At 46.7% G+C, this 839,805-nt stretch overlaps 55 protein-coding genes, 7 long non-coding RNA genes and 1 pseudogene across 191 annotated transcripts; 31 read left to right on the forward strand and 32 right to left on the reverse strand.

Annotated features, from left to right (window-relative positions):
* Nucleotides 1-12,054: 12,054 nt before the first annotated feature.
* LOC121592626 (cuticle protein 10.6-like) lies at nt 12,055-13,270 on the forward strand. 2 transcript variants are annotated; one of them, XM_041914257.1, is made up of 4 exons: nt 12,055-12,171; nt 12,305-12,547; nt 12,693-12,704; nt 12,744-13,270. In XM_041914257.1, the coding sequence occupies exons 1-4, from the start codon at nt 12,160-12,162 to the stop codon at nt 12,852-12,854; spliced, it is 378 nt and encodes a 125-aa protein (XP_041770191.1). In that variant the 5' UTR covers nt 12,055-12,159; the 3' UTR covers nt 12,855-13,270. The 2 variants fall into 2 exon arrangements, with proteins under 2 accessions (XP_041770191.1, XP_041770190.1); XM_041914256.1 differs by having other exon boundaries at nt 12,693-13,270.
* Nucleotides 13,271-27,640: 14,370 nt separating this feature from the next.
* Nucleotides 27,641-28,491, forward strand: LOC121592941 (cuticle protein-like). The gene is made up of 2 exons (XM_041914881.1): nt 27,641-27,752; nt 27,830-28,491. The coding sequence occupies exons 1-2, from the start codon at nt 27,741-27,743 to the stop codon at nt 28,202-28,204; spliced, it is 387 nt and encodes a 128-aa protein (XP_041770815.1). The 5' UTR covers nt 27,641-27,740; the 3' UTR covers nt 28,205-28,491.
* Nucleotides 28,492-29,433: 942 nt separating this feature from the next.
* LOC121592814 (flocculation protein FLO11-like) lies at nt 29,434-31,695 on the forward strand. Of its 2 annotated transcripts, XM_041914622.1 has the most exons (4): nt 29,434-29,514; nt 29,630-29,810; nt 30,160-30,398; nt 30,501-31,695. In XM_041914622.1, the coding sequence occupies exons 3-4, from the start codon at nt 30,378-30,380 to the stop codon at nt 31,551-31,553; spliced, it is 1,074 nt and encodes a 357-aa protein (XP_041770556.1). In that variant the 5' UTR covers nt 29,434-29,514; nt 29,630-29,810; nt 30,160-30,377; the 3' UTR covers nt 31,554-31,695. The 2 variants fall into 2 exon arrangements, with proteins under 2 accessions (XP_041770556.1, XP_041770555.1); XM_041914621.1 differs by having other exon boundaries at nt 29,489-29,810.
* A 419-nt stretch (nt 31,696-32,114) lies between these two features.
* On the reverse strand, nt 32,115-33,162 carry LOC121592439 (cuticle protein-like). The gene is made up of 2 exons (XM_041913867.1): nt 33,045-33,162; nt 32,115-32,887 (listed from the first exon to the last, which is right to left on the reverse strand). The coding sequence occupies exons 1-2, from the start codon at nt 33,054-33,056 to the stop codon at nt 32,282-32,284; spliced, it is 618 nt and encodes a 205-aa protein (XP_041769801.1). The 5' UTR covers nt 33,057-33,162; the 3' UTR covers nt 32,115-32,281.
* A 2,297-nt stretch (nt 33,163-35,459) lies between these two features.
* On the forward strand, nt 35,460-36,322 carry LOC121592460 (cuticle protein-like). Its single transcript, XM_041913909.1, has one exon. The coding sequence runs from the start codon at nt 35,591-35,593 to the stop codon at nt 36,182-36,184; it is 594 nt and encodes a 197-aa protein (XP_041769843.1). The 5' UTR covers nt 35,460-35,590; the 3' UTR covers nt 36,185-36,322.
* Nucleotides 36,323-38,528: 2,206 nt separating this feature from the next.
* LOC121592146 (zinc metalloproteinase nas-13-like) lies at nt 38,529-43,064 on the reverse strand. Its single transcript, XM_041913508.1, has 3 exons — nt 39,551-43,064; nt 38,972-39,408; nt 38,529-38,819 (listed from the first exon to the last, which is right to left on the reverse strand). The coding sequence occupies exons 1-3, from the start codon at nt 39,882-39,884 to the stop codon at nt 38,733-38,735; spliced, it is 858 nt and encodes a 285-aa protein (XP_041769442.1). The 5' UTR covers nt 39,885-43,064; the 3' UTR covers nt 38,529-38,732.
* A 6,332-nt stretch (nt 43,065-49,396) lies between these two features.
* LOC121592145 (lactosylceramide 1,3-N-acetyl-beta-D-glucosaminyltransferase A) lies at nt 49,397-81,897 on the reverse strand. 8 transcript variants are annotated; one of them, XM_041913502.1, is made up of 5 exons: nt 81,698-81,897; nt 81,609-81,629; nt 78,599-79,471; nt 78,262-78,405; nt 49,397-53,355 (listed from the first exon to the last, which is right to left on the reverse strand). In XM_041913502.1, the coding sequence occupies exons 4-5, from the start codon at nt 78,370-78,372 to the stop codon at nt 51,901-51,903; spliced, it is 1,566 nt and encodes a 521-aa protein (XP_041769436.1). In that variant the 5' UTR covers nt 78,373-78,405; nt 78,599-79,471; nt 81,609-81,629; nt 81,698-81,897; the 3' UTR covers nt 49,397-51,900. The 8 variants fall into 8 exon arrangements, with proteins under 8 accessions (XP_041769436.1, XP_041769435.1, XP_041769437.1 ...); XM_041913501.1 differs by having other exon boundaries at nt 80,980-81,629; XM_041913503.1 differs by lacking the exon at nt 81,609-81,629 and having other exon boundaries at nt 81,747-81,897.
* A 995-nt stretch (nt 81,898-82,892) lies between these two features.
* Nucleotides 82,893-92,555, forward strand: LOC121591567 (F-actin-capping protein subunit alpha). 3 transcript variants are annotated; one of them, XM_041912225.1, is made up of 3 exons: nt 82,893-83,185; nt 83,810-84,187; nt 89,497-92,555. In XM_041912225.1, exons 2-3 carry the CDS (start codon nt 83,941-83,943, stop codon nt 90,117-90,119), a joined length of 870 nt encoding a protein of 289 aa, XP_041768159.1. In that variant the 5' UTR covers nt 82,893-83,185; nt 83,810-83,940; the 3' UTR covers nt 90,120-92,555. The 3 variants fall into 3 exon arrangements, with proteins under 3 accessions (XP_041768159.1, XP_041768158.1, XP_041768161.1); XM_041912224.1 differs by having other exon boundaries at nt 82,893-83,061; XM_041912227.1 differs by lacking the exon at nt 82,893-83,185 and adding an exon at nt 83,339-83,658.
* Nucleotides 92,556-92,843: 288 nt separating this feature from the next.
* On the reverse strand, nt 92,844-93,422 carry LOC121591568. Its single transcript, XM_041912228.1, has 2 exons — nt 93,263-93,422; nt 92,844-93,183 (listed from the first exon to the last, which is right to left on the reverse strand). The coding sequence occupies exons 1-2, from the start codon at nt 93,411-93,413 to the stop codon at nt 92,930-92,932; spliced, it is 405 nt and encodes a 134-aa protein (XP_041768162.1). The 5' UTR covers nt 93,414-93,422; the 3' UTR covers nt 92,844-92,929.
* Nucleotides 93,423-93,660: 238 nt separating this feature from the next.
* On the reverse strand, nt 93,661-99,480 carry LOC121591566 (vacuolar protein sorting-associated protein 26B). Of its 7 annotated transcripts, none has more exons than XM_041912219.1 (8): nt 99,347-99,480; nt 98,324-98,627; nt 98,021-98,231; nt 97,167-97,332; nt 96,916-97,080; nt 96,728-96,834; nt 96,046-96,606; nt 93,661-95,960 (listed from the first exon to the last, which is right to left on the reverse strand). In XM_041912219.1, the coding sequence occupies exons 2-8, from the start codon at nt 98,324-98,326 to the stop codon at nt 95,290-95,292; spliced, it is 1,884 nt and encodes a 627-aa protein (XP_041768153.1). In that variant the 5' UTR covers nt 98,327-98,627; nt 99,347-99,480; the 3' UTR covers nt 93,661-95,289. The 7 variants fall into 7 exon arrangements, with proteins under 7 accessions (XP_041768153.1, XP_041768157.1, XP_041768155.1 ...); XM_041912223.1 differs by having other exon boundaries at nt 98,324-98,648; XM_041912221.1 differs by having other exon boundaries at nt 98,324-98,651.
* Nucleotides 99,481-99,653: 173 nt separating this feature from the next.
* Nucleotides 99,654-102,437, reverse strand: LOC121593867 (ATP-dependent RNA helicase DHX33). The gene is made up of 3 exons (XM_041916615.1): nt 101,919-102,437; nt 101,162-101,849; nt 99,654-101,090 (listed from the first exon to the last, which is right to left on the reverse strand). The coding sequence occupies exons 1-3, from the start codon at nt 102,038-102,040 to the stop codon at nt 99,879-99,881; spliced, it is 2,022 nt and encodes a 673-aa protein (XP_041772549.1). The 5' UTR covers nt 102,041-102,437; the 3' UTR covers nt 99,654-99,878.
* A 1,389-nt stretch (nt 102,438-103,826) lies between these two features.
* On the forward strand, nt 103,827-110,506 carry LOC121593190 (monocyte to macrophage differentiation factor). 2 transcript variants are annotated; one of them, XM_041915357.1, is made up of 4 exons: nt 103,827-103,930; nt 107,306-107,839; nt 108,164-108,523; nt 108,597-110,506. In XM_041915357.1, the coding sequence occupies exons 2-4, from the start codon at nt 107,390-107,392 to the stop codon at nt 108,903-108,905; spliced, it is 1,119 nt and encodes a 372-aa protein (XP_041771291.1). In that variant the 5' UTR covers nt 103,827-103,930; nt 107,306-107,389; the 3' UTR covers nt 108,906-110,506. The 2 variants fall into 2 exon arrangements, with proteins under 2 accessions (XP_041771291.1, XP_041771289.1); XM_041915355.1 differs by having other exon boundaries at nt 103,870-103,946.
* On the reverse strand, nt 103,832-105,817 carry LOC121593193. Its single transcript, XR_006004743.1, has 3 exons — nt 104,922-105,817; nt 104,034-104,835; nt 103,832-103,921 (listed from the first exon to the last, which is right to left on the reverse strand). It is a non-coding gene; the product is annotated as an uncharacterized LOC121593193 (long non-coding RNA).
* A 437-nt stretch (nt 110,507-110,943) lies between the features above and the next one.
* Nucleotides 110,944-111,855, reverse strand: LOC121593192. Its single transcript, XM_041915359.1, has 3 exons — nt 111,482-111,855; nt 111,265-111,387; nt 110,944-111,184 (listed from the first exon to the last, which is right to left on the reverse strand). The coding sequence occupies exons 1-3, from the start codon at nt 111,613-111,615 to the stop codon at nt 111,049-111,051; spliced, it is 393 nt and encodes a 130-aa protein (XP_041771293.1). The 5' UTR covers nt 111,616-111,855; the 3' UTR covers nt 110,944-111,048.
* A 147-nt stretch (nt 111,856-112,002) lies between these two features.
* On the forward strand, nt 112,003-113,233 carry LOC121593191 (cilia- and flagella-associated protein 20-like). Its single transcript, XM_041915358.1, has 2 exons — nt 112,003-112,573; nt 112,646-113,233. Exons 1-2 carry the CDS (start codon nt 112,088-112,090, stop codon nt 113,096-113,098), a joined length of 939 nt encoding a protein of 312 aa, XP_041771292.1. The 5' UTR covers nt 112,003-112,087; the 3' UTR covers nt 113,099-113,233.
* An 844-nt stretch (nt 113,234-114,077) lies between these two features.
* LOC121593023 (nucleosome-remodeling factor subunit NURF301) lies at nt 114,078-135,785 on the forward strand. 10 transcript variants are annotated; one of them, XM_041915039.1, is made up of 16 exons: nt 114,078-114,166; nt 115,805-116,416; nt 117,096-121,652; nt 121,740-122,126; nt 122,208-122,483; nt 122,562-122,803; nt 122,904-124,434; nt 124,546-124,724; nt 131,128-131,578; nt 131,670-132,289; nt 132,772-133,175; nt 133,253-133,465; nt 133,545-133,712; nt 133,797-133,992; nt 134,082-134,166; nt 134,237-135,785. In XM_041915039.1, exons 2-16 carry the CDS (start codon nt 116,083-116,085, stop codon nt 134,536-134,538), a joined length of 9,945 nt encoding a protein of 3,314 aa, XP_041770973.1. In that variant the 5' UTR covers nt 114,078-114,166; nt 115,805-116,082; the 3' UTR covers nt 134,539-135,785. The 10 variants fall into 10 exon arrangements, with proteins under 10 accessions (XP_041770973.1, XP_041770976.1, XP_041770978.1 ...); XM_041915042.1 differs by having other exon boundaries at nt 114,164-114,252; XM_041915044.1 differs by lacking the exon at nt 114,078-114,166 and adding an exon at nt 114,191-114,256.
* Nucleotides 135,786-136,006: 221 nt separating this feature from the next.
* Nucleotides 136,007-142,495, reverse strand: LOC121593026 (acyl-coenzyme A diphosphatase FITM2). Of its 6 annotated transcripts, none has more exons than XM_041915053.1 (3): nt 142,145-142,395; nt 140,472-141,764; nt 136,007-136,263 (listed from the first exon to the last, which is right to left on the reverse strand). In XM_041915053.1, exons 2-3 carry the CDS (start codon nt 141,714-141,716, stop codon nt 136,204-136,206), a joined length of 1,305 nt encoding a protein of 434 aa, XP_041770987.1. In that variant the 5' UTR covers nt 141,717-141,764; nt 142,145-142,395; the 3' UTR covers nt 136,007-136,203. The 6 variants fall into 6 exon arrangements, with proteins under 6 accessions (XP_041770987.1, XP_041770988.1, XP_041770989.1 ...); XM_041915054.1 differs by lacking the exon at nt 136,007-136,263 and adding an exon at nt 138,693-138,827 and having other exon boundaries at nt 142,145-142,394; XM_041915055.1 differs by lacking the exon at nt 136,007-136,263 and adding an exon at nt 139,079-139,956 and having other exon boundaries at nt 142,145-142,393.
* Nucleotides 136,774-138,889, forward strand: LOC121593027 (ganglioside-induced differentiation-associated protein 1). Its single transcript, XM_041915056.1, has 3 exons — nt 136,774-137,247; nt 137,924-138,116; nt 138,178-138,889. Exons 1-3 carry the CDS (start codon nt 137,158-137,160, stop codon nt 138,840-138,842), a joined length of 948 nt encoding a protein of 315 aa, XP_041770990.1. The 5' UTR covers nt 136,774-137,157; the 3' UTR covers nt 138,843-138,889.
* Nucleotides 142,496-142,566: 71 nt separating the features above from the next.
* LOC121593025 (eukaryotic translation initiation factor 3 subunit L) lies at nt 142,567-144,745 on the forward strand. Its single transcript, XM_041915048.1, has 2 exons — nt 142,567-142,722; nt 142,851-144,745. Exons 1-2 carry the CDS (start codon nt 142,693-142,695, stop codon nt 144,438-144,440), a joined length of 1,620 nt encoding a protein of 539 aa, XP_041770982.1. The 5' UTR covers nt 142,567-142,692; the 3' UTR covers nt 144,441-144,745.
* Nucleotides 144,746-144,908: 163 nt separating this feature from the next.
* LOC121592745 (zinc finger protein 383-like) lies at nt 144,909-147,124 on the forward strand. The gene is made up of 6 exons (XM_041914497.1): nt 144,909-145,130; nt 145,189-145,799; nt 145,863-146,370; nt 146,438-146,607; nt 146,666-146,807; nt 146,877-147,124. The coding sequence occupies exons 1-6, from the start codon at nt 144,978-144,980 to the stop codon at nt 147,027-147,029; spliced, it is 1,737 nt and encodes a 578-aa protein (XP_041770431.1). The 5' UTR covers nt 144,909-144,977; the 3' UTR covers nt 147,030-147,124.
* A 1,541-nt stretch (nt 147,125-148,665) lies between these two features.
* On the reverse strand, nt 148,666-154,950 carry LOC121592741. Its single transcript, XM_041914492.1, has 5 exons — nt 154,796-154,950; nt 151,994-154,709; nt 151,706-151,902; nt 151,498-151,635; nt 148,666-151,169 (listed from the first exon to the last, which is right to left on the reverse strand). Exons 1-5 carry the CDS (start codon nt 154,796-154,798, stop codon nt 148,761-148,763), a joined length of 5,463 nt encoding a protein of 1,820 aa, XP_041770426.1. The 5' UTR covers nt 154,799-154,950; the 3' UTR covers nt 148,666-148,760.
* A 562-nt stretch (nt 154,951-155,512) lies between these two features.
* LOC121592747 (opsin, ultraviolet-sensitive-like) lies at nt 155,513-160,907 on the reverse strand. The gene is made up of 6 exons (XM_041914504.1): nt 160,796-160,907; nt 160,323-160,652; nt 160,078-160,244; nt 159,961-160,003; nt 159,749-159,885; nt 155,513-156,283 (listed from the first exon to the last, which is right to left on the reverse strand). The coding sequence occupies exons 2-6, from the start codon at nt 160,565-160,567 to the stop codon at nt 155,736-155,738; spliced, it is 1,140 nt and encodes a 379-aa protein (XP_041770438.1). The 5' UTR covers nt 160,568-160,652; nt 160,796-160,907; the 3' UTR covers nt 155,513-155,735.
* Nucleotides 156,484-158,213, forward strand: LOC121592748 (E3 ubiquitin-protein ligase sina). The gene has a single exon (XM_041914505.1). It carries the CDS (start codon nt 156,794-156,796, stop codon nt 157,754-157,756), a length of 963 nt encoding a protein of 320 aa, XP_041770439.1. The 5' UTR covers nt 156,484-156,793; the 3' UTR covers nt 157,757-158,213.
* A 1,140-nt stretch (nt 160,908-162,047) lies between the features above and the next one.
* On the reverse strand, nt 162,048-163,113 carry LOC121592749 (density-regulated protein homolog). The gene is made up of 2 exons (XM_041914506.1): nt 163,017-163,113; nt 162,048-162,949 (listed from the first exon to the last, which is right to left on the reverse strand). The coding sequence occupies exon 2, from the start codon at nt 162,915-162,917 to the stop codon at nt 162,300-162,302; it is 618 nt and encodes a 205-aa protein (XP_041770440.1). The 5' UTR covers nt 162,918-162,949; nt 163,017-163,113; the 3' UTR covers nt 162,048-162,299.
* An 87-nt stretch (nt 163,114-163,200) lies between these two features.
* LOC121592751 (tRNA (guanine(37)-N1)-methyltransferase) lies at nt 163,201-165,171 on the reverse strand. Its single transcript, XM_041914507.1, has 3 exons — nt 163,731-165,171; nt 163,461-163,582; nt 163,201-163,397 (listed from the first exon to the last, which is right to left on the reverse strand). The coding sequence occupies exons 1-3, from the start codon at nt 165,106-165,108 to the stop codon at nt 163,227-163,229; spliced, it is 1,671 nt and encodes a 556-aa protein (XP_041770441.1). The 5' UTR covers nt 165,109-165,171; the 3' UTR covers nt 163,201-163,226.
* LOC121592744 (protocadherin-like wing polarity protein stan) lies at nt 163,499-168,273 on the reverse strand. The gene is made up of 5 exons (XM_041914495.1): nt 168,101-168,273; nt 166,130-168,041; nt 165,738-166,048; nt 165,178-165,655; nt 163,499-163,622 (listed from the first exon to the last, which is right to left on the reverse strand). The coding sequence occupies exons 1-4, from the start codon at nt 168,159-168,161 to the stop codon at nt 165,480-165,482; spliced, it is 2,460 nt and encodes an 819-aa protein (XP_041770429.1). The 5' UTR covers nt 168,162-168,273; the 3' UTR covers nt 163,499-163,622; nt 165,178-165,479.
* A 1,011-nt stretch (nt 168,274-169,284) lies between these two features.
* On the forward strand, nt 169,285-178,472 carry LOC121592746. 5 transcript variants are annotated; one of them, XM_041914499.1, is made up of 5 exons: nt 169,285-169,387; nt 174,342-174,681; nt 175,302-175,428; nt 175,505-175,837; nt 177,582-178,471. In XM_041914499.1, the coding sequence occupies exons 2-5, from the start codon at nt 174,383-174,385 to the stop codon at nt 178,290-178,292; spliced, it is 1,470 nt and encodes a 489-aa protein (XP_041770433.1). In that variant the 5' UTR covers nt 169,285-169,387; nt 174,342-174,382; the 3' UTR covers nt 178,293-178,471. The 5 variants fall into 5 exon arrangements, with proteins under 5 accessions (XP_041770433.1, XP_041770434.1, XP_041770432.1 ...); XM_041914500.1 differs by lacking the exon at nt 169,285-169,387 and adding an exon at nt 171,429-171,728 and having other exon boundaries at nt 177,582-178,472; XM_041914498.1 differs by lacking the exon at nt 169,285-169,387 and adding an exon at nt 171,429-171,712 and having other exon boundaries at nt 177,582-178,472.
* A 607-nt stretch (nt 178,473-179,079) lies between these two features.
* LOC121592743 lies at nt 179,080-216,121 on the forward strand. 2 transcript variants are annotated; one of them, XM_041914493.1, is made up of 6 exons: nt 179,080-179,792; nt 191,816-192,217; nt 213,019-213,506; nt 213,583-214,572; nt 214,650-215,124; nt 215,211-216,121. In XM_041914493.1, the coding sequence occupies exons 2-6, from the start codon at nt 192,137-192,139 to the stop codon at nt 215,865-215,867; spliced, it is 2,691 nt and encodes an 896-aa protein (XP_041770427.1). In that variant the 5' UTR covers nt 179,080-179,792; nt 191,816-192,136; the 3' UTR covers nt 215,868-216,121. The 2 variants fall into 2 exon arrangements, with proteins under 2 accessions (XP_041770427.1, XP_041770428.1); XM_041914494.1 differs by having other exon boundaries at nt 191,821-192,217.
* Nucleotides 216,122-216,314: 193 nt separating this feature from the next.
* LOC121593796 (protein odr-4 homolog) lies at nt 216,315-218,118 on the forward strand. 2 transcript variants are annotated; one of them, XM_041916487.1, is made up of 3 exons: nt 216,315-216,366; nt 216,447-217,454; nt 217,522-218,118. In XM_041916487.1, the coding sequence occupies exons 2-3, from the start codon at nt 216,705-216,707 to the stop codon at nt 218,089-218,091; spliced, it is 1,320 nt and encodes a 439-aa protein (XP_041772421.1). In that variant the 5' UTR covers nt 216,315-216,366; nt 216,447-216,704; the 3' UTR covers nt 218,092-218,118. The 2 variants fall into 2 exon arrangements, with proteins under 2 accessions (XP_041772421.1, XP_041772422.1); XM_041916488.1 differs by having other exon boundaries at nt 216,322-216,362.
* Nucleotides 218,119-218,189: 71 nt separating this feature from the next.
* Nucleotides 218,190-219,768, forward strand: LOC121593797. The gene is made up of 2 exons (XM_041916489.1): nt 218,190-219,163; nt 219,225-219,768. The coding sequence occupies exons 1-2, from the start codon at nt 218,455-218,457 to the stop codon at nt 219,581-219,583; spliced, it is 1,068 nt and encodes a 355-aa protein (XP_041772423.1). The 5' UTR covers nt 218,190-218,454; the 3' UTR covers nt 219,584-219,768.
* Nucleotides 219,769-230,312: 10,544 nt separating this feature from the next.
* Nucleotides 230,313-265,374, forward strand: LOC121592623. 5 transcript variants are annotated; one of them, XM_041914250.1, is made up of 4 exons: nt 230,313-230,831; nt 262,854-263,702; nt 263,782-264,424; nt 264,495-265,374. In XM_041914250.1, exons 1-4 carry the CDS (start codon nt 230,742-230,744, stop codon nt 264,518-264,520), a joined length of 1,608 nt encoding a protein of 535 aa, XP_041770184.1. In that variant the 5' UTR covers nt 230,313-230,741; the 3' UTR covers nt 264,521-265,374. The 5 variants fall into 5 exon arrangements, with proteins under 5 accessions (XP_041770184.1, XP_041770185.1, XP_041770188.1 ...); XM_041914251.1 differs by lacking the exon at nt 230,313-230,831 and adding an exon at nt 241,438-242,867; XM_041914254.1 differs by lacking the exon at nt 230,313-230,831 and adding an exon at nt 241,460-241,507.
* Nucleotides 265,375-265,468: 94 nt separating this feature from the next.
* LOC121592624 (nuclear migration protein nudC) lies at nt 265,469-267,320 on the reverse strand. Its single transcript, XM_041914255.1, has 5 exons — nt 267,096-267,320; nt 266,729-267,012; nt 266,437-266,617; nt 265,949-266,343; nt 265,469-265,855 (listed from the first exon to the last, which is right to left on the reverse strand). Exons 1-5 carry the CDS (start codon nt 267,168-267,170, stop codon nt 265,804-265,806), a joined length of 987 nt encoding a protein of 328 aa, XP_041770189.1. The 5' UTR covers nt 267,171-267,320; the 3' UTR covers nt 265,469-265,803.
* Nucleotides 267,321-271,431: 4,111 nt separating this feature from the next.
* Nucleotides 271,432-272,785, reverse strand: LOC121592625 (annotated as a pseudogene).
* Nucleotides 272,786-274,237: 1,452 nt separating this feature from the next.
* LOC121593371 (polycomb group protein Pc) lies at nt 274,238-279,816 on the forward strand. The gene is made up of 2 exons (XM_041915654.1): nt 274,238-274,534; nt 276,212-279,816. Exons 1-2 carry the CDS (start codon nt 274,469-274,471, stop codon nt 277,691-277,693), a joined length of 1,548 nt encoding a protein of 515 aa, XP_041771588.1. The 5' UTR covers nt 274,238-274,468; the 3' UTR covers nt 277,694-279,816.
* A 492-nt stretch (nt 279,817-280,308) lies between these two features.
* On the reverse strand, nt 280,309-286,142 carry LOC121593370 (TBC1 domain family member 9). The gene is made up of 12 exons (XM_041915652.1): nt 285,927-286,142; nt 285,447-285,622; nt 284,362-285,191; nt 284,145-284,293; nt 283,968-284,073; nt 283,228-283,896; nt 282,996-283,151; nt 282,746-282,909; nt 282,405-282,669; nt 281,588-282,338; nt 281,405-281,502; nt 280,309-281,328 (listed from the first exon to the last, which is right to left on the reverse strand). Exons 1-12 carry the CDS (start codon nt 285,968-285,970, stop codon nt 281,110-281,112), a joined length of 3,627 nt encoding a protein of 1,208 aa, XP_041771586.1. The 5' UTR covers nt 285,971-286,142; the 3' UTR covers nt 280,309-281,109.
* On the forward strand, nt 286,140-288,096 carry LOC121593374. Its single transcript, XR_006004770.1, has 2 exons — nt 286,140-286,206; nt 286,285-288,096. It is a non-coding gene; the product is annotated as an uncharacterized LOC121593374 (long non-coding RNA).
* A 362-nt stretch (nt 288,097-288,458) lies between these two features.
* On the reverse strand, nt 288,459-325,892 carry LOC121593368 (anion exchange protein 2-like). 13 transcript variants are annotated; one of them, XM_041915643.1, is made up of 12 exons: nt 325,798-325,892; nt 310,927-311,148; nt 299,275-299,745; nt 299,086-299,192; nt 297,240-297,275; nt 296,082-296,643; nt 295,853-295,999; nt 292,859-293,248; nt 289,944-291,880; nt 289,683-289,877; nt 289,373-289,601; nt 288,459-289,303 (listed from the first exon to the last, which is right to left on the reverse strand). In XM_041915643.1, exons 2-12 carry the CDS (start codon nt 310,984-310,986, stop codon nt 289,229-289,231), a joined length of 4,209 nt encoding a protein of 1,402 aa, XP_041771577.1. In that variant the 5' UTR covers nt 310,987-311,148; nt 325,798-325,892; the 3' UTR covers nt 288,459-289,228. The 13 variants fall into 13 exon arrangements, with proteins under 13 accessions (XP_041771577.1, XP_041771578.1, XP_041771580.1 ...); XM_041915644.1 differs by lacking the exon at nt 325,798-325,892 and adding an exon at nt 311,351-311,465; XM_041915646.1 differs by lacking the exon at nt 325,798-325,892 and adding an exon at nt 311,298-311,443.
* LOC121593373 lies at nt 300,209-301,313 on the forward strand. The gene is made up of 2 exons (XR_006004769.1): nt 300,209-300,379; nt 300,850-301,313. It is a non-coding gene; the product is annotated as an uncharacterized LOC121593373 (long non-coding RNA).
* On the forward strand, nt 323,146-324,788 carry LOC121593372. The gene is made up of 2 exons (XR_006004768.1): nt 323,146-324,061; nt 324,208-324,788. It is a non-coding gene; the product is annotated as an uncharacterized LOC121593372 (long non-coding RNA).
* Nucleotides 325,893-328,626: 2,734 nt separating the features above from the next.
* On the reverse strand, nt 328,627-395,168 carry LOC121594688 (WD repeat-containing protein 47). Of its 15 annotated transcripts, none has more exons than XM_041918271.1 (12): nt 393,535-393,634; nt 391,148-391,535; nt 375,922-376,801; nt 375,409-375,684; nt 375,111-375,283; nt 372,645-373,045; nt 372,267-372,570; nt 334,191-334,351; nt 333,289-333,309; nt 332,195-332,591; nt 331,879-332,102; nt 328,627-331,422 (listed from the first exon to the last, which is right to left on the reverse strand). In XM_041918271.1, the coding sequence occupies exons 3-12, from the start codon at nt 376,643-376,645 to the stop codon at nt 331,197-331,199; spliced, it is 2,907 nt and encodes a 968-aa protein (XP_041774205.1). In that variant the 5' UTR covers nt 376,646-376,801; nt 391,148-391,535; nt 393,535-393,634; the 3' UTR covers nt 328,627-331,196. The 15 variants fall into 15 exon arrangements, with proteins under 15 accessions (XP_041774205.1, XP_041774202.1, XP_041774213.1 ...); XM_041918268.1 differs by lacking the exon at nt 393,535-393,634 and adding an exon at nt 393,360-393,514; XM_041918279.1 differs by lacking the exon at nt 393,535-393,634 and adding an exon at nt 393,338-393,514 and having other exon boundaries at nt 372,645-373,042.
* LOC121594690 (TM2 domain-containing protein almondex) lies at nt 394,021-396,011 on the forward strand. The gene is made up of 4 exons (XM_041918284.1): nt 394,021-394,199; nt 394,287-394,315; nt 394,379-394,441; nt 394,509-396,011. The coding sequence occupies exons 1-4, from the start codon at nt 394,094-394,096 to the stop codon at nt 395,073-395,075; spliced, it is 765 nt and encodes a 254-aa protein (XP_041774218.1). The 5' UTR covers nt 394,021-394,093; the 3' UTR covers nt 395,076-396,011.
* Nucleotides 395,178-402,652, reverse strand: LOC121594689 (Y-box-binding protein 1). Its single transcript, XM_041918283.1, has one exon. It carries the CDS (start codon nt 402,152-402,154, stop codon nt 400,943-400,945), a length of 1,212 nt encoding a protein of 403 aa, XP_041774217.1. The 5' UTR covers nt 402,155-402,652; the 3' UTR covers nt 395,178-400,942.
* A 3,030-nt stretch (nt 402,653-405,682) lies between these two features.
* On the reverse strand, nt 405,683-475,759 carry LOC121594687 (triple functional domain protein). Of its 5 annotated transcripts, none has more exons than XM_041918261.1 (15): nt 475,644-475,759; nt 469,881-471,672; nt 459,445-460,057; nt 453,174-453,836; nt 449,775-453,102; nt 449,368-449,696; nt 431,062-431,320; nt 425,463-425,538; nt 409,506-409,617; nt 408,819-409,429; nt 408,631-408,747; nt 408,347-408,536; nt 408,085-408,279; nt 407,553-407,762; nt 405,683-407,449 (listed from the first exon to the last, which is right to left on the reverse strand). In XM_041918261.1, exons 2-15 carry the CDS (start codon nt 470,057-470,059, stop codon nt 407,216-407,218), a joined length of 7,116 nt encoding a protein of 2,371 aa, XP_041774195.1. In that variant the 5' UTR covers nt 470,060-471,672; nt 475,644-475,759; the 3' UTR covers nt 405,683-407,215. The 5 variants fall into 5 exon arrangements, with proteins under 5 accessions (XP_041774195.1, XP_041774198.1, XP_041774197.1 ...); XM_041918264.1 differs by having other exon boundaries at nt 475,599-475,759; XM_041918263.1 differs by lacking the exon at nt 475,644-475,759 and adding an exon at nt 474,386-474,442.
* A 497-nt stretch (nt 475,760-476,256) lies between these two features.
* LOC121594568 lies at nt 476,257-477,126 on the forward strand. Its single transcript, XM_041917980.1, has 2 exons — nt 476,257-476,498; nt 476,584-477,126. Exons 1-2 carry the CDS (start codon nt 476,423-476,425, stop codon nt 477,105-477,107), a joined length of 600 nt encoding a protein of 199 aa, XP_041773914.1. The 5' UTR covers nt 476,257-476,422; the 3' UTR covers nt 477,108-477,126.
* A 115-nt stretch (nt 477,127-477,241) lies between these two features.
* Nucleotides 477,242-478,846, reverse strand: LOC121594566 (congested-like trachea protein). Its single transcript, XM_041917973.1, has one exon. The coding sequence runs from the start codon at nt 478,425-478,427 to the stop codon at nt 477,522-477,524; it is 906 nt and encodes a 301-aa protein (XP_041773907.1). The 5' UTR covers nt 478,428-478,846; the 3' UTR covers nt 477,242-477,521.
* A 530-nt stretch (nt 478,847-479,376) lies between these two features.
* On the reverse strand, nt 479,377-479,923 carry LOC121594570. The gene is made up of 3 exons (XR_006004995.1): nt 479,833-479,923; nt 479,545-479,725; nt 479,377-479,468 (listed from the first exon to the last, which is right to left on the reverse strand). It is a non-coding gene; the product is annotated as an uncharacterized LOC121594570 (long non-coding RNA).
* Nucleotides 479,924-481,045: 1,122 nt separating this feature from the next.
* On the reverse strand, nt 481,046-483,108 carry LOC121594567 (natterin-4-like). 4 transcript variants are annotated; one of them, XM_041917977.1, is made up of 3 exons: nt 482,924-483,108; nt 481,893-482,111; nt 481,046-481,569 (listed from the first exon to the last, which is right to left on the reverse strand). In XM_041917977.1, exons 1-3 carry the CDS (start codon nt 482,931-482,933, stop codon nt 481,139-481,141), a joined length of 660 nt encoding a protein of 219 aa, XP_041773911.1. In that variant the 5' UTR covers nt 482,934-483,108; the 3' UTR covers nt 481,046-481,138. The 4 variants fall into 4 exon arrangements, with proteins under 4 accessions (XP_041773911.1, XP_041773909.1, XP_041773910.1 ...); XM_041917975.1 differs by lacking the exon at nt 482,924-483,108 and adding an exon at nt 482,495-482,849; XM_041917976.1 differs by lacking the exon at nt 482,924-483,108 and adding an exon at nt 482,495-482,847 and having other exon boundaries at nt 481,932-482,111.
* A 794-nt stretch (nt 483,109-483,902) lies between these two features.
* Nucleotides 483,903-484,653, reverse strand: LOC121594569. The gene is made up of 2 exons (XM_041917981.1): nt 484,531-484,653; nt 483,903-484,457 (listed from the first exon to the last, which is right to left on the reverse strand). The coding sequence occupies exons 1-2, from the start codon at nt 484,532-484,534 to the stop codon at nt 484,027-484,029; spliced, it is 435 nt and encodes a 144-aa protein (XP_041773915.1). The 5' UTR covers nt 484,535-484,653; the 3' UTR covers nt 483,903-484,026.
* LOC121594565 (transmembrane protein 184B) lies at nt 484,543-517,950 on the reverse strand. 11 transcript variants are annotated; one of them, XM_041917966.1, is made up of 11 exons: nt 516,877-517,046; nt 516,431-516,805; nt 513,747-513,868; nt 512,046-512,789; nt 493,157-493,322; nt 492,806-493,064; nt 491,711-491,880; nt 491,386-491,552; nt 491,219-491,293; nt 491,046-491,130; nt 484,543-487,759 (listed from the first exon to the last, which is right to left on the reverse strand). In XM_041917966.1, exons 4-11 carry the CDS (start codon nt 512,292-512,294, stop codon nt 487,452-487,454), a joined length of 1,479 nt encoding a protein of 492 aa, XP_041773900.1. In that variant the 5' UTR covers nt 512,295-512,789; nt 513,747-513,868; nt 516,431-516,805; nt 516,877-517,046; the 3' UTR covers nt 484,543-487,451. The 11 variants fall into 11 exon arrangements, with proteins under 11 accessions (XP_041773900.1, XP_041773899.1, XP_041773896.1 ...); XM_041917965.1 differs by having other exon boundaries at nt 516,423-516,805; XM_041917962.1 differs by lacking the exons at nt 516,431-516,805; nt 516,877-517,046 and adding an exon at nt 517,813-517,950.
* A 297-nt stretch (nt 517,951-518,247) lies between these two features.
* Nucleotides 518,248-519,535, forward strand: LOC121591532 (syntaxin-8). The gene is made up of 3 exons (XM_041912146.1): nt 518,248-518,441; nt 518,512-519,050; nt 519,122-519,535. The coding sequence occupies exons 1-3, from the start codon at nt 518,410-518,412 to the stop codon at nt 519,280-519,282; spliced, it is 732 nt and encodes a 243-aa protein (XP_041768080.1). The 5' UTR covers nt 518,248-518,409; the 3' UTR covers nt 519,283-519,535.
* A 39-nt stretch (nt 519,536-519,574) lies between these two features.
* Nucleotides 519,575-521,902, reverse strand: LOC121591534 (cytochrome b-c1 complex subunit 2, mitochondrial). The gene is made up of 4 exons (XM_041912156.1): nt 521,734-521,902; nt 521,362-521,504; nt 520,225-521,269; nt 519,575-520,134 (listed from the first exon to the last, which is right to left on the reverse strand). The coding sequence occupies exons 1-4, from the start codon at nt 521,776-521,778 to the stop codon at nt 520,048-520,050; spliced, it is 1,320 nt and encodes a 439-aa protein (XP_041768090.1). The 5' UTR covers nt 521,779-521,902; the 3' UTR covers nt 519,575-520,047.
* Nucleotides 521,903-522,979: 1,077 nt separating this feature from the next.
* LOC121591535 (protein nanos) lies at nt 522,980-524,672 on the reverse strand. Of its 3 annotated transcripts, XM_041912161.1 has the most exons (4): nt 524,266-524,670; nt 523,702-524,171; nt 523,216-523,507; nt 522,980-523,139 (listed from the first exon to the last, which is right to left on the reverse strand). In XM_041912161.1, exons 2-4 carry the CDS (start codon nt 524,161-524,163, stop codon nt 523,132-523,134), a joined length of 762 nt encoding a protein of 253 aa, XP_041768095.1. In that variant the 5' UTR covers nt 524,164-524,171; nt 524,266-524,670; the 3' UTR covers nt 522,980-523,131. The 3 variants fall into 3 exon arrangements, with proteins under 3 accessions (XP_041768095.1, XP_041768094.1, XP_041768093.1); XM_041912160.1 differs by having other exon boundaries at nt 522,980-523,507; nt 523,702-524,167; nt 524,266-524,672; XM_041912159.1 differs by having other exon boundaries at nt 522,980-523,507.
* A 128-nt stretch (nt 524,673-524,800) lies between these two features.
* LOC121591533 (TOM1-like protein 2) lies at nt 524,801-540,562 on the forward strand. 8 transcript variants are annotated; one of them, XM_041912154.1, is made up of 9 exons: nt 524,801-524,899; nt 529,768-530,244; nt 535,958-536,409; nt 536,482-536,577; nt 536,667-536,836; nt 536,900-537,394; nt 537,470-537,536; nt 539,090-539,140; nt 539,472-540,562. In XM_041912154.1, exons 2-9 carry the CDS (start codon nt 530,175-530,177, stop codon nt 539,727-539,729), a joined length of 1,659 nt encoding a protein of 552 aa, XP_041768088.1. In that variant the 5' UTR covers nt 524,801-524,899; nt 529,768-530,174; the 3' UTR covers nt 539,730-540,562. The 8 variants fall into 8 exon arrangements, with proteins under 8 accessions (XP_041768088.1, XP_041768085.1, XP_041768082.1 ...); XM_041912151.1 differs by lacking the exon at nt 524,801-524,899 and adding an exon at nt 526,946-527,021; XM_041912148.1 differs by lacking the exon at nt 524,801-524,899 and adding an exon at nt 526,957-527,177.
* Nucleotides 532,642-534,217, reverse strand: LOC121591536. Its single transcript, XR_006004546.1, has 2 exons — nt 533,459-534,217; nt 532,642-533,316 (listed from the first exon to the last, which is right to left on the reverse strand). It is a non-coding gene; the product is annotated as an uncharacterized LOC121591536 (long non-coding RNA).
* A 1,678-nt stretch (nt 540,563-542,240) lies between the features above and the next one.
* On the forward strand, nt 542,241-547,396 carry LOC121592960 (succinyl-CoA:3-ketoacid-coenzyme A transferase, mitochondrial). Its single transcript, XM_041914928.1, has 4 exons — nt 542,241-542,515; nt 543,012-543,207; nt 545,599-546,581; nt 546,663-547,396. Exons 1-4 carry the CDS (start codon nt 542,432-542,434, stop codon nt 546,978-546,980), a joined length of 1,581 nt encoding a protein of 526 aa, XP_041770862.1. The 5' UTR covers nt 542,241-542,431; the 3' UTR covers nt 546,981-547,396.
* A 3,204-nt stretch (nt 547,397-550,600) lies between these two features.
* On the forward strand, nt 550,601-551,548 carry LOC121592961 (endocuticle structural glycoprotein SgAbd-4-like). Its single transcript, XM_041914929.1, has 2 exons — nt 550,601-550,708; nt 550,809-551,548. Exons 1-2 carry the CDS (start codon nt 550,601-550,603, stop codon nt 551,244-551,246), a joined length of 546 nt encoding a protein of 181 aa, XP_041770863.1. The 3' UTR covers nt 551,247-551,548.
* A 4,115-nt stretch (nt 551,549-555,663) lies between these two features.
* Nucleotides 555,664-576,610, reverse strand: LOC121591817. 7 transcript variants are annotated; one of them, XM_041912821.1, is made up of 8 exons: nt 576,520-576,610; nt 571,717-573,700; nt 560,997-561,065; nt 560,780-560,913; nt 560,505-560,705; nt 559,845-560,436; nt 559,644-559,759; nt 555,664-559,551 (listed from the first exon to the last, which is right to left on the reverse strand). In XM_041912821.1, the coding sequence occupies exons 2-8, from the start codon at nt 572,987-572,989 to the stop codon at nt 556,660-556,662; spliced, it is 5,277 nt and encodes a 1,758-aa protein (XP_041768755.1). In that variant the 5' UTR covers nt 572,990-573,700; nt 576,520-576,610; the 3' UTR covers nt 555,664-556,659. The 7 variants fall into 7 exon arrangements, with proteins under 7 accessions (XP_041768755.1, XP_041768748.1, XP_041768750.1 ...); XM_041912814.1 differs by having other exon boundaries at nt 576,377-576,598; XM_041912816.1 differs by lacking the exon at nt 576,520-576,610 and adding an exon at nt 574,551-575,053.
* A 507-nt stretch (nt 576,611-577,117) lies between these two features.
* On the forward strand, nt 577,118-580,660 carry LOC121591622 (U3 small nucleolar RNA-associated protein 4 homolog). The gene is made up of 4 exons (XM_041912346.1): nt 577,118-577,621; nt 577,705-577,808; nt 577,882-578,549; nt 578,643-580,660. Exons 3-4 carry the CDS (start codon nt 578,428-578,430, stop codon nt 580,594-580,596), a joined length of 2,076 nt encoding a protein of 691 aa, XP_041768280.1. The 5' UTR covers nt 577,118-577,621; nt 577,705-577,808; nt 577,882-578,427; the 3' UTR covers nt 580,597-580,660.
* A 54-nt stretch (nt 580,661-580,714) lies between these two features.
* Nucleotides 580,715-615,107, reverse strand: LOC121591624 (CYFIP-related Rac1 interactor B). 3 transcript variants are annotated; one of them, XM_041912350.1, is made up of 6 exons: nt 614,959-615,107; nt 613,338-613,360; nt 612,606-613,037; nt 586,222-586,485; nt 585,877-586,139; nt 580,715-584,536 (listed from the first exon to the last, which is right to left on the reverse strand). In XM_041912350.1, the coding sequence occupies exons 3-6, from the start codon at nt 612,786-612,788 to the stop codon at nt 584,272-584,274; spliced, it is 975 nt and encodes a 324-aa protein (XP_041768284.1). In that variant the 5' UTR covers nt 612,789-613,037; nt 613,338-613,360; nt 614,959-615,107; the 3' UTR covers nt 580,715-584,271. The 3 variants fall into 3 exon arrangements, with proteins under 3 accessions (XP_041768284.1, XP_041768283.1, XP_041768285.1); XM_041912349.1 differs by lacking the exon at nt 613,338-613,360; XM_041912351.1 differs by lacking the exons at nt 613,338-613,360; nt 614,959-615,107 and adding an exon at nt 613,101-613,159.
* Nucleotides 613,356-616,798, forward strand: LOC121591625. The gene is made up of 4 exons (XR_006004551.1): nt 613,356-613,524; nt 613,619-613,861; nt 614,182-614,700; nt 616,740-616,798. It is a non-coding gene; the product is annotated as an uncharacterized LOC121591625 (long non-coding RNA).
* Nucleotides 616,799-616,958: 160 nt separating this feature from the next.
* Nucleotides 616,959-618,669, forward strand: LOC121591623 (MKI67 FHA domain-interacting nucleolar phosphoprotein). Its single transcript, XM_041912347.1, has 2 exons — nt 616,959-617,276; nt 617,342-618,669. The coding sequence occupies exons 1-2, from the start codon at nt 617,094-617,096 to the stop codon at nt 618,437-618,439; spliced, it is 1,281 nt and encodes a 426-aa protein (XP_041768281.1). The 5' UTR covers nt 616,959-617,093; the 3' UTR covers nt 618,440-618,669.
* A 3,789-nt stretch (nt 618,670-622,458) lies between these two features.
* On the reverse strand, nt 622,459-826,179 carry LOC121593792 (homeotic protein female sterile). 28 transcript variants are annotated; one of them, XM_041916457.1, is made up of 17 exons: nt 825,993-826,179; nt 823,257-823,797; nt 787,522-789,041; nt 680,518-680,874; nt 680,079-680,411; nt 667,929-668,561; nt 667,774-667,827; nt 664,048-664,140; nt 654,827-654,881; nt 653,170-653,211; nt 649,845-649,871; nt 646,036-646,513; nt 636,196-636,253; nt 630,183-630,230; nt 627,152-627,309; nt 626,996-627,062; nt 622,459-625,460 (listed from the first exon to the last, which is right to left on the reverse strand). In XM_041916457.1, the coding sequence occupies exons 3-17, from the start codon at nt 788,149-788,151 to the stop codon at nt 625,416-625,418; spliced, it is 3,078 nt and encodes a 1,025-aa protein (XP_041772391.1). In that variant the 5' UTR covers nt 788,152-789,041; nt 823,257-823,797; nt 825,993-826,179; the 3' UTR covers nt 622,459-625,415. The 28 variants fall into 28 exon arrangements, with proteins under 28 accessions (XP_041772391.1, XP_041772394.1, XP_041772392.1 ...); XM_041916460.1 differs by having other exon boundaries at nt 646,036-646,510; nt 649,845-649,868; nt 825,988-826,179; XM_041916458.1 differs by having other exon boundaries at nt 649,845-649,868; nt 825,988-826,179.
* Nucleotides 806,730-811,760, forward strand: LOC121593794. Its single transcript, XM_041916486.1, has 4 exons — nt 806,730-807,314; nt 807,481-807,924; nt 810,670-811,420; nt 811,489-811,760. Exons 1-4 carry the CDS (start codon nt 807,221-807,223, stop codon nt 811,748-811,750), a joined length of 1,551 nt encoding a protein of 516 aa, XP_041772420.1. The 5' UTR covers nt 806,730-807,220; the 3' UTR covers nt 811,751-811,760.
* Nucleotides 826,180-839,805: the final 13,626 nt, after the last annotated feature.

The following is an 839,805-nucleotide window of genomic DNA, read 5'->3' on the forward strand; positions in this document are numbered from 1 at the left end:
CTAGCCATTGATCGATAAGGGCTCAAGCCCCCGAAACCGGCCCAACAGTCACGCTAGGGCAAGGGGTTTTTCTACTCGAGCATTGGCCAATGCTGGCTGACGGTCTGGTGACCTTGTGATGGATCGAAAAACTAATTCCAGCTTCAATCTCAAAAGCACTGCTCGAAGGTCTGCACCGATAGTGTCAACTCATCGTGTAACAATTATAAACAAGATGCCAAAGATTACGTGACCGAACTCATGCATGTCTTGTACAAACGGGGGTTTATAAACTTAAAGGGCTCTACTATACCTTCATGCCCATGGTTGGCAAGCAATGGTGTGATTTTATACCACAAAGATGTCCAATCAGACTGGCGATGAATAACAGAGCACCGGTGATGGACGAAGATCGTGATTGCAGATCATGTTCTGATGCTCGATCGCGTTCACAGCTTAAAGGTTTAGCTTGGGATAAATCAATCCTACGCCACACCACAGCACCAAGCCCCCCGACATACCGCAACAGCTGTTGGCGGCGGGTCAAGCCCTTTCGAGCTGACCGTGAGTTATGCTGAAGAGCAATTGAGCGAGCGCTTGCCAAGCAGCTGCGCTCTGTAAGATGTTCGAATTTTTGCTACACATTTCAGGTCCCGTTCGAACTTTGCCGCCTTTCTGCCCTGCAGGAGCAGACGGAGCATGCCCTTTCAAAAAAAAAAAGCACACAATGTAGCACACACTCCGAGTGATATGTGTGGACGGGCGAAAAGCCGTACCAAAAGACCCTATTTGTAGGTCACCGAAATGCACCGCCGTTTGTGTTGTGCAACCCGTGTCAATCGATAAAATTGAGTTTATTTTCAATTTTCTCCGACAGTTAGCGGCCCTTTTAGGCCGGCAAATGAACGATTATGGGTCGCCCAGCACTCCTGCGACCACCAGGCAACGCGTAACGAGCTCCAGTGGCGGAGACCACGCGAATGACCTTCCGATTAAGAAGTTTAATTTCCTCCCCGTGCTGACTGTCGCCCGTCGATGGAGCGGTGGAAAAAAATGGAAAAGGCATTAATGTAACAGAACGTGATCGTGCGTGATGACGATCGATGATGGAGGGAGAGAGAGAGAGACTAATTATCGATAATTTGTTGAATGTTCTTAGTCCGGAGACACACACTACCGGACTTGACTACTTGGGACCTGCCTGTTCGTGATTCACACGGAACAATATCCTACTTGAGTCATGGCCGTTGAACTATTTTTAGCGCTCGAGTGCAGTTTTCACACGAACTTTTATGATCGATCACGGCGCAGCTTGAAGGAAGGCTGTAGCTAAAGGCTCTTGAGCTTAAGGAAGTAATCAACGTCTCGCCCAACAATGCCATACACGTATAAAATTGTGTCCTTTACGTTTTGTTTTCATTATTAAAAGTCTTGTCCGATCTTATTAGGAATTACTTTGCTTTTTCCCATGTTTGAGAAGGATCTGTTGATGAAATTGTTCTGTTCTATGGACAGACCTTTTAGATGTGTAAAGGGAGAAGTTACGAGGAGTCATACGAGAGGAGTTGTTTTTACTTTAGTGTTCTAATAGTTTCTAGGTACCAGTGGTTATCTTTAAGTAATGTTCGGAGGCTCTCTAAATAGAGTTATATGATGATGAAACAGTGACACAGTGAGCCTGAAATCTTTTATAAAAACGAAGATCATCCTGAAATATTTTGATCCATTCAAGACCTCGAATTTATACCAACTTTACCGTCGATCATCATCCTGGTGTACTTGAATTGTCCTTCATCTGTGTAATATCTCGTGTAAATGAAGCAAAGGATTAATACACCCAACAATCTCCATTCTCACTTCAGCCAATCAGTCCACTTACTGTTAATCCAACGTTGAGACCATTTAGTAGCCACTACGGATAATCGCACATATCCATTCATGGTCCAAGACAGTAACTTGTTCCTACACAACCATAAATTAATTCTTTCCACACGTGATTCAGTTCAATTCTTAAGCGCTGTCCTTCATCCAGGTAACAAGATACTTAGCTGCGAGTGGCTTACGGCAAACTGAGCAATAATCTCCCAGAACATGAGTCGGCAGCGTAAAGCCGGCACTGCACTGTCGGCTGCAAGCCAATCAATAAATTTGCTCGCCAAAATGACGCTTGTGCTGCCCGCGAGCAGTTCATAGGTCGCACCGGCCAACCGCAAACTCGCCCAAGTGCACCGATCGCAACGCAACGACCCTTCGAAGGACCGGCCAAGAACTGTCAATAACCTGCGAGGGTTCTATTGCTCCGCTCGTCGTGTACACCGGCACCGGGAAAAGTGATCGCGATCGCATACGCGTTTAACTCGCCCGATGATAATGCAAATTCGCGGTGCGCCACGCGCTAGAAATTCCCTGCAAAAACTTCACCCAAAGAGTGTCTGCTGCTGCTGCTGCTGCAGCCGCTGCTGTGGGACGAATCGCCCCAGGGACTATTAATCAATTTTATAGCATTCTCATAAATGTTATGAAATGCGTCGCGGCAAGCGGCGTCGTGGCGGCTGGCCGATTGTGATCTCCCCTCAGACCGAGGCGAGACCGGTGGACCAGTTTCTGCTGAGAATATTGTAACGCTACGAGTATATTCACTACATGTTTGAGGTGGGTACCCGGACGAACGCTGGTATGTTTGCAGAAAACACACCACCGCACACTTTGAGCTTCGTTAGCTGATTGGAGCACCCTAGCAGTAAAACACTTCACAGTCAAAGAACCGCTGAGAGCTGAGAATATGATTTATCGACTTTACGTCCCACTGCCAGAATCATTCCCCTGCCTCAGCGGGCTTTTTTCCACCGCCATCAAAGCTTGCGTAATTGAACTGGACCGGAGCGATTGCACGTTCTTTGTTTCAATTCGACCCATTCCATCTGTCATGCTGCCACGTGACACGCTCCAAGTGCTCGGCAACGACCTCAAAGGGTGTAGAACACAAACAGCCGTGATAAGCATCGTGGGGTGAGCGATATCGAGTGCCGTTGTGTTTTTTCTTCTTCTGTTGGGCATTCCACACCGTGCAATTATTGAGCGTCGCAAAGAATTAGGAACAATTTATCATCCCTTTAAAGGTAAATCCTTAACCAGCATGGTGGTGCGGCCACTCACAAGCCATTGTCACCTCCGAATCGGAGTCGGGTGATCGGGGCGGTCCGTCCGATCGCCATATACGCGTGCGTCTATTTGTGGCAATCTTAGATGTGATTTAATTGATCGCGACCCAGTCGAACGATTGCTCGGTGGCTTTGGTTGCTTGTTTGTAGGAAGTGGGCTTGCTTGGTAGAATGATTCAGCAACAAAGGCTGTAAAGACTTTCTTTCGTGTTCTATTCGAAAATTCTTGCTCCAATAGCCCCCTCCACAACGGCAAACATTCCAGACCCAATTAGATCCCTTTCAGCACAACATCATTTCAATCAAACCAGACGTAAAAGCAAGCTCTGCCTGTGTGTCGACGGTGTTGCGTTTGTGCGAAGCAAGCGATAATGTCACCCCGCTAACAACACCGGGCAGGTCGCTTTATCGTTGACATGACAGTACTCCGCTCGGATCGCAAGAGCACTCCACCAAAGTCCCTTTCGTTTGCGTTCGGCATAACAAGCACAACCAGGGAGGCTCGTTTGGCAGGCGAAAAGGGAAGCTCAACCGTTGCCGTCCACCACGGTTACGCTCGAGCGCCCGGTTTCGGCCCTAAGATGTAAAAGTTGAGCCTGGACGGTGTACAACTCGAGCGGCTTACGCACAGCAGCGCGCTGCCGATCACCCGATCCGGCCAATTGAATGCAATGTTGCAATTTACAGTGATTAAATTTATAATAAAGTCTTGGAACGCTCCAGCGTCCACCGTTGGTCGTTGGACAACCGCAAACAAAACGTTACCATTAGGATTTAATTTTGTCAACCCAATCGGACCCGTTGATCGTGTGTGTGTGTGTGTGTGGGTGTATGTGTGTGCATGTGCGGTTGTGGTACAAATCTGTGCACGTACATGATTGGTGGGCGATCGGTAAAAAGGTGACACTTTGCCGTATTTGCATTTGCCCCAGTCCGTTTCGCTTGCATGGTCAATCTGCACAAATTTAACCTTCGCTGTAATAAGTTTGTATCGATCGTGACACGCTCTGAAGGTTTCGGGACTATGGAGGATTAAGGATATTTTGCCAAAATGCCTTATAAACTTTTAGTTGTCAACTAAAATAGAACACCGTTTAAGCGACAAAGGTTAAGGACTTTGCACTCAGATAAAGCTACTAGCAACTACTCCCATCTTAAAAAAAGGGAAAAACAATCGTGCTGACAAGATTAAACAAACCATTCGACACCGTTCAAACACAACCTGTTCTTTATGCACACACACACACTGCGCATACAATCGCCTACCGGGCGCGCTTAACGATTTGCGCGTACGCTCGAGTTGCGCGAGTGAACGCAAGCTTTCACGAATTTATTAGGTGCGTAAGCGCGTCAAGCGCAACACAAAAAAAAACGCACACGAACAGATTTATTGGCTGCAGGAAGGGTTGACCGCGTTCACTAACGCACTCACAGGAAGTGGATATAATTTCACATGCTTACGCATGTTGCTTGTTAAGTTTTTTTTTTCTAACTGTGTGATCCACTCTCCTTTCCAATACTTTGTAACGACGCTGTGTGTGTGTGTGTATGTGCAGCTTTTTTGAATGATAAATATGCTTCTGATAAGATTCAAACTGGTTGCTCTCGTGGTTAGTTGTGGCAACACCCACCTTTTATGCACCAGTTGACTTCTGCGCAAGATCGATCGCGGTGTCAGCGGGTCGAGCAGCGGGCACGAGCTGCAATTAACCGGCCAGCAGCCGCGTCCCATGCACGAATCGACAGCGTGGCGAAGATCGATCGGTCACGCGAAACCGTTCTCCCGCCTTGTCGCGGTGCCCTTTTGCGCCAGAAGCCGCCCGCCGTGTGCCAGGTGACAAGGCGTAAAGACGCTGTAAAGCCGGCTGGAAACATGAGACAACCTCCTCCGGTCGTGGTGGTCTCTCCATTTCGGTTCCTTCACATTCAAATTCGAACATCCTGGGAGAGCCTGCAACACACATAAAATCGCCGCCTCGATGAACGTCTAATTATTTAATCAGCATCAAAATAGGAAAATTGTCGATAATTGCTAGTGTGCGGGCAAACGCTCCCGGCAAAACGATGGCCATGATGATGGTGAAGGTGTGCTTGTGCTTCTAAGTCAGCTTGTGGCCGGCATCTTCTTACACCCGAAAAAGCAACACGAAACACGAGCAAAGAACACGGTAGGAAGTGATGGAATTTTGTGCACACAAAAAAAACAACTCTTTTTCCACACGCTTTGGTCTTCATAACAACCCTCTGCTGTAGCTAAAAAAAAAATAAATACACGGGCGTGTGTGTCTCTTTGCGCACAATTCAGCGCCATTACACTCCTTCTGCCGAAACGGTATGAAAATAAAACTGTCTCAAGGCCGTCGTGCAGCAGTAACAGTGCGATGATTACTGAGGCGCGACCACGTTCACCACAAGGCGTTCCGGGGGCCGTTTTATTATAGCTGAAGACGCACACACATATCGACTATCCTATTCCTATTCTTTCCTTCCACTCTTCGTACAAAAGTAGCCCTGGTTCCGGTCGTGATTTTCGAGCTGAATAGTTATTTTTAAACCTTTAGGGAATTTCCATTTTCCACAAACACAAACCATTGGTACTGCCTGTGATGCACTTTTTCGTAACTCACTCCGACTGTCTCATTGTCGCCTACGGACAATTGGCCGTGCTTGTACCACACGTTGTGCTCGGCTTCGGCTTGTCGGAGGCTTTGCATTTGGAAACTCCGTTACATATCCTCGCCAGCCAGTTATTCATAAAACCGTGCGCTACGACGGCGCGCAGCCGCCGACAGTGTTGTGCGGCGTGAAAACAGCGTTTGACTCAAACGGGGACCATCCGTTGCATCAGGTCACGATTGTTTTCTGTCTGTCGGGCTCGTGCCGCAGTGCTGCTTAGGCAAATGGGCCCTCACAATGTGTCATTATTTTAAGTGAACTTATAGACGTGTTTATTACGTGCAAAGTGCGGGGTCGTTCGGCGCTAGCAGCAGTCTGATCTGGCCGTACTACTAGCTGGTGGACTTGGCTCATTGTCAAAATATTGTGTGCGCAAGATGTAAAGCATAATGTTGACATTACCACGAAGAGTCGGGTTCTCTCTCTTTCTCTCTCTCTAAACGAAGGACACTGAATGCTCCTCCTCCATCACCGATTACATTGTGAATTGTGCAATCGACGCTTATTGCGTCCCCAGTGAAAAGGACCATTGCTTGACATTTGATTATGGCCATTTTTCATTTCTCTTTCATGACCATCAATTACCTGGCTTCTCCAGTGCATCTCGCTAATAAAAGACACTCATTATGAATTACACCACATTACACCTACATTTTATCAGATTAACATTTGCTGACGACTGCCGCTTCGGCAAGGTTACCAGAAAGGCGATCATTTCACCAGTTCAGAAAACACACGCTAGCACCATGTTCCTGCTGACATTTCATTTCAGCAGCAAAGTACAAGGCTTTCCGTTCGGCCATAATCCTGAATCCCGAATTCGTTCTATGCGGTGCTCCGCCGGCTAAAACCCCTTTTCCGTTTTGTTTTTACCATTTACCATAAAACCCCTTTACTTCACATCGTTTTACCATTCTCTAGACAAAAGCAGAATAAAGTTCAGTATACTATTACCCTTGTTCTTCCCTCCCCCCTTATCTACCGCTTCCATTTGTGTGCTGATTTATTGGTGTCGAAATGCTCCAGTTTCGACTGCTTTGACATTTTACGTACGCTCGCCTGCAATGAAGGCGGTTCGTCGCTTTATCGCGCGTTGAAGTCTTTCGCTGCATTGCGGGCTAAGCGCAGCTAGGCGACGATGCGGCCGCTTCAGGTAGCCAGCGTATCGACAACCTGAGGCGGCGTAAATCAACTTGACCCATATTCTCCCGCGATCCCTCGTGCATATGTATATGAGCCTTGCTTTTTTTTACCTTGCACGGCCACTTCTCATCTGTATCAATTAAAGCCGACTTATTTATCGCATTGTCACCGGCCCAACATTGTCCCTGTGTAATTGCTTCCAGCCTACCACGTCTAATGTCCATTGCTGCCCAGTTCCATTACGTAACGGGGTGTCTCCATTCCCTTCGTCTCCATCCTTTGAAGTCAGTTCTATCGTGCATGACCGGCTCGAGAAGGGTTGGGCGTGTTGGATACCCAACGGTGTCTATCCGTCCAGCGTCGGCTGCTCCACATTGCGATTCTGCGTGAGAGTTCGTGAGAGTGCCAGCCGGAGTGCAACTGCCAAGGCGTCTCCGATAACACATCATGTTCGTACACGCATAACAGCTCGAATGCGATAAACAAGTCAGGCAAAGCGTTGAAGAAAAGTGTGAAACACCTCCGACCTACGAAACCTATGTGCTCTGACGACATCAGCACTGCTGCTGCTGCTGCTGCTAGTGGGCTGATTCATCTGGGCAGGTGTTCGAGCAGTTCGGAGCACACTGCTCGAAATGTGTGTGAGTCAACTTTCCTTGCAGCCCCACAAGGGACGGGGTGTGGAACGGGTCGACCGTTCCACTGACCGACCTACCTAACCTAACCAATCGCACACACACTCGCAACCTGTCGCCTGGCGAATCGATTGGCGTGAGCCCTTTTGCTTTCATTGCACGACCCGTTTGCAACCCGGTTTCAAGTTGCATTACAATCCGGTGGCCCGAGCCGACCTGAGCAGAGGGCTACTGCAATCGCAGACTCGTGGCGTAGCTCCCTATCCCATGCGCTCACAAAAGACGTTTGCCCCCGTTTTGCCCGCGCGGTTTAAATTGTGGCATGACAACGAATTGATTAGTGAGTCCTCTCTCTCTCTCTCTTTCTCTCTCTGTCCTTCTGGCTGTGTATCTTACGAGTCCCTTCAGCAATGAAACTGTTTTCACTTTATCACATTAATTATCCTTCATTTCGTTCGGGGTGTTTTAGCAGTCAGCATGAAACTCCCATGAAGTGGTTGCCCTTTTTTGGGGAGAGGACGGCAAACAAAACCACCCGCGAGGAGAGTGTGCCGGCACCTTACTCGACAACCCTTCATTATCCAATCACAGCAGCCGTTTGATCGTGATTACCTGCATGAGTTATTTCGATAATGCAACGCGAGTCTTAATGATCGTGCCCGTCGGTGTTGGGAAGCGGCCCGTGCGATCACTTAATCCAGCCAAGGGAAGACATTTCAAAAACCTCGGTTGGGAATGCAAGATATAGAATTTCATCGCTCGTGTGATCTCAGATGATCTTGAGGTTTCCATCTTTTAGAAAATCGGCCGATCGAAACCCTCCAACCAGTGGCCATGTAATCGCCCAAGCAATTATCAAACCCCGTGTCGTTATTTGCTTTTTTTTCAAGCCACGTGTCGACTCCACTCCAATTGATCTAATATCGACAAGTTAGCTGATCGCGGTCCGCCCTAGCAATCATAATCACCTCCAAAGTGGTCTGACTTTGATTCGTCACTTTGTCATTCGATCGGACAGATCGAGCAGCACGGCTGGTGAATGGAGAGTGCAATTAATGCATTCGCGTAAATGGTCCAGTTTGCTCACTCACTGTGCTGAAAGCTCACACGAGGTGACGCGCGAGAAACAATACGTTCTACGTTGTGTAATGCATGGTTCGCACGCAGCTGCTGCCATGCCGGTCGTTGCAGTATAAGGTCGAAGGTTCTAGCTCGAGGGAGGACAAGCTCTCTCAAGTAAACCTAATGGCCTTTAACGCCCCTAAACCTAAGGCCACAAGGTTTTGTTGGTGGTTTTAGAATCCGCCAAGAATTAGCTGGATGACTTCTGTAGCAAACTAAAAACATTGTACCTTTTTTTCCTCTTGTTCTTGCTGTGTGATGTGGTAATAAAACTCCCAACTTCAGACACAACTACCTGACAGGATTATTGCACTACACCTAAGCTTTCCGCGCTCCAACTACAAGCTTTTACGACCCAATAACAAGCACCCGACGTGGAGCCGCCACGAAGCAATCAGGAACTAACATCTTACTCCGACCAGAACCAGCCTGCCATCCGGGTCTTGCTCCCGGACTTGTGCTGCAGCACGGGCACAGCCGCGGGCCTTCTATTGCCTCCACAAGAACGAACGAACAAACAGTAAGCATTAAGATTTTCCCTGACCTCCGCACCAGTTTCGTACCATTCCAATCGGACGACCTTAGCTGACATTGAAATCATAAATCAGAGCGCACACCGAATGGCGAGGCTGCGCTTTATGGGCACCGTTGTCGCACAAAATACCCCCCACGGGACGCAAAGGCCACCCGATCTGATTCCATTTTCACGTCCAATCTGGATGATCTGGCCTGCTAGCTGTTGCACACCTGGCGATAGCGGCTGGTGGTGGTGGTGCATAATTGTCGATGCAAATTGCCTGCCTGCGCTGTCTATCGGACAAAACCGAGATCCCTTCCGAGCCAGCGGTGTACAGCGAGACGTACTTCGAGGTTGCTAGTTAGCCCCGCTCGCGGGAAGAGTATGAGTAAGCGGCCTGGCTGACTGTGTTGCTTCCCTTCGCGTCGAAATCAATTCACCCGACACACACCGCGGGTAGACCGCGGGGAGGACACTTTCGGTTTCGATGGGGAATTAATTACAGCTGCAACAATCAACTGCCACCCCCCTTTCCCTGCGTGCCCGAGCCCGACCGATCGGATCGGCTCAATCGTGCCCGATCTTCGTGTGAAAAATGCACTATTGACACACACTGCGAAAAGGCACCCGGCGGCACCCGATCGAGTGTGCGCGGCCACCGCAAAGCGTGGTGGTACACACTGCATTGCTGCTGCCGCTACCATTTGCTGCTGCTGCAGGACGACAGCAAAATTACACAACCCCACAAGGGCCCCCCCGTCAGAGCGCGCCAATCGAACCGAAAGAATCATTCCACGAATTTTCTGACAACCTTTTAGCCGTACCTAAGGGCAGGCGGACTAGCCTCCGCCGGTTCGATCTGGCGTGGTTCACACATGCATCAGATGACGCTGTAAGCCAGTTTTTCTTCCAATCCCTTCATTGCAGAAAGCTGCTGCAAAAAAGCTAACCCGAATCCGGCCCCAGGTGGACAGTTTTTTTTTTAGAGGAATGTTTCTCTTCTCAGGGTGAGCGAAGCATCCGTTTAAAGACATCCGTTACTGGTCTGTGGACTGATGCGTGATGTCGCAACAGATAACCGTTTAGCACTGGCGCCTCTGGTCGATTGCACACGCACTCGCACACGTCCGTCGGCATTCTTCGGATGCATCTCGTGGCGATCAATCAGCGCGCGTTTGGGCTGCAAGCGTCCAAGAGAGTGTCTCATGTGCTCAAGTGTTATGGATTTATTTTAAACGGTTTCTAGCTAAGAATTCCTAGCGCTCCTTTCCGTTGCACAAGATTATGGCTCGTAAGGCTAACTAAAGAGGGAGTATGATTCAAATATCAAGCTTTTTATTCATCAATTCTGTCAATAATGAAATATATTAACAAATGTTACCCAATGATTACTCTCCAGCTACAAATTATTCGTTTCCCTTCAATGAAATGTATCTAATACGTCCACTAGCCCCTATTCAATCCCGTTCTCTCCTTTACTCCAATCAAATAATCGCAATCAAGCGCAATTCCTCCATCATGCACCTGCTCATGCATCGTGCATCGTGTGCAAGTGATATAATAAGAGCAATGTGGAAGACTTTATTGCAATCTAATGGTAGCGCTAATGTCCCGCGGAAGCCTAACAGCCAGCACCATCGACACCACCGCTCGAGTGAGTCATTTGCCCTGCCCAGCCTTGAGTGCACCCGCCCGATTCGTCGTATTACCGTGGGAATCGGCTGAGAAAAATGTCAACTTCATCACGACTTCCTCAAAGCCATTACGAGCTCAAGCTATGAGGTAAAGATTCGTGTACGGACCTCAAGCAGCAGGTCCTGTTGCACTTTTTTCAACCGTTTCTGCGATGTCTCCGTGCTGATCACTGAAAGTGCTTCCTTTTATGCACGTTTTATTAATCAATTACTAGTAACGCTTACAAATGTTCTTTTTATGACACATTTTTCCTAAATAAAAAGACACCTTAAAACACATGATGACGATTGCAAGTGATCCGTCGCACGCGTGAATCGACTCGACGGTCGAGAACAGGACGAGCCCAGACGACTCGATCGATCGATCTGCAAACTCCCAAAGCCCAAACCCATTCCATGCCACTAGCCGTGCGACACTGAGAGGTTAAATCAATGGCAATCTGCAGCGTGCCGGTCGGTGTGATCGTGTGAGCACTCCACAGTCGGCAGGAGGAGGGGATCGCTCACAGTCGACCGGCGCGCTACCTTTACGGTCGGCTTTTTGCATCGTGCCCCGGCGTACACCACCCCGATGATATCGTTAGCTTCTCGCGAAGAAGGAGTAACCGCTTTTTTTTTGTTGCTTCGCTTTCCTCTTCGACTCGGTCTAGGCAGCAGAAGCTGAGGCTTCGGGTCGGGTCACTATCAAAATACCCCCTCCGCCACTGTGTCGCAGACATGCCCATGCCACAGCTCCATCTAAGAGACAATCCCTTCAAGCCACGCGACTCGAGGATCGGCTGCAATTGGCGGGGAGGGAGAGTCGGCTGGAAGAGGTACCCGTGTGTAAACACAACAATCGAAAAGCAACTGTAACCATACGTGTGTGTGTGTGTGTGTGTATTTGTTGGCACACGCGATCGCTTGTGGCGTTGTGGTGTACTAATGCACTTACTACCCGCGCGTGCGTAAACAGATCGGCAATAGGCGGATCGATGAGAACCAGTGCGCACGAGCGGGACACGACGACGACGATGCGAGATATCAATTCTTGAGCGACTCGAGCGGCTAACAAGACTGTGGTGCCTTCGGATTCTGTAGCCCGAAAGGCTGTACAGGCCCGAGCGGCACTATAAATAGTCAGACCGGCCAGCCAGAAAAGCATTCCAGTTCCAGCACCTCAAAGTGTAACAAAGCTTCTTAGCCTTCTTCGAACCTTTTCGTTCACAAAACCAACCCAACCCAAACTCAAAATGTTCAAGCTCGTAAGTGTCCTTCGTTCACCCACCCACCCACCAAAAGTGTCCTTTTCCTCAGCGGTCTCCTGCCCAAAGTGACTCCAGTGTGTGCATCCTCGTGCTAATCGTTTGGTGATTTTTCCGATTCCGAATCCATTAGGTGGTTCTGCCCCTGTTCTTCGCCGCCGTCTCCGCCGGATACCTCGGATCGCCGCTGGCCTACTCTGCCCCGGCTTACGCCCACGCTCCGCTGGCCGCCGCCTACCACGCCCCGTACGCTTATGGTGCCCCGGTCGTCAAGACTGTCGCTGCCCCGGTTGCCTACGCCGCCCCGGCCTACCATGCTGCCCCGATCGTTAAGGCTGTTGCCCCGGTTGCCACCAGCTACGCCAACACCTACAAGGTAAGGATCGTTCCCGCAAAAACAGGATGAATACACATCCATCGGGTTCGTCGCTTGCTGCGGATTCGGTTTGAGTCTTTCGTTTTAAAATCGGTTCTAATCGCATCCTTTTTGCACCGTTCCACACACACACACACACACACAGGTCTCCGTGAAGGCCCCGGTTGCCTACGCCGCCCCGGCCGTCGTGTCGCACGCCCCGGTTGCCTACGCCGCCCCGGCCTACGCCGCCCACGCCTACGCCGCCCCGGCCTACGCCGCCCATGCCTACGCCGCCCCGGCCTACGCTCACGGATACTACCACTAAAACGGGACGGGCAGTGTGTGACTCCGGGAACGGATGAGATGGAGTCCCACCATTTAGCGCACCAACCATCCTGATGGTCCCGTTCCAGCAGCGATTGAGGATAGAGCCGGGTGGTCGGTGTTGCCCGATCGGTGCTGTGCCTTCTCTCCTCTTGCCATTAGGGTTTAATGCATAATCCATTCCGTTCCGGCGAAAGACGACGCAAGCAAAACACCTATCAATAGCTGGAAAAATTTGAGCACACTATGTTGCCACATTTCATCCTCATCTCCCGGCAATGTACAAGCAAACAAAAACACACCAGAACTCCCCACCCCATCAAACCAGAAACAAACTGAGTCGAACCACTGTGTACATACGATGTAAATTCACTGTATTTATTACGGAATAAAACTCTACCTATAAAAAAATACAAACAAACACTTGTTGATGTTTCTTTGCAACAGCTCCTTTTTGCTCTCCAATCAACAATCCCACAGCAAATCAAAGAGCACCTTTTGTGCTAAACACCCCCATTGCGCCACATTGCGCACCAATTCTCACCCCGCCACGAGTTCTGCTCGTGTTCTCGTAACCTTTTTGGCGGGCGGCAACCCGCAAATGTCATCCTGCCTGCAAACTGCCAAGCTGCAAATCTAAACCGCCCTTTTCCGGCACGAGCACGGATCGGTGGGAGGAGGTCTACCAAGCAAAAGGCAGGCAACACATTTTAAGAACACAACACATTATGCAATCGACAGCGGCGACAGCGTGACACTGGTGCACCACAAGCTAGCGGGGGTGAGCTTGCGTGGGGGAGAGTGCTATGACCGATCTCTTTTCCCACCATCGTCATGACAAGAGAGGCAAAAAAAATTATACCGTTCTAAGAACTAGCATTGAAACCCCTTCGAAAGGCGTTGGAGGCCGATGGGCTTTGCCTTCTTCGAAACCGGACCCAGCCCTTTTACGTTTGCAATCACGGGTGGCACACAGCTCTTTAATTATCGTGGGGGGGGGCGGCAAGGGCGAGGGTCCTATACATGTGGTGCATCGGACGGATCTCCTCGAGGCAGTTGCGAACCTCTGTTTGTGTGCTACCTGTGGCACTAATTTAATTGATCCTCCTGTCCACCAGCCCCGCCGGCTGTTCGATCGGTTGGTTGGACAATATTTCCTAATCCATCCATCGCACCGCACACGATTGACAACTTCTTCGGATTCTGCCCAGTGGGTCACAGCGCACCATTTGTGGGGTTACACGGTAGCACGGTTTTGATGCGAGGGAGAGGCCAAGGAAAGCGGTGCAGTTAGGTGCTCAACTTATGGTATTGGTACTCGATCGATCTGACATGCGATACCCTGATCGACCGATCATCATTTACTCCCCCGGCGCTCCGCGCTTGATGGAGTGATTATGTGCCAAACGCACTGCGAGTGATTCACCGTATTTTGCACCGTCATGCAGCGCTGGAATGCAAGCATACTGCGGGGGTTTTGTGCGTGTGTGGGTTCAGTAAAACCGAAGCAAACTGAAGCCAAAGATGTGCGTCGAAGAATGTTGCGATCTTTTAAGCAATGCAGTAGCAAATGGGATTATGGTTAGTATAACACAAATTAGATTGTGGAAACAGAGCCATGTAACTGATTATTATTATTATTTTTTTTTTGTTAGTATTAAATTGTTCGATCCTATTCAAATCTAATGCGAAATCCATCTACCAATAAGATTACCGGAAATTACATTGAATGGGTAATATTTAAATAAGAATAATGAACACAAGGATTACTCTTGAACCAGGGTACGAAGAAATCTACGCAACAAAACAGAGGAAAGGTTAAAATTGAACAAGTGAGAAACTGAATTGAAATTGCTGATTACTCTTCATTCTGCCCATAACAAGGACGGTGAATTGGAACATACAAGGAAGAGCAGACAAAACGGATCGTCATATTTTACAGAATATTAGCAATGAACTTTGTCTTCGCCAGAATAGAGCGCAAATCCAGCTTCTCCAATTACAACAGCTGACAACGTGTATTACTATCTGGAACTGGTGTATTTAATGACCTGCCTTGCCTCTAGATGCCTTGTAAATGCCTTGTTGAGTGCATTACGAGGGAATCGTTTTGCACTTTCTAAATTCTCTCCATGTCTGTGCTACCAGCAGGAACCCATATGCAAGTGTGCTCTAAAATCGGTCTAGCCCAGCAGCAGTACTGAGCCCTCAAACACCCCGGATCATCAAAATCACTGGATAAACAGGACACTGTACCGATAGTTTGCCCAGTCTTTCTCATGTTCTGTAACGAATAATCCATCCATACGCCAAGATCTTTCACTAGACGCACTCGCTGAACAGGACAGGTCACTGAGTGTGTAGACGGTTGCAATTCTGTTACAAAGGTGACTAAAAGTGATAACGCTGCATTTATCAATACAGAGCTCTAGCCCGTCCAACGAATACCAAGATGAAAACTTATTTAGATGATCTTGAACAGTGGTAGCATCATTAAGAGTGAAGATAGGCAAGAATTTTTTTTATATCGTCTGCGTAGAGACCGCGGCGATTATTGGAGACAGACTTTCAACATTCCAACTAATAAGACACATCTACATGCTTACACAATAATATACAACACGACTATTAAAAGAGCTTCCTGGTGTGACCAAATTGCTCATCTCAATCCAACACGCCAATAATGAACAAACCGTTTATTGGATGAACCACCACTCAACACCATTTTTAGATACCAATTTTAGGTCTAGGTTGGTATGCTCCCAACAGAAACTTGTTCTCCCGTCGTTTTCTGCGCTTACAAAACGCTCGTTCATTGACATCATTTTTCGCTTCATTGAATTGAATCTAATAAATGACCAGCTCGCCTATGAAGCTCACTATCTTTGATTCGCTCATTAGTTGAATCGCCTACCGCCTGATCCAGTCCCGTTTACTCAAAAAGGTAGCCCTTTTTTCAATTCCGTCAACAAGGGGAGCACATTTGGGACCTACGCTCCGGTGCAACATTGTACAGGGCCATTAATTTGAGCAAATCACTTCGATTCAATCGCAAAAAACCATTTCGTGCGACTGCTCACGTGTTGATTCAATTTTCATAAACCACCCAGCCATGGCCGGGCATGACCATAAATGTATCACTACCTCCCCTTTTTTTCGACCCGTTATCGAGCTGAGTGTGTGGAATTGATCGGGTTTTATACGTTTTCCTGCATCTGAGAATGGTTTTCTTTTGCTGTGCTCAGTAGTCGCCACGCTTGAGATCTAATTTTGATTCGTATAAATCCACGTGCAGGTATGGCAAGATTTATGCGTGAGAAAGAACAGCCCCGGCAACTGGAATCCGTTTCGTTTTCATTGAATAAGTAACCGTTCAATGCTCCATTTCGAGCAAAAATGCGGCCCATCGAAGCACGCTGATTTGAATCTCAATACGCAATCACCTTACGCATTACGCGTCCCACATTCAAGTGCGCAAGTGTCACGCTGGCTGCAGCCGTACGGTCGGAAATGCACTTCTCCCGCTCTCCGCCAAAAGAAAGAAAAAAACCGGGAGAAGAAACGAAAAATCGAACTCGTAACTTTTCCGAAGTGTTTCGCAAACAAAAAAGTGACATAAATAAACCTGCCCCTATCATCGTTCTCCTTTGCAGGGGCGTCTCCGTCTCGGAAGGAATCACGATCACGATCCCCCCGGCAAATCGTTACGCGACAAACGAAAACGAAAGTTTGCTGCAAGCTTTATTCGTTTTCCTTCGACCGATTCGATTGATTCATCGTGCCAAATCCATGGTGCAGCTTGGCCTCGTGCCATGCGAGGAGGATCCTCGGTGCAAACTAATTCGCCCGCGTCGTGTCGATTAAAAATGCACTACTTGTCGACGTGCCGCGAATAGTGGCACGCGGCAGCTTGCGCCACCCGTTGCCTGTCTCGCGTCTTTGCTTCGGGACAAAGTGCCAGAGACCGATACGAGACGAGGTATATAAATATTCAGCCAATATACCATTCAAAGACACACAAACAGAATCAATGCAGAGTATTCCGTACCGTTGTTCCCTTTCCCGATCGACCAGCTCGAAACAGATGCAGGAAAGCGTGGCGCTTGCATCCACTATGCACCGATTGTAGAGCATATGTGTGCCACTGGAATGACTCTATCAACAGTGGCAACTTCATAACGGCCTTCCCTTCCTCTTTCTCTCTCTACCGCCCTCCCGCTCTAGCAACTAAACACAACAAAAAACCCTTTCCAGCAAAAACAATGTCTTACAGCGAGCGACGTGACGCTGCGGCCTTGAAAAGGTGTCCGATTTTGAAGGTGGGAGACTTTGGGAGACTTCAGCCGCGGCTGACATTGTGTTGTGCTTGTACGAAAACCAATAAAAGAAACGCCACACAACCGCACGGCAAAGGGCCGGCTATGCACTTATGCTACCGCATTGCGAAAGGTGATCATAAGCGATCAGTATCACCCGCGGCACGGCTTGTTTGTTAGGCGTGTGAAAGTCTTCGCATGAGAGCGAAGCCCCATGCTGTCCAACAACAATACCACACCGCAACGCGAAGAAGGAAGAGGTGGTACAAAAACCCCCAAAACTATTTGTTGATTAATCGCTTCTTAACACAGTCATTTGCATTGCTTAAGACGGGAATGCGCCCTTGCTATCAGCACCTATCTACAGCTGCCTCTTTGCTGCCGGTGTTGATTAAGAAGGAGTGTGTGCTTTGGTACATTAATAATGAGCCAGCGATAGCCTTAATGACAGCTTCGGCTACATCTATTGTGCGTGAATTGTTGGCTCTGCTGCAGTCTTGTGCTGCAGTACAATGTGTGGTGTGCTAAACTGATTGTGTGGGGTGCTAATTTTTCAATCACAGTTTAAATGATTCAATTTACAATTATTCTATCTACAGGTGTACCTAATTCGTCTATTATACAAGCAATTATGAAATCAATCCCTACGGGTCGGTCCATAATTATTCCCCTCGCCACCTAGAACGCCCCCATCCATTCGGTAACCGGACATCAGCACCAACAACATTGCAATGTGCTGATTTTGTTGTCCTTCGCTTCAACGGAATGCAATCAAACTGCTCGGCTGAATGAGCGAATGACGTTGCAAAAAAAGCGTTATAATAAAATAACATAATCAACCTCTGGACCTGTAGCAGTTGGTACCGTCACCACGATCTAACGGCGTTACGGCGGGAAAACATCATCGGCAACCGGTGGGCTAATGGATTTCCGTTGCGACTTTCCGGTAGCAGCACTGAGCGTCGTTTCCCATTGGTTCGCAATTTAAATATCACAGCTCGAGAACACTCGGCGTTTGAATGGATGTATTTTAATGGCCTCTATTCAACGCCTACAAATGACACTGAAAGAGCCAATGCTATCATTGCCATCGTTTGTTGAACTGCAGCTCCAACACACATAAATTTTGATTCGACTCGTTTTAGCCCCAATTGCTTACGCTGCTCGTCATGATGTGGGAATGATAAAGTGGTTTCACAAGCCGTCGGAAAATGGAACGAGTTACTGTTTCGCTTACTCCATCCAGTGTTCCATTTTCCCAGCTCGATCTAAATTCAACTGTCATAAGCTTAACTCGCTTGTCCACCCTTTAACTGATTACCACGTGGACGATGGACACGTGGTTACATTGGTTGTAGGAATGGCCAAACAAAGCTATCTGTCAAGCTATTGTGCAGTGATTGAACCCTTTTCAAATCTCCTGTTCAACATAAAAACATAAAGGTGTGAGGTTGTAAGCGGTGGCCCAAAAAACGAAAACTGGTCGCTGTAAAGGCGCCCCAGGTGATGACAAATAAGCACGTGTTTGAATAAATTAGTAATAACCGACATGAACCAATTTATTGCTCCCCTCTGCTGTTGTGGGTTTAGTTGTACATATGTAGTCAAATAAAAAATAAACAAAAAAACTTTTCAGCTTGCCTTAAGGAAAACACAATTTATTTATGAATTTATTATATTTCTCCAAATTTCTTTTCAATTCTCGAAACCATTAAAACTACCAGCAGAGTTTTCCCTAAGGTTTGCTGATCCCTTGCACTGCCTACCACAAAGTAGCCGCTTCAGTACAACTAGTGTAAAATCACAAATGCTTTCCTCATTGCATACATTCAGGCGTTTTTCAAAGTAAGGGAAAGCGGGGCAAAATGGTTAGGCGGAGTGAAATGGTAGCATGCATTATTGGCATATTAAGACGTTTATAAACGTTTATAAGACGTTTAAAATATTATAAACATAAAAATATTTAAAACATCAAAATATTGTGTTAGATGCACATCATGATCATTTAATTGCGTAAGATTTATAAATAAATAAGTTAATAAATGAAGTAATCGGTCAAAACGATGTTATTTTTACCGTCTCGAAAATAAGCTTTCGTAAGAATTTAGCTAATAACTAGATAAATAAAAGATAAATTTCCAGCCACATGTACATCATGTTTGATTTACGTAAAAAAGTTGTCAGTTTAATTTAATATTAAAATTTTAAATTTCAAGTTTGTCAAATGTTTCGCTTGGAGCAAAATGGTCATGCCGACTATAACATTTTGACAGGAGTAACATGATGAGGCTATGGTGTAAGCATAGATCGCTACAATATATCTGTTTTACATAAATTATACAACAAAATCTTCACAACTTTTGTTGTTTAATTTTCATTTAATACATTTACATTCGTTGTTAATATGTCTGCTCCTATTTTTGTCTCTTGAATAGGACGTTGAAGCATCGATTGCCGTCAAAATATCAGAGTAAATTGATCTACCCAATGAGATACAAAGCCAAATACTTAACAGTACCATTTTGCTCCGCTTTGCCCTAACTGCTCTTTAGTGCGTTTTCCGTTGCAATACCACTTAAATCGCATTCCACACCAGATGGAGCTGCATCGCCGCGGTGCATTACACTCGCATTACACGATGGAAGGGAGCGATGCCATATGAAAAACTGGTTCACTGGTTGGCTAGCTCTGTGTGTGATACAATCCGGTCCGACACACGTGCATAATTCAATCAGCGCAGATCGCTTCCCCTTTCAGTCAACGACAACAAAGCCCTTGTGCGCTCGCTTGCGTACACACACACACAAGCACGCAGCGACAGTATTGAACTTGACCCTGGTGTACGAACTGTCGTCCAGTGCACCGCCCCTCTTGCGCTCTTGCTTGTGGTCTGCCCTGCCCGCCAGTTCGTTGCTTCGCAGCAGCGGGTTTGCTTTCGATCGCGCGTCCACTTCTCGTGACTTTCCGTTTCGTTGAGGCGTATTTTATGAGCTCCACTGTGGTGATGACGTTCGGAGTGAGCGAGTATATGGCGTGTGCGCCATGACGTTAATTGCCCCCTGTGCCCAACCCCGCACGCCGTTCAATAGGCGTCCGTTTGGGGGGCGTAAGATTTTCCGTTTTTACCTAATGGCGATGATTAGTGCGTTGATTTCCACCACCAAACCCAAATCGTCTGGTGGGTAGGTCTTAAGGAAACAAACAAGAAAGCACAGCGAGAGGACACGGTCTGACATTGTAGGATAAGAAAAATAGATCACCCCTTCTCCTCGCTTCAATGTGACCATGATAGGGCGGTTTCTCTACCTGCGAGCGGACCACTGATTGCTGGCGAAGTTTGTAGTCTTGGGCTTCGGGTCTCGGTTGGCTGGTTCGTTGGCGTCGTTCTAGAGGGCGACGCCGTCTAGATGAAAATGACATGTTACGATAAGGAAATCGACGCACTGGAACCAGGCGTCTGTGGTTGCAATTTAATCCCACCCTTTTGATTGAGTATAAACATCTTAATTTTATGATCCATTTATACGTTGCGGTAGTAACTAAGTATGGGTATGTACAGGCGTGTGATTAATAGGAGGAAAGGAATGTTACGATTCAATATAAAGAGTTAGTACATGTAATGTGGCGGTCCTGTGGTACAGTCGTCAACTCACAAAACTAAACAACATGTTCATGTCTAGAATGGATCGTTCCCCCGTAGCAAGGATTGATTATGTGGCTTCGTGATACTCTTGACGAAAGTCTCCAAGTCTGTATAGGCTGTACAGCGCCATGTCCAAGTAGAAGAAGGTTAGTAACCTTTGCATTAAAAAAATGACTTTTTCGGCTGGCTGTTGAAAAACAAACTAAGCGAGGTGATTTCTTTCCATGAACATCCTTTGGAAGGGAATTATTTAGCTTACTTGCAAAAATAAATCTACGACCTTGCGAGCCGTCGTCTGTTAACCGGAATGTTCGCCATGGCGGATGAAACATGCGTGCAGGCTTGTTTTAAGATCTACCTTCTCCTCAGTTTTTGCAACAAAATTGTTGGAGTAAAGCTTTTGGATCAAGTTAGTCCATTCAAAATTGCTGGGACACAGCTGGAGAACGTAGGACCGAAATTCGCCAGAAATTATCACTTAAATGTGTATCGTCATTGGGTACTTAAATGTGTATCGGGGGCGGTACCGTGGTACAGTCGTCAACTTGAACGACTCAATAACATGCCCGTCATGGGTTCAAGCCCAGAATGGACCGCCCCCCCGTAGCAAGGATTGACTATCCGGCTACGTGGTAATGAATTAAGTCTCGAAAGCCTGTATAGGCCGGCATGTCCGCGTAGGACGTTACGCCAAATAGAAGAAGAAGTGTATCGTCATTGCTTGTCGCTGTGAAGCCAGTGGACGCGATTCATGCTTCCTGATATGTTGGTTCATGTTTTTCGAGGTACTATTTCACTGTTTGACCAGTTGCATCGACCTCCCGGTCAAGCGAACGTAGCTTTGTAGTGACTTTTCCCACGGTCTTCATCTTCAGGTTCCTTTGGCAGTCTGAAGTCGCTCAGGTTCCTCGGCCATTTGGAACTGGGCTTTCTTTCGATGCTCTGATCATTGTCTAGTAGTGCCAAGATGTTGTAGATGCCAGAACAGGCTTATATGACGTTTGCAAAATGCCGCACGGAGTTCATTTTAAAGGGTACCAGATGCACCGTTCTTTGATCGCGCACGCGTGTTAACGAAGTTGCTTCACTTGTTTGGCCATTAAGCTTAGAGTTCGACTGATAGAGGTTTCAAATTTTGTTCACTGTCTCATAGGATGCTATTACTGAAAGCTAATTAACCTTTGAATCGTATGGGTAAAGATAAACCCATAAAAATCGATATTTTTGTTCATTTTTTAATGCAAACAATACATGAACTTTTCATTGAAATTCATGAATTTAAACATTATGTATTTGTTTAAGAATTTTATATCAAACTGTTAAAAACCCTTGATCCCTGATCATACCATTCACAACAGACATTCCATCAAATTGATGGTGTAATACGATCGATCGTACTCGCGCGACCATTGCGTCTTGAAAATTAAAACACACCGTCGTGTAATTGAACCAACATTCGAAAGGATAGCTCACATGGCAGCATAATACGACGCTTGGCGTGACATATTTCATGCCCGCCCGTATGATACCGGCGCCAACAAAAGACACCGATTCTTAAAGACCACACTTGTACTTACAATTCTACGATCACTATTCGCCCTAGCCGTGTCATGTGTTGGCGATTTATACCCTTCATCGGTGACTCTCTCTCTCTCTCTCTCTCTCTCTCTCTCTCTCTCTCTCTCTCTTTCTCCCTCTGGTTACTAAACCCAAATCTTCAACTTGTACACGATACATGGGTGCACGCTTGATTGCACTGGCTAGTGTATTTTGATAATTGACCATTACATCACACACTCCTCCCCCGCAGAGGGGGAACACTATTAATTGGAAAAACATTACACCAAACAGATGAAAAGTAAGCAATAAAACACTGAACCCCACTCGCCTCACAGTAAGACCTCGTGAAGCCCTCGAGGGCGCACAGATGAAAAGTAAATATTTTTCCATTTATCTCATAATCGAGCGCTTTCTACAGCGCAAGGGCTTACCGAAACCCACCCCAAAAGGTGTAGGTGTAAACAATAAAACTGATCCTTTCTAAAACAGTTGCCTAATTCGAACGATTGGCGCGATCAGAACGAGGCTTGGCCCCTGGCACAGCCCGCTTCTCGGTCATGTATGCGGGTCCAGCAAACGGGGTCCACGTTATGCAACACGGATCTTGCATCTGGTGGAGCCTTCTGCATGTTTTAGCGCGACCTTACTACATGCATCCACGGGCATGTACCAGTTGGTGGGTGGATTCGCTTTGTTTATGGTGCGAAAATGGTGCTCGCAAAACCTCCGGCTACCACGCTCGCATACCATTTGGTTTCTGCACACGCTGCGGCATTAAATCCAAGAAGAAACATTAACTCCGGAAAGTGCCAATAGGTCAGGCTAACCGCGCACCATATCTGAGATGTACACACGAAGGACGAACGGAGGGAAGTGGGTTCGGAGCTCATAATAATAACACTTTGAAGCCCTGCACAGGGTCCGAAATTGATTATGATTTATACGCGACGATGGCCGGTGCCAGTGCCAGTGGAACGTAATTTCGCTGTCATCCAACGAGGACGTCTTTGACGACGTGCTCGGCCTCGGCGCAAAACACCGGCCGTGGTTTTTCATTTTAAAGCCGAGTGAAACCGTTTATTTTCGCTCCTGCAGCTACAGTGGCAGTTGCGAACCGGTGCCAGCGTATGACTTCATAATCCGTATCGCATCCTGCCCACCGTGCAGGCCGGCGGGTGGTGATCTTGTAATTGCTCTGGTAATGCTAAATCTCTTGTAACTGCCGCCTCAAGTGGGTTCTCAGTCAAAGTGAACCAGCCAGGGCAATGAAGACAAAAAAAAACCACCCCTATCCGACCGATGGATCACACAAAAGCGGACACATACCTTACACCGTGTGTGCGATTCTTTTGCAATCCTTCCGCGAGAAGCAAATAATGCAAAAAAGCACACACCAGGTACCAGTTTTGCTGCCGGTCGCTGCCATAATGAGTGCGGTGCTGCGCACGTAGGAAGCGACAGGCCGGCAAACAGCAGCCACGCTTCGGTGCGTGAGGTATCGAGGTCCGTAGTCCGATCTAGTCCGATCTAGTGGGGCCTCCCGATCGGGCAATATAAATTAACTCTTAATCGTTCAAACCCTCTTTCAAGTCGCGCGATCGATGGACACATTAATTATGGCCGTCGTCAAATGGCAATTCTAACTCGCAACTCTATGCAGTTGAACGACTGCAAATACGGTACCCCGAGATTGAGGTGTTTATAGTTACTGCTTCAAACTTTACCCCTTCGCACTACTTCTTTTGCCTGGTTTCGAACCGCTTGCAAATGCTTCCAACAGCCGGGTTTTGCCGCTCCAGTAGATCCGCTCTTTCGGTTCATTCGGTTGTCCGTTTCGTTCCGCCGGTCCGCAACGTCTAAAAGCAACGGTTTCTGTTGTAGCGATTTCGAAAATGTCAACCGGAAGTCCCCCCGGACGATCGGATCGGGGGTTGTCGATCGTTATATTTTGCTGCGTACGGTTTGAAGGCTTTGATGTGCTAAACAAAAAGAAGACAACAACTTAGACTTTGATTTTTTTGTGTGTGTAGATTTAAAATTCTAAGCGATCATGGCGGTAGATCGAACAATTTCACATCCGGGTAGGTTTGGTCGGTTCGATGATCGCAGCACAAAACAAAGGTACCCAAGGAAGTTTAACGCATGATTTGTCCCCAAGAATAGGTTTGCTTTGTGTTTTTGAAGGCTTTTTAGAAATTTCTCGCTACTTCGAAATAAATAATGTATTTACTGCAATAAGCAGTCAGGAATTCAATTTGAAATGCGAGCTCCCCAGAAGGACTGCTTTCATAAACGCTAACAGAAATAAATCACCCATGAAAGCTTAAACCTCCGCCGAACATAGCACAGTGCATATCACATATATAGCACACCGCCGGCATTAATTGATGGTCCGCAAATGTTTCCGCACCTTGTCACCTGTCCTGTACCCGGTGTCCCCAGCATCACATCCCTTCGTGAAACTTGAAAGGCGTCCTACCACGAAACAAGTGCAAAATTATTAAGTGCATCGCTCTACCCCCCCTTTTGGTATCACTTGTGCACCGAAAACTGGCATCATCCAGCAGCCTTTTGTCACACATAACGCCCGCTCACCCAAGACGCAAGTGCAGACCGCTGCAGTCTTTGCGCAGAACAAACGGGGTGATCCGGCGAGGGTGATTTAGGAGTACCTCCTCCTCCACCATCGATCATGATCATCTATCTTCACCCGGTTGGGCAATGCAAGCCAGCTTCACTTGGCAAGTTGTCGCAAGTGCTCCTTGCATTAGGTAATGTTGGATTCTCTCTGTCGCTTGCGATGAAATGGGGCCCGAACGTGACATCTGTCACGGTGCCGTTACGCCGCAACGCTGGCCGTGTCTGACTGTCTGGCCAAATGGATAATGGACACCATATCGGACACCATGTTGCTTGTAGGAGTGTGGTTTCTTTCTTATTGTGTGACCCTTTCAGACAGAGAAAATGGCCTGTAAATCAGTGACACCGGCGCGTCACGTCAACGGGCTGCCCTTCTGCTCAGGGGCACACTCAGAGTACCTTAGCTCCGGCCCTAAATCGAGATGCAGTAGCGTGACTAATGTGTTTACACACCCCCCCCCCCCTCCCACAACAAGTGTCCAAAATCGCTCGTAACAAAAAGCTCAAAATCAAATTCGAAACACTAACACCACACACCCCGATCGAGTGACCTTCAGCGGGCCGGCGCTCGTTCTGTTTCATTCATTTGTGCAATCGCGTGTGCCACCGCGGATTTAATCCGCTTCATTCACAACTTCATTCTTTGGGCTGGTTTGGGTAGGCGTTAGGAAGTGTGTTAGAGAGCGTAGTGTAAGATAAAAAAAAATGAACGGAAGGTGTAGTTTAATGTTGTTTGTTGTGGCTTGCGCCCGGCCCGAGAGTGAAGGCTGCAACATTTCATGGAGATAAGATAGGTGCAAGCACGCGACGAATACATTTAGCAGCTTTACCGTCAGCTTTATCCTGTGCCGGATGCTGCGAGTTCCTGAGCATCCGGGGGGGCTGAATGGTTGTGTGAGGTGACGATTTGATCTAGCGTTAATGTGATTTCCTGGTAGGAACGAATGCAGCACGCAAAGATCAAGTTCATAATGATCGTTTGATGGCACACGGTGGTATTTTCATTGGTATATCAATACGATTATGTAAATTGACCTTTCTGTACAACTTCATTATCATCCCACAGTAAGCAAGCATTCTGGAAAGGTTTTTAAATTGAAAGACACTCCAAAGAAAATGATACATTTTCTACTCAACTCAGAGTGAGGCATCCAAGAGCATCCAAAGCTATTTCTTTGTTCTTTGTTCTGGGCGACAGGTTTGGCCAGTGCGAGCCTCCGGCAGGATCCGGTTAAACTGGATTTATGTTCTGGAACATGAGAATCATTATAGTTCGTTTTTTACCACATACCACAATATAAAAAAAGGAAGCAATCGACTCCAGAACAAGAGCATAGCAACATCAACTCTAGTTGATTGTCTGATCAACCGCAAACTTCACTTTTTATCGCAAACTTATGTACAGTGGCTTCCGCGGGCAGAGCAAAACGAAAGCAAAAGGATCTTGCTGTGCTTGTTGGTCTTCTTCCTTGTTCGCTCTCTCTCTCACACACACAAAGCCTCACCAGTCGAGCGGCACGGTTTAAACGAATCGAGCATACAAAAGGCTCCCTTCTCGAACTCCCCAACGATACCACAACTCCTTGTTGCAATGCGAGCGAAACCGGGCGCATTGTGAAACTAGATAAACATATGCAATGCTATTCTTGCAAACTTTAGACCACCGAAACCTGCGCATTGCAGCTGTGCATGTGCAATTCGCAACTGGCCAAGCTTTACCACCCGGTAGCATAATTATAAAAAGGAAAAATTGACACTAAAAATAAAAAGCCTTCCCCGTCTGCTCTGCGCTGTGCTTGCCCGATTGTCGGGATTGTCGTGACCGACCGGTTCAAAACGACCCCGGGTGACGAAAGCCGCCAGCCCACCTCGGGCGCATTGTGCGCGAGCGTGATGTGAGGGAGGGAGAGCTTTGAGAGCTTTATTTGCAATATGCTTCACCATACCGATGGAGAGTGGGTGTTTGGCGCTATGACTGTATTGAGGGGGGGGGTTTTTACAGTGTTTTTCAGCTCAGTGCCTCCAAAATCTCGATCCCCAACTGTTTGACGCTTCCTGGCCTGAGCCTGACAAGCGAGAACGGCCAACGGTGGTGACCGAATACGACGCGCGTCTACTGCCGTGGCGCGAGCTGTCTCGATGTAAATGAGTTCTATGTATCGTTAACGTACCGACCGTTAACGTATAATGTGCACGATTGTGGATAATGTACGCGCCAGCATGTAGATCGGTTCGAGATTGGCAAGCCTTCCCGCTGCAGCCTACGCCCGCCTGCTGCTGGAGCGACTAATACGCCACCGGGGGAGAGTTTGCTCGCTTGCTTCCCACCACGAAAGATGGTCATCGGATCGAGCTGGACGGTGGTATACAATGAAAAAAGTAACAAACACACACATATGTGTCGGCTTGCCAATTGCATCCTACCGGGAAACTTGTCCACGGTGACTAACCGGTAAGCCGGTTCTCTACCGAGGGCTCGTCACTTGTTGTCGTATAGAAGTTATGCGCTATTTTCCCTCCATATCTCTCGCTGGTGGTGGTGGTGGTGGTGGTGATGGTGTTCATGCTTTTCCTGGTCCACAGTCTCAGAATGCTGGGCCGGTCGGGCGTGCTATAAAAGCTACCACTCGCCACCAGGAAAAGCATAGTCAGAATCTAGCCAACCAACAGCGCAGACCTTCTTCTCATTTTTAAAACCCACAACAATCTACTTAACTCCACATACAAAATGCTGAAGTTGGTAAGTTGGCAAAGCAACGTTTAGTCAAGCTCAAAATTTATTAACCGTTTTTCCTCTCTCTTTCTCTCTCCTCTAAGGTGGTGCTGTCCGCTGTCCTGGCCGTCGTTGCCGCCCGTCCCGGTGCCCTCACGTACTCGGCCCCGCTGGCGTACGCACCGGCCACCCTCATTGCCAAGCCGGAGATTTACTACCAGAAGAGCATCATCGAGGAACCGACCGTGGCGCACGTCGGCAGCCTGGTCAAGACGATCCCGACGGCCGTGTCGCACCAGAGCTCGACCGTCGTGCACAACTCGGCCAAGATCACCGAGCCGATCTATGCGCCGGCCGTGAAGCAGACGCTGGTGTCGACGCCGATCGCCAAGACGACCTACTTTGCTGCCCCGGCGGCTTACGCCTATGCTGCCCCCGCGTTGGCCTATCACGATGCGTACGCGTACCATCATCTGTAAGGCTCACGGAACCTGACGGAACTGAGAGTCACGAGAGGGATTTTGCTAAATCATTTCGAGCAAGGCTAAGGAGAGGGTAGCAAGTGTGCATACCAGTGAAATTCGAAGAATCGAAAAGGGGCCATATAGGAGAGGAAGCGGCAAAGGACATTTCTTACAGTGTTTCACGGCAAGGAAGGGTACGTTTTCCATTGTTCATTGTGATTGTTGGTGAAAGATTGGAAAACGGCCAACTATTCCCACCGGATGCCTGCAGTGAAATAAAACAAATGTCCTACAAAATGTAATCTTTACTGTGTGCCTGTTATTTAGAGACGAGGAGTAAAGGAAAGAAATTACAGAAACATAATGCTATTTCTAATGAAGAAGTGTTTTGAATCTATGCTCCTAAAAGTATGCAATTTTCACATCTCAATTATTTACTCAGAGTACTTGTCCTTATAAAACCTGATTGTTTCGATGCTTAAGGTCGTAACGCTCCTAAAAGTATGCAACCAGCACATCAAAACTGTGTAATGAAAGCGTTTGACGTCATAAAACCTGTTGGTCTTGTTGGAAACGGTTGTTCAATTGATGTTGAGTTAAGTTTGGCATACGTCGTTTCTGAGGATTTCAAATAATAAATTCACCAAAATCAATCTTTACTCCCTCTCTATCACGGCTTCTATCTTAATCGAACAGATTGTAGCCTTTTAAAGACCAAAATGCCCAGCTGTTTAAGCCTAAAATAATAGCAGGTGTTTCCAGCAGGAAAGCACTCTCTAATGCTCAATAGTGTACGATCAATTTGCATGTTTCTTTGTTTCCTCATTCCAGCTAGAACTGCTTCATACATTTCTACCACTTGCTGCAGCTACTGGGTAGTAGCTACACCCTCGTTTGACAGAACTGGAGCAAGAACTGGTGCAGTAGAGCTAGCATTCTACACACTCCATCAGAAGCAGGTTTTTTCATTCAAAAACTTGCAACCGCACCGTACCTATTTATCGCTTTTTCCCGTCCTAAGAACGCGCGCCCCCGGGCCTTACGCATCTAATCAATATTATAATTTTAGCTCATTCTTCATCCACTGATCGTAGCACCTCCGTTGCAGCGACCATTTTTTTTCTACAACACTTCAACAAAATGTCAACCAGCTGCGGCCATCAAAACCAGATTTATGTCCAGCTCCACTGGTTGTGCTCTGTTAATCCTCCACTGGTTCCCGGTTTCCAGTTTGCCCCGTTTGCACAGCTATTGCAGGATGCTTTTGGAACGAATTGGGTCTCACTTCTGCGACAGCTGCCCTGCCGGACGGACTAGCTAGCTTTGTGAGTGTAGCCTTTGGATTGTTTTGAAGTGATCTTCCCAGAATTACCCACCAAATCTGAAGGCTGTGTAACGGTGCATCGAAGTTATAGCGTTTTGGCACTCATTCCCTTTCAGTTCGCTAATTAGTTTTGGTACTGTGTCCAGCCCCGTGACCTCTCACTCCCCCTCCCCCAAACGAAGGGTAGGGAATCCCAGGTTCCAGTTGACAAGGGTACGCGCGAAATGTCGTTCTGCGATACCGCGCCATAAAACCATGAACTTTAAGCGGTACAACTATTCGTAGCAAAGCAAACCGGTAAGTAACCCCTCCGCTAAAAGCAGGGTAATGTAGGTCGGGTTTGCTCTTGTTCCTTAAACTGTAGCGTTGCTGTCAAAAAAATAAAGGTAGCAAACTGCATGAGAGGAAACGATGCCAACAGAGCGCTTCCTCGGCGTAAATGCCATCCTCCGCGGGGCAGAACTACTTTCACGCGCCCCGGGTGATGCCTGGAGATGCCCGTGCCAAGGACAACGGAAACCGTCCCCCTTGCACACGAATGAGGAAGATCACGCGTATGGCGGCCACTTTCAGGCTCCGGGGCCGGTAGACCATGAGCACTGTTCGAGTCAGTGAACCAATTTTTGTTCTTTTCTTCCTACCACAGAATCTGCGGATCCTCTCGGCTGACAGGAGCGGAATCGACTCCAGTTGCAACACAGCATCTCATCAGTGAAGATCGACCGCCGGAACGGGCAAGACCTGTTGCTTTATTTCGGAAACGCTATAAAACACTCGCGATCGCAGGGAACGCGCTGCAGTTCTACAGGGAATAGCCACTGTGTCGTGTAATCGGAACATCAGCTTCAGCCTGTTTTGGGTGTAATGGCGCGATTCGTGCAAGTGGTATGTTTCTGGTTTCACCAAGAACACCAAGAACAGGTTTCAAGGCTTGTTCTAGTTTGCTAAGTGGTTGATTCGTTCTATTCTTTCCTGTCCACGTTCTAGCTTGCCCTGGTGGCCTTCGGCCTGGCGAGCGCTTTGGGACAGGACGCGTCCAGCGAAGCCAGCACCGTGTCTCCCCAAGCTATCTTCGATCTCTCGGAGGATGACTTCAAACTTTGGATCTCCGGACGACAACCAAAGGCCTGGGAAGGAGAAGCTTCTTCAAGCGGCACTACAACAACCCCAGCAAGCACTCCGAGAACGACAACGCCCGCATCCGTTTTCCGAACGACATCCACCTCGACGACACCTGCTCCATCAAGCATCCTGACCACTACGACCTCCACCACCACCACCAGCCCCTTCGATAGTTTCCCTCCGTCCGATGGAAAGTCCTGGTTTGAGGAGGAGGAAGGCGACACGGCGACACCCCGCCCGGACGTGCTCGGCGAACAGTTCAAACCGGCCGGCGAAGACTTTGCCCAGTGGCTCGAGCGTCAGATGAACCGTGTGCAGCAGGTGACGTTCGTTCCGCAGACGACCTTGACGGGGGATCAGCTGCCGGGAGCAGGGCTCGTCACCCGTTTGACAACCAACCGAAACCGGATTCCCGCTACCACCTTCCAGCCGGTGACGGATTACGTCCCAGTAACCACAACACCACCACCACCACCACCATCTCCATCTTCACATCAGACCTCAGCTCCCGCCTATCTTCCGGTAGAGCAAGTGACCCATGCTCCTGCAGCCACGATCCCTGCCCCACTCGACCTGCACCAGTGGCTTCGCGATCAGCTGCAAACTTCTCAGCGGCTGACGAATAATCTGCTTGCTCAGTGGACACCCGGTGGTGCGATCGTTAGGTCAGATGGTCATCACTACACGCCGAACGCTGTATCCTACCAATCTTCGGCCCTCATTCACGGACTTCAGGGTGTGTCTCACAGTGGGCATGTGCGTCATGAGCCTGTGGTGGCTGTTCACACAACCGCCACACCGATCCGTCGTGTGTTCTATCCCGCGGGAAGCTTCATCTATTCCCAGGCGGCTCCAGTGCCTCAGTATGGTTCGTTCGTGGGCCACTACAAGACGCCACTGGTCATCAAATACCAGTGAAAAGGGTCAATGCAGCACTGGAGGCTTCTGAACAATGCTCAACAATATGACTAAAAAGCTTACTAATGTAATGGTTGTTGGTGTTCTGTTTTACACGTTTTTTAACATAAATTGATCTAATGTTACTCTGGTTTTAAATAGATCTAACGAAATTAAACAATAATACTTATTTCTGTGTTTTCTTCTCAGACGTTTGCTCATAACTAATGAAAGAATTATAACTCAAATTGAGCGTGTGATGTCAAGCAGAGCATAAAAGATGAATATTTGTTTCCAAAACGCTTGGTAAATGAGTAGCCAAGTGGAACGAAGTTTAACACAATGTGTTATTTATATGACAGGAAACTCTCAAAGACAAGTCTCACGCTACATAAATCTTTCAGACTTTTTTGAGGAATTTTAATGACTCTAAAGCAATGCTACCGATGCTTCAACAAAGGCTAATTTTTAGCAAGAACCATTCGCATACTTCCTCCTTTCAATTCTTCTCCGCAAGTCATCCTTCCCCATTGGTGAATCGCCCAGCAACAAAGAGAAAGATCACTCAAACATACGCAAAGATTTAAAACATTCGAATCTCAATCGTTTATTCTTCTCACTCGTGGCCACTTCTCTCATCTTTCACCGTAACAATCAAAGGCGAACAAAAGAGAAGCAACCCGTCACCGCAACGGCTCCGGGGTTCCGGGAAAAAGGTATGGACAGTCAGGCGGGGTGGGAGGAACCATTTAGTGCCACTGGTTAGCATAGACGGCCGGGGCGGCGTACACCGACGGGTAGCTGCTGACGTAGGCCGTCTTCAGGGGAGCGGCGTACGCAACGGGAGCAGCCTCGTACGAAATGGCAGCCGGGGCAGCAGCATACGTGTAGGTCTTGGCAACTGGAGCAGCATAAGCGTAGGTCTTCTCCACCGGAGCAGCATAAGCGTAGGTCTTGGCAACTGGGGCAGCAGCGTAGACGGTCTGGACCGGGGCAGCATACACAGCCGGAGCGGCGTGGACAACCGGGGCGGCAGCCTGGACGTAGGTCGTCTTCTCGACCGGCGTCGACACGACGGTCTTCTTCACGGCCGGGGCGTACACATCCTCGCGCACCTTGGTGTCGTGCACGACGGCAGAGCTAGTGTGCGTCACTCCGGTCGGGACGGTCTTGACCACGGTGCCAACGTGCGCCACGGCCGGCTCCTCCACGATGCTCTTCTGGTACGAGATCTCCTTCTGGGCGACGAGGGCGGGCGCAGCAGCAACCACGGTCGAGTAGGCGAGCGGAGCCGAGTGCACCAGGTGGGCACCGGGAGCGGCAGCGGCAACGGCAAGAAGAGCGGACAACACCACCTTAACCAGGGAAAACAAAGCAAAACCAAACAATTACACACCATATTTCACACCTCACAAATTGGGTGGCGTAATGCGCTCTAGAACCCCTGGTTGAGAGCAAAGCACATCCATCCCCACCAAGATCACCCCACACACACACGAGATCGATATTTACCAATCGGAACATTTTGATTGATTGTTTTTAAAAATGGATTGTTTTTGCAAAAAGGGTGAGAGGTCTGTGTTGATCACTGGAATGAGCTTCGCGGTTGACTGTACCGTTCCCAACCGCCGGCAACGGCTTTTATAAGACGCGATCGACAATTACGACGCGAATCGGCGCCCCGCTCGGATTCGGATCTCGCGCTTCGGCAGGCGGCGCTCTTGTTTCGGTTTCGATTTGCCGCTTTTTTTTTTCGTTACTCCGAGGATCTCCTTCGGTGGACCGTGGGGCATTGCCATTCCGTTGCTACCTTGTATGCTGGTTCTATCCACCCTACGAAACGCTACGCACACACAATCACCTTCGCCAGAGCTTTTCGACTGCCGACTCGTTTCCGTATCAAGCGGGGTGTTTATTACTCTACCGGACTCCACCTTTCGGGTTGGTGGACGACAAAAAAAAACACGATTCAGAGTAAAGTAATCGTCATTAAAGATTGCGTTTGTTTCGTTTGCGTGTAGTAGGCAGAAACAACGCCAAGATCGGTTCTTTCGGGCTTTAGAAAAGGAGGAGAGGAGGCTTCAAATGATCAAACGCACAGAACGCACACGCCCAAGAAGGACATGCGCGTACATTATATCTGCCGCAGAGCCGAGAGTCGATCGCCAATGCCCTGGAGGGAATCCGTGGCGAAACACAACTCCCTCACCGTTACTCCCGGATGCTGGCGGATGCTGCTTTGTAAATGTATTCTCCTGTGTGTGTGTGTGTCGGTTCCGCCCGTCAGCAAGCTTCCTTTTCCAGGGGCTCGACACGATAAGCGTGTAAGTAGTGTGTTCCGAGCGCACACACGCACACACACACACACCCGAAAGGCCAAGAATACGTACAACCTGGGCCGTGGGCCGGCATCGTTCCCGAAACCCATAAGAATACACAAACAACAAATGTCAACGTCTTCTGGTGTCCAGGCGTTTGGTGCCTGCCTGCCCGGGGAATTATCTCGTCGTAAATGTCACTCGTCTGTTGCCCCGTAGGAATATGGCGGGCACGGCACAAAATTTGTACCAGCGGTTGCCTGTTCCCTGCTGTACGGATTATCTGCTGTCCCGTTTGGGGCGGGTTGGGAACTCCAATCGTTTTATCCATCGTAGAACAACAACTACACCCCCTGTGCTTAATTGATGGTTTGGACGTGTATGGTTATAAATTAATTTTAAAACCCCTCGCCATGTGTTGTAGCCTGTAAACATCTGGAGCTGAAAACATGCTGTAAATTCTGTTCTAGGGTCAGTGTTGTAATAAATAAAGTTTGATTTTTTGACATTTCCTGCACAAACGCCGGCGATCGGTTGGTTGAAGATCGCGTATGATGAAGATGTCTACTAAATCAATTTGTTGAAACCTTGAAGAAACCCTTCGAGAAAACAAAATAAACTTTGTAAGAATGAAAAAATGAAGTTCTCAATTGTAGGGAATTACAAAATGCCGAATGGTACACCAATGAGAAAAGGGACATTCCAGCAATTTTGCTACAAACTCATGACATTTTAAGCACGAAACGTCCCTCAACCTGCACCCAAAGCTGGACAGTTACGAGTGATTTGTTGTACCCAGTTATGACCAGTTTGAGCTATTATTCTAGATGAAGTCTGAGCTCCAATTCCAGCATTATTACCCTTGTCCCTTTGCAGGCTAATGGAAATATGAATAAAGGTGCGGGAATGCTATTATAAGATTCAAAAAGTTAATCACCCTCTCTCCACTCTGGCAATAAGCAAATAAGCACAAAACCACGAAACCCAATCATTCGGGAACGGGGAATAGTACACCCACCCTTGCCCACCCAAACGCAAGCCCTTTGCCGCAGCCAGACAGGTTCGCTCCCTGATGCCCCGACAAACAAAGAGATTTCAATTTCCTGCATCTCGCGCTGCGGTGACTGCCTTCACGAAAATCAAGGACATCCCATGCCGGGTTTACCATTTTTCCTCCATGACTTGTCCCTCGAAACCAAACTGCACCAAACCCAAAAAATGCAGTGCCCAACTCGTGTATATTGAACTCCCAGTGCTTTAAGGACGCCAAAAAGGAAGGTCGCAGCACTCTGTGGAGGACCGGCACGTAGATAGTCGCGCGAGTGCGAAAGGAAAATAAAAAGAGTGTGTGAAACCGTAGCAAACATCTCGCCGATACCGCAAAACCCCTTCGTGCCACACCATGTGCCGCAGTATGTGGAGCGAGCTGGGGGTGGAGCAAGATGGCAAGATCCGCGAGTGGCAATGCGCCGAAGAGAGGGGCAGAAAGTGAGCGGTGCCGGTGCGATCTTGAGCCTCCTGGGACGGTGACGACGAGTGAGTGTGTGCTCGCGCGCACGCCCGAACCGGATGGTGTCGTATTTTTCGTGGTCAACTATATAAGATTGGACCCGGCAGTCCGAAAAGCACAGTCAGCGTTCAATCGTTCAAGCAACCTCAGCTCGGCAAACAACACAGACCTTTCGTGTGTCCCATCTCGTTGTGACAGAACAGAAAAACAGTCCCACAATTCTATTCAAAATGTTCCGATTGGTGGTGTTGTCCGTTGTTCTCGCCGTTGCCGCTGCCGCTCCCGGTGCCCACCTGGTGCAGTCGGCCCCGCTCGCCTACTCGACCGTGGTAGCTGCCGCGCCCGCCCTCGTCGCCCAGAAGGAGATCTCGTACCAGAAGAGCATCGTGGAGGAGCCGACCGTGGCGCACGTTGGCACGATCGAGAAGTCCGTCCCGACTGGCTACTCGCACCAGAGCTTCACCCAGTACCACAACAAGCAGGTCGCTGAGCCCGTGTTCGCCCCGGCCGTGAAGAAGACCGTCGTGTCGACGCCGGTCGAGAAGACGACCTACGTCCAGGCTGCCCCGGCTGTGTACGCTGCCCCGGTCCAGACCGTCTACGCTGCTGCCCCAGTTGCCAAGACCTACGCTTATGCTGCTCCGGTGGAGAAGACCTACGCTTATGCTGCTCCAGTTGCCAAGACCTACACGTATGCTGCTGCCCCAGCTGCCATCTCGTACGAGGCTGCTCCCGTCGCCTACGCCGCTCCCCTGAAGACGTCCTACGTCAGCAGCTACCCGTCGGTGTACGCCGCCCCGGCCGTCTATGCTCACGATTACTAAGCAACACTGACTGTGTATTCTAACCGATCCCTTCCCCATGCGTGCGTTCGTGCAAGCGAGAACTTTATTTTTCTCTTGTTCAAACGTTTTTTCGGACTGTTTTTTTAATTGAAAGATGAGGAAAATAAATTAAACCTTTAAAAAACTTAACGTTTTTACGGCTTCATCGATGGGTTGTAAGAATATATCACCTTTTGCTTGAGCATCGCGCATCATTTTACCGACCTTGAAATATCGACATTCACACCCGTGAAGCGTAAATTAAATTAAACCAAAAACTAACCTCCATCTTACAAGACCACTTCCGGGCAGCGAAAAGAAATAAAAAAGGCGATCGAAGCACGCCCCATCTTAATGCGAATCAATGGCGTCGCTTTCGCCCTCACAAACCCCCGAAGCCCTGCGGCGAACGACACAAACGACAGCAACGGCCAAAAAAGCAACGAACCCACGGCACGCTCACCGCTCACAATGTAACAAGAGCTGTAGCAATTAATTCCTATGTTAACATTATACACCCCATTTTGAACTACTTCCTCATTCCCTTTGTGGGCCCGATCGTACGAACCGCGGTCACACAAAACACCACTAATGTGCCGTTTTTTTTTCATGCCATCGCTCTGCCTTGTGATCTTTACGATCTTAGACAACGCAACGCACCAACCAAAGCGGGATATAAGAAGACAAACAAACTTTTGGGCAGTGTCCCACGGCCGAAGCATATGGGGCGAGACGACTTCCTAGCTCAGTAGTCGATCGCTTCAAGGCATGGCTCGCGCGCTACCTGCATCCGACGTGGATCGATCGACTCATTCGGCACCCGGAGCAGTCCAAAAGCAGCGTGCTGTAGTGGTGTTTACGCTGCGGAGGTGTTCTACACCCGCCCCTCCCGGGTTCGTTGCAAGCAATAATAACAAATGGCATCGATCAGTTGTCCAATTGAAATTTGACGGCTAAATAGCTTGAGCTAAACCCCGGAGGAGTGCTTTTTTAGCACCGCAATCGATTAGCTTGATCGAACGATAGGCACCTCTGCGGGGGCTTGTCAGCGATCGATCAGTTTACCGAAGAGGAAGTGATGAAAAGGGTCCTCTATTGGGGAGGGGCGGTAAAACTCTATCCCTACACTACCGCGTAAGTGGTTAGGAATAGATTAGATAAAACTTCTTGCCCGTCCTAAACACGGTCGTCTAACGATCGCTCATTAAAGGTAGAGCCGCTTACGACACTTTGCGTAACTTTGTGGTCAACCCGCATTCGCACAAAAACAAATTGATGGCAGAAATCGCAGATCACTGCGAAAACACACCTCTCGTCATTTACCAGCGCAAACCCCGTGAGCCGGTATTCCTCCTTTGCCTCGTACGCTCTGGTACACGGTGTTGGTCGTGGTACAAAACAATTAACAAAACGCAATCGACTCAATAACAACACGGCCCAACACCCCGATCACATATAAGTCAATGCTGCTGCAGATGCAGATCAAACGTCAGCGATCGGAACGACGCGTACCGTAAAAGGGAGCCTCGATGCAGCAACCGGTACGCTGAGCCGCTGGACAGCTGGCGGAAACCTTGCAGAAAACCTACATTGGCCGTGTCTTGCGCTAAAGTTCAAGCGCAAGTTTACGCCTGTCCCAAAAGTAAAAGTGAATCGAGTGCTGCCCGGCTTTGGTTTTTTTTTTTTTTTTGGTGTGTGGCTGGAGTTGCTAATAACGATTTGGTTACGCCGAAAATATCAGAACACCGAGCTAGAAGGAAGTGGCTGCAACCAGGATGTAACGAAGAACCCATTAGTTGAACCAGGTAATGTACAGGCGCATGTCTTAACGATTAGATTTTGATTGACATATTTAAACCATGACGACACCCTGAAGCAGCCCGAGCCGGCAATGGCAACGAGCATGGGCTTACAATAAAATCCACCTTTATGGACGAAAATTAACCGCCATTACGTCCGAATACACATGAACGCCATTTCATCATCGTCACTCAAAACGAGCTGGCGAAATAAACCAACAACTGCGCGGTAGCTCTTGTTGTGTTAATGTCTATGCTCATGCACATACTTACGGTTGCGACATACATAGTCCCTCAATTTCGTGTTCTTTTTCCTTTCCTTTCCTATTTAATTTCATCTCTGCTCATGCACGAAAGATCGTTCTTTTTCTACAACCAGTAACCCTGCACCATCTTACCGGCACCAGCTCACAGCTCACAAAACGCCTAAAAGTATGCAACAACCGTAGCATCACAGCGCCCCTAAAACGTGCTGTTCGTCTTTCGGCAACCGTCGCTTTCTTTCCGTTACACTTCACACATTAGTGCTATGCTCCAGTTTTCCGATTTTCAGATCATTTGTTTCGTTTTCGTTTCGCTCGTTAACCTATTACTACCAGCTAACATTAATGTATACACTCACACACACACCTGCGTCTTCTTGACCGTATCTCAGAAGACACGTCTCGTTTTTGGTTCATTCATTCTTAGGTAAGAGCTCGGGCCCCGGCTTGCAGCCGCTACTGTTGTGCAACTGGCCCCGCGCTGCCTTACCGATGACAGTAGAGCTTATTGATTTTCTGTACATCCTTCGCCGAAAAGCCGACGCGCTGGCCCAGCTGCCCACTGTACTTGATCTGCGGCGGAGAGAAGGAAAAGCGCGTTAGCGACCATTACGCAACAAGCAACCCGAGAGACGCTCAGCAGCGCCACGGTGAAGGGAAAACAAAATGTGTAAATCAATCAGCGGAGCTGACAGGGGGGCTCGCCCCCCCGCCAATTTGCCTACCTTCGGCTCGACCGTCGGTTTGCCGTTTTTGCTGAACGCCGTTCTGGAGTAGTGCATAACGCTGCCATAATCGTACGGCATGCCGAGCGTCGTCGTTTGGGACTCACTTTCGCGCCCAAAGTTGCTGACCAGGTTCGGGCGCACGTTGCGGAAGAAGATGTTCACGTACCGGTCCCGGTCGTAGCGCGTGTGCTCGTGCAGAAACCCAAGCGCATGCATCAGCTCGTGCACGATGGTGCCCTCCATCTGGAGGCAGCCGTTGCGCTGCAGATTCAGCACCTGCCGGCCACCCATCCGCCCGACCGCCGACCAGCATCCCGAGCTGCGGCCCTCGATCACCACGTAGTCCCGCTCCTTCGTGTGCGGCACAAAGCGGATGCACGTTTTCTGGTGGAACTGCTCGAACGCCGAAAACAGCTTGGTAAGGTCACCGATCGCTGAAAAACACACACACACACACGAACAGCCACAAACCACACACACACACACAAGCACAGTAGGAAAAAGAGCACAATATCAGCAAACATATTCCCTGGGAGGCTCCACTGGACCATTCTTTCCCCCGGGGCTACTACTCACAAAACTCCTCACTAAACTCGTACGGCACTATGCCCTTCTTCCACTTGCTGCTGGTGAACTTGAGCGCATTGCGCTCGATCAGCGGCTGATGGATGTCACCCTCGGCGTACGTGCCGAGCTCTTCCGGGTTGACGCTGCTGCCGTTGTGCGATCGGGACCATGCACGCACCAGCTCGCCGATCGCCGCCTTATCGTGATTGCCGTACAGCGCTTCGCCGAGATGCGAAAAATCAAAATCGTAGTCCCGAATCCGCCGACTGCTGGCGAGAACACGCGCCTGCCCAGCCGCTGCACCGGCCAGCACCAGCAGCGCCACCTGCCAACCCATGATCATGCTTCGGAATCGTCTGCTGAAGCGTAGGGGCACAGTCTCTACCCACCCGGCCGGACCGATCGCGACTGAACCGTGCCGTTACGAAAACGCCGGCTTTTAAGTATTGGCCTTAGCCGTCTACGCCAAAGTCCTCCTCCTACCTCGCTACGAAGCTACAGGCAGTAGGCCAACAGACGCCCTCATACCTGCCACCTCCCCCTTTTCGTACGCATGTTTTCCGAGGTAAGATACGACGATAATGGGGATTGATAGCATCAGGCGAGATAATCAATCCGTTCGCACCGCAACAAAAAAAAAACCCTCCCAACTCTAACACGGGCTCTTTTTGGTTGTTGTCTATGTGAGGTTTGGAAATCCTCGCATGCAGTTAGTCAAACACCCCTCCCTTTGCGGGACAGGAGGGGAAAGTACACTGCGGCGAAAGGTATTTTTGATTACCGTAACATCTTCGTCGTCCTCTTCTTGGCGGGAGAAAAGTAATAGAAGCACTCATATGCCCGAACACAAAGCGCTCGAATCGAAATGCGTTTGCCTGCCAGCCTACCAGGGTGTGTGTGTGTGTGTGTGCATCTCATCCAACCCAAACGGAATGGGTGGGAATACCGAGCCGACCCTCTGCGGCCAGCTGCCCAAACATGGACCGTACCAGTGCAGCTCGTGGCCCGCTCTCGCGCATGCCGATGTAATAAGCCGCAGCAGCAGCAGCAGCAGCAGCATGCTCGGCGTGGAGCATGCCAAACTGGATGCTCTTTCGCTCCCGTTTGAAGGCGGCTTTTTGGCAAACGTTGGCTCACTCCCCCCCCTTTGGCTCACCAAGATCATGTAACCGGTGGGTCATTATTTTGGAGCACTTCGACCCTCTCGGACGGCGAAGGGCTTTCTTCACATTAGCGCACTTGGCGGCGTGTTGTGCCCCCTTCGCTATCAAACCTTTTACAAATCTGTTACCGATCCCCCTACCCACCTGGGAGGCCAGTATTCCCGTTTTGGGGTAGGCACGCTCCACACCACCCATTAAACAATCACATCAAAACACTCATTAGCCCGATATTGTAGGACCCCCGGCACTTAGCACACCAGCGCCCCCAAACGACGCTCCCATTAGCGCCGCGTTGTGCGCGTTTGGGATAGGTTTCTTGCTCATTGGCTGCCTTGTAGTGTGCTAGTAGGCCGTGCTGCAACAGGTAACGCGGCATATTCGTCTCAGTTGTGCTGGTGGCTTTACCCTCAAGCGCTGCAAAAAAAGAAAACTGGAGCACATCTCCGTCCAAGACACACACACACACACACACACTGCCGAACGATTACGTGAGGGTCGCCCGTTTGTTGGAGGTTTAGGGGAGGCCCACCCGTTCATAATTAATTTGGTAATTGATTAAAGTGCTCGCTTATCAACGTCGCAAACGCGTAGCCTCATCGCATTGCAAGGTTGCGTGTTGGCCCGATGCGTTTAGTTACACCCATCTTCCATCCGCGTGTGTGCGTGCGTGTGTGTGTGGAAAGCAATGCTAAAAGTGTTGAACATTTTTCACACCCTGCTCATCTGCAATGTGCGTACGGTACGACCCACGAAAGGCCACCAGCCAGCGGTTGGCTACAAAATATCCCGAGCACGTGTGCAGTTGCTACTGCCGCTGGTCGTGATTTTCGTGCTGGCGTTCCTTAACCCCTGGACAACGCACCGAAGAAAGGACCAGCACACCATCAACCTTAACCTCTTCACCATCTATGCCCGGCTGCTGGTAACGGTGCTCATTGTGGTGCTGCTGATTTGCGACAACTTTCGGCAACGGTTTCACCTACTCTCGCTACTTCACACCCTACCGGGCAGTGCCTTCACTGGGCGGAAGGGCAGCCAATTTTCCGTTAAAAAACTACAGCTAGTGATACTACTAATCTGCAATGTTCTCTCAATATCCGAAGCGCTGTACAAAATCTACCAAAGTCGTCAGTATTCGTACTCCCTGGGAGTCGTTAGCGGCGTCCTGGTCGAGCATTACATCCTGCTGAACCTGTTGCTCTGTCAGCTGCTTGCGGAAACGCTTTCCAATGCGTACGCGACTCTGCAGCACAGTCTGGGTGTGCATCCATTTCACGCCATTATCCGTGAGCTGACGGTGCTGGACGGCTGCAAGAACCATCTCTCCGAGGTGATTGGCCTTAAGCTAATCCTTGTGATACTGCATCTCATGTTCAACGTATCGTTCTGCACGTACGATATACTGGAGCATGTGCTAAGCGAAAAACATCTCCGAGACATCACACGGCTGTCGATCATTGCGGTACAGGAAACGGTAATGCTGTTTGGGCTGTGCTTCCAGTTCACCATGCTGGATCGAAAGGTAGGCTACACGGCGCTACATTATCCCACCAAATGGATTTAATTACTCATACGTTGTTGTTGCTTGATTTAATATTTAACGTCCCTGGCTCAATTATTCAACGTACTGTTTCCTTCCATCCCGCGTCGAGCCATGTCGTTGGAGTGATCCATTAGCGCCAGAGCTGCGCCAGTTGCCATCTAGTCGCGCCTACCCGTGCCCGCAGCATGGAGGAGCTGAAGATCCTAAACTTGTTCAATCACTTTCTCGTGTCGCCGGTTCAGCTTCACCGCACCGAGCAGCAGAAATCCAACAGTTACATCTTTCGCAACAGAAACCTCCTCTGGAATACGGCCATCCTGTCGTCTTTAACGCTAGTCAGCGCCACTTCTGCGCTACTGCTTCTGTTACATGACTTTACTGAACTGCTAACCACCGTGATGGGTGTCATTACGATGATTCTGTACGGCATACGGCTGGTAGTGGTAGTTCCCCTTATATGTTGGACACTGCTAAACGGCCGCACACTGGTAGACATTTCCAACCGTGCGCTAGCCATCGAACGACAGTTCGGTTCTGATCGGGTCGTACTCATCAACGTGTGGCTCCTCACGCAAACGCAAATCTGTATCGCTCTGGTGATGCTGCTCTTCAACATTGTCGTGCAGTTGTACTACATACTGTCGTTCGATCTTTATCAAAAAGGTGTTAATATCGTTGTTGTGTTTGTATTTTTCGTGCTCGAAGCGTTCATCTCCCTCCACCGGGGCTATGTGCAGTTTTGGCCTGCATTCTTAAGCCACCGGTACGCGAAACTAATCAGTCGCGCTGCCTACAAGCACAACCATTCGCTCCAAACCGTCATGGCTCTCGGGAGTGATCTGGAAAGCTTTAAGCGCAAGTGTAGCTCCATCTTTGGGCTAATGCAGCTGCTACACTTGCTGAACATTTTTGTAACGTGCTCCGTTGAGGCGTACATTGTTTTACACGTCATCGATATTGGTCTGGGGGTACACTACGTTGCTATGAATCTCGTCTCCGCGCTTACGTACGGTGTGTCGTTTTTAATTTACACGTACTCTCACAACCTCGTCAACGTAAAGGTAAGTCAACGGTTGGGTGAAGAGTCAACCACTCCACTCCTCAAATGCTGCTCAATTATTCAGATCTCATTAACTATCCAGCAGTAAGAGTGCTGGATCGTTTCACGCATTTCGCACTACACCAACGCTCTCTTTTTAGTAACGACCCTGCTCGGCAAGCAGAATGGATGAGCTACAGTTTCTGAACGTTTTCAATTACTGTTTCGTTTCGCCCACCTACCTGTCGTTCGATATCGAGAACAATCGTTACGATTTCCGCCTCAGAAATGTCTGCTGGAACGTAACGCTGTTGATCGTGCTCGTCGCGGTTAATTGCATTGGTGCCACTGTGATGGTGTTAGAATTTATGCACGACACGCTCGACAGTGTGATGGGAGCATGCAACATTATTATCTGCATTATGCGGCTATCAGTTGTAATACCACTGACACTGTGGATGTGGCTGTACAGGCATAAACTATTGGAAGACTGTACGATTGCTTTGAATCTTTTACAAGACAAGTCTAAGCAGCAATTCCAAAATCCAACCAAGCGAAATAGTAGATGCCTTCTTTATTGGATACAGGTCGGCACGATCGTCATCCTACTGATTGCTGCCGTGGTCGGTGATGTCTACATATGGTGGAAATTTATAGCAAAACAAAAGCTCTACTACATCCTCAACTTAAGTGCATACATTATCCTGGATTTTGTATCGCTAATGCATCTTATGTACACGCAATGCTTAGCCTTAGTGATCGCCGATCATTTCAATGAGTTAGCGTGCCGCGTTAAACACGAACCAGACGAACCCGATATGCTTCAAACGGTGAACACCATCTGGGACGATTTGGAACACTACAAGCAACGTACCATAGCCACGTTCGGCGTCATGAATGTTCTTCATGCGCTGGATGCGCTGGTAAAGTGTGCCGTTGAAACGTACGTCATATTCAGTACCTGGGAAATGGGCTTCGGTTTACTGGGAGCATTTCTCGACATAATTACCCTAACCATGTACGCGGCCACCTTTTTCATATTCGCGTTCGCGCACGATCGCGTTGAAGTGAAGGTAAGTCCATCAAACTGTTGTTTCAAACATCCTTCGAGAACGTGCTAGGATAGCCGGAGGTTGTTTGTACCATAAATGCCGTCAATCATGTAGTATTAAGAGAACATTAATAATTAACCCGTCATCGTCTGCTCCAACTTAATCCTTTTCATGAGTTTAGGGGCATTGTATTGGAATATTCCAGCGCATCCTGTTCAGTCACGATCAGTTAGCTCCAACAAGCACAATGCATGAGCTGCAGTTCCTTAACATCTTCAACTACTGCTTTGTTTCACCCACTTATCTTCACTTCGATAGCCTGACCAATCGTTACGAATTCCAGTGCAGAAATGTGTACTGGATGGTAACGCTGTTAGCCGTGCTCGTTACGTGTAGTTTCAGTTGTGCCACTTTTCTCATGTTGGAAGTTTTGCGAAACAATCTAGCAAGTGTAATGACAACTACCACCATCCTGCTCTACATGATGCGGTTTCTAGTGTTGGTGCCACACATACTGTGGTTATTGCTGTACAGGGGTAGGTTGAAGCATGATTGCGCTTTTGCGTTGAGCATTGTTCAGGAAAAGGATAAACGACTGTTTCAAATGCCGAAACTCGCCGATCAAAGGCGAAAGCGAAAGACATTGCAACTATACTGGGTTCAGATCGGCTGCATTGTCGTCATACTGTTGGTTGGTTCGGTTGTTCAATCTTACACCTTGTGGAGTATCGTATCGCCTAGCAAAGGACACTTATTCGGTTACTACTTGTTCAACTTATTAGCGCTTGTGGTAATGATCTTTCTCTCTCTAATGCATCTCATGTATGCTCAATGCTGGACCTTACTCATCAGCCTTTACCTAGAGGAGTTGGTGTGGATTACTAAAAGCGAGCAGTTACAGTTAGGATCACTTCGAACAGTGATCGCACTCTGGGACGACTTGACATACTTCAAACAACGAGTCGCATCTACGTTCGGGTTGATGAATGTACTTCATCTGTTAGATATTTTGATAACGTGTGCCACCGAAAGCTACGCTATAATCTATTTTTATGAATTTGGATTTAACCTGCTGGGTGCCCTGTTGAGTATAGTCATACTTGTCCTGTATACTGGTGCCTGTTTCTTGTTCGCATACGCGCACGATCTCGTTGAGGTAAAGGTAAGTGATGGCAATTGTTTACTTAATTACTAAACGATTGCTTTTTTGATTCAATCTTCTATGATGGCATGTTGACACATCGATTTCTGTTAATTTACTAATTATTGATTAGTACATTATAGTAAATTGCGTTGTGCTTAGTGATATTTCACAAGCAATTAGTACTGATCTAGCATGCATAAGTTCATTAATTCGATCAACAAATAGTCATCCTTTCACGAAACCAAATGATGGCATCCCTTTCGTTTTGGTCGGTGTCAACGGAATGAGTTTATGTTCCTTGTTTGAGTGATTAAACAACGCCCTCTTCCGTTGGCGCACTAGTAGCACCCGCAGCACACACGATGCACGAGCTGCAGTTTCTTAACATCTTCAACTACTGTTTCGTGTCGCCCACTTATCTTCACTTCGACAGCCTGTGCAATCGTTACGAATTCCAGCACAAAAATGTCTTCCGTAATGTAACGCTACTAATCGTGTTGGCGACGTGTAGTGTCGTTAGTGCCGTTGCGGTTATCGTGGAATTTATGCAAACCTCACTGTTAAGTGTCATCGGAGCAAGCTCTATTATTCTCTATATTACGAGGTTTTTAGTGATGATACCCCTAACACTGTGGGTATGGTTGAGCAGGCATAAACTTATAAACGATAACAACATTGCATTGAACATTCTCCAGCACAAACACGCCAAGTTCCATCCAATGACAGCCAGGCGAAAAACGTTGCAAATATATTGGATTCAAGTGGGCAGCATCATCATCTTACTTACTGCTGCTTTAATGGGACATTGTATCACCTGGTGGGAAATTGTAGCAACACAAAAGGAATACTTCTTTCTCAACGTATGTGCACTGGTTGCACTAGAAATCCTTACCCTTATGCATCGCATGTACATTCAATGTTGGGCCCTGGTTATCGCCCATCATTTAGATGAGTTGGTGGGGTTTGTAAAAAACAAGCGTGTAGAATTTCATCTGCTTCGAGCGGCGATCGTTTTCTGGGACGAGTTGGAATACTTCAAGCAGCGTGCTACATCCACATTTCGGGTGATGAATGTTCTTCATGTGTTAGATATTTTGATTACATGTGTCGTTGAAACGTACACTATATTCTATGTTTATGAAATGGGGCTCAGCTTGGTGGATGCACTACTGAACGTAGCTACCCTTACTGTGTACGCTGCCACCTTTTTCATGTTCACATACGCGCACGATCTCGTGAAGGTGAAGGTAAGTACACACCCACAAGCACACACAATTGTCCACTAAATCAATTTATATTCGTTGATGTAATACTTCAGGATTGCCAGTTTATCTATCGATGAATATTGCTGATTTAGAGAAGAAAATGAAGAATCATTTCACTACCATTAACAATTCAAACACACTAAACAATCATCAATTTCTGTTTCTGCCAGAGGCTTAGTGATAATTAGTGATATTTTGGCTGCAAATCATGAGATTCGCCTTTCGATTCGACGCAGAAATGTGTATCCGTGTATCTCGGGGACCGCCTGTAGTTCACCTTTAGTAACAGTATAACATACATCAGTTAACGTTCTTAAACTGGTTCAATCATTTGCTAATTTGCTAAAGCTTCCTATCTTCCACAACAGAAATCTCCTTCTCAACACTTCCGTACTAACAACATTGCTTGTAGTTTGTTTTGTTTTATCATCTCATAATACTATAGCGAGATTTTCGATGCAATGTTTCAAACGGTACCCTTCACCCGTTTCGTTGCGTGACCAATTGAGCTGCAGTGCTGAACGGCGATACGGTCTATTGGTGTTAAAAGTGCAGATCTATCTTAACGTCGTTGTGCTTGCAGTTATTCTCTGCTTTCACATTCATACAGTCTTTGTAAGAGGCTACATGTACGGCTCTGACAGTACATGGCAGGCAAATGTCGTAGCTGTTGCATGTCGATCAAGCCACCTATGCCATCAAGGCATACATGAGTTACTATCTAATACACGCTGGGTATAGTTATAAGGATAGTTTCATGAACTGGTTCACCCTTATCATAAACGGAGGATCATTTTTATCCTTTAAATTCAACTATTATGCTGCCGAAGCGAAGTCAAGCTAATGCTTAAGAACACCTGCACGTTAACGTCGGTTTGGGTAGCGTGTGAGTATACGCCACAAAGTATGCATACCGCATCACAAAATATTCATTCGATAGCTAAAAGCTATGTAAGATCAACATTGTTAAATATGCATTGACAGCACGTTGATAGTACTCGCACAACAGCAACGTGATTGCTTTTCCCCGCAGTAGCAAGCAGAACCTTGTACCGCGCAAAACGTTGTCCGACCATTCCCATGAATCACTTAAAAATACTCAACCTATTCAACCACCTCTTCATTTCCCTTGTTTACGTAGACCAAACGCCCAAAGGGCCGACCGTACGGCGCAAAAATGCGCTAAGAAACATCATTGTTCTGCTTGCCACGGTTTCGATTGTTTCCTTCATTGGCTTGAAGCGCACATTGACCGACTTTCGCCAAATGATTAGCTCGGTGACAGAAATCGTCCATCTGTTGAAGTATTTCATCAACGCTGACATTATGTACACGATCCTGAGTGGGATGTATCAGCACAGCTTGAAGGTGATCGTGATCGTCAAAGAAGCGATCACAATCGACCACACGATGCAACGGGTTTGCACATTGATGAGGAATCGTTTTGCGGTACGACACACGCTGCTGAAAATGCTCACCGGTGTCATTATTCTCTTGCGAGGATCTTTTTTCCTGATGTACTTGTATCTGCAGTTCCGGTACAATCTTTCCTACGAGCTTTACCTAGTGCTGCACGCTAACCTGCTGGTCGAGCTGTCCATGGACCTGCAGAAGCTGTTTCTACTCTATTTCGCACTGTACATGATACAGCGTTATCGAATTTTAGCAAACTTACTTGACCGTAGCGATCCAACTACGGTGGCTGTTGTGTTTCAAGCTTTCGAAGATCTTACAACCTTTAAAAAGCATCTATCGAAAACGTTTGGTCTGCATCTGCTCGCTCTCATACTGCAGACGTTCGTGGCGTGCTCGATTCATGCGTATCTCATCGTCGTAGAGCAGAGACACATTTTCCAACTAATAGCGAATGTTGCTCAGCTCGTGATAAACCTTACCTTGTTCTTCATTTTAACCTATTACTATGATTACGTTGAGATCAAGGTGGGTGTTGCAGGTCGGGAAACAGATGAAGATTTGCTGTAACGAAAGATGAAAATTAGTTGATTGAATTTAAAACATTTGAGTTGCTGAGAGATTTGTTTCATTGTATCTCATTGCAGGAAGCAGAGCTTAAGGATGCACTGAAATCGATGCAATACACAAATCTTAAACGACAATCTCGAGATCAGAAGGTAAATCGTTGTGTGAAATGGCCAGTACATACCTGTTTCAAGCTTTTTTCTGTTTTACACAGGACTTCTATGACCTCGTCAATCTGAAGCTGATGATGGAATCCCCGAAGATAACCGCTTGTGGGCTTTTTGAAATAAATTTGCAGATATTCTATAACGTATGGCCGCCACAGTGCGAAAAAAACAACCGCCCTTGCACTTTTGATTAGCAGACGCTCTTATCTCTTTACAGGTATTTGCCGCCATCATAACGTACATCGTAATATTGTTCCAGTTTCGAGGGTTTGAAAAATCACCATAAAGAGAAAGGGCGTCCGGTCCCCTTCAGAGTGCACATTTGTTCATTTCGAGTACTGTTTACTATACTTCGTCTGCTGAATCACGTCAGCAATTAGGCATTGCGCTGTGTGAAGCATGATAAGAAATAAAGAGACTTTTTTGTGATACATCACCCACTTCTATCGTACAACTGCAAACACAAACAGGAAAAATAAAATACAAACATGAACCAACAGCATTACCTTTGCTCGCATTTACTTTTCTTCAGATTTGCTCTTTACTCTGCAACCACTCGTCGTTACACATTGCAAAAAAAGGAGATTACAGTTCCGGGGGTGATCTTCTTTTGTCTGCTGCTGCTCAGTCCCTGTTCAATATTCTATAGATCCGTCAGCCATTTATTTTGCCCACCTATTTGCGCGATAAACACTTTAAAATATATCAACATCTTCACAGTTGTTGCCCACCGGGGCCAAAAAATGTTTTCCACTCAATTTAAATATCGTTTTCGTTTTACTACACTCTTTCCGCTTCTCTTCGACCGCGCTCCTCTTTTTGCTACACTAACAAGAAATAGAGGATTTTGTCTAGCTACGTTAACGATTAGTTAATTTCTTATTTTGTTTTAGATAAATTTGCTCTTGTTTTGTTTGTTTAGAATGACAACATATTCCCTTGCTTCCGACTCTCTCTCTCTCTCTCTGTCTATCTCTCTTTTAGTTCGCATTTCGAAAACGAATAATATTGCAACACGAATTAGGGGAACAGGATCGCTAAGATTTTTTCTACAAGACTGCTAGAAACGGTACACAGGGGCTCGCCCCATATAAACCTTCTGATTAGTTTTAATGGAAAAACGTACAGAATAAAGATTTCTCATCACCGTTCCTGACCTCCACTCCTTACAGACTCCCTACGTCACTGCTATGTCCAGTGTCCGGATAGTGCGTACGGCGATACGTTTACTTTAGCGCTAGAGAATCGAAATGCTACGAAACAACGTTTGGAAGATTTTTACTTCGTCCTACTTCGTGCGCTGCAAAACGCTCGGTCTAGAGCAGTTACTCTTTTCAGAAAGGGCGAGTAAACGCGCATGGTTTTTATTTTATTTTGTAGAATTTAGATTGTACTCAGTTCTCGCTGGAAAGAAGGAAATGGAATAGAAAAACTGCCGGAAACCTATCCTGCTTATCTACATATATAAGTTTTTTGTCGTGTTTTAGCGCAATCGCACCTTTCCAGGCGCCTATTAACATTAAGCTACGGAAACGGTGAGCTTGGAGCCTAGCATGAGTTGTATTACTTGAGAAGAAAACTGGAACAGGAGAATCAGATTGAATTATGTGTTTGATTTTCATTTCTGCTACCCGTGTAGTGCATCCTAATAATCGGTCGTGCTTCCTGCTCTACACTTAGTCGTTTACTCCTTCAAGTTCTTAGGTTTTGAAACAAAAAACACTTCAAAAGCTTACACCAAAAGATTACTTAAACATAAAACATCCATTTTCATTTAAATTGACATTCTGCTCCTCGTACCAAAAAAAACTAAGCAAATAGTGGAATAGTTAGGCCAATACAGTAGGCTCCCGAAACGCTACGACATTCTCAATTCCGTTTGCAGGTAAGTGCGCTTTTAAAATAATACAGCCTTGCACAATAAAACCTAATCCTGCCACTTATCACAAAAATCACAAAACAACAACAACAGAACGAAGCTCTCGGATTGACTTTGTTTATGTACAACACAGGACGCTTGCTTCTTGAAAATAGTTTTCCATAATTTGGTTCCACTGTTATGCTAGTGAGCTGATGGTCGTGTTTCATGTTAACGTTGTTTTCCCTAGCAATGCATTGTGCTACTAAGAACCTTCCAACGGACGATTGTTCGCAGAGTGAGCATAATCAATTCGCATCGAACACCGTACAGCATTAAGGGTTTCATGCTACAGGCCTAGCTTTTCTAAACAGTCGACACTCTTTGTTGCTAAGTAGTAATTGTTCCTATTTGTTTTTTGTGCACACCGTTTCTGCTTATAGTTAATCACACAGTCTGTCTTGCGTCCGGAACGCGCACGTATCCTTTCCCTAGCTATAGCTGTGCGAGTCTTACGGTTTACAAATATATATATATATATATATATATATATGGCTTTCAATTATTCTCTAAATATTATACATACATAGTGAGTTTTAACTATCTCTCCTATTAAGATCTTTGAGCGTTCGGTTGCGTTAACTAATTCAAAGAAGTATCTCTATGCGGGGGTTTATCTTCGATCTGCTGCCCACACTATCCATTACTGGTTTTGGTTTAGATGCTGTCACTACACGGCCTAGCATGCACAACATGGTTGCGGTTCTTTCGTGTACTTTCATCTCGTCTTGAATGCGTACATGAGCAAATGTATGTTTTACGACAGTGAAAGAAGGGCCGATAGTTGAGGATCGCTTTAAAAAAGAGAAAATAATTCACTAAGAAAGACTCGAGATAGCCACAAAAAACTTTACAGCTTATAAGAAAATCATGTACAACAAAATTGCGACAGTAAAAAGGAAAACGATAACTCACTACATAAAAAAGTAAATAACGAAGTAAAACAAAGATTCAAAGAAAAGGCGACTAACACATGGAGACGACTAAGAGGCAGAAGTAACATCCATTTGCTCATGACGCAACCCTCGTGGGTCTTATCACAAGCAGTACGCGGGATTGTTGTCTCTTCCCCGTCAACCCTGTGCTTGCTATCGCCGAGGACGAACCGCTTCCCACAGCCTATCGATCTCATCCAGCGACAGGTTCGGGTTGGTAAAGAAGAACACCGCCCGGCCTGCGTCCACCCGGTGACCGAGCAGATCGCTCTTGGCCTCACTGTCCAGATACAGCCCATCCATCGGCGTGATGGTGACGTTCACCTGCTGTGCCACCGTGCCGGTAATGTGCACATCGTCGATCCAGAAGAATGGCTGCCGCTGCGCCTCCCGGTACAGCTGCCACGCCACATCGGGCGAGTAGAGGATCGAGTACCCGGGACAATGCGGCGGATAGTACCGGTTCGGGTACTCGCGCCAGCTGACGAACCACTTCGACCGGTGCGTCCGCTTGACGCTCAGCTTCGTCACCAGCTGGCAGAGCAGCAGGTTGCGCTGCGGCACCACCCGCTGCAGCGCATTGTACAGGATCGGCGTGTTGATGAACACATCGTCGTCCGTCTTGAGCACGTACTGTGCGCCCGGGCAGTGATACGCGAACCACTTCAGCGCCATCACGTGCTTGTACGTCATGTTGCGGTACGCATCGACGAAGTTGCCCTGCACAATGTCATCGTGCAGGCGGGACTCCCGCTCGATAGCGCGCTGTGCGGCGGCACTGCCCACTGCGCCCATAAGAAAGATCAGACGAGCCCGCGCCTCCGGCTGGCCCCACGTCGCCCGGATCGTGTTGCGCTTGGCCAGATTGTCCGGGGCCGAGTGGATCAGCACCAGCACTAGCGGTGCCGACGCACCGCCGCTCCCCGGCGAACGCGTACCCCATAAGGCATCGGCACGCTTAAGGCTACGTCTTCTCCTGCTGCCCGCCGTCCCCGTCCCGCAGTAATCGTGGTTGATGGTGAACTTAAAGTTCTTCAGATCGATCAGACTAGTGTAGTCATCATTTGGCAACGTGTCTCCTCCCCACGAACTAGCTAATGTTAACGATGCTGTTGACTGTGTACTACTGCTGCTACTACTGCTGCTGCTGCTGCTACCGCTGCTGCCAACCGTTGGTGCTTCCAGCGATACTAGCTCCGTCTCCTCCTCTCGGCCACGCACCCTGCCCCGGCCGCTCCATCGCACTCTGCTCGGTGTGACGGTGTCGCGCGTACCGACCGGAGACTCAGCAACGGCGGCAACGGCAGCCGCCACCAGCCAGCCGGGCGATGTTTGATTGGTCAGATATGTGCCACTGGTGCCACCATGGCTGTTGAGCTCTCTGCCTGCGTAACCGACGACGCCTGGTGGCAGTGCATCGATGGCGTTGTAGCTGCTCTCGTCATCGCTATCGTACGGGAGCTTTTGCTCGAGCTCGCGCGGTGAGATCTGCCATATCGTCAGCATGAGCATCAGACAAGCCAGCGCGCCAAGCACTGGTCCTGGCCGGCGCTCCAACATGATCGTATTATCAGCGACGCCTTGCGGGTGGACGCATTTTTTGATTTCCTAAAAAAAGGAGAGAATACGAAAGGATTTAGAAACTTATCGAGGTGCAAGTGAGCGATATATACTTGAATTACTATCATTTTTGAACCAGCATGGCGTTATTTCTAATTAACGTTAGAATAGTTCTACTCTTTTGTGAAGAGATTGCCCTATAAATTCATCGCACCATTGTATAAGGCTATACAGCACAGAGAACCCTACCCTAGGGCTCATCAAGTACCAATTAGTGTTTACTTTTTAATGAGAAGTCCTACAAAAATAGAACTCATCGACGCTTGTGTGGCAAGCAAACCATCTTCCTGGGGCTGCACCGTCATCATCTGCATCATCGCCCGTCCCTCCCGCGTGTCGCGTTGGTGACACAGTTTGAAGAAAAATCAATCATATGCAGCACTATCGATTGCCCTGAAATGGATCAAGTGTCTCGCTCGTTTCCTCGGCAAGGGAAACACCACATCCCCAGGCTCCCGAGTGCTGTGTCCCTGCCCTGCCCGGGAGTGTAAAACAAAGGCAAAACTTTCAGCCCTCGTGGGCAGGCACGTCGAGACGACTACACTGCCACTGACAGGACAAGGATTTTCCTGCAGCTCTGTGCGTGTGTGTATGTGCTACCCTCTCGTAACCGTGCCGTGCTGCAGCTCTATTCAAACACACCGAGGGGCGACGGAAACAATAGCGCACCAAACCCGTGGTGGTGCAAGATACGACTGCCATTTACTTGGTTGCGCGAGCGTCAGTTCTTCCCCCAAACCGTTCCCGTTTTTTTTTCTTCTTCTGGAACTCGTCCCTTCTTGCATGTTGTCCTACTCCCCCGGTAGAATAATGTTCCAATATTCACTTTCAAACAGGCACTTTCATCAAGGGGGCACGCTAAAGCAAGGCGTGTGTGTGACGAGGGAAGGAGTATCCAGGCCACAGAACGAGCCCCTCCGCAATTACTTAATTGAACCCGCAGCAATTATGCTCTGTGGATAAGAGAGAGAGACCGAGAGAAAGAGTCGCAGCCGAGGGGTTTTGCTTGAAAAGGAGTGCCTGCGCAGGATACACCAGTCCCGGATGCATGCGGCTCTGCCCGTGAACCCATTGAGACAAGCGCGCGTATATGGTAATGAACGGCCCAGCAGCGCGGGCGAAGTTTTTTGAAATCCGGGAAGTATTCCGAGTGCGCGGCATTCGACTCCTTCACCACCACGCAGAAGAAAAGTGCACTACAGTGCACTACAGAGCTTACGACACACACACACAAAGGAACAGTGTGGTGCTCCCTTTGCACAATGCAGCATGAGTTTCCCTTTACAGCATAGCCAACCATCTATCAAAAGGGAGTTTTGTTCTATTTAGCGCTGACATTAAACTGAACAGCGAAAAGAGGGTGCAAGAGCGGGGGCAATTATTGTGTTTTAATAGAGAATAATTACTTCTACCTAACTAACCGAACCAAAACATGGCATGCAATTTTCCACCTCCAAGCACTGTGTTTAGTGTTTAATAACATCCAAACTCCCCGCCCTGAGCCGTAACTCAATTGTAAGCGCACCTATAATTTAACCTTTAACCGTTCCTTGTGGCGCCCTCTGTAGGGATAGCGTCTTAAAAACGGCGTATCCGATTTTTGCTTGCGACAGACAGATTGCCCTCGCGCACTAAAGTTGCGTGCATACGTGCCCCAAAGAACGTTCAACGCACACACACACACACACACACACACATAATGCACCGATGCATAAAGGATTTCCCCCTCGCTTTTTCCCGTCCAGACAGTCGCACACCAACACAAACCGGTCAATTATGAGCCCACAATTATAGGGCTTTCGTATTTTTGCAAAGGACTAAGCAGTCGGTTTTTGTTTGCGGTAAGTTTGCGTCCCTCTCTCTCTCTCTCTCTCGACTGCCATGTACCTTTCCTACCCCCTCCTCCTCGTCCCCCAAGGACAGTATAGGGAACTCCCATACGACGACCACAAGGATGGGATGGGGGGATTTTCACTCGACATGTCTCGCCGCCGTCTGCAATGGCCATGATGGTGATGATGTCGCAACGACGCGAATGACGATGACGGTGGTGTACATACTGAGGGGGTTTCCGGCGCCAAAGCCCGTCCCATTCAATTGATTCTTCTTCGGGCGGGGAGGCGGCAGGTTCTTTTTTTATCGCTCGGCACGGTACGGATACACCGCACGATAGCTATAATTTGTGGACCCGGGGCTGTTCGTTAGCTCTTAGCCGGGAGCGAGGGGTCCGCGCAAGGACGATAGCGCCAAGGGGCCTGGACAACGGAGCAGAAGACAATAACAATACGGTGGCAGTAAGTGACCTGTCTTAGGGGAGGGAAATATGATGCCACTGTCATATGAAGCGATAGAGCATAAGGAGAAAGGCACTATACACACACACACACAGACAAAAAAGCCTCCTCCCCGAAAAGGTCATACAGTAGCGCGCCAGCGCAAGTAATGTTGGCGACTCTCTCCATTGCCTCCAGTTGCCATTATTTCTCCATACGTTAAGGCATTGAGATGCTTCAACCAGCACTTGGCAAGTGATAAGCCTTTTGGTTCAAGAATCAATTAAAGCGTAGAGTACAGGCAGGCGATAACAACACGCGAACAGGAAGTTCATTCAAACAATATAAGTATATTGCTTGTGTGCAGTTGGCAAGCAGTCCCAGTTGCGTCCCGGTCGGTCTAATCACCAACGCTGGTCGTCTCTCGCAAACGATGGCGGTGGCACTTCCGGTGCTGTTTCTTGTTCTTTCGCCGACAATATCGCCTTTGGTTTGGTCTGTTTGTGAAAGCAGAAATGTAGGAAACAACAAAGAAAGAGTTGCTCACGAAACGTCCCGACCCTCGCACAGTGCCCGAATTGAGAGCGGGAGGCCACAGGAAACTGGAGGAGGAGGAGGAGAAAAAAGGCTACCAAGGCTAACGGCTAGCAAAGAAAAACAAGAAAAACACACACACACAGTCCGATACAAAGCAATGTGGGAAAAGGGTTAGAATAGTCACAACATTTTCTCCGCACGCCAAACGCACGGACGGAGGAGCATTTTACCCTCCTGCTCCCAAACAAAGTGAAACTGGGGGGGGGGGGGGGGGGGTTGGCAAGGATGCATTTTTCATGCTCAACATGAATACATATGTATATGCACCAACGTTTACTAGGGAACGTTATTAAATTAGTTCATATCGTCATATTGAAGGAGCATTTTTTTCTTGAATTCAATGTCTGCAGTCTTGCGTAAAAAAATCAAACGTTCAAACCCATTAACCCATCGTTTAATGCTGCCTTACATTTGCGCTTACCACCCACCGAGTGGCACCATTGACTCATCATTTTTCAACTCCGTCCGTTTTCCGCCCTTCGCGATCCTTTTTTGCGAACGCTGATGGAAACAAACCCCCCCTGCAACGACCAACGACGGTTACCTATTTCCTGCAGTCAAGCGCCTGTGTGCAATATTGAAAAACAGGGGGAAAAACTGTGTTTGTAATTTCTTTAACGTACAGTCCCTTCGTACGCACGCGGTACGATGGAACCAGTATGTGGCCCCACCCATTTCTCTCATTTGCATCCAATCCCCCCCCCGGTGCGGGTGGCTTCCTGTGGGGCGTCCACAACGTTACGTCCTTCGCCACGAGCAGCACGAGAGAATGCACGCTAATGGACCGCAAACAATGTGCCGAAGCACAGAAAAGAATGCAACAACCTTGTCCCTTTCGCTTCAGGCACGAAAAGGGGGCAGTCTTGAGCGTCGTCGTCGTCCCTTTTTTGCCCTCCTGCTGTGAGGGTCTTTGAAATAGAATGCAAAAGAAAAAAAAAACCTCACTGTAATGACACATTTTGCAGAAGCAGAAGGATGCATGTACGTTGAAAATAGCAAAGCACATGTTTTACTCCTTTAAAAAAAAATGGTTTGTCTGTAGTATATACTGAGGCAAGATGGCGCAAGACACAAACAAAGCACGGTAAGCGCTCGGGTGCTCCTGGGGCATAGGAAGGTAATTGTGGTCGTAACCTCTAAAGTGTCCCGTTTGCCGTAGCGGAGAGAGTAGCGTATTAAAACGGAGCCCGAAGAAAGTACAGCTTACAATGTACGCGGCGCACTGATTGCAAAGGGTAACAATATCATCGTCTGATTAGCCTCTCGTAGGCAAAGCACGTGGTGGATCTCTCTCTGTATAGCACAGCACGTGTTGAGCGAGAGCATTGGTGAATCTAGTAGGCGCAAAGATCCTACGCAACCGTATTGAACTTCGCCAGATCTATTTTCAAACCAAACCCAAACCGGATGGGAATCGAACCACGCCCGTGCTTTACAACAAAAAAAGAAACAAAACAAAAAAACAAAAGCCACTGCGCCGCCAAATGGCACGTAAAATTGCATTTCCTTTCGCAGCAGCAAATAACAAAAGCTTTTCGCCCTTTCAAATGGACGGCGGGTTTTACTGCAGTCAATTAGAGTGGCAATCGATTACTTTCAAGCTGTTTTTATCGTTTGTGTGGCTAGTGATTTTTTTTTTTTTACTTTTTTGTGCTCGTCCTGCTCTGCTCTACCAATTCCATTAACTCGCGCAAAGTGCTCTTCCGGGGGTGCTTGGGCTTGGATGTGATTTCGATAATTGGATTGCAATTACGGTTATCGGCCGGGCAGGCACACTGTGTCACTGTGTGTGGATGAAGCGTTGAAATATGCAAAACAGGAAAACAAAAACAATACAACGGGCAATAAATAATGTGTGCCGTATTAAATTGAAATGAAGCAGTAATAAAAGCGGAAATAATAGAACTGCGCTTGAAAGCAATACAACGACACCCCCTCGCAGTGCTGCGGAGTTCTAGTAGAATAAATAAAGCAAAACAAACTGCACTCGAACGGAAAGCTTAAGCCGATGGATAAGCCACATTCATGCGCAATGATTCGTAGAAGCGTGTGTTAAAGGCGTTCGTTTTTATACATTTATTAGTTGTGCATAAAATGCGCAGAAATAGACCATTTTTTTTGCTCCTCACGCGTGGGAACCGCGATGCTGATGCCCCCCCCCCCCCCTCTCCACAATCACTGCACCTCACGCTAATGCAGTTTTACCGGAAAACCGCGTACACACAAACACACTGCACTAATGCATTAATTGCCGACACATTGGCCCCCACGTCGCCGCTCGCTCGGAAATGTTGCACTTGGCAGAACAGGCAGCAAACCCGTGAAGCTACTCTTCCGAGAGTAAAAGTATGCAAATGCAATGGAAAAGACAAACACACACACACACACACACACACACACACACACACACACACACACACACACACACACACACTCACAGCACACAACCGCCAATCTCCTTGAGGTTTTCCAACCGCTCGCACGCAACGATGATGGATGGGATTGGGATGGAAAACAAACAAACTCACTTTACATAGGAAGCGAGACAGGAAAAACCTTTGCTGCGATGATCGTGATCTTCGGGTGGCATAAAATTTGCATTGATTAGTGTGTGCGGAGTGGTGCGCAAACACCGAGAGTTAGGTGCAACATTGTTGGTCCCGCAGCAACTCATCGATAGGGGGGATTGGTAGTTCTGCGGATTGAGGTAGAGTTTCCCCTAATGCAAAAAAAATGAACGCGAATAGCTAAAACAAAGAACAGCTGCAGCTGCTGCATCAAACTGCAACACTAATCCACACATACACACATGTTCCTACTGTCCGGGACGGACTCCCACATGGGACCTCCGCCAGAGTGTGTAATTCAAATGTAAGTCCACACGGCTTGGGAGAGTTCTTTGTCTTCGTGGGTTTAGTGGGAACACAGCAAAACCGCACCACATGTGTCGTGGCAATTAGGGTGTCTTGGGTAGTGATGTGCTCACTGGAGCGCACCCACGATTCCGATCCGATTCCACCTATTCGGACTCAGGCTAAATGGGATCTATTAGATTCGGCCGGAGTCGGATTCTTCCGGAATCGTAGTTGCTCGGAGACGTCCGGAGTCACCTGGAGTCGTCCGTAGTCCGGTGCAATCTTGTAAACAGGCATTACATTTCGTTGTGTTTTTTGTCCTTTGCTTTACACTTCGTATACAGGCCTTTGACTCCGGCGGACTTCGGACGACTTCGAAAGACTCCCGACGACTCCAGACGGCTTTGGACGACTTCAGACGACTCTGGACGACTCCAACTCCGGACGACTCGGGACGACTCTGGACGACTCTGGCGGACTCCAAACGATTCCAGACAACTGAGGACGACTCCGGACGATTCCAGACGACTCCAGACGACTCTGGGTGACTTCGGAAGACTCCCGACGACTTCATAACCGAGCGACTCCGACAGACTCCAAACAACTTCAGACGGCTTTGGACGACTCCAAATGACTCTGAACGACTTCAGAAGTCTCCAAATAACTCTAAACGACTCCACACGACTCCGACTCCGAACAAATCCGTACGACTTCGGGCGACTCCAGAAGGTTTGGAACGACTCCAGATAATACTGTGCGAATCTACCTTTCGTCTCCGATTTTTTGCCAACAGTACCCATCACTAGTCTTGGCAGTTGGGAGGGGACCGGTTTAGAACTTGCAGACAAGCTGCTGCACTCACCCTATCCACCGTGTGTATAATTAAACTGCAGTTCTTAGAATCAAATAGAACCGCCCAATGACAGGGAGAGGTGTTCTCCATCTCTATCCAAGTGGTACAACAAATACACACATTTCAAGCAACGGGTATGAACAGTTGCTCAAGTGAAACACTTTGTCATTTATTTACGCCTTTTTTTTTTGTTGACGTGTAAAGGTAAAACAACTTGCCAGCTGGCATATTTAATTTTTAAAACCCTTGTTCAACCAATCAGAAGTCATCTCGTGGTATTGAACTGTATATTTCCCTTTTATATTTAATAACTTAAATAAATGCTTTTGCCTTTCAATTATAAAATTCTATTTTATACAAAAATACAACAGAAAAAACGATTCTCTATATCAACGGTCGCTGCAATTGATTTGTAGTTCCTCATGTTTATCTACATTACGTACCCAATCGAGCACCTTGCGCCAACCTTCTCTACCTTCGTCTGCAGCGTACTTTTACGACGCCAAACGATGAACTTTCCACCTTCCGGTTGAATTATGAAGCATGCCACGCCGCGGAAAAACTTTGCAACCGTATCGCCATCACATGTGTGCCCCCCACCCGGTACACGGCACTACTGGCACTACTGCAAACAAGCCGCCTCCTACGATCGACACATACGCGCGTCTTCGTTATCATTTACTCCTCCCAGCTCCCCCCCCCCCCCCCACATGCGATGTAAAATATGCGCTGTCCTATTGAACTTCGTGGCACAGAGGAGGAGTTTGGCATTTCTATTACCATGGTTTGCTGTTCGGGAGGGCTTTTTTATGATTGTGGCAATTGTGGCCGTTGTTGTGGATGAGTATTTTACCCCATCCCATGTTTACCACGTGGTCATTAGAGCTGCTGTCAGGCACCGGGAGGAGTTTGCCAATCGATAGCACACTCGCGGTAGCGCAAAAATATACAGCCCACGTGCGCAACATATGCCAACCACCGACACACACACACGCACACGCGCACGTATGTGGAGAGAGTACGATAAAGCAAAAAAAATTAATACGCAAAAACGTGGCTGCCGCGCAAGAAATTTCCATTTATCAATCGTTAAATCTAGCGCTCTCCCCATCGACCTTCGAACCATTTTTGACCCAAAGAGGGGGCTAAGAGTATATTTTAACGATTTTTCGTCCTGCCACCACTTGCTAGTTGCACAGGTGGAAATTTGTTTGGAGAAGCAACGGGTGCTATGGCACACACACACAAAAAAAAGGTTGAAGGTTCGCCTGAGGAAGGTCAATCGAACACGCCTAATCGCGCACCACCACTAAAACCACCTTCTTCTTTTTTTGGTTGGGATGGATATGGAGCGCCACCAAAGAGAGGAAGTGCGAGAGGTCAAACCTTATGCTAAGGTCAAAGAGCAAAGAGGGGAAAAGAAATTTTTCCCTTTAACGTTCGTGTGTGTGTGTGTGTGGTTTATTGCGCTGATTTACCGAGAAAGCGACGGAAAGCAGCGCAACGTTGGTGTTGTTGGCTTCGATGGAGCCTTCTCTCCGCCGTAAGGGCTGCCAGAATGGGCGATATTTTGGCAAACGTTTCGCCAGTCCCAGACATTCTGTCCCCGAAACCGAACCGGTGGAAGGTTGTTTTTTTTTTTGGGTTTCTTTCTTGTCCGCCTGTGCCTGGGGAGCCCAGCAGTTAACCCGCGGCACAACACAGCACCCAATGCATTGGGTGGCGCGCGTTTTGCCCGCCAAAAAACGGCAAGTAAAAACGGTTGTGTGCTTCGAGCACGAGAGCGATAAAATAAATCGCCACTGCCAATCGTGTTTAATGCCAGAGATTTGGTGTCCAGTGAGGCAATCTTGGCCTAAAAAAAGGGAAAGAAAATAGAACTACTAGAAGAACGCATTGAAGTTTCATTGCTGGTGAGAACGTGTGTACTTGACAGGCACAAATTAATTGCGAAATTTCTTGCCCACAATGATGAATTAAATTCAAAATATGCAATTTAAGCTGCCCACCGCAATCATCGCCGCATCCATATTGAGAGAGAGAGAGAGAGAGAGAGAGAGAGAGAGAGAGAGAGAGAGAGAGAGAGAGAGTGATTTAATTGCTTCCGTCAGTTCCCCCAAAATTATGCAAATTCTCCCCAACTCTCGCAGGCCAAATCTAATGGACAGGAGACTTCATTTAAATCAATCGGTAAACATAGGAAGGAGTAGTGAGGGTTTTTTTGCTTTTTGTTCATCCGTGATAATCAAAACCGTGTGTGTGTGAGTGTGTGCTTGCGGAAAATTGGAACACACTCGTACACTACCATCCATCTCCACAAACGCCAAACAAACACACGCAACGCAACACAGAACCCCATCATCAGCTGCCTGCTGCTGCTGCTGCTCCAGAGCATCCAGAGCATTTGGTGACATTTTCCAATTAAATTCCAACATGCTGCTGCTGCTGTCCCTCCTCCTCCCCCCCCCCCCCCCCCCCCCCGACTGCTCGTGAGTGATTTTAATTTATGCAAAACCAATCTGCCCCTTGTCCCCCGACACTCCCGACACCCAAAAACAATCCATCCGGTGCCGGCAGGAAATTATATGTGCAGAATTTATCAACAACAACTCCCGTTTCGGCTTCCGCAAGCGCTAACACCACCAACATTATCCGCAACAACACAACAGGTTACCGGTTTAGGTTAAGGGGTTAAATAGCTGACAGGCCGGAGAGTGCCTTTACGCTTAGCCGAGATTATAATTCACCCCGCGCCCCCATAAAATGCGTCCATCATCGGGACCCACCCTGTATATGTGCAGAGATCCTCTTCAATACGATGATACAGGAAAGTTCAAAACCTCCCCAAAACGCAGGCAGGTTCAAATTTTATGCTAATTTTATGCGCCCAGCGGCAAAGATATGCCGAATGAGTCTTTACTCGTGTCTATAAATATACGCGGTTCGTTGGGCTGTGTGTGACCTCCCGAAACAAACCTTCCATCCATAATGGTATATGGCATATGGCAGCAGAAGCAACAACAAATCAGAACGTTCCCACCGTGACCGTGTCCTTAACCGAAAGCAAAACAAGAAAAGAACTGTAGTCGGATGTCGGGCTGGACTCATGACCGGAAGCGTCAGTCACCGGCTCCTTATGCCAGCCGGATCATCAGTATGCCGGTCACCAAACAATCACCCATTACCGAAATCAGACACCTTCCGTTTGGTGTTCCGCCTGTCCCACTCTCCTCCATTCAATGGCCCGAACGGCTCACTCTGCCTCACTAACTAATCAGAGGATTACACCACCAAACAGACACCACCAAACAGACCAAACGGTCCTGCTGTCTGCTCTAGGCCTCACATGGACTGCACCGCCGTTGTCGCATAACCGCTTAGCTTGGTGTGGGGGGGGGGAATTCCGATTCTCGCCATGCCGTAGTACGCGGGGCCCGGGCCCATGAGGGAAATGTTTAAACATATTTTTATGGCTTATTAGCATTGTACACTGTCGGACGAGGGGCAACAGCACCCGCAAGGCGTTGGATTATGGGCAGCATTACCAAAACGACACAGCGCGAGTGTGCGGCGACCCTAGGGCTGAGGTGAATGCTGATAAGCAATAAAGAGAAATTGCATTCCATCGGACAAACAGGCAAAGTAGTGCGTGGTACACGGTGGGTTTTGCTTTATGCTGCACGCACTTTGCCTGCTTTTTTCAACATCGGACGTGACACTGGTACTTTGTAGGAACAAAATTGTCTGAGCTTGGCTTGAAATTTGTAAACATCATTATTAAAGAAACGGCTCACCTACACCAACGTATTGCAACGTTTACATATAAAGAAATGGACAAAAATCGTGGATTTTTCGTGCATTTATCTTGACCCACTATAAGCTGAGACAGCAGCCAAACAGTGAAGCAACTTCGTTCAGAAGCGTGCACTATCAACGAACGACACAGCGTAACGTCTAAAACGAACACCGTGCGCCAGTTTGTGAACGTCTTATAAGCCTGTTTCGGCATCTACAACATCTTCGCACTATCAGACAACAATCAAACCATCAAAAGTAAGCTTGGTTTCGAATGGCCAACGTCCCTGAGCGACTTGAGACTGCCAAAGGAAACTGAAGATGAAGACCGTGGGAAAAGTCGCTACAAAGGTACGTTCGCTTGACCGGGAGGAGGTCGATGCAACTGGTCAAACAGTGAACAAGTACCTCGAAAAACATGAATAAAAGATATCAAGAAGTAGAAGTCGAGTCCACTGGTTTCACAGCAGCATTGCTTGCCGCTCAATGACGATCATTTTAGGCTAATTTCGGCGGAATCTCCATATGACACCCCTATCCTGCGAACGCCAATCCTATATCCCCCAGCTGCGTCCCATTTTTATGAATTTTTATGGACCCACAAGATGCAAAAGCGCTCACTCCAACAATTTTATTGCAAAAACTGAGGTGTTTTTGATAAAACATAAACTTTAAACAAGCCTACACGCATGTCTTCGTCCGCTATTTACAAGAAAGCTGAAATATTAACCCTTTAAAGGATGTTTATGGAAATAAATTCTACAGCCAGCCACCATTTTTTAAAGCAAACGTTATTTAAATTGATAAAAAAGAGAAAGACAGAACAAGATAAACTATCCTAGGAGCAAGCGTATGAAACGAAACCGAAGAGCGTAATAATGCATGCAATTTGCATAGTTTCAGGCGTATTTTTTACTCTTAGCAATTTGCTGCTTGCAATCTTAACTACAAGCGTTCGCGTTTGTTGCATTTTTAAAAGGCATAATTAAAAAAACCTTTTTATCTACTTGCTATCTAAAACGGCAGTCCATATTTCCTGCCAACGACAGTTATTATCATTCTCGTACAGAATGCAACGATAACAGCAAGGTAATTATTTCAATTGTTTGCGGTAATGTACAGCATGATCCACAAACCACCTTCTAAATTAGTCACGGTCCATCCGCCCGTCCATTGTCCATCACGACAGCCCAAATCGCGCCACCCAGCTGCTACCCGCCATTAACCTGACCCCTCACTCCATCATGCAATCATTGGGAGAGCCACCGTCCCAATACATTATGGATGGGGCCGGAAATTAGAACCGAATGCAGCCGGACACGGCCGACGGCGACGGCGTCTATTACGCGCCAGGACGAAACAATTATGCACAACGCGCACGGTAGGGGTATTGATGTATGCCTGCCAGGTCTGTCTCCGAATCGAATTCGCCATTAATCAGTCAGAACGAGAGGGTGTTCCCCCTGCCGGTGGCCCTATGTTTACAGAGTGCCATTTCATCATCATCACCATCATCATCAGCGCCGGACCGGGGAATTGGGGACAGAGTACATTTCGCGCTTCATCAACGCCGACGTGGGCATTAAAAACCCCAAGGACGCATGCTAATGAAATTGGATGCAATTTCCATTCAGCAATTGGAATTGCAGCACCCTTTTTTTTCTTTCCTGGCTGCTGTTGTTGTGACACCGAGTTGAACCCGTTGTCGAAGAGATGATGAGCGTGTCTTTCCACAGTCGCATTGGAATGCTGTTTGTCCTGCCAAGCTGCAAAACAGCACAAGCGTGTACGTCGGCTTTGTTTCAAACTATTTCTAAGTTTCTGCGATTGAATACTGCTCCATGTTCAACCTAGCCCGGATTTTGCCGATATGAAACGTCAGCCAGCACATCCTACTCTTTGCTGCTCCATCACAGAGAACACACTTAGTTTGAGGCGTGCTAAAATCATACCCACCTCCCAAACGACAATCCGATTATCCTCGACGACGACGACGACAACGACAACAAGTGTTGTATTGTGTGTGGTGTGGGCAGTGAACATGAATCAAACGTACCAAACGATGCCCGGGCACTCATCTCGTGTCGGTGATAAAATGCATCCCGCCACAAAATCTGCTCCAATTATGGGCAAGCGGCCCCAAAAGCTGGAGAGAGCAGCAGCGTAGGCATTATGTTGCCAAATTTAGCTGCTTTCGTATGGTCGGGTCGTGTGTGTGTGTTGTCAAACCATTCGGCAAGATGTACAGAGGGGAATCGGATGGACGGGAACAGAACTACCTCCTAAATTTTAGAAAATGACGTAAGTGAAGCACCACCCAGTTGGCAGCCAAGAGTGTTGCGTTCTATTTGGAAGGATATGATTTGTGAGCTATGCATGCTAGTGGTAGATAGAAACGATGGAATCCTCTCCTGTCCTCATTTTGAAAGAAGGAAAATGTTCTCACAGCACGGCCATTCTAGCATGCCCCAGCTTAAATGCTACAGCAGCTCATCAAAATCTAATATCACAACAGCGACGATAAAAAGCATCCCATAATCGGGTAAAGCATCGCCACATTCGTTACGTTTGATTTCGGTTTCGTGCGATACAATTTAATTACACGCTCTCTCTCTACAGCTTGTTGCTATGTTTGGCACTTAGCTGGATGGAACGCGATGCGTGAGTGTGTATCGAAAGCGTTCGTACTAGTGATGTGCTCTGTGGAGCGCACACATGATTTCGATCCGACTCCGACTAGTGTTAGTCCGATTCCGACAAAATAAGAACCACTAGTTCCACCCAGATACGGAGTCGTCCGGAGCCGTCCGGAGTCGCAGTAGTCTAGGTCGGAGTCGTCCGAAGTTGTTCCGGAGTCAGCGTCGTCCGGAGTTCGGAGTCCGGACCAGAGGCGAAGTCATCCAGAGTCGTCCAGAGGCGATCGTAGTTGGTCGGAGTCAACTGGAGCCGTCCGTTGCAATGTGCTTGTGAACAGGCATTTCATTTCGTTGTGCTTTTTGTCTTTCACTTTACACTTCTTTGTATGAAGTTGTTTTGATGACCTTTGTTTTGATGGCCGACTGAGGACGACTCAGACTCCGGGCGATTTCCGACATCTCCGAACGACTCCGGACGACTCCGAACAACTTTGGAGGAGTCCGGAGAACTCCAGATGACTTGAATGACTCCAGACAACTTCGGACGGCTCTGGACGACTCTGGACGACTCCAAACAACTCCGGAAGATTCCAGACGACTCCGGACGACTTTGAATGACTCCAGACGACTTCGGACGACTTCGGACGACTCCGAACGACTCCAGAGGATTCCAGAGGACTCCGGATGACTTTGAATGACTCCAGACAACTTCGGACGACTCCAGACGACTCGGGATGACTGCGGACCACTCTGGACGACCCCAACTCCGAACGACTCCAGGCGACCCCGGGCTTCTCCGGACGACTCCAACTCCGGGCGACACCGGGCGATTCCAGACGACTCCGGACGACTCTGAACAACTCCGGATCGGAGTCGAATACGGATTTTCGCCAACTTTACCCATCACTAGTTCATACGTTCGTGTATCGCTTTTATACGATCAATCAATCGTCTGGTGCTGCTGCTGCTGATGATGCTGATGCTACTCGAGAACGCAGCATGTCAGTTCAATTCACACCTCGAACGTCCAATGCGTCACAAAGTTGCTGTTCTGTCGACATCCACTCCGGGTCTGCAACTGACTCCCCTTCTCCCTGAGCGATTATAATTGTTGAGCATAGAATCAAATGTAAGGGGGCTATTGAAACCGAGAGAATCGACGAGGTTGGGTGGTATGGTGGGTTTATAAAACAGGGTACAAAGTTGCAGTCACGAATCGTACCAAAAAATTGAGCTCGATTGTACGTCAAGTGGTCAGCATAAAACGAAAACAAACACAATCAAATACAATGTTATGTTTCGATTTAAAAAGAGGTAAAATCTCAACCAAACTCTCTTTAAATGTTTTAAGCTATCCTTCCCAAACTTCATCAACTTCAAGATTGTTTACATCGGCTCCCCTCGCCCAATATGCAGCTCCAACAAGTGCTCTCGGCACGGTACGGTACACAGGCGTTGGAAATTGAATCCTCCCAGCTGCTTATGCTTACAACAACCCCCTCCCTTCGATTGGCCACACTGTTGACTGTTTAGCAGCTCCACGACGCCCGGGTAATTAACGGTTCGCAAGGCAACCCGAACTAACAAACAGACGCCGGTTTTTTCTCTCTCTCTCTCTCTCTCTCTCTCTGCTCCACGTTATCGGAAAAGCGTGTCAAACGAAGCTGTGGATGTGAGGATCGCTCAAAGCAAAACTAACAACCAAGAAGCAGCTACGTACGGTTGCTGGTGGCCGGCGATGGAATGGTTTACTTTCACCACACAACAATGCTGTGTTTGATTATGTTGGCACAGACTAGCCAAAAACCGCCATCAAAACACACACACACGTACCGCAGATCTTCCTCAACGGTGGGAAAATTGTTTGGTTTTTCTCCTCTCTCTCTTTTTTTCGCTCAATTCGCGAAGTAATTTCTTCGTTCCACCAAAACAGCAATCGGGTGGAGAAATTCGGCTACAAATAACAGCTCCAAGGCACAAGGGGCTGGTGGTTCCAATCGTCGCTGTTGTTGACCATTATCGATACACGATAGAGGATAGCTACACATTCCCTTGCTTTCATCCCACCTTTCCTCTCGCAGATTTTCCAATTGTGGAGATTTTTCTTTTTGCGCCACCCGCAAAACAACGCCCGCCGGCAGGAGCTTCCCGAAATGATGATGATGATGATGTTCCGGGAAAATCTCAAAATAGTTTACCGTCGTTTCCAGCTTGGACCGGCGTTGCGGGAGAAAGATACGTTTAGTGCGGTGGATGGTGGAATGAAGCGCAAGCCGAAATAATGAGAGTGCGCCAAACGCACAATATCATTCCGCTGATCTGAAGAGAGGGGGGGGAGGGAGAGGGCAGTAAGGCAAAGGTGTAACAAAAAAAGGAAGAGAAACAAAGCACCGCCCTGCTTACGGCTACCCTCATCCGTTTGGTTTGTGTGAGTGCAAAAGTGTTTAAAAATAAGCTACTGCTGCATTGGTTGGGGGGGCGATTTTTCCTGCTCCAACCAGTGTTGAGGGGTAAAAAATTAGTTATATTTTGTACAACTTTACCCGAAATTATCGCTCCTTTTGCTCGGTCAAACAATTAGCTGAATCAGTACGCACGCATCACCGGCGAGATGCTACCGAACGATCATTAATTAGCGTCGGCATCCAAAACCCAGCTCGCCGCTAAGGGATGGATGTTTTAACGCAGTTTTCCACACGAGCGCATCAGAGCATGTGCGATCAATATGCTGCTCGTTACCGTTCCTGCGGCTGGTGTTGCTTTTTATCTTTTTTTTTTTTTTTTGCTCACTCTCACACCCCATGGAGCGATCGCCTCTGCCCTAACACGATCGTTTCCGCCTGCTGCTGCTGCTCGGCCCCCCCGGTGGTGATCGTGAATTTTATCGTACCACTTCTTCTCGCCGAACCCAACGAAGGGACTACTGGGTGAAGGATTAGTGCACCCAATAGTAAGAGAGAGAGAGAGAGAGAGAGAGAGAGAGAGAGAGAGAGAGAGAGAGGGAGAGACTGAGATCATGGAGGCCAAAAAGCAGCGCAGGGAGGGGAAAATGTTTTATTTTTAACCTTGAATTCAAATCGAACCATCCGACCGCGAAAAGCTAGACACAGGCGGTAAAAACACACAAACACACTGGTTAGCGTGATTGCGCGGCCAAAGTAGGTGCCAAAACGGTACATTGCACCGTCCTCCCAGGGGGGGGGGGGGGGGGGCGGTGCTCCCCGGGCCACGCATTGGCCAAGGTTCTTTTTCTCCATTCCCATCACACCGCACCACACACCACAACACTCCGTTTTCTAGGGCATACAGCACACACAGAGGAGTGGTTTTTTTTTTATTAAATTTCCCTCCACAACTTTCCCAATGACACACAGGGACAGGGTGGCGTGCAGTGGCTTTTTATTGTGCGCCGGGGGAGGGCGAGAGGAGGAGAAGATTTATGATTTTTATACCAGAATTTATTGCAATCACGCAATCACAACGTACGGGGGGGAAGAAGAACACAGAACAAATATCGCACTTCATTTGGGTTTGTTAGGGCGCACACACACACACACACATACAACGCCCAAAAAAAGAACAGACGCTCGGATCAGTTCAAGGATTCGTCGCACAAACAAAGGGCTGCACCGTGATGCACCAGCGTCAATTGCATTCGATTGGTGGTTGCTGTGGCTGCGCTGTGCTATGCAGCAAAGGGTAAATCGAATTACAAAACAACACAAAAAAACCCGCCCTACTCACTGCTAGACAGATAACAGCGGCAACAACAACATCAAAACGGATGATGTACAGACAAAGGGAGGCAAAGGTGCACATGCGACAAAATCTATAATTAGTGTGGGCTGGGGCATGCAGCAGGCATCGCCACCAAACGGCTGTCGAGTTGATATTGTGCCCCGACAACACACCAACAAACGGCGCTAAAAAAAAAAAAGAAGAATCCTCAACATGCAATTGTGCCGGCAATATGCACCAGAGACCGTTAAGCCGCTGCACCATTCTGGATCCTGCGATGGGAGGGAGCGGTAACTGCAGGCTGCAGTTTTGTGGAGAAAAAGTGTCAAACAAAACGACCCGCGGAGTGTACGTACCCGGTGCATTTTGCACTTCATTAGGCGATGATTAGGGTGGTTAGTGGAACGATTCGTATCAGAACTGCTGGTCGGGGTCTGGTGGATGGTTGGAGCAGAGAAGCCTATTTGAAAATGAACATACACAGTGGCATTTCGTAGCATTTGTTCACTGCATTTTAGGCTAAATATTTTAGCCGCGTATGAAGTAGAGAAGCCATTATTTCATCCTTAACTTCCAATTACTCTCGCTCTCTTTCTAAAGCTAGCTGTATATCTCGACTAATACACAAACAATAAAGTTTACCATGCTTTGTTTGTGTCTTCTAACACTATTCTTCGAGGTGCTTAAAGTGGTAACGCTTACAATAAAATCATGCCAACCCAATTAGCACAAGCTAACTCCTTCAGTGAGTACATGACGTCAGCCACAGCTTTGATAATGGCAAGATAATCCCTACAAAGAGGACCAGAAATACCTCATCATCACATGAATAAACGTGGCGTGAGCTTAGTGAGTAACGTAAACCCTTCAACCGTACATACTTCATGATTCACAGCCTTTATTTGTGCATCTTCTTTATCTTCCATGTCAATTCGTTCTGCTTAATTTCTGCGTTTCAATCCGTGCCTAGATTTCCTCCTACAAGATGAAGTAGATAGGGATGGACGTTGTGCAAGCAAAAGTTGTATAGTATTCAATTTAGTCGTTGAAATCAACAAAAAGCTTGTTTAAATATTTAGTTCAAATACTAGTTCTGACTAAGCAAAAAGGTTGACTCAATATGCTAACAACCACCAAAATATCTATACCAAATAAATCAATCTTAAATAAATAAAATTGCTTCTACAATTGTCTAAGTAAGGTTCTAATCTTATTGAAATTCAAACAAAATTCGGCATTACTTCGTAAAGAGCAACAAACATTCATCACATTGATTGCAGAGTCATTTAGACTAGTTTATCAGTCCCTAATCTATACTCAAAAGAAGGGTTAGGGTTCAACCAAATAAGTAAGTAAATAAATTACTTTACTTCCCAAATAGCTACAGCACATAACGTAAATCAACATTATTTGCTAATAAAGACTTATCAACATTCACTATTTTGATTAGCAATTAATTTGATGCATCGTTAGTCGGTCTAAATTCGTTTCCAAGAAGACCTCCCAAGATAACCTTGGGTATGAAGTCTTCGCGACGAAGCGTCCATGGAACCCGCAAATAAGCTTATGTAAAAATAGTCACCGTGAATGTTCTGTTTTTAGCAAGAACCACATTTTAGCCGCCAAACGTAGTGCTGCTGCCATGTTTGCTGTACTTGACGTGCGGCGCGCTTGCGACATTTTGGATTTGCTTCAATTCGCCTCAGTTGAACGGTGCCAAATTGTGTTATAGTTAGGTTACTAGGTTTTGTTTTCTTCTCCAGAGCTACTGGAGCAACAACAGCCAACAAACAAAACAAACTACTTCCAGCACATTCCTTTTAATTGCTCGCTATTGATAGTACGCCGAGGCTTTATTGTTAATGCGACTGGTGCGTGTGCAGCGGTATGGTTTTGAGAGCGACGCAACACAAGTGGTCGCCCCTCGATAACAATCTGATTAAGTGAAACTGGTATGCATAAATGAAAAAAAAACTGGATTAAGGCCCCCATCACAGCTCGCCACGGCCCGCACCACACACATCTGGCGGGCTGTTGTATAGCCGATAAAGGCTTTGCAGAAATGAAAAATTGGCACCGAATGCTGACTGCAAAAACAAATGAGTCGTAGCATAGTTTTCTTTAATGATCACTGTTCTAGGAAGCACTCAAAATGAAATATGTTCCAATGAGCCCATCCGACGATGTATCTTCTTCAGCTTTGCAGCACGTTTAATTTAGGTCGCTCAATTAATAGCGACACTTGAAGTGGCAAAATGATATTGCTTTTCATAACATGTCCCTCCCGCCACGTTATCACCAGACGATCGTGTTTGCAAATATCGAAGTGATTCGCAATCTCACCAACACCAGATGTACCAGAACTTGTGTGGACGCAAGCAATTGACACTCCCATGGCTGAGGGGTCGGTCTTTGCGATTAACACATCGCCAGCCATCAGGGGAATACAATCTAAACCCAAACCAAGCTATATTTGTCCCATCATCGTGTCCGTGTGTGTACTACACTTGAAAGCACTCTCCCGTCCATGTCCACCACGGCACACGGAACACGGGAACAATATTTCATTCACGGTCAAAAGCATCTCAAGATGGTCGGAGCTCAATGTAAAAAGGGGATCTTCAGAAGATATTTCGCGAGATTCTCCAAACCCCGCCGGGCCACTTGGGAGCGAGCAACAACACAGTTTTGACTCCGGCACCACCGGACATTAACCCAATCGCACACTTCCGCACAAGAAGGGGCTGTGAGGGGTGGAAGGCGGGCGGGCTCAAACAGGGAACCCACACGGTAAGGAACTCGCGAGCTACACCACCGACGCTAATCAAGACAGCCAAAAAGAACCAACCGAAGACGCATTGGAATGCGAAACATTAAACGAGAAGACGACCACAGCAACGATGACGGCCGTTGAGAGCGTCCCGAAATTCGCGCTGCCACTGAGAAAGCGCACTCACACACAGACACACACTCACGGCCAAGATGTTCGCCCCGAACATGTGGAAGTCATCCGTGCGGGGTTGGACGACGGGTTGCTTTTAAGTCCGAGTCTTTTTATATCCATAAAATCCACGAATTGTGGTCCAACGGAAAGTTGTTCCAGCACCGAACAGGAACAAGTTTGCTGGTAGGAGAGCTTACCTGTTCCAACGCCACGCCAATCTGCTGCTGTAGGATTTGTTCTTTGTTTTTTTTTTTTGGCTGTGGCTGTGCTGTGTGGCTGAGAAACATTGACACACTCAGCCAAGGTAAGAGACGGTGCTTTTTGCTTCGTGTTCGTCACATTATCGGACACGGGATTGGAGATGTGTTATGGCGGCGGTGCCGAAGGCGCTCCGTGCCATGGAGGTGGTGTGCAGTTGACGGAATAAATTATAACGTCACCGAAAGCGATGCCTATCGTCACGCTTTGTGCCATCCGCGGTCAACAGCGACAACAGCAATGGCACGAACACCAACAAAACCGGCAGGGCAGTACCTGCCGCCTACTGATTGCTCAATGTGTTCAGACAACTGTGACCACAGCGCGAAGGCAACCACCCCGCCGCAAAGCGCAAAAGTCACATACAGCGTGCGTGAACCATGCAGCCGCGGCGTATTAAAACGCGCACCAGGTTAATAGGCTGCTGGTAATGCACCAAACACACCAGGTTCTATTGGCACCAGGACATCGGTATGCCTTCGAGCGGACATATTATGGTTCAGAACTATCGCGTCGATGTTAAGAGCTTATCATGTTGTTGTGTGCTTATGATACTACCTCAACCTGTCAGAACAGTGCGCCGCGCTGTGGTGGCTCGATGGCTTGTGCTTCAGATGCGGCCCTTATCGTAACGAGTTGCCTACACCCAATTCCCCCCAATGGCACTCGATAGCTGACGTACAGCGACAGCTGAGAAACTTGAGTGTATCCCCGAGGCGCGTCCATCCATCAGCTGCACAACCCAAGTGACGTACAATATTGATTCCACACTCTCCACTTGCAATGGCAAAACAATGTGCTCCAACGAACTGCGCCTAGTCACACCCGTACATCACACCCCATCGGTCACTATCGTTTGGCGATTGATAACGTCACGGGACTATAAGGGACGACCGACGACTTCGTCCTCCAGCCGGATGCCATTCCCGAGTGTGATAGGTTTTCCAATGTATCCACAGCTAGCGCCAGCGTATCCCAAACATGCAATGTAGTCATTACAGTGGATGGTGTTTATGCTCGTCCAGCATATCCCTCCACTGGGCACACACAGACACACGCGAAAAAGGAAGGATACTATCAATATACATCACCCACAAGTGGCAGAACAGAACCCAATCAAAGGAGTACCACCCGGATGACGCTGTGTGGCGAACGGGTCAGAACGAATCGGAGAAGAAAAGTAAAAAAAACAACAGCAAACCACGGAAGTGGCAACCCTGAGTGTGTCCAGGCGAAAGGCCAGGCTATAAATATACACAAGCTACCCGTTGTTACACTGCCAGATGCGCTCGATGATGCACACGGGCACTCGCCAATCACTGGAGGAGGGAAATCCAATGCTCGTCCGGCACGCATCCGCACTGGCTTGTGGATGTCGATTCAAACGTTGTTATGCAGCAGCACCACCACAACACACCAGTCACCGATAGGGAGCAATACAACAAGAGAATAAAAAGACCTCACCACGACACCATGCCACGGCGCACAGCACAACGTTTGAATGTTGCCGGATTGCAAAGGTCGATAGTGAAAAGGTCAATTCCGGGTAACGCGACCAGGTGAACGAGATTGTTAGTGTGGTTGTTTTTTTTTCTTCTTTTTGCTGTCCCAAACTCCCACAATTGCATCCACAGTACGACCTGGCCCAGGTGCATAGTACGACACCACAGGCGGACCGGACGCGAAATTCTAACGATTCCAAACCACGGGCGCCAGCAAGCAATGGATGTGCTTTTATAGGAGGAGGATTGGATTTATGGATGAATCCTTGCCAATGGATGGTGCCAAACGAGCATATTCGCCAGTGTGGCAAACGTAACGATTGTTGGGAATTTGCGGCGAAAACACGGGCTAGCCATTCCAGCCAGAATTCCTGAGGGAACGTGGTGACGCATCATCCGGGAACCGGTGGGATGATTTCAAAATTTTGGACAGCTGTAACCCCACAAAAAGTAAGATGGTTAGCCTGTTTGGAATGATGAATCGCTCAAAAAGCCGTATAAAAAGAGCACAGGATGTGGAAGTTAACATGGTTTGCGATAATTAAATTATGGTTATCAGCAGTAACGACCTTTTTTGGTAAGACCGCAACATTATGATTTCATATTGGGTAAGCTAGAAATGCTTTCTCGTAGCACATAGACGATCTTTGGTCGCTTCGTTATCATCTCCGCTGACAGAAAAAAAGGAAATTCCCAGATAATTCAAGTCCCTCAGCTCCCTGTAATCTTGAACAAGATGTCTGAACATTACTCCCAACACTCATTTCACGCTTCCAGGGCCCTGCTCAAGCGGCATTTAATTGAGAGAGGATCATCGGGAACCGTATCTCCCCTGATTAGTCTATCAAAGCTTATCAGGAATCGAACCCAAAAGCTATCCCCATGAAACCATTGCAAGCTTCCGTCCACAATCGTGATAAGCAACCCCCTCCAAGCCTGGAACCATTTGGTCAATACCCAATACGAATGATTTAACAATCACAGCGAGTCTCGCGGTGTATGTGTGTAAGTTTCGTTTGATGCCACCGGGAGGTTCGCCGCTTGATAGATAATCAATCATTCTTCTTTGTTTTTTTTTCCCTCCCTAACGATACACGCTGCCTTATCGTTTGATCTTCGTTGTTCGCGTGCTGTCCAAACCATTGATAAGTCAAAATGACACCATTATCGAGCAGCCGGACAGTTTCGATTGTACAGCTGTAAACGCGTTTGGTTGATAACATCCGGATCCGGATACGAAGAAAGCAAGCGAATAAAAACGCATCCGTAGACGCGCTCGGTCTGTACTTACGAGCACACACAGCAGCAGCAGCACCATCCATCCCATGTGCCACATGGGACGGGTGTGATAACGGATGCGATTACGGATGTGCGGATTTTCCTCCCACAAACGCGGGCGGGCGGGTGTATTTGCACAGCACCTCCCATCCCATCTAGCTGACTGTTGTCTTAGCGCGTCTGCCGACGTGCCGACAGTCAGCAAGTAGGAAATTGTATTTAAATAACTTTTTATTCCTTTACACACACCTCCGGGCACCATTCAGCTCTATCTCTAGCTAATGATGTCGCCCATGACGGGACCACAGTACAGGGAAGAACGAAACGAAAGAGTGGGAAACATAGTGGGAGACATTGCGCAAACAAGGGCGTACTGTGCACGTTTCCGTCCGACAATAAACTGCTTTTTAATCATCAACGTCTCTAATTAGCACTACAGGGCAGTCGGCGTATGCAGTACGCAGTGTGTGTGTGTGTGCTGTTAGTTTGTTTAAATTGCAAAGGCTTCTAACTAATCAGACTTGGTACGCATGGGGACAATGTTTCAAAAATGCCCAAGAACACTAAGAAACCAACATCATCCCTTATCTCAGTGTAAAGTGAACATACCATTCGAACAATGCGCTGAACTCATTATCCGAACAATTCATACCATTGATAAACTATATCCCTGACCGGGGGGACATTCCAGGCGCGCACAAAGTTCAAATCGGAGGCCACATAATTCCTTTCAACCATAGCCCGATTACTCATCGTGATACTATTAACAAAATCGTTGTTGGCCCCGGCCCTTTCCCGTGCTGTCTTAATAAACTATCGATCGGAAAATGGGTCCATTGGCTAACAATTCTGGAGACATTACCTCTCAGCGCGCGGCCCCGTTATGGTCCAGAGTCGAATTGCTCTTTGCTTTCTGTATACGACAACGCTGGAGATGGGGACCAGCAACTTTGTTGGTTGGAAGCACAAATGCCTGAAGGCGGGCTGTGAGTGAAAGGCTTCGATGGGTCGGTCAGACAGAGAGTGGTATAAAAATAGCTAAAATGTGTAGGTCCAATTTAAGCGCCTCGCATGCGTCATCACATTTTAATAGCACCTGTGATGCAGTTCTTACATTTCCCGGTCAGGCTTACAACTACACGGTTGTAAATGTTTACACCAGTTTGCCAAAGGCTATGGTGAGTGCTGAGGATGAAAATAAACCTCATAGCAGGCCCTTAATTATGTATAGGACAGTTTATTTTTATACCATTGCAACGAGAAATTGCCTAATTGCTGATATAAATCGACATCGGTCAATAGGTTATTTTAGGTTATCACTCTATTTAGCCTTTCAATTATGTTGCCTTGAGAATCGAGACGCATTCATTCCCAACGTTCAATGACCCAACGTGTCCCAACTGCCGCTAGTAGTGCTTGGCAGACCCTCATATTACGCTTTCGGTTCGGTTCGGTTTTCACTTTCACCCGCAGCCGTGGCAGCGGATGGGCAGAAGCGAAAGTTAAGGTGATCGCCCATTCACTGGCTGTGAAATAAAACCACGAGAAACGGTGACAGAAGAAGATCACCAATACATCATCATCCGCCCGAGTGGCGGGAGAGCTGCTTAAGCCTTCCACCCGACTGGGGAGGTTGCGACAAGTGCGAAGACCTTCCCTTTACGGTTGATTGAACAACTGCCGATTGAACCTTCAACAAGGGTAGGTAACGTGTATGGCCGTTGATTCGAGCGGCACACACACACACGCCTTCTGTTGGTTGTAACGGAATGGAGACATTTTTTGCTCTCCTTTTTCCTCTCTCTAATCGACACGTGGAACGGTGTAACCGGTTACTGCTGGTGCTGCGTGTTGGGAGCAGCGGGAACGATTTGCTAACACAAACAAAACCCCCAACCCGCGCCACAGCTCTTTGCCACCGGAGCTGCTTTCTTTGCCACTCGGAGACGAACGGTAGCGTAAAGAACGAAACCCTCCCCCCGGGTAGCGCAAGCAGCGAAAAGGAAAGAGAGAAGAGCAAAGTAGAAACAAAACCATCACACCCGACCCGACACAAGGGGCGCGCAGTGGACCTTCCCCCGCGGGTGACCATAAAAGGGGAAAACTAACTTTTCCAACTGCAGCACGGTAACCTGTTGCATCGGGTTTGCGCTGTTACATCGTACCGGTGACAGATGACACCAACGAGCCCTGTCTGGGAATTTCTTCCAGCACAGGATGCACCGCTTAGCATACGGTTCTTCTGGCCAATGTGTTCTAGAGCGTATCCATTTCATACGACCGAGAGCGTTTTTTTCTTTATTGCTCCCCTAAAAATAAAAAGAAACGTTTTTGTGGATATTTGAGCATCAAGAGTTTTGTTTTTCATCTGAGTGTTGCATTTCTGAGTGGATGGGACCTTTCAAACCTCAACGCTAACATGCGTCAATCATTTCTGTTTGAAAAAAACCCCTCCAAAACTATCAAAGCTTCCCCTTTCCCTCGTTTAACCTTAAAACTTACCTAACACGTGAGCAAAAGCACCGTTTGCTCGTCCATTCGCTCGTTCAACTCACTCTGGGCAGTAGCGGTGGTGTTGGTGGTGGTGGAGGTGATGCGTGTGATGCTTTTACCCTTCCCTTCAATGGGCCTGTTTTCCACCGCCGTAATTGCCCCAAGCCACTATCGTGTGGTGATGGTGATGATGATGACGACGCCGGGCGATGATGATTACGGTGCCAATAGAGCAGCACACCGCGCAATAGAAAACTGGCCCCCTGCTGCTGTCGATTTTTGGATTTGATTTTCACGGCGGTTTGTGCGGCCTCTCCTCTTCGCCGCTCCGTTTATCGGTCACTCGGTCAGCAGTCGGCGAGAAACGAAAGGCAAATATTCTGTGGCGCTATGATGATGATGACGGTGATGAGATGATTATGGTGAACGTGGTTTTTGTGCCGCCCGGAGGCTTTACCGTAATGGCGAATGACGTCTGGGTGGGTGAGATTAGCTGAAAGAACTGCGCCGAAGGGGAGGGCAAATTGCGACAGGATTCTGAGCGTATTTTCCACTCACTTTCCGTAAATTCACACAGTAAACACACGAGTCGAGGAACACGGAACACGGAAAGGGCGACACTATGTTATACTAGCCAGTGATGGCCACCGAAAGGTTGTTTGGCGTGGTTTCTTATTTGCACAAACAAAACAGAAAAAAACAACAAATACACTTATATAAAACAAATTGCTAAAAACTAAACACACTTCTTTTTCTTTTTGTAGAGCGCGCCCAAGAGAACGAAGCGTAGCAATTATTGTGCGGAGAGACACTGTAGAGACACACTGCATTAAGAATTCAACACTTTCACTTTAACTCTTCCGCAACCATGGACGGCGAAACCTGTGGAAGATAGAAAAGGGGAAGATGGATGTGATGATGTTTCCGCCGGAATGGAAGCCATTAGACGCGAGAGAGTTGCAAACGGGGGCCACCAACAGCTGTGCCAACATTGCCAGGTTTTCCATTTAGCATCCCTTCGAAAGGGGAGAAATGGAACGGAGGAGGGAGGAGATTATGCTGATGTTTCCTCCTTAAGGACCTGTCCTGTTGTTAGATAATCTCTTCGCATAACTTTTGGTCCCTCTCTCTTTCTCTCTCTCCTTCTCGTTCGCTCCCTCTCGGTAGCCTATTACAACCGGGGAGCAAATTCTAAGCACGTCCAGGAAAAAGGGAGTCGTCCTCTTCTTAGGGTGACCGTGTGTTTGTGTGTCCCCTTGACCCGTTTTCGGTTTGCCTCATAAAATGCTTTCAGTGCTCCGGTGCTGCTCCCGCCCGGTTTTTATGCTAATTGCTACACCTCACTACGCATCGCATCAATACCCTCGGTGCCTGAAACGCCAAAAAGGATATTTCTTAAGTATCACTTTCACCCAGGGAAAGGGGGCAGGCCGTGCGCAGGGAATCGAGGGAACATCATCAACGTTGATTGATGAGCCCTAAAAGCATTTGCTAGATTGGACACAATGGACAATTAGCCTATTGAAAACGAAACAGCGAGCGGTGGATGGGCGCTAGTATTAGCCCTAAAGAGTGTCTAATACCTTCAGCCACCTGTCGTCTAATTGCCATGCGTTGCCGGGAAATGAGGACTAAATAGAGAGAGAGAGAGAGGGAGAGAAAGAGCGAGAAAAAAGTGGTCCTGCACCGGATGCGGATGGATACGACCGGGGCAGACATATTGGTCAAGGTCTCCAGCGACATCAATTTCGCAACTTCACGCAGCGCGCCGGAAGATCGAAGAGTCTAATCGATTTTTCCTCGCGTTCCCTAGGGAACGACGGGCCACTCCTCATTACTAGGATCTGTGGTAACTGGATTCCTGCGAAGCTGAAATGCTTCTCGAAAAAGATGGAATGTCACCGGTGGACCGCACAGCATCCACCCAAAGCCGGCGACTGATAAAATTTATCACATTCCGCAGCAAGATCGGTCGGCTTTGCTTCGTCGTAGCAGCAGCAGCAGCAGCAGCCCGGGCGGCTGTCGGGTGGCGTCTCTTTCGCGCAAGGAAAAATCAACCCCCTTTCCCGCCCGTTCGTGGAAGGGTGCGAAAGTCATCATCAGCGTGGTCGAATTCGGGGTTTGACTCTCTCCTTCTCTCTCTCCTTCTCTCTCTCTCCTTCTCTCTCTCTCCTTCTCTCTCTCTTTGCTGCAGCTTTCTTCCAGCAGCATCATCGCCGCTTCACGGTTGCGTTGCTCGGTCGGTGGCTCACGGCTCTAGCGCGACGTGTCTGTTGGGTTTTGGGTTTTGGGCACTTTTTTGCTGTACTCTATTGCTTCTGTTAATAGACACATCATGGCTACACTTGAACATCTTGGGCAGGATAGAGCACGCATACACACGCACAGACCTTGCAGGAAAAACTACACACTTCAAAACACTGGTTCGGGCTCATTCCAGCGTGAAAGCCGCTCCGCACCTCGTACTTTCTCCAGGTCCGAAACTGATTTCTCGTGCTTCTCCTTCTCTTTCTCTCTGACACACTTGCCGTACCATCAATGCCCAGGCTGCGCGGGTTGTTAGAGCGAGGCAGCACAAGTAGCAAGCCTCGCTAAAGGATCGAAGCAGGCTCCAGGGAGGCTGCAGTCTCGTTCTCGAGGAAGCCTTCACTATTGCCATCGAATTAACCCCACATTCGTCAACCTCACCACAAAGGATGGCCCTTGAGCGTGATGGCAAGGCTGCAGGGGCAGTGTGTGCATGCATGTGTGTGTGTGTGTGTGCGTTCCCCTATTTCTTTGCAGCCGGTGTCGTCCGGAGGCTGCTGCTGCCCGGAGCCCGGGATCAACGTCTTGCTTTGCATTCATCTGTCAAAAAGATACTGCTGCTCCGGGACGCGGCTTTCGGTGCCTGGACTTGCTTGGCCAAGAGCGTCCTTTTTGTTGTTCGTAAAAACGTTTTTCTCAGCTTTTTTTACACACACGCCCGAATTTTGTTCAATTTAATTTCACTTGCAATTATGTTTCACCGCGATATTACTCTAAAAGCACACAGCACGCACTACGGAAGAACGGATGGTGAGTATTTATTTAACACAATTTCAGAATTTGGAGAGAAAAAACACACACTTGCACAAAAACGCCTCATATAAACCGTTGCCAGTAGGTTGCGCTTTACTTTTAAAGTTATTGCTCCCGTTGGCTGCCACAGCGAACCGCACGCATCCTCAAGCTTCTCGAGAGACTGACGCCGCATTTGAACGCTACAAGCTCTCGGGGTGCACTGCACAGTGGTTATGCAAACGGCACATCGTGTCCATAATTGCATATTAGCCACTTCTTTGCTTTTGCAAGATCCAGATGATACCTAGCCAAGATGTTGCTAGAACAGCTGCTATAGTAACTTTCTTTCAATACCTTTAAATCCCGATAATCAGCTATTAATATAACGTTGCATCATAAGCAATACGGCAAAGCCGTACCTCCTGAATAAAAAAAATAATAACGTTGCATCTTTTTTTTCCGGAACATTGTAGACATTTATCTTATTTTGACCATTTCTCCCCAATACGCGCCCACTGCTCTCCAAACCGTTGCTGCGTTGCGAGAGAGCAGGAATGAAAATGAGAAATTTTTGAATTTCCAAAGAGAGCTCCAAACGTCAAACTGTACCGCTGTAAACATTTCGCGAACCAATGCTTGCCATTTCTTTCATCCCTTTGCAGCAAAATATCTTGCCATCTCTTATCTTCACATTACTGAAACGAGCATCTATGTGTCTTTATCCCTTTCTTTTTTTTTGCACGATATACGAGATTGACAGATAGGAGCGGCACGTCCAAAGAAAACAGTTAAAAATGCAGGGTTACATATTTTCCTGGTTTGTTGGTTATTTTTGGTATCAGCTGCCATGATACTGATTTGAATATTGCATAAAAAATACAGCACAATCCATTGAGCTACGGGGAAAAAATAGGCAGACCCATCAAGCGAACTAAACAGTCCTAAATCAACATCAAGCAAAAAAGTAGAAATATAATTTATTGCTTCTTTTATGTGAGAAATTTTAACGATATGTAAACTTTGGCGTAAACTTTTGAAGGGAAGTTTACAATCTACCATACAAATCGTAAACTTTTGTGTGACGTCCGTATAATATATAAGCATCTTTTTTATAAGAATATAAAATAACAAGACGAATTCCATTTTAAAACAATTATTGAAAAAAATGTGTCGGCAAAGTCGACCTTCATGTCAAGCCTACAAAGCTTAACTGTCCTACCCCTTGTCCATTTTTGACAGCTCATTTCATCTCGTCGTCATCGCTCGCAGCAGTAATAAAAACTAGAAGAAAGCGAACTGGAGTCAAAAGCGCTGCAGGAAAAATTACACGCAGGAGAAGAAGGAATTCGGGCACGGAAAAATCCGACGTAGGCAGTGAAAACCTCGACGAGCAACTGGTCTCGCTGTGTCTGCCCGCAACAGATCAATAGGTGTGTAAAGCGAAAAACGTGGTCGAAATAGTGCCTAAAATTCGCTTTTGCCCGCTTGCTGCTGCTGCTGCTTCCTTTCGGTCGAAAGTGGTGCATTCGTCGCATCGCGGCTCCGCCACTATAGGTGTGTTTCATACGTTCCTTGTGTTCTTCCTCTGCGCGTGCTGTTGCTTGGTGGGCACAGAGAGTTTTGCTTCCAACAGTGAACCAGCTTGTGCAATTTTGGTTCAATTTCATTGACGGTGTGTAGAAGCTAGCCAGATAAGCTCCGAAGCGAAAAGAGGCGAGCTCTGGGTGTGAAAAGTTTATAGAAGAAATTACTCATCGCTCCCACCACTACCACCACCAGCGCTATCTGTGTCTCTCTCCCTGTCTCTTTCTCTCTCTTTCGTCAACGCCACCGCTGCCGCCGCGCCCTACCAATCGAAGAGCAGGAGTACTAGATCGGGCCCGTGACAGTTGTGTGTTGCAGACAGTGAACAAGTGTCAAACCCCCGGGGTCGTGTCCCAGTCGTCGCTTTTTACACATCGCGCAGAATTGAGGAACTCGTTTAGTTTTGTCTTTCGATTATTTGGTGGTGAATAGATTCATTAGCCGTTCGTATTCTGCAGTGCGATAGTACAATTTGTACAATTTGACAATTTGTTGAAATAAGCATCATCAGGCATCCGTTTCGTCCGTGCGCCTTTACAACGCACCTACCGAATTATATCTGACCCATTCTTCCGTCTTCTGCATCATCTGCAGCACACAAAAAAACAACGGTGGGTTTTCCGGTGAAACAAATCAGCTAAAGCGGACCCTCCCGAGACGGCCAAAAACCTCTTCCACCCTCCGGATCTACCAACATCACTAGCACCCAACAGGCTACAGAAACAATGGCGGATGTTGACGATGTGATAAGCGACCAGGACAAGATCCGAATCGCGTCCGACTTCCTGATGCACGCACCGCCCGGCGAGTTTAACGAAGTCTTCAACGATGTGCGCGAGCTGCTGAACGACGATCGGCTGCTGAAGGAGGGCGCGAGTGCCGCCTGCGCCCAGTACAACAAGGACCAGCTCACTCCAGTGATCCTCGAAAACTCCGAGCTGGCCGTGCTCATCACAGAGTTTAACGATCTCGGTAAGTGGGTTTTTTACGGGGGCTTTCGATTCACGCGGCGGACACAAACCCATTGGCACGTTGCAGTATCCCAGAATCTGCCAGTCAGGGGCGCCATTAATAGTTTTTGAATGAAAATGCGATTCACAACACATCCTCTACTACCGTACCGTAGAGTAGGCTGTATATTTTTAGAAATCTTTGTCTCTCTCGCTGCCGGTCCGCCGCGCAGCGCTCTATCAAACCGTGTACAGCACTGTCCTTTTCCCCGTCCCGATAGCAAAGGGGGAAAAACGAAATCAATCTCGAAATTGGGATCAACAGTTCGCCGGCCCCGCTCGTTCGTGTCCTGCACAATGTAGAAGTGGATGCATTTTTTCAAACGTTTAAGGGGAAGAGAAGAATAAAAGGCACCAAAGTCAATGCTAGCCGAAGGGTGGTGGTGGTGCAATACATTGCAGCAGATAGCAAACCTCGCCGCCCTTTTAAAATAATAGCTCCTGTGTTTGTCGGTTCCATTCAACATAGATTCCAATGTTAAAATTCAGCGCCCGTGTTTGTTATCACAGAGCATATTATCAGACCGGCACAACCCCGCCCGCGTCACATTTGCTTTGCAAATCAAACACTCCGATAAGGATTGTGGAAGCCAAGGGAAGGAAGCTTTTCCGATTAGATAATGCCAAAATAAACGCACTCTCCGGCGTACAGATTTATTTCCTATCAATGGCAATTTTATGGACAACCACACCACCACACAGACTGACTCAAAACACTAAAATTGCGCTTTTATTCTCCTAAATAATAGAAGCAGAAGATACAAAATGGTTGCTTGCTTTTGTGTGCTAAACGTCATTCAACGATCGCAAAAGGGAAGAGGACCGACCGTGGGTCGATGTGTGATTATCACTTCTGCCTCGAAACCTTCATTAATATTAAATCTGTCAGGAAAACGAAACAAAAAGCGGAGACATTTCAACGATAGCAATCGAAACGTGTTTGCAAAGGCGTAAAAATTGAGTTTGGTAACGGTTGGCTGGCGATGCTACCCTCCTCCAGGGTTTAGAGAAACCCATGCTATTCCCGTGCATTGGATTTGGTGGTAAATCCGCCAGCGAAATGCGATACGCGATGCGTTAAACAACGTACAAGCTTATCAATTTTGTTTTAAACTATTTCTCAGAGCAAAAGCATTGCAATGTAAACAAATATCCACACAAACACACACACACGCACACACCGCGGTTGATCGATCGGATCGATCGTACGATGACTACATTCTTCACTGTGTGGCCGCTAGTGCTGGTGTGGCCATGCATCGAGCATGATTCATATGTGCGCTACATCTCCCCCACCGCCACCGGTATAATCCACCCAAGTATGGATTGTGGATTGCAATGAGCTCATGCTGCTGCTGTTGCTGCTGCGGCTGCTTTGTCTACGCTGCTGCCTTCCCTTTTGGCATTTTGTACTCCGGTGGCCTACACACTCTTCCCCAAAGCAACGCCGCTCATCTTCAATTATTAAAGCGTGTCCGGATGTTGTGGGGAAGTGTAAAGAAGTTGGTTCAAATTCCCTTATCCGGTAGTTGGCAAGGTGTGGAGATGAAAAGGAGGTTTTACGGATTACAGGGGTTTGCAGGAGTTCTCATAGTTGTGGGACACTTTATTGGCTCTTTCTTAAGGGAAAAGAACTGTATGCCATACGAATTGGACTCTATAGCACCGTTGTTGGACAAATCTAATAGGAATTTCCAAGGAACCTGTCAAATTAGGATGCCATACAGTCCAAATCCCACCATATGAAGTTCACTTCCAATAAGATAGCGCAAAATCGGTACGCAAAACACACGCTGCTCTCATTCTTCAATTGTTTCCCTGCATAGCTGGCACGAAACAGTAAAGTGCTCGATATTTGTTTCTCTTTTCACATTATCAGCCTTTTCGAAGCTTTTTCCTCCATTTGCTTTTCCGGTGTTTGTGTGTGTGTGTGTGTCCTGTTTGATAACGCACCGTGTAGTACACCAGCAAACTGAAGCAGAAAAGAACTTGTGAAACGTGCTTGCATTGGAGTCGTCGTCACTATCAGAGGTGGTCGTTGGATGTCTCTGCAGCCGCTGGAGCAAGTGTGTGAGATAAGCAGAAGAAGTGAGACACCACGGAGAGTGCGTGTCTGCATTCCTTTCGAACAATAAATGCAACGACCGGGAGCGATAGTGTGTGGCAGTTGACGAAGTAGCTGCTTTCCTCTGCATTCAATGGGCGGTGGTGTGGCCAGCCACGGGCCGAACTTATCTACGGTTTATTTGGCGTATTGCCACGGATGTTCACCTTCTACACCGAGAGTCATCCTCTAACCGTGCGGCGTCGATGACGTGGAGGGAGGAAGTACGCTTTCACTTTCCTCCACAAATCATAGCGAGGGTGTGGTGTAACATAATAGACAACACCCAGGGGGGTGGGCGTTTGTGTGCATCTCGTGGTGTAGCAAATGCACCACATCCCTCCTCGCTTTGTTTTGAACTGGCAAGTGACGAGAGACGGAGGAAAGATATGAAAATATGTGCACAGCTGGACGAGAAGGAGGAAGTCCAATCGGGCTATCATGTGCAAAAATTAACTTTAAAAGCATCGCTTTGGGGGGCGTTCAACCGTTTCGTCGCTTATCTAGCAATGAACGGGGCGGGTAGCAATGGTAAAACATATTCAATTCGATTCATATCTCAACGGTGTCCGTCGCTGGAAAATGAATTCACACAAGTGTCGGTGTAGCATAAAAGTGGACATTGGCAATGGAAGTTGATGTTTTAGCCACTTTAGCAGCGAAAGGCTCACTAAAACAAAAACACGTCTCTCTGTGCCTGCTGTGTGCAGTCGCATCAATCTCAACACCAAAAAAGGCAATGTGAAGACGGATTTGTCTCTACGCAGAGTCGGTGAGGCTGCGTACGATGAGACGCCGTACCACGCAAGGCCACCACGGAATCACTCACCCAAGACACGGAGGGGGGGGGGGTTTGTTTGGTAATGATTGTGCGGTTGGGCGACGGTAACGTGTCGTGTGATATATTTGGAAATGAGTATAGCTTGAGGAGGATCTCTCTCTTAATTGGTACACATAAACAACAACAACAACAACAACAAACACCGCTTTTGATGATCAAGCACGATCGTGTATTGCAGCTTAAAACGTGATCTACTTCAGAAAATTGTTTTATTTCATCTTATCCAACCTCCGCGGATGATCGGTTTTTTAGTTGGTGCTGATCGGAAGAAGTTGGGTGAAGGAGGTAGAGGAATCTAGTATCCAGTATCAATCACCATGACGCGCCGAATGATGTGTAAAAAGATCCGCGGGCATCTCAGCAAGCGCGTTTCAATTTCCGCACTACGTTTGAGCCTCCTCTCCCTCTATGGTGTGGTGGTGGTTACGCAACGGAACCGCGCAACGGATTATTGTTTGTGGTGCGTAAGGAACACACGAACGTGCGTGATTTTTCTACCAATTAAAACACCACAAACACGCTGGGAGGGAACGGGACGGGCAGAAGAGTGGAAGAATGAGTATGTGGAAGAAGAGCTTTTGAAGCCTTAGCCGGCCGTAGCGTAACCCTTAAGCGGATGGAAAATGTAGCAGATAATTCAATCTAACGAAGAAACTGTGGGCCCGCGGGCTCGTTGGTTGGCTGCCCATCTGAGGGCGGAGGGAGGGAAAACTCACTTTTATTGAACGTTTGTTATGTGGCGGTGGCGGTGGTTTGTGGGTAAAATTTGATGTGTTGAGTACGTCCGGCAGCTGGCAGTTTGTAGTGGCGATGGTAGAGTTAGTTCGGTGTTCTCGCTTTTATTTGTGCCGACGATCGAAAGTATATCGAATTACCTTCCCCACCTTTGAATAGGATTGGTGGATATGATGCGGTGGAGAGAAAAAAAAACGGGAAACTAAACAAGTACCCTTCGCATGGTCTTTATCTGAAGCGTTTGGTGAAGCGTTTTATTTGATTATTCCATTCCGATCAATAATGCACGCAGAACACAGAACGATGAAAATAGGATGCAAATTGGGAAAGAATCGTTCAACACAAACTGCAAACGAAATGCTATGAATTCTTAATCTTTTTAGATCGGCAAAAGTGTTGTTTAATGACACATGTGGTGACAATTTACTATTAAATTATTATTGTATATCTTTATGACCGGTTTGAAATGCTTATGTTCTGTTCTTTCCATTGGCCTCAGCTCCTTACTGATCAGCTTGTGTCTTTAGCTCCAACACTCATCAAAACACCCTAGTACTGTGTCTCATTTAGTATGTCCAGTGTGCGTCGATGTTAGCGTGCCCGCTGACATTCCATGACATCAGGGCAGGTCACAATGACGACCCCAACCCCTAATACCGCAGCTCAGCAGTGGACGGGCTCTTAATGATGGTCGCCACGAATTGTGTCCCATTAACGCCACATGCTCTTTGACACCTTTTTTATGATGGTAATTGTAGTTTTGTCTGGTGTCAGTGCCATCGGGCTTATCCATCACCCAACACCGGATTATCTTATGGCTGTGTTGGGCCGAGAAAATTGCAACTACTTACAGCCTATTACAGTGGCTGGACTGCTGGATACGCTGGAACTAGTTCACGCTATGCTTTGTTTTCTATGTACTGCTCTGTCTGCGTATTACTGAAGGCCATTGCACTGTTACCACAATTGTATAATTGGTTTATTGTAGCTCTGCTATGGAGTAGACATGTAAACAACACTCTTCTTCTTCCTTCAATTACAGTGGACTGTTGAGTAGTGATGGGAAAAATGAAGATTTCGTCGGAATCGATTTCGACATGCTTCGAAGTCCAGAATCGATTTCGGAATTGCGTCCAAAATCAAAATTGGCTTCGAAACTGATTCAGTTTCGGCATCTCCTGCTGCTAAGTATTGATAGCCGCATTGATAGAAATGAAAATTTATTTGTAAACGATCCATCCAAGAACTAATTCTCATTCCGGAGCTAATTCCATTTCTGGAATCAATCCTGTTTCCGTTACCGGAGCAAATTGCAATTCCCAGCTCAATTCCGATTCTGACTCCAGAGCCGATTCCGATCTCGGAACAGATTCCAGAGCCGACTTCGGAATCTGCTCCGGAGTCGACTCCGGATACGGCTCTGAAATCAGTTCGAACATTGGAATCGGCTCCGGAATTGATTCCAAACACGGAATCGGAATCGGGAAGCTCCGAATCCGAGCTCCCACCACTACTATTGACCATACACTAGACCTACTAAATCTATTCTTCTTTTCTTTCCCCTCTCCCCTCTCCTTTTCCTTGATGGCAGGTGGTGGCCGTTTCTTCGATCCGCGCACCAAGCAAAGCTTCAAGTTCGACCACCTGCGCAAGGAAGCGTCCGATCTGCAGAACCACGACGGCGACCACACGTCCGAGCAGTGGCGCGCGATGCTGGACATCGAGACGCTCACATACTCCGCCAACCACTACCGCAACGGGTCCTGCTCGGTGTTCGGCCGAACGGTGAACGGGCAGATCACGCTCAACGTCTGCATCGAGGACCACCAGTTTCAGCCGAAAAACTTCTGGAACGGCCGGTGGCGCTCCGTGTGGGCGATCACGTTCCCCGCGACCGGGGGCGGCACGGCCGAGCTGAAGGGTTCGCTCAAGCTGCAGGTGCACTACTACGAGGACGGCAACGTGCAGCTGGTGTCGGCGAAGGACTGCCGCGAGACGGTGCCGATCACGAACGAGGCCAACACGGCGAAGGAAATCATACGACTGATCGAGGAGAGCGAGCACGACTACCAGACGGCAATATCGGAAAACTATCAGACGATGTCCGATACGACGTTCAAGGCGCTCCGGCGGCAGCTGCCCGTAACGCGAACGAAAATCGACTGGAGCAAGATCGTATCGTACAGTATCGGTAAGGAGCTGAAGACGCAATAAAAAGCGCAAAAGCGGGCGCGCTGCCTTCCCCTCCTTTCCCGGACATACACACACGCTGCAGACGGCGGGGGCAGTCTGGCGAGGTCGGTCGGATACGGCAGAACACGCGACATATAAATAAGGAACTAAGGCGTATGCGCCTGTTAAAGGGCAAGGGCGCGCGAAACACGAGGAAAGTTAAAAAGGGAATGCGAACTAGAAAAATGAGGCGACAAGGTGAAGCTTTTTTTCTTCTTCTTTTTGTTTGTTAATTTCGTACGTACAAGATGATAGCAAGATCCCCTCCCCGTGCGCAATGCTAATGGAGTATCAGCAATGGAAGGTTCCGCAGCGAGAGAGAAAGAGAGATCCGCAAACACGCACGAAGGACCAGAGTTCTTTCAAAAACTAGTATTCAAAAGCGCCGTTTGAAATATGATAAGGGGAAGTAGTGGAGCGATAGTAGCCCCCATACACGATGCGTAACCCATCGTCCACGATCGCCTCTCGTGGTGGTGTTGGTTAATGATATAGGGAACCTGTCCATTCACAGACGATACCGATCTCTGTTCGCTGTCTGTTTGCTGCTTTAGATTCGCGTTTAATTCCCTTTTCCTAGAGCCTGCTTTTTTGCGATCGATCGAACATCTTGAGACGTTCGTTTTCTATCCTTTTTTTACCTTTTGATTTTATGAACTACTGTGTAAGTAACATTTGTGAATCCATGAGAAGTAGTAGAACTGTTTAGTGAACAAAAAGGGGCCGTTGAGCGGGGGAGAGAAATTAAAACGATACATTACACAATCACGTGCGCACGATACAACACCCGCTGGTAGGCAATTTACTAAGAACGAAAGCACACAAACCGACAGACAGACACACATACATTGTAGCGTTACTACAGGAAAAGCGAGTTGGTTAAACGCAACGGCAAAGCTAAACCGACGCATGGGAAATAAATATCTAAAACGGAAAAAAATAAAAAAAAGACCCACATTAAAACATTAATTACTAATGTCCTTTGGTCCTTTTTCCCATCTTCTTTTATGCAAAGAAAGCACAGCTGTTGGGAGGGGTGGAAGGAAATGGTCCTTCCGATAATAGTGGACACGATCGTTGATTACTTTTTGTACGCAGTTTTGCCATTATATTGTACACCTACCCACCACCGCCAATGTTCGGTGGCCATTTGTTAATGGTTAGTTAATGGGGGGGAGGTACGATCGAGCGCTTCGAATAGAGAGGACAGTGTTAGCACCCGAGCTATGATTTAATAAGCGATTTAATAGAGAAAATAAACGTTGTGGAATGTAGGGCACGACGGATCGATCTGTTCAATCCGTTCAATTTGCAAAAAAAAACCCCGTTGAATGTGGTCAATAGTTTATTTGAAAAAAAAAACAAAACAAAACAAAGTGCATTACAATGAAGTGCTCTGACAAAGATGTGTGCACCGCTTTCCCTGTTAAACAGGGATTTTCTTGGGTTCTTATAGTTGTGGGACACTTTCTTGACTATTTCTAACTGGAATTTAACGCTAACGAAGGGAATCCTATTAGAAATAGGAGAAAGTTGCTACAGAGTTCAATTCCTCTTCACATGTAGTTCATTTCCTTTTAGAAACATTCAAGAAAGTGTCCCACCACAATGAGTACTTCTGAAAAATCCTGTAAAGTATATAAGCACGGACGCCACAGAGAAAAAAAACACGCACATTTCCCTTGCAATTTTGACTAAGCTAATAAAAAAAAAACATACACCTTGCTTATAATTTAATCTCGAGTGTTACAATAAAAATACATGCTTTCGTGAGTGAGTTTTGTTTTCGATGCAAAACAAATAGTGCCACACAGACTAGCATCATTTCAACCTGGTGGTACATCTAAGCAAGAGGAGAGGTGTGCTTTGGGGTTGTTTTTTTTTTTACTAAATGCATTTAAAAGTAAGACGGAAGAATACATACATGTAAATGAGCTAAAGATACCACCGTTTAGAGTGTTTTTGATTTGATTTGCCATTTTCGTTGGCGCTGCTATCATTTGCCCGCATAGCACGCGGTAGTGATGGTGGAAAAGGTGGCCAAAAAATGAGGAAAATTCTGAAAACTACTGGAAATGTGTGTTTGTGTATGAATTTGTCATGTTTTACTAGAGAAAGGAGAGTGAACGTGAACGAACGCGGTTAACAATGAGAGTATGATCAACGGCAGCAATTATGTGTTAGATATACTAAAAAAAATCAAATGAAAGTAGAAGAGCAGAAAACAAAAGAGAAAACAGTTTCATCGAATCGAAAAATGCTAGAGGAAGTAATGCAGTAGAAAAGTAGGTGCAATTATAGAGGTGATTCAGAATCAAAGGAGAGTAGAAGAAGAGGAGGGGTAAATACTACTAAAAGCCAATAAAAACGAATGCAAAAAGCACTATAATAACGCTGCCGCACTAACACTCACAGTTACAACAAAAAACAATGGTCAACAGGACATGGAAAGGACAGCCTCTCCCCGGGATAGTGTGGTAGAGGAAAAGCGGACGCCGTACGTATGTGGATTGTTGCAATGGATAAGGGGAGCGGGGGAAAAGTAATAAAAATAATTGTATATTACTATTACAAAAATATTATATAAATTAAATAAAATTCATACAAAACCACATACAACACAACCACAACATTCTCCACACACCCACACACACAAATCCACGTCCACTTCATACGATGTTGCTCGTTATGGTTCGTTATTTTGTGGTATCGGTTTCTACTATTTATTAACTCTACTAAAAACAACGATTGAATGCTTTCTCTACTTACGAAACTACCTTAACGAACGAACCCTACTCTTTGGCTTGACTCTCTTCCGCCCTTATCAACAACCGCCGGTCCGGTTCGTTTTTCAGCTCCAGCTCTGCCCGCCTTATCACCCACCGTTCGTCCTGCATTTCCGCCCAGAAGTAGTACTTGCCGCGGGTTTTTGGTCCCCTCACCGGTACAGCAAAGCTATCGATTCTGCCGCCGCCGAACTTTCTGCTTTCCTCTCCGTAATCGAAGCTTAGATCCTTTATCGGCTCACCGAGCAGTTGTATCGCACCTACGGAATGGGGAAGGGAGGCATTTGAATGATAAACCACAAACCACCCGGGAACCGTTCCCAACCACTGCCATCATACCCGGATGAGATCGGAGCAGTTTGAGCGATTCTTTGTAGTACGGCTGGCTGCGTATTTTGTCCTCCAGCTTCACCTTCATTATCATCGCACAAGTAATCCCACCGATCGCTATGTACGTAGCGGTTTTGGTGAGCGTTTTTAAGGATACCATGTTGTCGGCGGCTACCCACAATTCACTCGTTTTTCTTCCTTACATGCAGCAAAGCAGCAAAACCCGGCAACGGAGTGCAATGTTGTTGTTTACATCAGATCACGTCATTTTTACGGCTTTTCAGGCTGCGTTTAGCATACCGGGTGCAGTACTTCAAACTAGCTTCTGCAGGGTTCGCTTCATCGTGTGTTCTAAAATTGCATAAACGGTAAAATTGAAAGGAAAATAGCACTCAAAATTACTTTGCTTTCTGATTTCATATACTTAGCATGTTTATTTTCAATATATATATATATACTTCTTATAGTTTTTGTTGTTGCTGTTTGTTATCACTCCCTCCTCTTTCTAGGTTTGCCTAAATTGTTGTTAAACCAGTTTCAGTTGTGTTCATAATACGGCATACATAACCACGTGTGCAAGTGCTTACATTATCCCGCTTGTTAATTTTTAATCGATTTTCTCCATTCCGCCTTTGCAGCAGAAGACCTGTGTGGTGTATCTACCGCTGTCTCATTCATCTACGTGTTAGGAGCATGTGTTATTTTTTGCATGTGCTTTTTGCCATCCCGCACATGAGCACACACGATCTGTTTTCCAATCAATCATCCTCACATCTAGCTTAAATGTAGTAACAACGTTTTTGTTTTGTTTTTTTTTTTCAACAGTCCGTTACAGGAGCTACGGAGCCAGCGTGCGCAACGACCCGTTCGCCCCCGTTCCTTCTTAGAGTAGTGTTAGGCAAAAAAGGGAAAGAAGAAAACAGTGTCGAAAATACAACAGGAATAATTTGCCACTATGTAAATATACCTTACTAAATCAAAAGGGGCCTGGGGCAAATTTGGATATAATAACCTGCCAGACAAAAGGGATAGGTTGGGGGATGGGTGATACCTTACAACCTAGTTTAGCAAAGCTTACAAAGTAATTATTAACGTTCCGTTTCCACCGCACGCAACTGATATAACACTGCGCACGGCTACTAGAGCTCTTTACACCTACATTTCGCGACGTTTTTTTTCACAAATTCGATTTCGTGCCCGTGTACAGCCAAAAATTGACTAAATAAAAAGCAGCAACCCCTGTCCAGCTGACCTGCAATGTTTTCAAAACCGTAAACCATTGATAAATTTGATAGAGTTGTGTGTGTTGTGTGTGAACTGTGAGTGAACCGAACCGAGTGGGCATCGATCATTTCGCACTGAAGTGTCTTTCCCAGCCTGCTGCTGCTTGCCTCATCGAAATTGTCGATGAAATTCCGCTCAAACCACCTCGGACGGGTGGATTTTGTCATACAGCAACGCCAAAAGTGTATGCTCATGCATCCCAGCCAGCCATGCGATTTGCGCTACCTACCGTTCCCTACATCGTTTTTTTCTGTTGCCCGTTTCCATTTTCAAGCCGGAGTTGCAACGATTTTAGTAACGATCGTGTGCCATTGATTTTAAAATCCTTCTTTCCTGTTTCCTATCGAACCGCTCAGTATGCAACTGAATTGCTGCACCTTTCTTTTTCACCCAAAGGTGCGTGCTTTCAACTTGCCCAGCTCTTAGTAAGGGATAATTCGTTTCCTATATAACAGAAAATAAGAAACATTTCGTAATATATATATGCTACCGCACGCTCGCTTTACGTCCGATTCATCACTTTTATCCTGCACACCTCCACAAACGCTCCCGTGTGCTCCTGGTGCCTGCAATTGGTGCTCGTGTGTAGTATCAGCTAGCTTTCGCTCTCCTTTTTCCTTTAACATCTAACTCCATTGCTTCTTACTTTTGCCTCGTAACCACCAAAACGGCGCGCAACATGGACGTATGGACCAGCGCAGCGGAGGCTTCAAGAGCAAATTGGCGTATTATAAATGGCGCATTGCCGCCGCTTATTCGAGCACTGGCTTTCGAGGTTTGGCCGGTTTCGCCGCCAATGGGGGCGGTGATGAAGCAGAGCTCGACACTGCCGTGGCTGCTGTCGCCGTAGGCGGCACCGGGCTTGTCGTAGTGGTGGTGCTGCTGCTGCTTGCATTGACCTCCGTACTCGTCACTTCCGGCATGGGCGCAGTCTCTTCGTCCTGCTGCTGCTGCTGCTCGATGTCCCTGCTGCTTGCCGAGACTCCGGTTTCATCGTCGGCCGCTTCCTCGCCCGCCATTGGTTTCGTTATCGAGCTGCTCACCGTCGGCGAGGAGGTCGGATCAGCAGCCACGATCGTCGCTGGGGCGGCGGCTACGTTCGCCGACGGGTTGCTGCTGCTGGCCGCATTGAAACTCAAATCGTTCGCATCGAACAGGGAGGACGTTTCCTCGTCCGTCGTTTGCGATATCGAGGCGGCACCATCGCCGGCCTCCCGGTGCAGATGCTGCTGCGCCGACTGGGGCTGCTGGGCCGGCTGGGTCTGTTGCTGCTGCGGCTGCTGCTGCTCAGGCAGCGAATCTTCATCCGGTTCGACGTGTAGGGGCATTTCACCCGGCTTCAAGTTGCTGTTTACCGAGCGAGAGCTGTTGTCTTGCTGCGCATCGTCGCTACGCTGTCGCACCGCCGGTTTAGGTCGTAAATCTACCAACAAAAAAAAAAGAACACAAGCCAAAATAAGCAATCACACCCTCATACAAGCAATCAACATCGCCAGAACCGTACATACCCGCCTGCGAATTGTCCTCCGTAAACAGTCCCATAATTGGATTGGAATCGTCCGAACGCTTCAGCCCGCCGACACTGTCCTCATCGGCACTACCGTCCCCGAGCAGTCCGCCAGCACCGGCCGCAGCGCCCCCCAAGCCGGACGGCAGCTCCTTCGAGGCGAGCGAGCTCATCGTGCCCTGCCCGACGAGATGGTGAGGTATGTGCGGGTTATTGCTCGAGCCCGTCGCTGCCACCAGCTGGCCCGGCATCAGCCCGGCCGCACCGCCCTGGGCCGCGGCAATGGCGGCCGCCTGCGACGGCGTGAGCGATTTGCGCGTCTTTTCCGCCTTGCGCCAGAGCGTGATTTCCTGCTGTTTGAAGTACCGCCGGTCTTCGGTGTCAATTAGCACCAGATTGAGGAAGTAGCGGACCGAGAACTTCTTGTTAATCTCGCGCATCGTCACGGTGAGGTCGTACCCGGCGAGAAACACCCGGATCGGTATGCTTTCACCCTTCACCGGCGACCCGTCCATGATTTCGTACTTGGCGATAATTTCGTTCTCCGTGTACATGTTAGGTCCTGCATGAGGGGGGAGAAGGGATGTTGGGCGGAATGAAAAACGTGTCTCGTGTATTAGCAAAACAGCGGAATGTGGAATGTGTGTAAAGCGTGGAAAAACAAAAACCAAAACGTAACTCACCCGAACCAGTCTGTTCCCGCTTGATGATGGCTATTTCCATGTGTTTAATCTTAATGCGCACCAGCAGAAAATAGATTTTGCCCACAATCACATCCTTTAAGTGGTACCTGTAGCAAAGGGACAGAAAGAGACAGGCGTTAAAAAGAAGCATTCTCGTATGAATTCCCTTTTCCTCCCTCGGGACTCACTTGCTCTTGTTGTACTCGAACTCGATGTGCAAACAGTCCTCGATGCCCACCTCCATCTTGATTGGACTGTTCGTGTCCGGATAGCTCGACAGCGTATGCACCGCAATGTCCACCTCCCGCACGATATCACTCAGCCGGCGCACAATCGTCACCCGCAGGAAGTATCTGGCAGTAGGTAGTAGTAACAGTAAAATATCGCATAAATCGTACAGCAAACAACAGTGGCAAGCTCAATGCACTGCAAATCCTACCGTAATCGAACGTTCGAGCCGACGTACACCTCGTACGGTTTCTCCACGTTCGCAAACTCGAACGGATATGACGTGTTCTGGATGAGGTCGCCCGGCCGGGCCAGCTCGCGCACCAGGCTCAGAAAGTCGTGATGATTGCCCCTATCGTAATACAATTCAATTTGACCTGTAACGAACGGGCACAGCACCGTAACGAAACGATTTAGCCGGGAGAAGAAGAAGACGCTTGTTGTTGCTGCGCGCTGCTGTGTTCGCAAACACACACACACACAACGCAGATTCATTTATCGAATGGCGCAAACCCTTGCGTCGCCCGCGGAGGACTGGTTTAATTTATGTGTATTAATATCTTGGTGGTGGGCTGAAAAGTCAACAAATTGATAAAACTGCCTGCCACTAGCTGTTACAGAGGGAGCGATGATGATGACGTCCGCCGTTTGGCCTAGCTGCTCTGATAAGAATGCTCCGGCCGTGAGCTTCCCGCCCAATAAGCATATCGTTTTTTATATCCGAATTCCAACAATGTCCGTGGGCGAAGAAATGCACCGACAGAAACCAATTGGCCGGAATTGATATGTAGGTCTAATTCGACTTTAAAAAAAAAAAGGTATCGAAACCAACAAAATCAAGTCAAATCTGTTTTGCTCTTTACGCGAAATTGGCACAAACCAGCGTTTGGCGCAAACACATACACACGCTAGCCTCGAAACCCTCCCTCCTCGGTGCAGTGATATGACCAGCGACGGGGTTGGCACACACACACACACACAGCGATTGGTGGTGGATCGTTGCGCATCCATACAAATAACGCACAGCAGCAGCGGCGGCGGCGGCGGCGGCGGCAGCATACTCACCGATAAGCTCGATTTTGATACCCTGGTGTTCCAGCTTGCTGCCCGGTTTTTTGAGCGTAATGTTCACCTTTCCGCCCACCGTTTCGCCGTCGTAGTACAGCAGGTACTTGTCCTTCTTGCCGTCCTCTGTTTTGATTTCCGCCTGCTGCCGGTTTTCGGCCCCATCGAACACGACGTCGATGTCGGCCGACTGGCCAAACCGGAGGAAATTCTAGAAGGCGGAGGAAAAGACCCGGAAAACCATTTAGCATCATTGTTGATCCAGCAGGAGCGCTTCGAGCAGTTTGCTAGTGCAAGGATTACCATGATGATTCGGTTCGGTTCGGTTTGGTTTGGGATGGATTTCCCTTTTTGTGCACCACTCACAGTAGGGGGACGACCGTTGTTCGGAGTTTCGGGATCAATTCAGCCAGCGCAGTCTATCCGCCCTAATCACCAATTGACTCTGTGCGGTGCTTTTGTTCTCCCTATCTCTCTTTCACACACACTCTCCCTCTCTCTCTCTCGCTTCTTCACTCTCTTTCACTTCCGCTTCTTATCACCAGGGGCTCACGGATATGGGCAGTGTAAGCGCAAGTTAGTTAACAGCCGGAACCGCACGGTCGCACTGCAATCGATTAAGATTTGGCTGCTGGTTGGTGGTGGGGGCAGAGTGTAAGCACAACAAACATACGGGCCAAATCTAGCACCCCCTACACACACACACACACACACGCACACGCACACAGGCGCGCACTCAATGCATACACACACAAACACACACGGAGGCCTCTGTGAAAGCTGTTCGTGCGGAACACACACGGCGGAACACGGAGGGCTTTACACACTTTTCGCCTCAATTAACGCGGTACGTGACGTGTGTATGTGTATGTGTGTATGTATGTGACAGTCTGGGCCTAAAACCAGAACACCACTTCCGGACCCCACCTCTACTGCTGGGGGGGGAGAATGATTTGATGCGGCTTCCGTTCCCTCCTCTGCTGGGGCAAGAGTGAGTCTGCGGTTTTTGGTCCTTCTCTTTCTCTCGTCTGCACTTTTACACCGCGTGAGATGCGTTTTGTTGCCACTGTTCGTGGTGAAGAACACTTTTGCAGACGGAAAAGGGTGGTGAGTGGAAAAATTTCGGTGGAATGCACCACCGCCTCGCCCCACACCAAGAACAGGCTGTGCAACTCTGTTGAGACAACGACGGCAACGACAACGACGACAACGACGAGGACGACGACTGGACTTGCCCGAGAGGGTTCGCTAGAGCCGATTGTATTATATAAGAACGCACCGCACACAGCACGCACAATGCACTCAATCCTCGATTTCCTTTCGTACCGTCGGGGAAAGCACTTTTCCCGTGCCCTGGCGAGTGAGAATATTCCCTTTTTTCGTCACTTTTCCGCGCCGCTAGGTCGTCGTTCGTGGTGTCTTTCTTCGTTTCCTTCGTGAATCAGTTTTTTTTTGTCCAATTAGCACAAATTGACGACTGCTGTCAGTTTCTGCTTTGATGGCTGCTGTCAAAATCCCAAATGTGAGGGGTAGGACAGTTTACCTACGTTTCGAATGATCCATTTTCGGAAGTTTTTTAAAAAATCGCTAGCAAAATAAAAAGAAAAAATCAATTGCTCTGAAAATGTTGGTAAATAGTTCATGAAGAATGTATTTTACAAATGAGAAATGCCACGTGATGATTGTTTTTTTTTCTCCAAATTTTACACTTAGTTCAACTAAGCAACGGACGTTTAAAAAACATTCGTTGAAAGATTGCGCGCGTGCGATCATGGGGCACACGCACAACTCGCCGCTTCCCCACTTAATCGCTAGGAAAATTAGTTAGCTAACGCAACGGAATACTTGCAGAAAGTATTCATTTGTGCGATTGGAACGCCCGGAAGTGGTTCTCCTTGAAGCCCTTCGTCTGGTACTGGCTCACGTTCGGCACCACCTCATCGATCCACGCCGGATCGATTTCGGTCACGTTGCGCAGATAGTTCAGTCGCGTCGCCACCAGCTCGGTGTAGACGACGACCGGGGGCCGGAATTTCCCGCACACCGCGCTGGACGGATGTATGCGGGCCTTCAGTGCGCTGGTCGAGGTGAGGTACAGGTGGTCCGGCTGCTTCGTGGCAATGTTCGCAAACAGCCCGGTCAGCAAACACTTGGCGACCGGGGTCGTATCCTTCCCGCACGTGCTGCTCGGCAGATCGAGCGCTTTGCAAATTTCACTCAGCTGCTCCCGGATCGAGGCCACGTGCGTTAGGTTGCGCTCGTTGAGGAAGTTGTCGAAGCACCAGACCTTCGGTTTGGCCCGCGTCTTAAACTCGTTGAACACGTTCAGCAGCGTGATGTGGTCGCCCGAGCGGTCGAAAAACTTGGAGTGTGCGATCAGCATCTGTTCGCGCTTGTGCACACTGTTGGTGAACACGTTCTCGCCCGACAGCATCGCGATGATGGTGAGCATCTCCTCCAGGCAGCCGAACTTGGGCGCGGAAAGCAGCATCTTGGAGTACTTGGGATCGAGCGGGAAGCGTGCCATCTTGGTGCCGAGCGCGGTCAGGATGGGATTCTCCACCGAGGAGATCGCATTCAGCGCCTTCAGCTCGAGCAGCCCGCCCACGATCGCCTCCTCCGGCGGTTTGTCGATAAAGTCAAAGTCTTTGTAGTTGACGCCCATCACGAGCAGGTTGAGGATGGTGGCGGCCATGTTGCAGCGCAGAATCTCCGGCGTCGTCATCTTTTCCAAATGCCCGTACACTTCCTTGGAGTACGTGCGGTAGCAAACGCCATCGCTCAAACGCCCCGCACGGCCAGTCCGCTGGTGGGCTTGCGCCTGCGATATCCAGGATACCTTCAGCATGTCCATCCCCGTGATGGGATCGTACGAGCGTACCTTCGCGCGGCCACAATCCACCACATACCGGATGCCGTTGATCGTAATGGACGTTTCGGCAATGTTGGTCGCAAATATAACCTTCCGCACGTTACCCGGCGCAGGGTTGAACACGTCCAACTGTTGGTTCTGTGGCAGCGCAGCGTACATTGGATGAACGGCAAGCTTTGGAAGGTCCGGCGAGAAGCTCTAAAAGTGCGGAAAACATCATTAGCGAGAATGTACGAGTGCATGCACGCGCTCACTGGTGCGTCCTATACCTTTGCCAAGCGTCGCATCTTGCCAACGGTTGCTTCTATTTCTTCCTGACCGGTTAGGAACACCAGCACATCGCCGGCCGGTTGCGTTTGGTGGATCTCTACCACCGTCTTCAGACACGCCTCGATGTAGTGCATTTTCTCCACCATCTGGTACACCTTCACCTGGTACGTGCGGCCTTGCAGGTACACGATCGGACAGTCGGAAAAGTAGCTCGCAAAATGGTCACAGTCCATCGTGGCCGACATGATGATGACCTTCAGCGGCGTCATGCGCTTGAGGGCTCGTATCTGTTGCGCTTTCTTCACCACTCCCAGCAGCACATCCGTCACGATGGTCCGTTCGTGCACCTCGTCCAGTATGATCACGTTGTAGTTGCGCAGCTGCCGATCGGACAGCGCCTCCCGGCACAGAATACCATCGGTCATGTACTTAACCTGCGTGTTTTCCGACGTCATGTCCTCGAAGCGCACCGTGTACCCGACCAAATCGCCCAGATTGGTTCCCATCTCCTGCGCGACCCATTTCGCTACGGTAATAGCGGCCACTCGGCGCGGTTGCGTGATGGCAATCATTTTGTCCCCGTTCAGTCCCGCCTCGTAGATAAACTGTGGCATCTGGGTGGTTTTTCCGCTGCCCGTCTCGCCCAGCACGATGATCGTGGACGACTTTCGCACCATTTCCATCAGCCTGCGGATGGGAAGATGGGGTAGCATGAAGCAACAAAACCGCGTGGGAGTGTGGTGTTGGTAAACTTACGATTTGCGCACCGAGTAGATGGGCAACGACAGGCGTTGCTGTTTCGCCTGCTCCTGCTTCATATAGGAGCGTGAGTATTGATTGCCCAGACTGCTGTTGCGACTCGAAAGTCCGGAATCCATCGTTTCGGCCGGGCTTTTCCAATTACTTTTTCTGTTCGGAATTCGGCACGCCGGAAAATAAACAACCTGCACCGATTCCAAAACACGCCGCCGCACAATTGACAGCGCTCGGGGCCCGTACAACCTGCCGAGGGGTTTTGATGTTCGAATATCGCTGCATCTCGCTTATTTTCTCTACCCTTCCTTTACTTGCCTACAGTGCTCTTTTCACAGAGTCTCCCATTTCTCCAAGAACGCTTCGCCCATTTTTGTTCATATGCCGAGTTGTGTATGTTCTCGCTCGTTGTGTCATGCCATCTCTTGCGCGTATGGACGTATGGAAAATGTAAACAAACTCAGTGGGTGATGTGAATGTGGATTGAACAATTTTGTCTTACTTTTTACCATTTTCCATGTCTTTTTTACATTGACATACAGGGTTTTCCGATAGAGCTCAAGACCGCGGGATACTTTGATGAATCGGTGAGAGTCAATCGCAAGACTGCGGAAGGATACATGGAAACGTTAACGATACCGGGATCTGCTGATTTGTATCGCAAGACTGCGGCACACTTTATCGGGCACATTATCGCCTCGCAGGGACATATGTGTCTGACAGCAGCGATCGTCACCGCGCAGCCACATGACGTCAAATATACAGCGAAATGAATTATTTGACAGGTGAAATATCTGACAGCTGCTGCTAAAGGGTTGGGGGCGATACAACATCCGCTTTCGAAATTAACTTTAAAAGGATATCTTCTTAAGCATAACATTCCCAAAATGAAAGAAATGATGAATTGTTGAATGAAAATTAACGAAATATTGAACATTGAAGTTCTTTAATGGAATTAGTTACGATTTTGTGCACGTTATTTGTCAACATTGCACATCACCTGGTTGCTGTGATGCGTTATCTGACAGATATTTCGCCTGTCAAATAGGTAATTTCGCTGTATATTTCACCTCATGTGGCCGCGCGGTCAGAACCGACTTTGAAATAAATACTTCAAAGATCAATACCGACTTTCCTCAATTTCCTCAGCGCATCAAGGCCACAATCGAATGAAGACATTTCATAAAAAGCCACCACCGAAAGCGATGAGATCAGCTGATGCGAAAGCGGAACATGTACGAGAAAGTGACCCGGCGCTCTAGCACCAATCGAACACGACATCGAACATGAAAAATGTATGGGATTTGACATGTTTGTCTTGTTTGTTTGTTTGTGTCTGACAGTGCACCTCCATATGATTATATGGGCTTGTTCGAGTCGGATGTCGTGTTCGATTGGTGCCAGAGCGCAGCCTGAGACGGTGGAGCGCAGATGCTTATATGGCACACATGAAATGGAGGAGCCCGTGGGGTCAATGAGGGAAGGGGGAGGTGTAGGAGTGGTGGAGTGTATTTATTTTTTTTACTTTTTGTCGACCATCTTGAACCCTCCCAACAACTTACAAAAACAATTGCCAGCGAGGAAAAATCGCACCGATTTGGAGCGTTGGCGAGTTCACGAAAACCGGTCTTTGACAGGCGTGACGAGAGTTTATGCGTTTGCGTTGAAATGTTGGTTTTAAAATTACCGTTGATATGTGATGATTTTTGACGATTAATTGCAATCAGTTTAGTTTGCTGCCAGCAAAAACAAATGTTAAATAATTTCAATAGCCTTATCACCTCGTACAATTACAATTTCTCAATTCCAATAACCAAAGAACCAAACCGCTAGTTCCCAAAGTGTCAAATAGTTTTTTTTTCCATTTTTTTCCTCATCAGCCAGCTGTCATTCACGGATGGAGGGCAGGTAGCGTACACACATACACACATCTGCATGTTCCATTCATTCGCTCGTTGGTTGTTGACTTCTTCTCGTGGCGCACGCTTCGCTCCTGTTCTGTGTTTCTGCAAGCAGTACGTGTTTCAAGAAGTATTAAACGAAATGTTCAATTAAAAGCTTTTAGTTTATGTGCAATTGTAGATAGATTTAGTGTCTGATAGGAAAACGCATGTGTACCTTACATTGGTGATTTCCATATCGCTGGAAAAACCAATGGAAACGAAGCACTTCCTTTCGCTGCGTGTGGTGTGGTGTCTTGTGTGAATTTCTTTGCAAAAAAAAACCCATCTGTTAGTGCCCTACTTTCCTCAACGCCGAGCATAATTATTCTCCCATTCACGAAAGTGGCCATGAGCTTGCTTAAAAAGTGTGCATGTGCAGGGCCAATGCAGCGTGTGTGAACCTGTTCTTCTGCACGTTTTGGCCAAACTGGTGCTGCTGCTACAAAGTGTTGTTTAGAGCGGATTTCGTAAAAGCAACTGAGCTTGCTTTATGCGCCGTGCCATGTGTTGGTTTTTTGTTGTTGTTCTTGTATCGCGTGTGCCGTAAGTGCAAGTGGATAATGTTGCAAGCCATGGCCAGGCGCCCGAGGCGAAGTTGCATTAGGCAGCAGATAATTATCTCCTCCTCGGCGGTACTCGTGTACCTACCCACCAAAATGCCTTATCCATTCGAAATGTTAAACCCCAGACAGTTGCGGTTTCGTGTTTCTCGTCGCACCGGGATGGAAAGAGCATGTGGATGGAAGCCGCCCTGAACCAATGAATTGAATCCACACACAATCACGGGAACGGTTCTCCCAATCATGTGGCCAAGGGGAATTGAATAATCGACTCAAGATGGCAAATTACCACACATTGTAGGGAGGGCAGGCGCAGCGGCAGGCTTCTTCTCCAGCCTTTAACGAGTTTAACTGATTCACAAAGGAAAAACGAAACACGACATTCTGCAGCTGCAACCCGGCAACATGCGCATCGTGCTGGAAAAAAGGAAATGCATACAGAAATAGAGAAAGAGAGAGAGGGAGATAAGCAGCATTGCTAACCCCTTGCATAAATAACTCACTGACAGGACGAAGGATCGATAAAACCATTCAGCTATCTACGCCCCTGAAGGTCTAATTAGGAGCACAAATGCTTCCTGCGGCACCTAATTCCGTAGCTGTTATCCTTATCTGCAACCCAATAGTTCTACACGATTTCGAAACATTCTATTTAATGAGGCCAGCGACTTGATCGCCTGCTTATCTTTTGGAAGCGACTGCAGGAACAGCACGGTATAACCTGTTACCACCACCTGTTAGCAGTCGCTGTGCAGGAGGACCGGCGACAAACGGTTCTTGTTACGAGCGACGCGCGTGTTCGCGCTGTAATCCAATTCCGACCCCGACTCGCCGTTAGGTTATTTTTATCGGCAAACGTGCGACACAAACACAGACGGGTCGGTTCCATGCCAAATGTGTTTCTTTCCATGCTGGCAACGCTAAGGACACAAATCCATTTATGCGCTGTATGCGGGGTTTGTCCTCCTTGTCCGTCTCGCGGGGGCCGATGTGAAGTTGATTGATTAGATTTCTTCACACGATGGTAGCAGCCGAGCTTTTCAGCACACCGTTTTCAAGCAGAGAGTGTCGAAAAGCACACCCAACAAATGCTGTGGTTGTTCAATTAAATGATTGTAAAATGATTACCATGGCTACGAGTGCCATTGAACTCTGTGATTGATGGCTCGCGGATGGGATAATCGTTCGAGTTGGATGTTCTAATGTTGCCTGGCAACAATTAAATTCTTCACCCCAATCGCTTTTCCCCCTTTAATCGTGAAGGAATTTAACCCGAGCGACGATGGTGTGCGGCCAGCTGATGGCCGTGATTTCAGCACCACACACTAACTGTACTGCCGTAGTGGAATGGTTCATTGAAAAGTGAAACGCGACTACATAGGTGCATGCGCTTAACTATGTGAGATTTATTTAACTTGCCTAAAAATAAACACCACCATGTGGCCAAGCGTGCCGTTACATTGTGCAGGAAAACACAGTACAGGTTCCTACTGCAACCGATGGTCGATGGCGCAAAGACGCAGCTTACAAGAACAGGTGTGTGCTGTTGGCGTGTAGCGCCAAGCATGGCTGAGATTTCGCAACACATACCGGGGCACCAGCCAGCACAGCACTCGCTTTAGTACACCGGTAATTGGCCTAATTGAATTTGAATGTCAAGGTACGGGCTGGGTGGGTGCGAGAGATATACCTGTTTTCCGCGAAAATAGATGTCCTTTCAATTGTATGCCATCGAAATAGAGAAATATTTGAAAAGGTGAATGTTTTCACAAAAAGCACAATTTTAATGCAATATCTGGGAGTAAAGAAATATTACTTCCGACCACGTACCTGTTCATACTCATTATTATCTCCTTCGTTTCCCGATGTTTTTTTTCCGTTCACCGTTTCTGTGTAAACCATCAAGCAGGAAGGCTCTCCTCTCTCTCTGCGGGGCAAAAACACGTATTTAATTACCTTAAACAGTCGCGGCGGCATCGCTTTAGGATTTTCCGTGCGTCATATGGCGAGCAGCTAATCAGTGGGCGCCCGCAAAAAAAGCACCTCTTGTGCGGGTTCAACACGGGTCACTGAAGAGGAACTGTTTTTTTTTTTGCATCGTTCTCACATTTCACAGCCTGCCTCGGTAAACGAAACTCTCGCTGTGGATGATTTATGATCTCAGCTGCCTTTTTTTTTCTTTCTTCAATGGATTAATGTCTGCAAAATATCTTCCGTTACAAGTGTTTGGGCAAAGCGAAGAGCCAGACCGGATTACATACACGCCATAGGCTGGTATTATTGAATCCGTTCGTAGTGGCGGCGTACGTCCCGACACTCATTTTCCTAACGTACTAGATCGTTGCTACAGTTATTCACCGCGGCGTTGAAGAACCGGGCGCAAGAAATGTGTTGCCATCCCTAGAATTTCATGTGAGCACCGTACGTTCCCGCTACGAACGGATTCAATAATACCAGCCATAGTGTGGTGGATAGGAGTGAAAGATAACGCGCTGAAAATGCATTCGAAATGTAGCTCGAAACTCAACCGGCAACCAAGTAACAGTGTTGTTGATTGAAAGCGTGCATTTTTATTTGTAAACAAAGCATGATTGTTTATCGCCGACCGGTCTGATACGGTCGGGTCAGCATCATGCTGCGGCTAGTCCTCAGGCACGCCATGTGCGTTTGGCGGACACGCGGTGTGAGAGGCTATTATCGCGTGTGTGTGTGTCGTGGTGTTGTGTGTCGCTTATCTCGCCCATCCCGAATCGGACGAATACGGTCAAAAAGCGTACGAACGAAGGGCATCGCGTATAAAACACCACATCGAATATTGTTTATTTATGCTGCTCGTGTATATGTATAGCTAGCTATATTTGAATAACTTTTTTCTATTTATGTTCAGCTCGCCACTCTGTGCGAACCCTGTGGAACCGGACCTAACTGCCGCGGTAAGCAGAACAAGCGCGCGCCACGCATAACATCAAAGATGCAGGATGGTCTCATTTCCCGCGCCGGGGCAGCTATCTGTAACGACACCTATCCTGCCAAGGGGTCAGCCAACTACAACGTTCCACCAGTGGACGGAGGAGCGGGTCAATACTCTCCCTCGAAAGCATGTGCCCATCATCATCATCACCCTGCCCGGCAGCAGCAGCAGCAGCCGCCCTCCCCGCAGCACACGCCGAGTGGAGACTTTAAGCTCTGCGGGTACGACGGTACTACGATGAGCTGTGGTCCGCTGGGTGATGAGTGTTTACCAAGCAGCACCGGTGGAAGTCCACTGACCGGCCGCACCGGAAAGGCGGACCTGTTTGGTGTGCTGGAGTTTTGGCTACAGATACGCTATGACCTATCGACGCTACCGTGGGAACAATTGCAAACGATCCAGCTAAAGAACCCCCGTGCCGCACCGGGCTGTGCGTACATTCCGACAAAGGTATATGTCTGTTTGTTTGTTTGTTTGATAAGCACGAAGCATCGTTATCGCAAAAGCATGAAGATCGAGATGGTAGATAACAGTTTACGACCGAGATTACGATGAAGGAATCGCGGCAAGATAGGACGGTTTTTATGACTTTTTGATAAACGCCATCAAGAAAGCGCAAGTGATTGATCAATGCTACTGCTAAGGAATGCGTTGTGAATCATTTTGTTTGCATGGAACGACCTTTACACCCCTGCCACAACATCACGTAGCGATTCTTCAGCTCTTTGTTTGAAACAGCAACTAACAGCTCCGTTTATCTGCCCCGTTCTGTAGGTGGAACACATTGCCAACATAGTCACGCACGGTACCTGGGTACTGCCATCGATGTATGCCGCCCTCTACCTTTACGGGCGCAGCCACACGCCAGCCCAAACGCTTGCGGCCATCATCTATGGGGCGGCCCTTTCGATGCTGTTCTTTGTCTCGACCTGCTTCCACTGCGTCTGCTACTGTAACCACAATCGGCCGCTGAAGGATGCGCTGCATCGATGTGATCGTGCGATGATCTACATCTTCATCGCCGGCTCGTACTATCCGTGGCTCAGCCTGGGACATACGACTCATCCGCAGATAGTGTCCGTGGTAAAGTGGAGCGTCTGGGTGATGGCCGTGCTGGGCATTGTTTATCAACAGGTAAATTCCCATTTGTTTAACATGTTTTTTATTAATTTTCTGTTAAATAATTACCGCCTTTTCTCTTGTACAGATGTACCACGAACGGTACAAGTGCTTGGAGACGTTCTTCTACGTGGTGATCGGACTCGGCCCATCGGTCGTGATTGTGCTGTGGGGCCACGAGTTTACCGGTATGGCCGAGCTAAAGTTTGGCGGTGTGCTGTACATTATCGGTATCGTGTTCTTTAAGTCGGATGGGCTTTTCCCTTTCGCGCACGCGATCTGGCATCTGTTTGTGGTGTTTGCCGCATCCGTGCATTACTTTGCCATCATGACCTACCTGTTTCCGGACACGAGCACCATCGTTTCATCCGCGGTGGAAGGTGCTGCGGCCGGTTAAACTGGCAAAAGGCGATGTGGGTGGCTGGCTTTATTCTTGTTCCCTTTTTCTCGCTTATCTCACACTGTTTGTGTTCAAAGCCTTTCGATTAGTTAGATTTTATTAAGTTTTGTACAGCGTAATTGTAAGTAGACTTTTTTTTGTGGGAGTGCGCTGGTGCGATCCGCTACAGCTAAAAGAAGGTTAAACAGAGTGTATACCAAGGCAAAGGAAGAGGACACACGTTTCCTAGAAACGAAATGATATATTTTTAACACAACAGTTTGGTACCCAGTGTAGCCTGGGATCGTGTGGCTAGCGTGTGTAATAGGGAAAGGAGTTTTGGAGGTGTACAAGAGTGTGCAAGCTACTGGGTGTAGCTGTTGGAACCATTTCCTCCCCACCTTTATGGGTAAAAATCAAACCTGCTCAATTTACTTTTTCTATCCTTACAATTCATATTGTATAAGCATTTATGTTTTTTTCTTTCGCTTATGTTGTACGCCTTTTTGGCAGGCGATACCCATGGAGAGGGTTTTGTTTTCGCTTATACAATCCTTAAAGTGCAACAAATGGTCGAAAAAGGCATCTTAAAATGATAGAATCGGTGACGGAGGTCATTTCATTGTAGACATATTTGTGGTTTCTGTTTTTTGTCTTCTTGTTCTGTCTTATTGTGATACTTAGCATGACTAAGAAAAGTTTATAATATTTAATTAGTTAACATTTTCTTAATCCCTGTCCCACTTCCCGGACCCTCCCCGGTTGAGGAATTGAACATAGAAAATTAATTATTACGTTATTAGTGGTACAAAACAGTTGTCTCAGTTGTGGCGACCCCTCCCCACAATGTAAGCAAGCAAGCAAGTAAGCAGCAAGTGCAACTCAAACCACCTAAAAATTAAATGTCGAACAGAAAGAGCAGAATGATGCTCTTTGTATAAGGTGCAATGTTGTACCACAACATCGACGGGTAGATTTGATATTAACGTTGAGAGCGGCTGGACGAATGGTTGGTGGCGAGCATTGCCGCGTTAGAGTAAGCACACCCATAGATGGTGAAGTGTATCACAACCAGTGGAAAAGATAGAAGTCTGAATTATCGTTAGGCAAAAGGCTATATGGATACATTAACATATACCAAACAAAAAAAAAACAACTCGAAGCCAAAACACAGTACCATTTCGTAGTGGTTAGCTTCATCAATGACTTCTTCATCCATCTAACGATAAATCCAACAAATGTCTCTCTTGAATGCTACACAAAAAATACTCGATAACAGTATCATTAAACCCACCTTGGTGTAGAGTAGAATGGAATAGAAAAAGGTTTTGCCGCGCTGAATGCTGGAACAAATTAAACAAACGATCCCCCATATTTGCTCAGCTTAGAAAACAGAGAAAAACAAACACCCGTACTAGGCACTAGTGGCATATCGGGTAAACCTTACAGACAAAACACTTGGATAAAATTAAAAATAATAAGCAGGGAATTGGGAAATAACTAAATCATTAGTAAAACAAGTAGATACAAAAATATCAAAATGAAAAATTCCACCCCAATACCAATCTAGCCCATCGATAATTAAATTAGGAGAAAAAAAACAAACAAACAATTAAATAGAAAATAGGGAACACAAAGTTCCAAAAAGAGCCAAATAATTCTCGAATTAAAATAGTTTCTCGATTGTGCATATTTCTTCCAGTCCAGTTGACACCATAAACTCACTTTACAGGGTTTTCCAGGGATTCTCATAGTTGTGGGACACTTCCATTACTCTTTCTTGTTGGAAATGATGTTTAGATATTGGAAATTGGACTCTATGGCACGCTTTTCGGACAGGCTCCTTGGAAATTCCTATTAGATTTGTCCAAAAAGGTTGCTATACAGTCCAATTCCCGTTGCATTAACTTTATTTTTCTTAAGAAAAACTTAATAAAGTGTCCCACAGCTATGAGAACTCGTGGAAACTCCTGTAAATTAAATTGATTATAAACTGATAATAAATGTTGAAACAAATAGTTTCGAATGATAGTAGCAACACAAAAAGCTAGTTTTCTTTTAGCATTTAGCGGATTATGGTTTACTCATGAAAGCTAAAAATTGAACGCTCTCTATTACACTGTCCTAACAACAACGTGGCTAACAACGGCTCTTGCAGCCTTTAGTGGACAGGACCTTTCATAATTTCCTGCAGACGGCGTGTCTGTCGCTCCGGATGGCGGAAAAATTTATCCAACACAAACTCAATCTCCTTGCGCGTGTGCAACGGTGGCCAGAGCGTCGTGATGGCAAAATGGCTGGAAAGAAACGATAGAAAAGCGGGCGATGTCAATGATAGCTTCTCCCTTTTTTGGTCCCCCATTGCGGGGCTGCATACCGATGGAACCGCATCGAATCGTAGGCCGAATTTTGCATCAGCTCCAGCATTTTCAGCTCGTAGTTGAACTGTTGCTCATACAGCACATTGTTTGCGTGATACCGTTGGCGACAAATGGCCGAGCTGAAAGCGAAACGGGTTTGTTCAATCTTTCGATTCACACTACCCACAACAAACCTTCATTTTTGAGGTACGCTTAGGGTACGACAATGCTTACTATGGAGGCTGCAGATTAGTGTAGCTGGGATGTAAACTTTCCTCCGAACGGTTCGGTTTGGGTTTCTTTTTATCGCCCGACTTGCGCTTCGATTCACGGCGCTTTTTGCGCTGCTGGGAGCTGCTCCGATCCATTCGGTACGATGAATTTGAATGTTTTGCAGTGTGAAAACAAATGGTTCTCTAGTTCCACACTACCATCATCGGTACGAAAGAATGCTGCCAGCGCGCTGTGCATATTTTACGCCCTGTGCGTTACCCTTGGCGACGGATATGAGGTGAAGAAACAAAATCGATTTATTTAGTTAATGTAGGTCAGCGAACAGGAAGAAACTGAACAACGTGTGATGATGGTAGTGAGGGAGTCGGTTTGGGGTTCAAACTGTTTCTGATTGACGTGGGCAATTGCTTTCGTTTTCGCAGGGCTGCATTAGTTCTGCCATACCGACAGGATCAAGTTGCAGCATACAATGCTTTCGATTTTAATTGCTGATCGATTTTATACACCAACAACAGATTGTGGGCAGCGTACCGAGGAGATGGCGGCTACAAGGCGAAATTCAAACAAATATTTAACAGTTGTATTGTAATATTTTTTCACAAAAATATGGGATTGGAATTGGATTTGATTCTTTCATGCTTGGAGCGTACGTATGCTGCTTCTATTGATGGTCGATACTGGTTGATTATTTTTGGACCAATGGATCACAGCAAACACTGCCCAAGACACACGACGGACTGGTTGTCGACAACGTTATGTAGAGAGCGGTGTGGTAGTTTGTTGTGGGCAGTATTTCCTGTGCAACTCATCCTGACGATGTTCCGCAACGCTTTTCAGCATAGATTCGTGACAGTTTTCTCGAGCGCCGGAAGCAAACCATTGGCCATCTGGGATGTGCACACGAAAAACGGCCACTCGCGGCGGGTAACCGATGAAGATATCCGCTCCCTGGCCTTCGAACTGATCGGGGTGAATGTTGCGACCACGTACATGGTAGCACCGTGCGCACCATGTCCCTCGCTTTCGATTAAGCTCCCATTTCTGGTGATGTTGGTTAAAAATATGAAAAAGTTCTTTTGCTTCGAGGTTCAGGTGAGCTGGTGGCATTGTTTTTTTTTCTAATGTTTTCAGACAAAACATGATCATTGTCCCTCTTTTGTCTAGATCCTGGATGACAGACAATCGCTACGTCGGCTACGCTTTTCCAACTATCAGAGTGGAACGCGCGTGGATAATTTCAGCTCCTGCATGCCCTTATCGTTGACCTGCAATTGGAACCATGTGCAGTTGAATTTGGCCGAGTTTATCAGGCGTGCGTACGGTACCAATTACGTCGAAACGGTTCGGCTGCAGATACATGCAAATGTGCGCATTAAGCGTATCTATTTCTGCGATCAGCTGTACACGAACGATGAAACACCGACTGAGCTGCGACTTTTTCCACCGGTGCGTCCCAACCGGATGGTGCAGCTGAAGGCACAGCAGAAGCCGGCCGCAATCCCTCACGAACCGATCGAAACGGTACGGCCTCCGACCCCGGTGAATGCGGCGGACATTTCGAACATGTTGGAAAACGAACTGGCCCCTGCCCAGTGCGCTGTTGGAACGGACGGTTAAATTTGGTCGTTGATTGGTGGATGGAAGAAGTTTTTTTTTACGATAGAATTATACAGTTTTGTACATGATGGTTATCGCGTTAAAATTGTTCGTATAACGATTGCAGAAGGAGATACAGAGATGGCGAAAATGTAATCATTCATTTGATTTAAAATTCTTCAAAAATTGTAGAGTGTTACATCGATAAGGTAGGGAATAATTTCAAGGGAATTTCATTTATCTGAACTGTCTATCTTCATACATTTAATTATCGGCTCTTTTCAAACAAACACGTGGTTTTGTAACCATGTCAGCCTTTGCCGCTATCACGTTGCTCGGAATGTTGGTTTCATTGCCCATGCAGCAAAAGTTCCTAACTATCTTCAACAATTGCATGTTGAAGAATCTGCAAAGAGATTAACTGCGTTGTTTTTGTCATCTTTTGAGCTATTAATTTCAGAAAGTGTAAAATTTACTCTTGCCAGAAGTAGAACCGAATTAATTTCGACTAATTTTCTCAGTCATTGAAAAGCGTTCCCCGAACACGGCAATGATGGAAGATAGGCAAAAGGAGCTTGGTTGTTTTTAATATATTTTTCTTTCCCTGATTATATGGCAGCTCTAAAGTGGAATCCTTTGCGCATCACGCGCTATAAAACCGTCCCTAAAAGCTCCTGAGGAAAAATAAATTTGAAAATTCGCACATTTTCCATGGCGTTGCTTCCCGATGCAAAACATTCGTTGCCAGAATTTAGCCGCTTTGAACCGCGGCTGGACGATTGCCGCTTTTCTCAAACGTCAAAATCGAGCCAAGACTGTCAGTTGGGATTGCAAATAATCGGCGGCCTGCAGAATTTCCGAACAGCATTTTTGTGCTATAGTACAAAATCAACAGCATATTATAAAACAGCCTTTATCAGGCTATCTGATTAAGTTGTAAGCTATCTGATTACAACATTGCACAAAATTTTACAAAAACTGCCATCAGCATTCATCTTGCGCGAAGCAAAAATTACGCGCCCATCAAACTGATGACAGCTGCTGTCAAACCCCATACACAGCCAAACTTTCAGCAAAATGTACAAGCAGGTATGGTAAAATGGTTCACAGTTTTGTGTTTTCTGCGTTTAGTTTAAGACCGTGCACGTAAATTATGGAAAATAGAGAACTATAAAGTACGTAAGTAACAGTGCGACAATCGTGTTGGTTGCTCGGACGCGAATAAAGAGTGAATATTAGCGCGTTGACGATAGGAGTTGTGTTGTGCTGTCTGGAAGCAAGCGGAGAAAAGTTTTCTGATCTACGCCGGATTCCACTGATGGAGTTATTTTTTGCACAAAAATAGTAAACATGCAATTGCCCCTGTGAGGGGCAGAACGCAATCGCAACAAACATTAAAATCGTTCGAATTGAAAGGGAAAAAGACGCATCTTTATTATTGTGTGACGCTAGCGGAAAAGGGAAGGCAGCAGGTCGAGATGCAGACAGAAACATTGGATGCGTTGTGTGCGCGTTACCTAAAGATGGCGCTAGTGTGGCGACATCGAAATAGAAGCTGCGCTGTGATTGGCCGACTGGCAGGCTGGAGTGAAAATTGGTGAAAATGTGAAATTTCGTGAACAATTGTGCAGTTTGGAGTGAGCAGAGACCAAGAAAAATCACGCACGAGCCATTTACAATCGTTTGTGGCAGGTAAAATGCGGTGAGGATCGTTTGCGAGTAAAAATTGACCCACGGCTTCGGCGCTCGATGGTTGTCAAAATGGCGACCGAGCGCAGCGACCAATCAGCGTCGAGCTTCTATCGGTGCCGTACACGTTCGGAATTTTCCCTTAGAATCGGGGCCTTCGCGTCATGCTCTGCAGAAGTGCGTCTTCTGTGAGCAAAGTCGGATCGAAAAGCTAGCGTTTTAGCGGAGGGAGCCAGCAGCAAATCGAGCCTCCGTTTGGCTGGGAAAAAGGAAGAAAATTACCACTATTTTGACATGTGTCAGGATGGGAATAAAGTGCAATAATAAGGTGACAACAATTTAGTGGCTTGGAAGGCAAATTAGCGTACCGCGTAGCCGGGGAAGATTAGTTATCGCGCGGGGAAGGTAGGTTTTTTCGCTCGCCATAGTTAATAATGCCCGTGTGGCAGAAAAGAGTGCGCTGTGTGTGCTTGCTGCTGGTTGCCCTGGCAGTGTTGGACTACTAGTGAGAGAGCGAAAAGTGAAGCGCTGCTGCTGGTCGTTTGGAAAATTCGATGTGTCTCCCAGGTGTGTTGTGCCTTTGCAAACTGCAGTTTGCACTAGGATGGTTTAGTGAAAATGCATTTACGATACGGCAACGGAAGTGGTGAGGAGCATGGGGCGGAAATAACCCTCCTACCCGCTGCATGTCACAGCAATGTTGCAGTGAGGGGAGGACGCTTGGGCAAGTTTCGATGGGCCGCGAATGAGATTAGCGAAGAAGCAAACACGCAGAGTAGTTCCGTTCGGAGTGAGAAAGGATTCGGTTATTTTGAAAGGTTTCAAATTTTGTACTATAAAAAGCACATGTTGTCGCTAGGTAATAGAATAGGCTAGATAATTGGTAGCAGCGCGCGTCACAGAGCAAAATCTCTACCAAATAGCATTATCTTTATGTTCGACTTTTGTGCTACTTGCAGCTATGCTGCATTCATTCCCTGCCTGCGGACATCAATGTTTATGTCTTATTTGTTATGCTTTGTTTTTTCTTTCTTGCAGACATTCGATGCGAGTGGTGTAAAACGAGAATAGAACCTAAAATCGATGTGCTTTGCGCTAAAATCGTTTTCTAATCGAGAAACACACGCTTCGTTCCGGAGACGACAGGAGGAAATAATCGAAGCATATAATCGCTCGGCGTCAGCTATAGCCCGGCTATGAACACTTTACCGATGCAAAGTTAAGGGAAAAAGAAACCAAGAGAACAGCAGCAAGTTCGCCCGCGACATTTTGCATCGAAAAACACGCACGAGAACACCGATACACACACACTCACAATGACGGGACGTCAGTCCAATGGGCCGGGCGGCAGCGCGTCCGTCGGCAAGCGGAGAGGCCGGCCCCCAAAGACGGCCACCATGGAGCGGCCCAAGAAGTTCCAGTACCATCTAATGAAGAAGCCGAAATATTTGTGCAAGGACGGGCAGGATGGCAGCAGCAGCACACCGTCGGCGTCCCGGGCCTCCTCGCCGCACGGAAGCGAAGAGAGCCGCCCCTCGACCTCCCGGAGAACGCCGGCCGCGAAGGGTACGAGGGGCCGAAAATCGGCGCCGCGCGGCCGCCCGAGCGGTCGGGGGCGCGGTGGACATAACAATTCGTCGGCAAGAAAAGGTAAGTGCGAGTGAAATGGTCCTGGTTAGTTTTTTTTTTTTGTTGCGTATGCCCAAAAACACACGCAGAATATGCTTCCTTTTCTTGCATCATCATAATCGTTCCAAAACACAACAGCAGCGTACGCGAAACGGGTTTCCTTCTGTTTGTGCGCGGCGCGACGCCGTTGCGGCTGTGTGCGTGCGTGTGTTCGTTTTCCCTCCATTTTTTCGCTCCCACGGCTGAACCTTCTTTTTGACAGTTGTTGGTTGTGTGGTTGTAGAGGGACGCATAAGCGCAGAAAGAGAGGGGAAGAGAGAATGTAAGGGAAGGACGCGCAGTCCACCGTCTTGGATGGATGAGAATGGATGGCGGGGAAACTTTGTTTTGATGAAATTCCCTTTTAAGTTACTTTTCTTTCTGGACGCCACTTGTCATCTTTTGTCTTTTTGTTGTTGTTGTTTTTGTAGTGATATTGTTTTTGAAAAAAATAAGAAGAATGGAAAGAAAAAAAACATGTAATGTGGAGTTTGTCTAAAAGTAAACATTTTTGATGGTCGTTTTGCTGTTTTACCACCCAAAATATTGGATTGCCAAAACGGTCTTTAGCCGAATTGCGTAATGCAAGAGAGAGTAAAAAAGCAAGAGAAACAAGAAGAAGCAGAAAACTGATGCAATTTATTAAACTCTTTTGCTGCAGCTTACTCGTACCATGATTCGGAATATCATTACGGTTCCGACTTTGGCGACGACAGCGACAAGAGCGACCTCGACGATGACTATCTGCGCTCGCCGAGCGACTCGGACGACAGCCTCGGGCACGAGTCGGATAGCGATTTCTCGATGATCAGCTCGACCGGTGGGGCCGGCATTAATGGGGCGCTCTATCTGAAGGATCCGAGCCCCGACCCGGTCTGGCTGCAGGAGCGCGAAGTGCCCCCGCTCGAGCTGCCGGAATCGTCACAGGATCTGCTAGTGCCTACGGACATCGTGCTCAAGTGCACGTCCATCTACGAAATCATCCGACGCTTCCGGCACCAGGTCCGGCTGTCGCCGTTCCGCTTCGAGGACTTTTGTGCGGCGATCTGGAGCGAGGAGCAGAGCAGCCTGCTGACTGAGTTGCACATCATGCTGCTGAAGGGCATACTGCGCGAGGAGGACTCGCAGCAGACCCACTTCGGGCCGCTCGATCAGAAGGACAGCGTGAACATTGCGCTGTACCTGATCGACTTCATCACGTGGCCGGAGGTGCTGCGAAGCTACATCGAGAGCGACCCGAGCCTGGACCAGGCAGTGCTGCGGATTCTCTCCACCACCGAGTATCCGTACGTGCCGGCCGAGGATCGGCTGTACGTGCTGCAGTTTCTGACGGACCAGTTCCTGATAACGACCCAGGTGCGGGACGACGTGATGCAGGAGGCCATCCGGTACGACGACCACTGTCGCGTCTGCCATCGGGTGGGGGAGCTGCTGTGCTGTGAAACTTGTCCAGCCGTGTTCCATCTGGAGTGCGTGGAGCCGCCGCTTGTGGACGTGCCGAAAGGGGACTGGCAGTGCAATCTGTGCAAATCGCACAAAGTGTCCGGCGTCATTGACTGCATCTCGATGCAGGAAAAGCAGGGCCTTCTGTCGCGGCAGGAAATGCTCGGCTTCGATCGGCACGGGCGAAAGTATTGGTTTGTGGTGCGCCGCATCTTCGTGGAGAACGAAGACTCGTCCCAGGTGTGGTACTACAGCACGGTGAAGCAGTATGAGCTGCTGCTGTCGAAGCTGGATCCGGACGAGCTCGAGGCGGAGCTGTACCAGGAGCTGGATCAAAAGTATCGCGACGATATCGTGCGCCAGATGACGCTCACCGAAACGTTGACCAGCCAGCACAAGGGATCGAAGAAGTCGTACTTCGAGGTTGACAATCAGCGCGTCAGCAAGTTGCTGGACCACCAGCAGGACAGCAACAGGGAAGGCGCCAATGCGGCGGACACGGAGGAAGGGTCGGAAAACAAAGAGGCTGAGGAGGGTACGGGCGAGAAGAGCGCGACCGAAGAGAACGGTGCCGAACCGGGCAAAGAGCCGGCGGCGTCGGATGAAGCCACGGCAGCTGCGAAGGAAGAGGATGGCACGCAGCAGCTGAACGGCGGCGGAGGCAGCAAACATGTGACGCGCTCGAAGACGGGATCGCTAACACCACGAACGTTCAATTTGGATGAATTGAAAAAGAAAAATCCAAAGGATGAAGCTGCTGGTGGTGGTGGTACTGCCGGCAGCGTTTCCTCCACCACGACGGCACAGGATGGAATTGACCGTTTGACGAGGCAGAAGGTAACGCAGCTGTCCAACGGTACGCTCTACTTCAAGCTCGGCATGGAGAATGGGCACAAAAACTACGTCAACCAGTACGCCGTCCATCCGATCGCGCTGAACAAGCCGCAGCGCAACGAGGAGCGGGACAAGAAGCGACACCTTTCGCACAAATTCTCCCTCACGCCGGTGTCGGAGTTTAAATGGCTTGGCGGTGGACTGTACGCCACCCAGCAGCAAATCATCACGACTATCCGGCAGACGCTGCTCGCGCTGGAGCAGGCGGTCGCCACACCATTCATGCATCACAACTGGAACCGGCTGCGGAAGGTGTGGATCAATGCGATCGGCGTGTGCACCCGGCCGAACGAGTTTGCCCGGGCGATGTGTATGATCCAGGCGTGCCTGCGCGGGGTGGTGTTCGCTAGCGTCTGGCACGAGCAGCTGGGCCACACGAAGATGTATCGCATCACGCTGGCGGAGCGGGAGGAAAAGAAGAAGCTGGAAAAGCGTGAAAAGCGCGAACGCGACGACGAGGAGGAGCGCAACCGGACGGCGATTAATTTCGTAAAATACTCGCTCGGGCTGAAGCACCAGGTGTGGAAGCAGAAGGGCGAAGAGTATCGCATCCACGGGCAGTGGGACTGGATTTGGATGGGAAACGGGCGTCGAAAGAAGACCGTTCCCGGGCGAACGACGAACGAGGCGGCCCACGTGGTGCTGCCAGTGCTGCATCCGGAAACGCAGCAGCGAAAGGTGCAAAAGCTGGACTGGCGATCCTACGAAGCGCTGCAGAAGTGTCGCGCGGTAAAGACGGAGCATGAGCACCAGCCAGCGCTTGCCGCGGTTGATTATCTGACCGACATTGACTCGCTGAACGAAAAGTTGCTGCAAAAGCTGCATCAAATTGAAACGTTCACTGTGCCGCAGCAGTACAGCACCGAGATTGATGTGTCGCGCGCACTGTCCACGCCCCAGGGACGCATCCTGTATCCCAAGGTGGGGCGCAAATGTCCCCTGCTGGAGGGACTGCTGCAGCGGCGCATGAACCTGCGTGACGCGGAAGAGCAGCGCATCAAGCTGGCGAAGGAGCGGCAGGACGAAGGGCTAGGCGATGAGCCGGCTGTCGTGTCGAAGGACGCACCGTCCGTCGGCAACACGACAGTCATAACGGTGCGTGTGCTACCGCCCAGTGAGTGCATCGAAAAGCAGCTGCAGCGTATCATCAGCAGTCGGGGTGGACAGGTGGCCGGCGCTAACCTTAAGCCGCACGTGACCGCATATCAGCAGCATCTCCGCAATCGACAGTACCGAGAGAAGCTGCAATCGTTGGTCAACCAGACGCAGGAGCTGCGCGTGCAGTACCACTACGCCAATCGGAAGACGGCCCAGAACCGCTGCTACTCGATTGGATGCAGCATGGCAAACAGTTCCCCAACCATGGCTTGCTATTCGTCACTGTGTCGGCAGAAAGCAGCACTAAAGGCAAAGCTGTTTGCGCTGCTGAAGCAGATGCAGCTGTTGGAAATTCAGCACAACAGCACAGTACAGTCGGCAACCACTGCTGGCGGGGCGGCCGCAGCAGCAGCAGCGGCAGCGGCTCCATCGAAATCCATCCTCGAGCAGAAACTGACGGAAGCGAAGAAGGAAAGCTTTGAAAATTTGCTTACCAACTTTTCGGTCAATCTGTTCAAATCGCTGAACGACGATTTGGAGCGATCGAAGCGCACGCTGGTGGAGTACGACGCCGAGCTGCTGGACAAACTGACCGCCGAAGTTGCACCAAAGCTAGAAGCTTCCGCTGAGGAAGGTGTCACGGTAAAGGAAGAGCCTGACATGCTGGCGAACGCCTCCTCCTCAGCCGCCATGCTGGATTGTGCCGATGTGGTAAAGGAGGAGGTCGTGTGCAGCACCGAGGACAATGCGATGGATAGTACGGCCGCGATGCTGGACGTAACTACAACACCGACCGTTGAGGACGCGAAACCGATGGACGTGGACGAGGGTGACATTTCGGCCAGTGGCATAGCGCTGAACGAGAACTCAAACTCGAACTCACTGGCGTCGGACGTATCGAACGGCGACGGCAGTCGCGTTACACGGGGCCGGGGACGCTCGTCGCGGTTAGCGATGAAGGCCAGCGAAGAGGCGGCCATGGCAGCGGCAACGAGCGCGTCGAAAGACACGGGCTGCGCCACCGTTTCGCCAGTGAAGCCAAAGGAAGAGGACCTGCTGCCGGAGAAGAAGCTTGCGGTGCTGATTCCGGTCAGACCGAACCGTCGATTTGCGCTGCCTTCGCGAAGCGTGAAAAAGGAAGAAGCGGAAGAGAAGGAAGAAGCACCGGACGGAAGCGTGCGCGTGTACTCCGTGAGCAGCACGAAGGGTCGGATTTATCTGAAGAAATCTCTTCCACCGGCGGTGAAACCGGCGACCGGTTCGGGCGCTGCCGGCGACGGTGGTGGCAAACCGAAAGCGGACACACGCATTCCCGTCCTGGGTAACGGTAAGCCACGGTACCCGGTGGTCAATTACTTCCGCACCAAGAAGGCAGGCGTATCGTCGATAATGGTGTTGCCGCGCGGTGAGCTTTTCAAGCTGGCCAAACACGGCGGCCGTCTACCGGTGTCCGGTTTTCATCATCTGGCGAAAACGAACACCTCCGTCTGGCCCTACCCGTGCTCCCGGCCACTGTTTAAAACGTGCTGGCTGTACCGCAGTGTCAACCTTACGTCGCTGTCCGCGGTAGGCTTGCAGTTGCGCATCCTTTGGACCTGCCTGCGGTGGGACGATATGGCCATGAAGCCGCTGACGGCGGATGGCAAGCATCAGGTGACTACGGAATCGGAAATCATGTCGCTGGAGCTGCTTCGCCACCGGCATGTGGGAATGTTCAACGAGCGATTGCAGTATCTGCGCCGGAAGGTCGTCATTCCGCTGGAGTTGCCCAAAACGGTGCGAGGTAAGTTTATTGCGGTTGTAGTTCTTTTCTGTTCAAACTGACCGTTCACTAATCATGCGTTAATGTGTATTGTGCGTACCAAATTAGCGGAGGTACAGTCGATCCGTTCGGGGCTGCGTAAGCGTAAGCGTGCCGAATCGCCACAGCAAACCGAACCGCAGGTGTCGGAAGAATGGATCGACGAAGACAAGCTGGAGCTGTGGGAGATAAAGCTGTACGGCGAAAAGCAGGAGAAGCTTGCTGCCGCCTCCGCACAGCCGGTGACGCGGAACAGTACCGGCAAGCTGCCAGTGAACAACCGAATGGCGGCGGATTCCTCCTCCAGCGCGTCTCCTGGCGGTGCGCAGTCGAACAAATCGTCCGCCTCCGGCGGCAACAAAGCATCGCGCGATGAAATTAACGAAAAGATGGAACAACAGTTGCGGCTTCAGCGGGCAGCGCATAATCAAAAGCGAGCGATGGAATTGAAGCAAGGTTTGTTTGGCCTTTTTTTTTTGGCGTTTGATTGCATAAAGCCACTTTATCAACGAGATTTTGCTGTTTTGTTCTTTACAGAAGGTAGCACCACTCCCAAACCGGCCGGAGTTATTCAACGCAAGATTTTGGTAAAGAATGCGGACGGTACGACAAAGATCATTCAGCAGAATGTGGCGGCTCCGTCCTCTAGTGGTCAGCAGCAAACTGCTGCGACACCGAAACCGGATGGTCCACAGAAGGTTCAAATCATTCGTGGCCCTGATGGTAAGGTAAGCGTCCGTGGGCTGAATCCGGGCCAACAGCTGATACAAACTCCGGACGGCAAGCTGCACGTGCTAAGCAGCAATCCAAATTGTGAGTATATTGTATTTTTACTGGCAGTTGTGGGAGAAAATGATGTTAATTTACTTCTCGGTGTTTCCCTTTGCGCAGCACCCAAGCAAATGATAACCAAGATAGCACAGAAGATCGTAAAGGTTGGCCCAACAGGGACGCCCAGCACCTCGGCGGCCACATCAACTGTTACCAGCGGGGACGCCAGCAATCCTTCGACGCCGACGCAACACATACTGAACAAGGGAGTGCTGGTGCGTAATGCTACATCGACTCCCACGGCCGCTGCAACGCCACAGCAGCCAGTCAAACAGGTGGTCCAACGTCAGCTTTTGCAAAAGGTATGTATTAAACGTAATCAGTACGATTTCGTGAAGAACACTCGCAATATTTGAAAGTACGAGTATTTCTTTAATTTTCTTACCGTTCTGTAACTTCAAGGTACAAACATCAAACGCGACAACAACCGTGCAGAACGTACAGCAGATCGTATCGCCGGCAACGCAGAAAATAGTGATCAATAACCAGAGCACACTGCAGAAGGTTATTACCAGCAGTGGCCATCAGCAGCTGCTGGCCACCTCTACACCGGTACAAAAAGTGGTAACATCGAACTTGCAGCAACTACTACAGGGTACGCAGCATCAGGGCGGCCAGAAGGTGATCGTTGAACCGACGGCAGCAGCAGCGGCTGCAGCTGCAGCCGCAGCCACCACGAGTACGGCGCAGCCAACGCTACAAACCCAAAAGGTGCTGCTTGCAACAACGCCCGGCCAGCCGACGGTCACCAAACAGATACTGATACAGAACGCGGGCAGCGCTGGTGGAACGCCTCAACAGATCATCATCAACCATGGCGGCCAGAAGATGGTGCAGCAAATAGTGGCATCGCCTGGGCAGCAGATCATGATCGGCGGGCAGCGAATCATCCTGAACAGTGGGCAGAAAATCGTGAGTAACACCCCATTACAGATCCAAACACAGCCGGCCGTTGTGTCGATGGCCGGTGGAGGCCAGCTGACGACAACAGGAACGGTGCAACAGATTCAAAAGGTGCAGCAAATCGTGACCGCTGCGCAGCCGACTATTGCTACAGCAACGATACAGCAGCAGCAACTACAGCAACAGCAACAACAGCAGCAGCAACAGCAGCAACAGCAGCAACAGCAGCAACAACAGCAGCAACAGCAGCAGCAACAGCAGCAGCAACAGCAGCAGCAACAGCAGCAGCAGCAGCAGCAGCAGCAAATACAAATTCAGATCCAGCAACCTGCCAGTATGCAAATGATTGCCGCGGCGCCTCAGCAACCGCAGCAGACAGTGGTTATCAACCAGGCGCAAAGCCTTGCCCAGCAGCTTTCTAGTGGTAAACTACAGCTAGCTACTGTGGGCGGGCAGCAGGTATTGTTGCGGCCGATTAGCAATAATCAAGCACAGGTAGTTGCACATCTGAAGACACTTCCGAATGGTACTGCACAAATTATTCCCGTTGGTAATCTAACCGATCCTGCCCAGGCCCAGCAGCAGCAGTTGCAGCAGCAATTACAGCAGCAGCAGCAGCAGCAACAGCAGCAGCAGCAACAGCAACAGCAGCAACAGCAACAACAGCAGCAACAGCAACAACAATTGATTCAGCAACATCAAATTCTTCAGCCTGCTGTACAACAAGTAATGCAAACAACTTCGGACATTAATAACGTCGTTCTTCAGCAACAACAGCAGCAGCAACAACAGCAGCAGCAGCAGCAACAGCAGCAGCAACAACAACAGCAACAACAGCAAATTAGCAACTCTGTAGAACAATCGCTATTGCAAGGACAGCCGCCGGGAACAGTCATCAAATGTGTTACGGCACAGGTTGTGCATACTGGCCAAGGGCCGCGGATTGTCCTGCAGGGACTGCAAGGCAGTGATTTTACGCCCCAGCAAACGGCACTGGTTCAACAGCAGGTCAAGCAGCAGCTGCTTCGAGGTAAGTGTGTGGTGTGCTGAAGCATATGGAAAGCATATTAATGTTAAAATTGATGTATTACTTTTTTTCTTTTTTCTCTCTCTCGCTATTTCTCCCACCTCCGCTCATCAGTTCAAGAATCAAACGGTCGTCAAGGTGGTATGATTGGTCCAACGAAAATCTATCTCGCTATCCAGCCAGCACAGAACACGATGGGGACGGCCGGTACAGTTACCAGCCAGCCTCCGCCACTGACGCCCGTGCAGATAAAGCATGACGGAACGGGGACGCCGATACAGATACACCATCAAGTAAGTCGCTTTTAGGCTTCAAAAGCCCCACTTCCCTCCCATTTCATGCTCTCTCGCCCGCCCTACCCTTTACGTCACACTGAATTGTTCTTACCTAATATTCGGGGCTAACATTTGCTAAACCAAAAAAAAAAGAAGAAGAGACCGGCGGCGCGGTACACACAATGAGTTCAATCACACGGACATCATCAAGATACTGCTGCTCGGCTGGAGAAGCAAGTATGTGTGGTGTTTGCAGATGTCATCTTAATGGGCGCCAATCATGCCTAGATAGGCTAGAGGTTTTCCATGTGTATTTGTTAGTTCTACGTTATACTATTTTGACAAACCTTATTGGTATTAATAACTGTTCCCCTGCCTGCCAACCCATGATGAACTCCCTTTTTGCTCTGATTAAGTAATGAGACGATAGGATGAGAGCCGCGCGGCATTAAATCAGAGGGGGCGTGTGTTTGTTTTCTATGATTTGTTTGTGCAAGTTAACATTATTAGCAGAACGTCCAATGGTGACATGCGTGCAGCAAGTGCTAGGGTATTTTTTATGATTGTGAACTACTGTTTTTAGATCGGTTTTAGTTTGTATAAATAAAATAGGACCTTTGACACGACGACCGGACGACGTTTTTAGGCTTGGCGAATTAAATTATTGATCTGGAAATGGGCATTATTGTGTTTCTTCGATGCTAGGAAACATTCATTCCACGACCGTGGTGTTGCAATATAATATCAATGAGCTCTTCGCCCTTCTTCATTTCCACTAACAAGCTCGGGTGGTCCTTTTGTTGTGGCGTTTTCGTAACAATCGAGCGAGCCACGATAACATTTCCAGTGAAGATATTGGCTTTAATGCATGCTTACATGGTGGTTGATGATGATGTGCATTGATTGATGTACCAGTAGTCTCGACAAAGACGACCAGTGCGGTTAGGTAATGTAGGCAAGGAATTTGTGTATTTTAATGGACAAAAAAAAAAGCTAGACTCGTGAAATAAGAACAACCAGACGACTACAACTCGTACCCTCGTAAGTAGGTTTTTTTCTCATAGAAAAACTAACTAACTATTTTAGCACATTGTCAAACGATAATACTGTCACTGCGGCTTTGCGAGATTTTTCAAGCAGTTTTTGGACATCACAATCAGGCAGAAAACAGAACGATAACCATACAGGAACTTAGGTTTATTCTGGAACGTTATTGCACGGAACGTTTCCATGTTCTGTGTGTGGCTATAAGCATATTAGCATAGCACGATAAGAGATCGAACCTACTTTTGGACTATAGTAAACCTTGCCTTTCTATTATGGGCTGGCTTTCCGTGACTTTTTAGTAGTACTTGTTTTAGATTTAGTCTATGCGACTGTTATGAACGTCGAAGGGGGAGGTACAAGCCTTCCACGCTTCTAATTTTTATTGTTAGTTTGATTGTGTATCGGCACAATTTCGGTTGTTGCAATGACTATTTTATTTGCAAGACATTATTTCCGAACAAATTCCAGAATGTTTGCGTGGTTAGTAGTACTGGTACCCCATACACACATAAATACTTCACCCTGTGTGGAAGAAACATGTAAACATGACAACACCCATTTGTGTTGTGGTATATAGATACCTAAAACACTCAATTTCCTAATTACATAATGCTTAGAGTATTAGACAGAGAGCAAATAACGCGCGAGACAGTGTTGCGATAATAAGCAGGAATTAAATTCGACGTATGGGGACGGCCGAGACAACGTCGAGCGGACTTCGATTCCCATTCGCAATACATCCCGCAAGAGTTTCCAGTTCCAAGTGGTAATCAATTAAATTAACCCACTGCTCTTCACTGGATTGAACAGCTAAGCATTGCATAGTTTCTTGTCGGTTGGTAATGCACTTATCGGTTGTATTGTTGTTACGATCATTTGCACAATTCTTTAATTATAACACTGTGCATTCCTCACTGTATGTTCTATTTCATCTGTAATGCATTATGTTGTGGCTTCGAACTGAAGATGCAACGGGGGGTGGTTCCAGTGCAGTGGCTTTTCTGTGATGCATTATTGCAACGACCAAAGCAATGCTCTGTTTTAGTTTCCTCCCTATAGAAACGTATAAGCACCGCATCGAACCAAGAGAACAATTTATGAGATTAAAGCGTTGTATGTACAAGATAGATATATACCTTTTCCAACCATGAAGCACATCAACGAAGAGAAATTAAAAGTATTTAACAACCTTCAGTTTAAACACATTCCTTCAAATAGAAGTCTTTGGTATTTTGCAACTGTATTCCTTACCAAGATATAACGTGTTTTTTTGTTCTGTTTTGCAAAATATTATCACTTCAGAGCCAGAAGTAGTATATATCGGAATTTCTATACCGTCAACATTATAAAGATACTAACACAGAACACAACTACCATCATAAGGAATGTCTTGCCTTTGTTTTAACGTTATACTAATTACGTGTCGGGCTTCGAGACCTATTATAATCAGTTTTGAATGGGTTATACTTTAGTTGTACGTACCGATTCGGTATTATCTTGCAAACGTCTCTCAGTGTTAATGGCAAATGCAACTGTATTTTGCTTGCCCCTCGTGCTCTGCTCTCTTTCTCTCTCTCACACACTCTCTTCAGTTATATATGAATATGTATTAACCTATGTAACCCCGAAGCTCAACATAGTTTGTTGAAATTGTTCTGAAACAGAACCAGAACCTCCTAAAGATATGCGCCCATTTAACATAACACAATTAAAACACACAAGTTGTACATTGAGTCAAAGATAAACAAAGTAAGCTTAATCAATTTAAGCACACTGTACTGTAAATACTTCCGTAACAATAATAGTAAAGCGGGCGCTAATGGGTTTCTTTACGACATTTCTCATACTACATAACCGGAGCGCGCGTTTTGTAATTAATGAGCAAGAATGATGAGAGAGGAATTATTTGTAAGTTATCTGTAATACACAAAATACGCTCAGTAGCAGTGTGTGGTAGTGAAACGCGCGCGAATCCATTATAGAAGAACGGCCAGTTGACTTCTCGGCGCAAGGTGGTAATGAAGGGCGAATGTAGAATTTTTACACACGTGTGTTTTGAAAATCCGTGTCGTGTAAAAAACTAGTAAGACATAAACAAAACAAAAAGAACAACATCAACAAAACCCGGTACAGTTTAACAAAACATAAATGATTTATGATTTTGCCTATTGTAAGAAGAAAAAAAAGCAGTCGAGAGAAAACATAATTAAACCGAATTGATTACATATACGAATTCTAGAGGAGAACTAATCAATTGTCGAGAAAATACAAAAACAAACAAACAATGGTAATCAATAAAGAACAAAGAACGCTAATAAAAGTATATCTGATGAGCAAGATTAATAGAAAACAAACAAAAAACTCGAAATCCTCTACTCTCAACTATGTTCCCGGTGTGTGCGTGTGTGTGTGTGCGCGCGTATGTGTGGGTGTGTCGTTAATGATCCTACATGATGAATTTAGTATATTTGTTTCTATTGTTTATTCCTCTTCCTATTTCTATGTTGCACCAATTTTATCTATTGCTAAATTAGTTTGTGCTTCGTAGTAGAACCTTGGCAACATCTAAATCTTATATGTATTTTTACTTTAGTTGTACCAATCTTTTTAAAACCATGTTATCACGCCGCACACCGGTCTCCGAGCCAATACTAATAAAAAACCCACTACCCCAGCGATTTTGTTGGTTGTACAATCGTAAAAGAACATAAGGTAGCTAACAAGAACAACATGTTTTACCAAGAGAACTACACCTACCTTTAATCTCTCTACCATTACCATTAAGCGGAATAGAGGGTAGTCGCGAAGTATGCGAAGAAAGGAAGCCACAAGCTGCAACCGAAGCAGGAATAATGTACGCAATTCTCCTTTATCCTTGTCTTTAGTGCGTTGGTTAGAATCGGTTATAAGAATATTATGCATACGTTAGGGCGACGGGATGTGTGAGGTGCATTGTGTGTGTGTGTGGGTATGTATGTGTGTGCGTTGTGTCACGAAAGAGGAGTAGTCGCGTTAGGTGTCTTAATTGATAGAAGTCATGGCGGCAGCAGAGTCAAAGCGCCGGCTGGTACACGTGTTGACCAAAGACCAAAACCAGGGAAAACGAATGAATGAATAACAGCGGGTGAAATAGAGATAAACACAATGGCAATAGACAATGTTGTTGGCGGGCAGGGTTTTTCTTATTCTCTCTCGTCTCTCAGATCTTTCTACTACTGGCACACCGTTCCTGATTGTATCTTATTTTTCCACCATCCCCCTTTTTCTCTACGCAATGCCATTAAAGGCCCGCAGTGTGTAATGCTTAAAGTAAAATGCAGCTAAAGTTATTATTCACTTCATATGATACCTTAAAAAAGCAGAAAAGCGAAGAAATAAGATCGAATTTGAACAAAAATTAAGTGGCCATAATATACACCTATCCACACCACAATTTACAACTAACTTAAACCACATTTCCTACGATTTTTATTGCAGTGTGTGTGTTTTTTATTTATTTCCTTTCTTCTAAACCCCATGGTGTTTTACATTTTGTTTTTATGTTGGTGGCATTTGATATGGCTAATATTTTAATATTGCTTTTGTTTGTTTTGTTGTTACTTTCTGGTTTTATTATTATTTGGTTTTTCTCTGTTTTAAGATTTTTGTTGTTTTTTTTTTATTTAACATCTCACAAAAGAGTTTAAACATTATTATCAAAGCATTAAATTTCTAATTATAGATTCATTTCTTTTGTAATATCTTTCGCCTCTCCCAGCCCAATTCTTCCCACCGCTACTCCCTCTCCCCTTATCGCTCCTTCTTCTTCTTCCTATGTGTGCGTGTCCGTGTGCTCGCTTTTTGATCGCAAATGAGAATCAGTACAAAGACCGGCAATAATAATAATAATAATAATATCAATAATCATAATGGCAACAGAAAGCGAATCTTAACGATCCGAGGAAGAACAACCTCTGCATTCCATCGATCTCCGACCCACCCCCCCCACCCACCCTCTCAATTGCTATCAGTTTAATTTGTCACGCGAAATCAAAATATTCAAAAAGGATAAAGGAATTTTTCGAGATTACAAACTGCTGCTCTGTTGTAGGTTTAGAATTCACCCACTATTGTTATAGAGAACGGCAACCGCAAATAATATAGGGCATTCTCGCTTCGAACAAACATTGAACGGATCTCTAAATGATCAGGATCAAGCACATATTATTCATAGGGACAGTAGTAGGTGTGTTGAAAGAAGGGGTTGTATGTCGATGTGATGTGGTGTACTCATCATCGACTCTGGAAGGTTCAATGGTTTTCCTTTTCCAAAACGTTCCATTTTTGTATGTTTTAGTAGAGACCTTTTTAGTTCTTTTCATTTGTACCACTGATGTTGAATTTGGTTTTTTGTTTCTCTAATGCATAAATTTGTAGCTCTGCGCACCTAATTTATTTTCATTTTCCGTCCAATGGCATTTCTACGCACCTTTCTAGCCAAAAAGCGGGTGTTAAAATGGGAGAAGCTAAGAGGCGTTATATCAATCACGATGCATAATAGTGGAATGAAGTTAAAGAATTAGCTTGAAACTCACGTGTAGCGTCGTAGATTTGTGAAGTGTATGTGATACTACATTTAGGATCATTCAGGGGATAGAAAAAGAAGCAGCTAGCAGGCAAGAATCGCCAGAAGCAATGCGTTTTAGTAAGGAAGGAAGGACTTAACTAATCATTTCCAATTGGCAAAGCTGTGGCTACCTTTCCATATTTTGTACACCTTTCAATTTCCGCACTTTGTCCTTTTAGCTGGATGCATATCTTCACCATAAGCAATTCCCTCTTGTGCAACCACTGCGCAAACTGAGCATGAGAATAACGTGAAGTATCATTACAGCAAAATGCACCAACTCTATCTTCCTATTGCTCTGTCTGGTTCATTCACGTAAATTGATCATTATTGCTGCATTTGGCATTTTGCTGTTGTTCCCCCCCTCCCCTCTTCAATAGTAAATATCCTTCAACAAAGTTTTGGTCGGAGATCGGTGGAGTGTGCTGTGGTGGTGGTGGTGGTGTTGACGACACCGGGGTGGGATGATTGTGTGTGTGAACAAATGAAAGAAAAAGGTGTCTTCCTCGTTATCAAAAGTATCGCTCTGTTGGATGCTGCTGCTGGCTGATGCCGCCGCCGTTGAAAGAATTTGGTTTGTAGATGATTCGATCATTTGCGATGAAATAAGCGAAATCATGGGTGGTTCAACCTTGCCGAGCAGAGGAACGGTGTTACTAATGCGGTCACAATTCGTCACCATCACCGTGTGTGTGTTTGCCCGACACCCGCGTGTGGTCGTACGATTGCGTTTTGTTTTGTTTCTTTCTGTCTATCCTTTTCCAATAGGATAATGCGACGGAGGAAGGTGCTGAACTGGGCATGCAAGAAGCTGGCACTCCCCCCAATACTACAACGATACCTGCTGCTGCCGCTGTTCCGATGATTCTAGGAACAAACAACCCTAGCTCGGCCATCGATGACGGAAAGCCCCGTATCCTGTCGAACATCATCATCAATGGGGCCAACAATGCATCCGTGATAAACCCGCTGGTGAAGAAAGAGCTGATCCAAAAGGTCAGCAATAATCTGAACAAGCAGCAGCAGCAGCAACAGCAAAAGATGCAGCAACAGAATGTGGTACCGCCGGCAGAACCGGAAGCAACCGTTGTGGCAACATCGGTTGATGTTCCGCCGCAACAGGACGCAGCGGACGCCGCAAAGGAAAAGGAAGGCGACCTAGAGGAGAGCAACGAGGGAAAGGAATCGTTCGTAGTGACGTCGGATTACATTCAGCAGTGTAAGTTGTTCTTGTGTCCTTCCTACAGTGCCATCTATCGATATGCAGGATAATGAGTCGAAACTTGTGTGTTGTTGTCCACCTTTTGTAGTGATCAATAATGCCCGCAAGCAGGGCAATAATCCGCCGGAGATCGAGGAAAAGCTGCTGAACCTGCAGCGCTACCACGAGAAGAACACCAAGACGGAAGATCGGTCCGATCGTACTATTGCGCTGCAGCACAACTACAGCAACATGACCGGTAATCGGAGCGAATCGCACAGCAACAGCAGCCGCACGCGCAAACGTCCGACGCCGCGGGCCGAGGACGATGATGACGAATGGCAGCTGGATACGCCGAAGCGTTCCCGTCCCTCAAAGAGCACCTCGTCCGCTGCAGGCGGTGGTGTCAGTACGCACCTAAGCCCGGGAGGCAGCAGCCGGGAGAGAAAGCTATCCAACAACGAGACTCACGGCGGCGCCGCCAGTTCGCCGAACAAACGGCGAACAGGAGCTTCAAGCCATCAAACGCAGCACCAGTCACCAACGGCAACGATGATCGTGACATCTTCTGCTGAAGGTAAATCGGACTCTCCCTCAGCCGGACGCAATAGAAATGCGGAAAAGCGGAAGCAGCAGTCGTCTGCTGGCGCAAATTGTGATTCTTCGGGCACGGCTAATTCGCCCCAGCAGCACCAACAGAGCCCTCACCAGCGGCAGAGCAAACTACAGGTATGTTGTTCTCGTTTTAGCGCGTCTGGTTTGATGATGCAAACGAGTGTCTTCTTCCAAGCAAGGAAGAGGACTTGCCACGTTTTGCATCGTGTGAACATTCTTCCCACATAGAAGCTATTTTTGCTCCCACGTTCTTCCCCTGTTTGTCGCCGTTGTCCTGTTGTTGTTTTTTTCTTTCTCCCTAGCCTTGTTTCTAGCTATTATTTACTCTGTAAGTTGCTGCGCTGCACTTTGCCGAAGAGCAGCGGTGTGTTGCAGCAAATGTTCATTTCTTTCCTCATTTCTGACTCCACGCCATTTTCCCATAAACCGTGGAACCAGTTGCAGTTTGTCTTTTAAGCTTTATATCTTTATTTCATTATTTATTTATTATTATTACGATTACTAATTTGCCTGTGTCCCAGTCTTAGCATACGCAACACAAAAAAATACCGAAAATAAAATCCTTATTTCTGTGTGTGATTGTTCTTTTGCGCTAGGCACAATTGAATCGTCACAAGGAACAGTTAAAGAAAGATATTCTCAAGAAACGATCTCATCTCGAAAAGGAATTGCAGGTACAGATACAAAAGGAACTCTCCGTCGAGCTGCAGTCGGCTTCCGGCACCACGAACATCCGGGCGGCATCAGCAGCAACCGGTGGTGGTGGTGGTGGTGGTAGGGTGATGGTGACCACAGCAGGCACTACTGCGGCAGCTTCCCTCCAGCAGCAGGAGCAGCAGCATCAACAGCTTCAGTCGCCCTTAATGGCCGAGTCGAGCCTGACCAATGCGGACGAACACGAGGAGAGCGAAAAGCTGGTGCCGCCCGGTCGTGGAAGCTCGAAGCAAACGACGGATAAGAGTTCCTCCACAGCGTCTGCAACCACCACATCCAGAAGAAGGTAAGTGTATCTGCTGCTTGTGAAAGCTTTTGCCGCGAACAAATGTGTGCTTAATCGTTTCCTTCCAATTTGCACAGAACAATCGTTGGTGGTGCTAATGCCGCAACGAAAGAACCGACCGGAACGGCGGCCTCCGCTAAACGGGGCCAGAAACATGCTACCCCCGCGGCAAAGTCCGGAAACGCTCGATCGTCGGGTGGCCGTGGTGCGGGACAGTCAAAGAGGGGTGCGAAAAAGAATAACAAAGCCCAAACGCATTGCATCTGCCAGACGCCGTACGATGATTCGAAGTAAGTTGGGAAGCTTCAAGGGGAATGTGAGATTTGTTGTACTAACATGTTTTGCAATTCTTTCGATACGGTTTGTCAGGTTCTACGTTGGGTGCGATCTGTGCAACAACTGGTTCCACGGCGACTGTGTCGGCATTAGCGAGGCAGAGTCGAAGAAGATCACTGAATACATCTGCAGTGAGTGTAAGCATGCCCGGGAAACGCAGGAACTGTACTGTCTCTGCCGTCAGCCTTACGACGAATCTCAGTAAGTAGTACCCTCTCCTCCTACCCGTCAGGAGAAGCATGTGATCGTTTTTGTTAATCTCCGCCGTTTGATCTTTTTTTTAAGGTTTTATATCTGCTGTGATAAGTGCCAGGATTGGTTCCACGGACGTTGCGTCGGTATTCTCCAGTGCGAGGCGAACAATATCGATGAGTACAGCTGCCCGAACTGCCACATGAACAATGCGATCAATTTCGCCAACATGAAGACGCTCAGTGCAAAGGAGTTTGAAAATCTGAAGAAGCTTATCAAACAGATACAGGTAAGACAATTTTTCCCGTTGGTTTCACGCCGTTTTTGAAGGGTTTTGATGTGTTAATCCTTGTGTTTGCTTTGTTCCTTTTTTTGCAGCAACACAAAAGCGCCTGGCCATTTATGGAACCGGTCGATCCGAACGAGGCACCGGATTACTATCGTGTGATAAAGGAACCTATGGGTAAGTTGTGTTTTACGTGATGTTGAAGCATTTTTTTTAAATTCTATTAAAACAACGTTTTCCCCCACAGACCTGCAAAAGATTGAAGGGAAAATCGACAGCAAAGTGTATCAAACGCTGTCCGAGTTTATCGGCGACATGACGAAGATATTCGACAACTGCCGGTACTACAACCCGAAGGAGTCGCCGTTCTTCCGGTGCGCGGAAAGTCTGGAATCGTTCTTCGTGCAGAAGATCAAACACTTCCGCGAGCATCTCATCGATCGAAACGATGATGCGGCGGACGCAGTGGCGGCTGCGGTGGCCGGCAGTAGTTCACTTTCACCCGTTGCCAGCCCACCGGATGCATCTGCCGTGACCGCGATTGCGTAGTCTAGCAGCATCTCCATTCTGTACAACTATCTACAGAATGGTTAGCTTTTTCATGCGGCGTGAGAGAGGTTGCCAATTTTAACAGGTAGATTTTAGGTACTTTTTACCTTTTAACCCCGGAATATTGTTGTGCTACACAGCGGTGTAGTGCACACGCGGGCTTTTTTTTTTTGGGGTAACACACAAATCCCGGACCAACGGGAAGCAGAGAGAGAGAGAGAGAGAAAGTCAGCTTTTTTGCACCTAAATTTGTGCAATCTAATTACGGTAGCGCGTGGCTTGGCAAACGGTGTAGTAGTAGTGTATTTATTTGCAAATGTTAGGCGCAAAAGTATGCGGTACGGAGGGCATGGGCCGGTCCCATACTGTATTAGAGTAGTAGGCCGTGCGCCTCGAGTAGATTCGGCGTGTGATCTCTGACTGGACCGTGCCGCCCCGTCCCATGCGCATGTACAACACTGTGAGTTTGATCGTGGATCGATTGGAGAAGTAACTTTGCTTTGATTGACGCCACAGTAGGCGAAGAAGATACGTAAAGAATGTGACACACACACACACATTCGCTCTTGCAATAGTCAGTGAAAGAGAAGCTATCGTTTAGTTTTCAGATATTCATTAGTGTTTTTCCACCGAATATAACTACATGAGAGGCAAATTTGTGCCAAGCGCATTGTAAATAGAGTGTGCAACATCAACGAAGAGATGCTAATTAGAAAAAGAGCAGATATATATAGAGTTTGTATGATAGGAACAGGAGTTTTATGAAGAGAGTATATTTTAATGTTTTTTTTTACTCTAGCTTTTGAACTCTTACAGCACAATGGTAGCAATAACACGATTGTTCTATTTGAAATAGATGATTTAACTATTTAGTCATATACACACACAAACACACACACAATCACAGGTAGTAGCCACTTAGCTATATTTACATTATTATTACTATTACTACTACTGCTCACCTAATTAGAAATATGTTACAACGAGCGAGAATATTCCAGCACAGGGAAAACGGTTAGTTTACGGTGCGAAACCCTTTTTTCCGTGGTAGGATAGAGGATGATGAAGTAGCAGCGCCATTTTTTAAAATCCCGAATGCAGAATTTGCCGAGCCCAAAACCAACAACCAACGCGCACAAAACATGCAAAACGCGTTTTCTCGGTAGAGTTGCGGTAGCAAGGCATATGTGTACATACATGTGTATAGTATTACATCTTACTAAATAAATCAGATTAATATGCGATAATGTAATGATTTTATTGCTTTAGAAAGGATAAATATATATATTACAGCTAAGATTTACAAATTGCGCTATACTCCGTCGGTTTTTTGCGTACAGCGGGTAGAAGGTATTTCCCTTCCACCGCTGTATTGAAAATTCAATAAAAGTCCAAATCGGGACATCGGTTTACAAAACACAAAGTAAAGGAGAGGTTTAGGCCATGAAATCTATATCCTACAACTGGACCTGGAAAGAAAGTGGCATCTTTTTCGGATCTTTAAATCATTCTCTTAAGCCGTTTTCTATATATTTGTGCTCTGTAGTGTAGTTTATTTAAATAGGTATTCACAGTGAATCTCAAAAATATAGCCTATCTCTCTTACTGTACCCCCTCCCACTCCGTCGTAGCCCATCCAAAGTGAATATACGGACCGACTTCTTATCAGCCAGAGGGATGAAACCGGTTGTCCAGCATTTTTCGACGCTTCGAAGTGGCCGTACCCTGTGGAAAAGCGTGATATGAATGGCACGAAAATGGGGGGCAGATATGTGGCATGCTTGGGAGAGGGGTATGCGGCGGAACAGTCCGGTAGTGTTACATCCTGTAAGTGTATCTCGATCGCCGGCCACAGATTTGAATACTGCTGGTGGACACATTTATCACTGATTTCATTTCTTTCGCATTGCTGTCTACGAACACACGGTTAATCTCGTGTGATATGCTTTGGAAAAAAACAACACGATTAGCGGTGTGTGGCAATGATCGTACGCAAGCAACCATGGAGTGTGTGTGTGTGTGCGTAGTGTACCGATAAATATTAAGCAAGTGAGATCATACAGCATGAAAATACTAACACAATAACAAAACAATTCTTCAAACAATCCGTCCCGTAACGCATATTCTAACGGTGTTAAGTGTAGACAGCACAAAAAAATGAGTAACCATACACGTACACGGGATCGCACGCCGATGGATAGGTAGGTGTGCGGGTGGTATCCATGCCCACCCCTCCACACACCACATCAGCTGGTCAGTAGGTGGTAAAAGCGCACGGTAATCAGATGGTAGTTAGCGCAGAGAGACTGTACTGTACTGACACACACGCGCCGGGGGTCGTTGGTTACTTATCGCAGTCTAAGCGAACGCTTGCGGGGTGTATCACAACCGTCGTCAGCCGATCCAGGAAAGCGCGCGATCATCGGTTTTGTTCGACGCAACGACGAGATGCAAAAGCATGTGATGTAAAGCCGGCGGGCGGGACCACAGTGATCAAGAGGAACATTGTTTGTGCGAAAAGTTTGTTAAGTGACATTGGCGGTGTTCGAGGCGCGCTGTTAGAAACCAAAGAGAAGCGAATATTTAAACAAAAAACTGTCACCGTGGAGAGGCAGAGAAATGTCCGAAAAACGATTCAAACGTCCGAGCGTTGCGAATGGGGATGGATTGCTACTGTACTGCAATCAGTATAGCTACTACTGCCACAAGGTAAGCAGCTTTTAGCGATCTATTGAAGGTAGCACAATGAAGGCACCCCGCCACCATCACACATGATGTGATTATTTATCTTTCAATTTATCACCACCAAATGCTAAACGTGTGCCGCTTCTCTTATCCATTACGCAACGAACGTGGAGCGAAATGGAACGATATGCTCTTTTTGAGACGATCGCAGCATTTAAAATCTTTGCTGCAGTAGCATAATAATGCAATTAACTAAATAATCATTAAGAGATAATCAAAAGATCATCGCGGCATTTAACTCAACCAATAATAATAAGAAACGGCGGCTAGAGCTTGTGACTAGAGATCCGCGACGATGATAGTTAAAGGGTCATGTGCTCCATATGATGCGTGTACCGTACCATCAAGGGGTGGTAGTAGCGTACACAGTGGGAGGGGGTGGAAAGTTACGCCGGTCACGCTTCACCGGAAGACAATGCGCGAAACACAGGTGTGGAGGAATTTATCTGGTTCTTTACTCGCTTTTCCATCCCACTGGCCGATCATTTCCTGTTGCCTGTTATCTGAGCTAAACGCAAGCATGATAAGGTAGTTTGAATCATCATCACCGTGTTTGCTTGAGCTGGCACTTAATTCACGCGCAAAAACAGATCGCGTAATCAAGAGTGCATGTCGTAATAACCGTTTCCTACTCCCGCAGGTTCTACAGGCACTGCACGAGAAAGGGATTCGGTTCACCAAGTATGAGATCGACGTCACGAACGATGAACATTTCTCCGAATGGTTTCTGGAGCTGAATCCGCGTGCCGAGCTGCCGGTGCTGCAAAATGGTTTGCTCATCGTACCCGGCTCGAACCGCATACTGGACTATCTGGAGGAAAACTACCCCAAAAGTAAGGCATTCGGCTACGGAACGTACACATGCGTCTTTTTAAAACCGTCTCATTGTTTTAGACAAATCGCTACGCATGCCCATCGACACGGATAAGCTGGTCGTTGGCTTTCGGCAAACGATCGAACGCCTGCCGATCGGGGTGATTACGATCGGATCCTTCCTGCATTCGCAGCACACGAGCAGTCCAAGGTTCCCGTTCGTGCTGCCCGTGCGCCAAACGATCCTAGCCCGGGACGAAACGCTTGCCCACCGGTTACGAGCGTACGCGACGGCATATCCTGCGTTTGCGGAGGTTTTGCTAAAGAAGGCAGACTTTCACGATCGCAAGCGCGGCATCATCGCTAGTGAGGAGTACTTTTGCAAGCTGCTAACGGCACTGGACGAATTTCTGAGCAGCGTCGAGCAGTATCTCGCCACGATCGACGTCGACCGCTGCTGGCTGGCAGGGACGGAGGACACGTTCACGATGGTGGATATCAGTCTCGGGACGCTGCTGCATCGTCTTTACGTGCTCGGGCTGGAGGATCGTTTCTGGGGCGAGGGCAAGCGGCCCCAAGTGGCACGGTACTTTGCGAAGAGTTGCCAACGCGAATCGTTCCAGTGTGTGCTACCGTCGAAGGTGTCGATCCTGCGCACGGTGTGGATCAATACGCCGCCCGTGTACAAGGCTGGGCTGGCGGCTGTCTCATCCGTTTTAATTAGTTCTACTCTTTTGAAACGATAACGGATGGAGAGTGTTTACAAAAAAAAAAATAATTACCAAGCCGGATTGAAACACATGGAACTACAATAAATGATTATTAGGAGTGAAAGCTATGAAACGATCAACTGATAAGAGATAACCAAACAGCATAAAAGCGTACAAGCGCATGCATGGTCAAACACAAACACAAATGGTTACGCGCGCGACGTGGTGCAACACAACGAATAATAAATAATAAAAACGTTCAACACAGCTGATTAAGTTTCCTACTTGTATTTGGTCGATCAAAGATTTACAAAACAGAATAGAACGGATATAGTAATACCAACAATAACAACAAAAAAGAAACATAATATTAACATACAGCTAAGAAATTGCATAAAGGGGGGAGGATGAACATAAATATTAACGTAAGTCTTGCCTCATAATAAGTAAGAGTATGAATGTATCAAACTAAACAAATCACCAAAGACACGTTCAATGAAAGAACACAATTAACCTATACTGGGGTTTTCCAGGAGTTCTCATAGCTGTGGGACGCTTTATTGACTCTTTCGTAAGTGAAATGAACTTAATGTAATGGGAATTGGGCTCTATAGCAAACTTGTTTTACCAATCTTACCAATAGGATTTTCAAGGAGCCTGTGCAAAATAGAGTCCAATTTCCAACGTATGAAGTTCACTTCCAATAGGAAAGAGTCAAGAAAGTGTCCCAAAACAATGAGAACCCCTGGAAACTAATCCTCCCCGTCGCAGCTTTCTTCGCGGTAGGAGTCGTTTAATTCATCCCCCCGCCTACCGGGGGAGGATTACACGTTATGGTCAGCTTTATAAGAAAAGAAAATTTTAGTTCAAGACCGTGCTGTTAGACAATTGCCAAAAGTAATAAATCATTGCAGCTCTGCTACACATAAACGCCACCCCCATTGCCTCAGAGACACGTGTCAATTCTTCCCCGTCACCGATGTTTGGTGTAGTGGCAAGAAGTGGTGGTTTGTGTGGAAAACGCTTTCAATCTCTCCATCAACACGTTCCGGGTCGTGTTTGTTCGCATCGTGCGGTAAATAATATAACGATTTAATTGCACCGTATTGTCAACACATAGAGCCGTCGGTGGATCTCCATCAAATTAGATCTGCAAAAAATCGGAAAAAGTGTGGTGCATTGGTAGAAAAAGTTGTAGTTTTGTTCATGCGACTTAATGCTATTCCACACAGCAGCGTGCGTGTCTGTACAGCCTTGGACAACTTCCAACAGGAAACGTTACCATCACCACGCCTAAGAAGGGGTTAAGAAGAGCCGAATTGCCTTTAACCAGCAAAGCACTAATGAACACACCTGCCAAATGTACAGAACTACCCCCGTTTTTCCGACGCTATACAACCAATGTTATGCACACGAACCACATTCAACACAGAAATTAATAAGGATGCGTTGTTGCACGCATGCACGCACGTAATCACATACGCAAAACAGAGAAGACAACTACGATTCAAATCGCTCAAAGCGACTACGATAGCGAGCGTACGAAGGATGATTAAAGTCGGAGTTGCTATAGTAACTACCACTACTACCGCCACCAGCACCACCACTACTGCTGTTGCCAATGCCACCGCTACCAATGCGTGAACCGTACAGATGGCTACTTACGAATGCGGCCTGCTGTCCGCTGGCCGAACCACCTTCCAGCGGCGATGCACCTGCACCAACGCTCCCGCCAGACATTTGCTGCCGTGCGGCGTACAGTGGCATGCCCATGAACTTGGGTATTTCTTTGGCACTACCGGCGCTGCCGCCCGCATTGGCTCCGGCCGCTGCAGAGGAACCGGGCTGCAGTAAGCTGGCCCTTCGGCGCAGCCCAATTTCCGGCTTGCTGATCGACTGGTAGTTGAACAGCCCCTTGCCAACCGGATCGGGCAGCACGGTCGGTAGCGGGTACCAGGCCCGGTACGTCACGAACCACGTCACGACGGCAATGATGCCGCTCAGCACCTTCTCCACCATCCGATGATGGTACAGCATCGTGCCGACCAGCATTAGGTCCCACAGCAGCTGCAGCATCGTCATGCCGATGAAGAACAGCCGAATCGTGGGGGTGAAGCGATTGTAGAAGTACTTGAGCGCCTTCAGATCCTCGTCCTTTAGGTTCTTGAGCGGATTGGACGTCTGGGAGTTGTCGTTGTTGCTCCGGTTGTGCTCCTCGTTGCGCAGCAAATCTTTAATGCTTTCCCACCCGATGATGGGGCGCGCTTCCTCCATCAGCACCAGGCTGGAGTAGATCAGTATGAAGGCATGGCCGGAAATGTCAAACCCATTCCACAGGTGGCCCGCCTTCAGGCAGGGCGTTTTGGCATCGAACCCGCGCACACTGCACCGACCGTAGCTCGATTCGATCACGTTGAACAGCTTCGTCCACACGAACCAAAACACGGTCGCTATGCCGAGCCGGGGCAGATGGTTCCGGATCAGCCGCTGATTGTCGCCGCAGCAGATCGTGATCGAGGTCATGGCCAGGTAGGGGAAGGCAAACAGCAGCGTCCAGGCCCAGCCCAGCTTGACGAAGTACACGTTGAACAGATTGTCCGTGCGGGCGAGGTATGTCTTGGGGTAGGGCAGAAAGTCCCCGATCAGGGACACGATGAACAAGGAGCCAAGGTACAGCGGCACCTTCAGGCTGGTGTCGAAGAAGATGATCTTTTTGCACACGTGCAGCACCATCATCGTGAGCACTTCCCGGATGGAGGTCGGTGTGGCGGTGGGTCTCGTGCCCTTTGCTTCCGCTCGTGCGGTCGTATCGTTTAACCCCTGGCGGAAGTTCATCTGTGGACGGGCCGCGTTGCCGCCCGCTGCTCCGGCGGCAGATGGCGTGTGGATTGGTTTTCGTTTGCTTGCCATCGGTGTTGCGTACTGTTGTGCTGGCGGCTGCTGTTTGTTGGTATCGCTCTAAAACAAGGGGAAATAGGACGTTAACAGAATAAAGCCCTTTGTTGATCGGTTGCTTGACCGATGCGGGGAATATTGATGACGAACAGAAAATGGAAAATGAAAAGGCAAACATCTCTCGATCGTAGTAAGCGGTGTGCGAAGCGAAAGGCGAGAAAGATGGTCCGAAATTAAAAATAAACACCAGCCACTTCACACGCACACGCGCAGGCATCGCAGTTGAGGGAGAGATTGAAACACGAGGAGTTCAAAGGCTCGCCCGTCCAGAGTTTTCACGTATCACAGACCCCTTCTCGCATTCCAAAAATAAAAAAGCCCACCCGATCAAAAAGGTGGCCCCAGAGGAGCGACCGCCGGATCGGAGCGCACAGGACACTTACATCACTGTTCTACAGCACGGCATTAACAGCGTTCGCACGGGGAGATGGTGAAACAAATTCGCCAGCAGATAGTGCCGCGGTTATGCTCTGGCACGCACTTTTACGACACCTCACGCAGAAACACGGCCGATCGGTGTGGGTAATTAACAACATCTGAATTTCATATGACATTTGCACCCGCGGCCGAATGCTTCAAACGTGGATGCAAAGCGGGATGACGCGGGAGTCAAAGTCCAGGCGTGTGATTTTGCGAAGCGAAGGAATGATACGTACCGGTTGGAATATTTTTTCTCTTTATTTTCAGCTATTTTCTGTGCAATCGCATTTCCTGTGTTGTTATTTGTTGATTTTTTTTTTATTTGCCATATCTTTCCTCTACGTACCTTGTGCGATTGGCATGACAGCAGCTTTGACAGCTGCCAGCGTATTGGCGTTTTCTGCTTTTTCCTCTTGCTACGAAGCAATCGGAATCGTTCGGTGTGTGAGCTGGTGTTTTGTGAAGAAAATCGTGAATTTCTCCCCGAAAGCGACCGCTACCAGCATCCAAGATGTACTCGAACGAAGAACCATGGGAGGGTGTAAGTAAATCGTCACGAGTGACACGCTAAAATCTGCGCCCTGTTCCACCATCTGCCGAGCAGATCGTGGAAGAGAAATGCACCCCCCTTAAAACATAACCTAACTTTCCTGGAACCCCCGTTTGTAGGGCTACGATGAGTACGGCTATGAGATGGGCATGCCGGAGGATGGCATGTACGATCGGGGCTACTTCCCGATGCACGAGGACGTGAAGAAGTTCCTGATGTACTTCTGCACCGTCATCAAGGATGGGGTGGTGTACGAGATCCAGAATCTGTACGAAAACACCTTCCCGAAGCTGAGCGAGCAGCACTTCGAGAAGAAGGCCTGGCCGAGCGAGGAGGAGGTGGCGCACCTGGTCGACAACGACAACCTGTTCCTGATCCTGTACAAGGAGCTGTACTACCGCCATCTGCACGCCCGCATCCAGGGCGGGCCGTCTCTCGAGCAGCGGCTGAACTCGTTCTACAACTACTGCAACTTCTTCAACTACATCCTGCCGTCGAAGGAGCCGGTGCAGCTGGAGCTGCCCGACATCTGGCTGTGGGAGCTGATCGACGAGTTCGTGTACCAGTTCCAGAACTTTGCGCAGTACCGCGCCCGGCTGACGGACAAGACGGACGAGGAGATGGACATGCTGCTGAACAACAACAGCAAGGTGTGGAACATCCTCTGCATCCTGAACGTGCTGCACTCGCTCGTGTCGATGTCGAAGATCAAGGACCAGCTGGAGGCGGCCGCGGCCGGCAAGGACCCGGAGGCGGTGGCGGGCGAGTTCGGGCGCCACTCGTTCTACAAGATGCTGGGCTACTTCAGCCTGGTCGGGCTGCTGCGCGTCCACTCGCTGCTCGGGGACTACCACCAGGCCATCAAGGTGCTGGAGCCGATCGAGATCCACAAGAAGAGCCAGTACTCGCACATTCCGTCGTGCCAGATCAGCACGTCGTACTATGTCGGGTTTGCGTACATGATGATGCGCCGCTACTCGGACGCGATCCGCACGTTCTCGTCGATCCTGCTGTACATCCAGCGCACCAAGCAGCTGTACAGCGCCCGCTCGTACCAGAACGACCAGATCAACAAGCAGACGGACCAGATGTACCATCTGCTCGCCATCTGTCTGGTGCTGCACCCGCAGTGCATCGACGAGTCGATCCAGCAGGTGCTGCGCGAGAAGAACTACCACGACAACATGTACAAGATGCAGTGCGGCGATCTGGACGTGTTCCGCAACTTTTTCGTGTTCGCCTGTCCGAAGTTCGTGTCGCCGGTTCCGCCGCCGCCGGACGCACCGATCGAGGACTACGTGAAGGATGCGCTCGAGCATCAGATCAACGTGTTCATGGACGAGGTGAAGCAGCAGCAGGAGCTGCCGACCATCCGGTCGTACCTGAAGCTGTACACCACGCTGCCGATCATGAAGCTGGCCTCGTTCATGGACCGCAAGCCGCAGGACGAGGTGGACGAGCAGAAGCTCGAGAACCTGCTGACCCGGCTGCTGTGCTTCAAGCACAAGATGAAGAACGTCGTGTGGACGAAGGGTTCGAGCGGACTGGAGGGCAAGTTCCAGTCCGGTTCGGAGCTGGACTTTTACATCGACAAGGACATGATCCACATCGCCGACACGAAGGTGTCGCACCGCTACGGTGACTTTTTCATTCGTAAGGTCATGAAGTTTGAAGACCTGAACCGCCGTCTGCACGCCATCAAGGGTTAAGTGACGGGGTGGAAAGGATAAGCAGTAGCAGCAGCAGCAGCAGCAGCACGATTTTCATTTCTATACAATATCTAGCAGCATACCCAGATACACATTGCAAACAATTCAATATCTACGTTTAGTCGGTTTTTTGAGCGCCGCAGGAGAGAAGTGACGAGGAGGACGGACTGCAGCAAACTTATTCGTACGCGAACAAGAGAGCAGGAAATCGTATTATAATTTTTAGAAATAGGGAGTCATCGGAGTGCACATTCGCAGTGCAGCAATAAATAATGTATTGCCATTGTGGAAGGCTCCCGGCCAAAGCGTTTACTGTGTGCGTGTTTCATTGATTTGAGAAATGTCAGAAAGCGAATAGGAATTGAATTTGAAATTCCAACACGATTGTTGAACGTCGACATTGAATGACGTTTTCCCGCCTGTCATGCTGCTTTGTTTATGTTTATGTCGACATAAGGGTCGCTTCCTTCGCCTCCAGTTGTTTGGAAGCCGCCGTGTTCACCTGATCTTCCTGCGCGGCGTACGGAATCATCCGGGATGGCTCCATTCCGGCTGGAACACTTTCCAAATGTGTGTCGCATATGCTTGCAACACCAGCCGGATAATGTACTTACTTCAGTGGAATCGTTGCATTACAACCATGTGAAAATGATCGATGTGATAGACGAGCTGATGGGTCCCGTTTTACCGGTGAGTAATGGAAAGATAATCTCCATCCGAAAATTGTTTAATAATCTTCATTTTACAGGAGCTTCATCACCATACTCCATCCGGTATTTGTGAATCATGCTATACAGAACTGATCGCTTTCCTAAACTACCGAACTCGGCTAAAACTCGTTGGGAAGTTTATACATGCCCTGGTTCATTTGAGAAACGATCACACAGTACCGCTGGAAAATCTCTATCGAGATCATCAGACGGAATTGTTATGTGTATTGCACGAGCTAAACATTACCGATACACTTGAGCTAGTCGTTCAAGATTTGATAGATGCATTCAAGGTAGCGCAGGACTCAATGCATGATGCTGAACGAACTGAACAGAGCACGACATTACCCGAAATCCAGCAAACAACGAGCGACGATGTGAATGCAAGTTCAACGCCCGAAGAGTTTGAAATGTTTGAGTTGGATGAAGAAATGCTCCCCGCAGAAACGAACGATCGCAATGAAGATGATATTGCTGAAGACTCTGTCGACGTGTTGGAGGCAATAAGCGTTGCAAAATCGGCTGAAAGTAGGTCTACCAGAACCTTACGAAGTAGGCGACAGAAAGGAGAAATGCATCACTGTCAACATTGTCCATTTACAACACATCTGCTGAAAGCGTTTAAGCTGCACACGAAGCAGCATGAAAGGTAATAGTAATGTGAAACCGTTTGCAATCGTTCGCTTCTAATGACTTTTTAACATTCTTTCAGCAAAGAACCCACCCAACACACCTGCAAGCGTTGCAACGAAACGTTCACCACAAAGCGCGACTTGCTGCAGCACAAACGGTCCACCCATCGGGATCACATGTGCGATACGTGCGGGTTAGCGTTCGACACCAAGTTTGCGCTGGAAACGCACCGCAAACGGCACGAACCGGTACGCCCGTACAAGTGCGAATACTGCCCGCTGGAGTACTACACCAAGGCCGAACAGCTGCTGCACGTTCGCCGGCTGCATCTGAAAGCGTTCGAGGTAAGCTGCACCGAATGTGCGCTAACGTTCCGCACGAAGCAAATGCTTGCGCAGCATATGAAAACGCACACGAACCAACGGACGCACACGTGCACTGTTTGTGGGTTTAGCTTTAAATCACACACGCACCTGAACCGGCACACGAAGGAACTGCACCGGGGGGTGGTGTATGAGTGTGAGCATTGCAGTGCGTCGTACCGGCGCAAGGATAAGCTCCGAATGCACGTGGAAAAGATGCATAATGTGAGTGTGTGACGACCCCCTCATATTTCGGGATACACATTGTTAAAAGGGGACTTTATCTTTCCAGATTCAAACGTACTTTGTCTGTGATATTTGTCTCCAATCGTACGATACGGATGAAAAGCTGCAAGAGCACAAAGCGCACCATCAAAATCCGAAAGATTTACAGTGTGGAGTGTGTCTGGGGGCGTACAAGACGAGGGAGGAATTCGACCACCATTTATGTATCACGTATCGGTAAGAAGGACGTAAATCCATCGTGAATTCGCCATAAGCATCCTTCTCTTCATTACAGTGAAAACTACGTATGCTGCGAGCGCGATTTTAGGTATCACTTTTTCTACAACAAACACATGTTCCTGACGCACGGACAGCAGACGAACGTGCGCGTCAAACCCGCGGATGGTATGCTGCTGGGACAGTATCGTGCAAAGCGGGTAAGGTTCGAGGCGGAATATGAAGGGCAGCTTCATGGGCAATTTATTGTTTTCATTGGCCATTTTCAGAAACAAGCAGAACGATGTCCAAAATGTGAGCAAGAATTCCCAACCCGACAGCAGAAGAAAAAACACATGCAAAGCTGTGGCGCGCTGGAGTACGAGGTCGTTGAAGTTTTTGCGCCCGAGGACAATGGGAGTGTTACCATGGGTGGGGAATAGAATGATGAAATCGACCGTGATTATCATACTTCACAGAAAGACATGAAGTTTGGTGTTTTTTTCAGTTATGCGCTTATATTCTACTTATATTTATAGTTATGAGCACTAATCACTAATCACATGTTGCCTGCATCATCAGAATAGTCGCCCTTTCCTTTACGACCCTTTCTCCGGCGCTCCTTCTTCTTGCCTTTGGTAGAATTTGGATCAACGTTGTTCAACTTTTTGTTTTTCTTCTTTTGCTTCCCATTCTTGCCCGGCTTCGGTTTGAAGATCATGCGTGGTATGCCCAGATCGTAGTAGGTTAGCCGTTGCAGCTCATTCGCTCTACACCGTTGCTCATATTCCTTCCAAAGCGTCGGATAGTCGCCGTGGTCGTACGCGGTAAACAGGTACCGTATCGCTTCGTCGATCTTGTTCCGCCGTTCGGGTGGCAATTCCTGCTTCCAGGGATCGGCGTTCATGCACAGGTCCATCTCATGGCGCAGATAGTTCAGGTGCGCACGGCCCTCGCGCAACCCGTACACGCCGAGCAGCAGCGTGTTGAGCTGGCGGCGTAAAGCTTCCCGCGCCTTGCGCTGACTGCTGTCGGTCGTCTGATATTCGGCCAGCACACAGCGGATGCTCTTCTTTTCCCCTACCAGACCGCGCAGAAATTTGGCCATGTACAGCACCATTCGGTTGGAAAAGCGGGGCCCGGTTATGCTGTAGTATTTCTCATTTGCAGCATCATCCGCTGGAGGAGGGCGACGCGATGTTTGGGGCTGCTGCTGTCGTTGGGCTGGTACGAGGTCCTGTGATGTTTGGGGCTGCTGCTGTCGTTGGGGCTGATGTTCTTGATGGAATGGTATGAAATCCGGCGAACAGTGGGACTGATGTTGCTTCGGTCGTTGTAATGGTTCGATGTTCTGCGATGAATGAGGCTGCTGTTCTGGCTGGAATGGTATGAAATCCGGCGACGAATGGGACTGTTGTCGTCGTTCAAAAGGTATGAAATCCTCCGATGCATTAGAGTCATACACCTGCCGTGCTGAACTCATCGCTTATGTTTCTTCTATCATCAAGCACTAGTACCGGTTTAGGCTCTTTCGGTTCCTATTCTGTCGATATCTATTAACCAAGCGTTCCAACAGCTTCTCGGCCTCTGTTACCTACGAATCTACGGGTGAAGTTATACACCTTCCAAAGCTGTAGCTTTTGGATATGATTAATAATATGATCTTTCCCGTGTTGGATATTCCGTACTTGCGGTACTTGCGAACTGAATGCGAATGCAAGAAAATTTGTGGAATGGTGCCCCGGTCTCGACCGTTTATGTGATATGCTTGATTTCTTGCTCATCGTTCCCGCTGTCCTGTCATTCAAATTGACCGTTATAACGTCCGTAAAAAAGTTGCCTTCCCAATTTCTATTAAATCACACACATTTTGCAGTATTCTAGAAAAATATACATTGCACGAGGGAAATAAGTTGTTTGCCCATCAACGAGGCGTTACGAGGCGAACAACATGCACAAGAGTGAAATCAACAACATGCTAAACCGTAACTCTTCCGACTAAATCGTGAACGCATCTTAAGCGGTGTCATCAGTTGCAATCGAAAAACCAAAAAATCAAAAACAAAAAAAACTGTTGCGTATTTATCGTACACTTTCATGAGCGCCTGTATTTCTGCTACCAACTCTCATGAACGGTGACAGGGTTTCTTTCGCGAAAGCCACCACCTCTCTCATCACCGCAACATGTTCTGCAGTCGTTCCAGCTGGCTCAACTCCTGCTCGCGCAGTGTGTTGTCCCATTCGGTCAGACGTGCTACATTAGCGGGAAAAGCACCCGACGGACCGCTAGGGCCCACGTCGTTCGACTGTCCGAACCATTGGAAACGGTGTTCCGTCTGTGGTGGCGTGCTATCAAACACTGTCCACCGGTTTTGATCGCGATCATCGTACCACTCGTTGCTATGTTGCGGAAAGTCCTGCTGCTGCAGCTGCTGCTGTTGCTGGTAGTTGGATCCGTTTGCCATCCAATCCGATTCCTGCACGTGGCGCGTTGAGCTGTCCAGCTGGTCGAGACGATCCGAATCAATCTGCTGATCGGCGTACGTGTTCATAATGAAATCATCGGCATAGCTCCTATCGCCCTCATCATGATGATGCATCGTCGTATCGGTATCAATGTACTCGTTGGCTTGGTGTTCTTCTTGATTGAAACGTTGCTCCTCGTGCTGCTCCTGGTGGTGATTCCAGTCTAGTTGGGCCCGTTTCTCTGCTATGCTGTTAGACCTGGTGCGAGGTTTTTTCGCGTCTTTTTTCACGATTGGCGACTTATTTTGCTTTTTCTGTGGTTGTTTTTTCAGAGTTTCAATAAATTTTAGGTAATGGTAATCGGCTGCATGTTGCGTAGGGCGTTTACAGCAGGTTTTATTTTTATTTACGGCGTCAGCCTTTAGTGGTCTTTGTTGAACTTCCAAATCAAAGAATGTTATCCTTCTCAACTTGTTTGAATGCTCCAGTTCCTCAAACTCTTCGGCCAATGTTAAATAATCTTTATGATCGTACCCCGTAAATATGTACCGAATCGCTTCATTTACGGTGTCACGCTGAGCTTGAGAGACCTCACTGTCCCGTGGCTTCGTTTGCAAACATAATGCCAGTTGGGTTCGCAGTACATTGAGGTACTTTCGTCCTTCCCGCATTCCATACACACCGAACAGCAGAATGTTCAATTTGCGGCGATGCCTCGCAATGGTTGCCTGGGTTGCATTGGACCAATTCTCCAATAGTTTACTCATTGGCAAATGTTGTGAAGATACCAGCTGCTTTAAATGGCCTCTGATGTATTTCGCCAATTTGTTTGAAAGCTTAGGACAGTTATTATATTCGATGTTGTTGTCGTCTGCAATTACCGGTTGCTGCGTACCGTCCGAGAGGTAGCGCACCAACTCCTCATGAAACCGGTCCTGCGCCTCGGTTGTGCCGTGAATTTGCAACATATTGCCGACCGATTCGAACGTTATGCTTAATCGCACGTTGTACCTTTGGCCGGCCTCGTTAAGAAACTCGCTACCCTTCAGCGACAGCAGCACCTTGGCATGGTCTTTGCTGAGCACCACTTTGGCATCCGTTTCGACCGGTTCGCCCGCCTTTGGCATTATTGAACGATCCGGTTCAGCAGCTCTCACAATGGCATTTGCTGGCGGTTCCGGCGTCGGTTGCGGCGAAGATAGTGAAGCCTGTTCGGCAGTGGGTAGTATTGGCAGCGGCGGTCGCTGTGGTCGCGGCGGTCTGGGTGGCAGTGGTGGTAGTGTAAATAGATCTGGCACTTCAGGCTCAGTAGAAAGTGGAATAAAATCAAGAGAGAGCGCTGCTTGTTGACCTTGACTGCTGTTAATATTAGCCGACGTTCGATCCTCCGATGGGCGAGATGTGATGCCACCGCCGCTGGTTTCGCAAGCCACTTCGGGCTGCTTTTCTTCTTCGGTATGAAACTCTGAAAAACTGTAGTTGGAATTTTCTTCCACTATCGTTAGGGCAGCTCGTTGGCTGTCAGTTTGGTTGCATGGCGCTGGTGTGACCTGCGGGGACATCTCTTCCTCCTTAGGTTGTTCTATTTCGTTCTGATCCTGCTGCGAAACAACCGGCTCCGCTGGTGGAGAAGATTCTATCAATAGTACCTCATCATTTTCCTGCTTCACTTCTGGTGGCGCTTCTTCCTGCTGCTGCTGCTGCTGCTGCTGTTCGACAACTTCCACAACATCATCCACACTCGGCCGCTTTTCGTACTTTTCCAGCAGGCCAGTAGTTCGCAGAAAGTTGTAGTAGAACCCGTTCTCGTTCTGCGTCATCTCGGACAAATTTAGCTCGCACTCGTTGGCGTCGCTGCTGAGCAGATTGTACCGAGCGGTCGGATCGAGCGCCAGTCGCCGCTGCTGTTCCTCCGTCTGACGCTTACTGGAGCGATTGTACTCGCCACGGTAGGCTGGCAGGTAGGAGCTCACGCTTGTATTTGGTATCGGGTGGCCGAAGATCCGACGCGCATCGTTGCACTTGTGGGCCTGGTGGCCGTGCCGGCAACAGACGCAGCACCACCGTGCTTTCGGATTTTTCACGAAATCCTCCTTCAACGGTACATTATCCTCAATCTGGCATACATGAAATACACACACGCACACGCCATCCGGTGCAGAAAACAAATTTCTTAGTGAAACATTATCTTCAATTTCTCCCCCAAATTGTACCAGTGATCCCGGATTGTCTTCCGATCACACGTCGCTATTGTCAAGCAATAGAGGGTGAGTATTGGTGAAGCAACTCGTTTGGCATGCCAAACATGGTTTTGCTATCTTTTCTCTCGATCTCTCTTTCTCTTTGATCGATCTACCAGAGCTTCATATTGCACACAACGACACCGTGTGTCACACGGTTGTTACTGTGCAATGCTCTTCATACCTAAAAAACAAAAATACTTACCGTACTGTGATATCGCCGCCAGAGATCCGGACAGCTACGCTGAGTATGACCACGCACCCCACAGGAGAAGCAGATAGTGTCAGCATCCCGTGCGCACGTTTTGCAACCACGGACAAAGTTGCGCGTCTTGGCGCCACACTAAAAGCAGAAGAAAATTGTTACGTACACACTAAGTCAAGCGTTTGATCGTTGAAACGTGAATGCTTACGTTCAGGCAGATCGTTTTCGGACAGCGTGGTTCCCTGTGTCCTTGCTCGCCGCACATGTAGCAGGTGACCAGTTTCGGCGCGTTTCGACACTTGAATCTCACGTGTCCCCGCTCACCGCAGTTGCTGCAAATGATTTCCTTCCTGGGAGGGTCCGGGTAACGATCCTTGAGCAGTAAGTACCAATGTCTGCTATCGCCTAAAAAACAAAAAAAAATAAAAACATATAGAGCAGTTAGCAACATAACTGTCTGGCCATAAATGTTCTCATACACAGCGTCGTTACTTACGGGGCATCTGTCTCAGAATTGATTTCAAATTGAGGTCCTCATCCGCCCACGATGTGTTATAGAACTGCTTCATTTCGTCGTTCCACGCACAGTCGGGACCGACCGGTGGTGCTTTGCTAGAACACGAGCCGCCAGAAGCAACCGAAGATCGACCGTTGAAGCTATTATCGATTATCCGCAGATCATCATCATCATCGTCTCCATCGACGTCGGAATCGGCAATGATTTGAATTTGGTCCGGCTCTGAAGTCGCGCTGTTCACTGCTCTCGAATCTTCTTCCATCAAATCCTTTGACCGTTGTGCGGGCGTGTTTGTGCTGCTCTGCTCCAAACAAACGGCCTGAACCTCGGGAGTGCTACAACCACTGCCAGCGAGCCGCTTCTTAGCACTGGCTTTCGGTTCCTTCTGTTTCTTCTTCTTCTTAACAACAACAACTTCTGGCTGTTCCTGATCGGCAGGAAGCTCCTCACTGGTAGCTGCCGGTGGTTGCTCATTAAGCTTTTTCTTTTTCTTCGGATTGCGAGCGGCTTTCGAGGGCGTTTGCTGTTCAGTGAGGCTATTTTGTTTTCGCTTCTTGCTGGTAGCAACCGTATCTGCCGCTTTGGTGCCTGTTTTACCTTCATTCGCCAGCAAAGCGGCCACATCACCGTCAGCGTCATCATCATTGTCATCCTCGTCCTCCTCATCCTCGGTGTCCGAAACCGCCCGCACAATGTCGGTCAGCAGACAGGCAAAGTCTTCGTCGGAGTACGTTTCCGAGTTGTACTGCTTTCGCTTGCGGCCGAGCCGCTTCTTCGATTCCTTCGCCTGTTTGTGCTTCTCGTTGCCCTTCTCCTCCTGCAGGAAGCTCTCGTCGTAATCACTTTCGGACGATACATCGCCCATCTGCTCGAAGAAATTGGACGCCGAGCGGCGTGATTTCTTCCCCGGTGGTCCCTTAGGGGTGCTGGCTTTGCTGACCGGCCGAGCAATGTCGTAATCGCTTTCAGACGACACGACATCGTCGACGGGCGCGATGGTGGTGAGGTTCTTTTTCTTCTTCCCTTTCGGGCCGGCGGTGCTTTTGCTTGGTACGGGTTCATTTACAGCACATTCGCTTGCTACCTCCTCTGTAGCGGTGCCCGCGGTTGCTGCTGGTTCCTTTTGCACTGAACTATCTTTTTTGGATTTCGTTTTCTTGGTCGAACCATCACGCGGCTGCTTCGGTTCCATCTCGAAATGTTTCCTAGCAGCCTCCAGCACTAATGTGAGGGGAGATTTGCTTCTTGCTTTGGTCTTTCCCTGAGGTTTAGCGATGCTGGTAGTGTCGTTGGACCCAGTAGCCACTGCTTTGTTGCTGTTTGTATTGTTCTTAGCAACGCTTGGAGAAACCGCTGCTGCTACGATATTGGGAGATGCCGGAACCGCTTTTGATGCTTTCACCTTCGATGGAGTCTTTTTAGTGTTCGTCGCGCTATCCTTTTTACCTTTCGTAGAGGATTCATTGCACTGCTGAGATTGTGTTTTGGATGCGCTTCCTTTTTCCGTTTCCTGGGGCCGCTTTTCCTGATCGGTCGTCTCGCTGCTCGTGCATACCGTGTCTTCCGACGAGATCGACGGGACCCTCTCCTGCCGCGCCTCGGGTGCGCTCTTCTTCCCCTTGCCGGAGGCACCGGGCCGGGGAGCACCTTCGACCGAGCATTCCAGCTCATCGTCGTTCGGTATGCTTTCGGTGAAGCTGTCGTTCAAACGGGACCGATCGTGCTGGCCAATGAAATCGTCCGACATGATCGAGCTGTTCGAGGGGCTAAGGCAACGCGGCGAAAACGAGGTAGGCTTTTTCTTCTTCTTCTTTTGAGACTTGGGCAACGCAAACTGGACGCTGGGCGGGGGCCGTTCCTCCTCCTCGTCGCTGCAATCGATACAGATTTGCGGTGGCGGTGGTGTTGGTATGATTATGACCTCATCCGTCTCATCGTCGGACAATGGCACAGGAGCGGAGGAACGTTCCTTTCTCGCTGGCCGTGGCTTGGACACCTCGTCGTCGGATGAGTTCAGTATGATTTCAGCCACAATTTGTTGCTGCTGCTTGCGGTGTCTCATTTTCTTTGCCTTTGCCTTCTTCACTTCCATCGTTTGTGCGGCCTCCTGTTTCCTGTCTTTGTTGATGAGCTTCGTTAGGTTGGCCAGTTTCTTTTCTACCGCCAGCAGCGGCTGTTTGGTTTGCTTCTTCTTCTTCAGCTGCAGTCCTGGATCTTTCTGTGGGATGTGCTTAGCCGCGGGGGCTACTATGGCAGGTGTGCTTTGATGGGCAGATTCAACCGGCACTGATGGACTCTCCACAGGCGGTGGATCGCCCATATTGCCCAGCAACGACTGATACGGCGTGATGAACATCTTAGTAACCTCTGTGCTTCCTCCTTCGCTGACGTTTCCTGGGGCAGTCGCTGCGGGTGAGGATGGTTTCGGGGCGACGCCCGTTTGCGGTTTGTTCCCGGGATACGGGGCGCCACGATCGCCGTAACTGGGAACGGCAGAGCCGGCCCAATACCGCTTCATATTGGCGGGCAGCGTACCGGATCCATTGTTAATTACCGCGTTTCTCGACACCACGCGTGCAGTAGTGGAAGGAGTGACCGATGCTGGATCGAACACGCTTTGCGGATTCTCATAAGCATGATGGATGGAGGAATATAGCCGTTCTTCTAGCGCGGCCAGATCTCGCTCCTCCAAATCCTGTGTTGATGCAACAGTATGAAGTGGGTCATAAGTCGAAGCATTTACGACAGCGCTGCAGCGTGCTGGCGCGCGTGTTTACTTACCATTTTATAGCAGAACAGTGCGCACGATGATTTTAGTTGAAAGTGTAGAAAAAATTGTGAAAGTAACAGCTAATATTAACCTAAACTGTCGTGAAACTTCGTGTTCACCACATTTTGTGTTTTCCTACTGCACGCGGAGAATGAAAGAACGAGGAGTTGTCAGCATGACAGCAACGATAAATATGACCAAGGTTCATATAGAGCAAGCTGCCCGTCAATTGTGAAGCTACACATACACGGCAACAATGTTCGTGGCTCAAAATAGGGAAGAAACGATTTTTTTTCCTGTTTACATTTTATACTTAAATTTATTTTAAAGTGAAATGCCGTTTATCCGGGCTCATCGGGCCTCGACAGCACCTTGATACTCGAATAATCTGTGTTATGTTGTGGTAAAACCTGTCAGTTTTTATGAATTTCATTTTTGTTCAAAAGAAATATTTGAAATTCTACATAGATTTTAGTGTTTTTGGTTATGACACTGTGCTGTGATAACGTTTTTATTCTTCAAATATCTTCCTGGGCACGTAATGTCCCTTTTGTATTGAACTGTCATTTTTCAACAGCACGGATATACGAACAGCCGGATAAAAGGTACCCGTATAAACGTTACGTTCTATAAACGTATATTTTATAGAATATCTGAATCCATAGAAAACGGTCAGGACGCTGAAGCCAATCACCAAATATAGTTTGCAAGAAAACAGAAAACCAAGATTGCAGTTAAGTTTCTTTATTGAATGTTTTTTTTGGTATGATTTCGACAAATAATGATTTGAAAACAATTAGAAATTCACACTTCAAACAGAAGTTTCCGTGCTCGGGTCCATTAGACGTGGCTTATTGTTAGTATCGTATGTATCATTTGAAAGTGCCTGCTAGTGTATCTATCCCGAGCTATATGCGCGTATTGCCTGTCTGCCTGCCTGTAGCGCCTGTCTTAAGATTGCGTAGTAGCGTTGCCGTCCTGCTGCTCCGTGCAGGTCGAGGCGTTCTCGGCCGGTAGCGTTTCCGTAATCGCCAACCAGGGCAGACGCTTCTGCAGCTCGATACGGTATCTCGGGTGGCTGATGGCGTACACGTACGGGTCTAGGCAGGCGACAAACTTGCAGGCACAGGCGGGGAACATGGTGACGCCCGGCGTTAGCAGGCTCTTGTCACCGAACGCTCCGATCAGCGCCAGCACGGCGTACGGTGTCCACGAGGCAACGAACAGGAAGCAAACGGTGATGGCGGCCTTCGCAATTCGGATCTCGACCGAGGCGTCCTTCTGGTTTTGGTTCGACCGCAGTGACTCCACGTTCATCTTCTTGGCCTGTTCGCGGAGCGACTTTTCATGGTTGACGACATGGCTCACAATCTGGCTGTAGTAGTAAATGATCAGACTCATCGGTAGTACGTAGCTGAAGGTAAAGATCGAGGCCACGAACAGGCGGGTATCGAACGTGCCAGACAGATAGTCGAAGGTGCAGGAGGTAAGGAAGCCCTCTGAAATGAAAGCGAAAGAAAAGAACGATGATAAGTTGATGCAAATGTATTGAAAAGATAGCAATGAGTGTCGTTGTAGATAATTTTTGTTGCCTTTCCCTTTCGACGTATTCATACGCTGGCTGTAGCAACCTTGGGCGGTGTCATACGTCGTGCGTGTAGAAACGCTGGGCAACAGCAAACGATAATCGATTGACAATTTGTGCACAAATCTTTGTGCCTCTGGAAGAGTGTTGTTTATAATTACGTGGTAGGTAAATAAGAGTGCCCACCGATTGCGAGGTGTTCCGCTTGGTTTCCGTGTGGCAAACGGTACGGAGAAAACGCATCCATCAAAAGCTCGACCAACCGACCAACCAACCAGCCGCGTGGGGGGGCTGGGCGCAACGGGAAGCAGCATAGATTGTGCACCCAATACACCACCACACCATCATCGCACTGCCCGTGACGGAGGGGGTGCTTTGCTCAGGTTCCGTAAGCATTGGCAACACACACATTGACCCACAGTGCATGCTGACGGTGACGGCTGGTACGGCTACACATCCGTCCCACACGGAAACAGCGGAGCAAACGGCAGAGACCACCGCCGCCACCACCACCACCACAACCACCACCACCATGTCGAACAAGCTGAACAACCCGAAGCGCCGCGAGGTGACAGGCTCGTCGTCATCGAACTCCTCCATCTCGTCGGTCGGTGCCGGGGACAGTGGCATCTCGGCCGACCTGGCCTCACTGTTCGAGTGTCCGGTGTGCTTCGACTATGTGCTGCCCCCGATACTGCAGTGCCAGAGCGGCCATCTCGTCTGCACCAGCTGCCGCTCGAAGCTGACCTGCTGCCCGACCTGTCGCGGCTCGCTCGGCAACATCCGCAACCTGGCGATGGAGAAGGTGGCCTCGAACGTGAAGTTCCCCTGCAAACACTCCAACCACGGCTGCACCGTGTCGCTCGTCTACACGGAAAAGGCGGAGCACGAGGAGGCGTGCGAGTTCCGGCCGTACCTGTGCCCGTGCCCGGGCGCGTCCTGCAAGTGGCAGGGTTCGCTCGACTACGTGATGCCCCACCTGATGATGTCGCACAAGAGCATCACCACGCTGCAGGGCGAGGACATCGTGTTTCTGGCCACCGACATCAACCTGCCCGGTGCGGTCGACTGGGTGATGATGCAGTCCTGCTTCGGGCACCATTTCATGCTGGTGCTGGAGAAGCAGGAAAAGTACGACGGACATCAGCAGTTCTACGCGATCGTGCAGCTGATCGGATCCCGCAAGGAGGCAGAAAACTTTGCCTACCGATTAGAGCTGAACGGCAACAGACGTCGGCTCACGTGGGAAGCGATGCCGCGCTCGATCCACGAAGGCGTGGCGAGCGCGATCCTTAACTCCGACTGTTTGGTGTTCGACACGTCGATCGCGCAGCTCTTTGCCGACAATGGTAATCTCGGCATCAATGTTACTATTTCCGTCGTTTAAACGCACACAAACACACACACCCACACTCACGCGTACTCATCTAGCCGAATCGACTGAGGGAAGGGGACCACCATCAGACTTCGATAGACAGCCCCCAAGTCTAGACAATTCTTACCTAAGGTTACGTTAGCATGTATATTTTTCTTTGTAACTTCTACTTTTCAATTCCTCTTTCTCGCTGTGCAAGCGCACTTTGCTGCCGTTTGCATTGAGGTGTGTGTAAGTTTATAACTGAGTTTATAACTGTCATTTAATAGAGGGAGCGTTTGCTTTGCTAATGTGATGCGGGAGGCAACAGTGTTTGATCCCGTGCCAGCGAAGAGAGAGAAGGAGAGCGCGTTTTAAAACCACACAAAATGCAAACTGCAAAAAGGGGAAAGGATTATTTTACCTCCAGTTCAGTAGTACACACTAAACGAGGAGAGCAAGAGTTGGGAATAAAGCCTTGTAGCTTGTATTGCTGCTTTTAACATGAATGCAACCTCCTGTAGTTATATAATTTAAGCGCGGTGCGATCCAAAGCCGAGAGCGCCGCAGTACATGCTAGTGTAGCGCAGTGCGCATCAAAACGATCGATTCGTGCGATACTCCGCGATATTAGGGCGATAAACGTAATACGTATGTATGTTAGTAAGGTGATAGATAAGAGCAAAAACACTGTGTGTGTGTGTGTGTAAGGGAAGGATGAGCGAACGAGCAAAGTAATGATTTGTATGGTGTAATCAATGTTACGCCGCTTGCATCATGACCAAAGGAGCGTTTGGTGTCCCGTGTGCAAGCGTTTCGTGAACGCGTGATAGAGTTAGTGGTGTGGTTGCGTGCGTGATTGCGTGATTTGTGAGTGAGTCGTTAAGGGAATTAGGAAGAATATTAGCGTGGCGCGAAATCGATCGAGACACAATTCTGTAAATTAAACATTTAATCGTAGTAACACATATAACACACCATAAGAGAGAATGCCGTGGAAGAAGGGCGGACCATCCTTTTCAGGGGTAGGATCGCATCATCGCTACTACTTCACACTCCTTTACCATTTAAAGTATGTTAAACACGTTTCTACACCTAATGAATTAATAGCGAAATAGCGAGAGAGAGAGAGAGAGAGAGAGAGAGAGAGAGAGAGAGAGAGAGAGAGAGAGAGAGAGAGAGAGAGAGAGAGAGAGAAGAACTTGTTGTGCGGAACTGAGACAGCGCACACAACCATTAAGGTCCTTTAAGGTGGGCTTAGAGATAGATGGTACGAAAACAAAGAAAGAACAAGAAGACATAAAAAGTGGGCGAAGATCAGGTCACCGGAAATGAAAATCGCTTTCGTACAACTCCCGTTCACGCGCGCGCAGGTTAAAATTCCGTTTCGTATATCAATTTGCTCTGTAGCACGTTTGCTGTACATTTAAAAAACCGCCCGTCTGCAACTCTAACCCTAACCGGTCACAGCGAGGAGAGAAAACGAGATACATTTTAAAGCAAGAAAAAAGCGCGATTGCTCAGCGCCGAGCAGAAAGAATGAAATGAAACTACAAACTGCCAGAACAGCAACCACGTGGTGTGCGCAAAACCACCTCGTTCGATCATCGAATATTATGATCGCGTAGCATGTGCGTGCGCGCCCGCGCGCGCGTGTGTGAAGAAAGTTTGAGGGAACTTGTATAGGCGAGCAGATCATTTTCAACTGAAATATTGTGTGTTTGTGTGATTGAGGGTTTTTTTTTTGGTTAAATTTTTCGAGTGGCGAGGAACTAATTCGTGTTATTATTATTATTACGCCCGTTTGTTTCATAGGAAGAAGGGGGAGAAATACTACGTTGAAGTGGCCGCGTGTACGCGCAGGGAAGATGGATTTAATTATACTCAAAACTCTAAAAACCAGTTCGACATGAAACACACGTGTGCTGCAAATAAAATATACTTTGATTTCTAATTAATCAAAACAGGGCGTGGTCGGGAAGATGTTCGAAAGAATCTAACCAAGCATGGCAGCGTAGCACTTACCGGGTACGTAGCGTCCCCAGATTTCCAGCAGCGGCAGGACTCCCCACGGAATGGTGTACGCCCAGATGAGGCAGATGAAGATGATGGCCTTCGTCTGTGTAAGCCTTCCCTCGAACGGGCGGGTGATGGTGTTGTAGCTGTAAAATAGCGTTTAGAATATTGCTTGCTTGCTTATTAGATGATCTCAAACAGAAACCCCCGTTAAGACATACCGATCGTAAGCGATGAGCGCGTTAGTGGCACCTGCTCCAATTCCTGGAAATGAGATCGAAAAGCACGTTGCATTCAAAATGTCGCATAAAGCGAGAACCGGCCACCGTTGGGCTTACCGGTAAGAGATCCGACGAAGCCAAAAATCTGGCAACCCAGGTTCCCTAGCGTGAAGCCTTTCGTGAATGAGTTGTAGATGAAGATCGGCGTCTTGGCCATCATGAAGAAATCACAGATGGCAAGATTAATCACAAACACATTCGAGGGTGTCCGTAAGGATTTCGCACTACAAACAATCCAAGAGAGGGAGAGAGATAGTACATTGAGGACATTGGTCTACTGGGTACATAGAAGACACGCTTACGCGATGAAAATCCAAATGACGAGCCCATTGCCGACGAGTGAGAAGATGGTAAAGGCGATGTACAGCAGCCCGAGCAGGTAGTGCAGGGAAGCTTCCGGCTCGGGAAACTGCAGCCAGTGCTCGGGGATGTGCACCAGCTCTTCTGGTGGCACGTTCCAGCCGAGATATCGCAGGCCCGATTGGTCCGCGCCAATCAGTGCTTCCGGTCGGTAGGCGGTTTGGTTGTCAAGCTGGACAAGACCCATGACGGTGGTGGTGGAATTGCTTGGCGATGGTGGTACCGGTGTGCTTGGGTGTAGATTTTCAAATTCACCGGTACTGGTTATTCACCTTTTGTGGACGAAGGAAGGGCACTTGAGATTAGTCTGTCTGTTGGACGATCGGGTTCACAGTCACTGTGGTCACTATTTAAATTAAAACCAAACACATGCGCACACACACACACAAACCAATCCACTGTAATCGTACGTTACCTTCCTGTTTTTTCGCAATCGGTGGAACCGTATTGACCGATTTTCGGAACCCAAAATCTGGCACACCGCCCTAGACACGCTCGCTGTGCCTACTGACGAGGTGGACGATCGTGGTCAAAGATTTTATAGCCCATCAAGCGGGGGACCAGGCACAAGGACGAATCTGGTGGTATATTTGTGAATTGTGACCTGCCTGCAACTTTGCTACCCTTCCCCCACACGTGCCCACCCTGGTGCACGGTGCTGGCAAATCCTGTCCCGGGGAAAAAGGTAGCAAATAATTTAATCAACGATGGATCAAACCCTGCCCTGCATAACCGGCCAGTTCTCGGGCGGGGTTCCCGGTGCCGGCTGGCAGTTAGGGCTTCGAAAATACACACACACACATGCTCTGTTTGTCCCCCCCCGGGAGGATTACCGACCGGATTCTAGGGGGCCAATAGACCGATTGGGGGCCGATTAAATCGAAGGGAAGTAAGTATTTGATTAAGTGGCGTACAGGTTGCCAAAGAATCACATGCGTTCGCGTGTTGGTTTAATTTAATTACCGGGCCCCCAAAAAATAAGAGCGTCCTACTTTTGTGGGAACAAGGGAAGGGGGATTGAGTCCTTTTTATTGATAAAATACTTTGATTCGAGCATTCGATACGGTCAATGCAGTCTGCGTTGGGTGGCTTATTTTTAAACGCGCTCCATACAGTCCGGGACGGGAGGCATTGCCGGTTCCGTTACAACCTAGTTACAAGGTGTTGCAGTTAAATGGGCGGCGGGACAAATGGGGATTGGTTTTTGGTTCTCTTTTAGTTCTCAATTTGTTCGCAAAGCCGAAGCACACCGTTCCCGCAGCCATAGAAGTGAAATTTGCGTGATTTTATATCCGATAGTGTTGCAATTGTAGTCCCAATTAAATGGCAAGTATCGGATTTCGGATCTAACGATAGACGGTGGGCTGACGGAGGGGATGGTATGGTTGTAAGGGATTACTACTAAAATAGTGCCCGTGGTGTTTTGAAGCCGACACGGCCACTTCTATTTAACTGCTAGTAAGAAGAGCACGTGGCACGTGGTCGTTACTGTTCGAAAGCCTTCATGAACGTTGTACCTGGATAGGAAGGGCAGTTCTTTTCTTCCAAACCTTAGACAATTTGTCGCGTGTAGCGCACGTAACGTATTTCAATTCCCTTCGGAGTGTCGCTCGTTTTACATCGGTCCATCGTCATTTCGGAAACGTGTTTCCTAATTTAAAAATCTATTTCCATTGTAAAAGCGCATGGCTCTGTGTTTATTTTACATGTAAATGACTTTACGCGCCGTTCCGTTCCTTTCCGTTACTACGCAGCAAATTACAGTAGCAATTTGCCCTCAGTACAGTAAGCTTCCTGCGTGAAAGATTCGAACCACAGTATCACCATCTGCAACAGCCAAGTAGTGTTTGTTGTTGTTGTTGTTGCGGCGAGTTGTTGCCTGAAAGCCTTGCCGCTCTCCCCGGGAGCACAGCATCGCCCTAGCGCTTCTGATCGCCCAGATCGTCGATGAAATCCTCATCAATTTCGGGCCACTTTTCCGGGATGATGTCAAACAGCTCGTCCTTAACGTCGCCCTGAATCACTATTTCGTCGTCCCCGGTGACGGACGAGCCGCACGCAAACTTGGTGCCGAAAAACTTGGCCGCCAGCTTGAGATCGATATCGAACGTCGCCAGACCGGTCACCACCGTGACGGACTTCCGCTTGCCCCGTGCCGACCGGGACAGCGTTATCTTCTTCGGGACGTCGTCCTTCGCCTTTTTCGTTTTCATCATGCCCTTGCCGCCGCGCTTCTGGGGTTTCTTCGCGTCGTCCGCGCCATCCCCGGCCGGCTCACCGGCAGCGTTCGAGGTGGCACCTGCGCCGGTGCCACCCTTATCGCCACCACCGCCGCCGCCACCCGTCGCACCCATCTTCATGCGCTCGAACTCATCCGGCAGATGCTTTTCCAGCCACTGTTTGCATTTTTCGTAGTCCGGGTAGTACTCGCAGTACTCGAGCGGCATGGAGCAGTTGCCACAGTACGCTACCGTTAACGGATAGGTTACACCTTCCTTCGGTCCGATGATTAGCCGTTCGGGAATTTCGGACGCCATGGCTGTGCTAGAGTTGCGCGTGTGAAAGGAACCTGGAAACGATGGTTCGGGGGACAATTTTCGTAAGAAACGGACGGGAAATTGGGCTGCGTGTCTTACCTTTTGCTTTGCTGCAAGCGCGTACTCGCCGAACGAGGTGGAATATATTTATTGTTTACGTTGAACTGTCACTGCTCTGTCAGTCTGTCGTTTCAATTACAGTAGAGTCTCCGCTGCCCAATCAGAAACGTTCAAATTCATATTGGATTTTTCTTTCCGATTCATTAGCACATGGCAATCGGGGTTTCGCTTTCTATAACTGATTTATTTCTACATCTGCATTTCGTTCAGATCGGCTTCGATCTTTTTTGTATCCGGTTTGCTTTTGTTCTTTGCCGGAAGAGGTTTCGGTGCGGGTTTAGCAGCCTTCTTCGACACGATTTGAGCGTGCAGATCCTCAAATTTTTTATCCACCTTTTCGCGCTTGTCGTTGACCTGGATCTGAAAGTTAAATGAAGCCGTGATAAGTTTTCCATTTATTCACGTTCAGGATGCCTACATTACCTTTTTAAGGTTGCTCGAAACTTCCTTCGTTTTTTTCAGGTTGCCCTTTTTGGCCTGTGATACCGAGAACACAGTTTTCGCTTTCTTCGCCAACTGCTTTCGCTGGTCCTTCATCTTGTTCGCTTTCTTGGCCATACTGTCCCGGATTGTTCTAGCGGTTGCCTTCGGATGTGGGTGATGTGAAACGAAAAAAGAAAAAAATAAATCAGATTCAAACGTTCTAGGGAACTTACATTCACTCGGTCGGTTTATTATTGTCGTTTGAATTACATGGTCGCTTGGCCTCTTCCGATTGCGGCGAGTCCTCCTCTTCATGCTGTCGTTTTTTAACCGCAGTGCGACCTAACAGTAAATCTTCCGTAAGGTAAAAACTAACACGCATCATGTCCTTGTTAGGGGCCACATTGCGCACGAAGGCAATTTCTTTTAGCTTATCCGCCACATCCGTCCCAAGCCAATGTTCTACGAGCTCGCGTGCGATCTGCTTCTTATCTTCGATCCCTTTCGCAAAGCAGTACACATGCACGAGCGGTTGTTTGCGTAGGACAACATCCTCGCCTTTTAGCAACCCTGGAAAGTGTACCAAATGCTCCACCGCCATCGCCGGTAGGTTCATGGTAATGTGAATGTCTCCTTCCATACCCTCATCTGTACACTTTTCCAGCAGAGCTTGTTTGACCTCGTGCTTAATAAAATCGACCGCATCTTTGTTGTGGCACGTCACGTGTTTGGACACTTTGTTCAATGCACAATTGTTCACCAACGCTTGGTACGAGTCGGGGTTGAGATCGTTTGCCAGCACCTTACATCCTCGGCGTGCTGCCGGCACGGTGAACGGGCCAACGCCGGCGTAAAGATCGAACAGAGTGTCGGTTTTGGCGAGCATCTTCACTATCTTCTCGTGCTCGGTAGAAAGTCGAGGGTTCCAGTACACTTTGGAAAAGTCAAACTCAAACAGACATCCATTCTCCTTCACCGATACGCGATAGTCGGGCTCTCCGCAGAGCAGTTCCATCTGGAAGTTCCGGTAGGTGTTATCGATCGAGAGCGATTTGTTCACCACCGTCCGACAGTCCGCTATTTTGTCACAAATCACCTGCCCAATCAATTCCTTGTACGGCAGCAGGTGATCCTTCAGGTTCAGATGAATAATGTGGCCAATTTTGCTAAACGATGAAAGTGCTTCCTTGTCGGCCGGCAGAACGGCTTTGAAAATTTCATCATACTTCCAATTCTCATACTTCAGTTGAATTTCCTCCCAAACCAGCGCCTCGCTGCCGATGTCTAACTTTTCCAGGTTCAGTTCAGCTAAATCTTCCCACTTCTGTACGGCCAGCGGGTGGAGGGTGATTTTGTACTCTTCCGTTATTACCGGCTTGTAGCGTTCCATTTTCAGCAGGTACTTCTTGATAGCCCGACAGATATCGTTCAGATTTTTGTCCTTAGGCACAAGCAGATGAGGCACTTTGATGGTTTTGGAGAAAGCTGAACGGTCCAGTTGCTTCATTCCCCGCACAGTTGCCGGAGGATGCAGATCCGGACAGAGCATGTTCTTGAAGTAATGCCTGAGACGTGCAAGCAAAGAGCGATGCGTCGTTTGGAGCCCGGAGTGCGGAAAGAACGTGAGCGCCTTCGTTGTAATAATCATTCGCACTCAACAGCACGGAGTCGAAATCACTTTAAGCTAATTAAATTGCAACAAACGCGAAATAGTTACCTTTTTTTTGGGTTCGATTGGAGCGGAAAACAAACCACGCTGTCTGTTGTTTACCTTTTCGACTGTTTGACGTTTGACATTGGACGTGCCTCTTAGGTAGTTAGATAACCCACCGCTAGATGGCACTGCGAGCATTAATTCGTTTTATTTAAAACTACCGTTTTTAGTCTGGGGGCCCATGAGAGCGGCAAATCAAAGATGTTTTACATTTAAATGTACATGGTAATACCAATGTTTTGTACTACACAAGCTTATCTGATAACAGTGCAATCAGTCATGATCTACCAAATCAAGATTAATCCCTAGCTTGTGGGGTATTTGTCGAACACTTCAATTCGTTCCACATGATCGCTAAACTTGATGCTCTTCTTACGATCCTGCTGAGTGGGTGGCTTAGGTTCCGTCTTTTCATTCTCCTGCTCGGTATCTTCCACAATAGCCAACAGATCACTGAGTGAGCGTGCATTGGTTATAGGGTCTGCGAAAGAAAGGTTAAAGCAAACACAAGCAAAGAATGTAAATACCAAACTAAACTAAAGGATCATTCCATCTGCTCTTACGTGTACCACCATTTTCCACCGGTGGTGTGCTTGACGGTGCTTTATGATCATGCTGCACTATTATTGAATCGGAAATGTTCGACGATCGTGAAAGCGAGGATGTCGAAGAATTGTTCGCTCGTCGTATTTTGTTTCGATAGTAGAGTGCTGCCGCTCCCATGGCAACCACTAGTGTGCCAAAAAATGCAGCAACTATAATGTAAGGATAGATCGCAGTTGTATCGGATTCGACGATCTTCGGTTGTGCAGCGTATAAGTCATTTAACTTTGTGAAAGTCATAGTTAAATTGGCGTCCATGGACTTGAAAGCTCTGTGAAATAGGAGTGAAATAGAAAAAAATCATTTAACTATACTTTGAATTCTTTGCTCATAATTGGCCCGCATTTCATACCCTATAAGATCTTCATAGGGCAGCAGTCGATCCTTTTTAAAAGCATACACGATCGCTGTTGTGCTGTATTGTTCGTTTGTCGAGCGTCGCTTTACTTTCAACTCCTCTCCATCAACCGAGAACACATTTCGAACCGTTTCCATTTGAATGCCCTCCTTAAGGCTGATCTCATTCAACAAGCTTTCAAATGTTTTTGGATCAATATTCTTCACTGTCAGCACCACCAACTGTTCATCGGTAGCTTTACGAACGCGAATTTTCACTTTTGATACATTTCCATCCTCAGCTCCGTCACGATCAGTCGCGATTATTTCCAGCGAGACACTTTCTTCGCTGCCAAGCGCTGATTTTAGTGGGAAAATCACACCAGTTCGTGGATCGATATCGAAGTAATCGTTTGCTGCCAGCGAGTACCGAATAACAGCGTTGAGTCCTTCGTCCAGATCACTCGCCTCGACTTGAAGCAATCGGTCGGGAAGCATTTTCCGTGCAAGGTAAACTGTTGGAAACGCAAACTGCGCATCGTTGGGCGGGAAGCTAAACACAGGGCTGTTGTCATTTACATCATCCACGATGATATTGAGGTGCGTTAGATCAGTCGAAAACTCAATATCTCTCATCGGTCCTGAACGGTTCCAGTTGGTATGCGATTCTAGTTCCGTTTTAGTCGTCGATGGGACTGGACAAGCTAGTTTAAGCACAATCCAAAATTGAGGAAAATCCAAACCACTAAACAGATCTTTATCTTCTCGATCGAATGCTTTCGAGGATAGCGAAGGTATGGTTGCGTCTTGTATGAAGAAATAATCACCAGGCGTTTGAGATTGTATGCTGTAGGTGCAACTCTCTATCGCGAGAGGAAATATGTCCCGATGTTCGGACATCTCGTTCAAATGCAACACACTCAACACTTTGTCTACCGTTGTGGTGGGCACTTCCGGAAGGCTTTCCGGTGGAATATGGACTAATACCACACAGGAAGTCGCTTGTAACTGACTACGTTTAGCAACGGCGACAACATTGAGTATTGGTTTCGCTTTTGGAATGTCCCCTAGATCGATCACTTTCAAATCCATCCCAGTATTATTCTCCCACACCGTTTGAGTGAAGTATTGAGCATCCGTACCTTGCAAGCTGTACTGTACATCGTGCGTTTCGGTGCCGGGAATTAACTCCACCCGAAGAAGTAGATCCTTTGCGATGGTGGTGTTAATGAACGTTTCCTTAAACACGGGAGGATCATCGTACACGATGGAAAGATCCGGATCGATAACAACACTAACTTGGGTCGATTTTTGAGGCACTCCAGCATCAGTGGCCGTGACGGTAAGTTCCAGCCTGTTGGGCATCTTTAACACCTGCTCCTTCAGCCGCAAGATTGCTTTGAACTGTTTCGGATCATTCGGCACGGTGTGACTCTCTACAAGCATGTAATCGTTCTCAGTCACACTGAACGTAACAGCATTGTTTATCAAATCAATGTCCCGCGCCATTATTCCTGCTCCGTTCGCAATGAACGGCGTAACGTCAAAGTGTTTTGGTAGTGGCAGCGGAACTACGGCTTCGTACGCATCCTGCAGAAACCTCGGCGCATGATTGTTGGCCAGCTTTAGATTGTGTCGATAGAGTCCATTCTTTGTGACGGTGGTGCACTGATAGGAAACTTGAAGTATTATCACTGTTTGTATCTCGCGCTCTTCGTACTGTGCGAAGGCCGCCGTAGTGAGAAATTGCAGGTCCGTTCCGACGATGCGTGCTTCGAGGTAGCTGGGTTGTTGCACTACGGTGGCCGATCGTACGTTCTCTACGGGGAAGCTTGCAATCACGCTACCCGGTGGAGTTGTGAGATCTAACAGCTCGGGATGGGTGTAACTCGCAAAGTTGAACGATGGGGAGTAGCATTCTGCGGACACTGGGAAAGAAGATATTGGTATTATTGATCATGATTCTTCCACCTGCACTTGCTCTTACCTTGCGTTGCGTAGAGATGCAACCAAACGGTTATCACAGACAAGAAGAGTAACATCTTCATCTCGTGTGCTCTTTGCGTAAAATATATTAAAAACCAAACCAGTACCTTACTACATTGGAATCAAACTGGGGCTAACCCCCTGGTGTCGAACTAAACAACCCGTCAGCTCTGAATGCTGTGATCGAAGAACAAAAGCATCTACTATTCGTAGGGCGTTCGAGTGGCACTATCTTATCGTGATTTATCAAGTGGTTGAGGTGGTTGTTGTTTTTTTCTAATAAGGTGAAAGTATTACTCCTCCTAGAAGACTCATCATTTGCTTGACCGGGGCTAGAAACCTGGTGCCTTTTTTGTGCTATTTGCTAATTGAGTTATCTTGTCGAAGGTATGTTTTGATAAAAGAATGCCTAATACTCGGGGAAGTTTGCACTTTGAAATCTTTGATTACAACTGCAATAAAGCTGCAAATGACGCGATACATTCTTAACTATACATTGTAGCTGTGCAATAATAAAATGATCCATGAATAGTACCACTTTTCATTCATAAGAAAAAATCTATAAGATTTGTATAAAAAAGTGGCAAAAATTGTTTAAAATAAATGAATAAATTATAAAATTGTGAAACATAGTGCACAATACCGGGCTAGAAGATTGATTTATTAGTGTTGATGATGTGCAATCAAAACTTCTGACTCAAAGATTCTGACTTGTTCGACATAGATCATACCAACTTTTTCAAAAACAAAACAAATACAGAAAAGATAAGATAACAAAAAGCAGTAACCCTGTATCATTCATAAACACAACCATACAGTACAACAAACATACAAGCGAAATAGTACAGTGGAGTGTGTGATAATTATTATCGTTCACACTAGCAAACAGTGCACAATGGGAGAAAAGATGAGTTTTTGTATGTAATTACTATTAAAAAAAAGTGAAATAAATGATACTTGCGAATTAAAAGGATTCTATTATTTACTATTAACACACGGAATTAAATGTATTAAGTGATTTTAAATAATATTTTACTGTGTCTAAATAGTTCAGAAATTAAAATGATAAAACACAATGTATAATAGAGTTAAATTTTTTGTACTCTGAAATTTAATTATTTTTTTTTGCCACCATCTAAAGCTCGTTGTCATGGCACACTGTTTTCCATCGTGAAGCCGGTTACAGCATGTTTGAGTGCTTCGTGTTTTGTCGTGTGCCGGCTAGCGACGCGAGCGGAACCGTTTTGTTTTGAAAGTGTGAAAAGTGTATTGTTATCGTGTGCAGAAGGTAAATCTGGCAGATTGTTTAAGTGTCTCTAAAGTTAGTTGGTTGGTTTCACTCAAAGTGTTAATGTGTAGAACGAAGAGTGTCATTTGTGGCTGGCAGAAGTGCACTAAAGATCATGAAATCTTGCCAATACCGTTCCCCGTTATCGCAAGATCGATAAACCGATGAGTAAACATCCACCACACGGGGCACCATTTCATCATCAGCTCATTTCAGTGACCACCGCCCCAAAGGTGTGTGTGTCTGTTGGTCCATTGGGGAGTGTTTTTTTTTGGTGTGTTATCAGCCGCAAAACCCACAAACCGCTGATGCGCCTGGGGTGTGTTGCTTGAGCAGTGATAAAAAAGCCTCAGACCAACGGTTGCTTCGGTGAGCATGGGAGGTAAACCAACATACCCACCACCCTGGGCTGGATGTGTTACGTGCATCATCATCCTGCGGGATGTACGGGAAAAATGTGCAACGAACACATCATCAGCAACAGCGCACAGCTCGGTGTGGCTCCTGCGAAAGGTTGAGGTTTTAAAAATAGCCAGTCCGTTGGCTCCAGTGGGGTCGGATCCACGGCTGACGTCGACCGAACATCATGTGGCTTGTCGTGTGCTCTGTAAACACACGAAACTCCTCCTCCCCGCTCACCCATTCTCCTCCACAAACACGCGGAACTAGCATCGAAAATGGCGTGAGAACTGAAATGGAGGCGCATATGGAGAGCATTTATATTTCATCAACAACCGGCGGCGACGCCAGCATGCTGCATGCGCTTGAGGGGAGGAGTATTTTAGAGGCTGTTACTACTGTTGGGCCAAAGGCAGAATTTGAAAGTGATGACAGAAACATTACATCGTTACAGTTTGTTTGTGCGTCAGACGAGTGTGACAGATTAAAATTTCAGTACTTTGTGTTTACTGTGGCTCCAGGTGACGTTTGCATAATGATAAGGATCCAGCCAGGTACTTAAGTGGTGTGACTCAATAGAGGAAGGCCCTTTGAAGAGCGAACCAAGCCAGTCTGTCATGTCGAAAGCATGAACTCGACCAGTGCGTCATTGTGGTTTGGCTTTGTTGTGCATTAGCAGTGGAAGGAGAAGAGTCTTTTGCCTGTGATGACCTTAACCGGCCAGCTAAATGGGTGCTTTCAGGATCGGTTAGGATTTAATCATGGAAACAAAGCCCGTCAATCCCTCACAGACACAGGATTGACACTGGTCAGCAAGCCACACTGTACGTCATAACGGTCGTATCGGGCCTGCATCTGCTGCCTTTGGACGGTGATGGGTTTATTTTTAGCATCCCCATTTGCTCTCTTTCTCTCTCGTGCAGAATGGACGAATGGACAGGATGGACAGGATAACGAAAAAAGGGGAGAAACAGAAAAAGCGTATTTGCCGATGTTTTACGGCCGATTCCTTTCGATTACTTGGCTATAAATACAAAACCGTCTTTCGTCTCCATACTCTGTGATGATGGTGCTTTTGCGAAGGGGGGATTGGTGGGACTTTTTTCCCTCAGACTTCTTCTCCCTGCTCCCACAAAGCAAACACATTAGACAATCACTGTGGGCAATCGCTGGGCAGCAGATGATAAGAAGCGATAAAGAGCGTTTCTTGGGATGTATTAGCAACGCCCATCGATATCGGAACGGAACAAGATTGACGATAAGTGAAGAGAGCGAAATAAACGATTCCACCTCATGACATCATCGTTCACAGCAATGGAAAAGCTTTTGGAAAAGGTGTGATGTTTCTAATGTTTGATCGTGGGGATTCAAAGTTGGAGATAATCGAACCTAAAAGCTATTGCAAAAGCTGTACATTTTGAAAACATAAAAAATAACACAATGTTATAACGATAGTCCCCTATGCTTCTTCAAATCTTCCAACAGTTCGTAAGCATCCCTTACACAGAATCAAAGCTCTCTCTCGCAACAATCTCTCTAGACCGGCGGTTGATTGCTTCTCTCGTGGGTCTGCCTCTCTCTCTCTCAAACACACACACAGTGCAAACATTTCCGCGGCAAACGTGACGGCCGGTTCCACTAAACGCCTCTCAGTGTCAGTCGGTCGTTTAGTACGCACGTAAACACTGACGGCGCACCGTCACGGTTCACGCAACTCCGGTATCACCTTTGCGCGAACGAACAAACGCACGCACGTTGTGTGTGTGTGTGTGAGTGTGAGTGTTTTGCCCTTGCACGGGGCAGTGGCTTTGGATGAGCGAATTGTTGTTATAATCCTGCGTCTGCCACCGTGCTTCAATTGGATAATCGTTCCAATTCCTTGCCCGCCGGCTGGATGCCATCTTTATGCGAACAGTGATACGCTTAGTACGTTGCTTTCTTGGTTGGTATTTCCTACTGTAACGTGCAGGCAGTGAACAAAGATAAGCGCCAATTGGAAGCTCAGGGTTTGATGTGTGTCTGTGTCTGTGTGTGCGAAAATCAGCTGTCGACGTTACTGCAAATGGAATGCAAATTTCAATATTAAATTCATCGCACCTCGGCCCTGGGTGTGTGTGTCATATGCAAGGTGTAGATGGAGTAACGTGAATGAGCACTTACTGTACTGTGCAGTGATAAGAGAGCAAAAAACCACACGCTCGTCGCGTCGAGTACTGCAAGCAAACGAATGGCCAAGGACGACCGTCACTGTAGCACCGTGATATAATAGAAAAGTGTACTAAACACCAATAAACGGCAATTGAAGTGGCCAAGAAGTGTGGAGTGTCAAAATCGGCGCTGACCTCTTTAGTCGCATGCAAAAAAAGAAAAGAGCGGCACCCAACCCATTCGGTCGGTGTCTGATGCATTTGCGTCTCGAGCCAGCCAAGAGACACGGGAACAATATATATCGACGTCGAGTGTGTTTGTGTCTGTGTGTATGGGTGTATGTTCCGACTCATTGGTGTGCCGATTGGTGGAGGAAGGTTGTTTTGCGTTCTTAAATGGAGTCAATTAATTATTCATATACAGGCACGGGGTGGAGGTTCAAAAAAATGGATGAACTCATCTTGGGACGGTGACTGACTGCTGGACAACTGAGTAGAACGGGGAAGCGCCAAACGTGTTTGTGCTGTTGAAGCGCTGTAAGACTGCGTCATCTAAGCGTTAGAAGAATGGTATGCCTTCAATGGGAAAGCCTTCCGCAAGATAGAGACGGTATGACGGTAGTTTCCGCAAGATAGAGACGGTATGACAACCATTCTAATACCCTGACGATCGGTTCAAGTGAAACGTGATCACTTTGCATCGTGACTAGTGGCTAGATGCATTTCCAGATATCGACCAGCTTAGTGCTAGACAATGTGTAGATACATCCAAGCATCTAACGCTCGACAAGGCTCTCCAGCTGGCTGACGAATCGTACGATCATTCTCACACGATACACGAGGATCGGCAGACAAAAAAAAACAAGAAGCTGCGCTCCATTGCAAACACACAAATGTGGCGAGAGACAGAGAGAGTGTGAGAGACGTACTGGCAAAAAACGCATCCACACGACTTCCGTGCCGTGATGTTCAATTGTTTTGTGTGTTCGCTGAGTGCACTCGGCTCAATTAAACCGCGTCTTGACGCTCTGCTTTACCCGCTCGAGTTCTCGATGCTCTCTATCTCTGGGTTCGATCCTTTACAGAGCTTTGATGCGCAGGGTTGTCAGAGTGAGTTCAGAGGAGCAAAACGTTTAAGAAAAACGTTTATTTATTGAATTTTATCTCTATCCGACAATCAGTCACACTAACGATTGCTAGATTACAAGGATCTAATTTTTGAAAAAAAAAAAATCATTTTGTTGAACGACACGATCATTTGGACAACCCTGGCTGCGAAGCCACATTGACCCAGCAACTCAAAAACTCTCTTTGCGAAATTCGATCCAATTTAGCTCAAGTACATTTAGAGAAGCTGATCGTCGTAGTACCGAGTGTTCAAAAGACGTACGTAGCGTAGTGATTAGAAGCTGACAGTTGCAAAAATTAGCACCGTGCGACTATTTTCCATTCTTTGATCGTTGCGCGCGCATGCTTCAGATCGCATCAAGAGCAAATATATCCAGACCAATCAGCCAGGGTGAGAGATTTGCAATGCCGTGTTACCCCACCAGATACGAGGTAAACAAGAGCGAAAATACGAGCTAAACAAGAGCGGCATTCGTGCGCCGTGCAATTGTGTAACCTTGCGGAGAAACGTGCCTTCAGGTGATACCCCGGTTGGTGATCGTGTAGTGTCGCGGTGCGAATTAGAAACTAAACCGTGACGTGCGGCTGACGATGGAGCCACAGCTTGTCGACGTTTATTAGCGCGTTGTTTGTTTTACCTGTGCTGGTGGCTTGGTGGTGGTGGTACTTCTGGAACAGCGCTAGGTGTGAGGAAGGTTGAAGAAACTTTGTTCGGTCAAGATTTGATAGTGCTGATAGTGGTGCTGCTGATCGATGGTGTTGAATGCTGCTGAACTGACGGTGCCGTCGTACGTTACTGCCGGGTGGGCTGGTGAAAGTAATAGGACAGCATGCTAAAAAGTAATTTTGGCATTCGCGCCAAATGTGACACGAACGATTGTGGAATGCTTTGTTTTGACGAAAGTGCTTAGCTAATAGGTTTAGCCAGTATGCACTGCAATGATCTCACTCGTCCAGTGACACATCTTCGAGGATCATTATTTGAATTTATAATCATTGTTCGAACCTCCACCCGACTACCTGTTTGAGTTCAAGGTGTTAAATCAATCTCCATTAATATGACTCATCGTTAACGTACATTCCCCGTCGTAACAGTGGCGCTTGTTGTCCCCGTGCTGGGCATGGTTGATCGTGGAGACAGGGCATATGAGCTCATAAGGTCTCAGTTAACCTCTCGGCAGCTTGTAAATGACATTCGCACGTGCACGTTGATGTTAATCCCCTAGTACGATCGAGCTCGGTACAAATGTTAATACCTACAATGTTCTGTATCTTTCCAGAGCACATACACCGCGCATCGTAGTTAAATGAGTGGTAAAAAATGAGCCGGCTTAACAATAATGGGCCGGTGGAGCCGGTGGTGGGATTTAGGCTTGCGCTCCATCCAAACTGTTCAAACGGTAACGACACGAACGAGACCGGCTCGTCCGCGCCCGAGCTACATGTGCATCTGATCGGCGCCCGCCACTTGCCGACCAGTTTCGGGCTGAAAAGTGTGGAAGGTTTCATGGTGAAGGTGAAGCTGTTCCCGGGCGCGATCAAGTTCGACTCCACCATCCAGAGCAATTCGTGGCCCGAGTTCAATGAAACGTTTCGATTTCCGCTAGTCACGACGCACAAGTAAGTGGCATTGTGTTTGAAGAAGTATCTGTATGGTTTCTTTTGCCTAGAAAGCTCAATAGATAGGATTTAAGACATTCAAAAATAATGATAATTCGCTTATAAACGGAAAATAATTAAAAAATAATAGTAATCACTTAGAATATTTCCTCAGAGTTCGTAGATTTGCTCTGTAAGAAACTTTGCTCTTACAGCGGTTTTTTTGTACAGCGGTACGAACACTGTCTTGTGCCAGGGGTGAGCAATCGATGGAAGCTTCCGTTGAAAAGAAACTTACGAAAGCTTCGCGCACGAGCTTTTCAGGGGTGAACAAATACAATTTTAATTATTTGATCATTCAATCAGAAGGTTTTGATAGCAAGTTGACAAGGAACGTTCGATTCAACAGTAACATAACAGATCTTAAAATGAGATTGAGGATCAATATTTAAAAAAGAAAGTTTTGCGCAATATACGTAAGAAAAGGTTATTAGTTTAAGATTTTTTGTATGATTAAAGGTAGTATCAGCGTGCCTCTTAAAATGCCTCTTAAAAGCGGCACTTAATATGATATTATTAAAATGTGAAACAGCACAATTTACCCATTAACTCCTTCTCTTTTTGTCACCCAAACCCGGCAGGTCTTCGTTTCGCGTGAAAAAGAACGATAAACAGAAGGACAACGCAACGCAATCGCTTCCGGAGAAGATTTTCAACGGGAACTTTGTCGTCTTTACCGTGTTCGCCCTGCTGGAGCTTCCACCGGGGGTAAGGCGTCAGCCGGCAGCATGTAATAATTAACTAATTTGCTAATAATACACCTTTCTCCTCCCTTCCGCTACAGTACACGTCGTCGCTCAAAAGCAAAACGATGACCTTCATCCGGCAGGGCAGCCAGCGGTTGAAGGATAAGCCGGTGATCGGGAAGCTGGTCAAGGATATCGAGCCGGCCACGGAGAGGAACGCTAACTTTGACCAGAAGCAAAACCTGAAGCGGCTTACCACGAGCGAAAGCCAGCGCAACATCGGCTCGGTAACGTACTTTCTCGATCCGAAGTGTTTCGTCGGCGGTGAAAAAACGGGCAACCGGAAGCATCCGCTCGACTTCGCCACCGAGGAGCTGTGGCTGCCGATCAAAGACATCACCGTCACACCGTCGGCAGAATCGCGTATCACCGTAAGTAAGCGTGGAATACTTTGCTGTTGTGTTACAGCGTGGTGCTCGATTACACGATTTTGCTTCAAGCCCGAGCAACAACTCTCGCTCTCTTTGCGCGGAAACAGTACAATGCATGCGTTAGGCATGCATTTATGGCCGGGCGGCGATCGGTGCTCCTTCACTATTTTGCTCCGAGCGCAAAATGGAAAGTGTGTCCAAAGCGATGGTTCTGCACGAAGTCGTTGAGCTTGAGCAGTGCAAATCACGATCAAATCATGATCGCCAGGTGCTCAAACGCCCGCGAGCTTCATCTGGTTAATTCGATTCGATTGGCAAACGATCGGAGGAGGCGCCTCGGGATCGATAACATAATCGGTACCGTTTTTTGCAGCCCCGAAGGAAGAGTAACGATTACTTCACACAGCTGTATCTTGACTTGGTGTGGTGGCGTTTGTGCGAAGTACACACCTTAACACATGTTATTTTTTTGACATTAAAAATGTGAATTCAAACAGGCTCGTTTCAAAGATACTGCAGGCGTACAAAAAATTGATATCTAGCAAACGGACCAGTCTAATTTGATGGTACGCGCGCGCGCCATAATTAGGTGTAAAGAAAGTTGCATAAGCAAGGATCACAATTACCGCGTGAGTTCCGTGCACAATTGGGGTGTGAGAGTGTTTCCCGTTTTGGCGGGTAAAATTGAAGCCTGGGAAAATGGCCCCAAATGGCGCCAACGCGTTTGAGGTTCGATAATGAGCAGGAGCGATCGACAGCTGAAATTGATCTGTCGCTTACGGGGGTGGGGTAACGATTTTTTCTAGTGTTTTTAGAGCGTGTGTGGGAACGTTGTGATTTAACAGCTTGAATGTGTCGTAAAAAAGCTTTCGGCGATGCAAATTAGTTTCGATTCTTTTAAAGGATTAATTTAATTGAAGCAGTCACGCTCCACGTAATTTGCACTCAAACAACAAACCTGTCGAAGACACTCGCGTCTATGCTTCCGCGCAATCGCTTCGAAAAGCGCATTTCTAAGCACAACCGTACTGCAAATTTGAAATTAAGTTACACACCCGCTCCAACCACTAGGTTCAATCTTTGAGTTAATATCTTCCATCTTCACTCATTGTGTATTGTTCAAATCCGATTAAACGTGAAGAAAAACGTGCCTCGTTTGCTCGGTATGCAAGAGCTTCCGCAAACGACTTTGCACGTGGTAGCGCTTGGTAGTCAAAAGGGGGGGGAGGAAACAACCCAATAGAAAGTACAAGCAGGCTAAATAGTCCGACTCCACCGAAGAGAGTTTTTATTCAAAAACTTAAAAAAAGGTTAGCAACGAAGCGCCGGTCGAAACTGATCGTAATTAAATCTTAAAATGGCGCACTTTCAAATCGGTCGGTGGCAAGCGCTGACTCACATGGGTGCAGATTGCCGAAGCTGATTAATTAAATTAAAAACAAAAAAGTGTAAAATATAATGAATCTCAACCTGTAACGTTTTCAAACCGTGTGCAGAGTTAATGATAAGCAAAAACCGAAAGCCCCATTCAGACGATAATTAAACCGTGCATGGTGGCTTAACCTTAATGCTATGCCGGTACACACCGGCAAAGGAGAAAACTATTTAAATATATTTAAAAACAATGCAAAATCATGCCCTATTTAACGAACGAAACCACAACGCTCGGAGCCAGCGTATCAGCGGTACACATTAAAGCCCTCTCGTTTTTGTCTACCCTCTTTCTCTGCTTCCACTCCTGCAGGTTCAAAGCAGCCCCCGGGGCCAGGTGGAGGTGACGCTGCAGCTGTGCGATTACACCGAGGTGCACATCGACGCAAAGAGTTCGTCCCGGGAGGACTGCAGCTTCAACATCGACGGACCGTACTCGTCCCCACCGACCTCGCCGCTGTCCTGCTCGTCCGGCAGCCCGGCCCCGTTCGAGATGCGGCGCGGCTACTCCAACGGGTCGCCCGTGCCCGTCTCGAACGCGCACAAGAATCGCTTCAGCTTTGACGTGCGCAAGATCGTGCGGAGCGTCAAGAACAAGGACAAAAACCACAAGGGCCTGTGCCTGAAGATCTCGGTCGCGAAGATGCGCTGCGGCATCAAGGTGAAGGAGGAGTTTGAGTCGGTCGCGGAAAAGGTCTACCTGAAGACGACCGTGCTGGAGCATCAGATACTGGCGGCGAGCTGGAAGTCGGACCCGTTCCGGCCGGCCCTGTCGAGCCGCTGGAACGTGGACGACTGTACGGTGGTGGTGCCGCTCTGCGGCGAGGCGGGGTTGGACAATCTTTCGATTAAAGTGGCGCTGGCGGCGAAGAGCAAGGTGGGCAAAAAGACGCGCCTGGGGACGGTGTTTTTGGGCCCGAAGGCGCGCCAATCCAACCCGGCCATGGAGGACCAGTGGCGCAAGATGATCATGTACAAGGGATCGCCGATATCGGTTTGGCACAGCTTCGAGCAGGACGGTTGAACGGGGGAATGTGGGGGGGGGGGGGTGAGATGGGAATTGCGGCCATGTGTTGTAAATATATAGCACGGGATGATGATACTTTTATCTGTACGAATTATGAATTTGGAATAAATATTTATTGCGTGTCTTTTAGAAGAGAAAATGTTAAGCCTTCTCAGCTTTGATTTATTTTCCAAAATTTGGGTTAAATAAAAATAAAATAAAATAAAAATAATAATTTGATAATGTAAGCAGATTGAAGTAAAATAAAAGATACATTTAACCCTTAAAGCCTAGTTTGGGTAGCAATCTCTGAAGATCGAATCCGATGGGATCAGCTACATCTCATTCTCATTTTACAACAACTCTCAATTTTCTCTCTCGTGTGCCTCTTTCCTGTGTTACCGGTTTAGTAGCTAAGAGAGTAAAAAACTCCACGAGTTAACCCTTGTGTCTCCGTACCACGTGGTAAGCATAACACAGTATTTACAAAATAGTATGTTTAAACATAAAATACAACTAATAAAATGATCCTGAGCTTTTTCTTTGGGCTAATTGTTCTTCAAAGTCGTCTGCAAATAGTTAACAACAGTTCCAAGTTTCCAAAAAGAGGAACAATTTCCAATTCAAAAACGACTACCATCGCCGATCTCTCCCCCTCACACAAGGGTTGTAAACAGAGATCGTGCTCACGATCTCGGTGCTCACCTAACATCATCCCTTCCCCATTTATGCTCGCTCGGTGCTTGCGCGAGGGAACGCGTATCTCACCCCCGAGTTTGTTTTTCGAGTTCATCTCATTCCGCCGCTATCAACAGCACGAGCAGCACGAGGGTCGCCGTTCGTTCGAGTTCACGCTGAGGTGCGTAGTCCGTGCCAGTGTTACAAGCGCTCTGGTTCCCGGTAGCGACGGACGTACGTGAACGATTCGAGCGAAAAAAGAACAACTCATCTGTAATAGTGCCCTTTTCATCGTAGTACACATTGAGTTGGGGTGCAGTTTCGGGCCTCGGTCCGTGTTGCGAAACACGTCCTAACGAACCCCATTCCGTCAGAAGGAAAACGGTTCTAGTGAAAAGTGCTCCAGTATTACCTGGCCAACGCGATTGGCAGTAGATTTGATAACGAATTGACGAAAAAGGCGTCCGTGTTTGTGTGTGGTTTTGTGTGTATGAGTGAATGCTTAAGTTTTGTGGAATTTGTTTGTGCATTAGGTAATGTCCACGGGTAACTAATTGGTAGTCGCGCTTGCAATCGGGAAAGAAATTGGGGTGCAGCGTCACGAGTGTGACAATTTTGTAGAATTGTGTTTTATTGCATACCGGTGGTGTGCCGGTGGCCTACTGATAGAGCGCATACGTGAGGCTCTATCTCCCGATAAGTGTGTACCTGCATGCGGTTGGATAATCTCAGCACCGAAGGTGGCCAAGGTGTGCAAACAGTAGTGTAGCGCCTATCACCACACATCTTCTGGGTCATCGTGGCCTCATTGCAGCATTCTCCCAGGAAAACCATTTGATTGTAAGTATTGGCAAGAACTCGGCCGGGAAGCTGAACATACACACAGACATACTATTGATTTAGCTAAGTTGCCAGTGCTCGTCTCGTGAGTTGTACAAAGTGCAAAATTCCTCGCCCACAGCATACTGAGTAGTGGAGAACTACGGCCGTGTGTGACAAATTGTGTCCGCATGACGAACTCCCGCGTGTGCTCCTCGGGCCTCTGACAGCAATTTCTCAAGCCCAGTAATGAACAGCCAGCCCTCGGGCTAGTTCGTACCCTTTCGGGAAAAGACGACGGTGTCTCCCTGGTTACCCGCGGGCAGGAGGAGTCAGCACTGCACTGCTGACAGCGAAAATTGGCACCGCCAATTAGATGGCCAAATTAATTTCGGTCAACTGTCGTACAGCGTGTCGTAGTGCGTCCGTCATGTCTGTCTGTCGGTCGGTGCGGGAGAAAAACGTAGCCAGTTTTATGGCTGCTCGTAGCCGACGGTGCATAGGGGTGTGCAAACCGGGAGTTTAGCAGATTGCACAGTGTTTCACCGTTTCAGTCGATTTATGTTGTTGCTTTTGCTTCCTGATTCCTGCGCAGTTTTGTGACAGAGGAGGCTGGTAGCTGTAGAGTGGCAGCAATAATTAGAGTTGCGTAGCGAGTGGTTCGGTGCTGGTCTTTGGAAGCGTCTTCTGGGATTTTGCTGGAGAAGATCGTGTTTTGTGAATCATGTTAGCAGCTTCCAGCAATCTTTTGGAGTGAAGATGTAGTACACTGTTTTGCATTTTTTTTTTCATGCGCACTCATTAGGATACACTTGTGAACACTGGTACTTGTAGTAAAAGAAACATATTCACCAGCCTATTGCTAATTTTCCGAGAACTAATTGAGAGTTTTGCCTTTGCCATAAAAAAGAACCCTCCATTAACAACATTTTATTGGTGAAACTGCGCATACGCTTGAGCCGGGGGGAAGCTTTCGCGAGTGTTACGCAGACGATGCGCACCAGCCCATCGATTCCCCGTATCGCACCGGTTTATGCAACCGAATGGCATCCCGGTGGCATTCATTGAAGCGTGCCGGAGCTATTTATTCTCGGAGCATTCGCGCCCAGAAACCGGCCAACATACTGGAAACACATGTACCTATATTCTATGGGCCTGTCGGGAGAGCACGGAAGGAAGTAGATCTTCTTGGAGTGCTTTTCGATGGTTTTCTACTTGATGCGCGCGCTACTACCATGTGATCGGCGGTTCGCACACGCCCCGGGGATCGCGTCCGCGAGTGGCGTGTGCGTGTGTGTGCCGGAGCGCGCCCTGCGTAGCCTATTTATTGGGCAAACAAATCAAGCACATGCTAACCAGTATGCTAAACGTTGATTCGATAGGCCGGCATTCGCAAAATAGCACAACAAACAAGGAATCACAACAGAGAGAGAGAGAAAAAAAGAGAATCTGTTTAACAAATTTGTCTTCTGTGACACAGTCCAACGGTGGGGAAAGATTTAAAAAGAAAATCGCATCGTCGAACCGTGGCATGTGTCTGGCATGTGATGATGTGTTTAAAAAAAGAAGGTCCCTCATCTTCATTTTGGACAGCGTAACAAACTCATCCACCCTGGCAAGGGGAAAAAAAGCAACTTTACCGCGAGCAAAACCGCGTACGATCATTGAACCGCGATCAAATTCTATGGAACCGTCAGCGCTCGTCTAGCGGTGTGTGTCATTGGGCGTTTGTGCATGTGTTGTTGTTGTTGTTGTTGTTGTTGTTGCTTCAGCTCAGCCATTGTGGAGCGCAATCAGAATTAGACCCTGACGGCTAGACGATAAATATTTTCGGCCCGTTTCGCTCGCTGCATGTACCCCGCCTAAGGCCCCGTAGGACCCCGAAGCATTTGTTGCTGTCATCGGATGCGAGCCATAAAGATTGCCATTCCGGGGTTTTGGTGCAGTAAATTATGTTGTTAGGTGCGGACCCGGGAGCGTCGGAGGCGCAAGTCGCGTATGACATGCCGTGCAGCTATGGAGGTCAATGTCTAAAGTTTCAAACAAACTAACCGCACAGATACACGGACGCACACACAGAGGAATAAAAGAATGAACTGTTACGTCGAACAGCGGAGGTTCGTTGCCTAACGCACAAGTAGAACCTTTTTTGATAGGGGAATAGCCGCGGACGCTGAACCAATCTGAGATCATAATCTACTTGAGGCTTCTTAAAGTGTGTTTGTATAGGGATTTCCCTATCATCTTGAAACGAAATGTTGTTGTGAATATATATCAATACAAACAGTGTCCTCCAGTGAAACTGTGCAGGCAGCCACACTATACACCACATTTGCTTGCATTGCTCGATCGTACCCGCTCTCATCCACGTAGCAGCAACAACAAAAAACAAGGGGGGAAATGCATTGGAAAGTGCACGTAAAACCTTTTAACCATCGCTCAGCTCCACTCTAGAGGGCTTCGGTTTTCGATTGCTCAGCCTCTTAACGGACACAAACGAGCACGATGATGGTACGTCGGGTGTAAATCCATCTTAGCACAACCGTTCCCGTGCGGCCGATAATCGACCGGCACCGGCAAGGGTTCTTCCTGAAAGGTAAAGCAATGCTTAAAGTGCATCGGCTGCCCGTTTGCCGAATGGGTCTTCCCTGATCGGACGGGCAAACAAGTTGTTTCTTGGGATGCGATAAGTCGCCGAGCGGGAAGCGGGAATCGGTCCAGCAAAGGGAGAACGACACGTTTAACGAAAATACCAATCAAGGGGAAGGCACACACACGCAAGATGATGGAAAATATTGAAGGAAATACATCATGCGCACGGGCACGAAAAAGCAAAGACCAACAACTGTGCTCCAGAGCTCTCGACGGACGAGCAGCGCAAAAAAAGGAACGTCTAGGTGCATTCTGTGAATGGGGAGCTGAATCGTTGATGAATGAATGAATCAACCTCCGCCAGTCTCTTTGGATTGAGGTTTCCCGATGATCTTCGGGGGAAGAAAGGGCTGTGCTGAAAGGGAGAAAAAGTGGCAAAACCGGAAAAGTGACACCTTCGTATGCGTTACGAGGTTGCGTTTGCTTTTTATGGTCAATGCGCAGACAACGCCGACAAGACGACGACGGTGACACGACGATGAGCATCGATTGTATGTGTAGTACATTGATGCTTTCCTGTCAAAGAGTTATTGTAGTTTAAGACAGCGTAGATCGGTCCATTTCTCCATTGTGGTTTATTTTAAAGATGGAGTGCACAAACATTAAACTAAGTTGACTTAGAGCACAGTAGCTTAGTCCACATTAGCATTATTGTACATCGCCTACTACCTAGATCGATCGTTAACTTCCTCCTCCAATAGCTGATGGTGACCAGATGGCCTAATTTAATCCACAAACAAAACCGCACGAAGTTGGTAGTGCTTATTGAAGAACACTACTTGCAACTTCCTTTACTTGACCTCTTTCTACCTCCAAGCGGATTAGTAATTAAGAACGGCACCGCTGCTAGCTGCAACTACACTGAAGCATCTCTTCCAATTTGTTTCCATATTCCATTTACATCTGTTTGATCAGTCAATTAGGAAGCATCTTGTAACGCAATGCAATGTTGCAATAGTTGTGCCTGTCCATACTGGAACCGTGGACTGTCAAGCAAGGGACGACATCCGTTGCGAGGAAGTACTCAAGCGTAAGACCCAACGGGTAAGATACTTTTAGTGAAGGAGCAGAGTGGTTCGAGTGTTTCGGGGCGTGCAAAATCGTGGTACATCGTGGTCTTCATCGACTGGGGACGTTTCGATCGTAAATTTGTTTTGTCGTAGCGAACGAAAGTGATCGTTCGACTGCTGGTTTCGGTAGAAGGTGCAACCTGCGCGTTAGCCTTACCATACAACGGTCCTGCGAGGCTGCCATTGCAATTATTCCACTGTGTTCCACACGAGTCGGGCACGCCGTGGTGGGTGTCGAAGTCTGCGGAATGGACTTCGTGGTAGGCTTATTAAACTTTGACAGATCACTTGTTTGACGGGGGCCCGTTTGACAGGTCGTGCAAAACGGTGCACAATTGCATAAATTAGCCGCGGCGTAGCGTCGCAGTATGGACTGGGCCCCTTTTGCTGCGCCCGACGCGTTTGTTGCCGTTGTTGTTGCGCACAAATGAATGGCATTCGACGGGCAAGACAGGGAGAAACAAATATCCTAATCCCCCAAACACGGATGGTGACGAAGATAGGATCGCGCTGTACTGTTGGATAGATTTCATCACACGCAGTTGCATAATGGGTTTGCAATGCAACTCCGGACAACACTGGGCGGCTGTGTGTGAATTAAAATCAACTTAATTACGACGCAAATGACCCACTGCTGGGCCGGCAATGGGTTGCGTTAGTTCTAAAAATACTAGAACATCTTGGACAGCTAGTTCAAGAGCGCACAAAAAGTGACCGCAGTCGTCGGTGATAACCCTTGGCTTTTGGTTGAGAAGAGGACGGCCTGTTTTTGCATTGAAACGATGATAATCAAACTCAAATATTTGTGCAGTTTGCTGCAACTACTGTGTGGTTGTTACAAACACGATCGTTACACTCGTTGATGTTGACATGCATTACAGGAAAACAATACCAACGTTGGAGCATTGTATATAGAATGGAAACATGATTCAGTATGAAATTTCCTTTATAGTCTTAGTACAATGTAAATCATTGGGATGCTATGTCAAATGTTGGCGCCTAGAGCGTGCTCTGAGTAATTTTGATAACGAGCGGGTGAATTGATTTTGCGTTTTGAGATCATGACATTGGTGATAAGGTTTTGCAGAACGTTGTTAGTAGCTTTAAAATGGTTTGTTTTTTTGGAGTGTGCCCACTGTCTCGAAACCGTTTCAGACGGACTCTGTTTTGACATGAATCATTCAAACGCCGCTCATGGGGTGATGATTTATTCCATCCTTCATGGGGTGCCGCTACAGCAGCAGCAGCAGAAGCAGTAACAACACAAGAAAGGCAATTCGTTCATGAACAAATTGAAAATCAATCGCACGCTTGTCACATTTGGTATGTTGTCCGTCGTAGAAGGCGAGGTAGTTCGTTTAACAGCGTGTTTTTCTCACGCTTTTTTCGACCGGAGCCAGCTCGTGCTGGCATCCAGCTACAAGGCTGGGCAGCAGTAGAAGGAAACCTACGGAAGTGCGCATAGTGCAAGATGTTCCGTAAATCCTTTACAGTTCAGAGACTCCTATCTCGTGTTGGAACATTTATTGGAATCAGATAACACGCTAGACGAAGAGGTGATTGGAAAATTAATTAGAAACCTAGCCGCAAACTGATCGATAAGATGATAGATTTCTTAGATCAGTTATCAGAAATTCCATCGCTTACCTGATCGAAATCGAAAACGAGCAATAATTTATGACGTAAAAGCGCAACCCCGTTCGTGTCGTGCACTTTGAGCAACTGCCCTGGCCACGGCAAGTTTCAGCCTCTGCGAGCAAATAAATCAATAAATTGAAACTGAAAGGCAGGTTAGTAAAGGGGCAGAGCAACGCATGCACACGCCTATGCCACGTCTATGGCGGGGTGCGTCTATCAGAGGCTTCGATAAACGAGGCGGGAAGATTTATTGATTTTGCCTTCCGGTTTGCGGCAAGAAATGCATCCCTAAGGCCACGTGCACCGACACATTCGATCGTCGAAACGTCGATCAACGTTGTGATCGTGATCGGGCCCGACACATAGACAATGTATCGGCGGTGTCTCCCCGCGTCTTCTATCGGGTGGGGCAGTGATATAAAACAGAATCACTTATCGATTGCAGTCGATGCACATTTACATCGATGGATGGGATGGCGATGGTTGAGCTAATGCACATTCCAGCTCATTCCAGCTTTCCACCAAGCCTAGACCGATTAGCTCTCTCGGGCACAATCGATAGGATCATAAGTTTGAAACGATAAAAAGTAGATTGAAAAAAAGCCCTCGATTGCTGGGTCGAGATCGGAGATCGAGGGCAGTAAATTAATCGCTCTAATGATTTAATGGCCCACCCCGCGTGAACGGGATCTTTTATAGATTTTGGCCCCGAAGCCCCCGTATCGAGAAATCACTTACCAGCACCCGTCCGAGGGTCACAAATCCTGCCCGGCACGCGCCTTAGGGAGTGGAACCGACCTGAGTTTGTTGGCGCTATATCGTTGCAAAAAAGGCCAATTGGTACCTACCAAAAATGGAACACATAATTGATTTTAGCCCGGCTTGTGCAAAAACGAACTCCACGCTTGCGTCGTCGTTGTCGTCGTCGTCACAAGAGCCGATAAGTAATACCAGCGAGAAGGGAGTTTCTTGCTTGCAGGGATCAGTACATTTTATAAAGATCAAATTCCTAGGCGGTGTGTCTGTGTGTGGTTTTACTTTTGCGTTCTATACAACCTCATTCCTCTCCAGTTTTGCCGCAAGAGGTTGAACCGACCGCTTGTCCTTCCTTTGCGCAGCATGGACCGTATGCGATGACAGTATTGCGCCGCATGGCAGTTTTTTTTTCTCTTCATCTTGCGATCGCCTTTATGTCGTTGCGTCGTTGCGTCATTAGCGTTTCTTTGGCGTAATTATATGAATTATTAATATTATCGATCACGGTGGGGACGGAAACAGGGACAGGGAAGGTGCGGGAACTGAGCGCGCCCTGCGGATGGTGTAACGTCGTCGTGGACGGAAAAGAATTCCAATCAGAAGTTCGGAGAGGAAAATTGATTGCTTTCGGAATGTCCGCTGACGTTTCTTTGTGTCCTGTTTGGTGTGTGTTTCTACAGGAAGGGCCGAGAATACCGAGCCAAGGCAGCATATTTGCAGCGAACACTTTGCTTTACTTATTTCATATATATATATAAACCGACGGACCATCATGTCTAATCGGCAACCTTATAATTAAATTAAGGAGCATATAAATAAACATCTAGTTATAAGCAAACATTACATGTGACGTAGACGCAATTTCTCCTTGAACGTGGAAGTAGACATACTAAAATCGAACAAATCTAACACTTCATTGAACTCGAGGGACATACGTATAATAGGGTGTCCCTGGCTATGGTTGTTGCGGGTACGCGGAACACGGAGATGGAAATTGGATCTAAGAATCCGACAGGGAGCGAACAAATTGATGCTGGCTAGTAATGCCGGGGAATCGATCTCTCCGTTAAGGAGCCTGCATATGAAAAGGCATTGGGCGTTTTTACGACGAGAGCAGAGTGGTTCAAGTCCGAGAAGCAGACACCGCTGATGGTAGGTGGGCCGAGCGTGGTGGGATTGCCATGGAAGGAGTCGAACCGCGTACCTGGTGAGTCTCCGTTGAATGGCTTCGAGGCGATTGATGTCACCAACGCCAAGCGGGCACCAGATCGGACAGCAGTACTCCAGGCACGACCTTACGATGGCACAGAAGATCGACTTGACGCACATGGGATCGGTAAACTCGCTACAGGTCCGCGTAATTAAACCAAGTAGCTGATTTCCCTTCGCAACAACGCTATCGATGTGAGGGCGAAATGACATCTTCTGATCGAGTAGCACCCCCAGATCACGGATACATGTCGTGCGAGCCAAAGCCGTGTTGAGCATAGTGTATGTAAACGTGATGGGGTGACGGGCTCTGCTGAATGATATACACTGGCATTTATCAGCACACACTTGGAGAGCGTTTCTGCTGCACCAGCTATCCAGATTCTCAAGGATCGTTTGAAGGCGTACACAGTCACTGTCGTTTCTAACTGGAGCGAATATTTTTACATCGTCGGCGTACATTAGGTGTTGGCCTGGCGGTAAAACGAAAGATAGATCATTAATATAGATGAGGAAGAGTAGCGGTCCCAAATTACTCCCTTGAGGCACACCGGAGGAGCTGGTGAAAGAGTGAGAACGATGAGATCCTATACTTATGTAGTACGAACGACCAGTTAAATATGAACGCAGCCAGGTGATGTGCCAGTCGAGGAAACCGAGTTTTTTTAGCTTCGAAAGTAGAATATCATGAGAAATACTATCGAACGCAGCCCTGAAGTCGATATATACTGCATCAACTTGAGTACCACGATCCATGTTGTCGAAGCTTATGCGCGTGCGGTTAGTGTGGCTTTGAACTAATGCGTGCGATGCTAGCAATTAGGCACTGCCATGATCATGACGTGCTATAAACACATACCGACGGTGTCATGTTGCTTTGATTAGTACAAAAACTATGCCCGGCGATTGATCAATCACCAGACACGAATTGGTGACATAAACAAGATCGGAAATCCGTTCCACCTAACACTTTTTCTCGACACTCTTTATGACATCATTTCATGCTCTTCAGCAGGCTGGTGAATGTGAAAACAATATTCGGCACCTTGGCAGACAGCCATCGACGTTCACGCTTTCTCTCGCTGGCATTTCGCATAATTAACCAGCGGCACAGGTTAAATGAGAAACGATCGTTCTTGTTGTACCATTTTTTGGGTTTTTTTTTATACGGCCGTTGGGTTGGTTAATTGAACTACTGCATTCCTACTGCTTACCTGTCCGTTTAATAAGCTCCAACACTTATGCCAGGAGGGTGATATCGTATCAATGTAAATCGTAATCGATGCACCGTTTACAGGCTTGGGCGATGCAGGCGGGCGAGGCTTGTAATATGATCGTTTGACAGGTTTGCTCCTGATTAAACTCCAAACCTGTCAAACTACACTGTCATCATCACTGCCCCGGGCCAATGCTCACTTGCGGCATGCGTGCGGTGCCACCGTGCGGCAAAAAAAAAAAAAAGATTAAAGGTTCGTATTCCGCCGTACAGCCGTCTCATTACAGCCAGCATTTTGTTGCAACTGCTTGCAGCTGCGGTGGGAATGGTGTTTGCCAGAGAAATCCATGCCTCCATCCATGGCTGCAGTTTATGCGCTGGTATGTAATTTCACTTTATCGCGCTTTATTTGTCATTTCAATTAATCGCACGCTTGATTCGCGCCCGCCGAATGTGCCCGCATGGGTAGTATAAAGCAAAAGGAAAGGAACACGTTTGTACCGTCTTAACGTCACTCGTAAACGTAAGCAAAAATGTGTCGCGCTCCTCCTGGATCGGGACTCCCGGGCGAAGTGAAGTGAAGAAGATTTGCTTATTAATTTAAATGATCATTCGGCATGGCTGAGGCAGTGGCAGTGAAATATGAGCCAGCTCTCCCACCGCCCGGCGGGCATGTTTGGCGAGAAGATTGAATCTTTTTGCAGCAACCCGTGCTGCAGCAGGGTGAAAGGGAGCGTGCTCGCCCCTGGGGGTCCGTTTGAAGTCCAACGGATGGCGGAACTCGAGAAGCACACACGATCATTACCAATGAGCATTACATTGAAGGGGAGTTCGGGTGTTGGTAGCATAAGTGATCGCCCGACAGTGGGGTGGTCTTCTTGCGAATGACGAGTGCGTACTGGTGTGCGTGTGTGTAGTTGGACGGGTTGAAGACGTTGGACACTATCAGCCACGGTTCATCTACCCTACTGTTCACCCTTGCTACCTACACGCGCCGAGCAAACGATCCGCGCGTGTTTCGACTACTATTGGGCGAGTCTCCCGCCCCAAAAAAGCACACACACACAGAAGGGTTACTGATTGAGATGCTTCGATAGCAACGGTGAAGGCTAGGCTTTTGCTGTGGTGGGTGGTATACCGTTGCCGAATTTTACCTTCAGCGCGCCTTGTTAGGGCATATCTCATATTTTCGATCAGTGGAACGAGGAAATATGAAATTGTTAAAACAAATAAAACGTTGAATGATTGTCACATCGAGTACATAAATTTGCTACCCTTGCGACGACCTACCTACTACCCACTGGCCTTAGCCCAAAGCAGCCTGGCTGCACGGTGGCATTAATTAATTTCCAATACGCCTACAAATTAGTATTCTTCCGAAGCACACCGAACAAATTTTCCCCTGCAAACCGATCGCCGACCTAATGTGTGTTATGACGTGATCTCTGTCCAGCTACACTAAACCGCGCGAGCGAAGAGCACGGGCCGATGTGGTGCAGATTAAGATATAACGGTCAGCTAGAGCCAAGCTAGAGAGTGCATTAAAAGGGGAGCAGCGCATCTGTCAGCTGTGCTGGCACTGGCAAAGATGCATAATTTAGCAATTTGCTTCCACACACTCCAACACACGGGGGTGCACTTTACCTCGCCAGCGTCACAATGAGTGCGTCATTGGAGTGTGTAGATTGTCAGACACACATATAGCCGCCGTCTGGCATGGCCCATACCCAAGCCAACACACGGGACCCGGGCAGGGGAGACAGAGAGAGAGAGAGAGAGAGAGAGAGAGAGAGAGAGAGAGAGAGAGAGAGAGAGAGAGAGAGAGAGAGAGAGAGTAAAATAAATACAATTTATTGTAATGATCGGCCCTTACGGGAGAAGATGGGGAGCAAAAGTATCGCATTAAAATGAATTAGTAAAGCCGGTGGCTGCTGGAAGTGGAACGATAATTAGTGGAAGCGGTCAGATCATTTCGATAGCGTATCGAAACTACCGTTAGAGGATGGTGGGACCCACTGGTTTAATGGAAGCCGCGTGTCTTGTGTGGGCCTTGTGGTTCTTGCATTTGGGCATTCTGGAGCATTGGATGAAAATAAAATAACTTAAAATGTTGCCATAGTGTAACTAATGTGAATTGCATCTTAGTTGGTTCGGTACATTCCTTCTGACACATTATAAAACGGAAATGGTTTAAATAAATAAAAAGAACTCATCGAAAGCAAGCCGCGAGACGATGAGAATTGCGTCGAACGATCTTTATGAAGGGCATAACCATGCATTAAGCTGCACACAGTGACAACGAATTCGGGGCGCCATCTGGACAGAAGACGCGCCTTCGCACCCAGTCAGGCCGCGAACAAAGCGTGAGATCCATTCACATAATGTGCCAAATACAGTTTAGGGCGGTAGTTTTGTGTCGTCTTTCGTTTCACTTAACGATTTATCATTTTAATTTCATTTACCCTCCGCCGGAAGGTTCTTCCAGTGACAAAGGATTTATAATTGGTGCAAAGCGTGCGTGTGAGTGTGATCGGGTGCTTGGTGTCGCGGTTTTTTCCCTACGACCGCAAGAGTCGTTTGGCTAAAAATAACACCCCTGCAGGCGAAACTCAATGAAACTCCAGCCGCTTTCTTTGTGCGGGTGGGTTCTCTCGATGCGATTTCCGCACCACTTTCGTACCACATCTCATTCATGCGCGCTCGCGAATGAGCCACGATCTTCAAAGTACGTGATCGTGTTCGCATATTTTTAGGTGCCGCGGAAAATAGCACTAACCAACGGGTAACGGGTGTAAATAAATAAAGTGAAAAGTCGGCGCAATGTTCTGCGGGTGCAAACATAAAAAAGAATCATTTTGCTCAGCATGTCGCACAGCGGGCGGTTAATTATGTTGCATCATGTACGTTTAGAGGCTCTTTATATCTGAGCCACTCGCACTGCTTCCTTTCCTGGTGGTTAGTGCTGGTGAAATGGACGCGAACGGTGCCTTGACCTTCGGGCTGTCCATTTCCATTCTAGCTTACCCTGGCTCCGTATAAGGAGAGTGAGAAATTAACAACAAGGTCCATGTTGAGCAAGCACAGTACATTACCTATACGCATTTGCAATGCGGATATCGCTACAGATATGCTCCGAGAGCCAGCGTAAAATGTTACATTTCCGCATGCTTTGATATGCTATCTGGCATGCTTAACATTATCGAGCTTATCGGGAAGAGTAACTGTACACACATATGTCCATAACAAGATGCACTAAGCATGCGTAATTCATACCCGGTAGCGATTTACAGTTTAAAGGTTTGCTTGCATTACAATGTATCGACTAAACAGCACGCGACTGATAAGAATAACTGGCGCCCCTGGATTAAAAGGGGATTGCATTCATCGAATTAACTTACCTGTTGTTTTGGGATTTCTGATTCTGACTGTTTTATCATTTCTCGCTTCCCAAATGGACAGTATCGATTAATGAAATTATCTTCACTCTCTTACTCCTTCCACAGAGCAGACGGGAACATCGTCCTTGGCCCACGTGTGTACGTTCCATTTTCACTCCGTGTCCACTGGCCGTTCCGTGTAGATGCCTACCAGTTTGGATCATAGTTGACCCAGTTGACAGGCGTGTCTCCAATGTGTAACTGCGCCCGGCAGTTGTGTGGTGTCCTGCCCGTCAACAGCGCGCCACAGTGAGGAACGGCGAGAGCGGTGTTGGTGGTGAAGATTTATGCAACCGTAACATCGGAAGCTGTCCCGATTGAAGGTGTGTGTGTGTGTGCGCGAGTACACGTGTGTTTGGTACGCAAGAAGAAGCAGCTGGCGGTAAGATGAGTTATGTGCGCCACACCACCGTAGCTGCCGTCTGTCTGCCAGTTCTTGTGATCATCCTATGGGTTCCAGCATTAGAGGTAAGTTGTTGTGTACACATGTTTTCGGGGGTTGTTGTTGTTACTTTGCTGTGTACTCATTTCGATCGCTTGTTTACACTGCTGGAGTGCTGGTGCCGCGCTGGTGAGGAAATGCAACCGAGGTGCCAAGATAAGAACGCCCATCACGCAATTGTACCCCGGTGGTGGAGTTTACGATTGCGCTCGGTCTGTGGGCTTTCAACACCACGGGAGCTATGGCTAAGAGATAGATGTACTTTAATCCTTTCTCCACCCAATCTTTTCCACTCTGTACGGCCGAGTGCATACATCTTTAGCGTACGCAAATGTTATTCTAATGCAAATACGTAGTAGGCTGCGTTTACTCCGGTGTTAAGCTCGAATCTGCCTGGTGCTGTGATCTTTAAACACACATTTTACATTAATAGTGCCCCCCCTCCCGGTTGCAATGAATGAAAGAAGCCTTTGAATACTGTGGTGCACACCAGCAGAGTACCACTTTTACGCTTGAGAGCGTGAGCGCACTCATCAGCAATATGGCATCAAATGAGTCGATTAATTTATGCACCCCTAATCATGTCCATTTGTGCCCACGAGCTCGCGAGGCAGCATCCAACCCCGAATGCAACACCACCACCATCCTCTCTGTGTCTGCACATTCTCACGCTTCAACGAGCGCAGCGGCCGTCGTCCGCAACTTCCCATTCCGGGATCGTTTTCGTGTTGAACACGATTGTTTTCGCAAGATTATCTTGCACTCGTTGGCGTTTCATTTCTTTTTAAACGTTTCGTGACAAGAAGAAATTAATTGTCACACGTTCGCTTTTCCCCCGTCCACTGTCCTGCCCCGGCTGAGACAGGCCGGGAACTGATTTGCACAGTTCGTGATGCAGTTGCAATTGCGAATTCTTGCACTGCAGCTGTGGGTCATCGGGAACGGAGACCAGGCACGAGAAATGCGAGCAGATGCTTCCCAGATGAACCTTTTAATTACACTTTGCTGGTGTGGTGCTGTGGATAGGAAGGTTCTTTTCGCAGCATTACTGAAGCATAGCGGACCTCCGATGAATGCAGATGGGTAGTATGGCCTGGCAGCCGATCGTAATGAATCGTTTGATTTGAATAAAGTCATCCATTGAACGGGGAGTGGGAAAGCTGCATTTCGTTCGATACGCCAGTGCTCGATAGATCGCGAGGGTGAAAGTTCATTGAACTTGAATGCAATTCTGACGATCGCAATACTGCTTTGTGTAAAGGTTATGAGAACTGCGCTCGGTATCTCACATTCATGGATAACAAACCTTCCGCGATGAGTCATTAAAGGGCGAACGTTGCTGGATGAGGATGATCATTTCCACACACAAAAAAAAAAACACCGAAATCAACCACACATTATTCAACCAAACTTTCGCTCGAGCGCCTTAATTACCGTTTTCAACAAGAGGGAAATGTAATGAACCTTGCACACGCCCCGGCAGGAGGAAGTGCGGCCATAAGTCACGCTTCCGGGCGTGGAAGGAAGCGGCAGTAAAGCTTCCTAGCCCGAACTGCGTGTCTGCTTCTCACCGGGAAAACATGATACGCCACATTTAACCTGTCCCATCATCAGAGGCCACATTGGCAACCGACGATTTCCAAAAGTGTCCCCAACTCTCCACGAATGTTGGCCACATGCGATTGTTACGTCGTGTGTAAAGCGAACATTTTCACCTCCGTGACGGCGGGACTGGACTGGCGAGACAGTGTGTCACTGTTTTTGGTTTCCCACTCCCCACGAACCATTCGCCATTTGTTTACGGAGTGTCTAGTGTTGTGTCTTCCGGTTGGTTTTCTTTTTTTGTTGTTATTCTTGCCCAATTTCCCACACACTGCACTACATACACACATATGCAACCGGTGGCGTTTGGTGTACGTCATTCGTCTTCAGATGGGAGGCAAATGTGTCCATCTGTCAGCCAGCCGTCACAACAAGATCCAGCTGGAATTTGTGTGAGGTTATGCATGTTCTACGCGGCGGTGCGTTAAACATTCGTGTTAAGCGGTGCGTGTGTGTGTGTTTTTGAAAAACCCCTCGAACTAATCCCCCATGTAAGCCTGTTGTGGTCTGGTGATAATCTACCGCTTTACAAGATTGGTAATAAACGGGAGTAGAGATTGGAGATCATTTGGAGTTTGGGAATTGGAGACACGTGGTAATTCAACATAGGTTCTGAGGCAAGGTAGTTTGTGACTGTTTCATCAGTTTTTAAGAATAATTCATCGGTTGTCACTCGAGAAGCATTTGTTAACCTGCGAACTCTCGGAGATCTCTGCGAAGAAGAGATACTTGATATTTTCATACTTTATGGCAAATGATTGACCTTAACCGGAACGTGTCTACCTCTACCCCGGCGGGTCATCCCTCGAGGTTTTGCTTTTACGATCCAATCCGATTATCATCGTCTTATGGCACGACGATGATCACGTTGTTCACTGGCTGGTTTGCTTACAGTGAGGTGCAGCTGGGGGTTCTTTTTTATGAAGATGTTGCAACAGCACGAACAATCAACTGCTGCTCCACACACTCTCTTGCGGGTGGTGTGCTTGATGTTGGTGGCTAAAATCCTGCGCTTACATTGGGCGCAGATAAAGTGTCTGAACGTCCATGAACGGATATGACGGATTGATGGGCTGTGGGGCTTTACTGCCATGTTTGGCGAAACAATCCGCCGGCTATCCATCGGCAAAAGGGAATGGTTGGAAAGAGTGACCCCACCCGGGGGACAAAAATGATTGAGTTCGTCTACTGAGGCTGAGCCATTGTGGGTGAGAGGACCAATTTGGTGTGAACATATTTTTCACTCACCTTCCACAAGACGATCTGCAATGCGGAAAAAGTAACCTTTTCTTCGTGGTAGTAATTTTATACGATCTTTGCATAAGTTCCAATTACATTTAAGGACAGACAATAAGACTTTGAAACCTGTTCCATACAGCAATGTTCGATGGTGGATGGGGTTCTTTCGAAATCGTTAGTGGTTGGTTTGCGAATCGTCTCAGTTCCGGTACATTAATAAAGAACAGAAGATTGTTGGGAACGTTTATTCTTCTCACGGAGCAAAATCGTTGCCATTTTCATTAGACCAAAAGTGTTGTGGTTGTAGAAAATTCATATTCAACACAATTTTCCCACTCTGGAAGGAGTCACCAACAGAATGATAATTCAACAAATTGTACACTAGATGAAGAATTCTGCAGATTATCGCATCTAAAAGCCTCACGGTGACTGTGAGGATCTCGCGGGAAATAGAGGAGCGCCTCTGCGCAATCTAAATTGAGCGTGATTAACGCCGCGTTAACCGCGGACGGAAATAATTGTGGCTAGACGAAACACGTCAAAACAATTTTAGCCAATCATCATAAATAAAAGCCACACAAAACAGGACAGGACGGAAGATGAATTCCGCATGCTGCTAGTCACTGCGCCTACAAGTTGCGTATTCCAGTGATCAATTAGAGGAGAGAGAGAGACAAGCAGAAACTTTTTTGTACTATTGCTGCGCTTAAAATGCGCTTTCCTTTATTATACCCCCACAGAAGGCTAAGCTAATGAGGGAAATGGTTAGCGTTTTCTGAAGCATTTTCGTACGAAGCGTACGCGGTGGTAACGATCGTTTAAATTAATGTTCGATTTAACATACCAAATTACCAATCCGCATACGAATACGAGGTACAGGTGTTTTCCATCACTCCAGTCTTTTACCTTACCGTCATTACCAATCCCGAGGCTGGAGCGGGGAAGGCCGCCCCAAAACGTCGAGTGAAATTCGACACATCGTGGGACACCAATTAGAGGGACGTGTTTTTCTTTCCAGCACAGGCTTCCCCCTTGTGGCGTGATTTATCTGCCACCTCACCAGCGCCAAGTCTGCACACGACACGTACCCGTGGTGAATTATGGAACCAGAAAATCAGACACCAATCAGAACGATTCCGTTACTAGAAGCAGAGAGGTTAGAACGAAGTGTGTCCAACGCCACACACAGGAGCACCAACAGCAACGGGGGGTTTATTTTAAAGCCCCACAAAGTTGCCCTCGATGGCGGAGATCGCTCGAGGAGATTTATTTAGTTGCGCCAACAAATACGGCACTGCATAATGAAGTTTATTCGGGTGCTTAACCAACAACAACAACAACAGCGGTGTGATGCATTTCGGATGTTTATCAGACTTGTAGGAGGAAAACCCCCGTGAAGGAAGGCCCCTGATTGACAGAAGACTTCAGTTCGGTCGGTACTGGTTTTGGGGCCCGTCCCAGATGACTGTTTACAGTCTCTTTTTTTTACGATGGATGGCGGGGATGGCCTTCCGTAAACTATCTTTAATTATTTTCTTACCACGACACGACGAGGCACGTGCTGCTGCTGCTGCTGCTGCTGGTGTACTACTACTGCCGGTGTGCCTGCAACAGAGTGTTTTGTGTGATAAACAAAGCAACAATGTATTTTAATTACTCTGACGCTCTATGCGATTGTGTTGGGAAAGCAAGGGGAACAAGTAATTATACAAAAAAAAAAACGGTAATACCTACATTATGTAATGTATTCGTTTAAAGTGATTTATTTCCCCATTTGGGCGGTACTTAACCTTTTGCGTAGATTGTTTATTTAACGATTTCTTAACCCATTCCGGCCCCATGGATTTGGGCAAAAAAAGAGGGAAGAAAACGTTTATGCATTTTTAAAACGAATGCTCAACGAATAAATTTGTCCAGAGATTGAAATGGCCGCATGGTATGTGTGCTGCATTTAATTATACGATCGTGCGAATTATTGACACAAACCCCCTTATTTACCGCGTGGAATATTAAAACGAAAGCCCCCGCTTTAAAACCACCCGCGGATGGGAAACTGTCCTCGCATTCACCGACCGTCAGGTTTATCAATAAATCTTAACGGACCCGCAAATCGAAGGTCCATAAAATCCATCGCTTCTCTCGTGGCAGTGTTGCGGTAGGTTCGGTAGATATGCTCGTGCGGAGAAGCATAACCATTTGCTTCGTTCCGTTCTTTACCAAGGCCTGTTGCCCGTTGAGTGGTTTGTCTCGTTTCAATCGCTTTATCTGTATCGGGCGGGATGTTTTTCTTTTTCTTCTCTGAACGATGGTAAATACTTGCTGACATATCGGTTTTGCGATAGGTGGTTCTTTCCACTTTTCTCGGATTCCGAAAACTCGGAAGGAATGCTTGAAAATGATTTATCGTAATGTTGGTCCATTTTGTCCCCCCCCCATTTGTATTCCCGTTTGCCCCATTCACCAAACGCACCGGGAATTGCCGGCGAGAGATGATAAACCCTAATTTATCGTCAATGAATTTCCAGCCTGGTGGTGTTCCCCTGCTCTGCAGGTCGGCAACAAGTCGGGTAATGATATGGGATAATAAATAAAAATAAATACACCTCGCCAAAGTGGAAACTGTTATTTTATGACGTTTTCATTCCGAATTCGTTCCACCACCACCAACATGCCCCCTCCTTTTTGCTGCGCCAGTGTGGTACTGCTGCCAATTTGTCTTTCCATTGTGCCTTTTTTTTTTGTTCCTCCTGCGGGAAAAATATCAATCCACTGGGCGCACTGGGCAGAATACTTTTACAGCACGTACAAAAATACAGGGCACAAAAAATGACCAATTGCACGTTAAATTATGGCTTAAAGAGGTGAACAAACAACACTTTGGTTGCGTTGCGCTGTGCGCTCCGATTGCTTTTGCGCGATCGATTCGCGACCGTTTGTGAACTACTACCCCCTGCCGGAGGGGGATCGTAAAAAAAGATGGACGAAACCCGTTTCGTAACCTACTTCCTATGCGCATTCACGAAATAGGATGATATTGTTTTGGGCCGGAAATAACGGCAAGGAAATTAAATTAAATGCTGTTCTTTCGTTACGCTCGCTGCCACACAAGCGGGCAGGAGGCGCTGAAGTGTTCTTTTTATTACCGTTTAAGCGATGAAAGGTGTGCAATGTTATGCGTCAAAGCACGCCAATGGCCCAAAGAGCCATCACATAAACACGGCGCAGCAATAGTAAAAGATCGCGATCATGTCATCTAGATTGACGTGAGAAGCCCTCCCTTCAAGACACCGCCTGCCGCCTGTAGGGAGAGATACCGTGTTGGGAACGATTTTCAGGTCGATTTGATTAACAAACCATCCACAAGTCACAACACACGTTGTTCCCCCGTCCAACCCTATAGCTTGACGCGCATAACGCGAGATGGCGCATCTAGTCCGGGCGCTTGTCTAGCAGCTATGCAAGCTCCAACTTTTGCATTCGCACACTTCTTCCTACCCTTAAACGAGAGTGATTTGAATTTTGCGAGACGTGCGTCACATCATGTTCCTTCTCCCCCCCTTCCCTACTCCACTCTCTCTCTCTCTCTCTCTTCCTCTCTCCTGCCTGTCAGTCACAATAACAATAAGCCCTTGTTTCTTCCCTGCCCCAAGTCCCCAAGCGGAAAACATGCGCGAGAGAAACACACGCGCACACCAGCGCTACACCCTAAAAAAAAGTGCAATATATTAGCAGCGGTTACAGGTATTGCACACCCATGGGGACACCCCCTTCGCACCCAAACCCTATCGGAACACACTGGCAACCCTTCCCTCCATTGCTGTGCGATCGGTTTCTACGTACAATAATCGCAAATCGGTGGGATCCGCACGAACGTCGCTCCGGTTGGCAAACGCCTCTATTCCGGAAAGTTCATTATAGTCTACCACTATCTGCTACCCCCCCGAGCACTAATGCAAAAGTCTGGCACATCGTGCAGTACGGAGGCGAAAAACCCACATTCCAGCCGATCGGTCGGTTGGTTGGTCGGTTTGGCTTGTTGCGCGGTGTCTGCTGCCAGTCACGATCAGCTCAGAGCCGGGGGTTGGCGGCTGTGTGGATCAGATTTTGACTCTCCCGCAGCACTGCCGCTGTCGGGTTCACATTCCTCACGTAGTTTTGCATACTGCTCGTTGTGCTCGTTGGCGATGGGGGCGATTTTTCACGTGACGGTGTAGGTCTCCCGCGCGAGGAAAAGTGGTCGCATACTAATTCGATTTTCACGCGCTCGCGCACACAGTGGGTCCGACGACGTGTCGGAATTTTTTGTGTGTGATCCAACGCAATCGATAAGGAAAAAGGGTATAAACGCTTCTGAGACGGTGAGCAATGCGAAGAATGCGTAAACAGTGAGGGACGATTGAAGTTACCCGATAATGCACCATTGGACCACCCATTGGATGATTACGCAGTAAAAAAAGTCTGAAGAAATATACTAAAGTACTCCTGGGGACATGTAAATTCAATTTATAAAACCACCAACATTCTCATTAAGTTTGCAGACGCCAATAACCTCAAGCTCGTACTTGTAAGCGACATTTCACATTTTAATGGCCGGAAGCGCATGGTCCGCGAATGTCGTTTAATGAATGCGGATTATCTCCATTCTTGTCCAGTATCCGCTGGAAAGACACAATTTATGGTTTGCTTTCTGCTCTGCGGCGTATGTTTTACGCATTAAGGCTCGGCTCGGCGGCATCGTGTCATCGGTTTAGCAAACAGCGAGCGGCTCAAATTCGCCGCCAGCCGAGAAACATTGTTCGCTCCGATCGGTCTGACGATCACTTCCTGGGACTGGGCCCATGGGGAAGGAAATGCTACGTGCGTAACGAAAGCCTACCACGCATGATTGATCTCTATTGGGGCGAGCGTTGAGTTGGCAAAAAAGGCAACAAAAAAAGAAAAAGCATTTGCAACGGTGGCTGCACTTTCGATCCACTCCACTTTGCTGCACAATGCCCCGCGTGCGCCTGGAACCGAGCGCAGCTAATGCGGTTTGTCTTTGACACTTTCTGCGACACGCTTGTTGAATTGCTTACGAACCTTGGCGCCCTCTGGCCAGGCGTTGGGCAAAACAAGTGAAGGAAAACCTGCGGTGGCGGCGGCGGCGGCGGCGTGCGGAACTTTCGAAGAAAGTGGCTGTGAAATCGATTACGGACCACCCCCGAACCATCAGATTGTCGCTGCTGATGGATTCCGTACTCTTCCAGCACGAGCACGCGATCTTGATCGTGGTGCTAGGGGGAATGGTTTACATTTCCCTGGCCCTAAACACACACACACACGCGCGAACGCTGGCCTTGATAGACGGTGGTGTTCGGACTACAATGCTTGTCTATAAATATCACCTCAATGTACTGGTTGGGACTGGCCCTTCGCTTCACGAAAGCGCGGTGAGGCCAGCCGCTGACGTTGGAGAATATCTTGAAGTAGTCCCTGGAAGAAGGCGTACTCTTGGACCACACAGCGAGCGGCTGACAGAGTGAACACGGGCATAAAACGGGCGTACGGTATCGATCGATCAAATACGAGCTGAGCTCGAGTTCTTCAAAACACGATCATATATCATATTTGCTAGCAGAGAGAGTGACGAGGTCGCTGGTGGAAGTTCTCCACACGCGTGCGGCAGCATTAAACGCAGAAGACGCACAGTTGTTGATAGCAAGACGATGCTACTAAAACGTAAGAACGTGAGCCGATGGGTTCTTGTCGCTGAATGGGTTTGTCTTTTCCATTGGTGTCCATTTCCATTGCGTTCGTACAGAACCATCCACCGTCTGTCGATCGTCAACACATGATCGTGGCAAGATCTTGTCTGGCAGACATGTGCATCCGCAGCGAAGCGGGATTAACTCTCTTCCATGTCCTCTGCTCAAGTCGCTTGGCTTTCGTTTGAGTACCGATCGTCCGTCGGATAAACATTCTATCATCATCGATGACCTCTAAATCATAGGCATAGAATGCGGTGTGGATTCCTGTCCCTACATCTCCTACAAGGGCATCCCCCGAACGAAAAGTTGTCGATAGGAACGAATAAAAACCTATTAGAGTATCATTTGATTTCAGTTTTCAGGTTTTCTGCCTCGAAGCAAAGGGGGCTCATCCACTGTTTTCTACCCGGCCGCCCTTTCGTACGCATCGAACGCATCAATTAATGTACCCCCCGAAGGCGAGGGGGCGGCCTGTTACGACTCTGCCCTCCTATGAATTATGCTGTCAGTGGGAGGAGAACGTGGATACACGACGTTGGGTTGGGAATTGTTTGGACCGGCAGCATTAAGATATCAATAAATCTGTTCCCTTCGCTAGGGCAGAATCCCGTTTTGCCGTACACCCAGGGGGGGGGGGAGAGGTAGAAAATTCTTGGAGTCCTTCCCCTCGCGGACAGATGGTGGATAATGGGTTCGGGTGGCTTGCGTCGCTGCAGTTTGGTAGCAGTTTGGAGGGGCTGGATACCAATTATTTATTCTATTCTGGTAAGGTTGTTCGGGTCCGATTAGTGGCGGTGAAGTGGCATAAGAAGTTGTTAGATTTGTTGGATTATCGTTACAAAACGTTTGAGGGTAAACATGTGGCAAACATTTCCACACATTGAAGCCAAACGGTTTTGGGTTTGAGATTGAACTTTTTCTGATGCGAAGTGGATACAGATGTAATTACGGGATGGGTTCTTCGATGTTTCAATAGTAGGGATAGACGTTGCGGGTCTCTGGAGTGCTTAAACTTCCTCTCTAGAACTGTAGTTCGCCCGCTGATGAAACAATAAACTACTCACCGATAACTTTGTCTGACACATTGACCAATAGGATCGAAAATTAGGTTCCGAAAAATTATCATTTGATTGCGGCCATAAGCATAAATTTGCTATAAAAACTCGCATGCTAATCGGGTGCTGCTCTCGATCGTCGGGACGTTGCACAAATTGGATCCCGGTACGGGGTACCATAAAACTCTCACCGTCCCCGAGCCACAGACGTTGGCCACAGCAGCACCAAAACCCGTTCGCTTAATATGCACTAACATTTTGCTGTGCTTCAGGCGCGGTCAGTCACGACGCTGTCCGGGCTATAACCGGAAATGTTGTCTTGGCTCTTCTTGTGTTTTTTGTTGTTGTTGTGTATGCTTCCTTGCACTCCAATCTCTAACCCCCAGAGCAACAAAAAACAGTCAACACAACCAGCGGGAAGGTATCAAATTTCTTTCCAATGCAAAACAAATTTCGATATTCTACGCGGAACATTTGCACTCCGTCTGCGAGATCTTGCCCCGGCGATAGGCGATCAAATATTAGAGTTCACGCACAGATGTGTCTGTGGCTGCGGACGGAGGGGGGCTTGTGTTGAAACATCCACACCGGGTGATATCTTCGATGTATAGATATCTTGTGCGAGAGCTGCATGATCTTGATCTCGGACAGCAGATCTGGATCAGGCCCGTTTGTGCAAACGTGAAATGGTAAACTTCAACACACGCGGGATGAAGCCAACGAGGACGACGACGATGGCGACGATCGAGCTGAGCAAACAAACTAATGGCAGCGCACAGCCTCTCGAAAGGTCCGCGCTTTAAGATGATCATCGATTTTGTGTTTGTGTGTAGAGATAAAAAGTGCGATCAAGAAGCAGCTAAGCAGAAGATCAACAAGCGCACGAGGGGGAGCAGGAAATGTTGCAAAACTAATACATTCTACGGGCCGAAAACGGATGGCAAGATGGGCGATGAAGAAGCTGCAATGTGCGCAAGTGACAAGTGAACAGAGAATGGTGAAAAGCGCAGAGGGAGGAGGGTAGTTTAAATATTTGAGTTCATAAATTTATGTAACACCTACACGTGCGGCTCGCTCGTTCCCGGTGTTCCGTGCGTTCACATCCGTTCAACCGTCCGTTGCGTGGACGTGTAACGAGCGGTGCTGCTGCAGAGGAAGAGCGCGTAAGATACGCGGCGTTTTGTTTGAAATAAATGCAGCTGTCAAATTAATTTATCAGTGACAACATAAATTCGCGTGTCGCTTTCAAAATTTGCCAACAATGAGGCGCAGTTGTGTTGGAAGCGCGATCGTGGTACCAGTGTGGCGCCAAAGTATTCGCAACGGGGCAGTTAGATTAAGCAAACCTTGCCACGGTCGTACCGGGTAAGGTCAGCTGATGCAATCTAGAGGCACATCCCGGCAGCCTGTCAGCACCCGGAGACAATCAATACATGCACACACACACGGACACACATGCGCGCGCAGACAATTTACATAAATCATTCGGCTTTCCCGGTCGATGAGCTCGCGATGAGGATTGATTGAATTCCATGTCTCATTTTTGTTACTGTTTGGTTTGGTTCGTCGCGCGGCACTGATTGGATTCGTGCTGATTTATGTTCTATGCGGTAAGCATACACAACACGCACACACACACACGCTGGACACATGGAGCACGTGATCGAACACGAGGAATGGTGCTACGCGGAAGGCAAGTGTAATCTAGCAGCGAGGCATGATCGATGGATCGATGGACCGTTGACGATCGTGAGAGCGCAAGACTGGGAAAAAGACCAAAGAGCAAATGCATAAATGTTTCCCAAAAAACTAGTGCCCTTGCGTGAAGAATGGTAGACGACACGCTGCGCATTGATTAGATTGGCGATGATTCGATGTTCCGAAGTTCGAGGCCCGAACAGGTGTGCATGTATTGCCGTTAGCAAGTAATTGATCGTTGTGGTTGATAAGAATGTTGGACGAGCAGTTGCAGCTGAGGAGCTGCTTATTATTAACCCAAAGCTGTCTATAAAATCAGTACTTCAAATCTCTGTATAATAATCAACAGTTAATGTTGGCATAGGCTTTAGGCGTTTAGACTTTAGCTATTAACAATGCAATATTTGAAACCTAAAGGCGAACGAAAGCCCCCATTGTTAGAGGGGAAGGGACAATTTATCTCGCATTTTATGGAGTGACTTCTGGAGCGTGCAGAATTTATTCCCCCTTGAAGCTCGTGTGCGGCCCAGTAAGGCGGATCATAAAGTGGCCCCGGCGTCTAACTGTGTGTTTAGCTGGCTGAAACAAATAGACACACACACACGCACAAAAAAATAGCACACTCAGCCGCCAGTGGCACCAGGATCGTAAAACCGGAGCACATCAAAATTAACACCATTTTCCCATTAAAACTGATGTGTCTAGTGTGCGCGCGCGCACGGACCTGGCAGGCAAAAACTGTCTTTAGATGGGCCCAATATCCGCTATTTGCGGCTTTGATCTAAACGCGACTCTAATGTGGTCTGACGGCTTGGGGTGGATTTCACGGGGCCCCCTCTTCGAGTGCTAGAGCAAGGGAACGTCTAGCGTCCTGTCGTTGTGATTTTCTGTCATATTTTTGCCAATGGCTTTAACGTTAACTTTGCCTACGAACGCGAGACTGGATGTTCAGCAAGTTTGGGTACACGGTAGGCGCCGTTCAACGGCGAAAGGAAGGGATCGGACAAAGATGAGGTGAGAAGCATTTGAACAAAAAAGACGCGGGTTCGGGTTATAAAGATAACGCGCTATGTTTTAGCACATAATTTAACGGGTTTTTAGAATGCGCCCGACGCGCTGGTGCGGATTAGCGCGCATTATGAAGTTGTCTGCGTTTGAATTCTCATGCCGTGAAGCATAAATTTACATACATTACAAGCAATTTGTTTGCAGCCTGTTTACTCCGGACTACAAGCGTCCCGAGAGAACCGTGTATTTATAGCTTTTCGCTACTTGAGTGTCATCCCATATAGTATACGCTAAAAACGTTTACTTATGGATTGATTAATTGACTATCACACTCTCATACTTTGTGTATGAATATGGGGTGGACAAAAGAATTACAATACTTTTCTGTTTCTCCTTTCACTCCTCCCCCCTCCTCTGTCCTCTTTTCCGAAACGTGACAGCAACAACATTGCAAGCGTTCAAAATGTAAATTCCACCCGCGCCCCCCACCCCGGTGGAAGAATTTGGCCCCGGTCCGGCTAATGAATCTCCCGCCGGCTTTCTTATCGCCGCCCCTGTCATGTTGCAGTCATGTTCAAGGCTAATTATAAGCGTGCACACGACCAGCGTCTAGAGATGGTGTGCACCTTCCTGCCGGCGCGGCGACGATTTTAACCAACGTCCGAGCAGATTGGGACGAAAACACCAATCTTAGCGTTGAGTGTGTCCCAACCGATTTCCACCGTTCTCCCTTTCTCTCTAATAATTCAGCTTGTTTGGACCGGTTAGAAAATTGGTTCCCCTTCACCACACACACACACTCACACGCACTGGCGCCGCAGGTTTTCATTCTAAAAGAACACATAAATTTTATTCTCCTCATCCCTTTTTCTCCCGCCACACACGTCTTTCATCGAAAGCGTTTTTCACTTTCACGACAAGGGGGTCCAATTTTGCACCTTACTTTTGTGGACCGGCTGCGTGGTCCGTGACCTAGGGTTTTGCGTGATCGTTCAAGCCGTTTGTAGCGCGCCTCCCTAATGCGCGCTAATTCGTGATCTTGATCCACTACACACTTAGCGCAGGGCGATAGGACGCAAAAGGGCGCACACGCGTTGTTTATTTGTCGGCGTGAACTGACCTTCGGTGGCATTTCGAAGCGTGTCATAACAAATTTGCTGCCCTTTAACGTATCATCGATTGTGTTTGCGTTTTTTGGGAATTATTAGGACCAACTGGACCGAGCGCTCTGGCGCGAGTTTGAGTTTGAAAAATGTCCTCCACTCACTTTCAGGCGGGAGTTATGCGCGATCTCTAACAACTTTTAATATCGTTTTGTAACCCAGGGAGTGTTTCTCTTTTCGCTTCCTCCCCGAAAAAAAAACACAAGCCATTTTTCATCCCGTGTAGCACCGTTTGTGTGTGTGTGTGTTAATGGTGACACGGTAACGAAATGGAAAGTAATGATCCTCCTCTTGCCCTTTGCCAGGGCCGTCCGAATGGCGGTCGAACGAAGCCAACGAGTTGTCGCTTTTGTTTGAGAAATTCAGTAAGTGATCGCGAATCGCGAAACGGGGACAATGCAAACTCCCCTCAGGGAGGGGAAGGCAGACAGACGTCTGTGAGACATTGGTTGGTAATAGACAAAAATGAACTGACCGGGAGAAAGTGGTAGAAGATGGCAAAAACAAAACACAAAACTCCAATACCGGACCAGAAAACATGTAGCTACCTGTACGGATTGGTGTAGCGATGAAAGTGATAGAGCAACGGGAGCAACTTCAAACTGGATGATGATGTTAATAGAACAATACTTTCCAAAAGACGGCGTTCAATCGGACCTCCCTTTTCATGTTCAAATTAATCCCTTTATCTTATAAATTGGAAGAGCAATTCATTTTCCCCTTTTTGTGCATACAGCCACACAACACACTCAGCCATTAAGCACTGTCTTAGACAAAGCGGCGCTTCCGAAGGGCGCAACTCCACCGGCAGTAGCTCTTGCGCACCTCGATGAATGAACGTAAAGAAACCTGCTTTTCCAGCGACTACACTGGAAGGGCCACCAACTACTGATGACTCCCGCTTGTGTCGGTGGAACAGAGGAGTTGGGTTGCATCCAGCTCTCCCAGGCGCAAATCTCACTGTGTCACTGTAATACACGACCGAACTGGTATACCGGCGCACAAATCCGGTTGCTGGTTGTTCCAACGATTGTGCACTATGCACCCCAAACCCCCGGAGACCAGCTGGAGCCCCTGATTTATTCGTGCGGGTCGTATAAATCATTCACGGCGCTGTCACGCTCACGTTCCCGTTCGGGTATGGAAGTCTCGCGCAAAAGGGCACCGTGATGTCTCGTGCGCTCTTTGTACACTATTGGTGCATTATAAGAAGGCTTTTTACAAGCAATAGTTGCTTGAGACACGGACCACAATTTGCAACAGTTTGATGCGATGTTGGTGTGGTTTTGAGTATCTGTTTTTGTAATTTCTTGAGGATGTACTTTGACACGTCAACCGTCCAAGTGAGTGCAAAATGAACACTTCGGGCTTCATGTTGACGGCGTGTTTCCAAGCAACTTGTTTCCCCCCATGCTGGTGATGAATAATGCGTACACGACCCTCCCTTTCTACCGCCCATTCCATTTCGGAAGTGCTCGGGCAAATGCCTTCTATCCTCCAACGCCCGAGCTGGCTAGGCTTTGCGGAGAGCACACTCTACTGGAGAGCTTGCGGCACCCAAGCCCGCACCCTATGTAGATCGCGTCACATCAAGCATTTGTTCAACAATACGTGTACGACCGGTTAAACTATTCCGCCAACAGGCGTAATGGATTCACGCGTCAACATTCGCCCCCGGATCGAACCGATCCTTGGAGCGAACGCGTTTCGGGGGAACTCCAACACCGCCAGCACCTCGTACAAATTCCCAATGGTGCTCGGGCCATATGGCTTGCGAGATCATGCGCGTTGGCTTGCACATGGGAGAGGATCGCCCTGAACACACACTCACACTCACGTCTAGCGCCAAATCGCGTTCGGAAACGTAAACAGTCTAATGATTGTCAAACGAAGATTTATAATCACCGCTCTAGTAGGGGAGGGCGGTCATGTTGACGAAGTTCCCGACACTCCCGCCAGCCCGACTGTGGGCGAACAGTGTCTCTTTCTGTGTCACATGCGTAACCGTATGGTTTTGTGGTTTTATTTTTTTTCACCTTCACGAAACTCACCCCAAGCAAACATACGCACACCCCCAAAAAATCGCCTTCCACCTCCCCCCTCCTCACAAAAAAAACAAACACAAACTGCGCGCTCATCGGAACGACAGAGATGAATAAATAAAGCCACACTACATCTGAAAGGATTGGCAAACCCCCTATGGCTGCAAGGGCGGAAGGGCATCCCAAGTTGGGCCGAGAGAGGGTGGGAAGTTTTTATGAATGAATTGTGCTTCTTCGAGAGATCGTGTCTTCTTCCTGCTCTTTTTCTCTGTCTATCTCTCGCTCTCTCTCAGTCGAAGATGAAGATCGAGTGTCAATGTGTTTGTTAAGTTGTCAGCTGCGATATCTGAGTGGGTTTTGGCTGTGTTGGGCAGCCGTCGCATTCCGTTTACGCAGCAGCATCCCGAGCATACACAAACACAAAGTGCGCACGCCGCGGGATAGGTATAATTTACGGTGTTAATTTCGGCACATTTTACAAACTGCCGCTGCATTATTATTTGTACTGCAGCGGTGATCGCAAATGGGACATGATCACGGTGGTGGCGGTGGTTGCGCTTGCCACTGGCAGGGAAATAATTTGCATTGGCCGAGTGCAGAAGCTTGGAGTTAATTGAATACCGGTTGGCCACACACACACACACACACACACACGCGCACCAGCGTGTAGACTCCGGTTTCCGGTGGAAAAATGTTTACTATACCTCCGCTGGATACGAAGAAATTGGAACCGTCGAAATTAATCAAACAGCACCGCGGGGAGTCCACCCTGGGGAGAGGTTTGCCAATCCAACCGCCCTGGACTGGGGTACAATGGGTGATGTAAACCGATGGATGTCCAGGTCGATGCTTACCTAAAAGGCTGCCATCCCTCCCAGTGCTGATGGGGCCTTGCGTGGGATGCTCCGCGTTCGTCGCTTGCCGGTCGAGATCTGATGAATTCGTTTCGAGAAGTAGTTGTTACCTTTTGGTCTGATTTCTTTGCACAAGAAGCCACTCCGAAACGTTTCAACGATCTTGAATCATCAAACACACGCACGCACACAAACGTACACTCAGAATTGGCCATTAATGGAAGGGTGTGAAATCCGAAACCCGGGTGAACCGCACGAATTAGCCCGCCCGGTCGGTAGTGTGGCTGGAAGCCGTACTAATTTATGGAGTGTGCGAAAATGGTCGGTGAGTTTGATACAGCGAGATGACTAGTTTTCTTATCAGCTAATACCGGGCCCCAGACATGGGTCATAAATTTGAAAGGGGAGGTTTCAGCTTAAAGTGGACTAATGTTGTGAATGTGTTCCTTTTTTTTGGTGAAGAAGATTGGTACGATATTTATATTGCCGCGTTGTTCTTCGTGGAGGAAGGCTTAACGCAGAATCGCAGAAATTAATCTTCAGAACAGACTTCAGAGTTTAAGATATGGATTCATTTACATAAACGGAGATCAGACACGGGGCTTTGGTATGTTGCGGTGTAGAGATCGTGCTTAATCTTTAAATGTGGATGATAACACAACCATTTCGTTACCTCTTTACCTATGGTCGTAACAATTATCGGCACTTTAGTTTAGCAAAGCCGGAATGGAAGACTACAAAAATGACTTCTTCAGAAGTCTCGATATGTCAGCCGACAAACAAGCACTTATTTACATTCAAATTGCTTATAATAGTATCGCTTGGCACAACTAGCAGGAATCTAGGTGCAAATCGGCGACTTCCAAGTCGCCGTTATGCATAACTCGCTGGGCCTTAATCAGGATGACATTTCAATAGTTACTGTGTAAGATAAATGATTCCGTGTCGCACACTACACAACACATCCGATAATGATAGTGGGAAATGACACAAAATGACATAGTTCACGCCACAGTGTTCCTGCTTCCCCACCTGCTGGGCAAAAGCGAAAGATCACGCCGCGTTGGAATTCGCGGAATCATTTATTGTGATAATTATGATAATTATCGCCTGGCAATGACATTACCGGGCCACCGAGTCATAACAAGCTCGGGCAAATCGTTACTTCTCGAGAAAGATCACCTCCCTAGCCCAATCGTGACAGCCGGCTAGCGGATGACCTTTGGGGCGTAGAACAGTTGCATTTGGTTACATTTTAATTGGAAAAAATATGATCCTTCACGTGTGTAACACACCCCCGCCGTACACTCGCAACGATTGTAAATGAGTGCTGCCGATGCAATGTTGTGAGTAGTTTTTATTTGCAACAAACTGCAACGAAAAGCGATCGCGACCTCGCGAAGCTTGTGACACCTGCTGAGAGCTGCCGCACCATTACGCTCGTTTAAACGCAATCGCTGGAACTGGTCGGACCGGGTAACGATGAAAAGGACTAATTTACGATCTAATACCTGTGGTCCAATGCGCGAGCTTTACGCATCGTACGTTAGCGGAGTGCTTCGCCGGATAAGCGGGTCGATCGATGGGTGAGAGGCTCGGGCCGAGACTGTGCCGATGGTTTAGGCTTTGGTGGGTTGGTGATTTATTTTGGATGACTCGCCTAACTAATGTCTTATCGCAAGCGAAACGATTCAACAACAAGGGAATGGCTTGTGAGAGAGCTTCATTAACGTTTCCACTCAGGAAGGTTGCTGGTAATTTATAGATACTTAGAGGATTAAATTTATTGTGCAGAGATGATAGGGACACTTATTGGATAGTATCCATTGGTGAACGACTACTACAAGATAGATGCAAGTACCACTAGGAGTATAAATGATGAGAACTAGATGCGTTCATTTTCAGGTCTGATCTTCTCTGATGCTCCTGATCTCCGGGTCTCCCTCCAAAACTGCTTCCTTCTGCATCTGACAGCAAGTTTCTCTTCGATGCGGGCACGATAGCATGCAGCACACGAAATGCAAAACCCCGTATAACGTAACCTAGAAATTGAGCCGCTCATAAATTATAGTTCCGTTCCCTATTTTGGCACGTTTGGCGTCCTGACGGTTCGACGAGTCCGGTCGCGTTGGCACACAACGCCAGGGCGTTTATGCAAATCCTGCAACCCACTTGCGCTGGGTTCAGAGCGTTGTTGGAACAGTGTTCTCCTTTTTTCCCCCCTTGCACAGTATCGCGTCATTTTGGGGTCGATTCTCCACTATCAATGAAGTTCTTCTACACTACGAGTGTGGGTTTTTAAGGTTTTTGAATGGAGCAGATGATGAATGGATGATTGTTTTCCGATGGACAGCTGTATTTGAGGAGCATAAATTGTCTTACTCGCTGTATGGAGATGGAGAGGGGTTGCTAACGTGTCGATTTATCATGTTTAGAAATATAGCACGTGATCTGCTTGCTTGTGAAATTGGTGGCTTATGGCACATGATTCAATTGATCCACGATTAAGCCATTAACTGTCCACCGTAATAAGCATCAGTTAACAAACCTCTAATCCTAGAAGCTTATTGCGTTTTAACGATCGCGTAATTCCACCCGGAAAGTAAATCAATTGCCGTGCTTTACGTACCAAAGCTAAGACGACTTTATGGACCAGAGCCCCATGTGTTTGCTGTCGATGACGTACGGTGGTTTGGTCGGTGTGTTGTTTGCGTTACTTTCCATCTTTTCCGTAGTCCAAATAGAAGGACCACACCCACCCACGAACCCAGACGCTCTGCAGCTTCCCAAACACACCTGCTTATATACGATATATGCATACACACACGCACACACACACCTGCACATACCGCAACCATTACTACAATCGCCACAACGATCGACCCACACTCTGTCCGCCAACGTGGACTTCGTGGACGCTTAGCCGCGGTGTGGTGACTTCAACTCCGCGCAAGCAACTCTTGGAACTCGGAATACCGATGATCGCGGGTATTGAGCAATTTGATCGTATTGAGCCGGTGTCTCCGACTCTTATCGTTGCTTCGAATGCGACTTAATTGTAGTTTTATAGGTACGGGAACTGTCTTCATCACCTCGTTTACACCGCCGTTTAATGTGAGGCTGGCAGCTGGAACTGGAAGTAGACCAGATTGCTTCGGCGATTCTTGAACTTAATCCTAATGAGTGTCTTCCCGCTTAAGAGAGGTTTTCATGTTTGTAGTGTCTTGAGAGAGTGAGTTTTTTTCCTCTATTCTGGGACTACGGTAGCATGTAAATATACACACACACGCAGGCACACACTCTGCGGGGTGAGATAAGCCACCTTTTGCTGCCCCAGGTACAACCAGGTATCAGAGGTGCAGCTTTAAAGGAACACGTTTTTATGCAAGATGACACTCACCTGAGGCACCAACCAGCAACGAACGATGCCGTGGTGAAACGATGCACCCACGAGCAGTTAAAAACGGTGTGCAGTAAAATGGACGGCATGATAAAGCAGCCGCAACCCTGGCGAATGCCGCGAACGAAACGTTTAATGTTCGATAAACATTGAAAATTTATGCTTCCCCTGCACGGGTGCCGGTGGGTTCTCTTTCGGTGGAGCTGGCGGTGGGGAACGATTTTGCAGACCCACCAGATTACAGTACGATTTTGTAACACCGGCAAACGGAACGCACAGTTCGTGTCTCTGTTCGTTTGTTTCCTTTTTGCTTGCGACCGAATACGCCGGCATGCCGGCACCCATTCAAACCTGGGTTGGATGATGTTCGGTAATGAGGGCCCTGCAGCTCTCGGGGGAGGGAAGAAGCAGGCGTGTGTGCAGGGTACTATCTCCATTCATGAATCTTACTTAGGCTCGTGCTTTGGCTTATTGAATGGGAATGGGAAGAAGACGAAAGGACCGAAAGCCTCCACCCATTCACAGAAGAAGTGGACGGTAAAAGACGGACAAACGATTGCATTTGCGGTGCGACAAGTTGAAGGTGTGTAGTAGTAAGGTGGACTCTTCTGATCACGCGCGTGCGCGCTGCTGCTGCTCTGGACCTGGAGTTTTGTCAACGACGACGACGACGGCTACGGAGGACGTGACGCAGTGAATATAATCCGTGAGTCTGTTTGAGGGTCGACTATCTCCGACCGCCGATCGTCGTTGGAAATCGGGTGGGATTTTTTGGGGTGAGGAGAGGGTTGTTTTGGGGGAAACATTTCTTGGAAATTACGGCACAGAAAAAAGGGTCGAGTGGTCGGTAATTGTCGTTTTGTTGGAAGGATTTCCTACACAATCAACAAAGAGTTTCGGGGCTTCTTTCTTGTTCCTTGCTTTTGCACTGCAGCACTTCAATCAACCTTTACATTGTTAAAGCCGGATAAAAATTACTCTAACAAATCTCCATTCCCCTTTCTGCTTCGCCCTCACAGTCTTACAGTATTCCTCAGCAACAGACTACGCCGGTGTTCGGTAGCGGCAGCTTGCTGATACGACCCCTAGCCACGCCGTCCGATCGTGGTACGATCGATGGCAAACATTTCACACCCCGGAAGCTGCAATCGCAACCACGCTCGCAACTGTTTATCCCCGAACAGTCGGCCGTACCGGCGACCGGCGAGACCGGATTTGGAGCGGCCGGAACGTCGATCGAGCTGGACGGAATCGATCGCAGCTACCGGAAGGTGAAGAAGATCGTTAAACACCGCCGGTACCCGTCGTCGGCGCCGCGACGAATCAAGCCCGGATCGGCCGGCTGGCCGCACCGGAAGCGTCGGCTGAATCCGCACCTCTTCACGCCGTTCACGAAATGGGGACCGTGCGACTACTACTGCCACCAGAAGCGGGAGCGGTACTGCATCGCCAAGCGCAAGTGTGGCAATCACATCCAGACGGAGGAACGGATATGTCCCAAGAACATGTAAGCAGTGTGGCCCTTGTTTCCAGATACACGTTCCTTATGCTCATGTTTGTTTATTTGTTTGTTTGCTCATCAGTTGCGTCCCGCTGCACATTCCACCGATTCCGACCGTCCACATCGAGGACACCAAAGAGGAGCATCATTCGGCTCTGCCGCTGAACCAGTTTACGATCGTCAACTTCGACGGGCACGTGCAGAAGCAGCTTCAGCAGCATGGTAATAAGAAGAAGAAGAAGAAGATCATCATCCAGGAGGACGACGAGCTGGATGATTCCGACAGCGATACCGACTACGTCATACTGAAAAGTCCGTCCAAGTATCCGTCGTTTCACCGCAAGGAGGAGCTACTGTCGCAGATGATCAAGGGCAAACCGTTGCTGATCAATCTGGACGATTTCGATGATAAGCGCATTCTATCGCCGAGCCTGGCACTGGCCCCACACTACGACAATGGGTACGAGACGGCTTCCCACAAGTTTGTGAAATATCCTCGCCACCGTCAGCAGCAGCAGTTTCATCTGCCGCGAAGGCAACCGTCCAAGTTGAGCGATTACTTTGAGGATTACTACGACCATCTATATCGGGATGGAACGGGATTCTCGAACCGCAAAGGGGAGGAGTACCCCGAAACGGACGACCAGGAAGATTGGCGTCCGATTGTCCCACTGTCGAACAGCAGCAAACACGCTGGATTGCAGCCGGAGATGATGCACAGGCACGAAGGAGATGCCTTTCCACACACGACGGAGAAGCTGGCGAACGATTCCAACAGTACGCAGCGCTATCAACAACAGCTGCTGGAGTCCTTCTCCACCGCGACCACGGGCGAGGAGGAGGCTCGAACGGCTAAGCGTGAAGTGGACGACGATTCAACCGATACGAGCAGTTCGTCCAGTGAGCAGGATGAGGAGCAGACCGGGAGGATGCTAAAGTCCGGCCCTGCATTGACACAGCGGCGAGCACGCGAGAAAGCCGTCTTCGAGATGCCGCGGAAGGTGGAGAACCCCTACACAAAGTGGAGCAAGTGGACCAAGTGTACGGCCAAGTGTACAACGCGAAGATTAAAGTAAGTCCGAGCGACTATTGATGATGCTGGTGGTGACAGAGATATGAATGCAATCTTTCTCCTCTTGTTTTTTGCAGACGCTGCCGCATCCCGTCCTTCTGTGGGAACGATGTCATACGAGAGATTGCCTACTGCTACACCGAGGGCAGCTTCTGCGAGGAGTGGATCGGCAATCAGCTGTACCAGAACAGCCGCAACATCATTCTGCCACCACCGCCGGCACCACCTTCGACCACGACCACCACCACCACAACGACGACCACAACCACGACGACAACGCCTCGGCCCAGCCGACCGCGAAGGCCACATCCGAATGGGTTGAGTCGAAGCGATACGGTCTCGGTGCCATCCACCCTGTCGGCACAGATATTCTCCAACCGGCGGGGTCTGCTGCAGCCGGAGTACCTGCCCCAGCCGCTGACCTGCGGTTTGCCGATGGTGCGTGACAAGCCAAAGAAGAACTATCTCTACAACATGCTGCGTATAATCGGTGGAAAAACGAGCCGCCGGGGACAGTGGCCCTGGCAGGTGGCCATACTTAATCGGTTTAAGGTAGGGAAGGAGGGGAGGGAGCACAGGTGACTGGTATCCTTTTCACTGATGGATCTCTTCTTTCTGACTCTTTCCTCGCTTTTCAGGAGGCTTTTTGCGGCGGAACGTTGGTCTCTTCGCGCTGGATTCTAACGGCTGCGCATTGCGTGCGCAAGCGCCTGTTCGTGCGGCTCGGTGAGCACAATCTGCAGCAATCGGACGGCACGGAGATTGAGTTCCGCGTCGAGCTGAGCATTAAGCATCCACGGTACGATAAGAAAACGGTCGACAACGATGTGGCACTGCTGAAGCTGCCGCGGGAAGTGGAACGGTCGAACTTTATCGGGTACTCCTGTCTGCCGGAGCGATATCAGGCGCTGCCGACCGGGCACACCTGCACCATCATTGGGTGGGGCAAGAAGCGCCATAACGATGACGCCGGTACGGACATACTGCACGAGGCGGAGGTACCGATCGTACCGAACGAACGGTGCCGGGCGGTGTATCACGACTATACGATCACGAAGAATATGTTCTGCGCCGGGCACAAGCGGGGCCGGATCGATACGTGCGCGGGCGATTCCGGAGGGCCGTTGCTGTGCCGCGATGCGACCAAGCTGAACAGCCCCTGGACGATCTATGGTATTACGAGCTTTGGGGATGGGTGTGGGAAGCAGAACAAGTTCGGTATCTACACCAAGGTGCCGAACTACGTCGATTGGATCTGGTCCGTAATTAACTGCGATGGCAACTGTCGAACGTGAGATCTGTGGCCCGGAATGCGAAACGAATGAAAATCGAAGCAAAATGATTCTCTGACGAATTAATTTATTAGCACCGAGGTGGCATCAAAAGAAGCAGGAAGGGACGACGGCATCGGATTGTCGAATGACCGCATACACACGACGAACAATGATCTTTGATAATTATTTATTTGCGAATAAGCCAGATTACTGTGTATAGTTTATTTACTGTTTAAATGGAAAAAAAGAAATAAAGTGATAATTACAGGTTTACAACGTGATTGGTGTTTTGTCTTCTTGCCATCTTGTGCGCGGGAAATGAAAAAAAAATGAGCTTTTGAACTGAAATAACGGCATTTCATTGCAAATTTGAATCGCGCGATTGAAAAATCTCTCCACCTCGCTTCCGATGCTAGCGCCACACGGCATTGCAGTGGCCAAACTGGGAACTGCACATAATCGTTGTCAGAGAAATGTCAAATTGTTCGCAGAAGTTTGTTTACAAATGAAGCGAAAGTGGGTAAGAATTTTGCAAAATCTTTATGCAAAGAGTGCCAGCTTTTAGCGTTGTTCTTAAAATACATTTCACTTTCTTTAAAGGTTTCCTAAGATCGAAGCATACACATAAACATGCCAACGTGAACATTGCACACATTTATGCAGTAGAAAGTCGCCAACCCGACACGTCATCGAAACACGACACGTCATTTGCCGGGGAAAACAATCTGCATCTCGTGAAAAAGAGCAAAACTTGCAGCAGATGTTAGGTTTAAAACAGTTTTCGAAACTTCTATAGATCATCGCATCTTGCTCGTTTGGACAAAATTTCGGTGCGCAAAGCGGTGTCCAGGCTCCAGCATGGGTCGTTCGGTGTTGTGCGAATCGTTCGTGGAGGATTATCTGCGCCAGCTCAGCCGTAAGGCCGGAGTCTGCATGGGACTGCTGATCGGGCAACCGTCGGCCGGCGGAAAGGATTACATTGTCCACGCGAGCCGCATCACGGACGAAGAAACAGCGGACGATTCACAAAAGCTAAACGCAACGGTGGCTGCGCAGCACGCTTTAGATGCAACCCGAATGCTGCCGGGCGGCATGTACGTGATGGGCATCTTTGTGATCCACCCGAAGAATGTGTTCCAAGAGCCGACCCTTCTATCCTCGATCAAGTTCATCTTGATGAGCATGAAGGCAACGTTCGATGCGAACCCGCTGCTGATGGGCACGTGCGAGGAGCTAGAAAAGGGTGAGAAGCTGGTACTGCACTATTCGTCCGGCAGCAAAGCGCACGTTTGCAAAACCGTTTCGCTGGCGGCGGAAAGTCCGACCGTCCTGCCGTGCGACTGGAAGTTTGTCGAGCGCCTAACGACCTGGCACAAGCTGAACGTGTACTTCGAGACGGACGAGGTGTACCCGTTGAAGCAACAGGCAGGCCAGGAACAGTACGACACGGAGGCAAACTTGACGGAATGTGCCAAAAAGCTGAAAGGGCAGCTGATGGATGCGAAAATTCTGTTCGATGGAGCGCCGAAGCTGGGCGCCGACACCGTCGAGGGTGTGCTGACGATGAAAAATCAAGATAAATTCCTGGCAAACGTCTATCTGCCGACGGTAGGTTGTGGCGCGTGGTACAGCAATCGTTCAGGTAGAATAATATGTTTCCTCTTTTTCATTGCAGTCTGCGGAACTCTCCGCGAGCGAGGCAAAAATAGAGCAGTTCGAGGGTACGCTGAAATTCGACGGCATCGTCAGCTCACAGATTTACATCCACTCGCGATGCACGTTCGCCGAAGCGGAACGCTTCATCGTCACCGACATCGTACGGTCGCTGATGTCGCGCATTCAAATCCACTGTGATTCGCTGGTGCAGACGGAGGACACGCCGCAGGACAAGATTACGCTGAACGAGCTGCCCCGCCGCGTGTACTTTCCGGTGCGCCAGGGCCCGGGCGGTTTTCCGGTAGAGTTCAGCGACTATCTGTTCCCGGAGGAAAGCGTCGAAACGCCGCTGGTGCGGATAAAGGAAATTCTGGATGTAGGTGTTACCGCGAGGGATCTCAAGTGTAATGTCGAGCTAGTGCCTGCCGTGAAAGAGGACGAACAACGCCCGGCCGGGGAGGAGGAGGTGTGGCGTAAAACCAGCACGGAAGATGATTTTGAAGGTAAGCTTAATCTGCCGGTCGTCGGAGGGCTGGTCACGGTTATCGTTTTGCTGATCGCTTTGCTGGTGTACTATTTTATGAAGTAAAATTAAAGCATTTATCTTTTTCATTGAGCTACCGCGTTTCCAAATTGTTCAATGAAAGAAGAAATCCACGGGATTAAAAATGAGATAAAATTACATGTGTAAATGACATCTCAATGGAGGATGTCAAATAGTGCGATTTTATCGGTGGGGGAGGGGGAAATAAGAACCTTCTCGGAGAAACGTCATCGCAGCATCCCGCGACGGACACTAAAATTGGCGGCCTTTACTTTGCGTTACCATGGCAACGAAGGGGAAAAGGCCAAATTTGTCAAATCATGCCATGTATCGGGTTAGTGAGTTTTTCATCCTCAGCGGCACCTCCTCGAATCGTAATTTGGCGTGCGAAAAGTATCAAAAACGCAAATGGAATACATCACAATTGATAACGATTCCATCCCGGAATCGGATTTACTGAAGCTCCACTTCGTGCTAAAGCTCTGGATCGCGGTAAACACCGAGCTGGTGGATTATCTGTGCTGGAATCAAGATCAAACCCGGCTCATCGTCAACGTGCCGGCAATGGTGGAACAATGGCGGACGGGCGATACCACCATTTTCCTGCTCAATCGTGTTGAGGACTTTTTGCTGATGTTGAAAATTAATGGCTTCCAGCAGTGCGCAGACGAGTCGCTGGAAGAGACGGAACGGGCCAAACTAGGGACAGGCTGCCGGGTCTTTTGCCATCATCAGTTCCTGGGCAGCAATTGTGACTTCTTCAACCAGTGGCTTTGCTGGCACGAGGAGCGCGAGAATGATTTTGAGCTGAAGGTTTGCTGCACGCTGCCGAAAGATTTTGAGTGGCCAGTGGGCGAGGAACTGGAAGAGTTCCACAACAACTGGCTGGAAATCATATTCGAGAAGATGAAGATCGAGTTGCACCTGCGCAATAGCATTTGCCAGCAGGAAAATGTGACCGTCGATATACCGCCAGAGTATGTGGACCAGGTAACGATGCCGGCACCGAACTACGGTGACGATATTGCTGGTAACTATGGGCCGGTGGCTAGGGAAGAGTTGCAGAAGTTCTTTGGCAACAGGCTGCCTATCTATTTCGATCCCACCACGAAACAAGGTAAGTGATTTGTTGCTTTTAAATGAGTTGCATAAATTTAATTCTTTGGTTTTGTTAAAAGAAAATGAATCGGTTATAGAGAAAGAAGAAAATGAACCAATGTCGGAGGATAGCAAATGTTACGTGATAGCAGATGCTGAGTGCCAGCAGCACGCCGACCAATTTGCCGATATGCGGGAGCTGTACGAGAGCATCGATTTCTGGAAGGATAATGAAGGCACGGTGATCGAGTACCATGAGATACAGGACATTCCCGACGTTTCCGAAACACTGGGGTTGGAAATTAAGCATGAGGAGGAAGCTGATAAAGATCTAGCCACTCTTTCTACGGGTGAAGAAACGATGCAAATGTCGCACAATATGTCCCAGTATCTTACGGACAGCATGAAGTGTCTGCTTCCGCCGATAGATAGCGATTGAGCAATTAGTTTTAATTGAAACGTCAGTTGGACGAATCCTTAGTTCGATTATTTAAATTTGTTTCTAGAATACTAAATATTTCTGTAAATGTAAATTTATTAACTGCCTACAGGTCACTGCACCTCCAACTGCTTGTGATCGCATTTCAACTTATAAATAGAATCAATTCATTGAACTTGACCTTAGATGCATATCTGATTAGTAACCATAACGACGTCGCATAGTAGCTCCACGCGCTCCCCACGCTCGTGCAGTATCATATGTCGTTCCCCCTGGTGTGTGCCCTTGTGTGCCCCCCGCAATGGTCACGCTAACAAGGCTGATTATGATGAACGCGGAAAACCTCCACACATCAGGGTGCAATTTTTGTGTTTCGCAAATGGCGAAGGAAATCGTTAGAGAAGACATTGCCTAGATTGCCGGCGAAGAAGTTCAATTGGATTTAGATTACAGTGTGCGGGCGCGCGCGCGCGCGCGTATTCGAACGATCGAGACGCATTGAGCGAGGTCTTCTAGCGCCCGGCATATCAGCACCGGTACGCTATATCGGTACGCTAATATGCGATGTGATTCAAGCCACGTAGCGCCAAGGAAGCGCAGACGGCAATGTTCGGCCAACATTTGTTTACATTTTCCCTTCCCGCGATACCACACGGTCCGCGCGACAGAGGGGACATTAACCGGGAGGGCGCATTAGACGCAACGTGCCGCAACGTGGTCAATGTCAGCAGTACTCCCCTCCAAGAAGAAGAAGCGACCTTCAGCAGGTTGTGCGAAAAACTTTCGAATATGTGTCGTCAGACAGCTCCGAGGAAGACGACGATCGAGTGAAGCGCTTTCCCGGTACAAGCGTTTTGTTTACCATGCGAAACATGCGAAGATAGCGCACTTTCGGACCATCCGCGCAATCGCATCTCCCATGACGGAGAGAAGTGATCAGCATAGTAGCGCAAAATTTCAAGGTTGCTGAGGAGAAGGCACGTTACATAAAATTAAGCGACACAGCACACAACTAACATGTATCCCAATGGTATGGTGCAAGCTGTGTCGCGTAATGTTGCTTGCCGATTGCACCATTTGTTGGACCTGCAAGCACCAAGCAACGATCAGCTGGAGTAAAAATGTTGGCCCTATTCTTAACCAGATCAACATCTCACCCAAAACGCAGCTAAACGAAATTGCGTTTCACACTCAGGCGTGAATTTGTTTGGCTTGATAGCTTAATTAGCCGCTTTGTCGAGGCTTCACAGCTTCACAGTGGAGTTAATCACTGCACTTGGGGCAAAAAATGGGAGTAGACACAGAGAGACGGCTTGCATTAAGCATGCAAAAACCGTGTTATTTTCCGGTCTTTTTCCATCAGTTGATGAGTTAATTAGTGACCAACAAAAACTGAACTCTGCTGCGGGCTCAGCCGGCGAACTGGGAAACGGAAATCCGCTTGCGTTACCACCTGACAAAGCTGCCACCTCCAAACTCATACGAGAACCTTAAAGTGATTTCAACAAAGTGAAAATTGTAGCTGCGAATAATTTAACTTTTGCATCGTTATTTACCGCGAAAAAACAAACAACAATGCACATTTGCTCGTGGAGGGGTTCCTCGCTTGACGCCAAGCACTGCGGAAGGTTTGCATTGTTCTTCACCTGTTGCATCCTTCCATGCAAATTGGACTGAGACCAACTGACGGCTTGACTGTAGCTGGTGATTCCGGTGCGTTTATTAATTACTACCCTTTGCTACCCTTCAACTTGGGCCAAACCATCGTCTTTGAAGAGGAAGTACACAGAGGCACAGAGGCGAGTGTGTTCTATTGGCCAGTTGTTAATTGAAATCACGGCACTTAATCGCGCCGGTCCGATGCAAATGAGCCACCCCCCTTCTCCTCCCCCTTCTCCCTCTACCCCTGTCCACAATGTGCGATCACTAAATGGCTCCCCTCGTCCCGCACGTCACTCCACGTCGGCCAGTCGTCTTGTGGGTGGACAACGGTTGGGTGTTTTGGCGGCCCCCGTGTGTCGTGTGGATAAAATCTACGAGCTCTCCTCAGTACACCCCTCACTGGGTCAGTGGGTAATAGTGGCCAGATCAACGGTGTTGTGCCTTTTGGATGGCATTGGATTAGTAGACGCTTGCGGCGGGAGGAGGGAAGCGTAACGTTTTAATATTCTTTCTGATGGGGGCTAGTTTATTAACCGATCTCTACGTGCTTCTTCCGCTGGACATCGCCGGTTATTAAAAGCGGCCACAATAATTATACAAAAAAGCACGGAGGGTTTTGCTTGAGCAGAAGACGAACGATGGAACGGAGATGATTGGATTATATGGCACACGGTGGTGCGTTGGGGCTACCTTTTTTTGTGGCTCTAATTTTCCACACTTTTCGCCAATTCTGGGGTTGCCGTTTTGCTTTGGGGGTGGCTTTGGGGGGGGGGGGATGATGGGAGGGCAGCATTGTTGTTTTGTGTCTTCATTTCCGGTCCGGTTCGCATTTCTTCTCGTTAGCGCGGATGGCACACTGACGAGATGACCCTGCCGCGCGAAGGTTGAGGTTGTGGGAAATATGTAATCAAATTTATCTTTTCTTCTCAATTCCGCATATTTGCATCGTTGTGTTTGCGCGTGTTCGAAGGCTTTAAATGACGTTTTCGCAACAGACGTAACACATCATTACAGGCACACACACACACGTTTTTGGTTTAACAAAGCGGTGTGTAATATATGCGTGGCAATCCTTTCCCAAGGGACAAGCAATACAAGGTTCAGGTTGAATAATCGTGGCATTTTTTCTGGTTCAGGCCTCCCACTCTCATTCAGTACCCCATTAAATTGAACTCCAGTTTTTGATGTAAAGGGAAACCTCTAGGCTCGGATCTTGGACCTTCATTTGTCAAACGTCGGGTGAAATTTGCACTCCTGATCCTTTGATTATAGTTTCGTGTTGGTCTCGGCTCAGCTCTTGGGTCCCGCTTGGTGGAATGTTCTGCAGCTCCAGTGGGAGGCACAATGATTAACGAACCTGTGTACACACTGCTGAACGGGGCCTTATGAAATGTGGTTTGGCCAACCATGGTGAAAGGTTTTTCGCGATCGTGACCGGAAGATAGGCAAAATATAAAAAAAAAACGGTGCCAAAGACGCCCGAAACGCCCCATTAAGTGCAAAAAAGTAAGACTGAAACTCCCCCTTTTCTGTGTCTTTTCTTGGTGATTGTTTCCTATTAAATTCGGGATACAGTCACGTGGGTTGACTAACCCCCCCCATGATTCTAGCGGCAAGCGTCAAGCAACAAACCCATAAAACGGAAGGAGAATGCTCTTAGTATGCTCTCAAAAAAAGGGGCAACGGCTGACGATAAGCGAATCGAGCAGGAACGTACCTGTAACGTGTTTGTTTTACGATCCCCCCCTACACGGAGGAGAGCCTACACATTATGACACCTTCGAAACAATGACCTCACGACGACCACGTGTGCTTGCTTGCTTGGGAGGGATGGAGTTTATGGCTTCGTAGGGCAACAGAGCCAACGATCCAATCGTCATCATGGCGGTAAAGTCGTCATATTTCAAAGGCGATCATAAATCGCACCATCACACTGCAGGCACGATCTACGCTCAAAGGCAGGTCGCAAAGAATCGTAAATCCCTCCCCCCCCCCGTGTCATTAGCCCATTAAAATCCAATCGTTGAGCGAACCAGAAAAAAACGAAGCATATTAAAAGAATCTCATCAAGAATTAGGATCTCTTCTGGGTCGAGAATGGCAGCCCCGGGTTCTTCACAAAAGAACGAGGACAAGGATAATTAATCGATCGCCTGCTGTCAGAAACTGTCTCCAAGAGTAATGGATCGCGCTTTGATCGCGGATTGAGGGCAAGCTGTCAGTCTGGTTGTTGCAAAAATGCATGATTGGAGGTATATTAGGTACCTGGAGTTGACCAAAGACTAAATTCACATGCAACAGCGCTCACAGTGCATGATTAACGGTCTGTCATTTCGCCTCCCGTGGATATCGGAATGGGACGGAAATGCAGCAACGTAACGCGAAATGCAAAGAAACTATTTCAATTAATCGAATCCAATTGCCTGGAGGAGGGGAAATTAATCCCATTCCCTGAGCTAGTTTTTCCCACAACCGACACAAATCATAATTCTTCTTCTAATGACACTGCTGCTGCTGCTGGTGATGGTGGTGGTAGTAAGCAAACATTGAAGTAGCTTTTGCTAAATAAATTCTTCCCCAACATTCCTGATACACTTCTTGAAGACATGAAGAATCACGGAGGTTTCGTTCCGCCATTCGAGACAGTCAAACAGCGCGCATTTCGGTCTTTATGTTGTGCTGCATCTAATCGCTTGACAAACGAACCCAATAACAATCGCGCTTTACGAGCATTCGTCGCCAGCGATCTGTTGTCGGCAGCCTTCACACGCCCAACAACAACCCCCGCTGGCGCACGATAAAGTAACGATTATCGCGCGGTACAACTCGGGACTCATAATCGCTTCTTGCTGCAGAGCACGCGGCCATAAACATGTGCCTTTGTGTGTGTGTGTGTGTGTGTGTCGTGAAGGTGACAAAATTCCAGCAAACAAAGACCCACTCTACACAGCAAGCCATTGAACTGGATGAAGGCAGACAGGCAGGCAGGCAGGCCGACAGGTAACTGTGGCTAATAGAAATAGAACGATTATTCCACGACTAATCCGCTACCGAACAAGTGCGGTACCGCGGGCAATGGGAATGCCCGCCAGAACACAGCGACGATCCAAGAACGATCGCTGCAGCGACTGCAGCGATCTTAGCCTTCGGAAGGTGTACGACGGGAGGTTGTTGGCTCCCGCGTTCCACCAAACGGGGTCCCGCTTGATGTGTGCCCCGTAGGCTAATAAATTGAAGAAAAAAAAAATAAGAAGAAGAGGAATTAAATTGCATCCAATCTTTGCTATGAGGTGGGAAAACGGTGGGTAGCGATTATGATTAATGTGCGTTATTTTGCATTTGCGCAATTTGGATCCGATCGGACCGTTTTGCTTCTTCTCTCTTTCTCTCTCTCTCTCTTGCTTAGTTCAATGAGCAATCGGATAATGATGATGATCGTCGGTAGATCGTCGATCTTTTGCTATTGGTACGCTTCATTTGCTGCATGAATCATCTGCTCAACACGGCATGGATCAAGTTCGCTTATTAGCAGCAATGGGGACGCGGGTGAGCGATTTTATTACAATGAAAAAGTGTCACAATTGGGGCAACGAGTAGAATTTATAACATCTAAGTCATATTTGTGTACAAGAGAATGATACAATCTAACTTTTAAGACAAGAAATTAACCTCTAAAAGTATTTAGAATAACTGAGATGTACAAACAGAAGGACCTAACGCAACGAAACAATGCAATCATGATGCCAACTCTGCAATTATCGTGACAATTTTGACATCACACCTCGATTACACGGTTCGTTCGATGAGGATGATTCACGATCATCTTCGATTCCATAATTCTACCCTATATTAGCGGGTTTTTTTTATCCTCGCTGGATTGTGGGTGTGAGACACATCTGACGCACACACACACACGCTTTGAAGATCACGAAAAGCGATTCCCTTCGGTGACGTTTGCCCTTGAAATTGGATCCAGTTTTCCAGTGCCACGGTGAGCGACTCCTCTGCTGCCTACTCGTCCGTAACATCTCCACCGTGCTCGTGCACTCGCGGACAGGTGTCCTTAAGCTCGCGATTAGGTATCGCGTGACCTAGAACTTCACCGTGCAAAATTGTGATTGCCCATCCACGTCAACCGGCCAGCCCGGTGACACAACACAAGTGGTGAAACACAACAATGAGACGTCGAGAGAGAGAGAGAGAGAAAGAGAGCTTGAGCGAGCGACCCAAACCGAAGCCCTCGACCGATGATCGTCTGATGGTGGTGGTGTGTATGTTTTCCGGTTCCAACTGGCTTCCGAACCTGGTGCCATCACCTCATCAACGCGGCATCCCGCGGCTCGAGGGCGCTAATTAAGTCATTTCAGCAAACGCTAGGCGCTAGGCAGCAAGCGGCATCTTCTATGTTCGCTGCTGCTGCTGCTGAATGATCCAAAGCCTCGCACCGGGGAGAGTTCGATACGATGTCCCGGGCTGAAGGTGAAATGTGTACACAAAGTGTCTATTTTTCCTTCGCGCGAAGATGATTTATGTGTGGATTGGTTTGCTTTTTATCTCTTGTCTCTGTCCACTGTCCTGTCGCTGGATGTGGAGGAGCGCCAACGCCGTTGGTTGGTAACACCGATTTAGCAACTGATGCTTTGCAAGACATTTTAATACATTTCATTACATAAAACGCAACTAATCGAGAGCGCTTTAGAGATTCATATTTGTAGATTTTGACCATTGATGGAGATAGAAATCAACTGTGCGCAGTGAACGATCAACAATCCTAATCAAGATACCTACTGTGACCTCGATTAAAATCCCCTTTACTGCTTCCAAGCGTTTACAATAAAAGTTTCGCAATAAAATCGAAATGAATTTGCTAAATAGCGATCATCTTTCTAAAATTATTCTTGACCCCTCCGCATATAAAGAGACACAGAGAGGCGGGAATGTAACTACCAAAGAACGCCGTTTTGGCTCAACCATCCCGGCGAGCTGATTGAAATCGCAAAAATTGCAGCCAATCTTGCAAGCCGTTAATAGCTAATTAATAGTAGGATGCAATCGCGTTGATCGCGCTTCGATTACGACCCGATCAGTGGCCCCATTACGGTCCAAGCGGGTCCCCCTTGTGGAGATGATGATCGAGATGATGATCGATTTAAACCGTGTCCATAAATCACCACCACCCATCGATCGATCAGGCACAGAGAGATCGGATCGATTCCTGGGTGCGAACTTGCTCTACCTGGGGTGTAAAGTACTCTCGCTTTACCGCCACACAATGGCCGGCAAATCGGGCAGTAAAATGGTGCTCTTGTTTGGTGCTCGCGTAATGCGCTTTTTCGTGTGTTGCGAGGGATCCGCTCAAGCGGATGCAAGCAATTGGAAATCGGAATCGGGTTGTGCGGAGCTGTGAGGAGAGGCAGTGGCTCTTTAGGGGGTACAATTTTCACATGGTCAACTTGAAATGGGGTCAAACTGATTTCCGTCCTCATTGGAGTTGGAGGATGCTACAACGATCAGCTTACATGTGAAGATCATTTACACTAACCCTTCACAATCGACTCCAACGCACGAGGAATGTAATTGTTTGGGATATAAATTCAAGCACGCACCAGGTAATTGCATGCTCCACAGGAAATAAAGATATACATTTTACAGTTCCCGAACGCTGAACGCGAATGCCTGCACAATCCTATCCGACCATCGGTGGACATAAATCTGCTGCAAAACTGCCGCTTCAAGAACTGGGATGACATTTCCCGCGTCCAAGATTCTAGCACCGCGCGCAGGTTCTTCTGAACCGCTGCACGTGATGACATACTTGATTTCATTGGCAGATTGTACACTGCCGATACTGCCTGCCTGTCTGCCGCCGGGGGGACTTGACCTTTTTCCGGAGCTCCGGTTCAGCAGCTTGCACACGCCAGAGCATAAATAATCTCGACCATACTGTGCCCCGTTTGGCAGCCGTTCTAAAAACCTTTCAGAACAAAACCGAGAACAAGCCGCATGGGTTTTGGGCGTTCCATCACCGGAAGCAGTTGTTTGCGGACCGGTGTTTTTCCTGTACCGATCACATACGCTGACCTTAAGAAATGTCAAAGGTACGGCACACCTTGATCGGGCTGTTTTCTGGCGAGCGCTTTTCAATTAATGGTTTGTAATTGCTCGCTTCCTGCTGATCGAAAGCTCGTTGCCTTTTGGCAATTCTAGCAACTTATCGTTTCACTCGGCGTACACCCGCACTCGAATTGTAAAGCTGCCACCGACACCGACACCGACACACTCCAAACGAAGATGTCATAAATCATTGGTGCAGTCGCTCATACGGGGTAGCCCTTTAATTCGTGGTGCGGGCAAGCAAAACCCACCTTTGCTGCTCGGGACTTTGCTGGAGGATCGCGCTCTTGATCGAGTGCAGGCAGGCCGGCCGAAAGCGGCAATTAGCATTGTCCTTTCAATTAAAATTCCACCCTTTTCCGCCAGGGACCGCCACCCCGGGGCCATTGGTGGCCCTCTGCTCCGGTACGCACCATCAAGCAGGAAGCTCCTCGGCACCGGCGACGCAAGACGAAGAAGACGCGCAAATATCGGTGACCGTGGCACACACACACACACACGGTCACGGTATCGATGGACGGTGTGGGGTGGGGTGGTGGAGGCAACACCGGAAAAGACCGTTGCGGCGGATGTTTGGAATCTCGGACGGCACAACCACAGCCGTCCGTCGTGCAGTGGCGTTGACATTGAACTCCACCGCGATCCGTTTGCGCCGTGTGCGCGATCGCGGTAATTATGCATGCTCGTAGCGTGTATATTAGGTACCCTTACGCCTCCACTCCCTTTCCCTTTCCCTTGTGGTTGTGTGCACGCGTCCGATTAGCGCAATTCCGATTGTGCGAACTCTAGTGTGTGTTTGCGAGAAGCGCAACGGCGAGTCGGTCACTCAGCCCGCATTGGCCGAGTGGAGGTGCCGGTGACGTGATTAGACACAGATTAGGATTAGCACAAACAGTCACATAAGCACACATGCATGTAACGAGAATCTTGTCGTTTATTTTTTTTTTTTTGCAATCACAAGCCACCGAGCTGTTGTGGGTGATTAAAACTTAATTTCAGCTCCTTTCTCGCTTCAACGGTGGCTCGTGTTTCTCGCTCGCTCCCTTGTTTTGTGCCAGCGTAAACAGGGCCAGCAATCAAAGGCAACAAAAGCGACACACGACGACAGTTAGACACACGGTGGTCAAAGTTTATTAAAGTGGGTGCAAATCCATCCACACGCTCACCCCCCTTCGACATGAGTAAAGATCGCAGGCGTTAGAGAATTATTGAAGTTACCAATGGGGCATTAGTGGGAAGGTTTATTATGATTGAAAAAAAGGGGGCACAATATGTAACGTGTCAGCATATTTACATCGATCAATCATCATTCCGGCAGCACACTGGAGGGCTTGCAGTAGGGCTTTACTGTTGTATGGGGGGGTGTTTTTGTAGGGCAAAAGAGGGTGTCCTCTTCGTGTCGTGCTGCCGTTGCCGCTGTCTGCCTGCCGGCGCCGATATATCAAGGTCAGCGTGGATCGATCGCCATAGAATGGATGGGACTCACATGCAGTGAGGCAATCGTTGTAAATACGGAGCATACACGACGTGCTGTATGTGGAGAACTTTACAGAACATTAGTTGTTGGGTTGGGGCGCTAGAGTTTTGGAACTGTAATATCCATTGTGGGTAGATGTAATTAACATTTTTGGTTCGGGTGATTTATTGGCAAGTAGCTTAAGCAAAGGAAGGCCCAAAAAAAAAACTCATTCCCCAAACGATGCATTCTGCATTCTTATACAAAATGTAAGGGTCACTCCGCTTGAGCCTCCGTTTAACGATGTATCTCTCTCTCTCCTTCTCTCTCTCTCGTTCTGATTCATAAAATGGGCATAGGGTAGGGATCAAAGTCAGAAGAACCACCCCCGATTGTGGTACCAGCGACAACGCCGACGACATAACAATGCAAACAAGCGCCTCCACACACACACACACACACGCGTAGACACGCACGTAAAGCGCATCAAATGAAAGAAAAGGACGGCAGGAAAAAGCGATCGAAATCGGCGACCACCGTCCAACAGTGTTCGTGGACTCGGCAGCGGCGCCCCTTTTAGTGTTATGGACGGATGACTTCGATGCTCGGTCGCAATGGCGACGAACCTTGTGTGTTGGTGTTCGCGCGCGTTCGCGCTAAAAAAAATCGTGGTGGTGGGAAAAATACAAAAAAAAAAGGATGAACGAAATTTTCACAAGGAGTGAACAAGAAAACTTCTTCACCCACCGCGCTCTGCACACCCGATCACACGGCGGTTGGGTGGGTTGGTGGCCCGTCGAGCGAATGCGTCGCCCAGTCACTCGATCGTACGCTAGCCGGCAGGTGGCCGCTTGGTGTCTTCCACCGATCGAGCACGAAAGTTGTTGAGTTGTTGCTTTTTTAGATCACTTTCCTTCAGAGTTCAATTGATTTGGTGAATATTTTGTTGTGCTTTTTTTGTGTGTGCAATTTTTGGTTAGTTTTTGTAATTGACGATCGTCTGTTTTTTTTTGGTTCGATTTGGTTACCTTTTTTAATTGTACCGTTTCCTTCCTCTTCCTGTACTTGCGCTCGATACACAGCGCGTCGATCGATTTCAAATAATAAGCGCGTCAAACGGTTTTGTGCGTCAAACCAGCTGGTGTTTCAATGATATGGCCTGTGAGTGATGTTCGCGTTTCGTGAGTCGTGAACGGCGGCCCCCCGGGGTAGAGTGTAGTGTATTCGCCCAAACGAACGGGCAGAACGGTGGAATGATGTGCTCACGTCAATCAGCGTCGAGCGTCTTAGCGATCGTGCTTTCTATGCCCTACACTCGATAGAACGAGAGAGAGCCAGCGACGGCAGCGACGGCATGCGGTGATACCACTACACTTGGGAGATAGTTAATTAATTGAAATGACTTAACCCGATCACGGAGTGATATCCTTCCTTTCCTGGGTCGATGTGCTGCCCGCCCGCATTGTGACGTAGGTTTTTGTGGCGGGTGAAGTGAATAAGAGCAGAGGATACGCTTTTTGAACGCCCACCAAGTGTTGATAAGTGTTTTTGAAAGTGGCAAACCGATCGGCAAAGGATTAAACCGACCCTTTTTGTTAGTGCGCCCGTAAAGTGTGATGATCGCCGCACGCACACACACATACAATTACTGAAAGATTTGCGTAAATTGAACGATCGGTTGGTGGATCGGGTGTGAAGTAGTGCGATCCTTTGTTCGGTTTCCCTTTTTTGTGCTTATCTGTTTTTTAATTCTTGGGTGTTACAATAAACACCTCCTCCCTGGATTTTGTAACGTTCAATCTAGTGATTACCATCATCGTTGACCATCGGAAGCGTGTATTGCAAGCAGTTACGAAATAGTAACAAAAAAAGGATTTCACAAAAAGAAACACACACACACACACACACATATACCGAGTCGTGCAAAATGTCGAACAACGTCAGCAACGAAACCATTCCGGAAGAGCCCACCACACCAGAGCCGGAGCCGCCAGTCGATGAGAATGCGGAAGAAAAGGTACGTGAAGGATGTTACTCAGGCATGGACAATAAATACACCGACCGGCTGTCCGACTCGACCCACCCGACCGAGCCTTATAGTGGTAGATTGTTTTCGACTTTCGGTAAAGGATTTTGTGGAGCATGTGTCAAGGAAAATCGGCACAACAATCAGCCCCCCTTGGGGTGCAATTATCAGCCGCTCGGACGTTGGACTGATGTAATTGATGAGTTTTGGTTATGTTTGTAGTAACAAGCTGTGTGAAATTTTGTAGCTTTTTTATAGAATAACACTTGACACATAGGAAGGTTCGTCGCTTTTTTGGCATTGATGTCTTTCGAGGCGTTATCTATTGCTGCATTAACGCATAACGAGCTGCTGTGCCGTTCTGGAAGCTCTTTTAAATAAGCTTATCTCTCATGTGTTAGAGCTCACTGAACTCGATTAGGAGAATGGAAAGGTCACACACGATATTCATAATATTGATTGTTATGAGCAGTTTTAGTTTCGAAGATTAGACTTCAAAACTTTTCAACAAGAGCTCCAGTATACTGAAGATATGAACAGGTTTTAGTTTATGATCATCTCTCACCTTACACTTTCTTAGCTTCTTAGGCTGAAGATTATCCCCATTAAGCGTTAATTTATAGCGCGTAAAACGCCAAACGCTGCTCAATCGGCATTGATATTCCACCCAGTCTGTACCTACCAACACCAACCTCCGTGCTGCAAAGTCCGCTTGAATCCTGCCCGCTTATTTGATTTGGTTTCTAGTCTGCACAAACCATTAAACAATAAATCACCATGCGCATAGGATGTGTCGCATAGATTAAAAAAGTGTCGCTGTTATACCGCATCAGTGTGTGTCCTTCGCGGGGTGAAGGACTGCCGCTTTGGCAAGTTGGGTCAAGTTTACCGCGCGTTAGTACTGTCGCGCGCGCGCGCGGTTCTTCTTTATGGCATAAAATGCAATTATTTTGCAAACCCCCCCATCATTCCAATGTGGCACCAAATGGTGAACAAATGGACGGACTGATGCAGCCGTACCTTACGTACTGAGATTAGCATATTTCAATCCGCGTATCGTTGACACGATACTGGCTCGCTTGGAAGAAGATCTGCGCAGCATGATGATCAAGCGATCGCGGATTTACACGATAATTGAATTAGTTTGGGTTCGATAAGCGCAAATGCGAAGGTATTAACGATAAGTTTGAACATCCATCCATTCGCATAAAATTGGTTGACGATAAATAGCGATGGCGGGTAAGTGTCGTTTCCATTCGACTAAAATAGAAAGATTTAACTAATGCACACACACAGAGAGCCCGTTTAACGGTCTATTTTGTGTCTATTTGCTCACCATTGCAGCCATTTTCCCGCAACAAAGAGCGCCCGTTAACACTTTTGTAATGGATCATTTAAAAGAGGGGAGCAAAAAGCGCTCTAAACAAAGTGGAGAAAGAAGCGAAAGCACAACAGGAGAACAGAACAAAAGCGTAACGAATTGCCCATTATATAATCACCACGTTGGTGCGTGCGTGTGTGTGTGTGTGCATGAGCGTAATCAGTGTCATGAAAAGCATTTATACGCAATCATTAGCAGCGCTTTGGACGTTTGAGAAATTTCAACGATTCTAGCAAGTGCCGCACGCCGCACCATTTGCTCGCCGCCGTGCTAAATGGCTTAGAACAGGTGAGCGAGAAAAGTAGAAATAAAGACGTAAGACGGTGTTAGCTACTGCTGCCGCTCATTAGGAGCACTTAGTGCAATTGAGTGAGTGTAAAATGAAACGTAAGAAGAATTTAAACGGCAGGTGTGTGCTGGTAGTGCTAATATTAAGCAGAGAGACCTGGCGAACAAGAACAGACTCCACCCAAGCTCAATTATGAGCTGAATATAGCGTGTGCCACGCGTAATCGATTGTGTTTGAAAGGAGCCTAAAGGCATTATTACAAGCAAAAACAAAAAACTGGGAGAGCCTCGGTCAAACGGTTCCAGCTGATCTGGTCCGGGGCACGTGTCCCTTCACCGCGAACGTACGGGGAGATCGTGCATTCTTAGCATTCTGGAAAGCTTCCCGGACACAAATAACAGAGCACGTGTAGCTAGCACCCACTGACCTGCTCGGTGCAGGTGTTGGACACCCCATCGGTGGACACCCATTCGTTCCCAGTCTATTTCTGCCGTGTGACAGATAGATTCAATCAGACGTGCTACGGTACAAACTAGATCGTGATCGAGCACCAGCAATCAACCATATCCGTCGAATTCTGGTGGCGTATGGGCAAATGCTGCATAGTCATGAGCGAATGATCGGTTTATAATCGTTTCGTGCGAGCCTTTGCTGTGGTGAGTTTGGTGAGCTAGCCAACGTAAACGCACGCAATCGGCGGATGATGTTCATTCATCATCAGGACACAAGCAGGTGTTGTGTGCGACCAACCGACCGACCGATCGCGAATGGCGACCAACGGGCTGCGGTGACCGTCTGTTAATACTTCTCGCTGCCTTTGCAATGGCGTAAAATATGCAGCGGGATTCTTGGGCCTTGTGAGAAACCGGGCACAATTAGTGACACATCATGTGTGTCTAATAGCACAGCAGCAAATGTCGATCAGGAAGACCGTTCAATTTTGTGTCACAAACTATTCACCGATTCATTCGCTTCAAAAGATAACCTCCTGCGGAACCTTTCCTGCAATGGCCTTGGAAAGGCTTGGGAAGGCAAAGAATCAAATTTAGAAGGTCGAACCATGAATGTTTTAAGCAAAAACAGAGGGGGCAATTCCAGATACGAAACTCAAATTAGATAAAAAAATGGGAATCAAGTTTTACTGCCCTCGCAAGAACCACAGTTTTGCTCGTCTAATACACACAATCTTTGTTTTAATGTGCCAAGCATGTTAAGTGCCTGCTGCGTGCTGAGCCGCACGATGGACGCGATGTCTCATTACAGGGCGTTAGAACGCGTTAGAAGCTTTTTGGGCGTACGAAGTTCGAAGTCCGCAAAACGTCAAGAATGCGGCCGTTTAATGGTTAGCGTTGTCAGCCTTCTTCTTCACCATCATCAGGCCATCCTTCATTTATTTCTTCTCGTGTGTGTATTTAAACGCGAATGTGAACGCTCCAATTTCGAAGCTGCTTCGGTTGAAGAAAAAAAAAAGACCTGAAACACCATTCCAAGAACATGTTGCTTGCCACAAGCTCACTCTTGTTCTAGCGTTAGTCCAACCGGCACAAAGTAATCAACAGTAAAACGGTGGGTTTACGTGGTTAAGAACAAATTAAAGAGAGAACCAAAAAAGTTCTACCAAACCAAAGCTTCCTTTCACTTTTAACCAGGCCTTTGGACGAGTTGCTGTAAGTCGGGGCAGTTAGCAACAGTCGCCCTTAGAACACAGAAAGCGCCCCAACACGTCCCACACACTGGTCCTCTGTTCGCAGGTTCTAATTATGCTGGCTGGGATTTAAAACAAAAAAGCAACGCGTGTTGAGATATCAACTGATCATCACGGTGTAATAGACAATGTTGGAAGATTGATGAACCCGCGTGTACGTCCAAGCGACTGACCTTGAATATTCTCCAAAAGACTAGATTTGTTTTTAGTCCAAATGGTAATGGGTTTTGAAGTGGTAAAAACAAAACCAATATTTTAGAAGGGGCACAACTCACACTCTGACCCAGCGGGTAAATGCATTCCCAACGTTTGGCGTCCACCAATGCTGCAGACTGCAAAATTCAACACCTAGATGTTAATAAATGAAAGAAGAAGTTTTTGGTGATGCATTTTTGAAGTTTTGGCATGAACGAGGTGTGATAGTGTTATGAATAAATGTTTGTTTTTTGACAGCGAAATGATCGCAACTTAATAACGTTATGAGCGTTAAGCACTGTTAGGATCAACTAAATCAGCACACGTGTTAAAAGCTCGCTGCTAAAAGCTTCAATTATGCTTTCTTGCTGCTGTGTCTTCATAGCTCCATTATCACATTGCCCAACACAATAATGCACTTGCTATCAAAGGCGACTGCTCTGCGAAAAGTTCTGACGTCAGTGTGCGGCAGAATGCCGTTTAGGACCTTCATGCCTTTAGTCTCGCTGTGTACCAATCCAAGACACTACGACACGGCAAAATCAAAAGCTAAACACTCTCTTGATCAGGGCGGTTAACCGCTTTCGACAACCCGGTACACAGTCTATCAAACGTTACAACAAAGCCTCAATGCCCTCGTACAAGAGTGTTAGCCAAAAAGTGTGGGTTTCTATACAAAAAAAAAAAGCGCGGCTTGACGTCACGCACCAAACTTTCTCAGCATTCAGTACTGAGTCCCAAAACTCGGCTCAACATTTTGACCACGAAGGGCGTGGAGAATGTTTGAAGTTCATCAATTATGTTACTCCAGCGGGTGGAGAGAGGGTGGATTGTACTGCCGGGGGGAGCTGTCAGTCAGAGCCCACAGCCAACGCTTACAACGGCGGGAAGTGATTGTGCCGACAAGCCAGAAATCAATTAACCCATGTTCTCCCCGTGTCCCAGTCCATCCGGGTGTCCTGGGTCGCCGCAGGTTTAAGTACCTTTTGGAATCGATCCAAGATACCGGGAGTCTACGGACAAACTGACCACCATCGGCGAGTTGTAAAGAGAGTACTGAGAAACTGAACCAGTGGGTGGGGAAAGATCAGGTTCCGGAGTGATGGCGATATAACGACACTGCTCTCGATCGTCCGATAATCCCTCAAAAAACCAGTAACAGCAGAAATTTAGCAGAAACAAGCCGAGGGGCCTACTGAGATGATCGTTCTGGATTAGAGGATATTTTCACCCCGCGAAAGCGTATGGATTGTATCCTTAGTAACCGGGGCGGTTTTTATGGCGATCCTTAACGAAACGGCATGACACGGTACTTTGGATTATGTTTCCGTTCTTGTCATTTCGGGTGTGTGTGTGTCATGCCAAATTTGGAACCGAGCTTATCTTCGATCAATACCAATTCCGAGCCAAGCCGAGCCACGCTGCGTGAACACATTAACGTTGTGGATTGCGTCTAATGATCTACGCGCTCCTGCACGCTTCTCATCGATTGTTTCGATCAGTTCTCGTGCGTGAAATCGAGCGGGTAAATTGATTGGTCGCGCATACTTTACCCACGTGCGGTATGTATGTGCACGTGGAGAGGGGAGCGCCAACACAGAACGCGGTCGCGTTTCGCGCGATGGCATGTAAAAAAACACCATCCGATCATCTTTATTTGATTTTCAGAACAACAGACGCATAGGGCTGCTTGGTTAATACATCATTAAAGCCAGCTTCACACTTCACGTCTTCAAAATCATCACATCACGTCTGGCAGACAGGCAGATTGCCCTCGAAGGACATATCGTGGCTTTTGTTCCTCACGGTGACAGAAATTGGCTGCGTTGTAAGAGATGAGTCGATAGCATTAACAACCCACTCCCCAAAAAGAAGACTCGCATCGACCGGCTTACAGATGGAGCAGCAGCGTTATGTAAATAACCCATCAACGCTGTAGCGTCCACAGCAACGGGCACCCATAGGGCTACGCGCACAAATTAAACACTAACCTAGCGTAAAATTAAACAGCAGAAGATGCCGGTTTCTCGCAGTTCCGGCACACAATTCCGCAACACAATCGAGAACGGTACACTCAACACCTCAACCATAGATCGTATACCGCTCGTTTACCGACCTGAGTAGAGCGGTAGCGCGGTCAAACAATGCACCATCATCAACACCATCATCACAATTCGATCGAACCTACCTACTACTACTACTGTGCTGTGCGGAACTGCTGTGGGAGCCCGGGGAGGCTACGGCTTTAATGGCTTCATATTCCTATTATGTGTACGATTGAACGGAAGCAAATTAGGTGCCACATGCCATATCTGGGGAGGGGGTGATAAAAGGCTCAGATCCAAATAAATCATTAATTTGTGATGAGCTATAAGCTGCTTTGTATACTGGTTTGGGAGGGGTAGTTTGTTTATGAATCCGTGAGAAATATCCCTTCCTGCGGCGCTGGCCGAGATGGCCTTTCTAAGGGAGAGATAAAATACTTGAATCATTTAAAATACAACCATTATTTATCAAGATCTTGAAGTTAAAACCGATTAAAAGTACCAAGCAGAGAACTATTTCCTAGTCGATGCAAATAACCCTACATAGACCAGTCCGAAACCGTCAGAGCTCGAGCTGTGATCGTTCCGTGATCATTGCTTGCCATCCATTCTGTCATCAAAAGAACAACTGCAAATTAAGCATTTAAGCTGCGAGGAAGTGTACGCTTAGAAATTAAAGCGATTTTGAAGTTACAATCGACATCCAACCCTCCCCAAACTCGCACCACCCATCATCCAATACGATCCAAGCTGAAGTGTTTGCTCTAAAGCATTACATTCAAATATCACTTTGAGGCTTACCCAAAACAGCTGTTTCTTTTGACGGAAGCGATACGGGGGAAGCGAAAAAAACGCACAAGCCCCTTCGTAATCCTCAAGTGTCAAGCATGATCTAGCGATTCTACCGTTTTGTTTGCTGGCTGGCTCAGTGACCTTCGCATTCCCGTGCAGAAAGCGGTACATTTTGTCGTAAAAAACACTACCAACCACATCGCTCGGCTCGGTTGTACAAAATGCTGTGTACAATCGTACGCAAAATGTCAATATTTGGCTGAATTGGCGGTTCATTGTGCTGCCATTTAGACTACCGATTTGCTGCCGGTAAATATCAATTAAACGTCCAACGGTATTGAGCTTAGCCTTATTTGCGCACGCACGTTTGTTACGAGGATGCACACCGTTAATTTCATAATTTTTAGCAATATTCAAAAAAGTTGCTAAAAATACAGCTACAAGCCCGCACGATTTATGTGACACATTTCCATGTCCGTTTTACCGGCCGGTTCAACACACACAACCATCGACTCACGAAGTGGGCATAATATTTCCATTATCTTTTGCGCACCGCATCATCCCATCCAACCTTCCGAATGTCGTCTTTAACCGTGTTGTGACATTCGCACAGCTACAACAGCGAAAACGAGCCTTCTTCCCGCGCCCAAACACGCATAAGCAGTTCAGGCTACTTGGGCTGTTGCATAAAACCTTCCCCTAGCCATTGCAGAGCCCCATTTGCACACTTAACGACCGGGAGAACCGAGGGACCCGAGTAGTGGAAGCCACACACAGCGAGAGGAGAAGAGGTCACCCATGTTACGTCATGGGACGTCTCGTATATTCGTGGAGTGGAAATCCACAGATGGTTGCTTCAGCGGTTGTGATAATGCTCCCGGTGCTAATGTAGATCGAACAAATATGGAGGGCTGGCTCTCTCTCGCTCTCTCTGGACCCACTTTTGCATGCTCCAGTTACAACCAAGGGGGGGTGGTGTTATAAACACACATTGGTGAGCGTAGCATCACAAAACCACCCTTGAACTTGACACGGTAGCAGGCGAATGTGGAAATTAAATTACCGTGCGCTGGTCGTGCCCGGTTGTCGTTGCCTCGATCGCAGTTAAATGCTGCGTCGTGTTTTTCCATGCCTTCTTCTCATTTCGCCTTCCCAATTTCCCATTCATCAGCGCGTTTAGATAACTGAATATTTATTTTAGTGTTTGCTTTTGGAGGAAACCCCACGACACGAAGATCGAAAAGCGTTTCAGGACTGGTTATAAGTACCCTCGACTGGATGATCATTTGCTTGATCGTGCGATCGCACATTACATTCTCGACGCTGTTTTATTGATGTTTTACTGCACACCAACCCCGGAAGTGGCATGCGGGCGAACCATCTTAATCAATATCGCCTGCCACGTGGAGTGGCACATCATCGGCGCGAATGGCTTTTCAATTAAAATGCACTCCTTCGCCTACACTCATGTGCAGGAGATGCAGCGGCATATGCTCGATGGGGCACGTGTTTTTAATCGTTCTGATGCGACGAATAAAGCGCTTTAGCGAATGGAGTTTAATTTCGGTGTGTGTGGAGGAGGCTGGTTCACAGTTCGATCACACAGACAGGCAGGCATGTAGGCAGGCAGGTAGGCAAGTAATTAGAGCCGGAGACAACCCGTTGCCCCTTGCGTCGACGTTAGTTCGCATGCCTCAATCATGGTGGCGAATTAAAGATGATTAATTTATGGTACCTTCATGGCATTCGGCGAAACACTGAAAGGCGCTGAGGCGAACGAGGCGGATGGCTATAACTTCATGAGGAGAATGGCCACTTCAAGTGTTACAGTTAGCTTGGGTTGAGAACGCGTTTTAAAGATAACGTGCGCTTTAACGGGGTGGTACGTACGCGTCGCATAATTTTGCATAATAAAGCACCAACGTCAGGAAGATCTCATGCTAGGAAGTGCTTCTCAATTGTGATCGATCCACTCGTAATACAGCTAAATCTGCGCTCAAAAGTCTATAGGCTGCTGTACTCACTCTACCTTAAAATTGCTGAATTAGGCATTTTGTTGAACCCGCAGCAGAAGGATCCGTTATCTGGCATCAACACCTCATCCGCGGACGGCGGCCTGCTAATGATGCTTGAGGCAGCCTGGCAGATCAATGTTCCTGCCGGTGCTTAACACAACATCTCCACAAGCGCGCTACCTGACATGGATTCAATACAATACAAAGATCTTCCACCTCGCCAAGGGGGGGTGCGCATCTTCAAGGTTACAATGTTGAGAAGCGAAGAGGTAACAAAAAAATGAACTCTCTGCGATGCTTGATACCGACTCGACGATGTCAGTGTCAATCAAACGGGGAGGAATCTCGGTTGCTGTTAAGTGATGAAGGAAAGGGGAGGATGTTCAACGACGCTAAAACTGACGCTGACTTCTCGCGTGAGCTGACCAGGTGGAATAACCGGAACAAACAAACGGTCAAACAAAGAGACGATCAGCCTCAATAGCCTCAGGGCGTCAGTCTGAGCCCTTACAGATCTTTCAAGCAAGATCAAACTTGACTCACGATCTGTTCTTTCGGCACAAAAAGCTTCCCTTTTAGACATGGAAATTATCTCCATCTGCTTCCCTTAGGGTGGGCTAATTTTCTTTCAATATTTGAACACAATAAAATATAGCATTTATTTGTACAAAGAAAAAAAAATGGGAGAGCGGACAAAGACACCGATTAGAAGCGGGCGCAATTAAAAGTATGATCTCATTCTTCACCCTCGGGGGGATGTATCTGATCAGCCTGCCGTGTGCTCTGCATAGAGGATTGCTGCCCCTCAACATCATACATGCACATACGATAACGAGCACTCCACACCCGGATACGAAACGACCTCGCCAAAGGTTCAACGAAACCGTGAAGTCTCGTGCTGAAGCGCGAATGATGAACCGAGGTGATGATGCTACAAAATGTCTAATCCGCCACCATCCGGGCGTCGGAGCAAATGTGCATTCTTTGCCGCGAAGACCTTTTTTCCTGGGCCAGTATTATCTGTTCTTATACAGAAAAAGGCGGGCTTTTTCAGTATAAGTGCGCGAACAGGATCCAATATATCATCGGTTTTGCTACGCTGAAGAAGTCTCAATTCTGATTGTTTTGCTAACAACTCTCGCGTGATGTGTAATTTGTGTGTCGTGGCTATTTTTTTGTATCATCCGTTCCGTCTTCCAGCTCGTTAAACGCTGTTTTTTTTTTTGCTGTAACAGCACTTCAGGTCATTTTTCTCCACCCATTGGAGGCATCGTCCTCGCGCAGGAACCATTTATAGTGATTACATAATTTGAAAAAAGGCGCGTACCAGCCCCCTTTTTGAGAATTGGACATCCATTAGCTTTGGCTTGGTTGGGTAGAATTGGAAAGAATTTGGAAACATTTTTTGCTTATCTATTTGAACCAATTTGATCGAACCTGTCGAATGCCTGAATGGTGCTGGGAAATGATAATTGTACAGGCGTGTGTCCCTATTTTTAGCACCGAATTGTCCATCGATGGTCGGTGAACTTTTTCCACTTCGACGGCGTACTACCAAGGTTTCCGATTAGGCATTGCTGTGCTGTACAGCTTGAAAGGAAATTTGCTTCGTCACGTGCCACAGCGGGTAGGTCCGGGATGCGTGCGATGAGCGTGGTTGGATTAATGTTGCTTCGCGACGGCACGCACGTTCTGTGTCGAACACGTAGTTCCGGTTACATAATGAAAGGAATTAAAATTACCAAACGAAGGGATTTAATGAATTTTGGATTAATTTGTTACTTTAAATTCAACTACAAAAATGATCGTTAAGGACATAGTGAGAAGAACTTGCAAGAATTCATTGCTAGTGAGAAGCTCTGTGAGCGATGCTTGCTCAGCTGCTCACTATAGGCAAGCAACAGCTGATCAGATGCGGGCTTAGCATTGCAAGAGAGTTTCATCTCATTTTGAGAGCAATCGCCGCTCACTGAGTGCGGTTGAGGTTCGCTCTCGCAGCATCCGCACTAGGTCACGCAGAGAGCTGATCTCTTCGCACGACTCACTCTCACACGGCTGTGCCGTGCCTCCGTGAGATCAAAGGCACCACCACAGAGAACGAGAGCGAGAGAGAGAGTGTGGTTTGCAAATTTTATGTAATTCCCATATAACTCTACCGCCAGCAGCGGGCGGACTGTCAGTTTATGCACAGCCTTTGCGGAGTGTGCCGACACACCAGGCAGCCAGCAGTAGTAGAGAGAGTACAGTGAGTACGCGCGGAGTGTGATTAACGTTGTGGTGGGATCCGCTAGCCATCCAAAAAAAGAGGTGGGACAACCGATTGATCGTGTTTGCGTGCCCCGCACCACCAGAGCTTCCCGGGAGGGACAACCCAACACAAACACTCCAGCATCCATATCCCAAACGCCCCTTAGGCCGGTTGGGGTTTGTTGCGCAAGATCTAGCCCGGGCTTTTGCCCGCACTCCCCGGCACGCCACCGGCTCGTTAACGCTCCGTGCCTGCTCCGCCAGCTTGGAAACTGCATCCAAAAGTGGTGGTTGCGTTGTGTGCAGTTTTTGAAGTTCAGTTTTATCACACACCGAGGTGTACCGGCAGAAGTAAGACCCCGTGCCACGAGAGACTCACACAGTGTGCAGTGTGTGCTCCCCAAATCGTTTGTTGGCGTGCTTTGCGTGTGCAGGTCCTTGCAGAATAGCGCGACGGCAGGAAGTGCGCGGTTCGTTGCGCAATCCCGACGCGACACAGACACTTTCAAGGACCCCGCATCGGGTGTGTGATGTAATAGCCTGCCCAGCCAAGAACTCACCGACTTTCTTTAACCTTCCTTTCGCGGTTGGCCGTTTTATCCCTCACTCATACCCTCCTTTCACACACGCATGATTCATTGGCCCGACCGCAGCACGAGACGAGTCGTGCGGTTTTCGGTGAAGCTGAACTGACTGGGTAAATGTCAATCAATTCCGCATGTGTGTGTGTAACCCATTTCCCGCATCGCAAAGTATTGGCAGCGTGCTTGCAGTTAAATAACCTCGTGCGCTTGCGTACGTTTTGAGTGAGCTGGGAAGAAATTTAAACTTAAACTCACGGGCTGCGCAAAACCATACGCGCGTGCAGCAGTGCCAACGGTTGGCAAATGCGGTGCGGTGCCGCGGTATTGCAAGCAACGTTCGTGTTGGTGAAAAATGCATAAAAACACACAGTGACATCGAATCGAGAGAGAGAGATAGAGAGAGAGAATATGCCAAAGTGTGTGAAAGTGTGTATTGCACAGTAGGCAGAGGGGAAAAGAAGTGCAAAACCCAAGCAAACATTGCAGCCTGTCATAAGTCGAAATAATCGAGTGTGCATTGAAAAGGCTGCCAGAAGGCTCCAACTGAAGTGATCCAAAACAAACGATCAAGGAAGAAGCTTCTTCTGCTGCTGCTGCTGGTGATAAACTTTATGCTTTGCGTGATTTCGACGGAAGATAGATAACACACAAAGAAAGTTACAACGCGGTGTATACTAGTGTTTTTGTGTGTGCGTGCGTGTCTGAAAAAAGGTTCAATTTAGACGAACAGCAACCACCCATCAACACACGATGAGCTTTAACACCTTCATGCAGGTAAATATCCCGTTGTGACCGTTGTGCGAGCCGGTGTCTCGGTGTGATGTAAGACGTGCAGGGCGCACCACAAAATTAAGATATTAGCAGCCAGAGTAATGGGGTGGTCGGCCTACAGTTATGATTTAAAGTTGACGCCAGTTTTCTCTCCAGCAGCGGCCCTGTGGGGCGCGCATGAGCGTGACCTTTTTGGCTGCGGCGTTGGTCTTAAGCGCACTAAACAATGGATATTATTATCGTTGGAAATGATCGTGGCGAATCTACACTAACTGCACAGGACGAATGATGCGTGGCTAATCGGTAAAAATCGTTCGCCGTCTTACCGCGTCCCTTCAATTTCACGTGAGCAAGTCTCTCTCTCTCTCCCTCTAGTGCGCCTATTACCGGTTGCGTTAGATAATCAAAATTAAATTCAAATATTTTGCTTTTTGCATCCACAATGGGGCGCAAAGAGTAAACATGGAAACACACATCCAAGCCCGGTGGGACAATGGATGGAGAACATGGAAACTGGCACACTGCAACTCGCGTGCCCCACCCGATATATCGACAGACGACGCATCTGTGATCAGTCCGAGGTGGCCTTTCTTACTCATCTATGATCGCATGATGTTCACCACAATTTGGTTCTTCTTTTTCACACTTACAATGGCCTGCCCCCAGCTGCTGCTGCTTACTATCTAGTGTTTTTGCACACTTAACACCGGCCAATCTTGCGCGGCTTCATCACGGCCCGCAGCAGCCGAGAATGGGTGGATTTTTCTTCACCATGCATATGCGCAAACGATTTGCATACGCGCTCTTGCGCGCATAGGCAGCATCCATCACGTATCGCTCTTGAGGAGGTTTGTCTTATCGGCCCGCGAGAAAGAAAGACCTCGAAATGGTACTCCAAAGTGGGATTTTGCAACAACAGCCACCACCACACTGGACACTGCCAAAAGGCTGAATACATTTTATTTAGTAATGTATAGGCTGATGGTTGTTGAAAATTTTTGTGCATTTTTTTTCACATGGCTCGAGTTGCTTGGCGAAAAGTATAAAGTGCGAAATTGTTCGCATCGAATCAATAAAAAAAAACCCCATTAAAGTATCGAGAATAAACACAGTAGCGCAAAAGAGAAACAAAAAGCCGCAATCATCAAGCTAAGAGGATTATCGAGCCTTAATTTCAGTTCCCAAATAGACTACAGGTTACATAATTGACCTTTTAAAAAGAGGAGACGCGTCTTAATACTTCCCTCTCCACAAATGATCAGCTTCAAAATTGAGGTAATTGAATGGTGTCAAAGTCTTTGCACTCTGGTGGTGTCTTTTTTTTCAATCCGGAAGTATGCCAGTATCGCCACCGAAAGCAAATAGCAATCCACAACATGCGCACGGATCGTTCGACTTGTGAGAAGCGATCGATGTCTTACACACCACGTACAAATGGTCCGCACTATATTCATTCCCGCACGTCCGTGCGTGGCAATGAAAATATTTAAATATACAGTGCCCAGCCAACTGCCAGAAAGGGGGAGAGCCAGAAGTAGGGTAAAAATAGGCGACCTTTTTACCGCCCCCTTCCCGCTTGTTGCACTACCAAGGTCGACCGTTTTTCCAGTAAACGCTCCAATTTTGCTCGTCACCGAGTCCGAGGGCCCAAGCTGGCTTCAAAACATGCAGATCAGCTGTTCAAACGATGATCGCACAGGAAAGGAGATCGCCCCAGCCAACGTGGCCACGAACACGTACCTAGCAGACGATCGCTGGCGCACGATGATGGTGTAGCATGGCGATGGTATGGTTTCGCTCCGCTGCCCTGCTTCTCGCGTGGAGTGTGCGGCGATGATCGATCATTACCGCGCCACCACTGCAGTCGGTCGCAATTTGCATCTTCCGCCGATGAACGAGCGCGGATCCGACGGTTCAATGGTGATCGTACCGCCGCTTCGTATCGGCAGCAAACTTCCCTTTCCTCCTGCGGGGCCTCCCGCTTCCCCATAGGGTCCATTTGCCCGGCTTCCTCGCAGCTTGCAAAGAACAAACCGATCTCAACCGACATCTAGAACTCATCTTGGGCACTGTTATGCAAAAACAAAAAAAAACATCTCTTCTTTTGCACATTCATTAGGTGTCGTGTAAAAAAGCGAAGGTACAGGTATCGTTCTAGAACGGATGATGCTTCTTGTTCTTCTCGCACAGTGACATAGATTCAAAACTACAGAGAGAAGAGGAAAAAAACGACAAACACAGCCGCTGTGTTGTGTGTTGTTGGAATCATTTAAAAAGGAGTGTTGGTATCTCTGTTTTATATTTATTAGAAACAGCATGAAACGGCATCGCTCGTCACGCAAACCACTGAAGGAATTCTAGATTGCTATCAATAAATTAAAAACAAGATGCGTTGTGCGATTCGATAGATAAACTGAAATCTAATTATAAGCGTATTTAATTAAATGTCAGACGCGAACGATCGGAGCATTATATTAGCAATAAGAAATGACAGTCAACGCGTCAATTGAGTTGGCGTGATTAAAATTAAATTTATATGATGACGAAGAGAAAAATACGATGCCTGTAGCATCATACGAATCAAAAGACTTCAAGCGACGAACCCTTACTTCCAATCGAAAGACTTTAAGCGACGAACCTTTGCTTTCAGTGGAAAGACTTCAAGCGACGAAACTTTGCTTCCAGTCGAAAGACTTCAAGCGACGAACCCGTCCATTTCCGAACTAAGCTACATTTGTCAACTCCACTAATCGGTATCATGGAGAGCGCGTGCGTATGTGTGTGTGTGTGTGCCAACAGTGTTGCAGAAATATTTTACGCCGTCCCATTCCAACCGATGGGTGGTTCTCGGTTGCCCTTAAAACGTTTTAATTAACCCTGCAACGGGGAGTAGCACTCCATCGCAGCACCAGCAGCACCAGCAGCACCCTGACCATTAGAGACACGTTGCAAAACTATCCCGCCTTGTATCTTTCTTCATGCGGCCACAGGTTGCAGCACGCGATAACGATCACCGCACCACCACTACCACCACCACCAGCCACAGCAGGTGTGTGAGTTTTCATGCCTTTCTTTCGCGGCAAACGATGATGGGACACGCGCGATATCACGTCAAACATTGCACTGCCCTTTGGAGTCGTGCCTACCACTGTCCACAGTATGATCGCGGGCGCGCTTGTGTGTGTGTGTGTTGGTCAACCTGCAAAAGCTTAAGGTGCCGCCGAAGTTGCATGCACTTGCGCACTTGGAGGTATTGCGCGCGCCGGCGTGCGCTCGATTTTGCGAGGATCGATGGCGTGCTTATCGGATGCCGATCGTCCATTTGCTGCACCCATCTCCACGCCGGGGTGCGTGAGAAGACCCGATTTGCTAGCGTGCCCGAGAACTGCCCTAAAATGTTGCGGTGCAACATCGGTTTTTTGTAGGTCAGTTGACAGCGGGTGTTGGGCGAACGGACGAACGTGCCTACGGCGCAATCACGGGTGATCCTCGCACCGACGCACCGAATAGCCATATTTTGATTCATTTTTAATCTCCTCTTGACGAGCGAGTGTGATTATGTTTCGACTTACACCCTTAGGCACACCTTTAGGAGGAAAAAGAGAGAGTTCATTGCACTGTACAGCTCATTTCCTAGGTTCGAACGCACGCAACACGGTCGCGTATGATCGTGATCTGGATCTTAGTAGCCCCGTTCGAGCGCTCGGTTCGCGCTTTAGCGCTCGCTCTGGTAGATTAAATGATTGATAGAAAATGAATGACAATTCATTCCGCCTCCTTTTTCGCTAATACTTGCCCATGCTTACAGCAAACTCGTGTTTGCTCTCCCAGGGCTTTCGCTGCTTTGATCCTTTCGGTGCCCTTACGCAACGGCCCGACTTTCTCGTCCTCTCTCTCTCTTTCTCTCTCTATGGAGGGACAATTTAATTTTCTCGGTACATTATGCTGTTACACACAGCGATACTTTCCCCCACAATATCGATCGAAAAGGCTAACGATATGGTTCAGGATTAATCATGTGCCTTGCGGCGGCTGCTTTCGGTACGTAATACGTTGCGATCGGTTCAAAAATAGGTCACTGTTAACGATCGAACGGTGCGCAAATCCACCAACAAAACGCAACTAAACGTTCGTTGCCCTTTTTGGGGTGACTGTTTTTGTTTGCTCAGTTTCTTACGTAGAATATTAAACATCACGAATAGCGTTACCCCAGGAGGGGAATCACCCTTTACTTTGTCAGTAGCTTTGTCATCTACTCGCACAAAAACGTGCCCCATCTTCTCATCAGGGCATTAGGCGAATAGAAAACAAAAACTAAAACTAAAATAAACCACAACCAGATCCGGTACCCTTTTGCCAAGCGAATGCTTCCGTGCGAAACGTAACGGTTCGCGACACGTTCTTGGTGTAAAAATAGGCAAAGCGTCAGCAAGCTTTAACAGCGCACCCGTACGGAGCCACCATTCGTCACACACCGCATTGGAGCATTAATCTTGTACATAGAAAAGGCAAAAAGAAAAAAAAACGAAGAAACGAATCGTAAAATCCGCCTCGTCTAAAAATAAAACGCACGAGGCGCCTGAGAATGAGTAAGAACGGTTAAGCGTTACCCACACTGCCCCAACACGCCCGCCGTCTGCACTCTTAGCTCGGTTCTACTGTATCCGGATTTTGTTGTTTTGTTTTGGGCAAAGGATTGTAAAATCACGTGACGACAATCAGGCCAGAACAACAGATCTCGTGCACACAAAACAGACGGAAAAGGATCTAAATCTAAAGTAAAGTAACGGTGTGTGCTGCCGTACAAAAGCCGGATCACACACGCCTACGGTGCCCTACGGGGTTTGGTTTTGAATGTGACGCACTGTTGCAGCAACATCGAGCGGCACCAGCGAAAACAAACAGCCGAGCGGCCGTCCAGCCGTCTTGATCCGGGTTGCGGGTAGAGTGCAGTTCGATCTTATCTTCACTGTCGCCGATGCTGTCTGCTAATGCAACCTTTTTTCTTGTGACAAATTGCAAGCAGCAAGCATGATGATGATGTTGGCAAACAAGCATTAATTACTATTGCCAAACTATTGCCGCTGGTGTGGTGTGTTGCGTTTCGGAAAGCTTACAATAGAAATGGGAAAGATAAACTTATCGGCTCCGATCAATCTTTGGCGGTGTACCGTGACGGCGGTGAGAAAATGTCATATGACAAATGGGGGAGTAGCTCCACTGCTGCGACCTAGGGAGGCGAATAAAAAACCCTTAATTTTGAGCAATTCGAAAAAGGCCAATACACCTGCCTCTATCTCTGTTTGCTTCAATCAAGTGTGACACAAATAGAAAGCATTTTCTTCCACTGTGTTTTAGCTCATAGATCCCAACCCTGCTTGGAGTTTGCCAGCGTTACGGCTCCCATTGCAAAACCCATTCCACCAATAGGCTTACAAAATGGGTTTGCTTTCGGCTGTGTTAAGGGTGCACTAACACTGTACCACCACCAGCTCACCATTTGTTTAATGTGCGCTGTTATACTGTTGGCTGTGAAACTGTTTGGTGCTCGCGCATTGTTGGCAACCGCAACAAGAAACTGGGCTCGTCACTGGTAGAAGCAACAGCACAGTGGTTTGTTTGGTGCATTGTACGTCTCTGCTACTCTTCTTCATCGTGTTGCTTATCCCACCCGCTTGTGTTGCGCAAAATGTTCTAATGAGCTGCATCTCGAGGTTGGAAGCATTATCAGAGGCCCCCTTTGCAATGTTGATTGGATGCACCTGAATGCTACTGGAGACGGTTTATAGTTCACTAGGCCTTTGCGTGTGCGTATGTGTGTGTGTGTGTGTGTGTTTTTGTGCAAACAAATAGGCACACATTGTTGATGCTTCAAGCAACTGTAAAATTCATAAATCAAACACAGCCGGATCTTGAGGCCCGGAGCTGCTAGGAACAACACACTGCGTAAACGCATCTGTTTGGGGTACACCTTCGCCGGCAAACATTCTGCTACATAGTATATCCCCGCTGCATAATGACCGTAATAAATACTACCTTCTAATGTGCACACCATTCTTTCCCCTTCTCCGGCTTCGAACAGGGGTACTAAATAAAACATGACCACATGGTACTAGCTCCGGTTTGCTCCCCGGACACGATCGTTGTCTTGTACACGCTGACACACGCGCAGCACACAACATTCGCTAAATTTGTGCTCACGATCTGCGGCAGGATACTGACAAGGAAGGGACTCACGTGTGCGTTACAAATCAACCATTCTATCGCTTACCCTACCGGGAGGTACGGGGGATGGTTGAAAGTTGTAGCAAAACTTCCTTAAAAAGGCTTCCAACCACGGCACTAGTGTTGGGAAAAATGGTTTTTTTTTTGGTCGGAATCGATTCCGACTAGCTCCTAATTTTTGTGGAATCGATTACCGTATTAGTTCCGGAAACGGCTCGGGAATCGGAATCGGCTCCAGAATCGGAACAGGCTCCGCAATCAGAATCGTCTCCGAAATCCAATTCGTTTTCGGTAACTCCATTCCCATTGAGATCCATTCCCATTGAGATTCAGGGACTGATTGCGATTTCTGGCCAATTCCGGAATCGGAGTCAGCTACGGAATCTACTCTGGTATCACATCTGGATTCGGATTCGATTCCAGAATCGAAGTCGGCTCGGGAATCGGAATCGGTTCTGGAATTGATTCCGATGGATCTAATTCCGAGCTCCCACCACTACAACGGCACACATCATGCGTCACCACTCGGCCGGCCAGTGATCGTGCCGGATACAGCCGGATTGCCTGCGGGAACATAAATCAGACCGTAGAATAAGGTCAGCTGCTGCATGAAGCAGAAGGCAAAAAAAAAGTATGATCCTAAGAATGTCACACTGAATGATATTTAAGCTCAATCTTTCGATATTAACTCTAAAAACACAGCACAGCATCGATTCACATTCCAACACTACCACTACTCTTTTCGTTTCGGTGCCATTCCCCAACACCACAATGAAACATTTATCACGCGAGAGGAGATTTATCGTGGCCAAAGGGAAACGCGAACCGCAAATCGTAAATTAATTTTTCAAAACATCTCCCACCGCAAAAGGGACGGCCCGGGGGGTGGGGGGGACCGGAGAGCAAAGGGCCGTGTGCGCTAGACAAAAGAATCGACAGCGTTGAAGTCGCGGCGTCTACGCTACTGCTCAAAAACCCAAACAAACCGAAGCGCACGTTTCCCGCCGATGCTAGCGGTGAAGTCTTTCGTGTCGCGTTTTCTGTGTCAGTGGGTGAATGAAGCGCAGCATTTATATTTCCTTCTTTGGGGCGTGCTGGTTTGAATTTTTGGTTTTAGAGAGAGAGAGAGAGAGAGAGAGAGAGAGAGAGAGAGAGAGAAGGAGGAGGAGGGGGAGGGCGGTTTCTTGCACGGTGACGATGAACTACGGCCGCATTGTATGCTTATTGTATGCTAAAGAGACGCACTTTTTTTCGGGTGGACGTGTGGAAGCGCCAGCGCCCGTAAGCCAGCACCACGACCACCATTGGAGTATGATATGGCCCGCCTTCAGAAGTGGCCTTCGAGGGTGAACTGAAGTGAGATAAAAAGTGAAAAATGCTAATCGATGCAATTGAAAGCAGCTATACATACTTTTATCACTTTTTTCCTTTACTGGAGGAGGTTGAAAAGATTGAAAAGATGAGCGTTCAAACACGGATGACTCTGTGCAATGTAGCAGGACTTAATTTTATTAGGCAAAGCAAATGCCTTTTTAACCATTCTTGCACAGCCTGCCATTGGTACAATCCTCACTCCAACCCATGTAGTAACATTTCCCATCACGATCTAACTCACTTCGGCGACGAGCCGCTTTTATAATTGCCCCTCAACGCTGCCTAGTTAGATAGAAGCGTCAGGATTTGCGTGTCACAACCACTGTGACACCGCCGTTGACCTCTTGCTGAATAGCGTTTGCCAAAAGAATTCCCGCACGCCACAGTGGTGCGGTTTTGGAGCGTCACACTTTGCTACCGAAAGGTTCAAGCCGGCGTTGCGACACACCGGCAGCGACACACTCCATAGTGACCTAATTCCTCCTGTGCGCAGCATCCTGAACCGTCAGGCCCCATTGTCTGTCAGTCATGCGAGTGCGCTGCGAACCGCTGCGATCCCTGCTCGACGGTGGTCGGCATTTGTCAAGCGGTGTTTGGCTTGCACGTTGAAGATGTCACCACACTTTCGGGATGGCTAGAGAGTACGCCGAGTACACGCGCCGAGTGTAATAAAGTGATCCCTGCGCATACGATCACTGCAAGCCCGCAATACCGAAAACGGCACCAGAATGATAATCGTAAAACAGAACGACTTTAAGCTGTGATGTAATAGCTGCGGCGATGTCGTACGGGCTAAAGTACGTGCGAGTATTGCCACAAGCCACAGGCTGTTGTAATCTTGGTTTGTGGATAAGGTGTAGGGATAGGATCTGCCGAATCGAATGACTCGGTGTGGTTAAAATGTGTAAAAGAGTTTAATTAATTATTTTAAGCACATTCCAGGCGTTTGCGCAACAGTGTTGTGCTATTCCTTAAACAACAAAACGCGCTACAAAACCGATATAGATCGCTAAGATCTTCGTGCTTTGATCGTGCTTAGAACGCAATGAACCTTTGCTGCTCCTGCTGCTGCTGCTGTTGCTTGAACTTTCTAAAAGCAACTCCCAACCTTCAAATTCATACTTGCCGGTACAAGAACGAAAATTAATAGAACCTTACATGCGGGCGCTCACAAAGAATTCCCGATGCTCAGAGCAACGATCGAACGATCGAATCGCAGTCTCGCTAGTCTCAGGGAGCTCGGAGCTACCGATCAGGCCCGGGAAGGTCGGGGTCGCACTGCAATCGGCTGAGATTGATCGGTGAGATTAGCCCGGCTGCCACAACACTGACAGCCGACACTGTGCTCCCGTCGTATCTCGACGGTGTGGTTTCGAAGGCAGAATAGTTAATCACATCACGGACGCGCGGCGGTGTGTATCTACTGCCAGACAGTTTTCGTTTCTTACTTGTAGAAGAGGAATTTCCGTAAGCTCTCTTTGAAGCAAAAATGTTTTTAAAAGATTCGTCATCTTATCGTTCACATGTCCCAGTGACCTACTGGGTAAAAGCAAACTAAATGGTGAGGGAATGTCAGTCGGTTGCAATTTGACACTACACCAGCTTTTAAAGTGCCCTTCGTTCCCGGTGCCCGACCGGATGATGCCGTATTATGTTACGCACCAGCACACCAAAATCTCCAACCAGCATGTTTTCTCATGCCTCTTTAATAAAAAACGACCGTGCGAGAAGCTGTGTGCTCTCTCCCTGTGCCTGCACCGCGTTGCTTCTAATTACCATCGCAACGATAACTGGCCACCACTACCGACACCCCACCCGCCGACCCAGCAGAATAACATCTCAAAAAGGGAGGGCTCTTTTTGCTGACCTTGGCATAATTATGCAATCAGCTGTGCTGTTGTTGTTGTTGTTGTTGAGAGAGACGAAATGGCCCGGCGCCATCCACACCTTGCACATCTCTGCATCGTCACTACACACAGCATCATGGTGGGAGGAGGAGGATGAGGAGAAGGAGGTTACAAAGACCCCATCATCATCACACAAGGTAGCTGCTGCTACCGGTGCGAAAGATTATCGTCACAGCTTTAACACCGCTGCCCTGACCACCGCCGAGATCACCTTTTTGTGGGCCCTCGCCCAAGTGTGCCACTTGTCTCCTCCACTACGGAGGGAGGGCGATCTCCTCCACTACGCGATCTTCACTTGACGGAACAAATTATCATGTTTTCTTTATGATCTTTTTGCACTTGGTGCACGTGTGGCGACGCGGACCCACGGCGTACAATGACACTGAGCGGTGGTGAGTGCATTAGACACAGCGTTTTGTGACAAACAAAACGAGAAAGAAGCGTTATTTTCTTTGCCTATGCCTGGCACAAACGGGATGCTTTTATCCGGGCACAAGGGGATGAATTGCTAATAGAGATGCTTTTTTTCTCTTAGCGAGTATTAGTGCCAAAAGCAGTACAAATTATCACGGAATAATAAACAGCGTGAGGAGACCCACATGGAGAGCGAGAAAAACACGCTCCTTTAGGACTTTGTTTAGTGCTTTAAACAAATAATTATGTACAATCATTGTGATTACACTCCCAACACATTCGTTCTCAGCTATCTAATAGTCACGTTCACATAGCGAGTTCCATTCAATTAACCTTTCGTCGTCTACCCTCTTTTCCTTCTCTCTTCCAGGTTAGTACCGGCGATCCGTGGTGGCGTTCATAATCGGTTTGAGTCGGATTTTCCACCTCCAACACTCCAACCCCAGTTGCTTCGTTTCGTCCAATGTCCGAGCGGCACAACCCTGAAATATCTTGCCATCCATGCCACTGGCCGGAAAGAGAGACACAAATCAATTTCGATTTCGCCTGGGTTTGGGCCAGCAACAGATCGTTCTTAAACCTCGCTTTAATTCAATTACCTTCGGCCGCGATCGGCACGCCGGTCGCCAGTGAAAACGCCACCATCATTGCCACCTGTGAATGCTCCTTTATGCAGCAGCCCCACGACAATGTGATGGATTGTCCCCGGGCCGGCATAAGATCCGGAGGAAATAACGATTTGTAACGATCACGTCCATTTGCGAGCGGGTGCCGGGGGGGATTCGATCGGCCGAGCTAGCCACCGCACAACATTGAATAATTATTACTATTATTAGTGTGTCGAAGGTTAGTGAGCCGGCAAGCCCCGGGATCTAGCCAGTTCCAGGGCCTGGTTCGGGTTGCGAAGGGCCTGCTCGTTGTCCAATTGGAATCGAACTGGTGTGTGGTATGCGATACATTCGATCGGTAAGCCCCGGTGTTGTTGTCTGCGGGTGTTGTGGCTAGTAGCAAGTGAATCCGGCGAAGATGTCCTTCGGGCAGGCACTACCATACCGACGTCGCTACGCTACCGATCAACTTGCGCGGAGATGCCATAATTCAGTAGGTTAGTGATTATCACGAGCGGCACGAGCAGCGGCAGTCCGGACGACACATAAATCGTGCCACACAGCCGCCTAGCCACGCGGTGGAATTCTTAATCCGCGCGCCCGCGTCAAAAAGTCGTCGTCCAGAAGTACGGGGCGCTGTCGGTGGCTGTTGTCGTCAGGCATTTTCGCGGTCACGGTCCATTTTGGCCCGCTCCAGCCGCTCCGGTCGAGCGCAGTCGAGCGAGCAAACGAGCTGTACGCGTCATTGACTCTCACCTTCGAAAGCACACGACCGATGCAACGGCACACACGGTGGACAAGGGTAGAAAGGGACAAGATGCGACCATGCACGCGTGTGCATGATGGATGCAGCTGCATTAGCATACTTGGACCGAACCCGGCCGAGGCGCGCAGGAAGGAAGTTGGGGGGCTCATGGGAGGCATCTGCCTTTGCGCAGTGTCACTCACACACGCCCACCTGGGCTCGGAGGCCATCGGGTTTTCCGCTTGGCCTCACTACTCACTGCGACACATTGCGTTTTGTACACCAATTTGTACCAGTGGGCCGTGTCAAGTGGACGACAAGCGACGGAAAGGCGCTACACATTGTCCACTACCAAAGGTTGTGGCGTTGACTTTAACATTTTCCCAAGCCGCATGGGGCCACCCCAAAAATACACAACAGATTGCTCAACAATCCCGTAGATCTCCCATGCAAAAGGTGACACCGCTACATCCTTCTCCCTGCGCTGGCGGCCTATAAAACTGCGCAAAGATTGAGGTTATCATCGTCACAAGTACACAAGTACACGCGAGTGACCTTCTGACATGAAAATGACGACAGTTTTGCGCTAGAAGAAGTCGTTCGCACCGCAGTCGACATGCCGCTGAGGGCTGAGGGAAATGGATCACCCCAAAAGCGAAATACTAAAATCGCACCACCCGCTGGGTTAGGTGATCGCGGGACCGAAGAGATCGCTTGTGTTTTTTGCTTGCGCTTAGAGAATGCTGGGAAAACGAGCGCACACCGCTGTGCTAGCAATCGGTGTAGGAGGCTATTGGGGGAGGTTCCAAGGTTCAAATAAATTGGCAAACCTTCGCCCCCATCCTCCTCCATCGGAGGCTCACGATATCAAACCGATCAACAACCCAGAGAGCACATCGGTGTGCAGCAATTGAGAGGAATGAAGAATTTGTGCTGATCAACACTTAAGTGAGTCGCAGTGGTGAGTCACAAGGTTTTCTCGCGATGACTAGGCCTCTAGTGTAGAGCTCTTTAGAGGAGCGGGTAGTAAGCAGGAATTCTGAGAAATTCTTAACGACACCGAGCACCACTCTCGACCCGATCATGAGTGTCGCTTGGCTACTGCTACGGGCTGGACCTGCGGGAAAGATAAACATTACACACACACACACACACACACACACACACACACACACACACGATGATGCTGTGTTATCGATGCGAGCGTGTTAATGACCCATGGCAGGGTAAATCCCCGCTGGGCGCTGTCCAGCATCAATGCCGGAAGACGACAACTTCGGTTCAGCTCAGAACTCTATTCTGAAAGCAAACAGTTGGAAGAAATCTGGGTACATCAAGACGGAAAAATGTCCCACAGAACGTACACAAACACCTATTACAAGCCCCAGCAGTGTACTTGGAACTACTCTCTTGGGGAATTACTCTTGGCATTGACACGGCGCAAACAAACACACCGAAAACAGGGCGCGCGCGCGTAGAGCCGTTTTACGAAAATTGTTCTTGCCTTGCGGGTTTGCTTGCTGGCATTTTGCAAACAAACCAACACACACACACAAAAACAGGGACTTGGAAGTGGTAGCGAAGCAAAGCAACAGACTTTTATTTGCTCTGTTCAGTAAATGTGGTTCGCCAGGTACCGCTGCTGCTTGTGCTCTTGGCGGTAGCATTTGAAAGGGATTTTTGAAGCACTACTCCGTTATCGTTCAGGTTTTGTGCTGTATTTGAGCTGTGTTGGAGTGGATATACCATTTTGTAAATGAGTATAAATACTGAGCTTACTTCTAATTTCCAACAAGAAAGGTTTGCTCCCTTCCCTTCACTATGCGCTAGCTAGCTAAGCCGCTTGGGCAATAAATCTTCTCCTCTAATGTTTGTGCAAATGGCGTGCTGTTTTTACTGTAACGCATCTCACACGGAGTGTCTCCCATTTACCCGGATGCATCAGCATCGGCAGCTTCTATCGGGATTCGGGATCAAGAATGAAGGCGCGACGTAGCGTTGTTCGGGCGCCAATCTTAAGCCACAACGCGGACGCAGCACTTAACCTTCACATTCGTACGACCGGCGCTTCCACTACCGCTTTGAAAGTGTTGCCACCGGTCGAAGTCTATTCGAATATAGGCGCAGCGAGTTGGAGCAGCAAGAAGCGTATCAATCCTACTGCCTCGGTGGATGCGCTTGAACAAACATCGGCCACTGTCTCTCGCTTGATCTTCTGTCGATTATCTCTTCTCTGTGAAGTAATTGATAATTCGCCTAAGAAAGATTTGTAACGCACCGAATCGTAACTGGAGAAAAACCAGAGGAAACAAAATGTAATCGGAGAGGTTTTCGTTAAACTTGAATAGTCATCTACTGGCAAACGTTACATAAATACACTAATTAAATGTATTATTTCATCGTGCACACACAGCCGAAACGAATGTGTGTCCTTCCAGGTGATTGTGTGTCTTTCGCTTCCTTAACCCGCAATACGAAAGCAGGACACGCGAGACACGGACGACGACGCCACACTATCTGAGGGGTTCGTTGTCTGGTGACACAATAACACCAAATTCACACAAGGCATACCTTTTTCGTTCGTCACGCAGATTCCGATCGAACGAAGCTGCTTGCATAACGCTTCACCATACACCGTCCACCTTCCCCTTTTGCTATCTGGGTCTGTACCCGAAAACAAATCTGCAAAACTGCCGCTCCCGCCCGGTCCGAGTTCGTTGTGTTCATTTTAACGCGCAAGAAACACAACCTGCTCCCTTTGCTACTACTACACCCTGTCCCGCGAAACCACCGAACCCCCAAACACATGTTGTTGTTGTTCCGATTCTTCTTTTTAACGATCGTACGCCGATGGCGTCCAAAAGAAATGACATTGAAAGTGTTGAACCAACCAACGAGCGTCACTTTTACTTTCGGCGTGTGAATGCTTTCGTCGTTCGAGGCGAGGTTGCGATTTTTAGTTGATTTGCTGTTGCTCTCCCTTGCGATAGAGCAGCTCGACGAGGAAAGGAGGGAAGGAAAGGTGAAGCTAGCTGGCCGGGAAAGGTTTAAATTTAATTTGCTTTTTCCGTTACGCAACCGTCATCGCCACAGCCAACGCCACGGGTAGAGGAGACCACACGCTGCACTCTGATCGCGCATCTTGCATCGATCATCAAAGCGCGATCGATCGTTTTGATTGAGCGGTGTCCGAAGGGTGTGTGTGTGTGAAGACCTGGCTGCTTGTCTATGCTGTTTTGAAGGTTTTGTAGTTTGGGGTGGTGTTTGACCGGCGGAGGGACGAGTTCATCGACCATTTGGACGGCATTTCGCCATCGCCAGCGCGTTTGAGCGATAGCCTCGCGAGTAGGTCTCGAGGGCCACGATCAAGTCGGTAGCGATCAAGGTTAGCGATCAAGAAACCCGCCCCGACCAGGCAAAGACGCATCGCGCGTGCGCATACACACACACACACACATACCAATTTGATAGGCGAAGTTGCATCAGCCAAGGAAATCCGCCCCGAAGATGATCGATATTTAATGGGAAGGTGATGGTGATGGTGATGCATAGGCCGTTTATTTATGGTGCGTTCGTTCGTTCGGGCAAGTTCGAACATTCCTATGCTAATCGGCCAATATGTATGTTTTCATGTGTTGTAAGGCATTCATTCAGGCATTGTTCAGAATGAAGTGTCAACTAACGGTAATCAATATTCAATTAACACCCACGTAACCTAGCCCTAGCTTTGGTTGCTGACTAAGCTTTCGTCGATTCAGTTGGGCAAACGAATCGTTCAAGGATTCCTCCGAATCGATTGATTGGAATTCAGCAAAACATCCTGCAGCAACCGCATACATTCCAACGCCACCACAAGCATTGGTAGCGTTTGTTGAACTCTCTCTCTCGGTTCTTGCTGCCTCATATGACTCATTTGTTTGTCTTACAACACCCGGCATTGAGTGTGCATCCAGCGGAGGAAAATCCACCAGGCCTCGTGGTCGCGAGGATTCATGATTCATCCGGCAGAATGCACAAAACTAGTCCACCGGTACTCCCGCACGGTCAGTCGTTGCCCGTTAGTTCAGTGACCAAGGTGCCAGCCGCAGCCGCGCGTCCAAAATCGCGGTGGCGAAAGATTTAGGCCAGCCGCCAGAACGAACGCGTTGGTGGATATTTTGTCGTCTCAATCTCGACACACCACACCCAAGAAAGGTAAAAGTTTGAAGTCCGAAATTAATACAACGCACTGGTTTTCGTCGGGGATTAGCAAACAGGAGGAAGAACGCGAGAATTCGACAACACTCGCCTCGTCGAAGGATGTGCGGTGGAGTCATCATCACTCTCTGGAGGAGTTGTTGTTGTTCACCCCAACTATGTTGTTTGTTTCTCGTCTCAGCAGGCCGGGGGAGGTTTTGGGTTTAAAAATAACACACACCCAAAGTCGAAGTCACGTAGCGCCAAGGCAATTTAAAGAAGATCCAAGTATTCCTGGGCCACAGCAGCAACAGGTTTTCTCTCTGCCAATGGAACGCATTTACATGTGATTAGGTGCAAAAAAATACATTTCTACACACACGGGGCTTCTTGCTCTTCGGCCGGCGTAGACTTGTCCGGAATTCTTGATGGCCATAAACAAAAAAAAACCATCTGCCGACGATTCCTGGTCGGACAATGCCATCAGCCTCGAAGCATATGAAAATGCTAATCGAATAACCCTCCAGGTTTTTACGGCTTTCCTCTTACGGTACACAGCACAATGCCAGCACACCAGCAGGGCCCAACGTTTGAGAGAAACTACCTTCTCGGCTCGGTGACGTCGAAAAAAAAACAGCCAACCAGCATTGATTGTGGGACCCCGGGAGAACCACAACCTGTTTCCGGGTGTCGTTATGTGTCTTTTCTTTAAAGCTGCGCTTTACGCTCATTCTCTTATCATATTCTTCTTCTTTTTAAAGTGACGTGATTTACTATCAACCATACCAACTCTACGTTGCTGAGGGGGAATCCTTTTTTGCGACGACATCTTCGCCCGGGGGATGCCGTTTTTTTTTTGTTTGGTTCGGTCACTACGTTTTGGGAGGAATGTTCGCGATCGTGTGTTCGCGCTCTTTTCATGATTTTACTACTCGCGCGGATCCGCAAACAATAATAGGATCCGTTCGATGATGTCTTCGGGGGCTCCCTCTTCTTCTGTCTCTCTCTCTCGAGATTCTGCCAAAGGGGCAAGGTCGTACAGCCCGTGGGGCGCTTTGTTGTTTGGCGCGATGACGGAAACCACCGGTCTGAAGATGGTCAACAGTTGCGTGCAAAAAAAGGGAGGGGTGATTATGATACGCATCCGTGATGCTTAATATTGTTTTATCACAACGCACAATAAAATAAATGGACACATGAAAGGTGGCCACTAACACAAGGAAGCGAAATGAAAGGATCGTCGGGCCGCCACTTTTTTTTCAGGATGCGTATCGAGCCCGTTCGATAAAGTGCGGTTCGTGCCGCTTATTCTCCAATCAAGCGAGAATTGACGCCTGCGGCTCTGTATGGAGCTTAGTAATTAAACAGAATTAAGGCTTCATTTTTATGGCATCATTATTAATCGATTGAAGGGAAGCTTCGCTGCACACCGGGTGGTAGAGAGCATTGGCACAGGAAGAATATTCTGTAACAAAAAAAAAAGTATTACCATTATTAATATGTTCCTGTTGCGTTTGACCAGTATATGAGGGTTTTTTAAACGTTGAATTTAAATGTACCACAAAAAAAACCCTACCCTTAACCGTTTATCACACTTTCGATTATCTCTGTTTATGGGCACTGGCTTCAAGAACGCTGTGCGGCATGAAAGCAACAGCATTAACAGCAACTTCCAAATGCTGTTAATAAGCGAAGTGTATCAATCAACAAACAGCCCAACCGCAAAATTAAATGCTCATCTTTAATGCATCAACCACACATAACACCACACTGATTCTATGGCGCGGAGAACACGGGCGGACAATAAAGAGCGCGCTGTCGCCAAACCGTGACACTCTTGAGGCCGTGCTCGAGGTCATTCGATAGCACCGAGGCGCCGCGCAGACAGCGAACCCCCGAGGCCGGGCCGAGAAGTGTGCAATGCAAACCAGACAAGCGACTGACAGAGTATCGCTTGACAGTGGTGGTAGAAGCCTAGCAACGAAAAAAAAACCCGGCCTACTATGTTAACACAACACACGGAAGCGGGATTCATCGAGCGTAACCATATCGCCGTGCTTCTTTTATCGCATTTTCTGCCCAAAAAGAAAAACTCACTGAAAACCGATTCGATCAGCTGTCCTGTCCCAGCGGTGAGGTGAGTTGCCCCCCTGAAAAAGCAGGATGGAATGGAGCAAATATTTAAAACTTATGTTAAAGAACACATGGCACGAGATAATGGACAATGAAGCAACAAAACAACAAAAAAAGGTAGGACGCACTCATCCGGCTCCAAAGGCTTTTAGAGTGGAGTGTTTAAAAAGGAAGGCGACTTTATTGGTGGAACCATTGAGTAAGGATTTAATCATCTAGCGAACAGTTCTGCGGACAGGAATGACAGCGGCGTCCTAAGTGAAGAGTATTGACCCGGTCAGTAACGCTCAGTGCAAGCGCCCACATGTAGCCCGCGTACATACCCCCTTGAATAAATGATCCAATAAATCAGACAAAGCGTAAAGAAAGGAACATCTCGAGAAGCAGAGAGACACAGAGAGCAAACTGAAAAGGGAGATATTCTGCGATCAGACCGCACCCAACAACTAATTACAACGCTCAGGCAATGAACCCGGATTCTGGAGCAGGACCGCCGGGGCATCCGGGTCGAGCTAACCGGATCGAATGCGGCAGCCCAGTTTCCTTTTGGTCAGTTCATCATCATCATCCACCCCTTCTAGAACACGACCCGGTGGTAGAAAAAGTACCACCGAGCACACACTCTTGGTAACTGGTGTCATTCGAGCCGGAGGGGAGATCAAGATACCACCGACTGAACAGAAACTGAAGAAAAGCGCAGCTGGTGGTGGGCGATTCTGCTCTTTATCTGCTGCTGCTGCTGCTGCTGCTGCGTGTCTGTGTGTTTCAGGTTCTCGCGTTTGCTGTGCCGAGGGATGTAGCGATCACACGAACGGTAACAGAAGCAATACAAAACGGATCCACTTTGGACGCACAGCGAAATCTTCCATCCGGAACTCAGCGCTCGGCGAAGAAAAACAGTCCACATCGGCGCGTCCAATGAATCCAATCCATCAAGGTCGTTCATTAGCCACCCGTCTCCGAGCCTCTTCGATGGCAACATAGCTTCCAAAAATAAACTCCAGTAGCAGTAAAGCATTTAACAAGACCGAAAACAGTACCAAAGCGCAATGCCGAAGAATCAATAAGCCACCATTACCATTACCGCACCGACTGGGTGCGGAAGGGCAGCGGAAACGCGGATGGACACCGTTGCTATGACGTCTGTGTCAAGTGCCCCCTCTTCCCATGCTTCCGAACGCGTTCATGGTGTGCTATGATCACCCCGCCATTAACCATGATCGGAAGTGACTTTCTTAGCGCCGTGCAACCAGCAACGTGCTGCTGCAGCGGAAGTACACAATGTACGATGAACACACCACGAACTGAACTGACTTTTGGTCGGTAAATAGTGGGTGAACTAAGACACACACACACACACCCTTACACTTTTCCAGGGGCGCTCCATTCTCTTTAGACGAGTGCCACCCGTTCACTTCTTGTGCGTTCACACACAGCAGCAGGAACACGACGCGGTACGCCGAACGCGGAAGGGGACACACATCAAAGTGTGCGCGCTGTGGCGCAGGAGTGTCAAGTAGAGCAAGATTTCGCTCAAAAGGAAGGAAAACCACCGATCGCAGCGTTCGCGTAGCATTGCGCAATACTCCGCGTGGCTCCCTTGGCGTACGCTGGACAGCAGTATGCGGGATGGGCGAGAAGTTATTACTATGATTGCCACCGATATTGAAAACTGGACAGGAGTGATCTTTCCCAGCAATAGATACCTTGTTTGCCCCCCCCCCCCCAAAACGACCTCAGTTTAAAGCTATTAATTGTTTAATTTATCTTTGACCACGTCGGCGCGAAGAACAAGTGGCGTGATGGCGCATAAGTTACGGCAAAAAACCGCCGAGCCCAAACCGTACCGTAAACATGTCGTCTTTGTGTGGTCGTCCAGCGGGTCATGTCGCAGGCAAGGTGTGTCCGGCCTCCGAAGTGACGATGTTACGCGAGATACAAATGTCTCTTTTTTTTTTGGTTAAGCCGGTTTACCGGACATTTGACTCGATGGGATTTGGCGCGCAGATTGCATGTACCCAGCCCGAGGAAAAGATACACACAGTGTTGCCAGGTAGCGGTGAGTCATGCACAAGCCACCAAACAAATTTCCAATCGGGCGACACGAGTCGTGGTTCAAATGGGCAAGCCCGGGCAAACGGCTACGTGCCGATGTAAGCGTTCGCGGGAGCATTCGTTGGGCTTAGCGCAATAATAATGCCACAGCAGCAGCACGAGACTGTTGGTAAACAGGCAGGGGAAGGTTGTTTGCTTCCGATTGTTGACCATCGCCATCGTGCTGTGCTGTAAATATAGGGATTAGTTATTTTTATTAGCAAAATTCAATTACCACCGTGCTTTAGTATACTCACTCTTTTAAAATTAGCAATTAACAACTCCCTTTTTTCTACTCCACACACACATACAGATGACCAACAGTTGGGAGGCTGCTCGGGCTTCACTAGGCTCCCTCTCTGGTAGCAGTAGTTCGGGCAATTCCAACATTACGCTGCGGCACGAGCCGCATCACCACACGAAACAGAACCAATCGACGATGGCCAAGTACAATGCACCCTCGGGGCCCGTATCGCTCTCCGCCTTGATAGAGGCAGCCGCTCCACCACCACCGACATCGGTACCGCTAGAAGTGGCCAACAACGAGCCGTACGATTACTTCGACACCACCGTCAATGCCAATGCCATCGCGGAACGGACCAACAGCTTGCGGCGGTTGCGAAGGGCCGGCTATGCTAATCGTAGCTTCATGTACCACGGGGAATATCCCCCGATCGCCGGAATGGTAGACGACGGATACGATGACGATACGGGTGGTGGTGGTGGCGGTGGACGTCTTCCATACTACGTTGAGCCGACGTACCGTTCGCTCGAGTACGATCGCCGGCAGCGGCGCCGGCACAGCGTGCATCAGCTGGCCAACTTTAACCCTTCGTCGAAGCTGGACGATCTGAGGCAGCGGTTCGACGAGTACAGCTCATCGGCCGCGGTGCCGAGGGGAGCGTACTACGGCTACTACACGCTCGATCGCCACAAGAGCCGACAGCCTCGACCAATGGGACCGGTAAATCCACCACCGCCACTGGCACCGGCCATCGCGTACGGGAAGGCGTTCTCCTTTGGGCAGAGCGCGGCCCGGTACAGCGGGAGCCGATCGCTCGACCGCGTGCTGGTCGAGGAGGAACGGGCGGACAAGCGCAAGGGACCGAAGCGCGGTTCCCGCTCGTCGCAGGGTTCCACCGATAGTAATAATAGTACACATGTAAGTAATGCTTTGCTTTTAGCTCGTTGCACTCACGCAGTCCGTCTAATGATTGTGCTTTCTCGTTCCCCCTTCCCAGAGTGCATCATCCGGGTCGCTACTGCTGACGGTAGCAAACCTTGAGAACTTTGCCAAAATACATCGTAAAACAACTGCCGGCGGTGGCGGCGGCTCCAAGCTGGACGGTGCCGGCAGCAGCCGAACACTCGAACGATACCTCTCCTCGACGCTCGATCTGGTACCGCACCCGCATCCCGGGACGCTTGGGCGGCGATCGCGCTACAACAGCAACATCCTGCTGCACCATCAAGAGGACGACGACGTTGACGTTCATCATCATCCGGCCGACCATGCGGCGATCGACTATCGCAAGGATGGGCATGCGATCGTACCGATCGATGAGATTTCCATCGACGAGGGCGAAACAGGTGGTGGAAGCGAACGGCAGCTACAGCTTGCCACTGTCGGGGGAGCGGGCGGTGGCGGCGGTGGGCCCAGTCTCGTGTCGCCGTTCCGTTCGCTGAAGGGCGGCAAGGTGGACCCGGACTCGGTGTCCGTTGCCAGCTCGACGCACTTCACGATGGTGAACGGGATCGGTGGACCGCAGCGCGTGATCAAGACCGGGATCTGCTCGAGCGGGGGCCACCAGATCACGGTACTGATCATCACGATGAGCATCATCTTCATGATCGGTATCTGTTCGGCTGTTTTCCTGCTCGAAAGTATGTGTCAGCTTCAAACATTCAAATCATCCATGCTAATTCCTGTTTTTTTCCTCTGCAATATTTACAGTGCGTGCCAGGGAAATGCCAAAATAACGACTTTCGTTTCATCATCATCATTCGTTCGCACCACCAGAAGATACGAGAGAGAGTGAGAGAGAACCGCAGGAAGGAGTTTACGATTTACATTCGAAGTAGATTTAGCAATCAAAAACTGATAGATTAAGCGCTATCGCCCTGCAACAACGCGTTGCCATATGGAGTTAATAAGAGTTATAGTTATAGCGTATACACATAGGAAGAGACTTTTAGCTACTTTTTGCTATCCCCAAGCCCTACTTTTAGACCGATCTATGTGTGACTTACACAGTCATGTTAGCAAGCGACGGACTACTTCCCGATAGAAGCATACTTTTCACACAACTGTTATGCGTAGAGAACGACTTTTTTCACACTTTTCCTACTGCTAGGTCGATAAGAGACATAACAATGTAGCGTTTTTTTATATATCGTGCATGATTTCATGGTGAGGAACGGTATTAAATCACAATCAACTAGAGATCGGCGAACGTCCACGAGAATTGTTGCGATACTCTAGCGTTGTGTTAGACTCGCTTAGGGCATAGTAATTGTAACGATAAAAATGAGTTAGCATGCGCTCTACAACATGCCAAAATGCCAAAAGCCTCTCAAGCAGCAGAACATGTTTTTCCTCTCTACAAGCACTACGATCAACTTTTACCATTTTTAAAGCGTCCTCCTCCAACGTATCTGCCTAAAACTATCCAGTTTCGTGTTTCACTGATTCAGTTCTGTGATATTTATTAAATTATTTAACTTATGTTGAGAGGATAAAGAAATGATTAAGGAAAAAAACATGAAGTTCGCAGTGTTTTGACGTCGCTGGCCCGTACCAGTTGAAATATAAAGAAAGATTGAATATATAAAATTGAAGTAAAATGTGATCTTCACCAATGTGATACAGGATTTCTTTCGATTTTCATTCCACATACACACTCCAGTACAGTTCGGTTAGCAATTGAATTGAACGCTTAAACGATAATGCTCTATTCTCTACGTCAAATGGTGTGTATGCGTGTAAAGTACAATACAGTACAGTGGAAAGCGAACGTAGCCTACAGGAGCTGCGACGCTATCTATCATCACAACAACGCACAAACAGACACGACCGACGCGTCGTAGTGTGGTGGTGAATGGCGATGGCTTATGTAGAGTAAATACAATCGAAGGAAAAACCTCATGCCCGCGCGCCACACGTTGTCATGCACAACCCGATCGATCGTCCGACCCGTTCGGCGCCCTCAATCGGTGGAAAGTGGAAAGCATGAGGAAAGGCAGTACAGAGGACAGCCGCCTACTTAGGTAAATTTACACTTCGAAAAGTCCATCTCGGGATGCTGCTCCATGAACCTGTGCGGACGGAAAGACGGAGGGAAGGAGTTAGCAATCGCTTGCGGACGAAGCGCGGCACTAGCAGCGGTGGAGGAAAAAAAGACAAATTACTTTTTCAGCATGTCCTGCTTCTTCTGCTCGTCACTCGTCGGCAGACCCATCTCCTTTTGCCGCTGGTCGTACATCATCTTCTCGACCATGCTGCGCGTGGAACCGTCCAGATCGGACAGCTTGGACGATTCCGGGTTGATTTTGCGCGTATTGATCGGCGGGTCGGTCGTCACCAGCCGGTCCCACCAGTTCATCTGGTTGATCTTTTCCACCGTCACCACGACCGCGTTCTTCTCAAGATGCCACAGCGAGTCCTCGATTTTGATCTCGCTGCACAGCTCCCCATCAATGATGGCCGGGTGGCCCTTCAGGCCTACCTTCAGGTGCTTGCGCTGGATATTCACAACGACATCTTTCGCCTTGAGCGTAAACTTTACATCGAACGGTACGCGCAACTATTTGCATCGGGAAAAGGGACCGGACATTATGTACAAGTTTTCACGGTGTCTCACATACATTAATTAAGAAATACACTCTCTTTTACATACCTCGAGTTCCTGCAGCGTCTGTGTCCAGCTGTATTTGTCCAGATCGCACCCATTGCCACGGTTTGGTTTTAGCTTACCTTCATCACCCGGCTCTACATCCTCCGTATCACTTCCGGCCTTGTTTTCTTTGCTCTCCTCGGCTGGCACAACCTTTTCTACCACCGGTTCAGCTTCCTTTTGTCTGTGACAAAGCAGACAGAGAAAAGCTTGTGCTTAGCATTCCTTTCATTATGCCCCATCGTCACCATAGCAACCCCCGTTTTTTTCCAACCAACACACGGAGATAACCTACTTTTTAGCATCCAGCTCCTTCTGCAGCTGTTCCGCTTCCTCCTCGGTCAGCTCGGTGATGGTGGCCGATTTGCTTTGTTCCTCCTCCTCCCGCTTCTTGCGCAGCACCTCCTGCCTTCGTCGCTCTTCGGCCTCGCGCTGCTCGCGCTTTTTCCTCGCCACCTCCTGCGCTTTGGCCGCCTCCTGGCGGAAAATCTGCAGCACCAGCTTCTCCCACTCACCCTCCTCTCCGCCCACGAAAAAGTCAGTCTTTCTGTTGAGGAACCCGGCGAATGTGGCCAACATCTGTGCGCCCGAGTGAGCAAGGAAATATTTGTTAGGTTAGGTTCGTTGAGCGGAGGACGTGCATGATTTTGCTTCTACTTTACCTCCGGAACACCGCCGGAATGTTGTTCGGCCATCGCAAACAATACAGAGTCGAATTTTCCTTCCGCTTCCGCCATTGTGGGTGGCTACTTTGTTGTGCAAACTGTGGTGTCACACCAGTGGAAATCGGTTGCAATATGTACAATCTCACGCTCACGGCACTTCGGCTAACAGCGGCAGCGCTGAAACGTAAATAAATAAGTTTTCTTGTTTGGGCCGTTGCCGCCGCACTTCTTGACAGCGCTAGAATATTCGAGAAAATGTGGCCAATTTTGACCGCAGTGTCATCATCCCAGTGTGCAAGTTCAAATTGGAGTAGTCGCGTGGATGACGGCACATGATCGAGGGAAAGATTTGCTTTCATGAGTTAGTTTTTTGTGCTTGAAGAAATATATTGTTGCAAATATGAAATTAAAAGAGACAACAATACCGAAAAAAGCGCATAATACAGGGTTTACCAAGTCACTTTGCGATGTGAGCTGCACAATTCATCCTACTTGAAACGTATTTCTATTCTGATCTGCTACTTCATTTCGCCCGGAATAATTTTCTATTCCGACGCATTCTTTTTCATCACCTTATATGCAGTTTTTTCACAGGGGATATTAGCCGAAACCGTCCGCGATGTGTATATTTTTTTTCTACATTTAATTTAAGCGTTTTTAAATGCTCTTTGTGTGAACAATCATATTGTTTTACAAAGAATAATAGTTTATCTTTGTTCTGTTGCATCATTCGAGCCGAAACATGGATTATTCATTAAGTTATTAGAAATTAAACCTGAAAAGCTTTGATGAAACATGTGGGCGCTAGGTTTTAAAAATCCCGTAACGCTATATAGTTCAATAAAATGATGTGATGGTGGATGGAAAATGTTGAGCCAGTATTATATTAGTGTTTGCAGTGTGGATGATCGGCTATTTTAAAACTAAATTAAATATATTATTTATTGAAAGTGAAATATCTCTGGCAATTTTGTTATGTTTTCATTTTTTCGGATGGGATCTGGCCGTCTGATTGGTTTATACTGCCACATTGGCGATCTTCGTACAACATTTTGTATGAAATATGCTCTGTTAGATACTCGATCCTTAATCATAAACGGACCACATGACAGGAACCAGCGCGAGGAAGAGTTACAGGGTTTCTAGAGTTATTTTTTATTATTTTTTTTTTTTTTAGATTCGTTCCTTGAATTGTTGATAATTTCCCTCAGGTTTTTGTTTCGTTTTCGCTATTAACCGGTTTAATCCTAGACAAATAAACATAAATAATTTAAAGAATTGGAAGAAACGATCAATCAATTATATGAGGCATGCAGAATAATTTAGAAAGCATGAAATAACTCATCTGAAATAATTTAAAAAAAAAATAAAAGAGCCCTGCAATAGAAAAGCGAAGCGGCAAACTATTGAAAGAACATTTCAAAGAAAACACGTTGGTTTCGAAGCTTCGCAACAAGGAACGCTGTGAGATTGATAATAATTATCCATTTTAGAGGGTTTTGTATTAAAGTTTGCTGTGTAAAATCGCTTAAAAGGTATGTAAGTGATATGCTTTAATAATAGAATATGAATCGATATGAACTTTTCCATTAAAATGTGATTTTGATACATTTCAGTATAGATATGGCAGATTCCAATGTTCCGGGAGTAGATGTCCCGAATGAGACTAATAGCCGAGACAATTCTACAGATGGCAACAATCCTGATGAAGTGAATGTTCCTGGCACTTCTCGACTCAATCGCAAACATAAAACTACCAGCAATGAGGATCGTGAGCGCATCATTGCTGCAAACGAGAATGGTTATTCCACAACTTTGATAGCAGAGATGTTATCTATAAATAGATCAACCGTCTACAGTATTTTAAAAAAATACTGGAAAACAGGTGAAATTGAAGCCCAAAGACGAGGTGGTGTCAAACAGAAAAAACTTACAAATGCTGCCGTAATCCACATACAGTCCTGGATTGACGAAGATTGCTCGATCTCGCTTAAAAAGCTGAAGAGTAAAGTGTTAGAACGCCATGGCATTGAAGTAAGCACATCAACGATCGCACGTGCGATCAAAGGATTTAATTACTCTTTTAAAAGAGTAAAGCTTCTTCCCGCACGGCGTAATAATAGCAATACCGTTGCAGAACGGAAAGAGTACGCTTTATCGTATAATCGATGTACCCAGCGCCTTCCACAAGCCTCAATAATTTTTATTGACGAAGTTGGATTTAATGTTAGTATGAGAACGATGATGGGCAGATCGGAGGTTGGAACAGCAGCAACCAAAGTTGTTCCTCAACTACGATCAAGGAACATTTCGATTGTATGTGCGATGAATCGCACTGGAATCTTACACTACATTAGTCGGAACAGAGCGATAAATCAGGAAGTGTTTGTCGATTTCATAAGACAATTAAAAGAAAACCTTAACGGGGATAACATCGGACATCCTCCCTTACTGATCATGGACAACGTGGCATTTCATAAATGCACTGCTGTTCGAGAAGCAATTATCGAGGAAGGGTGCGAAGTCAAATATCTTCCTCCCTACTCACCCTTCCTCAATCCCATTGAAAACCTTTTTAGCAAGTGGAAGACCATCGTTAAGAGAGCGAACCCACAAAACGAAGGTGAACTGATGACTGCGATACAACAAGGTGCATCGTTAATCACGTCACAAGATTGTGACGGCTACTTCTGTAATATGTACCGTTACATAGAGAAGTGCGTTTTAGGCGAAGAAATCACCGATTGAGATTTATTTAAGGTTTATTTGAACTCTTTGTTATAGTTTAGAATTTAAGATAGAGGTTTTTTTTTTGTCAAAAAAGAGCTTGGCTCTTTTCATTTCTGTTTTATATTTGTAATCATGAATTAATTTAAAAATATTTACATTTAAGTTGAACTTTTACCTTTATTACAACGTGCAGTGCATTCTAGAAGTTTAACTTTTTAATATTCTATTAGCTTTCACACAGAACCTTACATTAGTTAAAGACTATGTTCCTTTTTGAAGTGTGATTTGAATTACGGTAACGAATCGTGAAAAACCCCGAAGATTAATATTACTTTAACTGCAGTGATTGAATTATTGTGATCGATTGTGATCGAACCAGCAATTTAAAGTGAGAATAAACATAATTTTTGAAATTTAGTTTTTGTATGTTTGTTTTCTTTGATATTTTTAAACTATGAAGAGATCGAAAAATAATAAATAGATAAGGTATTATGAACCTATTTACGAGGAATGCAACCACTCTGTGCGTGTTCGAGCGATACCTTCTCTGATCAAACTTTTCGGTGTGTTCAAGCATGGACTGAGGTGGCTAGCAGGATACGATGTCTGGGGTATATTATGAGTACCGGACTCATGCCCCACCAAGGTGTTCGACAGCGATCGCCAGTTCGGCACTAGTGATGGGTAAATTCAACAAAAATCCGGAATCGCTTCCGAATGACTCCGCCAAAATTGGAAGCGGTTCCGGAAGGTAGGTGAAAAACTCCGACCTCGGAGCCGTCCGGAGCCGTCGGAGCCGTCGGAGCCGTTGGAGCCGTCGGAGCCGTTGGAGCCGTTGGAGCCGTCGGAGCCGTCGGAGCCGTCGGAGCCGTCCGGAGCCGTTAGTCGGCAGCTGGAGCCAGTTGGAGCCGTCGTAGCAGTTGGAGCCGACGGAGCCGGTTGGAGCCGTTGGGGCCGTCGAAACCAACGGAGCCAGTTGGAGCCAGTTGGAGCCAGTTGGAGCCGTCGGAGTAGTTGTGATAGTCGGAAGCATTCTGAAGCGCATTAATTTCCCGATATTAGTGATGATTTATTTAAAAAACAGCTTACGAGTAAAAAAGAGTCTTCTTCATTTATTGATATGAAGTTTTTTTTGTGTGTTTTTTTGTTTCAAAAATAAAGCCAAAAATAATTGTTCGCTCCGTATATATATAGGAAAAAAAATGAATCAAATTAGGAGGTTAAGGAGCAATAGAACTATGACGGGAGGTGGGTTTGATAAAATACGAGACAACGAGGCAGACGAGTGTAATTATGGCAGTTTTGCACGGTTGTTTACTTCGACTAACGTGTATGGTTTAGGCCGCACTTGTTTTTTACCGAATAACATGATGGCACATGGACAGGACAAAGAATATAACTATCAATCATCTGTCCATCTTTTATGAAAATAAAGATCAATAATAGTTTGATTCATAGTTTTTCCCTATATATATATACGGAGCAAACAATTGTTTTTGACTTTATTGTTTAAAAAAATACAAAAAAACATCAGAGCAATAAATGAAGAAGACTCTTTTTTTACGCGTAAGCTGTTTTTTACAATGAAATCATCGCTGATATCGGGAAATTAAATCGCTTCAGAAGACTTCCGACTATTACAACGACTCCTACGGCTCGAACTGGCTCCGTTGGCTCCGACGGCTCCGGACGGCTCCAACGGCCTCAACGATTCCGGACAGCTCCAACGGCTCCAACGGCTTCAACGGCTCCGACGGCTCCGGACGGCTCCGGGCGGAATCGACGGTTTGAATTTTTCGAAATCGGAGCCGGAGTAGCAATGCTCGGAAGCGATTCCGAGCCGTGGGTGCGATTCCGGTTACCCATCACTATTCGGCACGAGGAGCAGGAGAGCACAGCAAGCTCGATGACTGGATCAGGCGAAGCAAGACCTGTCTAAGATCTTTGATTAATATTGATTAGACCGAGGATCGTATGTGCTAGAACAACATTCACTGTCGGGCGCACCTAGAGGATTAATTAGTAATATACGTTTTAATTTCGACATATTTATCATATGCATGACAATTTAGTATAGCACTTCATTTCTTAATACTTACATTATGCATTTGTCCCATTGACCAGCAAACCTTGTTAAATCAAGCTAAAACCATCACTTTCTTTATTTTATTTAGGAGGAACGGTCCGAAAAGGGCGTATTGCTTAATTTTTCTTAATTTTTTAAAATTATTTTTCCCCCTTTACAACACCCATTTATTTTTACAGCTCTTCCAGCACCTTCTTGTAGACGGTTCCTGCTCGTCCACCTCTACCAAGCTGAGCTGTGTGACACGAAGCTGTCCTGGCAAGCGGCACGCAACGAATCCCAAATTGAGTACGGTTCCACCTCGAGTGCGTTCATGCGACGCTTGTGCACTTTCGTGCGGAAATGAGCCTGCAGTTCATGATCGTTGATGTAGTAGGCAGCACAGTGGATGCAGTAAAACTGTCCGAAACTCGGCTTGTCGAGATCGACCTCCTTTCAGCAGCTTTTCCGGGTCGTTCTTCGATTTTGTTCAAATCCTTGCGCCGATTCCATAGCCGCCACCGACGGCGCAGATGTGTGTCTCCACTGTTAATTTTTTTCCTTGTGTACGGCATTTTGATGGGTAAATGGTACCAGCAAACTTTACTTTTATTTGTCGGATTTTGTTTTCCTCCGAGCTGGACTGAAAAGGAAAACGATCTGAACCATCACTTTCTTGATGATACAGCAAAATAAACCGTTGATGATAGACTAAATGATTATGCATAGCCATTCGCTGAATGTTACTTCAGTTTAGGAAGTTGTTCCCAGCGTCCTTTCATCATTTTGTTACCTTTATAAAACGTGTAATATTACTGCAGATAGCTAATTTGTATGAAACTGTTTTCAACACCGATGTTATGTTGTTTGTTTTGGAATTTCCCGCTGGTTCCTGTCATGTGGTCCGTTTATGATTAAGGATCGAGTATCTAACAGAGCATATTTCATACAAAATGTTGTACGAAGATCGCCAATGTGGCAGTATAAACCAATCAGACGGCCAGATCCCATCCGAAAAAATGAAAACATAACAAAATTGCCAGAGATATTTCACTTTCAATAAATAATATATTTAATTTAGTTTTAAAATAGCCGATCATCCACACTGCAAACACTAATATAATACTGGCTCAACATTTTCCATCCACCATCACATCATTTTATTGAACTATATAGCGTTACGGGATTTTTAAAACCTAGCGCCCACATGTTTCATCAAAGCTTTTCAGGTTTAATTTCTAATAACTTAATGAATAATCCATGTTTCGGCTCGAATGATGCAACAGAACAAAGATAAACTATTATTCTTTGTAAAACAATATGATTGTTCACACAAAGAGCATTTAAAAACGCTTAAATTAAATGTAGAAAAAAATATACACATCGCGGACGGTTTCGGCTAATATCCCCTGTGAAAAAACTGCATATAAGGTGATGAAAAAGAATGCGTCGGAATAGAAAATTATTCCGGGCGAAATGAAGTAGCAGATCAGAATAGAAATACGTTTCAAGTAGGATGAATTGTGCAGCTCACATCGCAAAGTGACTTGGTAAACCCTGTATCTCAAATAAATAATTAATTCGACAACGAATGATTGGCATTTCCCCGATGCTGCACTATGGGATGGTCAAATAAGGTACTTGACGTCAAATAGGGCAAACATTTGCCCACTGGGACCTGGGTCGCCACTGTCACAGTGTGCAAATGTCACCCTGCTGCTTCAAAATATATTTTCTCCCCCTACGAAAAAGACGCAAATTCGGACGCCTCGCCGCGGAATAGTTTTTGTTGCTGGAGATTTTCCATCCCCCAAACTCAAACGGCATTTCCCGCAATCGGGCACGGACGAAGAAAAACGCTACCCCTTCGAAAATGTAAACGAATCGTACCGCGGCATCGTACGCTTTTTGTTTTACGGATTATTAGTTTGTTTTGGTTTTGCGTGGAACGCAAACGCTGGAGCAGCAGCAGCAGCAAGCGCCAGAGAGCAGCGTACGTTTGTGTTGCGTACGTGAGGCGGAGTACAGCGAAGCAGGCTGTATCAAGCTACGAAAAAAAAATCGACTTCCCGTCGCAGCATCGGTTTGTGGCCGATCAGTGTGATGCAATAATCGGTTCGTTTGGCAATTTAGTGCATTTTATCAGTGAACATTGGGAGTGCTTTTGGTGCGTAGTGCAAAAAACGAAGGCGAATTTATTTTGCGCTGTTGTGCGCACGGGAAGCACCAACTCCCTCTCCCTGTACCATCTTCTTTGTGCATCTTTGTATGCGTGCGTGCGTGTGTGTATGCGGTGGGTTTAAGCTGTTTGCGAAATTAGATGTGTGTGTGTGTGTGCGAATAGTATTGTAAAATTTTCCCGCTGCGAGGAGAAGAAACCAAGAAAATCAGTGTGAAGAGAATAATAATCACCGTACGGAAGAAACAGGAGAAACTCCAGGAACAGCGAAAGGCCCGAAGATCCCTTCTTTGGGTGCGGATTAGAGACGGCAAAGAAGGCGAAGAACTGTACTGCCCGGGAAGAAGTAGCAGCAAGGGAACGGAAAAAGGATTAAACCTCTACAAAAGCCATAAAATGGAGAACGGATCCGACGATCGGGTGTATGCGGCGGAGAAAATCATGAAAAAACGCATCCGGGCGGTAAGTGTTCGATTTGATGTGCGCTCGTGTGACTGTGTGTGTGTGTGTGTAGCGCATCAGTTGCATATTGGTTTCCCACCTCCCCCCTCCGCCCACTCCAAACCAAAAACAACATTTCCCTTTCCCATTCCGAGAACCCGTAAACCGTGTTTACAATCGCGTCCCTATTACGTCATCAGCGTGGCGTATACCCGCACATGTGCCAGTCTCTGTGTATGGGTGTGAGAAAGACAGAAATGCACAAAAAAGGTGCAAAATAAAATGCAACTGAAGGCGGCAAATGGGAAACGAATTTTCGGTGTTCCCCTGTTGCCAGCTTTCCTGTGTTCTGTTCTGCTAACGTAACGACGCCAACTAGATGTGTGTGTGCGCAAGGTGCATCGGTTAAATTAAAAAAAGGTCCCCCCCTCCCGTTTTCACCAATAAATGCCCTCCAGCATGACCCCACGCGATGCCATGGAAAGGCAGGCCGGCAGGCAGGTGGTATCCTTCTGCTTCCTTCCTGGTTATTATACGCTTTTTGCGGACACTTTTCGGCGAAAGTGTGCAAAATCAACCCCACAAAACGCACACACACACACCACCATCCCGCAAATTCGACGCGATGATGATCACAAACGCGTTGTAGCATAAATTGCATGCGGCGACCACAGCACACCAGCGGTTGCTATGATGGTGTGTTTGTAGCGCGTTTGTTGTTGTTGGTTGGCCTGCCGGAGAAGGATGCGAGAAAAAAAGAGAACGAGAGAGAGAGAGTGAGAGAGTGAGAGCAGGACACACGGCGCTGTGTGAGCCGCTTTTCTGCGAATGCAGCTGACCTTGACTAGGCTTGCCTTACCCCCCACCCCAGGGGTACACTGGGTGTGTGTAGTTGTAAGCCCGTTTCGACGAATTCCACGTTTTTGCGACTTTACTTTATGCTTGGCATGATGCACACCGAAGCCGGTACGCCGGATGCGCGGCGTCGTTACATACAATTTCACACACATTTAAAGGCCCCCGGTCCCTCGCCACATGCCTCTTTTCTCCTGCCCTCTTGACCGCCTGCTGTTGCATTTGTAGCACTCACACACACATACACACACGCATAAAGGCAAGTAAATTTTGGGAAAAAGCCAAAAACCCTACGACACGGCGGGCCCCTACAGTTTTTGGCTGTGCCGGTTTGTTTTGTTTGTGGGGTCCTTGGACGTCATGTTCGTATTCCGTTTTCTTCACTCCTCTCCCCACTGACACACACGTGTGTGTGTGTGTGTGTGTGGTTCCAGCCTATTGCGTAGTTAGTTTTTCACCATCAACCGGACGCCCCACATGCAAGCATGGCCTACCTTTTTCCACACCTGCATGTGTGCGGTAAAGTTGAATTTTATGATGGTGCACTTTCTTGTCCTTCCTTTTTTTTTGGTTCGTTTTATGGCCACAGGCGAAGGCAGTGGGCAATATTCATCATTTTAAATAGCTTTTGCGCTCATTAGTTCAATTTTTGGGTATGAAAATGGTAAAATTATTTGTTATGGTTTATTACAGCAATTCAATCGTTTTGTTACAGTGTGGTTTTGCTCCCACGCAGCTGCATGAAGAGTCGTTGACTCATTTAGCTTTATACAATATAGTACCAATAATTGTTTAGAATAATTAATTTAATAATTTATTTCCTTGCACTCATTTCCTCCCCAGGGCAAGGCGGAGTATCACGTGAAATGGAAGGGCTGGAGCCAGCGCCACAACACCTGGGAGCCGGAGGAGAACATCCTCGACCAGCGGTTGATCGAGATATTCGAAAAGTCGGTCCGCGGCTCATCCACCCCGAAGCGCAAGAAGAAGGCAATCATCGAAGATTCGGACGACGACGAGCTGCCGTCCAGCACGATGTCGCCCACCCCCGAACCGGAGCTGCCGAAAAAGGAGGAGCGCAAGGAGGCAAAGAAGGACCGTGAAGATAAGCATCAGCTGCAGCAGCAGCAGCAGCATCATCACCATCACCATCATCATCACCACCATCACCAGGGCGGTACAAAGAAGGAGAAGGACGTGGCCAACATTTCGAACAGCAGCTTAAACAGTGGCGCCGAAAGCTCAAAGCGAAACAGCAGCAGCATCAGCCCGAGCCACCATCATGGTGGCAGCTCGTCGACAAAGATTGAAAAATCGTCCCCACACTTGGCGTCGGGTACGGCGGACTCGTCACTAGTCGCTGGTGGAGCCGGCGGCGTCACCGGAACGGTCGGTATGCAGCCGCTGCCCAGCCTGAAGATCTCCATTTCCGCCGATCGGTCCGCCGAGCTGGTGGGCAACGATCACGACACCAACTCGAACTCGAGCGACGATCAACCGCTCAGCCACAAGGACGTGATCGGCACGAAGCGGAAGGCCGAGGTCCTGTCGAAGGGGGGCAAGGTGGGTGTGACGATCAAAACGTCCTCGCCCGGTGACGAATCGCCCAGCAGCAGCACGCTGCTGAAGGCGCAGCGGCTCGAGGTGAGCCCGCTGTCCGGGGTCGGCGGTCCGGCCGTCGCCGGCGGCTCGACCGTCGCCCCGATCAGTACCACCTTCGGCAAGCTGGACATGAAGGCGGCCGCTCCACTGTCGCCCGACACGCCCGCCTCCCGGCCCGAATCGAACATTCCGCCGCCGGCCGAACCGAACGCACAGCTGCCGGGCGGGGCGGCGGCGGTGGTGGTCGCAGCCGGTGGACTGCCCGCCGGCCGAGAGGAGGGAAACCCGCTGGAGGGGCAGGTTGCTGGCCAGCAGGCCCAGCAGCACCAGCAGCAACCGGGCGCCGCGGCGAACGGTGGGGACGCATTTCCGCTGAGCAACGGTAACGGTCCGAACAACATCAACAACAACAACAACAACCTTAACAACAACAATAACAATAACAGTATCAACAAACATGTCAGCACGCTAACGCTGTCGCCGCGAGCCGCCCCACCCCGCCTCTGGCTGCCGAAGGCACAAACGACCAACCAGGTGTTTATCACGGATGTGACGGTCAACCTGGAGACGGTCACGATTCGGGAGTGCAAGACGGAGGCAGGCTTCTTCAAGACGCGGGACATGCAGCAGCAGCAGCAGCAGCAGCAAGAGCAGCAGCAACAACTTCAGCAAGAGCAACACCAACAACAGCAGCCCCGGGTCGGTGATCTGCTAAGCAATTAAAAGAGCAGGATGGCGTGCTTTTCTACCCTACGATCCGGGCAGATCGTAGCAGTAACGTGTTTTCCTTGTACCTGTGTAACTGAGCAGTGCATTTGCGGAGGGATTTTTGTGCATTATACATACACAAACAAACACACAGCACACGTTAACATTACTAAAGAAACGGGAAAAGAACGCAAAAGCGAATGTGGCCAAAATCCTTGCACCTTGCGGGAAAAGGATATCAAATGAACGGAAAATTTACACCCAAAAACCGGGTGGGGAAATGGGAAGAAAATTGTAAATACTACAACACTGTAATGATTGTGTGTGTGTGTGTCTAGAAGAGTGAAGAGAGGAGGAGATATTCTTTGTGAAAGCTTTTTGAAGAGAAAGTCAGAAACGATCGAAAGAGGAAGAGGACAATGCTCCTGTTCTTGTTTTGGGTGAAGAATCACAAGGTGCGTGTGGAACATTTTTTGTATGTGTATGTATATAGACATTTTGGAGAGGACTTTTTTCAAGCAGTAAAAGGGTTAGAGGCTTAAGAGCTGGAAGGAAGGGGGGGAACGCTCATTGTGTAGAGCATTGTGAGCGAATTTTATTTATATTATATTCCACCAAATTATTTCCAATTTTTAAAGCGCTTCTGGAACGCATTCAACTATCGCCACGTGCGCGTTTTAATATTCAAATGGGATATCTTCTTCCGCATGGGCGTACACACACACTCACACTCCTCACTGCTGACAAAGTTAGCGTTTAAAAGGCGTTTGCGTAGGCAGATGCAGATAAATATTATTTTAAGCTTTAGTCACTTACTCAGACGTTTGCGCGTAGGTCGATGCATTGTTTTGAATGCACTTTGTTCTATTTCCGCAAATTTCACACCATCTCACACACGCGCGCACTGCAGGCGTGTTTAAGTTTAGGTTCGTTTTAAATGACGTTTCGTTTTCACTCCCATTCCCTCTATATTATTTTATATATTTTACCCATTTATCGGTATTTGAAGAAAGTATTCTCACAGTTGAAAGCATTTGGTTTTATGTTTTATCGGTAATCGTGGGGAGATAGTAGTATAGCGTAAACGTGTGGAACACGATGGCGGCGCGCTCGCCCATTTGCACGCTCTCATGCAGTAGGAAAAGCAACTTTCCAACACAACATAAAATGCTAGCTTTGTCTAAGTATATTGTAGAGTTAGTGGTAAAGGATTTAATTTAAAAGCAGCAAAGTAAGTTCAAAAAACATACCGCTTTGCATAAGCGTTTATCGAGCTTTTTGTTCTCTACCGTGTTTATTTAGAATTTATCTTTTACGCATCGTAAGTTGATCAAATCTCATGAATCGTTTCTTTTCTTTATTGTCAGTCGGCTATTTCTATACTAGATGCAGTAAGTTTTTAGTTTTTTTTTCGTTGATATACCTTACCGTGTACAATGGGTTTTTGGCATATAAGGCACAACAGTACCAGTCGTATTTATTGGCTATGGACAGGCGTGATCAGGCGTGGCCTCCAATCGAGAAGAGCAATTTTGCACTAGAGGCTTCACATTTTAAAACTTTCCATTCCCGCATGAGGAATAGAGTGAGCGAGCAAGAAAATGTTCCAATGTATCGTAATCGTCAAACGAAATAGCGCCCCCATTGTATGTGTTAGTGAAGAAACTTTCGGTGTCGTTTAGAGATTAGTTGTGCGTGCATTAGGGAGGGGAAAATTGATGGAGAAAATTGTGAAATTAATCAACAACTTATGTTTTAAATTATTCCTTAATGCTCACAAGGCAAGGCTCGCGATGGCGTATAAAACACACAAAATCGAAAAAGAAAGCATGATCAGCAGAGACACACACACAAATGATCTTTTAATTTATTTGACATGATCTTTTTCACACCCAGTTGGTAGGGGGGGAACCCATATATATATTTATCTCCGCTGTAATGTTTGATTAGAGCCAAAAGGCCTTTTAGAGGATAGACAACTTCTCCTTAGCCCTACTAAAATGGGTATTTCATGTGCTTGGATGGGTTTTTGAGGGAGAGTGAGGGAGCCTGGAAGGACCACAAAAGAGCAATACTATTTCTATCTGTTGTTGTCTTATTTCTTTGCCAAAAAAAAAAAAAAAACATCGGTTAAGCAAGAAAAAACAAACAAAACAACCAACACTTACAATAACAACTAAGCAAAGCAGCATATTCGAGCTATTTATAGAATAGTGCATTAATATCTTTCGTAGTAGTTGATAGTGACATAAAAAAACCCACAACACACAACAACATTGTACTGTTATCATAGTTTAAGAAAGTCATTAAACCACAGGCGCGTATGGAAAATCAAACCAAAACCGTTGGAGTGTGTCCGTTTGTTGAAGAAATATCACAAACTCATAAGACGCAATTGCTTCTCGCATTCGGATGCAGTAAAGTAAGAAGAGACGACGCGCTTGTTTGGCATATAATTGCTGGATTTTTACTCTTGTAAAATAGCTTCCTATAGAATGTGTATATATATAATATTCGCATCTAAGCGGAACCGATTGCCGCAAACAAAGAAAAAAAAAGGAAACAAAACCCACACACCTCTCCTCTACGATGTTGCTCGACCCCTTGCAAAGCTCGGTTACGTTCGGTGCTTTCTTCCTTTATTTCGCAAACACTAACTAAACTCCCATCGGTATGTGGGTTCACCGCCTGCTGCAACGTACGATCGTTTGCCCTGCGTTTTTGCTATGCAAATCGAGTGCACTTTTGCAGAGTACAGCGTTTCCCAGGGGTTCCCATAGTTCCTTGCACTTCTTTGGCTCTTTCTTATAAGAAAGGAACATAATAGCACAAATCCCTGGATAGACACATCCAATTGGATTTTCCAAGGAGCCTGTCTAAAAAGGGTGCCATAGAGTCCAATTTCCATCAAATGGAGTTCACTTCCTATAGGAAAGAGACAATAAAGTGTCTCACAACCCTATGAGAACCCCTGGAAAACCCTGTAAAAAGAAAAGGCGCGCTGCGGTAACAGGCAACAGGCAACAGAAGAACAAAAAAAGAGTGAGTAATAATTTACAATACGCTTCCAAGAAATTAAAGGCTACGGGGGGGCGCAATTTTATAAATTTATCGTACCGAAATACATCACGATCACTTTCAAAAACCGATTGGCAAACGGGGGGTTCACTGTATAACAACTTATAGCCACAATTAGCAACAATTAGCACCCTCTGCAGCAGCAGATTGAAGGGATGGGACGTCCGACAATCGTCGTTGATTGCCGGAGAAGCACTTTTTTTAACACGCACAGAAAAAGCGTTTGACTTTTGTGATTTGTTTAGCTAGGAAGATAGAGAGGGAATGGGCGAGAGAGAGAGGCAGAGAGAGACAGGTCGTGAAACGGGAAGATGGGAAATGTACGGACAAGAAGGAGCCTTTTATCGAGGCATCTAGCTTTTGCACTTTCGTCGATTTTTCTGCAACTTTTCGACGCGCGAATTGATCGAGAAGGGCCGCGAAAACTGTTCCTCTATAATGCCGACGGACATGGCGGTGGCCACGAACTGGTTGAGCGAAATCTCCCAGACCGCTTCCGGCGGTGCGTTGGCGGAACTGTGCCTGGGCGTACGTTCCGAGCTGGAGGAGGAAGGATTGCCGTTCGGGTCAAACTGAAACGCAACAAACAAACGATGAAAAAAAGTTAACGTGTCGTTGGAGAGTTGGTTTGAGGCTGAAGTTACGCACTACTTCTCCGCCTTCCATCGCTAGCTGGGTGAAGCTGTCGTTGCTATCGTCCCGCCGGCTGAGAATCGCATCCTCCCCGAGCGATATCAGTGTTTTATCTAAAACAGGTGAAAAAGGCAAAATGAGATAAGCTTTGGGGAGTTTACTATGGCAGGACCGGACATAGAAGCTAGAAGGCCTTACAGGACGTTTGAACCTCCTGGTCGGTTACTTTGCGCTCCTTGTTCAGTATCTCCAGCAGCGTCGTCCACAGCGAGATAAAGTTCTTCTGCGTCATGTTGGGAATGGTTTTGTACGTAAAGTTCGAGTCGGGCTCGTCCAGGAAGATGCGCAGCCCGCTGATGCTGCGCGCCTCGTTCCGACGGCTCGCCCCACCCTCATCCAGGCTGCTGCCGTACCGCTGGAAGCCAAGATCGCTAATGTCCGACCGCGAGCCGAACGATTCCGCCTCCCCGAGGTTCGTACCGGAGGCGTTGCTAGTGCTGGGACCGGCACCACCACCACCACTACCAGCAGCGCTCATACTCGCTACCGGCAGTTCCACGTAAAAGATGGACGAGGTTTCCGCGTTGTGCGAGTGCGAATCGTCCATCGAAAGGTTCGGTGTGGTCGCGTTAAACTGCGACAGCGACAGATTCTCCACGTCCGACGACGCCTCGAGACTGATGTCGATTGGCGACGGTAGCGATTTGAGCGTTTCGAGCGGATTGTCGCTAAAGAAGCTTTCTGCCTCGGTCGCCACCTCCGTGTCGGAGTCGCGCGAACCACCGCCACCACCACCGCTCGATTCCAGCTCCTGCGCAGTAAGCAGCGGCGGCAGGTGCAGGATGTAGAGGAGCTTCAGCTTTTCCGTTGCCCGCTTCGAGCAGATGATGCCGATCGCAAAGATGAGCTGCTTGAATTCGAGATATCCGCACGATTGTTTGTCCATCAGCTGGAAAGTGCACCAAAGCAGGGCGTTAAATACTTTGCTAAAACCCCAAAAGCTGCTGCAACCTACCCGGAACAGTTTCTCGGGCAGGTCAATGTTTTGACAGTGGCCCCACGGTGTCAGATCGACAAAGAGCTTGCGAAACGTTTCGTAATCCACCCGGAAGCAGTCGTACCGATTGTCGCGGCACCGTTTCTTCGCATCGTTCAGCACCGTTACGTCGTACACGGGCTCGCCGCCATTCACCGACGTTGGACGGGATCGGGCCGTTAAGCTGTTCTTCTCATCCTTCGTGTAGCAGAGCAGCATGCGCAGCTCTTCGCTGTCGAAATACCTGCAAACACAGGATGGAAGCAATTGTTAATTGCGCCACCACAAAAACGGGAACGGAATCTTTGGAATACCCATACCCATTGTCTTTGAAGTTTTTTATCACACTATTTTCCAGATCTTTCTCCAGCTGATGTACGGTCAGCCGGCGGTGCTTGTTGCGCAGTTCTTCAATCTTTTGTGATGTTATTGCCTTACCAAACTTAAGATATGCTTCGTAGATGAGCGTCTGTACCGATTGGCTCTGGAAAGCGCAAGCACAGCGCGGCGGTGGCCAAAGGTTAAATGAATGTGATCTTGCCAATCAACTCTTCTTTGCGATTAAATTACCTTGATTTGCTGCTTCTCCTTGTCCTCGATAATGATTCGCTGCACTTCATCGTTGAAGATGCCCATCAGAAAGGTGGTCAGCAGCTGCATTGCTTCCCCATCGTCGCTACAGTTCAGGAGCTTTTCCTGGTTCCATTCGAGAATTTTTAAAGCTATCTGTACGGGGAAAAAGAACCCAAAGCAAGCGATGAAATGGAATGCAATCGAAGCAGATGCTTTGAGACACACTTACAATAAAGATCACTTTTGCGCCGTCACACAGAAAGCAGTCGATAATGTGCAGCGCACTTTCGTATGGCATCACGCTGAGAAAGATGGTGAGAAACCAGGAGAGCGAAATCATCCGTATCACGCCCAGCTCGGTCAGCTTCACGTGCAGGTTGGGCAGATGACTAGCGATCAGCTCGTCCAGCAGGCCCTGATCGATCTGCGCCCCGACGACGCGATCGTTGTAGTAGTCGGGCAGCAGCGACTCGCACAGGCAGCACAGTATCCAGAACGCATCCTCCTCGTCGCAGTAGATGAGAAACACGGACGAAACGATGTTCATCGCCTGGCAGTAGCCTATCTCGGGGTTGCGCAGCGCGTACGCCTGCAGCACCCGGCGCAGGGCCGTAATGCCGATGCTCGTCTGAAATGCGGGATGCTCCGGCAGCGAGCGGTGCAGATCGCGCTCGATCTCTTCGAACGAAACGGGGCTCTGGTCCTTCGCCTTCGTCACCAGCTGCTGGTACAGGTTCGGTTGCATCATCTTCATGTGTATGGCGCCGGAAAAGATGAGCCACACTTCGCGCCGCAGCTGGTCCGGTATGCCCTCGATCACGAGGTTGATCGTGTCGGTGGTGCGGAACATTGAGATGCCCCGTCCGTACAGGGAAAAGTGTTCCTCCCAGCGTTTCATCTGTGGTGAGAGAGAGAGAGAGGAAACATTATCAGCAACCAACAAAGATTTAAAATTCGCATTTATCGTACCTTTTCCGCCTGCAAATCATCGAACGCTCGGTTGTTTGTATCTTTGTACAGATGCATCAACGGTTCCTGCTTAATCCAATCCAGATCGTCAGGTACACGGGTCGGTCTAGTAAAAGGGGGCGAAATAGAGCTCTATAACATGTTTGGCTAAAACACTTCGAGCAGTGCCACACTTACAGGACGGTTTTCGAGAGTAGTTCTGAGATTTTCGTTATCAAAAACTCTCGATCCAAGATGTGTTGCAGCACAAAGATGTTCCCATCCGAGGTGGTGATGATGATTCGATTGCTAAACCGGTTGTGTGGGTCATCGTTCTTTTCCACGCTCTGGAAGAAACGAATGTTAGATTGATCAACGATTTGTTTTTTTAAACGGAAGATTCTCAGCCACTTACAACAATCTTGCTTAACGGTATGACCAACGACACCATGCTGGACACATCGCTCTTAAAGCACAGATAGTTCTGCGACAGATAGAGCACCCCGTTGATGTGCTTCTTCGTGTACGGTGCCCACAGCGACGCCTTGATCATGCCGTCCAGTATCTCCGCCTTGGGCACGCGGAAGTGTATCCGGTACTCGTCCGACTGCTGGCGCGCGGTCAGATCGCGCAACAGCAGCGTCTTCTGGGCGACGTTCTTTTCCATCTTTTTCAGTATGACCGGATCGTGGTCGACGATCGGCCGGTCCGGATCCTGGATCATCTTCTGCATCGTCAGCTTGCTCAGCTGCTCAATCAGCTGGTACGCTTCGCCGGGCGAGTAGAGAAACACGAACGTGTACTCCTTGCTGCCCTGCTGCCCCGCCCGGACCGTGATCGTGTTGCCGGACTTTTTGATATCGGTCAGCTCGTTGTACCGGAAGCACAGCTTGCTCTCCGAGCCGAGTATGTACGAGTAGAAGCAGATGTGGTTGAGCGACAGGTACAGCTGGCCCTGGCGCGGTATCTTGCGAAAGTAGCTACAGTAGTAGTAGTTGACCAGCTTCTCGTCCTCCGGCATGCGGAACTTTTCGCGGAACTTGCACACCGCCACCTGGAAGCTGGTGGGATCGTTCTGCTCCTCGGCCGGCCGGGAGCTGTGGGCGAGCAGGGACTGGATTTTGCAGATGGTAAAGTTGGTAATCTCTTCCTCCGTTTCCATCTCGTTGATCACGCGAAACAGGTTCTTCGCCAGCCAGTCCCAGTCGAGCATAATCGCTTCCAGCGTGATGTCGGCGGCAATTTCTGTGCGAAAGCGGAAAGGGGGAAATAAATTAACAAAAAAAAAAAGGTATGACGTCGTGCTGTCCCTGTTTTTGATGCATGTCATCCGAATGAATGATGCCTTCCTCGAAGGCACATCCATTCGGTAGGGTGCTTATCGCTTAGCTCTGGCGGGCAGAGAGGTCTGGTACGCTGGGCCGTTTTTGATAAGCTCAGCGCGCACCAAACACGAGCGTCCACAGGCCGCACACAGTGCTGGGGAGGAGTTCAACTTACCAAAGCATAATCCCGTCGACGGCTGGCAATGCAAAATTCTGTACGGGGACGGTTTCGTGTCGAGTACGTTGTCCAGCGTTCCCACCAACATCGAGGAAAAGCCCCGCAGACTTCCATGCCCTTTGCGGTGTTGCAGCAGGAAGTAGCGCGATGTTACCTTCGTTGTTTCGTTCACCCTGTTCCGACAAACGACAAAGAGAGAGAGACAAAAAACAAGAAATGTACAAAATTAAAACGTGACCGATGTTACAAGCAAAAGAAAGTAGTTTTGCGTCCATTGTATTGTTATTAGTCACACAGCATGTGGCGATAATCTATCTGAATCATCCACCCCTCCGCGCGCGAACGCTGGACCCTTGCTTGCAGGGAACGTGCTGATGCTGGGCAATATGCAACTGCGCCACAGATAGAAGACGGACAGGTCCCCCCCATACACACGGCCCTCCGCGACAACGACAAACCACCAAACATGATACGTACCACAGCGCGTACGGCATCGAACATTCTCTCGGGGGGATCCACATTTTCGGGCGTTCACTTTCCGGGCGAAGGAGGCCCTGTGTTGCCGTGCAGCGGTAGACGGGAAAGGCGAATTTGCACGTACACTCGCGCGAAGTTACATCAATTACATGAGCAAAGCAGTTAGTAAACAGTGAAGCGATTGGACATTTTTGTTGTTCTTCTCGTGTGTGTGGGAAAACGACGACTGTCAAGCCGCGGAGTGTGTGCGGTGCGCTTGTGTGTGTGTGCGTGTGTGGGGGTAATGTTGTGACATTTGGCTACGGAGCGCGCGTGCAGCCCGTCGAGCGGCGGTTATAAACGGAGGTTTGTTTTGCAGTTTGCCGGTTTGGTGGAATTCCGTTGCGGTTTTTGAAATTTGGTAATCAGCTGATTGGTGCGATGGGCGTGATTGTGATGGTGGTGTATTAATTGCCACGCATGGGGGAATTTGTACTGCCAGCAGGTAGTGGTGTGATGTCCTCGAATAGTCCAGTGTGTAATCGAAATAGAAGCTAATAAGAATCGTGTTGAAAACGTTACCTGGCCCATATGATATAACGAAGGAACGACGCATATGTACTTGCAGCTACGATTACTATGTCCTTTACGACGCGATGGAAAAACTTCCTAGCATTGCTACTCCGGATACGATTCCAGCTAAATCAAACCGTTAATTCCGCCTGGAGGGGTCCTCGGTCCTAGCCTTTCGAAGCTCTCCGAAGCCGCCCAGAGCCGACGGAGCTGCTTCTGGCTTTGCCCGAGTCATTCGTAAAGGATACGGGATTTTGGAATGAATGGGAATAAGCATTCTGTATGCATATTTCACCCTTTTCCGTATCAAGAAACGATAAAAAAAAGGATACGATCCATCGCTTGATAATCCAACACAGCGTTTGTTGACAGCTTTTGCTAGCCTCAGGTAGATGGCGCTAGCCCAATACTAAATTACGCTATCGAAAACGTCCTGCATACCCACGATTACAGGAATATATAAATAGATCATTTATGCACTGAAAGAGGAGCGATTGTAGTCAGTAGGTTACATGCATACAATAACAAAATGACTTGGTGAAGTCGCGTAATGCTTTATGGAACATTCAAACATTTAAAAGTCTGTAAATGGTATTCGTAGTACGAAGTATCCCGAAATCTTTCTCTCTTTCGAAACCTCCAGTCAACGAGATCGCTAAAAGCAATGATGCGGACTGGGAAGATGATAAGGCAGTCCAGCACAGGTTATGTCTTTCATCCCCTACGATCATTCAGCCCAAGAGGCAGGCTGAAAATAACATGTGGCCGAAGGACTACTGAAGGACGTTGAAGAATCGTACCTCAAGCTATTCCTAAGTATATACACATAAAACTATTCGAAGAAATCAACTCAACTGCGAACTAGTTTTGGATGTAACATGTAGCACAATACAGGAAGAAATGCAACACCCTGTGTCGGTTTAGTTCATTTATTGTTTGTACCGGCTGGTTCGGTTGCACTAACACGCTATCAGAAAGGCTAATAATGTCCTCAGGATGATGCGGAAAAATTGAAGAATAAATGTTTCAATTCATACCGTCTATGCACTAATCTAGTGTAAGTGTAATGCCAAGAGCCTCAGCGCCCTAACCAGGCAGCTGCACGCACCGTCATCCCTCCTCGCCCTCTCGCCCAAAACGGACAGGCAGGCTTATGCTCTTTCTCGCTCTCTCTCTCTCTCTCTAGTTACGTTAGGCTATCTAAAAAATATTGAAGTAAGATAAAATTCTCCTTCCATAAACGCACCCTCCTTGCATGTGGAAAGGAATTTCTCACACACACGCGCAATCATCCTGTGCCGCCGATCCATCCGCTGGTCCAGTGTTGCTTAGTGGCGTTTCTTAAGTAACCCTCCTTGAGGCGGTCCAGATTTGGCCGTTCTAACTGTCTTTCGAGCGAAGCAAATAATGTGAATAGCTTTATATGTATATATATACTCTCTCTCTCTCTCTTTCTCTCTTTCCAAGCTTTGTGGAAAAATAAAATATCTGTTATACAACAAGAAACATAAACAAGAAACAAATCCTCCTTCCTCCTAGCTCGATCGCATCTCTCTCTCTCTCTCTCTCTCTCTCTCTCTCTCTCTCTCTCTCTCTTGCGCACACTCACATATACACATCAAACGATCCAATACTTTTGCTTGGCTTGGCCAGCAACACTACACAACACTACACAACAACAATCTCCTCCAACCATCCCTCTCTCTCTCTCTCTCATACACACACACACAGTTAGCAAAACATTGGGGCTTTAAATAGGTCACAAAAATACACCATTTTGATATTTATCTCGTTTGAGCTGTAATAATGAAACAATTCGATTCCTCCGATGCCACTACACCATGGGGAGTCATGAGCTCGTTCGTTCCATTGCAGGTGATGTGAAGGTACAACATAATGGGGGGACCAATAAGGGATCGGTTACCGATCAGATCAATTCGGTTCAAACTGTTTTTGATTGGATTTTGTAATTCGATTACATTTTGCTGTGCGCCTGTTTTCTTTGTTTATTTTTTTTTGCTTCATCTCTTTATTGCCCCCATCGCGCGGTTGTGTTCCGATGCATTCCTGTAAGTAATACTGATCACAGACTGTTGTAGACACGCACACCTAAACATACATTCAAACACACACACACTCAATTTCCACGTGTGAGATGTGGTTTTTCGATCGCGTTTGTTGTCCTTCGCGTTTCTCTCTTTCTTTCTCTTTCTCTTTCTCTCTCTTTCTCTCTCATATTTCCCTTTCTGTCTTTCTCTCCCTCTTACTCGCTCTCTCCTTCCCTCTAAAGAAGAGAAGAATTATGGAGAATAGATTGTTGCTTTTGATTTATGCTACGGTTTTTTGTTTTTAATAGAATTGCCTACTCCTACGCCTAATAATTTCGTTACGTAAAAGGAGACGTCTTTTCACTATATATGTGGTGTGTGTGTTTTTTTACGCGAAAATTGTTGTTTTTTTTACTTCGGTGTTGTTCCGCTTCTTCTCCTCCGTTGTTGCTCCGCTAGTTAACATGTGTTTGCAATAAATATATATTTAGGGTTGGTTTTGTTGCCTTTAGGTGTTGCTTGGTTGCTGTGTTTTAGTTTTTAACGTGATCGCTTTGCATTTGATCATGCAGATCGTCCTCGACAGATGATCGGCTGAAGAACGGTAGACAAAATTCATGAAAAATTCAAGCCGTTTGTGTTTGAGCCAACAGCTCAAAAGTAGGCTCAGTGCGGCGTAGATTGCGCAGTATCCCCCGGTCCTTAAGCAGGGATGGGAGCCTGCTCGTAGAAATCGGGCTCATCCTCTGCGCCTTCGTTCGGTTGGCTTCCATCGAGCTAAAAGTTAAGATACAAAAGCGTTATTTTAGTGATCTCTGGACCCTGGGGAAGAGATATAAAACTTACAGCACGCAACTCCAGGGGCGAAAAGATGCTCTCCAGCTGCTTCCGGATCGGTACCATCATGATCAGGAAGAAGGGAAAGGCGAGCGAGAACGGGGACGACTTGACCGCCCACAGCATGGCCAGCGCCAGTATCTGCACGAAGGTAAACAGGTGCATCTTCCAGGTCGGGACGCGTCGCACGAATGGCACTTGTGGATGGTGCTTCACCGGCATCAGGTACAGCCGCAATCTGTGTGGTTGGAATTTCCAAGAAGTTGCAGTGAAGACATGATCCTGCCTAGAGTTCCACGATCATCGATGGGATACTTACCGCTCGAAGAACTGCACACCGCTCATGGAAGCAATGCCCATGTACAGGAACACACCGAACAGTACGGACATCGGGATGAGGCGCAAGATTGGAGCCATCGTTACGGACAACCCGACCATAAGCGACACGAAGAAGCCCGATATTCTTTGCTCCTTCACGTCCGTAATGTGCGGCGCATCTCCGGGGGCGTGCGTTCTGTGGAGAGGATTTGATTTTGGAGTTAGATTTCTACTGGTACGACCACTGGTTCCAACTACCTACCTCGACATGATGGTGACGGCTGACACGTGCGTCACCGACCGTACGGTGGCGGCACAGTGCCACGGCATACCGAAGAACCCGCAGACGGTGTTCAGGAAGCACAGCAGCACAATGTCCATGTGCAGGCCCGAGCCCTTCTTCAACCCCCGCTCGGGCTTGTCCACGATCAGCTCGGAGATGTGCGTCTCCATGAAGATCAGGATGTACACCAGCAGGGCGGGAATGCCGGCAACAAACGGCATCCAGCCGGGAACGCCACCGAGCGGAATGATCCATCCGCGGCGCGTTTCATCGCTCGGCGACAGGCCTTCCGGTACGCTGAGCTTCTCCGTGTACACCTGCGGGATCATGTAGTCGACCAGCACGAACAGCGCGATCGAGATCGGCACACCGAAGTCACCGAGGGCACGGCGGGCGTTACGCCCCAGGAAGTGGGAGTTGCGGAACAGCTTCAGATAGTAGGCCAGCGAGAACGTGCCGAGCGTGAGGATGGTGCAGAAGAGGGCCGTGTTGGGTCGGTTCAGTGGCCCGGTGCCGTCTTCCGGGATGAGCAGATTGGCCGCGTCCTGTGCCATTGCGATCGTACCGTTCACGGCCGTTGTTAGACTCTCGGCCAGCAGCTCGGAGGTGGGTGTCGTTCCATTGCGCTCCTCCTCCAGGTAGGGCATCGGGAGCGGCTGTGGCTCGGTGACGTTCTTGTACAGGTACTCCGCCAACAGCGGATGGCGCTTGTACACGGACAGCAGCTTCATCACCGTCTCGACGATGTAGATCAGCGTGATGAGCGCGGAGAAGATTTCCTGCGTAAAGCGCGTGAAAAGCCGCACGTACACGCTGCCCTCGAACGCGGACACTACCAGCGCAATCACCGCCAGCCAGCACCCCACGTACACCCGCACCGTGAGAAAGCTGAAGTCGTTCGAGATGCAAAACTGGTTCAGCGCTTCGTCGAACAGTAGCAGCGGCCCAGTCGTCCCGATAATGACCAACGGCTGTCCCGCGAGCAGATGAAACACCAGCCCCACCATCGAGGCCGACACGAGCGTTTCCGAGATGCCAATCAGGTTGTGCGTCTTGTCCGAGGACAGCCCCCCGAACGTGATGGCCGTCGACAAGGCGGCAAAGTACATGAAGATGGTCGCCGCCAGCGTTTCCGTGTTCAGCCCGTCCATGATGTCGCTCTTGTACATCGGGTAGCGCCGCTTGATGTCGTTGATCAGGCCGCCCCACAGGCGGTTCGTCTTTTCCAGCGGGTTTTTGGGTGGCTTCTTCCCATCGCCGCCACCACCATCGCCCGCACCGCCAGCTGCCGCCAGCAGCTTCTTTTCCTCCTCGCTCGTCAGCAGCTGCGACTGCTTGCTCTTGATCTTCTCGTCCAGCGCTTTCTTCTTGCGCAGCCGAATCATGTCGCTCTTCGCCTTGAGCTCCTCGAACGGCAACAGTGCCTGCCGTTCCCATTTGCCCGGCGGCAGCACGATCGAGTCGTCCAGGAACTCGTTGATCGCGGACAGCAGCTCGCGCCGATCGTCCGCCTTGTAGGCGATGTCGTGGAAGTGCTCGTTCGACATGAGCGTGGCGATCGACCGGCCGACCTCGTGGTAGTCCAGCTCCGTCTTCTGCGGCCCGAGCAGAATGAACAGGAAACGCACCGGGATCGGAACCTCCGTGATGCTGGGCATCGGGATACCTTCCGCCAGGCGGACGAACGCGATCGTGGGCTGCTCGAGAAAGTCGACCGCACCGACGAGGACGGTCGTCGCTTCCGCCCCCTCGGGGATGCGCTTCAGGATGGATTCCTTCTGCGTGCGCATCTTGATGTCCTCCTGCGAGGAGGTGTACGTTTCCTCGCTGATGTTGATGCGCGTCTCACCGTGGCCACCGCCGTGCCCATTGATCTCGGTCGCCGGTACGATGCGTGGCTTCTTGTCATCCACACTCTGGGTGCGTTTTCGGGAGGGGGAATCGGTGGTGAGATTGAATAGGAGGAAAGATTGAATTAGTTGGTGGAAATGGTAGCGTTTCGTTAACGGGAGGGATAGACTATCGGAACGATATAAAAGTTCGTAACAGGGGTAAAGCATTGCCAGGAGGAGATTAACTATTTAACTAAGATAATTACACCTTAACCCTATAACACCATGCTTCCAAAAAGGCAAGCTAAATCGATCATACTGTACATGCAAGCAATACCCAACAAACACAAAATATAAAATAAGCGTGCAAGGTTAGAGCATTATAGAGGCTAAAATGATGCAAATGTTTGTAATATTTACAATTCTCCACTTATTAATTTGTACATTTTTTATGAACAAGAAAATATGATCCTAAAATATAAAATTAAAAAACCTGTAAAACTATGAAAGCTAAATAATTCTAGAATGTTATTTAAAAACGATGAAAAACGATAAAAAATAATATAATGTAATACTAAGAACATTTTTAATAATTCTATAAAACATCTAAGGAACTGATCTATAAACTATAACTAAATAAAAAAACTAAAGATTAATAAATAATCTAACAACTTAAAACGTAAAACCTAAACAGCAACATTAACCAACAAGAAAGAAACAGGAGCAGTTAATCTCGCCTATTAAACAAAAGAACAAACAGAGCAATGACAGGAGTAAAGAGTGACAGGCTCAAAACACGCAAGCCACATCCGTTTAAATCACTTCTCCTCGCCAACTACGATCAAACTCGGTGCAAATCAGGAGTGTGTGTGTGTTTTTCTGTGTTCGTGTGCGGAAGAAGGAAAAGCGAAAACAGAGAGCAAAACTTGTGTTGGCCACTAATGTGTGCCGTGTTTGAAGGAAAACACATGATATAAAAAAACACTGCCTGTGTGTGTGTGTGTGTTGAAAGAGGGGGAGAGAAGGGCTGGTTGGTTTCGATATTTATATTAATTGATTTACAACTGTCAGCGATAAAGGTGAGTTATTTCGTCGCATACCAACGGCACTGGTGACCGTGGTTAGGGTCACCGGTGCTGCCGCGGCTGTCGCCGTGCTGCTGCTGTCCTGGCTGCCGGACCGCCGGCACCGGTGCGGACCGGATGCGTGCCGCTGGTGGCGCTGCTGATCCTTGGCCGGCTGATGCGCCGGCTGTTGCTGATGGTGGGTGTGGTGGTGGTGGTGGTGGTGGTTCCGGGAGGAAAGGTTCGGGCTCTGGCCGTACACCGAGTTCGGGTGCAGCGAGGGCGGACTGAGCGTGTAGCTTTGGGTGGGGCTTACGAACGAGTTGAGGCGCCGGACGCCCACGATCACCTCCCCGTGGCCACCGTCCTCGGCCCGCATCGACAGGGACTGATGGAGGCGGTGGAGAGTAAAGGAGTGGTTTGGGGAAGAAACAAAATCGAAAGAAAGAAAAGAAAAAAAACACATTCGATTGAAAGCACCCAATGCGAGCCTGTTGCTCCCTGTGTCTGTTTGTTCCTTCTCCTGTCTCTCTTTGCTTCTCTCTCTCTCTCTGTCTCGCTCTCAGTGGATCAAAGCTCCACTGGACCATGTGGAACACTCCCGAATATTTAAAACGATTCTGCTCCACTGCCAAAACTCAGGGTCAGGATGGACGGATGTGAGCTGATTATGAATAACATTCCATCTATGTGTATTGCCATGAATGTGAGTGTGTGTGTGTGTGTCTGATACGAGATAATGGTACAGATGGTACAATACTACACGGCTAGATGGAGCGAACGGTGGTTGGTGGAAAATGATATCATGTTCACCGAAATTTCCGCCTTTTTCCCCCCGATTTCCGGAGGGAAAGGAGTAACGAAAACAAAATAATAATCAATAACACATCCATACACAGGTATCTGTGTGCCAGAGTGAATAGCTTTCTGGGGGTACGGGTCCAATATGATGAGCCCAAAGCCAAGCACACGACACTAAACGACCATTCACAAGCGTCATACATAGTCATCGCTAACCCTTGAATGCGTCATGCAAGAACTTGTAGTTTTATTAGTAATTCATCACTAAATACGACCACTATTAGGACACTATCCTTTTTGATTTCGCCTGCTTGAGGTGCAAATGATTCCATTCCAGTTTTGGGCACTGCTCCAGTTATAATCGATAACTGCGCTGTATTTTTTTTTTTATCTTTCTTCATATTTGTAAGGAAAAATAGCTTTAGCAGCAGGTCCTAAACCATAGAGGTTAGCAGTAAATTGCAACCACGGAGTTGTGGAGCAAGCTGGACTCACCACAACTAAATCCTCAAAACGATTCAAACTTTTTCATCCAACTGTCAAAACTTTCCCACAGGTTTTGATCAAATGAATGACTCGACCTCTGTAATAGGTAGACTTTACATCCAAATTTCGAGGCGTACGCAAGGCGGTCTAGATAGACTGCAGGTGGGTTCTTGCCTCTGATTTTGGTAGCAATGATGGATGGAGATTTCTACGGAGATTAGCAGCAAGAGAGTTATGGTTGTTAAGAACTTTGTTTGAGTTGCTAAGGAACTCTTGACTCCCAAGCTGTCAAATGAAGTTTTGCCAAAGTACAGTGTTCGGACCGACCTGTAGTAATTGATGGACCTTGGGCGTACGAGAGTTGAAGAGTTTCATTGGGAGACTGTTCAGCTGTCACAGTAGGCATATTGTCTCTTTGTAAATCCTTAATAAGAACATGAGCTATAACGATTAAAGAGAGTCCACACAAATGTATCAATAACTGCTTCTTCTTCTTCTTCTTCTTCTTAGTTGGCAGAACAACCTTAGTCGGTCGTGATCTGCCTACAGCCTACCCTACAGCGCTTGGCTATCTGTGTCTATGTTGTGTACTCATAGTAGGATAATCAGGCTTGAACCATGTTGTTCTGTCGTGCAAGTTGCCATCTGTAGCACGTGGACGTGATCAATAACATCTACAGAAAATTTACATTTAAATCTTAATTCTACCGTCCGAAATATAAAATATGATCAAAATAGGGGATGTGATAAGGAGATAACCAATGATTTTGCTTGAACCAGTCCAAACCTATTCCACAACCCAATTACCCATTGAAGCTCCAATTTTTTAAAACCATCTGAAAGCAATTTTCACTCGCACGAGCACTTCAAGGGTTAGCAACGTTGCCACCGGCACCAACATCCCTGTTTTCCCCCCCCCCCCCCCCCACATTACAGTTACAGCCACTATCAATGAGCGATGGTGTGACCCTTTCCCAGAGCGGTTAATGGTTAATGCAGCTTTTGCGTTAGTATGTGAGTGTGTTTGCGTGTGTTTGTATTTACGAGAAATATTTACAGCACTATAGGAAGAGTGAGAGCTCTATTGATTACCGATTGGTTAGTGTTTGTGTTAGTAGTGTCAGTAGTAGTGTTGCTGATAAACACCAAATGTTCCATGCTACGATCATACATACGAAATGCTAGGTTCTAAAAGTAGAAATAAAAAAAAACGGGGAAAATGGTGGGAAACACAAGATCGAGTAACGAAAGATAATCAGCGTGTGTGAGATGAGCGAGTGGCCGAACAAGAAATGGGGAAGGAAAGAGCGAATGCGCGTACAACGAATCAATTAATTTAATCGGCAAAAGGCTACGCCACCATGGCGTAAGTGTTTGTGGGCTGAAGGGGACCTTCGTCCGTCAATCAAGCTGCGATGCTGCTAGTGAATAAATAATTGTCTCTTCCACGTTTCTTCCTTTCCCATTTCTGTTCCCGGCAAAACGGAACCCTCCATCGATCCACTTGAGGTTGGGCGAGGTTGTATGACGCTACCGAAGTTAATTAGTGATGAGAGGGTGATGCGTAAAATGCGACAGTACTAACACACTACGGATGGGTGTTGTAAAATGGCGGAAGTGTCCAAAATGGGCAACAGTGTGTTGGTGTTGTGGTCCGTGTGGTGTCTGTGAGACTGTTCATTCACACCGGACCCGGACGACTCACCTGCAGGCTCGTGTAGCTGCTGTACTTCCGCTTCGGCCCGAAGGAAAATCCGCCGTGCGAGCTTTCGTTGACGTGGCGATGGCGCAGCAGCAGCGCTCGCATGATGACCGCCTTATCATCCTCGTGGATCAGCTCATCAACGACCATCTAAAAAAAATGGGATTGGGAGAAAGAGACGGTTCTATTTTTGAGACCGAAAAAGGGGACCACCTCGCGCGCCCATCCTTACCTGCTCCACCACGCGGTACGCCACCGAGGGCAGATCCTTCTCCTCCAGGTCCATCAGCACGACGCCCGTCTCGAGGCAGCGGCGCAGATTGAGCAGCGAGTGGAACGACAGGGAGGCGACGTGCGGCCGGCCCCACCGGTCCGCGCCCTCCTCCACGTCCTCCTCGTACTTGATCCAGCGGGCCGTCTCCTTCCACTCCCGGTCCTCCCCGCTGCCCGTCAGCTCGTCCAGCTGCACGAACACCTCGTGCGGGCTGTGGTCGTACATCTTCTTGTACTTGCTCGAGGGCAGCAGGTGCTGGAGCGGCGACGCCGCCTCCTTCCGGTTGATGTTCACCAGCGACGTGCCCGACTGGGCACTGACCTTGTGGCGGCGCAGGGCCCGCGGATCGTCCGACCGGTGCGACGTCAGCTCGTCGATGTCGGCCTCCTGCAGCGTCGCATCCTCCGGCTGGACCGAGATGCGGCGCCCGGTCGGGCCACCCTCGGTACCGCTCTGCCGTCGCCATTCGGGGTGATACTCTTGCAGCGAAAACTTCCGCGATTTGTGCGGATGATGCCGTCTATGAGCAGAGAAATAGTGTTAATGTCTTGCTTGTTCGATCGCTTTTCGCACCATCAACGCCTCAAACAAAGACAAATTGCTGCTCCGAAAGAGCCGGGGCCCATTTCCGGGACACGGATATTGAACGACAACAATGGCAAACGGAAAAGAGAAGACGGTTTATCATCATGCCAGACTGCCCGCGGGTACAGCAATGGGACGAAGTGAACAGGGTTTTGCTGCATTCTTTCTAATGCAATCTGGCATGAAATACAGTGCGTAACGCAACTATGCAACCAAATGCAGTTTTCGGGTAAAATAAACAAAAAGGTTGTGTTACGCACTGTATTAGGGTTTCTTACTTGAACAGAGACTATTGGCATACTTAATTCGGACGTGCCAGCTCTGTACAATAGAGTGAGAAACCCTGTAAAAAAGCGCTATAAAAATGTAAAAGAATTAGCATTTGATCAGCAACTCAGTATAACATTACAAGTTTAAATAAAAACATTAAAGCCATGCATTTTGCACAAGTAGAGAAAGAAATGAACAAAAAAACATATGCGCCCACTTCTCAGACCTGGGACGCCAGACCACCCCATCATACCCACTAACCTTTTGCTTCGGACGGGTTTGCTTTGCAGCAGTTTCCTTAAACGATTAAACGCAACGCGAAACGGGAGGAAAGGACAAAACTTGAACGTGAGCGTGACAACTTTGTGGTTGACATGTTATTGTTTTGTTTTTTTTTTTAATGTTTCTTCGATTAAGTTTACGTCCCTTGTTTATCCGTTCGGATTAAGGGGTGAAAAGTTTTAAGTGCATTGTGTGTTGGATTTCAATGGGAAATTTCACCCGAACAAGAAAACACTAGAACAATGCAAGGGTTAGAGGGGGGGAGGGGGGGCGAGGGCGGAGCCGACCACTCAAGAATACTTTGAGTTGAGTTGAGTACCGCACGCCCTATTATGCCACACCCGCATCATTGGCACACTTGAGCCCGATCGCACAGTGGAAGTAGGTTTTTTGCGCCCCTGGAAGTTATGCTACACCGCACCCGCAAAAGCCGGCCTACTGACTAGTGTTGGGTAAATATCTGATTCAGATTCATGATTTTGAATGAATCTTTGAAACGATTCAATTAATTTTAATCCAGGATGGAAAGATTCAATTAATGAATCTCTAAAGATTCGGGATGCATGAAAGATTCACGAATTTCTCGATATTCCTAAATCTCCAAAGATTCATAGAGCTTGAGCTTCTAATTATTAATCAGTACTGCAAAATGTCACTGTCATTGTCATAAAAAAATCTTACTGAAACAAAATCAATATCAACGTCACGTACTCTATTGTGATAATCATAGGTGATACTCAAAGCGGTTGGTGTGACGAATACATGATTAATGACCTTTTTGCGACTATCGCTTGGTCAGTCCTTTTGCCATGACTTTTTTTTTAACTGTTCTGCAAAATGTCACTGACATAGTCATGACAAATTCCAGCTGACACAAAATCATGTCAGCGTCACGTTCTCTACTGTGATGATCAGAGGTGAGCCTCAAACAGTTGGGGCGACCATCACATTGTGTGCAACCAACTCTTGGTCAGTCACTTGGTCGGGACATTTTCAGTCGGTGATCATCATGATAGTCATGGGTGAGATGCGGTGCCTACTAGTGGTTCCTGATGACAGAACAAAATGCGCATGGATTTTCGCTCTGTTTCACCCGACAGAGCATCAAACCAGACAGAGCGAGAAAGAATACCCATTTTGTTGCTTAGAACCAGACGCCAAGTATATTCCACTAATGTCGTGATTATCGCCGACAAAAATCTCATGACCAACTGAGTGACCAAGAGTTGAGTGCTAATCAAAATGTCACCAAGCATGTGATTGATCCTCCAACTGAGTCTCGGCACGGATCATCTCAATTGTGTACGTGAGCTGATTTGAGCTTCATTTCAGTCATGAGTGTTGGTGGCTGAAACAGTGACATTTGGCAGCTTGTCATTCAGAGTATCACGTTGGACTTAAGAATTCGCTTGTCGCGTTCGGCATGTCATGACGCACTTTTACTAAGTATCAGCAATGAGCATCAAGCTGCCACGGGGATATGTGAATTGTTTTCGTTGGTGAAAATCTCGTGAAGCTCATGACATTTTGCAGCACTGTTATTACAGGGTTTCCCACGATTTATTAATCAGTTCCCATAATTTTTTGGTGCGTTTTCACGATTTTTTGGTCGTATCCAATAGATTTTTGGTTCGTTCCCTTAATTTATTGGTATTTTCCGATGGGATACCAATACAATTGGACCAAAAAATTCTGGGAAACGACCAAGAAGATTGAAGATTGTGCTTTTATCAATATTTAGAGATTTTTGAATCTTTGGAACTTCGATTCGAGATTCGAATCACTCAACGAAAGATTCACGCAACCCAACGCTTCTACTACTTACTCGGTACGCCGCCGGCGCTCCTCGTTAGTGTCCTCTAGCGGCAAACCCTCGATCGGCGCTCCCTTGTTGTCTTTGTCAAAGTGCACATTCCTTCTGGCGCTTGTGTCCTGGAGGGGAGAAAGCAAATGCTCGTATTGATCACCAATCGTCCCCACAAAGCGCTACACCCCCCCCCCTCCCACTACTTACCCACTGTTCGCCCTGCACCGTGCCCTGATCGACCACTGGCTCGTCGTGCACGGTTTCGCTGAAATCGTTCGACGTGTTGTCCGCTAGCGTGGTGTTGTTCGCGGTGGACGAGAGTTTCGTGTCGGTCGGCTCGCTCTTGGACGAGAACGAGATCGGGCTGGTCGGGGTGGTGGTCGGCGGTGACGCCGCAACCGGCTTGCTGCGGCCCGGCTGCTCATTGCTGCTGGCGGAGGGCTTGTTGTTGCTGGTGGTGCTGCTGCTGTTGTTGTTGTTGTTGTTGTTGCTCGCACTGGACGTGGCGTCCGCGCTGTCCGGGACGCGGTGCGCTTCGTCGTACTTGAGCGGCGAGTTGTCCAGGATGACTTCGTCCTGCAGCCGGTTCAGTTCGAAACGTTCCTTCTCGGCGGTCGTACCGAACACGCGCTCGATTTCGTCGTCCAGGTGGACCTCGTTCGGGTCATCGTTGCTTGTCTGTGCGGGAGAATGGCAGTTGGGAATGTTAGTTAGTTCTGTCAATTTGACTGTCGCTTATCTCGTAGCGGATTGTTCAAGAAAATTCCTTTTGCATATTTAATCCTAAAATCACAACTTGTTGCACCGGCTTTTATCACCGCTTTCATCGCAGAGAAAATGAAATGTAGAGAGAATGGAGTAGGAAAGGAAGAATCTAAATTAATTTATCGAAACGGTTTAGGTAACACACACACACAACAAGCAGACCCGCAGCAATCAACACGACCGTGTACCGTGCTAAGCACCGTAGTTGCCGCCAGTCACGCGATCTCAGCTTTATCGAACGTCATCGGTCAGTGATTATTTGGAACATTTCGAGGAACGATGGTGGCACGAGAACAACCCCTCGCTCCAGGGTTCGGTCACACTGCTCGGTACATTATTTCCTTTCGTGACAAAAGCGGCCCGGTACAGAGCGTTTCGGTAGTCGAGTTGAAGCGACGAAGGGACTATAAATAAACCGAATCACAACGGCCGAAAAATCGCTGCCAAAATGTCGACCGAGACCGTGACAGTGACATTCAACCGTTTATAAGTTGAAGGTGCGTTACCAAGCAACTGCCTCCTCCCCGAATATAAGGGGGTGTTCTAGGTAGGTAGGTTTGTTGAAAGGAAATCGATTGGTAGGAATTTTTGCTAAGGCTAAGAGGGTTTTCCCCCTTTTGCGTTGTGTGGCAAACATTTTTATTAATTTTGAAAATTGCTCAATTGCTACAACGGTCAAGGGCACACAGTAACTCACAGTAGCAATTGCTCTTACAAGTTGGCACCAATTCATGGGCAGCACTGAACCGAGAAACAGGTGCCTGCTTTGATCGCTACGCCGTTAATGAACCGTTGAGCCGCCCACAACCCTTCTTCTCTCGATTTCGATGTTCGAGAAACAGTCTAACTGCTCCCAGCTAATAGTGCAGATCGGGGTAGGAATCAGTTTCGTATCGTTTAGCACACAGCTGAGCGCTACCAAATAACGCACGTCATCATCCCATCGCCACAGCTCCCGAGCTGGAAGTGGAAATTCCGTTTTAAGTGGTTTCATCGCCGGTGCGCTCTCATTCCCAGGAACGCTATTTCCGATTAATCCGGCCGTATTTCCTCGTACCGGTAGTGAAATAAAATATGTTACACCCAGCAACTAGCTCAATGGATTCGCTTTGCCGCTGGTGGCTCAAGCGTGGTACAGTACGGACGGTACTAGCCTGCCTCAGGCGATGCTACGAACGGCACAACACTGTCCAGCGTGAGTTCATCGCTGTACCGGTGCTCCGGTGAAGCCAGCTGTAAAATGTAACCAGCAACAGAAATAAACCCCGAAAACAAAACTAACGGTGCGTTTAGAGGAGGAAAAGCGAAGCTTCTTTCGAGGAAGAAGGCCATGGAGACGCCCAGTAGTTTGTGAAGTGATGGGAAGGATTGATTCCAATTGGATTTAGAAGTAAGGCTCAGTAATGCGGGGAGGAGTGTTAGTTTCGACGGAAATAGTTTTCTTCAATAAAGAGCCCGTATTGTGGAGCGAAAACTGAAAACCATGTTTCCATTACTCACCACAACGATTCACCCAAAGTCTCTCTCGCTTGATGAGTGTGTTCGTGCAATACGCGCAGCTCAAATGTGTGGTGTTTTGGTGGCTTTTTGCTACTGTTTAACTGTTAACACACACTCTCACCAGGGCGACACCTGCGCACACACAGAGGTACACTCTTCTTCTCGAAATTATCAATACCGTACGCACTTCTAGAGGCCAACTACTCTATCAGCAGGTCCCAAATCAAACAGTCCCAATCGATTGATATTGTGACGGGAAGTGAAGTACGAGACTTAAACTGCCAACTGATTATTAGTTTGCTAATTGTCGGTGCTTCGCGAGGCCGTTCGCTGAAGTGTACCGTCGGCAAATCACTGCAATCGCAAAAGGGCCACTTAAACCCGGGGGCCGGATTTAGTCAAACAATTATCACTGCTCACTGCCGCTGCCACGGTGCATTGATTTTTTTCCTGCGACGCATTTTTCCTTTTTCTTATCGCCCGGCGCGCACTTTGCACAAGCATCCAAGAAGGCTAGTGGGTTGTCTGGGTGGAAATTGAAAACAGCACAACAATTACACAGCACACTCCAACGGTTACTTATCGCCGGGGCGCGGAAAGCGCGTTGCTGCGTGTCGGTGGATTGGCGCGCATCGCTTGACAACACGCGCCCGCGCTCTACCTATTAGCATATTTATTTTATTATAATACGGCCCCTGTGTCCTCTTATGCTGTTGTCGTTTCGTGCGCGCTTGCCGAACCATTTAACCTTCCATTGGCGCGCGGCGGCTGATGCAATAAGCAATGACGGCGAGCATGGTTTGCTACTATGTTTGCCGTTTGAACAACGGTTCGAGACACCCAGAGACAAACGATGTCAACAAGATAAAGTGCTTGCGTGTTAGGGTTGAGGGGAAGAAAGACAGTGGGAGGGAGAAACACGCCAAACGTTTTGCAACGAAGACAATAAATGATATCTCGACACAATGGCGCAACACTGACAGAGAGAGAGAGAGAGAGAGAGAGAGAGAGAGAGAGAGAGAGAGAGAGAGAGAGAGAGAGAGAGAGAGAGAGAGAGAGAGATAGAAAGCAATGGAAAAATCGACCAACCCTGTTCAAAGGTGCATCGGGTCTGATGGGGTTTGTGTGACTAAAGGGATAGTTTTTCTTTTGCAAGAGTAACTTTAATCTTACACCCAACCAATGCAAATGTAATTTCAACTTTTCAAACTTTAAAACAAATCCAATTCGCCCACACAACAAAAGGTAAAGTCCGTTGCAGGGTAAAAGCAAAATCTCACGACCCCCGATGCCCTCCAAAACACGCAAGACAGGCAAGGCAGAGGCAGTCTGGCAAGTTTGAGCGAGTTCGTGCTCGGGGTCAACATAACATCATTTGCATAAACACGCGCATAAATTTGCCAGTTTTATTAATCCCTCGCGTGGCCTTTGCCAAACGCCGCTTTCTCCTTATCGTTGCCGGGCTGTGACCCTTTGTGCGGTGACCTCCCTGCCTGCGAGAAGTTTTTGAGCTGCTTTTAAAATCGAATTTGCACGATCCGGTGGGTCGGAAGAATGGGCCAATTCATTGGCCAACGCATGAGCTAATACTAATAATTTTGCAAGAGAGAAAGACGCCGATCATTCCTTGCGTTCAAATGCAATTGTTAACCGTTGCGGGATTTTGGCCCTTTTTCTGAGCTACGCTCGAATAAAATAAAACGCTACAGCACTGGCCTTAGCCAGGCCTGCACGCCTGCTTATACCCAATCGAAAATAGAACTGTTTGCGAATATTTTGTTTATTACGAATCACGCTCCATTTTCCATCCTTCCTTTCGCTCACGGACACATTGCAGTGTTTGGATTCATTTTGTTTGGTGCAATATAGTTTGCCCCTTCCAGTGCAAAAGAAAGCAAAAAGAAAAGCTGGGGATGTGCAAAGACACACACATACACACATCAACGTCACGCCGTGCACGTATACCGGGCGGATGGGCAAAAAATAGATACTGAGAAGCGAGTTGGCATTTTGAATTTAAAGCTCTCCGTTGGGGAAGGTGAATGAGGTGAGCGGAATTGATTTTTGTGCTGTGAGTGTGGTCAGGTTCAGGAGCACACTGGTCACTTTTAAGCTAGAACAAGAAGGGTTTTGGGGTGTTGTGTTGATGCAGTTTTCCCCCAATGATCCTGATAGAGGAGTGCAACTTCACAAAATCACAAGCAATTTGGGATGGTTTCCATGCCCTTTAAACGTACACACACATTCACACACACGCGCACACTATATCTCCCGGGGATCACCTGGTAATCACAATCACACAGCGCCGAACCGTTTTCACTGCCGCTGGGACAGCCCAGAAGCTAGCTGGGAACGGTAAGAAGCAGGTGTAGGCCCCACCCCGCACTGGGTTGGCGCAACGAATGCCCGATGCTTTCCCGTCAAGGTTCCAGCCACATCTGAGCTAGCGCGGTCACGGCGGCGCTCGACCCACATCTTGCTTTGCGAGGTTGCTTTTTTTTTCTCTACGGGAGGAAAATCGTGCCAAGGGATGAGGAAAAACTCTCCAGCCTTGCTCGAGTGCTGCTGCTGCTATCTCACCACTCTCTTGCGAGTTTTTGGCTGGGCGCGGGGAGAGAGTGGGCGCTACTGTTTTGTCAACTTAACCCCCGCCATCGCCGTCATCGCCGGTGGAACGGTATGGCGTTGGATGCGCAAAGGAGACGAGGGTGGGATGGGCTGGGAAATGGAACAGCGTGATGGACCACGAGGATATTCCTCCTCTATGATGGAGAGTAAAAACGATGAGCAGGAGAGCGAGTGGCACGAGAACAAGGGTTCGTTTCAAGAGGTTGTTTTTTCCTGTTTCGATAATTAACAGTGAGTGATAAAGGTTTAGGTGTAAATTATATTATTTATATTTTAATGGACTTTTCAATTCAAAGCACTGTAAGAGTATCAGAGAAAATACTGTTTGTTAAAACCACTTTATTAAAATAATTAAACTAAACATTTGCACACAGCTGTACTTCAAATGCCCTCTGTAGATGAATCTCATCACCTGAAGGGCTCGTCCTCGTAACGCCCCTGTAACGGTGAGTAAGAGATATTAAGCAAGCGATGAGTGAAGCATTGTGAGAACCTCATCACACGTGCCTGAGAGAGAGAAACTAAACAGTAGAGAGAGAGAGAGAGAGAGAGAGAGAGAGAGAGAGAGAGAGAGAGAGCAAAAAAAGGAGCAGCAAAAAGGGAAAACGCTTACTCTCGCTTACCGACTGGCGCGCTGCCCATTCCCGCGCTCCAGTGCTCGTGCTCCCGTCGGCAGTTAATTTTTCACGGGCACTCGCACACCCATCGTCCCCTTCTCGGGACTAGCAAAACGCTCTCTAACTGGGGCAATAGTGCGGCCCGTACCGCTGGTCAGGGAAATCCCACCGCGTGGAAAAGGGAAAGTGAGTCAGAGAGAGAGAGAGAGAGTAAGAGCGAGAGAGCGTGCTCACTGTGACTGTGGAGAGAAATGAGCCACGATGACGATGGCGGGAGGTTTCCCACGCTCGGTGCGCTCAAGAAAGGGAAGGAAAAGCTCCACCATCGCCATCCGGCACGCGGGCGCACAGCTGATACGGGAGGACTGGACCTTTTTGTTTTTATTTGCACGGAAATGGAAAAGTACGCGGGGTTTGGCTGCAGGTTCATACATGCTGGTTGCATCCTTCATTCATTCTCCCCCCCTTTCCCTCCCTTTCCGTGATAACATGTGGGTCCCGCTCTCCCGCTATGGCACACTGTGAAGTGTGCGCTTTTTATTGACTGTTTGCTGATTTCATTATCACTTTTGTTGTGCTCCAGTTGCTGGACGGTGTGTGTGTGTGACACACAGTTTTTTCAACTAAAAATAACGCAATGAATAATGAGATTGTCTATTTACACGACACATCAAACTGAAGCTAAACCTTACTCCTTTTCAAATTTGCACGCTTTCTTAATAAAAATGAAAAAAAAACGACGATGGCAATAGACCGTTGAAGTGTTGAAAATCATACTTAATAAATATTACAAATATTACGATGGGAATGATACATCAGAGAGGTGTGCATTAGCATCTTGCATTCGGTGAATAACAACTTGTACATTGGAAAATGGCTTGAAACCCCCTTGTAATACGTTTAATAACAAAAATGAAATTCAATATCTTAAGTCACACAAAATACTGAAAATAAAAGCCAATACAAATACGCTCAACCTATAAGCTTTCGTGCCAATCTTAGATAGAAGATCTTTAATATTCGCCACTCGTTCACCTCATTGTCTCGGGCTGTGTTTGACCAGGCTTGTTCCATTACCGTCCACAAAGGCAGCATTACATAGACAACGCAGCGCACACTTTGGGGTCTTGCTGAGTGAAGCTCCATCCATCCATCAATCATAGCCGCCCAGTGACACTCTAGAATAGTGCCCCCGGCCCCCCACCCAAACCCAAGGGGCGCGCGGACAAACAAGGGCTTTGTTGTGTGCACTTAGCCCGTTCTCGAAGAGGATGGGATGGGATAGATTTCATTACAGCACGGCACGACACGACAGAAGAGGAGTAGTCCATAAAAAGGCCCCATCGTTCGCCACTGTGTCACCGTCATTCGGCACTCCGTTTGCTCCATTTTCGCAGCATCTACTGCAGAGGTCTAGGTCAATGTTTGCCACAACAATAGCCACTGAACTGGTGATGAAAAGGAGGACACACATACGGACACAATAAAGCCACGGTTGTTAACGACAACAGGCACAGGAAAGCACCGAAGCACACACATCAATCCCGACCGTCCGTTCAACGGTGACATAAATTAGTTACACGATAGGACAAATGATGTATATGGCGTCAAAACCAACCACAAGCCACTCGGTAGGGCTGCCGAACGGTGTCGGCGAACTGTCGGCGGCAGCAATCGCTAGCAAATGGTTCATCCTTCACTCACACTCCAGCTCGCACATTCACTTTTAAAGATCAGCAACAATTTTCGATCACTCGCGCTTTTCACAGGGACAGGTCCTGCCTCAACCGGCGACGAAACCGAAATGAATGATCAAACTGCCCCAACCGGTAAAGCCTTATTCCTCTTAGGTAGGTGATCGAGCGACGATCGGTGTTGTGCCCAGATACACACGTGACCAGCCGTTTATCACGAAATGTTAATGTCGCTAATTGAGCACCGTTTTCGTCGCCTGCTTCGACGCGCCGGCCATCCGGGATGGGGGTATGCTCAACAAAACACAGAACAGCCCATTTGTTACGTTTAGCGGGCGTGTGACGTAGCATTTGTCACCGCTGGCTGCGATGAAAGCGATTCAGCTCGATAAGAACGGCACACAACGGGCGAGACTCTATTTTCGGGCTGGGAGTTTCCTGTGAAAAAGTGGCGTTTCTATTTTAAGCCTTCGCAGCCTATTGGAAAGGCAAATATTGGAAGTTTTTTAAACTCGAAGTTCCGTCATTGGTGGAAAAATTGTGTGCTGTGTAAATTGTGCGTTGGCGGGAGCTATCTCGATCGTGAATTGATAGGGTAAACCACATGAAAGGGTAAACACAGAGCCGCGTTGTGCTGCGGGGTGATGTTCTTTCTATTACAATTGTGCGCTTTCTATTACTGTGTGTCGTTTGCTGAAGCACACCCCAGTTAAATACACAGACAGACACAGCAGAGGAGAACTTTTGTGTGGTTCTTGCTACACGCTGTTTGACTTTTTAACGTAACTTAAACTCAATAGTCAGCACGGGGGGAATGCATTTTTGATGCACCGTAACGACTTGTGAGTATACACATTCACACGTCGAGCGGGTCATTTGTCTGTCGACCGGATGATTCGAAGGGTGTGTGGGTGTGTGGCACGATGGATCGATAGCGTTATGGTCTAGGTCAAGAGCACTAATCTCTTCTTACGTAGCTTTCGTTCATGGAAAATACCAAAAATCTTGTACTTTTACGATATTGTTTTTTAAACTGAAGTAAGCAGGAACGTTTTCGCTTTATAATGAACCTTTAAGGGGTGTTAAATGGGAACATTAAACAGCCACTTTTAGTAACTGCCACGTGACCTAATGGAGACGCCTAATGTTTTATATACTTATTACATTTTTTTTTTAATATTCCCCAACAAAATGTGTACATCTGAATTGCTCCCAAAAGCTACAAAAACTACCACTGACAACGTTACCTACCAAAAATCCTTTGGCTTTGAATTTTAAAATCGGAATTATTTTGCTCATTTTAAAGCTGCCGGTGACCGGTTTCAAGCTTTCCACAACCAGCACACTGCTCTTTACCGGCTGGCGGGACACTGTACACTCGTCACTCGCCCCGTTGCATGTTTCCCCAGTGGAAAGGGAACTGGCACGGCACGAACCAAACGGGGACAGCACGCGTATCCAATTACACTTATCGGGCTCGGACACACACGGACGTCGCGTTACCGTTCGGAGCCGCACAAAACACTGACTGGGCTGGGAGACCACGGCAAGAAGCCCACTGGCCCGACCCAACGAGCCTCCCAAACCGGGGCGACGACAGCGACAGCACGTGGGAGCGTCCGTTGTCTTGTTGTTTCGTGTGCGTGTGTGTGTGTGTGTGTGGTGTATAACGCAACAAACTTTAAGGAATATTCCTGTACCTTCATGCTGTAACTGGTTGACTCACTTGGAAGTACAGTACAGAACTGCGACACACCCGTTGGGGGTGCCTACACTATGGTTTATAATAATTGAACCTGTATTGAAATACACATTTCGAAAGTGTACATTCTATGCAAAACCCATAAAATGGTTCCGTATTTTTGCTGCTTATCTACCAACGCGAACGAACCACCCTGTACATTCTGCTAGAATAAAGCATATACTCCATTGCACCGGTACACACGCCGCGTGAGTCATGGAAGGTGAACTTCCTCCCTTTAAAAACGGAGGCTATCGGTGTGCATCGGGTTTCCGCGTCGCGACACCCGATGCGTGTACGTGAAGCGCAAAAGTAGAGCGCAAAGGTAAAAATCAATCAATATAATGTGCATTCCGATGCGACGTGGCTCGAACGCAACAACCGCCGACCGGCTAAAAGGGGCGGGCATACGTACGTAGCGCCAGGGATGGTGTGAAATACCAGTTTTTCACTACCAACAAGCACCTGACCTGGCTGATGATCTCGTGCACCTTGTCTGCGTATGGGAAGGTGTGAGCTGGTTTGACCATATTCAATTGATGCTGATAACGTTATGATGCTTGTTGGCAGGTTTGATCAAAGTGTATTTAGCAGCGACGGGATGCATTGCTTCCTTAAACAAGCTCTCAATGGGTTGATTGTTGGGTGCAACACAAAATGGAAATAAATTAATGTAGTCAGAACGGAACTTGCTCTTCATTCGAGCGTTGAACTTGGGCGACAATACTGAAATGGTTTTATCCAACGTTTGCATTAAAAAAATGGACAAACATTGTCGATTTAATGGGTTTATCTTCACCCGCACTATCAAAACGTAATAGGCACTTTCAATACCAGTATCTTCTGAGCCTGTAGACAAAATTCGACACCTATATCAGTCGAGCTCTAACCGTGATCGCCAAAACAGTGAAGCAACTATGTTTAGAAGCGTGCACGATCAAAGAACAGCACCTCGTAGCGTCTAAAACGGACTCCGTGCGGCTGTTCTGGTATTTACAACATGTTAGCACTATTAGACAACAATTAGAGCATCGACAGAAATCCCAGTTCCGAATGGCCAACGTCTCTGAGCGCAACATGTTAGCACTATTAGACAACAATTAGAGCATCGAAAGAAATCCCAGTTCCGAATGGTCCACGTTCCTGAGCGACTTGAGCTTCCAAAGGAAGCAGAAAATGAAGACTGAGGGACAAGGGGCCACATCGCTGCGTTAGCTTGACATCGGGAGGTCGATGCAACCGGCCAAACAGTGAAATAGTGCTTGGAAAACATGAACTTACACGTCTGGAAGCAGAAATCGCAGAACCACTGGCTTCGCAGCGGCAAACAATGGCGCCAAAACTTAATGGAATCATTTTAGGTGAATTTTCGATATGACGGAATTTAGATGTCCCACCCTAAAGAGACACCCTAGTCCTAATCCTTGTCTTAGGAACTGGTCCAACACCCTCCAGTTGTGCCCCATCGAATTTTTCTGGACAAACATGATCCAAAAGCTCTACTTCAACAATTTCTTCTAGATCTAAAGATATGCTTACAAGCATGTTTTCGTCCGCCATGGTTAAAATTCTGGATAATTGACAAAAGATGGTCGCAAGGTCGTAGATTTATTTTTGAAATTTAGATTCAATCATTACCTTTCAAAGGATGTTCATGCAACGAAGATGTTTCATTTAGTTTTTTTGTACAGCCAGTTAGAAAAAGGTCATTTTTTTAATGGGTTCATTCAATAAATCCTTATTACAAGCCAATTTAAGTCACAATTTCAGCTTGCTTTATACCTGCCACGGAGCTCACCGTTTAGGAGCATCTTTGTGTGCACCGGTGTGTGCAGAAACTATGGGAATAAATAAAAATGAAATTGAGGAGTCTTGCAGCCAATCAGGCGAAAACTTTGATGAACGTAACTGAACTATGACTCCTCTGACACGTGTGGCAATCAACCAAGAGCAATAAACTTTGTCAAAAATGCGTTAATTGTACCTCGGGAATCACCCTGCAAGCGCAACCATTATATTAACGTTTGCTCCGTCTCGTATACTTTCTGTCTGGAGTTAATGTTAGAACAGGCTACTAAATCTTCCTCCAGAGTTTAAAAAAATACAACCAAAACAAAAGATAAAGACTTGCATAAATTAAGCATGATGCTTCCTCCCTGACAGACGGTGGCAGTGCTTGCCAGTGTTCACCCTACAATCGGACGCCGGGGCCCATCAAAGCGCCGCAACTCAATCAAGCAGGCTAAAACTGGCTGCTCTATCAGTATCTAGATGCGTGGTTGTGGGTTTTATTGCGCACACGCCCATAAAGCAGCATGACAGTTGCAATATAGCAGAGCAGTGGGCAGATAAACCGAACGTGAACCAAATTAAGAAGATGAAAGATAACGCACAATGTGATACGGGCGGGCCTCTGGACGCACGCTTTTCGGTGGAATTCAGTGGAGGTTAAGTAGCGCTGTAGACACTTGGTCTAAACGTCTCCAGTAGAAACAAAGCTTTGAGGTTTATTAAAGTCCTAAAGATAACCTTTTTTTTATAACCCTCCTTCAATGGGGTGCAATTTTCGTGTTGTAAATCTTCCGATTTGTCGATAGAATCCAATTATTTTCTGCAAGACAGTATAATGCCGCTTATCGAGCGTAGCTCCCGTTTATGTGGGAAAGGCATTCCGCAAATCCTTTTATCACCACGGCTGACACGATAAGAGTGCAGTGCTTCATTTTTTTTTTTGGGGCAACTCTTTCCCCCAGGTCAGCTGAGCCTTTCCTATCGAACAGTACAGAGAGCAAAAGTCCAGAATGGCTAAGGGTCCGCGTGGGATAGTTACATCAGCACATAGCAACCAACCTTGGTGTGGTTGTTATAAAAATTGATAAATTTAATACTAATTTGGACAGGTGACACCACTTACCTCCTTGGTGTGGAAGCCCAGGAAGGACAATTTCCTCACATTATTGTCCCGGCGGCTCATCGTGTTGCTCTCGCGCAGCTACACTAGGGACACTACACTGCACGTGCTCTAGAACCACAGCTGGAAGAAGAGGCTTTACCGTTTACTTCACTGCACTGTGTCACCCAAAGTCTCTGTCGTTTGGTTTCACTACGCCTTATTAAACACTTTTTCGGCTGAATGCTGTTAAAGAACGAGTTGTTCAACAAAATTATTAATAATATAAACCACAATCGCAGGAACACACTTTGAATCGACTCGTAAAAGGCACACACGACACACACACACACACACACACACACTGGAAAGAGGCACTCGCGCGTGCGGCATACACCAACAAGAAAGCAGTACGATCGCGAGCCAGCACGTCCCAGCTGCTACTGACCGCACGCTCCGTTCGAAGGGCACTCTTTTGCACAACCGGCAACAACTCTCCACACACACACACTGTGTTCTCGTGTCGCGCGTCTTGCCGAAACTGATCTTCGCCTGCTGATATGGGCCATGGGCCACACGCTTCTTACGCGTTACGCAAAAGATACCGCACGATCACCACCACCACCCTTGTTGTAATCAATTTTGTATGGCAACAAAAAACAGCAGCTCCAAAAACAAGCACCAGCAGGTTCGATTATCTTCCCAAAACAAGCGGACAGGGGGAGAGAGATAGAGAGGGGAGTAGTATCTTTATTTCTGAGCTGATAATGTACAACTTCTGGGACCCGAAACCCCCTTTTCGGAATAGATTGTGACGTAACTTAGAGGGATCTTGTTTTATGACACCATAATTGAAGGCACTCTTATAGCACTGTGTGTGTGTTTGTGTGGGTATTTACAGAAGCTGATTCAAATTAAAAATACTTCATTTTGCTTTACTAATCATCATCGTTGTGCCTAATTGCACAATCAACCCGGAAAAGGGATCGACCTCCCTTCCGCGGGTTGGCTTACACCGTGTCACTATGTAGTGGAGGATTACGCTGAGTTAAGATAAGGCCTCCACAAATCACCTTTCAAACGCTCAGCAACACCTCGTCACTATCACACTATCGCTCACTCCATACATCAACTCTTTAGAGGGCTCGATGGGACGTGGAAGTAACAGGCTCTACCCCATCTAATCCTACGTAAGGATTAAAAGGATTTCTGAGTGATTTATTTTCTGTCGCAAAAAAGCGCCTCTCAGCGTGTCCTTGAGTGACACATCTTGCCATGCTTGTTTGCGCTTGCCAGCGTCTACCAAAAGCTGAGGCGCAGAGTCCCGAGATCGAATCTTTCCTTCGCGCTGTGTGCAACAATCATCGTATCAAACCAATTGGAAAACGGCCATCGGTAGAGCTGCTCCCCGTTCCCGGAGAGACGGGGTATGATTGATTTCATTTATCGTCACTGTCATTGCCTGCGCCCATTCTTTGCAACCCGCTGTTTGTGTGGTTGTGTTGTCAAACCGAGCATTCATTGTTGTGGCGTGTTGTCTGTGGTGCCCTGTTTTTTCCCCCGAAAAACGGAACAATTGAAAGCATGATTATGCTTCCAAGGGCCCGTTCCTCTCCACCGTGTAATCGTGCGGCCTGAAAACGTGCTGCCAGAGTATTTACCCCTATGTCGGCGGCAGTGTGCAGTGTGTTTAAAGTGTGTCCTGTGGGGCGGGGCGGAGGCCGCGAGTTGTTTGTCGAGTACGGAAGCTTTACTTGCTTTACTAGGTGGAATGTTGTTTACCGCACAATTTCGCCGCAACGAACAAATCAAGTGCGGCGGGGCCCCGGTGGGAGCGTAATCAATTTGTTTGATATTTACCTACACCTTCAACCGTTGGGGTGGAGTATAAGTTTGGGCAGAGTATTACGAAATGAAATTCAATTAACGGTTCTCTTTGGTGCGGGAAATGGCATTCCTTCCCGCTACCAAACTAATCCGCCTTTAATCTAACGGGTGTGCATTTTATCGCACTTTAATCAGGGTGGAAAAAAGATTTGCAAGGTTTTCGAAGCTTGATATCTCGCTTTTGAGGAAGAAAGTATGTGGGAAAATCTAATTGGAACCACATTGGATACGGCAGACAGTGTGGATAGAATTATGTTCAACAAGAAGCACAACCTACGCCCAACGACGTCTACAATCTTGGATGGCACGTGACTCGCATATCGAACCACTAAAATCTACGAGCACAATGCCCTTTTTGCAGCACCTCCCCCCCCCCCACCACCTTCAAGACATCGGAAGGCACCGAGCGATAAAGGCGCACGGTGGACCGGTGGACGTTCTCCGCTACTGTTCGAACCGGTTATCGGTCGATATCGGTATCAATTCCAAATGACAGTGCTGACAGTTAAGCAGTAGCAGCAGCAGCAGCAAGGGAGGGTGGACGAGCAAAGCAAGGTTTGCTAACCGATAAGGCAGTCTGAGGGCGGGTAGGGGGAGGAAGTGATTGATCGATTCTAGATCTTGAAGATACTAGCTGTACGCCTCGTGGGGTGTAGTGCTACCTGTTGCCCCTGTATGTGTGGCGCAGGTAACAGTGGGGCTGCTGCTGGTTATTTGGAGTTTGCGAGATTTATTTCGTATACTGCACACAACTTCAACTTGTTTACGAACTTGTTGGTCATCCCGGAAGAGTGTCATAAAAACAACAAGCGCCCGCAAAAAAAAAAAACAATGGATCAAACGGAATGATAGTGGTCACCATAAACTGATATCAAGATAGTAGGAAGCATAGTTTTAAGGAATCCAAAAGCTAAAGGTTCGTCTTGGAAGCGGCTACTAGGGACGTTTACGATTTCAAAAACAGGAAGTCTCCGAAGTACGCGGTTTTCTAGATATGACAGTACAGTAGGTGACCGCTAACTGGATGTGTTTTACTGGAGTTTTTTTTTTTAACTGGAAGTTCGCTAACTGGAGTGATTCTCAGTTAAAAACACACACTCATCTCTCTGTCTTGTTGGCCTGCTCACGATAGGGCACGTCGATGTGACATGGCCCGGTCAACAATCATTCTCTAGGATGCTCGGTCCCTGGCTGCAGCCTCTCATCCATGCAGAAACCCAATCTCCGTCAGGTCCTGCTTTACCTGGTCCAGCCATCGAGTTCGTTGTGCTCCCCTGCGCCTTATGCCGAACTGGGGCTCGCTGTCGAACATCTTCTTGGTGGGGCATGAGTCCGGCATCCTCATGACATGCCCCAGCCATCGTATCCTGCCAGTGTATTCGCCACCGTCAAGGACTCGTGTCCGTAGTCTCCGAAACCTTACGAAGAGAAATTCATAGCAAATGTGCATTTTTCTCACAAATTTAACCTCTCAGTTAGCAGTCAACAGCTGTACTTGCAGCATATTGTACTGACCTGACATATGTCAAATGTCAAAGGCAAAATACATTCCTTTCTGATCGAGATTTAAAAAACATTCAAAAATGTTCAAAATTGTATTATTTAGTCACAACCGTATCAAATAATTAATTAAGTGGTTAAAACTACCCCTTACATGAATAATGAAATGAAAATTAGCTATTTTATAGCAGAAACCAACGAGATTCGAGTTACGCGGAAATTCGAGCTACGCAGTTTCTTCACGGTCCGCATTAGTAGCGTATCTCGGGGACAACCTGTACTATTGCTACATGGAATTTGACATTTGGAAGGTAACTAATATTTTATCATACCAAAACAGATGCCAACCTAGGGTTTCTCAGCTTCCAACGTATTTGCTAAAGTCCAGTCCTCAACTCTTACGACTTAAAAACATGACTATTATGGATTCAAGTCTCAGATCCTCCCATTGCAAGAATGGGGGAAAACCCCCCAAAGAAGAGTCAATTCCTGGAATGCTTACTATCTTGGGATTCTTTTTTGTAGTGTTGTCTTGAAGCCCCCTAGTTCCATTACGAAATTCCGCTTCGCAAAATGCACTGCTTCGTTATACAAAAACAACTTTTCCAAATATTTAAACAGCAATCGGCAAACGGGGATAATGAAATCTCGTAATTAAGAAAACAACCCCCTCATCCCCCGCCCGTTCTATCCAACCCAATCGACAGAACAAACACAGCGCACACCGGGTGCACCGGGTCCTCCCTTTCAAACAGGCACACCGCACTAATTTGCTCAATGACCCTTAACCGATCGGCGTCGTCACCCAATCTCGCTTATGTCAACAGCAGCGGCAGTAGCAAAAAAGAAAAAGCTCCAACTCCAGCTCAGACATTAATTGAGGCAAATTAATGCATTACGTCATCCGGGGAAGGGGAGGGTGGAAAGGAATTTTGCAGGCGCTAGTCGCCAGCGATCGGACCACTTCTTTCGGCGCTGGCGATAGTGATCGCCGCTGCTGCTGCTGCTGCTGCTGCTGCTAATTCCAGGGAGCTCAAACAGGTTGGAGCCGGTTTTGGACAGACTGTGAGGTGAGGTACTCCTTTGATTGGAAGATCGTTCGCTATTACTATTTGTTCTGGGCGGGCCTTTTAGTCGGGCAGGGAAAATTGCGTCTCACAGCACACCATATCCTTGGGTGGGTTGGCCAGTACCTTGAACTACAAACCGCTCGCTGGTGGTTTGTTTGCTTATTTTTTAAGCCCATCAGCACGGTGGCCCCACGATCAAGCAGCATAATAAATTATAAATTGCCACCCTGTTTTTTGCGTGTTTTTTTTTTGCTTCACTCGCGTGAACGAGTCACTCGTTTCACATGATGATCGTGATGATCGTAGTGTTTTATTACTCACTTAAGGAGGGAACCGCAATAAGTCATCGTTTTGTAGTGTAGGGAGGGTGTGATCGAGACTGTGTGGGAGAGGACTGTGAAGTAAATTGATTGATAGAACTTTGCGGCTTATCGCGTGTCGCAGTCTACTCTAATGACTGAAGATGGCCTTTTCAGAATCGGCACAAATAAACGAATAAGGAGGAAGGTTAGATGGCGTATCTTACCTTCTATTTAACGTGTTTTTATTTGTGTCTTATTATTTGAGCTATTCAACATAAAACTATGTCGACACTTTTGCTCCCCAATGATGACTTCTATTTAAAGCACATTTACTACGCCTCACAGTTACAAGTTCATCATAAAACGATTAGCAACCGACTGCCGAAAACTTCACGCCGTGTCACCGCAAATTACAGGGAGAAACTTCCACCGCAAATGAAGCGTGTAATCAAATTCATGACCCCGCCGGCGTGCGGCCACCGAGACGGTAACGAACGTGCTGACGCACCATGCCACAGCCTCCCGTGCTAAACCACTTTGCGTTCCCCCGCCAGCAGGCAATGCGCACTAAGTGGAAATGTCACATACCGCATAAATTAAGCATCAAAAACAACGGGCGCCATCCTCCCACCGTCCAAGCTGTGGAGAACGTGAAAAGGGTGGACGGGTGGAAAACGGTACCATTCCAGCCACCTTTGGCTATTCGGACGGCCCCTCGAAACGATACGATACGGTTGTGCAAGTGCAGTTTATCGGTTGCAAGCCCATCAATGCCACTGTGCACTGCCATACAGTGGGCACAGTTGATAAGAGGACGGTTCGAATGGCGATGGGGGGAAGCAGGCAAAGGGATAGGGTTTAGGAGAGCTGGCGTTGGCTGGAATTTGGCTGACGGGCGGACGAGCACACAACAGTAGTAACGCACGCGTGATAACTCATAATGGGCGATACAGGCATGATTGGTCACAACGTCGTTGGACGTTGCAGTAATCATCAGAGTGGATGGACTGAAAAGTGTGTTGATTCGTCCCATGATTCAATAAGCCAGACAAACGATTCAAAAATTAACTAAAAACTGCTAAAAAATACTCAAGAAACCCTGTAAGGTGACCAGAATTAGGTGACGTTTTGGGACATGCTGTCAGAAATCAAACTTTAGCGCCATCTTTGGTGAAATGGTAAAAGCATTCCTGCATGTTTAGTATATAATGAAGTGATATTTATAAACTAAAGCTGCATTTTAAGTTCAATGAAGTACGTTTTAAGTACATTTTAAGTTTAACTTGCACAACCGTATAGTATATCGTCATTTCCGGTTCTAGCGCTGCTAGTTACATACATTCTGTCACTTATCAATTCTCGCCCACTGCTCGCTTTGCTCAACATCACCCGACAGTTTTGAACCGTCATACCGTAACCCGTACCCGGTTTAGTGGTTGAATGACAGCGTATTATCGTCCATCGGCCACCAAAACTGTCGTCCCTGACCGTCAAATCATGTACGGTACACGGGGCGAGGTCTCGGCCGTATCCATCGTCAACCGATTCGATGCGCTCTTACCACGCTTACCGTACTGTAAGCGAGGGGCGCGTGTAGAGATCGCTGTATGTTTGTGAGATAATGGGCATTTTTATCACAATCTTTTTTTTTTTTTTATTTCGATAACACTACCTCCCCAACAACCAAAAACAGACATGGAACTTCTAAAGCACTGCCGATGACGAAGCCCCACCGGGTGGCCACGCGGAAGTAAACATTGGACCGCTCCCTGCTTCAACTTCAACCCGCGGGGGAAGGAGCGGGGAAGGCTTTGAATGGTTTTTAACGATCGGTGCCTGTGTTTGTTTTGTTAGTGAATTTGAACGTGAAATCATCAACATTACAAAGCATGATATAGCGAGAGGGAGAGAGAGGGAGAGACGGCACAGTGCGAAGTGGGAGAGAAGATACCGCGCGGAACCAAAAGCAAACACGTGTACCGATGAGTGAATATTTTAACCTGGTGAGTGATTGCAGATGTCAAAACATTGGCATTGTGTCCCCCGGAGGCCCGCATTAAGATGAATTTCAACTGATTTCAGCAGCAGCAGCAGCGGGCTTGTGCGAACAATATGGCACAGACAGATTTGAAGCACCCCCTGGCACGTGTGCTGCATTGCATTGGTTGGACACACAATTGAGAGTTGATTTTGGGCTTGTGGCATAAGCGGAGTTTCCGGTGCGTCGTCTCAATGATAGGAGTTAATGCTGGGTTTATTGTTAATTGAAACTGAATTTGAAGCAAATCTATCGTTGCATTGCTGTTTAACATTTGCAAGATCCTTAGGTGTCTCCATGACCGTCACGAGTCATAATGAATGACAAAGTCTTACAAAGATGTTGGGCTTCATCAATAATTGAGTACAAAAGTACTTACTTAAGAATCACCCACAAGTACCATGACCATCACGATGATCACCGACTGAAAATGTCGCGATCAAGTGACTGACTAAGAGTTGGTTGCACACAATGTCACCAAGCATGTGCTGGTCGCACCAACTGTTTGAGACTCACCTCTGATCATCACAGTAGAGCTCGTGACGCTGACATGATTTTGTGTCAGCCAGAATTTGTCATGACTATGTCAGTGACATTTTGCAAAATTGATAACAGTAAAAAAAAGTCATGACATGACCAAGCGATAGTCGCAAAAATGTATTGGTCACACCAACCGCTTTGAGAATCACCTCTGATTATCACAATTGAGTACGTGACGCTGATATGGATTTTGTTTCAGTAAGATTTTTTTTTATGACAATGACAGTGACATTTTGCAGCACTGCTTCTCAGCTGTTAAGAGTAGTTCATATGATCCAAACATGAGTACATAGATGATCATAACATTTCTATCAATTTCTATAAGTCCTCAGATGCCCTAAACAATAACTTCATGCTTCATAGACATCCCCATCCAATGCACTCCAATAGTTCCCCAAGGTTCTCATCATCAGTGCCATCATTGTTATTGCCTATTTTATGTTGTTTATCACATAAATCGAAGTGAATTTTTTGGTAAGGTCAGTTTTTTTTATTGACAACAAACGACAACAAACCCGTCCCTGGGTAACATTATTGCGCAAGGTCGCCAGAGCGTTCCGTTACGCGAAAGATCACACATTCTTGCTGGACGAAGACGACGACGCCATTGCCGCCGCCACCGACGTTGCCACCATCGGCCATTGGTGTTGTGTTGTGATCGCTTCGCCACGTTTCCAATAACGGAACAAATTGTCTAATCGGCACGTTAGTGGCACGTCTTGAAGCAACGCGTCAACAGCTCCCTCTCCCCACTACCTCCCCATTCCATCCCTTTTGCGCGCGCCAATTGGTCACGCGCGCGATCGTCGATCAATTGATCTGTTAGTGACGACCAATTGACCGTAGATTCTGCATTTAACACAGCAAGCGCGGAAAGGGAGTCAGTGCGATGTCTAGTCGGGCCGCTTTGCTTCCATGATGCGCCACCAGGCTGCCCCGACGGACAAAACGGAAGAAATGAGTCGGTGCGCCCTCGCGGCATTGCGCGGCATCGATTAAAATCAATGAAACAGCAATAAAGCTCAATCTATCCCCATCACGTTGCTTGTTGGGCCCGCAGGGGTGGAAAATGTTAAACCATGATGCCCAAGGGAGGAAGGGGATGCCAACTTCTCCAAATAGTACTGTTGCGCTCTAAATTGTTGCTTGACGCGGTGTCGGGTGCGATCGATACGCCCGGGGGGGACGGCGCACGGTCACGTGAGCGAATTGCGACCAATCACAAATTGACTCATCAATTTGTGCGCATACATCAGTTACTCACACACACACACACACACACACACAGAAAGTGGGGATCGATGGCACGATGGCAATTAAGCGTTCAGGCCACGTGGCACGCAGAGCTATTTTTCCTACACTTAAACAGAAATCAATTCAAAGAAACGTTAAACGGTCGTACTTGATCGTACGTGATTGGTTTGGACTGTCATCGCGCCAAAACTGATGCAGCACCGTACGACCAAGAGTATCTCACCTTCGATTGGTTCGCTACAGTTAGAACGGACGCCTCCATACGCATGCTGCTGAGCGCAGAGAATAATTCATTCGAAAATGCCGCAACTTAATGCCGTCCCGCGATTGCGTCAACTTGCGCACCATCGCAGCAAGGCAGCTAAAGCAAATCACGTGTTTGGCCAACATTCGGGCGGAGCGCCTTCACACTGTTCTTGGTATTGGTTGTGCACAGCCTACTGCAAAATGAAACCTTTTTTTGTCGGTTGGTTGGTTTACAGTTCGTCCAAGTTTGGTAAGTGATCGCTGCGTGGTGTTTGGTACACTGTCGTGTAGGCCCGCGCAAACCAATTTTGCTCCAATTTGTCGTCGTGTTGGCATATAACTGTCTTCAATGTTTAAAAATGCATTTTAAAGAAGCTTACACTGGGATTATATATATCCCTCAATTTCTTCCTTTTAGTCTAGTTCGCGGGAGGGGAATTACACACAAATCCTTAACGTGCAGGGATCCAAAATACAGCACTGGTACATACGCCAAGGTACCAAACTTGAACCAGTGCCAAACCACAGCCAATGCGCACTGGAAACACATGCTACCATCAATTAAATCAGCTGCCATACGGGCGTGCGTCATACTCCGGGTGGTTCTCCGGGCGGTTGTGCCTGAGTGTGTCGGTATCTTTGCATTTCCTGGATCAAAAAAACCAACCCACCATGTTAGCGAAATTATTGCAGATATCCGGCTTAACCGCTTTGGACAGCAGTTTGTGAGTGTGTGTGTTTATTCTTTTTTTTTTCTTGCGCAGATTAGGCATATATTTCACGATCGAATGCAAATTTTGGCTCCGGTTTGCGTTGCTGTGCAGTGGGTTTTTTTTTGTTTTGTTTTGTAAAATCGACGCAATAAATTCTACGAATCTCGTCTTGCCGCTATCGTCAATATATTTTAAACAATTCCACTTTAAACACCACACAAACAAGCGGCAAAAGAACACAAACACTGCTATTTTGCATTCCTGTTCGTTTCGCGTGCAAATGCGAGACAAACCTCACCCCCCCCCCCCCCCCACCACCAAAAAAGACATCCCTCATGTGCGCAAGATAACCTTGTTACGCAAGTTTCATGCTTGATGCGCATCTTTTTTTTTTAGCTCGCGCGTTCCGGTTCACTAAAACACCTCAATAACAAATAATGCTGCCCAGTTCTGATTGTGGATTTGTGGCCGGTGACCGGTGCGGTGCTGAGGCCGGTCCAGTAAGTAACGTGTACCGCCACCTTGCACCTTTTCCCCCACCGAGGTGCCGATTTTGGGGTCAGGCGGTGATTTAATTTATGGCCACCACGAAAACCAAACAACCAGGACGGCGACAACAGCGACCCGCGAAGTGCTGTGCTTTGCCTCCAGCCTGCACGAGGGTGAATATTAGATTCTGAAACTGAGCCATGTATGTGTGGCTGTGTGACTGTGTGGTATTAGGCGGTACGATCGCGCACTGGATCGCGCAAGGTATGGAGAACGCGCCAAATGCAGCCAACCTTTCCGGCACTGCGCAGCACGTGATCGTGATAAGAAAGTGCGATTGCGAGAGCTTGTGAATGTGGAAAGTAATAAGAAAAGGAAAAGAGTGCTGTTGGCATTGAATTTGTGCATATAAAACACGGTCGATATAAAATGAAATTATACAACATTGCGCAAGGGAGACAGTATGAAAGGAGGCGAACGAATAGCGGATGTTTAACGTGAACTGCCATCTAGTCAACATTGGCAAACCAAAAGCCACGTGTCAAAGTCTATATCAAAGTCTATATAATACAAAGGTCGAGTCATCCCGAACATTTGATCAAAAAGCGTGGGAAAGTTTTGACAGTTAGATGAAACAGCTTCAGTAGTTTCATCGCAGCACGCATTGAAGATTTAGCTGCTGTGCATGAGGTGTATCCAGATGCATTTCGGTCATTTTTATAACGTTTTTGCCTTCATTTTACTTTAAAAAGTTTACGAATATCCAAGGTGCCTAGATAGAATACAGGCGGGTCCTTAGAACTGATTTTGGTAGCTATGATGGATCGAGATTTATATAGAGATTGGCAGATAGGGAGGTAGAGTTGCTAAGGAATTTGTATGAGTTTGCTAAGTAACTTTGGACTTCCTAGCTGTCAAATGAAAAATTTTCAAAGTCAAAGTGAGTTGATATATCAAGTGGGCTTATTCAGTGCAATTTGACGTCTAAAAACGAAAAAAGGTAGAATCCCCGGTTTGACAGTTAGATCGATAACAATTTCCAATTGTTTCACTATTTTCTGCAGTTTTTGAGAATAATTCGTGATAAGATGAACGGAACTTGATAATGTGTAAACTGGAACTGTGATCAGCTATTGGTTAGAACTCTCCATAAGCGTTCATTCAAAAATCCGAAGTGAGTGTATATATCAGGTGGGCTTATGGTGTTCTAGCACCGACAAACCGACGTGACACTGGCGTTACAAAAGTGTCCCACACGAAAGTACTGTCATTTACCAGTGAGGCGAACACTTCTGTCAAAGTAAGCTCTGTTCACTGCTGCTTCGATGTAAACAATTTTTCTAAATACAAATTACGAAGGAAGTGTGAGGCAAGATTTTGTAAGAATTATTGGAAAAAACACCCAGGAAAATCATTTTATAAGTTTCCAAATCAATGCAAAAGATGTGAGAAGTACATAAAACAATACGCAATGGAATTTGCAAAGAAAAACAAAAAGGGGATTTAGCAGTTTCTTCTCTGTGTCAGTGTAGTAAGCGAATCATTATAGAGATGGCGCTAGTGTTTAACGTATTTTCATTTGAAATAAGGAGACAACTTTTGAAGCTCATTTTGTTCGAAGTGTCACGTCGGTTTGTCGGTGCTTGACGTCTAAAAACGAAAAGAGGAAGAATCCCCGGTTTAACAGTTAGATCCATAACAATTTCCAATTGTTTCACTGTGTTCTGCAGTTTTTGAGAATAATTCCTGATAAGATGAACGGGACTTGATAATGTGTAAACTGGAACTCTGATCAGCTATTGGTTAGAACTCTCCATTAGCGTTCTACCGTTTTTTTGTTCGATTGGTACACTATTCCTTGCTTCCTGGTTAAAAGCATTCAAAAATCCGAAGTGAGTTATACATTGAATACATAATACACTAATACATTGAAACACGATTTGACAATTCGTTCCATAACAAAATCTAGCATGCCTTGAAGATGATACGGTATCTCACAGAAATGATAGATGGTGTTACTCTGGAGTAGTTAAAAGAAAGAAACCAAAAACCAACGTGACGGTCAGTTTTTGGATTGATATCAAGATATGAAGCTCACCTGATCCTAACAAAATCGTTGCTTCGCAATATATGACACACAGGAAGTGATTTTGGAATGCTTTTAACCAGGAAGCAAGGAATATTGTTCCCACCTGATATATCAACTCACTTTGCTAAGAGCTTTGTACGAGTTGCTAAGCAACTTTGGACTCCCTAGCTGTCAAATGAAGATTTGTCAAAGTACACTGGACGGACCGTCCTGTAGTAATTGATGGACCTTGTGAATATCAAGAAAAATAGAATTATAAATGCACTTATCGATTATAACAAGACCAGTGCCCAAAATTAAGAGGAAATCTTGTGCAGCTCAAAAAACTACATTACATCACGTTCGTGAGAAGGAAATGTATAGTTACGCTAGGTTTTGTGCAGAAAATGCACAATTGGCCCTAACAAGTGTTTGGTTGTGTGGAAACGTTTGTCAACACTTTTTCATATAATTGTCAAAAACAAGGTTTGAAAATGGTTGACCAAAATCGAGTCAGCCATCGACCTCTGCATTACATAGACTTTGGTCGCCACTGCGGCGCTGTCAGTCCCAATGCAGGCTCTCTTGCTGAGTCTGTAGCAGGCCCTGAAACGTTTCACAGGCCAAAATCACACAAACGAGCAGAAATCACGCGATTACTCAACAGCAACACAAAACAAAGAAATTCGAAAAACTTCAAACTTGCGGAAACGAATAAAACACAGAATCGTTTTGCATTGGTGCAGAAAAAAACGACCCGACACATCAGGGAAGTGTGTATATCCTATGCAAAAGCCGCGGCTCTATCATCCCTCTCCCGCAGCCCAACACGTGACGATGCAAAACCGGATTAACCGGCGTTGCAAAGACACACACACACACACACACCTGAAGAAGCTTGCCGCGAAGAAGAAAAAGGGGTGAAAATGAAACCAGAACACCCAGAACAGCCAGTCGGTGGAAGGTTTGAGCGGCGGTGTGTTGTTCGGCGTTAGCCGGTTTACTTGGCGGTGCCGGTGGCCGAGAAGCCGGCACAAAGAAAACGTGCCCGGGTAGGCGAGGTGTTGGGTCGGACTTACTGCGGCCGTTACTTATCCGTTTGTTTACATCCAAAACGCCCGGCCTGGACCGTGCTGTGGCGTCGCTAGCTTTCGGTTAGCTAATCTTGTTCTTTGATTTGTTTTTTTTTTTTCATTAGCCAGTCCGAACATGGAGTACACACACACAGAGACATTTTTGAAGTGCAAGTGTGCAACAACCGACAGGCAAAGAAGAAGTTGTAGGCAAGCTGGAAGCGTTTGAAGATAGTTTGCAGTGCGAGAAAGAGAGAAAAAGACACAAGCAAAAGGGATGAAACGCGTAGCGAAGCACAAGCAAAGGCAGCACACCTGATGGCAAACGGTCGCTCGAAGAGGTCAATGAAAGGTAGCGTTGTGAAGCACGTGGAGCGAACAAATCCCTAACAGCAAAAAAACCCAGTACCGAATGTCCGAAAAACGGCAGAAAGTGGGCGAAAGTTTTCACAGTGCAATCTCGCTTGCTGGAGAAATGTCTAAAAAGAGAGAGAGGGAGTTGGTGGTGGTGGTGGTGGTGGTGGTGGTGGTGGTGGTGGTAAACAAAACACTTCAATTTAAACTTCACCAAGTGGTGGAAGGACGGCCGAGGGGGAGGCCAAAATAGAAAACATGTTTATGCGCACGTTGTTTTCACTTGCCCGAACGGCTTAACACGCCTCGCGCGCGCCCGTTGGTATGGGTGTGTTGGCTGCTGCACGCAAAACTCCTCTATCGACTTGTCTATCAGTGTAAAGTGAGGATTTTAGTGTGTGTTGCCATTGCCATTTGGGGCTATTTTAACGCCCACCGGATGCTCCCGAAATGGGTGGGGGGAATTTGGCGAAAGGGCGACGAAAAGCCCCAGCGCTATCGAACGATAAAATGTCACGAACAAGCGAGCTGAGGAAGCACCTAACTACGCGCTCTGGGCACACACTCGGATTTGCCCTTCGATTGCCGTTCGATGTCCTCCCGCGCGCACACCACCGCCTGCTTCGATTGTCAACGCCACTCATGTGTTGCCACTACGCACACGCAACTCACACACTGCGCGTCACGGCGCAGCGGATTTTGCTTTGCGTTGTGAGTTTATTTTCGATGCGTTCATCTCGCGCGTACGCTCACGCGGTGGGTGTGTGTGCGCACGTGCACCGGATCCGATTTCGGTGTCAAATTGCACTGCACTCGCGCTGGGTTGTACGGAACGGCACACAAAGGTGTCACACACGCGCGCGCGGGTTTGGCAGAATCGATCAGGCACCTGCGGCTCGTGATTTGCGATATTTTTTTTGAAATACCAATCGCTTGGCATTTTGTCTCTTCCATTCTCCGGTGTGCACATACACACACCTACACGCGCGATCGCATTATTGAGCTGCACTGTGCACACCGGAAAAAAACAAAAAAAAACAAAATCGGCTGTCCAAGAGGGAGTCACATTACACAGACACACAAACACGGTAGTGCGATCATGTCGCACCCAGCTGGTGGAACCGCGAAAAACTCGGGGAAATCCGTCACCCTATTGGCGGGGGTTGGCGCGACCGTTAGCAGAGAGGCCAGAAGTGTGACCAGAAGTGTGGCATCAAAAAACATGACTTCTTTTTTTGTTTTGCGCAAACTCGTTCTCAATCACACGCACCGCACTTTTTTTTCTGGATCCGTCACACGTTGCGGATTTAAATTGCTTCTTTTTATGTTGTTTTTGGAACGAACTGGAAAAATGTGCTTACGCGGTGTGTGTGTGTGTGTGCTACGGCTTGTTACGGCGAATGGGGTAGAACTCGGAACCAGCGAAACTCGAACCAGCACCGAACCGAGAACCGCAACATACGTACGCGCGCGCGGCCAGCTAGCTTGGTACTTAAGCTCACGCGACTTACACCGCAGGCTCAATGCACTGCCGCAATCATGGCAGCATGGTATGCGGTTGGGTGCAACCGAAAGTGTCGGCAGTCTTTTCGTGTGAGGCTAGTTACTTTTATTTAGTTATTTGCATTATTTTATGGTTTTCACTTTATTCGTGTGTGATTAGAGGGAACGTTATAATTTACTTTATTTAAGCATTTTTGGTATTTAATTTTTATTTAATTTTTTTAAACCAATAAGAGCTATATAACTAATATAAGAGCTGCCAGGTGCAATTCATCTAAACAGGAGCAATCTGTTTCTTAATTTAGCTTTAATGTTTATAAATTCTAATTGAATGTTTAACATTTTCTGAGTCTTTTTGTGAAACCCTTTTTATTATAATTAACTAAATATTCAATCTCAGCTCAAAACACATACAGTTTAAAGTATAAAAGTCGTAAAAATCATTTTTTACTGTATAATTATCTCATACGCGATCATTCGCTACAATTTGCATAATTCTAGGCGCATAGTTCTTTAGAGCTTAACTTTTGTAACATATTTTTTCACTGCCAATACTTTTGGACCAACCCTTGCAGCATCATTTCTTTGAACGCTGTTTGATTTGTATTTACTAACACGCTTACACACGTGTACACACACATCCAAACGCCACGGTGCTGCTGCTGCTGCTGATGATGATGATGATGATGATGATGCCTCCAGAAGAAGATGTTCTTTGCTTTCTTTTCCATTCTTTTGCTCTCTCTTTCCACCCCGTTCTATGCCCGCGGTGTTTACATCTCTCTCCCTTTAAAACCCTCCTTTTCTTTTTGCTTTCTTCTTTGTGAAGCTTTTCTTCCGCGCCAGTACTTTTCCTATGCTCTCTCTCTCCACGATGCGTGCACGCGCGCGGCCCTATGCTTGCCATCCATCTTTCGTTATTGCTGTTTTGACTTCTTTTTTGCTTTGCAAAGTTGCTTCTTTTTTTCGCTTTGTCTTTGTTGTTGTTGTTTTTTTTCTTCTCTGTGCGTCTACCACTTTTTTGCTACGCTAGAAAGAGAGCCACCATTTAAGCCGGCCACCGCTTTGCGATGACGATACGATGATTTATGACGTTTTCTCATCTTCATTCAGTGCCTGCTCGAGCCTGCTTAGCTGGGGCAGAGGCGTTTGGTGTGCTTCTAGTATAGACGGGTTTTTTTTTCCTGTATTTATTGTGTGCCGTCGTTTATGTTTTACGAGCTTTGTCTCGGGTTTTTTGTGGACCGGTTCCGGCACGGTTCGGAAAGCCTTAAAAGCCTGTGTTTGTGTGGACAATTTAGGAAATGTTAAGTGTTTTTTGTACATTTTTTTATTCTGTGCATTGATGCTTTTATTTACAACCTGTTTGGAGGAGGCTACATTTAGGCGAATGTGAGCTCGACCGTTGCCATGGCAACAGCGTGTGCGCACGAGCACGTGGTTCGGCTCGATGCACGTCACCTGAAGCGATACAGCGATTGAATTGTTTAATTTTTTTGTACGTATAGCGCGCGATCGCGTTATCTAAATTGTTGATTGAATCTTTCTGCTTCTTTTTCTTTCTTCTTCGAGAAAACGTGACAGTTTGTCGATCTTCATGTTGTTTAGGTGATTGATGGGAGACTACAGATTGCCGAACAATCGCTCCTGATCACCGTAACTTGCTTACCTGACCTTGAAGCTATCATCATCATCTGCTCGTCTTTTTTATCTTTTCTCTAGCCTTATTTTGTGTGATGCAAATATACCTGCAACGGCCCCGGCTCCTGTACGAAGCTGTGTGTTCTATTTTGTGCGAAACGTGCTCAGACACAACTAATTTTTTAAAGTGCCTTGGTGTATGCAAGAGCCCTACGCGCAGGCTGTAGCGAATTTTAGTTTCGAATCTCAGTCACACTCATTCTGTACACCATTCTGCATTCATTAAATATACTACCAGCAGCACGTATGTGTGTGTGTGTAGTGGTTAGAACCGACGTGATGCAGATCGCAAAATTATCATACAATGGAGTCCGAAAAAAGCATAAATTAGGAAGACCAAAAATCAATCAATCAATACGCTAATTGTGACGTAAGCTCCCAAATCCTCAACAACGTGTTAATTCGTGACGTAGCGTCACTAAAAAGCAATTCACCACGAAATGCAACAAATTATCACATTTTTTTTGTCAATTTGTCGCCTTCCTTCGTGCACGCGTCGAAGCGTGCCTGTTTGATGTTCCGTGTTGGGCAGATTGCAGCCATTCGGGCGTAAAAATTACATCCCCAACGTTCCGTTCTGGGTGATGGATCGTGTTTATTCAATTGGAGTTAGACGAAAATACAAAAATGAGGAAAAACCACCAATGGAGTACAAGCACGATACAACCAGCTAACGGTTTATGCTAGACAAGCCCTGAATTGAATGTTTAATTAGCACTTTGGGAGCGAATTTGCTTTTCTTATTTGAAATCGCTGTTTCGTCCTACTATTCGAATTCGATTGCTTGGTTAGCAGCACGTTGCTCACCGGATTCGACCGGTTTGAGGAGGTTTGTGGTGTAAATTGAGACTGCGTGTGACCAACGAACGAAATCCCAGATCACCCGCCAAAGAGAGTTTGCTAAAACACCATTGCTAATGGGAAATCGGTCGCCATTGCTACTTTCTTTCCTGGAGAAGATAAAAAATGTAGCACACCAAACGCACTTTATAGATGAAATTTTAGTTGTATTTATTTTTCTGTTTTGCCCTCCTCAATATTACATTTGCCATATCAGAGTTGTTGTTTTCTTTTTTTTCCTTTGCTTTCTCCACCGTTTGCCAATGCTCAGTTTCATACATCCTTTTCCGCATCTAAATTAATCTCATATCAGAATATCCGCAACGAATCAACGCACGCGCGCGTGTGTGTGTGGCAGGGTGGATAAGAAGAAGTTAATTCGTTAGTGTCGTTACATGCAGTAGCGTTTTGATTTAATGTGTGTATGTGTGTGCTTTTCTTTACACTTTCAATAATCATAATAATAATACCGTTTTAAAGCCAAAAATACACATTTTGATTCTTGCCGCTTCCCGCTTCTGTTCCGTTTTTCACTGGCCCTTCTTTTGTGAGGCGCAACACATACAAGCGTACTCTGGGGTGGTTACTGTACTGTCGTGTACTGTGTACTCATTCAATCTCAAGCGTCTTCTTCTCTCTATTCCTTCTCCACTCTCGCGGCTCGCAGATACATCACTTTCGATTTCGGTCCGGTCGCGGCTCTCCCTAGAGGCTAATGATTAGTACAAGTTGTTCTCACGTTGTTTAGCAAACGAACGCTAACTGCTCTGCATGAATGTTTACCGCAAACAACACGCGCACGCACTCCCAATTTTCTGACCCTCTATTCTTCCCTCTTCTTTCGGGAAGAGTACGAAGGAAGCGAACACAAGGCCACACATCGTCAGACGAGTTAGTAGCACGCGTGCTTCCATTGCTTCCGCTCCAACCAGTATATCGCTCCACTTCTTGCAGTTGTGAAAACCGTTATGTGATGATTTTGATTAATGTTTGACTCCATGGACAATATCTCTTACAGCGTACGATGATAATGTGTTGTGCTCCCCTTCGCATGATGATTGTGGTGTTAGGTGTTTGTGTTAGAGCGTTCGCGTAACGAAGTAATATAATATCTAATAACGCATTGGAATATCATTCGTGTGTGTGTGTGTGTGTGTGTGTGTGTGTGTGTGTGTGTGTGTGTGTGTGTGTGTGTTTAAATTCAGCCTTTGAGATTAATAACGCACAGGGGTGTTTCTGTTTTTGCATTCGCTTTTGCTCTATAACGTAGGTACTACTTTGGGTGTTGAAATGAGACAAAAGGAAAGTGCTTAGTTAAAAATATTTTTTTTTGAAAAGGATGAAAAAGATATGAACAACCGATTGTGTATGATTGATGATGGTGGTGCTAATACTTCTTCAGAACAATACTCTTATTTTCTCGATGATGTTTACTAGCAAAAATACTTCAGTACAATCAGTACAGTGACTACACACCACACAGTGTTTGTGTAGCTGTAGAAAAGTAGAGACATATTTAACATATAAAAATACGAACCAATTAAGTAAATAGAAATATAAATAAAAGAAAAGAAAGAAGTAAGTTCACCATAAAACCACCCAAAGCAGCAATCTTGCCAAACAACAAATGATACATCCTGATTGTGATGCTACGATGAAGCTTGGAGAGTAATATCACCGGGAAAAAAGCGCGTTCGAATACGCAAGGAAACCTATTTTTTAAACGAACCGGGCAAGAAGCAAAACTATTCATCCTTCTTCCTCGTTATTTTCACCTTCCCTCTGCATCCTTCCTCTTGAAGAGCTCTACTTCTGCCATTTCATCCGCTGCGGAGTTCGTGTCTTTTGGTTGTCCCTACAAAATTGCCCTACAATAACGTTAGATTCTTGCCATTTTTGTTTGTTCACTTATAGCTTATACATAAATACAATACCAGCAAGCTGTACTTTCAGCTTTTCCCTCCACTCTGTTTCTGGGGATGGGGAAGAGGGGGGGGGGGGGGATCGTAAATTTAACACACAACTTGGTGCGGTATGGTGTGCACTGAGACAAATAAGGGCAAAATGGAGAAAGGAGTTTAAGGGCGATAGGGCGGGTGTCCTACAGGGGAGGTGGGGGGGAGGAAGGTTTGGGCTATTAAATTAGTATTGGTTGTCACTTGGCTGCCTTGTCTTTTGCTTTTACTTGCACGGTACACTACCACATGCAGCAAATGGGGTTTGTTTTGTTTTGCTTTGCAGCACAGTTCCACCTAACTAGTTACTAATATAATACACAAAAAAAACAATAAACGTACACTGGTGACTTTGCCGCGTGGGTTAAGCGATCCCCAATCCAACGAGCGAATAACAAATAAATGAAAAATAGAATAAGAAGGAAAACAGAAAACGTTGCACTGATTCGCGTGCAAGTTCGCAGGGGTGTAAGAGGGGTTGTATGTAGCTGTGCAGTGTACCGCACGAGAGCGTGCACGCCAAGCACGAAATAGAAGTAAAGGTAGCAGTTGCGCAAACCAAAAACAAACACGTTAAGCGTTAAACAAAACAAATTCTCTCTCTACAGATAACATTATAACAATCGGGGTGTCTGGGTGTGTGTGTGTGTGTCCGTGACGGCAACACACCTCCACGATCACGGGGGTCCGAGGGCTTGGGAGGGCTCTGCGCGCTCACCCCCACACCCGTCCCATTTCGTCGGTCACGGTTCATCGGCGATCTAGATCGGTGGCAGCGCCCACAGTGTGGCCGTCTTGTCCGCCGAGGTGGAGAGAAACGAGAAATCGACCGGATGCCAGCGGCCCGATATCACCTTGTCCGTGTGCTGGGCGACGACCACCGACGGTAATGGCATCGTCAGATCACCTTGCAGATCGGTCAGCACGAGCTTGTTGTCGTAACCGGCGGTCAGCAGGTAGTACGCGGAGGGTGAAAATCGGATTGATCTAAAAAAAAGAAGGAGAAGAAAAAGAAGAATGATCAGAGTTGTTGCTTTTTTATATATCAATGGGTTGATTGAAGGTCTGCGATCGCAGAAGGTCATGGAGAAGTGTACAAATGTAACGCTTTCGTAACGCTTCAGTAACGCGCGAGTGAAACGAAACCGCCCCAGGGTGCCATAAACTTCTTTTCGACACAATTATTTACTCAATTCAATGAAACAGATAGCTTATAGACTTGGTATGTATAATTTTTTGATAAATTAGTGAAATATTGCAATCAAGACACGTTCATTGTGAGCTAATTCGTTTCGTGAGCTTTAAACGCCTAAATGTATGCACTATAAGCGCGCAGTAAAGCTTGATACTCGCACAGCCAGCGCTACGAAACTGTCTGTAATTCGACCGGTTTGATGCTTTATAGTTAAATTTGCACGTTTGCCGCGCTCTTCCACCACCTACCTAACGTCTGAGGAATGCGGTTTGAAGCACTGGATCGGCCGGTTGCCCCGTATGTCGTACAGTACGCAGGAGCTATCCTCGTGCCCCGACACCAGCAGCCGCCCGGACGGGTCAACGCAAACCGCCGCCACCGGCGACCCTTGCCGGGAGCCCGGTGACGTGGCGGGGGTAACCATGTTGACGCAGCCGCGCGTACGCAAATCCCAAAATCGTACGGTTTTATCCTAAAATAAGAAAAAAAAAACAAAATAAAGTAAATAATCACTAATAATAATTGCTTTTCTCTTGGGTTCCTTTTCACCCATTCCTCACTCACCTGCGAACCGGACACAAACATAACACCGCCCCAGTTGTAAAGCGATAGCACATGCCCGCCATGTCCGCTGAGCGCCTGGAACGGGGTGGACGTTTCGCAGTCCGTCACGTAGATCTTGCAGTCGCCCGCACCGCCACTGATCAGCAGGCTGGACTTGTTCGAGCTGTCCTCGAGGAAGCACAGGTCGCGCACCGTACCGTCGTGCATGGTCAGCTCCATCTCCTGGCCCTCGAGCTGCTTCTGGGACTCGTTGAAGCGCATCAGCTTGACCGTTTTGTCGTTCGAGCCGGTCGCAATGAGATCGCCGGCCGGCGACCACGCCATACAGTAGATCGAACCTTTGTGGTGCTTCGTGCGCTTGAACAGCACCGTCGGCTGGTACGTGCTGTGGTCTTCCCTGAGGTGGAGACGAGATGCAAACCGGTGTTTGTATTAGGTCAATGTTTCAGTAAAAGTGTAAAAGCGTTTATCTCGATCGCTTAGGAAAGCTGGGGGAAAAGTAAAAGCTGTATGTATCTACTTTGTATCTTACAAACCGAAGCCTATCGTTAAAACATTGAAACATTAACCATCCTTCAAGCATGCAATTTGAATGTCTACATTGTCCACCCATTAGCGGAGGCAATAAATGAGCAAACTCAATCATTCGAACGCAATCGATAAACGTCTAAATAATAACAAATCACTACAACCATTATCTCGATCGATCGAACACGATCGTCCCGTCCCGATCGGTTTGATACATTGTTGCTCCTCACCAGAAGTTATTCAAAAACCAGCTTTCAATGCGAAGAGGGGGAGGAGTGTTTATTCCTCGTTTTTAATACCAAAGCAGCGCAGAAAAAAAACTTGCCACCTGTCTCTAGACCTGGACACCAAATCCACCTATTTAGCCACACCATCATCTATTCCATGCAACTAAACATAAAAAATCCATATTTTGTTTCACTGCAGCAAAAAAAAAAGCTCGCTCAACATTAAGAAAGCCACCTGTACGTCTGTATTTCAGTGTGTGTGTGTGTAGAGAAAGAAACTAAACGAACGAAAAAAAAAAATACTAGGAAAAAAGGGAAAACTCATCCATTTCCGCTCACCAGCTAGTTTCACATCTTTTGCTGCGTGTGCACAGGGGAAAAAACAGGCGAAAGAGAAGAGTATGGAGGGCGGCCGCACGAAAACGGAGGAGGGGAAAATATCTTGTTGATTATTGTTTCCATACGAATGTGAAGAGAGCGAGAGAGAGCGAAAAGGTGGTTGGATGGGAGTGAAAAAACTGGTGCAAAAATGGAAGATGGAACCAGAATAGTACCGTGTCTACGTGAAAAGCGACGACGACGACGACGACCACGACGATATCACACACGCGCAGTAGTCGCAGCGTTTTCCCTGCCCCTCATGCGCAATGGAATTTGTGCAATTGGGAGCTTTGAGTGAGTGGGGTTCAGGGGGGGGGGATGCTGTTGTTGCCGTTTTGGATGCGGTGCGTGCGTGCGTGCGTGCTCGCGGTCTGCCAAAAGATGCCAAATTCACATGCACATAAGGAGGATGAGGTACACGCACACCACCACCACTGTCTTCGTGTGAGAAGATCATGTTCACTCTACACTCTTCAGTGGGGGCAGGCAGTATCATGCATTAATGGAGTTTGATAACGCTTTTCTTCCACCGAAACGCGTACGTGGAGTGGAGCAATGATGCAATGTGCGCAGCGCACGGACGGACGCACGTGACTGAAGGTACATTAACATGCCGACATTTTGAGGGGAGAAAGAAAACAACGGAAATGAAGATGGATTGATGGAAGTGCACAGTTTCGGGACAAGTGTGTGTGTTGGATGTGATGTGCGTGAATACGACCTTTCGATACACAATAGTTCCTACCGGTGCCCTAATGTCTCTAACATGGGTATGGGAGTGTTTAAGATGCTACAAAACAACAACATACGCACAAAAATAGGATTGAAATGACAATGGGGCCATGAGCAAATTCTTTTACCTAATCTCCGACAGGGACGGGTATTCGCAGATCCGGAACGTCTTCGAGTTGGAGCCGACCGCGTAGATGCGCCCGTTCGGATGGAACTCCGCACACCGTACCGCCTGTACATCTTCCAGCGTCGTCACCGCGACAAAGCGGGGTCGATTTTGGTCCGATTGCTGGAAAGGAAAAGAAAGAAAATGAGGAAAGGTTAACCAAAACGTGTGACGCAACAAAGTGGTGCTGCGGAGTCCGGTTCGATCAGGATAAGGTTTTGATGCATTTCACTGTAAGCAAGCATGCATACACACGGTAATCGATAAATGGTACATATGCAATGTATTGATGTTGACGGCTTCGAGATCATACGGAGGTGGAACGAGTCTGGGAAAAGCTTGATATTTAACTCACTCGCCAGTGGTGATAGCACCCCCCCCGGAGAGCGCGGCTGGTGAAAACGGACGACGTCTTAATGTTATCAGCGTGTAGACATGGATTTAACGATCCTGTGTGCAATTTACTGACCATAACAACCCGCACGTCCACCTCTTACGTCCAGCTTTTCTGCGACCATTACTGCTGCTGCAGCTTTCACGATGCGTGGTAAATGAGAGAGGATAAAAAAAAACCGGGCAATAATTACCCACCAATAGGGGGGCAATGTTTTGCATCCGTGAGAAGGTCAAGCTACTGCCGGAACTCCGGGGCTGGACACGGGCCTGTGAGCGTGAGATGTGCCGAAACAACATAATTTTTGAACCGACACTTTGTCATCTCTCTGTGTGAGAGTCTCGTAAAACTCATAAAACCCCAAGAGCAGAGGGGAAAGATTTAAAGTACTTTCTTTTCAGAGGGAAGCAAAACTCGCCCAATTGCACCGGGTTGGTTTGCTTTGGTTTTTGACGATGTGTCCCACCATCACACCATCATCTCAAGAGAAAGTATTGTCACCAAGGTGACAGCACAGGTTCAGGGGATTGCACCCACACCCTGAATGCGCGAAATCTTCGGTTAGGTGCCTTACTACTCTCCGGAGCTCAAATCCGGTATTGTGGCAGGTGACACAACCTGGAGGACGGGGTTGTTGGGGTGCAAAAGAGTTTCACTTTAAATTGATTATTATTTAATGGTTTTGCGACGAAGGTGACCATACCCCGTGCCGTAACGTTGTGCTGACCGGTGGTCAGGTTCGCGGGAGCGTTCTTCCCTTGCAAGGAAAATCCACTTTCCCTTTGGAGCATCATTTCAGCCGCCTCTCGGGGAGAAAGACACACACACACACTTGCCTCAGGGATCGATTTGGTCAATTTAGTTCCTAACGAAGTGTCAAAATCCCTGAAGAAAAGTATTAAATAGTGAAGGAAAGCTTTGAACGATCGTAAAAGCGACGAACCCAAAGAGGTTGAGTCATCTGTCGGAGGTCATTGAGTTCCGCTCCGGACACTCGCGCTCCTCAGACATCACACGCTGATGGTCATCGACATCGTTTTTATCGGTGAAACCGCAACACCAGCTGGCGTGCGGTCAATTGATAATGAAGGAAAGAAAACTGTGCCCGCATTTTCATTGCCAAAAACCACACACACATATACAGTAATACAATTGTGTCTGTCCAGTAATGATCGTAATTTGCCCGCAAAAATACGCTGGAGAAAGCTTGCTCCCGCTCCCCTTGAGGAGAGACCGTCTTTTAACACGTTTCTGCTACTGCCACGGCTTTCTTCCGCACGGGCAAACGGGTGGAAAAACCACCCGCCACAAAATGAAAACCACCTCCACCAATGATTGGCAACCAATTCCGCGTCGACAGCCGTCTGTGTGTCGTCTGTCAAACTTGGGTAGTGCCCGGGAGGGCTTGCACCACGCTTCCAAGATGTGTGGTTTTCTTTCTACGCCATCTTTGCAGTTTTGCAATTAAAAGAGATAACTCGAGCAACCCACCCGTCCGCTGCGCCGGGAGCGGTGGCAATTTTGCAAAGAAAGTGAAATGATTACAGAGCCGCACAACACCACCACCACCAGTGCGACGAACTGATTCGCAAAGGGAAGCAGTGTAGCAAACAAGGCACACACACCGTCCGCCCATTGAAGTTTAAAAGCTGAGCGCTTATTGAGTAATAAAAGTGCATTGGCGCGTCATTGGACTGCGCATGTGGTCAAACGATTTGTAAAAGGCTATGTTAGGTGTGTGTGTGTGTGTTTGCTGTTTGCTGTGTTGGAAAGTGTGATCAACTTGATCCGGGAGACCAGATCCCTCGTCTCGGGACATTTAATGTGCCGAGAGTTTGCGAGCGCGCACACCTCCACTGGGCCGGTTTCGAATCGGATCCGTGCTGGTCATTTACGTGTTCAACACGTTCAATTATCGTATTTTGCGGCGAAGTTTAATCAATCGTAGCGTACAAAAAGCTTAACAGAGCACCGTGATCGTGATGGCGGGCGATTGTACCCATCATTATTTCACAATTCGCAGTTAAAGTTACAATTGAGTCCTCAGAAATGGAGGTTTTGGCTTCAGTTTTGCACTTGCGCCCTGCCCCGCTCGTTATAACATAACGATAATCGGTGCAATTGGAAGCTGTAATCTACAAGCGATACTAGTGATTAGTGGCAATAAAGGCGGCAAAAGTAACTGCCACATTACATGAGCGGGATAAGATTTCGCAGAAGAAGAGGACTTGTGGCAAAATTTCATTGCAAACTTTCTACTGGAGGTTGTTTGGGGAGGTTTGATGCCTTCGTTCGTTTTATTCTTCAGAAGAGAAGTTTAAACTTCTTAGGTTCACGTACTTTGAGCCACCTGGTTAGGACTATACCATGAAGTAATTCCTTTACTTCAAATATATAGAATACACCTTGGAAAGCCTGGACATGAAACAGAGTGATGTACTAAAGTTCTGAATATGTTGATACCATTTATGATCTTAGTTTTACAAGAAATCAGTCTAACTCAAAAATATATTTAGTTATTAGATTGATACTGAAAGACCTTTTAACACTTTGACTGCCGGCCTGACGTCACAGTTTTTGAGTGAGCACGTAGCGCATGGCAAGAGAGCGATGAGAGCGACAGTTTCTCGTGCCATTGTTCTCACTCTTTTGTTTCATGGCGATAAGCGGCGTAGCACATGTCGTTCTCGTTCTCTCTTTCCTACCTCATTCGTTCTCAAGAGAATCACTGAGCGTCAGATGCAAAGCTGAACGGTGAGCAAAACCGTCATACGAATTTATATGACACGGCGCTTAAAGTGTTAAATAATTGAGGAATTTAAGCGGATCTAAACAAATACACTCAAAGAATAGTTGAGCCAATATAGCATCCCTTCTACAAAATTCGAAACCTCCAACTCTCCCAAGAGTTCTGAATGATCCTCAAATTTGTCCTATAAACCGGTTGACGACTGGAAATTCCAGATTTTCCAAAATTCTGTAAACTCTTCATCCACACTGGCGGCACATTTCTTATCCGTAACCAGCAGCTTCATCGAGCGAAACGCCAATTAACGTCCAATTTGCACTCCCTAATTTCCTTTAACCTTTTACACCCTAACATCTTTAGCCCATCACGCTCGCACTCTATTCCGCACGAGCACCTGGCATCAACAACCCCCGCACGAAAATCGCACCTAATTTTCGACACCTTCTGCCGTATAATCATTGCGCGCCATTAAACGGCACGATCCGTCCGATCGTAGAAGCTGCCAAATTCCAACCAAGAACCTCACTTCCGGGGTTCATCAATGTTGCAGAAAATGTCTAACAACACTTCCCCCCGGTGTGCAAATGCTAAATGGTTGAATGTTTAATGTCCGTATGCCGAGGAGGCACCACCTTCAGGTGAATGTTGCATAATTTATCATGCTGTGTGGGCGCCACGATAAAGACTTTTAAGCCACGATGGTTATGATAAGACGAGGCGCCTCCGGAGACCATCCAATTGTGCTTCTATCATTCTTTTGGAGCTCCGGTCCATGCGGAGCAGTGGTGTTCGCAAATGAGGTGGAGAGTGGAGGTGGAACGATAATTGCGCCAAATCGTGAACCCGCACTGTGCGCGGGTGGAACTGATTCCGTTGCAATTGAAACGTTTCGTAACCATTTCACCCGTACCACGCTGGGAGTTTATCGTTCGAATGGGCCAATTTGGTTGCTGTTGTTGTTGTTGTGCGTTGGTTGGATTTCTATCCGGAAGTCCGGAAGTCTTACACAGTTTTGGTTTTGTTTTCTACTTTGGCAGTAGCTTTTGATTGCAATAAAGAGCGCACACGCACCCATGGACAATTAAAAGTGAGCAAATTTTTGCGTTACTCCACAACTGAACTCCGTTTCACAAATTCCGTTCGCCATCGTTTGCACTCGATCGTGGATAGGCACCGTTGGTTGTGGCACTGATCATCGATTACATTTTGCCCAAACGCACCATTTTGCTTTGTAGCAATGAAATGAGGGTGTAGTGGAAGCGTCTGATTGCTTTCAAACTGATCTCCGTGATACGTGAAGGATGATTCGATTGCACGGACAGAGTATGTGTAAAGCAACGTCCTCCCCTTTGGACACATATTACCGCGAGATCGACAACAGCATCGCCCATTGCATAATTATCCTTAAACACAAACAAACTCCCCACAAACAAGCTCACAGTTTGATGTTCGCCATTGACTGTTTTTTTTTCTCCATTTCATTTCATACTAAACGATACAAACGAGAGAAGTCAAAAAACAGGTGTGAAAATGGACGCCTTTTTCCAGACCCATTTCCAAGGTAACTTCCACGAGGAAAGAGGCCCCCCCCAGGTGGTGGTAGTAGTAAATCAAATTGTTCCAGCGCTTGAAGGCGCTGTGTGAATCGAAATTGAATACCATTAGGCAGCAAAACCTAAATGGCTCACACAGAAGTGGGTCACCGACCAACCGGGTCATGTCTCGGCGCTCCCCTTGCGCAATGCGGGAAACCTAAACGCACCATCCGTTGGGCAACACACGGCCCGGAGGGAGATGTACTGGGCATTCCGGAGAATACCAATAAGAGAGGAGAGCTTGAGGTCCGGGTTGTTATTATGATCCGTAACCACCGGTTACCGCTTCACCCTCGATCGATGGTCTTCGCCATTATGCTTTGTCTCCCCTTCCTCTTGGCCGGGGCTGCAAGGGCCTTGTGCAGGGTGAAAAATACAGCGCGGCCGTGCTACTGCTGATCACGTACGGGACTGGATACACAGTTACGTTGCAGCAGACAGCAATTTCGTTGCAGCAAAGCGCAGAGTGCAAGGGTCAGTGGATCAATGGTAGAACGCGCGCGCGCTGCTTCGTAATGATGCTGATGCGGTTAAGATCAACGTTTTGCTTCCCATTCCCGATTAGAAGGCGCGCGAAACGGAAAACCGGGACAAGCCGCCATGTGTTTGAGCTGTTGCTAATCAACCCGTTGTTGATGATGATGATGCAACCTAGTTCGATTCTACCGTAGCTGGCTGGACCGCCTGGAGCGTTTGGTGAGAGTAATTCTGACCCTTCCACAATCAGGCACACACCACGGAAGATGCCCTCGCGGATTGGAACGTTGCAAATGATAAAAATAAAATTAAAAAACACATTAATCACTTCTCTCTCTCACACTCAGCCGGTGGGATTTCAGGTGAGGCACTATCATTAACGCAAACTGTACGTTTGGCGCGGAGTAGTTAAAGGGAGTGAGATGTGTTCGCGGCACGGTGAGAAAGATAAGCAAGAAAGATCCCCACCATGCGTAGCGATTGTGGCCGTGTGATTGTGCAGTGCCCTGTGCAGTGGGGTGATGGCAACACGCATTGCTGTAGCAGAAGATTGAAAACAAGAGGAGCCAATCCGTCGCGCACGGTTTAAAACCAGCGAACCAGGAGCGTGTTGCTTAGTGGCCGGTGGCCGGTCGGTGAGAAAAGCAGGTCACAGGTACACGACACGCGTACACTGCAAGGGGAAAAGTTGGTCATATTTGGTTGAATTGATCAAATTAAGTTTAAGGTTGTTAAAAACAAAGAGGTAGAAAGATAGAGAAAGAGAGGGAAACGGGGAAAACACAATAGTTTTGTGTTTATTTAACCTTTCCCGAAACAGTTGATGCAAAGGGAGGAGGAGAAACGAGCTCTAATTGAAAGGAAAATAAGGGAAACGAGTAGGGCGATTTAACTCGCTTAGCAAAACAGATAGTTAAAGCCTCTCAAGACTATCTTTTTTTTAAAATACAAACATAAGTTCATCCAATATTGCACAAAAAATAAAATAATTTGTATTTTTTAGTTTTTTCTTTAAAAAATCCTTAATCAATGTTATCTTTCACTATTTCCAACATTAAAGATCAATGTCCTCAGCAATGCAAATAACATTGTTGCCAAAGAGGATCTTCTGTTATCGCTTTAGTACGCTTGTTTGACTGTCACACTGAGAGCTGCTCGCTAGCCTGCTGTGTCAAGCAATGGGATCTTATACAAAGCAAGTTGTTAGTTCAAATCTAGCTTGATTACGCATTTTCGATATCTTTCACCACACACAAGCTCTCTACGACTGTTTGCTGTACCAGCTCCTCTTTGCACCAAATAATTGAATTTAATTTACGGTTCGGTTCGTCGCGCCACTTCTACACAACAACTCTGCCTTAGCTGTGTGTGTGCTTGAAACTCCAAAATGCTAATTTTTCATATTTAACGGCCAATAGAGCGCCTCTCCCACTCTCTCCCTCCTTCGCTGCAGCAAATCAACACGCTTCATTAATAATGAATCACATTGAAAGGGGGGAAAAAGGCGCTAATGTTCAGCAGCAGCAGCAGCAGCTTGGTGTGTAAATGATGTTTGCTCATAACTTCATTAGCGCCCGATTAAGACTGTATCGATCACAAACGCCACCGATCGATGACTTTTTGTGTAAGGGCCACCATCTTCTGCCTACCCTTGAACTGGGCACACCATCAATTGCTGCAACATTCTCTTGCTTTGAACGTGAAAAAGTGAAACTTCACACCCTTTATTCGCCCTTCTATGAGCTCCACTGCCCGGCATGCACCAATTCGCCCCCACTGCGCGTGAGTGACCGAAAATTACCATACGATCTAGGCGCGAAGAAGGAGCGACAAAGCACCCACCCAAGCCTCATATGCTTTGAACCTTCTCCTGCACGCTACATTAAATTGCAAACCGATGTAAACCCTCCGATAATGGCACCGCAAGCCACACACACACAGAAGAGAGTGGAAAACCCTCATCCTCATCATAAAGACATTTCCATAATTCTAATGGCCGAGGGGCTGAGAGGTGAGGGTTAATTTAACTGACCGGATGTTGTTTAACTGGCCGCCAGCGCACCACCACCACCATGTGCCACATTTGAATGTGCTGCCAGCGGCGTACAACGGCTCTCCCCTGTTCGTGTTTGGATGAATTTGCAACTTGCAGCAACTTACATGTAAAGCGAAAGCAGTAGCAACCAAACGGTTCGGGTTACGATCAAATTTTATGTGTGGTGAGTTTCACTTTTTTATTTCACTACATTTACCCCCCTTAGGGGGGGATGGATGGCCGAGCTAATGAGTATCTCCGGAAGAGGTCCGGAAGGTCTAGATCGGATTAGGATGTGGAGGATTTTGTTTTTTTTTTCTCTTCTCCACATTCGCTTTAAATTAATCACATACACATGCAGCACATGAGGCGGGTGAACGGGAAACAGTGACCCGATGCGTAAACCTTTTTCACACATTGATGAGGTGGTAATATACCGTCGTCTTGACCTCGTTGAACCTTTCTTCGGTGTTCGGTGTATCTGGTCGATGGTACCTTCTGCTGTGCAAAAATGATGGAAAGCTGCATTTTTAACCTCAATTTGATCTCGATTCGATTTTTACCTTACTCCCCCTTGGTAATAAATGCCATTAATTCGACCTCTCCCCTTTTACGAGAAGATAGGATGATGAAGGAGTGAAATTGTACTACCCTTTAAACGCTTGCAAAAAGCATCAAGTGCGTTATCAAGTGCAAAACATTAATTAGTGGTACAATTCCCTCTAATAAAGGACTTTACAAAAAGGTTTCTTTTGCTACCATATGTACCACCTAAGAGCAATGTACCAGGAAGAGCAATATGGCTACCATTGCTAAAACATATTGCTCTTCCTTTTGGGCTACAATAATCAATCTTTATGGCACTAATTTTCCAAAAAACGATTAGCGTGATTACTTCCCTATCAAGCTAACCTAAAAGGACTTTTCCAATTTTCATCCGGTTTTCCGAAACACATCTCCCCGCCTGTCGCACGATAAAAACGAACGAACATTTTCAGTGGAAACGATTTGCAATTTGTCAAATTAATCTAACGGACAGATAAATTATCTCCCGACGCATCGTAAACACAAACAGCCCGACACATCAAATCCAACCGTCGGTCTGCCATAAAGTCTGCCATCATTTCCCAACTGGTCACATGGTCTTCTCCATGAAGAAAATTCATCAGAGCTCACGAGCTTTAAAAACCGTGCCCTGTTTCCTGATATTTATTTGCTTTTGATGCCAACTTGGGCATGGGCAGAGGAGCAGAGAAGAAAAGCAGAAGATCTTTTGACGGTTTTTTTTTGTGTGTGTGGGAATAATGTGGGAATGCGTGCGTCCACAAGGGTAACGATCAAATTGGTACAAAAGCGATAAAACTATAAACCCTATCTGTAACGAAAACAAAATAAACCGGAAAGATCCAGCTACAATCCAAGTGGTGCTAGTGGAACCACTTTTTAGGGGCTTACAAGTGGCGTTCCTAATACCAGACGGAGTGGGATGACCACAGTTCCTAGAGGGGTTGGCACTTAACTGTGACGCGCGCGGAATCACCGAGCGGGATTTTCTAGCCACGCTCAAATTAAATGGATTTTATAACCGAAATTAAATAGAATTTTCTACTCCAACACCTGTGTGTACACGTGTGAGTGTGTGTATGTGTGTGTCGGTATGTAGGTAGAAACGGGAACACCTTTGCCTCGTTCCTGTTCCACCGTCCAATAAAGTCCACTAATGAATTTCTAGCTTTTTTTACGGGACATTTTGTGTGTTGTAGGACGATCGGAACAGAACGGGCAGCGCCATTTTCATCCCACCCATCTCACCACATAGGAATGTCTTCGGTCCTGGCTGTTCCATCCAGCTCGCAACCTCACCACACAAAAACAACACCATGCGGTAATTCGAATTTCTTCCGGTTCTATTTTCCACCGGGCAAGCAACACCACCGACGAACGCGAACAGCAGCAGCAGGAGAGCAAAGTGTAGGAAAAATTAGTTCCCCGGTATGTTCCCTGCTCACACCCGCTCCTCCATCATCCCGTGGTTGGAACGGAAATTGGGCCTAAAGAACCCGCGCAAAAGACGCACTTTTTTTTGGAGTGAACGGTGTTTTGTTACAAACCAAAAAAAAAAAAAAGGGCAAAAATTCCTTAACGCCACGTGAAGGTGGTGTGGTGTGGAAATGGAAAAATGGCAGCAGTTCTTCAGTGTGCAGGGATGACGACGGGCAAAGACCGTTGACGTTATTGGGAAGGAGAGATTTTACCGGTTTGTGGTGTACTGTCTGTGTGTGTGTGTGTTAGAAACCAATCGAATCAATCAAACTGCTCCTCCCTCGAAGCGATTTTAATTAACTTAGCGGATTGTGTGTGTGTTTGCTTCTTCTTCACCACCATCGCGAATTATGTCTGTGGTTCCAATTTCCAAGAAGACTAATAAATCACACAGACACACACGTGCATTCCGTTTCTCATTTTCCCTCACACCCACCCTGCCCCCCATGGCAATAATACATAGCTACGAGACAGTTTGTGCACCGAGCCGGAAAGACGGCGTGGCGCATCGACACTATTTCGTCGTTCCGTTACCTTCCGTTAAAAAATCAAAAAACACAACAAAAAGGAATTTGTCACACGTGGTAAGCAGCAGAAGAGGTTTGAGTTTCTGCGGCAGTAGGCTACCTGGTAGTACTGGCTGTAGTTGATGTCGACGTTGTCGAGCAGATTGTCCACCGAGCGGTGGTTCTTCAGCGAGAGCAGCTTCTTCCCGTGCGTTAGATGCTGGTGATGCTGGTGCTGGTTGCTGTTGTCATAGCTATGGCCACCGTTGAGATTGTTGCCGAAGTTGTTGTGATGGCGCAGGGTACGCTTGCCGCCACCGCCACCATTCGCATGCGGTGCGGAGGAGGTTGATTGGTTAGGGCTGACAACGCGACTTCCACCGCCACCGCTGCCGCCACCACCACCGCCGCCCCCGCCGGCCAGCGAAAGGTTGTTACTATTTACACTGCTGTTGTTAAGCTGCTGGTGCTGCTGCGAGGACTTTAGATGGCCGTGCGGCGAGCCGGCTGTTGTGGTGGTGGTGGTGGTGGAGGCAGTCAGCACGTTCTTCGTGCGATACTTGTAGCTGTTCTCGATGATGAACCCGCTCGAGCCGAAATCTTCCATCGACTTCGAGCGGGATCGGGTCGAGGCGCTTACGTTGAAAAACTGCTGCTGCTGCTGTGGTTGGTGTTGATGCGGATGGTGATGCTGCTGCTGCTGCTGGTGATGATGCTGCTGATGATGATGCTGCTGGTAGAGTTGCTGCTGCTGCTGCTGCTGTTGCTTCTGCAACCGCTGCTGCAGATAATTGTTCTGTTGCGTGGTCGAATGCCGCCTGGAGACAACGCGACATAAAGAAAAATGCGAAGAAAAGACAACGACGTCGTGTTTTTTTAAGTGGATTGAGCAACCCAAACCGTTAGCCGATCACGCAATGCTATTGGTAAGGTAGCAGCAAATTCGCGAGCCATTATGTATGGAGAGTGGAAGAACGGAAAATTGGCCCTGGGGAACACATACACAGACACACACATCAAAGCCCAAGCGTGAAGGGAAACCCAATTTCAGCACGCAACCATTTAAATAATTACAATTTACCACAGTGGCTTATTTCAAACACCAGTGACACCTAACACTGCGCTCACCGCCAGCTTAAGATTGGGAAAGTGTCTGCCTGCTGTGGCTTCAAATTTCTAGCACAAATTACAAGACGACACCCTCTCTCGAGAAGACGCTACGTCTCTCAACTGTTCGTCGGACCTGGCAATGGGACAATTCCACCGTAAGCAAGCCACACTCGGCACAAACCTGTGAGACAATACAAGGGAAAAGAAAAGTGTTTCGCTGCAGATTTTCCCACAGCCGAAACGCACACAGCACTAATTAATCAATCGCTTCGCCAAGTCCAAGAGCGACATTTCTTCATAACAGCCAAGTGTGCGGTGATGGCAGCAGCCAGCAACACGCTTTAGATCCGCTAATGAATTATTAAATATTTCCTATCAACAGATTCACTTCCACGTTGCCTAACGACAACGGCTCTAATTGACATTTTAATTGGACTAAATCTTGCACATCTTGAAGCCTTTTCCTCGTTTTCCCTTTTCTGGAGCAGAGCTGGGTTTCTGGAAGCTTCTGCTTTGGGACTTACAACAGGACAGCACAATTCCTGCCCGCTCCATAACGGCTCTGGAGGACCGGTGGCAGTGGTCTTGGGGTACACGCACACGCTACTTTCCTTTTGCCCTACCCTAGTTATACTTGTAGCGGCTGGTTTTCCGCCCAATCCCCAGCTTGTGTGGTGCATTAGAGATTGGCATTCTACGGCCGAGCTAAGCGTACTTACACCCGAACCGGTTTTCACCATTCGCTTTTCAAACCTCGGAACCTTCGCCTAGGCACGTTTTGAAGGTTTTTTTTAAGAGCAAAAGCGAGCCCAGCACTCGAGGGATAAACTTAACCTTGATGCACGGTGGGCGAGCGTGTTTCGTTTGCATGCAACAGTTGCAACAAAAACCCGTTCACTGTTGACAGTAGGTGGTAAAGTGTGCCAAAAACGGAACGAAACTAAACCAAACTGCCGCCCAGATGCTGCACCGGGCGGCATTTACTAAACGTAACTAACTCGGACTCTACTGACACACATATCTCGAGGTAGTACCCGAATTGCTAACGGAATACGACCATTACTGCAACAGACACACGAGCACAAAAAAAACAACACAGCAGCAGAATAATCACCAAGTCTGACCTGCATTCCGGTGACTAAACGGATTTCGTACCGGTTCGGAATGTGTTTAATTGCCATTGCAAAGACATCGATGACGACACGCCACCGGGAAGGTAGCAGAGCACTGCTCCTCCGAAGATAAATGAATTAAGTTGTCCTTCCTGCCCGGGGCCACTCTGGGTGTCTTGGTCTGTTTTGCATGACCGTACGATCATCGGCCGCTAACCGGTCATTAGACCGATGGAGGTAGTTAATTCGTTCCTAATGGCATCTGCTTTGATGGAACACTCCCCACCCGATCCCGTTGTGTTTGCTTGAGGATAAGAAGCATGCAAAAACCGGGCTCTTTGCAATGATTGTAATTATTTGCACCATTTGCACATGATCATGAGCTCAACAGCATGGCACGATCGCTTGCTGTCTTCGTAGTCAGAGCTGTTTTCTATTTGTTTTTTTTTTGCCTAGCTCTGCTGCTGTTAGTGCAAGCCTATCATCGCCGCAACCACAACCGATCACCCTAAAACCACCTGTCACACCTTTCATAAATCAATACTAAACCCGTGCTCTCCGGTCTACGATCCACATACTTTTTGACGATGCGGAACGGGGTGAAAGTAAGGTAAATTTTTGAGCTCGGTGCAACAAATTTAAAATCAACGACGGGGACGGGTTTTTATATATTGAAGAGCGCGCACAGTAACCCTGCGTCCGGGAGTCGATGTTTCATGCATGTTTGGAAAAGCAGAGCACTAATCGCCACGTATGGGTGGACGTCAAAATTCGTGTGCCCGGAATTTTGGTAGAGTTTTTTTTTTCTTTCATTTCATTTTGAATTTCGCTAAATAAGCGATTAAAATAATCGCACCATTCGTGATCGTGATCGTGAAAGTGATTTCATTGCTGCACCAATCGGCCCTTGTCAGTCGCCTGTCAAGCTTGGTACATCAACAAGAATGGTTTTCGGCCGTGATGGATTGCTTCACGCTCGATGAAAACGTACTGCGAAGAGTACCACCAGGGCAGCATATTTTAAATAGTTTATGCTTTTTTTCCAAGGGTTGAAATTTGATATTTTTCAACATACTTTTTGTTACAAAAAGGAAGCTCTGAAGTGCATGAATCGCATCAGTTATCTACACTTTCTTTGATTTCAAACGTTTCGTATTGATTTGAATCGATATGTTTCATCTTTTTCTCCTAAAATATACATGTTTAGGCAGTTGCAAGCTATATTGATACCGAAAGTGCGGAATATATACCTATTTTAACATCCCACCCAAAGCACACTCTCGTGGCGAAGTTGTCAACGTGCAGTTCATTGTACCACCCTCGTCGTAAGTTCAAAACTGGATGAGGAAGATGTCGATAAACATATGATACTACACAGGCACTTTTTGATTATCCAAATACTATGAGTAATGAGTAATGAGAATCGTGAAGTCTTGGAAACCTAGGAGATCCAAAACCACACCAACAAACCAAAAGCAACATAAAATAAGTAAGAAGAAGAATGTCGTTTTGATTGAAGCGCCCGATTCGATTTGTGGTTGACATACCAAGCCCAAGCCAAGTGTGTCTGGTTAATAGAGAGCAAAAAAACAATACTTTCTTGTACTACTTTATGTTGTACATGCTCTCTACAACATTCTCCTCCCTAGCTGCTGAATCGCATAGAATTGCCAGCAAAGACACGCCAACAAACAAAACGATCAAAGAAAGCAAAATAAAAAAAAGATCATTACCAATGTGTTCGACACTAATCGTTCAATCGAAACAACAACGAACCGCACAATCAGTCTTGTATCTGGTTCGCCGCCCTTTCCTCCTTCCTTGCCTTTCCCAAGCGGAAACGAAAAATGGCTGCGCTAAAAAGCGAACTAAATAACAAAAAAACAAGGGGTAAAAAATGGTTTCCGTTGTGATTAAGCCGTGTATTGATCACTCCCGCGGGCAGTATTTCCCGTTTCTACTATCCCAGAGGACATTTTCCCCCTTCTAAAACACTTCCTTCCTTCCTGTTCTTCCTTCCATACATAATGGGCTTTCGATTCGCGACGATTTCTGCACACCACATTTCCTCTGCCAGCCCCCTCTGTCTGTACCTCATCCGTCGTACAACTTCCATGTTGCTATCACTGTCGACAATCGCCGTCATGCCGGCGATGTTTTTCACCTTCCGCGCGGCTATATTGTTCACCACGTAGTTGCCAGTGCTGCCGTTGTTGTGGTTGTTGCTGCTGGCGTTGTTGTTGTAGTCGTAGACCGACCCGGCCAGCGATGCGGCCGACTTGACGTTCAGAAAGAAGTCACTGTTCTGGCGCTTGAGGGCACCGCCGGGAGGTGCGTACAGGTAGCGGGGCTGCGGTACGCCACCCCCCACACTGCCCCCGTAGATGCTGCCGGCGGAACTGCCCCGCAGCCCGCCCAGGCTCGCACCAATGTCGGACAGCCCGGCGGACATCCAGCGCGACTTTCCGCCACCGCCACCACCGCCCGTTGTCATGGCCAGCATGGCAGATCCGCTGGCACTACCGGCACTGCCACCACCTGGGCCTCCACCACCTCCGCCCGGTATGCCGTAGTTGTAAGTCGGTGGCCAGGGCCGCAGACGCCGGTCGGAGTACCGCTTCTCGGTCATCGAGTTCACCGGAAGGGCCCGATCGTACCGCGTCATCGGGGCGGGCACGATCGCAGACGCCGACGATGTGGTGGTGGCCGCCGTCAGCACCATTGTCAGCACCGGGGCAGGAAATCACGGGTCAACGTTCACGTTCTTCTCTCTCTTTCTTTTTATCTCCAACCGTACAAGCGAAAGATGGTTTCCCTTTCGCCCGGTGAGCAGTAGTAACACAGGCTGAGTAGATTTAAACTTTGCAAATACTATTCTCCAATTTTGAACCAAAAAAAAAAGACACACACACACACGCACACGAAACCGTAGACACTTTTGCTCAAAATATCACCGAAAGCTGTGCTGCCATTGCTTGCTGTGCGCGCCGCAATTGATGTTCACTTAATTTTGCTCCAATTTTATAATCACACTTTCAAGACAATCAATCACTGTGCAAGCGGAGGATGGACAGAGTAAAAAAAAAATAAACTAAATTAAATCATCACACTCAGAAACTCGCGCACACACAAGGACCCACTATTCCCACGGCGCACGAAGAGTGATTTCACTCGCCGGTCTGTACGCATACCGATGCTCCAGTTTAGTTTTACCGTGGTGTTGTAAAAAGCTTCTTGTCGCCGTTTTCGAACAGACTTTATGCCAACAAAAATTGAACGATCATAAAATTCCACACACAGACACACACACACACCAATACTGACCTACTAACTAACGGAGAAAAGGGGTGTTTTTTCGCAACAAGCACACTGTACACTGGCGCCACACAAAGAGATCCGCTGGGCATAAACAGTAACATTACCATCGATTTCTTTGCCCAACCTTCACACATCGCTCGGCGATCGACGGGGGTCGCTTCTTATCGCTTGCAACGTCCACGATTTTCCCAACCTAAGCACGCATTTTCCAACCCCTCGCCCGGGTCTCTATTCGGGTGACTTGTTCGAACACTCGTGTCCGCGCTTTCGAGCGTGATTTACGATGACGCGCGCCCGCCGCTTGTAGTTGAATTGAATAGGAAAGATCAGGGTATAGTAACATCCCAACAAGCAGGCACACCTCACGATTAAGAAAAAAACGAGGCCGCCACTTAACACACACACACACTCGCGCGCGATGTTGTAACGAATGCAGGAATTTCGAATTTCCTTCCCAAAAAAACAACACACCTCACACCTCAATGCGCAAAGCACGGAGGGCGTATAAAAATATATTAATAAAACGCACACTCCCAGGCAAGTCCTCCAAAAATCAAGGCGACCCATCAGGGGGTGAGCGTTCGTGGCTTGACACAACATTGTGGTGCTGTGCTTTGTGGGCTTCACTCTCCTTTCTTTCGCTGCGTGCCACAATGTGTGTTAGTGTGTGCACTTGTTAGACAAGAAGAAACCCCGGACCGGGAAGAAGGCTCTCTTCAAACGGGTGGAGGAGAGCGGTTGATTTTTCCTTCCTGTTTTTCCTCTCACTAGGTTGGTTGGTATGTGGGCAAAGCAGCAGCAACAGCCACCAGCCCAACCGGAACCTGGGAAGTGTTGCGAGATCAAGAAAGCTCGTGATCTTTTTGATCCCCTCTGCGCGTCCGAGGGCAAGTGGCGGGGTGCGGGAATTCAACCCCCGGGTGGGTTGCCCGCGGAAAGCAGAACGAGCAGGAAAGGTAAAGACAACACACAGGCACAAACACACACACACAGACTCGAGAAGAAAGAAGGGAGCGAGAGAAAAAAAACGGTGAAAAAACGGAACGGAGCCCGATGTAACTGTAACGTCACGGGCATGGCTCTGGTGTGCTACTTCTGCCTGTGCAGCTTGTTTGCCTTGGCGGAATGAGCTGACGGGACCACCTCATTCTTGCCTCATTTTCAGCTTACCTCCACAATGCACGATCGAGGAGAAAGGAGAAAAATGGGAAGCGTTGAAGAATTAATCCAAACAAATCTTCTGGTGCGCTCTTGTGTTGATGCGATCAAAAGATCCAGCCTGAAGGTGGATGAAGATGTTTCGATAGCCTTTTTTTTTGGAGAGACACCATCCTCCCAGCTTTATGACCATATCGCCCGTCCTATAAGATAATCAATAGGGAGGGGAAAGAGAGTTTGTTGGGAACAGTTAGGCGGGAACGTCACGCGCCTTCGCCATCCGGCGCGTGGTACAACACCTCAACGACTTTGGAAATGACTTTGGAGTTCCCGTTGGAGAGAAGCACCACCGAAGATTGGCACAGATTTAATGGTGTGCTGTGTGTGCTGTGTGCAAGTTTGAGAGGTGTTGAAGAACACGCTCCTACGCGATCATATACTGCTCGTTATGATCTGATACACAAAATCGTACATCCGTTTGCGCCTGTGTGTTGCATGTTCTACTCGGATCTGATCGCGGAAACAGTTCAGGAAGTTCTTCGTTACTTCTTGTTGCTGGTGCTGCTAATGAAGTAGCGTGCTTCCTACACAGTTTTTTTGTTGTTGTTACTTCTTCTGAGCATTCTACTATGTGCTGTCTGTTCTTATGTTATTTCTACCACCTTTCACCGCATTTTCTCCACCCCGTTTTGTAGTGCGCGGAAGGGTAGAGAGGGAAGACGGCTTTTTGCTTCCCCGCTTCACACACTGGAACACTGGAAACTGTATCGGATATCGAATTCTAGATCAACCTGTTGCGCTTGATCGTTTTCCTTTCTTTTTTTTTATGATACACTTTAAGCCGCACTTAGCCTACAAGAGAGATCATTGCATGAAGATTACAACACAAGCATTCACACTGTTGGAGTTGATACAGATCACACGACTGAAACGCTCCCAAGCAACACATTGGAATATGGTTTTTAAGGAGCATCGGTAGAACAGTACACCATCAAAAAATACAAAATCACCAAAAAAAAACACTTAAATACACACAAATGTTAGGCAAGACAGCGATATCCTGCCAGCCAAGTGCACAACTACCAAAAGGAAAACTCGAACGCAACTCCAGTGCGCAACTCGACTCGCGTACGGCAACGCTTCACAAGCGCGCGCGCCAACCCCACGAAAAGCCGTCCGGTACGCGTGAGAGCTAGCTGGAAACTGAGCAACAGAGGCCCACAGGGTCTGGCTACGAACGCGAACCACTCTTCTCCGCGCGCCGTTTGAGAGCTGGTTGAGATTGGACTTGACTTTTCCACGACGTACATCCCTCTCTCTCACTTGTTCGGTTCAAAAACGAAATCAAACAAACCACCAACAGTAGTGGTAGACTGCTGGAAGCGCGAGGCCACCGCGCGGCAAGAGCGAGTTTTTCTATTTTTTTACCTAACGCCATACACAAGGATGGCATAGCAGATAGTGAGACACCACAATTATGGTATCATCATCACCTGGGACCAGAACAGGTTGCTGCTGGCACAAACTGGATCTCTTTCTCTGGCAATGGCTCCAACTCTCACAACACAAGCACAGAGGAAAAGCGGAAATGCTTCTCTGAGTTCTGTTCTCGATCGGGCACTCTACTTTGACGATCGTGATCTATGTAGATCAGCCAAGCGCTTGGCGGGTTTTAGAACTCGTTTCCCAGTTTTTTTTTTGCCTCCGGTTAATGCGTACCAAACGAGAGAGCATGGGCCCATCATGACCAGCGTTTAGCTTTTATTCCAATCAATTAAGCTGCGATTTTACTTTTCATTCTACTTTCACGAGGGATGCATTTTCCGGTCGGTCGGTAGAAAGGGGAAAAATAGAAAGTTCGTTATTTAATGCGCTGCAAGTAGCGTAGCTCTTATTGGATGTTTTAACTACCACTTCAAAAGATGATCTAATAGAGGAACAGGTAAAGGCTCAGCTATAACTTACAGGTAATGAGATCGAACCTAAACTGGACCTCCTAAACTATACAATTACTCGCAACATTTGCTAATGATTATTAGAATAACATTTCTCAGATTTCTCGCTTTTATCCGGACAGGAACCTCTTGGAAAGCACACAAATATCTCTACAACTTTGAGCGTTATTCGAGTAATTTGTTTAAATCTAAAGCAGAACTACAAACAAGACAAGTTTCCTCGCGCTACATTCTCTTCTCCCAGTTAAAGAAACGATTCTTGCCCGTGTAAAAGAGGCTTTTCAAGTTCCCTCCAGCCATCTGGCTAACCACTTTACGCACACGAGAAACCGCGTAATCCAATCTACCTCTTCCCCCCAATCTTCTTACTTTAGCGAAAGTACTTGAGGCTCGCAATCTGATTACGGCTGCCTTTAAAATCTGTATCACTTTCTAAAAAGTATCGTGTATTGTGTGCTCACAACGCTGCAGAAACGAAATCAACATAATGCTCCGAATTTTCCTCAATGAGCGAACAACACTTGCTGCCCAAATCACGCATAATTACTTATACACCCCCGACAAACGCACCTTCACGCACACCCACACACACACACAATCAAAGTAGAGATTCTACGTGTAGTGATGCTTTTGTGGGCGAAATTTGCTTCCAAAAATTAAAAGATACGGAGCAAAGATTGAGCGAAAGAGAGGACAACACACGCACACACATTATGATGAGGGATATGAGAGGCACTGAACACAATAGATTAGAGAGATGTGTGTGTGTGTGTGCAATGTTCAAAACTAATTAATTAGTTTCAAACAATACTACGGGCGTACAGGCACCAGCACCAAAAAAAAGGCCTCACTAGGGAAACGGTCAAATCGAACAGCAAAAGTATTTAAAAATCCACCGGTGAAATTAGGCGATTCGTGGGGAAAGAAATTTGTTGTCCTGCTTGACTGAGCCTCGGGGGCCGGGGACACAAAAGCGCATGGCGTACCGCCTCCCCTTCCTTGCTTTTCTCGTCAACCGACTCTCTGTTGCTCGTAAAGCGATCGCGCTACAAACCGATAAAATATGCAAATTATGTTTCCCGCGATACTGCTGGGAAGCTGTATCACCTCTCTTTCTCTCCCTAACACACACTACCACGTCGACGTCATTACCGGAAGAAACCGTTACACCGGCACACACACCGGTTGAATCATCAGCCATTACACCTGTTTTTTTTGCTCCCTTGCCTTCATTTGCCTTCACAAATTGTCGATGTAATACTCAAAAATTTCGGTTTCGTTCACTTTCGAACCCAACAAGCAACAACAACAGAAAAAAAACTGCAAATCGAAACCGAACCACTTTGTTCGGTGCGCACACTTGATCGGCAGCCCACCCTTCACAGGTTTGCGCAGGCACATAAGTCCCCTTTTTTTGCTGCTTTCGGATGCTTGTTTCCTTGTCTCTGAGTGCGCTGCAGTAGCCGCATACTGATGCGTTTTGAGCTCATCCAACAAAACAGCACACAAACACAACAAGCGCGGTTCGGCTTTCTTGTGCCGCCAGGCAGCTTACACAAGGGGGAGATGCTTCGCTTCTGGGGAGCAAAGAAAAAGCACCACTCTTGGTTGCAGTTTGTTTCCCTTTTGGTTTGAAGTGTGCAGGTGATCGTTATAAGAAGCGGGGTGGTTACTTTTTAAAAGCATGAAAAACAATCGCTCAAAAACCGGCATCTATGGGATGGGATCGGGTTGAAGGAAAAATGGAAAATACTAATAATAAAATCACACTCTCATCGATGGGCAAAGGAAGGCTCCGATCGATTGATGGAATGGGAGATGCGCATTATGCAATCAATATATGCTGCACCGTGTTGTGCTGCTGTGTGCTTTGAAGGTAAAGCCCATCCACTATCGGCCGGCAGTGAAATTCAATCATTTAATCAAGAGCCACACAACATACCCAGCCCATTTGCTGGTAAACGGGCGGTTGGAAAACTGTACGTGAGCGATGCGTTTTGCGCACCAAACGGTAGTTTTGGTCGATCGGAGATCGGAGATAACGATCGAACGATTGTGTGATTAAGCGCTGCACAGAAATAAGCAAGCTAAGATGTTCTAAGCGTTCGGTCTAAGGGCGCTTACCATCTTCGATTAGCTTGAATAAATTCTTCCCATGCGGGATTGAGGTCAGCAAAATGGTTATAGACAAACAGAAACAAAACAAAACACTGGAAAGATAATTCTTTAACAAAGACTCTCACACACACACATTAAAAAAATAGCTACCCTTTACGCTTGAAGGGATAATTTGTGTTCGCCTGTGGCTTTTCAAGGTATATTATGGATTCGATCTACAAATTCCCGCTTGATTTTGCTCTCAAGCTCTTAAAGACTTAAAGGCTACACATTTCCGCCACTGCTGCAGCATGCGGCAAGGAATGTTCACTGTAAAGCAAACATGTATTTTTTCACTTCATTTTGAATCGATTGCAACCAGTGAAGCAAGAAGATTTACCAAATAAAAACCTCCCTGTTACCCCGCTCAAATGAAGGTGAAGCGATGAAGGCAACAAGTACAAAAATACTCTGCCACTGAACACACCCACACCATCATCATCTCTGCCGCCCGCCCAGCGCACAATTTTTCACGTCATTTTCCGAAGGAAAAGTCAATTAAAAAGATGAATAATCTCTTCCCTTTCGAAATTCGAGAGACAATGCCACTTCCCTCACCTCCCCTGCTAGAGCCACACTCGCAGGGAGGTGGGATGCGGGGAAAACAGCTTAGCCGAGAGGGGTTAAAGAGACAACAAAACACTCTTCCTCTGTGAGGGCTGTGTGGGTGGAATGAAGTGAAGCTGAAAAAACTATACCACAACAACAGCAACGCCACCAAATTAGATCGGTTTAGGTCGTGTCAAGTGTGGGAGGAAAAAGAGAGAGAGAAAGAGAGAAAAGCTATTTTCCTCCCATTACACCACCCCGAGACGCGTTTGGAAAATTTTCGCTTTCACTTCGGGAAACGCATTGGGAAGGGGAATGTTGTTCCCCAACAAGCCACCCCCCGGCTGGCAAACGTGACAACAAACACGCCAAAACAAAAGACTTGCGTGCCAAAGGGGCAAAGCGACGAACCCGCCACTTGCCCGGGGTGAAATTATGAAGCTTGTAAGGTCATTTATTCCGCGCGGGATTATCTTCGCACGTCGCGACATCGGTCTGTAGGTTGTTCCGATACCGGCCAGGCCTTACTGTATTACTCGTGCGGATGATATCTTGCCGCGGCTGGTCAACTAACTGTACCGGGAGCGATGGAGGAGAAGGGGTTAAAGCGAGAAGAGTTTATTAAAATTCTGAATCTGACGCGTTTTCCCACCCGTGAATTTGCGATTCGCTTCAGTTTGGAAGCACAACAGACACTTTCTCTCTACTAAACGATGGTGTGTTGGTAGTGGAGCGTGGAGGTGTGTCACAGCTGACACAATGATCACGAGAGCACGATCTTTTGACAGGGGAAGTTTGGGAGGGTTTAAAAACAGGGGTGGAAGGTTATGGACCGCTAATGTGTTTAACCCCCTCGGGCAGCAGCAAAACACCACACTGCTATAATATAGTAGCAATCGGTCGGACACACGCATTTTGCAAACCAAACGTTTTCACACTCTCTTTTTTCGTACCCCCGAGCACTTTGGTGCATTTCACTACAGCGGTGCCTCTGGGGACCGACCCAACGACAAAATAGATCATCCTACAAAAACAAGAAAAACGACCCGGTGCTGCATCATGTTTTGATCATGCGCATAAAACTCCGGCTCCAGCGTCTCCGTTCGGTTGGAGCGATTAGGGCGGGTAAAGTGATTAAGATATTTCCCTCCCAACCACCACCGGGGTGCGGGATTCGCTTGATCGGCTTCATTTCCGTACGCACACAGGTTTGCTCGTGGCGGGACCCATGATTGATTGATCTATCCGACCAGTTGTGTTGCTGTTGTTACCCCTTTTTGTTATATATCGCTCAATCTATGCGTGAAAGTTTGCAACTAGCGCTACACGATCAAACACACAGACCGACACACACACACACAAGCGGCATAATGACATTTTCCGCGAAACGATCGAGCAGTCAATCGAGCCGAAAGCTTGAAGGCTAAATTAACATTCAAATTGAAGGTTAATTGAAGCCGCTGCTGGTGCTGGCACTAATCGTGAAATCGTTCGTTCTTTTCCGTTTTTCTCAATACAATGTACTCTATTATAAAGCTATAATATAGGTTTCAAAATGTGGCAAATAATACGCTGCTGCTCAATTGCCCATTACGATTACGGCTTAGTTTCTTTGACCATTATCCTGTCAACAGTTTGTTACCATTTTGTTTGACAACAAAATTGGTCGAGCAAGAGTCCTTGCTCCGCTGAACTGGTTTGTTTTTCAATGTTTTAAACACATCTTTCCTTATAGAACCAAACGGAAACATTTTCTAAACCAACTGCCCTGGCCTCAATGTCACAGACACACACATACAAACACACGTGTCAAGATGGTGGGCGCTGAGTGCAATTTGTGTAATTGCTTCTCGGTGGCACGAGGTACAGTAAAACATTCTCACCCTCAGCGCGAAACAATTGGGCAGGTTCGTCGTCTGCCTCGCTAACAAGTCTTCGCTCGATTTTGGAGCCATAGCTGAGTTTTTTTTCCTTTTCCCTTCCAACAACCAACCCATTATTGGCTTAAATGGGTGAAAGAGGAAAATTCGCACACCATTCCCTACTCCCAAACCTCCCCCCTCTCTCGTCGTCGCTACAAAACCCGATTGCCATAAATCATTTTTCCCGCGACGGGTGACATCGTGCCATTGATTGCATCATCATCACGCGATCGGGAGTATTTTCTTCGACGATAGAGAAAGAGAGAGAAAGAGAGAAAGAGTAAGGTTTTTCCAACCGAAAGCAAAATTGACAACCCTCGATAGTGGAGCTGATGGTGGGAATCTGGGAAGCAGAAAAACAATTGCCATTTCCCTCCCAACAGACACAGACGGACACATTTTTCCCATAGTAAAAACCCAAACCCGTGCAAAAGATAAAGCGTTTGGAAGAGTTTGGCAGATTAGTTACTGCCGTCGACCTGCACCTGCGCTTGCCTTCGGTACTAGCTATCCGTTACCGACAAACCGTTCAAGGTTGTTAGAGAGTGAAGTTTGGAGTGTTGATAAAAATTTGCCACAATTATCTCGTTTCACTTTCGCTTCTTTTTTTTTTTGGTTTTGTTGTAACATTTCTGTTGTCCTCCTCCCGTGTGACTCTGTGTGCTTGGGCAATAGTCATCACCACGCTTTGGAGAAGAGTTCACTTTGCACTGCTTTGCTCGTTAGGTTTCATTCGAGCCCGAGTTTTTTATTACCCATAAATCACATTCACACATTGAGCGAGCCTTTAATAATGGCAGCAGAAGAATCCTGCCTTTGATAAGTTCGGCTTTTTTGGTTGCAAAACAGCTGCAGCGGTAAAATAACCACAACGTTGGAATTATCGATATCGACCGGGGCGCTTATGTCATCCCGTCCTTCGCGGCGTCTTTGCGAGGTTTTTTTTTTGGGGCGGATGTTAAGCAAAGCTCGCTCGTCCGCAAACAACGTTGCCGCAAACGCGCGCTTGATTGATGCAGTTTAATGTCACTACCTAGCCTTCACCTTCTCCGCCCCTCCACTTACACTTGGGTTGATTTGACAATTTTTCACTTTCCCAAAAATGTTGCGACCACCGCACTATGCAGCAGCCAGTGGGGAGACTCCATAAAAATAATTCCCACTCACCTCTGCCGCGTGAGAACAGACGACCTCGGCAAGGAAGGGGAGGCAAATTCCGGCCCAGAAAAAAGCAACCGATTTTGTCATCTTCGGTTTTGGTTGTGTTTATTCACATTTAATTTAGTGTGAGACACATTAGATATGGATCGGATCAGCTGCTTATCGAGCGCTTCATCATGCCCTGTCATAAAATCGTCATAAAATTGCGGCAAGTAATTAGTGGGTTTGAGGTATAGGTGGCTAAATTTTACTTCTTACCCACTGTTGTGCTTTTCCTGACAGCGACTGATCAAAGACGAAGATGTGGCGGAGATGAGGTGGAAGAGATTCCGCTCTGTCATTATGTTTTGGCGCGAGCAAGCGCACAAAGGAAAACAGGCAACGCCGGCATATCGGCAAAGCAAATCCGAAACAACCCGCCGCACGCCAGCCTGGATGGAAAGTAAGAGCCAAGAGCTTTCACCCCACACACCGGAGGGGTTCTTTTCTCACCCGGTAGTAGGATCTCATCAGCCCGACCCGGTTACCCCCAAGCGAGGGGAAGGAAAAAGCTATGGCGCCCCCAAAATTATTAAATTTAAATTAGATTACACCAGGCGATCGGTTCGTTCGCTTGGTGCCGGACGCCAGCCAGCTCACCATCAACCATACAGAGTTGAGGTGCAACAAAGTCAATTCAAAATGCTCGCGCGAACAAATAGAAACCACACCGGCCACACTAGCGAAGGTTTTCTTTATCATGGCTCCGGACGCCACATTAAAGTCTCACAAAAAAGACCGCCGACTGCTGTACACCACATGGCCACCCCGTTCTCTCGGTACGCACAATTCTTCTCCCGTCTGCTGCTGCTCCTCCCCGCCGCACACCAGTGATACAAATATGATTACCGATTTAGTTTCTCCGTTTCACTCCTTTACCTCGGCCTCATAATCTCACGTGGAGTAATGATGCAATTATTCTGATCTCCCTAGCAACAACAACAACCACCAACAGATAAAAGGAAGAAAACCCTCCAACACGTTGGGTAATTTTACAACTTTGGTAGGTTGTTGTTTGGTGGTTGGGTGGTGGAGGGCAGTAATACCAATAAGTACACTAACTAAGTAGCTTCTGCCATAACCTTTTTGCTACCCTTTTCTACTCCCTCCGTTTGATCCAACACATCCACCGCCGGCGAGAACAGACGGTTAAAGCGTAGCATTCTTGTACACGAGGCGAAGGGGGAGGCCACCGATTACCGTTAAAAGAATTCACCCAAGCAGGCGAGGGTGTCTGTTGTGTATAATAATGATCACTTTTGGATTGCACGTGTTTCACCCTTTTTTTTGCGAGCGCGCGCGAGAAGGATAAACCGCACGAGCCATAGTTGAATTCTTTTTCGGGGTTGGGTTTTTGCTTTGTTTTTTTTTTGCCTCAAGCTCAAATTCAGCTAGCCAGCTGCTGTTGTAGGTGTTATGCATCATACCTTTTCCTGTACCAATCGCTCGACCTTCCATGAACCTTAGGCAACTATAGGTATATGCACACTAAATCAGCGTGGACGGGTTCGTCGTCTACTCTTTGCTTACCTGCAAATAAAAATAAAGAGAAGAAAAAAACAATGTTAATCGAGACTTGCCTCTTTAAGGGTAACGAAACCGAAATTAATGCATTAAGTAGTAGATCACACACACTCACACCCGCACGCCCACAAATTAACTGGGCCGAATGCGACGACCACAAACATACATTGGGTAATAAAAAGGCCGCGGTTGGCACACTTCTTCACCTTTACCTTATGCGCATTCGATAAACACAACGTGGCTACACAATTCCCCCAAAAAAACAAAAACCAAAAACAAAATAAAGCCAGTAACTCGCCTCCCAAATGAACGAACGCATCACGCTCGCTTGGATAACTAGGTGTCAAAAAGTGTGATTGTCAAATTATTTGCCAACCCTCCAGGCCTTCAATCGTACCGGCGGTGCCCTGCCCCCGACTGTTGTTGAGTGAACGAAATCGCCATCGATCGTTAACGCTAACGCCCGCTCGCTCAACGAACAAAAAAAAACTGCTGCCTCATTCCATGATGATGGACAACGCGCGATGGATGCGATGATGATGATCCGAGCAATTGAGGGACGACACGTGTGAAGGTGTGATGAACGGTCGCGGCACTCGGCGGCCGCCGAGACTTTTCCATCTGTTTCTGTCTTTTTTTTTTGCCATTTAAACGCTACCTAACCACAGCAAAACGCCCTCCTTTCTTTTTCCTTCTTGTTATGTCACCTTCTTTTGATGGAAAGGGATTTGTTGTTGTTTTTCACCAATCTTCTATTTTTCCTCTCGCGATGTAAGGCTTTTCGGTAAGGGTTTTGGGGGCAATTGTTATGAAACCACCCAACAAATGTGGGGAGGCGGAGGGGGCGGATCCCTACTTGTAACATACGTGGGCAAGCTTTATTAGCTCAACGTCGTGCCCATCGAGGGTTTATTACGTCCGGTGTCAATGGTTGACTGTTTCCTGTTAAACTGCCGTGACAACCACTGTTTCTATCCACTGTTGCAGCAGCGGCAGCAAGCAAATTCAGCCAAATTGCCCTTCCCTTTGGGGGGGGGGGGGGGGGGGGGGGGTGCACAGTGGAGACTCCAAACTCTTCGGTAGGCAAATTAGAGGTTCGCCGTCTCGGGCGGGCGAAGTTAAAACAATCAGCCCTCCCGAAAATGGGTACCCTGAGCGAGCGAACCGTACTCTAGGCGGTGCATTCGTTTAGGAGAAATTTAGCGAGCCATTGCTAATTAGCTCTCGTTAACGTATTATCTGTTCCGGTTCGGTAGGGCTGGGGATGAGATGGATGATGGGCACACACACACACGCACACCCCCAGTACCATGGACGGATCGGATTAAATCACACCGAAATAATACACAAGCAGCTAGTTAGCGGCCATGGTGAAACATGTGTTAGATAAATGCTTAAAAACCCAATGGCTCGAAAGTGGAGCAGATACATAATTTTGCTGCTGTTGATCTACTGTTGGCGATGGGTTTTGGATGAAATCATTTTCCTTTTGAAACCATTCACTCACCGACAAGAGCAGCTTTTTATCAGCCTGGTATCAAAATTAAAAGGACAGGCCCTCATTCCGCCCCCAAAAATGTGAGGTAAATAATGACGCAAGTGATGGAAATGGATCTGCCCGCGAGAGACTTCAAAACTTGAAAACACCAACCAAAAGCTACAACCCTGTGTGAAAATGAACGATTGCATGCAGCTTGCGTGCCTCGCAGCTTCAATATCTTGCATGCAAACAGCTTGCACAGCTGTACGTTGCATGAAATAACGCAAAATGCTCTCGTGAGATCCTCTAGCACGCAGTCACTCACAACAAGCAGCACTCACGTAGAGTCAAAATGTAATTGTGGCACTTCAAATTGTAATATTTCTGCAAAATAAGTTTAGCACAAAGATTATTCTTATAAAATGTAGTAAATAAAAAGGCGTCTCAAATAACGAGTTTCAAAAGATTAATTTACAATTTCCAACGCAAACACTCCGTCCCAAGCACATGATCTCCTCCCTCTACCAGACCAACCTCTGGATTGAAACATGAGCTTCGCTTGTTAACGCAAAGATCCAAAGCGCAACAGCGCTCGTCGTCGTATTGCGTTTCGAATTGCCATTTATTTTCACACTAATTAATTTTACATGAGTTCTACAAAGCTGCAGGGGCGTTGTCAACCCGCAACAGTAATGGCACCCTTCCATATGTAACCAAACAAGCGAACCGCTCTCCCCTTTTAAAACTACCCCACCGCAAGCATGGGGGATGGATTCAATCTTCTGCAGTGTGCAGCGTCAGCAGCAGCACCAGCAGTAGTGGGTTATGATCGTGGGAGGACGATTATTCAAAAACAACAACAAAAATCAACCTTTTACATTCAAACACCCTTACACGATGGCCCCTCCCGTACACATCGCATCGCTTGTCCGAGGTAGGATGATGGGAGCGCAGCCTATTAGAGCTTTTTGTTTTGCCCTCTTGCCCTTCTCCCCTGCGTTCGGTCACCCTCCCTTGTAAAGGCGACAACAAAGCAAGTAACATTCCGGGCACGATCACCCCCAACCCGGTACCCAACTGATTTTTTAATGAATTCCACCACCATGAGACGGGAATAAGAGAAAGAGTGCGCTGGCGCGCTTGTTCTTTTAGGGGGGGGGGAGCGGTTGACACAAAGATGATGATCCAGTGGTGATCCTAACCAACAGATATGGAGCCGCGCGATGAGCGTAAAAAGATTGATGGCGAATTGATGTCACAGCGAGACGGGCGGCGGCACCCTGGACACGATGTACGTCAATCGGTGTCACCTTTTGGGGCGCGGTGTGACGACGTTGTTCCTGTGCTCGGGGTCGGACATCAAGTCGATGACATGTATATCCCTCCAGCTGGTGTGTCCGCGAGCACGTATATGGAGAGGGTTGAGCAATAGGGCAATACATTGTTGCCAGAGAATGAACGTTAACCAATTTATCAACCAACATCCGGACATCGGTTTTATCTCTAACGGCTGTTAACAAGATGCCGAAAAAAACGGATTTGATTAAGTCGATAGAGGAACATCCCATCCATCGTGATCGTCCGACTAGAGACACCAATCCAATGGTTGATTTACATAGTATAGTCAGATAACTTGTCTCTTTTTATTGCCATCTTGGAAATGATCCTAAATCGCTGACACCCATCGCCATTGATCACCATCGAAGCCGATCTTGCATCAAAACAGGCAGCAGAGAATAAGCTTTCACAAATAATTGAACCATTAAACAACAAACAGAATAACGTCACCCAAGCCATATGCAACCATCATGAGCAGTAAAATCGTAAGGAGCGGTTCCCAAAACAGGCGTCATATGTTAAATTTCGCACCTGCGACTGTGAAGCTCTCGTCCCTCTACCATCTTCTTCTCGCAATGTAAATATTGATCCACCATTGCCCCACAAACTACTGATTGCCACCGAGAAGAAGCGTTATTTTTTTTTTACTGGCACAACCTCCCAACGTCATAAAAAGAACCCAGAAGGTATTTAAGATCTAACGAGACTGGTTTTTGCTCTCCTCTCTGTTTGCTATTGAGTGTCTAAACTATTGAAACTCTGATTTTAATAGAGCTGGCACCCCGTGTGGAGCCAGGCCGCGATAAAACACTTCTCAGCTGTACGACAATTCGGTCGTGAATTGTTTTACGACAAGACGCCACCGAAAATCACACACATGACGCTTACGGGGAGCTTGGTTCTTGTCTTGGGTTGTCTATCTCTTTCTACCGGTTATTTCTAATGAGCGGCAAGGTTGTCCAGCAGCGTGTCCACCACAACATCCGCGTGAAACCATTTACCATACAAGGTAGCAGAACTAGAATACACATTCTGGGATTAACGGCGACCAGCACCGACCAATGCCCGAGTAGCTGGTTTCGGCTTATTATGAACCAGTTCCTTCCAAAAAAAACTTTACAGCATTTTACAGCTTGGGACAGACGGAGAGAAGGCACAACAGCAGCAGCAGCAACGTCACGCACACATAAAATCACAATATTTTGCCACACCATTTTCGGCGCGAACGACCGAAAAAGCGTCTTACTCTCCTTTCTAAGCACTCTAGCACAGTTGCCGCCGTCGACAGCAGACCGGGAGGTGTTTGTGGTGGCTGGTGGCATTTATAGGTCAACAAAGAATGGGGATCTTCTCATACAACAACAACAACGAGAGCGAAAAAGAAATCCGTCCCAGACATATCACACACGTTGGCAGGACCAACCAGGTACGGGATCGAACCGCGACAAGATTTAGCTTTTACCTCTTCCTTCAAAAGAGACGTCCACCAGACCTCAACTCCCGACGCAGGCGACACTTTCCGATCCGTCATCATCGGGCGTGTGTTTGTTCCCGCTCGAGAGCTGAACTCTCCAATATGAAGCCCGCTGCCCGTGTAAGGGAACGACAATGACGAGCAGTCGAACCTCTGGACGCTTGGGCACCGACAGTCGTCAAAAAGAGCTGTCCAGTTTGGCGCGTGTGGGTGACTTGAAGCGATACCTTCTGTGCGAGAAGCAGGCAGAAGGAGTGCCTTGGGTAAATAAATTTCAAAACAAACGCATGTTCAATGAACTCGCGCACCGCAACGAAGGTTTGCCAAAAACAGGCATGTTTCATAACGCCGCGCATGCCTGGGGGGCAAGCCAGCTGGATGATTCATGCAGCAAATAGCGGGAGAGGGGAGAGGTTTAAATACTTAGAAATAGTAACTCCAGACTTGTGGAAAACAACTATATCCAAGATTACAGAGGGGAGCACGAGTAAAGTGATGCCCAACGACAACAACGTGAACATGAGATGTTTAGTTAGAGCATCACTAAATACAATGATCAGAGGAACCCGACGACGACGACGACGACGACTGGTAAGATGAGATATCTTCCCTATATTCCCTATAGGGCACATGACACACCGGCTCCCGTTTGCAATCGCATATTCTCCCTCCAAGGGTGCACCATAAACAATTATCGCAGGAAGTGTTACATTACACAAGCTGCTCCGCTGGTAACAGTTCAAGTATCGAGTGTTGAGGTTGTGTGGTGTTTGCGGAGGACGAGCTACACAACACAGGACCGGTACACACAGAAGCAATTTGCATTCTTATCTTCGTTCGTCATCGTGGTTCATCCAAACACAGACAACAAGCGAACCATCGTTTCAACCAAGCCAAACTCGCTTTGTCGGGTGTCCCGCTTTAATCATAGTGCTTTTGTAAACGACATTTACCCGCGTTCACAACCAGCAATCAACAGCGGGGTCTTGCACGGATCCGTCGTGTATCGGAAATCAGCTAAAACGATCGCGTACACCACCTACTCCTACTACTACTACTACTGCTCAACCAGATTTTGATTGCTGCTCAGATTTCTGTGTCCATGGAGCGCAATTTGTGTAGCTCTCGTGGGGTCGTGGGATTTTGCAGTTCCAAGCGGTAGCGTGTTGGAGTGACAAGCTGTTGTAGTGTTCGATCTGTTGCTGCTGTACAAGTAGGTAACCAAGCTCTAGCAGCAACACATCTTGTTGAACAAACTGCATGACTCGACGTAAATTGTCTACTACGAGGTTCTTACCTTCTCAGAACCTACTCCGAACTATCTTCTGTCCCGACTAAGACGTCTCGTATTATAAGCACTGTTTACCAAAACAATTTACATACACACAGAGACACCTCCCCCCAAAAAGCAAGGCAAACAGGAACACCGAAACGCTAAAATTGCACGATCTTGCGCGTCCTTCCGCCGCTTGCTTCTTCTCAGCAGCAATAATAAAAACCCATAAAATTATCCCACGCATCTTGGCGCCACACCACATCATCATCTCACGCCACACACCAGCGGAACCAATCAATCTGCTGCACCGAAAACCCTTCCCCGCAGCTCTCTGGTGATCTACGCCAAATCGGCGGACGAATGACCCCCAGGCGAGCGTTACGTACGAAAGAGCTCTCACTCGGCTCGGCTCAAGGAGCATTACCATTTCTATCGACTCTGCACTAACCTTCCGCAGTGTACTGTACACACATTGCGCGATGCGTTCATGCGTTCAACGCGAGTCTCAACCGTAATAAACGATCAGACATTGAAGCTGTACGTACGTACGCACGCAGCAGCAGCGGAACTCGGAAACGCCAATGTCCCCCAAGCCATTTTGTCACTGATTTTGCCTCTCGTTGAGGAGGTTAATTACGCCGAGGCTTTCACCGGTTCATTACCGGATCGTAAGATCTTGTGCGCGGCCTTCACGGTCGGGAAGGACGGTTCCGCCGTCGCGCCACACAATGGGCCTCTTCTTCTCCAAGCCGTACCGCACCAAGCCTGGCACAGATATCGATCATGGCGCACACAGCTCATCATGGCGAGATCAAACTGGCGCCATCTCCAAACCTGATCCATCTCTTTTCTATTCTCTTCACTCCTACTGTGGGCTTAAATTATGCGAACCAAGTAATAAATCATACTGAAAGACACTACTGGATGAAGATCAGCGCCTGGTGAAAGGAACGCTTTATGATTCTGTTGCACGCTTCTCCTCCTGCAGGAATCATGTTGGAGAGTCACTCCCAGCATGAGTTCCCATCTTTGGAGTTGGCACCAGGAACTGGGAAAACCTCTAATCTCGATACACAAAGCTGACTAAGGGGCCTTACTGTACAGCACCGTGCAAAAATGGTCATTTACTCAGCCCCACCCCTTCGCAATTCGTGATCACACATTGACAGTTCGTCGTCTCTTTGTGCTTTGCGGCACAAAAGTTTCCGTGGGATCCTTCATCTCAATTGCATTATTTTAATAGTAATTGCAAGGCAGATCGCATGCGGCCGCGTCCACCTGGGCAGCCCACTTATGGCATTATTCTAATGAATTACCTCATGGTTGCCACCAATCGAGGCATCGTCGAAGCTGTTCGCGAAGCTGCTGTTCAGCACCTTGATGCGATCGATATCGTTCGTGCCGCCCCCGCTGCCACTGCTCGCGTCCTCGTCGCCCCCGAACAGGGACGATGCGTCCGACAGGCGCCGCGAGTAGCGCCGGCTCGCGTCCAGCGAGTCGATCGAGATGCGGCGCGAATACGAACTGTAGCTGGAATCGTTTGAGTTGCGCCGATTGTGCTGCGCCCCATTGTGGGCCATCAGTCCGGCCAGTCCCGGTGGCTTCGCGATGCCCGAATCGAACGACAGGCGTTTGGTCATGTCGCACAGCTCGTGCTCGCCGCTGTCCTCGCTGTCCTTCGATGGGGACGATGCCTTCTTCAGGATCGAGTGGAGCTTCATCGTCGACAGGCCGTCGTCCAGATGGAGACTGCTGCGCTTGCTGTTTATACTGGAGCGTCGGGTAACTCCAACACCTCCACCACCGATCGAGGGCTTGCGGCGAAGGTCCACCGTCGATACGGAGGTGGCGCGCAGCATGGACGGGAAATCGGCCGGATGTTCCAGCGGTCTGTTCGACAGGGGTTTTATCGTGTTCAGCACAGGCATACTGTCACGACGCCGCGGATCTGCAAACCCGGACAAACTCTTGCGCCCGGTCGGGCTCGGTGCGATCACATAGTGGGACTGCAGATCGCTAATGTTGGCGATCGAGTTACGATTGCCCAGTCGGCTGCGTCGCCGTGCGGCCATTTCCGCCTCCCGGCCGACGTTGTAGATGGAACCGTAGGAGGGTCGCTGCTGCGGAAGCTGCTTGCCCGCCGCGCCAACCGTCGACAGATCGCCGACCGAGCTGGCGATCGAGTCACGGCGCCGCACCGAGCACACCGAACCACGCCGATGGGTGCCGTGCACGCTGCATTTGCGGCTGGTGTGCGATTCAATGATTTTCACTTCATTTTCCTTCTGGTTCTGGTTGAATATTTCCTCAATTTTCTTCAGCTGCCGATCGACACCGCAGAACGGACGGTGCCGATGGTTCGCATGCTGGTGATGGTGATGATGCACGTTCGCCATCGTCGACGGAAAAAGATGGTCACCGGACACTTTTGGGAAAGCTTTTAACACCGTGCAGCTTTATGCAAAAACACACGCACACACCGGACAAAATAAAATGAATAAATCCTCCTGATCGGTCAATCGACAACTCAACTTCACTTCAACGACAAATCGTGACTCACACACTACACGCGCCTGGCTGGCACCAGCACGTTTACCAAATAAAGCGCCCCGTGGATGCAAACGGAACACATCGGGACACTACCCAGGTGGCCGAATATACACAAAAACAAAGTTCCAATAAAGATTCTACTAAAATTTGTGCTCCCAACTAACATTCACTTAAAGCCAACCACTTGAGCACTTCAATCACTTCGCTCTTGACTGCTGTAAAGCCCCACCGAGCATGCTCGTGTACGCAACAAACCACGGAACGCGTCAAGCTTCTCGACGATGAACTCGATCGAACGTCTCAAACAGAACTGATCCGCGGCTCAAACGTTCTGTGTCGCGACGGTGACGATGCCGACGACAAACGACGACCGCCGGTCTCGCGTGAGTCTCGTTATTATTACTGGCCTCTCAAGCTCGCGCTGCTCCAAGACGAAACGACACTCCAGCACGGCACTGAATACGCCTCGTCGTACCAGGGCACAACACTCAGGCAAAATAGAGATACAGAGAGAGAGAGAAGTAGCGCTCAGCAACTTCATACAAAAAAATGATAAATAAATCCCATCATTCCAGAGCAGCGATTCGCTTCCGCCTCACCGACGGGAGAGAATCATTTATATGGCAAAAAGGGCGACACGGACGAACCACCGCGATGGCAATTTATGCGAAACATCTTCTCGAACCACGTGATTGCAATCCACATCGGGCGTGCGTTGGGAAGAAGCACATTTAAATTAATCACAAATTGCATTCCACCAGCGGGCGGATTTGCGTGCGCAGCGCGCAACTTTACATCGTAAATTGATAGCCATCGACGACGAGAAAGTCCTTTTTTGGTGCTCGATTCCCTGCATTCCTCCCGGTTCGATGGTTGGCACAGCTTATCATGTCCTTCTTCGCCCTCCCCATGCAACGTGTTTCAAGGCAAAAAAAAGCTCGCTGCTCTTTCCCACGCGCTAGCACACCTTCCAGTTGTTGCCGCACGCCACCGTGCTTAGATGTTTTCAATAGTTCACTTGCAATGTGCGCGCATCGCGTGCACATGCAGCTGATCTGATAGGTTGACGGTAGATGCTGCCCTTAGCCTGACGCTGGCTAGCCCACATAAGGCAAGCCAGAGCGTGCAAATTCAGAGCGCGGTGGGCGACATTCAAGGTTCGTGCAACGTGTTCTCCACGCCGTGCCACACTTTTGCAGTGGGCACTCTCGACCTCATCTTACGGTCATAGCGCTCCCGGGAGCATGCGGCTTGGTGAAAGGGTATTGTACACCGAAGTGCATCTTCTTCGGCCCGAGTATCGAAACAAACGGAAGTAAGCTGTGCACATTCTTTGACGAGAAAGAACGCGATGATGAACGTTCACGCAGCGTTCATTGCTGCGTGATTTCTCTTTTCATCTTCACATACCACTCGAGAACTCTTGCCTCGTACTCTCGGCACTGCTGGCAATTGAAACTTCTGTCCGCGATCGACCCCATTAATCATGATTAATGTAACGAGGCCAAACCGTACAGCTGAGATGCATGCGAAAGTGTCGAGTGGATACATTGGCGGCGATTGCGCGAAGAATGGTTTTCATCCTACCATCGTAAGGCGATTTAAACCTCCACCATCTTTAATGGCCAAATCAAACTGTGAGTTTCTTGCAAGAATTACCCCCAATAAATTGCTCTATTACGAGTAATGCTTTCCATTGCCCCATCATTACACACATGTGTTCCGCAAATAGAAACAAACGACGCGTTATGGTTCCCGCTTTCCTGCTGAATTGTGCGCGCACGGTTAACGACGTCGTTGTGTCGTCGCCGTCACTTGCGTCACATACGCAAGCAAAGTCGGTCGATAGTTTAAAAATGACAACTGACTAATATGTCCCTTCATGTCACCCCCGCAACCATAGATGACACCAGAGTTGAGCAAATATTGGCCAATGCTTCAAACTCCAATTGACGGTACGGCACGACGCCAAGAGTTATTGCTCACACTCACACACACGGTAAGCAACGGAATGCAATGCGCACTTCCTTCACTTCCGTCACAGTGAGGTTGGTTGAGTGAGAGGAGTATTTGTGTACGCCAAAAAAAAAAATGTCTCAACTAATGGTGCTCACAACGAGTACAGCCAGCACATGCCACGGCTCATCAATAATCAATTGCTCTCCAACGATTTCGACACCGAGAGGTTCGCACCGTCGATAAGTGTGTCACTTTAATGGGTTCCGTTTTATCTTAACGCCATCGACCAATTATTGTGAAGTCAACCAACCAACCACCCACCAGTGGATCGGATTGTTTTCTGTTTTATGTTCTAACCCACAGCAAGTGGAAACGATCAATCGGTGCAGTATGGGAAGCTGTCGATGGATTTCGTAAGCCGCAGAAAACAGTTTCGGCCCCCTCACTCATTCAAATTAACCACAACGGCGCCAGCCCTCGAGGGCTCTCCATGGGTGAGCTATTTCCAAATACACTGTCGTCAGCTCGTAAAACGAATTCCCCTAACGAACGGCCGTAAAACTGGGGGAGACTGGTGAACGATCGCATCAATCTCGTCGACGACAAGGCGATCGGGCGCGCGCGCCATCAAACGTCCAAACAGTCAGCGGGATGCCTAACCGGAAGCATACTGAACCGAATGATATTCATCTCGTTGACACTAACAGCGGCTTATGCCACACACACACACACACACACACACACACTCACACGTGTCCCCATCGATACGATGGTGCCATTGACGAACGATCGGAGTTGATCATGAACTTGCCGTAAAAGGGATGCATCGGCATAGCTCCACCGGATGATGGCATTGTAAAGGTATCGTCATTGTAAAGACCTTCACCAGCGCTCATGAATTCCACCGTGTGACGTCGTTCCTGGCCCTTTAGGCGGCGGCGAAGGAGGAGCACCAAAGCTGCCAGCTTCGGCTAGAGTCTGAACGTGCGCGCGCGGGTGTAAGATGCCGAGAACTCGCGCCCCAACTCGCGTCAAGATGTGCTGCTAGAGCCCGTGACCTACAAAACCCAACGGCTTGAACCGTTGTGTACAAGTCCCACAACATTGCACGCAACTTTGTATGCAAACGCTCTTGTGATCAGTCGACAAAAAAATGCCAGTATGCCAGCAAATGTGGCCAACGGCAGGGTTTGCGCGGTTTGTGCTAACGTGTCATTGAATTAACACCACTGCACTCTAATCCGGCTCCACCTCCGATAGCGTGCCAAGACCGACGACAGCGTGTAGCCGTAACAGCAGCCCGAGAGAAGATAGTGGAAAATGGTAAAAACGGGTAGTGGGACATCCCACGCGCGCGATCGACACAATCCGGGCCCGGGGCGAGCAAGGTGAGACACAATTAGAAACAAATCAAACAAATATCGAACGCGCGAACCAGTTTGTCAGTGTCCACCCTTGTCGCACCGAGGTGGGATATATTTTGTAGTGCTCTACTTTATCAGCAAAACACGCCAACAGTCCCCCGAGCGGCCGAGCAGCTTTACAGTTATATTACTTCCGTGCTCGGGGATTGGGCACTTGCGCGGTGGTGCCTGCCTGATGATATTCAAATCGAATCGGATGCGTTAATTTGTCTCAACAAATACGCAAACTTAAGTGGGCTGCGGTTGTGATGATGGCGAGCTAGATTTTTTTAAAGTTGTTTGAGAACAACCGCTTTTTGTCGTAAGGAAAACTATCCAGCCATCAACCACTGTCAAAACGGCATCGCTCTTAACGATCGTATGTGTTCATTTGGAGCAGTTTTTTTGTCTGACCCATTTGACTTTGGCCACTCATAACTGTGCAGACGGCCTACGTACCGCCCCGTTTCGATCGGTTGTGATGCAGCAAGACTGGCCGATTTGTATTAAGCTGTAATCCCCCTTCTTTTAGGATGCATTCGAGCACCAACAATCAAGCTCGCTTAATTTAGGCCGTAAACTTATCCCCCCTTCTAACAGCAAGAAGGTATTGCTGGTGGTGTTGCTGGTGAGCCACAGCACAAATTTTATCACTTGCAAGCACATTTAATTGGACAGTGCGGAACCGTTCTCAGCCTAAAATGGTCTCCTCGATGTGGTCGTCCAAAATCCGTTCCAAAGCTCCCAAGCTTACCTCATAATCCTTGCTCCCGCCTATCACGTCTTCCGAGGGATGGGCACCCATCACGGCCGGTGCCCCGTTGCCATTGGTTTGGCCGGCCGACGGTGGAGGTGGCACCGGAGAAGTGCCCGCTTGGTTCATGTGCGCCGGTGGCACAATCGTCGGATTGCCGTTCATGATGTAATCGCTCTCTTTGTTCTGCTTCTGCTGCTTGAACTTTTCGTACAGCTCGCCACCACCACTGTTGCCGTTGCCGTTGATTGTACCGTAGCCGTTGTTGCCGTTGGCCGCGGGAAGATTGTGAACAGGTTTCAGCCTAAAAAACACAGAGGTAAAAGCTTAATTAAGAACGGGACTGTAGGGAGGACACGCCATGCTACGGTCACTTACGTTGGCTTGGGCTGATCGTATATGACCCCCGCCACGTTGGGTGGGGGCGGCTGCGGAACACCTGCCGGCAGCAGTGGCACCGGACTGTTGGCACTGTGGGGACCGCCGGCCGTACTGCCCGGCGTTGAGATCGCTGACGACGGTGGTACCGACGACGAGTGCGGCGGCTGACTGTGGTGCGGTAGCCCGGTCGGTATCGGTTGCTGCTGCGCCGTCGGTATCTTCTCGGACAGTGAGTCCCGCCGGGAGCTCTTGGCAGTCGAGTTGGTCGTGTTGGGACTGTCCCGCTCGGCACTGTGCTGATGAATGTCGCACGCTTTGACGACCGCGCCGGCCACTGCCTGCAGGTCGGGCGATTTCGACTGCGCGGAACCGATCTCGTCAATCGAGGGGAGTCCCTGCTGGACGGACAGAAAGCACACACAAAGGGGTAAGTATTGAGGGAGAGTTGGTTGGCGTGGCCCAACAACAGGTAGGGTGTAGAGGCGGAAATCGATAACGCGGGGGTTGGGACAAAATAGGGACCGCGATTGGGTATTTGCATTTGCAACCCGGGAGACCTTGAATGCAGCGTTGATGCAGTGCCTACGTCAATCGTATGTGGAGCTCCCACGTGGAGGACAAAAAAGTAGATGTTACCAACCGCGGGCCACGGTGGGATGCTAGTAGCAGCGGACAAAGAGGTAATTACGATAGATTTGTATAATAAAGATTATTCAGTGCGTTTTAAAAAAAATCGGTAATCGTCCTATCGTCTTAAACGCATTTCAATAATGTATCTAAGCAAATAAATCCAAGAAATACGTTGAATTTTGAGTAGCCAAAAGAGAACTATGTAAATGACATATTTGATTTGATAATTAATCGACACAATTAATTTCGATGCATTTTATAGCATGGCCTAGTGTGTTTCAGTTATTTACTGAAAACGTCTTATTAGCTACAAACCTTCACAAAAATTCTGTAAGCTACTTTTCTCAAATCGCCCACTTTTAACTTTAAAAAATGATATATTACAGTCCTGAATTGTGAAGCTAAGCACTCTTGAGTGCCTAATGCCATGAAACCAACCTGATTCTAATAAAATTGAGAACTCCTATCACCAAAAACGAAGTAGAACGTTACGCTTTACCTACTGCCCTACTTATTCTTATTAGAAATAAGCTCCCAAATCAGCTCCCACAAATGTCGCACCATAAAACACGCACGGTAATCCTAAAGATATGACTAAAACGTGATCCTTACTCAACAGTGCCGCTTTCGGTTCGTGCCGAGGAATCGCGATAACTGCACCCGCTGTCCCCTTTTTTTCCCGTCCCCTGCTCTGTGCTCTGTGTTTCGATCGTTTGCCCAAGCTGTGCTGCCGCTCTGTGGGGTCATTCCCGTTGGTTCTACTATTCATGAAATGGGAATCAATTCGGGAAAGCAAATATTGACGCTCCATACAAAGTATCTAGGCCCCCGTCCACAGCGGTACATCGGGTCAAAGAAAACTCAGCAAAGTCATTTGGACTATGTGTGTGTGTCGCTTGTGCCCAGTGTAAACATTACAGGTTTTACAGCGATGTGCCGTTCTGATGCACCGGCTGTTCCACGTACCGCAACCAGCGGGCGATGTCATTCATCATAGGAAAGGAGAGCGATAAATATTTCTTTTTCTTTTGGTTTGTTTACACACTTTCTAACAAATGATGCACCTCCCCGTTTCATTTTTTTCGCTCTCCTTTTCCCGTAGTTACTGCGTTCTCTACGACACGTGACACACTCACATACCGTGGTAGTGACATGCGGTGGCGAGATAAGTGGTGATACTCCTCTGTTAGGACAGCATTCCTTTTCATTCGTCGGCAAGAATTAGCCGGCTACCACACGCACACGGGCGCATAGTTAACATACCACATTTGCTGGTGCGCGGTCGGCACAACGCAAGTCCAGTGACCCGCAGCAGTGGGTCTCGATATGCCCCATGACAGGTCCACTCCACAAGTAGCCGTTGCCTATCCTGACGTCTCTATCCCAGGTCCCTTTGATTATCGATTTACCCTACATTTCGCCCGAAGGGGCGTTCCCTATCGTTCATCGCAGCTACAACTACAGGTTCCGAGAATCCCTGTGCCAACACTTTCCTATTACGCGATTCAATCTTGCCCAACTAGAGCAACTCTGTTCCTGCTGATTATCCGTTCTGTAATCTATCACCTACTTTTTTGTTTCTTTCTTTCCCTCTTTAGTAACGACGCTAAAGGCAAACCGGTCCCTTAGAGCAACGTCAAACAAGGCGTGCTGGTGCTGCTGCAATAGGTACTTCAAGCGGTTGCATAATTAGAACGTAACAAACGACGATGCTGCCGGGTTTAAGGAAAAGGCACCCTGTAACGCGACAACCCCCCAACACGTTAACGACGCACGGCTCCCTCCTGCATTCCTCGCCCCTTTTGGACATCCAGACCTGCTCTGCAAACGAACCTGATACTCCGCAAAGTTACTGCTGCGGTACGTTTCGCCCCCGTCGCCGTTCTCGAATAACCGGTCCACGCTGGAGGTCATCAGTTTGCCGCTGCTCGGCTTAATGCCTGTCAGATGAAAGCTGGCGAAGCTGGAACGGGACATCGGAAACGATTCGTTCGGCGCTTTCGGATCTGAAAAACAAAAACGGTATCGAAAAAAAAAACGTAACACACGTTGCTTATCATGTTTGGATGATTGAGGGAAGGTGGGGGCACACTGGCCTGCTTCTCGCATTCATCGCAAAACGGCAACTTACTCAAGCAGCTCGACACTGCGTCCAGCGAAGGCAACAGCGAGCGGGTCATGATGTCGGCGGCACTTCGCGGCCGGGTAAATGGCATCACAGAGTGGGGGAACGTTTTCGGCTTGATCGGCGTGATGAGCATGTGCTCGGTCCAGGAGGTTTCGAGCGACGGCTTCTCGAGCCGCTCCACGTCCACGTTCAGCGTTTTCTGCTCGAACGGCACCGAGAACGTGTCGGCCGGTATGCTCTGCAGCCAGCTCAGCAGCGAAAGGTCCGAATCCGTAAATCCTGTGTGGAAGAAACGATTGCTTTAGTCCGATGATTTGCATGGCAAACGACCACTTTGAGACTTCCTGCTCCAAAAAAAAACAAAGGAGTTTTGCTCCCAGAAAGAACGTTCAGCATTTTCCAAAAACTCATCGCTAATGCTTTCCGGTAATTTACTGGGAAATATTCAGGAAGTTCCCGCGCTCATAAATTCTTGCCCGAAAGTAGCACAACCGCCCCGCACCCAACCCAACTCACCTATCGAACCGTCCAGTACGCGCGAGAAATTAATCTTCTGACTCGCCGAATCGGCCGCACCGGTCGCCTTCACCTGACAGTAGTTCACGCACGACTCGTACAGCACACCCTTGATCAGCAGCTGCACCAGCCGATCGTTCTTCGCGCTCAGCATACCCCCCGCTGACCCGAGCTTCTTATCCCCGGGCAGAAACTTCTCCACCAGGGGGAAAATTTCCCGAAAGCACTGTACGCGCGCCTTGCTCGGATTCCAATCCCTGTACTGCATGTGATCGCCCAGCTTCGGCAGCGTCAGCAGCAGGCACAGCCCCGAGTACTCCTCCTTCGACGGGCAGAGCTTCTCCAGCTCGCCCAACACCTGCACCACCTCCTCCACCGCACCCTCCACATTGTTGATGAGCGGTGGGCCGGCGGCAAGCCCGCCCGCCTCCGACTTGATGCACAGCAGCTCAATGTATTTGTGGCGCAGGATGCTGTACTTGAACTGCTTCATGTCGAAGTTTTGCAGCGCCTCGAGCGGCTGGATGAACTCCACCACATCGTCCCACTGGCCGTCCAGGATGAGCTGCCGGAGGAAGAGCACATCGTCCGAGTACTGGCCGTTGATGACGCCCGTTTCCCGCTCGAGCGACAGCTGGGAGATGTGCAGCTCGCGATTGTTCAGAAACTCCAGCGCCAACCGCACGATGTCCTCCTCGCGGAGTGATAGTCTCGCCGGCGACATGATGGCTGCACTCACATTAATAACGGGGAGTGTGTTGGGTTTTGTTCGGTCAGTTGTTCCGGGGCGATGAAGCTTTTGCTGGATGGACGTTCCTCCGTCCCTTTGCGAAAGGGTCGTCCTGCGTTCCTAGTTCCAACTCAAACTCGGTGTGGAATTCTGTGGAAAAAAGCGGAGGAATAGATTAAAATTCAAAATTAATATCAAATTCCAGTCGGTGCAAAGGTTAGAACCTAAAAGGGAATCCACAAATCTACATAAAATCAAGTGACAACCCCACCACAGACATCTCACCAAAGATGAAATTCCTTCCCAGCTACAAACTACCCATTTCTTGACGGGGGTGAGTTTTTGGTGTCTTCGATGGATTAAAGGACATAAACCCCTAGAAACCCTCCACAAAGAAAGAACTTCAACTTGCAAGCAAATACCACTCCCCATTCGAGAACGACCATTCCAAGCAGGATAAAGCTAAGGGAGGTATTTGGAATTCCCCTTTCCGCCTCCCCGAAGATAGCATCACTCCCCGGGTCGTTCATCTCTGTCGGGTTTCGTTCGATTTCAACTGTCGCATTAAGGGTGCAAATTGAAAATGACTTGTAACTGATGTCCCCTTGCACGTGTGTTCTGGCCGTAAGCCACTTCTTCGGAAGCGATTACGTGTGTAATAGTATCCAATGGCAAGGGAACGAACAGCATGCATAAAACATTACACCTTAAGTGATATTGGATTGATAACGGAAAAAAACAAAGTTATGGAGACGAACCCTTTCCTTTCACAGGGTTGCTCTAGCCACTTCAACACCTTTTTTTTCTATTTCCCTAAGCTGTTAATTTTGTTTTACTCCCTCAATTAAAGACGGCACAGTTTCCAAACCAGCGTGGTAGAGCAATGCTTTAATCCGTAGCCGGAAGCCGAAACATTAAATTGACAACCAATAAAACAAAACTAGAGCACTGCCCATTGACCCTCCGTGCTCAGTGCTGCAGGTGCTGCACAGGTCAATTCAGGGCACCGGGACAAGTACGGCCAATGCACCCACGAGAACACAAACCAACCTCTACACCACCTGCAGCAGCAGCAGCAGCAGCATGGAAAGCAAATCAAGGGTGTAGGTTGTACTTCAAAAACAACACATAAAAACGCCCCACTCCCCACTCTGTCCAATCAATGGGGCGGGTGGAATGGGGAATAACTTTCGCTTCAAAGTGGATGAACGCATGTGTCCGTGTGTGTGTGTGTTTGTGGCCTGATCAAGCGATTTGTATCCTCCCTTTCCATCAAGCGCCGTAACATTAATGCTTCATCATTTACGATACGGAGTGAAAAGCGGTCCCCCGTCTATCATCGAATCATCCAGTGGTTGATGGGTCGGGGAGATTGCCCGGGATCTCCGATCTCCGTTTACCATATCCCCGCACACAGCCGGTTGCTAATTTATGCTTTATGAGGGTCAATAAATCTGCAAACACATGCCCGTCGTCCTTCTCTCCCGCTTCGCACAAACCACTGCTTCATGAGGTTCGGAAAAATCCAGATCACACATGTTACTACTACTACACTTCCCTCCCTCTTGTTTCACATTTACGTCCTTCCCCATGTCGTCTATTCTTAATGGTATTCTAGTAAGAAGGGATAACAGGGGAAAGAACTTCATTTTTAATGCATGAACTTCGGTGCGCCGGGGGGCGATGCTTTTCACGTTCTTACGAAAAATTGGGTAATTATTTTATCATTTCCTCAGTAGAGCAAACTTTTGCTGTAATTTATTATCTCTTCTTGCACAGGTGCGCAAAGGCAGACACCACAGTACACAAGAGCCTCCGAAGTACTTTCTTTGCGTACGAACTGACCCATTAATTGATTAATCGCGAACACCACATCTAGATCGCATGTTCGCATGGAACGATTAAACCTTATAACCTTTAGTCTTAAGCACTTCTGGAAGCAACAAGGAAAGCAAATTGAAATCAACCACCAGCTGATGGAACACTTAACTCGACAAGAACTCGTTCGGAATGTATAAAATCCAATCATCGACGAGAAACGCGCCAACCGGGGGAAAGCCAAGAAGCTCCACTTGTGGCCAAATTCGGCAGGGAAGTACACTCTTCCGGCGACGTACCCCAGAACTGATTTCAATTGCAAGAGACGAGTAAAATCACCCAGAAAAGGGCGGACGTTGATCGTGAAGAATTCGATTCAAACCGTCGGAGGCTAGAGCGTCGCTTTTAACGAACCGTGAAATTAAAGTTGATCGCTTCTGCTCCCGCGTGGTTACTACCCCAGGGTCTTGTGATTTTGATTTTTTTTTTTTTTTGGAGCGCATAAACGGCCCCAAAATCATCGTGCCGTATCGGATTCCCCCTCTCTCTCTCTCTGCGAGACGGCGGATTTTGATCAACCGAATAATTCGATTAGCATAAGATCAATCCGCGAGCAGGCGGGATACATCAGAGGCACTTTTCAACACTACCCTTGGGAGCGCAATCGATTTCCGCTGCCAGCTTTGAATGTGATGGACTGGTTGAGCTGCTCATCAAACAGTGATTGATTTATCAGGATTATAAACAAAATAATGTACCCCAATCGCAGCCCTCACAACAAAATGCCATTCAGCAAACAATCTTAATCACATTTTTATCGCCCTAATCGTGCTAATTATTCATAGCACAATACCGTGGACCCGCCCATCATTTTTAGATTAATAATGCTGCTTATCTAATCGGATCTTTTTTCTTTTTTTTTTATTGTTTACGTCGGGTTAAAGAGGTATAGCAAAATTGTAAGAGTTACACCTCGCTGCGGTGGGGGTTTAAATTCACAACATTACACAGCTTTAATCTCAACAGGAAGCACTGCTGACCGGCTACTGCTACTCTTCATACGCTCGCCTAGACACTGCTTTGCAGGTTGTCCACCGTTGGGTGCGAGACAAAAAAAAAACAAACACTCTAATTTATCTGCTGTTTTAAAATGCATGAGCAAAGCGCAGAAAAGGGGATAGTATAAATGCTGAATAAACTTAAAGCACGAATAAAGGTGGACGAGATTGACAGCAGCAGCCGAACAAAGAGAATGCTTTGCAGTGTTAAATAAAGACTGAATAATGCTTACTTTTAGCAAGAAAAACTGACCCAAAAATGCCATTATTTTCCCTCTATTATTACATCATCAACAAGGAAAATTGTCTCCAAAATTCCATTCCAGACCGCACCTTGGATCATAAAGTGCACATTACGTGGGGGGCTGGATTTTTTTTCAATTATCACTGCACTGTCATCGCAATTACTATCATCGACCCATTCGCACACGTTCACACGTTCTTATCTGTCGTCCCAACAGGCAGCATCATTTCCTGTCTCGAAAACGACACGGCCACGTTGAAGAGGACCTGCTCTCATCCATCCTTTCCTCCCCCCCAGTACGCTGTACCGTACGGAATAAAAAGAAGAAAACCCTTTTAAAGTGCATTTCCCCAGACAGTACCAGACGGGAATATCGATTCGTGACGACGGCCGCCCTGCCCTCCAACAGAGCTCGACGGGCACGATATGGTGTGTGTGTGTGTGTAGCAGAGCAGCCGAACTGGGTGTGGAAAAACGCAACCACCCACAGCCACATTCGTTGGAGACGGGAAAAGAAAAGCGCAAAATAAAAAAGAAAACCAAACTCCCCCCCAAACGGATGACCAAAATGTTGCAGATGAGTGGCCGTAGTTGTTTTTTCCAGCCCCAAAAAAGGCTTTAACTGGTTCACTTCCGCGTTTCCGGTTCCTTTTTGGTCCGAGGGTTCGTTGTCCAATGGCGTGTGTCTTTGCCGAGTGTGCGCGTGTGTGTGTGTGTGTGTGTGTTTCTTGCTACGACTTTTCTTCATTTCCATTTTGAGTGCTACCAAGTGGCGATGTGAATGCTGCCACCCTTAAAGTGTGCTCAAGTACTGCCACCTTCACTCTTCCCCTTTCATATATGCCTTTACAGTAACACGCTCATTTGTTGTGTTTCTTCTCTCTCTTTCTGTATTGTGCACCATATATAGAGAGAGAGGGAGAGAGAGCGTGATCGAGTTATGCTGTCAACGCGTTTGTTTCGTTTCATTACTACAGGTACGTCTCGTTGTCGTCGCCCAATCAACAATCAGCGAGCACAGTGGTTCAACTTGACGATTTTGTTTACACGGCAAGCAATTTGGTTTGTTGTGTTGTTTTTTTTTTGCAACGAGGAAAAACGCTTTTCCATGGCACCAACAGTCGCATCTAGTTACGTGCCCCGTTTTCGTCACGTTCGATTGACTACTTCCCTTCCCAGAGTATACTTGTGCAGTCGCAATCGTTCATTCACGCCAAACTGTCCATCGAATCGAATCGAGTCTATCTCCTTCCCGCCCTTCTCTCACTCCATTTAATCGGCCCCGATCGATCAGCACGTTATTTGTTCCACCGACCAGTGGTGATGGAAAATCCGGCACACGGCAGTTCGTGATGTTCGTGGCGTTCGAAAAGAAAAAAAAACTAAAACAAAAGCCACACTCCACAGACACAAAGACACACCGACCCGGCAAGAGGAGGTTTTGCTTGGAATGACTGCCACAAGCGGGAACCCCAGGAGCGACTCTCTTGACTTCTAGAACTCGCATTCTTCTACTTTTGAGACAGCCGGCAAACTGAAATCTAACCCCAATCGACGGTGGCGGAAGATTGGTCCACCCCGCCGGGCGACGGGGCCACATTATTGTATCATGTTTCATTCGATTTTTGCCCATAGCGGTATGTGTGTGTGTGTGTGTGCTGTTGTTGTTTTGTACTAGCGGTTCCTTCTCCCCACCACATCACATCTAAATCACAGCGAGGAAACGAAACGATTAATATAAAAAGCGATACCGAACACACTCGTCGTTACAAGTTTATTGCCATGTTCTATGAGTGTTTTTGTTTTCCTTCGATCGGAGCGTGCATTCAAGGTGAAAAACTATCTTTTCCCGCTGGAGGTCCTACCGCGCGACCATCATCGCCCGCCCGGTTGGTGGTAGAGCTTTTAATGGTTTTCCTTACCGTACAAACTGTGTTAAATAATACATTAATGTCGTGGTGTGTGCCGTGTTTACGGTAGTTTGAAATTAAATGGAGAAATTGTTTTTCGTTTTTTTTTTTCTTCGTTTGGCTACGTTTAGCATAAATAACGCCGATTAAAGTTTTATGTAGATCATTTGTACGATCATTTGGAGGATGTTGGTAGTGCAGCATTAATAGGAATAATGTTAGCATAATCTTTCCTATTAACAGTAACAAAGATAGGAAAGTGTAAAACCAAGAAATCAGCCTCAAATGAATGCCATACGATAAAGGTTAAATTTAACGAGCATAACTATCATAACCAAACACACAAAACAACCACTTCCACGAGTAATATGGTACAGCCGCACAGTATGCAAAGCTAAACAATACATAATTATGCAGCATTAAATTGTATCTTCGGCCTATGATTTCTTACCGAATGAGCAAAAACCGCACTCACCCGCTCCGGCCAGTTCCAATTCGCAGACAGTTTATACTATTTAAAACACACACTCACACACACGCACGACGTAGCCCAGTTTCGCTTTGGTGATTTACTTCGTTACGTTGAACTTGAATGTCTAGGTCTGGGGCATTGGCTGAGCAAGAGAAATGATCATACCCTGTGCTAACCGCTGTGCTGTGCCCCCAGCTGCTACACACTAATGGGCACCTTCGCGACCAATCGCGAAAACAATCCACCGTTCGATCAGCCCGAGCGGTCGAAGAAACGGTCAATTACACGCTTTTGCAGCGCTTCTCTTTTTCTCTCCAGGTCTCTCTATCTCTCTCTCTCTTTCCATCTCTATGTATTGGCCGCTCCAAAGCGTTATTAATTATGCGTTAGTAAACAGTGAACTTCTCCCCCCCATTAAAAGAGTGCGTGTAACGGAAGCAAAACAAAAGCTCACTTTACCGCATTTGCCTACAACTCTGCCAGCAATTTGAGTGGGTACAAAAACGAAACCCTTTCTCTTTGACTTTTGATTTTTTCTTTTCGATTCGGTTGGAATTTTGCATACGCCACCACCACCACACCACCCAGCTGGGCACACCATTGTTCCGATCGTTCCGTATCGATCATGGTCCGATGGGATCCAACTTTCCTTCGATTGGATACGAACTGTTTGCATACTATTATTATTATTATTATTATTATTATTATTATTATTATTATTATTATTATTATTATTAAGGGGTTTCTACTGCCTAGGTGGAAGAGAAGAGAAGAGAGAGGATGAACTAGTTCCCAACCTGATTTGTAACGCATGTTCGCTTCGGTTATTATTGTTTTCACTTTAAAGCTTCTCAGCTTCTGCACTGTTTTGTTGGTGCTCTTTTTGACAATCCCAAGTTCAGGAGTCTTCCACAAGCTTCGTTCTTTTTTGAAGATCTTGAGTGTGATCTGTTCTGTAAGAACTCAACGAGTTCTCAATCAGATATCTATGAGCAGTTCGCGATCACCTTTTATTGCAGTTCTACATTCATTCATTATCTCCAAAATGTCCTCCAAAGAGCATGTCTTCTTGATTGATTCTTGTAAGATACTCAAGAACTCATGATCTCCAAAATGTCCTTCCTAAACAGTTAATAAAAAGTCTGATTTACCGCTGCCCACCTACATCTCATCTCATTAAACATACAAACGGAGAACAATACAAATAAATTCCTCCATTCAAAGGTGACTCTCGAGAGTCACCTTCATTTGAACCCCTGCTCCATAAAAATAGATCAGACAACGGCAGATTGTGTGCCAAATTCTGGTACCTGGCTAACCATTAACCCAACAATCCACCCACCACACCAAAAAGCCACCTTCAATCGATCGTACATTCGGGCCATGCTTACGAAAGGGTGTTTCCTACTCCTCCAGCAAGTCGAACGTTTCCTCCACCTTAGCATAAAACCCGATTGCGACGCACCGAACGAACCAAACCCATCCAGCGCCTCCATCTATGGTGCGACAATCTGGGGGCCCCGGGTACACTGGGTCGTCCAAAGCCCACGCACCCTCACAGACACCCCAGATGCTGCGCGGACAGCGCAACAGAGTTGACGCAAGCTGGAATCTGACGAGTAAGTTTCCTAAGAAACTCAAAGACCCGAAGTAGAGATGCCGATTCTGCAAAAGTGCCGTAAGGATGGACGTGGTCATTTGAAGACAAGAGCCCAAGAATGTACTCTTACCCATACTACTCTTCGTTTGCCCTCCCCACTTGCACACCAGACATTGTAGTTAACGTTTCAAACTTTCTGTCAATTTTGCTAGCTCCGACAGCAAATCGATCATTAGGGGAAGAGAAACACAGCAGTACGGTATTGCACACAATCCGATTTTTGCCGATCTTCCACATCTTTACCCACCCCGCTGTTTGGTCGTCTCACCTCGCTAGAGATGGTAATTAAGCCCACAGACCTCACCGCAACCAACCACTTGTGGGACGAACAGACCGGGGAAGAAAACAACATGTAAAGTAATTAACTTAGAACCACAACACACGCTACCTCTTCTTGGTCCGCTTTGCTTGCGGCGCCCGTGCAAATATGTATCAACGCTCTTTAGGCGGTGCCGTACTGGAATCTAGTTCTTCTTGTTGTTTCGCCCTCTTCTCCCAACGTGATCATCATCAAACGAAATCACTTAAAATGCAGAAAAGGGGCCGCGCGCGCCCGCGTGTGCAAAGGCCGCCAACAGACAGCCGGTTAGAGAGGCGGTGGCAGATTGCATGTGTAAAATCACCTAACTTTGAAACGTTAATGAATGAATAAATCCAAGAATGAGTAAAGCGTGAAGCGTGGCTTGCGCAAAAAAAAACCCGAAAAGAAGCTGCCCACTCAAACAGGAACGCAAAAGAAGAAGGAGGAAGTATAGTGAGCAACACACACACACAAAGCGATCGTTCAACGATCGCCAGTAATAATCTCAGGTTGTTTTCTTATGATGCCTCCCCCGTCTACCCATCTCTATTGCATATGGCTCGCCCTCTGGTTGCATTCTGCTGCTCATAGTTTCAGCTCCATTGGCCCACGGAATGGAACAAAACTCCAGCGGCAACGAGTAGTGCATCCCCCATTCGCGGTGCGGTGGGTTATTGTTTTACTGCATGCAATCATTGGTTGGAGATGCAGTTCTTCGCCATGCAATCGTCTGTGGCCAACGACCAGCACCATTTGCTGCTGCTGCTGCTGCTGCACTGCCAATTATCGGACATCGGTTCACTGGACGGACGCAATCATCAAGCAGCGTGTCGAGAGATCAGGAACTTGGGAGGGCAGATAAGTAAGTTTACCGGCCGGCCGAGTACGGCTGAGTAACGGAGGTAGACTGAGTGGTTTTTTGGTATGTGGCGTATTGCAAATGATAATTTCATCGGAAGCATTATACATTTCTTTGCTTATATTAGCTTGTAATGCTTCTTACAGTTTCAAATCTGAGTATCGTCCACCAAATGGCAACTGAGATACTAAGATGTTGCTAGATACTAAGATCTTGTGAAATCCCCAAAAAGCTAGAAGATCCTGGTGAAATTACATACTTACACACTTTATCATCATTCTATGCATGTTGAACATATCTCTCTTGTTGAAAGATCATAGGAACAAGATCCTATATGTGATAGAATTGAGTTTAAATAACGAGGAATGGAAGAATTCTAGCCAAGGTAATCCAATTCCTGATATAAGCATATAGATCTTTTAGTTTAATTCCAGAGAAGTAGTAGTATAAGAGGAGCATCTTGATGACACAACACTTAGTGCTGATAGTTGTTGAGCCAAAATCTGAACTAATCCTATCTAACCCAAACCAAATACTGATAAAATAACAAAGAATCTTTGAGTATGAGTCCCTATTAAGAAGATCGACAAACAAGATGTCCAGAAAGATATCTCCAAAAAAGAAGGAAGTTGTGTCTCATAACTAAAATGCTTTAAGCCACATGCCTGTAGCCACATTGGAACCAACAACAAAAGCTCTGTTTCTAGCATTTTTTTTTTTATGAAATCTCCCTGAAGAATAGCCGACATCTAGAGGGAATTCACGATGTTTTTCACCCAATCAACAGAAAAGACATAAAAATTAGGTTTAATTAGGAATTGTACCAGATACACAGTCCAGTGTCTCACAGATATCTTATAGCATTTGTAATTATAATCAAACCAATATATCGGTCACCTTATTAAATGTCTTACATCTAGCCTACAAATGGTTATTTCATCCACGAATGACAACCCAAAGACCCACTATTTAAGCTTAACATTTGAAATTCCGATACGTCTGATAAATAATTCGATAAACCTCTGAAACATCTTTGCACCTTCCCTTACAGATATATCCATGTTATCTCCCCCAAACACTGTTGGAAACAGCTCAGCAACAAACCCCTTGCAGATGATAGCCCAAAATTCACACTCGACAGATTCGCGTCCCCAACCATCTTCACCGAGGGGGACGGACAAGGCAAAAAAGCGCAGCTCAGCGATCAATTTTGCACGGCCCGTACACCCACCGGCCCCAATCGCAAATTGCATCCCATTTCACGTCACTTTGCTGGTTAAGCGCATCCGGTGGAAAACTATCTCCAGTGCTCGATTTTTTCCTTCTCCCGATCGTTCGAACGTAACATACGTACGTAGGAATTGCGATATGACAACAACCAAAACAGCAAGACGAGCCAAATATATTATCTTTCTTTCTCTCTCTCTCTATTACATTGTCTTAGGGAGGTTTAGGGAGGAAAAAGCATCTAACATGACGCTGGGTGGTTTGCTGCACGGTAGCAATTCCAGTGCGCAAACCCACACACACTCTGTGGACAATCGCATCAGGACGAATATCTAATCGTCGTCACCCAGCGGGCGACACCGATGTGTGCGCAACTGTAAAATAAGCGACTTACCCACTAATGTGGCTAGACGAGCCTATTAAAGGCACTTTTGGCGTGGCACACAACACAGAAAACGGCGAATAAAAAAACCCTCCCGACTAAGCGGTATCAGTGTTTCTATAAAGTCTGAGCCGCTCATCCGCCGAGTGAAATTGCACCAATTTGCCAATTTCTTTATGGCGGGCTGGTTCCGGCATCGTTCCGCACTCGCGTACTTCACACACTTTTTTTTTGTTCGCTCTCCCATTGCGCTATACGATTCCACCTAACAACCTTTCGCTAATACTTGTGAGCGGCCCGCGGAGCGCACTGTAATCAAACACATTCGCGGTGATTGATGTTTGAAAGGAGTAGCGGCGTGGTTTTCGCAATGAAATAACGTTTGAGAGTAAGAGGACAACAAAATCAAACGTTCAACCTTATGGGCACATCTTAAATTAGCCATGGGTAATAAAACAATTGGCGGGAAACAACATTCCCGGTAGACTGTTTTAAAACAACGGACAAATGATCCACGCCTCTTCACGTTTGCCACTTTTCACACCACACACAGGTCGGTGAAAGATATATTGCAATGACTGAATTCATTCCTAGACTAGCTGATGAAGCATAAACATATTCAGCATCAAAATGTCTGCGAAGCATTGCTTTTAAGCTTTTAAACAAATACTTTTGTGTCAAAACAAACACCAGAGATCGTCTTTTCACGCACCTGTCCCGGGGTAAAGGTAAATCCAACCGGCCGGCGAATGACGAGGCAAATACTCCCCGATCAATCTGGCCTTCTTGCCTCCTTTCGAAGCGATCAATCCACCGCTTCACACAACTCAACCTTCCCCGGACGATGATCATACCACCACCATCAGCTAATTTCCTTTGACCCGCTTTCTTCGATAAGCGATCCCTCCTGTCCATCGTGCTGCTGCTCATCAACTCCGACTAATGAGCAATGAGTGGAAGTGTAGCTCAGCTCTGTTGCTTCTACTGTTCCTACGAGTGTTGCTGTAATCATTCCCATTAGCTGGGAGCCAGTTTTCACCCGCTGATGATGCATGAAATTGACATGCGGGGAAACGCCCGAAGGAGCGTACAAACACACCACACACTCAAGGACTCCTAATTCCAAAGGACCCCAGTAGTGTTGTGCGTACATTCGCCGAGTTCCCCATTATGGGTGAGATTTATGCAGACATTCCATGGGGTGGGACACGTGCTTGCCGGTGGAAAGTGCACCGGTTTTACATCGGTTAAGAAAGGGGAAAGAGAGTCGCTTTTTATTGCCCTCAACGAGAGGGAGCGCTGGGAAGACTGAGACCCTTACAATACAATGTCCGGGTGCAGGTGTTGGACGCTATTGTAGTTGCACGCGTCCAGTGAAGCGTTAATGGCCGTTCTCTCGAAATGGACAGTCTGATTAGGTTGTTTTCCTATTTTGGGAAACACAACTCGTCGAAGGAGAAGGAGAAGGTGGTTCTGGCGTTAAATACCTTCCTAACTGTAACTGTACTGCGTACAGAGATGCATTACGCAGCAAAGAAAGGAATGTGTTGCTTGGCGATTGTGACGATACAATAGATCAAGACAATTAATAACACGGTACATAGATATGGAAGGCTTGGGAGATACTAGACAGTTCTCTATAAGGAGTTGAAGAATCATCAGGCACTCATCAATATTAGACATGAATTACATTCATGAGAGTGACTGGACTGGACATACAAAATCTACAATATCTTCTTAGCTTAACTCTCGTTCAAGTTAAACCAACTCCAAATTAGTGCCAAAGTCACACTCGATAACTTCAACAAAATACACTTCAACGTGTGATTTACGGCCAGATCGAGAAGATGGATAAAGTCAGTGGAGCTTTATAACTCTTCTCCGTCGATCTTTAGCGCTCTCGTCTGATTCTTAAACGTTGCCTTTTAAAATGCACCATTATACCAACTTCCTGTACCTCTTCTCCTCCGGTGCTACCTTCCTTATCATCCCTGTGCAATCTAGCGTTGAAGTTTAGAAGAAATATTACTGCAAAATAGACTCCACACCGTCCAGCCCGTACCCGTTCCATTTACTTCCCGCGCGTGTTATTTTGCCTTCTTCGTGCACCAAACACATTACGCGATAGGGTGCACCAGAAACCAACAAAAACAACACCTTCACACACACACACACACTCGCCACTAAAAGCAATAGCTGTAACAGAGGCATGAAAATTCATTCGTTCTTACAGGCCCGTATTGCAACCATAGCCATATTGCTGCATAAACAATGTCGTTTCGTTTCTCACCTCCTAATCCCGGAGCGTCTCCGGTTCCTCCGGCAAGGGAAGCCGAGCACACAATAGCGGTAAATGCATAATTTGTCCATCATTTATGAAATCATCTCGCTCTCGCACGGCAAACCCTTCCCCTCTCTTAAAACCCAGGTCTGCGTCTGCGTTACATCGCTGCAGCTGTGGAAAGAATCAAAACTCAGCATCTTTCCCTGGTGCCGGCATTAAAGTGGCATTTCATGGTACCGAGCGGGTCCCCATTCCAGACCTGTCACCATTCCTCATCTTCTCTGCAAACACACGCACATACACACGCGCGCAACCACACGCTCCCACCGTTGGCCTTGAGATGCAGTGGGCCCAAAGCGGGAAGTGTGTTTTGCTGGTGTGTCGCGTGTCGGCCAACCCTCCAAACATCGGAACGGCTATGGCCATCCGCGGCACCAGAACTGGGACACGACTCGTTCGTAAAGAACCAGTTCAGTAAAGTGCTCACCAAACAGTGCCAAACATATGTGCGCAACATACACACACACACACAGGCGGCATAAATGTGCATCGGGAATTAAATGCACTCAATCAACGTTCCGGTTGGGCTCAAAGAAATTGTGTAGCAACGTCTTTTATGTGGAACCTCTGTGAGGTTCAACTGGTTTTTCTTTTAGACTTCTTCAATTTCTAATGCGTCCTCCCAGTTCGTGTAAGACCGTATTCGAAGCCGCTTCGTTTCGAGCGATTTTTTAACGTGCGCGCGTGATCTTCACTCTGCCGACATTTCCCAGATCGGCTTTCACGGTTATGGATTATTACTGCCATATCGTTACGAAAAGGGGTAAACGGCTAAACGAGACGAGGCTTTTGGAATCGTGTTTCCATCATTGAGAGCTGCACAATAAAGATCGTTTGTAATAATGATGATGGTGATGATGCTGGTTCACGAACCAATCACATCAATTGGAATAGCCGTTTTAAGAACATTCGAATGGCCATGATTACAAGCTGCGGATTATGTATCCTTTTCTTTTGGGACGGAATGTAAATGCGTTGCTCCTAAGTGGAGTTCCATTCCCATGCCGGAGGATGTGAATCAGCTTCGACATAAATAATTTCCAATCAACAGAAGCCCACTTCTTCTAGAGCTTCTTCACCAAGTTTTTTGAACCAAATTGAATAACATCTCAATCTTGGCATGGATTATTACTGCATCACAATCATGCTCTAATTGGTTTCTCGGCTGTGCTGTCGAATAAAGTCACACCCAAAAACCTTATCCATGATGTTAATCTAGAAGAATTGTGATGCAATACGCCCTCTCCTTCCCATTCCGATTCCGATCCAGACAAGCGTTCTGTTTGTCTGGATTGTGTCTTAGCCCTCCGGCCTTAAGTATGCCATCGCGTCATTGCCAGAATGTTGGTGTGCTGACCTAAAAATACAAACGTACACAAATCCATTAATTCCCGCGTGGATTCCTGCTTCACTCCTGGCGTATACGCAACAGCAGCTTACGCCATGCTGCTGTCATTTACGCTTATTACAAGTATTACCGGCTGCGAGCGCAGACACACACACACACTCGTAAGTAGAAACACCTCGAAGGTCAAGGCAAATTTTTGCACAAAAAGATAAAATCGCTTGGAGTTCCTTCCTATTTCCCTGCCTCTGTGCGAGTTCCAACTGCGAGAAAGAACGGCATTTCGGCACGTGGAATGGAAATGGGCGCAAAAAAAAGCATCAGCGCGTCCGCGTGAGGGTAACTCCCGCTGGAAGCCAGTCCCGGGCGATGTAAAACTGGTTCCGGACCAAGCCGGAGCCGGTTTTTTTGGTTCGGCTTTTTTGAGGTTAAGGCTCCCGGCCGCTTTGGTTGGCGTTTCGATTGACTGCGTTTTGCTGCGGACATCAAAATTGATAGAGGCGGACACCACCACCAGGCCCCAAACCTGAATAAACATCACAGACACATGTCGGTTGGTTTGGCGAAAAAGAGAAAGGCCTCCGGGCGACCCGCAATCGGAGTCTGACTCAACCGTTTTTTTTGTTTCACTTTGAAAATAGTTCTTGATCGATTGCGCTAAAACGATTTAACGGAGAGAGAGAGAGAGATTAAACACAACACACACAGCACAGTTACAAAACGGTCGAGTCGTTGTTGCTTCTCTTTATGTGGGCGAAGGGGCGATCGTAACGAGTAAAACGGTGCAACGTGCCAAAAGTCATTTCCTTCTTTTCCCTTTTCCTTTTTCGGTGCAAAAGAAAATTGATCATTGATCACCAACCCTTGTGTACTTACACACACACACACGCTCTTCTCCCAACTTCGATGGGATTGTTTGTGGCGACCACGTTCCGTCGAGCGGAACGATTGTTTCCTTCAATTTCGGTTTGACTGTAGATCAGCGGCGGCTGTTAGAGAGATGTTGGGATGTTTTGCGATCGATCAAATCTTTTCACTAAACTGCTTCCAGGCGCACACACACACTCTCTCGCGGGTATGAACAGAAAACACTCAATACACGGTTAAAATCTGCAGGCCCATTTTTCGAAATGGACGCGGACAAGCTCAGCCGGCCTACTCTTCAAAATTGCATTTCGTTTTTTTTTCGATGAACAACACACACACTCACTCACACACACACAAGTGCACCAAATTCACTTTTCAGCCTGTTGCTTAGTAGGCCCTGGGACAGCGAGTAAAAAAGGAAATTGGGAATTAAAGGGAGGAAAAAACGGGAGCAACAAGCAATGCAAAAAGGGAAACAGGGGGTGGGGTAATGAATTTCTCAATGGTTGGGGCGGTGGGTGGAAAGCTTCACCGAATCTGTTTTCCAATTGATTATTTTTGCAACCGCCCCCCACCCCTCCCCCCGCCGGGTAAAAGTGGGAGAAACTTGGTGCGATTTTGTTGCACGCTACCACCGTTTAGTGAAAGGGAGCAGCAACCGGAAGAAAAGTTGGAAAAAGGGAAAAAAGAAAAATGTCTTGAAAACTCCCCCTTTGGGCTGGGGGCTTACTTTGAGCGGCTCTGTTCCGTCCCAGCGATCGAAATATGCAACCAATTTGCATACGATTTATGAAATTGGTCTTTCAAAAGATTGGCGGGAAGGTGGAAGGAGTGATGTTTGCAAGACTTTTCCTTTTTTTTCTTCTTCTTCTTTTCTGTGTGGGCATCTTCGTCTTAAAACGATTGTTTCATTCACTGCTCGATTGCAAATGACCTGCTCGGTGTGTGCGTGTGAGTGTACGCGCTTCAAACGCCGCCGCGCAATACAATCGTCGTCGCCTGTGCTTGCGTAAAGCGCGTGTGTCTTGACACTGGCGCTTTTTCACCACCCCCACCCCCCACCCACAACACCCATGACCCTGAGAACGCATCGCCGAATGAATTTTCCCGAACCGCACCACCGTGTCGGAAAATGACATCACTCCGCTGTGTGCCGCTGAAATCTTGCTTCTCGCTTGCGCTATGGCAACGGGTGGTGCGCACTACCACCACCTCTCAATCACGTTGATCCACTGCTCGATTGCAACAGCTGCAATCGGGCAGCAGAGGCCTGTCCGGTCAAGGAGAGTCGGAAGAAGCCGGTGGTCTTATCGAATATCTATGAATCATCAAATAGGGCTGAAGAAGGAACTTTCTTGCAAGAGGGTGGCCATTTTTCCAGGAGGATTTTTCCCCCTTTTACCGACGCAAACTCGTGTGCGTCATATCGGGAGCAGCATTCTTGCTTTTATTTGTACCCTTTCTCTCTCTATCTTTGGGTTTTCTTTTCACTTTAGTCACAACAAAGGGTGATTGGAAATATTTCATTGCACCAAACGCAGGGACAGGACACACACACACACGCGCACAGGGCTTTTCGTTTTCCACACTCCAAACACCAACCAAACACACAAACTGGGGGAGGTTCGTTCCTACGCATTTTCATTCTATTCCACTCTCACTCTGTTCCTCCTGCCGAGGGTGACGCACATACACACACACACATAGCCTACTACTTGTGCATTGAGGAAAACTGTGCCCACATACGACGACGACGACGACGCTCGCACACACAATCACAATCAGTCCGTTGGCAAAGGGTGTCGCCTCCCCTGCCGAGCCAGCCCGAGATGTGACAATCAAAGCCGGTTGTGTTCCCCGTTTTGCTGCAATAAAAGGACCTGGCTGCTTTGTATCGAACGTACATTCCTGCACCGACGTCATCCACGAAGAAGAGATTCTTTTCACCTTCAACACATGTGGTTTTTTTTATCTACTGTTTCTGCCCTTTCTTCGCAAGCAAGTTCTATTGCGTGTCTGCCGGGAGTTGCCGTCTGGGAGTACAGGGCAAACCCATTTGTCTCCACAAACACTTTTTCCTCTTCCTCAACACCAGCGCACTTTTCTTGCCACACCTGTCCACCCCGCCGCCTCGCACCAGCTCGCTCTACACCGGACGCATTAATTATCAAACCAAAATAAACGCGAAAAACGGCTTACATTCACCAAAACAACAAGATACCAGCACAAACAGTTGCTTCGGACTCTTTTCGGAGAGTTTTTTTCAGCTACAATACACGCACAGACACACACACATACACACAGAGACAGCCCAGACGATGGTCGGGCGCACGTCCACCCTCGATGCGTGCTGGAACAATAATAGAGAGAGAAAAAAGCATACACAAGCGCCGTACCTAGCTGACAGCTTCCACTTGACAGCTCCGATCCCGTCGCTTCCCTTCTTTTCCAAAGTTTTTCTCGGCCGCCCTTCACGCCCTTTCACGCAACAACACATCCAAACCCCAAAACAACTTGTAACGCACCCGCAGCGGGAAAGAGATGACTTCGGATAGATAACGCCTTCTTTGTTTCTTTCCCCTCTATTGGTTTTTCCTATGTAGCATTTTCTTATTCGAATTCCCAATCACTGGAAATGTTGGACGAAAGTACGAAAAGAATTATGATAATAATAAGTAAAATAAACATATTTAAAATAAATCATTCTGGAATCATCATATTTTGTATAAATTTCACTGCATACACACATTTCTTGTAGCATTTCGTAGCGTTACCAACCCTGAATCACCCGTTACGCACCTACTCAACCATCCAGCACTGTCCGTCAGCCCAGCTGTCAACGGCCCCCCGTTCCCGAAGTAAACAAACCCGCTGTCAAACGAAAAGCCAGAAAGCTCGCAGCGCGCTGCTAAATTGCACCCAAAACGTAAACAGAGAAATTTCTTGCCCGGGAAAATGTTTCCCACCCTGCTGTATGGCCGCTGTGTGCGCTTGAATTGGAAATCGGTTGTGTTTTTAATGATGTCGCTAATCCTTTCACACATTCGCATCACCCAGTCGTGTGAGTAGTATTGCCCAGTGAACCATTTGCAGCTCAGCCGCTGAACTGTCGTTCTCATTTCTCGTTTCATTTTACCCCACAAAGCAGCCGTTAATTCCAACAATCCTGAGGTTACTGTAAGTATAAAATATTCCTTTTAACTAAACACCCCCAAATAATGCTTATTTTTGCCCTTTTAGCCCACCAAGCTCGAAAAAATCAGCTCCGACACGGACCGATCGGCTGTAACCATCAACTCGAGTGTATGTACATGCAACAAAATCTCTGCTTATTCACTCTGTTCAACAACAAACGCATCCCCTTTTGCAGTCGAAATCATCCTCCGACACTAGCCACTGCCCGAACGATACGCTCTGCACCGATCTGCCCAACTCCTGCCTGCAGTGCACGTACAACCCGCAGTGTGTGTACGGGGCGGAGATTAACGTGACCTGCGTGCCGAAAACGAACGTGCTGTGTCACGCGGACAAGCTGAAGACGGCGGCCCAGAACGAGATCAGGCGCACGATGGTGTGCCGGTACTGCTACCAGACGGAGCGCTGGGAGCACGGCTGCGAGCAGAAGGGTGGCTGCAACTCGATCGACTCGCAGTACAAAACCAACTGCACCGTGCACCCGGAGCTGCTGTGCATGGGCCATCGCACCTTCATGAAGAAGATCCCGTGCAACTGGACGCAGGGCTACCGGTGGTCGACCACACTCATCCTGAGCATCACGATCGGCGGGTTCGGGGCGGACCGGTTCTTCCTCGGCCACTGGCAGGAGGGCATCGGGAAGCTGTTCAGCTTCGGCGGGTTGGGCGTGTGGACGCTGATCGATGTGCTGCTCATCTCGCTGCACTACCTCGGCCCGGCCGATGGTTCACTGTACATCTGAGAGAATAGTAGCAGCAGCAGCGGATGCAACCAGTAGAAGCAATAATTGTGATACATCAGTGGTGTTAGTATTAAACACACACACACACACGCTAAGGAAGGATTAAAATTTTACGATTTTTTTATTGATTTTTTCTGGGTTTTACAAGTTTCGACATTGTTTCCGTGTCTTCTGCTCCAAAACACGCTGCTCTCTTCGCTTCTTCGCAGCTTTACACGTTCCAGACCGAGTGAGTGTCGCGGCCGCGGCTTCGAACAACCCGCACAGAGGCGCGCGCGTGTGGTACACACGGTGGCATCACTTCCCGCCAAGGAAACCAGTTGTTCCCAGTGGGGGGACTAGAGGATACACACCAGCCAGTACACACAAACACCACCTTGCACACGGTCTGCTCCAGGCCGCGGCACGCACGCACGCACGCACGTGGTCCAATGAAACGTAATCGTCATCTTGCGCGATGTTTTATGCATTTTAGAAGATGTTGTTAAATGACGTTCAAAAGAAAATGTTGATGTGTTGTTTAAACACAATCGCCTCTCGGGTTCTTTTCTGTTGTTCCTTTCTCTCTCCTAGCTAGCTTTCGGGGTCTCATTTGATGTTCAATTTGTCTCTCTCTCTCTGTCTCTCTCTCTCTCTACTGAATCTTAGTTCCTCCATGGGTTGTGTTCCTCCACTACCGCGTGCCGTATATGTGTATGCTGTGTCGCTGTTGTTCTCTTTAGAGTTATGTTGTATCAATCGTTCACACTACTGTTTTCATTGCTTAAACATTAATAATAATGCGCTTCTTGCGTTTCATTTCATATTTTAAGAGGATGCGTTGATCCTTATAGCTTGTATGTGTAATTGTTGTTTTGCTTCATCGATTTGGTAGCGCTCGTAATTGTTTCTTTGCATACCGATTTTTTTTAACTCCACCACCTGCGCGTCTCGTTCTAAAAAAAAACAACGAGGTGGATTTTGTTAGCTGTGTTCTTCTACAGTCGCGTTCAACATACTACATTGCATATTGTTTTATATGTTTTACATGCTGTTTTTTTATGAATATTCCATAGTACTTTGCTGTTCTCATGTTATCATTAAATGTCGCCGTTCTTCACTAGATCTTTCTCTTCTTATCTTTCTTGTTGTTGCGGGTACTTGTCGCACACAGGCAAACTGGCCCCTTTTGCCTTCCTTCCTTTGCTTGGCATATTAAAGTCCAATCCTTGTCCATTACTACCTTGTTTCATTTTCCTTCTTGCTTACTTCTTTCTTTTTCTCTCGCTCCTTTTATTACACCTCTAGTACAGGTATTGTTCTTCTATGTATGTGTGTTTTTTTGCTTGGGTTTTCCTTATTTAAGGTTGGATTTTGCTTTCTTATTTATTTCTTCATTATTTTTTGAAATATAGTAGAGTTGTTTTGTTTTGCATTTTGTTGTATGCAGTTTTTCTTGCTTTCCTTGTTCTCTCTCCGTGTTGCTTCGTTTCTTATTTGCTTATGTTGTTTAACTCTTGTTATCGGTTGACTAAATATATGTGTATGTTTTTTCTTAGTTTCATTTCTGTTTCAAATTGATAGTTTAATATAAAGAAGAGGGGGAAAATGCACACACACACACACACTCGCACACTTTCTGATGACAAACCGATGTTTTGTGTTTAACGCTACATACAGAATGCTGCGCGCTGTGTGCCTGCTGTGTGAGAATCTATTGTAATGCAATCGTTTAAATGTGTGTTGCTGATTTTTTTTCCTGTTATTTCAAATTCAAATAATACCACGCTTCTTTTTCGGCTTTTCACACTCGTTTTGCTTTCTAAGAGTGGCAGCAGCTCAAGCAGTGGGTTTTTTCTTCTTTTTAATAGGGTTGCTATACACTGCTTTCAATTTCACTCCTCTTTTCCTCTAATACCAGCACACGCTTACAGACAATAAGATGTGTATTTTGGCTGTATGAATAACTTGCAATCCTTGTTACTTGTGTGTTTTTTCTTACTAAATTTCTTATGTATGCCCATATTCCTCGGTCTTGAACTTTCACACATGCACATAATTCATCAAAATCGAGGAAATAGTATGGTAAAACAGGAAAAACACAAACCTTATCTAGTTTCTAATAAAATTTGCCTCACGCGCTTGGGTTCCCAGTGTACCTGAGGAGAACGAAGAACAGGGCTCCCCTATTTGTTGGTCGTACTGTCCTGCCCTCCCCCGACTGTTCGACTGGCTGTTCCATGCGCCAACGGAACTACTCACGTGTATGCGGGCGCTCGGTTTGTGGCTCGGTTGAATTTGGACCTTAAAAATCCCCGAAACCAGGAGCGCACAGGTACCGCCACCACACAACACGCGATACGATCGAAAGACCCCGCCGCAGCCACGTATGCTGCTGTGTTTAATGCTAAAAATATCCTCTCGCCGTTCCACGACGCACGGGCACACACGCAAGATATGGGGGGGGGGGGGGGGGGGGGTTCGAGCAATGGCTGTCTATTTTCGAACCGAGAACGAGCGCGCGCGCGCGCTCTCATGCTCACGCCGCCTACTGTTCCTTCGTATAGAAATGCCTGATTAGCCACGTTTGTTCGGAGTCTCAATACCAGCCGGGAGACAGTAGCAGCATCAGCAGCTCTATCATCATCATCATCATCTTCCCTCTCGATACACCGTCGAATATGATAGCTGCGTGTGAGACAGCATACAGAGGGGCTATGTGGTATGTAGTGCGCTATTATAATAAAACAAACACTACAAACTGATTTTAAAAGCAATAGAATCCAATTAAACACCTTTTTCTTTGTACGATCTTAAGCTTAAGGTAAGGATGTAGCGCTATCTAAAAATGGTTTCAAAGCCGGGCCCGGATTGCTGGGGGGAAAAGGCAAAGGGGAAATGATTAAAAAAAAGCCGGTCACAACACAATCGGGAGGAAAATCAAAACATCGCACAAACTGGGTGTTGTGGGTTGAGCGGAAGGCAAGACAAGAGGCAAAATGGACAAAATGCAAATCAGCAACCGTTAATGAAAACAATTCCCGGCGCGCTTATCACGCACTGCTCCGGAAGAGAAAATGGCGACAGCCACAACACAACACGTGATCGCACGTGCGTGTGCGCGCGCGCCGCTTGCTTGGATCTTCTTTTTTTTCATCGCCTTCTTGTCCATTCACCACCGATGCGCTTCCGGCTACTCTCCCACAGCCTACTAACTGTCCATTTGCGGATTTTTACCATCTCTGAGGTTCTCGAGTGGTAACGTTCTCTTCCCCTCAGCCCCAGTTTCAGTTACTTCTGTTCTGTGTTGTTTTCCTTACTTCAACTAACGCAATTTCTACACAACCAAAGCCAAACAGCCTCAAACCGAGTGAGTGGTGCAAATGTTTCCAGCACAACTTCTAAGTTTTCTCATTTCATCATTTAGTGCTAATGGTAGTGTGTAATAATTGCTAACCTAACCTTCACACGCCGCACGCACGAGGCTGAAACGATGGTTGGCTGTACACCTAGAATGGGGTTTCTTCTTGCGCCAAGCGGCTCGTTTTTGGTTCCCTTCTCGAGCACATTTTTAGTTGCAATTTTCCATTCCAACCTCGTCACGCTTGATGGGGTGTGCGTGTGTGGTGGTTGGTTGCTGCTAGTTGCCACTCGGCTTTGCTGCTCGCCTCTACCTTTTCCACGTGCACACACTTTTCCTTGCACATACTAGAGAGGGTGTTATGTTATTTTAACTTCAAACCAAACCAACTAACAATATAAAATGGATCAATTGTTATTTGCAACACTCAAACGCACTCGCATCTTTTTTTCTGGTTAATATAGCTCTCTTTTTGCGATTTTACGTTATTACTTGACGGACGCGCACAACACGGACACACACACGTGGTGATGGTAAGTGCATTCCATGCGTACTAGATTATAATTCATGCTTAAATCGTGTTCATGTATGTTCCTGCAATCCCGTCTTGCTGCTCTTCGCAATTGTAGAGCCTTCCTCTTTACCGGCCGTTCAAAATTCCAGGAAGGAACGTATTTCCACATGGGTTAAAAACATTGTATTCCTAAAAAAGCAATCCTAAATTTGTTTAAAAACTCATTTTCAAGCGGCTGAACCAACTGAACCGATTTATGTATGGTTATATGTGTGGTTTTTTTTTAGTATCGAAACAGTTCCCAGTTGCAAGCCGTTGCCATGTGTGCATAATGCAAAATGCAAGCGATATTTACCGTGTTGGTAATATTAAGGAAATAACAACACAAGATTGTTCTCCTTCCACAGTCACACATCACAACAACACCTGAACCGAGTTCCATTTTCTGCACTGGTTTTACGCTGCTTCTAACCCTAACACTGCCATTTTTAACCCGGCATTACTCTTAAGCCTTGATTTTAATCTTCAACTTCTTTTAATATGCCGCATATCGAACGATCGATCATTCCTCGTACGAAGCCGCTGTCTTGATCGGATGGCTTGATATCTTCGTACACAGGGCTCCATCGGTACACACCTGTGCGCTACCACTTTTTGCTTTGCTGGGGAAGGAGATGCTGTTTGCTTACAGGCAGTGTGTTCCGCCATCAGCCAAACACCTACAAACACACACACACGCGCAACGGGTCATGTATCGATCGTCCTCCATCTAGCAAGGATCTTTCGCTATGGAAGGAGACGACGCACGTGTGTGCCCCCTTAAAAAAACACGTGGCGATATTCTTATTGGATTTTAAGCAGGCAGCGGATGATGATGGTCATTTCCTTGACGGGTGGCTTTGCATCCCAGGGATCTTACGAAAGGGTCATTGTTGTACAAAGGAATAGTGAAGATAGACTCTGGGCCCCGAGAAAGAGGTGCTCAAACGAGGGCATTTTTAGTTAAATCTTACTATCCCTGCTCCTAACTCTGTACCTCCGTGCGATGTTTTTAAACCAATTAAACTCTATTTATTACTCATATGTGTTCCGTACTTCCAATTTGGGTCATGGGCTCCCCCGGCGGGTGTGAAAGCCCCCTTCCCATAGTTTAGCCTGTTTACGTTTGGTTGTTTGTAAACGATTATGTGCAATGGTGTCTGTATGGGTGTGTTTGTATGGTTAAAATTATTAAATCTTCTTTTTTTTATTATTTTATATCTCCTTTCGTCTGGTTTTCATCCATTTCTCCGCGTCTTTTGTTTCCTTACTCTTCTGTTTCTGCTTCTGCTTCTACTGTGTCCTACCATGTAGTCCTATCGAACATTCTATTATTCATCATGCACCGAGAGAGCGGGACCACCGAAGGGAGTGGGCGCGCGATTAGATAGTGATGGTCGCTCGCGCACACGCACGCAGTGTCTTAGCTAGCTTGCGCGATGATCGAATCGGAGGAGGCGGCGATTGTGCGGCGGTCGGTCGTATCTTCGAGACCGCCTGCTTCTGTTCTGCTTGCTTCTTTGCTTAACATATTTATGCTCGCTTTGCTCTAACGATGTTCGCTAGTATGCTTCTTCTTCATATGCCTACTAACATACACACACACACACAATACAATAGGCGCGGTAGTGGAACAAGTTCTCAGTTGGAACGCACGGGTTGTTGGTTCTTATGCTGGAGGGGGTGGTGTACTTACGCAATTCTTTTCCATGCTGGGGTGTCGGTGCTGTTTCCTTCAACACCCAAAATTCCTTCCCGTTGACGGGGGATGATTCACGGAGACGGAGAGAGATAGATGTTCCTCGGTGCATGTTGGTTGGCCCGCCCGCACGATGTTTGCGCCGGAATGGTGTACGCGGTGTGCGCGGTGCCTCCGCCCGAGAGCGGCTCTACGCATACAGGATGCGCGCAGGTCTTGGTGATGATTAAGTGATGGGGGGGGTGGAGGAGGTGGGGGGTAAGATGGCCGCCACCTTACGCCGAGCTCTCGGTGGTCGTGTTCTGCACGGCACTGTTGTTGCCACCGGCATCGTTGCGCGGGCGCTGCGGGTTGCGGCCACGGCGCGGGAACCGTCCGCGTCCACCGGAGCCGCGGCCCTGCATGCCACCGCCCCGGCGCGGTGCCATCTGCTCCTGGCCGCCGCCGTTCTGCTGGTAGTCGGCCTGGTAGTCCGGCCGGTAGCCACCGCGGCGCGGTCCGGGCGGGCCGCCCATGCCGCCGCCGCGTCCACCGCTGCGATAGTTGCGGCGGAAGAAGCGACGCGGGCCGCCACCGCCGCGACCACCCTGACCGCGCATGCCCCCATTGTCGTCCATCATGTTCTGGTCCATCTGGCCGTTGTCGCCCATCACCATGTCGCGGCGTGGACCGCGCGGTGCCGGGCGGGAGTAGTACGACTGGGCGTACCCGCCACGTCCACGGGGACGGTAGCGGCGCGGTTGCTGCTGCTGCTGTTGCTGCTGCTTCACGGACTGCTGCTGCTGCTGCTGGGGCTGATGCTGCTGCTGTTGCTGCTGGTGTTGCTGCTGCTGCGGCTGCTGCTGCATCTGGCCGTCACCGTTCTGCTGCTGCCCGTCGCCCTGACCGCCCTCGAGCTGACCGTCCTTGCTGCGGGTTTGGCCCGGCCGGCGCTGGCCCCGCTTCTGCCACCAGTGGCGGAAGCCGCGCCGCTTCTCCGCCGCGTACTGGCTGCCCTTCACCGGCTCGCCCTGCGGCCCGGTCACGTTGGCCGCCTCGTTGCCCTTCTCGCCGATCACCACGTCGAACTCGACCTGCTCGCCGTCGCCGACCGACCGGACCGCCTTCTTTGGGTTGTTGCGCGCGATCGCCGACTGGTGCACGAACACGTCCTCCTGCGTGTCGCCCCGGTTGATGAAACCGTAGCCGCTCTTCACGTTGAACCATTTCACCACGCCGGTCACCTTCGTCGCAATCACCTCCTTCTGGGTCTGGGCGGGTGCGGCGGCGGCAGCGGTAGGGGAGCCTGCAGCGGCGCCCGGCTTCTGACCGGCATCCTGTTCCGGCGGGGAGGCGGGCTGTGACTGTGCCGGCTGGTCACCGGCAACCGTTTGTTGCGGCTGTTGCTGCTGTGCGGCCGGTTGCTGCTGCTGAGGTGCTGGCGCTTGCTGCTGCTGCTGCTGCGGCTGCTGCTGCTCAACGCTGGTCTGCTGCTGCTGGTCAGCCATGTTGCAAAGGAAACGTTCTAGAGCTTACCCCCTTTGCTGCACTGCTGCGTTAATGGCGGCGCGACAATCGACACGAGGGCGACGGATCGGATGGAAAGATGGCCACGCGGAAACTGCGAACCAAAACTTTTCCTGCGAGCTGCCGCAAGGGTGTTACACGCGATGATGGCGGAGATGAAGGTGGAGGTGGTGGTGGTGGTGGTGATGTTCTATAACCTGCACGCACACCGCTGCTCGGGGAAGAATTTTCGCTGGAGACACGGTAATGCTCGGATCTTATGAGCGCGATTCCACTGGGCCTGTGATTTTAACCTGCTGCTGCTGCTGCTGCTGCTACGATGTAGAGTTGAACGCGGTAGTCATACTACGTGGGAGCGAGCGTTTTTTTTTTGGATGGTGAAAATTCCAACGTTTTTCAGTTCGCCATCAAGAAGAGAAGCACATCACATTTCTTTTTTCGGCTGAAACAAGGTTGCTAGATCACGGGATGCGCCCGGCCGTCGGGGGAAAATGCAGCCAAACGTCAGTGCGGCGCATCTGACAGCTGGACAGTGGGACAGTGCCGCAACCGGCAACCACGTGTTTTTATTTGCTTGGGAAAACATTCCAATTGTGTTTCTTTTTCGACCGCTGTCTACATTGTACATGTACTGTTTCTTGTGAAAATACCTAATTACACGCAAATAATAGACATTCTGTTAAATCAGAAGAGATGCTAACTGCATGAGGAATTACCAAAATGAACGAAATCTTCTCGAATGATCTGGCTGAGTCAGGAAACTCGATTGTTTCTACAAGCATCGAAACTAAATTCACAAAAATTACAAACAACACATTTTGCTCATGATAATGGAAAGCCAATCTGCAGTTCGAGAAAAAAAAGTTCAGAAGAATTCATTACATGATATTATGCCGGAATTCGTAACGAGACCATCACCTCTGCACTCCTGTCAACTTGGTGTCTATACATCTTGAAGTTTCTCAGGAAAAGATATCACAATTCTGTGAAGTCGGCTTTCAAAAGTCCCGGTTTCCGTTTAATCTCCTTCGTCGGTTTTTGCTTTCTCCCTTTTTAGTCGGTCAGAGCTATCTACAACGGTAGCACAATGGCATGGACTAGATGAACTCATGTTCCAGATAGAAATCGATCCACATCCGGTCGTGAGAGCCCAATTTTAAACACAACGACGAAATTCAACCAATATTTTCGGACGCATTAAATCCACTTTCCGCTCGGCAGTTCCTTTCATTTCTGGAATCAGTTTTTGTATGATTTTATTTATCTCTCTGTTCTGATCGGTTGCGTATAGTATTAGCGCATGTTTCTTATTCATTTTCCTTTCTCTTTTCTCCGCCGTTCTGTTTATCCGTATTATCTCTGCATTGCTCGCGGAGCGAATTAAGCTATCCCAATGTTTATTCTAATTCCGGCGATCGGTGCAGAGTTTTCGCACTTCCGCCTCACTCGTACTCGTTCTCTCGTGACACCGGGTGAGGGGGTGGTACGTACTACACTTTTCTGTTTTGATTTCAACGCAATGTACAACACACCTTACATGTACAGTAATGCTTCTTCTCTCACTTTTGATCAGCTTTATGCTTCCAGTTACTGCTGCTTGATTTTGTGTATATTTTCCTTTTTATTTTTATTACTCTCTTTCTCTCTTGCATTTCATCCTTCTTAAGGGGGTTCGCTCGTTTTTTTTCTGTACTATTTTACATAGATGCGTTTTGTTCGCGCAGCTCGTTTGCCCTTTCCCTTACATACGCAACACCGCACACGGAGCGGTCCTGGGGCGTTGCATACTTTGATTAGTAGTCAACAGAGAACCCAGGGAAAGTAGGTAGAGAGAGAGAGATAGTACATGCTACGTAGGTTTAGGTAGGTAGGTAAGAGGCTTTCTCGACCTCACGCGGGCGCCCGCATTTTGTTTTCGCCACTAAAGGGATAGAGGGATTATTGTTATAAATTAAACATTACAACATATTACTATTATATATTATCACACAAATGTTTTTCTTCTTCTTCTTCTTCTTCTTCCTCCTTTTGTCCAGTAACCGATTTGCTCTGATCTCGCCGCTAATATGTTTTGTTTTGTGCGGCACACGGTCGCTTCTCTCTGCTTTTGCCCTCGGGCGGCGGCTGTTTCGATTACTTTACTTATTATAATCTTCTGCACACTTCTGCAAGCACTTTCAATCAGAGTGCTGTGTGTGTGTGTATTAGAGCTGCACTTTAGCTGCAATTGTTTGTGGGAAACGCTCACACATTAGACACTTTTTTTCTCATTATGTTGAGGGTGGGTGGTGGTGGTACCTTGCCAAGGTATGTAAAACTAACCGAAATGAATAACAGTTTCCATGTTGTTAATTTTCTTCATCACAGGGGTCTCTCATCCAACTAAATCATAATGCAATAAAATTTTGAAATGGCTCGTTTTTGTTCATTTCTGTTTGCTCTAAATGTACGACTGAAAACGAAGCAGTACAAATGCTGCGCAAAACAATTTGGGGGAAACAATTATAGTACGTTATAACGTTTTAGTACCTAAAAATAGACCCTTTTTGATACCTGTTCATGTTTAGTACAAATAAAAACAACAGCTCATTAAAAAGGAGACGCAAAAATGAAAGCTTAAATAAAGTATACACCTCTCTACTGAGACGCGTTCAAAACTGTTACATATTGATAAAAGCATTTGAAGTAATAAAGCTTGTAATACAATTGTACGATGTTTTCGTTTTTTTTTTACATAAATTACATATTTAAAACCCCCAAAAGGGATTGTAGGCGTTTTTTCCATTCCTCTCTTTCCTTTCCTGCCTGTTGAAACAAAACAAGGAAACATGTTAATAGAAACACAAATCGAATCGAATAGTGGCGCACTTAGCTACCCCTTTTCAGCAGAATTATTCTCAGTCTGTTTCGCCTCGTAACTCGATCAGTTTTGTTCGACGAGCGCATGGGGCTGCCCCCCTGTATGTAAGAAAATCTCCAAACAGAAAACGTACAAAGAGAGGGAAAATGGAAATCGTACAGAGTTGCTTATTCACCATGCCAGAGAAACAATGGCCCCCACAAATGGCCAATGGGCTGAAGGATAATATCAAAATCCAAAGTTTCCCTCTACTTTCTTGCCGGTTTTTCCGTGCGTGGGGAAACGTTACCCGTGTGAACCCCCCTTTTTTTAGCCATCTCTACAATGTGCGCATCAAAAAATCGCCTTGCGAAACCTGTGAGGTGTTTGCCGTTTTTTGCCTTTCTTGGGCTGTAATGGCAAACGTTTACCACTATCGATTGTTTTTTCTTTTCCATTTGCCCTTACACAATCTCTTCTTCCTAGACATTTCTTCTACCAACACTATCTTGTGATGTGGGGGTGACCTTTTTTATCTTCGTCAAATTACTAAAGGGGAGCACAAAAAACGACAAAATATCAAAAATATGTTTTGCTGAGCTGCAAAATCTGGTTTTGTTTTTCTTCTTCTCATTCTTCTGGATTCTTCCCTCTCTTTCATTTGTTTTCATTCTTTTTATCTATGTTTTTCCTTCTTCTTTGTTTTTCTTCGCCGTCTTTTTCGGTGATGTTCAATTGCTTTCCCCCTCCCACTTCTGTTGCTCGGGGGAATTTCTATTCATATGTTTCCCAGAGTCTGTTTGCGTCTGGATTTGCAACCTTGTGGGTACATTGCTTGCTGCCTATCCCTAATGTAGGATATTCCTTTAATAATCATATTCATAAAATATATACTTTGCTTTGTTTGCTTTGTTTGTTTTTGTATCTTTTCTTGTGTTTGTGTGTATGTAATCGATATTCTTCTATTCTAATATTACTGTTGTTACTTTTTTTTCTCCCTTCATACTGCTGCTGTTGCAATTGCTCTCGTGTCGATTTGCTTTTGCGAGTTCTTTTCCCTCTATTTTCCTTTATCGCTTCGATGCTCTCTCTCTCTCTCTCTCTCTCTCTCTCTCTCTCTCTCTCTCTTTCTCTCTCTCTCTTTCTCTCTCTCTCTCTCTCTCGCTTGGAGCATTTCCCATTGTGTAACCATTTTGCGACTAAGATATATTAAGCCATTGGTTTTGCGGTTATCGCCTCCGCGCGAATCTCTATCATTAATCGCATCATTTGCTGATTTTAGCGAGTAAAGTTTGGTATTGTATTATTTTATCTGCTTTTGTATTTTTAAAACGGATGTAGCGCCCTTTTGTTACCGTTCTTCCTTTGTTCCAGTTTTGTTCGTATGTGAGCTTTCGGGCTTACTGAGTGTGTGTGTATGTGGGTGTGTTTCGGGGAATGGTGGCAAGCGCGAAAGATGAACGTGCACACGTGATTTTTCAGGGTAATTTGCTTTAATTTTTTTATTTGCTGCCTTCGCACACTGTTTGTTCACTTCTTGATACCTTGTTCTGCCATAGTTCCGTAGCTGCTGTAGTATGCTATTAACCGTAATAGTTCTGATTGGTTTCCTTTTCTGCTTATTGCATATATCTTAATTTGTGCGATGATGCACATTTTGCTCATTTTTATGCAAATTCAATTTGCTGCATGCAATTAGCTGTTACCGTTGCCGATGTGTGTGTGTGATGTTAGACTTTGTCCATATAAATAAATGAATTGAAAACATTCTTGTTCGGGGGAAAAATAGACAGACCACACTACAAAAATGTTCATACAAAATAAATAATACTCGTAATGATCCCAAATGGGGGGGTTTTCGGGTGCTCACTACTTGCTAGTTCGTGGCTGAATAAAACAGAAAACCGTTGTACCTGGTACAACGCGTACCGTACCGTACCAGAAATGGGGGAAATCCGCAGAACCAACGCTAACAGGCCTATCATATTGCACAACGGTCAAACACACAGGTGCAAAGAACAAAAATGACGACGAAACCTTCATCGACTCGAATGGCGAAAACGATACCAAATTTTCTCCCGCTCGAGTGCTTCCGACGGAATCGATCGAATGTCATGCGAGCAAAATAATAGGCCTGTAAAACACACCCACCGGTCACACCGGCAGAAGATGGAATTGAAAGCGGAAGAGCGGTCCCGACCGCTTAGGAATCCTTCGTCAGCTCCTTTTGGTAAGCGATCGGGCTGACGAGCGCTTTGAGGAAATCGTTCTGCGTTTTCAGTATCTCGTGTATTGTGTTGAGCCACTCGCTGTGCAGCTCCGGTGTCGGTGCCGTGCAGATATAGCTAAGACTGGAACGTTGCGGGTCGATTGAGCAAAGCGAGAACCGATTGCCATTCGTCTGGTCGGAAAGATCCTGTAGCGTCATTTTGTTCACCTGTGGAGAGGGGGGAAGGCGCGCAGGGAGAGACGAAGGTTAATGAGTTGCGTAAAGGAACTGCGTTTAAAGGCGCAGTTTTTAAACCCCCATATAGCCTTACCTGAATATGCGCCTTGTAGATGTAGTTTGGACTGGTGAACTGCGTTTTCTTTCCAACGATCTCGGCAAAGATGATGTTCTGCTCGAACAGAAACACGTGCAGCTCCTTCGGTTTCTGGGAGTTGTACGAATTCTTATCACTACTCGAGGCACCCTCGACACAGTACAGCGGGCCGTGCAGCAGCAGTTTGCCCTGTGTCGTTATTTTACCCTGCAAAAAAACAACCCGCGGAAAGAAAATGGTACAATTCGGTTGCTTACAGGGTTTTCCAGGGGTTCTCAAAGGGTTGTGGGACACTTCCTTGACTCTTTCTAATGAGAAGTGAACTTCATATAACGTAAACTGGACTCTATGGCACCCTTTTTGGACAGGCTCGTTGGAAATTCCTGTTGGATTTGTCCTACAAGGACCCAATTCCCATTACATTAAGTTAATTTCATGTAAGAAAGAGTCAATAAATTGTCCCTCAGCTATGAGAACTGCTGGCAAACCGTTTATATAAAAATAGCGAAAGAGTGTATTGAATACATACCTCAAACTTTTGTAACCGACCAACGTCCATCATATCGTTGGCAGCCTTAGGAACTACTTGCATTATATGCATCGCTTCCTTCAATCCTGGTACTTCCTCGGTGAGACCGGCCCGCAGAGTATGCTTCAGGATATCTTTCAACAGTAACTCGTACTTCATTATTCTTTGGACTGGTTTGATGAGCATATCTCCTAACTGGAAAGCAGGCAAAGGTCAAGGTCAGCCATCTTGAAGCACCATATCGCATAAGCCATATACTTACACATAGTTTATACTTTAATTTTAAGCGTAATTCATCGAAGTAACTCATATGCTCCTGCACGATGTGCTCCGAGACCGGTTTGTTCTGACAGTAGACGACGTACATGTGCAGCTTCCGTTCGCTCCGCTTGATCAGCGGCCCAAGCTCGTACGGGTTCTGTAGACACTTTTGCAACGCTTTGAGAAAATGACTGCAAAAAAGTGAGACAAATGGGAAATGGAGCGTGAGCGACCGGTACGTGTGTGTGTGTGCTAACCGCGAAAATTTCACCCTTGCCAACTTACTCTCTGTGCCACTCGTATATTGCTTCAATGTTGCCAAATACCATCCGCTCTTTGCCACCCTTCAGATCGTCCGGGATCAGTACCGTGCTGGCCGGGTTACGTATCTCCGCTATGTATCTGTGTAAGAGAAACAAATGGAATTATAAAACCTCAAAACCACACCTCACCACACACACACACCCACATACCCATTCACGATCTGCGACAGATCATTCACGTACGCTTCCTCGGTGGTGAGCAGCTCGCGCAGCGCATAGTTTCGCTTCCGCAGTATGTCCTCGATGCCCTGCTCCTCGGTCAGCGTATCGTCGGCCGCCTCGTTCTCCGAGAACTGGGGCGAGATGGCCGGTTTGGCGATCGTGTGCCCACCGTTCAGTGCCATCGTGCCAGAGCTACCGCTCCCATCACCGACCATCAGGCCCATCGCGAGCGCGGCTGCTGCACTGCTGGTGCTGCCGCCGCCGCCACCGTCATTGTCGAGATACTTTAAGCTTTCCACCTTCGCCTTCACGAACTGCTCGATCTCGGCCAGATCGGCGGGCGGCTGCGCACCGACCGGCTCTTCCAGCGACTTGAGCGACATGGCCTTGGTGATTTTGTTCGTCGAGCCGGCGGCAGCATCCTCGGCGGAGGACGGCACCACGGAGGCGCCGCTCAGGGCGGATGCCGTGTCCTGTATCGGTTTCATCGGCGGCGGCAGCTCGATCGCTGTCGCTTCCTCATCCTCCGGCTCTAGCTGGGCGGTGGAGGCGGCCGCCGACGATTCCTGCTCTTCCGGCGGTTTTTCCTGCTGGTTGGGCTGCAAGGAGGGGAGGGAATAAGAGTTAATTACAGAAGATCCTTCTTTGGGCGAGTTGAAACTCGAATAAACTTACCTTAACCTTCTTATCGGAGCCCTTCTTGCTGATGAGCGTCTTCTCCACCGGTGGTAGCTTATCCGATTTGCCGTGCGACAGCTTCCGGAACTGCGTCGGAAGCCATTTTTTCCTGGAAACATTAAAGAAAAAACAAACAAACAATCACTATCAATTCGATGCGTCACCGACCGTTCGAAAGTCATCGAAGCAAGTTTCACAACGTTTCATCCAATTTACAATAGCGGATCGGTTATTTGCAGCAATGATAACAACACAGTCCCCCCCTAGCCGAAGGGGCGATGATAACATGGAAGTATTGAGAGCGTATTTTGTTTGCCTTATCCCTCCCACCCCCCCCCCTTTCCTCTCCTCTCCAATATCAACCTGATCAAGAGACTATGCAGCGTTGTCCAGCTGAGGAACGACGAGCTGAGGCGCGATACAGTGCCGCTGCCAAGCTGGTGTTGCTGCTGCTGTACCGTCGAGCGTTTCTTTTTGTTTCTACCCATCGAAAATGGCTCGGAACTCGATCCTAAACCACACCACCGTTCACCTTGGAGGGTTACCTTATACTGGTTTTTGCTGTTGGTTCCGGTCAAGATTTGACCAAAAAAAAGGAGACCTTATCGAGACCTTTTGACGAATATATGTTGCCGAACCCGTTTGCAATCGCTTATCAGGGCAAGGTTTATCCGTCGTGTGCACTGCTACACACGCTAGCACTGAAGGGGAATAGAGGGGTAGAGAGTATCTCTAGAAACACACCTCGCCGAAAAGACTTTATTTACTTTAAACGCATCGGCTCTCTCTCTCCAAAAAACGCCCTAAGAAAGGGAACGCTTGTGAATGAAAAAATGCGGGTTTTTTCGGCCAAATCAAACAAACACACACCGTCACACTGCACCTCCTTCTTCTCCGCCATTCCTCTTGTACCTGGTCATCCCCGTCGACGGTGGATGTAGCACCAGCGCACCGTTCTCGTTCTCCTGGTACCGGTCTTCCTCGTTTGCACCGTCGTACCCAACGGTCTGGTGGTGCTGCCGTCGCCACTGACCGCCACCGGTGCTATCAGGCGTACAGCAATCGGGCTGCTGGCAGCACGCAAGCTGGAACCAACTTTGCAAGCACAGTGCACACGACATGGCGAACAGGGTGGAGGCGCTGGTTGGCGGATATTAACCCTCCCCAGCCACCCAAACTCGATCTTCGCGCGTTCGGCAATGGGCTCTCGGGCTGGATTAATCCCTGATTACTCATTCAAAGGTCACCACTGCCACCACACCACACACACCACTCCACAAAGATCGGGAACCTTCCAATCCTACCCAAAAAAAAAAGTGGCCCCCAACGTGCGGTTTCTTCTATTTTCTTTTTCTTTTTTTAATGTCGCACCGTCTCGCGCGCTTTCGTCCACCTTCGGGGAAGGAACTTTAATTACTGGGAGGTAACATATAACAACAACAAAATAGAACAACAACAAAAAACCCACCAAACTGTCACCGATTCACACCAGACTGATAAAAAAAAGAACCGAGATCTCTACATAGAGCTAGGAGGCAGTTGGTGTGCGTGCACGTTCGCATCCATCATCATCGCCATCATTGCCGGCTTAACCCCTCTAGGGCAGGCCGTCTCTCTTTTCCCCGTTCAACCAGCGGGAAGCAGTCATCGATAGTGTGGCGTGTTAGGCTTCTAACACACGCTCTCTCAAACATACACACACGCCCAAAGTGGGGTGGCGCGACCACGAAACAAATGGGACAGTGGGGCAAAAAAGGGGTAAAATACATAACCACCCCCTTCAGACCTTAGCACACCGAAACACACACACACACACAGACAGGGTTGCTGAAGAGGCCAAGGGGATGTTATCAGTGAGCATTCCCCACACCCCTTTCCCTATATGGTCGTTGTAGGCTACACCGCGCCCAACCCAGTTCCTGCCGGTGCTTTATCTGTTGCACGATTCGTCACACACCTGTCACCCGCATACCCCACAGGGTGTCTCTATGTGTGTGTGTCACGACAAATGTGTCGCATTTTTGGCGTGTTTCCGCGCGAACCCGTTTCAGTGCCCCAGTTGTACCATTTTTTGGAGGGCAGAGTTTGGCGGCGAATTGAACTGCAGCTTACAGTTTGCCGAATGAAATCACAAGCCTTTTGCTATCAAGAGCCATCTCTCTTTGTCATACCCTCTGTCTCTCTCTCTCTGTGGACACATGAAACACACGCTTCATTGATTTGGCCAATGTTTTACCCGAGTGTGTGTGTGCGCGCTAGACCAAAAACACTTCACACCTATTTGCACACTTCCCGCTCCTTCAGTGTCTTACACGAACTGTGTTCAAATGTTCTTTTCCCACACCCCGTTTTGCTCAGTCCTTCCGCCTTTCCCCCCTGGCCCCATGGGTACGGGGAGTTGTGTAAATATTTACAAAATCAAAATATTTACCACCCACACGCACACGGGACGCTCCTCTTCCGCCTATTGCTCCACCATGACCATTAGAGTACATCCTTCCAAGTTCCAAGCAACCAGAGCCAGAGTGTGCTGAACCGCAAAGGCCAGCCGACCACCCGCCACTTTTATGCAAGAGAGCCCTGGCCAACGCACAAACACACACACACACACGCGCTTGGGAGTGCAACCGTGGTTGGCCGGTGGTTTGCCGTAGGGCACGGTCGGATCGCGTCGGGTTTGATTTCGATTTGATGTTGAGGCGGGCGCGCGCGCTCTCACTTCAAACCGGTACACAACACTTTATCGGTTCCGGCGCCGCAACGGGGTAGGTGGTTCTGTGTTTACCACAAGGCACTTTATCACAAAGTGTTGACATGTGTGTGTCGGTGCCGGTGTCTGTGTACGTCGAACTACTCGTCTGTCTGGCGGGTTTTGATGGAGCAGCGTGCGCGCGCTTCGCATCCTCTTTGGCGGTACTGCTTTCCTTTCGAAATGGGCGACGAAAAAAGGGAATGGGGATTCTACCTTCTACCACCCCCCTTAATCACACACACACGCGAGTAGTGATGGTTTGAGTGCAGCTGGAAGAACAAGCGCCGGGGTGATGTCTCCACGATAAGAGTGACCCCAACTTCCTTCGCACACACGTTTGTTGATTTTCTTCGCCAGTGTGCGCTGCGTGTGTGTTTTCGCTTAAGCAATTGAAAGTTCAATTTATTGCCGCCTTGCAGGGAGGTTGAAGCCAGTTTTTCGCGGTCCAGAAAGTGCAGCAATCAAACGACTTCTTTGCACGTGTTTGGAGAAATACAAAGAGAGAGAGCGTGCGAATGTGTATACAATTGCTCCCGCTGTCAACTTTAAGTGATGGCTTTATTAACTGTCAAAAATACTTCGCCGCTTACATGTGTGCAAGTAGTGCAATAAATCTCGTGCAAAGGGGAAAATGAACCGAAATGGGTTAAGCAGACCCCTCTCCATCCTTGAATCATTTCAATCTCCAACCCTCGCCCCACAAGGGTAAACACTAAACGCTTTTCCGCACCGCCAATTAAGAAGCATAGCCCGTCCACAACCCCACAATTGAAGGGAGAGGGAAGAGTGCATATGAATGAACCGCGCGTTTTTCCCCCAATACTAAAACACGACCCACGGCGGTGCTATAGCAACCGGGATCAACGCTCGGTTTAAAACGGCAATTCATTAATCTCATACACACACGCGCGGAGGGAAAACTCACTTATAAACGCGCTGTAAAGCAAACTAATATTCTAAAACCGTGCTGCGTTCTTCATTGCTGCTGGTTGTGCAATATGCGAACGTCTGTGTTGGGCTCTCTCTCTCTCTATCTGCTTACTACACAATATGCCATCGTCTACCGAGATATCGAGGCCAAGGATCACCTCCTTACACGGGGAAGAGAGAGAGATCAGCGTCTTTTGCTGACGGTCATGCTTGGAAACTATTTCTAAATTATGATATATTTTGCTCCACTCACCGCCCAAAGCACCCCTGGGGAGTCAACCCCCAACTTATGTTAAATGGTTTTTTTTTTCGAGGGGAGGGGGTGGGGGGTGTAAGCCAATATTACGATGACATTTTTCAACCAAACACCCAACACGGTCGATTGCAACTGTACAGACACCCTCCTCCGTTCCAACCGTTCCCATCTGTTTGCCCTTCCAACCCCATACGGTGAGATCTTCTGGTCTTCTTCTCTCAACACCCCACCGATGGCAGGCGAGCTGTCAAGACAAAGATTGACATTTCAGCACTCTTTTGCATGAAAAATCACTCAACAAGTGTAATCAACTCGACACTCGGCATTAGTTTCTAATTGGGTCGGCATTCCAAAATGCTCTTCGGGGGGGAGCAAATATGTTCAATTATGTCGCCCCAAAATTTGGCTCCAAATCCCGGAAAGCCACACACGTGGCTCCTTGCCCCGCGCCCACAACCACGCTCCTTGGAAGGAAGTGGCCATTAACTGAAACACGTTTGGAAAGGGGCCAGAAAAGTCGTTGAAAATGGACAAAAAGCAACCTCCACGACTGGGAGCAGTGTAATAAAAAAAAAGAAGCTGATGGCCATTGGCACGATCAGTCGACCATTTTGCTCTCGCCAAAGCCAGAGACATCCATCTCTTAATTAACTCACAATGCGCCGCAACACAACAAGGCTGTCGATTGTCGGACAACCGATTCGAACGTTGTTAAGGATGTTGATGAAAAGGTGTACTAGAGATACAATAATTGGGGGAAAAAACTTAATTACTTTCATATAAATCACTCACCAGCAATCAATAAGTTACGAATTAGAGGAAGTACTTATTTTGGCATTTAATGTTGCCCTTTTATTCTTTAGCTAATGCTTCTCAGTTACTATCAATTGACTTTTAATCTGTTACACGTAACATTCACTAGTTATTAGTTACTATTCCTAGTATGCTAGTTAGTTACTCGTATTCTTGTTACAATCACCTTTTTGTTTAACTCCAATGTGTATAGCGGAACTTGGGGCAAGTGTGCCACCTTAAACATTTCAAGTTATAACTCACTAAAACGTGTTTTTCAAAAGCCGATTTAAATCTCATAACCATTTTACATCTATTTCCTCACTTATAAATGAGTTTCGCTTGAAAAAAATGCAAACAAAACAGTTTTTGAAGCGTTTTAAAAAGGGTCCAAAAAGACGTTATTTTTTGGGCTATGGGGCAAGAGTGCCACACGTATGGGGCAAGACGGCCACCTGGTTAAAATAACCGTGTTTCTTAGATAATTGGAAATTATTACGTTTGTACCACTAGTGTATGTATTCCTACATGTATTTAGTCCTCAATGAACCCTTTTTGACCACAAACTGTACCACAATATGGTTCGTTACTGTTCTGTTTTTCCGGGGTGGAATCCGCTCACAATAGCGCACCATTCCGCAGCACGCTACAACAATGTTTACATTTTTGACAGCTCGCACCTATGAAAGATGGTGGCACACTTGCCCCAAACAGAGATGGCACACTTGCCCCAAAAGTTGTAACTTTTTTGAAATTGAATTTTTCAGTGACAAAAAGAAAGTTTTTTTCAACTAAACCCACAAAAAAATTCACGTTTTCTCAGCTATACGGTGGTGTAAATATTTTCTCGGTTGATTGTTCGCATGATTTTTGAGAGCTTATTTGGTTGGATTAAAAAATTATAATATTCTGCTCAATTTTGAAACTCAATATAAATCAGTTTAAAACAATGGGAAATATTGATTGGTCTATATGAAATTAGGCTCAGAATACCTAGTCATTGGAAATCAACCAACTGTATACACAATTGATCATTAAACTAAAGTTTTTAAGGAAAAATGCTTGGTGGCACTCTTGCCCCGTATGGCACACTTGCCCCAAATTCCGCTACCAGTTACTTGTAGCAGGTTGTTACTAGAAACTTATTACTTCCAATAATCATCCCATACCACGGGGCGGTTCCGTGGTACAGTCGTCAACTCGAACGACTCAATAACTAGCCCCGTCATGGGTTCAAGCCCAGAATTCAAGGAGTAACTTATCCGGCTGCGTAGTAATGAATTGAGTCTCGGCCCGCATTTCCGCGTAGGACGTTACGCCAAAAAGAGAACTAGCATCCTCGCTTTAGCTTTTCATTTCAATTCCTTCGGATAGCTCTGAAACTAGTTGCTTGAAACTAATTACTAGGTAATAACAAATGTGTAAGCCAGAGATCTAAAAGCAAGCAATCAAGCTTAAGATTTACCAAACGGTTGCATTGGCACAACAAGTTTCGTCTGGAAATACTAAAAATACTAATCCAAAATGCCCAGAACGTATTTGTGTTCACTCTACACAGCATTTGACCAGTGGAAAGTAGTAGTTTGCCGAGACTCCATTCCTTCAACTTTTCACCATTCCATCTTAATCCAAATCCATTCCAGTTACTGGTTATTGTTTATTCATAGAAAAGTAACTGTAGTTTCCTTTCAATACATTATAATTCTACAAATTCCCATCTATATTCTGTACTTGAAGTACACAGCGGCATGATGCCAGAACACCCCCGTGACCGCTAAATAGATATCTCTGCTCCGAATAATTAGTACCAGCAGCCGGTACTTTTCGTTACATAAGTGTGACGCTCTCTGTGATGGCGTTGTTGTGTGCTGCCGTGGGCAGTGCAAAAATCACACTACAATGTCAATTATTTATACACCGAACCATCAGTGTAGCTTGCTGTAACCTGTACGAGGATGATGCTGCATGTGCATAACGAACTTGTTTATCTTGAACAGTACTACCCAAGAACTCACTAAACAGCTTCCAAATTCAAATCAACTCAATTGGTTAAGTCTGTGTGTTTTCCCCCGATCACTGGGGGTTGCCGTAGTGCCGTCCCGAAGGCTATAATCTAGCGAAACTAGGGGGAATTTCAATTATCACACGACAGGCCTGTTTTATATACTCTCCCGCCGATGGGAAGTACCCACACTACCAGGCAGTGGCAGTAACTATCCTACATCGAGAATCCCTTTTATTCCCACCGCACGATAATGTGCCACCAACGTGTTTATGCCAATGTATCGTACCTTCGGAAGGCAAAAAACCACCGTCACAAAACTGCAAAACTGAAAATGCAACACCCCTCTGGCCGCTTACCTGAAGCACACATTCCCTCCACCGGCACATATTTTATCTTTGTACTGATAAAGCAGCGTCATTTTCACTGCTGCACCACCCCACATGATGAGGGAGAGGGGCCGTCGTTTTGTGTATCGATATCACTACGTCACCAGCAGCAGCAGCAGCCGCAGCCACAAACAAGCAAAAACGAATAAACTAGATACACTCTAACCACAACGCAATTCTGGCTAGACACAATTCCGGTTAGAAAACGCAATCACTGAGTTAGTTTATTTCTTGTTGGTCTCTAGTGGTCACTGGACAGGAATGTGTTGCGACGATCTGTCGTCTGTTCGGTAGGGTATATACGACGGACAACTCCCCCAGCTCCAGATTTCACAATATTCGGCGTAGTTTTTCCAAGGACATCATCACAAAAAGTAAACACCGTTCGCCCTCTCCGTCACATTCACTGCGTGTGTGTCACCTTTTTTGGTCAACTTTGAGCTGCTGTTAGTGACGATCGAGAAAGGTGGAAGAAAGATGCTTCTTTGCCCGCCCTTCGAGGCAGACACAATCACAAATCTGTGTTGCCGGGTGTGATGGTGATGATAACCCTCCACTCGTTATCGCTCGCTTTGTGCACTCTGCCGAGAAGGGTTTTAGTTTATTTACCGGTGAAAACACACACTGGCCACTACTAATTAGTTGTACACACAATGGCAACTATAGGACATTCGCAGGCTTTAAAAGATCCTTTTAAAAACTCTGATGAAATTCCTGAAGAACTATTAGGACGCAATCCACCCTCTAAATCCACTTCCACTCGCTAACTCGCTTGTTCTAGCTGCCTCTAGAGACTACCGCACACAACAACCCGTGCATCTGTTCGCATCCATTGCCAAACCGTGACTGTGCCAGCCAGCAGCCGGCCAGTCCAGAGACAGTCAAACACCCCCTCGAGACAATCTTCAAACACGATCGGTTCACACGATCGCCACTCTAACATACGGCGGCGGGGGACGGTGTAGAACATCCACACTCATTCCCGCTCGGTGTCTTGTTTCCTAAGTGCAACAACGGAGAGAGCCGAAGCGCCGTGTGGGTGATCGTGTGTGTGCGGCGAGATCGCATTAACAGCGCGCAACTAAAAAAAAAAAAATAGTCCCAGCGAGGGGGCAGAGTGCTTCCTTGAACATGAATCTGAATGCCAGCAGACGGTGGGAAGAGGGAAAAACGTTCTCTCTTTTTTTCGTTGTTGCCGCTGAATATTCGCTACAGAAATAAGCAATCTACTACAGATCCTGTTTGTTCTGGTGCACTCGCACTGGTGTGCGTCATTGGGCCGAGACACAAGGTGGTAAAAGGGGGGGCAGGGCAAAGCTGTCTTTATAATAATTTGCTATGCATTTTAAACCAAAGCTGGCCCTTATTATTCAGTTCTTGATACGATCAATTAGTCTCTGGTGTGAAAAGGAAAAGCAAAAAAACGCCTAAAATAAAAACGTTGAATATTAACTTCTAATAACATCCTCCTCTTTCTCTCATCTGGCGTCATTACCATCATCATTGAACGCAGTTAATCTCAGTATGTCACACCGCGCACCACTGTTTGCACGGTACATTTACAATGCAAATTAGAGCAGCGCGCTGCTCGGTAAATATCGCTAGCGCCAAAGAGCCGATGAGGAAAGAGCCTTCTCTATCTCTCTCTCCTCCTCTCTGCCTTTTTATAGAAATATCACCGCCGAGCAAAGTAAAATGAGAGGAAAATTAATGTGCGATTTTTCACACCGTACACCTTTCCCTTTCCCGCCCTGCAAACGAAACCCTTGTCACTCGTAGGTGTTTTTTTTACTGCCTCTTGTTGTTCGATTAGCATTTCCTTATCCGGTTCGGTACCCGGGGGTCGATCGGAAACATTGGCCGGGCGGGCACAAATCACACCAAGGGGACCGGGTAATTACCCACGAGTCGGTGACGTCTTTGCTGGCTTGGTGGTGGATTCGTCCCTTCTTCAAGGTGGTTTTGACAAATGGAGGCGCCCAGTCCAAGGATCGAGACGGATAACAACCAACCATTGTACAGGGTGTTGTTTGCTAGGGCCACAGCAACAAAGCAGCTAATCGGGAAGCGGATATAAACAACGGAGGAGAAACTTGGTAGAAGATAATTTTGTCCGGAACAAGCGATGGTCGGTTCGTTTTCTCCGAAGCTTCGATTTCGCATCGAACTCCCAACCTGAGGGATGGGCGGGTGGCGTGTTTTGACAAATGGTTCTCAAGAAACACTATCTTTCGTTCGCCAATCGAACGATAGCATCGCAGCAGGGTTCGGAAATGACTTTTGCACGCTTCTTGCCAGTGGGAAAACGTGGCACCACCGAGGATGCCTCCGGAAAACCCGGAAAAATGAACGGTAATAATTAGTTGGCAGGGAAAATAGCCCGGTCCATTGTGCTAAATTTATAAGGCCTGCAGCAAGATAATTGTACCGGAATTTGTATGAAAACAAAATACAGTGCGTATCATAACTTTATGATCGAGTTTTTTTGTAATTAACTTAAAATGATTAAAATGCAAATTTCTTTGTAATTTAATTCTACTTACTAAAGCGAAATATGAAATGTACAGGAGTTCCGGGTCAATTTCCAATGACAACAACATTTTTCATTGCTTGCGAGATGTTTCTAAATCAACTGTCAAATGTAGCATAACAAAATATAGTTATTCCACATGATTTTCAACTCTCAAGTTCGATTAAGTTTGACAGTTCTTGTTGATGTGTTGAAAATCATATATAAAAACTGAAGTTTTATCGTGCTGCCAATACAATATGTGACAGTTGTAGGAAAGCATCTTGCAGGCGATGAAAATCAATGCGTACATTCGAAAGTAACCAGGAAAACCCCGTATTTTCAACAACTAGTTTTTGATACAGGGTTCCCCACGATTTATTGGTTGGTTCCCATCAATTTTTGGTGAGTTCCCATATTTTTTTGGTGCGTTCTTACAATTTTTTATCCGTTTCCCACAATTGTTTGGTTCAAATGTATTGATATCCAATCGGAAAATACCAATAAATTATGGGAACGAACCAAAAATCTATGGGATACGGTCAAAAAATCGTGGGAACACACCAAACAATCATGGGAACTGACCAATAAATCGTGGCAAACCCTGTAATCCAAATGCTCTGTCGAATCGAACATTTTTTGCCCATTTCCAGAGTTTTACAAGTCATTTTCGAATGTGAACAGCATTATTCGCCGCCTTCAATATGTTTTTCAACATTTGTCGAAAACTTAAACGTTTGCATCATAATAAATTTTCAATTCTTACACGTAATTTTTAACACATCACAAAACACTGTTAAACTCCACCAAGCTTGAGACGTGTTGAAAATCATGCGGAAGAACGAAAACTTAACTGTGATGCAAATACAACATTTGACAGCTGTTGAAAATCATTTCGCATGCAATGAAACATGTTGTTGTCATTGGCACTTGACTCGGAAAACCCTGTATTTCAGCTTCAGTTTCTTCGTTTGCTAACCCCTATCCCGTACACGATGAGCACATCCTGCGCCCTCTTTTCGCTTCTCAGACTCTCACATGTCCCCGTTCCCTTGTTGTGCTCGTGTACCATCTTCATTGTTGGCGTGCATCATCACACATGCACAGCCTGAGGGCGTGCGTCACCACTTGTGTGCGTTCTAGCGGCAATGACGAAGAAAAGTATTACAACCTCATCCCCCAGCTTATTTGCATCTTTGAAGCGATTGTTCGTGTATGTACACGCGGGAAAAACAAGACCGATTTGGTGCATCGATCCTCCCACTCCCGTTGGTTGGTTAACCCCTTTCTCACCCTGCCGCGAACGTGCACGAGTTGAATGAAGCTATAATTAGGTGTACCCTTTATACGTGAAGGCGTGGATACAAGATGAGATGGAGCAATGATACCAACAACCCACAACGATTTCACGTGAATTTCGTCTACGAGCGTGGCGCTTCGCCGCTAGAATAATATTACTCACAACGATGCCTCGCCGCACGCATACGGTTCATCCTCTTGCGGGGTCGGCTTTTCCAGGTAACCTATACCATTAGTTTAGGTACCAAGAAAGAAGAGATGGCGGAGAGAAAGCAAGCAAAGGAAAGTATCATCACAGCGAACCGTGTTGCCGAGATACACCATACTGCAGCAACATACTGCACTCTTGCAAAACGATGTGAGTTGTGTCTTCGCAAGCAAATGCTGCGTACACATTACACACCGTCGTATGACTGGCGGCAATGGAAAAATGGCATTACTCATGTGGCACGGCAACCCTCCGCCATTGCACTATAAAGAGCAGAGTGCACACCTAGAAACGTAAACAAAAAAGATTACTCGTGAATTCCTGGCCCATGTCCGACAAGAGAGAAAAAGTCCAACCCTTGTGTGACAGAGAGCAGGGTAATCGGACCGGGCCAGGGCCAAAACCCACCCAAAGGGATGGATGATGAAGTGGAAAATTGCTGATTTATTACACACCACTACACCACCCACTGGTGATGGTGATGGTGATGATGGTGGTGGTGGGCAGGTTGTCCCCAAAAGGACCGGGGATTAACACGTCGGTCCCACGGCGATGGAGTTCTTAGTTATTTTTACCTATCCTACCATCTTGTTTTGGGGTATGTTTTTTTTCTGTTCTCCGTGATGTCTTCCCACTGATGCGCACTGTCCAAGAGCTTATCTTATGAATTTTGCAAACCCAAAGGTGGGTGGGAAGAAGCGAGGGCCCACTCATTCACCCACTCCCCGGCTAAGGATATTGCAACCGTATTTTGCAAAGTATGGCTTCATTCAACAGCACAACACAAAACTACCAGCAATCACAGCAACTTTACACAGGCAAAAGGTCACGGGTTATACATACAGACACACACGTACGTTCTGCACAAAAAAAAGGTACACAAGGCCCGACCACTCGTAATGAATGAAAAACACCGAGAGCAAATGAGAATCGCATTTGGGGTTTGTTTAGATTTAGAACAGCCTACGGGCCTGGGGAACTCTCTGCTTGTGCACAAAACTTACCCTCTGCTCGTGCTCTTAACTTTCACCTTTTAGCTTTTAGGAGTGAAGAAGAAAGAAGAGAATTGGAGTACGCGTGGGCCGGTCGTCAATGGCATTTATAAATTTTAATTATCATTCTGCCGTTGGAACGCTCCGTCCCACTGGGCTGCTATACCCAAACAGGCACACAAAACAAAAATGGGAAGTGTGCTTTGAGGGGGGGATGAATAAAACATAACCGAGAGAAGAGAGCAAATTATAACCTTCAGTGTTGTAATACGGTCAAGCGCAGGTTCTACAAAAAAAGGGATCTTTCATTCCAAAACCATACACTGCAGGCCGGTGGAGCTGTAGTAGTAGTAGTAGTAGTAGTTCCATCCAAACTCCCCAACGAAAGGTTAACCATTTCTACTTAACCGAATGACTGAGAGTGTGTACGCCCCGAAAGTTTCTGGTCGTCGTCCTGTCCGCACTGGTTTGGGATTTGGGCGGAGGTGCAGATGGTTTTATTAAATTTTAACCTAACCCGAATGCTCCCCCATGCATTCTTCATCTCTTTGTAGCATTTCAAAGTAACCATTTCGGTTTTATTTCTACTGCAAACAACCACACACACAAAAAACGGTCTTCAATCTGCGCAACACTTTGTTGTACGAACTCTTTCGAGGATAATCTTCCTCCATCAGCATTGCCATCATCATCATCATCATCACCATCAACAGAAATATCTGCATCACACCAAACCTGCTTGCGTTGAATCACAACCGAAAGCGCCTAAATGTTTCCCGTGTGCCTTCTTCTTTCGAACAAAGTGATCATTGCTCATTTGTGCACTTAACCGGTGGTGCTCGAGCAATATAAACCGAGACTCAAGCACACAACAGCAGCAGCAATAAGCCTGATTTCCTTGGAGTAACAGTAACAGCAACAACAAACACACACACACCAGAGCATCGGTATGATTTCCAATTGGTGTATCCGGATGCTTTGGAGCCGGAGCAATTGTTGGGTTTTTTCACTTCTCCTCCCCTAGGGGCAATAGCTAACAGCGCTGCACGAGCACGGCTTCTCCGAGAACAAGCAAGTGGCAAGTTAATCAGGCTCAGATTTGCCTCAAACTGTGCTGTTGGTGGGTGGGTGGTGATTTACAAAGCAAAGGCCCCCGCCAAAGCCTACGGGATGATCCACATACGCTGGCCAGTAAAGCTGGATCGCTTTAAGGACACGCCACTGTAATCCCACCGGACCAGTGCCGGGAATGTAGGTACGTCGCGCCTGCCAGACAACGTGTGTGAGAAGGTGGCGTCACTCTTTTTTCATCCTTTTCGACTTTCGTCACATTTTTATGACACTCTTAACGTTTAGCTCGAATCAACAGTCCTTTGGCACGGGGAATTATGTGACTTGCCCTCCCCCACGGTTTATGATGTGAAGACGGCGCAATATGGTAGCTGTTTACACACATACGCACACTTTCACGCCATCGTTACAACGAAACACTTCCCTTTCGTTTACGTTCCAGCACCTGCTTATGGTGTGATGTATGTGACCAACACTACCAGAACAGATGCCCGCTGTCTTTGCCACTGCTCTGTGTTTGTTCGTAAGGATATAAAACACCCCATCCACCAGGCAAAACCTTCACCTCCCTTCATTAAGCATTGGACCGACACACACACACACACTCGGTCATGGTCGGTGCTGGCAAACACGCGCGGAGCACCCACCGGTAGAATGACGACGTTCTTGACCGTTTGTCATAAATAAGGACCATCGCAATGGTACTCCAGCCGCCTGTCTATGTGTCCGAGCGACCACCGAGCGATGCTCATTCATTTCCGAAAAGGACACTCTAGAGCCTCCTACTATTCCGATCGTGTGTTTGTGTGTGTGTGTGTGTATGTGTGGGAACACACCGCACTGGTGCATCAATATTCTGGCAGCGTTTTATCGACCCGTTTCTCTTCGTTTGGCGCACCACACCTTCACGGCTGTGCGTGAAGCGGTTGAAGTATACATAAGACATTCCGGGACACCCCGAGTGCAGGCGCGAGCCATTCCGTCGGCAACCATTAATTTTCATCACGCACCAACAGGCCTCCCGGAACGGGGTGGGGAGAGAAAGGGCAGCATTTACGGTGAGACATCTCACACGGCTTTATTGTCACGCGTTTTAGGCTTGATTTTTACTCGGGAAGCACACAAAGAAATAAACGAAACGGATTGGGCGGGGGCGATATGAATTTGTGCAGGATTACTGAACGCAAACAAATGCCATTTGTCCTGGCGACTCCTGATCCTGGAGAGAGCAGCCATTTATCACCGATGGGGGGGAGGGGGGTCGAAGAGTTTGACACATTGGAGGGCTTTTGCATTGAAGCGTGATGGAAATAAATCCTTCAACTAAAAATGCTTCGATGACCTGCTGATTTGGGTTTTTTGTCGAGGTGGTGTCTTACCAGTAGTCAAAAGATGTTTATATTAGGGTATGCTCTTAGCTCTTCTGTGGTCTTGGTGGCAAATTGTGATTCTGTTTTGACCACTGAAGGAACGCAGTAGTACCCGGAACCTAATCTTTGAGATTTTTTGGTAGTATGAGACAGTCCAGATCCTATTTCAGGGTTTTACATTCATCAGCTCACTCTGTGCCGAAAAGGATGCTTCTTCTTGGTCGGAATGCTCGATGGATGCTTTTATCAGGAAGCTCTTGTATAATGCTCAGACACATACGTTTACAGCGCACCCCTTTCACAGTCCACAGACATCATATTCAATATATGTTTGTACCACTTGACAAGATGCATCAGCCTCCCAGTTCACGGCCAAGGTATGGACTGTACATCATACTCTTGTAAGTATTCTTCATCATTTCCACACCGGACTTTGGACTGGCCAAGAGTGGTAGGGTCTGGGGTCTTTTCCAGACAAGCATACTCTAAAAGTACCAGACATTACTACCAGATTAAACCATGAAATTCTTTACAATTTCGCTTTCTGAAATGACCAAACCAAAGTAAGGGACATTATGTTCCCTTCCCGAAAACGTGTACTCCAATCTAACGCTCCTTACCTTTCCAAACGGTTGCTTTTCAGCATTCCAATTCCACTACCATCTGTAGTGTGTTTGTGTGCAAAACCAACGCAAACAATCAATGAAGTCTTATGGTGGCTTCGTCGTCCACTGCAAACCATAGCATAGCATGTTTAAAAAGGAGGTAAAAAGAACCTGCCTAGAAGCGATTGCGAGACGCATTTCGCAAAGGCTCGAGCACCAACACGGAAGGGGCGCTTCGTACGGCACCATGCCCCCAAAACATCTAACTTCCTTCAAACGTGGCGCGCGTGTTGTGTGACATCCGGTGTGTGGTGTGTACGCGAATCGCGCTTTGTGGCCAAAAGCTGATAACGGATGCAAAGTAAACACGTACACACACACACACACGCAGTTCGGAGAGTCCGGTCGTCAAACACAACGTGTCCGCGCAGCCATCATCCTCAAGCTCGTGTAAACATCGCCATGTGTGACCAAAGGGAAGGAAGGTTCGAACCATCAGAAGAGGACAATCGATTCAATTTTACTCCTCCCTACGAAACAGCACGCGCACGTCTGTGTCTATGAACCGCGAGCTCCCAGGGTAGACGCCGGATACAGTCACGCTTATGGGAAAGTAGTAAGTTTAGCCTCTCCTCCACACGACCTCAGAGTGGATGCGGAGTTGGAACACAAAAAAAACAGGGACGACTCCATCCCCAACACAAAGAAGACTTTGATGAAAAGCAAACTAATACACACACACACACATAGAAGGGGTGGTGGTGCATGTTTTCACTTACCCGCTGAAGCCTTTCCGTTTGTTGACGGGCGACGTATGCTGGTTCGGTAGTATGCAATCACTTTCCTGTGGGACTTCTGGAATGAGAAGAAATCGACAAAAAAAAACAACGTAAGCGATAGTGAGAGATCGGAAACGGTCCTCTGTCAGCTTCAGCTTATGTGAGTATGTGAGATGTGAGTAGCGAGGGAAAAAGGGACCGAAGGGAAAGGATAAATCGCTTCACAAAACTTATATAGTGGCAAAGTTTTCCAATCGTAATGCGTATGGGGATTTTTTGAAAATGCTTTCGAGTGTTTGCGATTTGAATGTGAGTCGGATTGCCGATATGAAAGCTACTAAATAACTGGGTCAATGAGCAACAGGGTGGTTGTTGTAGCCATGCACCACCAGCGCCATCAACAGGCACCAGCATCATCACTAGAGAGCAAGTAGTTTCAAATATGCAATGAAATGGCAGTTATTCTTCACTTGCAGACGCTTGCCAAAAGCACGCCACCAAACATAATAAAACTACATCAATTTTCTTCTTATTTAGTTTCTTCCCATTTTCCACCGCCTTTTGCTGATTCATTTAGAAGCCCGTTACCAATGAAGCCATTAGTAGCGTTTCCCTTGCGAGAGAAAACAGCACCAGCAGCACCGACGAGCAGAAATGCATAAGCGCGCCGCTGCTGTCGGCCTTACGCCAATCCGATATTGTCCCGATTTGATGACGGCTCTATTTTTAAAAAAGTCATTAAAAATTATTGCCTTTCGCAATACAGCCAAGAACCCAGCCTGGATTCATCTCTTCTCCCTTGTCCGCCTGCTAAACGATGCGAGAGAGAGAGAGAGACAGGCAAGAAGCCTTGATGGTCATCTGCCAATATAAACTCACGACTGATGCTGTGCTGTGCTTGTGCAGTTGCATTTTGCATCACAGTTTCGCAGGGATGCCCTCAATTGACACTCCCGCTCCACCACTCCTTTCCACCATTCGAAATTATTACAGAACGAGGAGGGAGAACAGGGTGACTACTACCAACCCCATCGGTCTCTCCGGTCGGTGTCGGTCTCGTTTGAAATCAAATGCAATTTATCATTTCCCATTTCCAGCGAAGAGGAAACGACCGCGAACCTACCTCCCCACCCATTTTCTGTCCACTTCCATTGGCCTTCTCATTGGAAAGCGCATATGTTCCCTCCAGTCTCCCTCCAGGCCCCAATTCTCCAGAGCTTCTTCTGCTGGCAGAGTGACAAAGCAGTCGCGCGACAAACGACTACGACCCTTCTATCCGCTCGTAAACTAAAGAGGAGTGGAGTTGGTGCCTCCAGCTGGGATGGACGTACGAGAGAGGTGGAGAGGTTTGGGTTACACATCGGTGCATCATTTGCGTACTTCCAACAGATGCTGCGTTGTCCAGCGGGGATTAATGCTTCCACAGACCGACCAGATTGAAGCTCCTCGGCCCATGGTGACCTTGCTGTGATCAATTGCTGTGTATAATAGCTACTGACACCTATTCTAGTGGGAGAGACAAACTAGAAAGAGTGTGTATAGACATGCACCACACCACACTCCCACGAATGCGCCATATGGGTAATGCTGGCGAAGGAGGATGCTGCTCGGCACGAAGAAATATATGCGGCGGTCAGTTCCATTTATGGAGCAGATTTAATTTAGAATGACTATTTTAGGATCTAAATATGCTCGGCTCGTGTACAATGGAACGAATGTGCCAGGCAGCAATGGCAAGGCATTGAGGCACCTTGAGCCGGGGGTGGGCACACGCTTATGTATGCAGATACGCACACGTAACAAGTGCCGCACAAAATATAATTAAATTAAATGCATTCCAACAGACTGAAAGGATAATATTAGCAAGAAAAGATATCTGCAGTAGAACAACTATGACATTGAAATATCGTTATAACAACGAGGTCCTCCGTTGTGCCGTCGTCCGTAATGCTATCACTAACCAATTTGCCGCTCTACCAAACAGAGAAACGTTTGAAGATTTACAACCCAAAACGGAAAAGCCATGAAAGTCATGGATAGACGAAAAAAAAACGTAACTCTCTGTTTCGTTTAAACAGTACGACCTCAAGGGCAGACACCGAGTGGTTGTTGGGATAGGCACAGCAGGGTTGTGCTGAGGATCTATTCGACCGAAATAATTAGCATTAGCACAACTGACCTAGTTAACACGGCGGAGGGCAGAAAGATGCGCGCGCGCGCTTGCTCGCTCGTGTGCTTGAGTTTTAGAAAGAACCAAAGGAAGCGAAGAGATGCTATCCCTGGCAGAGATATCGATATCGTACATCCCTCCTCCTCCCCGTGTCCAGCTACTTCTACACACACACACACACACACACACACACACACACACACACACACACACACACACACACACACACACACACACACACACACACACACACAAATACACACACTGATGGCTCCATGCTTCGTACATGCAGGATCAGTCAATTGTGGGCCCGATTCTCAAACCCGATTAGGATCAGGTGCCTTGTCACAGGATCGACTCAGATAAAGATGAGTGAGTTTGTGAAAAAGCCGGGCACATCAAAGGGAACCGACCGGCGACCATATACAAACGCCCTACAAAGGCTCCCAGGGCTCCTCCTGGTTGTTATCCGTGTGTCCTTCATTGGAGGGCGATGTTGTTTCTTTTTTGTCTTTTTGCACGCTACAAATGACGCCACAGCGGCACACGTCCCCCCCCCCTGTCGTTGTTCTATAAATGACGCATCATAATGCGAGCATAGAGCATACACACATATACGCACGGACGCACGCAAAAATGGACAACTTATTTTTGGAGCACACTCTGCGAGGTCTTGGACCGGCGGAGAGTTGAACGTAGTTTTGCACGCGACCCACCCAATTTGCTGTTTTTATTTAACCCCTTCCCACCTTGGCCAATCTTCTCTGGTGCGGGTGTTGAGTAGAACGCGGGACGATGCCAAATCTCTGTGCTACATGGGGTCCCAGTTCCGTCCCGGTTGGGTTGAATGTTTGTGTACGGTATTAGTTGATGACCGTGTCTTGGGACACGCATTGAAAAATAACTCCGTGCACAGAAGTCAAACTTTCGATGAGTTATTCCACATTTTTGTTGGATCGGAGGTGTTGAGGCATCAAGGGAGAAACGGAATTCTTGACGTAGATACGAGTCTATGTTAACAAACCGCACAAACTTGAATTATATTAGCTCAACCTTGGTAGGAATCAACCTATTTTAGCGAAGAGTTCTAAATCATTTCATCTTCTTTATCTATATCTCCAGATTGATGAAGTCATTCTCGCTGTCACATAATAAAATTACAGGCTCATTACAGACGCTCCCCACTTAGATTAGATCTGAACCTAAGACAACCTAGGCTATAATAAGGCCGCGTATTCTTAGCACCTATAAGGTCTCGCATAATAATAGACGCTCGTTGATGAATTACCCACCACACGACGTGTCTCACCGCACATTTCCGTATGAATGCGATGCATTGTAGCGTTGAGGCATCTCCCATCTAATCGAAATTACACCAACGGTCCCTCACATCGTTTTATCCCTCCATTTACGCGACCGCTTTGAAGCACCGGCCGAGTTCAAGGGTGTGCGACACGATTCATTGCTAGAAGAGCATGGCGCCAAACGACGCAAAGTAATGGGGCGGCTTTCATAAAACCAACAAACCCCAATTAGAAGTGTTTCTGCGCATTTCCTCGCTCGAATAGCGCGATATATCGTGTGCAATCGTTTGCAGTCTCTCTAACATCTTAAACATTTCAATCTATAAGACAAAAAAAAAACTCCCCGCCAGCTTACACCAACAACAACCTTTAGTTCAGATTGATCGTCTACTGTTCGGCCGAATACGGCATACGTAACCTCCGAGCAATTAAGCACCGGCCGGTGGGGCCCGCAGGCGCATTGCCATTCCTGGTGACGTTTTCTGTGCAAAGTGCGGGGAGTTCCTTTGCTTTGGTGCGTCGGTGTGTAGCGGCAGACAAAACGGACGCGAATGGTTGTACGCTGCTGCAGCAGCGCTCCAAAAGAAGCTCGCGCCACCCCGAGGGCAATTGCAAATTGGCATGTAATCTCGTTAAATGACTCGCAACACAGTGCCGTGGCGCGGACGCGGCCTGATTGTCACTGGGTGAGGCGCCGTTCCAAATGCTCCTTCACTTCCGAGGACAAATCTAAAACGTTTGCAGCTGGGAAGAAGCAATCTATCAATGTTCGCTCCCCGGGGGAGGTCGCTAAGGGCACACATTGCTGGTTGCATTTGAAGATGAATGCCAGGGGAAGGGATTGACCTTTGCTTTTGCAGTCAATTTAATTAATAAAACAACGACAACATTCAATCAAAGCAAGACTCAATAAAATAATTGCTCCAAAGACAGATCGGTTCGCGACATTCCCCACGTGACGTCAGTATTCCATAAATACACACGCAAAAGATGGGGGAAAAACATTGAAAAGCATTCTAAGCGCACCAAAGGGACAAAAAAATAACCACACCCCGAATGCTGAGCGTCATTTGTTTCCATTCCCCGGCGGTTGCGGAAAATGGTTTATTTTGATAGCGCTTTATTGCCTCCAAAAAAAAAAAAAGAGCTTTCCTCCAAACCGACGCTCTCCCCTACAACATTTCGGGAGAGATACGTGTGCTAATTCAATTAACGGGCCAAAGCGTCCGTTCGAACGATCCCCGGTAGCTAACCTTTAACCCCGGAACGATTCACACACGCCAATTGGTCGTTCGGCGCTCAGGCATCGTTAAATAAACACGCTCATAGCCCCACCACGTTGGTATATTTATGGACTACTGTGCGAAAAAAAAGTGAAAATTGTGGCTGAAGATCCAGCAAAAGCAGTGTGAAAAGTGAAACCACCACCATCATCATCGGCAGCAAAAGCGTCGGTCGGCGTCGTGGTCATCAATCTTAACGTGGGGTCTGTGGTGCAAGATGTTGATTCAACCGCAAGCGTCATTCATTGCACAGCAGTAGACCACCACAGCAGCTCCCACACACACACAAACACCCGAGCTGTCCAGGAGCTGTATAAAAGGAGTCAATTTCCGGTCCATGTGGCGCTTCATCTCACGCACTATTGCTGCTGCTGCCGTGTGTGTTTGTCCTCCCGCGGGATAACACCGGTGGGCGGCAGGAAAAAAGGACACCGAAGAACACCAACACACCCACAGTGTGCCTTGTGGCGACGAAACGACGAACGATAGGAGGAGAAGGAGAAGGATTCGATTGCACCGGAATCGACCGTAATGAAATTGTGTGCGTGAGAGCGGTAAACGTAGCCGCAAAACCATTAAGCCATTACCGGCCAACCCCGTTCGGGTATCGTGACCAATTAATCGAAAGCTTCACTTCCGGAACCAGGCCCACCCCCCGATGCTCATTCACACGATGGGCGGGAAAATGAGTACCGAGAGCGACCACAAAACGTGACCCGGAGAGAACGCAGAAGTCACACGCTTGTACGGGATGCTCCATCGTCAGGATCGGGAACTTCTCCGGTGCTAGTGAGCACGCGGTGTGTGTGTGTATGTCTGTGTGGAAATGATACCAAACTTACCTCCCAGGGTGTCCGTGTCGCGCTGTTTATTGTTCAATTTGCTGTGGGAGGAGGGCAGCGGCTTCAGGACGGTCACCGGCACCAGCCCTTCCTGGCTGTCGGACGCGTTGATCGACAGACGCACCAGGCAGTAGTCGGGCGCGCCCGAACAGTTCATGTCGACGATTTCGACCTGCTGACCTTTGCTGACGCTCAGCTCGGACGTGCCCGGGGCTGCCGTATGGTCCGCTATGACCCATGTCATCTCCGCTAATCCGCCCTGGAGAAAGAAAAAAGAGGAAAAGAAATTGTGTTAGCAGTTATCCGAACATGGGTTGCTGGAAAAGTGAGCTTGTGCTTGGGATAGAGAATGTAATGACGATAAGAGTAGTGTGTACCAGCACTCGGCTGGTCGGTACTACGATGGTTTCCCCTCTACTGCTGTGCAGGAGGAGACATTACAACGAAATAATCGATTGCCTTTGTTTGACCATTGCTATCGATTGTCGGGCTAGCGAGAAGGCGCGCGCGTGTAAATTATGCGAGCATTGCCTTGGCCGGATATAGCGTTCAGGTACTGGTCGACAAATGGGACAGGCAAATGGGGACAGTGATTTTGAAATCTAGAACACAGAAATCGTCTGAAGCTATAGTTTTCATGGGAAAACTAAACTGGATCAATTGTATTGAAGGATTTTGGACAAGTGAGTCAGAAATTATTGACGATTTGGAGGATCCAATAAATGATGTTTAGTTACCATTTAGAAGAGACAATCGATAGTTCTAGCCATAAACGTCTAGAATTTTTATAGAAGCTTTAATCTAAAGATAACCCAAGATCTGATTGATGTGGAAGTTGTATATGCTAAAGTTGTTTAGCCATGTCGATAGATGATGCTAAGAAGTTAAGGTAGGTATACTACCAGCAGTTCCTACAACCAGACCAGAACTACATTCAGGTAATCTACCTAACTTTATGTGCTGTTTGGGATGGAATATGTATGGAATAGCGCACAACCACATCACATAAACTGTTTTGAGTCATAAATCCTGTTCATCTTGAACGCATGGGTTATTATTATCCACTCCACACATGGGTTTATTTGCTGATTGATAGGTCAAGTGCTATATACGTACAAGTTCTAACATAAAATCTCTTACATACGGATATTCTAAGCTTCTCCAATGCCCTCCCAATGGTGTCCTACGAACGAATAGCACTGTTCCACAAGGTTAACAGAATATCGGTCGATTAAAATAGCACCATTTTGCTCACTCCACACAGCGGAAGTACGCCAGGTAGGCACAACAACCTGATCCACATCCATAGTTATAATTGCTAGGAAACCCTCGAAACTCGCCTCCACTTAATTGTGCGCTAGTAGTAGCAGTAGTAATAGTAGTTCCCTCCTTCCATGGAAAGCCTCCGGAAATAAATGTGATACCGCGGCTCGTGCGACGGACGGTTGCTCCGGTCGCGACGTACGCCTAAAGTAATTTATCATATTCATAGCTTTGTCAACATGGGAGCACAAGACGCGCAGAGCGTACAGATGGTGTCCTATACCCGCCCGCAAGCTGTCAAAATTCAAGACTGTCAAGATATTGGGAGTGGATAATAATCTATTGACATAGGTCATAGGCCAAGCGGCACAGGCAAAGGGGCACAGTACCAGTATGCGAGGCAGAGAGCAACATTAAGCTAGGTCCAAACGAATAACGCTATTAATGGTTGCCCTTTTAAAACACACACACACACACAAACAGACAAAAACATCCTTTGGTGCGTAGGATGGCCACCATTCCCGCAACTCCGGAGCTGTCGATCGTTACAGTTGGTCGTAAAACAGCGTAAATGATTCGCTTTCGAGCTTGATCGATAAAAAAAGCGAGTGCTATTCACGTTTATCAATGAAATGATCCTTATTCAGGGAATCACACACAGCACACACACAAACGTGGTAAAAATGAATATTTATTTTAGGCTTCTCGTCTAATGCGATTAAACATCGATTGCCATTGCCGTTTGACGCAATTATTACTTCTCCTTATTATGGCCGTCGCCAGGATACCGGGCACCCTCCCCTCGAACAAACAGTGTGGGAGAGCAAAGCTCATGTTTCCAGTAGTGTATTACTGCCAGTAGATCCTGGAACCATTAGCAAACAACTGTATTTTGCGGAAGGGTGGGGGACGTGAGGGTCAACCGAACTGACGAACAAATAAACGAGAACCCATCACCATACGGTAGAACTACCACCAATCAACAAAAGGCTGCTGATGTATGGTAAATAATGACAGCGTGGGCGATGTCATTCCTGCGCAAATAAACACACATGGGAGAAGGAGTGGATACTTGCCCCCATTTAATTTCTTTAAAAGCGGTTTAATTCCACTTTTTTTTGTTCTTTTCACAGTAAACATTTACATTGGTACAACAGCGAACCCGGTTTGCATTGCCAATTCCCACAAATAGTGGAGTTCGCTGATATGCATTTCCAGTAGGACCAGCAATCATTCATTCATGATGTTCCACGTCCTATGTACGCGATTTTTACGGCATCGATTGACGACAACTCAGTGCTGTTGCGGCATCGTTACCGACTTCCCAAGCATTCGCAAAGAGCCGCACAAACGATTTTGCTCCTAATCCAATCAAAATATTGCACAATGCAGAAGCAAATCGTCCATGAATTTCCAGTGCAATGAAGCGAAAATATTTAGCTTTATTAATTAAGCCACCACGGTGAGGCCACTGGTACAACAGCAAACGTGTGGGTACGTGTAAATGTAATCCTATTAGCTGGATGTAATTCCAGCATTAAACCATAATCGGCACTAAGTAGGACTAAAACCAGCGTTTGGAACGTTGCTAAATACGTAGCAAGCACTGTCAACGGACACAACACAGTTGTGCGAGCGGTACCTGAAGCGATTGCCAACAGTACAACGGCGTACACTTAGCACTGTGTTCCCGTCCTTGCTTCCAACCAAACCATTTGTGCGTTCTTTCCGCCAGTTTCTAACGTTTTGCGAGAAAGAAAAAAGATGCATACACACACACACACACACACACACACAGACATAAAATCCTATGCCTGCAGGTCCTAAACGTAAGCAATGTGTGTACGGCAGATATGTGGAATGTTCTCCGCACAGCTTAGTCGAGAAGAATGTTGTTGCTTCTTATCCCATAAGCACGAGAAAAGTTGGCCAAGTAGATGATGGCGCACACATGGGAGCGAGACAAGAGACGGCAATGCACAATAATATCGCACACATCATCCACACACACATGTTTTGCACATACGACCGCCCCTCCCCCACGTTGAGAGCGACCCCATTAGAACTCAACCCATCCTCGGGGAATACACATACACCTGTGCTTTTTCTTCTCCATCTCCAAACCGACAGGGAAGCTGAAGCGCACCAAATTGAAGCATAAGGCGATACACCCTGCCCCACACGCACATCTGGCTGCATCCTCAAGGTAAGTGGCACACATGTATGCATAACGGCGGCGAAGCTCGTTTGATCAACTAACCAATCTCTTCGTCCTCGTGGCTGGAGGGCAACAACGACAACAACAAAAATGGATGGAAAGTATTACACAGCCGCATCGTCGCAACGGCATGCCCCACCACCGTTAAGATGGAAGAATCTGCGCGATTCTGTGGCAAAATGTGGCAAATCATGTACGTGAGCGGGTCAGGCAGCAACATTTGAAGCAGATTAGTGAGGACCTTTGGAGATTGTATCCTGGTTTATACACACACGCACACACACACTAAAGAAATTGTACACAAACAGCCAAAGGACATTGTAAGATCCGTGTATCGTAATAGCTACACAGTAAAGTTCTTCCTCTCCAGGACATTTGCAACTCAATCACGCTTTTTGACAGATGTCACCGTGTGTGTATGTTGGACGCATTTCCTTTACATACGAGAGGTTGTGTTGTGCCTGTCAAGACGACCAAAAGTTGGCCAAAGTACGGAAGGTAAGGGCAAATGGGTAGAGTTTGCAATCTTTCCTCAATTACCGATTCGATTCTTCAAAAGTTACCCAATATGCTTCTCACGAAGGCGACGTCAAACTTTTTCTGCAAAACGACTGCGAGAGAGTGAAACGAATTTCTTCATCGAGTTCCTTCCTTACCCTCTACACTCACCCCTGAGATGTCTGGGTATTTGATTACTTTGCATATGGAAGGAAAGTTTGGCTTTTGGCAAACGAAAAAAGTGCATCTTCTCTGCATTTATCGATTGAAAAACAAAAAAACTAGGCCAACACACACCCAATAAACAATCCCATTGCAATTCTGTTGCTCAACAACGCTCAACATCTTAACAACAACTAGCAGCAGCAGCAGCGCCACGATGCGATAAACAATAAAGAATAATAAATCCCCATTTGCCGCGGCGTTATCGAGTTCCACCCGCCGGGGAGGTTGCTTTTGCAAAAGAAAGCCCCGAACAAATTGTGTTGTGTAACTATCCTCCTCCTCATCACTGTTCCCCTCTTTCCCATGCGCCGGTACTAATCCTCACTATAATTGATAACGCTCTTCCGTAATCCCCCGGGCGGTGCCGGATCGGTCGGTCGAAATCGTACCAGCGCCTTCCGTTCTAGTGTAGTGTATTGTTTTGTTCTTTTTTTATTTATACATGTTCGGCAGCCCTGAGCCAGGGCTGAGAGCATAATGCGCGAAATGCCGCGCACTTGGCTTGGATTTATATTTGCGCACTTCCCGTTCAGACGACGACACAACACACACAGCCTATCCTCCCTCCCAATAATTCGCGCTTCGTTAGGGCATTGTGGTAGTACCGCCGCCCTCTACCAAATGGGATTCAATTTGCATATGCACTGTACTGTATGAATGTGTACATGTGTGTGTGTGTCAGTGTGTTTTGCAAGCGAGTGCAAAGTTTAATCAATTGTCAACACGTTTTGCTCACGCCAAGGGTTTACCCCCCGCCAGCCGGATGGTGGTATGATATGGTGCTTTTCCCACCTTTTGCCTCCACAACCCCTTACCACACACACACACCCCTCAACAGCATAATGCAATTATTAGATGCATGTTACACGCGAGGGCAAATGCACACGGATTGGGACTCAGCCGGGAGAAGCTATATGGTGTAGAAAATATAAGAGCGATACGCCAACCGGAAGGTTATAATTTGATTGTAATAATTATCAACCACATAATAGGCGTGACCGGCGGCCCACATGAGGTGGTGGGTTGAGTACCGCCCTCTGGTGATTATGGGGGCGCAGTGACAAAATGCTTAGAAGTTAAAGAGCAAACAGACACACACACGTCACCGCCACTTAATCAGGTATGATTTGTTGGTTTGGGAAAGTACTGGATAGCGTATCCCACTCATGGTTGGTATTCCCCGTGTTTGTATGTTGTATCCAGAACCATAAACGGTGGTACTTAAAACACGATCAACGTGTGAAACTGCGCTAAACGAGCTAAACAAAATTGTTTATTAAGCAACAAACAGACTGCACCTTCGTGACGACAAAACAACAAACAGCAACGGCCGCGAATCATCATCTGACATGTCAGTATGTCAAATAATGAGTGTCAACAATGAGTTGCGTTACGTTCGTTAAAATTGGTTCTTCCCATGGGAGATATCTTGGCCGGAAGAGTTGGTTCGCAACATTCGCAAACATCATTGTCACTCAGATACAGCGATTTGTTGCATTCATTAGTGCTGATCGGTATCCAGCTTCGGTTGTATAATAAAAGCAAGAAATAAACGCAGCCTGAGGGGCGTGAGCTCGTGGTGCAGGTAACAGTGCGCGAGCCTGCTAAACAATATGTTGGAAGTTCAAATCTATCATCGGGACTCTAGCAAGAGACGAAAAGCAAACAAAAAAGTAAGACATTTTTGGCTATGTTAGAAAATGGGTGGTATTTCATGCCACAAGTCGTGTAAATTGACTGACCTGACCTGACCGATCGATAATCCATTACCCCGAAAATTAATTTGTCCACCTTTTACTGGTTCGCGTTTCTTGTCAAAACTACTGTGCATGACAGTATGGCATTTCTGTGCAAACGAGAAAGCTTCATTTCTCTGAGATCGAATTTTAACTGACCATTCGCACGCAGAACCATTCTGCTTGGAAACACACCATTCAGAAGTAATAGTATACAGTAGTGGTAACGTACTACAAACCCTCCCCCCCTCCCCCCATCGCTTTCTTACTTTTCGAAAGAATTGAAACGATCCGGGCGAATCGATCGTATGCTGCCGGGCGAGGGCGGCGTGCGACGGGACGCTGCTCTGCCGGAACCAGGGTAGCGAAATTTTTCGCCCACTTTTCTTCGTCGACCCGGTCGACGACAGTCCACCGCCGCCGCCCTTGGCACTGCTGCGGTCAGCCCCATCAATGTCGCCACCTCCGCCGCCCTTGTCCACATTGTTGGATGCTTTCGACATGCTGTAAATGCTTGCTGCTGCTGCTGCTGCAGTTCACCACCAACACCGCACACTAAACACTGGCTGGGACTGTCACACGACACACCACAACAACACGCCACTATTCTTGTTCTATCTGCTGCTGCACCGCGATGCTGCTGCTGCTGCTACTAGTGATGGTGGTGGCTGGGCTGGTAGCTGTACTATCGCTGAGCAAGATGATGTTGACGATAGCTTCTGCCCAACGGTACACACCGAGCGCATTATAGGTGGTGCTGAGCTGCGTTTTATACTTCACAACATTGCCGTGTGGCGTTTTCGTGTTTGGCGAGATGAAGAGAAGATGATAGACTGGCCCCACACTTGCGAATGCAATTCTGCCGGATTTACAACCAACCACTCTCGTCGGACGCTTTTTTTCTCTCTTTTCTTTACAAAACAACAAGCTCGTACACGGGAGCTGACAAACGTAACACGACGGTATAGTAGTAATAACATTCATTCATTGCTAGCTAAATTTTCGCTGTTTCGCAGCATAGAAAAAATACGAAATATATCTTCTTCCTTTCCTTTTTTTGCCGATGTTGCTCTGCTGCTGTAATGCTTTTAGCTGATTGGACGTTTGGTTCAGAACCACTTTCATCAAATCACAAACACACACACACGAAAGTGTAGATATACATATATGCTCATTTGTAGTGAACTTTAACACTTATCACATAAATCAACAAATACTACGGTCGGAGCGCGCGCGTACGGGCATCCCGGCAAGGTTATTAAAAGTGTAACTAATCCTTTTATCTCGCTTCTGGGCTACATCCTTCACACTGCTGATAGACGCACAGAGACACATGGCAAAAACACACACACACCATGAAGTTTAATTAATTACTCTTAAAAGGAATGGGAGAGCGGAGCGCTTGCGACACCTAATGTAGTTTTGCAATGCTTTTCCACTCCATTTTCCCAGCCCAAACACCCAATACTTTAATTAATGATGACCTTGAAGAGTGCTATCACACTCGTAGACACTTTTGGTGGTAAAAAAGGTAAGAATAAAAACACCAAAATGAGCAACCAAAATCCAAATGATTCCTTTGAGGTTTTTAAAAACAGTTTTCACCCCCTTTGGTCAGTAATAAGTTCAACGCTTACGATTTCTCCCATCCTTTTCCCGTCGATTACTGTTTTTATTAATAATGTAAAGGAAAAAAAAAAGAAAAAAAAGCAGCAAAAGGTAAGTACCGAAAGCTTCCAAAGACCAAGCGGCACAGCTTGGCATCTCTGTCGCCGATTTATTGTGGCGGATGGATATTTCTTTGGGACCAAAAATAAACCCGATAAATGCTCACGGTTGGCTGACGACTGTGCGTAAAAAGCCGGAATGTGAAGAGCAAGGGCGCGAGTGAAAGAGAGTGTGAGCAGGCAGTCAGTGAAGGGTTCTCCGGGTTGGACATGGAGTCCGTTGATGGAGTCTCGGCATTCCGACGCCACCGTACGGTTCTCGGCTGTTGCTGCTGCTGCTGCTGTTTGGATCAGCTCCGGAACCATTTTAAATAAAGAAGCAAAGGACACACAGCCACGCACGCACGTGCGTAGAGGCATATTTTTCGTCCCCTAGAATGTTTGTCTTCATTTGTGAGATAGGAAGGACTAAAGGTTGGTGGAAGAATTTCGGTGGCTGATTGAGAGAAAATTCCATTCCGCTCGTCCCCGCTTCGATTGGCTACCTTCCAATGTGTGACAACATTATCATACAAGCTTTTACATGTGTTTTTCTCAGCTTGTTAACATTTTGCTAATCATCCAAAAGAAAAGTACGACACATTTTAGTATGACATACAACATGAGTTTTCGTGTAACCCCCCTGCTGAGAATTATTATCTCAAGAATGCTCACTCACATTTAACAGGTGTCGTTTCTAGTTTCTTCACTAATGCTGACACTGTTTTATCTTCAGTTGTAGCCCACTTGCCCACATTTTAATGTGGGAAGGGGGGAATGGAAAGGTGTGACATGGTTAGACAACAAAGCAAAAAGAAGAAAAACGCCAACTCTCTCACGGACAAACTGCCAAACGAAAGGCGGACCAGAAGAGTGGCCTCGCCATCATCCGACAGTTATGTAACCCGGCTGCTAAAGAAAGAGTCAACCAAACGTTTGAGCATAACCAAGGGACAGCAGCATCCTACATACATCAACACGAAACAATCGCACACACAGGGAGAGAGACACGTACACACGTAAACCTGGGACAGGCACGCAACAGTCAAGTGCCAATCATGGAACGAAGGGGTAGGGATAGGAAGGCGAGACGAGAAATGCTCAGTGCTCGCAGTGGTGACGGATCACTTACAATCCTTCCTCAACTGGCTTCCACTTGTGCTACACACCACAGCACGCTCCCCCTCTCATTTTACCACCGTGGGAGATTTTATTCGACAGCTCCCTGTCAACGACATTCACGTGCCATGGATGGTTGACAAGTATTCTTCTAAATCCTCCCTACATTGTCCGTTTCCTCCCTTAGTCACCACCATCGCCAGAACCAAGAAACCAGATGTGGGTCGACCATATTGGTTTACTGACCTACACACTTCGCGTTTCCCCTCACATTCCCCAAGGCATTTCTTCCTTCACCGGCAACGGTTTCTAAACACCCCATTTCCCGGAGGATGTACTGGGGGACACTACATCACACCTCATGCTTCCATCCCTCAAACCGGTAGGTAATAAAATTTGAAACCATTTTAAAATCAACAATAAGTAACAATTGCAACCGGCACACGGGCACATTGGTTTTTCTCCACGCCGCGGGACATTTCCCGAGCTTCCTTGCTTCCCTGTTCGCTTCCTCCTCCATTTTTCGTTATTTATTCGTGGTTTTATTCCTTCCTGAATAGAAAAAACCTAAAATATGCCCAAATTTTCCACCCAATCCCCCTTCAGTCATTAACACTGGGGGGTTGTGTTTCAGGGGAAGGCGTCAGCATCTTGCACGTTTCTCTCCATACGTATGTATCGCTGCTCACTCTCTCTCTCTCTATGTCTCTTTATCGCTCATTGCCTCCCTCTCTTTCTTGCTCTTATTTTCCTCCCACCGTGGTAGTCCGTTATAATCACAACAATCTAATTTATGACCAACTCAACTCAAGGGTAATGATTTCACTTTCCATCGGGGTCCCGCCGCCGGCCGCTGTGCAGGGCGGGGAATATATGTGCGAATTTTATTTCTTTTTTCTTCCCTTTGGCTTCTTCACAGTGTTTTGTGTACCAACACAGAACCCGGAGATCAGCTTTTATGAGATTTTTAATTTTTATCTACCACCACAGCATCGCGGTCGGGATGGACGTTCGGGTCTTTTTTTTCTTCTTCTTGGAAACCGTGCACCACAACCACAGCATCTTTTTTGCTTTTGCACAGTTTTCGCACATAAACAAGTAGCTGGGAGATTTTCGTTTTGTGAGCTGCCTTTTTGGATCATCGTGAAAAACGATTAAATTCGCTGCATGTGTGAAACATGTTGGATAACGGTAACGGTGGTGTTGTAAAAGAACGGTTCTGGCAGTTTGAACTAAAGCACCTTTTAACTTCATATATCGAGTGCAACCTGACGGTCTAATGATAAGACGCAGCGTGTTCCGTTGTGAACTTATCGTCGGTGCGGTATCAAACCCCATATGGATCAGTGCCCCCTGCAATCGTATCTCACCTTATTATCAATGACTGATAACATTCAAAATGAACATTAATAAGGCAAACTTATGTGTATATGAGGTTGGCGCGCAAGTCCCAAGGACGAAAAGGTCCTTTTACAAGGAAAAAAAATCAATCAAATAAATCAACATTCTATGAATGTGTATATGGAGCCCAAAACCCCACAACATTACCATATCATATGGTATTGGGGGACCGGAAAAAATCATTCATAATTCATTCGACACGCAATGTTGTGCTCTTTTCAATTACAGTAACCGCACACACACATTCGAACACAACAAAATGAACACACTTTCTATCGATCCTCGAATGCTGTTTGCCATTCATTAAAATGACATCCAGTCCTTTTTGGCCTGCTCTTCCGCTCTTCCTCTCTGCCTTCCTCAAGCTTACCCCTTTAATAACATTGCCCGCATGTAGGATGTAGGCTACATCCACAGGCAGACATAAATTGTGCGACCGGCTAGCTCTCCACTGTGCTCTAACGCAGTCAGTGGGCGATAACTTACGGTTGGGGAGGACAAATAATAAACCTACAATGTTCGGTCAAAACTTTTCAATCAACAGCAAAAAGAGCCTCACCAGCAGGAAGAAGAGGAAAAAAAACCCCTTAAACAAGGTGTACATATGTGTGTCTGGGGGTGTTTCTTGGGAAAGGTAGAAGGCAAATGGCAATCTTGTTGCGTGACAGCGTTTGGCACACATTAGCGCAAAAAGGCGACTTGTTGACACTGTGCAACCTTCGGGTCAACGTGTAGCCCACCAGTTGACTCATTTTGATGGATCATAATTATTTCTCACCATGGCACCAGGATCAATGGCTAACAAACGCAAGCAGCAGTGGTTGTGGTTGCATGTTTTTGTGTGTTTTTAGCTTCATTTTAATCCACGTTTTGTCGCACGTCCCGATTTGGGCGTCTACTGATGTTTTAGAAGGGATTAGACATGCACACACACACACAGTGTACTTGGGGACACACTTTACAAGCCTTCTAAATATGGCCGCGACACTGGAAGTTGGCTAGCGATACCTCCATTTAAACCTATCTTTTTCTTCTGCGCCGTATTTGGCGCTTGAAATTCGAACCTTTTTTGGGGTTCGCTCTCTCACTGTCCCCGTCGAGAGGGCCGCCGTTTGTCGGTATCAAACGGGACACCTATCTGACAACAAGTTGCCTCCGGTTGTACCACCACCACACGATGGACCTTCCACAGTATCTCTTGCGTACCATCTGTGCAAACAAACAAGAAACTCCACTTGACGGTATGCTTCAAAGAGAGAGAAAGAGAGAGAGAGAAAGAGAAGGAGAAGGAGAGAAAATGCAGCAAAAGACACAAACATATTCAGGGCAAAGGCAAAGGAGGAAACGGTAACATTTGGTCGTCTGAACCACACACATCGGGACATATTCGGGCGAACTCAACTCACCGGGGGAGTGGTTTGGGTAGGTAGTGTGTGCGCTTGTTGCTGGTTGCGCTGTCAAAATTTTCGCGTAGGAGTGTGTGTCGAGTATTTCGCAGATATTTTTCCACAAAGTCTTCTACACGTGAGCCCCGACATACGAAGTTTGTGTGTGAAATGTGAATGTGAACGAGAGTGAATGTGTGACCTTTTCTGGTCACCCCAACCAAGAGGGGGAACACACACCACACTGCTTACTGCTGGAGCCGAGACTGGGGTTTTGCTTTACATGTGAATTCTATCACCCTTCAAGCATCGCCCCCCTTTGGTCACACTCTGTGCACAAAAACGCATGTTTTGCCACCTTGGAGTTGATTAATTTTGAAAAGAAAAAAAGCCCTGACTTGTCAAACAGGCGGAGCAGTAAGATGGATCAAGACAGATTACGGATAAAAGGCTAAAAAAAGAGAGAAAACAAGACACACACGCAAATACTAAATTAACCCCTACAGGAAGCAAAAAGCAAAAAAAAAAATGCGGTGGTGATAAGAAATATTAAAAAAAAAGTACAAAATTATAAGAAAAAGAGAGAGTGTGTGTGTGTGCGAGAAAGAGCGTACACACGGGAAAACAGCCCACGAGCGAGCAAAAAGCGAGGAGAACGATGGCTCTCGCGGTGAGCAAGCGATCAACCGGGGACAAACGCGGCGAACGATGCGAACTCGCGCGCACGTGAAAATGAGAGTTAAATTACACCCTACGTATGTGTGTGCGTGTGTGTGGGGGGGGGAGTCGGTGGTGATGGTGAAAAGCCGGGAAAATCCTGGCTCGATGGGTTGGGACCCAGAGCATTCAACGCTCAACGTGCACACACACTCAAGTAAATGAAAATCTCGGATCTAAGTGGCAGGAACAGGCATAACACTGCAGCTTCCACCGTGTTCGCGGTGCCGTATGTTACACACCCGGCCCGAGGAAAGCAAATTGGGTAGCCATGGGTACGCGCACCTATCACATGCCACTTGCTCTGAACAGCAAAAAAAAAGCATCACATAATCACCCTGTCGCCCCCACTATGACACCCTTCCCTTTACACGTCCTGTGTTGTGCGGCGCGCGGTTGTTCGCGGTTTGCGATAAAGTGAAATTAAATGGACACAAATATTTGCTTGCTAAAGCGAGAGAGAGGGAGAGAGATAGAGAGTGTGTGATAGAGAGAACGAGAGAGCGAAAGGGCAACCCCATTTCACTTGGCTAGCAGAGTTTGGTGCGCTTCTAGCAGTAGATACACACATTTATCTTATTTCAAACGTCTCATCGCCCCACCAACACAGTCTCACTCAAACACACGACGATCTACACTGCCGTGGGTTCATTTTCACAGCACCGAGCACCGTATCAAAGCAAAAACCCGCCTTACACAACCTACACACACAGACACACAGTTCGGGCTGTGGTTGTGTTTTTCTTTGCTTGTGTAATTTTCTCACCGCACACGGCACCACACCGGGAAGGACACCCGGGTAACGCGTCTTGCAAAACTTGAAACCGAATTCTGCCCAAAAAGCAGCACAAGATTTGAGGCTCGGCCTAAGAATTGTATCACCACACGTTTGCTCTTTTCCTTTGAGGGTTCTCTCCTTCAACGCGAATGCGTCTCAAAGCACAGCCGACCACATACGGTTGCTTTCTGGGGGGTGATGGCGTGTCCGGCCGTGTCCTGTCCAGTGAAACCCATCTGCTGTGTGGTGCGCTCCAATAATGTAAAATTTACATTGTCCACATTTTTGTTCTCGCTCTCACTCACTCTCGCTCTTTGCCGTTATGTCTTCAAGCGTCAAACAACACGACCGTGTGCCGCTGCTAGAGCCATGACCTCCGAGAAAGACAAATTAACGGGAGAGCAGCAGCAGGCACAGCCTGCTTCTGAGCAACACCAACGCTAGTAGTAGGCTAGAGCTCCAAATGCAGGATTGGTAAGCAGCCGTCACACACACGCACACGAGGGCGTCACAGCATCCGCGCCTAAATCCTACACACTGGGACGAAGCGAAAATCTGCTCAACACCTCACCACTCCCTGTGCTGGCGGCCCAAAATTTACACCAAACGGAACCCCCCCTCCCCCCGGGTCCAGGTCGGAGCACTGCAGACAGAGCGCTGAGATTTATGTCCCCCCGCCTTACACATCACGACCTGCATCCCAATTGCGAAGACACTGCGACACGGCGGTGTCACGGAGCGCGTGTCACACTCACAGATTGGTGGTGTGTGTTGGTGTGTCTGTTCGAGCAACACACGACGGGCACGACATTCACCGATGGCAGGTCGCGCGCAAACTGTACGAGCAGCGAAACCCTCGAGACCCTAAAACTACGCACGCGGTTCGTGTGGCGCTCTCGCGCAGTACTCTCATCGTGGTCGTGGACGGCGTAACGGGTACGGGAACTCTCCGAGAGCTGAATCATCTCGTGCAGCTGGAGGAAATGTTGGGTGGGCGATTTTTACTATCAAGTGGCCGCGAGTGTGTTACAAAGAGATGATCCTTTTTTTGTGTGCGTTATGATATGCTCCAGCAGGATAACGCTGCTCCAACGCGTGGGAGCTTCATGTGGGCTTCATAGAGAGTTGTCGTAACAGAGAGAAACATTGCAAAAGAGATAGAGAGAGAGAGAGCTTGTCGGATGATCGCAGGATCTGCAGCATGGGCGTTATGGGGTGGTGACCCGCTTGTCGGAATGCTCAACCAAATCCCCTTCTTCCCCAGCCAGTGCGTCGTTTGGTGCGGCGTGTTCACTGGCGTTAAATGACAAGCGGTTGCTGCGTTACTGTTGCCCGTTCCCCTCTCTTCTCTAGCCAAATGCTAACTTTAACTCTCTTGCTCGATGGTTTTGTCGTGGATGAATGAGATAAAATTTTGGTATTGATAAATGAGAGCGAGAGTGAGAGAAAGAGCTGAGAGTATTCGGCGTGGGGAAGAAATCGCGACCGAAAGAGAGATTCGGTCGTGTCTCCGAGGTTCATTCTTCGCAAGAGTTCATCGCACAGCTAAATCCGTAGGGGAATAGCAGTTGAGATGAACACGTTATGCTACTTGTTTTAAGCATTAAAAGAAAGGTTCATTTTACTGTGAGGCGATAGTAGTAGCATACACTACAATCAGTGACTACACCAGTAATGGGTAAATTCAACAAACATCCCGAATCGCTTCCGAATGACTCCGTCAAAATTGAAAACGGTTCCGTAAGGTAGATGCAAAACTCCAAACTCGGAACCGTCCGGAGCCGTCCAGAGCCGCTAGTTGGAGCCGTAGAAGTCGTCTGGAGTGGTCTGGAGTCGTCTGGAGCCGTCCGGAGCCGTCAGGAGCCATCCGAAGCCGTCGGTTTGATATAGCCGGAATTGGAATCGTAGTAGCAATGTTCAGAAGCAGTTCGGAGCCCGAGACTACACTCAGACAGGCATGTACTAACATGTCATGAATGCTTATTAGATGCTCTAACATCCAACATTTCTTACAAAATTTTACATTCAACCTCTAATTTCTGGCTTCTTTGTCTAAGGAGCTAAGTTCAAAATACCAACAAAGGATAGCTGTAAAGCTTATCATTGTGCTCGAACCGCTCTGCTCCAAAAGTACGCACTTTTCATTCATATGCTTTACCACCACAAAAAAAGAAGCATTAAAGATTATTTTTATCTATGCTCAAGCCTTTCATTCCAAGGAACAGTACACTCGAGTACCTTAGCCTGCTCCGGTATGACGCCCAGCACAGAGATTAGTTTGCTGTTCGCATCATGCTCCAACCCCGATCATCATGGACAGCAGCGAGCACACAATGGTGGATCGGATGCTAAGAACCTAACCTAATCCGCAGTACCGCCGCCTCTTCTTGAAAAAACTGATTTTGTTGAAAGATATCGTGAATTCCACACCATACCGTGGCGCTGCTACAGAGAATATGGGCTACCTCGGAAAGGCAAACAAACCTGCTGACAATGCGAGTACTACACCGCTCCTTTTGTCCTGGCTTTGTGTGAATATGAACGGTTTCTTCTACTAGCCAAGCAGTAGAACCCCACACCTCCACACTCTTCAATGGCTTCGTGGGCTCAAGTGCGCAGCACATTAAAAACTTTAACCACAATCGCCAGCCCATTTGCCCATCCGATATGCGCCCCCGAGGGGGGGGGGGAGATGACGATGATGATGATGCAGATAACAATACTAATACGGAAAGGTTGTTTGACGTGCTAGCTAATCTTATGTATCCGGCAAGCTGTTTGCTTCGTTGCTTGCTCTTTCTAATACGGTTACATCTTGGGAAATGGAGATCTTATCAAATTTAAGCAAATATCGTCGGCGTAAAAGAAGGTGAAACTTCATTCAGATAAGCAATAGGAAGCAAAATTTAAAAACAGGTATAATCCACCACCAGAAAGCCATCGTGAAACGGCAAACATGGTAGTAATCTTCAAACAATTCATCTGACCACAGGCGCGCTCAGGCGATTGCATGCGTGAGAGGTCCAGGAAGTAGTGCGGCATTTGGACTTCCCGAAAAAGCAAACACAGCATCCTTTTCCCACACACAAATACAAATACCGTGTCTGTGTGAGACTCTTCTCCCGAGCGATAGAGAGAGAGAGAGAGAGAGAGAGAGAGAGAGGAGAGAGAGAGAGAGAGAGAGAGAGAGCAAAGCTAAACTTACGTTCGTATCACCACCACAATCCGCGGCACGCTAGTGGTTCTGGTTTAGTGGAGCTAAAGGTGGGCGCATCACCACTGGAAACCCAAACAAACAAAGAGCGTAAGCGCGCGCGCGAGAGAGAGAGAGTGTGTGTGTGTGGATCGGCGAAAGAGAAAGTAAGTGAAAGCACGAAGCCGGCAGCCTCGGAACAGACGAAACAGAGAGAGAGAAAAAGGATTGTTGTGTGAGGCGCGCGATAGCGCGAATGCGTGACACAACAAGCAGCATACGGAACAACACACACAGCACACTATGTCTCACGGGAAACAGAGAGACGGATGCAACCGTGTCGGGAACGTAACTGCCTCTCCAGAGCAAAACAACGAAGAAAAAAAAAGAGTGTCCTTGGATCCAATCTGAGATGATAAAATTATTATGTAATCGGTAGCGAAGAGAGCAAAGGCGGCGGTGTACACACCGATGCTAGCGAGATACCTCCCACAGGTCGGCACGATTTGTTGCTTCAGATTAGAGGCCAACAAGAAGGAAGAAACGGCTCACGGGAGTTAAGCTCTGTTAAGCGATCGCATTTTTCCAATGGAGACGCCTGGTGATTTGTACATTCTTATTTTGTTTTATTGTTATACCAGCTACTTTTGCGTGTGTAACCAATTCCAACGGTCACGTTTCACGGTCAATACAAAAAAAAACGCTAAAACGAATCCAGTGTTGCGTTGCTTCACAGGCCCACCACACCGGCAGCATTAATTCCCAACACGCATCTCTCATCACGCGGAGCAATTAAGTAAAAATCACAAATCCGCCAAACAAAAACCGTGGGACGGGGGAATGCCGCTAAACTCATCCAGCATCACTCTACAGAAACCCCCCCCCCCCCTTCCACGTACGGCATTCGTCCGTGTCTTAACATTGGACTTTTACTTTCGACGCATGCTCATCAAAACGGGCCACTGTGGCGGATGCTGTGCTGTATTGCATATGCTTTTGCTCGCGGTTTGGGGGAGGGGTCCCCCTCTTCCAGCATCCTTTTTCCATATGCTCTCGGCTCTTTTTTCATCACACTGGCCCTCCACACACCATATCCCGGGGGGAGATAGCGAGGAGGAGGAACACGGGACGTTTTGTTTTCCCAACTCATCAACGCAGCAACAAGAGCATAGCACCGTCTCTTTTGGGGTTGTTTTATCCCCTTCCCGGTTACAGATGGAGCGATTTCTGTGCTATCCCCTTTTGTGTACGCTTTTTTAAATCGGTTGCAGTTGTATTTGACAAGGGTGGTTGGCTGCACAGTCCGCTTTTTGTAAAAGGCGGATGGATGATGCCCAAGCAAAACACTTGACTGAGTGTGCAGGATTCATTATAACACCCTTGAAACTCATTACGGAATCCGTGCCGTCGACAGTTGTGTATCACGCTTTGCGCTGCGCTCGAGAGAAGAAGATGTGGCTTTTTTCTCGTGTCTTTCAAAGCACACTTTGGTTGTTTCTCTGTTTCTTTTGCCTTTCGTCTGGTTTGCTACATTTCGGTACATTGATGCCGTATTTATTGTACCGCAGTGTTTGCACATCGGTGTCACCATTTGTGCTGCATCCCGCTGGCCAGACGGAAATGCAGGGATGCAAATTTTAACAACGGAGCAATGGAAACATTTTTGCCCTTCCAACCAGCTCGGAAGTCAGCTTAGCCATCAAACATGGCAGCATCTGTTTAACAATGTAAAGCGCGCTACGGTAAACTAATGAGCTTGACGGAATAAATCATGCCGGGGGGCATTTGGCACTCGCTGTTACTGTCACATTTGCGCAAGACATTTCCTTCGCTGATGGAAACTATTTATAGCAGCAGTATCAAAACGATGAAGAAAGGAGGAAACAACTTCTATAAACCGATACTTATTTCGTGGTGCTTTCCGGACAGCGAGTTTGGGGAAAAAGTTTGCAATTAAGCCACCATCATCATGCTTCTGTGCAAGAGCAGTAACTGGGGCATCCAAACTGCCACAACAATGCACACTAAGTATGCAGCACCGCTGATTTGAGGACGCTCTTCACTTACCTTCTCACTGTCGGTCGTGTTGCCGGACCCGAAGCTTGCCAGCGAGCTGCCGTCCTGATCGTTGTCGTTCAGCGTATCGTCGATGTCCTTCGAGAGCCGCTGGCCCAAGTTCTTGCCGCTGACCTTGGCCGGCGATTTGAGCAGCGAGAACGAAGTGCCGGAGAAGTACGTCTCCTGCATGACCTCGCGCATACGCTTCACCCACAGCTGCTTCGTCTCGAGGCTGTTCGCCTTGAGCACGATGCGATAGTCGGACAGGATCGGGGCCCGTCCGGTCCAGATGGCAAACTTGCACTCGTCCCCTTCGATGTGTTCCGTTACGCCAAAGTCTAAAACGGGGAAACCAAACAAAAAGGAAGACAAGTAAGTAAAGCATCCAATCAATTCCTTTCTATCCGTCGACCTACCGGATGTGAGCAGCTTGTTCTTGTAGATGTACTTCACGGTACCGTTGGTGTCCTTCACCTCCTTCGAGAACAGTATGTACAGCTCGAACAGGAAGACGTGCCGCTCGCGGCCCTTCTTGATCAGTATCTGCTTGGTGTCCCACACGAGGAACGAGTCCTGCAGCACCACGTCGCCGAGGTTGTCGATCGGCATGTCGCACTGCTCCAGCAGCGACAGGTGCATCACGTCGTTCGCCTTCTTCGGCACGTTCAGCATCACCTCCAGCCCGTCCTTGATCTCGCCCCGGCCCTCGTCGCAGCACGACTGCAGATCCTTCAGCAGCAGCTGGTACTTGGTGATGCGCTGCACCGGCTTGATCAGGTACGCCGGCAGCGAATGCTCCAGCTTGTGCTTGCGCTGCACCTCGTCGAAGTAGGTGCCGCCGTGCTGCACCATGTAGTCCATCGACTGCGGCTTGTTCTGGCAGTAGTGCACGTACATGTCGAACTTGGTCGCCCACGTCACGAAGCAGTGGCCGACGTCCTCCGGCATCGTTTCGTACTTTTCCAGCTCGCGCAGAAAGATCTTCTCGTGGAACTGGTAGATGTCCTCGATGTTCGCGAACAGGATGTGCTCGCGGCCGACCAGGTTCGGCGGCACCTGCTGGCCGCTCTTGAGCTCGCGCAGAAACACGCTGATGCACGTCTCCAGATCCTTCACGTACGTGCGCTCGGTCTGCAGCAGCTCCGCCATGATGAACTCCTTCTTGCGCGCCGATTTGCGCTTCTCCTCGTTGATTTCCTTCTGCACGGCGCCGACCGCGCCCGCCCCCGCAGCCGCCGCGTTCAGCTTCGTCTCGAGCGATGGGTCGGAATGGCGATACTCGAGCACGGAGCCGCCCGCGGACCCTGCGGACGTGCCGGTCGAGCTGGTCGAGCAGGGACCGCTGCTGCTGCTGCTGCCATCCCCATTGCTGCCACCGGGCACACCGCCCGCCGGTACGGGCGATGCGCCGCCCACCGCAATCACGCTCGCGTACGATCCCGAGCCCGACGAGATGCCCGAGCTGGAGTTGGCCGAGGAAAGGGAGCGGCCCGCGTTAAGACTACTGTTACTACTATTGTTACTGCTATTGCTACTGCTAAGGTTATTGTCATCCTGTTGCTGTATGATACCAGGTAGGCCTAGAGATTTCTCCAGATTCGAGCGGTAGATCTCCATCCGCTGGCTGAAGTCCTTGTAGCGGTAGTCGACCGTCGCGACCCACTGCTTGATCGAGCTGGCGTGCGCATGGCCCTTCTCCACCAGCGTGTCCGCCAGCTGTATCAGCAGCTTCACCCGCTCGCGCGTCTCCTTCGCCGTGCTCTTGAACTCGTTGTGCTCGCGCAGCAGCAGCTCCGACTCCTCCCGGCTCGAGCACAGCTTGTTCTTGCGCGAGGACAGGTACGCCTCGCCCGTGTCGTGTATCCACTCGATCGCCTGCTTGGCCGACCGCTCGAACAGCACAAACTGCTGGCACTGGTCCAGCCGCTTCTTGCGCTGCGTCCAGTACTCGAGCACCTGCGTTTCCTGCGCGAGCAGCTTCTCGAGGATCGATTTCACCCGCGACTCGCTGTTCACCGTCGTCGGCTTGACGTGATAGAACTGCAGCGAACGGTTCGCGTACTTCAGGAACGTTTCCGCCGTGCGGCGCGCCAACGTGCACGCCTTCAGGAACGCTTCCTTCTGCTCCTGGTGCTTCGAGATCAGCTGCACTATCTGCTGGCCCTTGTCGGTGGAGCCGCCGCCACCGCACCAGTCCTCCTCCCGCCGGTACTCCTTCTCCAGGCTGTCGAGCACGCTGCACACCTGTTCGGCCGTCTTGAAAAAGTTCTGCGACGCCGTCACTAGCTTGTGGCGCTCCTCCGCGCACGTCACCAGCTTCTGCCACTTCTTCGTCACGTCCTCCGCAATGTCCTTGATGCTTTGCGGATCGTAGTGGTTCGCGTTCATCAGCGCATCGGCCCGGTACTTCACCTGCACCGCGGACGTGTGCGTGCGCTCGATCGCCACCTGGAACTGCTCGTGCTCCTTGCGCAGCTGCTCCGCCTCCTGGAAGTTGTTCGGGATGGAAAAGTTGGCCATCAGCATCGCCTCCCCGTTCCGGATCCACGAGATCACTTGGTTCGCGTCGTTCTGGAAGTGGCATAGCTGCATCGACTGCTCGAGCTTGATGCGCTTCGCCTCCGCCATATCTTCCAGGTCGAGCTCGCGATCGTGCAGAAACTCTAGCAAGCATTGGACCCGCGTCTGGGCGGTGTGGTTCGCGTCCGCCATGATCAGCAGCCCGGACGACTCGAACAGCTGCATCAGCTCGTGCCCCTGGTTCATCACCTGGTACGTCGTCGTCTGCATCTGGTTGACCGACTCGTTGTGCAGGCGCAGGAACTGCTCCGTCTTCTGGAAGTCGCGCGACACCTCCGTGTGCTGCAGCTCCTCCGACCACATCTCCAGCTGGGACGACACCTCGAGCGCATCCCGCTCGAAGATGCGCAGCCGCAGGTACAGATCGATTTTCATGCGGCGCGTCTGCCACAGCCCCTCCAGGTCGAGCCGGTTCTTCTGGATGCGATCGAGCGCGTTCTGCACCGCCGTCAGCGACCCGGAGCTGTCCTCCTCCTCGATCGCGCGCAGCTCCTGCAGCAGCGCTTCGCCCTGCGCGATCGCCTGCATGCACGTTTTGAGCGTGTTCTCCTCCTGCTCCTTGCACTGCTCCAGCATACGCTCCGTGCCCTCGAGATGCTCGTTCGCCAGCTCGAGCGACTCCTCGTTCGTCACCTCCGCGTGCAGCTGCTCCTGCCAGGCCGAGATTTCCTTCTCGTTCGAGTAGAACACCACGGCGAGATCGAGCCGCCGGCGCCGCTTCTCGACCCGCTCCGCAAACGACGCCACGTTCGTTTCCAGCTCCTGCGCGACGGAGAAAATCTCCTGCGGCGACACCTCGCCCGACCGGGCCAGCTCTTCCGCCGCCGCCAGCAGCTTCTCCGCGTTGCGGTAGGTGTTTTGTGCGACATTTTCGAAGTGCTCGTGGCTCGTCTGATAGATGCGGGCCTTTTGCAGGCTTTTGCCGATGCCCCTGTTCTTTCGCAGAAACACGTCGCCATGGTTCTGCAGCCAGTCCAGCACCTGCTTCACGTCCTCCTGGAAGAGGCGGAGCGCGAGCTTCTGGTGTAGCCGCAGCTTGCCCGCATGCCACTTGCTCTCCAGCGCCCGGTGGTGGCCGAGTATTTGATGTATCACTGCCAGCACGTGCGAGGCACCCTCGCTGTAGTCGGCCGCCGGATTGCCACCATTGAAATGCGAGTTGTCCTAAAATAAAATAAAAATAGCATCATCGAAGAGCTCCTGAGGCGTGCCTAACCAAACCGAGGTAGACTTACATTTTTCCTAGTGTTCACAATCGGTGGCTGATTGCAAACCTGCACCAGATGGTCGAGCTGGTAGAGCAGCTTTTTGCTGGTCGAGTGCACCTCCGTGTACGCCTGGCACATCGCCTCGTACAGCGACTGGTGCGTCCCGATGGCCGTCTCCAGGCTTTCCACATTCGTCGGCGTCGGTATGGTGGCCTCGCAGGCCGCCGCCCAGCTACTGACGCTCTCCGTGTACTGCTCCGCCTTGTGGTGGAACACGACCGACAGCGTCAGCACGGCCGTCCGCTCGTCCAGCGTGGTGACGAAGTCTTTCCACGTTTTGTCCAACCGGGCCGCCAGTGTGCGGATGTGGGCCGCCGCGTAGTGGTTGCCCTCGTACAGCCGGGCCGCCACGGCCAGTATTCGGTTGATGTTGACGCACACGTTGCGTGACGTTATGGCAAAGCGCTGGTGCTCCTCCTGCAGGTTCTTCGCGATCGCGTAGTTGTGCCCGATCTCGACGTACGTCTCCTGAAACACGTCCCGGTTGTGCAGGATCCAGTCGAACATCTTCTCGCAGTCCTGCTCGAACAGGCGCAGCTGGAAGCACTGGTCGAGCTTCGTTTTGCGGTGCTGCCACAGATTGAGCAGCTGCTGCTGGGCGTTGCGCGTCGTTTCGAGCTGCTGCAGGACCTGTTGGGAATGCCAAAGAGAGAGAGGGAGAAGCACAGTGTAATTAGAAAATATGTACATTAAGGAGAGTGTAATGCGCGTTTGCGACAAATTGGATAGCATTAGGCGGATGGCGAGATGTTGCACTTGTCGCTTTGACCCATATACAACGCCAATTTAAATACAATTAACCCACAGACAGCGAACCCGACCCCGGTTGTGGCGCAGTAGCAGGTAACTTCTACCTGAGTGCTACGCCGGAAGGGAATGGGTAAACAATCCCCTACACAACAGAGACGGAAATAATAGTTTTATGATCGTCTATAAATAGCTCTCGAGGGAAAAGAAGCAACCCGAAACCTGGAGTAAAAGTCTGAAAGACGACGGCACGACAACAAACTTTGTCGCAATTCGATTGACCCAATCCAGGAACGCCGTGCCCCCAATGGTCGCTGTCGCTGTCGTCGTCTTCGTTGATGAGATTAGGAAGACAGGGAGAAGGTTAGCATTCTTCGTTGAAACTCAACCCATTCGCTGTTACACTACGCTCCAAGCAGCAGTGTGATTGCTTTTGCTGCCGTAGCGTTTTGGGCGGCAGGGTTAGGCAACCTTACCAGTTTTAGCAAATTGGATTACACACGCAATAGTGGTTGTGTCGTCGGACCTTGATGCGAGCCTTTTATTGTTGAACCCTCTGGGTATATATAAATAAACCAGAGCAACCTCGTCGCTGCCACTGGAAGCGATTTAACGATGTTTGGTATCAAAAAAAGGGCAAAAAGAAAATAGCATAATGCTGACCTTCTTTATGTAGACAAAAAACGTACGACTAAGTGCAAAACAATATCATTCATTCGCCTTGTTTTGCTGCTTTTTTGCATTCCGTTCCGCAAAATGGACATAACCCAAGAAAAGCCCGATTTGTCTTCCAACGTACCATCAAAACACGAATTTCTCTGTTGTAATGTGATTGCAAAAACAAGCTCACTGCAAAAATCTAGAACATCTCTCCAACCACACACACACACCAAGATCTGCTCGCCGCCTATCGCCTAAGGGGGAGAGAACAGATATGCGAATTTCAAAACAATGCCTCTTCCCATTCTGAAAGCAAAACACACTTTCCGTTCAACGTTTGTGTTATTGAAAAATAACGCTCCCTGAACCTGAACAAGCGCCTCCCAACCTGTCCACAACAAGCACTGTGATAGATATAAAAAAAGAAAAGAAAACACCCTCAGCATCATACCCATCCATTAACTCCCGCTCTCTGTCTCTCCCATCCATCTCGGATGTATTTCTTTGGATTGCTATCATCGGCACAATACTATTTAGCCCGTACGGGATCGTGTTTCGTGAGCCGTCTACCCCCCCGTTTTCGTCCGCTTACTCCGCCCTGTGCCATTCTTCGCTTGATGATGATGATAGAATTTCAGATAAACATCGCGCTCGTACATGAGAAGAAACACAACGGGTGCGAGATAAAAATTAAGCGACGATTAAGAGGCCTTCACACATTCCCGGTGGTCCTAGCACACTTCGCCCTTCCTAACATTTTCCTGCTAACAGGAGATCGTCAGTAGGTTCGTCCGAGCAAACGATGGATTCCGATGGACGGAAGTAGTGGTGAGAGCTCGGAATCGGGCCTAGCCGATTCCGATTCCGTGTTCGGAATCAATTCCGGAGCCGATTCCGGAGTTGACTCCGAGGCCAATTCTGGAGTTGACTCCGGAACCGATTCCGGAGTCGGAAGCAGAGTCGATCTCGGAACCGATTCCAGAGTCAGCTCCGGAGTCGGCCTTAGAATCTATTTCGGGATCGGAATCGGCTCCAGAATCAGAAATGGCTCCATAATCAGAATTGGCTCCAGATTCAGAATTGGCTCCGGAATCTGAATTGGCTCTGAAATCGAAATCGGCCTGGCAATCACAATTTGCCCCGGTAACGGAATCAGGATTGACTCTAGAAATGGAATTAGCTCCCGAAGAAGAATAAGTTTTTTATTAAAATAAGATGTTTCAGAAGCGAAATCAGTCTGGAATCCTCCATCAGAATGGATCGTTTACAAGTAAATTTTGATTCTTTGCGGCTATCAATACGTAACAATATTGTACCCAAACGCCTTTTCTTATGAAGATGCCGAAATGGACTCCATTTCGAAGCCGATTCTGATTTCGGATCCAAATCCGATTCCGGAGCCGATTTCGATTCCGTAACCGATTCCGGAGGCAATTCCGAGTCCGAAGCCAATTCCGAATCCGAAGCCGATTTCGATTCCGGAACCGGTTCGAGTACTAATTCCGGTGCCGATTCCGGGTCCGATTCCGTAATCGATTTCAGAAACTGATTCCGGACCTACTATCCGGATTCCGATTTCATTTTCCCATCACTAGACGGAAGCAACTAAAAGGATGCAAAGGTACACGGAACCACCACCGGCAAGTCCAAAAGACCCTTTTAATTGCAGTGCCAGCAAATTTTTAGCAGGCTAGCAAATACACCTTTCGGCACGTGATGGTGGTGGCCCCGGGAGCACGCGCGTAACAGTTTCTTTTCTTCGATTCGCGCGTCCGCGGAAAGGAAAAGGGTGGAAATGCTCGTGAAAGCACCGTTCCCCACAGTCCACGGAATTGATTAGATAATTTCCACTATTTCTGTGTGTCTGTGTGTGAGAGAGTTTTCTTCACCCCCTTCACTATCCCATTCGGCTCCCCCCGCGAGCAGCATGGTTTGGTGGTTTGTGTTTTGTGCGTTCTTTTCTCTCTCTTTTCGGTGCCAAGCACTAAACGCCAACGCCTTACGCGTATTTCGTAAGTGCAAAGTGTGCGCACATAACAACACGCGTTACTGTCTCTGTTAACTTCGGTGACTGTTGAAGGTGCGGTGAGAGATGTCGATATGGTTGAGAGCCTGCGCTGCCAACACGCTGACTCTGGCTGAATGGCTGTGATTAAATCGGTGAATTAATTGCCATCATTTTTGATGAATAAACAAACGGAAAAAGTGAAACTCTCTCTTTCGCAGCAGCGAACCGAGCTCCCTAATCGGTTGGGGCGCGGATGAAACAAGCGCGCACAGCAGCAGCAGCAGCAGCATCAGGCTTAGCGCAAAACTTTGATTCTTTCGCCCTACGCGGATGGGCAACAGGGCCAACAAACGAGTGCCACCGCTTGCGGGGGCCTAAATCGATCGGACGCCTTCTATCCCCAATTGGGTTGATGACTAGCTTTTCCAACAACCATTTAGCGCCGACGAAGGCTGTCGAGCGGCCGGCAGAATAATTGCAGCGCGCTTCATCTTAATTGCAAAACACGGCGAAACAGCAGAGCCAGATGAGGAAAATCACAACCTTGGCAAGAGGAAAAGGTTGTTTCTTTTTTTTTAATAAAGGGAAAATGACTTTTACTTTCATTCAACAATCACCGAGTGATGGTCAGCGAGTGATTGAGGAAAAGCATGTAACACAAAACTGACAACAAACTGACGGATTTATGCGTACCGAAAGTGAGATTGCCGGAACGGGGGGCATTCAATCGTGCTTGTTTGAAACAGACTTGTTTTCCTAACAATGGTGGCAGCATTTGGGTTTCATTTCTCAATCTGCAACAAACCGGTGTTTGTTCTTCTCAAAGTAACAACCCCATCAGCTCATAACGCAACGATTATTGTTCTCTAATTCACGAAATGAAATGATTTAGCACCGCCTTTGCTTGGATAAATGCCGTCATAGTCCCTCCCTAGCTCAACCACAATCGGTTTAAATTCCCCTCCCAGCGCAACGACCGCGCACAAATACACCGGATATTGCATATCATTGCACCGTGCGTCCGCCACCATCACTCTCCACAATAACTGCATGATGCCGATCGAACTATTGGGAGGATCTTCGATTTCACCGCTGGTTTAACTGCTTCTGTTTAACGTTTACATCGCAGCTACCGATCGCAAACACCCCAACCCCGGGCGCAGCAAGACACGCGCGGCGGCAGATCATCATGCGGCGAATTAGTACTACCCAAACGCATCGGCGGCAACGGACAGAAAATAGAAACATTACACACCAACCACACCACTCGGTCTCGGTCTTCGGCGTGACGGGAGGGAGCTTCCGACGAAACGAGTATTAAACAAAGAGTGAAATAAACGCCACAATACACGCCGAGCAAACGCGATGTTTATGATGGTACAACAGATTTTGGGTGCCTCATTGTTTACACTTTGGTTTTCGGCGAGCGAAACCCCCTTCGGGGCAGTCGACCTCCCCGGTTGTAGCGAACTGCGAAACGCCACCGGTTTTCTCACCCGTGTATCTACGCGCTCGAGAAACCATATGGAAAATGGACACAATGGCACACCGCTGAACCGAACGCACCTCATCAATAGACGTCGGCGCAATAGGAAAGATTGAGCAAAACAACAATAACAACAGAAAAAACGCTCAGACCGGATGGTAATAACGTTTTATGACCGCAACGAACGGCCAGCACTGTGTTAAGAAGCTTCCACAACAAGAGGCGGCTCAAGACTCTTCAAGAGAGAACAAAAGAAGAAATGCAGCAGACCCGCAGGCCGCACGTCTGGGCATTCTTGAAATCTAAATGAACCATCGTCATCATCATCGTTCCCCTCGCGCCAAGCTAATTCCGGCCAGCTAACGTAACGCGGCCAACCGCTATTGCCACAGCCAGCCAGGGCACGGCTGGCCGGGAGCAGAACTTCATTACGCAAATTCGACGCGCTTTGTTGAGCAATTCGACCGAACCGAACGCGTGTCGGCGGCGGCACCGTCGTCCATGGGGCAATGTCGATGGGCGAGGGCATACCGTGAACCAACAAAGTGCCTCCAAACCACCGCTGAGTGAAAGTGAAATTATTACGTACAACTGTTTGGTTACAGACGACCCAAAGGGGTCGATCGCATTCACACCTATCCCTATGACTTTGCGCGGCCGCTTTTCCCGGCGTGGCGTTAACCCGGCGCGTACCCTTCCAAGCAGAACGCTTATGCGTTTGGGGGTGCCAGAAGAGAGTTTGTGAATGAAAACACACACACAAACGCGCGCGCGTGAAATGTAATCCGCTCATGTAGAGCATCATTACTTAGGCCGTGTCTCGGCGCCCTCCACTCCACACCCCGTCCCAGATGGAACGCGCACAGCGCAAAGGCAATAAAATAATTCACCCATAAATGTCTACCAAACCCCCCATTCGGGAGGGAACGATGGATGGATGGATGTGGCGTTGGCAGAGATTAGCTTTTCCTTGTTTTTTGCGCTTATTTTCGGATCGATACCACAACACAGCAAGATCCGATATACGTCCGTGTGCCACTGCCTAGTCTCAGCTCAACACAATTGTTGCTCGTGGTGCCGTGTAACCTCACACGACCCAATTATAGCTACCCTACCGCCACACCACAGAGAGCTTACGATTTTGTGGCCCACTCCCGTAATCTGTTTGGTTTGCTCCTTCCGAAAGCAAAATCGGTACTAATTGGAGCGATAAATGAGTTTCAATCTCAACTAGATTTTCCCCAGGGATACTCCCTCTTTTCGAAGACGAAGACGCAACTAATCTGAACCACCCGATCCCCCCTATATCCCCCCAGTCCCTACGACTCTTCTCGCACCTGATTCATTGCCGACGTGACGTCCGGATTGATGCAGTTGGTGGGCAGCGGGGCCGAATGGCACCCGTCATCGTTCCGGTTCGAGTAGGTGGTCAGCTTGCCGAGCAGCTTCTGCCCCTGCAGGTCCAGGTCCTCGATCGGCAGCTTCAGTATCTTGCGCTTCATCTCGTTGTGCGCATCGATGCTGTGCTTCGCCCCGTTCACGTCCTCCGGGCACTCCGAGTGCGTCAGGTCCTCCTGCAGATCGTCGATCCGGTCGAGGATGTCGCTCGCCTGCCACAGGAAGTCCTCGAACGCGACGCGCAGATCGATCCACACCGCGTGGTCGTAGTGCAGGAAGCCCTCGAAGTCGGACGTCAGCTGGGACGGCTCGACCAGCTTGCCGAGCGACTGGATCGATATCGTCGTCGTCTCGAACTTGTACTTGTTGCTGGCAATCGATGAGCGCTGCTTGTGCCAGAAGTTGTCCGGCTTGATGATGACCGCCTGGTGGATGACGTCCGTGCCGAAGTTCTCCTGCAGCACCTTCAGTATCATCTTGGCGCTTGCCGCCGTATTGCCGTTGCCCCGCATGTCCACGATGATGGTGAAGCCGTGGCTTTTGCTTTCATCGCTGCAGGCCGTGCAGGTGGAAGGCGAAAAAGAGGGGGGGGAGAAGAAAAGAGAAGAATTGTTTAAATAAGGAGATTTGCTAATTAGTATGCGCAAGAAGGCATCGCCTCTCGCGCGTGTGTGTGTGTATGTGTGTGTGGGTAACAGTGTTGCCATTTTTGCACGCGCTCCATCCATCCACCGTTCGCTTAGTGGCCGCCAAATCGTAGCAAAACCGTTTGGAATCGAAGCAAACCACCGGCAAAAGGGTGCGAAAAGGAAATCAATTTTATATCGTTACCGCTCGCAGGCAACGAACGCAAGAACAGGCACAGCCAAAGAAACGGAGGCGATTTAAATACGCACGCAAATATCCGTCCGCGGGGGAAGTGTTAAATTCAATCTGACGTTTCGTTCACTTTTTTAGTGTTCTTCTTTTCCACCAAGATTGTGGTTGTCGGTAAAGTAGTACACAGCACACACACACAGCGGCACAACGGTGTGCCTGTCGAAAAGTGGTGCGAACGGTCTTCTTTCTTGTGCGTTGGTGGGACTGCTTTGACGTGACGGGGACGACTAATTTACAAGTCCGGTCCAGTAGTCGTCGTCGTCGACCGAACGGAAAACGGAAGATTGGCAGCCCAAATTAAAAAAAACAGTAACGAAACAAAACAAGAAGCCGGCACACTAAGGGCAGCACACACACACTCTGAAAGATTATTGGCCGGGTATGAGGAACGGGGAGAACTAGACCGGGTGCTGCTGACGAGATTGTGGTGCTGAAAGTCAAGACAGCAAGCAATGTGTACTGCGATGCACGTTGGTTCAATATTGAATTTCTGCCTTCCGCACCCCTTCAAGAGGGATTCAGAATGCTCTCTCTTGCTCTTTCTTTCTTTAATTTAATCCCAAAACGACGGCAAACCTTCTTTTTGCGCGGAACGCAACGGTGTTGTTGGGAAATATTTTGCAGTGTTTTTCTGCTTCGTTTCAATACACACAGGCCATGCGGCGGAGAAAAGTTGGAAAAGAAAAATTACCTTTCCGCACGCATTCATCCTGCTGTGGGGGGAGGGGTTGGAAAGTGCTGTGTGCTGCTACGTGTAATTGAACGATTTATATTATTTGTACCGACTGTGTTGTTAGAAAATCAAAAATGAACAAATGAAATCAGGAATCGAATTTGAAATGATTTCAGTTACAGAGAAATCTGTATGCGAGAGGGAGAGGGATATAGACCTTCAAGTGATGAAACTTGTTAGATTATCAAAGTAATCATTGATCGTCGGTCTCATTGTACAGTCGTTAACTCGTACGACTTAACAACATGGCCGTCATGGGTTCATGCCCCAACTAGACCGTGCCGCCATACGTGGGACTCTGACTATCCTGCTATGGGGGGGGGGGTAATCAAGGTACTAAAAGCCAACCCCACAAGTGGTACAGGAAGGCCTTGACCGACAATGGTTGTTGAGCCAAAAGAAGAAGAAGAATCATTGATCGGAAGTAATCCATGATTTGAAATTGTTTCTTTAAGATGAACATTTTGACGGTCCCGACATATTCCATGCATTTTGTGTATCTTCAAGAGGAATGTCTCCCTAAGGCAAATGTTCTTCACAAAAATATTGACCAAAGGATGTCATGTGTTTCCCGTGGTTTCTGGGATACTACATAACAACACCTTAATTAGTTTTCCCTTGCTCACCTAAGCTCACGGTCCCTTGAAGATTCATCTCAGAGAGATTTCACAGTAGTCTATAATAAAAATTATTCCTTTCCCATCGTTCAACAAGAGTAATTGCATTTCCCTAAACTCCTTTTAAACTGGATGCAATAGTAATACAGTCGACTCTCTCTTATTTGAGAGGCGATGGGACTGTCGAATAAAAGGGGTTTTCAAATTACAGAATGAAAGGTCCATACAAACTAGAAAGAAACATAGCATTTAGTATGCAGCCTTAACTGTTGTTATAGGAAACTGCGAACAGAATCGCCAATTAGAGCATACATCTTTCAATAACCATGGCAACACCATACATACATAAAAGGGATACAGATTTCAGAGGTTTTCCAAATTAGAGGGACAAAAATGTACTGGAAATGAAGGGACTGTGGAAAATGTTCAAATAAGAGAGGTTTCTCAAATTGGAGAGGTGTCAAATAAAAGAGGGTTCACTGTATCTCAATCTCAATATCTCAATAACATGCCCGTCATTGGTTTAATCACCGACTAACCGACGTGACACTTCGAACAAAATAAGCTTCAAAAGTTGTCTCCTTATTTCAAATTAAAATACGTTAAACACTAGCGCCATCTCTATAATGATTCGCTTACTACACTGACACAGAGAAGAAACTGCTAAACACCCTTTTTTGTTTTTCTTCGCAAATTCCAATGCGTATTGTTTTATGTACTTCTCACATCTTTTGTATTGATTGAGAAACTTATAAAATGATTTTCCTGGGTGTTTTGTCCAATAATTCTCACAAAATCTTGCCTCACACTTCCTTCGCCATTTGTATTTAGAAAAGTTGTTTGCATCGAAGCAGCAGTGAACAGAGCTTACTTTGACAGAAGTGTTCGCCTCACTGGTAAATGACAGTAGCGGAACTTGGGGCAAGTGTGCCACCTTAAGCATTTCAAGTCATAACTAACTAAAACGTGTTTTTCAAAAGCCGATTTAAATCTCATAACCATTTTACATCTATTTCCTCACTTATAAATGAGTTTCGCTTGAAAAAAGTGCAAACAAAACAGTTTTTGAAGCGTTTTAAAAAGGGTCCAAAAAGACGTTGTTTTTTGGGCTATGGGGCAAGAGTGCCACTCGTATGGGGCAAGACGGCCACCTGGTTAAAATAACCGTGTTTCTTAGATAATTGGAAATTATTATGTTTATACCACTAGTATATGTATTCCCACATGTATTTAGTCCTCAATGAACCCTTTTTGACCACCAACTGTACCACAATATGGTTTGTTACTGTTCTGTTTTTCTGGCGTGGAATCCGCTCACAATAGCGCACCATTCCGCAGCACGCTACAACAATGTTTACATTTTTGACAGCTCGTGCCTATGAAAGATAGTGGCACACTTGCCCCAAATAGAGATGGCTCTTTTACCCCAAAAGTTGTAACTTTTTTGAAATGGAATTTTTCAGTGACAAAAAGAAAGTTTTTTTCAACTAACCCCACAAAAATTTCACGTTTTCTCAGCTATACGGTGGTGTAAATATTTTCTCAGTTGATTGTTCGCATGATTTTTGAGAGCTTATTTGGTTGGATTAAAAAATTATAATATTCTGCTCAATTTTGAAACTCAATATAAATCAGTTTAAAACAATGGGAAATATCGATTGGTCTATATGAAATTAGGCTCAGAATACCAAGTCATTGGAAAGCAACCAACTGTATACACAATTGATCATTAAACTAAAGTTTTTAAGGAAAAATGCTTGGTGGCACTCTTGCCCCGTATGGCACACTTGCCCCAAATTCCGCTACTTTCGTGTGGGACACTTTTGTAACACCAGTGTCACGTCGGTTTGTCGGTGGTTTAATTCCAAACATTACTGTTAGCCTGTTCTGGTTTAGAGAGAATGTTAAACCTGCTCAAAATAAGATCTATTTCGGCCATTTTGGGCGAAAATTTTATCTGATTTAGTTTAGATGAACCGAATATGTGACCATGTCTTGTGTTTTTCTTAAATTGGCATATGATCAATCAAAAAACACACATCAAAACCTCGAACAGAATTGCTTGAAAGCTCGAATAAACTTCGATTATACCAGTGAAAGTCCCTTTCAATTGAAAGAAAAATTAATGAAACTACACTTGCAACTTCCTACCATCCAGATGGTAACACATCCGAGACACACGTGTGATCTTCCTGGTATAAGCGCACCAGTAGTACACGTGCCAACCAAGCGATAAATGACCCTACCGTCCCTCATCAGCCGTTGGGGTTCGGGCGGGCGCTCTCGATCTCGAAAATATTTAAAGTGGATCCCGATCATTAGAGAGTAACCCCAATCGATCCCGCCGGCACGGGAAGCAGCAACGCAATAAATGATCTTTCCGTCCAACAAACCATCATGACCGGTGAAGTGAAAGCCCCACCACCTTTCTCACTCCTCTTGTACCAGGAATGTCTTAGAATGATTGAAATCACCCCCTTCAAAGGGGAGTCGTCGTTTGCATACACACGTCCTCTTCCTCTAGGTTCGAGAAAACACACAAAAACCCAAAACAGCCGAGACGACGACCACGTTGCTGCCCGCTGCTGCTGCTGCTGCTGATGATGATGATGATGGGGACGACCCTCGGCTTTTGTTTTGCGTTATTTTTGGACGCGTTTGCGTTCATGTCAAGGCGTACTGGTCGAATTGCCCCCATCGTATTCGGGAAGCGAAAACTCTCACGGATTATTAGGCGACTCTAGGGTCTCGCCATAAAGCGCCTAACCCACTAAAACCAAACCCAGAACCAAACAAACCAAATGGTGCCCTCCGACCGCGGTGATCTCAGAATTGTTGAAAATGTCTCAATTCGACCGGACATCATCAAGAGCTCGGGTAGAAGAAAAAAAGGTTGCTAATGCCCCACATCTCAATGCCTACTACTTGATTGTTGATGTGTCTTTGAGGCAGTAAGTAGCGTTGGAATTTTGGTGCGCCTTCCGAAGCCTTCTCTCTCTCTCTCCCTCACTGGTCTGATGTATCGTTTGCATGGTACAATAAATAATTCAAATTCGTTCAACTTCACCCACGAGGGGAAGGCTACGTGCGGATTGTACGGCCCAGTGCCAAGAATGCTAAAAGGCGAAGTTAAGCATTTGTGGGGCTATGTGTCTCTATATACCGGAGCCGAAAAGTTTTTGAAGCCGGAAAAATGTAGAATCGTTACCGGAGTTCCTCGCAACCCCTTCCCCGAACAAGATACTACAAGTTGCTACTACATCAGCCAATCGAGAATGGAATGGGGGCTTGGTCGATGGCGAGTGCCCCCTTCGACCCGAAAATAGATGACTCAATAAAGTGGAGACTCAATGTCAGACGCGTGGTTCTGGACAGTTGCAGGGAGCTAACAATCAATGGAATGGAATTCCCCGGCCCGCCATTGGGATGTTTTGGGTCATGTGAACTTCCTCACTTTCCAGAAATAGAGGCACAGGAATGTAATTTCGACTGACCGTGTACGGAAGAGCGGATAAATATCCGAAGTAAATAAAAGACTTCAGAAGCATGCCAATAATGTGATGTGAAGAAGTTGCAAAAAAAGCCTAAAAATGTCTATTTAAAATGTTAACAAAGACTCCAATTTTTTTGCAATTACTCCAATTATCGCAAATGCAACAGAAAAATCGCATTCAAAGAGGGTAATGCACAACACTTTTATCGAACAAATTAATCTTCTACTGCTACCGCCAATAATGCATTAGCGAGAGCGGTAAATTAATGAGAACGCGCACCAGCTGCCATAAATAATTCATCATACAATTTGTAAAATCGCCTCCCGCCCTCTCCCTTCTTCGTGTCCCATGTCCAGCCCAACAGGCCATCGATTTTCGAATCGACAGTTTAAATTCTATACCCACACTGCCGCTGACACATAATGTGTGTTACACCGATTGGGAGCTAACTAGCTAACAAATGCGTGGTTGCGGCCACTGCCAACGGGTCAGTAAGCTGTAGCACCAAGGTTGGCAACACATGGAAGTGGGTGGGGTGACTGGGTGTGTGGACTAACTGCATAATTTACCACACACTTTATTGCACACTATCGATCGTTGGGTAGGAGGGAGCAGAGACGGTTGGAATAGGACAGTGCTGTGTGTTTGGTGAAAGAGATTTGCTCGGTGCATAAAGTATTTAAAAGCCCCCCCCCCCCCCCCCCCCCCACACTCAACCGCATCATTTCACCCGATTGGTGGGGCGTTGAGGTGGCGTATGATAATTAGAAGTAATCCACTCCACGCTACGCCATTACGCATTCGCATTTGGTTTAGTAAGTGCATATAATCTGCTTTTGTTTTGAAAGTCACGCCGCCGTGGTGGTGGTGGTGATAGAGTGCTAACAACAGTACGGCGGGCCTTTGTTGGGAAGCAGGATGAATTTAAGCGTACGGTATTGGAGATGCGTCCCATAGTGTGGTTGGTAGGGGCGAAAGATTCACAACGAAGAAGTACTCAGTTCGAATCCAAACTCTGTGGTAGGTGTGTAGGTTTTTCACGGTGTTGATCCAGCGCAATTTTTGACATCGTGGTAGGCCTTGTTGTTGGTTAACAATTCGTTTATAATTGTGGTGTATTTCTTCACCTAAGAGGGATTTACTACATAACACTGGGTGAGAGAAGTGTATGGTACTATAATTAGCCTAGCCCCTTTAAAGAGACTAAAGACTGATTTTAAAGAGAACTTCATACGAGACAAAGCCTCTAAATTAGCCGCAGATATAGTAAAGACTCATACAAATGGCGTTGTTGAGCACAAAGAGACGAAAAAAAAAACAAGTTTCAGTTGATGTTTTTTCAAAATATCTCTACTAAAAAGCTTTCACTCTTCTAGCTTTTTCGCAGCCCTATCATAATCATAAGCGGAAAGTTTTACAGCACCACTTCGCCCAAGTAGGATTATGATGTGATGCCTTTTAGATACGTGAAAATGCATCCAAGCTCTTGGCTGTGCAGCTTCAACTTCCCTAATGAACGATTTATACTGTCTTTATTGTGTTCAGTTTTCCATCAAAACATCACACCGACACACCACGAGAGCTATGCCATCATCATTATGCCATCTCCCCTCGCTCACCAGCCAGAAATATGGTCGTAATTGTCGCGAAAAACCTCATCGTTAGATTTTCTCCTTCCAACAAAGAATAGGCCCCTCCAGAGTGCAAAAGAGCTCCGGGATGCACATTCCCTTCCGTATCCCTGCACCCCCCCCCCCCCCCCCCCACACACACACACACTTCGGACCACCGCTTCCTGGTAAGCTCCCTCGTGGTGTTGCGGTATGCAATGATGATGATTCCGCCTTACTGCATCATTTCCCTCCCCATTTCACCTTTTTTTCCGAAACTGTCGCCCGCAGGTGCAATAAGTACCCTTTTTCCCACTTCAATCCAATTAGATGGCATAGGAGAGAAGAGAAAAAAAAGTACCCCGAAACCTAACGACCGCCTAAAGCCGCGGGTGGGAGTGTTTGTCGTGGAGCGAAATACAAAAGCAACACGAGCGAGCGAGGGTGGTGGTGTTGTTTTGGTTTTTGCGTTGCCAATGTGTTTGTTCGCGGAAAACTCATCCATCCACAGCCATCTATTGTCAAACGAAAGGCGCCCAGGGGGGGGGGGAGACGTTCCAGTGCGCCACCACAGCGGCGGATGGAAAAGGATTTATGCGTACACAGTCGCGCGCACACGTCGAGTGTGCATAACGGAAGTGCACTAGAAAAAGGCAACGAACTATGCCGCGCGTTTGTGTGTGTGTGTGTAAGTGCGGAGAGGGGAGTTCAGGGTTGGGGCGAAGGGGTCACTGCCGGTACCGGGTAAGGTGGTATTCATCATTATTGACGTGAGGCGCCACACCGGTTGCTGGTATCTTCAGTTAGGGGAGGGGTACGTCGTTACCCAACTAACTGCAACTCCGAGTTTACAACATTTTAAAGCTCATTATTTGCACGGCTTATAATTATTATTTGCACAAGCCGGTCTCGTAGTACAGTCGTCAACTCGTACGACTTAACAACATGCCCGTCATGGGTTCAAGCCCCAAATGGACCGTGCCGCCATACGTAGGACTGACTATCCTGCTATGGGGGGAAATCAATAAGTCACTGAAAGCCAACCCCACAATTGGGTTGGCAGGCCTTGACCGGCATCGGTTGTTGAGCCAAAGAAGAAGAAGAAGATTTGCACGGCTTTAGTGGCATGCACTACACCAAACACCACTGCTTGATTTCCATTCACGAACCCTCCTTCTAAACACAATAATGGTTTGGCTTTTGTTATCAATACTCCAATAACGTTAGGGCATCTTAATCAATCTCCCATTCACTAGCTCTTATCATTTGGAAGATTTATTACTCAAGAAATCGTTGGTGGCTGCCACGTCCAATGAAAGTAATGCTGATAATGGAGCCACTGCTTTACAATTAATACATTTGCATACGGGAAACATAGGAGGCATTTTTGATTAGCATTTTTTGGAGCATCCAGCAAGTCATAATTTGAAGTTACACCACAAGAAGGACACATAAGGGCCAATTCTCTGACTAAACCCTTCAACAAAATGTGTCGAAAATGTAAATGTTATGCTGTAAGTATGCGTGTTAGAGCGACTCAATTTGTCGCTCGTTTCGATCAACTCTATTAGAATATGCCAGCATTATTTCGAGTCCTACCAATATTAGAGGCATTACTCGACTTGAAAGAGTACAGACACTCTTCATTAGATTCGCTATTCGGCGCATAGTGGCCCTTTCTCCTTTGCCCCCATGTGCAATTCAACTTTTGGGAATGGATTCTTTAGAAAGGCGACGGCATATTGCTCAGTCTTGCTTCACCGCTGGTTTGATCCTTAACACTATTGATGTTCCTGATTTCCTCTCTACCATTCATTTCTACATTCCTTCTAGATCCCTCCGTTCTTGTACTCGTTCTCCCCACTCGTCGAAGCTTGTACTGTCATAATAAGCCCTTGGTAAACTGCCTCAGACAGTTTCATACTGATTCCGACCATTTTGACTTTACCTCGAAGCCTCCCCTTCTTCCACTTTACCCACTTCCTAGATAGCGCAATTTTTGTTAGGAATTACACTTCACTAATTAGCGGTAAGCAGCATTAAGCCCGTTCATAACGTTCAAATTAATTGAATAAATAATGGCCAACATTAAAAAGATCAGTTGTGTCTTTATGTTGTGTCAATATGTGTAACTCGTCATTGCTTAAAGAACATCTAAAGTCCAATTTCAATCCATTTATTGTTTAGGATTATATTGAAAAAATGTCTAAACTAAAGAATATTCATTTTAACAAGAAGAAAAATAACAAAAAAACAGCAATTTCAAGAAGTTGAGATAATTTCAACGACAAGGAACAGAAGATGTCCCATCTTGAATTAATAATTAAATCCTCATAAAAAAAATGCAACCCTTTTATAATGTGAATTGCACTTCCAAAGGGAAATAGAGTTCACCACCTATTTTACTCGTTCATCATACACCGTTCCAGCACCAAACTCCCGTGGTGATAATAAAAGTTCCTTAGCCCACCGGTGCCGTTGCAACGCGTGCCGTGTCTGGGCGGATCTTTATGAACCTGCAGCACACGTTGCGCCTTTTCTGCTGCAGCAAAAAGCCACACCCCAAGGTAGAGGAAGTCTTCGTAGACGTAGACGGGGGAAAATTATTGTATTGACGGTTCTCGGGCCACACCGCAGCACCGCGTACATGGGAGAATAACGACACCGACGACCACGAGCTTCCCATGCCCACAGTACTATCGCTCCCGTTGTTCAAGTAACTCAGGGTCAGTTGCTTGTACACAACGGACACAACCTCCGCCGGTCAGTCCGTCACCACCAAAAATAACAAACATTTAAATTAATGCAAACGGTGAAACAGTGCTAACGGTGTTCCAAGCGAGTTGCCCCAAAATGTGGGGCTTTAAATGGACCTCACCAAAATATTTTGGTTCCTTTCCCTACTCTGTGCTCCAAACCGGGTCCTCCTTCCAAATGTGTGGCCTAAAATTGCAACCGAAGTAAAACCGTCTCTATCGCAAAAGTTTATAAATACAGACACACACATAAGGGTGGGGGATGTGGTCCATCTGTTCGCCTTACCTAGGTATGTTGATGAAGTAGCTGACGACCCGCTTGATGTCTTCCGGCTTGATCCGCTCGCGCTTGGTCGTGGCCGGGAAGCAGATGATCGGACCGCCGCGATTGTCCCGCCCGCCGGACAGCAGGGCGAACCGTTCGTTCAGCAGCGGCAATATGTCCAGCGCCCTTACCCCATCCATGGCTGCTCAATTGTGGTGTTTGTTGCGCTCTGACCTGGCCTTATCTCTTCCAGAGGCTTTTAATTAATGAGCTCCTTGATCCTCTGTTGCTCCGTCTCCCGGTCCCTCGATGAGTCACCTCGGTCGCGGAAAAATGCAAATAAATGTGTATAGAACGGGGTGTTTATCTGTTGGTGTTTTTCGTTGATCGCTGCTTGTGTTATCACTTTGTGGCGGGGTTTTTGGTCGTGTGTCGTGTGCTACGACAGATTCAATACGAGGTGCCCGGCCCTCGGTATGATTTAACTTCACTGTACACAATATTTATTTACGTTCACTGTACACACACACACTCACTCACATACACACTAACTTCTAATAAGAGTAACTTCTTCCGGTACTCAATAATAATGCTCTCGCGGCACGTGTTTTCACTAATGCGGTTCTATCTGCTCCACTGAACCTTTTGCTTATTTTTGTTTTATTTATTTTTCTTCTTTTTTCGTTCGAAAGATTAGACCCCACAAGACCACTAGATGCACAACGATTCACTATCACTTTCCCGGTCTGCCCGGTCCGCAACGCAGATGATAACGATGGGCACAAGCGTAGCTGCGCACGCCGATGGCGTACGATCGTTTTCTCTGCTGTTTAGACGCGTTTTGATTACCGTGTCGATCGGATTCTGCCGCTGGGATGCACCACCCCTTGCCTTGTCGGTCCGGTGCGCTAGCGACCGGTGAAGCAAAGGAACGGAGGCTGGCGGGTGGTACGATCCATACCATCCTCGTCACCGCGGCCACCAACGATCGATGACGGCCGGGCGGCGGAGGCGGCGGCGGCGACGTCCTCGTCACAGGTGTCAACCACCATCCGCGGCGTCGGTCGACTCGCGCCAAACCACAGACGGCACGCCAATGACGTTGATGCGGCGACGGCGGCGGCTACGGGAACGATGATCTTGCTGCTGTTGCTGCTACGATCGGACGCGCGGGACGATCGCTGCATCTCTCGTATTTGACGCGACGCTCGATCGGTTTCCGGTTACTCCGGGTAGCGGGAGATGAAGCGCGCGCGCACACACACGGGATATCAACGCAGGGTTGCGCAACGGCCTCCTCCTACCGCTCGAACTGTTGTGGAGGAAGTGTGTGTTGCACAGCGGGTTCTTCCTGTGCTGGCCCTTTTTCAAACGTACGATTGCGCTTGCTTATTTCTATATTTGAACCACCCTTTGCTTTTTCACACGATCGCGCACTAGCAGAATACTGGCTTCATTGGCGCGGCACAGACACCACACCTGGCGTGCGTGGGGAGGACTTGCCACCCATTTTTTTTTTGCTTTTTTACTGCCCACTTTTATGTACAAACGGACCACATACACGTTTAACAGACACACGCACACACACACACAAATGCTAAGGTATTCGAAACGATGTTAGGCGCGTGTTGCGTGCACCAAAAAACGGGATTCTAAGAAGCGAAGAAACACACACACACACAATGGTATTCACAATGGCGCAAGGGTCTGTCTCTCTTTCTATACACTGTTACTAGTTATGAGTTTCGTGTTTAATAGAGGGGGTTATTAACACGCCGTAGGAATGGATAAAATAGTGATTGGGACGATTTTCCTAAAATCGATAAGAAAAAAGAGAATTGAAATTAATTTATAAAACAAAACCCGTAATATCAAAGGGGTTTATTTTAAATTACACAACCCATTTTGCTTCTCTCCTTACGCCGGCAGCTTATTTATGGAGCATAATAAGCTGTTCCGCCACTACTTCACTGGCAGCTAATCCCGGGCGTAATCTCGCGCAAATGGATTGATAATCCGCAATGCAATTTGCACTTAAAACATACTCCCCCACCCCCCCACACACACCCAAAACGCCACATTACGTGCGATTGTATTTCCCCCGGTATGTTATCTCCGTGGCAGGGTGATACTGCCAACAACAACAGTGAACACTGATAAATTGAAAATCATAAATCCAAAAGCACAGCATACGCGTGCTTTATCTCGCTTTTCCACCGGCATTTTCATGCACAGTTTATGGTGCGGGCCGGGCTGTTGCGCCCACAACAAAGAAGCATCGTTTGGGGATGGGGTGGGGGGGGGGTGGGATGTGTTAAATCGATGATAATTTTTCGAAATCTTTCACACCCGGCCATATTTGCACGATCTATTTTCCGCTGCCGCACGCAGACAACGAGAGATCTCATCTCGAACAAATCGAAATGTCAAAACCAAAGTAACCGTTGGCAGGACACTCCGGGACAGCTCCTCCTCCTCACCAGATGAACCGCTCTAAAATGAGGGAAAACAAATTATTCGACAGTGGACGGCCGGAAGAAATGAAAGGAAAAAAATCCAATTAGAAAGAACCTTCAAATGTCAACTCTACCGTTGGCCTTCAGGTTCAAATGCTCCGTGAAGAGTGTGTGTGTTGGTGAGCACACCACCTTTGAAGCTTTTACCACATCACACAGCTGTTCTAAGCGTCGATACACTTCCCAGCCTGCACAGACTGCTGACTTCATGAACCGTGGAAAAAAAGGGGAAACGGTGCGCAGCATTTTCCTCGGGAAATTCGGGGGGAGCGTTTCGCAACACCGTCCTCCAAACACCGAACGTGCTCGCTCGCATGAATTTAGTGCAGCTGATGATGAGGTAGCAACCAACATAACTCGCAGCAGACGCACGCTTCGCTGATTAGCGACCACCAGCGAGTCGGGACGGAGGAAAACGGACGGACGGTGCATTACTATTGCTGCTGGCCTGGAGAACAACACTCAGCCAGCTCATCATATCCCAGCAAGCAGCAAGTAGGCTGTAACGTCCTCCTCTCCCCCGGTGCTCATTACTTCATAAAAGCGGCTGCAAGCGGAAATTGTGCATGGGAAGCCCCTCGTTGCTACGTTCTTTAGCCTCTCTTTTTGCAAAATGTTGTGTTCTTCGTTCTTCGTCGTCGCTCTCTTCGTAGCAAGGGGGCAGCAGAGGCAAGCCCACCGCACTACACACACCCGCCGTTTGTTATGCTTTCTTTCCGTTCTTCCGCACAGAGACACACAGGCACACAGGCACATCGGCACCTTTCGCGGTGTGCAATTTCGTGCACATTTTCACCTGCAACGGGGAGCACTTTTCTCTTCAATTCCAATTCCACAATATCAAGGCAGCGAATTTCGATTCTACCTGTCATCGGACGCACACACTGTCACTGTCCGGTTTTCGTTCACCCGGCTGCGGTCCGTTGTCTGCGGTACGCGACGTTCGTCTGTGTGGTTGTTGCTTGGAGAGCCAACCAAAACAAAGCCATCGTCGTGCGGCGCTAGGGCTAGGGCGGCTAGCTGCACACACGCACACACCGGCACACACCGCCGCCGTATTGTGCGCTCTCGTCGGCTGTGTGCGTGTTGCTTGCAGTGTGAGTCTGTGTGTTGTGTTTGCTACCATAAATGTGACAGTACGCGTACCCAACGCAGGAGAAGATGAATAAAGAGAGCTGTCATCTTGTCGATTTCATTTTTCCTACCGTGCGCGCTCTCTCTCTCTCACTCACTCACTCTCTCATACACATGCGTTCACTCTCTTTCGTTCAATCGCCCTCTTCTTCTCTCTTCGTTCCTCACTGCCTACTGGCTTCTGGTGCAGCAGTTTGTTTCCCTTTTTTTGCTTCCTGTTGCCGCCGGGTGGATGCCAATTTCCGGAATGACGGCTACAACACCCCCCCCCCTCTCAGCTCTCCAGTCCCTCCCGATGCAACGAGGCGTGCACTTGCAGCGGCGGGGAGATTGAAGCACGACGATTCACACAGCCTCACACAGCCTTCTTTCTATCGCTCTCTCTCTTCTGCACACTGAACCCTCCCTATCCACCCACCTACCAACCACCACCATTCCTAATCTTGAGCGAAGTTAGTGAAGCGAAAAACACAAGACGAAGGATTCTTCTCCGGCACGAGCTGCTTTGCAACGCCTTTTTTGTGGCCACCGCAACACGGCCAACCCGCCGACGGGTGCCCAGTGGCCGACCACAACACTGCAGAAAGATGTTACTGCTCCATATTGCCCTTGCGGGCCAGCATCCACCACCTTTCTTATACACACATGCGCACACACACACACACAGGTCACGGCATCCATCAACACACTCAACACAGCGAAGCCGCTAAGCGAATGGGAAACACACTGAAAAAACAATTACTCTTCTCGGTTCATTTTCCCGTCACTTGTGTGTGTGAGAGAGTTGTGTCCAACAAAAAAAAAAAAAAAAAAAAAAAACAAATGTATTTTGGCCAATTTCTATTGCTATTTGGCTTCCTACACGTTCTCGGTCACCTCCGTTCGATGGCTGATGTTGCTTGCAACTACCAACACACAACACACAGCGACGACGTTTTCCGTCAAAATAATCGACCGAGAAATCGAACTCTACCCATCTCTTTCTCTCACTCTCTCAGCGACACACAAGCACGCAACACACACACATGCACACGCGAAGTTGCGCTTCCTTTGCAGAACGCGCATATCTTTATGCTCTCGCTCTCTCTCTCTCTCTCTATCTTTCTTCCGCATTTTCTTCTTCGCAGACACAGTCGCGCTCTCTTTCTTTCGCTTCTTCTCGTGCCTTTTCTGCCTTTCTTTCTCTATCGCTGGTACGCATGTGTGTGTCAGTGTGTGCGTTTAATGTCGAAACATTATGCTCGAACAAACAGCACTTCCGACGATGATGGCGAAAATTCGGCCTGATCTGAAGAATGTGGGGCAGAAACTGGAGGAAAAATGGATCTTTACACTCAACAACATGGATTTTTGCTATTTTGATGATTTAAAAAATACCTAAATTCGTTTTTTTGTCGGTGAAAGATCTTTTTTTGGTCCGCAACACAATTATCCTTCCACGCCCCGTCTTCCTTTGCTCATCTACACCCCCACCATACCCCCTGCAAAAAAAACGATTTCTGTGACTTTTGCTGCACATTAAAACACTCTCACAATTTGCAACATACACACACACACACACCACTTCCGATTCGCCATGCTGCGGATACGTTTTGCAGGAAGAGTACATTTGCACCGAAATCGCTGCGAAAGGATAGGAAGCAATCCCTTCCCCCACTCTCCTTTATTCACACGGGAAGGTTCTGTGTAACACACGCGCCTACTGCAACCCTTTCCGCCGTGTCTCCTCTGTTGTTGATGTCAAACGGGACGAAGGACGGAAGGTGGGTTGGAACCCCCCACAAAGGCTGGACATCACCATCGATTACCCCACCCCCGCGCCCAAGCAAACGGTAGCCAACTTTACGCTTTCACCCTTTGTGGCCCAGGGCAAGGAGGCAGACGGCAAACTAAAACGGAGAAGAGAGCACACACACACAACACACGCACGCGGGTTCTGCGGTAGTTGATTTTGGGATGCAATTTTAACGCGACCCGCCAGCCAGTATGCGCGCCCGCCGCCCGACAATGCACGCGGAAACACGCGTATACGCAGGCCACTACAAGCCACGCACGGGACGCGGATGGTTCTTTCTAAAAAAAAACAAACCCGCTTGTAAAAGTGTGTTTGGAAGGGTGGAAAAAAATACACTACACTGCACTTGGGTCGCTGCTGCTGTCGCAGGAGAAAATTTCCGCTTTTCCGCGGAAAAGTTGTTGGACTGACTGACTGACTGACTGCACGGCGAGATGCGCGAGAGCGTGCGAGCGAGTGAGTGAGTGAGAGCCGTTTTCTCCTTGTTGTAGCTGATGGTGGGAGCTTTGTCGGTCATGGCATGTGACGTTGGAGATTGTTTTATACTTTTTTTGCATGAAGTGAAGCCCACTGTGCTTAGGCTGTGACTTTGAACGCGGTTCTACCGGTTCGAATTTTAATTGTTTGGTGGTTGATTGTTGACACTAAAAGTGTAATTGCAGCTGAAAGTAAAATTTTGTGATTTTGGTCGATTTAGAGTTTAATAAATCAAAAAGATTACTCAACAAACATTTTAAGGTTATTTCTTGTTATATTATTTTGATGATTTTGGAGTTTATTTCTAAAACCAACTCGTTAAGAACTCAGAAAAAATACAGAATATAATAACAACTTAAATGTGTGCTTCTCTGTTCATTTTTATCTTCAAATATTGGAACAATTTAGTAACGGATTTACTGGTTCGTTTAGATCGCTTTAAACGGCACACCTTAGCTTGTACACCTTGGTCGAACGCACTGTCAAACACGGTTGTAAATACAAACACCAACTGACCACAAAGGAACGCATAAAAAAATACGTTGTACGCGTCCGAAAGCACCAGTTCTGCTATTCCGTAAATGTTGTTCTATTGCTCATCTCATCAATTACCAAGCTAAATCACAATCCTTGCACACAAAATGGCAAAAGCCCCGGCGAAAGAAGAGTACGAGCTGCAGCACTATAACTTCTCTTTGGAGGAATTAGTGGCTCAAAGTAAACACACCGATCCGTCCTACGGGTCCTACGTCCAAAAGGGTCTCAACCACATTCATCCAATTTTTTCACCTTTCCAACACAGATGCCGAAATGGTACAATCCTTGCAGAGCAAACTGCTGTCCCGCTTTACCGAAAAGCTGATCGAGAAGCGACAGATCCCGCCGGAACCGGCAGAACGATTGCGGGCCAGCTGCAACAAAACGGCGCTCGCCATGTACAGCGACTGCCAGCCCGCGCTGGAGCGATTGAACGCCCTGTTCCGCCAAACCTTCACCATCCCGGACAACGTGCTGCTGCCGACGGATGTGCTGCAGTCGCGCGGCTACACGGAGGAGCTGGTCGGTTCGCTCGAGCAGGAGGTACGGTCGGCCAAGGATGCCGTAATGCAGGGGGCGGTGTTTATCGCCTCGCTCGACGCGGAAATGGAGCTGCATCGGGCGCTGGAACCATGCTACCAGGCGGAGGAGGACGTGGTCGAGCTGCTGAAGGAGCTGCAGGAGGAAGAGATCGACCCGCAGGATGTGTTCGATATGGTGAAACGGATGGAAATAGCCGGCATCGTGGATGGTGCTGACAGCCAAGTGGATAGTTTGGAGTTTCAATAGATTTACACAGTGAGAAAGAGCGCAGTTTAGTGTCAACTTGTTTTTTTTATTACAAAAATAACAGAAACGGATGCTGCTTTGTGATTGTGAATGGCGTTCCCTTAGCAACCCTGCCCAGCAAGTGCATGTTTTTGTGTGAGTCTTTTCCATATGATTTCGTCCACTGCTCTGTATGTAAAGCTTCGAGAGACAGAGAGACAGAGACTGAGGTCACAATGTACGGTTTTCAAAACGAAGAAAAAAAAAGGAGCGTGATAATACAAACTCGGTAACAAAAAGGGGTACGAAAACGTGTTAACAATCCAAAAACCACTCTAGGAGGCAGTGTAAAACCCTATCCCTTTCCCCCGTTCACCCCCCTCCACCCTGCACGGATGATTGCACTTTTGAGACCCTTCCGTCCCCCATTCTGTTTTACAGCCCTGGTGCAACGACGTTCAGGAACTTCATGAACACTTCCACCCCGATGAAGCAGGCCGCATTGGCCGGGAACGCACGCAACATCACCGGCGTCACGCCCTTGTACAGCGCGAGCGGTCCCTCCCGGCGCATCAGCTCCCGGAACACGTCCCGGATGCCGTTCGGGTACGAGCCCTCCGGGGCCGTCTGCAGCCGCGACTTCAGCACGTCGGCCGGCATGCCGATCGCCCAGTTCGCGATGCCCGCCATCCCGCCGGCAAAGATCGTGCCGAGCAGCCCGATCGATGCGTCCTTCTGTTCGCCCGCCTTCGGTGCCAGCGCCCGCTGGATGTACTCGTACGTGAGGAAGTACATGCCCGAGGCGGGCACATCGCGCAGCAGCGTCGCGAACGCGCCCTTGTAGATGCTGCGCATCCCGCCCTCGGCGTACAGCTGCTTCGCGCAGTCCACCATGCCGCTGTACTTCTGCGGCGAATTGCCGCCCTGCTGGATCTGCAGCAGACACTTGATCCGCTCGCCCGGCGCCATCACGGTCGTGGTGAAGATGCCCGAAAACGCACCCGCCGCAAAGAGCTGCGTGTAGTTGAGTTCCTCGTCGGGCGTTTTCTGCTGCAGCCGCTTGCCCAGCCCGAAGCCGAAGAAGCTAACGGCGAAGATCGGCGCCACGCCCGTGATCGGGGCCGACATGCCCTTGTACAGCCCCCGGAAGCCTTCGCGGGCGATCGTCTTCTTGGCGCAGTCGAGCGTGCCCGCGTACAGCGGGGCCTGGCCGGCGGCGGGCAGGGGCATCGTCTGCAGCCGCACCTTGATCGTGTCGAGCGGGTGGCCCGCCAGCACGGTACAGATGCCACCGAACCCGCCGGACAGGAAATACTTGATTGGGCTCTTGTTTTCCGACATTGCGTGGCACTAACACACACTCACACTGCTGTCCTTTCACCTTTCTCGGGTGTGATGTAAACGAACGAACGAACGAACGAACGGGAGGGAAGGCAGGGGGTAAACACAATGAACGGTATTGTGAGGTGGACGGGTTGTAAAGGCCTCGGGAACGAAGGGAAACTGTAACTTAAAAATTGAACGGAAACTAAAAGCACCGGGCACGATTAGAAGCGCGTCGATGATATCGTACTGGCTCGGCGAAAATATCAACCGTGATATCGCGACGACCGACGGATTAATGCGAGTCTCTTCCTATTCGTCCCGGAGTTCAAAGTACGCCAAGATAACCAAAATATTATGACATTTCACTGTGTGGACGTCACACGCGGCCCGCACAGTAGGCGCTGGTGCAGAAAGCCATTGACCAAAACATTTAAATTACGTTTTCCGAGAACGTTAACGGAGGAGCGGGATTTTTTTCGTAAATGTGTTCAGGTTTCGTGGTCTGAGCATGCAGTGGCGGATTAAGGGTGTCGGGGGCCCTAGGCGGTAAGACGAGTTGAGTTCCCCTGTAAATGGTAAGTGGTGTTCGGGGCGGGGGGTGGGGTGGGGTGTAAACTGGCTGTTGGGAGATTGAACGTCGTCGGGGGGCCCTACGATCATCAGTCACAGACTCTGACACAGAGGTTTGCTGGGGGGGGGGGGGGGGGGGTGCAATTGATTCGCCAGCATCCACCCGTCCATCCTTCCGGGGGCCCTTGGCGCTAGTACTCTGTCCATACAGCATACTATAGAATGGTGGCCTACGGGGCCCCTTAATCGGCGGGGCCCCAGGCGACCGCCTAGTCCGCCTACCGTTAGATCCGCCACTGTGAGCATGGCCAACAGCTTGAGACAACTGCAGACAGTGAGCGTGATGCTTTGAACAAATTTTCAAAGATGTTTTAAATCTTCAAGATATCGCGTTTTTGATGAAAAGAGAGTGACAATCTTCTAGATCATCCCGTTTATGGTTCGTTTCATTCGAAGGATCCAATTTAAAGTTACTAAAAATGAACCCTATAATAATACACACTTTTAGTCGCTTTGGTATGTTCAGGTTGCTCATCTTCCAGGAAGCTTGATGTACACTTACCCCGAATTTGCATTTCCAGTTAGAATACTGATGGATCTGTTAAAGATGTTCCATTAGTTTCCTCTATAATTCGCTTCCAACGATCTGCTGATAGACATCTTCTTGATCGGACATGGATCCGGCAGCTTCGAAACGCAAACAGACAACACAATTCTTCTCAACTTCGTTACAGGTGGAATGTCTAGAAGTGAACAGTGAACAGATGCGTGTTAGGGTGCTATTAAACCAGCAAAGGGAGATATTCAATTTCTGCTCATAACATACCCAGAATACTGTTCGGTAACTTACCCTCATTAGGAGCAATCTTATAGAATACCCGATCTCCGACAGATCTCGCTTAACCTGATCCAGCCATCGAGTTCGCTGTGCTCCCCTGCACCTCATGCCGAATTGGGATCTTCTTGGTGAGGCATGAGTCCGGCATCCTCATAACATCCTCCAGTCATCGTATCCTGCCAGAGTATTCGCCACCGTCAAGATGCTCAGTTCGCCGCTCAGCTCAGCAAGCTCGTGGTTCATCCTTCTCCTCCACGCTTCATGCTCGAACACACCGCCAAAGATGGTCTGGAGGAAGCGTCGCTCAAACACGCCCAGAGCGTTTGCATGCTTCTCTCGAATGATACAAGATTCGTGCGGGCTCGAAGTCTTCTGGATCTCAGCAGTCGGTGAAGCCCATAGTAAGCACGATTCCTCTGGACAATGCATTTCCGAATTTCGCTGCTGATGTCGATGTCCGAAGTAACGACCGTCCTGAGATAGCAGAACTCCTTTACTACCTAGAGATTGACACCGTCAACTTGTACACTGTTTCCCAAATGGTCTGAGTCTCCGGCAAGCAGGTACTTCGTCTTCGTCGCATTGATTCTCAATCCAATTCTTGCAGCTTCGCGTTTGAGTCGGGTGAGAGGCGTACTCACACCTTCGCTGTTGTCCTGCCCATGGTGTCGATGTCATCCGCAAAGCCAAGAAATTGGAGAGACCGGCAGAGAATCGCTCCGGGTTTCGAATGACACCTTCAAGGGCGATGTGGAGAGTACGTCACCTTGCCTCATACCCATGTGAAATTTTAACGATTCCGCAGATTAATATCCGTAAAAGATCCATCACAATTTGCGTTGTTATTTCCAATTGCATATGTTCTCAAAAGCATCTGGATGTGAAGAGCCCACTACAGACGCTGATGTTACGACTGTCTACTGTTATCATCTTGAAAATTCCTTTTTGTTTCGGTCCCATTGATTATCAATCCTTCTATCGGCATCGAGCCCGTTATTGAATTTCCTCATGATTTTAGGGACGAAACATTGTATTCAGGATGCTGTTCAAGTTCGTCCAAAGTCTTCACATTGCTTATCTTGAGGTCATCATCGCAAGCAAATTAAACCATCCAGTACACTCCTCTAGATGACGCACTTACTCCTGGATGCAATCTATATTCTTCACTCTTTCCGTAGCTGTGAATTCGGATGCCAAAAGGTGAACTACGAGCCCGCATGAACAATTACAGTCAACAGCTTGCTACTCCTACCATTTATTACCCGAAAATCACACCTTCCATATCAAACAAGCCTACCGACTGCCGCCAGTAGTGCCTTTATCGAATGCACAGCACCTCGTAATCGGTGACGCTTACCTCAGCCCCATCGAACGGCAGGTAGCAGCAACCGTGCGACGGATGCACCTTGCCGGGCGTTTGCGACCCACTGTAGATGGCGCGCCCCATGTACAGCGGCTCCCCGTCCATCGTCTGGCCAATCTTCATGGCCGTTTCCGGCACGGAACCGTTCGAGGAGTACTCCCACACGAACGCACCGTAGCGCAGCACTTCGAAGTCTTCCTTCAGCACCTCCTCGCCGCCGTGGCACACGAACGCCATGTTCTTGGTGGGGATCACCTTGGCCGGCACCATGTCGCCCTCGTGAAAGGCACGCCCCACGTAGATCACCTCACCGTCGCAATCTACGCCGGCGCGGACCATGTTCGGCGGGAACGGTCCATTGACGTTGCAGTGTTGCCAGCAGCCAGCTAAAGAGGGATGATAAAGATAGTGTTTAGACACGGCCATGATAGCGTTACACACGGTTGAATGATAAACGTTAGTTGGTGGGAAGTGATAAAGTAGAGAGGTTAGGATTAAACAAATAATTACATTCAATCGAGCTAAGATCCATGACGCAACAACAGTGTGATTTGTATTAAAAACGAGTAAGGGAGAGAGAGAGACACCCCGATCCAAAGTTAGTGTACCAGAAAGCCCACACCACACGAGTAACTGAGCAACGGTGTAAAGCGGAATGCAATTTATTAACAGGCGCAACTTATCATTTTATCCGCCGATCACCCCGTACCAAAGTCGCTCGATATTAGCCCATAACCCGGTGGCTTACACTCGCTACCTCCCGATAAAGCGGAGCAAGAAGCCCGTGAAGAATTGGAGGACGATGAGCTGGATTTTCGTTGACCATCGAATGCGGACGGCGGTGGTGGTGCCGTCGGTTCGGTTGGGTCATACGATAAGCCTGCCGGATTAGACAAGTAATCGGGATGGAAGCCGTAATGAGGATAACCTGAAGAGTAAAACCGAAAGAGCCGTGTGTCAGCGTGGTACCGCCAAAGGGGGCGAAAACACAGAGGGAAGCCAGGCGCTGCTTTAACATCAATGCAGGGGGGTATATGAGTATGTGCGGGATGTGTTGCACGTACGTTGCACCGACGCATCATCTATATTTATAGCTTTATCTACGAGCCGACTAAGACTGATAACGGATAACGATACGGAAGGGGAAGCACGGATTATCAAACTGAACGTCTGTGGAAAGCTATGTTGAAATGAACCGTTTATCTGTAATCGCTACCACAACGAATGACGGGTAGTTTAATAATTAAAATTGTTTTAGATTCAACAGAAAGATTGAAATATAAATGAAAAAAAAAACACAGAAAGTCTCACTTGAAACTAGAAATGCACTAAAAACCAAAAACCAACTCCTATTGAATTCCAATAGCATCACATCAGAGATTTTGCATTTCCACGTTCTATTTCACGCGTTTACAACACATTGCGCCTCAAGATTGGCCACTTGCGTACGTGATTGCGTATCACCTTTCAAAACCACCGCACAGCGCTAGCGCACATTTTCTACACCAACTTTGTCTACTCGAGCCAACACAAATTTGCCCCTGGAGAAGCACAATCATCTTCACTGTCATACAAGGTAGAAGAAGGTGGTATATGTTGGTGATGTGTTTCTGTTGGCTCAGCTGTCTCCGCTTTCTTACCACCGGGAGAGGAGGCTTTGAGGCAGGAATGGACTCTCACTAGAAGAACCGGCGTAAAGCTGCATTTGCTAAACAAAACCACTCGGATGATATCACTTACCTCCGCTCATGATGATGACGATGATGCGTCGTACGATGGAAAATGAAGCTCCTAAAGACCGCTTGCTTGCTATCTGGATCAACGCCGCCTAGATCGGTTGATGGGCAAATGCACTGTAAAGTGGGGCCCGCTCATTCGACTTCCATTTATTAGCAAGCCTAAAACTGCCTAAGAAGCACTAACCTTGTTGGTGGTAGTGGTGCTGCTACTTGTTGGATGGGTTGGTCATATCATATTTGAGATAAGTTTATCAGCTTTAATTTCTATGTGTTTCTTGTTCCTAGAATCGATGGCACCAACACTCTAGCCAACGGGGTAGTTTTTTTGTTTGTTTGTGTGTATTCTGCATGTCGTATGCACTTTCCGGTTGAAATACAAATTCTGAAACAATGCTGGGTTTTTTTCTGCATATTTTTGAGCCACACATGACACACATGGTGACTCATGTTTGTTCTTCAGCTCCATGTTTGTTTTTGTTCCGTTACAGAAAACAAAAATTCGAGCGCCCTCCCCTCTAATGGAATACAAACAGGTTCTTTCAATACAATCCGCAGAAACAATTTGAACAAACGGAAGACGATATTCCGTACCATCTAGAACAATCGAGCCGAACCTCGTCTATCTATTCGTACCATCTGTTTGCGTGGCCTTTCTACACACACACACGAGTGATAACGAAAGGTAAGGTGATACTACTTCACATCGCTGATAACAACACACCTTTGCACAAAGAAGCCGTTAGAGAATAACGATAAAGGGAAGCGGTGCGACGCTCGACACCTGAAGCCTAGCCTAGCCCCTTCATTTAGCCAACAATCAATGCGCGAAAATAAGCAAATCCGATAACCGATCAATCACGGTGCCTCGGAGGGTAAGATCTATAAGCCCGGGAAAATCTTATCTACTGCTCACAATCTCGCGCCCAACGCCTACTGATTCGGATGTAGAAATTGCAATGAAACTGTTACACAAGCGCGGCTTCATTTGTACCACCACCCCTGTGGCCTTCAGTCAGTCCGTGGTGTAGCTTATTAACTGCCGTGTTAAAAATTAGATTCCAAAATGTGCTGTCCCAGCGTTACCCATTACCTTCCACTTGCGTTTTATCGCTCGCACAGCACTTCATACGTAGGGACGGAAACTTCCGCACCCCCGTACGGGATGTAGATGCAGTTGTGCGAGCAATGCACCTTGCCGATCGTTTGCGATCCCTCGTGGTAGGCGCGGCCAACGTACAGCATCTCCCCATCGGATGTGTGGCCACCGACGACGGCACCGAGCGGTACCTGGCCGGACGAAGCCGTATCCCAGATCAGCTGCTTGTGGACCAGCACCTCCACGTGCTCGACCAGCGTCTCCTGGCCACCGTACGCAACGTACGCGGCGGTCTTGTCCGGAATCACTTTCGCGGGCAGCAGATCCCCGCCATGGTGTGCCCGGCCGACGAAGATCTGCGCACCGTCACTGTCCACACCGCCCGGCACCATGTGGGGTGGGTACGGTCCATGCACGCTGGTCGGGATCCATGTGGTTGCTGAAAGAGAGAAAAGGAGTTAGAGCTTGCGTTTACTAAGAGGCACTAAGAGGTAAAGGGGTTTAATTCTTACCCATTTTTTTTCTGGATTGTTTCGGCCCTGGAGAAGCACTTCGTATGAACAGCGGACGGGCAAGAGCACACAGAGCACAGACACTCACTCAGGGCAGTATCGGTCGATAACGATCGTTAGTCGAAGTGAGAATGATGGAAACATGTTTATATACGGGTGTTTTTATCTCCCAACGGGGGTTGTGCAAACCAATACACACACGTGCCTGACTTCGATGTAAGTGTAGAACAATGTCGTTAAACAAACCTTACCTCTATCGGCTCTGTTGATTGAGTCCTACAGCCTCGAAAGGTGTGCGTGTGTTCCTTACCCACCCTTCGGTAGGTTATCGCCCAAGGAAGCCTACGGTGGAATTGCTTCAGGTGCTGTGTTACCCGGTGTTTGTGTATGTTTTAGTAACATTTCCACCTGATTTTCTGATTCATTAGACTGGTCTCTCTTTTAAGAGCAAGGAAGCTAGGTTATCACCGTATGATCAAGTACACGCAACCAACTAACCAGTTAAGTCCACTTCCTCCGATAACGGTATGTGTGTGTGTGGTTTCGGACGTTTCGGATAGGATCGCAGTGGAATGCAAGTTTCGTCACCGGGTTTCACTTTCAATAAATGTTCATCTTCAGTTTGTTTGTTTTATTACTCTTTGTTTTTATATCTGACCTAGCCAAAGCCTTGGGTCGTGCTGCCGTGTGTGCTTGTGGCCACCACCTGTGACATCTCAGGCCGTTTTATTTTAAATCGGGAGCGTACTGCAGCTTGTCCCTCACCACCAGCACTGATTTATAAATGCGCGTGTGTGTATGAGTGTCTTTTTGTAATGCATTTTCCAGTTTCCCCATCATCTCCCATGCCCCTGGTATATGGATATAGCTTTGTTTTGCTTTGTTTGCTTTTTCTCTTTTGTTTGTGTTTAATGAAGAATACATGTATATATAGAGTGTGAATCGCTTTCCATACGATCCATACGTACCTACACACACACACACGCACACAGGTTCGTTCCTTACGGGCCCGGTTGGTACCCACTTCACCACTCCCCGCGTTCCCGTTACATACGTTTTGCTCCCCATTACAACTGTCCCACCACTTCCTATGTTATCATCACGGTGTGCTACACACTGCTTACATGCACAGAATTAAATGCTTTTTAACTTTTCTTCTTTGCCTTGCATCACCGATTGGGAAGTTGAACTAGAATTTTTGAACGAATCCAATTTTTGAACGGATCGAATAGTTCAAGCCCATCTAACCACTTCTAACTATCGCTCCTTATCTTTGCTGTTCTATGTTTAACCGTTTGCAGATTTTGCATATTGACGGCGAAACAGCTTGTGTGTTTTGTGTATTTTTTTATCATCTCTTTTGTTCTACTTTTCATAACTCCCTTCTTCCATTATTTCCTTCTTGTTTTGGCATACTATACATAATGTATATATTATAAAGCACACTAACTAGACCACCCCGCTTTTTTCTCTACACCAGTACTTTTTTCCCCATTCAGTTAGTTTTTGTTTTATGGTTGTTGTGGTTCTTTTAAAAGTATTTATCCGCTCCTTTCCGTTGCATTTAATTCTCTTTTGCTTATTCGCTCATGAACTCGAAAAGCATCCTGCTTTTTTTTCTATTTTCCACTACACTGTCCATATTTCCTTTGTATATGTTAACAACAATTTTGCCCATGCTGCTGTAGCAGTTGCGAGCGAGGATATTCTTAAGAGGCAAGTGCCGACAGCTAGCACGCACCCTGCGCCTCGCTGCTGCCTGCGCCAGAGGGCCAGAGGGAGTTACAACCACATAAACATCGATTAGATCGCAAAGTTTTGGCCTGATTAGCATGCTGCAAGTTGCACGATACACGGATGGGTCGTGATGGTGATGGATGGGCTGATGAATGAATGGTTTCCTTCACTTAAAGCTTTGCGGATCATTCCCTCCATCGTTGCCACGCGCATTTGCCTACTATTCTTTCTCTATCTCTCTCGCTCTATCGTTGAGAACCATTAATTCCGTATGATTTGTTTAAATGAAAAACACACACTTAAAGAATTATTGACATTTACGCTACGAATTTGGCTTTACCTCTCCGCTATAGTATAGAACAGTAGATTTCAGTATTGATGCCACTTTGACGGAATCGTTTAGAGAACCAGGGGGGAGAATAGCACTCCCTTTACACGTCACTCTTCCCTTTACTGGATAAAGTACAGGTTGTGTGTCAGTAGTGTGTTCTGTAGTGTCACAAAAATGGCAGGATTATTGTACTGTATTTCGGTTTCCTTTCAACTGTTCCACTTCTGTGCTGTACTGTTTTACCCATTATCTTGCCATTTCCTCTGCTTAAGAGATTGTTTTTTTTTTTTGGTTTTACTGTTCCCACTACTACAATTGCTGCCTGCGTTTTGTTCAGTACTGGTTGTGATGGAGCAGTTATGTATGGTGTGTGCTAGGTACGCAGATTAGGTCTATGCTTATTGAATTTTGATTTGAATGCACACGCAGTGGGGTGTTTGCTAAGCGTGAAGTGATTTGCTCAGTTTTTACCTCCAAACCCGGTACCGTTTTTTTTTTCTTGCTCATCTCATTTACAGAGGTGAAGGAAAAATGCCATTACATTTAAAATTAAAACCGATACATGTGCCATTTAGAGCTGCAGACATTAACGAATACAGGTGTATGTTACACTAACGATAATGTTACAAAAAAGAACATGCGCTCGCTCTCTATGTTGGCGTGCACACACACACACACGTACGGCGGCAAACGACACTACCAAGAGGCGCGCACCGAACACCGAAACGAGCTCCTGTGCTCCTCACCCTGGAAGGAGGAGGGAAATTAATCGAACAAGAGCACTACAATGGTGGTTTGCCACCATGAAACACCCTCATATCCCTGCTCAGCATTGGTGCTAGTATGGTCAGGCTTACTGATACTCGTCATCGCTGGACAGTAGCATCGTTTTCTCATTGTAATTCTGACTGATGGTTGACACCTTCTGGGGCACGACACTCGCGCCGGGCATAAACTTCCGCTGGCTGCCAAGCGTCGGTGGGGCAATGTAGCTTCCACCGTGTCCACCGCTACCGTTGCCGCTGGCACCATTGCCATTGTACGAGCCGGTCGTTGCACCGCTACCGACACCGTGTCCCTGCTGACCGTGTCCCGTCAGCTGATGGCTCGGATCGTCCGGATCGTACGAGGACACACGAATACCGCGCGGGTTTTTACCGCCTGCAGGGACAGAGAAGAAGAAAAACAGCACGTTGGATTAGTATTTTACATCACAAGAATGGTTGCAAAAACGAAGCATGTTGTTTTGGATATTATAGAGACAAACATAGCGCATTGAAATAGAGAGAGAGAGAGAGAAAAACATTGCAACATATTGCTGAGAACAGTAAGAAGAAGATATTTTAATTTAACAAACACCCACAAACAAAAGAACAAACTAACCATACTTACCCCGTGGGATCATTTACAATTTCAGGCACAAACTCATGCATATTGTCGCTGGCTCTTCGATCTACTTAGTAGGAAGTCCTATCCTTAATCACTGTCAGAGTTATGTGTAAATTTTCTTTCTTTATGGTCCTCTAAATTTTCGTTCCAATAAACTGATTCGTAATAGTATAACTACATGAAAAAATACGATTTATTATGTAGTTTTGTTGTTGTTATCATGTACGTTCCTTGCTTTTCTCCTATTTCCTATTTCCTTCCGCAATCCAGTACTAAACACTACTTCGCTTCCCTATTCCGCTTCGTGGCAGGCCGTTATTATGTATCCCTAATCCGTCGTCCGTAGTCTTGAGCGATCTCTAATACAGTCACAAGGAAAAATTTAATTTCCAATAAGAAAAAAAAAGTCAAATCGCTATCTGGTTGTTTCGCTGTCACAAGCCATTAAAATAGACTGCTGCCTCCTGCCTGTCTGATTGGGAAATCACATTCGGCTTTTGTTGTTCTGCTTGTTCTACTTCCGGATGATCCCACACGAAGAAGGAACATTCACTTTTTCACAGCATAAAATCTCTATTTCTCTCTGCATTCGAAACAAGTACACAGCATAGTCTAAAAAAAACCGCACAAACGCAACACACACACGCACACAACAACCACAAGGCACCGCGCTACTAAGTTGCTGCTCTATCGCAAAAATAAAGAAAGTGTGATAAACGCTTCTTCTACAGCACAAGCCAACGATACATGCAGGTACTCTCATGGGGCGAGCAGGAGTGGGATGCACAGATTAATAAACATTCAGCAACATTCACACAAGCAGTGTGTCTGTGTGTCCTGTGGGGTATATGCTTTTGTTGTTGTTTGTATTTTATACATTTACTATTTACAGTCATTGAGCAGCAGCGGGAACGAATAAAATATAATACTTTTTTTCTATTTTAGTTGCTGATCAACAACAACCGATTTGCAAATCAAAAGCCGAAATAACGAAGGCACTTGGAAGCTGCATGCAGAGCGTACAAAGCGACGCGTGCATTGCAACACGGGCGGGCGAATGGTTATGTGTATTGCATCCTGCTGCTGTTGTTGTTTGCTGCTGTTGGTGGCACGTATCGTCGGATGTCTGCCGCTGATCGGCTGCTGCTGTAGCCATGAGAGCGCGATCATTGTGGCGTAAAGGTGTAGCGCTTATCCTCTATATTACCCCCATCGATGTTTCTCTGTTTAAGTACTGTCTGTCTACGCTACATGTTGGGCGAATTATCTTTGCTTGTCGCCTTCTTGTCTTGAGCCAAATAGTAGTTAAAAATGAACCGTTATCTGTGTACCATTTTTGGTAAAATATTCAAACTCGATTAAAAATATCATTTTTCGTTATTTAAAAAAACGTACATTCACAAAAAAAGAAGAAGGAACCGTAATAAATGGTGTCTGAAATTTGTGTTCCGCTTAAAGTCACTCGTCAAAGGTACTGGTGTATTGATTTCGTTTTCATCTTCTTCTACGCTTTCCTTTTGTGTGTTTTGTTGTGTTTCCTTTCAGTTTGCTTTTTTTTTGTTTGTAAATAAAAATAATGCTTCTCTTCTCAAGTACAATACAGTAAGTGTGGGATACTTCAAGCAATCCTATCCGTTCACCGATCGTGTGCATAATTTCGTCTCGGAAAAATGTCCGCTTCCGGTTGTCCTTTGTAATTGTATGTACTGTTGCTTACTCTCGCTTTCCCACCGCACTCCCTTTTCTGGCTCGTGTATCACGTATTACTAGATTACTTTAATGTCTAAAGATAAAAAAAGAGTGGATTACGCTTTCCATCATCGACCCTCCTCCCCTCTCTCTGTTGGGAACAAACGATCTAGAGTCTCTCGTAAGGCATCTGCGAAACAACTTCTGAAAAGTGGAAAAAGGGGGGGAAATTTAACAAATTTGCACAACACCATTGTTGCAACATCGATAAGGAGCTCCTTGTCAATAGTGAAATGGTTGATATTCACACGTGTTATTCTCGCTGTTGGGAAAATCCCATCAAAATCGTGTATTGGCGGTGAATTTCATTAGCACACACACACACACTCACACACCAGAAGCAGCGGCGTGCGCACGGCTGAACGTTCGAAATGTTAGTCAGTGCATCGCGATTGCGTGAGCAAAGGGCGAAAGAAAAATAACAGGTGCCACCACTGTGCCAGGACGGACCGTGCACCAAGGAAGGAAGAAACTGTTGGCCACACTCATTGATCATTGCTATGCTAAGATAGTAACACTGTAACACAACATTTAGCCAGTTAAAAGGGATTGCCCGTGTATGGTAGACCGTGCAGGTGATGGTGCTGCTGCTGCTGCTGGCCATTCGGTAGGACGTGCAGTTCTTCCTCGCGCAGCTGGTAATAGTTTTTCAGGTACTGCGGTGCCTGAAATTGCTTCGTATCGCTGCGCTTCCGGTCGATCGGAGATGGGCAGTCTGCAAGTGATTTATTGGAATTATAATTTCCAAACCGTTTTTCGTTTATCTTCACTCTCAGTTTTAACGATATATTCGTGACCGGGCGTGTATTTATAGCGATTTGATTGTACCAGTGCCTAAATGTATCACCAAGCGACTTTGAGGATCTAATACATTCTGTTTTTTATGTGTGTGTTTGTATGGCACCTTAGAAATGTGTGTTGGTATGTGTTTTCTATCGAGCTTTTCAAAAACATCAATTAGCTATTACAGTTTAAAAAACCAAATTCGTATCAAATCAAAGTTGTGGTACGAAATGAGATTGTCATGCATCTGTTTTACATCACATCAACAACAAAGAAAGAACTAGCCATCCATAAAAAAAGCCACATAACAACAATAAAAAAAGCACTAGCAAAAAAGATAAGATGACATGTTGAAAGAGAAATAAAATATAGCAAAAATAATAAAAATAATAAAACAACAGCGATACAACATTCGTGCATTCACAATCAGCGAGCATATAACATGTAACGACAATATATTTTGAACATCGATTGAGCAACTGTAATAAACACAGGCAGCGATTAATGTGCGAAACGCACGCCATACCTGAGCTGTACTGAGTGTACTGTTGATACTGCGGGTGGAAGTTGTGTATCGCGTCGGTCATAATATCTTTCGGGTTCATAGTTTCCTGTGGAGCAAAACAAACCAGTAAGGTGAGTTTGTGAGCTGGGAAAAGTTTCTTTCACAAGCACTGCAACACTCTCAGCACCACATACCTTTAAACTGCTTGAAATTGATTGCATCGTGACGGATCGACCGTGCGCATCGGTCATGCAGCTTTGGGCGTACACCTGCAAAAAGACGGAAACAATACATGAGCATGTGTCGAGCGCGCGCGACGAGTGTGGACTCAAGACTCCTTTTCCTTTCCCGATGCACCTACCTGGTACGGGAAAGCGTACCGCAGCGCGATGGCCGCGAACAGCATTTCGATGCAGATGAAAAAGTTCTGATAGCCGGCGGACACCGTACCGGCGGACGTGGTCGAACCACCCGCATCGACGATCGGCGAAATGACCTCCGCCTTTTCCAGAATGGCCAGTCCCACGCCTAAAATGGATGGAGAAGGAGGAGATTAGTCCTTCTGTCGGTACAGTATACAAAGCCTTTACATCATCCCACATCCCCCCAGCCCTCTTTCGAGAGCCTCTCGGAGGCTCGTGTGCTTTCCCTCCGGGGGCGCGTTCGAGTGTACCGCCACCACTTACCTTGCCAGAAGGACAGGAAGATAACGGATTTGACGGTGCAGAACTTCAGCACGGGATCGAAGGGCGTCAGCAGGTCGCGGGTGGCGAAGTAGAACAGATACAGCCCGTACAGTGCCAGCGAGACCGAGATGTTGTAGATGACGGTGATGTAAATGTAGCCTCCATCAGCACTGCGTTATGAATTGTGTGTGTGTGTGTGGTGGTCGTGGTTTGGGGCAAAACGGGAAAGAGAAAGAAGAAAGAAACCATGAAAATTCAGCCACACTCCATGGGGTGCTCAACGGCGGTGGCAACGCACACAGGATTGCGTTCTCGTTGTTATTTATAGCAAAAAGGAAACCAACTAACTTTCCTTTTGCGCTAGGAAGACTTAATCTAATGTTGAAGCATCGAAAAAAAAAATGGTAGGTAAAGCTCTAATGCGATGCATGTCAATCATACACATTTGTTCGTTATTGATTTACAGGTTTTTCCAGGGGTTCTCATAGTTGTGAGACACTTCCTTGACACTTTCTTATGGGAAATGAACTTCATATGATGGAAAATGGACTCTACGGCACCCTGTTTCACCAGCTCCATTCCTATTGGATTTGTGCAACAAGGGTGCTATAGAGTCCAATTCCCATTACATGAGGTTCATTTACCATAAAGAAAGAATCAATAAAGTGTCCCACAGCTAATGAGAACTCCTGGAAAACCCTGCAAGTACACATTACATAGACGCTACCACCGATTTTAATACCACACATTTTGCACAATATGTAGTAACGGTTACACCTTAAGTATTATTATGAAAATAGCTCAATACCCTTACGTTGCTTCTCGTGCACAGTACATTACATGAGTTCTACGCTGTGTTTACCTAACAAAAGCACGGGACTCAATATGCAAACGCTCAACGTGAGACCTGTGTGCAGTGACCTACTCTTCGCCCGTAAAACTGCACCACCAGTGGTGACCATGAAAGTGTTCTAATCGATAACATTTCTCCATTTGCAGCTCGCTCCTGGCACTTTCCTCTCCCCAAAAAGGTTTACTACACGACCTTCGCCAGTCCTGTGTGGACCAACAACAACCACAACAACAACAACGTACCTCCAATCGCCATCGTGGTAGTGGTTGAACGCCTGCAGGAAGATGATGATGAACGCCATCAGTGGCTTGACCAGGCAGAACTGCAGCGTCGCCTGCTTGCAGAAGCGCAGGAATCCGATCGTGTAGGTTTTGCCCGCCAGGCAGCACGTACCGTACAGGCAGGACGATTTGATCGGCTTGCCGCGGATCTCCGACATAATGTTGCCCTCGCCGCCCAGGTACTCGTAACACAGCGAAAGGAAGTTGTAGATTACGAACGCTGCAAAGAGAATGTGGTAAGTGTGTGTGTATGTGTTGTGGTTTGAAGCAAGGGTTTGGGCACTTTAAATGGAGATGGTGGTACCACCTTACCTTCGTAGCAATCGCGCACGGTGAAGAAGTATACGTAAACGCTTTCCGAGTTGAAGAACAGTAAGCTGACCCAGGAGTACGTGGCATAGATCGGCACGATGAACAGTATTCGGACGATCCATCGCTGTTCCTGTGGGTTCGTGTACCATCGCAGGTGCTGATAGATCTGGGCGGGGGATAGGAATAGATGATTCGTTATTGCTTGATACATATAACACATTATAAAAAAAACACATTTAGTATTATTTTTCAACTATTTAACAATCTACAGTCACCATCGTCTCACCGTTAGCCGAACTTACTTCTGCAGGGGAAAACAACACTAATTTTATTATTGCTTTCCGTGACCACACCTCCCTAAATCCTTATTCCCAACGGTGGCTGCCGCACCCCGAAAAAAGAAACACAACCGATTGGCGCAAACTGACCATCGGGGGGTGACACTTGTTTTGCTGGTGTGCGTTGACCTGCAGTCAAACTTTGCCAAACCAACAGGCGCAAACTCTTCCCTCACTACTAGCGCTTGATTAAACATTCATCACACTGCAAGTGAAACATGCGACCACTAGATGGAAACCGAGCGGAAGCCTGCCGCTTTCTGCGTCAAGAAAAACAAATATTTGTCCACAGTAGGCTGAGATGGTTGCCAGTTGCCGACCGTGCCTAAGATAGGTAGAATGTTGATGCCGCTGCGTGTGTATAAAAATGGACGACACGAAGGAAAATGACATGATTTTCGGTGCGCCACCGTATGCTTCTGTATGCGGGGGGAAAATTCAAGCCCACCTCTCCATTAACGAAACCGGTTGCGGTTCGGGGTTCCCTCTTTGATCCTCAAAGTGTGTCTTGCAAGACACAAATAGCAACACGGGAGAGCGGGCGCTAATCGAGGTGGGATAATGTAATAATATTTTTTGTTACATCCGAATTTTCCACCGTGCTTTTCAGAGGAGTAGCGCGCTTTAAAATAGCGCATTTAGGGTTTTTTTTTTCTTTTCGGAATACAATCTTCCCACTGGCCCCGCGTATGGCTGATGAAAAGCTACCCCTCTCGTTACGGGGGCATTTTATGTGGGAAGAAGCAACGCAACCTTCGGCTCGGCTCTTTGTTGAAGGCTCTTTGTTGATAATACCGGGACGACGACATCGGCATTCTGCGAAGGCAAAAATCGCATCAACCGACCATCATCAGTCTAAAGGGCACACGGTGTTATCCAATGGGCATCTTCTCTCTTTGTCATTTGATGTTTAGTCTTCATTGCAGAGCGCAGAGCGGATGGATTATGGAAGGATGAATGGAAGATGGAGCCGTTATTTGAGGCCTGACCCGCCCTCCTCCCGTTTACTTAATATCCTTAGCGCGTTTGGACGCACAAATTCAAAGGAGGTGACATCCCATCACGGGGGCAGATTTGGATCAAAATATGGTGTTTCACCTTCTGTTTTCACAGTGACCGCGCGAGACACACAACGTATTCTTGTCTTCGTTATCGCATCGTTTTGACGGGAAAGCGTAGACGCAAACCAGACGATGGGGGCTATTACGATAAGAGAGTTTTGGAAACGATTTATCGTTTGGTAACGTTCGTACAAAACATAGTTAGATTTTGCGTTTGAATGCCATTTTGACTGTAGAAATGAGACCCTTCAAAAGGCTCCACCGTGCAGACGACTTCAAAACCGCTCCGGTCAACAAAGCAGAGAAAGCAAATAAATATTGAACTGCAAACACAAACACACACACACAACATTCGTCGTACAGAATCGGAGGCAAGCGAAATGTGTTTACATTGGTAAAAATAGCAGCAAAACACGGTGGCAAACACCCACAGAAAAAAATCGATCAACCGGAAACGCCGCAACGGATGATGAAATGTTCCAGAGCAAAGGGGAAGCAAAGAGGAGCAGTCCTCGAATAGGTTAAGCAAGGAAGCAACAGCAGCCAAGTCAATGGTTGGAAAATGCACTTTTCTGGCCGACAAATGTGGCCGTTTGGAAGAAACCAGCGCTCACAATCTGCATCAACACCAGCTTCTTGCTCGCCGCTTGCGAAAGATGAAAGATTCCGATTAAGTAATCCCGATACATCACCGACACCGTACACACTAGGTGGGGTTTTTCTATATTTTTAGCATCTCCGGAGCGAGTTCTGGATGGAGTTTCAAAAAGATTCACCAACTCCACTCACCTAAAAACACAGTGAGTTGTGAATAGAGGAAGTGAAAAATGTTAATGAATATTTTATCGCTGAATAAATTGCTGCAATACACAAACAAACACACACACACACACACACCACATATTTTGATAATAGCAGCATTTATCAGTCGAGCTTGTGTATAGTTTTTTTTCCATTTTTTCTCTCTATTACATGCAATCTCTCCTCATGGAAATGTGGAAAAATATCCATTTATTTTCCCGCTGCATGTGTGTGGTGGTGCCGATGTGTATAAAGGCAAAGGTGCACGCGATCATCACAAAACACTCTCCTCCCCTTCTTTTCTCCACCGCCACACCAAAACCCCATTGCTCCTAGCGCACTACGTGGTGTCCGCTTCTAAAGGGGAGGTTGTTTGGAAAGTTCAGGCGTTTTTCACTTCCCGAAAATGGAAAACACACACACACTGTGTGTTGTGTAGAACCGTATTAACGGTCACGTACGGTGCTTAATCCTGGAACGATGGACTAAACAAGGGCTACGAAAGAAAGAAAAAAACAGGGAAACAATTTACAACCCGACTGTTGGGAACGTTGGGGCTGCATTGCATGTACTTTCTTTAACCACCGTTTATTGGTAAACGGACGAACCTCCAAGGGTTTGTTTTGCTCTCCCAAATCGACAGGCTTTTTATTTAATATTTAAGGTTTTCTATTAAGGACAACTTTGTTTGTTTTTTTTTGGCTGTTGTCCAACACATAGAAAATGTGTCGTTTTTTTATAGAGTCACACGCTTATCCTTCACTTAATTTGTTCCCTCAAAGGTGTGTCCAAAGGGTTGTCGAATAAAAAAGACACTTTTCCTTTCGCCGGGTAAAACCCCACCAACCAACACCAAACCGAATTTACTCTCTCCCCACTGGGGGGCCAAAGCCAAAGGATAAACATCAATTTCGAACCCTTTCCAAATGCCACACGTGCAAATGCGTTCCCAAAGCGTTCGATATTTGCACGGCAACTTAAATAAATTTACAGGTTTCCATCACGCGCCTTCGAGAAACCTTTCGGGCCTTGAAACCCCAAAAGAAGAAAATGTGGCGTAAAATATTGTACGCTTTCGGTGGAAACCATTTCAAACACGGCTACGGGGTCTTATTTTCCCTGCCCCGATCCCTTTTAACGTCTTTATGCGTGGGTCGTTAGAGCGAATTCATATTTATGTCGCCATAAATCTGACATTCAAATGCATCTTCCTTTTTTTGTTCCTCCCCTTTAAACGAAAAACAGGTTCTTTAAGATACTTTTTAATAAAGAGATATCTTTGCTGGGCTGATTAGCATATCTTTTTGAATAGAAGTTGCAAAAAACTATGTACAATCTTGCCGAAAAAGGACATAGGAGTGGAGCAAAGTGCTTTATGCTTTCCCTGAAAAGGACCACTTGAAATGTTAATGGTAGTAACATGGAAGGAGAGAGCAACAAAAAAGACACAAAACGAAAGTACAATCTACAGTAGAACACAAGAGTGTACAATCGTTCAGAAACACAAATACATGTGTTCATCTCTAAGCTGAATAAAACAACACAACAGTCGGAATATGTGTACTACTGTGTACTAAAAAAAGGGTCCTTGAAGGACACAAAATCGAGCGAAAAAGAAAACTACTACTACTCTCCCGGAAAACATTATGTAAGGGAAAAGGTTGATAGTACAGGGTCCTACTAAAATAGTGTGACCTGAATACGCCACTCTGCACGCGAAGTAATCAGCAGCACGTAATTAGAGGTGAGGGAAATTGCCCACAGCAAACAGCAACGGGGCAATCAAAGTTGGGAGCAATTTTATGTGTTTTAAAGTCGCTTTCATCATGCAGGTTTGTGATTTATAGGTCCAGTAAGAAAAAGTACCATCAAACGATGTGTAATTTCTAGGCCCTCGCCTCATTTTGACAGTCGAAGTTGCGTTTGTGAAGGGTTTCTTTACATTACAGGTCGTATCTAAAGAATTCAATACCCTGAAACGATCCTCGCAGTTACTGATAACGATACATGGATGATGTTATCATTAGTACCCTTATCAAAAGAAAATTTCTTTCTTTACGTTTCAGAGCTGCTAGACCATCCAGTGTGTGGTGAAATGGAATCGAAATTTTCGGTTTTCTAATTATACGAATTTGATCGGAATCATCGCGATGTGTCGTAACACACCATCCTAATAATCACCGACAATTTAAAAGCGTTTACAAAATAGAACGCAATTATATTTAAAAACCAACCCACAATCTCACCCGAATTATAACCGTTTGATGTATTTCGGGCAATAAAAACGATGGAGACCCACTAACTGGGACACTAACCGAAGCATGAAAGTTGGACCCGTTGGCGTCGCACACAAACTGCATGCGACACAACCAACCACTCTCCTCCAAAAAAACACCTCATTGACAGTCATCGATTTGTATACCAGCATTTGACACCACAGAGAGATCCCGTCGAACAATCGTGCGGTGTCACCGCAATAGCACCCACCTACACATGTCAAACTATTTTCCGAACCAGTTATGACTTGGTGGCTAATGAAGCCGTAGAGTACCGATGAATAGAGCCACGGGTGCGCGCGTGTGAACTGCCTCTGACGTGCGGGCTGGAGCCGCGATGGATTCAAGGACGGTAAAACAAATGACGACTTTTCACCTTTATTTAGCGGGACGCTTTAAGGCGAGGAAGCAAACGGTCTCCGAGCGAACTCAAATCGTTCTGGGACTGGGTGTTTGCATGTAAAGTGCCTTGTATGTCGACTATATCAGATATTTGGGTTCTTTTCTCCTCTCTAATCAAAAGATATCAATGCGACTTTCCAACCAGCACTTAAAAACGTGTCAGATTGCACAACATCACAGGTCCCCAGCAGCAGCAGCTCATGACTTTGCTAAATTCGCCAAATCGCAGCAAGCGAAAGTTGCATACGCAAGATAAGCCTCTTTCCGTCCGTCCGAAAGCAATGGGCGTGAAAATGAAAGATGACCAGCAATGATGAGCAACACAGCCATTCATCGAGCGGGGGAAAATACACGCACCTTTTCACACCGTGGGGGGCTGCTCTCTGTCGCCAATTTGACATAACCTACCCAACCCCAAACGGGGCGCAAACACACATCTTGCGCTCATAAAGTGAAAGGACTAGCAGCAGCAGCAGCATTCGATTACTTCATGCAGGGGTGTGGTGACGACGAGAGATTACGTACACCCTGAAAACACACACACACTCGCCGCTCAGTACAACATTGGAAAAGCACTAAAACACAAGGACCCTTTCCAGGGGGAGCCACCGTGCACTGCAAGTGGAAGAGAAATAGCGATTAAGCAATAACCGCAAAATGCAAAACAGTGCTTTCCAACTGTGTCTATGGGTTTGTGTGTTCGTTTTTTTAGGTTATTTCAAACGATACGGTGATATTTTTCATGATTTCCACACACTCACACAACGATGCCTGCCTGGTGTACTACACCTCTTATACATTGTACACTGTTGTACGCAACTGTAACGCTTCGATTCAATTGGCCTCTCTTTAATTGATGGTTTCAAGTCGACCGTACGCCAAGTAGGAAACGAAATGGGCCAAGAATCCTACACCCGGGGTAAGTGAAACCTTCCACAGTAATGTGGGGCTTTAAGCTCGCCGTAAGGCCCTCCAAACACAACCACCTAAAGCAGCGATCGATTTATCGCGTGCTGCCACCGGCCCAGATATATGTACTGTTGTTTTCCTCACCAAAGACAACACACCAGCAGACGGAACACAGAGAGACCGGGGTTTGACATGGCGCACAAAAAAAACATGGGAGTGAGTGTATTCCACGTGCTTCCGTAACTAACTATATCGCGCATTAATGACGCGTAGCCCGCATCTCACCACAACAGGCCGGTGGATGGTGGTAAGCCATAATTCATTCATAATTCAATACTGCTCAAGGGACTGACAGGGAGTCAAACTCTCCCGCAAGGAAGTTGCTCGGTGTCTAATTACCGGCATGAGACTGGTCGTTGCTGCTGCTGCCTTGATTACTGTGGCTCGAGCTGTGGAGGAGCTTTACTACTCGAAAGTTCTTTTGCATCTAGTGATTAGAGATGTGATACTCTTGACGTCGCACCAACTAATTAGTGTTCTTCTAAGCTCCTGGTCGAGAGCTGTCCGCGCGAAATGCTTTTGGAGTTCATTTTGTAGGGTGGGTGTGTTTGATAAACGAGTTATTTTTTTGTTAATGGCGTTTAAATTTCACTTTCATTAGTCATACGATTGACATCGAACCGATGAAAGAGGTAAACGCCAAACCTCCAAATCGATATTATCGATTGCGAAGCGCCACTTCTCTGCTGTACTGCCGTTAAGCGCAGCATATGGCATAGGGTGTAAGTGACGCGGTATATCACACCTCAACACACACACCTCGATGTGACGTGATAGTAGATGATTCACGCACGTGTAAAGGCTTTTCACAGGGAGGCAATTTTGTGGTTAAGCACACAGACACATGTGAGAATCAAAAGGTAAACTTTCCTTCAATTCTGTTCTGATACGGAGCATGAACCCGTCACGGGCATTTTGTTAGGTTTAGAGCTGCAAATAACTTTGGAGCAATATATTACACTATATTCATAGGTTTTAAGAGCCAGTAAGATTTCATTATCTCGATAATATATCCCTATCTTGGTTCAGAAATTCTTATTGGAGTTGAGAGTTCCAGAAGCAAAGATTTTTGAGGATCTGAGACCTTAGGGATATGATATTAGATATCGAACAGTCTTTTATTGAATGTCAGAAGTAACTATCCACTTGAGAACTGGGATCTACAAGTTTGGCAGACATCTAGATATAGGCCTGTGGAGTGATTCAGTTCTCCAGATAACAAGATGTAGGGCCTCACAAGGATTTACAACCCTGATAGACACATTGGATAGTCTGTAAGGTCCACTCACTCAAGCAACAAACTTTGAGAACCATTTGAAGACAAACTATCACACAAACAGTCAACAAGAAGAAAGGATAACTTCGTCGAAATTATCATTTAGCAATGCTATTAAAATAAAAGACGCAGATATTATTCTCCGTACCGTGTTTGTTGCTCATCCTTCTTGCTAAATGTCTCTGCACTATGTCAAACATTGCACTAACGTCTCCAGTGCGTGCCATCTATCATAGACCACAGGACACATAGTCAGTGTTTCATGTAACCAACAAAAAAAAACGTCATCATAGACAAAAAAAACATACCCATCGTCACACAAACAGCCCAAACCAGCTAAAACGACATCAAAAAACGCAATGTGAATTAATCTCCATCTGCATGGGTACAAAACGACAGCCCCTACCTACGTTTCGCCCCTAACTAGCGAAACTAGAACGTCGAAGTGGAAAGTTTTTAGAGGAAAGAATTGTTGTCATTTGACTTTGGCGTTAGCACAACATCACAGGTCCCCAGCAGCAGCAGCTCATGACTTTGCCAAATTCGCCAAATCGCAGCAAGCGAAAGTTGCATACCAAAAACGGTGCGCAAGATAAGCCTCTTTCCGTCCGTCCGAAAGCAATGGGCGTGAAAATGAAAGATGACCAGCAATGATGAGCAACACAGCCATTCATCGAGCGGGGGAAAATACACGCACCTTTTCACACCGTGGGGGGCTGCTCTCTGTCGCCAATTTGACATAACCTACCCAACCCCAAACGGGGCGCAAACACACATCTTGCGCTCATAAAGTGAAAGGACTAGCAGCAGCAGCAGCATTCGATTACTTCATGCAGGGGTGTGGTGACGACGAGAGATTACGTACACCCTGAAAACACACACACCCGCCGCTCAGTACAACATTGGAAAAGCACTAAAACACAAGGACCCTTTCCAGGGGGAGCCACCGTGCACTGCAAGTGGAAGAGAAATAGCGATAACAAAATGTAGGGCCTCACAAGGATTTACAACCCTGATAGACACATTGGATAGTCTGTAAGGTCCACTCACTCAAGCAACAAACTTTGAGAACCATTTGAAGACAAACTATCACACAAACAGTCAACAAGAAGAAAGGATAACTTCGTCGAAATTATCATTTAGCAATGCTATTAAAATAACAGGCGCAGATATTATTCTCCGTACCGTGTTTGTTGCTCATCCTTCTTGCTAAATGTCTCTGCACTATGTCAAACATTGCTCTAATGTCTCCAGTGCGTGGCAACTATCATAGACCACAGGACACATGGTCAGTGTTTCATGTCAACAACAAAAAAAAACGTCATCATAGACAAAAAAAAACATACCCATCGTCACACAAACAGCCCAAACCAGCTAAAACGACATCAAAAAACGTAATGTGAATTAATCTCCATCTGCATGGTTACAAAACGACAGCCCCTACCTACGCTTCGCCCCTAACTAGCGAAACTAGAACGTCGAAGTGGAAAGTTTTTAGAGGAAAGAATTGTTGTCATTTGACTTTGGCGTTAGGTCACCCGAACGAACCTGCAGCACAAAACAAACCGCACGTCCTCTTCACACAACCTCTTCTCTCGTGCTCTCCAAGCCAGCGGCGTATTGTGCCCAGAGTTGTGCTGACAGCGCCAATGAAACGCAACGAATATTCTCCGCAGCCATATAAAAGCACCACACACAAACACGCAGGGGCACGGTGGCGGAGTGCGGTATTTTTGCGGGCCCAAATTCAACCCCCAGAACAGTACCGACCCGCGACTCCCGTCCACACAAAACCGCACCACAAAACCGTTAGCAGCTAGCAACCTTTGTGAGTGGTGAAGCGTGAACAAATTGATTGTTTCTTGATTCAAATTATATCGCAATTTATCGCCGCGCTAGTTAGGAAATGCTGAAAGCCGCAGCTCGGGGGAAGCCTCCGCACACATGCGTGAATAATTATGTTTCGGGTAAGTATGCTTTGGGTGAAGGTGGTGTAGTTTATTCGGTGGTTGTTGGTGAGCACCGAGTTACATCGAGCAAACCGACGAAACAAGTGTTGGTAGGATTGAAAAGTAAGTGCGCGCTGCGTAGCACACCAAAACGGCGAGTTTAGTTCATTTAGATATTGCCAAATTGTTCATTACTATTTCTGCAGGGAAAGCGAACAATTACATTTCCCCCATTCTCCGCCCTTTCCCGGTCGTTAAATCGATGAACCACTGCGGGCAGCGAAATCCAAAACGCAGAGCAGATTGTACATATTCCGGAGCATCGCAAAAGCCTCTCTGCCTAGTAGTCTGTGATCGTTGTGCCCACCAAAGCGTGTAATGATGAACATAATTATGTTCAGCCTTTCGCCTACACGTGCGAACTCACTAAGAAAAATACGGGCGCGAAGGGAAGCCGCTTTTCCCTGTAACAATGAGGCACAAAACAACAGGAGTGGAAAAATGACTGGCAGAAAAATAACCGGCAATGTAATCATTAGATCAAATCACACATTCGCTTCTGATACACTTGTTACACATCCGGCCCCCTCCTTAGGGGGACACACACCGGCTTTTGCAGGTAGCATGGTAGCACGTAGAACACACCTATACACACCTACACATTTACAGCTAAACACAATCGCTTCTACCACTTTTAATGATCGAGCAGTGTGCCGTTGAGCTGTGCGGGGGGGGGGGTTCCAAAGCGCGCGCTGACAAGCGTAACTCGTGGTGCGTGTATGATGAATCATTGTTTTTTTTTTTGCTGTACGGATTTGTCACGCGCCTTACTGAGCTGGAAGTGACGAGGTGTACTGCTGATTAGGAATGCTTTTGTTTACTACCATTTTTAATACACTGGTACACTTCCTTCCTGCTGATTAAGGGGTAAAGCGTCACAGAGAAAATGTTAAGAAATGGACGTTAAATCAAGTGGCCCAATTTCTGTGCTTCAAACATTTTCCCCTTTTTAGTTTTTAAGAGTGGGTTGACTTTTTTGTAGTCTAATTTCTGGGTTAACGTTTTCCAATATAGTGCAATTCATAAATGTAGCATCTGCAACACATAGGCGCTCGGATCTAACATTCATTTCAAACATATGTTTCAAACATTTCGCGACTCCTCTAAGTCGGCCAGGCCATGACCCTGATTGGAACGTCATTTCTATTTCGTCGCTGCGACCTATGTGGTCACGTGCACCAGCGACGACACACATGCTCACTTCTCTGCTGTTGGTGGTGATGGTGTTAGTGAAATGGTGCGAAATGTATGTTGCTCGCGATCGTCGTGGTAAGCGCGATCGTGTCTCCAGTATCAAGACACACGGTGAAGACGGCCAAACAGCACACGCATCTCACGATCGAAACGAACAGCCTACTAGTAGCCAGCTGCTGATATCTGGAAGTTTAGGGTATATGTCACGCACAGAAAAAAACGTATTTTTAGCTTACGCAAACACATACGCGTGTGATGGATGCGCTAAACGGCACGTGCATCGCTGCAGCGATTGAAACTTGGCAAGATTGTTGAACAAGCAACTCAAGATGGAAAGAAAGAGAACGATTGCTTTAAGGACGATGAAGCTATTGGGTGGGGTAAAAGTGGAGCAACGCAACAGACGACATTTATATGGATTCAGAAAGGTCGAACCGTTGGCTGACCTAGCAGCGCAGACGTCAACGCGGTGACACTAACGACATCACGCAACTCCAATACATGGGTTCAATTCTCGAATGAACTGAGTTTTTTTTCTACAGATCAAACATATCAGCTAAAATCACCCTTTCTGCAGAATCAACAGGTGTGTTATTATGCCCCTCGTATGCTTTATGTTTTAAGTGAACCATGTAGCTCAGTATTTACTTCGTCGTAAAAACAAAATAGCTCTCCCAAGCGCATTGCGCTACACCCTCTTCCGGGGGAGAGATTTTTTTTTGCATTGATGCTGTAATCGTTCCTCCGCCCTCCCAGAGATCCCACTGGAAGAACCAACCCATCAGTTAGGCTTGATTGGTTTCTCTCTTTCGTACGGCGCGCCAGTGATGCGTAATAACAGCATTTACATTTCGTGCACTCTCCACCACCTAAAGGTATTGAACCTAACAACAACAACAGCAAAAAAAAGAAGCACAAAGCCGCCTTTTCTTTACGGTCGATCAGGTGGTTGCAGGCCCCTTTCCTTCTTTCATTCCCCAATCGTGAGTCGATATTGGCTCAACTTGCCTTCTCCCTTCCAACTTTTCCACGCGCCCGTGAGGTGCTTGTCCTCACTGAAGTTGCGCCCACAAGAAAAGGGCACCATATTAACTCTGCACAAGCTGTTTACCAAGCATTCTGCTACAACGAAAGCGTTGTTTAAGATGATATTTTGAGCAAAAACCAAAAAAAAACAATACACACACACCATCTTTTTAGCCACGAAGTTAAAAGGGGAGCAAAAATGTAAAGCAAAAGCAATATGCACGAACTTCAGCTTGAAGGTGGCTCCGGCGGCCACAGGAAACGTTCCTTCTTTCTTCGTGTAGTTTCCTTCTCGGTGGTTCATAATCGAAACCGGTTCATAAACACGACCTGCTCTCTCTCTCTCTCTGCTGGAGGACCTGCTTCATTCTCGATAAGTAAAACTCCGAGCGGTGTGGTTCGTCTCCGTACGATCGACTTTAGTTCGCAAGATACAGACGGTGGAGGGTTCGGCTAAAGTTCAAATAGCCTCAGGTCGCGAAATCGTGGGTATCATTCTGTGTGCTCATCTTTTCAGTTTGCGTTCACTTCATAATTGTGCATACTTGCTTGCAGAAAGAATATTATAAGGATTAAGAAGCAATCATGCAAATGATTTAGTGAATATTTTCATCCGCCGCTAAAGTTAATCAGAATTACTTTCGCCCTCGAAACATAAACATATCCAGAAGCTTAGTTTAATGTGCGATACACGTTAAGCGTTGGTTGTGAATAGAATCGAAAAAGGGAGAAATATAACGATTCTCAACGCAGCATTCTGTTCCCACGCCCTCGAACAACAGCCCAAGGAGAATGTCTCGGTTTCAGGGTTAATGTTCCATAAGCTGATGCGGTAAATGCGTTCCAGTGCCCAAGACTGTGTGCATGATGGGATATGATCGGTACGAGGTTATTGCACATTAAAATCAGAACGATTTTAGACAAAAAGGTACATTCAGTTTTAAGTTTAAAGTCGAAGTTCTTCTTGGATTCTCTCCTAATTTATAATTCTAGAGATGTCTAAATCCCCGTCTAAAAGAACCCAGATTGATATGGATGTTATGCACTTTTATCATCTTGAAATTTAAGCGCTTGCATAAAGTACATTCATCTCCAAGACGTTTGTGTCCCTTCTTTTACCCTCTTCAACTATCATGTCGTGTCGTGTGGTATGGACCAGCTCTATTCCAACGCTAATACGATAACCACGAACAATACTGGTTGGTTTGTGTGCAAAGAAAGAAAAGCAGCCAGAAAGAAGCCAAACAGTGTCGCTTAATCACCGCTTATTCAGATGATTTATGAGTGCAAAACGATGCACTTCTATTCACTGCTTGATGTTTCTGGGCAGCTCCTAGGCATCGTCGTCTGGTCGTGACACGAAAGACTGATCGTCGACCATTTTTACGTGCAGCCAGGACAGCACAGCCGATCTCCGGGGGCTAGACAGAGGGGATGGTGGTATGAAGCGAAAGCGTATGTTAACAAGCGCCCATGGATGTCGCCCCTTCTGGGAGATGGTTCAATATGCGCACTGGGAGGAATGGCACAAAAACACAGGCAACAACATGGTTGCTTGGTGCATTATGTTCTTAGTACTTTAATAGAATAGGTTTTTGAGGTTTATCAAATATACCAGTTTGATATGGCAAAATATAGCAAAATTCTTAATTCAAAATATAAATCGTTCTCCTCTTTTCTCAGGCAATTCTCAACAAATAAACCCAACTTGCAGATAATAAATTGGAAAAGACAGATTTAAAGCAATATTTCTTGCGTCATTTGTATGCATTTTGCTCTGCAGATCTTGCTTGCAATACCCCAAACACACCAATGCACCGCAGTGTGTCCCATTGCCAGCAGAGCGGAAGTTGTTATGTGTGAATGCGGAAAATCGGAGAAATAACGTCCCCATCCGAACTACTCTGCCGGCGACAACAGCATATCAGCAGCGAATTTACATATTGGCAAACATAAAGCGCATCTCTGCGGAGAAAAAAAAAGCATGCCCGATTGTACCCCCTTCTGTTTGTATCACGACCATCTTGTTGAATAGCAGACGTTGCAAAACGTAGAGGAAAAACCCGTGTGTGATTTTATTCTTTTTCTCTTCCCTCCGAACAAAATAATACCCTTCTTCTTCTCGGTGGCTTAATAATTGGTGTTGGTGTGCACGAGGATACTTGAATTTTATTGATACTTTTAGAGATTGAATTTTATGTTTTCTGACAAACTTAACTTTATGTAACAAGGTGTGAAAGGTGATTGAAGAAATACGGTCACTCAATCAGCAAAGTGACAAATAAAATTATAATAAAAACTCCCTCTATCTCGCTTTTTCAACTCCAAACGCAATTCAGGCGGTTTCTGTTCATGTGTAGCCAATTATAATTGCATAGAAACCCTTTTCACGCCTTTGTGAGTTTGGCTTTGGCGTTGGCAATCACTGCAGCTGCCAGCAATTCAGCGCAAGACAAACACTCACAAAAAACACAACCAGACACTCACGGACACTTTCCGTCATGATTGATTTGGTTCATTCATTTATTTTGCAAGAGACCTTGACATTTTTCATCATTAAAGCCGTCATTTCTCTCCCTCTCTCACTTCTGTTTGGCTTGAAATTGCCATCCGAAAAACGCTCTCAGCAAAAACAAACAGCAATTGGATTACAAACTCATCGAAAAGCGCTCATTCGTAGCACTATTATTGCCTTTTTGGCGAGATCATATCGATGATTTGTTGATACGAAATAAAACAAAAACTAAATAAGCATCGAAACCAGCTACCGACTCTTATCAACGTCCACCAGCGGGTTACACCACATAACGTTTCGGTCTCGGTAAACAAAACATTAACACATACCACACGGCTTTTTATTGATCCCTTCACTTGATGCCAATAAAAAACCGATACTACCCATCATCCACTAATGGGAAGGGGGTTCAATTAGCAGCTTCGGCTTATTAACCATCTCCTTGAGGGGTGAGGAGCAAGCCCCCGACCTACCCCTTTCAGAGGTGGGTGGATGGGTATTTAGAAAAACTGTTCCACAACCAGATGAAAATTCACTTGCCAATTATCCTCTACCCACACGTGCACACCCGCCGCCTCTGCATTCGAAAGCTTGAAAGAAACCATTTAAATAAATTTCCTCTCTTACGTGAGCATCAGCAGCATCAACAGCAGGTGTAGATAAATCAATGGCCAGGACGACATAACCCTCCTTTGCATCATGGTCGATTTTCTTTTCCGGCAGCGCTTAGTAGCTCGTGCGTTAATTGCTTCTTTTTGAAAAGGACGTTGAATTATTCATTACCCTTTGCCAATGCGTCCGACACTCAGTGTGAGCTTAGTGGCATTGGGGGGGGGGGGGGGAGATAGGTTTGGATTGTACATTAATTTGGCTGAAGATCGAATAATGATGTTTCCACAACATGTTTAGCAGTATACATGGAACATAATCATCAACCTCTACCTAAAAATGAGTTTAAGCGAAACATGAATTTGTAAATGAATAAGCAGTGTGAATATATTCGTCTGCACGTTCTGCGTCTGCGAGCCATTAAAGGATATTTTAAGACTTTGAGCTTAGTTGAGCTTAAAAAGGGCATCATGAATACCTCGCAATTTAGTTATACGGTTTACATTCCAATCCCAATATAAAGTATAATTCAAATTTTCACTCCCTTGTATTTATTAGCCTACACGCAATTACACACAGCTTAGATACAACCATCGCATCTCAGCTCTACTCGTAACGGCACCCGTTTCAACAGACACTAGAGCACGCGATTTTCTCTTACTAAATCAACTGAGCCAGCGATCGTCCTGATTGATTGATCAAATGGGACACAACAACGGCGGAAGATGCTGGCTCTCTCGCCGTTTGCAAACGAGCAACGTCTCAACAGAGTATCGCCGTTTATCGCAACAGTGCAATTGTACTCTTTTTAGCTTAGCTGTACCCGGAGGTGGGCGACGATTAGCGAAAGTGAGGAGCAGATGAGAATGCAACCGGGAAAGTGAGGAGAAGATGCAACTGTTTATTCACAGGGCACAGCAAAGAGAGAGAGAGCACCAGCAGCGGCCCAATTATGCACACCTCGTTAGGGACGCGAGCGAACGCAAAAGACTGGCGGTGGAAGACTTTATCGTACAAATGAGCATTTAATTCCAGATCATGGCAAGATCCACAAACGAAAGCGTCGGTTTGGCAGGGGAAAGAAGGCAACCAAGTCTCCATCACCAATCATCAACTCAAATGAAAAACAAAGGCAAAACGAAGGCACAGCGGTGCGGGAAAAGAAATCATAATCAGTGGGCATCGGGGATGAAGCGAACATGGATATAGAGTGTGTAGTGTCCGCCCATTACCCCATCTTGTAGACGTTTCATCGTCCACCAGCGGACACACATACTCGGTTTGTTGAGCATCGCGACCAAATGGCAGCTTCCAGACAATTGGGCCATCGATTCGAGAAGGAAAAGCGGCGGCAGCCACGGCTTCAAGGTTACGTCTTGCCAATCGGAACACGATCAACCGTGTGTATCGAGAGCGTCGTCGAGAGGACAGTGTTGTTTCGAGGTGACTTTGGGCGCTGCCGCCTGCTATAGCTTTTATGAATGGCCCAATAAACGGTTCGATCATTTGCTGAAAGTGAAAATCTCGTTCCAGTTGAGCTAGATTCGAACTGTTGTCACAGTGCTGCTGGTTAGAGGTGGAAGCTCGGAATCGTAAGTACCGTTTTCGGAATCAATTCCAGAGCCGATTTCGATTCTAGAATATATTCCAATTCCAGAGGCGATTCTAGACTAGATTCCCTGAGCTAACTCCGATTCCGGAATTGGCTCCGGAGTCAGTATTGACCCGTAAATCACAATCAGTTCCAGAATCTGAATCAGTAAATTAACTCCGAAATCAGACTCAGTCCTAGAATAGAAATCAAAAGTTTTAGAAACGAATCAATACCAGTATCTCCGTGACATTGGCTTACAAGTAAATTTGGGGGCCGGTTATCGATACAATCGTAGCTGCATAGGACCTAAACGCTTATTCTCATGTAGATACCGAAATCTAGTTTGATTCCAGAGCCGATTCTGATTGCGGAGCCGACTCCGATTTCAATTCCCAAGCCAAATCTGATTCCGGAGTCAATTCCTAATCCGGAGCGGATTCCGGAAACAGATTCCATAACCATAATTTCATTTTCCCCATCACTAATGCTGAAGTGTTTAAACTTGTGTTTAAATGCATATACTGTACATTTTTCTTATACACTATTCCTTGATTGACGTAAATGTTCATGCATTCATGGGCTAAAATTCATTAAAAAACGTGAAAAAAAATATAATTTTGAATGATTTTGCAAAACAAAAATGTCCCAATGTACGTCATACCATCGATTTCCACTCCCAGGTCGGTTTCTGGTTTGACAGCTGTGGTGGTTTAATCTAATTAGCCCGATAGTCACACTTCCCTTTCCGTGCAAAGCAGCGCATTCGCACGAAAGAGAATCTAACCCACACCATCGTCGGCTTATCGACTCAACGTGTGCATCAAAGGACATCATTCCCCTTTCGCCTCCACTCCTCCACGAACACACACACGCACACAACCCCGTACACATTTTCCTTATCTCCAATAACCCTCCCGCTCAATGGCACGGAGCAGAAAATAAATTAAAACTTTTCCTATTTCCGGAAGCTGACATAGTAAAATAGCCGATCAATTCATGCGGCCTCTAGTCCGCAAAACAGTGGTCTCAAAAATTGATGTCCTTCCCAAACGCTACACGCAGAGGAGACACAAAAGTTTTCGCTTGCGTCTATGAAATCGTACTCTGCCGCAACCGGGGCAAAAGAGATAACAGCACACGCTTGACGGACAGAGTGGCACTACAAGTGGTGGTGCCGTTAAAGCCAAAGTTCCTTCTGCAGCTAATATACTCACAGACACACATACTGCTATGGTAAACGGAACCACAGTCCAGTTTTTTTTTACTTTGTGGGCTGTCTCTTGCCACTTTTCAGTCACGTGTCGGTCATATCTGCCCTTCGTGTGGGGTGGCTAATTTATTAGCTCTTGGAAGTATTGATCAGTGTTTAATTTAAATTTCTCGTTTTATTACTTTGCAAGGCATGGCTCATTTTGCTTTTGCAATTAATAACTTTGTGCTATGAAACACATTCAGTAAATTTCAATCTTCATTAAAATGGCTATATTCATAAAACCAAGAGGTATGTTATAGTGTGCCACAACACAACACAACATCTCAACGATGAATATAAAGATACATTTTGCTCACATTGTGCCCCCATTCATCGCTCCACATACGCTGGGCAGAAATCTTATCGTTGCACCAACAGCATAAAGTGTCGTACAGGTGAACAACTACTCAACGTACCGCGCGAAATAGACAGGATTGTAGGTTGTCACCGCATTAAAGAGGGCACGTGAAAGCAAGGGGGGGGGAAGGAACTGGGATACAATTAGCGGCAAACCTGTCCCAGACATGTCTCGCCCAGCAGTCAAGGACCTGAAAAGAGTCACCAGCAGACTAGGACCAGTCTGAATTGCAAGTGCTACGCGTATATTCGAGGTTATTGTACGAAACTACACAACATACTCCATGCACTCAGCATACATTCAGCATACAGTGAAACGCATAGATGTACAATAGGGACACAAACCCACTTTTTAGGATTTTGACATTATAATGACAACAGACATGGGAGAAGAATACAAAAGAGTCACTGTGCTCTTCCACATTCTTCGTACTGTAAAATTTACATTAAAATTTTACAAAAATATTTCCATTTACATGGATGTAATTTACAGCACAAGCAGAAGCACACACGACGATATAGCAATAAATCGATCGCAATGTTTGCATCGGAATCTGCATGCGGCATATGCGTTCAGTTCGGGCGCATGTTTGAGCTCAGTAGGTATGCTATGCTACCACCACCACCACCAACACACACGCGGGCCATGCTAATGCTACAATAATAGCATCCGAAAACAATGCGGCACACACAGCACACGCCGACACGCACGACCAGGTGCCCGCCGGTCCATGACCGAGCGACCAAAACCGAGGACAACGGCAACGGCAGTGAGGACAAAAAACGGATGAATTTTCGCCATTTCCGCATGTCACGCACGGTGGCTTACGGGTTCGGTCCCGTAGCGGTTCTGTACATGCAGTGCTGTGCTTGACTTTTGCTGGTTGTTGTTTGAGGCATTTGATGCTTGACATAAAACAGTAGAAGCAAGAACGACAACAAAACAAAACAGAAAACAAAACATACAAACAATACAAACACAGTTTTTCGCCTCCGTTTACGGCTTTGTGGGTTCATTGCGGTGCTGCAATTCATTTGAGAAGTTTATTGGCACCACGGCTCAGTAACGGAGAGAAAAAAGATTCTAATGTCAATGGGGAAATATTCATGAGCTGAGATTAGTTTGGCAATTAAAGTTCTTTAAGAACAAAATGACAAAAAGAGACAACTAAATAGAAGATTTAGAACCGAAGAGCAAACGCAAGCTCACCTGCTGGCAAGTGATGAACAGTGCCATCCAGACGCAAATCCCTGCAAAGATCTGGGCCGTCTTGGCCTGCAGGAAGATGCCGTCCCCGACGTGGTTGATGATCGGATCGATCGCCAGCGCCGCCGCCGGGGCTGCCTCCGTGACGCGCACGGCAATGTTCGCCTTGGCCGTGCTGCCGCTGACGGCGGCGACCGTGGCAGCGGTAGCATTGGCCAGCAGCTCACTCGCTGCCGGATGTTCCGTACTCATCGTGGCGCTGGTGCTGCTACTGCTGCTGCGTGCACACGCAAACCCACCGTCGACTGAGATGTGTGTGCTTGTACGCCTGTTGTTCGTTCTTATGTGTGGCACCAATCACGACCGAATCTCTCCACGATGATGTGCTCTGTGCTTCACGGTTCGTTGACGTTGCGCTGGCGGGTGAAGCTGTGCCGGCGCCTCCCAGCCCTATATCCAGCCACTCTCGCCAACTGTACTGTAGTGCAACAATGATCTCTCTCTCCGGTAGCCAATTTTTGCTCGTTCAACTACCCGCGTGCGTACCACCAGCGCAAGTGCGTGGGGAGGTAGTTTTCACAATTTCACGTACAGTTTTCACTGCCACACACACCGCCACTTTCGTCACTATTGATCTCACACCTAGCACCAATTAACATTTACTCATACACTGCTGCACTCACACGAACACTTTTTCTGGTTCATTCGAAAAACGCATATGCACCACTACTTGTGCGAACACTTCCACTAAAAAACAAAACAAAACATTACCAAATTAAAGCACGAGAAAGAGAGGGGGGGGGGGAAGCACACACACGTAGGGGGATTAGAAATCGAAATGAAACAAGCCGAAAAATGGAAATTGTTCAATCTCAACACTTTTTAAAATGCGCCCGCCACACTGGTGGATGATCAATTTCACTTTCTAACGCGCCGAAGATGATTTGCCGCCCCAATTGTAATGGCTTGTAACGTTCAATAAACATAAACCAATGGAGTAAGAAATTATTGCCTGAAGGTTGCTCGTAGCAGCTCGTTTGGGGTGATCGCAATGAATTGAATGAAAGCAATAATAATAACGATCATTTAAATGAATGAAGCTTTGATGAATAAATCTATGCTTTTTAAAAATTTAAGTACTTATGTAAAAAACAATTGATGAAAACGAGTCAAAAGTGCAATGAGCCCTTGCAATACTTAAAAGACAAAAAAGAATCATAAAGCACGCTACTCCATGCTTCCGTTGTCCCCCTACATTACAACGCATTCAATCTCCATCAGTCTGGCTATCCAACCCAACTGGAGGTGTAGTAAGTTGAGTGAAAAATTCAATTTTTCCACCACGCTGCACGACCATCATAAACATTGTAGGATTTGAACAAAAAAAAAAACGTGACGGAGAAGCGCACAAAATGCTGCTGGTGCTGCAGCCGTTAAAATGGAACCGTGATTCCAACATTAAATCCTACGTTCCACCAGTTCCTAGTCGTTGGCATTTAAACTTCAGGCTGCGCCGTTACCAACGGAGGAGTAGTTTGGCTTCTTCTTTTTTCACCACACAACGGCATGCTGGAAATGCCAACACCAAACCTGCAACCTGTTTCTGTTACAGATCGGCAGTAGTAGTAGTAATAGTAGGAGTAGTAGTGCAGCACGTGAAAAGGGCAATCACAGGAGATTTTATTATTTATACGTCAAAACAACCATCACTAGGCAGACGGACGGTTGCCGATTGTCCTGATTCCTTTCGTTTGATTATGGGTTTCTGCAGTTGGGTGATGTTTGTGTTCTTTTGTGAGTGCGTTGTCCCGTCAATTTGTTCAAATCTAAAAAGAAAAAGGAGAGGAATAAAAACATAAATCAGTAAAAATGCAGTACACCATTATTTTAAAGCTGTTTTGTAGGGCATGAATTAACCGAAAACACCGAAAACTGTCTGTCCCTTTTAACGACTGAATCGAATTGTAAATTAACCATTGCCAGAGCATTCGATCATATCGGATCAGTTTCACTTGGCAGCGATCATTTCCACAAGTTAAACTTCATTTTTCAAACCGCTCCACTCTGTATGATATTCTCCTCCAATTCGTTCTCCCTTCATTATTACATCCTACGATAGTGAGTGGGCACATAACAACCAACCTCCTCCCACTTGCCCCCAAAAAAAAAAACCCATCCAACTCTGACGGTCAACATTTTGTAACGGTTAATGTTTTCATCGTGCCCTGTCGTAAGGCCGGATTGTTTGAAATCGAAATGGGCACTCCACCAACCCAGTCAACCGAACTAAACGATCTTGATTAGACACACACACACAAACTAAACGCGTGCTCCAAAAATTTCGCTCCCTTCACTCCGGAATGGTTCGCATACAAGCGCGCACACACCGGAAGATGATGTACCTCGAGAAAAAAAAGAAAAAAACTCCATCATTATCAATGAGGCAAGCTGTCGGAAGCTGTATGCAATGTATTCGGCTTAGAACACGCCGGATAATGATGCCTTAGATCATTATAAAGCCTTGCCAAGTCGCTGCACAGTTTGCGTAATGTTATTTTATGCACTAATTTCTTAGAATTTCGTCCCTTTATTATCAACCATCTTCATAATGTGCTTTACAGCGAGAAAAACCATCCTAAGCACTCCGTTGGCAACGGAGTTTGTACCTCATAGTTCTAAATGTGCTAAAAGCGAAAAGGGGCAAACACACACACACGAGACTAAGGAATAAACGGCATTGGCCCGCTCTTATGGGTCCACAGCCCTTGCTGCTCGTGGCCCGTGGCCTTCAAGGTAAATTACTAAAGTCCGGTTGCTGTGTGCGTACACGGTGGTGTGCCCCCTTTGCACAACATTTATAATCTGCTCCGTTCGTGTCTCGTGGCGCAAGACACGTTTGTTCCATAGCGCAAACAAAACAACACAAAAAGAACGGCCCAAACAACGGCCTGCCACAGCCACGCGGGAACAACGGTGGTGTTTGGGGGGTGGCTCCGTTGGCTGACAACAATTATGGTTGATTGTTATTTTCCGCTGGTTCGCTCTATACGCCCGTGGTACGCGCAGACAGCGCAGGGTCAGCTCTGCACTATTTTTGCCATCTTTCAAGCTCATCTTATGCTTGGGGACGCTTTGCAAAAAAAACAGGGGGAAACATAAATGGCCACCAAAGGATCGACTGTTTTTTTGTTGCCTTTATGATGATGGTAATGCGCAATTTTCCTTCTACCGTGTGGACAGGTTACTCTGCTGTAAAACGGATTGTAAGGGTGTACCACCATGTTATCTGGCCCTCGAGGGACCTGTTCAAACTGGTGTAATTGGTGAACAACTATCTCACGCCATCAATATCGATCGATTCGATGTTGTAATATACGAGCGCACCGTCTTTACAACTTACAAACTAAACCCTTTTTAATGTTATTTGTGCTTGGTTGATAATGAGCCGTTGGAGCAACAGTTGCTTCCCCCCAAAAACCATTCCATCAAATGGGCAATATTTGAACGGTTCGAACACTACACATCCTTCCAAGCAGATACCTGACGAGCACTTTACAGCTATTTTTGCTGATAAGATAACGAAGCAACCAACACCTACTACAGTCACCTTTCTAGGGGATGGTAACGCTTATCAGCATCGAAAGTACACTAAAACACCAACGACCAATACCCGTTGGGAACCTCATTCATGCTGAGCTGGCTCTGAAAAACGCCATCTTTTTTTCTTACAAACCGAGCATAAACACGGACACTAAAACTTTCCATATGCCACGCGTTGTGTTTATTCCGCATTTCGTGAGGTCATCCTCCATTCTGTCGTCAGTGGTCGTCGCATGAACTTTTGCTCAAATTTTCGAAGCACACCCCCAACCCCCCTCTCCCAGTAGGGGATGAGATCTTTCGGCGGAGTCGTTATTTCGTTTGACGATTGGCCTACATCAACGCCAGCAAGAGCAAAAGCGTCTGCGGGAAGGTCGTAACGGAAAAGTGGGATGAATGGTGGCGGTGAGGTAATGTGAGAGACAAGACCGCACACCGTTACATCTTTCCCGACCGAGCAAAGTAGGCCGGTGACGGTCACATACTTTTCTCACACACTTTCCTAAACGAGACGAGCCTTCTCTCGAGCTTCATTTCCAATGGCAGGCAAATGTGGAAATGGTTTTTTTTTTGCGAAGGGAAAACTCGGGCACAGTTTCGTTTTTGCTTCCCCAAAATAGGGGAAAACGGGATGAGCTTATGTGACGTGCGAGTTTGTTTTTTTTTTAACGAAAAGGATTGCTCACAAACGTAGAAGGACTGCCAGCAGGTGTGTGAAAGGAGTGTAGGCTCAAAAAATGCAAAACTCTATACAAAACACACAATCACAACAGTACGCACAATCTGACCTCGAGTGGAATGCTAACATATGGTCGCACGTGCCAAGCTCGCTGCCGTATGTTGCCGTTGTGGGAGGAGCACTATGGTTTCCCGGGCCTTTCTTGTCACACATTCAACTCAATCGTCCTGTCCGGTTGCAGAACGCGATACACGCTAGAGCTAGTTTTGCCACTCTATTCGGGGGTGCTTGTAAGCTCAAAAATTTCACCGTCACCAACACAGGATGACGTAAGTGCGGGCCCCCGCCGCACAGGGTAGAAAGTTTCGCATCCTTTTCTTCTCCTTCTTCTTTGCGATTCTGTAGCAGTTTGTACTTCTCAAACACTCATACACACTTATTTCTTGTGCAGCAGGAGCTTGATTCTACTACGTTCATCCAACTGCTGTAAAGTACATTAAATCGTACACCCTTGTTAAATGCAGTGTCGTGGTAAAGCGTTAGCGCGGTACTTACATGCTTTTAACAATGCGCAACAAAAGTCCTTGCCCCGCGGTCGATCGAAACGCTTTTAATGTAAGCTGCCTCGGGGGTGCATCAGCGCTTGTGACGGAATTTCCTTTGTATATACGGGCAATGGCGACACAGCATCTCCCCACGCTTTTGCCAGCCTGCTGTGATGTTGTGTATGTTATTTTTTCTTTTCTCCTAAACCTTTATCTTCCAGGGTCGACGAAAAGAAGTGTGGCTGTGTTGTTGTTGCCAATTTCCCGTCGCGCACACAAACACACAAACCGCTCCTCTCCGTCACCTTTGATGCTGTTTGCTTACAATCTCTTCCCTTTGCACAAGTTTTTCACTTCCGTATGGTGCCCCTAAACCATGGGGGGGAGTGCTTTTGTTGTTTGAACTTTAGCAACAACCCTCCACTACTACACACACAACGACATAGAAGAACCACACGCACACTCCTGTGTACTGTCAACGCAGCAGCCCATTCGAAATGGTTTCACGGGAACTTTTGTTAGAAGTGGTGGGGATGGTTTGGAGGGGGGGAGGGGGGATGGGAATCCCATCGCTACGTTGGATTACCACCACCTTTCGAAAGCTTATCCGAGCAGAAGAAAATAGCTTTTCCAGCAACCTTCGCAATCATGCAGACACACACGCACAAACATGCAAAAGCATCTTTTTTCAAATGCGAAACATTTTGCACTGGCAAACGACGCAAGAGCGAAGAAAAAAAAACACACACTCAACAAACGCACACACAGTCACAACAGAACACATTCACTTCAGCGCACCACACACAACCTTCAGCAGAATTGGTTCTGCTTTTCGCTGCTGCCAGTGCCTACGCACTTGGGGGATAACACAATGCACAATGTTTTCAGGACCTTTACACCCACACACCCACTCACACAGTAGTTCTAATGGCGCTTACAAACTAACCTTTTGGCTGCGGAAGCGCACGGAGCAGCGTTCAATATTGTGCAAACTTTGCGACACACTCACATAAAATGGAAACACGAATTGGAGCCTGCCACAGCAAACCACCTTCGACGTTCGCTCGGAGAAAATGTTGTGGGGGGTGAACGCGATACCTGTCAAAGCGTGCTCAAGGTGTGTTTCCACTTCACACAAGTGCAGCTGTCAGTGGTGGAATTTCCGTTTAAAAGCTGGCGGAACGGTGGTTTTGGTGCATATTTTTTGTTAATTTACGAAATCTATAATTAATTATTGAATAGGGAAGGTATTTTCACAGGAAATAATAGGTAATTCCATATGAATTTTCCACAATAAAGTATTTTTGTACGTTTTCTTCTCATCATTTCAAACGCGCTCTTTGGGCAGAGTCGAGCAGCACACAGCTGACATTCGAGCAGAGCTGCTCGATCGCTTTGTTGTTGTGTGTTTTCTTCCATCGCGAAGACGATCGCCCTTATCAAAATAATTAAATTACTCATCATTTTCTGGCTGTGCGTAGTGCACTACACTTCCCTCCACCCATCGAAAGCGTGACGTTGTCCTTCCGCAAACCACTCCAAAATGGCTCTAATCAACATCGACGGTGATCCCTGGTATGGAAGAACAAACAAAGGTATACTTGTCGGGTTTCCTTATCGCCTTTCTTTCTTGCCCTGCCAAAAGGCTCACCGAACTGGATGCATGCGAAAATCTGAGCAACGATATACAATCCCAGCTAGCGGCGCGCAATCGTGAAAATCAGCTCTCCCGCCAGTACAGCATCATTTCCGGCACGGTGCGCGTCCGGTTGAAGCAGCTCGGCAGCGAGCTGGACCAGCTGACCCGCAAGCTGGGCCTCATCTCCGGCACGCTCACGGCGGGCGAGGCCGAACGAAGGCAGCGCCGCATAGAGGCGCTACAGTCGAAGCTGATCCAGTTGCAGCGCCAGTTCCAGTACGTTGAGCCGGCGGCCGCCCGGTCCGCGCTGTTCGAAACGAACGGCAGTGGTCGCGGGCGAGGTGTAGTGGCGTTTGCCGACGATGACGATGATGACGATCCGGCACTGATACCGACGAACAGCAACTATAGCGTGGCCGATTTGCGCAACCAGCAGACGCGCATTCTGGAGGATCAAAATGAAGGCCTGGAAGCGCTGTCGCAGGTGATCGCACGGCAAAAGGAGCTGGCGACGAGGATCGGTGGCGAGGTGGATCGTCACAATGGTGAGTGTGTGTGTGTGTTGGGGCGTGTTTAGTTTAAAAAAAGGCAAATAATCCTTTCCTTCCTTCGACAGACATACTGGACGATCTGGCTCAAACGATGGAAACGACCGACGGGCGGATAAATCGAGAAACGCGCCAAATCGGAGCGATCACCACGCAGGACTCAACCTGGGGCTACTGGATCGTGATAGGGTTGCTTTTCGTTGCCATCGTTTTGGTGGGCATTTTCTGAAATTAAGGCAGGCTTGAGGCACAAGCTTGTTGTGTACACATTTATATAACCCTACTTGCAGTTGCGCCGTACCCTTATCTGCGATTTATCTCCGCCTGAGCATCATCACCAAAGTGTAACTCCCAATAACGGTGCGGAGAAATAACGAGCGGGCGTACCGGCAACTGATTACACTCCATATCGCTATGTATTTAAAGCCTAAAAAACTACTATGTATACTACCTTAATAAAGCAAAACTTATTTACAATTTTACGTAAAATCGATTGTGAAATGAAGCAACAGAGAGGGAGATTGGCTTTTATCCTATTTATTGAATAACTTGCTTGCACCATGAGTGGGTAGTACATTAGCCTTTCCCTTTCACAAGGGGGGTAGGCGCGATCGGCAGCGTAAAACACACTCTATTCATGGTTGATGCCACACTAGCCAATTGACCCGCGAGGGGCCACACAGTACAAATACGGTATTTAATTTCGTTCCGACGAAGCGCTTGTTCTGGTTTTTTGGGGATTGGTTTTGTTTTTGTGTCGTCCGATTTGTGAAGTTTTGAATTATACTACAGCTTCTGCTATGCATGTTGCCCGGGGAAGCGGCGTTGGATGGTGTTCGCGGCGAGCAACGGTAAAAGACGACTCCGGAAGGGAATACCGCACAGACGGAAGAAACAAAAAATAGTAACAATTGTCCCCTCCGGGCAGGTGCGGTGGTGTTTAAAGGGATGTGCAGTCGTCGTCTGTTCTTATTTTCCCAGGGATGTGAAGGGTTTAGTGCAGTTCGCAAAGGTGCGGCACGTGGCTCAGATTGCCGACGGCACCGATGGCCAGTTTGCTGGAGGCAACCTTCCTGGCGGCCTAAATATAAAGAAAGAAAGTAAGTGTCATTCGTTCGTGTTTGGGAAACGTTTTGCCCCTCCCGTGTCCCGTGTAAAGCACAGCACTTACAGCTTGAACGTCACCAGTGGTGACGGCATTGACGGCAGCAAGCAGGTCACTCTTCTTGTACACCTGTCCGAGCAGGGCCGACTCCTCGCCCAGCTGATGGAGCAGCGTGCTCTGGTTCTCGGTGTACTCGGCCGCGGCAGCCAGGGCCGACGCCTTACCGCGGGCCACATCCGCGTCGCTCACCGACAGCGACTTTAGTGCCTTCACGCCAGCCTCGACCGCCTTGCCCGCGTCCTTCGCATCGCCCGACAGCACGAACCCGAACATACCGTTGTCCGAGTAGCCGTTGTACAGCGAGCTGCTGTTGACGCCCGCGAGTGCCTTCGTGAGGACACCATTGTTCGTACCGCGCTTGGTAGCGGCACCGACACCGGCAGCGTGCTGCAGCACCCAGAAAGCCATCGCTTCCTTCATCGAGTTCCAGCCGACGGCCTGGGCACCGACGGCGACGGCAGCACGCGAACCGGCTCCCTCACGGCGCACCTCGCCAGTGTTGAAGGCGGACTTGCTCTCACCTCCCGCGCCCGACTCGAGCGCCAGGCTCTGGGCGAACCCGACCAGCATCTGGTGGTCAACGCCGACACCGGCAACGGCCGCCCGGTTGGTGGTGCAGTTGGCCGCAAAGTAGTGCTGCATCGTTTCCGACGAGTGCTTGCCGACCAGATAGTCCGGGCAGAAGACGGAGTTGCCCAGCCCGTCGCGGAAGGCGGCCTTGTGCAGCAGCTCCACCGCCTGCACCTCCACCGGCAGACGGGCCAGCTCGTTGCGGATGATTGGCGTCAGCTCGGCCAGCTCCCAGGGCTTGAACACCTGGCCGGTGGCGGTCGCCTCCAGGTACTTCAAGCCCACCTCCAGCTGATCCTTCGTCACGGCGACGCTGTACGTTACCAGCTCACGGTCGGCCGCGGTCGTTAGGCTACCGCCCGCCTGCTGAATATTGCGCGTAATACCGAAGGCGGTGGCCGTCTTGGTGGAGAGCCCTCCGGCCGCACGCAGGACGTGGGCCGCACCGAGGCAATCGGCAGTTTCGTTGCGCGATCCGGCACTAACAAGGATGAACAACTATCATTAGCCGGAAAGTCTGGAGGACCTCCCTCCCCCCCTCTCCCCTCCCCCGCCATGACACTGGACACTCACCGGAAAACGATGGAAATCCGCGACACGGCAGCGTTCGGGTCGGCCGATGCCACAACCAGCTTGTTGGGCAGGGTGGTCGTCTGCACTTCGGCCGAGCCACGGCTGGCAGCGGCAGCCTGTGCATGGGCGGCAAAGCCACGGGCCTGGAACAAAACGAAACAATCACATCATCACCACCAGAGAGCAATCGACATCGACGACCAAGCAGTCTATGCTTTCGGGACGGAAAACCCCTCCGTATCCGTGGATTATTTCATCACGGCGAACAATTTACGTAACGAGATTTGACACTTCGTCCCTCGCAGGGCGAAGGAAAACGCACGAGAACGTGCAGAAAATTTGCCACCGAGCCACCAGCGTGAGGGTTCTTACCGCTGCCGCACGAAGCATTGGCGTTTTCGACGTAACGGATGCCATTCTGCTGAACCCCGGCTTAGCTTTTCCTCGGCTGGAAGTTAGTTCGGTTGGACTGCTGCTGAACTGCGCGGCCACAGAAAATCCGGATCTTTGTTGGTGCTCTCGTTCGGTCGCCTTTGATTTTTTTCTGCTCTTCTTTGCGGTGGAGAAAAATCAGCGAAACGTCAGAAACGTCACGGCGATTGACGGCGAATGCCAAGGTGTATGGAAATGCCACAGTACATTTATACATTTGAATCAAATCAAGATTCATGGAATCGGTTAGAATGAAGAATTATTTTTGCAGGATTGCATTTTGTTGTGGACATTTTGTAGAAATATAAACGAACAAGCACAGGGCACAGAATAATGTTAATTCTTAAACCCTTTCCACTAAGGCTATCTGGTACATCTTGACTCGCATGTTTCTAACGATTAGGAAATCATCTCCAGCGGCTTAAGCTAAGATTACTGCATGCATGTATGACTGCATCTTCATCCAAGGATATTAGGAGACAGTTCAGAACAAAGGAAAAATTCTACACCCGCATTTAATGCAATCAATTCGTGTTCATCAAAGAAAGGTAATGAGAAAAAAATCTAATTGTAGATACAAATAAATACTTGCATATAAAAACTCAACGAGGACGGTCACGTCAGTATGTTGTTCTGTCGAGTGTCGTACCAAATATCCTATGCCTACCAAACAGCAGATTTTGCCTCAGCAGAGCTTTGCTTCCTGGACATAGTAGGCTATGCCTTCTGACATTATAAAAAGTTCCTAGTTTACCACCAAACGAGCAAGTTGGCTTTTATTTGCTCTCCGTTTGAACTGTAATTAGTGTCCATTTTAGCCGTTGCGAGAAGCTATACAATATCTTTGAACATTCACTAGAAGATTTAAAGGTTTTTTTTTGCTTGGTTGTACCTTCTAACAACACATTTAGAATCGACTGTTGTTAAATATTTCTTCGCAATTTATTTAATTAAGGTATTAAATGATTGATTCATAGTTAATGATTCGGTGTGTAAAAAATCGAAAAATGTTGCTAATGAAAGAAGTTTAGACATAAAGATGCAGAGGAGGAAATGATACGAACATCTGCTTCAAAGTAAATATTGAATTTAAACCACATTCGTACGTATGGATACCATCCTTAAGTGTAATGTTCGAACGTGGAAAACATCCTTTTAAGACCGATTTTTCACTCTACCTACTTACGCTATTTGATTCGATGGCAAAATTATTCATCCTGCATAAAGTTCCACTTTTCCAAAATAAATATATCTTCAAGGTAGCAGCCAGAAACGTATTTACTGCAAGCCATTGTTGTCCACCAGAGCTGATGTCAGCTACTACCCGTTGCTTGAAGCTCACAGAGCTTTGGATATTTTGTAAAGTAATAAAATGAAATGAACGAACGACTCTGTCCTACAAACGGACTAGCCGCTTCTTACTATGAACTATGGCACTGCTTGAACCAGCCGAGACATTGATCTCGCTCGCAGTACATACACCCTTACGGTGTATCTTATGCCGCCGTAGCTCCATTGCCAGACAATCCTCCGGCGTGATAACCGGCTTGAACGGACAATATTTGGCGGTGTGTGCTTTCGTACCGGTGGCTTTGCAGCGCATACATACGAATGTTTGCAACACCGGACAGGTTACGTTGCCGGCCTCATCCTTGCATCGATGGCTCTCGTATACCTCCCGGTCCGCCTTATTGTTGAAACAGAACACACAGTGCTAGTATATCGGGAGGGGGAAAAGGGGGATACAGATCGTTCGCGTATTAGTTTAGGTGCGTTATCATTTAAACAAAGGAATTTCAACTCTACTCAGCATCTGGTCTACAGTGCAATTCTATTAACTACGAGACAGATGAAACAGAGACACACATGGTACACATAGACAGACTGCTATACGAAGGGTTGGCTTACATCCAGCTCGCAGGTACTTTTGTTTCTGCATTTTCGTAGTGGACGGGTTGTTGATTGTTGTTTCGGTTGGTTAGAGATGTCCTGCAGCACCATATTCTTCAGCTCCGTTGCAACATCCACAGCTTCCATTAGTTCGCTTCCGTCCATTTCCGGCGCGTGCTTTGCCTGCAGGTCAGCTTCCTCCTCCAGCTCGCAGGTAGTCCCGTTCGCTTCAAAATCTTCACGAATTTCATCTAACGTCGTATTGCGCCACTTGTTCGCGCTGGCTTCCATGATAAGCGATCTCAGATCAATTTTGTAATGCGATTGACCGATTAACATCGGAATGAAATCGGGATAATTTTTTAAAAATTCTTTTGCAGCCTCATTCATTGGCTCGTCCCAACCGTATGGAGCGAGTATTAGTTTCCACAAATCTTCCGCGGTCTTGTTGTTGGAAGCGTTCTGTTTCGTTACCTCCATCTTGCTTTCTAGAACAAAAGGATCATTTTAAAGGTTAGCGTACTAGCGCATATACACACGCCTCGTAAGACGATATCCGAGCGTTCTAATGCGCGTTCTTACCGGGAATTAGCAATGTTTTACACTAGTAACGCAGGATTGTACTTTTCATTTGTAACGACGCATAAAAATTATAACGACAAAACATCACACAAACAAAATCGATTAAGCGAAAACACATTAAAAAGCTGTCCAAACGCTGCGGATCACCATCAAAAACCCTTTGCTGCACGACCTGCAAACATGTGCGAACTGTTTGTGCGCGAACGGTTTTTTGCACAAAACACGATTGTGTGCGGCTTTTCAAATGACAGATGCGTGCATATGTGTGCGTGAGATGAGCGATGACCACAAGTCGCAGTAGCCGGCGGGACCACCAACCACACACTCTCTGTAAAGTGGTTTTGGTTTTGGGTAAAATTATCATTCCAAGAAGTAGCTTTAAATTGGAGCATTTAAAAAAAATAAAACCAAGAAATTATTTAGAAATATTTTAGATAGCGCAATTCAGCAAACTGTTTAAGTTCAGCTTCAACGACGCTCAAGTGCAGTATCTAGTAAAATTTGGTGATGTTTCAAAACATCAGATGCAGCCAGTGTGGCCAGATTATTTTGGCGGTTTTCGGTAGGCGCATCAAAATATTATCGGTAGTTTTCGGTAGGTTTAGAAGTGATGAAATAATCTTCCCAACGAAAGGTCAGTAGCACGAAAAAATACATCCTTTACCTATTTCAAAGAAATAGTTTAGATTTGGTTCATAGCAGCCACATGAGGCCTTTCTGAGGTTACCCAAGTGCCACAAATCCACTAAACGACCACTAAACGGCTTCTAAACGCCTCAAATTCTCTACCTAAACGGAATATAGAAAGACTTCGTTTAGCAGACGGCAAACGACTCATGCATTCTAAAAATAGCAAAAAAGCTGGTGGCGCCATCTGTTTGTGGGATACCCAACCTGTGGAGCTTCCTCGCTTGGAGGAGAGCTTTCTCATTTCCTCTGTACTGTTGTATGGTTTCGCATTGAAGTTATGCATCGCTAGAACTAGAACGGCGATACGATTGTTTAAATACTAAACTCCAACGGAAACCACCAGTACTGAAGCAAGTGAGATTTGAGTAATGGTCGTTGGTGTTGATACCCACGTATCTGACCTCACGACCATTCATATAGATTTTTGCTCAGAAAGTTAGAAGGCTATATTGGTAATTATAAGATGAAACTTGTCGAAACACATTGCAAGAAAAGGATAGCAATATAATGATGAGTTGTAATACGCCATCTATTGATCAAACCAATGAAGCTGTGAAGCTTTCATTTTTTTCCTATGGATATTCAATTTTCCAGTCGTTTAAGCTTAATCTGTGGCGCTTGGGTATTGCCTGACAGCTATGTTGATTATTCGGATGAATTGGTAACTGTAACGATAACAAAACATAAATTAGATATTGTTTCTAAAAATAGTGCATAATTGACTCTTGAATTGATTCCAACGTATTAAAAAATCGCACGTCTTACATTATCCGTCAAATCCCATATCAAATTCTACCAGCGTGTCCAATATCATCGCATCTCATGAAGTACAGACACGGGCATTGGTCTCTGTTGAACTTCTGATTCTGGTTGCTAGTGATTTCCATATGGAGTTTAATACATTAAGTGATTCGGGAAATGGTTATATGACTTTTTGGTCAGCATTACGAAAAAATCTGTGATTTTCGGTAGGATAAATGAAAAAATCGGTAGTTTTAGGGGGCTCATCTGTGAGCCGTTATGCATATCAAAAATCGATAGGAATACACAAGATCTATTAAGGAGAACAGGTTGATGCAAAGCCCGTTGCTAGGTTGCCATTTTCAGCTCGCTTTTGACAGTTTCATGAAAAAGTGTTTACAAACAAACGGCTAATAGTTAACGCGCAAAAGTGGACGAATTTACTATTAGGAAGGTTATATTGGTTAAATTTCTTGCGGTCAATCACTTCTGGACAATAAAGGAGAAGTAATTGCAGCCTACTCTGTATTCAGAAACATTGATAACCTTTTTCATTGTTTGCCATTCCGTGACCACAAACCACTACCGTTTGCAACGGTCTTGCTGGAAAAACGAAAAGTTTAACATGTTCCAACTGGGTAAAAGAAGTCCTATTTACCTCCAATTAAACACTGAGAGTAAAATGAAACATCCAATCGACATACACTGGTACAATATGCATACCGTCCTTTACTTATAACCCGGCGACGAATGTTAAATGAGATCCTTGGATTGTATCAGACATGTAATATTCTAATTGGATTCTAATTATTCAAAGATTCTAAGAGGAATTGAATGTAAAATGCTGAACAAAACTCTCATTCACTCCATAGCAACGTCCATCGCTAAACATAAACAATGTTCACTTTAACTGTCAAAATTTTCCCATGGCTTTCTGTCAATTTACTCTAAGCGCTTCGACCTGTTCTCTTTCAAGGACCTTGGGAATACAGTAGAACGTCGATTATCCGGGCAGCTCGGGATCGGACCGTTGCCGGTTAATCGATTTGCAGGGATTTCGACCATTATCCCTGCAAATCGATGTCGAACAGAACAGCTGTCAAATTTATGCGCACGGTTAAGCCTCCCGCCGGTTAATTCGCCCCCGGATAATCGACGTTCTACTGTAAATCGGTATTTCTGGTCACTCTGCTCGCGCAGTTGACGTTTTTGTCAAATGATGATGATGTTTTCTAAATTTGCTGCAGAAAGGAGAAAAAAACACACACCAGTAGGGACGGAGAGTTCGGTCGTGCGAGGTTTGCTACAGTTTTCATCGTGCAAAGGTGACGCCAGGAACGGCCCCAGCGCGTGTGTGTGCTTGTGTGAAGAGATTACAGTTGAAGCAGTCCATTAAACGTTTGTTTGTTTTTCGTTTTACACCCTATGATAGTTCCTACGATTCTTTACAGTCTCTGAATCCAGAATCCAACTCGGTAAAGGTGAAGAAAGTTTTAGGATATCAATCTATTGCGAAGTTAGTGCGTGATGAATGGGTGAATATTTAGTCTCTGTCTCTAACCCGAAATGCCGGGGTAAAAGTGCGGTGCTGATAAGTGTTTTTCACCAGCCCAAATCCATTCCGAAAAAGCACGTAATTCCATGGAAGTTCACCCGAACGATGCAAAGAAATAGTTCTTCTGGGTAAAAAGTAAACCCCGTTTTTTCCCGGAACGTGACGACGCCGTTGCATATGTGCAGACAGCTCCCTACTTTCTTTGCCGTGCCTCTGTCTCCCTCTCTCCCTCTCTCTCTCTCTCTCTCTCTCACTGTGTGGGAGGATGGCTGTGTGTGGTTGCATGTTTACTTACGCTCATCTGTGTGTGTTTGTGTGTGTCCCTTCGTATGGATGATAATTGTGCATAGTTGAGTGGGTTTGTTGTGGCTCCAGTTTTGCACCAGATGCACCAGAGTCGCTGTGCGCAGTTTTGTTCAGCTAGCCATAGGCGTGATTCATCATAACATCATCGGGCATCAGCTCGCGCATTCTACACAACCATCACCATTCACCATCATCAACGTCACCATACCGCGCTCGTTTCTGTGTGCGTGCGCGCTCTCTGTCAAATTTGTACGCATTCAATTGACAGTTGTGTTGTTTTTGTGGGACAAAATTAGAAGAACTGGTTGGATTTTGGTTGTTCCTTTTGCCGAGCGGTGCAACGTTGTGAAGAAGCGCTCTGCATTCGGTAACGCAGTGGATTTGAAAAATCATTGCCAGCATTAACCCTTCGCTGTGTTTCTGAAAAAAAGAAACACCCACACGTAGACCCTTTTTTTTTAATCTGCGCAGCCCGCATCTACACAGGAAAATGTGTGCACCATAGGGTGGCAAGCGAGTGTGTGGTGCATTGAATGTGTGTCTGTGTGTGTGTGTTGTGTGGAAAATTGTTCAAAATTAGAGTGCCCGATTGGTCCGGCAACATCCCCTTCCGTTCGTCCAGCAAAAGCAATCCAAGTGAACCATAAATCACTCCGCATAAAACAATTGCCAGCGCTCTAAACACACTGTAGTGACCAAGATCTATTAAGGAGAACAGGTCGATGCAAAGCCCGTTGCTAGGTTGCCATTTTCAGCTCGCTTTTGACAGTTTCATGAAAAAGTGTTTACAAACAAACGGCTAATAGTTAACGCGCAAAAGTGGACGAATTTACTATTAGGAAGGTTATATTGGTTAAATTTCTTGCGGTCAATCACTTCTGGACAATAAAGGAGAAGTAATTGCAGCCTACTCTGTATTCAGAAACATTGATAACCTTTTTCATTGTTTGCCATTCCGTGACCACAAACCACTACCGTTTGCAACGGTCCTGCTGGAAAAACGAAATGTTTAACATGTTCAACTGTGTTAAAGAAGTCCTTTTTACTTTCAATTGAACACTGAGAGTAAAATGAAACATCCAATCGACACATGCTGGTACAATATGCATACCGTCATTTCCCAAGTGCCACAAATCCACTAAACGACCACTAAACGGCTTCTAAACGACTCAAGTTCTCTACCTAAACGGAATATAGAAAGACTTCGTTTAGCAGACGCCAAACGACTCATGCATTCTAAAAATAGCAAAAAAGCTGGTGGCGCTATCTGTTGGTGGGATACCCCAACCAGTTGAGCTTCATCGCTTGGAGGAGAGCTTTCTCATTTCCTCTGTACTGTTGTATGGTTTCGCATTGAAGTTATGCATCGCTAGAACTAGAACGGCGATACGATTGTTTAAATACTAAACTCCAATGGAAACCACCAGTACTGAAGCAAGTGAGATTTGAGTGATGGTCGTTGGTGTTGATACCCATGTATCTGACCACACGACCATTCATATAGATTTTTGCTCGGAAAGTTAGAAGGCTATATAGGTCATAATAAAATGCAACTTGTCGAAATACATTGCAAGAAAAGGATAGCAATATAATGATGAGTTGTAATACGCCATCTATTGATCAAACCAATGAAGCTGTGGAGCTTTCATTTTTTTTCTATGGATATTCAATTTTCCAGTCGTTTAAGCTTAATCTGTGGCGCTTGGGTTACTTATAACCCGGCTACGAATGATAAATGAGATCCTTGGATTGTATCAGTCATGTAATATTCTAATTCTAATTTTAATTCTTCAAATATTCTAACAGGAATTGAATGTAAAATGCTGGACAAAACTCTCATTCACTCCATAGCAACGTCCATCGCTAAACATAAACAATGTTCACTTTAACTGTCAAAATTTTCCCATGGCTTTCTGTCAATTTACTCTAAGCGCTTCGACCTGTTCTCTTTCAAGGACCTTGGTAGTGACAATGGGCTACACACACAAACACACACGCGTTCCCTCACACCAGTGAAAAATGGACCATTGCCGGCCTACTATGATCTCGAACCACTGTCGAATGCACTTTAGCTAATGCGGAGATTGTTCCCTTTTTTGTGTGTTTTCCCTTCGTATGTGCTTGTGCCTGTTTTGTCCATGTGGGTGTGAATGCTGAATGCATCATATTGATCGCTTTTTTTCACCCTCACTCTTTTGGTGCCGTTGCAGGTGACCGGAACCGTGTCCGAGCCCGGGAGCGCTTACCCCGAAGAACGTGTGTGTTCGCATTTATCGATTTGTGTTCCGGGGGTGAAAACCGGAAGAAAACTACCGGTGCACACAAGTGTAAAGGAAGAAGAAGAAGAAAAATAGCAGTAATCCCTTGTGTCTTTGAGTGCGTGTGCGTGTGTGTGTGTATGTGTGCTTGTGGCAGTACAATTGTGTGAGCTGTTTTCCCCCCTTTGGTGCAAAGGGCGAGAGGACGTGGGAGGACCCACCTGGACACTGGACACAACACACACCCACACCTGGTGGAAATTAATTCCCTTTTCTGTGTGACGCTGTGAGCCGTACGTTGTGTGCTTGAATAGTGCGACCACTTTTCCAGCGGGGTCACAGGGACGTCGGCATCGAAAATGACATCATTCTTCAACGTTGGGGCCCTCGGGGGCAACCCGTTCTCGACGCCCGTTGGACAGAAAGTTGGTGAGTAATTTTAGTTTTGTTTTTTTGGGGTGTTTGTGATTAAGCTTAATGGTTTACAATTTTAGGATTTTTTTGTTTAAGAGTATATGAAACACACAGAAACCTATCACTTAATGTGTGACAAAAATGAAGAAAATATGACTAGAATCCCTTCGGTGCGGCATTAATGGCATCGTCATGCTTGAAAAGCCCTAAGATTAAGCGCGCGCGTCCGCAGACGCAATCCGGCCTTGGAGGTGAAAGTCCAACCGGCCCCGTGTGCCGATGGACACTTTCCCCCTCTTCCCAGTACGAAAAGTCGTTACGAAAGCTAATGGGAATGGAAATCTTTGAGCCGGTCCATCTGTTTGACCGGTGCAATGATGAGATTCATGTGAGTTTTTCACCGCTGACGGTTACGGTTTCGTTTCCATTGCACATAAAAAATACGGCCAAGGTGGATAAGTGGCGCTATCACGCTAATATCGCTGGAACAGTAAAACAGATAAGCTGCACGGTGACGCGTGTGTGTGTGAGTACGTCCACTGGACAAGATAATGATAAGAAGCAGACACAAAGAACCGCGCGCGTACCACGGCGATACCTTTTTAAAGTAAACACAGCAAAACGAAGAAACTGTGCGGGAAAAAAACAACTCAAGTAAAAGAAGGCAAATGCAATGTAACAACATGCTCCATTCTCACCTTTCTTTGTCGCGTTGGAGCTTCCATCGGGGAGCTTTTATTCCATCCTTCAAGCAGGTCTTTCTGCGGTTTGAGGGAATACTTTCTGTTGCCACAACACGCGAAGCCTTGCAAGTGAGTTTCTTTTGCTGGATGCGGAATCGGCAACACAAGCTGCAAACGTTGCGCCCTGTTTAGTATCCAGCAAAGAGGAACAGAAAAATAAAAACTGAACCTTTATGACGTGTGTTTGCAGTTTTAAATTGTTGCCAACGGAACATTGCTTGCATCAATCACTAGAACGGCCCATTTATGAAGCGAAGGGTTTCGCCGAACGGATTTTTCATTTTGATCTTAAAATCCCCCCGAACGGCGTCTTTTTTTTCAAATTTTTAACCGCAACGGGCTTTTGATCGGTTACTGATGTTTGATAAGTGAGCTTGATTGCATTCTAGCTGAGTTTCAGCAGCTCAAGGTTCCGGTACGTTCGCTGCTCACTGAGGGGCGTTAGCGATCGTTAGGCAAGATAAAGCCAAAATGAAGTAATAGCAACAAAAAAGTTAGACGCAATTATTGGCATGCATACGGCATGGGTGTTGGGGCCAAAGCACACCCGTTACAGTCAAGCGTGCCCTACGACGCACACTCCCTTACATAAATCTCTGTTGCGCAATTACGCTTAAGCGTGAAGAGATGATTTACAATTTTCCACTGATTTGATGCGATGCTTTAATGCCCTTTTGGGAGGACGGGACGGGAGGGCGATGTTGTTACGCTACTGAATGCTGCACACTGTGAATGCAACATTATTGGCATTATTTTAAGCAATTTAAAATAACTTTAAACCCGTGTAGTATTATGTGTTGTTACATACTGATGCTGGTACAAGCGCGCTCCGGATGTGTCGAATCCGCGGTGACTCACAGACGAAACGATTGAGAGCTACAAATTGGAAGCATCAAGCCGGGGGCGTGGGCGGATAGGAACGTGCGGTCTCCCAGGTGGAATCTAAAGTGCGCAACAATACATTTAAAAAAGATGAAACACCACCACTAACAACCGCTCGGAGAGACTCCAGACCGCGTTGGCGGTGATTGTAACGTGCATCCACCAGTGTACCAAACAGTTGCCGTTGTTGTACGCGCACCAACCAACACGCGCACGAGCGAGCGGAAAACAGCTCGAGGTGCATTCGCCCTTCACGGCCGGAAACCCATCCCACCTAAAACAGACCAACACCGCCGAGGAGAAGTTTTAGTTCCACGAATTAACGCACAGGAGACGACGCGTCAGCCCTTTGCCGGTTCGGCCTGTTGGTTTGGGAGAGTGGGGGGACTGTACGCGCGTGTAAATGTTATTCACCGCATCGAAGGAAGAAGCCATACCGAAATGAAACCTACCACTGCTCGACGCACCTCCTTGCCATCCGAAACCGTGGCTGGATATTGGTTCGTTCGGATCGGTTCGGTTAGGATATATACAGCGGTTAAAGGTTTTCCTAACCCAATTTGGAGGTGGGGGCAGATGACCCCATGGACGTGTGGGGGCTTGTTTCCCGTGCGCGGGAATACAATGCAATGATGCGTGAAACGCATTATGGTTCGTGTAGTGTAGCTATGCGCATAAATGTGAAGCTAAAAGGTCATCGAAACAGAGAAATGGCATGATTAATTTTTACATTAAAATAAATTAAATTAATTGTCATGTTTCGTAATTTTAAATCCTAACAAAATAAGACATTACAAAGACATATGTATTTAATGTTATTACAAAAAGGAAACATTATTATCATACTTAAACCATAAACCTACCGCCAACACTGTACTGGAAAAGGGAGTTCCCCAATCCTCCGTCAGTGGCCACCATCAACAGTTGTGTGCTGCCTTGTCGTACCATTTCCATCGGTCGTTACCGATTTCCTCCGCCACACAACGGTGCGTTATGCGAGTTTGGTCACCAAACGCCCCCTACTCCACCTGCTGACGCCCCACTGTACCATAGAGAAGCAAAGGAAATGATTTACATAATAATTATTCACCAGGCGACAACCGACCGCGACCGCCTCAATTATTACGTTCCCCGTTCCGTTCCGTTCCGTTCCCTGCTTCCGTCAAGACGTGGCAAGAAGACGTTGCGCGCCGTGCGTGTCATTGTGGGCTCATTTGAATTTGATGTTATTGTTGTTATTATTGTTGCTGTTTGCATTTCCTCGTCGCTGGTTCTACAGACAAACAACGCACAATTACCGCAGGAGGAGCGAGGGCTTGCATGCTTGTCCTGTAAAGCGAAGGACATCAAGGGCATAGCAATGTTGGTACTAATGCTTTATAATTGGGCCATTGTGCTTGACTGGAGCCTGCCAGTTTCATCCAGCGGGAAGGTGGTAGGATCGAACATAAAACAAATCACGCTGGAAAAAAGATTCGAATGGGAATTGGCGTGAAAATTAAGTGACAACAACAAAAAACGTAGAAACTCCCGATTACATCGATTACACGTTCTTTCAGCTTTGTTTTTGGTAGACAGCGAGGAATTGGAATGTTCTTCATTACCTGCATGAAAATGAAGCTGGGGTTTCCCCTGTTAATAACGGCTTTTCTTTAACGCGCTAAATCATCATTCTTAAGCGTGGAATCCGTACGGAACAACACAATAATATTGTTGTAGATGCACTGAAACGATGCGATGATGATGGGCTTACCACCTGCACACGCCATTTCATGCTTCAATGCCTACTGGGACTGGGGGTCTACTGGATTGAATCGTAGCTAATGTTTTACCAGCAAAGTAGGTGAAAAGCGCTGTGAGGTTGTGTCCGATGGTTGATGGATCTACCATGCGCGACGACTCGGGATTGTTGTACGCACGTCGGTTAATAAGAGCATAGGAGCTTCTCGCACTGTTTTTATAGCGATAGTATACCCAATATCTTCTAGACTTGTTGATTCATATGGCTATTATGAGATACAACATTCCTCACTTCTTCTTTCCAGAATACGAAATATGGTTCGTATCTGAAAAGCATTCTGATTTGTCTTCTTGGCCGTTCGAAAGAATGCTGATGTATCGGTTTTCTGGTGTATTGGTTCTTCTGAACCATGTTCCACTTCATTCTCGATGTTTCCAGAAATATCAGGAACTGCAGCTTGTTCAATAGCTTCCTGAGGTAATGTAGAATCCGTAACTGGCACATCTGGTTCCTCTACTTTCATTCAACCTAGTCTGAAGGGTACCTTCTTACTTACTTATCCGGCGCTACAACCGCTTTGTAGTCTTGGCCTGCCTCAGAAGTGTCCGAAACCGCTCACGGTCTCGCGCCTTCGTCTGCCAGTTCATTATCCCGGCCTCAATTTGGGCCTATCACGCTTGGCCTATCTTTACGGGCTGGGTCCTCTGAAGGGTAGGGAAGTCCAAATTCCACGATGTTGGTCTCGATTTCACGAATCAACTAACGTCTTCAGTGACATACTTCCAGAAGAATATAAGACGTTACCTTCCGGGCTACTTCAATAATTAGTCTTCTGCATGGAATTTTTGCCGTGTCGCCACCATGTTTCCGATGAAATTGTTCATTCTATACAATTTCAATTGATCGAATTACTGGTTTACTCGGTCCCAGCAATCTTCTTAACGTTGTACGTATGTTTCTCCGCATCAATAGCTGAATTGGAGTGAATCTGTAAACTTGGAGAAAAGTTTGAAAAGAATCATAGATTTTCGCTTCCTCTTGACTGTTGTATAGGACAACAAATGTTCATTGTTCTTATGTAAAACACTTGATACACTTGAATCAGCTCCAGTTTAACCCAGTGTCTACTATGATTGTGTTACATGCTAGCATCCATTCATATGGCTACTATGATATACAACATCAGTGCTAGCAGTGCTTTTAAGCAAGAAATTGTCACTGTTTTTTCATACTGTTTCTGTCTGAACTCATCACACGGATGTGTTGAACGTGCATGCGCTCAGATTCGCGTTGGAAAACGTTCAATTAGCGAAAGAAAATAACGGCGATAGCAACGTTTGTTTGGTAAACATCATTCTTCAACGTTCGAGCACCGGCCGGTACCTTATCCCGGTCCCGCGCTGATAGTGATGAGCGTTTTTGCTCGTTAAAGGATTAAATAATTGAATGTTTGGAAATGGGACTATCTGGCAAGGAAGGGCAGCCCCTCAGCAGAAAGGTCGTGTTTACTTTCTTCCATTTAATCAGAGCCTACTGCTGCCATTTGTAAACAATGATGAATCACAATAACATTACAGTGATACCACGAACAGTGCCGAAGAAAGTGTCCAATTGTCTGTGGTTCATCGGGAGGGATTTGGTTTTTCTGTGTAACTTTTCTACGGTTCCTCTCACTACGTCACAGCCCTCAGAGTATCAGGTCAGGCCACAATCATCGAACCAAGAACCCAAAATGCTGACAAGCAACTAGCACAGCGACCAAGAGCACACAGTGACGATAAGCTCTCCCACCCGGTTCGTGGGGTTTCGTTCGCGGGCGGCGGGGAACTAACTTTAATGGATTGCTGCTTATCAGTTACGTTAGTCAGGTCGAACTACCTTCGAGCATGACATTTAGTCGTCGGAGAAGGGCACACAACAAACACACACAAATACTAAGTGCGATGGAGTTGATGTGGTTCGTTAGCAAGCTCCCCGTATGTGACTCACTGCGAAGGCCTCTAATGACCACACGAAATGTTGTTATGATTGCAAATAGGCAACATGTTGTTTACTGCGAAATTGGCAGCTGTTCTTGTGTGAGTGTGTTTATACGACCGAAATGGACGGGGCGTTTAATGGTCCTTTAGCTATGAGGTGATAATTTGGTTAGTAAGACGTTAACACGGCATAAAGCTCAAGGAAGTGGGAAAGTCTTCGGTTGCCGATGATGTTGTATGATTATTGTTTATGATTATAATCATTGCAGAATGATTATTGTTTATGATTCATAAGAAAATCATAAATTATTGCACTAGATGACAATGAATCTGATCGATCTTCTTGCTCCTCTCCTCTCGCTCTCTCTCTCTCTTCCCCACAGAGCAAGCGACAGATGCTAGTCTCGCCTCGGAAAACTGGGCACTCAACATGGAAATCTGTGATATGATCAACGAATCGTCGGACGGTGCCCGGGACGCGATGAAGGCGATAAGGAAGCGACTGGCGCAAAATGCGGGCAAAAACTACACCGTCATCATGTACACGCTGACCGTGCTGGAAACGTGCGTGAAGAACTGTGGCAAAGCGTTCCACGTGCTGGTCGCGAACAAAGAGTTCATCCAGGAGCTGGTGAAACTGATCGGCCCGAAGAATGATCCACCCCCGATCGTGCAGGAAAAGGTGCTCAGTCTGATACAGATCTGGGCCGATGCGTTCCGCTCCCAGCCCGACCTGAACGGGGTGGTGCAGGTGTACCAGGAGCTGAAGAACAAGGGCATCGAGTTCCCGGCCACGGATCTGGACGCGATCGCACCGATTTACACGCCGCAAAGGGTAAGCAATTGAATGGTGTGTGTGAGAGAAGTGATTGAAGACTCTCATTTCCTTCTTCTCACTATCTTGCAGAGCGTCCCCGACGGTGCTCCAGCGACGGAAAGTGCAAACACTCTGCCGGTTTCACCACATCACCACCATGCTTCACAAACGCCAGGATCGCCAGCAGTAAGTGGGATGCGAAGTCGTCGACCATTCCCGTTTTCACTTTACATTAAAACATCCATTTTCGGTGTGTGTGTTTCCTGCCTACACAGATGCCTCCACCGTCATCGATGTCGCAGGATCAGATCGCCAAGCTGCAGTCGGAGCTGGACATCGTGGCAATGAACATGTCCATCCTGGGCGAGATGCTAACCGAGCTGAAACCGGGCCAGGAAGATGCGGCCGACTACAAGCTGCTGACCGATCTAACTTCTACTTGCCGGTACGGTGTCCCAGACACATACACAACTTCATCCGCTTCGTAATAATCCACTCTCAATTGCAGGGAAATGCAAAACCGAATCGTCGATCTGATCGGCAAGGTGCAGCACGACGAGCTGACCGCCGAGCTGCTCCGGCTGAACGACGAGCTGAACAATCTGTTCCTGCGGCACGCCCGGTACGAGAAGAACCGCGACCCGAAGAATGCCTCCAGCGCGACACCGTCCGCCATTCTTGGGGCGGCGCTCGGTGCCGTTGAAATGCGCGACCCGTCGCTGATCGATCTGAGCGAAGAGCCGGGCGCTACCGGTGGTGCGGCCGGACACAACGTGTCCACCCAGCTGGCAGGGCTTAGCCTGGCGGCGGCCGGTTCGACAGCGACCGCCTCGTCACAGCTTGCCCAGCTCACGAGCGTAACGGCCCAGTCCGGTTCGTCGATTGGCGGGGCCAAGTCACCGAACAGAGCGACCACTGCCGGGGCACCGGCCGGCAGCAACATTCCACCGGACGTCGTATCGGACGAGTTCGATATGTTCGCCCAATCACGAAACACTACCGGGTAATGATCAATATAGTGGTGCAGACCACCACTGAATGATGCTAATGTGCCCGTTTAACGCTTCCATTCTTGCAGCGACAAAGAACCTTCACACCGATTAGATGCTTTGGGTGCGCCGGCAGGCGCCAACACGGCAGCGCTGGTAAGCATCTAAAAACCGCACACTCACCCACACTACTGCCCCTTACATGCACTTCCCTTTCTCCCGAAATGGTGACTTGTTTGATGTCATCAAGTTTTGTTTGTAGTCGTTTTTTTACGATCCTCTGGCTCTCTTAGCTCCATTTTCTTGTGATAAGTTTTCCTTTTCTTTGCAAGGTTTTCCAAGTTACTTTCAAAATAAATATTGTTATTCAGCGCGTACAAGATGTTACAGGATTTTCCAGATCACTTTGGAATGTGCACATCATTATTCACTGCCAGCAAGATGTTTTTCAACAGCTGTCAAATGGTGTATTTGCGTCATAATAAAATTTCAGTTCTTACACATGATTTTCAACGCACAGTAAAGAACTGTCAAACTCAATACAGCTTGAGACGTGTTGAAAATCAAGTGGAAGAACTGAAACATTATTTTGATGAAAATACAACATTATTGACAGCTGTTGAATAACATCTCACAATCAATGAAAAATGTTGTAGGCATTGGAAAATGGCTCGGAAAACCCTGCAATCGACATAGATCTGCCATTTCATTTCCATCTAAATTATTTGTAGTTTCATCAGCATGATTTTCACTTCAACACTTCAACGGTCCTTTTGCTGTCGATTTTTCACCGGAGCTTGAAGCCACATCTCATCAAGAATTGTACAATATTTTCAAAATTAATATGACATGTATTTTGAAGCGAAATAGACCCATGAAATGTTGAAAATCATGCTGAAGAAATTGGAAAAAAACACTATGAAAAATTGAAGTATCCGAGTCATGTCGAATAACTTCTTGCACATAGTGAAAACAAATGTTAACATTCGAAAGTGACCTTTGGAAACCCTGTATCCTTTCCATTGCGTCTGTAAACGTATGTTTTGTTTGCAACAAACTTTAGTTCTGTACAATACTTTCCTTTCCAACTATTGCCCGGGTTTGTTGCTTGTCGGAGTGTTTAGAACGGTTTAGTTGAGTTTTCTTTCCAATTACAATTTCCAATTTGAAAAAGTAGTCCAATTCGGAAAAAAAATTCTTCCAATTCTTCTCAAAGTACTATCGAACGATGATTCAAAACCAATACTTCCGAATCATCAACCACTATTCACATCATTCCCCCCCCCCCTTTTTTTCTCTGCTTCTTATCGTGTGTATGTCGTTCTTTCTTTTTCTTTTCTTTCATTTTGATTTATATTGCCCGTATTGTATGTATTATTCTTCATCCTTTCATTTCCCTACGTACTCTGTAATGTTTGTTGACTCCCCACAATCGAAATGTAAAACAAAACCCAAACTGCTGCCAAAATTATGCGATCATCGGCCCTTCTACTGAAACTGGTTTACCACGCTGATCGACTGTGGTGGTGTACCGTGCGTGTTGTTTGTTTGTACTTTCATCACAAATTGGAAAAACGATCCTGGTTCCGGTGATTCCTACTACACACACACACTACTCGAAACAAAAACACAACAAAAACGCAAAAAACGATACACCACATCATCATCTTATCAACCCCGTCCAATACACCCCGGCAACATCGCAACAGGGTACGAGGGAATCGGAATTTGACGAGATCGAACAGTGGCTAGGAAATCCGGTGAGTAGTACTCTTGCCATGTGGCGGAAGCTCCGTTTGCTAGGCTAGAGCACCTTTTGTCTTGCACGTGCGTGGGGAGCAGTAGCAGTAGTCGTCGTTGTTGCGTTACCATGGTGTAGCAGAAGCCATGCATGCCATACATTGCCAAGTAGCCTTAGATTTCCAACACTTTCCATTCCCAGCAAGTTTGTTTGTTTTGTGTTTTTATTTAATGTTGTGTTGTTTTTTTTTTTGCAATTAACAGTTTGTTCTTTAATTAATTAAACTCCATCAATTTCATGATCTCTCTCTATCGTTCTCGCTCACTCTCTCTCCATTCCCCCGGGAACAGGACGACATTGACAACCTCGAGGCGCAAATGGCGGCTGCCGGAGCGATGGGCGGCGGTGACGGAGGCGCTGGCCACGGTGCCGGCACGGAGGAAAGCCTAACGAGCAAGGAGTTCGAAAAGTTCCTCGCCGAACGGGCGGCCGTAGCCGAAACGTTACCGACGATCAGCAGCAGCAGTACCACCAGCAGCAGCCCGGCAACCACGGCCAAAGATCGCAAGAAAAAGTCCGACGAAACGGACGGTCTGCTAGCGCTGTGAAGCAGCTGCGCGGGGTGATCCCGATCGTGATCGGGGATATGGGACACTGTTTGTTTGCAGGGGAGGCCGGGGGATGGGGGAAGGCCCCGGCAAGTTGTTTCGTTTGATGGTTTTATTTTGTAATTATTGTTTAATATAGTTTCTGCTCCAGTCGCGCGCGCGTTCCTTTGGAGGTATTAGTGTTTGTTTTTTTTTTCACATTTAGGGGTTTCCCATAGGGCAATAGAAATGCAGACAGAGAGCTAGATAGAGAGAGAGAGCGCAGAATGTAAGAGGTGGATCGGGATGGAAAGTTTTGGTGAAAATATTTAGTAAAAAGAAAAGCCAAAAAACCCAAAATTTAAAAAAGGGGAAAGATAAAGTACCATCGTCTCTGTTCTTGTTTTTATATTTGCACCTTTTTTTTATAATTTTATCGCCGTCACGGCACAGCGAATGTGAGCCATATTATACATATATAAAAGCAAAAGTGCTGCTGCTAGCTACCACGTACGGAACTGGGAGGGACGCGGAATCATTATGGGACGAAAAAGAAAAAAAAATACACACAGACAAACAAGCAAAGACGCGAGCATCGTACTAGAAGGAGAAAATATATTTAATTGTGACCCTAGTTGTGTATTGCATTAAGGTATACCAACCAACCTTACGTTCGGAACGGGGAAAGAAACGTTGTGAAAGGGTTCTTGAAATTTGAAAAAGGATAATTTGTAAATCGGTTAGGGAATGAGAAATGAAGCTGGTTTCGGTGTGTGTCATCATCGATCGAATCGATAAGTTACATAAAATGTTTGATTTCCTTTTAATCGTTGTGTGCAAAACAAACAAACAAACAAAAAAACGATTCGATGTTGTGATTGTTAGCTTTTTTATGTGCTGTGTTGTTTGTTTGAAGAAAAAAAAAGTACGCGTGTTGATGCTTCTGAACGTAAAATACCAACGCTCATCGAACTATGATGAAAGCAGAGCAGTATGTAAAGGGTCACCATTAAAATTACCCACCAATAGGGCTTAACAAAAAACTGAAGAAGAAGCGAATTAATTGTTAATATGGATGGAGTGCGAAAGTTGCGAAAGGAAAAGTTATTTCAAAATCACCTCGGGTCGGGGCTTTCGAAACGAGCTAAACCAGCAGCTTTCAGTTTCTGTGCGTGCAAAGAAAAGTTGTGAATGGCCGTTTATAATTTATCTTTTCCCTTCAAATCTAAAAAGAAAGACAAACCAACAGGATAAAAAAACACATAATATTGTCCAATAAAGCATGCAAACAAACTCAAAGTTGCAGTCATTTGCGTAACCGTTGCGTCCTAAATTCAAATCTCACTCGCTCTCTCTCGCGTACGCGGGCGCGCCATCTGGTGAGCATTCTGGATCCCTCAACCACACTCATCTTCAACGGAACGTGGCTTTCGTGAGCAGTGTGGCCAGATTAGTTTGGCCGATTTCGGTAGGAACACCAAAATGATATCGGTAGTTTTTGATTGGAGTATCAGATTTTTTCGGTTGAAAATTTGAACTCAGTTGAAATGAAGTGTTGACCGAGAGAAGGAGGAAGGGGGAGTGCTAATCTGCAAAACGAAAATTTCATATCACGAGAAAATACATCCTTCGTGTGTTCAACAATCCGAACATGTCAAATAACATACATTTTTCATGTTCGATTTCGTGTTCGATTGGTACCAGAGCGCCGGGCAAGTTTAATGATCCCAAGTGCCACAAATTTACTAAACGACCACTAAACGGTTTCTAAACGACTTAGGGCGGTGGCAACGCTCATCGAATGCGATTTTATTGGACGTGATTTATATGGGATTTGACAGATAACGTCGGACGTGCGATTTCGTCGTCCGACTTTATCTGTCAAATCCCATATAAATCACGTCCGATAAAATCGCATCCGATAAGCGTTGCCACCGCCCTTAAGCTCTCAACCTAAACGGAATATATAAAGACTTCGTTTGGCAGACGGAAAACGACTCATGCATTCTAAAAATAGCAAAAAGCTGATGGCGCCATCTGTTTCTAGGATACCCAATGAAATGAATAAAATAAAACAAAAATGGGAAACAACAAATGATTTTTTCGGATAAGGCCAAGAAAATCAATCAATTAAATAATAAATGTGAAAAAACAGAAACAGAACAATTCTCTTGCCTTATTACATGTACGAGAGGAGTTTTTGTGCCAAAGTCTAAGTTTGACAGATCCTCCGTCTAATAAAGCCTTAAGGGCCGTGGCAACGCTTTTTCGCTGATCGGATGCGATTTTATCGGACGAAATTTATATGGGATTTGACAGATAACGTCGGACATGCGATTTCGTCGTTCGACGTTATCTGTCAAATTATATAGACCAATTTGATAGCCCGTCCAATAAAATCGCATGCGAAAAAGCGTTGCCACGGCCCTAAGCATATCAGAAAATCGGTAGGAATACAGATAAACCGGTATTTCTGGTCACACTGTTCGTGAGTTGGAGGGGGATGTTTGTGACAGCTGGCCGCAGTAAAAACCAAAACAAATGCATATTCTGTTCTCCCCTTTCTGGCGGTGCTGCTAACGGAGGCCAGATAGATCTGTTTCTAATCGCGTCCCGAGCCGTGCGCTAGTCCTTTACACACCGTACCACCTGGTGTCGCGCGTCATACGCTCCGGTAAATTGTTTCTAGTGTAAAACACAACAAAAAAAAAAAAAACAACACGATGGCACTGTCGCTATGCAGAAAGCAAGTGCTCGGTGCGACCTGCCGGCTAAACAGCAGAATATTGCAGTTCGAAATTTCAAAGGTAAGCAGTGGGACGTGGCAAAACTGTCCGCCTTCCACCAGAAATTAATTCGACCTTGAGCTTGAATCAAGCAGGGCGAGCAAAACACGCATCTGCGGAAGAGCAGTAGGCAGCCGTTCCGTAGTACGCAATAAAGCGATCTGTTGGAACGGCTCCGCCGTAGATTAGTTAACTCGCGCAAGCACCTTGTTACGTCATTGTGGAATAAATAGAACGTTGCCTCCTGTACAACTGTAAACGTTTGCTACAAAGTAGCAAAACGATCGGCAAAACGCAAATGACGTTGCAGGGTTTCATATAGATGCCGGGAATAATGTGACGCCAAAGCAAGGGGTAACATCCCGATCAGATCGACCCGGTCGTGAACCGGTTAGCGTGAACCCCCACCACCACCACCACCACCATTTACCGTCGGTCGGGGTGGCTTAATTTGCATACGGTATCGTTCGTTTTGCTACATTCGTTTTGTGTGTTTGTTTTCTTCTCCCCCCCTCAGGTACTGGCCTGCCGGTATTCGACGCAAAAGAAGCGCTCCAAAATCTACGCCAGCGCGGACGAAGCGATCGCAGACATTCCCGACGGTGCGAAACTGCTGGTCGGCGGGTTCGGGCTGTGCGGTATCCCGGAGAACCTGATTGCGGCACTGGTAGCGCAGCGCAAAAAAGATCTCACCGTCGTGTCCAACAATGCCGGTAAGATTGTTTTCTCATTTTCGTTTTGCGTTAGAAAGCTGATCGACAAGAATCGGTTAAGATGGGAGCGTTTCCCCCCCTTTTTTTTTTAAATCACACACACACACACACACACACACACACACACACACACACACACACACACACACACACACACACACACACACACACACAAAGTGCCTTTCGGTTTCACTTCCAAGGTTATCGGAATCGTACAAGACGTTTCGCGCGTGTTTGCGTGTGAGCGCATGTGGCGCGATTAGAAAACACACCTCCCGCATGGTGGGTGCGCGCACACGTCCACAGCAAAGGGCCACACTATTGGTGTATTGGTGTACAATTGGGTGTGTTCGGCACTGATCCGTGCGGGGGATTGGCCAGTTGGGACCGCCCCACGTTGCCCACAGCCATACCACCGCGCGGTGCCGGCGGTTGTTGCTAATTCTGGATCGAGCGTTGATGCCGTGTTTTGACGGCATCGCATCAGCATTGTTGCCTGGCAACATCACACACATGCTGCTGCACGGTATGCCGCCGCTCGACACTGTCGCGGCACTGTATTGGAACCAAAAATAGAAACCCATATGGATGTGTTCGTACGGTTTCACTCAAATGCGCAAAGCAAGTGGTATGATTAAGCATGTTCAAGCGAAACTGCTCTTAAAATGTTTTGTTTCGCAGACAAAATCACGGCAGTGGGCCGAGGATATACACTCCTTCCCTATGTTATCTGTGGCAGATACACGTTATCGCGCATTATGACTATTTATTCACGTTAAAACTATTGCGCTACTACGTGGGCAACGTAGCAGGAATGAAGTGTTTTGTTTCCCTTTGGAGATAAGTAACTAGTGATGCATTTATCGTGGCAAAGATGAGTCCAAAGAATCACGCGAGCAACGGTCCCTTTTGTTTTGCGAATCACACACCATACACGCAACATTCAATCGCGTAATCAGTAATCGAATAATCGGCGGCATTTAACCTATTTGTGTATGGGATACATTTTTACACAACCTCGCAATGGTGGTGCGGTGCGTTTATAATCTTCACATCTCTCTTTCTCCACGATATTAATATTTATACATCGCGCAAAAGATGCATCAAATTTCGGGCGCAAAGCACAAACCCGCCAACGACCCGTGTGTGTCCCGAGGGGTTAAGGAAGCGCGCTGCCTGCCATCCTCGTTTGGGTCACCCCATCATCGTGCCCCACCGGCGAGATAGGGGATCCTGATCAATGATCGTTTTTTTGTTTGTTGCCTGCCTAATTTTTCCACTCCCCCATCGGGATTGAGTTTAAATTGTAGCGTTGACCTTAACGCCACACGCGAAAGTGTTTTTTCGCGAAAGTGTCACCCGCCGGGTGGGTGATGTGGTCCGGGAAGCATTGACCACTATGACTTCTCCAAAATTGGTAAAACACCAAAATGTCAAACGCCCTGTTTTGTTAGAGAGGCGAGTCCGGGGACGGTTCAGTATCGCCGTCGTCGTTGTCGTTGTCCTGTCGGTTGAGAAGGAATTCGTGACGTAATGGAACAAGGCGCGTTGTGAAACACAAGCGGGAATTTATGCCTGTGTTGGCATGGAAAAGGCTAGGAGGCCATTTTTTCCCTTCTTCTAATTTTAGCAAATCTCTCGTAAGTCGATGCTCAATGCTGGAAAGTACAAGCAGAGGAAGGCAAAAACGTTACACCAAACACAGCAGCATAGCGTGATGTCACGGCTGCAGGTCAGGTCTAGGGGTGTGTTACGCCGAGATAAGTGATACCAAATTCCGGGAAAAACTGGTTCATCGTGCCTCCCGTTCGAATTCGTCTGCTTTGCGAAACAGTGGCGCACGCTTATCTCCGACTCCGGCGGGTGTAGCAGCTTTGTTTTGAGCGCAATGGGTCTCGACGGCCCCAAAAATCAGGTGATTTTGGACGAGCGGGGGGTGGCTTGACTAATTGATAACGCCATTTCAACGTACAGCCGCCACCCAAATCAGCGTGTTGAATCAACAACGAAACAAATTGTGACGACTGACGAGTGAATTTCCTTCGCAGAAAGAATGTGTGAATAAATTAACATACTTAATTAGTTTACCTACAGGGTTTTCCAGGAGTTCTCATCGCAGTAGGACACTTTATTGACTCCTTCTTACGTGAAATGAACTTAATGGAATGGGAATTGGAATCCCTACCCTTATTGGACAAATGCAATAGCAATTTCCAACGAGTCTGTTCAATAAGCGTTCAATTTCCAACATACGAAGTTCACTTCCAATAGGAAAAAGTCAAGGAAGTGTCACACAACTATTAGAAAAACCCTGTAAAACCCTGCAATGCTACAAATCGCTCTTCTAACACTGTCTCCCTCTCTCTCTGTTCCTTCCATGGTATGTGGCAGGTGTGGACACATTCGGGCTCGGGCTGCTGCTGAAGGAGAAGCTGATCAAGCGCATGATCGCATCGTACGTCGGCGAGAATGCCGAATTCGAGCGGCAGTATCTGTCGGGCGAGCTGGAGCTCGAGCTGACGCCGCAGGGCACGCTGGCCGAGCGTATCCGGGCCGGGGGTGCGGGCGTTCCCGCCTTCTTCACACCGACCGCCTACGGTACGCTCGTGCACGAGGGCGGCTCGCCGATCAAGTACGGCCCGGGCGGGACGATCGAGATCGCGAGCGAACCGCGCCCGATGCAGCTGTTCAACGGCAAGCCGTACATCATGGAGGAAGCGATCACGGGCGACTTTGCGCTGGTAAAGGCGCACGTGGCCGACGAAGCCGGCAACCTGATCTTCAACAAGTCGGCGCGCAACTTCAACCCGCCCATGTGCAAGGCGGCCAAGGTGACGATCGTGGAGGTGGAGGAGATCGTGCCGGTCGGTTCGCTCGACCCGGACCAGGTGCACATGCCGAGCGTGTTTGTGCATCGCATCATCAAGGGCCCGTCGTACGAGAAGCGCATCGAGCGGTTGCGGGTGCGGGACGCGAAAAAGGCGGGCGCATCGTCGTCGGTGGTGTCGTCCACGCCGGCCGCCAAGATGCGCGAGCGCATCGTGAAGCGGGTGGCGATGGAGTACCGGGATGGTATGCACATCAACCTGGGCATCGGCATACCGGTGCTGTCGTCCAACTACATTCCGGCCGGTATGAATGTGCTGCTGCAGTCGGAGAACGGCATCCTGGGGTTGGGTCCGTTCCCCGAGAAGGACCGCGTCGATCCGGATCTGATCAATGCGGGCAAGGAAACGGTGACGGTACTGCCGGGTGCGTCCTACTTCTCGTCCGACGACAGCTTTGCGATGATTCGCGGCGGCCACATCGACATTACGGTGCTCGGTGCGATGGAGGTGTCGCAGTACGGTGATCTGGCCAACTGGATGATTCCCGTGCGTACTTTGAAGCCTAAGATGTACTTAGAAACGACAGTAATGGTAGTATTTTTTGCTTCTTTTTTTCTTCTCTTTCAGGGTAAGCTGGTGAAGGGTATGGGAGGCGCGATGGATCTTGTGGCAGCCCCCGGCACCAAGGTGATCGTGACGATGGAACACAACGCCAAGGACGGTTCGCACAAGATTCTGTCCAACTGCAACCTGCCCGTGACGGGCCGGAACTGCGTCGACATGATCATCACCGAGAAGGCCGTGTTCAACGTGGACAAGGAGCGGGGCCTGACGTTGATGGAGCTGGCGGAAGACTGCACCGTGGAGGAGGTCATTACCAGCACCGGTTGCGAGTTTTCCGTTTCACCCGACCTGAAGAAGATGGCCCAGGTGGACAGCGCGTGATAACACACACACACACACGGCCACAATGCGAACAGAAAGCGACGTTCAAATACAATGTAAAAAGCAAAAGTTACAACAACAGAAAAATCCCCATTCAAGGCGCGCTCGTGGGGTAGTAGATGTGTAAGAACAAGCAGAACACTGAAGTGAAATCATTTTCGCATGATTTTTGCTCAGGTGGCAAACGCATTTAACGCAACGCAACTAACGTACGATGGCAAAAAGTGTCAGTACACATGGTGACACACGATGAACTGGCAAATTCAACTAAACATATATATATACATAAGAACAGTTTGGAAAGCTCTTGCGTGAGGATAAAGTCGTATATAGAAATCTAATTTCCCAACTCACTCACAAAACAAAACCTGTAAGAAGTGGCATTGAAATAATAATAATAAAAAAACTGAAATATACATCAACCTGTTTCTTTTGTATTATCCCGCTCGTGTGATGATAGGTTTATGAATATTATAATTTTGCATAAATCCTTTCTTGATGTTTTCCCCCTCCCCCCATTTGACTCGCCAGTTATTTTCTGTCTCTCTTTTGTAATCCCTTTCTAGTGCTTTCGCAAAATGTGTGAATGATTTTTACCGCCGTTTAATGCATATTAAGATTGCAATAATCCAACGACCGGTTTTTTTTTTAACTCAACTCAGTGTGCAATCAGTTGCTTTGCACCGCCAAAAAGGGGGGGAAGGTTCAATCTGGTTCGTCACTTTAACCACCGTTGAAGTTCTTTGTGGCTTTTTCGTCATCGAAACAACCTTTCTTTTGCACGTCTATTGCATCTATTTCCTCGAAAATCTCAGTGTCCCTGGCGCATCCTCATCACAGGCATAATTTACTGCCATTTCTCGCACTTTTGACTGCCACTGCAAAGATCAAGGGCACCACTACTACAAGGGAGTGTTAAAATTATGGCTCGCTCTCAATCAACACCTCTTTCGCAGCTTCGAAGCGGTACATTACACAAACCCCCCCCGGCCCCTAACGAGGTAGTAGTCTCGTAGGTAGTAAAGACAAACGAGCCGTATTGTTGTAACACGCACACACACACACGATCACTTCCTTTTGCCTTGCTTGTGCCCCTCACAGGGAGCCCGCACGGGGACACGACGATCGACCGATTATTACCACGAACCCATCGTCTATCGAGAGTGTTGCACGAAACGATCCACGAATCACGAGCTCAGATGATCATCAAATATGTGATGTTTTTTTCTTCTTCTTCATCATCTATCTCCTCCTTTCGTTCCTTTTGTTCGGCTTGTTAGGGTTTATCAATCGCTTAGCCTTGCCAAGGCTAAAGAGCTGCTTGATGCGTTCGCACGTCCGACGGAGGGTGTAAGGCTTCCTATATTAAGACAGACAAAAAACGGGTTTTTCTTCTTCTTTTACGGGATTAGGCCATTTGGGTGGCGTGGCCAGGAATAAGCATAATAATCACGACCTTAACACACACGCACACGCAACACGCCTAATAATATACTGGTCAGGTTGGCTGCAGTAGGTCAACCTACTGATACGACCGATTAGGAAGCCGTAACACACACCTGAACCCTTTTCGGGCCTACAGTTCAGCTACAGGCAGGATCAGGTTAGGGTCACAAAAAGCTATAGCATCATTGCAATGTTGTCCCGTGTGTTCTGAGAGATGGCACAGCATGATGGGAATAGTTAGACATTGTTGCGTGGAGATAATTCTAATAGAAATCGAGAGACTTCAGACCTTTAGGAGAGCTGGCCGTATTACCCGAGCGTTACATAAAATGTACTGATGGTAATATAGAGCAAATTAGTTAATTTGATCCAATTACACAGCGGGGCAACTTAATTTCAAAGATATCCTTTACTCTGAAGAGTATCCCAAAATGAATGACCTAGAAAATCCGATTAAAGTGAGGTATTTCTGACGACCCCTTAAAAGACCTAAAACAAAAATCAAACCCATATAGGTCCTGACACCAATACATTACTTAATCTGGTTCAAGAACTGCACATGACCTAATACCGGTCCAGGAACCAATACTGATCATACCGGTCCATGAACTGATCATCCACTCATACCTGCTCTAGAACAGATCATGAACCCATACTGGTCCTAGAACTAATCATGAACCCATACTGGTTCTGGAACCTATTAAGAACCCATACCAGTCGTGGAACCGATCATGAACCCATACTAGTCTAGGAACCTAGCAAGAACCCATACCGATCCAGAAATATATTACGGTTTTACCGATATTAGTACCTGCAACTCTTCGGGCTTTGGAACGATACTTGGTCCAGATCGGGAACCGAAACAGTTCCAGTTCTAGTGAACAAACCATTAGGAAATAGCGTATGAATTGTATTAATAGAATTTGTATAGTAATAAGTAAAGATCAATTGAATGTAGAGCAAATAAAGATCAATTGAAATAAGAAAAAAAAATCTAATACGAATCCTACTATTAACGGCGAAAACGATTTCCAATCAAACGACATATCGGCGGCAACTAAGAATATTATGTCTATCCTTCCCAATTTAAAAACATCACTTGAACCTTCCCACCTTGCCAATTAAATCATCACCAATTTGAGCCGGCGCAGCAGTCCTTCTTTACCTTTACCACCTAAGCTTATCACCCCCCCATGGCTTACCTCTATGTGTCACCTTTGACCGAAAAAGCGATGCAACCTTCCACGGCCTGTTGCATAGCAACAAGAGCGCCAAATCCACCTGTGTCCGGGCACGCGTTGTACGAAATTAAAATGACTTTCGATTATTTCTGGCTGATTGAAAATTGCACACTACCCTCTCCCCCCCACTGCCATATTGGAAATATCAACCGGTTGAACTCTCTTTCTGTCCGGCTGTCTGTCAGGGGTCACACACACACACACATCACCATGCGTCAAATGAGCGTCCGAGGCACCTTTCTTCTGCTGCACCACATGGCTTCAATCTAACACCGAACCAAGGTGTCTTAGCAATTATTCCTAGACCAAACAGGCGAAAAAAACTAGCGTGCGAGAGAGAGAGAGAGAGAGAGAGAGAGAGAGAGATGGGTAAAAGGTTGTGGGCATACCTGTGCTGAATCTTCTTCGCTTTGCTTCATAAATCACGCGCGCGGGAGATGTGAGCCCGAAAACGCAGCAGCCAAAAAATGCAACCGCCAACCAGCAACGAGCGGCGGCGACCGGTGCGTTGTTGTCCACTTGACAACAACCACACACACACACACACACACACGGAGCTGAACAGCAAACACGAGCGCCGTCGGTGCGTCTGAAACGATCGTGTAGGAAAATGTTAACGACTTTTAAGTATATGCACACACAGAGAAACGACCGGGCACGGCCACACACACCGGGCGACCGAAGAAGACTTACCCAATACGTGCGCCTCCTGCTCTTCGGGCGGGCGCGTGCGAAGGAAGATGCGCTTGCTTCGATTTAGCTGCTGCATACGAAACGCTGTCACACACACGGCTCGTCTTCTTTCTGTCTCGCGCGTCTCATCGTTTGCATCGGGGGAGGTGAAATGTCGTGCGCGGGTCGGAGACACACACATTGTGGGCTTTTCGTGATTTTCGGACGGCCTAGTATAAAAGCTCGGGCCGGGCATCCGGAATGATAACAGTAACCGTTTGCAGCAGCAGCAACCAACAGGTAGTCCAACCAACCCAACCATCCCGCAAGGAGCCAACGCGACAAGCCTTGAAGATGTACAAACAATCGGTAAGGTGGTCTGGCCCGGCCAACGTTCTGCCTGGTCCGGTCCGGCTTCTATCTCGCCACGGTCACGGTGAATAACTTTCCTTGGTTTTCCCCATTCCAGCTCATCCTGCTCTCCTGTGCCCTGGCACTGACGCTGGCCGCACCGCCCGCACCGCTCACCAAACGCTCGCCGCAGGGTGGCCCGGACGCGGAAGCGACCGTCGTGGCGCAGGACCAGATCATCAACGAGGGCGGCTCGTACGCGTACAACTACGAGACGAGCAACGGCATCAAGGCGCGCCAGACGAGCGACAACGGCGTGTCGGCGAACGGCGAGTACTCGTTCCTCGCCCCCGACGGTACCTCCTACTCGGTCGTGTACGTCGCGGACGAGAACGGATTCCAGCCGCAGGGCGCCCACCTGCCGACCGAGCCGCCAGCGCCCGAGCACGTGATCAAGCTACTGGAGGATCTGCGCGCCAACCCGCCGTCCGATCCGGAGTTCGATCTGGCCTCGCTCGATGCCACCCTTGCCCGGCTTCGCGCCACCCAGGGCTAGAAGAACCGAGTGAACCGAGAGAACAGATGATGATGATGATGCAGCAAGCAGTTTGTACATAGCTTCAACCGACCGCGTTGGACTCGCCTCACCTAATTCCCCGTCTCCCACCACAACACACCTCTCCTCGCCCCCATTGCCTCACCTTGTGCAGGACACGCAGCCGTACTACGATGCGTCCTTGCGGGGCTGCTCCTCCATCGTCCGAGGCACCTTCCCGGTCGATTAGTTAGTTTCAATTTAGTTTCAATTGTCCCTAGCACCGAATAATAAAAAAAAGAATGAATTGCAATTACCAATGTCACGCACTTGAACACTTCTTGGCCTACTACTTCAAGTTACACAGTTTCCCACGCGCTGTGTGCCGCGCTCTTCTGGTAAAGCGTTCAGCTCGCCTGCTGTGATGTAACGGCTGCGGTAACGCATTTATTCAAATGCGTGTCCTCGAACGAAGAGTCCAGGTCGCCCCCATCCGGTTTCGGGAAGAGTTACAACTCCGCCGAGATGGCGTGTGACCTCTGCCGTGTGTGATAATGATGATGGTGATGATGTTGCGAAAGAAAATTTATTCATCCAAAGCCCGTCGCTGAAGTCACGCACTCCCCAAGAGGCGGACGACCCGATTGATCGGTTCGATTTGATTGGACAGCGGCGGGCAGGTTGAATATTAATTGGGATTTATTTTGAGAAATATTTGGAAATCCTTAAATTGGATTTGGGCAATACGTGGGAGAGAACGTAATCGACAGACGAATTGGGTTCATCGATAACTGCTTATTGCGGAATATCAAACGGTTTGCGTGGATGATCTTCAGGTGCTGAAGTCATCATGCGGATTAGACTTGAGAAAAGTTACTAAAAGCTGGCCTACGGGTTCATTTTTTCGTTCTAAATAGAGTGTTTGCGTTTTGGATACTTAAGGATCACAAATGGTCGATCATGCGAAGATCCTACCTAGTGATGTGCTCTCTGGAGCGCACCCACGACTCCGATCCGACTCCGACTATTGGTAGTCCGATTCCGACACCGGCAAAATGGGAACCACTAGTTCTGCCCGGAGTCGTCCGGAGCAGCCCCGAATCGTCCGGAGTTGTCCAGAGTCGACCGGAGTCGACCGGAGTCGGGGTCATTTAGAGTATTGACGGGTAAAGTTGGCAAAAAAAAACCGGAGTCATCTCGGACCCGACTACGAAAATGTTGTAACCAACTTCGGAAGGTAGGGCCGCGATGCATTATCCCGAATCGTTTGGAATCGTCTGGAGTCATCCGGAGTCGCCCGTAGTCGTTCGGACGGTTGCTTTGAGTTGGCCTTCGAAGCAAAGGCCTGTATACGAAATGCAAACGCAAACGACGGCGTCACCCGGACCCGGACTCCGACGGACTCTGGACGACTCCTGTAGACTCCGGACGACTCCAGACAATTCCAAACGACTCCGGATAACTAGAGCCTACCATTTAGTACACATCACTAGATCCTAACATCCAAAGATAGACTGTTGGATCTATTGGTTTGCCCGTATATGGCACATCCAATGTTTATGACATCCTTCTCTTGTCTGCTGAAAGGACAGGAAATTTGACTCTTAATTTTCATATACTGAAGAAGCTGGGCACCGATCGTACGCACGGTTTCAGCAGGAGTATATTGTAGGAGGACGATAAATTGAAAGATTTTGGGAATTGTTGGATAATTTGATGAATGGAATTCAGTTTGATGTAGGAATACTAAAGAGTATCTAAAGAGTAGAGAGTTAACATTAGATCCTCTTGGTAAACGAACGACCGAACCGACGAATCATATGTGATATTGATCTTCAACGAACAAAGAAAGTGTTTTTAATCAGTTAATCAAACAACGTATTTAAATTATCAAAGTATTATTCATTCATTTTGTCTGTGTTTTTTTCTTTTCTCTATAATGTGAGGTTTGTCAAAACTATTCCTTAACCTGGGCTCTGGGTTGCTTTTGTATGCTTCTGCACATCTCCCTGTGTTTCTATGTGTGTGTGTGTGTGTCTGTGATCTGCTCTAAATTGGTCTGTGAATCTGTTGCGCTAGTAATGAGCAAAACGCTCACCACCCCTTTTGCGCTGCTGTGTAAATTGATCAACTTTGCTTTGTTTTATTCTGTGGCGATGTTGAAATGTTGTCGTACAGGCATAATACAAAACTTCTAATACACACGGCACGCAAACAACACACACTAAGGATGATGGTGTATTGCATAATTTTTTTATGTTTCGCTATGTCTCTCTCTCTCTCTCTCTATAAACCTAACAAGGAAAACAATCGATGCTGCACATTCGCAGTGTTCGTGTGTGTTTTTGTGTGTGATTTTTTGTTTAAATCTGACCACCATAAAGTTAAACCCACTTGAAAATTACCTATCACTAAACATTCTAGCATTGCTACAACAAAACAAAAAAAAAAAGAAAAAAACAAACAAAAAATAAGGAAAACCAGCAATTAACACACTTAAAAACACCCACGTGATTAGAGTGTGGTGCTACAGTGTGTGTGTGTGTATAGGAAAAAGGGTAGCTGGGAGGGAGGGGAAAGGTAAAGAGAAGCAAACATTATTTAGCTAAAACACGTTTCCTCTTCTCTCGTTCTCTCTCTCTCTCTCTCTCTCTCTTTCTCTCGTATTATTGTTACTGTTATTATTATACTATCTGTCTGTTTCGTCCATTCGTCCTCTTTTGCACCGTGCCTGACTACTTAACGAACTAAGTGTTTTTGTATGCATACCTACATATGTATATTTGTATATATTAATGGTTTCTTTTCATCCTTTTGTAATCGTTCTTTAATTCCTCTCATTTCCGTTGCCACTGTTTGCCGGTGCCGCCGAACTGTGTGTTTAGCTTTCATTCATCTTTATGCACCGTAGGCGGGAAGCGGCGCCACGGACCGACCATACATATAAAAAACAAAACCATAAGCGTGTGCTAATGCTGCACTGCTGCGCTTAACACACTTTAACGCTACACTATAATATACTTGTGTGTTTGCAATATCTTGCAGTATCTTGTAGATAGCAGTAATTTTTAGGTATAAATTATAAAACTTTTCTTCTTGTTTCGTTTTGTTTTGTTTTTTTTTTTTACAGCTATGCATCTTTACACGATCATTACACCTTTGCTTCCTTTTTTTTCATTTCACTTATTTGATATGAAAGATCACCGAACCTGGTCTGTATGGATGTGTGTGTTTGTGTGTGAGTGTTGATTTTCATATTGCTACACGCTACTAATAATGTAGGCTTATTTTTACAAGAAAAGAATTTACAATTTCATTATTTCCTAAACGCACTTGTGCCTTTTGTTTTAATAATTAACTTACAATATTGTTAATTGTCCTGTCTAACGCACTGCTAAAAATGTATCCATAATTAGCGACCTCCCTCCTCCTGCCCTCCTCAGAGAGAGAGAGACAGAGGTCCACATTTTATGTATTGTATATGCATTGTTTGTGTCTTTATATCTAGGCGTTGATAAAACTCCAAACACATCGTGATGTTTCTGTGTTAGCGATGAAACAGTACATGCAATACTCCTGACACACTAAACTGATGACAGATCGGTGTGTGATCTTTGCACAATTATTATTACACTTCTTCTGCTTATCACATACCTCAACACACACACACATACACTCAATACACACATACACAGTTGTTTTTAATATGAACCAAAAGTGGGCTCTATCCCCTTATGGATCACTCTTTAAGGCTCGTTCGCTGCTACGACTTTGGTCTGCTTTTCGCTCCATGCTACCTTTCTCACTCTCACACACACATGCACTATTCGGTCAAAATGTACACTTGTTGTAGATAAAACTATTTGATACGTGTACGTGTGTTAATTGAATTACTTAATAAAAACAATTTACATGTTTACTATTCCTTCCTGTATAAAAACAAACCGATTTTCTATCTTTTCTTTTCTGTTGGCTTCCGTTGGAAACTGAACACACCAGAAGATGATCAGGGACAGAAAAGGGATGCTGCGCTGTACAATGCGTTTTGGTTGGCATTCACCGAATAAAAGAGTAGTTAACGCGGCCTACGCTGATGCAAGGTTGATTGAAACCTCACCCAAGAGCTGCACCGCCGCCACTGATCCTTCATCCGTGTCGTTATGGCCTGTCGCTTGTCCTATTTTCTATTTTACACTTCTCGCATGTGTGTGTGTGTGTGTGTGTGTGTGTGTGTGTGTGTGTGTGTGTGTGTGTGTGTGTGTGTGTGTGTGTGTGTGTGTGACTTCTCGCATGTGTGTGTGTGTTTGCATTGAGAACCATTGATTCTACTACACTCCATTGTTCTAAACGTGCACCTCCTTCGGTGTGAGGAAGCTGCCGAATCGAATGCATCGCTCTATAAACCAAGGGCAAAAGATTGAGATTCATATATTGCTGCGTTCCATATATTCCTCATTATTAACCCTGCACGAACAGTCAAAGCCTACTCCACGCGCGTTTCCTCTGCCATGTAAGTGCACTTTTCCTTGTTATTTACAAGTATTAAAAAAAACGATTCCTTTTTTTACCGGAAAGCGTCTTCCTTCCTCTACTTTCACATCTTTCTCTTCTATAGCTACCATTTCTCCCGTTACCAGACATATATGTGGTAAACAAAAAAAAAAAACAAACAAACAATTATTTTAAATCTAAATGATCGGATTTAAACAAAAATCATTCGTGACATACATTTTGAAATAGCAGAAGAGGGTGAAAAAAAAAACTACAAAAGAGCTAAAGTTATAAGTAATGCAAACTAAACGAACGTATGTATATATGTACAAAATGATTCCACAAAGCGCGCAACGCAAAACAGTGAAGAAAAGATTCGACAAAAACCATAACAGCTTTTAGAGCAAAGGAGGCGGCAGGTCAGTACCAGTAAAAAACGTCAACCCTTTTCGTCCGTACCCGCGTGGTCAGGCTGATATTTCAAAAATAAAAACGCTCCCCCTCGCTGCACTGACTACTGTTTATAGGGCGGTAATTTAAAATCATTCTCATGCTGAGTGTACGATAGAGCTAAAGGCCATGCACATGTAGAATAAAATAAGAAACGATTCCTTGCTCATGCCTCTCATTTACCTAAAACGAAGTGTGCACTAAAAAACCACATTTTAACCAGTAGCGCAGCACAACTGTACAGTGTGTGGATGTGTGTGTTTGTGTGTGCAAAATTAAACCGTGATAAAGAGCGACCGTAACACAACGATAGGCTCATCCAGAAGTTTGCCCATCCATCCATTCATCCATCCCCCTTCCCGCACATCCCTTTGCGCACAATATTTTGGTAAAAAAGGTAATAAATAAATATCAATCACTGTAATCCCTTCACACACACGCAATCGCCTCACTAAATCCGGAGGGGCTCCACCGGGTATCATCCGCTCGTATATTATAACACCGGACCACTGTCGCCCGACCCGTACAGTATATGGTCAAAGCCTAACGTTGGCCGTCGCCGTTGCGAAAGCGAGTAGTCTTTCCGTTCCAGCTGCCGCAAGCGCTTCGGGCGCGGCTCGTCGACGCAAAGCTCGGGCCGGCGTTTGCGTATCTGGCCGTAGAGCTGCCGCTCCTGCCTGGTCACGAACGGTTTGCCATCGCTTGCCGTGAATTGGGACCGCACGCCGCAATCGCTCTCGCTGAAACCGATAAACTGGACGCACTCCTCGTGCTCGAACCCGACGAAAACGTCCGACGGGCCGGTGCCAAGGAACAGCACGTCATCGTCGTCCGACGCGACCGAAAGCGAGCGCATGCCCGCCGTCAGCAATTGGTGGCTGCTAGCGAGATGCAGGTTGGCAAATATATCTTGCTTCACCAGCACCGGCGTGATCAGGTCGCTGAAGCACCACGGTTCTTTGGGTACATTGTGCCAGCTGGGAGGCGTCGATGTAGTGGTGGGTTTCGGCAGTTCCTGGTTGAATTCTTTCTCCTTTTTCACCCTCACTCCCGCCGGCGTTCGGTTTGGCGTGCGGGCGTTGACATTGCTAGCGTTGCTATTGTTATTACTACTACCACCACCACCACCACCATTACTATTTTTATCACTTTTCGCACTAGCAACAGGCAGGAGAGCGGACGGTGACGGTTCTGCTGTTGGCCGTTCGTTTTCTTTGCTCTTGTTGTTACGAACTGTACTGCTTCTGCTTCGGCTTTTCTCACCTGCTTGCCTACTACTACCTCTGCTGCTACTACTACCACTACTGCTATCCAGGGGTGGTACTACGTTCAGCGAATCGCCCAGTATCGCTTTGGTCGTATCGGAGAAATCTTCGCCGCCCATAATGTCCTCTTCCGGCCTGAAGGCGGTAATAAGCTGTGCCTCTTGCTTAACGATCACTTCGCTACCAGCTTGGGCGGACTTTTCCACCGTCGCCAGTGCTGCCAGGCCGTTCTCCTCCACCACCAATTCGTTATTGTTCTTTTCCGCTTCCGGCGGCTTACTGCTGCATATTGTCTGTTCCGGCACCGTTGCTTCCACTTCCGGCACCTTGTTAGCAACGTCGTAGCTCACCATTTCGGCGTCCTCCTGATCCACTTCCTCCTCCTCCTCCACCTCCTCCACGTCGGCAACTATTTCGTCCGCCGGTTTTTCCTCCTCTAAATCCTTCCCACTTTCCTTCGCTTCACTATCCTTATCACTTTCATCCTCCTGTAGCGTCACGCGTTCCACCGCCGGCGCAATGCTTTCCGCTTCAGCGGGCGATGGTTCCGTCGGCTCAGTCGACGGCACGCTTGTCTCCGGCATCGCTGCACTACTGTGATGCTGCTCCTCCTCCTGCTGCTGCTGCTGTCGTACGTTCGTTACTTCGTCCTCGTCGTCGTCGAGCACGATCACTACGGAACCGTTCGACAAGTGGCGCGCATCGCGCATCGGGCTGCCCGAGTGCGACAGGCTGCTCTTGCTGCTCTTGCTGCGCCCGATGCCGCTCGAGGTGCTTTCCTCCAGCGAGCTGCTGTACTGCGACTCGACCGATTTCGTCGTCGATACGGACAGGTCGGCCGCCACTTCCTCCTTCTGCTGCTGGTGGTGTGCAGTGGTTCGTTTACTGGCTTTACTGCTCGGCGAAGCGTTACGGTGGTCAGGCACTGCGGTTGTTTTGGAGTTCGATTTTACCACCTGCCCACTGCTACTACTACTACTCTCCGCGCGATTGTTGGACCGGTGGTGGTGGTGCTGGGATGAGGAAACCGTCGCCGTTTGCGCTACTAGCGCAGCCGCACTCCTTTGCCGCCGTGCGCTTCCCTCGTTCTGCAACCGGAAGCCGCCCTGCTCCGCCAGCTTAAATGCGTCGTACGTGTTGCGCACGTTCGTCTGCAGCTGCTCGTACGGTAGCCGGGCCTGGCTCGGCAGGCCCCGGTTGTACGGTGCGAGCGAATGCTGCTGCCCTCGCCTTCCACCGCCGGACGATTCGCACAGCAGCCACTCGTGGCCGAGCAGCTCCTGCATGGTGATGCGCTGGTCCGGATTGACCGTCAGTAGCGAGCGTACCAAACTTTTCGCCCCTTCGCTCACACCCATCCAGATGCTCGAGCTGAGATCGAACGAACCGCGCCGTATCTTGTCGGTGATGATTTCCATCTGCTTCGACGTCGAGGCGAGGTTGTCGTGGCCGAAGAACTGGCGCGGCGTGAACGGTGCCTGCCCGCACAGCATCGTGTAGAGGATGACGCCGAGCGACCAGAGGTCGGTCGTTTCGAGCGAGTACGAGCTGTTGCTGGCCGTGCTCTTCTGTCCCGTGCTGCCGACGAGCACTTCGGGCGCCGCGTATCCGAGCGTACCGGCGGGCTGCGGTGCGTCGGTGCTGTCCAGCCGCTGGGCAAAGCCGAAATCGATCAGCCGCAGCTGGTCGGAGGACGACCGCTCGAGCATCACATTCTCCGGCTTCAGATCGCGATGGGCGTACCCTTGCCGGTGGATGTAGGCGACCGCATCGACCAGCTGAGAAAAGTAGCCCCGGACTCGCCCCTCGGTCAGCTGGTGCTGCTGCCGGTTGAGGTGCTGCAGCAGCTCGCCACCCTCGAGCAGCTCCAGCACGAGATAGATGTAGTTAGCGTCCTCCAGCAGCTCGACGAACCGCACCACGTGCGGGTGGCCCTGGCACTGGCGCAGCGCGTCCGCCTCGTGCCGCGCGAACGCGGCCGTGTGCGGATGGTTGAAGAGCACCTTGACGGCGAAGACACTGTTGCTGCGCAACCGCTGGCACTTGAGGCAGGTCGAGTAGGCGCCGGACCCGATGGACGGCGTGCTGGTCAGTTCGTACTTTCTGAAGAAGGGCGATTGCTGGAAGGGAATGCAAACGGTAGGCCGATTTTGAAACGGAATTATTATTTTTTTTTTTTGATAAAGAAGCGACGAACAACCCTCCCTCTTACCTTGGACGCACTTCTCCTAATGTAACTCTCCAGCGGGCGCTTGTTGTGGATCGGGATGAACTTGTTCCGATCGGTGACGTTTTTGGTAAGGAGCTTCGGTGATACGTAGGAATAACCTGAGCGAAAACATTTCACAAAAAGAGAAGCACGTTAATTTCCGCTTGGGCTTGGGGGGAACCGGCAGCGCCCTACAACACCCACCTCTAAACAAACGATCTGCATTCTTTGGCGGTTCGCACGGCTTTTCCGTCACTTCCTGCTTGGTGAACTCCGAGCTGAAGTTGCGCGTGTCGCGATCGTTCTCCGCCAGCGGCGGGTACGGCGCCTCGATCTGCTTCCGCACCAGCCGGGACCAGTTGATCGACCGCAGGAACGGGTGCGACTTCAGCTCGGACGCATCGCCCTTGCCGCTGCCGAGCCGGCGCTTCGGATCCTTCACCAGCAGCCGGCGGATGAAATCGGTCGCCTCGGGCGACAGGTTCTCCGGGATGATCGCTTCCGTTTCCGTGATGCGTCGGGCGATCTCGTTCTGATCCGCGGTGAACGGGGACGCACCGGTGAGCAGCTCGAACGTTAGCACACCGACCGACCACCAGTCGACGGCAGAGTCGTGACCCTGCTGCGTCGGCTTCAGTATCTCGGGCGCCATATACTCGACCGTGCCGCAGAAGCTGTGCGCTCGCTCGTTCTCGTACACGAGCTCGCGCGAAAGCCCGAAATCGGTCAGCACGATGTGCCCGTCCACGTCGACCAGAATGTTTTCCAGCTTAATATCACGATACACAATGCCCAGCTGTGACAGAGGGAACGCAATTTTCGATTAGTATAAACAATCTTCCCGATCGCAACGGCAGGATTTACCTTATGCAGATGCTCGATGGCGACTATTATCTCGGCGATGTAGATCTGCACGGCCGGTTCGTCGAAATGCATTCGATTGCACAGCAACGTAAACAGCTCGCCCCCGATCACGTAGTCCAAGATCAGGTACAGCTTGGAGTCGGTCTGGAAGGCGTAATGCATTGTCACCAGAAACGGAGCTTCCTGTATTGCTTCCAGCACCTGAGAAACGGAAAAAACGTAGCACATTAGTATCTTGAAGTGGATGTGGTGGATTTAACGCGGTTAACGCCTACCTGTCGCTCCGTTCGCGTGTGTTCTGCTGTCTTTTTCTTCAAGCTTACGATGCCCTTCTTCAGCACTTTCATGGCGTAGATTTTGTCCTTATCTACGCCAGTTAGTTTTTGCACCAAGTACACCGTGCCGTAAGCTGCATAGAAGATATAGGGGAGCGGATTACTATGTAGTATAACGTCGGTGTGATATTGTTTGCCAGGGCGCGGCCTAACTTACCGCCAGTTCCAAGGACTTTTAGCAGCTCGAAATCCTCCAAACTGACTTTGTCTCTGTCGTTTAGTTGCACTGCAATCAGAATAGGAAAAAAACACGTATTTTGTTAGTGATGGATAAAATTGGCAAACAATCTTAGAGGACAGGGGCCCGAGATTCCGAAAATTTGGCAACCGACTCCGGAAGGTAGGTCCGCACAGCATTATACGAAGATGTTTAGAATCGTCCGGAGTTGTCCAGAGTTGTTCGGAGTCGTCCAGAATCGTCCAGAATTGTCCGAAGCCAGAGTCTTCCGGAGTCGTTCAGAGTAGTTCCAAGTCGTCCGGAATCGCCAGGAGTCTTTCGAATTCGGAGTCGTCTGGAGTCGTCTGGAGTCGTCTGGAGTCGTCCAGAATTGCCCAGAGTCGTCCAGAGTCGTCCAGAGTCGTCCAGAGTCGTCCAGAGTGGTCCAGAGTCGTCCAGAGTCGTCCAGAGTCGTCCAGAGTCGTCCAGAGTCGTCCAGAGTCGTCCAGAGTCGTCCAGAGTCGTCCAGAGTCGTCCAGAGTCGTCTATAGTCGTCCAGAGTCGTCCAGAGTCGTCCAGAGTCGTCCAGAGTCGTCCAGAGTCGTCCAGAGTGGTCCAGAGTCGTCCAGAGTCGTCCAGAGTGCTCCAGAGTCGTCCAGAGTGGTCCAGAGTCGTCTAGAATCGTCCGGAGTTGTCCGAAGTCAGAGTCTTCCGGAGTTGCCCAGATTATTTCGGAGTTGTCCAGAATCGCCAGGAGTCTATCGAATTCGGAGTCGTCTGAAGTCGTCTGGGGTAGTCCGGAGTCGTTCGGAGTCGTCTGGAGTTGTTTGGAGTCCGCTTGGACTTGGATGGTTCCGGTTGACTCTAAAAGACTCCGATTCCGGTCGACTCTTAACCACTCGGAGTCATGGGTACGCTCCAGAGAGCACATCACTAGTATGTTTATTAGGTTATTGATTAGAAAACATCAATTTCATAGAATAAAGTTGATATTTTCAAAAAAAAAATTAGACCAATAGGAGCTGTTTCAGATTCATGAATCAAGGATGAGCTTTTGAAACGAACATTAATGAGATTTTTGCATCATCAAGTACGATTAATCTAAGAATAACAATTCTGCTAGAATCGGAGATGAATATTGGATTGATCATTAGGTTTTTTCAATACTACTTGGATGATTCTAAATCTTTTTTGATAACTGGTAATCGCTTATATCCATCATATCGTGTTTGTGTCTACTTGGTAATCCCGCCTAATACAGACATACTAAAAACCATTAGTACCACGTCACCAGATGTTCACCAGTCAAATGTATTCAAAAAGTTCATCAAATAAAGCCTCAAATAAGGTCCAAGTTCCGATAAAATCTACGACTTATTACACTCGTCAACCTGACGCGATAAACAATAGGAGGACCCGCTGTAACAGGAACTGGCGCAGCATTCCACAAGCTTATGGTGCCCAAATGCACACGGTAACTCTTCCAGCATACCCACCAGGCGCTTTTTTATGTTGTTACCCTCGAGAATGGTGTCACGACACAGATCGATCCCACCACACCAGCAAAAGCACATTCCATCGGATGGATCCATCCAAAAAACGGTGATACAGCGGAGAGGTTGGGTCCCAACACCACCGTGTTCTGCTGAAATCTCTCTTGTAGTACCCATCCGGTTGGCCATTTTTTTGTGTGTGTGAAAAAGCGGGCTTGTGCCTCACAATCCACCCCCTCCCCCGTTCCAACATATCTCGACCAAAAGGAAAACCCCAACCCTGCAGGATGGGAGAACGACGTGAGATTCTTCATGTAGTTTTTACTACTCCCCTCCACTTGCCGCTTGTGCTTTTTGTGGGTGTGAGTAAAGGTGGAAGATGTTGATGATGATGTTGATGATGATGGTGGGTGACAGTACGCGAGACGAGCGCGGTATGATTTGATGACCTACTTCTTGCGTTTGCGTACGTTTGATGCCGCTAAAAGTGGTGTGCGTCTGTGTGTGTGTGTCCGTGTTTGCATTAGTAGTGAGCGGCAATGTAATTGTAATAGTAGGCAATGCTGTTGCGCTACCACCTCCGCCGTGGCCATCTGTGAGCGAACACACAACACGGTAGGCCGCCGTACGCCGTGTACAAAACATTGAGTGCTCTCTCTCTCTCTAACTCTCTTAGCGCTGGTAGAAACCGGCGGAACAAGCAACTTAGCTAGGATTTAAATCCAGCAAAACGGGAAAGATGCTTCAATTACTGTTTGGTCGATTAATGGACGAGATGGAGAAAATGAATATATATTCCCTTCCCTATCTCATAGCATAATTGAAATGTTTTGCCCAAAACTCTGCGTGCCAGAAGAGAGAGAAAGAGAAGAAAAAGAAAATCTCCGTTAGGCCAGTGAGTTACACTTCCGTTAGTCGGGAGTATGTTGGGGGAGGTGGTATTTCCGAAGGCCGCGCGGTAAGCATGAAATAACGGAACCGCACCATCACTAGCGCGCGCTCACGGTTTTCTGTTATGTTGCCACCTTCCCCATCGAAGCATCCCCCCAGTACTGTTGGGAGGGTTGGAGAGTTGTACTACGCTGGCTGCTGGCATGCGCTCAAAGACAGTGAGAGAGAGAGCGCGCGAGAGTGGGAATGTGTAAGTGTGTATTTGTGCCCGTGTGCAATAGTGTTGGAGAGCGGTGAAATCTATCTTTACATAACTGCATCTCTCTTTTCGTACAAACACACACAGATGCACGCCACCGGTTTGCCCTTCTCCACATACACACACACAGTAGGCCGGAATGTAGGGCCTACTACCATCCCGGCTCCCCGTGAGGCCGTAGTGAGAGTGACGAAGCGCCGGCACATTTCACTGGCCTTCTTGTTTCTCTTTCGCCGCGTAACGCTATGGCTAAAGGGAATGAGTGAGTGCAAACTTCCACTAAGAAAAAAAGAAAGAAAGAGAGAGAGAAAAAGCAGGAGAGAGAGTGAGCTGCAGCAGCAGCATGTTTGCGTTTATGTTGGTTGCAAACAAACAAAATATAACACCTGTAGCATTCGCGTACAAAGCACGAATGTACGTACACTATTTAGGAGCTACTATTTTCATGTGTTAGTGTGTGTGTGTGTTATTAGGGAAATTTCCATCCAGTGCTGTGGGACGCACAAAATTTCCATTACACATCTTCAGTGCTCTCAGTGCAAATCTTCAACGTCGTCTCGAAGAAATACAAACATGTTTGTCCTCACCAATGACGTATGTTTGTCATTAAACGAAGCGTTGCTGCGTAACGCAAACACGTTACATCGCTTCATCGAAAGCGTTAGCACAAGCTTAGTACCCTACCACTAATCCACTTAAGTTGAAGCAGAATACAAAAGATGACCTTTTTTGGTTTAATTTGCACACCTCGATGCGCGATTTGAGTCGGAAAAATGGCGCAGTAACATACGACGACGACCCTCCTCCTCTCATTGTGTTTTACCCATTACTATTATTTTGTGTGTGTGTCGATTTTCATTCGTCCCCCCTGCGGTTTGCTGCTGTGCGATGTTGTTTACCATTTTGCTTTGCCCATGCTTCAAGGTTTGTTTTGATGTTTTTTTTTTTTTTGGTGTGGGCTTTCGGTCTCATTCACTCGCTCTCTTTCTCGCTCTCTAGCTCTTTTTTTTACCACAACAATGCATGCTGGTAAAGCTTTGAAATGAACAGAAAACAAAAACAAAACAAAAAAAAGCTCAAAAATGTGTGCGATAAGCATAAGCTACATGTGCGGCTACGTGCATTGGATTAAGTTTGCTGTCTGCGTTTTTATACTTTAACAAACATACCTTCAAGGGCATAGAAAGGGGTTACCATGTATAAATTATTTGTTATTTATTCTTTTTTTTTTTAATACAAGAAACATAAACAAAAATGTTTGTACTGTAAATGTCATTTCACATTTCTGCCTTAAATAAGGCACGGTGTGCATCTGGTGGAGAGAAAATGTACTTTCATTTTCATACACAAACACAAAACGCTGCAAAAAAAAAACCGGGAAGTGAAAGTAGCAGGGAAGTAAACGAAGAATATCGTTACCAAATGCAGCTCTCGCTGTGATGTGGAGTGAACACTATTGTGTAGCATGATAAATTTAGCTCATTTATGATCCAATTCAAATCACCGAAAACGTCTGGGGAACGTTCACTTCACTCACAGTCGCCATTTTCTCACCAAAAATTTTCCACCAAAACATTTTGGTTGATGTTGACGAAAGCGTCAGCCTTGTACAGCCATGTATTGTTCTCCTGCATCTTCTCTCCCTGTTTGATTTATTGCAATATTGCGCAAATATTATCCCATTGCAGATGATTCCAAACCCGGCGTCGTGTAGCCAACACGCACACACACATGCACACCAGAGAGAGAGAGAGAGAGAGAGAGAGAGAGAGATAGAGAGAGAGAGAGAGAGAGAGAGAGAGAGAGAGAGAGAGAGAGAGAGATGCACCAACAACATATCAATGTGGAATCATTTTTGTGCGCAATACTTCTTTCATTCGATAAAAACTCATCTTGACCTGCACAAAACAAGTCGCGCACACACATAGATAAGAATTGTGTCTATAAAAGTCTTACTTATCCAATAAAATGTATGACAAATAAAATAAAATAGTCACTTTTAACATGATTTACCATAATTTGCTATACTTCTAATGCAGTGTAGCATTATAAAATCCCCAAAAAACAACTTAAATCATATTCACCCATAAACTTCGACTCCGAGTGCTGCGCATCCCCATTCATCATCACCACACACACACTCAGTACTACAAAATCGCCACCATGACGGTCTTACAATGTAGCACACTACCCACCCACCCTGTGTCTACTACTTGCAAACTCAGCTACAGCTACCAACCAACACACATAGGCGGAACCCTTCTGCGCAAAACCCGCTTTACTCGTGCGCGCCGCCGCCCGTTTGATGTACGCAGCATTGTGCGCACGAGCATCCGCGATTCACAACGGGTGCAATAATACAGTATACGCAGCAGCAGGCAAACAGTGCAGTGAGTAGCACATACACACACATAGACAAAAGCGGGCACAGACACTCGTGTAAAGGCATTTTTTTTCACGCAAACACACCACAATTGCAAAATAAATGCACAACACACACGCAGTTGTGCAGTGCAGTGCAGCCAGTAGGTAAGGAAAAACGGAACCAACACATTGGCGCAACGTCAGAGAGGCAAAGGCAAAGACCATTTAGACGCGGAACAGAAATGGCTGGATTTTGAGTTGTTAGACGAAGAGTATTCTTCAAATTGTCGGGAATACAAGAAGTTGTTTCTAAAAATAGAGCAAAATGTTAGGAACGATTCATTTAACATCACTTAACGCTAAAATACATGCTCGGGAGACTTTGCGGTTTCCTTATCATCGGTCATATCAGTTTACATTGCGCTGTGATGCGGTTTGATGTGTCTCAATCACGCTCAGTATTTACACTACACAGTAGCGACCACCATCATTGTGTGATATGATAGGAACAACTTTATAATATCCATCTATAACATAGGAAGTTTGTTCCAGCAGAAGGGCCTGCAAAGTTGATGTTTCAACATTCAATATTTTCATTCAATTTTAACAATTATTTAGACGTTTGATAGCTAAAAGAAAAGTCGTTCGTATCAGCAACTATCTCCCAAATTGTGATCCCCTTTTACTCCGGCTGCTTCTTATCATCAGATATGCCACATAGCACCCCGATTGCGAATCACAAACAAAATACCAAATGTTCTCCCCGCGCCAAACGTCTGAGTAAGCTAGCTTTCTTTGTTGTCTGTGCGCTTTTCTTCTGAACGAATGATTGCAGACAACAACCCCACCCCAAGGACGGCAGACAGTTTAATCTCGTCCCCAAAAGTCGAGACACGGGGAGTCCCAACAGCCACTACTAACACAACCTGCTCTATGATGCTGATGGTCATGGTTTTTCCAGCAACAAAAACTGCACCTCCTCCTTCTTCCAGTGCACAGTGGGCAACGGCCATACAAACGCCGGGATGAAAATCAATTCCTCGTGCTATTGCAGTTTTTCGTCATTCTATACAATTGCTATTACTATACAGGGCAGTCGTATACTAAAATCGTCAAGACAGCGAATAAGAATAATAATTATCGCTCACAACATTGTACTAATGCGTAGTAGTCAACAGCATTAACAACAATTGTTAGGAATTCAAACGAAGGCGGAATAAGTTTCTTACTGAAAATGAATTTTTAAAGTATTAGGTACTAGAAAAGTTGTGTTTTTCATGGTTGGGTTTGAAAAAAAAACTAATTCCTATCTTGCGACCTATTTTGAACTGTTTTTCCTCTCTTCAGCTTTGTTTTTTGCCTGTTTGTTTCAAATACCCGTTTATGACAGGTAGTTGGATACTGGTGGTGTATGGCTCATACAACAACACGTCAAAATCGCTCGCGCTATTTTCAAGATAAAGTTTAATAATTTTCGGGTACGCAGATGGTCGCAGCTAGTATTAACGACAAAACGTAGGAAAAATGTTGATCTTTCTTATGTCGAATCATCACAAAAATGTCGAATCATAAAAAAATCACTCTCCAAAATAAAAATATCCAAAAATTCAGCAAAGATGTTTGGTTTTCAATCATTTATGAACTTCAAAAACAAGTTTTTGCCAAATATTCATACATAACATCAAAGTATGACAAAAAACCTTTCCAACAACATATTAATTATCAAAATCTAACAATCATGTACTAAAATATTATGGTTTTTGTTCAATCGAAAAATAGCTCAAATTTGGGACAAAAAAACACAAAGTTTGTGGTTTGATGGCCTATAACTCAGTAAGTTTAAGATAAAAACGTAAAAAAATTTGGTTTCAACCAAGTTTAAGTATCTATTTTAAGAAAATGTTTATGGTGTTAACCTGCGACAAAGTTGGTTTTTCGATTTTTATACAGGCGTTTGCCCAATGTGCAGTGTAATGCATTTTTACAGACCAACTGATGTTTGGGGGCGGAGAAGCGGCAGCAACCACGTCGCCAATCAATAGTGCCACACACCACACCACCACTAGCGGTATCCCCCCCCCCCCCGTTCTTTGAAATTCCTGACCTGGGGGACGACAGAAACTGGGAAACTTTATGTGTGTGTGTGTCTTCAACCCTTCCCGGGCCTCAAGAATCCCAACCACCGCCGACAAGACGAGTTTTCACTTGCACGTACGTATGTACAAGTCGCAAAAAGAAAAGAGGACCTTCACGAAGGTCGTCTGAAAAATGGTTAGCGCCAGAGAGAAAGTTTTTGTCATGGGACGTGGGGAAAAAGAAATGCTACCACAAGAAGTATGCGGTGTGGTGGAGAAGTATGATGACAGTGGTGCCGTGTGTCCTTCCGAAACCGTTGAAGGTTTGCGTTTTTCTTTATGAAATTGGGGACATTTATTTATGCTTGCTAGGGCAAAACCCTAAACTTCGTTGGTATTTATGGTGGTAGCTCTCAAAGAGAAGGAGAGAAGGGTAGCTCTCAAACCGTGTTGAAAATGAAGTTTGACACGCAAAGAGACAATACTTCTTAATTAGGCCAGGCATATGCGCGTATCATGTTTGTGTCACTGTTTCCCCTCAGTCTCGTCTCAATTATAAGGCATTTTGTTGGCTTTTTTTTTAGAAAATATTTATAATTTGATCGAAATCAAATCTCAAAGCTGTTTTTCTATTATTCCATGTTTATACTGACAGTTAACAAGAATAAGAATTACAGAATTAAAATGTATGGATATGCAAGATAAAGAACTCTAAAGAAAAAGTTTACCACATACACCACAAATAAGGAAGCGTGTTATGATAAAAAGTAGGAGATTGTGGTTTTTCACCCACCACTTAATGCTTCCCCACCACATCCTCGAAAGCAATATGAAACAGTGTGTAAGTAAATAAAATCAATTCAATGAAAAAACTTTTTTTTTTCTTGTAATTCCAAACTTGAAGCTTCATTTTTTTAGTTGTAATTCTGGCACATCGATTGTACAATCACCCATAACCCATGACACACACACACACACATAAACTGTTCTGGAATGGCGCAGCTTGTTACGGTCACTGACCGACCGGCCATCGGTTTGACCAAACTATGTTTGGTTTTGCTCAGGGTCAAGGTACAGCGCGAAGCACGGTCGCTGCGCTTCCGTTTGCCATTGATTGGGAATAGGTTAAACATACTAATAACGTACGACACATTGGTAGACGGTAGACATGCCAGGGGGGGGGGGGGGGGGGGGCAAACTACAACTAAATATATGCGTCGTCCAGACTTCATTGACTGGAGAGTACAAGATGTCATGCCCACAAACGCACGAAAGTGTAGCCTAATGTGCCAAGAATTAAGGCTCCAAAAATTGAGGAATAGTTCTCGATTGTTGACCGGATCTGTGCTTACTCAAAGGAATAATAAGAATTTTGAGAAATTATTCATTTCACAAGAAAATTAGAAGGAAAACGTTCATATAACAGTTAATTATAAACCACAAAAAAACTGTTTCTCTTCGACCATGTAATCACATAAGCTCATTCTTGCACGTTGCATACGTTGCAATAGTTAAACATTAACAACTTTGAAGCGAAAATTTAGCGACCAATGCAACTCGGGCTTCTGCTAGCAACACAGAAGCAAGAGAACAGTTGCCGGCACGTTTGCCCATACATTGCCCACTGCTCACCATGCCATCAAAACAAATGTACGTTCCGGGGAAGTCGTGTTGACCTTTGGCCGACAAGCCGCCGGGGAGGGGTTGACAAAAATAACCTTACGACGAGAGTGGACGCCACGTGTGGGTCTTGCTAAGCGCTCAAATACTGGAACATAACCGGCAGGGGAAAAAACAACCTTGTGTAGAAGGGCTACACCTTTCCGTGCACAAACAAAACTGCAAAAAGTGAAAAACAACAGTCAAAATAACAAACGACCAAAGGAAAGCAGCCTACAGGCAATGGGACGAAGAAATGCAGCAGGCATGCAGCTCCATAGACGGAGAAAGAGAGAGAGGGAGAGCGCGCAAGTGTAGCAAACTGTATCCCATCATCATTACTCTATTCCTAAAAGATCATCAACCAACAAGCTACCAAGTTGAAGAACCCATCATAGTAAGTCATGGGAAACCCCGCAAACAAACTCAGTCAAAGTGCGACCCGGAAATCGTAGATGGATTGTAACGGGGGGGGGGGGGCATCATGTCACAGTGAACATAACTGTTTTACTTTTCTTCTAAGCACAGCCTGCTACTGCTGCTGCGGTTGTCCACTTTCATTCTCAGAGGAGGGATCAGATTGATGTTTCTTCTTTTACACACTCTCTCTCTCTCTTTCATACACGCTCTCTTACAGCTGAGGGATTGGGGAAGAAAAATAAAAACAAAACAAGCACAGTCATTTGCTGACAGATGTATGTGTATGTTGTGGGTATGTCTCTAGGCCCAGCACACAGTTGCAATGGAGAAAAGCAAACGTTTGTGTCCACCACCCCACCAGAAGATCGGAAGATTATGGGTAACATTCCCCCGATAGATGATGGTTGTTGTTTGTTTGTCTTATTCTCCCCCATATTTCTGTCCCCCACCACGATAGTGAATGCGGTTTTTTTGTTTTGTTTTCATTAGTGGTAGATGCTGAGAGTGATGATGAGTTACCGCACCAAACCAAATGGGGCGCAAACGACACATCATTCCACACTCATTTTGTCCCGTTTTTTTGCTATTTCCTACATTATTATCGTACCGGGGCATCAGGGTGCCCCCATCGGAATTTAATAATCAGTTTTATTCTTTACTATTTTTGTAAGCTTAATCTAAAAAAAAGCATCTTCAAAAGATTATAATCCATGAGTCTAAGTTCGATGCACACTGTTCCATCCGATTGAGACTCTTTGAACAGATTGAAATTAAACTTCACCAGTCAGGATCGTTTCCATGGTGCAGTTGGCATGCGTGTGTAGCTTAAGAACATGCGCAGCCCTCGTCCTAGTTTCAAATCTCGCATGAACTCAAAAGGAAGTATCGGGATTTAACAATTATTTCTACAATACTAGTTATTTAATATAGCATGTCAGCAAAGTTTACGAGGAGAATTTTGCTTATTGTAAATATCGTTTGTAAAATTTGCTACATTCAGTTTTTCATGTACAGCTTTGTATTTTTGTGATGTCCCTAACGAAATCATACAGTTCCCCAACATACACACACACACACAACAAACAAGCACATAGTCCCTCTCAACACGTGCAAAAAAGGTGGTATGGTTTCATTTCGGTTCTGCGTTCCGAGCGCGCACTCTATTCGCGAAAGGAAAACGAGGTCAAAGTCAGTTTTTAATGCGCCAAGCCAAGGTAAACCTTAACGGGTCCAACGTGTGTGTGTTTGTGTGTGTATGTACGTGGCCAAGGGGGTAGAACAGCGAACAAGGCGGTCGTTTCATCAGCATACACCTCCTCTCAACACACACAATGCTGACAAGTTGGATTTTTGAATGTTTCACCCCACCGTTTCACTATTTTCACCCATTGGATCCGACGCAAGATCCATTGAGCCGACGTAACGTCTAGAAAGTGCTCCAATTGCAATGAAATACATCTTTTGAAATGAAGAATGTTCGTTTAAAAAAAAATACAAAGATCGGGAAAGTGTGCATGCCCAGGGGTACACAATTGATTCTAGCTGCTAATCAGGCTTACCTTTCGTGTTGATGGCCGATATTTTGATCATCTCCAGCTCGTCAATGTCGGCCTGCGTCTGCGTCACCGGGCTGTCCTGTCGCTTGGACGCATCGGTACCGTTCTGTTGCTGCTGCTGCTGCTGCTCCTTATGTCTCGCGTGCTGAAGTTGCCGTTTCTCATCATGCTCGTCCACATCGATCACCTCGTCCTGGATGATAACGTCATCATCATCGTCCTCCTCCTCCTCCTCCTCATCCTCCTCCGTCGCCTGATGCTGACCATCCTCCAATTCCTCCTCCTCATCCTCCACGTCTTCTGCCTCCTCATCGTACTCCTGATCCTGCTCCTCGTACTCCTGATCCTGCTCCTCGTCCACCTCTTCCTGCTCCTCGTCCTCCAGATACTGCTGCCGTTCGTGTTCGTCACCATCGGCCGCCTCCTCGTACTCCTCCTCCTCATCGCCCTGCATGCCACCCTCGAGCTCCTCCTGCCCCTCGTATTCGTTGTCTTCCTCCTGCCCTTCCAGGGCTTGCCGGCCACCATCCTCCTCTTCCTCCTCTTCCTCGTCATCCTCTTCTCCGTGCACCGAGGCCGAGGTAGTATCGCACGCGCCAGTCACCGCTCGGCCGCCCTTCCTCTGGCGCCGTGACCAGCGCACCGAGGATGAATTGACCACCGTCTGCACCTCCTCTTCATCATCCCCTTCCTCCTCTTCCTCCTCCTCGTCCAACCGTATACCGTCGAGGGCTTCCAGGTAGCGATCCTCCTCGTCCTGCTGTTCATCAACGCGCTGCTGCTGCTGCTGGTCGTCATCGTCCTCGCCGCTCGTACCGTCCGAGTCGATGATCATGTGCGCTTCGCGGGCCTGCCGGTAGCCGGCGAGCTGCCGCTGCTGTCGCTGCCGCTTGCCCTGCTGCTGCATCCCGATGGTGGCGTCCGCCACCACATGCTCGATCAGCGTTGCGGGCGGGATCGATTCGGACAGCCCCTTGCGCATGCCGTACCCGGACAGCAGCGAGGACATGGTGCTTTCGGTCGCCCGCTGGTACAGCTCTTCGATGCGGCGCGATGCTGCCATCCTGCCACCACCGCCAGTCGCTGTCTGGGCTGCCTTCCGGCGGGAACCACCCGCTCCACTGCTGCTCGGTTCCTCCGCGTACAGACGGTTCTCGTGGGCGCGTGTTGCCGCTACCCGGCCACGGCTGATGCTGATGCCAGGATTGATCGCGGCCACACCTCCTCCTCCACCGCCTACCCCTGCTCCGGCACGGGTACGATTGTTACGTCGCATAGCTGTTGTTGCTGCTGCTGTTGTTGTTGAATGTTGTTCAGAGAGGGTTTTGCACCTCTATCAACACCAGTGCTGACTCGATTGTTCAAACTTCAAACACACACACACACACTTTTTGTTCCGTTTGGGGGCTCTCTTCGCTCACTCAACACATACACAAATACAGACGCACTCGAGGCGCGTTTCGAATTATCCTCACAATGAAAACAACGGAAGGGAGAACAGCCACCCGCGCGCGCGCCCCGGCACCGTAACAAAGCGAAACAAACGAAGAAAAATAAATTCCCTCCCGGAGGGGGGGTGGCGCCTCGCACGATACCGCACCACGGGTTTGTCACGGGTGGTGAATTGTTTTCGTTTCTCTTATCACACCAGCCCACTGTGCGCACGGTGCAGGCATTTTATTTTCTTTCCCACCAAAATAAAAAAGGGCCAAAGGGGCTCCGTGAGGCTTCCTCCTGCTAGCAGAACAGAATCTCGGAGCTTGAAACCGTCGAAACGACACAACCACTTCTTCACACACAGCACACTTTTTTGTTGTCGTTGTTTCGTTGCTGCTTCTTGTTCTTCGCACACACGCACGCTTCTAAGCAAGGATGCTGCCGAAAGTGAAGTGCGGTGAATAAAAACATACACTTTTGCTTTGCTCTTCTTCCTCTTTTTGTACGGGGATGCGCTTGTTGTGTTGCAGCACTACTTCACTTTACTGAACTGTGTGGGAAAATGAGAAACGATGGAAGAAAGAAAATGAAAAACCTGAAAAAGATGAACACTTCCGTCCGCCGCACTAGCAAACACACACGCACACAAACCGGATGCAAATCAATAACGCAATCGATTAGATACACACAGCAGCGACACATACACTCAGCGCGGAACCAACGCCAACAACGGCAAGCCCTAGCCGCACATCCTCGCACACTGTGTGTCTCAGCTGTTTGTCACACTCGCGCAACACTGTTGGCATCCTTGTTTCGATGCGCTGTTGACGGGTGGAAAAATACGAATGGCTGTGTGCTGCTCACTAGCGACACCACACAAGTCACACAACGGTATACACTCACACACACGCACGCAGCGTGCAGTCGGACTCGACTGTAAACGCAGTGGAGAAGAGCGCATATACATGCACACCAGCGTGTTACTTTACTGTCAACTGTCGACTCACACACATGCACACTTGCAGACACGCTCTCCGCCCGTACACACAACTCGCAACTTCTTCGAGATGCTATGTGTGCGTGTGTGTGTGTCTGTTCGAATCGTAATGCGAGAAACGCATACACACACACACACACCCTTTACAAGATGCACCACACCAGCGAGAGGTTAAGAATGCAATTATGAAGAACAAATCTGTTTCCACTGAAAATCACACCACGTAGACGGCCATCCATTTTCATCTGTCTCCGTTTCTTTACACACACACACACACACACACACACACACACACACACACACACAACACACACACACACACACCCCTTCCGATTTGATAGCGCGCTTGAAGTGTTTTGCGGTGTGTTTATAGTAGTTTTTTTCCCAATCAACACAAACTTACTCTCTCTCCCCCCCGTGTGTACGCTTCGAAGGTGCGCGCAACTACACACACCGCCAGTGGCCGCCAACATTCGCGACAACTGCACAACTCTCGCCACAGGGCAAACACATTCACGGGGACACACCACACGGCAAGCGAGAAGCTAGCGAGACGGCCAAATAACGAAAAGGGCACAACACAGCACTCCGTGTAAAAACCGAACAGTCGATCTCTCGCGCGCGCCTCAGCTTACTATGGTGCGAGTGTGTGTGCGTTGCCTGTGGCGCCGCTAATCAAAACCTTCCTTCTCTGCTATGGTATGGGTAAGCGAAAGCGTGTGCGCGTTCCATCTCTTTCTAGCACGCTCTCTCTCTTTCTCGCGCGCGCACTTCATCTCTCTCCGGTTTGCTCCCATTTCGGGTGCGATTTTGAAGCGATTATTGGTCGCACTTGATTTCAACACCCAGCTGAATAAAATTACTAAAAAAAACGAACGGAGACGAAATGTGACATCCGTTCGGTGTAAACTCTGTGCTGTTTCCAAATTCTTTTTTAACATTAAAAAGCAACCATCTTACAATGGTGGGGGGAGACTACACGTTCTCCCCGTGACACGTACGTATATTTATTGTACGCGGCGCAGCGGACACACACACACACACGCGTGCCCGAGCGCGAACGAGAGATGGAAAACAGTATAGCCAACCGAAAGGGAGAAAATCCTCCCTTTTTGGGGTGATGTGCGGTGATCTCTTGCGGGGTTTTGCTGCTCGCGAGGCGACGTTTCTACTGTGTGTGTGTGTGTGTCCGTCCGTCCCCCTTTTCACTGCGGCCCGATGCACCGATTTCGATATCCAAGGGAAGTAAAGAAATTGTGCGCGCGTGTGTGTGTATGTGTGTGAGAGAAGAGATATCTTTCTTATGCTACCACACAAATGATCACCGAGGGAAATGCAGATCACTTTTTTGGGGTGTTCTGTCATGCAAACGAAAATGAAGTAAAAAATTAATATCTCTTCAATACAACAATACTGGAATATTCTTGTACCTTGATAAGCTATGCTGTACTATTGTAAATTGCAGTTCTGTTTTTTTCGTTCTATCAAGACAAGCCAATGAAAGGAGTACAATAAAATAATGTAAAAGTATAAAAATAGCCCCTCACTGTGTGTGTGTGTCTGTATGTATTGCAAACCTCGCTTGTGACAGGTTTCCTTTTTGTTGTTTTGTGACAATGTGGAAATTGGCCGCACTTAAAACACACACAGACTGCTACTGTTCTCCTTCACACCTTCACTGCCATTGCAGGGAATAGAAAATTCAACGCACGACAATCCAAGAAAGCAAAGAAGTTTTGACAGTTTTTGCTGTAATGGAAGTTTCCTTTCGACGGGAGCTAAGCATTACTTTCCGCAGCAGCAACACGGCCCCACGGTGTGTCCTTAGCGCTCCAAATACACAACAGCGCCTCACAGCACACGCACAAGAAAAGCCCAATTCTCGCAGATAAATTCTTACGCACCACCATTGGGCGGCACACACGTACACACACACACACACACACACACATGTACACACGGTACAATTTCCTGCATACATAAACAAACACAGAAAGTCACACAACAGAACGGGGCAGCAGCAAATCCAAAACCCGGGGGGGAAGAAAAAGAAAGTTCGCACTTCTTTTCTGCGGTTGCTAGGTCGATGAAGGATTTTCAATCATGGCGTAGAGCGTGAGTGAGTGTGTGTGTGCTGCTGCTTTACCTGCCCTCAGAAAACACAACACACAGCAACACAGCAGAAAACAACACACAAGGCGGGTGGGGGCTCTCAACACAACTCTTTACCTCTCTCGCACTGTGTCGCACACTGCAAGTGACTTTTTTCTTTTCTTTTCTTGCACGATTTACGCTGATGGCGTGTACAGAAATCCGATTTGCGATTAGCTTCTTGAAATATGTTGAATACGCTAGCGCTTCTATATATGCACCGTCCGATTTTCACGCTTCCACACACGTCCGTTCGCGCTCACGCACTTACGTACACAAGCGCACACGCGAAACAGTTCTGCCAAAGAAAATCGGCTGCCCGTTCGCCGCTGACTGTTCGCGACCGCACAGTGGTCGGTCGCGGTCGAAATCTGCCGACGGGAAGTAAAATTTGGAATGAAATTTTTTTTAGTTTATGTTTTATGTTAATATTCAGGATTGAAATGCTGTATTTATGCAAAATTTCAATATTAAATTTGGCACAGAAATGACATGGAATTTGAGGGCGCTGCACAAACTCTCGTTAACATGCTACGGAGAAGAGTTCAGGTGGTAGTCTACTAGGCGGACTATTGAGATGTTCAAATTTATTCCATTTAAAATGGAACATCTTTGTTTATTTTTTGATTTTACAATGTTTTCCATACATTACATAAAGGCAGGCTTCAGTTCATCTTCCAAGTGATTTTATTCGACCTCGCACGAACCATTTCGTTTGTCATACAGGTGCCAGAATTTCATATAGTTTATAGAACTTTCACACATTTTAGCTCTTGGTTGGCTCTTCACGTGAAACTTTACGATCATTTTTGTAGAATATCGCCCTTTCGGTTGCAAAGTTTGCCGACCGCTACCTTATGCCAAACAGAGAGAACAACACATCAACAAATGTCCCCTGGGTCAAAGTGCTAGAACGCTGCTTGTTTGTCATTGTTTGGTTGATTTCGTTGAAATTTTGCCGGAAGAATTTGTTTCCTGTCTGGCGTCTAGACGAGTATAGTTCAGAGCATTGATGAGAGCAGGTTTTAAGTTTGTCGTAGCACAGTTACAAAGAGCTTGGGGACATTCCTAGTAACGATCTAGGCATTAGAAATCAGACCGTATCCAGGCTAACAGATCAAAGCAATCGTTTGGCATGGAAAATAGAAGCGTAGAATGAAAAGGATTCGAAATGTTGCAAAAGCTACTTCGCCGTATATTTTGTCCCTGTTCGCGAAAGCCATCAGAGGAAAGTGAAGAGCACGAGACACCGGAAAAGGCGACCGTTCAAGAGCTGGTTGTAGGAACGCCCACGGTTGATGGAAAGAAACGACCAGTTTCAAGGTATGCTGACTGGAATTAGCAATACTGTTTTGCCGTTTCTCACCATACAAGTGATTTGCACCCTGTTTCATAAAACTTTCCAGAAATATCGACATACCGGCACCGCGCTGGAGCATTGTTGGGTCTCACACTGAGCGGGAAATGAAGATGCTTACTTCCAGAACATTGCATGAAATAGAAACCAAAGGTATCTTTCTTGCGAGTAATGGGATGCTTTCGATTCACAACACTTATCATCCTTCTATCGGGTATGATTGCAGCTGTTACGAGGAAGAACAAATCTCGCCGACGTGCATACGAACCGGGCGATGTAGGAGGAATGCGAATGGTACAAATGCAGCTATCCCAATCAAACAAGAACGCTACCAATAACGCGCCTACTACCATCACCCCGAAGGATGACCATCACACGTGGGACGATCACAGCGCCAACGATAATGTGGGGCACGGCGATCTGGAGGGCATCCTATAAGCTGCACTGTTTTTACCTTAGCCATTTTCTATCTTATCAGTTCCTTTGCATTTAAAAACTTCAACTTAACACACCAAGAGCGTTTTTAAATCGTTTGTAAATCGACATACGAAAGCAGGTTTCCAAAATAAGGCTTCGCTTGAACGACAATTTTGAATTTCCACCTCCGAAGCTGTCAGCGGGTAGCTGTCAAAACACAATCAACCCGAACTGTCACCGTACGAGGCGCGCTGTCACAACAAACCCTCCGAATAATAAACAACAAAACACGTGCGCGTGGTGTGTGGTTTCCTCCCTAGCCGCATGTAGGAATTTGCACTAAAACACGTAAAAAATGGTCACAGATAAAGCGGACGGGGCGTGCCAGCTGCACGATGTGAGGTTTTACAACTTACTGCCCCGTGCCATCGTTTGCTCATCGTTCGGACAGTCGTCGCGGAAGCTAGCACTGGCCAGGTAAGCACCGCATGGTAACCACCGCCCTCCCCCGTCCAAAGCGGCCTAAACTTATCGAAACACGGGTGCATTTGTGCACTTTCTCTCGAACAGGGACGATGGCACGATCGAGGTGTGGAACATGGCGTACGCGCCCTTTCTTGAGAAAACGATTCCCGGCGGCGAGGGTGTCTCGATCGAGGGGCTGGCCTGGGCCGGCCAGCGTCTGTTCAGCGTCAGTCTCGCCGGCACGCTGATCGAGTGGGACCTGAGCAAGATACCGTGCGTGAAGCAGTCGATCCTGGTGACGGGCAATGCGGCCTGGTGCGTCGACGTCAGCAAGGACGAGCGGCTGCTGGCGGTCGGCACCGAGGGCGGCTACATCAACGTGTACCGGCTGGACAACGAGGAGCTGGCGTACGAGCGCATCCTGGACAAGCAGGAGGGCCGCATCGTGTGCTGCAACTTTGACTGGACGGGTAACTTCCTCGTGACCGGCTCAACCGATGCTGTGCGCGTGTGGGACGTGCGCAATGGTCACGCGGTGCACAAGATGACGACCGGACGCGCACACAACAAGCAGGAAACGACGGTATGGGCGGTGCTGGTGCTGAAGGACTTCACCATCCTGTCGGCCGATTCGCGCGGCAAGCTGGTCGTGTACGACGGGCAGATGGGCACGGTGCTGGAGCAGCACCTGGTCTCGACCGCCGATCTGCTCTGCCTGGCGCTGAACGAGGAGAAGAACATCGTGTTCGTGGGCGGCGTGGAACCGATCATACGCGTGTTCGACCGGGCGGACGGTGGCAGCATGCGGACGGATAAGCTGTTCGTCCGGTCGCACAACCGGCGCGGCCACACGCACGACATCAAAACGTTGGCCACCTACGGGCGGTACCTGTTCTCCGGCGGTATCGATGGCTCGCTGCTCGTAACGTCCTCGCCACCGTTCGCGCTCGATACGCACTTTCCGCTGCTGCCGGGGCCGGCCTCCATGGTGGCGGCCGACAGCCGGCTGGTGCTGCTGAAGTACGTCAACTATCTGGAGGTGTGGACGCTCGGGCCGGCCTACGCACCGGCGCCGGCCCCCGGCGGCAACAAGGTGCTGCAGATACGCAGCAAAAACGACGGCCATATACTGGCCGCCGCCATCGCACCCAACGGTCGCTGGATCGTGTACTCGACCGAGCACATTGTCCGGTTGCTGCGGTACGACTACAACCGCAAGGAACCGGTCAATTCGCGCCTGGTGCGGGTGCGCAACACGCCCGAACATTTCGCCGTCTGCTATCGGGCGCAGTTTACGGCCGACTCCAAGGGCCTGTTCCTGTACGACCGTACCGGTGGCGGTACGATCAACTTCTTCAGCTGTGCCGCCGCCGACGACAGCGAAGAGTGGGACCATAAGCAATCGATCGATGCCGGCCGGTGGCTGTCCGAGATGGTCACCCTGTCGGCCGTGTCCCAGTGCAGCCGGTACCTGGTGTGTGCCGATCTGGCCAGCTCGATCGTTGTGTTCGAGCGGACGGCGGCCAAGTGGAAGCGTTCGATTTCGCTGCCCCGCTACAAGCTACCACCGACGGCCCTTGCCCTCCAGCCGGGCAGGACGCGGGTGGCGGTGGCCTTCTCCGACCACAAGCTGTTCGTGTACGATTTCGACCAGTTTACGTTCGTGTTTTCGACGTACCTGCGGCTGCCGGCCGGCACAGACCCGAACCATCCGATCAGTGGGATTGCGTTCGATCCACGCCACGAATCGGCCATGGTGCTGCAGAACGGATCGAAGATAGTGACACTTCGCTTCGGGCCGGACATTGAGGAGGAGGTGCTGCAGCAGGAGGAAAACAGTCGGGCCAAGAAATGGCGCCCGGTCGCGAACGGCAGCGAGCAGCAGGACGGCGAGGGTAGTCTAACGAAGTGCAAGCTGCGCATGGTACGCGACGCACCGCGGCTGGTATCGATCGAGTGGCTGGGCGAGAGCGAGCTGGTAGCGGTCCAGGCCAATGCGCTTTCGATGGTCGAACATTTGCCGGCTGCGTTCCGCATCAAGCGGTACGGCAAGACGTAAATCTGACTGCGTTTATGGAATGGGGGGGAAACAAGCATTACAATAAAACCTCTTCTACATTAAATCGATCGCTTTTTTTTCTCGGATTTCGTGACAACAAGCTCGGGCTGTGTAGGGATAGATTGTTTGGAATTTTTGGTTTTATTTTCTTCTCCTCGTCCGGGGGTCACAGTTCCTGCACACGCTCACACAAACACACACGCATACACGCTCTCGCTCAACATACACATTTTCACTCATCCATCTCTCTCTATAGTGGTAAGCTTCCCCGTGATCCTCATCACCAAAAGGTCCTTCTGCACGTTCTGTGCTGTGTATGCCGGGGGAGGGGTTAGTTATTGTTCATTTCTCTCTTATCCTATTGTGTATAGTGGGGGGGCTTTTTTGCTTAGATGATTTGTGTTTGCCTTCGTGTGTCTTCTTTTCTGTGTATTTAGTAACTATTTCGATGCACAGTTGTGTGGTTGGGTTATGCTGCGCTGATGCAATTTGCGCATTAGCTGAATAAGCTTCCGTCTTCGTGTCTTTGTTTTACTGGTTACACGGACTTTTCCTTTCCAAGCCCTCCTCCATTTTCGATTACAATAGCATTGTTTGAATTACATTCTGTTCCTGCCTCTCTTCTCAATCGTTTATCTACGCTTCTTTCATACTAAATGTGGAAAGATGTGTTGCTTACATCGTGCTCGGGCCCTCAAGTCAAGTTTTGCACTTATTTCCCTCCCTCATACACTGTGCTACACACCACCACTGTGAGACAGTGCCTGTCTGGGTGGCGTACAGTAGTTCTTTGCGATGCAGTAGTAACGATAACAATAGAGAAAACGCATCAAACCATTTTCCTTTAATTGGGTTAGCCAGTAACGAGGATTTTACTGTCGAATAACTAACACAATGCTTATCGACGGAGGGGGGGATGATAAATGCGCGCGCATGACAGCAGTAATCGTGTTGATTGTTTAAACCGTGTTAGTACTCGAGAATTTGCTAAACGTGTTTGTCGTACAGGAAAAATTTTCTCTACAAAAAGGCAATTTTTGATAGCCCGGGGGGAGAAGAAGGTTCTTCTCTCGCTGCTCCGTTACCCCCTTAACAAATTACACAATCATCCGAATAGTCTTTTTTGTTGTCTATAATTCGCAATAGTTTACCAATCTGAACTAAACTAACGTTAACGCACGAGTTAATCTCTCTTAGGGATTAGTGATAATACAATTTTGTGATCGAATCTGCTACCGGTCGATTCGAATATTTTTCTTTTCTTTGCTAAATTACTCGTACTCTGGTTTCGTTCTCGCTGATCAATTGCCACCCGTGGTGAGCGACTGTGTTTCGTCGTTAAAACGTGTACAAACGGAAAAATAAGACAATATTAGCTATTAAATGAAATCGATCCTTAAAAAAGAAGGAAACACATTCAACGTGCGCGTGGCGTTTGCTGTAATTTACGGATTTCACTTTGTCTAGAGAGACTTTGCGTGTTTATGTTTATAATATGCGCCTCATTTTGTGCTTCTTTTCGAATGTTTTTTGTTACTTTTTTTTTGCTTTAAATAATGTTCGCTGTTACACTATATTCCGATGATACATTTGGTGATGTTTTATGATCACTATTACAATTGTCAAAGTATTTAATGTGTTTTGTTGTTGTTGTGTGTGTGTGTGTTTGTGTTATGTTCTATAGATTCTCAAAAGACTTACGCGATAACAACAAGTTTTCTTCACTTTCCATTGTTTTGTTCGTCTGCTTGGATATTTCCCCATTTGCTTGTTTGTTCTGTTTGCTTGATTCAATTGCCACACGGGGCAGCTGTATGCTGCTGTTCTCGCTTTGTAAAATAGTATAGAACACATCTGAATTCGTGGTAGCAGCAGTGTATTGGTAAGGTGTACATTTTTGTTTTCGATATATTGTGATTTCGTTCATTGCGTTTGTTCGTTCGTTCGTTTCTGCTGTGAATGATAATGATGAAACAAACAAACCCGACATTTAGTTTCTTTTTTCCAGCTATACGACAAACGATACTAATGATAGAGTTAAAACATGAACTAATGTTTAACCACAACCGGTGTTTCGTGCGCGCTCGATGCGCCTGCCAGATTTGGGCTGTACCGTTGGTGCATCCGCCACTGCACGCATGATAAGGTTTTGTGCTCTCTAACAACTTTTGCGTTCGAATGTGTTTTAACGGCGGTGGTCGTGTGTGTATATGTCTTGTGTACGTAGTGGTTTTCAATGGAAAAAAAACTGAAACAATCTCTTCTCTATCCTTGGGCTCTACTATCCTTAACTAAACAATGTTCTAGCATCCTACTATCCTTTTCTTTCTCTCTCTTTTCAACTGCTTGTCGCTCGTCTTCCTTCGTCCTCGTTTGAAGTAGCTAATGTCCCGGTAGAAGAACTGTGCCTTGCCTACTAAAGTTTGATGTGAGCGCTTTTCCGCCCGAAACTAGCCGTTTTCTCACTTCCGGTTTTTGTTTTTGTTTTCTTATCACACGTTACATGCTTATTTACTTCATTTGTTTGCTATCATCAACTGTCACTGTTTGCCTTGCACCGCCCGTTTCAAACACTACCATTCTTCCCGCCTCCCACAAGCCCTCCCAATTCTTCATACATATACAATTTATAAAGGGTGTGCGCGGTAGTAAATGGGAGGTGTGCTACCCCCCACCACCTTCGCACACTTTCGTTTTAATTATAATTTTATCAAGATACACTTAAATGCCTAGGATAGATAGTTTCATACGGTTTTGTTCGATTTAAATTAAACTAAAAAAAAAAACACTCATAATCTTTGTTTCTCTCATTTTGCGCGCTCGCTTCTTCTCCCTCCTTGCCCTGCCCCTACAGAACACACACGCACGCACCGAGAACCCCCCCGCAATGCGTGCGCGTGGAATTAGCCTAGAACACTAATAACGTATAGAAAAGTAAGCATTCGCGCGTCATCTTATACTTCGTAGTGTGATGCAGTGGTGCTAAACAAAAAACAAACAAAACTTACACGATATCTAACAAAACAGCGCCAGCAGCAGTAAAAAGCGTAAGATTCGCTTCTAACACACTCTAAAACACAAAACAAATTCATGAGTAGAAGGGGTGCAAAAAGTAGGATTTCGGTTTCATAATTAAAATTTCACTAGTTTTAGAATGAGTTTGGAAAGGACAAACAGAAAGAGAGACAAATAAACCTCAAAATAATCTTAAAAAAAGAAAGTAGTTTGTTCTAGGCTAATATGCTGTTGTCTGTGTGTTTTTTGTGTGCAGAAAAAAGTATGCTGTATAAGTAGAAGCGGATACCGTCTCCTTCCCATAACACTGGAAGTGGCCGAAAAGGAATATGCTTCCTCACTACCCCACTTGGAAAGCACTTGCGACTACACACGCGTGTTTTTTCCTGTTTTCACGAGCCTGCCTTTCATTACGGTTCTCCGTTGAATCGTTTGAAGTGCCAAACAAAGATCCGTACAGTTATGATAATAGTAGTAGTAGTAGTAGTAGTAGTAGTAGCTTTAGCGATAGTATTAGTAACAGGGGGAGGAGGAATCGTGCAATCGGCCAACCGCACGCCTTTCTCCCTCCTCTCCTTCTTTGCGCTTTTGGTATCACTGATGCAGTCTCGGGTGCGTTTGATGCGCGGGGCGCGTGCTTCTTTTTTCTTCTTTCCTTATTTAGGCTGCGAGCAGGTTTCGAATGTTTTTCGGCGTGTTGTCCTCGTTCAGGTGTTTCGTGGTGTAGCGGAGCGCGTTCAGCAGCGGTTCCGCCTTGACGGCCGGCTGTGCCTGCAGCAACCGGACGCAGCCCTTCACGTCGACGTGGGCGCCCCGCGCGAACGCACCGACCGGGTGGACGTGATCGTACAGTATCACCAGACCGACCATTACTCGCAGCAGCAGCAGGTGCGTTTCTTCCCGCTCGATCTGTGCCAACAATTTGCTGCAAGGAACCAGACAAGAAGGAGATTAATTGTAAGCTCGATTGAAGATGGCAACTACCCAATTGACATTTTCGAGCACGAATAATCGGGAATTCGAGCAAACTCCCTTAAACTGGAGCTTTAAACTTCCCTTAAACTGCACCAGTTTAAGGGAATTTAGAAAAAGGCCTTTAAAATCAACTGTGATGCAGCTTTTTCGTTGTTTTGTTCTAAATTCGCTCGGAAATGATGTTTCCTATCGTTAGAGTTGGTCATGTAGCCATTTTATACTTAAATAATATCGATTTTTTATAAAATAATGTCACACAAAATTTGCCTTTGTTTTTCATAAAAAATCAAAGCTACGAATGTAAAATTAGCTCGACGGCATCGTGCATCAATAGAAGAAAGTCTAATTTACGAACTCACCAAATCTTAGCGCTTTCAACACACTTGATCACACACAAATTTACAATTTCAGGCGTATCGAGTACTAATCGAGCAGATATGGAAAAACAATTTCGAGCAAATGTCACTTGGGTAGTTATATGAAAAATGAAGTTTTGGTCGTAATCGATTCCCACTAGTTCCGATTTTTTGTGGAATCAATTCCGAATAGTAGGTGCGGAGTCACTTTCCGAAATCTTTTTCGTAACTCAGAATAGGCTCAGGAACCGGTCCCGGAACAATTCCGAAATTGGCTCCGGAATCGGAGTTGGCTCCAGAGTAAGAATCGGCTCCGGAGTCGGAATCGGCTCCGGAATCGTTTACGAAAACAGATGTTTTGGTCGGAATCGATTCCGACTAGTTCCGATTTTTTGTGGAACCAATTCCGGATAGTAGGTCCGGAGTCAGTTTCAGCAATCGGCTCTTGAATCGGCTCCGGAATCGGTTTCGGATTCGGAATCGATTCAAGAATCGAATCTGGATTCAAAATCGAATCTGGATTCGGAATCAACTCCGGAATCGAAATCGGCTCCATAATCGACTACGGAATCGGAGTCGGTTCCACAATCAGAATCGCCTTCGGAATCAAGTTCGCTTTCGGTATCTCCATGAGAATAGGCTTTTGGGTCCTATGCAGCTACAATTGCATCGATAGCCGCCAAGAACCCAAATTTACCCGTAAACGATCCATTCTCAGTAGATTTCGAAGCCAACTCCGATTCCACAATCGGCTCCAGAGTAAGAATCAACTCCGGAATCGTTTCCGGAATCGGAATTGGAGTCAGCTCCGGAATCGAAATCGGTTCCGGAATTGATTCCAAAAACGAAATCGGAACCGGGTAGTTACAATTCCGAGATCCCACCACTAATAGGAACCAAAGAAAAAAAAAAGGGAACGCTGTTCTGTGCTTACGGATTCTCGAGCATCCGGAGGCAAACTTTCGCCATCGTGCCGAGCGTTTCGGTCGTGTTGTCGACGTTGTCGGAATTGTCCTGCACGAACTTGGACGTCGCTTCGCTCAGCACCTTCAGCATTGGGGTCGCGTGCGCATAGAACAGCGACATCCGGTTCGCCAGCTCGGTACTGATGATCATCTCGTTCGTCTGGTCGAGCCGCTGCCGGCTGGCGATGCGTCTGTAGTAGCTGAAATCGTTCTGTATCGCAGGCGTTTTCATCTAGCAAACGGAGAATGGGAGAAGCGTTAGCATTCCAGTACGTACTTCTGCTGTACTTTCCAGCAGCAGCATTCATCATTACCTTGTATTCGTCAAATTTGAGCACAAACTCCAGTATCTCGGCCAGCTGCTTCACCAGTGCCTGCTGCGTTTCCAGGTGCTGCGTTGGGTTGAGCCGGCCGCCCACCAGCTGTCCCAGCAGCTTCGGCACGATCCGTTCCAGCTCGAGGGAGTGTTCGTAGCAGCGCTTCAGCTTTTCCACCAGCGGTATCACAATGTTCCACGCTTTCTCCTGGCATTCGGGCGAGGGGTCCGCAATCGCTTCCCGAATTTCCTTACCGGCGCCCTTTAAATAAAGAAAACGAAAAAATAAAATCGGAAATAAATAGCCAATTCTAAAGACTTTTAAACACGATTCAGAACACTCGAAATCACGCCAAAGAACACAAGAAGCGTTTCGTGTGTGTGTGATTTCTAGCAAATCGCGTGCGCGAGAATTGAGAACAACTTTCCCTAGAAGGATTGGCGCCACCGCAAAGAATGGCATGATAATACGAATGGGTTGAACGAAATCAAAACGTCAGTGACGGCCCACTTGCTTCGAGGTTTTTGTTTTTTGGAACATAATTACTATCCGTGGCTTTCCGCCCGACCAGTGACAAACGATCGCGTGTAGCCTTAGGGAGAAACGTTTGTCCGTTTAAAAGCGTTGGAAAAATTGGAATTAAATCCACAAAAAAACCCTTGGCTGAAGATCGGCTCCAAAAACCGCAAACTGCCCACTCGCTTGTGGTTTAATGTATCTTTTTCTCCCACCTACTCACTACAGTGTCCATCATATCGACAACAAACGAACCTGACACTAGGGGGGCATATCATCCGTTCCGTACCGATCACTTTTGCCAAAAAAGGTAATGCTGTCGCGTTAGCCGAGCAATGATGATGCAAAGCGCCATCGATCGATCGCCCTCAGTGTGTGGCGCTGCGTCTTCGCAAAGTATGCTATGCTGTGAAGCTCTCAGTCTCATTTACATGCACAACAAAATCCGAAAAAGTAACGTCCATCCCGCCCTCATTTATTTTCGTATTTGGATTTCGAAGACATGACGATGTGTGGGATTTGTGTGGGATTTGTCTAAGCGCGGCTTATGAAACGATGTTCGAAAAGCATTCTTCTCGTCAATTCAGTACAAAAAAACCTCCTTGGAGGCGGCGCCATAAGACTCCAACCAGTCCACTAACCTTGACTTTAATCGCTTACAATGCGCGCGCTCTACCATACGCCTTTCGAGCCGTTTGTGTCTCTTATCATTACACCTCCTCATCCTCCTACTCCTTCCACGTTCGAGTTGATTCTGTTTACACCAAAAAGCCCTAGAAATATAGTTCGCGGTCGGGCCCTGGAGAGTTGCGAACTTGGATCAACACCATATCACCCTTGTCATGTCCATCAACCTCCCCATTTCCTCCCCATCCCATCCGACAGGGCGGCAGCCAATTCGACGGTAGTGAGAAAAGATGACGCGTGCGGACGTCTCGCGGACGTTTCCTATTTCCCTTCACACACACACACACACATCCGGTGGTGCGCCCCGGGAGGTTCATGGGTTGATGATGGGCGAGATGGGGAGGAGATTGGCAAGCCAATGCCTTTTTCGGGGACAGATAACACATGGAGCGGTGGGGTTTGTAGAAGTGCGCTTTGTTGCGCGCACAGCACGCAAATGTGTCTGCTGGGGGTGTCTTATCTCGTGCGTTTATTATTCGTTTGAGCCCCTCGAAAGGGGCTGTACTCCGTTGGTTTGGTAAGTATAAGCAGGCGTTTGGTCACAATCAACAAATGGGATTAGATCTCATTTTAGTCATTCTAAGATAGCCGTGTCACCGAAGGGTTAATACACAAATCAAACTACTCGTACAGCAATGGGGTAAATGGGCAGTAAGCTTCTGCGCTACTGGTACTGCTGTGCAGGCCGCCACACCACTTCATTCACGATGGTTTGTTTTCCGCTGCCGTCATAATGTTGGCGCATAAATTATCGCGCACACCAGGCCCTGTCCGCAGCCCGCCACCATCATCCGCGGGGGGAATCATTCGCCGTGTCTAAACAACATGATTTTGGATGTTACGCGGCAAAAGGGAAGAGGTGGATGTCGGATGAATCATCATTGGTGTTTGTCTTCAACTTCTCTCATTTATTGGCGAATGTATACGCAAAACCAAACAGCCGACCGTATTACACGCCGGCGCACGCGGATGGCGATCATCAGAATGTTTGCTCAATCGATTCGTTCATACAAGTAGAAGGTAAACACACGCTCGGGATCGTAAAGTCGATCGGCTTTGGTTTGCTTTTTGTGCTCCATTTTAGAGGTATTCTTACGATAAAAAGGCTAAATATTATTGAGACTTATCCCATACATAGGATTTAATTGTTCAGCTACTTTCTTCCTTTTTGATTGCTACTTTAGTGCGATCGAGCTTTTAAAACATCGACACTCCATCGGCACTCCATCCAAAACGGAAAAAGGGGCAAGAGTTCTTCCCACTTAACCCCCACGGTACGTCAGAAAATGCTCAAAATGCTTTCGCTCGAGGCTAAACCCATTTACAGACGACGGGTTCGTTTTTTTTCCTACCTTCGCGTGACGTGACCGGGAAAGAAATGCTTCGACGTGCAAACCGCAAGAGAAGAGGTGCTGTTATCCTTACAACGAAGGGGGCCAAACAGCAGATAAGTCCAACGTTTCATTCGCACCTTTGCACAAGCCAGAGAACGGCCTCCCGCCGCCCCCATCCGTTTGTTAAAGTTGTTTGACATCTTGAAGCCTTTTTTATACTTCGTTTCCCCTTCTTCGTGCCACCAAACCCAGATGAGATGCAATCAAGCAGTTAATAGGCAACACAACTCTGCCCAGCTCACCTGCTCCATGATGATGATGATTATGATGGGCGGCTGTTTTCTTCTTCATTCTATTTACAACCACCGGGGAACATAACTCCAAACCGTCGGGGAGCACTCCAAGTGTCGTCGCTACCGGGTTTTCTTTTCCCCAGGCGCTAATGGCAATTTCACATTAATTCACGCCAAATTAATGAAATAATGATCGTGCCCTCATACACACACTCTCTCTCTCACTTCATGGTGTGTGGTTGGAAGTGAGTGTGAAATGAAGGTTTAAAGTATCGTTTCGTTTGCTTCAGAACTGGGGCTAGCTCACAACGGCAACTTCTCTTCAAAAGAACGAACGGCCTCCTGCTTGCCAACGGTTCAAAGGGCCTTTATGTAAGCTGGACAATGCACGCGCACTGCAATACTGCGCGACAGTGACAGTCCAAAGTAGCACCCGCATTGGTTGTAATTGTGCAACAACCTTTACACACAAAAAAAAAAAAAACTGCACCCAGATCCTGTGCACGTGTACACGTTCACGAGCTCATTTACTACGAATTTCTGCCTGCGTTTCTGTTGTACCAGCCAGCGGGCCCAGGGAACGGTGGTGTGGAATGCATTCTCGAGAGGTTATTGCACTTTATTACGCCCGGTGTCTCGCGAAGCAGAACAATAAAGGACGAGAGAATATTCGTATCCTTTTAATCGTCTTTCGAGTGTAAGGTGTGAAAAACGCACCAGTTTCAGCTGCACTGGTAGTGTGTGTGAATGTAACCGAGAGAAAACATGGGCCCTCTTCACAAACCAAGCTTACACATCATTCCACGTTTTCCAGGTGATAAAGCGTCCGCTCTAGTGATGTGCTCTCTAGAGCGTACCCATGATTCCGATCCAACTCTGACTATTGTTAGTCTGATCCGATTCCGACGAAATGGGAACCACCAGTTCCGCCCGGAGTCGTAGTCGTATGCGTCTTTTGGAGTCTTTTAGAGTCTTATGAAGTCATCCAGAGTTGTTAGAAGTCGCCCGGAGTCAACCGGAATTGGAGTCGGTTGAAGTTAACTGAAGCCGTCTGGTGCAATCAGAGCCGTCTGGTAATCAGGTATTTATTTCGTTGTGTTTTTTTATCATTTAACTTGCGCCTCCTCTTCGTATATCGTTGGTGTATCGACTTCGGACGACTCTGGACGACTTCGGACAATTCCGGACGACTCTGGACGACTTCGGACAATTCCGGACGACTTCGGACAATTCCGAACGACTCCGGATGACTACGACAGCGAACGACTCCGGATAATGCAGTGCGGTCCTACCTTCCAGATTTGGTTCCGAAATAGTCAGAGTCGGATCGGAGTCGACTCCGGATGTTTGCCAAACTTTACCCATCACTAGTCAGAACTCCTAACTTCTCTCAGGAGATGGGACGCATCCGGTTTGAAGTACACCACACTCGCGCACGTTTTTTTTTCGGGACGTTTAAAATAGGGCACGAGACGATAGCGCGCTCAGGATTCTGCGTCCCGCATACAACACGCTAACGTTGTCATCTCTGAACTTATCTCTTGGACAAGGGGAGGGGCTTTTTTTTTAAACAGATATAAATGATGCCAAAAGGTGATGTCTAGTAAATGAATCCTCGGGCAGCTGTTAACACAACATGCTCTCGTTCCACCGTCAAGTCGACTTGAAATTGAATAAAGCTGTAGTGCCTCAAGCGATGTTTTGCAGTTCGCCGTCCCTTGCTAAGTATGGAAGGTTGGGTTGTGGAAGCTTTAAACCCACTCTTTATCGCTTCGTCTGTTCTGCAACGGTAAGCTGTGTTTAGTTTTCTGCACTATATCATTCTGCTCTTTTTTTTGGCGTGAGCAAGATAAGAATAACAGAAGCAATTGCACCGGAAAAAGCCTCATTCTGCCCATCACTTTTCATTCTGCTTGGGTTTTTCTGCATTTCACTATCGGGAGTGTTCTCTATCTGATTATGGCCATTGAAGGAACGCTTGTTGGGTGGGTCAGTGATATGGAGAGTCCCGTACAATCGCACATGTACATGGATGGCTGCCTATTTGCTAGCATTCCTAAACTTCCTCCCGTGCGGTTGCGTGCTTCGGGGAAATTGAGCACCAAGAATTGAGTAGGTCTTCTAGCCACGATTTCGACACACACAATGCCCATACAATCACGTGTCACGGAACGATTCGATAGTGATAGATTCTACTATCCTCCTGCCCCCTTAATAGTACCGGCACATACAACCCTCTGCGCGTAGGAACATTCCCTTAAAGGCAGCAAAAGTGCTTACTTCTAACTTCCAACGGAACGGCGGAACAGGAAACGATCGGAGTCCAACCGAACGGAACACGCGCCGCCTTGTGTGTGTGTGCGCGGTGAAATGTTGCCACTTTTTTGTTCTTCTCCATCCACCCCGCATCGTACACCGTGTGTTTACGCTTCACGTACTTCCTTCTTCTCCAGGCCACGTCTAGCCGGAGCGAGAAAGAGAGAGAAAGCGTCTCGGCCGTACGTAATCGGATTAGGTAAATTGTTTATGCGATACCGTTCGATGATTGAATGCCCCAACCCCGGCTTGGCTTGGCTGCGGCTGCTAATTACCTTAGCGAAACGAATTGTCCATGCAAAACGGCATCCGGGGTAACGACTTGGCGGATGGATACGGGGATGGAGAGCTTTCCTTTAACGTTCTTCGAGGGGTAGTTGTTAGGCAGTATAGCATAGCAAATTATGTACAATCTAAACTTCTCCATTACTTTCGTGATTTGTAGTTCAATCTTTTGTCTGCCTGTGCTTTAGTACTGCCTCATGCATATCTAAACTAAGCATTAATTTGTTTTTTTTTGTAGCTTTACATCAAGTCATTATAACGCTAGCAATCGTTCCTTTTTTCCGTCTCGAATATTTATCACCCAATATTTTACTTATGTAGCACGAAAAAAGCAGGAAAAAGTCGAGCGTTTAATAATTATGTCCGACCGTATGCCCCTTGTCACCGTGCCAAACTCGTCATCACCATCAGCACGTTCACATCACTGTCACATCTTCACATTCACCTTCAAAAAACCGGTCCCAACTGTTTTCCACTTTTTTCCCTTTTCCTAGCTCTGATTTATAATCACTCATCAACCCTCGATCGAAAACGGTTCGCCGGGGGAAAACGGCATGTGTATTAATAAATCATGTCGCGACTTCCAATACCATCCGAAACGCAAAACCAGCTAGACCGCAACATGGTCCCACCAGAGCTTTGCGAGAGATTGTTAGGTAAAACCCCAACCCCGTAACAGAATAGCGCGTTCGGAGGGCTTAAGTGTGTTGTCGGCTCTGGGTCGAAATGCATTCACGTTGCAGCCAGGCTTTTTCTGCTGCTGCACTGCGGCCGCCGGTGGTTGTACTTTATGCATGCTCGAGTTATTCTCTCAGATTTTGAGCTGTTTTTCTTTTCGCATTAGTTACGATCTGCTGATGATACGCACTAATGGGGAAGACACAACAGCCCAATGGCAGAAAGGTGCTGCAATAAGAATCTCCCGGTGGAGCATTGGGTTGGGTTGCTGCATTAAATGCCCCAGTGGGGAGGCTCGATCAGATTCCCTCGTCGAAAGAAGACAGCACACAGCGCAACCAACCGACCGACCGAGAGGCAAGATACATAATTAATTATTTAATCAACATGCATGTGGCCAGCGAGGGGGGGGGGGCTACTCCGTGGAATTGCATTTTCAAGCGGGGAAGATCAGCGGCATTTCTAGCAGTGCTGATGAGTATGCAGCCGAGCATGAAAATAAATCAGCAGCAGCCCTACGCGCATGAAGGGGTGCGTTTGCACTTCAAAGTGAGCAAAAACACACACACATACACACACTTCGTTCACTTAGAACGTCTTGGCCACAAATGGATTCGTGTTGGATGGTGTTTTTGCCCAGGTTAACGACATACCAACGAAACGACGGGAGTGTCGGGATTCCTTTCCCCGCGAGCCAGATGAATAACCGTTTTACCAAACCGTGCTCAATCCAGCGTTCCCCTTCTCGTCGTCAGCGAGCCGTGTTGATTGATTGATTGGTCAGGAAATCAATTGAACGGTTGACCGAGATTTGTGAGTGTGTGTGTGTGTTTTATACCATCACCACCCCGCACCCCCGTTTGCAACTGATTTGTGTTACTTGGCTTCTGATCTTGCAGCGCGCGCGTTGTGTTGCAGATAAATTAATGTTCAAACGATAAGCTAGCGCCCGATCACAAATCGAGCCGATCATTAAACAGCACACGGAAATAGACACATAATGGCACTAGTTGTTAGAAGTAAGGTGTTGATGATGAAATGTTGCACCTTTTTGCACCCGGATTTAACACTGAGAGCTTTCGGGATTAGAGTGGAAAGAAAGAAATAGACAGTAAAAAATGCTCCTATGCATTGTTATATTTACCGATAAAGTTACAGTAATGCAACAACTATGTCAACTTCGTCTCATGATGCCACAAACTCCATCAATAAGCTGATTTTTGACAATAAACACATGACTGAAAGGGTAAAACGGCATCCAGTTACCGTCTCAACGCGAGAGAGTGACACAATAAAAGCCGTCTACTACTAATGTGCTCAATCTACTGTTCTAATATTACACTCTTTCCATCCAAAATGATGTTTCGCACCTGACGGCACAGAAAAGTCATCGACATTAGGATGGGGGGCCCGGGATGCAATGGGATCATCCGATATAGTTGGGTTCTTGGTTCTCTCCACCAACTACCTACACACACACACAGAGACGACCTAAAACCAACACGTAATCGTTGGCACGGAGGGAAAGAGCGTACACCATACCACATCATGACACACGACACCCGGTCGCAATTTGACGCGGGCACACATTACACCTCTCTCCATGCAGCTATGCATTGCTGCCTGCACATGATGTCAGTCCATCGACACTGTTTCTAGCCGCGGGTTTTACACCCACACACCACACTCCGGCTATTGTGCAGCAAATTGGTGCTGGGCGGGCTGGGGGGAGATTTGTTGCAGATTGCATTATCGTACAGCAGAGAGAAGCAAGAGCGTGCTCCCGTGTGTCATGCTTACTAACACTCCGAGCCCTACCAGTTGCCAGGGGGGAGGGCGGACGCGCGAAGAAGGCGCGAAGATTAGCACAGGATTTTATGAATATGACCTTGTGTTGGACGGTTTGGCCGGACGCACACAACGGCGCAACACGGTGCGCGCGCGACAAAACGGTGATGATGAGGACAACAATTTGGTCTATTTTCTTGACGGCGACGACAATGATGCACCCACCACCCGTCAACTGCACAATCAAGGCAGTGGCGAGCATATGATTTGCTGATGGGGATGATACCGAGCACCGACGCCCTCGCCCATTGTCGGTTTTAGCACATCTGTGTTCGCGGTGTCGTTTTTCGCGGTTCCCTTTCCATCGGCCGCACCAGAATTGAGGTTATTATGCTGCTTGCTTACCTAAAACGAGACAGAGAAAAGCAAACGGCGATGATTAGAGGAGATCCATTTGCCAGTATCTAGGTCAGAACAGTGTCAGTGTGTGTGTGCTAGGGGGAGAGCCAAGCATCGGAACATGCTCGGTGGTCGGTGCAAAGTTTAAAAGTGAACTGTTTACATTATAGATAACTGGTGGCTTCCGTGTTCTGTCCTTTGCAACTCTATTGTATCTTGACGATGTGCCAAGAATTAGCGAGAAAACCGTCGCGTCTACTGCAGACACGATGTATGTATGTTGCCGTTAACTTTCGTTTTCCTTCCTCAGGATCAACCGCTCGACGTTATTCAGACGAGTGCATGACGTCAAACACAGGATTCCGCCCGTTAGGAGTGTTTATTTTAGCCCGGCAGAACCCCCTGCAGCTCTAAACACACACAACGCTTGGTTGCATCGGTAGTGCAGCACGTGTTGGCAATTCCATGGACAGCGAGAAATTCGCCCACAGCATCATCATGCGAGAAACGATCGAGAAACGAGATGTTGGTCGCTTATCACCCCCCACCCCATCGGTTGCACCGTAGCCAACAGGACTCGTTATCTCGTGGAAGTTGTTTCGTGCAAGCGTCTCCAGAGAACCATCCCTCTTTTCCTTCGGCTGGATAGTTAGGGCTTTTCCAGTGCAAACCAACAGCAGCTGCAGTCGGGCGGCGAACCAACTCAATTTTTCATACAAATCTTCACAGCCGATCTCTTTTGCCCCATGCAACGGTTCCACATCTGAACAGCTCTTTTGATAAGGATAAGGCGACAAACACTCCCACCAACACTAGATGGGAGGCTCTGGGGATTTTCTTCTCTGACCCCATTTCGAATTTGCTGTAAAATTGCAAAAGAAAAGTGTAATGATGGAGGAAAATAATCGCAACCCATTTGTGCTACATAGTGTGGGGGCGCATACGATTGTCATCGCCTTACACCACATAAAGGACGGACGATGTCTTTTAACGAGAGAAAAAAAACAGGGAGCTGAGGCAAATTGTGTGAGCAGATGCGAAATTGGATCCCATTTCCCTGCTACAGGTGCTCACAGAACTGCCTCACCGAACGAACACGTTAAATCCTCGGGGGAAATTCACACTAAAGGTAGGGCAGAGTCTATGCAGCCGCGGCTGAGGCAGATGAAGATGTGCTTTCAATTCATTAAGAATTCAGCAACTTTCAAATCTTGTGCTCTTGTGGCACACTCTTTTCGGGTTGAAGAAAGCAAAACAGCGAGAAAAGGATGATGGTCTTTTCGTTTCACTTTAAAGGTAAAGACGTTTTGCGTTGCTTTTGGAGTGCAAAGAACGGAAGGATAGTTATTTCAAATCCCTCGCAGGACACGAAATTCCACCTTCCAAACACAGGCCCCAGCACAGTTTTCAATGGCGCTTTTTCACCACCATTCGGGTTAGTGCTTTATTGGGAGGAGAGAGAAAAAGGGCGAGACGAATTTAAATATACTTGTTTATGTGCACATTGCACACGTTTTGAAATGTGGTCGGAGAAATCAAAATGATGAAAATGTTGTCGTTTTTTTGTTTTACTAGGGTAGTGGTTGCAGATAAGAGCCCGTGTCTTGGCGCGTTTCTGCAGCGACCTCGACCTAGAGAGCAAAGATATTATTTTATTTGCAAGCACGTAAACAGTGTGCACACTACTGGGGGACGCATTCGTTGGTGAAGTTCAAGCGAGAGGAGAACGTGTCTAGAATGTGTGTTGCTGATTTAATTCTTGTCTTCAGAGTGTGCATGAAACATTAACGTAGAGCAACAAAGTATTAAGAGTTTTCCAAACACAAAAGCTGGATAATAGTTCCAGTGGAGTCCAAAAGACAAACGCAAAGACAAGAATATCCCGCCATCATCCCTCACAGGTGTAGTGTTCTATCATCTTTGAAGTGTTACTGTACAGCATACATCCATCCAGCAAATACACCGTACCCGTGTGGTGGGTGAGTTGAGCGTGTGTTTGCTTACCAAGCCATGCAAAACTGACGACTGACCTAAATGCAGAGCACGCTCTACCCCAACCTAGAACGGACTTTGCGAGGGTGTTTCGGTTGAGCAAATTCCACCAGCAAGAATGAAACTAACACACAGTTCACGAATTCTTCGCGAATGTGCATTCGCGCATAGACGCCTAGGCGATTGTATTAGAAGAAGCGAGTATAAAAACGCCTGTGGCACAAATGGTACACAACGACGACCACGATCGGATCGATGTAATTGCGCTAGGCGGCGGCGGCGGCGGCAACATAATCGAATGGCCACCCACTGCTGACTGGAGTAAATGATGGCGCAATCCGTGCTCCAATTTTTGTAATCTATTCCCACCAGTAGAGCGTTTAAATAAAGCGTTAAATTGTACTATAATATACGCTTGTTTTCAGCGGTTTACTGCAACGCCCTTCCCGCATCATCCCCCATCATCTTTCAACTTCCGGAATGAAAGTGTTTCCTCCTTGTTCTTGTTCTTTGGTGCAAAGAATTTTACAACACAACTGCACCTTTCTGAAAACATAATTTTCCACTCCAACAAGGCAACATACAAAAACAAAAGGAGCGCACAGGAGGTGAAATTTTTATGGTACCCCAGCACGAAGGTTTTACTGCTTTTTTACCTTTTTATTTTTGTTTTAATAAGAAAAGGGTTACACTCGTCATGCACGCGATCAGCATAAATTTCTTCGCAAAACTGGTCCTTCTACCCCGATTTGTGTTGCAGGACGAAAGGACGCAACTTTCTTCCCAATCACCCCCCCCCCCCCCCCGTTCCGGCCAGGGTGTAATATGTCCGGAACAGAGTCGTACGAAAAAGCAATGCCGGAACGCTATGCTCTCGCCGTGTACGGGACGTGGAATGTCAACTGTATATAATTTTACATTTTAGAACTGTACCGGAATGTGTGTCAAAGTGGTATGGTGCAGTTGCTTTTTAATCTTTTTCGTTTTTCAAAAGCAATGAATGATGCCATTCATAAAACATCAAGCACAACAGAACGATAAATTCGCAACCTGCAAAGCACTGTTTTCCAGGTCATTGATTAAAGTTGACCTTCAAAATGTAAGGAAATGCGGGGCGAGGTAAAGAAAGAGCGAGTGAAGGAGCTAGGGCCCCGTCATCTTTCACCTTTAAATCGTTTGAAGCGCGGTAGAGAAAGCAAGAGAATCGGAGTTGCTATTTCTGGGCAGCCCCGTTCAAAACCAAGCAAGCAAGATGTCAAGCAAAGGTCAAATAGATATGAAGCGATGACATGTCCGGCACATAATCGGCGGCTGAGGGTTGGTAGGAGGTGGTAGTGGGTTGAGAGGGGGTCATCTTTCCAGAAGAAAGTGGGTTTTTTTTATTGATGCATCAAGCTAATCAGAACAACAGTCCATCTTAACGGCAGCCAGTGGCACACGCGTGTGGTGTGATTCATTTTTGGGGCGTAAGGGTTTATTATCTCCAAATTATAGGGCACAGGGTTATGTATGTATGTACTAGAAACGTTCAATTTTACACAAACTTTTGGGAATATTTTCTAAAGCCTTCACTGTGCAATAACCCACCAGTTCCGAGGGACAGATTTATTCGTGGCGGCGTTAGAATCAATTGACTCAATCTCGTTCCACTCACCGCTCGCGAGCTCTTCCACCTATTGAGGAGCATATATTGTGTTAGCCAAACTTCAATTAAGAACCTAGGCAATCAGATGCTTCGGCCCCTCTTGTATTGTCGCACGGGTTTAAAATCCCCGCTTTAAATTAACTTTGTACCCCGCCCGGGTCAAAAGGCCACGTGACGTCGTCCCTATGGTGTATTGGTGTGGCTAGGGCTCCACCTTCGCTGTTCCCCCTAATTGTGTTGTTTCATGCAATCGTTTCACTGCAGTTGATGTCCGTTACAGCTGGTGCGCCCTTTGTTTTTTTGTTGGGTCTGCTTCAGTAATGGTAGCACCAACCCACCCCCACCCAAACCCAACGCGGCCGGTGGTGTCCGATTTCTCCCATGGAATGTTGTGGTGCATTGTAAAGCGACCACCATCGTCGTCGTTTGTCAACCACGCGACTTCAAGCAGAATTAGAGATACCAATATACCAGAATGCAAACTACTGCGCGTGATGGAAAAGCAGAAGAGGGAAAAAGAGCGGTGGGTTGAAACAGCTGTATTTTGCAACAAAACCACTGCAAACACACCTTCCGTGTGTATGTTGCGTGTGGAAAGGGCAGAAGGTGGAAGACACTGACGAGTGAGTGAATCTGAAGGCGTTTCACTGTTTGGTGTAGTAGCCTTGGCTTACAAACCGTGCTCGTGGCGTGGTGATGGTGTTGCGGGTGCACATGGAAGCAGCCTATGCACTTTCAGCCCCGTCGGAAGCAGTGTGTTGCAGCGAAAGACGAAACCCCTCCCCAAATGTTAACCTCTGACACATACCAACCCCGTCCGGAAGGGTAGTAGTAGCTGCATTTCGAATTCTTGGCATTTTTGTGCCGCAGTTCCGATTACATAATACTCGCAAGGGGGTTCTGTGTTCTGTGGTTGCTGCCTGCAAGCAAAGACGGGGGGTTGTATGCGCTCTAGATAAAGAGAGGGGTTCTTTAACACTGCCTAGTACACTCGATACCAGTTTGTAAGAAGGTTTTAAATGTCTGACAAGGGATAAGAGTAAAAACCAATTAACTTGTGTGTTGTGTTTTTGTTTGCCCTCAAAAAAAGCAAATCGTTTTTTACCTTAAAGACATGACCATATTTTTTACTGGCATTTACAAACCTTGGTTTTACATCTTATTTTTGTAATTTATACAATACCTGTCTTGATATATGAATATTTGATGTATTAGATTCGCTAAATAACCAACCAGATATAAATAACTTTTAATATGAGGATTCGCTCAGGATTAGATTCGAACAAACGACCTGCGGTGTGTGAAACGGATCCTTTGACACGGCACCATACGCTCGTCTCGCATAGCATAACGCAGAGCGTCTATATAAGCTGCCTATTATCTTAGTAAAACAAGAGATTCAATGACACAAATCAAACAATCAGCTCATATCATTCTTATCAATCGCCTTACCGTTTGTTTTATCGATACTTTTTGCAACATGAATTCTCCTTCCTAAATCCGAGCACGCATCTTCATTTTGTGGGATTATTTTCGCGCTTATCCAAAACGCAATACTCCCCCTCCCCCTCCTTTCTTATGCTCTACTACATGAGTGAAAGGAATTCCGGTGTTTCAGTGCGTCTGGCGAGTGAGTCACAATGGTCCGCTCAGCAGCTAACTACACTTCCTCTTTCCACCTCCTGGATATCTTCGCTTTATTTATTTTAACACCATGAACATCGAGGAAAAGGCCCTGTGTACGATCGTGAGAGCAAAATGCGTCGTCATCTTCTTCTCGCGGGGTGGAGCGTTATTTTAAGATGTAACCCTGTTTTTCCACTGCCCAAAAACATCCGGAAAGGGATACGAGAATGTGTTTTTTCTCTGCCTTTTCAGACTTTCTAGGGAAATAAATATGCACAAATTTATTACACCAAATAACACTTCCCGCCATCCGAAGCGAGGCGAAACAAAATCCGGGAAAGGGGTTTCTTTGAAAGAACGCGTCATTGACACTTGCGTTTGGCGATAATACAGAAGAGCACACACACACACACTCACCATGAGTAAGCATTAATTAGATAGAAACTTCTTGGTGATCTTCAGAAATGACGTAGTAAAGCAAAAATAAACCCCTTAATTAACATTATGATTAGAACAGCCAGCTTTTGCGCACAATGATACTGCCTAATAAGCAAGCAAGTATTAATGAATGCATAACGAAATGTTGCACTGGCAAAAAGTTAACAGTTTTCTGCTATTTTTACTTGCAAAGAAAGAAACACACAGCAAAATGACCCATCTTCCTTCACCGCCTGATTGAAATGGCGCAAAATCGATATTTATACGTACTGCAACAGTAACTCTGTGCAAACTTCACCAACCAAAAGCGAACAAACGTGTTAGTCACGTACTGTGAAGGGAAGGAGAGCGCGCACGGCGCTTAATTTGCTACAGAGCCACAAATGCCTAACCTTTCCCGAGCAGACTTATCCGTTTTAATCTTACAAACTGTCTCTCTCTCTCTATCTTTGCAAAAGATTTCGGTAAATGTAACCACCACCTTTTGTGCGACCAGTCAGTACTTAAATGGATCACCGTAAGGTAAAAGTTACAACAACAAAAAGGAGTGAAAATTACTTTTTCCACCACAATATGCCGCTCCGTCCCATCCCGGGATTACACTTTCGCAAGGAAAATCCTTTTCACTGTACAGGATATTAAAACAAAGCAAATGCTTTGTTTTCGCCCGTTCGCCAGCGGGTAAAGGACCAACGAAACGCAAAAACTTCAGACTCTCATAGAAAATTGGCCACCCGTGTAGCGCTTGTATTTTTGGCAGGGTAGTAGTAGTCACGCGGGAAGAGCCCGGAGTGCAACAAAGTTGAATGTTACCGATCGATTTTAAGTAGGTCAGTTACCCACCACCGTCCAAGTTGTCCAGGACCAACCTAACTCGGTGGCGAGTTGTGTTTCCCCCCACACCTAGGAGCAGGCAATTGATGGAGCACAGCATCTGGCGCTTGTACGCCGCGCACTGTTGTTGTGTGCTGTGTGCTGCATCATGGGCTACTTCGATGCAGTGGTTTGGACTTTGTTGCATCGTCTTTGGAGCTATGCGTACCGTAGCGAGCTGTTTCGGAGCGAAAACTTGTTGCAACAATTGGAAAAGACGCACTAGACTAGCACGCTTACGAGTTTGAAATGCATTTCTCTCTTTCCCCCGGAAATGTGTGGTGTTTGAATTTTATTCCATCTCGTTTGCGTGACATCTGCAAAGGGCTCCTCCCCCCCCCCCCTAGACGGAACCGACGACACACGGACAACGTGTTGCAAACGTAATCCGGAAGTGCGATGGCCGCACACAATGGCGTCACAATAATAGCAATCATAAACCGGAAGAGCGTTTGTGGCCAGTTGCAGCAGCTCGGGTCCCCTCCCTAGGACAGACAAAAGCGAGTTGAGGGCTATCCAGTTACTGTGTTTAGGGCGGTGAAGTGTATGTGTATGCACATTTTTATGCATTTGCACGGTCTGGGGAAAGACACAATTGCGGGGAAGAAACATTCAGTCGATCATGACACAAAAGAATACTGTAGAAACCTTGTAAATGGGGAAAAAGTGGCTTAATTTACAAAAAGCTTGATATGGAATACTACAAAACAGTTTGCACATAGGGATATTACTCTCTCTCTCTCTCTTTCTCTTTCGGCACAGCATTGTTGAAGGACATTGGCAAATTAAGTTCCGGTCCGTACTTGTTCCATGATAATGTGGGCATACAATTTCACCGAAATACGCTGACAGTAGGGGATCATCATCGCAATACACACACAGTGCAAAAAAGGGCGACAGTAAAATCATTGCCCGAACGTGATTCCACGTGCCCCACTACTGGCCAGAGGGGAACGGTGGTGTACAACCATGTGCAAGATAAATAACTTTCGAGTGGTCGACCTGGTGGTGGTGAAGAGCGTTAGCACGTGCGTAGGTTACAAAAGAACCAGAACGACCAGCCGACCCCAGACGAGGAGAAAGCATAATCATTTTGCATACCGTGAGCATCATACAGGGTGTGGAGGACCTTTCTCTTCTTGTACCGTATTTCGCCTTGCGCCATGCACGGAGTTTTGTTCTTTGTGTCCTTGTCCTTTGTTTCTTGGCGCTGCTCACTGCGCTGTCTGGCGAGGGGGATTGAGAATTCGGAAGAGGGGACACAATACAAAACAGTTCGCACAGTTTGCAAGAGAAAAAGGGAAATGCTGGTTCTTGGTTCCAAGCCAGTGTCAGGGAAGAAAGTTAGCCGCAGACAAAGCCGCAACTGACCAGAAAACACATGACCAGACGGTATATCCCTGTTGTTTCTGTTGTTTCATTTTCAACAAACGCACACCAAGACACAATGAATGAGCGTGATGGTGTATTTGTGGAGCTGAAATGTACGTTCCTCATTTGGGCAAAAGGGTGCTACTAATGTGTAGCAACATCATCTTGCGGGGGGGCACATGGGGCACACCAGGGGATACTAGAACGGAACCAGTGAACTCATTTCGCATGCAATTCGTGGATGGAACCGGTGGAGAAACAACTGGATGATGTGGTGGTATGCGTGTGTCCCGTGATGTCAATTAAATTCACTCCACGTGCGTTCTCTGGAGCAACCATTTGGAAGGGAACGTGAAAGAACTTTCGTTTGTAAGAGGCAAGTAGCAATAAAACAAGGGTTTGTCATTTGAAAAGGTAACGGTTTTATGTTTGTAAGAGAAGCTAATTAGATGAAATCATTAAAACAGGAGCTACTTTAACGTTATTCGAAACCTTGGAACGATCTTTTGTGCCAAAATGGGCGATTCAATTCGTTAATTTGCGTGAAAAGATGCAAAGTATGTTGCAACATTCATATTAAAAGTACCTTTTTGCGTCATCAATGAAACAGATGCGAAAAATAAGCTTTTCTGTCTCAAAAACATGCTAAATATCCTTGGTTTTTGATCATCTATCGTTGTGATAATGATGTTGACGGATATTAAATAGGGGAACGAGGGGCAAAATTGTCACCTGTATTATTGGCAAATTAACACGTTTGTAATGAATTCTAACTAGTGATGGGAGCTTCGGATTGGATTCGTGAATTTACTCCCACTCCGACGTTTTTAATCCGGATCCGACTCTGAAATAAATATATTGCTCCTAGCTAACAAAGACACACATGTAAGTAAAAATTCGATCGTCTATGTGTCTACCGACAAAAAATCGTATACTGGGTTTTCCATGATTTTCTGATTGTTTTCAGATTTTTGTTTTGATAAATCTCCTGATGTATAGTTTGCTTCGCTAACACGTTTGGAATCTTTCAACAATTTACTCACAGTTTCCTGCATATGATTTACGCAAAGTTCACAGAAAACTTATAGCTTGTAGCTACGTGGATATATAGATTATTGTGGCACTGTACAGATAAAGGAATGTAAATTAGGAAGTGTAGTTATGAGTTTATTGTTTTGAATAATTGGCAACAGATGGTGAAATTTACCCAACAACTTAAAAAAACGGCTTAACATTATTCCATCCTGAACAGCCCTCCCTTCCACTAACTCCGGAGTTGATCCGAATTCGAATCCGAATCAATTTTTCCCTCCACTACTTCTAATGATTGGAAAACATAAAAAACAATGGTTGATGCTCACCACGAATATTTCGTAACCTAAGATTTATAAATAAATTCATAAATTAGGAAACGAATTCATAATCATTGCTGAAAACGATGATAATTTGGTCATTAGTAAGATTTGAGCAAATAATTTGAGAACAAAAACGATGTGAATCTACATGACAGCAAATTACTTAACAGTGTGCCATTTTGCCCCGCCTTCCCCTCAACAACAACTCAATCAACAGACATTCTCAGCGTCATGTTCACCTACGGAGCCCACCAAACAAGCGCACATCGGAAGGGATGAGTCATCCGAATGGGGATGGCACGACGGATACTTTCTGTCTCTCTCTCTCACACATACTCACTATCGCTCCCTCTGTTGATAATTTTGGCGCCCGCGACGACTTCAGTTCACAGAAGCGTTGTCAGTTAATAATTTTGTCTTCAATTCAATTTAACACAACGCAACGCTCCCGCGTCTCTCCTCAGACATCTTCTCTTCGATAGCTTTAAATTGTTGGACGGACCATCGTCGTCGTGTTTCCGTCCTGTAGCGTCGTGCGGAGTCATCGTGGTGTTGCGGATAGGAAACACAAACACACGAGACATGCCAGCGGATGTATCACCCCTCCCTGAGGTAGGAGGAGCAGTTCGATGATCTGTCTGTCGTGGAAGTGTAATGGAGTGAATGCCCTTGCCTGGCCTAAATTTTGCATACCTCCAGTGACCATCACCACCACGGCACCTCACATACGATGCGCGCATAAGGAAATGTGGTGCGTCGCTGCCAGTGTGAGCGGAAGTGGGGCCCGCGGTTGGATTCGGAACTGCCCTTCCATTCATTTGCCGATTTGATTGTTCCCATTTTATTGTGTGCACCACACCCTGCTCTTCTGCTCTTCCTATAAAGGATGTGCGTGCATCTGTTTCATTGCCGCGTTTCCTATGCTATTCTCTTCCTTTCGCTTGAAGTGCGCAAATAAGGTTTAGAGAGTGAAGTGTTAAGCGCCGCAGCGCGTCTGGGGAGCAAGCAAGGGGGCAGGAGGTGTTCGTGTAAAATGAAACTAAATTGTTACTGTTGCAACGACCTGTGCGCGGGGAGGGACACACACAATCGGAGACAACACGATGACGCACCATTGGAGTGATGCGAATACAAACGACGCCAATAGCATGATGACGCGTTCTAGAGGAGACAAGAGCTGCGTTTGGAGTGAAACCTCATCAGCTGATAGTTTTGGAGTTGGGAGTTGAAATTTCCCTCTTCATACAGGTTGACACATATGGATGTAATGCTCACCCAACATTAGTGTAGCAGGATAAGGGAGAAGAAAGTGTTCCTTATCGTTGAACACTTTCTCTACAACTACGATTTTGGTGCCAATTTCATCACTAAATCTACCTACGTATACGTTTCATTTCCCAATAATTTCGAAAAAAATGCGAAAAAAAACTCTTCTATGTTTGGGTGTGGGCTGTTGTTATACTTCCCCTTATGACCCCTTATCATCCCTTCGAGCCGTGCTATCAGCTAGAAAAGCGCGTTTATTTAACCGTCGATGACGAAATCGAACACGCGCTGTGACATCGCGCCGCTTCTCTCCATATCTAGGCCCGTAATCTTCCCTCTGGGAAGGCACGCAAGGCCTACGCGGCCAAAAGCTGCCAACACTTTCCTCCACGCGCTTCGTTAGGAGCCGTAGGTTCAGCTTGATATGCTGCCGAGGAAAACGCGTTGCGTTGCGTTTGCTATTTCCACCATTGCGACAGCACTAATGCGTATCTCGGTGCCATTATTGGGACAACGATTCCTTTTTTGGGGATGCGGGATCCGTGCCGTTTACATACAGAATGAACGAATTCGAATGAATTTAGCATATTAGGGGGGTGCTTCGAACATGAAAAGACTTCAAATAGTTTGTTATTTTGAACGTAGAAGATTGTACCAGAAATTGTTTAAAATGACAGTTTTTTAAGACTTATTTTAGTAACAATGCGTAGGAGAGTGTTAGAAAAGATAGAAAGAATGATGTCATGTTCGTATGACTTACTAAATATAATTAGCGATTGAAATTCATTCAAAAAAACAATCTTATGATAATGTAAAAAAGAGAGCGGACTCAATTTAACGATGGAATTAATTGTACGAGACCACACACACTGTTGTCTGATCTATCTGCTAAGCAATTATCAACATTGCTCTCACAACGTGCCGCACACGTTTAGCACATTTAATCACGAAAAACTCACGTTGACGACGACGACTACCGCAATAGCGTTTGCTGTGTGTGACTTATCTTATCTTTGCGCTATTCTAGAGTGTCCTAGAGTGGAGTGTGTTCGTTCAAAGAGCGGCCAAGAGAAAGATTGGTTTTGCTTTGCGTTTAGGCTTGCGTATCACGATTAAATAAATTTGTCACAAACACGCACGCACACACACACTGCAAAGGTATTTTATTTTCGTGCAGCATGCAGGAAAACTGTAATTAGCACAGCGGGATAACGTTAACAAGATGAGGCACAATAATAGCTTTAAAGTAATATGCTTTCGAAATTATCTTCAAACTATCTAAACCTTACCAACCATCTCTTTTCATTTTCCCTCATCATTCAACAAGCTTTTATCAATAAAGAAAACTCATCTTCTTCAAATCAGTTACAGCCTAATAATCGATCAGCACCAACACCAAAAGAGAAGATCATTTCGCTGCTACTTCCTGCTACTACAACTGCTACTACCGGCATTCGTTTGAAAATAGAACCCATTTAATTTCATTTCCCGTTTCCGAGATTCACCCGAGAAGGAAATGGGGTCAAATTTAATGACACCCATACTTTGGCAGCGGGAAGATGAGAGTGAGGGAAACAAATCAACTTTTCGGAAGAACATAACAAAAAACGACCGGTGTGGATACGCAATGCCATACCAGTGGGTGTGGATGGATGAAAGACGTCGATCGATGTGCACTAAACCGCGTTCGAATGAAGAAATTCGATTCCACAATGAAAGAGGAGGGTTAAACAGTGTTTTGTTCGCCTGTAAAAAGCCGTCTTTAAAATTTACAAAACTACCAGAGGGCCCAGCCGAGGAGGTGTATGGTTACAAGCGTTTAAAGCTTCCTTCACCATACCTTTCTGGTGAATGTGTGCATGGAAGAAGGAAAAAAAACTTGTGAAATAACAAAATCCACCGCTTGATGAGTTTGTTGAAAATGATGATTTCCATGACCAACATATACACCACACAGCAGCGGCAGCACATACTGGAAAAGGAAAGTGGCAAATTACCAACCAGCTCGTAATTTTAAAGGCCCAAGTGGGTGGTTGTGTATGGGTGGAGGATTTTTTATAGGCAAACAGTGCTTTAAAAGAAATCATTATTGAATTGAAAGAAAAAACTTACTATAAAGCAATTAAAATAGGTTCAATCTGGTTGTGTAACTACCAAAACTTCGGGGTAAATATCTAATTTATAATAAAAAATATATATTGAAACACCCATTCTAAGATGACACTATATCAACCAAATTCATAACTACAAGGAAGTGTGCCTTTAGGAACAAAAAAAGTTCAGACCACAAATAAACAAACCGACTCGACCACCATGCCTGTCTACACGCATCGTGGTAAAGATGCATCTTTCCCTCCCCAAAAAAAAGCAAGACACTGTTTTGACGGAACAAATAATCACACTCGAGAGCAAATTTCCGTCTCACCGTCTGGCAGAGAGTGATGAGATGTCTCAACAACAGCTCAGATTGTCTAGAAAAATTAGTGATGGGCTTAGTTGGCAAAAATCCGGAGTCGACTCTGATCCGACTCCGACAATTTTGGAATCGACCCCGGAAGGTAGGTCCGCCCGGTATTATCCGGAGTTGTTCGGAGTCGCCCGGAATCGCGTAGAGTCGGAGTCGTCTGAAGTTGTCCGGAGTCGTCTGGAGTTGTCCGGAGTCGTCTGGAGTTGTCCGGAGTCGTCTGGAGTTGTCCGGAGTCGTCTGGAGTTGTCCGGAGTCGTCCGTAATGGCCTGGAGTCGGAATCGTCTGGAATCGTCTAGAATCATCTAGAATCGTCCAGAATCGTCCTGAGTCGTCCGGGGTCGTCCACCTCAAACTTTCAACTACGGTAAAATCAATACCACTAGTACCGCCTAGAATCAGAGTCTTCCGGAGTCGTTCTAAGTCAGTGTCGTCTGGAGTCGGCTTGAGTTGGGCAGACTAGTCCAAAGCCGGGGTCGTCTGCAATTATCAATTTGAGTTGGACGACTCCGGATGATGAGTCCAGATGACTCCGGATGTCTCCGGATGACACTGGATGACTCCTGATGACTCCGGATGACTCCGGACAACTACGGATGACTCCAGACAACTCCGGATGACTCCGGAAGACTGCGGACAACTCCAGACGACTCCGGACAACTCTGGACGACTCCAGACGATTCCGGATAACTCGCGACGACTCCGGACGGCTCTGGCCGACTCCAGACGGCTCCGATTGACTCCGGACAACTCCGGACAGCTCCGGACGACTCATACTCCGAACCACTACGTCTCCGGAAGACTCCGACTCCGGGCGGAACTAGTGGTTTCCATTTTGCCGACCTCGGAATCGGACAAACAATAGTCGGAGTCGTGGATGCGCTCCTGAGAGCACATCACTAGTCAAAATAGAAGGAAAAAATGCCAAAACAAAACAAAAGCGGCCCAAGATTTGCTACATTAGCTCATGGCTTGCTTTGGGTGTGTTGTTGGCTCGGTTCGGCTTGTTTGTTACACGACTTTTATTATTCTATTTCGGCGTTCACTTGCACAGTGCGGCGTTGTTGTGTCTATGTAATTCAATTCTCTTTCCTTTTCCGTCTTGGTTTCGTTGGATGGATGGATGGATGGATGGAAAATGTTTCAGTTTTGTTTTTTTTTTGTCGGTACACGCGCACCTACTCTATTTTTCGTTTTTATTTTTGGGGAGAGAAAGTGAAACCGCCTTTTCCCTTTTTTTTCTTTTTTGCGCAAGCAAGCCCCATTGTTTGGTTAATGCTTAGTTAATTACAGCACCAAGCGCGGGGTCCACTGCACGGCGCGGCATAAGAGCATAATATACGCCAGAGCAGCTCTTCTGGCATGACGCAATGCAATACTACTGGTTTGTAGTCGGGGTGGAAACTCGCTCTCCCTCGGAACCACCGGAATTGGCACTGTGGCGAATTAACGCACACCCTCCAAACGATGGATGCGTTTAATTATTTTCATAGTGTTGCTAATTATTTTGTGCGCTGGTCTGCGTAAGCCGATTTTAGCAAAAACGAGCTAAGAAGAAGGGAGTAAAACATTTATTATTCAATTTGTAATCTTGTTTTGTGGAAACGTTTCGTGGAAACTCGAGTGAGTGGAGCATTTTAATGCAGAAAAAAAGAAAGAAATTCGCCCCGTTCTAATAATGAGTCACTTATGGTATGCACTGCCATCGCGATATCATGTTTCGCAATAATCAATTTCACGTTTCTTATTTCAGGCCCGCGGGGAAAATTAAAAAAAAAAAACACTCAACCATTAGTTGCGCGTGGGTTTGATTCGCATAAAGTAACGGGGCCGGCAGCAAACAACAACAAAAAAGCAGCAAGCTCAAATGCATCATGCATCATCATAAAAGCCGCTTCCCCAACATCAAAACTCCGACCGACATCGAACACCAAACCAACTCCATCAACTCATCCGGTGCTCTCCTCGCCGCCCCGGTCGAAGCAAACCAGCCTGGAGAAGCCAGCCAGAGTGGATCAATAAATAATCGCCCTCCCCCCTTCCCAAAAAAAAGGAACACGTGCACGGCTAATTCCGCGATTGATTGAGCGAAAAGTGTCTGAAGAATGATAAATATGGCTTGGCCTTCTCTTACTTTCTTCACACGCCGGGCCTTGCCGGGGTGAAGGCAGATGTGGAACGAAGTACGATTGATAATCGCCTCAAAGTGGATCGACGCGGGAAGGTGTACAAGATAAGAGGTTCATCATTTCCCCTCGCTGCCTTTTTGCCCACCCCATAATGCCTCTCCAACTGGCGCATCTAGTTAACCCACAATCCCAAATTTCCTCTCATCCGTGTACGTATCTCAGCCGCACAGTGGTTGGGGATCCTCATTCCGTTACCCTTGAAAAAGCGCTGCGCTGGGACCTGTTTTCTGCCGTCAATTAATTCATCCCGAAAGTAATGAATGCAGAGGAAGCAAATGGACAAACACACACTCACACACATACACGTTGTTTTTGCTTGATGTTAGATAACGGTACGCAAGCGACGCAAGAGCCGCGCAGGTTCTTGGGTCTATAACGGTTGATTATTGGCGTATTGATAGTAGAATTTAAATACTCGTTTCTGCGAATCGCTCCAAATGACGTAGTTGAAATCGTATAAACAAATGTGAACTTTTGATGCTGGTCCATTTTGTCTGGAAGCGATCTTAGCGTCAAGATAGTGCCGTTCGATAGGTTCCGCTTCTAAGAGCTCCACACGCGAGAGGTGGTATCCAATTATTTGGCTAATGTTAATGAGGGCTAACACACACCCAACCGGTTTCCGATGTTCTCTGCTGCAAACATAGCAGCAGCAGCAGCAGCAGCAGTAACCCGTTGGCAGAACGCATTAATTTGTGTATTTCCGCTACCAATAGCACATAAAATAACAGTTAAAATTCGACCCATTTTATCAACACATTAGAACGGATTCCTGATTCAAGCCCATTTGCGATATCCGCTGGCAGAAGAAGGGGAAGAATCTACGGAATCTAGAATTATCAGTCAATCAAATTTGGCAAAAATTGGATAGAATCACGCTAGAAATAGGTTGTTTATTTTTATATATTTTTTCGATTCCTGCTGTCAGATCTTGGAAACAGTTTCTTGCTCATCAGACAGTGAAGAATCATGACTCTACAGTCCAGTAGGATGGAACACAGGATTTGCTTAACTTTGGTTCCCAACTATGTGGAGAGTTTAACTCGAGGTTTGGATGAGTTCTTCCTTAACTAAATCCTATCAGTTTCTAGTTTATTGCAAAGATAACGCAAATTCCATGTCACATTAAGAAAAACTGATTCAGAACCCATGCCGATCCTAGGATTGATCCTGCGACTCATTTCGGTCCTGAAATATTACAGAATTCATGCTGGTGCTGGAACTAAATTCAATCCCAGACAGGTGTTAGAATTATTCATCAACATATACTGGCCCGGTAGCGAATTCTTACACCAGAATTGATCCAGATTCCATATCGGGCCTGGAATTGATCCGGTCCTGGAGCTGCTCCCAAAGCCGTATCGGCTGATATAGAAACCATATCGGTCCTGGGACAGATCCTTACCCCATTCTTGGCCCTGATACTACTCTCCATCCAGAGTCCAGTGGTGTACCTATTAGCTTTTTTGTTGCATCGGGGAGTCCCAAGGTACTATCGTCAATTCGGACGAATTAACAACATGCCCGTCGTGGGTTCCAGCCTGGTATGGACCGTCGCCCTAAGCAAGGACTACTATTCAGCTGCGTGGTACTCGGTAAGTCTCGAAAGCCTGTATGGGCCGGAAGGACCCGTTACCCCCAAAAGATTATTTGTGGCAGTTACATTGTTATAGAAATGCTGCCACGACATTTTCATACATCTGGACCTACAGTGGTGGTCAACTAAAGTAGGAAACTTTTGACTTTTGATCTCTGGTGATTTGACTTCTCAAACCACCTTAAACGAGGTCGTAGATGCGTTGTCCAAACTAAACAAAAAGCATCCAAGCAACCGCTGGAACGTAACGCTGATCTGTCTTTAGTAGAATTGTATTACAGAGAAGAAGAGATTTTTTATGTTTGAACGCTTCTAGACTCCAGGTCCTGTGGCTGTGATTCGTCTAATAAATTCAATTTAAGGTTCTCGTCTTCAAAATGGCACAATCGAGCTCAAAACAACAGTGCAAGAAGCAGCACGCCCTTATCCTCTATGCAGTAGAGAGTGTCAATTCCAATGCACCAGCTTTCATCCCAAGCAAGCTTTGTGCAGATTGAAGGTTATAGGGACAGAGACACGCATACAGCTATACGAGCAATCACGAAAGCTATCACGACGATGTGCAGTTACCAAGGGTCGTGCCAGGGTAAACCACGTAGTGTAAAGAAACTGGTACAAGTTCAGAGCTCAGCCCAACACATACCACCAGCAAGCGCAAGATAAACAGCAGAAAGGGTAAAAGCCCTTTCGGGAGGGGGGTGGGTTTGATATGTATTTGTTGCCTGCTTGCTACTGCTCGTGCCAGTTGTTGTGTGCCACTGTCAGCGAGTTTTATCATTATCAGCGTAAACGTGCGTGATAAGGAAGGGAAACAATCAACAAATGGCGGGTTTCCAATGAGCAGCAGCATACCACCACCCGTTTTGGGGTCGAACATATACCAAGTGGAGCACACACACTTTGGGGTAGGTTTGAACGTTTTCTCCCTTTTTATCCGTTTTTTTTTCATTCTCTCTCTCTCTATTGCTCGCTCCGGAGAGCTTATAGTTGTCTCCCGCGAGCGTCTGCCGCACCAGCTGCCTTGCACAACGGGACGCTTCTTGTGCAGGATCCAGACAAAAGAGGCAGAAAAGAAATGCCACCATCTTTCGCACGCAATATCCTCCCGTGAACGACCGGAACGATAAACATAAACCGTTTCCCGCACTCCCTCGGAGGAGAGCTTTTTTTTCATTCCAGCCGGGCTGGGAAATGCTTTTCTTTGTGTACGTTGCTGTGTACAGTGCCTTTGCTTCTTCTCCACCTCATCATCACCAAACGTAACCTACCTTGTAACACTGAATCTCGTCCAGCACGATCTCGGACTGGCGCAGGACATGGTCGACCTCCTCGTACACCTCCCGCTCCAGGTCGGTCGGGGCCGCATTTTCAAAGTCGAGAAACACGTCGTACGTTTTCGGCGTGCAGCAGGTTGATTCATCCCGTGCCAGCAGGCTCAGTAACTTCCCCATGACTCACTGTTTCTGTGTGTGTTTGTGTGTGTGCTTTTTCTCTTCTGTTTTCGATGCGACGATCGGAGCAATTACTTCACACCTGACGCTGTTTTTTTCTTTTCTTGCTCTCCAACAGCAGAAACTAATCACAATCGAGCACAAACACACACACACACACACTAATGCCGTTTAGTTTTATTCACTTTCGTACGAATTCTCACCCTCACTGTTGGGTTTCTCTTTATGATTCACTGCACTTTTTTGTAACTATTTTTAAGATAAAAAGGCAAAATACATATTAATTACATTAATCACTTCTTACACACTCACAGCGTGGTCTTGTCCTAGCACGAAAATGACATTTGAACGTTGCCCCCTCACACAAGTCAGTGGCTACTCGGATGGAACGAGCGGCTTTCGGGGGCCCCATCGTATCATTGCACCCGCAAACACCTTCACAGAAAGCTCTCCCACGATGGGTGGCAAACTTATTTATACAAAGAACGAAATCTCCAAAAATAATTCCACCAGGCAAAGATACAGACACGCCACGGTAAAAATACTCACACTCCTTTTTTTCTCCTGACCTCCTGCCGAGGGGTAGTTGGGATGAGTACCGCGTGTGCAAGTAGCATTTAGCAGAGCATAGCAAGCCAAGCCAAAAGTATGTTTCACGCGAAAAAGGAGAAAAAAGTGATGTTTGAAATGAGAAGTTTTTTTATGAAAAAGAAAAGCACGATGGAATTTAGAAAATGTACAAGATTTCGCTTCTTAAGTGGAAACATTTGTTCTTCTCTCATTCTCTCTCTCTCGTTCTCTCTTTCGGCATGCTGCTTCTGAAACAACAGCTGGGACGCACTGTGTGATTTGGCAAACTTTTTCATCTGCCAGAATCCTTCCCAGAAGCGGTGAAGCTACATCCTTTGTCCTTGCACACAAACGTTAGGCATACCTGTGTCTGTGTATTCGCTTATGACCACCTTGGGACCCTTACCCATACATGCACACACAAACATGCGAAGTGCTTGCCCTACGGACACAGGAGGGTTCATAAAACAAACGCGTGTACCCTTTGGGAGGCATCAGTGTTGGTATGTTTTTGTTTGGCTTGTGTGCTTTTTGCGCTACTCCATCGCTCTGTGTGTGTGTGTGTGTGCAATTTTTGGCTTTTTTTTGTAGTACCATTGCTGGGAGGGTAAAGCAATTTGCCATAATTTCCCAAAAATTAGTTTAGTAGCCCATCACTCGCTCTCTTTCTCTATTACTCTCTGCACAAAATATCATAATTTTCACACAACTTTACAAGGACACGCACACACATACACACGCGCGCATAGATCGGTGTATCCAAAATGCACAATTATCCGTTCTTTGCACATACATTCACACTCCCTTTCTCGCTCTATTGTAGTGAGCGCGAGATGAAAACTCGAGATAGAGAGAGAAAGAGAGAATCTTTCCAGCAGCGCCTACCACACACAGCCCAGCATCACCGTAAAAGGAAGGCTGCCCTTATCAACACACCACTTCCTTGCTGATCCGCCATGTATGCGTGCCTGCCAGCGTCTGCGTGCGTGTCTGTGTGTGTTTGTGTGCATATGCGTCGCGTTGTAAACTGGTGCGTTTTGCTTCAACTGTATTTAACCCAGTGAAGTGGGGGCGCGCGCAAACAGAGCGGCACACACCACGGCGGAATATGGAATTGGATACCGTTGCTAACTATTTTTTTTATCACCACACTATCACACATCGAGCGCAGCACAAACAACACCAACAACAACACACACCACAGCGCGGGGGATGAATAGTGGAAAAAAGAATCTTTGTGACAGGCGGCGGGTGCGCTTCCCTCCCAAACACAACAGCAGTAGTAGTAGGCATTGGATAGCACTGTTCGATTAAACTAATTTATTCTCCTCAACTAAAGCGGGTAAGGTTTGTGTGTTGTTTTCCGTTCGCACACAAACAGCCCCCCCCACTGTTGTGTGTTTGCTCATTCACTGTAGTTTCATTCCATTCCAATTGCTCTTGATAGAGTTGCTGGATTGGGGTTGGTGGTGTGTGTCACGGGTGGTGTTGTGCTTGGCTTTGGGATGAACAAACTTTGCGGTACCAAATTTCTTTGGCATTTCAATAGCACTCTGGAATCACGCCGCGCAACTGGGTGGAATTATCTTTCCAAGGCTACCTTTATCGAATTAATCACTGGTTGCAGGGACCGAGCTCTTTCAGCTTTCGCGTGTATGCACGGACACACAACGAGCGACGGCGGTTCGAACTAGACTTGTCTTTAGTCCGCGAACAAGTACGCACAGCAGCAGCAGCCCACCACCACCACACTGAAATGCAGCGAACGCCAGGTAAAGTCATGACCGATGTGCTCACGATCACATGCAAAGGGAGCTGACAGTTGTCCCCGCGTGCGACCTTATGGACTGTTTACACGTGACGGCATGACGGGAGAAAAGTAAACTGACAGCATTTGCTTGGAATAATTGTTTTTATTTTCTTCACAATTTAAAGTCTACCATGTCCAGCATGACAACGGCAGAACAATTGCTGTTTCCGATTGTTATATGCTTCTAATATCGGATATACAGTCAGAATTAAATAGTTCAACGCTTTTTAGTTGGCATGCTTTTAAGTTGAACGTTCGATAGTTGGCTGACAGTTCAATAAAAAAGCATGCGTTTGTATGGAAAACCGGTTTTTGAAAAATTCACAAAAATCTCATGGCCTGCCGAGAAAAATTTCACATTTTTTTTTGTACCCAAGCGCCACAGATTAAGCTTAAACGACTGGAAAATTGAATATCCATAGAAAAAAAATGAAAGCTCCACAGCTTCATTGGTTTGATCAATAGATGGCGTATTACAACTCATCATTATATTGCTATCCTTTTCTTGCAATGTGTTTCGACAAGTTGCATTTTATTATGAGCTATATAGCCTTCTAACTTACTGAGCAAAAATCTATATAAATGGTCGTGTGGTTAGATACGTGGGTATCAACACCAATGACCATTGCTCAAATCTCACTTGCTTCAGTGCTGGTGGTTTCCGTTGGAGTTTAGTATTTAAACAATCGTATCGCCGTTCTAGTTCTAGCGATGCATAACTTCAATGCGAAACCATACAACAGTACAGAGGAAATGAGAAAGCTCTCCTCCAAGCGATGAAGCTCAACTGGTTGGGGTATCCCACCAACAGATAGCGCCACCAGCTTTTTTGCTATTTTTAGAATGCATGAGTCGTTTGGCGTCTGCTAAACGAAGTCTTTCTATATTCCGTTTAGGTAGAGAACTTGAGTCGTTTAGAAGCCGTTTAGTGGTCGTTTAGTGGATTTGTGGCACTTGGGTATGGAAAAACATGCCAACTAAAAAGCACATATTCAATAGTTGGCAGCGAAGCGAAGTTCATCCAGTGAGTTCGGACTGTATTTGATTCGCTAAAAAATAATTGTGAGTAACAGCACCGCCAAACCGACGTGACACTTGCGTTACAGAACTGTTCCACACGAAAGTACTTTCATTTGCAATGAAGGCGATCGCTTTTGTCAAAATGAGCTCTGTTCGCGGCTGCCTTGATGGAAACAACTTTTACAAATACAAATGGCGTAGGAAGTGTTAGGCAAGATTTTATGAAAATAATTGGACAAAATACCCAGAAAAATCATTTGATGGGTTTCAAAATCAATACAAATGATGTGAGAAGAGGAGAAAATATTCTTCGATGGAAGTTGGGGAGAAAAACAAAAAGAGGTTTTAGCAGTTTAGCTCTGTGGCAGTGTAGTACGCAAATCATTTTAAAGATGGCGCTAGTGTTTAACGTATTTTCATTTGAAGTAAGGAGACAACTTTAGAAGCTCATTTTGTTCAAAGTGTCACGTCCGTTTTGTCGGTGCTTTTATGGCCAAACTCCCAATAACTTTGTCTGTTTTTCATCTCCTATTTCAACAAATAATGAACAGCAATCTGCATTTGAAACAGTGTCTATAATATTTTCGGAAGTTGTATTGAATTGTTTTTACAAGGAAGTTGTATTAATTGGAAGATCGTTCATGCAAAGTGAAAATGCTGTGAGTTTGTGTTTAAAATTTGGAATCAATCCAACCGTACACAGTAGCATGCCGGTTCAATGGCGGACGCATTAGTGAGGCATTAGCTGTCAAACTGTTCACAGTGATCTAACCTCGCCGTCCGAGACTCTTCTGTCAACAATCAATGTGAAACACGCGCTTTTGGGAAAACAACGTTGTCGGTTCGTGGTGCGTAGCTTTTTTTTTTAAAAGGTGGCAATTTTTGTTAAGAAATAATAAGGCAAAATGACCGTAATGGAAACCGAAACCACCGCCAAGCCGGTGGTGGCCGACAGAAAAGCATCGGCAGTGGGAAAGGAAAAGAAGAAACACAGACGACTACGAAAACGGCAACGTGATGCTAGGAAGCGAAACGCCGGCAACCTACAGCCAAAGGAGCAGAAAAAAGAACCGAAAAAGGAGAAAAAGGTACATTATCTAAGTTACTAACAGCTGGCAAACGATGTCCTACTCATACCTCTTTCCGCTTTTAGGCCAAACAACCAGCAAAGATAAGCAGCAAAAAAGGATCCGGCATTGTGTTCATCAAGCATCTTCCGAAAGGCTTCTACGAGGATGAGCTGCGACAGTTCTTCGAGCAGTTTGGCGAAGTGATGCGGGTGGCCGTCGCCCGGTCACGCAAAACGCAACGCTCGAAGGGCTACGGGTACGTGCAGTTCCGGTTCTACGAGGTGGCGGACATTGCGGCGAGCGCCGTGAACAACTACATGATGTTCAACAGCGTGCTGAAGACGAGCCTGCTGCCCAAGCGAATGTTTAACATACCGAAAAACTTTGGCAAAGCGTACGACTCCAAGGGCGAAAAGACGGAAGCGTACCAGCGGTGGCTGAAGGCGCAGGTGAAGCGTGCCAACGGGTACGTGGGCAGTCTGCAGAGCAGCGTGCGCTGTAGGAAACAGATCAGCCGACTGATGCGAGCCGAGAAGGAGCTGACCGAGGCGGGAATCGAGGTGGCCGAGGTGGCGAGCTGTCTGTCCAAGCTGAAGCAAACGGCCACGGATCTGCAACAGCGGCACGCGATCGAGCTGGCTAGAATGCCGAAACCGCAACCTAAGGAGAAGCCACAGAAGGCGAAGGAGGAAACGGAGGCAGCAGCCGACACGAACGGAAAGGCAAGTGACGATGAGGAGGATGAGGCGTTCACGCTACTGAAACCATCGGACTGGCAGGAGGTGGAACCGGTCGGGAAGGATGAGCCCGCCAAGGAGAGTAAGGCAAGTGCGGTGAAGAAAGCGCAGGAAAAGTTAAAAGAATTAGAGCAGGAAAAGAAGGGAGCCAACAAACCGGGCACAACGGCGGCTAAAGGCAAGGAAAACAAGAAAGCTGATACGCCGGACAAAAAGCTACGCAAGCGAGAGAAGCTTCCCCTGTCGAAGGCGAAGAAGCCGCTGGTGGCAGGAGGTGGCGTGTCCGCAAAGCAGGCGGCGAAGAAGGAAAAGCTTTCTCTGGTGAAGAAGAACAAAGTTGAAAAGGTGAGCGTGGAAAGTGCGGCGCCGGTTGGTAAGAAAGCCAAGCGGGTCGATGCTGTTAAGGAAGTGAAGCCGGCTAAGGTAGGGAAAAAGGTTAAGTAGGACCGTTTGCGAAAACGAAGCGGTTTTCGTTCAGGCGCACTCTTTAATGAAGAATAAATGAGTACATAGCAGTAAGTCGTTGCTAAGGGCATGAAGATGAGGGTATGCTAGAATTCGTTGCTAGCCATGGCAAAAGTAAACCAACCCATGTAGTGTAACGTCGTCACAGCAGAGAAAGGTGTTTATTCAATATTAATAAATCGCTTTCGGGCGGCAAATGGCTAAACATATGATTTAGTCCTTATCAAATTCTAGCTATGAAGTTAAATGGAAGGAGATTTGAAAGAACAAAAAACAGAGGACCAAAGTGAAATCAAATCAGAATCTAACTGAACTCGATGTTGACTGGACTGATGGTATAGAAGATCCTATCAGTGGCCACTAATCAACGTAGGCTGCGGACGACCGAACAGTCGATGCTGGGCAGTACTATAGAGCAATCTCCCCGTTGGGGATGGTCACTTAAGTCTTTGTAGGAAGTAGCTACTGGAAAAGTAGGCTCTGGCGGTGTCTCACAGTCACAGTAATGTCATCGAACGACCTAGAACAGCTTTTGCAGCCATCTCCTAACGGAAATTGAAGTAAGTAACAATAAGTTCGGATACTTTTTTCAAACTTTACACAAAAGCAATGATGGTACAGGGTAAGAAATTTACACAAGCGGCATTGGCATTTTATGAAAATTTTATTACAAAAAAAAGAAGAATATGATGTTGGTGAAATGTTGTGTGTATGTGTGTATCGTATGTTCCTGTTGTATGTGTGTATGTGTGTATCGTATGTTCCTGTTGTATGTGTGTATGTGTGTATTTGTGTTTACAGAACAAACTGGTTGTTTTTCTTTTCTTTTTTGTTGTATCTCATCCCTACTGTTGTGTTTTAGCATTTTCATTTTTGGTTTTAAAGTTTCTAGTTGCAAGTATTTTACCGCCTTACCTTCTATCTTGCATGCTTCTTCTACCGCCTCTTTCCCTTGCACTATGCTTGTTTATGCTTTTTCTATTGAACATTATCTTGGTTTTGTTGCGTACCTTTTTTTTCATTTGTTTGGATTTCTTCTATTTGTTTGGACTTTCTTTTCAAGGATTTCTTTTTGTCTTAGCTTCACTTACTTACACTATTACTGCATTTACTGCTCTTTGCTACCTTTGCTTTTTTGTTGTTGTTTATGAAGTAGTGGGTGAAGTGGTAGTGGGGGTGCATATTTTCATCGTTTTTTTTGCTTCATTTTTTTCTTCTTCTAAAACTGTGGGTTTGTATGTGTGTGTGTGTGTGTCTTTAAGGGGCAAATTTTAAACAAACACTCTTTCTTCACCCTCCATAGAGTAGGGAAGATGGCAGCTATTTGTAACTCTACATTGACCGGGTGGCTCTCTACAGTGTGCTTACTTTCTTGTTTGTTGTGGTTTTGCAGTTGGTTCTATTTCTCTTTACGAGTTCATTCATCTGTTTAATGTAGTTTCTATTAACTTTGCTTTTGTTGTTGTTGGTTTTCTATTCTTTTCTGCTCTATTTTTGTTTTATCTTTTCTCCTTGTTTTGTTCACAATTTCATTTAGCATTAATTTCTGTTGCTTTTTGTTATTCTTGTTGTGACAGTTTAAACCAAAACTGAAAGCCCACATTCAACTACACACCCACACCCTTTCTTCTTGTGTTGTTGTTTTCTCATTTCTCCTTGATCAACTGCATTTTCACAGTTTTTTGTTGTTGTCAGATTTGCAACCAACTTTTTCCTCGTGTTTGTTTTTCTTCTGTTCCTGTTTGCCTTGTCTACTTTTACCAGAAATGCCCTATTTTTCACCATTTAAACACTATTGAGTAAGAATAAATTTATATACCTTTTTTTTCGTTTTATGCTCATTTGCTGTTTTGTGTATTTGCGTGTTGTTTATCATTGTGTGTGTGTGTGTGTGTGTGTGTGTGTGTAGGTGTGTAGTGTAGTGTTGTTTTCTCTTCTTTTCTTTTCTTCTCTTTTCCATTAATAATAATAATTTGGCGAAAACGAGAGTGAATGATGCATGTTTGCCCCATCTCGCTCTCGTGTGGTTGTGTATGTTTTAATCTTCTTAAAATTTATCGTTTCTTCTCTGTCCCTCCTTTCCATTGTGTGTGTGTTGTGTTGTGTGGCATCTGATAGAAGAACAGAGCAGAGAGCGATCTTCTTTACTTTTGTTCTTTCACGTTTTATGTTGTTGTTTCAGTGTTCTATCACCTTCCTTTTCTTTCGCTTCTCTTCCTTCCAATCCTACTCCTCCTTCTCCTCCTTTGTTCCAAAATGGTGTGCTGCTTCTAAGATTTGCCTTATCTTTTCTTGGTTTTGGGTTCTTTTTTCTTTTTGTTATTTATGTCTTGTGTGTGTTTGTGTGCATTCTTTCTGAGATAATCTTCATTATATTTCAATATATCGATTCTTTTTTTTTGTTGTTGTTTCTTTTGTGTTTTCTTCACTCTCTCCTCTTCCCTTGCACGCAAGCAAAGACTATGCATTACTATTATAATTATCATTATTATTATTATTTTTATTATTATTAATATTATTATTACTATTACACAGAACCAGGGGGAGAAGTGAATGAATAGGGAAGGAAGTTATTATTAGGTGGATGCGGCGGTGGCAATCAATTTGTATGATTTTTTGTTTTGTTTTCTCCTCTTCTTCTACTCTTCTTTTGTCCCTTTGCTTTCTTTTATTTCTTTTTCTTTTGTTGTAGTTGCATAAGTCTTTATAATTTTTCATCCCTACAGCCTAGTAGATGAGTAGCAGCGCGTAGATGTACTACTACTTCTACTACTACTACTACTACTACTGCTTCTACTACTACTAATCGGTAATAATGTTTTTACTTTGTTTTTGAGCCATTTCATTTTCCCCCGGTAAAACGGGAGTGTAGTGGGAAGTGAAAACGATGCCTTTTCACACCTTGGGCTGCGCCTAAAACTTGGTAGGTGTACTGTTAAAGCTACTTTCACAAACACACCATCGAGATGTGATGGCTTTGTAAGGGATGCGGCGGAGGGGCGGAAAGGTTTAGCGCAATAGTTAGAAGCCGTTTGGTGGCTACTGCTACTGCTAGTAGTAATTATTGGGTTTTCTTTTTTGTTTTGTTACGAAAGCAGTACACAAATCAAAACCAATTTTAAAAGTGCCCTCGAAAATACATTAAGCTCGTTCCAACTAATTACACTGTTAGCGATGGATGTGAGAAAAAAAAAACAAGTTTATTTTAGTGGCGAAATTCATTGTTTTTGTTAAACAGCTCGATATGAGAAGCTCGTTTGAAATATAGCAAAAAAAAAGAAAAAGAGGAGAGAGAAAGTGAGATTGAGAGAAGATAAGAAGGGAAGGGTAGTTTGAAACGCTGACTAAAAAAAGCGATCAATTCTCGTGAATACGCTTCATATACGCTCTAAAAGAAAAGAGAAATGTGACTTACAAATCTACTACACACTTGTGTTTTCTGTATCTTAAAATTACGATAAAATAGTAAAGTTAAAAAAAAGAGAATAAAAACAAAATATGATAATTGCGGGCACAAACAGCAAACCACAACACCGAACGATCCCAGCCCCCGAGCGAAGGAGATAGAGAATGAGGGTAGAGGGAGCCGCTGAGATGCATGATGTGCTGTTTGGTCGCCTGCCGACTAATGATTAATATGGCCTGCGTTCACCTTTAAGAGACGCTGTTTGACGATATTTGTTTCAGTGTGCTTTGTTTTGTTTTGTTTTGTTTGCTCTCGAACCATCTCGTTTTTCTTCTTCTCGTTTCGGGGTTTTGTTTTGCTTCCTTTTTTTTCTTTACTTCTTATTTCCTCCTTTTGTTGTGTGTTTTGTTTACTTTGTGCTTTAATTTTCTTGCATGTTTTTTCTTCCCTTTTTTCGTTTCGTCCCATTCTCTTGCACAAAAAAAAGAGACTTTACTATCATATACGGTATCGCTCCTTTCTGTCTCTCTAATACACTAAAAGGGCGCGTTGAATGGCTTTGGATTCTCTACTCTTTCTATGTGCACGCGCGTGTGTGTTTTGAATTATACTGCGACTGCCGCCTTCACTGCTTGGTAGTGAAGTTTCACAAACGAAACACAAAAAACCACACCACACATACATACATTGACATTTTTGGCTCCCTGCAAAACAGTCACAAGAAAATGAGAGCATAAAAAGGGAAATTTTGGGCCTGGGGGTTTCTTTTACATATACAGCTTCGTATGTATATTCTATGCTCTCTATACTCCTTTGCGTGTTATACATTGAATTGGCGCGGTTTGGGGTTTCTTAGAAACGACAGATTTCTGTCAAAATTACACCATTTCTACCTTTCCTTTTCTTCACTTTCGCCCTCCTACACCATCTCCCCATTATATCCTTTACATTCGCTTGCTTTCTCCTGCTTGAGTTAATGAGCCTTTGCTTTTCTACAACTTTGGGATTCACGCCTTCGCTTACAGCGCTGTAAACGGGTACGGGGGTGAGGCAACACCAAAGTATCTCTAAATCGTGTTGTTCCTGCTTTCCTTCTGCCATTCACATATATCTATATACGCGCGTGTGTGTTTTGTGTAGTTAAAGGAGCATCTGCATCACATCTTTGCACAAAAGGTTTGACTAAACGGTTCACTTGAGCGCTTGATTCGTGGATTCGTGATCATTCGTCGTGGGGCGGACGACAATTTGAGTTGTTGTTTTTATGTTTTTGGTAAAGGACCTATGGCTACACTAGTTCTGGAGGACTCGTTTCATTACTCTTACACGCGCATTGTCCACAAATGCGCAGGAGTTGCACATTTTTGGAAGCCAACCGAGAGCTACTAAACTTAGCGTTTTTGGGTGCGCAAAAAACGAGGTGATTTGTTTTGAGGGGTTGGGGAAAACACAATCAAAACTTCAAGTCACATTTATAACATTACTAAAGCCAAACAACAAAGTTCTACGTATACTGGTGCGTGATGATATCATTTTGTTCTATTGTGCGCGTTTTTGCTTGTTTGTTTTGTTTTGTTTTTCGTTCATTGGAAGAATAAATACGGAAGATGTGTTGATGTTGGTAAGGGGGGGGGGGGGGGGGGGGGAAGCGGGAGGTGTACTCATTATCACATGTTTCCTTTTGTAATTGCTAGCACACAATAATAACTATCGGAAACTGAAGAGGAAAGGAACCGACGAGAACTAGCTGTGCGTGAGGATGTGTATTCCGTAATTATCGTTCGAGGCGAGTATGACTCGATTGAGAAGTTTGTTTTTTTGTTTTTTTCTTTTAGAAATTGAGCTTCTTTTGTTTTCACAGCTAAATTTTATCTTTGTGTATGTGTGTGCATAAATTGAGGAAACTCACGAACTACCTTTCCGGCGCCGAACAGAGTATTACTAGAAGCGTTTTTATTCGCGTTACTCCAAAGTTACAAGCGAAACTTGTAAACTAACGAGAGTTTAGAGAGAGAGAGAGAGAAAAAAAAGAAGCAAAAAAAGAAGCACACTCATACAGAAAAAGCACATACACACACATAGCTACTTAATTAAAGTAAGGGAAAACCTTGCCGGCTATACAAAGCTAATATAATATAAACCATCGTTAGAACAAGAACAGAAAGAGATATCAAAGGAGATTCTTGGTTTTGTTAATATTTGTGTGGGCTAAGCTAAGCCACACTTTGCCGACTAATGTTTGTGCGTGTGTGTGTGTGTGTGTGTGTGTGTGTGTGTGTGTGCGCATTTGTTGCCACGTTTCTTTGGTGTTTCAAAATATCAGCAAAAAGAAAGCGTTCTGTGAGATTATTCGAACCTTTTTTTTCGTTTTTGCAATGGCGATTGAGGGGTTTTTTTAGCCATTTTGTTGCACACTTTTTAGAGAGCTGCCTTTGCACGAGAGTGCATATAACTCCAGCGACAAAAAAAAGAAAGAAAGGATAGAAATAGAAGCTCGATATTTCAAAGAAAAAGAAAAACGAAACGAAATATAGTATCTGTATATACCCACATGGGAGAGGGGTAAACTAATCCTACTGCTTTCAAAGAGGACACGCACGCACGCACGACGACGAAAAAAAAAGCGTAAACAAAACAACAATACCGAATATTACTACTAAACTAACTGCTTACAAAATACACACATTATAGACGAAAAAAAAAAAAAACACACTGTAATCACTAATCGCATAGTTTTGAGTCACACATTCCTCCTCCTTCACACCTCACTCTTGCTGAACGCCCGCACTGATGCCCGCGCGCATACCTTTTTCAAGGGCTTGCGGTTTGCGCAAATGGGGAAGACGCGGTTTTTTGTTCTTTTCGTGTGATGTTCTTGACGATACACCTTGCTCGCTTAAGCTTATGTGTTTTTGTTTCTGTGTGCATTATTTTCTCCCTGAAACGGAGAAGGAAAGCGCGGCACGGGGCCACTTACACAAACCTTCCCATTGTTGTGCTTTGGTTTCGATGTTACTTTTTGTTTGTCGCTTTTGCGCTCCGCTAGCTGCATTTAGGGGTTTTGTTGTGCGTTTGTTTTGCCTTCTCTCGCTCTCTCCGTGCTACGTTCCAAAAGGATTCCAGTGGCGGGGGGCAAAATCAATGAAACTTGTAGTTTAAACACGTCGTCGTTCGGTCTGATTGTGCAGATGGAGCTACTCCAACGAAATCATCAAACTCAAAGTGGATGAGAGAGCGACTTCCAATTTTGTCCTTTTGTACATCAACCCGAGAAAATAAAGGGAAGTGTTGTTGAGGGAGGGGCTGCTATCCTCGGTGTCCTTTCCAACTAACGTTCGTGTACAGGGGGGGAAGCGTGTGGGGGGATTGAAGCGCACGTTACAAGCATACGAAGCACGCACGCCTTTTGCTTTGGCTCTTATGTTGGTTGGGGGCTTTTTTGTTGTTGTTTTCTCCGTTTAACTGCTGCATACATGGAGCCAGTAAGGAAGCTGTGTGTGTGTGTGTGTGTGTGTGTGTATGTGTGCGTAAGTGGTGCCAGCGGGCACCTTAGTATGGCGCAAAACGGTTGTATCCTCCTCGGTACATTGTTGCCTAAAAGAAACGATAGTCGTAATTAGTGATGGTGATACATTGAGGTTTGCTTGCTTTGCTAGTGAGTGTATCAATAAGTTCGTGTGCAGATTGCTACAGAAGATACTGGAGATGATGAAAATGTAACTGGTTGATCTGAGAAACGATCAGTGTAACCTATTGCAAGTAGTGATGATCGTAGTCATCAGAAAACGATTCGGAGTGCTCCAATTATACTGGTTTTAGATAGTTCAGGCCTAAGATTCATAAGATTAGAATTAATTTACAGGTGTTGAATAGGTCAAAACGAGTCCAGTAGGTTCAGGAAGGATCATTAATGTATAGACGAATCTCAACCGTAGATCCAGTGTGTACATACGACTCCAACTCCGGTGTTCGGTTTAATGTAGTAAATATTTTATCGCACTTCACGTTTGCATTGGAAAAAATGCCTCTTTTTCGACTGGCTTTCCAGGAAGATCCTTTAAAAGGTAATTACTCAAGCTTTCTTGCAAAATTAATCTACGACTTTGCGAGCTGCCTTTTCCAGCAGTTATCCAGAATTTTCGCCTTGGTGGACGAAGACACGCGTGTAGGCATATTTTATGCTCTACCTTTGATTTTCTTCCATTCCTTTAGCTCAGTTTTAGCGACAAAATTGTTGAAATAGAGCTTGTAAATCATGTTAGTCTAGAAAATTGCGATCAGATGCAGCAGGGGGGAATTTGTTCATGTTTCCCAGGTACTATGATTGCACTGTATGGCCGCGGTTGCATCGACCTTCCGAAGGCAGCGAACGCAGAAATGTATTGATTTAACCCTTGGTATTCATTTTCAGCATCATTTGGAGCTTCTTGTCACCTAGGGTCGTAGGCCATTCAGAACTGGGCTTCCTTTCGATGCTCTGATTGTTGTCTAATAGTTGCCAAGATGTTGTAGATGCCGGAATAGGCTTATAGGTCAGGCTTTTAAGCGAATATGGTTCACTTTTTTGGCCGCCAACAGTTAGATTTCGACTGATAGAGTACAAATAGATCTATTTAAGTAACGATTTGGTGTGGAATAAGGTGGATTATCACATCTTATGACTACCGAACCTAGTGTAACATCTAGTAAGAAGTAATTGAAGCAGTAACTGCCCGTAAGGGAGGAATTTTGCGGATTATTTAGAGCAGCAAACAAGTTACTAGATAATAGGTCAGGATAGGTATTGGTCCAGAACCTGTATGTGTTATTGGCAAAACATTTAAAGAGTTTCCAGAGCTGATTCAAAAATAATTTGTAAACCGCTTGTTCAAAAAACATGTGCACTAGTGATGTACTCTCTGGAGCGCACCCACGACTCCGATCCGACTCCGACTATTGTTAGTCCGATTCCGACTCCGGCAATATGGGAACCACTAGTTCCGCCCGAAGTCGGTGTCGTCCGAAGTCGTTAGGAGTCGTCCGGAGTTGTCGACAGACATCTCCAAAAAGCACTTCCACAAAAACTGGAGTATGAAAACTACAGCGAACTTATTGATACACCTTACAGTAATGATTGCACCAACGCTTACCGCATAGCCAGGAACGGGTCCGATACCGTGTCCCAGGTATGGATCGGGATACTCCGCACGTCCGTAACTGTTGAAAAAAAAAAGAGTCAGTAAAACAGTACCGGAATTAATAAGCCATCCTCTGTCGGAAAGCTTCCAGTTGCAAACGATACTCACCCAGCGACGGTGGTGTAGCCGGCCACGGTGGGTTGCGCTGCAGCAGCGGCCGCCCCGTAGGCGGCCCGTGCCGCTGCAGCTGTATAGCTGGCCGCGGAGTAAGCCTGCGCCTGGGCCTGCGCTTGCGACAGTGGCGTTTTCAGTAGCGGCGCAGCAGCCTAGGTTAAGAAAGACGGGAGGAATAGGAGAATTAAAATAGAAGCGCATGAAATTAAACACCACTTAAACCGGGAGTTAAAATACGGGAGGCAAAAGGTTTCGAAGGTTTTTGTGCAAAACTCCGACACAACGAGTGAGAATCAATCGTTCCGGTACGCCATCACTTGCCCTGCTGCTTCGCCGTCTCCTCAGCGCTCAGTAATCAAAGTATTTCATCAAAAATTCAAAACCCAATTCACTCAACCTTTTCACCTCGTTTCCCCACTCGCACTCGTTTCCATTGAATGAAATCGCAACGCTCGTTCGCTTGCGCGCCAAAGTTAGTCATCGATTATCATGCTCGAGAGGCGCGGTTGCTGCTGGAAGGCGGTGGAAGAAAGGACGGGACGATGAAACCCCAACCCCCCGGAAGCATTGGGATAAAATGTGCAAATTAAATTACTTCATCCGGGGTTGGATTCTTACAGCTGGTTAGGCAGGCCCGGCTCTAGTCGCCTAGGGAGCTTCGCTTCGCGCTTGTGGAAAGGAAAGTAGCAGACGTACCGCTTCTTCATTCACCGCTCGATTCGCTTCGTTGTAGAGCCCTGTTTTACACGATTAGGGAGAGACTGATTTGGGACACGAGCAGGAGCAGGAAGCATATGTGCGCTCATGTGTGCGCTGGCAAGACGAAGAGCTCGCTGATCCAGTTTCGTAAGACGAGAGAGAGAAAGCAGGGTTTTTAGGGGTAGAACATTTGACACAATCATCACAAGAAGTTACCCCGCTTTGCACCTATTTGGTTCGGAATGCAAAGACCGTGTGTGGCACACATAGAGAGAGAGAGAGAGGGGGAGATGAAAGGTGAAGCTATATCTAATTTTCTCTCCATCATCTTTTTATGGTAAAATTATCCGCGGTTACGATAATATATTGAAATAAAATATGTTAATCTTTACCGATGCCGTGTGTGCCGGAAAACGGACTGATGAAAGCTTTGATATGATTAGGGCACGCTGTGGGTCTTGATTATGGGGTATATCGCGGGGGGGTTTTCCCTTGCCAATCTGTCCTGTGTGGCCATGATAAGAGAGATGATGTGCGTGTTTTTTTGTGTAATTTTTCCACATCTTCTTGCTATCTGCACATCCCGAGCTGGCAGAGGGTATAATTCTGACACGTCATCTTTGCATTTCTTTCCTTCTTCAAGGGATTAACACAACGGAACAGACGTCAGGAAAGTGTCGTGAGTCACGCGTACGTGTCATGCATAAAACACGCACTTCCCTGGCCACGAATGATGTCTCCTGCGTAGGTTTAATGTATGCTGTTATTAGCTAGCAAATGGCTGACAGGATTTTCTTTTCCGCTTCTCGAACAAACCGGAGAAGTATGGCAATGGGAATATTTCTCCATTTTGTGCGTATGATAAAGGTTTCATTTTTTCTTTTACCCAATTGCGGCCAAAACAATCTAAAAAATGATTATTTATTTTCGGGCTTCAAACAAACAAAATTCTTTCTCTTCCTCCCCCGTAAGGCGCTCGTGCGTTTGGAGTAGAGCGGATGACGACGAATTATTGCTTCCTTCGGTTTCGCTTAATTAGAACGCTCCCTTCATCCCTCGCTCGTGCCCTTGGGAAAGGCGGGGCTTGTGAATTGAACGGCAATAAATAATGCTAATTTATTAATTCATTAAAAGCCGTACCATTTCTCCGTTCAGCTAAAAAAAGCCCCCGTTCCGACAGACCCGCTTCCGCAGTAAAAGGGTGGAACTGTTGTTTGGCAAATGAAATACATTTCCTGCGCGGAATTTCATTTTTTTTCTTCCTCTCTCTCTTTTTTTTGGTTGGAATTGGAATGTACAAATGTACAAACACACAGAAAAAGAGACAGAGAGCGAGAGTGGTTGAATGGTTTCGGTTCGTTGGCGGATTCTCGTCCCGTTGAAAGCCCCTGCCGATACGCTTTCCTGCAGTAGTGGTGTAAGAGTGTTTTGCACCAGCCAAAAGCATCTCGAGTACAGCCGCGATTGAGTGCTGTGGTGGGCTGGGCCACTCCTCTCACGAACCGATCTAGGATCGATTGATAAAGTTTTCGCTGAGCTTTGCAAGTTGGCGAGCGATTCCCCGACCGTGCAAACCGGCATCAATCGAGGAGCTACCAGGATTAGGAGCGGAGGAGCGCGATTAGATGTTTCTCAATCGTGTAATTGGCCTCGGCAGCGCTTGACTTAATGGGCGGCAGGTTTTTAGGGGGATAACATTGACGGGGATGGGGAAGCCACTAGAGTGAAGTAGTAGCAGCAGCTGTGGGCTGGGGGAAGCAAAATACAACCCCGGCAATTAGGAAATTGATATAGAAAGGTCGCTGCTTTCCCGTTCTCGTGGAGAAACGAGGGTTGGAAGAATTAATGTATTTTTTTGCAATCTTGTGGTATGTGACCAGTAAATTGATGCTGTCCTAGGTTCGATGGTCCGGGACAGTAGGATGGAGAAAAATGGATCAAATCCAACAAAACTTTAACAGGAAAACACGATTATCAAAGCTTAAATAACAACCGATTCGAGTACTTTTCGAGCAGTTGCGAAAAATTGAGCTATTTTAATAATTTTCGACAGCTGGATGGAAAAAATGCGCAAAATCCAACAAAACTTTAACAGAAAAAACGGGATTATCAAAGCTCAAATAACAGCCCGTTCGAGTACTTTCGAGCAGTTGCGAAAAATTGAGCTATTTTTAGCTATTTTCTTTCCCCGTCCCTGTAACATGTTTACCATCGTATTATTTGCTACAAAAACCAGATAAAGCAAATATAATAATATCGCATCACTGGCAGGAATCATATATTTTCAACAAATTGTTTGGAAATAAATGAATTGTTTAATACTTACGTTCAAAATGGTAGGTTGTGCTTGAACCTCCGTCACCGGTTTAGCAGCCTGTGTTTAGCGTGCGTGCGTTTAGTGTGTGTGTGTGGGTGCACGTGTTTTGCAAAACAAAACAAACAAAAGTACAGCAGAAAAACGTAAGAAATAAAACCAAAAACAAAACAAAAACAAAACAAAAAAATCCAGCAAAACAAACACGCCGATGAGAGGAAGAGAGAGAGGGAGAGAGAAAAGAGAGAAGAAAATAACGTTAAGTGGTTTTGTTATCACAATTTTTCTGTTTACGGGTTTTTTTTTCCTGGTAGGGTTCGATTAATTGATACAATTATTATTTAAATTGATTTAAATGAGTTTACTTTCCTGAACCTGAAAAAAAAAAAATCCCACCCTAGAGAATGCCATGTAATAAAAACATTCTTTCTCTCTCTATACATAAATACTGCTCGATTTTAACCTTTAATTAATTACCCCTTTTCCCGTTAATTCGACAGCCATCAACCCGGGAGCTTTTTTATGAAGCATTTATTCGCATATGCTGCACCGCGGCTGGTCGTTGTGGTGGTTTATAATTCATGAGCCGTGAACTTTGCGAGCCCGTTTTATTTTTTTTTGCGATGAAAAAAAAAACGCCCACTTTTTGGCCTTTTAAATCGGACATTAACGGGGTACGAAAATTGAATGACAAAAATGTGACATTTAGCTTCAATATTCCGCAGCTGGTGCACGCGTCTCGGTGAAGAAAGTGATGCCAATAAAAGGCCTTAGAGCAAACGCATACAACAAGGGGTGGAGAAAGGTTTGGTTTGGGCTTTTTGGGTCTTAAAATTTGCTCAAAATTGCTCAACCGTTCACAAACCGTTTTGCCCAAGATCAATATAGCACTGTGAGCAAACTTTGCACAAATTGATTACCCAAACACACACACACACACACACACACACACACACACACACACACACACACACACACACACACACACACACACACACACACACACACACACACACACACACACACACACACACACACATTAAACGCTGATTGATTCGATCCGGTACAGGTATTGACATTTTCAATTATTCCCCCTTTTAATACCCGTCGTGCCATTAATTTGCTCGCCATCCAGGGGGCGCAACGTACTCCAAAGCATCGTTCCGGCGTTAATAAACGAGAACATAGACACGCACACACAAACACACACACACACACACACACACACACACACACACACACACACACACACACACACACACACACGCCCATAGCATCCATGGTTAATTGTGTTCTCCTGTTTCGGTTGGCACTGGAGCGTGAAACCTCATCTAGTATGCTTCGACAACCTAAAGAAGCGAGAACCCGCCAACATTCTGTCATGTTACCTCCAACGAAGGGCTGTTCTCGCAGAAGATTGACACACATTCGGGGTGGTGCTTTGCACGCCCTTTAGAGGGAGCGTGGGGGAGAAAGCGACAGCCGCGAATCACCATATTTCGATCGTTATCCCAGGGATGGGTAAAATTGCTTCTAATCGACGGTAAAACGATGTCCGTGATTTTAGGGCCCCAATTTCAGGCGCACCCGTTCGAATCGTGAAACGGTGTACAGCAAGCACCTTTGACAGACAGCTTTGCCATGGTGGATGTTCCATACCTTTGTCGCAGATTTAACGGCACCAAAATGTGTGTGTCTGCTTGCGTTCTAAAATCTCATTAAACCGGTCCGGGGATGGAGAAGAGGCGGTTTCGCGCCCTACCACGATGAATATTTGCGCGAGAAGGCTACTTTCGCAGCGCAAACCAACCACAAGCATCGCCACCAACCATGGCAAGCGCGCCAGGCTTTTCAAGAACACGGTGAAGTGGATGAATTTGTTTTCATTGTACTACTACTTTCGGGGAAAAGCCGGGGCGAAAACTAGCTTGGATCACCTCGGGCTCAGCGCGGTTTTTGGTCGGCAAAGCGGCTACACCACACCAGACACAGACGGACAGGCGCGCCCGTCCCATCTATCGTTTGGTGGGATCGTTTTCAAACGCTTTCAGTCCACACACCGGGCAGATAAAACCAGCATCCTCCTGTTGCATGTTTTGCTCGGGACACACACTGCACACACTATCGCGTGCGACGAACACTGTGCAACGCGTCGTGTGCCTGCCTGCTTTGATTGTGTATCCGGTTGGGTAGGTCTTGAGCGTTTCACATATGGCGTGTAGTTGTGTGTGGAGACAAAAGCGCGCACACCCGAAACAATCGCTGGCCTACTACTCTACTGGGCCGAGCACTAGCCCGGAATGAGGACATGATTGTGCACACACACACACACACACAGATTCAAACATATAGAGGGAACGCTTAGTCCGAGTACAGGTTACGGTGTGGTTTTGGAATTGAAATTGATTCCAAATTTGATTGCAATTTCCTCTCCCTGCCCTGGGTGGGTTGCACCTGGCCGTGCGGCCTCAATTGTCTCAGGTACGGGTACAGCCGAACACATTGTCCCCGATCCGGGTGCAGGTGTGTCGGGCTGGTAGAACATTCCTGGCGACATTGCGTCCAGGCTGACATATAGATAGACATAAATTCACCCTAAAACCTCTCCCTCCCCCCAGAACATGAGCCAGACGGATGGACTGTTGGATTGTGGAGCAGGGCAGTGATTGTGTGTATGTGTGTGTGTGTGTGTGTTTTCAAGAGTGCGAATGTTCACCCGAAGGTTTTTGTGCGGCCCTGCAGCAGCGGCAGCAGCACCATACGCAACGATGCGTTATCAGTCGCAATGTGATCGAATTGCGTTTTCCTGCTTAATACCCTCCTCCACGCCTGGATGGGATAGCGGGTGCAGGTTTGAAATGGAATGGAATTGGAATCCCGAATCGAATTACGGTTTTGTGGAAGCTAATGGAAGATGAAATGGATTTTCCCCTCTCGACAGCCAATGTCCGGGAAGCACGACAACACATTTTCCCCGGGTAAGCTTTTCGGCTTCATTTTGTGGGTGGTTTTGGTTGTTGTTGTGCATGTGTGTGTGTGTGTGTGTGTGTGTGTGTGTGTGAGCGGATGTATTCGGTGCCACACACAATAAGGCTAGTTTTGAAGCTTTTGATAAGCAGCTCCGTGATGAGGTTGGAAAAGAATTTCCACCAAGACAACTCGCAACTCATTTCGAAGGCGAAGGCCCGGCGTCACAAATTATTAACATCGGAAGGTACATTTATTTTCCATCCTCCCTATTATGGGCTGGTAATGAGAAAACTCGCGCCTTGAGCAATTTATAAACCGGCCGACTCGAGCTGCGAAATCCAGTTTTCCATCAACGGCGTGCGGGCTCCGGCTGCGCATTCACTCATTGATTGATGAATAATTTCACCGACAGCGACACTGGGCGAGGTGTTTTTCTTTCAAAAAGCAAAGAAACAAAAGACAAAAAAAATCTCAAAAAGGAAATCGATCAATCATAAAGCAAACATAGATGTGTATAGAATCTTATTTCGCTGTGTTTTTGCCCATCGCTCGCAGTAATACATTTATCAGGCCGGCGTTTGAGTGCGCGCGTGCGACGGAAATCGATTCATCAACCGAGCGAATTTTATTAGCCCATTAGACCGAGGGAAAGGAAATTTATTTTTTAACTACATTGCATCTATTAGGCCCTCGCCTTATTTATTCGTTTTTGTTTTGTCCGTTGCTTTAATGCGATTTGCAAAAAAATATAAATATACCAAAAGCCGCTAAGCGTGCATTCGGCGAATCCACAACAAAACGGTGCAAACCTTTGCTCTATCATCTAATTGCTTCGGCGAACGGTTATCACCAACACCACCGACCACGGTGGTGATGGGAGGATTTCAACTCACTTGGAAACAAAAAAAAAAGACTCGATTTGCAAAAAATTCGCTTGAATCAACCACCGTTGACAGGGGATATTTATATTTTCCGCACCGTCATCTGGATGAAGGTATAAAACGATGTTAAAAATCACGCAAAAGTGTATGGCGTGTGTGGTGGTGTAGCAGCATCGTATTGTTTTTATATAATCCTCAGCAAAATGTACAACAAAAAAACCCACAAATTTAAGGTTTAAAAACCAGTTTCATAATAGTTTTGGTACATTTTTTGAGCTCCTAAAAACAAAATTGAAGTCACAATATTACCTCAATTTTACGCGCCACCATGCGCCTCCATCGATTAATTTTCCTTTATTTTTCTCCACCTCCAGCAACCCACGTAAAATCGGTCGGGTGTGTATAAAAAAAAGTAATAAAATTGCTCCAATCTAAAACCACCCAATAAAACCCCAGTCCATGTCGCCGTGTCAAATAATGCGATGATCGAGTGCCGATGGATGCGCCTGGTGGTTTTTGAATGAGCGCACAGAAGAAGCAAAAACAAAAAACGATGGAGAACAAAGCACCATATATCACCATATATCAGAGTAAAAAGGCAACACACACACACACACACACACATACCTACACATATTTACACGGTTCACATTTTTAAACCAAGCGGTGTGTGGAAGCACCCCCGTGCGGGAAGCATTTCGATTGGGATTGATTGCGTTAAGGTGTACCGGTGGTTGCGACCGAAACGGCGAAACGGGATGCTGATGAGTAGCACAGCAACAAATCAAATCTTCCCGGGGCGTACAAACAAGTGTGCAAGCAAAAAAACAAAAACAAAAAAACAAAAAAATTGCTGAAAGATCAACTCATCCTGTATGCAGTAAAAACGTCAGGTGAAAAATTGGATCCACCCGCACGTCAGCAAAAGCTCCCTCAAAAGGGGTAGCAAAATGGAGCAAGGAACGATCAAAGTGCGGGGTGTTGGTTGTGTGAGCGTGTGTGTGTTTCTGCGTATCCACATGACAAAAAGTATCAAATAAATAACCCTTCGCACTGCAATCGGGACAAGTGGTTCCGATGGCTTTGTCCGGGACTGGAGTTTTTTGCGGCTGCATCCAGCGCCATGACATACATACATTTTGCCAGGAAAGGATGATACAGAAAAATCATACTCGAAAACGTGACGAGCAACCTGTCTGACTGCACCCATGCCGTCACCCAAATCCATGAGAGAGAGAAGGGGGAAAAAGTGGCTTCCCCCAAATGATGGTAGTTTTCCATCGCAATTTTTCACTCGACATGACTACTACTACCCGCCCTGGAGGAGGAGGCGTAGGAGGAGTTAAAGGAGCACGCGAACATCATAACTCCTCCATGTGGCGGAATATTTCACCATTTTTTGTTGTTGTGCAGCTGAAGTGCAGCTTTTCGGTGCTTTGCGTGGCGGACAAATCGAAAATTGATTGATGTTACTGTCTCTCTCTCGTCTGCCTGCGCCACTTGGCGGTGGTGCATTTTTTGGGATGGGAAAAGTCTGTCCCAGTTGCCACCGACGGGTGAAAAACGTGTGTGTGTGTTTGAGTGCACAAATAACATTGCACAACGTAGTAGCAAGCGCTGCACAACGATGATGGATTTAAACGTGATTTAAAAAAAAAAAAACGTTGAAACATTGAGAAAAGTGGATGATGGCAAGAAGCGGGAGCACCCGTTGATTCGATTTATGTCCCCCCCCCCCTCGACCCTCCCCAAAATCAAATAACACGTTCACCCATCAATATTGGAGCATAACTAAATAACGATCAACCTACTGAGGAGGGTTTGAAATCACTGACACCTGTTATCCCGCTCTTATCGTATGTAGTTGTCAACCCCGGCTCAACCACACTCCCCCACATTTAACTCGATAGCCGTTGTAATTTAATAGCCAGCTGGCACGCGAAACACAATAATCGCCATTTTTTTATCCATGCAAGAACGCTAGAAAGGTGCACATTCGTTTCGTTTCCTATCAAGATTAGCTAATATGCAGGGGCCGTCATCTGGGAGCCCGTGGAAAGGGACTAACCGATCGGCAACCATCGGGTCGCTGGCCATCAATTAGGCACACGGCGGTTAAGCCGTATTAGCCGACTGGAAAGCTCTTATCCGTCCACGCTTTTATCGACACTTACCTGCAGGCGATAGTTGGGATCCGCTGTTGCTGCCGCCAGATACGGGTCGAAGTACACACTGTAGTAGCCGACGTTCGATTGGGTCAGGTGGGTGAGCGATGTATTTCCCATTTATTACACGCCCCGGCAGGAACACAGAGAGAGAGAGAGAGAGAGGGAGAGAAAGAGGTTTTCCGATTAGTTGAGGTTGATTGATTATTTAGAGAGCTAACACACAGGATGCCTGTATGTACGTGTGCTGCCCTGCTGCTTCCATCGATTTCATCACCATCTCGCGTCCCGATGATCGCTAGAGCTGCAATCGATCAACACCGTTTTCCATTAGTAAAGCGCTTGGACAGTAGGAAGGGGGTGGTTGTTTCAAACTACTTTTACCGGGGTTGGAATCGCCAGAAACAACCCCCTCCGTCCACACTGCCCAACGGGATGAAGAGAACGGTGATGAAATCGTGCAAGAATATTTGATTTGCGCACTGTGACCACTCGAGAGCTGCTTGGAGTGTGTGCCCGTTTTTTGCTAACACAGCGCGGTTAGTCGTCCCGGTTTCATCCCGAATCCCGAATCCCGGAATGTCGTTTCTATAGCAACGCGTGCACACACAGTGGAATTTGAACCGGTAGTATAAACGTAGCCACAACTGTGTTTGAGGATTTGTTTTTGGAATTCATCGTTTTCCCCCTGCAAACAGCCAGTGAGCAAGAAGCAAGACACGAACCCGATGAGGCAGAGAGAGAGAGAGAGAGAGAGAGAGAGAGAGAGGCGGAAAAATTGCGGAGCTGTGTGAAAATGATTTATTGATCGTTTGTTGTTTGAAGGATTTTCCTGCGGAAAGACATCAACCATTCATGGCAACATGGCTTCGGGGTTGGTGTGTGTGTGTTCCGGAATGTGTCGAACGGTGTGTGTTGGAAAGGTGGAGCTGCTGTGTGTGTGTGTGTGTATTTTCACTCACTGACCAACGCAGCGGAGGAAGAGCCGAGCATTATTTAGTACCAACAGGCGCACCAAGCAGGCCAATGCAGTAAGACCTCTCGGTACGTATGGAATGTACGGTTCACACACTCGGAGTTTTGTTTATTTGGTTTGTTTGTGTTTTTTCCCACCCAACCAATCTCTCGCTTCGGGCGAGGTTTTGCGCTTCTCCTACCTATATTTACTGGTGTGTCTTTGGAGCGACGGGGAAGGAATGCAATTTTTCACCACCTACCAATTTCTACTACTTCCTCGGTGGTTGAGGTTGTTTGCAGGGGGGGGGGGGGGAGGAGGCGCGTACACACCACAATTGGTGAAAATTTAATTGAATTTATGATTACCCTTCCTTCCAGCAACCTGTTCTGCTTTCGGTGCTGCGTGGGCAAGTGTGGACGTGGTATTTACGTACTACATACACATACACATTCGCGCACCCACATTCCTGTTGGATAATTTTGGAAGTTTTAATTTGTCCAATTGAGTGAGGCTCGGTGTACTTCGAATAAGTTAATTAAAGTAGAAATGGTTTACCGAAAACATGTTTTTTCATTTTTTTTCTTCATTTTTTAAAGGTAACTATTGAGTTGAAAAAGGTTTTCAAGGATAATATAAACAACTGTCAGAATATTGTCCACTTTTTTTTCTCCAAAATATTGAAGATTAAAGTAATTAATCCAGAAATTATAAAGTAATTTCGATATTTGTCTAATTAATTGTCTATATATATAATTAATTAAAGCCTTCATTTTTAACACGACAACAACTTTGTTAAACAAGTTTGATGTAAAAAAATACTCAAAAATCGCTCGAAATTTAATAAAATCGAACTGGAAATTTGACAATACCTCGACGGTAAACGTATTTTCCATAAAATCTCGGTATCACGTGACCCATAATTAACATTCGCATTGATTTTCATCCCATTGATAAACCTCGGGCAAACTTCTTTGACCGCTCAAGTTGTCGTTGTTTCGTCGGAAAAAAAAAACAAAACAAAAAAAGGACGAGAAAGTTCAGTACCGTCCCTCGTTATCTCATTGCTAATCGAAATCACCCATCCTGGCAGCTAAAATTGGATGGTTTGTAGGAAGAAAAGAAAAAAACAAACCCAAGTGTAGTGTAGTACCCGTAGGTTTACCGATAAAAAAGGTACGCAACATTTACCATATTTCACTGTTACTTCAACCGGTAAGAGAAAGAGGACGGCACAGAAAAAAACCCATCAGTATCCCATTTTAAATGATGCTCTCGGTGTTTGGGGAAAACTCTATCCATTTTCCTTGCCAGCATTTTCTACGGCTGCAATCACCGTTATCGATATTACCCATACCCAATTGTCGGTGGTGTTGGGGCCGCCGCCGTCGGGTCGGGTGTGGATGGATGGATTGATTGGATGAAAACCAACCTGCCGGCACACACCGTGTGTTTGTGTGTGTGTATGTATTGTGGCTTTTACGCAACGGGAAATGTGAAGAATTCAGTCTACGGGGGGTTTTTCCACTGTTCGCTTACCACAAGCGCACAAGGGAGAGAGAGAGAGAGAGAGAGTGGTGTACATTTCAATTGCAAGATGTATATCTCGTACCTCGCACATTGGTGCAGGAAAGCGGGCACATTTTCCCTCGTGAGAGTACGGGGTGGTTTGCGCGTGTTGCGGGGGGCCCGAACGATTCTCCGAATGGATGGAATCAATTTTTACGAGATCATATTTCCGTTTCCGCTTTACTTGCTGTGCTGTGCTGTGTTGGGATGCTGTCGAAGGTGGCCGAACAGCCAACACACACACACACAGCCGGGAAGATTTCTTCGCGAGCTGACTCTGATTCTCTCTCTCTCTCCTTCTGTGTGGCAAAACTTTTGCTCCCCGGTCCCATTCGCGTAAAATATTGACAATCTTTTCCATTCTTCCAATTGCCAATCAGTGCACGATAATAAACCCGATAATGATCTGCTTAGATCCATTATTTGTCTCGGTGCTCGTGCGGCAGGTGGGTTAGCCGTCAAGGCTAGGCAGCAAGACAGCAAGCACGAGCTCAAAACAGCCACTCCGGAGGTAAAGCTCTTGGAAAGGAAAACAATTTATGGTAAAAGTTACCATCGTTCCTATCGAAACACTCACCCAGGGAAGTCGAGCGGGGTCAGTGTCAGTGAATGGTCGCGGGGGATGACTCACATGAAGGAAAGGAAAGGAAATACCGGTTGTATAATCACCGCCGATGATGGTGACGCTCAATGGAGTGGGAGATGAGCCACGTCAGCTTATTTAAATCTCTTTCCCAACTCCCGGGCCAAGCGGACCAGAGCGCACCGAACCACAACCGAAAGCTAATGATCGTTATCGCGCGTCTAATGTATTTTTATGACTCTTGAAAAATGATGTCGATACATTCCGACCGATGTGTGCGTGTGTTTGTGTGGTGTGGGGTGGGAAACGGGGCGCAAAACCCGCAACCGGGAAAATGTGCACGGGACGGAAGCAAGTTAATGCGATCCGCCGACCGGATGAAGCTCATCTCATTTCACTTAGCGCTGTGCAGCGCTGAATTGGAAAGTGAAGAAGCAAAACAGATACACACACACACACAGACAGAAAAAAAAAAACGCTCGTAGGGATAGAGTTTATGCTGGCTGTTGTTGGTGAGCGATTTTTCTTTTTCGCCCTTTTATGTGCGGGCTAGCAGAAAATGCTCTTTGCGCGGAACGAAATTCTAAGAGACCGCTTCCTCCATGGTTCCTTCCTTCTCCATGGTTTGATAATGGGTAATAGACGTTGGTCAATGGTGATCCATTACGGGCCGCTTCGTTATTAGTGCGATTTTAAGCACTGCGGGGCAGCAAAGTGAGATCTTTCATTAGTCATTTTTTACGGTCGAGCGAAAGTAGCTGCCGAATTGCTGCTTCTTTACATGCTTTTCCAATACGGTCGTGTGGTATTTTTGCAAGCTATTTCACGAAAGAAATAAAAAAAGGGCTGTAGGACGCTTTCTATGAACGAAAAATTGCCTAAAAGTATGCCACTTACATGACAAAGCGCCTAAATGTAGGCACTATTTTCCACAAATTTACTGTAGTAAGCCAAATGTGCTTTTTTACGATTCTAATGATACTGTTTGTTTAGAATTATTACAGTTTATCCATTTAGATACAAAGCTACAGCATATTACTACAAATCTTCACTTATATTACCTCTCAACCCAAAAAAAAACTATTATTTCAAAGTAGAAACAATCGTTTGTCCAGCATGTGACCAATGGCATCCTATAAGGCCATGCACGCAGACGCTGCCCGCAAATGGGAAGCATTCCTCTTTTGAGACAGTTTAAAATTAGCATAGAATTTGCCAAACGTCCAAAAACTCCACCCGGAAGTGGAATGAACTGACCCAAGAATGAACTGGTAATGTGACTCTTGTTCCTCCGGCCAGCACTGGTAAGCACACAAAAAAGCAAATGTTTGGAACGACCAAAGGAAGAGATAAAGAGAGAGAGAGAGAGGTATCGAAATGCCAACGCGATGCAATTTCGGAAGAAAGTAGTTCCAAAGAATGCAGAATGCATACAGAGGGAGGGAGCACTGTGAGTTTCTTACTCAGTAGCATAAAGAAGCAGTTAAAATGTAAAATGTGCACATTTATAAGCTTGGTAGTAAAAACTATTCCCCCATTGTTGGTTTTTCCTGTTGTTTGTTCGATATCTTTGGAATGGCAATTTTGTGTACAGTGGGGAATGCGGGCCATTTCCGGACGTTCATGAGAATGTTTTTACAATTTTTAAAAGGCGAATGCACATTCCATGGAACTCCAACACGCACACACACACTCTTATTTATGATGTTCTGGAGCCGTTTAAAGGCCTGCTGTAACATTTGCTAGCATCATGCTTTCGTTTTGAAGCCGTGTTGGAAGTCTCAAGCAGAGATTGACTTTGAGAAGAGCAGCTGCAGCTGCAAGTGCAACCACGGCTACAGAATATGCTATCGGATGTGTGCTAGAAAAGCTTCGAATCGAGCCAACGCTTCCTGTGCTTTCTTGCACCGGCCGTCTCCGGATGCGCTCGGTTCCCCCCGGTGGGTGAAAAATGGAGTAATCGCCAGACCAAGCCCACCGGAACCGGTCTGCTCCGAGTACCGGTGAGGAATGGGGAGGAGGTGAGCACAGAAATGCGTCCCAAACGAAGTTTGTTCTGCCCAAAAACTCTGTCACTTTTCCACAACCTCCTGCTGGGCGCTTGTGCGCGCAACGGGACCACCACTAGACCATTTTCTCTCCACATCGTCCACATTCACAACCGCAACGTAGAAGAGCTTTATCGTTGTTCTTTAAAGGGGGGGGGGGGGGGGTGGTCTCGCACAATTATTTCGATACGATGCGTCTCGCTCTCTCACTCTCTATTTCACAGTCGAAAAAGTACCTTGCCTTGAGAAGTACAATCCTTTTGGGGGGAGGTCACCAGTGTGCGTTGTGTGTGTGTGTTGCGGTGTTTGTGGAAAATAAAGAAACTTTCCCCCCTCCCACAACTCTTCTACCGTTGTTCGGTCCATTTCTCGGTCGGTGTGCCCCTTTCTATTCGTTTGAGGAGTGTGTACAGTTTTAAAACTCGCCACAGTTGCGACGGCCCCGGGTGGGGGGAGTTCTGTGCCAGAGTTTTTGGGCAGACACAGTTTTGCGGGCACAACTAGCCAGCCAAGTGGACGCCACTGTACGCTTGCACTGCCATTATACCGGCCAATTTCGATCTGCTGTTGCTGGCAGTGGTCAAACAGTGGAACCACTGCAACGTTTGTGTGCAACCAAATCAAACCCCGAACCTTGCCCGTCATATTCGTTGATATGGCCCCGCTACCACTGCGGTTTGTTAGGTTGTTCCGTTTTTTGACTGATCTTGTGGTTTTGCATTTTAAATGCGCTGTTTAGTGAATTTTCAACGCTTGGAAAGGAGGGGCGTCAATCAGCAGTTACATCACTTGCTGAAGTGGCACAGCTGCGGAATGGTTTGATACGAAATACGAAAAACAGATGTTTGTACTAGTGGTGGGAGCTCCGTGTTCGGAATCAATTCCGGAGTCGATTCCGGAGTCGATTCCGAAGCCGATACCGGAGTTGGTTTCGGAGCCAATTCCGGAGTTGAATCCGGAGCTAATGCCGAAGTTGAATCCGGTGCCGATTCTGGAGTTGGTTCCCGAGCCGGTCCTGGAGTTGAATCCGAAGTCGATTCTGGAGTAGGCTCCGGAATTGAATCCAGGATCGGAATCGGCTCCGGAATCAGAATCGGCCTGGGAATCACAATTAGCTCCGGTAACGGAATCAGGCTGGACTCCAGAAATGGAGTTAGGTCCGGAAAGAGAATTAGTTTTTGAATTGCAATAAGAAGTGTGGGAAGTGCATTGAGTCCGGGAATCTCTTCTTTCTTTTCTTTTCTGATCTTTTCTGATTCCTTGCCGCTATCAACACGTAGCATCATTGTAGCAATACCCAAACGCCTATTCCTATGGAGAAGCCGAAACCGACTCCGTTTCGAAGCCAATTCTGATTTCGGAGTCAATTCCGATGTCGGAGCCGATATTGATTTTGAAGCCAATTCCGGAACCGATTCCAATACCGGAGCTGTTTCTGATTCCGGAGCCAAATCCGATTCCGGAACCGATACCGTTTCCGGAGCCGATTCCGATTCCGGAGCCAATTCCGATTCCGGAGCTGATTCTGATTCCGAAGCCGATTCCGGAGCTGATTCCGATTCCAGAGCTGATTCTGATTCCGGAGCCGATTCCTGAACCAATTCCGGAACCGAATCCGGAGTCGATTCCGGTACCAATTTCGGTACCAATTCCTGAAGCAATTCTGGAAACTGATTCCGGACCTACTATCCGGAATCGATTCCAGAAAACGTCGGAGCTAGTCGGAGTCGATTCCGACGAAATCTTCATTTTTCCCATCACTAGTTTGTACACATGAAAGCAGTTGCGGACTGTGTAAAATAAAACGCTTCTAGCAGCAAACAGGCAACAAACAAGCAAACAGGCAACAAAAAAGCATTGTACATTTTTTCCAGCAGCTTCCGGCAGGACCAGAACAGGAACAAATCGTGCTCTGCACAAAGGCAAAGTTGTTCTTCGCGCCGCGTTGTTCTGCTGCACACAGATTTGCTCTGCTATACTGTTATTTTTCTTTGATATCGAAGCCCTGTAAACATAAAAGCGCACGGTTCGTTGAGTTTCATAATCTTCCGCTCTCCTTCTCCAGCTGTCCCTTCCTCTATTACACCGCCACCATTAAAAGGGTGACAAGGTGGGCAAAACATTGCTTGTAACTAACGACCTACCAAGGTGGTTTGCGGTGATTATCCGATTCCAATTTTCGAGGATCTTCGGGACAGATAGCCCCGAACGAAAACACACACCAAAAAAGGGAAACCCAAAATTAATTGCTACACAGAATAAAAAGCCACGGGGAAGGGGACAAGAGTCGACATGGGGAAACACGATCATTTCCGGCACGCTCGGGTGAGTTGTGAATATTACACCGTAAAGCATTGGCGGTGGAGACGACACGAAAGAAAATGGGCAAATATGACTGTGACAACCGGGTTGGGCGGCGGCGGGCCAAACACATTCCAATGCGTCATCTGAGGTCGATTTGTTTGCGATTATCGTTTCGTTAGGTGGAGGGGGTTTTTTTGCCCCTCCCCATCAAAGACAACAACAAGCAATTTGTGCTTTTATTTTCTTGCTTTTGGTTCCTATTTTCACTCGCTTTTCCAGCGCTTCCTATTTATTTAAGGGAAGGAAAAAACGATCCCCATTCCAGTGCGAGCGGAACATTTGCAGTTGTTTTTACACCTCCCCGCAAAACACAGTACATATGTACGTACTTACCCCACCAGTTCTGTTGGTTTAGTACCTACAACCGACTTTTGTGAAGAGGGTGAGACAGCAACAAAATCACAAAAAAAAGAAGTAAACCATTCCAAGCGGAACTGAAAATTAAACATTTAGCATTGCAACACGTATATAAATATTAATTTGATCGTGCTGACTCGTGGTTCCGTTGCGTTTGCGTTGTTTCTGCGCTCTTTTTTCGTCTGTGTGTGTGTGTGTGTGTGTGTGAAAACATTACTAAAAAGCAACACACACAGAGCAGGGAGCTCAGCTTTTTGTGCCATTTTTGTTGTCGCTTTCTATTTTTTTTGTTGCTGAAAGTACTAATTTTTCCGGCAACGGATAGCGAGTGCACCGGAGTGGAAAACGAGTGAGTTAGATTAATTTTGCAGCTTTTGCAGTTTAATATTTTGTTGTGCCCGTTTACCGCTTGTACCGTTGATAGGTGTGGGAAGGACCACGTTAAGCTTTTACGGGAAGAAGTAGTAGTAGTAGTAGTAGTAGTTGTGTTTAATTTTTTGGCACCGAACGATTGTAAATTCATTTTTACACACAGTTAGCGGTCATCTCCACAGTCAGCATCGTGGTGCGCGTGCAGATAACCGTACACCGGGGGCATGAGCTTGTGTACCCACCGAAGCCCTCCCAATATGCCCCAAAAACAAATGTAATTAAGCATTGGCGAAAGGAGAGTAAAATTAAACAATAAAACATACCAGCGAGTGCAGCAGCTCGCTTTGGTCGACCCGACTTTTACCGCGAGATGAGACACCCAACACTGTGTGTGTGTGTGTGTGTGTGGTTAGTGTTGGGTACCACAGGCCGGGCTGCGGCACAGTGGAAGAAGTTTGTGTTTTTAATTTCCTCCCTCACTTCTCTCGTTCGGCTCGCTGTTGTGCCATTCATTGGGCATGAGCGTTTTTAAAAGTGGAGTGTTTTGGTTTTTTACTTCGCTCGTTGCTGTTCTCATTCATTCCCCGATCCGATCCCGGCATGTTTATCGAGTTTCATTCGAGCTAACGATCCGGCATAAACTCCTGGCCGCCCGAGCTCTTGGACCCGCGCTCCGCTTATTTAAGCGTAGCAAAACGGGGGAAGGTTTTGCAAATTGCTACACCTAAAAAATACTCAGTCGTGCTTGTACACCACTGTTGTCACGTTGACTTTATCGCTGCAAAGTGCAAAGTTTTGTGTGCAAGCGAGCAGATTAAACTGGGTAACCGAGCTACAAATCGGAGAGAAAAAAAAAAACATTTTAACTCGTTCGGTACGTTTTGTTTTTTGTTTTTTTTTTTTTTTTTTTTGTAATCATTATGTTAAATGAGATTTTTCTATCCTGCTCTCCACCATTTTCCGAAATAATAATCGGAAAAGTTTCCCTCTCCCGATCACCTTAAATGAGCGGAAAATGACCCGTAAAGGCAAAAGTTTTGACCACAGAAAGCAGCTTCGCCTTCGTTAAAATCCCCTTTTTTCACACCTTTTGAAAAACGGGACCTTTTGAATTGTGTATTGGGGTTTCGCAGAAAAAATGGTAAAATAATATGCTACCAGCATTCGCTCCCGCGGTGGCTGGGGAGAGGTGCATAGGGTTTCGCTAATTTTCCACCATACAAGAAAGGTGAACCATTTTAAGCTTAACCTTTCCCCCCCCCCAAGGTAACAACATTCATGGGGTGTAATATTTTGCTTTAAATTATAATGCCCATTGTGTTGTGTTTACTTCTGGGAAAGGAGGAAAAATGAAGATAATCATGACACGACGGTTAAAACCCAACCCCGGGCAAAGGTAAAGTCATCCAGTGGACCAACAAAAGGATCCTTCCTCCCTGCTGCAAACCTTTTCCGGGTGCAAATAATCCGATAATATCGCTACGCTACATTTCCGCCCCAGTATCATTGCCGAATTGTTTTTTTTTTCTTTCTTCCGGTCACTCGGTACTTGCTCTGGCCGGGTTGATAAGGATGCTATTAACGCGTACGGCGCTACTTACGACTGGTAGGCGGCGGCAGCGGCACCATTCAGCTGGGCGTACGTTGCTGCTGCTGCTGCTGCTGCTGCTCCTGCTGCCGGGTGGCTGGAAAGCAATCCGGCCGGAGCCGCACTACCACCAGCACCAGCACCAGCAGCGCTGGGGTTTCCGGTTGCGCTCGCGGCTCCCCCACTACCTGTAGAGCCGGGTGCGCTTGTACCGTTCGCCAGCCCGGGCAGGTTGGCGAGCGATGGATGTCTCGCCGGGGTTGCCGCGTTTCTGGCCAGCCCGGCGATCACCGATGCCATCGGGTGGGGCGTCAGCTGTGGCGCTCCTTGGTGAGGTAGATGAAGGGCTAGTGCCGGATGTCGCTGCTGCTGCTGCTGCTGCTGCTGTTGCTGCTGGTGGTGGAGATGGTGCGGCAGGGACAGTGTGTGATGCGAAAGATGCTGCGCGAGTGCCTGATGATGGAGCAGTGCGGGATGGGCCGGTATGCCTGCTGTTGGATGGGGCGGTGTGTGTGCGTGTGTGAAGGTGTGTTCCCCAACAAAAGCCACCATAACGATCGAATGTGTGGTCGAATGGTGTACAAGTTGAGCCACGATAAGGCGTTTTCGGTGTAGGCCGGCCATTACAAAGCATGCAAAGTGTAAAGCAGGAGCAGGAGAAAAGGTCGTTGGCGATTGTAGATCAGGATGATGATGACGATGAAGATGATGTTCGTTTGATGTTCATGTTGGCGTGTGAGTGTGTGGGATTGTAGTTGTAGTTGTTGTCGGGTTGGAATGGTGCGTGTTGGTTAGGACAAATATGAAACGAAAAGAAGAAAAAAGAGTAAAAGAACATAAGAAGCGTGTTAATGAAGATAGGTGAGGCATGGTTCAGAAGGTTGAAAATAGTGAATCAAAGATGTTATTTAATGTGAATTTTTGAAGCAAAATAGGGCTTTACAGTTGATGTGTATGATGTTCCTATTCTGTGGCCTCCTGTTGGTTTATTTCAATGGGAATCATTAACAATAAGGTGTAGTTAGGGGTATCTGTAAGCATGCGTTAGTGTTTCGAGCCTGTAAAAAGGGCAATTAAGGATGGTGTGGTACAAATAGTTGTTGGTGTGTAGAACTTCAAACAGTATTCAAAAGTAAACTATTCTGACCAAGTTTGAGTTAAGATGTTTTGAGTGTAACAAATTGATGTGTAACATTGGAAAATCCCTGCTGAACAGCAAATAAATTGCACCGAAACGCCCAGAAGAAACCGCGCCAAAAGCGAACGATGTAATAATGTGCAACCAGTGAATGCGAAAATTGAATAACTTTTACTGCAGTGCGATAATTCGGCTGATGAAGGTTTCAACGTTTGCTTTACCGGCGGCTTACTCGCACTCGTTTTGTGGGGCAGGAGCGAGCGCGTGCGTTGTACGCACCAATGCGCAGCATTGCCGAATGATTTGCTGCCTCAGGTGGAAGCTTCCCCACTTGCGAAGAGTAACGATTTTCAGGCGGCAAAGAGCGAGCGATGCAAGTAGGCGTGGAAAACATAAACAGCCTTAAAACCCCCGGTTGCCCCGGTTCATTCTTTCCCCCGGTAAGCTTTCCCCCTCCGCGGACGCCCAGATTTGCCAGGAAGATTGGCATTATCAAAGCTCTTCGGCACGCTCGCCCGTGGCCCCCTTGTAATAAGAACTTTCCTTGCCTCTCCAACAAAGCACAGCAGAAAATGGAAAGCGATGGAAAGTACCGGCCGCGGGAAGAGGATTTACTTTTCCTTGTCCGAAAAGTTATGGCTAATCTTTTTAAGCGTTTGTTTACGGCGTGGATTTCCCCGGTGACTTGCCGCCCAAGTCAACCATCGGCGCGTTTTCGGATGTTCTACCGATTCGGGGTCTGCGTTTGCACATTGCTTTCCTGTACCGCGGTCGTCGGGATGACGCAAACGAACCAAAGCAAAAAGCGAAACCCGGCGAAGCGTGAGTAATTTAAAGATTTTGCGCGACTTATTAGAAATGTTATTAAAAATTCAGGACGCACGGAGGTGGGGAAGACAACTTCGACAAGCACACGCGTAAAGCCGCCTGCTCATCGGCGAGAATCTGTTTTAATGAAATTGGACAAAGTAATTTAAATTTGTCCGCTGGCGGAAGCGGCGAACTCGCCATTCCGAGCGAGCCCCCGCCGCTCCCAATTAATGTAGGCGATGGTTTATGATTGTTTGATGTTGCCGATCGGGAAGAAATAATTAGAACGAGCGGCTGGAGTGGTCCACTCTTACGGTTGTGACCGGATTAAGGGACCTAATTTAGAACGGGGGGGAGGCCCTTTTTCGGTCGATGGAGACGCCTGGTGCTCCATTAAAAAGCAAATAATTACCACACGAGACGACGACGGGCCGTATGGCCGTAGATGTATGGTAATGTTGGGGCATCTTAATTATTTTTTTTTTGCTATCGCCAAGCATTGAGTGTTTCCCGTCCGCAGAAAGGAAGTGCAAATTGAGTTATTTATGGCCGGCGTGGAGAGGTAGCGCGAAGCGACGTTTACAATTAAAACTTCCCCAAACAATAAAGGCAGCTGGGCGAATGTGTTCACAGCTTGTTTAACACACGCACACATTCACATTCTTTTGTTCCCAGTGGTTCGAAAGACGCTTGAGCTAAAGCGCAAAGGCGAGTAAACGGCTTACAAAGCGTCTTTGCGTGCTTGGCAGAAGGAGTACAAACAACAATAGGACACACAACGCGTCTCGGCTCTTTGTGGCCGTCGCGAGTAAAAGCGAGCTTATAAAGCACTTGCCCATAGAAGTAGCGCAATTCTTGCGCGAACGCTACTAAAAACCTTTTTAAAGAAAAGACTGTTGCCCACTCATCCTTTCTTGGGTGCGTAAAGGGTACAAAGCTGGTCAAAGCGGTTTGCGGTTTTGACATTGGCGGGTGGCTGCTGCTGCTGGTCGGGCTTTGTACAGTGAATTCCACGAACGAATAAATCCCCTTTCGAGTAGAAACGTTTCCCATCCCTTCTAGTACAATGCACCCACAGTGCGCAACAATTGAGCGCTCCCGCGTTCGACACATTAGGAAAATTGAATGACAAAGAAAAATGTGCTCCAGCAAATACGCTACATAGGGGTCGGTTCGCAACAGGGGAGGCAGAAGGGGGGGGAGGGAGGGGAAGAGGATCTCGGTACTTTTCCAAAGGCAGCATATTTGCGCTCGAGTGGTCGATGGGCGAGGGCAGCACTTGTAACATACACGACGACTGGCGACCGACGACGAACACAAAGCATACCGACCTTCTTCTCTGGGCCGCCGCGGCACGCTGTGCGGCCGCAATCAGTATCGGGGACGTGGCGGTGGGCAGCTGGTTGGCGGCGGCGGCGGCTGCCGCCGCACCGGCCGGGTTCGCGGACGCAGCTGCGGCTGCGGCGGCTGCGGCGGCGGCTGCTGCCGTGGGCGTTGCGGCAGCCAGTGCTGCTGTGGGCGTTGCACCGACGGTGGTGGCGGCGGTGGCCGCCCCTAACCATGGCCACGTTGCCAGTGGCAGCCGGTATCCTGTTTATTTTTCCGTAAAAGGCAGCCAGGTGGTTTAAAATGAGGAGAGAGTATGTATATAGGGGAAATGGAAAATGGGGTTTTCTGCTAATTGTACGGTGATAACACGCGTGTGATTGGATGTATCTTCATCGCGATACGTGGCACGGTGCGTGTAGTTGTAGGTGAAATTATGCTTTAAGTGCTTATTAGTAAACCTAGCTAGGGGTAAAATGGTCTAAAACTAATGAATGATCAAAGATGAAATCAAAAAGCCATCAACAAAACACACAATCGAGCCTTACCTTCGGGCCACGGGACGCACACGGCTGCTGCGGGGTGATAGTTTCCCATGAATCAAGCATCAGTCCAAGACGGTTGAGGGTAATTGGATTTGCAGCGCGTTGTGATCCGTTACATTGTGTCCCACGGTTGATGCCACATTTGTTGTTTGTTGCACATTGTGCACGTGACACAATAAAAAGGTGAGGGAAGAAAAAGAGATGGAGAGAGAAACAGAGAGAGAGAGGTGAAAAACGCGTACACGGTATCGTACGTTAGTTTCGCAATTTATCATTAATGGTATTATTATCATTACACAGCTAAGCGATATGGATCGCAAATTACAGCAAAGGAGAAAGTGACATCATATACACAGAGACAAATTAAGGGCGTGAAGGGCCGGAGGTGACAAAGGGAGGAGGCAGCAGGGTGGAGGGAGTTGGGTGGTTGATGAATGTGTTTGTTGTTTCGAGCGAAGAAAGCCCCCGGCGGTGGAGGCTTAGGAGGGATTGGTGCGTAAGATGGTCGGAATTTGATTGATGAAAAGGATTACCACTTTTAATGGATGGAATACTTTCAACAAACAGCTAGGGCGAGATGCTGTGAAGCGATGAGGAGGGAGGTAAGATATTCTCTTCCGGTGGTAAGGATTTAGATTGTCAGTTTACAGGTAACGGGTAGGATAACAGGCAATCCGGAATGCGAATCAGCGGTTGAATCGCTTCGAAATGGACGATCAAAACACAAGAAGGCGCGCGTGAGAACATGCTGCAGCAGTGAAGCGTTAGTGAATGTTGGAGAGAACGTATTTAAAGCACAGGTTAGCATGTGTAATAGCAACATTACTTTGTTAACTACACTGCTTTCTATGATGTTTGCTATATTTGCTCAATTTGTTATTTTAAAAAAAGATACAGTTTGAAGAGACAACAATTTAGTTCTTCCTACGACATCAAGGCTGGTTTGAAAAATGAAACAAATTGCACTACTCTACTTCTAAATTGAAAGAAACATTTAAAATCAAGGACTTTTTTTTAACTGAAAGTGTGTCATAACCAGAATGTACAGGGTTTTTCAGGAGTTCTCTTAGCTGTAGGACATTTTATTGACTCTTTCTGACGTGAAATGAACTTAATGTAATGGGAATTGGACTCTACAGCACCCTTGTTGGACAAATCTAATAGGATTTTCCATAGAGCCTGTCCAAAAAGGGTACCATAAGTCCAATTTCCAACATTATAAGTTTTCCAATAAGAAAGAGTCATGGAAGTGTCCCACAACTATGAGAACCCCTGGAAATCCCTATAAGCTTTTTCTCAACCCTGAATTGCAGCCTTTAAAGGCCGGAGGACATTGTGGGTACTCGCTAGTGTAATTTTTATTTTCACTAGCGCATCTGGCGGCGGCTGGTGGAAGCTTGTTTTCGTCATCGAGGGATTGGACGTGCGGGATCTCAAAATAATGTACTATTTTCGATGCAAAAATGGCTGAAATATTTGCACTACATATTTATCTTTCAATTACAAAGCTTTTCCAGTCCATTTTAAGTAAGAAACATGGTAAAATAACATGTTTTCTGAAGCGGCTCGAAATTGTTTTCCAAATCGCTTCGGTCAGCCGCCGCCAGATGCGCTAGTGAAAATCAGATGCGCTAGTGAAAATTACAGTACTGACTACGGACAATGTACCACGGCCTTAACAGCTTGATTTAAATCGAAAAGAATCAACGTTTCAACTCTCCCAAACTAAGCGAAAGCAATGCAAAGGCACACCAAGCAAGCAGTGTTGTTAATTGAATCAATCAAAGCACGTGAACTCCACCGAAAGGACAATCTGTTTTCCCCTTTCCACCAGGCCAAGCACGTTAGCACACGTCGACAGCGCTAAACTTTAAAGCACGCTTTTCGTGCCGAAAATCGCTCCACCGTTGTAACAAAAAAAAAAAAAAAACATCTCAGCACTATTCTCTACTAGGAAAACCCGGTACGGATCGAGCAAAAAGCATACCGGTTCGGCTGAAAAAGACAAACACAAACACACACAGGCACACCCATTCAAAAAAAGCACCATGAATTGGGAGTGAAAGAGGCGTTAGGGATTGGGTAAGGGCCAAAAATGGAGATAGATGTCGTCCGCGTGTTTAGCATTATAGTAAACGATGATCGTTTCTGTCGCGTGTCAACCGCCATAAAATTGCCATCACTTTCACGACACACAAAAAAGAAACAAACGAACGATGCTTTGCTTTCGTAACTTAGCCAATGAAAAAGCGTTGAAAAGCAATCCAGCTGCAACGCGTGCTGTTCCTTGAAGCAAGCAGCAGCAGCCTTTGATAATCACGTGAATGGGTGCTGAATGGGCCATCCGGCCGGATGGCTCCTTCTGTGTGCCCCGTACCGAGCGGTCGTGAAGTCGACAAAGCGTCGGTTGATTGATAGCGATCAATTGATTAAAGCCAACCGGTGTGTGTGTGTGTGTGTGTGTGTGTGTGTGTGTGTTTGAGTGAGTGAGTGTGTGTGTGTCAGCTATTTTAGCTTGGTTTGGTGGAATTCATGACGGAGCGCACTGTGCAGAGACATCGTAAGCACACTGCTGCTGCTGCTGCTGCCTATATCCATTATACAGCAGAAGGAAACGACTATCGACAGCAGCTGTGACTTGCAGCGACATCTAAGCGCTAACGGTGGCAAAGGAAAAATAAGCCTCTTCACTATCCTTAGCGAGCGAACAGTGCACGCGAAAGGAAAGCCGTGTGCTAGAGCTGAAACGTGCCCCATTGAAGGAATATTGCTCCACGAGTTTCGTTCCGCAAGAGCTGTGTTCAAGGCAAAAAAAACTCTATCTACAAATTTGCATGCAAAAGTGAAAGCAAGGGAATGTGAAAGAACATTTTTACAAGCACACACCACACCCAGGCTAATAATTTGAACCCAAGTGTTCTTAATACTGTGCAATGGCCATCTCCAAAACGGTGCAAAACATTCACAATGCTCTCCTTTTAAATCTAAATGTGTGCATAAGACGCTAACACATTGAGATAACGCAGATAAATCGTTTGATGCCGTCTACTGGCACAGCTTCTCTTAGCTGGTGAGTGGATAAACAAGAGCTACTACAAACTGCATGCAAAGAGCGTACAATACAAAGCGTTTTGGATGACGTTTATGGGAAATTAGGGAAATTTTACAACTCCAGGGTAACTGCGAGCGATAGGTGTATTATTGCATACATTCCGGGCACTGACTAAATATGGCTAAAAAGAGAGAGAGAGAGAGAGAGAGAGAGCGAGCGAGAGAGGGACAAAGGGTATGGAGGAGGTAGTAGTATTTAATGGAAGGTTTTGCTCACCCAGTGACGGGGCCGAGACGGCGCCTTGTTTCGTCAGAAACACTGTACACACACACACACACACACACGCATCATATCAATATGAAAACATAAACACACACACGCACATATACGTACATGTGCGCGGTTTTGTGCGTGTGTTGCGCCGTGAGTAGGTTGAGTAAGTTGCACATGTATGGAGGATTGGGTTGTTGTTGTTGCAGTTGTAGTTGTTGAGTTGTAAGTGATTTTTTTTTATTTTGGTTTTTGATTTTCGATTTTCGTATCGTTTCACAAGTGTCCCATTTGCAAAAAAAAAAACACGCAATTAGGGGTGGGTGGTGTAGGGTTATTATTTTTAATTTTACCAATATAACAAAATGATACCAACAACCAGAGCAGGTATCACATTTCAAAGAGAAATATCGTCCGAAATGCAACACGATAAACCACCGCCCCCCCCCCCCCACCCATTTGCATGTAAAGTGTGCGGGTAGGTAATTGATACAACATTTTACCATGAAATTGATATTTATTGAACGGGGACCGCATATTGTTTTTAATTGCATTTTTTGTGTTGCGTTATTATGCCCACACGGGGACAACAGCATCAAATGCCAATCGCATTCGGAAGGCACAGTTGGGAAACGATTCAAAACAGGTTTGGAGGTTTCGAAAAGGTACACCATTTAAAACAATTCGTGTGAAAAAGAGAAGAAGAAAAAGGAGAGAAAAAAAAGAGAAAAAAAACGTGAAGTGAGTAAATGCGTTTCATTTAAACCTTTCGATTGAAATACGGTAACGTTCGGGGGGAATACTGGTGGAATACAGGTACAGAGATGATGAAGGTAGTTTAATGAGATAAGGTAGCTGTAGTAGAATGGATAACACCACACTTTGGTGTGCAGTAATTAGCAGCTGTCGGGTGAAATTTTTTAACACAGTTACACAATATGTGAATGAATAAGTGGAAACCAAAAAAAACCCTTAGAAGGCACAAAATGAACAAAAAGGGGAAAAAATGAAAGAGGATGTCAATTAGACATTTTATTTTTTTTTGGCGAATTTTGACAGAAACTAACAAAACTGGTCCAAGAAACAGTCTTAGTTTATAATTTCTTTAAACAAATCTTTATAACAATCGGAAACATTATTTTGTCCACTACTTTACCCAAAAAAACAGCTCACAGGAAATACAAATAATATTAAAAGGACAATATACTTAGAATTAAAGTTGGTGCCTAATTGCTTCAATAAACATGTTTATCAAACTAACAAAACCGACAAGAGTTAGCTAGAAGACCAAAGACAAAGCACTAAACAGGCATGCACACGAGTGTTAGGGAGAAAAACAGGGGAGAAAAAATAGAGCAGAAAGACAAGATCGATGCACTTGCTTGTGCCTCTATGTATGGGAATGAATAGAGAGTGAAAAAAACAAATTTGGAAAACATAAATGCACAAAGAAAACACACTAGAACAGTGAAACCCAAAAACGAACTCTAAAAGGCGGTGCGTGATGGTTCAAACCACGCTTAGATGCTATAAATAATTCCGAATTCAATACGAGGATATGAATACAGAGTGAGTAAGAGAGCGAGAGAGAGAGAGAGAGAAAGAAGGCGAAAGTAGAAAGTGGGGCAAGGATAGGAAGGAAAGTAATGGTTAAACAACTTACCGCTTGATACAGCAGGAGCTTTTTTACTTTGAACTCGTGCGGTTGCATTATTGACCTACAGTTTTAACAGCATTACACACACGGGCGGGCGGGCGGGCGGGCGCGCGCGCAAGGGGGATGCACATTTGTTGTTGTTGTTGTTTGTTGTGGGTGTTGGCGTGTATTTGTGTATGTGTGTGAGTGTGTGGTTTTTTCAGTATATTTGTTCACGGTTTGTTGGAATTTATTTCGCGGTATTGTATTTGTGGTTGTTGTTGGTTTAGAATTTGGGCAAATTCCGGAGAGGAAAAAAGAAAAAAATATATAACAATTAAATGCATTCAAGTGGATTTTAATGTGTGTGTGTGTATGTGTGTGTGTGTGATAGAGAACAGAAGATGAAGAGTGAAAATAATAAAGGAAAATGAAAAAAAAAAACATATTTTTACAATGATACTTGCTAACATACACACGCGCGTAATGAAACACTGTAACTCTCGATTCGACGACCGGGCGGACCTGGCGCACTTTGTACATCTAAATTTCAAACCGTCGAGCAGCAGCGACGAGCCATGCGCTCGAGTACGTTCAGAATTAAAAACAAAAAAACACATTACGGAAGCTGTTATACCGGTCAATAATTCGAGTTGGGCTCGACTTTTGCGGCGATTGTTGAGCGATAAAGCATTATCGAAAAGGTACCACACAATTGCAATTATTCACGCATAAGATCACTTATACGCACATTGGAGGAGGGGTTGGTCGTCCGTTAAAGCCTGTCCAGCATAATTTATGCGTTATGGTGCGAGCCGAAGCCCTACTGCTGGATCCGTTTATTGCACTTTAAATGGCTTTGCCAGCGAACGAAGCACATTACGGGAATGTGTCTCCGCCGTGTGGTCTGAATTATGGACCCATTATTCGCCCAAGTTGGGGAGTTAATTGTGGGGCGGTGGTGGACAACAAAAAGCATAAAAAAGGACGTGTAATTGCTATAGTAGCCAGCGACAGGGAACAATAATTATAAAGTGAACGTAAATGGCGGCGCACGGCAATCGGAATGCTCCGAAAATCAAGGCCCCTGGTGGTGGTGGTGGTGGTGATTTCTGTGGTTTTGATTGTAATTGGGTGCCATTTTCATTGTGCAGCTTGGCGCAGCACAAAAGCAGGTAAAAATGGATAAAAATTAATTAAGATATTTATAGCTCCGCTCGAACGGATGGATGGTACAGTTGGTAACAATTAGTTTTATTAACTTGCGTTGCTCTGTGTACTGCGCTAACGGGAGCATGCGATCGAGCGAACGATAATGGTAACCACACCACGGGCAGTAGTGGAAAGTTATATTTTCAGCTATATAGTACAATGTTCTGGGTTCGGGTTGTGAACAGTTTGTGCAAGCGGTTCAAGCTACAAAAAAAAAAAAGCGAAGGGGAAAAACTTTGGCTCTCTATTAGCATATTAAATTGAAAATTATAACTTCATCCCCGTCATCACTCGTGATGTCACACGGGGGCAGGGGTTATGGTCGCTGTTTTTTTCTCCCCCCAACATCCTGTTGCAAAACTCTAAACTCTCTGCTGCTATAAAGGAAGCTCGAACAAAAACGTGGCGTTGACACGATGCTTGATTTCGTCTCCCATTGTGTCCCCAATTCAAAACATACGCTCGCTACAAAAGGACAGTTTGGTGCAATTCGGGGCGCAAAAGCGGGGGATGAAAAAGACATTAAACAATATAATCATTTTCTCCACGACAAAAAAAAACTCTGCACCCACCAAGGCAGGCGCAGGCAGGCCACAAACGAACAAGAGTGTGTCACATTTCTGAGGTTTGGTGCTTGCATTGAAATTACCATTTTTTTCACTCGTTCGTTCCGTCGTCATAGTTTCCTGGGGATTTTTTGTTTTGGTTTCCACTTCATTGGGACACCGACACCGTGTGCGAATGTGAAGTTGGGTCCATCCGCGTCCTACCCGTCCCGGATCGAACTGGAACAGTCCCTTCCCTGCTGCCATGTGCTTTCCTGCCAAAGGCATCATTTCTGAAGTTAGCATCATTTTTTAATTAAATGTCACTCGTTCATTTTTCCATTTGCGGTCGGGTTCGGTGGGTTATCTTCCTCTTGTGTTCTCTGATACGGTTTTGTTTTACCCTCTTCGTTTGATTTTTATGTCCCCCTGTTTTTTGCACGCTGCACGACGGCTGGCTAGTCTTTATATTATCTTTCCACGTCACGTTTTTAATTATTCCCGTGAGCTGAGCTCTAAATGGTTTTTCCTTCTGTGTTGCTTCCCGTGTTTTGCAAGGGAGAGAGCAGGTTGGTGTACACACACACACACACACACTCACACAGCATCGATTACCTCTTCATCATATCGTAACGGAGAAGGGTGTATGGGGTTTGTTTGGTGACTCGCTTGCTTTTAAAGCGACATTTTTATAATTGGCTTCCAATAGTAGTTGTGTTACAACAAGAAAGGTGGAGAGAAAACCTTAACCGGCGGGAGATTGCGATCGGTTTGCAATTATGAATAAAATCAAAACATTTACCAGGAAGTGAACAAGTTTCGATGTTATTTTTTAGTAGCATTAGAAAAATAAACTTTCGTTGAATTTTTATAAAATAATATTATTCGAATATTTATGACTAATAAGTAATAAAATCATTCAAATATTTATGATGCCGTACAAACACTCTTATTTTTCTGAGCTACAAAACAAGACCGTAGAATATAAAAAAATGATTTTCCTATTTAATGCTGAGCGTTTGGCATAATTAAGCAACGGAATCTAACGCTCCGGACGGTAGCGGTGTACAAATTCAAATTGGAAATCTATTGAACCCTGGTCGAACATACGCTATTTGATTTTTCCCAGCTGCATGTTCCGCTATACCAATCCTTATTTTAATATGAAAAAAAAAAAATCAAATCTACCACAAATAAAAAAGTAATATGCAAAACGTATCTAAAACGAACGAAAACCCCTCTCAGAAAATCACAGGAAAAACCAGTCGGCGAAAACTCAATTTTTCCACCGCTGCTCCCGTGCCGCTCTTCACGCCAAGCGGCTCGCGAGAAGCGCTGGGGGCACACCATGTGTACCAGCAGAGTACAAATTTGCATTTTACGCTGTGTTTAAAAATCACCATGCACCACCATGATTGGTTGCGCAAAATTGCACCGATTTTCCGGCACAGTTGCTTCCGAACGAAGTTGGCAGGTGGAGCGCGCGCGCCGCGCACAGTGCAATTGCATAAAATATGCAACAATTGGATCAGAATCGGAGGGATGATATGAAGGAGAAGAGAAGGGAAGGGAGGAAAAGAAGAAAAAAATCGAATCACCACGTTGTCACGCTGCACCCCAAAATGGGAGGAGGGGGCTTTACTTCCCGTTTGTTTGAATTTTTATCGACGATGGATTTGTGTCCACGATTGGGAATCGATTTCACCGTCGAGGGAAGAGAACAATAGGTAAAAGGTTCAATCGTTCCGTTTGTGCGACGGATGTGCGACCGTTTCTAGTAAGTGAAGTTAGTTCCCTGAAATGGAGAAAAAGCTCCCAAACATGTTTGGAAGGTTCTTAAAGGGCTTCCTGGAAAGTGAATGAGATTGAACTGCGAGGCCTTGCGCATCCACTGTATCCCAATCGATAAACATCGGTTCGGAAATACACACCCACCACCGTACACACGCTTGAATATGTTGCCCAGGAAGCTCATGTTGCTGATTTGCATCCGCACGACTGTCCAGTAGCGCCGGCGAACCGTATTGTAGGGGATGAACAGAACGCAAAAAAAAGGAGAAAAAAGCGTTACAATCGCTGCACAGCAGAACTACCTTTGCAGATGAACGGTAGGATTAGGCACGGTTTGCAGCAAATATACAACACTGTACCAGTTGGCAGCACTGCACAGCAGGAAGAGATAGCAAAAACTGTGTGCAAGTAGGTTTGCTTTTTTTTTGGTTTCCGTTCCCATCCTTTTTGTCGCTGCATTTCGAGCACAAATGGGAAAAAAGGGGGGAAAAAATTGCAACAAAAATCGAACTCAGCAGCTCGCTTGCAGCGAATGAAGCGCGGATAAAAGATGGTCCTTTCTTTGACGGGGTGATTTGTAACCTTCCTCTTTTGCTGGAAGCTGGCAGCCTTTTGTACCGTAGCAACGTGCGCTCACGATACCCACTGCTCCCCGCTGGTTGGAGGTTGAGTGTTCTAGTTTTCACTTTTTATGTGCGTCTATTCTTTTATTTCTGTGCTCTGGAACAAAAAAAAAAAAGGAGGATGTATATCGCGTCTCGGTAGACTTAACTGAGCCACGTGTAAGGGAGAACTGGAACTGGAGCTTTCAAAGTGCCACTCCTGGTAAAAGGACACCGGCAGGCACTGTGTGTCCTGGTTGGACCCATTGTACTGTATTGTTGCGCGCTGCACGCGGCCAATGTGGAGAGCCCGCATGTTATTTAGTATTGTTGCAGCCAGCGGGTCTTTATAGAGCTGTGTTTTTTTAGAGTGTACGTCCACTGAATTTTTTCTCCAGCCTCTTTGCACTGTATCGAGTGCTGCTGCTGCTGCTGCATGGTGCAATTGGTGCTAGCAAACCACGTAAAGACAGAGAGAAGGCATTTTTCTTTGCAACGAGGGTTAAAACCAAATCACACACTCCAACGAGCCGCGAAAAGAATGCTTATTAGCACAATCCGCACAACCAGGGAACGAAACAGTGAAGCGAAGAAGAATAAAAAAGGTAAAGGGTAAAAGGCACTAAGCGACGAACCCCCTCTCTTTCGTTTGCTGTTGCACTTTCATCGGGAACGAGGCAAAAACGGGCTCTATCGGACGTGTATACACAGTGCACACTGCTGCCAGATTTATTGGATAGCGATAAATCTTGGGTTGATGCTTTTTTCCCTTTTTTCTGGGTTTTGTGTTCCACTAAACACAGTGATGTTGGATATGTAAGGGATACAATTCAAGCACCTTGCATCTCCACGGTGACCGTTCGTCCGTTGCATTGACGCTTCAAACGAAACACACCACTGCAAGGGTACAAGATCACGAAGGAATCTTTTTTGGTTGGTATTTTCATTTCAAGATTTGGACAATGGAGAAGACGAAGTCTAAAAAACGACGAATTCCTGCCATTTTGGGCAATGCAATGGTGTTGTTGCACTGGCAAGAATTTATTTTAGTGGCGTAGAGGGAAAATTTAAGCTGATGTATTGATGGCCATTGTTGGCAAGTGTATGCAACCGATACGTCGGAAAGGTACACCGGTATCGTTCTACTTAATGTCAAGCTCAAATACAGTGCATAGTGATTGTGTATTTGCTGGTTGAAGATATCCCAAAATTTAATTATCTAAAACAGCATTAGCTTTAGTAAGGGCTGGATATCACTAATCAGCACAATTCATGAACCATAACTCTGCGGAGTCTATCAGAGTTTCATTGAAAAAAAAACCCTTTCAAAACAATATTTCATTGCCCGGTGCCTTGTGCCATAAATCAAAAGAATACACAAGCTGACATGGATAGGAAAGCTCACAACTAGCACCGAAGCGTGACCAGAATCTATTCGTTTCCTACCCGAGCACCAGCATCACCGTGCTAGGATAAAGCGCAACCTCTACCGCTGCCAACTTCGAGATGAAATGCCAGAAATTAATTTTCTCTGAATAGTAACGTCTTTCTTCGCAAAACCCACTCGCTTTTTGCCGTTCGTTCCACTGGAGAGCCGCGCGCACGGTAGTGGGCCGGCCACCAATCGAGATGGGAAGTCTGCCTCTGGGAAAACTTAATTTCTCACCACCATCAATGGGGTTTCTTGAGCTAAAGCTAAAACACCAACCACCACCACCACCACCGTCGTTCGCTTCCTTTTTTACCAATCCCACCCACAGACTGGCCAAGATCCGGAAGACAACGCATCCTGATTGGGCTTCGATTGAAAATTGTATCCCGAATGAAGTGAAACAATCTCTGTTTGCTTGCTGGTGCTCTCCCTGGGCAATTCTTCGCCGCCGCTCGTCAGAGGAATTCCGTAGTTGTGTAACTTAATTGAAGCATCGTGCCGTGAGGGTGTGCCGATCGATGTGTAATTGAAAATTTCTTGTTCAGGGTGGTGGCAGGGGCGCGTACAACCCTTTCGATGGATTGTTTTAAATTGCACAGGACAGGTTTCGCAGGAAGCGGATAAACGTACCGATTTGAATTGGAGTGTAATTTACGTTTCCAGCTGGTAGTGCTAACAATACAATTCCAATGAAATTAGAAAAGATTCTGGATCACTTGTTTGCCGGTTAAACGTTGCAGCTTCCCAGCAATTATTAAACTGAAGTTGTATTCGTACTGTGCGTGCATGGCTCGTGCTGCATATGATTTAAATAACGGACGGGTTTGTTTGGATATTACAAAAAAAAAAGAACGAAAAGGTAATGCCTATAAAAAAATTGATTGTGTAAGCTTATTTTTAGAATGTTTGGCTTTACAGTGGGTGGATTTGTACTTCTGGAATGGTATACAAAAATGCTGATTGCTAGGGGACTGGTAGAAATAGCATGGTAGGGTTTTCGATTGTTCTGAGTAGGTGAGTGTTGCATGAATGTGTGAACAACGTACCGTTTTTTTTTCAAAGAATTACGCATCGCAAGAAGAGTCGGTGGTCAACAACGAATGAACACTAAAATTCTGCAGCAGAGAACGAAACAAAACGAATCAGAGGTGGGTTCAATTATCAATACCAGCGCTTGGGCGGCGATTTTACGGGGCGGTTCTGGTATCTGTTTTGTAAAACCAATTAATACAAAAAAAAGGCTAGGAAAGGGAAAATGAGCAACCGATTGCTTGAAAAAAAAAAGTGTTTAGTGAGCACAAATTGATACCTTCATTAATTCTAAAACTTTCAAACAAAGGTGTGCTGTCGCATAACTGTGTTTGTTTAGCATACACCACATCAACCTGAACTAGAAGACCAGTTTGAATGCAAACAAAAAGCACACAATGAGCAAAACCAAAACTATTTAATGGCGCTACCGCTTGTTAGGAGAAATGGTCATTCTCTAAGGAACAAAAACAACGAGCATTCGATGCACTAGCTAACCAGATGAACCGGTTGTCAATAGACCACGAGCGTAAATTTTGGCCACCAACACCGACACGTCCCGGAGGAAGAAGTATTGCTTTTTTGTTGTTGTCAGAAAGCCACCAAAACCCCCAAACAAAAACACCATATGCTGTACGTTACACTAGATGGGACCAAAATTGAAAATGGTTAGAAACTGTTGGGCACTAAGGAATGGTATGTGGTGATGTGGTTGGGAACGAGGAAGCGCAGCAATACTAACACCATGGCAAAAACAAACTAGCATTCTTGTAAGGAGCAATATAGTGTCGCAGACACGCAGTCGAAAAATAACTACCAACGGTCTTTTGTGTTTTTGTTTTGTTTTGTTTGTTTGTTGCTTTCTGTTTTCAGTTTTGCATTTTTTATGTTGTGCGTGTGCGTGTTTTACTTTGTGGTGCATTTACTTGCGAGCTTTTGCGTGTTTTGTTTGTAAGTAAGTGTGTGTGAGTGTGTCGGAGTGAGTTTAAGGGTGAATCAAAACTAACGACGAATGGGGATGTTTTTTTTCCATCAACCGCATCTTGGATGCAAAATTCTAGGCACTTAACAGAGACAAATACCATTATAGAATATTAAGGAAAGGGGTCTAAAAGGGATGGAAGGATAGGGGGAAAAAGGGGATGATAATGGCAAAGGAGGTATAATAAGAAGGAGCATAATAAACTTGCGAGCAAGAGAGTGAGAGTATATATGTATAATATATATATATATAAGTATGGTACGAGAGGCACATTTAATGGCAATCACAAAAGTAAAAAAGATAACAAAAAAACATAACACGTTCCATATTTTTGTTTACCATTCCAGAAGTACTTCCACAACCACCAAGTGTCAAACAAGCCGCATACATACAAAGGGTAATAATAGTAATTAGTGCTATCGAGCGAACCTTTCTCCTTCCGCTTTTCTTCGCTAGCTTTGCAATTTCTTGCACTATAAACTTAACGCCAAAAAAAAAAAACAATGCAACAATGGAAACTGGATGTAAACACAACTGACTTCATCCACCGTTCTTGTACGGGATAGGGGAGCACATACTAGGTACAAAAATAACGGCATTAAAACAAAAAAGCTTACATTATCCACGACAATAGAAAGAGCGAGATAGACAGACAGAGAAAGAGAGAGAGAGAGAGAGAGAGAGAGAGCGAGAAAGAGAGCTGGGGATGGGAGTTTATTTCATTACAAAAGTAAATTAAAAAAAAAAGATGCTAGTACTCTTGCATTAAATGCACGCACGCAGCCGACTAAAACAGTAACGAAACTGATAAATTGGTCTGGGTGGGGCCATTTAGTGTTAAACCCCATACGCCTAAAGGTAGACAAGAAAACTAGTACAATCCAAAACTCATTCGCAAATAGCAATAAAACCAAAACCGAACTAACCAAAACTGGAACCCAATCGCGGTGAGGTTGGCAATACACGGATGCTCCAAGAAGAACACAATGCGGCTAAAAAACGAACGACTACAAATTAGCAAACGACGCAAATTAGTTCCGATTAATGCTTGTGCATTTGGCAAGTGCACACATTACTGGGCTGCACTTTAACGTGGCGTTGGGTTTGGTTTATTTGTTTTTTTTTGTGTTTGTGTGAATTGAACGCTCTTCTATTGTTTTGTTTTGTAGGCATTCGTACCATTAGAAGAGCTGAGGAAAACATCGAGTGGTTACAGTGTTTCATATATACGTAACGTCTTTTCTTTTCTAAAAAGAATATGTATATAGTAAGTATCATTGATGCTTTGGAGAAAGAAGTAACGTAAAGGGAAAATAAAACAAAAGAAACTCAAAATGCATAGCAGAATAACACAAATGAAAGTAATACAAGAGTAGAAACAAAAACAAAAAAAAAAAAGATAAAATGAACCGTGAAAAAAGAAGCAAAACAAAGTAAAGTATAATGTTTGGTAAAATGATAAAGTATGAAAGAAAAAAAAACAAAACCAAAGCAAAGAAATAATAAAGATAAAGGAAACTAATGACAGATAGGGGCGGGAAATATATAATAAAATAGATATAATAGAGAGGAAAAAGGTACAATAGTATATGTATATGTATATTTATATATATTTATATAAAGAAAAATGAAAAAACTTTGTTTTTCATGCACACCTCAATCTTGCGTCCCTCAACCACAGTGCCGTGAAGACGTTCGCGTGCTCGCTCCGCATCGCTACTATTAGCGAATGTTACAAAACCGAATCCCTACATGCAAGGACAGAACAAGAAACATGCATTAAAACAGCGTCCGCTCAAAAACAACGTGCAACAAAAAATTGTATTATATTTATATATATTAACTGTATATATATAATGGGGGGGTATCATTTATAGTATTGTTGTTTTTATTCTAATTTCTTTTTGGTTTGATTTGTTTGGTTGGTTTTTGTTTTGTTTCGGTCAGTTTCGTGGGCCGTCCTGTATGATTTATGAGTGTAATATAGACTATTTAGGAAATATATAACCCTAGTAATCTAGTTTATGTAAGGGAGGAAGGGGGGGGGAAGGAGCAGGAAATAGGAAGAACAGGGAACGATACATTTAACTAGCTAGTGTACTACTGTCGGATATGTCGGTAGTGGATGGAGGATTAGGGAGAAAAAATACAAGATTGACACAATTTAGCTATCAACATCAAGGTAATGTAGTGATTTACTTGATGAAATTAGGCACAAACGAAGCAGATGGGAACTGGGGACTGTATGTGAAAAATATAACAAGGCTAATCTCATACTTGTATGTTTCGAGAATATGATCACCTCCATAAGACCAACATAGTTATCGATTCTAGATGCATACAATCAACAGAAACTTCTCGATAAATATACGATAGGAGGAAAATATACGAAAATAATTTAATGAGGATCGATAATGTTATAAATACAGAATCAAAAACTATCTAGAAATATAACAAAAAGTAAACAGCATTATCTAACCATTTGAACTAATTTTGTAGAACATCAATCTACCGTTTGGAAGATAAAACTGCGATATCTATAGAATGAAATATGTATTTATTTTTAACAGCGTTGGTGGAAAGTGTGATCGAATGTAAATTATTCGAAGGGCAATAAATCGATACCGATATATTCAATCCAATTGTAGTTCAATGCTCTTTGGAAACTTATGATTCGAATATTTATATTAGGCAAACAAAATAACAGTAGTATGCATACAACACATTGAAAGCTTTCAAGACACGTAAGTTTGTTAATGAATCGTTACAAAATCCTGCGCGTGACAGTGACAGTGGCTGTCACAGAAAAGCTACGTTAGGGATGGCGCTACCGTAGACAATGTGTTACCGTCTTGGTGTATAAATTAATGTTATACTATTATATAATGGTGTATTATATAATGTTATTCCAATTCCATCACATCAAGGTATCGCATTCACGGAAAGCAATCATGACACGCTAACGACGCAATAGCAAATTACATCCGCTTCGTATTGGAATACATCGCGGGCATCGTCCTATAGCTGACAGCAAGAATTAGATGCGTTACTGCAAGGAATATGCGCCTGAGATGCTTTACATTTGCTACACGAGTGTCAGATGAAGGATCATCTGATATTGCTGTTATTTGTATTTTCTATCCAAACGTACAAATCTCATCCTAGGAGGATGTACGCTTGTACGCTTTACTTATTGTAACATTTAGCTTGAAGTTCGAAAGCAAAATTACAAAAAAAAGAATACACATAGAATCAACATCTGCAACAATTTCAAATAATATAATTTTATATTCCGCTTGACAGCATTCCATTTTTAATTGCCAACATTCATATCATTCCATCGTAAAGTAAGTTAGAGCTAGTGAAATGATTCGTTTGAAGCCGCAGGATCAGCCAAACATGCAAAACAAAAACAGAACGGGAAACGTCACTAAACAGCAATCTGGCAGAGAACATCCAACGTGGAGCGATTCAGTATAACAAAAACAAATCGAAATAAAACACACTCATCACACTTTCCAACCACAACATTTGGTTTGCTTTAGTTTAACATTTGAAACAAGAGTGGAAATGTGTATGTTAATGGACTAGAACAAAATCCCTATTCATGGAAGTCAAACATAAACATCATGTAACGTTAAAACAAAACGACGAATAGACTAGATTCAATATCAAACAGATGCAAAAGAACAGTATGGAGGACGGTAAGTTGTTCAAAGTGAAAACAGCCAAAGCGTAAGACGAATCTTAAATAAGAAAAATCTTACCAAGACAATTAAAGACAAAAAAAAAAGAAATGCAATAAAAGAGAGACAAACTGAAAGCTACAATATATCAACGAATTCACAAATAAGAAAGAACAAAATCGATCCAAAACCAACCAAAGGCAAGATGCAGTTTGGGCAATAAAAACATATATTTTAAAAAGTCCGTAAAAAAACGAGACATATTGCAACATGAGCAACAACAACATCAAACAGGCTGTGTGTTTGATTGGAAAACATATGATTGGGAATAAAATTTCCTAAGCCGTACACAAAAAACACTAAAGTAACTAATAATGGTAACAAAACAAATCAAGAATTACATGTGTAAATAGACCCACACTAGGATAGAAACACACTAGACAAACAATCGCTTTACTATGAATGAAGGATAAGATGAAAAATAGAAAGGAAGAGAAAAAAGATAGACAGATAACTCGTTTGGTACTGTGTGAAGGATTATAGTGATTGGTAGTGGTCGATACAATGATAATTAAATGAGGTGGTTCAAACCCGGGTACGTGAAATCAGCTCGGAATGAACTTACATAAAATAATAAAAGAGAAAACAGAACTAGAAAAAAAACAACAAGTTAGAAGAAACAATCAAAAGCATGAGGTAAAACTAAACAAAACAACTATAACAGATTTAAAGGAACAATTTGCTTACATAAGAGGGAGATAGAGAGAGAGAAAATATATATTACACTTGCCTAGAACTTATCTATATCCACGTAAAAATGTGTAAACTCTAAGCCACGGCGACGAAAAGATGAAACAAAAACTGTAGTATCACGTGAAAAAAGAAAAGCTCGGGATAATGGGATAAGAACACGTAATTTGGCTACCATTTTGTGAATACAACAGAAACATTAGTACAATGTATCAACGTGTGAATCTAAACAGGAGCAAAAGGATTGAGGGAGTCATGTCAAGGTAATAGTATCTTGCGGTATGTGTTGGGTTTGTGTATTGGGCAGTAAGTGTGCAGAAGAGCACATGTGAACAGGTACCAAAAAGGATAGGGGAAGCTTGGGATTGATTTCTTAAACAAGGATGGACGAAAAGGTAGACAGTTTTGGTTGCAGTAACCAACATAAAGATACTTGTGAAATGTTTCAAAAGCTTCGGTGACTGCTTGACTGATGAATATCTGTTCTATGAGTTTAACTTATTGTTTGCGTACTAGGTTCTGTTGCACATTAGCACATGTGTGCAGGAGAGTAGGAGGATTCAACGGAGTCATGTCGTTTGTGTCGTGAATTTGTTTGAAAATAAGGGTAATTTAAGTACATTTCATTTGCCAACCAGTTGTCATATATTTTACGATACATTATCTATTGCAAATGGTGTTCCAAGCTTTGTTTGTAATGTCTCTAAGATAAGTCCAACGTGTGGCTTTGGTGGAAGGAAAACAAAACAGCGTTCTCTAAGGACTAGCATTTTGTTTTCCTTCCAAATCAAAGGCACATCATTTCTGTAGTCCAGGATCCTAGCAGTGAACAGTGGAGGGTGGTAGGGGCAAAACTATCGCTATTATTATCGTTCTTTCTGCGTTCGACTAGCGCGAACGATCGTGTACGGGAGCTAGTTAAGTATCGGAACATCAAATACATACCTTGCTGCCACGTTCATTAAAGATAATCTCTACGTCTAGTATGGAGCCGAATTGCTGCGGAGCGCAAGGGAGAAAGTAAGCGAGGAAAAAAGAGGGTTAAAAGCACTCCGGCGCAACACTTTTAACAAGCGTCAAAGGAACGTGATGAAACTTACGCCGAACATTGTTCGAAGGTCCGGATCGCGGAAGCGAAAGGGTATGTTGGACACGTGTAGTCGCTTTGGTTGAGATTTCGAGTCGGTCAGTGCGGCGACGGCCGCCGCCACGCTCTGTGACTGCTGCTGACTGCTGACAACCACCTGCTGCTGCTGCTGCTGGTTCGTTTGTTGGCCATTGAGTTGCTGCTGCTGCTGCTGCTGCTGTTGCAGTTGAGCTTGGAGCGTCTGCTGGTGAAGCTGCTGCTGGGCGAGCGCTACCGCAGACGCGGAAGAGGTCATGGTGGGTGGGATGGCCGACACGACGGTCGTGGTGCCGGCGCCGATCGGTCCGGCAGCGGTCACGACCATACTGCTCCCGATGCTGCCGCCGCTACTGCTGCCGTTCACCGTGCTGCCGTTGTTGCCGCTATTGCTCGTGTTGATCGCACTGTTCGGGCTGGCGTTGCTGCTTATCGAATTGACTGCGGCGGCGGCGGCGGCGGCGATGGCGATGGCGGCATTCGTTTGGTTGGTGACACCGCTGCTGTTGTTGCTGCTGACGCTGCTCAGTACCGAGGAGGCGGCGTCCACAGTGTTGGCACTTGATACGTTGTTGGATGTTTCCTGCTCCGATTGCTGCATCAGCTCGGACTGTGCGGGTGAGATGGGGGAAGTAAACAAGAAAGAATTAGAGCCGTGTACAGTGATGGATTGCATGTTTGATGTTTTTTTCAGCGTCTTATCAGAATCAATCAGTAATCAGCAAAAAGCCTTATTAGAAAATAGCTTGATATAGTATAATAAGAATTAGGTACATACATCGGGCCTCTATCGTTCTAGAAAGCCAAAATTCAAACAATTCAAAACAACTAAACCAGACAAAAAAAGTGCCACAGCTTTAATGGTACACGGCAAAATTAAATTAGAATAGTTTCACCCTCAAAAGCTAATCCCCTTCATCAAGAAATACGACCACGCACACAAAGAAGGCACACAATTGTGTAAGTTTTGTGCGACAAACAGACAAAAACATGCTATTGAAAAGTGTCATATTCTTTGCAATCCACTTTTCATCGTCCTTTTGCGATCGGATAAAAGATACGAAGGATAAAAAAGGAGCAAAAAAAAAAAACCTTTGCAGTGCCATCATACCTGATGGGAAACGCAATTTTTACACACCTACACCGTTTCAATTCAATGGTAGAAATTTCGGGCAAATCCGACCCCGTCTACGCTGGTTAGTTGCGAAATTCGATACTGATTGAATTATTTCTGCAGAAGTAGTGAAGGATATAAAACGGTTCCACTGATTGGCAGATAAGGTTTGATGGTACGAAAGGTGAGCTGCACAGAAAAGGATGAGCTTTTGAAAAACAGTTCCATTGTACTAGTTACTTGCTGCTTTTTCATGCTAGATTGTTAGAATATTTTTGAACACTAAGGAAAAAAACTGCTGCCATTTTCAACAAAGCTCTCACCCATTGCACAAAGGCGACAAACCGAGTGCAGTGGTGCGGCGACAGTCACTGCTTCCTTTCTGTCCGCGTTTTGCATTTCCGGGAATTTGCACTTTGCCTACGGCAGCTAAAAACTTTTACAAATCCCGTAACAAATTGCGATTTGCACCATTCCCCGGGTGTGTCCCCGGGTGCGAGCAGGTGCTTAGCGTAAAAAGATAGCCAGTAAAGTTTATCCCTGAAGGTAGTGTAAGGAAAATGTGGCACCACCTGGTGGCACACCATTTCGACCTAACGCGCGCGCATTAAAGCATTAGGAGCAAAAGCTTTTCCCTTTATCTTCGCTCTTTCTTGACCGAAGAATAAGTGTTTCAAGATCATACGTTTCGGTTAAGCGTTATGAATTTGAAAACTTTCCACGGTTTGAATAATAATAGAGGGGAATAAATTTTAAATTAGCATCCGAGAAGATGAAATAAACCTTTGCTTGTAAACTATCGCTACCAGCGGTAGGCGAGCAACTGAATTCGTAACAAACTGCAGCGGAGCTACGTTTCAACATGGATTAGAGAGCACTTTTTTGTTGTTAGGCTTCAGCTCCAATACATGCCAGTTGGTCGGGAAAGGTTAAGTGCAACAAACACGATGCAACCGTTGCCGGAATAAACAACGAGCCGAGCCGGTTTGCATTCAGCACGATCAGTAATGCTTGCTCCGTGTTGCATCGTACATACACACCCGGAGGAAAAGGCACACAGAGAAGCCCCAGCATGCATGCACGAAGGAAAAGTAGAAAAGTGTAATCTTTTGCATGGGTAGCGATTTGCCAAAGACAGGGGAATTGAAAAAAAAAGTAAAACTACGACGATGGAATAGAAGGTGGCAAGACGTTACCTCACGATGGCACGCTGGAAAAGCTTAGGGAAATATAAATGCAACTTTATACTTTACACTGAATAACTGGACCATGCTTTTATCTTGCCAGGAGTCGTATTTTTTTCCACGACCCTCTCCTTACTATGAAAAGAAAGAAATGGTTTAAAAGCGGGTGGAGATAGAAATAAAATAAAACTTTTCCATCCACGAACTAGCACAAATGGAAGCACGCTGTCTCTTTCGCATGCGGGACGACGGGGAGTTTGCAATTCACGGCTCTTCTGACTGGGTGGTACGTGGAATCGACAGTCTAAACTCGCTGTTACGATGAGTTATGGCTTAAGTTTTCGTTTGCACCTTTCCCAGACCGACAGCCGCTGCTATCGATGCTGTTGCATTTTTCATACCCGTGCACAGTGCAGAGCTGAGGAGATGCATCCGTCTTTTTTCCTTCGACTCCAAGGCGCCATTAGAAATTGGGATTGGGAGGAATGGAAATGGTAAGGGGGAAAAAATCGTGATATTTTAGACGATTGAACAGCAGCACCAAATGGCTTCAGCTTTGGCACACACACACATGTATTCATACACCGTACGCATACCTTCTCTCTTTCCGGCAATACGAGTTGAGACATTTCCAATCTAAAGGTAGTTATTATTCTCCCCTGTTCCCAGTGTAAGCTCTTGCCAATTGGGGCTTCAAGGGGAAGGTGTACAATAAAAAGACCATGGAGCTACATGAAGAGAATGACGGAGGTAACCGTAGACGGAGGAGAATGAACTACACATAGGTACGGATTTTGAAAACACACCGGAAAGGGGAAAGCGGATATCTGCATTCGTACCGGTTGGTCATTGTGAGTGGATAAAAATATGATAAATGCGCTTACCAGCTCAATGGAAAGACCTCTTTCAATATTGTGGAAGTTTTGAGCCACGATAAAAGAAATTTAGAATAAGAAAATAACGACCTGATGGTGAAGTTTTGATGATGAAAAGCATATGAAATGGAAAAGGAACTTTTCACTGCGTTTTCCAATAGCTTTGATGATTTTCTTGTAAAGAATCGGATTCGAATGGGTTCGAATGGGATTTTAATCGATCTTTTCAGCAGTCAAACATTTATGTGATGGGTTTACTCTGTACGTCATTCACTGAACTGTTTATTGGCTATATTCTGTCCAAACAACGACAACAGCCGCTGAACAAACATCGTACAAAGTAGTGTGCTGGGGTATCATTCCCTTAAACTAACCATCTAAATTACTAGCTCGCAATCGGTCCTTCCGCTTCGAGCGCATCAAATCGGCAGCAGCACACTGATGTGAAGCACGAGACTATTGCTAACGCAACATTGCCCGAAGCGCACTCTCCGTCTCTCTCCATACTGCCAGAAACATATTGTTTCCCCTTTCACTGAATTCATTTGCCATTTGCCGCTTGTAATAGGATTAATTTGAGATTGCAATCCATTTCATTTTCTCGCCAAATAGACCAGACCATACATGCGCAGACACACATTGTATCTTTGCATAGACATTAACACGCAGCCACACACACATAAACGCATCGCAAAGTGTAGTTAAGCAATTGGTCGGATGATTGCTGCCATTTCAGCCCGCCAGAACGCTCTTTAGGATAATGAAACCGCCTAGTAGTCTGAGCAAACGTTCCACCGAAACACAGGCAGGACGCATGGGCAAGGCGAGGGGGGCATGGCAAAGATGCTTTCCGCTTCATAATTAATCAATCAGCCAAGGGAGCCACCATAATCAAATTTATGTAATGTTTATTTAGGATCCCTTTAAGCATCTCACTTTGCGCGCTCTCTCTCTCTCTTTCTCTCTATGCTTTCTCTCCTGTCTCGTCCTGTCTCACCACTCCACAATGGGTGGTGCAAACAGTGCCGTATTTATTATTACCCGTCTTCCTTAAGTGTGCGCTCGTGCTGTTGGAGATGTTTTAAGATGTGACTTCCTCTGACCCCAAACTCTGGGAAGATGGCTCCGTGTGTGTCTGCACACAATTATTGCGTGGTGGTGTGAACGGGCAAATGGCACGGAACGCCATTTTCGGTGTTGGCTTTCCACCGGCAAACACTAACTTCCGCCAGAAGTCATAACAATTTCCATTCCCGAGCACTCCGCGTCCTCATCGTGGTGGGGAGGGGGCGAGGAGTAGAGAGAAGCCACTTATGCCCGAATATGCGAGCTGATACAAGATATTCCACTTTCGGCTCCGACAGCCGGGAGAAGAAATTTACGCGGAAATTTACGACGAGCAGTGGTGCATGGGAGACGCTGACTGTGCGCTGCTGAACAACAACGAGTGCGGACAATATTTTTTTCTCTACAAACTTTCTGCCAGAAGAAGTATGCTCCGAAGTGATGGCAATTGGGGAAGTAATTGAGAGGATCCAAACGATGTGCTAAAATATCACTGAAAGTGATATTTTTACTCCTAGTAGTTTTTATTGCACAGCTTTTCCTGCTGTAGGGAAGTGGTGTTAACTGTAGTGAAAACATATGAGCCAATCTTACAGTTAACTTCCTTCCTTCCTTTAGAAAGTGTCCAAGTCTGTATTTTAGATACAGTTCCAAATGTTTCAAGGTACTTTTCCACGAAACTTGTAAACGGTCATTCAAACGCAAAGAATACCAATGATAGCACAACATTTTCATTCAACGAAAGGCGATTTTGTATTCGCGTTGGCGCAGACCACACGCACACACTGCACACAGTACAATGTATCCATCATTGTGCACGGCAACGCGAGCGGCAGTTGGAGGGAAATTGCTGAAGAAAGCAAGCTGAACCTCACTTTACATCCATCGCACTCTAAAAAGCCCACCGACCAACCGGCACGGGGAGCTCATTATTTCGAGAGGGCGCCATCCCGTCCCGGGCCATCTCGTTTGGGAAGAACGCTGCTGTGCGCGCTATCTGTGCGCAACAAAAGTAACAAAAGCCAAACCTCGGCAAATGTGAAGCACCGGAAGCAGGTTCCCAGGATGACACAAAAAAAAGCAAACGCACACAGCGAACCACCGTACCCAACACGCTAAATGATGCCCAACAGTGTGAGGGACCACTGGGTGAATAAATGAAGGACAGCCTCAATACACACACACACACACACACACACACACACACACACACACACACACACACACACACACACACACACACACACACACACACACACACACACACACACACACACACACACACACACACACACACACACACAAAGATTCACCGTGGAAAGCGGAGATGGTGGCCGGAAGTGAACATTAAATTGCTTTCTCAACCACTAATGCGTGCATAACGGTTCCCGGTAGGTGAGGTAAGGAAAGACTATTAGCATCACACAATCGAAACCAAGTTCCGGGGTGACGGTGGTTTTTTCTTCTTCTACTTTTTGGTGTTTTTTCGCAGCAATTGAGTGCAAATACAGCTTAACGGAAGAGAGCTCAAATGGGGACGTATATATAATGCGAGGAGAATAAGGTAAAGCGTAAACACCTATACAAATTGCATGAAAAATAACATTAAATGTTGTTATGAGAAATAGAATCTACCAAAAAAACACAATAACTGTTAATAGTACTTCAATGTTTGCAGGAGGTTTGACCGGACGACCTACGCTTCTTCCCGCTCATGTGTTTGATTTCTCGTTAGCAATCCTTTTCTGTATCACATTCCAGCAAGCGTGATGTACACTTTATTAGGTTTTTAGAAATCAGTTTAGAGGAATGACACAATTCGACCTTTCCAATACGTATCCTAAATCGAATCCCAAGTAATGCGCTGTAGGATACATCTACCTCGGAATGCGATATCCCAAAGCTCATTCTCCAACCACCGGATCGATCGCTGCTAGCAAACGGACATCCAACCGGTCAGCAAATTTTGTCCGGAGGGCATTATTGTCTGCGGACACCAGTGTCGAGGACGTGGCCGTCCCACCAGGCATCGACGGCAATTGATGGCGATAATCCCAATAAACTGCGCTCAAGCAAGGCACGAAAAACGACTGCACAGCATCAATAAAAAGCGTGTATGTGTGAAACCGAGTAGCATCAGTATGACGTGCTGTGTCGAGCTTGCTTCTCCAAAACATTGCCAAGACCCAGATGTAGCCATGGGTGTCCTCTCTTCTGAGGTTGAACGAAAATGATGACATCGGTAAAAGAAATCCGCATCGTAAGGAACGGTGATGCAGTAGGATTTACACAAACACTGTGATGGGGCAGCTGAGCTGAAGGTAAGGTACTTTATCTAATGATGTAGTTTTATGTATCTTAAAGTTAGCAAATTCAATTGCTTTCCAGCTTATGTATGTACGTTTCATATGAAGGAAGGCACTGTATTAGCGATGGGTAAAGTTAGAAAAAAATCGGTGTCGAGTTTGATCCGACTCCGATAATTTCGGAACTGACTCCCCAGCATTATCCAGAGTCGTTGGGAGTCGTCTGGAATTGTCGGGAGTCGTCCGGAGTCGTCCAGAGTCTTCTGAAGTCGTCCAGAGTCATCTGAAGTCTTCCAGGTCTTCCAGATTCGTCCAGAGTCGCCAAGAACCGTCCGGAGTCGTTCGGAGTCGTCCAGAGTTGTCCAGAGTCATCCAGAATCGTTCAGAGTCGTCTGGAGTCGTCTGGAGTTGGTTCCGAAATTATTGGAGTTGGATGGGAGTCGACTCCGGACGACTCCAGACGACTTCAGACGACTCCGGATGACTTCGAACGACTCCTACCAAGGCGAATTCCGGCGGAACTGGCGGTTCCCATTTTTTCGTAGTCGGAATCAGACTAACAATAGTCGTAGCCGGATCAGAGTCATTTGTACGCTCCAGTGAGCACATCACTACACTGTATCACTACTTTTCCTCCACAGAGCAAAATTTATGGTACCACATGCCTTCGCGATTTTCTCCAGGAAACAGCCTAGCAAACCCGTGCTCATTAAAAATGACCTCGTCAGCAAAGTATATCCTCTTACTGCAACATCTTGCACAGTTATGAAATGGTTGGCAATCTTGTGACCCATTCCGGCGCAACCCCAGAGCATGACAATCGTCACAAAACATAGACACACACACACACACACACACACACACACACACACACACACACACACACACACACACACAGACACACACAGCACGTTTGCGGGAAGGCAAAAAAAAGGTTCAACCCATTCAAGCGCCTGTCCTCTTTGTCATTTTTCACTGAAAGGGCCTTTAGTGGTGCGGCCAGGGCAGCACATTCTTATCCCTTTGCACTATTGTGTGTTCCAGTTTGCAACACTGCTTCAAAATGCCTTTTTCCTTCTAACCTATTTTCAATTGAGCGGTCTTTATTTGTGGGCTGTACCCTTTTTTTGCTCGAACACACAGGTGGTGTATGGAGCGAGAAGAATCCTTCCCCTCGGGTGCTATTAAATTAAAATTAGACACAATAGTATCCTAGCTGGCAGTGGAAGGATTGCTCACTGCACAGCACCGACTGTATCCAGTAAAGGTGAGGCGCATGCTTATTGTTCGTGATAATTATGTTGAGTTTGGTAGGGTTTAAAATCATGCATCACTAATGAGTTTGCTGGCGCGGCTCTATGTGTAATAGCCGCTTCGCACACATCTTCATCGTACCGTCGTATGGTTCGGCAACTTCAAGTAATGAAACACAATTTGCAAAACTGCATACGATTCTTCGCTTTGTTTTGAAATGGAAACAATGCAGCAGGAAAAACCCGGGAAAAGCGCAGTACTTTACGCGCCGCAACTGCTGAGTCGCTGTTGGCACCCGCTTTACAGCTTTGTCATCATTAAACTGTATCCAGAGGGAAGAACAACAGAGCGCCCTGGCGGAGGGGAAAGGCGCACTAATGGTACACCACCTCCCGTTTCTTGTTTGCCACAGAGCGCCCATTCATCTGGGCAACGGGACACACTGGCACAAACCGATCACGTTTCTTGCGCTTCCGATAAATGCCGGGTTTCATGTGCCCGAACAACAGACAGGCAGACGTGTTTGTTGTTGCTGAACCGAAGGGCATTGCTCACAATACAGAGACGGCTGGTCATTAATAATTGTGCTGTTATTGTATGCTGTTACATCGAGTCCTTTTCAGCCCGCTCTCTCTCTCTCTCTCTGTTTGTGTGGGCCTGTTGTATCGAGTATCGATGCCTTTAGACTGCGCGGCCGCCCGACCGACATGCGGCTCCGTTCGGTTCTCGTTAATAGCATTGTTGCTGTGTTGTGTGCCTTCGAATGAGAGCGGCTCGCCGACCACTCGCTTTTGTTCACACACGGGTAGGTTATTAGAGATGAAAAACGATCATCAGCCCGTACACCGCTACTTCCGGAGCACAAAGCGGGATAGCGCTCGGAATGGGATGTGGTTAACCCACAGCAAACTACTCCTGGCCACTGTAAGGTGTGGTGAGGGGCAGTTTTGCTTTGCTGGATGCTTCTAATTGGAAAGCGGAAGCGCTACTTTCAATCATGCTCGGGTCATTTTTTGTTCCTTCGTACTGCTGCGGATTGTGTTTTTTTTCTTTCTAAAATCCAGATCGACAGCTTCATTGCCATAAGTAACGAACCGTATCCGTTCAACGTTGGTTAACCGACATAGGAAACTGCCATACAAAAAAAAAAACAAAAACAAAAAACAGCACCACAACGAATCTTCCCTAACCTATATTTTCTCCATTAAAAAGCCACAGGAGCAGCGCTCTAACTGGTCACACATTAAGGTGACATCTAGTCGTTACGATGGCGCAAACTCTGCCAATCACCAGCACCGGAAGAACATGACAAAATCATTCACCATAATTACCAGTGACAAGGCGCCTCCATGAGCACCACTCGACATGGTCCCCTCGTTTCGATGGCAGGTTTCCCTCTACGAAAGGCTGTCCCACGATACTCTATTGGATGATGAGAACTCTGTTTGCCTGTTTTCCACGAACGGTCGAAAATCAATCGGCAAGAAGCAGACAGCGCACGCATCCAGCGTCCAGTGCTCGTTATGCCGGCATGGGAACATGTACAAGCGCTTGGCTAATTGGCCAAGTGATAGGTTTTCACACAGGAATGCGCTCGGCAACGGAAAGCCATTTCAATCAGTCCACCTCCACCTTTACCAGCGGCGGCCTGCTTGAGTGGAGTAAGGGGAGAACTTTTGGCTTAATAAATTCCCCATGCCGGGGTCGGGACCGGGTGAATAAATTAGCGAAATGTAAAAAGGTATCATCTTGGGAGCAGCGCACGTCTCCAGGGTGTGCGCGTGTGTGTGTGTGTGGAATCACAGCGCTGGTGTGCAATGAGGGAGAAACAGACACACTAGCCGCCATTCCTGTGGACCTAAAAATATTTCCCTAAATTGGCTCACTGCCAGATCAAAGATGCGAGATGCGCCTGCTGCCCGTTTTCTCCCGACTTTTTTTTTTGTTGGTAAGCGCATTCCAACTCTAAGAGTCTCCGGCGTTTTTTTTCCGGCGCCAGCAATGATTACTTTCGCGGGAGGGTTGGACACGGGTATGGAAATTTGGCAGGCGCACACTTTTGAACGGGCGAGACAGTTTCCCCTACTGCCGCCGTAAAGGGCAATGATGTCATCGCCATCGGGCACGGGAAGATGAGGCAGAGCGGAGCAGGAATGCATCCACTTTTCGTGATGGAAATATGTTTTCGATTGGTCAACAAAAAAACACGCGTTACCAAATCATTATTCAAGTGAGAAATGATTTAAGTACAACAGTGTTTGTGTAATCTTTGTAGCGAAAACGAAAGAAACAGATTTCGTTTTGTTAACAAATCCAAAGCATCGACATTCTACTCCGACGCAAAAAAAAAAAACCCAAACCTGACATGGGTTTGGCAGGTCCGGGAGCGAGCGAAAGAAAACCCCCTCCGAAATTCCCATTCGACAGCCGGTAAAGAGATGTATATATTCCCTCGTGTGGATGAACCAATTTCATCCATCCTTGAATAGTGCTCACTCCACCCACAAATCTCGTGATTGAGTTCTTTCCTTCATTGAAGGAAATGGACGAAGGTTTGCGCTTACAAGAAAACCGTCCCCGAGGGAGGAGAACAGAGCACAGGGCGTGTTGGAGTTGGAGGAGAAAAAGGATGTTTAATTTTCCGGTAGGTGAAAGTCCATAAAGAGCTCCTTCCAGCTGAGCTCTCATCCAGCTCGTGCCTTAAGAGATCCTGGTCCTGCTCCTGCTTTTCCATCCAGCCTGCCACACGCCGTCGTGCACGGTGAACCGTGCTGTTAATGCTGTGTGACTATTGATTATCCTCTTTAGTCGAAGAAGCATCTCAAAGGGAGCATCGTCGCGGAGGGGCCAGAGAGACAGAACCCTACCGAGTGGACAGCGATTTCGAGCAGATTTTGTTTCCCATCAAACGCTGTGGGCCTACGTACGTTTTCGTATGGACAAAGGAGATGCAGCTGTGGACAGTGAGAGCGTCCCGTTGTTAGTCGGGCAAGTCGGAGGGGTGGCGTTGTTAATGGTGGATCATTACGTTTGAGTGGTAGAGGACAGATTTGCACCATCTGTGGCAGGTCTGTGTGGGCGGTTTGTACCGTATTTTTTTTATTGGGAGCATAGTTTGCAACCTACCTTCCCAGAATAGGTACAGGATTACAGGATAAATGCTAACTATAAAATGACAGCTTTATCGAATGCAACGACTCAGACTCAGCGCAGAAAGAAAGCTTTACATTACGTAAAGCAAATGAGTTGTCGAGCCTTAACAGTACCAGATAAGCATTCAAAAAGAATGCCTACACCTTTCCATTTTCTCAAATTGTACGTCACACAAGGAGACTAGATTTTTGTTGTTGATTTGCTCATTTTGCCTATCTGATGACGCTTGTACGCTTCAGAATAGTACCGGAGCACAGTGACCTCGTTTGGACCAGCCACTATTTATTCTGCTTGATGCATGTTCGTTCATTAGCAGAACACACCGAGACACCAAGGCGTTCCACCCGCTATCATCACCATCATATAGGTAAAAAGTTCCATCTTTTGTGAACAAGATTTTTACCCCTTTCTCGCCTTGCTGGTGTGTTGGTGTGTCGTTTGTTCCACCTCAAAACAATACATTAGCTTCAGCTCTTTGCTCATATATCTGCCATTCGCGTCGGCTGACGGAAATGGTGGCGGGACGATTTTGTAGCATACAGAAAAAAAACTCACATATACACATGCAGGCACTGTTTGTTCTTTTGTTTGCTTTTGTTAGCAAGATGTGAGAAAAATGTTGCCGATTGCCATTCCATCCGATGGGACACTGTTGAGAGCATGTCGTATACACGGACGGACTATGCCATTTTTTTGGTGGTATTTGTTATTTGTTCGTCTGTGCTTGTTTTTTTTTTATTTTTCCTTTTTTCCCTCCCGCTCAGAAAGTTCCATTGTTAAGTGAAGTGGGAAAACGAGACAAGAAAATGCAAAAAGAAAAAAAAATGCACAGCAAACAAGACATGTGGGAATTTGTGTTTTTTTGTTTGTAAAGTTCTAAACAAATGAGACTGTCACATTGAAAGATGGCGAGTCCTTCCATCATTATAATGGATGCAAACCCCATTCAATTGATAGACCACTCAACAAGATGGCTTTATTTGTTGGCCGATTTTTAATACGGTGTAATGCATACACTTCTCTTTGGCTGGTGGATGTCGTCTGCAAACAATATAAAATCCCTCCGTGGCGAAAAATGCCGTTTAAAAACATTTGCCACAATTCCCGCTCTAGAAGGACACAAAGAAATAGATTGCAATGTTCCCCAAAGCATCTCGCCAACAACCGTGCACTTACCATGTTGACAGTCTGTTGATCAATCCCGTTCGAAAGCGCCACGGTACCGTTGGGACCACTGCCTGCCGGGTTCCCGTTGACACCAGCGCCGGTTCCACCCGGCACTGCGGCGCCGCCCCCGTTGCTGCTGGCGTTGACGTTGGTGGGGACGCCCGGTGATCCACCGTTTGCGTTCATGACGGCGGCCATACCGGCGGCCCCAGCTCCGACACCATTGCCCGCCGAGCCGGCCCCACTCACCATAGTGGAGGGCAGCGATAGGGGCAGCGAAACCGCTATCGAGGTGGCTGGCGGGGCGCCCAATACTGACGAGGGGCTGAATTGACTGACGGACTGTTTTGCAAAGGGGGACAACACAAAAAGAAAAACAGGAGAGTTACAATCAAACAACCGACAGTGTGCAATGGAAAGCAATTCCACGCCATTTTTCGCTACCTACATTTCGCAACGTTTGCGTCGTGGCGGCTGCATTCATCTGGGCGGCGGCGGCGGCTGCTGCGGCGGCGGCCGCGGCCACCGCTGCGTGCTGCTGATGCTGCTGCTGCTGTTGCTGCTGCTGCGTAAGATGGTCCTGCTGCTGCTTGAGCGTGCTGAGCGAGTGTTGATCTAACGCGCCGGCTCCACCTCCTCCGCCGCCACCGCCACCACCACCACCACCTCCGGCACTACCAGCACCGCCGGCTCCGGTGGCACCCTTGACGACCTGCACGGACAGACTGTCGGTGCTGACGGTTTGTGCGGCGCCCGGTGGAAACCCGGGCGTGCCCGGAAACGGTCCCATCCCCTGGACCATCTGCTGTTGGTTGTGGGAAGCAAGAGGAGAGGAAAGAGAAGAAAAAAGAGAGAAATAGAGAGAAAAAATAGATTAAAAGTGTGCTATAAACAGAAGGGCCAACCTCACACTGTTCACCGCAGGGAGCGCTTTAACATTAAAATCCAGCCACCGGCAGGAATCTCATTAGTCTTTCGATGGTGGTGAAAATTCGCCAAGGGCTATAGAGTATAGCAGGTAGTAGAGTAGTAGTAGCGTGAATTTGCATACCCATTTTCATAGTAATTTCTCCCCACGCTAGGGTGTCCACTTTCCGCCCAAGGACACAGCATCACTAAAACGCATGTAGAGGACATGGTGCCGGAAAAGATCTTTGAAGACCGGTTTGAAGGAAATGTTGACCTGTTCGGGTGTGTTCACTGAATCGTGCGCCGGGAGGGCAGTGAGAAAACAAAACCAATGAACGGTTCTTTCCCTCCCTTCCTCCCCCCATTATGCCGGAGGAATAATATTAGTGTGAGGTAAACAGTGCCTGTGCAGTTCCAGGTTTTCGGCAGAACGCTTTGATGATAGCATAAATGAGGTCCGAACAGGACCTTTAGTGTTTCCAGATTCTGGAGTTCCTGGGAACACAAGAATATCTCATGCCACCGACGAGTGGTCCACAACTTCTGAGAGAGAGAGAGAGAGAGAGAGAGAGATCGGACGACGTAAAAAGTGGTTATTTGTTTGGTTTCCATTTAACGTACGTCCTACCCGTATAGAGTTCGGCTCCCAACCGACTCGCTCATAAAATACGCATGAGCTTGGGAAGCGCACCCGGGATGGGATGGACTCCTCCACAGCAAATGTCACTCCGGTTTCGGTACAGTTTCGAGAACTGTAGGTTGTGCTTCGCAGCAGCACAGATTGCATTTGCAGCTAAATGCAAAGAACAGTTGACCAACCGGTTGGTGTAGGTTGTTTATTTTTTATTCTCCTCCTAGAAAGTTTCAACCTCGGTAACAAACACACACCGCACACACCTACACTGGACCGAAGCGATGAGCTTCCGCCATGACCGTGGCGCATCCGGGCCTCGGCAAAGGTTGAGAAGGAAGAGGAGATCACTGATAAAAAGATAAATCTATCCCTCCCTTTGGTTGGTGTGCGGCGGTTGAAAAGGACATTCTAACGGAGTGGAGTGAAATAATAGTCGAATTGTGGTAAGGTTCATTGCTGGTCAGGCGGAACAACTATGTTGCATACGAGACCACAATTGCTTTGCTGTACTGCCCCCGACCGGCGGGCGTAACCACTGGAGAGAGAGAGAGAGAGAGAGAGAGAGGCAGCACACGGGTCTTCTGTGCACGGTGCAACACATTTTCCGGAAGTTTACGGCAGCCATTGTACGTGGGAATGTTATGGAACAGTGGGCACCGAGCACCGGGTCACAACATCACTGTGTGTTTGTGTGTGTGAGTGGCAGGATAAACTTTTCACTCGTGTTATTTTACGCTATCGCAGCGTTCGGGCCCCGGGAAGAGGCTCGCTCGTGAATGGAATGAGAAATGAAGTTCAAACAATGTTGGTCACAAAGGGGAGGGGGGAGGAAGTTGTTATATTTTGCCCAAAACAGTGGCAAGGAACACGAATCGGTTTTTGGTGGGATGACTTTTTAAGGATAATATTGAATCAAACGTGGAAAATGAGGCACATGAAAATACGTTCCGAAATTTGAAAATTATCTCCAAACAGGTAGAAAGGAACGTCACCAACGACGGAACTCAGAGTAGGAGTTAGTGCGATTCTAGTGATCGATGTACGTGATAAATGCTCTCCTTTAACGGGAAAACTGGCCACAGAAAACTATTTAAGCGACTGCAAGAGCGAAACTGTTTGTTCCCCGTCTGGTGTGCAAGAACTGCTTAAACTCAACCGTAATCCTCTCAGAGGGCGTAAAATCCCCGATCAAAGAGTAAACCATGCGGAATATTGCCCACCAACTAAGCGCTGCGACCTAAGCTACTCTCACTGCCATCCTTTTCCACCATTGTGCAAGCACCGTCATCACACACATACACACGCCTGCTAACCTTTTGTGCCTCCAGCGTGCTCCCAGAGAACGGAGCCATGCTACTTCGGAACGGATAGATAGAAATCCTGTTCAACTAAAAACAAATCCTGTCACTCTACTACCTCCCTTTAGGGTAAGCCACCGAAGACAGTTTTAATCTCTTTCGCAAGCTTTGTCGTTCAACATCAACCCCCACCTCGCCCGACCGTTTAGTCATCTTCTTCGGTTTTGTTTGCACCAGCGACCAATCGGTTAAAGCGACCGTCTGGTAACTGCCTTTAATACGCCCCGCAAAAATTACTTTTACCCCTTTCCTACCACCAGGGAGTCATTTATTTCTTCATTTCAGGTACGCGAGAGGGTTAGTTGTGATGCTGAAAGAATGGGGCGAAACCGGAGGACAACAAAAACATGGTGGGTTCGCTCTTGGAGGGGCAGCATTTCGTTTGGGATTACGCTCAAGATGCCAGTAGAATTGGTGATTACGAAAAATAGGAAATTAGTTCATTAGTGGGAAAACGTTCGGCAAGCGCTTGCTCTCTGCGTGCAGGAAAAGTTATGACCGGCGGCAAGGGTTGAAAGGTTAAGGTAAAATGGACCCACTAACCAGAACCGGCAGGCGGCGAAATTAGAGAACCGTTCAATGGGAAGCGAATCGAAACGGATTTAATTCGATCATTATTGGTGAAGGTAATTGGATCGCTTCATTGTGCATTTCACAATCCGGTAGGAAGGACCAGAATTTGTTCTACGGGTTTTTTTTTTAATGTCACTACGAATTTCGTTCACGTCCTTAGCAACGAAAGTAGAGAAATTCAATATCAAAATTGATCTTAAAGTCAATCGAGAGAGAGAGAGAGAGAGAATATTCATTCGAAACCACCGTACGTGACCGTTGATCGCATAAATCCTTCCGCAGGAAAACAGGAAACCGTGCGCAACAAATCGAAAGTAATTAATCGTGTAACCGGGGTGTTGTCTACAGTTGTAACTACACCGCTCGCATCACTGTTGCTGGCAGATTACAACGAGCTGCTGCTGCTGCTGCTGCTGCTGGGGTGTTGTGTTCTCCGGTTAAGCTTCCGATTGGCATTTGCACCCGCCGTTGCTCCGATTACTGCCACCGATGGACGCACCGATGGAAGATGTAGTTGAGCAGAAACATCAACCCGTAATCCGTTTCGTAGCTCGGGTGCCGGTCCCGGAAACAGGATCACACACACACACACACACTTTCAACACACTGAAACACAGCGGATATTCACAATCCATGTGTGCGCGTGCATTAGGACGTTGTTGCGAATGATCGTGTACGAAATGAGTAGAAATTATTGCTCCCGGTGATGGGCGAACTCGAAACATTAAACCTCTTTCCGCCTTTGACCGAACATAAGTAACCGTACACGCCGGAAATGCATCGAATGGTACGGAGAGGGCCGTATTTACTGAACCCTTATTTGTCTATTAGTGCCATTCTCACACACATAGGAGGCGAAGCCAGTATTGAATCGTACTTTCCCGAACGGCCCTAGTTATCTGGCGACGGCGATTCGTGTTGTACAATTGCTCTGTAAAGGCGAGAGCGTCCAGCTGCATCGAGTTAGATGAGCGAGTGAGAGAAAGGCCGCGAGAGGTTGTGTGCGTTTGATAAACAACTTTGAAATGAGATCCAGGCATAAATAATGCATTCCCGCATAATTCACCGGTACCATGCATTAGATTCACCGCTTTGCAGCCGTGGCCAGACGTGCCAGCCAGACTGACGGCCACAGGCGAAGCATCATGCTGGGTTCACACAGGTGCAAGTGGTGTGGCAGAAGGATAAAAAAGCGCCACCTCCGGTCACGTTCATGCCACTCTCGTGGCAAAGCATTCGACAGAGCACCCGGGGCTGTGGGACCGAGCAGTGGGAGTGGAGATTACACAAAGCACTCAGCGTCCCGCCGATGCACTTATGCTGATGATCGAAATGTTCCAGTCCGCACGAGCTGTGTTGCGGGCGATGGAAAATGTGTGTGCACAGGCTCCTAAATTTGGCGAAATTTCGGTTCGGAATACCTGCCGTATAGGTACCAGGAAAATAAAACAACACGGTCGTACACTACTTTGAATGTTTTCCTACGCATAGGGTAGGAACGCAAAAAAACAACAACCTTTTCGAAGTATTGATTGCTACAGGGCTACACCGGACGGACATAGCAGCGGCACTGTTTTCAGATTCTGACAAAAAACCCACCAATACGCGCATGCTTTGCCCCCCTTTAAACCCTGATGAATGACACAACAGGACGGTTTTCTTTGCACAGCGCACCCACAGCCGACTATCGATGTGTGTTCGATGGGAAGCAGCTGTATTTAGGTGATATGTTGACACGGACCGCTTGTTGGCGATGATCGAAAATATCTCTAGGGTACGCGCGTTTGTGTTGTACGCGAAACGCGCTGAACATTGAGGGCATCGTTCCCTTCAAAATTCATTCTCACACAGTGCAAGAGACTGGGGAGCAAGATCACATGATGACATCGAAGATCAGTTTTCCGAAACAAGCAGAAGCGACACATCTAGAAGAGGGTGGGCGTGTGACGCTGGTCTCAAAATGTGTGACTGTTTGCAGGAAAACTTTCATCATCGTGTTCCCAACATTTTGACGCGAAAAATGTGTCCCTTCTTTTCTCCTTCCTTCTCCACAGTCTTTTAGCCTGGGGAAACACTATTCGATGTACAACCAGGATGGGAATGACCAGGCCAGAAGGACAGACACCAACGGTGTCCCCGAAAACGCTGGGCGCTGGTGTTTGATTAATTGATGTTTTGCTCAAGTTTCGGTTACATTTTCTCATCGTACCCGACCCGACCCCCGATGGCGGCTGGAGCGACGGAAAACATAACGCCCAATTTCGCCTAATAACGAAGCAACAAGGCGACATCATTTACGAAAGCGTCAACAGGGGCGGCTCTAAATGGGAAAACACTCTTCATCCCAGCGAAACGGATGATTAGCGACAGCATCCATTAGATGGAAAAACGGGGAACACACCAAGCAGTACAACGGGGGTATAGAGATGGGAACGTTATCATACTTTGGTTTACGAAAAGGAAAGCCCCTGAGGGAGCCGGCAAACTAAAGGAAACGGGTCGTTTAGTAGTTTCTTCCCGAATAGCTGTTTCGAGCGCCTCGATTCCGATCCTTGTTCCAGCAAGAACATGATGAGAAATGACATATTCTACCGCTTCCCAGGAGTTCCAAACATTCAAAACAGAGTAACAAAACCGGCATGTTTCTTTCGTAAGTAAGCTCAAAACAACAACTCGCCCCCGCAAAGGGCTTTGCAATTTCCCCCAAACGAATGGGGCGCGCACGGAAAACAGTTCCCGAACAAGGAAACGAGCACAATAAATTAGCAGGCAAAAGTTTAACCCGACCAGAGGCAACGAAGTTTCCCGCGTAAAGTTCCCCCGTGTGCACGGAGTTTTGGCCGGAGACAAGTCAACATAAAATTTCTAAACAGAAACTTTGACTGGCAAACGTGGCGAAAAGATTGATCGTTTGCAAAACCCGGTGCGGTCGGAAATTCCCCCCCCCCCCCCCGAAAAACGAAAGCCCATCGCACCCCGCACCGGATGGGAAAGTTTGTGCGCGAGCGAAGTTGACGGCGCGGAGCTGAAGTTTGCCGAATTTTGTGCATTTTTCGGTGGGCGGGTTTTTCGACGCTATTGGATGAGGTTTTACTTTTTCTCTCCTTCTTCTGCAAGGCCACTGATGATGAGCGTATGTATTTTTAATCGCGAGTGTTGTGTTATTAGCGCGCGTGTTTTTGATTCCGTGATGCGTTCGCCTGCGGGAGGACGAGAGCCTGGAAATGAACGCAGCAAATCAAAATGGAAGCGCATTGCGTTCTCAGAGCGAGCACTATTAATCAAGCGGGTGGGTACTGCTGCCGGTGTGCTTCTGTTGGGATGGATTAGGAAAAGCTGGAAAGTTTTCACAGCGCCTGCTATTGATGTACCCGGGCCCCGTGATTAATTAAGCACGAGCGGAATGTACTAATCGAGTTTTGGTTCGAAGTGTTAAGAGAGCACGATACTAGTTTGGTGGAAAACATGGAAAATTTTGCTTAAGCACAGTGCAGAAGAATTTGATGTTTCGTTTTTCCAGGGAATTGAAATGAGTTTTGAGAAGTTTAATCCTCGCTGGAATTGGGTTTTGCTGTGTAACATCCAGTGTTTTGTGGTTTTCCTCCCAATCAACACCTCATGTGAATGATCGATAGTGTATGACGTGCGAAGCATAACATAAATTCGCTTAGGAATACCATCTAGAAGAGATTCTGTCTTTTAAAACTTCCATTGGGATTACATGGGATTACGGTTTTTCGAGCTGGAGCAAAAACTGAGGTGTTTTGAATGGCTTGTGGAAGACATTATTCAATTAAATCCAAAAACCTTTTTACCACTTCAAAGCGCAAGGTGTTGTTATGCTCGATCTGAAGCTGAATGGAGTCGATTTACAACCAATGGCAATGGAGTTGCGCTCATTTCGCCCTCGAATTTTAACCCTCAAGCGAAATCGTTTGAAGCTATTGCGCTTGATTAAAATGGCAATCCTTGTGGCAATGCACTTTCATCTGCACTATAGTTGTGTTGGGCTGCTCTCTCAAGCTCTTTGTCGAGTTTTAACACGATATGATGATTGCATTGCTGCTATTGGTCTTTGCTTGCACTCTACAGCACTCTATTCCCTGATGCACAGTTCCAGCAGATTACAAAACATTGCCACAAACAGACCACACAAAGATCGTGCACAATCGAGAACATTTTTCCCCTCATGGGGTGGTGGTTGCACTCGCCGGATGAGTACATCGAAATGTTTTGCAGCTCATCTCAATGCTTGGATTACGTGTTTCAAGGCAACGAGAGTATGGTTTACAATGCTCCAGCAAGGGGTGCCTGCTGGTTAGAACAATCTTTCAGCAGGTTCATCCTGTCATTGGGTCCATCCCCCACTGGTGTACATCCATCGTGAACATGAGATGTATGGAATGAACTGTGGTTTTGTTGGATGGACAAGATGTGTCGGTAAGTGTGTTGTGGTTTCTCGGATGAGCAAGTTGCTCGCTTATAATTGATGGGTTCTCGTTGATAACTGATTTCTGATCATTAGATGATTGCTGAACTTAGTTTGATTTGCCTATTATTGGACTCGGGTATCGGATATTTTATTCCGTTTGTTAAGTTATGGCAAATCCTGAAAAAAAAATCAGAAACTGCCCTCTAGTCGATGTACAGCGTCAGACGAATTACGTCCCATTGAGTCTAATTGAACTGTGGTTTTATCTTTTGCAAATCCAATTTGTACTTCTTCATACTGGGAAGAAAAATAAATTTACATGTCGGCACACCATGTTTGTAGAACCATCGGCACAGCCCGAGCATACACAGCATTAATTTTTCTCAGAATGCACAACAAACTTTGTTTGAAGATCGGTTGTTGGCTGCTCTGTTTTGCCTCTCTGTACAATCCTCTGCCCGCACGCTTAAGGATTAAGGCCTCATCATTTCTGGGGATTTATGTTTTACGTCCCGATCGTGCAAAACACAATGCAAACGGGGGGTGTGTACATGTTCAGGGCTGAGCGAAATAAAACATTACCCTTTGCTTTCGAAATGATGAGTGATTTATGGTTGGTGCTGGTGCTTGGCTACATACAGAAACGGGACACACAAATACACACTGCTGTCGGACGGTGGGTACTGTACGTAAAGCCAACGGTCTCATGCGCACACGAGTGCCGATAGAAAACAATGCCAGTCGCATACCGCAAAACGAATTTATTTGATTCTATCAAGCATCTCTCATCGGTTGGAGGGATTTTTTGCTGCCGTTGCTGTTGCTGTTGGTTGTATTTGCAGCGATGATTTATTGCCTTGGCAACGGACGGGCAGGAATTGTAGGTGCACAGGATTAGTTGCAGATCATCTGCACACAACCATAGCATGTGTGCGATGGTTTTGAGCCACTAGCAAACGGGAAAAAGATATTCTAACGATGGTTGTGAGTGCTTCCAACTTTATCGTTAGTGAAAGTATGATCTATAGATAAAGGAAACTTAACTAAAATATATGTAGAAGACGTATCGCTTTCGAAAAATCACTTTCTGCTTGAGCGCTTTAAAATTAAAACGATAACGAAGGCGCACACAAACTACACGCTCTTCCCCGAGCGACATCTGCTGCTTCAATTAATCTTAATTACAGATCCTATTTCAACGGCTGCATTTCCCTGCTGTAGTGTATGTGCTGCCTCGCAGTGTGTGACATTTAAGCTTGCCCATCCTTTGTTCAGTACGCTTCCTCTCTCTCTTCCTTCCCGATGGATGGGCTTTAGCTTTCCACTTTTTTTTTGCTGACGCAAACCATCATTTGCACAACACTAACGAACGAAGATAAATCGAGGGAAGCAATCTTTAACGAGACGCTTTGCATGATGACGACGTCGCCGTCGCCCCGAAGAACAAATGTGCGTCGTGATTTCTCACTGCATAGATAGGACCGGGCGCAGATGAAAAGCAAACATGTACCAAAGGCTTGGGTGGGGAGAGTAGGATCTCATCATCTGGGCCGGCATGGGTATTATAACTCATCATCGGTTTAAGGAGCTGTAGTGTCACGCGGCATGGGAAGCTGCAAGCTGTACAACAACCTTTCACCAGTACCCACTCACAAACAGAAGGGCGTGTTTCAAAATGGTTGGAAAACATCGATCGTCCTGGGTTTTTTTTTCTACGAGCTGCATGGTGGCAGAGCAGGGCGAAGGCAGAACAGGGGAAGTGTGAACATTCAACACTATTGAAGATTTTTACGTTCAACACAGCGATGAGCGTTTTAAATGAGCCGACACTAGTTTGCCTTTTGCTCGGTGTTGTTTGGCAGCACGGGAAGGAAAGGCACCACGGGACAGGGGAACAACGGACAACCTCCCACGGATGACGTAGGAAAATTCGTAATGCAACGCGACAGCTAACGATCCGTTTGAATGGTAGGAAATTTGGCACCGAACGTGCAGGGAAGGACACGATTAAAGATGAGGGCCATCGGACCATAATGCTTCCTGTTTGTCGTCTGACAGCGATTTGTTTTAATTAGAAGAAGTTTAAAAGAAATAATCATTAAAATTATCACACTTATAACACACACGATGCATGTCACGGTTAAAATATTGACCCATTTCATTGACTAATGACAAAAGATTACTTTAATGAATGCTCTCATGATGCTGCATTCGGAATTGCCATCAAAGGCAAGAGAAATTATGGATTTCAGTTTACATTTCACTCGCCTCCCCCACCACTGATTGATACGGCGGTGCACAAGCAATCAATCGTTTTTGTACGACGGTGTGATGGATGTGTGTCATGATGTGGTTTAACACCTTGCCAACGCAACCAGTGCTACGGTGAGCGAGTGTACGAGTCCGTTCATCAAACATAAATAGCGCGTAAATCAGTCCGGCCTAGAAGCGGGGTGCTTGGTGGACGGGGCGCGAGAAGCATACCCCAAAACGAAGCATACTATTCACGTCTAAATCCCCCTCTCTCGCTCTTTGTTTTGCCAAGATGCTGCTACAGCGTCATTAGGGCAGCACTGCCATTGGAGGCAGTTGAACCGGCAGTTGAAGGGTACGAACTCGAGCGACATACATAATAGAGAACAACGACCGTAACGCCACGTGAAGGCAAACCAATGTGTCGCAGGAAGGTAAGGGTAGGCACACACCGTTTGCCAAAAAAAAAAAAAAAACAAACGGCCAGGTAAATAGAGGGCATTGATACGAATGCTGAAGCATAAATTCACCCGCAAAGGAAAAGAACAACGGCAAAACACCGCACGCCCCGTAAAGGTAGAAGAGAGCGGTTTAGGCCAGGGCACGGTTGGTGTTACAGTGAAATATTTAATAGAGTTAAAAATATACACAAACAGCTAGGCGAAGCTGTTTGCGATCGGAATCGGACCCCTTTCTCCTCACAAGTTGGGTAAACCTTTTTTTATAAGCTACGTCCGTGTGCGTGTGTGTGGCTGTGTTAGTTTGCCTGAGGTTTTTAAACAGATGAATATTTAGCATTCAAATTTGTGCTCTCTCCCCCCCCCCCCATTGCTAATCGCATTCGGAAAACATAAATAATCAGCAGCTGCTGCTGCCATGGGGCGGCGTTGTGCCGACCGAAATCCGAAATGCCACGTCAGTAAAGAACGATGGGCACGTGTTGCAAATAATTAACATTTCTTTATGGTTCCGCATCATTTCGGCAAGGTGGTGATCACCGGGTGCGTGTTGCGGTGGAGGTACAGAGTGAAAGGAGCATCTTAGATTTCTCGTCAGTGTAATGAGAAGGAAAATTGCAATTGGAAGCCGTGAGCAATGACAGTGTGAAGCTTATGATAATGCAATTGGAAGAAGTGAGCAATGACACTGTGAAGCTTATGATAAACAGCTTAAAATCAGTGGTTTATAATTTGGCCTATTTTTTTTTGGTGTCAATACCAAAATCAATAAAGAAAAAGGCGTAAAATCAATTCGTTGCAGCAATGGCGAGCTATTAACGCATTGATTATTTTCCCAAAAGCAAGTCACCCGTGAATGGTCTTTTGCCGGCTTCCTCTTTGCAAGGCCCGGGCAAAAGGTTTTTGATTATTGATGAAAAATTCGATGTATGCACACGTTAATAAATAACACCCCACTGTGTGCATTAATGTATGAATGCAGCTCATTTGCATTCGACAACATCGGCCGTGCAAGTGGGGGGTTTTGTACATTATTTATCGCGCATGAAGGTATCGCAATTACCGTGTTTGCTTTGCCGGCTCATGGATGTGCCGTCTCGATGAAATATACTTATATGAATGGTGCAAAAAATAAATACAATCAAATGAATGATATTTCAAATAAATTAATATTTATAAGGTTTCTTCATTGAGGAATGTTATGCTTTGGTTTTATTTATTTTTTTGTTATCATTTCGACCCATGCGGACACGGCGTTAATAAGGGTCAGACAGCTTGAAAGGCATATTTTTGCTACAGAATCAGTCAATTCACAGTACCAGACGACGAGCACGTGTGTTAAGCTTGTCGTCATCCATCCTTAGGTCATTCCGATGTTAACTTACAACTAATCTTATTTCATCATACATTGCACTCTTTCGTTTATCTCTATCATTTCAGTTTCGAAAGCTCTAGCCAAATTTATGAGCGGAATTTCAACAATGCCCGTGTTTGCATTTTTGTTAAACACCGAACCTTAAGATATTTTGCACGCTGCCACACCCCAGCGTACACGATTACAAGCAAAACTGTCTCCCGTGATGCGTACACTGTACACTGCCCGGTAGGTGTTAAAAGGTGATGGTGGTCCGAGCCCTTTTGTCTTTACACGCCCGGACCCGGACAGAAACGGAAGACACATTCTTTGCACCATTGCCGAATGCCGCATCGCTCTGGGTCACTCTCTCGGTGCTCCCCCATTTCGGGGGAATTTCGAAGACAAGAGCACAACATTTTGGGGCGCATGCTGGGCCGTCTAGGGGGGGGGGGGGGGGTTGTTTTGCTGTGCTCGTTACACTTGCTGCAAATGCTTCAAATTCCTGCCATTGCTGCTATCAGCCCAGAAATCGGGCACAGTTTTAGTGTTCCGCAGGCGCAGCGTTCCGTTTTGCAAGATTAAAGATGAAACGGTTTATAAAGCGAGCGTCATACTTAATGGTGGCTTTAAATTAGCAAGCGTTTGGGAAGAAGATTGATTCATTAGATTTCACCGACATCAATCATTTTACTGCAAAATATTCTCACTGGTTGGCACAGGCGTGAGGGAAGGTAAATGAGAGCATTGCTGTCGGCACATCTTCAAAGAGGCACTGGTTTAAGGTGTATATCTGCAGCAGAAGAATGTTGAGCACAATTCATCTTCTCATACAACACACTGCTGAAATTGCATTTTGCGCTTCCCTAACAACAGCACTTGCAGAATAAAGATCGAGTTTTAGCAGCATCCGGTTTAAACACGGAATGAAAGAAGTCTACCAAAAAGGGGATTGCATGTTTGAGCCCGCAAAGAAAAACAGGTTTACCAAAAACAGCAACCGACATCCACTTGGATAAATAGGTTCATCCAAACTGCAGTTCATAATTATCATTAAGCACCAGCACAGGTTAGCTTGCGGAACAGGATTAGGGGCCCGCAGCTACTGCTGGAAGATTGTGCAAAACAAAAACCGCAAAAAAAAAGTAGTTGCGTGATGGAATGGATGATCTCTGAAAGCATAACCCATTCACACGGGCAGATAATCATTCACAGAGAGGATGAGAAAATAAGGCACAAATATTCGACAAAAGCATTATTGCAAACTCGTTTTGACGAGAAGTCGTTAAAAACAAGAGTAAAACTCAAAAGGTTAAATGTGGGGTTTGGCAGACGTGCTTCTTTTCTTGCTCTTTTCCAAACGGTTTGAGCACGAGCATCATTTCAGTTAATGACACAAATTAACTTTATTTGGCTACATCTATTATAAACAAACGCCCATCCATCCAAGGTAACCTAGCACAATCTCGACGAATATGATAGCAGCCATAAATTGGGCGAACAAGAAAGTCATCAATTAACAAACAGGTTCAATAATTAAAATGCTGGATTCCTTCTCTTCCTTCGGATGAAACCAAGCGCTTTGTAAGGCATGAATGAACGTTCATGAAAAGGTAGCCGCCTACACCGTGTTCTGGGAAGGATTCAGTTAGTATTTTACAGCACAACCAACCGCTCATTGTTGACGGCGCAGCAGTTATGCTGTAGGGGTATTGCTGGGTTTTGCCAACTAATATCAACAAGCTGGAGGCTGGATGAGGTTAAATTTTCCTAGAATACACAATCAATTTCTATGAAGTCAACACAGAAACTCTTGCTGCTGTGCTGGACGCTTCTGTCCATTCGGAGGACGAATAAAAAGGATCCTAAAATTAAACCAGCCTGCCTTCGGGGAGGGGTTTACTAACAGGAGCTTTACCCAAAAAAAAAAGAAAAAAGGCAACATAGGTTGTGCAGCTATGGATGCTAGTGCGTGTGGTTGGACGTGATAAAGTTCATGTTCAAAAAGCCATGTATACACAGGCTGTAAATTTACTCGGCGCTGGATGAAACGGCTTGTTGTATTGAAGAACACGGAGTTGAAAGTACAAAAAAGGGAAAAGAGTTGTGCATTTTGGTTTAAAGAGAGAAAAAGGACCCAACCTCATCTCATTTAGAATCATATTTATGGAGAAAAACAAACCACACAAAGTCTAAAAAACATCCATTTCCAATTAATGGAGGCAATGATTTCAGGGTTCTATCTAAATAAAACAGTCCTTACTTTTGTAGAGGCCAATCATTATTTATTGCGTAACAAACATCGGGTCCTGCAAAACATTGGAATGAAAATGTTAACAAGACCACAATCAACGCGGACAAAATTTCGCATCGTATGTAACCGAAATCCCATGAAAAATGTGCGTTTCGTGCGCGTTTGGATCATTTGTCAAAGAATGTAAGCTTAAAATACAGACATAAAGGCATTACTCGATACAGCTTACTCATCGCTTTTGGTTTGAATTATGGTCGTCCGCAATTGACTAACAGGGGTAGAAATAAAAAAGGGAAGCATTTTAAGCTTATCTGCCCAAATTTGAGCATTACGATGTGAAGCGGCCATATCTTTCGATGTGAGGCATAATAAAATAAATTACGGAGAGTATACCAGTTGATAGAGAACCTTTCCGACCGGTGATGGGTCCATGGCGCTTAGAAAAGTAGGTTTTCTTTGGCTAGAGTTGAACTGGAACTTACCTAAAATGAAATAAGAACAAAAATTCATTAGAGAATTGGAATTGGAATAATATTCGCGACAACGAATCATATAAGGTCATGGGTTTAGCAGACCTTAGAACTAAAATGCCTGCCAAATTTATAGAATCATCTTTTGAAGTCACCCAGCAGTTTATAGTTTTCGTTTGTAGCCTCCCAGATTAAACATCAGATTCGTGCACCAGAACACTTTATCCGGTAATACGCGTGCGCTTGAAAGTACACGCAAAACCGAAAACACTCGCCAGTTGCTATGTGTTGCCGGTGGTTTTCGCGTCGGTGAAACCCTTCAAACCGGGCAAAATCCGACTGGAAAATATCAGGTCTCACCAGAATTTCATCCTGATTTATCACCACTTACTTGTCCTTGCAGAAAGTTGGCCCACGCTCGCAGCTAGAGCTTTCGCCCCAGCATCATCAAACGAGATGAACACCATGGATCGCTGTGCTGCGTTGTACAAGAGAACACACGCTCGGTTTCTACGGTAGGGGGGAGGTTCGTGTTAAAGCTGGTTTAGGAAACAAAATTTTAACAATGTTACGCGATATGCTCGTAACGTTTCATTGCCACCAAAAAGCTTCCCGTTTCCTCCGTTGGCACACCACTACTCAATTTGTGGCAGTTTGTTTTTAGCAAAGCGAGACAACTTTCTTGCTTCGATAAATCCGGTGAGCGTTTCCCAGGGATCCCAGAGAAACTCGATAGTGTGATGCAGTATTTTATCACCCAAAGCAGGCGGAAGAAGCTAGTGTCTTTTGGGATGGTCTGGTAGGAAACACTAGCGGCAAACCGTTTACCATTCATCATTTTCTTTCATCTCCGGTGTGCGGTTGACTGGTCGACATGGCCACCATCGGTTGGAGAGTTTAAAGCGTACCAATCCCAAGTTCTCGCGGGAATAGGTAATATTTAATTTGTTTTTAAACGTTGCACAGAATACGCTTCTGACAGCTTCTCCAGTGGGGTTAGGGGGACATTTTCAATCTACCACCTCAATGGTAAATGAACGGCTTCACTTTTGATTTTAGTATTCATGGGGCTCCCGTTTCAAAACAGAAACAGTTCCCGGATAAAAGAGGGGAAATAGAAAAGCATCAATCAACAATGAACATAAATGAGCTAGAAACAATCACTCTTTTCTTTACGCAGTATCGCGCTAATTTATTCACAGTTTGATTGCTTGAAATAGGCACAAGGAAATTACTTTTGTAGGCATCCGTGAAGGAGTTGATGGTGTACGGATAACTTCATGCATATTAAGTAATGCTATAGGCTTGATAGCACAATCTTTAATTTTGATAAATTGTTGCTTTATAAAAACATGTAAATATTAGTCAGAGTTCCTAATCCTAATAGACTTTACATTAACGTTTAACACGAGATGTCAATTTGCTTCATACCATACGACAATGAATGACGGATTGTGTCAGATTCTTTGATTGAAGTGTCTTCGATGACGCTTCGCAATCCCACCAACGCGATTAACGTTAAGAATAGCAGGCTTCCAGCAGTTCCTGCAGTTTTTCACGTGCAATTGCAATTTAGCGAGAATAGCAAACAGGTTTTTGGAAACGCGGGAACAACCCCATTTACATAATTCACCGTTGTCTACGAAAACACGTGTAGCGCAGGTATGAAAAGGAATCCTGTAAGCGTGCCGACACGACAATGAGAGCCCGGGACTCGACCCGTATCTCAACAGAATCGTGAAATTACGGTCGCTGCTCACATGTCGTTATAAAATCTTGGAAAAGGACCACGTACGCACACGGTGGGGCGGGAACGCGTTAAGGGTTTTCATCCGATTGAAATCCACATGCATCCCACAAACATACACACACACACATGCGTCTAAAGTGTGTCCCTGAATTTGCCTTTAAAAAAGAATTCATCAAAAGCTTGGCGACGGCAACAGCTGGAGGGTAAGTATCTCCTTCCGAAAAAAGGGCTTCACGGTGCGTGTAGAATTCAATTTACGTTCTTTATTCCACCGAAACCGTTGGGTCGATCACACGAAAGAGAAAGTTCAACGGAAAGGGATGATCCTTCGCACTCATCAAAGCGCCGGTGGCGCTGGTTTCTACCCATCGAACTGGTTGGCCCAGGGCGCTCTGGGGTTTAGTGCTCAGGGTGGCTGGTGGCAGAATTAATTCTACCGTACCTTAACATGGCCTTGGATCCGAAAGCTTCTCGAGTTAAATTGTCGCGTTTGATGGATTTGTTGCGAGCGGCGTGTTGGAGTGTAATGTAGATGTAAATCCGGGTCGCGTACTGGTACTTGATTACGGCGAAAAGGTTAGTTCAGCGCACCAGGTAAAATGTATTTACCATGACCCGTCCTTCCTAACAAATTGGAGGTTTGCAAAAAGGGTTTGAATTTCGAGAACCCCAGTGAGGCTCGTTTTGGGAAGGGACAGAAAGAATTTAAAGTTGGGTAATCATAATAATATGAATATGTAATGTTAAAAGAATAGACAAAATATGGGATATTTCTAGCTACAATTTTAACATTGTATCAATTATCTTAAAATTTTAGTACATCTCTGTCAAACATAAGAATTCCTGGAAATGCACAAGCCTAGGAAGAAGACGAATTGTCTGGCCCTTCCAATAATCACGCGACATGTCATCATGATTCGTGCTCAAAAATCATGCAATGCCTCGTTGGGATTTCACAACACACCGACGCACACCGATCCCTTTTTTGATAGAAACTTTCATTCAGCAAATACATGAATACGTCAACGCACAGACGCACGTTGAACACGGGATTCGTGGTCAGGTTGGAATTGGAAGCAACAAAAAAAAAAGGAAAGATAACATAAAGGATGCAGAGATGGCTCAATCTCCCATCCCCGTACAGGTGTTTCATCAAAAAGGGATTTTAGCGCTTTGCCGAGACATATATCAAACCAAACGGACGACGAGCAAGAATGATGAAACGCATGTACGCAGCACGGCCGGGCAAGATGAGAATTAGCAACCGTGTTGGGGCGTGTGACGTTAGTAAACATATATATTAGCAGGTAGCAGCAGATCGGCAAAAAGGTATGCCCAGTTAACGCCGAGTGCGATACACAGGGGGGGGGGGGGGGGGGGGTGGTGCTTTTCGGAGACGACTGTTTCCGAGTTTCCATGTTTTCTCCGTGTGGGGTTTCTAGTAGGGTGAGGTTAGTTACAAATGGTAGCAAATCGATAAAAGGTATCCCAGCAGCAACGTCGCAAACGCACACAGCTACAACGCAGGATAAATGGTAAGCCGAACGGTTGTATTTTTGGTTCTTGTTTTCTAAAGTTTTTTTTTTACCCCATTTTGCAACAGGAATGGGGACTGACACATTTACGACTGGATGAACATAAACACCAGTCAAATCAAGTAATCAGTAGCTAAAGGTAAGGGCTCACTTTATGGCGAGGCGCTGTAGAGCAGGCTACGTTCGCGTAACGTCAAGGATGTTTTGTAACGCCAGCCACACATTGTACGAGCCAGCGCACGGATAAAAGGATACTCCGGGGGCCGGAAAGACTGACGGGCGATTTGATTTACGACAACAAACAAGACCCCGAACTCGTCTAAGGCTCGAGTCGTGGGCTGTGTGATGGTCGCGGTGCTCGGCTCGTTTCCAGAGGGAACGGATAAACCCGGACCTGGTGAATTTACATAATGAAGCAATCACAATTATGGTCTAGATAGTCCATTTCCGGTAACGTGTGGGATAGAATGGCTTTTCAATCGATGCCATGCAACTGTGTATTTTAAGCGGGAAGCGAAGAAGTGGTTTAAACTGCCTTTCTGACACTCCCGAGCTCTAAAAATAGATACTCGGAAAGTTTAAAATAATAAAATGCATTTGGCCGGAAAATGTAAGCGAATTCCTACTAAAACGAGGCACCAGTGGATGGATACATTGGTGCTTAAATCCTTCCATTCACATTCGGGCTGAAAAGAGCGCTCCTTCTTGACCTTTTGTATCATACGCTCCATAAATTAACGAACTAATTACAATTAGCCCCAACCCTTCCCCGCTCAAACGCTTTTGAGTACGGTTGAAAATTCTTGCCATTCCTTCGGCAGTAATTAGATATCGTAGCGATGCTTAAGGATGTTAATTTTTAGCTTATACGGAATGGAAAAGATTCCACCCGGCAAAGAAGTTCAAGCTTTTGGCTGGGATCATTTCTGCAATCCCTTTTCGCCGGAACAAGGGCAAGAAAAATCACACCAACAAAAAAAATTGCACTTCAAGAAGCTGGGGAACACAGCGGTGGAATGTGTCTTGAAGAAATTCCGAGCAATTGGATGCAGCCGACACGGGCGTAGCAAGTGGAAACAGATTTCTGCCATTTATGGGAACGCCATTGCCGGTTCGAAACGTTGCTTCCAGACGGAGGAGCAAAGAAAGAAAATCAATCCCACCACATTTTACCTCCTCTTTCAAAGCTCTCCCAATGCACCGGGTTCCTTGTGTGTGTGTGTGTGTGTGTGTGTGTGTGTGTGTGTGTGTGTGTGTGAGTGTGTGTATAGTTGTGAGCTGAAACCGGGTGCTGGAAATATCCAATTAAGTATTATAACCCCGAAGAGTAATTAAAACTAAAAGTATCGATTGTCTGAATAATGAAGCGGATGAAAATTTTCTTCCGCTTCTGTCTGCTCACACCGAAGCCTGTGTGTGTTGTCTGGGCAATGGCACAAGAATCCTCGTGGCCCGACATCAGCTTGGCAGTTTCCGTGGCGAATTTAGCAAAACAAAATGCTGGCCGCCTTATTATCAGATACAGAAGACGCAAGCCAAAGATCGAACTAGCCCTTCAGAAACACACAGCCCCTGTCAATGTCCGGAGAAAGACAGAGAAAGTGAGAAAAGGAGCGAGAGAGAGAGAGAGAGAGAGAGAGAGAGAGAGAGAGAGAGAGAGAGAAAGATGGATCGTTGGCAAACAAACCGTTGAAGCAGCAAAATCGATTTCCTGCCATGGAGTGGTTCTGCCACTTTGCCCGAGCTGTTGTGAAGCGCACTCGCCGTTTAACCAGGCCCGAGACTAGTAAGAGGAAAAATAGTCATTTTCCTTCTCCTCACACGTTTGGTCGTGACTTTAGCGACCATCTCATTTAATGGCGCACAATAAATAAACAAAACCGGGCTCGACAAAAGCTTGGTTGGGCGGAAACTCGTGGCTGCAACAAGCGTTACTCGATCTCGGCGGTGGAACTCTTCCAGGAAGACATGAGATTACTACTGCAAACTAACACTTGACCAGGCGTTAGTATAGCCTAGACATTCATCTACATGCTGAAGCATGGGTGACCGAACAGCCCTTAGGCATACCTCGAAATGTAGATGCTTCTGAGGAGGATTGAGAAAGTATCAAAAGTTCGAGACCTACCCAGCTCATACAGAACATACTGCAACAACTTGATTTCATAAAAAATGCACATCAAAACGGCTCATACCCAGGGCGGAAGTGATACATTTTTCACTTAACGCAATTTTGCGCTTCTCAAAACCATTTCGAGCCCCGAGACTCGTGGGCTGAGAATTGCTGCGCAGTCGCTGACCTCTTGACAGCGCGGCACCGCCGAACGTTAGAAATGCTCGCTGGTAGAAATATTATACACAGTAGCGAAACTGCAACTGCCTCTCGCTTTCACTCTCGAACGACTATTTCGTTTGCGACGGCCCAGTGTCTCGCTCCATCGCTGGAGCCGCGCCGCTTCGCTTTGACTGACCTCGGCGACCGCATTAGCAAGGGAAATCAGTCTTAATATGGGGTAATTTCATTACTTTCCTACTATTTTCTGCTGAAAGTTTTCACTGTTCAAGAGCGGACGACAGCAGCTGCCGGGAGCACCAGCAGCAGCAAACCAATTACCCTTGACATCTTCCATCCAGGACACGGCGTAGATCGCGCATTTATCTCTCTCTCTCTCTCTCTCTTGCTCTTAGCCAATGGCTTTTTTTGTTGGCTATGCTTTTCTTTCGCAAATTAAGTTGAAGTTCCATTTTTACGCAACCTCGCAAAGTCAACACACGCGTACGCCACTTTCGGGTGGGGCGTGGAGAGCAACCGCCGACGGGGCAGCCCTTTTATGCAGCAAGGGTTAAAGATTTAATTAAAAACTATGTTTTGCTGGTTGAAGTACGTTTGCCAGCAATCAACGGTGGTAAGTGAGATAAAACTGTGACGCGTTAAATGATGAGTGTTGGCAGGGGGTTCAAGTGTGCCCCGTCCTTGGGGTTGAGGACTTGGAATGGTGAGAGATGAACGAATGGAGTTTCCCTCGCTCGGTTTTATTTTAGTAGAATTATTCGAATGGAAAATTGGGTAGTGAGAGTCCATCCGGCCAACAGGGTTGCAATCGTGATTGCCACCAATTAGGCGAGCAGGGAGTGGAGAACATGTAGATTTAAATGTTTCTGATTACAGAGCATGATTGTAGCCATTTTAGGGAGCAGTTGAGTTTTAATTTGGCTGCGTGAGCGGTGATAATTTATTTTCTTATTGAATCAATAATAATGAATCACAATTTAGAGGATGTTCCATAAGTTAAATAATTAAAAATTCATATTAAACCCTTTTTTATTCAAGCTCTTTTAGCACGACATATTCGTGAGTCAATTTCGAATTGAGATTCTAATAAACACAAGACAGTTTTTTAAACATTTTCTTTCTAGTCTAGACATGCTGTTCGCTGCGACAAGCAATACATCACACTAATTTATTTCCCTTGCAACATTCTAATAGTAATGGTTGCAAGTACTTTGCTCAATCCATAAAAGCAAACCTCAAACGTCAGTTTTAAACACGTCAAGTACGGCACCATTACGCTTAAAGCGTTCTGAAGCGTATGGCTTAGCCGTACTAGTAGCAAACCGGGCGACCCAAACAGACCCCAAAGTGCTGCAAATGAAACAATGTGGTTCCCGAATAATGACAGGGCGATTATAAAAGCGCAAGATTTACGAGCCCATGCCCGAGTTTTGATAACGAGAGACGGACAAAAGCCACTCATTATGCACGTATTTCCGCGGAGCGTACTTTGGCACTGTAGGAAGCAGCGCACACACAAAAAAATTACCAAATATTTAGCCGCGGTGTGTGGCCACTGAAGAATCTCGGTTAACACACCCAGAGCGGAAGGAAGCGGGGGAGAGAAGGGTGTGGTGAGACTCATAAAAACGTATGAAAAGCGTACATCCGCCGCTCGGAGTGACAGATTGATTACTAGGTCGTAAAAAAAAAAGTTGAGCCATCTGATCATCGCAGCCAAGGCACAAGGCAGCACTGTTGTGATGTCCTTTGCGTGCGCTCTGGACACTTGAGCATCGGCCGATCGTTAGCGCACGGTTGAAGTGGAGTTTTTGAAACAGTTCCTGTGGGAAAAATAGTAACACGGAAGAAGGAAGGAGAAAAACAAAAACAACCATCATCATCCAACAGGACGCCAACAAAAAAAAAAAAAAACAAGATGCCGTTTGGGGTTTACAATTCTTTACGAGCATATTTGGTTCGGCAGGCAAGGATTCGCCATCGGAGCTTGTGCGCGCTGCCCGGGCGCCTCCATTATGGTGAACAATAAATTCTCCTTCTACCCATTCTTATTCCCATTTTTCACAATCAAAACAAAAAACCCCGAGACGAACCATCACGCCGAACGGGTCCACGGGTGTTCCTTCGTCCCCTCAACGCGACACACACACACAAAAGAAAAACAATGGTCGTAAAAAATAAAATTGTAAGAAAAAATATTCAACGTCATGTCTGATTTACGACTGTCACCTTCCATTTTGTTGTTGTTGTTGTTTCTATACTGGTTTCGTTCGTTGGCAGCTGCCATCGCTGCGAGCGGGCCGGGTGCATGTTTTTCCACCCTCTCAAATGTGCCACTCGTTTGCCAGAGAGTGTTGCCCCATTAACACCCGACACAGTGCCCCCCCCCCCTCCCCCCAATCCCTTCATTCCTGCTAACTACTCCCCAAAAAGCACAGGTGGCGTGGTGTGAGTTGGTGGGAAAAATGTCATCACTAGAGCGAGAGTGCGAAAGCGAGCAAAAAAAAAAAAAACAACTCTTCCAACGCGCGCACCATTATCATCAATTTCGAAGCAGTGAGCCGGCTGTGGCGGTGGGAAAGTGCGGGTGCGTGTGCTGCAGCGGAGTTAACAACGGTTTCAACTTCAACGAGGTCCCTTAGGTGCTGGTCTCGCACAGCGACCAACCATCACGGGATACGGGGTTACTGTTTGTGCACTTCCGGGTTTGCGTTGGGGCGATAAAAGCATAAAGCGGGAAGCATTGGGAAAAAGCTGATGCTGCAATATAGTTGCGAGAAAAACACAAAACATCGCTGATAATTGATTATGAAACAAAAGGGGTTTTTGTTACAAATGATTATGGGTGGACAAAATAATTTGACCTCAGCCCATCACAAATCAACCAACACAAAAGGAAACACAACTGGTCGATAATCGCATAATTTTTACAACATTCTGCGAGAAAAGTGAGTTAAAGTTCTATTTTGACTCTGAAAAATACTTCTTGGCGAAATAATTACTCTCTCGCGCACGAACGTTACAAGTATGCATACATTTAGGCGCTTACATTGAATCCGGTTCGAAGGACCAACACTTTAAGCGATCTAATGCATACCCAAGCATGAATAAAGAATGTGTTTGAATATCCAGACTTTGATATCACTTCCAAGGTACATCGAAACACACATTCAAACGGCAGACATGCACGATTTATCATTAAATATAAATCGCACCAGAGCACATTACACGGATACGATTAACATATTTTATCTTTATAGAGCCGTAACGTAACGATCGATAGCAAGCCCGCTTACGACGGTATACTATCATAATCCATCCTCTCCAGCCGGCGAGTGTTCCAGGTTTCTTTATGCCAACAAACGCAACCTCCAACGACATTGTTTTTCTCGTGCAACCGCAGGAGGAATAAGAACGCACCCGATTTGCACGAGTTTAGCTGCGTCGTAAATCCCAACCCCTCGTGTGATAAAACCGTGCCAGCAAATATCAGCTTTCAGGCGCCCGCTTCGGTAAACATACAGCAAACGTTGCTAATGCTGCTGCAAACAGTGCATGCAGGCGAACGCATCGGCAAAAACACACTGGAAAGCGCACAACCGGGCATGGAAATGTAGGTTGCTGTTCAATTAAAACATTTACACGTATCAGAGCAGAGGCAGTCGAGTTTAAGAGCAAAACAGACCACTGGAAGAGGGGTTTGTGTGTGTGTGTGTGCGAGCGTTGCGTGCTAGTTACACTTACCACTTCAGCTACACCCGTGAGCGACCCGATTCTATCCACTTTCCCACTCGCAAGGACGATTTATTTGCGCACAGAAAGTTTTGCTTCTTGAGGGAGGCTGTACATGCAACCCATTTCCATTGTACCGGAAGATGTTGCAAACCATGGATTGTATGCTTTGGCGGGCGTAGAGACATAATGAAACCTTCAGGTTCTTCTCATGATGGCCCATCTTGATGGCGATTTAAGTGCCAGAAAGGATATGGAAATCGAAACCGAAAAAGGAAAAACCACGTAGTTTGGTTGCTGGTAGGCATGTTATCCTCTCGTGTGATGTTTTCTAATAAACAGCCCTGCAAGAAGGAGATCTGTTTTCTGGTGGACGAATTAAGTGAGCGTTCAGAACAACAAACCCACAAGCTGGACGGTGTGCATTAGCAAAGACGTTAGCATGAACTCACAGCGTACAAATGCAGACGAAACGGTTATTGCTTCGGCGATTAGAAGACCATACTTGCCCGGATGCTGCTGTTTCGCTCTGAAATAATTCTACCCCTGGTAAAGCAGGAGCTCCAGCAGAGAAGTTGTTGTTTGTAAAGGGCACACCATTATCTGATGAGTACGGCAAAGTACGGCAAACCGAGTTTGTAGTTAGTGGCACACGTTCTTCCACCCGGTCCAATCAGGAGCAGAATGCCACCAGAACGGTAAACATTGCTAACGATTTAATCTTGCGCTTACACACCCCTGCTGCTAAATGGTTGGGAAATTACAAACGCCCACCGACGGTTTTTGGCATGGATTTACGCCTTCGTTAGTTCGGGTGGCACCTTTTAGGGCAACCAATCCCTCTCTCCACTCGTTGGTAAATCTATTTCTTGGGACCGAAGAGGATGACTACTTACACCACTTGCGAAAAGGGGTAAACTGGCAAGTTTACTTAGGATCGAGCTGTATCAGTAAATCATTCAATCATGAAACGCCCTCACGTAATATAAACTTATTGACATATAATGTAGCACCAGGAAGCAAAACTTCCTTGGCGCTTCCAACAACCGAAAAACTCAAAAAAGAAACGTTGTTTCCCCTGTAAATGAATTTGCAGCACTCTTTACCTCCCCTGCGGTGTGCTTCATCAGTTTGTGAAAGCGCGCGAATTGGCATGTTTTGCTGACGACGCAAACATGCCCTAAATGGACGTGTTAGTTTCACAGTAAAAGGAGCAAAAAGCAGATGAAAAAACGGAGTTCAAAATTTCTGACACCTCAGGGCGCGCGTCTGATCGTCGGTGTGCCGTCAGTGGGACTCACAACTACTTCGTTGTGCACAAAAAATGAAAACGCGCTATGCGCTTTTTAGTGGTCCACCAGGACTAACCAGACGACGTACGGAAAGTGCCGAAAACAAAAGCCGCGTAAACTGAGGGAAGGAACAAAAAACAATATCCCTGCGAGATAGCGAGAATGGAGCGCATTTTCTGGTTCGGGCGGTGAAAATGTTGCTTGTTAAGCCAATAAGAGGATCCTGTCGTCGGGTTGCCGTTACGGCAGATAGCATAACATCGGGCGCAAATGCACAGTCGCTTGCGGGACAGTTGCCTGCTCTGCCGAACCAAGCACAGAGAAACAAATACACACATACCGAGGGACACTCACGAGAGCACACGAGTGGGTCGGGAAAAATGGTGAGGACATGATAAAAGTCTTGCGCCGAAAACTATACCCCAGTGAATAAAGTAGTCTGAAACATTGATTACTAAGCCGTAAACACATTAAATACTTAGCAGCGAGCGGGAAAATTTCACAAATTTATGGCTAAGTGTGTGTGTGTGTGTGTGTGTGTGTGTGTGTGTGTGTGTGTGTGTGTGTGTGTGTGTGTGTGTGTGTGTGTGTGTGTGTGTGTGTGTGTGTGTGTGTGTGTGTGTGTGTGTGTGTGTGTGTGTTTGTGTTTGTGCTAATGAAAACAAAATACCTGAAAAGAGTGACATCATGTCAGGGATGAGTGAGTTTAATTAAAAGTGAAAACTTTTGTTGGCGCTGAAACATAACCGAGTGGAAGATGAACTGAGTGAACAAAAATTAAACACTGAAAAGCTTTTACATTTTCGCGCAAGAGCTTCAAATGAGCAAAGTCACTTGGAATGTAAAAATGTATTTCATTCCACAGAACGGTCAATATTGATACAATTACTTACTCCAAAAACATTCCAAATTGCAAGAAGTTGTTGTCCGCTTGCTAAGCCCGAGCGTACTCGGAAAGCAATCAACACTAATGCTATCGTGATTGAAACAAATTTGTTTTTAAGAAGCTTTGCAGCATAACCGGCTCGAAACTGTAAGCTTCCATTGCTCATTTATGGCAAAAAACACACACACACACTCAGTCAAACAATGAACAATATGTGCTGCTGTTGCTGCTGCTGCTGCTGTAAGTGAATGAACCCGAGGACGGACAAAATGGAGAAACTTTCTCTAGCGATCTCTAGCCTCAATCAACCACAATCCGATGTGGTGGTCGCAAAAACGCCCCACCGCCCCACCTTCTGCCTGCCAGGCCCAGTAGCCCAGCGTCGCTTTTGTCCCGCTTATCGGACAACAATAGCCAGCCAATAGTGTATCGCCCGGCAAAGCACACAGTGGAGCACTCTAGCAGGGTGGAGGATAAAATTCACTGAAAATCAACTTTTCATCGCAAACATCATCAAAATGCAACCCCAGCATCGTAGGGGCTTGGTTGCGGGATGTGAAAAGTTGCACGAGCAAGTTTAGCGCAGTTCGGGACAGTTGCAGAAACGGCAGAACAACAGCGCATGTAAAGGTTTAGGAAAAGTAGTTTAGCAAAGAGTAACAAAAAAAAATGCGAGCTTTATTGGGGACAACGAGCAGCACTAGGAGCGTTGGTTTTTATTGCAGTTAAATGTTGTTTTATGATGTGCTGCAGTCCCACAGCAACACAGTGGCGTTTTGTGGCAGAGTTTTTAGCGGTACTTTATGATATTGCATTTTGTTTTTAAAACTTTGGACCACGTTTTCTGACTCCAATCTAGTGATTCAATTACAATCAGTCCAAATGGTAAGAGATAAAGCAGCACAGGTGCAGTGGTGTGCAAAATCAATTTCGTTAGGAAAACAATGGCAAGGTTCGTCGCCTAACAAACATCTTTTCACTCGATATGAAGCAATACGTTTCCTTGATTGATAAGAAGATTTTATCGAATAAAAATCAGCCCCGGTGTGAACTCGTTACGTTGCACAAACTTTCTCAGCTCAGGGAGTAGTGGTGGAGAGCAAAAAACAAAAAAAAAGGCTGTGCGGACAATCACTTCCACACACGTGATCCATGTACACAAACCCCCCCACCACCACAAGAAACGACAACGCACTAAACAAAGCGATTTTTTTGCCATTCCATCAACTCCTTGTGCTCTGTTTGAGCTTTGTTGTCTATGTGTGTGTGTTTTAGTTTTTAAGCTTACGGTTTCAAGCTCTCTCGCCGTCCCTAAACGACGAACCCTCTATCTTGCGCTCCGACCACATCCATGAATCGTTCCTTCCCACCTTCCCGCCTCTCTTCAATCCCGAAAACTATTGTCAATAAATGCGGACACTGGTATGAATAATTCATTGCCGATTTGTTCGGCCCCGTTAGCTGGCGAGCTGGCTGATGTGTCCGTTCGGAAACGGCACTGCCGGAACAAGGGAACGCGACACGCGGCATGAAACAGAGAAGCGGGAAGCTTGTTCCTAGCACTGGTTTTCCTAATATTGAAAAAGAACGCAAGGAAAATGTGGAGAACAAAAAAAAAAACAGGCACAGTGGCCTGACGTGACAGTGTGACGTGGCGCCGGAAGCATCACATTTGTTGGGGCAAATTCAAATCCGGAAGGCAGTGGCAACCGAGCCTTGGGGCAGCCCGTTGTGTTTGTTGGTGTTCGTGCGATGGAAGCGTGGACTAAAAAATTCCAAAAATCTGTTCGTGAGTGAAGGTTTTTTTTTTCATTTTCATTTTTCCGCTGGCCACACGCCAAACTGCACGAAGGCGTTTCCGAACGCTTGAAGGTGACAAACTTTTCTGCTAAACAGACACATGAACACCACAGGATAAGCTATGGGAGACTGTGTGTGTGTGTGTGAGAGAGAGAGAGACACAGAGAGAGAGAGAGAGAGAGAGAGAGAGAGACCAAAAGGGAGCCTAAAAAAAGCTTCGGAAATCAAATAATTCGACTAACCGCAAACCGAAGGATGAGTAGAATGCGAAGGAAAAAAACGGATCAAACATGGCCCTTGAGATGATGGACCCACGTTGGAGCCAGAAGGGGAAAAAGGGATGGCGTCCGCAAAAGATTGGACTCACAATTTTCCAGCACATTAAAAGTCGAATTGCTGAAGCAGTTCGATTTGTCTTTCCACTTTTCAATAAGGCCCGGGTTTTTTCTCATGGGAAGAAAATTGGTTCACAAAAACGGGAGGAAATTTTTGTTCATTTCCTTTTACAAACTTTCGCTCGTTTGAATGGTGCAAATTTATTCGAGCTTTTTTTACAATTAAATTGCCGTCCACAAACACCACTAGGAGTTGCATCACATTAGCAGGGAATTGATTTCCAATTCCCTTCAAAAACGGTTCAGTTTTTCACCTCTCGAGCATAATTTTTCAAAACTAGTTTTTACTCGCCCTCAAGAGTCTGGGTGGAGCAGCAAAAGCTGCTGTGTGAGCGGCAAACCAGAGCAAAAAACACAGCAAGATATTAAGGTGATGAATTGCTTCTGTCGAGAAAGCAGGAAAAGAAACACGGGAGGAAAGCTTACTCGACACTTTCCACCGGCAGTGGCTATTTTTCATCGTATTTATGTTTAAGTTACCCCATAGCCGGCCGAGCCGAGCAGTTGCTCGCCCTTTGTTTGTGGTCAATGCTACATCCAATCCGTACAAGAAGCTTGAGGTGAAATAAGAGCCCGTCGAAGTGTGAGTTTCCTTCTTAAGAAGCTCGGAGGGTATCGTTTCTCTTTTTCCCCGGCGTCAGGAAGTCTCAACCATCCTAGCAACCATACTCCTCTCCAGTTGCTTTAATGGTTCGCGTTTTAGTTGCCCATCGGTTCCCCCTTTTGCTGATAAAGGCTGAAGCTTTTATCCAGCAGGGCTCTAAGGAACAGGATCCTGCTACACTGCTACTGGACGAGCGAAAATACTGGGCAAGAAAAATCACAGTAACAGAACACCACAAATGAAGCTTTTTCTTCTTTTTTTTTGTTGCGCCACAGCTAACCCTTTCCGTAAACGAGACGCACGGACGGACGGCGTCGAGCCCAGTCAGTGCAAGAGGACATAAATCTTAGTTCGCTTGCGACTATCTTTCTCAAGCGAAAAATGAGAGACAAAAAAGAAGCAAGCAAAAAAAAAAATCTTCTCGAATGAAACGGACAAAAAGCTGACTGAACCACCCATCAGAACTCACGCCCGACGAGCAAAACCTTCGTTTCACATTCTACGAGGACGCGAAATGCTAGGTTTTTACCAGACAAACCAGCGAGTGGGGGATGTAGCTGTAGAGAAATCTTCGGGACCGGAAGGCGCCATTTGAAAGGCAAGAAATTAAAACGAACGTTTGGAGCTTTTTTCCCCCCTGTGTGTGTGAGTGTCCTTCAGGGAAGCGATGTCCGGAGATTTGTCGGGAGCGTAGAGTTTAGCATTTTGACTGCCGAATGCGAGCGATTTCGGGTGAATTTTCTTTCCCCAAAGCTGCTGCTGTGTGTGTGTGTTGAATAGTGTTTACTGGGCGTGTGTTGGAACGATTGCCGAGGTCAGCCAAAATTCACGTAAAAAAGAGGTTAACATTCTTTTTTTTTGGTTAGAGAAAGGGCATCAACATCGCAAAAAACACCAACACAAACACACAGTAGATAGTAAAAACGAGGTTGGAGCTGCAACTGATTTAGAGAGAAAGGCACACAACTCGCCACGCATGCACAAAACGGAAGGGATCTAAGTGCTGTGTTTGCCTTCGGGCAAGCCACCTCAATTAAGATGACGGAATGGTTCGTCCCTCCTCCTTTCCCAGCTCGAACTAACCCTCTAACCCGTTGCGCAGGTATGAATGCTCGTATCTTTTACCTCCCTATTTCCCAGCAGACCTTTAAAGGAGCGGGGGTTCAGCGGAAGCGTTCTCATGATTTCACGTGGCACGGCCAGCGCAGGAGTCAAACGAACATCCGGTTGGGTTCATCGAGCTTGGAAACAGGGACTGCCTTTTTTTTGCTTGTCGCTATTCTGCTACTGCGTGTGTGTGTTTGTGCCAATTTGCGCTACACGACGACCAAAAACGAGACGTAATTTGATTCGGGACCAAACCCGTGTCTCCAACCGGACCTGCTCTACACCGTTTTCTTCCTATTGGCATCCCCAAGAGCTAGCAGCGCTTTGTTGCTGGCTCATCATTTCCACTTTTTAAATTTAAAATGGAGCTTCGGTACAAGCGCACTCACACATGGCGAACCGTTTCAGCATCATTGCCAGCAATCATCACCACTCCGGGCCTCAAGAAAATCGAATAAATATCTGGGCTGACGGCTGTTCCCACCAAGCACTATGCGTGATTGTGTGTGTTTGTGTGCGAGCGAGACTATGAAGGTGTACAGGAAGGACATCGGAAGCAGGCGACACGATTGGGGGAGGGGTTTTTGCATTTAGAATACGAAATTGTATTTTTGCTATCTATTAATTCATTTGCAAATTAGATTCCAACCGGCCGGACGGAACTTCGTCGTTCGTCGGGCGAGCGATTGGGCGCGAGCAGGGTTGTGCTCGGGCGAATATTTTTGCTCCGAACCGACGGTCAGCCATACCATTTACCTCGCTTTCCATTTAAATGTCTCTGGAGCGCAGCATTCTTCAGAGTGTTTGGCTATTTTTGTTGTTGTTGTATCTCCTTCTCTACCGTTAAATTCCACAGCAGCAAACTGTTCGCTCGCTCCTTTCCTTTGGGAGTTATTCTACGTCATCTCTTAAAAGAGGGGAAAAGTTTTAAGTCAGCGCAATGTGCTACGATGGCATGCTTGAATTAATTGAATTTGCGTATAATTTTCACTAACTCGCTTGATCGGATCGGGCTGCTGGTTGTGCTTTAATTCGAATGTGATTAACAATGCTGTGTAAAAGGGCAGGAATAGGCCCGGACGACAATTTAAAATTAACAAATGAGAAAAAAAAGGATGACAGTGTTGGTTTGAATGATAGCAAAAACGGAATAATTAGATTGACATTAATTGCACAATGAATGGCAATTGTCCGTTGTTCGAATTCATTTGTTGAAGTTATTTGTTTAAGGCTTGTTTTTGGGTATGATTACTTAGGGCTTGAAACAACAGGCTACAAGCTTATGAATTGCTTCAAAAACACAGAGAAAAACAAAGCACAGCTTCATCAAGGAATGCCTAATACATGTTTAAACTGTGTGTAACAAGCGACAACAAAACAAAAGGGAGAAACAATGCCTTTCAGGTGCTGAACAAAATCCCTTATGAACAAATATTGAACAAGGGAGTTTCTTCAAGTTTTCCATCGCTTCTTTTTGTCATTGCATTATGGCTGTTATATATAACATCCTGGCAACACAATTCTTTACATAGTGTGTATGTGTAAATTGTTTTCTTTTGCATATGCTATAGTAAGTACCGAAAGTACAATCTCTTATCTCTGCTGAAATCTACTACCATGGGAAGGATATCTACAACACACACACTTCCCGAATGCGGGAGCCAAAAATTGGAAAGCCAAAGTACCAAAGTTTAACATGATGTGTTGAATACAGAATGAAATTATCCCAAAAAAGAGTAACATGCGAACAAGGAAAGGCTTTGGGAAGGCCCACGGTTTCTCGCACACGCTTACATCCCGAGTTACGTGCTCGATTTAGGGAAAAATTACGTAAATCCTGTACTCCATTACGCGAAATCCTTCCCAAGGGACTTCGGGCTTCGGGTCAATAGAAAATTATTAAGATTCGCAACATCAGCGAAGATGATGCTAGGCTAGAAACGATGATGTCGGCGACAACCGAAGACACTCGCGACGCCCAAGAGCGGTGGAACTTCCCGCGGGAAGCTGTAACTTGATTGGATCGTTTACCAATACACTTGGGAATAAATATATAAAAAAAAACATAACACCGCGCTACCGTTTCGTTCTACTCGAACGAAGAGCAAAAATCGAACACAAAAAAAGGAAAAAATAAACCACACCTCAAACTTCGCTAAGGTGACAGCGCACTCGTGCAAAAGTTAAAATGGCAAGGATTTGTTCCAAAGCACGAAACAGCCACGAACAGCCAATCTAGCTAGGATAAAAATAGGAGGACGATGGAGGGGCGTGTTTGTTCTTTTTCAAGGTATTCTGCACCCCGGTCTGTTCCCGCTTGCCCCACTCTCACAGCGTGGATGGTGTTGGTGGTAGAGATCAAAAAGTTTTGCCCAAACACACACCGTTTGATCCTTGCGCAAAGTCTTTGGGAAAGGAGCGGAGCGCTGGTTTGAGAAGCTTGCTCGGTAGAGCAAATGAGGAAACACTCGATTGTTTTGCGGCGTCACGTCATCGCAAACATCGTGTGTTCGTCGTCGAAGCTATGGCATGACACTTGGCACCGACCTGCATGCTATCTAAGCACACCAGGTGCACCGGGGTGCTATATAGCGGAGGTCAGGATTTGTGGTTAAGCACGCGAAACACTCACAGTTCACCTGGATGAACGACACAGCTTAGTGAGCAGCTTAGGGACAGAGAGAGAGAGAGAGAGAGAGGCAGGAAGAAAATGTATAGAAAAAAAAACTGGAAACCCATCTGCAGTCGAACGTGGTACAGCCAACTGTGCGGGCAACACAATCGTTATGTAATTTGGTTGTTTAAATTCGAAACAGGTTTGGGGGAGTTTTGCACAAATTGTCATGGTTTAAAAATACCACACAAATCCATAGAAAGGGGTTTGCTTTTGTCGCTAACAAGCATAATTTTCCCCGAAGAAAGCCACAACCATAATGCAATGTTTCGTCCACCCGACCGTTTCGCAAAGCCAATCGAGTGGAGAGTTTGCACTGGAGTGAAATAAATGTCCACCAAAAGGATCGTGACCTGAGCGAGATCGCGCGTCCGCTGTTCGCGTAATCGTTCTGCCACCAAACCGAAAGCCACCCGATTCCGATTCGATATCAATCGAGCCAATCCATTTACTGTGCAAATATTGCTCCCGCTTGGGCCAGAACCAGAGCTCTCGTTGTTTTCAGCGGGGCGACGACAGCGAACGCGCTGCTGAGGTGTTTGTGTATTCGCGCTACATCTTTTCCGAGAAAGCACAAATAAGCGTTAGCGCAAAGTTAGATCCTTGTTTGTTGTGCGGAGTTAAAGGGAACAAAAAGGTGCCACTGAATGGAAAAGAAAGCACACACACACAACAGCAAAACACATCCACCATAATCGTCTGACTCTTTCTCTCTCTCTCTCTCTCTCTCTCCGTGGGTGGCTAGACAGGCTGGCTGGAAGATCAAGATATAAGAGTGAACGCTGCACAAAGCAGCTAACGCCAAGAAAAGATGTACATTTTTCACGTCTTTCTTTTGGTGCCCCCAAAGCTATTTGAGCGAGAAATCGTGTGCGGGAAAATTGGTAGCGGTCGTGTCGAACGAAAGTAAACGAGTAAACGTCATTTGAGTTTCCATTTCGGTGAAAATCCGACGACCTTCATCGATGGGATTGAATCTTGCTAAAGAACGCTTGTTTGTTGCTACATTAATGTGTTCTTGAGACGTCTGGAGATTTTGAGTATGTTATTAAAGTCTATGTACCTTCAATATTTAAACCAAATTTGTCTTGGAATTGTGAGATTTAGTAACAGTACTACAGACAAACCATCAATTTAACCGTTGAAACGTTGACACTAACAAAATGGGAAATACATCTGTCCGTCGCAAATACGTTTTGTTGCTCAGCGCGGAATTTGTTGTTCTCCACCCTGTCTGCAAGCAATTGAAGTCAATGTTATTACAGTTGAAACAATATTTTCATACCGCTTCAAACGCCCCCAACAACCCCGACATCATCCCTGGCTCGTTTGGGCGCCCTTGTTTTGGTTTGTTTTAGCAATTTCTTCAATGAAAAACTATCACTTCCACTGGGCGACCGAATCGTTCGAATGGGCCAGAGAGCGTGAAGCCACCGGTCTCAACTTGAGTGGAGTGCTTCTGAAGTGCGTCTGTTGTAAGGGCATCGATTGTAGGTGACAGGCAACAACATGCTTACTGAGGTGAGCACAAAAGTGTTGTTTTTCGTGGCCCAACTTTCGTCGAAAAGGTGGCATCGTGTCTTGGTGGCGTTTACTGTTGAACCCCGTAGCTGCGTCAAAAGGGCAAGTTTGTGTGACGAGTGAAATCGAAAGTTCTATTCGAGCATCGTTGTCAATGAAAGCAAAGTTTCTGGACGCTTCAATAAGCCAGAGTAGAATACTGAGGCACTACTTGCGTTTTGTTTGGTTGGCACAAAGTTGAAGGAGACGTTGACGAAACTTACCTGTAAATAAATAAGTGAGAAGGGCAACTTTAGTAAATAGTACGTGGAAGAACAATATGAGAAAATATGAAAATAAAAAAAAACAGCAAGAATAACAACGAAGCACATATGTGATTAATGAAATAGTAGAAAAGGAAAACACAAGTTGAACGCGAAAAGACAAAACAAAAGACATCAAACGCAATTCAAACGTAACTAAAGGAAACATGTAGAAGATCATTAATGTGATTGCTTGACAAAGATCAGCAACTTCAAACGAGTCTCATTACAACAGTGGCGCACGGATCCAGTTGATTTGAGAAGTCGGTCATGGAGGAAGTAGAATTAAAAAGCTATTAAAAAGTTTGGTTTCCATTGCACCGTGATGCAGTGGCGGATTTAGGGTATCGGGGGCCCTAAGCGGTAAAAGAAGTTGAGGCCCCCTGTTGGTGTCGAGCGAGGGTGAGGGAGGGTATTACACTTGGTTTTGTTTTAAACTCAGCGTGATGGTTTGCTGGGGGGGGGGGGGGGGGGGGGGGTTGTTCCCTGAACTACTCGGATAGGTTATTAATTTATTTATTAATCAATAATTTAATTTATTAATTTATTATTACTAATTATTTAACACCTAATCCCTGACTTATTCCCCTAACATCTGCCTTAATCTGGTGTCGCCAAAATTGCAAATTAGTAAAATATTCTCTTTAAATGTTGGTCTTTGAATTAAATCAAAGTGATAGGACCGTGTATTGAATTGCCTTGACATAGCTAGTAACGGCTCATTGTATCCATATAAGGTATGTCTGCTCTCACCAACAAGCAAGTTATGAGAGCGAAGAGGTCTCGATGGCACGTAGATGTTGCTATTCTAGAATAAAAAAAGGTCTAATTCGTTTTTAGACGAATACTTTAGCAACAAATACACACTGTTTTACCTTAAAACGGTGTTTGAGCTTCTATAGGCCAAGCAGAAGGCAACGTGAGCGATAATTTGGTATGGTTCTAAGTCCTCCGAATTGGTCACCTTTTAAGGCAAGTCTTGTAAACTTCCGTTTTATTGCCTCTATTGTGTTAATCATCGTAGTAAAATTCGGAAACCAAAGAATTGAGCAATATTCCATGCACGAGCACACCAGTAAACAACGACTTAAGACATAAGACATCATTACATTCACGGAATTGTCTAGCATCTTGTATGCCTTGTTAACAGTGTTGTCAACGTGTAAATGGAAATTTAAACTAGAGTACAGTGTAAACTAGATCACAAACTTTTTGATGACGATCTAACACACTGCCTAACAACGAATAATTATACTTGATGTCTTTTTCAAGTCTAGGAAACGATATAATAATAACGTCTAGGAAACGATATAAAAAATATCAAGCGATAGCTCTAGATCATTTTTAAACACCAAGTATGAGTCTCTTCGTCCATGAGGCCCCTATTGGGCACAGAAGTTTTCGATGAGGCTACTGTACACATTTTTGCATATGCTGGAATTACCATTCACGGGGCCCCTAAATTGACGGGGCCCCCCGCGGCCGCTCAGTCCGCGTACCGTTAAATCCGCCACTGCCGTGATGGAATGCTCGCGCAAGATACGGAAATAAAAAGTAAGTATCAAACATCAAAAGCACGTGCGTTGAGTTTACACGCTATACTGGAGGTGCTGGTACAAATCAAACACGCGCAAACACGCAAACCGTACCCACGAATCTTATAATATTTAACGTGCTCACGGCACAAAAGTATCACATCACCTCGGCTGGAATATATTCATTTGAACTCCTCCCTCCTCTTTCACCCCAGTGGGTCCAATCGATCTCTTCCGAAACATTTCGTACGAAAAAGAAATATTATTAAGTAAAGTTTTGCTAACTGCTCCCTTTCCCAGAGTCGGCAGCTGTTTCCCTCGGGAGTTTATAGTATTTACCGAACACACTGCTACCATCACCACCACGATCATCATCTTCATCAACAGGGGACAGTGAATTATTTTCACTACCCACTGCCGGGTGGATGTTGTGGTGCAGATCCGTAGGCTGAGCGGCATGGGGTGAAACTTTTCCCTCTCGCAGAACACCATTGCGCATCTTACAAAACCCCACTCAGCACTCGTCTTTTACTCTACTTACTGGAGGTAACTTTTTCACAAACAGCAACCGAAAAAGGTCAATCTAGGGCTGCTCTAGGGCGAGCGGTTACAGATTCGTAGCGCTGCTGTCAAACACGGCACACCAATCGAGAATGGAGCAAAATCTTGGCACAAAAGTTGCAACCAACAAGCGCAAAAAGTTCTGCTTCCCCGTGTTTCGGAAACACATTCCCCGATCGATAAAGATACATCTTCCGAGACGTCAGCGGACGGCTGAGAGTTTTGATTGCTGAACTTGCTGCAGCAAATGGGAAGCAGAGCACAACTTTGATGTCCTTTTCTTCACAGTTGCTTTGTTTTCACCAAATCGGTAACGCTCGAAGCACGGGCGCCATCAATTTTCGGGCTGGGAGACGTGGATGTCTCGGTTTGGAAGCGTTTGTACTAATTGTAAATTTTGGAAAAGTTTCACGACTTCCTGTCGTCGGCATCGGAAAGTTGCGCACGACGGTAACGATACAGTTTACGATACTGTAATGCAGCAAGAAAGATGAAACAGCAGCACTGGAGAAAAGTTACAAGCTACATGTTCTTTTTTTTTTTGTTGAAGCTCGATTTTTGTTAATCGCTTGAGTAAACTCCAATACTCCCATACTTTGCAGCATGTGACTTTCCCAATGAATATGCTGCACAACAGTTACAGCAAATTGGAAACAAGATGAACTATTGCCGCGCTTAATGCGCCACTCGGAATCAGTGTGTATGAAATTCTCTGCCCCCTCCCCGCTATCAATCCATTTTCCAGGTCAATGGGCAAGCCGAGGAATGAGTTACGAGCTGCGTTAAAATAAATTATGTTAACTAAATGTGAAACCACACACAGGGCACAAGACAAATGGTGCTGTGGCCTGAAACTGTATAAACAGTGTCCATTAATGGGGACGACACAGTATCACAGTAATTAAGCCTGATGCGTTTCGTGCGGACGAAGGCCCACCAAACGGCATAATACGCAAAACATAGAAACGCAGACTCCGAAATGGTCAACAGTTTTGTATTCTAATTTTTCAAACCGCAAAGGAAGGATGCGATAAAAAGTGTCCTAATCCTTGCGCTTAGGGTGTATCATCCGTCATGGTCGGGCGCATGAGAGCAAAAAAGAGGAAAAAAGGATAAAACAAACAAGGTTTGCAAATGAAACACAGCGCGCAGCAGAGCAAGAGGAGGCATTATTTGGCATTCTCGTCAACATCGTGAAATGACGGATTAGCATCAAGGATGCGGGGGTAAGATGGGTACACCGCCTGGACGTTGGCCTGAAGACTGATGAATTTTGGTTGGCACTAAACCTAGATTAGTCGGAACGCGATGCGCAGCAAGAAGTGCGAACGGGAAACAAGTATTAGCAAGGAAATTGAATTTTTCATCCACCGAACGAACAATTTGTCACGGCGATCGGGAAGTTTTAGCTGATAGGATTTTGGGAGAGAAAATCGAATCTATGGAAACGTTGAGTTGCAGGAAGAAGAGTTGAGGAGCTAAAGGGATCAACAACAAAATATTGATACATTTGAAGCTGCTCCAATTAATTAACAAAAGTAGTTTGTGAAATATTGTTGAATATCATGAAATTGATGACGTTTTTTTTCCACATACTACTCTACAACTACACACTCGAACCATGCTGTCATCGTGCCAATTAAATACAATTTTCAACGAAAACGAGTTAACTCCAGCGGAGCGGAAATTCTGCCACCGCATCGGCACCGTGTGTACAATTTAACCATACAAATCAACAGGATGCAATATTTCTAGCGTCAGGAAAATTTCAGTCCCACCGCTCGGGGTCGTCGTATATTTGCGCACGAAACTATCTCCGGGCGACCACCGGCGAAGATTACATACAGCACACATGCAGGTATATACACAAAACAACCCGAGCGAAAGCAAGCAGCCAGTGTACAGAGGTGAGCACAAGAGAGAAAGAAAGAGAGAGAGAGAGAGAGAGAGAGAGAGAGTGAGAGAGTCACACTCGGAGGAAAACTCCCAAAGCGAAGGTATGCGCAGCGTAGTGTGATGTGTTGCGAATTTTCCAAAAAGCGACCTCCACCGTATGTTTGGCGTTCGCCATTTTTCGGCAAGAAAAAGCGCGAGCGGGAAGAAGATTTTCATCGTTATTTATGATCGTAATAATTTCTTCCCACCCACACCTCCACCCTACATGTGTGCTTTTACTTGCCTGCCTTCCTTTTCACCTCGGTGTGTGAATGGAACGGCAAGCAAATGTTACACGGAAACACGCACCGCTGCAGGTATTTTGTGTGTCCCGTTTTGCGCATTCTTGTGCTTGGCTTGGCTTGATCTTTCCCGCGCTCACGCTGTTCAGTTATTTTGGCTTAATAGAAATGTAGAATGTCGGAATGCATCTCACACCAGCGGTGGATGTTTGGTGCTACTGTGTGGTGGTATCTGTGCGTTAGAAGTAAAGGGAATTCATCGACATCATATTGTGCCAAGGATGGAACATACTGTGTATTTTTGCACACATTCGGTAGACTTTCACCTTCCAGCATGCGGACGAAGAATGTAGTACGCTGTACTGTGTAGTCAAGACATACTTGTTGGACGGTTGTAAGTGAAAACGAAACGTGAGTTGTGTGCTCTGTTGGTGCATAATTATATTCACCACGAACGTTGGAAAAGCCTCCGGGAATACAGGCTTCTTCAGTGCGTTCCAATTCTGCCCTATCTATGCCTTCTGTACAGTGTTCGCCCTCACCTGTAGAGCGGGCCCGATGCCGTGCCCCTAAATTACACCAAATGATCGCACGCAACCCACTGCAACCCACTGCTATGATAATTTCGCCCTCTGACTATGTGCTCACTGCTTCCCTTTTGCTGAACGGAACCGTAGCGTACCGGTGCTGGCCGATGAATCACGACCATCGGCAAGCGCCGGCAACTACGCCGCCGCACATTATTACAGCGATTGGAAATCTGTTGGACCAGCAGAGCACTACTAGGCAAAACCCGATTCACAGCCAAGACCATATCGCAGGAAGCAATAGACACTACCGACCGCTCTGCAAATGGGTAAGGTGGCAGCACACGCCAAAGGTGGAATTAGCTTTGACCTCGCGCCCTGTTGATAATAATGGGAGAAAAGAGTTCCACAGGTGACGAGAAATGTGTGTTGTGAAGAGCTAGAACCAAGTTCTCCATTGCGCAGTGCTGCTGCTTCTGGACAACTGCTGCAAATAGGTCAGATGCAACAGGGAATGCAACAGGAAGGAGCAGCAATCAGTGTGCTGTGTTGTAAGAAAATGTTGCATTATTTATGGCTTCATTTAACGAAAAACGCCAAGCGAAAGATAGCGTCGCCCTGCGTGGGTCGGCATTGCTGTATAATGGAACGACCGAATGAGGGTGGAAGAATTCTTTCATTCATACTGCCTGGGAATGAGCGTGTGTAGAATCTTTCGGAGAAAGTAATGCTGCTACATGAAGGTCTTTGCTAAAAAAGGGTGCAATTAACATTGGTTGTCAATGTCGTGCGGTTTATAAAAGCTGATGGAAGCATTCAAAAACGATAAAGTAAGTACATGTGCATGTCAGTACTAGTGATAGAGCATCTAGCAATCGTGATGCAACGGTTGTGGCCTTGGACAGACTGTACCGTTCCATTGCCTAGGCACGGTGCAATAATTCCAGTGGACTCTATATTAAACCTATCCATTTACCAGACAGCTTTACGCCACTATCCACGAACGAGACGAGCACTAAAGCACTGTGTACCTTCCACTCTTGGAGGTACTTCAATCCGTAACGCAATCCTGAAAGGCTACCATCCCACCGTATGTCCTTTGCCGGTGTAGAACAACGGGCATAGAAATTGGATCTATAATAACCGACGCAGCTGTCCACACAAAGCACGTTCCAGAGAAACGGAGACACAGTTTCCTGACAGCCAGTGTGCGATGTGCGTCCGTGTTTTAATGCATCTCTCTCACGCGAACATTTTATTGCATCTCTCTCTTTCTCTCTCACAAGAAGCGAACATATCTTTCCGCTGGCGGGTGTACTCTATATCCTGAAGTGAAGTAGGAGTATGATTTTATACTCATCCACGCACACACCTTCCTACAAGCGCTGGCTGGCGGTGCCACACTAATCGTAGTCGACCTGTTATCGGGTGAAGCCACTTGAATGCAACACCAAGCGATTTGCGCCAACGCGATAGCGGGAATAACGCATAAATATTGGTACAAAATGAAAAAAAAACCGAATAGGAAACAGACGCCATTGCCAAGCTACGCGATCATTTCCAATCGCGGGATAATGCAATGCATTTTGTGATTGATTGCTTATCAAGCTGGCGCGCACTGAAATTGCTCCAAATAATAGCTGCCATTTTGAGTTTCGTTTGATGTTTGATGGGAGGCTGTGGTGGGATTGATATCGCACCGGCAAAGAGCTAATTTCAAATCTGCAATTCCGAATCGTTAATAAGAAACATTAATTATTTTGCGACCCAGAATCGATTGCAGCCCGACACTAGACCGTGCCGTGACGGTTTGCTGATATACAAACTATCCAAACTATTTCTGTAAATAGAGTGAGCCGAGCGCAAGAAAGCGTACTATGCGCCTTCAAACGGTTCAGAGCAATCAGCAAACCGATCTGATCGGGTCAGCTCGATAAAGCGCGCGGCTCGCACACAGCTCGCTTGTCGCAGTTGGCAATGCGACAAACCGTGCAGCTCCGCTCGTCACCATAAAAGTTGCTGCAGGTTGTGGGCCATCGCAATTAGCGATGGGCTGACGAGCGCGAGCGACGAGCGTCTAAATTATCTTCCCCGAGCAGCCGTTAGCGATCTGCCGGTGGCCGATAAGAAAATGGTTCATGCAGCCTGGTCTTCTTGCTCATCGCGGCTTAATTGCTTTAGCAAAAGTGGAAACCTGGCAGTGCCTGCAAATGTTCTTAAGCAATTTACCTCTCGATCTATCGGCCAGATGAAATTCTGCACCAAACGCATGCGCTTCTAAGACTTGGATGGTTTTCCATCCAGATACGATCGGATGGTTGGAAATTAAGAAAACATCCGTCCAACGCCAGCGGAGAGACTAGCGACAAAAGATTGCGGGTCTTTTGTTGTCGTCTGCCGGGTCGTTGTGCGATGGTTGATGACATTACCAGATGGAAGATGGACGCCATTGCTGCGATGCTGATGAGAGAGCGAGCAGCCTAATATTGATTTGATTCACAAATTCTACCAGATAGCGTGATGTAAAGAATGGCCTCCCGTTCTCGGCCTGCCCTCATCTTCGCTTCAATGATGTACGCAAACGGTGAAGGATTACGGTTCGCTTAACGGTGGAAGACGTATGGCAGTTTGCCTCACAGCTCATCCCGTCGGCCACATCCTCTCTCCCTGACACGCCAAATTCAGCGTAAAGCTGCTGGCGGTTTTAAATGTCAGCCCCTAAAATGCACTATTTGGCTGTTGTGGTGGATCTGTCTGGCAAATGGTCCATACTCCTGACTTCGTCTACTTTCGAATGCATCCTCCCCTTCTTTCGGTCCAATCGCACGCGAACTCTGTCGCGTAAATCCCTTGGAAATGCGGAACGAAACGGGGCCTGGCCGCGGTCTGTCTTTGACGTTGGTGGCCTCGTTGTTGGCTCTCTGCACCAGACGCAACAAAACGAACGTCATCAAAAAACAAGCTACACTGCTGTGCAGTGTTGTGCGCAATGGGTATGTGTGTGTGTGTGTTGTGCGATGGGGGAAAGGTGACAGTGACAGAGAAGAAATGTTTGCACGACAGCTGCACTTTTCACGAACAGACATTCGGGTTGTTTTTCTGTTTGTAGATTTGCTTGTTTTTTTCGAACACATCTGACTGTCGCAGAGAAAAGGGCAAGTGACACTCGCCCCACTGTAAATCGTACACCTGACGTCAAATTGAAATTCCACAAAATACGTTGTTCTATTTCCCTTATTGTGCTTGTTGTTACGCCCAACAGCATGCAAAATCTTGCATTATGGATTGCAGCAATACAAATACAATTCGTTTTCGTTAATGAAATGCAATATTTGATAACACATAGAAAAGAAAAAACAAACATCAAGCAACTAGCGTAACCAGATTGGCTTTGTGTCGTCGCTTTTGGCGGCTTATGTTTTACCGACAAGCTTGACTGCAGACAGCTGCCACTGCTGCTGTTCGTACACAAAGTCACTCCCCGTCAGGCGGGGCTGGAATTGAATTTGTTTAATATATTTGACCTCGAGTTCAATTGAGTGTTGTGAGCGTGCACGGGCCAGACATGGGCTACGGTCGTATCTGATGCGTCCATACAGTCGTACAAAACAAGCGTGGAGGGAGCAACCGAATCGTCTTTCCGCATGTGTTGGAAGGCTTGTTAGTAACAGTTCGTTGACATGCGATGCAAGCCTATTGCTTGCTCCGAAAAAAACATGACCAATATGTCGCTCAACTCAATAGTAGATGTAGTTGTTGATGTAGATATTTACGAAAAAGCGTTATTCCTGCAACGAAAAGCATATTTTGGAGAACAGTAATCAAAGAGCTAATTCATTCAATAATGTCCAGCTTCAAATAGTACCAGCACCTATCGGGATCAAACAACACCCCCATATGCGGCCGGCAAAAACACCTTGTGGTGCAAGTTTGTGACAGCCGAGTGCAAATGACAAGCTTATTAGAGGTGACATATAACCCCGGGAACGCATGCACAGTGCTGCTGGGACGGAAAGCCCATTTAAACCAACGAGCCAACCAGCCAACCTACTGGTTTCTACGTGAAGGCTAATTAAATGAGACATCTGTCGGATCAAATTTATCGATCGGCAACGGAGCCGCCGGCCCTCTGTTGTGGTAAATTGTATGCAAAAAGTCATTCCAAAAAGTCAAGCACATTTTGCGTTATGGAATGGTTTGACGCCACAACTGATTTAGTGTGTGCGAATGACGTTAATGGCACTGAACCATTTGGGGCTACGTTTATTCTTGCTAGAATCAAGTAATTATAAAGGTTGATCTACATTTCAGATCTTTGTTCTCGTAAACAAATTATGAGAAATTTACGGTACAAAACCGACCTTCAATGGCATCCAGGAACTCTACGATTCTCTAGCACGAGCTATGGAACATAGTTGATTAATCAAATTTCTCAAATCAAATGTCAGACGCCCAACCGGACACCGTTCGCTGGAACCCAATTCATGGGACTTTGCATCATCGGTAATGCAAGCAACATCTGCTGGGTTAGTGACGAAACCTCCCAGCAGTTGTAAGCATTTGACCGGATGTTCTGCTCATGGTTTTTGTCACTCTTCCCGGGGTACTCTAGGATATTCGATCGATGTAGCTCCAACCAAAAAACCCGAACCTTCCCACTCAGATATCCAGTAGTTTAGCAATCGGGGTTGTGCATGCGGCGTCGAGCCAACAACCCGTATCGACGTGTCGACCGCCAGAGCTCACACACGCTTGCAACGATCCAAAGCACCGAACACCGGAGACAGCAATTCTCGGTTCCACACTGTTTCCACCAATTGCGCTCCATTACTCACTTAACGCTCGGGACTCGGGAACCGGACGGCAGCAATCATTCAATTTGCCTTTATGGGGATGTGTCCCGTTCGGTACCGTGATGCGGTATGGTGATGGCCTCATGTTAGTCTCCCCACTGTCCAACACCGAGCGGACGCGCGTAGTTCGTTTCAATTTGGTACCGTATTTGAAGAGGAAGATAATGATAACAGTGGGAAGTAGCCTACGCCCAAACGGATAGCTGCCGAGATGGGTTGAAGAACTTCACGTAAATCATGCTGTGGGAGTGTTTGTTGCTACTACTACTGCTATTTACAGCAAACCACTCGACCGCGATGGGCTAACAACGGTGGGCAACACCATCTTCAGGTTGACGGTGTCGAGCAATTAATATGTAGCATTCTGTATTCTGACAACATTAGCGATATAAATATTTAAATAAAGTACCGAACGAACCGGGAAACTACTGCATCGGCCTCCAGTGACTAGCGCAAAGCACAGCAGAGCATACTAGAGAAGGTGGAAGAACACTGATGAATAAACACAGAAGCCGTTTTCGCAGAAGTGATAAAATCTAATGAGCTCTTGTGAGAACTAATGTTTCTAATTTCCATTCGTCACGCGGCTAACGAGAATTGAGTGTGCAGAGCCGTTGTGATGTATTGCCCCCGCAAGGGCTCAGCTCATACTCTGTTCGTGACGTTGCTTGGTTCGGTTGATTATTAATCGTTTCTTTTACGACATGGTCGTCTTCGAGCTATTTTCACACGACTTATCACACGGTATAGTGGGACAGGTCTAGGTTGCTACGCTGGCTTAACAACAGCGTAGAAAGGAAGGAAAGAAATAATAAGGAAATTCAATGTGAAGAACGGAATGTAAACAATGTACTCGTTATTGGCCGAGAAGATGGCTAATGGAAAAGAGGGAAAGTAACTTTTTTACACTCTGGACAGCAATGGTAAGGGTTGTTGATGATCATACGTACATAGAGGGACAACAACGCAGGCATGCAATTCTGCAAATGAAGTACATTAGCTTGAAAATATCTTGTACCTTAAAGTTGAAGATGCCTTAGAAGACGATACCTCAACATTCAGATTGATCAACACCGTGTATGATCCATATGTCTTACACCGCTGCTCCAAACCCATTATACATTACATCTTCATTTCCCTTGCGAATTGTTTTACATCATTCCATGATAATGCCTATCATTACCTTGTGCCGAAGTAGGCTATAAATAATTGATAATAATTGATTGTAAATTATTCAGTGCGCGAACATGACATCCTCGCGAGCGCTACCGACGGTACCACTCCCCCGAGAGTTTCCAACTAGCGGGTGCATCTGTATGCATTTACCATGTCGCTCCCTCTGCCTCAAACCGGTGCTCTTGCCGGTAGTGGTAAAATGGTGGAAGAAGAACACACCGTTGCCATCCACTGATGGAACGTAAATTTTTGACTCCCTCCCGTTCTATGACCTGCCCCGTCCCTGGAGGAAACGGTGCAGCAAAGCCGAGAGCGAACGCATTTTGCTACTACACGAAACAAATCACGTAGAATGGTGGTCATTTCTTTCACTTGGGATGCCGCACCAACCATTCCTAGCACCCCAGCCCAAGTCACGTTCTTGTTGTAGTTCCTCTCAAAAGCTCGCGTTCTTTAGCAATTGCATTAAATCCGGTAAGATTGTATGGCTGTGTGAGTGTGTGTTTTGGTGTACTTCATGGTTGTACGGACGATTCAATCCGAAATCTATTAAATCCGAGTACTTCACTTAGCACGGTCCGCTACAACAACACACCGATACAGCAAGAGAGAGAGAGAGAGAGAGAGACCATGGAGCAGCGTCGCCGTCTAATCACTGACGCAAACCACCATAAAGTTCACGCGTTTCAGCAGCAATGAAACGATGCAGCAGCAAGCGCTTCAACCGTAGTTTAACAAAACGCTCTGCTGTACACACTCTGCTACATTGTTCTCCGGGGTTCGCGATTGGTGAGGCACGTCTAATTAATTTAGTTTGAATGGAATTCTGACCACGTGCGGGATTGATAATAAAATGCACCAGCAATGCTGCATACCAATGCGCTGCTGCTTTCCGGTTCTGTACGTATTTGGCGTTCGGTTTTCGGTTTGGCGTAGAACGAGCTTTAAGCGTTCTTGTGCCATTGAACCCAACCGAATGGTGCACTTGTTTGGTTTGATTTAACAACATACCATCCAGGATATTTAAGACGCTTTAAGGTGCCCACCAGTGTCAGTAAAAAAAGGCATCTAAGTAAGTCATTCGTACAGCAATGTTTTATGTGCTCCTACAGCACACCTCAGTCTTATCAGAGCAACGTGGGTGGGAAGAAGGATTGGCGCTCCACGGCATAAACTAACACCAAAGTCGACAAGAAGTAAATCATACCACAAACACACAGCAGGGATTATGAATCACGTACCTGCTGCTCCTGCTGGTTGGCAGTATTTTTGAGTGCAGCTACGAGGCAATAACTAAATCATACGTTCAAATGCAGTAGGACAGCACGAGCATAATAAAGCATAACCTGGACAGTTTTGGCTTACGGGCAGATTACGTGATGAGTTGCATATTACGTGAGTGCCCAACCCGTTTTAAAGAGAAACAACTTCTAGCTGTGCTATTAACGGGTATATTTCCATGTACAATCAATGTAAAATAATAGATTAATCATTTTTATTACTAAATGGTTCTCCTAATAAGCTCATTAAACTGGCAGTTCTTTTAAACGACACAACCGTTCCTCATTGAAATTCTACCAACCATCCCATATCCATCCATTGGACAGGAAGCACTCGCACGGAAGTGACAAAGACGCAACACAACAATAAAGAGATTGATTAAATTCGAAAGTCATCGCTTCCCCATCAAGCGACCTAAAGGCGCCCGAAAGGAAGGATGGGACGTGACAGACACTTCCCTCGTCCCCAACCCAAAAGGCACTGGACTGCTAAACTTTGTATAGTGACAATTTGACCCGATCAATAGCGGCCGTGGGATGAAGTCACTGCCGACACCGATTGGCCATCCTTAAACGGAGGAATGCGTCCCTTCCCTTGCTTCCGAGCACTTATGAATTCATGCCGGTGTATTTGCATTAGGATTTGGCAAACCAGGCGGCGACGACGGCGGCTGTTGTTGTGTGCATCGGCTGTCCACACCATTTCCGGCCATCTTACCGTGCTCCGTCTGTCACACCCTGTATGCGTCCCAAGCTTAATGACAATCATCACATTTAATCGCGTCCAGCAATAGTATATTCTAAGCCTAAGCTCAGCCGGTGAGAATATTTACCAACACATCGGGTGCCAGCATCATTTCCATCAGCAAACACAATTGCTGCCACGCGGCATATGCTCCGGCATGGCCGTCCCCCAAACCCAACAGCACCAGGCGGACACGGAGAGACGGTGATAATAATAATGTTTTCGCCCTCCCCCAAACGTGCGATGGGATTTCAATGACGAGCTTTGCTTACCGATAGAAACGCTTTGTAAGCCTCTGCGCCTTTCACGCTGCCACCCACTGCCTGGCAATGCATTGCACCTGGTGTGGTGGGAGGTATTGGATGGAATAGGATATGCTCATTAATGGGGCCTACAGAACCGCAGTGACCCAAAACCTCGTTGTTTTTCACTCGCCGTTTGTGTGTGCCCACTGCATTAGGTGTAATTAGATTTTCGCTCATGGCGTGAAAATTTATCATTTTCAAAACATATATTTTTGTGTCCATGGATGTGTGTGTTTTGCATTGGAAAATAGTTCACTCCCAGTGTGTGTGTGTGTCTCTGTGAGTTCGGTGCGCGCAAAACAGCAGCTCGAACACTCTCGAACCGCATCAACCATAATGTGCATCGCGTGGCTATTAATTTGACGAGCTAAAATAGAGCGAAAGCATTTTATGAACTCCCACCCTGCGTATTGCCAGCGTAATTTCTCTCTGCAAGTACTCTTGCTAATACAACATATACAGAAACATACACACACCCATATTGTTTCACAGTTCTAGCAGTACTTAGTAGCAGACCAGAGCGAGCAAAATCCAATAGAAACAACGTACCGTACCGAGTTGCAGCGTTGGTGTTGGAGCGAACCATCCCGCAAACGACCAGTCTCGTTTCGTTAGAGGTGAAAAATGTAAACGATTTCGAATGCTGGTCGTTAAATATTAGTTCACTGCTTCCGTAACACCCCCAAAACCTGGACAGCAGCAGTCTACCGCCACCCCCCAGGCAGACTAAGCAAATCTTACAGCTCTCGCCAGGCTCGCCATGTTTATTTTAGCGTTTATTGATCTCGCTCATTCACGTGTTATGGCTTCAGCAGAACAAACTGGGAAGCAGAGCAGCCGTGCAAAACCGAGGATGAAATTTAGCATGGGAACACCACCACCCCAGTTAACGCTGCCAATTTGCACCGCTCGCAATGGACGCGAACGGGGGAAAGGGAGGCTTAGAAGATACATAATTTACAATTCGCTTGAATCGCGCAATGAAATTTTCCTTTCGATTAGCATTCGAACGCTGTAGCCGTGTTGCCAAACACACATCCGACACAGAAATTATCTTTTCCATGCAATCGTTGGACCAACAAGTTCGGACGCGTTTGTACAGCTTGAACCGCGTTGGAAACGTGGATATTAGCGCTGGGGTGAAATTGTTGTCCTGGCGGATGGTTCTGCTGTGCTCGATTTATTAGAGTAATTCAACCCCGATGACGAATAACAACCATTTCACGTAGCTACTGAACTGTAACTGAAAGACAGATTCATCGCTCGGTTGCAGGTTCTTTGTTGTTCGAGGAAATGAATGAACGGTTCTGCATGGATGGTTTCATAAATATTGGACCAATCAATTGGTTAAATAAGAAAGCTCTTTGTTCTGTTCAATATAAATATTACCACTACACTGTTGAGAAGCTTCGTTGGATATCATTGGTGGTGTAAAGTGTCACAACTTACCTAAAATGAGAAAGAGAGAGCGAAAAGGTTAAATTTTCGTTGTTTTTTTTTGTAGGAAGAAGAAAGAATTTACATTTAAATTTATAGTACAATAAGGAAATAAAACTCGCCCCCCCCTCAAAACCGGGTAGAGCGAAACCTTCGTTGAACCACAACGGGTTACCGCAAATGCAAATCAGCAATGCAGAAAATTATGATTCCTGTGGTGTGTACGGTATTCGATCAATTCATAAATATTCACAGCAAGACAGTGAGGAAAAATGCAGCGACAGAGACCTGGTGCCTTCTACCGTGCACTACACACCACTGCCGCTACCATGCTTTTATCTCGTAAACCACCTTTTCCAAGTGTGCAGAATGTTGTACCAAAGGAACTATTTTCATCGGCCTGGCAGTGCTCGATGAAAGTCGACAGAAAGAGGGGGGGAAACCAGCTATCCCAGCTTAAGTAAAGATATCTTCTTATACCGAACACTGGCAATGCTGAAGTTTTCCATCATCATTTCCACGGAAAGGATGGAGCCTCTCCTTTCGGGTGAGCTAGTGGAGCGGCAGGTAAATAACTTTTTCCCCGTGACCCATCATAAATAAATGGGTATCCGCGTGCAAATCCCCCCCCCCCCCCCCCCAGCCCAATAGCGACGACAAAAGGCGACACTGTGAAGTGTGAAGGATTGTGCTGAAGGTAGTTTTGTTGCGGTATCCAATTTTTATGAGCCTTACAAAGGAGCGAGCGAGCGGGACACTGGCGGCACAATGGTTGAGGAACTTTTGCTGACCGACCCGGATTTTCCTACTTCTTTCTTTTCTTTATGCGATGGCGTGAAGGAAGGAAACAAGCGAGATGGTTTGCAAAGTTTCACTGTACAAGCCAATCTAACGCCTGGAGGGGGAAAAGGGAAATAAAAAGATGGCAACCTACTACCAAGTAGTAGTAGACTTGGGAAGTAAATCTTCGAGCGGTCGGGTGTGTAAAATTTTAAAATTATGCATCTTGCTCTCGCAACAAAATTGGTCCCCACGGTGGAGGTTTGGAGTAGGAGTAGCGCAACATCAGGACGCATGAATGATGGACCGTGTTGTTTTGGGACCTTTAGCATGCATCCTTATCCGGTTGGCTGCACGACATCGAGCGAGGTATGTATGTTAACATCATAACTTTACATACATGAATAATTTGTCATGTGTATGATAATGCTGCGCCACACGGCAGAAGGGACTGAAGAAGTATAAAATCTTATAACATCGAATATTTTGAAGTTAAGATTCATCCTTATTGCACTAAGCCATATTGCAATGAGTGTTTAAATGTCAAAATTTAAAAACAAATCAAATTGCAAGGATTATTGAAATATTGTTAAGCACCTTGATTAAACCGTATTGAATAGCTTGTTGAGAAGAGCACCACAAAGCTTCCAAAGAAACTAAAATTGGGTATTATAGGAATAAAGTAGCCCAAAACTATAACCCCTCCCTGCACATCATGCAAATTGCCCGACTCGTTCAATTATGGAAATAGTTTAATGATAACTCCATAATTGAAAAAATGCTTCCCGTTGCACCTGGGATTATAAGGTCGTAACGCTCCGTTCCCAACGGCTGTTTTGCTCTTGCTCCATCATCTCTGCACTGACGTGTTTCCCTTGTACCTTCTTTTCCTGATTTCCCTTCTCTGAACACGTGGAACACGCATGATACTGCCATGGTTTACGTATGCAGCAAGGCAACTAACTCCAAATGGGAAAGAACCAAACGCCGACATGCCGAACAACGCTGGGTAGATCCAAAAACGTATCTCCATTAAGTTCTACGCATAAGCATGTTTGTGGCGGGGGGGGGGGGGGAAGGCGCCAGTAGACGAACTTTTCGGTGATGGAAGGATCGTAATGGAGGGAGGGCGGGGTTTGCAATCATCGTTGCTATTCATTGCACCATGAAATTATGCATGCACTAGCGAGCTTGCAATCGAAACAGTGAGGCAACGATGCAGCGTTTAATAAAACATAGCTAAGCATACCAAAATTGAGTTGCTAACCCGTGTGTTTCCAAAGTTTTAAACGACGATTTGAGAAGAACTAATGTATAACACGGGCTAAACATAAGTTTCACAAAATGCGTCAGAATAGCTATTTTGCAAACGAATAAAATGCAACGCAATCTGCATGCAAAATCTAAGGGCTTTCGCGTAAAGAGTAAAATTAGATTCTTAGGAGACAGCTTAAGATGCAATTAAATGATAATCCACTTAAAACAGAGTAAACGACTTGCAAACACCACATCAAAGGGAGCAATAAATCCAGCCGTAACATAAATCACATCCAACGACTATGTGAAGTCATCAAGCGTTGCCATTTAAAAGGATTAAGGTAAGTCACAAACGGATGCAAAATTGCATAAAAACACGTACTTAACTGTTGGGAAGAATAAGTGCAGATCAAGGAAAGTACTACAGTATGGCTGTAAGCTTATAATTGAAGATTTGTGTTCTAGCAAACGAATGTCTGATACAACACATTTTTTTTTAATAAAAATTCGATCTTTTGGGCATACAGTCGGTAATTTAATTATGTTCCTACACAAAACAAATTACTAACGAGTTCAGCCATCGGGTTTCCGTATTCCAAGAGAAAACCTTTACACCTTTTGTCGAACTCCTATGATGTCCCCATATGCGCCATAACAAAAACACGGCATGGAAATTCGATACTCCATTATTTGGAGAGGTTGCACGGCGATAACAAGCATCCGAACCAGCTCGTTCCTTCCCATCCCCATCGACCACGCACTGTCGCCTGCTGCTTGCGCTGCTACGCCACTGCACAGCACACGTTCTGCCGATAATGGATTGTGGTGGAGTCGAGAAGCTGGGAAGGTTGTTGTATCCCTTTTCTCCTCGTTTACGCTTCAGCGCTGTTGTATAACTTTATTCTTTAATCCTATCACCCGAGCTATGAGATCACAGTACTCGTGCGCTCCAGCCCAGCATGATTTTCTGGGAGGCTGTGGCATAGAGACACGCCGCCAACACCTGATTCCACCCGGCTGTGCTCTTTTTGGGAAACAAAATGTCCCGGCACGGACAAGTGGTGATAGCGCTTAACGCACATCTCGCCCGCTGTCTTTCACCTAATGAGGTTTCCTGGGACGATGAGACCGCTCGGGTAGTTTATCGCCCATCAATTACGTTCCTTCACGGGGAGGTCGCGTTCGTTGTCTGCTCACCGGGAGGTAGGTTTGAAGCCTAGGCCTCGGTTGATGTTTGATATTGTTAAAGTGAAATTTTATGAGGCTTATTAAACGGAAAACATAGAAGCGAGTTTCATTCAATATTTTCGAACATTTTTTTTAATCCTCCAGAAGATCGGTATACACGATACACCTCGATGGAGGCGACATAATGAGCATCGTTTTTTATTATTTTCCTTCCATTGAAGAAGAAAGTGATAAACGTTAAGCCTTTTCTCGAACGTACGCATACACGCATCTTCCCTATGATTGTCGACGCTGTTTTTCCTTTCCTTTGCAGCCTGTTCTTCAACACACACGTAGCTGCATACATTAACTATAAAGCAGGGAGCAGAGGGGTGATGCAAACATAAAGCTGAAGCCGCACCCGGACGCGATGTCGCGTTAATGGTGGTAAAAAATTACTTAACCCGCTTCACGGTGGCTGCCCCTTCCGTACGAGACGGACGTTGGCGATCTTTTCTACTTGTGTGCGCCTTCGCGGGATCAATCGATCTTTCTAATGCTTTGCAAAGTAGAAACAGGTTAAGCTGATGTGCAAACCAGTTGACCGGGCAATTTTTTACTTTGCCGGTGGCGATCTGCCGCCGTTCGATCGAATCATAATCGCTTGACCGTGATGGAAGAGGGGATCGTCTAAGAGGAGAAATGTGCAAACTCTTTCTATCGATAGAAATAGAGTCACGCAAAATCGATAATAGCGAATAAGCGACATAGACGAGACGTGGCTAATTCATTCCGGTGCTAAGGTGAACGACACGGCATTAATACAAACGATTATAAAAGCAACCTTGAAGATGTCTGGGGCTGTTTGTTTTGTCGCTAAAGCAGGCACACATCGTTGTGTGTTGCTGGTGAAATTGGTCATTAGATTTGAAGTTTGAAAACAAAACAGAATGAAATTCGATAGAAAGAAGTATTTTCTTTGGAATATACAATCATCCACCGACAGTGTATACCTGGTAATGCGATACTTGATGGCTTTTTGGTAGAACACAATTGTTCAAACAATTCTTGGTACATACATTAATTTCACCTTCTAAGGACCTGCTAACACCAACAACTTTTGATTATCCTGGGTTTATTTAAAACAATTCGTTTGCTAACCTATTTTTAGAAACACTCGGCTAATGAATTCCAGCGAAGAAGTAGCGCTTTTCCCAGCTACACTATGCGCAAATAATGATTCTATGAATTGTTCGTTTGCTGTATGTTTCTGCTCCTCTTTTGTTTCCCTACTCAATGGAAACCAAGCCAAGATTGTTGATACAGTTTGCCGAAGGAAAGTCGGATAAAATAAAGCAAACAACAATAAGTTCGCCAAGGCTTACGAAAGGACACGTCCTGGCGGCCAACTCCCCCGGAGGGTAAGGTACAAACATAACAAGCAAAGCAATATTATCTTACCGGCAGCAAACCGTAGGAGGACACTCGCTCCGATACTGCAAACGATGGGAAGGGTGGGCGCAAAAAAAGGACAAATAAACAGAATAATCAAAAGACGCGACACGGAGAAGAAAGTAAGCGGCGGTCGTGCGTCGGGATGGGGAAAAATTAGACGGATATATTTCCATAATAAAAGCTGGCCGACTGGGTACCCGTGGACACACGGACACACACACACACACACACACGCGCAAGGCAGGCAGCACGGGGCACACCAGTGGAATCAGTGCCGAAGACGATTAATTTTCTTTTCGTTATCTTCGTAACGGCGTAACGCCATCAACTGGCAGGGCAGGGCGGGCGCCATTTTTGCGCCCGTGGCCGTAATTGACTCGGGTTGGTAGGTGACACGCGAGCAAGGGCAGGGACAACAAGATGGTTATGCTGCACACCAGCAGCTTACGATATGCAAACGCACAGAAATATGAAAGTTTACGCTCCATCATGCCGTCGCCGCTGCTGCTGTCTTTGCACCTCACTCTTGTGATGCGATTTTCACTTCGCCCTCTGAAGCTGCTCTTCCAGCTCGCCAGTGCGCGATAAATGGGGCGCTCGGTAATTGAGACTTTGAAATTGAATTTTATATGAGATGATAAAATTGTTCCACACACACACACACATACACACAAGAAGTTCGTGGGGGACGGCACGAGAAGAGAGTAAACGGTGGAGGTGTTGTGACTGATAAGCTTACGTAGACAGCGTCTAATATGCTCGCTCGTGCATAAACACAGCTCGATAATGCGCGGGCAAATTGCATACAAGTTTGATCACCCTTCTAAGGAGGAGGACGTAGTGTGCACTAATAATCAGTGGCACGTTATTACGAAACTCAGACACATCAACGCGAAGAATATTTGATGCCCTTTGTTTTGCTCAGCAGGATCATGGAAGGAAAGCGCGAAACCAAACACATGTGACCAAATTGCTACTTGTCGGCAAACCTGCTAGCAAACCGCGCCAAAACATCCAACTGCAAAAGTGCTATCCTCAAAACCAATCGAACATAAAAAAAGAAACTTTCTCACAAAAACAATAACCCCCCACAGCAAAACGGCAAACCCCGCGTAAGCTCTGCTCAATATCCGCAGCAAAACAACAGGGCGGGAGAACGCTGATTCCGTCGCGGCAACGTCTTCACGATCGTGCCTGCGGTCGTTTATTTCATTCTGCTAGCAATCAAGCGCGACACGAGACACTTTGAATATAGATTACTCAATTTTCGGGATTTTCCCTTCGAGAGCCGTTTGGAAGGGAAGGGAGACAATGCGACAAGCTCAAACAAAACATAAAAAAAACTCCAACTAGTGATAATAATGGTCGGACGGCGGTGGCTTACAGAATGACAGTGGTTGTTGTGTCATGCATAACAACATGGGCGTGTGTGGTTCGATACATATCGAACACATCGATTTGATGTGACCAAGAAAGAATATATGAAAGGAATTCTGAAAGATTTCTTTCGATAGAGGAGGAAGCTTGTTGATCAACGTTTAGCACTTAAGTGTTTAAGTAAATTTATGCTCAGAATACTTCGAGTAGTTACATCAACTATGATGCTGATTCTAAACGATGGCCATCGGCTCAACCCAACACGACAAAGTCACCATAAGGGCAGGCTACACATACACAGGAAACCGCATCATTCGACCAGTTTTCAAGAAGTGCCAAATTGATGGAAAACAGATGCCCCATCATCCGGGTTCCCCTTGCGCTTCACGGTTTCACGGCAGTCGGTAATAGATTGAGAGCAATCTTGTTAGGACTTTCTGGTGCCAAGCTAAATAAAAGCCTCCACCACCCTTCCTCGTGCGTTCGTCCATTCGGACAAAGCCAATACGATAGTCGGACGACCAGCGAAATCCGTGGCACAGAGCGCAGCGGAGACGTATCGACCCAATTTTCATGCTTTTATTTTTGGTAACAAGCACGGTTCGGGTGTTCGGCTTGTTTTTTGCTGGAATTGATGAAGCGTAGTTTACGATGCTGCACCATTTTACTACGCTACTTGGCTGGGTTTGGTAAGGATGGGAAAATTTCTCGGAAAAAAGTGGCCATAGTCTTAAATCAAAAACCATTTCCCAAGAATAGTAAGCATTTCTTCAATGCGTGGGTCAAGGTTTGTGATTGCGTCGACCAGAAATGGGTCGATTAGGGACCATTGAGGGAAATTGAGAGGAATTTTTGGAACCATTTCCATTGCATTGAGTGTGGTCCAATTGCTTTGTTGTTTGTACATCGATTTCAGCGATACTTTAAAGACATTTTAAGAGACGAGAGAACACAATGATTGAAAACGTCTAGTTGTTGACGAATAGATTGAGATGCTTACTGCTTCTCTTGGAAGATTTACTTTTAAGATTTGATTGCTCTAGGTGAGTGTTATCTGATTCTTCATTCTTCAAAGATCTCGCCAACATGTGTAAATGACTATCGAACAATGATATACGCTGAAAAGCTTCCCCACACGCCGACTTTGGTACTCGAATCTGCCACAATCGGAAACGACGACCATTCTTCATTGAATTTGATTTACATTCTTCTCGATGGCTTGTTTGCTTTCAATCGACACAGTATTTTCGGAAAGCAACATTTGAATTAATTGCAGCAGCTCAATGCGATTGTATCTGCGTGTGTTATGACGATGTAAAATTTCGCTAACATGATTGCTCTGGCGCAACAATCATTTTCTCTTTCCAGCTTTCCAGTGCACGCTTTCCAGGCAGCGCCACATCCATTGTTATCGTTCTCCGAAGGGAAATTTACCAACCCACCAAAATAATATCCTCAACCCGCACGTGGCTTCGCGGTTTTGAGATCGACAGAAGAAGCCAAAAACATCAAACCTTAGAGCTCGATGGTCCCATTCCCCACTTCCTTCCCATTTACGGGGTTTGATGTGCGAGAAATGATTCTCATTTGCATGATACATTCCCCCCAGGGTTGCTCCGATTCCGTTGTCCCGGGGAGCAGCAATATGCATCTGATTGTGGGAGGATGTCCCACGAGGACATCGCAGACACACGATGACAGAATATCACGCAAGCGACGAAACCGCTTCTTCCGTCGCGTTGCGGCAACACTTTTCCGCACATCAAAGCATCCGCGGGCTGGATTGCTCTCCCAGGAGCGGTTGCGCTAGAAGAAGCGAATTTCATTCTCGATGATGGCATTCCTCGACAGGTGGGCAAGAGGATCGGGACAGAGGGCAGGGCAGAGCAACGAGACAAATGATGGAAATCAGCTTTGACACATCGGTTGCGCGGACATGTTGTGACAGTACGGGCGAAATCATTAGACGCGCAAATGGAACGTAACCACACGTTTTGACCTGCCGTGACACACCTGACGCGTGACTTGATACATCAGGGAGGAAAATAGACAAGGCCTTGTGCTTTTATAAGCAGCTTGGTTTAGCTTTAATGCATCAAACATTACATATTCCTGCAGATGCTATCAACATGGCGATGAAATTGAGTTCAATAGACGCCGGAATGGTTTAGCAGTGATAAATGATGCTGCTCAGATGGCAGAGTTTTTATTTCAAAAGTGCAATCATCAACACTGAAGATCCTAACTATTGCGGATCCTTGGTACCGGTAGCACACCAGCAATGCGAGGATTTTCCTCCAATAAAGCAATGATTTCCAAGAAAAGAACAAAATATGCATCCTTCGCTATAATAAAACGCGCCCTTCAGATCAAACGCTCTTCCAGGGAAAGGGTCGGGTGGTAAAACCCCGTTGAAATACAACACTGCAGCAGCAGCAGTAGCATCCCCGTACCCAATATGCATCGTAAAAACGGAGCCAGTAAAGGCTCCAGGGAGGTTTTGCGTTTGTTCGCAAGACGTTGTGTTGTGCTGCTTCTGGCTCGCCTCGGGTACGCGCGTCGTTGCTTCAATTTCCCAAAAACGTTTACGACCGGCGGGGCAGCATCTTCCAGGGCACCACATTCCAACCAATTGCCACCAGCAAGGCACGTAGAATAAGAATCTAGAAGAAGGGAAAAACACTCACACACACACACACACACACACACACACACACACACACACACACACACACACACACACACACACACGAAAACCAGTCCACATAGAGAGGTATTTCCTTCAAGCTAGCGTGTCTTGCGGACGAGTCCTCCCGAAATATGACGCGCGTCCCAGAGACAGCAAAGTGAAAATTTTTGTTGTGCCCTTTTTATGCATATTTTCCTTTTGCCCGTTTGGATGATCCCACCGTTTGGTTGCCATGTGTGTTGACGACGCGGATAAGTATGAGTGTGTGTGTGTGTTTTTTGTCGTTGTATCCCAGGGACAACACTTTCCCAGAACGCGCTGCTGCAGTCGAGACACGGTTAAGCGCAAAAGGTATAAAAGGTTTTTCCCATCTATCTGTTGGTGGAACATAAACCATCGTCAACTGACACACACACACACACACATACACACGGGTTGTCTCTTTCGGCAGGGTGTAAGCAACAACACCCGGCAGCATACAGCTCCAAGGCATAGCACGATGCAGGAAATGCCGTGCGTAGAGAGTGTTTTCGGCTTAAGCTGCGGGAATGATGCTGTAGAGTATTTCCAGCCTGTTCGAGGTTATGATGGAGACGAAGCGAACATGTTGACAACACATGGGAACGCAGCTTCGAGCGTTTCGCTTCGCTGTACTTCCTCTTTCTTCATCCACACTACTCACGCACCAGCCAAGCAACAAGAGCAGCGGTTCGGGCGTGAAGCCCGGCGAACCGTTTGACGAATCGAACACCGACGGGGTCGAAACCGCACGAAATATGCATATGCGAGACGCGGGACTGTGCGTTTTTGAGACCACACATGGACGAAGCAGTGAGGAGAAGAAGATCGACAGGCAACGCATGTGTAGCTTCAGCAGCCTGTTTTTAGCTTATTTCTTTTCCAGAAGAAGCGTCGGCCGCGTGTATGTCGTCATCTCTAAAACCATCGCGCAAGGGGCCAAACTCGCGTGCACGCTAAAAGCCAAAGTTAGAACGGTTCTTGCGTCTCTCTGTGTATCCCATTATTGGTGTGTCTTTTCGAGTTTGTCTTCTTTTTGGCTTTTGTGTAGGATATATTTTCAAACGCTTGTGTGTGTGTGTTGGTTGTCTGTTTGGCTCTGAGAATCGTTGTGCATGTGCAATAAACATAACGTCCGAACAATAAACCAATAAAAAGGCTGCACACAGGGCTGCCTTCTCAAAGGCAAACTTCAATCTCCCGAGTGATGCCTTCGGAAAGTTAAAATTTATGAGGCTCCAAAGGCCGACAAAACGTTCTTGACGAGTTTATGTGTGTGTGTCCTTGGTTGTTTGGTTCCCTTTTATTTGGGTCTTCTTTACAAGCCATATCTCTTTTGTTGTGTTCCACAAACCTTTAGACTACAGCAAGGACCATATCAGATGAGCTAATTCGGCAGCTAATAAAGATAACTTTCTTAACAACCTCAAACAGAAATCTTGTTCTGAGAATCGGAACACAGCTTGCGGAATGGAACGTTCCACGAAACGTTGAGCGTATTAAATCACGATCAAAGCTCAATCAGCACACACAGGGGATTGCTGCTTGCCTTGATCCCAGGTCAGCAAAACAATTCGTGGCCAAAATGCTCTCCCCAATTTAAATCCATTACTAACCGGCGGTATATTAAAATAATCCAGCCCGTCGTAACCGGACACGGTCTCCCCGCATCAAACCCACACTGCGGTGGCCCGTTCTAACGGTTGGTTATTCTCGCTCATAAACACACACACACCACACGATTCTCGATTGATTGCATTGGTTTAACCGGTTGGCGCGTGATATGAATTTGATTACAGGTTATAATCTTCGGCCGGGCGGATACTTTTCGTCCAAGGCGGGGTGAGGGATTGATTTTGCGAAACTTCGCGCACATCGTGCGCGGGTTCGGAATTTGGAAGGAAAGATTAATTTTCTCTTCCAGGAACCGAAAAAGGGCACCGCTGACCTTCAGCCGAGCACGATTTTTGCTAGAGTTTGGGAGGCGCTTTGTTGAATAAAACAAAAAATGGTAGCACGAAGCGTAGAAGAAAAACTTAATTACCTCTTAACTTTTGGCGCATTAGTTAATGAAACGGTCGAAAGAGATGGGTTTCCGAGGGTTTTTGGAAATATGTTTTGTCACCGACATAACTTCAACTGTTTTGTTTTTCGTGTGTAGTGAAAAAGTTAACTTTATTCCTTTTAAACCTTCTGCAAACCGAGACAGCAAGACAAACACGAACGCATTTGCAGAATTGAAACTAAAAGCTAAAATTAACATTTGTGAATGTTTCACTTCTTTTTGAAAGCAAATGTCACAGCTCTTTATCTGTCTCTCACAACAAGCGTTGGAAGCAAAGTGCGTTACAGTTAGCATGGCGCAAAGTTTTCGCCATCAAAACTACAACAACGTCCACCGTGGATAAACGAACGTTTTGACGGCCCACGAGGTGACGTACAGGGGAACTGCAAAGCCACCCAAGAACAAGAAGCTCCATACAGCGAACAGTTATATCACTTTAATCTTAACGAGATGTGTTGCTGTGCTTATGGCCCGATTTCCCGCCCAACGTTGTTAGAAAGGGTAAATAAAACTTTTCCTTCCGTAACGCTAAGACACAAAACCTGGAACCTGGTGAGAGTTAGACGATGGTAGGACATCGTGATGACTCTTGACTTGCTGGTCGTAAGCATGAGTTCTGTACTCGCGCACAAACTTTCTCGTAGTTTTAATTTTACGAGATACGAGTCTCATAACAACAAAAAGTGATGCGAAAATGTTGCAAGTACAGGAAATTGAACAAGACTTAATGTTTCAAATTATCTTAAGCCCATTCGCAGTGTGTACCGGCATTTTGAGCCCGACTCAATGAAGCTACTTTTGTAATGTGGCGTTGTTTGAGATATTAAAAACAATGGATAACAGTGTTGTTGCACTGTACTTCGTCAACATCTTGGTCCTTTAACCTCTAGTCTACTCCGGAACTTCAACTATGGTGTAAAGTGTGTACTAATCTCATCTTCAACGTAAAACTTCACCAGACAAGATAGCGTTAGTTCTACAAGGATGCACACACTCACACACAGAGAGTATCCCATTATCGCAAAGTTCTGCATTGGGGTACGGTGTGGTGCTTCGCACCCCCGAAAAAGGCGTCTGTTGGCGCCTCCGAAAAAGTAATTTGTAACGATGTCAGAAATGTGTGTTATGTTCTCGGCGCATTCTTATCAAGCAGCGGGCAGCGTGTGCGGGGCTGAAGAGATATGCTTTCACTCACGAGGGTGGATTATACAGTGAGAAGGGAGCGAAAGAGTGTTGCTACTCCCTAGGCGAGCAAGAAGCGCAACCGTGTACTTAATGTAAATTGATGATCACACTCTTCCACTTTACGCTCTACAAAAGATAAATGTAGTCCCACATTTGGGCTCGTTTTTTTTGCTCCCCCTGTTTCCATTGCTACTGTGCCTTTATTAGCGTGTGTATCTGCATTAGTGTGTGTAATAAATTCTGGATGATTCAACACTGGCAGGAGTAAAATCGCAATTCTCGGTACGAAAACTTGATTTTATTATGCCGAAATTATGATGACGATTAATGACGCGCCTTTGAAACTCTCCGCGAGTCATAAGGCGCAGCACGCAGACAACTTTTTGTACCCATTTGGCGTACATTCTAGCATCATTCATTAAACGAGAACAACTTGGTCGTAAAGAAAAGCCAGATTAAACATCTTAATTCGTGTGTAAGCTCACACCAACTTCACGCGCGGGATCGCAGGATGGCTTCATTACGGGGCGGCAAATGCGTGGCAAACGTGGGGCGTGTGTGTGTGTGTACAAACACTGTTTATTTCTCACGGGTTGCCATTATTTCCCACGCCTTACTGCAGGGTTATTTCGAGTACCACGTCCTAGTGGCTCGGAAAAGGAGTGTTGTGTCGCGTGACAGTGAAAAGCCCGCCGTCCCGCCGAACCGGACGGTGTTGTCGATGGTCTGTTCTGCTGCCCCCTCCCCGCCCCCGGAGGGTGAGTGCATTATCAAATTTATCTACACCGACCGACGAAACACGACGAGCGCAAATATTTGGTCCCGGGTGGTTGTTGTTTGCACGCGTGAGCGCCCTGCCGCACAAAGGCAAGGGAGAGACGACCGCTCGATGATAATTTGACGTCAGGGGGCTACCGCCGCGAAGGGCTAACAGGTGTGTAAAGACACCCTTAACATGGTTGGGCGCGTGCCGCTCGAGGTGTCAAGGTAAATAAAAAAAAAGAAGCGGTAAAAAGAGACACCACCACGATAAAAGTAAAACATTACCAAACAAGACAGCCGCTTGTCGATAGAGGAATGGGCTTAATGGCACTGACAAAAAGTAGAAGATATCCATACCGATCATGGTTGGAGGAGCATTAGAAGAAAGTTTGGCGTCCCTCTGGACACGTTTTTGTGAGCAAGCAAATGAAACTAGAAGACAAGGCAGCAAAAAAGGAAGTGTAATAACGAAGCACGCAAATAGATAAACAACATAAGTGACGAACAAACAGCAAGGGGCGGTATAAGCTCGCGGGAATTGCCCAGAAAGTGAGAAGGCAGCAAAACACAACAAAAAACGCTTAAACGCATTACACCGCGTGAACGAACAGGAGCGTATTATTATGTTTTGTTTGGTAATTGGATACATCGGTGTGAGGGCATAAGCCCACGATAGCAAAGCAAGAACAATCTTTGGACGGTAATGTGCCTATCATTACCGTCCACCTTTATGGCACGCGTAGAACCATCCTAGACTACCTGGGACGAGGCACAAAAAAGGTGGAACAAACCAATCTCCAGGCTAATCGTGCTCAGTCATTGCCGATCGATCGTGTATCGGCGCTTCGTTTGCGGTCGGAATGGAACAACACGCCAGAGGCTCTACTAGTAATGATTATTGAAATCGAAACGTTCAATTATTCGTGCCTCTTCACCTACATTCGCTAGTTCTTCATGAGCGTGCTAGTTGGATGATGCTCGAGAAGGTAAATAATAGACATCTTCATCGGAAGTTGGGACCGTTCGGGAAAGAAAAGCATGTGCTGATACGTTTTGCATTCTGACATCTTATTCATGAAGGAACGAGTGTCTTTATTTACAAAATTTACGTAACAGAGCCCAACAAACACTGAGATATTATGCAATCCATTATGTTAGAACTATTAGCAGGTGAAAAGACCACAACAAGTCTCTAAGAACCCTTCAAACCAAACATCTTGGGATGCTTTGTAAACCTGTTTTACTAAGTGGAATGCTTTTATAGTTACGGTGTTACACAGTAAAACTTGAAAAGTACACAGAAACCTCTTTGAACTACTTTTACCGGGCTACCGGGTGTTACTACACTCTTTGCCAGTGGAAAGGCCACAGACGTTGATGATAAGACAAACTTTGGCAAAGAACTCAAGCTGTGTTAACCTTTTTGGTCCTCGTCTCTATGTTGCCATAGCGCTTTTAATGCACCAGATGAACGCATTCTAGTGCCGGATGTAAATTAAATGCCTGGAAAACAGGTTGTCCTATCGTTAGTTTTCAGTCTGCTACCATTTTTGATTTGTTCCCTTTCGTTACAGCAATCACAACAAGTTCAACAATTGACTGACTGTTTAAAATGAACAGATAACCGTGCGTTGGAGATGATAATTGCAGTATGTTTGTGGTTCCTGGCATCGAATCAATAACGACCGTGTAGCATGGTCAATTGTGCACAGTCGAGCCACACAAATACTCTAGCGTAATGGCACGTACACATAGTTCGAAAATGGAATCCAATCAAACAAAATGACTCGTATATTGGAGAAGACCGGGACCACTTGAACGCTAATCTGCACGTAGCGCCAAGGTGACATTCGCTTAAGCCATAAGCTGCCCAAACATGGCACTAAGTTCCAATCATAAACACACCAAGCGGCTAGTATGGAGCATCGTTTATGCTCTGTTCTGATGAGATTGCTTCCTCTCCCATTCGAACGTTTATAATCAGCCCCATGTTTTATTGCGCATTTGACGCTCGCGCTTGGTACGTCGGTACGAAACTGCATCGGAATTGGCTCTTCTTCGAGGTGGTAGGAGAATCGTCGCCCAATCTAATAATAGCTTATCCAATCGATGATGCACTATCTGTTTCGGTTTGCCAACAGAAAAGGAAGAAATAGAAATCGGATGAGTACCACGATGCATAAATAAGGCAAAACACAATCGCCTAGCAAGCGGTGTTTTACATTCGGGTGCTAGTTAGTGACCGTTGCCCAAGAACTAGCCATAAAAACCTACTTCGCAAACGATCTCAGTTCGAGTAGAGTCCATTCTATAGTTGGTGCAGCTTTTCCGATCCAATAACCGTTGCTCAATCCCCTTCATCAAAGCGCCAGATGCATCCGGGTGCATTAAAAACGTTGCCTAGCTCATTTTTGGGGAGATAACGGGCAAAGAATCCAGCAAAAACCCATAGGAAACTTTGTCCACTAATTCTATTTATACGCCACTTACTTTGATCATCTTCACTTAACTTTGCACCATAATCGTTCCGTGGGACGGAGACGAGATCAAACAGAACCGTTTGGATACAACCGATCGGCGGCAGGCGCGCTCAATTAACACCATGCTAAGTGGACGGTCAGGCGCACGGTCGGGCGGGCGGTCAGTTTGCTGCTGGTTCAGTTCATCAACGCTGCACAGGGCCATAATTCGATTTTACGACTGAAGTACTTCCGGCGGGCGAAGGGGGGCGCTTGGAAATGGTCACTTCCATTTCGACCGAGTCGGGAGATAAGCAAGCAAACTAGGGAAAGGATGGTGGTGGTGGGTGATACTGTTTCGCTTTTGTTTAACGGTCAATGTAATACAATTTTCCGAGGCGAGGTGGTGGTGATGGTGGTGGTTTTTTATGTCGCGGTGGCGTCTTGCTTCAATTAGACCGAACGTTTTCGTTTTTCGCGTCGTCGACCATAAAAAAAAACGGGTCGGCTTGTGTGTGCGCACGCTGCTACAGAGACACACAGTTGCTATGCCACAAACACGACTTTACACGTTACCTTTGTAGCAGTGAAAACTAAACACACACACATATACATATCCACTCGTAATCGGTGAATCGTAAGACCGATGTGTTTATTTATTTTTATCCTCTCTGTCTGTCGATCGCGGCCGCGCTGATGGTGCGGTGTGGCCCCCAAAAAGGTGTTCTGCTGCTAAGGGGAGTTTTCGGTAGATTTGCATCTCGTCCACATTTCGGTACGCTCCCACGTGCAAAGACAGACACATACACACAGACACTGCCTGTCTATCTATTCTAGTACAAGACAGCAGGAGAGAGCAGATGCCAAACGAAAATATCAACCTGACGACTAGTGTAGTTCGCAATGAGTTCGCACGAGGACGCGACGATGTCAAGGAAAAGAATGATGGCAAAAAGAAAGCACGCGTAGTTGTGCGCTTATTTGTGTGTGTGTGTGCGTTTTGAAGGGCAATGAGCAAAAGGAAAAACACATGTTCCTTTACTCTCCATGAGCAATTTTCTTTTGGCGAACAAAAGCGATTGTAGCATTTCAGCCGAATGTCAAATTCTGTACCAAGACACAAACGCAAACGCAATAAATACTTCACGAGCGAAAGATATTTCCCACTTTCAGCCCATCAATAATTCAATTTTGGAGAGAGAAAAACATGTCGGATGTGTTGCACCTGTGTTCTTTAAAATCTGTAACATACGGTTTTGTAAACTAGCACCCAAGTGCTTCCTACAATGGAACACAGGAACAAGAACGGGGAATGGTTGCATTACACGAGGCAAAAACAAAACTCAATTGCAAAAATTGAAGGTTCATCACACACACAAACACACACACACACACACACACACACAGTAGCGAACGCGATCAAAGCCAAATCAAATAATCTAATAATAGAGCCAGCCAACAGCATCATCATCATCAGCCCATCGCAGTCGTCGTCGTCGTCGTCGTCGTCAATTTGTTTGCCAATCTTCGATTCTCCGATTGCCTTTGTTGTGAGTGCTGCCAAGAGCTGAGAGGCACACCCGGAACGGGAGAGATTTGGTCAAGAGCCTGAAGGGGATGAACCGATTTCGATTAAACCATCCATCAACCTTCTATTTCACCGTGGAGTCCGAAGGGAAAGGGGGTGGGTTGTATCCTGGGGCACGTGCTCGTTAACTGAGCGCGCACATGAGATTTACGCAGCACAGCCGCCTCGACGGGGAGAGTGCAGTTTCAAGTATGCGTTCGAGCAAGCGCGGATGGAGTTGCCACCGTGACATGCCACCGACAGCTCGACGCGATAAATTTGACAGCTGACAAAAAGGGTGCGAACGGGTTTTATCGTGTAGTTGAGCTGGAGAAATACTTAATTCTACCGCTTGTCGAGCGCATCCGCAGACATTCAATCGTCCATTGGCAAGGGGATCGGTCACAGCAGAAGGGAGAGAGAGAGCACATCTTGCCACTGGGTAATGAAAATGGGCAAGAACCTATCAGAAGCGGATCCATCAATCTCGCCCATCGAACAGAGAGTTGTTGTTCATCTCTGTGAATTCAATTTCGATTTCAATTCTTGCCCGGTGGTAGCATATGTGCGCGACCGGTGGATGAAATCCGATTTGTTCTTTCCGCATTGCATCGCCCCTGCTTTGTTGTGTTTGTTTGTGGACCTCCTGCTGTAACCATATGTAACCACTCTCGATCGTGTGCTAACGATCAAATGAGAACTGGGCAGTGCGGGGAGGTAAAGGGTCTCTGCTTGTACTAAGGCGCCACTTGCACCCGTCTTGGTGAGAGAGCAAATATCCCATCTCCGGGCAGGAAGTGAGCGCGATCCGATGGAATGTTTATCGCTTTTCCTTTTTCGCCTCCCCCTCCCCCCTCTTGTGTTATGATTTATCGATTACGAGCGTGTCTTGTTGAGCCGGAAAGGCATGCCCCGTGCACACAGGCAACGAAGGAAGTGTGTGGTGCCATTCCATCTCGACGGAAGAAATCGGAAAACTGTACAGGGTTTTGATTTACATCTTCTACCGAGCGCCCTGAGGTGTGTGTTTCAAGCTTCTCACTCACCTTGAAAATAGTCCCACCCGTCAAAGGCAGTGTATTATTAATGCATCTTCGTAACAGGCTTTGGTGCGCAAATCTTCTTCTCCAGGAATTCGATCCGTTGGTAAAACAGCACGGAAATGCCTGGAAGGATTTTTCCTTGTTTGTCGGTTGCCGCCACATCACTCAAGGACACCAACACACAGCAGCAGCAGTTTGACAGCGACACTGGCGCCAAGTCATTCCCATGTGGCAAACGATGCTATGCTTCTGTGTGATACGATCGATTTTTTGCATCGCAGCTCGTGCCAGCTCTTGTACATTCTCACTCCGGCGCGATATACGCTAACGCCCTCTAACGCTCGGGAGTGAGCTGCGATTCCTGCATGCCTGGCTTTCGTTTGCACAAGCACAATGAGGCCGTGTCACAGCGTCCTACACCTTAAGAACCTGGAGTACGGCCCAGAGTTTCGCCATCCCACGGCTAGCCAAGTGACGAGTTCCTCCTCCGGTGCATACAACGAGGCGGTATCTTGTGATGCACTGGGTACTACACTACACATCACTCGGAACATATCATGTACAGTATCACACACATGCACCGGGTGCACTTTGTGCTCCTTACCTTTGTCTTCCCGAGCTCGCAGCGGGTTGGGAAAAGGGTGGCATTTTTCCCGCAGCAGTTTCTAAACACACTCACGGATGAAATGGATGTGTGTGTGTTGGGGTGTGCTATGTTCGTTTTCCATTCCCCTTCCAACTGACCGGACAGCACGCGCGTATCTGTATGTGTGTGTGTGTGGTGATACCGACAAGTTGAGCTTGAGGAAAATTCATCTCCCCCTTGTTCGGGACGAAAAAGACACAAGACACAGCCCCACAACCGGCCCGCAGCTGAAACAGCACCATCTTCCCATACATTATTCATCGCCGTGCGTCAGCAGGGTAGGCAGGTGTGAGAGCGGGGCAAAAAGAGACGTTGCCAGCGCACCGCTCGGTTGTGTTGGAAAAATCGTTTCCGAGTCGGCGAGAATAGAACGGGCGTGAATCACTCAGGGGACAGGAGGAGGAAAAACGCAGCAGCAGTAACACCGCCGTGCTGCGAGCGCGAGGAAAAGTGTGATTTTAAGAGCATTGGAAAATGAGGCAAAGCGTACAAAGCTGGAAGTGAGGAGCGTATGTGCAAGTGCTGTTGTGTGCGTGTGTGCTTGTGTGTGTGTGTGCAAGTCGTTGAACTGAGCTCGGCGTGTGTCTTTCTGCTTAAAACTGAGAAAATAACGAAACAGCAGTTCCAAGACGGGACCGAGACAACGCAAAAGTGAAGTATAAAAATACCGTCCAATAATCCCCCGTTGAGCTGCTCCGAGCGCAAGGGGGTTAGAGACACGGGTTTTCACGCAGCAAACCGAGGGACCGAAAGATTCGTTAATTTATTTGCATAAAATGGGGAGGAATGTTTCCAGCGATGCTGCAGCGATGAGGCTTAATTGGCATCCAGACTCCATGCTGATGACATGCGCGGGAAAAAGCAGGAAGGAGAAAAGCGGCCAAGATTGTTCCACATGATTTTCGCAAGAAAAATGTACTTGTAAGCACGAACATATTCACATACAGGCGGCGTAAGAGACGATGAGCTAAGAACTCATTATGATTCCAAAAATGGGAACGTTTCTCCATTTTGTGCATTCTTTCCTTCATTAAGCCTCCTCACACGGGGGCGGAAAGACAGTTCCTTACAGCGACTGTTCCGTGTTTGCAGGTATCTATCGAACGTAGACTGACTTGAAAGTAACAATGCTTTTTCACTGTTGGCTTTCCCCCTCCGTAAAGCAAAAAAGGTACCGAACACTGGCAGGCATAAAATATGCAACAAAGAATGTGGCAAAAATGTGGAAATTCTAGCCTCTTGCCCTCAACACCAACATGGGACTACCAATACACAGACAACCGGAGGCCCAGGAAGTTGGCCGGAAGCCGGGTTTGATTTTTGTGCTTCACCGCGTGGAAAGATTCGGTAACTTAGATTATCCTATCGGAGTCACACAAAGCTGCGGATGGGAGAAAGGTGTCCCGCGGACTGCAGAAGACGACGACGGCTTTCCTGTCACTTTTGCGAATAAAGCAGAAACCGGCGGCCGGTCCTGTAGCATGATGTCGTCTCGCGCTAAAGATATTCATTGTTCATCGTTGGCAGTGTGTGTTCAGGGGGTTTTTTTTTTCGCGACCCGTCACCTCACGCTACACGACAACGTACAGGCAGCAGCTACTCTCTAATTCCATTGTCGGCTTCATCGTCGCGCAGCCGCCCCACTGATAACGCCGCTGGAGACTCTGTCTGATCGTTCGCGGAGGCTTTGCAAGCCAAAAAAAAAACAGGGACCACCACTGAATATACACTTCGGCATACACACGGCGCGCCAAAGCTTCCGCACAGTGCGCCTGGGTGGTGGTTTAAAAGGAGCACACTTTTCAAATAAATAAGGACCTGCTGCCGCATGGCGAGCATTTTTTTAAGGGCGAGCAAAACTCGTGCGATAATGTGATTGAAGTTATGCAGATTTATTCAATTCCGGGCTGACGGCTGAAATGTTGGTGTTTATTTTGACGCAGGCTTTATCCTGTTATGCAGAGAGCAAGGAAAGAGAGCCGTTTCAACTGCCAAAAAATATCACACCAGAAAAATGTGGAACCTAATCAAAAGGTCTTGTGGAACCATATTTTGCAAGATTAGCACAACAAATAAAAGACACTGTGGCTCATCTTATAGCCTCGGTAGACACGGGTTCGTTGTCCATGCAGGGAAAAAAGGACATCATAATTTTGTACCCAACAGATGCGCCCATAGGATGTGTGGCCGGGAGTTACACATTTCCTCACACTGAAAGGCAATGAGATTTTAATCAGCCTACAGCGAGCGAACGGAAAAAGCTTATCTCAAGTTAACGTGTCAAACGGAAAACAAAAGCTTCGGGAGCAAATCCTACATCATGACGGTGTTATGCATAGCACAAAAAAATTAGAAGTAAATACATCGACGAGAAACGCTGCAAAGAAGAAGGGAAAAAAGGCCCAAAACTTGTATCGTACGACCTAGCGCGGCGCGTAAGTAAACAGCGTTTTGAGAACACTTTTTTTCTCTCTACGTGATTGTATGTGTGTGTGTGTGTGTAGCAACGGAATGTGAAACAACTTTTCTTTGGCGCACACAACACAACACCCTGAAGGCGCGCTACACTACGCCAGCAACAAAACCAACCAACGCGTCCCTTCGGTTGCCTTCGCTTTTAATCCTACCAATTTCCCGGCAACCGTGGGCGGCGGCGGCCGAGCTTTTTCCGGGTCCAACTCCGTGCCGCGCTCGTGCGCGTGTCAGCGCGACCACACGTACGCGAAAACGTGAGCGTTAAAGAAAGTATTTTCTCATTAAACTTTTGCTTGCTTGCTTGCCTCCCGAACCGTGCGCGCACACACACACACGCTTTCGACACCACATCGTGGCGCTTGGGCCCAAGCCAATGAAGGGAGTTTTCCTGAGGTTTTTTATTTGGGAAGTCACAAAGAGTTTTGTCGGACGCCGGCTGTACCGTATGTATGTGTGTGTGGTTTGTATTGTTGTTGTGGTTTTGGGGGGGACGAACTTGTTATTAAAGTCATACGCTGTTTTTCTTCATCATTTTCATCAGGCCTTATTTCCCTGAGCGGCGGGGGAATAACTGCTGTTTTTTTGTGTTTATTCCAGGTGCTGAAACACTTTCTGCAAAGGTATGCTACATGTATGTCTTATACAGTTTATAATCTCACACCACTGCTGCGTGATCTTTGTCCTTCGTCCTTTGGGAGGTAGGTCACTGTAGCTGCCATGACAACAATTGCTTGCTAGCCGTGTTTTGGCGGGCGGGCAAAGAGATTATATATCATGTGGTGTTAACATAATCGTTCTTTTCCTGGCAGCAGAACTCATATATTTGCTCCGTCCCATTGATCAAACACAACGACGGTTTGTTCCAATTCCGTGTCATGACGAGCCTAAATTAATTTAGCTAGCTGACGTATTATTAAGGCGTTGCTTCGTTAGCTGCTGGCGATCAGATAAGCATAAATAGACACGATTCTCCTTTGCATGATCTGCGGGCATCATTAATTTCCTACTTTCTTGTTTGGAAATCACCTAGAAACGCCGAAATAACTCTTTGACACGTATTACCTAAGGTTTTTATTCTTATTTCTCAAAGTTATTTAAGCCTCCACAACAAAGAGATATCGAGAACAAGTGCAAACTGTGTCAGTTTAAAAAAAACTGCTTCTAAAGGTTTTGCTTGTATTTTTAAATGATTTTACAACGCCCACCGAACTCAACATCACTTTCAGAGACGAAATGTGATCCTCGGGCGTGCGTAATTGCGCACTAAAAATGGTAAAACTGTCCAATAAAAAGCCTTTGTTTTATTTAAACCATTTTGGGTGCTTTTCTCCACCCGAGTGGTAAGCTTTTCTTGGAAATTGCTTCGAATAGAGCTTCCCCGATTTTTATCTCTTTGCCATCCTTTACGAACCTTAACCGAATGGACCGCAGCGCCGGACGGATCGAATCAGATAACAACGACCCGCAACAGTAGCCTATTGTTTACGATGGGCACTGTAAGGGAAAAATGGATGTAAAACTGTAAAAAAAAACAATCCCTAACACACACACGCGCTCGTCTATGCGTGTCGTGTGAAATGGAGGCCATCTATGGAAATGAAGATCCACTTTGGAACACTCGCCTAAGCGACCATCTTGGTTGTTCATCTGTTTGCTCAAGCATCGACCCATTGTTGACCCTTTCGCACGCAAGCACACACACAGTTACACTCCCTGTGAAGCTTTTTTTTGGAGGTGCTCCGAAAATTGATACAACACCACTTACCGATGGTGATCGACAAGCGACACTGGCGAAGGAGTGAAGCAAGACTTGCTACAAGACTCGAGCACTACACAAACTACAGCGTAAGTGGTGTTCGGGTCATGTTTTCCTGTCTTGTATGTCCTTTTTTTTAATATAATGTTGGTTTCATTCCATTCCTACAACATTGTCCAGTGTACGTTCGTTCTGTGTTCTATTGCAAGCAAGCTGTGTGAGTGTCTCGATGTGTCATATGTCCTCAATTTGCATATTCAAATATTCGCACATCCTTTCCTCATTTGCGGCAAAGAGCACCCTGTGTGTTGTTTCGCTCGTTTTTTTGCGTGCTTGTGTGTGCACATGTGTTTTTTAAATACTTTGTTCGTTTTTGTGTTTCGTTGTAAAGCGAAAAAGCGCCAACACGAGCGAGCAGCAGCTAGGAAGAGCGGACACTTTCAAAAAAACATGAGGGTTTATTGTAAGTGAAATGCAAAATAATGTACAAAACATGCAAAAACGACACCAGCGGACAGCACCACCACACCTACTGTTCCGATCTGTTAGGGACGTCCGTACTTGTCTGGTGACATACACGGGAGCCATACCTAGCCTCCGATGGATGGACAAACCTCCAACCAGTAAATGCTTTTCGATTTTACAACCCAAATAGGACACCGACGGCAAGCAAAGAGCAACGTACTGAAGGTCCAAAAAGGTGGCTCCAACCCCCCCTCCGGAAACGTAACAAAAAACAAAACAATAAATTTTTATTATCATCGTCAATTACATCTGCGATGTATACGGGTAGAGAGAGAGAGAGAGAGCAGGGGGTTTGCCATTGAGAGGCTTACAGGTAAGAGGGGACCATATTTTTGCATATTTTACACGACCTTTGACCAAAATTTAGGCAACTTTGGCTTCATGTTGTTTGATTGTTTTACCACACACACACCCCGTGTCTTAATAGAGTCGATAGAGCAAAAACTGGATGTGTAACAGCAACTACAGTTTGTAGTCGATTTTTAAAATGGCCGAAATGGCGGGTTAGTTTTGCCCTTTTTTCCCCCCGTGTATTCCTATTCGTAGCGCAATTTACTTGGAAAGTTGCTAAAATTATGCACAAACACCACTTGAAGTTGCTTCTACAAACTCGAATGATGGGTAGAAGCATTTCGTTTTGCATTAAAATCAGGTCAAGCTTAGCACAAAATTGACTTTCGTTATCAAATGTTGCCTTTTTCCCTCCATTCTCTAGAAACAATGCAAAGTCCCTTTTGCATATCCCTTTATCCTGGCGCCTTACTTTTTAACACTACCCTGTGCTAGAACGTACTATGTGTTTCGGTGTGTTTGGTTGGAAGAATTTTTGTTGGTTTTTCTTTTGGTTTTCGTTGCCTCACTTCACCACCCCCCAGCTTTCGCGAAGCCAATAGTTAACGGATATTTATGGTTATTAACTGGGTGAAATGACAGTTTTGGTGTTCCGAGGGGTCAGTTTAGTCGGAAAATATGTGATCCCACTGTACTGTGGTACTGCACTGGTGGGTGAATTGCTTTTTCCTTTTCATTTTTTTGCTCTCTGCCACAATCGCCCTAGCTACGTACGATCCAATAGTGAGAACGGGAGATTCTTTCGGAATGAAGATAATATACTGCACGAGCTTCACGGAGGTTAATTTTGCACAAGCCTTTGGTTTTTGTTCGATAGCACACACACACACACACACATACACACAGCGAGCGTACGATGGTTCAAAGGTGGAATCAATTATTTAGATGCCTTTGCCTGTAGTTTAGGGACAGCAGACCAGAGCATGGAATATGGTGAATCAATAATGTGTAAGCTCGTTAGACGTGAAAGGGCTCAAAATTCTGGAGCGAAATTCAGGCAGCAGTCGAGAATCTTGGTGGTACAAGAGCACGTCTACACAGCACGGCTAGGGAAACCACAACCCGCAACATGAGCAAGAAGGTTTAGATATCTCTTCACCACTCGATTGGTTGCTTGTAACGTATACATTTCTGAAGTAGATCGTCGGATTTGATGCTGATGTGTTTGTGTGGCTTTTGCCAAACAGCATTTAAAGTGATTGTTTCCAGGAAGTGCACGCTTTAATTGGTAGCAGTATTACAAAAGGTCTGATTGTTGTACATCAATATTGGAAATGAAAATATATAATTACCGTTCCTACTCCCTTTTATCCCAGAGTAGTACAAAACAGCAAACATATAAAGCCTTATTACAGCAACGATGAGATAATAAAGCGCTAAACGAAGCGCTTTGGAAAATACACAGATCCAACGCATTCACCCTCCCGCCATTTCCGGTTAATGGAAAGTTAATTCAATAAAAAAAAAACGGATACCGCCTTTTATGCCTGACAGTTGCATGCATCAGCCGCAGCAGCTCATACACACAAGCATTGTGAAGATATGACCGTTGTTCATCGACAATTGTACAACAATCAAATAACTCCACGCGACGTGTATCATTATCGCCCTCATCATTCGGCGGTTGTGTCTACACTTATTGGCTGAATAGGATACGATGCAGGCGCTCTCTCCCCTTTTCCAATGGGATGGCACTTGTCCCCGGTTCACCATGGCAGAACGCTTTGTGGTTTGTGCTACATGCTTTTAGACATTAAACACCCGTCCAGTGATGTTACCGATGGAGTTTTGTGTGGTGAAAGTGCTCACGCCATGGCCAAGGAGCGGCACGGAATGGGGCATTTTTCCGCCTCCTCCTCTTCCTCCTCCTACTGCATACCATCCCGCGCTTCTCTTTATTCATCACTTAATTCCCATAAAACCAAATCCCATCGCTGTTAGTGCTGCATATCGATCTGATACATTATGCAGCGGGCAGGCTGGTTTGCACAATTGAATTCTGTCGTCGGTTTTGTGGGTCTCCTTTAAGCCCCTGGCATAAATCATACTTCCAAGCCTCGGGGCAGATTCGGAAAACCACCGGGCCAGACGAAGCTGCGGTTTAAAGAGAGAGAGAGAGACACCCATTTGTGTTGCGGTGATGCGGTTGGTGTGAACGGGAATGCGATGTAACGTGTTTCCAGCATGAGCAGCAGCGTTACATACGGCTTCCGCCCGCTGTAACCGTTGGTCGGAAGGTAGTAGCATCAGGTACGCTCCAAAAATGCCGGCAGAAAATTGGATAATGATAGAGGAATTAACGAAATTAACACAGTGCGCTGAGGGCGGGATGGAAGCAATGGGTAATTCGATAATAGATAAGATGACAGAGCGTGAATGGATGGGCTAAGCTGTGATGATATAGAGAGCGACAGTCAATGATAATTTAGCACAATTTAGCTAGCCATTGTTTCATCAACGGATCTTTTCAATTCATCGGGCGAGGGCGTGGTTTGAAATCAATTGTAAAATTAAAGATATCTTGGTGGTGTTAGTTGGCTGGTGAGCGAGGTAGAACGATGACATCCGATAATACCTTATTCTTTCTCACTTGTTTCATGAATTTTATCCTGAATTCTGGTATAAGACACTTACCTAAAACGAGAAACGAGAAAGAGCATTGGTTAGAAAGAGTTTTAAATAAATTGCAAATAATGTAAAGGATGGAAGACGGACAAGGCAAGTGAAACTCTTTGTAAACTGACGCCACCGGATACAGCAGCAATCAATCGAGCAATGCATCACGAGAAAGAGAAACTGTGTAATAACATTAGCAAACATCCAGCAAATTGTGAAAGTTCTATGACTCATCGAAGTCACACTGGCAGCAGATGAAATTCCAGCGCCTGGCAGATCTCACACGGTCTGTAATACCCAGGGACAAGCATCGTTCAGCTGTCGATGAAATGTGCAGAATGGCAAACAGATGTGTCTGTTTGTTTTAATGTGTTTTCTTGAAATGAAGATGCACAACCCGATGGGTTGTAGGCAGAAACAGGATGGACATTATTATTATTTACGAGCATCAAACGACAGCTTAAATTAGAGGTCATTTGGTCAATCCCGAATGACTTTAGGAGCTCACATTTTCAATATCCTGCAATATCCTAGTCTCTCTCTCTCTCTAGTCACTTCACCTGTCAAAAGGTTTTATCGGTCGCTCTGCTGCCGACGTAATGTACCGTAAGTTAGTGATTTCATTAAGAAATTCTTTGCGCAACTTCTTTCCGGATAACCTTTGCCCACGCAGCTCGCCTCTCATCTGCAGCAGCGGGATCCCAAATGGCAACCATCCCATTTCACAGACACTAAACATCAAACGGAAGGACACACGAGCAGTGTAGCAGTGGAAGAAGCAAAGCAAAAAACCTCAGCAGGATGGAAGTTTTTTGCCGGTATCATCTTAATCAGAGCGAAAGCAAATTCAACCGAGCACCGGGGCGCGCTCATTCCGTTCGAGTGTCCGAGAGCGGGACACAAAAAAGTGCCTTGAAGAATGTGTCCTGCCGAGAAAAGGGTCAAATCAAATTGCAAAAAAAGGGAAACCCGAGAGGAGGGAAATAAAAACAAAATCTGCACATCAGTCGAAAGGTTAAGTATTGCTAAGCAACGACGACACAACTCAAGCGGTTCCAGTTTTACGACGCAATATTCACGAGATGTTTGTATCCTGCCTGTACGTTGTTCTTTTATTTGCTGCTGCTGCTGCTGCTGCTGTACCAACACGTGAAGGGTTTTAGCAAATGTCGTAAACTAAATTCACGATACGCTTCAACTTTTTTCGTGAATCAATTACCGTAATTCCAATATCAAATCTGACGGATACCTGACTTTTTTCCGCACTGCCCGATTGTTGGAAGGAAAACGTAGAAACGTAGGAAAACTCACCCAAAACTCCCAAATACCAATCCGGCAATACAATTTACGATTATTTCCCCCTGGGACTATCCAAGCAGAAGATTACAATTCTTTTTGGTGCGCCAAAAACGCTGCAACGTGCAGCAAAGATTTCCCTGCAAAGAGCGCTGCGGTGTCGCTGGGTGATAAAAATAGTTAAAAAATTACTCGTTTCTGTATGGCAAGGAAAAAGAAAGCGGCGGTGCAAAAAACCAACCAGTGAAGCCCTTGACCATAATGTGAAGCTCATTAGTGACAATTTCGGTTGGTTCGCGGGGCGTTCCGGTGGTCCGGAAAATGGCAAAACCCATTGACCATAACGAAGGTGTGTTTGGCCGCTTTGCTTTCATCAATCTTTGGCAAACCCCAAGGACTTGAGTGAAACAAAAAAAAAAGAAAACGTCTCTTCTTACAAACCTCCACAAAACAACACCCATAAGATCTAGAAAATGTCACTCTTTCGCCTAAAATTTCTCGGAAACAGTTTCGCCTCGCTTTCGCATCCCCTGTAAAGGAGCCAGTGCACACGCGGGGGTCATGCCCTCAGTTAGTTAGTTAGTTAGCACCGTGTCAACATTGTCTTCCATCCCCATCATCCCATGCTTCTTCTTCACCGCGCAAACAAATGGACGTAAATCTCACTTTTTAAACGCTCTCCTTTCGGCGCCCGGAACGGAAAATGTTTGTACGCGCGTCAACAAAAGGCGAACAGCAGCAGCAGCTAACAAATAATCAATCACTGCCATCGTCAACTCGGATTATCTTTCTTTCGTCGATGCCTTCAGTCGACCGGTCAGTTTAGCGGATTGGTGCTGAGGTCACCACCTCCCCAGTGCTGTGTTATTGGAAAATCAAACTTCACCCCACCGAAGGTTGGTTTGTGCGCAAAACATACAAGGATCTTTTGGGAAAATGTTGAAAGAAAAAGCTCCGCCATTGATGTCAGTGAAAAGGGGTCGCTCGATTCCGTTGAGATTTCAAAGACGCTCAAAAGTGGTATCTTTGCCATCTTTGCCCAAAGAACGAGAGCGTGCCAAAATGTAGCACGACGTGAAGCTGTCGAGTGTGAACCTGATTTGGCTGCTTAATATTCCTATCCCGGTTGAGATCTTCACTCTCTGCGCAGATGATGATGATTTCATCGATACGGACGAGAAGACCAGGCACCACGATTGCAAGGTGTTGTTACATCGTGGTGTGTGAACTTACTTTCCCACCCAGAACACGTGAAAATTCTATTAGATTCGCTTATTCCTTGCGGTGTACAACGAAATCGAATCCTTGTAAAACATGCAAAACGAAACAAAAACCACGGAACCATTTCATGTCATATTCCAATTTGCTACGCTGAATAGAAATACACCCACACCCGATCACTGCTGGGAAGGCTTCAAGGTGAGCGGGTGGGAAAAAAGCGTAATCTTGATGTTTTCAACAAAAAAAACCATTGATAGAGCACAAAAGGCCATGCTCGAAGAGGAGCTTGCGTGCAAAGTGGCTACTGCAAAATGGTTCTCTTGTAAAACAAACCAAAACAAAAAAGAAGCGCTGAATGAGAAACGAAATATCAACTTCGATGAAACAAATGAACTGAAATATGCTTACCAAACGGGTCCGGACGTACTGGGCGAAGCAAAAAAAAAGCACCACGAGACGCCCCAGACTCACAGAGCTTTACACACGGAGCAGCGCGCAACCACACCGTGGCATGCAATTTGCAGACACAATAAAAGACCCGCAAAAATCAAGCAACCCAAACCGTCGGATTCCTTTAAAAAGTAATAACAAAACTAACACCCGCAGAAGCAAACAACGGCTGAAAAAAAACCCACTCCCGATCGCCAAAGACGCAAGGATACTGTGTGTGTTTCATTGGGGCACACAGAACGAACTCAAGCAACAATAGGAAAAAAAACTCCATTATTGGACGACGACGCCGGTCCAAACACAGCAATCGATTCGTTCGCACCGAAATTTGTGGAATATTATTTCCAGATGATTTCCGACACCTTTCCGGAGCGGGTTTCGGGGTGCCGGGGGCAGTAGTAATAACGAGCGGGATTTGATATCGGGACGCCGGTAGGTCGTGGTGGGCGACGATTGGGCGATAGAAATCATCAAACCTCAGCACCCTTCGAACGAAATGGTCCGTATGATCGAAATATGCTTCTCTGCCGCGCTTCGCGGTGCTGTGGAATCTTGTGGTCAGCTGCCGTTGCGGCCACGGAATCGAGAGCTGCAAAATCTGCAGACCCAAAATTTCGACGCATCCGAAGGACGAACAAACAAAAAAAAAGGGCCGTGAATTTTATTGCCTCTTCGGGTGCTCGCTCGCTATTGCACAACACACAGCCGTGGATCGATTCTGACTTTATAACTTTCCACTCGAGCGAACCAGAATCATGAAGCGAAAGATGATGTAATTTGATTGTGAGCCGGTAGGTATGTGTGTTTTTTTGTTGTTGTTGCTGGTTTGTTTGCGGACTGCTGCTTCATCTGCATGTGTTCCAATCAAGGGTTGGAGATTAGTCTATCGCTCATAAAAAAAGCGGTTCTGTATGAAACAACGTCCGATTGCTTCCAATCAAAAAGCCCGCCCAGTGAAATAGCTCACAATTCTCGTACATTAAAAAGGGCATTAAATGAATTTCTGAAGAACTCATATTTCATTCCTCAAAATGATCTATCTGGACCGCACACACACACACACACAGCCTAACTCTCTTCTATCCGTGTTCTACAATCCTCCACAGCATCCGCAAGTGAAGATGAGGAAACATTGGCCGACACTCGAGAAGTGGCACTTTGTTTCCTGAAGCGAAAAGACCCTGACCCGAAAGCCTCACGGTGGTCCCATTTCCAGCGGGAGGAGACCTGCGTAATCTAATCGCAGAAACTGGCCGGTGCGGACGGCGTTGCGCCTAACGATGACGCTGGAACTGGCTGGAAATGGGGTGTCGAATGAGAATGGAAGAAATGTGAAGTAAAGCAGCATATATTGCGACCGTAAAATATTCCTCCTCCTAGATCAGCATCGGAGTGCGTCGTCGCCACTTCCCGTCGGACCAAATTTAGGAAACAATGCATCGGGCGGACATAAAAATAAACGAAAGGTTACGTGTCGCTATGCTTCTCCCGGTGGTCTGCCACCCATCATCAACCACTGCCCATCAACCGTTGATGAAATTCAAAAAACCAACCGCATCACCCCGGAACCACCGGAAACTTCCTCTCCACGTATCGTTCCATCCTCTCTCTCTCTCTGGCGATTCACAAAAATGATTTCCATTCCGGACCACCTTCAAAGTGGGCGGGCTACACACCCGCACAGAAGGTAGCATGGAGGGCCGGTGGACGAGATTCGGTGGTAGTGGTGATAATGCGACGGTGTCAGTATCAATTGACCTGAGAACACCATCCCCCGGGCCAGGCGCCCCGAACAAGTGGAGCAGTCTCCAATTACACAGCTCCAAGTACAATCCAGTGGTGTGGCGACTCGTGGGGCAAGCGGAAACATGAGACGGCTTAACGGAGGGAAGAGGGCACACACACGCACACGGTCAGGAATGCTCTTTGGCCAGCCGAAAACAATACCCCATTCTCTAAGTGAAGAGGGGAGGGTGAAAATTCATAGTGGGAAAATCTATCTACGATCTACGTGAATGGCGAACAGCACTTTAACAGGTTGGACCATACATAAACCCTCCAAATGGGAAGCGGAGAAGACTTCAAATGCATCAAGTTGGTGATTTTTTGGGGGAACGAAACTTATTGAAGTGTTTGACGACTCTAGTTTATGTTTTATGTAATGTTGATGAAGGGTTTAATGTATAAAAATGGTTGATTCTTTGGATTTTGTAGACCTTATCCTAACGACCAAGGACAAAGGTCATACGTCTCATTCAAAATATCATCAACATTTTCGCCAAATCTGTTCGTTACGCATAAAAGCTGTCAAGCACCCCAGTCGAACCCAGCTGTGGAACAATTGCTCGCGCTATCAGCAAAAACCGCCGTCTAATTATAATCATCCCCTGAATAGAGCAGCTTATGCTGTCTTCATACAAAAGCCTAAACGACGAAATTCCGGAGCGTCCAGGAATCACATCAAACAAACAAGTCACCAGCAGCAACAGCAAGCAAACGGCCATCATCCCCCGGGGGAGATAGCGATTCTTACATTCCCCGCCAACCGCAACCCACGCCTCCGACACCCGGGCCGGAAAGCAAATGGGAACCCAAAACTGCGCTCCAGTCGCACGAGTCTCTGGACAGTCTTTAAGCGATGATGCGTCATGGCTACCACCGTTTCGGTCATTCTTCTCTCCCTTTCATCTCTGGACTGAACACACAAAGAGCAACATCAATGACCGCATTGCTACGTCCATCGCCAAACCAGCACATCTGTGCGTTTGTGTGTTCGTCGTGCCACCACCATGCACACACATACACACAGAGCAATAATGATCTGTAATTGGGCGGAAAAAGCAAGCGACTTGGCGAAAAGTGAGAATCTTCCCCATTTCCAAGAACGGAAAATAAAGCGCCAGCCGAAAAAAAAAGAGAGATCCCTGTGGCCCATCCACCGCCGGATGCTCGAGCATCATTCCCTAAATGACGAAGATAAACAGCTGGAAATGGAATTCACTGTGGGATGATTTCGCAGGGCAGGAGAAGGGGCGCACCTCCCATGCATCACCCCATGCATGTGCCAGTTTGGTGTTGCTGGAATGCTGTATCCTCCGCAACACGAACACCAACCACCACTGTGTGTGCAGGTCTGCGTCACGAACACACTGGAGCATCAGCAGCCATCATCATCATCATCTTCTCCAAATTGATATTTATTGTATTGACCCCTGACCATCCGCCTGGACCGTCAGCATCTCTCTCCCTCCCTCCCGCAACACACCATTGTCTTCTTTCGTGACGGGAGAACAAATCAACCATTTTCCGCTGTTATGCTGTGTTCGATCGGCACACGATACGAGAAGATGGACACAAATGATCAAAGCGACATCTCGTTCGTGCGGAATGAGAAGAGGGTTGATTCCCTTCGCTCCAGCGCCCCGTTTTCCAAGCGGACCTGCAGGACCGAGGACGATAGAGTCGTAACCTTTGCCTTGACGCGCTGGTGCCAAAGTCGCAGAAAACTGCCGCACAAAGATGATTGCAGCACAGGTTCCGTAAAAAAACGCTGGTTCGCTGGAATGGTCCAACGTTTTACGCATCACCGGTATGTGATTGGTCCCATATCAGCTGGGTGTGTTGTAAGCGAGCAGACAGTACGAGTGGTATTAAACATTTAAGACGATGATTTGTAGCAACGACATACGCCCGCTTTGGGTGCTGGAAATTGAAGCAAACGCTCCAAAATGGAGAAAGCTAAAATGCGCAAATTGTGACAGGCTAAAATCAATCACAGCATAAGCAATAACAACAGCCCGCTTGGGCACGGTAAAACAACGGGTAGAGGGAAACACAGTATGTTCACACGGCATGCCTACAAAAACACAACTCAGTCACTAGGTCACTGATCAAACCATCCACCGCTTTGGGGACGCAAACATGCGACCCATCAACCCATATAAACATAAACATGCTGCTAGCAACGGTCACTACCACCAACACGTCGACCGGGTAACTAGGGAAGGGGCACAAAATAAACATTGCCGATAAAACACGCCCCCACCTCCCCTGAACGTCGCCTACTGTTGGTCATTGAACGTTCATTAATCTTTTCAGCATTATGCTAATGTAAAGCGTTTTATTCTACTGCTGAAGCCAGAACGACTCCAAGGTTTAGTCTTGGCGAACGAAAGAATTCCATGTCCGAGAGCTTGAAGTCATCCGAAACGGTTTTTGAATGCCACTATTTGCGACAGCATTGTTCCTCTACATGTTGCAATGGATTCCAATACAGTTGTTTGATGCAAAATCGATTCGTTACCACACAAAGAGCGAGAGAGCCAAGAGAGCAGGCGAGGGTTTCCAACGTTCCGTCTGTACAGAACGGCATGCATATCGCTGTATTTGTTGTACCGCGCTTCACAGCCGCGCTACAGTAGTGATGGTGTTGCCGCCTGTGCTCGACTATGCAGCTGTGCATAAATATTCAACAAAACAAAACGACCCAATCCACCCAGCGGTAATGGCGGGTGGCGGTGGTTAGGGTTAGATTTCCGCCTTCGCCTACTGTTAATCAAGGGATAATTCATTTCGCCGGTCAGCTTTGCTAAAAATCGTCCACAACTCACCCTTCCACAACTTATGATTGGATTAACGGAGGAGACACATTATTCCGAGGTCCTAGCAGAGGACGGAGCACGATGAGATGAGGAGGTCACGCTGATCCAGCTGTGTTTAGCCTTCCAGGCATTCCAGCGTTTTCGATTCGTTTATGATAATCGGCTTTATTTACAAGATTATACAATAAATAAAATCAACTATCCTTGAACGGTGACGTCTCCATCGTGAGATGAACGGCACACAAACAAACACAACAACATCGGCACAGGCCTAATCTCTAGACACTATTAAACGGCATCATCGGAATATGTGTGCCTGTGTGTTGTTTCTTGAGCATGTTGAGTGTGTTTGGAAGGAACTGAACAAACATGATGCATTCTCAAACAAAAACAGTGTTCACCCGGGTGCGTTATCAGCACAATCTCGGCACACCAAAACCCGTTGACCCGTTGGTTCACTACTGGACACGCTGGACACTCTTCCGTTACGCGACTTCCCTGCTATTCGGTGACCGTAGACGACCAGATTTTAGGTCAAACGTTTGGGTTGTGCCGTTTGTTTGTGGAGAAGATTCCCATGTGAAAGTTAAAGTCGGGGGTAAACACATGAGAATCGCTTGCAAAAGACAAAGCAATCATTCTGCCCCTGTGGCTGTGAGGGTTCGACGCTATTTATCTTGTCAACATCTCTTTACATGCAGTTAGTTAGTCTTGGGTGAAAGCTAAAGTAAGTGTGTCCAGCGTAATTCGCATACCATGTAGTCTAAACATTCATTAGCGCTTGGTTGTTTAAACTCAATTCAAAATAAAAGCAATCCACAAACCCCGAAAAGCAAATGTGAAGAGCAAAAAACCCGAACACTCTAATCGACACGCCCGGCACACCAGCCGTCCCCCTCCCCGGGTTCGGTGCCGTCTAGGTCCTCGATAACCTCGACCTTTCCGGCCCCTCCGGGCGCATGGTTTCAGGGGTCAGCTGCTCCACAAGCTCTATCAGCAGCAAAAGCGTTCAGCGTTTTGGCAAATGCCTGCGCCACGAGTAAAGCCGCTTATCTCGGACACGTTGTACGCAATACGACGGCTGCTAGTAGCTAGCAGTCGCGACCACCGCCGCGCGTGTTAGCCGTGGAGCGACACAAAGCAGGCTGTTGTTTGCCGTTGTCATCATCCTTCGCATCTTCGCGTTCGCCGCTTTTGCTCACCCCCAACACAGATCATTGCGGTGACATAAACGATCGATCGAAAGCAACCGGCTAATAATGCGCTCATTAATACACCGCCCCATGGGCATGGATGTTTCACCACCGAACCCTTCTCTGCGTGGTCAACGTCACAGAGTCTTTCTTTGTGTGCACGTTAAAGACGTTCGATTTCGGGCCCGGTCCTCTCTAATGACGTCCGAATGGGGGGAAAAACGGTATAAATATATGTATAAAACTCAAAAACAAAAGGAAACAATAAATAAACAAACAAAAAGCGTCACCGGCTGCTCGAAATATGGGAGTTCTTTTCTTGGGAATAGGAATGCCGCACTCGCAATTACCCAAAACCGTAATGGGTGTGTGGGAGCATTTTTATCACAGAAACACGCTACTCTGGGGCGGTATCAGCGGGCCAACGATGGGGGAGGGATGGGAAAACGCGTTACGCAATAAACATCACTCGCTCAAATATCGTAAATATGTTTTAGTTTCTTTTCGGCGATCTTCCGCTGTGGTAGAATGGAGCAGCAGCAAGGAAAAGGCGGGGGATTTCAAAACAACCAGACGTCACTTAAGAATCGCTTGAAGAAGAAAGCGCCCCCGAAAGACAACCCCACCGTGGGCAATTAATGAAGTTGATTTTGTTTTGAATTTTGTCGGCGAGTATTTTTATGAGCGTTTCGGGAGCACCGGGAGCACTGTGCAAATTGTGTTACTTTTATTGTCACATCCCAAACAAACGCCTTTTTTGTGGAAAAACTCTTCAGTCCGGGTGGAAGGAGATGTTCATATCTTGGGAGGCATAAATTGTCCTTTACAGATGAGCAAACTTTCATATTTTAATCGAATAATGAAACCGGCAACTGTTTATCTTGCTGGCACTTTTCTTCACTGTGTGTGTGTTGATGTCGTTTAGCAAGATTCTTCCACTCCCTGTAGCATACCCATCATCATGCTCAAGTACCCATTTTTCCAATCAATTTCTCCCATAATCGTTTTTATTTTACTCCTCCACCATTTTACCCTAATGTAAACCATGGTCCCATTTAGCATTAAACCACGCGTCAATTGGCATCCCAACCATACACAGCCACACACAGCCACACACAGACACATACAACGCTCGGCGTCTATTACTGGCCACAATGATGGAAAAACAGAAACAAAAATGAGAATAAAAAAAAAGAGAAATAACACGCACACGCTTTATTGATTGTGGTTTAGCGTCGTGGTTTGGCTTGATGTGATTTGTTTACACTCCAACGGCACACACACACACACATACACTGGAAGCTAAATATAGGAAGTAAACATGCACACAGCACTTTACAGCGTGCAAGCAACAAAATGGGCGGGAAATAGAGGGAAAGCTTCTCGTTTGGGCAGGCAGGGCCCATCCAAAAACGCGTTTGCTGCGGTGTGTGTGTGTGTGTGTGTGTGTGTGTGTGTGTGTGTGTGTGTGTGTGTGTGTGTGTGTGTGTGTGTGTGTGTGTGTGTGTGTGTGTTTGCGAGCCGCTGGATAAAGTCATAAATTTCATCGTCTCTTCGGCTTTGAGGATTCCAGATTGCTGTTTTTTGTTTTGTTTCTGCCTCCACCGGGTTAGTTTTTCCACACGCGGCCCGGCATCGTGAGTGTTCCCATTTTGTTTGTTCTTCCCAAGATTAACTAGATTGCGGGTAAACGGGTGGGAGGCGGGAGTGAACGGCTTGAAATTTTCACCAACGCGCGCCAGCACAATAATGTTCTATAAAGTGGCCAGAATATGTCGGAATGTTGGAATTGAAAGTTTGGACCACGGGGCGGAATCAGCAGGGTTTGCGCGCTATAATGGTACCGCGGCCGAGCTATGTTCCGTTTGCCTTCAATTGGTTCCAATTCAATCACAAGTGGGACTACGACGACGTCTGTTATTGTTAAGTGGAAGCAACGATGCTGCTCTCTGGTCTCGTGGTGTGTTTTGTATGTGTTTTTCTCCCTCTTTTGTCGCATTTTCAACGGGAAGCTGCACAGCGAACAAAAAAAGGGGACAAAAAGCTGTAGCAAACTCAAAGAAACCATCATAAAACATCAAAAAGCCACTCCAGCAGCAAGAACGGCGATATGCATGAGTAGTTCCGCTTCTTTTTTATGTACTAAATTTTGAATGTTCCTGGGAATGTTCTCCAGCATTCTGCTTTTCTCCGGGGAAGCCGAGCAATCAAACTGGGTTAACTGGGATAGAGAAGCGACTTCCCAACACAAAATCCATCCGTCGCTCGCTACGCAACCCGAAATGCAAATTAATGCTTACGAAATCATCCATGCAAAGACTGGCGGCGGTGGTGTTGGCACTGGTAGAAGGTAGCACACACACAAAAAAAATCCACCATCCCCAACAGTCGCGCGAATCAAACGAAATCACCACTGCGTAAACAGGGGAACTAAAGCAAACCATCTATACCGCCTTGATCGAGAGTTATAGAGAGAGAGAGAGAGAGAGAGAGCCTAACTAAGAAACAAAACTATAAAAAGGGGTGCACAGAAAAGGGGGAGGTTGATGAGATGACCGCAAGAACCTGTTTTTAATTCCTCCGAAAAAAAAAAAACGGCCAAAAAGTGAAGAAAAGCATCCAGAAAACGCATCACCGAGAGGCACACGGAGCTTACGAAATATCTCAACAGTGAAGCACAACAAAAAGCGCATTATTGCGCAAGCCTATTTTTTCTAATCCTGTTACAAAAGGGAGCAAGAGTGGATAAGCATAGGATTTTAACGGGCAAACCGTTAGTAGTAAGTCCTAAAAGCTAAAACAAAACCAATCGGAGCACAAACACAAACGAAAAAAAAACCCCCTAAAAACAAGGCACGGGAGAGTGGAAAAGCCAACTAGAAAACAGGATAAGCAAATTGGAATCTTTGCCTTAGCGTGCATTGTTTTCGTTTCCTTCGCTTCTCCGCCACAAATCCAAACGTATCCCAACCCCGAATCGAAATGGAACGCAATGAACCGTATTGTACCGGCGGCGTCGGAATGGACGGCACAAAAGCGAATCAAAGTTTGTCAACCCGTTAAAAAAACCTAACCGCCCTTCTTTTCCTACCACCCTGCACGCACATCGGGCTGCTGGTGCTCCACCAATCTGTGGCGGTGTCTCGGTCAATGAACCACAAAACCCACCAATAAACATCGATGGCAGTGAGATGACGACGACGACGACTGTTGGATTCAGGGGTAAGAGGGTAAACACAAAAACAAAACTACAACCGACCTGACCCAATTAAACGTGTCACACACACAAACACACACTCAGCTACAAACCGGTCCATTCGACAAACAGGTACAGAGTCCGGTGTCGCAGGTTCCTTTGATTCGTCATCGCAAGCCTCACGCAAGCCTCGTTGTGATTATCGCGTAACCAGGCGAGTGATCCAATCCGGAGAGATTCTGCATCCATAGCAGGCCAGCTGGTGTGTACTCAAGAAGAGGCAACAAAGATCACACACCACGTGGTTTGCTTACCCCCCCCCCCCCCCCCCCAGACCCCAGTAACAGAGGAGCAAAGGTGGAGGCGGAATAAATCAAGTTCATGCTAAAAAGAAACTGGTCACAGATCATAACTGGCTCTTGTCGGGGGTTGCGCTGTTGTGCAAGCAGAAGAGTTTCAGTTTTCTTGGCTCCTCTTTGCTCATGTGAACATTCTGTGTGTGTGTGTATGTGTTGGTCGGAAGAATTTCATGGTCAAGGAAAGATGGAAAAGAGAGAGAAAAAGACACACGGAAACCGCGCTAAAAACAACCAACAATAAGAATAAAACCCCCACGTTTCGACAGGTGATCGCGAAACCGGAAAGCTGGCGTGCAAATTCCTGCTCTGGAGCGCACAAGATGAACATGAGGAGCCACGAGCTCTTACCGTGTCGGTTGTTACAAAATGACAACAATTAAGCTTTCGTAGCTTTCATCCCTTCGTTCCCCTCTTGGTTGCTTGAATTATCACCAAACTGATCAACCAAGAACGTTGTCATTACATGATGCCACACTTCACCTGAGCAAACATAACAGGGCAGGCTCACACACCTTCGCCCCATGTCCGGGTGCGGGTATTGTGTGTGTGTTCGTGAGCTGACTGTTAAAGTTGTGGATGAGCTCGAACAGAGCGCCGTGTTGAATTTTGTTTTTGGAGATCGTCCAAAAACCTGCTTGTGAAGAAATGTTTGATTACTTGGGGTTTAGAGGTGTTCCGCTTGCTTTTCTTCCCCCATTCTCAAGATGGTATTCGTTTTATAGCCCAGCGCGGACAATTTTTACCTCTTCTGATGGAGGCAAAAAATGGAGAGACGGATAAAAGTGTGTCTACGTGTCGTGGACACGGTTTTTTTTTGGTGTGTGCTTTCTTTGGCAACTTGCTAATTTGTACCCATTCTTAACGCCGCCGTCCACCACTACCCTGGTCTTAATTCCAACGGTTCTTTAAACATTTTTATTTGCGCACCCTCCATAATAAACGAACACATTGACACACGGCCAAGGTAGATTGAGGCGTTGCAGAGAATTAGATCGTTAAAAAGATACACCTCTAGAGGAAAGGTTGATATAAAATCTACGCTATTAATAACCCTCAGAAGGTGTTAACGGGGAACCGTAAAAACAACGGTTGTATAAAAAGTGTGTCCACCGGAAAGTTGTGCCGTTCCCGGAATACGAAATGTCCGGAAGCACCACCAACAACAACTGCAACAGCAAAAAGCCAACCTTGTAACGTCAGCGAATATTTATTGAATCTTGGATGACATGAACATGCTTTTCTTCACCTGTTTCAGATGTTTACCTCCCTTTGCACCTGCTGTGTTCCGTTGATGCCGCTTCATCACGCTTCATCTTGGGGGGGCATTAGTTTTACAGAAAACTGTCGAAACTGCTGCTGCTATAATTTATGACTTCCTAGCGGGAGCATTGGGAACATGAACTTTGCAAAACCATTCGGAGGCTATGGAGTACGTTTCATATCAAATCGTTCATCCTCTTGCTACGATAGTGATCACGACACCATGATTTGCGTCTATCATGACCCCTCTGTCGTCTCTTTCTGTCGCCCCACGCCGAACGGCAACGAGGACGCCGTAACGAAATGTCATCATCCGTAGAAAGGCCATCTGCATTTCAAAGGCACGCTTGGCCACCCGTGTTCGTGCTCAAAGTCAATGCGGGGCTTACCGAAACCGGACGACGCTGTGCCATATTGCAACACACGGGCCATGCTGGTGGTGTAGACGGTGGATCATTTTGTAAAAGACACCGAGGGAAGCGCGTAAGACCAAGGGCACATAAGCCGAAGCTCTTCCTGCAGAGGGCTCAGCATCATCATAGTCATTACGCTGTGCCATAAGGGTGGAGGCGAATATTTTATGCGATTAAACTATGGAATAATAATATTCATTCCGGGCGCAATACGACCTCGATTACTGCGAATGGAAGAAGATGGAAGCTGTCACCCTCCCCAAAGCTGCCTGGCTGGCGGGTCGTGCGTTTCATCCACACACGCACACGAAGATGTTTACGTGCACACGTACTTTCACGATGGTACCATGCATGAGGGAGAATAATTTACTTTCTATCTTTCGTAGAGCGTAGATCGGCCGCTGGTGCGTTGCGAAGGATATTAACCGATGTTTATGTATCAACACGTACGCCTTTTACATTTGGGCGGTTCAGGAGGTTGCAGGCTCTCTTCTGCTGGCTGACCCGCGGTGAGAAAATATCTATAAAATCATCTACGGAAGTTAAGGCCGCCACTGGCCGTCAACTCCCCACCTTCACAACAATCGCTTAACACGCGGGAGGTGTGGGTGAGGTGATGATGAAAAAAGACCCTGACGAGGCATAAAGCGCCCGTGTCGTCAGGCGGCTTAGTGAATTAATTTGAAAGCCAATTCCAGCCAACACCTCATAGCCAACAATGTGCCTCGAATGTGGGACAACACGGTGCATTAAACTAAGTGAAGCAGAGCACTTAACATATACTGTTGCGCAATGGTAGAATGTAAAGCACGGTGACTATGAATATCCCAATGTCCCAATGGCGTGATTGGTTCAAAATCTGATCACCAGCATCACTAGCAAACTGAAGCACATGTATTACCACACACAAACACACTCAGAATCTGTGATGTCTAATAGACTTCATCTTGGAGCAAAGTTTGAGCATGTTATCAATGCTAGCTTCTCGTCTACTGGCAAAAAAACACACACAACACTATCAATTTTATTGTGATGCTGCCTCATTACAGCAGAGACTTGTAACAGTAAAAAAACAAACACACACAACCAGCGAGAAGTTCAAACGAGATCACACACAAAATTGATAGCCGATCCTCGGTTGTTACATGTTCTGTCAATAATGAGCAAACAGGCCATTACTTCCAACGCACATTGATAAGAGTTTTAGAGCAACAATTTTCACCCCCCAGCTTCAACAGTGCGAGCACGGATTGTCTTTATTATACAGCCGCTCCGTGATCGCAAAACTAACCTCAACGGGCGTGCTGGAAATTTGCATTCTGCGCCGGTCTCAACATTCCAGAGGGAGTTTTAAATATATTGTGTACAAGTCTTCTCCCCTTCTGTGCTGGAAACTAATATGAATTCATTTAGGTGGGTACGTACGTCGCAACACACACTGACACCGGGGTCATGGTTAGTTACGGGCCTGTTACGAGCAACTCCGACTTCAGTTCCAACCCGCAACCGTCAATGTGAAGGGATGATCAGTACCCCTCTTCACGATCTCTCGTTAAAAAAAGCCAACGGTCTAACTAATTCCGACACAATGACTCAACGTGCACATCACAACCATGAGATCGGAGCTTAACGGAGGTCGTCATCCCTTCGTGCGCTTCTTCCCTTCTATCCCCCCACACAGACACAGACACACACACACACACACACAGACGATCGATCGTGATCTACGTGGTTTCCGGATCTGTGGCGTGTGGTGTGTCGCACATGCGGGTCTGGAGAGTAGTACGCCGTCACCTCATCTTTGGCACGCTCACCTTTTTTGTAAAGTTATTTTTAAGGTGCGACAGAATCACAACCCAACACAACAACATACCACACACACACACACTCACACTTTGCGTGCGGCAAATCATAAATGCAGTGCGCGCGCGTCACGCTGTCGATCGTGGTGCTTCTCTCTGCTTTAACCCTTCAAATAAGAATCGCTCTCCAATTTTTCGAACTCTTTATCCTCACGGAAAGCGTCCAAAAAGATCGAAGCAAGCCATACGAGCATACTACCATCACCAGTGTGATGTGATGTGTGCCGTGTTTTGTTATTCATTTCGTCTACAAGCCCGATGGATGCAACGCATTCTCCTTTTACCCCCCTTTTTTCCATTCTACACAAACACAACGCTAAATTGTTAATGTGCATGAGGTTTCGTGTGATTGCATGTGTGTGGAGAGAAAGAGAGAGTGAGAGAGAGGGATGAATAATATAAACTGATGCAAATGGGGGTGTGCAGGGTAGTGATGGCGAATCGGCCTGCTAAGATCTTGCCCTTTTGCCAACGGACGGACGGACGGACGCAGTCAACCGCAGCCGCGTGCAAAAACACATGACCGTCGTTTTCGTCGTCTTGGTCGTCAGAAGAAGAATCTCGGAGCAGTTGTTGTGTGAGAATGTTTCACTTTCTTTCGAGGGCGCTTCTTGGGCGCATCGGTAGTTCGTCGCATGTTCTGCAATGTTTTGCCTTGCGGTGCGCGTGAATGTCAGCCTACTTGGGGAGAATAAATATTATGCTCTCGGAGCGTGTTTCACATGGAGTTACTGTACCGCGGTTAGCAATGAAAAAAACGGCATGCTGTCGCTCAGCAGATGATTTATTTGTTGCATTATTTAAGAATGATGGGTTTTTAGCTTTTTATTGTTAATGCTGATTGTGCTCACTAACGATACATTAGCTCAAAGTGTGTACATTCTTGTTATTTTGGCTTATTACGGGAATCTCAACAAGGCTTGTTTTTTTAAAGAAAAAGACATATTTTTGGCTTAAGATATTAAGGACTTGGAAACTAGAAGTCTACTAGAAGGCGACTAAGGCCATCCAATAGTAGACACACTGGTAAAGGCCTGAGGAGGATGAACCAGAGACTACGATGTAAGTCGGCCACTTATAGCAAAAAGAAATGATCGTATCATGTGATAACATAACCCTACAAAAAACCCAGCATAAGATTAGTTGGGCTCTGGTGTCATTGAAGAAGAATATTCTACTACTACTCAAACAAATTCGTTTCAAAATTTAAGCATTCAAACCCATATTTAGGTACTATTATACTAAGTTGAGGTCAAAAAAGACAACTTTACTTTCAGAGAAGTATCATGGGAATTAAAACTAAACATGATAACATTATCATATGTCCCTTGTGAGTCCAGATTGGAGGACCCAAAACTTAGCTCACATCTAGGATAGAACAAACCACTAGACAAGCTAAACGCTGCGCCGTGTTTACCATTTCAAAACTTACCGGAAAGTACATTCCCTGGGGATGTAGAAAGTATGGTCCGGAGCCCCACAGTTTGACGGCTGTTTCGGTGTTCCCTTAGTGCATAAAACCCGATGACTTCCCGCGATCGATGACTGCGCTACCAGAAACGCTTGCTTGCGGGGGGTAGCGTTGATTTCGGTGGACGATCTTGTTGCAAAGGGGATGATGTCCCGTTTTTTTTTTTTGCTTGTTTGTTTTGCTCTGCGTATGTTCCCTTCTTCAATCTCCTCTCTCTCTCACACAGACACACACACACTCACAAACTACCCACGGAACCTAGGAAGCACACACAGATACACACAATTTCCCTTAACTTTGAAATCTTCACGCGATTGCCAAAACTTGTTTAAATACCCTCTTCTTGCAAGGAAGCACACTATTTACCACGACAACAGCATGGGTATTATCGGTTGCACTGGAAGCGCACAACGGGGGGGGGGAAGGGAAGATAAATTTTGCTGTTGTGACTATTATATTTTACTTTTTCCTCAAACTTTTGGCGGCACAATTTCACGTGCAAATCGTGCAGCAAAAAAAGGTGCGCAAAAAATAAACACTCACTCACACAAACACACTTTAAATAATAAAATATGGCACACCGGAGAAGGACTTTCTGCTTCGCCTTCCTTCTATTCTTCGCTTTCTATCACTCTCTCCCTATCTCTCTCGCTCTATCGCTCTTTTATACCTTCACACATAGGGCGAGCACCACTAATGATTATGCAAAATTTGTGCTTCACTGTAAAATTTTCAAATTGCAGATCTGCTAAGGAGGAAAAATACAAATGTAAAATTATCGTTTTACGAATTCTTCAGCAATTCTTCAGCAACCATCCATGGTTGCTATTTCACGGCCAACTCGACGCACGCATTCCTTTTCCAGCGCATCGAACAGATGAGGGGAGATTTTCGCTAAGCACGCTAGATCCCTGGCCCTTTATCTCCTCCTGCACCAGCGGTGCAAACGTTTACAAACACTTTCGCAGCAAGCAGCTCGGTAGACGAACCTTCCTCACAAACACTACCAAAAAGTATGTTCTACCGCATAAACCGATACACGGTGGTATAGGGGGTAGTCGTATTATTATTTTGGGTGAGAATAAAAAATCCATCCATCGCCTCCTCTCGTGTGGTCTGTAATCTTTTTACGGGAAAAATTGCGATTTTTCAACGCACCATATGTTACGGGGTATTGCTTATAAGTTTACATAAAAACATGGAAATTCAAATCCCTTTCAAACGAATCCTAGACATTCGCGGTACTGCGTACTGTAAAAATCCAAAATGGTAAACACAACCACTGATGTACGCGTCCGCGTCACGGACTTCAACACAGATAGACAGAAGAAGAAAAAAAAAACCCCTCTCTAATCTGTACTCCCATTCCCAACACAACACACACTCGCAATAACAACAGATCAATAACTGTGATTTGATTTGGCTCCTTCGCCCGTAATAAACACTCGCCGTGACACGGCCTGCCGAACCAACCAGCACACACGCGGGGTTTGCAGATTGCAAAAAACTCAAATTGCAGACGCACTAAATGCCAAATACCAGTCGGATACGCGGACTCTCCGGCGGGTACGTTATCCGGGGGATATCCTTGCAAGAATGGCACCACTCGAATGTCTCGAAATCACACCACCACCAGCGCAGCAACATCCCGAGCGACGGGCATCGCTCTCACGGTCACCAATACCAACCAATCAGGACGGCGACGGCGACCACGACGGTACAGGGCTGCACGCTTGCACGAACACTCACGCACACACTAGCAGCATCTCAGCAGCAGCAGCAGCAGCAGCAGCGCCTAGCAAGGATTAAACGTCAAAGGGAAGCTGCCGCGAGAGCGGTGGGAAAAAACGGTGTGATCCCGGGGAAAGGAAAAAAAAATGCAAATATACTGCTGCTGCTACTGCTGCGGCTTCTGCCGTTTATTTGCCGCGAGAAAACGGTAACGTAATTTCCCTTGCCGCCACACACATATGCACGCACACGGCGAGTGGAAAACCATTTGCCAAGCTTGCCATTCTTTCCCATTTTTTTACGCTTTATTTAGCGCCCACAGCATCCCACACATTGCACAACAAATCACAAGAGCACGCGCGCTGTGCCTTATCAACCGAAAGATGGGTCCGAGCACACCATCACGCACGCACGCACGCACACACACAAGCAACGAAAATAATATTTCATCCTGCACGAACAGCACCCGGGTCAGTGTGTTGCGTTATCTAATTGCAATAAGTACCAAGATTCGCACCAAGGAAAAATCTTCACCCGTCGATGTTGAGATCTGCCCCCGGACAGAGGTTCACCTTTACGCGACCGCGGTTTGAGTTTGTGTGCGGGAAAATGTGCGCGGACTGAAAATTTTTGGTCCCGGAAACACGGCACTATGGGCGCGCGCGATGCACACGCTGGCACAAAGTGCTCGATTGCGATCCGGTTCGCGTTTGTTTGATGGTTGGATTTTGTGTGGATCAATTGGGACCTTTGCATTGAATAAATGCACGTGCATTGTGGCAAAAGCGTTGGTTGGCGTTTGAGTAAGTGCGTTGAAAAATAAACCTTTGAAAGTAAAACATTTTGACCAAGGGTAGCGTCTATATTCAGCCACCGTGCACGCACAGTGGAGTGCTGCCGGACAGCATTGCTGATGTGTGTCGCTTATTTTGATTTGAATTTGTGAAAAAAACACAACTTGTTTCTATTTTTTCCCCCATAATTACATTTATCGATGTTTTTGAAGTAAATAACCAGTAAGTGGACAAAATACGACTTGTCGAGTGTATAAATACCAAACCATTCTTAAAACTTCCCATTGTGCATCTCATCTCATCCCCGAAATAATCTGACAGCATGCAGACTCGCATTTAGCATCTTTTTTCTCTTCATCCAGCTCACGTGCAGAGAGAGAGTCTCGCGTAACGGGAGAGCGATTCTCTCGTTAAAACAGTTTTGGGCGCTCCAGGGGAAAACATTTTCCCTCTTGCTTCAATGTTTGTCGAAATCGTTTCCACTCCGATCAGAATTCCACTGTGTTTCATTTGAGCCAACGGTTAAAATACAGCTACCAAAATAACTTGATGGCCCCCATTTGAAATAGAAGTGAAGTTGATTGGTTTTATTGGAAAATACTTCATTCCCGGTAGTATGTATCATTCCCGGGGACTGTTTTTGTGAAATATCTGCCATAAAACCACTAGTTGGACGCACGATGTATTCACATTTTGAATGACTTTTTGGCGACTGAAACAAGAATGAAATTATGCTTCCAATGACAATCATAAATTACTACCATGATAGTAACCGCATGAATCTATACTAACGACAGGTTTCTTTCAATTGAGGCAAAACTTTTCCATAAACTCACACACAAAGCTGCTCTGGGCCTATTTCTCGCTGAATTCAGCAGCCAAAGGATACAAAAAATCAGGATAGCGATCCTGGCCAACTACTCGAATAACGATTTTACCAGCTGCTCGAGTTGCCCTGAAAACTTTGTTCAGCGGATTGCATACTTTCAGGAGCGTAGAAGTTGTTCAGCGGATTGCATACTTGAAAATTGTCCCTGTACGTGAAACATTTCAACGAAGCATGAAATATTTCAATTTTGAATTTGAAATGCTTCGAGCCGTTGATTAACGAAGCGGGTTTCTGCGCTAGAGATGTTGGGGGAGTATTATTTATGTACAGGACATTTATATGAGTTTATCGATATTTAAACTAAAATAATCACATATTGCTTAGAACGAATGATAGTAATTATTAAATTTAAACGCAATTAATAAAGTCCAATGAAGACCAATTAATGTGTTGTAAAATAATTTATCTAAAACGAACAGAACCATAGAAAAATGGTTACTTGGCTCGTGGGCGTACTTTCGAACAAGCAAAAGTTTTAAACATCTTCAGCAAACCAACAAAATCTGTTAGCTGGCTACGTTCCAGTAAAGAATTTCCCACCAATAACCCGATACGATAAAATTGACCCTATGCAAACAGTCCACAGACCACCTCTCCCCGTATGCCCGCAATCCATCAGACCTGTTCAAATATTAACCCAATAATTCAAACGAGCTAGCCAAACCGAACATCCCGACCTATCCAAAGATCATTATGATCATTATTAATTATGTACGAAAGAATGAACACCAGCTACTTAACCAATAGAAGCAAGGGGTGAAGGAGGAGAAGAAGACAAAAAAATAGACAACACGAACGCAAACGGTTCAACGGAATAGTGAACATAAATCGATTCATTAGCAAACATTAATTTGCTGCGCCTAACGACCACCAATCTCGTCCCCCCCGGGGATCGTTTGTGTTGAATGTCCTGGAGCAAATCCGTTTTTTCGGTTTTGTTGGATCGGCCGCTTGGTATATCGTGTGCTAATTAAAGTAATCATACACGTACCTCCACAGCTGCAGCTCCCTTTGTAAACATTACTTCACCCTTCCACCGAGAGCGTAATGGTGTTGTAAATTGGTAAACGCTTTGTTTATTAGGGCTTGGTCCCTTTTCGGTAAGTTGACTTGCTTTTCTGTTCGCTTTTTTTTCTTATTTGTTTCTTTTCCCTCCGCAAAATGGTCAGTTTGCTAAGCCCACACCGGTTGGGGACGGTGTGCTATTTGCAGTAAACTTTTGAAAATGAAATGAAAGAGGGGATATGTAGATCCTTCCCAGCCTTTTCCCAGACACCCAGGGGTGTGTGGGCTATGTTTTGCAAATTTAACTATGTGGCTACGGGGTAGAGAAACGGCACAAAACTGTCATCCCTTTCGGTCGTTCTAGGATACTAGGGACATATACCCATAAACACTTTTTCACTAGAGTGCACCAGTTGTACCCGCATTAGAATGAGGTTAGTAGTATGGTTGCGTCAGAGACAAGAACCAACATCGCTCCATAAAGTCTGCTACTGTTGGACTCATCTTCAACAGCACAGACTTTACTAAACCACAACCAACGGGACGGGTTTCAAACGACATCAAAGCGGCTCGGACAGACGTGAAGTGAAAACGTGTAACACCTACCGCTGTAGCAACCTTGGGCGAGGACCAAATGCTTGGACGACTGAATTGAAATTGATGTGCACCGGATAAAAGGATAAATGGTGCAGCTAAAGGAGGTAGTATGGGACAAGTATTATCTAGCAATTTTCAACAACAAAAAAACCGCCTGTCCCAGTGTGAAAAGTCTGGTGTCGCATCTGTCTCGTCAGTGCTTGGTGTACTTAGCTCTCTCTCTCCGTGTGTCTGTGTAAGTTTACGGCCATCCATCGATCCCCATCGCTATAAAGTCACCTCGTTAAAGCATCTCTCGGTTTGGTGATGCTGTGTTTTATATTCACCGACAACACCCATAACCCTGCTGGCGTGCTGGGGGCAGGGTTTTTCCAGCGCCAGAGGATCCATCAGCAAATGGTGGCCCTCGATTTAGCAGATCCCGGGAAGCTCGATCGATCGATCGTAAATGTAAATCGTCGCACCGCACACGGAGGGAAGGAAAACTCGGACACATGTTTCACTTTTCAGTCGTTTTGCATCTTACCGTTCAGCAGCGTGTAACGTGACTTTCGAATGTAGTCTCCCCCTTTATTATTTTCACGTGTTGTGTGTACCGAAGCAAGGCTGTCATCGAACCTGGGTACAAATCAATATCCTCTGACAATCGTTTTTTTTTTCGTTACTCTCCGTTTCAATGTGTGGTTGTGTGCGTTTGTGTTGCAGGGTCTGCAGGGAAATTGAACACCATTCCGTTGGGATCGTAAAAAGGGAAGACAAATCGTAGGTTAACCCCTGGGTTGCGTACCACTTTACTAACCCCTACTCAACACTGGATGGATTGCTGTACTGTGGCCGATCCTGTCGTGGAAGCTTTCATTCGTTTTGTTTTTATCGGGTTCCTTTCTCTCTCTCTCTCTCTCGGTTTTTGTTACAACGAGACAGCACGCCAGCTAAATGTCCTCCCGATGATACCACAAAAAGAAACACATTGTTGGACGCAGGCAGCCGAAATTCCTTCCACTTTCCATCATCCATAATTCATGAGCGTTTGGGAATGAGGGAGGGTGAGGTGCGACAAGCCCAAAGGAACTTCCACGGGACCAGGTGAAATTGCCAATCGGAAATGTGAAAAGCCAGGGCACCACTTCGCCGTCAAAGAGCGGGAGAAGAAGTGGCTTTTTGGCTTTTATTTTTGGGGTGCTTTGTGGCGGGCACTTTGATCGACGGGTGAGTTGTGGTATATTTTGTAATGTTTTTTTTTTCTTCTTTCGCTTTGTTGGTTCGCCTTGTTGAGGTGTTGATGCTTCCAAAGGAAAAAAGCTACTCCGGTGGGCGATGGTAAGTCATTGACAGAAGGCTGAATTGAAATTTTCCCCTCGATTAGATCCGGAGGTAGGCAGCATTGTGGGTTTGCTTTTGTGGTGGACAAAATGTTGAGCAAAAGACGTACTAAAACATTGTACATTAAATACTAAAACATTAAGTGATCTAGATTTTACTAAAAAGTGATAAAATACTAAGCACTTGCTTAATCAAGTGGCGCCATCTAGTTGCCAGTAGCTTAAGGTGATCATATAAAACGAGAAAAATAACGATTCTTTGATATCAGTGATGCCATTTTCGGCGGAAAAAAGGCGCACTTTTCAACACTAAAACATTAAAGGCCGGGGTACATTGTCCGCACTAGCTAGTGTGATTTCAATTTTCAAAGTGGAGCCTGTTTTAGTCATCGAGGGAAAGATCGTGCCGGATCTCAAAATAAAGTATAATTTTCAAGGTTTTCCGATGCATAAATGGCTAAAATACTTGCACAATCTATTTTAGTATCAATTACAAAGCTTTTCCAGTCGAGTTTAAATAAAAACTTTGGAAAAATATCATATTTCCTGAAGCGGCTACAAATTGTTTGGCAAAATGCTTCGATAAGCCGCCGCCAGATGTGCTAATGGAAATGGAAATTACACTAGCGAGCAAAGACAATGTCCCCCGGCCTTCAACTGATGCCAATTTTATGAAAAAGCGAAAACTGCTAAGCACTTGCTTAATCAAGTGGTGCCATCTAGTGGCCAGTAGCGTAAAATGATCATATAAAACAAGGAAAATAGCGATTCTTTGATATCAGTGATGTCATTTTCAGTGATGAAAAGACCAAGGAACCGAAATTACATTCAGATATACATGAGCATGTACCATTTAGAATCAATGCCATTAAAACCAACTCGATAAGGTTCAAATCCCACAGTGCGTGCCCGTCTGGCCCTTCTGACGCCGTCCAAGTAGATTCTCCTTCAACCGAGGGCGTTCGCGTAAGTGAATTCTTATTAACTTTCTTTCACTACCATCTGCGGATGGGCGGCATTGTGGTTAGAGTGGTTACAGCTTCCAAATAAGCAAAATGAGGGGAAAAAATACCTTCATTTCCGATACGCCCCACGTACCGGATAACGCCCCCCAAGAAATTCCGATTGGTAGCATTTTGGTTCGATAATCGAAACGTTATCGTGACAAGCTTCCCTGCATTTCTTGTTTTCCCTGGCTTGCCCAATCCAGCATCCCCATTCGGTGGAAATTATAATTGAAATTGACTGTCAGCAGCTGCAGCTTCACAGTCGCCACTGAGCCTGTATCAAACTTTGATGGATTAGAGCACCCTCGGCCGGCTTTTGCTTGTTTTTATTTTTGTTTATTTTCGTACGATAAACTGCTTCATTGTACTGTGGGTCGCGTCCGGTGCTGGCAGTAAATATTTTGTGAGAAAATGTACCACTTCCCGCAACGCGAGTGTGGAATGCAACCGATGATTTATTGGTTTTATTGATCCGCTGGGAAATTGGAGCGCAAGGGAGAGGGGTACGAGCGGAACGGAGAACAGACTCATTTTCGTTCGCGACAGATTTATCTTAATTTTTCACACGATCCGTGCAACCGTACACAAGACAAATTGGTCGATTGTGTTCAATTGCCGAGGATCGCTTCGTTCGATAAATTTTTAACACCGTGGCACGCCATCGTATCACGCTTATCGGGGTAGTAGCAACATGTTGAACATGCTGTTGCTGTCATAGTGTTATGGGCAAAAAATCGCGAAATAAAAACAACAAATGGTAGCTTTAAAGCATGGTCTAGGGCACTCAAATAGTAATAATCAAACAGAGGGAGGGAACGACCATGGGTGTTGGGTACAAAACCTTTTACCACCCCCCCAGAAATCGACAGCGGTCGAGCGAACGATACCAAAATAATAGCTTAATAACAGTCCACCTTGCAAACCATCCATTTCCTGACCCAGGATTTGGTGTACTGCGCTTGGTGATGATGATGTTAAAAGGGGGGAAAATGAAGCGAAAGAGAGCAAGAAAAATCACCAACGAAAAACTTATCGTTCGATAGCACGACAGGTATAGCGCAACCCCTGAGAGGTATGCAATCACTGGCACAAAAGGGGAATAGCAAAACACCGAATCAAAGAGGAAGGTGAGCGAGAGAGAGGGAGTGAGAGAGAGAGAGAGAGAGAGAGAGAGAGAGAGAGAGAGAGAGAGAAAGAAAGAGCTGGTATTAAAAATGGGCAAATCTACGGGACGGGTATGGTGGCAAAAATCATAACCGTCAGATGATTATCATTTCCCGTTCTTCCCGTCGACAGTAGACGTCAAATTTCATTAATAAAAACCGGCCCCGTTGCGCCCGGCAGGTAGGCAATGGTGCGGACGTAGTACATCCGGCGCACTGAAACTGGGCCCCTGTCTCTGCGTGTATTTGTATCCTTGTGATTTTATGATTTGAATGCCATTTTCAGCAAATCCTCTAGCAGTAAGAGAGGAACGGTTGGAGAAACGGTGACGATACGGAGAGGTGTAATAAAAATCCAATTAATTTCCATTTGCTTACGCTAGCCCTGTACACTGTTGTAATCAACGGTTCTGTTTTTATTTCGCCGTGAGCGTGAACATTCAGCACACCCATATTCTTGCCCCAAAACTGGTCAGTTCGGATTGCAAAGGATGCCTGTTGGATGCAGGATTTAATATTTAACATTTATTACTTCCTTTCTGGCTCTCTTGCACGCTTCCTCCTGCCTGTTTGTGTGGAGCTTTTTTTTATTAAAGCTATTTTTAAAAGCTGTGCTTTTTTTAAAGTCCGCCAGCACGAGTGTGTGTAAATATTCTGATGCCAAAAAACACACATACAAAATAGTGTCAATCGATTGAAAGCTTTTTTTGGGTTTGCTCCTCCTCCTTCAACCTCCATCTCATACCGCGGAGCATGCCTTTCCCCCTTAACTAGGTGATAGGAAATCGTTAAACGAAATTATCACCCATCAAACGATAAACGTTTGATCGTTGCGCGCCGCTGTCGATGGAGGGCAAACGGTCTCATTTGGCCGGCCTATCACACCTTAATGGTGGTTTTGCCAGATGGCAGCACTAAAGATAAAGTGTGTTTGTGTCGTGTGGTGTGATACTGTCCAATAAAGTGGTCCCACTGAACGGGCCACGAGTCCGTTGATCTACGCCAAACCGGCCATAAGAGAACAGGACACAACATTTGCCAATGCCGGCATCGGTTCCAAAAAGCGGGAGAAAATGTGTTTTGTGCGTTTGAGTTTCGTTGATTGGAGACACTGAATGGAGCAGCCATTTTCCTCTCACCATGCTTGTGTGCTGTTTGCGCCCAGGGAAGGAAAGAAAGAAAGAAACAAAAAACAACAACGTTTCACTTTATCATAAAAGAGATTTGTGCTGGTGCAGCACAAAATTTATTTACCAGCGCGAGACGGCGGCCGTGCTTTAGCTCCACGCGCTGGATTGTGATTGTGTTTGATGTTTTTTTTGTTTTACTTTTTTTGCGAGTATTTGCACTGAGACAAATCTGCCCCAGAGTGCCGGCTTGGAATAGTTTTCCACTCGCGGGTATCGTGTCTCTTTGATGTAGAGCGTGTACTGCGTGCGCACGTTGATGTTGTTGATGCTGATGGCATTTTGTTGTTATTGTGCAGCAGCAGCATCGCTTCGAAGGCCCCGGGATACGGATGGCATGCTTATTGTATAGGGAAGTTATTTTTATTTGTTGTAAAAAAGAAGGTCCATCGATATGGGGGTGTCCTTGAGGGAGGGATGGGTGCGAGTGTTGTTTTAAAAATAAGATAATTGGTTGAATTTAAAGCATTTTGACCTGTTTACATTAGATTCAACCAGTGCTGCAAAATTTCATGTGCTTCACGTGATGATCACCACCGAAAATGTTGTACATATTCGTGATAGCCTGATGTTCATTGCTGATACTCAATGAAAGTGCATCATGGTATGCAAAAAAGCGACGTGCGAGTGCTTGAGTCCAAAGGAGTTTCTCTGACTGATAAACTTAGCTTAATGCCCTCAAACATAATCATGACCATTTCTGGCTGTGAACAGTGCACCCAAGCACTCGTGACTGAAACGAAGCTCACATACACAGCTGAGATGATCATGGGTGAGACTCAAATAGAGAGGTGGCCCAATCACATGTTTGATGACATTTTTTATTGCTCTCAACCCTTAGTCACTCACTTGGTCATGACATTTTCCCCCTATGATAATCGCGACATTCTTGAAACGTACTTGGCGTGTGGTCCCAAGCAACAAAATGAACATACTTTATCGTTTTTTTCTGATTTGCTGGTCCGTTGGGAAGAATATTAACACAATTGAGGGACAAAGCATGCTCATATTGTTGCTTATGATCACTCGCGCGCACTGCATATCTCCCATGACCATCGTGATGATCACCGACAGAAAATGTCACGACCAATTGACTGGCAAACAGCTGTTTTCACAAAATGTCACCATGCATGAGATAGTCGCAACAACTGTTTGAGTCTCATCATTGATCAGAGTAAAAAAGTCATTATAATGTGACCGACTAAGGGTCACGAAGCATGTATTGGTCACAACAATTGTTTGAACATCACCAACCTCTGATTGTCACAATAGAGTACATGACGCTAACACGGGTTTATGTTTCAGTCAGATTGTTTTATGACATTTACAGTGACATTTTGCAGCACTGGTTTCAACCACTCAATCACTACAAGAAATAAGTAAACAATAAACCCCCACAAAACCTTCTACAGATGAAACTGCTACCATATCACAGCGAGATCGATCATGCAAACGGTACGATAAACCCGCCAATAGCCACTGAGGAAACGTGGGAAAATCTTCCTCTCGAAAAAAAAAAAAAAGGGAAGAGGAAAATACGAGCAACCAAGACAACCAAACAGTAGCCGCTTATCGGCCTCACTTACGGCCCACTAGGCGGCCACCATGGCAAAGCGATTGTTTTTCTATTTCCACGCGTGCCTATTTTTTTTCTTCCACTGCCTGTTTGTTGGCGTGTTTTTCGGGGGACGGCGAGCGAGAAGTGGCTTAATGAACATAAATTTGATTAGAGTGCCATCGGCAGCCGGTCCCGAGCGATGTGACAAGTTAATAAGGGCATCGTTGGCGAGATGCTGCTTCCGAGGTTGGACGGACCGGAGGGCTGTTGTTGCCCCCAAAAATCGATATCGCTAGCAGTGTGATGAGCGATTGCTTGAAGCACGCAATAATAACAACCGAAAGCGACAAAAGCGATATCACTGATCGATTGATAAGGGGAGAAGAAAGGGCGGCTTGGTGGGAATAAAAACGTCCATCAAACGTTAATCGCTAATGGGATGAGAGAGAAGGAGAAATACGAAGAGAGATAGAAAGAGAGAGTGCGAAAGAGTATGTTTGGTAGGACGCATTTGTTTGATGCTGTCCTCTGATTTAATGCGTCGCGGGAAAGATTAATGGCGCCTTTCGGAGGTCTTTTTCCCCTTCTCATGCAAAAGGAGTTTAACAGAATAGATGCAATAAGCTTGTTTTTTGTATTTGAAAATTTCTCCTCCAAAACCCGATTATGTTTCTCGTTCGCAAAAGTTTTGCGGTCCGAAACTTTTTGGAGAGGGTTTTTCTTTGTTTTTCAAAAATGCATTACACAAACACCAGTGCGACCCGTTTGCGTCTTAAAACGAGGAAAATACCCACCTCAAAAGCAACCCGCCACACAGAGCAAGAATAAGCGGTTTTCCCTTTTGCACGGATGACTGCGGTCACCGTTTTATGCGTCAATGGTCGCCGTCTCGCCGTTTTATTCCTTTCAGCTCCTTTTCTGTTTTCAACAAAAAGTGCGTATTTTTTAATTATATTTAACTTCTCGACCGTACCGTACAGGGCTGAGAGCAAGCTTCCACATTCACCTTTCAGTGCGAGGTTGTTGTGCTGTGACACTTTTTTGCCTGATGTGGATTGAAATTCCACCACGCAGCGGTAAAGGACACGGGGCACAGTTTATTTACTTTTCGGCCACCTCACTACCGGTCACAACAAAATATGAACTGTGTAGCGAAAGGTGAAAAGTTTTGGAATTATTTTGGCACCCAAAGCGTAACGAAACAAAAGCAAATAAATAAAATGCCCGATGTGGCTTTGGGGAAAGTAATTTCAACACAGGGTGTGTTGTAAGAGGGGATGGGGATTATTTGTTCCCACCTCGAAAGGAAATGAAGAAAACGCCTCCGCACAAGAGAGCGGAGAAAGGAAACGGTTCCCATTGTGCAACATGGAGCTAACCGCATCTTTTCAATTTCCTTCAATAAACGCTTTTTTTTATCGAACGAGAACCAGCCGCTCTGCTTTGTGTCAGCCGGCTCATTTCGAGCTGCTTCATTGATGTTATTAATTTCCCTGTTTCTTCTGGGGAGGGAGCTGGTTGCTACGTCAACATCATTGCTGCAGAGGCCAGGCCCAAGTTTTTACCATTACGCAAGTACTGTCATGTGAATGCCAGAAGGTGACTTTTTTGGACGAAAAGAAAAGCCTCCAAACAAGAGCAAATACACCGAGACACACAGCTGGTGCGTCTTCTCGAAGGTCTGGGAACGTTCACTCGATACACACAGACACACGGACATAAAGTGAAAGCATGCCGAAGCAATCGGCAATGAAAGCCGTAGGGGGAGAGAAAACTTTCCCCCCCCCCCAAAACCAAACCCAACTCCGAATGTTAATTTATTCTCCATACCGGCGAACTTCGCGCTTGGGTCCTGTGCCCGGGAACGCCCTCCCTTTCCAAGGTGTAATGCGGGTAGTCTATCTTGCGGGCGCATTAATGGGTGCAGCGCGTTCCCAGTCGCAGCTGGTTGGTGATGGAAGACGGATGTATTGTTTCTTTTATTATCATCTCCCTGCAGCATTGTTTTATATTGCTTCATCTCCCTCCCCCCGAAGAAGGTCGTGAGCTTTCTGTGAGCTCACCGTACACACTGTTCCGTTTTCCTTAAATTCGACTTATTGATGCACGAAAGAGCTCACTCGTTCGTGTTTGTGTTTGTTCCAAAGCCGCAGACTTCTACTGCCGAATTTGTACGTCAACATTCGTGTCTGCCAGCATTGCCCGTCCGTGTGTGTGTGTGTGTGTGTGTGTGTGTGTGTGTTTGCAACGCAATGTGTTTTATGCAGTGAGTAAGAAGGAGCAGCGCTAGCACGGGAGCATCGAATCGGTTCGGAATGCCTCAGAGTATTTCAATTTCCTGTCGGCACATTTTGGGAGCCAGCACGGGCAGCCACGGCCGCAGGAGGGAAATTAAAATTCATGAAATTATTTTCATTCCCACTGCATTACGTCTTCCGCTTTGTTCGATGGTGTGTACTTTCACTTTCACAACTGGGGCGAAAATTGTGCCGCTTTTATCGATGCTGATGTTTTGTAGTTGTATTTTTGCTGTGTGCCTTCATCTTGTCTTCTGTCGACAGGGACTAATGTGGATTGCAACAAAAAATAAAGAGCATTCGTTTAATATTCTTTGCGTGTTGCCCGAGAAGACAACGTCACGAAGCACGTGGTACGAGGGTTTGCCACGAAAGCTTTAGAACCTTTTTATCCGCCTGGTACAATTTATGAAAACGGTTTTACGACACAAACATGCGTTCCCATTTACAGTCACAGTGGATGCTGTTCTGGAAGCTTCGCTTCAAGTACAATTCAAAGCATAATAAAAGAAAAAAAAAAGCATGAAAGCAATTGAAATAAAAGAAAAATACAATACCAGCATCCCAAAAACGCAACGCTGTCGCCATCTTATGTCAGTCTCAATTCATTTCCGGTGGCTGCGATTTCAGGACGACCGAGCGATTGTGACGACAAACATAAATAAGTTATGGACAGTCGACAACGAACGCAGACGCACACAGACGGTGGCGGCTGAATGGAAGTCGCTGCTCATTCCCTTTTCTTTGAACGGGAGATGAGAGCGAAATTTTCCACACCCAGTACTACCACTTTGGCGTGAAATCTTATTAAGCTTCATCACTTTCTTTTCTTTCCTTCCCGCTCGACCGTCAGTCAGTTGAAAAGTAATCGATTGGCAGTCGAACAGTGGGGGGAACAAATTAGAAACAAATCTTATTACAATGAGTGGGCACCAAAAACACACACACACACACACACACACACACACACACACACACACACACACACACACACACACACACAGAGACAAACTGGAGTTCGCTCGTGTCGCCGCTCAATGCGATTAAGGGGACGAAGAAAGGAGCGACCTTTCAATGGCAAGTAAAATCCCTGTCCAAACAAAGTGACACATTGGCAGTGGTGTAACGAACGCTGCCTACCTTTCAGGCGCATACGCGATACGTAGAAGCGAATACAAAGAGAAATGGTTGGTTGTTTTACTCACAGTGGATGATGCTTGTTGTGATTGCTGCTGTTGCTGCTGCTGCTGCTGCTGCCGGTACTGCATCAGTGCGGCGACGGCTTTATTGGCGGCCGCTGTCACGGCAGCAACGGTCGATGTCATGTCGTGGTGCGGCTCGCGGTCAACACCGTTCACTTCACAGCCCGTCTGGGCTGGCTCTTCGTCGAACTGCACCAGCAGTGGCTCACTGGCCAATGCGTTCGTTGCTTGCGGCGGGTGTAGGCAGCGTTTTTTTACCGCCCCGTTAAGAAACACGGGTGAAATGGCCGATCGAACGCGGCGCGTCTCTCGCGGCCTGTCTAGTGCACTGTCTTGGTGGGTCCGTTTGCCGCTCGGATCATCATCATCATCGTCACCATCATCACCGGCCGGGTCGTTGGTGGGTATGCGATCGTCGTTGTCCGAGTCCGGTGCGCTGGAGCTTGCCGGCTGGTCCAGAAACAGTGGGAACCGACTGTCGGCTGCGTTCGCCTCGGCCACCGTTGGCACAGTCGAGGGAAAGAGGCTCGTTTGGAGGTTGCTCACATCTGTCGCCGGTTCGGCCGGTGGCGAGGGTGATCGTGGCTTCGTCGTCGTCGTGTCTGTGCCTGTCTGCTCGACGAGGTTCACCATTGAAAGCCGTAAACAAAGAAGGGATGTGGGTGGGCGGGTGGCTGATAGGGAGGCAGGAATGGTGGAGTTATGAAATGCAGCACCGTACCGAATGTCCCCGGGGAGCGAGTGTTAGTGTGCACTTTTTACCACACAACAACAACAACAAGCAGCGGCAAATGTGTTTCGCAGGGATTTGCAATCAGTTTTACTTGATCAACAAGCTTCTGTTTTGTGTGTGGATGAATGCACAACACTAGCACAGAAACTCACACACACACACACACACACGGGAACTCAAACGGGATGGCGTTTTTGGTTCACTTGCACCTGCACAAAGCAACAACCGATGGATCATGGCTTGTACGGTGTACGTGGGCCGACGAACGTACTTATTTCCATCCGCTCAACCGAGCCGGCGCTTGAGCTACGGTAGCTTTCTCGGCAACAGTTTTCATCGCATCCCTTTAAAGGATGACCTGCCCGTGGGCATCCGTACTGGCTTGTGTGTACGTTTTTCCTGCTTCCTTCTGCAAGGATTACATGCAGGCTTCTCTCCGGCCAGCTCAGGAGCAATATTCACGGTTCACGGGAAAGCGGTTCGCACTGCTGTTCGTACTACACTCGGGCGCTTGTTTACGCTCGATGCACACTGGCCTTTTTCCGGGCGTGTACCAGCCGGTACCATAATCACAACGCTTCCATACTCAACGCTCGACCACGCACGACGCAAACCAGGCGAGTAGGGAACGTGGAGGAGAAAGCAAAAATAAATAGAAGCGAAAGCTTCCCCGCCGGCCGTGGTCCGTCGCTCGGGCTTCGGTTACACACCGTACAGCATCCGTGTACAGCTTACACCCCACACTGGACGACCCACATGGTGCGCCCCCGTCCGGGCTGGGTGGCTGGCGCTGCAATGAAAACAAGCATAATGCATGGATATATAAAATGCGCACTCATATATATTGTGTTTAGCATAATGAGGGTGGAAGGTGTGGCGGTTTTTGTTGTTGTATTGTACTTCTTCGTTAGCTGTTAGCACAGTAAAAGGTGTTGCGGGTTTCCGACCGACTGCTGCAAGATGGTTCCCATTGGTGCTTTATAATAAAGAAAATATGGCTACTGCAGGGATTAGCCAATGAAGGAGAGTGAAATTGGCGTTTGCAGTGGGGGGGTTTTCAACATTATTGTAACTAAAAACATTGAAGAGATAGTAGAATTTCTTTACTTTGTTGCCTTGAGGAGAAATTTTTCGAACAAAAACCCTCTTTCCCGGAATGCTTGTGATTGTATCCCGGCAATAAACAATCACTCGTGCTGGCAACCGTGCTGTGCACACCCAGCAAGACAATGATCCTTCTCATGTGCGGGATTATGGGCGATGTATGACCGGATGTTATCCGTACAGTTGGGCACATCTTCCCCATCTGCTCAGTCACATGCCACACAAGGGCGGGATTTACAATTACCGCTTTCCTGTACTCTTTTGCGCGAGCGAACGCAATCCTTCGGGCAGGATAATGGAGCGTTGGCGAGGATTCGGTGGGACTTTTGCAACACCACTGGGACGCGCTCTTTCACTGCAAACAATCGCATCGAGCGCACCGCCGTGTTGAACGTATAAGTTCCCGCTAATTTCAACCATAATTCATCACCTGTTTGTTTCGTGTCGGAATTGCGGGTGGGTGGGCAGGTAGGGAGCCCACCGAGGGACATCGTAATGGGGTGTTTGAAAGGTGCTGATCGGGCAAAAAGGTAGGATTGGTTTCGTGGACGTATAATGCGCCAGGTTGTGGCTTTTATTTGGGAGGAGGGCGTTTGTAAGGAATGATGATACTTGTTTGCCAGTGGCTGGCAGATAGTGGTGTGGGTTTTAATGGAACAGTAATGATTTCCGTCCAGTGTGACCTTAAGGGAATGGTTCATTTTGATGTTTAATTCATAGTATTATTCTTCTAAAATGGTAAAAAGAGTTATTTAAACAAGATTTTTAACAATGAGAGATTTGACGGATGAAATGTAAACAAATTGATGTGACATATTCTGTTGAAAATCATGTTGAGAAACTCAACTCTTTGCGTCATATGGTCAGAGGCTAGAGAACAACTCCAAAGTAAAAAGCGATTGGTGAAGTGGTATGAAAACTAAAGCAAAATAAGTCGATTTGTTAAAGCTCTCTCTCTCTAAACTAACAAACCGCAACTGCGGCATAGAAAACTGCAAAAGTTCATAATTGAAGGAAATCCTCCAGAGTGACTCACAGGAACCCAGCACGCGTTTAACGCTGTTAGTCTGTCTACTGTAGCAGGATATCCGCTTGAGGGGGAAAAAAACTTTCCATACATTCATCGACTAAAACCAAACGCAAACTACCCACGCGGGAAGTGGGTCAATTGCAATGGTTTGCAAATAAAACATTTTTCCGAACAATTTCGCCCCACTGCTGCTGCTGCTGCTTCATGAGCGCGCTCTCGACCGGCGTGTGTTTGAATCCTGGACCACCACTTCGAGCCGTAAAACATACATGTAAATTCAGCCAATACACATCCGGTTTGTGTGTGGCTGTGTTGCCCGTATTGCTTTATTAAGCAGGATGTGATTCGTGGTGGGAAGGAGAATAAAAAAGTTACCCCATACTGTTGCACGATTCGGTACCGTTGGCAGCGTTCGGCACTTACCTCAAGCTCACACATGGAAAGCACATGGGAGCTGGGGGAGCTGGGAGAATGGAAAATAATATCGAAACTTTTCCTACTCCCACCAAGCGTAAGCGCAGATTGAATGCGGCAAACCGTGCTGTTCGCGGGAGAACGAGCTTAGGCGCGGTCGAGATAGTCGCTCGAAACAGTGGGCAACTCGATCCGTGAGCCGGCAACCAACCCCGCGCCTTCAAGTGGGCAGATATATTGTGCCCCCGAGGATGCCGCACACACTGTGGGAGTATCGTGCTGGGGGGACGAAAGTGGAGTTTTGGGGTTGGCTGAAAAAACTGATTGACATATTGATGACGACCCGGTGACCTGTCGTCCCCCCGGAGAGGTGTTTCGCAAACACGTTGGACGCCTGTGCGGCACGGTGAAAGTTTAGCAATAAATTGCATACACTCCAGGCGCATAGCGGTGGAACGGTTCGTATGATTTTAAGCCTCGAGTTGTTCCCGGTTTTATTTTTTTACGTTGCAAATGCATGCTTGTGGGAGGTGGAAACACACACACACACACACTCGTTCCCACTAGCTTTAGCAGTAACTATCGATCTAAGCAGCTTTGGTGTGTGTATCTCGAAGTAATTAAATTTGTAATGTGATGAGTTAGTGATTTCCGCTTGGAAGGTACATGAAATCATGTGCGAGTTTTTCAATAGAAATGGTTGGCAAAAGGAAATATTTCAATGTATAAAGCACCAATAAGTGTTTAAAGAGCGATTCAAACAAAAGAAAAGTTGAACGAGTGAAAACAGAAGCGTTTGAGTGTTTGCTTGATGCTAAACCACACACTCAGCCTGTCGATTTCATCGCTCAAAGTCAACGCATTCCCTTCCAACAACACATGTAGTTTGTTTCCCACAGAATTATTAATTGAAAACACTGGCTTTACTTTGGGTCGGTCAAAGCGTAGGTCTCATCATGTCATAAATATTCAATGCAGACATTCCTCGTAAGCCCCTACCCAGGGGGGGGGGGGGGGAGGGAACGAGAGAAACCGAGCCAATATGTTAGTCCACTGCCTCGAGTTATACGAATCTTATGGATAGCGCGTTCGCTTCATTCGTTGCGCTCGTTCCAACAGATATTGAAAATCGAAATGATACTGAAGAAAATCCGACCCCACAACGGGATTGAAGACAAGAACGTCTCGGAAACGGAACGTTCGGCAGCCCATAAAGCGTTCGGGTCCGGGCTTTTCCCACGGTACACGGACCGAGGCTCCGAGGAATGGCTTTCCCGAGCTGCCCGAGAGAAATCGACTTGGTTATTGGAATGATCGTAGATTAAATAAAATAAACGAATATCAATATTTGAATCGTAAGTAGCTTCGTCTGTGTTTGTTCGTTCGCTTTTTTTTGCTCCTTCTTGCCACCAGGAGTTCAGGTCCCTGGATGCTCGGCTGCTGTTCTGATGAAGATGCTTTCAGCGGTCCATTCGAAGTGGACGATTGTATGACCCGATGGTAAAAGCATTTATTCAAATGGAGTCTGGAGGGTGTTCTTAGGTGGACGAATGATTGCAATTTTTGCTTCGCTAACGATGCAGAGCGATGCAAAGTTTAAAAAAGAATCCCACAGTTCCATAAAAGGATTAGTTTCAATCCAACGCATAGAGGCAGGCAAATTATCACCTTTTCCTTTGCAAGAATATCCATTTAGATGACAGCTGATATCATAGCACCTCCATGTGTGCAGATCTAATGTAACATACGGCACGCAGGATAACATCACTGTCGTCACGATTGCCATCAACTGTCACTAGCAGCACCGGTAGAATGGGAAAGCTTCGCGAGGAATTCAATTTACTGTCACGAAAACCTCCCTTCGCGAAGAAGAATGTTTCTCCCGTCGTGCTCGTTCCTCGGTAGGAAAAACTTCCCCAAAAGACAAGAACTCGGATACGATCTCCCACAGTCACACACACACGCACGCAGTTCGTGCGGCGGGTATGTGAGTATATCAGCGGCACGTTGAGCGCACCATCCACCAAGCAGAAGGAAGACCTTTGCATAGGAAGGACGCCATCCATTTTGATTATGGTAGTGTATGAGTTTTCCCGGAAGGATTTTCCACACTTAATCCGGATGGCCACGTACCGCTCGGGGAGGGCGGAATGCGAGCGACCAGTGCTCCACTGTCACTGGTGTGCCGCTTACTATGCATTCCGTATAACAGTATCACAATTTCCAGCACACGCATTCACACACACAATGGAGACGGTGGTGGTTCTTTTATGCTTTTATGCTGGCGACATTCTTTCCCCGTGGCTGGAGCACCACACGGAGGAGCAATACAAGTTATGATGATCCCGTAATGCAATGGGAAATAACTCGATTCAATGGTGTAGGTTAGTGGTGGTATGCTTTACGCTTTGCGGGACTCAATTTTAGCGAGCGTTTTGGGTTTGTTTTGTTACCGAAATGGGAATGCATCAACGTCCGAATGTGAGTGATTTGTTCTTTTGATGTAATTTAGGCATAACGAAATGGGTTGCAATGAAATGTGTCCAATGATGTTTCTTAGAAATATCATTTTCTGGCCCGTTTAAAATGATTTCCCAAAACGGGTTTCAAGCTTGTCTTTGGGGACAAACGTACTTACTTTTCCGCTTAGTCTCTACCAGCGGTGCGTAACAAATACCGCGAACACTCCTTTAGAGACCATCGTTATTCCTTCCTGACTGTCACTGCCCCTACCTGTTCCCTGTTCCCTTCCGGGCGTAGGTCAAATTATTTACCAACAGATTTTCGTAATTATAAATTCAATTATTCGCTGACTTTTACCGACTTTGGTCACCGCAGCTGTCCAACTCGTTACACTCCCAACGGTGTGTGTGTATCCGCTGGAGAATTCCAGCATCACCGCACGGGTCCGGCGGCACCTCGGCAGGAAGGATTTAATGTCGGACAAATTTAGAGAGTGCCAGAGAAAATTTAATTACAAGCCCACTTTCCATCCGTTCCGTTCGGGCGCACCTACGGTTCCCTCCCGGTATGACGCACCATGCCCGTTTTGGAGCGGTAGAAACCATTTAAACGGCGTTGACCTTTCTGGCCCCATTTTGCCGACTCCCACAACCTACCCAACCTTCCGCCACGAGGATGTAGACATACATCGCCTGCCCCACAGACGCGGGCAGCCGGTTATGTGGTTAGCCGGCACAAACGGACTCCATCCCGTCTTTCCCAACGCAAGGGGATGGGATGGGGGAAAAGCATTTGCAATGAATCTACATTTTCTCTCCCGCACGAGGTAGTTGAATTCCATTACCACACTGTCGTGACCCTCCGTCTGCCTCTCTCTCTCTCTTTCTCTGTTCGACGAATCCGAGCAACTCACCAGCGGCGGAACAGGTGGGAAATTTTACACCCACCAAACACCTGTCGACCAAGATTGCAGTGACCGATGGAGGGCGCAATGGTGGAGAGCCATTCTACCGCGGTAATGCGATAAACGTTGGGATTGAGTTAAAGTGAATTTGATAATCGGTCACCACCTTAAGGTGTGATCACCACAGTGACAGTGGAGAATAAAAAAAACACACTATCAAGCAATACTAACGGATCTCGTTGAATGTCGCAAACGATGAGCTGGATTTTCTTATGCAATTAAGCTAAAATGTGTGCTTTCTATTGCCCCTACACCTTCATCGATTGCAGCAATGCGGCAGTTCGCTGCATTGCCGAGAAGCGTCACATTAATCATCGCTAAAGCGTTGCTCATCCGCTTATTATTACGAGAGCTAATCCCTAAAGCTGTAGCTATCAAACGCGGCAGACGCTTTCCACCTGTCCCACGGCAAACGGGTGCTGACTTGCCGCCGTCTAGCTAATATAATCCTCGCTAATCATCAATGACGGGTGACGAGCGTACACGACCGTCAACGTCAACGGTGGGGGTACGAATTTCCGTCATAATCCGGGTGCAGCAGCGGAGTGTCGCTTTGAATGGAGCACGATGTTGCGGTTTTGTGCACTATCGTCTGGCAAAAGCAGCGGCGGAGCGCTGCGGTGTACCGCAACAGGTTCATCCGGCCACAGGGCAGAGCTGCCAATATCTTGTTGCACACGGACCACGCACCATTACAGCCCCGCTCGACTTTAAGCACCGAGCAACAACGCAGTTTGCCGCGAATCTCGAACCGCCAAACTACTGCCAAAATGCACGGTGAATGTAGCAACATACTGGCCCAAGCTGGCAAGCTGCCAAATGTAATGTGCTTTGCGCGTAGCCTACCATTCAGGCGCTTGAAGACATCGAAGGCTATGTGTGCGTTGAGTTCTTTTGTTTCTTTTTTACCACAGACACACACATACACACTCAATGTTCATTCAGTAGTACACTCTGTATTCGTTTGGGATGCGAAACGTTTTGCAAAAGAACCTCTTTGCGAGAAAGAGCAAGAGGACGCCGACCTTCGGAGTTGGTTGCAGCGCGCAAAATCTAGGCTACGCGAGTTGGACCACGTTCGAAACAATGCTGGATTTATGGCTTCCAATTACATTTATTATTACGAGTGTTTCCATGCGCCGCGTACACACGAGAAGCCAGGGCGGGGCGGTTTTCGATCGTACGATGGGAGACTTTGTTTGCGTACGAATGTTTGCCTATCCGAGGCCGTGACTGGTGAATGTGCCAAAATAGTGTGTGTGAAACGAATGAACGCACTGTGCTGGGGTGTTTTGTGAGAACCCCGAGGGAAAGTAAGAATAGAAATGATGGTGTGGAAAGCAGCATGTTTTTGGAGAAGGTTTTGTGTGCTTTTAATGGACCAAAAGCTGGCACAGGAGGTTAATTATTTGTCTTTTTTTTTTTCAAATAAAAAAATGTATATGAATATAAAAGTGAAATGGTAAGATATTACATTATTTTGTCAATTTGGAAATAATGTTCTAAAAAGTAAAAAACCATCAACTTAATAGCAAAATAAGTGACGTATACGACGTTCCCACTGTTTGCCTGTTGACGGTGCTGGGCGTATTGCCTACCTTGCAGGCGCTTTAGGAAAAAAACGGACGCCGTTTCTTTCACCGTTACGCAACCTCAAGCGAGCATCGTTACTGGCGCGTGTTGCGTTACCGTTGCAATGAATTGAATCGAATAAAATACGCACAGCCAAAGGGGTTGTACGAAACCCGAGGGTGCGAAAATCGAAGAACAACAAAACCCTTCAGCCCCGTGCAACTTTCGGGCTGGAAATGGAGTCAAGATAAACAACTCCCGAAACGTGATAGCGCAAGCATTCGTGACCTGGGAACGAACGCACACTTACAACGATAGGCCAGCACACCGAAAAAGGAAAGCTCCGGCTTGTATTACACCCGTGTGTGTCGGGTGGATTGAGCCCATTGAGCCCAGCGTTTGATTGGCTTGTTTCGATTTTTCGCCCCAGTCCGCTGCAATTTATTCTGCGTCTTCACGCGGCAAATTCGTTTTAGAAACGAAAAACAAAAATCCCCACCGGTTGTCTTTTTACAGTGTCTTTTCCTGCTCGTTGCCGCTGGTACGATTAGTACAATTGGGAATTCCAGCTGACAAGAAATTGACAGCCGGAAGCGACAATTTTTGCACCCCACCGTAACGGCGGGCCGTAGCGTAGTCGTGTGTCTGTCAACCAAAACAACGTCATAGCCACAGGCTCAAGTTCTTCCATCGAGAGACGAAGATCCTACGAGACTGCGGGCATCTGTTTCAGCATATTGGTCGATGGCGGTATTTGTCTGTTTGTACGCAGTAGACACGGGTATGCCGGTTGACATCGGAGATGCTTACGGTTAGGGGACGTCGATGGATGATAAGAATAGAAACGATATGCCCTTTGGCATCGTGGGGGGGACTTTGATCAAGGGAAGATACTTCAGTGCAATGTTATTTTATTTGCAGGGTAATGGTGTCTCAATTTTTTATCTGTGAAGTAAATTCAAGAATGGATATGTCCTTAGAAGTACAGCAAGAGCAGAAAGAAAAGCGAAGGCCATTAAATGGTTCTTTCTACACATTGACTTTCATTTCGAATTATGTTAAATTTTGAGGCTTTAACACATAAAGAGTCTAAATAAAATATGGTATTTCTTTTGACAGTTTCTTCAAGATGACAGTTTGTGGCTCTAACACCGTTTCAATATTGCAATACAGTATTTTGCCGTTAAAATTTGCTGTGTTAAAATGTCTAAATACTCCATAAATGTATGAAATTACAGTCAATATTAGCATGTTTTGTTTTCATTGCTGTAGGTGCCATAGAGAGCCTTTATGCTTAGCCAAGGTCACTTAAAATTCTAAGCAACTTCTTCTGCGCTCAACATAGCCAAACAAAGTCTGTAGAGATCAAAATTTATCATTTCCACACAGCACAACCTGCAACAAAGTCCACCCCAAAAAAATGACATTGCAAACGCTCCCCAACACGCACGGCAGCGCTGGCTGGCGTTTATCTTTCCTGGGGAATTATCTCCTTCGGGAGAGGCGTTTGATTTTTTGCTTCCGCAATATGTCAGCACCGAGCATATGTACGGCACAGGGAAAGGATTGTCTGTCCCTTCGCTTTCCACACACACACATATATATACGCTTGCGATCCTTTTTCCCTCTGCCGGTGTCATGTTTATCTCCATCAACAAAACTCCCTATCCGTGCGGAGTGCCAACGATTAACTGGGGCGAAAAAAAACTCCCTGCGTACGTACCCCCACTGCTGGAATGCTGCTGAAAAGTAACGCCTCGGTCTACCACCAGCTCAACCCAACCCGGTTGAGACCAGCCGGCTTCCCGGTTGAGTAAATGAGCAAACGAGACGTTGGTGGTGCACACCAACGAACGAACAGAGCAACAAAGAAAAAAAGCCAACTCCACAGGGAACAGCCGAGTCGGGTGTGGGATCTGTTTGCTTAGAATCTCAGGGCATCAGGGTTTTGACGGTAGAATGAGCATGAAAGGAAATGAAGAGTGAACAAACAAACCAACGAAAAAAAAAACCCTGAATCCTCACATGCCGAAGGAAAAAGGGTTACACCGTGGTGAGCCTTTTTTGCGCCAATGCCAGCAGTACGCCCTGCTTACAGCAGCAGTACAAGGAGTACAGCACAGGGAGGAAAATAGAAAAGACGGAAGCTCCCCCACCGATGCTCAATCATGGCAAACAAAGAAAACTGGGCCGAGTTCCGAGTTAAAGACCGTCCCGTGATTTGCCTGATGTGTGTGTGTGTGTGTGTGTGTGGTTGTGTGCGTGGAACTTCCAAGCACAGGACGAAGTTCACGATCCATTAGAAGGTTAAGTAGTTATTTTGTGCAATGTACGATGCCGACAAGCAGCGCCATTAAACTATGTTGTGCCGAACCGAGAGCGCTTTACCCCGTTGGCACTCTTTCACCATTAGCGACGCAACCACGGCAGCCACGGTCGGTTGGTAATGGGATAAAAATGTTCCCGTACCATCCATCACCGTATCGCAACCGTACGACCAGCAAAAAGAAAGAAAGAAAGAAAGGGGCAAAACCTCAGAACCGTTCAAGCCTGTGCCTGAGCCTGGTGCTGTGCTTCAGCGTGTTCGTATAGCGCCCCGGGAGTCAAACTCCCGAATGTCGCGGATATGGCCAGGAAGGTTTCGAACGATTTTTCCGGCTATTTTCTTGCTTTCAACCCTACGATGATGTGACAAGCGACGGTGACAACGATATACAGACAAGAAAAAAAAGGCGAAGTGTCTCGTATGCTTTTCTGGGGTTGTTTTATTTCCCAAGTTCATTCGTGAAGAGGAAACGCAGTGTGAGAGCACGTGTATGTGTAAGTGCTGAACAATGGTGATGCTTGGCATCATCTTTCTCTTTCTTTTTTTGCTGACGGTTCATCATATTTCAATCTGCTGGTTAGCACATCGGCACTCGAGTAGGAAGCTTTGATTGGGTTGGGAAACACAACATGCCGAGACGAGTGGGATCGCAATCCGATGCGGAACTCCCCCGAAAACTCAGTGTCAGAGAATCTTGATCAACAGGAGAGAGAAAGAGAGAGAAGAACGTCACCCCGTAAAGTTTGTCAGGAAGGAAGGAAGGAAGGAAAGAAGAATGAAAAAAAGGGTAAAATGAAGTCACAGAGGAAAGAAGGATGCCCTGACGGACGGAATGGAAACAACAACAAAAAAAACATGCCCCGGGGTTTGAATGGTTTAGCTTTGTGCAAAGTTTCTGCACAGTTCACTCCTACTTGGTGGGCGCTTCGGAGGGATAAATCTAACCAGGCTGGGAGTAGGCAAAGCCCAACCATTCCATCCACTGGCTCGAAATCCTTGCGAAATCGGCACCGAAGCCTTCGGGACGACGTTATTTACGTTGAAAGAAATTCAATCTGTTTTGATATCGCTCAATTTTATGACTTAGGACCGAGAGCGCATCGTACACGGATGGTGCTCGAGCGTTCGGGCGGAGATTGAAGTACGAGGCAGACGCAGCTTCATTGTGCTGCTTGCTGCTTCATAAATTCAATCACCAGAAACGAAGTAATAAGCAAGTGCTTCGAAGCATGTTGGATGCTGGGTGGGTAATCGAGGGGTTTGTTTCATTGAGAGCCGGCTTAAACAATCCGATTCAATCCGATGGTTTCCTTGTGTGCAGGAGTGTGTGTGTGTGTGTGTTCGAGAGCATTTTCAATGTCCTTATAGTTTTATACGAAGAGTGACCTCTGTTTCACAACCTGGTAGCTGATAAACGGAACTATGCTGGCAGCCGATGATTGGATTGGAACCGTCCGCTAATGGCGTTCCGGCGTTTCGGTAACGTCCTGGAAGGAGCTTTAGGGAGCTTATATACCGACAGTGACGCATGCTGCTTGGCGCTACAATGACGTGTGATAGTTGACGTTGTAAGTAGGTGGAAGAAAAAAAAGGACAAGTTTTAATCTTAACACAATATCTTTCACTAGAACTGTGTGTATTTATATCCTTATCCAAAACACCGACACTCATTGAGTACGCCACTTATCTCACATCGGAAGTGGATGCCCTAGCAGTAATTCGTACATAATTTGACAAAATGAACCTTTCGTCCAGTAGGGCGAGAAAAAAAACATCAACCCAAGACCAGTGCTTGATAATGGAAAAGTGTTAATTAATTCAACGGATCATCCAGGGACGCTTTCTGGTGGCGAGCTTTTGGGAGCTTCATACTACGTCAGCTCGGTACGTGGGTTAGTCCTTGCAGGAGAAGCAGTTAAGATAAGAACTTTTGACTTCAGCCCGTCAGCTTGGTCGTCGGACGACCGAAGTCTGACAACTTACTGATGAGTGAGATAAAAAGTTTTGCTTCCTGTGGGGTCCTGTGATGTGTTCTAATGGCCTTGGACAAGATAGAAAGAAATGTTGTTTGGGTAGAGTTTTAGAAGTTTGCAGTTAGTTATGTAGTATAGAGGAGGCTCACAAGAGGCTTGAGCATAAACAAGTTTTTGAGCCAAAAATGAGGCCTGATACAAGATATCAGAAATTGGACTCATAATATCATAAAGAGTGAAGATAACAGCGACTGCTCTTGCGTCTGCTTTACGGTCAGGTGGTGTAGTGTCCGAAAACGCTCAAGTTAAAGCAAAGGGGTCAAGACCTCGTGGACTGAGTCTGCATATTCGATCTGATAGACTGATACTCATGTAACTCATTTAATGGTATAATTGCTTCTCCACACATCTATTCTTTACTTTGATATGAGTGGAGAAATTAGTTGCAGATAACTTAGCCAATTAGTTGCAGATAACAAGCAGAGCCTTGATGGTGTTCTCTAGGATATGTAAAGGCCGGGTTACATTGACCGTACTCCGTAGTGTAATTTTGATTTTCACTAGCGCATCTGGCGGAAGCTGGTGAAAGCTTTTTTTTGGTCGTCGAGGGAATGGTCATGTCGAATCTCAAATTTAAGTTATTTTTTCATCGTTTTTTGATGCGAAAATGGCTGAAATACTTGCACAACATATTAATCTATCAATTGCATAGCTTTTCCAGACCAGTTTAAGTACAACACATGGAAAAATAACATATTTTCTGAAGCGGCTACAAATTGTTTGGCAAAATGCTTCCGACAGCCGCCGCCAGATGCGCTAGTGAAAATCGAAATTACACTACGGAGTACGATCAATGTAGCCCGACCTTAAAATAGTATCTGTTGTACTTAAGTAAGTCGATCAGTCTTAACTATTCCTTTGATTTTCTTGGACCAGCTTTGGTTAAGGTTTATAAAGGCATTAAAACACATAACTCCAACCTTTTCTAATTTCATGGTTAATCCTAATTAGAGTAGAAAAGATGACTTCTAACGGATTTAATTTAACATGAGATACTTACAACGTTGTTGCCTTACTGTGAAGAGATCGTGGCTCAAGATCTAGCATAACCTTTGAAACATGTCCCTTGGGAAAACGACACTTGCGTAGTTATGTTTTGCCTTGGAAAGGGCAGTGCACTAGTGCTGAATTAATGCTGATCGATCCTTAATAATTTGCTTCACACAAGACAGCTCTTCTCCATTCCAATGTAGATGAAGACAGATGCCATCACACCATCAATAGAGCGTGCAAAGTAGCGAAATTACTATTCATTGAACAAATCAACCTTATTCAAAGTTTCTCCCAGGTAAAACCAACCAATTCATCACTCAATAAGAGAGTGGGCCTCGTTCGGGAAGAGAATCATCCTCCCTGCATCGGTAACGAACTTGTTGATTAATCTTGCATGTAGCACATCTCAATCTCAAGAACACTGTCATCAATCAGACACACAGCACACAGCAGCACGGTGCAGCCCGAACTCCTTAACAAACCTATTCAAAGTGCAGTAATTTACTTGCTTGCTATGCTGCTACTCGCCGTCACGCTTGACGCAACGTAACGCCATGCCCGAACGATTCACTCGCTGGCCACCGTTTTGTGATGGAAAATATGGGAATCCATTTGCTCCTACTCCTGATCCACAAAGATACATTCCGCTCGATGCTGAACGGAACCGTGTACACCAGTTACATGGTGTACCACGGGCAGCACGATATTGCCAGCCAGCAGGAAGATGTTCTAATATTCCCTTACCGTTCCCCGCAAAAGGCAATCCCCACGCGACAGCACGAAATGCAACGAACCAACTTTCGAGTGCACCATTGAAGCGTAGAGGACAGCGGCACATCCTTTGAATGTTGCAAGCTGAAAAGAAAACCATTTCCCGAACCGCGCACCATACAGAGAGCGATCATGTCTTTGTACAGCCAGCGCGAGTTCAACCGGATCGCGGTGCGGGGCTCGTGTCAGTGCGCCGGTGCGTCGAATCCGGGGTCGCGTCCGCCTGCCGGAAAGCAACGCGAAAGGAACGCCTGAAAAGCTGTCCGTAGCAAGCGGGATTAATAATTCAACAGCTTGATTTGAAATGTTTCCTAGAATTGATACAGACAGGGCTAGGAGGAGTAAAAACAGGAGACCGGGGGTTGTTGTGGTTTACACTGTTGTGGTGTATCTCTGCCGACCGCGCCGCGGACGGGCGTGCTGTGTTTGAGTTGGTGAAAAAGTCGAAAATTGCTGCCCTTTAAAGTGTCAGCGAGTTGACATCGAACGAGTTGAGAGTTGAGTGCTTAACGAGACCCGGGAAATTCGCGAGGGACAATCGGTTTTGTGTGGGAAAATACAAAGTTGTCTGTAGGTGACAGGCTTTTCCAGGCCAGTGGGAACTTACACTGATCGATTTCGGGGAGTATGTTTGAATATTAATTTATGCTAAATTGTTGCTTAAAGTCACCAAAGGAAGAGCATTCACTTGACTTGACAGTGCAGCCACTTCCGGTGAAGAAGCCGTGATAAATAGTCCATCATTTGTACCTTCGAGCATTCAGCGGGGAAGAGTAATATGCCACTATTTGTTATTGTCGTTGTCATACATTAGCCTTGCCTTTTGCTTTGTGTGTTCCTTCTTCGACCGGTCGCTCTGCTTCATAATTCATGATCATATTCGTGACACATCTGTACTCCGAAATAAGCTTCCGGGCGGGAAGAAAAGGACCTTCCCCGAAAAGAGCTTGAACAGATAACACACTCAAAAAAAAATAACAATCAAAAACAAAGCCGGATAAGTGCAAGTTACATCCTTCCTTTGCAAATAAAACACAAAAACACACGAAACATGTTGAATCAAAGTTAATGTATTCCAATGTGACGTAGCACGCAGGGTTCAATGGTTCGGGAGTTTGTATTTCCTTCCCCAGGCGTCACACCATTCCGCGCGTGCGAATGGATGACGGGGTTGAACTGATTTATGCAAACGCGCGTGCGAGACACGAACTCAATCAACAAGGGGCCAAACTGTCTGTTATCAAGCCGGGTGTCAAGGATGTTTTGTGTTTTATGCTTTTACCTTTATTTTGTTTTGCTCTCTCTCTCTCTCTCCTGCATGACTAGTGCGTAGACTCGCTCGAAGATCAAAACCCATCGCGCGCGCGAGTGTGTGTGTGCGCGAGCGCAAACTGGAATCAGTCGCTGTGCCACGCCAAATGCTGGTTCTGCAACGTCGGCTTGTACCAGATTTCAATCAAAAGCTTTCGGGCTGTTGTTTGCTCATATATTATTCATATCGAAGTTTGTGCGGGTAAATCGTGTACTGAGACCATCGGACCGACGGTAAGGATGATGTTGTGGATCGATTATAATTCCACTGCTCTTTGTCGTGCCGGAACTTTGTTGCCCTGCGTTTTTGTCTGAAGCCGTTGTTCGAATCCTGTTGTAATGATAATGTGATAAGTTTTGGTAAAGAAATAAAGTTTCAATTGTTTCACGGTCTCACGTGGGCAGGGCATACAAGCGATTGTGTATCGATCGATACAGATTATCAGCCACTTGCTGTGTATTGGTTTTCCACAACCCTCCATTGGGAATTTGAGTTGCTGCAAGATACACGTACTTTTCTACACGGAAAACCATCTGGCCCGACCCCAAAATTGCTAGTGCCAATGGGTTAGTTGATCGATAGTGATTAACCGCGTACGCAAAGCATAGGGGGGGCAGCAAGCAGCATTAGCAGCAGTTCATTAAAAGTTCATCGTGTGTTTGCAAACGGGCCAATTTTCCCTCCGATGAATATCGTCTTAATGAAGGCAAATATTAATTATGAACCATATCCCTCTCTTGCTTCGCCAAAGGGAGAAAGTTAAACGTTGCCGGTACAGTGACGTGCCAACCACACAAATCCGCCAAGGATATTCAATACATCGCGTAACCACTGGGAGGTGGAGAGAGAGAGAGAGAGGCTACTCCAGTGCCAGATCGAGTGAGTTTTGTTTCGCGGTTAAGAAAGTTTTGCGCGTCCCCCGAGTGCGCTCCATAGTGTGTTAATTTAATCTGACGCAGCTACACCGTGAAGAACGTGTGGAACTAATCAAGGCGGTCGAGGCCGGGGCGGTGGCTATATGCTTGACCTTCATGCTTTGACCACGAAGCACCACCACCAACCACACACAAGCATCCAGAGGCAAAGGTGTGTGATGATGGGCAAACCTGTGATGGAGAAACTTACCATTGCCAAGCACTGGATAGGATCTGGCCAGTCCTTTCTCCTTTCCAATTCCTTTTCGAGAGCTTCTATCGGTCACATTCGATTTGATAAGAAACTAGTTGACGAATTCGCGGAGCACAAAAAAATAGAGCAAAACATTGGCAGTGTTTGAGATATGGGTGCACGTTTGGGTCGAACTATGGGCGTTTTGAGGCATATATGGCAATAAGATTTACCCAAAACGATACTAGAAACTTAACTTGTTGAGTATACAGGTCATTTTTACCGTTCGGCTACATGACCGCGCGGCTACATGAGGTGAAATATACAGCGAAATGAACTATTTGACAGGTGAAATATCTGACAGGTATAGCTAAAGGGTTGGGGGAGACACAACATCCGCTTTCGAAATTCTATTTAAAATAATATCTTCTCAAGCAGAACATTCCCTAATTGGAAGAAATTATTAACTGTTGACTGAAAATTAACGAAGTACTCTATATTGAAGCTATTTAATGGATTTAATTACGATTTTGTGCACGTTATTTGTTTACATTGCACATCAGCTGGTTGCTGTGATGCTTTATCCGTCAGATATTTCGCCTGTCAAATAGTTCATTTCGCTGTATATTTCACCTTATGTAGCCTCGCAGTTAGATTTTCAATTGTTGTCTTCTCTTGAAATACTTCAACTCCTGTTGGAGGTTCGGTAAAAAAAGTCTTTGTATGATATGATATGATATCTAAGTAGCAGAGCAAACGTTCTTATAGCAGAAGACTCCCTGTAGAGCAAATGTTAGGTCTCTTGGTATAGTTGTTATGTTATGGACCATCTAACGGTTATATCCAAAATAGGTCTTAATAATCTTAAAGTTGTCGAGTATTTTAAAGCAAACTATGATTTAAAGCAAAAACTATCATTTTAGGAATACACTAGCCAACCTTTTAAAGAGTTGTTTGAAGAATTCCTGTCTAACGACAGCAATTGCGCGAAAACAAATTACAAAGCAGAGTAAATTCTCATCATTCAGACCTTATAGAATCATCTCCAAGATGACAAAAAGTGGCATCACATCACAGGGACAGAGAAGTGCAACAAAATTTCACAACAAAATGTCTTCTAAGCCTGTATCACGGAGATCATCAATAAGGGCATAATAACACACAAGAATTGAAAATACCTTAAACTTTATTTAGAGTAAAGTTATTTCAGTTGTATTTTTATCAGCTCTCAACCATCACGGTATTGACACAAGAAATCTTTTGATATTAAATTATGATTTATCAATAAACGGGATGATCTTAGAAGAATTTACATTAACACTAATAATTTCAACCACCAAACACCAACATCTACTCCCACAGTTCCGAAACACTACCGAGGCGCTACCAATATCCCACGCTTCTTGGGGATGCTGCGCCATGGAAGCGATGGGAAAGATGAAAGTTGTCGCGCATATTAATGATAAATGTCACATGATCCGCGGCAAACCAACCACACCCCGCACGGTCGAGCACTCCGCTGTCGATAAATCCGCACCTTCCTCATGCCGCGAACCGGTCGATCTTCCGGCCGTCCGCAGAGCGCCGTGGTACGTGGAGCAATGTGGAGCAGGCAGCAGCAGCAGAAAGGGGATGCGATAAGCACGAAACCGGCACGCGAACGGAACAAAACATGATGCTAGTAGCAACGAGAATCAGGGATGGCGTTGAACGGGAATGATGAGGGTTGAAAACAAGAGCGAAGTGAAGAGTGAAAGTGTGTGTGTGTGTGTGTGTGTGTGAGTGTATGAGTAAAACTATCGCCAGCGTCATTTCGCGTGTCGCGACGGGTCAGATAGCGCGGTTACAGTGATGCGACAGTGAGTTGCAAGAGCGGAGAGAGAACATTTTTCCCAGTTTGATATTCTATCGAGTGAGAGAGGAAAAAGGTTGTCCATCCATGTGTGTGACGATGTCCATTTGTGGCGCTGCAGCACACTGTTATAATACAATTAGCGTCCAGGTAGGCAGGCACTCAAAAAAACATTGGACAGAAACTGGACACAAACAGACACCACATATGGACCGGCTCTCAATCAGCTGCGGCTGGGAGGACACACTCACTTGCTAATGTGCTAAATGGATGGTTCGGGGGTTTGTCCGACCGCCACGATCCGCCCCGGCTCCATTGGTTCGCGACGTATTGCTGTGTGATGCGGGTTTGTTCTACGCGTAACGCATCAACGAATCAGTGCCAATCGCTTTAAATGACATTAACCCGCCGAAGGGTAGGACACTGTGTGTGTGTGTGTTTGTGTGCAGTGACGCGGAGGGCGCGGATGGGATTGAGCAGCAAAAGTGGAAACAAAAAGCCTACTAGGGTGGGGTGAATACGAGATGAGCCAACGGAGCGAAAACGCGGGCGCGCGCCACCCGAGCACATGGTGCACCACACACACACACACACACAGTCCACAGTCCCTTTTGGCCGTTATGCACAGCAGCAGCGGCAGCAGCAGCATATACGCACGGTGCGGCGGCGAACGAGTCAAGCAGTCTGACGGCAGCCGTTGGACGGCTCGAACGTAACGAGGTGACTGTCGCGCAGAGTGAAACGAACCGAACTCTCACCCCCTGTGACGGAGTAGGCACTGCAGGTCGCGTTGGTTGTTGTTGCGGTTTCAGCGAGCAGTCAAGCCAAGTGACCAAACAAACAAAGCGTGAATCGACTAAAACAGCAAGTGCAGCGTGTTTTCACTATCCTCAGCAAAGGCAGCACAGACCCTGCGGAGAGTGGAGTACAAGGCGCCAAAATACAGTACAGTGCCACTGAGTTTGATACAGTGCGTCAACAAAGGGCTTCGTGAGGGGACACAAACACACAAAAAAGCGAAACACAAAATGTCCTTCACAGTGAGTAATGGCGCCACAAGGCTGCTGCTGATGGTGGTCGTGCTGCTGCCAACTGCATCCATACAAGCACAACAAGAGCCAGGTAAATAAGAGAAAGGTGACGACCCAACTGGACACTTTCACTGTGCTGGTAGTAGAGCGCGCTGTGTCTCTTTCGAATTGTGTTGTCAATCAAACTTTCATTCCCAAAAACCTCCACCACTCCGCTATATGCTTCTAACCCCCTCCCGTTTCCGTGCCTCTTGCAGGTGATCGTGCGTACAAGCCGGAAATGGACGATCTCTACATTACGGTGAACGCGCGCACCCGCACCCTCGAGCTGGCGTGGCGCAATTTCGACGATCTATCCAATTACATACTGCTGGCGGAACAGTACCCGGTGGAAGCGTTCGAGCCGCGCCAGTACTACTACACGACCGGTAGCTCGGGGACCACCACCGACGCTTCGGACGGCGGTGCGAGCAGTGGGACGACACCGATGATGATGATGATGGGTGATGATGGTGCGAGCATCGCCCTCAGCTCGCCGGAAATGACCACGACTGGCACGACCGAAAATAGCGTCTCCGACTCGACGACCGGTGAGATGGAGCTCGTCTGGGCGTACGACTTCCGGGACGAGTCGGGCTACCGGCAGAAGGAGGTGCTGTTTTCCCTACAGCCGGTCTACACCAACGGGTGGACCAAAACTGGTAAGACTTTGGTGCGGGAACGGAAACAGCTGGAGCAACATAAATTCTTCACCGGAGTGGAGGGCGTGTAGTGTGTGGATGTACCTAAAAGTGGTCTAGAAGTGTGTTGGTGTGACGCAGGAAGTGTGTTTTCGAAATCGTAAGAAGTTCTGCCCAATAGCGCGATGAAGCGGTGACTTCCGAAGTGAATTCCATTCCGAGAAGTGTTGTTTCTAGCAGCGATAAGCTGCGTTTACGCTAGGGGTTTGTCAACCGTTGACACGTGCCGTGGACAGAAGCGAGAAACGTTTATCGTAGCCATTATTGTAAACATTTTGCTGTTTGCCATCCTTCACTGTCGGGGGAGAACCAAAAGGGGTATGCTGTGGTGACCGATCTTTCTCCCCGTTTTGTTGGGCTTTGTTGTGGTTCCGTTTCGTACCGCAAATCAGTTCCAGACGGACGTTTAGAATTGTGTGTGTACGTACGGATTCTCAGAATACGCAACCAATGCGGAGTGGTAAAGTGTGACAAAAACCGGAAAGGTAAACTCTATTTGCTATTCGTGGTGCTTAATCGTGGTTTGGGACAACAAAAGCGTGCTAAAACACATACACTTCACTGTTCGGATCAGCTGAAACAGATCCAGTGCATCTAATCTGCTTCGTTTAGAGTTTCCATTAATCGATTTGGTGAACGAACCACTTGCAGGCGCTTACCAATGCAAACATAACACTTTCTCGGTATGTTCGATAATCAGCATTATCCTGATACGGGTCACATTGAACACGGTCTTTCACCGGTGGTCACCGGTACACACGACCTCCCCCCCCCCCCCCATCCCCCTCAGCAATGATTGCCCGCCCCATTTGCAACCGTTTGAAACGGGTTTTGCTAAGGTTGTCACGTACCAGGAACGGAAACGCTGGGCAACAGTTGGGCTCATCGAGCGCAATCAAAATGGAAGTACGAGATCGGTTAAAACGGTCATTAGACTGAGGACTGAGGACTGTGTGTTTCCACGTCGTCTGGAAAAGGGGTGGTATCGTACACGCCGGGTGTATCGCACACCGTTCACAACCGCACCAAAATTGGCACACTGTTGTTGTTGTTGGAGGAGCAGCAAGCAAATGATGATGATCTGATACGGTTACCGTTGCTTTGCTTTGTCGAATGGCGTAAGAACGGCCTTGCCGAGCCTTGAAAAAGAAAAAAGCGCTACGCTACCACAGGTTGGAAATGATATTCAGGTGGTTCACATGCAATTCCATTCCTTATCGCTTTGGGCGAAGAAGAAAAAAGAAATGGAAGGTGTATATAGCTACATCTAGACTCATTCCACGCACCCGTGTTTGGTCTGGGGGAATGGGCGTCTTTGTTGTCGGTGGAAGTTTACAACGTATACAAAGGCGAAGCTAGTGTCATCAGCAGTCTTGGAACACGTGCCCTTAATTTGGGTCTCATTACTGTAAATTGTACATTTAACGGTTGCCGTCTATAAACAATCGAATTTATTGCACATTTCCATTCGGAAGTTTCCTCCTGTTGCTTGTTGCAGTATTTTTCGCGATTGGAGATACATTTCCACTAGATACTAAAACGATGGTCAGATACGTTGAGAATTCCCATACAAGTGATGCATTGCTTCAACGAATCTCGTAATACTTCACGCTAGAGCGTCACCATTAGTGATGTACATACATAAGGCAGAATAAGATAGCTGAATCTTTTCTGAGAAGTTTATTAGCACATTGACCTACTTTTAATGTTTTGTCAAATTGCAGTTATTGAAACAATTTGAGAGATAAAAAAGTATTAAACGAATTATATTTCGATTATCGGTTGATCACTTCAACCCAGTGAATTAAATGAAGTGTGAGTTGATAGCTCTTTGTATACTTCAATATTTATGAGTAAACTATCAACATCTAGCAACACACTCACAATGAAACAAATCATTTAAAAGCTCAACAACGCTATTCAGAGTTCATTTTAGCGACATTTTCGATCTAATTCGATCTAGCGAGAGTTCATTATGAGAGTTCTTTACGGCGACTTGTTATCGACCTGAATCAAATCATTTGTGAGTTAAAAGCCATATTCAAACAGCACAAACAACTATTGTTTGACGAATGAATTAGCTCTTTTAAGGTGAATGTTAACTCCCTCGGAGTGAATTATTTCATTTGAGAGTTAAGTAATTGCTTGGAGAGTTCAAGTAGTTATGACACTTCATCACTCTAAGCGAGTGAGTTCCACATTGAACTCACCATTCTAACTCCTTCACTCGTATCTAACTTAAGCTACTGAATGGATATTCCCATCACCAGTCACAACACGGTTATGAAACCTTTAGCCTATGAATCATCTGCTGCGTACGTTCCGCAAACCGGTTCACTGTGCTCCCCAGAACGCTCCGCTAACACAATAATAACAGACTCCGAGCGACCAGTGTATGAAGCGACGACCGGTGTTACGCCTCGAGTGCGATTCAAGCGTCACAAACACGCACACACACACACACACGTTCATGCCTCATTTATTGCCAACTCCATCCATCTCGAGCTCGGTCGAGTCACGGGAGTGAAATGTTAATGAGACTGCAATTAGACTACATACACACCTCTCAGGCAATCGGCTTCCGCAAACTCCCCGCTCCGTAGTAGCGCTCAAAATCAAAATTCTCACAACCACTCCGTCCCCAGGCACTACCTTGCACATTCTAATATACATTCTCCCATTTTTTGCTCTCTTTCTCGCCAACAGGTATCAAATTTAATTACGATCTCCTGAACAGCGTCAACACCAACACCAGCTGCTACGGGTACTACGCGTACTTCGTGCGCCCGAACGGTACCGTCCTGTCGGCGCACTGCATGAAGCTCCATCCCCGCTGGATGACCGATCTGCGGGCCCATCTGAGCCCGTTCCGCATGCGGGAGCTGTTCATACCGGGTACGCACGATTCCGCCTCGTACAAGGATGGGTTCGATCCGCTGCACCAGGAAACGATCATCACCAAGTACTCGCTGACGCAGGACGAGGACGTGTACGGGCAGCTGCTGCACGGCATCCGGTACATCGATCTGCGCGTCGGGTACTACAAAAACAGTCGCACCCCGTTCTGGGCGAACCATGGCATATCGCGGCTCCATCCGCTGATCAACGTGCTCGAGCAGATCAAGCGTTACGCACAGGAAACGAACGAAATTATCGTGCTGGACGTGCAGGAGTTCCCGGTCGGGTTCGGCAAGGAGTACAACATCCACACGAAGCTGATCGAGTTTCTGCAGAGTACGCTGCGGGACGTGATGGCCAGCCCGAGCATTGGATGGTCTGGGACGTTGGGTGATGTGTGGGCCGGTGGCAAAACGGTGATCGTGGCGTACGATCTGGAGTTTGCCTTCCGCTCGTTCCCGGACGTGGTGTGGCGTTCGGTGCAGCAGCGCTGGGGCAACGTGCAGAAGGTGAACGATCTCAAGGACTACCTGTTCAAGGTGCACCATCCAAAGGGATTGTAAGTGAAGCGAATACTGGGCGAAGTTGAAGAGACATTAACGCATTACGATCACTTTTCTATTACAGCCGGGAGTACTCGTTCCGCCCGGTAGCCGATATGGCCGAGCTAACGCCCGATCCCTGGGGTGTGATCACCGACCGCTACGGGGGGCTGCGCAAGATGGCCGACTCGGTGAACCGGTTCGTCACCAAGTGGTACTTTGAAGATCTCGGCCCAACGGCCAACGTGGTCGCCGTCGACTTTGCGCGCGGTACGAGCATCGTCGAGGCGGCCATCTACTGGAATCTGAAGCGTGTGCCAAACGGTCCAATAAACCTACATCGCTGATCAGTAGTCACATCGTCGCATTCGCCGCAATTAGCTTACCTCACCGCCACCCGAAATTCCCGGCCGTGTCGTTCGTAGCTGGCCGGATAAACCGTCGCAATCATTGCTAATTAATCACTAATTGAGAAGCTTAAAATAGCAACACAGCAGATGCAGTGGTCGGGGATGCAGGAGATGTGGACATGTTAGCGTGAGAGGTTTTTTGGTGGTGGAGCATCCGTGCAGGTGGTTGGCGTGCTGCTGGAAACATAGTCAAACATTTTTGCCGTACCTCCCACAGCGGCTAACGATGTGGTGACAGCGGGTAGGACGTGGTGGTGCCACGACATGAAAAATCAAACCACACGGGACAACCACCGGTTGGGCGTATCGGTACACTTAGTCCCCGTTTTGGTAGACTGAGTACCGGTTTTTGGCGGGGAATCCAGGACAGGGGCCATTTTATTTCGGTTTTATGGACACAGGAACCATCCCACCGTGCCAACCTCGTAACTTTTATTGCACCCCAGGCAGACAAACTATTTGCGGCATCGGCTGGGAGCCGGGCGCTCGGATTAATGGATCCGAATTAATGAGCTTATCGAAACGATAATGTACAATGTTTGAAAGAGGGTGGAAGCAAGGAAACCTAACCTGGTGGTGCTAAATCCCTGGTGGAATTCATCATCAGCATCAGGGTCGTATACGAGCAAGTGTATTTTGTTTCAGTGGCGTCGTTCGGCTCTTTTTCGCTCACTTTCTCGCTTCGCCATCATCGACATTGATTATCCTTTCGCGTAAAGGTAAAGGGTTCCCCTTCGGTCCCGAAACGCCGGAAAGTCGATCCGTGAGACGTTTTACGGCTACCGGGCTTTTTAGTTCGAGCTCGTTAATATTTAACGATGAGCGCAGCAGCGTTGCAGCATTTCTTGGGCCTGTCCCAGCGTTCTTGCCCAGCTTTGTGGTTACGGCACCGGCGGTTAGCACTCCATTTACCGTCTTGGGATACTTTATACGGCGTTAGTTTCGGTGCTGTTTCTTTTTAAAGGCAAATCAATTTCATCTCTTTTGGACAAAGTAAACGGCCACTGGACTGTTTTCTGTTTTCTAGCCTTTTTTATAAGGCATAAAATGGTTAAATTAAGCAGCACCGGTTCGTTGAAGGGAACCGCCAGCCCGAGGCCCCCCATTCATCTCGTGGGGAAGGTTGCTAGGAAGGCAGCAAAAAGCTATAGGCGCTTTGCTGTCGACATTTCGGCTTCATCGACCCGAGGCTTTGCGTTGCTTGATTGACCCTTGCTTTCACTTGCTCGAAGATTTGGTAGGTTTTCTCCCTGTTTCCCCCCATCCCTGTACAAAGGTGTTGTTCGTCGTCAGCGAGATACCACTTTTATCATTGGGCTATCATTAAAAGGGTACGCCAGCCGAGCGGACTGGCGTCGGCCGACGCTGCTGTACCTTTTCACAGTTTCCCGGCTCGGCAAAGAAAGGCCCAGGGTGTCTCTGCGTAGGGCCATGAATTTTGCTTTGCAGTAACGTAAATCTTTTTGGCTTTCTCCGGTTCTCGCTTTTTGGGGCTTTTGTGGAAGTTCCCCAAGGTATACTGGCGGCAGCGGTAGGGCGAAATATGAAAGCGTAGCACAAAATTACCACACGTCAAGGTTTAATGCAGCTTTTCTTGCTTCGTTTGCAAGAAATAAAAAAGAGGATTCCATGAATGGAAGGAAAAGGATTTCACGCGTGTGCTTCTGCCCCGTTCGCCATTTTGGGAAGTGGTTGTTAGCTGGTAGACTTTTTTGTTAATAACACACAGACACACACACACACACAAAAGGTAGCCGAATTCGATTTTCAATCTGGACCGCTGATGTGGTGTGATGATTGGCAGGAAAAGCTTCATCACTGGACGCACACGGCAGGGAGGGAGGGAGTGGGAAACCGAGGGTTTAGTTGTAAGAAGGGGAAAGAAGATCCCAGTGACATAAGTCGGATGGTGCGGATGATAGAGCCGCGGCCGGGTGAGCGTGTTTGGTGCAAGCGGAACAGGCTAAAAACGAAATCGGTCGAATTTTCTTTCATTTTCTGGGTGAATGGGTTTATAAAAGGATGATGGGACAGAGAGAGAGAGAGAGAGGTATTAGGTGTACTGTTTGATGATTGGATCAATATAGATTCTTGGGTTGTTTGAGTTGTTCGTTCGATATCAATATTTTGGAGTGATGGAAAAAGGCACCAAAAATGAATGAGTGTGTGTTATGGGAGGTAAAATATTTATCAACGCTTGTTAGAACATTTCATAAAGCAAAATATTGAGCATTACTTGAGAAACAATTTAAGCGACATCTCTCTGAGCTACACATAATACTTGATTTTTTATTTAATAAAAAGGGTGTAGAAATAAGAAGAAGAATATGAAATAAGAAAGAATAGAGTAGAACAGGGGATTCATAACCTCATCGAAGAGACCTTCCATCTTCGAGATGTTGAAATCAAACTCCCTTCAATCAGGTTTTGCTTTTTCAAATCGGTAATTCCCTAGACCAATCATCGACTTTAACTAGGGCTATGACACCATGCGTTGAAACGAGCTATGGAAAAATTGACAACAGTGCGTTATTCCTGGAACGCAGAGGATCATAACAATCCCCAGGACAGAGCGTTTTGATAGAAAGTATCGAACATGCGTAGGGATTTGCTCTAATCTCATGCGAGACCGTAAAAAAAAATTTACAAAGATGATGTCAGTGGCTATATTGTGAATGTAAGAAAGCCACTGATAGGTTGTGAGAGTGTGTGTGTCTTTGAAAGTTTTAAGACTGAGTTATAGGCACCTAGTTCTGTATTTTTTCCAAAGTTTCGTGCTCGACAATCTCCTGAGAATTGTCCAAAAACGTACCAAATGCAATGTTAGTATCTTCTTCTATTTGGTGTAAACGTCCTAGAGGGATATGACGGCATGTACAGGCTTTCAAGACTTTATTCAGTATCAAGCAGCCGGATATTCAGTTCCTGTTACGGGGTGTGTTAGTATATCGAACACCAATACGTACGGAGGATATACCGACAACGTTTCCATTTAAAAAATGGACAAAAAATTGTCGATTTTTAATTTTACCTACACTAATGAAACTTTAAGTATACTTTCAATAATAGTATCCCATGAGTCACCAGAAAAAATTTGACACCTCAATCAGTCGAACTATAACTGTGATGAACAAAAAAGTGAAGCCAAACTTCGTGTAGAAGCGTGTCGTATAAGCTTGTTTCGGCATCTACAACATGTTAGCACTATTAGACAACAATCAGAGCATTGAAAGAAAGCTCAGTTCCAAATGAGCCGATGACCCTTAGCTGCAGGAAACTGCAAATGGTGCTGAAAATGAAGACTGAGGGAAATATGCTACATTGTTGCGTTATCTTAGCCACGAGGTCGATGCAATTGGCCAAACAGTGATGTAGTACCTCGGAAACATTAAACTACATGTCAGGAACCGGATATCGCGTCCACTGGCTTCGCAACGGCAAACGTTGACGCCAAATCTCACTGAATGCAATAATTTCAGACGAATTTCGGTGACATTTCGACATGACACCCAAAAATCGGTCCAACATCCCCCGGGTGTGTCCCATCGAAATTGTCTGGACCAACATTATACAAAAGCTCTAGTCGAACAATTTTGTCGCGAAAATTGTGCAAGAATTGATAAAAATCGAAGGTAGACCTTAAAATCATGCCTCCATGCATGTCGTCGTCAGCCATTGCGAAAATTCCGGAATACTGACGAAAGACAGCTCGCAAGACTTAATAACATGCCCGCCATGGGTTCAGGCCCCGAATTGTCCGTGACCTTTTGAATATTGTGTGTATTTAATTGCGTTGATAGCATAACACATAAACGTCTCAAAACTCTTTCAAAAGACGTGTGAAACAAACGAAAATAATATGTTCACTGAACGATATTAAAGTACAGAAAAAGCACTTAGTAGACCCAGCACTACCTATCCAACTACCAAATGGAACTGCGTCTGGCGTCTTGCAAAAGTGCAAATAATAAATCCTCCCTTCATCCCTCACCCTTCCCTTCTTATATCCCTTGTCATCAGGAAGAAAAGCAAGGCCGAACCACTCACGCTTTCCGGCTTTCGGCGTAGCTAATAGTATGCATTTATCTTGAGCGGCGAAGCTCCATCGGACGGGGAAAGCTTTTTAAACTCAAACCCAACCCCCCCAAAAAAATTGCTTCCCTTTCCCTCAATGGGTTTGCAGTGGGACGCTTTGTAAGCGCGAAAATGTAGTTCCCACACACACACACACGCTGGAGCGCTGGTTGAAGGACGCCCGGAGCGCTGGTCCCGGAAATGCTACGGTTGGGTGGCGCGGTTGAAAGATTGAAACCCATGCCTCCTAACCCCACGCAATTCGTTCGCATCCGACAGGCACGTCCGTTCGCGTTCGGACTGCCCTCAGCACCTTGCCCCAAAGGCACAAGAGCACCGATGCACTTTTGATCGGAACAGCAATGGGTGCTGCAGGGCACCGAATTCAGTGCTGCGTGCTCTAATGGTGCAAGCAGCCCTTTCGGGCACCAAACGGGGGCACCAGACCAGACCAAGCTGAAAATAGGCAGTGAAACACTTTCTAGCGCGACAAGGTCACTTCCGTACAAGGTGTACGGGTGCTGTGTGTGTTCACTTAAGGCGTACAAATATAGAAAGCCCCCATCATCGCCCCTCCGTTTCGAATCAGGTCAGGCAGGGTATGTGCAGATTTCGTACCGCAAAAACGCATGCCACCCTTTCGTGTGGCGTGGCGGATTTAAGGGTAAATATTTGTGTATGTGACCACGACCGGACATTCCTAGGTGCACACGTTCACGGTACGGTTTTGGTCACCCGGGCCGGCTAGCCATGGAATGTGGTCGCTATTTGCAACGCCTTTTCACTCAATGCGTAGCTTGCCCGCTTTCCATATTTACTATAAATAAAGCTTTCGTGGCAAAATAAAAGTGGGAAAAACGATGTGACGCAAGTGCCTCCCCGTTGATAATCCTTGATTTGTGGTCAATGCAAAGTTGGGCTTTGATTAATTCTATCACCGTTTAATGTATGTGTGTGTGCCACATCAGCTCCAGTCCAGGCTCGTACAGGTACGGTTACTGGTCAGTGTACCGAGCAACATTAATATTCATATACATTTTTGGGAAGTATAACAAACGAGAGCCCACTTTTGGCTTCGGGGCATTAGGGGACCGCTTTCGCCGCTAATACCATCGTCCATCGAAACCGTTCACGATCGTATTTCATAGCTTATTAATCAAGCTTAGCGGATAAACAAAGGTTTTAGTCGCGTTGCGGGACCGTTACCGTCCTTTCCCTACTCCATTACCCGGTGAGCGTGCTAAACTTCAAATAATAGCCATTTCATGAAGTGGACTGTGTTGGTGGTTTGGTTCAGCTTCGGTACGCAAACATCGATAACACACAGTGGACAGTGGACAATATTCTGCCGAGTGCTTTAGATTAGGTTGTTTTATCGGAAATTCGTAGCCACAAAAAAAGCACAGAAAAGCTGTTTAAACACACACATAGAGAGGGGAGAATAACATGATAAGCCGATGTTTTTGGTCGAATCACGTAGCAAACGCATTCTTTTAGGTGAGTTTACACACAAAAAATGGATTTTCCCTGGAACAAGTCCTAACCTGCGGCTGATTGTTTAGGCCTTCGGTTCAGCATAGACCCCAGGAAGTTATGGAGAGGGAAGAAGCAGCAAGAGAGTACCCAGTACCAGTTGATCCCTTTATGTGGTTGCCTAGTACCTCCCTTTTGCACGTGCTCTGAATAACCGCCACATACCCACATCAAGCACAGGGACCGGGGCACATTCAAAGCAGAATTCAAACGACAATTGGTGGTTCACCACAAAGGTATACACAAATCATGATGATGTACCGTGCACCCGTGGGGTGCCGCTAGGCGACACAACAACTCATCTGTATCGGAACACGGTCCAAATCATTCCGAATTCCGAACCCGAAGCCGTACGATAATTAATCATCGTTTAATCTGTTGTTGAAGCGGGCTCTTCCACTGTCAGGTCCTCGCAGACCCGCTCCAGCCATAGGCCTCGATCGATGCCTACACTTTCTGACGCAATGTCGTTGGCTGGCAGGAAATTGAGTACGAGTGACAGTAACATACTTTCTCTATAGAAGGGATAGTCACACACACAAGGATTGTATCCTTCAATATAACTAACCTAACGAGAGATCCACAGAGCTTGTGGTTTCAATGTCTCATTTCATAATTGCGCCTGAATGAAGCATTTATACCACGGCTCTGACACCCACACCCACACATTCCTAAGCGTGGACAAGCGTGGACCCATCATCCATCACCCGGTGTGAGGTGCGTTAGTATGCCAGGGCGTGGACTGTGAAGCGTTTATTGCGGGATAAGTGCATTGCACCAACGGCACTGAATGGGCTGGTCAGGCACATTGTCCGCTGAACATGGACCCGCTGGACGAGGATACAGCAAGCGACAAGCAGGAAGGAAAAATTCAACCGAGTGTCTGCCCTTAATTGTCCGCCGGGTCGCTTCGTCGATGGAGGAGGACCTCGTTGAATTAAATCCTAATTTGTGCCGTGTATCAATTAGCGTTATCACTTATTCAAATCCCTTTTTCCCTCTTCGTCCGTGTGTGGGGCTGCACAGTACTGCGACTATGTGGGTGGGCGAGAAATGTGAATATAAAGAGAGACGATATATTACCGTGCTTAGTCTAGGTCTGGCAGTTCTGTGTTCTGATAGGAGTGACCAGCGATCAATTCCCCAGGAAAGAACGCTTTATTAGCTCTGGGTGGTGGACGTACCGATAAATGGAAGTCGTTGATTAGAGATATTCAGTATTACAGGGAGGTTTCTATTCTAGGTTTTACAATCCCCATTATTTATGATATCAACATGTCAACGGATCATTTAAGTTAGTATTGCATTTTGTTGGAATTGTTTGCTTATGATGTTGAGATTGGGGGCCTTCAAGATTCTAGTCAGTTTTTTGTATGGAGTTTGACAGTTGGAGGCTGAAATCATGTAACCATTCCATACAAAACCGCCAAAGTTTATATAATACAGAGGTCGAGCCGTCCAGAACATTTGACCAAAAAGCGTGGGAAAGTTTTGACAGCTGAATAAAAAAGCTTCAATAGTTTCATCGTAGCATACATTGAGTTTTTAGTTGTTGCGCATGCAGTGGTCTGAATGCATTTTTGATCAATTTTACATCATTTGTTCGTTATATAGTACTTCAAAAAGTCGACGAATATCAAGAAAAGATAGAATTATAGTACAATTATTGATTATTACAAGATCAGTGCCAAACATTAGGACGAAATCATGTGCAGCTCACGAGGACCAAAGCTAATAGGGTTGTTTCCTGATTTTGGTCGTTTTTAACTAATGAATTAGTGAAAAAAAAACACTCGATGCCTCGTAAATGAGAAGGAAATGTATAGTTACACTAGATTTTGTGCAGAAAAAGCGCAATTGGCCCACAAAAGTGTTTGGTTGTGTTTGATCGTTCACAAACTTTTTCATCTAACTGTCAAAAACAAGCTTTCAAAATGGTGGACCAAAATCGAGCTCTACATCGACCTATGTATTATAAAGACTTTGCAAAACCGCACATAAAACTATCCTGCAATTTTCAGTCTAGATTATTCAAGCCACAAAGCTAGAATTAGATTCGAGTACCTGCTCGAAAAAATGTCAAAACAAAGAGGTGTTTACATTTATCCCAAGGTGCATTAAAGAGATCTGGTGATGGAATCCAGAATCAAAGTATATGTAGTCCAGGTGGTCTCATAGCATATTTTTATAGCCAATTTTGAACATCACTTTTTGACAGGACGGATGAAAACTGATCAAACAAGCTTTCTAGAGGCTTCAGGAAAACACAAAACACTCTTCTTCACTCAAATCTTCATTCAGAAACAGAAGCGATAAAAATCAGCCTACTATACTCATACACCTTGGTATAAGTCCACCTTTATATTATACTGTTGTTAAGCTGCTCGAAAACTGCTATACAATCCAAACAGCTGACAGGCTGAAATTTCAGCCTACGAACTTAAAACGAAAAAGGGCCCCATTGCTAGAGAGACCCTGCAATTGTTCATTTCTACGCTAAACTTCAATATCTTATGCATATCCTCTTAGTTCAAAATCCATTACAACAACGGACGGTGTTGGAATTGGAGCAGAATACCTGGAACTGATATCTATTTTAGCAGAGCCGATTTACAGAATTCTATTGCATATATTTTCTCTACACCTTGATATTGGAGCAATGCCTACAACCGTTTGATATGAGCCCGCGAAACTACCCAAAATAAGTCCCGTGCAGCGTCCTTATTTCCACGAAGGCACTATCTACCTTCTTCAGCCGAAGCCCTTATCCCTAGAACACACCCCTCGTACTTTGTTTTGAGCCCGCAAGCCCCCAGCAGAGAATCTTGCACCATCATCAACAGATGATATTTCTTGTTTTTGTCGAACGAGAACAACCGCTCGGTCCTGAAGCTTCCGCTTTGCAAGAACCAGTTGTTGCTGCTTTGGCGTCTTCTGCTCTTCCCCTTCCCCCGGAGCACCTGAGCAGTAACGCGGACTAATGCGTATTGCGGCACGACTTCTCGTGCGGCTTACACAAACTTGCGATAACACGAACACGACCAGCCATGGTTTTACGTGGCAAATACAACATGCAAAACACCATCGAGATAAGGTGGTGGCTCCCTTTTTGGTCTGGGTGCGCATAGACTTGATGTTGTCACAGCCTCGGCGACAGTGTCCTTTGTGGATGTTGTTTTCGTGTGCTCATTCCCCCCGTGCCCCCGTTTTCAAATGCTTATCAACAGTTGTTTATGTTGTCGTTGTGTGTGTGTGCGTGTTCCCGTTGGTTGCTTTTGTAAATTAAATTCAAGGCTTCAACCCGCCACAGGACACCGGTTTGCCATTTGCGCCAAGTGCGCCCGCGCATTCATTTATTCATCACGCGTCGGGTTGCCAAAGGGTACCGAAAGGATACTGGCCCGGTACAAGGTAACCCATCTTCTGCCTGCCGAAGCGTTAGTCAATTTGCTGCTTCGCAAGAACCTTGCGGCAATTTCCAATTTCGACGCACAAAAGCTACAGTCACTTTTCCATGGAAATCCATCAATTTGATGTAAGCGTGCTCGGAAGAAGAAAGCAGTGAAAAGGGTGCAGAGAGACATGCTGCTCAATTTATTACCACTCGGGGATGAATCTCCCTACTGTTTCATGTTTATTCCTTTCCTCACAGAACGTCTCGCCAATCTCGGCCCCTTCCCGCCACATTCCCAAACGACAGTGCCGCTTCGGCTGCTACAATATTATTGTTTCTTGCGAAGGCAGTCAAACTGATGGATCGAAGGTTTGCTGCTACTCGCACCGCATCCGGCTCGGGGGCTAGATCACAAGGCCTGACCACTCCTTGCGAAACGCCCTATTTGCACGTGGGGACGCCTGTAATCAAAAATCAACGCCGCCTTTGTTCCTGTCTGAAAGCGAGTTTTCGGTCTACCGCGCTTTGGTGTTGTGGCGCTTCGAGCATCCGGCATCGAAGGAGCTTTTGCCGAATGCCGTTCACTTCCGACCATGTGGGCTTCTTTTTTGCGCAAGATTTTCGCCCGATTTTTGCCCACAAGCTATAGCTGTGTTCGCAAGCGAGAGCATCATTTAGGAGGTGCGGTTTTTTGTGTCTGTGTATCCTTCTTCCAGTTCTGGGCAGTAGGGCGCTTCTTTTGCCGTGCTCATTAAAGGTCCCTTTCATTTCGGTGCTTTTGTGCCACCCCTTAGTCGGTTGTTAAACAGCTGGCATTTCGGGGCAGGCTTCCTATTGTTTGACTTCAACCCCGGGCCGGGCCGGGCCAAATGGTAGTTTATTTTTCTTTTACGACATAACTGAGCGTGGTCGTGGCAGTGCTACTCCAGGAATGACACTGAACCGGAACCGAAAAACGCAGAAGATTGTTACGCGAACGCGGCGGGCGCTTGTGTTTGCGTCATTTGCGCATTTTATGAGCAACTTCTCGTTACGGGGGGGGATACAGACGGCCACTTTTGTCCCTATTCAGCAACCGGGCAGGGCATCCCTCGAAGAGATCATATACACACACTTTCCTGGCTCGGTTTGCTCGTCCCGATGTACCACCGCAACGAATTAGTTTTGCGTTCGTTGCACTGTGTGGTGCGGAGGCTGCGCAAGTAGCATCCACTACACGTTCCACCAACTGCCCGCCCGAAGCGCCATAAATCCTGCCCCCGTTTGCCACTGTTTGTGCCCATCCTGCAACGGCCCAAACAATCGCTTGTTCTCCGGCAGGCTCACACAGCACAACACATTATCATCATAATGCACAAACGCCCGCGCGCCCCGCCCGCGTATGTGGGTTGAGTTTGATGAGGAATACATTAAAGCACTACACGAGATAAGGGGGGGGGGGAGGTTTTGTGTTCGTGATTGCTCCCATGTTGCTCCGCGCGCGCGACAACCATTTGCACGACAAAAACGTTCTTCCCCAACCGGCGCGTCTCGATCCCCCGATCCTGCGACCGGCTTGAGGAGATGAGAATATAATTACGCATTCTCGGCTGAGTCAGACGTGGATGGGTATTTAACGGAGAGAAACGAGGGCGCTCCGGGCGCGGTCGGAACTGCTCGCAAAGCAAGGGAAGTGTATCTGCTCCGTTTAGAGGGGGGAAGGGGGGGAGGGAGATTGATGGCGCGCACGGGCGACATTAATAAGGCAAAGGCTTTGCTTTGATGGTGAGATGGTGCGCTTGCGAGGCTTTGGATTTTAATGTTTACAAAATTGTCGATAATTTTGCCGAGCAGATGCTAATGCTACGATGGCCTGGGAGGTTGAAACGGTGGGGAGGAAAGAACACCTGGGCGAGAAGGCTGTATGTGATTCGCCTTTACTTTCGCCTTACCAGGAACAGAGCTTGTTTGGTACAATTTTCCGTTGTTTATCTACATTATAAAGTTTAAAAGCACTCTTTTGCCGGCGAAAGTCATAAGAAAGCTGAAATATAGAGGAAAAATGGATCCACCCCAAACAAAAAACCCTCCTCATTTATCAACCTCATAAGAGCTTGTTTATTCTGCTCAAGGAAGGTTTCATTTTCGTACAATTTTCGACGAATTTAATTGCGTTCAAAAAATGAAACCACCGTAAACCATACTCCGGGGAGCTCAATCCATCTTCAAGACCCCCTGTTTTGGTGAGTGAGTAAATAACGAGTTCTAACCAAACAAAAAATCGCACCATGAAGATTGGTCGTCGTCTAGTTCCCCTTATTTTTTGCCACCTTACCCTCATTAGTCACGCTGTCAATTTTGTTTGTCACGCGAAGGTTATCCTTTTTTCGTCTCTCCACTTTATTTCTAAAGAGAGGAGGAAAAAATGTCCCTCCAATTGCATTTCCAAACTCTGACTCTTACCTGATGCAGGTTTGTCTCGCGGTTCCGGTGGCTTTGCCCGCAAACAGGCGCACGATGGGCCCCGAGGTTTTAATCCAATTAAAGCCGAATATAATAGCAATAATAATACGCCACGGTGTACGATGTGCTGAACGGGTGGACCAGAAATCTCACCAAACACGGCTTTTGTTTTGCGTGGTGGTGATGGTGGTGATGATTATTTCACGGTTCACTCTGCAAGCACTAACAAAAAAAAGGAAGTTTCGGAGTTGCGTGTGAAAAATGGGATTATTTTTTCCAGCACTTTCCTTTTTCGCGCTCTTTCTTGCTCGCTTTCTTTTCACACGCTTCACGCTTAACCACTCAAAACGATCTCCTTCTGCCCGCTAATGGAGAGGTTTTAAATTTTCACTTGTTTTCGTTTTCACAGTGTTGTGCCACTACTACTTGTCGTCGACGGTACACAAATTGCACTGAGTAATGGACACTTGGAAATGATTCGCTTTTTTTGTTTTCTTTAAACCGCTCACTTGCTTTTTAATCACAGATTAAGAATATCGAGCTGTGAAAATTATGAAAACACACACACGTTAGACGTTTTAAATGCTTAAATTACACGAAACACGCCTTACAAGAGAGAGAAGCAATTTACACAAAAACAAGCCAAAATTTTCCATTTTTTGCTTAAAATTCAATTCAAAAGTATTGCATTTAGTTCCACTGAAAACGCCGAAGAAACGTTTTATGATGCTTTTTTCTCTCTCCTTCATCCAATTTAATTCTATTCCACCATTAGCACCGCACGAGTGCATTCGATCCGGTTTCCGGGGAAAATAGGTAAAATAAATTTCCCGTTACCCCCTTTCCCACCGTCGTCTCGACCTATGGGTATTAAATTTCCTCTTATCCTTTCTCACTTTCGACTCCTATTGATTCCACAACCGCAAGCCTTCCTCACTGAAGCAACCGCTCCTCTCCATACGCTGTGTGATTATTGAATTGGAATGAAATGAAAATCTTTACCATTTCCACACCCGGTGGGTTCGGTGTGTTTTATCGGCACTTGCACTTGCCCCTCCCCCCGCACGGACTGGAAACTCCACGCACCGTGTTGTGCCCACAGCTTTCTCTCGCCTGGGCTGTGGCGAGAATGCCATTCGTTAGGGTGAAATTTTTAATTATCAAACTCACTGACACAGCACAAAAACTTTTCCCCTCCCTCCCACTTTTACATCCCCTCTCGCTCCTTCTCCCACCAGCGTGCCACGATGAATGGCCAGCTGAAATAACAATCACGTATTTTATTTTAGATTCAGCTCGCTCGCCCACCACCACCACGAGAGAACAATTTCACCTTTTTCATTTTCATTTTCCACCTGTCGTCCACGAAAACGTCCTCCCCTACCCTGAATGCCCCCTGCATGCACCTTCATAAAGGCTGATTATAAGCACGATAGGATTTTGAAACCGGAACTTCTTCGCCCAGCGGGGGGAGGATGGGTTGCAAATGCAGGGAATGCATTCGGAGCGCGCTTTTCCTCTCGATGGGAAACGCCACGCCGCATTTCACTTCCGGGCACAGCTGGTTCGGTGCGGGAGGAAGATGGGAGGAATGGGAGCAGGGATCAGGGGAAGGTATGGGCAGCCCCAGTTCTCGACTACGAACAGTCGAACCACACTGCACCCTTATCTTTTGTGTGGCTTGTTGGTTTGTGGAGTCGTTTTGTCTTCGTTTTGTTTCGGCGCATCGTGGCCGTTTCTTCACCGTTTTTCCCTCTCTGGCTATCGTTTAGTATTATATGGCTTTTCTATATTTTCCACTTTATTTTACACTAGCCTTTCAACTCTCTATTTGTGCATTTTTCTGTGTGTTATTGCTGTGTCTCGAACAAAGGTATTTGCTTTCTGTTCCATCGCATCGTTAAAGACAACACTGTAACACAAGGAGGATCTCGAACGGTTTTATCACATCACATCGAGCGGTGTTATCATCGTACAAAAAAAAAACCGCTGTATACGGCAGCATTCGCCGGGTTTCGGACACAGGATGACGGTTCGTCCGACTGTTTAGCGAGGCGCTTTGATTGGACTGAAGTGGAGGGCGCACGCTGTCGATGACGCTTCCTTGGTGTCACCATTGTTTACCCACCATACAGATACACACACTCACACACTTTCAAGCATCAAGAGCTGTTGCGGAACAACACAAAGTTAACGGGCGGCGCGGCACTGGCAGGCGCCTCCACAAAAACGAAGCTTCCGCGTGGTGGAATTTTTCGAGTGCCATCATCCTCGACAGCACGTTTGCCCACTCCAAAACACGTTACACACACACACACAGACATACATTCACATACACCAAAACAGAGTGCACGTATTTCCACTCTTAAGTAAACCTACAGATTCGAGCAAAACAACAACAAACAAAAAAAAAAACTCGGGGGGACATGTGTTTGTGTGTGCATGTTTTCCCATCGAAACTCATTTCGCGACGCGTCACTACTTACTGCGCGCGCCTCTCGCCTTCATCGCCCTTGCATCGCGAACGGTGTGTAAGATCGTAAAATCACCGCTTCAACTTCCTCCCATTTTCCCCGGGGGGGGGGGGGGGGGGGGTAGGTGTCTACGGCAATTTTTTGTTTCGTGATTCCTGTGATTCTGCCCTCCCAATCTCCCTTTTCAAAAGATTGCTTTCGCCACCCTCGAAGGACACACAGATACACGCACGCATAAAACACACGCACACACGCACCTTACTTTTGCTGTTTCGGGGGTTTTACTTCACACGCCACACGCCACAGACCACAGAGGATATTGCATCCCGAAAAACGCACGGGGTGAAAACACATACACACTGGAGTCGCACTGAAAAACCGCACACGGTGACGCAGGGGTTCACTGTTCCGCACTGGCGTGGCCAACGGTAGGCAGAGATCTGACTAATCCGAAACGCTCCGGCTTCCGGTTTTCCCTCCGGCCCGGTTTGCTGCGCTCGCACAACACTCTCGCTCACGCTCTCGCGTAGGTATCTTTGCCTGACAGTGTGATGGGCGGAAGATGGGAAAGGAAAGTGCTGGCATGCTGGGTACACACTCCACCGACAAAACACGGGAGTCTGCGCGTTGCCATCACGAGAAAGCGGGCACTCTTTGTTCACTCTCTGTGTGGAAGCACTCACGCTCGGCGTTGGAAGCGCACAGGATGAACTGTGCCGATGCGGGGAAATTCATTCCTGCTCCACACACACGCACAGATTCCAACACAGTTTTCGCCAAATTTCGGCTCACGAAAGAGAGAGGGTTTTTTTGTGTTGTCAACCCTCCCTTCTTCCTGGCAAGTGGAGGCAGTACGCACAACAAAGATAAATGAACAACGGTGCAGAGCGTGGCAGCGTGTCAGCTGTCGGAAGCAATAGAGATTTCGCTGGAAGGAGGAGAAAGAAGCAACCTGTCGTCACTTTCAATCATGTCTGTGGAGCGACTCCCGTGTGTTCCGTGTTTGTACTCCTGTGTGATTACTACTGGTGTGGAGAAAAGAAAAGTCAACGAGAGGGTATGGGTAGATGGGATGGGACTCAAAAAGCAACGAACGGGTGTCGTTTGGCAACGTAATTTAGCGCTAATTGCGTGATTTAAAGCATTGCCCGGTGATAGCATTCTGCGCAAACAAAGGGCAGCAAACTGGAAGGATCTTATTTGAAGTGACAATCTTCCATACAAACTCATATCAAACAACGTGTTTCAGTTTTGGTAAGCAATAGGGAGGAAAAATAATGCAAAATACTGAGAAAAAATGGGAGGAAAAAACATAAGCGCTGCTCAATAATTAGCTAAAGTTAGTTAAACGTTACCGATAATAAGGATCACTCTGAAGAACTGTTTACAAACAACAAAGATTGCGAGAGAGTTAGGTGAAAGTTTCCTGCAAGATGAAGACAACGCCCCAAGACACCGACATCACCATGCCTTTGATGGTGCTTTAATTAGCATCAGCCTACTACTACTACTACTACTACTACCCTTCTAGTCACACCTGATCCACCTTCCACACACATACACACACTGGAAGAACGATGAACCTTTTCCGTTGTTCCTTGCCCTGCGGTGTAAGACGATATTTTGCCTGCGAAAGTTGACCCCTTTTGTTGGTTGGTCCAGTATCTTCCCCCCTCCCCGAGGCTGAAGATAACGAAGAGGCGAGTTATTTCTTCCTTTCCGATGCTTCCCGGCTCCTCCCTAGACTCCGCACAATCCACTAAGGAAGCAAAATACCTGCCCGGACCGGACCCTCGCCCGGAGGTCGTTCAGGTTCCAGTGTGATAAAATTTAATCACTTCAGGAAGTTGGTGTGCTGCATGCAAGCGGAGATTCAATTTGCAACCCACCGGGACCGGTTTGAAATCTTGGGTGAAGCCAGGAAGCGAACATTCTGTAAGCACCGTATCCTGGTCACGACACTAGCGTGTTTTAAAGTGCTACAAAGAAGCGTTAATTTAAGCGTTCGGAGTGCAAAACTCCCTTCAAGGGTACACTGATAAGAGGTTTGAGAAATTAATAAAGTAAATGTAAAATACACACACACACACATCTACCCTGCTTGCCGCTCATAATTCCCCTTTCCTTCGTCAAGTGGGTTTTAGTAGTTTTTGGCGCAACTTTTGGACAAACACTAACCCCCTTTAGCCCGCGTGCGTCTTGTTGGGAGAAAGTTTAATTAAACACACACCTCACCGACACTTTTACACACACATGGATGCTTTCGTTTGGTGCAGCGATGGGCACTCACATTGGTTGGGAGGGGTATAATGTGGGAAGAAGAAATCAAAACTAATCCATTTTACCAGCCCAAACAGGAGTTAAAGTACTGTTCGTCTCGCCTTCGTCCTCCCCAAACGGGGTTGATTATCCATCCGCTGATGAAGTTTTTCACTGCCGTCGGTTTGCAGATGACATATCGCCCACACGCGCGCGCGTGTGTGTGTGTACCACCTGATGTGATCGTTACCATTTCCTCCTACCTTCAGCAGGCAGCAGCATTTGCTGGAAGAAGGAATGAAATTAACAATCCGCACACCGGACTGATTGCAAAGGGCTGAGCGATGGGAGGGACTAGCTAAAAGTGGGGACGCAGCAGCAGGGAATCCTTGTAAAGCACAGCCCGGGCACTAGTATCTGCAGTGGAAATGTATTATGACGAAATAAAACGTGGGTATGATATGGAGAACACACACACACACAAAAAACGATAGAACTTCAACCGCACGAAATCGCCATTGCGGATGGTGGTGGTGGTGATGGTGTACTTTTGTAACGAAAAGGGCTGTTCTTCTCTCTGATTTCCATTTGGATGAGTTTTTCGGTGGCAGCTGGAAGGACGTAAAGGAGACGTATAAATTGAAGCAGAGATGTGAGTAAAAAAGCAACACAGACATACACATGTTCCACACGGAACGGAAACTGAATTCAATTCACATACGCAAAAGCTTAGCCACACCTGGCGCAAAACCTGCTGACGTGTAAGAGTTGGACCATCCGTAAAAGGACACAGACAGTAGTGGAAATGCGAATAACAAAAAAAGCCCCTCCCCCGATGGCGATGAATTTTCGTTTCTGCTATGTTTAATTTAGTGAGGCGATCATGGCTCTTTGAGGAGGAAAATTTTTGGAACACGGCCCCTGGGATGATAACCATCACCGTCCAATGTTTCCACAGCTGTTTCCTTTGAAATGCTCGGCGTTGGTCCAAGCAAGAAAAAAAAAAACGCTTGAAAATTCCGTCCAAGCAGTAGTAGCGAGCAGTATCATCATCATCATCATCATCATGTGTGATCATCTTGCTTGTCAACTGGAAGAATGTCCTAGCATCAAAGTGCCTTACACACGCAGTTATTGGAGATGGAGATGGATGGTGTGCCGTGGTTCCGAAAGGTGCTTCCAAGCCGTTGATGAAGATGATGGTCACACACAAACGAACCTGGGCGGGCAGGGTTCGGACCCTGCACGTCGACTTCGAATTTGACCCACTTTACGGCCAATTGATTATTGGTACGTGCGGACCGTGTTCCCGGCGTCCGAACGGTGCAGCCGTTCCGTGGTATCCGGCGAACGAGCCCCGAACCTGGCGGTCGTTTATTTTCCCTTCCCTTTCCTTGATTTTTCATTTCAAGCTCCAAGTGGGAAAAGGGGTTGGCAGCACCAAAGGACGCACGGAGACGTGTTCTGCTAGCGTCGTCTAATTTTGCTGCACTCTAACGGCACCGTGTCGTTCTAATCGATCCGATTCCAAGAATATCACCGTTTGGAGTTTGAAAGCAATCTTCTTCACGCACACACACCGCTCCAGTTCGAGTGGGGAGAAAATTCCGGTCCGAATGCATGACATGAATACGACATTATGAAGCAAAATAAAGAGCTAAAACGAGCGAGAAAAAAAGAACCCATAAACTGTCTGCAAATCAGGAGGGCTCAAAAAAATGGTTGATTTTGCGAATTCCGTAACCTTTCGTGCGTGCGCGCCCGAGAGAGAGAGAGAGAGGGGTTCGCTACACGAAATGTATTCAAATACATTCTAATTAGCTGGCTGTTACTTTTCTATACTGCCGTTTACGCTCGAAAGCGCACGAGTGGCGTCGTGTGCATGCAAGCCGCCCGGCCCCAAGTTTGGGTGGAATGTGCTTTTAATTTCCCGAAGCGTTGCGCCACTGAGTGTGCGATGGAGCCGGTTGAAGATGAGGCCGCGACGAGCGCGCGTTCATATTTTATGAATTAATTGTCGTAGCGCTTATCAGCATGGCGCTGGCATGCTGGCAGGGCCGAATATGAACGATTTGGAGCGCCGAATATCCCGTGGGTGGAATTGACTTTTGCGCGTACTTTGGCTTGCGCTGCGCGCGTCTTAATTTATTTAAATTGCCATTCTTATCGTCGAAGTAATGCTGCCGGCGTGCGGAATGAGTTACAACAAGTGATTAAAAATGGATACAATTTCGGCTTATAATTCCTAGATAAAGGCAAGCATTTGATTTTAAGAGAAGGAATGTTACCTTTTTTTGATGAAAAAGAACTGATACTTGGAACTGGTGGAATACGGCAAAGGACGACTGTTCTCTCATCACTCATCACGTCGATTTCATCAAACACACTCAACACCTTCCACCGGTCAAACGGACAGCCGGTGTCCGGTGTATCAATTGAACCATCACGAAACAAAGAAACAATGCTGGAGCTGACGGAAATCTGCAGAAGGACACCAACGGCATCTGACAACTGTTTCATCAAGTTGCGGGACCAAAAAACGCAAGCTCACACGCCTCAAAACTCTATCGTACTCGCATCGGGAAGATAGTATTGGTCCCAAAACAAAAAAAAAGGAGAACAACTCCACTTCACAAGAAGCGAAACTGAATCCTCCCCAACCGGAACTGGTGGCGGGACTGCGCACATTTCCAGTTCATTTGAAATCTGTCTTCCCCTATTATTGCTGCGTCATTCCGGTTGAATTGCGTTTCCGTTGGCAGCGTGCAAGAACCAGGCCGCAAATCGAATTCGGAAGGAAGAGCAGACAAAAAAGTGAACACACGGTTCACAGCAAATCCTGCACGCTTCCCTTAGGAGTGCGTCCCAGGGAAAATTGGTGTTCCCAGGGAAGCATCGGAAGCATTTGCAGGCATTCGAGGCTCAAAATCGAATGGACTGTCGAGTGCGATTTTTAGCAGGAAACGTGTTCCTCGCTACCTGGTAGGTGGCATCTGTGATAAGAAACATCCAAGCGAGAATAAGGGCAACACATTCCAGCAGCAAATATGACATTAATTTCCGGAAGTACCATGCGAAGAGCATTGTCTGAGGGTGAGCTGACAGGCACTGGCCTGGGTTGTAACGGAATGGAAACTCCCCAGCGGTGCTTGGGGTGCTTTATTTTTAATCAAATCCAAATTGCATCCTTTTGTGTGTGTAGTAGATAACGATGGTAGGAGGTACGCAGGGCAAATATCGACACTGGCACCGTGCTCTGATAGCGCCACAGACACCAACCGCCGGTCACACCGGATGCGGAAACCGGGCGACCATTTGCCAGTTCCGGTGTTAATAATTCATGTTATCGTATGCCGACACGATAATGGTCACGGTGGTCACTCCCCGGAGCCGGGGGGGGAGTGGCACCTAGGACACAGTATTCAAATTACAATTGTTTCGAATAATAACGACCCGTTATTTGCTGTGTAGGTCATCTGTCTTTATTGGCCCCGGGGCTGGTCCGCCCCTGGCACGGACAAAGGGCACAGACAATCAAACCATTCAGAGCATGTGAAAGAATGTGTAAGGACACAACCATTTCTGGTCAGCCAGCCATCCGGTCTCGGCCGGAAGCCGGAATGCTGGAAGTTCTGCCACAAGGCCTATCGTCTGTTTGCCGGTGCTTCTTTTGACCTGTTCAAGTTGGAAGCAAAACTGAGCATCTTTCTTTGGGACCGGGGCCACCTTGCATGTCGCCTGTAAAGAACGGAGAACAGCAAGAGCTATCGACCCAGGCACCATACAAATGAACCCACCGTGAGGTTAGGAAAAGGGTTCGTTCATTTGCACCGAGCACTTGTTAATAACCCGGCTGGACGACCGTACTAGAGAGATGTCGTGCCTTCATACGGAACAGCCGGTCCCTGCACGGATGCTGCTGGTGCTGCCTCACGGCTCGGGCTCGAATTTCTGGACCTACTGCTAGACGACAACTTTCAGCCACACAAACTTTCAGCCGTTGCGCTACACTGCCCCGGTGGTTGTTTTCAGTGTTTCAATCTGCTGCTGTGTACGCTGCGGGGCATACGAGCCGAGAAGCTGCTACCGTATGGTGTCTCTTGATAGTGACGCTGGTCCTTCTTGCCATGCTGGACACGCGTGTCGCAGTCATATGCTTCCCCACAGGCCCACATTCTGTAAATTGGCCCACATATGATATGGCAGGCTGGCCAGACGCTGGTCAAGAAGCAAAGGGAGGACGAGACGCCCTATAATCCCTTGTCGTACAACGGGCGGGAAACGTGGTACAGCCGGTGGGGAAGCGGAGCGCTCAGTAAATACACTCGTTGTGTTGCAATTGGACCATTGCCTCACTCGTGCCACACTTTCCCGGTAAGAAGCTTGTTGACCTGGCTTAGGCTTAGTCATGATCGATTTCGGTCATGTTTTTGGGACACCGGGATTTAGTGTCTTATCCTTCGGGCATGTTATCCGGGCAGCTTGTAGGGCGGGATGCTTTGTTTGAGCAAAGTCGGAGGACCTCCCATCGGATGTGCTCCGGGATGCGACGGATCGATTATAATCAAGCTCGTTGACTTCTTGTGTGGGTTGCAGTGGGCATCGTAGGCTCGTTTCGATATCACATTGCAAGTCGTACCCGGAGCTTCTGATGATGGTTTGGAGATTGGCCTACGAGTGTAATGATACCTGCCACAGCACAAATCCTATTTTAATAATCAATGAGCAAATTTTGTGGCATTGATGAAGATTGAAGCATTCGTTCGATTTGAGCAGATTTGTTTGCTTCATTGGACAAAAAGGCTGTTTTAGTTTGATTGAAAATATCCTATTGATAACAGCATTCTCTTTTTTCCTTTTTTTTGGTGAGCTGTCCTCCATCTGTCATGCTAATTGTTGTTACAGTACCCTTGTTAACCTCGTTTCGAATTAATTTATCACGCATTCGCAAACATTGCGCTTCAAACAACATCACACCTCATCCGCATTTATGTGCACTTTACTGTTTTATCAACTCAAAACGCCGCCCGTCGGTATGACATCGGCTCGTAAATGTATGACCGAAACCGGGACCTACCTGGCAATTATCATGCTTCCGGCACGTCGGGACCAACAATAAATTGCGGTCAATGTGGTTGCCTTCACTGTGTGTGTGTGTGTGTGCATGTGTGTGTATTGATGCGGGAGTGAAAATTAATTAAACAATCTCCATTCACCCACATTGCACGCGCGCGCGTGTGAACGCCACCGCCGACAGTAACCGCTGGGGCCCACGCACGCACCAGCACCATCACCAGGTCATCCATGACACTATTGGACATTTTTAAGCATGGCCCGGGCCACTCCCAAGGCTATAGCCGTACGGATCGTTAAACTGCTGACAATCAATCGGTAACAGTTCTGTTTCGGAGACAGCAGAGAGAATAACAAAAACGATTCCCACGCCGTTTCTGTGTGTGTCTCACTTTGGTGCGGATCATTGAGCTTCTATCCGGTCGGAAAAGTGTACACTGTGTGAGATATAGCTCGTGTGTTTTTTTTTGGGGAGAAGATTCCACGATCCTTCAGGGACGGTAGGGTTTTATTCCCATAAAAAACTGGAAATGGAAATAGCGTATCTTGCTTTATAGTTGATGTTGTGTTTTTGTACCTTCGCAGAATTTCCACTCTTTCAGCTTAAAACAACACACACACACTCATTGTCGCATCCTAGCGCCTAGAAAACTGGGCCCACCGAGCCTGAATTCTCGCCCACTGCACTGCCCAAAGGCTTCCCAATTTCATTATGTCACCGTTCTGTGGGTGTTTTTTCACCCACCATTCGCTATCTTTGTGATTAAAAAAAAAAAAAAAAACGCCAAAAGATTCGCGTGACCGAGCGCAACAAATATTGTGCTTTGCAAAGGGGAAGCTGTCCAGTCCGGGGTGTGCGCTGGGACCAATTCGACTGTGTCGGAAAATGTCTATAAATGGCATTGGAATAGGGATAGGGGGCTGGCAGCAACAAAAGCAACGCTAGCCGGGCAGGATACAAAATCCTAGCAACCCCCGACGGGATGGGCATCCCGGCGCCCTGCTACCGGGAATGAAATGGACAAGCCTGCCGAGCTGCCGTGTAATCGAAACCTCTGCTCGCTTGTACGAGAGGACGCCTCCGGTTGCCCGGTGGGACAACCATCGCGATGGGCCGTTAATTTTGTTTCCCGATAGATGGTGGCGGGGAGGGGGGGGGGAGAAAAAACTGGCCATCCGGTTAGCGGCAAACGATTACGAGCCCTTTGAAGCCTGTCTGGGAGCGGAGAACGTCGTTGGCAATGGCGACGGTTGCCAGCACGGTCAATCAGAAATCCAGCGATCGTTTCACGGAATGTGAAGTGAATGTGTATGGGGTGGCGTTTTTTGCAGGAATTTTGAGGGGGTCGGCCCTATGTTTTGTCACTGTCACGGTGCGCTGACTTGGACTCGAAAGTTAGCGTTGACTGGTGACTGGTGTGAAGCAGGCGGCGCGGTGAGCTTAGCTGGCTCGTTCGTTCGTGCGATTGGCCGCGTGTGCTTCGCGTGCACCTAAATGGTGCAGATTGATAGATAACTTTTTTGTTTGTTTGCTTCCTCCTTCTTCTTCGTGTCCAATGTGCTACTGAATGGTGCTTTTACATTTGTTTTTACACCTTTTGTTTTTTGTAACCTACCGGGAAAGCGAGAGCTACATTCAGTGCCACAAACAAGGTTATGGTGTTGCAACGTTACACAACAAGAATGTGCTTTTTTGTGGTGGGTTTTGTTCTACATTTGAAGGTACATGATCCATGGGATCTGTTTTTTGAATAATTGAAACGATCCTTAGAAACATTTCTTTAAAGATTGGCATTCAACGGTAAGCACTTTGAGCCCTTTGACCCTTTTGGTTGTGCAAAAGGTTGTTATGTCTATAACAATGTATAACAAATATCAAAAAAGTCTCTTTAGAAATTTGATGTCATTAATTATGAACCTTTCATTATGAGTGAGGACACCATATTATAAACATCTAATAAATAAACATCAATGTTGATAAACTAATAATAAATATAAACATCAATGTTGATGATGAATAAACAATCTCCAACTATTTCCACCGTATCTAAGCCCACAGAACGATATCATAATTCGTCGAAAGAGCGCCTCCGTCATACAAAATTGTGCCATTTTGAGTAGTTTTGAGTAGCCAAGTTGCAGTGAATTCAATAGATATAATACAATCACTGCCAGCAGCAACCATTTCCGGGAGCGGAAGAACGCAATGACGCCGAGAATTGCTCGAAAGCTCTATCATGTGCGCAATAAAATTGATTAGGTGCAGCTGGAACTTTACCAGTTTCGATGCTTGTCCTACCGAACAAGGTGGGTTCTGGTGGGGGCAGATGGGATGCAAATTTTGATTTGAAGCAATAGTACCAGCCACAGCAGCAGCGCCAGCGACAGCGTCAGGTATCGGGGAATTGAATTCACCCACAATCAATTAGCAGAACAAATGAGAGCTTTGGTGAATGGCGAGCTGCTTCAACAACTGCTGTCAGGCACAACACCATTAGTGATTGAACGCGCACAACCGTTTCGTCTTGGTGAAAGCGAGAGAGAACAATGGAAGGTCCTTTAGTGCAGCACAAATCAAACGCTGGCTACCAATTCAAATTAATCAGATCAAACGGCGCAATGGGAATGGGTTCTACTGCTTCCTGCAAGCAATCCCTTTTGCTGTCGTTTTGTCCCGGAAAATGCTTACCTGTTTGGAAGCAAGCACGCAAGATCTTGCCTGATGTATTGGACGTCCTGAATGTCCATGAATTCAATATTTCTCATTAACCCGAGTGAGTTGCTGCGTCCCCGGTTCCAAAACATGTTTCAATCATCTGTTCCGTTTGGCCAAACAGTTTTGAAAAGGGCAAGGATGTGGGGATTATTGGACGACAATTGTGTGTAGCAGTGCGGGAGTCACTGCGACTGAACTGGGAAGAGACCGTGTACAGAGTGTAGTTGTTTCACCTTTCCCAAACAGCTCCTTGTTAAGTACAATAGCGAAGAATTTTATACCTTTGAAAAGGACCTTCCCAACCAGCCCAGCAGGTAAAGCCAAATATTAACATAATCGACATCGGCGTGTTCGCCTTTGTACCAGCGAATACACCCCACAACCAAGCGTTGATACAAACGTGATACATTAAGCAAAGTGAGGGTAAATTACTCCATTATGTTCCACCTGGTGTTCGGGCTCGCGTCGCGGGCATGTTTTTCTACCTCGGAACGTCGGAACAACCTACAGACATCCATCCGTGGCGGGGCAAACGGTGGTTTTGCATTCTGCCCGCAAGGCGGGATATTTAGTTTCCTGTACCGAAAATAGTTTAAGTGAGTGGCGGAGCACGGCCGGGACAGGGCCGGGTACTATATTTTCATATTTGCTGCCCCGTTTGGGTACATCCGGCACCATGGTACATGGTGCCGTGCCCGTGTGAGCTTTTTCACCACCAGCACCACCACCGAGCGCAGCTTAGCAAATCCAATTAGCAGCCTATTACGGGCCTTTATTAATTCAATTTATTCGAACGAATTATCCCGGTTTGCGCGAAGCGCAGGCAAGCTTAAAATTTAAAGATCTTCCGCAATAGAGGCGTGCGTGTAGGTGATGCTTGCCAAGCGTATGTTATGCTGTGTGCGATCAGTAATGTTATTAAGCGGTTGTGTGTTAGCGTTGCGAGGAGAAAAGGTTTTGTACACGATGTATATTTAACAGCTCGTCAAGATACGGAAGAAAGTAAAATATGTACAAAAATGACTAAATAATTAAGCACTTCCTTAAGAACTTTTGTACTACTTTACATACAAATGATAATTTAACCACTTCAATTTCTCTTAACTGAACGATTAAAATTGACTTTTAGTTTTTCGCAGTTTTTTTTTCTTTCCAAACTTTAATTGCATTCGCTCTTCAGTTGTGCTCCGACTAGCCGATAAGCGATACCTCCTCCATACAACAAGAAGCACGTACTTTTTAACGGGAAATAAACTTTCTCCCCCCGAAAAAGAAGGAAAACCGTTTGCATTAAGCGCTGTAGCAGCGGCGGTGTTGATAGCTGCCAGGATGGTGGAATGTCGGGCAGGATGGGACGTTCTTTGTCAATTAAATAATGAGCAAACTTTCCGGCACCTCCGTACCGTTTGGCCGGCTAGCGTTATGGGGGAGCGTTATAAAATAATAATGAACCCGAGAAATTATTAACGAAACTAGCCCAAAAAAATTAAAACAAAAGTCGAAAGAGTGTTAGAGAGAGAGAGAGAGAGAGAGAGAGAGAGAGAGAGAGAAGAGGCAAAACTGTAACTGTTCTTATCTTGTAGCTTAATGTTTTGAGCTAACCGTGGAATAAACATGGCTTCTGTTGGGCGAGAGGCTGTTTTAAAGTTGCTGTACAGAGCAGAACATGCTCGATGTTGATAACTAAGTTAAATTTTCATCTTACTCTTGTTTGAACCGCACGTTTTTAGAACCCGGGCAGCAAGGATTAGGCCTTTGTACTTTCGCTATTGAATACATTGAACCGGCCCTAAAGCAGTCTTAAAATTGAAAGCTTCATGGAATGTTTTATCCATTTATTACGGCTTCTAAGCTACACGCACACCAACCATAGTGGCTTTGAATCTGTTTACCCTTTGTTTCACTCTCAGATGCTCCATAATGCTGTCCCAGCCATTGTAAGAAAGGGTGCAAATACGATGGAAAAAGGACAAAAGGGTTTTAGTTAACAATAGGAACAGCAATATCCTGAGGTGCAGAGCTGTTGACCAACAAACTTACACCAACATACAAGAAAAGGCGTCCGAAGGCGAGAAGATTACACCCAGTAAGGTCAAGAAGGACGGGTTAAGTAGATATGAACAGAACAATATTATTCATAACCTATCAACCGGGACCGGGTGTATTTCGTTAGTAACAAGACCACTTCCACTTCCACTTTGGTGGTGCTGTCGAACAGGGGTACACGATGGTAAATTGAAGCAACAGTCCACTGGGTAAGGTAAAAGATTGCTTGATAGTATCACCCTGTCTGGGTGGTAAACGTTTCCCGCTTCACCCAAGCAGTCGGAGCAGTTTACAGCCCCAAAGTCTGATTGGATGGTTAGGATGGGGAATGGGTTGAGTCAGGTTTTTTTAGTTTCCCAATTGGCTGTAAAGAATCCATTTTCTACGCTTCCACTCCTGGGCCTGCTGTTAGTAGGTGTTCTTTTATAGGCAGTAAAGTTCGCTTGAAACAGTGCACGCCAGCAAAAAGCTAAAGTTGAAGTCGAAACAGTCTTGCTAAACTGAAACAAATCAAAGAAACGGCAACACAATGAAGACATATCCAAGAGGTCACAACGTCCTTCGCTAGAATGGGTTTTTTTGGAACTTCCACTCGTGTGGGTGTTTTTTCTTCTTCTTTTTCTTCCTCTCTCTTGTTCCTCCAGCCAGCCCATCATCAGTCATAATAAAGCAGCGCCGATACGCGCCATAAAACCCGGTAATCCTGTGTCATAAATTGTACAAAATTATAGCCTTGTCCAGGGCGTTTTCCAGAAGGCACAGGCGAAGGTGAACGTTTGCTCCGAAATTGGTGGTTACTGTATCGCAAAACCTGTGTTGTGAGTGTACACACACACACTTACAGAAGTTACATACAGGTAAAATATCACCACCAGTTATTTAAGAAAACTTTGCTTTCTTCACACATGCTCCAGAGCAGGACACAACGGACAAGGTTACCATTTCCCAGTGCCTGACCGGGACAACTAGAGAAAATCGTGTTTTTCTTAAATCCCGAAGACACTTAACAACACAAAAAAGTCGCGAGAAAAAAGGGAGAAAGAGAGGTGAACTTCAAACATCTTTAAATAAACGGTAGCACAGGTTCACAAACCTCGTTTTTACGAATGGCAATACCTGGCGGAAGAAATAAAAAACCTTGGTACAAAATGCAAAACACTTACATCCGTCGCCGTCGTCGTTGTCGTCGTCGGTTCGGGTATCAACCCGGAAGTGGTTGAATTAAAGGTAGCGAACAACGGTGTGTGTGTGTGTGTGTGTGTGTGTGTGTGTGTGTGTGTGTGTGTGTGTGTGTGTGTGTGTGTGTGTGTGTGTGTGTGTGTGTGTGTGTGTGTGTGTGTGGCTATGTGTTTGTTCAAAGGTTGGTCTCAACCAATGGGGGTGATTGTGTGTATTTTACCTTTTGTTCCCTTCGGAACAAACCCGTATTTATGACCACAACTGATGCAAATAAAGCTCTTCCGGTTAGCTTTTGCTGGTTGGGCAAGGTAAAGGGGTATGCTGGGTGGACGAGTAGGGAAAAACGACTATAGAATAGAGATGGGTAAGGTTGGGAAAAGTCCGGAGTCGACTCCGATTTGACTTTTTCGGCAATCCGGCAATTACGGAAACGACTCCGGAAGGTAGATCCGCCTTACATTATCTGGAGTCGTCTGGAGTCATCCAGAGTCATCCGGAGTCGCTCAGAGTCTTCCAATTGACTTCGACTGACTCCGATTGCGATCGGCTCTGGACTACTCTGAATGACTCCGACTCCGGAAAACTCCGGACGACTCCAAATGATTCAGGGCGATCCCTGACGACTCCAGACAACTCCCGACGACTCCAGGTTACTCTAGACGACACCGACTCTGGACGACTTCGGATGACTTCAGACGACTCCAGACGACTACGGACGACTTCATACGACTCCTGACGACTCCAGACGACTCCGGATAACTCAGACTCTGGGCGGAGCTAGTGGTTTAGAATTTTCCGAAAT

Source organism: Anopheles merus, chromosome 2L (assembly GCF_017562075.2).
Source record: "Anopheles merus strain MAF chromosome 2L, AmerM5.1, whole genome shotgun sequence".
NCBI classification, from domain to species: domain Eukaryota; kingdom Metazoa; phylum Arthropoda; class Insecta; order Diptera; family Culicidae; genus Anopheles; species Anopheles merus.

Excerpts from the sequence above, each read along its gene's own strand:
- LOC121592745 (XM_041914497.1), top strand. The coding sequence starts at position 144,978 with ATGGCTCCATTCCGGCTGGAACACTTTCCAAATGTGTGTCGCATATGC. Across the intron at positions 145,131-145,188 it reads TGATGGGTCCCGTTTTACCG|GAGCTTCATCACCATACTCC; the intron begins GTGAGTAATGGA and ends TTCATTTTACAG. Across the intron at positions 146,371-146,437 it reads ACGTGGAAAAGATGCATAAT|ATTCAAACGTACTTTGTCTG; the intron begins GTGAGTGTGTGA and ends TTATCTTTCCAG.
- LOC121593867 (XM_041916615.1), bottom strand. The coding sequence starts at position 102,040 with ATGGATTCCGGACTTTCGAGTCGCAACAGCAGTCTGGGCAATCAATAC. Across the intron at positions 101,850-101,918 it reads ATCTACTCGGTGCGCAAATC|GCTGATGGAAATGGTGCGAA; the intron begins GTAAGTTTACCA and ends TCCCATCCGCAG. Across the intron at positions 101,091-101,161 it reads AGATGCGACGCTTGGCAAAG|AGCTTCTCGCCGGACCTTCC; the intron begins GTATAGGACGCA and ends CCGCACTTTTAG.
- LOC121593026 (XM_041915050.1), bottom strand. The coding sequence starts at position 141,716 with ATGGCAAGCAAACGAAAACCAATCCACACGCCATCTGCCGCCGGAGCA.
- LOC121592960 (XM_041914928.1), top strand. The coding sequence starts at position 542,432 with ATGGCACTGTCGCTATGCAGAAAGCAAGTGCTCGGTGCGACCTGCCGG. Across the intron at positions 542,516-543,011 it reads TGCAGTTCGAAATTTCAAAG|GTACTGGCCTGCCGGTATTC; the intron begins GTAAGCAGTGGG and ends TCCCCCCCTCAG. Across the intron at positions 543,208-545,598 it reads CGTCGTGTCCAACAATGCCG|GTGTGGACACATTCGGGCTC; the intron begins GTAAGATTGTTT and ends GGTATGTGGCAG.
- LOC121594568 (XM_041917980.1), top strand. The coding sequence starts at position 476,423 with ATGGCAAAAGCCCCGGCGAAAGAAGAGTACGAGCTGCAGCACTATAAC. Across the intron at positions 476,499-476,583 it reads GGAGGAATTAGTGGCTCAAA|ATGCCGAAATGGTACAATCC; the intron begins GTAAACACACCG and ends TTTCCAACACAG.
- LOC121591622 (XM_041912346.1), top strand. The coding sequence starts at position 578,428 with ATGGTCACAGATAAAGCGGACGGGGCGTGCCAGCTGCACGATGTGAGG. Across the intron at positions 578,550-578,642 it reads CGGAAGCTAGCACTGGCCAG|GGACGATGGCACGATCGAGG; the intron begins GTAAGCACCGCA and ends TCTCTCGAACAG.
- LOC121591817 (XM_041912821.1), bottom strand. The coding sequence starts at position 572,989 with ATGCGACGTAACAATCGTACCCGTGCCGGAGCAGGGGTAGGCGGTGGA. Across the intron at positions 559,760-559,844 it reads TGCAGATCGTTTGTTTAGAG|GTTATTCCTACGTATCACCG; the intron begins GTGGGTGTTGTA and ends GTTTTCGCTCAG. Across the intron at positions 559,552-559,643 it reads TTAGGAGAAGTGCGTCCAAG|CAATCGCCCTTCTTCAGAAA; the intron begins GTAAGAGGGAGG and ends ATTCCCTTCCAG.
- LOC121591623 (XM_041912347.1), top strand. The coding sequence starts at position 617,094 with ATGACCGTAATGGAAACCGAAACCACCGCCAAGCCGGTGGTGGCCGAC. Across the intron at positions 617,277-617,341 it reads AACCGAAAAAGGAGAAAAAG|GCCAAACAACCAGCAAAGAT; the intron begins GTACATTATCTA and ends TTCCGCTTTTAG.
- LOC121591567 (XM_041912225.1), top strand. The coding sequence starts at position 83,941 with ATGGCGGATGTTGACGATGTGATAAGCGACCAGGACAAGATCCGAATC. Across the intron at positions 84,188-89,496 it reads CACAGAGTTTAACGATCTCG|GTGGTGGCCGTTTCTTCGAT; the intron begins GTAAGTGGGTTT and ends CCTTGATGGCAG.
- LOC121592624 (XM_041914255.1), bottom strand. The coding sequence starts at position 267,170 with ATGGCGGAAGCGGAAGGAAAATTCGACTCTGTATTGTTTGCGATGGCC. Across the intron at positions 267,013-267,095 it reads ATTCCGGCGGTGTTCCGGAG|ATGTTGGCCACATTCGCCGG; the intron begins GTAAAGTAGAAG and ends TCGGGCGCACAG. Across the intron at positions 266,344-266,436 it reads AGACGCTGCAGGAACTCGAG|TTGCGCGTACCGTTCGATGT; the intron begins GTATGTAAAAGA and ends CGATGCAAATAG.
- LOC121593371 (XM_041915654.1), top strand. The coding sequence starts at position 274,469 with ATGGAGAACGGATCCGACGATCGGGTGTATGCGGCGGAGAAAATCATG. Across the intron at positions 274,535-276,211 it reads TGAAAAAACGCATCCGGGCG|GGCAAGGCGGAGTATCACGT; the intron begins GTAAGTGTTCGA and ends TTTCCTCCCCAG.
- LOC121592146 (XM_041913508.1), bottom strand. The coding sequence starts at position 39,884 with ATGATCATGGGTTGGCAGGTGGCGCTGCTGGTGCTGGCCGGTGCAGCG. Across the intron at positions 39,409-39,550 it reads CGAGTTTAGTGAGGAGTTTT|CGATCGGTGACCTTACCAAG; the intron begins GTGAGTAGTAGC and ends TGTGTTTTTCAG. Across the intron at positions 38,820-38,971 it reads AACCGACGGTCGAGCCGAAG|ATCAAGTACAGTGGGCAGCT; the intron begins GTAGGCAAATTG and ends TCTCCGCCGCAG.
- LOC121593023 (XM_041915039.1), top strand. The coding sequence starts at position 116,083 with ATGACGGGACGTCAGTCCAATGGGCCGGGCGGCAGCGCGTCCGTCGGC. Across the intron at positions 122,484-122,561 it reads GCTAAGCAGCAATCCAAATT|CACCCAAGCAAATGATAACC; the intron begins GTGAGTATATTG and ends CCCTTTGCGCAG. Across the intron at positions 133,993-134,081 it reads AGCTTATCAAACAGATACAG|CAACACAAAAGCGCCTGGCC; the intron begins GTAAGACAATTT and ends CTTTTTTTGCAG.
- LOC121593370 (XM_041915652.1), bottom strand. The coding sequence starts at position 285,970 with ATGTGGATCCCCCCGAGAGAATGTTCGATGCCGTACGCGCTGTG. Across the intron at positions 283,152-283,227 it reads GCGCAAAAGTGATCTTTATT|ATAGCTTTAAAAATTCTCGA; the intron begins GTAAGTGTGTCT and ends TTCCCCGTACAG. Across the intron at positions 282,339-282,404 it reads TGCCCGAGAAACTGTTCCGG|CTGATGGACAAACAATCGTG; the intron begins GTAGGTTGCAGC and ends TGCACTTTCCAG.
- LOC121592751 (XM_041914507.1), bottom strand. The coding sequence starts at position 165,108 with ATGATTATTACAACGAAGGCGCTCACGTTCTTTCCGCACTCCGGGCTC. Across the intron at positions 163,583-163,730 it reads GGAAGAGGCCAAGCGACCAT|CGAACAAGATGAAGGACCAG; the intron begins GTAATTCAAACG and ends TGGCCAAGAAAG. Across the intron at positions 163,398-163,460 it reads TTTCGAGCAACCTTAAAAAG|ATCCAGGTCAACGACAAGCG; the intron begins GTAATGTAGGCA and ends TTTAACTTTCAG.
- LOC121591533 (XM_041912154.1), top strand. The coding sequence starts at position 530,175 with ATGACATCATTCTTCAACGTTGGGGCCCTCGGGGGCAACCCGTTCTCG. Across the intron at positions 536,410-536,481 it reads CGATTTACACGCCGCAAAGG|AGCGTCCCCGACGGTGCTCC; the intron begins GTAAGCAATTGA and ends ACTATCTTGCAG. Across the intron at positions 536,837-536,899 it reads GATCTAACTTCTACTTGCCG|GGAAATGCAAAACCGAATCG; the intron begins GTACGGTGTCCC and ends TCTCAATTGCAG.
- LOC121592460 (XM_041913909.1), top strand. The coding sequence starts at position 35,591 with ATGTTCCGATTGGTGGTGTTGTCCGTTGTTCTCGCCGTTGCCGCTGCC.
- LOC121592744 (XM_041914495.1), bottom strand. The coding sequence starts at position 168,161 with ATGAAGATGTTACTCTTCTTGTCTGTGATAACCGTTTGGTTGCATCTC. Across the intron at positions 168,042-168,100 it reads GCATCTCTACGCAACGCAAG|TGTCCGCAGAATGCTACTCC; the intron begins GTAAGAGCAAGT and ends CTTCTTTCCCAG. Across the intron at positions 165,656-165,737 it reads GGTGGAAAATGGTGGTACAC|ACCCTATAACCAATGCACGC; the intron begins GTAAGAGCAGAT and ends TTTCTTTCGCAG.
- LOC121594688 (XM_041918275.1), bottom strand. The coding sequence starts at position 376,645 with ATGTCGCCGGCGAGACTATCACTCCGCGAGGAGGACATCGTGCGGTTG. Across the intron at positions 373,046-375,110 it reads GTAACTTTGCGGAGTATCAG|CAGGGACTCCCCTCGATTGA; the intron begins GTTCGTTTGCAG and ends CTGTCCGTCCAG. Across the intron at positions 332,592-333,288 it reads AAAAGATGTGAAACTAGCTG|GGAAGACCACAGCACGTACC; the intron begins GTGAGCGGAAAT and ends TCTCCACCTCAG.
- LOC121594567 (XM_041917975.1), bottom strand. The coding sequence starts at position 482,552 with ATGCTATTGGAATTCAATAGGAGTTGGTTTTTGGTTTTTAGTGCATTT. Across the intron at positions 482,112-482,494 it reads TAGTGCATTTCTAGTTTCAA|GTTATCCTCATTACGGCTTC; the intron begins GTGAGACTTTCT and ends TTTACTCTTCAG. Across the intron at positions 481,570-481,892 it reads GCTAATATCGAGCGACTTTG|CTGGCTGCTGGCAACACTGC; the intron begins GTACGGGGTGAT and ends ATCCCTCTTTAG.
- LOC121592746 (XM_041914499.1), top strand. The coding sequence starts at position 174,383 with ATGAGCCGGCTTAACAATAATGGGCCGGTGGAGCCGGTGGTGGGATTT. Across the intron at positions 174,682-175,301 it reads CCGCTAGTCACGACGCACAA|GTCTTCGTTTCGCGTGAAAA; the intron begins GTAAGTGGCATT and ends CAAACCCGGCAG. Across the intron at positions 175,838-177,581 it reads CGGCAGAATCGCGTATCACC|GTTCAAAGCAGCCCCCGGGG; the intron begins GTAAGTAAGCGT and ends CCACTCCTGCAG.
- LOC121591535 (XM_041912160.1), bottom strand. The coding sequence starts at position 524,163 with ATGGAGGTAACGAAACAGAACGCTTCCAACAACAAGACCGCGGAAGAT. Across the intron at positions 523,508-523,701 it reads AAAGTACCTGCGAGCTGGAT|CACTGTGTGTTCTGTTTCAA; the intron begins GTAAGCCAACCC and ends CCGATATACTAG.
- LOC121592623 (XM_041914250.1), top strand. The coding sequence starts at position 230,742 with ATGTCGAACAACGTCAGCAACGAAACCATTCCGGAAGAGCCCACCACA. Across the intron at positions 230,832-262,853 it reads ATGAGAATGCGGAAGAAAAG|ATGACCAACAGTTGGGAGGC; the intron begins GTACGTGAAGGA and ends ACACACATACAG. Across the intron at positions 264,425-264,494 it reads GGCTGTTTTCCTGCTCGAAA|TGCGTGCCAGGGAAATGCCA; the intron begins GTATGTGTCAGC and ends CAATATTTACAG.
- LOC121592743 (XM_041914493.1), top strand. The coding sequence starts at position 192,137 with ATGAGTTATGTGCGCCACACCACCGTAGCTGCCGTCTGTCTGCCAGTT. Across the intron at positions 214,573-214,649 it reads TGTACAACGCGAAGATTAAA|ACGCTGCCGCATCCCGTCCT; the intron begins GTAAGTCCGAGC and ends TGTTTTTTGCAG. Across the intron at positions 215,125-215,210 it reads CCATACTTAATCGGTTTAAG|GAGGCTTTTTGCGGCGGAAC; the intron begins GTAGGGAAGGAG and ends CTCGCTTTTCAG.
- LOC121592626 (XM_041914256.1), top strand. Across the intron at positions 12,548-12,692 it reads GCTACGCCAACACCTACAAG|GTCTCCGTGAAGGCCCCGGT; the intron begins GTAAGGATCGTT and ends ACACACACACAG.
- LOC121591566 (XM_041912219.1), bottom strand. Across the intron at positions 97,333-98,020 it reads TATCAAAATCGAGCTTATCG|GTCAAATTGAATTGTATTAC; the intron begins GTGAGTATGCTG and ends CGTTCGTTACAG. Across the intron at positions 95,961-96,045 it reads GGAGGACAATTCGCAGGCGG|ATTTACGACCTAAACCGGCG; the intron begins GTATGTACGGTT and ends TTTTGTTGGTAG.
- LOC121591568 (XM_041912228.1), bottom strand. The coding sequence starts at position 93,413 with ATGGTATCCTTAAAAACGCTCACCAAAACCGCTACGTACATAGCGATC. Across the intron at positions 93,184-93,262 it reads ACTGCTCCGATCTCATCCGG|GTGCGATACAACTGCTCGGT; the intron begins GTATGATGGCAG and ends CCCATTCCGTAG.
- LOC121593192 (XM_041915359.1), bottom strand. The coding sequence starts at position 111,615 with ATGGATCGGAGCAGCTCCCAGCAGCGCAAAAAGCGCCGTGAATCGAAG. Across the intron at positions 111,388-111,481 it reads ACTAATCTGCAGCCTCCATA|CTCGGCCATTTGTCGCCAAC; the intron begins GTAAGCATTGTC and ends TTTCGCTTTCAG. Across the intron at positions 111,185-111,264 it reads GATTCGATGCGGTTCCATCG|CCATTTTGCCATCACGACGC; the intron begins GTATGCAGCCCC and ends GTTTCTTTCCAG.
- LOC121593796 (XM_041916487.1), top strand. The coding sequence starts at position 216,705 with ATGGGTCGTTCGGTGTTGTGCGAATCGTTCGTGGAGGATTATCTGCGC. Across the intron at positions 217,455-217,521 it reads CAAACGTCTATCTGCCGACG|TCTGCGGAACTCTCCGCGAG; the intron begins GTAGGTTGTGGC and ends TTTTCATTGCAG.
- LOC121591624 (XM_041912349.1), bottom strand. The coding sequence starts at position 612,788 with ATGGGGAAGTTACTGAGCCTGCTGGCACGGGATGAATCAACCTGCTGC. Across the intron at positions 586,486-612,605 it reads ACGAGATTCAGTGTTACAAG|GGCGCCGGTAAGGAAATTCG; the intron begins GTAGGTTACGTT and ends CTTTATTTAAAG. Across the intron at positions 586,140-586,221 it reads TCAAATTTGACGAATACAAG|ATGAAAACGCCTGCGATACA; the intron begins GTAATGATGAAT and ends TCCGTTTGCTAG.
- LOC121594690 (XM_041918284.1), top strand. The coding sequence starts at position 394,094 with ATGTTTCCCACCCTGCTGTATGGCCGCTGTGTGCGCTTGAATTGGAAA. Across the intron at positions 394,200-394,286 it reads CATTCGCATCACCCAGTCGT|CCGTTAATTCCAACAATCCT; the intron begins GTGAGTAGTATT and ends CCCACAAAGCAG. Across the intron at positions 394,316-394,378 it reads CCAACAATCCTGAGGTTACT|CCCACCAAGCTCGAAAAAAT; the intron begins GTAAGTATAAAA and ends TTGCCCTTTTAG.
- LOC121592741 (XM_041914492.1), bottom strand. Across the intron at positions 151,903-151,993 it reads AATTCTGAGACAGATGCCCC|GCGATAGCAGACATTGGTAC; the intron begins GTAAGTAACGAC and ends TTTGTTTTTTAG. Across the intron at positions 151,636-151,705 it reads CGAAAACGATCTGCCTGAAC|TGTGGCGCCAAGACGCGCAA; the intron begins GTAAGCATTCAC and ends TTCTGCTTTTAG.
- LOC121593027 (XM_041915056.1), top strand. The coding sequence starts at position 137,158 with ATGTCCGAAAAACGATTCAAACGTCCGAGCGTTGCGAATGGGGATGGA. Across the intron at positions 137,248-137,923 it reads ATAGCTACTACTGCCACAAG|GTTCTACAGGCACTGCACGA; the intron begins GTAAGCAGCTTT and ends CTACTCCCGCAG. Across the intron at positions 138,117-138,177 it reads GGAGGAAAACTACCCCAAAA|ACAAATCGCTACGCATGCCC; the intron begins GTAAGGCATTCG and ends TCATTGTTTTAG.
- LOC121594565 (XM_041917962.1), bottom strand. The coding sequence starts at position 512,294 with ATGAGTACGGAACATCCGGCAGCGAGTGAGCTGCTGGCCAATGCTACC. Across the intron at positions 493,323-512,045 it reads TGTTCATCACTTGCCAGCAG|ATCTATCAGCACCTGCGATG; the intron begins GTGAGCTTGCGT and ends TCCCCCGCCCAG. Across the intron at positions 491,294-491,385 it reads GGTACGCTTTCCCGTACCAG|GTGTACGCCCAAAGCTGCAT; the intron begins GTAGGTGCATCG and ends GTCTTTTTGCAG.
- LOC121592814 (XM_041914622.1), top strand. The coding sequence starts at position 30,378 with ATGGCGCGATTCGTGCAAGTG. Across the intron at positions 30,399-30,500 it reads TGGCGCGATTCGTGCAAGTG|CTTGCCCTGGTGGCCTTCGG; the intron begins GTATGTTTCTGG and ends TCCACGTTCTAG.
- LOC121593025 (XM_041915048.1), top strand. The coding sequence starts at position 142,693 with ATGTACTCGAACGAAGAACCATGGGAGGGT. Across the intron at positions 142,723-142,850 it reads ACGAAGAACCATGGGAGGGT|GGCTACGATGAGTACGGCTA; the intron begins GTAAGTAAATCG and ends CCCCGTTTGTAG.
- LOC121593368 (XM_041915639.1), bottom strand. The coding sequence starts at position 306,270 with ATGAACCATTTGCTAGCGATTGCTGCCGCCGACAGTTCGCCGACACCG. Across the intron at positions 289,602-289,682 it reads GGTGTGCAGTTCTTCGAGCG|ATTGCGGCTGTACCTGATGC; the intron begins GTAAGTATCCCA and ends CCAACCACACAG. Across the intron at positions 289,304-289,372 it reads CGCCCCTGGAGTTGCGTGCT|CTCGATGGAAGCCAACCGAA; the intron begins GTAAGTTTTATA and ends CTTAACTTTTAG.
- LOC121593792 (XM_041916457.1), bottom strand. The coding sequence starts at position 788,151 with ATGGTGAACCTCGTCGAGCAGACAGGCACAGACACGACGACGACGAAG. Across the intron at positions 668,562-680,078 it reads ATCAACAGACTGTCAACATG|TCCGAGCTGATGCAGCAATC; the intron begins GTAAGTGCACGG and ends TCACCCGCACAG. Across the intron at positions 636,254-646,035 it reads GCTGCCGCCGCCTACCAGTC|TGTGTACTTCGACCCGTATC; the intron begins GTAAGTAGCGCC and ends CGGCTACTACAG.
- LOC121594566 (XM_041917973.1), bottom strand. The coding sequence starts at position 478,427 with ATGTCGGAAAACAAGAGCCCAATCAAGTATTTCCTGTCCGGCGGGTTC.
- LOC121593797 (XM_041916489.1), top strand. The coding sequence starts at position 218,455 with ATGGAATACATCACAATTGATAACGATTCCATCCCGGAATCGGATTTA. Across the intron at positions 219,164-219,224 it reads CGATCCCACCACGAAACAAG|AAAATGAATCGGTTATAGAG; the intron begins GTAAGTGATTTG and ends TTTTGTTAAAAG.
- LOC121594687 (XM_041918261.1), bottom strand. The coding sequence starts at position 470,059 with ATGGATGGGGTAAGGGCGCTGGACATATTGCCGCTGCTGAACGAACGG. Across the intron at positions 425,539-431,061 it reads CGACACGGACACCCTGGGAG|AAGTCCCACAGGAAAGTGAT; the intron begins GTAAGTTTGGTA and ends TTCTCATTCCAG. Across the intron at positions 408,748-408,818 it reads CTGTCGCAGATCGTGAATGG|ATACATAGCGGAGATACGTA; the intron begins GTATGTGGGTGT and ends TCTCTTACACAG.
- LOC121592961 (XM_041914929.1), top strand. The coding sequence starts at position 550,601 with ATGATAACAGTAACCGTTTGCAGCAGCAGCAACCAACAGGTAGTCCAA. Across the intron at positions 550,709-550,808 it reads TGAAGATGTACAAACAATCG|CTCATCCTGCTCTCCTGTGC; the intron begins GTAAGGTGGTCT and ends TCCCCATTCCAG.
- LOC121591534 (XM_041912156.1), bottom strand. The coding sequence starts at position 521,778 with ATGGCATCCGTTACGTCGAAAACGCCAATGCTTCGTGCGGCAGCG. Across the intron at positions 521,505-521,733 it reads CAATGCTTCGTGCGGCAGCG|GCCCGTGGCTTTGCCGCCCA; the intron begins GTAAGAACCCTC and ends GTTTTGTTCCAG. Across the intron at positions 520,135-520,224 it reads CCACTGGTGACGTTCAAGCT|GCCGCCAGGAAGGTTGCCTC; the intron begins GTAAGTGCTGTG and ends CTTTATATTTAG.
- LOC121593794 (XM_041916486.1), top strand. The coding sequence starts at position 807,221 with ATGTCCTTCACAGTGAGTAATGGCGCCACAAGGCTGCTGCTGATGGTG. Across the intron at positions 807,925-810,669 it reads CAACGGGTGGACCAAAACTG|GTATCAAATTTAATTACGAT; the intron begins GTAAGACTTTGG and ends TCTCGCCAACAG. Across the intron at positions 811,421-811,488 it reads GTGCACCATCCAAAGGGATT|CCGGGAGTACTCGTTCCGCC; the intron begins GTAAGTGAAGCG and ends TTTCTATTACAG.
- LOC121593191 (XM_041915358.1), top strand. The coding sequence starts at position 112,088 with ATGGGATTGGAATTGGATTTGATTCTTTCATGCTTGGAGCGTACGTAT. Across the intron at positions 112,574-112,645 it reads TCTTTTGCTTCGAGGTTCAG|ATCCTGGATGACAGACAATC; the intron begins GTGAGCTGGTGG and ends TCTTTTGTCTAG.
- LOC121592747 (XM_041914504.1), bottom strand. The coding sequence starts at position 160,567 with ATGGGTCTTGTCCAGCTTGACAACCAAACCGCCTACCGACCGGAAGCA. Across the intron at positions 159,886-159,960 it reads GCGCTCATCGCTTACGATCG|CTACAACACCATCACCCGCC; the intron begins GTATGTCTTAAC and ends GCTATTTTACAG. Across the intron at positions 156,284-159,748 it reads CTGGGGACGCTACGTACCCG|AGGGCTTCCTTACCTCCTGC; the intron begins GTAAGTGCTACG and ends CTTTCATTTCAG.
- LOC121594689 (XM_041918283.1), bottom strand. The coding sequence starts at position 402,154 with ATGGCTGACCAGCAGCAGCAGACCAGCGTTGAGCAGCAGCAGCCGCAG.
- LOC121592145 (XM_041913503.1), bottom strand. The coding sequence starts at position 78,372 with ATGAAATGGATACGCTCTAGAACACATTGGCCAGAAGAACCGTATGCT. Across the intron at positions 53,356-78,261 it reads GTTGGTGTCATCTGTCACCG|GAAATCAAAAAATGCGTCCA; the intron begins GTACGATGTAAC and ends TCCTTTTTTTAG.
- LOC121591532 (XM_041912146.1), top strand. The coding sequence starts at position 518,410 with ATGGCTCTAATCAACATCGACGGTGATCCCTG. Across the intron at positions 518,442-518,511 it reads AACATCGACGGTGATCCCTG|GCTCACCGAACTGGATGCAT; the intron begins GTATGGAAGAAC and ends CCCTGCCAAAAG. Across the intron at positions 519,051-519,121 it reads CGAGGTGGATCGTCACAATG|ACATACTGGACGATCTGGCT; the intron begins GTGAGTGTGTGT and ends TTCCTTCGACAG.
- LOC121592749 (XM_041914506.1), bottom strand. The coding sequence starts at position 162,917 with ATGGCGTCCGAAATTCCCGAACGGCTAATCATCGGACCGAAGGAAGGT.
- LOC121592748 (XM_041914505.1), top strand. The coding sequence starts at position 156,794 with ATGCTGACGGTGACGGCTGGTACGGCTACACATCCGTCCCACACGGAA.
- LOC121593190 (XM_041915357.1), top strand. The coding sequence starts at position 107,390 with ATGCAGGATGGTCTCATTTCCCGCGCCGGGGCAGCTATCTGTAACGAC. Across the intron at positions 107,840-108,163 it reads GTGCGTACATTCCGACAAAG|GTGGAACACATTGCCAACAT; the intron begins GTATATGTCTGT and ends CCCGTTCTGTAG. Across the intron at positions 108,524-108,596 it reads TGGGCATTGTTTATCAACAG|ATGTACCACGAACGGTACAA; the intron begins GTAAATTCCCAT and ends TCTCTTGTACAG.